This window comes from Typopeltis vanoorti, chromosome 9, assembly GCF_054136105.1.
Source record: "Typopeltis vanoorti isolate ZY-2024b chromosome 9, IOZ_Tvanoo_1.0, whole genome shotgun sequence".
NCBI lineage: Eukaryota > Metazoa > Arthropoda > Arachnida > Uropygi > Thelyphonidae > Typopeltis > Typopeltis vanoorti.
Genome location: NC_143557.1, coordinates 97,151,453 through 98,304,885, shown reverse-complemented (window position 1 = coordinate 98,304,885; position 1,153,433 = coordinate 97,151,453). Strand labels below are relative to the sequence as shown.

General features: G+C 35.8%; 5 protein-coding genes, 1 long non-coding RNA gene, 1 other non-coding gene and 1 pseudogene across 15 annotated transcripts in view; 1 reads left to right on the top strand and 7 right to left on the bottom strand.

Annotated features, from left to right (window-relative positions):
* The first annotated feature begins 232,485 nt into the window (after positions 1–232,485).
* On the top strand, positions 232,486–686,874 carry LOC150103285 (uncharacterized). 5 transcript variants are annotated; one of them, XR_016548822.1, is made up of 25 exons: positions 232,486–232,775; positions 270,984–271,110; positions 295,316–295,632; positions 308,163–308,304; positions 320,611–320,828; positions 334,047–334,270; positions 354,140–354,456; positions 364,811–365,446; positions 378,325–378,818; positions 415,121–416,359; positions 432,035–432,163; positions 448,990–449,253; positions 468,365–472,114; positions 486,306–486,503; positions 495,607–495,699; positions 524,728–524,901; positions 549,345–549,443; positions 555,089–555,178; positions 570,599–570,713; positions 570,922–571,040; positions 603,581–603,694; positions 625,746–625,894; positions 646,609–646,777; positions 675,925–676,279; positions 682,052–686,874. XR_016548822.1 is itself a non-coding variant. In XM_090397911.1 (24 exons), the coding sequence occupies exons 2-24, from the start codon at positions 271,086–271,088 to the stop codon at positions 675,967–675,969; spliced, it is 9,120 nt and encodes a 3,039-aa protein (XP_090254037.1). In that variant the 5' UTR covers positions 232,486–232,775; positions 270,984–271,085; the 3' UTR covers positions 675,970–686,874. The 5 variants fall into 5 exon arrangements, 4 of the variants coding, with proteins under 4 accessions (XP_090254037.1, XP_090254038.1, XP_090254039.1 ...); XM_090397911.1 differs by having other exon boundaries at positions 675,925–686,874; XM_090397912.1 differs by lacking the exon at positions 646,609–646,777 and adding an exon at positions 646,405–646,573 and having other exon boundaries at positions 675,925–686,874.
* Positions 686,875–692,349: 5,475 nt separating this feature from the next.
* On the bottom strand, positions 692,350–855,339 carry LOC150103284 (uncharacterized). 5 transcript variants are annotated; one of them, XM_090397891.1, is made up of 5 exons: positions 855,208–855,339; positions 851,878–851,968; positions 761,980–763,341; positions 734,330–734,634; positions 715,406–716,405 (listed from the first exon to the last, which is right to left on the bottom strand). In XM_090397891.1, the coding sequence occupies exons 3-5, from the start codon at positions 763,293–763,295 to the stop codon at positions 715,420–715,422; spliced, it is 2,607 nt and encodes an 868-aa protein (XP_090254017.1). In that variant the 5' UTR covers positions 763,296–763,341; positions 851,878–851,968; positions 855,208–855,339; the 3' UTR covers positions 715,406–715,419. The 5 variants fall into 5 exon arrangements, with proteins under 5 accessions (XP_090254019.1, XP_090254017.1, XP_090254018.1 ...); XM_090397893.1 differs by lacking the exons at positions 715,406–716,405; positions 851,878–851,968; positions 855,208–855,339 and adding exons at positions 692,350–696,564; positions 847,389–848,077; XM_090397892.1 differs by lacking the exon at positions 851,878–851,968 and having other exon boundaries at positions 855,208–855,316.
* Positions 855,340–895,884: 40,545 nt separating this feature from the next.
* On the bottom strand, positions 895,885–896,067 carry LOC150103283 (U2 spliceosomal RNA). The gene has a single exon (XR_016548878.1). It is a non-coding gene; the product is annotated as a U2 spliceosomal RNA (small nuclear RNA).
* Positions 896,068–902,223: 6,156 nt separating this feature from the next.
* On the bottom strand, positions 902,224–902,448 carry LOC150103282 (U2 spliceosomal RNA; annotated as a pseudogene).
* An 80,020-nt stretch (positions 902,449–982,468) lies between these two features.
* LOC150103281 (uncharacterized) lies at positions 982,469–985,717 on the bottom strand. Its single transcript, XM_090398437.1, has 3 exons — positions 985,642–985,717; positions 983,433–983,470; positions 982,469–982,747 (listed from the first exon to the last, which is right to left on the bottom strand). The coding sequence occupies exons 1-3, from the start codon at positions 985,715–985,717 to the stop codon at positions 982,469–982,471; spliced, it is 393 nt and encodes a 130-aa protein (XP_090254563.1).
* An 18,759-nt stretch (positions 985,718–1,004,476) lies between these two features.
* Positions 1,004,477–1,006,884, bottom strand: LOC150103280 (uncharacterized). Its single transcript, XR_016548820.1, has 3 exons — positions 1,006,863–1,006,884; positions 1,005,301–1,005,338; positions 1,004,477–1,004,826 (listed from the first exon to the last, which is right to left on the bottom strand). It is a non-coding gene; the product is annotated as an uncharacterized LOC150103280 (long non-coding RNA).
* A 58,067-nt stretch (positions 1,006,885–1,064,951) lies between these two features.
* On the bottom strand, positions 1,064,952–1,075,366 carry LOC150103279 (uncharacterized). The gene is made up of 3 exons (XM_090398436.1): positions 1,075,264–1,075,366; positions 1,068,401–1,068,456; positions 1,064,952–1,065,362 (listed from the first exon to the last, which is right to left on the bottom strand). The coding sequence occupies exons 1-3, from the start codon at positions 1,075,364–1,075,366 to the stop codon at positions 1,064,952–1,064,954; spliced, it is 570 nt and encodes a 189-aa protein (XP_090254562.1).
* A 77,984-nt stretch (positions 1,075,367–1,153,350) lies between these two features.
* LOC150103278 (U-scoloptoxin(01)-Er1a-like) overlaps positions 1,153,351–1,153,433 on the bottom strand; it is a 9,913-nt gene continuing 9,830 nt past the window's right edge. The window contains exon 4 of the mRNA XM_090398435.1: positions 1,153,351–1,153,433. This exon is cut by the window's right edge and continues 301 nt beyond it. Within this exon, the coding sequence (XP_090254561.1) occupies positions 1,153,351–1,153,433 (83 nt within the window).

Here is a 1,153,433-nt window from a genome sequence, read left to right as displayed (position 1 = left end):
AAAAAAAAAATATATATATATATATATATATATATGTATATATATTTGGGATAATTTTAATAAAGATGACGCCAAGATCCACGTTTCCAATATGAAGTGGCAATATGTTTTTATTATTATTATTATTATTATTATTATTATTATTATTATTATTATTATTATTATTATTAGTTTCTTTTTAATAGCCGATCACCTAAAACATAATAAGAGTGTAACTTGCAGAAATTCTAAATAAGTTGAAGACATAGAGTAGTGGGATCGAAATTGTTTTCTGTAGGTTAAATAGATGTAGGATTTCTACGACAGACCAGCACAGAGGGGGGTGGTATGGGTGTTGGCCAGTGGCTGCTCTAGTTCTTCTATGGTTGTGTAGGAATGGTAGCAGCCAATTCAGGGGAGCGATGCCCATAAAAACCTATAGAAGAGGCACAGAGCTGAAACAAAGAGCCTATGATAAATTGACTGAAGGGAGTCTGCGAGGGAAGAATCGTCTATTAAGCGGATTGCCCGCTTTTTAAATATCATCAAGAATTCTTAGAGAGGTCTTGGGTGCTTCACCCCAAACTTGGGAGCAGTACTCCAAAACTGGACGGATCTCAGACTTATAGAGTGTTAGGAGTTGAGAGGAAGAGAAGTGATGTTGAGAACGGAAAAGAACAGCACGCTTTTTAGAGGCTAAGGCGGTAATATAAGTCATATGTTTGTACCAGGATAAACTGGATGCGCCAGTCAACCCAGGAAGAGAAAGTTGATCTTTAAAGGAAACTAGAACGTTATCAAAAATGAGAGAGGATTTTCTTGAGGTAACAAGGTAGGCTTGAATTTTTCTTGGCATTGAAATTTACTGAGTTGTCTTCACCCCATTTCAAGATGTTGAAGGGGTCAGTGTTCAAGTCACTGGTCATGGAAGATTTGAGGCATCTAACATTAGAATACTGGAGGATTTATGAAATGATGAAGAGGAATGAAGAGTACTGTCATCAGCGAAGCCGTGAATGGGATTTAAAGTCAGAGAATGGAAGGAGGTCATCGATGTAAAGGAGAAAGAGTGTTGGTGAGAGCACAGTACCCTGAGACACTTCGGCACTGATGGGGAAATGTGATGAGAGGAAGCACCCCCCCCCTCCCATGACACACAATGAACGACCAGTGAGAAAGCTGTCAATCCAATCACAGAATGTAGAAGGAGGCCATAAGATAGCAGTTTGTTCAAGAGGCCGCGGTGCCAGACACCGTCAAATACCTTAAAATATTGAGAGTGATAACACGAGTTTCTCCAAATCTTTCCATTGCCTGAGTCCAAAGGTAGGTGAGATAAATAGACGGTTGGCTGTAGAACGAGAATGGAGGAATCCATACCGGTGATCACAAGATAATGAAGAAGCTAGTTGTTAATAATCTCCTTCATCACTTTTGAAAGTACTGAGGTGAGAGCAACGGGAAGTTTGATGGCTGACTTTTGTCTCCCTTTTCGGGATACAGGCTAGATGTAGGCTTGCTTCTATGCTGTTGAGTAGATGTCAGTAGAATATGAAAGTTTATATAGACGATACAGGATGGGCGTCAATTCTGGAGTACAAGTCTTGAGAACAATCTGAGGAATTAATCTGACCATGAAATCTAAAAAATAATAATAATCTGACAGTGGAAAAAGGACCAGGAGCCTCATTAGTATCAAGATTAATGAGGGTTTTCCCGATGGCCTTTTGTTGAAAGTTTATAGGAGACATGTGGACAGTTGAGTAGAAGTTGTGGAAGCGTGGGAAGTGATTTTTTTTCCGGTCGTCCAGGTAGGATTAGGAGTGAAACAACTGAGGTCAAGCGGTCCGTCTTTTCCTTGAGTGAGGTTACCATAGTGCCGTCAAGATGCAAGAGAGGTGACCACATGGAAGGGCAGAAGTTACGCCCAAACAGCATTAGCAAGGAACCAGAAGGTTTACTGTCAATTGAGTAGGATGCGAGTTTAACGCATTTCGTTTTTAAGAAGTCTGCTTTGGAATCGTTGATAACTTTTTTTTACACGTTTCTAGCTATTGTGTAAGCTGAATGAGAAACGAGAGTTTTTAATTTAAGCCACTGAACATAAACTGCATTCTATTGTGAACAGCAGAGGCACATTTTTTTGAGATCGGAGCTTAGATAGAGGTCGAGGGTCTGCAGTGGAGTGGGAAATGAAGGCTTTCATCCCATTGAGGAATTATTTCGTTTACTTCAGTGAAAGTGCTTAGATCATGAGATCAAAAGATAACCTGACCATGGAAAAGCAGCATTCCGACAGTCATCTCAGTTGGCACAAGTATAGTAAAGGGAAGGGATATATTTTTTGAATAGCTTTCCTCAAAAGACGAGATTATCTCACACAGAAATAAAATAAATAATATTTTTAATAGTGTAATGCTTTTATATTGTACAAAAATTAATGTGATATTTACTAATAAAATATCCTGTTTGGTGAGATAACAAATGGAATCCGTTTTCATTAAAACGGATTCCATTCATGTCTTTTCAGCCTTTCAAGTATTTTAGATAAGATGTATTTCAGTCTTTCAAGGAAAGACGAAATACATCTTATCAATTGCTGACATCAACTAAACAATTTAAACTGTAAAAAATTCATTGTGGGGATTCAGCTGAACAATATAGTAGTGGAAATGTTCTTAGATGAAACTGGAGTCATTACAATAAATAAAAGAGTAGGAACATGCTGTATTTATTTCATTCCTACGGTAGGAATCAGACAACCAATAAATTACCAAATGAAAATATATCAGCAACTAGTATATTCGATTCTAAAACCAACGCAACCGAACTGAGAAATTAGATTAAATCTTTGACATATATTCCAGAAATAAATAATGGAAAGAATGATTCTGCTAAAAAATAAATTTAGAATACAAATTATCTATTACTTTGCTTCACACAATTGATTCAAACTACAATAAAACGAAACAAATGCATTAAACTGTATATACGATGGATTTCTTACGAAACAGGACCATTAATGTCAACTATTACAACTAAATATCTATGAGGAAAAAAATATAAATAAAAACTAAGTCAGGGACTACTCCAAGGATTTGTCTTAAACCTAGAACTGTTCAAAGTATATAAAAATCCAAATAAAGCTGAAATTATTACCTCCTATAAATCATCACGGGGAGACCAACAACAGAACTGGATCATTGGCCTCTGTAACACATCGATATTTAAATAAATTTGCAATATATTGCAATGAATATTTAAGTAATTCGACATGGCGCTTGACCATTCACTATCATTTAATCCATAAGCCAACAAGGCTAAACAACATATTGAAAAGTATTTCTGATAAAGATGAGAATAAATGCTGCAGTACTCATACGACATTAGTTAGCCTTTTTTTTTTTTTTGCTTTATGTAATTTTTTTTTTTTTTTTTGTGCAATATGCTTCTTTATATATGTATGTATATATATATATATATATATATATATATATAGAAGTTTTTTTATCTTGGGTACATATTATGTTAAAGATACCAAGCAATTTTAAAAGCTAGGTTTTTTTAATCCTTTTCCCAAGTAAGCAAACAGACAAGTAAGTCAAGTTTGCGACTGCACGTAGTGCAACACTAGGCAACTCGTGGTAAAGGTGGAGCAAGTTCTGATCACTTTCCTCAGAATTTTCCCCTAATACAAAGCACATTTCCTTGCCGAAATGTATGATGCTATGCATTAAGGTAATGGTCACTACCGAGACCGGTTTCGATCTTTATTGAGTTCTTGTCAGTGGGAGCCAGACCTAAAAAATGCCAAGGACGAAGTAATACAGAGCTTATAAGTATTTTACCTAAACAAGTTGCCATAAGGTGCTTTGACCTCATTAAATAAAATCTCAGGATGAGAGTAATACGTAGAAAGTTTTTTAAGCTTGCTCCACCTTTACCATGAGTTACCTCGTGTTGTACTACGTGCAGCCGCAAACTTGACTTACTTGTCTGTTTGCTTACTTGGAAAAAAGGATTAAAAAAACTTAGTTTATAAAATTGCTTGGTATCTTTAACATAATATATATCCAAGGTAAAAAACTTTCTATTTATTACTCTTATCCTGAGATTTTATTTAATGAGATCAAAGCACCTTATGCCAACTTGTTTAGGTAAAATACTTATAAGATCTGTATTATATTTCATAGCATCATACATTTCCGGAAGGAAATGTGTTCGGGAAAATTCCCCAAGAAATGATGAACTGGAATCGACCGTGAGATGTGGTGGAGATTTGTCAATCGATGAGATGCGGTGATTAATACCCTTGGAGGGTAATGAATGAATGAATGAATGGATGGCAATGCTGTACCAATGAAGTTTAACTGAGGTTCGGCTGTTGCTGTTACCACCTGGAGCGCAGAGATTCGAGAGTTTCAGTTCGCTCTCTTAAGGTTTTTGCCTTAAGGAAGCAATTTTAGTCTCCGGGGAAAGTGTTTTCCGATGAGGGGCTTTGTCGGTGAATGCTTTTCTTCGGAATAAGAGGTTCTGCTCGGTGGTGGGGGAGCCGGTCACCGAGTGGAACCAACGCTGAGATATGGACGATCTTTCGCCCACTATGGAGTGGCCTAGAAATCGTCCGAATTTTTTTTGAGTTCACCTTTACGTAAACATCAGGAAAATTCCAAGGAAAGTGATCAGAGCTTGCTACACCTTTACCACGAGTTGCCTAGTGTGCAGCCGCAAACTTGACTTGTCTGTTTGCTTACTTTGGAAAAAGGATTAAAAAAAACCTAGCTTATGAAATTGCTTGGTTTCTTTAACATATATATATATATATATATATATATATATATATATATATATATATATATATATATATATATATATATATGTTAAAGATACCAAGTAATTTTATAAACTTGGTTATTTTACTCCTAATCCCAAGTAAGCAAACAGTTAAGTTTGCGCCAGAACGTAGTTCAAGTCTAAAGGTTGTGTAACACCAGGGCAACTCATTGTAAAGATGGATAAAACTCTGATCACTATTCTTAGTATTTTCCATAATGTAAAGCACATCTCACTAAGAGATGTATACTGCAATACATTATGGGTAGGGTCACTACCCAGACCGGTTGAAAGTGAGATGTGCTTTATATTATGGAAAATACTAAGAATAGTGATCAGAGCTTTACCCACCTTTACAATGAGTTGCCCTGGTGTTGCACCACCTTTAGACTTAAACTACGTTCAGGCGCAAACTTAACTGTTTGCTTACTTGGGATTAGGAGTTAAATAACCAAGTTTATAAAATTACTAGGTAACCCTAATATACATTATTCCCAAGGTAAAAAAAAAAAAAAAAATATATATATATATATATAAAATTGCTTGGTATCTTCAACTGTATATATATATATATATATATATTGTCGTTGAGTAGTTAAAATTATTTAAAATGCTAGTTCATAAATTCAATTCAAGTATAATTGTTTAGCATACTTAATTGTATTTTAACGTAATGAATGATATACAACGAAGTATTTGAACTTTGAACTTAATTGGTTGATGGACTGAGTCCTTGATTCTTCATCTGGATTTTAGTTTGTGGGTGATAGGATTATTGTGGGTAATTTACCCGCTCATTGCGAGCAAGGCTGTATCCGCTTTCTCTTGCGATGGAGGATTTCGGTTTTTTATGTTTGAAACAATCTCAGGGTTTGTAGTCCGCTGCCTGTCGAATTAGCTGATTTGGGTGATTATAATAACCCAAATCAGATAATTATCTGTGATTGTGAAGAATTTCTCTGCAATGCCTGTCATGTAAGTCTTGATGTCTGGAAGATTGGCTTCTTGGTGTAACCAAATGTTTCTGATGAACCACGGGGCATTAAATGCCATTCTTAGGCATTTATTCTGGATTGTCTGTAGTCTGTTGATGTTGCTTTAAGCTGAGTGACCTCAGGTTGGAGAGGCGTAAGTTAGTTGTGGTCTGATAATTGATTTGTAGAGGAGAATGTTGTTGTTTATGCTTAGGAAGCTGTTCGTATTCAAAAGTGGATAATGCTGTGCTATGGTCTGACTTGCTTTAGTGGCGAAACTATCTATATATGACTTGTTATGTTCAGTAGGATAGGTCTGTTAGTTTTCTGTGACTGATTTGATTTTGGGTCTTTTTGGAAGGTTGATCTTATAACTTCAGCATACGATCTTCCATCCGTTGTGGAGACTATGGTTTGATGAGAGGACGTGCGTTATTGTATAGTTTTATTGGTTTTGAGTTGTGTCTTTTGGTTTTGGGGAAATGCTATATAGCCCCTATAGTTTGCAGGGTGTGGGCCTCCGCAATTTGCACAGTTTCCTGGATGTGTGCGGGGTTTTTGGCATTCATTTGTTGCGTGTTTGCCACCACATTTCACGCAACGAAATTCAGCCTTGCAGCATCGTTGTACGTGCCCAATCTTCTGGCATCTATGACATTGGGTTGTAGTTGATTTATGTTTCAATGATTCAACTTTTATGACTCGATCACAGATGGTTTGGAGATTGTATATATATGTTTTTGTTGTTTACTTATTTCCACTAGAATTAGGGGATAAGGTGTTTTATCAGCTCTCCTTGTTCGGCTGACTTTAATTGGGCTAAATCCCTTAAATTGGTGGTCTGCTAGGACCATCAATTAAGGGATTTAATGACTTCTTCTATCTGCATTGTTTCAGTTACTCCTCTTAATACCAAGTTTAGATTCTTCTCACTGTTGAATGCAAATGTGTAGTATGGCAGGTTGTTATTGTCTAGGAATTTGGTTTTTTTCTGTAGTCTGACGACGTTTTTGGTTGTATACGTAACCCTTCTTCTGTATTTGCAGCTTTCGTGAAGGTGATATCTGAAGATTTCAGTGCGGATGCAACGGACGTGCAGTGCTCCTTTGCCCTTAGGACGACTGGAGGTATCCTTTCTTTAGGTTCACTATCTGGTTCTTTCTCCGCTGTTTTGGGTGTATCTGCAGTAGAGGAGATTTTCCTTTTCTTTTTAACTATTTGGAATTCTGTGTTGCTTTCCAAAAACTGCTGAGTGCTATCTAGGGATGCAGTATCCTCAAGTAACAACTTTACTTTCCCTGGTCAATTGTCGCTCAATAGTTTTCTTAATTTTCTTAGAAATTCTCTGTATGCTTCTTCGAATATGCTTTCATTTAGAGGCTTTGTCATGCTTGAAAGGAGGCAACAATCTTGTTAGAATAAAGTTTAAGAAGTGGGTCCAAGAGCAAAATATAAATGTCCCGTAGATCAAATCGATCTACCAGCATAAGAAGCAAAAATCTGCACTTAGAGTTTTCTGAATAATACTACTTACCAAAAAACTTTACATAATACTCCTGCCACTTGATTGCGAATTCATAGTTTTATATCTTTCACCACTTCTAAATGAGTAGAATTGTTTTTAGAATTCACATACATTTCTCACTACCATTGCTTTCTAAAATGGCGAGATCTCACAACCAAGAATCCTTATAGTCCTTATAAGGACTGGCTTAAAGGGGCGAAGCAATAATGCTTTTTATCTTCCCCGTTATTTGTAGAGGATAGTGTAGGGATAAGGTGTTATTGAGCTATTAAAGCTCTGATCATGGCAGGAGGGTAACAGTAATAGCCGAGCCTAAGTTAGAACTTCATTGGCTATTGCATTGCCATATGTTAAGTTAAAGCCGTCTCTAAAAATTCGGACGATCCCTAGACCACTCAATTGTGGACGAAAGACCGTCCATCTCAGCGTTAGCTCCACTCAGTGATGGCCTTCCACCTACCACCACCGAGCAGAACCGCTCATATTCCGAAGAAATGCATTCACCGACAAAGCCCCTCACCGGGCCGTGAGAGAGAACACTTTACCCGGAGACTCAAATTGCTCCCTTAAGGCAAAAACCTTAAGAGAACGAACTCAAACTCTCGAATCTCTGCGTCCCAGAGGGATAACAGCAACAACCGAACCTCAGTTAAACTTCATTGGCACAGCCTTGCCATCCATTACCCTCCAAGGGTAATAATCCTCCACAACGAAGTATCTTATAGTCCTTATAAGGACTGGCTTAAAGGGGCAAAGCAAGAATGCTTTGTATCTTCCCCGTTATCTGTAGAGGACAGTGTAGGGATAAGGTGTTATTGAGCTATTAAAGCTCTGATCATGGCAGGAGGGTAACAGCAATAGCTGAGCCTCAGTTAGAACTTCATTGGCTACAGCATTGCCATCCATTACCCTCCAAGGGTATTAATCACCGCATCTCACGGTCGATTATGCTTCCACAACGAAGTATTATTATTATTAGTTCTTAAAAGAACTGGGAGATGGACTGAGTCCTTGACTCTTTATCCCATCATCTGAATGAAGAAAATCTGTGTGGATGGTGTGTTATTGAGCTAAAAGCTCTAGTCATGGCTGGGTAACGGCAATAGCCAAGCCTCAGTTAAAAGTTCATTGGCTACAGCACTGCCATTCGTTACCCTGGAAGTCCTAAAAAGGACTGGTCGAGTAGGCACTTCGAAACCGCGTGTGATTCAGACAACGAAGTTTTTAAAAGAACTGGGAGGTGGACTAAGTCCTTGATTCTTTATCCCGTCATCCGAATGAAGAAAATCTGTGTGGATGGGGTGTTATTGGGCTAAAAAGCTCTAGTCATGGCTGGGTAACGGCAATAGCCGAGCCTCAATTAAAACTTCATTGGCTACAACATTACCATTTGTTATCCTGGGAATCCTAAAAAGGACATTTTTCTCCTTTTTCCACACAATGAAGTCGATATCCTTATAAAGACTGGCTTAAAGGGGCGAAGCAAGCTTTTTATCTTCCCCATTATCTGTAGAGGACAGTGTAGTGATAAGGTGTTATAAAGCTCTGATCATGGCAGGAGGGTAACAACAACAGCTGAGCCTCAGTTAGAACTTCATTGGCTACAGCATTGCCATCCATTACCCTCCAAGGGTATTAATCATCGCATCTCACGGTTTCATACCCTGACACAACGAAGTCCTTATAAGGACTGGCTTAAAAGGGCGAAGCAAGAATGCTTTTTATCTTCCCCGTTATCTCTATCGGACAGTGTAGGGATAATCTGTTATTGAGCTATTAAAGCTCTGATCACAGCAGGAGGGTAATAGCAATAGCCAAGCCTCAGTTAGAACTTCATTGGCTATAGAATTGGCATCCATTACCCTCCAAGGGTTTTTTCCCTGTCTTCTTCACACAACGAAGTCCTTATATAGTCCTTATAATGACTGGCTTAATTGGGAAAAGCAAGAATGCTTTTCATCTTCCCAGTCATCTGTAGAGGACAGTGTAGGAATATGGTGTATTTGAGCTATTAAAGCTCTGATCATGGCAGGAGGGTAACAGCAATTGCCAAACCTCAGTTAGAACTTCATTGGCTACAGCATTGCCATCCATTACCCTCCAAGGGTGTTATTAATCACCGCATCGCACGGTCGATTAACGCTTTCATAACCCAAACAACGAAGTCTTTATAAGGATAAGGATGGCTTAAATGGGCAAAGCAAGAATTCGTTTAATCTTCCCCATAGTCTGTAGAGGACAGTGTAGGGATAAGGTGTTATTGATCAATTAAAGCTCTGATCATGACACGAGGGCAACAGCAATGGCCGAGCCTCAGTTAGAACTTCATTCGCTACAGCATTGCCATCCTTTAGCCAATTGAATTGAATGAATCAATCACCGCATCTCACGGTCGATTGATTAATTCTTAACCCCACCTCACACAACGAAGTCCTTATATCCTTATAAGGACTGGCATAAAGCAAGAAGCATCAATGCTTTTTACCTTCCCCGTTATCTGTAGAGGACAGTGTACGGATTAGGTGTTATTGAGCTATTAAAGCTGTGATCATGGCAGGAGGGTAACAGCAATAGCCGAGATTCAGTTAGAACTTCATTGGCTACAGCATTGCCATCCATTTCCCTCCTAACACATAACGAAGTCCTATAAGGACTGGCTTAAAGGGGCGAAGCAAGAATGCTTTTCATCTGCCCCGTTATCTGTAGAGTACAGTGTAGGGATAAGGTGTTATTAAGCTATTAAAGCTCTGATCATGGCAGGAGGATAACAGCAATAGCCGAGTCTCAGTTAGAACTTCATTAGCTACTGCATTGCCATCCATTACCCTCCAAGGGTATTGGTTTGAATGAATCACCGCATCTCACTTATAGTCCTTATAAGGACTGGCTTAAAGGGGCGAAGCAAGAATGCTTTTCATCTTCCCCGTTATCTGTAGAGGACAGTGTAGGGAAAAGGTGTTATTGAGAAATTAAAGCTCTGACATGGCAGGAGAGTAACAGCAATAGCCGAACCGTAGTTAGAACTTCATTGGCTACAGCACTGCCATCCTTTACCCTCCAAGGGTATTGGATTGAATGAATCAATCACCGTATCTCACGGTCGATTGATTCCATTAATAACCTAAATCTAATCACCGCATCTCACTCCTTAAGTCCTTATAAGGACTGGCTTAAAGGGGCGAAGCAAGAATGCTTTTCATCTTCCCCGTTATCTGTAGAGGACAGTGTATTGATAAGGTGTTATTGAGCTATTAAAGCTCTTATCATGGCTGGAGGGTAGTAGCATTAGCCGAGCCTCAGTTAGAACTTCATTGGCTACAGCATGCCATCCATTACCCTCCAAGGGTATTGGATTGAATGAGTCAATCATCGCATCTCACGGTCGATTGAATCAATCAATAACCTAAATCTAATCACCGCATCTCACTTAAAAAGCTGTAGTCATGGCTGGGTAACGGCAATAGCCGAGCCTCAGTTAAAACTTCATTGGCTACAGCATTGCCATTTGTTACCCTGGAAGTCCTAAAAAGAACTTTTGGCTTGTCTAAAGCGAGCCACCGCATCTCACTCCTTAAGTCCTTATAAGGACTGGCATAAAGGGGCGAAGCAAGAATGCTTTTCATCTTCCCCGTTATCTGTAGAGGACAGTGTAGGGATAAGGTGTTATTGAGCTATTAAAGCTCTTATCATGGCAGGAGGGTAACAGCAATAGCCGAGCCTCAGTTAGAACTTCATTTGCTACAGCATTGCCTCCGTTACCCTCCAAGGGTATTGGATTGAATGAATCAATCACCGCATCTCACGGTCGGTTGGTTCCTCCTTCAGATCCGCATCTCATGTCATCTCATTTTTTTATAAGGACTGGCTTAAAGGGGCGAAGCAAGAATGCTTTTCATCTTCCCCGTTATCTGTAGAGGACAGTGTAGGGATAAGGTGTTATTGAGCTATTAAAGCTCTGATCATGGCAGGAGGGTAACAGCAAATGCCGAGCCTCAGTTAGAACTTCATTAGCTACAGCATTGCCATCCATTACCCTCCAAGGGTATTGGATTGAATGAATCAATCACCGCATCTCACGGTCGATTGATTCCTCCTTCAGATCCGCATCTCATGTCCATGTCATCTCATTGTCGATAGAGCAGTTTTTTTATACTTTTTAAAGGTAAATAATAAAATGGTGTCTATTAAATTAGTTAATTTTATTTAGTTGATTTTATGTTATTAGATTACTTACTGTTATTAATATTATTAATTACATTTATGTTATTATGGTTATTAAATATTATTGACATTTAGATCATTGAATTAAATAACATTTGAATGTGGAATGTGGAAAATAAATATTTTTTTAAACTAATATAAAATATTTAAACAGAAATGAACACAAATTTTATTTCGGATACTTAATTAAATTAAAGTTCAGACGTATTGCAGATATGTCTGAAATTAGTATTTTGTAATATACTAAATAGTAAACACTATAGTTTTAAAAATATATTATAGTATATATATTATAAGCATTTCATCGAAACTCACTTCTGATTAAGGATATAATGTTAATTCCAGTCAAATTGTTAATTTATTACAGCGCAAATATACTGGCTATTTTCTGTCACGTGTTATAAGTTTAAATGCAACTGCAGACCTGATACGTCAGGTGGCGTTGAATAAATACTTGCACCAATGACAATTTCTGACTGCGCACGTGCTCTACTTAATTAAGTGATTTAGAATGTCATTTTATTTCATTTAGATACAAAATTAATTTTTGTTTTCTGATCTTTGCGAAATTGAGTCAGGAAGCAGATAATGACGAAAACAACTTCACATAATGAGAAAAAAGAAATCTAAAATTAAAACCCAAATAATTAATATAATTATGGAATGGCTATCAGAATTCAAAGTTCACTTTGAGAAGTATGTAAGTTAACTTTCATGTGATTTAATTATTTTCAAGTTATAATGGAAATCGATTTACGGTTTCGTTATTTCTTTTTATATAGGTCTAGAGAATGAAAAGTTTTCCTTTTGGATTTTAATTAACACTTGAGAATGTGACAGTAACAATGTTTGCAATTAAAAGTATTCTTTAATGTTTCACACAGTCACGTACCATAAGTATATTTAAATAAACAAAAATAATGATTTGTAAAAAATAATAAATAGAAAATGTAATAATAATAAAAAAAACTGTGAAGAAAAATAAATTTCATTTTGGTTCAAGTATTTTTTCCCCTCTCCTAATTTTGCTGTTTCCATGCAATAAGCATGGCTAGAATCTCTCATTAGCAAAATCAAATTATATAAATTTGAAAAAAAGAAGAAGAAAAAGTTGGTTCTAAATTAAAATCACATTTTCAAAGTCCTTTTTTATTATTATTTTTTTACTTGTTTTTCCTCTGTAAAATTAGAAAAAGTGCCTAATAAATATACTTTGAATTTATCTTCGAAATTAGAGATTTTAATTTTTGAAATTTAGACTGAAATTTGAAAGGTAAAGTAAAAAAAAAAAAAAAAAAAAAAAAAAAAAAAAAAAAAAAAAATCTAAAAGACCTGTCAAACTTACAAAGTGATAATAACAATTAAAAAAAAAAAAGAATAACTAAACGAAGTTTTGCAAGTATGTTATAAAGTTCACTTATTCTCTGAGGATTAGGTTTAGTTTTCCCATCTTACACTGAAATCCTTACATGTTATAACACTATGCCTACTCACGCACTCATTTTACTTTTTTTGCAGGAAATTACATAAAAATGTCTGGACTTTTCAAAGCGATGACCTCTTTAGAGGTCTTTAGATAGCTGCTGTTACGGGTCATTCAATCTGCCTATTTTTTCTTTCAAGGTACTCTGTACTACAGAGGCTGTAGTCGTGGGAGTCCTGATTCTACTCTTAAACTACGCTTCACTCTCACATGCTTACATGTCTACAAGCAGAACATGACCAGCTGAGCTCGTAATGAGCTACTGACATTGTATCTCATGTATGTAGGCGACCGTGCGCTAAGAAGAAAATGAAATTGGGAGGAAAACGAACTCGCTATTAGCAAGAACTTGTTTGGAGAAGTGTTTTAAAAGTAAGATGTAAGTTTCAAAGTAAATCAAATAATGAGGATTTTTTCATGAAAAGTCAATGCAAAACGCCTTCAGTTTTGTATGTTGACGTAAGCTTTAAAAATGAACTGATTTTATGGTTCAATATTACATCATTCTATGCAATATATATATATATATATATATATATATATATATATATATATATATATATATATATATATATATATATATATATATATATTGCATTATATATATATATATTGCATTATATATATATATATATATATATATATATATTGCATTATATATATATATATTGCATTATATATATATATATATATATTGCATTATATATATATATATATATATATATACACATTCCATTACAATATATATATACAATATACTGTATATATTGTAATATATATATTGTAATATATACAATATATATATAATATATATATATATATAACTTTATATATATATATTGCATTATATATATATATATATATATATATAACTTTATATATATATATTGCATTATATATATATATATATATATACACATTCCATTACAATATATATATACAATATACTGTATATATTGTAATATATATATTGTAATATATACATAACTCGGAATCAGCCTTTTTATTTTAAAATATTTAAGTTATTTATTTTTATAATTGGTGTCTCAGTTCTACTTAATTAAAAGTTTTAAAAATTCTTTAAATGCTTAAAAATTAAATGGAATTTTATATTTTAACTTTTATTTAGAGATCTTTTAATAATTTTGTATGAACATTTTAGAATATAATGTATTTTGGTCGAATATTGGAGAGAAAAAAAAACTTATTTTTTTATTTTTTCTAAGGTTTAAATCAGCGATTTTCAACCGGTATGACGCTAGAGGTCTTCAGGTGTGCCGCGAGATTTATGAAAACAAATTAATTGAAAGAAATAATGTCGTAATTTTCGCATTTATTTATTAACGTGTGGTCTTCCATCTTCTTGTGTGTGTAAATCAATCAAAATTATGCCTATTTTTTGCCAGATCATCAAAAAATTTAAAAGAATATATGTTATATATGTTTAGTGTATCGCAGAATTTTAATAATTAGTCTAGGTGTGCCGTGTTATGAAAAAGGTTGAAAATCACTGGTTTAAATGATAACATTATAGACTGAATCCTTGTCACAATTGCCAGTTTGTATAAAATGAAACTTATAAAACTAATCGTTAAGTTTTAAAATAAGATGAGATAATTTTATGAAACTCCTTCTGAAAGGATATCATACAGAAAAATCCGTCCAATTTGATCACTCTGCACCATAAATGTCCACCTGGCTTTTTTTTTTTTTTTTCTATTTATTATTTCTGCATGCATTTAGGAACTTTTTAGCTGTTCTTCTATACAGTTTACTTATTAAATCGCTTCAATATCAATATCAGAGACTTACAGAACTGCACACGGTATAAATGACACTTGCATAATACTTTCTAGAGATTTTTTTATTCTGATTTTACAGACTGAAATTTCCTAAAGACCATTGTACGAAATGTCGTAAAGATGGAAGACCATACAAATACTGACCCGAAAGCAGAAAATCATCTAGAAGACTACCATACTACAGCAGGCATAATTCCTACCTCATTAACTAGCGTTAAGCTAGTTAGTGAGGTAGGAATAGGAATGCCAGTTCTGTGGTTATTATGACACTTGAAAAAAAAACGTATATCAGATAAGTACTAAGTGACCCGCTGAGTTCCGGGAAAGAGGAAGAGAATGTCGCATCGAGGTATTTACCTGCACGTGCCTGTTCTAGACCAAAAAACAGCAATTCTCCACGTTTTCAGCTGAATTCGATGAAATCAAAATTGTCCCTTGTAATATGGCTGATCCAAACCATACCACTGACATCTACACGTCACACGCACGTTCTTTTCGTAATCAGGATTGATAATCCCCCACTAATTTTCCTCAACTGTCATACAAGCTCGCTTGCTTTACGTGACCCCCCCCCCCCCACCCACACCTTTAAATTTATTTCTATCATCATTTATTCTATAATAGCATCGAAGAAAGATCAATAGTTACTGTTGCTGGAAGAGTGGTTTTATTCAACAAACGCTGAACAATTCTGAGACAATTTTTAATTTTATTTATTTTTTTTTGTAAATAATCCGATGTAATACTGTATACTGTAACAGACAAACTGAAATTGCATATTAAAATGTATGCTCTTTTACATCATTTATCTAAAAACAAGATTCATTGCCGCTTTCTTATTTCAACTTACATGTTAAAGGGTTTTTGCATTCGTTGAATAATATTTTATCAGAGAAAAAAAAAACAGACTGGACATACCGGAGAATGAATATCGTTTCAGCAGAGAATTTAAGATGATAGAAAGACAACAAAGGGGGGGACATAAATTAACTGTTTAAAACAATAAATTAAAGAAAATCCATGCATTTATAATAATTTTTACTTTCAAATTAATAATTCTGTAAATATCCTAAAATTGTTAATAGTTTTTATAATATCATTTAACACCATAAATATATTTTATGATTTTATATATAATAGCCTACTGATCATAATTTTTAATAATATCCAACAAAGTCATTTTCAGGATTTCCAGGGTAACAATTAGCAATGCTGAACCGAGGAAGTAAACTGAGGTTCGGCTGTTGCTGTTATCCTGGGTGTGAGTTTTTGAGTTCGCTCCCTTAGGGTTTTTGCCTTAAGGGAGCACCTTGAGTCTCCGGGGAAGGTGTTCTCCGGCAGGGCCCGCTGAGGGGTTCTTGTCGGTGAATTATTTTCCTCGGAATTTGAGCGGTTCTGCTCAGGAGTCGGGGAGCCCATCGGGGTGCTAGGATGGGGCGGCCGACACTGAGTGGAACCAACGCTGAGCGGTTCTGCTTAAACGGGGAGCCCGTCGGGGTGCTTGGACGGGGCGGCCGTCAATGAGTGGAACCAACGCTGAGACATGGACGGTCTTTCGCCCACTATGGAGTGGCCTAGAGATCGTCCGATTTTTTGAGATTTTACCCTTTACTTACTAATCAGGGTAACAATTAGCAATGCTGAACCGAGGAAGTAAACTGAGGTTCGGCGGTTGCTGTTATCCTGGGTGTGAGTTTTTGAGTTCGCTCCCTTCGGGTTTTTACCTTAAGGGAGCACCTTGAGTCTCCGGGGAAGGTGTTCTCCGGCAGGGCCCGCTGAGGGGTTCTTGTCGGTGAATTATTTTCCTCGGAATTTGAGCGGTTCTGCTCAGGAGTCGGGGAGCCCATCGGGGTGCTAGGATGGGGCGGCCGACACTGAGTGGAACCAACGCTGAGCGGTTCTGCTTAAACGGGGAGCCCGTCGGGGTGCTTGGACGGGGCGGCCGTCAATGAGTGGAACCAACGCTGAGACATGGACGGTCTTTCGCCCACTATGGAGTGGCCTAGAGATCGTCCGATTTTTTGATGAGTTTTTGAGTTCGCTCTCTTAAGGTTTTTACCTTAAGGGAGCACTTTGAGTCTCCGGCACGGCCCGCTGAGGGGTTCTTGTCGGTTAATTATTTTCCTCGGAATTTGAGCGGTTCTGCTCAGTGGTCGGGGTGCTAGGACGGGGCGGCCGTCACTGAGTGGAACCAACGCTGAGCGGTTCTGCTAGGTCGGGGAGCCCGTTACTGAGTGGAACCAACGCTGAGATATGGACGGTCTTTCGCCCATTATGGAGTGGCCTAGAGATCGTCCGATTTTTTGAGATTTTACCCTTTACTTACTAATCAGAGTAACGAATGGCAATGCTGAACCAAGGAAGTTAACTGAGGTTCGGCTGTTGCTGTTATCCTGGGTGATGAGTTTTTGAGTTCGCTCTCTTAAGGTTTTTGCCTTAAGGGAGCACTTTGAGTCTCCGGGGAAGGTGTTCTCCGGCACGGCCTGCTGAGGGGTTCCTGCCGGTGAATTATTTTCCTCGGAATTTAACGGTTCTGCTCAGTAGTCGGGGAGCCCGTCACTGAGTGGAACCAACGCTGAGATATGGACGGTCTTTCTCCCATTATGGAGTGGCCTAGAGATCGTCCAATTTTTTGAGATTTTACTCTTTACTTACTAATCAGGGTAGCAAATGGCAATGCTGTAGCCAATGAAGTTTTAACTGAAGCTCGACTATTGCCGTTACCCAGCCGTGATTAGAGCTTTAGCTCAATAACACCCCATCCAGGTTTTCTTCATTCAGATGACGGGATAAAGAGTCAAGGACTCAGTCCAAGAACTTCTAATAATATCCAAGTGGATATTTGGAAAAGCAATGTTCTCAACCTTCTTTCATGTGATCCCCATTTTATTTTTATTATGGATATTTGGAATACGTGGTGAAGCAACTTTTTTTTTTTTTTTTAATACTGTAAAGCAATATTTCTCAACCTTCTTTCATGTGTGCCCCATTTTTTATAACATTAATTTTTGTGGCGCCCCCACCTTCTTCCCTTGCAATTTTTGTGTTGGGACACTGACAAAACCAATAAAATTTAGCAAAACAATAACAAAAAATAAAATAAAATAAAAATAGGAATTAATTAAAATTTTTAAATATTCATACAAATTTCAATACGTTATCAAACGTTTCGAAAATTGTATAGATCTGGCATAACTTCACAAACCGTTGAATCGTATCGGCTTTTCGGAAACATTCGCGATTTCATCACGGGAAGTCTCGAATGTTCTGGAAATGTTTCTGCGAGTATAAATATGGCTTGAAAGGGCAAATAACACTGCAACTGTGAGAAGTCGATGGTCGGCGTTATTTTACTCCTATTCGCAACGACTGTGATACACGGTATAAAAACAATCTTTTCTAGCGTAAAAAAATGGATAAATTTTTAATTGGACGTAAGTGGGCATCTGACGACTGTGGAGAGTCGACGTCAACAAATTCGGGTTCACAGAATATCACTCCGAAAGTAAAATCAAGAAAGTATGCAGCGAAATATTTAGATTTTGGTTTTACAAAGACTGAAGTAAATGATAAAGGAAGACCACTGTGTGTTATTTTGGCGGCTGATAGCATGAAGCCGAATAAACTTAAAAGATATTTGGAAACACTTCGTGAGGAGTATGCTAACAAACCTCGAGAGATGTTTGCTGCCAAACTGAAATGTTTTGAAAACCAAAAATCTAGCATTAAAAAAGCTTTGTCTGTAAATGAAAAAAAAAGCTTTACTAGTTTCTTACAAAGTTGCATATAAAACAGCTAGGTGCAAAAAAGCCCACACTATCGGAGAAGACCTATTTCTGCCAGCTGCGATTGATATTGTGGAAACTATGCTTGGAGAAAGTTTTTACTAAACAACTACAGTGCATACCTTTATTAAATGATATTGTTGCTCAGAGAATTGGTGATATATGTGAAGATATGCAGCAACAACTTTTGTCGAAGCTTTGTGACCAATTATTCTCAATTCAGCTTGGTGAGGCAACAGACAGCAACAAGGATTGTCATTTAATTGCTTATGTTCGATTTTGCGCTCGATTATCATTATTTTTTTTAAGAGTTATTTTATTTTTAGTTATTTTAAGAGTTTAAAATAACTCTTAAAAGTAGAAAAATTGTGTTGGAATTTGCAGTGATGGTGTTCGAGTTATGTCTGGAAGGTTTAAAAGTTTCCAAGCCCTTGTGAGGGAAAAAAAACCCACATTGCATGATTCATAGAGAAGTTCTTACTGCAAAGGAAATGAGTCCTGGTCTAAACATTGTGTTAACAATAGTTATAAACGTTGTGAATTATATAAAAATGAGACCTTTCAAATCAAGACTGTTTTATGAACTTTGCAAAGACATGGCTGGAGCGGAACATTCAGCGTTACTGTTTTACTGCAAGACAAGATGGTTATCACAGGGGAAATGTTTACAACGTGTTTACGAATTAAGAGACGAAATAGCAATCTTCTTGGAAAAGGAAAATCACGAAGAAGCAGAGAAGTTTAAAGACCACTTATTTGTGATGAAGTTGAGCTACTCGGTGGATATATTCGAGTAACTAAATATATTAAACCTGCAAATTCAAGGAAAAAAAATACATATATCTTAGAGATGAGTGACAAAGCTAATGCTTTTTGTTAAAAACTAGTTATGGAACAAAAAGGTAAAACAGCAAAAATTAGAAATGTTTGCAAATGTGAATTTATCAGAACCTACAAGGCAGAAGATCAACACATCAAAGTTTTATTTACAACTATTGGAAATCGTTTAATAATGTTAACGAAAAATTTCAGAAACTATTTTCTAACCGGCGACAACATAATGGCAATGCACAAGTGGGTTAGAAACCTATTTCAAATTGCTCCCGAAGGTTTCTCAATTGAAGACAATTTATAGACTTTACGTCAAGCGACGAAATCAAAGGACAATTTGCATCTAAAGCGCTGTTTGAATTTTGGGCCGGTGTTGATGATGAATTTTCTTCACTAAAGTCAAGAGCTTTTCGTGCACTTTTGCCATTTTCAGCATCTTATCTTTGTGAAATCGGGTTTTCTGCAGTGGCTGCCTTAAAAACAAAATACAGATTTTAAATCTATATTTTGTTAAATATAGTAAGAGAACTAAGAGTGTCAATTTCCAATGTATCACCATCACATGAAAAGCTTTGCTTCGCAACACAGGCTCAAGGAAGCCGTTGATTTTTAGATTCATTGTTATTGTTTAGTTTTAATTAGTTGCTCGGTATATTTTGCAATATTGATATGTTCCCGTAAGCATAACTAGCTTATTCAATACAGTAGGTTTTATACATTTTATTATTTTATTTTTAGAGTGCATTTTATGTTTTTGTTTTTATATTGTTTTTGTGTCAATAAATAGTTTCATTAAATGTTTCAGTAAAGTAGTAGTTTTTCCTTTGATATCTATTTTCTTTGCGCCTCCCAAAGGGGGCTCGCCCCCATAGGTCGAGAATCACTGCTGTAAAGAGTATTAATTACATTTATGAATAAACGTTGTTAATTTCATTTTTGTTATGGGACTAGAGTTCTTTTGAAATAATGCTCAGATTTCTTTTTTTTGTGTGTGAGAGGGAGAGAGAGAGAGGGATAGTTCTGAATTACTTTAGGACTGGAGATCTAACTTATATTATCTGAATGCCTTGCTCCACTCATTGTATTCAGGCAACAGCCAGCTGGTCATTTTATCTCTTTGTGGAGGGGAAGATCACAAATCAGTAAACATTAAGGCATTCAATCGACTTCACATTGCGGTTTTCTTACTACTAATTTTATGGTCTCTTTCTCCTACCCTTTGTAAGTGGATTTCTTTCTCCTACCCTTTGTAAGTGGATTGCCTACTTCCACCAGAGTCATATACCGTGTGTCATGGTGGACGATTTCCCCCTCATCTGATTTTTCCATCAATGCTGGAGCACCCCCAAGGGTCTGTGCTTTCACCTACAATTTTTATCCTATACATTAATGATTTATCTCACTAATATTCAGTCTTATTCATAGTTTTGATGATGACAGTATGCTGTATTTTTCTCTTTGTCATTCACAAAACCTTGTGGTGCTCAAATGACGTAAGCTTCAAGATCTTCTCTTGTTGATGTCTTAATCGATCTTCTAACCATTCTCAAGTGGGGTATAGACAACTTAGTAAATTTTAATATAACCAAAATGCATTCCTGAATTATTTCATGGAAGAAATACAGTACTTCACTCTTTATCACTTTCAATACCCCTCTGCTCATCAAATAAGATCACTTTTCTCTTCTTGGACTTGCACATCTACCCTATCCTGCCATAAACACCTCACTCCCATAGCCTCTTCAGTCCCCCCTAAACTTGACACTCTTTTCAGAATATTGCTCACACATCTGTTGTGGTCCCCTTCCAGAAATTCCCTCAAAATAGAAGAGTTATGGATCGTCTATTAAATTATTCGCTTAATAGATGACCCTTCTTTCTTGCTAACTCTCTCCGGTATGTATAATAACATCATATATAAAATATACATATGATATAGATAATAATGATGTTCAGCCTGTAGAACACTCACTGCTCAGGAAAGCCTCTCCCCTAATAGAGGAGGGATGGGACTATTGAAGAGGAACAAATACAGAATAGGATTTTTGTAATTATTTAGAAGGCAAAAAATAGATTTGTTTTATTTAGCAATTTAAACAATGATTTTTTTTTTCAATTAAAAAAAAAAACCTGTTTTATTATTTAGCAATTTAAACAATGATTTTTTTTTTCAATTAAAAAAAAAACCTGTTTTATTATTTAAAATTCGTCACAATAAAATGTGTTTCAACTAAACCCACAAGATGGTATGCCATTAAATAAATATTAACCAAAAATATGCACTCAGTGTATTTCTTCAAGCCATACAAATTTTGACCCATTTTAAGTGTATTTATGTATTACATTTATTTTTGTTTCTAGTTAGTCAGAGAGAGAAAGAAACTTCAACCTTTTGTCTCTTCTTTTGACAGCAAACAAGATGTATATCGTGTGGAAAGAACAGAGATGGAAAAGATACCCAGCATTCCATGGTCACGCATCGCACATGACGCTATCAGTCAACGATTACCATGAATACATATAAATGTGCATGCTTTGCCTGTTTTAGGATTTTCGAATATTTAAATAAATTTTATTACTAAAATCAGATTTTAGTAATTCAGTATAGTAATTTTTTTATTAGTGAATTGTTTTCCTAGTTAATGTGCATAAAAAAAATGATGTTTCAAATATAAGCAAAATTAGCGAATAAAAACAAAAACGGATTTGAATACGAAACTTCATATCATTATCATATCAGGTATCGTGTGTCTGTTTTGCAAGCCAATTTAACATTTTCTTCTTTAAATCTTCTGTTATGCTTTTAAATTAAAAATGAAGTAATTGATTTTTGTGTTATAAGTTTTTATTATTATTTTAGTTGTTGTTTGAAACAGGCTCTCAGAGATATATTTTTCATTTAAAGTTTTGTTGATTTTCTAAAATTTTATTAAATTATAGTTTAAAATTGGTTTTTTTTTAAAAAAGAAAAGATTAGAAAGGCAATTTTACATACTATTTATTTAGACACCATTCGTATATTTTTATACTAAAAATATAAAAAATAATAATTTAGCCGACTTAATAATCAAGATATCACTTGATGAATTTTTCATCTTGAAAACTGGTTTATCATCCAAAAAAAAGAGAGAAAGAGAAACTATGTAAACTGACCTGAACACACGGAGACATATCTCATCAAAACAATCCTCACAAAAATAATAAAACTAATTATTTTTCTTGATGAGGTACAACAGCTCAACCAATGGGAACGTGCACACTGTATGCTATTATAATATTCTCACTTTCACAGATACCTTGGTTTTATAACATAAATGCTTTAATCTGCTTGGTGAGAAATATAAATATTTTATCGTTATTCCAAAAACACTGTTTAAAAGATCCGTTGAAATTAAAACTCCGATTTCTAGCCGAAAGCAAATATACGCAGAATAAGTTAGATTATGTTGTCTTGAGTTACAGCCAGCCGAAGTGCATAAAGCTATGAAGCCAGTGTGTTATGTGTAATATTTGATTGTGAGTGAACTACATAGTTAGCTCGATGTTGATATTCAAGTTCGATCTAATTACTGGAGATAAGTTTGAAACATCTATCATATTATCGAAATCCGGAAAGCTAATATAAGACAAAAATACATTTCATTCCTATAGTGTTCATTTAAGTAATGCAATACCGGGGCAACTCATGGCGAAGGTTTTCTTAACGTACAAAAATTAATATTTAAACGCTGTTCTTAATAGCTGTTTATTTCTTTGAATCTCTGTGATTTTCTGAATCTTCAGTCTTATAAATAAGAGTTTACAATATTTCTCTTATTCATTAATCTTGTTGAATTTCTGTCTAAGTAATATGCGGCTCAGTACATAAAACATCTCACGGAAATCAACCCAATTTGTAAGCAATAACAAAGTAATCATCTACATCAGAGGTTTTAAACCTTTTCCAGTGGCGTACCACTATATTTAATTCAATATATTAGATGTAGCAGTAAGCAAATCTGTTTTCGTACCACCCGGCAGTGGCTCGCGTACCATAGGTTGAGAATCCCTGATCTACATCATAAGAATACTTATTTAAATTATAGCGACAAAAAAGTTCTTAAAAGAACTGGGCGATGGACTGAGTCCTTGACTCTTTATCCCGTCATCTGAATGAAGAAAATCTGTGTGGATGGAGTGTTATTGAGCTAAAAAGCTCTAGTCATGGCTGGGTAACGGCAATAGCCGAGCTTCAGTTAAAACTTCATTGGCTACAGCATTGCCATTTGTTACCTTGGAAGTCGTAAAAATTACTTTCCTGACACCGGATGATATAATAATTTGTGAGTTCAACGTATCTCATCATTGGCCTGTGGAGTAAGATAGGCTGAGGTTCAGCAGATAGTAGGAGAGGAAAATAAAGATAGAGTGCATAGTAGTAGAGTAGATGAAAGAGGCCTCAGCTGACCTGTTTTAGCTGTTGACCCCCCCAGGGGTGCTTCTAAAACGGTCGTTGATTTTTCACTTTTAAAAAGGAAAAATCCTGAAAAGGGAAAAAAAGGAGAGACTAAGCAAATTTAACAAGTGTAAATAAATCTAAAGACTATGTGGAAGACAATTCTATAGAGGAATGAGTTTGCCGAGCAAACCCAGAACAGTATAACCAGGAAAAGAAGGGAGATGACCTGGCCCAGAAGACCCCGCCCTGAAAAGGGCTTGGGACCACCTCGATGTTGGCCTTCGCAGTCCGGGTTTGTTCAGGTCAACCCCAACCTGGGGACAGAAAAACTTTCAACTGCGAAAAGACTAGACATACCTGTGGGGTAAACGCTGATCAGGAAGGAAGATCGAGACAGCGTCAACACCTACAACTTGAAGGTGTTATAGGTGCAGACACAACCGGATTCCCCCCTGTATGATCTGGCAGATGGTTGGTGGATCGCACCATCTCCTCAGGAACCGCTCTTCTCCCCGTAAGTACCTTTCCTGCTCCAGGAAGCGGCGGAGGTAGGCTGAGAGACAGTTCTTAACACAGAGATAGATGCGATCCTCCTCGTTAAGAAGGTGTTTTTTCCTGATTTTCCAAATGTGCTTAATCACATTTATTACGAAAATCAGGTGCTTCTTGTTTTTGGTTACTGGTGGAGGAAACTGTAGCAGGACTACTTCGGCGAATGTGAGCGCTGGGATCGCAAGCACCTCAGCCAGTCTGTGCCAAACAGGCTGTGCTGCGGGCAGTGAAAGAAGAGCTGCCCTACGGTTTCTATCGCACCGCAAACACATAATGTATGCCATCATTCAGCAACAAAAAAGTTACCAACCAAACCTTAATAAAAAATATTTATCTAAAAAAAAATGGTAGAAATAAAAATAGAAATGTTTGTGTCTTTAATTCAACAAAATATTTCACTTGTACTGTTATAATGAAATTAAATTTGAAAACATTTATATATTTTATTTTTATTTATAAACATATGAAATAATTAAGAAGATTTAAGTTCTGAATATTTTAAAAAACCAATCGCTCACGCAACCAATGAAATGCCATCTGTAGACTATGCGGTGAAATATCTTGTAAGCGAAATATATTCGCTTACACGATAGAGAGAGGGAAAAATGAAATAATATCATTTATATAAAACTAATTTAATTAAACACTTTATGACTACTTGAATAATATTCTGTGTTTTTAAATTAATTTTTTTTCATTATATTGTAGTCGCATTTTGTTTTGAGTTTAAGTCAGAGCAGAATTCAGTTTTGGTCGGCTAAGTACGTATATATAAATTTCTATACGTAACTATGTCAAAATTATTTCGCTCAGCTTTTTCCTTCACCCATCAATGCACGCGGCAGTAAACGTAATGAAAGACACTCCTATAATAATAAACAACGCTGAACCGGCTGCTCATAAAAAATCGATAGAGATATTTTTTTATTTGATTAGAACACTTTCGTCTGTTTGCTTTCTATAAGATAAACCTTTTATAAAGCGTAATAATAATAATAATAATAATAATAAAAACATTTCAGAGGTTTTAGATTACCACAATTATCAGCATTTGTCATCACTCTTGATAAAACTGTAGATGATACTATCAGATGTCATCTTAACGTGAAATCTCACCCCTTTCAAAGAAATTTATTTCACTACTTGTATACGGGAAATAGATGACTTCTGCATTACTTCAACCAAGGTGTCTCGTCTGGGTCTGACTCCCACTAATGAAACCTCAATAAAGGTCGAAACCAGTCTGGGTAGCGGCCCTTCCCATAAGGCAATAGCATACACGTCCGAAAGGATGTGTGCTTTGCATTATGGGATATAAAGGCTATTAATGTGAATTCATTAACCTCTATATGCAAGTATTCTAGTCGTAAAGATATTTCACATGTAAACTTTCTTGTACTTTGAAAAAGGATTAATTAAGAATATAATTCTTTGGGAAGTTTAATTTTATTTGTAACTTAATAAAAATATATCTATTATATTGTATTTATTTTATTTTGAGAGGTATTTATTTTCTACACCTTCTACATTATAACATCTTAAATATATAATAATCAATCGTATGACCATTTTTTATATTTTATTTTATACTTAATATTTCATTTCACGTTTTTCAAAGTTGTTCATAACTTCATTCTAACTTTTGTTAACAAAACTATCAGTTAGTTTTAGTTATATTGACTTAACATCCCAAATTTTGACTGGCTTCATTAAAATAAAAATGTTTGTATTCATATCGTCCTGCATTATTAAAATTGAAAGAAATGTTTACTATTTTCATGAAAAAATAAGATTAACGTGTTTATTCTAAGTTGAAATAAAATTTTCATTTCACAAGTTATTACAGTTATTACAAGTCATTGAAGGTAATTACAAGGTTGGCAGGATAACTTTTCGCCGCCAGGTGTCGTTGTATTAAATCTTTATGAGATTTGCCAGTTTCGTCATTATATTAGCTTTCTGTGTTTTAATTTTACATTAAATATTACACGATTTCAGTAATGGATTGCTCATCGTGTTCTGAAAATGTCGAAATGGGTAGGACGAAAGAACTGTGTTTGCATTAAATTTGTTTTAAAACGAGAAATGCTTCGGAGGCCTTTCAAGTGCTGCTGTCACAGTGACCTTAGCTATCAATGCATCATTAAACTCTAAACCAAAACCCTCTCAAATATTGAAGTAACCTTTTTTTTTTTTTTTGGAACGTTAATACCATATTCTAAGAAAGTAAGGTATGCTTAGTCCAAAAGTGACACCAATGCTGGAGTCCGTGTATAAATTCGTAAAAGGGTTGAATTAAAAGGTACAGCAATCCAATTTTTGCATTTCTCATTTGGTGCTATTATAGTTCACGATTTTTAAACGAATTTTCACTCCTTTTGTTATGCCAAAATTGATTATCGTGTCCTGGATTATTAAACCATGCCAATAAGAAGCAGACAACAATGGAATGAGGCCATAGTTTGCTGGATACACCCAAAGAATATCGATTAGAAAATCAGTTTCATCATAAGTTGACAAAAGATAGTTTTATTTTCTTTCCTTTATCAACCAATGAAGAAATAGGAAAATAAATAAATAACAGACATTACGATCGTGCATATTGAAGAAATGCATGATGGACCTTGAAACCTACAAAGAATTAATGTTTGTTTTTTTTTACTATAGAATTCGGAGTTTTTTTTTTAATCTCTGAACCTAAATAAAAACTTCTTGAGAAAAAAAAAAAAAAAAATCACACACACGCACGCACAAGTGCTGTGCATCCTTTATCGTTAAAGTGTTACGAATGTAGGAGCTCAAAGTTCCTGGAAGTCTGACATACTTTTCTAATTCTAGCGCAGAATCTTCCATTTTCAGATAATTAACAGTCTGGAAGTTAATGATGAATGAAGAGCTGAATACGTTAATGATCGCAGGGCCTTTTTTAATGAGATGCCTCTGTATGGAATGCTTTAAATCAACCCATCCTATAATTCAGAATATTATAGTTCATTTCGTGGCAGTTTACCGTCATTTGTAGAGACAGGCCGGTGTCACAAAGTGTCCACTTCGGTTTTAGCTGGTGGGTAATTATAGTTATTATTCCATATCAATCAGTTTCCATCATAAAAAAACTTGGTATTTGTTTTGTGCAACCCTATCCTTGAGTGAAACACGAGTTGTGAAATGATGCAATGTTACGTCACAATGGAACTCAAGAATGAGAATTAAGTTTCATTGTTACATCACAATGGAACTTAATTCGTGTGATAATTATTTAATATCCAGTTTACAAAGCAAAATAAACTTCTTATAGTGATGTTAGTTTTACTGTTTGACACTAGGTTTGCAAAACAGTCTGCTCATAAAATTCTTTTGTAGTCGGAGATTAATATTCTACAGAATCATGTTTGACAAACTCCCATCACGATATACATTAATAGTGTGTATGGACTAGAGTTGAAAAGAATAAAGAACACTCTCATAAATGTAGCTGAGAGAGAATATAAATGGTTGATCTTACTTGAGATAATATTTCAGTGCAGAGAATGTAGAGATAAATTTAATCAGTTATACGGAAAAAAATAATTTTAAAAAAGTAGGCGTTGATTATCAATAAGTGATGTAACATCATATGATAGTATACTTAATAATCATGTAAAACAAACTTGTCCTTGCCGTCACTTAAAAAAAAATTGATTATAATTTTGTATAACTGAATAACGTTGACAACAATGCTAAACTCAGCGTAACAATTACCAGATACCAGTATTTCTATTCAGAATGATTCTGTGTAGCAAACCTTTATAACATTCTTTGTTATCTTTTTACTGATAAAATGCTCTTATACAGACTGTTTTTTCTTCTTCTTCAGAATCCGATGAGTTATTTTCACACATCTTTATCTATCCGAATAATTTAGCAATGAATTCAGTTTAAGTACTAAAAATTATTACATTACGAGAATGAGTAGTCAGCCATAAGCATACCCAAAATTTGAGTTTTATTATAAAGAAAGTTGGGTCCTCTTTCTTCTCTACATGTTATGAATGCTTTCTGCACTTATTAATGTTTAAAATGATCATTTCCCCCTTCTATCTTTCAGGTTTCCACTGGATCTGAAGACACTTTACATAATTGAGACTTTATTACACATTGTGGAATGTTTTTACCAAAACTGGTGCGGTTTTTTTTTTTTTTTTTTTTTGGCACACTGACCCTTATATTCATTGCTTATTTCTATTGGCAAACGCCGCCTATGATAAGAACAGCTTGTTAGATGAAAAGGAATGCCTTTTCTCAGTATGGTAAATATTACGAAGATTTCATGGAAGAAAATTATGAGGAAAAAAAAAAGAGAGTCATTCGAAGGTAATGAGGGATTGTTTATGTAGGAAGTAAGGTTCGCAAAAGAAGACATTTAAGAAACTAGACAAAGAACAGAATTGTAAATAAGAGACTGCGATAGTAAAACGTCAGATAAATAAGAGTAAGAAAGAGAGAGAGAGAGGGAAAATGTCTTTATTTATTTTAATTGGCAAGCTAAACAGTCAATATAAAAACATTTCTCTCATTGAAAAGAGTGAATAGAGTGAGTTCACTCTCTGGCTATGAAGAGATATTCCATCTTTCAGGTGGAACTTTGAGAAACAGAAATCTTTAATCTGCAGTTTGCCCTATTGAGCGTTCTCTCTCCTTGTTTAGATTCGAAGATTTTATATTGGCGTCAAGCTTATCTCTTGATGACGTCACTGTTATTGATTTGTCGTCAAGGAGAACAAAGATTTTGCCGTTACAGCTGTTTAGCCTATTGTAACTGCCAATGAGGAGATAAGGAGAGAAACGAAGGTCATGTCTTGAATAAAGGACACACACATGTACTCCCGTTCTCCCTTCCATATCCAAGGTGATTTAAATGACTTAGTTTTTCAGTTCACTTGTGGTCACTTTTGTTTCATGGTCATCTTTACTCTGCGCTATTAAAGGACATCGGGATCATCTAGCTGTTGCATCTCACTGTTGCGCAGTCTTCCATTAGACGAACTCTCCTCCTCGTCCTCTTCTTGTTTCATTTTTCATCAACGACAAAAAAAAAAAAAAAAAAAAAACTTCAGATTTTTCTAACAAAGGATAACATTGGATATAATCTATTTACATACCATAATTTAAAAATAATCGATTATTAAAATTTATTAGATTATTAAAAATAATATATTTTTAGTCCCTAACTATTATAAAGACATATTGTATAAATACATTATAAAAGTATTAGTGAAGGTTTTTTCTTATTTTTATGTACTTAGAGTTTTATATTCCTTCATATGATCGCCATTTCTTATAATAATGTTTCTAAATAATCTGCCAGGTAATTCTGCTGGACGAAGATATATTATAGCGGTTATAAGATCTAATCTCACTATGGGAAAAAGTTTGACACGGTCACCTTAATCATCGAAGGCCTGAAGACTGATCTCTAGAAATCCTTTTCTAGAAACCAAATTTGGAACTTCAGTTTCCATGTAAGCAGGGTGGTAATCTCACACCGGACGATAAAATTAATCTCCAACCTAAAGAGACATTAACAAATACCCATATCCGTAGTGTAATTCGAACCGATAACCCATTGGTCGGAGAGCAAAGACACCGTCAACTCAACTAATCGGGTCATCGGCTTAATATCGGCTCAGAAGCAAGTCAAACTTGAGATTTTTCAGAAAGATTTGAAACGTGGTTTTCAATAGAAGTGATCAGAGATAAAGTATAACTTTGCATCAGAATTAATTATAACAGAAACATGAATATAATATCTTTTCACATTAGCGTGGTTGGTTTCATACCCGCTAAACTAAACTTTGAAGATTGATCTGTCGTGTTAATCAAACAATGTAAAAATGGCGTCTTAAACTATATATTCTTTTAGAGGTGTCCTCCAATTATTTTGCTGTTGCCCTTCGTAAAGTTCGCAACATCGGCTCTCACATGTTCCGTAATACTATTAGAGAAAATTAGATATTTTGAATTTTGTTTCGGAACAAGTTTATCTATCACTGGATTGATAAATACTGTCCTACAATTCTATGCACCTATTTTTTTTGACTCAGGGTATATCATACAGAGAATGATTATACAAAACGTGGTTATATCTTAATGTCATTACTCGTAAAATGAAAGAGCCTTGAAAGACTTCACGCTTGAGAGAACTACTTATCCAAAAATGAAGTCTGATAATTACTTTTCTAACATGTTTAAAATGTCCTTGGCATAAGTTGGATAAACATCCTTATTTCGGATCAATTAAATACCTGTTTGCGCCGTTTCAAGGATGTATAAAACATCCTTGAAACGAGTTTAACTCTTCAAAGATGTATCTCAAATATTGCACTACATGCAATACTACGCAAAATAAATGGGGAATCATTAATGAGATGTATTACATTAGCTATTAAAAATTCTTCTATAAAATGTGGAACAGAGAAGTTCAGGTAGTCCTCTCCAGAATATTCCTCGTCTTGAGCGGGATCAAGAGCAGAGGATTATGTTGTCAACGCATTTTAAAAAAATTTTTTTTATGGGAATTTCACCCAAGAAAAGTCCTAACTGATGTATGACATTGTAAGGTAGGTGGAAGAACGTTCCATAATACAGAAAATAAAACTAAACTGACTGCCGATAAAATTCATCTACAACCTTACCTGAATAATGAAGATGCTAGCAGTTCGCCAAATCAGGCCATTTGTCTCAAAATTCATTCTCGCCCTCGTAATCATCGTCAACTTTTTTTTTTCTTGCATATCGTATTTTTTTTTTTTTTGTTTTGTTTCATCTTAACTGGAATGGAATTTCTCTCTTCCACTGGTATAATAATAATAATATTGACCAGAGTAGTAAAGGTTATTGGAAAGTTTGAGAAAAGATTCAATTACCATTAAGCATAGATATAAACATGCGCAGATTCGATTCAGTTATCACGATAACAAGAAAGTAGGTTATCAACTGGAGATGTCCGTTTCTTGTGTGTTTCAACAGTTCAGGCTTCGAAGTACTGTCCTTTTATTATTATTATTATTATTCTTGCTCGTCCTACATTTTATGAAGTCGTTTAAGTAAAATTTTAATGTGTCTGTACTATGAAAATGGGTCAGAAATGAGTCACTGCATGACTCTTAATTAACGAGGGGAAAAAAAAGATATAGGTGAACGCAGTTAATTTCGTTGTTTGGCCAACTACCTAAGGTCCATCTAAACCAAATAAGCTGGTCATATAAATTTATAATTTTTTAAAAATAATTCTCCTTCTGTATATCATATGGTTTTTTGGGGGGATGAATAAAAAAAAAAAAACATTTCAAAACAGTTATCAGGCAAATGAAACTAAAATCAGTGGCGTAGCTGGGGGGGGGGGTGCGGTCCGTCCCAGGCGGCACTTTGAACCCTTTACGTCGTTTTGACTTTTTGTAGTATTTTTGGTGTGTATTGAGGGACCGGCAAAAGCTATAGGGAACGCCGCTGACTAAAATACACCAATAAAAGGCGAATATATTGTCCGAGTTCATGTCTTTTAAATAGTGTAAACAATGCAACTCGCTAAAACTTACATTCTCATCAACTCTCACGAAAATGCTAATCTGGTCATAAAATTAAAATGGATATATAATAATATCCTTTTTATAAATAAATAACTTACTTCCAACAAAATGAAGCATTTTAGATAAAGTTTTAGTGGACATCTCGCTATTTACTGACCATTTAATAGACATCCAGCGATGACTTTACTTACCATTTAATAATATATATATATATATATATATATATATATATAATTATATATAACATATATATATATATATAATTATATATAACATATATATATATATATATATATAATTATATATAACATATATATATATAATTATATATAACATATATATATATATTATATATATATATATGTTATATATAATATATATAACATTTAATTAAAAATTAAATGTTATATACAATTTTTAAACCATTCTTCCAGAATTGATTTTGGTCTCTGATGCATGATGGGATAGTAAAGTGAGAAAGTACTGCGATCAAGAAAGAACAGAATGTTGAAGCCATTATTCGATTAAGCAGTTATTGACGCGAAGTAGAACTCACGCGATCTTAAGTGTGTTCCCTCGTGGGCACGCGCGTGCAATAAAATCATTTTAGTCATTCAGGAAAGAGCAGAACGGAGGATGTAAATGGCAGCGGTCGATTTTCCAGAACTTTACCTTTTAGACAAAGGATCCATGTTCTCCCCCACTCTTTCCCTCTTTGTCTTGACCTTTGTGTGGAATTGATGTCTGATTGACTTTCTATTAGCCATAAGCCATCGTTTAGCTAATATTAGATCATCCTTAATACAGTTTTATCGATACTGTTCAGTATGGCTTAAAAATATTTTTATTAAGATGTGTAATTACACATATTTTATGCATATGTATACATATACATACTACCACCCATAAATAAATATTTCATTAAAAACATTAACAAATATCCTTATAAGGACTGGCTTAAAGGGGCGAAGTAAGAATGCTTTTCATATTCCCCGTTGTCTGTAGAGGACAGTGTAGGGATAAGGTGTTATTGAGCTATTAAAGCTCTGATCATGCAGGAGGGTAAGCCTCAGTTAGAACTTCATTGGCTACAGTACTGCCATTCATTACCCTCCCTGAGTACCAGTTTTAGTCGCCTCGTACGACATGCATTAGCTACATTGGTGCTTTTTTTTTAAAGTAAAGCAAACTGTAAAAATTAGGACGATCCCTAGACCACTCTATAGTGGCCGAAAGACCGTCCAACTCAGCGTTGGCTTCACTTGGTGATGGGGCATTCCCACCACAATTTCCGGGGAAAAGCATCCACCGACAAGGCCCCGCTCGAGCCATATCGGAGAACACCCTCCCCCAGAGACTCAGAATGCTCTCTCAGGTAAAACTCCCCGAAATCATCCCCCTCACCAGGAGCAAAATTCCGGAAGAAACCTGAGAGAGCGAACTCTCGAAACTCAGCGTTCATTTAGTCGCCTGTTACGACATGCTTGGATTTGCATTGGTGCTTGTTTCTAAGTAAAGCAGACTCTTAAAATTAGGACGATCCCTAGACCACTCCATAGTGGCCGAAAGACCGTCCAACTTAGCGTTGGCTCCACTCGGTGTTGGGGCACCCCCCACCACCGAGCAGAACCGCTCATATTCCAGGGAAAAGCATCCACCAACAAAGCCCCTCACTGGGCCGTGCCGGAGAACACCCTCCCAGGAGACTCAAAATGCACTCCCAGGCAAACCTCCCGAAATCTAAGTCCCCCCCCCCTCACCGGGAGCGAAATTCCAGAAGAAACCTGAGAGAGCAAAACTCTCAAAACTCAGCGTCCATTTTAGTCGCCTTTTATACGACCCGCATGGATTTACGTTGATCTTATTCTTATCCCGGCAACCACACGGGGACGTTAATAAATAGTCCTTATAAGGACTGGCTTAAAGGGGCGAAGCAATGCTTTTCATATTCCCCGTTATCTGTAGAGGACAGTGTAGGGATAAGGTGTTATTGAGCTATTAAAGCTCTGATCATGGCAGGAGGGTAACAGCAATAGCCGAGCCTCAGTTAGAACTTTATTGGCTACAGCATTGCCATCCATTACCCTCCAAGGGTATTGGATTGAATGAATCAATCACCGCATCTCACGGTCGATTGATTCATCCCCCCATTAACAAATAAAATTTGTGACTTTTTAATATAAGAAATGTTATATGATAAATAAAAGGTGTGTTTAGGAAGTAAATAATACATTCCCAAATTTGATAAAAAATATTTTTTTAAATATTTAATTAATTACATTAAATTAATTATATTAAATATTAAATTAATATTTTATATGAAATGTTGAATTAAAAATTCAAAGTTAAATACAATTTTTAAACCATTCTCCGGAAATTGATTTTGATCTCAGTTTTATCTTCCTCTTTCCTACTTTGTGGCGTTTCTACATAGCTGACCATTGTCCAGAATGTTCAGCTACCTCTCGGAGTTCAATATTGGTGGCGCCACAAACAGAGCTTCGAGGCAACAGACACAGGCCACAAACAGGACCATACCATCACACCGCCACCTCCGAATTTCATAAATGCGTTACGTACTCTGGTAAGATACTTCACTGGGCATCCGCCACACCTACCCATCTGCTCGGTAGAGGGCGGAGCTGATTCGTCGATCCATAACACAGCTTTCAAAGCTTCCACATCCCACCATACACGCACACGCACATTGCACCTCTTAAGACGACGTTGCATGCTGGTTTGGGTAACTTGGGGATTGCATATTGCAATCCTACCTGGAAATCCATGTCGTGAGCCTCGGATGTAATTTGTGTGTGTGTGTGTACAGATTTGTGTTCCAGTCGATGCCCGAAACTCCGCATTCAACGTGTCGGCTGACGAATGGGGTTTTTACATGTTATCCTTCGTAGTACTCTACGATTACGTTCGGTGAATGTGATGGGTCGTCCACTGCAGATAGCAGTTACAGTTGACCTCCTGCGCTTCCATCTCAGTATGGTACAGGGGCGAATGCTGGTCTTGAAATTCACACTTGCTCTTGTTATCATTCAGGGAGTGAAAGGTGTGATTGAAGTCTGTAATAGCGGAATAACGAATTACTGACCATTTAAAACTATGGATTTAGAAATTTCTTTTCTGTGTTTTTCTATACAATGAAAATGTCATCCACATATCTCCACCACACTGTGAATTTGGGTCTAATTGAGATAAAATTTCTTTCAAGTTTCTCCATAAAGCGATCCGCACAAGGGGGGTGAAAGAGGGCTGCCCATTGCAAGGCCTGTTAATTGTTGGTAAATCGTTTTATTTCTTAGGAAGAAATTAGATTTTAAGCAATGATGGAAAAGAGAAGTAATGTCTTGAGGGAAGAGGTTCCTCAAATATTCCAGTAGATGAAGTAATCAGCATTTTGAGAAACCTCTTTCCTCAAGAACCTCTTTGGCTACAATCATGTCGCTCGTTACATGGCGCGATGCACCTTGCCCATAGGGGGTGTCCGTTGACTGCTTTTTAAAGAGTGTAGATTGATATATCGTTAGTAGGTCACATCATTTTATAAATTCAATTTATCAATATTTTAGAACAATTTGAAATGTGCTCTTGCACTATTCTGTGTATTCTATAAAAATGTAAAAGAATATAAATATCGTGTATAATTTTATTCTAAATTCTAGAATTGACTGTTCATAGTGGTATATTTGAATCATTATATCAGCAGGATTACTTTATCCTTTCTGTGATTTTTCACTGGAACTATAATTTAAATGGTATCATATGATGTGCTTTCTGTTACGCACTGATTTTTCACTTATCTCTTTAGGATGCACGCAGTTATATTCTGGATTATTGTGCTCTTTTACGTCAAATTTTACATCTGAAATATCACCAATCGTCAGAAGAAACGTAGGAGTTTATTAAATCATTCCACTTTTTTGTTTCTCTCGGATTATTTGCTGCGACTTAACGGAGAAAATTTGAGGGATTATATATTGAAAAATTCTTCTCTAGTTACGTGGAATTGAATAAAATTTGATGAACAGTCGAATATTTACTAGTAGTTAAAATCTAGATAAATTTTTTGGCAAAATGATTCAAACTAATATTAATAATTTCGTACTAGTTGGATGGAGTTTAGCGATAGGTGACATTTAGAATTATTATTATTAAACTTCATTGAATCGTTTCAATTTTGGTTTCGGTGGGATCCATTCAAACACAAAATTAAGCCAAAATAAAATTAAGTCATTAGTTCTCTAAGTTCAATTGTTGCGATCATGCAGGGTATCGCTTTAAAAAATGCTATTACACTAAATGTACTTCTTTATCTAATAATTTCCTTATTGCGATTGTAACTCGAAGGATTATTAATTATTCTTATTTCATTTCATTCTAAAGGAATGTGGCCTTCACGAACATTAAGAAGCGAATGTTAGCACTGTCAGCCATACAAGAAACATAAAAGAATAGTACTGTTTATGTATGCAGATCGAGTTGTGTCTTTTGTTAGGAAAAGCAGTTAAATTGGCAGCATCTTTCTTTAATGAGCATCTTATATGAATAAGAAATTATTATTATTATTATTATTATTATTATTTTAGAAACGCTTAAAATATCTAAAGGTAAAGAACAGAAAGAAAAAAAGAAAGGTAAACGGAATAGAAAGACATGAGAAAAAAGAGAGATGATACGACAATACATTTTGGATTTTATTCAGCATGAAGTTCTTCCAAACATAATTGCGAAATGTTTTATACAGTTTTTTTTTTTATCATTCCTTCCAAAAACCAAGAAGTATTCCAAAAATATACTATCTCGATGTTCCTGGAAATATTGACTTCGATTTGTAACTTTAAAATGTACAACCCCTTGGTTTTGTACGTTGTACATTTTGTACTTTAAAATGTACAAAACCGTGTGTTTTGCTGGTATTTGAGATCGTGTGTGCATTTTCATGAGAATGGAATCCGCATGATGTATAAGGGAAAACAAGTAATCAAAAAACCAATCAGACTTTCAATATTAAGCACACCCTAAAGTGAGTCGAAATGCATATTCAGAATTATATTGTGTGTGCGGAAAGAGAGAGAGAGAGAGAGAGAGAGAGAGAGAGCTTACGTATCATTTAATCATGTTAACCAGTATGGAACCACAGGAGGTCCTCTCAGCTACTTCATCCTCTTCCTGGTTCAAAGAAAATCAAATTATCGTATTTGACCTTTCAAAGAATGTGGTCTAACACAGAGACCTACTTAGCCATCTTCCATTCTATGAATCTTTGTTTAACTGGATAACAAGTTTTCTGTCCTGTCACTCGCTGAGTGTTATGATGGAGAACTTTCTATTTCACACTTTTCTCGTAGTGTGAAAGCACCCTAGGACTCTGTTGTTTCATCTGTCTTTTCAATAGTGAACCACTAGGCCTGATTGTTGTTTCATATGTCTTTTCAATAGAACCACTACAATAGCTTTGTTGACGATAACATACTGTACTTTATTTTCTTCTTTCATTCGACAAACTCTGTAGTTTCCAAAGAATTAAAAACATCTACGAATGATGTTTTGAATGCTAATCTTTATACTGTCTTCTGCGCTGAACACAACTAAAAGGGAAGTTATGCCTTATCGAGAGAGAGAGAGAGAGAGAGAGAGAGAGAGAGAGAGAGAGAGAGAGAGGCTATTTTAGTCACAGGCGTAGCAGAGACTTCGGTTTATCACCAACAGGCTATAGATTCAAATCTTAAAAGACATGTTACTGGAGTCGTAACTACTTCTAATTCTCATATTTTTCTCATAATACTAAGTAAACGATAATGAAAAGAAACGCCATATGCTTGTCAAGGATTCGGTTGTTTTGATTTACAGAAACAAATGAAGCCAGTATATTTAGGTGTATTAAGTGCGTGTATTCTTTTGCCGATTTTCCTGGTTTTTGGGATGAACAATCCAAATTTCTTGGAGGAAATCTCTGCCGCTTCCGTATGACACCGTCTAATTCACATTCAGTTGAGCTAGTCAGTGTCATACGGAGCTCTTATAAAGGTTTTTCGCGCTCTTATAAAAGTTCTTCGCTTCCTAGATAGAATTCGAACTCGGGTATTTCGACTAGGCCTCTCTGGTATTCGAAGGATATTTATAAAGGTTTTTTTTTTTCAATTTGAAGATAACTTAGCCAAAGAGTTTTTCGTTCCGGAGTTGGTTTGTCTTATTCCTAAAGACGACAAAGACCACAATAATAGTTATACCAAAAATGCTGTTCACACAAAGCAGAGAAGAGTTTTTTTCTCTAAAGATTACCTTACTACTAAGCCAAAGATGATGTAGCAATCGATATTTGATATTTGTTAGCATTAAATTTGTTGATACATTACCATCAAATTCACTTTTACTTGCTCTTATAACGCTTTCTCGAGTCATAGAAAGGGTTCGATCCAAAAAGCAAAATGTAACGATGTCCTCTCAACTACCCTAATTGGCGATGGTAGTATTTGAATCGCATGTGCAGATCGAAACTCTCCGTAGCTCACACAGTAACGATCGAGCCCTGTAGATGGACGACCTTGCAAAGATCACATGCAAAGAACAGACATAATAGACTGATCTCATAGCCTTCGTTGATTCAGCTATAACCTCCAATAGCAAGTATAACATTATTATAATATATGTTGTTAAGTTTGCAGTTTATTGCATTTATTTCCATATATAAAATCCCTCTCCTTTCTAATTCATTAATGTTTATTTTTCGTTTGATTAATTGGGCTTAAAAAAAAAAGAGAACGTATTTTCTCATTTGCCTCAAAAGAACTTCAGAAATATTTTAAAATGTAAACACTTGTTAGAATAAAACAAAACAATATAAATATAAAACTGTACTCTTCTCATGGTACTCAGCAGGTTAACAACCTTTCTTGGGTAGCAGTCAAATATAAAATAAAATCAAAAAATTAACCAGCAAGTAAATGTGGTTGTGTGCTGAAAATTGGTAGCTATGCCTCATCCCAAACAAATTAAAGGAGCGAAAAGATGTTTAGAATGATGAAAAATATTATCTTAAAGCGCTTTGCAATAGATTTCTTATGTTAATTTCGAATGCCAAACAAGTTGGACTTCACAGATTTATGAAAAGTAGTTGCCTCTTCACAGAGGGCTCTAAAGTTATAGTGCATTAGGCTTTTATGGGGTAAGATCCGTAAACCTTGTTCTGTAGATTACTTCGGGTTTCATAGGAAAGCTAATAATGGTTCGCACCAAGCGATGGCAATCATCTATCATTCGAAGATATTAATAGAGATGTGTATGTATATCACAGTTGGATATGAACCTGCTAGTTCGAGGGCCGAGAGTCGATAATTTATTTAACTAGTGGATGGTGACGTCTCGCCATCCACTACTTTAAGTAGACTGGTAAATTTCTTCAAATGTAGTGACTTTAAATAATTGAATTTAATATTTTAAATTCCCTCTATGTTTCATTTTCAATATAGCAACTCCGTTTATAAATTTATTTATATATTTAATATTTTAGTTTATAAAAGGTGTATATGATTTTTTAAATACCATAAATATAATAATTTATATTATTTATATAATATAAATAATATAAATTATTATGAATGTCACAATTTCAAGGAGTTCAAGAACTTAACAAGAGGAATATTCTATTCTATTCTTTCTCACAGTATATTTTTCAGAGAATTTAGTGTGGTCGATCTATAACTAACACTATTTCACAACATTTAGGATCAGGAACAAAAGACGTGACATTTGTCTTTAAACTACTTACATATATCCCCCCCCCCCAAAAAAAAAAAAAACTTGCATAACTTGCGTCACCAACTTATGCAAGCTATCAAACTATTTAATTATTTTCGTAGCTGCAGATGAACATTTATAGAAACAAAACTGAATTTGCCGTTTCTGCAAATACTATTATTTTAATATATTAAGTATCTTTTTCAATTAAAATTTATCATGATTTCAATAATTATAATAATGTTCTTTATTCATTAGTGTACCAGTAATATTTTCAACTTTCACAGATATTCAATAATCTGTTGGTAAATAGATAGTTCTGTTGGAACATTCTAATTCAAATGAAACTATCGATTGTAAACGACAATGAAATCTGAAGCCGTGTTTTTTTTTTTTTTTTTTTTTTTTTTGAGCGAACACGAGAGATTGGTAGATCAACTTATAGTACATTAGTACTGTATGGATAAAGTGTATGGATAGTATTCTGGAGACAGTGAACTATTGGAATAAACCATACGGACAATTGATTATTCAAAACGTTGAATTTACTGAATAAATAATATAAAACGATCGCCTCATTTGTTATATACTTATTTATTATACTGAGAGTTTTAAAAAACTTATTATAAAATTTAATTGTAAACTTTATACCATTGAAAATTAAAGGAATATTTCAAATATCTCTAAGAAAATAAAACCAAAATATTAGCTAATTTTATATACCATTTGTGATTTATGTTAAATTGTTATAAATATTACTAATCAATCGACCCTGAGAGATTCTCAGTGGGGGTAGGGTGTCGATTCTCGACCACCATACCCTTGGAGGGTAATGGATGGCAATGCTGTAGTCAATGAAATTCTAACTGAGGCTCGGCTATTGCTGTTACCCTCCTGCCATGATCAGAGCTTTAATAATAGCTCATAATACCTTATCCCTGCACTGTCCTCTACAGATAACGGGGAAGATGAAAAGCATTCTTGCTTCGCCCCTTTAAGCCAGTCCTTATAAGGATAAGGATTCTCAGTGGGGACAATGGGTGATTGATTCATTCAATCCAATACCCTTGGAAGGTAATGGATGGCAATGCTGTAGCCAATGAAGTCCTAACTGAGGCTTGGCTATTGCTGTTACCCTCCTGCCATAATCAGAGCTTTAATAGCCCAATAACACCTTATCCCTACACTGTCCTCTACAGATAACGGGAAATATGAAAAGCATTCTTGCTTCGCCCCTTTAAGCCAGTCCTTATAAGGATTCTCAGTGGGAGTCCTCTTCCATTCGATCATCATTCTTTGCATTTTCTTTATATTTATTTTATTTCTTTATATTTATTTTATTTGAACCTCTTGTAAGTAATTTTGGTGGGGAGTTTTTGATGGCAGAAACAGCTGTGAATTCTCCTTCAGTATCCTCACCTTCAGGGTCATTTGTTTGGGCGTATACGTTTAAAAAGCCCAGTCAATCAGTTTTAAATTTTTTCATTAGTATCTCCAGTACGTCAAGCGCCTGCTACCTATTCAGGATCTGGATTGGATTTGTTCTTTTAGGTTCTCCATGCCGAACTAACGCCTCCTGCTGGGTGGAGCCGTTTACGGGCTGTAAAAAGTGTGGGAGACTTCACAGTGGTGTAGGCCTGTGGGTCTACAATCATAATCACGCAGGTTCAAGGACCTGCCACCACAATCCTGTTGATTGTGCTGGCAGGTTACATCATCTCTGTCACATCATCCCTTAGGGAAAATAGCATCACATGCTCCTGGGCCAAAACTACAGATGAGGGAGTTCAGATTCAACCTGCCACTGTCATGGACTATAGAAAAATGACAAGATTTATGGGCAATGCAAATCTTCTATATCACACTTTTGCTTTATCAAGCGAAAAGAATCTGAAGGTGGTGCTTCGTGGAGTCCCCGAAGGGGTCACCCCCGAGGAAGTCAATGCTGATCTCACCAGTCAGGGTCTGATCCCAGTTAAGGTGAGCAGAATCAGGTCAGATTGAAGACCGACGGCTTTAGTGCTGGTTGAAATCAGCAATACTCAGAAGCGAATCTACGAATTGACTGCTCTATGCAGACATAAAATATCAACAGAGCCGTTTCGGAAGAAAGCATATGCAGGGGCAGTGTCATAGGTACCAGAGGTTTGGCTATGCCCAAAAACTCTGCCAAGCAGACTTCAGATGCCTAAAGTGTGGCGAAAACCATCAAACAAACTCGTGCACCAAGCTAAGATCCAAGCCGGCAAGATGCGAAAAACTGCGGAGGACTTACGCTGCTAACTACAAGGGGGAGGTGCATATTCCATCCAAAGAATCGTGGGTTAGCAAGAGCTAACTCTATCCCACCCCCTCAATGACACCATAAACTGTCAAGCAAGTCGCCCTCCAGCCCAAATTAAGACTTCTACATCTCAAGAGCAAGCAGGCTCCAACTAGCATCAATTTTGACTGCTTCGCTTGCTGCCATGCTGCAGGAATTCTGCAAAACAAGCCCCTCACCTCTTCCAGAAAGAGATTCATATAAGGAACCCAATCCATTTTGACAGCTCTCTGCCATGAGTAAAAACAAATTCAAACCAAATTCACTTATGATCGTAGCATGGAATGGTAATGGACCGTCAAACAAAATCCTGGAACTGCAAGAATCCACAAACAGATATAATCCGGACATAATTTTGATCAATGAGTCACACCTCAGACCATCTAACGATCCAAAACTAAGAAGATATCTATTATACAGGACTGACAGACTTAACTCTAGTGGAGGTGGCACAGCCATATTCATCAATAACTACTTAAGCCATAATGTTATAACCAACCCTCAACCTTTGAATCTAGAAATAATAGGTAAAGAAGTCAACACCAGCAATGCAGGTCGAATCAAAATCTACGCAGCTTTAATCCCCCTGGCATTCCACTATTGACATCTGACTTGGACTTCATCCTCGGCTCCACAGACTCCATAGTTGTTGCAGGAGACTTCAACTTTAAGCACACAGCTTGGTTTAGCTTCTCAACCAATGCAAAAGGCCGTACTTTATATAACTACACAATACTCAACCCTACTGTTGTAGCTGGACCTACCGAACCCACCCATTACAGCCCATCAGGAAGTTCAGATGTATTAGACCTCGTCATACTCAAAAACATCAGATATCAGTATAAATTGGAAACATTAAACGAGTTGTCATCTGACCATAATCCCATTCAGTTAAAGCTAGGTACGCAAGACCAGCTCTCTCCCCAGCACTCTTTTATAGCATGGGACAAGCTCTCTAAGGTTCTTCCAGAGTACATCGGCCCAGCATCTGTCATCCGCAAAAAAGAGAAGATAGACAAAGCTGTAAACAACCTAACAAGACAAATTAACAAAGCATTAGCATCAGTTACGTAAACCATTGTCTTTCGCTTGTCTAGTCGGATTCCAGAAGAAATTATGGACCTGATTAGAGCAAAAAACAAAGCCAGAAAGCGATACCACAACACAAGAGCCTCTCAAGACCAAAGAGTACTAAACAACTTAAATAGACAAGTCCGAGAAGCTCCTCAAAAACATAGAAATTAGGAATGGGAATCTAAACTTGCAGAATCAACCCAGAGGATCAGTCCATCCGGAAATTTTTAAAAATTCTACGTACCAAATGACAACCCCTGTCCCCTCCCCCAAACAGACTAAACATGGAATTGCACATTCAGATGAAGAAAAAGCAGAAACTCTAATTGAAAACCTGGAAAAGCAGTGAATCCTGTCGTACGAAAACGTAAATATTAACCTCATTTACAAGGTTCGCAGTCAGGTTAGAAAAGCCTGAAGACAGCCTAAGGATATATCAGATCTCATCACCCTCCTGCAGAAATAATCAATATTATATCCCACTTGAATAACAAAAAGGCTCGTGGTCCAGATGGAATCACCAATAGAATACTAAAGTTACTCCAACGGAAGGCCATAGTTCATCTAATTAATATAACCAATTCGATATTAAAGCTCCAGCACTTTCCTGAAGCTTGGAAAACAGCAGAATCATACCCCTGAAAAAGCCAAGTAATAATCCCCAACTTTCCCAAAGCTATAGACCCATCAGTTTTCTTTCCAGCCTTGGTAAAGTTGCAGAGAAAATTATCCTAGTAAGACTACAAAAAAGCAGTGGATAAGCATAAAATTATCCCAAATGAACAATCTGGTTTTCGCAGAGATCACAGCACGTACAACAAATTCACCGGCTAACGGAACACATCATCCATGGGTTCAACTTTCACCCCCATATCGCCGCACTGTTTTTGGATATTGCCAAGGCCTTCGACAAGTTATGGCATCAAGGAAAGGACAAGATACTTGAAGCTTTTAGAAAACAACATGCCAACTTTAGTAAAACCAATTTGTTCATGAGAATGAAAAAAATAGTTTTTCCAGTGGGAATTGTCCAGAAATAATGCCTAATTTGTTCATACCTTAGCGAAAGATACATGCAAGTCAAGATAAACGGAATTGTTTTATCCAGATGCAAAATTCTAGCAGGTGCACATCAGGTTCCCTTCTGGCCCCGCTACTGTTTTTCACTCTATGTGGCAGACATCCCGCTAAACTCAAGAACAACCATTAATGCCCTGTATGCCGATGATACCGCTACTCTAGCAAGATCTCTCAGTCCTCGTCTGGCAATCAGCAGACTCCAGAGCAGTATCAATACACTGGAAAAATGGTTCACCGACTGGAGGATTCAAGTAAACCCTCACAAAAGTTCAGCCATATTATTCTCTAGAAGAAAGGTTCACATTAAAGAAGACATCTTGCTCTCTGGTCAAAAGATCCCATGGCAGACAAAGACCAAATATCTCGGAGTACAACTGAATAAAAAACTCTTATTTAACAGTCACATCAAACTTATATGCTCCAAGTTATCCAAAGTAATTGCTCAATTCTATCCCTTGATCAACCTCAAGAGTAAACTAAACACACAAAACAAACTGCTACTTTACCGGATGGTAACAGATGGTAACACGTTCAGTTATCACTTACGCCTCGGCAGCATGGAGTCACATTTCATTATTAAACGTTTCAAAACTACAAAGAATCCAAAAAAAGTACAAGTTCAATTACAACGAAGCAGAGTACTACAAATACAAAAGACCCAAGTCTGTTCTACTCCCAGCCGAACATAACTCATACAACTGTTCTCAGAGGGCGAGCGTAAGGCTCAGAACACACTCTTCCCTAAACTTTTCTTTACCGATAAAGGGGAATATGAAAAGCATCATTGCTTCACCTATCATGATAGTAGCGTTATGCGTTATATTCTTAGTGTTTTTCGGAAAGGCAACCCTTGCACTTTATCTCAATCTATGCTTTCAAGATTCCTGAAGATTTTATAACAGAAGTTGTAAAGATGGTTTGTTTCTTTAATTTTGTTTTATAACTTTAACATTTGTTTATTTGTTAACAACAAATACCTTAGCATCCATTCCATCTGAGTCCTTGAAGAAGAATGACTGCACTGAAATAAAAGTCGAACTTTAGAAATAAATCATCAAGGAGGACAAAATTGTTATCAAAATTTGGAAAGCAACAAAGACAGCAAATGAAGTAACAAAATGTTAACGAAAATCTGAGCAAGAGCAGATTCTAGGTTTCTTCTCTGACATGGGATATTGGATCTGAGCGAACACACGTATTTTCCTTGTGATGAAGAAATCATGTAGCCTATGGTTTGAACAGAGGAGAACATTGGTTGTTGAGATTTATAACTTAAATTCCGGTTAGGAAAAACAAATTGGGTTGGAATGGCTGATTTATTTTAGTATTGAGATGAATGCTGGTGATATGAATATATAGAATTTTTTCCCTTGGGAGAAGGATATTTTTGAACATTTCTTTTTATTGGATTTATTTTTTTATGGTGTTTTGAGTTCGATATTTTTTTTTCTTGGTAGTTCATTATATTGTCTTTGTGGTTAATGGGAAAGACGAGTTGAATAGAGTCGTGCAGTGAGTGGGTGATAATTATAATAATTATTTTTTTAATATTTTTATTATCATACAGAGTATTTACATATATACAATTAAAAATCCTTATTATTACATTTTTAACCCTAAAAAAATTCAATAGACAAATGACTGAATATATTCAATTTTGATGTATAAAATACAAAATACTGAGAACGTTCGTTTTTGATGATTATCTATGATGATGATTGTTTTTGTAACTGCACTGAACGTTTTGGTTGGTTTGTTTGTTCGGGTGATGTTTCTGCTGTCTTCTTCAAAGCTTTTGCTGAGCTTATCTGAGGAAGATATGCCTGTAGTTTCGTAGTTTTGTTTCAGTACCCACCTTGTTTATATGTCAACTTTGTATACGAATATGTATGCACATAGATACTCATATATAGATATGTAAAGTATATATAGAAATGCATTTTTTATAGTTAGCATGTAGAAGTGTAGAAGCGAGTACATGTGCCCACGGACAAGCACTTCATCTATGAGCTTTAATATTTTTCAAGAGGAAGCGGAGAGGAATTCGTTATGGTTTTTCTGAATAATTTTCCTCTAATGTTCCATCTAGCTATAATATCTGTGATGTGCCCGTTCGTGTCCACTGTAGGTCCCTAGGTTTCTATTGTCGCATGTCAGTTTATTTATCATGTCAGGTATGTAGAAGCTCCTGATAGCTTTTCTGTAGTTATTATTATAATACTTATATGTTGTTGTTTGTTGACTGTAGCCTTGTTATCCGATGATTTTTTTAATAATAATAATAATAATTTTATTACATATTACATACATAAGATACATACATTACATACATTTGTTTACATGTGATAAGTACATTACATGCGTTTGATTACATATGGTACATACGTTTTTTTTTTTTTTTTTAAATCTTGGATGAGAACTAATTTCTGAGCTTTCATCCTCGAAGCTTACTTGTTAGCTTATCTGAGGATGACACCAGTTAGTTATTATTTATTGGTTTGTTTGCTGTGTTGGGAAGCTACGAAATCAAATCTATATTTAATATTATTTAAATTAAGGGGATATTAATCCCACATTGTTTTAAAACCGAACAAGAAACTCAAAGATCGGAATCAAAGAGTTTCATGCCGAATATAGTATATAGTATAGTAAACTATAAAAGTATCGGCGACTACTAGCGTGCGCTAATGCACCTAGTCCAAAGTACGTAGTACAAACTCGGGTAACTCGTAGCAAAGGTGGCAACGTTCTAATCTCTATTCTTAGTATTTTCCCATAATGTAAAACACATTTCCTAGGAGATGGATGATGTTATACATTATGATGGGAGGTCACTACCCAGACCGGTTTCTTGTATAGGTGAAGCGGACTCTAAAAATAAGATAAGACGATCCCGAAAGATCGCCCAACGCAGCATTGTTCCACTCAGTGACAGGCTCACCCCATCATCGAGAAGAACTTCTCAGCATCGGCTCTACCCAGTGGCAGGCTCACCCCCACCACCAAGCAGAGCCATAATCTCAGCAGTGGCCCTACTCAGTGACAGGCAAAAACCTATCCCCAAGCAGAGCCTCTCAGAGCCAGCCCCCCCCCCCCACCGGTTTCAATACTCTTTGGGGGTTTCATCAGTGAGTAGCTAGACCAAAATAATACTAAGGGTATAGCGAAAAGAACTTATATACTCTGCTATACGAGTTGTCAAGAAGGTACACCAATTAAGTTACTTAAATATAAAGAGCCAATAGGCTTCATTTCGGCGATATAAACATTATTTAAATTAAAGGGATATTAAATCCCACATTGTTTTAAAACCGAATAAGAAACTCAAAGATCGGAATCAAAGAATTTCATGCCGAATATAGTACAGAAAACTATAAAAGTATCGACGACTACCAGCGTGAGCTAATCAAACGTGAGGAAATCAAACCTATATTTAATAGGTTTGATTTCCACTGCAGCTACACACACACACACACACACACACACACACACACACACACACACACACACACACACACACACACACACACACACACACACACACACACACACACACACACACACACACACACACACAAACTTGGAATGTCTTGATGCGTCGCTGAACTTGAAACTTGAACGAATATATTGTGTTTCATTATGTTTGTATGGTATTTTGGGTGCGTGTTTCTTGTTCATAGTATGTCGTTAGAGCTCTTTTCAGGCTATTGTAGTTTATAAGGTTTCTGTATTCAAAAGTTAATTTGTTGATCATGTCTGGGATGTAGAAGTTTCGCGTGGCCTTTCCGTAGTGATTATTGTATTTATATATATATAATTAGTTGTCTGAGGTCTTGTTATACGGTATGTATTTCTAACTGTCCTGTAGTTGGCATCGAAATAATGTTTTAGCAAGGCTGCATTGTGACATAAATGTTTTGCTGTCAGTATTTTGTGTTCTGACATTGCAGTATATATAAAGTCGTTATTTTCTCTTTGTTCCCAAAAGATCTGTTTTATCATTTTGTACTGTAGCGACATTAATCTATTTAGTTTGTAGGGTGCATCGAAAACATACTTTGTTATAGCGTATCTTAGTATATTTTGGCATAGTGCTTTGTATATTAGTGTTTTTAGGCGTATGGGAACTATGTCTTTTAACCTGTAGAGTTTGCCACTTATTGTTCTGAGTTTGTTGTGTGGTTTATGTGGCTATTCCAGTTCATATCTGCATCGAAGTAAATTCCAAGGTATCGTATTGTTTCAATCTGAGTGATTGTAGTGGTTTTACTGTTCTGTGTGCTTTTCATGTTGGAGAGTGGATGTTGGATGATAATAATAGTAATAATAATAATAAGCTAACGCCTTTTATCCCCTTAAGGGGAGTAGGCAAGGCCTTTTAACCCTATCTAGCTTTTGGAGACTGAGTGAGCAGCTCAATCTCCACCAATAGCCAGAGATAGCTGGCCCATGACTATCACAAACTATAAGCAGCCACCGATGAAGAGATGGGCAAACAAGTGCTGTCATCTCTTGGTACCTAACCCTAACCGGATGTGTCACTGTCTGAAATAATGTGGGTTCTTTACGGTCGATTTTCTAAAGTTTCCGGGAGAAAAAAACTAAAAACCCGCTTGCCCGTGCCAGACATTGACTAACCCGCGATGAGTCTTCGGACTCCTTGGAGGTGTCAGGAATAATAATAATAATAAAAATTCGGGAACCGGTCGAAGAAAGGCCTAGAAAAAGTTCCTCCAGTTGGTATAAAACTTAAATCTTATTCAGTCCTGAAAATAAAAAAAATAATTGTGGTTCCTAAACTCAACAGCTTGTAATAATAGCGCCATCTACTAATAAAGCAGATCCATGTAACAAAACTGCTGCCAAAATTGCTGTTAATAGTAATTAGCCAACATATTAAAAAAAAAAAAAAAAAAATATATATATATATATATATATATATAGTATTTTGGAAATGTTCTCATGCTCAAAACATGTTAAAATAAGTATTCTCTAATTTAAGGGAGTATTGATTCTGAAAAAAAAACACAAAAAAACTGGTATTTTCATATGTTCACGATATTATTAATCAAATATTTAACAATGTTTCAAGCTATTGTTATTTATTCTGGTTAGCAAGCATTGGGTACCTCAATGGTACCTTCAAACATCTTCCTGTAAGCCAAACATCGGCTTTGAATTAAGCTTACAGATATATATTTGTTATCTTCTTGCAGCGATACGTGTGTGCGTGCGATGGGGACGCGCGTGGGTGGGCTTATTTTTGAAAAATGATTTTAGAAAATGTATGCGACTCTTTTATCAGTAGACTAATCGAAAAAATAAAATTAAATTAAAAAATAAATAAATAAATAAATAAAAATAAAAAAAATAAATAAAAAATTAAAAAATTGCTAAGTGTATTCTGATATGTTTTTGTTATTGTTTATCTCTTTATAAAAAGTCATAAAAAATAAAGAACCATTTCCGTTTTTTGTTGTTTATTATGATGGCAGAACGCGTTACCATTGCAACAATGGGATTTGCATGAAAAAGTAATCAGTGCATGTTTCTGTTGCCGTCCGAAATGCATAGTTCAACTAATGCTTTTTAGTTGTTTGCTATTGGAAGTTTCTAAGCGTCAGTAATTAATGAATTAACAAATAATTAATTTCGTTGTTTGTGCTGTTCAATGATGCATTTTGCGTGGGTCAACGCCCTTTAAACGCGTTCTGGGGAAGGTACCTGCAGTTCTAAGCTTATTATTTCTTAAAAAATAAAAACTGAAGTTCTGTTTGGAGACTTAGTGATTACATCTCTCTGGCAGATGTAGATTGTATCAGAAAAAAAAAAATCAGAAGTATTTTTTGAAAAAAAAAAGTTTTTTTTTTCTTTTAAAGTATTATATTTCCTATTGTCACAAAACCACAACTGTTCCTCCTCCCCTCCAAGAGTTTTACGAGGATGCATCATAAAACCATGTGTTGGTTCAGGAGAAATCTAACTAATAATTATTTTGAAATTTTATTAAATTTATTGACTTGTTGTTGTTCACACCTGAGTTAATTTTATAGCTTAATCACTAGATGGCAACACTGTTCAGTTAGGAACGAAATATGATATTCACTGTAGAAGTGATTTATGGCAACAAAGTGCTTGATTTAAAATTACACAAGATTTATTATTATTATTATTATTGTTGTTGTTGTTGTTGTTATTATTACGTGCCACCCACGTAACAACTCTCCACAAATCTCGACAAATCTACAACTCTCCGTCTCCACTATTTAATCCACCAATTACACAGAACCTCTACTACCATCATCACCTACACACAACGCCATCTACTGTCCGCCATCACTACTAATATTTTTTCCCAATTGCCTGTGTTCTGAAGACCGACTGATTTACCTGTTGGCGAGATTAAAAACCCGAATAAATTGTAATTTTTAATTTTTTTTTTTTTTTTTGTCTACCTTCTCCATCCACTTATCTTTTTCCATTGTACGAGTAGATAAATAAAAAGGATTCTAAACAAAGTGGCATTAGCCGCAGATTTTTAAAAACTAAATACTATGGTATGAGTTGCTCTTGAGGATTACTCAGCTGTCCAACACAGTTTATGAAGCCGAAATTACATTCTCCTCTGAAACAAAAGTCTTCTTATAGCTGTCAGTAAGCACCTCCGTATTGCATTCTAGAGAACGCCGCGTAAAATTGACCTTCGGATGGCAAGACGTAGGTTTGAATTCCATCTAGGATTGTTATTGCTATTGTTGTTTGGATTTAGGAATAAGGCATGTCACTAATGCCGTTGTGATCTCTGTATTATTATGTCTGTAAATTGCGTGTGTTCTTTTTGCCTGTTTGAAAAGATGAAATCCGAGTTTCCAGGAAGGAAAACTTTGCAACCTATATGAGAACCACCAATTCGTCTTCATCTGAAAAGTCCTTACAAAGTGCTTTGCATTCTAGACGGACTTCAGGACCGGGTCTTTCCCGCCAAACGGCATCGTCGCTACCAATCTGGGCCTACAGATTGGTAGCCCAAATTGGTAGTAGCAGGGTCCATTTGACAAATCCATCTCCTGAAGACAGTTAACAGAATAATACGGAATACTGGCCGTAATCTTCTTCTTCTTCTTCTCCTTCTCTCTTCTATCATCTATGTGGATGATGATGATGATGAGTCCGAATGAACTCTTTCCATTTCTGTCTGTCCCTGGAGAGTCCGAACAATTCTGTCCAGTTTGGTGTCGCTTGTTGTGATTTTGGTTTTCAGGTCCTCTTTTATTTTGTCTATCCATCTAATTCTGGGCCTCCCTTTGGATCTTTTACCTTCCATCGTTGTATTCAGAGCTTTAGATGGTAGTCTTTCTGTTTCCATTCTGGTCACATGGCCAAACCATCGCAGTTTTCTTTCTTGGATTTTGTCTGCTATTGTTATTTCTTGCTTTCTGGCCGTGTTGCTTCAATAGTAATTCCAATCGACCAGACTCCACCTTAATTTCTGTCTGTCAAGAAAATAACTTTTATTAATAGCAGAAAGTTACAAATATATGTACAAATAAAATATACGTATGTTTTCTTGTTCGTTTTGACATCCTTTAAGACTTGGTAAACGATTTCGCAATACTTTTGACTTGCTGTCAAAAGTATTGGAAATTCAGACAAGGTTTCATTTTTATCTTTTCGATAAGGCAACCTCATTTGGCTAATATCACAATATTTGGCGTATGCGGTCAACTTTCCACCTACTTGTCCCATCTTTCAAGGGAAATTAACTTCCATTTGTTACTCAGAACTCGTGATCAGATCAAAATTTTACTTCATCTAATGAGTGTTCAATCTGTTTAGATCATGGTTCTGAGATGACCAATCTATTAGACACCGTTGTTTTATTCTTAAACCAAGTTATTGAAAATTTGCTGTGAGGAAGTGGAGATTATGAAATGCTTTGTACAGTTCTCCGCTTTACAATTGCGTAGATCATCACCACACGTTCATCATATGTTTTGTCAGTGGGGGAGAATGCAGCCAAGGGAAGAATGCAGCCACATTGCCTCAAATTGAGCTCTTCCATCCGATAAACACAGACCATAGCATGATTCATGCTTCCAAAGAATCTGTTAACATTCCAGGTCCAGTTTGGGGTTTATTACTGTAACTAGTAATAGGCATGAACTTTGTCACGGTCTTAGTCGTGAGGTTCTTGTCCGGTTGCCGTTTTTGTTCGGACCGAACACAGTGCTTAGTGACATCTTCCTTATAATACGTATCTTTTCTAGAACACCATCTAAACCAAAGTTATTTGCATACTCTCCTTCTCTGCATCACGTCCACTTCTGCTGGGATGTTTCTCTACTTTTGGTAATATAGAGTACATTTGCGTCTTTAAACAAGCACATATGTAAATTTCTATTTTCTTTCAACTCCTGTGTTTGATATGTTTTTATCTACATTTTTTAAATTAAAAAAAAAAAACTTTTGTAGGAGGATATAACATTGCAGTCATGTCGTTGAGTGCGTACCACAAGAATATCTGTTCCATGGTAATGCAGTTACCCTTATGACTGGACGAAGTGCACAATTTAAGCCACACAACAATAGCCGGCTTGGTTGACCGAGTGGTTAGCGTATTCGCTCTCCAACCAAGAGGCTGCGGGTTCGAATTTCGCGTAGGCATGGATGTCTGCGATTGTCTTCCCCCTTCATACATTCATTCATACAAGTGAATAAACACTCTCCCAAGATGAAGTGGGTCACCATGGGAGAAATAGACCCAAAGTGAGGGAAAGTTACAGGTTGAAAAAAAAAAAAGAAAAAGCAGATGAATGTTCTTTATGATCTTTCAATTTATACTGGGCGGAATCTATCCAATATTTTTTTTTCTGTTCATTATTGAATAAAGTTGTTCCAGGAACAAAGTAGGAGATTTCGCATTTTTAATTGATTTTTCTTTTTGCTTATTTCCAACTCCAAAATAGGACAACAGCGCACAAAACACGTTGAAGCCGAATATCATTAGGTACATACATTTAAGCAGAAAAAATTAAGAAAAGTAGACCTTTCTTTCTTTTCTTTTTTTTTTCTTTTTTTTTTGAAGAATTTATCTGAAAAGCAACATTGAATTCGATTTTCTAATTGGAACCTGCTCGCTTCTCATGCATAAATGCCGACTTTCTCTTTAATTATGGAAAGAAAGTAAAATGATCAATAAAAGGGTAGGAGGAATGCTATGAGCCTTGGAGACTGCACATTCCGATTTCGCTTCATCCTCCCACTTCACTTTTATTTCTCCGTAGAATAACGCTGGAAAATTTTTATAAGAAATCTAATAACCCAAAAGTCGTATCTGAGAGCATAATATAAATATGACAAGTTTTAAAAAGAAGATAATAATTCATACAATAAATTACTAGATAAGTACCAAAAATGAATAGTTACCTTCATTAATAAAATTAATGAATAATATTTTTGATACTGGATACATACACAAGACGTTAATGAAAATGATAATCACACCGATATGCAAAGAAGGAAAAAGACATTCAGTCAGCAACTCCAAATTCATAGCTATACGGTTAATTATCGTCAAATTATAGAGTGGACTGTTCTTAATAAACTCGCTATATATGCAGGGAAAAAAATTTCAAATCATTCCCATCTAGACGACAATACGGGCTTCCTGAAAAAAGAGAACAACATCTCTCGAAATATTGTTGATCGAAATCTGGATCCAAAACAGAGATTTGTTTGAAGAATTTTAAAGATCTCTCAACTAAAGCCAATCCTAATCATAGTTTTTTTTTTTTTTTGATGGCCACACACTCCAGTCCATTCACTAACCCTCGCATTGCTCAAATGATTCAATTACCAAAGTCTTAAACAATGATCCTATTTTATTCACGTAGGATAAAAATAATTTTGTGAATTTTAATGCAACCCCAAATTTGCACGACCATAGAATATTGTTGACCCATTTGGGATGGCGCAAAAAAAAAAAACTCAGAAGGATATAATACATTAAGCTGGTCTACCGAACTCGTCACCACTATTTCTTCACTTTTCACCTCTTACGAACACTGGCAGCTACTAGCCAACATCCAACGGTTGATCTCCAAACTTACAAAAATAGTTTTTCATCCTTAAAACTTGAGCTTTTTTTCTTGGTTTTATTCGTTGACCAGATATTTGTAAATGATACGCACGAATTGTCAACAAGTTTCACCAGCAATTCTGTCTGGCTTCTTCAGGACAAGTATAACCGTACACACTAACGTTTGCTAGTAAAACAGAAGAATGGAGTAACACAGTCAAATAAATTAAAACTGACGCGTAACATCATAAGCGTAGAACGTGGTGTCTCAGTCATTGTTTATTGAGTGCGTTGCATATTATTCTGGTAAGTTGAGTGAACTTATTAGGCTTTTCCAGATGTCTTTCAGAATCATTCCTTGATTTTTGTTTAGATTTTCTCCAAAGCGGAATACAACGGTAGCTTCTTTGAAGTTTCTACATCGAAAATTCTTTTCTTTATAGTGCATCGAGCTTTTGTCCCAATCGATGGTGTGGTTAGAGACCGAGAAGTGATGGGCTAATCCTGAAGTATCTATTCTGTTCACGTCTCCTACATGTTCTTTTTTTCGAATTTCTAGGCTTCTTGATGTTTGCCCTATGGAATTTAATGTACAGGAACATGGGATGTTGTATACACCTGCATATTTGAAGAAGGCATTAATGTCCTTTGAAAATTTTAAAATGTGGCGTATGTTTTGACAGGTTTGAGAGCAACTCTGATGTTGAAAGACTTAAGGAGTTTGGCTATTTTTGTTGACATTGAGCCTACATAAGGGATGACGATGGACGATGTATATTGCTGTGGAGGGTTTCTATGAAGAATCTTTTTGATTATATTTCCTGAGTAACCGTTGTTTACTAGGGTTTGAGATATGAGAATGAGAGATCTTTTTCTTCTGAGATAATATTGGTCGCTCTATTTTTAAGCATATGGATTATGCTGAGTTTCTGTGCAATATGGTGAGACGATTTGAAGTGCAGGTAACGTCCGGTGTTTGTTGGTTTCCGATTGATTGTGAGCTGGATTTGTCCATTCTCTTGTTTCTTTATTAGTTTATCTAGAAAAGACAATTGATTATTCTTTTCCAGCTCTAACGTGCACTTTATTTTTTGGTGAAAGGAGTTTATTTTTGTGAGGAAATCAAATAAGGTATTTTCTGTGCCTTTCCAAATAATGAACACATCAACGGCTTTGGATTTAATTTTGAAAGAATGTCAGTTTCTAGTTTTTCCATGAACAGATCAGCGCAGGGAGGTGATAAGAGACTGCCCATGGCTAAGTCATCAAGTTGTTCATAAATTGTGTTATTCACTTTGAAATAATTCGATTTGAGGCAATGGCCAGAAAGCCGAGCTGTCGTGTGGGTAGAGCTTATCTAGGATCTTGATAACTTCTTCAACAGGTACATTAGTAAATAACGAAACTAGTCTAAACTTGCAAGAATGTCTGCTTTTAAGATGGAGATGCCTTTTAATTTTTCAGTGAAATGCTTAGAATTCTTTATGAAGGAATCCGATTTTTTTATAATATCTTTCAAAAGACTGGGTAGATATTTAGTTAATAGATATGTAGGAGAATTTCTGCGTCGACAATCGGGCAGAGCGGAACTCCAATTTTGTACACTTTGGGTGCACCATATAAACGTGGCGTCAGAGGGTGTAGCGATTACAGACTTCGTTGCAAGTCTAAAGACCAACTTGTCCTGTTCCGTAATAGGTCATTAGTCTCTTTTTGATTTTTTAAAGATGAATCGAAATCTAATAAGCGATAGGTTGAAGTGTCTGAAACTAACTTGGTGATCTTTATTATGTGGTCTTTGGTGTTCAAAATAACCGACGAGTTACTGAAAGAAGAGAAAGATGAAGGGAATTTTTTTTACAAGAGTTAACTGACTCTTGTTTCTTCATTTATTACCTGACACCAATGCTGTTTATCAAGTATATATCAGAATGATAAATGGGAAAAAAAATTTATCATCCCAACACACCAGAGATCTTAAAACCTAAATTTGTTTAAATTCTGTTAATCTTTTCGGTTTCTTTTGTGTGAAATTGTGAATATCTGCACAAAGTTCTTCTAATGAATTTGGTAGTTTCTTACATGCTTCAGCTGCGCATAAATTGCTGTGACATATGCATTTGGCGACATATAAATGTTCATTTAATGATTTAAGGCGAGCCTGAATGCCAGAATGTTGTCCCATCATAACTGAAACATTATCAGCTTCAGATTGCAAGATACGCATGAGGTTCAGTCTGAAAATGCCTCTTACAAACCTAATTAGTTTGCAAGAGGCACCTTGAGCTTGTTTAATAATTCTATTAGAGCTTCAAACAAAGCTGAACTTGTTTCGTCACTAACATCAATGACATTTAAAAACGAATCCTCTGCTGATTTTGTGGAATCATCATAGTAACGAACCACAACTGCTAGAGATTTATTGGCTGTAATGTCAGTTGACTCATCAATAATTAAAGAAAAATAAGCATTTTGAGTTTTTTTTTGAGATTTCATTGAGTGTACAGCCAAAAATTGTTTATGACAGTTACATTTAGTGCGTCCACACTGTATTTTCTTAGAAATTTCACTATCAGCGGCAATTGTTTTCAATAGAGTTGGAAGAGTATCCATAAGCCTCAAAGGGAGATTGTGCTTTGCAACATATGCACATAATTTTAATTCTGCCTCTTTAAATTTGGTTTTCCGAGTGGTATTTGGAACTGGATTTAAACAGTGCAATTATGCCTGATGTGCTTCTTTTAGATTCTACATTCTGCTAATGTTTTGGAGTGTTTGCATGACGAATTATTAGACTTTGGCTACCATTAATGCTTATATCACAAAATCACTTCATCAAAAATAATATTTTTGATGAAGAACGGAACAAGTGTTTTTAATAAAATTAATAAAAACACTGGACTTCAAAACCTACTATACCGCTGAACAGACACCTACGAGTTCTTCAAATCAAACTGAGATTGAAAGCAATGAATTGAAATTTGTACAACATCGATGGTATCTCATTGAAATTTTTTAAACATCTGACAGTTTAAATATCACGACAATTCCATTTTGCGTGCTATATAACGACGAAAAAGCAGAAGTTTCGTTGATGACCTGGTATTACGATGCAGCGCTAACTACACGCATACGGACTTACTATTCATCGAAAAAAAATTCGCCGTGCGTTCGTTGCGCACTTTGCCACTCCAGCAGCTATGAAAATATATGTCATACTTCCCCTAAGTCAATATATTCTGTTATTAGGAAACTTAATAACAAAAAGGCCCAGGACCTGATGAGCTTTCCAACAAAGTAATAAAAATGCTCCCTCATAAAGCTGTCATGCATACAGTAGCCATCGTTAATGCAATGCTAAGGTTCAGTTACTTCCCCACTCGTTGGAAGCTGGCAGATATAATCCTCGTTCATAAACCTGGGGAAAACATCTCAACACCCTCAGAACTACAGAGCCATCAGCCTCCTATCATGCCTGGGAAAAATTGTCGGAAAAACAATCCTTAACCATCTGCAAGAGACAACAAACAAAACCAACATTTTCCCTAAAAAAACAATTCGGATTTCGTACAGATCACAACATAATTCAACAGGTCCACAGATTAATAGAATGTATTACAACTGGGTTTAACTGGAAGCAACATATTAGGAGCAGTCTTTCTTGATGTGGAAAAAGCCTTTAATAAGATTTGGCACAAAGGCCTCATTTACAAGTAACTGCTATTTTTCCATTATATCTCACCAAGCTCATTCGTTAATTCCTACCTGAAAAACCGAATATTCCAAATTAAATTAAACGACATGGCAATTATGACCAGATCCACTCAGGCCACGCACATCACAATTAAACGCAGCGATTGCAAAACGCAGCACCAAACCTTAAAAAATGGTTCAGGAAATGGAGAACAGACGTCATTGCTGAGAAAAGCTCCGCTATACTTTTTACAAGAGAAACATTGCATCACAGGGTAATTTAAATGATCAACGTTGCTATCCCATGGCAAACCAAAGTCAAATACCTAAGGATACACCTAGACAGTTGCCTCAGCTTTAATCCCCCACATTTTATATGCCTGCAATAAAACGAATTCAGCAGTTGCCCAGCTCTATCATCTCATAAATCGGAGAAGCCACGTTAGCACCGAGAACAAGCTGCGCATCTATAAAACAATCATCAGACCCACTTTAACCTATGGATCACCTGCTCGGGGTCACACTTCCCCCAGTAACATCAAAAAACTGCACGTTCTACAAAACAAAGGCCTCCGAATGATCTTTGATGCCCTGTGGTTTGTCAGAAATGTTCTCCTCCATCGAGATGCAGCCACACCAAATATCTCTACGTTACTTCATGATATTGCCTCCAAATACTTTGTACAGGCAGTTCTTCACCCAAACCAACTCGTTCAAGAGTCATCCAGTTACATCGAAAACGACAGATGGAAACACAAGCTCCCGAAGACAACTCTGCTCGTCGGTACACGCGCTCTCACACAGCCCTCGATAAACTTTCCTCTATATAATCAACTTCTAAGCGATGAAGGGATAAAAATCCACGGGAATGTCATCCATCTTATCATAACAGTTAACAGTTTTGTGTGCTAGGTTTTAAATGTGGAGCAAAATATTTACATAATGAAATCCAAATTACGCTGTGCATCAATAAAAGGTGGTTACGCATATTAAAATATTAATTTTCCCACTTGTTTTCATTGTTGTAATGATCTTATAACGCGCGAGAAGTGTTTGAATAGCGAAGAATATATTTTCATTGGCTAATACCAGTCAGACTGCGTGAATATGGGATCAGGGGGAGAGAAGAGAAGATTAGCGAACAGTGAGAAGGGGAGGAAAAAAGAGAAATCATGCTTGGGTCGCTGAATGAGACATATGGGGAGAAGAGAAAAATATTAAACTCATATGTCTAACTCTTATATTGTTATTTTAATTATTATTATTATTATTCGGAAGGAAGGAAGTACTACATCTGTTGGTAAACGTATTAGAACACTAAAATTTTATAAAAAGTATTAGATCTAGTACGAAAGTACTAGATGTAGTCACCCTGCATTCTGTTACCCTGAAAATTCTGTCATCATCCTCCGTACCAATGATATACGCATAACGCATAACGTTACTATCAGAATGGGTGAAGCACGTGTGCTTTTCATATTCCCCTTTGTCTGTGCTGAAAGTTGATTGGGAAAGGGAGTTTTGTGAGCAATTAAGCTCGCCCACTGGGGGTCAGTTGCGTTAGCTATGAACAGTTGGGAGTAGAATAGCCTTCGGTCTTTTGTATTTGTAGTAATCTGTTTCATTGTAATCAACAGCTTGTACGATCAGAGGGTTTGAATGCGAATTTGATTTGACGAAGAATTTTTCTGCGAAATTACGAAGAAAGGAGGAAATGTATGGAATGTCGGTTTCTCGATGAATCTGTGAATTTTTGATTAACCATAGGGCATCTAGAATCATCCTTAAGCACTTATTTTGGATTCTTTGTAGTTTTGAAAGTTTGATCGTGACGTGTGACCCCATGCTGGAGAGGCGTAGGTAATAACTGGACGTATGACCATCCGGTAAATTAACAATTTATTTTATAAGTTCAATTTGCTCTTGTGGTTGATCATTGGGTAGAGCTGTGCTATTACGTTGGAAGATTTGGAGCCAAAGAGATTGATGTGTTTGTTAAAAAGAAGTTTCTTATCCAGTATTACCCCGAGATATTTGGTCTCTGATTGCCATTGGATCTTTTGATCAGAAAACAAGATGTCCTCTTTGATGCAAACCTTTTTTTTTTCTAGAGAATAGCATGGCTAAGCTTTTGAGAGAGTTTACTTGAATCCTCCAGTTGGTGAACCAGTTTTCCAGCGCGTTGATACTTCCTTGGAGTCTAGAGATTGCCAGACGAGGGCTGAGAGATCGTGCTAGAATAGCGGTGTCATCGGCGTAAAGGGCCGTAATGGTTGTTCTTGAGTTAAGAGAGAGATGTCTGATACGTAAGTTGTGAACAGTAGTGGGGCCAGGAGGGACCTTGAGGTATACCAGCCGGGATTTTGCGTCTTGATGAGACGATTCCGTTAATCTTTACTTGCATGTATCTGTCTTTAAGGTATGAGTAAATAAGGTTCACTATCTTATATTTGGGATGTTGTTTTCAATAAGTTTGAAGATAAGGCCTTGATGCCAGACCTTATCAAAGGCCTTGGCCACATCCAAGAATACAACAGCAGTGTGAAGGTGCCAGTTAAAACCATGGGTAATGTGTTCTATTAATCGGTGAATTTGCTGTGCTGAGTTGTGGAACCCAAATTGCTCGTTAGGGATTATTTTATGTTTGTCAACTGCTAATTGAAGCCTTGCTAGGATGCCTTTTTCTGTTACTTTACCGAAGCAGGAAAGAAGACTGGTGGGCCTGTAGCTTTGGGGGAGTTTTGGATTGTTACCAGGCAGTTTTCCAGGCTGTAAGAAAGTACTGGAATCTTAAAATGGAATTGGTAATATTAACTAGATGAATTATGGCCTTCCTTGGGAGTAATTGTATTATTCTATTGGTGATACCATCGGTACCAGGAGCTTTTTTATTCTTCAATTGGTATAGAATATTAATTATTTCTGTTGGAGTGGTGGGGGTGATGAGCTTTGAATCATCTTTAGGCTGTCTTATGGCCTTTCTGACTTGACGATGAACTTTATAAATGAGATTAATATGTAAGTTTTCATAAGATGGGCTGCATTGATTTTCCAGATTGTCAATAAGGGCTTCTACTTTTCCATCATCTGAGTGTGCAATTCCAAGTTTGGTCTTTGTAGGGGAGAAGGGGTTGTCTTTTGTTACGAAGAGATTTTAGAAATTTCCACATGGACTTATCTTCTAGGTTGATATGTGTGAGTTTAGATTCCCATTCTGAATTCCTGTGATTCTGGAGAGCTTCTCGAACCTGTCTGTTCAGGTTGTTTAAGGTTGTTTTGTCCTGCGGGGCTCTAGTGTTGAGATATCGCTTTCTGTGTTTGTTTTTGGCCCTACTCAGATCCATTATCTCTTTTGGGATCTGATTCGATCTGTAGAAGACAGAGGTTTGAGTGATTGATGCTATTGCTGTGCTGATTTGCCTAGTTAAGTTGCTTACAGCTATGTATTATTTTTTTGCGAATGACCGGAGATGGGCCGATGCGGACTAAGAGAACCTTAGAGAGTCCCATGCTAAGAAAGAATGTTGAGAAGAGAGATGATCACGGATTCCTAGCTTGAGCTGGATGGGATTATAATCTGAATTAAGCTCTTCTAGTGTCTCCAGCTGGTATTGATATCTGATGTACCTGAGGATAACTATGTCTAGTACATCCAAATTCCTGATGGGCTGTAGTAGGTGGGCTCGATAGGTCCAGCTACTATTGTTGAGTTGAGTGACGTGTAGTTAAATAAAGTACGGCCTTTCGAGTTGATTGACGAACTGAACCAAGCTGTATGTTTGGAGTTGCGGTCACCTGCTATAATTATGGAATCCTTGGAGCCGAGGATGGAGTCTAAGTCTGCTGTCAATAGTGGAATGCTGGGAGGATTGTACGCTGCATAGATTATAATTTTACCTGCGTTGTTTGTGTGCACCTCTACACCTGTCACTTCAAGGTTTAAAGTTTGGGGGTTGGTCAATACATTGTGGTTCAAATAATTTTTATTAAAAATGGCTGTGTCGCCACCACTAGAGTTAAGTCTGTCTATCCTATATAGAATATAACCTCTTAGTCTTGGGTTGTTTGATGGGCTGAGATGGGATTCACTGATCAAGATTATGTCTGGATTGTATCTCTTTCCGAATTCTTGCAGCTCAAGAATTTTATGTGTCACGCCATTGCCATTCCATGCTATTATCATGAGGGAATTTGGTTTGAATTTTTTAAACATTATAGAGGGCTGTTAATATGGATTGGGTTTCTAGATAAAATCTCTTTCTGGGAGATGGTGAGGTGCTTGCTTTGCTGAATTCATGCAGCATTGTTGCAAGTGAAGAGGTTAGAGCTGAAGTTAGTTTGGAGCTTGTTTGCTCTTGAGATGAAGGAATTTGAGTTCGTACCGACTCCGCATATGATTTGGACATGGATGAAGGTCAAGTGCCTTCCGGTGCTGCTGATTGTGAGGTATTACGATCAGGAGGGCGAACAGCTTGGTTGTTTATGGTGTCATTGCATGGAGGAGCATAGTTCGTTCTTGTTGACCCACGATTTTTTGGGTGGAAAAGGCGTCCCTTGTAATTTGCGGGATGTGGTCCTTCCTCTACAGTTGCCACAACAGGCAGGTGTGGATCTGGCTTGGAATAGGAGTTGGTCTGGTGACCCACACCACATTTCAGGCATCTGTAGGCAGCTCTGCAAAGCTTTTGGGCGTGCCCAAATCTCTGACATCTGTGACATTTCCTTGCTGATGCTTTCTTCCTTAGAGGTTCAGTTGTAATTTTGAGCCTGCAAATGTCGGTTACTTCATAAATCTTTTTCTGTGTATTGCTGATTTCGCCCAACACCAGCGGCATTGGCCTTTTATCTGATCTGAGCATCCTGCTGACTTTGAATGGTCCTTGACTGATGAGGTCAGCTGTAATCTCATCAGCTGTGATGCCCTCAATATTTAGGTTAAATGATATAGTGAAATAAACAGCAAACTAAATTAGTAATGAAACAATAGACTTAATGAAAATTAATTTCTTACTTCGGATATAAAAGATTATATGAGTTTGAAACATAATATAGAAAATAAAACTGAATCTTAAGGCTTGAAAAACAGAGTGATTAATCAAAATAAAGTACAAAACTAATCACATTTAAAGATGTGTCACACAATACATTTTCAGAAGGGAACATCCTCAATAGCATTCACATGAAACAATATAATTTTGAGAAGTTTAATGTACAACAACCAAAATACATCGCAGTTAATTAAAATAAACGAGGATATATTAAAATAAGTGAAAGTAAAATCAGTAGAAGAAGAGTCATCTCCGAAAATGGTGTTAGAGTGTGGTTAACACCGATGTTACAACTAGATTTTATGCTAGGAGGATGGTGGATGACTGAAACGTGTTGCCAGAGGCGGTTGTGATTGCTTCGTCTGTGAATTGAATTTAAAAAGAGGTATAATAGGTATTGTTGTGAATAATGGCTAGTGAGTCAACATAAGGTCTCATGCGATGAATCTTCTGACTCCATGGAGATACCCGTTGTAATAATACTAATAATAATAAAAGTAAGCAGAATAGGCTGTAACATATAAATAAAAAAAAAAAAAGCCTGATTGCTAAAGCAAACGCTAAAGTCCTCAAAGGACCTTAAACATTCATAACATTAGCCAACAATGCGAATTTCTGTATTCAAATGTCCATACTCGCAATTCATATTATGATGGGAGGGAAAAAAATGCCTTTTTAATTTTTTTCACATTCCCGAATATCATTAAACAAATTATTAATTTTTATACTAATGAAAAAAATCTATATTACGATAAAATATTGTCATAATTATGAATTTTTATAAAGAAGTTAAGTACTATAGTATACCAGTCACTAGTGGCCAGATCAAGATAAGGAATCGTGACATGATTGATTGTTCATTTGATGACGTCATTGTGGGCGTGACGTCATGAGATTGGAATATTTGGAATTTCCCTGGAGGCATATGTGTCAGTGACGTGAGTTCTTGTGTTTTGGTTCGCGTATGGAATTATGGGTGTTGGTAGAGATAAGGATTCGTGTTGTGATTGGTGGTGCACTTCAGACCAGATCAAGATTAAGATAAGATAAGGAATCGTGTCGTGGGTGTGTGTGTTGTTATCAGATGTAGATAAGTGACGTCATTTGTTAGTTGTAAATAAGTGACGTTGTTGTTTTGAATGGAAAGGAAGATATATTAGTGGATAAGGAATCGTGTCGTGATTGGTGGAACACTTTTGACCAGATCAAGATCAAGATAAGATAAGGAATCGTGGCGTGAATGTTTGTTATTATCAGATGAAGATAAGTGACGTCATTTGTTAGTTGTAAATAAGTGACATTATTGTCTTGAATGGAAAGGAAGATATATTAGTGGATAAGGAATCGTGTCGTGATTGGTGGGACACTTCTGACCAGATCAAGATCAAGATAAGATAAGGAATCGTGACGTGGATTGTGTTATTTTAGACTTTGGAATGTTTGGAATTTCGCTGGGGGCCCTCGTCTGTCAGGGACATTAGGTGGTGTGTGTTTGGTTCGTTTATAGTATTGTGGGTGTTCATTTAGGATGATATTTAGAGATAAGAATCGTGACGTTATGTGTTTGGAAATTTCTGGGGAACATATGTCTCTCTGTGATATCACATGGTGTTTTGGTTTGGCCATGGAATTGTGGGCGATGTTTTTCAGATAAGATAACTTGGAATTTTCCAAGGGTAACACACATCCGTCATTGTCGTCATGTTTTGTGTTTGGTTGTCACTAATGGGTGCACTAATTTTCCAATATATTTTGGGGTATTTCTTTCCTGTTGAAGGTTGGAAATTCTTAGAGTAGAGTCTAGTGGCGGCAGTGTTTCGAGATTTTCTGAATAATATAATTATATGCTGGTGTCCCTCAAACACACACTTTTTTCTTTTTTTCCATAGCTCATCCGTACTTTCTTCTATATTCATATTCTAATTCAAATTCATATTTTATTCATAATTCATCCGAATATTTTGATTTGTCTAAAATGAAGATCTTAAAGTTCAATAAATAAAAAAATCGTGTGTGAATTCACGGTGATTTCAAAAGTGATCTTACTTAAACATACATAACACATCAAAGACACTGTTTGTTCTTTTTTTAGATATTTATTTCACAGATATTATTTACAATGCAATATGCAGAAATAGGAATTTACAGATATCACCAATGCATATGGTGTTTTTCTTGTCGTAACATTTCTTTGATGAGGCATGTGTGATTGCCTGATTTTGATACTGCTTCCCAGATGAGTATGGCAATTTCCACGTACATTAATATTAGCAGCACTGCTATAAAAGCAAGTATCTGCCACTTTTGCGATAGTTCTTGATTTACACCGGCAAAGAAAAAAACACTTATTGTTAGTAATGGAAAGTTAGCAGATTACTATAATGCTAATACAATAGTTAGTTTTGGATGTATCAAAGCTTTACAGAAAGATACAAATTTGCCACATGAAACCGTGAAAAGTTGGTTAGCAACACAACCTACTTATGTGAGACATAAACCCATTAGAAGAAAGTTTAAACGCAATGAAATCAACGTCCCGACATTTTTACACACTTTTCAATGCGATTTGGCAGATATGTCATCCCATGCAAAAGAGAATGGGGGGTGTGTTTCCTTCTTGTATGCAGTGATTGTTTTCCCCGATTTTCGTGGGTTCGAACACTGAAGAAGAAATCAGCAGACGCTGTTGTTAATGCTTTCGAGTCTATTTTTAAAGAGGAAGTGCCATGTTACATAAACACTGATCAAGGAAAAGAGTTTCAACAAGAAAGTTCGTACATTGTTTAAGAACCATAATATTCATTTCTACACTACCAGGAGCGAAATGAAAGCACCCATTGCAGAAAGATTTATCAGAACATTGAAAAAAAGATCACGAAAGTTTTCCCGACCCTTGTATATACTTATAACCTCACACCACACCACACTATCGGTATGGCTCCTTTGGAAGTTAACCTTCACAACGAGGATCATGTTTTGAAATATTTGTACGGAACCCAAGAGGAGACTACCAAACCATAATTTCAAGTAGGTGATAGTGTGGGTTTATGTGATGATACCCACATATTTAGAAAAGGGTATTGGGGGTAACTGGACACGAGAATTGTTCACTATTGCTCAAGTTATTAATAGAAACCCTGTAGTATATAGAGTTCGCAGTCGGGACAGAGAGATAGTGGAGGGAACTTTCTATGAACCTCAACTGCAAAAGGCTAATATACCCAATGAACTTCCGGAAGACGTTATCTAATCGAACAAGTACTTAAACACCGCAAAGAGAGAGGAAAGCTTCAGTATTTTGTTAAGCGGCTCGGTTGTCCCCCATCGTATAATTCTTGGGTTCGTAGCGGAGATGTTTTACTTAACCCTTTCCAGTAACGTCAGTATGAAAATGTTTCCTACAAACACGCAAACGAAATTTCAAGTGGAATTACCACACGAGATCAGACTTAAAGGTAAATGGAGAGTTGCTCTTGCCGAAATTCATCTTCCGGGAGAATTTAATAACATCGATTCCGGTTACGATGAGTTTCATATGATACATGCAGTTGGAGGAGGAGGAGGAGGAGTCATCACTATCGACAACAACAACATCACAGGAAATAAAGTTTTCGAAGAGTCTAAATAAAAATTTTACAAAGTGTACAAGATTCCATATGGCAGTTACAATTCACCCTCTGAACTTCTTCAAGTAGTGTTTGATGTGCGTTCTATGATTACTGGAAAAAAGAACCCAAACAACACCATTTCTCTGACAGTCCCAAAAGATTACAACCTGTTGTTTCCCAAGGAGGCCTTGGGTTTGGGCCTTCTACTGGGTTTTAATCAGATTGGTGTTGATATAAAGAGGGGTGTAGCCGCATATTTTGCTTTTTCTGATTTAATCCAAGAACAGAGAGTTGGTGATATATGTGCACCATTGTTACGAGTTGTTCAGTGCAGCACCAAGTGTTCCTTCGTTTTTTCTCAACCTGATTATTATCCGTTACGAAAACAAACATTTCAGTCAATTAGCATTGAAATTCGTTCTGACAGCAGCGAGTTGTTCCACTTTCGTGGCGGCAAGACAATAGTTAAATTACAGTTCCGACAAGTGAAGGATGACTGCTTATCTCAGATATTACACAATGCAGACAGGTGGGGCTCAAATGTTTACGGGGACCTCCAATACAGCGTGGGTACGGATTAGGTAGCATTTTCAGAAGTGCCGTCTCCTTTCTAAGTCCACTTTTAAAACCTGCAGCTCAATTTGTCGGTCGTCAAGCCTTAAAAGCCGGTCAGCATATTATAGGAGATGTACCGGAAGGGGAACCTGTATGTCAAGCCTTTATAAACAGAGCATCAGAAGCTGGGAAAACCATTACTTCAGAGAGGTCAAGGAAGCAAGAAGAAAAAAACGAATACTAAAAAACGCAAGTGAGATGACATCTTTTGCTGAGGATATGATGCCAGAGTTGGATCTTTTTTCCCACCCTAGTGTCAACATGTGTGTGGAAAGAAGTTCTTATGTCACTTACCAACCAATATCCAGTACTGACAGTGGAGGTCCTGTGGAATTTTGCATACCAGGTACATCTGAAGAATACTTGAATTTGGGAAAATCATACCTACGCGTTCGTGTGCGCATCACTGACAATGATAATAAACCTATTGAAGAGTCTTCAGTTGGTGTTGTGAATAATTTTTTCCATTCCCTGTTCAGTCAAATTGACTTTTTTCTCCAAGATAAACTAGTGACTGTGGCATCAGCCCCGTATCCTTATAGGGCTTATATTGAAAACCTACTAAATTATGACAGAGATGCTAAAAACAGTCAACTGACAAATGAACTATTTATTAAAGATGATGTGGCTAATGTTAGTAATATGTTTACAAAAAGTGAATGTGGGATGCGTAGACGAGAAGTTCGAATTAACCAATCGAAAAGTGTCGAGATGCTTGAGCGAATACACGCTGACATCATGCATAAAGACCGGTATTTGATCAACAACGTTTCTGTTCGTGTTCGTATGGTTCGCAGTTCTCCCGAATTTTGTTTACTGACTGCAAATGCTGATGCTAAGGCTTTGGGGAAGAATATTTTTAAAAGGTGACTCTACTGAGACAATTTGGTGTTTGGGAGCGGGGTTGATAAAACAAACTTCACGATCGGAATAAAGTGATTTAATTAAAAATATAAAAATAAAAATCAAGACATATTTCATAAAATATATAGAATATTCGAATTAGTAATTAAAAGAAAGTTAAAAAAATGAGTGATAAAATAACAGCGTTTTCGTGTAATTCTAATTCTAACACTAATGATGTTATTGTTTGTGCGTAGCTATAGCAATTCACGACTTCCCATGACGATGTACAGTCCTGCCATCTAGCGACGATAAATCACGAAAGCAGCGAAGTTATTTTCGTTAGCGATGAAAATACAAATGCTATGAGCATAATTATTACAGTATAATGATTAAAAACATCATATTACATATAATTAATATTCTTAAGCTTTTATTATGTTGGCATTATTATGTGAATGAATATTAAATAGATAATACCATGAAATATATAATGAATATATTCAATATTTGTTTATCATAATTGTTATTGTTTAGAAATGTTTTCTTGTATAAATGATTTTAAATCTTATGAAACCTTTAACAATGTATGTATTAAGATATTTTAATGATTTATGGATAGTAAATGTAGTTAAGACTGTGCCTCATGATAACAATAGCCCATCAGTATCCAGAAGGCTGTTTAATCTAAAGAGTGCATTTCCAAGTGGTATTCACGTGAATACAGGCAGCTAACTACCTATTTTGCCGTAAACATCAATTTTCCAACAAACAGTATTAATCTCTGGATAACTGACCTTATCCGTATCATTTTTAATCTCTACCTTTGACTAGGGTTCATATATTTAAAAAACAAAATAAAATAAGGAACACTTTCGGTTTGAATAAACCAATATATATATATATTTTTTTTTGCTTTTCTTACTTACGAACATCAAAAAAGGGAAAAGAATTTAATTAATTATAGCAATCTTAAAATTGAACTTTAAACAATATTAAATCGTTGATCTTTGCCTGTGATATACTTCTCAGATGACTGTATTTTCTCAAGTAAAGAATGATTATGTTTTACCAAGTTATGAAATTCCACACAGTCTTTATTGAAAAACACTTTAACAATGAGCATAGCTTTCACCGTTTATACAGATGACCTATTCTTTTCGTATGTCCATAAGGAGTTCATCTGGGAAAACAGTCTATCAATAATAGCATTTGTGCAAGGAATGCAGCAGAAGAACTCAACAATCTTCTTCAAATTTATTAATTCATTTACTCCAACACTGTTGAATAATTCATACCAAAAATATCCTGTAGATTTTGCTTTAATTTCTTCTTTCTTCTCTCTAATTGCCTTTTCAAGATCATCACCTCATCAAAAATTTCAGTTTCATTGATTTTTGTGTTTGGGCAGACTTCTTCAATAGTTGTTACATTTTTCTGCACACTTTTCCAACTGAGACTGGCTTCTGGATTCTTCAATAAAATCCAAGACAAACTTTCAAAAGTCAGAGTGTCAGAAGACTATTCTTGGATGTATTTTATACAGGTGTTATAAAATTCATTTTTATAATTACCATACTTCTTCCTAGTGATGAGTCCATCTTCAATTAATGCCTTCAGTAAGGACTGTTCTTTTCTTGTTGCAAAATCATTATCTCGTCTCTGCTGAAGTTTCTCTAAGAGGCTTTCAATAATGGATTTTGCTTCAACAAGAGTGACTTTCTCACCTTCGATTGCACAAATTGTTGCATGATACATTTCAAATCGGCATTCTAGAAATGTGGCTATTAGCTATGAAACTGGATTACTAAGAAATTTTTTAGAAGCAATGGTGGTTTATCAATGAAAGAACATATGATTTGAGAACTTCGCACATCTCATTCATCCTTTTGAGAGCAGGGTACAGAGACAACCATTGCATTTTTCAGTGCCCTAACACTGTCTTGTACTCAGTATTTAAAAAGTCACAAAAACCTTTGAGTGTATGCACTCTAGCAGTATATATATAAAAATGCTGATGTAATTTTTCAATGACAGCTTGAACGTCCATGGGCAATGTATCAGCTGCATATTGTATAGCATTATTTATGATATGGGATGAACAACCAACTCCTATCAATGTACAATTCAATTTTGATTTCAATTTATGAAAAACATTGTTATTTCCTCTTCTGGAACTTCCACCAAAATTTATATTAGTATTATCTGCTGACAAGGCAAGAACTTTCTTTTCAATATTCCACTTTGTCACTAGTTGCCATACATATTCTGTAAGTTGGTCTGCAGTTTCACACGGTAAATCTAAAAACTCTAGAACCATAGTTTTGATGGCCTCTTCTGATATGAAGTATCGAATTAGAAGTGGAACTATTTTCAAAGCACTGTGGTTAGAACCGTCTATCATTATTGACACATACTTAGCTTTCTCAAGTTCGTTTTTGAAAACAGCCATTGCATAAGGTGCTAATACACTCACAATTATAGCTTGAATCTTCTTTTGACCGCAAGTGAACTTTTTGTCATATAGTTTCCGGATTATTTTCGATGGGCAGTCCATCGAACTGAAACTCTGGTTGTGCATGGATACATGCAGAGCCGGCACTAGGGTCTTTGCCGCCCGCATGCAATTTCTATCTAAGCGCCCCTGTAACGATCCGGGAGTGTGTGGTTCTTTTAATAATAAAAATGTAAATTATTTGAAATTTCTTAAATAAATTTTGACAGAACAGCCATACGTTGGTTTGCTAAATGTAACGAACCGGGGGTTTGACTAGGCAGGATAATCATTAAAAACCCGAATAACCAAAAAATTCTCAAAAGTTAAAGCAAATTTTGATAAGCCACTTTACTTTAATCTTTGAATATAATGATACAGGGATTATAGCCTTCTCACCGACCCAAATCGCTAACAAAATTAAAATGAATTTTAATTAAAGTTAAAATTTATTTGAACTAAATTTTAAAAAATTCTTGCAATTTACAAGTTACTAAATTCTTAGTAACTTATAAAATTTTTTTAATAATTTTTATAAGTGGAACTATCTTTTAGGAAAATAAAATAAACTCAAGATAGATGAGTAAATCAGAAAAGAATTCAGAAATAATTAGAACATTTAATATAAGTATTCAAAAAAAATATCTTTACAGAATAACAAAACAAATTAAATTACAGTAACATACTTGAATTTTTTTTAATTAAAATTTTAAGGTGTTTGATTTCATATTCACAAAATGAAATAATGGTCTTAACGTCTAATTATGCACATATATCATTTTCAATAGCTATTAACGCCAAACTAACAAGACTTTTTTGTGACATACTTGTTCTTAAGTAGGTTTTAATAAATTTCAACTTGGAAAAGGAACGTTCACCGCTCGCTACACTAACAGTTAAGCTTAATAGTATTCTTAAAGCAATTGAAAAGTTAGGCAAAAGATAAATTATTGGACACAATAAAATTAAGAATATCGAAAGGACTATTGAATATTTTAATTATCCTTCCAAAAAATATCCCAGAAAGCACATAACTCGTCATATAGTTCTATTGCGTTTACGTCTTTATTGTTGCCGTCCTTCAAGAGAATCTCTAAATCGCCTAAATTTTTTCGTAAATCTTCGTTATTAATTTGCAGTAATCTATACAAGAAATTGAAATTATCATAATATATTTTTAGTTGTTCAAAACGTTCTATTAACGAACACATTGCAACGACTAGAAGTGTATAAAACACATTGACCCTAAATTTATCTTCTGGGGATTGTGGCGTTTCATCATGATATCAGCTCTTAGTCAAATTATCGTGTCTTCCTTCGTCGTCGAACTTTTGTACCAGTTTTAAATTCTTGTTCTTCATCCATCTCATCACTCAGTTCTTTTGCCGTTTTTAGAACTTCTTTAAAATTTGTATCTGATAAATTCTCTTGTAAGAACATTTTTAAATGTTCGATAGATTCCAAAGCAATTGTAATGTTCATATTTTGTCTTGAAGCATTTTACTCACAGGGTTTATTCTGTTAAGTAAATCATGCCAAGTTATAAGAGAGCAAATAAATTTCTAGTCCTTCATTTTAGCGCATAATGTTTGTGCTTCATGCTGAGTTTCTTTATTATAATTTGCATTATTTAAAATTTCAAAAAGCGCATCATAAATTTCTCCTAACTGATATCGTAGATGGCGGATTGCATTAATTTTACTTTCCCATCGCGTTTCTGATGGCTGTTTCAATGTTAATTTTTTTACGAACTTTAAAAGGATTGCCCAACGTTTGTAAGAGAATGAAATGAAATTTTATATTTCTTGAATAATTGCAAAGAAACTAATTGTATCTGCATTCACTTTGGCTGCATCGTTAATGATTAAATTTAGAGTATGAGCCGCACATGGCACGTAAAAAGCACGAGGATTTTTGTTCGAAAGCAAATTTTGGAGCCCATATTTTTTCCCTTTCATATTAGCCCCATTGTCATACCCTTAACCTCGCATGTCTTCAATGGGAATGTTCCATTACTGTTGTACATAAACCACGTCCTGTGGAATCTGAAATATCTGCAAAACCCTAAAAGGTTTTCCCTGATCTTGACAAGTCCATTGTCACAGGAAATAAAGCGAACAATAATGGTCATTTGTTCTGTTTTACTTGCATCAGGTGTGCAATCTAAAATTATGGAATAATATTTAGATTTTTGAATTGATAATAAAATTGTATCCTGATTGCGTTACTTAAAGTTTCCAATATTTCATTTTGACTGTCTTTACTCAAATAGTGTACCCTACTGTTTCGTTGTAGGGCCCTTTCAAGATGATTTTCCATAACGGGATCAAACATAGCAAACAGTTCGACTAATTTTAAAAAAATTGCCGTTATTCCTTTCTATTAATTTATCAGATGATCCGCGAAAAGCTAAATTTCGGCTACCAAGGAATTTTATAATTTCAATCAAGCGTTCTAAAACACTCGTCCAATGTTTCTTTTCCATTTCATACATGCTTTGAGTCTGGAAATCAATAGTATTTTTTTTTATTTTAATTTTTTTATCAAGTTCCTTCCATTTTAAGAAATTTTTCATGTGATTTAAACTAGATCACATATGGTGATCTAGATACATATGGTCGTAAATTTGGCGACACGTATTATAATAAATAAATGAAAAACGGGAGCTCGTGCCAAGAATATGGCTCATTTATTCCGAAACTTTAAATTCTGTTTTTTGCTTTTGTTGCAAACTTCTCGCACCTACTGAATCAACTGAATCACCTACTGAGTCTTGTAGAAGGTTATAACGATTGGAGAAATGTACGAAAATTCGTTTCTGCGCATAAAAACCGTTCACCGTTTCACTTTAGATAGACTGCAGTAGACACAACATTCTGCAGGCAAGCATTTAGCCTGCTCTCGCTGCAAAATTGTAAACAGCCGGCTAATCGAAGAGGCGACAATATACTTTTTTTTTGTTTTAAATTTTATTCGATGTAGCCGGCCTTATTTATTTTAATAATGATCATTCTAAGAATTTTTTGTTTTTATGATAAAAATATTGTTTCTTAAAAATTAACTTATGAACCGTTCCCTGGCGGCGGCATCCCCATCGTAGCGGCGCCCGCATGCACCGCATGCTCTGCATGCCCGCTTCTGTCTTCCCTGCAAACATGATATGCAAATGAAGCTTCATCAGCTGCAAGATTTCTTTCCATTTCACCCATTGTTTTTTTAGAAAAATAATCTGACCCTTTACTATTTACACTTGCATTTTCTGCTAATTTGAGTCTCTTCGTAGCGATGTGCTGCGTGATGTGTGACCGACCGCCGTGTTGTATGTTGAATATTGCATTACATTATGTACATTTTTTCACTTTCTCGTCGACTCTGCCATCACAATTACATGGTATAATAAAAGGGTATTCAGTCCTTAGCTTTTCTATGAGAACACACTTTCTCTTCGGCATTTTAAAGGCATATAAAATAATAAAACTAATTACATTTCATAACAGATCTGTGTCATATCATATAAGCCGTGCTTAGTTATTACAACGTCCACTAGTTGCATTATTCTCGCAACATGTCAGTATTGTCAATTGATAAGACAATTTTATGATCAATAACTAATATCGATTTCTTGGCAATTACATGTTTTATGTTTAAGAATGGGAATGTTAAACACAAATCCACAAATTACGGGACAATTCTGTGTCCCAAAGAGTTTTTTATCGGGACGCCACGACACAAACTCGTAATAAGGGACAATCCCGTAAAATACGGGACGTATACGAACCCTACCTTTGAGGGCTGCAACAATCAGCATATGTAAATACCATAATTTCTTCTCGTGGTATTGCCAAGGTGTTAATTTGGCAAATATTCACGCTACGAAACACATTTTTGCTGGTATTTTATGACGCTGTTGAGAGTACGGTAGAGAAAATTATGTTTAAAGTCCAAATTTTGTCAAATGATTTGCATATATTATGATCTTACCATCTCATCTCATTCGTTTTTTTTTAATATATTGTATAACTAAGGTTATCCCTTTTTAAGAGTGAAAAGCTACCTAATTTATGTACCATTTCTGTCAATAAAAACTGGCATTCCTGGTGCTCGTTATGCTTTTTTATATATTTTACATCTCGCATACGAGCTTACAATTTAGGAAGCTCGCACACGAGCTTCCTAAATTGTAAAAATTATGGAATTTTTTAGATTCTACTCCAGTAATGAACAACAATTTGAACAATATACTCAGGGCCAGTGGAAGTGGGCATGTAGAGCATGCGGTGCATGCGAGCGCTGCTACGAAGGGGGAGCTGCAGGCGGGGCACAGTTTATAAGTTCATTTTTAAGAAACAAACTTTTTATCATAAAAAAGAAAAAAATTCTTAAAATGATCAATATTAATTTTTTCACACATTTTATCAATATAAAAATTAAAAAAATTGTATATTGCCGGTTGTTTACAATTTTGCATCGAGAGCAGGCTAAATGCTTGCCTGCAGAATCTAAAGTGAAACGGTAAAACGTTTTTATGCGCAGAAACGAATTTTCGTACAAAACATTTGTTGCTACATAACCAGTCATATGGTACTGTAAAAACTCGATTGTAGCTTAAATATCCCAAAGTACATTACATACGATTGTTTACTTAGGTTAAGTCCCATGTGAATATTGTAAAAATAACCTTTCTTTGTCTCTGTATAGTTTGGTTTAGATGTTATTGTAAATAACACTCTGGAAGTTAACTGTATATACTGCTTTAATAAGAATATGTTAGAGTGTTAAAAACAAAAAAAAGGCAATGTTTTTATCGCCGAAGTTGCATGTAATAGATCTACATGGCGGCATTAGAAAGATTGTTATTAAAATTTGTTTGTATGAGAAAGGCTTGCAGGCTCTAAGTGTAAACATTTGCTAAGTCATTCAGAAAGGTTTAAATAACTTTCCAATGGCCTGCAACTTACAATTAAAAGAAAGCGGAGGAGAACAAAAGGTGTGCCGAACTTGAAACTTAAGATGAAAGAATCATACTGATTCTTTGGAGATTGCCAAACTTCATGCAAGGTCTCAGAGGAGGTATAATAAAATGGGACTGAAGCAAACAGAAGAGGCTGCCCGGATCCAGAGATTGCTGCAGAAGTAAAGGGGGCCCAGTTCCAGAGACGTCCACAGAGAGACAGGAGAGGCTGCTCAGTTCCAGACGCTGTCAAAGAGGAGGTTGCCCGGTTCCAGACATTGCTAAAGCCACCTGGTCCCAGACGTTGCCGAAGAGAGACAGAGCTGCTCAGTTCCAGACATCGTCAGAGAGCATCCAAGATGCAGACATTGGTTGAGAGAGGAGTTTTCCGCTTCCAGAAAGGAGCTTCTCGGTTCGAGACATTGCTAGAGAGAAACGACTTCTAGGCCACAGACAGGGCTTTCAAATTGCTGAAAGGAGAACTCCCAAACGCTGTAGAAGAGAAACATTTTCAGTCCAGAGAGGGATGCTGATTGGCAGTTGACGGCAGTTTCATTTTTTCTTGGAGGCAGCATTTTCAGTTTTTTAGAGGCGGAAATTCAGGCTACTTGAAACAACAGTCATCCAGGCATTTTCGGCGAGCTCAAGTAGAGGAAAAAAAATCGAGGCAAATTTCCCGAAGTACCTTCGCTCGTAAGTTTTTCTTTTCGCTGTGGGAGAATAACATTTCTCTGAATCTGTACGAGTCCCGCTATGCTCCCGATGAGATATAGCCGAAGCCAAAATTCCAGATGATGATCTGAGATGAAAGAATTGCCATAGAACTTTTAGTGAAAGACTTTTGACTGATTGTGAGATACAGAGCCTTTTTAAGTTCAAAACTTTTATATAATTCCTCTTATAGCTGTATTAGAAAGACTTTTAAGATATATGTTTAATAAGGTTAAGAAGTGTCCTTAAGAGAATCAATTGGCATGTTAGAAGTTGGTATCAAATTTGTAAAGAAAACTTAACAGAGAGATTTAGGTAACCTCTTTGCGAGTAAGCTTGGTGTTTAGTGAGTAAAATTTGTAAACTGAGAGTAGATAACTTTTCGTGTTAAAGAAAGTATTTAAAGTTGAAGAAAAAGGGTTCTAAATTTTGCTAAAGAGTTTTATAGAAGGATAGAGAAAGCAATCTCCCTAATGTTTGAATTCGTGTACATTTCATAGTAATTTAAATAAATGTTATTTGACTTTCTTGTAAACATAGCACATGATAAACATAAAGTTTACAATGTCACAGTAATGACAGTAGATTTATAACAGTACGCATCTCAGTAGGCTACTGACAGTAGTGCAGTGTGGACTATTGTTTTGTCTCTGTGTCATGCTGTGTAATAATTTCTTGTGGGTATAAAATAGAAATGGAATCAAAAATTTTAAAAAGTTATCCGGTGCACAAAATCGTAAGCATTATGCTGCGAAAGAAGCAGATATTAAGAAACAAACTGGGGCTCTTAATAAATTTGTTAAAATATTAAAATATTCTGATGCAGATTGTAACCAACTCGATAGATCAGAAATCAGAGTTGATACATCATCCAGTTTGCATGAAAGTACTATTGCAACTATTGAACAAAAAACAAAATGCAGGTTTTAAGTGAAAAACAGGAGAAGATTTAGTTGTAGGTGACCATGACTTACAGAGACTAACAATGTGTTAGTCTCTGTAAATTTAGAAGATCCAGGTGAATGGGGAAATATTGATGAAAAATTATGAGTTATTTTAATTGAAATGGGGCCTGTTCAAAAGAAAAATATAATATATCCCAGAGATACATATGGTCGTAAATTTGGCGACACGTATTATAATTGAAAAATGGAAAACGAGGAGCTCGTGCCAAGAACATGGCTCATTTATTCCGAAACTTTAAATGCTATTTTTGCTTTTGTTGTAAATGTTTCGCACCTACTGAATCAAGTAGTCTTATAAAAGGTTATAACGATTGGAGAAATGTAAGTATAACTTTGAATAGACATGAGACTAGTTTAACTCACATCAGAAATTTCTTAAAATGGAAGGAACTTGATAAAAATTAAAAAAACAAAACTACTATTGATTTCTAGACTCAAAGTATGCATAAAATGGAAAATAAACATTGGACGAGTGTTTTAAAATGCTTGATTGAAATTATAAAATTCCTTGGTAGCCAAAATTTAGCTTTTCGCAGATCATCTGATGAATTATATGAAAGGAATAACGGCAATTTTTTAAAATTAGTCAAACTGTTTGCGAACTTTGATCCCGTTATGGAAAATCATGTTGAAAGGGCCTTACAAGGAAACAATAAGGTACACTATTTGAGTAAAGACAATCAAAATGAAATATTGGAAACTTTAAGTAACGCAATCAGGGATACAATTTTATTATCAATTCGAAAATCTAAATATTATTCCATAATATTAGACTGCACACCTGATGCAAGTAAAACAGAACAAATGACCATTATTATTGGCTTTGTTTCCTGTGACAATGGAATTGTCATGATCAGGGAAAACGTTTTAGTTTTGCAGATGCATCAGATTCCACAAGACTTGGTTTATGTACAACAATAGTGGAACAACTGGAAAAATGGAACATTCCCATTGAAGACATGCGAGGTTAAGGGTATGACAATGGGGCAAATATGAAAGGGAAAATATATGGGCAACAAAATTTGCTTTTGAACAAAAATCCTCGAGCTTTTTACGTGCCATGTGCTGCTCATACTCTAAATTTAATCATTAACGATGCAGCCAAAGTGAATGCAGATGCAATTAGTTTCTTTGCAATTATTCAAGAAATATACAATTTCTTTTTATTCTCTTACAAACGTTGGGCAATCCTTTTAAAGTTGGTGAAAAATTTGACATTGAAATACCCATCAGAAACGCGATGGGAGTGTAAAATTAATTCAATCCGCCCTCTACGATATCAGTTAGGAGAAATTTACGATGCACTTTTCGAAATTTTAAATAATGAAGATTTTAATAAAGAAACTCATCACGAAGCAAAAAACATTATGTGCTAAAATAAAGGACTACAAATTTATTTGCTCTCTTATAACTTGGCATGATTTACTTAACAGAATAAAGTCTGTGAGTAAAATGCTTCAAGTCAAAAATATGAACATTTCACCTGCTTTAGAATCTATCGAAAACTTAAAAATATTCTTACAAGAGTATCGATCAGATACAAATTTTAAAGAAGTTCTAAAAATGGCAAAAGAACTGAGTGAAGAAGTGGATGGAGTCGTAAGAATGCTCCTTCGACAGTCTTATTAAATTGAGTTATTTAATTAACAGCACTCTACTGTTTACTCATGATAAAACCATGCAATCAAGAGTAAGTATTGTTTAAATCGCACCATGGAGAACAAGAATTTAAAACTGGTAATGGAAGTTCGACGATGAAAGCAGACACCACTATTTGACTACGAGCATCATGACGAAACGCCACAATCGCCAGAAGATAAATTTAGAGTGAATGTGTTTTATACACTTCTAGACGTTGCAATGTGTTCGTTAATAGAACGTTTTGAACAACTAAAAACATATTATGATAATTTCAATTTATTGTATAGATTACTAGCAGGGGCGCGCCAGTAGTGTCCGGCGCCTGTGTGCAAAACTTTAGTTGGCTCCCCTATCTCCCCCCTCCAATAAAAAATCACTTTAAAAAAACGTTTTTTTTTTTTTTTTTTTTTAAGTATTTCCTCCTCTTTGGCGCCTTTACTATCCTGGCCCCTGTGTGCGTCGCACACATTGCACATCTGGTCGGCTTGCCCCTGATTACTACAAATTAATAACGAAGATTTACGAAAAATTTGTGACGATTTAGAGATTCTCTTGAAGGACGTCGACAATAAAGACGTAAATGCAATAGAACTATAGGACGAGTTATGGGCTTTCCGGAATATTTTTCGGAAGGTTAATTTAAATATCCAAAATCCTTTCGATATTCTTAATTTTATTGTGTCTAATAATTTATCTTTCCCAAACTTTTCAATTGCTTTAAGAATACTATTAACTTTACCCGTTAGTGTAGCGAGCGGTGAAAGGGCAATCAATTTTAATCAATTTCAACTCGGAAAAGGAACTTGAACGCATTCCTTTTCCAAGTTGAAATTGATTAAAACCTACTTAAGAACAAGTATGTCACAAAAAAGGCTTGTTAGTTTGGCGTTAATAGCTATTGAAAATGATATATGTGCAGAATTAGACGTTAAGACCATTATTTCTAATTTTGTGAATATGAAATCAAGAACCCTAAAATTTTAATAAAAAATTTCAAGTATTTTATGTAAATTAATTTATTTTTTGTTATTCTGTAAAGATTTTATTTTTTGAATACTTATATTAAATGTTCTAATTATTTCTGAATTCTTTTCTTATTTTCTCATCTACCTTGAGTTTCTTTTATATATTTTCCTAACAGATAGTTCCACTTAAAAAAATTATTAAAAAAAATTCACAAGTTACTAAAAATTTAGTAAAATGGAAGAATTTTTTAAACTTTAGTTCAAATAAATTTTAACTTTAATTAAAATTCATTTTAATTTTGTTAGCGATTCAAGTCGGTGAGAAGGCTATAAGTCCTGTATCATTATATTCAACGATTAAAGTGAAGTTGCTTTATCAAAATTTGCTTTAACTTTTGAGAATTTTTTGAATATTCGGGTTTTTAATGATTATCCTGCCTAGTCAACACCCCCGGTTCGTTACATTTAGCGAACCAACGTGTGACTGTTCTGTCAAAATTTATTTAAGAAATTTCAAATAATTTAAATTTTTATTATCGTAGAAGAACCACACACACCCGGGTCGTTACAGGGGTGCTTAATTTGCATGCGGGCGGCAAAGACCCTAGCGCCGGGACTGAATATACTCACTATCTTTCAAGTCTAATCTGTTGCCAAAAACTTTCCTAGTCTTTTCGAATCCCTTTGATGGACACATTTCTATACGTAATTAAAATCGCAACAAATAAAAGTTAATTGTTCTGTTCGAGGTTGTTAGCAATTCAGAAACAGTCACCGTTAACAGTATCGTTTATGCTCGCGCATTGCGAATGATCTATTGTTGCAACATAAAACGAAATCATGACGTAGTTTTAAATAAAATGGAACATTATTTTTATTTATGATGTAAATACGAAGTTAAAATGAAACATTTTTAAGTAGCGATAACCGTTTAAAATTAAAAACTGCAAATAAACAATACAAAGTTGTTTATTATTATTATTATTATTATTATTATTATTAATCTTTAATTATCTTTCAATTCTCATTTTTTAAATTAAAATCTGTATTTTATTTTTATTTATTTATTTACTTTTTTACTGAGGAGTGCGGATATGTGTTGATGGTTTCCCTTTACAAGACTGTCAAATTTCAAGCGAAGCTTAAAAGGTTGAAGTGTGTGTGTGTGGGGGGGAGGTTACAGTGAGAATGGAAGCATTTTTGAGAGCAATTTTCATCTTCTTTTTTCCGTTTTCTGTGAGGTTCAAAAGGGCACTCTCCTATACTTTGATCTCTTTGTTAACAGGGCGAATAATTCATTATTCAAATCCATCACCACACTGGTTTTTGTGGATATCAATTGGTTATACTAATTTTGGCAATTCTTCGGTGATCATGAGCAGTAATCTCGAACACCATCAGCAATTAGAGGAAGCGAAGTTGTTGCAAATTTTCCTTAGACAAATCTTCATATTCTGTTTTTCAATCTCACCGGTTCTTGTATTCTGTCTCTCAGAACTGCAAGTACGAGTGCAGCAAAAAACCTACTTAATAACATTGAATAGCAATTCCATACGACGTCATTGAGCTTTCTTATAAGTTCATCCGCTTGTTTTCCATCGAATTATTGAAGAGTTCTGTTTCAAGCTGAATAAATCTCCAGTCACTCTCTCTTTCTCATCCGAAGCCAAATGTAGAGTAATCGCTTAAAAACGTTTAGCATCTCGGATTTCCTTTGATAATACATAAAATACGAAAGGAAAAAATTACTCAACCTTTAATTGCGATTGAAGTGTTAACAGGTAAAGTTAGAAGTTTTTGTCCTACTTGAATGGAAAACCATTAAACCATGCATAGAGAAAATGTCTGGGATTCCCTTTTTTTTTTTTTTTTTTTGGCTAGATGGGTGAAGCAAGAATGCTTTTCATATTCCCCGTTATCTGTAGAAGAAAATGTATGGATGAGGTAATATAGGGCTATAAGCTATGGGCATGGAAGGAGGATAACAGCAATAGCCGACCCTCAGTTAAAACTTCATTGGATACTGAATAAGTAAAGTCATCTCTAAAAATTAGAACGATCCCTAGACCACTCCATAGTGACCGAAAGACCGCCCAACTCAGCGTTGGCTCCACTCAGTAACCCCCCCCTCCCCAACACCACCACCACCAACGAGCAGAACCGCTCATATTCCAGGGAAAAGCATCCACCGACAAATCCCCTCAGCGGGCCGTGCCGGAGGACACCCTCCCGGAGACTCAAAATATGCCCTCCAGAAATCTAAGCCGCCCCTCACCGGGAGCGAAATTCCGGAAGAAACCTGAGAGAGCAAAACTCTGCGTCCATTTAGTCGTCCCTTACGACACGCATGGATTTACGTCGGTGATACGTAAGTAAAGCCAACCTCTAAAAATTAAGACGATCCCTAGACCACTCAATAGTGGCCGAAAGACCGTCCATCTCAGCGTAGGCTCCACTGAATGATGGCCTTCCACCCACCACCACCAAGCAGAACCGCTCAAATTCAGAAGAAAAGCATTCACCGACAAAGTCCCTTATCGGAAAACACCATCCCCGGAGACTCAAATTGCTCCCTTAAGGCAAAAACCTTAAGAGAGCGAACTCAAACTCTCGAATCTCTGAGTCCATTTTAGTCGCCTTTTATGACACGCATGGATTTACGTCTGCGCTATTCTTATCCCGGTGACCACACGTGGAGTGAGGTTTCGGTCCTTATCCTTATAAGGACTGGCTTAAAGGGACGAAGCAAGAATGCTTTTCATCTTCCCCGTTATCTGTAGAGGAGAGTGTAGGGATAAGGTGTTATTGAGCTATTAAAGCTCTGATCATGGCAGGAGGGTAACAGCAATAGCCGAGCCTCAGTTAGAACTTCATTGGCTACAGCATTGCCATGCATTATCTTCCAAGGCTATTGGATTGAACGAATCAATCGAATCACTCAGTTCCGAGGTTTCGGTGAATTAAGAGTTATTCTTTATATATCATTGTCTTATGCTTTAAAGGGGTGTTTATTGAATATCACATTTTTTTTCACAGAAACCTATCAAAAAATGAATTATTTTAATTTTTATAGTATTTATTTTTTTAAAATTTATATTAAATTTATTTATTTATTTAAATGAAGGGTAAATTATCTTACCTGTAAAGCTAATTACTGAAACAGACATATCGTCCTCATGCAAGTATATCGAACTTGCTCAGATCACATGATCGTTTTATCAACGAAATGAATTATCGTATAAGATACGTAAAAAATAAAAAATATATATATATTTATATTTACACACACACATACATATGCTATCGTACATTTTTGTTTACCAGTTGGGTTTCATTGTTTGTTGACTTTGGCTTTATTCTTCTTTCCTTGTGATTCTGATATTCAAAAAACTTGTTTTTAAGTTTTCTGCGTAAGGATTGAGATAAAAAAGGTTTCATTTTCATGAAGTTTCTGTGCGTATATATTCATATTAAGATTACTAAAAGAGTCCTGAGGGATTTTTTTTTTTTAATTTATTTTTCTTCTTCATTTCGCAAATCTTGCAGTGCTCAAACATTCCAAGTTCAAGTTTTTTCATAACAAATGTCTTAAACGTTTTCTCTCTCTTGGCATTCTCCACTCAACCTCGATTACTTCAAAGCAACCAGAACAGCTGTCTTATTTGTCGCAAGAAAGATCTCACTTGATCACATTTGGTAATGTCCAGATCGGCAAGACTAGATCAGATTTCTATTTTCTTAGACAGAATAATACCAATCCCTATCGTCTATTCACACATGGCATCCATAGTCTCCTTAGCATCCAATGCACTAATTTTTATATCTGATAAATTCTTAACATCACAAGAAATCCCCCCACCCCCAATCACTAATCCTAGAACATTATTCTCCCATTTGACTAAAATATAAAAATATTTAAATATTTTCAAAAATACAACTGTCGGTTGGCAAGTGTAAATTTCAACTAACCCAAGCCCTTAATTTCTTTATTATTTCTTATTATAATATAATGCGATAAGTTACCTAAAATGGTGTCTAAAATTAAATCATAAAATAAGTGAATACAATTCATAACCAAAGTTAAATATAATATAATATAATATAATTACTAGACTAGCTACTAAAACGAAAATGGAAAACTCAAGTTTGTCATCCTGAAAAACGCAAAGGGCCACAATACACAGTTTACAGTCATCGCAGATAATTCTATAATTAAGGGGGTGAAAGATGGTAGAGTAATTAATGCATGTTATCCAGGGTCAAAGATTAGGGATATAATTGAGACTGTGAAGTTTCAGAGGGATAGAGTGAGTGAGATTATTGTAGTTGTGAGGACGAATGATCTAGATAGCGATTCTCAGAAATTATCCCCGTATACCGACGGGGATAATTCACACACAGGGAGGTTAAGGGAAGAAGGGAGCATTGCAATTTATGTGTACTAATTGCTAGAAATATTCGGAATAAGTGTGAAGAATTTTTTGGCATTACTAAGTAAAACATGGCCAAAAATCATAAGAATTAGTGAGACTTGGTTAACCAAGAATGATATAGTAGGGATAGGATGTAATGGATACAGTATTTTCGGGGAGGACAGAGGGTACAGAATGGGAGAGAGGGTTTTGCTAATGAAGACAAAAAGAGTAGAAGTGCCTCAAGATCAGGAATGCAGATAATGATATGATGGTAGTTCATTTGATCTGTTAGGTGTGAGGCAGAGATTAACAGGACGAAATATGTCATCAGTTGCTGCTATAATTAACGGGCTATAAGGGAGACTTTTATCCCTTTAGATTGTATATAAAGCGCTTGAGAAGTATAAACATTTTGCACACTTTTAAGGCAATACCATAAATCTACACTAATATTAATTATTTGTAAATTGAGATATTATTTTTGAAGTTTCTTTGTCTCTCACTCAATCTCTTAACTAATTATAATAAGAATTTCCAAGATCGGAATCTCTTCCAAATCCGAACAGATCCAAGTAAAGGTAATTTTTCAAAAACAAAGATTAGGAGCACAGAAACAGTGTAAAAATGTAAAGCATAGTGGAATTAAACATATGAAATAGTTTTTGAAATTTATACTGTACCGGCGTAATCAATGCCGTGTTTGAAAACTTGTAATCTGTGAATATTTGTTCCGATTTTTTTTTTTTTTTTTTTTATGTTGTTCGTTAAATGGAACCAGTAATATCTTGAAGATTTGTGCTGCCATCTATAGCCATATAAGAGTCATAAAACTTTTCACAATATTAATATCAGCTTTGCAATCTTCCTTCATTTACTCTGTAATGAAACAATTAATGTTTAATAAACGACCTTCATTCGCTAAAAAATTAGAACAATGAGTACATTATGAGTACAGGGATTTATACAATTAACAATCTATTATTAAAGATGAACCAAAAAGTCTTGAAATCGGGTATCATATCAAAATGTTGACTTTCATTAGGTGGCTTGGGATTTGATGATTTGAATTAATTAATTAAACTTGACAATTTTGGAATACTCATTAATAAATTAATGATTTCTAATTCTTACTGGTGCAGATTCATGAGGTTATAATTTTCCCGTTAGTACAGATGTTTAGACGTGTTTCTTGTTTATATATATATATATATATATATAATTTAAAAGGATTGAGGTGAGAACAATGTTGATAATTCCACTCTATTTCTTTTTCTAAATAAATTGCTGAAAAATTAATCACGGACATAAAAATTAAGATATATGAGACGAATAATGAGTGTATTAGAGAGAGAGAGAGAGGGAGAGAGAGAGAGAAATAAGGTGGAAATAGACTTCAATATGGCTGGAACTGATTTCAGGTATTTTTGCTAAAAGTAACATAGAATTTGGGATTTGATGTCATTATTATTATTATTATTAATTCCTAATCTAATTTTTGGAAGTGGAGATTACTGATTATTTTCTAATCAACTTTCGGGAAATTTTAATTATTTCCTAATCAAATTTTTATATTGACGTTTTCTACCGAAGATGAGTTAGCTGATCTCATACGGAGGCAGCACAGTTTTCTCCTAGAAACTAGGAGTTTTCGTCTAGATACAAGCAAATCGGTCAGAGAACACACGCAATTAACGGACAAAAATACTATTATTGAATGATAGATGCCTAGTATGTAAATGGTGGATGAGTATTTCAAGTAGTGCAGACATAGGGTTATTTGGTGTAAAGTTCCCTCACGCAATGATTTCTTGAACTCCTTACAAGTGCCACGTTTTATAATAATGATAATAATACATTTTAGGAAAAATTTGATTATTTCTTAGATAAGCTTAATCTAGAAATTTGAGTACTTATTTGGTGCTATGGATAATTTTGGTGATTCTATCGTGATATTGGAAGATTTTTCAGTAGTCGTTCAAAAAAAAAAAAAAATCTAATGAGCCCATATACTTCACGTAATATACGTGAAGTGCTTTTCACGATTGAATGATCGCTCTTTGTATGCTGAAAGACGTGGAATAACAACATTCGTGTCTTTCACATATTCATAAGTGGAACGATCTAAATTCAAATCTTGTCAAGAACTTGATGTACTTATTCCTGCGGAGGTTTCTGTGGTTAAGAAATTCAATATAGTTATTCCGGTTTTTGTGACCATATGTTTATTAAAGAAAACTATTTTTTAAAACTAAACAAGCACTAAAAACAACACCCGACAAGTTTCGTTAGTCGTCAGACTAACATCTTCAGGGGTACAGAGAACTAAAAGTTTAAAGCACAAACTACTAGAAATTACGAAAATTAGTTCGTTTGTTGATATTGTGAACATCTAAGCAGTTCGTTAAAAACCTTGACAGATCTATAGAGCCGTTAAATGCTTGTTAGCTGGAGACAATGCTATTTGTTGTCGCGTTTTGTGGTTCACGCTCACTCTGTCCGAGGTCTGAAATTTACCAATTTCAGACCTCGGATAATTGTGTATTAATGCTTTAAATGATAATTTAACTTCGAGATAATAATGTGACGTGATTTTGCATCATGCAGATACTTGCATGAAAAATAACAAGACCACCCGACGCGCGCACACGCACACACGCATACACACATAATGACATACTTCATTAGAATAACAGAGGTTATATATATATCCATAGTTCAAATACATGACGAGCACCTTTACACTGGCAACATGCCAAGAGCGAGGATATTTAGTGTCATCGCGTGTGGGGACAGTTAAAACTATGGGTAAAAGCTTTCCACTCTAGCGCATTCGCTGGAAGTAGCTGAAGTGAATCCTTCATATGATAATACGGGTATAATGCCGAGGTGTATATTATTAACTACGTGTGTGTGTGTGTGTGTGTGTGTGTCCTTCTCTGGCACAATTGGCGTATTGATATTGAAATTAATATACTTGTATTTTCATTATTATCATGGGAATCTGTATTTGATAGATCTTCAGATTTTAAAAGGATCATCAAATTATGTAGGGATCTTCAAGGTATATTCATATTACATAAATTAATAAAAATCTTTGAGGTTAAGAGTTAAAACACAACTCTTGATTCTGCCAGCCTTTGCCACAGACATTGGAAATTCAATTTTATCCAGCAAAAAAAATTATCCAGCTCTTACATTAGCTGAGTCGGCCAGCCAGGCCGGCAAAAAACGACCGCCCAACGTGAGGTTCGGACCCACGACCCCGAGATTAACAGTCTCGTGCTCTGCCGACTGAGCTAGCCGGGGTTCGATTTGGTCTCCTAGAAGTAATATTTTTCAGAATTAAAAAAATAATAATAAAAGTGTTAGCACTCCTTATTATGGCTACATGTTACAAATATATTTAGTAGATTTTACTAATTTTACTAGATTTAGTGATGAAGATGCCAGTCAGATTGATGAGATGAAATTTTAATTCTATGTAATTATTATTATTGATTTTTAATAATAATAATAATAATAATAATAATAATAATAATAATAATAATAATAATGTATCAGTCTTTATTAGTGATTATTTTCCTATGTATGTATTTTTCATACTTCATATTTACAACGGTCAACATTTAAGTGCTGTATAATTACTCCATTTTCTCTCTAATTTGCAGTCACGTGATAATATCTGCATAGCATCCTTTTCAGTTTTCTATAGGTCTCGAAGTTTCTCCTTGTATTGATGTTACAAATTGTTAGCGACACAACACTATTTCCTTAAGAATCATTTTTCGTCTAAAATATATTTTTTCCCCCCTGTTCCTATTCTAATATTAAGCCAATTATGAAGATAGCCCATACTCTACTGTACGAGATATTCCTGAGTTACCAATCAATTCAATATAAATAAATGAAATCGATGGGCATATAAATGAAATCCTATAATACTAATTCTCATATTTACTAAAAATAAATTAAACTTTTGTTGTGTATCTGTAACATGCTGTAATAATTTAACCCCTTAACATACAAAGACGTCTGTGACAAGTCTTTTGTTTATTGCACCAAAATTGATTTTGAATTTTGGTTTCACATATAAATACAACTGAATATAGACGCTAGACAATCTTGTGCCTATTTCCTTTCAGCGGAGAAAAGTTGCCAAGGCCGTGTATCGGCTATTTCGTTTGCGTTTGCACAAATTCATCATTATTTTTCAAATAATGATGAATTTGATCCAGCAAATGACCCTCGCCCAAAACTCGCCCAAAAAATTGGCCGAAAAACGACCGCTTTCTGATTTTTAATTGGTACGTTAAGGGGTTAAGCAAATTTCTTAAATTCTTTCTGATGCCTAGTACTCCCGAAAAGCTTTAATTTCTCATTAGGATACCTATCATCCTCTTGCTGAGTATATATACAGTATATGTATCACATACAGATGATGCATGTGATACAGCGCCGTCTATCGGTCAAAATTTAAAGATTTGGGATGAACAGAATTATTTTTGCGAAAAGAAAAATTTGTTGCCATGATGCTTAATTTGGTGAGTTAGATATTGTTAGTGAAGTTGTTTAGTAAGTGGGGAATCGGTAGCGGAAGGTTTACGAAAGTTTCGAACGCAGAAAAGAATCAAGAAAGGTCGAGGTCCTATCACTCCTGCAGAATACAGTCTCTAATACGAAGTTTCTAGAAAACTGGAAATTTGTCAGATCGCCTTCGAACATGCAGACCAGTGTTATCCGAAGTCCGTACACCAGCGTTGTGGTATCGCAAATGAATGCCCTCGTGGCATTCATTTGCGATACCACAATCAACAAGCGGTGTAAGCATCGCGTACGGGAAGCTACACGAATCACAGGCATTGGGAAAAGGTCACTATTCCGCATCCTTCATGGTGTGCAAGCATCACAACAACAACAATTTATATAAATTTATATAGTCTGTTTGCTTACTTGGGAAAAAAGGGATTAAAACCAAGGTTATAAAATTACTTGGTATCTTTAACATATATTATACCCAAGGTAAAAAACTTTTCACATTTTTCTCTCATCTGGAGATTCTTAATTAATAAGGTCAAAGCACCTTGTGGCCACTTGCATAGGTAAAATTGATAAGCTCTGTATTACTTAAACCTTGGCATTTCAGGGTCTGCCTACTCACTGATGAGACCTCAATAAAGGTTGAAACCGGTCTGGGTAGTGATCCCCACTCATAATGTATAATATCATACATCTCCTAGGAGATGTGTTTTACATTTATGGGAAATGCTAAGGAACGTGATCAGAACTTAATCCATCTTTACCACGAGTTGCCTTGGTGTTGCACCACCAAGAATTTATATTTGAAGGTTATTTAATAAATCATACACTTTGTGACAAAAAAGCAATAAACAAAAAGCACAGAAATGCTTCAAGAATAAGAAAAAAAAAATAAAATAAAATAAACAAGCATAGAGACAGTAATGGGTAAAATATGCAAGTGGTTGATCGGAATCTTGGATGGCTGTGATCATCTTTAGGTTAGAGTGGAATTTCATCATCCAGTGTCACACTATCTTCCTGCTTCATGGAAGCTTGAAGTGGCATGAAAAAATTTCATGCTCGGTCCCCAGAATACGGTTTCCTGACTATGCGATTATTAAAATTTCAATAAATGAATGTAATAATAAAAGATTATAAAAGAATTCTTAAGCGCGCTCATAGTACGAATGTACTATAGGTTACAACCTCTCATAGGGCAAGGGAAGAGTCACATAAAAAATACAGAAAGAAATGGATCGTAGGTATTGAAAGAATGAACAATTCGTGACCATCCAAAAAGATACTCCAATTCTTTTAGTTGAAGGACACAAAGGTCAAGGCCGACTCAAGGAAAAGAAATGAGACGGGAACAGAGTACTCGTCTTTAATCCCTGAAAGAATGATGTTGATGAAAAGCCAGTACTGAAGTATTCAACTTACTCTGTCGAATAAAAATATCACTCTGGCATTTTATTTTAAGAAACACAAAAGAGATATTACTACTAATGAACTATTTTAATATTATTGATTATTATAATGCACTTTGTTAATACCAACGAAAGTCCTTTGAAAAAGTGAAAGTATTACCACATCTGCCATAACCTGTGACAAAAAAAAAAAAAAAAAACATAATAAACATGTATAGATGCACGCACACATACTGGTGGTGAGACAATCGGTGATGAGGACCATTGCAATTTAAGATAAGAAAGATTCCGAAATTTAGCGGAGACTTCGCACAGCGTGATTCGAATTTCAACTTTTAATGCAAAGTTTCGAACCACGCGACTCGAACGCGAATATGCCGTCAACCAGGAGGCATGATCTCCGCATAAATGCCAAGGGACACATTTTGTTTAAAGATTCCTTCAAATTCAAATTTTCAATAACTAAAAAATCTAATTATAGAATACACCTACATTTACTGCAATAATGTGGTGACAAAAATATAAAATTAAAAAAAAAACAAACTAATCAAAATTTTTATAAACTGCCGCGCGCCCTTACGCGTAACGCTTGTGCGAAGTACTCCTATAGAAGGAAGTCTAGTATGTATGACACGCTTGGAACTTCTGAGGATTCTTGTGGTTTATGTTATTTGTGGATGTGTTGCTGATGAATGGGAGTTTTTTTTTTTTTTGGTGAGAGTTAATTATTTAGTTTAAAAACTGATTTTAGTTGGAATATTGAAGTATTTGTAAGTTTTATTTATTTATTTTTTTAAATAGAAAGTACAGTGGTTTCCGATTATAAATGATAAAATGATTTCACTTGTGAATATTAACCAAAAAATCTTTTTAAAAAATTTAAAAAATGCAATATTTTTTTTAAGTTTACTTCGGAGAAGCAAATATCATATTTCAAACATAGAAGCAAGTTTGGCCACTGCCAAAAAATTTAGTTTAAAAAAAAAAAAAAGAAACGAAAGAAATAAGTATATATGGCTTTCCTGGATGTACTGGATGTAGGAGTGCCACCTGCATCCAATAGATATGACTCTGGATATAGACGTACCATCCATCCATATGTTCACTGGGCATCCACACTCCGATGCTCGGTGATGCGCCACACACCAGTCCAGTCTCTGTAGATAAGTCACTCCACACACACCATCCAACAATCATTGACGGTCTGCCTCTTCCTCTTTTTCCAGGAACTATACCATCTATTACTGTTCGGAGAAGCACTTCTTTCCATCTTTTCAATGTGTCCAAAATATTTTCACTCTCTTCTGTCAATATCCTTAAGGAGCCTTAACTTGCGTTCTATTGATCTTTTCTAACACCCATTCATTGTACACCTTTCAGTATATATGATATTCTCAATAGCCTTCTGTAACACCACATCTCAAAAGCAGCTATCCTTTTTTCATATACATATATATAAATTCTTTAAGTTCCAAGTCTCACATCCAAAAGTCGCTATTTGAAAAACACCTGCATCCAAAATACTAAACTTTCTTCCCATGGAGATAGATCCATCCTGTTTAAAATCCTTTGAGATTTTAAACAAGTCTCTGACTGTTGTTTTAACCATTCCTAATATTCCTCAATTCTTTCTCCATTAAGGTACACTTGTTTCTCAAGAGCTTCCATGTTTATATTTCCTTTGAGAACCATAATAATCTTTGTCATGCTAAGATTGAGCCGAAGTCCTCTGTTATTACTGATCTTATTAACTTTATCAAGAATTTGTCCTAGTTCTTGCTTATTATTACAGAGGAGTATGGTATCATCAGCATACTTTAGATTACTGATCAATCTACGACCTATCCAAATTCCTGTGTTGAGCTCATCCAATGCTTTACACACACGATTTCCTCATCATATACTAAACAAGTGAAGAGAAAGTAAATATCCTTACCTAACTTCCTTTCCGATCTGAAGCCAATCAGTTTTTCCAACACCTGCTTTTACCGTGACATCTTGCTCCCTGTAGAAGTTTATATATATAAGAGGGTGGCCTGAAAGGTTCTCGGCCTAACAATGAAAAAACGAATTCCAGCACCATTATCCCATCCCTGTAGTGGTTCTCAGTAAGATCTGTAATATATCCCTCTACAACTGCAATCACATCTTGATCAGAAGAAAAACGCTGACTAGCGAAGAAGAGTTTTAGTTTTGGGAAGAGATAGAAGTCAGAGGGAGCCAAATCTGGAGAACAGGGTGGATGTTCCAACAATTGTGCAGATCCCTTTATTTTCCAATTGCCAAAACACCTTTGTGGGCAGGTGCATTCTCCTGATGAAAGATGATTTCCTTTTCTTCTGCAAACCGAGTGTTTTCTCACGAATTTTTTCGTCTAGTTTGGTTGAAAGATCGGAATAATATTCCCTGGTTATTGTTTTACCCTTTTCAAGATAATTAATAAACAAAATGCCTTCTAAAAAAATCAGCTAACGCCTTTTTATTCCTGTATAGGGAGTTAGGCGAGGCCGTTTATAGCCCTATCTAGCTTTTGGAGACTAAGCGGGCAGTTCAATCTCCACGGGTAGCCAATTAGAAATAGCTGGCCCAAGGTTATCACTAATTAAGTGGCATGCAGTGAAGAGAATGGCTCAACAAATGCCGCCATCTCGTGGTCCCTAACCCTAACACAATATATTATATTTAATGTCTGAAATACTGTGGATTCTGGGTCGATTTTCTTGAGTTTACGGGACGAAAAACCCGAGTTTCCAGGAGGAAAAAACCCGCTTGCCCGTGCCAGAGATCGACTAACTCCGGAATTGGTCGAAAAAGGCTTAGAAAATTTCCTCTAGTCGCCGACTAGACTCGAAACCAAGTCTTCCTTCGTGCGGTCAAGCGCCGTGGTGTGCAAACGCCACATCCACTGAACTACACTCCTTTAGCATCCCAAAACACCGATATCGTGACCTTTCCTGCTGATGGAACTGACTTTGTCTTCTTTGGCGCTGAACAACCGGCTTCTGTCCACTGTTTTAACTGTTGTTTGGATTCTAGTGTGTAATGCTGAATCCAAATCTCATCCATAGTAATAAAAATAGACTCAAAAAATCAGTTTTAATCTTGTTAAAACGCTCCATGCACTGTTCAGAGATTTTCATGCGAGTGCGTTTTTGATCTGCTGTGAGCAAGCGCGGCACCCTTGCGTAAAGTTTGACTCGCCGGTCATCAAATACCATATCATGCACTTGATCAATGATTTCTGGAGTTGTTACACTAAATTATTCGATCTCTCGCTGGAACACTGAGCTAAGAAAGAGAACTGGAGATGATGCACAATACGTCAATAACTAAATACTTTTCATACTATTCTATAAATAAAATTAATTTTTTTTTCCAGGAGGATAACCCTTTGAGCAGAAATGAAGTGTACTTTTATGAATGGAGCACAGAAGAGAAAAGAGCTGCAGAGGAGAAAGAGGAAATGAGCAAACTTCCAAAATTAACATCTTGGTTCAATCCAGGTGCAACATCAGCTACTAGTACTGCTCCTCCAAATATAGCATCGCCATCTACATCCACTCCTGCATCAAATCGTCCAGTTCCAGACATACAATTACTTGTTCCTGCTGCTGAGAAATTCCACAACAGGAAATACACAAAGCTGTAACGGAAAAGGAGTGTGCGAGTCACGTCTCAGATCCTGGGCTATGGGACATTAAGAATACTAATACAGTGGATTACTGGATTCGTAGTGGGCCGACATCATGTCAGAATCATGACTGCAACCTTTCAAACTCATGCCGAGTGTACGATGGGCCAGAGGAAATAGAATTCAGTCAAGGCATTTATCAAAGAAAGTGTTCAAACTTGAAATGCAGAATGGCGAGTGTGTAAAATGCGAATGGCTACTTTATTCACCATTCCAAGGTTGTTTGTACCGCTTTGCATGTCGCCTATTGTCCAAGAAAGAATCTCCCTTTGATTCTCTCTTGGACAATATTCAGTGATTAAAAACACAGCAATCTTATTGTAGAACATGAAAATGGAGAAAAACATCGCAAGTGCATGACAACATATTTGATTCGGAATAAAGAAATCGGATGTATAGAATTCTTTATTCCGCTCGTCTCAGAGCAGGAATACTGGCATGAAGTGTTGACACGTGTGGTTTCTGTTATTCGATTTCTTGCCTCCAGAGGTTTGGCATTTCGTAGAGAGATTCAATCTATTCAGTGGACAAAAAAAATGGAAATTTTTTAGGTATTCTAGAGCTGTTGAGTGCATTTAACACTTTTTTGGAAGAACATCTCAAACTGTATGGAAATGCTGGAAAGAGGAATCCATTGTATCTATCGGCAAACATTTGTAAGCAATTTATTCATTTAGTGGGACAACATGTTCTTCATGCAATTCTGGAAGAAATGAAAGAGTCAAAGTATTATTCAATAAGTGTGGATTCCACTCCGGACATCTCACACATTGATCAACTGACATTTACCGTCCGGTACATTCGACGATGTCTGTGGAGCTTTTCATCAAGTTCATCCCCATCTTTTCTCATGGAGCAAAGAATCTAGCAACCACTGTTGTGGATTTCTTGAATGAGAACAAAATTCCGATATCAAACTGTCATGGTCACTCGTATGACAATGCCTCAAATATATCTGGACGCTAAACTAGATTGCAAGCACAGATCAGTCCATTGAATGAGTTCGCAGACTATGTATCCTCTGCTGGATACAGCACGAACTTGATGGGAGAAAAAGTAGCAGAGTGTTGTCTACAGATTGTAAAATTCTTTGACTTTGTTCAGCGTTTGTATTCCTTTTTTTTCCCAGCTTCTACGTGTTGATGGAATGTTCTGGCATCATCATTAGGAAAAGATCATGTTGTAGTCAAGCGTCTATCTGGCACGAGATGGTCGTCACATTTTGATGCTGTCCATGCTCTGAATGGAGGATTTGAGAAAATTAAACATGCACTGGTATCAGGTGGTACTGACCAGGAAGTGAACACAAGGCGATAGGCAAAATGATTGAGCAATAAAATGGAGAACGTGGAAACGATATTTCTGACAATTCTTTGGAACTACATTCTCGAACGAGTGAACAAAACAAGTATGATCCTTCAGTCAAAAGATGTGGACCATTCTTGTTGCCATGAATCTTCTTGAGCCTCTGAAAACGTATCTTCATGAAATTAGAGACAAATTTAATGAATATGAGCTGAAGGCCAGGAGTAGATGTCCAGATTCGGATTATAGCGATATGAAACGGGAACGAAAGCAAAGGTTACGTCTTACTAAATATGATGAATCAGAAGAAGAGATACTTCTAAACAAAAGTGAAAAGTTCAAGATGGAAACATTCCTCCCTGTTCTATACTCTCTCCGAACTCTGACCTGACAAAACGTGCAGAAACTTATTCATGGATTGAAAATCTGCTTTCCTTCTTCAGTCAATTGAAAACAATTAGTTCTGATGAGCTAAACAAAAAGTGTGAACATCTGGCAAATGTGTATCACAAAGACCTTGATTATGGAGACCTAAATGAATGAAAGCATCTCAAACACTACATGGTTCTTGATGAAGATTGTGAGACTGTCCCATGTTTCATGAAGATACGTTTTCAGAATACGGCATCAGCGTTGTATAGAAAAATAACTTCGGAGAACTTGAAATCTGTGTTTCCCAATATTGAAATTGCACTCAGAATGTTCATGTGCATAATGGTGACCAACAGTACAGGGGAACGGTCATTTTCAAGATTGTAACTTACAAAAAGTCAGCTTCGTAGCAGAATACGGCATCAGCGTTTGAACTGGCTATCACTCATGTGCATGGAAAATGACATCCTGAAGACTATTGACTTCAAAGAAATAAATTCTCTCGCGAAAGTTTGTGTTGATTAATCCTCGCTTTACAGCATATATATATATATATATATATAATCATCTTCAATCCTGTTCATCTAAATAATAACTTGAGCTACAACCTCCCAGATTGTCATTCAGCTGTAATCATGTACTGGTGTTCACGAGATGCTACTAGCACGCACTTTCCCAACAATACAACTAACGAAAGAACAACTTTAAATACAACCACAACGATTTAGTGTCAATTATGTATAGAGACTCTCTATGATGTTCATAGTTTATTTAAGCTTCAGTGTTTTAGTGTTTTTTTCCTTTTTTCTTTCTTTTATAATGTCACCTGATGAAGGCTGTTACAAGCCGAAACTAGTCGTGTTTTTATATTAAAACCTTTTTACTTAAATCTCAGTTCTAGTCATTCAATTCTTTATTTAAATAAAATTTTTTTTTTATGCATTCTTCGCAAATAAAATATTATAAAAAAAAAATTCCCACAAGAATACCAGTTTAGACGCAGTGCCACGAGATGGCAGCAAGTTAGATGTTGTATCCTCGTGATTGTCTGTGCTCGCCGGTAGAGCTCGCACTAATCTTCCAGCGGAAAAAAAAAAGTGGAAGCCAGCTGCAAACGATAAAGCGAGAGAGTGCTGTCTACTCTATTTGGGGAATAAAAAGACACGGAGAACTCAGTTATTTATAAAAAGTAAATGCATTTTAGTTCAGTTTTTTTTTTTAATGAAACATTATGAATTTTTTTGCGATACTTTAATTTTTTTTTTTTTTAGGGATGTCAACAGTTATTATTATTATTATTATTCTAACGATAATTGTAGTAAAAGGATATAGGTAAAAGAAAACATTGCTAATACATTTAAATTGTTAATTGGTTTTAATTTGAACAATATCCTTTTGCTTTTGTTACAGTTCTTGGAGGAATTAATAATAATACTTAGTATGGCTTCTTGACATTCCTAAAAATTGAGTATCTTAGTTGAAGACTATTGAACTGATCTGCTAATACAGGTTTTCATTTTTATTAAATTTCACTGCTTGTGGAAACAAGTAGTGGAATTTAATAATTCTGAAACAGATTTCACAACCTTATAATTCTTTCACTTTCACTTGGAATTTTCAACATTGCGCCTTGAAATGTGGATTTTTCAACCTGGAAAACAGATGCGCTAGTTAACACAAAATTAATAGACATAATATACTGACATTATATCCTTAGGTGCTTCACCCCTTATTCCAACCAGACAACTTGGAATTCCTATATTATTTTCGGCTGTGGCATTAATTATAAAAATTACTAAAACAATTCTGTCATTTAAAAGCAAACAGATATGCATTTACGTTTGTGTGTGTTCCGCATATAAAGTGTACTGTTAGTTTGCAGGTATATGTACGTGAGCGTAGCCAAATCTAACCATCCATTTTCTTATCATTGTGCAAAAGACAATGCTATGAAAACATTAACTTCTGTTTGTCGTGTATATTTTGTGATTTAGCACTTATTCAAGTGACCTTGTTATGCCGTGGCAGTAAACAGACAGAGAGTGATTGTTATTTTCTAGCATTTACGTAACAACAGTTGAATATTTTCATGACATGAAAAATCTGTGGTGGACCGCTTTCTATTGCAAGATTTCAAAATGATCCAAGTAAGGTTCGACGAATTATAATTTTATGGATTTAAAACAGATTAGTTCTGATAGAAATAAGAGTCTCAGTTGTCTTCCCTTATATATTACGGACAATTTACTTGTTGATTGATACATTAATTCAATTTGAAATGAAATCCTTTTTCATTTATTTTAAAAATTGCTGTATTAAACAGTTATTAAATACTTTGAAATATTTAACTTTTGACAGTTATTCTAATCTTGCAAATTTATCGCCATTTTTGTTATTATCAGCAAATGTGTCGGTATAAGCCGGAAATAACGAGCGAACTTAATTTCTGATATGAAATGGTAATTGATAAGAACAACTACTTCCTCATTTTTGATTTTGTAGTAGCCTATTGACTTGAAGAATAACGTCTTTTTTCTTCTCCCCCCCCCCCCAACACTAAGCAATTCTAACGTCGGTTTCACTTTAAGTTTTTTCTCCTGAAGACACATCCTCTTTGTCTGTGATTTACAACCAGAACATATCATCTCACCTCTCAAACATACGTCTGTGGTTCATTAAGGTAATATGTGCACTTTGGTTTGAAGAATCTGAGGTCGAATTCTGTCATGGAATGCAAGGAAGATTTTCTACATTTATTATTACTTTTTAAACTGACAGATGTAACGGGTCGCTGGTTGAAGGAAACAGGATTTTTCCTCCCTCAGAATGACCCAACATTTTACTGGTAACACAATAATACTGGCTGCCTGGCGTTTTGTTGTCTTAACAGTAATTCAAACCAATCTATAGGCTTTGGCAGACGTAAAAATTTTGGAGGTGAATCGGTAGCATTCAAGAAAACAGTAACTGAAAAGACGGCAACCAGGGTTGGTTGATGCATATAAGCCGTGGGTCCGATTTTCACTGTAGCATGAATATTTGTGAAGGTATGTTTATAGGTGGTATATTGCATGAATGTTTTCGAAAGTTTTTACATAGTAGATAATCCAGAACAACACTACGGATGGTTGGCGATTCAAAAAATATTGTCCTAGAAATAGGCTGACCATATTTCCTAGATAAAAACAGGACATTGGATTGGCTAAAACGGGACGGGGGTTATATAACATTCTGTATTCATGAAAAAGTAAGACGATAAAAAAAAGTTTTATTACATAAACACATTCTTTTTGCCAAGTCTTTTGCAACCACCAAATTTGGTGTTCGTGTTATCTGCACACAAAGCAACAATTTTGTTTGTAAGGTAAATTTGTCACTTACTTCAACATAGCACACTGTATTTCGAATGTTTCACCAAGTAAGGAAATAATGTCTATAATTTTGTCTTATACACCACAATTTGGCAAAAAATACCGCACAACGATTAGAAAAAGTTTGTGTTTTATATTTGATGCATCTAAACTGACTGTGATGTCTTTTGTTTTATTCAAATCCTCTATTACTTCGCCCAATATGTATGATAATAAAACGATGGTAATTCTTGCTTCTGATTTGGTACGTGCTGAAGAAAATTTTGGTTCATAAATTTTGTTTATCAATATCGACAAGCAAGGAGCCTGTGTAGCTTAGTAGATGTGGCGATAGGTTATGAATAATAATTTATGATTCACCAATATTAAATTACATTTATAGTTTTTATTAAAAACGGGACAAAATTGACATTTTTATTAAAACGACGGGACGACCGCGAAATATGAAAAAAAAAAAAAGGGTACTGTCCCGTTCAAAACGGTACGTATGGTCAGCCTACCTAGAAATTAAAGTTTTTTTTTTTTTTTCAGTCACTGTGCCGATGAAATTTTCTTTAGAAAGATCAAGAACTTGATGATACGGGAATCTTTAATTTTGGACTTAAATATATTAATTTAGGTACAAGGAAACTAAGTGGCACACACACACACGGCATCAGTGACATTCCTTCCCTTGAAAGGAAGTCAAGAAGGTATGCTTAATTGCAACGAAATTAAAAATAAAAGACACAATCTGTGTCTTGTATAGAAAAAGTAATTTCTATAAGTACTTCTATATTCTACTGGGCAGGATTTTTTATATAATTTTATGGTCTGCGTTTAAGAAAGTTATTCCTCTTCATTGCTTTATTTCTTTTAATTTCTCTAGGTCTAAAATTTTCCAGATAAGCGTGATATACCCTGTATTGAATCTGTCTAGCTTTATTGGTGTTTCATATATTTCTTGCATCATTCTCATGAATAAATGCCCGAATTTTTAAAATTAGTGCTTACAAAATTCGATTGTAAGACCGTCTTCTCCTAGGGATTTCTTGTCTGGTACATGCCTTACTGTTTGATTGAATTCTCTTGAGTTCACTTAATTTCCCCTATTGCTGGGTTAGTTTATTATGAAAGGGAGAAATTTGTTTCGATCCAGTTCCTCGTTTGGTTTCTCTGAGAATAGTGTTGCAAAGTACTCGTAAATCGCATGTAGTAGTTCCGCATCATCTCGAATAATTTCCCTTCCGTAATGTAACCATTCTATTCTTTCTTTCTGTCGTAATTCCGTTCTTCCAAAACCCAAGCTGTGGATATTTTGCCCTTATCATTTTCTATGGTTCTTAATCGTGCTTGGAGCCATGCTACTTGTGTTTCCTGGAGTTGTTGGATTTTAATTTTGTTTCTAATTAGACCTGTTTCTTGTTTAACATGTGGTTTGGCCCTATCTATGTAATACAGGTTGGATAGCTTCTTTAGGTCTACCCCTGTTTCTTGGTTTTGTTGGTACTTTCTTTTAGTGCTTATTTTTATTGCTGCTTTCTTTATTCTCCTTTTGAAGGTTTCCCAGGCTATGATTGGATTGCCTATTTTTTCTACATCCGATATGTTTTCTACTTCTTGCTGAATTCTTCATCTTTCGTTAGGTTCTGATTAAATTTACACAGCGGGAAATTTCTGTTTACGAATTCTATTATTATTTTTCCCTTGTGAGGGGGTTGAAATGCCGCTATTACTATGTGATGATCGCTGAAGGTTACAGGGATATGTTCAACACTGTTTGAAGTGAACCGTCTGTATTGGGACAGGTAAATCCTGTTGATTCTTGAGGCGTTCCCACGTGAGAAGTGTGCGACTTCCTTTTTTCTGGGATGCAGGAATCTGAAGACGTCCGTTAGCTCACAGTCTACAAAGGTCTTGGTGTGTCCTTTCTGTGGCGCTTGTGACCCTTTCTTCTGATCGAAAATCATGTTGCCTGCAACTACTGCTACGTCCTTCTGTTGCAAATTCTCTAACTATCTGCCACAATATCGCTTTTTCTTCACTCTTTGTTAGGCCGTACACTTTCATTAACACGTATGACATATTGCATTCTAAAAATTTATATCAACTTCTAGAGTTCTGTGCCTGACAGAGACCTCGTGGGACAGCAGTTGCATGTGTGGTGTCCATTTGATAAGGGTAGCTTCTGGTAGCCAAAATTTACAAAATATTGCCGGACATCGTAATGCTGCAGGAAACAAGAATTCACGCTCTAGAGCTCCTAATCAACGAACCTTGATTAGGAGCTCTGGAGCGTGAATTCTTGTTTCCTATAGCATTTCGATGTTCGGCAATATTTTGTAAATTTCGTTGATTAGCAGGTTTTGGTATTCTTTGCTATTTAGGCCTTTACAGTTTAGTCTCATTAGCTTCATTATATTTCACATATTTTTTCTGTGTTACAGTTGCTCGGATTCTATTTTTTACTTTTTATCTTTTTCTGTTTTACTTTTTGCGCTGATTGCATTCGGCGTGACTTAAATTTTTGTTCTTCGCTGCGTTTAGTATCGCTGGTGATTTCTTACTTATTTCCCCTTGGGATTTAAGGTTGAGGATTATTCGCGACTCATTTGAGGTTTCCTGTTTGTCACCTGCACAATTCGTTTCACTAGTCTGTTCTGTATACTGCTAATAGCTCACGGCGACTTTCTGGAATTTCTCTTTCGTGGCTCTCCCCTCCCTCCTTATCTTTTGATATACACATCTGGGAAAATAGTGGTTTGGTTGCCTTTTTGTAACCAGAAGCCTTTGTTCTCTTCCCCTTTTCATGTTATCTGCTGATGAACTGTTGCTTCCTTTGGTATTCTCCTTATTTTCGTGTTTGCATTTGCCATATCATTCTGTGTCTTGCACATCCTCTTCTTTATCTTCCATGTTTGGGCATTCTTCATTTTTCCTCAGTATGGAAGCGTAAGTGCTACCCTTGCATTGATCTGATGCATGATCTATGCGGTTGCATTCCAGATCATTGCAGTGTCTGCAATGATCTGGAATGCAGACGGGCTTTTGGACAGAATAGGTGCGTAGGTCTGCCCTGGACATTGTTTAGCATCGTGCCGTATTCTATTATATTTGCTCGCATTTCAGCGCAATGAATTCCTTTCGCAGATGGCCTACCTTCCTGCATCGGAAGCATGCAGGAGGTCTTCCTGATATGATAATCTTGATCATTTTTTGAACTTTTATTATATAGGAATTTCATCCATTTTGGCATCTTTATGCAGAGTAATAGATATTATTTTTTGTTGGATAGCACGTGTGCCCAATTTATCTTTGATGAACACCATGTTTTCGACATTTTCCATTTTCCCAAATTTCAGAGAGTTCATAGATACCAGCCTTTTTGATATCTAGAGAGATAACCAATGAATAATGATATCTAATTTTCGAGACTGCTTTATGAGGATAATTTCACACTTTAAATTATTTAGCGATTTAAGCTTTACGAATTTTTTCTTCATGGCGAGATGCTTGAAGGATATAATAAAACATAATTACGGTATATTTTAAAGTTCCAAAGTGCCATATATCAGTGCCTCTTACCTTCTCGTTCATGCTTTCAATAATGTCTTCTTCCATGTATGGGACGCTAGCAGGATCACACTTTAATATACATACCTTGCTCTGTCTAAATCCTTCAGGTAAGTTAAGCGAAGATAACACATCCATGTTGATATCTGGTGATTTTTATTTCTCTATTTGAAATAGATACTGATGAACTGGCTGGTGACACTTTCCCATAAGAGTTAAATAAATTTTCGCGTTTGACGCACGTAGACGCTGTATTGTCACTCCCACACTTCACTGGATATTGGGAGTGAAGCCTTCTGCTAGAAGAAGTGGTAGCGTCGCAGATGCCCTTTCTGCACAAAGCAGAACAATCACAACCGTGGCACCAAGTCAGCCGAGGCTACGTAAATGGGCTAAACAATAAGGCTCGATATATCATGGTATTTTTGAGAACCTTTTCCTTCCCATTTCAAAAATAACTATGCTATGCATCAATTATTACCACTAAAGTAAGAAATGAAACCAATAAACGATATTTTAGCTGTATCGCAGAAAGCAAAACTATAAAATTGACATTTTTTATGGAACGAAATTTCTTTTTTCATTGAAAACAGAAGGATATGCGAAAAGACTCGTATTTCGAAATGAACACTTGATTGGTATCATTAATCAGCATTAGTTTACAATTTTGTATTACAGGAAACAGGAAAGAATCAAACAAACCACGTCATCTGGATAAAGAAAAATCAGTATAATTTAAATATACATGCATGATGCACCCATACATCGATGTTATTTTTCAATATACTAAACAGATGGTTCACGGTCCAACAGGCTTTCTTTTTTTTCCAACTGAACTGATTCAGCAGTCAGAGATGGTACGACATTTCCTTTCATCAATGATCCTACACAAATTGTTCACATATTTGCTAGAATACCAGATAGTTTAAATGCTCACCAACTACTCTAGTCACTTTCTCATCAAGGATTTCTGACAATATTGTGGTATTTAGTGCACACCTAAGTGTACATTTCTACACAATTCAGACCACAATCTAGTGTTGATTTCTAGCATGGAGACGCTCACAAAGGTCACTCCTTATCTGGCATCAGAATGCCAAGAGGAATGATCCTTATGATTTCTATGCTTCGTTTTCTTGGTGATTGATTTCAGTCTTCTTATCCAAACATTTCTACTGAACATAACTTAAGCAGTATGTTTGAAATGCTCAAAAAGACGTATATTTCGAAATGAACACTTAATTGCAACCTTAATCCGTAGAGATTGACTTTTTCCGTTACCTATGGAAAAAGTCAGCCTCCTGGCCTCTTACTTTTTCTCCAGTTCTTGAACTGGAAAATGGGTTACACTCTGTTGAAACTAGATTCCACAATGTCTCTTGGTCCTGATTCCAGCATTGTCAGACATTCATTCATTATTTCACTTTAAATTCTCGCTCGTACCAAAACCTTAGTTCTCTAAGTTGTATGCAAAAACTGTGAAAAGAATAATCAGCATATCAAAATTTGGCTTTTATCGAAATCACCATCTTCCTTTTCTTTTCATAGAAAAGGCTGAAACTGCAAGTAAATTATATCAACACACACCGAGAATTGATGTTAAAACTACTAAAAGCAAAAAGCATGGATCATATCAAAATGGCAGTCAGGATATTTGGTCTCTTACCAAGTTACTGGCTGCCACTTTTTTAAATCTTGCTTCTTTCTCTTTTGCACTCAAATGGTCCTTTGCATCATTACCCACGGAAAAGTCAATCTCCTATCCTCTTACTTCGTGTCCAACTAGTGCGCCAACAATTTGGTAACTGTCCTCCTATTCTGCAGAAAAATCTTGTTCAAACTGGATACCAAAATATCTTTTGATCATTTATGTCATTCTGTAGGCTCTGTTTAGCCCATTGGAAATGGCATTTATATTATTAACGCTAGGACGATCGAAGAAAGTCCGTTATACATCCCACTCTAGTCTCCGAACTGTAGCAATTTCTTCTAAGTCATTCTTCAAACAATTTCTCAGTTAGTCGATGTCTGGCATAGGAAAGTAGGGTTTTTCACTCTGGAAACTAAGGTTTATAAGCCGTAACGCAAGAAAAATCGACCTCAGAGCACACTGTTATCATCATTATCAGGAGATCTAACAGGCACTTCAGTGCTCATAACCTTCCAACTGCCCTTAGAGTTCGCAACTATAATCCCAGGATAAGATGGTTAGCCTATAAGTACAGTATTGTATTCTCTGTAAATTATGAGGGCACACTACATCAAACAATAATATACACGTATAACATTAGAGTTAAGGAACACGAGATGATCCCTAGCCTTAATATTATAATACAAATAAAAATTATTGGAGCCTTTAACCAACTATCTGTTATTGGCTAAGGGAAGATATTTGTTTTCTCTCCCCGATCATCAAAACGGCTAAACAACCTCGCCTGCTCCTTTTGGATAATAAAAGCCGTTACAGGGGCGTTCTTCTTCTTTTTTTTTTCTGTGTGTGTGTGTGTGTGGTTAATTCATACATATCTTTTGTCTTCTTTTCTTTCTCTTTCATTCTGCTTGCATCTATTATGTAGCCTAGAAATCAGGCCATGTTCACCTCATCACTAAAACATTTTTAACGTTAAATGCTAAAGTGTGAGAAACCAATTTATCTCACTCTTCAGTGCTTTCTAAAATGATGGGGACACAACTTCTTTGCACACAAACTTTATTTGCACACAACTTCTACGCCATCTGGCAGTCAGATTTTACTGTTGTCGATCACAAGACCATCTTTTTGCTTTTGTCATCTACGTTTCAACAAATGCCATGGAAAAGTTTAGGGAATCCAAAGTAAGCTCGTATCATATGATCCGACTTCTGCACTCGACAACTTTCTGTCTCGACAAACATTACACATGGGTGGATCATTATTCTCAAATGTTGCAAACTCTCTTCTTTCACTTACTCTTTTCCTTCTTAGCGACCTTTTCCAGTTGACTACATATTCAATCCATAGTTCTGCTGATCGTACATTACACTGCTAATTCGCATTTGGTTAACCTTACACTGCACTACACTAGCCACATAAACTTTCAGAATATCAACGTTTACAACCATAAATCCTGATCTCCAAATAATTTTTACTTTGCTAGCTTAGTTAATTTTAATATTGGTAAAACCCAATTCTGTCTTAGTTCTCAGAAAAGAACCATTTCCTTCAATTTCATTTTTCACTGCATTCAAATTTCTGGAAAGAAGGAAAAGATGCATATAAAGAAAATATAGCTCTAACCTTTGATATTTTTTGTCATAAAGATATTCCAAACATCACCTCTTACAATTCGATAGGTTAGATTTTTCTCTTTCACTCAAGGCTAGCTCTGTATACAAATCGCAAATCTTTTCTGCCATTGAATACTTCTCACGTTTCGAGCATGTGTGCCTGATTCAGTACAGAAGAAAGCAAATTTAATTAATAACCCATCTCTCATCAATTCATTACACCATCTTTTGCATTTCCATAGCCACTGTCCTTCAGCGGAGGAACTGTTATTATTAATAATTCCTATTCAACACGCATTCACAGTTCCTCCTGAATTTTATTCTGATTGGACCGAGTTTGTCAACGTCCCTGCAACAATATGAGAAATTTACATATTCCTAATTCGGTGAAAATCAGTTGAACAATGGACCCGTAGAGATGTCAGAGAAGTATGTGACGACCATCCCATTTTAAACTTTTAATTTTATTCCAACTGAGTCCCGATATGCTGAGGAGTGGACAAACAACGTAATGAATAGCTATATCCAAAATCTGTTCGAAATTGTTTGTGAATCCAGTGGAGAAGCCAACCATCTTCCTTTCATTTCAGCATACTGAACTGAAATTCTTAGCGGAGAATAAATAACGTGAGGAATAACTGTAATGAATTCATTAAGAATAAACTGGTCGATTGAAATCAGTGGAAGAAGAAAAGAAAAGGAAGAATAAGAAGAAAACGAAGCGTTTCGGGTCTTTCATGCTAGTTTCAAAGTGTTCTAATGTTTTCATTAGTTCGATGTAACAACTGGTAGATTGCTGTGTGAACATCTCTGTCAAACAAGAATGGAGGACTGATAATATTCAGTCTAGAACCTAAATTAGTTCATAGGTCGCGGAGTTTGAAAAGAGATGAGTCACTGCCATGGCTTCTTATCTTGTCTCACTGTGTTTTCTCCTTCTTGCATACTTATCACTTTACAGATAAGTTCGAATTGTCTTTGCAGCTAAAGGATTCTTCCAGTATATCTGAAGTATCATTATTGTCAGATATATTTTATTTTGAGATCAATTATGTTTCTACAAAAAATATAACTCATTAATATTGGTCAATAAAGACAATGATTACTTCATGGTTTTGTACAGTATTTAATTAAATTTTAGTTTCAGACGAATACAACAATGCTGCAACGCTTAGTTTGATAAGAAACAGATATAAAAATCACATTGATCAAAGTTTAGGTAATATATTGTTTTATTACTGATAACTCACTTTAAATTTAAATAGATTAGTAGTAAACAACATTTTGTGGGGGGGGGGGAGTGGAGACTAACTGAAGTTAAACAATTTAGAATTTTAAAAACATACCTGAAACAGATTCTCATTATACTCAACTAGAAGGAAATGAAAAAAAAAGAGAAAAGAACGATTTATTGGAGTTGGAATTACTGCCGATGAATTAAGGCTATGAGACCAATCATTATTATTATTACCAAACCTCCATGCGGATCAAAAGACACATCGTGGGAGGTCTTACAGTCACTCACTCAGTTTATCACACTGCACCTTAAATACATTCATTATCTCCGCACCCACCACACTTCGGGCAAATGCTTTCCATCACTGACCACTTTCCATACAAAAATCCTGTTCCTCACTTCCTTGCTCACACTCTCCTTATACAGCTTCCAAGAATGATCCCTTGTTGTCTCCCTATCTTTCCCCATTCTATGAAAAACTTCAAATTAATCTGATAATAACCTCTTAACAGCTTATGTGTTGTTTCAATCATATCCTCTCTCCTCCTCCTCCTCCTATCCACCAATTTCTGCAAATTGCAATTTCTCAATCTTTCTTTATAATCAGCATTCCAAAGACGAGAAATCACCTTAGTCAATTGTCTCTGGACCTTTATAATACATCTTCATCTTTTTGAAAACCAGTTTACCAAATCTGTGCCATATCCATATGTGGCCTAATTAAAGCCTTATGCAACGGAATTATAATATCATATCCTTACTTCTACAAGTTAGTTCCCTTCACATCATTCCCATTATTTGCTGTACTGTCTTCACGATTTTGGCAATATGTCCCTAGAATTTTAGTTTCTTGTGTACAGTCACTTCCGGATTCCTATCTCCTTGCCATTCTCCAAAACATTCCCACCAAATGTGTATCGTAGATTCCATGTTTGCTTCTAAAATTTCAAAACGTTACACTTTCCATCAGTGAACGGATGGATCCACTCAGTAGTGTTTCAAGTCTTCTTGCAAAGCCATTGCATCTGCTCTACTCCTGATAGTTCTCTTAAAATTTTCATAATCTGTTCTAATTTGCTTGCCTGTTATGCGAGATGATAAACGCTTTCATTTTCCCTTGATACCAAATAACTCATCTTTAGATGATGAAAAAAAAAACATAGAAAGGTTCTTCTGAGTGATAATGACTGGGATTCGAACCTCGTTGTATCTAACCAAAGGTAGCTCCTCGAAACCCGTAGAGCTATGGAGGTTCGAAAAGAGTGATTTCATAAATCGCTTTTACACTGTTCTCGATAACGTAATATAAATCCATCTATTGGCAAACAACTAAATAAAAAGTATCATTTCTTAAAGGTGAGTAGTCTATATTTTTATGCTCCAATGTAATGCTTTCTCCAAAGTTGGGTCTAGACCTTGGGCATATGCAGTCATCTAAAAGCAAAAAACTATGGCACTTGGCAACAGCTATGTGAGATAAATGTGGTATTATAACCGTAACGTCACATACGTAACTATCTGATATCCAAAATTCGAGGAGGAATATTATTTCTGAAGATTACAATCAAATTCAGGCAATCAGCTTGTAGTAATTTGTATAACATGCTTTCGACTAGAAAGGGAGATCACATTCCGATTTTAGAATCACGCTCAAAGGGGTCACGTGGTAGCACTCAGCAGGATAAAAGGAAAAAGGCCACGCTTAACAAATTGTGTTTGAAGCAAGCTCTTTTCATGGATGAATAAAGTTGCAAACTTGGATGTCTTGTAATGTCTCAAAGACATCATCTAGATGATTTCACGTTGGGAAGAATTATTGGAAACTTGCAAGCAGGCCACAGAATGACTGATATTACCAGAGAGTTTGGAATCTCATATAACGTTGTTTAAAGGCTCTGGCCAACATTTCAAACCAATGCAATGTGTTGCAGACGTTTGCTAAGAGGTCTCTCTCCAGCACGGAGCACGAAGACAGAGTTTCGGTTATAACAGAAAAACATAATCGACGCACCACGGCAGGCCAGCTTGCAAGTCGTCTTCATTCAAGCACAGGTATACGGATATCTCGACAAACTGTGGCAAGACGTCTGTGACAAGTAGGCCTATTCACCCGCAGGCCTGTAGTCTGCGTCTCTTTATCCGCTGCTCATCGTACAGTATATTGTCAGCGGTGGTGGTGTATCCATAAAAATGGGACAAGACACCAATGGATGAATGTACCCTTTACATATGAGAGTCGTTTTTGTCTTTCATCCGACGACACTTGATCTGGTGAAAGGGGTACTGCTTGCCATTGCGAGAATGTTCTTGAAAGATGGATACGATGGTGCTGGGATCATAGAGTAGAAGGCATTAAGCTTAATGGATGCATTGAGCTCCAAGTGCTGGAAAAGGGGACTATGACTGGTGAACGATATTGCAACAAAGTTCTTCAACGTCAAGTTAGATTGCTCTGTGGGCAATCTAACTTGACGTTGTTACATTGCTCTGTCACTCATAAAAATGAATTCTTCGCATGCTGTAGGCGAAGAATTCATTTTTATGAGTGACAGTGCCACACCACATCGTAAACGGGCAGGAGAGATACTTCTGGAGACCGAAGATGATAATCTAATCTTGTGGCCAGCATGCTCCCCAGACCTCAACTCTAGAGAACACGTTTGGGACGCAATATATTTTCGAGACGTATTGCTGCTCTAAAATCCCCTCGAGAAAGCAAACAATGCCTAATCCTTTACTAAAAGAGGAGCAGACCAGTTTGCCTCAAGGTGGATATATTCCAAATTAATGCCTCTCCGCATAATTCTCGTAAGCATTGTACATTCATTCCTTAAATACGTCCTTAGGAAATTTGTAGCTATTGTCAAAAAAGTACTGTAATTTAATTTGTAAGAAATTTATACACACAGTTTTTGTGAAATATAATTTATTAGTATGCTGGCAATAAATTTATGTACACATTTGGCTGTAGTGATGAAAATGTTTCCATATACAGGTAAAAATGTAGCTCGTTCTTAGCGTACAAGCTTATGGTATAAATACTTTTACGACTTCCGCACATACCCCCCGCTTCTCACAAAATTGCGCTAGCCCGGTTCCATCCGTGGCACTATGCGTAGCCAACAATCGCGTGTTTATCAGTAGGGAGAGAGAGAGAGTTGTCCAGCTGTATGGGTTAACATGCAGTGGGGAGGCGAACAACAGATAGAGATATCCTCTTCACAGATGAGAAGATTTTCATCATTGAAGAGTTGTTTAACCATGAAAAATATTGGGTATATGCCCCGGATGGACGCACAGCATGTGCCATATCACCTAGAATTCAAAGATGTCATCACCCCGCATCATGATTTGGTGAGGGATTGACATATCAGCGGGTATCCAACTGGCATTTTTGCGAGAAAGAGATCAAAACTTCTACAAAGTGCATCAAGACACCGTGCTGTAACCTATGGTACGGTCCCTGAAGACAAGACGAGGTCCACATACTACAGTGGTAGGAGGCGAATATGCCCGACCACATATCACCAACTTATTGGCATTCTGGAAGTCCCAGTTTGAATCTGTTGGACTTCAAATTTGGTCTGAACTGGAGAGAGAGAGAGTAACCTGCAATAAACACCCCCCCCCCCAGATCATCACCAGCCTAAAAGTGGATTTGGAGCGAGTAGTGGCAGCGTTTCAGTTGGACGCTGTGGGTGCCGCCATCGATAGGCGGCCTCAGAGACTTTTTTCGTGCGTGAAGGCAAAAGGAAACATTTCGAACATTGCGTGCTGCCATATTCACGTTATGCGTGTTGTGTGTATGTGATGAAAGCTGTAAATGATTGACTGATAGATTAGAGGTTTATGCGCTGTTCAAGTCATTACAGTATTGATGGCTAGAGTAGGTATATGTCACACTTTTTTTGTAACATATCGTAGTCAACAATGTGATTAAGGAGGGTTTTTTGTTTTTCCAGAAAGTATTGTTCTATTAATTTTCAAACATAATTACATGCATAGTTATATGAATTTCGTGGTAGAAATAATTATCAATCGCCGTCAAAAAAAAAGTGCATTGTGGCACAGATTTAATCAGGTTATTTGTCCAAGCTCAATGCAAAATCGAAAGTTTTTGTATTTAAATAGACATTCTAAGATATTCTAAAGCGATAGCAACCTCAGTGACTTCGTGACTTAACGATTCGTTATCAGAAATAAACAATATTTTCCGATAAGCCGCCATAAAAAAACCCTGTAAATAGCTTCAAATGGTAAGTGTATTTGTGTATTTCCATGTGCTATTTTCTGTCATTCTTTCTCTCTCTCTCTCTCTCTCTCTCTCTCACATACTAGTGTGTGTGTTGGGGGGGGTGTACATATACGCCCCTTAGTGTTATATCTCTCATTCTACTTGGAACTACCTCGGGCCTTCTACATCAGCTTTCCAGTATGTCACATTCCTATCGAACATCTAGATTTTGTTTCGGCTCATATTTCAGATCAAAGAAAATGTTTGAATTAATGGCAATGGTTACCTAATTGAATTTTACTGCTCAGATTCTTCAGAAATTTCTCAGTTCTTGCTCTTTCTCTGTCACAATCATTCTCACAGATTTCTACTTCCGATGCATGACTGCGTTTTCCCCAATACGTCTACCTAAACTTGCTTTCGTATGTTGCATATTTGTATATTATATTCACTTCTATGTAATTTTAGCTACGTTTATTCTTAAGTCTGTACAGAGGAGAGGAGTTTGGTGTTATTATTAATGTCTTAAACATTAATAATAACACCAAAGAGGATGAGGAATGGAAAAGCGGTGGGCCCCGACAGAATTCCAGTGGAGGCATGGAAGGCACTGGGGGAAGAGGGAATTGACCTGCTGTGGGACCTGTTCATGAAAGTTTGCCAACAGGAAAATATACCCGAGGAATGGAGGGAGAGTACTCTTGTTCCCATCTACAAGGGTAAAGGGGATGCACAAGAATGTAAAAATTACAGAGGAATAAAGTTGATGTCCCACACAATGAAGATCCTAGAAAGGGTTCTTGATGGTAGATTGAGGGAGGAGGTGGAGATTGCAAAGGAACAATTTGGCTTCATGCCTGGTAGATCAACAACAGATGCTATCTTTGGGTTACGACAGATGATGAAAAAATATCGAGAGAAACAAAGGGAGCTGCATCTGGTATTTATTGATCTGGAGAAAGCATACGATAGAGTGCCAAGGCAAGAAGTCTGAAGGTGTCTGAGGGAGAAGAAGGTGCCGGAGAAATATGTCAGGTTGGTGCAGGAAATGTACAGAAATGTGAAGACAAGTGTTCGGACCTGTTTGGGACATACAGAAAGTTTTCAAGTAACAGTTGACTTGCATCAAGGGTCAGCATTAATTTATTAATTTAATATTGTGATGGAGGTGGTAACAGAGGAGGTGAGAGAAGATGCACCTTGGACAATGTTGTATGCAGATGACATCTTGCTGTGTGTAGATTCAAGAGAAGAAGTGGAAACTAAACTGGAAAGATGGAGAAAAGTACTGGAAGAGAGAGGTATGAGACTGAGCAGAAGTAAGACAGAGTATATGTGTTGGGCGGTGGACAGGAGACAGACCTGGAGCTGGAAGGAAATGTCATCAGGAAGGTGAGAGACTTTAGATACTTAGGTTCGACAGTGGAAGAAGATGGAGGAGGTGAGAAGGAAGTGGGATGCAGGATACAAGCAGGTTGGAGGAACTGGAGGGAGATGGCTGGAGTGTTATGCGATAAGAGGGTGCCGATCAATCTGAAAGGCAAAATTTATAGGACAGTAGTGAGGCCAGCTATGACATATGCTATAGAAACTGTGGCCCTGAGGAAAAATAACATTATCAGGATGGAAGTAGCAGAGATGAGAATGCTTAGGTGGATGTGCGGTGTGACCAGAAAGGATCATCTGAGAAATGACTATGTCAGGGGAACAGTGAAAGTTACGAACTTAGGAGCGAAAATACAGGAGGCAAGGTTGAGATGGTTTGGTCATGTGATGAGGAGGGAGGACGAATATGTGGGAAGAAGGGTCATGCAGATGGATGTGCAAGGAAGGCGGAAGTGTGGGCGGCCAAAGAAGAGATGGAGGGAGCTGGTAGAAGAGGACTTGAAGATGAAGAACTTGGATGTGGTGACAGCCCAAGACAGGAAGGTGTGGAGGAGACTCATAACAAACAGTGACCCCACTTAAGTGGGAGAAGCTGCAGAAGAAGAAGAAGATTAATGTCTTAAACATACTACATTAATAGGACTCATACACAACCTTAATGTAATGGTTCTCCAATCGCACTATTATGCTAGAGAGTTTAAACTGCCACACTGAGAAATAGTTTAAATTTCGTTCTTTTCCTTTATTTATCCTTATTCTATTTGATATTATTTATTTATATTTTTCGTATTTGTATTCAGCAACAACATAAATAAATTCATCCAAGAATAAAATAACAGAGCTATTCCCAGGCTTGTCTTTCTTATTGCTTGCGATATCCTGGGTCCTTGACTTTCTCACATTTAAAAGAATCTCGAGAGAAAATATAATTATAATTGCTTGACTGTAATGCATATTTTGTCACTTTTTAGTATATTACGAGTCTCAAAAAATCTAGAACAGTGGTTCTCAAACTTTTTTTTATCATGAACCCCTTTTAAATCAATTTTTAAATTGATTTAAATGAGATCATTGCATACCCATAGATGCTTTTAACCTGCAGGTTGCATATAATCACATGTGTATGGAGCGCTACCGACATATTTTCTTTACAAACTTTGCGGTTAGAAATCCAGAATAGTTAGCATGGGCTTTGATGAACATGATTAGATGAAGATGCTTGGATCGTAATGTATAAATAAAAGCCTCTAACGCCTATTTTTTAGATCTCCAAAGATCTCCTATTTGTCTAATCTCCAAAGGAATTAGACAGAACTCTTTTAGCACTAATATTTTTAAAATTGGTTACCTAGTGCAACCTTTAGTCATTACCGACAATGACGTTAATGGCTACTAATGATTTTGAAGAGATTTGGTTGTTGAGGGAATGGCAGCCAACTACAGCCATCTTGTAATCCTAAATACTAACTATATGATAAACTGAATTTTTAAAGGGAATTTTTCTTAGTTGCTGGGTTAAAGTCCCAGTTTATGAAACATAAACACTATATGCCGGTATAATTCCCTATTCATCTTCTTTCTACTATTACAATGATGCCTTCTGCCTTATGGGAAATGTTTTATTCCCATAATGCTAGACTACAAACCGAAAGAAATAATGCTAGATCACAAAAAATATAGTCGAACTTATGGCTTTTGTTATGGCTTATCTGTAGGAACTTTTTAAAACATTTCTATAGATAGTTCTAGAGTTATAATCTAATAACTGAGTTATAATAACAGAATCAACGTTTAGGATTACTACAAGGTGGTGTTTGGCTGCTGTATTCCACCAACCTTTCAGTGATGCAGCCTACCGTTGGTCTCTTTTCAATTATTTAATCGCATGCTGACTATTCCTGTGTACCTAAATAAATAAATTAAATTCCGTGTGATGATACAGTGTTCCCCCTTTTTACGGGAGTTCACGGTACCATCTAGTCCCCCAAATTTTATCTTTTCAGCTGAAGGTACATTAGCCGGTCTCATGAGGTAATGGTATCATTCCATCTTATGCTGCCATCGGAAAACTTGAGGAATCCCGTTCATTCATTTCATGCAAAAACAGATTGATTGATTTGTAGTTTTATTGCTCAAGGACAACGAAGGCAATACTGCTCCATTCACAGGTTTCAGCAGTTCACAGGGTATTAATATATCAGGAAATAGTTATAATGAGATACATTACAGTGGCGGCCCGTACTCCCCCAATGAAAAAATGAAAAATTTTAATTTTGTTTGTGTTTATAAATAATAACAATGCTTATAACATTATATAAATGCAATACAACATGTTAAAGGGTACAGATTATGTTTCGACAGTGATTGAATATTTAATAATTGGAACTGTTCGATTAACGCTTTAGATTACAAAACAAATTCACTGCCATCTAACGCAGTGTCGATATTATCACGTTCGACCATACGCAACTGGTCTCGCCGATAATCGTTTGCGCTTGTGATTGCACGTTACAAGTCATTCCGACACTGCTCAAATGAGCAGTGTAAACATATGCTTGTGTGTGTTATTTCTGTGAGATAAGAAAAACTTTTATTGTTGGTGTTTGTTTGGTGAGGGTGAAATATTTTTAATAAAGCAATTTTTAATATGCAAATTTATTTATTAATAAACTGGTTACTGATTAGGAAAAAATATTTTTTTTTATTTTGTATATGCAGCACCCCACTTACAATTTTCACCAGCCGCCACTGTACATTAGTGAATAAGATAAAATGTATGTAAAAAGTGTTAAGTATCTGCATATTAAAGGTATTAGTAAATAATTATCTATACCAGGTATTAATAACTAGTTATAAGGAATGATAGATAAAGTATATGTTCAAGAAATAGAATATATATGTTGAAAGTATTTTACCTTGGGTATAATAAATGTTAAAGATACCAAGCTATTTTAAACCTGGTTTTACTCCATTTCCCAAGTAAGCAAACAGACAAACAAGTCAAGTTTTCGCCTGCAAGTGTTGCAAGTCTAGCTAACCCTGCACGTAGTGCAAGACCAAAGCAACTCATGGTAAAAGTAGAACTGAGACCTCAATAAAGGTCGAAACCGGTCTGGGTAGCGGCCCCTTGCCTTTAATACAAAGCATCATACATCTCATCCAGGAGATGTGCTTTGCATTATGGGTAAATATTAAGATTAGTGATCAGAGCTTATTCTACTTTTACCATGAGTTGCCTTGGTCTTGCACTACGTGCAAGGTCAGCTAGACTTGCAACACTTGCACGCGCAAACTTGACCTGTTTGACTGTTTGCTTACTTGGGAAATGGAGTAAAATCAGGTTTAAAATAGCTTGGTATCTTTAACATATATATATATATATATATATATATATATATATATATATATATATATATATATATATATATATATATATATACATTAAAGGAATTAAAAAAATTATCTATACAATGTATTAATAAATAGTTATAAGAAGACGAATGATTAAATAAAATGTTGTACAAGGTTTAGTATCTATAATTCAGTATCTTTATATACAGATTTATAGTTAAACGTGTTTGATTAAATTAATTTCTTTGTAAAAATTTAAAAATGTCTGCAACTTGTCTGAGTCTGAAAACATCTGCCCGAGTGTATAGGACTTGGCCAGATAAGTAAAAATGTCACTCCTCTCTCGTGTGAAGTGTCGGCACTCCACCAAAATGTGACTAATAGTCAGACGGATATTGCATTTCTCACATATTGGTCGGTCATCAGCCTTCAGTAAAAAGAATATGACCTGTGACCTATGTGGAACCTAGCAAGAACAACTTCCTCCCTTCTGTTCTTACGTTGACTAGATTGCCTATGCTTAATTACAGGCTTAGTCTCATGTAAATTGTTTATCACTGCTTGATGTCAGGAGTATTGCTATTGGGCAATTAACTTTGATTTTATAAACTGTGTGTAGTCAGTATATGGTACCGTCAAACTGTATGTTGAAAAAGTATAAGCTAATCTAGCAGCTATATCTGCGATGTCATTCTCATACACCATATATATATATATTTATGGTGTATGAGACTTCTGTAGTTTGCAAAGTGAGAGGTTGCAGAATGGGATGCAAACCTACCATGGATAGAGGAATGATGTTTTGTTTGGTACAAGTAATGTTGTCAACATTCATACCAATAGCTTCCACAATCCCTTTAACACACGTCAGACTGCCGTTCGTCTTTTAGTAAGCGTGTTAAAGAGGCAATGGAAGCTATTAGCATAAATGCCAAACAGATCAAGGAAGTTAGACAATTTACTAATATCGTATAGTCGTCTCATAGCCTGCTTTGGATATTCCGACCAGCCAGCTACTGAATTATTTTTATGATGTTATATTTATTATTTAAAGATAGGTTTAATATAATTTAAAAGTAAGCATTAAATGAATTAATTTAATTTATTCTACCTTTTTTTTTTATTTTCTTGTACATGTCAGATTATCTGCCAGCTTGGTTGGTCGAGTGGTTAGCGTATCCACTCTCCAGCCAAAAGGCTGTTGGTTCGAATCCGCGGTGGGCATGGATGTTTGTGATCGTCTGTGAAAATACTAGTGGTGGGGACTGGAGATGTCGGCTGTGTAGATAATGCTGTTCGCTGTAGTTGGTGGATTGAGTGGTAGAGTAGGTGTCCTCACTTGATGAGTCTTTGGACTCCTTGAAGGTGTCACAGAATAATTATCTCTCGTTTCAATTACTGTTATTTTCTAGGCAGAAAAAAAAAATAATAATGCAGTTTTAGATATCTGCTGTGGGTTATGTTTAAAAATGTACGATTTTTGAACATAACCCATCAGAACACATTTTAGAGCATATCCAAATTTATTTCCATTTCAGACTTGTCTTGTTTAACAAGTTTTATTCATTACTATTTTATTTAACTTCGTCTTATTCCTAACTGAACAGCTGTTTTGTTTCGTATTTATAGATGGCAGTATCTCTCAGTACCTTTACTTCAGCATTACTGTGTGTGGTTTGTTTATCTTGTAACGTGACTGTCAAGATTTGTTCTATGCTTTACTTCTAACAAAGTTTTGTGGTTTGTAAATAATTTTATGTTTTAGTAACGGCTGGCAAATGATACTGTTGTACTATTGGATGTGTGATGGCATCAGATGTTCAGTATTTTATGTAGTGCATACTGGAAGATTTAGAGCATCGGTTGTTTAGCAGGCAGATAATGTGAATGCAAGTTTTGAAGTTTCGATTATATTACAAGCATGGAGCTATCTAAAAAGTGGCGTCCTTGTTTAGGACACAGGGGATTACAAGGAACCGTAGAAAACTTGAGTACCAAACAGTATCAGAGCGAAAGATATCTGCTTTCGTGTTTTGTGTAGTTATATAATGACATAGAGAAGAACAAAATTATGTGGGTGACTGTTCCAGTACAAATTTTATGTGAAGATTACGAAAAAAAGTAAGTAAATTTGATTTTTATAAGTTTTTAGTTTTCTGAAGTAGCTTTTTATTAATGATTTTGTGATAAACAGCTGCGTTAAATTATTATTATTATTATTATTATATGGACATCTCCATAGAGGCAGAAGACTCATCGCGGGAGACCCAAACTATCCACACAATATATATCATACCCCTTCTTGAACTCATTGACAGATGAAGCACTCAACAGAGTTAGGCAACACATTCCATTCATTCACCGCTCTCCAAGCGAAAAATCTAGTCCTCACACCCTTGTTAACCACATTGTTATTTAATTTCCATTGATGACCTCTTGTTCTTCCGCCCTATCCTACTGCTGATATATTTCTCCTGCATCAATCTAATAAAAACCTTTTAATACCTTAAATATTAAATTTTAATATCTTAAATATCCGTATCCCCTGCCTATCAACCAACCTCTGTAATCCCTAAACTCTCAATTTGTCAATGTAAGAGGCATTCTTTACACTGCTCACCAACTTTGTCACTCGTCCCTGAATCTTTTCTATCAATTCTTCATCTCCAAGGGATCCAGGCAACCAGACCTGAGCACAGTAATCCAGATGTGGACATATCAACATCTTATAAAGAGGAAAAATAACTTCCTTATCTTTGCATGTTAGTGTGTTCTTCAATAACCAAGTAATCCTATGAGCTATCTTGGACACCTTAGCAATATGCTTTCTGAACTTCAACTGTCTATCGACTAAACCCCGAAGTCCCTAGCCTCATCGATCTCTTAGTAGGCTCGGTATTAATCACAAACTTTACACTTTTCCACATTGAACTGATATCTATTATCTTTTATCCATATTGCCAGCTTATTTAAATCATCCTGCAACTCTCTACATCAGCTTGATTAATTATTGCATTACCCAACTTTGGATCATCATCATCAGCAAACAACTGTTGTTTGCTGATGATGATGAAGTAAATTACTGAATACCTACCTTCTAGTCATTTCCTATATCATTCATGTACAAATTAATAATGGTCCAGGGCTTGTGGCACACCACCGGTTACCTGCTTCATCCTGGACTCTGCTCCTCCGTACACTGTTTTGGTATCTGTCCATGAGACATTCTCTTATCCACATCACCAGTTTAATATCTATCCCCATTTGTTCTAATTTGCATAACAGTATTCCATAGGGTATCCTCAAAAAGCCTTAGCAAAATCCAGCAGTATCACTTTGTAGCTATTCCCTTTGGCCAACTCAGCTGTCACTCTATTATAAAAAGTTAATAAATTACTAAGGCAAGACAGACCTTTAACAAAACCATATTGGCTCCCATACAGTGTCATATTCTTATCGACCCATTTCCTGAATTCTGTCTAACAAACTTTTCCAATTCCTTTTTTTCAATATGAGATGGTGATTGGTCTGTAATTTTCTACCACAGTCTTAGAGCCTCCTTTATGCAAAGGAACTATTTTATCTTCCATCCAGTCCCTAGGGATCTTAGAAGAGCTAAAACTTAAGTTAATTCCCTTCAATTCTCATATCAGGTAATAGACTTTTGAAAAGTGGTCACTTAGTAACTCTACTATTACAATTGAGTGAGTCACCTTGACACCATCAGCACCCACTAAAGTTTTCCTTCCAAAGTCATTCTACCTTTTACTTACCATGTAGTGAAAGAATTCTTTGGAATTGCCTTTGGCCGGCTTACCTAATGTGTCTTCTCATGATCTGATTTAGCCTTCCTTACTATGCTGGTAACCTTTCTGGCCAGAGTTTTGTACTGTTCGTGAGTGTACTGATCGCCTTTCTCTTCGTAAATCTTCCATAACAATTTCTTTTTTTGCAGATCATGCCTAATACTACTACTCATCTATCTAACTCCTACCTTATCTTCCTGACCACGAGGGATATATTTTGATATTGCATTCCTCAGATACCTGTTGGTTATATCCATGCACTGCTCACATCTTTTCGTGCATGGGATATGATCATAATAAACATAACAAGGGGGCATGACCGACCCTCGTTATGCCATGGTATGGCTGTAAGCTGCCTCCGAAGTTTGTTATAATTACTTAACCTGTAGTTCCATATATACTCCTTCTTAAGAGAGAAATCCACAAATTTTGCAGCCTCCCAAGTCGATACCGCATGATCACTCTCAGCAATCAGAGGCAACATAGACACCTTATGTATAGGTCTTTTGGATCTGTGACCAGGTCCAACACTCCCACACCACAAGTCCCTTCAGTTATATGCTGTTTCAAGTAATTATCACTTAGAAGGTGTATGAATTCCATATCCTTTTTGCCACATGATCTTTCCTCTTTCCATTCGATATCACAATAGTTAAAATCGCCTGTAATAATTACTTGACCTACACTCATTATGCTAAATTGCTGATACGTGTCTTCAATATCATCCCTTGTATCCCCTACCCTGTAGCAGCAACCAACTATATATTTGGTCTCATTGGCCACTATTTCACACTAGATTGTCTCAAGTGACTACCATTTACATGTCTAACTTCTTGATATCCTACTTTTTTTTGGCTGCAACTCTTCAGCTATCATCAGCAGTACTCCTCCCCCCTGTTCTGCCTTCTGTATCCTTCCTGAAAATTCTTGGTACCCATCACACTCAATTCCAGTAATCGCATCTGCTCTCAGCCAAGTTTCAATAATGCCTATAACGTTTGGCAAGATTGCAATGACTAATGCCAAAAACTCTTCTCTCTTATTTCGATTGCTTCTTGCATTAGTAGATTCCCTTTAGTTCTTATACCACCTTTACAACTGCAGTGCCAGGTTATCAAATATTATTATTATTATTATTATTACAGGTATCTCCATGGAGTCAGTAGACTCATCGCAGGAGACCCAAACTTACAAAACAATATCTGTCATACCTCTTCTTGAATTCATTTGCAGACGAAGAGCTCACAACTAAGTCAAGCAATGAATTCCACTCATTCACCACCCTCCAGGCAAAAAAACCTTGTTCTCACACTCTTGTTAACCACACTCTTCTTTAATTTATAGGGATGACCTCTTGTTCTTCCATCACTATCACACAGCTGAAATATTTCCCCTGCATCAATCCTATAAAAACCTTTCAGTAATGTAAATGTTTCTATCATATCCTCTCTTCTCCGCCTATCGACCAACCTCTGCAATCTACAAGTTCTCAATCTATCAATGTAGGGAGCATTTTATACATCACTCGCCAACTTAGTCACTCTTCTCTGAACCCTTTCCACAGCCTCCTCATCTCCAAGGAATCCAGATGACCAGACCTGAGCACGGTAATCCAAATGTGGAAGTATCAGTACTTTATAAAGGGGAATAATAACCTCTTTATCTCTGGATGTCAGTGTGTTCCTCAACAACCAAGTAATCCTATGTGCAATCTTGGACACCTTAGCAACGTGTCCCCTGAACTTCATATCCCTATCTACCAACATGCCTAAGTCCCTAGCCTCATCAATCTCTTGGAGTACTGTTCCATCAATGTAGTACACAGCTGGTAATCTTTTAATCCCAAAATGCATAACTTTACACTTTTCCACATTGAACTGACATCCATTACCTTTTGCTCATTCTACCAGCTTATTTAAATCATCCTGCAAACTTTCAACATCAGCTTGATTTTTTATTGCACTACCCAACTTTGCATCATCAGCAAACAACTGAATATCTCCCTTTAAGCCATTTCTTATATCATTTATATACAAATTAAACAACAATGACCCAAATACAGAACCCTGAGGCACACCACTGGTCACCCGCCTCATCCTGGACTCGGCTCCTCCATACACCACCTTCTGGTATCGCTCTCCCTGAGCCATTCTCCTATCCATATCACCAATTTAGTATCCATTCCCATCTGCTCCAATTTGCATAAGTGTTCCATGGGGTATCCTGTCAAAAGCCTTAGCAAAATCCAGAAGTACCACTGTGTAGCCAGTTCCTTTGTCCAACTCAGATGTCATTCTATTATGAAAAGTTAATAGATTGCTAAGGGAGGATCAACCTTTAACAAAACCATGTTGGCCTCTATAGAGTATCATACCCTGATCCACCCATTCTTGAATTTTGGCTTTAATCAACTTTTCCAATACTTTTACCACTACTCCTGATATGGTTATTGGTCTTAATTAACTACCGCAGTTTTAGAGCCACCTTTATGCAAAACCACTTTGCCTAACTTCCACTCTCTAGGGACCATACCAGAGTTCAAACTTAAGTTAAATATCCAAGTAAGAGGGGTTGACAATTCCTTTGCACATTCACGCAACACCCGAGCTGATATTCCATCTAAACTTACATCGGTGTTTGCATTTGCAATATATTAAATACCTCTGATTTCTTAGCTTCAATTCTCACATTAGTTATTGCTACAGGTACATAGATATCCTCACTTGGGTGATAGACTTTTGAAAAGTGATCACTCAGTAACTCGACTATTACATCTGATTTTGTCACCTCATTACCATCAGCATCCACAAAAGTTATCCTTTCGAAGTCATTCTTCCTTTTACTTGCCACATAGCAGAACTCTTTGGGATTACTCTTGATCTCATTGTCTAAGTCTTCTCATAGTCTGATTTAGCTTTTCTTACTATGCTGGTAACCTTCCTAGCTTGAGCCTTGTACTGCTCATGGGTGTACTGATCGCATTTCTCCTTGTACATTTTCCATAACATTTTCTTTTTTTGCAGATCAAGCTTGATACTACTGCTCATCTATCTAACGCCAACCTTGTTTGTCTTCCTGACCATCGGGACACAATCTGATATTGCTTTCCTCAGATACCCGCTGATTTTATGCCATGCACTGCTAACATCTTTCCCCTGTAATATGTTCTGCCTTGGGATGGCTGCAAGCTCACTCTGAAGCTTGTTATAATTGCCTAATCTGTAGTTCCATATATACCCCTTCTTAACAGACAAATCCACAGATTTTGCAACCTCCCAAGTCAATACCACATGATCGCTTTCACCAATTGGAAGTAATGAGGACACCTTACTTATGCATATATCCTCTGAACCAATAACCAGGTTCAACACTATCACACCATGTGTCCCTTCAGTCATGTGCTGTTTCAAGTAATTATCTCGTAGAAGATGTATGAATTAGATATATGATATATTTCCTTTTTGCTACGTGATATTTCCTCCTTCCAATTTATATCACCATAATTAAAACCCTCCATAATAATCACTAAACCTGCACTCATTGCACTAATTTGTTGATGCATGAATTCAGTATATCCCCCCCTGTACCCCCTGGCCTATAGCAGCATCCAGCTGTATATTTGGTTACGTTGGTCACTATTTCACACCAGACCACCTCAAATGAACTCTCATTTACATGTCTATCATCTTGATATACTACTTTCTTTGGCTGCAACACATCAGCTATCATCAATGTACCCATCACATTCAATTCCAGTGACCACATCTTCTGCTTACAGCTAAGTTTCACTAATGCCTACAACTTTTGGTGAGATTGCACTGACTAATGCCAAAAATTCTTCTCTCTTATTTCGAATGTTTCTTGCATTGGTGTAAAAAAATTCTAGATTCCCTCTAGTTCTTGTACCGGCTTTCGAACTGATATACAAGTCACTAATTTCAGTAGTCCCATGCTGATTTTTATCCCCTCTCTTCTGCAATTTATTTTGCGAATAAGGATCAATAAATATACAATCACTGCTAAAGTTTCTCTCTCTTACACTCGACCTTTTCAATATTAGTTACCTTTTGCTCATTCTACCAGCTTATTTAAATTATCCTGCAAACTTTCAAGCTGATGAAAGTTCGCAGGATAACCTCTTTTTTTGCACATTCTTGCAATCATATCATTCATTATCATCACTCGTCTACTTAAATCGTAATTGTCAAAACGAGGCAGCACACTATTATTATTGTTCTGGGCAACTCCAAGGAGTCGACAGACTCATCGAGAGAGGCCCTAACATCATGTCAAGAACAACTATTCGACATTGACACCGTATCTATCATACCTTGCCTTGAACTCATTCACGGTCGTAGCACCCACAACAGACTCTGGAAGCTTATTCCACTCATTCACCACTCTCCAAGTAAAAAAAACCTATCTCTAACACCCTTGTCAACCACGCTCTTGCCCAGCTTCCATGCATGGCCCATAGTGCTCCCACCACCAGTCATATTTTCAAAAATATCTTCTGGATCAATTTTGTAGAAACCCTTCAGTAATTTGAATGTCTCAATCATATCACCCCCTCCTTCGCCTATTGTCCAATCTCTGCAACCCACACATCTTCAACCTATTCTCATAAGGTTCATTCCACAGACCTTCTATCATCTTGGTCACTCGTCTCTGGATCTTCTCCACTTCCTCCCCATCATGAAGAAACCCTGGTGCCCATAACTGGGCACAGTAGTCCAGATGGGGTCTTATCAAGGCTCGATACAGAGGAACAACAACTTGTATGTCTCTGCATGTTAAAGTATTTTTCAGAAGCCAAGTGATTTGATGAGCTGATTTAGTCACTTTTGCAATGTGCCCCCTAAACTTCAATTCCCTATCCACCAACACTCCCAAATCCCTGGCCTCATCAATCTCCTGGAGTACGGTTCCACCAATGCGATATACTGCTGCTATTCTTTTCACCCCAACGTGCATAACCTTACACTTTGCCACTTTAAATTAACATCCATTTTTCCTAGCCCAGTCCTCCAAACTATCCATATCATCCTGTAACATTTTGACATCCTGTGCACTCACAATTGCTCTACCCAACTTTGCATCATCAGCAGACAAGTGAATACTTCCTCTCAGATCCTTTCCTATATCATTAATGAACAAATTGAAAAGCAGTGGTCCATGAACAGAGCCCTGCGGCACACCACTAGTCACAAGCCATCTTTTAGACTCCACTCCTGCATAAACCACTCTCTGGTATCTCTCCTTCAACCACCCTCCTATCCATCTCACCAACCCTATATCTATCCCCATCTGCTCCAGTTTACTGATTAGGGTTCTATGTGGTATCCTGTCAAAGGCCTTGGCAAGGTCCAGTAGTATCACTGTAAACCCATTACCCCTATCCAGTTCAGCCGTCACTGTGTTATAGAACGTGAGCAAGTTACTGAGGCATGATCTACCCTTCACAAAACCATGTTGTCCCCCATACAATATCCCATTTTCATCTATCCAATCCTAATTTCTCTAAGACCTTGACAATGATTCCTGATATGCTAATCGGTCGGTAATTTACAACAGCAGTCTTGGAACCACCTTTATGCAGTGGAACTATTTTCCCCTCTTTCCACCCCCTCGGGACTAACCCAGACCCGAGACTCAAATTAAACAAAATGGTCAAGGGTACTGACAGTTCTTTAGCTGCTTCTCGTACGACACGAGCTGGTATACCATCCTGTCCTACAGATGTATTGACATTGAGGTTATGCAATAGACTACTCACCTCCACATCATTCACCACAATTCCCGTATAATCTACTGGTTTATTCATTTCTGCAATGTCACCACCTGGATGATATATACTTGCAAAAGTGCTCACTCAGTAACTCAACTATATCAACTGATTCAGTTACCTCCCTACCATCGGCATCTTTAAAATCATTCTGCCATGTACATTTTTCCTTTTACTTGCTACATATCTAAAAAACTGTTTAGGATTCTCTTTAGCCTGCATGGCCAATGTTCTTTTGTAATCCTTTTTTGCTTTTCTTACCACACTCGTTACCCTTCTGGCCTGAGCTTTATACCGTTCATGTGCCTGCCGGTCACCTTTCTCCTTCAATTCCCTTCATAGTTGTTTCTTTTTTTTTTTGCAGCTGAAACTTAATGGTGTTATTCATCCATTTAACCCCTACTTGATTTATTATTCGGACTCTAGGTATACAGTCAGCCATTGCTTCATACAAACACTTCTTAACTGCCTCCCATGCACTATCAACTTCTAGTCCTTGCAGTTGTACATGCCATGGCACTGAACCAATCAAACTCCTAAGCTTGTCATACTTTCCAGCCCGATAATTCCACATGTACCCTGTCTTAATTGAAAATTCCACACCTTTAGCCACCTCCCAAGTCAAGACCCTATGACCACTCTCACCAATTGGTGGCAATGTGGTCATATTTGTTACAGCCAAATCCTCAGATGTAATTACTAGGTCAAGCACTCTCTGACCCCTAGTATTTTCTATTACATACTGTCGCAGATAGTTATCCCTTAATAACTGCATAAAATCCAATTCCTTCCTCCCGTGTGTCCTCTCCTCACTCCAATCAATGCGACCATAGTTGAATAGATTTTCTTCTATTTGCTTGTGCATACTGTCACCACCATCTTTTCCATCACCTGGTTTATAGCAGCACCCAATTGTATATTTAGTTCTGCTAGCCACAATCTCACACCAATTGGCCTCAAATGTGCTCTTTTCTCTATCCTGCAATTCAACTTCTATTCTCCTTGGCTGTAGCTCATCAGCTATCATCAACAATACTCCTCCCCCCATTTTATTCTCCTGGTCATTCCTGAACACACTATACCCATCACATTCAATCCCACTAGCTATATCATCTACAGTCAGCCATGATTCACTAATACCAATAACCTGTGGTCTGGAAGTGCCAACCATGGCCAAAAAACTCTTCCTTTTTGTTCCTAATACTTCTAGCATTAGTGTACATGAATTTAAGACCCCTATTAGCCCCAACCCTACCTTGATGCCTTATATTAACTATCCCACTCTGATTTGTTGTCCTTATTCGCTCGGGCATACTATATTCATTCATACATTCAACTGCCTCCCTAAGGACTGTATATCTACCCCCCCCCCTTAATAAATCTAGTTTCCCTGAATTTGCACATCCACTACATTCAGCAAACTTTCTCAAGTCTCCTTACACCGTAACCATTCAAATGCAAGCCATCCATCTTATATAGATCCTTTCGCTCATCGAACTCACTCCACACATCCACAAATTCCACACTGCTCGTCATACATAACCCACGCATAAAGTCATTCGCAATTATGGCCCTCCTTTTAAACATTTCACTGTCATACCGTGGCAAAAGACTAATCATTCTCTCTCTCACTCTTTTCTTTTGCTACCCCAAACAATTCATTCAGGTCTTCTATCATTTCCATTTTATCTCCTTTCAAATCATTTGTACCTGCCACAAGAATCATTTCTTTCACCCTTTCCTTTTGCTATCTAACAGACTCAGTTACATCCTTTATGGTCGCACCAGGTTGGTACGATTTTGTCAAATGCTCTACTAACACACCTCGTACTAACGAGTCTCCATACAGCACTCTATCCTTCATTTTGTTCGTGTTCACACTCATACGCCTATTTTTCCTGTCATACTTTTTATTATTGGCTGGTTCATACAGTCAACTTTTGCTCATATGCTCTAGCTGCTGTTTTGCCCTTTGTATCGCACCATTCAACAACGCGATCTCACTCATTGCATCTATCTCATCTTTTTTATTCTCTGTAAAACCATTAATACTATCATTCACACTTTCTACATTCACACTCTCACAATTCTCTGGTACAACCTCGCCGTTTCTTGTCATATCCCTATTTTCTTCATTCGGAAGTTTGACAAAAATATCACACTCACGATCCGAAATACACTTCAATTCCTCATTCTCCCTACATTTTCTACACACATTCACTCCTTTATTATCATCTAACCACACTCTGACCGCACTCCGCTAAGTGTACATTTCGCAGATAGTACACTGAATCATCTCCTTTACATTACCATTCTTGAAAGAAGATGGCGAACCATCATTACTGGCCGCCATTTTCCTTAGTACTGGAGCCATACTAATAACATATTTTATCAAATTATAATTTATAAACACCAAAAACACACAAACAGATGCACTAACAAAGCAAGGCAAACAAAACTACGCAATATTAAAGTAAATTTATCAACGATAACTGAAAATAACGCTTATCTTATCAGGAGCTTTCACGAACACTACATGCTACGAATCCCTCTAGCGGCGACTTCCCTATCCTCCCATTGACACTTTTCCTCTTCACAATATCTAACAATGTTCTTAAATTTTTTGCTACCCAATTTATACCACCACTCAGGTCATTTGTACCCACCATAACTATCATCTTGTTTGCATCATGCCCTCTCTTTATTGCTAAAGCAACTCTTTCTATTGTCTCACCAGCCGAGCACTCCTCAGGCATACCGCTCTCCATCCCTTAATCATAGAATCACCATATATCTTACCACACAAGTGTCACTGATGACTCATTTTCTATGCTATTCAGTATGACTCTTCCAGTTTCATTACTCAACGCTCTTTTACTTACCCCCCCCCCCCAGTCTCACAACATCTCGTTTCTTCTAGACCTCTTGTGGTTTTATTTTGTTGACTCCCAATCACTCCGATACTATTTATTACTGCATCATTCACCAAATACTCACCCATACATAATCCTGTTCTAGTTACTTCAGCTAAAGTAATCTCTATAGTCCTAATTTCTCTGTTTAGCACATTAAACTCAATTTTAACTTCCAGTATCTCCTTACTGAGCACTTCCAATTCCTCATGCAGAAGATGGTCAAGGGCCCATAGGCCAGTGCTACTGGGCAGTTTAGGGGGCCCTGCAACAACAAATCAAAATAATATTGATTTGACTTGAAAGAAAATTACAATCAAGCTTTCTTAAATTTGTATAATAAAATTGTGCAATATTGTGTAATGATATTTAATAATTATTGTTTAATAACATAATATGTTTATTTATTTAATAACATTAATAATTGTTAATGTTTGTTTTGTGTAATAAAATTGGTTTCTTAAAGCTGTTGGTTGGTAAAATTAAAACCATATTAGGAGATAATTTGCGAGGGGGCCTTGAGATTTCAACTGCCTAGATGGCCTCCACAGGGTTTAATCCGGCACTGTACAACTGATATACATTCTACTAACTTCAGTATTCACAATAGCCTCATACTGACTTTTATCTTTCTATTCTCTAAATTATTCCACAGTGAGATGAAATAAGGTTAAGATGAGAAATCTGCGAGTTACAAAGACCTAAAATTTCAGGAAAATATTGCTAAAACTGTGAGGAGAGCACAGTTAATAATAGGAATGATGTGGAGGGCACCAACTTGTAGAAGTAAGGATGTTATGATTCCATTGTATAAGATTTTGATCAGACCATATATGGATCATTGTGTACAGATTTGGTCACCTGGTTTTCAAAAAATGAAGCTGTATTGGAAAAGATCCAGAGATGACTGACTAAGATGGTTTCTAGTCTCTGGAATGTTGAGTGTGAAGGCAGATTGAGAAAATGCAATTTGCAGAAATTGGTGGATAGGAGGGGAAGGGATATGATTGAGACTTATAAGTTGTTAAGGGGTTATTACCAGATTAATGTGGGGAGGTTTTGCATAGAATGGATGAAGGCAGAGAGAAAAGTCATTCCTGGAAACTGTATAGCAAGGATGTGACCAAGGGGGGTGAGGAGCAAGTTTTTTGCACGGAGAGTGGTGAACGATTGGAATCCATTGTCTGAGAGTATTGTGAGCTTGGAGATGGTGAACATATTTATGGCACAGTATGATAAACTGTGTGACAGCAGGACCTCTTGTGATGAAGATTTTGACTCCACAGAGATTTGATAATAATAAATTAGATCTGTACATGACCATTCTGCATAATGGCATAAGATGTAACAAAAAAAAAAAAAAAAAGTATTTTTCCTCCCAGACATAACTTAAATTTGTTTTCTGTTATAGAAATTTAGAGGTTAAGATCATGGAAATCATAGCACTACATTACTGAGCAAATAATCTAGAGAGCCACGAATTTATGAGCACTCAGTAGGTTATTCGAAGAGGTTAAAAGTGCGATTCTGGGAGAACATCAGTTGCTTCATTGCATGGAAAGCATCCAGAGTTTACCTGATTTAAACCTTTCCCCCTCACCCCACTCTCAGTCCAAATCAGCAGATGCTATTAAAATAGCAGTATTTGTTATGTAAACCTAATACTATATTCCTACTGTGAGTGCATTGAAGGCGAGATAATGCAGTGGTCCTGTAGCCCATAGATCTAATAAGTTTTCAAGCCACAGTTAGGCCATCTGTAAGCAGAGTGGTGGTCTCATATCAGGCACTGAAAATCTTGTACTGATAGACTTGTGTATGCATCACTTTTTGAAACCACCTCTCCCAGTATTATCATTTACATATTCATGTAGTTATTAAATTTCTTGAACTTTCCTTTTAATGTTTTCTGTTGTAGTTTTCTGATTCTTAAAAATTATATTTTTTCCAATTTTTAAATGGTATTTATTGTGTGCAAATAATCCCCCCCCCCCTTCTTTGGCAGTACTGTTAGTGAGGAATTGTCTTTTCCTTAAGATTAATATTTCAGATATATTTTGCAACTTCCTTCCACATTATTTCAGTCTCACTTTCCTAGAGGTGGTATTCAGTATTTCTTATTACTGGTAGGGCAGTTTATTCGGTTTTAAAACAATGTGGGATTTAATATCCCCTTAATTTAAATAATGTTTATATCGCCAAAATGAAGCTATTGGCTCTTTATATTTAAGTACAGTTTTCATTTTTTTTTTTACTTTGGTTTTGACTGGAAGGCTGTTATATAACTTGTCTCACAAATCCATTTATGGTAATTTTAGTAAGATAGCAATACTGTAGGAATAGAAATATACAATGGGATAAATTATTTTTTCTTGTCTTCTGAAGGGATCTGAGGTCATTTTTCATAATTCTTAAATTATAAAACCTGAATAAAATATGGTCTGAGACTTGTGAGATCTTATTATGAAGCCCAGTAGAAAAATGCAATTTTTAACAATTTTAAACATTGACAAATTGTTCCAGCATCTCCCTCCCCCCCACTGTAATTTCAGTTTGTACATTTCTTTTGTCTATGTCAAAGACTTTGACATAGACAAAAGAATAAATTCTCCAGACTAAACATAAGACAGCAATACAGTGATAATACATGTATGTGTGTATATGCACTGTTTGGAAAGAAATCAATGCACACCTCCATGGTCTAGGTATGCATCGTGCCATGTAACAAGTGATGTGTTTGTAGCCTGTATAAATTGGAGGAATATGATGCTCCCAAGTCAGTGCAACTGTATCCAGGTGAAATGGCTGTGAGAAGGGAACTGACAGTTTGAAAGAGGCATTGTGATAGGATGCCATGGCACAAGCCTATCTGTTTGGCAAATTATTGACAAATTGGGCTGTCACAGGTCAACAGTCAGTAATGCCATACTGTGATGAAAGTGTAGGGAGTTCAGCTGTAGGTGCTACCTGCAATAGACAACACATCACACTCACCAAATGTGACCACACGATGCTGCAAAGGATAATATGTAAAACCACCTTTCTTTGGCTGACATGTTGAATGTAAAGTTCTGGGCATTGACTGGAACACAAATCTATACATATACAAAAATATTGGAACCAAGGATCACATGGGCTGTTGCTGTAACTGCATGGTTTGTGGACATGAACATCACCACACTTAACTGGCCTCCACAGATTATCTACATCCTACTGAACATCTGTTGGATGAACTGGAGCATAGGGTATGGTCATGAAACATCTTCCCCATAGCACCTCATTACATGCCCACTGGAGGAATGGTCCAAAGTTCCCATTGATTTCTATCATATGCTTGTGGAAAGTATGCCTTGTAGAATTGCTGAAGTCATTGCAGCAAAAGGAGGCCCTTCATCTTATTAAGGTGGGCACCATGGCTGTTTGTTCCTTACATTATGGTGTCTGTTGACTTCTTTCTGAGCAGTGTGTCATAATTTCATGATGAGTTTGAAAACATCTGTCATGTTAGTGCTAAGGATTAAATCATCTGCTAGTTCCTTTATTCCTTACTCTTCCACCCATTGTCAAGCAAACTAATTCCTTCTGTTTATTGAAAGCCTACCTTCACTGTACATTACATTCAACAGCAATTGGAATTATCAAAACTTCATTATAACATGCTCACATCATTTGCTTTACGTCGCACCAACTACAGCAAGAACTTTTAAATATCAAAGGATATATCAAACTCAATAGCTTCTCAGACCAGACTACATAATGTCTTTTGGATTTCTATATTTCTAGCTGAAAAACAAGGACGCATTAAGTAGTCCCTGTCCCATACATTTCTGGCACCTCACAGCCAATTTCTAGATTTCTTAAGAAGTACAATCTAGTGGCTGCATTTATTCCAATGAACAAACTATCATCATTGTTTCCATCTTCTAAAGATAAATGTTCTCCTTTTGCTCTTTCTGGCATATGCCAAGTTGTTTATGACTTTCAGCTTTCATATTTTTTTAACTAGACATTCAATGGAAGAACGAACACAAGACATAATAATTAATAGATAACATAAAATGGATTTAACTTACATATATATTTTTATTAGTATAAACTTTTCACCCTAGTACCAAGGACATTTTCAGTGTGACATTCATAAACAAGCATAGAAGCTGGTATATTCAACAATAACACATGCATACTTACTGATTGTAGAGCATCATAATCTCGTTATATTTAAGGCTCTAGTAAAAATAAATGTTAAATCTGAAATTTGTGAAGAGAAACTATTTCCCATTGAGGGATAATTTAGGTCCATCATTTCTATTTAGATTCAGTATATGTAGCAAGGTCTCAAAACTCTCTTTGTATAAACATTCCAAGAGATTATTACTTTTATGGAGAACCGTGATTTTCTTCCAAAGAACTCTGTGTCTGGTGGTGATAGCATCCTTGTAAGTTCCGAATACTCCTTTGATACTAGGGTGAAAATTTCATCATCATCATCAAATTCCTGCTATGTACCCTCAAGGGGTGTACAGGATATGATAGTACTACATGAAAAAAATTACATCATTACTAACTTTCCAATCTACAATTTTCCTCCACATCAGTCTGTTACTTGTCAAGACTCCAACATTATCAGATCTTATATTTCTATCGTCTAAGGCACTTTGTACCATATCAATCCACCTATATCTTGGTCTTCCTCTGGGTCGTTTTGCTGCCAACCTGGCAGAGAACACTTGTTTTGCTAATCTTTCTTCGCCCATTCTCTTTAAGTGACCATACCACCTGAGATTAGCTCTGCTAACGCATTCCTGGATGATGGCAATGTCAAGTTCTTTCCTAATATCCTCGTTTTTAATATGATATTGCCATTGATGCCATCTGTTCACACCTATAATCTTTCTCAGGACTCTCATATCTGTGGTCTCTAGTCTTTGGTCAAGTGTTTTACTTCTGACCCAGCTCTCAGATCCATAAGTTAAAACTGGTTTGAACACTGTCTTGTATAGCTAATTTAGTGTTCCGACTAATATCTCTCTTATTCCATATGAATTTATTCAATTGACTTCCCACCAAACCAGCTTTGCTGATTCTGTTGTCTGTTTCTATATTTAATTTACCATCTTCAGTAAAAATCGTGCCTAAATAGCTGAAATGTTTTACTTTTTCCACAGGTTCTCCATTCACAACACAGTTGACATTTTCAATGATTCTGCCTATTTTCATTGTCTTTGTCTTTTTATTGCTGACCTTCATACCATATCTATTACAACAGCTATTCAATTTAGTCAGAGAATCTTGCAGACTTGTAGCGGATTTATTTAGAAGTATAACATCATCTGCATAAAGCAAAGAGCTGACATTAACATCTCCAATTTTGATATCATGTTTAAATTCACTTTCCTTCATAATATGATCCATATAGATAATGAATAACAAAGGGGATAATGTACATCCTTGTCTCACACCAGATTTAACATTAAACCATCTTCCTGTACTTCCTTCAATTCTAACTGCTGACTTCCAACTCAAATAAAGACTAAGTATTGCTTGATATAATGCCCCATTGACACCATATAACTGCAGCGTATTGAATAGCTTCTCTCTTGGCACCTTGTCATATGCCTTTTCCAAATCGACAAAACTTAAATACAGATCTTTATTATATTCCCATGCTTTCTCGACTATTTGTCGCAAAGTGAAGATCTGATCCTGACAGCCTCTATTTGGCCTGAATCCAGCTTGTTCTTCACCAAGCTTTTCTTCCACAATTCTTCTCAACCGTTTCTCAAGTATACTTGCATAGATCTTGCCAGGAACACTCAGTAGGGAAATACCTCTGTAATTCTCACATGCAGTTTTATTTCCCTTTTTATATATGGGTACTATGAGAGCTCTATTCCAATAATCGGGAATTCGTCCCTCTGTCCAGGCCTTCTGAACTGTGCAGTGTAGCCACTGTAAGTCTTATACCACCATACTTCAGCATTACTGGTCGAATATCATCTACTCCTGCTGCCTTTCCACATTTCAAGCCTTTGATGGCTTTTTCTACTTCAAGTATGGATATGTATTCCAGACTGCATGCCTGGTCAGTGTTTTTTACCACTGTGCTGTCATCACTGCTTTTTTTCAAAGTAATTACTCCATACTTCAAGGATATCTTTTTCTCCCTTTTTCATGTCACCTTTATCATCTCTAACTCCTTTTACAGCACTCTTTCCTCCATTCCTAAGCTTCTTCAACAACCTCCAGAATATTTTGCCACCTTCTTGATATTTATTTTCTATATTCTTGCCAAAGTCCTCCCATGACTTTTGTTTAGCTAGTTTTACACAGTGTTTAGCATTCTTGCATTTGTCTCTATATTCTCTAAGAGCACAAACCGACTTATTTGACAGGAACTTTTGATATGCTTTTTTCTTTTCCTTCACTGCCTCTTTAACTTCCTGTGTCCACCAGGGAGTTCTGATTTTTTTATCCTTACAGACAACCTCGCCACATGCCTCTCTGGCAGAATCAATGTTTTCTTCAGAGTTTGCCGCTGAATCTCCAAGGCTTGATTCCTGTTCTCAAACTCTTTCATTTTTTCTTCAATAATCTTTGTGTATTTTAGTCTACAGTTCACATCTGAGAGCTGCTCAACTCTTATTCACTTTAAAACTTTCTTACATGTTATTCTTTTCAATATGAAATTCAATTTTATCTTGCTCAAGATTAGATAGTGATCACTTCCAATTTCAAATCCTCTGTGCACTCTGGTGTCCTGTACCAGGGAGAAAACATCATTCTCAACAATAACATAGTCAATGAGACTTTTCTTATTCCTAGCCTCTTCTCTCCATGTGAATTTGTGCCCATTTTTATGTTGGAACATGGTGTTAGTAATAACCAGTCCATGTCCTGAGCAGAAATCCAACAGATATTTGCCATTATTATTAGCTTTGCTCTTTTCTCCAAATTTTCCCAAAATATTTTTGTATGTCTCACAATCATTTCCTACTCTGCTATTTAGATCCCCAACAAGGACCAATTTTTCATTGTGTCAGTTGCTTTTTCTAAAGCTTCAATAAATTCCTCCACTTCTACCTTAGTAGAACCTTCTGTGGGACCATAGGCACAAATAAGTCTCATTGTCCAGTTTCCCATTCTCATATTTGCCCACATTACTCTACTTGAGAGTGACTTCCATTCAAGAAGATTAGCCTCGTATTTTGTGTTGAATACTATGGCTACTCCTTCTTTTCCTTGATTGTCATTGCCTGAATATAACATTTTGTATTTATTGCTGAGAAAGATCTGACCAGTTTTTGTCTTTTTTGTTTCAGTCACTCCTATTATGTCGATCTGGTACTTATCTAATTCCTCAGCTAGCACCATTTCTTTGCCATTCAGGCTTCTTATGTTGATAGTACCGATCTTTAACTCTGGTGATGTTGAGTTGGGGTTTGTTTTCAGATTTGTTCCAGTAGCTGACTTTTCGCTGTTTGCCCTGGTTCCCTGGCAAAAACAATGGGGGCCTTGTTTAACTGGCACCACCCCAGCCAGCATGAAATTTTGTCATATCGTACCATCATTTTTTATTTTGGTTTAACCAGCAAGAATACAATTTGGTCGGCTAAATCCCAAATTGCCAGCCCATTCTCGTTCGTTCAGTATCCAAGTGGATATCCAGCAGGGTGCACCACGAGAAGGTGAAGATTGGACATTAGGTCAGAAGTCCTGGTTGGTTCTCCGCATTCCTTTAAAGGCTATGTGGAGGTCTCCTCTCAGTTATACAGCTTTGACCCTTAAGCACCCCGGGTGAAAATTTTTATACTAATAAAAATATATAAGTTAAACCCATTTTATGTTCTTTATTAACGAATACGAGAACACTAGTCTTATATCATTGATATGAAATTTGAGAAATCGGGCCTTGCAAAATATGTAATAGATATAGACCATAATGTCCTATGGTCTGAAACGTGCTTACTTCTGTAAAATCTCTCGCGATAGTTTTTTTATTAAATTTCCAAGATTGATTTTACAGAGGTTTATGAACACACAGAAATTAGAATGTATTAAATGAGTTTATGAGTTAAAGAGATTAATTACTGTTGAAGTAAAACGTTTCTAATTTTATGCTAAAGATTTTTTTAGATGGGTAGAGAAAGCAATCTCCCTGTCGTTCGATTCATGTATATTTGATATTAATGTAAATAAATGTGTTTTAAGTATTTGTTAAAAGAGCTGCCTGATTCTTTATTTTACAACTGCACTGTTTCAAAAAATAATCGGACTTGTGAGCAGGAAACATTTAAGGTAAAAAAAGCACAATTTAGTTACTTACGAACCACGACTGTTAACGTAAACTTTGTTGAAGGAAATTTCACTAGTTCTTAGAGAGAGAAATCTACTGGACGTTTTATTTAGTCTTATGGCAAATAATTGATATACTGGTGGCACAGGCTAACAAATAAATTTCCAGTGTTCATAGGCATTTGACTAGAAATATGGTAGGTGGATGAACATAGTACGCAGTAGAATAAGTGAGAAAGGTTACGAGAGAGAAAGTGCACACTGCTAATTAGTAATAAAGAATAATGTAGCAGACAGCAACCATTACAATGCCGCAGTTGACAGGATGAAATCCACAGTAATTAAAATAAGAAATAGTGGATTGGAACAGTTTTGTAAATAAAGACCAGGCAAATAAATAGAAAGTGTGTGTGTGTGTGTGTGTGTGTGTGTGTAGTGTAAGAAAATTTTTTAAGAGTCATCACTGTAAACAGCGGTAACTCTAAAGCCACTAGTACTAACACGATGGGGGATGTAGAATTTTTTAAAACTGTAAATCCTCACCTCATCATACCTCAATTCTCTGGAGAGGACCACAATGATGTGTTATCCTTCAAGTTTGTAGAGGAGCTAAGGAACGTCAGAAACTGATCAGACTTCCAGCTTCTAATAATCTTAAGGAATAAACTGATTGGCAGGGCCAAGAATTTTTTGTATTCCTCTCCAACTGCAGAGAGAGAGAGAGAGAGCCCTGCAGTTGCCCTTTACTGATTTGAACAGAGTTTCCCTTGTGATTTAAAATACTCTCACATCGACTCTGGTTTTGCAGACATAGATGAGTACTTGAATGATTTGGTTGAGCATAATAAGGTAACTCACGATATGTTAGTAGAATCCAGCAGACACAGTTCGCAAAAAACCAGAGCGTATGTCAAAAAGCTTAGAAAGTATAAGGAATTGATCCCTGGAAACCTAGTTCTCCTTGAGCAAAAATCAATCCAGCAGAAAGGAGGAAAATTTGGAAGAAGTGCACTGGGCCCTTACGAGATCCTGGAGAAACTTTCTCCAGTAAATTTCAAAATTCGAGATGTAAAAAACCCTGGAAAGGTCATTGTAGTACATTTGGATAGGATAAAGTTATATAACAAAAGAAATGACAGGCTTGGGTGACTCCTTAGACTCTGTTGGAAAAAAGAACCTCCAGCTGTCAAGAGAGGAGGAAGGCTGGGGCACACTATGCCGATCAAGGGAGAAGGGATAATCTCATATCCGAGCAGGATGCTGCCAAATATCACAGTTTCGTAAACCAGGAGGGTCACAAAGATAATGAAAATGAATGCTACGAACCCCCCAAGGGAAGGTTAGTACAGAGGTTGTTGATACAGGGAGCAAGCAACACTTTAAGACGCAATACTTCTTGAGATCAAGAAGCACTGTAAACATTATAGAGAGAAGCAGTAATAAAAATTACCACGCAGGCAACGGGAGAATTAGAAAGAGAGCAGGGTATCATAAAGGGGTAAATTATCTGAGGGATAATATCAAACATGAGTCACAGCGCTAGTCGCGTCAAGAAGAACCCACAGGTCAGGCTGACGGCGCTCCCTCCTCAAAATTAAAAGACAAAACTGAATATTTTCCGATCCAGAGAATGCATAAGACACGATATAGGAACAGATTAAAGAAAAAATTTTTCAGGAAAGGGTGGGCCTTTGTAAAATTCAATGTAGCTTAAAAATATCAAAGTGCTTTACATCGATTTTTACGGAGGTCAAGTCTCATGAGAATGTTGTAAAAATAACCGTGTTTGTCTCTGTATATTTTGTGCTAGATATTATTGTAAATAACCCTTTGGAAATTAACTGTATTTACTCCTTTAACAAGAATATTTTAGAGTGTCAAAAACAAAGGCAAAGTTTTGCCGCCGGAACGTTGTGTAATAGCTCTCTATGAGGGCATAAGAAAGGTTGTTTACGAATTTTGTGTGTAAGAGAAAGTGCTTACAAGCTCTGCGCATAAACACCTCCAAAGTCAGTGTGAAAAGTTCAAACAATTTCCACTGGCCAGCAACTTACGATCAAAAGAGTGCATGGAAGAGAACAAAGAGCAGATTGAACTTAAAGAAGATGAAAGAGTCATGCCGAATTCTTAGGGGATTACAACCCTTCATGTGAGGTCTCAGAGAAGGCATAATAAAAAGAGAAAGAGCCGAGCAATAGGGGCTCCCAGGTCGCCGCCAGAGAGAGAGAGAGAGAGAGCTTCCAGTTGCCGAAGAGAGAGGGAACCCATTTTGGCTGTCAAAAGAGAGAGTTGGAGGCAGTTTCAATTATTGGAGCCAGAAGTTTGAGCTATTGGAGATGGCAGATAGAAGAGTCAGTTGTCCAGGCATTTTGGCGAGCCCAAGCCAGAGGATAAAAGCTGATGTAAATTCCTGAAGCAGCTTTGCTCAAAAGTTTTTCTTTTCACCATGGAAGAACAACCTTTTGCCGGAGCCGTATGAGTACTGCAGGTCGCAGTTCACAGCCCGCTATTTTCCCAATGAGATACTGCTGATGCCAGACATTCCTGAAGGGAGCTCGAGATCTGAGATGAAAGAAATGCCATAAGACTTTAGTGAAAGGCTTTTTGACTGAATGTAAGATACAGAGCCTTTGTAAGTTCCACCCTTTTGTACATTCCCTCTTATAGTATGTTATAGATGGACTATTAAGAATTTGTTTAATAGTAATAAGAAGTGTCCTTAAGAGAATCAGTTGGCATATTGATTCTCTTAAGGACACATCTTGTAAAAATAACTTAACAGAGAGTTCGCTAACCTCTTTCCAAGTAAACTGGAAGTTTAATAAGTTGAATTTGTAAGCAGAGAGTTAATAAGTTTATGAGTTAAAGAGATTAATTACTGTTGAAGTAAAAAGTTTCTAATTTTATGTCAAAGATTTTTTTTAGATGGGTAGAGAAAGCAATCTCCCTATCGTTTGATTCATGTATATTTGATATTAATGTAAATAAATGTGTTTTAAGTATTTGTTAAAAGAGTGCTGCCTGAGTCTTTATTTTACAACTACACTGTTTCAAAAAATAATCGGACTTGTGAGCGGGAAACATTTAAGGCAATAAAAGCACAGTTTAGTTACTTACGAACCAGGACTGTTAATGTAAACTTTGTTGAAGGAAATTTCACTAATTCTTAGAGAGGGAGATCTACCGGACGTTTTATTTAGTCTTATGCCGAATAATTGATATACTGGTGGCTCAGTCTAACAAATAAATTTCCAGTGTTTATAGGCATTTGACTAATAAATACGGAAGGTGGATAAACATAGTACGCAGTAGAATAAGTGAGAAAGGTTACGAGAGAGAGAGAGAAAGAAAGTGCACACTGCTACTTAGTAATAAAGAATAAAAGAAAATATTACAATAACGCAGCAGACAGCAACTGTTATAGTATTGTATAAAGTATATGTAAAACAGAAAGTTAGGGATTAACCCGAATTAGCATGACGAAGCAAGAACGAAAGTTTGCAAGATCATATAGAAATATGTCTCCAAGAACGGAGGGAGCTGAAATGACATCATCGTGCTTGTGGGTAATCCTGAAACAACATCAGAATAACAAAGGATCAGCTACAATATAAAAGGGCTCTCGGTTTTTGTCATGTCCAGATTTGGTTCCAGGTAAGTGACCCCCCGGTGCAGGAGGAGGGGGAAAGAGGAGAGGCCGTTATTTCGACATGTTTCCTGTAGATGTAAGGACGTGCTGCGAGAGTGTGGTTACCCGTTAAATATTGCAGTGACTATGGCCTTTCCATCCAGTTTCCTGACGGAAAATTAATCTAAGGCTTTCCCAGAAAACTTCTACAGCAGAACCACCAGGATCATCCAGACAACAGCCAGTACTAGGACAGGCTAAACTAACTGAGGTTAGTTTAGCCTGTCCTAGTACTGGCTAAACTAACTGAGGTTAGTTTAGTCAGGCTAAACTAACTGAGGTTTGTCCAACTTGATAGAACTGTGTTTGTGAAAGTCAAATGTAAGTTAATACTACTTTGTTGATGTCTTAAAAGCTTGCACTTAAGAATTGTATGTATGCTTGCAGGAAATTGTAGTATTTAGTTAGTTGATAAGTTGTGGTAAAGAAAGAGGAAAAACTAATTTAACCTATATGTGTTGTGAGCAAAGTTTAGCCAAGTTTAATGTAAGAAGCCGATACATGTTCAATTTAGATAACTAAGTTTTGTGATAGGGTTAACTAAGTATTGTGTGTGTAATATTTAGTTGTATATGTTGCCTGCTGTGCATGAAAAAAGGCTTAAAGATAATTTCTCCAATTTGTTTGAGCATTGTACTATTTTTTCTAGGTTAAAATAAAATGTTTTGTTTGTGTAACTATCTTGCCTGATTTATTTGCGAATGCGCTGTCTCCAGAAAAAAAATTAGAGAACCTGCGAGCCTGTTTAAGTAAGAATTGCCACGACTAGCTATAAAGTATTGTAGCTATAAAGTATAAGTTTAATCGTGTATATGTTCCATACTTAAATTCTTAAGCATATTTATAATTTAGAATGGCGCAGTTGTTCAAAATATAAATTTTTCTAAATGAGATAGTTTGGGAATCGGTAACATGCTTATCGTGAATAGACTGAAAACAAAGGTCATTCACCAGCAATACGGACATATAGAGGATTATAAAGGCTTAATAATGAGGTCTATATTAAACAGAGTATAGTTTTATTTGAGTAAAGTAGAAGAAATAAGTTTAAGCGTAAAGTGCATGTATAAAAGAAATAAAAATCGCTGTTGATAGAAACAGAATATTGATAATAAGAATATTAGAAATTTACAATGGCGCAGCAGCTGCAGACATATATAATAACAATGGCACAATCAGTGTTATTTTACACTTCATCGTTGTCACGATAAATTTGAACATTTATTTAAAGAAAGCACTGAAACCTTACTTCATTGGCTGAACTTGAATTGGAACAACTGACTCTCAGTGTCAAGGATATGGGAGAGTTATTTTAATTAATATCATTAAAGTTTTAATTAATGCAGTTAATTAATAATATAGTGCCTCCTCATTTATGCTTTTAAGTGGCTATCACTGTTTCAAATTAATCCATTGGTCACATTCTACTTTGTATTAAACTACCATTTGCCACCGATGATGGCCTGCAATTTTCAGGCCAAAATGCATGGCCTTTGAATAAATATTATTCATTTATTTTTCGCGTTTTTATGTGAATTGAAGAACCCATATGACAAAAGTATCTCTAAAAGAACAGTTCCTGATTTAGAAACAGAACATCTCTCTCTCTCTCTCTGGGCAGAGAATATGACATAGACTGAAGATTTCTTTGAAAATGAAGAATTATTATCATTTTCATATGTATGAAATATGAGCTCAGAGGAAGGCAGGCCACTTTCAGAGCTTGGGGAAAACAGCTGAATTAAGAAAGTTTACTGCTTGGTTATTATTATTATTATGGGCGACTCCAAGGAGTCCTTAGACTCATCGAGGGAGGCCCTAAACATCATGTCCATCACAACTATTCGACATTCACACAGTATCTATCATACTTTGCCTTGAACTCATTCACTGTCATAGCACCCACAACAGACTCTGACAGCTTATTCCATTCATTCACCACTCTAAAAGTAAAAAAACCCAGCTCTAACACTCTTACTAACCATACTCTTGCCCAGCTTCCATGGATATCCCCTAGTCCTCCCACCACCAGGCCTGTTCTCAAAAATATCCTCTGAATTAATCCTATAGAAATCCTTCAGCAATTTGAATTCCGCCTACCAACCAATTTCTGCAACCCACAAATCTTCAACCTGTTTTCATACGGTTCATTCCATAGACCTGCTATCATCTTGGTCACTCATCTCTGGATCCCTCTCAACCTCCTCCCCATCAAGAAGAAACCTAGGTGACCAAATCTGGGCACAATAGTCGAGATGGGGTCTTATCAAGGCTCGATACAGAAGAACAATAGCTTGCTTATCTCTGCTCGTCAAAGTATTCTTCAGCATCCAAGTGATTTGATGAGCCGATCACTGGCTCATCAATCTCCTGGAGTACAGTTCCACTAATGTGATATACTGCTGCTAATCTTTTCACCCCAAAATGCATAATCTTACATTTTGCCACATTAAATTGACATCCATTCTCCTTAGCCTTAGCCCAGACCTTTAATCTACCCAAATCATCCTACAAAATTTTGACATCTTCTGCATTCACTATTGCCCTACCCAACTTTGCATCATCAGTGAACAAATGAACCGTTCCTCTCAGATCCTTCCCTGTATCGTCAATAAACAAATTAAACAGCAATTATATTATTGTTTTTAATCATTTACCAAAGCAAAAGCAAACAAAGCTTGGATATGAGGTATCTGCATGACTAGCCTACAACTATAGGTTGTTGAGAGAACATTAGTTACTTTTGCATCTCATAATTCAAAACCATTATGGCAAGGGCTGCTTAACCAGACCAGTTTATATGAGTATGGCAATGGTCTCCACAACTAGGTAATATGCAAGCACCCACTAAAGGTCCCCACAAGAAAGTCACACTAGCTAAAAGACATGCTATAGACAAGCATCCAATGGAATTCAATGATTAATACCACATCAGCAGGAAACCTTGTCCATTGAAACATCAGTGGGAACCAAATCCATGAAGATACCAAGGTTACTTCAATGCTGAAGTTAATTTTTATATATTATTACCCAAGACCCCATGGAGTCAAAGGCTCGTCCTTTTATCTCTCACACACACACACACACACACACACACACACACACACACACACACACACACACACACACACACACACACACAGAGAGCTCATCATATTGTGCTTTAAACACACTTAACTACTCTGCAGATACCACACTCTCAGGCAAGACATTCCAATCATTCACAACTCTGCATATAAAAAAACCTGCTTCCCACTCCCCCTACTCATACCCCTCTTTATACAGTTTCCAGGGATGATCTCTGGTTCTCCTCTGATCTCCCACTGCTTTCTGTACAATCTCTCCAACATTGGAGAGATTGTACAGAATTGTACAAATTTGTAAGGAGCCTATGACAGCCCCTTACAAACTGGTAGGTCTCTATCATATCTCCCCCTCTTCCTCCTATCCACCAGACTCTGTAAATTGCATCTTCTCAAACTTTCCTCGTGTTCGACATTCCAGAGATCAGAAACTACCTTAGTCAGTCACCTCTGGACCCTTTCCAACATCTCTTCGTCCTTCTGAAAACCAGGTGAACAAATCTGGGCACAGTAGTTCATGTGTGGCCTAATCAAAGCCTTATACAGTGGAACAAGAATCTCCCTACTTCTACAAGTCAGTGTCCTGTGCATCATTTCCAGAAGTCTTTGTGTTGTCTTCACAATTTTGGCAATGTGTTCCCTAAATTTCAGATCCTTATCTACTATCACCCCCCCCCCCCAGATCTCTTATTTCCTCCACTTCTGACAATATATCCTCACCAAGCATAAATTCTGCATCCCATTTTTGTTTTCCAAATTTTAAAACATTACATTTTGCAACATTGAACTCACATCTCCATTCTCGTGCCCAATCACTCAATTTATTCAAGTCTTCTTGTAAGGCCACAACAGATTCTCTACTCTTCATGATTCGTCCCAACTTTGCATCATCTGCAAACAACTGAATATCTCCATCCAAATCTTCTCCAATATCATTAATATACAAGTTAAGGAGCAATGGCCCTAAAACAGACCCCTGAGACACACCACTGGTAACTTTCCTTTTCCTGGATATCGCTCCCCCATACACAACTTGTTGATATCTATCATATAGCCAGTCTCCAATCCAATACACCAATCAAATATCCAATCCCATCTGCTCTAGTTTGATTATCAACTTATCATGCGGTAATCTATCAAATGCCTTTGTGAAATCTAAGTATATCACTGTGTATCCTTCTCCTCTGTTCCAGGAAGTAGTCACCTTATTGTAATAATTAAGTAGATTACTAAAACATGAACTCCCTTTAGCAAAGCCATGCTGTCCATCAAAGATAATACCATTGTTGTCAACCCATTTCTAGATCCTAGTTTTCACGAGCTTCTCCAACAACTTAGCCGTGATACCTGACACACAGATAGGCCTATAATTTGATGCTTGAGTTCTATCACCTCCCTTATGAAGCAGCACAATCTTGCCCTCTTTCCACTCCTTAGAAACTTCACCCAGTGCAAGACTCCTATTAAAAAATATGTCAAGGCAGGTGTCAGCTGCCTGGCACATTACTTCAGAATACGTGGTGATATATTACCAAGTCCCACAGTCTTATTAACATCTAGTTTGCTCAACTCTGTTTACACTTCTTGCTCTCAATCTCTCCATCAAGTCACATTCACAAGACTGAATGACCTTTATGAACTGCTCATTAAGTATCTCCAGTACATCTTCTGCAACCGCTGTCTTTAACCTTCCATAATCATTATTATTTTTTTTTTTTTTGCTGGCTACATATCGAAAGAACTCCTTAGGATTATTTTTGGTTTCATTAGCTAACTGCTGTTCATACCTCTTTTGCTTCCCTTACCAACCAAGTCACCTGCCTTGCCTGGTCTTTGTAATCCTCATGGAATTGGTTATCACCACTTCTCTAATGCTGCCTCCATAAAGCCATTTTTCTCTATATCGCATGCTTAATCTCTCTATTCATCCATTTCACACCTACCTTATTTAACCTTCTTGCCCTTAGAATATATTTTGACATTGCTTCTACTAGATAGTTCTTGAAAATACCCCCAAGCACATCGATCTCTTTTCCAGCTAACTTCTCATTCCATGCTACACCCGCAAGATGTTTCCTGAGCTCTTTAATCACCCTCCACCCCCACTCATTGTAATTCCACATATACTCTTTTCTCACAGAGCTCCTCACACCGCTGGCAACCACCCAGGTAATCGCCTCATGGTCATTCTCACCAATTGATGGGTGATCGGACACCTCATTTATAATTACATCCTCTGATGAGATGGCCAAATCCAAGACCCTTAATCCTCTTGTGCCCTCTGTTACTTACTGTTTGAGGTAGTTGTCCCACGAAAACTCGAGAAACTCATTTTCTTTATTTCCAGTTGCTATCTCATCATTCCAGTGTATATTGCCATAATTAAAATTGCCCATAATGATCACCTTTTTCTTATTTGCTTGGCTAATTTGATTATACATTTCATAGTCACTACCATCCACATTTCCAGGTCTATAACAACATCCAACCAAATATTTCATTCTATTCACCTCTATCTCACACCATGCAGTCTCAAAACCACTGGCACTATTTCCCTCTTGCATCTCTACTTTTATGGACATAACTCTTTCTCTATCATCAATAGCACTTCCCCTCCCTTTTTATATCCTCACGAAACACGTCGACCCTTCCATCTCTATTCCTGTTCAGGATGTCGTCCTCATCTAACTATATCTCACTTATTCCAACAATTTTTGGGTGAACAGACTAAATTAGTGCAACCATTTCATCTGCCTTGTTTCTTACATTTCTAGCATTTGTATACAAACACAATAGCTCATTCTGGATCTACAGCTAGTTTCACTGATACCACTCGTTTGATGTGATTTCTCTATGCTCAGCTGGAGCCATTTCCCTTTCTGCTTATTCATTTTAGAACCCTCTTCAAGTCCTTCTGTTTCCTCTTTTGATCCCAGGTCATCCCATTCCTTTCTACACATGCATTCACATCCTCTTGTAGCATCCACCTTTCTTGTGTTGTGTTCCCATGTCTACCCTGAGCCTCCCTGTTCCTCTTGCACACCCATTCTCTCATTCTCTATACTCATGCCTCTCACTTCCTCATTCATAACCACCTCTTCAATCTTTCCTGTCTTACTCTTCTGCTCTTCCACATTGCTCCCCATTGATCAGATTCATTCTCTGTACTCACTTCTCTACCTTCCAGCAGTAGCAGTCTCTCTCTCTAAGCAACGTACACCAAAAACCACTCAAATGCAGTCCATCACTATTATATAGTTCACTTTGTCCTTCAAACTCATTCCATACATTAACAAACTGTACTCCTTTCTCCTCACACGTTTCAGCTAAAATATCATTCATAATCCTTGCTCTCTGCCTCATCTCACCATTGTCATACCTAGGCAACACTCTTACTATCTTTCCTGTCACACTGTTCTCTTTTATCCGTCTAAGCAACCTCCTGATATCCATTCTGACATGCTCTTTGTTCTCAGTCAAATCATTATTAAACTATCAACTCTTTTGCTCACTTCCTTCTCATATCCAATGCTTCTATCACTCTACTCATTTTACCGCCTGGAAAACATGCCTTGTACATCCTCTCATCCAGCACACCTTTAATAATTGAGTCGCCATACAATGCTACTCGCAGGTCTTTTGTTACCTCTTTTATACCAACATAATTTGTTTTAATCATTTTCACTCTCCCATACATTTCTCGAATTTTCTTAACTTCATTCTGCATCCATTTAATCCTTGCCTCATCCTAACCAACTCAACTTTCAAATCTTGCGTCACATTCTCTCTGTCATTCAATCTTTCTAATTTTCGAACTCTCGAACCCTGCTTCACACTTTCTCTCTTATTAATCCTTTTGAGTTTTCATACTTTCGATCTTTGCGTCAAACTTTTCATTCATTCTTTCAATTTTTCCTGCTTTCGAACCTTGCGTCACACTATTTCCGGTTTCATTCATTCTTTCAATTTTTCCAGCTTTCGAACCTTGCATCACACTATTTCCCTTTCTGCTTATTCATTTTAGAACATTATACAAATAGTAAAATGGTGTAATACCATAATTACCATATCTGCCGGCGTATAAGATGCACTTTTTTTCTTTGAAAATAGGTCTGAAAAACAGGGTGTGTCTTATACGCTGATACTTAGTTTTTTATTACTTTCATTTCTGGAAATATTCTCTGTTCCGAGTTACGCAATTTCTTTCTTGCTTCCTTGCGGTGTGTGAGAACATTCCAGTTATGGATAGATAACATTTGGTCTAGGCACCCTGGTGGACTTTTGAAGAAGCCTGCCCTGCTAGTATGGAATCAGTTTTGTTCTCACAGAACAGAAGATGTTAAAAATAAACTCAAGGAATTGAAAACTGAGTTAGCTGTAATTCCAGGAGGTCATCCTTCATGGGATGCTGTGAAAACTGAGATAGTGGTTAAATCATTTAAGAAGTGTGGCATTAGTAATGCACTGGATGGTACAGAGGACAATTTGTTGTATGAGGACTCAGATTCTGATTTAGAAGAGGTTTCAAGTGTCTCTTATTTAGCTCTGGAGATGAATTTCTGGGTTTGGAAGAAGATTAAAAGGTGGATACTCTTTCCTAGTTAGATTAGGTATTTGTTGAAAGTAGACCTATTATTACTTTATATTTGAAATACTGTAAATTCATTATAATATTCAGTGATAAAATTTTTTCCTAAAAAAATGTGTACAAAAAAGGGGGTGCGTCTTATACGCCGGCATATATGGTAATAAATACTCTAGAGATAGTTGTTTTAATGATGGGTTATCAGATATATTATACTTGACAATAAATGTATTCTTGTTCTAAACCTTTATCTCCAAGTGTAAGTAGTTTGCATTTGAAATATCTTCAGCCTTCCCATAATGGTGTGTGTATTATGAGATACTATGGCAATTGATGTGAAGTTACCAGTCTTTATATTTGTATGAATAGATTAGTTGTGAAGATACTTCATGTGCAAACTTTTTGTTTGCTTAAGCTTGGCTGAGGATTAAAAGAATATAATTAATACTTGTCAGACATAATTATATTATACAGCTGAATTAAGTCACATATACAGAAAAGATGCTAAAAGTTGTGTGTATAATAATAAAATATAACTCTATTGTATGTGTATTTTGTTTTGTGCTTTATATGTGATTTATGAAGGAGAAATGAAATCAGCAGTTGACAGCCTGCAGCCAACAAACTGCATGTCCTTAAATCCATTTTATGTGGTCCACTGTGGCCAAGAATGCTGCTGTTATCAACCTAATTTTGGATTTTGGCCCTTCATTAATTCTCTCCAACAATAACTGCACTTAATCACCACGTATTCTGAAGGAGTGTGCCAGAGAGTTGACACCTGCCTTGACATATTTTTTTAATACGAGTCTTGCACTTGGTCAAGTTCCTAAAGAGTGGAAGGAGGGCAAGATGGTGCCACTTCATAAAGGAGGTGATCGAACTCAAGCATCAAACTATAGGCCTATCTGTGTGTCAGGTGTTGTGGTTAAGTTGTTGGAGAAGCTTGTGAGAACTAGGATCCAGAGTTGGGTTGACAACAATGGTATAATCTTTGATGGACAGCATGGATTTGCTAAAGGGAGGTCATGTTTTAGTAATCTACTTACTTATTACAATAAAGTGACTGCTTTCTTGGACAGAGGAGAAGGATACACAGTAATATACTTGGATTTCGCAAAGGCTTTTGATAGAGTACCTCATGATAAGTTGACAGTCAAACTAGAGCAGATGGGGTTGGATATTAGATTAGTGCATTGGATTGGAGACTGGCTATCTGATAGGTATCAACAAGTTGTGTATGGGGGTGCAATATCCAGGAAAAGGAAAGTCACTAGTGGAGTGCCTCAGGGGTCTGTTTTAGGGCCATTACTATTTAACTTATATATTAATGATATTGGTGAAGATTTGGATGGAGATATTCAGTTGTTTGCAGATGATGCAAAGTTGGGACGAACCATAAAGAGTAGTGAAGATGTTGTGGCCTTGCAAGAAGACTTGAATAAATTGAGTGATTGGGCAAGCAAATGGGGATGTGAGTTCAATGTTGCAAAATGTAAAGTTTTAAAATTTGGAAAACAAAGATGGGATGCAGAATTTATGCTTGGTGAGAATATATTGTTGGAAGTAGAGGAAATAAGAGATCTGGGGGTGATAGTGGATAAGGATCTAAAATTTAGGGGACACATCGCCAAAATTGTGAAGACAACACAAAGACTTCTGGGAATGATGCGGAGGACACTGACATGTAGAAGTAGGGAGATACTTGTTCCAATGTATAAGGCTTTGATTAGGCCACACTTGGACTATTGTGCCCAGATTTGGTCACCGGGTTTTCAGAAGGATGAAGAGATGTTGGAAAGGGTCCAAAGGCGACTGACTAAGGTAGTTTCTGACCTCTGGAATGTTGAGTATGAGGAAAGATTGAAAAGATGTAATTTGCAGAGTCTTGTGGAGAGAAGGAAGAGGGGAGATATGATAGAGACCTACAAGTTGGTAAGGGGTTGTTATAGGATCAATGGTGGAGAAGTTCTACAGAGAATAGTGGGAGATCAGGGGAGAACCAGAGGTCATCCCTGGAAACTGTATAAGGAGGGTGTGAGTAAGGGAGTGAGAGGCAGGTTTTTTTCGTGCAGAGTTGTGAGTGATTGGAATGCCTTGCCTGAGAGCGTGGTGTCTGCAAGTAGTTTGAATGTGTTTAAGACACGGTATGATGAGATGTGTGTGTAAGATAAAAGGACCTCCTAGATGAGTCTTTGACTCCATGAGGTCTTGTTTAATAATAATAATAATAATAATAATTACAGCATCAGATACACAGATTGGCCTATAATTTGAAGCTTCAAATTATAAGCCAATCTGTATTTTCTAAATATTTTAGTCATTGTTAAGGTATATACACAGTAATCCTATTGAACCATGATTACTTATTTTTTTTCCCCTCCTCCTCCCAACTCTAGATTTTTATGAAGATTTTTATAAAAGACTATGGGACAACAGTATGTAGATGCAGGAAGTATCTGTTGCAACATCTTCATATTTAATTTCACAGACGTATTCCAATTTCACCTAATGGCTTTTGTACCATCACCACCACTGTTTCCAGGAACAGTTAAGTCATTAGACTTAATGGAAAAATTAAAATATGCAGCACTAAGGTAAGTTTGGAAATAAGAATAAAATATTAACTGAATCAGCTTTTATAAATTAGAAAATTTATAAGAATCTATTTTTATTGCAATTTTTTTTCTTTTATTCGCATTATTATATTTTTTTTAAAATGCTAATCCACTCCTGAAAAAGAACTGGTACTTTTTCAAGTTACTCAAGGCCTCCAGTTAGTAGGATTGAATAATAATTTTCACAACTTGTTTTTCTCACACTGAGTAATGAAAATCACTTACCATCTGGGTCACTGATGGATAAGTGGTGTGCAATATATAGCCTACCCTATTTATTCTTTGAACACTCGGGACACACTCTGATATGCTTCCCATGCACTGGGAAATTGCAGAGTTTTGTGCTTAAGTTTTCACTATGTTAGAAGATCTCTTCAAGAATTTTACTTGATCTTCTATTTTATTTTTTTAGACCATTGGTTTATTTAGATTGACCATTAACCCAATTAGTTTGTATTTCTAATTTGTTTCTGGGGCAAGTCTGGATGTCAATTGATTAGCACAACATTTGTGAAATAAAGATTGTTTATGTGAGTTTGGCCTGTTAAATCTTAGAGTTATTCTGTGCTTGTTTCCTGTGAGACTGAAAATGTAATCATAGCTAATGATGATAAGAATGATAGCAAAGAGTCTCCTGGAAGAACTCATTGGAAATAGGAGTCATCTCTCTTCTCTCTCTCTCTCTCTCTCTCTCCATTACTCTTACATGGTAGTTATGGTATAGCTGTACTATAATTGTTTGCAATGGTATGTCATAACTAAGAATTTTGAATAGTCTTCCTTTTGATTCAGTTGAGAATCAAATTTTTCCAAGTTGGTCCTTGGAAAAATCCATGAAATTTAAAATTAAAGGAATTTTTTATCTTTTGTTGTTTCTAGCAGCCTTCTGAGTTAATGATGTGTTTGATAGCACTTCTGTTTATTCAGGACAAATTTAATCAGGAAAAATTATCATTCTCAGTGAAGCACTGAGCAGAGTAAAGTAAGATGGCTTTTCAAAAAAAAACAAAGGAGGGATATTAACAGCATTTAATGTCGTTATAACAGGTTATTCTTGTGTCTTTAAGTGTTTTTTTAATGTTACACATACATACAAGTTGTTTTTTTTTTATATTGAACTCATAAGGTGATATAAGGCATGTATGGATTCAAATCTGTAATAACACTTGAAACTTAATCATATGTTATGAGATCTTTCTAATTGTGGTGACATATAATTTACTTCTAATACAGAAATAAATGCCACATGTTAATAAATATATTCTTGATTCTGGTTTTGCACAGTTCTGCAAAAGTGGGAGGAATAACATTTTCACTTCATGGTCAAGAAAAGTATGTGATTATGTATGGCCATTCAATAAGCTTTTCTACTTGACCTCAGAAACTATACTTTCAGTAACAATTTGTAAAGTTTTTTCTTTTTTCATCACATCAGGTGCCTTAATAAATTTAGTTTAATCCTTTATCCAAGTGTGAGCAAATAAAGTTTGCGTCTGAAAGTATCTCCAGGACTGGGGTAAGGTGGTACAACACCAGGGCACTCCTTGCAAAGGTGGAGCAAGCTACCAACACTCCTATCTCAGTATCTCCCATAATGCAAAACACATCTCCTTGCAGATATGTCTAATGTTATGCATTAAGGGAAAGGCCACAACCCAGACTAGTTTCGACCTTTATTGAGGTCTCTTCAGTGGGAGCCAGGCCCAAGTGGAGATACCAGGCAGAAGCATTAGCAGGTCATCTCTTCCTATAGGAGTTGCCAAATGGTGTGCCACCCTTTTTTAATAAATTACTCTGGATTTAGAGAAAGATGTTGAAAGTTTATTTTTCACTTGGTTAGAGTATAATAAATTTAGTTTAATCCCTTATCCGAGTGTGAGCAAACAAAGTTTGTGCCTGAAAGTATCTTCAGGACTGGGGTAAGGTGGTACAACACTGAAAGTTTATTTTTCACTTGGTTAGAGTATAATAAATTTAGTTTAATCCTTTATCCAAGTGTGAGCAAACAAAGTTTGCGCCTGAAAGTATCTTCAGGACTGGGGTAAGGTGGTATAACACTTCGCAAACTTTGTTTGCTCACACTTGGATAAAGGATTAAACTAAATTTATTATACTCTAACCAAGTGAAAAATAAACTTTCACCGTTGTACCACCTTACCCCAGTCCTGAAGATACTTTCAGGTGCAAACTTTGTTTGCTCACACTTGGATAAAGGATTAAACTAAATTTATTATACTCTAACCAAGTGAAAAATAAACTTTCACACTGAAGAGACCTCAATGAAGGTCGAAACTAGTCTGGGTTGTGGCCCTTCCCTTAATGTATAACATTAGACATATCCGCAAGGAGATGTGTTTTGCATTATGGGAGATACTGAGATAGGAGTGTTGGTAGCTTGCTCCACCTTTGCAAGGAGTGCCTTGGTGTTGTACCACCTGACCCCAGTCCTGAAGATACTTTCAGGTGCAAACTTTGTTTGCTCACACTTGGATAAAGGATTAAACTAAATTTATTATACTCTAACCAAGTGAAAAATAAACTTTCAACATCAGGTGCCTTCTCTGATTCATAAAAATCCCCTACTTCTTTCTTAATAGAATCTTCTCTGGGACTGTAAGCAGTGGTGGGATTCAAATAATTTAACAACCGGTTTGCTGCCCTAATGATCATTTTAAGTATAAAAAAAGCAATATACTGAAAGGTAATTTATTATTTCATACAGTTAATGCTTAAATAAGAACAATAAAAGAGGTACAGAAAACTAGATTATGTTATAAGAAAGAGTTTTAAAATATTAATGAAAAAATATTAAATAATACATAACAAAAAAACAATAAAACTGTTATTTAAGATATTTCTATATTGCTTCTTGATTGGTGTCCTCACTTGCAATTTTCTTAGCTTTTATCCGAGCATCTTCAGCTGTGTGATTTATCCTTAACCATCTTTTCACTGTAGGAGTAGGATCCCATTCCTTTAGAGGCAGGCCTAAAGGAATTTATATATTAGAAACAGTTAGGCAACTTCTCTTCTCTGAACATATTATGTTCATCGTTGAAAAACCCCTTTCTGCTTCTGCTGAACTTACAGCAATTGTTCTGACAATATTTTTAACTCTTTGAACACTTTCAGGAATTGCATAATTCTGGGAATTTTTTAAAACGTTTTCAACGAAATCTTGATAATCATTAATATCAATTGGGTAATTTAAAATGTCATTAAATACGAGCAATTGTTCTTCAGCTGCTTTCCATGGAACTAGTACTTCTTCAATATTCCAGTAATCTAGCTCCAAAAAATTGAGAAATTGTAATTTATTCCTATCTTGAAATTGGCTACAACTTGCTTTTAAATGTTCACAATACATTAGTCTTTTTTCAAATTCGTTACGATGTTTTCTAAAAGTCTTTCCCGAGGAAGCCCAAGAAATTGATGATTTTCTACGAATTTTATATTTTTGAAGGTTTCTGAAGTAATTAATTCATCAATTTTTTTTTTGTATGGACCCTTTTCCTTTCCAGGCATTTGAAATGCTTTAATAGATCTTATCACGAGTTTTTCAGCCTTTATTATGTCTATATTTCTTGCTTGCAGTGCATTTGAAAGAAGAGAAATTTCGTTTAAAATATCAATCATCAATGCAAAATCAGTTATAAAATATATATTTTCAAGACGGCAATAAAAAAATACTGAGGTACTTTTTATTTGAATAAAAATAGTGATGTAACGCTGGATAAGTGCGCCACACAGCTAGGGTTGACCTTAAACTACAGGCAGCCCATCTTGGTCCCAAAACTCTACCAATCTTTATAATTTAAATTCCAAGTTGTTTGGATATTTTGGAAAGTTCAACTTGGTTCTTATTGGATTGATGAAAAATAGTATATATCTTATCAATAAATATTTTAAAATGATTTACTTGCTTTATTTCCTTTATCGAATCATCTAAAACAAGTTGAAAGTTTATTGAAAGTTTATTTTCCACTTGGTTAGAGTATAATAAATTTAGTTTAATCCTTTATCCAAGTGTGAGCAAACAAAGTTTGTGCCTGAAAGTATCTTCAGGACTGGGTTAAGGTGGATAGGAGTGTTGGTAGCTTGCTCCACCTTTGCAACGAGTTGCCCTGGTGTGTACCACCTTAACCCAGTCCTGAAGATACTTTCAGGCGCAAACTTTGTTTGCTCACACTTGGATAAAGGATTAAACTAAATTTATTATACTCTAACCAAGTGGAAAATAAACTTTCAACATCTTTCTCTAAATCCAGAGTAATTTATTAAAAAAGGGTGGCACACCAACTGGCAATTCCTATAGGTGGAGATGACCTGCAAATGCTTCTGCCTGATATCTCGACTTGGGCCTGGCTCCCACTGAAGAGACCTCAATAAAGGTCGAAACCGGTCTGGGTAGTGGCCCTTCCCTTAATGCATAACAATAGACATATATCTGCAAGGAGATGTGTTTTGCATTATAGGAGATACTAGGATAGGAGTGTTGGTAGCTTGCTCCACCTTTGCAACGAGTTGCCCTGGTGTGTACCACCTTAACCCAGTCCTGAAGATACTTTCAGGCGCAAACTTTGTTTGCTCACACTTGGATAAAGGATTAAACTAAATTTATTATACATCTAAAACAAGATGGGGGCGATGGTTTAAACAGTGCCATATTATTATGTTTGGAAACTCTTTTGCAATCCTAGTGCTCACTCCAGATTTTCTCCCAAGCATAACGCTGGCACCATTGGAGCAAACTTCTATTAAATTTTTTTCTAGGTAGTTCTTAGTAAGCCCAACATTATTTAAACTTTCCATAACTGAAGAACATATTGTCTCTGCATCTTGTTTTTCCAATTCAACTAGTTCAACAAAATTGTTGGTGATGTAACTGAATCCTCAACTTTTAAGAAAAGTATAATAACTGGTTTGCAGGATATTGTTGAAGCTTCATCAATAATCAAACATATTTTCAGATTATTTTCAATAATTTTATTAAATGTTTCTTTTTTAATTTCCTTTGCAATGAAATCAACTACTTTCACAACAGTTTTACGAGAATGTTATTCCTATTCCCATATCTAATCCATTTTTAATTTGCACTTCTATCTCATCTTCTATGTCTGACAATGGTTTACATCTTTTTGCCAGGCTGTAAACTGTATTAAATACTCTACAAGTAGTACTTGAATATTTTTCATGCATTGTATCTATTACTTTTATTATTGAATCCTGCTCACATTGTTTTAAGTTCTCTTTACAAATGTTATGAACTTTTGATGAAAAATGTTTTCAAAATGTTGAAAAATATGCCTCAATCTGAAAACATTTCCATTCTTTTGACACATGAACACTTTTCTCTTTTATAAAGTCATATTTTGCACAATACTCACAACCTAACTTTTTGTTAGATATTATCAGTCCGTCATATTTTCTTTAAAATTGTTATATTGTTGCACTGTCCAGCATTCAGGAAGATTATTTTCAATTTTGGAGTTATCATTTTTTATTTCAATAATTGACATGCTGCTTTCTTCAAGTTAGAGTGGTTGTGCTTGTGACTGTTTTGTACCATCCAAGGCCAATTCTGATACAACAGATTCCAATTTTGGTTTCTTATTGAAAAAATCTGTCAAACTTTGCCTTTTCATCCTTTTAAAGCTACTGCAAAAAAATTTAAAAATGTTTTATTTTAATATATTATAGAGTAGGAGCGGAGATGTACTTATATATTTGAATATTTTTATTGGTTCTGTCCATGTGATGTCATATCGTAAACTTTTATAAATAAAGTACTGTGCTTATGCTATTGATAAACATCAGTCAGAACACATGCATTTCTTCATTTTATCGATACTGAACAAAAATTTCTTGCTGAATTAATAAATGGCATAGGCTATGTAGATTAAATACGATAGAATAATGTGTACGACAAATGTGTTTGTCACAGGAAAGTTGTGATAAAAACTGCGTTTTTATCAGAAATTTTTCCATGGCTTCCGAAATGGGCAATAAGATAACCCTTGAAATCTATATTTCTATTGGTTCATTGTGTCCTAGCTTCCTATTGGTTTTACCGATCAGGGAACACCAGCGCACTCATAATATCTCGTGGGAATTTTGGGCATAACACAAAGCTGAAACAAATGACAGCGTGCCGCCCCCTGGTTGTTTGGCACTTTTTCTCTTTATGTTATATGTTTGTTTACTGAAGTAGCAAACGCAAGGGAATAAAAATGTAGTATTTCATCAAAGGTATAACGAGTTTTATGAAATGAATAAATAAATATTACAAGCATAGTTCTGTCTAATTTTTTTCACCTATGGATGGAATGAACATTACTATGGACACTTAGAATACGCTGTTGTGCAGATGAACATAAGGAATGTAAATTTGTGATTTCCACATTGGGCGGCTGCCAAGGCACCCACCTTAAAGAGAACCCTGATTAGAAGTACCATTTTTACAACCAGTTTGCCGAACTCAATAAAAAATTAGGTATCGTTTCTGCCGAACCGGTGTGAACCAGCTGAATCCCACTACTGACTATAAGCGCAAAAAAAAAAGTCCTCTTTCCCCATTTTTCACATCACTACACGAAACTCTCTGCCCTTCAAGATTTTAGCTTTGTATTTAGCCTTGAATGTTGTAGCTATGTCTTCTTGATTGGTATTGTTTGAATGCAACATTGTTATTATTTAGCAGTATCTCATCTGCTTGTGTTTTTCATCTTAACATAACACCAGTTATGTCAACATGCTACTTCTCTAATTCCCTTGCCCCATCCGTTTCTTTTCTGTTGATATTTTATACATTGGTAGTGTCTATCTTCAGATCTGATGTTGAATTTAAGTTTGCTTTAGTAGCAAACTGTCATTGTTCTTCCCAGTGATGTGTGGCATAATTTGCTTGTAGTTTGGTCAATTAGGTCCCAGATTGTCTTCCCATCCTCTTTTGTTCAGTATTCAGTTATTTAGCTAATAATGGAGTGCACTGCACGAAGTGAGGATTAATCATTGGCACGAAGCGAGGATTATAAGTCCTAGCTAGTCCACATCACTTAAAAGGTTGTATAGAAGTTCCATATTACAATAATTTCATTTCTTAGTTTAAATTTATGTAACGTTTATTTTATTTTTACTTAGAGTTGCTAAAACAATGGTTATGATTATCATTTTTTTCCCTTAGGGATGCTAAAAGAAATCTGGTCGAATCATTAAGCAAAAATGAAACAGCCCTCGAATATTGGATCCAGCGAATACTAGAAATTAACATTCCTTTAGCAGATAAATTCAGTTTTCTCGATATAAAAGATATTTTATATACTAATTTCGAGGTAATTCATTACTTTATAATACTATTGCTAGATTTTTGTAGATTTCAGTTGCTTTATTTAGAAAATTTCTCCTTGAAGTGACAGTGCATTCTTATGAGCTAGCTTCTAGAATGTAAAATGCATTTTGTTAACTGTTAACACTCATGTTCATATTTGGCAGAAAACATGCATCTAGAGATTAATAACTCAATATATTTAGCTAACTAAATTATTACACTAATATTTTGCTTTGGTCATGAAGGCATCTTTATGGACACAAAAAAATACACTAAGCATGTGCATGTAGGCACACCAACAGGATTGCAAACATAGACTAACTAAATTTATTCATTTAATTAAATTTTGTTATATAATTATCTCTAGACTATTTCTCAACTAAACATTAACATGAGTGATAATCAGCATCTCAGTATCCATACCAAATAAGGGTTAACAGTAACATCAATTATTATTATTATTTTTTAAATACTAAAATGATATCAGTGACATATTCAAGTATAGTTTTATTTAGATGAAAAAGCAAAAAAAAAAAAACAATTCTATACATATGCAGGATATTATTAGTGCTTAGGAAATTGTGAAGGAATATTTGTTAGCAGCAATGGTAAGCTGTATTCTACGAGTGAAGAAGAGGACACAATTTGGAGTAAAGTGGATGACAAACAATATTAAACAGGAGCTACATGTGAAAAAGAGACTATGGAAGAGATATAAGGAGACAGGTGAAGAGAAGATGCATGAAGAATATAAGACACAGGCCAGAAGAGTGACTAGTATGATAAGGAAGGCACAACTGGAATATGAGTAAAGATTGGCCCTTAGATCCAAGGAAAATCCTAGGGAATTTTTTGGCTATATGGCCAGTAGGAGGAGAAATGACTGTGGAAGAATGATATTATGGGATAAAAATGGGAATAGAGTGACTGATGCAGAGGACATAGTGGAATTGTTCAATGAACATGTTATTGGAGTATTTCATCCTGGAGGAGTCAATTTGAATACTAGAGGGATAGAGCAGGTTCGAGGTTTAGAGGTGCAGGAGGAGAGTGTGTTCCACATACTGAGTACTCTGGATGTTAGTAATGTGGGACTGGATGGTATTTCACCACGAGTTTTGAAAGACTATGCTAAGGAACTGACAGTGCCCTTGACCTGGCTTTTCAATGAAAGTCTGCGGGAAAGGTGCCCATGGAATGGAAGGAAGGTAAGATAGTGGCATTGCATAAGGGTGGTAACAGACTGGAAGTGTCTAATTATAGGCCAGTTTGTGTGTCATCAGTAGTTAGTAAGATCTTTGAGAAAGTAGTGAGGGACCATATACAGCATTGGGCAGATGAGGGTAATGTTATCAGTGGGAGTCAACATGGATTTATGAAGGGGCGCTCTTGTTTTAGTAATATGCTAGCTTTTTATGATAAAGTTACAAGAGCATTAGATGAGGGGAAAGGCATATACTGCCATTTTCCTAGACTTAGTAAAGGCATTTGACAGGGTGCTACATGATAAGCTGATATTCAAGTTGCAGCACATGGGTCTGGATGTCAGATTGGTCAACTGGATTCAGGATTGGCTGTCCGATAGGTATCAGAGAGTTGTGTATGGTGGAGCAATATCAAAGAAGCAGAAAGTTACAAGTGGGGTTCCACAGGGCTCAGTACTGGGACCTATATTGTTTAACCTTTATATCATTGACATTGTCCATGGATTGCAAGGGGATATTCAGTTGTTTGTGGATGATGCGAAGCTGGAAAGGTTATTAGTAATAGTGCAGATGTGGTAGCCTTGCAAGAGGATTTGAATAAGCTAGATAGATGGGCAAATGAATGGGGGGTGTCAGTTTAATGCAGCAAAATGTAAGGTCTTGAGGTTTGGGACACATTGATGAGATGCTGCATATTCTATGGGAGGAGTTAAACTGGAGGAAGTAGGAGAGACAAGAGATCTGGGTTTGATGATCAATAGAAACCTGAAATTTAGGGGACATATTGCAAAGGTAGTGAAGGTAACACAGAGGATTGCTGCAATAATGAGAAGGACACTGACCTGCAGAGATAAAATGGTTATCATTCTGTTGTATAAGACTCTGATCAGACCACACTTAGACTATTGTTCTCAGATCTGTCCCCAGGATTTGAAGGGGATAAATTAACTGTGGAAAGGATACAAAGGCGGATAACAAAGATGGTGTCAGGACTGTATACAATGTTAGTTATGAGGATTGGCTGAGAAAGTGTGGACTGCAGAGTTTGGTGGATAGAAGAAGGAGGGTTGATATGATTGAGACTTTTAAACTGTTGAGAGGTGGTTATACGGTTGACACTGGGGAGTTCTTTCACTTGGTTGAACAGCAGGAAGGAGTCATGACAAGGGGCCATCCCATTCCTGGGATGGCCCCTTGTCATGAGAGTGAGAAATAACGATCAATGCATTTAAGGAGTGGTATAAGAGACTTTGTGTTTCCTAGGAGGGACCTTCCTCGATGAGTCTTGATAGACTTGTGTTTCTTAGAAAGGACCTCCCACAATTAGTCTTTTGATTCCATGGAGGCCTGAATAATAATAATAATATGGCATTTTGCTAGATTAAATATTTTGAAATTTGGATCTTTAGTAATACAAATAAAAGTAGTTTATAAGAAACTTCATTGGGATGGAAAACATCTTATTCTGACTAACATTTAATAATTTTCTTACTAATTTTTATTTATTTAGCATTTTTTTAAAAAGCAAGATGCAGCTTTCATTCGTGCTTAAGAATAAACTTCCCTAGTTATAAATATCCTGTATTATTTGCATTATCAGATCCTTTCTGAATCATATTTTTTGTATTATTTCTCCAGACAATGAATTATACCGACTATAGAAAACTTGTGGCGATGAGAAATAGTTTGTTATATCATGAGTCTATGATTTCTTAGATTATCCCAAAACTAATCATTAGTTGGGTCTTTTAAGATTATCATTTTCTTCCTGTTTGTGCTGCAAAGTTTCACATGCTAATAGTTGACAGTTATGGATGTCGTATTTTATTAAACTTTGAATAGGAAGAACTAAGACATACAGCTAGTTATTTGAAATAGCACTAAGCTTTTCTTCTTACAATAAAAAAAAATTGTTAACTCAGGGACATTACTAATCTTTTTTTTCCCCTTGTATTGACAGAAGTAAGCTTGTTGCCTGGGTATGACTGTGGTGAGATGAGGCGGAGAGCAAGGATTATGAATGATATGTTGGCTGAAATGTGTGAGAAGAGGGGAGTACAATTTGTTAATGTGTGGAATGAGTTTGAAGGACGAAGTGAACTGTATGGGAGCGATGGACTGCATTTGAGTGGTTATGGTGTGAGTCACTTGGAGAGACTGCTGCTGGAAGGTAGAGAAGTAATAATGAGTACAGCGAATGAATCAGATCAAGTGGGAAGTGATGTGGAAGAGTAGGAGAGATTGAAGAGGTGGCTATGAATGAGGAAGTGAGTGGCATGAGTATGGAAAATGGGTGTGCAAGAGGGACAGGGAAATGGTGAGGCTCAGGGTGGACAGGAGTATGCAGCTTGAGAAAGGCGGATGCTCCAAGAGGATGTGAGAGCATGTGTAGATAGGAACAGAATGGAATCAAGAAGAAACAGTTGGAATTGAAGAGAATTCTAAAATGAATAAGCAGAAAGGGAAATGTCCCCAGTTGAGCATGGAGAGAAGTTCCACTGATACCACTCATTCAAAGTGGTATCAGTGGAACTAGCTGTAGATCCAGGAATGAGCTGTTGTGTTTGTACACAAATGCTAGAAGTGTAAGAAACAAGGCAGATGAAATGGTTGCACTAATTTAGTCTGTTCACTCAAAAATTGTTGGAATAAGTGAGATATGGTTAGATGAGGACGACATCCTGACAGGAATAGAGATGGAAGGGTATGACATGTTTTGTGAGGATATAAAAATGGAGGGGGAGAGTGCTATTGATGATAGAGAAAGAGTTATGTCCATACAAAGTAGAGATGCAAGAGGGAAATGGTGCTGGTGGTTTTTGAGGTGAGATAGAGGTGAATGGAATGAAATACTTGGTTGAATGTTGTTATAGACCAGGAAATGTGGATGGTAGTGACTATGAAATGTATAATCAAATTAGCCAAGCAAATAAGAAAAGAGTGATCATTATGGGTGATTTTAATTATGCCAATATAGACTGGAATGATGAGATAGCAACTGGAAGTAAAGAAAATGAATTTCTTGAGTTTTTGAGGGATAACTACCTCAAACAGTAAGTAACAGAGGGCACACGAGGATTGAGGATCTTGGATTTGGTCATCTCATCAGAGGATGCAATTATGAATGAAGTGTCAGATCACCCACCAATTGGTGAGAGTGACCATGAGTTGATTACCTGGGTGGTTGCCAGTAGTGTGAGGACCTCCGTAAGAAAAGGGTATATGTGGAACTACAAGGGCGGGGGTGATTATAAAGAGCTCAGGATACAGCTTGCTGGTGTAGCATGGAATGAGGGAGTTAGCTGGAAAAGAGATCAATGTAGCTTGTTGGATTTTCAAAAACTATGTAGTGGATGCAATGTCTAAATGTATTCCAAGGGTCAGAAGGTGAAATAAGGTAGGTGTGAAATGAATGAATAAAGAGAATAAGCATGCGATACAGAGAAAAAGGGCATTATGGAGACTTCATGAGAGAAGGGAAATAATCAATTCCATGAGAACTACAAAGACCATGCAGGACGGGTGACTTGGTTGGTGAGGGTAGCTAAAGAGAGGTATGAACAACAGTTAGCTAATGAAGCCAAAAATAATCCTAAGGAGTTCTTTCGATATGTAGCCAGCAAAAGAAAGAATGATTATGGAAGGATGACATGGATTGGAGCAAATGTTATAAAGATAGCTGTTGCAGAAGGTGTGGTGGAGATATTTAATGAGCAGTTCATAAAGGTCTTTCAATCTTGTGAATGTGACTTCATGGAGAGATTGAGAGCAGTTGATGATGGGGAAGAGAGACTGACTGTAAGTGAGCAAGAGGTATATGGGGAGTTGAGCAAACTAGATGTAAATAATGCTGTGGGATTTGATGATATATCACCATGTATTCTGAAGGAATGTGCCAGGGAGTTGACGCTGGCCTTGACGTATTTTTTTTAATATGAGTCTTGCACTGGGTCAAGTTCCTAAGGAGTGGAAGCAGGGAAAGATTGTGCCACTTCATAAAGGAGGTCATAGAACTCAAGCATCAAACTATAGGCCTCTCTGTGTGTCAGAGAGGCCTTTAGTTTGATAGGGGGAGTGATATCCAGGAAAAGGAAAGTATACTAGTGGTGTGCCTCAGGGGTCTGTTTTAGAGCCATTGCTCTTTAACTTGTATATTAATGATATTGGAGAAGATTTGGATGGAGCTATTCAATAGTTAAGTTGTTAGAGAAGCTTGTGAGAACAAGGATCCAGAATTGGGTTGACAACAATGATATTATCTTTGATGGACAGCATGGATTTGCTAAAGGGTGGTCATGCTTTAGTAATCTACTTACTTATTACAATAAGGTGATTGCTTCCTGGGACAGAGGAGAAGGATACACAGTAATATACTTAGATTTCGCAAAGGCATTTGATAGATTACCGCATGATAAGTTGATAATCAAACTAGAGCAGATGGGGTTGGATATTAGATTGGTGTATTGGATTGGAGACTAGCTATCTGATAGGTATCAACAAGTTGTGTATGGGGGGGAGCGACATCCAGGAAAAGGAAAGTTACTAGTGGTATGCCTCGGGTCTGTTTTAGGACCATTGCTTTAACTTGTATATTAATAATATTGGAGAAGATTTGGATGGAGATATTCAATTGTTTGCAGATGATGCAAAGTTGGGATGAAAAGTAGAGAATCTGTTGTGGCCTTACAAGAAGACTTGAATAAATTGAGTGATTGGGCACGAGATTGGGGATGTGAGTTCAGTGTTGCAAAATGTAACATTTTAAAATTTGGAAAACAAAAATGGGATGCAGAATTTATGCTTGTTAGGGATATATTGTGAGAAGTGGAGGAAATAAGAGATCTGGGGGGGGGGGGGGGTGATAGTAGATAAGGATCTGAAATTTAGGGGATACATAGCCAAAATTGTGAAGACAACACGAAGGCTTCTGGGAATGATGTGGAGGACACGGGCTAGTAGAAGTAGGGAGCTTCTTGTCCCATTGTATAAGGCTTTGATTATGTCACACATGGACTATTGTGCCCAGATTTGGTCACTTGGTTTTCAGAAGGACGAAGAGATGTTGAAAAGGATCCAGAGGTGACTGGCTAAGGTAGTTTCTAACCTTTTGAATGTCGAGTATGAGGAAAGATTGAGAAGATGCAACTTGCAGAGTCTGGTGGACAGTAGGAAGAGGGGAGATATGATACAGACCTACAAGTTAGTAAGGGATGTTATACGATCAATGCTGGAGAGTTTCTACATAAAATAATGGGAGATCAGGGGAGAACCAGAGGTTATACCTGGAAACTGTATAAAGAGGGTGTGAGTAAGGGAGTGAGAAGCAGATTTTTTCATTCCGAGTTGTGAATGATTGAATGCATTGTTGCTTGAGTGTGTGGTGTCTGCAAGAGAATTTGAGTGTGTTTAAAGCATGGTGTGATGAGCTGTGTGTATGATAAAAGGACCTTCTAGATGAGTTTTTGACCCCATAGGGTCTTGGGTAATAATAATAATAATTCATGCTGTGAATAAAATTTCAGATATGGATAAAAGCATAATTTTTTTTAGATATAATAGATTTAAAAAAAACACAGGAAGAGGTTAATTCAAGGTCAACAAATATGCACCAGCATATAGAATTGACAACTAACAACATTGTTTCACACTTTACACTAATGCTCTTATTTTTATTTATTATTTTATTTTTTGTTTAAAAAATACCCAGTGATATTTCATAGCAAAGTAACAATCGACATTTCGACCTCTGTATTGAGGTCATCATCTGGAAAACATACATACATATGTAAAATATACAGGCTACATGAAGCTGCACTATACAAAAGTAAGATGAATCTAAATGTTTGTTAATCATTTATCCTAGCCTGACCTCTGGTGAGGGGGAAAAAAAAGATGAAACTACATTAAACAATTTCTGAAGTCCTTTTGTATTGAAATTTTCTTCTGTTTGGGATTGTTCTGGTTACTATATGGCTTAACACGTTCGCTGTCAACTATGAGTATTCTCGTAGTTCATATATGAGCCACACAAGCCAGCTATGAGTATGCTCGTATGACGCTTACCACTGGCAGCGAGATTGCCGTACTGACCTTGAAGAAGTGAAAATGCTTGGCTTGTGGAGCTAGGAGCAAAACTGTGTATGCTCATAGATGGTATGTGCTCTGCACAAGCGAACTACGAGTATACTCGTATGATGTTTACCGCCGGCAACGAGATTACCATACTGACCTTGAAGAAGTGAAATTGCTCGGTGTATGGGAACAGACTATGCCGAAGTAGCGTGGCAGCGAACATGTTAAAGATGGGTCCTCCACATTCTTGGAATAATTAATCCATCATTTTTGTTCAGATTTGAATGATATTTCAGCATTTCACAAGCTTCTTGGAATTTTCTTTCAATCCAGGTTTTGGTGCTGTGCAGGGACTTAGTACCTCTTTAGTCAATTCTGTCGCATGTTTGGAATGCGTGGTCTGATAGGCCTGTTTTACCATAGTGGATATATTTAATGTGCTGTTTGTGTTCATGTTTTCTGATTTGGATGGTTCATCTTGTTTCCCATATGTAAGGAAGGCTAGGTAATGGAAGAAGATCTTTGGAAGAGCTAAGTAAATTTAGTACTTTTGCCAGGGGTTTGAATGTTGTCTTAATATTGTATTTAAGTAGTGTTCTATCTATTTTTTTCCGAAATGCCCCTAATGTAGGGTATGGCATTGGCTTTCTTATAATCTTTTTTTTTGCTTTTAATGGCATTTTATGGAGGATCTTGTGAACTGTTTTTTTTTATTGTAGCCATTTTTTACCAATGTTTGGTTAATAATTTCAAATTCTTGGTTCAGAGGCTTGTTCATTAGAGTAAATTGTTAGGGCTCTGTGTTTGAGGGTGTTGATGACCCTTAGTTTTCGTGTTGGATGGTGGTATGAATTTTTATGTATGTATGTATTGACCTGTATGTGTAGGTTTGTGGTAGACAGTGAAGGAGAGGCATCCTGAAGGAGGATGTGTGATGAGTATGTGTCTAGAAAAGGAAGAGAGTTGTTTTCAATTTCGATGGGGAATTGGATATGTTTGTGTTGTTTGTTCAGGTGGCTTAGGATTGTAATTAATGTTTCACGGCCGTGGGGCCAAATGGCAAAAATATGAACATATCTGAGGCAGACTTTGGGTTTTAGGCTGGCTGAATCTAGAGCTCTTTGCCTGAAGTCTTCCATGTAAAAGTTAGCTATTGGGATGGGGGGGGGTGAACCCATGGCCGTACCTTCCTTCTTTTTGTAGGTAAAGATTATTTTGCCACACGAAATACCCGGAGTGAAGTACGTGGGCAAAGAGGGCTGTGATATTGGGCTGAATATGTTTTGTAAGAGAAAAATAATATCTTTGATTGGAATAGTAGTTAAAAGGGCAATTACTTCAAAGCTGACTAATAAATCTTTGTCATTGAGTGTGATGTTTCTAATCTGGTTTATGAAGTGTTGTGTATTTTTTTATGTGGGAGGGGAATGACCTACCAACTCCTTGAGTGTGGTGCTAATTTCTTGGCTAGGTGATAATTAGGACTGTCGATTCCTTCAACTATCAGTCATAGCAGCGTGCTTGTTTTTGTGTATTTTTGGCAAGTCTGTAAATTTGGGGAGCTTGGGCATAGCGTAGTATTGGTTTTTTGGTTGTTTCCTCTGGCCATGTGATCACTGATTTGATTAATTCCGTTGTTTTCTTTTTGATGCAGTTTGTAGGGTTGTAATTCACCATTTGGTACGTGTTGTGATCAGATACCAGTCAATTCATTTTTTTCCAGGTATGCTGTCTGATCAAGGACAACAGTAGCATCTTTATCTGCTTTTGTAATCATGATGTCTGGGTTTTTTTTTAAGGATTTAAGGGCCAATTTTTCTGTTCTGGTCAGGTTGCAACTTAGTTATTTATTAAAGTTTAATATGTACGATGTTTCCATTCGTATTTTGTTGGCTAAATTGGAGGGGAGGGATTTTAGATCTCTTTTAATGTGATAAATAAAATCTAATTTGTTAACTTTCCTTGGTGCAATGGCATAGTTCAGGCCTTTCTGAAGAAGAAAGTTCCCCTGCATTAAGGTAGTAGCTGGATTTGTTGATCATTTGGCCATGGTCCATTGGTGGTTGGCTGTTCCTCTGGATGCCATCAGGATTGTCTGTTGCTTTCTTGTTGTTTTAGTGCTCGAAACTTTGCTATTAGTTTTTCTTTGTTCTTAAGTAACATCTGCTTTGCCGAGTCATTTGTAATCCTCTCTAGAATATCCCAAATATCTGGATTTAAGCCAACAACAAAAATCAGAGCTCCACAGTTCTGATTTTTGTTGTTGGCTTCAGTAACTGATGAATTTTTGTGGGCCTCGTGAATCTGCTCTCTCAACAAAGCTTTTTCCAAACGACAATAAATATGGAGCATTTTGGCTGAAGTAAACTTTTGTTTTAGCTTAATGCCATTCAGTATCAAGTTGCTGTCTCTATATCATTTTAGAAAGGCTAGCCGATTAATTAACATAGAAACACGAATTTGCATCTTACTGTAGTGGCTACATTGCTTGTGGGTCAAATCCCTTCTCTCCAATTTAGCCGATAAAATGCGAATGGAAACATCATATATTAAATTCTAATAAACAACTAAGTTGCCACCTAACCAGCACAGAAAAATTAGCCCATAAATCCTTAAAAAATAACCCAGACATCGTAGTGTCTAGGTTATTTTCCTGGTTATATAAAGCATTACCTTCATCTGCTTTCAAAAGCAGATGAAGGTAATGCTTTATATAACCAGCGGTCAGGCTAGGATAAATGATTAACAAACATTTAGATTCAGCTTACTTTTGTATAGTGCAGCGTCATGCAGCTTGTGTCTTTTACATATGTATGTTTTCCTGATGATGGCCGCAATACAGAGGTCGAAATGTTAATTGTTCCTTGATTAATGTTAAGTAAAGTAATTATTCTAACGTATGTTATGTTTCCATAAATTCTTCACTATGAATGCTGAAAACTATGTAACCTTAAAAGAAAGAATTGAATAACATCATCGTCATCATCAGTTTCCTGATTTGAACTCCCAAGGGGATGTCAAGGTTACTATGACAGCACTGCATGATTAAATTTACATTATTATTAATCTCCTATCCTATTAATTACTATTAATCTCCTATTAATTTTCTTCCAAATTAGTGTATTACTTGTGAGCACTACAATATTGTCATGTCTAATATTTCATGCTTCTAAGTCACTTCAGCTATGCCTTGGTGTTCCTCTGGATCTCTTTACTGCCATCTTGTCATCAACCTGTTTTGCTAATCTTTTCTCACCCATTCTATTTAAGTGGCCACACCACCCAAGATTAGTTCTATTAACACATTTCCTGAATGCCTATAATGCCAAGGTCCTTTCTAATATCTTCATTTTTAATATGATTCTGCCACTGATGCCATCGATTCACTCCGGACTTTTTTCTCAGAACACTTATATCTGTGGTCTTTATATTTGATCAAGTGCTTTATTTCTAACCCAATTTCAAATCCTCTGTGCACTCTTGTATCCTAAACTAGCATGATGATATCACTATCAACAATGATATAGTCAGAGGCTTTTCTTATTTCTTGTGTCTTCTCTCCAAGTGAACTTGTGAACGGCTTTATGTTGAAACATGATATTAGTAAGTTTTGACATTGTCTCTCTCTTCACTAATATCCCTTACAAAGAGACAAGAGAATTTTTAAAAATTTCTGTCGGAGTCAGACATAGTGGAATTATTCAAATTTGCAGTCACATCAGATTATTTCACATGGAAAGAAAAAATATATAAACAAGAAGAAGAAACAGCAGTGGGCTCACCCTTATCACAAAACTTAACCACCTTTTTACTTGAACACCTAGAAAAAAGAATTTTCATCCTTGACCCCAAACCAACAATTTGACTATGGTACGTTAATGATGTCTTTGCAGTTTATAGTCACACAGAACTAGAACTCAACTCATATCTACAAAAATATAAAAAAAACCTATATCATCATATCAAGTTCACACTAGAAAAAGAATCAACAAAAGGTATATACTTTCCTGATGTACACATCCAGCGTAAACAAGACGGATCCGCTTCTGTCTGTTGAAAACCAACTCTTTCAGGTCATTATATACATAATACATCAGCTCATCAACTATCTCAAAACACACACACACACACACACACACAAGGGTGGACTGAAAAGTTCTCAGCCTAACAATGAAAAAACGAATTTATAATTTAAATTTTTTTTTATTTTTCAACATAATCTCCCTTAAGACTAGTACATTTATTCCAGCTCCATTATCCTGTCTCTGTACTGGTTCTTGGTAAGATCTGCAAAATTACAAAATACCCCTCCACAGCTGCAATTACTTCATGATTCAAAGAAAAACACTGACCAGCAAGGAAGAGTTTTAATTTTGGGAAGAGATAGAAGTCGGAGGGAGCCAAATCTGGGGAATAGGGTGGATGTTCGAACAATTCATAGTGCAGATCCCTTAATTTTCCCATTGCCAAAACACCTTTGTGGGCAGGTGCATTGTCTTGATGAAAGATGATTTTTTTCTTCTGCAAACCGGGTTTTTTCTCACAAATTTTTTCTTCTAGTCTGGTTAAAAGATCGGAATAGTATTCCCCAGTTATTGTTTTACCCTTTTAAATAATTAATATAGATAATTAATAAACAAAGTGCCTTTAGCATTCCAAAGCACTGATGCCATAACCTTTCCTGCTGATGGAACTGACTTTGTATTCTTTGACGCTAAAAAATCAGCTTCTGTCTGCTGTTTGGATTTTGGTGTGTAATGGTGAATCCAAATCTCATCCATAGTAATAAATCGACACACAAAATCAGTTTTATTCTTGTTAAAACTCTCCAAGCACTTTTCAGAGATTTTCATTCGAGTGCTTTTTTGATCTGCTATGAGCAAGAGCAGCACCCATCTTGTTCAAAGCTTTTTCATATGCAATTCTTCATGCAGAATATATCCTACACATTCTTTTGAAATGCCTTTAGTCACAGCAATTTCATGCACTTTTACTCACCAGTCATCCAATACCATATTGTGCACTTGATCAGTGATTTCTGGTGTTGTTACACTTTTTAGATGTCCTTCATATGGATCATCTTCAAGGCTGGTATGGCCATGTTTAAACTCATCAGTCCATTTCTTAATTGTCAAAAACAAAGGAGAAGAGTGCCCATAAACTTTTATGAACTTCGAATGAATTTCTTTTGGCGTTAAACCTTCTTTTACAAAGAATTTTATGACTGCACATTACTCAGTTTTATCCATTTCAAGGGATACAGACAACACTATTGCTTCAGACAGCTGTATAAAACAAACTACTTGATATAATGACTTGCAATTTCACATGGATGTGCTTATGACAGATGTACCAACTTAGGGGAAAAAAAAATCTTCCTGATAGTGTTGCCATCTATGGTCGTGGCCAAGAACCACCCTCGTGTGTGTGTATATATATATATATATATATATATATATGACTTCATAAAATCTTTAGTATCCAGAGCATATGAGATTTGTTCTTCTGAAGACTCTCTAAAACACGAACTGAAAATTATCAAAGAAACAGCTTTACTAAATGAATATAATCCAATAATAACCCATAACCCAAAAAATAATTAACTACTCTCCTACAAATCAACCGAGACAGACAAGAAGCCCACAGACCTCCTATACTATATATTAAAGGCATCTCTTGAATGCGTGGCAAAAATTATGAAAAAAAATCAACTCATTGATAACTGCTTGGCCAGTCTGGCTGGCCGAGTGGTTAGCGTGCCCGCTCTCCAGTCAAGAGGCTGCGGGTTTGAATCCTGCCATGAGTATGGATGTCTGTGATTGTCTACGCCATCTACCGCCGACCACCAGTGGTGGTCGGCGGTAGATGGCATTGGTGTAGTTGCAGTCAGTTGGTGAATTGTGAGTGGTGGAAGCAGAGTTGTAGAGTGGATGCCCTCCCTCGATAGTCTTTGGACTCCCTGAAGGCAACAAATAATAATAATAATAATTACTACCTATAAACCCATCAACCAAATTCACAACCTTTTACAAAAGACAAACTCTCACCAATGATGCTACCTAGCTTATATGAAGTACCATATTCGTGTAACTGGTCTTGCTATGGACAAACAGGAAGATCTATAAATAAAGATTTTTTTTTTTTTTTTAAATAACGAAAACCTGTGCTGCAATCATAATTAAAAGAAACACACGTATTAACCAAACAGACCTACTGTCCAAAGTAAGACAATTTGCATGAGCATGGAATCTCATAAATGCCAGGCAACATCAAAGGTGAGAGTTTGTCCTTAGGAGAAGGTAACAAGTTGTAAATTTGGTTGATAGGTTTGTAAGTAGTGGCAAAATTATATTTCTTCATAATTTTAGAAAGACGTTCCGAGATGCCTTTAACATAAAGTATGGGAATCCTATGGACTTCTTCCTGTCTGGTTTGATGTGTGGAGAAGTGACTGATGATTTTTTGAGTTGTTTTAGGATTGCTGTATTTTTGATTACTTCTAATTCCTGGTTTAAAGATTCTTCAGAGGAGCAGAATTTGTGTGCTCTGGAAACTAGTGATTGAATAATGCCAGATTTCTGAGATGGATGATGAGCGGAAGAATTGTGAATGTAGCGACCTGAGAATGTAGGCTTGTGAACCATCTTCTTTTCTTTGAATGTGTAAATCCAAAAAGGAGATACCCTGTGGAGATTCTTTTTCTAACGTAAAGTTGATGCGATGATGAAGAAGGTTAATTTTATCTAGAAACAGTTGTAATTCATGTTCGAGATGATCCCAGACTGCAAATACATTGTCGACATATCTTAACCAAATTTTTGGTTTGGGTTCAAAAGTGAATATTTTTTCCTCAAGGTGCTCTAGAAACAAGTTTGCTAGGTTTGGTGATAAAGGAGATCCCATTGCTGTTCCTTCTTCTTGCTTGTAAATTTGACCTTTCCAGGTGAAGTAACCTGATGCAATAACAAACTTGAACAATTCAACTATATCAGACGGAAATTTTTGAGTTAGTAATTCTATTGTTTCTTTATGGGGAATGTTTTTGAAGAGGGAGACAGTGTCAAAGCTGATTAACAAGTCAGTTTTTGATAGTTGAATGTCTTTAATTTTTGTGTGAAACTCAGTAGAATTTTTGATTGAGAGACTGAGTGGCCTATGTGAGGGCGGAGAAGGTTAGATAAGAATCTTGAAAACTTGTAAGTTGGACAGCTGATACAGTCTATGACAGGTATAAGTGGAACATTAGTTTTGTGTAGCTTAGGTAAGCCATAAATTCTAGGAGGTCTTGCATGATATGTCTTAAGTTTTTTGATTGTTTCTTCATCTAAGGAGGAAGTTTCATTAAGTAGCTTATTTAATTTTCTGAGTTGACGTTTCGTAGGATCATAATCCAATTTGGCATAGGTATTATGATCTCGAAGAAATAAATTCATTTTTTGGTCATACGAATTGGTATCAAGAACCACAGTGGTATTTCCTTTATCAGCTCTAGTAATGATTATGTTTTTATTACGTTTTAAGGAAATAATAGCTTTCGATTCTGATGGTGGGATATTTAATTCTGAAGGTTTGGAATTGTAGATCACTTTAGCTACTTCAAATCGAAGTCTGTTGGCTTCAATACTGGAGAGATGGTTGACGTTTCTTTCTATATTATGTATGAAGTCTAAATATGGGAAACACTTTGGTGAAATCTGAGAAATCTGGCATTATTAAATCACTAGTTTCCAGAGCACACAAATTCTGCTCCTCTGAAGAATCTTTAAACCAGGAATTAGAAGTAATCAAAAATACAGCCATCCTAAATGGATATAATCCTAAAACAACTCAAAAAATCATCAGTCACTTCTCCACACATCAAACCAGACAGGAAGAAGTCCATAGGATTCCCATACTTATGTTAAAGGCATCTCTGAACGTCTTTCTAAAATTATGAAGAAATACAATTTTGCCACTACTTACAAACCTATCAACCAAATTTACAACTTGTTACCTTCTCCTAAGGACAAACTCTCACCGCATGCGCATGCAAATTGTCTTACTTTGGACAGACAGGTAGGTCTGTTTAGAAACGCATCTCGGAACATCAAGACCACATTCATCTTTTTAAACCGCAGGAATATGGCCTCTCTCAACACAGAATTGAAAATCCAAACCATAGGATCCATTGGGAAAAGTCTAAACTTTTACATAGATCTTTATATAAACATGAACATTTATACAAAGAAAGTTCTGAAGCCCTCTACACAGACCAAACTTAAACCGCAACAACGTTCTTACTATTCCTAAAGTATGGGAAATTGTCATACAAAATTGTGTTAAATAATTTTTTTTTTTTTTTTTACTTCTGTAGCACGTTACGCATGTTTAATGAGATTCTATTGTAATCATGCGCCCTAACTGTATGTTATTCCTATTATTGTTTTGAAGTACTTTACTGATGATGTCCTAAGATACTTAGTATGAAATATTTACAATTAAATAATTTTTACTGTGGTTAATACGTGTGTTTCTTTTAATTATAAATAAACATATCTCTGAACATCAAGACTACACCTGTCTTATCAAACCTCACAAATCTATTGCACAACATGAAATTGAAAACGCTAACCACAGGATCCATTGGCAAAACGCTAAACTGCTACATAGATCCATATATAAACATGAACTTTTATACAAAGAAAATGCTGAAGACTTACTTCATAGGCCTAATCATAATCGGAAAGACTGTCTCACTGTTCAAAAGTTTGGGAAATTGTTATCCTTAATTGTATTAAATAATTATGTTATATTTTAATTTAATTTAATTAGTTTTAATTTTAGCCCATTAGAAATTAAAGATACCAAGAAATTTTATACTTGGTTTAATCCTTTATCCAAATGTAAGCTAACAAAGTTTGTACCTGAAGTATCTTCAGGACTGGGGCAGCTCGTGGCAAAGGTGGTATGACTTCACATCACTTGCCTTAGCATCCTATAATGCAAAGCACATCACAAGCAAACTTTGTTTGTTTACACTTGGATAAAGGATTAAACCAAGTATAAAATTTCTTGGTATCATTAATTTATAGTATAACCAAGTGAAAACTTTCAACAATTTAGCCCATTAGATTTAACCCATGAACTGTATACATCAAGGGATTCTAATTTAAGCATGCACGCTACTGTTTTTTTTTTTGAATTTGGTTCCTATTGTTGTTCTATAATTGTACTCATGATATCTTTTGATACATATCTATCCTTTGTTATTAGCTTTGCCATTTTCTCCAAATTTCCCCCAAACGTTTTCTGGATTTCATTTCTTACCTTGCTGTTTATATCTCGCACAAGGACCAGCTTTTACATTTTCACCACTTCTCATCTCTAATGTTTAAAAAAAAAAAAAAAATTCCTCCATTTATTATTATTATTATTGTTCCAGGAAACTCCAAGGAGTCGACAGACTCATCGAGGGAGGCCCTAACATCATGTCAAGAACAACTATTCGACATTGACACCGTATCTATCATACCTTGCCTTGAACTCATTCACGGTCGTAGCACCCACAACAGACTCTGGAAGCTTATTCCACTCATTTACCACTCTCCAAGTAAAGAACCTAGCTCTAACACCCTTGTCAACCACGCTCTTGCCCAGCTTCCATGCATGGCCCCTATTCCTCCCACCACCAGTCATATTTTCAAAAATATCTTCTGGATCAATCTTATAAAAACCCTTCAGTAATTTGAATGTCTCAATCATATCACCCCTCCTTCGCCTATCGTCCAATTTCTGCAACCCACAAATCTTCAACCTATTCTCATAAGGTTCATTCCACAGACCTGCTATCATCTTCGTCACTCGTCTCTGGACCCTCTCCACTTTCTCCCCATCACGAAGAAACCCTGGTGCCCATAACTGGGCACAGAAGTCCAGATGGGGTCTTATCAAGGCTCGATACAGAGGAACAACAACTTGTTTGTCTCTGCATGTTAAAGTAATTTTCAGAAGCCAAGTGATTTGGTGAGCTGTTTTAGTTACTTTTGCAATGTGCCCCCTAAACTTCAACTCCCTATCCACCAACACTCCCAAATCCCTGGCCTCATCAATCTCCTGGAGTATGGGTCCACCAATGCGATATACTGCTGCTATTCTTTTCACCCCAAAGTGCATAACCTTACAATTTGCCACATTAAATTGACATCCATTTTTCCTAGCCCAGTCCTCCAAACTATCCAAATCATCCTGTAAAATTTTGACATCCTGTGCACTCACAATTGCTCTACCCAACTTTGCATCATCAGAAACAAGTGAACACTTCCTCTCAGATCCTTTCCAATATCATTGATGAACAAATTGAAAAGCAGTGGTCCAAGAACAGAGCTCTGTGGCACTCCACTAGTCACAAGACGTCTTTTAGACTCCACTCCTGAATAAACCACTCTTTGATATCTCTCCTTCAACCACCCTCATATCCCTCTCACCAACCCTATATCTATACCCATCTGATCCAGTTTACTGATTAGGGTTCCATGTGGTATCCTATCAAAGGCCTTGGCAAGGTCCAGTAGTATCACTGTAAACCCATTACCCCTATCCAGTTCAGCCGTCACTATGCTATAAAACGTGAGCAAGTTACTGAGGCATGATCTACCCTTCACAAAACCATGTTGTCCCCCATACAATATCCCATTTTCATCTATCCAATCCTGTATTCTTTTCTTGACTAATTTCTCTAAGACCTTGACAATGATTCCTGATATGCTAATCGGTTGGTAATTTACAACAGCAGTCTTGGAACCACCTTTATGCAGTGAAACTATTTTCCCCTCTTTCCACCCGCTCGGGACTAACCCAGACCCGAGACTCAAATTAAACAAAATGGTCAAGGGTACTGACAATTCTTTAGCTGCTTTTCGTACAACACGAGCTGGTATACCATCCAATCCCACAGATGTATTGACATTGAGGTTATGCAATAGACTACTCACCTCCACTTCATTAACCACAATTCCCGTAGAATCTACTGGTTTATTCGTTTCTGCAATGTCACCACCTGGATGATATACTCTTGCAAAGTGCTCACTCAGTAACTCAACTATCTCAATTGATTCAGTTACCCCCCTACCATCGGTATTCTTTAAAATCAATCTGCCATGTACATTTTTCCTTTTACTTGCTACATATTTAAAAAACTGTTTAGGATTCTCTTTAGCCTGCATGGCCAGTGTTCTTTCGTAATCCTTTTTTGCTTTTCTTACCACACTCGTCACCCTTCTGGCCTGCGCTTTATACCGTTCATGTGCCTGCCGGTCACCCTTCTCCTTAAATTCCCCCCATAGTTGTTTCTTTTTTTGCAGCTCAAGCTTTATGGTGTTAAAAGTTTATTTTCCACTTGGTTAGAGTATAATAAATTTAGTTTAATCCTTTATCCAAGTGTGAGCAAACAAAGTTTGCGCCTGAAAGTATCTTCAGGACTGGGTTAAGGTGGTACACACCAGGGCAACTCGTTGCAAAGGTGGAGCAAGCTACCAACACTCCTATCCTAGTATCTCCTATAATGCAAAACACATCTCCTTGCGGATATGTCTATTGTTATGCATTAAGGGAAGGGCCACTACCCAGACCGGTTTCGACCTTTATTGAGGTCTCTTCAGTGGGAGCCAGGCCCAAGTCGAGATATCAGGCAGAAGCATTTGCAGGTCATCTCCACTGAAGATACTTTCAGGCGCAAACTGTGTTTGCTCACACTTGGATAAAGGATTAAACTAAATTTATTATACTCTAACCAAGTGGAAAATAAACTTTCAACATCTTTCTCTAAATCCAGAGTAATTTATTAAAAAAGGGTGGCACACCAATTGGCAATTCCTATAGGTGGAGATGACCTGCAAATGCTTCTGCCTGATATCTCGACTTGCGCCTGGCTCCCACTGAAGAGACCTCAATAAAGGTCGAAACCGGTCTGGGTAGTGGCCCTTCCCTTAATGCATAACAATAGACATATCCGCAAGGAGATGTGTTTTGCATTATAGGAGATACTAGGATAGGAGTGTTGGTAGCTTGCTCCACCTTTGCAACGAGTTGCCCTGGTGTGTACCACCTTAACCCAGTCCTGAAGATACTTTCAGGCGCAAACTTTGTTTGCTCACACTTGGATAAAGGATTAAACTAAATTTATTATACTCTAACCAAGTGGAAAATAAACTTTCAACATCTTTCTCTAAATCCAGAGTAATTTATTAAAAAAGGGTGGCACACCAATTGGCAATTCCTATAGGTGGAGATGACCTGCAAATGCTTCTGCCTGATATCTCGACTTGGGCCTGGCTCCCACTGAAGAGACCTCAATAAAGATCGAAACTGGTCTGGGTAGTGGCCCTTCCCTTAATGCATAACAATAGACATATCCGCAAGGAGATGTGTTTTGCATTATAGGAGATACTAGGATAGGAGTGTTGGTAGCTTGCTCCACCTTTGCAACGAGTTGCCCTGGTGTGTACCACCTTAACCCAGTCCTGAAGATACTTTCAGGCGCAAACTTTGTTTGCTCACACTTGGATAAAGGATTAAACTAAATTTATTATACTCTAACCAAGTGGAAAATAAACTTTCAACATCTTTCTCTAAATCCAGAGTAATTTATTAAAAAAGGGTGGCACACCAATTGGCAATTCCTATAGGTGGAGATGACCTGCAAATGCTTCTGCCTGATATCTCGACTTGGGCCTGGCTCCCACTGAAGAGACCTCAATAAAGGTCGAAAGCGGTCTGGGTAGTGGCCCTTCCCTTAATGCATAACAATAGACATATCCGCAAGGAGATGTGTTTTGCATTATAGGAGATACTAGGATAGGAGTGTTGGTAGCTTGCTCCACCTTTGCAACGAGTTGCCCTGGTGTGTACCACCTTAACCCAGTCCTGAAGATACTTTCAGGCGCAAACTTTGTGTGCTCACACTTGGATAAAGGATTAAACTAAATTTATTATACTTTATGGTGTTATTCATCCATTTAACCCCTACTTGATTTATTATTCGGACTCTAGGTATACAATCAGCCATTGCTTCATGCAAGCACTTCTTAACTACCTCCCATGCACTATCAACTTCTAGTCCTTGCAGTTGTACATGCCATGGCACTGAACCAATCAAACTCCTAAGCTTGTCATACTTTCCAGCCCGATAATTCCACATATACCCTGTCTTAATTGAAAATTCTACACCTTTAGCCACCTCCCAAGTTAAGACCCTATGATCACTTCTCACCGATTGGTGGCAATGTGGTCATATTTGTTACAGCCAAATCCTCAGATGTAATTACTAGGCAAGCACTCTCTGACCCCTAGTATTTTCCATTACATGCTGTTGCAGATAGTTATCCCTTAATAACCGCATAAAATCCAGTTCCTTCCTTCCGTGTGTCCTCTCCTCACTCCAATCAATGCGACCATAGTTGAAATCTCCCATAATAATCACCCTCCTTCCACCCATTTCTTCTATTTGCTTGTGCATACTGTCACCACCATCTTTTCCATCACCTGGTCTATAGCATCACCCAATTGTATATTTAGTTCTGCTAGCCACAATCTCACACCAAATGGCCTCAAATGTGCTCTTTTCTCTATCCTGCAATTCAACTTCTATTCTCCTTGGCTGTAGCTCATCAGCTATCATCAACAATACTCCTCCCCCCATTTTATTCTCTCTGTCATTCCTGAACACACTATACCCATCACATTCAATCCCACTAGTTATATCATCTACAGTCAGCCATGTTTCACTAATACCTATAACCTGTGGTCTGGAAGTGCCAACCATGGCCAAAAACTCTTCCTTCTTGTTCCTAATACTCCTAGTATTAGTGTACATGAATTTAAGACCCCCATTAGCCCCAACCCTACCTTGATGCCTTATATTAACTATCCCACTCAGATTTGTTGTCCTTATTCGCTCGGGCATATTATATTCATTCTTACATTCAACTGCCTCCATAAGGACTGTATATCTACTCCCCCCCCCCCTTAACAAATCTAGTTTCCCTGAATTTGCACATCCACTACATTCAGCAACACTTTCTCAAGTCTTCTTACACCGTAACCATCCAAATGCAAGCCATCCATCTTATATAGATCCTTTCGCCCATCAAATTCACTCCACACATCCACAAATTCCACACCACTCGTCATACATAACCCACGCATAAAGTCATTCGCAATTATGGCCCTCCTTTTAAACATTTCACTGTCATACCGTGGCAAAAGACTAATCATTCTAACTCTCCTCTCACTCTTTTCTTTTGCTACCTCAAACAATTCATTCAGGTCTTCTATCATTTCTATTTTATCTCCTTTCAAATCATTCGTACCTGCCACAACAATCATTTCTTTCACCCTTTCCTTTTGCTCTCTAATAGACTCAGTTACGTCCTTTATGGTCGCACCAGGTTGGTACGATTTTGTCAAATCCTCTACTAACACACCTCATACTAACGAGTCTCCATACAGCACTCTATCCTTCATTTTGTTCATGTTCACATTCATACGTCTATTTTTCCTGTCATACCTTTTATTATTGGTTGGTTCATTCAGTCTACTTTTGTTCATGCACTCTAGTTGCTGTTTTGCTCTTTCTATCGCACTATTCAGCAACGCGATCTCACCCAATACATCTATCTCATCTTTTTTATTCTCTGAGAAACTATTTACACTATCATTCACACTTTCTACATTCACACTCTCACAATTTTCATGTACAACCTTGCCGTTTCTTGTCATATCCCTATTTCCTTCATTCTGAAGGTTGACAAAAATATCACACTCACGATCCGAAATACACTTCAATTCCTCATTCTCCCTACATTTTCTACACACATTCAATCCTTTATTATCATCTAACCACACTCCGACCGCACTCCGCAAAGCGTACAATTCACAGCTAGTACACTGACTCATTTCTTTTATACTACCGTTCTTTGATAAGGATGGCGAACCTTCATTACTGGCCGCCATTTTCCTTCGCACAGGTGCCATACTTATTGGCAAAGTGTTTTGTCAAATTATATGCTATAACACACCAAAAACAGATGCACTAAAATACGCAAGGCAAACAAAACAAAACTACACAATATTAAGTAATTTGTATCGATAACTGAAAATGATACTTATCTTATCTGGAGCTTGCACGAACACAACACATTACGAATTCATCTAGCGGTGACTTCCCGACATAGATTATGTTATAAAACACTTTAGTACACTAACCACGCTAATAAAGCTCCAATAATATACCAAAATTACATACTTAAGTCCATTACATTGAATCCAAAACATCAATAAATCAACAAAAATCACAAATCTCTCAGGAGCTCTCCCACTTATTATGCATTCCTTATGACTTTCTGTGAAATAAAATGCAAATTAGTAATTTACTTATGTCATGAGTATCTTTAAAATTACATCAGTTCCTTCAGTGTTTTAGACTTACATGATTGATTATATTAATTGACAAAATATATTGTTTTAATTCGTGTGTGTGAAGTATCTTCATGACTAATCTACTTATATATAGTGGGTGTTGACTTTACATCAGTTGCTTCAATATCTTATAATGCAAAAACATTATGGGAAGAGCTGCTATCTACACATAGTTTTTCTGTATAATCACAGAATGGTCTCAAAAACTAGATGATTCTTAAGATCGCTATCTTTGAGTGATCCAAAAGGATCATTCTAATTCATTTGCTCTTGTCTGGATCAATCCAAGATACTCAGTGTGGTTCCACCAGGCAACACTTGCAAAAGCCTGGCTCCAATCACCACCAAAGAATTCTGATCAAGGCTAAGTCAGTAGGAGCCATGCCATAGCAGGCATCCAGTGGAATGCAGTAATCAAAACCACTGATTGGGAGTTAAACCGAGAAGATACTAAGGTTGGATCAGTACATGCATTATACCATTTTACTATTTTGCATAATGGAAGATAGATACCACCATGTTTTTAAGATGTCCTGATAAAAGAGCTTGCTTTAGGATTAATATACTTTATTGGTTGTAAAGTATATTATATTTGACAAGAAATTATATTCTTGTCTTAATCCTTGACCTATGTTAATTCAACCTTAGTATATTCCTTGATCTGGCTCCTACTGATAAAACCTCAGTAGAGGTCAACACTAGTCCAGGCATTTGATATGAAGTCAGCAGCCTCTGTATATAAGCAGACTAGTCACGAAGATACTTCATTTGCAGGATTTGTTTGCATATGAAGTGTTAAGGGTTAAAATAAGAACATAATTTCTTGTTGAGTACTTAATTTCTTATTGTTGTCTACTTTACATAATGGTAAAAAAATCACCTTCCTGAAAGACTTAATTACAGAGCCTAGTGGATAGGAGGAGGATGGTGGAACATGATTGATATATATAAGTTGGTAAAGGGTAATTACTTGATTAATGTGGATGAGATTTTTCATAGAATGTCTGGAGATGAGGAGGGAGGAGAACAAAATGCCATCCCTGGAAGCTAAATAAGGAGGGTGTGAGGAACAGATTTTTTGCAAGGAGAGTGGTGGGGTGATTGGAATGCATTTCCTGAAAGTGTAGTGAGTGCAGAGACAGTGAATGCATTTAAGTCAAGGCATGGTGAGCTGTGCATGTGACAGTGGAACCTCCCATGATGAGTTTCTTGACTCCATGGAGGTCTAATGATAATAATTAAGAGTGCGCTTAGCCTACAAATTGTGCAGTTCGTCATGGCTATCTAAAGAAGAATAATTTGCAGTGCTGTTTATTGCTCTGTTTACAGTATTTAAGATTTTATATGAAAAAAAGGTATTACTTTTTAACTTCTTGTTATAACACGAAATCATTATCTTGCAATATTATGAGAACTCTATGGAGATTTTTAACCAGCACAGTAGTTAACTTATTTGTTGTGGATCATATGTCACTGAAGAATCAATTTCATGTACGGTTTTGATTCTCACTATAAGCAATAATAACCATATGCAATAATAACACTATATGCATAATAACTGAAGGAATAGTAGCTTGTTGTAGTGTTTCTTTTAACAAGGGATCGTTGTATGATATGACTTTTCATAGTTTTTCTATAGGGAGTTCATTTACTACATGTTTGTAACAGTGAAAGCTAGCTGTATATATAATAATTTGATTTGTTTATAGCTAGTTAAAGTAAACATATGAATTAATTTTTGTTTAATTTTCATTTATAAACAGAATTCATCTACAAATTGTTTCATCTGAGTTATGTTATTACCATTTCAGAAAAATATTGCTTTTGCTGATATTTGTAGCTGTTTTCGCATCCTTGGGAAATATGGGAAGAATTTACTCCTGCCAAAAGAACAGCGACCTAAAAATTGGACAAAAATTCCCTTATTTAGAAATGGAACTTATCTGAAATGGGCTGATATACAGGTATTTGTTGATTTATTTTTTTCTGTATCATTCTTGTTCGGTATTTCCATTATCAAATGTTGACACAATATTTAAGCATGACTCTGCTGTATTTTGTTTGACATAGACCTACTCTACCGATGAAATTGTTCTAGCCGAAATTTGCTTCATAAATTGTGAAATAAAGATACATTAGATAAAAGTAAGTAGGTATTAAATAGCTTTCATTGTCTGTGCAAAACATCTCTTTGCATATAAGTTCATGCTTATGCTAGCACTTGGGTATATTAAAACAAGAATATAATTTATTGTCATGTATAATTTATAAGTGTTACAGTTTTGGTTAATCCTAATTTGAAAACAAATAGCCTAAAGTTTTGTACATTGTTCTTTAATTTAAATTATAAAGGAAAATTGCAAAAATAAGTTAACAAGGAGGGTTTGACTGTATTCTTAGCGGTGAAAAGATTAACCTCCCTACCGGCCGAGGTGGATGAAATAGTGAAACTAAATTGCACTCCTTATCTATGTTATTCAATGGGTGTTACAGAATTGTATCCAGATTTCGCTGAATGTCTATAGATGTCATGACCGATTGGGGGTTAAAAATGTTGATATAACTCATTCACTCTCTTACTCCAGGAAATCTATGCTCCAGATACTGAAGAGAAAAGTATTGAAACATTTCTTACTCCTGGCCTTTAGAAAAGGAGGAGATAAAAATTTTTATTCTGGAGTGAAAGAAAGAGTAGAATCTAGGTTTTTTTTCAATAGGAAGAAGAAAAACTAAAGTGAACAGTTAGCATTTGATAGGAATAGATGTTGATGTCATGTTATTGATGAGAGAGAGAGATGAGATGGGGGAGAGTTTTGAATTTTGTTATATAGTTATTACTGTAACATATATAGTGAAATAAGTGAATGTTTTAACTATCCAACCTTCCATGGCAGATAAATGATAAAAACCATGTCATGCTTATTTCAAGGGGTAAAAAAAAACAATTAATTGATTTAACCATAAATTGAAAGACAGTTCATTGAACAACAGTTAATTGAAAAGCAATTAATCTAAAGGCAGTTCCTTGAAAAGGTAATTCATCGAATGGCAGTTAATTGAAACTAAAATCATCGAATGAATAGTTCATTGAAAAATGAATTATAAGATTTGAAGTGTATTTATCAAAAAAGAACTAGTTTTTATTGGATTAACTTGTGATGCAGTTGAAGCTTAGCATGATATCCCCTTTATATATATTAGATGTATGTGGAAATTTTCTTTCCTTTTTTTTTTTTTTTTTGGACAGATATTCCTTTCAGTGAGCATATGCATTTCATGTATTTTGTGTGTTTTACAGAATCTGGAAAATATTATGTTAAAAATCTTTATATCGACATGGATACTTTATTGCATGGAATCCTTACATTCTTAATTAAAGGCACCTATTACTACTAATTATTATTATTATTAATAGTAGGTGTGTTATTGTTGTTAGTAGTAGTAATAATAATGGTAATTATTATTCTTCCTCATCATCCTCTCTCATCAACCTAATGCTTGGTGAGATAGCAATGCTACATTACTAAGGAATAATTATAGAACAACTTGGTTTCCTATTGTCTTTCTAGTCCTATAAGTGTTTGCTGTCTGTAAATATGTGTGTTCGTGGGACTGGTTTGCCGGTTTCCTGGAGGAAACACCATGCTATCTCTGTATGAGGCCTCAGGCATAGAGATCACATGCCACTTGCCTTAAGAGGTCTGAAAGAATGTTAGGCTTTACAAACAGAATTAAATTGATTCTTAGCTGGAGGTGGTAGAGTTTTCTTCTTCTCCAAACAACCTAGTCCAAAAACATACATATAGTTAACTGTCACTACATCAAACTCCATTACAACAATTTGTTTGCTCACTGTAACAAATGAATAATAATAATAATGATAAAAACTGTCTTCTTCATCAGTCATTTGCTCTCCACCTAGATGATCTTGCTCTCTTACATTCCTCCAAAGTGATCATAATTGATGATTACTTTGTGTATTGCAATAAGTTTTATAGCAGCACAGACACTCATGGCTAAAAGATATTCATGTTGGGGGGGGGAGTTGACTGTAGGTGTAATAAACAAGTATATTACTGACAGTCTTAGCCTAGTGCAGTGTTTCTCAACGTTGGGCAATTTGAATATTCTGACTTTTACATCCTTAACTGGGTGGTATCAGAGTATCTTTTTTGTATAGTCTTGAACTGTCTATTCTTTGGACAGTTCAAGACTATGTTAAATATATGTTAAATCCATTTCTTTCAGTATTTGTATACCGAGTCTATTTTTAATTCTTTACATATTTTGTGCTTTTGTTTTTGCTGTACTCTCGGGAAGTATAGCAAGCTGTCCTTCATAGGAATTTAATTTCTCCAGTTTCTATTCTTTTTTTTTCTGTAGTTTTAATTGGTTCATAATTCACTTCCATACAGTAGAGAAGGTCTTGCCAAAACTTTATAAACTCTTATTCTTGTATGCTTTTGAACTTGGTTACATTTGAAAATATTATCTCCGTTATCTGTAAAAAGTTTGAAATTTTGATATCAGTGTCGCCTTCTTTTGTATGTAACACAGCACATCCAAAGTATTTGAAGCAGTTAATTTGTTCTAAAATTTTATTTTCAATCATAATTTTACTCTGACTGGAGATAGTCCTTTAAAACCTATGATTTATGTTTTGTCTGTTGATATTCCAAATTCTTTAGCAATTATGTTTTAGGATATATTGATCTCAGTTCATCTTCACTTCTTGCTATAATTATCTGGTCATCTGCAAACAAAAGGGTATAAGTACAGTTCTACAATCCAATTTAAATGCCGGTTTTATATGTTTCTTTTATTTCTTTACTATTTTATCTATATAGATATTAAATAAGAGTGTTGGCATTGGACATCCTTGAGGGACTCCTTTATCTTATTTCCATTCTGTAACTTTTTCATTGATTATTACAGCTATTTGGTTGTTTTGATACATATTAGTTATTGCTGATTTGGAATGTTTAGATTCTTTAAGACTCTGTCAGAGGCTTTCTTATTTCTTTATCCTCTTCAATCCCTGCAGAACCATAGGCCTCAATGAAGATATCCTTTCCAACAGCCTTCTGCCTGTTGGCTTCTCTAAAAGAACTTTCACTAAATTTGCATCATTTCCTCTGGTGATTCTTCAGCAGAACTAGTTTGATTTCTTTTGATACTTGAGGTTTCTGTAGTGGAAGATTTTTGATGTATGTGGTTCTGGCCACAAATACAGCCCTCCTGCTTTCCCGTCTAGACTTGCAACCAACGGTGGTGGAGTTCATATGCTTTCTAATAGCCTACAAATGTTGTATGTGTGTGTGTTTCTGTGTTGAATTCATAATGCTTTTCCATTAAGATTTTTAATGGTTACTGGGTCAGTACACAAGCATCCTTTCCAGAAGTCAAAGTTTATCTTTATATGATTTAAGAATGTCTGGACAATTGATTGCGGGAAAAATTCTTCACAAGAAAATTTGAAATCCTATTTCATGTCAATCCCATATATGGAAAAAAAAAGAGAAATTTTTATGTACATTAAACCATTAATTTAACGGACTGATAGATCTAACAAACACCGTAACATTATACTGCAATTTTATCAATATTATCACTGTAATAACAAAAAAAATTGTTTTACACACACACACACACACACTTTTTGATAAGTTAATGTGAAGTTAATGTTCGTTGTTGTTGAGGCGCTTGGTTTAGGTAATTCTGCTTTGAAAAAACTATCAAGTTTTTTTTGAACTTTTGAATTCTGTTGTTTTTTTATAATTAACTCCCTAAAATTACAAAAATGTGTGTAATAAAACTGCCACAGAAAGTCATGCCATGCAACAAAAGAACCAATTACAGTGTGATTGGTGTGATCACATCCTAATCATTCGCTGAACATGTTTTATGAACGGTGACTCATTTATGTCGCCGAAATTACTACAGTGATTTTCCGACATGTGATGGCCTATTTGACAAAATTTGTTAAAAATAACAGGAAATTAATAACAAAAAATACCTGTTAATTTAATTATAAGCAAATCTTGGTTAAAAGCAATTAAAAAATTAACAGGGTGTTAATTTTCATGTGACATACGGACCAGAAATTTTGCCCGTTAAATCCGAAGTATGTTAAATCGAGGGTTTACTTTATTATTTATTATTTCGATTATACTTAGCCTTGTGAAATTTTTTATTCCATATAAAGTTATTAATATTCTTTCTTACTACAGGTTCTTTAGATGGAATATTAATTTTATTTTGTCATGAAAAGAGTTGATTTTTTTCTAAAAACTAATCATCTGGTATATTAGATACTTACTACATGATGTTATAAAGGGTAAAAACCATAGGAGTGATTATTATTATTACTGCACCCCTCCATGGAGTCAGCTGACTCATCATGGGATATTCATTCAACTGACAACATATTTATCATACCGAATCTTAAAATCCTTAACACTCTTTGCATTAATATATTCTGGTAATACATTCCATTCACTGACAATTCTCCATGTAAAAAATCTACTCCTCACCCCACACTCTTGCATAACTTCCAGGGATAACCTCTGGTTTATTCCCCTCTCGCCTTCTCTTTTTATAATCTCATCTAGATTAATCCAATAAAATCCTCTCACTTACCCAAAATAAATCTCATGACTGTTTGTTTTGGAGCAATGTTAGCTAGAATAAAATGATATTCTAGCTAACGTTACTCCAAAACCAACAGTCTGGCGGAGATACGTTGATGATGTGTTTATTATCTGAAAAAAAGTAGAAAGCTTACATGAGTTCTTAGGAATATTAATTGTTACAAAACTGGGATAGGATGGTTAGGGAGAAAGAGCACCATATTTAAGAATATTTAGGGATAATAGTTATATCCAACTAATATTTATAGTTAACTATTTGCATACTCCTATTATTTTATTAACTATTCTAGAATAGTTAGAATAGTTATTAGTTAATATATACACTAGAATAGTTAATATTCTAGTGTATTAATTCTTAAAAATTTATTTTTATTAACGACTGCACCATTAAGGTGCAGTCGTTGATAAAAAGAATTTTCTATCTTTCCTTTACATACAAAAGAATAATTTGGCTAAGCACATATATCTCTTTAATCAATTTTATCTCAAGCAACTCTGAATTATTCAGTTGTGGCAGTTACTTCACTTAGGTCACACAGGTTTGATTTGTTTTGTGAGACAGTGCATTGGTTAACAAAGATCAGGCAAGCTATTAACAAATCCAAATATGTTTATTCTAACTAAGACAATTAATGTACAAAAGTAATGGGACATATCATGTGCCTGATTCTCCACACATTCATTAAGACAATTCACTTAAGGTACTAAACAAAAAAACTTTTTACCCTTAACTTAGTGGACACATAGATGTATTTTTAACAAGCATATTCCTGCTCTCTATCCTATTAGTATTAGACAAAATTATATTATACATGTTTTAAGCATTATGTAACACAAGCATTATTTTCAGGTGCAAACTTTGTTTGCTCACACTTGGATAAAGGATTAAACTAAATTTATTATATTAAAGCACTATTCAAGTTTACAGTATTCTTTTAAGCACATTCAAACTCGCGTTCAACGTTCTGACCTCTTTAACACATTATGCCATTAGTTAAACAGAATCAACATTATCATCTGTACACACAATCTAGGCTATTAACATAAAGCAATTTACTTACAAGTTCACAATATCATATACAGTCCTGGATCCAAAAGGGTTAAGGGTGAATTCCGTTGGTTCCTTTCTCAATCTTGCGCAGTGGCTGTGATCGGGCACTTTCCAACGATTGTCATCTTGCAAATTCTTTCCTTGTAATGCATTTCTTCGGCGATGTCAGGAACTGGTTCGGCTGTGACAAATCAGCATATGTGAATTGGTACACTCGTAGAAGAATTTCAAGGAATGCTACCTTGAAATACAGCCTCTTCTGCCAGCGAATTCCCCATGATCTCCAGAACTACTGCTTGCAGTACCCTGACTCTTCCATCCTCGAAAAGCTTGCCACAGGAACAAAAAATGAGAGGGCTCTTTTTGCCCCTCAATCTCTGCCTTTTATATCATTGGCCGTCCCTTGGCCTTCCTTCCAAAACTTCCAGGATTTACTGGAAGTGCCCTTACGTCACCCACGCTTACGTTAGGTTTTTGGCGGCAAGACTCATATAATCCAGTTACCTTTGAGACTGTTGTTGACCTTCAGTTTACTAGCCTAATTCTGTCTGATCTTTTTAGTTACAATTGCTTGTGATTCTACATTCAGTTATTCTTACATTATATTACAAAATTTATTACATTACATTACAGTAGGTTATATACAATTTTAATTATAGGTATCTTATGGCCTATGTAAAATCGATATAGGTGAAAAATAATTCTATTTTTCACCACAAGAGATTTCACACAATATATATATATTTAAGATACCAAGAAATTATATACTTAGTTTTAATCCTTTACCCAAGGAAGCAAAACAATGTTTGGTGCATAAAATATATTAATGTCTGAGCTACTTGTATATAGAGGCTAATGACTTCACATTATTTGCCTTATTATGTATCCCATAATGCCAAGCACACACCTCAATATACACTTTTCAAACCTCAGCAAAGGTTGAAACTAGTCTGGGTAGTGGCTCTTCTCATTATGCATAGCATTTTACATGTCCGAAAGGGGATATGGTTTGCATTATGGGATATATATACTAAGGCATGTTCTGTGAAGTCATTAGCATCTATATACAAGTAGCTCAGATGAATATATTTCGTACATTTAATTTCTTGGTATCTTTAATGCATAAAATACACACACACACACACACACGAGTTCTTTTACTCACATAGCTGTGACATATATTTAAGTTGTAACTTAAATATATGTCACAGCTATGTGAGTAAAAGAACATACTATTAGAGTTCAAAGAAAACTATCAGCAGTTATTTTAATTAAATACATATGTTACATATGTCCTTTAAAAAAAAATGATAATTAATTGTGAATATGTCCCAGAATATGGAACAAACAATACAATCAGAGCAAATGAGATTCAGATTTTAAAGTTTCTCATGTTTCCAGGAAGATATGGTCAAATAAGTTTCGCTGTACAGCAAACTTTGTGATTAATATCAATAGCATAGGAAACAAGGCAAGATTTATGAGATTTATTGTGGATAAGTTGGTTAAAGAGTTTATTGTTTCATACTGATTAATAATCAACTGGTATATTAGATACTTACTACATGATGTTATAAAGGGTGAAAACCATAGGAGTGATTATTATTATTACTGCACCCCTTCATGGAGTCAGCTGACTCATCATGGGATATTCATTCAACTGACAACATATTTATCATACCGAATCTTAAAATCCTTAACACTCTTTGCATTAATATATTCTGGTAATACATTCCATTCACTGACAATTCTCCATGTAAAAAATCTACTCCTCACCCCACACTCTTGCATAACTTCCAGGGATAACCTCTGGTTTATTCCCCTCTCGCCTTCTCTTTTTATAATCTCATCTAGATTAATCCAATAAAATCCTCTCACTAACTTAAATGTCTCTTTAACTGACTTACCCAAAATAAATCTCATAAATCTTACCTTGCTTCCAATGCCATTAATATTAGTTTTTTCCTCCTATCTGCCAAACTCTGCAATACACATTTTTTTCAATCTCTCACCATAGTCAGCAGTCCGAAGTCCTGATATTTTCTTAGTCACTCACCTCTGAACCCTCTCCAATGTCTCCACATGACACTGAAAACCAGGTGACCAAATTTGAACACACTATAGTCCGAGTGTGGTCTATTGTCAACCATCACTCCCAAATCTCGAATCTCATCCACTTCCTGTAGTATGGCACCATCGATATAGTACACAGCCTGATATTTCTGCACTCCAAAATAACACCTTGCACTTATTGATATTAAAACTACAGCCCCACTCCTCTGTGCAAGTAAAAAGTCTATTCAAATCTTCCTGAAGGGAATTAACATCAGTAGTGCTACTTATAATTCTTCCTAACTTTTCATCATCAGCAAACAACTGAAGATCCCCATTTGGTCCACATGATATATCGTTTACAAACAAGTTAAACAGCAGGGGCCCAAAAACAGAATCCTGGGGTATGCCACTGGTTAGCCTCCTTTTTGGAGACACTTCTCCATGATATATAACCTGCTGGTATTGTTCAGAGAGCCATCTCTAATTCATCTAACCAATATACTATCCCCATTCTCTGCAGCTTCTACACCAACTTATCTTGTGGTAATCTATCAAATGCTTTTGCAAAGTGCAAGAATATCACTGTATATCATTCTCCCTTGTCTAACATACTTGTTACTTATCATAAAATGCAAGTAAATTGCTAAAACAATTTACAAATCCCTTTACAAATCCACGCTGACCATCAACCCAGTCCTGTATTCTATTCCTAACCAATCTCTCCAACACCTTGACAACAACCACAGTTATATAGACTGGTCTATAATGGAGACTTCTGTACCAGAGCCATGCTTGTGGAGTGGTACTATTTTGTCTTCTTTCCATTACTCAGGAACCTATCTACTACAAGATTTTCATTAAATAGCTAGATCAAGGGCATAGCCAACTCTGGTGTGCATTCCTTAAGAATATGTGGTGATATGTCATCCATTCCCACAGCCTTATTAACATCTAACCCAACCAACACCTGATTATGCCTCTGATTCTTTCACTCCAATTCTCCTAATACTTGTCTCCCATCTATATATTGCACTACATCGTTTACCCCAGTATGATATACGCTGATAATGTTCTTGTTCAATAATACCACTATATCCTTTTCAGCTGTTATTCTGCTGCCATGACTATCCATGAGTGTTAAACTGCCATAATTATTCTTTCTCTTGTTTGCCATATAGCAGAAAAATTCCCTTGAGTTAACCTTGACCTGACCAGCCAATTTCCTCTTATACTGCACCTTTTTGTTGTTTATCATGCTCATCACCTTTCTATCCTGCACTTTACTTTTCATGGATCCGATCACCACCAACTATCTTATCATATTCTTTCAACCTCTTATTTGGTTTTATTTTTTAGATAACATCTTTGTAGTTTGGTCGCACCCAAAGAATGAATTACTACAGTTTTTAAATAAAATAAACTTCATGTACAATGACATGGGAAGCAAGGTCAGATTTATCAGGTATCATGTGAATCATGAATCAATGATAATCTTGATATTCTTTCTGGATATGTTAATACCTTGTGGCTTCAGACCGCATTCAATCTGCCTTTACAGACAGATACCCCCATTTTGACAGCATGCATCATCCATTGCAGAAGATAAGTATTATCAAAACTCCTATGCACTGATCTCACTTCATTTATTCTAATGATCCCTTCTATTGGAAGAACTAAATAAAATAAAAAGCATTATGTTTGTTAATGGATATGACCAGGCTTCTGTTCAAGGAATCATAGATAAATAGCTTTCCTCAACAGACTGCAATCAGATGTTAAAAGATTTGTCATACTCTACTTTAAAGGGACATAAAAAAAGCATGAGTTCTTCACAAGTTTAATCTATACACTACCTTCACAGTCATTCTGGAAATTATCTTCTTTTCTCTCCTCTACTAAAGATAAATTACCTCCCTTATGCTTGAACAGTGTATATATATATATCCAGTATTGTGTTCTTGTCAGCTATATTATTTTTGTGAGAGAGGCTATTATGATTAGATTAGAATCTAGTAGCATAAAATTATATGAAATGCTTGAAATCCAATAAATCTGGCTTTATTTCCCATGCAAATGACACTAGTCATAATCAGACAAGGATAATCTGTTATATTCAAAGCTTGATTACTTCAGCTATGTTATTCAGCACCTATATCCATATGTATTTAAGTCAGTCGTGGAGTAAGGTAATAATGTATTATATATAATTTTATTTTAATTAGAATGTTTCAGATTCGTGTCTGTAATGGTGCATTGACTTCAAGAATTAATGTATATTCAGATAATGAAGCTCAATTATAAAAATAATTAAATATTAACTGTAAACATATAAATATATACAATAAATACAAATTTTGTATATTAAGTAATTCACATTATCTCTCTAAGGGGATCCGACATTCCTTATTCTGTATAGAATTAAAAGCAGTGAATTAATCATCATCATCAAATTCCTGCCATGTACCCTCAAGGGGGTGTACAGGATATGATAGTACTACATGAAAAAAATTACATCATTACTAACTTCCTTTCTACAATTTTTCTCCACATCAGTCTGTTACTTGTCAAGACTCCAACATTATCAGATCTTATATTTCTATCGTCTAAGGAACTTTGTACCATATCAATTCACCTATATCTTGGTCTTCCTGTGGGTCGTTTTGCTGCCAACTTGGCAGAGAACACTTGTTTTGCTAATCTTTCTTCGCCCATTCTGTTTAAGTGACCATACCACCTGAGATTAGCTCTGCTAACGCATTCCTGGATGTTGACAATGTCAAGTTCTTTCCTAATATCCTCGTTTCTAATATGATATTGCCATTGATGCCATCTGTTCAAGCCCTTTAATCTTTCTCAGGACTATCATATCTGCGGTCTCTAGTCTTTGGTGAAGTGTTTTACTTCTGACCAGCTCTCAGATCCATAAGTTAAAACTGGTTTGAACACTGTCTTGTATACAGCTAATTTAGTGTTCTGACTAATTTCTCTCTTATTCCATATGAATTTATTCAATTGGCTTTCTACCATACCAGCTTTGCTGATTCTGTTGTCTATTTCTATATTTAATTTACCATCTTCAGTAAAAATCGTGCCTAAGTAGCTGAAATGTTTCACTTGTTCCATAGGTTCTCCATTCACAACACAGTTGACATTTTCAATAATTCTATCTATTTTCATTGTCTTTGTCTTTTTATTGCTGACCTTCATACCATATCTATTACAACAGCTATTCAATTTAGTCAGAGAATCTTGCAGACTTGTAGCGGATTTTATTTAGAAGTATAACATCATCCGCATAAAGCAAAGAGCTGACATTAACATCTCCAATTTTGATATCAGGTTTAATACCACTTTCCTTCATAATGTGATCCATATAGATAATGAATAACGGAGGGGATAATATACATCCTTGTCTCACACCAGATTTAACATTAAACCATCTTCCTGTACTCCCTTCAATTCTATCTGCTGACTTCCAACTCAAATAAAGACTAAGTATTGCTTGATATAATGCCCCATAGACACCACATAACTGTAGCGTATTGAATAGCTTCTCTCTTGGCACCTTGTCATATGCCTTTTCCAAATCAACAAAACTTAAATACAGATCTCTGTTATATTCCCATGCTTTCTTGGCTATTTGTCGTAAAGTGAAGATCTGATCCTGACAGCCTCTATTTGGCCTGAATTCAGCTTGTTCTTCACCAAGCTTTTCTTCCACATTTCTTCTCAACCATTTCTCAAGTATACTTACATAGATCTTGCCAGGAACACTCAGTAGGGAAATACTTCTGTAATTCTCACATTCAGTTTTATTTTACTTTTTATATATGGATACTATGAGAGCTCTACTCCAATCATCGGGAATTCGTCCCTCTGTCCATGCTTTCTGAACTATGCAGTGCAGCCACTGTAAGACTTATTCCACCATACTTCAGCATTTCTGGTCGAATATCATCTACTCCTGCTGCTTTTCCACATTTCAAGCCTTTGATGGCTTTTTCTACTTCAAGTATGGATATGTATTCCTGACTGCATGCCTGGTCAGTGTTTTTTTACCACTGTGCTGTCATCACTGCTTGTTTCATTTAGCAGTTTTTCAAAGTAATTACTCCATACTTCAAGGATATCTTTTTCTCCCATTTTCATGTCACCTTTATCATCTCTAACTCCTTTTACAGCACTCTTTCTTCCATTCCTAAGCTTCTTCAACCTCCAGAATATTTTGCCACCTTCTTGATATTTATTTTCTATATTCTTGCCAAAGCCCTCCCATGACTTTTGTTTAGCTAGTTTTACACAGTGTTTAGCATTCTTGCATTTGTCTCTGTATTCTCTAAGAGCACAAGCTGACTTATTTGACAAGAACTTTTGATACGCTTTCTTCTTTTCCTTCACTGCCTCTTTAACTTCCTGTGTCCACCATGGAGTTCTGATTTTTTTATCCTTACAGACAACCTCACCACATGCCTCTCTTGCAGAATCAATCAATATTTTCTTCTGAGTTTGCCACTGAATCTCCAAGGTTTGATTCCTGTTCTCAAACTCTTTCATTTTTTCTTCAATAATCTTTGTGTATTTTAGTCTACAGTTCACATATGAGAGCTGCTCAACTTTTATTTGCTTTAAAACTTTCTTACATGTTATTCTTTTCAATATGAAATTCAATTTTATCTTGCTCAAGACTAAATAGTGATCACTTCCAATTTCAAATCCTCTGTACACTCTGGTGTTCTGCACCAGGGAGAAAACATCACTATCAACAATAACATAGTCAATGAGACTTTTCTTATTCCTAGCCTCTTCTCTCCATGTGAATTTGTGCACATTTTTATGTTGGAACATGGTGTTAGTAATAACCAGTCCATGTCCTGAGCAGAAATCCAACAGATATTTGCCTTTATTATTAGCTTTGCTCTTTTCTCCAAATTTTCCCAAAATATTTTTGTATGTCTCACAATCATTTCCTACTCTGCTATTTAGATCCCCAACAAGGACCAACTTTTCCTTTTTTCATTGTGTCAGTTGCTTTTTCTAAAGCCTCAAAAAATTCCTCCACTTTTACTTTAGTAGAACCTTCTGTGGGACCATAGGCACAAATAAGTCTCATTGTCCAGTTTCCCATTCTCATATTTGCCCACATTACTCTACTTGAGACTGACTGCCATTCAAGAAGATTAGCCTCATATTTTGTGTTGAATACTATGGCTACTCCTTCTTTTCCTTGATTGTCATTGCCTGAATATAACATTTTGTATTTATTGCTCAGAAAGATCTGACCAGTTTTTGTCTTTTTTGTTTCAGTCACCCCTATTATGTCGATCTGGTACTTATCTAATTCCTCAGCTAGCTCCATTTCTTTGCCATTCAGGCTTCTTATGTTGATAGTACCGATCTTTAACTCTGGTAATGTTGAGTTGGGGTTTGTTTTCAGATTTGTTCCAGTAGCTGACTTTTCGCTGTTCGCCCTGGTTCCCTGGCAAAAACAATTGGGGCCTTGTTTAACCGGCAACAACCCCAGCCGGCATGAAATTTTGTCATATCGTACCATCATTTTTTATTTTGGTTTAACCAGCAAGAATACAATTGGTCAGCTAAATCCCAAATTGCCAGCCCATCCTCGTTCGTTCAGTATCCAAGTAGATACCCAACAGAGTGCACCATGAGAAGGTGAGGATTGGACATTAGGTCAGAAGCCCTGGTCGGTTCTCCGCATTCCTTTAAAGGCTATGTGGAGGTCTCCTCTCAGTTATACAGCTTTGACCCTTAAGCAGAGAGGAGACCTCCACATAGCCTTTAAAGGAATGCGGAGAACCGACCAGGGCTTCTGACCTAATGTCCAATCCTCACCTTCTCGTGGTGCACCCTGTTGGGTATCTACTTTGATACTGAACGAACGAGGATGGGCTGGCAATTTGGGATTTAGCCGACCAAATTGTATTCTTATTGGTTAAACCAAAATAAAAAATAATGGTACAACATGACAAAATTTCATGCCGGCTGGGGCGTCGCCCGGTTAAACAAGGCCCCCGTTGTTTTCGCCAGGGAACCAGGGCGAACAGCGAAAAGTCAGCTACTGGAACAAATCTGAAAACAAACCCCAACTCAACATCAGCAGAGTTAAAGATCGGTACTATCAACGTAAGAAGCCTGAATGGCAAAGAAATGGAGCTAGCTGAGGAATTAGATAAGTACCAGATCGACATAATAGGGGTGACTGAAACAAAAAAGACCAAAACTGGTGAGATCTTTCTGAGCAATAAATACAATATGTTATATTCAGGCAATAACAATCAAGGAAAAGAAGGAGTAGCCATAGTATTCAACACAAAATACGAGGCTAATCTTCTTGAATGGCAGTCAGTCTCAAGTAGAGTAATGTGGGCAAATATGAGAATGGGGAACTGGACAATGAGACTTATTTGTGCCTATGGTCCCACAGAAGGTTCTACTAAGGTAGAAGTGGAGGAATTTTTTGAGGCTTTAGAAAAAGCAACTGACACAATGAAAAAGGAAAAGTTGGTCCTTGTTGGGGATCTAAATAGTAGAGTAGGAAATGATTGTGAGACATACAAAAATATTTTGGGAAAATTTGGAGAAAAGAGCAAAGCTAATAATAATGGCAAATATCTGTTGGATTTCTGCTCAGGACATGGACTGGTTATTACTAACACCATGTTCCAACATAAAAATGTGCACAAATTCACATGGAGAGAAGAGGCTAGGAATAAGAAAAGTCTCATTGACTATGTTATTGTTGATAGTGATGTTTTCTCCCTGGTGCAGGACACCAGAGTGTACAGAGGATTTGAAATTGGAAGTGATCACTATTTAGTCTTGAGCAGGATAAAATTGAATTTCATATTGAAAAGAATAACATTTAAGAAAGTTTTAAAGCGAATAAAAGTTGAGCAGCTCTCAGATATAAACTGTAGACTAAAATACAGAAATATTATTGAAAAGAAAATGAAAGAGTTTGAGAACAGGAATCAAACCTTGGAGATTCAGTGGCAAACTCTGAAGGAAACATTGATTGATTCTGCCAGAGAGGCATGTGGTGAGGTTGTGTGCAAAGATAAAAATATCAGAACTCCCTGGTGGACACAGGAAGTTAAAGAGGCAGTGAAGGAAAAGAAGAAAGCATATCAAAAGTTCCTGGCAAATAAGTCAGCTTTTACTCTTACAGAATACAGAGACAAATGTAAGAAAGCTAAACAGTGTGTAAAACTAGCTAAACAAAAGTCATGGGAGGACTTTGGCAAGAATATAGAAAATAAATATCAAGAAGGTGGCAAAATATTCTGGAGGTTGTTGAAGAAGCTTAGGAATGGAGGAAAGAGTGCTGTAAAAGGAATTAGAGATGATAAAGGTGACATGAAAACGGGAGAAAAAGACATCCTTGAAGTATGGAGTAATTACTTTGAAAAACTGCTAAATGAAACAAGCAGTGATGACAGCACAGTGATAAAAAACACTGACCAGGCATGCAGTCAGGAATACATATCCATACTTGAAGTAGAAAAAGCCATCAAAGGCTTGAAATGTGGAAAGGCAGCAGGAGTAGATGATATTCGACCAGAAATGCTGAAGTATGGTGGTATAAGAGTCTTAAAGTGGCTGCACTGCATAGTTCAGAAAGCCTGGACAGAGGGACGAATTCCCGATGATTGGAGTAGAGCTCTCATAGTACCCATATATAAAAAGGGAAATAAAACTGAATGTGAGAATTACAGAGGTATTTCCCTACTGAGTGTTCCTGGCAAGATCTATGCAAGTATACTTGAGAAACGGTTGAGAAGAATTGTGGAAGAAAAGCTTGGTGAAGAACAAGCTGGATTCAGGCCAAATAGAGGCTGTCAGGATCAGATCTTCACTTTACGACAAATAGTCGAGAAAGCATGGGAATATAACAAAGATCTGTATTTAAGTTTTGTCGATTTGGAAAAGGCATATGACAAGGTGCCAAGAGAGAAGCTATTCAATACGCTGCAGTTATATGGTGTCAATGGGGCATTATATCAAGCAATACTTAGTCTTTATTTGAGTTGTGAGTCAGCAGTTAGAATTGAAGGAAGTACAGGAAGATGGTTTAATGTTAAATCTGGTGTGAGACAAGGATGTACATTATCCCCTCTGTTATTCATTATCTATATGGATCACATTATGAAGGAATGTGGTATTAAACCTGATATCAAAATTGGAGATGTTAATGTCAGCTCTTTGCTTTATGCGGATGATGTTATACTTCTAAATAAATCCGCTACAAGTCTGCAAGATTCTCTGACTAAATTGAATAGCTGTTGTAATAGATATGGTATGAAGGTCAGCAATAAAAAGACAAAGACAATGAAAATAGGCAGAATCATTGAAAATGTCAACTGTGTTGTGAATGGAGAACCTGTGGAACAAGTAAAACATTTCAGCTACTTAGGCCCAATTTTTACTGAAGATGGTAAACTAAATATAGAAATAGACAACAGAATCAGCAAAGCTGGTATCGTGGGAAGTCAATTGAATAAATTCATATGGAATAAGAAAGAAATTAGTCGGAACACTAAATTAGCTGTATACAAGACTGTGTTCAAACCAATTTTAACTTATGGATCTGAGAGCTGGGTCAGAAGTAAAACACTTGACCAAAGACTAGAGACCGCAGATATGAGAGTCCTGAGAAAGATTATAGGCGTGAACAGATGGCATCAATGGCAATATCATATTAAAAATGAGGATATTAGGAAAGAACTTGATATTGTCAGCATTCCGGAATGCGTTAGCAGAGCTAATCTCAGATGGTATGGTCACTTAAATAGAATGGGAGAGGAAAGATTAGCAAAACAAGTGTTCTCTGCCAGGTTGGCAGGAAAACGACCCAGAGGAAGACCAAGATATAGGTGGATTGATACGGTACAAAGTGCCTTAGACGATAGAAATATAAGATCTGATAATGTTGGAGTCTTGACAAGTAACAGACTGATTTGGAGGAAAATTGTAGATAGGAAGTTAGTAATGATGTAATTTTTTCATGTAGTACTGTCATATCCTGTACACCCCTGAGGGTACATGGCAGGAATTTGATGATGATGATGATGATAAAAATATCAACCCTTTAATGCACATAAATAGTTAGTCATTCTAGAATTACTCTATATGAATACAGAGGAAATTCTTTCACTTTCTGACTCTTCTAGATATCTCATATTTGATGTTATTTCAATTCTAATGAAATAACATCAAATACTTTACAAAACAAACTGAACATAGCATTCAAATAGAAGTTCTGCAGTTTCACTTGATCATATGGAAATTTCCTTGCAGCATCTATTTTTTTATTATTATTATTATTATCTGAGACCTCTGGGTAGTCAAGGACTCATCGAAGGAGGCTATGCATCACCCAAACCAATTGTCATACCTTTCCTTAAATTGATTCACACTAAATGCACTCGTTTGCTCACTCACCACTCACTCACTGCTCTGTAAGAGAAAAACCTAGCTCTTACCCCTTTCTGGACTGTGAACAAACTTCAAGGGATGTCCCCATGTTCTCTCCTCACCTTCCATATAAAAAAAATTTCACCAGACATCAGATATCCCATAACACCCATTCAGAAATTAATAGATCTCTCTCATATCACCCCTCTTTCTCCTGTTAACCAGAGTCTGTAATCCACATACTTGAAATCTGTTCTCATAGTCCTTATTATCAAGACCTTATAAAGGGGAAAAATGACTTATTTATCATTACATGCCAAAGTTTCCTTCAATATCGCAATTATCCTTTGAATTATATTTGAAACTTTTGCTATGTGGCCTTTAAACTTCAAATTCCTATCCACTATTATGCCAAGATCCCTAGCCTCATCAGTTTCTTGTAGCATAACCCCACTAATATAATATCCTGCTGGAAATCTCATCATACAGTATATGGCATATGTTAACGATAAAGATGTTAGGAGGTCATCTTTATGTTTAATACACACATCATTAGGATGTGGGTGTTAGGGAGGGAAGGTGAGTAGAAATTGTGTCCGACAGCCTTAGCAAGGGTCCAGAAGGCACAGCTGCCATTTGGATAGGAGGTAAGTCTTATACTGTTCACCTTTATTATGAAATCAGATTTAGATCTGCTGATCACTGGTTTGCATTTGTTGTGTGCTTCACCATAGGCCAAGTATGAAACTGGGGTTCTTGATGTGAGCCACCTGTATTAAGCTGAATTTTTTCTTTCAGCTGCTTTGTTACACCAGGACTTGGAAAGCAGATAAGGATTCTGGGTTGAGTGGGTAACAAAGACCTTCATGTCAATGGGGAGAATCATTTCTGTGACTCAATCAGAGCAGGTGTACATGTCAGAAATGTAGAAGCATGTCAGAAATTCTACATGTCAGAAATGTAGAATGAAAGTTTGGAAGTCATCTCACTTGGTACCTTTAAAATGACAAAGGACATGAGGTTGGGATCTATTTGGAAGGCATTTTGTAAGAGAGGAGACTTTCACAAGATTATCAGTGTTACTCAAAAGAGAAATGATCTCTATGATATATCTGAAGGAGATCTGGTTAAAAAGAAATCAAGAGTATTGGGAGAATGAAGAGGATGATCAGGATGATAACCTTCTTCATGTTCATGGATACAATTTGCGATAGGCTACTGTTTATAGCAAAGCCTTCCAGCTTGGTCAGTAGTGGAAAAGGGGAGCAAGTTGAAATTGTGGGACATTATTGCCTAGGAAGTTATTTGGATAACTGGATTGCAGATGGTCATGCCGGAAAGGTGAAGAGATTTGACTTGCTGCATGCACGCGCACGTGCACTCACACACACACATAGCACTGATGTTCTTATAGATTTTTTTGACCTATGTGGGCTTAGTGCACAAAAAGAATTTTATATAGAGAGGAGACTTTACATTAAGTTGTTCTGTATTCTGCAATGCACAGCATAGCATACTCTTCTCAGTTAACTGCCAAAATAATCTTCAAATTACTTTAAGGGAACTTTCATATACCTTCTTTTTAATTATTTATTTGCTTTCATAATTCAGTATATCAGTATCTTGTATATTGCACTAAAAATGTATAATGTATTCTTTTTCATTGTTTAGGGTGCACGTGACATTCTGAAGTGTTTTGGTTACAAGATAGCACTGATGTTCTTATAGATTTTTTTGACCTATGTGGGCTTAGTGCACAAAAAGAATTTTATATAGAGAGGAGACTTTACATTAAGTTGTTCTGTATTCTGCAATGCACAGCATAGCATACTCTTCTCAGTTAACTGCCAAAATAATCTTCAAATTACTTTAAGGGAACTTTCATATACCTTCTTTTTAATTATTTATTTGCTTTCATAATTCAGTATATCAGTATCTTGTATATTGCACTAAAAATGTATAATGTATTCTTTTTCATTGTTTAGGGTGCACGTGACATTCTGAAGTGTTTTGGTTACAAGATAGAGACAACCAAAAGCTTATTATATCCTGAAAATTCTCCAGAGCCTCCCAAATATATAATTGGAATTATAATAGTTGAACTTCTTCTAGCTGAAGCTGAACTTAGTTCATTTGGTAAAGCAAGCCATTCTGATTTTCAAAATACTGATGATTTACATCCTCTGTTTTCGTCCTGTGCAGTTAGTCAGCTTTCTGAAACCGACAGTATTACAAACAAACCACAGCAGGTAATGTTATCCTTTACTTATTTATGTCTGCCAAAAATCAAAAGATCTGCTCATAAGCATCTTTTGAATATAAAATTTAGTTCTCATACTTTTTCTAATTACTCTTAATCAACTTCCAGGGGTGATCCCTTATTCTTGCCTCTCTTCTCATGCATTGAAAAATAATTCTTCTGCATCTGTTACATGTAAAACTTCCTTTTAGTCCTCTTTTCTGTCCATCAGCCAAATTTTGCAACATGGAAACATCTCTGTAGAAAGTTTTTTACCTTGGGTATATATTATGTTGAAGGGTATGTTTTACCTTGGGTATATATTATGTTGAAACCCATACTGGTTTCGACCTTTATTGAGGTCTCGTCAGTGGGAGCCAGACCTAAAAAATGCCACTATGCATTAAGGTAATGGCATTTTTTAGGTCTGGAAATTCTAAGGAAAGTGATCAGAACTTACTCCACCTTTACAACAAGTTGCACTACGTGCAGCCGCAAACTTGACTTACTTGTCTGTTTGCTTACTTGGGAAAAAGAATTAAAAAAACCTAGCTTATAAAATTGCTTGGTATCTCTAACATAACATATACCCAAGGTAAAAAACTTTCTACATATTACTCTCATCCTGAGATTTTATTTAATGAAGTCAAAGCACCTTATGGCAACTTATTTAGGTAAAATATATATAAGCTCTGTATTACTTCACCCTTGGCATTTTTTAGGTCTGGCTCCCACTGACGAGACTTCAATAAAGGTCGAAACCGTATGGGTAGCGACCATTACCTTAATGCATAGCATCATACATTTCTGCAAGGAAATGTGCTTTGCATTAGGGGAAAATTCTAAGGAAAGTGATCAGAGCTTATTCCACCTTTACAACGAGTTGTCTAGTGTTGCACTACGTGCGCTGCAAACTTGACTTACTTGTCTATTTGCTTACTTGGGAAAAAGGATTAAAAACCTAGCTTATAAAATTGCTTGGTATCTTTAACATGGAAACATCTCATTTATTCTCATAGGAATAATTTCACAAACTTCTCACCATCTTGGTCACGCACCTCTTTATTTTCTCTACCCTTTCCTCATTGCCAAGAGATCAAGGTAACTAAATTCATGCACAGTATTTTCACATATGGCTTTAAATCTCTTATAAATAGATATAATAGCTTTCTTTTCTGTACATGTTATTGTCTTTTTTTGTGATCGTTTGGGAATATCCCAATGATTCAGTGAGCAATTTTGCCTGTCCTCTAATCTTTTGACTCCTTGTTCAACATCATTCCTGATCCTTAGCCTCAAAGTGTCAGTCCACTTTCATCAATATACATGGCTTGTACACTTTTATTAAGCATATAACCTTATACTTTGCTACATGAAGTGGTTACCATTATCTTTTGATTACACTGTCAGTCAGTTTAAATCATCCTGCAAAATCTTTGCAATACCTCTGTTGTCTTCCTTGCTTTTGCATCACCACTAAATAACTGAATATTCCTTCCCCTCAAATCATTTCCTATTATCATTAATGTACATATTAAACAGCAGTGGTCCCTGTATAGAAGCATATTGCATGCTACTTATCTTCTGCTTTCTCCTTGATTCTATTACGCCACTCTGTCAGTCCATCAGCTGTCCTTTTATTCATGTGATCATTTTCATATCAATTCCTGTTTACCTAATTGGGTTATGTGGAGTATGCCGACAAATGCTTGTTAAATTTAACATTATCAATAGCCATTTAATTTATACATATTGGCTGTCACTGGGAAAAAAAAAAACTAAGACAAGCCCTTCCCTTGACAAAACCATTCTGTTCCCCCCCCCCCCCCCCATCGTCTTTAACCCTGTCTTTTCCAATACCTTAACCATTACTGTTCAGGTACTGACTGGTCTATAATTGCTATTTCTGTCTCTGATCTCCTTTGCAACAAACTATTTTCCCTCCCTTGGGGACCTTACTGGAACTCTGACTTATATTCAACAGCTTTGTCAGAGGAACTACAATTTCTATTGTACCTTCTCAGAATACATGGGCCAATATCTCATCCAATTCTGTAGCTTTGTTCACATTGAAAATTTGTAATATCCTAACCACCTATCATTTATCTGTCTCATTCTCACATTAATTACTGCATTATGAGAGTGATCATGAGGTACTTGTTTGGAAAGTGATGATACAAAAAAAAAAATGTTACTGTCAAAAATGGATACATGTGGAAGTATAAAGCAGGTGATTATAGGAAGCTCTGTAGTCACTTAGCATCAGTATGTTGGCTAGACGAGCGGAGCAGAAAAGATGTTGATAATGCATGGAAACTCAAGTCAGTAACTAACAAAATCAATGTATGACTGCATACCAAGGCTTAAGTGAGTAAATAGAGTAGGAGTGAAATGGATGAATGGTGAAACCAAACAAACTGTGCTGGAAAAGAAAATGTTATGGAGGAGGTACAAGAGAGTTGGTGGTGATTGGATCTATGAAGAGTATAAAGCCCAGGCTAGAAAGGTGACGAACATGGTAAAGAAAGAAAAGGTGCAGTATAAGAGGAGATTGATTGATCAGGACAAGGAATTCAAAGGATTCAAAGAATTAATTCAAAGGAATTTTTCCACTATATGGCAAGCAAGAGGAAGAATAATTATGGGAGATTAACACTGGTGGAATTATTGAATGAGCACTTTATCAGCATATATCATACTGGTGTAAATGATGCCGTGCGATATATAGAAGCAAGGCAAGTATTAGGAGAATTGGAAGTGTATTAGGCATTGGTTGGGTTAGATGTTAATAAGGCTGTGGGAATGGATGACATATCACCATGTATTCTTAAGGAATGTGCACCACAGTTGGCTATGCCCTTGTTCTGGTTGTTTAATGAAAGACTTGCAGTGGGTAAGATTCTTAAGGAGTGGAAAGAAGGCCAGATAGTACCACTCCACAAGCATGGTTCTAATACAGAAGTCTCCCACTATAGGACAGTCTGTATAACTGTGGTTGTGGTTAAGGTTGTTGGAAAGATTGGTAAGAAACAGAATACAGAATTGGGTTGATGGACATAGCATTCTTTATGATGGTCAGCATGGATTTATTAACAATTTTAGCAATTTACTTGCATTTTATGATAAGTAACAAGTGTGTTAGATAAGGGAGAATCATATACAGCGATATTCTTGGGCTTTGCAAAAGCATTTGATAGATTACCACATGATAAGTTGATGTGCATGCTGCAGAGAATGGGAATTGGTGGGTGCACTATGATATTTGTATATTGGTTAGACGGATTGGAGATTGGCTCTCTGAATGTTACACAACCAGCAGGTTGTGTATGATGGAGCATTGTCTCCAAAAAGGAGAGTAACCAGTGGTGTGTCCTAGGGTTCTGTTCTTAGTCCCCTGCTATTTAACTTGTTTGTAAACAATATATCATGTAGACTGACTGGGAATCTTCAGTTTTTTGCTGATGTTAATTCCCTTCAGGAAGATTTGAATAGAAATTTTACTTGGACAAAGGAGTGGGGTTGTAGTTTTAATATCAATGAGTGCAAAGTGTTGCATTTTGGAGTGCAGAAATATAAGGCTGTGTACTATGTCGATAGTGCCATACTGCAGGAAGTGGATGAGATTAGAGATTTGGGAGTGATGGTTGACAGTAGACTGAAGTTTAGAGGGCATATTGCTAGTGTTGCAAAGGCTGCACGTTGTAGTGCTGCTATGATAAGAAGTACTCTAACATTAGAGATAAGGAAGTGGTCAAGCACTGATCAGACCACACTTGGGCTATTGTGCTCTGATCTAGTCACCTGGTTTTCAGCTTGATGTGGAGATGTTGGAGAGGGTCCAGAGGTGAGTGACTAAGACAATGTCAGGACTTTGGAATATTGTCTATGGAGAGGGATTGAAAAAATGAATTGCAGTGTTTGGTCGATAGGGGAAAAGAGGTGATATGATAGAGACATTTAAGTTAGTGAGAGGATTTTATCAGATTAATCCAGAGGGAATTATAAAGAGAGTAGAAGGTGAGAGTGGAAGAACAAAAGGTCATCCGTGGAAGTATGTAAAAGTGTGGTGTAGAGGAATGTGAGAAGCTGATTTTTTACATGGAGAATTGTCAGTGAATGGAATTAACATCTAACCCAAGCAACACTTGATGCATCTCTTATTCTTTCACCTTTAATTCTGCTAATTCTTTTCTCCTTTCTGCATGTTGCACAGCATCATTCATGCCACTATGATGTACATTGATGAAGTGTTCATTAAATAATTCCACTGTATCATTTGCTATGGTGACTCTGCTACCATAACTATTGACTAGCACCAACCTGCCATAATCATTTTTCTTCTTGCTCCACATAGCAGAAAAATTCTCTTGGATTGGTTTTGACCTGGCTGGCCAATTCCCCCCCTCTACATATTCTACTTTTTCCTTTTTAACCATGCTTATCACCATTCTGGCCTGCATCCTATATTCTTCATGCATTTGTTCACTTCAAACTGTCTTGTACTTCTTCCATAACTTCTTTTGCAACATTGCTTGCTTGATTTCACCATTCATCCACCCTACTCTATTTATTCACTTAACTCTTGGTATGCAGTTATGCACTGCCTGTGTTAGACACTGCCTTATCATTTCCCATGCACTGTCAACATCTTCTCTACACAATTTGTCAACCCAACATATTGATGGTAGTTGACTATGGAGCTTCTGATAATCCCACCTTATAGTTTTACATATAGATCTTCTTGATAACAACTTCTTCCTTTTTGACTACCTTCCAAATCAATAGTTCACGATCACTTTCACCAATAGGCAACAGTACTGATATCTCATTCACAACCACATCTTGTGAGTATATCATCAAATCTAACACTGATAAACCTCATGTTGCAATCATCACATCCAGCTTTAGTTAGTTATCCCACAGAAACTCAACAGATTTACTCTCCTTGTTATTATGCACTATCTCTTCTTTCTAATTCACATTCCAATAATTAAAATCTCCCATTAGGATCATCTTTTTATTTTCCTAATTTGTCTAAACATTTCACAGTCAGTATTCTCCACATTCCCTGCGTATAACAACATCCTATTAGATTTTATACTCACTAAAATGTATTGTTCACTCAGATGATTTGTGTATTTAGAAAGACGCATTCTAGGAGATACCAAATTTTTTGTTTGGTGGTATAGACTGCCTATATTATGCAATATTTACCAGGGAGAGATAAAATTCTGTCTCTATTTACTATGAGAGGTTTTTAAATGGTTCCATTCTCTTAGTACAGTGTGGTCTTAGTCAATTGCAGGGATGACTGGAGAGCAATCCCAGGGTAGTGAAGGCCAACTCAAGGCAGTTAATTCAGATAAGGCTAACTACCTGGGTATCATTCATCTTTCTGGTTTAGTTTCAATTGGTCTTTTGGTGGTTCATCTGCATGGGACTGGTGAAAAAGAAAAAATGATAGCCTTTGGCTATATGATGATATAAAAGAGCTGAGGCCTTTTTCTCTATCTCTTATACTGTCTGTCATTTCTTTCTCCTAATATTATCAGGATCTCATGCATTCATGGTTACAGGGTTGACACTGGGGAGTTCTTTCACTTGGTTGGACATCGGGAAGGAGTGATGACAAGAGGCCATCCCTGGAAGTTACGAAAGGAAACTGTGAGCAAGAGGGTGAGGAGTGGTTTCTTTGCATGGAGGGTGGTTGAACCGTGGAATGCATTGCCTGATGGAGTGGTGAAAGCGAGAACGGTCAATGAGTTTAAGGAGTGGTATGATAGACTTTGTGTTTCTTAGGGGGGACCTCCCCTCGATGAGTCTTGACAGACTTTATGTTCTTAGGAAGGACCTCCCACAATGAATCTTTCGACTCCATGGAGGCCTGAATAATAATAATAATAATAATAATTCCCTATACTAGCTACTTTAGGTCTATGATGAGTACCCTTTTACTTTTTCACCTTAATTAAGGTCACCTTGGCTATAGAACCATTAATGCAAAAAAAAAAAAAAAAAGTTCAATATTGCTCTGCTATTAGAGGAATAACTGCCTCACTTATGTCACATCCAATCAAGACAATTATTTATGCAGATGATATATTTATCTCAAGAAGTACTGACTTGTTCTATTTGTTTTTTGAATTAGTAGAAGAATTCATTGTCATTAGCAATCATGGCCATTTTTCTCAATTCTGTCCTATCATACTGAAGCAGAAGACTTAGTTTTGACTGTCTCACTGTTCATTTTTTGCTTCTTTCAACTAGTCTTTCATATCCTCTCTCCTTGCCTATTTCTTGCCTCGACTGGTGTCGAGGCAAGTGAAAAGATGTACTAGCAGGTGAAAAGTTGTACTGTCAGAGAGCTCTTGAAAGCTTTGTGATTTTTGTTGCTTTATTAAGTGTTTTCTTAGATTTAATTGTGTATTTTTAGTATATTATTGTAGTTTTATTAGTATAGTTATTGTACTGAAGTGTTTTATAACATAATTTCATAGAAAATATTAGTTTTTACTACTCTTGAAAATGCGCCAAAAACTCGTCGTAACAAGGCAGGGACTAAAGCTAAAGTTGCTACTGAGGAGAGCATTTGTCCTGAGCAAAAACACTGCTGCAGTGATGATAATTTATCTGAGGATACGCTGACATTAGAAATAGCTCGGTTAAAAGAAATTATTAGGAAATCGACCAGGGAATTGGAAAAGGTGGAAAAACGTTTGTTTAAACTTCGACAGGATAAGAAAAAGGATGAGAACAACAACAGGCAGGAAAATACTGAACTTGGTAATCAAAGTATTAATAACAACAAGGTAAGTCAGTTAATATCTAAAAAAAGAGGTAATATGGTATGGTCACTCAATTTTAAAATTTGTGATTGCCAAGGGAGTCACCATTTCTAGTTTCCCGGGAGGGAAAATTAAAAATATGACAAACGTAATTGAACATCAAAAAAAAAAAAAGAAATGGTAGTGCTGGTAGGTACAAATAATTTAAGTGGTGACAAACGTAGTATGAGAGAAGATATGAAAGGTCTGTTGGAAGAAGCGAGAAAGAAATGTGAAAGAGTAAAAATTGTAGGATTACTACCTAGATATGATAGTACTGAGTTAAGAAGGAGGGTGATGATAGCAATTGATTTCATGCGCAGGCTATGTAGAAGATATAGATGTGAGTTTTTAGACATGTGGGGTTTGCTTGATGGCAGAAAATATTTGTATAAGAATGATGGCCTGCACCTGAATTCATTTGGGATCAGAAGCCTGGAGAAATTATTTCTTGGTATAAGACTTAATGCAGAGAGTAAGGGAAACTAGATCATCAAGGGAGGAATGGGGAAAATGTGTGTGGAAGTTGTTATGGTATACACACGTGATAAAGATATAAATGCCTTTGAACATGGTTATGTATGTGGCAAAGGAGTGGAAAAATATGCTTTGGATTCGGACCTTTTCAGTATGTCTGGGGAGGGAAAAGAGAAAATTCTAGAACAAGACCAAATACATTGCATATCTAATTATAAGAATAGGCTAGGTTGTAATTTATAATGTCTATACACAAATGCCAGGAGCATTAGAAACAAAGGGGTTGAGTTTGTTGCTATATTGAATACGATGTGGCCTAAGATTGTTGGCATTAGTGAAACCTGGCTATCACAATCAGATATGGTAAGTGGGATCGAGTGTAATGTGTATACTATTTTTAGGAATGACAGAAGAGTTAGGAGAGGAGGAGGAGTGCTACTAATGATATCAGATGACTTAAGTCCAGTTAGGGTAGAAATACAAGAAAACAATGATGGTAATAATGTCTCATGTAGCGATGAGTTTGAGTCTATTTGGTGTGAAGTGGAGGTTAACAGAATGAAATATATGGTGGGGTGTTGCTACAGACCTGGCAGCTCAGTTGTAGGGGACGAAGAAATGCATCGCCAATTTAGCCTTATGAATACATCATTATGGGTGACTTCAATTTTTCCGAACATTGATTGGGTAGAAGAGAAATCTCATGATCAGAAAGAACAGGAATTTATTGAATTGTTGCGAGATAACTTTCTCAAGCAGCATGTGAAAGAAGGAACTCGAGGTCAAAGAGTGTTGGATTTGCTCATAGAATCAGAAGGGATCTCTGTCAAGAATATGGCTATTTTACCACCATTTGGTGACAGTGATCATGCTGTTCTTTCTCAGGAAGTATCTACCTGTATTGAAGCTCTGATTAAATCAGGCTACATGGTGAATTACAAAGCTGGAAATTATGATCAACTTATAAGAATACTATGTTTGATCCCATGGTATCAGTTACTAAATGGAAAAAATGTCAGCAATGCATGAGAATCTTTGAAAAAGTGCTTGAATGAGGCGGTATCTGAATGTATCCCTAGTGTTCGAAGAATAAATAGGTTGGGAGTGAAATGGGTGTGCAGCCTTATTAAGCTAGAGATCCACAAGAAGAAGATGATGTGGAAAAAAATATCATGAGAGTGAGAGGAGTTATGTAATATATAAAGCTCAAGCCAGAAAAGTAAGGAGTATTATGAGACAAGCTAAAACGGAGTATGAAAAGAAATTAGCGATGCAAGCTAAAGGTAATCCAAAAGAATTTTATCGTTATGTCGCAAGCGAAAGAAAGAATGAACGGGAAGAATAACTTTATTGAATGCAGATGGTACACATCTGCATTCAATACAAGTGTCTGAAGCTAAGAAGATTGTTCAGTTAATGAATGCTCACTTGGCTAAGATATATCAACCAGGTGTATGTAGCATGGTGCACAGTGCTACTGCTATGTTGGATGAAGAGTTAGAGGTTCGTGAAAATGAGGTTGAAGAGCTCTTGCATAACCTGGATAAGAATTTGTCAATAGGGACAGATAGAATATCTGCCTGCTTGTTAAAGGAATGTTCAGCTGAATTGGCTAGGCCTTTCACAGATTTGTATAACTTGAGTCTCAGCTCAGGAATGATACCACAGGAATGGAAGAATGTATGATAGTTCCATTGCACAAGGGTGGTGCAAAATCTGATATGTCTAATACCGACCTATTAGTATCTCTGGTGTGGTAGTGAAGATTTTAGAGAAGTTGGTAAGAACTCGCTTACAGAAATGGGTAGACAAGCATTTTATACTCTGTAGGGAACAGCATGGGTTTACTAAAGGAAGGTCATGTTTTAGCAATTTGCTAAAATTTGTATGAGCAAATTTTAGCAAATTATGAGCCGGGCAAACGAAAATGGCTGTCAATTTAATGTTAGTAAGTGTAAAGTTATGCACTTTGGTGTGATTAGAGTTCCAGCTGTATATTATATTAGCGGTAGAGCCGTTTCTACATTTCGCAGGGCCTTGTGCGAAATGGAAAAGCAGGACCCCTGAAAGTTAGTAACTTTTATGGAAATTTTAAATGGATATCTTGTTAATTAATTTATTAAATCAAATATGAAAAATATTTATACACATAAATAAACAAGTATGCTCTTTAGCATCAATTTAAGTAAAGGGAAAAAATCAGTTAAAAAATAAATGTTTGTATGTACATGATATATTATTTTATTATGCAAGTATACATTATCATATAAATACGCCAGAACAATGATTTATTTAATAATATAAATAATAATATAAAATATAAAAAAAAAATTATTTTTACTATAAAGAATGAAATATATGTATAACTTATAAGATTTAAAAGAAATCTTAATATATTAAATTTTATTTAACCTAATGCGCTTATCAATAAAATCATTTATAACGCTATCAAAATGCAAATTTTTTGCAATTTCATGCTCTATAGATATTATTGCCAGGGACGACAAACGTTCTTGAGACATAGAAGATTGCAAATAGGTTTTTATTAATTTTAATTTGGAAAATGACCTTTCTGCTGATGTGACTGTAACTGGACTGGTCAATAATATTTTAAATGTTGTAGTAATATTTGGATAAATATCTGACAAATTATTTGCAATTATGAATTTTAAAATATTAATGGTTGCATCTAATGGAACAATATTTCTAAAAATAATTAATTCATTGTAAAATTCAGATTCATCAATATCTGTATTTAATTTTTGATACAGCTGTTTGTAGCAAAATTTTAATTCATTTTTGTATTAATTTCATATCATAAAGAAATCCAAATGATTTTTCGTGAATTTCATACAATTCAAATCTTTTTTTGATCTAAAATTACAAAAAAGAAATTTATCCTAAAATTATCTTTGTTATCATCTATGTATGATTCATCAGGTGTTTCATAATCAAAAAATACTTTTCTTCAACATACTCGACTTTCTTTAAATTTAATTTCTATTTCTAATAGATTTGACAGTTCTTTAGCAATCTCAAAACACCTATCAAATCCTGATATTCTCTGCTCTTCAAAGTACTGCACTAACTCTTTAATATGCTTAGTTGCTACGTCTGTGGGAATTTTTGCATTTTGTAATACTTTACTTACTAAATTAACTTTTGACAAAAGCTCATACCAAATTACAAGCCTTAGTATAAACTCAAATGAATCTATTTGTTCATATATAGTATAATAAATAAAGCCTTAGTATAATACTATTCTGTATATAGTACTGATTCTATTCTACATTCCCATCTTGTATCACATAACGGTTTTGGAGTTAATTGTTTAACAGATTTCTTTAATATGTCCCAACATGAAGTTGAGGCAGCAAATAATGTATATATTTTTTGTATAACATTAAAAATATTTATTGCTATAATTGAATTTGCAACATCCCCTAAAATCAAATTTAAATTATGACAGGAGCAAGGAGCATAAAATGCCTTTTCGTTTTCATTTAAAATGTAAGCACGGACTCCCTTATATACTCCTTTCATATTCGCTCCATAATTATACCCTTGTCCTCTATAATCGGACAATTTAAGATTTTATTTATTCAAAAGTGATTTTATATTTTCATATATACCTTTACCAGTAGCGTCATTAGTTGTTAAAAACGTGAAAAAGTGTTCACGAATTTCAATATCTGCTTCAAATATATGTAAAAATCTAAAAATTACTCAAATTTGCTCCTGATAACTAACATCAGGAGTACAATCGAGAATTATTGAATAGTACTTTGCCCGTTGTATCATATTTACAATATTTTGTTGAATTTTGGTTCCCATATCAACAATTAATTCATTTTGCACAATGGGTGATAGATATGAATTTTGTTTCTTACCTATAATTTTTTCTCCCGAACATCGCATTAAATGATCTTTTAAAAGTGGATCAAATTCTGCAATTAATTCTATGATTCCAAAAAAATTACCGTTATGGGCTGTGTACAAAGTATCGGATGTAAGTTCGGATAAATAAAGAATTGCTGCTACTATTCATCTAAAACATTTCTTAACCGTTCTGCTTCAAATTTTATGACATTTTGATTTGTCTGATCAATTGTATCATGATTTTTTAAATTACATTCCATTTGTGTCCATGAATACATGCATTTCATGTGCACTGGATTTCGTTCGTGCGACTTTAATCTTTCACTTACATGTCGCCAGTCATAAAAGCCATTATTAGATAAAAAATTATCATCAGAAGAAAATAATTTGCAACAAAAATAAAAAATAGAGTTGGAAGAGTTTGAATATACAAGCCATTTTCTGTTTTGCTTCCCTCCGTTTGCAATTGTCCTAACATAGTGAGCTAGGAAAAACACCTCTTGTTGTCATCTTTTGGAAAATCATTTTCAGTTGAAGGAGATGGTGGACCACATTGTACAATTTGTGTTAGTGTTGCATTGTTCAAAATTTTGGGCCATGTTGCTGGATCATCAATAGTAAATAGTTCACCTTCCTCTGGTGTCTCAGTTTTAGGATATTCAATACTCATTGTTTGACCAAATGCCTCATGTTCTCCACTTCCTTTGAGTATTTCAGAGCTCTCGTTATTAATTAATGTTGAATCCGAAGAACCGTTTGTAGTTATTTCAGAACTCCCGTTATCAACTGATATATGTGAACAAATATATGAGTTCAACTTCATAAATTTAAACAGTGAATTTCTTTGATATTCCTCAGCCGCTTCTTTTTCTTGTTTTCACTTTCATTTTTCATGCCAACTTGGGTATTTTCTTTCATAATAATCTCTCTCATGACCAGTCATACTTTAGAATTAAATACAATATTCTAAATTATATAATTAACTTATTAATTATAAAATAAGTTAATAAATTAAAACAAAATTACTTACCTGATAAATAAATTATATCTAAAATAGATAATATTAGAAAATAAATAAATCTAATATAGATTGAAAACTGCTATTGAATAAAAATTCTGATGTCAGATAACCAGAAACCAGTTTACAAAATATATTTTTTAAGATGTTTTGCAAGTAATGTCACATAAAAAAATTGCCATAACAATTCATATATACTTGTTCATAAAATCATAAACTAAAATCAAAAACTCCTTAAAATTATTAAAAACACCTGTTTTTAAATGCACTTTTCCTTATTTAACACTATGTTGTACGACAGTGGTGGCGAACCTTTTTATGTGTGCATGCCAAAAGTTCACAAATCGAGTTGCTGACATGCCAGCGCATTCCAAATATTTACAAATCAAGTTGCTGATGTGCCGTGAAGTTTTTAATAGGGCAAAAATTATTTCAAAATTAATTGCAGAATTTTATTGAGACAAGTTTAAAAATTAACATAGAATTTCATAAAAATGAACTCATAATTTGGCATACACATTGTCGTATACAAATCAATATTAACCTATTATCAATTTATTAATTTATCAATATCAATATATTAATTTATTAATGAGATTTTTGCTGTTGTACATTAGATGCCAAATGCTTTATATCAGGTTCATATTTTGTCACTGTTAGTAATACACATGCCGAATGAGATTCATCAGTCATTCTATTTCTTAAACTATCTTTTATAAAATTCATTTCGAAAAATAATGACTCACAAGCATATGTAGAGGAGAAAATTGATAATATAGCCATTGCTAGTTTTTTTTTTTTTTTTTTTTGTTAAACAACAAAAGGTTTCAGGAATGGCATTCCAGGTTTTATATATTTCCTCTTCTGCATTCTTTTTAATTGCGCCCAATAATCGTTCATTTTCCATTATTTCCAAGTCATTTCTCAAATCGACAAACTTTTGTTTCCATATAGAACTAGATTGAAAATCGATTAATTGCATTTCTCTATCTTCCAAATTCAGCCACTCGAAAATCTTGAAGAAAATTCGTTGATTATCACCTGAATAACTCTAGAAAACTATTTAAATTAAGGTGATATTAAATCCCTCATTGTTTTAAAGCCGAATAAGAAACTCAAAGATAGGAATCAAAGAGTTTCATGCCGAATATAGCAAACTATAAAAGTTTCGGCAGATTGTAGCGTATACTAAAACACGTAGTTCAACACTAGGGAAACTCGTAGCAGAGGAGGTTATAGTTCTGATCACTATTATCAGAACTTTACCCTCCTCTGCTACGAGTTGCCCTAGTGAAAAGGAATAGATATTTACAACTGCGTTGCAAATATCTATTCCTTTTGTTGTTGTTGTTGCTAAATGTTAAACTTATCAATTCTTCTTTGATATTATTCCCAACAGAATAACGAATAAAAATTGCTAAACAAGCTGATCAAGTTATGTCAGTACTCTCATCAAGACAAAGAGAAATTAAACTAGAAGATTTTATATCTATTTTTGCTGATGAGTTATATTTTTAGCCATTTCTATGATTCTATCTTTCACTGTGTTTTTAGCCAAAGGCATATCTTTTATTATTTGAATAATTTTTTCCTTGTTTTCAAAATCTTCAAAGAGAAAACTGGTGTGCATTTTAACCATGCTTCTTTTATATATTCCCCATCACTAAAAGGTTTCCCGTGTTTGGCAATTACATTTGAGGCAAAAAAACTAGCAGCAGTTATATTTGAACGACTGCCGGTAAATTTCATTAGGGTTGTTGACTGGATATTCCTATTTTTAATTGTCCGAGCAATAAATTCTTTCTGTTCGTCCTTGCTTTTCTCAAGGAGCGATTTATGGTTTGTCTCATAATGCCGTTTTACTGACAACGTTCTGCACAGAACTGTCCCGGAACATAAAACACATATTGCTTTATTATCTTTGTTAATCATGCCATACTCTTCAGTCCACCAGCTTTGGAACTCTCTGCTGCTTGACTGTAATAATTTTCGTTTTCTATTTTCGCCAGCCATGTTCAGTAGAACTGTAACGAAATAACTCAAAACTTAAATCAAATGCATTTTTTATAGTTTCAAAAAAATCAACATTTTATTATATGCCTAAATTAAATTATCTTTATAATTCCCATTTACAGTAGCAAAAACAAAACAGTGCACACATGCAACAATAATGCATTTGCGGCTGCTTATTTCTACCTACTGGCGGATGCTCGGTGCGAAATGCATAATGAACACACGTGCGATTAGAAAAGGGAAAAAGTCAGGTAATCCTAAGGACCAGTCGTTCTCGATTCTTTTTCTATGAGACTGCATTTTTACTGTATTTATATTTATTCTTACTGTATTAGAGGGTCCAGTCCCAACAAACTTGCTCGTAAATACCGTTCCCATTTTTTTAAAGTTCATACATTAAAGTAACGTTTAATGTTGGATTTAATATCCACTTAATTTATATAATTTTGCATCGCCGATGTGAAGCCTTTTGGCTATTTATTTTAAAGTATTAATAATTAATTATGGAATAATCATAAAGAGTATTAGTACACTTATGTATACGGTGTAGCATGTTGAGAAATATAAAAGTACACATTTAAATTAGTTATTGATCACAGGACTAATGCTACAATATTGTAGTTTCCTCAGGCCAACATCATTAAATTAACTTGTGGTAAGTTTCATTGACATATCCCATTCTGATCACCAAAAAATTTATAATATTATTCAGTATAAAATTGACTATTGTATTATTAAATTGATTTTAATGATGTTGGTTTGAAAAAAAAAAAAACGGTAGTGAGAAAAATATTTATGCATTGTAACTCACCATAGAAGTCAGCAGAGCAGGGGAAGCAGCAGAAGGATGTCGACTTGTCAGAGAACGCTTGCAGCCGAATATAACTTGTCCTCACGTATAACTGGCACCCCTGATTTCACTTTACGAAAAAAGACATTAAAACGTTTTGCATATATACCTCCTGCACAAAAACAACATGCCTTCCCCAACAGCCATTATATACTGTAGATGCAAGAAAAAAAAAATTAGTTTTATTGTATCCCTGAATAAGGTACAGAGGCTTTTGCAGTCTGTGTAATATATTTCTCAACAAATAGTGCAATTAGAGATAGCTGGAATAGAAAGGTGCTAACTAATGAATCACATGTACCCCTCTCACAGAAACTATGCATAGATGCAAGCAAAACCATATATTGCACTGGAAACACAATGTCTAACTAAAACTCTTGTCTAATTTTTCAATTACATGAAATAAGTGTTTGTTTGATTGCATTTGAAATTCTCGATGTCATTGGGACAGATCACAAAGGCTTACTTCAAATAAAATTCTACCACAAATTGAAACATGTCATATAATGCTTGTGTGAGTTCCCCTTCCAGCTCAAACGCAAACAAGGCAATAAAAATCAACCAAGGGTTGAAACTTTGTATGAGTAGAGCCCCACCGGTAATGAGAAGTTCTGTCGGAACGATAAATGACACCCCGTCGTGAATGTCTTAAAACTAAGAAATATACAGTATAGTGAATGTTGTTATGACAGATGCTATGGAATTCGGTTGAAGAGAATTAGCATTTGAACTCAAAAATCGGTTCCATTTGTCTTTAAAGGGTCGCGTGATCTTTTGTTAATACCACACCAATAAAATTCATGTGTTCATAGCTACTCTCTCCTGTAAAACAAAATTTAACTTGTACGTATTGTAACAATTAAAAAAAAGGTTGAATAATTTATAAGCGTATAAAAGGATACCATATGTAAATCGTTGAAGTGCCAGCAAAATCTCGGGCATGCCATAAGTTTGCCACCTGTGTTGTACGATATTGTTATATATCTTAGAGTAGTTTCAAATACTACCACTCTAGCACTACAATCTTATTTCGCTTACTATAACAACAATAGTTGGTTGTAAAATTATATATATATTTTTTCTATATAATAATCTTTTTTATATAATAATTATAATATTAATTTATATAATAATTTAAAAAAATTAATTTTATTTTTTCAATTTTTTGCGGGGGCCCTATGCCACGGCACAGTATTGGTGGATAAGAATTTAAAGTTCAACGGTCACATAGCAAAAGTTGCAAATACAACTCAGAGGATAATTGCTATGTTGAAGTGAACCTTGACATGTAAGGATAAGGAAGTAATTTTGCCTCTTTATAAGGCTTTGATAAGACCACACTTGGATTACTGTGCGCAGATTTGGTCTCCCGGGGTCTAAGGGGATAAAGAAGCTGTGGAAAGAGCGCAAAGAAAAGTTACAAAGATTATATCCAGAAATTATGGGATTTAGATTATGAGGACAGATTGCGAGTATGTGGATTACAGACTCTGGTTAACAGGAGAAAGAGGAGTGATATGATAGAGGTCTATAAACTTTTGAATGGGTGTTATAGTATTTCAACTGATGAAATTTTTTGTTATATGGAAGACGAGAAGAGAACACAGGGGCATCCATGGAAATTAAGATTGTTCTCAGTTAAGAAAGGGTTAATAGCTAGGTTTTTCTCCTAGAGAGCAGTGAGTGAGTGGAATAATTTGCCCTTACGGGTAGTGAGTGCATCTAGTGTGAATGAATTCAAGTGTAGGTATGATAGCTGGGTTGGGTAATTTACAGCCTCCCCTCCCTGGAGGTCTCGGATAATAATAATAATAATAATTATTATTATTATGGAATCTCCATACAATACTCTTTCCTTATTCCCAGTTTCTTGATCTTTCATATTTTTCTGATTCACTTTTAGTTTCATTCTCTGTTCTGTTGCACCATATATGCCATCATTACTCCAGTTGCTTGAGCTCACATTTTGCCCTCTGAAGGATTCCACATAAGCATTCTATTTCTTTTCTCATTACCATCTCACTGTTCACATTATTTTTAGTCAGATCTTTCATTCACATTTCATCCACTATTGCTCACTCCTTTGACTACATTCTCTACCACACTTTCACTATACTGCGTAACATAGTTAATATTAGTCACTTCATTCTTCCTTTTTCGAAACACTTCACATTTCTTGTATTCAATCAAACATATCCTCTATATATATATATCCTGATGCACTATTTGTAGTAAGTACATTGAAAATACACACACACATACACTACATCAAATGATCACTCATTTGAAATCATAGTGTGTGTATATATATGTATATGTCTTGACTGCTGTTTTTCTCATACTCATTGGCACCATTTAGAATGCATTTTAAACAGCGTTTCGTAATAAGATTCATAATTTAACAAACATGCTCAACTATAAAGTCCAAAATAAGGGAAATACCACATAATGATTAGTGATATTGCAAATATTTACTTATCTGTCTAACAGATAAGCTTAGGTGTTGATGGTTATTCATGACTTATTTTTCACAGTATTAACAACACCACAAACACTTTTATCAACAAAGATGTTTTATTAACGCTTATATTTCGCTGATTTTCAACTCAGCATCATCAGAGCACAACACGTAAATGCGACAGTGAGTGAGTAATACAATATAATTACAAAAGATCTAAAGTCCTATTTTTTGGCGCCTTCTAACAAAAAAAAAAAAAAAAAAAAGCAGTTAACCAAAAGTTTTTCTTAGGATAACTGTCTCCCAAATTTTTGGAAAATTAATGCAACCATATATGTTAAGGTTGGGAGAATTCTTCAAAGCCATTGCTGACTCAAAAAATAATCTTTCAGATCTATAACGACTCCTAAATAGCGCATTCGTTTTCCTCCATCTAATCCTGTGTGAAGGAGTGTCCAAAGCGTGGTCTGCCAGTCCCAACTTGCCATAGTAATAGTAGCGAATGTATCTTTCATGTTCTTCCAGGCGGATGTTCACTGATCTTCCTGTTTGCCCATAATAGGCCAAGTCACAGTCACACGGAACTTCATACACTCCTGGGTGTGCTAAAGGGTGAAGTTTATCCTTAAGTGAGCAGATCAGAGTTGCCAGCTTGACATGAGGTTTTTCTATTTAATAGGCCAGAAAGCCTACACACACAGGAAGATACCTACATAAACAATCACATCATCATCATCCAGTCGAATAGTACAGCATTTTAAAAACACTTACACACAGAGCCAGAGTCATTTGTTCTAACGATACAGCTCTGACCATTGAACTCCTGTGCCATACGTTCTTAGCCAATGGCTACAATCCCTACAAAATAGACAAAATACTACATAGGCCCATTACTCTGCCCTCCCCTAATACACAAGAATACAACATGACCATTTCTATTCCCTATATCAGAGGTACATCAGAAAAGATAGCCAAAGTATTGTTGAAACATGGCCTTCCCACCACTTTCAAACCTCATGTCAAGCGGGCAACTCTGATCCGCTCACCTAAGGATAAACTTCACCCTTTAGCACACCCAGGAGTGTATGAAGTTCCGTGTGACTGTGACTTGGCCTATTATGGGCAAACAGGAAGATCAGTGAACATCCGCCTGGAAGAACATGAAAGATGCATTCGCTACTATTACTATGGCAAGTCGGGACTGGCAGACCATGCTTTGGACACTCCTTCACACAGGATTAGATGGAAAACGAATGTGCTATTTAGGAGTCGTTATAGATCTGAAAGATTATTTTTTGAGTCAGCAATGGCTTTGAAGAATTCTCCCAACCTTAACAAATATGGTTGCATTAATTTTCCAAAAATTTGGGAGATAGTTATCCTAAAAAAAAAAACTCCTGGATAACTGCGTTTTTTTTTTTTTTTTTTTTTTTTTTTTGTTAGAGGGTGCCAAAAAAATAGGACTTTAAATCTTTTGCCTTTTGCAATTATATTGTTTCACTCACTCACTGTCATGTTTACAAGTGTGTTGTGCTCTGATGATGCTGAGTTGAAAATCAGCGAAATATAAGCGTTAATAAAACATCTTTGTTGATAAAAGTGTTTGTGGTGTTGTTAATACTGTGAAAAATAAGTCATGAATTTACTTATCTGAATAGTATGCAGTGCTGCTGCTTCAAAGGATGACTCTTATGACACCTTCCCCCACTTTAGAATGAAATGATTACATACTTTGTATCATAATTTTGGTACTGGATTGCAGGAAATTGACAAGGCTAGATGGTTGGAGGTGATTATGGTTAGAGTTGAAATTTAGAGACCATATTTCAAAAGTTAGCAAAATAGCTCAAAGAATTGCTGGATGTTGAAGAGCACATTTGCAAATGCAGGTTATTATAGGGAGGTTATTTCCCTCTTCATAAGCAACTTGGCCACTCTGTACAGATTTGGTCACCTGGGTTTCTTGAGAGATTTAGAGGTGATGAAGAGGATACAGAGCCAAGTCACCAAGCTGGTGACAGGTCTGTGGAATGCTCCCTATGAGGATTGAAGTTATTGGAGTTACAGAGTTTAGTTCACAAGCAAAAGAAAGGAGATATGATAGAAACTTATAAGTTACTAAAGAGATTGAATAAGATTGACAAAAAAGAATTCTTTCAAAATATGAGTAGGAAGAGAATAGAAGGTTCCCCCCCCCCCCCCCCCGGAAGTAGTGTAAGAGTTGGCAGACTATAGATATTTTGCTTGGGGAGGGTGGAATGAGTGGAATGAATTGCCAGCAGTAGCTGAGGGCTCTTATAGTGAACAAGAGATGTGGTAGGTATTGCATGAATAATGGTTAGCTTGGGCCTCACAAAATGAGTCTTTTGACTCTAATAATTTACAGTTGATACCATCTTTGGCTTTGATCACCTTTACCCTTTGAGGGAGGGGCTCCGTAATTTATAAATTATTTTGCAGAGCACATTGGTGGAATGTGCAGCAGACATCAGGTGGAATTTGTCTCCTTTCCTCCATCAAAGCAGCACTGAGTTCAGTGACAGATTAAGTGCATGCTGCTCTGGACCTCAATTGCTGCTCCAATTCGTCCCACAGGTGTTCAGTGGGATTGAGGCCAAGGCAGACATTTGACATCCACCTCTTCATTAATCATTCCATAAAAGCTGCAGCTTTGTGGCATGAGGCATTGTTGTCTTGATAGTAACACAGGTCCATTCCATAAAAATTCCACAGTGTAGGCAGCCCCTGATTATCCAAAATATCAAGCTACTGAGCTGCCTTCATGGAACCATGGACAGTGACCAATGGTTCCACTCCAAACCAGCTGAATGCACCTCACACAATTACTCCTCCATCTCTGAACTTTTCTGTGGGTACAACACACTGTGGTAACAAATATTCATTAGGCTGCTTGCCATCAGACGGGAAACATGCGAACCTTGATTCATCACTCCAGAGTACCGTTTTTCACTGGTCAATTGTCCAGCTCACATGCTCTTTGCAGCCAGATGAGCCACCTTGTTCGTTGTTGTGATGTTCGGCTTGTGTGACACTTCTCTTCCATGGAAATCCAGTAAATGGAGCTTCTTTTGTACAGTATTAGTGCTCACCATGGTATTACTGGTGCTCTGGAACTCATCACAGATGATCTGTGCTGATTGTAGCCGATTTTATGTGCCACTCCTTTTAATACTCTCCTGTTCCTGTTAGTCATTTTCAGCAGCTTCCCTGGGTGTTTTCCTGATCTAGTGATGCCAGAATGTCTCCATTTGTTAATCACATTGCCAACTGTTGATTTCAGATGCTGCAATTGAGCAGCAATGACATGTATGGACATGCAACCAATGTGATACCTCTCTCAAAGTCACTGAGTTCATGTCATGTTGCCATACGGCCTGTATATTCAACTGCTACGATGAAATAGTGCTTTCCACTCTCTGTACACTAGTTTTTATGTTATTAACTAACCTCTAATGTTCCATAACTTCATATAACAGGGGTTCTACTTAGCACAAATATATAATAATAATATATTTGTGCTAAGTAGAATATTTTCTCTGTGTGTTAGGTGTATTAAGTGCTGGGAGAAACTCCCAGCACTTAAGCTGGGAGTTTCTTCCAGTATTTTGTCTCAGTCACTGAGATATCGTCAGGAAGTACAGTATGAGACTTGTAACACACACACACACACACACACACACACAGAGGCAACACAAAATTAAGTGAAACATTTAGACAAAAGACTACGAGAGCAGCCTCGACCATAGATGGCAACACTATCGGCAAGATTTTTTTTTTTTTTTTTTTTAAGTTGGTAGTTTGTTTTATACAACTGTCTGAAGCAAAAGTGTTGTCTGTATCCCTTGAAATGGATAAAATTGAATATCATGCAGTTATAAGTTTTAAAAGAGGTATACCGTGAGTAGACATCTTCAGTACATATGAAGATGCCTGTGACACACAGGCGAAAATTATACTATTAAATAATCTTTGTGAGTTTTTTCCGTTATTAATTTTGTATCGATATGCGGTTATAAAATTCTTTGTAAAAGAAGATTTAATGCCAGAAGAAATTCATTCGAAGTTCATAAAAGTTTATGAGCACTCTTTTCCTTTGTTTTTGACAATTAAGAAATGGGCTTCCAGGTTTAAACATGGCTGTACCAGCTTTGAAGATGATCCACGTGAATATGTTACCCAAAAAAGTGTAACAACACCAGAAATCATTGATCATGTGCACGATATGGTATTGGATGACTGGCAAGTCAAAGTGCATGAAATTGCTGAGACTATAGGCATTTCAAAAGAACGTGTAGGATATATTTTGCATGAAGAATTGCAAATGAAAAAGCTTTGCACAAGATGGGTGCCACACTTGTTCACAGCAGATCAAAAATGCCCTCGCATGAAAATCTCAGAACAGTGCTTGGAGCATTTTAACAAGAATAAAACTGATTTTTTGAGTCAATTTATTTATTTATTTGAGTCAATATGAGACTTGGATTCATCAATATACTCACCATAATCCAAACAGCAGTCAAAACAGTGGACAGAAGCCGGTTGTTCAGCACCAAAGAAGACAAAGTTGGTTCCATCAGCAGGAAAGGTCATGGCAATGGTGTTTTGGGATGCTAAAGGCATTTTGTTTATTAATTATCTTGAAAAGGGTAAAACAATAACTGGGAAATATTATTCCGATCTTTTAACCAGACTAGATGAAAAAATTTGTGACAAAAAGACCCAGTTTGCAGAAGAAAAGAAATCATCTTTCATCAGAACAATGCACCTCCCCACAAAGTTGTTTTGGCAATGGGAAAATTAAGGGATCTGCACTGTGAATTGTTGGAACATCCACCCTATTCCCCAGATTTGGCTCCCTCTGACTTTTATCTCTTCCCAAAACTAAAAGTCTTCCTCGCTGGTCAGTGTTTTTCTTCAAATCAACAGGTGATTGCAGCTTCTAGAGGAGTATTTTGCAGATCTTACTGAGAACCACTACAGGGATGTGATAATGGTGCTGGAGTATCGCTGGAATAAATGTATTAGTATTAAGGTAGATCATGTTGAAAAATAAAAATAATTTTGAAACTATAAATTTGTTTTTTCATTATTAGGCGCCGAGAACTTTTCAGACCACCCTCATAGAATCCTAACTAGGTGGGGTGCTCTCTGTGGGGCAGCCTAGGATGTAAACTGGAATCTTGAAACATTAGTGTTTCTCATATTTTGGATAGTTTTATGCAATCATATTCAAATTAGTCTGATTTCTGAGAGAGGCTACAGATTCGAAAAACAGTCTTTTCTAAATTTATAGCAATTGAGCCTGGTGATCTTCCAATTGATTCTATGAGCCATATCCAAATCATGGTTTACAAAATCTGATTGACCATAGCCATGACTGCAGTTTTGGCTGATCTTCCTGTCTGTCCATAGTAGGCGAAATATGAGAAGAATTAAATATTATTTGTAATCGTTTCTCAGTGCTGTTTCACTCCATTAAGCCTTTTACATAGCATGTTCACTCTGATATTGAAATCTCTCATTACTAAAAAATAGTTATTCAGATGTATTTTATCTTTTATTTTTTGTTAAACTGAATAGAATGCTTTGCTGTCTTCCTTCCTCTGGGACATAGACACTAATTATAGACAGGAAGCTACAACTTATCGGTAATCTTATTTCTTGAATTTTCTTGCTCCTGCATTATGTGTGATATTATTTGAAATTGATTTATAAATAAAAAAAATATTGCTCCTGCCCTCATTGTTTTTGACTCTCTGTAGATCCAGATGTAATTATTATTATTATTTGACACCTCCAGGGAGTCCAAAGACTCATTGAGGGAGTGCACCAACTCTACAACTCGTCTCCCACACTCAATCCACAACTACAACTAACGCAACTACCATCATCATCTACACCACCACCACTAGTATTTTCACAGATAATCACAAACATCCATGCCCATGGAAGGATTATGTTTCATCCAAATCTTTTTTTTCCCCTTTGTTTCTCTTATTACTGCTAATTTGATATTCTTTCAGTTAGTTTTATATAGATCTTTGTGATGAATACTTCTGATATTTCAAGTAGCAGCATTTGAGATATTCTCATTTTTTATTCTTTTTCCTTTCCTTGTCCTCCTCATGTCCTGTTAACCTGTCAGTAGTTTTCCAGCGTGAGAGTTCAATTTCTTCTACCTTGAGACTTTGACATCTGTGAAAATTCTTTTATCTGCTTCAATAACCATGATATTTATGGATAACTGAAAACATGCTCTACACTGAGCTGTGGATAAAGGAATGCAGACTACAGCCTTTGAGCATATAGGCCTACTTGTCAAAAAAAATAAACTTTCCACAGTTTGTTCATATATCTATGTACCTGTGCTTGAATGCAAGCTGACCAGCCATGGTGCATTGATTACATTTTGCTGTTATAATCAAAAATTTGTCTTCATGTGCATGGTAGAATGAGGGTGACATCTGGAACACATTCTGTTGGTTTGAAATGTTGCCCTGAGCCTGGATATAATGCTATGTGAGATTCCAAACTCTGGCAATATCAGTAATTCTGCAGTCTTCTTCAAGCTTCAGCTTCCAATAATTCTTCCCCCACACAAAAACATCTAGATGATGTTTTCATGTGGGAAAAATTTGAGGACATTGCAAGCCATCCAAGTTTGTAACTTTATTTCCTTCACAAAAAGAGCTACCTTAAACACAATTTGCATAGAGCAGCCTTTTGCTTTTTATCCTGTTGAGTGCTACCACCCTTTACATGTGATTCGAAAATTTGAATGTGTGCCTGCTTAATACTTGAAATTGTCAGTTATACAAATTGCCACAAGCTGATTTATCTGAATTTGCAGTTGTAATCTTCAGAAATAGTGTTTGTCCTTAGGTTTTGGACACCAGCGTATATACACACACACACACACACACACACACACACACACACACACACACACACACACACACACAAATAAAGTTAGGAAAGATTGGCATATTTAAAAAGTACTATCTCATGCAAAGAGGATAGACCTAGAGATTTTTTTTTTTTTTTTTAATTTAAAATATCTTCTTAGTGCAACTTTTGCTGTTGAACTTCTTGGGATAGTTTCTCAATATATGGCGAATATGCCGTAATTTTCATTTTCAAACATGACGAAAGACTCATGTTGTTTAGTAGGTTTCTCAACTTACTTTTAATAAAATTCATATTAGAAAATATTTGCTCACAGAAATATGTCGATCCGAAAATCGATAGAAGTCCAAATGCGTATGTTTGAAATCATCGAATGTAAGTGTCCGGTAAACAATTTCACGTCTCAAATACAATCTGATCTTGCTTTTAAGATCTTCTATTTCAGACCATTTGTGTTGTATTGCGAGGGTGGTTTTTTGTCTTTCCAACTCCTCCAGGTCAGCTTTAAGATTTCTAAATTTTGAATTCCACAAATACTGGGTTTTTCAGGGATCCTCTAACTGAAGTTAAAATGCAGCCTCATCAATTCCAGCAAAAGGTGAAAAATTTAATTCAGCAGGATTAATTTCAAGTGGTCGCAATAAAAATGACATAGTTGCCTTGTTCTTTCTAAATTCCTCAAATCTCCCATTAAATGCAGATCGCATATTTACCACAATTTCTTTGAAAAAGGTTAAATTTATGGAATTATTATCAGCTTGTTGATATTTCTTCAACATAGAAAAATGTAATAATGTGCCTTTCTCTAAGTCTGTCGCAAACAAATATAATTTTTGTTCAAACAAAATCACTTCTTCTACTGTATTTCCCTTTCCCTGTAGTTTCTTATTTAGTGCATTTAAATGGGAAGTCATATCCACCATAAAGTAGAATTTTTGTAAAAATGTAAATAGAATGTAAAGAAGGATTATCACGTATGATTTCAAAGAGTTCAAACACGAAAGTATTAAATATTTCAGCATCGCATGTATTATTTTTAATTGTAAAATATCCTTGACTTAATGTAAAATGTCCTTAATTTATTGCAAATGCTAAATTTAGCGTTTTTAGTTTCCTAATTTAATAAATAACATTCATTTTGCATCATTCAAAAATAGATTGTTTAATAACGAAAAGAGCCGCAATTATCATTCAATGAGCCGCAGGTTGCCGACCCCTGACCTAGACCTTTGGATCCATTTAAGTTAGGATAATGAAGTAGTTTCACACATTTTTTTTATAAAGACATTCTGTGAGGAAATAACTTTTATGAAGGACTCTTGTGTTATTCCAAAAAACTGTTTAGTGTCAATAGCATGCTCAACAGTTCCAGACTATTCAGGCTCATGATATTTAACATAAGACGTCTTACAGATGAATAAAAGCATATCTTCTGGTTTATCCAAAATAAGATAACCCAAGTGCAAGGAATCTGTTAAATGCTGGAAAAGCTAAAGGATCCTTAGGAGAAGCGAGAAAGGCAGAGATTTTTCTAATGGGGTAAAAGGCAACAAGAATATTTGGTGGTTTTAAAATTTTCACTGCATATTCAGAAATGCCTTGCACATAAGGGATAAGAATGCAGGTTATTTCTTCTGTTATTGAAAGAGTTAGAGATACTATAATTATTAAAAGCTTTTGTTGATGAAAGACTCCTTAAAACCATTTGATAAAAAGGTGGATTTAATATGTTGTAATTCTTTCTGTAAAAGTTTGTCTGAAGAATGTAAAGAATGAACACAATATACTAAAGTATTAATAATTGTTGCCTTTTGACTAGGATGGTGGTGCAATTCGGCATAGATGTAATGGCCTGTATGAGTTTTCTTCCAAAAAACTGAAAATCATAAGCATCCATCTTGTTAACAAAGAATTAGAAGATTTAAAAAGGCTAATTGGTTATTTACTACTACTTTTAAGGCGATTGGATCTTGGGATGAAGTGCATTTAATTTGGAAAGAAACTGCTGAAACTCAGAGGAAGAGCCATTCCAAATTGCAAAAATATCATCCATAGATCTGTACCAATGTGTAGTTCTAGGTGAAATGTTATCAAAGATACTTTGTGTAAAGTGTTCCATGAAGTTGGCAGTAGTACGAGAAAAAACAGGATTGCCTGTTGCTGTTCCTTCAGTTTGTTGATATAATTTGTTTTTAAAGGAGAAGTGACCAGAATGTATAACAAAATCAAATAGTTGAACAACATCTGAGGGAAATTTTGAAGTAATTCAATGGTGTCTGATAAAGGAATATTAGTAAACAAGAATACGGTATCTAAACTGATCATAATATTGGAAGTATCCATATGAAGATGAGAAATTTTATTTTTAAAATCCTAAGTATTAGGGCCATTACTATTTAACTTGTATATTAATGATAATGGTGAAGATTTGGATGGAGATATTCAGTTGTTTGCAGATGATGCAAAGTTGGGACGAACCATAGAGAGTAGTGAAGATGTTGTGTCCTTGCAAGAAGACTTGAATAAATTGAGTGATTGGGCAAGCAAATGGGGATGTGAGTTCAATGTTGCAAAATGTAAGGTTTTAAAATTTGGAAATCAAAGATGGGATGCAGAATTTATGCTTGGTGAGAATATATTGTTGGAAGTAGAGGAAATAAGAGATCTGGGAGTGATAGTGGATAAGGATCGAAAATTTAGGGGACACATCGCCAAAATTATGAAGACAACACAAAGACTTCTGGGAATGATGTGGAGGACACTGACGTGTAGAAGTAGGGAGATTCTTGTTCCATTGTATAAGGCTTTGGTTAGGCCACACATGGACTATTGTGCCCAGATTTGGTCACCGGGTTTTCAGAAGGATGAAGAGATGTTGGAAAGGGTCCAAAGGCGACTGACTAAGGTAGTTTCTGACCTCTGGAATGTCGAGTATGAAGAAAGATTGAAAAGATGTAATTTGCAGAGTCTAGTGGAGAGAAGGAAGAGGGGAGATATGATAGAGACCTACAAGTTGGTAAGGGGTTGTTATAGGATCAATGGTTGAGAAGTTCTACAGAGAATAGTGGGAGATCAGGGGAGAACAAGAGGTCATCCCTGGAAACTGTATAAAGAGGGTGTGAGTAGGGGAGTGAGAGGCAGGTTTTTTTCGTGCAGAGTTGTGAATGATTGGAATGCCTTGCCTGAGAGTGTGGTGTCTGCAAGGAGTTTGAATGTGTTTAAGACGCGGTATGATGAGATGTGTGTGAGATAAAAGGACCTCCTAGATGAGTCTTTGACTCCATGAGGTCTTGTTTAATAATAATAATAATAAGTGTTTTTTATGTAACCAGCAGTTCTTGAAGCAGCAAGTAAATTGGATAAGAATAATAAAATGAGAATTAAGAATCATGACTGGTCTTATTGGATGGTTAGGGTTAGGTTAGGAAGGCTGTATTTGAACTTTTGGAAGGCCATATAATCTAGATGGACAACCAAAGAAGGTTTTAAGCTTTTTCTTTTGTTCTTCATCTCAGTTAGAAACATTATCGAAAAGAGAATTAAGTCTGTTTATCTGACTGCATGTACGATCAGATGTGAGGGGCATATAAGTGGAATAGTCTCGAAGTAATGGAGATATTTTTCCGTCATGTTCTATTTTTATCTTAAAGAACAACAGCCTTTCCCTCATCAAATTGGGGAAACGATTAGGGTGGACGTGACAAAGAAATAAGATAAATGAAATGAAATGAAAGAGGAGGAGGATGAGAAGTTGGTGCAGTAAGATTGAACTGAACTGTGTACCAATATGTTCATGCATAAAGAGGAAAGCGGAGGAATAGTAGTCACCCATTTGGTTGAGCATTGCCCATGAAAATACTGAAGAAGTCATTGCAGAAATAGAGCACCTGATGAAAAGATTGGACAGCATTAAAGGAGGCTATTTTTTTCAACTATGAGAGCAGCATTCTATGGTTAGGTATATTTGGAATTTATAAAGTATTAGGAGACGGTGTAAATGAGTAGTTGTGTTTTGAATGAAAGAGACACCAATTTTTTTTTTAGGTTGAAGAGGCTATGGATGTATATCTATGTGTATCTTATTCAGCACTCAAAAAGTTATTCTTGTCCCTTCCAGCCTATGTATTTGTTCCAAAAAAAAAAAACAAAAAAAAAATTCAACAGCAATCAATATTGTGGCTAAAAATTAAGAAATAAATGAATTTATTTTAAAACAAACAAGATGTACATTTTTAAAAAATGAATTTTTTTAGAACTTATCAGATAGTTTTGTATATGTTTGAATATGTTAAGCATAACCATCAGTAGTGATTGTTTTGCTTAACATATTCTCTAAATCAGTCACTGAGAGAATACTCATACTGAGGTCATTCTGAGGGAATGTGGACTGCAGAGTTTGGTGGATAGAAGGAGGAGAGGTGATATGATTGAGACTTTTAAACTGTTGAAAGGTGGTTACAGGGTTGACACTGGGGAGTTCTTTCGCTTGGTTGAACAGTGGGAAGGAGTGATGACAAGAGGCCATCCCTGGAAGTTATGAAAGGAATCTGTGAGCAAAAGGGTGAGGAGTGGTTTCTTTGCATGGAGGGTGGTTGAACCATGGAATGCATTGCCTGATGGAGTGGTGAGAGCGAGAATGGTCAATGAGTTTAAGGAGTGGTATGATAGACTTTGTGTTTCTTAGGGGGAGGGAGATCTTTTGACTCCATGGAGGCCTGAATAATAATAATAATAATAATACAATTTCTGAGTACTGCTAAATTAGCTGTTCTATTTTTCTATCATCCACTTGGCTGTGAGGATCCCAGTTTTAGTTTCATCACAGTAATTTCAGTATGAACTTTAGAGTTTAAAGTTGAATGATGTGTTTATTAATTAATTTAGGTATCATGTAAAATGTCTGAGTTATAGTCCTAACAAAAGTTGTTCTTTTTTAGTTATTGTTAATTATTAATTCATTTAAAGCAGTTAACTTAAATCAGTAAATCAGCTGCTATAGTTCAGTACTGTTATTCTATTACTTATAGAATTTAAAAGGTGTGAAGGGGTGGGAAGGTCTGGACAGTTCTGATGAACACCTAGAACAGAAGTGCTTTTTTCATAATTTTTTTTATATAAAAGCTTTTTCAAAAATGTGTTTTCAGAAAATATCTTTTCTTTTAAGATATGTAAGAAGACTTAAAATTATTCAGATAACACCTAGAACAAAAATTAATTAATTTTTGTTCTAGGTATTATCAGAACTTTCCAAACCTCCTCGTATTTCATATAAACAAGTTTTGAATTCAACACTGATTATATTGTATTATCTTAATATATTAATCTAATTTTTTTTTTTTCATTTAAACTGGGATAAATTTTAAAAGGAAAATTTTCACATAAACTTCTAATTATCTGAACATTGAACAGTTAAATTGTCTTCTTTCACTGTTGCCAAGGGGTTTGTTTTCTTTCTTCATTTTCCCTTTATTTATGTTTGAGATTTAAAAAACATTTCTTTCATTAAGAAATCTTATTTTATTTAATGTAAAACATAATTTTTCAATTGATATTCTATAACTTCCTTTAGTTATATTATTTCTATCAAAAATATTCTGCATATCCAAGTCAGTAAGGTAATGACTCATTTACAAGCAAAGCATATTTGAGGATATTGAAACTCTCTTTTTGACTCAGAGCCAACACTTACTGTAAGCTAAGTTTAACTGAAGGCTTACCTCCCCCTGTCTGGGCTGGAGTGGGCCATTGCTTTGTACAGCCATCCAAGTTTTCCTGCACTAGCACATCACTGTAAATATAGCTGGCTGGCCTTTCACTCTTCCTACCTTCATTACAGTCTTTTCTCTCTTCCTCCTTTTATTTTGTTTATATTTTTGATTTAAAGTGACCACACTCTATATTTTATGATTATTGAAAGTTAGTTGCACAATATAAAAATTTCAAATTGTGCTTTAAGTGAATATTTTGTGCCTGTGTGTGGTGTTTTCTGTACAAGCTATAAGTATGGCATTTTGGCAATCCTGAAAAAATAAGCCATTGGTAGACATTGGTTTTGATCTGCAAGTTATAGGAATGGATTTTATTCATGCATTAATGTATATTACTTGAATTTTGTTGAAAGGTAATTTTTTCCACATTATGTTTTTTATTTATAAAAATTTTAATTTCTTACATATGATAGGTTTTTGAAGAATGTAAGTTCTACTTCAATTTTACACCACAAAGTAATTTGATCTAAGAAAATAAATAAAATGACATTTAAAGTACCATAAAGAGTTCTGTGCAATATATGGAGTGAGTTAAAAGCATTTTATTACAAAGAGTAGCGTTTAGTAACATAGTTCATTGATCTGCAAAAGCTAATGACTTCTGACTAAAGGCTGTATAAAGATACCTATATCAAAGAGTCCATGTTTTGTTTATATGTTTTAAATAGAAATCCTTCATCTGCTAAAATAAGCTTTTTATCTGAAAAATAATTTGTAATAGTCAGTTTTAATTTTATTCTAAAAATTTAATTTTAGGAATTACAAAAGTTGAAGTTAATCAAGTATTTAGAAATATTTTAATGAGATTTGTTATAACACTTCATTGATGCAGTATTTGCTTGTATTATGTGTCAACTTAATACTAAATACTTTATCTTATTAGCTAGATAAAATATAGATGTAATGCTTTAACTATTTAGACAGAATATAATATATGTCCTATGAAAAATTTTTTGAAGAATAAAATATATTATGATACATCTTCTAGAGATATTTATTTTTGCTGTGTTTTATAAAACTCTTCATAAATTTCAACTGATGCTATAAATTGAGAGAATTAGTGTTTTTGTTCTCTGTATTATTGTCACTATACCTATCCTATTTGGCTTTAAATTCATTCAGCATATTGGACTGAACAGTCACTTTTTATTTAAAAAAAGAAATCTTTTCCTAATACCTTTATATTATTGAAAATTTTGGTTTTTTATTAGTTGGCGTGATTAGAGTTCCAGTGGCATGTTATATTAGCAGGGTTATGCTACAAGAAACTGAAGAGGCAAGGGATCTTGGTGTATTGATGGATAAGAATTTAAAGTTCAAAGGTCACATAGCAAAAGTTGCAAATACAACTCTGAGGATAATTTCTATGCTGAAGCGAACCGTGACATGTAAGGATAAAGAAGTAATTTTGCCTCTTTATAAGGCTTCGATAAGACCACACCTGGATTACTGTGCACAGATTTGGTCTCCCAGGTTCCAAGGGAATAAATAGAGAAGCTGTGGAAAGGATGCAAAGAAGAGTTACGAAGATTATATCCAGATTATGGGATTTTGATTATGAGGACAGATTGTGAATATGTGGATTGCAGTCTCTGGTTAACAGGAGAAAGAGGAGTGATATGATAGAGGTCTATAAACTTTTGAATGGGTGTTATAGCATTTCAAATGATGAAATTTTTCGTTATATGGAAGACGGGAAGAGAACACAGGGGCATCCATGAAAGTTAAGGTTGTTCTCAGTCAAGAAAGGGTTAATAGCTATGTTTTTCTCCCAGAGAGCAGTGAGTGAGTGGAATAATTTGCCCTTATGGGTAGTGAGTGCATCTAGTGTGAATGAATTCAAGGGTAGGTATGATAGCTGGGGTTGGGTAATTTACAGCTTCCCTCGATGAGTTCTTGACTCCTGGAGGTCTTAGATAATAATAATAATAAACATTCAACAAATAATTTAATTTAATGTTAGTATTAAGAAAACATGAGTATCACTGTTATAAAATCATCTGTATATAATCAATCATTCTGTTTCTGCATTAATGACAAAAGGTTATTCCCATTATTATTATTTTCATCATCATAATATCTGCATGGAATTAAAGGACTCATCATAGAAGAGGATACCATCCTAAATGTCACAAAGTTAGTTATACTTTAAATTCCTTCACCATCCTCACCAGTAATTTCACTCACTCGCCACCTATGTATTAAAGCTACGCTTCATTTACTAGCTTGTGATTCCCTTATATAACTTCCAAGGCTTGTCCCTATTTTTGTTCTTTCTTGTTTACGAACCATTAGGAAATCTTTTTACTGTGCATTTAGTAAACTGCACATAGAAACTTATGTCAAAATTGTACCATCACTATTTTTACTTCTATCTATGAAGCTCTGCATATCATATTCTCTTCAGCCTACATTCATATTACCTTTATCTGTCTTTTTTTTTTTTTTTGCCTTCATCTCTCCAAAATCCAAATTATTTAGATTACATAATCCAGATGTGTTCTAATCCGATACACAGATTGGCCTATAATTTGAAACTTGAGTTCTGTCATCTCCCTTATGAAGTGGTACAATCTTGTCAACTACCTGACACATTTCTTTAAAACACATGGTAATATTTCAAGTCCCATAGCCTTATTGACATCAAGTTTGATCAAATTTCCATATACCTCTTGTTCACTCAGTCATTGTCCTCCCCCTCCCGTCATTGTTCTCAAACTCTGTATAATGTCACATCCACAAGGATAAAATATCTTTATAAACTGCTTATTTAATATCTCAACTATGTTCTCTGCAGCACTTATCCTTTTACCAGTTTTTTTTTTTTTTTATCAGCCAATGTCATCTTTCAGTAATTGTTCATTTTTTCTGTTGGCTACATATTGAAAGAATTCCCTAGAAGTTTTTTTGGCTTCATTAGCTAACGACTGCTCATACTGTACCTTTGCACTCTTAACGAGTCATCCTAATTGCCTATTCTTTGTACTCTCCAATGAAATGATTTTTACCACTCATCGTATGTTGCTTCTATAAAGCCTTCTTCCTTTGTACTGCATGCTTAATCTCTGCATTCATCTTTCACACCAAACTTATTTAATTTTCTGACTGTTGGAATACATTTAGACATTGTTTCTACCAGATAATTCTAGAATGTCACCCAAACAACACTAAACTCCTTTCTACCCAACTTCTCTTTTGGGATTTATGTGATTATAAAAAGCTCAAGCTGTCTCCAGAGTTTTTCATAATCACCTAAATTCTTTCCTCTCAGAAGTCCTCACATGGCTGGCAACTACACAAGTAATCACTTCATGATCAATGTGTCAAGTGCTTTTTGCAAAGTCCAAGAATATCACTGCATATGAATATCCCATATCTACCACATTTGTCACCTTATCATAAAATATAAGTAGATTGCTAAAGCAATGCCTGCCCTTTACAAACCCCTTTCTGACCATCATAAAGAATTTTATTTCCATCAATTCAGTCCTGTATTCTCTTCTTTACCAACCTCTCCAATACCTTGACTACAACTACAGATATACAGACTTGTCTATAATTAGAACACTTCTCTCCCAGAACTATATTTGTGAAGTTGTACTATTTTATGAATTATGTGTCAACATATACTAGAGATTTGGAAACAGTGAAAGTTAGATTGCTTGAGGTGGGGGGGGGGGCATGTGACAAATGTATCCAGAAACATGTACAATTCACCATTGAAATTGAAAGTCAGATTACATTTCCATTTCTCAATACACTTGTCACACATCTTCCCTCGAGCAGTCTGTCCTTCACTATTTACCATAAGCTTACATGTATTGGTTTGTACATTCATGTAAACTCTTACTAACACATACACTCACTAGAACACTCAAAAACTGAGCTACAAATGTTTGTTCTGATGAGCAAGTTCTTAAGCATGAATTGCAAATTATCAGCACTATTTACCTAAACAGTACCTATGGCAAAAATACTGCCAACAAAATTCTTTAAGACGACACCTCAAAATAAAAATAGATTACAATAAATCCTTAGTCATTCCATACATTAAAGTGTTATCTGAAAAACTAAATGAAGTACCACACAAATGCAACCTTAATGCCAACTTTTAACCTCCTAAAAAATTAAAAAAAACTTATTCGACTTCTGTAAGGGTCCTCTTCTGGCCCCACCCTGGAGAGTGTATTGTATTTAATGCACCAGTAACTTGTCTGACAGATCTTATCCAGAAAAAGGAACACGACAAATTAAATTGAGGGCACTGTGTTGCCAATATAGTTATAGTCAGTATAATCACTGGACACAAGATAAATTTATTTTTTGGAATATATTGGAAGAATTATATGCATTTTATTGAATATTTATTTAATTAGTGATGCTGAGACTTTTTTATTTTGTATGATGTATTTTATTTTCTGAGTCCCTATTCTGAGACTGAATGATATTATCGAGGTTGTTAATAGGTTTTGGAGTGAATTTTGTATATAATACTTAATAATAAATGAAGACAAAAAATAGCAGTAAGAACTACAACAACCAGGCACGAGGCATGCTAATCGAGTGTGTTGAGCAGTGTGGATTTTACTAAGATGGTTCATTGTCAGGAGTGTAATATCAGATGTGTTTTTTGAGAGATTAAACAAGAGATGTGGGAGAGAATAAAGGTCTGCAGAAAGTGTGATATATTAATGGACCGCAGTGATTTGAATGAAAGTCAGGAACAGAAGTGAAGAATACTAGATGAAAGGCAGTGATCAATGTTTGATATCTTGAGATTGATATATAGAAGAGTGAGCATGAGAATATGAATGCAGATAAGGTGATTGTTAATCTGGAAATGATTGAAAAAGGAAAAGTGAGCATAAATGTGTGAAGCGAAAGTGAATATAACTGACAGAGCTGTTAGCTGTTGAAAGTTTTTTTCACTTGGTTGTACTATAAATTAAAGATGCCAAGAAATTATATTCTTGGTTTCATCCTTTATTCAAGTGTAAGCAAGCAAAGTTTGTGCATGAAGTAACTTCACGACTGGGCTGCTTGTATATAGAGGCTAATGACTTCACATCAATTGCCTTAGCATCCCAACATGCATGTCCTTACAGACATGTATAATGCAATGCATTATACATGTCTGGATAGTAATAAATGACATGTACAGTATAATGGATTGCATTATATATGTCATTTATGTCATCTGTTGGAGATACATGTCTGAGACCTCAATAAAGGTCAAAACTGGTTTGGATAGTGATCCTTCCTAATGCATTGCATTATACATGTCCATAAGGATATGTGTGGGTTGCATTATACATATCCATAAGGATATGTGCATTGCATTATGGGAGACTAAGGCAATTGATGTGAAGTTATTAGCCTCTATATACAAGTAGCCCAGTTGGGAAATTACTTCATGCACAAACTTTGTTCTCTTACACTTAGATCAAGGATGAAACCAATAATATAATTTCTTGTCGTCTTTAGTTTATTTTAATTTAAACGGACAGAGTAAGAGCTGTGAACAGGAACTGGAGTGATTGCTGTAATGAATTCAAGAATTGAAGAATAAAATGATTAAGATGAGATAATACATATACAAAATGAAATTAGATGTACAGTGGATATGAACAGAAAAGTGAAAAAGAATAAAGTGAAAGATAGTGGGGAAAAAGAAGTAGCAAATGACTAAAAAGTACCACAGTATGGAAATTCTGTTATAAAAGGCATGGTAAATGAGAGGGTGCACAAAGTCTGTTTTCCAGGAGGGAGATGAACAAGGTGAGGGTGATGCTGAATATGAGAAGTAAGCATGCAAAGAATTTAGTGGTTGTAATGAATGATTTGGTTCAACATAGAGAAAATGTGATATTGGGAGAATGAAAAGAGTGAAAAAAACAGTGATAGTAAGAGTAGTTTGTGTGTTGCCCAGATATGACATGAGTTGCATTGGAAAGCAAAGATTTTGAATGCAGTATTAGTAGAAATGTGAAGAGAAAGGAGTACAGTTTGTGAATGTGGTACGAGTTTGAGGAACAAATGGAACTATATGAGTGAATTACATCTGAATGATTTTGGAGTGAGTCATCTGGAAAGACTGCTGCTGCTGGAAGAAAGTGTGTAATGAGTGATGTGAACAAGGTATTAATGTAAATGAGCAGGAAAGTGGACCAGGTGAGACCCATGTGAATATGAATGGAGATCCGAATGTGAAAACAGAAATGTTATTTGGAGACAAAGTGTAAGAAAAGTAGATCTGAAAGCAGTAACGAATTAATGTATGGCCTGGAATACATGGGGAGGAGATGATTGAGCCTGGAGGTTATATGAGATAAAGAATAAAGGTGATCAGACAGGAATACATATGAAGAAGTCAGATAGGCAGCATGAGTAGGACTGCTTATAAAACAAGAAATGAATCTTTATGCTTATTTACAAATTCCAGGACTACCAGAAATAAGGGAGGTGAAATTGTTGCATTGATTGAATTTATTTGCCCAAAAATAGTTGAACTGGTGTACAAATTGCAGAGGATAGGAATAGATAGTATGTTGTTGGAAGTTTTTCCACTTGGTTAAACTATAAATTATAGATACCAAAAAATTATATACTTATTTAATCCTTTATCCAAGTGTAAGCAAACTAGTTTATGCCTGAAGTACTTTCAGGACTCGGTCAACTTGTATACAGAAGCTGATGGCTTTACATCATAAGGATATGTGCTTTGCATTATAGGATACTAAGGCAAGTGATGTGAGCAGTGGAATTTTACCTTCTTTCCGTTCTTTAAGAATCTTTTCCACTGCCATACTTTTATATAACCAGCTGACTCTTTTGCATATTCCTTAAAATTTTATGGCTATATGTCATCCATTCCCACAGCCTTATTAACATCTAACCCAATGAACACTTAATGCATCTGATTCTTTCACCTTTAATTCCCCTTTTATTTGCCTTTTTCCCTCTCTTTATCTCTTCTGTGTGTTGTACAGCATCATTCACATCAGTATGAAATGGACTGAAATTTCTCATTAAATAATAGTGGTTATGGCAAACATGGTAACTCTACAACCATAAATATTCACTGATCTCACCTTTCCATAATTCTTCTTCTTCTTCTTCTTGTTTGCCACGTAGTAGAAAAATTCTCTTGAATTAATTTTGGCTGACTAGCCCAGCTTCTCTCACATTGTTCTTTTTATTTATTTACCATAATTATCATGTATTTGATCACTAATCACTACCTATTGTCTTGTACCTCCTCCATAACTTTTTTTTTCCTTTCAGTATTATCATTTAAAATGCCATCAAAAGAACTATCTTAAGTGTACAAATTTATGAGCTAAATAAACATGCATTTTTAATGTCTGCATCACTTATTCATTGGGCTTTGCCCCTTAAATACTAGAAACTATCACTGCTCATATTTAAAGATTTAACAAAATTCTTTGAAGTTAGCAAACTGGTGGCTGGAGAACTTTTTCAGACTGCAAGAGAATGAATCGGGGAGGATATTATTGTTAAGAGAAACCTTTAGAGTCAGAGACTCATTGAGGGAGGCAACATATCACTTGTACTAACTCTCTTTCCTTTTTTTTTTTTTAATTCATTCACAATACCTTTACTCATACCTCCAATGAGTAATCTTTTCCCACACTATGGAAAAAAATCTAGTTCTCATCCCTTTACTGCGTTCATCACTTCCATCTCCCAGTGCTCCATAAAATTAAAAATTCCACCTACTAGTATCTTGTATAACCCTTTCAGAAGTTTGTCTCAATCACATCACCCTCTCTCTCTCCTGACTTTTAGTGTCTGCAGTTCACAAATTCTCTATCAGTCTGTGTAATCTGTTTTTCACAATCCCGATGTCATCTTTAACACTCCCTTTTGCACTGTCTTCACTGTATCAACATTCACCATAGAAACCAAGAGACTAGACCTGTGCACAATACTTCAAGTGAGGTCATATTAAGGCCTAGTAAAGAGGCAAAATGACTTACTTATCCTTGTTAAAGTTTATTTCAGCATTGCAAATATCATCTGAGCTGTATTTGCAATCTTTGCTATATTGCCATTGAATTCACTTCCTATCTACTAAAATTCCAAGATCCTTAGTCTGATCAGTTTCTTATAGCAAATCACCAATATAATATATTAGATATTTCATTATGCCAAACTGCATGACTTTACATTTAATAATATTGAACTAGAAATTTCACATACCACAAATTAGTGAGAAAGCCACAAGAAGAATGACTGCTTGTCTGATAGCAAAGAGGGACTGCTCTTTTACACTGCCCCTCTTTGCTAAAAAATTGATAAAAAAAAAAGTTTTAAAGAAGCAAACAGGTGATCTGATGAACTTAACAATCGATGGTAGTAAGAATGACAAAAGTGATACGAATGTAGCGGAAGTTGAAAAACAAAATGCAATTAATGATAAGGTAGTGAGGGGAGTTGACAGCAAACAAGTCTCTAAGGCTGGCAATAAAATTGAATGAGTGAATTAGAGTGAAAATATGATGCAAGATTTGAAAGCTGAGTTATGTCCAGTGGTGAGCTATAAGGGGCTTGCACGAGCCTTTTGTTAAATTTTTCTCAAATTTGCGAGCCCCTTGTTCATCTTGTTTACTTTTTTATTTTTTCAAAAAAAATTTTTTTTTTAAATATATTAAGCCACAAACTCATACGGTAACCTAACAAAAATTAGTCTATTCGGCAGTGTATAGATTATTTGGAATTATTGTTTCAACTCTATAAGAAATGCATCCAAGTTTGAAAATAAAACAAGCGCATGGGCTATCTTTATCGTTCTCCCTTCTGGTAGCCAATCGTATGGTAAAACCAGTAGCCAATCAAATGTTTTATAAAAGATTTGATTGGCTACTGGTTTTAAGTTAATTGATGTTAATAAGGCTGTGGGACTTCATAATATATCACCACGTATTCTGAAGGAATATGCCAGGGAGTTGACATATGCCTTGATATATTTTTTTTAATATAAGTTTTGCACTGGGTCAAGTTCCAAAGGAGTGGAAGGAAGACAAGATTGTGCTGCTTCATAAGGGAGGTGACAGAACTCAAGCATCAAATTATAAGCCTATCTGTGTTGTTGTGGTTAAAGTATTGGAGAGGATAGTGAGAACCAGGATCCAGAACTGGATTGATCTTTGATCTTTATCTTTGGACAGCATGGATTTGCTGAATAGAGGTCATGTTTTAGTAATCTACTTATTGTTACAATAAGATGATGGCTTCATTGGACAAAGGAAATGGATACACAGTAGTAGTATACTTAGATTTTGCAAAGGCTTTTGATGTATTACTGCATGATAAGTTGATAGTCAAACTAGAGCGAATGGGGGTTGGATATTAGATTAGTTCGGTGAATCGGAGCCCGGCTATCTGATAGGTATCAACAAGTTGTTTATGGGGGGGAGCAATATCCAGGAGGAGGAAAGGCACTAGTGATGTGCCTCAGGGGTCTGTTTTAGGACCATTGCTGTTTAACCTGTATGTTAATGATTTTGAGGAAGATTTGGATGGGTATATTCAGTTGTTTGCAGATGATGCAAAGTTGGGATGTGAACGCTGAGGAATAAAGCAAATGTTCTGGCCTTACAAGAAGACTTGAATAGATTGAGTGAATAGGCAGAGGAGTAGGGATATCATTTCAACATTGCAGAATGTAAGGTTTTAAATTTTGGGAAGCATAGATGGGATGTAGAGTTTGTTTGGTGGGGGATATATTATTGGAGGTGGATGAAATAAGAGATCTGGGGGCTGATGGTGGATAAGGATCTAAAATTTAGAGGACACTTGCCAAAATTGTGAAGACAATATGACAAATTCTGGGAATGATGCGGAGGATGCTGACTTGTAGAAGCAAGGAGATTCTTGTTCCATTGTGTAAGCCCTTGATTAGACAACACATGGACTACTGTGCACAGATTTGGTCACTTGGTTTTCAAAAGGATGAAGAGATGTTGGAAAAGGTCCAGAGGCAATTGACCAAGGGGAGGTGACAGAACTCAAGCATCAAATTATAAGCCTATCTGTGTTGTTGTGGTTTAAGTATTGGAGAGGATGGTGAGAACCAGGATCCAGAATTAGATTGATCTTTGATCTTTATCTTTATGAGGAAAGATTAAGAAGATGCAATTTACAGAATCTAGTGGATAGGAGATAGAGGGGGTGATATGATAGTGACATACAAGTTGGGGAGAGGTTGTTATAGGAAGAATGTTGAAGAGGTTTTTCATAAAATGGTGGGAGATCAGCAGAGAACAAGAGATTATCTCTGGAAGCTGTATAAGCAGGATGTGAACAAGGGAGTGAGAAGCAGTTTTTTTTTGCATGCAGAGTTGTGAATGAATGGAGTGCCTTGCCTGAGAATGTGGTGTCTGCAGAGTATGTGTTTAAGGCAAGGTATGATGAGCTGTGTGTATGATAGAGGAACTTCCTAGATGAGTCTAGGATTCCATGGGGTCTTCGGATAATAATAACAATAATAGTAATATACTTCAATTTGTATAAGTTTCCATTAGCCATATTCTTTAATACTGTGCACATCTACTGTGACATATGAGGAGCCTAAGTCTGGTCCAAATCACCCACATGGCCTCCAAAGTACAAATCACATGCTTTCTTGATCAGGAATGGACTTGTTTCATGGCATTTAATGTCACTTTGTGCACATAAAAATGAATCTGGGCATGGTCTGCTAGACCCCGACGCTGTTCTTGTGATTGGGTTTACTATGGACAGACAGGAAGAACTGTTGCCATTAGCCTTGGTGAATATAAAAAATTCATCTGGCACTATTGTTATGGCAAATTGGGTCTAGCAGACCATGCCTTGGATACCACTTCACACAGGATCAGTTGGAAGTAAACAAAAGTGCTACACAGAAGTCATAAGTCAGAGAGATTGTTTTTGGAATCAATAGACGATTTAAAACATACTCCAAACTTCAACAAGTATGGCTGTATAAATTTACCAAAACTCTGGGAGACAGTCATTTTAAAATCTAACTAATATTTGTTTTCTCTTTTTTTCAACATAGATGGTGCCTAATTATTATATAAGGTGCCTCCATGGAGTCAAAAGACTCGTCGCCGGAGACCCAATATTGACATACTAATTGTTATTCACACAATACCATTATTCATAATTCCCCTTAAACTCATTCACAGATGAAGCATTCACAACCACCTCTGGCAATGCATTCCATCCATTTACAACCCTCCAAGCAAAAAATCTAGTCCTAACATCCTTGTTAACCACACTCTTACACAATCTCCAAGGATGACCCCCCCCCCTCATTCTCTCCCTTCCTGCACTGGTCTTAAAAAGGTTATCAGTATCAATCCTATAAAGCTTTTAATAATTTATATGCCTCTATCATATCTCCTCTCCTACATCTATCAACTAGTTTTTGAAGCCCACAGACCTTCACTCTATCCTCATAGGGGATATCCCACAGATGTTTATAAAGCGGAACAATCACTTCCTTATCCCTGCTTGTCAGTGTGTCCTTCAATAACCATGTAATCTGATGTGAAGTTTTGTCAACCTTTGCAATATGCCCTCGAAACTTAAGTTCTCTGTCCACAATAACTCCCAAGTCCCTAGCCTCATCAACTTCCTGCAGTTCAGTTTCATCAATATAGTAAACAGCATGTGATCTCATCCTTCCAAAATGCATCACCTTACACTTGGCCACATTAAACTGCAGCCATTTAGTTTGGCCCAAACCGTCAGCCTATTTAAGTCATCCTGCAAGATATCCACATCATCTGAATTAACTATCACTCTTCCCAGTTTTGCATCATCAGCAAACAAGTGGATATCTTCTTTCAAAGTATTCCCAATATCATTGATGTACAAATTAAATAATAGAGGACCAAGCACTGAGACCCTCTAATCCAAATCACTATTAGTTAAAATTAAAATACAAGGAATTAAAATCCTAGTGATTAGGATTTTAATTCCTTTTGTTGTTTTGTTACAGTTTATTTAGTCCACAATTGTATCAAATTATTTCTTTCTTTTAAGGTTACATGGTGATCAGCATTCATATTTATAAATTTAGGGACACAAAAACACATGTGTTGAACACGTGTTTTTGTGTCCCTAAATTTATAAATATGAATATCAAATTGTTGTTTTGCATACTGTGACAAGCTGTTTTTGTGCTCTGAAGATACCAAAGGTTGGTCAATTGGTAGAGCCTCTGCTACTAATGGCTCACTCAAAAAGTTAAGCAAGTTTGAGTGTGGGTAGTAGTTGGAAGGGTCAATCATTCGATACTGTGGCACACTCTCCCCCAATGAGTCTGTGGACTCCCTGGAGGTGTGTCACCTAATAATAATAATAATATGCTGGATATAATACCAACAAAATATCAGCAAATAAGTTAATAAATATTATTTTCTTATCATTCTGTGTTGTCATAAATAACATAAGCAGTAGTTGGGATCCCATTTAAAATATGTTTTAAAATTAGTATTTCTTAATTAAGTTATTATTATGATGCTTCCAAGCATTCATTGCGTGAGAGAGTACTCTACTCTCTACACATCTCCATTACTTAATTCACCAGCCACACTATGCTATCTTTTTTATTTTTTGTGTGTAAATTAAGTATTTCTCATGGCTGATTTTCCTGTATGTGGGATGAAAATTCCATTACCTCTGTATGAGATTGACTAGCCCCTTCAATTGAAAAAGCCTATATAATTATAGATTCCTCTCATCATGATGAAAATTGAGTTTAGTTCTTTTTCCACTCGAAGGGTGCAATGACCCATTGTTCTTCCAATTATGCTATGGAAGCACTTAAAAAAAAAATTGGCCACTGTTCCAAAAAAAAAAAAACCCTACAGCTTCATGAATTACAATACCAGAAAGTAGAATTGTTGTATTTGCAACACAAAAGCACTTTTTATTTGATTTGATTGTTTGATTAATTAATAGCACCAACATGATTTATTATTATTTGGATATTGATAATTAAACAACCAAGATTGACTTGCACTGAGCTGAGATTTATCTCTAATCGTGAAAAATTATGTTGACAGTGTGTGGGGTGCTATGTCATGTGCTTGTAAGGCAGTTCTGTTGTTTATAATAATAATAATAATAAACTACATATTTCTTATATATGGTGTTTCATTGTTTTGGAGCTTTATAATGCCAATACTACTGGTTTTTTTTAGAGAATAAGCAATAAACATCTGTTTAGAATGCTTGAACACAATGTTTTTCTTTTTTTATGGTAAAAGAAAATTGTCATAGTTACACGTATTCTCATACTGTTCAGTAAACTACCTTCTATATTTTTCTAGTTTAATAGGTTTTTATTGGAAATGTCAGTGGAAATGGAAATTAAAATATTTTTGATCTTTGTTTTTACCTATAAGGAAAATGTTAAATTACATTACTTTTGTCAGAATTGAAGCCTTTTTCTTTTTATTTCAGTAATTTATGTACACACCTACTGAGAGTTCACTTATGAAAAATATAATTTTCCGACATGAGATTGCTATGGTTGGACAAGATGGTTTTTTGTCATCTTAAGGTGTCTTGTCTCTGATGAGAACCAACATTCAAAACAGCTGTCAGGCCAGTGAAACTTAAACAAAATAATATGAGGCGAATATGTAAACTCATGAGCTGTTTACATTTTTCGATTATTATTATTATTATGATTCAGGACCTCCAGGGAGTCGCAGGACTCATCATGGGAGGCCCACCCTAGAAAACATAGTCTATCATACCACTACTTAAACTTATTCACGATTTGTGCTCTCACTACTCTATCAGGCAGTACATTCCACAATTCAACCACCCCTCCATCCGAAGAAGCCACTCTTGACCTTCTTGCTTGTGAATTCCTTTCGCAATTTCCAGGAATGCCCCCCCCCCCCGTTCAACCAAATGAAAGAACTTTCTAGCGTCAACCCTGTAACTGCCTCTCAACAGTTTAAATGTCTCAGTCATATCACCTCTCCCTCTGTCTACATTCTCTCAGTCTATCATCATAACTAACATTGTATAGTTCTAATATCATTTTTATTATCTGCCTCTGCACTCTTTCCAAGTTTAATATTTCCCCTTCAAATCCTGGTGACCAAATTTGAGCAAAATAGTTCAGGTGTGGTCTGATCAAAGCTTTATGAAAATTTTTTGTGAATCTTTCTGAATGACAATTCTTTTATCTCTGCTAGTCATTGTCCATCTCAGTATTGTAGCAATGCTCTGGGTTACATTCACCACCTTGGTGTGATGATTGATAGAAACCTGAATTTCAGGTTTCTATCAATCATCACACCAAGATCCCTTGCTTCCTCCAGTAGAGTATGCAGCCTCTTATCAATGTATTCCAAACTTCAAGACTTTTCATTTAGCTGAATTATTTGCCCATTTGTCCAGTTTATTCAAATCCTCTTGAAGAATGACTACATCTGCACTATTACTAATAACTCTTTCCAGCTTCACATCATCTGCAAACAATGTAATATCCATTGCAGTCCATTTGACAATATCATTGATGTAAAGGTTAAACAATACAGGACCTAGTACTGAGCTTGTGGGACCCCACTTGTAACCTTTTTTATTCTTTGATACCACTCCCTCATACACAACTCTGATATCTATCAATAGCTAATCCCCAATCCAGTTCACTAACCTGACTCCAAACCTGTGTGCTTCAACTTAAGTATCAGCTTATCATGTGGCATCTTAACAAATGTCTTTATAAAATTTAAAAAAAATGGCAGATATGACTTTTCCTCATCAACCACTCTTGCTACTTTATTATAAAAGGCAATCAGATTACTAAAACAAGAGTGTCTATTAACAAATCCATGCTGACTCTCGTAGCATGGATTTGTTATTAGTGAGGGATCATTTACAACCCTGGGCAGATATTTCCCTCATCTTGCCCAGTTGTAAATGATCCCTCACTAATTTCTCCAAAATCTTAACTACTAATGAAATACAAACTGGTCTATAGTTTGACTGCAGTGGCACAGCACTATCTTGTACCCTATACATTCTTTGAGCACCTTTCCTGTAGCCAGACCCCCCCCCCCCCCATTGAAAAAGTAAGTTCTTTAGGGCAATCTCTCTCAAACCTCTTTATCAAAATCCCATACAGTTTCATTGCTTTATTGACATCCAAAGTACTCAGTATTTGAAACACCCTCTTTTAACATTTCTAAACCTTGAACCTGCCTATACCTTCTAGTATTAAAACCTACTTCTGTAGGATGAAATACCCCAATAAAGTATTCATTCAACAACTTCACTATGGCCTATTGCATCAGTCACTCTATTCCCAATTTTATCCGCTGTCATTCTTCTACAGTCATTCCTCCTCCTATTAACCACAATGAATCTCAGGACCAATCTCTTCTCACATTCCACTTTTACTTTCCTTATCCTACTAGTCACTCTCTTGGCCTTAGTCTTATATTTTTCATGCATCTGCTCTCTACCCCTCTCCTCTTCCTAACCACTTTTTTACCTGCAGTTACTATAGCTAAAATCTCCCATAACAATCATTCTTTTTTGCAACTACCTAAGCTCGACTTCCTAAATATCTGCTCTTCACCTTCTGTGCTCCATGCTTATAGCAGCATCCCACTAAATATCCTGTTCTGCTCACCTTGATCTTGATGCTGCTCCCTCATACACAACTCTGTTGTTTAATATTGTTTAGCCTTATTATTCCCATGACAGGCCACATTTGCTATCATCCACCCTGATAATTCTAGTTTCCCTGCATCGACACACTGACTTTTTCATAGAACAGCATTCTCTCCTGATGCCTATGTCTTTCCTTGTTCAAATGCAAGTTGTCTCTTGCATACAGTTCCTTTCTGTCTTCAAATGCCCTCCAAGCATCCATGCTATCATGCTATTCATTATTGATGCTCTTGTCCACAGCTCTGCATTATCATACCTGAGCAACACATTCACTGTCTTCCATACAACCTCAAGCAAGAACTTCAGATCTCTCATTACCCAATTCACACTGCCTCTCAAGTCATTACCCAATTGTCCCACTCATCTCTTCCACTTTTTCACATTGCTTAATTGTCATAGTCACACAATCATTCTTCCAGGCAAACACTCCTCTGAAATTCTATCTTGCACACCACAGATCATGAATTCTCTATACATAACACCTCTTAACACTCTGTTTCTTCTGACACTTTCTCTCTTTGTTCTCCTCTCTCTCTCCCTCCCCCTCCTTGGTTCCTATGTTGCTTTTGTCTCATTCTCTTGCTTCCACTGGTTCTCCTGTTCTCTATCATTCCCATAACACTCTCTCTCTCTCCCCTACTCCTGCTTTGCTTCACATTTTTTTTTTTTTAGTCTCCTAATCTCTTCTTTCATGCTTCTCAACTAGTTCCTCATGCATTTCACTTCTTTCAGCACATCTCTCTCTCTCAACTACCAACTCTCGCTTGACATTCATCATTCCAATCAACACCATCTTCCAAAACTATAATATCTTTCAAACCTACTACCCTCCCTAATTTTATATTTTTATTCACATGCTGCTTATTTTCCTCATCCTCGATTGTGCTACTCATCTCTCTCTTGTGAGTATTCACCCATTTCTGGCATAACACTTCCAAGGTCTGTTATGCTAATTTCTAAATCACACAGTTCATGTTTTCTGCATTTTACACAGACATGCACTTCCTGGTCTCTCACCTGCAACATTTCAGCTGCCAGGATGCCTACATGCTGTAAGCACCACATGCTACAAAATCCCAATAGTATGCTGTGTAAAATGTAGTCTTTAAATGTTGGAGGACTCGATGATAAGCCATTGGAAAACTGAATTGCAGCTGTTGCCATTATTCCAACACTGCACAAAAAATATTAACAAACTATACTAAAATATGTTTAAGTACAAATTCCTCAAGCACAGACTACCCCACAGATTATGTTATATCTAGCTTAGATTCCTCATAAATTAAAAAGTAAAATTATAATTAAAACTTTTTTTTTCCTGTGCTACCTCATAATATGTCTGATTATAGCCTTGCCCACTTTTTTTTAAGTAGTATAAACCAAGGCAACTCCCATGGCAAAGATTATATTCTCATAAGTTGTCTCATAAAATGTATATATATCATATCCTTTATAGAAATAGCTTAGTTTTGCTAGAATGAAGCCCTTTAGGTCTTCTATTTCATTAAGTTAAATTACATTTTCCCATTATCAAAAAGAAACAAGTTTGTTAGTGATTCACTTAGGTTCAGTACATTTCATTGATCATTATTACATGAACAGTGGGACAAGGCTGAAGCTAAATTATGAAATGTTTTGGATTATGGTAAATGTGCTCAAACGTATGTCTATACTAAAGGTAATATATGCATAATTAGTACCTGCAGTGGCACTTAGACATTTTTTTTTTTTAATGTAAAGCACATACTGGAGTAAATGAGCTAAAGGTTCCAGAATTACTACTCTAGAGACTAGTATTTTCAGGCTATTTTTACCATTTCAAAAATACCATTTCTGATTGATGAAAAGGGTGGTCTTCTCACACCTGGGAGTGAAATTAATCTACCATCTGAAGACATTTGCAAACATCTGTGGTGCTACAGTGGAATTTGATCCTATAACTTGTTGGTTGGAGAGTAGAGATGCTATCCACTGAGGCAACCATGCCAGCTATTAAAATTTTTATTAGAGTACTTTGTGTATTTGTTTATTTAAACAGTTGAATTTAAACAGATCTTGGCATAACGATGGATAGGAATTTGAAGTTCAAAGGTCACATAGTAAAAGTTGCAAATACAATTCAGAGGTCAATTCATGTTTTTTGCTGTTTGGCCTCATTCTGGAAATGAATATCACTTTCCTACAACAGATCTACAGCCTTCATCCACTCATTCAATTCACCATGGGAAAAAGAAAATGCGAACTTTGACATGTAAAGATAAGGAAGTCATTTTGCCTCTTTATAAGGCCTCAATAAGACCACACCTGAATTATTTGCACATATTTGGTCTCCCAGGTTCCAAGGAGATGAAGAAGCTGTGAAAAGGGTGCAAAGAAAAGTTACAAAGATTATATTCAGATTATGGTATTTAGATTATGAGGACAGATTGCGAATATGTGGATTACAGACTCTGGTTAACAGGAAAAAAGGGGGTGATGTGATAGAGGTCTATAAACTTCTGAATGGGTGTTATAGGAAATCAACTGATGAAATTATACGGAAGGTGGGGAAAGGACATGGAGGCATCCATTGAAATTTGTTTGCAGTCAAGAAAGGAGTAAGAGCTAGGTTTTTCTCTCACAAAGCAGTGAGTGAGTGATTGGAATAGTTTTCCTTTAGGGACTAATGAGTGCATCTAGTGTGGATGAATTTAAGAAAAGGTATAACAGCTGATTTGGGGGACTTGTAGTTTCCCTCAATGAGTCCTTGACTCCCTAGAGGTCTCAGATAATAATAATAATTTTAATATAATGCTTTATTATAAATAATGCATTTGATAGTCTTCACCATAAGAAATTATTAGAAACATTAATGAAGAAAAGAACAGATAGGAATGGCACAAGACCGATATCCTATATATATTGGAACCAAACTGCAAACATATAAATCAATAATGAATGGTTAGAAATTTTCCACATACCAAGGGTTAGGCAGGATGTGTACTTTCTTATCTTCTGTTCAATCTCTAGAGCATAGAAATTTTTGAAAGTTTGGAAGAACTGGAGGGAGTAAAAATAAAAAGAAGAAATATAATCTTCGTTATGCAGATTATCGTTGGAAGTTTATTTTCCACTTGGTTAGACTATATGGGAGATACTGAGACTATATGTCTCAGTATCTCTTATAACGAGTGATGAGAGCTTGGTCCACCTTTACTACGAGTTGCCTCAGTCCTGAAAATACTTCAGGCGCAAACTTTGTTTGCATACACTTGGATAAAGGATTAAACTAAATTTATTATAGTCTAACCAAGTGGAAAATAAACTTCCAACATCTTTCTCTAAATCCAGAGTAATTTAATAATAAGGTGGTACACCTTTTGACAACTCATATAAGTAAATATGACCTCTCCATTGTTTCTGCCTTAGTATCACCACTTCTTGGTCTGATTTTCACTGATGAGACCTCAATAAAGGTCGAAACTGGTCTGGGTAGTGGCCCTTCCCTCAATGCATAACATTATACATGTCCACAAGGAGATGTGCTTTGCATTATTATGGGAGTGATGAGAGAGCTTGGTCCACCTTTACTACAAGTTGCCTCAGCCCTGAAGATACTTCAGGTGCAAATTTGTTTGCATACACTTGGATAAAGTATTAAACTAAATTTATTATGTAGATTTCAGATTGCAAATGTTAATAGAGCAAATAAATGCAGAGTAAAAAATATGGCCTTGCATTAAATATATAGGATTCCTCAAAGTTAACAATAAAAGTAGAAAACCAAATTATAGAACAAGTCAAATGTTATGTTTATTTAGATTTATTTTAATGCTATACTTATCTTTAAAGGTATCTGTGGCATAACTATAAACAAATTGCCTCCATATAATTTATGTAGTATTGAAATTTGTGCACTGTTTTCATTAAGTCAAAAGACCCATATATTTATTTCAGAAGCATATAATGGAAAAGCTGTAGTGGTAATGGATAAGGCCAACTTGTGAGAAAGATAGACTTCCTTTTACAGGATATCTTCACTTATCAAGAAATTAGTTCTGACCCTACAAAAACACAAACAATTAAGTTCCTTGATGAAGTTGTTAGTTCAGATCAAACTACTTTGGATAAGTTATGCATCCATTTTGGAAGGCCTCCTTGTTTATATGGGCTCCCAAAAATTCATAAAGAAGGTTATCCCGTAAGACCTATTGTGAATTGTATTGCCCCCCCAATCTATAGAATTGCTAAATTTCTTTCACATTTATTAACTGCCAATATTGGATAATCCAGATCATTCATCAAGAATTCCACATATTTTCTTGGAAAAAAACAAGAATCAAATATAAGAGTTGGGTTTGTTAGTTAGCTTTGACATTGTTTCCCTTTTTACCAACGTTTTGCTATCTAACACTGTTAGTTTACTGAATGATGATTTCTCTCCTGATGTTAAGATTTTTGAATTTGTTATATAATTGGGATATTTCAGATGCTAAAACAAGATCTATAGACAGATTTTGAAGGCACTGCCATGAGTAGCCCTTTGTCTCCACCTCTGGCAAACTATTTTTTGAACCATCTGGAAGTTAGTTACCTTATTCTCATCCATTCATCCCCAACCCTCTCTTTGGTTTCATTACATCGATGATTTTTTTTTTTGCTGTTTGGCCTCAGTCTGGAAATGAGTATCACTTTCCTACAATAGATCAATAGCCTTCATCCACTCATTCAATTCACCATGGGAAAAAAAAAATGCTGTAATTTACTATTCTTGGACATCCTTCTTACTCACATAGCCTTTGGCACTTTGTCAACTAGTGTTTATTGAAAATCTACCTTTACTGGCAAATACATTCATCAAAAGTCTGCTCATCACACCTCTCAAACAAATTGGTGTTATCAAGGTCTGTTAATTAAAGACCTCGATAATACTAATACCTTGATAAAGACCTTGATAAACACAAAATGTATGCTTCTCTCCCTCAAGCTTACAACAAGAACTTCTCACTATCAAAACTTTAATGAAATTAAATGATTATGACCTTCATCAAATCCAGCAGGAAATTGACTCCTATGTTCCAATGCCTAAGGATCCTTCAACAGACTGCAGGGTTCCAGTCCCTTATATTTTTGCCATCTCTGAACTTATTAGTAGGATTTTGAAAAAGTGTCAACTTATTCACATATTTTCCTACTAACATAATTTCTCATATGTTACCATCTACAAAAGACAAACCATCACCTCTATTGTTAGCTGATGTTTACCAGATTCCTTGTGAATGTAATTTGACATACTTTGAGCAGGCAGACGAGTTGTTCTGTGGAAAAAATAATTAATGAACATCAGTATTACATTGAATATGTGAAGCCTCAAAAGTCTGACTTGGCACAGCATAGCATTCACACTAAACACAGTATCCGATGGGATGAAGCTCGTCTTCTCCATAGAAGCAGTTTTAAATATGAACGCCTTTTCAAAGAAAGTTGCAAAGTCCTACATTGGCCTAACCTGAATGGGAACAATAGTCTCTCTCTTCCAAAAGTTTGGGAGATTCTCGTTTAATGTAAACATCAAAAATAATTTTAATATTATTTATTAATATATTAATTTCTAGCTCACAGCAGCCCTTTTTAATTGGTAAATCGATTGTTGTATGCACCCTGTATTCCTGTTCTTTGATTTGCTGGTTTCTACACACTAATGGTGTACTGTTATTTTCAGTATGAAATATCTGTACTTTAATTAAAGTTAATTACTGTGGTTATTGTGTAATTTGTTGTTTAATGTTATACTTATTATTGCAAAATCAACATTTAACAGATTGAAGAATATACCAACATCAAGAAAAAAAAAACTAAATTAACAAAGATTAAATGCTTTATTTAATTGAGTAGAAACAATGAAGATCATATAAGGATTATGCTTTTGAGATGTGGATGTGCAGAAGAACATTGAAGAGCTCATAGGTCCCGAAGAAAAGGAATGAAGTTGAAGGCACTGCCATGAGTAGCCCTTTGTCTCCACTTTTTTTTTGGGGGGGGGGGGGGGGGAAATGATGGATACTAAAATAGAACTAATCAAGAACATACAAAAAAAGAAAAAGAATAATATCATATATGGGTCATTGTGAGACATGAGTTTTAAAAGAGTTATTAGAGGGAAGAATAGAAGGCAGGCAAAAGAAAGAAAGAAAGAAAGACAGTGACACATAGTTCAAAAACATAAAGGACTGGCTGCGTCTGAACTATGCAGAAAGCAACTCCAAGACACAAATAGATAGAGATCCATAATAGCTAACCTCATGGATAGAGATGACATTTTATGGGACATATTACTGACAAGAGTGAAACTGAGCTGTTCAAACTAAAAAGTGTTATTGGTTTAACTATTTTATGAAGGTACTACATCATTCTTTGGCAGTGGCATTATCTTACTCCCTTTTTTTTTTTTTAGGATCTTTCCAGTGACAAGATTTTCATTAAACAACAGAACAACATTAATTCTGTATTACTTTCCAGCAAAATTTGTAAATGTATAAATGCAATTATAGGATATCACACATGTTAAAGAATGTACCAAACAATTTCTAATACATATAACATGGTGTTTCCTTGGAGCCTTAACTTTGGCACATTGCCAAAGGAATGGAAAAAAAAGAACAAGATAGTTCCATTGTATTTGGAGGAGGGGGAGGCTGAAACAGAGGTAGTAAATTAAGCCAGTTAGTATTTCTGTAGTAGTTGTTAGTTTTGGGAATTAGTTAGGGCCAGAATTTAGGAGTAAGTGGATAAACACATGAAGCTTTGTAGGTGATACCATACCTTTAAGAGTAGATCTTATACTCGTAATCTACTCTTATTTTATGATCTTTATCAAATTGGATAATGGCAGTGACTAATTGTATTATTACCAGACTTTTCAAAGGCCTCTGAACTGTATTTTATTGCATACATTAGGGTATTTGGAAGCAGATAAATAGCATGGTTAAGAGGATGGCTGTCAGACAAATATCAAAAAATATAATATAATATGCATGAATTAGTACAACATAGAATTAGGCTAGGTAGGGAGGCTATATATAATTGATATTAACTCTTTGCACATTATGTATGTCCATTCTCATTTGTAGTATTACCACAAATTCCTATTGTACTATATATATATATATTTTTTTTTTTGTAGTTGAATTTTATTAAAAAAAATCATTAATATTATTAAGAGAGTCTGCGTGGTTAGCCTAGTGGCTGTGCGCTTCACAACCATATGCCTGGGGAAGGAGTGTCCTAGGTTCGATTCCTGTCGGTGACGTGAGGAGCTGAAGGATCTTCCTCAGCCATAGCCAAGTTAACTGGTCTTGGGCATGGACAGTACGGTTTTTCCCCCAGTTTATCCTGGGGTTTTTTATCCTGCAAAGCAGGCAAACTGGCCTTGAGAACTCAACACTGTGGACATAGGATACACTGGGGTGTAGCGCTGACCACCTTATTTTGTGAACTGTTTGAGGTCCGATGGTTAATAAACCCTTGACATAGCAAGGTAAAAGAGGGAAAGGAAGATGAGATGAGATTATTAAGAGAGACCTTCAGGGACACATCAGGGAAGGCCACATGTCACCTGCACTAACTGTTTTACATTTTTTTTAATTCATTCACAATACATGCACTCACTACTTAAAAAAAAAGGCAATCCATTCCAATCATGTACTATCCTATGAGAGAAAAATCTAGTTGATTTTTCTCTTATGAGAGAAAATCAACTCAGTTCAGTTCAAGCCATTCAATTTCTTCACAAGCATTCTTCTGTCAGAGAGGCTGTATTTTTCATAAATGGACTCTCAGTTGGTGCATATTGTAATTATTAAAGTAGAACTCTGATGCTGTGTTGTATTGTCATAAACTGTCTGTTCCATTTTCGAAACTTTTAAGATTTTATAAATTTAGCTATGAAATAAGAATATATTTTTAATATGCACTATTTCTATTAATTGCTGAAATGAATAAGCTCTTCTTCAGTAATTACAGTATGCACTGGTTGCAAGTTCATTTATGAAAAACACAACTCTAATATAGGATTGTGATCTCGTCAGACTTCTGTTAGTGATAGATGGAAAGAAATTTTTCAATATTTGAATTTATTTTGATACCATCTACTTTCATTACTTCAGTAGAAAGAGGTGATCTCTTCATTACCTTTATTTACCATTGCTCTTCCCAGTTTAGCACCATCAGCAAACAACTGAATATTTAACTAGCACCATCAACAAACAATCAAAAATTACTAATATTATTAATGCTGTCAGAATGCTTATGCATTCTGACAGCATTACTTGTGAGCCTGCTGCCATGTTATAATAGAAATGAACTGAATCCCCCCCCCTTCTGCTGTTTAACTTGTTTGTAAACGATATATCATGTGGACTGACTGGGGATCTTCAGTTATTTGCTGATGATGCAAAGTTTAGAAGAATTATAAGTAGCACTGCTGATGCTGGATCCCTTCGGGAAGATTTGAATAGACTTCTTACTTGGACAAAAGAGTGGAGGTTGTAGTTTTAATATCAATAAGTGCAAGGTGTTGTATTTTGGAGTGCAGAAAATAAGGCTGTGTACTATATCGATAGTGCTATACTTCAGATGGATGAGATTAGAGATTTTGGAGTGATGGTTGACAATAGACTGAAATTTAGAGAGCACATTGCTAGGGTTTCACATCGTAGTGCTGCTATGATAGCAAGTACTCTAACATGCAAGGATAAGGAAGTGGTTGTACCACTGTATAAGGCACTGGTCAGACCACACTTGGGCTCTTTTGCTCAGATCTGGTCACTTGGTTTTTAGTGTGATGTGGAGACATTGGAGAGGGGTCCAGAGATGAGTGACTAACAGACAGGACAGCAAATATCAGAATTTCAGAACACAAGGACTACATCTGGTTTCACCAATACAACCATCTGGTCTTGCTGACCATGTGCTGGATACCTGCCATAGAATACGGTGAAAGAAAGCCACGATAATACACCGTAGTAAATACAAATATGAAAGGCTTTTCATGGAATCAGCTTCAGCCCTAAGAACCAATCCAAACCTCAACAAATTTGGCTGCATGAGACTGCCTCAAATCTTTAGGACCATCAGGACTTTAGGAGAAATAATAGCTTCCTGCTTCTTCCTCACTTACTGTTTGTTGTGCCTGCGTGCACGTGTCTTGTTCTTAAGTTCCTTGAAAATGGCAACATAACGTTGCCGAAATATTGAAGTATATTAAAATTTATTTTAATGTATATCCTGGTTTACGTTGTAATTTCCTTAAATTATTTAGTAAAAATAAGTTTTAAAAGAGATAAACCGTGAGTAGACATATCGATACAAAATAAATAACAGAATAAACTCAATTAGAAAGGTTATTTAATAGTATAATTTTCGCCTGTGTGTCACAGGCATCTTCAGTACATTAAGCTCAAAATTAAACACTAACTTAACAAAATGAAACGCTTTTTGGAATTGTCAGTTAGTGTTTAATTTTGAGCTTAATGTACTGAAGATGCCTGTGACACGCAGGCGAAAATTATACTATTAAATAATCTTTCTACGTGAGTTTTTTCCATTATTTATTTTGTATCGATTTAGTAAAAATGGCTAAGACAATATCAGGAGTTCAGAATGCTGGCTATGGAGAGAGGTTGAGGAGATGTGGATTGCAGAGTTTGGTGGATAGGAGGAAGAGAGGTGATATAATAGACACATTTAAATTAGTGAGAGCACTTTTTTAGATTAATCCAGAGGGCATTATAAAAAGAATAGAAGGTGAGAGGGGAAGAACCAGAACTCATTCCTGTAAGTTATGTAAAAGTGTGATTAAGAAAGGTGTGAGGAGTAGATTTTTTACATGGAGAAATGTCAGCGAATGGAATGCATTACTAGAATGTGTTGTTAATGCAAGGAATGTTAAGGACTTTAAGATTCTACATGATAAATATGTTGTCAGTTGAATGAACCTCCCACAATGAGTCTGTCGACTCCATGGAGGGTTTTAATAATAAAAGGACAGTTGATGATAGCTAATGAATCAATATGTAGGTTGTGCAGAAGGTATGAATGTAGAGTTTGTGGACCTGTGACCTAAGTTTGATGGATGGAAAGATTTGCACATTGCTGATAGATTGCACTTAAAAAATAGATTTAAAGTTAGGTGTCTTGAGAGAGTTTTATTCACTGAGAGTGGAAACACAAAGTCAGGAAAACTAAAGTAATTAGGGTGGATGCAGATGAGGGTGTATGAAGGCACCCATGAAGCAAATGAGTGTGAATGAACAAAAAATGCAGAATCTAGTCTTTTAGGCAAGGTATCAGGGTAGTCAATTCAGTCAATTCATCCTTTAGGCTCTTAATGAAAAAGTCATTGAGAGCCTAAAGGATGCTACTGTTTCTATATACTAATACTAGAAACATCAGGAATAAGAGAGAAGAGTTTTTGGCATTGGTTAGTGCAACCTTGCCAAAAGTTATAAGCATTAGTGAGACTTGGCTAACAGTAGATGATATAATTAAAGGAATAGAATGTGATGGATTTAATATTTTCAGGGAGGATAGAGTAGACAGGATGGAAGGGGGGGGGGAATATTACTGATGATAGCAGATGAATTGAAGCCAACATGATTAGGAGTCAGTTGGACAGATACATTCTTTTGAGTCGATTGGTGTGAGATTGAGGCAAATGGGATAAAATATAAAATTGGTTGCTGCTATAGGCCAGGAATTGCCTATGATGATGTGGAAGACATGCATCAGCAGATTAGTACAATGAGTGCAAATTGAGTAATTATTATGGAGAAATTCAACTTCAGAGACATAGATTGGAAGGAGGAAAGATCACATGGCAGGAATAAAATGGAATTTATACACTTACTGAGAGATTATTGCTTGATGAAGCAGAATGTGATGGAGGAGACTCGGGGTATGAGAGAGTGTTGGATCTTGTTATAAGATTAGAAGACCTGTCCATAACTACGTTACCTCCAACTAGGGAAAGTGATTATGTGGTCTTGACTTGAGAGGTAGCAAAACATGGAAATTCCAGTTAAGAAAGGATATATGTGGAATCATAAGATAGGTGATTATGATATACTGAGAAGGCAGCTTGAAGCAGTACCATGGCATAAAGTTCTGCAAAGGAAGGATGTTCACAATGCATGGGGAATAGTCAAGGGATATCTGGAGGAAGCAGTATCACACTGTATACCCAAGGCCTTTCCTCCTGATGTATTTCCCAAGGAATACAATATACTGACTTTTAAATCAAATGTCAACAAGTTTCTCCTTTCCTAGCTCACTACCCATATGCAGTACAAATGTACTATAGGTTGATCAATCAACCTCTCGTGTATGGGCTCAACATTAAAAAAAAAAAAAAAAGCCAAGAGAGTAAATCGTGTAGTAGGTAGATGGATGATTCAAGCATGAGCAGCAAAAACAAGAAAATGTTGTGGAGATATATAAGGAGAAAGATGACCAGTTAACTCATGAACAGCACAAGGATCAGGCAAGAAAGGTGATGACCAGCATGGTAAAGGAAGGCAAAATCAGATTTATGAGAAGAAATTAACCGAAGAGGCAAAAGGAAATCCCAAAGAGTTTTCTTTGTTATGTGACAAGTAGGAGGAAGATTAACTATGGAAGGATAACTGTAATGAGTGTAGATGGTGGAGAGGTAACAGAGACAGATGAAATTGTTGAACTACTGAATGACCATTTTGCAAGGGTATATTATCCAAGTGAAGATATTGTTATGGCAGAGGTAACATAGACTGATGTGAGAACAGATTTGATGAATTAGAGATGCTTAGAATATTGCAAAATCTGAATGAAAATACAGCTGTGGGAATGAGATGGGATATCACATTTTAAGATACATAAATGATATGTGCAGGGGAACTGGCAATTTAATTTAAGTCTCTGCTCTGGCAAAGGCCCAAACAGTGGAAGGAGGACAAAATAATTCCTTTGCATAAAGGAGAATCTAAATCTGTAGTAGCGAATTATAGACTAGTCAGTTTCAGGAGTGGTGATGGAGATATATGGCTTCAAAAAGCCATGCTGCCCCTTTATGAGGGAGCAGCATGGCTTTGTGAATGTTAGGTCATTCTTTGCTAATCTAACTTTTTATAATAGATTGGAAAATGAGTTGGATAAAGGGTATGACTGCATGATGATACTGCTGGATTTTGCAAATGTGTTTGATAGGATACACATGAAACTCTATTATCCAAAGTGCCACAAATGGCAATGAATGCATTGCCACAAATGGTGATATGGCTTAAAAGGTTGCTACTGGACAGATACCAAAAAGTAGTATGTGGAGGAGCAGAATCCTGGAGAAGGCAGGTGTGCCACAGAGCTCTGTGCTTGGACCACTGGCATTTAATTTGTACATAAATGATATAGGAAATGATTTGAAGGGAGATATTCAGTGTTTGCTGATTATGCAAAGTTGGATAATAAAGGATAATAGTTAATCAAGGTGATGTAGAAAGCTTGCAGGATGATTTGAATTGGCTGACAATATGGGCAAAATATAATGGATGTCAATTTAATTTGGGAAAGTATAAATTCATGTATTTGGGATACAAAGATTACAAGCTGTGTACTGCATTAAGGGAACTGTACTCCAGGAAACTGATGAAGCCAGGGATTTGGGGATAGTAGTAGATAGAGTTGAAGTTCAGATGGCACAGTGCTAAAGTAGCCAGAGTAGCTCACAGGATTACTTGGTTATTGAAGAATACACTAACAATCAGAGATAATGGAATTATCATTCTTCTTTATAAAGCCTTGATATGACCACATCTGGATTACTGTGCTCAGGTTTCGTCACCTGGATTTCTTGGGGGATGAGGAAGTGGTGAGTGGATCCAGATATGAGTGATCAAGATAGTCAATCATCTGCAGAATGCATCCTATAAGGAATAAATTGATGGTTTCTAGATTGCAAAAGTTGGTTCATTGGCAAAAATGGAGGAGGGGTATATATGATAGAAACATTTAAGTTACTTAAAGGATTTTATAGGACTGATGCTGGGGAAATGTTTCAACACTTGGCTACAGGGAGTAGAACAAGAGGTCATCCCTGTTAGTTGGGTTACAGTGTGAGGACTAGATTTTCGCTTGTAGTGGTGAATGAATGGAATGGGTTGTCTGAGTCAGTGTAAGTGCTTTGTTCATTAATGGTTTCAAGGAGAAGTATTATAGATATTAATAGTTTGGGTCTCCCACAATGAGTTGTAGGACTCCATGGAAGTGCCTGGCAATAATAATATCCTCTCAGATTATTTCATATGTCATTGTATACAAATTAAACAGAGGACCCAAATGGTGTACCTGTGGTACACCACTTGCCTTCTCCTGGACGACTCAACTCCTCCATAAACTACTCTTTGATATCTGTCTGTCAGAGTTCTATGTGGAATCTTGTCAAATGCCTTTTCAGAGTCCAGCAGTATCACCGAGTAACCATTTCCCTTATTCAACTTCATTGTCACTTTATTAAAAAAAGTAAGCAAATTACTATGGCAAGACGTACCCTTCACAAAATCATGTTGTTGTTGTTGTTGTTATTATTATTACATGACACCTCCAGGGAGCCCAAGGACTTATCGCAGGAGGACAATCTACTCTACTTTGATAATACGTCTCACCCTCTCCACTACTACTTAATTCTACTATGACACCACTATCATCAATGTCATTTACTCCCCATCATCACCGACAATAGTATTTTTTTGTCTGTAAATTGTGTGTATTCTGAAGGCTGATTTTTGTCTGTACGTGGGATGAAAAACCCAAGTTTCTGGTAGAAAAGTCCCTTATAGAGAATCATATTGCTATCCACCCAGTCTTGAATTCTGTCTTTCACCAATTTCTCAAGTAGTTTAACCACCACTCCTGAGATCCTGATTAACCTATAACTTGCTACTTTTGTCTTGGAATAGGACTATTTTGCTCCCTTTTCACTCCAATGGCACCTTCCCAGTACTGAACTTTAAATTAAACACTTTGGTCAGAGGAGCTGATAATTCCCTTTCATATTCTTGTAATACACAGATCTATATGCAATCTAATCCCATGGCTGTGTTCATATTGAGATTCTGAATAGTTTAAACATCTTCATTTCTTCATTTCCTATTCTCCTATCAGGCAATGTTACATTTGGCATTGTAATGTCACCACTCAGATTATTATTATTCCTTTTGTATGGGCACCTCCATGGAGTCCAAAGACTTATCACAGTAGACCCAAATTATCCATACAATCTATCATACCTTTCCTTGAACCCATTAACAGAGTGCCAACAACTGTGCAAACATTCCATTCATTCACAGCTCTCCATGTGAAAAATCTAGTCCCCACATCCTCACTAACCGCACTTTTACTCAACTTCTGGGGATGACCTCTTGTTCTGACCTTCTAACCAAGTGCTGAAACATTTTCCCCTGCATCAGTTGTTTAAAACCATTTAAGTAACTTAAATATTTTTATCATATCTCCCTCTTTTTTGCCTATCAACCAGCTTCTGTACTTCCATGCACTCTCAATCTATCCTCATAGGTCATCCACACACATACCACTCACCATCTTCATTGTGTGCCTCTGAATCCTCTCCACCACTTCCTCATCCCCCAAGAAACCCAGGAGATCAGATCTGAGCACAGTAATCCAGATGTGTATGCATCAGGGACTTATAAAGAGGAATAACAACTTTCTTATCTCTACTTGTTGGTGTGTTCTTCAGTAGCCAAGTAATCTTATGAGCTGCCTTAGTAACCTTATTAACATGTTCTCCATTTTCTCATTGTTCTCCATGTTCTCATTGTCTGCCACTACCGTCACCCTAAATCCCTAGCTTCATCTGTTTCTTGGAGTACAGTTCCATCAGTGTGGTACACAGCTTGTAATCAGCTTATCCCAAAATGCATAACTTTACATTTCTGCGCATTAAACTTGCACCCATGATCTTTTACCCATATGGAACCTGTTTAAATAGTGCAAGCTCTCCACATCACCTTGATTCATCATTCTTCTTCTTCGCGTTATTCCCGCTTCCTATGCAGGGTCTGCGTGTTACTTAGATGCGACTACTTGTTAGTACTACTCCCAACCGACCCGTCGCCTGGTCTGCCGCTGGGGGGGATATATTTTTGACTGTAGAGGTGTATGTTCACGGGCCGGTTTGCCTGTTTGCGGGATGAAAAACGCCAGATAAACCCACCACTTCCTCATCCCCCAAGAAACCCAGGAGATCAGATCTGAGCACAGTAATCCAGATGTGTATGCATCAGGGACTTATAAAGAGGAATAACAACTTTCTTATCTCTACTTGTTGGTGTGTTCTTCAGTAGCCAAGTAATCTTATGAGCTGCCTTAGTAACCTTATTAACATGTTCTCCATTTTCTCATTGTTCTCCATGTTCTCATTGTCTGCCACTACCGTCACCCTAAATCCCTAGCTTCATCTGTTTCTTGGAGTACAGTTCCATCAGTGTGGTACACAGCTTGTAATCAGCTTATCCCAAAATGCATAACTTTACATTTCTGCGCATTAAACTTGCACCCATGATCTTTTACCCATATGGAACCTGTTTAAATAGTGCAAGCTCTCCACATCACCTTGATTCATCATTCTTCTTCTTCGCGTTATTCCCGCTTCCTATGCAGGGTCTGCGTGTTACTTAGATGCGACTACTTGTTAGTACTACTCCCAACCGACCCGTCGCCTGGTCTGCCGCTGGGGGGGATATATTTTTGACTGTAGAGGTGTATGTTCACGGGCCGGTTTGCCTGTTTGCGGGATGAAAAACGCCAGATAAACCCACCACTTCCTCATCCCCCAAGAAACCCAGGAGATCAGATCTGAGCACAGTAATCCAGATGTGTATGCATCAGGGACTTATAAAGAGGAATAACAACTTTCTTATCTCTACTTGTTGGTGTGTTCTTCAGTAGCCAAGTAATCTTATGAGCTGCCTTAGTAACCTTATTAACATGTTCTCCATTTTCTCATTGTTCTCCATGTTCTCATTGTCTGCCACTACCGTCACCCTAAATCCCTAGCTTCATCTGTTTCTTGGAGTACAGTTCCATCAGTGTGGTACACAGCTTGTAATCAGCTTATCCCAAAATGCATAACTTTACATTTCTGCGCATTAAACTTGCACCCATGATCTTTTACCCATATGGAACCTGTTTAAATAGTGCAAGCTCTCCACATCACCTTGATTCATCATTCTTCTTCTTCGCGTTATTCCCGCTTCCTATGCAGGGTCCGCGTGTTACTTAGATGCGACTACTTGTTAGTACTACTCCCAACCGACCCGTCGCCTGGTCTGCCGCTGGGGGGGATATATTTTTGACTGTAGAGGTGTATGTTCACGGGCCGGTTTGCCTGTTTGCGGGATGAAAAACGCCAGATAAACTGGCGGGAAAAACCCTACTGACCGCGCCCAAGACCGGCTAACTTGGCTATGTCTGAGGAAGATCCTCAAATTCCTCACGTCTACAACGGGAATCGAACCTGGGACACTCCTTCCCCAGTCATATGGTTGCGAAGCGCAAAGCCACTAGGCTAACCGCGCGGTCACCTTGATTCATCATTACTCTATCTAATTTTGCATCATCAGCAAATAATTGAATATTTACTTTCAAGTGATTTTCGATATCATTATATACAAATTAAACAGTAGTGATCCTGGCACATTCTCATAAAACACAAGCTGACATCCCACCTAATCCCACAGCTATATTTATATTGAGATTCTGCAATATCTTAACAATCTCCAATTCATCCATCTCTGCTTACACCTAAGTCTCTCACATATATCACGGCATTAACCTCACTTGTATGATATATATCCTTGCAAAGTTGTCACTCAGTAACTCAACTATGTCTGCTTTTGTTACCTTGTGACCACCACCACCATTAAGGCTATTCTCCATAGTCATTCTTTCTCTTACTTGCGAAGAAACTTTGGGATTTCCTTGCACTTGTTTGGCTAGTTTCTTCTTGTAACCTGATTTTGCCTAGTTTACCATGCTGATCACCACAGCATTTTCTTTTTCTTTAGCTCATGCTTAATGACATTACTCTTCTGTCTAACTCCTACTTGATTAACCCTCCTTATTTTATGTACTTTCTCTAGTTACTCCTTCACTATCTCCCATTCACTCCTAACATCTTCTCTTGCAGGATTATATGTCATGATACAGCTTCTTCCTAAGCCTGTGCAGAACCAACTGTGTGTGTGTGTGTGTGATTGACTTTGATCTTGCACTAGACTGTCTCAAATTACCCCCTCCCCTCCTTCCCACCAGTCTCCTCTTCTTTTTGACTGCATTTTATCTGCTGTCACCAGCACTTCCTTTCCTCCCTTTCTATCTTCCCTGAAAATATTAAATCCTTCACATGCTATCCTTGTAACTACATCTGCTGTTAGCCAAGTCTCACTAATGCCTATAGCGTTTAGTGAGGTTGCACTAACCAATATCCAAAACTCCTTTCTCTTGTTCCTAATTCTTTTAGCATTAATATATGGGAACTTCAACATCTCTTTAGGCCTCCCAACCACCTTTACTTCCTGAAGTGACTCCACTAATCAATACTTTTGCTTGAAAGACTAGATTCTGCATTTATTGGTTATTCTCACATTAACTTTCCTCATGGGTGCCTTTGCACACATTCACCTACTTGCACCCTAATTGCTTAAGTTTTCCTGAAATTTCACTTCAGCATGCTTGCTGAGCAAAACTCTCTCTAGATATCTAATGCCAAAACCATTTAGGTATACAGTATCAACATTATACAAATTCTTCTGCACAAACTGCATATTCATTCGTTTTCTATCCATATCCTTCTCCTCAATTTGCCTCTATCATAGTGTAGTGGGAGACTTACAGTCTTCACTTTCTCGCTCTTCATTTTTGCTTCATCCAACAATTCCTTCACATCTTCCCTAATAGAATGCTTCTTACCTTTCAGATCATTAGTACCAACTAAGACAATTAATTCTTTTGCCTTACCTTTTTGCATCCAGACGGCATGACAAATTTCATTAATTTTTGTGCCAGGAAAACATGCTTGTTATATTTTTGTTAAGTTTTCCTCTGGTCATTGTCTCCATCCGAAATTTTCTCATTATTATTATTATTATTTTGTTTCTTCACATGATCTCAATTTACCTCTGACCATTTGCTTCTTTATCTCACCCTTACTAATCCTTTGTTGCTTCTGCAACTTTTTGATTTTGCACTTTGTCCTGTGAAGGATGACATGAAGCATGCTATTTCCTTATTTAGGTCTCCTTGTTTTCTCTTGTATTTCCACCACTGCATGTTCAGTATTAATTCTAACATTAATATGAAACATCTGCTTGGCAAAATTTCTTTTGCAGCACACTCCCTCTCCTTCATTCACAATTTCTTTCTTTCATTGTAGGAACACTGTTGCTCTAGTTCTAATAAGAGCCTTGTTAGTGAGTGGCTGTGAACGTGAATCCATGAATTTTTTTTCTTTGAGCAATGAAAACAGGCTGAGTGCTTTACCATTATCTTGTTGGTACCAGTGGGAATCTGTTTTTGATTTCAAACTTCCAACCAAGTTATTAAAAGATTCGCCATTTCAACCAAAATAGTACTTCTGTTTCTAGTGCATTGCATACTAAAAGTTGATGATACAACTTTGCCTTATTCTGTGTATTCCTTAGATTTGGACAAAATTAGTTGTACTATAGACTCATTGAGGCCCATTTAATGTCAAGTTTCCATTTCAAAATTGTAACTTTACATTTCTTCTTTTCAGATTTCATTGCCATATCACTTTTCCTTTTGGACATGGTGAACTTTTACAGAATATTAATTAATACTTAGTATGAAATACAATAATGGGAAGACACATTTGCCTTGGATGGTCACATAATGACATAGCAGAAACACAATCTGGCACTATTTACAGATGACAGTTTTCTGAGGGGGGGGGGGTGTTTCCCTCCATAATCGGCTGCAATATTCAAAATTTTAGGGTGGACATATAGAGGACTGGTATAAATGTTTGTGACAGTATTAACCAAAAATGGCATCAATCAAAAACATATATATTGAAGTTTATCTGTACTTAAATACATGGAACTACATTAATTGCTAATGGTTTAATTCTCTACAGTCCTATTATTTTTATGCTCTGTTTATTGTTCATTGACCATAGTCTATACTGATCTGTATTTCTATCCTTCCTGGTTTTTAGTATTTGAAGATTTTTGGAATCATGTACTTCTGTTATCATACTCCTAGATGCTATACGAGTTATTATTATTATTCAGGCCTCCATGGAGTCAAAAGACTCATCGTGGGAGGTCCTTCCAAAGAAACAGCCTATCAAGACTCATCGAGGGGAGGCCCCCCCCCGAGAAACACAAAGTCTATCATACCACTCCTTAAACACTTGACCTTTCTTGCTTTTACCACTCCATCAGGCAATGCATTCCATGGTTCAACCACCCTCCATGCAAAAAAACCACTTCTCACCATCTTGCAAACAGTTTCTTTTCGTAACTTCCAGGGATGGCCTCTTGTCATCCCTGGAAGTTACCCGCTGTTCAACCAAGCGAAAGAACTCTCCAGTGTCAAGCCTGTAGCCACCTCTCAACAATTTAAAAGTCTCAATCATATCACCTCTCCTTCTTCTATCCACCAAACTCTGCATTTGACATTCCATTAGCCGATCCTCATAACTAACATAGTACAGTCCTGAAACGATCTTTGTTATCCGCCTTTGTACCCTTTCCACAGTTAATTTATCCCCTTCAAATCCTGGGGACCAAATCTGAGAACAATAGTCTAAGTGTGGTCTGATCAGAGACTTATACAATGGAATGATAACTTTTATCTCTACAGGTCAGTGTCCTTCTCATTATTGCAACAATCCTCTGTGTTACCTTCACCACCTTTGCAATATGTCCCCTAAATTTCAGGTTTCTATCAATCATCAACCCCAGATTTCTTGTCTCCCCTACTTCCTCCAGTATAACTCCTCCCATAGAGTATCCAGTGTCCCATCGATGTTTCCCAAACCTCAAGACCTTACATTTTGTTGCATTAAATTTGATTTGTGAAGTGGGCACTCTTGTTTTAGCAATATGCTCAAACAAGAGTGCCCCCTTCACAAATCCATGGTGACTCTCATGGATAACACCACCCTCATCTGCCCAATGCTGTATATGGTCCCTCACTACTTTCTCCAAGATCTTAACAACTACTGATGACATGCAAACTGGCCTATAATTAGACACTTCCAGTCTGCTACCACCCTTATGCAATGGCACCTTCCTTCCATTCCATGGGCACCTTTCCCACAGCCAGACTTTCATTGAAAAGCCAGGTCAAAGGCACTGTCAGTTCCTTAGCACATTCTCTCAAAACTCGTGAACCATCCCGTCCCACAGTTTTACTAACATCCAGAGTACTCAGTATTGGAAATGCATTCTCCTCCTGTACCTCTAAACCTTGAACCTGCCCTATCCCTCTAGTATTAAAACTGCCTCCTCCAGGATGAAATACTCCAATAAAGTGTTCATTGAACAATTCCACTATGTCCTCTGCATCGGTCACTCTATTCCCATATTTATCCCACAATATCATTCTTCCACAATCATTTCTCCTCCTACTGGCCACATAGCTAAAAAAATTCCCTAGGATTTTCTTTGGATCTTAGTGCCAATCTCCTCTCATATTCCAGTTTCGCCTTCTTTACCATACCAGTCACTCTTCTGGCCTGTTTCTTATATTCTTCATGCATCTTCTCTTCACCTGTCTCCTTATATCTCTTCCATAGCCTCTTTTTCGCATATAGCTCCTGTTTAATATTGTTTGTCATCCACTTTATTCCAAATTGTGTCCTCTTCTTCACTTGTGGAAGAAGAGGACACAATTTCCCACGCACTAATGATATCCCGTTTCATAATTTCCCACACACTAATGATATCCAGGCCTTCCAATTCCTCCTTCCATGAAACTTCCCCAAGTTGACATCTTAGACTATTATAATCACCTGCCTGCATATAATTGCACATACGTTCCCATCTCTTTGATAGTCCTGCATGCCTATTCATTTTCCAAGTCAAAACCATATGGTCACTCTCTCCAACTGGTGGGAGAGATGTCATCTCAGTTATTATCAGCTCTTCTGATGCTATAACCAAATCCAAAACTCTTGAACCTCTTGTTCCCTCTATTACATGTTGCCTAAGACATTTGTCCCTCAAGAATTCTAGAAATTCCATTCCCTTATTGCTATTGCTGCATCTTCCTCTCCTCGATTTATACTACTGTAGTTAAAATCTCCCATAACAATCATTCTTCTTGCCCTTGCCAAACTCAACTGTCTAAACATCCCCTGGTCCCCATCCTCTGTGCTCCTGGGTCTGTAGCAACACCCCACTAAATATCCTGTCTTCCCACCTCTACCTCACACTATATGCTTTCAAAATCATAGTGTCACTGCTTTCCGAAGCTTCCACTCTTAGAGAACATAGGTCGTCGTCACTTATCATAAGTAGTACTCCACCACCACGCTTTCCCTTCCTATCCTGCCGAAAAATGCTGTATCCAGCGACTTCTATTCCTGTTATTATATCCTCTTCTGTCAACCACGTCTCAGTGATCCCAATAATTTTTGGCCAGGCTGATGCTATCTGTACCACCAATTCCTCACCCTTATTCCGGATACTCCTGGCATTAGTATAAATCATATAAATGCCGTTGTTTCTATATCCAGCATTATCCCCTCTAGATTCCACTGGGTTCAGTATTACCTGATGTCATCCCCCTTCTCCCAAGTACCCATTCCCACAAGAGGCCACCCCTACTACCATCCTCCTTGGGACATACTGACTCGTTCAAAACAGCAATCTCTCCAGATGACTATGTCCTTCCTAATTCAAATGTAAGCAGTCTCTTGCATACAATTCCTCTCTGTCTCAAATGCACTCCAAGCATCCACATGTTCCAGTCCTATCTTGTCACACATTCTAGCTATTACGTCATTCAATATTACCACTCTTTTGCTCAGCTCGTCATTATCATACCTAGGCAACACGCACACTATCTTTCCTCTCTCTGTCAGAGTTGCAGATAAGTCTTTCAAACCCATGAAACTGTTATCGCATCCAGTCTCAATAAGGAATTTTTAACATTCCATGGGTTTGAAAGTCCCATATACAATTCATATTGCATCTGGAAGTAAGACTACAGGAGTAGCCAGTGGTCAATGGACACTAAATAAAACTTAAAAAGAACAGAACTGTAGAGTATTAAACCTTAACCAGTAACAATTGATGTAGTTTCATGTATTATTTAATTATTACTTTTTTTAATTTTTCACTTTTCTCTTCCCTCACCATGAAATGTTAAGTGTTATTTTATCTTTTAAAGTAAATGGGCTAACACTGAAGTTTCTCCATAATTTTACACAATGAACTTTTTCATATATGTCTGATACTCTTCATCTTTCTCAAACATTTCCTGCTTAACTTTGTCATCTAGTTTACTTCAAATGTTATGTTTAAAAAAAAAAGCACATAATTCATTGGCAAAGTGTCATTTTTTTTTTTTTTTTTTTGAGATATTGGAAATAAAAATTAGGAAATGCACAGCCATCTGACAAAAATGGACCACAATTGAATTTAGCGACTTGTAAACAGCATGAATAAACAATAAGATAAACTTGTATTGAGGCTTGATACAAAATTGATTTTTACATACACATGTATTTCTTTTGTGCACTTTTACGTAATTTTTTTTTTTTTTTTTTTTTTTTTTTTTTAATGTAGGATCCAAAAGATTGCAAATCCCCACTCATTCCTGTTACAGTTCTAGAACTTTTTAATAATCTTTCTGAATCTGAGGAAGAGGAAGAAGAAGATAGTGTCAAAATGTTTGGAAGGAGTGATTATAGAGGTAATTATATGTTATTAAGGAAAATTGCTTATTTTAACATCTAAAATTCTATCTCAGCACTGACAACTATTCATTGATAATCATATACATAAACACTAGTGTATGTAGGAAGGTTTATCACATGGTTATAAAATATATTCATAAAGTAAATTATACTTGGCAAGATTGGTTGGTTGCTGTCCTTGTGCCAATAAATCTTAAATCAAAGATCATATTATACCAAACCATAGGTTACAACAGTACACAAGGTTGAACTTGACAAGAAATTATATTCTTGTTTTAATCCTCACAAAGTGTAAGCAAAGAGCACTTGAATGTGCTCTTGATGTTGACTGCACATCAATTGCTATAATATCACATAATATAAAGCACACTTCCTTTCATACATGTATATTGCTATACCAAAGAGTCATTACCCAGACTGGTTTAACCTTTATTGAGATTTCTTCAGTGGGAGCCGGAGCCAGACCCAGAAAGATGCCAAGGATTATAATGATAATATAATTTCTTCTCAAGTATAATATACTTCATAAGTGAAAAATCTTCCTATAACTTTATCTGAATAATCCCAAGTTAGTGGGGGGGGGGAACTCCCCACTAGCATGTGATTATTTAAGTAAATATTAATAAGATTCCTGGTAGTGCAGTTAATATTATGGGTATAATATTATGAGCATGCACTGAAAGACAAATTTAAAGTTATCAGCAAAGTTATCTTTAAAAAAATTTTCTAAGTATTTTCTCAAAATACTATTAACAAAATTCTCTACAAGACTTGAATAAAAAACAAAGTTAAACCTCACAATAAAACTATAACCATTCCTTACATTAAAGGGACATCAGATAAAATAAACAGAATGCTACAAAAATACAACCTCAAAGCCACCTTTAAACCTCCTGCAAAATTAAAAAGCTTACTCAACTCATCCAAAGACCCACTCCCACCACTAGCTCAACCTGGAGTATACAGTATTTATTGCACCTGTAATATACCATATTTAGGGGAAAGAGGACGCACAATTCCTATCAGACAAAAGGAACATAAATGACACATTAAATATAATAACCATGGTGAAGCTGTCCTTTCTGATCATGCTCTGAACACTTTGCATAGAATTGACTGGAAAAGCACCAGTTGTTTACATCACACCAAAACATGGTATGAATGCAAATTTAAGGAAGCCTGTGAGATTCTTATCAACCACCTCAATCTGAACAATAATAATGGTCTAAAAATCCCAGGCATATGGAAGGCACATATTCTACCCATGGAACCTTTCTCTCTAAGAGTTAACTATAAACAGAACTGAAGATAATCCAGAATCCTAAATATAAAATAACAATTGTAATGTTAAAAATAGGACATCATTGTTACTGAAAGAAGACTATCTATAAGAAAGAATGTTTTTCTCATGTTATCTTAAATAGAATTTGGCTTGGATGTAGTTTCTAAATAATGAATTAATTTGTAATTTTTTATCTTTTCACTAGGGTCATGCCAGTAGAATAACCGGTGATCAAATCATTGTTTCTTTAGCTTACTGTGTATAATGTAACTCAACTTGTCCTTGTATATACTCCAGATGATGATCTTAATATGAAGGTCGAAATGTCGGGAAATTAAAAAACACGGTTGTAAAGCCCATAATTTCTAAAATGAATGCTGATCACAATGCAACACTAAAAGAAAGGATTAATATTATGGGCTTACTTTTGACTATTTTATAGTAGTTCAGCTACAGCATCTGCTGGTGGCGGTGTAGTATTGTTTCTATATCACAGGATTATTTAATTTTCTTTCAGTCTTATGACCGAACGGTATCTCCTATAATTAAATGCAGCAGCCCCCCCCACCCCCCACCCGAGATAACGGTACCTGTTCCTCCAAGGGTGCAAACTCTAGGAATTGCAATTTCAGGTGTGAAGAAGCAGGGCAAGTAAATAAAGTTTTAAAAGAGATAGTAGGGGTTAGCAAGATATATTCTTTCATGCCATTACAACAGAGGAAAATTTAGTTAAAGATGTGAAAACCAGGGATAAACTATTATGGGGTTTTTACATTCTAACATAACACAAGAATTCCTGTAATGATAAGAGGCCAGATTAATACAGTAAAAATTAGGCAATTTCCAGTAGAATATATAGAAAACAGTAATGAAATTCTTATCCAGATATTTTCAAAATGGGATGAAATCAGTAACACACAAAAGGATATCTTAGGAAAAGATCCCAAGTAGTTTTCTGGTGAGGTCACCTTCAAGATGGATATGTAGATGCTCATAACAAATGTTGTCAACATCAGTACAACTTGAGTTATGGGAAACTATCCCACAGTACAGAGACAGTGCCTGTGTTATAGTTCATTTTATCACTTAGGAGACAGCTGCCCCAAAGCTAAATGTTTTTATTGTATGGAGATCGGACATATTGCTAAGTGTCTTAAACCCTAACAGAAATGTGAAAGTTCTGAACATTGTATTACCTACCTACTTTTGACGAGAGAGTGGGAGCACAGATAGAGCCTATTAGAACAGCATATATTTCAGAGAGGAATAAAGGACTTCCTGGATATTTCAATTTGGTCTAGTAAAGAGGGGAATTTCAAACAAACTATGCATGGTAAAATCACAAAAAGTGCACAACAATATCAGCCAGAAATTAGCATGAAAATTCCAGAACTAAATTTCACAAAGAAAGGACTATCATCCAAATCGGCATGGATGGTGAAAGCATCCACCACATAAGACATCTTTTACAGATTTTTTTAGTGCTTTTGAAAGGGTTCAAAAGCACTAAAAAATCCGTTCGAGGACAACAGTGCTGCAGGTAACTAAGACTCTTGGCATTAATGACCTTCCTATTCACATTCAAAATGGGCTTGACAGATCCATTACAGCAGCTCAGACCCAATAGTCTAAGGATAGAACTTTAGTGTAAGGGCTGGGATATTATTCTTCCCATTCTTTCCATATTCTTCCTAGTTATACTCTTTTTAATCCTTTTCTCTCTACAGGTCACATAACAAGTGAATTTGTAGCAGGCCATACCATCCTCATCCCAAAATAGAGATCCTACTTTAATCAATAGTTGGAGGCCTATTTCTCTATCTAATACTAACTACAAGATATTTTTTTGCATTATCAATAACAAGCTAAAGTAGGAATTATTATTATTAATACATAACACCTCCAGGGAGTCCAAAGACTCATCGAGGGAGGGCACCTACTCTACAACTCTCTGTCTCCACCAACCGCAACTACTTCATCATCTACACCAACGCCATCTACCGCTGACCACTATCACTAGTATTTTCACAGACAATCACAAACATCCATGAAAATGGCAGGATTTGAACCTGCAGCCTTTTAGCTGGAGAGTAGATATGCTAACCACTCAGCCAACCAAGCTGGCAAAAAAAAACCCTCAACTTAATGAGCTGGACGTGATTATTATTATTATTACATCACACCTCCAGGGAATCCAAAGATTCATCAAGGGAGGGCATCTACTCTGCAACTCTTCTTCTCACTACTCCACCAACCTTCATCAGCTAACACCAATGCCATATCTACTGCCGACTACCACCACTAGTACTTTCACAGACAATCACATGTGATGGATAACATATAACCATGTATTCTTAAGGAATGTGCACAGCAATTAGCTATGCCCTTAACCTGGTTGTTTAATGAAAGTCTTGCAGTGAGTAGGGTTCCTAATAAGTAGAAAGAAGGCAAAATAGTACCACTCCATAAGCATGTTTCTAGGACAAGTTTCCAATTATAGACCAGTGGTATAACTGCAATTGTAGTCAAGGTGTTAGAGAGATTGGTTAGGAATAGAATGAAGATTGGGTTGATGGACATAACATTCTTTATGATGGTCAGCATGAATTTGTGCTGCCCTACCTTTTAATCATTATTAAAATGATTAAAGGGTAGGTCTTGTTTTAGCAATTTACTTGCATTTTATAAGGTAACGAGTGTATTAGATAAGGGAGAAACATATACAGTGATATTCTTGGACTTTGCAAAATCATTTCATAGATTACCACATGATAAGTTGGTGTACATGCTGTGGAAGATGGGAATAAATAGTACATTGGTTAGATGGATCAGAGATTAGCTCTTTGAATGATAGCAGCAAGTTGTGTATGATGGAGGAGTCTTTAAAAAAAAAAAAAAAAAGTGTGTGTGTGTGGGGGGGATAACCAGTGGCATGCTCAGGGTTCTGTTCTTAGGCCCCCTGCTGTTTAACTTGTTTGTAAATTATATATTGTGTGGACTGATTGGGGATTTTCAGTTTGCTGATGATGCAAAGGTGGGGAGAATTATAAGTATCACTGCTGATGTTAACTCCCTTCAGGAAGATTTGAATAAACTTTTCACTTGGACAAGGTAGTAGGGTTGTAGTTTTAATAAGTGCAAGTTTATATTTCTGCACTCATTTAGTTTTAAATGAGTGAAATATAAGGCTTTGCACTATATTGACGAAGCTGTACTGCTGGAAGTGAATGAGATTCAAAATCTGGGAGTGACGGGTGACAGTACACTGAAGTTTAGAGGGCATATTGCAAGTGTTGCAAAGACTGCACATCATTGTGCTGCTGTGACTAGAAGTGTTCTAACATGTATGGATAAGGAAATGTTGTGCCACTGTATAAAACGCTGGTCAGATTACAACTGGACTATTGTGCTCAGATTTAGTCACCTGGTTTTCAATATGATGTGGAAACATTGGAGAGGGTCCAGAGACAAGTGACTAAGACAATATCAGGACTTTGGAATGCTGACTATGGAGAGAGATTGAAGAAATGTGGATTGCAGAGTTTGGTGGACAGAGAGAAAAGAGGTGACATGATAGAGATATTTAAGTTAGTGAGAGGATTTTACAGATTAATCCAGATGGAATTTATAAAAAGAGTAGAAGGTGAGAGAAGAAAAACCAGAGGCCATACCTGAAAGTTATGTAAGAGTGTGCTGAGGAGTAAATTTTTTACATGGAGAACCATTTGTGAATGGAATGCATTACCAGAATGTTGTGAAATTAGTGTTAAAGATTTTAAGATTCAGTATGACATATGTTGTTAGTTATATGAACCTCCCATGATGAGTCTGCTGACTCCATGGAGGGTGCAATAACAATAAATGAATGTGTTGTTTGCTTAAGTATCTTATAGTAATATCAATAATATTCAAGTAAAAATTAGATCTATATATGACAGTGACTTGTATTATGTCACCAAAATTAATTACAACAAAACAGTAATTTGATAAATAATGTTTATTATTTATCAAATTACAAATAACAGAGCTTATAAGTATTTTACCAAAACAAGTTACCAAGAGGTGCTTTGACCTTATTAAATAAAAATCTCAGGATGAGAGATAGATGTAGAAAGTTTTTGGTAAAATACTTATAAGCTCTGTATTACTTAACCTTTGTATTTCTAAGCCTGGTTCCCACTGATGAGACCTCAATAAAGGTCGAAACCGGTCTGGGTAGTGGCCCCTTGCCTTTAATGCATAGCATCATACATCTCCTCAAGGAGATGGGCTTTGCATTAAGGGTAAATATTAAGAATAGTGATCAGAGCCTATTCCACCTTTACCACGAGTTGCCTAGACTTGCACTACCTTGTGGGTCAGTAAGACTCACACTACGTGCAAGCACAAACCTGACTTATTTGTCTGTTTGCTTACTTGGGAAATGGAGTAAAAAACCAGGTTTAAAATAGCTTGGTATCTTTAACATATATTATACCCAAGGTAAAAAACTTTCTACATAGAAAGGAAAGATGGATCTCAACCATTAATGAACTCGATTTCATCACATCTAGTTGGAGAAGCTGGTCACTTCTGAGAAAATTTGGTGGAGCAGAGCCAACAACACACAAAACAACAGAGATAACTCCTGATCAAATGGCTAACCATTTATTGAAAACCTCCAAGATTCATCCCAGCTCTACCAGGAAAATGCTGTACAAGCTTCCACCAGACAAATCCTGAAGATGGAACTCGAGCTTCCTGAACTCATACACTCAGTATCTCGGGAAGAGGTACAAATAGCCTTAAAACTTACGAAGAATGGCAAAGCTGCAGGAGTGAATGGTATACTCCCTGAGTTACTAAAACATCTTGGTCAACATGGCCAAACATGGCTGGCTGCCCTTTTCTCAGAAATCATCATGACTGGTAAACTACCAAAGCTGTGGTGGGAAGCCAAAATAATTGCCGTGCCCAAACCAGGGAAAGATCCAAATGATGTGAAAAACCTGCGACCTATCTCCTTGCTTTGCACCACCTTTAAGCTCTTTGAAAGAATTCTCCTTAAAAGAATTTCACCACTCATCGAAAGAGCACCCCCGACTGAACAAGCTGGCTTCAGGCTAGGAAGAAGTTGCTGTGACCATCTCCTGGTCCTGACAACTCAAATTGAAGCAGGCTTCCAGAAGAAAATTAAATCTGGAGCCACTTTCATTGACCTAACATCTGCTTATGACACTGTCTGGATCAGGGGCCTCCTCCTAAAACTAGGAAATATTATAAAGTGTAAAAAAAAAAACTTTTTGATTCTCATCTGTACAATGCAGAGGCAAATCAACAACTCAACCTTTCTTTCTGTGGAAAAATGATAGAACACGAGCCTCACCCAAAATACCTTAGGGTGAGCCTGTACTGACTGAAGCCTAACCTATAAAAGGCACATCATCAACCTCTCCAATAAAATTAAAACCTGAAATAATATCATTTCAAGGCTTGCTGAAACAACCTGGGTTGTGGTGCAGAAGTCCTAAGGTCGTCTGCACTAGCCCTCGCATTCTCTGCAGCAGAATATTGTGCCCCTGTCTGGGAAAGAAGTACACATTAACATTATAGACACCCAGCTAAACTCTATCATGCGCACAATTAGTGGGACAGTGAGAAGTACTCCTCTCTCTCTCCCGGCTGCTGTTCTATCTAACATTGCTCCACCACACATACGGAGAAGACAAGCCTCGATTAAGGAATTTAATAAAGCAGTGAGCAACCCACTCCTGCCCCTACATCAGACTCTCATAAACCCACCTAGTCTACGTCTCAAATCTAGAACGCCTCTCTGGTCCATGGATGAACTCTCTTCAGCTGCGCTGCCATCAATATCTGACATATGGAGAGAATACTGTTCCAACAATCTACCAACAAACGGCTTTCTGGTAGAAGATCCCTGTGCTCTGCAGCCTGGTTTTGATCTTCCTAGGAAGATTTGGTCATCAATAAACAAGATCTGAACTAGTCAAGGCAGATGTAGCTACCTTCTGCATAAATGGGGGCTGTCAGATCACTCTTATTGTGATTGTTCTCCCGTGGCTCAGACAATTACTCATATTGTGTATGACTGCCCAAAGTGCCAATTTCATGGTGGTGGTGGTGGCCTACAGGACATCCACAAAGTGATGGATGAGGCCTTAAATTGGCTTTCCAGCCTGGACCTTTCCTGTAGTTGTTGTGGTGATGGTTATGGAGGAAACAGAAAATCACGGTCCCGTCTCACCACGAAGATGTTATTCTCGTAGTCATTCTCATAGTGCTCATCATGGTATCAACAGAACTCCTCCTCCTCATGTTAGAAGATGATGTAATGTGAAATGGGCCCCCTCTAATGGATCAAGTTTTCTTACACAGGACACAACTGCTCTGTAATTAAACCTAGGATACAGCTACATTTATGTTGTGAAGTGTTATGAGAACATGCAGCCTTGTCATACTTGTTACAGTAGGACGATAATTGTCCCTGGCTTAATTATGACAAGTTACTTTTGCTTTATTTAAAAAAAAAAAAAAAGGAAAGACTTAGAAAGCTGGTTGTGCCTTTTATGTAATGAACTTTTATATGTTAAGATTTTCATCATTTGTTGCTGGAAATTGTGATTGTACTCTTCACTTACCAGTTTCATGTAGCCATAAGCATAAATAAATTTGAATTTTAGCATTCTGTATAATTAATTGTTACAAATTAGAAATTTAATAACTGTTGCTGATTGTATGTTTGTTTTTCTGTGAGTTAACTAAAGCCAATGAGGTACACGTCTATCATAACTAGCTCTTCTCCAGTGAGTTTGTCTGTGTTTTGTGGGGAAAGGGGATATAAAAAACATTAATGAAATCAGTTAACTCGTGTCTGCTTGAAAAGTCCTTATAAATATTCCTCACATCCCACAAGGGATTCAAAACCCAGATCTTTCCAATCAAACATATCATTCTAACTATTTGGGGATTTACGAATGATGCAACGAATAAATTTATATGACGGTTCATTTTTATGGATTTAATTCTGAAAATATGATTTTCATCATGTTGTATTTGTATTCCCTATAAGGCTAACTTTTTTTCAGTATAACTATTACTGATAACACAGCAGTTAGTAAAGTTTCTACTAATCATGAAATCACTGCTGCTAAATCTAAACATTCTGTAAGTGAAGTGATGATGAAACTAAAAGTAGTGAGTGTGCAAACAAGAAAATAAATGTCCTATTATTAACATCAACTACTAAAAAGCAAGCATGCATATTAAATAGCTTAAGGAAATTACAACGTACAATAGAATATACATTAAAATAAATTTTAATACACTTCCAATATTTCGGCAACGTCACATTGCCATTTTCACAGGAACTTAGAAACAAGACACGTGCACACTGGCAACACACCTTCACACATAAAAAAACTCAGCCCACTTCAAAGCCAGCATAGAAACCTTACACTCCAACACACTAACTTAATGGTCAGTTTTGATGTCTCCTCCTTATTCACAAATGTCCCACTCAAAGAATCCTTAGAGCTAATCTAAATTTCCCGCCATTATCACAGCCCTATTTCAGTTCACAATGAACTCTGGCTATTTGGTTTGGCAAGGAAAATTCTATAAACAAATAGAGGAGGACAGCCATGGGTTCACCACTCTCCCAACCCTTGGCCAACTTTTTTATTGAGACTTTTGAAGGGAAAGCCTTAAACTCTGCCCCACAAAAACCAACCATATCGCTTCCCTATGTTGATGATGTGTTCACTATTTGGCCACATGGCTCTGATGCACTCGTCTACTTCCTAACACACTTAAACAACCAACACCCCAGAATCAAGTTCACCCTGAAAGAAGAAAAAAACAATTGCCTTCCATTCTTGGACGCACTAGTCATCTGCCAGCCTGATGGAACTTTGGTTTTCTTAGTTTATAGAAAACCCACCCATACAGGCAGATACTTCCACCAACAATTCCCCTCCCACACACACAACAATATGGAGTTGTTAAGAGATTACACAACAGGGCTGAACTTATCTGTTCAAATGACAATGCCCTAACCACATCCTCAACACTTTCTCAGCCAATGGCTACCCCCCCCCCCCCCCCCCCCGTTTTAACAACAACAAGGATTACTCTAAATCCATTACCATATCTGAGGCACCTCAGAAAACATTACAAAAACAGGCAGGACGGCTAATATCAGAATTTCAGAACACAAGGACTACATCCGGTTTCACCAATATAGCTACTCTTGTCTTGCAGACCATGCTCTGGATACCCGCCATAGAAAACGGTGAAAGAAAGCCATGATAATACACCGTAGTAAATTCAATACGAAAGGCTATTCATGTAATCAGCCTCAGCCCTAAGAAACAATCCAAACCTCAACAAATTTGGTTGCATGAGACTGCCCCAAATTTGGGAAACCTACATCAGAAGACCTTCAGCCCAAATGGCCAAGAATACCTACATTGTTCATCAGGAGCACCATCAGGACTTTTAGGAGAAAGAATAGCTTCCTGCTTCGTCCTCATTTACTGTGTATTGTGCTTGCGTGCACGTGTCTTGTTTCTAAGTTCCTGTGAAAATGGCAACGTGACATTGCCGAAATATTAGAAGTGTATTAAAATTTATTTTAATGTATATTCTATCGTACGTTGTAATTTCCTTAAGCTATTTAGTAAGCATGTATAACCAACGTCTAAGCCTTTCCACGAGAATTAAAAAGCAAACAGTTATAGCATGTTACAGTCATATTAGGATGCTTGCATACAGGGGTATAGAGTTCCAAGCTGAGCAGTAGAATTTAATCTGTTTCAGCTTTGCGATCTGCTCTGCTTAGATGTGAAAAAAAGCAGCTGATTGCAGTACTACTCTCTGTGAATCTTATTCAAGCATTCAGTAATGTCTGTCCCTTTCTGTTCCACATTCTCCATCAAATTGGTGTGGGCAAAAGGCTGCTATCCATTATTGAAGGAGTATATGCCTATACAACTACCCACCTCCTAGTTAATGGTTTTTGTCGGACTTGGTCAAAATTCAGAAAGTAGTCAAACAAGTTATCATCTTAATCTGTTACCCTTTGCATTCGTTCTTGAACCTTTTTTTTTTGCAGGATGCACATGACAATTCATATGCTGTGTGACGTGACAATTCATGTGCTGGGTGGATAACAGTTCTATCAACTATGAAGGAAAATAAATTATTAGCATATGCCAACAAAGTAGTAGCGCTTTGAGAGAGATATTGATCTTGATCCCTCGACTGTGTGATCTCCCCAAGATACGCAAAACAAACTGCCCACTCAGACCAATAGTTGAGAGCATACACTCTCCTACTTACAACCTTTCCAAATATCTCGTGAGTTTTTTAAGAAATCTTTCTGGAATTTCCTCTTCTCATATTAAAAACTCTGCAGATTTTGTTTCAAAAAATCAAGGACATCAAACTTAAAAAAAACGCATTTAATGTCCAGTTTCGATATTGTTTCTCTCTTTACAAATGTACCTGCTCAAGAAGTCCTCGATCTTCTCAGGAACAAATTATCCAAAAAACTCTTTACTTTACTCTCCCATTGCATAAAGTCAGGATACTTCAAATATGACAATAAGATCTACTTACAAAACTCAGGTCTTGCCTTTAATATATATAAATATATTTATATATATATTTATATATATACAGGGTGTCCCAAAATTCACGCAAGAAGTAATTTTGATAGGAAACACAGGTTTTTAATTAAAAATTGTAATTTCTTATTGATTCATAAAGTATACAGTATAGGGTTATGCATGGAATAGCATATCGGGTAAATGGCCTCCACGGCTTTGATGGCACATACGCACTCTTTTGTTGAAATTTTCCATAACCATTTTGCATAAATGTGCATGAATTTCGTTGATACAGCGCTCAATTTCCTCCTTCAAGGTGTGGGTGGTCGTGGGCTTATTGGCATAAACCTTAGACTTCTAAAAACCCCAAAGAAAACAGTCCAACGGCGTTAAGTCACATGATCTGGGTGGCCAGTTCTGATCACCAAAACGGGAAATTACACGACCAGGAAATGACTCGTGCAGTAATTGAATTGTTTCTCGGACTGTATGGCATGTGACACGGTCTTGTTGAAACCACATGTCCACATCCATATCTTGCAATTTAGGCACAAAAAACTGGATTATCATGTCGCGATAGCGAGCACCATTAACTGTTATTGCCTTACCAGCTGCATTTTCGAAGAAGAATGGACCGATGATGCCTCCAGCCCAAAATCCGCACCAAACAATGACACATTGTGGATGCATTTGTTTCTCAACAATCACTCGTGGATTTTCTGAACCCCAAATGCGACAATTTTGTCGATTAACGAAGCCATCAAGATGAAAATGAGCCTCATTGCCAAAGATGATTTTGTTCGAAAAATAAGCATCCACTTGTTGTTGTTCCATAATCCATTCAATGAACTCTCTTCACTGTGTGGTCAGTAGGCTTCATTTCTTGAGTCAATTGAACTTTGTAAGCATAAAGATGCAAATCTTTCGTGAGAATACGCTGTAGAGAGCTTCTCGAAATGCCACGGTGCCGAATTGATGTTCCTGGACTCTCAGCAACACACGAACCGCTTCGATGTTTTCTGTTGAACGACTTGTTGAAGGACGGCCAGAGTGTATAGGATCACTAATTGATCCAGTTTCCTTGAATTTTTTAATTAATCTTTTCATAGCTGATGAAGTTAAATCACTATTCCGACCATATTTGTACGAAAGTTGCGAACTGTAGCTGCCAAACCTTCGTTATTTTTAAAATATTGCTCAACAATGAAAATGCATTGTTCTTTCTTGTAGCACTCCATTTTTAATAACCCTGAACTGTCACGCTGTCTTTTTTTCTCGTTGGCAACACTTTACCGCACAAATGGCGCTAAATTTAAATCTTGTGTGAATTTTGGGACACCCTCTATATATATATATATTTTTTTTTTTTTTTGGTATTTTTAAAAAATTTAGCAGAATCAGTGGATTAATTGCCAATGCTGAAAAGACAAAAATTTTTGGAAAGTGAGATTTTAGAGGCATTCATTTTGGATTAATCCCTAAGAGAGAGAGAATTTCTCACTATACTTGGAATTCCCTTCTCCATCTCTCCGATATTACCAGTTCAAGTACTTATATACAAAAACTTCAAAACTCCTTATTCCCTGATTCTGTCTCTTCACTCCAATCAATATTGCAATAATCAAAATCACCCATAATGATCACCCTTTGCTTGCTCACCTAACCAAGTTGCCTGTACATTTTCTCCTCATTCCCCACCCTGTAGCATCACCAAACCAAATATCTCATTCTGTCAACCCCACCTCACACCATACTGCATGTAAACCACTGTAATTTTTTTTTCCCTTGTATTTCAACCTGTGTGGACATCAGTGGTGGCTCGTGGCTTGAAATCATGGGGGTGCTTCAACTTTTAAAATATACATATGCACTGTACTTACAGTGTATATGCATATGTGTTTGGATAAAATATCAAAATTATGGTAAAAATTAAAAAAAAAAAATTAAACATGAAAAAAGATTGTTTATTATCGATAAAATTATATAGTTTGGTATAATTCAAAATTACTTAAAAATAAAATATATTCTTCTTGTTTTGTTTCATGAAAAAAGATTGTTTATTATCGATAAAATTATATAGTTTGGTATAATTCAAAATTACTTAAAAATAAAATATATTCTTCTTGTTTTGTTTCATGAAAAAATATTGTTTATTATCGATAAAATTATACAGTTTAGTATAATTCAAAATTACTTAAAAATAAAATTCATTCCTTTAATTATAATTAAAGGAATGGATTTACAATTTTTGGGCATTACAGTTAAATCCTTTAATTGTAATGTCCAAATATTTAAAGAGATGGAGCAACACGATAAGCACTATGAACACTCTACTACTGGCGCAAACTGCATATAAACAACAGTGGAACTGTGCGACGGATAGTGCTGCATTATGCTAATAGCTCGCATCTCACTATGATGTGCATATGCTTGCGCTTAGCAATATGACACTGTGGTAAACACAGTGCTGCTAGTGTCTTTTACCCTTCTAGTGCTACAAGATGGATTTTTATTATTTTTTATGTAAAATAAGAGAATTGTATAGGATTGTTGATGATAAAATTAAATATTACAAGCAAATATAAATAAATTAATAAATATATTTATATATCGAGAAAAATTGGGGGTGCTGCAGTTCCACAGTGCCTATGCACGAGCCACCCCTGGTGGACATAATTCTTCCACTATCATCAGTATCCTCCCCACTCCTCCTTGTTCTTCCTATCATCAAAAAACATATCCTTGCACTTCTGTTCTTGCCAGAATAACATTCTCATCCAACCATGTTTCATTGATTCCCATAATTTTTGGACAAATAAACTCAATGAATGCAACAATTTCATCTCCCTTATTTCTGATACTCTTGGCATTTATAAATGAATGCCAAGAGTGTTGGCATTCATAAATGAGCATAGCAATTCATTTCTTGGTCTATAACTAGTCCTACCCCCATGCTTCTCCTCATCAATGATTTCTCTGCACTTTCTCCTGTCTGCTTACCCTTAGGCTTTGTCCAGTTATATCCTTGCTCTCCAGACTCAACTACACTCATGTATTCCAGGCCATTCTATTCCTGTGCTGACCATCCCCATGACTATGTATTCATTACTGCTTTCACATTCTCCTTATACCGTATCTTCCTGGCTCACCGCTTTTCCCTGTTCAACTTGCATTCCTGTTTTCATATTCTCATCTCCATTCACATTGGTCTCACTTTCCGGTTCTCTCTCTCTCCAGTTCATTTATATCGTCTTTGACTTCCACTAATACATTGTTTGCATTACTGATTATACTTTCTTCCAATAGAAGTCTTTCCATCACTCTTATAGAATTCCATTCATCCCTCAAACTCATCTCACACATTCGCAAACTGCATTTCTTTCTCTTCACACATTTCTGCTAATATCCCATTCAAGATGCTCCCTGCCACAATTCATATATACTACTCTTGAGTCATTTGCTTCTTTTTCTCCACTGTCTTTCATTTTATTCTTTTGCACTCCTCTGTTCATATCCACCACACTTCCAGTTTTATTTTTGCATATGTGTCATCTCATTTTTCATCTTAATTATTTCATTCTTCAGTTCTTGCATTTCTATAATTATTCCCACTATTGGTCCATTAGGCTTTCTTCCACTTTTTTTTTACCAGTCACACCAGCTCTTGCCATTAGTTAGGCTCATTTCCAACTGCTTTTCCTTTTTCAGTCATTCAATACTCACTTTCACATTCTTTGCACTTACATTTTCATGACCACTCTTCTGGCTATCATTCTTAGTCTTACACCCATCACTGCCTTTCATCTGGTATTCTTTATTTTCCATTCATAACTTTCATTGATAAAACATGCATAATGATAAAACTATATTAATAGCCACATTGTTTTGAAATGCATATGAGACAGAAACATGAAACATGCTTGCTTTATCAGCCACTACAGCAGAATTCCAAGCAACAGAATCTTGAAATTTTTTTTTTTTTAATAAATTTAGTTTAATCCTTTATCCAAGTGTGAGCAAACAAAGTTTGCGCCTGAAAGTATCTTCAGGACTGGGGTAAGGTGGTACAACACCAGGGCAACTCATCGCAAAGATGGAGCAAGATACCACCGCTCCTGTCTCAGTATCTCCTATAATGCAAAACACATCTCCTAGCGGATATGTCTAATGTTATGCATTAAGGGAAGGGCCACCACTCAGACTAGTTTCAACCTTTATTGAGGTCTCTTCAATGGGAGCCAGGTCCAAGCTGAGATACCAGGCAGAAGCATTCGCAGGTCATCTCTACCTATAGGAGTTGCCAAATGGTGTGCCACCCTTTTTTAATAAATTACTCTGGATTTAGAGAAAGATGTTGAAAGTTTATTTTTCACTTGGTTAGAGTATAATAAATTTAGTTTAATCCTTTATCCAAGTGTGAGCAAACAAAGTTTGCGCCTGAAAGTATCTTCAGGACTGGGGTAAGGTGGTACAACACCAGGGCAACGAGTTGCCCTGGTGTTGTTGGGACATCAGGCACAATAAGCAGGTAAATTTTAAGGTAGTTTTGTAATTTTATTAGAAATTTCACTTTAATATTATTAAAAAAATTTTTTATTTTTCTTTACTACTACTCTTTCATTCTCTGCTACTATAAACACTCCACTACTTTGTGTTAAAATATTGTAATAGAATGATACCTTTTGAAATACAGTGGAATCTCACTAATCCGAACTAATAAAAACCGTGCTCATTTGGATTAACGAAAAGTTTTTGGATTAGCAAATTTTTGCCCAAGAGACAACAATAACTAGCGTTTACGACAAAAATAATCAGATTCTAATGGTACATCAATTTATTTCTGTAAATAAATGTAGTATCTGATAGAAAAAAAAGCTACTATACTGTAATGTAAAACTTAAAAAATAATACAGTACACAAGTTTATTTTAGTAAAAAATTTAGTTTTACCTGTATTGTTGAGGATTCTGATTTAATAAAACTGTAATAAAAAAACTATTAGTGCATAACTTAATTTGTGTAAAAAATATTACTTTCTTGTACACAACCCACAAAAAAAAGTTTCACAAAATAACACAAAGTTTTTTTTTATTTCTTTATAAAAAAAGACTGCTTTTTGGAAGCTAAACTTTTTTTGAATGCTTCTTCTCTGAGCTGCATTAGCAATAAAATTTTGTGGAGTGGCGTATCATTCTGCTTAGCCCATTCTATACACACATTAAAACTGTCAACTGCCTCTTTGTGTTACTTTTTTTCCATTCCATAACATCTATTTGTGAAATTTCAACATCTAGATTTATATTTTTAATCAAATTATGCATGTTTTGAATTTCTTCTTTTTGTGTATCATCATAGTTATCTTGGTAAATTCAAGAAGGCCACAGTTTTTTTTTCCATGATACTAGAATTGCTTCAGGTTCAACGGCTTCCCAGGCAAACGTGAACACACAATAAATCAAAATAGACCTACAGTATAACCGTACAATCGACACTATGAAAAAATACTCTACTGTAATAATAATAAAAATAATAATAGTTAAAATAATAATTATTAAATAAAAATAACAGTACACAATATAATAATACGTAATAAATAAAATTTATTACGTATTATTTTTTAGGAAATCTCGAATACCCCCCCCCCCCAACTACCCTTGACAGTTGATGCCCTGTTTCTTTTTCAATTTTCAATTGTTGGCACAATTTAAATTTACTCTGTATACAAATAGACTAGTAATGAAGATCTTAAATCTGCAAACTTGGGGGTGTCATGAAATAATGATAATATCATCATCATCATCATCAAATTCCTGCCATGTACCCTCAAGGGGTGTACAGGATATGACAGTACTACATGAAAAAATTACAATATTACTAACTTCCTATCTACAATTTTCCTCCAAATCAGTCTGTTACTTGTCAAGACTCCAACATTATCAGATCTTATATTTCTATCGTCTAAGGCACTTTGTACTGTATCAATCCACCTATATCTTGGTCTTCCTCTGGGTCGTTTTCCTGCCAACCTGGCAGAGAACACTTGTTTTGCTAATCTTTCCTCTCCCATTCTATTTAAGTGACCATACCATCTGAGATTAGCTCTGCTAACGCATTCCTGGATGCTGACAATGTCAAGTTCTTTCCTAATATCCTCATTTTTAATATGATATTGCCATTGATGCCATCTGTTCACGCCTCTAATCTTTCTTAGGACTCTCATATCTGCGGTCTCTAGTCTTTGGTCAAGTGTTTTACTTCTGACCCAGCTCTCAGATCCATAAGTTAAAATTGGTTTGAACACAGTCTTGTATACAGCTAATTTAGTGTTCCGACTAATTTCTTTCTTATTCCATATGAATTTATTCAACTGACTTCCCACCATACCAGCTTTGCTGATTCTGTTGTCTATTTCTATATTTAGTTTACCATCTTCAGTAAAAATTGTGCCTAAGTAGCTGAAATGTTTTACTTGTTCCACAGGTTCTCCATTCACAACACAGTTGACATTTTCAATGATTCTGCCTATTTTCATTGTCTTTGTCTTTTTATTGCTGACCTTCATACCATATCTATTACAACAGCTATTCAATTTAGTCAGAGAATCTTGCAGACTTGTAGCAGATTTATTTAGAAGTATAACATCATCCGCATAAAGCAAAGAGCTGACATTAACATCTCCAATTTTGATATCATTAATCATTAATATTATCATTAATATTATCAATAATGATAATATCTAAGTATAAATTAAAGATACCAAGAAATTATATACTTGGTTTAATGCATTATCCAAATGTAAGCAAGCAAAATTTCAACCTGAAGTATCTTTCAGGACTGGGGCAATTCATGGCAAAGGTGGTATGACTTCACATCACTTGTCTTAGTATCCCATAATGCAAAGCACATTTCCTTGCAGACATGTATAATGCTATGCATTATGGGAAGGATCACTGCCCAGATTGGTTTCAAGCTTTATTGAGGTTTCATCACTGGGTGCCAGACCTGGAGGTGAGATACCAAGGTTGAATAATGCAGAAGTCATATTTTCCTGTATGAGTTGCCAAAAGGTGCCACACCTTATTATTAAAATACTTTAGATTAGAGATAGATAGTTGTTGAAAGTTTTTCACTTGGTTATGTTATAAATTAAAGATACCAAGAAATTATATACTTGGTTTAATCCATCCAAGTGTAAGCAAACAAAGTTTGCACCTGAAATATAGGAAAATATGACTTCTGCATTACTTCAACCTTGGTGTCTCACCTTCGGGTCTGGCTCCCACTGATGAGACCTCAACAAAGGTCGAAATCTGTCTAGGTATTGACCCTTCCCATAATGCATAGAATTATACATATCTGCAAGGAGATGTGCTTTGCATTATGGTATACTAAGGCAAGTGATGCAAAGTCAAACCACCTTTGCCACAAGTTGCCCCAGCCTTGAAAGATACTTCAGGCGCAAACTTTATTTACTTACACTTGAATAATGGATTAAACCAAGTATATAATTTCTTAGTATCTGTAATTTATAATATAACCAAGTGAAAAATTTTCAACAATATCTAAGTATATTTTAATAATATCTTCTTTTTCTAGTTTTCTATGGCCTAGGCATGAATCTAATATACAGTATTAGTTTACATCTAAGAGTATTGCTTAATGGAATTTCCTCATGGTATGCACTTTATTATTGAGTTTACAGACTATACATACTGAACAGTATCATCAATTTATCAGAATCAATCTATAAAATAATATAAAAAAAAAAGCAGAAGAGGGGTGATTTAATGAATTTAGTTCAATACTTGTTCACATTTCTTTTTCTTACTTAACTGCTCTGTAGTGAAATAGTTATTTAATATTTTTCCTTATCACATTATTATGTATTGAAAGGCTTAGATGTTATTGATTATTCATATTATACTGTGAACCTAGCATATTATATTTATGAAAACAAGAAAAAAATTTTAAAAAAATTAAAGGATGAGTTATCATAGTTATGTAACATAAGTGTGGTAACTTTCGTTTCAATGTTCATGTGTTTTAAAATATACACAATTGGTCCCAAATGCATCATAATACTAAATAATGGTTTGTGCATTTTTAAATATGTTTACTGATCTTTAAATGTGGTAGGATTGTTGCTTAAAGCAGTACTCTGATTTCACTATAAAATTGTTTTATAATGACAAAAGAATTCAAATATGGAAAAATTAATAAGAGATAAGCTTAAAGTAATTTTAACATTACACACACATTTCTCTGGGAAATTTAGCATGGATGCCCAGTTACTACTTCTTTTATATCTCCAACATGAATAATTGTTTCTTTTTTTTGGCAAGCCTACATAAAGAGAAAAACATTGAACGTGTGCCAGATATTCTCGTACCTGAACTAAAACAATGATACTCTGGCAAAATGTTTCCTTGTTTTAAAATTTTGCTCCTTTCCTGTTATTTTTAAAGTGACTAATTGTAGAACACATATAACCTTAGAAAACAATTATAGTTGTTAATGTGATCTAATAAAGAAAATAATAAACTAATTAAAGATGTGAAGCAAATGTAATAATGAGACTGACATTGTGTACCTCATAATATGCATTTATCTTTATAATGGTATGAACATTTGAATAATTACGTTGCTTTTGTTTTAGTAAGTGCAATAGAGAGATTTGAATGTTAAAAACATATCGAAATACAATTTTTTTTTTCATGTTACTCATATGATTACTAATGAATGAGTAGGAAGTTTTTATTATTTTATTTTTTACCAACCAAGTTATCTTCCTGGTCTACTCTTGTACTCTTCATGCAACTGATCATTACCAACATTCATTTTGTGTTACCTCCACAATGCCTTCTTCTTCCAGATTTCATCTTAATTTCTTCATTAATTCATTTTACTCCAGCTTTGTTTAGACTTTTCACCTTTGGAATACACTCGGTCATAGCTGCTGTTAAATAGTTCTTGATCAATGGCCACACAACAACATTGATATCCTTCTTACTCAACTCTTCTTTCCACTCTATAGCTCCCAGTTGTTTCCTAATCTTTCCATAATCACCAGCCTTGGAGTTTCACATAAATCCCTTTTTTTATAGAGGTCCTCATGTGACTGGCTGCAGCCCAGGTGATCACTTCATTCTCACTCTCACCAATCAGGGAAAGATTAGACACTCCATTCACAATCACATCATCTGATGATATAACCAGATCTATGACTTTTAACCCTCATGTACCCTCTGTTATATAGTGCTAAGATTGTTTTCAAGAAATTCATTCCAATCAATATTACCTAATTGAAATCACCCTTTGCTTGCTCACTAAGTCAAGTGTCCTATACGTTTCTTTGACTCCACCTTCCGCATTCTCTGCCCTATAGCAGCATCCCACCAAATATCTCATTCTGTCAACCTCCACCTCACCATAATGCTTCAAAACTACTACTACTTTTTCTCCTTGTATCTCAACCTTGTGCATACATAATTCTCTGCCATCATCAGCAACAGCACTCTCCCTCCCTTCTTGCCTTTCCTATCTTTGTGAAAAACATCATTATTCCCAAATTTCTATTCCCATCAAGATGTCATTCTCATCCAACCTTGTTTCACTTATTCCGACTATTTTCAGGCATGTGAACATAATCAATGCAAAAATTTTATGTCCCTTATTTCTGGTACTCCTGGCATTCATAAATAAACATAATTCATTTCTTGGTCTATAACCAGTCGTACTCATGCTTTCTTCCATCTGTGACTTCTCACCTGGTTCTGGCTGCTCATCTTCTACCCAACTCAGCCCCTCAGACCCAACCTCCCATTCTTATGCTGACCATCTATGTATGGGCATTCATTTTCAGAATCCACTCTCGTTACATTACATGTTTCCCTGATCAATTTGCATTCCTGTTCTCACATTCTTTTCTTCATTCACAACCTCCTCAGTCTCACCTAGTCTAATCTCCTGTTCATTCACACATCTTTGACTTCCACTGATACCTTGTTTGTATCGCCCATTACATTTCTTGCCATCAGCGACTTTCCCAAATTATTATTTATTTAGTGTATGATGATACAACGGCCATGAGGCCCCTTTTACAAGGAAGTACAGCACCATCTCAATCCCCACTGTCATATAGCTGTAGAATCAGACCTATGGTTGGATCCCAAGTATTCTTGACTGTAATCCATATGTGTTCATGTGGCCAATTTGCCTGTTCTGAGGGAGGGGGGGGAAGAGATGAAAAAATATACATCCTCCAAAGCACCTTCCTTTTCCAGATTTCATGCTTAAGCTCCATATTCCTCCATTTTACTCCTATCTTATTCAGCCTTTGGAATACATTCACACATTGATGCTGTTATGTATTTTTTTGTTGGTTCCCATGCAGCATTTATTTCCTTATTGCTAAATCCTCATTCCATGTTATAGCCCCAAACTGTCTCCTAAGCTTGTCATAATCACCAGCCTTATAATTCCACATATATCCTTTCCTCACAAAAGTCTGCATATGGCTAGGCACAACCCAGGTGATCACTTTCACCAACTGGAGGAAAGTGTGAAACCCCTCTCACAATTCCATCCTCTGATGTCTGCGTGGTTAGCCTAGTGGCTATGTGCTTCACAACCATATGCTTGGGGAAGGAGTGTCCTAGGTTTGATTCCTGTCATCTATGGCATGAGGAGCTTAAGGATTTTCCTCAGCCATTGCCAAGTTAGCCAGTCTTGGGTGTGGACAGCAGGGTTTTCCCCCAGTTTATCTAGGGTTTTTCATCTCACAAGCAGGCAAACCGGCTCTGTGAACACATATGGATACAGTCAGGAATACTTAAGACAATCCTTCCAGCCTTAGGTCTGAATTGTCAGCTATGCCAGTCCCAAGCCTGGATAAAAATAGGGGGGGGGGTTGAGGTGGTGCCATACCTCCCTGTAAAAAGTGCTCATGGGCGTTGAATCACCATATGAAATGAATGAATGAATCCTCTGAAATTAAAATCACCCATAATAATTACCCTTCCTTTGTTCACTAATTCAAGTTGTTTATACATTTCTTCATTACCACCCTCCACATTCCTGAGTCTATAGCAACATCCTACTAAATATATCTTCCTGTGTATACCACACTGCCTCATAACCATTGCCACTATTTCCCTCTTTCATGTCTATCTTATGTGGACATAATTCCCCTTCTGTCATCAGCAGCACTCCACTTTCCTTATTATCTTTTCTATCCTCATGAAAAATACTGTATCCTTCCATTTCTATTCCTGTTAGAATATCATCTTCATTCAACTATGTTTCATTTATTCTAATGATTTTGGGGAGAATAAACTCAGTCAGTGAAACCAGTTCATCTCCCTTATTTCTGATACTTCTGGCATTTGTAAACAAACACAGTAATTCATTTTTAAACCTATAACCAGTTCTATCTAAGCCAGTTGTTTGTTGTGATTTTCCCACCACACCTACCCAGTCACCTTTATCACCACTTGCCACATATATCTGCTCAGTCTCAACTTCCCCACCCATATCACAATATACTTCATTTGCATACACACATTCACTGCCACTTTCAGTATCTACTCTCCCTATGCCATGTCTCCCTCCCCCCCAATTTCCCTGTTCCTCTTGCATTCCCATTCTCTCTTCATCTCTCACACTACTACTGTTTCTACTGCCAAGCACTTCTGTCTCTTCAATACCATTGCCTGATTTTTCCTTTCATCTCTTTTGTTCTGATCTCTTGCATGCATCACACACATATACAGTCTTCTCATGACTTCTTTTACTTTGAGAGATTGCTTCACTTTTATCTTTTTCTTTGTATCCTCTCATCTTCTTTGCTAGGAACTTTTGATGCACTTTTCTTGAACTTTCTGCAATTACCATGGAGTTCTGATTTTTCTTCTTTGCAAGCATCTTTGCCACATGCCTCCCTGGCTGAATCATTGTTTTCTTCAGAGTTTGCCACTTAAGTCTCTAGATTTGGTCTTGTTTTCATCATCTTTCATTTTTTTTTACTTAAATAATATTTATATATTTGTCTGCAGTTATTTTTTGAACACTGTGTTCAACTTGAATTTAAAAAAAATTTTGTACATGTTTTCTTCTCAATATGAAATTCATACATATCTTGCTCAAAAGTATATGCTAATCTCTTCTTATTTCAAATCTCCTGTATACTTTTGTCCTAAACCTTCATGAAGATATGACCATCAACAGTAACTTTAGATACTTATCTTATTTCTTATGCCTGTTCTTCATGTGAATTTGATCAGTCCATATTTTAAGCAAAAATTCAGCAGATGCATACCATTATCATTAGATTTGCTTTTTTCTCAATATTTCCCCCAAAAGATTTCTTCTCTTGATAGTCATTTCTTACTCTTCTGTTTAGATTGCTAACATGACAATGTCAGTAAAGACAGTTGACAAAGAAAAGAGAAAAGGATCACCATTTCTTTGCCAGCTGTCATTACTAATGACCCAAAAAATTCCTTCAATTCTTCCTTAGTAGATGGCATTAGGTTCATAGTTACAAATAATTCTCATTTTTCAATTTCTCATTTTCATGTTTGCCTGTTAACTGTTCTTGAAATTGCCTGCCATTTAAAAGCTTTTCTTCAAGTTTAATGTTGACTACTGTAACTACCCTCTTTCTTCCCCTGATCATTATTGTCTGAATGTAACATTTTAAAGTTGCTATTTAGAATAACCTCACTGTCAATATGAGATGCATCAATGAAGAAGAGAGGGATACATCTTATATTGATGGCACTCATCTTCAGTTCTTCTGATGTTGAGTTTGAGTTTGTTCCAGAATTTCTTGATCACTTTCTTGATGTCTGTCTGATGAAAGTTGCAAGAGTATTGTTTAATCAGGATCTTCCAGCTGGCATGACATTTCATCATGTTGTTTCATGATTTGTTTGTTTTTAGCTAGTACAAGATACAATTTGGTCAGCAATTGTCAGTCTATCCTCATTTATTCATTCATTAATTCATTCATTATCAAGCTAGATACTTACTGCTGGGATACACCATGAAAAGGTGAGTATTGAATAGTATGTCAGAAGCTCCAGTCATTTCAGTATATTCCTTCGAAGATTATGCGGAGTCTCCTCCTGATTATCTAACTTTGACCTCTAAATGACCAACCTATGGTATGGATCTAATCTAATCATTCATATTCATACCTACTGCTTAATATTCATACCTCATACAGTTTATTCATATTTAAAAATAGCTTTATAAATTAATGAGGATTTCTGATTTTATCTTTTAGACATCTGATTGTGTTTTTCAGCTGAAAGGCCAAAAGATGGTAGTCGTTGTGATCTTTGTGGATCATCCTCGCCAGCTGTACGCTGTGATAAATGTAACAGCCAGATTTTTTGTCTTTCTTGCGATGACATGTATCATCGACATCCCAAACGACGTTTTCATTTAAGGAAAGCTGTAGATAGCATTGCATCAAATGTTCGTCCTGCATTGCCCATTAAGCAGTCAGTAGCTCCTGGAGATCCATCAAAAATGCCTCTTCCACCTCCACGCAAAAAAAAAACAAAATCATTTCTTAGTCCTTTTAAGAGAGGCAGTTCGTCATCTAGTCCAGCTAGTGAAGTAAGTTTTACATATTTATAACTATGTTTGTTTTATATAACTAATAATAATTATTATTATAATGTACCTTTAGGGAGTCGAAGGCCTCATCGAGGGAGGACCATTTTAGTCACTTATATTTAAATACCAATCATATCTCTTCTTGAACACAAAGGCACTAACAACATTTAACAGCAGGCGGTGTAATCCATTTCCATCAGTTACTCTATCTACACCAGCCATCAGCTTTAAATACTGTAAGTTCCCCTTATTATGTTTATGGTTCTATCATATCTTCTTTCATCTGTCTATTCCTCAAACTTTGAGGACCACTTTCTTTCATTCTCTCAATCTTTCCTTATATGCATGGTTTCATAGGCCAGTTATCACTGGTCAAACAGACCAGTTTGATAACCTGCCTCTCCATTGTCTTGGAACCCAGGTGACTATATCTGCACTCTGTACTTCAGATATAGCCTTATCAAAGCCTTGTAAAGTAGACAAATAATAATCCTTTTTTCTTACATGTTAGTGTCTCTTTAACAGTATAGTTATCTGATGCAATGACATAACCAGCTTAGCAGTGTAACCTCAGAACTTTAACTGACTATTTCCATTATAATTTCCAAGTCTCTAGCTTCATTGACTACTTACAGCAATTTCCTGTCAGTGCAATTTCTAATTTGCAGTGTTCTCAGACCAAAATGCATAACCTTGCACTTAGAAACATTATACTGACATTCATAAACATTTGTCCATAAACTGGTTTGTTCAGAGCCTGCAGATATTCTATATCAGATATGTTCCTTATCACTTGTCCCACCTTAGAATCATCAGCAAACAGTTGAACACTGTCTTCTGTTCCTAGAAGTTTTTTCACTTGGCTATGCTACTAATTATGTATTTGGTTTTATCCTTTATCCAAGTCTAAGCACCTGAAGTACTTTAAGGACTGAGGCAACTCGTGGTAAAGGTGGTATAAGTTCTCATCACTTGCCTTAATATCCCTAATGCAAAGCACATCTCCTTGCAGACATGTATAATGCTATGCATTAAGGGAAGGGTCACTACTCAGACTGGTTTCCATGTATTAAGTGTGGGGTTACCTCTCCAAAAACTCGTGAGATCCCCGGATCACCCAACAGTGAGCAACCCAAAGGATCAAAACTCAGCATTGTTCCCCTCAGTAACAAGCTCACCCTGTGACTGAGAAGAACTCTCGGCATTTGGCTTTACCCAGTGGCAGGCTCACTCCACCACCGAGTAGAACCGCTCAAATTTATCTGAGGGGTAACAGCAACAGCCGTGCCTCAGTTAACTTCTTGGGCTACAGCATTGCTATCCATTATCCCTTTACCTGGGTAACAGCAACAGCCGAGCCTCAGTTAAAACTTCATTTGTTACAGCATTGCCATCCATCACCCAAGCTTCCAACCAGTTTCGACCCTTAGGGGTCTCGTCATTGGGAGCCAGACCCAGATGTGGTGATACTAAGGTGGAAGTAATGGAGAAGTCATATTTACCTATACGAGTTGCCAAATGGTGTCACACCCTATTATTAAAATTCTCTGTGATAAGATAGTTTATATAGAGATAAGTTTATAGAAGTTTTTTCACTTGGCTATGCTACTGATTATGTATTTGGTTTTATCCTTTATCCAAGTGTAAGCAAACAAAGTTTGCACCTGAAGTACTTTCAGGACTGGGGCAACTCGTGGTAAAGGTGGTATAAGTTCTCATCACTTGCCTTAGTATCCCATAATGCAAAGCACATCTCCTTGCAGACATGTATAATGCCGACATGTAAAACTGCGAGTTGCCCCAGTCCTGAAAGTACTTCAGGCCCAAACTTTATTTGCTTACTCTTGGATAAAGGATAAAACCAAATATATAATTAGTAGCATAACCAAGTGAAAAAACTTCTATAAACTTATCTCTAATCCAGAGAATTTTAATAATAGGGTGTGATACCCTTTGGCAATCATAGAGGTAAATATGACTTATCCATTACTTCCACCTTAGTATCGCCACCTCTGGGTCTGGCTCATCAGCCAGACCCAGAGAGTTTCGACCTTTATTGATACCTCAATAAAGGTCGAAACCAGTCTTAGTGACCTTCCCTTAATTCATAGCATTATACTTGTCTGCAAGGGATACTAAGGTAAGTGATGTCTGTATGGGATACTAAGGTAAGTGATGTCTGTATGGGATACTAAGGCAAGTGATGAGAACTTATACCACATTTACCATGAGTTGCCCAGTCCTGAAAGTACTTCAGGTGCAAACTTTGTTTGCTTACACTTAGATAAAGGATAAAACCAATATATAATTAGTATCCTCTGTTCCATCCCCAATATCATTAATATATAAGTTAAATAACAATGGCTCAAGAACAGGACCCTGAGGTACACTACTGATCACTTTTCTTCTCTTAGACTTAGCACCACCTAACAACACACTTTTTGATATCTATTAGTCAGCCACTTTCCTATCCATGTCATATATATTTTTTTTTGCATACCTATCTTTAGGGAGATGATGAATGTCATCATCCGATGTGAGACCACTGCTCTGCGTATTGGAGGCCTGAAATGGCTTGAAAAAGTTCCATGTTTGGTCTCTAGAGCAGTGTTTCCAGATTATGTTAAAAAAAAAAATTGAAAATATAAAAAATATATAAAATTGATAAAAAAAAAAAAAAAAAAAAAAAAAAAAAAGGAATAAAAATCCGTAGTCTGTCCATGGTACAAAATGTACTATAGTTTTACATATAACCTTCATGGGTGGGAGCAACATTAAAATAAAAATAAAATTCTCTGATTTTCTATAATTTTGTATGTGGAATCCTTTCAGATGTCTTATCAAGATTCATAAGTACCATGGTATATATCCATTCTCTTATCTCACTCTGCTGTCACTCTGTGAGAAGATTGCTAAAGCAACCTTCAACAGACCCATGCTATCCTCTGTAGAGGATCCTAATGCTACTATCCAGAGGGATTCCTAATCAGCCTCTCTAAAACTTTGTTGATTGCACCAGAATATTGATTGGTTCATATTTTTCTGCATCTCCACTAACTCCACCCTTGCATATTAGAATTATCTTGCTCCTCTTTCATTAATTAAGAATCATACAGGTGTTGAGACTTATGTTGAACAACTAGATATCAGGAGCACTGTTAACTCTCTTGCATATTCCTGTGCCAGTATCTCACCCACTCTGAATGCCATATTTGAATCAAGCTCTTGTAAAAGCTGTAATATGTCTGACTCATACATTTTATCATCTACATCCAAGGAGCATACTAAAGTTCAAGAGATCTAACTGAAGCAATTTCAACTAAGCTATTTCTGGTGGATCTGTCACTTTTCTTCCATCCACATTCACTAAGGATATTCTTCTATGGTTGTTCTGTTTTATTATCTCTTCTTTTCATAATCCATAGCCGTCTTCTGGCCTGCTTTTTATACTGCTCCTGAGATTCATCGTCACTCTTTTCATGAAATTTGATCCACAACATTCTTTATTTTTTTATGCTTCTCTTGCTTGAAAATGTTATTCAATCATGTAACTACCATGCAATTTCTTGATCACTCCATGTGACATAGATTCCTCTATCCTGTGCTATGTAGTTACTCATGCTAAATTGCTGCTTCAAGAAGCACTTTGTCATGTTAATCACAATCACATGCTTTATAATTCCACAAATGCCCCTTCTTAGTCAAATCGCATATGCATTGTCACCTTCCATGTCAAGATTGCATAATCATTCTCACCATTTACAAGAATACCAGCCAACTGATTTACACATATTCTCAGACTCAGTTACCAGATGCAAAGTTCTTGTACTGCAAATCCCTTCCATTATATATTTAAGCTAGTTATTCACAAGTAATTATATATATATATATATATATATATACACAAATAGAAAAAAAAATTATTTCTTATTTGAATGCATAAGTAGTTTCATCTTCTTAGAAGACTTCATGAGGCGCATAAAATAAAAAGAGAAATGCAAAAATATACATTACAAGAGAAACAAGAGCTATAAATTAATTCGCAAACATATTGCTCACATATGAAGGTTTTCTGGTTCTGGATGCCATAGTATTGTTGGGCACATTCACACAGGCTTGATCTCGTGAACACCAAAGCTAGATAGCTGAAGAGTGACAATCATATAGTTTTTTTTGGTTGGACCATACATGAGAGGTTGGTTGATTAACCTTTAGTACATTAGTACTGTATATGGGTAATGGGTTGAGAAAGGAGGAACTTGTTTACATTTGATTTAAAAGACCGTATATTACATTCCTTGGAAAACACATCAGGGGAAGACTGTTACAGAATACATCAGTAGTAGGGATGAAAAAGAGGAATAGAAACTTGTTCTGTTTCTATTCCTCTTCTGTTTCTATTCACTTCAACGGATGTTGAAGTGAATATGCAAGATTTTGTGAGGTATATATTTGACCACAAGAATCTTGCCCATTTCCTATACAGTGGCTGCATACTGGTCTCCAATGTTACTACTAGTGGTATCGCTTGATTTTTCAAATTTAGCTTGTTTGTAGTCTATGATTTAATTGTTTTCTCCTTTCTGGCATTTTTCTTCTAGTTGTTTTCAAAGATGACGACTTTGTTCTCCCTTTCAAATGTTAGGTCAAGCATGTATGTGCGATTTTGGGGCAAGTGTCCTTGAACTCATTGTTGATCACCATTATTAATTTAGATGTGTTTGTTGGTGTGTCACAAGTCACTTTTACAAGGCTTGGAAATTTCTTTCTGTCCTTTCTTTTATATATAGGTCTGAAATGATGGCACCCAACGATATTTTTGGAATCAAAATTGCATTCTTTTGCTAATTTGATGATGTCTTCCTTTAGTGATTTTCCATTTTGTGTTGGAAAGTTCAAAATAATGACACTGGATTTTTTGATTTTGGCCTCCATCGAGTCATGTACTGTTGATGCGATTAGGTCGTGGAGTTCATTTGAGGGCAAGGGTGAACTTGTTCTGCGCCGCTGATCTGTCAGTTAATTCAAGCTTAGCTTCCAGCACTCATATTTTGGAAGAAAAAGTTTCATTCATGGTATTGAGTGCTATCACTCATTACGCTTCCTTCCACTCCAGAACAATTCAGATGCAGTCCATCACTCTTATACAGTTGTTCCATTTGTTCCTTAAACTCATCCCACGCATTTACAAACTGCATTCCTTTCTCTCTTCACACATTTTCTCTAATGTTTCATTGAAGATTTTGGCTCTGTGCTGCAGCTCATCATTCTCATACCCAGACAACACAGCAACTACCCTTCCTACTACACTGTTGTCTTTTACTCTCCTAATATTCAATCTCATATTCTCCCTTTGCCCAAATCATTTGTTTCAACTATAACTGCTAACTCCCTTGCATGCTTATTTCTCATGTCCAATGCCCAGTCACCCAGTTCATTCTCCCTCTGGAAAACACACCTTGTACATCCTCTCACCCACCACACATTTTATGATAAAATCTCCTTATAATGCTATTCTTGAATCCATTATCTTTTTTGCCTCCATTAATTGTTATTCTGAAAAAGTGCTTCAAACTGGTAACTTCCAAACATGTCATACTCGATCGCAACCAAACCAGACTAAAATTATGCTGAATTTAGAATATATCACTAATAATTAATGTCTAAACTTATCTTTTTTTTTTGCAGCCATTGTTCTTATGTTTGCCATCTACTGGCGAATTCTCTCTTCATCTTGGAAAGATCATAAAAACAGAAAATAAAGATATTCTCGTTATCTGTACTAATTTTCTGGCCTTGTGGCTAATGCACCTGCACCTGACCCAGCAGGCTGAAGAATGGTTTTGTAAGCATGATTGGTTAGAATCCCTCCATTAGCATGAATGCTTTGTTATTGTCCTAAGGTAGGAGATGAATTGCCATCACCAGTGCAAAACCACTGTTTTTTACTGAAGGCCTGAAGTGGCTTGAAAAAGGTTGTTTAATCTCCAGAACAGCATTTCCAGATTATGTAAATTAAATTTTAAAAAATTTTAGTCCACAAACAGGACAAAATCTACCATAAGCTTTTGTGGTTGGAAATCACCTAAATATTACTTTGAACTATTATTAAATGAAACAAATAATTACAGAAGTTTGAATGAAGTAATAAAATAATTCCTCTTTAATAATAATATTAAAGAGGAATGCAGTTAGGAGCACTTATCAATACTTGAAGTAGAACAGGCCACCATCTGAAATGGAAAAGTGGTGAGAGTAGATAATATTCGATCAGAAACAAATATATAAATTTTTTACAATACCTGTACTGCATAATTCTGGAGGTCAGGTCAAAATGCCCAAGATGATTAGAGTCAGATCACATACCAATCTACAAAAATGGGAAATAAAACAATATGAAAATTACAGAGGAATTTTACTGCTGAGTGTTCGAAATAAGTTTATCAGCATATTTGAGAAGAGGCTATGAAAAAATCATGGAAGAAAACCTTGGTGGGGAACAAGATAGGTTCAGACCCAATAGGGATTGTCAAGTTCATATTTTCACTTTGATTTAAATAGTAGAGAAATCATGTGAATATAACAAGGATCTGATTAGTAGATCTGGAAAAGTCATATGATACAAAAGAAAAGCTTTTCAGAATGCTACAAATCTATGGTTTAAACCAGACATCATGCATAGCAATATGCAGTATAGTTCTTATAATTAAAAGAAACAGAAGATGGTTTAAAGTAAAATCAGATGTAATTACTCTAAAAATTTGGCATGAAAATCAGCAATGAAAAGAGACAAAAATTATGCATATAATAGTAGAGAAAAATGCCTTCTAATTGGGAATTTATAGAACAAGTAAAATAGAGTAATGTCTCGACTAATGCAGTTTTGAATAGTTAACTTCTCAAGTTAACGTGATTTATAAATTAATTCTAAATTGGGATAAACATGGCTTAAAATTCAGTTAATGCAATGTCTGGCAAGAGTTGATTTATTTTTTTGAAATGACAGGCATGAAATTGGACTTTAAAAAGAATTGCAACACACATAAATGAAAAACTTAATATTCCTCACTGATTATGGATAAAAGAAAGAAAAATGATATAAACAGTGTTCTTATGCTGAAAAGAAGCTAAAAATCATTACTTCAAAATAAAAAAAAAATTACTTCAGTGAATTTACTTGAGAACTGGTGCAGGAAATGAAGAAACTTTTTAGTTTCTTCATTTCCTGGAAGGTTCAAGCATTTCAAAAATCAAATGGAACTCCATAATGTTTAAATAACAGATGAATCTGCAAGTGGAGATAAAGATAATGCAAAAGAATTTCCCAGCAATTTGAATGAAATAGTGAAAGAGGAGGTTATAGTGATAAATATTGATATAACTCAAATGTGATGAAAAGCCAAATGGCTATTTTTTTCTGGCGAAGTTGAGGGGATAAAAATCCCTTATTGTTTTTCAGCCAGTAAGCGAAACTAAGATAAAAAACTACGATCTGAACATTTCATGCCGACGAACTGTCGGCGGATCCAAGCATAAATGACCACTTGGTAGTGCCACACCATGGCAACTCGTTGCAAAGGTGGAGCAAGATCCCTCACTATTCTTGATATTTTCTCATAATGTAAAAACACACTGCTCTCAGGAGATGTAGTACTGTTTTACATTATGAGGAGAGGTCACTACCCAGACTACCAAGTGGTCATTTACGCTTGGATCCGCCGACAGTTCGTCGGCATGAAACGTTCAGATTGTAGTTTTCGATCTTAGTTTTGCTTACTGGCTGAAAAACAATAAGGGATTTTTATCCCCTTAACTTATCAACCTCACCAGAAAAAAATAGCCGTTTTGGCTTTTCATCTTAGTTATAATATGTTATAATATAATATAGTGACACACCTTTCTGGCAGTCGTGCAGCAAAAGTATGTAAGTTCTTTTCACTTAAACTCTGATATTCTAGGTCTAGCTACTCACTGATGAGACCTCAAAAAAGGTTGAAACTGGTCTGGGTAGTGACCTCTCCTCATAATGTAAAACAGTACTACATCTCCTGAGAGCAGTGTGTTTTTACGTTATGAGAAAATATCAAGAATAGTGAGGGATCTTGCTCCACCTTTGCAACGAGTTGCCGTGGTATGGCACTACCAAGTGGTCATTTACGCTTGGATCCGCCGACAGTTCGTCGGCATGAAACATTCAGATCGTAGTTTTTGATCTTAGTTTTGCTTACTGGCTGAAAAACAATAAGGGATTTTTATCCCCTTAACATAACTCAAATGTATTCATAAAAGACAGTTCAAACTTGTGTGGAAATATTTCTCAAACAAATAGTTTTCTGTTGTAAGTAATAAACTTTTAATTATTGCAATAATTTTTATTCTCCTTCTGTGAAGTTATGTTGCAATTAATGCAGTAAAAAAATGTGGTCTACTAAAATTTTAAAAGTTCTTACAAATATTTTTAAAAGTTCCATGGATTAATTATCATTTTTATGTTGATCATTATATTTGATTAGTGTGATTTCATATAACATGGTATTTTTTCTAGAGTCATTAACCATGTTAATCAAGGGATTGTTGTAGTTCATCTATCTAGGTACAATTTGTAGTGGTTGTGATGAAAACTTAATGGAAATATACAACAGAATAAGAAAAGTTGATATTGTGGGATCTGTTATCTATTTTGTTTTCTGAATAAATTTACATGGAATAAGAGAGAAATTAGCCAAAACACTAAGAAGCTATATATAAGATGCTATTCAAACCAATTCAGCACATTGATCTGGATTAAAAATAAAATACTTCTAATTTTTTAGGAAATGAGAATGTAACATTGCTAAAATATAGGTAGTTATTAATTAGTTTTTATAATTAATAATATAATTTACATTACAAAATCAATGATATGTGCACGCAGGCACTAACACTAAGCAAATGAGGCTGAAGAAAGGCAACTGAAGTCAGTCCTAGAGTCTTAAAGGTGCCCCCTAGCAGGCTAAATTGGGTTGTTTTGACCGTTGGACTGATGTTCTTAGAATGCAAGCTTCCTAAATTTGGGGTAGTCTCATGCATCCAAATTTGTTGAGGTTTGGGAAGTTTTTCAGAGCTGAGGCTGATTCAAGGAATAATCTTTCATACTCGTATTTGCGGCGGTGTAATAACATGGCCCTCTTCCAGTGTATTCTGTGGAGGGTGTCCAATGCATGGTCAGCGAGTCCTGAGCAGCTGTATTAGTGAAACCGATGTAGTCCTTGTGTTCGAATATCCTGATGTTGGCGGTCCTGCCCATTTGGCCATAGTAGGACAGTTAGCAACTGCAAGGGACCTGGTATACTACAGGTAGGTCTAGGGGAAGTGGCTGGTCTTTAGTGGAGTGGATAAGAGGTGCCAATTTTTTTATGTGGTTTGTAACTAGTTGCGAGGTCATTTTTTGTTAGGATTTTTGTTGATTTTTCAGATGTGCCTCGAACATAAGGAATAGTGATAGATTTAGAGTAATTCTGTTATGAAGGGTTTTAATATTTTAATTTTTTTGGGGGGTTGTAGCCATTGGCTAAGAAGGTGTTAAGAATATGGTTAAGTTCAGTAGTTAGGACATTGTTATCTGAAATGATTAAATTTGCCCTGTTATGTAGGGTTTTTATAATTCCATATAGTTGAGAGGGGTGGTGGTGGTGGTGTGGCTGCTGGTAAATGTATCTACCTGTGTATGTGCAGGTTTTCTATAAACAGAGAAAGCCAGGGATCCATCAGGCTGGCATGTAATCAGAGTGTCTCTGATTACATGCCAGCATGTTGAGAAATTGCAAATTGTATCCAGGCCATGCAACCAAATAGCGAACACATCATCCATGTAGTGTAGCCAAATAGTTCATTTATATGGGACAGAGTTTAAGACAAAGGTCTCCGTAAAGAAGTTAGCCAGGGGTGGAGAGAGTGGCTTACCCATGGCTGTCCCCTCCATCTGTTTGTAGAATTTTGGCACAGATGCATACAGGTTTTAACTTTTTATGAAGTGTTAACTTGTATAATTAACTTGTGTTCACTTGGCTAAATCAGCTCATCAAATCAATTGGATGCCGAAGAATACTTTGACAAGTGAGATAAGTAAGTTACTGTTCCTCTATATCAAGCCCTGATAAGATCCCCATCTTGATTACTGTGCCCAGATCTGGTCCACCTAGGTTCTTCTTGATGGGGAGGAGGTTGAGAGGATCCAGAAGCGAGTGACCAAGATCTATGAAATGAACCTTATGAAAACAGGTTGAAGATTTGTGGGTTGTAGAAATTGGTTGATAGGTGGAAAAGGGGAGATATGATTGAGACATTCAAATTGCTAAAGGGTTTCTGTAGGATTAATTCAGAGTATATTTTTGAGAACAGGACTGGTGTTAGGAGGACTAGGAGACATCCATGGAAGCTGGGCAAGAGTGGGTTAGTAAGGGTGTTAGAGCTGGATTATTTTACTTTTAGAGTGGCGAATGATTGGAATAAGCTGCCAGAGTCTGTTGTTGGTGCCACGACAGTGAATGAGTTCAAGGCAAAGTAAGATACTGTGTGAATGTCGAATAGTTGTGATGGATATGATGTTTAGGGCCTCCCTCGATGAGTCAGGACTCCTTGGAGTTGCCTGTAATAATAATAATAATTATGTCAAGTAAGAAAATTATTCATATTTTTATATCTGTATTTGACTTGATTATTTACTTAGCTCTCTATACTTGCTGATTTCTTTTATTTCTTTTTAATTTTTACTTATTTGTTTTGTTCTATATGCTGCTTCAGTTATTTACATGGTGCAATCCGGCCTTAGTCACTAATAAAATCTGAACTAACCAGTTTTCCATTCTAGTTGTCATTCTTCTTTTCCTGAATTTGAGATGGGGATGAGATCACCTGACCAAAAAGTTTCCTGAAAATAAAATTCCATGTTTTCTGTTAAATATCTTGACTTATTATTTTTAAAGCTTTTGTTTGTTCCTTCTTATATACCAATGGTGCTAACTGATTTTTACACAAGATCTACCTCAATAAATCCATCTGTAATTGACTTTGATAAATTTATTCAATTAACCAAAATACCCTATGCTTTGCGCATATAAAATAAAAATGGAAAATATTTTTTACCATTATTATTGCTAATAATAACTGGTACATATGATCCTTGTCTTTTTCATAAACGCTGAATAATGGAAGTGGAATAGGATTACATACAACTTACAGGGTGTTCGGGATAAATTTGACATATTTATAATTAATTATATTTTTCCGTAAGTTACATGTATTAACACACACTTCTCTTCATTTAAAAGTTTGGACCCTTCTTCATTCATATACAAGATGTCAGAAAGGATGGATAGCTGGAACCCACCTGAACCATGGAAGAGAATAACTTGTATCATGATGATTCGTGCCCGCCATCAAAATAAGGATATTACGACTGCTGCCCAATGCTCCCTGAATACAGTAAAAACAATCAGGCATGAACTAGAGACTTGCAATGGTGACTACGAGGATGTAGCAAGAAGAAAGATCCCTAGCAGACGATCTGATTGCGTTCGTACAGCAGAATTCCTCGCAAATCTGCAGGAACAGGTGTTGAAGAACCCTGGCATTGGAATTCGGGCTTTGTTCGTGGAGTTGCTAACTGTAGTCAAGCCCTGGATAACAAGGGTAGCCAATGGTAGGCCATATGTATGGCAGCAGGATTCGGCCCCTTGCCACACCTCTGGGAAAAGTCAAAAATGGTTGTCTGAAAATTTCTACGACTTCACCAGTCCAAATGTTTGGCCTCCAAACTCCCCAGACCTTAACCCCATGGATTATTTTGTATGGGGCGCAGTTGAAAAAGACACCAATCGCACTTCCAGTAATACAAAAGCCCAGTTAATGGATAAAATTAAAACAGTTTTTGCGGCCCTTCCCAGGGAGACTGTAGCATCAGCTTGTTCGAGGTTCCGAAGCAGAATTGAAGCTGTGATCGATGCTAATGGTGGTTATTTTGAGTAAATCTTGTTGATAGTATTGTAATTAACTCTGCCTGTAATGTTTTTTTGTCAATTCATTAAATTTAATAGATACAAAGAAGATTTTCTTTTTCCTTACGAAACTGTCAAATTTATCCCGAACACCCTGTATGTGGCACATGAGTTGTGAATCTAGTCATTCAAGCAAAAATATTTCTAAGAATAGATGTTCTTATGGTAATGTTATTAGAATGCGAATGATGTCTTGCTTTGAATTCCCACATAAATTTTTAACAAAGCATATACTTGATAATTGCTGTCTTAAGAGAATATATTCTTGGCGATTGACCAAAAATCTTTATGCAATCAACATTATGGACACCACTGTCATATACTTTCTTATAATAACAATGGCAACATTGTATAGAGTTCTGGTAAAATCATTCTGCATTATTGTGTTTTAGTTTCATTATGGTGTCATTCATATTCTCATTTCAATAATGCCATTGATAAAGAGTTGATATCATTGAGATATATTCATATAATATATTATTTATATTTCTTTAGAGTCCTCCACTTCCTAAAAAAGAATTTACATGGTCAGAGAGGTTGAATAGTATCAAGCGTTTTATGAGCACTAGACCCCTTCCTGCACTTCCAAACGAAGCAACTTTAGAGTCTCAATTACTGGAACATGATATTTCCCCTGGTAAAATGTTTTAATCTCTTGTGTGCTTAATTTTTTAAATATGGTTAAATTTAGACATATTTCAGTCAGCAATACCTCTGCAGTGCAGAGAGTACATGCATGAAGCAAAGCATATCTGATATTACTAAATATTATCTGGGAGGAGTAGTCGGTTCAGAAAAAAATTTTTTCTGAACTTATTCTTCTTACTTATTCCTTATTACAACTTATATATTAGAACTTATTACTTATTCTTCATATACGTTAATCTATTGTTCATCAAACCCTTTAATTATCAGAACTTGCCATTCTGATAATTGACGGATCAGATAATTGAAGTACAATAATTGCATAAATGTAGATTATGGTATATTTTTCCAATGTCTGTTGTTTAATCATGAAGCTAGACAACTGAGGCTTATATTCATGCAAAAGCTGATTTTTTTTGTGGGGAGGGGGACATAATGTTCTATTAAAACTGCAAGATAAAACTTCAAAATTATGAAATGTTGAGCATAAGCAGGCATGTTTTCTTAAGGAAACCATTTTACAATTTATCGTAGTATTGAGGTGATGAAATGATGCCATTTACTTTACAGCTGAATCACCAGTCCTAGAGATGAACATTCAATAGGATCATTATTATTAACATGTGACCTCCATGGAGTCACAGACTCATCATGGGAGGTACACACTATTGCACACAATGCTCATCCAACCGTGCTTTAAACCGATTCCTGAGTGTGTTGTGTCTACATTCACAACACATTCAGGCATTGTATTCCACTCACCAACCACTCTCCATGCAAAGAACCTGCTCCTTATTCCTCTGCTCACATGCTCCTTATACAGTTTCCAATGATGGTCTCTTGTTTTACTCCCCCCCCTCCCCTTTCCCCATTCCATGAAAATCTCTTTCATGTTAACCTGGAAACAAACCCTGACTAGCTTATATCTCAGTCATATCTGCTTCCCTCCCCCCTTTCTTCCTATTCACAAGGCTCTGCAACTTACATTCTCTCAATCTATCCTCATACTTCACATTCCAAAGACCACTGACAACCTTTGTGAATCTTCTCTGGACCCTTTCCAACATATCCCCATCAATATGAAAACCTGGCAATCAAATCTGTGCACAATAATATATATGAGGCCTGATCAAGGGGCCTTATACAATGGATTATTTCTGTATGTCAGGGTCCTACGCATCATTTTCCGATGTGACGTCTTCACAGCTTGTGCAGTGTTGCCCCTGAATTTCAGATCCTCCACCACTCCTAGATCACTTGCCTCCTCTACCTCTTTTAAAGTTTTTCCACCAAATGTATACTTTGCATCCCATTATTACTTACCAAATTTCAAAACAAATTTCTTCACAACACTGAACGCTGACAGTTCCATACTGTTGCCCAGTATCATTAATATACAAATTGCACAACAGTAGCCCCAATACAGACCCACCCTCTCCTCCCTGTGGCAGACCACTAGTGAATTTCCTCTTTGAGGATACTATATACTCTCACATACAACCTTCTGATACCTATCTGACAGCCAGGCACATGTTACACTCACTAGTCTGTTCTCCAGTTCCATTCACTTCAGTTTATTTAACAGCTTGTTGTGTGGCAGTCTATCAAAAGCTTTTGCAAAATCTAAGTATACTACTGTATGTATCTCCCTTGCCCAAGAGATTTGTTATCTTGTTATAGTAAATAAGCTGGTGAAATAAGATCTCATTCTAACAAACCCATGCTGACAACCACAGAGAATGCTGCTATTATCAACCCATTTTTGTATCCTAGTTCTCACAAATCTCCTCAGTACCTTAACCACAACTCCAGATTTACAGATTGGCCTATAATTTGTAGCCAAGCCTTATCACCACCTTTATGCAGTGGAAAAATTTTCCCTTCTTTCTACTCTCTTGGAACCTGTACTGATGTAAGAGTTATTAAACAGGCATGACAATTCCCTGGAACATTCCCTTAAGACACATGGTGATATATAATCAAATCCTATCACCTTAGTTGACATCAAGCTTATTTATTTCCTCATATTCCTCCTGCTCGCTCACAATTAAGCCATCATCTCATGTGTTCACTACACTTGAATTTGTCACAATTTCACCCTGATGAGGATGCAACACCCTTATAATTGTTCAGTGGTGTCTTCTGCAGCAAGTACCATCCTACCATTTTCATTCAGTAATATTATCTTATCATAATCATTCTTCCTTGTATTTGTCACCTATCTGAAAAACTCTCTAAGGTATTTTTTTGGCCTGATTTTATAATTTCTACTCATACTGTAATTTTGCTATTCTTACCAGCTGGGTCACTTCTCTGACCTGTTGATTGCTACTATTATTCATCTTGTGCTGGCTCCACAGTATTCTCTTCTTCCAAATTTCATGCTTAATCCCTTTATTCATTCATTTGACATCTATTTTATTTAGTTTTTTGACCTTCAGAATGCATTTGTACATCAAGGTTGTTAAATATCTTTTAGTCAGTTCTCATGTAGCATTTATATCCTTCTTGCTTTACACCTCATTTCATGCTATAGCCCCAAGCTATTTCCTAAGTTTTTCATGATCACCAGCTTTATAATTCCATATATCCTTTCCTCACTGAAGTCTTTATATATGTCTAGCCACAACCCAAGTGATTATTTCATGATCACTCTCACTAACTGGAGAGAAGTGTGAAACCCCACTCACAATCACATTCTCTGATTGAAATGATTAGATCTAAAAATATCAATCCTCGTGTGCCCTCCTTTATATAGACTGAGATAGTTCTCTCTCAAACACTCAAGGAATTAATTTTCCTTATTCCCAAATGCTATCTCTTCATTGCAAATTGTATAGTGATAATTAAAAGTACGTTTAATAATTACCCTTCCTTTTTATTATAAAAATCAAATGGTTATTGATCCAGCATTATTTTTGGCTCTTTATTTTAGTAAAAATCACTGTACCTTTGTTCACTAACCAAAGTTGATTATACATCTCTTTATCACCACCTCCACATTCCCTGGCCTATAGTAGCATCTGACTAAATATCTCTTCCTATTGACCTCCATCTCACACCATACTGATTCATAGCTATTACCACTGTTTTCATCTTGTATCTCCAGTTTGTGCAGCTATAATTTGCCTGCTGTCATCAACAGTATCTCTCCTTCCTCCCATTTAGTCCTTTCTATCCTCCTGGAAAACATCATAACTCTTCCATTTGTATTCCCATCAGGAAATCATCCTTATTCAACCATGTTTCACTTATTCCAACAAATTTTCAGCAAATAAACTCAATCAACCAAACCATTTCCTCTTGCTTATTTCTGATGCTTTTGGCATTTGTAAATAGACACAGCAGTTTGCTTTTAGGTCTGTAACCAGTCTTGCCCATGCCACTTAATAGGTTGTGATTGCTCCACACCTAACCATTTCCAATTGCCTTTATCACCATTTACCCTATTCATCTCTTCAGACTCAACTACGCTCCCATACATCCCAGTCCATCCCATTCCCATTGACCATCCTCATGCACACATTCACTACTACTTCCAATATCCACTCATCTTATGCTGTGTCTCCTCCATCTTGCATTCTCATTCCATCATTATTGCTCACAATACTACTATTCTTATTTTTAGTCACTTCAGTCTCACCAGCTCCTCTCTCCTGAGCTTTTGCTTCACCTCTTTATTTCCTCTTCTCTCTCTCTCTCTCTCTCTTGCTTACATCACTCATTGTTCCTCTTTGCAGCAGTAGTCTCTCTAACTGACTCACCAAATCCATTCAGATGCAACCCATCACATTTGTATATTTTTATCCTTTCCTGAAATGCCTCCCACACATTCACAAACCCTTCTCTTCACACACTCAAGGAATTAATTTTCCTTGAGAAAATTAATTCCTTGAGTGTGACAACATACCATTCATAATCTCTTCTCTCTTTCTCAACTCACTATTATCATACCCAGGGCCTCTTTATCCATTGGGCTAAATGGGCTATAGTCCAGGGGTGCATTGATCCAAGGGCACTTATGATCGATAAGAAATTTTAATTATCAATACACTTTTAGCAGAAATGAAAAAAAAGGAAATCTGCATATGATCATATAGCCTCCAACTTTGGATTTTTAATCAATTTAAAAAATTGCAACGAAGCAATCATTCGAGAAAAGGCAACTTCCTTATGAATATCAATTGATTTCGAAAAAGGATTAGTTGAAGAATGTTTGCATTTTAAGCATATAAATTTATTAACCGCTGAGACACTATCAAAAGCTGAATGCATTCTAAAAGCTAATTGAATCATGAATCGAATGCACATTCCCCAGTATAACAGCAGCTGTACAATTATATTTAAGTATTGATTGCACCAATTATAGTGGAGAAAGATCATTTTCTACTTTGAAATGAATTAAAAATTATCTGCAATCATCGTTAGGATATTCCAAATTAAATAATTTAAGTATTCTATCCATAGAATATGACATATTAAAAAGGATAGATCATAGTGAAATTATAAATAGATTTGCAGAAAGTAAATGCCGAAAAAAAAAAAAAAAGAATTTTTTTAAGCTTTTTTCTATTGTGTGTATTTTTATAAATATAAATAAACTACCTTTATTATATTATAAATATTGTTGAATTAAATAAAAATGTACAATGTCGATATATTATAAAATAATTTTTTTTGCAATGAAAGTTGTTTAATTAATTATTGCTCAATCCAATGTGATTAAGGCACCAATTTTTTTTAGCCCAGGATGCTCACACTTATTAAGATGGCCCTGATCATATCTAGTCAGTACACTTACTACCCTTCCAACCATATTGTTATCTTTCACTCACCTCAACAATCTTGTGATATCCATTCTTACATTCTTTTTATGTCCAACCAGGTCAGTTGCTTCAACAACTGCCACCAACTCACTTGCTTGTATGCTTCTCTGATCTAACGCGTCAATTATCCTGCTAATTCTGCCTCCTGGAAAACACACCTTATGGAATCACTCATTTACCACATCATCAATAATTGAACCTCCATACATCACTATTCTGAAGTCATTCATCACCTCTTTTTCTCTGTTTTCTTTATCTTAATTTTTAGTACTTGTCCATTGTTATTCATCAAACTTCTCATCTCACCACACATATTTTTCATTTCACTTCTCATTCTGATCAACTCATTTTTCAAGTCCTGCATCCTGCGAATTACACTATCTATCAATTATAAATTAAAGATACCAAGAAATTATATATTTGGTTTAAACCTTTATCCAAGTGTAAGCAAACAAGTTTGCACCTGAACTGTTTTCAGGACTAGAGCAACTCATGGTAAAAGTGGTATGACTTCACATCACTTGCCTTAGTATCCCATAATGCAAAGCACATATCTTTGTGGACATGTAAAATGCAATGCATTAAGGAAGGGTCACTACCCAGAAGATGCAGAAGTTATATTTTCATATACGAGTTGCCAATAGGTATCACACCTTATTATTAAAATACTCTGGATTAGAGATAGATAGTTGTTGAAAGTTTTTACATTAAGTCCGTTTCTGTTTAATATTGTGATGGAGGTGGTAACAGAGGAGGTGAGAGAAGATGCGCCTTGGACAATGTTGTATGCAGATGACATCTTGTTGTGTGTAGATTCAAGAGAAGAAGCGGGAACTAAACTGGAGAGATGGAGAAAAGTACTGGAAGAGAGAGGTATGAGACTGAGCAGAAGTAAGACGGAGTATATGTGTTGTACAGTCGGCGGTGGCCAGGAGACAGATCTGGAGCTGGAAGGAAATGTCATCAGGAAGGTGAGAGACTTTAGATACTTAGGTTCAACAGTGGAAGAAGATGGAGGAGCTGAGAAGGAAGTGGGATGCAGGATACAAGCGGGTTGGAGGAACTGGAGGGAGATGGCTGGAGTGTTATGCGATAAGAAGGTGCCGATCAATCTGAAAGGCAAAATTTATAGGACAGTAGTGACGCCAGCTATGACATATGCTATAGAAACTGTAGCCCTGAGGAAAAATAACATCAGCAGGATGGAAGTAGCAGAGATGAGACTGCTTAGGTGGATGTGCGGTGTGACCAGAAAGGATCGTCTGGGAAATGACTATGTCAGGGGAACAGTGAAAGTTACGAACTTAGGAGCAAAAATACAGGAGGCAAGGTTGAGATGGTTTGGTCATGTGATGAGGAGGGAGGATGAATATGTGGGAAGAAGGGTCATGCAGATGGATGTGCAAGGAAGGCGGAAGCGTGGGCGGCCAAAGAAGAGATGGAGGGAGCTGGTAGAAGAGGACTTGAAGATGAAGAACTTGGATGTGGTGACAGCCCAAGACAGGAAGGTGTGGAGGAGACTCATTACAAACAGTGACCCCACTTAAGTGGGAGAAGCTGCAGAAGAAGAAGAAGAAGATTTTTACATTAGAGGTTAGGCTAGATGAAAGATTAATAAGCAGATTAGATTCATTTTACCTTTGTAAAGTGCAGTAGCATGTAGTTTGCTCCTTATACATATGTATTTTTCTTGATGATGATGACCTCAATACAGAGGCCGAAACTTCAATTGTTACTTTTCTAATATTAAGTAAAGTAATTATTTTAACATGTGTGTTGTGTTTTCCTAAATTCTTAACCATAAATGGACACTAATGATCAGAGAGGTGAGAAGTAGTCTGTGAAAGAGAATGTGAAGTAGTTGTTGGACCAAGCAAAAATGAAGCACAAGAAGGTGAAAATTGTAATTAGGAACAAGAGAGAGAGCAGTTTTGGGCATTGGTTGATGCACCCTTGCCAAAGTTATAGATATTAGTGAGACTTGTCTAATAGCAGATTATATAGTTACTGGGATAGAATGCTAAGGGTTTAGTATTTACAGGGAAGATAGGATGGGGGGAGCGGTACTGCTGATGTCAGTACTTGAATTGCAGTCAAAAAGAATAGGAAATAAGTGGGAGGGTGGCTATTCGTTTGAACCAGTATGGCGTAAGATCAAGGCCAATAAGACAAAATATACAGTTGGTTGTTACTGTAGGCCAGATGATTCCAGGGATGACTTGGAAGATATGCATCAGCAAAATAGCACAATGGGTGCAGGTTGAGTGATTATTATTGATTATTATGAGGAACTTCAATTATGGAAATATAGACTGGAAATAAGAGAGAGAGAGATCACATTGCAGGAAGGAACACCTACTGAGAGATAATTACTTGAGACATCATGTGATGCAGGAGACTCAAGGTGCAAGAGTATTGGGCCTGGTCATAATATCAAAGTACTATCCATAACCAAGATGGCCACATTGCCTCTGATTGGGGAAGGACCATGCAGTTTTGACTTGGGAGACTGTTAAACATGAGGAATATTGTGTTTGTGTTAAGAATGGATATACTACAAGGCAGGTGATTATGATAAGCATTTGTTAGGTGGATAAGAGGGTGGCTGCTAGACATATATGAAAAAGGTATACAGAGGATAGAATCTAGGTAAAAGACATTGACAAGTGGTGTTCGCAAGGTTCAATGCTAGGACCACTGCTCTTTAATTTGTACATTAGTCATATAGCACATAACCTGAAATTAAATATTCAGTTGTGTGCTGATCATACAAAATTAGGTAGAGCAATAGTGAATGAAGGCAGTGTAGCGATGTTGGATTCAGATCTTTCTATGGTCTTTATCTAGGGCATTTGGAAGACTGACATTAGCCCTTTGTTTGGAAAGGTCTTGGTTTTGAATCCCATGTAGGAAGTAAAGAACATTTATAAGAACTCATAAATTAACATGATAACACAAGGAAAAGAATGAATAATATTTATTCAAAGCCATATATTTTGACTTGAATATTAAAGGTTATCAGTGGCCTCAGGTAGTTTTATATAGAACTTAAATAGCAGATTAATTTGAAACAGTGAGAGCTATGTCTAGTTACACCTAGAACAATGTAAATGGAGTAAGTCTGAAGCCTTATTCCATCGTCAAAACTTTAATTGAGAGGCAATTGTTCTACTGACTGCCTCTTACTATCGAAGATATGGAAGAATCTTATTCTAATCAATATAATTAAGTTTTTTTTAATTTTTTAATTCATAATATGTTTGTCCCAAAACAGATCCCTGTGGCACTCCACTAGTGACTTCCTCTTTTCAGATACCACTCCTCCACACCTGCTGATATCCGTTCAACAGCTCCTCCATGTCACCTCAACTACAGACAGGTGCCTCCATGTGAGGCACCTGTCTGTAGTTGAGGAGACCTCCCAGTGATGGTACTGCTCTACTCCTGACATGGTTCCTTCACAGGACCCATATCATGTCCTCCTACACGGATGCTCATATGGAAAATGGACCAGGCTGACTGGTGTACATTTTCCCATCTTGCAAATTTTAATACTAAAGCAGTCAGCCAAACACCTATTAATGAAACACATATTAATGGGCTAGTCCTTTTTTCTCTATGTTGGGAGGAGACCTCCCAGTGATCCTGTATCACACACATGAGACTGCCATCCATCCTTTTGGTATGTGCATTAAAGAGACTGTGGAAGCTATTGGCATGAGTGTTGACAACATTACCTGTACCATGTGAAACAACATTCCTCCATGGCAGGCTTTCACTCCATCCTGCAACATCTCACTTTGTCAACTACAGAAGTCTCTCATACACTCATCTCTGTTTAGTTATTCAATGCACACAGAGCCACCCACTCTGATTTTTTTGCCCATCTATGCTGATGATTTTTTGCCCATCTATACTCAAGATCAGAGATCTCTGCTGCTGTGTTTCCTAACGTTACAATCTCCAACCAGATCCCACTCGAGTTGCATGCCATTCAGCTTGCACTTGTGCATATGAAAGAAAACTCCTATCAAAAGTGTATAATTTATACAGACTCTGAGTTCTTTACAGGCTATCTCCTGTCTAGTGTATAATCCACATCCAGTGCTTGTTGAGGTGCTTTATCTCTTGTACAAGATAAAGATCCATAATTTCAATGTTCGGTTGAGTTGGATTCCCATCCACATTGGAATTAAGGGAAATGACATTGCAGATGCAATTGTTAGATCAGCTCATACTTTCTTGACATACTGTTTGCCTGTCCTTTATACTGACTTCGTGCATGCTATAAAATCAAAGTTAATTGCCCAGTGGCAATATTCCTGGTAGGAAGCACTGACAGACAAATTGCATGAGATTAAGCACCAGTAGTCAATGTAGGAATAGAAAAGAGGAAGTTGTTTTTGCTAGGCTCTGCATATGTCACAGTCATCTCACACATTCTTATTTACTGAGAGCTGATGACCCACCTACCATATTTTTTGGACGATAAGACGCACCAGAAATTTATGCAAAATTTTTAGAAAAAATATTTTAGGCTAGAGTGGTTTTCATACGCATGCATAGCCCGTGTCATTTCATAAATCTAAAGCACCAAGAAGGTGATCCGGTAAAATCCGTAATCCCATTAGCAGCCGCCCATCGTTTCACTTCAAAAATTATAATTTTTGTAGAAATGGATATTCTGATACTTTGGTGATTTGTTATCCAGTTTTTCATTTGTACTTCTTCTGGCCATTTTTCAAAGTGTGCACAGAGTGTTTTCTTATGTTTACTTTACATTTTTAGGCTATAGTTACTTGGAATCATTCCTCTTTACATGTGAAACGTAGCATATCAGGCAATTTCTTACCTTTCAATGATAACAGCACAACTCATAAAAAGCTCTCTATTTGTTTTTGAACGAATCCATTTCCAAAATCTGACTCTTCCCTGCTTCCCTGCCAACGGGTGGTTCGTTAACATGGCAGTCTATGGGAGACCGGAGCGGACGTATTTTTGTGTGAGCGGTACACCGATGTTCGGCTGCATTTTTCGGATGCTTTCCACCTCCTCTAAAGATCCTGCATCACAATGACGCAGGGAGACAAGATGCCTGTTCACACATCGGTACGTCTACTATGCCACCCATGGACTTCAATGACTTCAATGTCAGATGAACGACCATTGGACAGGAAAGAGTTCCTATCAAAATATCAATTAATTCAAAAACTAAGCATTTTACAAAATTGCAGAAATTTTCCAAGGTTGCACTAAACCATACAAAAGGTAAGATATTGTTTCCAATGAAAATTGGCAATTTTGTCGAGGAATGACTTCAAGGAAATTATAACCCGTTTTTATATTTATGTTTACACTAACTACTAGTGACGGCAGTAAAATTTTTGTATGTGAATTGGGGATTCCCACATATGCAGCGAGACGTGTTTGACTTGCATCAAAAATGTGGGAATCCAAGACTTACCCAGTATCACCCAGCTTTGGACCTTAAGACGCACCCCAATTCTAAGTCGATTTCTCTACATAAAAAGGTTCATCTTATGATTCAAAAAATACAATATATGTGGAGAATGCAACATCCATCTTACCATTAGTTATATTCTGATGGAATGCAAGTGCTTCACATGAGAGAGAAATTACATTTATACTTATCTGGCCAAGACCTGCACACTCAACCAGATATTATTGGACTCAAACAGATTGCATGATGTTTTTAGATTTTTACAAAACATTAATTTATTCAAAGACATTTGATTATGGATTTGTCTATATGTAGATACCATGTTGTAGATACTTAACTTTGTACTTATATTTTATTTACTCTTTATCATATATTTTTGTATATATACTGTATGTTCAGTGAGTATGAGTGGGGCCCACTGATGCCACGAGAACTGTCCCCATACCAGGATTCTGCAACCACTGACCTGTTTCAGTCCAGCTATGCAGACTAGCTGGGTGGTCATAATGCTTTGGCTCATGAGTATGCAATATACTTTCATGCTGTGGATTTACTTGATTAACTTGTAACTATACATTTATTTATTTACCTATCAACAACCTGTGTACTGCTGTAACCTGTTGCCTGGTGCAGTATGACCTTTGCTATCCTTGTGTCATAAAATCTCAAATCAGTGTCAGTCAATCTGACAGCCAATCAGCTGTTCAATTTACTAGTCTAGTATAATCCCATCTGTTTTATTTTAGCTACCAGCTTGTCATGTGACAGTTTATCAAGGCCTTCAAAAAATTCAAGCACATGCCACATATATGCACCCCCTTCAAGTTCAGGAGGTTTATAGAATTGATACAGAAGCGTTTTCGTAACTAACAGAAAGAAAGAGAACAGTGGATCACCCTAGAAATGTATAGGAGTATGTCAGCAAGGGCGTGAAGGCAGTTTTTTTTTTTAATTAGAGGATGATGGATGGATGATATAGGTTGCCAGAGGTGGCTGTGAATTCTTTGTATGTGAATGCATTCAGAAGTATTGAATGGGGTTCTGTGAATGATGGTTAGTATGGGCCTCCCACAGTGAGTCTTTGACTCCACAGAGATGTCTAAGATAGACATATATACACAAATTTTCCTCATGAAAAAAAGAGGAAAATGTGTGTTTCATTTCGATCTGTTTGCTAACTGTGCATGCATGGCCACTGGCATGATATAATAGTTTCCACCTTACATTAGTTGTAAGTCAGACTGAGTAAAAACACTGAGTAAAAAAAAAAGAATAGATTATCTGGAGGAATCCTCCAGATAATCTATTCCTTAAATTGGAAGAATCCCTTCATGGGAAACACTTTGCTATGATTGGCAAGGTCTCTGCTGAAGTGACCTGACTCATCAAATACATCAGCAAAAAAAGTTTGCTGACAGGAATGTCAGGTTTACCCAAATGTTGGACAGCAGTTGATAAGACAGAATAGAGATTATATTGAAGAGGTGTATGATGTAAGTGTGCTACAGACAAAGGTTAAAAAATGTTTGGTTTAATCATGGGTATCCAGTATGCAGAACTTTTTAAATCACCCTTGTATGTGTGTGATATTAATATTATATATTAATTTCTTGATATTAATGTATATTACTCAATTGAAATAATAGGTTGCATTAACAGATAATTAATAATATGTTACAAAACCTCTGCATATGTATATACAGGGTGTTTCAAAAAGAATGTCAAATCAAATCATATCATTTGAAATTATTTGAAATCGGGTCATTCTTTTTGAAATACCCTGTATTTAAGGAAAATTCTTGATGACATGATACAAACTACCGATTTTTGTTCCTAGCAAAATAAGCTTAATATAACAAGTTGTCAACCTTTGTAATCACATATTGAAATAGGAAAACACTTATCTTGTTAATAAATAAATTGGTAAAGAAAGAACAAAAATAGCTCAAATAAAGTAACATTTAGGATATAACCCTTTCAAACTAATTTTCACATAATTTTTTCTTTAAAGATGATGAGCTACCACCTGCTCTTCCTGAACGTACTTTGCCACGTATGAGTACCTCTCCAGGTGTTGGGAGCATAGATCAAGCTTCGCGGAGCTTATCTTCCTCTCAGGATCAGCTTATTCCTATTCCTGTTTTAGAACTCAATAATAAATCAGAATTAAGAAGTGAACGACATAGTCAGCCATTACCTCCTCCTAAGCCACATCATTTGAATGGTCAGGTAATGATTTGTTTCATTTCATTATTGCATCATTGTAATTACTTCTAACCAAATTTCTAGCAAAAACTGGCAAAATTGCATCTTAACCATAAAAATGCTGTTTTTTTATTTTTATTTTTTTCCCTATATCTTTCTTCTTCTTCTTCTGCAGCTTCTCCCACTTAAGTGGGGTCACTGTTTATTATGAGTCTCCTCCACACCTTCCTGTCTTGGGCTGTCACCACATCCAAGTTCTTCATCTTCAAGTCCTCTTCTACCAGCTCCCTCCATCTCTTCTTTGGCTGCCCACGCTTCCGCCTTCCTTGCACAACATCCATCTGCATGACCCTTCTTCCCACATATTTGTCCTCCCTCCTCATCACATGACCAAACCATCTCAACCTTGCCTCCTGTATTTTTGCTCCTAAGTTCGTAACTTTCACTGTTCCCCTGACATAGTCATTTCCCAGACGATCCTTTCTGGTCACACCGCACATCCACCTAAGCATTCTCATCTCTGCTACTTCCATCCTGCTAATGTTATTTTTCCTCAGGGCCACAGTTTCTATAGCATATGTCATAGCTGGCCTCACTACTGTCCTATAAATTTTGCCTTTCAGATTAATCGGCACCCTCTTATCACATAACACTCCAGCCATCTCCCTCCAGTTCCTCCAACCTGCTTGTATTCTGCATCCCACTTCCTTCTCACCTCCTCCATCTTCTTCCACTGTTGAACCTAAGTATCTAAAGTCTCACACCTTCCTGATGACATTTCCTTCCAGCTCCAGGTCTGTCTCCTGGCTACCGCCCACTGCGCAACACATATACTCTGTCTTACTTCTGCTCAGTCTCATACCTCTCTCTTCCAGTACTTTTCTCCATCTTTCCAGTTTAGTTTCCGCTTCTTCTCTTGAATCTACACACAGCAAGATGTCATCTGCATACAGCATTGTCCAAGGTGCATCTTCTCTCACCTCCTCCTTACCACCTCCATCACAATATTAAACAGAAACGGGCTTAATGCTGACCCTTGATGCAAGCCAACTGTTACTTGAAAACTTTCTGTCTGTCCCAAACAGGTCCGAACACTTGTCTTCACATTTCTGTACATTTCCTGCACCAACCTGACATATTTCTCCGGCACCTTCTTCTCCCTCAGACACCTCCAGACTTCTTGCCTTGGCACTCTATCGTATGCTTTCTCCAGATCAATAAATACCAGATGTAGCTCCCTTTGTTTCTCTCGATATTTTTCCATCATCTGTCGTAACCCAAAGATAGCATCTGTTGTTGATCTACCAGGCATGAAGCCAAATTGTTCCTTTGCAATCTCCACCTCCTCCCTCAATCTACCATCAAGAACCCTTTCTAGGATCTTCATTGTGTGGGACATCAACTTTATTCCTCTGTAATTTTTACAGTCTTGTGCATCCCCTTTACCCTTGTAGATGGGAACAAGAGTACTTTCCCTCCATTCCTCGGGTATATTTTCCTGTTGGCAAACTTTCATGAACAGGTCCCACAGCAGGTCAATTCCCTCTTCCCCCAGTGCCTTCCATGCCTCCACTGGAATTCTGTCGGGGCCCACCGCTTTTCCATTCCTCATCCTCTTCATGGCCTCCGTCACTTCCATTCTACTGATGTTCTGCACCATCCCCTCAGAAGGCTGCCCATCTCCTCTGTGAGTCCTTGCATTTTCCTCATTCAGAAGTCCCTCAAAGTATATTTTCCATCTGTTTCTTATGTCCACATCCCTCCATAATACTCTTCCTTCGGCATCTTTGATCTGCCTCACATGTAAGATGTCCTTAGCTGCTTTATTTCTACATTTCGCTAGTTGGTAAATTTTTCTCTGTCCTTCCTTTGTTTCTAATTGATCATACAGATCTTGATATGCCATGGCCTTCGCCTGTGTCACAACTCTCTTGGCTTCTTGCTTTCTCTCTTTGTACACCTCTCTGTCCTCTTCCACTCTTGACTCATCCCACTTCTGCTTTGCCTTCCTCTTAGCTGTCACTGCCACTTGTACATCATTATTCCACCACCAACCCTCCTTCTGCTCTCTAATCTTTCCAGATGTCTCACCAAGCACCTCGATTGCACAGCTCAGGATTACTTTTGAATTATGTTTCCACCAATCTTGTACACTTTCCAGTCCATCCGAAATCCTCTCTAACACTCTCTCCCTAAAATGATTCCTCACACTCTCTTCTTTTAAGCGAAACCACTTAATTGTCTTCATCCCATGGCAACCAGAAGTTCTTATCTTCGATCTTAATTTAAAGTCTGCGCACAGCAGTCGGTGTTGTTGTTTCAAGAATATCTTTGATAATGTTTTATATTTTCAATTAATATCTAATATCTGTTTCTTTTTTTTTTATGTATATGTATGAAACGTGAAGTTTCACAACACTAATACCACTGAATAGTATTTAAAAATACTATTTAACTCTGAATTAAAAAAAAAATGAAAACAGTGATTGATTTGGGTACATTGATACATTCACTAGCAGAGAATACTAGAACTTTTCTGATGCACATATTTCCAATGCTATTCCACAGACTGTCTCATGCATTTAGGTTAGAAACAATATACCCAGATATATCGCTGTTTTCATTTCTTTTTTTTAAATTATCCTTCCCATTTTTCTCTTCAGTGACTTTTACTAGCTTTTTCTCAAGTATGCTTCTCACAGTCCATGTAACAAGAATGTAGCAGTGTTAGAATTAATGCCTCTTGGGGTCTCCATTAAGTCAAAATGTTATGTTATGTTGAAATACACTGTGAGAAGCATACTTGAGTAAAAGCTGGTAAAAATCAATGAAGAGAAAAATGATAGTGAACAAGCCATATTGAAGTGAAATTCTTGGAAAGACCAGATAATTAATACACAAAAATATAAATTGGCTTTTTTTTTTACTTTTTTTATATCACTCCCATATATAAGATGCTGCAACACCTATAGCAGATAAATACCATATGTGGGCTGGGGTCAAGAGCAAAGTGATCGGTATCTATTTCTCTTAACCTGACTACCATAGATGTTTTCTTGTCCTCTCCCACCCCTTTCATATAATGAAAAATGTTATCCACTAATATCCTATAATGCCCTCTTTCAAAAGTTTACTGACTTCTATCATATCATTTCCCCCTTCCTCCTGTCTAGTAGTATCCACAGCTCACATACTCTCCATCTATCCTCATATGCTACATTCTATAATCCCGATATCATCTTTTTTACTCTTTGCAGACTTTCCTCAGCTTCTATATCCATTTGGAACCTGGAAGACCAAATTTTCACACAGCAGTATAGATGCAGTCATATCGGGGCCTTCTAAATAGGCAAAATGACTTCCATATTTTTACATGCAGTGTTTGTTGCAGCACTGTCATTATCCTTTGAGTTGTATTTGCAATGTTTGCTGTGTGAGCCTTAAACTTCAACTTACTATCCAAACGATCTCTAGCCTCGTCAGTTACTCCAAGCATAATCCCATTAATATATAATATAGGCTGTTGGATATCTTATCATGCCAAAGTGCATAACCTTACACTTACTAACATTGAATTGATAGCCATTATCATTTGTCCCATGCTTTCAGCCTATTCAAATCACCTTGTAAATGCTCTATGTCAGTAGTATCACTGATTGTCCTATCTTTGCATCAACAGCAGACTGGTGAAGATCTCCTGTCAGGCCCTTCCCAATATCATTAATATATAAGTCTCTGATCTGACCACACTTGGACTATTGTTCTCAGATTTGGTCCCCAGGATTTGAAGGGGATAAATTAACTGTGGAAAGGATACAAAGATGGATGACAAAGATGGTTTCAGGACTGTACAAGGATAGTTATGAGGATCGGCTGAGAGAATGTGGACTGCAGAGTTTGGTGGATAGAAGAAGGAGAGGTGATATGATTGAGACTTTTAAACTGTTGAGAGGTGGTTACAGGGTTGACACTGGGGAGTTCTTTCGCTTGGTTGAACAGCGGGAAGGAGTGATGACAAGAGGCCATCCCTGGAAGTTACGAAAGGAAACTATGAGCAAGAGGGTAAGGAGTGGTTTCTTTGTGTGGAGGGTGGTTGAGCCGTGGAATGCATTGCCTGATGGAGTGGTGGGAGCAAGAACGGTCAGTGAGTTTAAAGAGTGGTATGATAGATTTTGTGTTTCTCAGGGGGGGGGGGGACCTCCCCTCAATGAGTCTTGACAGACTTTGTCTTAAGAAGGATCTCCCTCAATGAGTCTTTTGACTCCTTGGAGGCCTGAATAATAATAATAGATTAAACAACAATAATCTAAGGAACTGATCTCTGGGGCACACTACTGGTCACTTTAAATCTGGTGACTAGCAGTGTGCCTCACTTTCTGATACCTGCCCATCAGCCACCCATTTATTCAAGCCAGTAGTTTATATTCCAATCCCATATTATCTAGTTTATGCAACAACCTTTCATGATTTCCTATTAGATGGCTTACTGAAATATAACAGTATCATACTGTAATCATTACCTTTATCCAGTTCAGCTGTAACATTATTATAAAATATAAGCAAATTGCTCACACATGACCCTAGTTTAATAAAGGTTTACTGTTCCTTGCTAAGTAATCTTGTTTTTCAACTCATTTCTGTATACAGGCTCTTATCAACTTCTCTAAAATCTTCAATCACTTCAGGGATAATGATAGATCAATAGTTAGACACATTAATCTTTGCACTACCCTTGTGCAATGGGATTATCATGCATTCTTTCCATTCTATGGAGTCTTTCCTGAGCTAAGACTCAAATTATCAAACATGTCAAGGGCAAGCCTTGGCTGAATATTCCTTGAGCACATGTGCTGATATCCCATGTGTCCCTATTGCTGAATTCTTATCAGGTTATGCAACAGTTCTTCTTATCTTATCCAATGTAGTGGTAGCACTGTGTACATCCACCCGGTTGATAGATCTTAGTAAAGTGTACATTCATTATTTGAACTATCACGCTTACTTCTGACACAAGGGTACCATCTGCATTCAGTAAAGTTATTCTTCCATGTTCATTCTTTCTTTTACTTGCGGCATAACAATAAAATTCTTTTTTATGTTGCCTTTAGCTCATGTAGCCAATTTCTTTCCATACTCCAACTTAGCTTTTCATATTAAATGGATAAGAATCCTATATTGTTATATATATAGCCAGTAAATGAGTATTGTTATATATATTGGCTATATATATAACAATATATATAAATATATATTGTTATATATATAGCCAGTAAATCTATGAGTTTCAATGCCGATAGGCTAGTTTTCTGGCAATTGAATAGATATTAAATGGATAAGAATCCTATATTGTTATATATATAGCCAGTAAATCTATGAGTTTCAATGCCGATAGTTTTTCGGCATTGAAACTCATAGATCGTAGTTATCGATCTTAAGTTTCACTTACTGGCTATATATATAACAATATAGGATTCTTATCCATTTAATATCTATTCAATTGCCAGAAAACTAGCCTTTTGGCTTTTTATTTTAATTAGCTTTTAATATATTCCTACATATAATATTCATAACTTTTTTTTGGTCTGTGCTTTATATACTTCATACCTCCTCACATTGTTATTCCCATAATATTCCTGCCACATCATCTTCCTACTATAGATCTCTTGCTTAATACGATTGCACATCCATTTCACTCCCTTCCGATTTGTTCTTTGAACTCTAAGGACACATTCAGATACTGCATTATTTAAGCATCTTTTCCAAGTTTCTCATGCACTGCTGATATCCTTCCCATTCAAATTGGACCAGAGATATTATTCTTATGACTTTGTCATAATTTCTAGCTTTATAGTTCAGCATGTTACCTAGTGGGATTGGAGCATCCATATACTTGGTTGCTTCCCAGGACAGTATGGCATCATCACTGTCACCAATTGGTGGCAAGACAGTCTCATCCTTAACTAAGACACCTTCTGACACTATATCAAATTTAACACTATTTGTCCTTGAGTTTTTGCTTCTTTTACATGCTGCTATAGAAAGGTGTCTTGTAACAACTCAATAAATTCTTCTTTGTTCTTAACTTGAGTTTTCTCTGTTAATCATTCAGTATTCAGATAATTTAATTCACCCATAATAATTATTCATTTAATACCTATCAGAGTCATTTAGTTGTGCATTTCTTTGTCCTCAGCAGCTGAATGGCCAGATCTGTAGCAACATGGGACATCATTACCATATTGCTAACATGAGTTTCTACCCTGATTGGATTTTAGTAATCTCATATCATTAGTTGTACTTCTCCTTCTTTATCTAGTTCTGTTATTCCTAAAATTACTATACCCTTTACAATCAGTTCCAGTTACTACATCCAAATGTGAAAGCCATGTTTCACTAATGCCTATGATGTTAGGCCACAATTTATTCACCAAAGCAACAAAATCAACTACTTTGTTTTTAATGCTCCTGGTTTTTGTGTATAGACATTACAAGTTACCACCTAGCTTTTTTTACATACTTACATCTGCAGTCTGCTTGGCTCATTTGGGCAACTATCTCTTTTTGTTCCCAGACATACCCAAAATGTCCAAACCTAAGGTATAGTCCATCCCTTCAGCAGATTCATAACCATTTTCATTGACATTCATATCTATTACATCTTCATGCTCTAACTGAACTTCACACATTTCAGAACAGGATGGTAGTGGTGGTGGTGGGAGAACTAAGGACCATCCTTGGAAATTGAGCAAGAGGGGTAGTTAGCAGGGTGTCAAAACAAGATTTTTTTTGCTTGGAGAGAGACATGAATGAGTGAAATAAGCTGCCAGTGTCTGATGTAGGTGCCATGATTGTGAATGAATTCAAAGCAAAGTATAATATATTCTGCACGAATGTTGGGTAGTGCTTGTCATGTTGTTTAGGGCCTCCCTCAATGAATCTTAAGGACTCCATGGAATAGCTCATAATAATAATTCTCAGCATTCTTCCCATGGATTTCCTGACTCTTTTTATTAGGTTTCATTCCAGTACGTAATTTCTCTAGGTAACTGATGCTAAATCCATTCAAGTGCAGGCCATTTTTTTTTTTTTTCACAGCAACTGTTGTAAACTTTTCTTGTTCCATGATCGCTCCCACCAAATGGAGGCAGTCTTGATATCTCATCAACAACTAATCCTCTGAGGATGTTACCAAATCCAGTATCCTAAAATCTGAAGTTACTCCCATCACATGCTGCTTAAGATAGTTATCCCACACAACAAATTTATCTAGTTCTCATTCACTATATTCCCAATTCCAATACATTCCTGTTATTAAAATTTCCCATTAGGATCACCTTATTTTTACATCACAACAAATTTGCCTAAACATTTTACAATCTGTGCTCCTGGCCAATAGCAGTATCCTATTAGATATACTGTTCTGTTAATTTCATCTTCAACCACACAGATTCAAAATCTTCACTTATGCTATCATTTTTAACTTCCACTCTTTGTTGACACAATTTCTCTGCTATCGTTAACATTATCCACTCCCTCCTCTTTTCACCTTCTAGAAAATTCTTTCTCCTTCCATTTCTGTTCCTGATAGTACACCATCCTCAGACAAACAAGTTTCACTTACATCACTTATTTTTGGGCATACCAATTCAGTCAGTGGAACAAATTTAGCTGCCTTGTTCTAAATACTTATTACATTAGTAAACAAACCTACCTTTCCCATTAACACCATCACTCCCTACTCTAACTCATACTACACCTTTTTCTTTGGTCTGACCACTCCTATTTTCCTGGTTGTAAGTCAGAATTAGAATTGAAGGAAGTACAGGAAGATGGTTTAATGTTATATCTGGTGTGAGACAAGGATGTACATTATCCCCTCTGTTATTCATTATCTATATGGATCACATTATGAAGGAAAGTGGTATTAAACATGATATCAAAATTGGAGATGTTAATGTCAGCTCTTTGCTTTATGCAGATGATGTTATACTTCTAAATAAATCTGCTACAAGTCTGCAAGATTCTCTGACTAAATTCAATAACTGTTGTAATAGATATGGTATGAAGGTCAGCAATAAAAAGACAAAGACAATGAAAATAGGCAGAATCATTGAAAATGTCAACTGTGTTGTGAATGGAGAACCTGTGGAACAAGTAAAACATTTCTGCTATTTAGGCATGATTTTTACTGAAGAAGGTAAATTAAATATAGAAATAGACAACAGAATCAGCAAAGCTGGTATGGTGGGAAGTCAATTGAATAAATTCATATGGAATAAGAGAGAAATCAGTCGGAACACTAAATTAGCTGTGTACAAGACAGTGTTCAAACCAGTTTTAACTTATGGATCTGCGAGCTGGGTCAGAAGTAAAACACTTGACCAAAGGCTAGAGACCACAGATATGAGAGTCCTGAGAAAGATTATAGGCATGAACAGATGGCATCATTGGCAATATCATATTAAAAACAAGGATATTAGGAAAGAACTTGACATTGTCAGCATCCAGGAATGCGTTAGCAGAGCTAATCTTAGGTGGTATGGTCACTTAAACAGAATGGGCGAGGAAAGATTAGCAAAACAAGTGTTCTCTGCCAGGCTGGCAGCAAAACGACCCAGAGGAAGACCAAGATATAGGTGGATTGATACGGTACAAAATGCTTTAGACGATAGAAATATAAGATCTGATAATGTTGGAGTCTTGACAAGTAACAGACTGATTTGGAGGAAAATTGTAGATAGGAAATTAATAATGATGTAATTTTTTTCATGTAGTACTATCATATCGTGTACACCCCTTTAGGGTACATGGCAGGAATTTGATGATGATGATGATCATCATCAGGCCGATGTTATTAATAACTTTTAATGCTTCCGCAAAGGTCTAATTAATTTTATGAGTGATGCAATGAAAGAAAATCAGGCAAACACCAAGTTTAATTCAACAAAAGTAAACGTTTAATGTAGAATAGTACAACATATACATTCAAGTACAACTATCTGCAAAAGTTATCCAATTGAAAAATTACAAGAATTCACATTCAAATATTAATAACTTCTCAATTAGGTTTGAGGATTATGACTAATGTTAACACTTCTTAATTCTTAAAATATTAGTATTTCTTTCACATATTTCTCTCTATCCAATTAGATGAATCAAATCATAAATATATCAGCTTAGTTCAAAGTATTCAGAACAATTACAATCCATTAACTAACAAACATTCACCCTTCAGTTCTTTATGCTCAGTCAATCCGATTGAAAATAGTTCTTAAAAGTTTAACTTTCCAAATGTAACAATTGCTAATCTTATGACAGATATTTCTATATTCTCTCTCAGTCAGTTAACACTTAACAGAACAACATAGTGCTTATCATTTCGAAGGCAAAGTACTTCAATACATCTTACATCCAACCATTAATTGACATAACATCACAGCTAAGGTGAAAACATGTCTGACGGAGTTAACTGTTATTGCTTCACACAGGTTATAGAAAGGACAATTCTTACCAGGCAACAGCTTTTACACGTTGAATTCGCATAGGCACATTTGAAATTCTTGTTGACTTATACTTTATGGCAACACAATTCAAAGAAATCTTTAACTATAATAACTGAATTATAGACACAAAAATACTCAAGTCTTGATGCACTTGGTTTAAGTTATCTACTAATTCCTTATTTTCTTCTATGTATTAACTTCAGTTCTGCACCATTCTTCCACTAACCATTTGGAATTTATCATAGTATCAGAACTCCCATAGAAGTAATTCAGAATGCCTATTAATTCCTTATCCTTTCCTAGTCGATTTTTGCCATATATTAATTACCCTTCTGCCACTCACTGCCTATCTCTATGCTGTCTCTAGGCCTTCTCCTTATATCTTACTTTCATTTTCGAATTAACTCTGGTCTCCTATTTCCCGCCAAAATCCGGTTCTGACTAGTTCAGCTCATAACAACTCATTTCTTCCTTTGTATACAGTACTCCACGCTCCAATCACGTGCTACCTAAAAATAACTCCGTTTCCTTGACATTGACCAACCAAATCCAATCAGTAGAATTCCATAAAATTACTTTCACTTACAGAAATAACAAAAAAAATATATATATATATCACAGTTCACATAAGGTACATTTAAATTTTTATAATAAATTTTACAGAATAAAGTAAATAAAATGAATGACATTTTTATATAGAGTCTTATTATTACTATTACATATCCTAAGATTATATAGTTAATTAATAATAAACATAACTCAAAGCATTGATATGAATAATGTATTACAAGCAAGAGACTAACAACAAATAATATTTACAAGTCTTGCTTATAACGTGGTGGATCATGTTAAATATGAATGAAGTATTATAATACATAGAATATCTTCATTCATAATTTAACAATACTTTCCTTCTTTTCATTCATCATAATGTCCACAAACATTTTACATTTTTTGATGCTTAACCACCTTAACAACAGCCAGTATGGATCAAATATGCATCCTCATACGCTTCGTATCTATCATATATTTCAATGTAATATCAATGGTATTAAAATTTTAATATACACTTCATATCCATGATAACCTTGACATCTATAGATATCTTGTTGGTAGCATAGTTAATTGAATAATTCTAGCAGTACATCCACCGGAAAAAATTCAGGGCAAAACTCAATCTTTCAGCTAAAGCTTTCCATGCTGCTGATGTCTAATACCAGTGGTAAAACAAATAGGAAGAATACATAATATTAGGATAACAAACACTTATTATTTTTTTTTTAAAAAAGGTCTGTTGTAAGAAAAAATGTGTGAATATGAAATTCATCAAGGAAGATGATTTCACTGCTAGGAAATTTGGATTGCAGGAAATCAAGCTTCAAGTATAAGAGTCAGATGTCAAAATAATTTTCAGAATGGGAGAAATTGTAGAAACAGCAAATGAATGATGCATAATGAGGCAAAGAAATCTTAATCCGCAGAAGATTAAACAGGAGAAATTCAAGATTAGACATTCTCTGGCAAGAATATTGGATGCACAAAAGCACAAGTGCACACAGACATATTTTGTAAGTTTTTTGTTTTTTTTTTTCAGAATTTTTTTGGGGTGGTTTATTTTTTATTTTAATCACAGTGACTTTGTTTAGGTTTAGTGTCATGATAACATTTCAAAGGCGAGAGAAAGAGCAAGGGAGCATACTCAAGAAAGGAGATAGACTCTTAAACACAACCCCAATCAGTTTCCTTGCCATAATGTGGCTTGACAGCACTTCTTGCATACTATTACATTGTCTCCCGTCTAGGCATGATTTGATAGATAGCAGAGAGATTATGTGGCAACTGATCAGGAAGCCTCCTAAATCTTTACCATCTGGTTTGGTCCTGTACACAATCTGGTTGCCAGCTTATGATATGCCAGTTAGCTTATGAATTTCTATAGTATGCTTTGCTTGCTCTTGAGGGTATGTCATGGCATGTTAGAAGACTGAAAGGAAAGGCTCCCAGACCATCCTCTGCCCTGGAAACCAAACATGGCAATTACCATATTCTACTTGACAAGAAATAGCATGCTTATGCTATACATAAACATGAAGTAACTTCACAGCTATCTTACTCTTACTTGTATATAGGGCTCGACTTCGCATCTGCCTTTTGCCCACTATTCAAAAAGAGTGTGAGAAGGGCCACTATCCAGACAGGTTTGATCTTTATTGGGGTCTCGTTGTTGGGAGCCTACCCAAAAGGATACCAAGATTAAATCAATGCAGAGCTCATATATTTTCCATATACAAGTAGAAAAAGGGTTTATCACCTTACTATTGAATACTTCAGATTAGAGATAATTATAGAAAATTTTCTGCTTAGTTACAGTGTATATTATACTTAACAAGAAATTATGTTCTCCTTTTAATCTTATACCTAAGCGTAAGTGTGAGCCTTAGTATCCCATGATGCAAAACTATTGTGGGGCACTAAGGCATATTGTTGGTGCCAATAAACTGTGGACACGCTGTTTTGATAACTGTCAGTTGGATTTTAGGTGTGAATTTTGCAGAGAGAGGAACGTGACTTCACTTTATTTTCAGCAGAATGACTTACTATATCAAGAGTTAGAATACATTAAATCAACTTTTTCAGCTCAAGAGGAAATTACTTGTATTGCACTTCCTTATGTCAGAGAAATATCAGAATGCTAAAATTCTCTAAAATTTTCAGCTCAAGAGGAAATTACTTGTATTGCACTTCCTTATGTCAGAGAAATATCAGAATGCTAAAATTAAAATTCATGGTTGTTTGCGAATGTTAAGGTTGTTAATATAATATAATAAAAAAACAATTAGCCACAAAAGTCTACGCCTGCAAAAAAATAATACTTTTCTTTTCTGACCTAAAAATAAGCTTCTTCCATTAAACTTACCAAGTGCCTACCAGATTCCTTGCTCTTGTGGCCTATCATATTTTGAACAGTCTGAAGATTTGCCTCTTTTCATCATGAAGAACATAAAACCTACATCAGGTGTCATTGAGTCTGAACAATCTGACAATGTGGAACATACCAACTCTTCACAGGACCCTATGTTCAGTAAATACAAAAATTCTGCACAAAAATATTTTTCACAGAAAGACTTTATAAAGAAAGCTATGAAATATTATTACATTGTCCTAACTTGGATAGATCTGATGGCATACATTTATCTCTCTTATGGGAAATAGCACTTCTCAATCCACTAACCCTTCCTAGTTTTTTCTTTTAATCAACTCCAGGAATTTGTTGATTGTGTGCTGCTGTGCTGAAGCTGTTGTGGCATTTTCAAATTTTGTTCTGTTAAGGTGTATTATGTTGTTCTATTTTTGTACTGGTGATGCCTGATGCATGGGCACTTTTAATAATAAATAATTCATTTTATTTAAGTTCTACATTCTTCATTCATTTTAAATTAAGTAAGAGCATGGTTTGTAAGGGTTTGAGGGCTAGATATTTTTTTTGGAGAGTTGTGAATAGGTTGTTAGGGTTGGTCCTAAGTTCTGTGTAAGTAATTGGATTTGAGGAAAAGTATGACGGGATATTGTGTGATTAACTAGAGCCTCCTGTGATGAGTCTTCGGAATTCATGGAGATTCCTGAGTAAAAAAATAATGATAATGTTATTGGATAAATTTTAGGTTATTTAATGAATAAATTTTATTATTTTTGATATAGCTTAAGCAGTTATTTAGAATTTAAATTTTACTGTGTGTAGCCAGTGCCTTTAGAAAGGTGGGACGACCAATCCATATTTGAAAGACCTCGTGGTAACAGTATTGGAGAACGAGGACGATGGGGACAGTCCCCTGAAATGATCCAGACTCACACGGATTCATATGGTGCAAGAATGCCTAGTCCTGTTCCTGATAATCAAGGCTCATTTCACTTTGGAACTATGCATAGGCAGTCTCCGCATCACATGTTTGGTGTTCCTGGAAGGTATGTTTGTTTCTTTAAGAAAATGTAAATATTGTAGTGGTAAACATCACTTTGAATGTATTTTTTTAATCTGAGTAATTTTTTATCGCTGAATTAATTAATTTTGATATGAATTTGATTTGTTTTTACTAGTGTGGTAAATAGGTGTGTAGGAGTAGATTTTTTTTATATGGAGAATTGTGAGTGGATGGAATGCATTGCCAGAATATGTTGTTAATGACAGGAGTGTTAAGGATTTTAAGATTCAGTATTATAAATATATTGTCAGTTGAATAAACCTCCCACTATGAGTCTGCCAACTCCATGGAGGGTGTAATAATAATAATAATCTGGTTAGCAAAGTTCACAGTAAAGACTGTTACATAAAAAGCTTGATTTGTACTTTCCCAATATGAAAAATTAAATTTATTTTGTTGGAAGTTTATTTTGCACGTGGTTAGACTACAATAAATTTAGTTTAATCCTTTATCCAAGTGTGAGCAAACAAAGTTTGCACCTGAAAATATCTTCAGGACTGAAGCAAGGTGGTGCAACTGTTGGCAACTCGGAGCAAAGGTGGACCAAGCTCTCATCACTCCTTGTCTCAGTATCTCCCATCATGCAAAGCACTTGTCCTTGCAGACATGTATAATGCATTGAGGGAAGGGTACTACTCAGACCGATTTCGACCTTTATTGAGGTCATGTCTGCAAGGACATGTGCTTTGCATGGTGGAAGATACTGAGAGAAGGAGTGATGAGAGCTTGGTCCACCTTTGCTCCGAGTTGCCAACATTTGCACCACCTTGCTTCAGTCCTGAAGATATTTTCAGGTGCAAACTGTTTGCTCATATTTGGATAAAGGATTAAATTAAATTTATTATAGTCTAACCAAGTGCAAAATAAACATCCAACATCTTTCTCTAAATCCAGAGTAATTTAATAATAAGGTGGTTCACCAGTTTGGCAACTCATATAGGTAAATATGACCTATCCATTGCTTCTGCCTTAGTGGCCCTTCCCTCAATGCATAGCATTATACATGTCTGCAAGGACATGTGCTTTGCATGGTGAGAAATACTGAGACAAGAAGTGATGAGAGCTTGGTCCACCTTTGCCCCGAGTTGCCAAAAGTTGCACCACCTTGCTTCAGTCCTGAATATATTTTCAGGTGCAAACTTTGTTTGCTCACACTTGGATAAAGGATTAAACTAAATTTATTATAAATTTATTATGATTTTTATAAGGCCATCAAAAAGTTTGAATGCTGATATTTGCAATATGTATTAGTTCTCATTCATAATAACATGGTTACATGAAAGTATTTTTTTTTTTTTGGCATCCATACAGTTTTTTCAGTGCAGGGAGCAAATTACGAAACATTCCTTTTTTCTTTTTTTGAGTTGGTTTTTGTGATTTTCACTGAAGAAATTTATTGTATTACTGTGTAGAGAGAGAGTTCTTGAGAAGAGATAAGAACATCTAATAAGTATGAAGAGTATTGCAAATGCAGAGCACTATTATGACACATCTTTTTGTTTAGCTGTCTCTAATCGTAAATCTCCTTTTTTTTTTTTTTTTTTAATTCTGTGGCTTCAGATTTTCTTGTATCATCATTCATCTGCTGTCTTTACCACTCCACATGGTTCTGAAAATCACTTTACCTCTTTGAATTCTTATCATTGAAGCTTCATTTCCTGCAATCCAGCTATCCCAATCTCCCTTGATGGCTTTAATATATATACACAACTCCAGCTTGGCTCCCTTTTCTTATTCCACTGGAATTAGAAAAGCTGGACTGAGCTGAGGTATAGTACTCCCACACTTGTGAGAGCTTCGCTTGGCAACTTGCCAAGAATAGTTGATTCATGCTGAAGGAAAGAAAGAAATGAAGGATGTACGCATTGGTTGCCAACGTGCAAAATCATATGCTTTCTTGTCTGTTGTTGTACCAGTAGTAGCTTGATTTTTGTTGTCGCAGAAGATGGATTGATTATCCTATTATCGGAGCGGATTCTCCTTCCTGTGACATGCGCAGAAGTGTCGAAGGGTCTCGCATCTGTGGGCGTACTGCTTACTCCATCTAGAGTAAGCAGTACTCATGTTAGAGCTTAATGGAGTGAAACAACACTGAGAAAGATGTTATTTAACACTGAGAAAGGATTAAAACTATTATACAATTCTTCCAGTATTTCATCTCAGTCATTGAGACATCATCAGGGAGTACAACATGAGACTTGTAACACACACACACACAAAGGTTAAGCGAAACATGTGGACGAAAGACTAGAGTTTTAACTAGGTGGGGCCTCTGTGGGCAGCTAGGATGCAAACTGGGATCTCCAAGTATTAGTATTTCTCATATTTTGGGAAGTTTAATGCAACCATATTTATTTAAATTAGGCTGATTTCTTAGAGCAGCTGTAGATTCCCAAATTAGTCTTCCTTTTCTAAATTTACTGTGATGGAGCATGTTGGTCTTTTTCCAACTGATTCTATGAGCTGTATCTAAAGCATGGTCTGCAAAACCTGATTGACCATAGTCATGATTGCAAATGCATTTTCTGATCTTCCTGTCTGTCTATAGTAGGCCAACTTGCAGGAACAGAGCACTTTATATGCTCCAGGCAGAGAGAGAGAGATGGAAGTTGATCTTTAGTAGAACATATAAGTGCAGCAGACTTTTGGTGGGGCTTGAAAGCTGTCAGAGATTGTATTTCGCTATGCTTCGGGCTGTTTTTTCTGAAGTGCCTTGGATATAAAAGATGATGATAGCATTAAAATTTTTCTGAAGAGAATGTGGAGGGTTGGGGGAAAGACAGATTTTTTTTTTTTTTTTTTGATGCTGAGAGAACTATAGGCATTAAATAAGAAGGTGTGATGTATGGGATTAAGTTCTGCTGTGAGAGAGAGAGAGAGAGAGACACACTCATTGGTATAAAGGTTATGGGCTCTATTGGTTAGTGTTTTAATGATACCATACTATTGAGAGGGAGAAGAGATGATGAGAAAGTTTGGAAGTGTATCTGCCTGTCAGGGTGGACAGGCAGATACATTCTTTTGCCTGTGAATACTCACAGAGGGTGTCCCACCTAGTTAGGAATCTAGTCTTTCATCAACACATTTCACTTAGTTTTGGGTTGTCTTTGTGTTTATGTTACAAGTCTCATTTTGTACTTCCTGATGATGTCTCAGTGACATTGTTATGAATTGAAACAGCACTAAGAATTAAATAATGTTTTTAATGCTTTCTCAGTGCTGTTTCACTTTATTAAGCCTCTAACATGATTTTCTCCCAGCACTTCAGCCTTAACACATGAAGCAGTAAGCAGTAACCAAATCATATTGTCCATCTACTTAATCCTTTTCACTCACCCAGTTCTCCTTTCAGAGTACTTACTGTGAGTGATCATGCCTTTTGGTAATTCGGATCACAATCCCATCTTGGTATATCTAGTGGGATTCATTATCAGTCATTCCCAGCCTCTTGTCCTTTGGTACTACAACAGTGCCAAGTATCTGAAACTTTTACTCTTCCTTTTTATGGAAAAACTACTGTTTCCATTCTCTAGATCCAGATATTGTGATCATGTTAAAATTATAATTTTTGGAATGAGGTCCCTCATTTCTCACCCTCTCATCAAAATTCCCACCATCTTAGCCATGGTTTTTTTTCCAAAAAAGTGTTGTAAGATAGTCCAACAAAAAAATTTATTAAATAATTTTTTATAAGTGGCATGAAATTTTGGAAAGACAGTAGATGATATTTGACCAGAAATACTCAAGTATGGAGGTACAAAAGTCTTGCAGTGGCTGCACTGCATAGTTTAGAAGTTCTGAACAGTGGAACGAATTCCAGATGATTGGAGTAGAGCTCTCATAATACCCATATATAAAAAGGGAAATAAAACTGAATGTGAGAACTACAGAGGTATTTCCCTACTAAGTGGTAAGTTCTTTTTGAGTGTTGTAAAAAATCCATTCAGCCTCCAACATGATGTCCTCACAGCACTTAAGCCTCTACACACGAATTCTAATCATTCATGGAGAAGATTTAGCATGCAAATCTATACAATACGGTAAGTCAAAACTACGACTATCTAGGCAACTAAATAGGCTGGCCTTCTTAAAATGATGTCGGGATACAAGAGTGATACTGAACTGCATTAAAATGAAGATAAATTTCCATTCCAAAAAAGCACTTCGTATATATAACCGGGCCAGCCTGGCATTACTACGCGAGCAAATCGCCTCTACTCTTGCTATGCTCTCAGTGACAAATGCCGCCATTGGCTCCTTACATTCAGAGCTCTCCACTGTTCTTAACCCTGAACTTTGGTCGATTCTTTCCGGTATTTCGGAAGCTTCCGCACAGAGAGAATTTCAAAAAATAAAAAATAAACATGTCAAGAAATATAACAACTTGGTTAAAGACAAACCACAACCACAAATTCAACTGCTCCATACAGTAATAAACCTCTCTTCCAAAAGGCTCAATGACGATGCCGTCAGCGCCCTTTGCCTCGGACGTAATTTTGCCGTCGCTCCGAAAGAGGTGCCGGTGCTTGACGTAATGGTTAACATCGAACGGGGGATCGGTTGCTTACCGTCGGTAAGCAACGTAGCTAACATCCTCGCTCATTGACGTAGCTAACATCCTCGCTCATTCATCGCTGCCAAAAAGTAATTTATCTTATGCCCAATGCACTGCTCTCCTGAAACTACGGAAAGAAAAAAGTATCTTCATCACTAGAGCGGATAAGGGTAATGCCACAATCGTTCTTAACACCAGTGAATACAATCGTAAAATGAACATTATACTCCGCGATCGCGCTACTTACATCCCGCTAGAACACGACCCCACAAAAACACAAGTTAAGAAATTAAAAATCTTACTTAAAAAAGTATCTTCCTGATGTCACGAAAAAACCTAAACCTTTCCGCTCCCATCCCCCCCGAATTTACGGTTTACCAAAAATCCACAAACCCGATTCCCCACTCAGGCCTATAGTAGATGCCACCAATGCACCTTGCTATGGACTGTCTAAACAGCTGGCCAACTCTCTGACCCTCCCTCACTGGAAGGTCCACTTCCTTTATAAAAAAACTCTGCCCACTTTAAAGCTCTCACAGAAAATTTAACCTTGAATAAGACAGACATATTGGTAAGCTTTGATATCTCCTCTTTGTTTACCAATATTCCCTTAACTGACACTTTATCTCTCTTAGAAAATGTTTTTCCCCCCCGACATCTTAGATCTCTTTTCCTTTGCCATTAACTCTGGGTATTTCTCTTGGAAGAACAAAATCTACAAGCAGATAGAGGGAACCGCCATGGGTTCCCCCTCTCACCCCCCTTGCCAATTTCTATATGGAAGATTTTGAAAAACGAGCCATTGACTCAGCCCCACTCAAACCTTCTATCTGGCTAAGATATGTAGATGATGTGTTCTCTATTTGGCCTCATGGCCCAGACACATTAGACTCTTTCCTCAGTCATCTCGATAGCCTACATCCAAGAATCCAGTTTACTATTGAAAAGGAAAAGAACAATTGCTTACCCTTCCTAGACACCTTAGTCACACGCCTGCCTAATGATACACTTGCCTTCACTGTATACAGAAAACCCACACACACAGGCAGATACATTCACAAACTCTCCCACCACCACCCCTATCAACAATTTGGCATTATTAAAACTCTTACCAAGAGAGCCCGCAACCTTTGTTCCAGTGGAACCGCCCTCACTATGAGCTTAACCACATACACAACACTTTCCTCTCCAATGGCTACAGTGATCACAGTATCAAAAAAATAATCACCTCCCCACCCCATTCCCCATCCTTCTCGTCAACAAGATTTTAAAAATGCCATCACCATACCCTACATCCGTGGCACATCCAAAAAAATAGCCAAGAAAGTAAAAACGTACAACCTATACACACACAGCATATAAGCCCCACCGCAAACTTGCTACCCTTATCCGTTCTACGAAAGATCAGCTCCCTCCTCTCTCTCTGCCTGGAGTTTGCAAAATACCCTGTTCCTGTAAGCTGGCGTACTTTGGACATACAGGCAGATCAGCATCCATCCGCTTAGAGGAACACAAGTCTTACATCTGCAAACACAACTATGGCCATTCAGGCTTGGCTGACCATGTTTTGGATACCACCCACAGGGTATCTTGGAAGAAAACCACCATGCTCCACCACAGCAAATTCAAGAAAGAGAGACTTTTCTTGGAAGCAGCAGCAGCTCTCAAAAACCAACCAAATCTGAATAAATACGGTTGTATTAAGCTTCCGAAGATTTGGGAAACACTCATCACCAGAGGTCCCACCTTATATTCCAGGCCACCTACTACTGCCCTTAGAGGGCGCTCCAACTAGATAGGACTTTAGTGTCACCCACGTGGTTGGGCTCAGTATTGTTTATTATTTGTGTGTATGTTACATTAACTGTTTTTGTAATCCTCGTAGATGTCCTAGTGACTAGGACGAAATATAGGAAGTATTAAATTCTATTTTAATTCTTTTTGAGTGTTGTATAAAATTCATTAAGCCTCCAACATGATAAGTGGTAAGATTTATGCAAGTATACTTGAGTAACGGTCGAGAAGAATTGTGGAAGGGAAGCTTGGTGAAGAACAAGCTGGATTCAAGCCAAATAGAGGCTCTCAGGATCAGATTTTAATTTACAACAAATAATTGAGAAATTGGGAATACAACAGAGATCTGTATTTAAATTTTGTAGACCTGCAAAATGCATATGACAAGAGAAAAGCTATTCAAAATGCTACAGTTATGTAGTGTCAACGGGGCATTATATCAAGTAATACGTAGTCTTTATTTGAGTTGTAATTCAGCAGTTAGAATTGAATGAAATACAGGAAGATGGTTTTATGTTAAATCTGGTGTTAGACAGGAATGTACATTATCCCCTCTGTTATTTATTATCTATATGGATCACATTATGATGGAAAGTGATATCAAAATTGGAGATGTTAATATCAGCTCTTTGCTTTATGTAAAGAGCTGATATTAACTCCTAAATAAATCCACTACAAATCTGCAAGATTCCTTGACTATTGAGTAACTGTTGTAATAGATATGGTATGAAGGTCAGCAATAACAAGACAAAGACAATGAAAATAGGCAGAAGCATTGAAAATATCAACTGCATTATGAATGGGAACCTATAGAACAAGTAAAACATTTCAGCTACTTAGGCACGATTTTTAAATGAAGATGATAAATTAAATATGGAAATGGACAACAGAATCAACAAAGCTGGTGTGGTAGGAAGGCAACTGAATAAATTTATATGGAATAAGAGAGAAATTAGTCAATACAGTATATAGCTAATTTAGTGTTTTGACTAATTTCTCTCTTATTCCATATAAATTTATGTGGTATGAACAGATGGCATCAATGGCAATATCATATTAAAAATGAGGATATTAGGAAAGAACTTGACATTGTTTTCTCTGTATTTCTTGTCCTATAACAGCATCTTATCAGATATACTAGCTTGTTAATTTCAACTTTACACAACACAGATTCAAAATCTGTGCATGCACTATCATCTTCTGCACTTTGTGGACACAATTCCTCTGCATTAACAACACTCCTCTTCCTCTTTTCATATTTCTATCCTTCTGGAAAATTATATATCCTTCCGTTTCGATTCCCAACATCACATCCTCCTCAGACAACCAAGTTTCACTTATTCCAATTATCTTTAGCCATACTCAATCAGTGTAACAAACTCAGCTCTCTCATTTCAAATACTCCTTACATTCTGTACAAACATAACAATCCCTGTGTTTTTAAGACCATTCTATGAGCACCAACATTCTCTGCTCTAGCTTCTGTGCTGCACCTCTCTCTCTCTCTTCAGTCTGACTACTCCCATTTCCCTGATCCTGACTCTGATTTCCATTCCTACCTGTTTCATCCATATCTTTATGCATTCCATCAGCTTGTGCTGTTGTAACCACATCTTCAACCTCGTATCCATCTTACTCCTGTGGTACAATCCATTTGTTGTGCTAACACCTGCTTCATGAGCAGACTGTGATCGTTTATTACATTAACTTCTTGACTCTCTGCCTTCTCAGAAAACAATAGCCTTTTCTAAATGCACAACATCAGACCTATTCAAATGCAATCCATCAACTTTAAACCATTTCAACTTTCCTTCAAATTCACTCCATAGATTTACAAATCAACCTCGTTAAAGGTCTTTCTGCTTGATTATACTATAAATTAAATACACCAAGAAATTATATACAGTCATACCCCTACTTTCGCAAATCTGGAGTTACGTGGTTCCTTATATGTACGTATTCCCATCCCGCTTCATGCCTCACCGCTAGTCGTATCTTTCAGGTGCCTGCCGTATTCGCTAGTTTCGCACATGCTGTGAACAAGCACTGATGTGTTTCGCGCGGTCTCCATTCATACATGATTTTTATAGTCTACAAACCTGCGATTGTTTAATGTTATGTTCTTGATAAAAATTTTATCATGTAAAAAATAATAATGTCATTCAGAAGAAGCAAGTCCAATTCTTCTACAGCTAGCAAGAAAAGAAAAACATTGACTTTGGAAACAAAACTCAACATATTAAGGATTTTGAAGGCAGAATGAAAATTTGTGAACTAGCAAAGAAATTTGATCTACAGGAATCCACAGTAAGAACAATCATAAAAGAAAGGTTTACAGATTTTGGAGGACATAGATTCTAACGAGGAACGAATTGTAGCCACAAGGCAAGGAATAAAAAAAATCATTAGCTTGCTATGAAGAAATTTTGCATGACAAAAAAAAGGCATTATGCCGTTAGACGAATCTATTAGATTTTATGAAACTATCGACATCGAAATAACTTTCTTTTTTTATGTACGAAAAACTACAATTATAATTATATTTCGTAAAAAATATAGGTGTTTTTGTAAATCTTTGGGCCCAATTGTATGTTTGTATATATAAATTACATGCAAAATTATACCCCGAGTTACGCGAATTCGACTTGCGCGCTTTTTGTTCGTCCCATCTACCACGTAACTTTGGGGTTTTACTGTACTTGGTTTTGTGCTTTATCCAAGCGAAAGCAAACAAAAGTTTGCACCTGAAGTATTTTCTGGGTCTGGGGAAACTCTTATATAGAAGCTAATGACTTCAGATCACTTGCCTTAGTATCCCATAATGCAAAACACATATCCTTATGGACATGTATAATGCTATGCATTGTGGGAAAGGTCACTACCCAGACCGGTTTCGACCTTTATTGAGGTCTTATCAGTGGGAGCCAAACCCAGAGACGATACTAAAGTTGAAGTAATGCAGAAGTCATATTTTCATATACTTTCCATTTCATTTCATTTCATGCATTTCATTTTCATTCTAATTCAAGTGATGTGAAGTCCTTAGCTTCTATATATGAGTTACCCCAGTCCTGAAAGTACTTCAGGTGCAAATTTTGTTTGCTTACACTCTTGGATAAAGGATAAAACCAAGTATATAATTTCTCGGTATCTTTAATTTGTAGTATAACCAAATGGAAAAACTTCCAACAACTATCTCTAATCCAGAGTATTTTAATAATAAGGTGAGACACCTTTTGTCAACTTGTATGTGAAAATATGACTTCTGCATTGCTTCAACCTTAGTATCACTTCTAGTAATTTGAAGTCATTAGCTTCTATGTATGAGCTCAGCTCGCAACCATGTACTCCCTTCTGCGACGTCTGTGGCGTGGTAGAAACTGTGGGGCACCTCTTCTTTCACAGCCCGCCAGTACAGCGTGTTTGGCATAGGCTGGCCAAGGTGCTTGAGATCCCGGTGCTCACACACGCTGAAGTAGTCCTGCTACAGTTACCACTCCCGATAACCAAAAAAAGGAAACACCTGATTTTCCCACTAAATATGATCAAACATCACATCTGGAAAATCAGGAAAAAACACCTTCTCACTGAGGAGGACCGCATTTATCTCCATATTAGGAACTGTCTCTCTGCCGTTTCCTGGAGCAAGAAAGGTACCGGCTGGGCGAAGACAGGTTCCTCAGGAGATAGTGCGGTCCACCAACCATCTGCAAGATCATACAGGTGTGTGTGCACTTATAACTGTTTCATGTTGTAGGTGTGGGAGCGCTTTTCGTACCCTCTCCCAAACCAAAATCCATGTTATAGATTTCTATCCAGTTCTCTATTCCCAGTTTCAGGCTTCTGTCCCTAGGTCGGGGTTGACCTGAACAAACCTGGACTGCGAAGACCAATACCGAGGTGGTCCCAAGCCCTTTTCGGGGTGGGGTCTTCCGGGCCAGGTCATCTCCCTTCTTATTCCTGGTTTTACAGTTCTGTAAAACCAGGAATAAGAAGGGAGATGACCTCTAGAGATGTCAGATGTCTTTAGGACTATGCGGAAATGTTTTCCGCATAGTCCTAAATTATATTTACTCCTGTTAAATTTGCTTAGTCTCCTTTGTTTTCCCTTTTTAGGATTTTTCTTTTTCAAAAGTGAAAAATCAACGACCATTTTAGAAACATCCCTGGGTTAACAGCTAAAACAGGTCAGCTGAAGCCTCTTTTACCTACTCTACTACTATGCACTCTATCTTTATTTCCTCTCCTATTATCCGCTGAATCTCAGCCTATCTTACTCCACAGGCCAATGATGAGATACAGTGAACTCAAAAATTATTATTATGTATGTTCTTCTATTCTATATTGCCCCAGTCCTGAAAATACATCAGGTGCAAACTTTGTTTGCTTACACTTGGATAAAGGATAAAACCAAGTATATAATTTCTTGGTATCTTTAATTTAAATCAAATCTCCTTTGCCTCACTCAACTCAGCGATTTTACTGTTCATTATCTCTACTCTCCTTCTGACTTCCTGTTGTCATATCTGGGTAGCATACTAACTACTTTTTACCTGCTACAACAACTTCCTCAAGTCTGTATCGGCATTCTTTTTTTTCCCGACTAAGTCATTTGTGCCCATGACCACCACTAATTTTAATGCCTGCCCAGTCTTTCCTCTTCTGCAACCATCAGTTATTTGTTTCATTGTTCCACCAGGAAAGCATGTTTTGTGCACTTTATTAGTCATCACACACCTGTAATGATCAAATCCCCCATACAGTGGTATAAGACTATCCTTTGTCTCTTTCTTCATAATACTAACTTCCTGTTCTCATTATCCAATCCCTTTAGCTATTTTAATCCTATTCCAGATGTTTCATTTCGCTTTTCATTTTCACTAACCCTTCTATTACAGTCCCGACTCCTGCTCCCATTTCTAATTGCTGTAATCTATCAAGACACTTCACATACCTTAATGCTTTCCTTCTATTCATTTATCCATACAGTCCACAAATCTTTCACATTTTTCAGTGCATACATATGGCAATTTTCACAATGCATCCACTGTGAAAAATCCACAACAAAGCTAGATCTTCATTGAACTTTTTTTGTGCTGCCAACGTGCAATTCTTTATGGATGCCATTTTCAGAAGCATAAGCAGTTAGAACAAACAAATAGCAGAACACTATATAAACAACAAAAAATTCCAACAACAACACTACTGAAGGACACGTATCCAAACTGAAAAAAATGCAGCACAATTTGTGATAAAAAAAAAAAAAAGACACACTACACTGTACACTAATTAAAAACACCTTTTTTTTTTTTATCAAATCTACTGCTATTCATTCACTTGCAACTCTAGTGCCATTTATATATATGAGGGAGTACCCCAAAATAATCAGAATTATTTTTTAAAAAAATTATTCAAGTTTATAATACCATATCCTGGTCTCCTTCAAAGTACTCTCCACGTGAGTCAATGCACTTGTCCCAACGTTTTATCCACTGCTGGAAACAGTTCTGGAACTGTTCAACTGGAATACTATTTATGGCCTCCAGTGACTTTTCTTTCACTGCGTTTGCATCAACAAATTGCTGTCCTTTCATGTTTTCTTTATCTATGGGAATAAAAAAAATATCGCATGGAGAGAGATTGGGTGAGTAATGAGGGTGGGAAACAACTGCCATGTTGTTTTTTGTCAAGAACTGTTGGACAAACAAGGCCATGTGGCTGGGACATTGGCATGAGCACCAATGGAAAAAAGCACCCAGAACTATGAACCAGTTCACACAGATTGGTGTAGAAAACTGCAGACTTACGATGCCTAGCAGCATCATCCATAACTAGAAAATGCACGTCTGCCAATTTCAGATTACAGTTATTTTTGGGTATCCCCTATATATATATGGGGGGGGGGGTGCCTACCATCAAACTATCATCTTATTACTCTAACCCATCAGTATTGTCTCTAGAGTAATAAAAAAAAAAGTCATTATGAACTGTTAACACTTCTTTAACACCTGGAGAACTGTCAGATGATCAGGTGACCACCAGTGTTGATTTTGTTAATTAATATCCATAACAGATCTCATTTCATTCACCTCTGGACATGTGCCATGGAAAGGATTGGAGAAAACTCTCTGCTGTTGTGCTAGCATTATGAAGTTATTTGACAGTGTATGGCATTGAGAGCGCTTTAGCACATTGCCTTCTTATGGTCTGCCTTGCTCTCTTCTTCATATTTTTTTTATTAATGCAGGTCTTCCTTGGCTTTGTTATTTCACCCTCTTGCTTATATACATCAACAAGCTTCTCTCACTGCCCTCAAACTCTGTCCACAGTTTTGCTAATAATAGCACTCTTTACTCATCTTACTCAGTTATTTGCTGTATTATTGATCAACCTCGCATTGCTCAAACTTCAAGATCATCTCTAATATGTCCTCTAAACGCTTATCTCCACACCATCCCTCAGTGGACGAAAATGATCTATTTACTTTAATTCTTCCAAAACATAGATTCTCTAGCATTTTGATTTGTTGGTCCTGCTACAGGACCAATTATTTGTTTGTTGTTTTGCCTACTTATCTAAAAGATAAATGATGTCTTATACAAATAGATGTGTTGCAAAAATGGCTATATGTATGCACTAAAAAATGTGAAAGGTCTGTGGACTGTTTGGATAAATTAGAAGAAGGAAAGTGTTAACGTATGTGAAAAGTATCTAGATAGATTAGAGCTATTAGAAATGGGAGCAAATGTTGGGACCGTAGTAGAAGAGCTTTGGCGGGAGTTAGTGAAAATGAAAAGCAAAATGAAGCATCTGGAAGAGGATAGAACAGCTAAAGGAGAGACTGGCTGATGATAAGGAGAAAGAGAAAGTTAATCTTGTAAAGAAAGAAAGAATCAAAGGATAGTCATATATCAGTGTGTGGAGACTCGATCATTAGAGGTGTGATTACTAATAAAGTGCACAAAACATGCTTTCCTGGTGGAACAATACAGCAAATAACTGATGCGTTGCAGAAAAATAAATACTGGGCATTAAAATTAGTGTTAGTCGTGGGCACAAATTACTTAGTTGGAGAGAAGAAGAATGTTGATAGAATCTTGAGGTAGTTGTTGCATCAGTAAAGAAGAATAATGTTAGGAAAGTCGTAGGCTGATGCGTTGTAGAAAAGGAAATACTGGGCATCAAAATTAGTGTTAGTCGTGGGCACACTAAAGGCACACCAGCCTGGGCCTTAAGGTTAGAGATAAACTCAGCCTTTAGGGTAATCATAGAATATCAGGTGCCACTAATAATGTTAATTGAATTCTTAGAAGCCTTGGGTTCTCTGGCTTATTTTATTTGCAGTTGTGCCCTACTATTTTCAATTGAGACATCCCTGCACACACACACACAATCACAGGTTTGATGTTTTATGAAGGGTCAGTCATCATGATCAGAAACACATGTAAGTAAAGAATCAAAATATTTATTAAACTCATTATATAATGCCATACAAGTTAAAGTAGTTATCAAATCTAATTTAAGCTTCTACCATTCTTTCACTCTCTCACTCTTAAAACATTATGCATTGACTTCAAAATGTTAGCAAATTCAATAACTCAACATATAATACATTCTTAATTACAGCTCAATTGGACATTTAGGCATTTTAACACACAAATAATCTCTCTCAGATTAATTACGACAGAATCTCTATCTAACTGAAAGTTCTTAAAGTTCATTTCAAAAGCATAGTCATTTACATAAATCTTAGTTCGTCACTCTTTCTTCCATTACAAATTTTAAGATGCATTCTCTTAAAGCTTTTAGTCAATCCTCAAAAGGGACTAGAACAAGTGAGAGTACTTATCTATTCTTTATCGGTTTTCTTCCATCCTTCCTTCTTTGTTTCGACTCTGGTTGTCTCGATCTTATCACAACGTGGGTTACATGTGCTCACCTGAGCTGGGTGCTATCTCTCTACTAAGGTTTTACGTCGATGACCTTCTCATTGACGGCCTACGGTTGATCTTGCCGAAATCTGCTGCGGTGTCATGCTGGAACTTTTCGTAAGTCAGCCCTCAAAAATGAGAGCTGAACTGCAATGAATTCTTGGAGCACACGAAGAGAAATGCAGAAACAAGAAAAAACGGGGTGATTTACTTCCGTGTCGCGGGTTTTATATGATCCCCTAGAGCGCCACCTTTCCGAATTTGAATTTCTCTTATCGTCTCAGGCTGGGTGACTTCACCGATCAACATATGGGACTTCTTGTTTCCGGGAACATATGCATCATGATGTCTTCTCAGATGTGATGCCCGCGGGTGCTTATGCTGCTCTTATAGTATTAGGGCGATCTTTGCCCTATGTTGCTGAATAATATGCATTCTTTCATTTATAATATTTCACTAATGATTTCTCTCATATCTGCCCCTTTTTGCTGACTTACATTCATGAGTCAGCAAAAAGGGGCATATAATTAATGTATCTATATGCTAGACATATAGATACATTAATTTAAATTCACGTAATTCACAGTTTATTATACAAGGTGTTGTTACAAAAAAAAAAACATAGTTACACTGTGCTAAAAGATAACTATGCATATATATTTTTTGTTAATTGTTTGATTCTGGAATAGTGACGTCATGTAAAATTGAAGTCGCCTATTTCAGATCTAACATTATTATCATTATCCTTAGACTCCATGAAGTCAAGAACTCATCATGGGAGGTCCCTTTGTCATACACACAACTCATTATACCATGCCTTAAACATGTTCAAACTCCCTGCAGAACCCACACTCTCAGGCACTGCATTCCAATCATTCACAACTATCCATGCACAAAAACCTCTTCCCACTCCTTTGCTCTCACACACACCTTACACATTTCCAGGGATGACCCCATATTTCCCTCATCTCCCACCATTTTATGAAAAACCTCTTCAACGTTAATCCTTAGGCTCCTTAGGATTTTTTTTAATTGCTGAGAATGTAAATTGCTCTCTGGAGGTCCCTATGACATACATTGGTTCACAAAATTCATACAAATATTATATCCCACAACCTTATTAACAGCAAGTTTGTTCACTTACAGTCAGTCTCTCCTCCTTACTAACTTTGTCTCTATCATATCATCCCTTGTTCTCCTATCCATTAGACTCTGTAAATTGCATCGTCTCAATCTCTCTTCATATTCAACATTCCAGAGATCAGAAACTATTTTGATCATTTGTCTCTGGATCCTTTCCAAAATATCTTCATCCTTTTGAAAAATCAGGTGACCAAATTTGTGCACTGCAGTAAATATGTGGCCTAATCTAGGCTTTATACAATGGAATCAGAATCTCCTTACTTTTACAAGTTAGTGTCCTCCACATCATTCTCAGAATTTGTTGTATTGCCTTTACAATTTTGGCAACGTGTTCTCTAAATTTTAGATCCTTATCCACCATCACCCCAAGATCTCTTATTTTCATCACCTCCAACATTATATCTCCACCAAGAGTACATTCTGCATCCTATCTTTGTTTTCATATTTTAAAATCTATTACAAGAACATGACTCTCTTTAGCAAAACCATGCTGTCCAAATATAAAAATAATACCACTGTTGTCAGCCCAATTCTGGATCCTGGTTCTCATCAGCCTATCCAAAACTTTAATCACAACAACTGACACTCAGATAGGCATATAATTTGATGCTTTAGTTCTGCCAACTTCCTTTTGAAGTGGTAGAGTCTTCTCTTCCTTCTACTCCTTTGTAACTTGACCTAATAAAACTCATATTAAACAAATATATCAAGTCAGGTGTCTTCCTTGTACATTCCTTCAAAATGCATGGTGATATTTCATGCCTCACAGCCTTATTAACATCAAGTTTGTCACTTAGCCATATATCTCTTACTCACTCATAGTCAGTCTCTCCATATTCACTGCTTGCTCTCAAACTCTCCATGATGTCACATTCACAAGAATGAAAGGCCTTTAAAATATTTTTTTTACTTGGCGACATATCAAAGCACTCTCTATGGGTTTTTTTTTTTTTTTTGCTTCATCAGCTAACTGCTGGCTATACTGTGTAACCTTACCAAGTCACCCTCATTACCTGTCCTTTGTGCTCTTCATGGAATTGAATCTCATCTTATGTTACCTCCACAATGATGCCTTCTTTTTCTGTATTTCATGCTTAATCTCTTCATTCAACCATTTCACATATATCTTATTTAACCTTCTCACCACTGAAATACATTTAGACATGACTTCAATTAGATAGTTCTTGAATATCACCCAAGCAGCATTGATCTCCTTTTCACCCAACTCTTCATTCCATGCTCTGTCCCTTCATTCCATTACTCTCTCCCTTCCAGCAGTCTCAGTCCCCTGAGACTGCTGGAAGGGAGAGAGTAATAACTGCAGAGAATGAATCTGAGCAAGTAAGAAGTGAAGTAAAAGAGTGGGAGAGTAAAGAATGAAAGATTGAGGTGGTGCTTATGAATAAAGAAGTGGGTAGCATGAGTGTAGAAAATGAGAGAATAAGTGCACATGACAAACAGGGAAGTGGGGAGACTCAGGGTGGACAGGGGATGCACAGCATGACAAAGGTTAATGCTCCAGGAGGATGTGAATGCACATGTAGACAAAAAGGGAATGGAATGACCTGGGATGTGAGAAAAAACAGTTGGATTTAAAGAGAGTAAGGAGGAAATGAAATGGTATCAGTGAAACTTGTTATAGATCCAGGAAATGGTTGCTGTGTTTGTATACAAATGCTAAAAGTTTCAGAAACATGGTAAATGAAAATTATATACATAGTTAATCCTTATCCAAGTGTAAGCAAACCAAAGTTTGCACCTGAAGTATTATCAGGACAGGGGCAACTCGTGGCAAAGGTGGTATAACTTTGCATCACTTGCCTTAGTATCCCATAATGCAAAACACATCTCCATGGTTTCAACCTCAATAAAGGTTGAAACCCAGACAGGTTTCAACCTTTATTGAGGTCTCTGCAGTGGGAGCTAGACCCAGAGATGATACCAAGATTGAAGAATTCAGAAGTCATACCTTCTTATATGAGTTGCCAAAAGTTGTCTTACCTTATTATTAAATTCCTCTGGATTAGAGAAAGATGTTGGAAGTTTTTTTCCACTTGGTTATACAAGAAATTATATACTTAGTTAATCCTTTATCCAAGTGTAAGCAAACCAAAGTTTGCTCTTGAAGTATTATCAGGACAGCGACTCCTACTGAAGAGACCTCAATAAAAGTTGAAATCGGTCTGGGTAGTGACCCTTCCCATAATGCATAGCATTATACATGTCTGCAAGAAGATGTGCTTTGCATTATGGGATACTAAGGCAAGTGATGCAAAGTTATACCACCTTTGCTACTAGTTGACCCTGACCTGATAATACTTCAGGTGCAAACTTTGGTTTGCTTACACTTAGATAAAGGATTAACCAAGTATATAATTTCTTGTATAACCAAGTGGAAAAAAAAAATTTCCAGTAAATGAAAATGTTGCATTGAATTCATTCACCCAAAAATGTTGGAATAAGTGAGACATGGTTGGATGAGGTTGATATCCTGACTAATAAAAATGGAAGAGTATGATGTATTTCATGAAGACAGAAAGTTAAAAAGGGAAGTGGTGTGTTATTGATCATAGAAAAAGAGTTATGTGCATACAAGGTAGATGTGCAAAGGGAAAATAGTGGTAGTGGTTTTGAGGCACTGTAGTGTGAGATAGAAGTAAATGGAATGAAATACTTTGTGCTATGTTGCTATAGTACTGATAATGTTGAGGTAGTGACCAGGAAATATGTAAGCAAATTAGCCAATCAAATGGGAAAAAGGGTGATTTTAATTATGCCAATATAGAATGGGATGATGACATAGCAACCGGAAGTAAAGAAAATTAGTTACTTGAGTTTTTGAGGAACAACTACCTCAGGCAGTATGTAGTTGTAACAGAGGGCACACGAGGATTGAGGATCTTGGATTTGATCATTTCATCAGAAGATGTTATTATAAATGAGGTGTCAAATCTACCTTTATTTGGTGACAGTGACCATGAAGTGATTACTTGGATGATTGCCAACAGTGTGAGCACCTTTGTAAGGAAAGGTTATATGTGTAACTATAAAGTTCGTGATTATGAAAAGCTCAGGAGACAGCTTGTAGATGTAGCATGGAATGAGGAGTTGGCTGGAAGGGAGATCAATGCTGCTTGGGTGACACTCAAGAACTATCTGGTAGAAGTAATGTCTAAATGTATTCCAATGCTCAGAAAGTTAAATAATAAGGTAAGGGTGAATGAATGAAGAGAGGAAAATAGGGGAGGAAAAAGAGCATTATGGAGGCAACATAAGAGGAGTGGTAATAATCATTTCCATGAGGAATACAAAGAACTGGCAAGGATGGAGACTTGGTTGGTAAGAGAGTAGAAAAAGTTCAGTATGAGCAACAGTTAGCTAAAGAAACCAAAAAAAAAAAACCCTAAGGAGGTCTTTCGATATGTAGCCAGAAAAAAAAAAAAAAGAAAGAAAGAAAAAAAAGAATGATTATTGTGGAATGGCATTGATTGAAGAAAATGGTATAAGGACAACTGCTATAGTGGATATAGTTGAGATATTTAATGAGCAGTTCATTCAAGGTCTTTCATCCTTGTGAATGTGACATCATGAATGTTTGAGAGCAGTGGATAAGGAGAAGAGACTGACTATAAATGAGGAATAATATTAATTGATATTAATAAGGCTGTGGGACGTGATGATATATCACCATGTATTTTGAAGGAATGTACCAGAAAATTGACATCCACCTTGACATCTTTGTTTAATGTAAGTTTTACGTTAGTTCAAGTTCCAATGATGTGAAAGGAAGGAAGGCAAGACCTTACCACTTCATAAAGGAGATGACAGAATTCCAGCATCAAATTATATAGGCCAATCAAAATTTAAATGCTGGAAAGAATCAAAATCCAGAATTGGGTTGACAACAGTGGCATTATCTGTGATGGACAGCATGGATTTGCTGAAAAGTAGTCATGTTACCTACTTATTACAATAAGGTGAGAGCAACATTGGACATTTGAGATGGACACAGTACTAGACTTGCAAATTCTTTTGATAGATTACCATGATAAGCTGATAGACAAACTAGAGTGGTTGGGTTGGATATTAGACTAGTGCATTGGATTGGAGATTGGCTGTCTGATGTTGATACCAAGCAATTTTTTTGCATGGAGGGTTGTGAATCATTGGAATGCATTGCCTGAGGGTGTGGTGTGTGCAGAGAATTTGAATGTGTTTAAGGCATGGTATGATGGGCTGTGTGTATGACAAAAGTTACCTTCTAGATGAGTCTCTGACTCAGTGAAGTCTTAGGATAATAATAATAATTCAGCATTATGTGTTTTTACCATTAATTTTGAAAATATTTATAATTTAGTTAGGAAGGATAACTAAATTGAAAATGTAAATTTGCTGCTTTATTTAAATGACATTTTCTCTATATTTATAGCTCTTCACCAATCACTGGGGAGTATCAGACAACAGTGTACCATAGTTCAAGTGTAACTGATTTGTCTTCGACTCAACCAACTTTACCCACATTTCCCTTTTCTCAGTCACATCTTCCTCCTCATTATCCTTTTGCACCTTATCATCACATGAACTTTTCTCCATATTTTGCTGGTTCTTGGGGGAATTTAGTTCACCAGCCTCTAGTCAGTAATCAGCCTGATTCTGTAAATAAAACAGATATCAGTGGTCAAGTTAGTAAAGAAGTTAGAGCAAAACGTAGTCAGAGTGTAATGTATGATCCTGCAGTTTATCCTGGTAAGTATTAATAAACTTGATTAATTTTATTATGTAATATACTTGTGTCGCTTCTCTGTGTTCTACAGATATCCCTCCCCTTGATAAGCAACAAACTTCCTGATATTGCATTAGTAGACCTAGTGTATAATAAAATAATCTTGCTACTTACGTTCTCTGCAAGGTATATCTAGGCATAGTCCAGCTAATGGTATGTATAGTACATTGTTGAGATCATGATTTGAAAGAGCTTGGTGTTTTCTCCATATTTAATGTTCAGTAGCCTCAAAAAGCATTATCTGTTCTTATTCCAGGTCACTATGAAGATCTTTATTTCTTTTAAATGAAAATGACAAGCCAACTCAACACAATTGCTGATTTCTCACCTACTCTATGTGGTCTTTGAGTAGGCGTGTCGGTTGTCCCTTACGCAGTAGCACTATCTCGGTTTGTAGACTTTCTCCTGCTCATGAAAGTTACTGGCATAATAATGTAGCCAGCTTGCCATGCCTCTGTTACATCCTTTGGTCCACGGCTCTTTATTCTTTATTCAGAGCAACCCATTTGGGTTTCCCCCATCCGCCACCCGGGGGACGTGCCTGGTAGGAGTGTGGTCTCCCCCAAGGGCCCTAAACATCATGCCAAAAACTATCCAACATTTGCTCAGTATCTATCATAATTTGCTTTGAACTAATTCACAGTCATGGCACCTGCAACAGAATCTGGCACCCTATTTCACTCACTCACTACTTTCCAAGAAAAAAAACCTACTTCTAACAGCCTTGCTAACTATGCTCTTACTCAGTTTTTCATAGATAGCCCTTAGTTCTCCCACCACCAGACCTGTTCTGAAACATTTCCCCTGAATTAATTTTATAAAAATCCCTAAGTAATTTTTATGTCTCAATTATATCACCCCTTTTCTGCCTATCAATCAATTTCTGTAACCCACAAATCTTCAACTAGATTTCCTCCAAAGTAGGTTCTCATAAAGTAAGTCTTCATTCCATAGACTCCTACTATCAGGGATACGGGCAATGCTACCATCTTGGTCACTCACTTCTGAATCCTCTTCACCTCCTCATCATCACCAAGTAACTCTGGTGCCCAGATTTGCATGCAGTAGTCAAGATGGGGTCTTATCAAGGCTCAATAAAGAGGAACAATAACCTTCTTGTCTCTGCTCATCAAAGTATTCTTCAGTAACCAAGTAATCTGATGAGCTGCTTTAGCCACTTTTGCTACGTGTCACCTTAACTTTAACTCCCTATCCAGTAACACTCCCAAGTCCTGGGCTTCGTCAGTTTCCTGGAGTACAGTTCCACTAATCTGGTATACAGCTGGTAATCTTTTCATCCCAAAATGCATAACTTCACATTTGTCCAACTCTCCAATACTACAACAACTCCTGATATGTTGATTGGTTGATAATTTGCTACATCAGTCTTGGAGCCTTCTTTATGCAATGCAATGATTTTTCCCCCTTTCTACTCTCTTGGGACTAACCCAGAGCTGAGACTTAGATTAAACAATATGGTCAAAGACACTGACAATTCCCTTGCGGCTTCACATAAAACGTGAGCTGGTATGCCATCCAATCCCACAGCTGTATTCACATTAAGGTTCTGTAATATGCTATGCACCTAGATTTCATTTACCTCAGATCCCACATAAGCCTTTGCCTCTCTTGTTCCTACAGTATCACCACTTAGATGATATACACTTGTCAAGTGTTCCCTTAGTAATTCTACTATTTCACCTGATTCCATTATCTCCTTACCATCAGCATTCATTAAAATTATTCTGCCATAAACATTCTTTCTTTAACTTGCAGCATGTTGAAAGAATTGTTTGGGATTATCTTTAGCATTCATTGCTAATTTCCTTTCATACTATGCAGTTTAGTCCCATGGTATTGGTCACTGGATGGGAAAGATACAGACAGTGCATGGAAAGCCTTAAAAAATACTTAAATGATGTAGTATTGGAACGTGTCCCTAAAGTTCAAAGAATAAATAGGATAGGAGTGAAATGGATGTGCAGTCTCATTAAGCAAGATATTCTCAAGAAAAAGATGATGTGGAAGGAATACCATGTCCAGTGTAAAATTATAAGATGCAAGCTAAAAAGTTGAGTCTGAGTATAACAAAAAACTGACTTTGCAAGTTAACATGCAAAAATAGTTATGCAAAATAACTATTTTTATGCTGCAAGTAAAAGAATAACTCGACAGAATGCAGAAGAGATTGAACTAATGAATGTTCATTTTGTTAAGAGCTATCATCCTGGCAAGTGTATGCAACATAAAGCTCAGTGCTAACTCTACACTAGATGAAGAAACTCAGGTATATGAGGATATGGTGGTACATGGTGTTGCATAAACTGAATAAGAATTTGACAAAAGGGAATGATGGAATATCAGCCCAAATGCTAAAAGAGCTTTCAGTTGAACTTGCCGTGTAATTTTAGTCTTTTTGAGGGAAAATTCCACACGAGTGGAAAGAACATACGATAATTCCTTTGCCTGTATGATAATTGTACAAAGGACACATTCTTCAAAAGAATGTATGATGATCTCTTTCTTAGGGTGGTGCAAAGACTGATGCATCTATCTAGTGGCCTATCTTCTGGTTTTTTGAAGATTTTGGAAAAGTTGGTAAAAGTTCACATGCAGAAATAGGTTTACAGAGAATCTATACTTTGCAATGAACAGCATGCATGAGTTTACTAAAGGTCATGCTTGAATAACTTGCTCACATTATATGATAATGTTCTAGTTAAATTCAACAAAGAGGAATGGATACACCATGATAATTCTGGACTTTGCTATGTTTTTCTGACCAGATACTGCATTTCACAGGATACTTATGCAAAAATCTTCCATTCTTGCATAAGTTAAGTTGGAGGATTGGAGGATCATTGTCGTCTGAGCAATTTAAGCATAGGCCTTTTATGTCCTGTTCCTGCTCTGCAGATAAAGTCGATCTTTCCACTTTAATCTTGGACGTCCGCAGTCTCTTCTTCCTGTAGGTTTATATTTATATGCTAATTTGGGAATCCTATTGTTATTCATCCATTCTGTGTGGTGCATCCAATTTTGCTGTTATTCTTCTATTTCTTGTATGATGTTTTTTGTATCTAATCATTCTCTTATTTCTGTGTTTTTCTTTTTATCTAACCTAGTGAGTCCCAAGAGGAAACTTCATCTGTGCTGTTTCCAGTCTTTGTTTGTTTCTTTGTTTTAGAATCCAAGTTTCACTTCCAAATTAAAGAGATGGTTTAGAGGTCATATTATTTAATCTTAATCGTGTTTCTTTAGTCATTTGTTTACCAAAATTTCTTTTAATTATGCCATTCATTCTATTGTAAATTTGTAGTCTTTCTTCCAATTGTGAATCAGTATTATATTGCGAGATTATATTTCCCAAGTATGTGAATTCTGTAATTTGTTCTATTATTTTATTGCTAAGCATAATTTTGACTTTTTGAATGGTATTTCCACACATTGCCATAGTTTTTGTTTCAGAGATTTTCATTTTAAATTTTTTTGTTATTTCATTTAGATGGTTAGTTGCAATTTGGACTTTATCTTCTGAATTTGAAATTAGTACTTGATCACCTGCATAAAGTATCGTATTTAGATGTATATTATTTGTTAGTTTAACTCCATCTTTTATAGTTGTTTTCCATTCTTTTAGGAATCTGTTTATATAAATGTTGAATAGGATTGGGGATAAGCCAGAACCTTGTCTTACTCCTTTATTTATAGTTATAGATTCTGATAATGTTCCATCTGTAAATTTGCAAATTTTTGTTTCTCTGTATAGACTTTTTATTGCATTAATTAATTGAGGAGGTATTTTATCATTTTGTAATATTTTCCAGAGTATATTTCTGTTCAAGTTATCATATGCCTTTTCATAGTCAATAAATAGAAGAAAAGTGAGCAGATTAAATTTTCTTTTTTCTGTGATCTGTTGCATTGTGAAAGGGGCATCTGTGTATTCTCTTCCTCTTCTAAAACTACACTGTTCTTCTTCTAAATAATTTTCTATATATTTAATTTGTCTGTTCTTTAAAATGTTTGCATATAGTTTAGATGCGCTGTTATTAAGAGAGTAATGCCTCTGTAATTTCCACATTTGTCCTTGGGACTTTTTTTTGTGAATATTTATTACTGCTCCAGTTTCCCATTCTTTTGGATCTTTTGATATTTCCAGATATTATCGAAGAGTTTAAGTAGGTTTTCTTTTAAGCTATTGTCTGCATATTTAAAGAGCTCAACACATATTCCATCCAGGCCCAGGCTTTTTCTATTTCTTGAGTTTTTAAATTCTTTTTCTAATTCTTCCATTGTTATTTCTTCTGTACTTTCCTGTGTATTGATATCTTCAATTATGTGAGTTTTGTCATTGTTTTGTATTTCTTGTTTTTCGTTCCACAATGTTTTATAGTTTTCTATCCAATCCGCTTTGGAAATTAGATTATTTCTTAATTGGTCATTTTTTGCTGTTTGTAGTTGCCTGAAAATTTTAAAATCTACTCTTTGTAGTCCAGTGATATCCTACTCTAATGATTTGATGTATTTATTCCAATCTTCTCTGCGTATACTTCTGGAAAGCTTTCTGACTTCAGCCCGTAGTTTCTTATATTCTATATGGTCAGCAGTGTTTTTACTCTGCAGATAGATTTTAAAAGCCTGTTTTTTCCTTTCGATTAATTCCTTTAAGTCATCATTCCAAATTCTGAGCCATATTTTGTTTTTGTTTTTTCCCTTAATTTGTATCCTAAACTTTCTTCTGCTGCTTTCAGTATGGTTTCCTTTGTATTTTTCCAGTCAGTTTCAATATTGTTTATGGTTGGTTTTATTTTATCTCTTATTCTGCTTTTATATAAGTTTCTGATACTCTCCTTTTCTAGGAGGTGAATTTTAAACTGTTTATGAGATGTTGGTTCATTATCTTTTTTCTTTTGAAGTATGTGGTTCTTTTTTATTAATTCTAATCTGCTTTCAACTAACATGTGATCACTATCAATTTCGCTTCCTCTAAAAACCCCTTGTATCCCAGATATTATTATTTAGTTTGTTGTTAATAATAATGTTCTATTATTGATTTAGTTTCTTTTGCTTCCCATGTGTATATTTTTATGCCTGAAGAAAGTTTTGCTGATTTTTAGACTATTAAATATGCATAAGTCTCTTAATAAAATTCCATTGTTATTGACTATTGATTCTCTCTCTCTGATCCAATGCATCCTGTTATTGGGTTATTTCCCACTCTAGCATTGAAATCTCCCATCAAGATTGTTGCTTCATTTTTATTTGTTTCATTCAATACATTCCTGAAGTTTTCCGTAAGATTCTTCTGTCTTTTCCTCTTTTTCATCAACTGGTGCATAAATTCCGAAAATATTGAATGTTTGATTCATAGTTTTCATTCTAACTTTGATTATTCTGTCTGATACCCAAGTATAATCCGAAATTTTGTTTTTCCATTTTTTATTAATCCAAATTGAAACCCCAGATGAAGCCCATTTGTCTTCTGAAACTCTGAAGAAGATCATGACATAATCTTCCAGAATTTGAGATACCTTCTTTTTATTTTTTGTCTCAGTTATTGCTGCTATATCAGTGTTTCTATTTTTTAGTTCTCTGTTTAGCTCATCAATTTTGTGTGTGACTCCATGGACATTCCAAGTAGCTATTTTTAATTTCTCAAAAAGAAGTCCCTGTCCATTAGCCGGGTCAATTCCGATAAAATCCATCGGAATTTTTCTTCTTTAGAGCTTTGCGAGTAATTGTAAAGTTCCCCTGGATAGACTATCAACCTTTTGCAGGGTGAGTTCGGTGGTGGGGCTGCCACCTTAAGGCTTCCAAACCTGCCTTTTGGGAGGGAAAGCAGACTCCCACTGCATTGGGGAAGGAGCAAGCGGAACAACAAGAAAGAAAGAAAGAAGAGTAGGGACCGGTCTACGGATCGGTCCCTACTCTTCTATACAAATGTATACTATGTGAAGTAAGGCACAGTCCAGCATCAGGTGCCTCAGGTTTTCCATGCCCTTACTCACTAAAGTGAGCCCTTGAGATAGGATTGGAGGATATGTGATTAAATTATAAACATTTACTTGGATAAGGGGATGGCTGAGTGACAGATACCATAAAGTGGTCTTTGGCAAAAGGGGGGGGGGTTGCGTTTGTAAGATTTAAAGGTAACCACTATTGAGTAACCCAGAGATAAGATCCTGTTCCACTGTTATTTAGTCTTAGCATTAATGACATTGAGAAGGATTTGTCAGGAAACAAACAGCTATTTGCTGATGATGAAAAATGATTTGATAGGCTGGAATTGTGATTATGTGAAAGTCGTTGTCAGTTCAATATTAGTAAGTGTAAAGTTATGCACTTTTTACTAATATTGAACATGACATGATGAGGCATTCATTGGCTTAGCCATGTGTCTAGCCACCCCTATAACAAATGAGTGTGAGTGAAGGTATGACTATTATGAAATAGCCAACCATGGGATAGATGAGTATGACTGCAGGAACGATTGTAAAGAGCTGGGTACAGTTTTCAAATCTGAATGGGCAGGTAATGACATTATGTAAGGGTAATCATGGGCCCAAGGGATGTTGAAATGCATATGCATGAATGCCATCATCACAGAATGATGTAGTTACAGGGATTGAATATAATGAATATTGTAGTACCAGAGAGGATAGAGGAAATACGGCAGGAGAAGAGTATTATTAATGATAGCTAAAGAACTTCAACCAACAAACATAGATGTTAAGAAAGGTCATAGATGTGAGGGAAATGGTTCATTCGAGGCTGTCTGGTGTGAGATTGAGGCCAATAGGACAAAATATATTTTTGGTTGCTGCTACAGACTGGGAGAGAGGTTCGGAAGATGTGGATGACATGCATCAGCAGATTAGCTGATTGAAGACTAAGCGATTATCATGGAGACCAACTATGGTAATATAGATTGAAAGGAGAAAAGGGCACATGGCAGAATTGAATTTATAGGTTACTAAGGGATAATTACCTGAAACAGTTTGTGATGGAAGGTACAAGGGGTTTGAGAGTGTTGGATCTGATAATAGCATCAGAAGATCTATCTATAACTACAGTACAGTAGCAACTCTGATCGGAGAATGTGACCATGCAATGTTGTCCTGGGAAGTTGCTCAGCATGTGAATTTCAAAGCTGGAGATTATGACAAACTTAGGAGGCAACTTGGAGCATTGCCATGGCATAAGAATCTACATGGAATGAATGTCATTATTGCATGGGAAGCAGTCAGGAATTGTTTGAGCAAGGCAGTATCAGACTGCATACTGAGGTAAGACTATTGGCCTGGGGTTTTGAATGGAATAGGTGATGAAGGCATTTATTCCAATAAGAATGTTTCAGTTATTTGGCTTGAGCAGGTGGTATGTTTGGATTAGAATTGCAAAACAGCAGTTAGTCCAATGAGAGATGATATTGTTGCATCAAAGGCCATGTTACTGAGAGTGATTGAGTGAAAGGCATATAGTAGGAAAACAGACTTGACGAGGTTATGGTCAGTTACCAAGAGGAAAGTTAACATCTACAGTATATTTATCAACAAAAATGGTTAAAAGAGGTAAAGGGTGTTCAGAAAGTGGATAAAAATCATCCAGTATTCTAGCAGGCAGATGGACACTTTGTGTAAAATTGTTTTTGATGGCAAATATCCCTATCTCTTCTGGTTTGATCAGTGGAATTGTAGATGGGGAACCAGTCTGAGCTGTGAACATTGAAGTCTCCAAGTAAGATGACTTCACTATTAGGATATTTGGATTGTAGATGATCAAACCTGCACATACAGATAATGTAAAATATCAGAGTAGTTATAAAAATTTGGCATATTCTTATTCAAATTTGGAGAATTCTGATAACTATTAAAATTGAGCCAGTGTAGATTGTAAACAGGAGATTTATTATTTGCCATTCTCTGACATAGGGCATCAGATTTAACAAATGCACAGATTCTGGCCTTATGACAGAGGGAATGATGCAGTGCATAATTTAGTAAGTAGGGATATGGATATGATAGTTTCAGTGTGTGGAGCACTAATCAGGCCACATTTGGATTTCTGTGTGATCTTGTTACTTGGATATCAGTAATAAGAAACCAGAGAGAGAGAGAGAATCACTTGCTTCTGCACATATTCTCTCTCTCTCTCTCTGGTTTCTTATTACTGGTATCCAAGTAACAAGATCACACAGAAATCCAAATGTGGCCTGATTAGTTAATTATAATGTAAGGCTCTTGAATATTAACTATGAATACAGATTAAGGGACTGTGCTTTGCATAGTTTAATGAATATGAAGAGGTGATATAATTTAGATATAAGTTGGTGAGACTAGCCTGTTAGATAGACATGGGGGGGAATATTGTGTAAGATAATAAGTAGTGGGAGAGAATAAGATGTCATCTCTGAACTGTATAAGGTTATGTAAGTAAAGAAGTGTAAAGTAGAATTTTTGTATGTGTAGCGAATGATTGGAATCCATAGCCAGAATGGGTACTGAATACTGGGCTTTTTAAGGCAAGGTTGTTAGAAAGATCGATCGCCCATGATGAGATTTTTTGACTCCATAGTCTTACTCATAAAATGCCAATTTAAGTATTCTAAAAATTACCGAATTCATGGATAGGATACCTAAGCAAGGAAAAAGAATAGAGGCAGATAAAAAAAAAAATGGCGGATTGCAGAAGATTTTGACAAAGACAATCATATGCATTTGTAATGAGTTGGAATTATTTTGGATGAAGTTAAAAGTAATAAAATAGAAAAGACAGTAATGAGATTTATTGTGGAGTAGTGTACAATATTCTGTAGGTTATTTTATGCTTCTGTGGATTAGGTTGGATTCACAGTATTAGTAGTTGACTGGCTGCTTTATTTGATAATGGGCAAAAGGTTTTTCCACAAAATTGAATGAGTTGGACATGAAATGTATCTTTCGTTATGATTCTTTTAATTTTCATACTTGTTCATGCTCATTTTATATACAGGAAAACCTCGCTTAACACGAATTCGATATGTGCAATAATCAGTTAGTGGGATTGAGTGAAATGATACCATTTCCTGCTTTAAGTGATTGATTAATCAGTTAACACGATTTTTTATGTTATGCAAAATTTTTTGTCGCCAGTCTGCAGTGAGTGGCAACACTTTTCAGTGTAGCAACCAGTGGCAGCAGCAGCAGGTGGCGGCCGGCAACACTCGACAGTTTGACTCAAAGCTGTCATCACAAGCACAAGTACAATTCTCTGTTCTCTTGCTCAATCACTTTTCCTTCATTTTGTTTTAATTTAGATACATATAAGGCTTTATTATATTCAACTTCTGATATGGAAAAGAGAAAGACTGATAAAGAAAGCTGCAGTAATAAAGGAGCTATGTGGCAGAAGGTCTTACCTCGCTGTGCAAATGATTTCATTGGATTTAATAACCCAGCTGATAACATTATTAAAGAAATCAGCACAATTGGAAAAGAACCTTGGATTTAATGAACTGGATAATGAAGATGTGAGAAACTTGCTCGATTCCCGTTCAGAACAGTTAAGCGAGAATGATCTCCTTCAACTAGAAGAACAGCGTGCATATGAAGAAGAAGAGAATGTCATGACCAAGAAGCTAACTGCAAAAGAACTTGAGCTAATTTTCAGTCACATTGAGCATACTAAGGAAATTTGTTTGATGCTGATCGTGATATGGAATGAAGCTTCGAAGTCTGCTGAAATCTTGATAAAGTGATCGCAAGCTTTTGCAAATTGCATGATAAGATGAAAAAGTCGAGCACTATTCAAACATCTTTACTTAATTTTTTTTGTAAAAAAACATAGGTCAATCAAATGTTTAGACATTAAATAAAAATGTAAGCAATTGGTTTTTATTAACTTTCATGATTGGTATCCTCTAATATAGATTATACCTAATGTTTTTTCAAATTTACACAGATGGATGAATTATAATTATCCCTATTGTTCATTGTATTCACTTAACACGATTTCACTTAGTGCACATTAATTGATGGATTAATTAATCACGTTAAGTGAGGTTTTCATGTAATTCTATTTTAAAAAATCCCTTGATTTTTAAAATGAATAGACCATTTTTCATGCAATATCAGAAAAAGTCTAGGCTGTTTCTGACCTCTTTTAAGTATTCATATATTCATATCTGTCCACAGTGAAATCAGATGTGTGATTTAAAAAAAAATCTATCTTGTGTTTTATATATGGTAATAAGTATATTAAATCTAAAATTTTATAATATATATATATATATAAACTTGTTTAATCATAATAATAAAAAGTCTTTTGTATATTTAGGTCATCAGTTTTATCCATTTGGGCCATTTGTACCACCAGGTTTTACACCTCATATGTGGCCACCAGGTTCTCAAATGGAGACACCTTCTTCACCTGCAACATCAGTTCGTTCTCTAAATCAGTCTAACAGAACTCGGAAAAAAAAATCATTAGAAGATATAGATAACAAAAGAAGTCGTTCTCATGAGAGAGCAAGGTCAACATCATCAGAACGGCCTCATAAACAGAGACTTGCAAAAAACAGTGAATCATGTGAAGAAGAAAAAAGTCAAGAGGAAGAAGATAATGAAGAAGAAATGGAAGACGAAAATAATAGACACCTTGAGGAATTTAAAAGGTTAAGACCTACTAAAAATACTCCGAATGCTATTTCTGATGCGAAATCTATTGAAACATTTATAACAAAAACAGAGGATGAAAAAGAAATTAAAAACGAAATAGAGGAGGAAGAAGAGGAGGAGGAGGAAGAAGAAGAAGAAATAGAAGAAATGCAAATAGAGGAAGAGGAGGACACAGAAGAAAAAATTAGTGTTAGCAAATTTGAGAAAGGGGAAGAGCATAAAAAGTTGAAAGAAAATCAGATCAATAAAGAATTAAAAGATGATAATACTTCCTTTTCAGTCCATGTTGAAGAAGGTAAAAACTGTTAGTTATTTGATATTGTAAAAAACTTGACTAATCTGTATTAATAATCATAAGTTTTTATTATTTTTATGACTATTTAGCCTATTTTTGTTTAGGAGTGACCGTTTTATAATGTCAAAAATAGGCAGCTAAATAGCCATAAAAATAATATATTCTTAGAGGAGTAACATGGGAATTTTCCCAGAAATAATACCTTTCATAAGTTTTATTAATAGTGATTAATAATGAGTAATAACAAATGCCATTAATTCAAGCATAAGATTACTAATTTGATCCCTACTAAAAAATCCTGTGATCCAAACCCATCTGCATTATTGGTAGCATGAAAGTGTCATATTAGTATATACTCTTCTCTTTCAACTTTCCCCTTTGGTGATAGCTTATAAGTTGAAAACTGGAAAATAATTTGTGGCAGTGTTAGAAGCATTAATTAAAGATTAAAGCATACAGAATGGAAATGTTTCCCACAGAAAGAGCATATAGTCTGCTTTCTGCGCATGGCCTCTACAGTGCCCCCCCCCCCAACTACTACACGCAAACTACTATAAAAATGACTATACTCTTTCTCTGTTCATGATCTGAGAGAGTAAGTGACAGCAGGATTATTCATTAGCTTGTTAGAATGCCTCCTAATGCTTTGCTATTAGGTTCTATCTCACACTAAGCTAGTTGATGGTGTTATATCGGCTGCCGCCACGTTGTGGTATGGCTCACTGGCATTCTTTTGTATCTCCGTGTATGCCATTTTAAATATCGTTGCTCTTCCATTATTTTACTTCCCTCATTATTTTAACCTCCCTACTTTACTTACAAAATCTTCTTGGCTCTAATATCTGTATCACTTCTTACACGTTCATTCTATAAGGAAAGCAAATTCTATATCTCTGGCCAATTCCTAAATTTACTCATGTGCATACCCTAACTGTTAAAGGTAATTCCTTACTATAAGAAACGATGCTCTAATTTCTATCTGGGGGCTGTCTCCTCTTCAGATATTGACAAATTTATTTTTTTAACGCTGCACCAGCCAGTATCTTAGAATAGAGGGGACTCTTATTCGGGGAGACTTTTCCAGACCTTTGGTGCAGAAGGAGAATAAATTTATTGCTTATACTCATAATTCAAATGCTCTACTATGGCTACGTAAATTCAGGTTTGCAGTCGTAGCCTCTATAACAACATGTTATACCTTTCTTTCAATTCCTCCCCCTCCCGCTATGGTTCGAATTAATGAGTGGTAGTTTGGTTCACATCACAGGCAAAACTCAGGTATAAAAGACAAAGCATATTTATTGGAATCTAAAGACATAATATACACTTAGATCAATCTTACTTTCAATTAGTTCAATGACATGATAAATCAAACTATATCAAACTTATTAATATTCAAATGCATGAACAATAAGCCCTTCTTTCAAGTTAGAGAATTAACACACATAATGTACACTTCTAAAATATTCTACCCACTATGTTAGTCTTGCACATGTTAAACTAGTCGCAACCAAACTGTATGAAACTGATTGATACCCTAATACACGAACACCAAACCCTTCTTTCAAGTTAGAGAATTAACACACATAATATACACAATAATCTTTCCTAATCAATATTCTACCTACTGTGTTAATCTTGCATATTAAACTAGTCACAATCATCTATAATCATTCCTATCAATTTGTCTTATGGACAGTAACACTGCTAAATCACTTAAAGTCCTTAAATACTGCCCACACTCGATTAATACGCTGCAATAATTCTTCCCCTTTTCCGACTGGTTAATTATACAACAAAATCTGTACTTTACCATTTCGTGGGGGTAGGGTCTCCAGGTCCATAGGAACTGTCCTCCTTTGTTTGAACTACCTTTCGATTCTGCTATAAGCCTGCGTCCACGTGGTGGGTCACTATGGTTATCAGTTTCCCTCATCTATTCTCGATCTGTTTTGAGCCATCCTCAACTCTAGCTGTATTTCCCTGGATTATAATGTACATGCCGGTTGTAATGTACATCCGCGATAGTATTCCGTCGGTACTTTCAGCAAAGGCCGTATCTACCGACATCTCACGCTGTAGTACCGGCAGAAGTTCAGACATCGAAGGGAAAGGCGCACCCCCCCCGATATCGAACTGCCGCCACGAACATTCTCAGGAACCACTGGCCCATGAGAGAAGTCAAATCATCATCCAGGGAAACAGGTGAAAAAAAAGCCCCGAGAAGGGGGTGCAAACCCTTTTTATTCCTCCTTCACTTCCCCCCTTTTTCAGCACCCCGTTCTTACCACGATAGCGCCCTCTTACTTTTTTTTTCTGCAATCTTTTCCCTCCCGCTACTTTCATCGACAACGGCAACTTCAGTACATCGCGAGATCTTAGCAGCGTCTTCCGGGAACCGAATGTGCGTCACTTACCGGGATTTAAATTTGCCTCAGGCCCACCCGTGACCTTTGGACTATTGCTTACATATAATTTACCCATTCATTGTATACATGATGCATTTCATATAATACTAATTTATACACGAAGTTTTTTACATGGCATTACAATTCTACTAAAAGGAGGTAACTCTACTTCCATTTACAGTTAGTACTTTAGTTCTTCTGCTCCAGTACAAGTTTTTTTCTCTCAGCTGAATTTTCTGACTTGTTAAATCCTGAATGAATTATTTCTTTAATAAAGTTCTTCATTCAGGATGTAACAATGGCAAAAGTAAAAACAAGAAACAAAAAGTACAAACAAAGCATACACACCTTGTAATTACTTTGAAAAATTATTCCATGAGGTAACTAATTGTGATAGAAGTAGGAGAAAAAGCTGGAGGTAGAGGTTTGATCAGATGCTTAACTGCAACAAGAAGATAATCCACAATGTTCACATATGAAAACATAAAAGTATTATAGCAGCTATATTCTCCCCCTCCCCCCCCCACACACACATACACACACACGCTCCCGTGGTGTGTGAAAGGTATTGATTAATTAGTTGATAACAGCGTTAGGCATAACTAGCCAGCAAAGGTTGGTCGATTGGTAGAACCTCTGCTATTAATGGTTCACGTAAAAAGTTAAGCAAGTTTGAGCACGGTTAATTAGTTGGAAGGGTTCAATCACTCAATGATGTTGGCACACTCTCCCTTGATGAATCTTTGGACTCCCTGGAGGTGTCAAATAATAATAATAATAATAATACTATCTAGAGACATTTTTGCAAAATCACTTTCCTCTTCTGCATGCCTAACACTGTTATCAACTAATTAACCAATCTCAATACCTTTCTGCCAATGGGAAAAGTACTGATTAATTAGTTAATTATAATGTTAGGCATACCCATCAAGAGTGTGACCTGCACCACAGGTAAGTGTGTGAATGTGGGAGGGTGGGGGGGAGAATATAGCTGCTATAATACTTTTGTTTTCATATGTGAACATTGTGGATTATCTTCCTGTTGCAGTTAAACATTTGATCACACCTCTACCTCCAGCTTTTTCTCCTACTTCTATCACAATTGGTTACTTCATAGAATAATTTTTCAAAGTAATTACAAGGTGTGTATGCTTTGTACTTTTTGTTCCTTGTTTTTACTTTTGCCATCAACATCAAATTTCTGCTATGAACCTCAGTGGGAGTAGGTTGTTATCATAGTACTACATGAAAAGTTATCAACCTCCTATTGACAATTTTCCTTCTGAGTATCTGTCAGGACCCTGATATTATCAGATTTTATATTTTGGTCTTCTAAGGAAATTCTTGCTGTATCAATCCACCTACATCTTTGTCTTCCCTTTGGGTATTTTTCCCTCCATCCCATCAAAAAATACTTGTTTTGCTAACCTTTCCTCTCCTGTTCTGTTTAAATGACCATACCACCTGAGATTAACTCTGCTTATGCATTCCTGAATGCTAACAGCATCAAGTTCCTCCATGATAAACACATTTTTAATCAGATTCAGTTTTTGATGCCATTTGTTCACTCCCTTAATCATTCTCAGAACTCCCATATCTGTAGTCTCCAGTCTTTGATCAATTGTTTTATTTCTAATCCAGCTCTCAGATTGGTTTAAACACTGTCTTGTATATAACAAGTTTAGTGTTTTGACTAATTTCTCCCTCTTATTGACCGAAACTTCAAATCTCATCTGCCACCACTCCCAGATCTTTCATCTCTTCCATATCCTTAAAAATTTCTTCACCAGTTATATGGTTTCATACTATTCTTCCCTGACAAATTTCAGAATTTGATACTTTGCAAAATTGAACTAGATGCTCCACTCTTTCTTCCTCATGCAGCTTACTGATATCCTCCTATAATGCCATAGTGTCTGCTGTACTCCTCATAATTCCCCAACTTTGCATCGTCCATAAAGAGGTACATATTTCCAGTTAAACCTGTACCAATGTTGCAAATGAGATAAACAATAGTAGCCTGAAAACAGACCCCTGCAGTGCACCACTGGTGACTGTCATCCTTGTGGATACTTCTCCCCATTGCACAACTTGCTAATAACTGTCTAACAGCCACCCACATAATTAATTGAATATTTAATTCCATCCATTCCAATTTAGTTACAAACTTGTTGTATGTGGTAATTTGTCAAAGCCCTTCGCAAAATCTAAACATATACTTTTTTCATCTCCCTTGTGCTGCAATATCTTTTGCCACCTTGTTATACATAAATAGAGTGTAAATACAGCCTCTCTTTAACAAACCCATGCTGATCATCACAGAGAATTCTGCTGTTTTTCAACCTAATTCTATGTGCTCTAGCCCTCACCATCTTCTCCAGCATCTTAACCACAACTTTAGACATCAATTTGTGAAATGGATCCATTTTACCCTTTTTCTACTCCTTTAGGATTTGTCCTGTTGCAAGAATCTTGTTAAACAGGTATATCAAGGCTGCTGTAAACTCTCTGGAATATTCTCCCAAGACACATGCCGACATGTCATCAAATCATAGTGTCTTTACCATTACCCCCCCCCCCCATGATACTTTCTCTACAAGTTCCTCAGATGTCATACTTATGATGATAAAATATCTTGATGAATTGCTGATTGAATATGAATACTTCAACTATATCTTCTGCATCAGTTCCAATCTGTTATTTATTATCATCATCCTGCCATAATCATTCTTTGTTATTTTTCGTACTGCATATCAAAAGGACTCTTCAAAATTATTTTTGTTTGTCTAATTTCTATCCACACTGTACATTTGCTGTTCTTACCAACTGAGTCACCTTTCTGGATTCAGGCTAAACAGAGGTATCAGTATCAGATTTTCACCTTAAGATAAATAGTTGAGAAATCTTCTTCTTCTTCTCTTCCATGTAAGATGGGTTGAGTCTTCTCTTGACCAGGATCTTCCAGTCTTCTCTATTCCTTGCTGTTCGAAAAAGTTCCTTATATGTTCTGCATCTCGAGATGTTCTTTATTAATTTCAGCCAGGTAATTCTTGGTCTTCTGGATCATTTTTTTTCATTTGGAAAAGTATTGATTAGGAAGTTAGGAAGTCTGTCTGCATCCATGCATACAGTGTTGCCAAACCATCTCAATTGTTGTTTTCTGATTTTTTCTATTATTGTCTTTTTATATAATAATTCTTGTCTGACTGTGCTGTTTGTTTTCTTTTCTATCCAACTTGTTCTATTTATTTTTCTTAAGCATTTCATTTCAAATGCTTTTTTTTCTCCTCTCTTTTCTTAACTGTCCACGCTTCTGCTCCATAGATGATTGGTATAATTATTGATTCATATAATTTGATTTTGGCTTGCTTAGATATCTTGTTTGTTTTTCATATTTTCTGTAATTTTCCCATGGTGATCCATCCTATCGCTATTCTGTGTTTGATTGTTTTGAGTTCATCTATTGTTTCTGTTAGTTTTGATCCAAGATATATGAAGTTGTCTACTTGTTCTCTTTTTGTTCTCCATTTAGGGTGGCTGAGATGGTAGTTTTATTCCTCCCTGTTTTCATCACTTTTGTCTTTTGTATACAGGTATCCCTCAATTATCACAGTTAATTAATTAATCCTCGATGTTACCGCATATATCAAAATCGCATTAATCAAATCTAATAATCAATGGTAAAAAGTACAATTCAACTCTGATCGATTACTGTATTAATAATTAGTTTTAGATGGTACTCTTTTAGGAAAGATAAAAAATGAGTGCAAAGTAAATGTTTAATAAATACTTCATCATCATCAAATTCCTGCCATGTACCCTCAAGGGGTATACAGGATATGACAGTACTACATGAAAAATTTACATCATTACTAACTTCCTATCTACAATTTTCCTCCAAATCAGTCTGTTACTTGTCAAGACTCCTACATTATCAGATCTTATATTTCTATCGTCTAAGGCACTTTGTACCGTATCAATCCACCTATATCTTGGTCTTCCTCTGGATCGTTTTGCTGCCAGCCTGGCAGAGAACACTTGTTTTGCTAATCTTTCTTCTCCCATTTTATTTAAGTGACCATACCACCTAAGATTAGCTCTGCTAACGCATTCCTGGATGCTGACAATGTCAAGTTCTTTCCTAATATCCTCATTTTTAATATGATATTGCCATTGATGCCATCTGTTCACGCCTCTAATCTTTCTCAGGACTCTCATATCTGTGGTCTCTAGTCTTTGGTCAAGTGTTTTACTTCTGACCCAGCTCTCAGATCTATAAGTTAAAACTGGTTTGAACACTGTCTTGTATACAGTTAATTTAGTGTTCTGACTAATTTCTCTCTTATTCCATATGAATTTATTCAATTGACTTCCCACCATACCAGCTTTGCTGATTCTGTTGTCTATTTCTATATTTAATTTACCATCTTCAGTAAAAATCGTGCCTAAGTAGCTGAAATGTTTTACTTGTTCCACAGGTTCTCCATTCACAACACAGTTGACATTTTCAATGATTCTGCTTATTTTCATTGTCTTTGTCTTTTTATTGCTGATCTTCATACCATATCTATTACAACAGCTATTCAATTTAGTCAGAGAACCTTGCAGACTTGTAGCAGATTTATTTAGAAGTATAACATCATCCGCATAAAGCAAAGAGCTGACATTAACGTCTCCAATTTTGATATCAGGTTTAATAATAATAATAATAATAAATACTTGTACCTATATTAGTTACTGCAATTTTTTTTAATCAAAAGAAGTTATAAAGAGTCATTTGAACAGTTTTAGTTTTTTTCTTATTGGCATAAATTCTACGATAACAAGCAAAATGACTTTCCAGACCTCGGCAAACAAGCATTCTTCGATTAACATCTGGATCCATATCCATTATTTGCTGCTTAAGCGATTCTAAACTGCGAAATATTCCATCCAGTTCTTTGACTGTTATTTTCTTTGGAACCTCATCTTCACATTCCATTTGTTCGTTGTCTTCATATGTGCGTTGTTCAATTTCAAGAAGATCGTTGTCACTGAAATCTTTTGAATTTGAATCCAATAATTCTTTAACATCTTCTGCATCAACACCATCAAAACCGAGGTCTTCACCAATTGCAATGATTTCTTTGACTACATTGTTCACAGGATTTTGAAAACAACCTAAGTCATTAGCGTATTCTGGCAGAAGGTTTTTTCAAACAGCTTTCATGCAACTAGAAGACACTTGCGTTGTTCAATTTCAAGAAGATCGTTGTCACTGAAATCTTTTGAATTTGAATCCAATAATTCTTTAACATCTTCTGCATCAACACCATCAAAACCGAGGTCTTCACCAATTGCAATGATTTCTTTGACTACATTGTTCACAGGATTTTGAAAACAACCTAAGTCATTAGCGTATTCTGGCAGAAGGTTTTTTCAAACAGCTTTCATGCAACTAGAAGACACTTGCTCCCATGAGTCTTGAATGTTCTCAGTTGTGTGTTTAATGTTAAATTTTTTCCAAAATTGGTGGAGTGTAATCACATTTTCAGCCATTGTTGTTTCAATTGCCTTTGAGAATGACTTTTTAAAAAAATAGGCTTTGAAAGTTGCAGTGACTCCCATGTCCATAGGTTGTAACAGTGATGTTATATTTGGTGGGAAAAATAAAACTTTCACATTCTCACACAGATCGTTAAGAGAATTTGGATGACCACAAGGCTAGCAGCGTCGTGGCATGAGCATGATTTTGTGTGGTAAATTTAATGGCGTGTTAATCAAAACCCTTGCCGCATATATCAAGGGGCCGCAATTAATTGCGCGTTATAATCAAATCCGAGTTAAGTAAGGGATTCCTGTAATTATTGTCATGTTATATGTTTTACAGGTTTCATTTAGCTTGTTTATCAACCTTTGTAGTTCATTTGGGGTTCTTGCAATAAGGATGAGATCATCTGCATATTTGATATTATCTATGTTTAAACCATTGACATTGATTCCATGCTCATTGTTTGTTGCCTTCTTTACAACTTCATCTAGATATATGTTTAATAGGCATGGGGATAATAGGCATCCTTGCATTACTCCTTTTTGGATCTCTATGGATTCTGTTGTGAGTGTGTCCTTTTTAATGATTGCATTTGTCTTAGAGTAATATTTTATCAGAAACTGTATTATGTATTTGTCTATTGCTTTTTCTAGTAGAACTTTAGAAGGATTTCTCTGTTGATGCTATCGAAAGCTTGTTTAAAGTCCACAAAACAACAATATAATTCTTTATGGTCTTCTCAGCTGAGCTCTGCTAGTTGGTGCAATGTGAAAATCTGGTCTATTGTTGAATGGTTTCCTCAGAAACGAGCTTGTTCTATGCCTATCAGTGCTTCGTAGGTGTTTTTTAATCTATTTTGTATAATTCTTATGAATATTTTATAGGTGTGGGAGAGTAAATTGTGATTGGTCTGTAATTTCTGCAGTCTCTTTTGTCTCCTTTCTTGTATATTGGGATGATCTTTCCAGTTCTCCAGTCATCTGGGATCTCTCCTGTTTGTAGTATTTTATTGAATAGGGTTGTTAAATATTCTATTGATGTACTGCCTCCATGTGACCACAGTTCAGTAGGGATAATATCAATGCCTAGTGCTTTATTGTTTTTCATCTGTTTTATTGCATATCTAACTTGTAAAAGTTTGGTGTAGTCATTATTTTCTTCTATTGTTGTTATTATTATTATTCAGGCCTCCCATGGAGTCAAAAGACTCATCGTGGGAGGTCCTTCCTAAGAACATAAAGTCTGTCAAGTCTCATCAAGGAGAGGTCCACCCTAAGAAACACAGTCTATCATACTACTCCTTAAACTCATTGACCGTTCTCGCTCTCACCCCTCCATCAGGCAATGCATTCCGAGGTTCAACCACCCTCCATGTAAAGAAACCACTCCTCACCCTCTGCTCACAGTTTCCTTTCGTAACTTCCAGGGATGACCTCTTGTCATCACTCCTTCCCGCTGTTCAGCCAAGCGAAAACTCCCCAGCGTCAACCCTGTAACCACCTCTCAACAGTTTAAAAGTCTCAATCATATCACCTCTCCTTCTTCTATCCACCAAACTCTGCGGCCCACATTCCCTCAGCCGATCTTCATAACTATCCTTGTACAGTCCTGAAACCATCTTTGTCATCCATCTTTGTATCCTTTCCACAGTTAATTTATCCCCTTCAAATCCTGGGAACCAAATCGGAGAACAATAGTCCAAGTGTGGTCTGATCAGAGACTTATACAACGGAATGATAACCCTCTTATCTCTGCAGGTCAGTGTCCTTCTCATAATTGCAACAATCCTCTGTGTTACCTTCACCACCTTTGCAATATGACCCCTAAACTTCAGGTTTCTATCAATCATCAACTCCAGATCATATCATATTTAGTGGATTAAAGGATTTTTGCTAGATAATTATGATCTTCAGTTGGTATTTTGTCAGTGGTTTCTACAACAGTGTACACAGGATCTATAATTTCTTTCTTATATGCTTTTCGCAGATGATATAATATTCACTCAAGATGGTAGTTTCAGTTATCACAACAATACATCTGGACCGATCAAAATCCACTTATAAGGTGGTATCAAATTTGTAACATGCCAACAGATGGCAGCACAAGGCTGCACGCACAGTCACAGGGAGCACTGACCTTCATAAGTCAGTGTGCCAAAAGACATCGTCCTGTGTACATCGGGAGCTGTGCTATTCTGACCACGTGCATTACCACGTCTGCGATTTCATCATGGACAGCAAGTTAGAACAAAGAGTGAACATGAAATTCTGTGTGAAACTGGGCAAATCTGCCACAGAGACATTTGACATAATTCAGCAAGTTCACTGCAATGAGTCGTTCGAGGTGTTTGGAGTGGCACGCATGCTTCAAGAGCAGAAGAACATCACTGGAAGATGATGAAAGATCAGGAAGACCTTCAACGAGCTCAACACCCGAAAATGTCGAAACCATTCAGCAACTTGTGGATGAGGATCATTGGAGAACACTCCACAACATTGCTGCCATTGTCGATGTATCATATGTTACAGTCCAGACAATCCTCACATTTGATTTGAATATGCGCCGTGTTGCTGCCAAGTTTGTCCCCAGGCTGCTGACCCAGAAGCAGAAGGAACACTGCTTCGAAGTCTGCCAAGACTCCATCAGTATACTGTGGATGACCTGTCCACTGACGAAACTTGGGTGTATGGATACAACCTTGAGACGAAGCAACAGTCTTCACAGTGGAAGAATCTCATCATCTCCACAACCGAAAAAGGCGAGGCAGGTTCGCAGCTTGCCAAGCACATGCTCATCGTCTTTTTCGACATTTGCGGAATTGTGCATCGAGAATTTGTCCCCAGGGGCCAGACCGTCAATAGCGAGTTCTACTGCCAGGTTTTAAGGCATCTGAGGGAGGACATTCGGCGAAAGTGACCGGATCTGTGGCACACGAAAAACTGGATGCTCTACGATGACAATGCATCCTGTCACCAAGCTCTTCTCACATGTGAGTGAGGAGAGCTTGGTGACAGGATGAAACAATTATTTATTTATTATGAAACAATTTCTGATTTGTCCTTTATTTTCTCCAAAAAAATATGGTCACTGTACATATAATGCGCGTGCGAGTTTGTCTGCCAACTCAAACAAGCAGCAATAAAAAATCAACCAAGGGTTGAAACTTTGTGAGCTGAGCCTACCTGTAATGAGAATTTTCAAAGGAACCATAAACAATACCCCATCGTGAATGTATTAAAACTAAGAAATATATAGTGAATGTTGTTATGACAGTTTCAGATGTTATGGAATTCGATTGAAGAGAGTTAGCATTTCAACTCAACACTTCTTGGTTGCCTTTGTCTTTGGGTCGCGTGATCTTTTGTTAATACCACACCAATCATATGCATGTCTTCATAGCTGCTCTCTCATGTAAAACAAAATTTAACTTGTACATATTGTAACAATTAAAAAAAAAAAGGTTGAATAATTTATAAGCATATAAAAGGATATCACCTGTAAATCGTTGACGTGCCAGCAAAATTCTCAGACATGCCACAGGTTCGCCATCTATGCCTTATACTATCAAGATACCAGTTGGTCTGTAATTTTCTACTTCTGCCTTGGAGTTTTTTTTATGTAATGGAAAAATCTTGTCCTCTTTCCATTCCCTTAGAACTTTGCCAGAGCTGTAGTTTAAATTAAACAGTTGGTCAGATGAGATGTGCTACCAGTTCTCTTACATATTCTCTTACACACACAGATGAACATCTTTGCCTGTTTATCTATATCTCTTCTCCCAATCAATCTCTGTCATGAATCCTTGGATGATACATCTTTGCAAAGTGATTACTTAATAATTCAACGCTTTCTTCTAATTAAAGTTATCCTTCTTACTCAGTATGTAGTGAAAGTAGAACTCTTTGGGTTTTCCTTTGGCCTGCTCAGCTAATTTCCTCTCATAATCTGGTTTTGCCCTCCTGTCCTGAACTTTGTATTTCTCATGACATGCTGATTATTTTTTTCTTTATAATTTTTCCACAGTCTTTTCTTTTTTAGCAGGTCTCACTTAATAATGCTACTCATCCATTTAACTTCCTGATTGTTTTTCCCTCTTTACCTTGGGTATACAATCTGGTACTGTTTTCCTCAAATACCCCTGACTATTCTCATGTATTACTAACATTTTTCGACGCTGCTTCCAGATGCCTCCTAAGTTTGCCATAATCTATGACTATATAGTTCCACTGTAGTTCATCCACTTCTTAACAGAAAATTCCATATTTAAAAACCTCCTAGAATAAGACTGCATGATCACTCTCTCCATTCAGAAGTATAGTGGTTGTCTCTGTTATGGATACATCTGATGCTGTTACTGGATCCACCACTATCTAACCTGGTCCCTCCATCACATGCTGATTTAATTAATTATTCCTTAGTAATTGTATAAATTCTGTTTCCCTGCTTGCACCCTTTCCTCTTTCCAAACTATGTTCTTATAGTTGAAGTCCCCTATAATAATTATAACAATTACTTGCCTGCAACTATTGTATTTATCTTTAGAAACACTATTTTCTGGTATTAAACAACACAGAAAGAAGTCAAAAAGAAACTACCACGTAGTTTAATGTCATAAAATAGTGATTCTAATACGTCCTTTCTTCACAGAAGCTTACGCAATGAGATATTGTGCTTATCTGCCCACTCATGGTATAATACATCTTTTTGTATCCCCTTGTACTATAGCAACATGTCAGATATGCACACAATTAAATAAAATGAAGATTGTAGGCATGAAAACTGGGTTAATTCATCTGTCCCTATTATATATATATTTGTCACTGGAATGGAGTTTTGTTTCTGAATTGTTTCATTCATTTATATCTTATTTAAGACAGATATTATATTAACACATTAAAAATATACTGTTGTATATATATATTTCTTGTTTTGAATTATAGCTCAATCTACATCATCATTTTATCAAGGTGAGACTATCAGTTCTTCATTATCTTCTAAATGGCAGTGTGAATATTGTACTTATCTCAATTCACCAGATATTCGTATCTGTGGTATGTGCTGTAAAACAAAATCCAGTACAGAATCAACTACTACTTTTCAATCAGATTTAAAAATAGACCACAGTAAGGACTGTCAGCAAAAAGTAGCATCTCCTCCTATGACAAAGAAAGTAATAGGAATATCAAACAAACAGATGAAAGGGCACAGTGAGGATGTCCAAAAAAAAATAACATCTCCATCAATTAGAAAGAAATTCTCAGATGTTCTGAATGATCAAATGATAGTGCATAGTGAGGATGGTCAGAAAAACATAACCCCTCCATTAATCAGAAGGAAGTCTGGCATACGGAGTGAACAGCAAAACATATTAGTCACTGAAACAGATAGAAATGATGTTGTTGGACTTACACAAGCTCTTGAAGAAGCTGAAAAGGTAATTCTCTTTTTTAAAAGCCAGAAAGTACCAACTTGCCAATTATGAATTTAATTTATAATTGGTAAGTTTATACATTCATTGTTCATTTATTTTATAACTGTAATTATATTAGAATATTATATGATTATATTAAATTATTATTATTATTACCCCAAGACCTCATGGAGTCAAAGACTCATCTGGGAGGTCCTTTTATCATACACACACACAGCTCATCATACCATGCCTTGAACACATTCAAACTCCTTGCAGACACCACACTCTCAGGCAAGGCATTCCAATCATTTACAACTCTGTACGAAAAAAACCTCCCTCTTACTCCCCTACTCCCACCCTCTTTATACAGTTTCCAGGGATGACCTCTGGTTCTCCCCCAATCTCCCACTATTTTCTGTAGAACTTCTCCAGCATTGATCCTATAACAACTCCTTACCAACTTGTAGGTCTCTATCATATCTCCCCTCTTCCTCCTGTCCACCAGACTCTGTAAATTACATCTCAATCTTTCCTCATACTCGACATTCCTGAGATCAGAAACTACCTTAGTCAGTCACCTTTGGACCCTTTCCAACATCTCTTCATCCTTCTGAAAACTAGATGACCAAATCTGGGCACAATAGTCCATGTGTGGTCTAATCAAAGTCTTATACAACAGAACACGAATCTCCCTACTTCTACACGTCAGTGTCCTCCGCATCATTTCCAGAAGCGTTTGTGTTTTCTTCACAATTTTGGCTTTGTGTCCACTAAATTTTAGATGTTTATCCACTATCACCCCCAGATCTCTTACTTCTTCCACCTCCAACAATATATCCTCACCAAGTATAAATTCTCCATCCCATCTTTGTTTTCCAAATTTTAAAACCTTACATTTTGCAACGCTGAACTCACATCCCCATTTGCTTGCCCAATCACTCAATTTATTCAAGTCTTCTAAGGCCACAACATCTTTACTACTCTTCATGGTTCGTCCCAACTTTGCATCATCTGCAAACAACTGAATATCTCCATCCAAATCTTCACCATTATCATTAATATACAAGTTAAACAGTAATGGCCCTAAAACAGACCCCCGAGGCACTCCACTAGTGATTTTCCTTCTTCTGGATATCGCTCCCCTATGCACAACAAGTTGTGTATGGGGGAGCGATATCCAGATAAGTATATTACTATGTATCTTTCTCCTCTGTCCAAGGGAGCGGTTACTTTATTGTAATAAGTAAGTAGATTACTAAAACATGACCTCCCTTGTAAAACATGAAGGAGACTGGTAAAGCAGCTACTGACAACAATACAGATCAAGGCATTAACATTACTTGTGTAACAGATGAATCGAGAAAAAGGAAAGTGCTGTTTGTCAATATGAAGCATCACTAAGTCATAGATTTTCACTGTACACTGTGATAAAAACAAACTACAGAAGTTGGATGCCACTCCTGAATTAGAATTCAGCTGTCCACAATTAAACTAAATTTTGAAAGAATATTGAAAGAAAAGAAGTTTAATCCTTAACATTAATTACCAGTTTGAATTAATATTTGCTTTTCCATTATTATTATTATTATTATTATTATTTTATTTATTTTTTTTTTTTGTATTTTCGAAAAAAATATTTTTGATTTGTTTTATTTATAATCAGTAAAAATTGTTCAGGGTTCCAAAATTTTTTTGAAGGTGAAAAGGGTTCCACGATTAAAATAAGTGGGAAACTGCTGCTCTAGTTAATTTCATGTATGGGGGTGGGGTCTCATTCAAAAATAATTTAACATATTATATTTGAGATCCTGTGATCTTTTGTGATTATATCAGTCTTTTACTTGGATTGCAAAAATATAAAGTAAAATGATATTGCTATCAGTCTGACATGATGATCATAGATATTCTATGATTATCAGCATAAGTCTCCTTGTAGTCACACTGCTTAAAAGATATTGCCAAAAATCCACTGAACTCTGAATGTTGTGTCACGTTATCCAGCTCTAAATTATTTTTTTTGTCCTTTAGGAGAGGAGGTGTGGGAGGGTGTTCTAATGAGATTGAATGATTTGATTCTAGTTAGGGTAGAAAGTTATGATTTCTATACTAGAAACAATTAAATTAAAAATGCCAAGAATTATATTCTTATTTAGTTCCTTTATCCAAGTGTAAGCAAACAAAGCTTATGTGTGAAATATCTTTACGATTAGACTACTTGTATATAGACGCAATCACCTCTTGATTCGAAGAAAAACGCTGACCAGTGAGGATGAGTTTTAGTTTTGGGAAGAGATAGAAGTCAGATTGAACCAAATCTGGGAAACAGGGTGGACGTTCCAGCAATTTATAGTGCAGATCCCTTAATTTTCACATTGCCAAAACACCTTTGTGGGCAGGTGCACTTTCCTGATGAAAGATGATTTTTTTTCTTCTGCAAAATGGGTCTTTTCTCATGAATGTTTTCGTCTAGTCTGGTTAAAAAATCAGAATAATATTCCCAAGTTATTGTTTTACCCTTTTCAAAATAATTAATAAACAAAATGCCTTTAGCATCCCAAAGCACCGATGCAGTGACCTTTCCTGCTGATGAAACTGACTTTGTCTTCTTTGGTGCTGAACAACCAGCTTCTGTTCCACTGTTTTGACTGCTGTTTGGATTCTGGTGTGTAATGGTGAATCCAAGTCTCATCCATAGTAATAAATTGATGTGCAAAATCAGTTTTATTCTTGTTAAAACACTCCAAGCACTGTTCAGAGATTTTCATTTGAGTGCTTTTTTGATCTGCTATGAGCAAGAGCAGCACGCATCTTGTTCAAAGCTTTTTCATATGCAATTCTTCATGCAGAATATATCCTACACATTCTTTTGAAATGCCTATAGTCTCAGCAGTTTCATGCACTTTGACTCGCCGGTCATCCAATACCGTGTTGTGCACTTGATCAATGATTTCTGGTGTTGTTACACTTTTTGGACGTCCTTCACGTGGATCATCTTCAAAACTGGTCCAGTCATGTTTAAACTCGGCCACCCATTTCTTAGTTGTCGAAAACGAAGGAGAAGAGTGCCCATAAACTTTTATGAACTTCGAATGAATTTCTTTTGCCGTTAAACCTTTTTTTACAAAGAATTTTATAACTGCATGATACTCAATTTTATCCATTTCAAGGGATATAGACAACAGTTTTGCTTCAGGCAACTGGAAAAAACAAACTACTTGATAGAATGACTTGCAATTTCACATGGATGCTTATTACAGATGTACCAACTTAGGAAAAAAAACAAAAAAACTTGCCGATAGTGTTGCCATATATGGTCAAGGCCAAGAACTTTTCAGACTACCCTTGTAACTAGATCAAATACATAGTGGAGTGTTGTTATAGAGCTGGTAGATCAGTTGTTAATGACAATGAAATGCATTAACAAATAAACATGATGGGTGCTAATTGAATAATCAACATGGATGACTTGAGTGATCCAAACATTGACTAGAATGCTGTGAAATCTCATGAGAAGAATAAAATCAAATTTATTGAGCTATTATGAGACAACCTCCTCAAGCATATGTGATAGAAGGAACTTGAACTAAAAAAAAGAATGTTAGATTTGATTATAATGTCAGACGAGCTTCAGGTAGACATGGCTGATCTACCTCCAGTTGAAGGCAATGATCATTCTGTACTGACTTTGAAAGTAGCTAAGATAATGGATGTTCATTCATAGTGTCAGAAAAGATTGCATGCTGAACTATATAAAAAAAAATTATGGCTGAGGAGCATGCTAGGTTCCATGGCATTGTATTGATTTCTAGATGGGAAGGACATCAGTAAATTCCTGGGAAGTATTTCAAAAATACTTCAGTGATGCAGTATCAGAATGTGTCTAGAGTTCAGAGAATAAACAGAATAAGAGAGAAATGAATGTGAAATCTTATTAAGCAAAAAATTATTAAGAAAAAGATCATGTTGAAGAAATACTGTGTACATAAGGATCATGTCAGTTATGACAATTATAAAGAGCATACCAGAAAAGTTACAACTATAATTCTATGGAAAGCAAAGTCCAAGTATGAAAAGAAACTGGGTCTGCAAGCTAAATGCAACCGAGAAGAACTCTATCATTACATTGCAAGTAAAAGAAAGAATGGTGAAAAATAACTCTCAACATTGGGGATGGTACGTAGGGTACAAATGCAGGAGATTGCTCAAGTAATGATGGCTCATTTTGCTGAAAGTCATCCAACTGGTGTAGTGTATGCAACATTAAATGCATTGCTACTTCTTCGTTGGATTAAAAAAATCGGGTGTATAAGAACAATGTATTAAAGCTGCTAGCGAACTGAATAAGAACTTGGCAGTAGGGACTGACAGGATATCAGCATAGATGCTAAAAGCTATTAGGCTAAACTGGTTGTTCCTTTGAACTAGACTGTGGGATTTGAATCTCAGAACTGGGAAGATTTCACAGAATGGAAAAAAAAGTATCCCATTGAACAAGTGTGGTAAGGCTGATGTGTCTAACTATCGTCTATCAGTATCTCTGGAGTGGTGATGAAGATTTTGGAAAAGTTAGTAAACATTCACATACAGAAATGGGTTAACAGAGAATCTCTATTTTGCAATCAACTGCATAGGCGTACTAATGGGAAGGTCATGTTTGAGCAACTTGCTCACATTTTATAATGTTACTGTTGAATTAGACAAGGAGAATGGATACACCATGATGCTTTTGGGCTTTGTAAGGCATTTGATAGGATACAGCATGCAAATCTGTTACATAAATTGGAAATATATGGGATTATAAAGTATTAGCATGGATAAGAGAATTGCTCGCTGATAGATTTCAAAAGTGTGGGATGGGGGTGGATTCGAGTCCATAACATTTAATGTGACCAAAGCTCGTGGTTATTTAGTTTTTACATCAGTGACATTGGGAAGGAATTGGCTGATGACATGCACTTGTTTGCTGATGATGCAAAGATAGACAAAATAATTAGAAATGCAACTGATGTGAACTATTTGCAGAATGATTTGAATAAGTTGGAATTGTGGGCATGGAAAAATTGTCAGTTCAACATTAGTAAACATAAAGTTATGCACTTTGGTATAATGAAATATCTAATATTATGTAATAGTCCGAAATGAAGAGGAAATGACAGTAACCGAGGAAGCACACTGACTATATGCACAAGCCTCGGGGGCCAAATTAAATTCTGCAAAAACCACGGGTCAGGCAGATGGGAGTCTAGAAATGATTCTCCGATCGAATGTACCTGGTCAAACGAAGGACAAAGATACTTAGGTGTGCACCTTGGCAACACCAAAATATATAACACACTGAACTGGACACAGCTGCACAACTGTTTTAAACAGGTACTAGGTAAATGGAACAGCGTTCGTTCCATGTCTGCACTTAGAGGAAGAGTACTAATAGTTAACCAGATGGCTGCGAGTGTCTTATGGCATACCCTCAAAGTACTCGCACCTCCTGAAGAATTTCTCTACCACATTCAAAAGGAAATCAAACATTTCCTCTGGAACAAAACTCACTGGACAACATACCCTCAACTCTGCAAGCCACTCAGCAAGGGAGGTCAAGGCCTGATTTCCCTTGAAAACAAGATTAGATCCTTCAGGATAATCCTCCTCCTAAAGACACTTCAATGCAATCACACTTATGTAACCACCTTCGATTACATCATGAAATCATCCACCAGAGGACTTACACTTTCCACAATCCTCCAAATGGCTAGTCCTGCACCATCTCCTCCTAAACTACCTCATTTTTACAAAGATGCTCTACAGCGGTGGAAAAACACAGGACTTCATCACACACTTACAGGATCAACAGAGTCAGCTGTACTTACAGAACCACTATTTTCGAACAGAAACATAACAAGTCTCACAACTGGCCAGCCCTTTCCTTTCCCTACATGGAACTGGGCAGGAATAAGAGTCATAGGAGACCTCCTAACCCAGACCCTAAAGTGGAAAGCATTCACAAGCCTACCAATGAAGAACCCAAAAACTGAAAATCAATACCAACAGCTGCAAGCCTCCATTATAAAAGCCTATCCAGATATCGCTACACTTCAGGAAATCCGTATTCCTTCTATAAACTGCTCGCGGCCGATATTTCATCTTGTACAATCTGAAGCCTCATTTCCAATTCTTCCCTCCAACTACAAGAAAATATACCACTTCCTCATGTCAGTGTCTCCAACCCTGCCCTTCTTATATTCATCCTTAATCCTCTCATCTACAAGGCTGCATATGCTACTCAGTTTTCAGTGGGATCTGCCATGTAAATCGAAGTGTGCCAAACCAGATTTCGATATACATTGGAGACTATGGCATAACATCTTGCCAACTCCTTCAAAGCTCTATTTCAAGCTAAGAGAAATTTCAGCTAAGAGAAATGGATCTGTGTCTATTCTGTGACATTTCATGTACCTTGGAACACACATATCTAACCTATCCCGCAAACAACGTGATCTCATATGGAGGTAGCAGGGTTTTTCCCCCGGAAACTCGGGTTTTTCATCCCACATACAGACAAATCAGCCCTTTAGAACACACGCAATTTACAGACAAAAATAATAGTTGTGGTGGAGGTGGGCGGTAGATGGTGTTGATGGAGATGATTCGTAGTAGAGGTACGGTGTAGTGGTTGAGACGGTTGTAGGTGTCCTCCTGCAAGGAGTTCGTACTCCTTGGAGGTATCAGGAATAATAATAATAATCACCTATGCCCTGAATACTGCTTCTAGCACCTGTAACTACGCACACAGCCAAGAAGACTACTGGAATTTAGTCCACACAGAAGAAAACAGACACAGAACATGCAATTTCCTCTTCATCTGCACTAAGGCCATCATCTACAGCTTCTACCTAAAACAAACAAGAAATAACCAGCACCCATCCATCACTGAAACTGCACAAACCCTCATGTATATCCTCCGTCAGAAACTAAAAAGCAGGCTTTTATTGGAACTTGAGTACTTCAAAGAAACAAGAACTGTCGCAAAATTCATAGAGGAGGGGAATCCAACTGGTTCCCTCTTCTGGATTGACGACAACAATACGCTTCATCTGAAAGATAACTCAGACTGAAACTGAACTGTAAATTTTGAATTCATTTATTGCATTCTCTATTGTATACCCGAAAGGAAAATGTTTCTTTCTCTGTAATATATATACTTATAATATGTGAATAATCCTTGTTACCTATCGTCTAATGTATATTTTAACAAGTTAAAAAAAAAATAAATAAATATATATATATATATATATTGGTGATGTGCTAGGAGAAACTGATCAGGCTAGGAATTCTGGAGTTTTAGTAGATGGGAAGTTGAGGTTCTAGGCCATATAGCAAAGACTGCAAATACAACTCTGAGGATAATTGCAATGCTGAAATGAACCTTGATATGTAAGGATAAGAAAGTCACTTTGCCTTTTTACAAGGCTTTGATGTGACCTCACTTTAAGTATGAAGTTAAGTATGAACAGTTGAGAAGATGCAAAGGAGTGTTAAAGATGGTATTGGGATTGTGGAGTGTAGATTGATAGATTTATGATACTAGATAGATTGATAGATTTATGATACTAGACAGATTGATAGATTTATGATACTAGATAGATTGATAGATTTATGATACTAGATTTGCAGATACTAACAAACAGGAGAAAGAAGGGAAAGATATGATTGTGATTTATAAACTTCTGAAAGGATCATACATGATATGAGTAGGCAGAATTTTTTTATTGTTTGAAAGATGGGGCGAGGATGAGAGGGCATTCATGGTAGTTGAAGGGTGAGTGATACATTTTTTTTCTCTCATAGAGTAGTGCATGATTGGATGACTCTATGAAAGAAACTCCATTGGGTCCCCCCTGTGAGACTAGTGTATGATTGGAATGGATCACCCTTGAAGGTGAATGCGGGTAGAGTGAATGAATTCAATAAAAGTTATGACAGAGACTAAAAGACACTGACCTTCTGGAGGTCTTTCTTAATAATAATAAAAATAAAACATATTAGAATTATTTAAAAAAGAAAGAGACTAAAAGACACTGACCTTCTGGAGGTCTTTCTTAATAATAATAAAAATAAAACATATTAGAATTATTTAAAAAAGAACACTTTTCTCCTGATAACATGCAGCATTTTTTTTTGTAAATCTCAACCATCACAGGTTTAATTTGTTGTATTTTTAATCCCATGTAAGGGTTACATATTCCCTGAACCTTGCTCTATAAACAAAAACTTGGTTGTTTGTGTAAGTTATTTTATCTCAGTAGGCTCCTTTTACTAATAGATGCCATCCTCTATGAAATCGCTACTTTCTTTGTCATTGATAAATGATACAGAAGGTTGAAACTGCTCAGTTTTTTCAAGAAAAAACTAAGTCGCGTAAGTCAGATATATTGCTGATGAATTTATCATCTGGTTACATGGATATAGTACTTAAAAGAAATTCTATTAAAAGTCATCAGCACTCAGAACTCCAATCATCGTTGAAAGGGAAATTACCAATAAATTAATTTTCTTGGGTATCTTAATGAAATGAGAATATGATGGACACACAGACCATCATATTCTCAGTATGATCAGTATTCAATATGATGGACACACAGACAATAGTAATACTACATATTAGTATTACTATTATGACTAATACTTTAATATTATTATTTCTCAGATAAATTACATACATTATAAGAACACAATTATGCATAACAAATACTTTCTCATACATAAAGTTTTTTTGAATAATAATAATAACAATAACTGTTTACAACATATATTATTATAATAATCATAATGATGATTATTGCAGATGGTTCTTTGCAATTTTTACACTCTATATATACAATATCAATAGATATAATCACTCTATATTGCATACTTTTGTTACAGTTATTACATACATTACATACATTTGATTACATGTGATACATTACTTACATTTGTTTACATATGATACTTACATTACATACATTGGTTTACATGTGATATGTACATTACATGCATTTGGTTACATATGATACATCTTGGATGAGAACTAATTTCTCTGCTTTCATCCTCGAAGCTTATATGTAAGCTTATCTGAGGATGACACCAGTTGGTTATTATTTATTGTTTTTTTTTTTGTTGTGTTGGGAAGTTACGAAATCTATGATTGAGAAATTCGCACGCACGCAAGTGCGCACACACACAATAACTTGGAATGTATTGATGCGTCGCTGAACTGGAAGCCTGAACAAATATATTGTGTTTCATTAAGAGCTCTTTTCAGGCTGTTGTAGTTTGTAAGGTTTCTGTATTCAAAAGATAATTTGTTTATCATGTCTGGGATGTAGAAGTTTCACGTGGCCTTTCCGTAGTGATTATTGTATTTATATGTGATATAATTAGTTGTCTGAGGTCTTTTTATACGGTGCGTATTTCTGACTGTCCTGTAGTTGGCATCGAAATGATGTTTTAGTAAAGCTGCATAGTGACATAAATGTTTTGCTGTCAGTATTTTGTGTTCTGACATTGCAGTATATATAAAGTCGTTATTTTCTCTTTGTTCCTTAAAGATCAGTTTTATCATTTTGTACTAGCGACATTAATCTATTTAATTTGTAGGGTGTACAGAAAGCATACTTTGTTATAGCGTATCTTAGTATATTTTGGCATAGTGCTTTGTATATTAGTGTTTTTAGGCGTATGGGAACTATGTCTTTTAACCTGTAGAGTTTGCCACTTATTGTTTGGAGTTTGTTGTGTAGATGGTTTGGTTTATGTGGCTATTCCAGTTTATATCTGCATCAAAGTAAATTCCAAGGTATCATGTTGTTTCAACCTGAGTGATTTTGCTGTTCTGTGTGTTTTTTATGTTGGAAAGTGGATGTTGGATGGTTATATATTTGTTATCAACTGGTCGCTTCAGTGGATTTCTGAATATCATCAATTTTGTCTTTTCTGGGTTTAGGTGTATGGAGTTTTTCGTGAGCCAGTCTATGATCAGATTTATGTCAAGTTGCATATTTGTTTGGGCTATGCTTGTGTTATTGTGGATGGATATTATTGCTCTATTGTCTGCATATTGGAATATCTTACCTTTGAGTGGTAGCTGATTAATATTGTGCGTGTAAATGTTGAATAGAGTTGGGGAGAGTACAGCTCCCTGTGGTACTCCACAGGTTACTGGTCGCTCTCTGCTTCAGTTTGATCCGATAGTGTGAAATGCTTTCTGTTTTGAAGGTAGTTTGTAAACCACCTATGAAGCACCTCCGTAGTGGAAAAATGATTGGAGGTGTTCATTTGGAAAAGAGCTGAGTTCAGTTGTTGTGACTAAAGGAATTTTATATGGGCTTTTTCAGTTGATGATGAGTTAACTGATCTCATATGAAGGTAGCAGGTTAAACTTTTTCTCCTGGCAAGTCAGGTTTTTTCATCCTCATACAAGCATATCAGCCAGAGTACATATGCAGTTTACAGACAAAAAAGATAGTGGGCAGTAGATGGCATTGTGTAGATGATGATAATGGCATAGTATGTGTAGATGAAGGATTACATAGTGTAGACAGTGGGTTAGAGAGTAGAGTGGTGTGTCCTCACACAGTGATTCCTTCGAATATTCTTGGAGGTGTCATGTAATAATAATAACAATTACTCCTTGGGAACTACCATGGTTTCTAAAGACTCATTGTTGGAGTTCCATTGTAATCACATTATTATTTACACAATGTCTGTCATATCTCATTTTAAACTCATTCACTTACATAGCACTCATAACCTACTCTGGCAGTTGATTCCATCAGCAAACACATTTTTTCAGTATCTATTTAGTAACCCAGTAGTTTAGTAATATTAGTAACACGCACACACATGTGCACAAGCATATTTTTTTTTATTTTTTGTGTAGAAACAACTGTGGTAATTCCATTAAAAAAAAAGAGTAAACACATAATCACAATAAAGAAAAATTCAATAAAATTAAACTCTTAGCATGCAAATAAATATTTTATTTTGTGTATTGCAAACCATCATCAATGTAGAGAAAGTTTGCAATAGGTAAGGGCAAATTCATATACAACAAATTGAAACTTCATTATGTAACAGTTATCTTATCTGTAGTGGGTATCTGATCATGTACATTTGCAAAGTTGTAAACATTACAGTATTAGGAATTCTAAAAGAAAACATCACACAGTTGCTAATAACAATTTTATGCCTCATCCTTCACAGGACAAAGCATAAGCTTGAGAGATTGCAGAAACATCTGGTAAGTGACACAGCTGAGAAAGAAAAATGAATTTTATATGGTGAGGAGAGTGTGACACAATCATGTTTCATTATGGTATGATAGAGGAGAGTTGAGAAGGAAAGCCAGGAATACAAATGAGTCAGTGCATAGTGCGGAAGGAACGATGTGATGAGTTTGTGGATATGTAGCATCAATTGGATGGATGAAGAGACTTGTATAAGGCTCTCATGGTTTGTACTTCTGGAAAAAAATGCTGCTGAATGGAGTGAAATTGGAGGTGCAATGACTGAAAACTGATTGATTAGGAGAGATGATGAATGTGTTTGCAGACAACAGTGCCATTTCAGTGCAAAATATAAAAAAGTTGAATGTACAGCGAAACCTTCATCATATTATGGAAGGATGGAGAACAAAAACGTTATATATATATATATATATATATATATATATATATACGGGAAAATGATAGTACTGGAAAACCATTTAAAATTATAGATAACAATTTAATGATTATTATTCACTGAAATATGGTATACAATACATTACAGTATATTTAAACCACTTTTTCTTGCATAAAAAAAACTTTGACATTTGTTTTGGGCAAGCTTTACACTTCAGTTCAGAGTATGATCTTTCAATGCCTAGAACACTTTTACGATCGTCACCAGTGCTGTGTGTGTGTGTGTGTGTGTGTAAAATAAAGCTTTTACTTTCATCAGTTCTTCATACATCTCGGCAAAGCTTGGCACACACAACATCTGGTTTGCCATCTTCTTCTCCAGGATTTTTTTCTAACCCCTCTACTATTTTCAATTACTCAGGCAGAGCTCTCGCTTGCTTTTTAGGTTGGGACATGGTCCAAGGATAACAATAAAATAAATAACAGGAACAAAGCAAATGAAACAATAACAGGAATAAAATATGAAATACCATAATAAAAACAGGAACAAATTACAGGTATCCCTCGATTAATATGGTTACTTAATCCCTCGATGTTACCACGTATATCAAAATTGTGTTAATCAAATCTAATAATCAATGGTAAAAATTACAATTCGTCCATGATCGATTACTATATTAATGATTAGTTTTATATGGTACTCTTTTAGGAAAGATAAAAAATAAATGCAAAGTAAATGTTTAATAAATACTTGTACCTACATTATTTACAGCAATTTTTTTTATCGAATGAAGTTATCAAGAGTTTTTTGAACAGTTTTAGTTATTTTCTTTTTGGCATAAATTCTACGATAACAAGCAAAATGACTCTCCAGACCTCGGCAAACAAGCAATAAAACATAAAGAAAAAACCCTGCAAATATAATAGATGATGGCACAAATTAAGTGGATATTGAATCCAACATTATTTCATAGCTGAATATAGAAACTACAAGTGTTTCGTGCCGATTATGTAGAAACTAAAAGTTTCGGTGGATGCAAGCATAAGCAACCTTATGGGAAACTCGTAATAAAGGTGGAGTAAGCTCCAAATCACTTTTCTTAGTATTTTCCATAATGTAGAGCACATCTTCTAGACATGTATCATAAATAAACCTTTGGCTCTCTATTTCAGTAACACATGATGGTTTATTTATTTTCAGTTACAATCTAGAAATTATTGAACAAAGAATAATAATAAAAAAAAAAACTAAATCATACTATACTGACATCGGATTTTCATGGCATCGGATAAGAAAATCACTTTTCTTAGTATTTTCCATAATGTAAAGCACATCTTCTAGACATGTATCATAAATAAGCCTTTGGCTCTCTATTTCAGTTACCTGATGGTTTATTTATTTTCAGTTACAATCTAGAAATTATTGAACAAAGAATAATAATTAAAAAAAAACTAAACCATACTATACTGACATCGGAGGCCGCGGTATCACTCAGATACAATTTACTGTCAAATATCACAAACCATTACATAACATGTGTTAAACCAAACTGATAGCAAAAACAGTGGGGAATATCACTCATAACATATGAATGCGCAGCTACTCATGACCTCCAAGCTATACACTGAATTGTGTAAGAATATTTATAATAAACATATTGCATGTATCTGTCAGATCAGCTCCGAGCTCCGCAGGGTTAAAAGCACATTAATCAAAACTCTTGCCGCGTATATCAAGGGATTGCAGCATTTAATTTCACCACATTAATCAAATCCCGCCTTAAGCAAGGGATACCTGTAATTCGTAAATGGTTAAACCAGAGTAACAGATAAAACTATGAAGTAAACTTGCAATGAAGTAAAACTCAAAAGTGACATGCTCATAACCATTTACGAATTAATTGATTCTAAGTGAAGACTTGGCAACACTGTTACCAAGTCTTTACTTAGTTCAGAGAAAAGGATGAAGAGCAAAAATTTTCAAATTTTAAAAAGAAAACTATCCACATGAGAAAATGTTACGTTAGGATCATGATTTGTAAACGATCAATGCAATACAATGACAGTGCAAGGATTGATGGATCCATAATAATAAAAAATAGTGTTATTTATATGGGACTAGTTCCAGGACCAAAAAAGGCAGATGAAATCTGCAAGAAAATGAAGGTAACAGGGATGATGAATCAGGGTTTCACTGTAGTTTTATAGGCAACAAATCAGAATGGAATAGGTAATATGAACTATAATTGTGGCCTAGGGACTACTGCACCTCATGTACACTAATACCAGAAGCATCTGGACAAAAGGAAGAGTTTTTAGCATTTTTTAGATTTTCTTGGCCAGAAGTTATTGGCATTAGTGAGACATGACCAACAGAAGATGTTATAGTTAGTGGGATAGAATGCAATTGGTATAGTATTATCGGAGAGGATTGAGAAAGAACAGAATGGACAGAGAGAGAGAGATGGGTATTGCTGATGATAGTAGATGAACTGCAGCTAAAAGGACTAGAATTTCAGCAGGAGTTCAGTTAATGTCATGCATTTGAGGCCATCGGATGCAAAGAATGTTGTGTATGGTATACATCAGCAATGCAGGGTGAGTGATTCTTATGGGAAGCTTCAACTATGGGAACATAGATTGGAAGGAGGAAAGGACAAATGGGTGGATGGAAATAACTTCTAAGGAATAACTACCTCAGGCAGCATGTAATGGAAGGTACCAATGATTTAAGAGTGCTTGACCTAGTAATTGCATCCGAGGATTTGTCTATAATCAAAGTGGCTATATTGCTACCAATTCATTTGTATGAGTGAGCATGTGGTCTTGACCTGGCAGATGGCTAAAGGGTGAAATTTTTAGTTAAGGAGTATCACTGCAATTTCCAAGCTGGTAATTACAACAAGCTCAGGAGACTGCATAAGAAATTGCATGTTCATAGTGCATAAGAAATGGTATAGGGATGTTTGAAGGAAGTAGTTGCAGACTGCATATCTAAAGTCAGGAGGATAAATAAATTGAAAATTAAATGGATGTGTAGCAGCATCATTAAGTTGTTGTTGTAGTTGTGTACCATCCAGTAATTTCATCTCTTGGTGATCTTGTAAACAGAGGCTCTCCATCCCACTCAGCCTCTTGTCCTTTCTTTCAGCAATTGTAAGTTCCAGTTGGTAAGTTATTTTTATTGGAAGTTTATTTTGCACTTGGCTAGGCTAAAATAAATTTAGTTTAATCCTTTATCCAAGTTTAATCAAACAAAGTTTGCGCCTGAAAATATCTTCAGGACTGAGGTAAGGTGGTGCAACACCAGATCTATTTTATCTTTTATCTCCCTGGTGTTGCACACCTTACCTCAGTCCTGAAGATATTTTCAGGCGCAAACTTTGTTTGATTAAACTTGGATAAAGGATTAAACTAAATTTATTTTAGCCTAGCCAAGTGCAAAATAAACTTCCAATAAAAATAACTTACCAACTGGAACTTACAATTGCTGAAAGAAAGGACAAGAGGCTGAGTGGGATGGAGAGCCTCTGTTTACAAGATCACCAAGAGATGAAATTACTGGATGGTACACAACTACAACAACAACTTAATGATGCTGCTACACATCCATTTAATTTTCAATTTATTTATCCTCCTGACTTTAGATATGCAGTCTGCAACTACTTCCTTCAAACATCCCTATACCATTTCTTATGCACTATGAACATGCAATTTCTTATGCAGTCTCCTGAGCTTGTTGTAATTACCAGCTTGGAAATTGCAGTGATACTCCTTAACTAAAAATTTCACCCTTTAGCCATCTGCCAGGTCAAGACCACATGCTCACTCATACAAATGAATTGGTAGCAATATAGCCACTTTGATTATAGACAAATCCTCGGATGCAATTACTAGGTCAAGCACTCTTAAATCATTGGTACCTTCCATTACATGCTGCCTGAGGTAGTTATTCCTTAGAAGTTATTTCCATCCACCCATTTGTCCTTTCCTCCTTCCAATCTATGTTCCCATAGTTGAAGCTTCCCATAAGAATCACTCACTCTGCATTGCTGATGTATACCATACACAACATTCTTTGCATCCGATGGCCTCAAATGCATGACATTAACTGAACTCCTGCTGAAATTCTAGTCCTTTTAGCTGCAGTTCATCTACTATCATCAGCAATACCCATCTCTCTCTCTCTGTCCATTCTGTTCTTTCTCAATCCTCTCCGATAATACTATACCAATTGCATTCTATCCCACTAACTATAACATCTTCTGTTGGTCATGTCTCACTAATGCCAATAACTTCTGGCCAAGAAAATCTAAAAAATGCTAAAAACTCTTCCTTTTGTCCAGATGCTTCTGGTATTAGTGTACATGAGGTGCAGTAGTCCCTAGGCCACAATTATAGTTCATATTACCTATTCCATTCTGATTTGTTGCCTATAAAACTACAGTGAAACCCTGATTCATCATCCCTGTTACCTTCATTTTCTTGCAGATTTCATCTGCCTTTTTTGGTCCTGGAACTAGTCCCATATAAATAACACTATTTTTTATTATTATGGATCCATCAATCCTTGCACTGTCATTGTATTGCATTGATCGTTTACAAATCATGATCCTAACGTAACATTTTCTCATGTGGATAGTTTTCTTTTTAAAATTTGAAAATTTTTGCTCTTCATCCTTTTCTCTGAACTAAGTAAAGACTTGGTAACAGTGTTGCCAAGTCTTCACTTAGAATCAATTAATTCGTAAATGGTTATGAGCATGTCACTTTTGAGTTTTACTTCATTGCAAGTTTACTTCATAGTTTTATCTGTTACTCTGGTTTAACCATTTACGAATTACAGGTATCCCTTGCTTAAGGCGGGATTTGATTAATGTGGTGAAATTAAATGCTGCAATCCCTTGATATATGCGGCAAGAGTTTTGATTAATGTGCTTTTAACCCTGCGGAGCTCGGAGCTGATCTGACAGATACATGCAATATGTTTATTATAAATATTCTTACACAATTCAGTGTATAGCTTGGAGGTCATGAGTAGCTGCGCATTCATATGTTATGAGTGATATTCCCCACTGTTTTTGCTATCAGTTTGGTTTAACACATGTTATGTAATGGTTTGTGATATTTGACAGTAAATTGTATCTGAGTGATACCGCGGCCTCCGATGTCAGTATAGTATGGTTTAGTTTTTTTTTAATTATTATTCTTTGTTCAATAATTTCTAGATTGTAACTGAAAATAAATAAACCATCAGGTAACTGAAATAGAGAGCCAAAGGCTTATTTATGATACATGTCTAGAAGATGTGCTTTACATTATGGAAAATACTAAGAAAAGTGATTTTCTTATCCGATGCCATGAAAATCCGATGTCAGTATAGTATGATTTAGTTTTTTTTTTTATTATTATTCTTTGTTCAATAATTTCTAGATTGTAACTGAAAATAAATAAACCATCATGTGTTACTGAAATAGAGAGCCAAAGGTTTATTTATGATACATGTCTAGAAGATGTGCTTTACATTATGGAAAATACTAAGAAAAGTGATTTGGAGCTTACTCCACCTTTATTACGAGTTTCCCATAAGGTTGCTTATGTGGTGAATTATGTGGTGAATTATTAATAATAATAATTAACTTTTCATGCTTGGAATAGTTCTCAAACAAAGGGAAATATCTTCCAAACAACAATACAGCAACAGTAATCATTTTATGGAACTCCTATTAACTGTGAGACATACCATTAAAATGAATGTTGCCATCATCATCAAATTCCTGCCATGTACCCTCAAGGGGTGTACAAGATATGACAGTACTACATGAAAAAATTACATCATTACTAACTTCCTATCTACAATTTTCCTCCAAATCAGTCTGTTACTTGTCAAGACTCCAACATTATCAGATCTTATGTTTCTATCGTCTAAGGCACTTTGTATCGTATCAATCCACCTATATCTTGGTCTTCCTCTGGGTCGTTTTCCTGCCAACCTGGTGGAGAACACTTGTTTTGCTAATCTTTCCTCTCCCATTCTATTTAAGTGAGCATACCACCTGAGATTAGCTTTGCTAACGCATTCCTGGATGCTGACAATGTCAAGTTCTTTCCTAATATCCTCATTTTTAATATGATATTGCCATTGATGCCATCTGTTCATGCCTCTAATCTTTCTCAGGACTCTCATATCTGCGGTCTCTAGTCTTTGGTCAAGTGTTTTACTTCTGACCCAGCTCTCAGATCCATAATTTAAAACTGGTTGAACACTGTCTTGTATACAGCTAATTTAGTGTTCCGACTAATTTCTCTCTTATTCCATATGAATTTATTCATTTGACTTCCCACCATACCAGCTTTGCTGATTCTGTTGTCTATTTCTATATTTAATTTACCATCTTCAGTAAAAATCGTGCCTAAGTAGCTGAAATGTTTTACTTGTTCCACAGGTTCTCCATTCACAACACAGTTGACATTTTCAATGATTCTGCCTATTTTCATTGTCTTTGTCTTTTTATTGCTGCCCTTCATACCATATCTATTACAACAGCAATTGAATTTAGTCAGAGAATCTTGCAGACTTGTAGCAGATTTATTTAGAAGTATAACATCATCCGCATAAAGCAAAGAGCTGACATTAACATCTCCAATTTTGATATCAGGTTTAACACCACTTTCCTTCATAATGTGATCCATATAGATAATGAATAACAGAGGAGATAATGTACATCCTTGTCTGACACCAGATCATTAAACCATCTTCCTATACTTCCTTCAATTCTAACTGCTGACTTACAACTCAAATAGAGACTAAGTATTGCTTGATATAATGCCCCATTAACACTATATAACTATGGCGTTTGGAATAGCTTCTCTCCTTGCACCTTGTCATATGCCTTTTCCAGATCTACAAAACTTAAATACAGATCTCTGTTATATTCCCACAATTTCTCAATTATTTGTGGTAAAGTTAAAATCTGATCCTGAGAGCCTCTATTTGGCCTAAATCCAGCTTGTTCTTCACCAAGCTTCTATTCCACAATCCTTCTCAACCGTTTCTCAAGTATACTTGCATAGATCTTGCCAGGAACACTCAGTAGGGAATTACCTCTGTAATTCTCACATTCAGTTTTATTTCCCTTTTTATATATGGGTACTATGAGAGCTCTACTCCAATCATCGGGAATTCGTCCCTCTGTCCAGGCTTTCTGAACTATGCAGTGCAGCTGTAAGACTCTTATACCACCATACTTGGGCATTTCTGGTCGAATATCATCTACTCCTGCTGCCATTCCACATTTCAAGCCTTTGATGGCTTTTTCTACTTCAAGTATGGATATGTATTCCTGACTGCATGCCTGGTCAGTGTTTTTTATCACTGTGCTATCATCACTGCTTGTTTCATTTAGCAGTTTTTCAAAGTAATTACTTCAAGGATATCTTTTTCTCCTGTTTTCATGTCACCTTTATCATCTCTAACTCCTTTTACATCACTCTTTCCTCCATTCCTAAGCTTCTTCAACAACTTCCAGAATATTTTGCCACCTGCTTGATATTTATTTTCTATATTCTTGCAAAAGTCCTCTCATGACTTTTGTTTAGCTAGTTTTACACACTGTTTAGCTTTCTTACATTTGTCCCTGTATTCTGTAAGAGTAAAAGCTGACTTATTTGCCAGGAACTTTTGATATGCTTTCTTCTTTTCCTTCACTGCCTCTTTAACTTCTTGTGTCCACCAGGGAGTTATGATTTTTTATCCTTGCACACAACCTCACCACATGCCTCTCTGGCAGAATCAATCAATGTTTTCTTCAGAGTTTGCCACTGAATCTCCAAGTTTTGATTCCTGTTCTCAAACTCTTTCATTTTCTTTTCAATAATCTTTGTGTATTTTAGTCTACAGTTCACATCTGAGAGCTGCTCAACTTTTATTCGCTTTAAAACTTTCTTACATGTTCTTCTTTTCAATATGAAATTCAATTTTATCTTGCTCAAGACTAAATAGTGATCACTTCCAATTTCAAATCCTCTGTACACTCTGGTGTCCTGCACCAGGGAGAAAACATCACTATCAACAATAACATAGTCAATGAGACTTCTTATTCCTAGCCTCTTCTCTCCATGTGAATTTGTGCACATTTTTATGTTGGAACATGGTGTTAGTAATAACCAGTCCATGTCCTGAGCAGAAATCCAGCAGATATTTGCCATTATTATTAGCTTTGCTCTTTTCTCCAAATTTTCCCAAAATATTTTTGTATGTCTCACAATCATTTCCTACTCTGCTATTTAGATCTCCAACAAGGACCAACTTTTCCTTTTTCATTGTGTCAGTTGCTTTTTCTAAAGCATCAAAAAATTCCTCCACTTCTTCCTTAGTAGGACCTTCTATGGGACCATAGGCACAAATAAGTCTCATTGTCCAGTTCCCCATTCTCATATTTGCCCATATTACTCTACTTGAGACTGACTGCCATTCAAGAAGATTAGCCTCGTATTTTGTGTTAAATACTATGGCTACTCCTTCTTTTCCTTGATTGTCATTGCCTGAATATAACATTTTGTATTTATTGCTCAGAAAGATCTCACCAGTTTTGGTCTTTTTTGTTTCAGTCACCCCCTATTATGTCGATCTGGTATTTATCTGATTCCTCAGCTAGCTCCATTTCTTTGCCATTCAGGCTTCTTACGTTGATAGTACCGATCTTTAACTCTGGTGATGTTGAGTTGGGGTTTGTTTTCAGATTTGTTCCAGTAGCTGACTTTTCACTGTTCGCCCTGGTTCCCTGGTGAAAACAACGGGGGCCTTGTTTAACCGGGTGACGCCCCAGCCGGCATGAAATTTTGGCATGTTGTACCATCATTTTTTATTTTGGTTTAACCAATAAGAATACAATTTGGTTGGCTAAATCCCAAATTGCCAGCCCGTCCTCGTTCATTCAGTATCAAAGTAGATACCCAGCAGGGTGCACCATGAGAAGGTGAGGATTGGACATTAGGTCAGAAGCCCTGGTCGGTTCTCCACATTCCTTTAAAGGCTGTGTGGAGGTCTCCTCTCAGTTATACAGCTTTGACCCTTAAGCACCCCTGACACTTGAGCACCCCTATGAATGTTGTGATGTGTGTATTCGGAGAAGTGGTCTTGGCCAGTACATTTCTCTCGTGGCGAGTATGATTTTGTAATTCGTCAAACACTGTATATGATACTACAATGTCCTTAAGGCCCATTCAGGTAGGTATGGCACCTATCACAAACCAGTATAATACTGTTGGCTGTAATGTATTATTTGTCTTCAAATTGAGTGTTTTTCCTGGCTGGTTTGTTTTTTATGTGGGAAAGCTCTTTTACCTCCATATGACACCAGCTGATTCACCTTTATTGGAAAAGCTTAGTTAAGGTTCTTTATATCATAGACGGGATTTGAACTCAGGTCTTTCAAATCAAAGGAGATAATCAAAACTTACTGAGGCATGAAGGTTATAAGGAGATTATTATACCTCTTTATAAGGCCTTTATATGTCCCCATCTGAACTGTTGTACACAGATATGATCACCTGGATTTCTTGGAGGTAGGGAAGAGATTCAAAGGTGAGAGACCTATATGATTGTAGGGGAATTCTCCTTATGAAACATGCTAAAGATTGTTTGGTAGACAGAAAAGGAATATAATATAAATTGAATTTATCAAGAGTACTTATTGTACTTATTTTGTCAGTAGTACATGACTTATAGGTAGAGAACTAAAGATCATCCTTCAAAATTGAGAAAGTGGGGGTTAGCAAGATACAAGGACTAGAATTTTTGCATGGAGAGTGGTGAATGAGTAGAATGGGTTGCTAGAATCAGAATCAGTATGACAGATGTTGTGATTTATTTATTTATTTCTAATGCAAAAGGAATACAAAACATCTACAGGTCAATGTACAATCTGGAAAGCCAAACCAGGGCCTCATCAGTCACCTTGTGGATATACTGAAGGCCACCACCACCATGAAATTGGCGTCTTGGGCAGTTGTTCACAATATGAGTAATCGTCTGGGCCACGGGAGAACAATCACAGTAAGAGAGGTCTAACAGCCTCCATTTATGTAGTAGGTAGCTACATCTGCCCTGGTTAGTTCTGATCCTGTTGATAGATGACCAGAACTTCCTAGGAAGAGTAAAACCAGGCTGCGGAGCACAGGGATCTTCTACCATGAAGCTGGTTGTTGGAAGATTGTTGGATCAGTATTCTCTCCACATGTCAAGTGTTGATGGTAAGGCAGCTGAAGAGAGTTTGTCCATGGACCAGAAAGGCTTTCTAGATTTTAGGCAAAGACTAGGTGAATTTATGAGAGTCTGGTGCAGAGGCAGGAGTGAGTTGCTCATCACTTTATTAAATTCTTTAATCGACACTTGTCTTTCCGTATGTTTGGTGGGGCAATGTTTGATAGGACAGGCAGCCAGGAGAGACGGGTGCTTTTCACTGTCCCACTAATTGCGCACATGGTAGAATTTAGCTGGGTGTCTATAATGTTAGTGTGTGCACTTCTATCCCAGACTGGGGCACAGTATTTTGCTGCAGAGAATGCGAGGGCTAGTGCAGATGACCTTAGGACTTCTGACCCACAACCCCGGGTTGTTCCAGCAAGCCCGTAAATGATATTGTTTCTCGTTTTAATTTTGTTGGACAGGTTGGTGATGTGTCTTTTATAGGTTAGGCTTTTGTCCAGGCTCACGGCAAGGTACTTCGGGTGAGGCTCGTGTTCTACCATTTTTCCACAGAAAGAAAGATTGAGGTGTCGATTCGCCTCTGCATTGTTTAGGTGAAATACAGTGGACACAGTTTTTGTTGGATTTGGCTTCAGGTACTACTGCTTGAAGTACTCTTCCAGGATGTTCAGGTCTGTGTTCAAGGTTGATTCCAAGTTGGCAAAGGAGGTAGATTGATGTAGGATTGCTAGACATTGGTGTACATATACTTGCTTGAGTTGGTATGTGGTAAGTCATACACGTAGATATTAAAGAGTAAAGGGGCTAACACAGAGCCCTGTGGGAGACCGTTGTGAAGGAATCTGGGCCTACTCTTTTTTCCACCAATATGGACCCAGATCTTTCTGTTGGAGAGAACGGATTCAAAAACTGGAAAGTTTTTTTTGCACCTTATAATATTTCCTAACTTTAGGATGAGGCCCCTGATCTAGACTGTGTCATAAGTTGATGTTAGGTCAATGAAAGTGGCTCCAGATTTAAGTTTCTTTTGGAAGCCTGCTTCAATCTACGTTGTTAGGGCCAGGACCTAGTCACAGCAACTTCTTCCTGGCCTGAAGCCAGCTTGTTCAGTCGGGAGTGCTCTTTCTATGCGTGGTGAAATTCTTTTAAAGAGAATTCTTTCAAAGAACTTAAAGGCGGAGCAAAGCAAGGAGATAGGCCATAGATTTTTGACATCATTTGGATCTTTCCCTGATTTGGGCATGGCAATTATTTTGGCTTCCCGCCACAGATTTGGTAGTTTTCCAGTCATTATAATTTTGAGAAAGGGCAGCCATCCATATTTGAGCTCGTTGACCGAGATGTTTTAGAAACTCAGGGAGGATACCATCCACTCCTGCAGCCTTGCTATTCTTCATGAGTTTTAAGGCTTCCTGTACCTCTTCCCTAAATACTGGGTGTCCAAGTTCAGGAAGCTCGGGGCCAGTCTTCAGGATTTGTCTGACGGAAGATTGCACAATAATTTCCTCATAGAGCTGGGACATATCTTGGAGGGTTCCCCCCCCCCCCAGTAAATGATTAGCCATTTGATCAGGAGTTATCTCTATTGTTTTGTGTGATGTTGGTTCTGCCCCACCTAATTTTCTCAGAAGTGACCAGCTTTTCCGACTAAATGTGGTGAACCAAATTCATGGATGGCTGAGATCCATCTTTCCTTTCTGTTTTTATCCAGCGTTGCTATGAGCTCCTTAGTAACAGTTGGGTCTTTAGTCTCTTCATATTTGGTTAAAAGTTCCTCAGTTTCCCTACTCCAGCATGGGATGTATTGTTTTCTCTAGCCTCTAGGACAGTGATGGCGAACCTTTTTACCCAGGTGTGTCAAACATCTTTTTTTTTTTTAAATATTGACGTTGTTGATGTGCCACTTGCATACATGCATTATAAATTTATCTACTTAATCATAGATGGTGACTTATACATATCATATTAGGCTATTTATTTAATAGGACATTGATATACAGTCTATGAATTCATATCATACAATTAATTTAATAAACTGAAATGATTGAAATTAGTTTTTTCATCAGAATACCAATATTTTTCAACATCCAAGGTGTGTCACCTGAAACCCTCAAGTGTGTCAGTGCTGACACGCGTGTCATAGGTTTGCCATCACTGCTCTAGGAATAGAGGTTTTTAGCTGCAGTTTTGATTAGTTTAACAAATCTGGGATAGCAGTTAGGGGTGAGTGGAATTGCTGTAATGGATTTGTTTCTCAAATGCATTCCTGTTGGACCTGGGAAGATTCCATCTAGCAATTGGTGTTCCTCTGATGACCTTGATTGATCTGCCTGTCTCTATTAGAGTAGGGCAATGCTGACTATTAGGGAATCTGTTGGATGGTTCTGGTTGTTGGAAGAGGATGGTCTTCAGAGTCTTTAGAGACTATGCACAGATCTGGGGTGTAGGTTCTGTTCCATCTGGCTGAGTGGAGAGTGCCTTCCCGCTTGGCATCATAAACCAAAAAATACATGATATATGTATTCATCAGTTAACAAGATTATTACTGTCCCAGTTGTTAGAGGAATAACCCCCACATGGTGTGATGAGAGTTGAAGTCACAACATAGATGGTAGGGTGAGGTGGTGGCCAGTCCATCTGATCAAGCCAGGATTGTGATGGAGGTTTGTAGACATTGAAGATGGTGGTATTATGAACTCTAATACCTATGGAGTATAGGTATTAAAGTTCATAAGTGTCTTATTAAAGTTCATAGGTGTCTTATAGCTGCCATCCCAATCATGGGATGGCAGCTATAAGACACGAGAGTTAGGCCTGGGATCTTTAGTCTATTGAGCGCTGTCTCAGGCATATGGGTTTCCTGGAGAGCCAGGATGTCAATTTCTTTGTCTTTGGCTATTTTGCCGATGACTTCAGCTTTGGATTTAGATAGTCCTTCTATGTTTAAGGAACATATTTTGAGAGAGTGTTGTTTAGGGGACTATAACTTATTTTTTGAAGCTTGCCCTCCACCTAAACAAGCAACACGATCCTTGTTATTCCGGGTGATGTTGTGATAATGTTGATTAGTAATTGGCGAAATGTTTAGAACCTCCCTTGATGAGTTTACATAATCCATGAAAATGCATATAGTAATAATAATGTAATATAGTGTTCTGAGTTCTGAGGTATAATTTTCATTTGATTGATCATTTGCCCAAAATAGGATGTTTCAGGTACATGGAATTTCATAATTACCAGTTAGCAATGGAGAAATATTTTCTTTAGGCAATGGCAAAACCCATGCCAAATCAGGCAACAATAGCTTGATTTGGTATGGGTTTTTATGTGGCAGTAAGTTAAAACTTTCTAGGAATTTGAAGTATGCTAATAAATTCCCTTAATTCAAGGGGTGTCAAATTACAGCCTTCGGGCTGCATGCGGCCTGCAAAGCAATTTCTTGTGTTTCAACATTAGATCTGATCCTGATCAATCTTAAACTATATTTATGCTTTCATTGTTAATTTATAGCATGCTGTGGGTAGAAAAAATTTAATTCTATTGGCTAGTAGCTGTTCACATGATGCTCAGCATACATGCCCATGTGAATCCAGGCTATGCAAGTTTATAACTGCCTACTACAATCAATCAGCAATCTCTGAAGCACATGCCAGTGCACAACACAATCCAACAACACGAGCAACGTAATCTAGCTGTGAGTTATTTTTTATTTGGAATGGTATCGTTTACTGGTCTACAGTTTTATGCGTTCTTATTCAATAAATTTAGTTTTAATAATGTAATTATATGAATACATTTTTATAAAAATTGTTATGAATAATATATTTATTCATCTGGACAATGTCGCTTTCTAATACAACAAGAAAAAGAAAAATTGCTGACGAGGGGAGAAAATTTCAAGAAAAATGGGAATTGAATTAAATAAAGGGCAAAATTGTGTGCATTATTTGTAACGAAACAATTAGCGTTGCCAAAGAATAAAAAGGCACTATGATAAAATTCACAAAGAACAATATTCACACTTTGAGGTAACTGAGAAAAATTAAAAAGTATGAAGAATTCACTTCAAAGTCAACAAGTATTTTCAAAAATTATGAAAGACAATGAATCAGCAGTGAGAGCCAGTTATAAAATCAGCTATTTATTGCAAAACTTTCCAAACCTTTTATTGATAGTTCCATGGTTAAGGAGTGTATGATAAAAGCATCTCAAAACGTCTGTCCCAAAAATGTGCAAGTATTTTGCGATATTTCTTTGTCCAGAAATGCTGTGATTGAAAGAATAACCGAAATGGCAAATAATCTGCATGACCAGTTGCAAAGAATATCTGCAAACATACAGTGTTTTCAATTGCACTTGATGAAAGTTTCAATATTCACGACGTGGTTCAAGTTGCTCTGTTTCTTCAAGCTTGTGATGACAATATGAATATTACTGAATGATTCCCATCTGGAACGACTACAGGGGAAGACATTTTTAATGCCGTGTGGAGCATTTTGGAAAAATACCAACTTCCTCTGAACAGGCTTGTAGCTGTGACAACCAATGGTGCTCCAGCAATGACAGGCAAAAATAAAGATTTTTGTACCAAGACTTGCAGCAAAGTTAAAGGAAATATATCCAGACATTCCAAAACTGCAATCTTTCCACTGCATTATTCATCAGCAGGTCCTGTGCTCCAAAGTATTGGAAATGAGCAGCATACTCAAACTGTGACAAATACTGTGGACTTTATCCGATCCAAAGGCCTCAATCACCACCAGTTTGCACAATTTCTTAAAGACTTGGAGAGTAAATTTGAAGGGCTATCTTATTATACAGGGATTTGTTTGTTATCTTGTCATAAGGTTCCAAAAAGCTTTTTTCTACTTTTAGAGGAGATAAAATTGTTCTCTAGGAACAATCGTGAGTTGCATTTCTTAATGATCAGACATGGGTACAAGATCTAGCATTCTTAGTTGATATTACAGGACATTTCAATGATTTAAATGTCAAACTTCAGGAGAAAGATCAGTTAATAACACACATGTATGATGCACTGACAAGTTTTAGATGTAAATTGGTTTTGTTTCAAAATCATTTAAAAGAGAATATTCTAAATTACTTTCATATGTGTGAACAGTTGAAAACAATAAGAATCAAAGTTTTACCTTTTCTTAATATTGTCCCAAACTAGAAAAGATTTAATTTTGAAAAAGCTCCTATTTGTATTCAAATGGAACTTATTGATTTCCAAAATTATTCCATTCTAAAAGAAAAATACCAAGAAATTGGTATTCCAAAAATACACACTTATTTAGGTCAAAAATATCTGGAAATAAAAAAGTGTTGGCAGCAAATATTCTGTTATTTTGGAAGCACCTATTTATGTGAACAATTATTCTCATGTATGAAAGGTAACAAAACAGCCCACAGATCAAGACTAACCAACGTTAATCTTTCTGACATAATAAAGGTCGTATGCACTCAATCTTTGAGTCCAAATTTTGGCAATCTAGTTAACAATAAACATTATCAAGTGTTGGGAATAAAATAAAATACTACAATTGGATTCCAAATTAAGAGAAATGAAAATTGTTAATACTTCTCTCAGAATCCAACATAATCCTCCATGTCAAAGGCAAGACTTGTAAATATTATTTATTGTGTTTCTTGCTTATAGTGTGTTATTCAATTAATTGCCTTGAATTTTGTTTATTAATATTTAATAATATAATCTTAAGTAATGTAATAGTAATAAAAAGGCTCTGAGATTTTGGGCGGGAAGAATGAACGTATTTAATTGGAGAACAAAGGTAAACAGGGGAGAAAGCTTATGGACAGCAAGTAGTGAAGTAAGGGGTGGCAGTAATGGGGATTTGGAAATGCCGTAAATAGATTATGAAAGGACCAGGAAATTAATAGGCAATTCGAAATATTTCTATGGAATTCTAAAATTACGATGAATTCCAGTTGTTTTGAAGAAGAATAGTGCAAGGCTGAATTGAATGCATAGTAATAAATAAGGAATAAGTAGATTACCTGAAACGAGTGCGTCAAGACTTGTGAAGCTCAATGTTTAATATTTCAGTTATATAGTGAAGATTCCTTTTGTATAGTGTTACTTCAAAGTGATAGTTAACTTCAGTTTTAAGTGTGCCTATAGTGAATCCAATGTGCAAAGGATGCAACCCGGTAAGAGCAATACATTTTTTGATATTTCAGCATGAAGAAATAAGAGTTAGCTCTGCCCGATATATCTTAACATTAACTGTGGCGTTCTACTAAAATTAGCCGAAGTATGGAGCTTTAAAGTGTTCCTCCCCCTTGAAGTGATAACTGCCTCATAAGTGAATTAAGTGTTTGTTGACTAAGAGAGAATTAGAGAATTCTACTTTAAGAATATTTACTGTAAGATTCTGTAACATTGAACTGTGTGAACCATTTTTAATTATTCGGAAGAATGTAAAATTGACAGCTGGATGTCTGATGCCTAATGTTTTATGTTTGTTATGAGTATTTGAACTAAGTTGATTTGCATTATCTTGTTTTCAAAGTTATACTTAATGTACATGTTATGTAACCCTGCATTAAATGTTTTGTTTTATTGATTCCAATTTGATGTTTGCCTGATTCTCTTTCATTGTCGCTCATAAAGTTGATCGGACCTTGCAGAAGCCTTAAATGATAATATTAACCTCGGCCTGTATAAAGTGAGATTGCAAAAGTTAGTTGATAGTTGATTCCTCTGTATTATATGGACTAATCTGAATATAGGGTGGCGCAGTATAATATAAATTTCCTTATATTCGGATCACTATCAATCAGCATCTAACAAAATAAAAATGGAATTTAAAGAAATAAGAATAGATCCAACTAACCAACATAAATGGTTCAATTAGCAAGATGGACGACACAACAAAATGGCGTATTACTTAAAATTACTATAATTATGTTATGCTATATATATATTTTTTACCCCGAAATATTATTGTCATTTAAAAAGTTCCTCAAAATATAGACATCCCCCCCCCCCCCCCAAAAAAAAATAGAAGTACTTTATTTCAACATAAACACAAAAAATTTCAAACTAATAGGAGGCTCTGTAATTTTTGTGATGGTTATTAATGAGACTTTATAGACAAAATTATTCTATGTATAAATCTTTGATTTGTTGAAATAAATTTTAATTTAGGTTTAAATGCTATATATTGTAAATATTAATATAATAAACATATTCTTTATATTTTTTGAGTTGTCATAATCATTATACTATTATTTTATGTCTTGTAATGACTTAGAATAAATAAAATTTTCATTATTAATTTTCCAGTTTATTTATACTCGTTCTTTCACTTTCTTTCTATTCTAATTAGTGCACCTTTTTTAGCCAAAATTTTTTTTTGTGGCTCACTTGAGATACACTTTTATGGCAAATGGCTCGGTCCAATTGAGATTGAAACTCCTGCTTTAATGTGGGATTAGAATTTGGAGAGAGTTATTGTTTTCATTAGCAGTTTTTGTGGTCTTTGAAAGTAATGAATGTTTGTTTGATAGCCAAAATTTCTTCTTTAAGAGCTATTTGTGAAAAACAGATAACGTAAGCTTTTGACATTAAAAATTTGATTATTCTGTTGTTTTTTTGTGAGTGATGATGATGATGTACAGATGATTGATGTATGTAACATCCAGAAAAAGTAGGTTTATAGTATATAACTGTGAAAAGAGCCATCTATTTCTTACTTGATTAAAATATTCAAAAAACGTTCAGTTTGATTCTGTCTTTTAAGGTAAATTTGATTCTGAGATGCAAGTCATTAACTTTTTATACAAAAGAACATACCAAAGATATCAGTGTAACAAATCCAAAATGCAGATTTGGGATTGAAGGAAGAAAATTTTTTCTTCTAAATGTTCTAAATAATATTTAGCCAAAGTTGGAAATAAAGGTGAGCCTCTGGCAGTTCTCTCTATTTGTTTATGCAGTTTTCTATTCCAGGTGAAATATCCCAAATTTTCCATATTAAGATAGATTGGCAGTGTGTGGGTTGCAGAGTTGTTGATAGGCTGAAGAGAGGGGGATATGATAGAAACTTTTTACTAAAGGGATTCTATAAGATTGACACAAAAGACATTTTTCAATACATCGATGAGAAGTAGAGAGAAAAACAAGGGGTCACACTTTTGAAGTTGTGTAAGAGTGTGGTGAATGAATGGAATTGATTGCCAGAGGTCGTGGCACCTAAAAGAGTGAATACATTTATAGAGATGTATGATAGGCATTGTGTTAATGGCTAGTGTTGTTCTCCTGCAATGAGTTTTATTACTCCATGGAGCACTTGTATAAATAATAATCATAATGTTATCATGTTCATTTTTCTGTTGCTCATGGTAACAATAACATTAATCAATATCTGTGTAGCTAGAAACATAGGGCTGCTCAGAAAAGTTTGAGGTTGGTTCAAAGTATCAGCTGGTTTATCATAAGATGTGATGGAGAAAGTGATAAAACTCTGCATGTGAAACTTTTCTTGACTATCATACCTGATGCATCACAATAGGGAATTTTCATATAGATGATTGCCTGTCAAAATTGATAAAAAAAAAGATTTAACAACCAAAATCTTCTTCTGCACATGCAAAACCATAAACAGTAATTACTAATGCGTTATGGTCATAATGTCAGATGAAGTAATGGATTTTAATTAAACAAAAAGGATTACAATAAGCTTAGATACATCAAACAAAAAAGCATTATGTGTGTCATTTTTTGCCAAACTGTGGTGTTAAAGTTAAAATTATAGATTTTGTTCCTTTACCTGGTAAAACATATGAACTACAAAGTTAATAATGTTGAATAAAATAATAGATGAGTTCTCCATACAAAACAAAATCATTGCCCTGCATATAATACCACAAATTTTGGAGATAGCAAAAGAGTTGATAACAATAATCTATGGAAAAAAATTGAAAGTGAGCTTATTCACAGTTCTAACAATGAATGTTTAGCAGTTAAAATGTTTGAATACTTTTAATGCATACAAAGTCAGTCAAAGACTGAAAACTTTCATTTTGTTGTTTTATGAATTTCCAGGAGACAATTATGTTAAATTAATAGCATGGAAATACAAGAATTTTGTCCTTGGACTCATCAATAGACCGAAATTTAAAAATAGTTGAAGTTTGTTCAGAGAAATTCCATAGAATGTTAAACAAATTATTTGATGATCCCTGTTGGAAATTGTGGTTTTCATTCAAAGAGATTAAGGTGTCTGTATTCCAAACATACAGACAATTTTGAATTTAGCTGAACAAATTGTATTCTTATTGGCTTAAACCAAAATTTCAAATGATGTACAATATGACAGAATTTCATGCCAGCTGGGGCGTCGCACGGTTAAACAAGGCCTCTGTTGTTTTTGCCAGGGAACCAGGGCAAATAGTAAAAAAGTCAGCTACTGGAACAAATCCTAAAACTTATCCCAACTCGACATCACCAGAGTTCAAGATCAGTACTATCAACATAAGAAGCCTGAATGGCAAAGAAATGGAGCTAACTGAGGAATTGGATAAGTACCAGATCAAAATAATAGGGGTAACAAACAAAAGACAAAAACTGGTGAGATCTTTCTGAGTAATAAATACAAAATGTTATTACTTAAATAAAGAGCCAATAGGCTTCATTTCAGCAATGTAACATTATTTAAACTAAGTGCTTTAGCTCACGCTAAAGCACGTAGTTTATACTTATGGCATGAAACTCTTTGATTCCGATCTTTGAGTTTCTTATTCGGTTTTGAAACAATGTGAGATTTAATATCCCCTTAATTTAAACAAAATGTTATATTCAGGCAATGACAAGGAAAAGAAGGAGTAGCCATAGTATTCAATACTAAATACGAGGCTAATCTTCTTGAATGGCAGGCAGTCTCGAGTGATGTAGGCAAATATCAGAATGGGGAACTGGACAATGAGACTTATTTGTGCCTATGGTCCCACCAAAGGTTCTACTAAGGTAGAAGTAGAGGAATTTTTTGAGGCTTTAGAGAAAGCCACTGACACAATGAAAAAGGAAAAGTTGGTCCTTGTTGGAGATCTAAATAGCAGAGTAGGAAATGATTGTGAGACATACAAAAATATTTTGGGAAAATTTGGAGAAAAGAGCAAAGCTAATAATAATGGCAAATATCTGCTGGATTTCTGCTCAGGACACGGACTGGTTATTATAACACAATTTTTCAACATAAAAATGTGCACAAATTCACATGGAGAGAAGAGGCAAGGAATAAGAAAAGTCTCATTGACTATGTTATTGTTGATAGTGATGCTTTCCAACTGGTGCAGGACACCAGAGTGTACAGAGAATTTGAAATTGAAAGTGATCACCATTTAGTCTTGAGCAAAATAAAATTGAATTTCATATTGAAAAGAAGAACATGTAGGAAAGTTTTAAAGAGAATAAAAGTTGAGCAGCTCTCAAATGTGAACCGTAGACTAAAATACACAAAGATTATTGAAGAAAAAATGAAATAGTTTGAGAGCAGGAACTAAATCTTGGAGATTCAGTGGCAAGCCCTAAAAAAAACACTGATTAATTCAGCCAGAGAGGCATGTGGTGAGGTTTTGTGCAAGGATAGAAAAATCAGAACTCCATGGTGGACACAGGAATTTAAAGAGGCAGTGAAGGAAAAGAAGAAAGCATATCGAAAGTTTCTGGCAAGTAAGTCAGCTTGTGCTCTTAGAAAATACAGAGACAAATGTAAGAAAGCTAAACAGTGTGTAAAACTAGCTAAACAAAAGTCATGAGAGGACTTTTGCAAGAATATAGAAAATAAATATCAAGAAGGTGGCAAGATATTCTGGAGGTTGTTGAAGAAGCTCAGAAATGGAGGAAAAAGTGCTGTAAAAGGAATTAGAGATGATAAAGGGGGACATGAAAACAGGAGAAAATGATATCCTTGAAGTATGGAGTAATTACTTTAAAAAATTTCTAAATGAAACAAGCAGTAATGACAGCATAGTGGTAAAAAACACTGACCAGGCATGCGATCAGAAATACATATCCATTCTTGAAGTAGAAAAAGCCATCAAAAGCCTGAAATGTGGAATGGCAGCAGGAGTAGATGATATTCGACCAGAAATGCTCAAGTATGGAGATATAAAAGTCGTACAGTGGCTGCACTGCAGAGTTCAGAAGGCTCTGGACAGAGGGACAAATTCCAGGTATTTGGAGTAGAGCTCTCATAGTATGCATATATAAAAAGGGAAATAAAACTGAATTACAGAGGCATTTCATTACTGAGTGTTCCTGGTAAGGTATATGCAAGTATACTTGAGAAACGGTTGAGAAGGATTGTGGAATAGAAGCTTGGTGAAGAACAAGCTGGATTCAGGCCAAATAGAGGCTCTCAGGATCAGATTTTAAATTTACCACAAATAATTGAGAAATTGTGGGAATATAACAGAGATCTGTATTTAAGTTTTGTAGATCTGGAAAAGGTATACGACAAGGTGCCAGGAGACAAGCTATTCCAAACGCTACAGTTATATAGTGTTAATGGGGCATTATATCAAGCAATACTTACTCTCTATTTGAGTTGTAAGTCAGCAATTAGAATTGAAGGAAGTATAGGAAGATGGTTTAATGATCTGGTGTCAGACAAGGATGTACATTATCTCCTCTGTTATTCGTTATCTATATGGATCACATTATGAAGGAAAGTGGTGTTAAACATGATATCAAAATTGAAGAATGTTAATGTCAGCTCTTTGCTTTATGCGGATGATGTTATACTTCTAAATAAATCCACTACAAGTCTGCAAGATTCTATGACTAATTTGAATAACTGTTGTAATAGATATGGTATGAAGGTTAGCATTAAAAAGACAAAGACAATGAAAATAGGCAGAAATGTTCAAAATATTAACTGAAACATTCAAAATATCAACTGCAATGTGAATGGAGAACTTAAAGAACAAGTAAAACATTTCATCTACAGGCACAATTTTTACTGAAGATGGCTACTTACATATGGAAATAGACAACAGAATCAACAAATCTGCTATGATAGGAAGTCAACTGAATAAATTTACATGGAATAAGAGATAAATTAGCTAAGAGATAAATTAACCAAAACACTAAATTAGCTGTATATACAAGACAGTGTTTAAACCAATTTTAACTTATGGATCTGAGAGCTGGGTTAGAAGTAAAACACTTGACCAAAGACTAGATACTGCAGATATGAGAGTCCTGAGAAAGATTGGGGGGCATGAACAGATGGCATCAATGGCAATATCATATTAAATATCAAGTTCTTTTCTATGATATTAGGAAAGAACTTGATATTGTCAGCATCCAGGAATGCATTAGCAGAGCTAATCTCATGTGGTATGGTCACTTAAGCAGAATGGGAGAGGAAAGATTAGCAAAACAAGTTTTCTCTGGCAGGAAAAAGACCCAGAGGAAGACCAAGATATATGTGGATTGATACAGTAAAAAGTGCCTTTGAAGAAGAAATATAAGACCTGATATTATTGGAGTCTTGACATTTAACAGGCTGATTTGATGGAAAATTGTAGATAGGAAGTTACTAATGATGTAAATTTTTCATGTAGTACTGTCATATCCTGTACACTCCCTGAGGGTATATATCAGGAATTTGATGATGATGATGATTCCAAACATAGATTTTTTGAAATAGATAATATTTCAGGTATTGAAGTGGCTGTGAATATTGAAAGTCTTCGACATATTTGAAGCAAGTAAAAACAAACTTTTTATAATAGTGGATGTCAAAAATAAACTAAAAATGTTAATAGATGGAATCAGGTCTTTTAGAAGTAGTTAAAAACTTTTATGAAATTAGCTTAGAATATATAAAACAAGCAGAAATGTGGTTTGGGAAATACCAAACTATTTAAATAGGTATTACTGTGAAAAGCACCTGAATGGAAAGAAATACAGTATAGCCTCAACAAGTAGCTCATACATGAATGGGAACAGATGAAACTCACATTTGATCAGTGGGCAATTATAAAAGCAATATTAATTAGGCAATTTGGCACATGGATTAAAGAAAACATATCTGTATCTGATAGATGGTTCAGATATTTTCTGAATGAATGAAAAATGTCTTGCTTTCTAGGATTTTACTAATGTAATGGAATTTATTCTTTGCCTGCCTGGAAGTATAGCTTCCATGGAAAGAATATTTTCCATACTGAAATTGTATGTGGTCAAAAGAGAAATCTAGATTTCTAGAGAAACTCCTCCTATAGAGCTGCATACTCTGTGGGAGGAGTTAAACTGGAGGAAGTAGGGGAGACAAGAGATCTGGAGTTGATGATTGATAGAAACCTGAAATTTCAGTGACATATTGCAAAGGTAATTGCTGCAATAATGAGAGGAACACTGACCTGCAGAGATAAAATGGTTATCATTCCATTGTATAAGACTGATCAGACCACACTTAGACTATTATTCTCAGATCTGGTCCCCAGGATTTGAAGGGGATATATTAACTGTGGAAAGGGTACAAAGGTGTCAGGACTGTACAATGTTAGTTACGAGGATCAGCTGAGGGAGTGTGAACCTCGGAGTTTGGTGGATAGAAGAAGGAGAGGTGATATGATTGAGACTTTTAAACTGTTGAGAGGTGGTTACAGGGTTGACACTGAGGAGTTCTTTTGTTTGGTTGAACAGTGGGAAGGAGTCATGACAAGGGGCCATCCCTGGAAGTTATGAAACGAAACTGTGAGAAAGAGGGTGAGGAGTGGTTTCTTTGCATGGAGGGTGGTTGAACCATCAAATGCATTGCTTGATGGAGTGGTGAGAGCAAGAACGGTCAATGCATTTAAGGAGTGGTATGATAGACTTTGTGTTTTCTAGGGACCTTCCTCGATGAGTCTTGAATAGACTTTTTCTTGGTATTGAAAAAAAACTCTTTCTTGGTATTGAAAATGAGTATTAATCTTACTATTATTATATGGGTATCTCTGCAGAATCAAAAGACTCATCACAAGAGACCACCTAACCATTATTCACACGATATCTCTCGCAACTCTCCATTTTATTCACAGTTGGGGCACTCACAGCTACCTCTGGCAATCCATTTATCACTCTCTGTGCAAAAAATCTGGTCCACCCACTCATACCCTTGCACAACTTCCAGGGGTGATCCTTTGTTCTCTCCCTACTTGTCATGTATTAAACATTTTCTTTATAAAAATTAGAACATTGTGTAATTCCAGACCATTTATTTCTTTGAATTGTGAATGAATTATATTGTAATTTCTTTGTTTTTTTTTTTTAGCAAGGTGTAATACAGCATCATATTTGATCTGTATGTGTGATTCACATTAAATGTGGAACATATTTACAGAAAAGTCTAAAGGTATTTATGTATATATATATATATATATATATATATATATATATATACACGCACATACATGTTCCTTTTGTTTGTTTTAAGGAAATTACAAAGGGCTTAGAAGAGCTGATGAAACTAAGAGATGAAAATAAAATCAAGATAAGTAATCATGTACAAATGAAAAATGAGTCACTAAATGTAATGCAAGAGGATTGGGTAATGGAAACTAATAATATACCAGAAGCTCCCAAGATACTTACTGATTTTCAAGTGGAGAAAGTTCATAACACTGCTTCTCCAATAGTCGGTAGAAAACTATTGGTAAATAAAATGCATGAATTTCACTCTGAAATTATGTCAGAATCAAAGTCAGTTGACCAAGAAATGCTGTCTTGTGATTTAAATGAACAAGAAATTAAAGATGTTCCAGTAACTTTAAATACTAAAGAAACTTCTGAAATTAAGGCATCATCTTCAGGGAAAACTTCTTTTACTGAAACAGCAGCAGCATCAAGTGCTTCGCATATTCATGCACCAATGAAATCTGTAGAAATGGATATTTCCACTAGTCTAAAACAGATTGCAGCTGTTGTAACATCAGTGGATACTGTACTAGAAGCAACAGCAGCTTCAGTTCCAAAATATTCTATGCCTATTCCTTCAATAGGATCAGTTCAAACAATAACTGAAAATTATATGAAAAAAACTCAAGATAATCAGATAAAATGCTCTGAGATAGGAATACAAGCTTTTTCTGATTTTTCATATGATGCAGACACACAAGTTGATATGGAAGTTGTTACTGATAGCAACAGTGTTAATGCTGGTGTAGAATCAGATTCTTTGAGTTATTCCTCAGCACCGACCTCTCCGTTACCTATAATGAAAAATCCCATAACTCATACTGTTGGAGTATCTACATCACCTCCAAAAGAAGAAGATTCTGCACCACCTCCAACAGTTATATCAAAAGAAAATGAAAAGCAACGAAAAGACTCCTCCTGTCAAACACATCAGGAAATGATATCAGATTTCCTACTGCATAAAGATATCCAAGAAGAATTTCCATTTTCCATGGCTAATGGACAGGGGCCACTGGGAGGACTTCCTTATAGCAAAATAGAAATGTCTACTTCACCTCTGCCTCAGAATATATACAGTCAAGCTGGATTTGATAGAGGTCCAAGAATTAGTGCCATGAATAGATCACACTCTCGGGCTTCCCTGTTTGGAGGGAGAGTAAATGATAGCCGACCTTTATATCCTCAGAATTATGAAGACTTTGGCTATGGAACGCCAATGTATCGTAGTTTGAGTCGCACCTCTCTTTCTGGTGAAATGGTAAGTTAACCTCCTGAGCTCTTCTTTGACTATTTTCTGTTGATTTATTTTATTATATAATTTATAAAAAAATATTTTACATGATAAAGGTTGCATATAAATATGAAAATTTTGTTTAAATCAAAAATGAAAAGTTATATTATTTCATAATCCAAACACCATATAGTATTTGGATACAAAATAATATATCTTATTTTTAACATGCTGCTCACCCACAAAATTTTTTAAACTTGTAGTACTTCTGTGGATGGACTAAGGGTCAGACAGTTCAGAAATCCTGCCAAGGAGACCAGACATGAAACTTTTTAAAACCACTTTACTTTTTTGATGATCTTATCTTAGTTCTTTATACTTAGTTCTTTTAGATGTCTTTTTTGCTTTTTCTGTTTCTTCTTCTGTGATTTCTCCTTGTATAAGGGTTTTGTTTGTTTGTTTGCATTTGGTCTTGTATCTGTTCAGTTGTTGTAGTACTAAATTCATTATTAGTAATTTTAATTGATGGCGTTCCATTTGTATTTGAAAGGGAAAGTGGAATTATGGAATTTTTTAACTAATTTCTCATTGATGTTATTGTGAACGTTTTGTGATATACCAAGTATAGTTTGAAATTTTCCTCTTTACTGAACTTAATTGGAAGATCTGGGAACTCTTCTTTATTCCACTGACATATATGCTTCCTGTTAGGCTCCACTGGTTTTCTAACTCTTTCAGTGACAACTAGTAATGCAGTGTTCAGAACTTTTGCATTTCTGGCAAGATTTAGGACACTAATTGACAAATGCTGATCTCTGTAAAATTAAAACATTTAGCTTTGGGGCAGTTTCCACCAACGTGATCCTATGAACCACAACACAAGCAGTGTCTTTGCACTGTTGGATAGCTTACCATAATTTGAGTTGTATTGATGTTGACAAAATTTGATATAGGTATTTTCATGTTCATTGTGAAAGTGACCTTACCAGAAAATCACTTGGGATCCTCTATCTAGATACCCTCTTTTATTTTACTGATTTTATCCCATTTTGAGAATGTCTGGATAAGGACTTTGTTGCTGCTTTCTGTATATTTATTCCATTGGAAATCACTCATATTTTTATTGGTGTACCCTTGCTTCTTACCATTATAGGAATTATTGTGCTATCTTGGAATGTAAAACCCTAAATAGTTTATCCCTGATTTGGTTTCCACATCTTCAACTATAACTTAATATTTCCCCTCTGCTATATGGCATAAAGGAATAAATCTCATTAGCTTCTACTACCTCTTTTAAAACCTTATTCATTTGTCTTGCCTCTTCACACCCTGAAATTTCAATTTCTAGAGTTTGCCCCATTGGAGGAATTATCTCAGATAAATTATTATTATCATTATTATTATTATGTCACACTTCCAAGGAGTCCAAAGACTCATCGAGGGAGGACACCTACTCTACATCTCTCTGTCTCCACCAGTGCCATCTACTACTCGCCACCACTAGTACTTCCACGGACAATCACAAACATCCATGCCTATCATGCGGGTTCGAATCATGCCCATGCCAGGATTCGAACCCGCAGCCTTTTGGCAGAGCAGATATGCTAACCAGGCCAGCTTAGTTTTTATCTGAGATAAAAACTAAAAAAACTTTGTGTTTGATTTTAAGAAACCTTTCAGTCATAAGAATGAAAGTAAAATAATCCTGTGATGTAGAAACAATTCTACATCAACAGATGCTGTAATTGAGCCTATAAAAGTATGGTGGTGATATGACCAAAAGAAATCCTGTAGTGCAGATATTAACTGCACTACCAACAATCTCATTATATTATTGGTGGGGGGGGGGGGGAAGCACCACCACTAACACCTGCAAAATAAAATTCAAAGATCAAAATAAAATAGCAAAAGAAGAAGAAAAAAAGTTCTTATTTGCTGAAATTCTGAGATATCATTAGTGAGAGCAGCCACAGTAAGATATCAAGATTGAATTAATGCAGAAGTCAAATATTTCCCATATACAAATAGTAAAAATGCATAACACCTTATTATTAAAAATACTCTGGATTGGAGATAGTGCTAAATTTTTGTTTTCACTTGGTTATAAAGTAAATTCTACTTGCCAAAAAATTATATTCTTGTTTAATCCTTGATAAGTGGAAGCAATCAAAGCTTGTGCATAAGGCTGATGACTTCACATCAATTGCTTTAGTATCTCATAAGCGCCATTACGAAGGGGACACCGCAGCCGGGGCATGGTTCATAAGTTCATTTTTAAGAAACAAAATTTTTATGATAAAAACAAAAAATTCTTAGAATGATCAATATTAAAATAAATAAGGCCAGATACATTGAATAAAAATTTAAAAAAATTGTATATTGCCGCCTGTTTACAATTTTGCAGTGAGAGCAGACGCTTGCCTGCAGAATGTTGTGTCTACTGCAGTCTATCTAAAGTGAAACAGTGAACATGCTCAGAAACGAATTTTCGTACAAAACATTTGTTGCTAGGTAAACCAGTCATACGGTATGCATCTCAGTAGGCTACTGACAGTAGCGCAGTGCGGACTATTATTTCATCTCTGTGTTGTGTAATAATTTCTTGTGGGTATAAAATACAAATGGAATCAAAAATTAAAAAAAGTTATCTGGTGCACAAAATCGTAAGTGGTCATGCTGCAAAAGATGCAGATATTAAGAAACAAAGTGCAGCTCTTAATAAATTTGTTAAAATATTAAAATATTCTGATGCAGATTGTAACCAACTCGATACATCAGAAATCAGAGTTGATGAACTATGGTATGAAGGTCAGCAATAAAAAGACAAAGACAATGAAAATAGGCAGAATCATTGAAAATGTCAACTGTGTTGTGAATGGAGAACCTGTGGAACAAGTAAAACATTTCAGCTACTTAGGCACAATTTTTACTGAAGATGGTAAACTAAATATAGAAATAGACAACAGAATCAGCAAAGCTGGTATCGTGGGAAGTCAATTGAACAAATTCATATGGAATAAGAAAGAAATTAGTCGGAACACTAAATTAGCTGTATACAAGACTGTGTTCAAACCAATTTTAACTTATGGATCTGAGAGCTGGGTCAGAAGTAAAACACTTGACCAAAGACTAGAGACCGCAGATATGAGAGTCCTGAGAAAGATTAGAGGCGTGAACAGATGGCATCAATGGCAATATCATATTAAAAATGAGGATATTAGGAAAGAACTTGACATTGTCAGCATCCAGGAATGCGTTAGCAGAGCTAATCTCAGATGGTATGGTCACTTAAATAGAATGGGAGAGGAAAGATTAGCAAAACAAGTGTTCTCTGCCAGGTTGGCAGGAAAACGACCCAGAGGAAGACCAAGATATAGGTGGATTGATACGGTACAAAGTGCCTTAGACGATAGAAATATAAGATCTGATAATGTTGGAGTCTTGACAAGTAACAGACTGATTTGGAGGAAAATTGTAGATAGAAAGTTAGTAATGATGTAATTTTTTCATGTAGTACTGTCATATCCTGTACACCCCTTGAGGGTACATGGCAGGAATTTGATGATGATGATGATGATGATGAACTGTGCATATCAACTCTAACTTTACAGAGACTAACACATTGTTAGCCTCTGTAAATTTAGAAGATCCAGGTGAATGGGGAAATATTGATGAAAAATTAAGAGTTGAAAAAGAAAAATATAATATATCCCAGAGATGCATATGGTCGTAAATTTGGCGGCACGTATTATAATAGAACAATGGAAAATGGGCAGCTCGTGCCAAGAACATGGCTCATTTATTCTGAAACTTTAAATTCTGTTTTTTTTTTTGCTTTTGTGCGAACTTTTTGCACCTACTGAATCAAGTAGTCTTGTAGAAGGTTATAACGATTGGAGAAATGTAAGTACAACTTTGCATAGACATGAGACTAGTTTAACTCGCATGAAAAATTTCTTAAAATCGAAGGAACTTGATAAAAATTAAAAAAAAAAAAAAAAACTACTATTGATTGCCAGACTCAAAGCATGTGAAATGGAAAAGAAACATTGGACGAGTGTTTTAGAACGCTTGATTAAAATTATAAAATTCCTTGGTAGCCAGAATTTAGCTTTTTGCGGATCACCTGATAAATTATATGAAAGGAATAACAGCAATTTTTTAAAATTAGTCGAACTGTTTGCGAAGTTTGATCCCTTTATGGAAAATCGTGTTGAAAGTGCCCTACAACGAAACAATAGAGTACACTATTTGAGTAAAGACAGTCAAAATGAAATATTGGAAACTTTAAGTAATGCAATCAGGGATACAATTTTAGTATCAATTCAAAAATTTAAATATTATTCCATAATTTTAGACTGCACACCTGATGCAAGTAAAACAGAACAAATGATCATTATTATTCGCTTTGTTTCCTGTTAAAATGGAATTGTCAAGATCAGGGAAAACATTTTAGGTTTTGCAGATATATCAGATTCCACAGGATGTGGTTTATGTGCAACAATAATGGTACAACTGGAAAAATGGAACATTCCCGTTGAAGACATGCGAGGTCAAGGGTATGACAATGGGGCAAATATGAAAGGGAAAAAATATGGGCTCCAAAATTTGCTTTTGAACAAAAATCCTCGAGCTTTTTACGTGCCATGTGCTGCACATACTCTAAATTTAATCATTAACGATGCAGGTGAATGCAGATACAGTTAGTTTCTTTGCAATTATTCAAGAAATATACAATTTGTTTTCATTCTCTTACAAATGTTGGGCAATCCTTTTAAAGTTTGTAAAAAATGTAACATTGAAACAGCCATCAGAAACACGATGGGAAAGTAAAATTAATGCAATCCGCCCTCTACGATATCAGTTGGAGAAATTTACGATGCACTTATTGAAATTTTAAATAATGAAAATTTTAATATGATAACTAATATTTAAGGAATTGACAGCGTATACTAGAAATATAGATTAAATAAACTTTAATATATACTTTCCGATATTTCGGCGAACGTTACGATGGCATCTTCTTGGGAACTTACTACAAAGACACGTGCACACAAGTACTAATAACAGCAAATGAGACTGAAGCTAGCAAGCTAGCATTTCCTAAAGTCCTGATGGTGCCCCCTGGCGGGCTATATTGGTAGTTCTTGGCCTTTGGGCTGAAGTTTTTCTGATAAAAGTTTCCCAAATTTGGGGCAGTTTCATGCATCCAAATTTGTTGAGGTTTGGCATGTTCCTAAGGGTTGAGGCTGATTCCATGAATAGTCTTTCATACTTGAACTTGCTGCGGTGTATTACTGTGGCCTTCTTCCATCTTATTCTGTGGCGAGTATCCAGAGCGTGGTCTGCAAGCCCAGAGTGGTTGTACTGGTGAAATCGGATGTAATCCTTGTGTTCTGAGATTCTGATATTTGCCGTCCTGCCTGTTTGGCCAAAGTAGGACAGTTTTACATTTTAATTTTAGTTTAAATTTAGAAAATTTTAATAAACTCAGCATGAAGCACAAATATTATGTGCTAAAATAAAGGACTACAAATTTATTTGCTCTCTTATAACTTGGCATGATTTAACAGAATAAACCCTGTGAGTAAAATGCTTCAAGACAAAAATATGAACATTACACTTGCTTTAGAATCTATCGAAAACTTAAAAATATTCTTACAAGAGTATCGATCAGATACAAATTTTAAAGAAGTTCTAAAAACGGCAAACGAACTGAGTGAAGAGGTGGATGGAGAACAAGAATTTAAAACTGGTATGGAAGTTCGACGATGATTTGACTACGAGCTGATATCATGACGAAACGCCACAATCGTCAGAAGATAAATTAGAGTGAAGGTGTTTTATACACGTCTAGACGTTTAAATATGTTCATTAATAGAGCGTTTTGAAAAACTAAAAACATATTATGGTAATTTCAATTTCTTGTATAGATTACTACAAATTAACAATGAAGATTTACGAAAAAATTGTGACGATATAGAGATTCTCTTGAAGGACGGCAACAATAAAGGCGTAAATGCAATAGAACTATATGATGAGTTATGTGCTTTCTGGGATATTTTTTGGAAGGATAATTTAAATATTCAAAACTCTTTCGATATTCTTAATTTTATTGTGTCCAATAATTTATCTTTCTCTAACTTTTCAATTGCTTTAAGAATACTATTAACCTTACCTGTTAGTGTAGTGAGCAGAGAACTTTCCTTTTCCAAGTTGAAATTGATTAAAACCTACTTAAGAACAGGGATGTCACAAAATAGGCTTGTTAGTTTGGCATTAATAGCTATTGAAAATGATATATGTGTGGAATTAGACATTAATACCATTATTTCTGATTTTGTGAATATGAAATCAAAAACCTTAAAATTTTAATAAAAAAATTTCAAGTATATTTATGTAATTTAATTTATTTTCTGTTATTCTGTGAAGATTTTATTTTTCGAATACTTATATTAAATGTTCTAATTATTTCTAAATTCTTTTCTTATTTTCTCATCTATCTTGAGTTTCTTTTATTTTCCTAAAAGAAAGTTTCACTTATAAAAATTATTAAAAACTTTTTACAAGTTACTAAGAATTTAGTAACTTGTAAAATGCAAAAATTTTTTAAACTTTAGTTCAAATAAATTTTAACTTTAATTAAAATTCATTTTAATTTTGTTAGCGATTCTGGTTGGTGAGAAGGCCTTGTATCATTATATTCAACGATTAAAGTGAAGTGGCTTTATCAAAATTTGCTTTAAATTTTGAGAATTTTTTGAATATTCGGGTTTTTAACGATTATCCTGCCTAGTCAACACCCTCCCCCCCTTTGTTCGTTACATTTAGCGAACCAACGTGTGGCTGTTCCGTCAAAATTTATTTAAGAAATTTCAAATAATTTAAATTTTTATTATCGTAAAAGAACCACACACGCCCTGATAGTTACAGGGGTGCTTAGCTAGAAATTGCATGCGGGCGGCAAAGACCCTAGTCCCGGCACTGCTCATAAGACAAAGCATACTTCCTTTTAGACATGAATAATGCTATGCATTCTTGGAGGGTCACTACCCAGATTGGTTTTGACCTCTATCAACCCTGCTATCAATTCGGGGTGCTTAAGGGTTAAAGCTGTATAACTGAGAGGAGACCTCCACATAGCCTTTAAAGGAATGCGGAGAACCGACCAGGACTTCTGACCTAATGTCCAATCCTCACCTTCTCGTGGTGCACCCTGTTGGGTATCTACTTGGATACTGAACGAACGCGAATGGGCTGGCAATTTGGGATTTAGCCAACCAAATTGTATTCTTATTGGTTAAATCAAAATAAAAAATGATGGTACAAATAAATTAAATAAGGATAGTTATAATAAGTGAATCTAGCATGGTTTGATACCAACTGAATAAATTATGTGGAATAAGAGAGAAATCAGCAAAACATTCAGTTGGTATACAAGCACAACCTACTCTACCAATGCATAACCTACTCTATAGATTCACTACTGAGAATGCAGTTGATATTACCCTCTTAAATAAGACTTCTACAAGTCTTCACTTAATGTGGATTTATTTAAGACAATGTAGAATAAAGAGCTAACTTGATACATCCCATACGAATGCCAGGTTTAATACCATTTTCTCAAATAATGCAATCCATACAACAATGGTGACAATGTGCCACTCTTCCTTTGTACACTTGATTGAACATCAAATTCCTTTGTGTTCTTCATTTTTAACTGCTGATTTGCAATTTAAATATTGCTCTTCATAAGGATCCATGTATGCTATACTGTGACTCTATAATAAAATATACCATAGATGAGCAAGTTATAACATTGAGTTTTCCTGGAGCAAAAAAAATTATGAATATAAAGGAAGCAATTCAAAAACAGAAAAAAAAAGTAAATGAAATCGTAGTTGTAGTAGGTACAAATGATTTAACTGGCGATAAGTTCAGTATGAGAGAGAGGACATGAAAGAGTTGTTGGAAGAAGCGAAAGTGAAAAAGTGAAAATTTTTAGTATTTTACTTCGCTGTGATAAAAATGAATTAAGAAGAAGGGCTATGATGGCAAACAATTCGACGCATAGGCTATGTAGAGGAAATGGATGTGAGTTTTTGGATGTGTGGAGTGAGTTTGAGGGAAGATTGGATTTGTATAAGAGGAATGGCCTACACCTGAATGCATTTGGTAGCAGGAGTCTAGAAAAACTAATAACTGGTATGAGACTTAATACAGAGAGTCAGGGAAACTAAATTATAAAGGGAGGAATGGTATGAATGTGAGCGTAAGAGCGACAATGTTATATAACTGTGTTAAAAACCGGAATGGGCTTTATCAAGGAAATGTTGACGAGAGGTTTGTCTGCAAAGATGTCTACATGTGTAAGGCATTAGAAAATAATAGAGCTGCAAGTTGTCCAACTGTGTCAGGCAGACTGTAGATAAGACAATACAAAAGAACAAACAGATAGATAATTATATCTGTACACAAATGCTAGAAGTATCAGAAACAAAGGGATAGAGTTTGTTGCCTTAGTCAATATGTTGCAACCTCAGATTGTAGATATTAGTGAGACCTAGCTATCAGAATCAGACCTACTAACTGGTATTGAGTGTCAAGGGTACAGTATTTTTAGGAAGGATAGGAGAGGAGGGGGGGGGGTGCTGCTAATGATATCGGATGACTTGAATCCAGTTAGAGTTGAGACCTATGATTGTAGTAATACTACTAACAATATTTCATGTGGCAGTGAGTTTGAAGTCATCTGGTGTGAGGTGGAATGTAACAAGACTAATTACATAGTAGGGTGTTGTTACAGACCTGGTGGATCATTTGCTAGTGATGAAGAAATGCGTCACCAAATAGAAAAGATGAGCGTGAAAAGAGTAATCATAATGGGAAACTTTAATTATCCAAATATTGATTGGGTAGCAGTATAATCTCATACTAATAATGAAAATGCATTTATTGAACTGTTGTGGGACAACTTCCACAAGCAGATGTGACAGAAGTAACTCAAGGGCAAAGAGTGTTAGATTTGATTATAGTGTCAGTGTCAGAGGGCATTTCAGTTAAAGACTTAACTATTCTGCCTCTGGTTGGTGACAGTGATCATGCAGTACTCACTTGGGAAGTGACTAAGTTTATGAATGTTCCATTCAGAAAAGGTTACATGCTGAACTACAAAGCAAGAAATTATGACCAACTGAGGAGTACTGAGTTCGGTGGAATGGGATCGGTTGCTGGATGGAAAGAATATCGAGAGTGCATAGGAAGCATTTAAACAACACTTGAATGATGCGATATCAGAATGTGTCCTGAGAGTTAGAAGAATAAATAAATAGAGTAGGAGTCAAATGGATGTGTAATCTTATTAAGCAATAGATTCATAAGAAAAGGACGATGTGGAAGGAATACTGTGTGCATAAGGATGATGTCCATTATGAACGTTATAAGCAGCAGGCTAGAATAGTCACAACAGTTGTAGGGAAAGCAAAGTCTGAGGGCGTGAAATAGCTATGGAAAGAAACTGGCTCTGTGTGCTAAAGACAACCCACAAGAATTCTATTGATATGCTGCAAGTAAAAGAAAGAATAACTCTTCTAGATGCAGATGGCATGAGGGTTACAGATGCAGAAGAGTTTGTTCAGTTAATGAGTGCTCATTTTGTTAAACGCTATCAACCTTTATATAGGCAACATTGAACTCACTGCTACCTAGATGAAGAAAGGCAGGTGTATGAGAATGAGGAATTAGAGCTGCTTCACAAATTGAATAAGAATTCAACAATAGGGACTGATGAGATATCAGCACGTATGCTAAAAGAGTGTTCAGCTGAACTGGCCATTCCTTTGACCAGGTTGTTTAATATGAGTCTCAGAACAGTGAAGATTATGCAGGAATGGAAGGAATGTATGCTAATTCCATTGCACAAGGATGGTGCAAAGATCGATGTATCCAACTATTGACCGATTAGTATCTCAGGAGTCATGGTGAAGATTTCGGAAAAATTGGTTAGGGCTAGACAAGGGGAAATGGATACACCATGATACTTTCGGATTTTGCTAAGGCTTTTTGACAGAATACAGCATGGCAGACTGCTGCATAAATTGGAGAAAATGGGTCTAGGCTATAGAATATTAGCATGGATAAGAGGGTGGTACCTGACTGACAGATATCAAAAAGTGGTATACAGGGAATGTGAGTCTGCAAGATTTAAGGTAACTAGTGGTGTACCACAAGGATCAGTGCTTGGTCCATCAATTTGTACATTAATGATATTGGGAAGGATTTGACAAGCGACATACAGCTATTTGCTGATGATGCAAAGATACGTAGGATAATCAGGAATGCTGCTGATATGCAGTACTTGCAGAATGATTTGAATAGGCTGGAATTGTGGACCTGGGAAAATGGGTGTCAGCTCAATGTCAGTAAATGTAAAGTCATTCACTTTGGCATGATTAGATATACAATGTCGTATTATATTGGTGGGATTAGGCTAGAAGAAACTGATGAGGCTAGAGATCTTGGGGCGTTAATAGATAGGAAGTTGAAGTTCGTGGGTCATGTGGCAAAGATTGCAAATACAACTCAAAAGATAATTGCAATGCTGAAATGAATGTTCACATGTAAAGATAAGGATGTTATTTTGCCTCTTTACAAGGCCTTGATAAGACCTCACTTGGACTATTGTGCACAGGTCTGATCTCCTGGTTTCTGTTGTGATTCTAATATATTGGAGAGAGTACAAAGGAAAGTGTTAAAATTGATATCAGGATTGTGGAAGACAAATTGAGAATTTGTAGACTGCAGACAGGAGAAAGAGGGAAGATATGATTGAGACTTACAAACTTCTGAAAGGGTCATACAGGAGGATTTCAATTGATGAAATTTTTCAATTTATGGAGGGTGGGGAAAGGACAAGAGGGCATTCTTGGAAGCTGAGAATGAAGGCCACTAAGAAGGGGGTGAGGACTAGGTTTTTCTATCGTAGTGGTGCGTGATTAGAATGGATTGCCATTGGATGTTGTGTGTGCAAGCAGTATGAATGAATTCAAGAATAAGTATTACAGCTGGTGTGTGTGTGTGTGTGTGTGTGTAGTATGTGGCCTCCCTTGATGAGTCTCTGACTCCCTGGAGGTCTCTCTTAATAATAATATACTTTTTAAGATCATCAAAGCTTAAAATAGCAATTGTTATTATTATTATCATTGTCAGACCTCCACAGATTCGAAAGTCTCATCACAGGAGGTCTGACTATTACTTACATACACATACACACAGTTCATCTTACTGTGCCTTAAATGCATTTACTGTCTCTGCACTTACCACACTCTCAGGCAATGCATTCCAGTCACTCATTGTCCACTCTCCATGTGAAAAACCTGCTCCTTATCCCTTTGCTCATACCCCCTTCTTATGCAGCTTCCAGTGATGAACTCTTGTTCTTCCCCCATCTTTCCCCATTCTATGTAAAATCTGTTCCACATTAATCTGATAATAACCTCCTATCAATTTACATGTCTCAGTCATATTCCCATGTCCTGTCTACCAGTCTTTGCAGATTGCATTTCTTCAATCTGTCTTTATACTCAGCATTCCAGACACCAGCAACCAACTAAATCAGTCATCTCTGGACTCATTCCAGCATCTCCTCATCCTTTTGAAAGCCAGATGACTAAATGTATGCACAATAATCCATGTGTGGCCTGATCAAAGCCTTATACAATGGAACCATAACATCCTTATTTTCTACTTGTCAGTTTGCTCTACATCATTTCTATAATTCACTCTGTTATCCCTACAGTTTTAGCAGTATGTCCCCAAAATTTTAAGTCCCTATCTACTGTCATTCCCAGAGCCCTCATTTCTTTTACCTCTTCTGAAATATTCACACCAATTATATACTGTGCATCCAATCTCTGATTCCAAAATTTAAAAACCGTATATTTTGCAACATTGAACTGGTAATCTCACTCACTTGTTCATCAATCAGTGCATTCATATCCTCTTGCAAAGCGACAGCATCCACTTTACTCTTCATAATTCCCCAACTTCACATCATCTGCAAAAAACTGCATATCACCATTCAGTCCTCTCCTAATATCATTAATATACAAATTAAACAACAATAGCCTCAAAAGAGACCCTTGGGGAACACCACTAGTGACTTTCCTCTTCTGATATATTGCTCCTCCAAAGACAACTGATGGACAGCCAGTCTCCAATCCAATGCATTAATCTACTATCTAACCCATCAAGACACAATGTTCCTTTAGCAAACTCATATTGACTATCAAAGAGAATGCAGCTGTTTTCAACCCAGTTCTTGAGTCATGGTCCTGCTAAACCTAACACTTTACCCACAGCATAGATCAGCCTATAATTTGAAGCCTTACTCCCTTACTTCCCCTTATAAAGTGGAACATTTTTGCCTTCATTTCACTGTTTTGGAACTTGATCCAGTACAATACTTAAAAAGGTATATAAAATTGTATATAAAAAGGTATATAAAATATAAAATCCTCTGGTTGTGTAATCCTCACTTCATATTATGCACCCCTTTAGTAGTTATCTACTGTGTACAGAAAAAAATGAGGATGGGCTGGCAATTTGGGACTTAGCTGACCAAATTGTACACTCTATTGGCTTAAACCACAAATACATATGATGGTACAACATAAAGAGATTTCATCCTAGCTGGGGTGTATCCCAGTTTAAATAAGGCCCCTGCTGTTTTCGTCAGGGAATCAGAGTGAACAGTGAAAAGTCTGATACTGAAACAAGATCCAACTCAACATCTAAAAGAAGAAAAATAAACCCAGCATCAGATCAACTGAAGATAAGCACTATCGATATAAGGAGTATTAAAGGAAAGGAAACTGAACTCATAGAAGAATTGGAAAAGAACCATGTGGACATAATTGGCATTACTGAGACATCAGATTCAATTTAAGACAAATAGTTGAGAAATTGTAAGAATATGACAAGGATCTGTGTTTAAGTTTTATAGATCTAGAAAAGACAGAACAATGCATAGTCTGTATTTAAGTTGTCAGTCAGCAATTAGAATTGAAGATATAATGGAAAATGGTTTGATGTAAAATCAGGGGTAAGACAAGGGTGTAAATTATCTCCACACTTATTCATCAGTATATGGATCACATTATGAAAGAAAGGGGCATTAGGTCAGAATTGGAGATGTCAAACTTAGCTTTGATTTATGCAGATGTTGTTCTCCACACATCCAGTGCAACTCTACAGGATTCTCTAAACTAAATTGAATAACAGCTGTAACAAATTTGACATGAAAATCAATAAAAAAGACCAAACCTATGAAAATAGACAGGATCATAGAAAACTTAAGCTGTATTCTGAATGGAGATCCTATACAACAAGTAAAATATTTCAGCTATTTAGGCACCATTTTTAGTGAAGATAGCAGGTTAAATCTGGAAATTGATAACAGAATAAGCAAAACTGGTATGGTGGATAGCCAGCTTCCATTTATATGGGAGAAGAGAGAAATTAACTAAAACATCAAAGTAGCGGTGTACAAGACAGTCTAATCTTTAGAGGTACCTGTGGCAAAATTAATAACTTAACAGGTATAAAACCAACAGTAATAAACTTTAATGAATTAAAGGTATAAATATTTCATACTGAAAGCAACAGTACATCATCAATGTAGAACAAACAGTTAAAGGAATGGAATACAAAGTACAGAACAGTCGGTGGATTACCAATTAAAATTGTCGCCGCGTGCCAGAAAATTACTATTAATAAAATATTATTAAATAATTCTTAAAAACTATTTCATTGAGGGTTGGATGAGATAAGAATCTCCCAAACTTGGGGGGAGAGAGAGTCATTTCGATTCAAATTAGGCCAATGTAAAAGGGCTTCGCAACTTTCTTTGAAAAGGCGTTCATGTTTAAACTTACATCTGTGGAGAAGAACAAGCTTTATCCTACTGGATATTATGTTTAGTATCAATACTATGTTGTGCTAGACCAGACTTATGAGGTTTCATGTATTCGATATAATACTGATGTTCCTTCATTCTTTTTTCCACAGAACGGCCTGTTTGTCCAAAGCATGATAAATTACATTCACACGGTATCTGGTAAACACCAGCTAATGATAGAGGTGCCAGTTTGTCATTTGTAGATGGCAACGAGTGAGAAATTTTGTTGATAGGAAAATATGTGGGAATAAGATGATACTTCTTCAAAATTCTGCCAATAGGGTCTGAGATGCCTAGGAGAACATAGTAGTCAATTATCTGTTGGATTTGATTAGGGTTGTAACCATATTGGTTGATTCTATTAACTTTTTATAGCAAAAAGTTCTTGTTGTAAGCTTAAGGGGGAGGAGCACACTTTTTGTGCCTCTATTAATTAAAGATTTGATAACACCGATTTTTTGAGAGGTGAGCAGACTTTTGATGAATGTATCTGCCAGTAAAGGTAGGTTTTCAATAGATACTTGTTGATAAAGTACCAGATGATGTACGTGTAAGGAGGATGTCCAAGAATGGTAAACTACCAGCCTTTCCTTTTTCCATGGTGAACTGAATGCATGGGTGAAGGCTATTTATCTGTTTTAGGAATGTAGTAAGTTCCTCTTCAGCATTTGGCCAAATAGCAAAGACATTATCGACATAACGAAACCAAAGAAAGGGTTGGGGATGAATGAATGAGAACAAGGTGTCTTCCAGATGTTTCAAAAAATAGTTTGCCAAAGGTGGAGATAGAGGGCTACCCATGGCAGTACCTTCAACTTGTTTGTAGATCTTGTTTTTTCCAGCTGAAATATCCTGAATGTATAACAAATTCAAAAATCTTTGCGATATCCGGAGGGTAATCATCATATAGTAAGTTGACAGTGTCAGCTAATGGAATATTGGTAAAAAGGGAAACAATATCAGAACTGACTAACAAGTCAGACTCTTTGATTTGAACATCCTTGATTTGTTCAAGATATTGTGTCAAATTTTTGATGAATGATCTAGAATGTCCAGTATGGGCAGTTAATGAACATGACAAAAATTTAGCAATTCGATAAGTGGGGGAGTCATTACAATTCATGATGGGTCTTACTGGATAACCTTCTTTATGGAATTTTGGAAGGCCATTCAGTTCACCACAGAAAAAGAAAAGGCTGGTAGTTTACCATTCTTGAACATCCTCCTTACACGCACATCGTCTGGTACTTTATCAACAAGTGGCTATCGAAAACCTACCTTTACTGGCAGATACATTCATCAAAAATCTGCTTTTGATGTCAGTTTGGTTGCTCTTTTGGGATGAAATGAAAAACCTGCTTTTCCAGCCTCCCACCATCAGAAAAGCCCTTTATAAAGATTTTTTGTATCCTAGATGGGTTTCAAACCCAGGTCTTTGCAACCAGAAGCATTGTTGATTACAACTGAGCTATGAAGGCTTCTCTACTTCTCCTGTTCTAATAATTTACCAGCATAAGGAAAGTTGGCCATAATCTTAACATCCCATTTTATTTTCATTTTTAAGAGGTACAATTATAACTTCGCTCCATTTAACTGAGATTCAGCATTTGTTAGTGAAATCTTATCATAAATACTACTAAGTATATATTGGTAATATTTAAGCATGGGGTTAATCAATTGTGATAAAGCTAGTTATTTCAGGATTACATATACATAATGTATCATTATGATAATTTCTTTTTAAGGATGGTTGGGGATCTGATGCTCGTCCACTACGTAAACCTGATTTTTATCTTAGCATGGAGGAGTTAGTGGAGCGCAGAAGACAAGACACTATGAGAGCACAAGGTTTAGAACTTGTTCGCATGATTAGGGTAAGTCTATATTGAATTTTAAGATGTTTTAATAATCTTTATATAAATTATATAGGAAAGAAAGTGTTTTATTCAGAATAACTATAACATGATTATGGAGTACATATAGACCAAGAGTAGGAAATTAGACTATAAAGTAGAGTGATACAAAAATGAAGCATTAAAAGATTTATCCTGTCAATATGTGGAATTACCGTGCTGGCAAGTATGACAAGCTTAGGAGATTGCTTGGATCAGTGGCATGGCATGGCATGTACAACTGTAAGGGCTGGATGTCGATAGAGCATGGGAAATGGTCAAGGAGCATTTACAGGAGGTTATAGCTGATTGTACACCTAGGGTCTGAATAGTAAAACAAGTAGGGGTTAAATGGATGAATAACACCATTAAGCTTGAGCTGCAAAAAAAGACACAACTGTGGAGGGAATTTAAAGAAAGGGGTGACCTGCAGGCACACGAACGGTATAAAGTGCAGGCCAGAAGGGTAACGAGTGTGGTAAAAAAAGCAAAAGCGGATTATGAAAGGAAACTAGCTATGCAAGCAAAAGAGAATCTCAAAGGTTCTTTCAATATGCTGCAAGCAAAAAAAAAACTGTACACGGCAAAATAATTTTAAGGAATGACGATTGTAAGGAGGTCACTGAATCAGTCAATATAGTGGAGTTACTGAGCGAGCACTTTGCAAAAGCATATCATCCAGGTGGTGATGTTGAAAAAATGAAGGAACCATTAGTTTATACAGGAATTGTGATGAATGAAGTGGAGGTGAATAGTCTATTACAGAACCTTAATGTGAATAAATCTGTGGATTGGATGGTATACCGGCACGGGTCTTGTGTGAAGCGGCTAAAGAATTATCAGTGCCCTTGACCATGTTGTTTAATCTGAGTCTCGGGTCTGGTTTAGTCCTGAAGGTGTGGAAAGAGGGGAAAATAGTTCCACTGCATAAAGGAGGATCCAAGACTACGGTTGCAAATTACCGACCGATCAGCACAGTTGTCAAGGTCTTGGAGAAAGTAGTCAAGGGAAAAATACAGGAATGGATTGATGAATATGCGATATTGTACGGGGGACAGCATGGCTTTGTGAAGGATAGATCATGCCTCAGTAACTTGCTCAAGTTTTATAACACAGTGACGGCTGAACTGGATAAGGGTATTGGGTTTACAGTAATACTGCTGGACCTGGCTAAGGCATTTGACAGGATACCACATGGAATTCTAATCCGTAAACTACAACATATGGGAATGGATATAGGGTTGGTGAGATGGATAGGTGGGTGGTTGATGGAGAGATATCAACCACCTAAACACAGGAGTAGAGATATCTACTCCCGAATAAAGATTTGGACTCTACTCCTGAATAGTTTATTCAGGAGTAGAGTCCAAAAGATGGCCTGTGATTAGTGGTGTGCTGCAGGGTTCTGTTCTTGGACCACTACTTTTCAGTTTGTTCATTAACGATATAGGGCAGGATCTAACAGGAACAGTTCATTTATTTGCTGATGATGCAAAATTGGGTACGGCAATAGTGAATACAGAAGATGTCAAAATCTTGCAGGACGACTTGGATAGATTAGAGTTCTGGGCTAAGGAGAATGGATGTCAATGTCAATTTAATGTGACAAAATGTAAGGTTATGCATTTTGGGGTGAAAAGATTAGCAGCAGTATACCACATTGGTGGAACTGTACTCCAGGAGATTAATGAGGCCAGGGGCTTGGGAGTGTTGGTGGATAGGGAGATGAAGTTTAGGGGGTACATTGCAAAAGTAGCTAAATCAGCTCATCAACTCACTTGGTTGTTGAAAAATACCTTGACGAGCAGAGACAAGCAAGTTATTGTACCTCTGTACTGAGCCTTGATAAGACCTCATCTAAACTACTGTGCCCAGATTTGGTCATCTAGGTTCCTTTTTGATGGGGAGGAGGTGGAGAGGATCCAGAGGCGAGTTACTAAGATGATAGCAAGTCTATGGAATGAACCATATGAGAACAGGTTGAAGATTTATTGGTTGCAGAAATTAGTTGATAGGCGGAAAAGGGGAGATATGATTGAGACATTCAAATTGCTAAAGGGTTTCTATAGGATTAATGCAGAGGATATTTTTGAGATCAGGACTGGTGGTGGGAGAACTAGGGGACACCTATGGAAGCTGGGCAAGAGTGTGGTTAGCAGGGGTATTAGAGCTGGGTTCTTTACTTTTAGAGTGGTAAATGAGTGGAATAAGCTGGCAGAGTCTGTTGTGGGTGCTATGACAGTGAGTGAGTTCAAGGCAAGGTATGATAGATACTGTGAGAATGTCATATAGTTGTGTGGACATGATGTTTAGGGCCTCCCTCAATGAGTCTAAGGACTCCCTGGAGTTGCCCGTAGTAATAGTATTAGTAATAATATTGTTGATTGAGTATTTAAGTAAAAAATAATATCCATAGTTAAGCCAATGCATATGTGTGTGCTTTGAAACAGAAGTAGTTTTATATAGCTTATTAGTAAACAGTGCTGCATATTCTCCAAGTTCGTTTAAAATGTTTTCATATAGCTTCTTTTGATATGTACTAAATTTATGTGTGTGTGTGTGTAATTTTCCAGTCATCCTCAGCATTACTTGTTAACATTAAAATCACAGTACAAAAATTCTCAAGCTAGTTATCAATCAATTTGTCATCAGGTGCTCCAGCTGTAAGTAAATTAGGCTAGAAACCATCTGTTTGTTGAATTAAGTTAAACCTCCCAAATTCAGTTTAATGAGAGAGAGAGAGAAAGAATATATAATTTTTGAGTGAATGAAAATGAACACAATAGTCTTCAGATTATGAGAGTTAACAAAAGAAGTATTAGAATGTTACTAGGGTCTGACTGTTATAAAATCTGTCTTCATTTTTTTTTTCTTTTTTTTTTTTAAAAGAAGTCTACGTTATGTATTACTAATTATTATGATCCAAACAAAAAAGAACAGAGAAATGATAGACTTTTATATTCACTTATATTTCTTTTATATTAAATAGACTTAAAATATTCATCTTCCTGATATCATGAAATAATCAAAAAACTAAAACCATATTGTCTGAATGCAAGATAACTTAAGGAGCTATCTTGAGAATACATTCTTCTTAAGATTGCAGCAACAAATTTCATGCAGAATATAGAGCTAAAGTTTAATGCTAATGGAACTAAGTATTCTAGCCACTTCAATGTGGAGTATGCCAAACTTCTGTACGGTGTGCTGTACATTATGAGATACTAGAACAATTTGATATAAAGTTATCTATTCTATGTACAATTGTGATTTTATTTCACATGTTAATTTGTTGTACTATGAGGGTGATCTGAAAAGTTATCGGCCTAACAATGAAAAAAACAAATTTATAATTTCAAGAAGAGGCTAAAGAATTGTCAGTACCCTTGACCATTTTGTTTAATTTGAGTCTCAGGTCTGGGTTAGTCCTGATGAGGTGGAAAAAGGGAAAAATAGTTCCACTGCATAAAGGAGGTTCAAAGACTGCTGTTATAAATTACCGACTCATCTGCATATCAGGAATTGTTGTCAAGGTCTTGGAGAAAATAGTCAAGAGGAAAATACAGGATTGGATAGATGAAAATGGGATACTGTATGGGGCACAGCATGGTTTTGTGAAGGGTAGATCATGCCTCACGTTTTATAACACAGTGACAGCTGAACTGGATAAGGGTAATGGGTTTACAGTGATTCTACTGCACCTTGCTAAGGCCTTTGACAGGATACCACATGGAATTCTAATCAGTAAACTGCAGCATATGGGGATGGATATAGGGTTGGTGAAATGGATAGGAGGGTGGTTGATGGAGATATATCAGAGAGTGGTTTATTCAGGAGTAGAGTCCAAAAGATGGCCTGTGACTAGTGGTATGCCGCAGGGTTCTGTTCTTGGACCACTACTGTTCAATTTGTTCATTAACGATATAAGAAAGGATATGAGAGGAAGTGTTCATTTGTTTGCCGATGATGCAAAGTTAGGCAGAGCAATAGTGAGTGCACAGGATGTCAAAATTTTGCAGGATGATTTGGATAGTTTGGAGGACTGGGCTAAGGAGAATGGATATCAATTTAATCTGGCAAAGTGTAATGTTATGCATTTTGGGGTGAAAAGATTAGCAGCAGTATATCACATTGGTGGAACCGTACTCCAGGAGATTGACGAGGCCAGGGATTTGGGAGTGCTGGTGGATAGGGAGTTGAAGTTTAGGGGGCACATCACAAACATGGCTAAATCAGCTCATCAAATCACTTGGTTGCTGAAAAATACTTTAACAAGCAGAGACGAACAAGTTATTGTTCCTCTGTATCAAACCTTGATAAGACCCCACTAGACTACTGTGCCCAGATATGAGCCAGAGCTTCTTCTTGATTGGGGAGGAGGTGGAGAGGATCCAGAGACGAGTGGCCAAGATGATAGTAGGTCTATGGAATGAACCTTATGAGAACATGTTGAAGATTTGTGGGTTGCAGAAATTGGTTGATAGGCAGAAAAGGGGTGATATGATTGAGACATTCAAATTACTGAAGGGTTTCTATAAGATTAATTCAGAAGATATTTTTGAGAATAGGACTGGTGGTGGGAGGACTAGGGGGCCATACATGGAAGCTGGGCAAGAGTGTGGTTAGCAAGGGTGTTATAGCTAGGTTTTTTTACTTGGAGAGTGGTGAATTAGTGGAATAAGCTGCCAGAGTCTGTTGTGGGTGCCATGACTGTGAATGAGTTCAAGGTGAGGTATGATAGATACTGTGTGAATGTCAAATAGTTGTTCTTGACATGATGTTAGGGCCTCCCTCGATGAGTCTGTTGACTCCTTGGAGTTGCCCGTAATAATAATAATTATTATTATTTTTATTTTTCAACGTAATCTCCCGTAAGACTAATACATTTATTCCAGCGATTGTCCAGCGCTATTATTCCATCCCTGTAGTTGTTCTCAGTAAGATCTGCAAAATACCCTTCTGCAGCTGCAATCACTCTTGATTCGAAGAAAAATGCTCACTAGCGAGTTAGAGTTTTAGTTTTGGGAAGAGATAGAAGTCCGAGGGAACCAAATCTGGGAAACAGGATGGACTTTCCAACAATTCATAGTGCAGATCCCTTAATTTTCTCATTACCAAAACACCTTTGTGGGCAGGTGCACTTTCCTGATGAAAGATGATTTTATTTCTTCTGCAAAATGAGTCTTTTCTCACGAATGTTTTCATGTAGTCTGGTTAAAAGATCGGAATAATATTCCCCAGTTATTGTTTTACCCTTTAGAAGATAATAAACAAAATGCCTTTAGCATCCCAAAGCACCGATGCAATGACCTTTCCTGCTGATGGAACCGACTTTGTCTTCTTTGGTGCTGAACAACCAGCTTCTGTTCCACTGTTTTGACTGCTGTTTGGATTCTGGTGTGTAATGGTGAATCCAAGTCTCATCCATAGTAATAAATTGACGTGCAAAATCAATTTTATTCTTGTTAAAACTGTTGTGAGCAAGCACGGCACCCATCTTGCACAAAACCTTTTCCTTTGCAATTCTTCATGCAAAATATATCTTACACATTCTTTTGAAATGCCTACAGCCTCAGCAATTTCACTTACTTTGACTCGCCATTCATGTCATCCAATACCATATCATGTACTTGATCAGTGATTTCTGGTGTTGTTACACTTTTTTGAACGTCCTTCACATGGATCACCTTTAAGCTGTACAGCCATGTTTAAACATGGCAGCCCATTTCTTAATTGTCGAAAACAAAGGAGAAGAGTGCCCATGAACTTTTATGAACTTCGAATGAATTTCTTTTGGCATTAAACCTTCTTTTACAAAGAATTTTATAACTGCACGATACTCAATTTTATCCATTCAAGGGATAGAAACAGCACTTTTGTTTCAGACAACTGTATAAAACAAACTACTTGATAGAATGACTTGAAATTTCACATGGATGCTTATGACAGATGTACCTACTTAGAAAAAAAAAATCTTGCCGATAGTGTTGCCATCTATGGTTGAGGCTGAGAACTTTTCAGAACACCCTCGTATTGTACAAAATGAGGACCCTTAATTTTGATATTAGATTGTGCTGGATTCCAAGCCACATTGGAATTAAAGGAAATGATATTGCTTTTTTCTTTTTTGCAGAAATGATATTGCAGATGCATCTGCTAGATTAACTCGTTCTTTTTCCATGTTCTGTTTGACAGTCTCTTATATAAACTTTAACTTATAAGATCAAAGCTAATTACCCAATGACAGTCTTCATGGCAAGAAGCACTGACAAACAAATTGCTTGAGATAAAGTACATATCAGCATAAATACAGAACAGATGAAGTTGTTTCTAGGCCCCACATAGGTCATCACTGTCATCTTAGACATTCTTATTTATTGAGGACTGACCCCAACTATGTGGGAAAATGAAACGCGCATCTGACCATTTGTCGTATTCTGGTGGAGCCAGCCAGCACTTCACACAAGAGAGAGGAATGAAATTTTGCTCAACTAGCTGAGTCATATATGCTGAGGCAGATGTTATCAGACTCATACAAATTACATGATGTTTTTAACTTTTTACTGAGAATTAATTTATTTAAAGACTTATTTAAACATCTATTTATTTGATTATGAATTCTATTTTTGTGTAGATACTGAATTGCTTAATTTATAATTTTTTTTTTAATTTGCTTTTTTTATACAGGACATATTATTTGCTAATTTATACCTTCTATATAGCTGTAACCTTGCTTTGATGCAGTATGACCTTTGCTGTCCTTGTTCCAGTAAATCATTAATCAATCAGTCAATCATTCGTACTCTTTCAATAATGTATATTTATATCATACTCTTTCCCCCTCCTCTCTTTTCTGCTTTTGGATCCTCTTTACCACTTTCCTCATCCCCAAGAAATCTAAGCAACCAGATCCGTACACATTAATCCAGGTATGGCTGGATTAATGTGTACAAATCTGGTCATCACTGTCATCATCTGGTCATCACTGGTTACTGAAGAATGTACTGATTAATCAATACATTCTTCAGTAACCAGATAACTCTGAGCTACTTTGGCTACTTTTACAATATGCCCTCTGAACATCAACTCCCTATCCACCAAATCTGTAGATTTTCCACCATTCCTGAATTTGCCTTTGACCAACTTCTTCAGTACCTTTATGATATCACTCCCAAAATACAAATCAGTCTGTAATTTACTACCTATGTCTTGGAGCTTCCATTATGTAGTGGAACTATTTTTTAAAGAGCTTAGTCAGAGATAATTCCAATTCCTTTGCACATTTTCTTAATACACAAGCCAATATTCCATGACTGTATTTGCATTAAGATTCAGAAATATCCAAAGCACCTACACTTCATCTCCCTCTATTCCTGCATCAGTTCCTGACATCTCTCTCTCTCTCTCTCTCTCTCTATCATTTCCACTACTGGATTATATACTCCTGTAGAGTGATCACTCAGCAGCTCAATTATTTCATCTGCTTTTGTCAACTTCCTGCCATCACATTTCAATTAAAATTTTCTTCCATAGTCATTTGTCCCTTTAATCTCCACGTAGGGAAAAGACCTCTTTTCGATTTCCTTTGGTCTGCTCAGCTGTTTCTCTTATAATGTTATTTTGCCTATCTTATCATGCTACTCGCCTTTCTTGCATGTGCGTTATACTGCCCAGGAGCTCACCTTTCTCTTCCTTTATATACCTTCTACAACATTGCCCCCCCCCCTCCCAGCTCTTGCATAATGATACTTATCTATATAACTCCTACGTGATTTTTTTCATCTTGACCGCTGGGTATACAATCTGATACTGATTCCTTAAAAAACCCTTTGAAGAAATCAGTATCAGATTGTATACCCATGCACTGCTAACCTTTTTCCCTTAAGGTAGACTTCACAGGTTGTCATAATCACCTGCCCTGTAATTCCATGTGCACCCCTCCCTGCAAGTTAAAGACTGCATGATCACTCTCCACTCAGAGGCAGTCCATCTGCTTTGCTTGTGGTTAGATCCTAAGATACTGTCACCAGATCCAGCACTCTCAAACTCCAGGTCTCTCCATTACATGCACTTTCAAGTAATTAACTCTTAGTAGGTGCATAAATTCCACTTCCATCCTTCCATGTGATCTCTCTCTCTCCTTTCAGTCTATGTCCTCTTAGTTGAGGCCGAAATAATAATTACTCTGCCTGTGCTTGTTGCACTAATTTGTTGATACATGCCATTTATATCTTCCCTTGCATGCCTGGCCTACAGTAGCAACCAACCAAATATATATTTTTCTATTGGTTTCTATCTCATACCAGATAGTTTCAAACTAACCTTCCACATATCTGTTGACCTACTTTTTGACTGACTCACTTGAAGATGATACATCCTAAAAAAAATTTTTACATGCAATATTGTAGTAATTGTAGTAAACTTCAGATATAGTTGGTATGGGAATCATTATAGTAATTCATAAGTAGCATCTGTATGATTTTGCTGCTCTTCATATCATCATGAATATCAGAATTGAATCATCATCATCAAATTCTTGATATGTATCCTCCAGGGGGGGGGGTATAGAAAGTTATGGCATTACAATATGAAAAGCTTACATTATTACTAACTTTGTATTGACAGATTTTTCCCAAATTAATCGAATTTTTACTGGGACTCCAATATTGCCATATCATATTTTAACTGAATTAATCCACCATAATCTTGCTCTGCCTATGGATCGTTTTCCTGACATCATACACCTGCTTTGCTAATCCTTCCTCTCCCATTCCTGAATTTAGGAATCAGAATTTAGAATTAATATATTCCTGAATGATAACAGTGTCAAGTTTCTTTCTAATATCTTAATTTTTAATATGATTTTGCCATCAATACCAACTGTTTACTTCCCTATTTTTTTTTTTTTTTAGAACTATGTGGTCTCTAGTCTTTGATCAGCTGTTTTACATATCTTAGATCCATAACTTAAAATAAACAAAAACTGTCTTAGTATTTTGACTAATCTCTCTCTCTTACTTATTTCACATAAATTTATTCAGTTAATTTCTTACCATACCATCAATTCCCATATTTAATTTGCCATCTTCACTAAAAAACAAAAAAATTACCCCTGAATATTTGAAATGTTTTACACGTTCTGTAGATTCTCCATTCAGAATGCAGCTGATATATTCAGTATTCCTGAGTATTTTCCCTACTCTTCATTTTTTAACTGCTGATTTTCATGCCAAATTTGCTACAACATCAGTTTAATTAACTAGTTTGCATGCTTGTACTGTATTTTTTTAGGAGTAGAGTATAATATCATCTGCATAAAATAAAGAGCTGAGATTAACATCTCCAATTTTGATATCAGGACTTATTCCAATTTCCTTCATATAACACTATACATATAGATGATGATTAACTGCAGAGTAGGGTTCATCTTTGTCTTACACATGACTTCCTATCAAACTATCATCTTGTATCTTCTTCAATTCTAACTGCTGCATTACATTGTATTGCTCAACATAATGTATCATTTAAACTGTATAATTATTATATGTATAGTTCATACAGCACATTGATCCTCTATCAGGCAATGAATTCCAAGGTCCAACCACCCACCATGCAAAAAAAACAAACTTACTTCTCAACTGCTATACACCAGCTCCTTTTACAACTTCCAGTAACTACTGTATCAAATATTTCTCCTATGTCAATTGAGTAAATATGTCTAAACTGTTCAAATGTGTCAGTCATGTCACTCCTTTGTCTTCCATCAACCAAACTCTGTAGTTTGCATTTCCTCAGATTATCCTCATAACATCATAGAGTCCTGATAGCAGTTTGGTTATTCTCATCTGTACCCTCTGCATGGTTAACTTATCCTCTTCAAATCCCAGTGACCAGATCTAAGCACAGTAATCTAGATGTGGCCTGACCATGATTTTATAAAATGGAATCACAACTCTTAGTGTGATTTTGGGTTACCTTCTCCACCTTTCCAATACGCTGTTTGGAAAGAAGTCAGTGGACATCCCCCATGGGCAAAGTGCATCTTGCCATGTAACAAGTCACATGTTTGTAGCCAGTATAAATTGGAGGAATATGATACTCCCAAGTCAGTGCAACTGTATCTGAGTGAAATGGCTGCAAGAAGGGAACTGACAGAGTTTGAAAGAGGCATTGTGATAGGAGACATGTTGTAGGCCTATTGTTCAGCAAATTTTTGACAGATTGGCCATTCCAGTCAACAATCAGTGATACCATACTGAGATGGAAGTGCAGGGAGTCAACTGCAAGTGCCACCCACAGTGGATGACCCACCACACTCACCAAATGTGATTGCAGGGTGCTCTGAAGGATGATATATAAAAAAATGGCATTCATCGACTGACACATTGAATGCAGAACTCTGGGCATTGACTGGAACATAAATCTGAATAAAGACATTCAGAACTGAGGCTCACAATATGGATGGTAGGACCACAATATGCAAACCCACATTACCTGAATCAACATGTAGCATCATCTTCAGTGCTGCAAAGAGGAGCATGTACAGTGGAATGTGGAAGCTTGGAAAGCTGTATTATGGATCGATGATGCTCTTATCCAAATGTCTTCCTCTCTTCTACAATTTTTCTTAACTACTTCTCAAGTATACTTGCATCAAACTTGCCTGGAATGCTTGGTAAGAAAAGTTCTGTGTAATAGTTTTATTTCCCTTTTTATAGATGGGTTTACTATGGAAAAACTCCATTTAGAATTTGATCCACTGCCCATATTTTTTGAATTATGCATATTTCAGCATTTCTAATTGAATATCATCTACTCTAGCTGCCATCCCCATTCAGATTTTTTTATAGCTTTTGTTTCTACCTCAGTTGATGTGTACTTCTTACTGCATTCTATTTGAATATTGTCTACCATCATTCTGTCATTTTTATTTCATTTAGCAATCTATCAAAGTAAATACTCCAAGCATCGGTTAGGATATCTTCATTTTTTTTAATGCCACATTTTTCATCTTTGATTACTCTATTTGTAAGCTTTTTTTTTTTTTTTAGTTAGCCTCTAGTACATGTTGCCAAATTTGTGATTATTTTGCAACAGTATATCGCCCATGTCGAGATAATGCAGTAATAAAAGAGACAAGGGCTGATATGGAAATAGAGATAGATTAACTGGAAATGCATAGGATATTACAGAACCTTGATGTGAATATAGCTGTAAGATTAAATAGTATATCAACGAGTATTTGTGAGAAGGTGTTAGAGAAGTGCTAGTGATTTTGACCTCCATCGTTTAATTTAAATCTCAGCTCTGGGTTGAAAAGAGGGGAGAAATGTTCAGTTGCATGAAGGAGCAAGTTTCAAGATTGAGGTAGCAAGTTATTGACTGATTAGCATCGCAAGAGTGGTGGTTAAGGTATTGGAGAAGTTGGTTAAGGGAAAAATCCAAAAATCCAGGGGGAGCATGGTTTTGTGAAGGGTAAATGGTTATGTCTCAGCTTACTTTTTATAATAAGGTTAAGCTGAGTTGGATAAAGTCAGTGACTACCAGATAATTATGCATATTTCAGTATTTCTGATTGAAAATCATCGTTGATTACTAGACTTTGCAAAGACTTTGGTTAAGGGAAAAATCCAGGGGGAAGCATGGTTTTGTGAAGGGTAAATGGTCATGCCTCAGCTTACTTTTTATAATAAGATTGAGCTCAGCTTATAATAAGCTGAGTTGGATAAAGTCAATGACTACCAGGTAATTATGCATATTTCAGTATTTCTGATTGAATATCATTGTTGAATACTAGACTTTGCAAAGACTTTTGACAAAGATACTGCATGGAATTTTGATACGTAAATTTCAACTAATTGGGATGGATATGAAGTTGGTAATATGGATGAGAGGGCAGCTGATGGAGAAATACCACACAGTGGGTTTACTCAGGAGTAGAAACCAGTAGAAGACCTTGACTCTGTACTTGGGCCACTACTGTTTAATTTGTACACTAATGCTATAGGAAATTATCTGAGGGGAAATATTCAGTTGTTTGCCAATGATGCAAGATTGTGTAGAATAGTGTTAAGAAGATTATTTGAAATTTTGCAGAATGATTTATGGCATAGGCGATATGGCCACAGGAGAACAGATATCAGTTTAATGTGGCGAAGTGTAAGGTTATGTATTTTGAGATGAAAAGATTACTAGCTGTGTACCACATTAATGGAACTGTACTCTAGGAAATTGATGAAGCCAAAGATATTTAGGGACATTGGTGGTTAGGGAGTTGAAATTTAGATAGCATATTGCAAAAGTGGCAAAAACAGCTCATAGGATTAATTGGTTATTGAAGATTGCAATAAGGAAATTATCATTCTTCTTTATAAGGCTTATATGTATCTAGATTATTTGCACGTCTAGTTACTTTGGTTTCTTAGGGATAAGAAAGTGTTTATTTTTATTTTTTATTTCGATTCCATACACAAGAGGTCAAGAGACCTATAAGCGCATCAGTTTCGTGTGTGTAGGGTGCAGATGAGGACTGAGATAGAAGTATATTGCTTTTTTTTTTGTTGTAATTGTTTGGGAATACTTTATTCATGAAGAAGACTGTTCCAGAGAAGAGAGGTGGATGGAATAAAACAGGAAGAGGATTAGCAGGTTTGATGTGTTTGCAGTTACACAGTAAAAGGATGCTGGGCAGCTGCTGTTCTTGTATTAACAGGTGCAATTGAAAGTTAAGGAAAGATAGCTGTTAATTCACTGGAGCAGTGACCATGGAAGTACTTCTAGAATAGACACAGTACTGAAACACTGCATCTGTGAGATAGAGATTGAAGTGAATCTATAAGAGAGGGATCATCAGTGAGGCCTATTTTCTCACCTCTGGACAGCATCAAGGATTTTAAGCGAAGTTTTAGGTGCATCATCCCAAACATGTGAGCAGTATTCTAAACATGTGCAGATTTGAGATTTGTATATAGTTAGGAGTTGGTTGAGTGTAAAATAGCCTTGTGAAAGAAAGAGAATGCCTGGTTTCTTGGATGCTGAGGAGGCTATTGATGTGATGGGTTTATGCCAGGAGAGACTGGAAGTAAATGTTAGTCCAAGCAGAGAGAGAGAGAGAGATCTGATCTTGTCTGGTGATTTGTGTGTTACTAAAGGTAAGGGTAGATGAGTTGAGGTCTCTTTTCTGAGAGGAAAGGCAAGACTGTGTTTTAGTGGCATTGAACATGACAAGGTTGTCCTCACTCCATTGAAGATTAGTAAGAAGCCAATGTTTAAGGCACTGGTTGTAGATGATCTGTTGCCTGGGACGTCAGAGTACTGCATGGTTTGTTGAATGAGTAGGATAAGTGGAGAGTACTATGATCAGCAAAGCTGTGGATAGGATTAATGGTGATTGCGAGTAGGTCATTTATGAAGAAGAGAGTAGGTGATAGGGCAGAGCCTTGAGGCACTCAAGCATCAATAGTGAAGCTCAAAAAGAGGGAGCCATCTATCATGACTCACAAAGAATGAATAGAATGAAAGCTGGCTACCTAATTACAGAGGGTGGCAGGGAGATCAAAGGATGATAATTTGTTAAGTAGGCTACGATGCCACATGCAATCAAAGGCTTTGGAAATGTCAAGGGCAAGAGCACAAAGTTTCTCCAAACATTTCCATGACACATGTCCAGTGGTGAGTGATATAAGCTAAGAGGTCAGCTGTGGATCTTTTGATTGGTAGAATTCATACTGGTGGTCACTGGTTAATTGGCAGGCTTCTAAGTAGTGGAGAAGTTGGCTATGCTGTTGATTACTTTCTCCATTATTTTGCAGAACAGTGAGGTAATGGCAATTGGTTAGTAGTTTGATGATTGATTTCCATCACTCTTTTTTTTTTAGGAATAGGATGATGGGTATGAAATTGTTTCCATGCATTGGGATAAATAGGTTTGATTTGATTTTTTTATTTTTATGGCACAAAGACATACTGCACCAGGATATGGGTTATAGAAGTATATATGGTAAATGGCTAGTAGGACAATCACAAACATCCATGCCCTTGGTGGGATTCGAACTTGCAGCCTCTTGGCTGGAGAGTGGATACACTAACCACTCGCCCAACCAGGCTGGTAGGATAAATAGGTGGAGAGGATTCAGAAGCAAGTGACCAAAATGTTGGCTGGCTTATAGAATGCTCCTTATAAGGATAGATTGAAGATTGTTTTTTAAGAGATACTTGTGCCATGAGAGATTTCTTGAATTAGCACAAAAAATAGTATTACTTATCCCTTGTGTTTTTTTGTGTTCAGGTTGAAGATTTGTGGTTTTAAGAAATTGGTTCATAGGCAGAAAAGGGACATTATGATAGATTACAAATTACTGAAAGATTTTTATAGGATTGATATATAGAGAAAATTTTTCAGTGCAGATATGGGAGCAAACTAGTGGTCATTCTTGAAAATTAGTATGAGAATGTATTTAGCAAGGGTGTGAGAACTAGATTTTTTGCTTGGAGAGTGGTGAAATTACAGGATGTTATATTAATGAATGAGTTCAAAGCAAAGTATGATGGATATCATGCAGATGTTGGTTAGCGCATGGCATAATGTGTCGTTCCTCCCTTGATAAGTCTGTGGACTGAATATTTATCTTCTGTATTCTTTTCAAAGTTTTCTTATTACTTTTGTCTAGCTACTTTTACACTGTGCTTCCTGAGCCCACCATGGAGTTCCCAGTTTTCTATCCTTGCAAATAACCACCACATGCATCCTGTCTAAATCAGTCAATGTTTTCTTCACAGTTTGCCACTGAGTCTCCAAGGTTTGTTTCTTGTTTTCAAAATCTTTCATTTTTTTTTCCCAATAATATTCATATGTTAAAGGCTACAGTTCACCTCTGAAAATTGTTTATTGATCAATGTTGATTTTTTAAAAACTTTTGTGTGTGTGTGTGTGTGTGTGTGTGTGTGTGTGTGTGTGTGTGTGTGTGTGTGTGTGTGTGTGTGTGTGTGTGTGTGTGTGTGTGTGCAGTACCGTCGACAGAGTGTAGCATAGAAGCAGCCTGCCTCACAGTGCCGATTAATTAAAGGCACTCATTTAGCCATATTGCAGTAGGTGACATATTAGGACAAGATATTTTACATCTGATGTAGATGCAATAGATTTATTTGAAAAATTAAAAATTCTCTCAAAAATAATACAAGAGAAAAGTGGTCTTCACCATATTTTATCACACACACACACACACACACACACATATATATAACAAAATCTTGTAGAAATTTATCCCAGCGTAACCACCGCCCTAAGGATATTGTTAACAATTCCTGTTAGTGTAACAAGTGCAGAAAAAAGTTTTTCCAATCTTGAACTGATTAAAAATTATTTGTGAACAGCAATGACCCAAGAAAGATTGATTGGTCTAGCAACTATATCGATAGAGGCAGACATATCTTATAATTTAAATTTAGAAGAGCTTATAAACAGTTTTATTGTGCAATATCCTCATAGAGCAAATATTTAATTAATATTATTATATAATTGTTTTGCATTAATGTTTCTCTTGTAATAAAAACAAAATAACAATTGGAGATTTTTTTATATTTATGTCTTATAATCCATCAGGGGTGATATTTAATTGTTTGCCTCAGGGTGCAATTTAATCTGGCGACGGCCCTGTATATATGTTTTTTAAATATGATATTCATTTTTATCCCCCCCCCCCAAAAAAAATAGTGATTACTTCCTGTTTTAAATACTTCATATACTCTTGTGTCCTGAACCAGCATGAAGATGTTGCTATTTACAATAACATAGTCAGTGAGACTTCTTATTTCTTCTGTCTTACCACCATGTGAATTATGCATATCCAACACATGATCTAACATTCATGTTGAATCAAGGTTGAATTAGATATATCATGACAATGATGACTAATTGCATATTGTGAACAGAAGTCCAGCAACTACTTACTATTGTTATTAGCTTTGCAATTTTCCCAGCACATTTCTGTATGTTTATTATTCCTTTTCCACTCTACTATTTAGATTGTTAACAAAGACTAACTGCTGCATTCTCTAAATACTTGAAAAATTGCTCTGCTTCTTCCTTAGTACAACCTCTGAGATCCTAGGCAGAAAAAAAGTCTAATTCTCTGTTTTCATTTTTGTCTACATCAAGTAGATAATCTTCATGTTTACTGTTGAATAGTATAGCTACTCCTTTCTTTCCCTGATCATTATTACTTGAATATAACATACTTGTAGTTATTATTATTTTTCTATATGGCTCCCACCCACAAAAGGTTTTTCTGTAAACCTATAGTATATTAGTACCCATGGGTGGACTAAGAATTTTTTTTCTATTTTTATCAATTTTATATATTTTTTGTATTTTTTATTTACTTTGTACATAATCTGGAAATCATGCTCTAGAGACCAAACATGGATCTTTTTTCAAGCTACTTGAGGCTTCCATTAAGCAAGGTGGGTGATCTTAAACCTGTTGATGAAATTCATTTACCACCTAAAGACAATCACAAGCATCCATGCCCACAGTAGGATTTGAATTGTGGCCTATTTGTTGGTTGGAGAGCAGATATGCTAACCACTCTGCCAATTATGTCATTGTGGTACTTCTCAAATTATTTTTTGTTTATATTTCTTATGTCCATTCTGCTTGAATTCTACTGATGTCAAGTTTGAGGTTGAGTCAAAATTACATTATAATTAAATGTGAAATATTTGTATTTGAATTATATTTTGATTATTTTATTTATGAAACTAATCTGATTATATTTGAATCTAGTTTTTATTTATTACGTAAAATCTAGGAAGCAGAACAACTAGGATTTACAGCTGATGACATACAGGTAGCTCTCAACAATTGTGGTAAACAAAATCCAGTTGATTGGCTTCAAGAGAACTGGAAACCAATGATCGAAACAGTAATTACTTTAGCCACTAATTATGGGCATGACAAAGTCGAAAACGATATTGGAATTATATCCAGCGATGAAGCAAGAGATGCATTACGTCTCCATAAAGGCAATATCTGGGCATCTGTGACAGAATGTGTGGAGAGTAGGCAGAGGAAGGTAAATTTAGAAATTTTGTACAAAATTCACATTAAATATAACAAGAGGTAGAACTTAAAACTTTTAACACTTAATATATTATTTTCTAGACACAAAATATATATCGAGTTTGACAAATACTTAAGTGAATAAATAACTTCTGAAATTATCATATCTGCTATTACCTTTGGATTCTTACATGGTGCTATATTTAAAGTTTTAAAGCATTCAGGCAAAACAAGTACTTTCACCAAAATCATATGATTATAGAGTAAAAATTCATGAAAATTTGCTGCATTTTTATTATTTTTTTTTTGCTGTTATTTCAGTTTATCATCATTGTAAAAAATTAGTAAAAATTCCTATTACTGTTGATATTACTTTGTATAATGAAATCTATTATTACACTTAAAAGGACTGGGGAAAAGTGAATATCAGTATGCATCCTAAGACTTAATGGTATTTTAACACAGTCCTGAATTTAGAATAAAATAAATAGTGTCACTTTTGTGACTTAATTGTTCTAGAAAAATTGTTGTTAATTGAATTGTCAGCCTGGTTGGCTGAGTGGTTAGCATATCTGCTCTCCAACCAAAAGGCTGCAGGTTCGAATCCTGCCGTGGGCTTGGATGTTTGTGATTGTCTGTGAAAATACTGGTGGGCGGTAGATGGCGTTGGTGTGGATGATGATGATGGTAGTTGTGGTTCGTTGTAGTTGGTGGATTGAGTGGTGGAGACAGAGAGTTGTAGAGTTTAGGTGCCCTTCCTCGATGAATCTTTGGACTCCTTGGAGGTGTCATGTAATAATAATGATAATAATTGAACCATCTGTAAATTGACAAACCCCAAACTGTAAAACACTAAATTTGCATAGGCTGAGTGTCATGAATCAAGTTTACATTGTTTTTTACAAGTTCAGATTGCTTGAAAATGCAATTTGAACTATATAATCCACACCAGAAATGGCATTTAAATTAATGAAATAATGAACAAACATATTTATTTAATCATACAAAAAGTGAGTATGTTATAGGAGTTACTGTTTAGAGTTTCTTAAAAACAAAATCTACTACCTAGTTTCTTTTCAACTTTTTTTTCCTCAATAAATTTCACTATAGCATCAAAAACAACTGAATTTTTCTGAGTGGAGCCTTTTAATAGCTTCTAAGTTTTTGGAATATAAAGGGAAGGAATAGAATTAAGTATTTTAATATCATCTTCAGTAGTTGCTTGCTCTGCCATTGATTTCAGCATGAGGGATTTCATATGATGGAGTGGTGTGTGTGTGCGTGTGTGTGTGTGTGTGTGTGTGTGTGTGTGTGTGTGTGTGTGTGTGTGTGTGTGTGTGTGTGTGCGTGCGTGCGTGCATGTTCTATATACTAATTACCAAGAGCGAATGGTTTATGGTATGAAAGTAAGAGTGTCAGAAATGTTTCATGTTGCAAGTGCAAGAAATGTGAGCCATGCAGAAAATGAGAGAATCAAGCAACTAGTATTAATGGTATAATGCAAGATAGTGAAACTGTTATAGAGAATGTGCAAGGAGTGAACAATAGTGTGCAAAATATGAATGAGAGCATGAAAGAAGTGGTGGAAGGTAATGTGGATAATGAAGTCACTATCAAGAGTGAAACAACATGCTTACATGGCATTTTTCACAAGGTAGAGCATGAGCCAGAGAGACTGAAGAAATTTTTGTCATGTGGTCCATCAGGAAGGAGAATAAAGGAAAAAGTGAATGAGAAAAGTATGGAAATGTAATAAAACTGGGAGTAATGGGAAGGTATTGTATGGAAATTCGATCATAAGAGGTATACTTAATGAGGAAGTGACAAAAGCATGTTTCCCGGACATGAAGATCAGTGATGTTAGTTTGCTGAGGGAAGGAAATGGACCTCTTCCTTTTCCTTCCCTCAGCAAACTAATATCACTGTAAACTAACAACACCAAAAAGTAACTTGTAAGAATAAACAAGAGAAAGAGCCTAAACAGATAATTTTTTAAGCAGTTCTATGATAAGGGGAGTACTTCACAAAAGCACTGCAAAATCTTGTTCCCTGGTACGAAAATTAATAATATTAGTAATGCTTTTAGACCAACATTCCAACATTTGGTTGGAACCAATAACCTGAGAGGTGAAAAATATTGTATATGAAAGAATTATTGGAAGAAGGTGAAGTTTGCAAGTCTGCAGCCACACTATGATAGAGGCAAACTGAGGAGGATGATAATAGTTAATGAATCAACATGCAAGTTATACAGAAAGAATGATGTAGAGTTTGATGGACATAAAGATTTGTACAATGCTAATGAACCGTACTTAAATGGATTTGGTGTTAGAGTGAGAGTGTGGAAGCACAAAGTTAGAAAAACTAATGCAGATCTAGTCTCTCAAACAAAAATATTGAATAAGGTAGTTAAATAAGGATGTAAAAGTGGTTGTAGGCCTACAGGGATGTTGCCGTTTCTACATACTAACATTGCAAATATCAGGAGCAAGAGGGAGGACTTTGTGTATTGGTCAGTGCAACCTCGCAAATTACATGTTTTAGTGAGACTTGGCTAACAGCAGATGTAGTTACAGTGATAAAATGTGAGAGATTTAGTATTTTCGGGGAGGATAAAGTACACAAGATGGGGGGGGGGGAGGCATACTGTTGATGATAGCAAATGAACTGCAGCCAGCAAGAGTAGAAGTCAGTCATGCAGATGGTAGTTTTTTTTTGAGTCAATCTGCTGTGAGATTGAGGCCAATAGGACAAAATTTAAAATTGGTTGCTGCTATAGGACAGAGGATGCTAGGGATGATGTGGAAGATCATGAGCAGATTAGTACAGTGAGTGCAGGATGAGTAATTATTATGGGGGACTTCAACTTCAGAGACATAGATTGGAAGGAGGAAAGATCATATAGCAGGAAAGAAATGGAATTTATACACTTACTGAGAGATAATTACTTGTAGCAGAATGTGACAGAGGGCACTTGGGGTATAAGAGTATTGGATCTTGTTATAAGATTTGAAGACCTTTTCATAACTAAGGTGGCTATTGCCTCTGATTGGGGAAATGATTATGCAGTCTTGACTTGGGAGATTGTAAACATGAGGAATATTCTATCAAGAAGGAGTATTTGTGGAACTATAAGGCAGGTGATTATGATATGCTTAGGAAGAAACTTAAATCTGTACCATAATATAACGATCTGCAAGGGCAGAATGTTCATAGTGCATAAGACATAGTCAAGGGTTGGAGGAAGCAATATCACACAGTATACACAAAGTCAGGAGGGTAAATCGGGCAGGAGTTAAGCTCCTGTCCAATAACCTCTGTAATCCTCATTACCTCAAACTCTTCATAACAGACACTCCTGATATCACTTTGAGCACTCATCTTTGGACCCTCTAGTGTTTCTACATCATAATAAAAACTAGGTGACCAAATTGAGCACAATAGTCCATGTGTTGTCTGTGTACTTTTTTATCATATCAGCAATATGATGTGCAGTCTTTGCAACACTTGTTGTGGGCTCTCGGAACTGTCTACCATCACTCCAAGATCTCAAATCTCATCCACTTCCTGAAGTACAGCTCCACCAATACAGTACGTAGCCTTATATCTCTGTATCCCAAAGGGTAACACCCCTTGCATTTATTAATATTAAAACTATATCTCCACTCATTTGTCCAAGATAAAAGTCTATTCAAATATTCCTGTAGAGAATTAACATCAGCACTACTCCTGAGAATTGTACCTAACTTTGCATAAGTGGCAGCCATTTGAAGACCCTCAGTCAATTTACGTGAAATATCATTAACAAATAAGATAAACAGTAGGAAGGGCCCCGAGAACAGAACCATAAGATACACCACTGGTCACCTTCCCTTTCTGAGACACTGCTCCATCACGGACAACTTGTTGGTATCTTTCGGAAAACCAGTGGCACTGCTAAAAGTTGCCTTCTAAGTTTGTCATAATCACTTGCTTTGTAGTTCCACATAAACCCTTTCTTGACTGAAATTTCCACATGTTGAGCAATCTATCAGTTCAAGACATAGGATTAAAAGAGCCATCCATAACTAAGTGATAACATTACTTCTAATTGGTGAAAGTGACCATGCAGTCTTGACTTGCTCTGGGTGATTGTAAAACATGAGGAATATTCTATCAAGAAGGGGTGTTTGCGGAACTATAAGGCAGGGGATTATGATATGCTTAGGAAGATCAGATCATAAATCTATTTCTTTCTGATGCCATTTCTGTTCAAACAAATTTGTGTGAGTATCCTCAGCTTTGGCAAGAAATAAAATTACCACCCATTGCTTTTCCTTCTTCATATTTAGTCGAGAAAAGATTCAGTGTCGTGTTGCAGTTGTTAGCTAAACAGTGAAATAGATTGCAAATAAGTGAAAGAGGAGATTTGAGACTTCGTTTGTCGAACATTGAACCTGATATTGAAAAATTAGCAGGATCTCATCAGGCTCAGGGAAGTCATTAATGATTGGCTTATTAAATACAGTAATTTTACATCTTTTTTGAGTAAAAATTAATTTATATCAAAATCATTAATTTTTAATTAAATATCAGTTCAAATATGTTGATAGTAATTTAGGTTTGCCTAATAATATATTATAATTATCTTATTGAGTCATTAACCTAGTGTAAAATTCATTAGGGGACACCAGGCCATACAAATAGTTGAAAGGGAGTGCCAGGTAAAAAAAAAGATTAAGAACCACTCATTTAGAGGAAGCAGTATTAAACTGTACACCTCGGGTAAGGAGGGTTAATCAGGTAGAAGTTAGATGAATGAATAATATTATTAAGTACGAGCTGCAGAAGAAGAAAATGCTGTGGAGGATATATAAAGAGGAAAGGTGACCAGCAAACTCACGAAGAGTACAAAGTTCAGGCAAGTAAGGTGACCAGCATAGCTAGGAAGGCAAAATCAGATTATGAGAAGAATCTAGCTGAGCAGGCCAAAGGTAATCCCAAAGAGTTCTTTCATTATATGGCAAGTAAGAGGAAGAATGACTATGGAAGATTAACCATAATGAGTGATGATGGTCATGGGAAGACAGAAGCAGATAAAATACTTGAGTTACTGAGTGACTACTTTGCAAGAATATATCATTGTAGTGAGGTTACTGCTTTAACATTTGTGACAGACACTAATGTGAGAACAGAGGTAGCTGAATTGGAGATTCTTAGGATATTGAAGAATCTCAATGTAAATACAGCTGTGGGATTACATGGAATATCAGCTAGGGTTTTTGCAAGAATGTGCAATGGGGCCTGCAGTGCCTTTGGCTAGGCTCTTTAATTTAAGTCTCAGCTCTAGTAGAGTTCCAAGGGAAAGAGGGCAAAATATAGGTATGCCATGCTTAATGCAGGATTTGATTAACGCATCAAAATGAGTACAACAATCCCTTTATTTATGCAGCAAGAATTTTAATTAACATACCTTTAAATTTACCATGCAAAAACATGCAAGCCTCAAGGAGTGTTTCCTGGCCAAGAGAAAGAAAGTCATGATCATGAAGACATCATCCCTCCCACAGGAAATAACTTAAATTTCAAAGCTCTTTTGCTTTTAGATAATGCACCTGGTCATCCAAATTCTATTAATGATCTGTGTGAAAATGTGAAAGTTTTATTTTTTCCACCAAATACATCATTGCTACAACCTGTGGATGTCATTACAATTTTCAAAGCCTATTTTCTTAAAAAGACAGTAGAAACAACAAAGGGAGAAAATGCTATGCTCCAAGAATTTTGGAGAAATTTTAACATTAAACATGCAATTGAAAACATTCATGACTCATGGGAGCAAGTGTCTTCTAACTGCATAAGAGCTGTTTGGAAAAACCTTTTGCCAGAATGTGCTAATGACTTAGGTGGTTTTCAAAATCCTGAACAATGTGGTTGAAGAAATCATTGCCATTGGTGAAGACCTTGGCTTCGATGGTGTCATGCAGAAGATGTTAAAGAATTATTGCATTCAAATTCAAAAGATTTGAGTGACAATGATCTTGAAATTGAAAAACAGCATGCATACAAAGAGAACGAACAAATGGAATGTGAAGATGAGGTTCAAAAGGAGATAACAATCAAAGACTGGATGGAATATTTCGCAGTTTAGAATCACTTAAGCAGCAAGTAATGGATATGAATTCAGATGTTAATCGAAGAATGCTTGTTTTTGCCAAGGTCTAGAGAGTCATTTTGCTTGTTAGGTCTAACACAAACCTTAGGTCTCCGTTTGACTTTTCAACCAGAATGACGGGGCTGTTCCAACAGGAATTTGATCTCTCAATGATTCCCACCTTTTCATATGCCATTAATAATTTCTCCAATTTGTCCAGGTGTTTCAAAGGTGTCTGGTACTGCTTAACATATATCGGTGTCTCTAAAGTGACTTGCACCGTATGTTCAACCACGTTTGTGCATGATAAGAAGGTGATTCCCTCAGTGAATACCTGGGGATATCTCTTATACACTAGTTGAAAAAATTCTTGGAGTTCCTCCTTAACGGGATCGGAGTCATTCAACTTCAGAGCATTGTACACAAGTCTCTCTCTCCACCCATCTTGATCTCCCCCCCCCACCACCATTATCCTCCCCAACCGACCTATTTACACTTATTTTGCTTACATTGTCGGGAGCGAGTTTAGGTTTGAAAGTTCTCCCACAGAGTGACAGTGATTGGTTAACAAACTTGCACACAAATTGGTTTCTTCTCAAGAAGTCCAATCCCAGCACAGTTTGGTGGTCCGGGCCCGAGATATCAGGGAGAACTATCAATCCGTGCATAACGCTTATGGGGAAACAAGGCATCGAAATGTTTACATTAATTTTTGTGGTGGAACAAAGTTCAACTCTGGCAATTCCCATGATTTTGTGAGGTTGTTGAAGTTCAACCAAGCTATCATTACTCAGGGTGCCTAGTTTTTTGAATAGCGAATGAGGGATGACCGAAATATGTGCTCCAGTGTCTAAGAGGAAATTGCAAGGGATATTCTCTATGAAACCTTCAACCAAGGTGAGGTTCTTTTCACCTTGCATCTCTGTGGGGCTCACGCACTGCATCTTGCAGAGCTTTCCCTCAGTGTTGATTTTTGGAACCAACTGATGCTTTGATTCGATTTTGGGGTTCCCCTCTTCTAAGACTTCTAATATTAAATTTCTTAGATCAGTGATCTGTGCCATGTCCTTCAATATTCTCTCTCTTTCTTTGACTACCTCATAGCATTTATCGAGGCTTTCTACTTCTTTCTGGAGTGACTTTCTTGCAGTTCAGGGTAGAGGCCTGTTCGAAATTGTTGGAGCACTACCCACTCAAGGTGGTCTCAATCCTCTGGTGAGGTTCTCATTTCTCGGGTGAGAGTCAATATTCTATTGAGAAAAGTATTGACTCATCCCCTTTTCCTTGGAAGCACTTGTAGTACTTGAACAATTCCTCCCTTCTTGGAGAATTCAGAGATCAGAATTTCCTTGAATTGTTCATATCTCAGGGTTCTTCTTAGGATGGGTTGCGAGCAAAGAATTGTCTTCGCTTTCCCTATTAGCCTTCCACGTATGAGCATGAGGCGTTGTATATCACTCCATTGGCCCATTCCTCTGAGCTCCTTGATGTGTTTAAAGAATGTGTGCACACAATCATCTCCCTCTCCAGAGAATTGTGGGAACACATGTAGGGGATCAATTGTTGCAAAAAACTTGAGTCATCTAAATCTGAGCTTGATGGTTGAGACATACCTGCATTCATCTTACAAACTTAAAATTTCCTTTTTCCACACTCTTTGATATTCCAACAAATGCCTGATTGCCTTATATGAATCCAAAACCAAATTATAGTGATTATTCCCTATTAACCTTAATTTTAAGGGCCCCTAATCACATCTTGTCGTCTGCGCCATTGTTATATCGATGTTTCTATATTCTATACATGATTTACTTTATGATTTATGCTTAATTTGTTGTTTACTTAAATCTATCCTTTCTTACCTAAAACTTTATACAATCAACATCCTACCTGCTGCTCTATTGTTATATATTTAGCTTTCGTTATTTATTCTTTCTTCTCTTACTTTAATCTCATTCTTATATCTAGGATTGTTTCCTCTTCAGATACTGGTGAATTTATATTTTGTTGCGCCAGCCAGTATCCTATAGTAGAAAAGATCCTTACTCAGGGAGACAATACTAGATTCTTAGCTTTCTTACACAATATCTTATTTAAACTTCCATATAGATTCAGATTATTGCAGTCGTGACCTAAATCTATTATTATATTCACTCTCTAAATCCTTCCCGCCAAAATAGGTTCTATTTTTATAAGTGGTAAGTTGGAATCGTAATCAGGTATGACTCAGGTTCAGGTAAATATGACATGTTTATTGGAATATCTAAAACGCAATACAAAATTCATATACTCAATTATGCTCAATACTAAATAAAATTCGAACTAAGAGATTAACACATTCTAAACTAATTAAATCTTATAAGGAATGCTAAACACAGTAACTGCACATTGGGATATATGGCAAATGATATGAAGTTATGCTAAATATCTTTCAGTAGTATTACTCGCAAGAGAAAACTAACAAACATTCAAATGTTACTGGGATACTAAATTCTACTATTCTTATCGCATCAAGTTATTCCTATCACATACAAAATTACAAAAGATCTCTTCCAAACAGTTCTTACTCTTGAAGGAGGTTAACATTCTAAATAGAGACTGTCCACAGAGTTCTTTAGAATACAGTTCTTAATTTCACATTCGTAAACAATCTTCTCTCTTCTAATGAACTTTCACACAAAATTAGAGTAATTGCACCTTACCCAGCTTTTTCCGCGTCATTCTGCACCACATGTATGTCTGGATACTTCTCATCTGTTGACTGACCATACGGCAATGTAGGGGTTACGCAATCTTCATTCCTTCTGCCGAAAAACTGACTCAAATCTTTGCATTTCCGGAACAACTCGATGGGACTTTTCAGAGACAGCTTGATTCTGCTAGCACTGGCACTTTTACCTTCAGCTTAGCATAGAATCCTACTTCATTTTTAAGAATGCTCGCTGTCCAACATCTTATCACAGACTTCACCCCCCCCCCCCTTACACGGAGCTGCCCGCTAACTTCCGAACCACCAAAACAGGAAACAATACGACGAGAGAGTCCCGATACAGGCTCAACCCCTTATATTCTTCTATAGAGCGCCCTCTTTTCTCAGTCCCCTTTTTGCACACGGCCCTTATCTTTTCACCCCTTTGGGGTTCATGCTTCTCTTTTACGACGCTGTTATACTTGGATTCACAGAAAACATGGCAACGTAATTTTCCGAGTAAACTATAGCCGCTAGCATTATGCTGTACACGTGTAGCTTTATGCCTTCCAGGAATTATTACTTAGCAACTTTTTAGATGACTCACAGTAAATATTACATAGCTTAAGTGAGGCTTAAATTTAAATCAGATTATCTCTCTTTTTTTAGACATACTTTAAAATGAAATCTTAATATAATCACATCAGCCTAAATATAATGCACATGAAATAAAGAATACAAATTTCACATAAAGTGAAGAAGTTTCACTTTTAATTACAGATGATGTGCAGGTCAGCAAGTTTTATATGTTAGATTCCAAATGAATAATTTCTTTCCAAGATTCCTTCATTTAGGATCTAACACCTGGAAGTTGAATAAAGATGTGGTTAGTAGGGATGTGATGACTAGAAATTTTGCTTGGAGAATTCTGAACGAGTGGAATGGGTTTCCAGAGTCAGTTGTGAGCACGTTATTTGTTAATGGGTTCAAGGAGAGGTTATGATAGATTTTATGGATAGATTGGGTCTCCTGTAATGAGTCTTCAGACTCCATGGAAGAACCTGTATAATAATAATAATATAGATAGATCTTCTTCTCGTAGGAAGGCTTATATGTTGGTTATACATGATTTTTAATTAACTTCAGGAATTCACAACTAGAATATAAATTAAACTTTAATATATATTTCCAATATTTCGGCAATGTCATGTTGCCATCTTCAAAGCAACTTAAAATAAACATGTGCACACAGGCACTACACACAGTAAGAAGCGAGGAAGCTATTGTTTCTCCTAAAAGTTCTGATGGGTCCCCCCTAGCAGACTATGTAGGTATTCTCGGGCATTGGGCTGAAGGTCTCCTGATGTACGTCTCCCAAATTTGGGGCAGTCTCATGCAACCAAATTTGTTGAGGTTTGGCATGTTTCTTAGGACTAAGGCTATTTCCATGAAAAGTCTTTCAAATTTGAACTTGCTACGGTGTAGCATGTTCAAATTTGAAATTATTTTGGCTTTCTTCCACCGTATTCTGTGGCATGTACCCAGAGCATGGTCTGCAAGACCAGAGTAGCTATACTGGTGAAAACGGATGTAGTCCTTGTGTTCTGATATTCGCTGTCATGCCTGTTTGGCCAAAATAGGACAGCTTACAGCTGCAAGGGACCTAGTATACATCAGGTAGGTCTAGGACAGTGGTGTTCAACCTTTTTTACTACGCGAGCTACCTTTCTACAAAAAGTTATTCGACGATCTGCTCTCTTATATAGAACTCGTTCCCCCAACCTGATATCTGATTACTCACAAATAAACAACTAAAAAAATACACAGCTAAAAACTTTATTTGTGTATTTAAAAATTTATTTATCACTTTTAATTATTTTAATAGAACAAATATTTTAATACAACAAAAAAAAAAAATATATATATTGTAATAAAATATTTATTTCTCTATTTTGGAAAACCAAAGTTAGAAAAAACAACAGATTGGTTATAAACTCACAAGTTACAGGAAATGCTGGTTGATTCAAAAAAAAAAAAAAAAAAAAAAAAAAAAAAAACATTAATGTGAAATTTGGCATTGTTTGGACCTCGCAATATTTTCATAGTCAAGTTGATATGAAGAAGTGGCCAATCGCAGACAATCATCCAAATGATCATTTGTAATTATTTGGTTTCTTAATTGATTTTTTATGACAGTTATATTTGAAAAAGTGGATTCTGACGAGTATGTCGATCCGAAACATGACAGAATTTTTCATGCAATATCAGTTAATATTGGGAATTTTTCATGTGCATACTTCCAAATGACTTTATTGTTTATTGATTTTACATGTAAACTATTCTGAATGTTTATTATCTCAAGTTCTACTTCAAGTTGGTTTATATCAAACAGCCCACTAATTTTATTTGAAATTTCTGTTATGTTCAAGTTTTCTTGAAATGGATTATTGATAAAAGATACAATCATTTCAGTTTTATTAAAATGTTTAAATCTTGAATTTATTTCTTCCTCAACTAATTCTATTTCATGAATAAATTCTTTTAAATTATAGCGAAGCATTTCTTAATTTTGTTCAAAAAAGTTTAATAAATATGGGAGATGTCTTAATTTGTGGTCATTTATATTTTTCTTTAATAAAAGTAAGTATTGTTGGACCGTTTTTATTGAACTTAACATGCCAATTAAATTTTTATCTCTACCTTGTAACTCTAAATCTAAATTGCTTAATTTCATACAGAAATCTACTAAAAATAATAAGTGTAACAACCATCTTTTATCACTCAATTGTGGATAAATATCTCATTTTTCATCAAGAAAATTTTTTATATCATGACTTCTGCTGAGCCAGCAAACATTATTGTACAACAGAAGTTCCCTATCATCATATGCCTGTAATTTAAATAACCACCGTTGCAGGGCTTTTCCTCGAACAGAATTTACAATTTTAAATGTAATATCCAAAACATCTTTTGTGTTTAATCTTTTACTACACAGTACTTGTTGGTGAATAATTCAGTGGTACGTTAAAAAATCTGGGGGCTAGTGGATAAATTTTTATCAATAGCAATGGCAGATATCATTTCCAAAGTGAAAAAATAAAAATGTTTGTATAAAGTGGATGACTAATGAAATCAACCAGGAACTGAAGATGAAAAAGAGGTTGTGGAAAAAAATATGGAGACAGGTGGAGAGCAGTTGCACGAAGAAAGAATATAAGACTCATGCCAAGAAAATGACTGGTATAGTAACAAAGACAAAAATGGAATATGATGAGAGAGAGATTGATTAACTCACAGTCCAAGGAAAATTATTATTATTATTATTTAGGCCTGCAAGGAGTCAAAAGATTCATCATGGGAGGTCCTTCCTAGGAAACACAAGTCTATCAACTCATTGTGGGAGGTCCCTCCTAGGAAACACAAAGTCTATCATACCACTCCTTAAATGCATTGACTATTCTCGCTCTCAAAACTCCATCAGGCAATGCATTCCACAGTTCAACTACCCTCCATACAAAGAAACTATTCCTCAACCCTCTTGCTCACAGTTTCCTTTCATAACTTCTAGGGATGCCCCCCCACCTTGTCATGACTCCTTCCCTCTGTTCAACCAAACAAAAGAACTCCCCAGTGTCAACCCTGTAACCACCTCTTAACAGTTTAAAAGTCTCAATCATATCACCTCTCCTTCTTCTATCCACCAAACTATGCAGTCCACATTCCCTCAGCTGATCCTCATAACTAACATTGTACACTCCTGAAACTGTCTTTGTTATCTGCCTTTGTACCCTTTCCACAGTTAATTTATCCCCTTCAAATCCTGGGGACCAAATCTGAGAACAATAGTCTAAGTGTGGTCTGATCAGGATCTTATACAATGGAATGATAACTCTTTTATCTCCGCAGGTCAGAGTCCTCATTATTGCTATATATATATATATATAAGCGCATTTGCAATCTTCTGTGTTACCTTCACCACTTTTGTGATGTTCCTTGAATTTCAGGTTTCTATCAATCATCAACCCCAGATCTCTTGTCTCCCCTACTTCCTCCAGTATAGCTCTTCCAATAGAGTATGCAGCGTTCCATCGATGTGTCCCAAACCTCAAGACCTTACATTTTGCTACATTAAACCAACACCTCCCCATTCATTTGTCCATCTATCTAGCTTATTCAAATCCTCTTGCAGGACTACCACCATCTGCACTATTACTAATAATCCTTCCCAGCTTCACATCGTCGGCAAACAACTGAATATCCCCCCTGCAATCCACTGACAATGTCCTTGATATAAAGGTTAAATAATATAGGTCCCAGTACTGAGCCCAGAGGGACTCCACTTGTAAACCTCTGCCTCCTTCCAAAGGAATTCTTTCATTATGTGGTCAGTGCAGAATGATGGGAAGGATTGAAGGCTTAGAATTGCATGAGGAGAATGTGTTTCAAATAGTTCTCTAGAAATCAGTAAGCTGAGATTAGATGGGATTTCACTGTAGATTTTGAAAGAATGTACTAAGGGACTGACAATTCCATTAGCCTAGCTGTTCAAGGAAAGTTAGCTACTGGAAAAGTGCTCATTGAGTGGAAGGAAGATAAGAGGGTGGACAAATGAATAAGGGGAGGGGGTATCAATTTAATGCAGCTAAATGTGAGGTCATGAAATTTAGGATCTACAGAAGGGAGACTGAATGCTCTGTTTGTGGATCCCTATTAAAGGATGTGGATAAGACAAAAGATCTTGGAATGATTGTTGATAAAAATATTATAAAAAAGTTATAAAGGGTGAGGGCAACCCAAAGGATTGCTGCAATGCTAAGATGGACTTATTATTATTATTATTATGTGACACCTCCAAGGAGTCAAAACTTATCGAGGAAGGGCACCTACTCTCCATCTCCACTACTAATCCACCAACTACAGGGATTTGCCACTACCATCATCATCCACACCAATTCCATCTAGTGTCCACCACCAGTATTTTGTTTGTGCCCACCACCACCACTCTCCTATCTCTTCTTCCATTGTATAAAATGGAAGTAGAATTTTATACAATGGTGATTCCATTGTATAAAAACCCTGATCAGGCCACATCTGGACTATTTGCCTGGATCTGATCACCAGGATTTAAAGAGGATACAGAGGCAAATAACCAAAATGATATTACGACTCTACAATTTTAGTTATGAGGATAGACTGAGGACATGCAAATCACAAAGTTTGGTTGATTAAAGATAAAGGGATGACATGATTGAGACATTTGAACTTTTGAGAGGTATTTATATGCAGGAGGTGGGGAGAGGTCATATAATAGAATAAGGACAAGATGGTATCCTTGGTAGTTGCAAAAGGAGGTGATGATTAGGATTGTGGTTTTTTTTTGCATGGAGGGTCATTGAACCATGGAATTCCTTTCCTAATAGATTGGTGTATATGCAGATGGTAAATAGGTGAATTGTTATTCCAAACCTTCATGGCTGGATCTCTGGAGGTTTCAGAATAATAATAATCGTTAGTTTGTAAATGACACAAAGTTCGACACAACTGCTTATCTGCATTCACTCTTACAGTATCATTAACATTGAAATTAATGGTAATGATATTGGGAGAGGTCAAAGTTTAAGTTAAACAACAGTAGCCCCTAAAACAGCCCTACCCAGTTACATTACAAGTGACTTTCCTCTTCCTGGACACTGCTTCCTAATACATAACTTATTGATACCTGTCAGGGAGCTAATCTCACTATTTTTTTTTTTCTAACCATACCAATTCCACTTGAATTACAGCATGTTGTATAGTAATCTAATAAAAGAATTGGTTTGAAGAATCTATATATTGCATTGTTTATGCATCTCCCTTATTCAGTGCATTGGTTATTATTGTAATAAGTAAGTAGATTGCTAAAACTGACTTGGCTTTAACAGATCCATGCTCACCATCACAGAGAATGCTTATCAGATATTTCTGGATCCTAGTTCTCACCAACTTCTTCAACAGTTAGCATCATAGTAATAAAAAAATTCCAGTCTTTTAAGACTTGAGCAATTTTTTTTCTGTAATATTTGGTAATATTTAACTTCTTTCTTCCATTTATATACAATTTGTTTCCCCCCATCCCCCCAAAAATTATTTTGCTTTTTACAAGCATGTTTTTGAATAATAATAATGAGAAAGGGTAGAAAACCAAGCCAATACTTTGAAGTGTTATGTCTTAAAGTTTATTATTGTTATTATCATCACTACTATGACTACTACACAGGCATCTTCAGGGAATCAAAAGACTCATCACAGGAGGCTTACACTAACCATTATTATTCTCATATCATTATTATAATATGTGATATTCACATATCACATATTATTCACCTTTCATATTCATTATATGTTATACCCCTCTTAAACTCCCTCCTACTCATTAAAATATACATAAACAGTTTTTCTTCCCAAAAGATTGAAAGACTATTGACCTTAACAGCATGCATTAATAAAAGGATTTAGGAAGCAAAAATTTAAAAAAAAAGTTTCCTTTTATTTCATTAAAAGAATTGAGGTTGTAATTTCTCACAAATGTTGATTTTGTGGAAGTTCAAGACTTTAAAAAAAAAAAATAATAAGTTTTTGATATATATATTATTATTCGTGATACCTCCAAGGAGTCCGAAGACTCATCGCAGGAGGACACCTAGTGTACAACTCTCAGTCTTCACCACTACCAAACCTCTACTACCAATCAGCACCATCCACCGCCCACCACAACAAGTATCTTTTGTCTGTAAATTGTGTGTGTTCTGAAGGGCCGATTTGTCTGTATGCAGGATGAAAAATCTGAGTTTCGGGGAGAAAAAACCCTGCTACCTCCGTATGAGATCGGCTAACTCACCTTCAATTGAAAAAGTCCATATAAAGATTCCTCCCGTCACGACGGGAATCGAACTCAGGCCTTTTCCAATCGAAGAGTGCAAAGTACCATCGTTCTTCCAATTGTGCTACGGAGGCGCATATATATATATATATATATATATAAATAAATAAATAAATAAAATAAATAAATAAAAGGTACCTGAGGCAAATAAGGCCCACTTTATTTAAAATTTGAATAAGTTAGACAATTATTTAGATTAATTGAAACAACAGTGTTCATATTAAAGTTTGTATTATCACTAATTAAAAAAACACAAATAAGAACAATTCTTGCAATAATTTATATTTTAACCAAGTCTTTAAAAAACACCTTGTGTGGGCCTTATTAAACCATAGTAGTTTAAAAAGCCCTTGAACAAAATTAAATATTTAAAAAATAATATAACAATTATTATTAATTTTAATCATAATTATTAGCTTAAGAACAGTCATAAGGGCATACAAATATGCCACATTCTTCTTTGGTGAGACCAACACACTTTTCATGGTACCATTTAAGACACCATGTGCATTGCCTCATATCAGCAACCTTTTCTTCTCTGCATCCATGGCAATACCACCTCTCTTTTGACACTCTGTTTGTTCCTTTATTTATTTATTTTTTTAGTTCTTCCCATTTTTTAGTGGCAGCCCTCTCTTTCTTACTATCCTTTTCTTTGAAAAGATCTTTGGTCACTCTCTGGCCCTTATAATTTAACTCTTTTCTTCATGGTGTTGCCTTTACAACTGCATAATTTGGCGTTGCCGTTAACTCCTGAAATGATGACTTCAAAGAGTTCTTTGTTTTTAGATTTGCCAATGGAATATCATCATCAGAGTTATCTGAATCACAAGATGGAGGATTAGGACATGTTCTTACAGGTACTGTTTCTGATGCGGCCTCCTCATTGCTAGAATCCGAAGATGTTGAGAAGTGGAGTCGAAATGGACGATGTTGATGTCTTGGCTGATAGACATAAGACTTGGGCTCGGTGTTAGAAAAGTTGGAGTTGTAGATAATTGGACGCTTGCTAACATTCAACCTGGAAGTAGTTGGAATTGGTGAAATATCTTGAGGATCCTCTTCAGCTCTCACACTTTGAGATTGCGGCTCAGAAATTTCAGTTAATACAGATGGTGCAAATGCTTCCTCATTAATGCTGTCAGGGTTAAATGGATACAGGCCCGTTGCTCTGAATCCACTGATGATATTACTGTGGGTCATACACTTTGACCAGACTTTACTGAGAATTATATTAAAACATGCTTTGGTCAGTCTTCTATGAGGGTTTTGGTACATGAACATCATGAGTTCTTGATCTCAATGATGCTCGAATGATCGGTAGACAGCTTTGTCTGGAGGCTGTAGTTTGTGAGTGGTGTTTGAAGGAAGGCAGTACAGCAAAATATTATTATTCTCTGCAGCGTCAACTATGAAATAATCTAAGTGCGATGACGTCCCATCAAAAATCAGGAGTCATTTTCCAGGAGCTTTATTTTTTCCATGATGGTTAATGAAGTCAATGAATAACGTTGTAGTCATGCTCCCCTTTGGTACCATTCTTACTAAACTTCCAGGAAGTAAATTATCATTGAACTCAGGCTTGTGCCTTTTACCTTTGAAGACAATCATAGGGGGAATAGTAGACCCTATTGCATTTACACAACCAACAACAGTGACATTCTCGGCATGTTCTGAAGCGACCATATGTACTCTTCGAGTACTTTTTTGCACTAAGACTGCCTACTGATTATGTATTGTAAGATGACATCCCTTCTCATCCATGTTGTAGAGGCATTCTGGATGATTATTAATGTCCAACTCTCATAAAGCTTCTCGACTACATCAAAGTGCTGCTTTGCTATGGCTTTATTTAGTTTTTGAGCTCGAGCAGGATTCAAAAATTGGGCTTTACGTTTAGAAATTGTTGGGTTTCTCTTTAAAAATAACTTCAACCAATCTTTTCCTGCAAGGCCACTTTCTTTATTGAAGTTATTTCTAATTTCATTTTGTTCACAAAATATAAAAGTTTGCCTGTGTATAGCTTTTGGAGTTAAAGGGACGCCAATTAAAGCAAACTTTACTATTCTTTCTACCAAGTTCTTCTCCTGTTCTTTTATTAGCACAGTATTTCTTCCTAATCTTTTTGTCATCGTCTTTGTCTTTAAATGATTCCTTCCTCAATGTTCTTCTAGGTACTCCATAGCATTCTGATGCTGCACGTTGTGATAGTTGTCCTCTTTGCACAGCTTTCATATCTTCTTCTAGTCTTTCATCAGTTCAAAAACCCCATTTCTTCTTAACTTCTGATATTTTCAGAGGCCTTTAGCAAAAAAATAAGTAACTAAGTTATTATGAGCAATCACCAAAAAATAAAATCGTAAATTATAGCAGTTTAATAAGGCCCATCAATAAATTTACTGGGCCTTATTAACTGCCGCAAACTAGATTAGATCACATCTATTTTCACATAAAATATGAATTCAAATCAATTAAAACATTTCTTATCATAAAACTGAATGTTGAAAGAACAATTTAAATATAAAAACAATGCAAAAATAACAATATTTTTAATTAAAACTTATGAATTATTGCAGCATAATATTATTAAACGGGAGGACACAACCACTTCCCACAAAGGTCTAGGTCAAATTGACACAATACAGTTGCTAGACAGTATGGAGCCACTGATTTGCTATTGCTTATTGCATCCTCTGTGTGTGTGTGTGTGTGTGTGTGTGTGTGTGCGTGTGTGTGTGCGTGCGTGCGTGCGCGCGCGCGCGTGTGTGTGCGCATGTGTAAGAAACCAAACCGGTGCAACTTACCTTAAATGTGATTTTTTTTAAATGGGCTTTATTAGACACTGGGCCTTATTTGCCTCAGGTAACTTATATATGCTGGCCTGGTTGGCCGAGTAGTTAGCGTATCTGCTCTGCAGCCAATAGGCTGCACGTTCGAATCCCGCTTGCCATGGATGTTTGTGATTGCCTTCCACCTTCATACGTTCCTTCACCCAAGTATAGATATACTCTCCCAATATGGACTGGGTCACCATGGGAGTAGTAGACCCAAACCTCTTGCAATGGGAGAGGCTTTCACCCTACAGTGGGTAGAAAAATAGGCTGTTCATCATCATAATCATCACCTTATATATATATATATATAACAGAGTGAGAGAAAGAGAATGAAATTATCAAGATCACACTTCTGAATATTTATATTAACTGACAAAGTACTTTTTCCAGTGTGGGAAACAAGGAACAATGTCATATAAATTATATGAAATGGTGTTTCTGTTTTATAGTTGTGAATTGGTAATTTTTTTCTAGACTAAGGCAAATGTATATGTTTTCAAGAGCTTGAAATGTTAATTAACTAAATCTATATATTTCCCTCTTTTGCAGTTTTTAGAACTGAGTGCTCGAGGCAGCTTTTCTCGTAAGGAAATTGTTGCATCTCTTACTGCTAACCAGGGTAATGTAGAAATGGCTTATGCTGAATTGACAAAAGCTACACTTAAACCTTTTCTCATGCGCATCTGGGGACCTGGAGAAGGGGTAGAAAACCAAGATGGAGCACTTCCTCGATCTCATTTATATAAAATAAATAGCCTAGATAAGACTCCTAATCAGAGTAAAATGGGTTTTCAGAGTCCAGATTACAGTGATGGAAAAGAGGACCTGCAGGGATTTCAAACACCTTTAACAGATGATAGAAGTGATTTTCAGTATGATGATCAGGAAACATGGGATGATGATGATGATGATGATAACATTCCTTGGAATGATGGTGATGAAACCCAGGATACATTTGAAGAATATAAAGAGGAGATACAAAATGATTTTCAGAAACCTGATATTTTATTAAAGACAGTTGAGGAACATAATTCTAAAAGTGATTCTCAAACATATCCTCAGGAAAGTATCTCCACAGAAAAAATTCAAGATACACCTGTTGCAACTTCCCTAACTGACAATCTTTATGGACACAATTATGATAAAACTTTATTTCCTACAGCACCTTCAGATAATCAGAAAGATATATTTGTTCCTCTTCAGTACACATCATCAGAAGACTTAAGCAAAGAAACATCTGAAAATCAAAATCAACGAAGAACATCAACAGGATTCTTGAGTAAACTTGCTGCACTTAGAAAGGAGGGAAAAATTAAAATGGGAAAAAAACTTGACCCTACTGAAGATAATTGCAACTATTTTAATTATGGCATGGGGGAACAAAATGAGAATTCGGATAATAGTGTGAGCTATATGCAAGATAATAAAATGAAAGTAGAAGTACAAACAGAAGGCAAAAATGACACATCTGTAGCAGAATTTCCAAAGAAAGGTAGTCCTGTTGATATAATAAAAAAAACATTTACAGCTGTGAAGGACACTGTTATTAATAAGTTGGGTGTTGGAACATCTGCAGCTACATTTATTGTTAACCCTGAAGAATTGAAAGAAGAACAATCTAAAGTAAATCATTGTCATGCCCAGTTAAAATCAAACAAAACGAGCATGAAAATTTCAACAAATGAAATGCATCCTGAAAGCTCATTGACTAATGCATCGGAGTCGCAAGAAATTGAGGAATGGAAAACATTTGAGACAACTTCACAGACAATAGAAAAAGAAGCAAAAATAGAGGCTAAGCATGTGCCTCATAACCTTCAATTAGAAATGTCATTGTTAGAGGAAAATGCAGAACAGACATCTAGTTTAGTGGAAATAACTGATAATGTCGAAAATCAAAAGCCCATGATATCTGTAGAGGTAAAACCATTTTCCTTAATTAAGGAATCTACCCAAATTAGATCTCCAAATGAACCAAACTTGAAAGCAAAAGTAGCAGTTCCTTCTAAGAGAGAAGAAGAATCTGCTGAACTCAAACATGAAAGTCAGAAGTTTAAAGATCCTGCAGAAGAATTAAAAGCTAATAAAACCTTTGAGGTATCCAAAATAAAAGAAACTGATGTGAATGATTCATTTCAGGAAAGCAAAATTCAAATTTCAGAAAAAAAAAAGGGCAAAATGACAATTGTGAAACATAAGGAAATTCTTATGGATGATAGAAAGCAGAATGATGTGAAAGAAACTATAGCACATAGTTTAGGAAATGAAGGGGAAAGTTTACTCAGTCTAGGGACCCATAATCCAGTTTTGGAAAGAGTTGAAAGTCCAGTCAAAGCAGGAACACAAAGTCCAGTTTTGGAAAGAATTGAAAGTCCGGTTAAAGCAGTAACACAAAGCCCAGTTTTGGAAAGAATTGAAAGTCCAGTCAAAGCAGGAATGCAGAGCCCAGTTTTGGAAAGAATTGAAAGTCCAGTTAAAGCAGTAACACAAAGCCCAGTTTTGGAAAGAATTGAAAGTCCAGTCAAAGCAGGAATGCAGAGCCTAGTTTTGGAGAGAATCGAAAGTCCAGTTAAAGCAGTAACACAAAGTCCAGTTTTGGAAAGAATTGAAAATCCAGTTAAAGCAGGAACACAAAGTCCAGTCTTGGAAAGATTGCATAGTTCAGTCAAAACAGAAACACAAAGCCCAGTTTTGGAAAGAATTGAAAGTCCAGTCAAAGCAGGAACACAAAGCCCAGTTTTGGAAAGAATTGAAAGTCCAGTCAAAGCAGGAACACAGAGCCCAGTTTTGGAAAGAATTGAAAGTCCAGTCTTGGAAAGATTGCATAGTTCAGTCAAAACAGAAACCCAAAATTCAGAGTTAAAAGTTAAAACTAACAGTCAGTTTCAATCTTACAGTTCAAAAAGAACAGAGGTATCTGTTGTTGATAAAACTGACATTCAGGCATCAGCGGTGGATAAAGACAAAACGAAAAAACTATCAGTGAGTGATGAAAAACCATTAGAAATTACAAACTTATCAAAAAAAATTACTTCATCATTAAATAAACAAACTGAACATATTTCCAGTGAAAATGATCCTCCTGCACAACAAACCACCCAAGTTATGAGCAACACGAAAATAAATACACATCATGATAAGAAAATAGAACTAGCAAAAACGATTCCTGATAATAACCAGTTAGATTCAAAAAAATTAAAACAAAATAGACAACTAAAGAAAATTTCCGAAAGTTTATCTGATTCTAGTATTGGAAGTAATAGTGGTAGCAGTAAAGAGCTTCCAGCCACATCAAGTTCCAAATACACAAGAGAAGAAAGCAGTGACAGTCTCAGTAGTAAAAGCAGCACTAGCAGCAGTACAAGAGAACTTTCACTTTATTCAAGTCCAAAACCATATATTAGACAAGAAAGCAGTGACAGCATTGGGAGTAATAAAAGTAGCATTAGTACAGAAGAATTTCCAGTTAATTCCAGTCCAGAGCTGTACATACGACAAGAAAGCAGTGACAGCATTGGGAGTAATAAAAGTAGCATTAGTACAGCAGAATTTCCAGTTAATTCCAGTCCAGAGCTGTACATACGACAAGAAAGTACCGATAGTTTAAGTAGTGATTGCAGTAATACTGGCAGCATGGGAGAACTTGCAGTATTGAAACAAAAGAGCAGTGAAAGAAGTAGTACTCAGGAACTTGCTGAAATCACACACTCAAAATCTGAAAATAGCAAGAGTTCAGATAAGCTGGAAACTTTAAAAGGGACTGTGGTTAGTGAACACAAAACTGATGTGAGAACTGTAGGTGATATTTTAGATAAACAGAGTAAATCTCAGTCATCTCCAAATAAAAAATCCATAGCTGTAAAAGAAACAAATGGTAATGCTGCTTCAGTTCAAAGTGTTACTAGTCCGTCGACTAGAGATTTCACAAAACAAAATAATTCTGCAAAAGTACATCATTCAGGAAGTAATACATGTACTGAGAAAGAAAATAAAAAAAATATTAAGGAAACATTCACTATGCAGAGTTCAGTTAACAAACGGTCTGAAAGTCCTCTTATAAGAAGTCAGAGTCCATTTACAAAATTTAGAACAGCTAGTCCAGCAAGATCACAAAGTCCATTTGGAAGAATGACTTTTAATGCAACAAAAGAAGCCATTGCTTTGGAACGTAATAAGGAGGTTTCCAAAACTGTTAACGTAGAAAAAGATTCATCCCTGTCATCATTGCCTGTACGCTCAAGTCCCAAACCATGGCTTACCAAAAGGAGAAAAAGCATCAAAGAACAGTTAGCTTTTGAGGTAAGCTGTTCTAAATTGTTTCCATATGATATTAAAAAAATATTACATCATTTTTAATATTGAATTGATTCATTATGATTGCTAAAGCTGTTTTATAAAAGATCCAAAATTTGGACATTTAAGCTAAATATAAGGTGTGACAATTAAATTCATGAGTTAAGAAGTGATAAATAATTTAACTAGTATATAATAGGGAGATGACATTTAGGGGGCACGTTGCGAAAGTAGCTAAATCAGCTCATCAACTCACTTGGTTGTTGAAAAATACCTTGACGAGCAGAGACAAGCAAGTTATTGTACCTCTGTACCGAGCCCTGATAAGACCTCATCTCGACTACTGTGCCCAGATTTGGTCACCTCGGTTCCTTCTTGATGGGGAGGAGGTGGAGAGGATCCAGAGGCGAGTGACTAAGATGATAGCAGGTCTATGGAATGAACCATATGAGAACAGGTTGAAGATTTGTGGGTTGCAGAAACTAGTTGATAGGCGGAAAAGGGGAGATATGATTGAGACATTCAAATTGCTAAAAGGATTCTATAGGATTAATTCAGATGATATTTTTGAGATCAGGACTGGTGGTGGGAGAACTAGGGGGACACCCATGGAAGCTGGGCAAGAGCATGGTTAGCAGGGGTGTTAGAGCTGGGTTCTTTACTTTTAGAGTGGTAAATGAGTGGAATAAGCTGCCAGAGTCTGTTGTGGGTGCTATGACAGTGAGCGAGCTCAAGGCAAGGTATGAGAGATACTGTGAGAATGTTGTACAGTTGTGTGAACAGCAAAATAAGGTTTTGTGATCATCAACTTGATTTTTTCTCTTTCCTTCATTTCTCTTGTTACATTTATTTCAATGGTGTAAAGTCATTTAGACCATTCAAATAAACATAGTTTAAAAAATAAAAAAATAGTTCTGCGAGTTGATCGAACCACCAGTGTGTGTGTGATGGTATACATTTTTCAGTTATATGTATCAGTAAAAATTTGCAAACAGCTTCAGACACCTCTGTTGTGACAGAGCATTATTGGAGAACAGATGTTTTCGAATATATAGCAAGATTATTATTAGTGTTATATGGATATCTCCATGGAGTTAGAAAACTCATTTTGGGAGATCCACACTAATCTTTATGCACACAATTACCTATCATATCTCTCTTTAAACTTCTTCACTGTCATGACACTTGCAACTAATTCTAGCAACTCATTCCACTCATTCACAACTCTCCAGGCCAAAAAAAAATCTATCTATGCACTTACTAACAACATTCTTACACAATTCATATTTACGAATTTAGGGACACAAAACACACTTTAATAATCATGTTGAAATGATTATTTTACTTATTATTAAAAATAAAATAAAGCTTGACGTTTCGACCCCTGTATTGAGGTCATCATTAGGGAGATACATGTGTATAGGAAACCAAGCTACATGCTCTTGCACTCGATAAAGGTAAATTAAATCTACACTGTTAATTGATCTTTTTCTTAGCCTGACCTCTAGTAATAAAAATAAATAAATAAAATAAATAAAAAAACTGCAATAACTCTGCTAGTCCTCCTGTACTAAGATTCTTCTGGATTTGTACAGTTCAGATTGTTATACTACGATTTCTTCTCGACTTGTACAGTTCAAGTTGTATTGTTCAAGTCTTCTTGTACTGAGATTTTTCTTTGGCTTGTTCTGGTTACTATAAAGGTTGCAAATGGATCCTCCACATTCTTGGAATGGTTAGACCATCGTTTTTGTTCAAATTTGGATTATGTTTCAGCATTTCACATGCTTCCTTAAATTTCCTCTCAAACCAGGTTTTGGGGCAATGTAGAGACTTGGTGCCTTTCCAATCAATTCTGTGGTATGTTTGGAGTGTGTGGTCAGAAAGGCCGGTTCTTCCAAAATGGAGGTATTTAATGTGTCGTTTGTGTTCATCCTTCCTAATCAGGATGGTTCGCCCTGTTTCTCTTACGTATGGTAGGTTACATGTGCATTGTATTTTGTAAACCCCTGGGTGGGCTAGGTATGGAAGGGGATCTTTGGAAGAACTGAGTAGGTGTCTAGCCCGTCCAGGGGGGGTTTACAAAATACAATGCACATGTAACCTACCATACGTAGGGGGAAACAGGGCGAACCATCCCAATTAGGAAGGATGAACACAAACGACACATTAAATACCTCCATTTTGGAAAAACCGGCCTTTCTGACCACACACTCCAAACATACCACAGAATTGATTGGAAAGGTACCGAGTCCCTACACCCACACCAAAACCTTGTTCAAGAGGAAATTTAAAGCATGTAAAATGCTTAAACATAATCCAAATCTGAACAAAAATGATGGTCTAACCATTCCAAGAATGTGGAAGACCCATTTGCAACCTTTAGCGACCAGAACAAGCCAAAGAAAAATCTCAATACAAGAAGTCGTGAAGTTTTTTTTGTTTTTTTATCACTAGAGGTCAGGATAAAAAAAAGCTCAATTAACAGCATAGATTTAATTTACCTCCTTTATAGTGTGCAAGAGCATGTAGCTTGGTTTCCTATACACATGTATCTTTCTGATGATGACCTCAATACAGGGGTCGAAATGTCAAGTGTTATTTTATTTTTAATAATAAGTAAAATAATCATTTCAACACGTGTGTCCCTAAATTTGTAAATATGAATGCTGATCACCGTGTAACCTTAAAAGAAAGATTCTTACACAATTCCAGGGGTGACTCCTAATTTTCTCACTTTTTTGTCATCTATTTAAAAATCACCTTTTTATTTCAATCTTACAGAACCTCTTTAATAACTTATAAGTTTCTATCACATCACCTCTTTTCTGCCTAGCAACTAAACTTTGCAGCACACATGCACCTTCAACCTAGACTAATAGAAAGCATTCCACAGACCTGTCACCAGCTTGGACACTTGTCTTTGAATCCTATGCATGACTTTATCTACAAAAACCTAGGTAACCAAATCAATGCACAGTAGTCAAGATATAGCCAAATCATAGCCTTATAAAGAGGGATAATAGCCTCCCTATCTTAACTCAGTAGTGTGTATTTTTTTTTCAACATCCAAGTAATCCTTCGAAAAACTTTCACAATATGTCTTCTGAACTTGAGCTGTCTGTCCACCATTACTTCCAAGTCCTTAGTCTCATCAATTTCCTGCAATCCAGTGCTATCAATGTGATACACAGTATATAATATAACCTTTTCAACCCAAATTGCTTAACCTTACATTTTGCAACATTAAATTGATAACCATTATCCTTTGCCCACAATGTCAATGGATTTAAATCATCTTGCAAATATATCTACATCATCTTTATCAACTATTACCCTATCCAGTTTTGCATCATCAGAAAATAAGATGTTTTCATTTGATATTGAAAAGAAACAGTGATTTGAGAACCTCAATAAAATAATTGTATTTTGATAAGTGATGCCAATAGTATATCCTTCAGTCTTAAAATTATCTTTCAGAGCTGCAAGAAATTAGACATATTAATTAGAGCACAAATGGTTTTATTTTATTTTGTATAATTTTATATTACAATTTCTTTGCTATTAGCTCCATATAATATTATTTATAATTAATTATAACATCCGATGACATTGATTTTGTTATTGGATGTTATGTTATACTTACATCCATCTCTATTCATTCTTTTCCATTTATACATGGTAAGATTTAACCTTGGCACATAAAAACCATATGCTGGAACTTGATTTTATACATTCTGGTAGAGATCTATGAGGAGAAATAAATGTATGATGTACAATTTTGGCTATTTTCATATGTATTCTCATTCATGTGTATTCCTTATCATTGAACAAGACTCCTCAATCAACATCCTGTAAGGGTTTTTATGTTAGATTAAATAGCTTATAAATTTTATATTTACTTGTATTTATTTGTATATGTGTTAAAATATAGCATTTCAAAATATAACTTTTTTCCAACACATCAGGGTTCTTTGTTACAAGCATGACAAAACGTAAGTTTGGCAAAGTAATGTTTAATTATAAAAAAAATATTAAAAAATGGTATTTTGGAAAATGTTATGTTATTTACTGTATTTATAATAAGCAAGAAAATTTTAAAAAATTAAATACAAACACATTTAAAACTTATAACTCAATTTTTCTTTGTGTGCACCTTCATGCATGTCTCTCTCTCATTTTGAAACCAATGATAGTCTCTTGTAGATAAGCTTGTATGTTGGTTACACATAGCTTTTAATTTTTCAGGAAATGACAATGTATACTAGAATATTAAAAGCTATGTGTATATTAAAAGCCATATATATAATATGTGCATGCAGGCAATAACACTAAGCAAATGAGGTTGAATAAAGACAACAGAAGTCAGGCCTAGAGTCCTAAATGGTACCCCCAGTGGGCTAAATTGGGTTGCTTGGCCTTGGGCTGATGATCTTATAATGTATGCTTCCCAAATTTGGGGCGGTCTCATGCATCCAAATTTGTTGAGATTTGGAAAGTTTTTCATAGCTGAAACAGATTCAATGAATAGTCTTTCATACTTGTATTTGCTGTGATATAATAGTGGCCTTTTTCTATCATATCCTGTGGTGGGTGTCTAAAGCATGGTCAGCAAGTCCTGAGTGGCTGTATTGGTGGAACCAGATGTAATCCTTGTGTTTGTATATCTGATATTGACTGATATGCAGTTGCAAACTCCTACTACTGCCAAACAAGCAGGACAGTCAATATCAGGACGATATTTACTCTTTGCATCTCCACTCCAGATCTGTACAACTCCTTTGCCATCATCAGTAACACTCCTCTCTCTCCCTTTTTGTCTTATTTGTCTTCACAAAAGACTACATATCCCTCAATCTCTGTTCCTGTCAGAATGTCATCCTCATTCAACCATGTCTCACTTATGCCAACAATTTTCGGGCAAATGAACTCTATCAGTGGTACAATTTCATTCTTCTTCTTTCAAATACTTCTATGATTTGTAAACATATCCACTGGTTCATTTCCGTTCCTGTAACAGGTCCCACTAATCCCACTTCTCAGATATGAATCCTCCACACTCAAACCAGACAAAGCACTTACAACTGACTCTGGCAATCCATTCCACTTTTCCTGTCTTGTCTGCATTAGTTAATCCACTGATCTTGTTAAATTTTTCCAAAATACCGAAAAAGGTATATATAGGATCATCATCCTTCAAAATGCCCACTACATCATCAGCATATGCTAATATCTTATTTTCCTTCATAATTGAAGGAACTGTTATTCCATGCACAGCATGTGTGTTGTCGACTTCCTGTAAGAAAGGTTCAAGAACCAATGCAAAGAGCAGTGGACTAAGAGGGCAACCTAGCTTGACTCCTTTTCGAATTTTGATTGGGTCTGACAGGAACCCATTAACTAGGAGGAGGGTAGTTGAATTAGCATAAGCTCCTTTGATAATGGATAGCAGCTTTTTACCTACACTAATTTGCTGGAGGATCTGGAACAGAAAGGAATGCTGGACATTATCAAATTCTTGAGTAAGGTCTACTGATAGCACTGCCATCAACTGCTTTTTCATATTAACTATGCAGATTAGACCACTTAACAGAAATAGATTAAATTCTACTGTTTGGCCTGGAATTCCATATATCTATGTGAATTTGATTATGTATCTCATTCCCACTTTCAGCCTGTTATTGATAATGTGGAAATATATCTTGTAGTCAGTATTAGAAATAGGTCTCCAGCTGCTGATTAAGGTGTGATCTCTATTGGGTTTTGGAATGAGGAGGGTATGACTTGCTACAAATTCACTTGGTATGTGTCCTGATGTGAGAAAAGAATTAAATACTATAACTAGAATGGGAAGAATAAAATCCCAGGCCTTGCAGTTAAGTTCTATCCCTAGATCATCAGGTCCTGGGGATTTTCTTGTCTGGCATTCTTTATAGGCTGTAAGTTACAATGCTCTAATGGATCTGTCAAGCCCATCTTGGATATGAATAGGAAAGCCATTAATGTTCCAAGAGTTATAATTTCTATTGTCGTCAACACAGCTTTGAGTGATAGCCCTTTCTTTGCAGAATTTAGTGAATTGTCTATTGAAGAATGCAGCTGAAGGGCTATCTGCTAAGTGCTGCTGTATTCTTATCTTAAAATATACTTGTTTCTTTCTTTCTTCTTCTTCTATCTGTTAATGTTTCTAGTGATGTTGTATACATTCTATACCATTGCGTTGGTTTGTTACGAATGAGATTCTCTCTTTATACAGATCTTTCTGCTTTTTTCTTTTGAGGAAAGCCTGTTCCTTTTCCCCATTTCATCATGTTCTGTTTTACTGCTTATTTGAATTTTAACCACATATCCCATTTTCAGGTAACATTATTCCAATTTGAATAGAGGATCTGGAATTTGGTTGAAAAGATCAACAGAAAATTTAGTGGAAGTCTCCTTCGTCCAGAACTGATCTCTACTTGTTCCATGCAGTAGAACTGGATTATGATCTGACTTGTTGATGTCAAGATGTTTTATTTCAATTATCCTATATATAAGGAAAGAAGCGATATAAATTTGATCAAGACTGATACCAATACCTTGATTTATGTATGTGTAAGCCTGTATGCGAATGTATATTTATGAATGAATCCTCCATTATGTCTACCAGTTGAGCATTGTTGAGACATGTTTTTAATGTGCATATCCCACTTTACCACTCCTGGGGTGTCCTCCTGTTTTGTCTAATGTGGAGTTATCAATACACTTCCAGTCTCCAGCTGCTATGATGTACTAGGCATTGTATAAATATTACTCCAATTCCTGGTAGAATTTTTGTTTAACTGATCCATTGGATGGAACATAAACATTTATAAACCTTATTATACATCCACAGTATTTCCAGTCTGTTGTCAAGATTCTCCCCTTGTGCATCCATTTGGATATTACAGAATGACCCAAATGGGGGGCCAAGAATAAGAACAACAATTCCACCCCTGTTAAAGCTTCCAAAGCTCCAATAGGAAAGAAGTGGATATCTGTCTGTTATAAAGTTTTTATATCTGCAGAAGTATGTTTCTTGGAGACACAAAAACCTGATATTATGGCATAGCATAAGTTTCCATATAGTTTCTTTTTAATTTGCCTGTGGAATCCTCATACATTTAATGTGGTAATGCAGAAAGAAGATGCTATGATTTTCCACCTTACCGGCCATTATGGATTAAATATGCATCCTCATATGCTTCGTATCCATCATATATTTCAATGTAATATCAATGGTATTACAATTTTAATATACACTTCGCATCCATGATAACCTTGACGTCTATAGACGTCTTGGCCAATAGTGTGGTTAATGAAGTGTCACTGGTAAGTCTTTAACTTCCAAATTTTGGTGAACCTGATGAGGTCTTCAATCTGTGAAGGAGCAATTGTGTAGCCTGTTTCTCGTAAACTATTTTCCAGTTTTTTACAGTTGCATTCCATTATTTCAATTTCATGCCTATTGTTCTTGATTTGGAAGCTAGTTATTTTCTTTTCATGTAGATGATAATTGTATTGAAAAACTTTGATTCAGTAAACTTTATTATTTTATCTTTAATTGTATCTCTAATTTTATCTTTAATTGCATGAGATGGTTCTTCATAGTCCATAAACTCTTCTGAGCCTGAAGAGGTTTCATTTGATGATCCACAACCTTCCCCATCTTTACATTTTTTATTAGTTCATTTTTCTTTTTGAGTTCCTTTTTTTTAAAAATTTTTTTTTCCTCAATTTCTTTTATTAATTCATCTTTCCTTTTTGATGATCTCGTCTACATATCAACTTCTTTCAGTTGTCTTACTTGCTTTTCTGTTTCTTCTCCAGTTTCTCCTTGTAGAACAATTTCAAGTTTTTGTATTTTGTCTTGTATCTGTTCAGTTGTTATACTAGGGTCATTATTGGTAATTTCAGTTGATGTTGTTGCATCCATATTTGACTATGAAACTGGCTCCTGAAGATCTGGAATTTTTGGGATAATTTCTAGCTGATTTGGTGGCTCACTTTTCGTGATTTTACCAAGTGTAGTTTGTTTAAAAGTGTCATCTTTACTAGACTGAATTGAAAGATCCAGGAACTCTTCATTATGCATCTCTGATATATATATACTGTGTAAAAAAAAAAATCAGCTAACGCCTTTTTATTCCTGTATACGGGGAGTAGGTGAGATCATTTAGCCCTATCTAACTTTTGGAGACTGAGTGGGCAGTTCAATCTCTACTGGTACCAATCAAAGATAGATGGCCCAAGGCTATCACTAATTAAGCAGTACACAGTGAAGAGAGAGAGATGGCTCAAATGTGCCACCATCTCGTGGTCCCTAACCCTAATACAATATATTTAATGTCTGAAATAATGTGGGTACTACGGTCGATTTTCTTGAGTTTACGGGATGAAAAACCTGAGTTTCCGGGAGGAAAAACCCGCTTGCCCGTGCCAGAGATCGACTAACTCGGGAACCGGTCGAAAAAAGGCTTAGAAAAATTTCCTCTAGTCGCCGACTAGACTTGGTACCAAGTCTTTCTTTGTGCAGCCAAGCGCCATGGTGTGCAAATGCCACATCCACTGAGCTACACAGGCTTTCATATACTGTGTGTATACACACACACACACACACACACACACACACACACACACACACACACACACACACACACACACACACACACACACGGTGTTCTAATTGGCTCTACCAGTGCTCCCACTCTTTCAGCGAAAGTTCTAAAAAGGACAGATATTAATGCAGTGTTCAGAACTATCACATTTCTGCCAGGGTTTGAGACACTGATTAGTGATATGTCCGATCTCCATGCAGTTGAAACATTTAGATTTGGGATAGTTACCATCCAAATGATTGTATGAACCGCAACACAGGCACTTCCTTGGTACTCCGGGATAGTTTACCATAACTCAGGTTGTACCAATGTTGACAAAATTTGGTATGGGTGTCTTCATATCCATTGTGAGTGGCATCATCAGAAAACCAGTTTGGATCTTCACCTGATAAACCCTTTTGTATGTTACTAATCCTACCCCATTTCGAGAATTTCTGTATAAGAATTTCAGTACTGTTCTCTATATATTCCATTGGAAATCTTTTGATTTTTACTGTTTTTACCTGGCTCCCAACCATTATAGGAATAACTATGCTGCCTTCAAAAGTAAAACCCTGTAATAGTTTATCCCTTGTTTCCACATCTTTAACTACAATTAAATATTTCCCTCCACCGTACGGGGTGAAAGAATGAAGGGTGAGGAGTATGTTGGTAAACGAGTGGAGTATATGGAGCTGAAGGAAAGGAGGAAAAGAGGCAGGCCCAAGCTCAGGTGGAGGGATAAGATGACAGAGGATCTTAGGGAGAAAGGATGGAGTCCGAAGGATGCTCTGGACCGGAGAACTTGGAAGAGGAAGGTTAAAGATTGGTGCGCTGACCCCGTTTAACATGGGATAAGGCAGAGTGAAAGAAGAAGAATATGATAGTTCTAGAACATCCCATAGGTACCAATAAAATACTGGGTTTTGAGATCTAGTGAATAGGTGATGCCTTCCTATGTGTTCCCATGTTATAAGATATAGTTAAGATACAATAAGTATCTTAACGATAATTATAAGCTATAGTTAAGATAAGTAGTACCCATATTAGAAGTTTAATGGAAGGAAAAAGCACTGTGAAAGGATTAAAAATATTTAATTCTTCTAGTATTTCATCTCAGTTACAGACACCCTCTGTGGGCACCTGTTAGCTGCCTAGGATGTAAATTAGGATCTCAAAGTAATCAGCACCAACTTTCTCATTTAAAACCTTAGTCACCTGCTTAGTTTCTTTGCATCCTGAAATTTCAATTCCTAGAGTTCACACCCTTGGAGGAATTGATACCATTATCTTAGGTGGGGAAAAAGACTAAAACGTCTGCATTTGATTTTAAGAGAGGAAAGAAACCTTTCAGTCATATCACTGAGAATTAAATAATCCTGTGATATAGAAATAATTATACACCACCAGCAAACACTCTGTTTGAGTTACTATAGAATGGTGGCCATGATACTGCCAAAAGTAATCCCATAATGCAGATATTAACTGCACTACCAGCAATCTTAATATTTACTTTAAAAAAAAAAAAAACAGTGCTAGTGGGGGGGCGCAAAACTACCAAAGTACTTATCTTACTGAAATGAGGTTGCATCAGTGGGAGCCAGACTCAGAAGTGATACCAAGGTTGAAGTAATGCAGAAGTCATAGTCAAAAGTAGTCAAAAGGTGTCACAACGTATTGTAAGCAAACAAAGTTTGCACCTGAAGTAATTTCAAGACCTGGGAACTCGTATATACAAGCTACTGACTTCACATCACTTGTCTTAGTATCCCATAATGCAAAGCACATATCCTTACGGACACATATATAATGCTATGCATTATGAGAAGGGTCGCTACCCAGATCGGTTTTGACCTTTATTGATATGTGCATTGCATCATGGGATACTAAGGCAAGTGATGCATTAGCTTTTATATACGAGTTATCCAGTCCTGAAATTACTTCAGGTGCAAACTTTGTTTGCTTACACTTGAGATACTGATTGGTCTGTAATTTGCTTATGGAAATAATTCCCTTCCTTATGGAAGGGAATTATTTTGCCCTCTTCCTTGGAACTCTACCAGAGCTTGAGACTTAAAGAGCTTAGTCAAAGGCATTGCTAGTTCCCTTGCACATTCCCCCAAAACCCTGGCTGATATGCATGTAATCTCACAGCTGTATTTACACTGAGATTCTGCAGTATCCTAAGAACCTCCAATTCATCCACCTCTGTTCTCACATCAGTGTTTGTCACATAGGTTAAAACAGTACCCTCACTAGGATAATATACCTTTGGAAGTGGTCACTCAGTAACTCAACTATTTTATCTGCTTCTGTCTCCTCGTGACCGTCATCACACATTAAAGTTGATCTTCCATAATCATTCTTCCTCTTACTTGCCATGTAATGAAAGAACTCTTTTGGATTTCTTTTGCCTGCTCAGCTAGATTCTTCTCATACTCTGATGGTCACCTTTCTTGCCTGTATATAAAGAGAAAGACTTACAAGCCTTTCTCTTTATATACCCTTCACAGCATTTTCTTCTTCTTCTGCAGCTCGTGTCTAATATTATTCATCCATCTAACGTCTACCTGATTAACCCTCCTTATCCTAGGTATACAGTTTAATATTGCATCCACTAGATGACCCTCAACTGTATCCCAGGCACTACTAACATCCTTACCCTGCAGTGTTTTATGCCATGGTACAGATTTAAGCTTCTGACTATGCAATGAATAATCACCTGTCTTGTAGTTACACAAATACCCCTTCTTGATATAATATTCCTTATGTTTTACAATATCCCAAGTCAAGACTGCATGGTCAGTTTCACTAATTGGAGGCAATGTTGTCACCTTGGTCATGGATAGCTCTTCTTATCCTATGACCAGGTCCAGTACTCTCCCACCCTAGTCCCTTCCTTCAAATACTGCATTAAGTAATTATCTCTTAGCAGGTTTGTAAATTCTATTTCCTTCCTGGCATGTGATCTTTCTTCCTTCCCATCTATATCTCCATATTTGAAGTTCCCCCATAATAATCACTTGACTTGTACTCATTTGGCAATGCATGTCTTCCAGATCATCTGTGGAACTCCCTGGCCTATAGCAACAAACCAACTGTGTTTTGTCTTACTGACCTTAATTTCACACTAGATTGCTTAAAACCAACTGCCACCCTTGCATCTGTTCTCCTGTTCTTTTTGGTTGGAATTCATCTGCTGTCTTCAGCAGTACTCCTCCCTTCCCCCCATCCTATATTCTCTATCTGTCCTGAAAATACTAAACCCTTCACATTCAATTCCTGTAACTACATCATCATCAGCTATAAATTAAAGATACTAAGAAATTATATACTTGGTTTAATCCTTTATCCAAGTGTAAGCAAACAAAGTTTGCACCTGAAGTATTTTCAGGACTGGGGCAACTCATGGTAAAGGTGGTAGCACTTCACATCACTTGCCTTAGTATCCCATAATCAAAGCACATCTCCTTGCAGACATGTATAATGTACACTACCCAGACCGGTTTCAACCTTTATTGAGGTCTCTTCGGTGGGAGCCAGACCCAGAGGCAATACTAAGGTTGAAGTAATGCAGAAGTCATATTTTCATATACGGGTTGCCAAAAGGTGTCACACTTATTATTAAAATATGCCCCAATTAAAGTTGCCCCAGTTCTGAAAATAGTTCAGGCACAAACTTGTTTGCTTACACTTGAATAAAGGATTAAACCAGGTATAATTTCTTGGTATTTTCACTTGGTTATAGTATAACCAAGTGAAAAAACTTACTACATCATCTGCTGTTAGCCAATTCTGATTAATGCTTATAACTTTTGGTGAGGTTGCACTAATCACTGCCCAAAACTCCTCCCTCTTGTTCTTGATACTTCTGGCATTAGTATATAGAAACTGCAACATACCTTTAGTCCCCCTACCTACATTTACACTCTAAATTGATTACCCTAGTCAATATTTTTGCTTGAGAGACTAAATTCTTCACTTAGTCAGTCTCACACTCACTTGCTTCATGGATGCCTTCACAGAAACTCACTTACTTCCATCCTAATTGCTTAAATTTTCCTGAATTTGCACTTCAGCATGCTCAGTGAACAAAGCTCTCTCTCCAGACACCTAACACCAAAGCCATTTAGATGCAGTCTGTCAGCATTGTACAAATCCTTCTTTCCATCAAACAGAGACCACAGATCCACAGATTCTATATAATTTCTTTTCACACTTTCACAATCTATGTATGAACTTATTGGCTATCAATGCCCCTCCCCCTCCTCAGTTCACGTCTGACTTACAGTCTTCACCTTCTCGCTCTTTAGTTTTGCCTCTTCTAACAATTCCTTTGCATCCTCCCTCATAGAATACTTCTCACCTCTCAAATCATTGGTACCAACCAAGACAATCACTTCCTTCAGCTAACCTTCTTGCATCCAGATTGCATGACTAACATCATGAATTTTTGCACCTGGGAAACAATATTTTGTCATATTTCCCTTAAGTACTCCCCTGATCATTGAGTCTCCGTACATAATTTTCTCCTTAACTTGTTTTTCATGTTTGTTTGGTTGCTCTTTAAAAAAAATAATATTTCTTCTGAAATATTATTTTTGTAATAATGAGGAAACAGTCTCTCTGAGTGATATGTGCATAAAGTATTTGATGTTTGCTATGGGTGAATATTTTTCTTAGACATTTTTGAGGAGTGAAATCAATTAAGGCAGTGCAGCTGTCATAATTGAGCTCTCTTGTGACACCTAGGAACTAAAGACTTAGTTTGAATGATGAATAATGCTCATGTTTGCTGCATAGAAGTAATTATCTTTTGAAGATAATGATTTATATTATTGTATGAAAACCAAAAATCAATTCTGCTGAAATATTGATCATACAAAACCAAAACTCTTCATAACATAAACATACAAAATATTTGAAGAGTAATTCAGGCATACAGGTCCTTCAATCTATACATCTATTTTAAAAATATAATTTTTATAAATAAAGGGTCTTAAACACATGATTATGCAGCGATGGATGAAATGTGTACTGTAGCTGTTGGTCATCAGTTTTTTGACTGTGAATAGAATTTGCAGAAGTTCATGGCAATTGTTGCTCATTGCACACACATACACAAATCTCCTGCCAACAAATCTCCTCCCAATCTCCTGCACGCAGCTTGTGTCACACCTTAAATTTGCTAAATTATCTATATATATGAGAGGAAAAGAAAGGTGGAATATCCTGTATTTCTATTATTCAAAACCTCACTTTGTCAGTATTTGTTTGGTACTGTATATCTACATTTTTCGAAGTTATGAATTTTACTGTTTTTATTTCCTTCCTATCACCATATTTCCTAGGAAAAAGTATTCAGCAAATGAAAAGAACAAATATTTTTAAAGTAATAAGAACCATTAACATAGTCAATTTTTGTTAGAGTGTTTTGAGATAAGAAAGTGTTTTTCATACATAAACTGTTATAATATTGCATTTATTTCAATACTCTGTCTGCTGTTTATTTTATGTCAAGGTTTTAAATTTTATATTATGTTTTAAATATGCAGTTAATGAATGTGATTTTTTTTTTATAGAGAAGAGTAAGAGGGCTAGTAACAGATAAAAAATGTAGCAGCTTTAAGAAAGCAGAAATTGTGGTTCAGCTGTTGGACATGGAATTTGATGAACAGGAAGCAATATATGCAGCTCAAGAGTGTTCAAATCTAGAACAGGCAATTAGTTTTCTTCAACAAGAATGTGAGCTTTGTGCTGGAATGTATCCCATTGGAAAGGCAAGTGATATTATTATTATAAGATGTTGTCTGTATAGCCCTGTGGAATTAGCTTTTGCATCTATAGTGCTAGGCCACATGGAGAAAGACCATAGGTTCAATTATATGTATAGAAAGACTTAGGTGTCGTTGATAATTCATAATAATAATAAATTTAGTTTAATCCTTTACCCAAGTGTAGGCAAACAAAGTTTGTGCCAGAAGTAGTTCAGGACTGAGGCAACTCGTAGCAAAGGTGGACCAAGCTCTCATCACTCCTTGTCTCAGTATCTCCCATAATGCAAAGCATTAAGGGAAGGGCCACTACCCAGACTGGTTTCGACCTTTATTGAGGTCTCGTCAGTGGGTGGCAGACCCAGAAGTGGTGATACTAAGGCAGAAGCAATGGAGAGGTCATATTTACTTATACGAGTTGCCAAAAGGTGTACCATCTTATTATTAATTTATATGAAGACATCCCACCCCCTAGAAATAAACAGGCTAAAGTCAAGGCACCCTCCAATCTTATCTTAACAGCAAAAAACCTTTCAGAGACAAGTTTCAACATGAAGGAGAAGTGGAAAGAGTCCTGGTGTAACACTTCAACAGGGATCTTCCATGAATTAGTGGATCCAACACAGATCCCTTCGGGTTTTGACCTATCTTGGAAAACTTGGTCTGCCCTTAACTGAATCCGCACCGACCATTGCAGATGTGCAGACCACCTTTACAAATGGAGCATGATTGCCTCACCCAGGTGCGACTGTGGATCACCCTGCCAGACAATTAATCATATCACAGCAGAATGTATCCAACATGCATACAGTGGAAACCTGTCAGAATTCATCCATGTACACCAAGTGCAGTCGACTGGATAATCAACCTAGACATTCAGTTGTAGCCTATTCTTGAGTGTCTCTTTTATGACTGTATTATATCTTATTATTGTACATATGTCTATTACTATGTCCATATATATATTAAGGATTAATGTAATGTAACTTTTCATGTCTGAGCCATATGTTAAATAAATTAATTTACTCTAGATTTAGAGAAAGATGTTGGAAGTTTATTTTCCACTTGGTTAGACTATAATAAATTTAGTTTAAGTTTAATGCTTTTCCCAAGTGTAGGCAAACAAAGTTTGCACCTGAAGTAGTTCAGGACAGAGTCAACTCGTAGCAAAGGTGGACCAAGCTCTCATCTTGATCCACCTTTGCTACGAGTTGCCTCAGTCCTGAACTACTTCAGGTGCAAACTTTGTTTGCCTACACTTGGGTAAAGGATTAAACTAAATTTATTATAGTCTAACCAAGTGGAAAATAAACTTCCAACGTTTACTCTAAATCCAGAGTAAATTAATAATAAGGTGGTACACCTTTTGGCAACTCGTATAAGTAAATATGACCTTTCCATTGCTTCTGCCTTAGTATCACCACTTCTGGGTCTGCCTCCCACTGACGAGACCTCAATAAAGGTCGAAACCGGTCTGGGTAGTGGTCCTTCCCTTAATGCATAGCATTATACATGTCTGCAAGGAGATGTGCTTTGCATTATGGGAGATACTGAGACAAGGAGTGATGAGAGCTTGGTCCACCTTTGTTACGAGTTGCCTCAGTCCTGAACTACTTCAGGCGTAAACTTTGTTTGCCTACACTTGGGTAAAGGATTAAACTAAATTTATTATAGTCTAACCAAGTGGAAAATAAACTTCCAACGTTTACTCTAAATCCAGAGTAAATTAATAATAAGGTGGTACACCTTTTGGCAACTCGTATAAGTAAATATGACCTCTCCATTGCTTCTTCCTTTAGTATCACCACTTCTGGGTCTGCCTCCCACTGACAAGACCTCAATAAAGGTCAAAACCGGTCTGGGTAGTGGTCCTTCCCTTAATGCATAGCATTATACATGTCTGCAAGGAGATGTGCTTTGCATTATGGGAGATACTGAGACAAGGAGTGATGAGAGCTTGGTCCACCTTTGTTACGAGTTGCCTCAGTCCTGAACTACTTCAGGCGTAAACTTTGTTTGCCTACACTTGGGTAAAGGATTAAACTAAATTTATTATAATCTAACCAAGTGGAAAATAAACTTCCAATTCATAATAATGTTTTATTTTATAGTATGCATAACACCAAGAGAGGGAAAAAATATATTTATTAAGCTCACTAACATTTTGCTAACTTTTTAACTAGCATCATCAGAGAACAATTATAACTGGGATAGGTGCACAGCATTAAAATATATAATTGAGGAAAACAATTTAAATTGTAACTGACAACATAACTAATTCTGCTCTGATGATGTTGGTTAGAAAACCAGTGAAATATTAGTGAGTTTGATGAATATATTTTTTTCTTCTTTTGATGCTGTGTAACTATAAAGCATTATTATGAAGGTTCAATTATAGTTGCCAACTAGAGGAACTTTTTCTAATCCCTTTTTCAGACAGTTATTGAGGTAGTTAATCTTTAACACAGCTGAGTAGGATTTTTAATTTTGAAAACGTGTTTTTAACTCTAAATCTCAAAAAATTGACTATAGAACTCGCACTGTTATAGACAAAAATGTGAGTTAGAATAAAGTGCCACCTGATAGGGACAATTGCCTACCATTCTCCCCCCCACCCCCACCCTCCTGCCCCACCTCCTCCTCCTCCTGAAAACCATTTTTGGTCCTCCATGGTTCAGTGTTTGGTATTCCACATAAATTTAATCAACTGGATTTCCAGCCATGTCAGCTTTGTTTATTTTGTTGTATGTTTCCATGTTTAATTTTTCCATCTTCACTAAAAACTGTGCCCAAATACCTGAAATATTTTTACTTTTTTTTAAAGATTCTCAGTTGAGAACCTTAGAACAAGTAAAATGCAGATGAAGTTTTCTTTGTTCCTCCCTATTTTCATAGTTTTTGTCTTTTTATTGCTGGTTTTCTTGCCAAATTTGTTACCACTGTTATTCCATTTAGTTAGAGAATCTGGGAGACTTGTATTGTTTTTAGAAGTATATCATCATCTGCAATAAAGGAGAGAGAGAGCTAAGTTTGATATCTCCAATTATAATATCAGGTTTAATGTCACTTTCTTTCATAATGCGGTCCATATAGATCAGTGTTTCTCAGTTCGCGCGGTTAGCCTAGTGGCTGTGCTCTTCGCAACCATATGACTGGGGAAGGAGTGTCCCAGGTTTGATTCTCGTCGAAGACGTGAGGAATTTGAGGATCTTCCTCAGCCATAGCCAAGTTAGCCAGTCTTGGGCGTGGGCAGTAGAGTTTTTTCCACCAGTTTATCTGGCGTTTTTCATCCTGCAAAGCAGGCAAACCGGCCCTGTGAACACATATGGATCTACAGCCATAAATACCTAACCCCCCATGAGGGGGCCAACTCGCCCCAATAGGGACGGGGAAGTGTTTCTCAACCGTTCTAAGCCCAAGGTAAAATGCCTAAAACAATTCTACGAACCACTAAGTTACAGAGGTGTAGCTGGGGGGGGGGCACGTTTTTGGCATTTAAGAAATCTTGCCATAGCAACTGAGTGATGAAATAGACTTTGACAATGTCATCAACGATTTTGCGAACAGAAAAGCAAAAAAATAATATTTTAGAATGTTGGAATTAAAGTTTTACTTCAAAAATAAACATTGTGTTTTTAATTTATTTCTACTCTATCTGCCTTTTTTGCATTTCAGGCGTTTGACAGTTTTTAACCTGTAGTATTAATATATATTTCTGATTGAATTTCCATGAATATTTTCTACTAATGTTCTCTCACTGCTTGTTTCATTTAAAAGTATTTCAAAGTTATTACTCCAGACATCTAGAATATCCTTATCTTTAGTTTTCATATTACCCATTATCATCTTTATTTCCTTTTATAGTTATCTTTTGTTCATTTCTAAGTTTTAAATAGCCTCCAGGAGACTAGTTTTCAGGAGGAGAGGGGAGAGAGAGAAAATTTTAAATAGAATGTTTTGCCACCTTCCTCATATTTATCTTCTATATCCTTATTGAAGACTTCCTGTGACTTTTATTTAGCTACTTTTATGCATAGCTTAGCTCTTTTGCATTTTTATCTCTATTCTTTTAGAGCATCTACCAACTTATTTGCTAGGAGCTTTTGGTATGCTTTGTTCTTTTCCAGAAGGCTGCTTCTTTAACTTCTTATGTCTACCATGGTGTTCTTATACTTACTATCAACTTCACCACATGCCTTCCTAATTTGAACAATGTTTTAATGAGTTAAGGTTTCCATCGCTTGATATATTTTTGTTTTTCTGTCTGGCAAATACCACATGTAACTTTTGGTATGAAACTGTTGTTTAATAACTAGTTTCCTACAACACTTTCATGTACTTCTTCAGATTAAAACACAAATAGAAAAATAAAGGTATTCACAGGGGGATTTGTGAATTAATAATTATCATTATTCAAATTAAACGTCAACTAAATGTTTAAAATAATAGTGAGATTTCAGATCCATTGCTCACTGTTGTAATGTACTGTATAACATCTCTCATAGCCTAATTCATTAATGTGCAAGTCTTTTTTTATGTATAGGCTTCATGTAGTTGACTTAAGGTGAGACATTGGATTTTATTATATTAAGTAGGAAGACATTGTATAATTTTGCTCACTTCTTTAAATCTATGTACATAACAGTTGAATTCTATGTATGGCAGTTAGTGAGTTGATAATTTACTTGATGTTTAATGTAAGTAAAAAAAATAGTAATGTAAGTGTTAATGTAAGTAAATGTATATTGCTCTGGAATATTTGATGGCCATTTAATATGCTATTAATACTTATGTGATTGTATCCATTTTTAAGGAGATTGAATATTGTAATGTCCCTATCTTTCAGAGTTATAATTATGCCCTGTTTTTCACTGGGTGGAGTGGGAGGGTGGGGAGTGATGCAGCATATAGATGTTGCAGTATTCAAGCTGAGGGTTTCTGTGGAAGTTGAAAATTCATGTAAGTCAAATGATGCATATTTGACAAATATGTTCATTTCAAAGGATAATTAAAGCTACAAGTTTATGAAAAGAAAACTTTGAGAAAAGAAAGTTATTATTATTGTACAGGGACCTATGTGGGGTCCTTAGACTCATCATGGGAGAAGAGCCAAACTATCACCCCAATATCTATTGTATCTCTCCTTGAAACTTCCAGATATAACCTCTTGTTCAGCCCCTTTAGCTAAGTGCTGAAATATTTCCCCAACATCAATCTTATAAAATCCTTTAAGTAACTTAAATGTTTCTCTAATATCACCCTTTTTTTTGCCTTTCAACTGTTTGCAATCCACAAACCTCAGTCTATCTTCATAGGAAGCATTCCACAGACCACTCACCATCTTGGTCACTCATTTCCAGATTTTCTTCGCCAGTTTCTTATCCCCAAGAAATCCATGTGACTAGATCAGAGCATGGTAATCCAGATGTGATCATATCAAGGCTGTATAAAGAGGAATGATAACTCCCTTAACTCTACTTGCTAGTGTGTTCTTCAATAACCAATTAATCTTGTGATCTACTATGGCTACTTTAGCAATATGCTCTCTAAACTTCATTTCTAATATCATTGTCTACTACTATCCCCAAATCCTTGGCTTCATCACTTTCTTGAAGTATAGTTCCTTCAGTGTTGTACACAGTTGTAATCTTTGTATCTCAAAATGCATAACTTGACACTTTTCCAGATTATGTTGACATCCATTATGTTTTTCCCATACTGTCAGCCTATTTAAGTCATCCTGCAAAACATTCTGCATCACCTTGTTTAACTATTACCCTTCTCCACTTTGCATCATCAGTCAGCTAACAACTGAATATCTCCCTTCAAATTATTTTGTACATTTATGTACAAATTAAACAGCATTGGTCCAAGCACAGAACCCTGCAACACACCACCAATCATATGCCTTCTCCTGTATTCTGCATTTCCATATGCTATTTTTTTGGTATCAGTCCATCAGCCATACTTTTATTTTTATCACCACTTTCATATCCATCCTAATTTGTTGCAGTTTGCATAACAGAGTTCCATGTGATATCCTGTTAAATACCTTTGCAAAATTCAGCAGTATTATTGTGTAGTCATTCCCTTTATCCAACTCAGCTGTCGCTCTATACAGCATGACCAACCCTTTACAAAGTCATGCTGCTCTTCATAGAGAATCATATTCTTATCCACCTTCCTGAATTCTCTTTTTGACCAACTTTTTCCAGTACTTTTACCACCACTCCTGAGATACTGATTGGTATATAATTTGCTGCTGTAGACTTAGATCCTCCTTTATGGAAAGGAATTATTTTGCCCTCCTTCCAGTCTTGGGACTTTGCCAGAGCTGAGACTTAAATTAAACAACCTAGTCAAAGGATCGGCAGTTCATCTGCACATTCTCTTAAAATGCGAGCTGATATCTCATCCAATCCCACAGCTGTATTTGCATTCAGATTCTGCAGCATCCTAAGTATCTCCAATTCATCACACTCTATTTTCACATCAATCTCGATCACCTCTGTCATAACACTGTTTTCACTTGGATGATATACCCCAAAATGGTCATTTAGTAGCTCAACAAGTTCATCTGCCTCTGCTACCTCTCTGCCATCTGCACTCATTAAAGTTATCCTTCCTCCTGATTGCCACATAATGAAAAAAATCTTTGTGATTTCATTTTGCCTTCTTAGCTAACTTCCTCTCATAATCTGATTTAGCCTTCCTCACCATGCTGATCACCTTTCTTGCATAAATCTTGCCTTTTTCATGAGCTTGCTGGTCACCTTTCTCCTTATATACTCTGCACTTTTTTTTACAGCCCTAGCTTAATGATATTACTCATTCATCTTCTAACTCATACCTGATGTACCCTCCTGACCTTGGATATACATTGTGATATTGCTTCCTCCAGATATCCCTTGACTATGTCAGCTTTTTTTTTTCCTCTCAATCTATGTCTCCATTCACTGTGAACATCCTTCCTTTGCAGATCTTTATGCCATAGTACTACTTCAAGTTGCCTCCTAAGTGTATCATTATCACCTGCCTTGTAGTCCCATAAATACTGCTTCTTAACTAGAATTTTCACATGTTCTGCTACCTCCCAAATCAAGATTATATTTTTCCAATAGGAGGTAATGTAGCTTCCAAGAAAACCTGTCCATAACTAAGATGATTAACTTAGTTATGGACAGATCTTCTGATCCTATAACAAGAATCAACACTCTCATATCCCGAGTCTCTCTTCATCACATTCTGCTTCAAGTAATTATGTCTTAGTTGTTGTATAAATTCCATTTTCTTCTTGCCATGTGATCTTTTCTCCTTTCAATCTATGTCTCCAAAGTCCTTCATAATAATTACTCAGCTTGCACTCATTGTACTAATCTTCTGGTGCATGCCTCCCACATCATCCCTGGTATCCCCTGCCCTATAGTAGCAACCAGTTTTATAATTTATCTATTAGCCTAAATCTCACACCATATTGACTCAAAGTACCATCTGCCCTACTGATTCCTACTCTTGTCCGAAAGTTGACTCACTATTCCTGTCACATATATAAATATTGAAGGATATATAATTAAGGAAACTAATACAAATAGCATTAACTATTCATTATAAATATGTAATATTACATACAGTTTGTACTATACGGTATATGTAAAATCATTACTACTGCAGCTTTTTTTTTCCCTCTCTTCTCCTCCTCATAAATAAGTTTATAGCATGCAGTAGTATATTAGTTTTTTTCTTGTATGAACATAAGATTTATCAGCATTCATTGTTGCATTTTTCAATCTGAATTGCCAATAATTTTTTCATATCTTCTATGAATATGTTTCTTTTCTTGAGGGTGATCATTGATTGCATTGGCCTAACTTTTCATGTGCTGCATAATCTGAACTTTATCTTTTATAATAGTTCAAACAGTCTGTTCATTTATTTCATAAGCATGTACAATGCCTACAAACCTATTACCTTTTCATGTCATTTAATAGTATCTACTTTAGTGTCCATTGTGTGTAATGTGCCTCTTATTCCACTGTGAGTACATGTATTTATTATACATGTATGAGGCAACTTTTGTTCAAGGTAGAAACGAGCATGATGGAGATGACACTATTAGCCATGCATCATCTTGCTAGAAAAGTCCTTTAGTATGTTCAAAGTGGCACTTGATAGAGGACATTGGTAGTGTAAATCAGATTATTGCCACATATTTATGAATCTATGTAATTTGAATCTGTGTAAGTTGGGGACTTACTATACTAGAATACCAGTTTGAAAGAACACAAGAATAGCAGAAAGGCAAATTGCAATGAGCATTGTTAAAACAGGCTAAGACTTAAAACAGAAGAAAAATATTGCCTTCCCCTTTTTTTACAGTATATTTATTATTGTTATCATCAGCAGACCTCCATGGAATCGAAAGACTCATCATGGGAAGTCCCACTGTCATACACATACCTTATCGTACTATGCCTTAAATGCAATATATTATTATTATTATCCAGGCCTCCATGGAGTCAAAAGACTTATCGTGGGAGGTCCTTCCTAAGAAACACAAAGTCTATCAAGACTCATCGAGGGGAGGTGTCCCTAAGAAACACAAAGTCTATCATACCACAACTTAAACTCATCGACCGTTCTTGCTCTCACCACTCGATCAAGCAATGCATTCCATGGTTCAACCGCCCTCCATGCAAAGAAACCACTCCTCACCTTCTTATTCCAAATATCCATCACTCTCCATGCAGAGAGCTTACTCCCCATTCTCTTGCTCACATCCTACTTATTTAGCCTCAAGAGATGGCCTCTTGTTCACATTCTCCTCCTGCTTTCCACTGGACTTGAAATCACATTTCTTCAATCTGTCTTCATACTCAACATTCTAGAGACAAAAAATCATGTATCCTGAATCAGTCATCTCTGGACCCTTTCCGATATCTCTTCATCCTTTTGAAAACCAGGTAGTTAAATTTGTGCACAGTAATCATATACAGCCTGATTAAAGATGTATGGAAGTTAAAGTAAGTTTCATAGCTTACACATGTAACAAAAATTATATTCAAATTAACTGGAAAATTTATTCAAAAACTCCAATATATTTCATTCCAAGTTATGTGGACATCGTCAAGAGATAGAACTGCCTTGTATCTCTTTCACAGCTGAAGTATATGATATTATACTATTGGAGTTCAAAGGAAAAATTGTAAGTTGTGTAGATAAAAAAAAATGAATATATATATATATATTAATTAATTATTGTTTATTAATTATATTTATAATTATTTATAATAATTATTATTAATTTAAAAAAAAAACTTATGAACAATTAATAGTGATCACTTCCTAAAACGTGGTTATTGGTATACAGTCTGTCAGTTCAGGTTTGGAGAATTTCTTAACATTTCACATGTTATTATTATTTTGCTAACCTTCATGGAGTCAACAGACTAATCTTGGTAGGTCAACTCAATCAGCAACATGTGTACCATAATGAGCTTTGAAGTAATCTACACTACCCAATTCACAATGCACTCAGGCAATAGATTCTACTTACTAACAACTCTCCATGTAAAAAATCTACTCCTCACATCTTTCTTCACCTGATTTTTATACAACTTCTAGGAATGGCCTCTCATTCTTCCCACTTAACATCCACTCTTTTCACAATTTCTTCTTTATTAATCTGATAGAATCCCTTAACTAGCTTGAAGGTCTCTATCTTTCCTTCTATCCACCAACCTCTGTAATCCATATTCTCTCAAATGCTTTTCATAACCAGCACTCCAGAGTTTTGATATCACTTTGGTTATTCATCTTTGGATCCTGACTAGAGTTCCCACATTACAGTGAAAACTAGGTAACCAAATCTGAGCACAATAGTCCATATGTGGTCTGACCAGTGCCTTATATAGAGGCACCACCACCACCTCCTCCTCCTTATTCTAAATTTCATTGTACCTTTTATCACAGCAGCAATATGATCTGCAGTCTTTACAACACTTGCGATGTGCCTTTGGAACTTCAGTCTACTGTCTATCATCACTCCAAGATCCCAAATCTCATCCACTTCCTGAATTACAGCTCCACCTGTACAGTATGCAGCTTTATATCTCTGTATCCCAAAGGGTAACACCTTGCATTTATTAATATTAAAACTGCAGCCCCACTCATTTGTCCAAGCTAAAAATCTATTCAACTCTCCCTGTAGAGAATTAACATCAGCCATTCTGCCAAAGTTCTCTTCATCGGCAAACATTTGAAGATTCCCAGTTAATCCACATGAAATATCATTAACAAATAAGTTAAACAGTAGGGGCCCGAGAACCAAACCCTTAGGCACACCACTGGTCACTTTTCTTTTCTGAGACACTGCTCCATCATAAACAACTTACTGGTATCATTCAGAGAGCCAGTCTCTGATCCATCTAATCAATATACTATCTATTTCTATCCTCTGTTATGTGGTAATGTATCAAATGCTTTTGCAAAGTCCAAGAATATCACTGTATATGATTCTCCCTTATCCAGCACAATTGTCACCTAATCATAAAACTTAAGCAGATTTCTAAAAGAAGACCTGCCCATCATGGAGAATGGGCAGAATTTTATATCCATCAACCCAATCTTCTATTCTATTTCTAATTAATTTTTTCCAATACTTTGATCGCAACTGCAGATATATAGACGGTCTGTAATTGGAAATAAACTACTGTTCCTAAACCATCCTTGTGGAGGGGTATTATTTTGCCTTCTTTCAACTCCTTAGAAACCTTCCCCACTGCATGACGTTCATTAAATAACCAGGACACAGGCATTCCTTACTCTTTTGCACAATCTTTAAAAATACATGATGGTATGTAATCTATTCCCACAGCCTTATTAACATCTAACCCAAACTACACTTGATACATCCCTTCTAGTATACACTGATGAAGTGTTCATTAAATACTTCCACTATGTCATTTGCAATGGTTACCTGCTACCATAACTATCCACCAGTATCAATCTGCCATAAATATTTTTTTCTCTTGCTTGCTACATAGCATAAACCTCCCTTGGATTAGCTTTGGCCTGATGGCCAATCTCCTCTCATATTCTACTTTTTCACCACCATATTTATCACTTTTCGGGCCTGCACTTTATATTCTTCATTCATCTGTTCATTGTAAACTATCTTGTGCTTCCTCCATGAGAACTTCTTTTGTTACACTGCTTGATTTCACAGTTCATCTCACTCCTACTCTATTTATTCACTTAACTCTTCGTTTTTTTTTTTTTTTAATGTTGTGCCCATATACGAGAGGTTGGCTGGTCAACCTATATGGGTAGTGGGTTGGGAAAGGAGAAACTTGTTTACATTTGATTTAAAAGCCTGTATGTTGTATTCCTTAGGAAATACGTCAGGGGGAGAGTATTCCACAGTACCCCAGTAGCAGGGATGAAGGAGGAGGAGGAAAAGAAACTTGTTCTGTGGGTTTCAAGGTGTACTGTGAAAGGATGTTGGGCGGTAGCTGTACCTGTTTCAATGGGCTTAGTACAAAGTGGGGGGAATTATTGATGCTGTTTCGGATGAACATTTTCCATGGAAATATTTATAGAATATACAAATCACACAGACCAAGCATCTATGTGAAAGTGAGGGGAGTGAGTTGGTGAGAGGTGGGTCATTTATCAATCTAATTGCTCTCCTCTGTATTGAGTCAAGCATTTTGAGGGAGCTTTTAGGAGCCCTACTCCAAATGTGAGAGTGGGGCTCCTACACTGGTATGTTTTCATGCCAGTGAAGATTACTTTGGTGATATGTTTGGTGCATATGTTTGGACTGGAAGATCGGAAACAATAATCCAACCATGGGAATGTAGCATAATAGTCTCGGAGACTGTCCCATTTCGCACTGTTATAATGCCAAACTACTCTTATTTGGGAGGGACTGTGTAAGCATTGTTGCATGGGGAAGGGGGTGAGCACTAGGTTGTGGTCAGAATTACCCAGGGGGCTCACTACATATTTGGAGGGGTCATTAGTAAGGAAGAGATCTAGGATATTTGGGGAGTGGTTTGGGTTATCTGGTATTCTGGTTGGCTTTTGAACAATTTGTTTAAGGTCATTAGTGATGGCAAATGTTTCAGCATCTCTGCCTGCAGGATCTGTACATTTGGAAGAGGATAGCCAATTGGTGTTATGGACATTAAAATCACCCAGGAGGATGATTTTGCTGTTAGGAGAGTGGGACTGGAGAAAATCAACTTTTAGGGAGAGGAAATGAAAGAGCTCAGAATAATTGGTGGTATTAGGAGAGCGATAGAGACAGCACATGAATTTGACTGTGTGTGGAGGAGGGATAGCTTTAGCCAAAGAAGGTCGAAGTTGGGTGATTCTAGGTTAGGTGCTCTCTGGCAGGTTATGTCAGAGCAGATATATGCACAGACGCCACCCTTGGGTTGAAAGGAGTTAAATAGTGTATAGTTAGGGAGATTGAGATGGATAGTGCTGGGGGAAGGTGAGATTTGAGTTTCTGTTAAAAAGAGTATGTGGGGTTTGGCAGACTGCAGATGGTAGTGGACGCTATTAAGGTTGGAATTGAGGCAACGAATGTTGGTGAAGTGGATATGCAAGGTTCTGTGAGGCATGGATTTGACCGCAAGGGTCTTGCACGTTTCCTATGTAGTGTCTGCATACAGGTCTCCTTGGTGGCTAATAGTGGAATCACTTGATCATCCAACTGTTGTCTCCATTTTGGCGTTTTTCTTCTAGTTGTCTTTGGAGCTGGCATCTTTGTTCTCTCTGGGCAAAGGTTAAATCAGGTCGATCACGTATGCACGAATGGGGAAAAATGTCCTTTAGCTTGTTGTTTATCGGCATTATAAATTTGGATGTGTTTGTTAGTGTGTCGCAGATCACTTTCATGAGACATGGAAAGTTCGTTCCATCCTTTCTTTTGTTTATGGCTCCAAAACGATGCCATTTAACAATAATTTTGGGATCGAAATTGCATTCTCCTTCTAGATTGCCGACATCTTCTTTTAAGGATTCATCATTTTCCATCAGAAAGTTCATGCAGTTATGCATTGCTTGTGTTAGATACTGCCTTACCATTTTCCATGCACTGTCAAAATTTTTTCTACATATTTCATCAACACAATGTATTGATCCTTTCTTTTTAGCTTACACGGTAATCCGAATGCATTTTTGAAAATTATGGAGACAACTACCATATTTGAATAAAAACTTTAGCTTAATATAACTAAAATCTACATTCGAGGTTTTGACCTTTATGTCAAGGTCATCTTCTGGAGCATACAACTACACACAGAAAACAAGCTACACTACAATCAAACTGGTTTGTTAAAGACACTGACCAACCGCTACAACAATTGTTGGCCTGACCTCTGGTGAAAAAAAAAAAAAAAAAAAAAATTATACATCAATGCTAGAGTCCTATTATTAGTGTTATCTGTTGGTTGTAGAAATACATTGGGCACAACAACAAGTATCTATCTATATACATATATTAACATCATGCACATTCCAGCCAGTTGGTATGGAATGGTTTCTAATACTAGCTGAAGATTGGTTAGAGTCCTGACTTATGCTGGATCTTATATATTAGGTAGGCTGAATGTGTGCCATCCAGATCCTTGGAATTTTCATGCCATCTTTATTGTTGATATTTGGGTGGTTTATCAGGATTTCGCAGGCTTCCTTAAATTTCCTTTCGTACCAGGTTTTTGTGCGGTGTGAAGAGCGGGTGCTTTTCCAGTTGATTTGGTGTAGGGTGTTGAGTGCGTGGTCTGAGAGGCCTGCTTCACCATAATGGTTATATTTAATGTGTCTAATGTGTTCTTTCTTGCGTATAGGGATTGTCCATCCTGTTTCACCAATGTACGGTAAGTTACAGGTGCAGCAGATGCAATAGACTCCAGGATGTGCTAATGGGAGGAGAGGATCCTTAGAGGAGTTGAATATGGTTTTAAGTTTAGTGGATGGTTTAAAGGTGGCATTGAGGTTGTAAGATTCTGTTGATTTTTTCCGATAACCCTTTAGCATGTATGGGATGGCTATGGTTTTACTGTAATCTAGATTCGTTTTTATTGTTGTTTTATAGAGTATTTTATTAATAGTATTTTTGTTATAGCCATTATTTATGAATGTGTTGCTGATGATTTTTAGTTCTTGTTTCAAGGCTTGCTGGTTAGAGCAAATTGTTGTAGCTCTGTTTTTAAGGGTGTTAATGACTCCATATTTTTGTGATGGGTGGTGGTATGAATTAGCATGTATGTATTGGCCAGTGTGTGTCGGTTTTTGGTAGACTGTGAAGGATAGACTGCCTGAAGGAAGACGTGTGACTAGTGTGTCTAGTGTGACTAGTGTTTGTCGCTGCGATCTGGCCGCACGGCGACAAATGCTAAACACATTCCTTAGCCACCTGAACAAACAACACAAACGCCTACAATTTACCATCGAAATCGAAAACCAAAATTTGCTCCCATTCCTAGACACACTAGTCACACATCTTCCTTCAGGCAGTCTATCCTTCACAGTCTACCAAAAACCGACACACACTGGCCAATACATACATGCTAATTCATACCACCACCCATCACAAAAATATGGAGTCATTAACACCCTTAAAAACAGAGCTACAACAATTTGCTCTAACCAGCAAGCCTTGAAACAAGAACTAAAAATCATCAGCAACACATTCATAAATAATGGCTATAACAAAAATACTATTAATAAAATACTCTATAAAACAACAATAAAAACGAATCTAGATTACAGTAAAACCATAGCCATCCCATACATGCTAAAGGGTTATCGGAAAAAATCAACAGAATCTTACAACCTCAATGCCACCTTTAAACCATCCACTAAACTTAAAACCATATTCAACTCCTCTAAGGATCCTCTCCTCCCATTAGCACATCCTGGAGTCTATTGCATCCGCTGCACCTGTAACTTACTGTACATTGGTGAAACGGGACAGACAATCCCTATATGCAAGAAAGAACACATTATGCACATTAAATATAACCATTACGTGAAGCAGGCCTCTCAGACCACGCACTCAACACCCTACACCAAATCAACTGGAAAAGCACCCGCTCTTCACACCGTATAAAAACCTGGTACGAAAGGAAATTTAAGGAAGCCTGCGAAATCCTGATATACCACCCAAATATCAACAACAAAGATGGCATGAAAATTCCAAGGATCTGGATGGCACGCATTCAGCCTACCTAATATATAAGATCCAGCATAAGTCAGGACTCTAACCAATCTTCAGCTAGTATTAGAAACCATTCCATACCAACTGGCTGGAATGTACATGATGTTAATATATGTATATAGATAGATAGATACTTGTTGTTGTGCCCAATGTATTTCTACAACCAACAGATAACACTAATAATAGGACTGTAGTGTTGATGTATACTTTTTTTTTTTTTTTTTTTTTCACCAGAGGTCAGGCCAACAATTGTTATAGCAGTTGGTCAGTGTCTTTAATAAACCAGTTTGATTGTAGTGTAGCTTGTTTTCTGTGTATAGTTGTATGCTCCAGAAGATGACCTTGACATAAAGGTCGAAACGTCAAATGTAGATTTTAGTTATATTAAATTAAAGTTTTTATTCAAACATGGTAGTTGTCTCCATAATTTTCAAAAATCCAATGTATTGATGCTAGTTCACCACGAAGATTCGTATAATCATCCACTTTATAGTTCCACTTATACACTTATTGATAACAAAATACCTAATACTTCCTTCTAAATAAATACCTAACGATCACTTTCAGCAACAGGTGACAGTGTTGATAGCTGATCCACAACCACATCCTGTGAAGATATCACCAAATCTAACACTGAGAAACTTTGTGTTGCTTCTGTCACATGTTGCTTTAGATAGTTATCCTGTAAAAACTCAGCAAATTTTCTCTCCTGGTTACTATATGCTATCTGTTCTTTCCAGTCCACATTCCTATAATTAAAATCTCCCATTAAGATCTTCCTTTTGCTTGCCCAACTAATTTGTCTAAACATTTCACAATCAGTACTCTCCACATTTTCTGGTGTATAATAGAATCCTATTAGATATGCTATTCTTTTGATCTTAACTTCATAGCAGACAACTTCAAAATCTTCACACGTGCTAATATTTTCCACTTTGACTCTTGAAGGACACAATACTCTGCTAATATTCACAATACTCTCACTCCTCTGTTTATCTTCATATCCTGAAAATTCTATATCCTACCATTTCCAGTCAGCCAGTTGAGACCACACTGATTATAAATAGAGATGAGAGTAGTGTGAGAGTGAGAATCACAAAACTGGAATGCAAATGGGACAAGGAAATGGAGATGGGAGGGGAGCCAAAGAGGTCAGGAAGGATCTGGGAATGACTGTCAACAAGATATGGAATTTTAGGCGGTCACATTTGTAAAATTATAACAACATCACAATAGATTATGGCAATGATGAGGTGGGGACCTTAATATTCAGAAGCAAAGAGTAAGTTATGGTTCCCTTGTGCAAGGCTTTAATCAGCCTGCACACTAAGGGATGAAGACATAATAGAGATGATCCAGAGAAAGTTCATAAGTCAGTGTCCAGTCTATGGAATATGGAATATTAGGACAAAGTGAGGAAATGCAACTTGCAGAAACATGAATAGAAGAAGGAAAGGGGATATGATCGAGACATATAAGTTGATGAAGAGTTGTTACCAGATTAATGTGGGAGAGATATTTCATGGAGTAGAGAAAGAGAGAGACAAGGCTAGAACAAGAAGCCATCCTTGTAAACTGTATAAAGAGGGCATGAGCAAGGGAGTGAGGAGTAGGTTCTTTGCGGTTTAAGGCATGATTCAATGATCTTTTTTTTTTGCATGAAAATTGGGAAATTCTGTAATGAGACCTTTGACTCCATGGAGGTCTAATGTTATAATAATAATCTGACAGGTAACAGAGAGTGATCTATGAAGGAGCTAAATCTAAAACAATGAAGTTAACTATTGGAGTACCACATGGTTCTTTGAAGTACCACATGGTTCTGTCCTTGAGCCACTTATGTTTAACTTGTATATTAATGGCATTGGGGAGGGGAAACATTCTTTTATATTCAGATGATACTAAATTGGGTGGGGGGGGGGGTCAGATGATTAGGTTGAAACTAACTCTTTAGCAAATGTCCATTTATGTCAGTTTAATTATTAATTGCAAGGTTATACATTTTGGACTGCAATCATTGCAGATTGAGTACATTAACGGAAATATTATCAAGATTTAGGGATAATATGATAAGATTGCATCAAGACTTAGGGATAATATGGACAATCAGTTAAAAGTTTACATGCCACTTTGTCAGAGTGGTGAGATAATTGCAATATTGAAGAGAGCACTAATTTGCAGGAATAAGGAAATTATTCTCTCACATTACAAAGCCTTATTCAGACCACATCTGAACTACTGTGCTGAGATATGGTCACCTCGGTTCTATTGAGAGAAGCAAACCATAAAAAAAAGGTTCAGCACTGGCCAACCAAAATTATTATTGATGTTATTATTATTATTATTATTATTATCTGAGACCTCCAGGGAGTTAAGGAAACTTAGTCAAGAGAGGCTATACATCACCCAAACAGCTGTCATGTCTTCCTTTAAACTCTTTCATGCTAAATGCACTCACTACTCTTTGAGAGAAAAATATAGCTCTTACCCCTTTCTTGCAAACAAACTTAACTTCCATACATGCCCCATGTTCTCTCTCCACTTTCCTTGTAATGAAAAATTTCATCAGACAATATTTTATAACACCCATTCAGAAGTTTATAGACCTCTGTCATCTCATCCCCCCCCCACTTTCTTCTATCTACCAGAATCTATAGTCCACATAATCTGAATTCCATAATCCCGATATAAACTTTGAAACTCTTTTTTTGCACCCTTTCCACAGCTTCTTTATCTCTTTGGAACTGAAGAGACCGAATTTGCACATTGTAATCTAGGTATTATCAAGCCCCTGTAAAGAGGCAAAAGTACTTTTTAATCTTACATGCTTATACATTTTGGACTGCAGTCATTGCAGATTGAGTATTACATTAACAGAAATTTGTTGGATCAAGACTTAGGGATAATATGGACAATCAGTTAAAAGTTTACATGCCACTTTGTCAGAGTGGTGAGATAATTGCAATTATCTCACCACTTATCTTACATGTCAAGGTTCAACATAGCAATTATCTTCTAAGTTATAATAAATTTAGTTTAATCCTTTATCCAAGTGTAAGCAAACAAAGTTTGTGCCTGAAGCATGTTCAGGACTGAGGCAACTCGTGGTAAAGGTGAACCAAGCTCTCATCACTCCTAGTCTTAGTATCTCCCAAAATGCAAAGCACAACTCCTTGCGGACATGTATAATGCTATGCATTAAGGGAAAGGCCACTACCCAGACCAGTTTCAACATTTATTGAGGTCTCGTCACTGAGGGCCATTGTTTTATTTGCCCAAATTTTCTGCATATTCAAATCATTCTGCAGGAGCTGGATAACAGTAGCATCCATAATCCACGATGAGTCTTTTGACTCCATGGAAGCCTGAATAATAATAATCCTGAGATAAATAACCCAGAGATCTTGATCAGACCGCATTTGGACTATTGTTCTCAGATTTGGTCCCCAGGATTTGAGGGGGGATAAATTAACTGTGGAAAGGGTACAAAGGTGGATAACAAAGATGGTTTCAGGACTGTACAATGATAGTTATGAGGATCGGCTGAGGGAATGTGGACTGCAGAGTTTGGTGGATAGAAGGAGAGGTGATATGATTGAGACTTTTAAACTGTTGAGAGGTGGTTACAGGGTTGACACTGGGGAGTTCTTTCGCTTGGTTGAACAGTGGGAAGGAGTGATGACAAGAGGCCATCCCTGGAAGTTACGAAAGGAAACTGTGAGCAAGAAGGTGAGGAGTGGTTTCTTTGCATGGAGGGTTGTTGAACCATGGAATGCGTTACCTGATGGAGTGATGAGAGCGAGAACGGTCAATGAGTTTAGGGAGTGGTATGATAGACTTTGTGTTTCTTAGGGGGGGAGACCTCCCCTCGATGAGTCCTGATAGACTTTGTGTTTCTTAAGAAGACATGATGAGTCTTTTGACTCCATGGAGGCCTGAATAATAATAATAAATAATGTTGAGGTCTCTTCAGTGGGAGCCATTGTTTTATTTGCCCATATTTTATGCGTATTCAAATCATTTTGCGGGAGCTGTATAAGAGTAGCATCCATAATTCACGATGAGTCTTTTGACTCCATGGAGGTCTGAATAATAATAATAATAATAACCCTGAGATAAATAATGTTGGATTCAATATCCACTTAGTTTGTATAATAATAACCCTGCTAATGTAATATACTGTTTGAAATGGTAGATGGCTTTGGTGTAGGTGATGAAGGTGGAGACAGAAAGTTGCAGAGCCCTCCCTCGATGAGTCTTTGGAATCCCTGGTGGTGTTATATAATAATAATAATAATAAATCTTATTGACAATGAATTGTTTTATTTGCCCAAATTTTCTGCCTATTCAAATCATTCTGGATTCAAGAACTGGATAACAGTAGCATCCATAATTGCCCTACCTATTTTTTCACCATCAGCAAATTTTAGCACCTCCTGTTAGATAATTTTTAATGTCATTAATGTACAGATCGAACAAGAATGGTCCAAGGACCAAAGCATGGGATACACCACTGGTTACCTTAAATCTGACAGATTCACACCCATTGTACCACTTTCTGATAACTGTCTGTCAACCATCCAGTTATCAAGTCAAGAGTTTGTATTCCAAATCCATATTCTTCATATAATAAATTTAGTTTAATCCTTTATCCAAGTGTGAGCAAACAAAGTTTGCGCCTGAAAGTATCTTCAGGACTGGGTTAAGGTGGTACACACCAGGGCAACTCGTTGCAAAGGTGGAGCAAGCTACCAACACTCCTAACCTAGTATCTCCTATAATGCCAAAACACATCTCCTTGCGGATATGTCTATTGTTATGCATAAAGGGAAGGGCCACTACCCAGACCGGTTTCGACCTTTATTGAGGTCTCTTCAGTGGGAGCCAGGCCCAAGTCGAGATATCAGGCCGAAGTATTTGCAGGTCATCTCCACCTATAGGAATTGCCAATTGGTGTGCCACCCTTTTTTAATAAATTACTCTGGATTTAGAGAAAGATGTTGAAAGTTTATTTTCCACTTGGTTAGAGTATAATAAATTTAGTTTAATCCTTTATCCAAGTGTGAGCAAACAAAGTTTGCGCCTGAAAGTATCTTCAGGACTGGTTTAAGGTGGTACACACTAGGGCAACTCGTTGCAAAGGTGGAGCAAGCTACCAACACTCCTAACCTAGTATCTCCTATAATGCAAAACACATCTCCTTGCGGATATGTCTATTGTTATGCATAAAGGGAAGGGCCACTACCCAGACCGGTTTCGACCTTTATTGAGGTCTCTTCAGTGGGAGCCAGGCCCAAGTCGAGATATCAGGCCGAAGTATTTGCAGGTCATCTCCACCTATAGGAATTGCCAATTGGTGTGCCACCCTTTTTTAATAAATTACTCTGGATTTAGAGAAAGATGTTGAAAGTTTATTTTCCACCTATAGGTGGAGATGACCTGCAAATACTTCGGCCTGATATCTCGACTTGGGCCTGGCTCCCACTGAAGAGACCTCAATAAAGGTCGAAACCGGTCTGGGTAGTGGCCCTTCCCTTTATGCATAACAATAGACATATCCGCAAGGAGATGTGTTTTGCATTATAGGAGATACTAGGTTAGGAGTGTTGGTAGCTTGCTCCACCTTTGCAACGAGTTGCCCTGGTGTGTACCACCTTAACCCAGTCCTGAAGATACTTTCAGGCGCAAACTTTGTTTGCTCACACTTGGATAAAGGATTAAACTAAATTTATTATACTCTAACCAAGTGGAAAATAAACTTTCAACATCTTTCTCTAAATCCAGAGTAATTTATTAAAAAAGGGTGGCACACCAATTGGCAATTCCTATAGGTGGAGATGACCTGCAAATACTTCGGCCTGATATCTCGACTTGGGCCTGGCTCCCACTGAAGAGACCTCAATAAAGGTCGAAACCGGTCTGGGTAGTGGCCCTTCCCTTTATGCATAACAATAGACATATCCGCAAGGAGATGTGTTTTGCATTATAGGAGATACTAGGTTAGGAGTGTTGGTAGCTTGCTCCACCTTTGCAACGAGTTGCCCTGGTGTGTACCACCTTAACCCAGTCCTGAAGATACTTTCAGGCGCAAACTTTGTTTGCTCACACTTGGATAAAGGATTAAACTAAATTTATTATACTCTAACCAAGTGGAAAATAAACTTTCAACATCTTTCTCTAAATCCAGAGTAATTTATTAAAAAAGGGTGGCACACCAATTGGCAATTCCTATAGGTGGAGATGACCTGCAAATACTTCGGCCTGATATCTCGACTTGGGCCTGGCTCCCACTGAAGAGACCTCAATAAAGGTCGAAACCGGTCTGGGTAGTGGCCCTTCCCTTTATGCATAACAATAGACATATCCGCAAGGAGATGTGTTTTGCATTATAGGAGATACTAGGTTAGGAGTGTTGGTAGCTTGCTCCACCTTTGCAACGAGTTGCCCTGGTGTGTACCACCTTAACCCAGTCCTGAAGATACTTTCAGGCGCAAACTTTGTTTGCTCACACTTGGATAAAGGATTAAACTAAATTTATTATACTCTAACCAAGTGGAAAATAAACTTTCAACATCTTTCTCTAAATCCAGAGTAATTTATTAAAAAAGGGTGGCACACCAATTGGCAATTCCTATAGGTGGAGATGACCTGCAAATACTTCGGCCTGATATCTCGACTTGGGCCTGGCTCCCACTGAAGAGACCTCAATAAAGGTCGAAACCGGTCTGGGTAGTGGCCCTTCCCTTTATGCATAACAATAGACATATCCGCAAGGAGATGTGTTTTGCATTATAGGAGATACTAGGTTAGGAGTGTTGGTAGCTTGCTCCACCTTTGCAACGAGTTGCCCTGGTGTGTACCACCTTAACCCAGTCCTGAAGATACTTTCAGGCGCAAACTTTGTTTGCTCACACTTGGATAAAGGATTAAACTAAATTTATTATACTCTAACCAAGTGGAAAATAAACTTTCACCATATTCTTCAGTTTATGGTATGTCCTTTCATGTGGTATCCTATTAAATGCCTTAGCAAAATCCAACACTATCATAGGGATATTCATTCCTTTTATCAAACTCAGCTATAACACTATTATAAAATATGAGCAAATTGCTAAAATATAACCTAACCTCCCTTTAGAAACACATGTTGTTTCTTGCAGAGTAAAGCATGTCCTTCAAGCCATTTCTGTATGCGATTTCTTACTAACTTCTCTAAAATCTTCACCATCACACCAAAAATACTGCTAGGTAAATAGTTAGACACATCAGTTTTTTGCACCACTCTTGTACAACAGAATTATCACACATTCTTTTCATTCCTATGGTTTCTTTCCTGAGCTGAGACTTGAGTTCTACAAACATGTGAAAGGCCTAATTATATCTTTCTTGTGGAACCTTGCATAGGGAAATAGAATGGAGGAGTGTAGCCTTCAAAGTTTGAGAAATAGAAAAAAGAGATTATTATTATTATTACATGACGCCTCCAGGGAGTCCAAAGACTCATCGAGGGAGGGCACCTACTCTCCATCTCCACCACTCAGTTTACCAACTACAACGAACCACAACTACTATCATCATCTACACCAACACCATCTACTGCCCAACCACCACTAGTATTTTTAAAGACAATCGCAAACATCCATACTCAAAGCTGGATTCGAACCCTCAGCTTTTTGGTTGGAGAGTGGATACGCTAACCACTCGGCCAACCAAATGAGATATGATAAAAACATAAAAGCTAGTATGTGGTTCTAACAATATAGAAGGGGAAATTTTCCACTCATGGCAGGTGGAGATAGCGTGGTGTAATCTCTGGAAGCTGAGTAAGGTTATGTAGCCAGAAAAAATGTGAGGTCCAGTTTCCTTTCCTGGCACATAATGAGTGAATGAAATAAGCTGCCAATGAACATTGTGAGTGCATCTTATAATATACCACCTGCACAGTACATATAATAAACTGTGTAGGTGGTATGGTGTGCAGTTTGTAGAAGTACAGAGTGACTGATGAAAGAATTATGTAAGATTGATGATTGCACTTAAATTGATTCAGAGTTGGCATAAAAAATTTTTGTTCAGCAAGACATTGGAAATGCAGTGTGTGTGTGTGTGTGTGTACACATACCCTGTAAAAATCTCACATAATTATTTTGCTTAGTGTGTTTTTTACAGTATTATATATACTGGGTTTTTTTGTTATATGATAAAGTGAATATATATATTTATTATTACAGTATTATTATTATTTAGATGGGCATCCATAGAATTAAAAGATTCATTGTGGGAGACCCACACTATCCATTAAAACAATACCTATACTTATTCACTGTTGGGGTGCTCACAACCACTTCTGGCAATCATTCCACTCATTCACCACTCTACAAGTAAAGAACCTAGTCCTCATACCCTTAGACAACTTCCAAGTGTGATCCTTTGTTTTCTTCCTGTTCCCCATCTATTGAAAAATTTCTTTTTTAAATCTTTTAGAATCCCTTTAGTAACTTATAAGTTTCTATCATATTCTCTCTCTTAAACCTGTTAGCTAAAATCTGCAACTCATAGGGAACATTATACAGACCTGTCACAAGCTTAGTCATTCATCTCTGAATCCTCTCCACCACCTCCTGGTCCTTCCCTAGCAGTGCAGGTAACCAAATCTGTGCACAGTAGTCAAATTACATCCTTAGAAAGAGGGATAATAGCCTCCCTAACTTTACTTGTCAATGTGTTATTTGACATCCAAGTAATACTCTGAGCTATTTTGCCAACTCTTGCAATATGTCCTCTGAATTTCAAATCTAACCACCATCACCCCCAAATCCCTAACCTCATCAATTTCCTGTAATATGGTATCATCAGTATATGATATGAACTATGTAACCCTTTAATCTCAAAGTGCTTTACTTTACTTTACTTTACTTTACATTTTACAACCATTGTCCTTTGCTCACACTACTAATTTATCCTGCAAGATATCTGTCTCACTTTTTTCATTTTATATTATATATATATATCCAGGCCTCCATGGAGTCAAAAGACTCAGCACGGGAGGTCCCTCCTAGGAAACACAAAGTCTATCATACCACTCCTTAAACTCATTGACCGTTCGCGCTCTCACCACTCTATCAGGCAATGCATTCCATGTTTCAACCACCCTTCATGCAAAGAAACCACTCCTCACCCTCTTAAGAGCTCACAGCTTCCTTAACTTCCAGGGAGATGCCCCCTTGTCATTGCTATTTCACCAAGCGAAAGAACTCCCAAGTGTCTACCCTGTAACTGCCTCTCAACAGTTTAAAAGTCTCGATCATATCACCTCTCCTTCATCTATCCACCAAACTCTGCAGTCCACATTCCCTCAGCCAATCCTCATAACTAAGATTGTACAGTCCTGAAACCATCTTTGTTATTTGCCTCTGTACCCTTTTCAGTTAATTTATCTCCTTCATATCTTGGGGACCAAATCTGAGAACAATAGTCTAAGTGTGGTCTGATCAGGGTCTTATACAAGGGAATGATAACTCTCTTATCTCTGCAGGTTGGCGTCCTTCTCAGTATTGCAGCAGTCTTCTGTGTTACCTTCACTACCTTTGCAATGTCCCCCGAATTTCATGTTTCTACCAATCATCAACCCCAGATCTCTTGTCTTCCCTACTTCTTCCAGTACAACTCCTCCCATAGAGTATGCAGCATCCCATCGATGTTTCTCAAACCTCAAGACCTTACATTTTGTTGCATTAAACCGACACCCCCCCCCATTCATTTGCGCATCTGTCTAGCTTATTCAAATCCTCTTGCAGAGCTACCACATCTGCACTATTACTCATAACCCTTCCCAGCTTCACATCATCTGCAAACAACTGAATATCCCCTTGCAATCCACTGACAATGTCATTGATATAAAGGTTAAACAATATAGGTCCCAGTACTGAGCTCTGTGGAACCACACTTGTAACCTTCTACCTCTTTGATATTGCTCCACCATACACAACTCTCTGATACCTATCAGACAGCTAATCCTGAATCCAGTTGACCAATCTGACATCCAGACCCATGTGCTGCAACTTGAATATCAGCATATCATGTGGCATCCTGTCAAATGCCTTTGCTAGGTCTAGTAAAATGGCAGTATATACCTTTCCCTCATCTATTGCTCTTGTTACTTTATTATAAAAGGCTAGCATATTACTAAAACAAGAGTGCTCCTTAACAAATCCATGTTGATACTCATAGATAACATTACCCTCATCTACCCAATGATGTATACGGTCCCTCACTAATTTCTCCAAGATCTTAACAACTACTAATGACACACAAACAGCATATAATTAAATACTTCCAGTCTGCTACTGCCCTTATGCAATGGCACTATCTTACTTTCCTTCCATTCCCTGGGCACCTTTCCTGTAGCCAGACTTTCATTGAAAAGCCAGGTCAAAGGAGCTGTCAGTTCTTAGCACATTCTCTCAAACCCATGGTGAAATACCATCCAGTCCCACTGCTTTACTGGCATCCAGAGTACTCAATATTTGGGACATACTCTCCTCCTGCACCTCTAAACCTCGAACCTATTGAAACACTCCAATAAAGTGTTCATTGAACAATTCCACTATGTTCTCTGCATCAGTCACTCTATTCCCATTTCTGTCCCACAATGTCATTCTTCCACAATCATTTCTCCTCCTACCTAGCCACATAGCTAATATTGTTTGTCATCCACTTTACACCAAATTATGTCCTTTTCATCACTTTTGTAATAAAGCTTACTATTGCTGCTAACAAATATTCCTTCACAATTTCCCAAGCACTAATGATATCCTGGCCTTCCAATTCCTCCCTCCATGAAACTTCCCCAAGTTGATATCTAAGACTATCTATATTATAATAGTGTTCTTGTGTTATACACTGTTCTAATGTACAAGCACTGTAGTAATAATGGCAACCATGTTATCACCAAAATTTTGCTTTAAATCTCAGTTAGGTGTGCATTAATTATGAATATTTTGAGTAGCTGTTGCTGGGTGCTAGCAGGCAACCAAGTAGGAAAAGCAAGGAAGAATGAGAGCCGGAAAGGAGCAACAAACTACTAAGTTAAAAAATCTGTAATCCTGAAAGAGTTTTTATATGCATCTTTAGCATTGAAAGTTTTTCTACTTAGTTATAAATTAAATTAAAGACGCCAAGAATTTATATTCTTGGTATATATCCTTTATTTAAGTGTAAGCAAACAAAGTTTACATGTGAAGTATTGTCATGACTAAGCTACTTCTATATAGAGGCTAATGACTTCCCATTAATTCCCTTAGTATCCCACAATGCAAAGCAAACATCCTTTTGGGTGCGTATAATGCTAAGCATTATGGAAGGGTCACTACCAAGACTGTTTCAACCTTTACTCTGAGGTACTGTTTCAGGTACAGGAGGTACTTCTCTCCAAAAACTGAGTAATCTACAAGATCACTTGAAAATTTCACTGAATAACCCCAAAAGGATCACTCTTAAACTAATCATACTCTCAATGGTGGCTCTACTCAGTGACATACAAAAACCTGCTACCAAGCATAACTGCTCTATTCCCAGAATCATGCTCGAAGGCAAACATAATTAAAATGTCCTCAGTGGGAGCCAGACCCAGAAGAGATACCAAGGTTGAAATAATGCAGAAATCATATATTTCCCATATACAAGTAGTGAAAAGGTTTCACCCTTATTATTGAAATACTTTGGATCAGAGCTGAAAGTTTTTCCACTTCATTATAAATTAAATGAAAGATTCCAAGAAATTATATTCTTGGTTTGTCCTTTATCAAAGGGTAAGCAAACAAAGTTCGTGTATGAAGTATTTTCAAGATTAAGTCATTAGCCTCTATATACAAGTAGCGTAGTCTTGAAAATACTTCTCCTGCAAACTTTGTTTACTTACACTTCGATAAAGGATAAACCAAGAATATAATTTCTTGGACTCTTTAATTTAATTCATCTTTATCCACTTTCCAATGAAGAGCTCTGAAGCTAATATTGAAGGATAGTATAATGTATGAAACCTTCGTATATTAGTGATAATGTTACATGCTTAATGTGAAGCAAGTGGTATAGGTTCCATGGAGCATGGTCGAATCTGCAGTCAAGTTCTTTTATTAGAAGTACATTTGGAACTGCTCAGTTAAATGTATTTCTATTGAATCATCATATGAAGAATACACGTAAATCTAATATTGACAGTTGGAAGAAATGTGGTGTGATCACTAGCAAGAGGTGGACTGAGACAATTCACATGATGAAAAATGAAGATGTTAGTTTTTTGGAACATAATACTCATTGTGAATTTTGTGTTAGGATTTACAGGGTGCAAATGCATAATTAGAGTTTTCTTTAATGAATGCATTTTGGACTGATGAAAGGAACCAGATGTCTGTTGATACCATACATGCAATATTAATAACAAAGTACATTTTAAAGAGATTTCTTGTATGGACTTTTACAGTTTTATAAAGGAATAGCCAAAGCTGTTGGGAAAAATTTAGTCATCTAAAAAATATGACAAAGATATTAGGAGTGTATATCCTGAAACCACCTCTTCAATAGAGATTTGTGTAATTTGACAATGTTAATTTTAATCAAGCCAAACCATCATGGCTAATTGTTGGAAGATTTTCCACATTGTTATACTATAAATTAAAGATGACATGAAATTATATTCTTGGTTTAATCCTTTATCCAAGTGTAAGCAAACAAAGTTTGCACTTGAAGTATTTTCAGGACTGGGAAAATAAAGGCCTCTCACTAATCATCACACCACATTTATTCCAACTGTCAATCTTAGATTCACGTATATTCTTCACATAATGATCCATTTCATTAAATAATTCATCTTCATCTATTACTTTTAGTACGTTGATTTCAATTTTGTATATGTTTTGGAGGGTATCATAGAAATTGTTGACAATTTCAATAAATCCATTATCTCTGATGATATCATCCTTTATCAGTTGGTTTTTGCAGTCCAGGACAATATATATAAAAAAATATTACACCTTTCTATTGAGCATTTGTGGGGGCAGTTCTTTTGCCACTTTATTGTTGCAAATGTCCTCTCATTCAATCTTTTTGATAATATTATTACACATTTTTAAGTTGGTTGTTAATGACCTTGAATTAGAGAAAGAAGTGTGTAATAATCAAGAGATTATTAAAAAATTCCTCAAGAGCTTGGGTCTTTTATCTTGTGATAGAAGATATGACTTGAAACCATCAAATTTGGATCATTCTTTCTACCAGGTAGCATGGAAAGCCATCTCATCTTCACATTTCCTAAATGTTTCTTGTATTACACTTCAAACTTGCAGAAGGATTTCGGTGCCTCGTTTCTAACAATGAAAACACGAAAATCTTAAAATACTCAGTTAATAGCTGATTCCCAGCAATTGGGCAGCATATCTGCACTTATTTGCAAAGCATTTAGCACAACATTTGCAGCACAGCTTACTCACCAATGTTCATTTTCATGTTCTTGCTTAACTTATGAGACATTATTATTTCCTTTTCTTGCACCTCAGAAGTTGGTATTGCAGTTGTAACCACAAAATTCTATTATCTTGTTGGTTAATTTCTCTTTTTCCAGTATGTACAGACATATTGTAGAATGTGACCACTAAGTGTAATGTGATCCACTAAGTGCTAGAAGTGTAAGAAACAAGGAAAATGAAATGGTTGTTGCATTAATTGAGTCTGTTCACACAAAAATTGTTGGAATAAGTGAGACATGATTGGATGAGGATAACATCCTGACAGGAATAGAGATGGAAGGGTATGGTGTGTTTTGTGAGGATAGAATGGGAAAGGGAATGCTATTGATGATAGAGAAACAGTTATATCCATACAAAGTAGAGATGAAAGAGGGAAATAGTGCCAGTGGTTTTGAGGCAGTATGGTGTGAGATAGAGGTGAGTAGTTGGATGTTGTTGTTAGTGACCATTAAATGTATAATCAAATTAGCCAAGCAAATAAGAAAAGGGTGATCCTTATGGGTGATTTTAATTATGGTAGACTAGGATGATGAAATAGCAACTGGAACTAAAGAAAATGAGTTTCTTGAGTTTTGAAGCATGACTACCTCAGGCAGCATGTAACAGAGGGCACACGAGGATTGAAGGTCTTGGATTTGATCATCTCATCAGAGGATATAATTTTAAATGAGGTGTCAAATCACCCTTCAGTTGTTGAGAGTGACCATGAAGCGATTCCCTGGGTATATGTGGAGCTCAGGAAACAGACTGCAGGTGTAGCATAGAATGAGGAGTTAGTTGGAAAAGATATCAATGCAGCTTAGGGGATATTCAAGAACTATCTAGTAGAAGCAATGTCTAAATGTTGTTATTATTATTATTATCAACATATGGCCATTGAGTCAGAGACTCATCGTGGGAGATACTCACTATTGCATACAATGCTCATCCAACCACATCTTAAACTGATTCAATGTGTCCACCACACATCAGGCAATGCATTCCACTCACCAACTACCCTCCATGCAAAGAACCTGCTGCTCACACCCTCCTTATGCAGTTTCAGCAATGGCCTCTTGTTCTGCTCTCCTCTCTCATTCTATGAAAAATATCTTCCATGTCTACCTGATAACGACCCCTGACCAGCTTATATATGTCTCAATCATGTTCCCCCTCTTCCTCCTATTCACGAGGCTCTGCAACTTACATTCTCTCAATCTGTCCTCGTACTCCACATTCCAAAGACCACTGACTACCTTTGTGAATCTTCTCTCTACCCTTTCCAACATAACCTCGTCACTGTGAAAACCTGGCGACCAAATCTGTGCACAATAATCCATATGAGGCCTGATCAAGGCCTTATACAATGGAATCATAACCTCTCTATTTCTGCCTGTCAGGGTTCTCTGCATCATTGCCATTATTCGATGTGATGTCTTCACAACTTGTGCAATGTGGCCCCTGAATTTCAGGTCCTTGTCCACCATCGCTCCTAGATCTCTCCTCTCTACTTCTGTAAAAGTTTCCCCAACAAGTGTATACTTTGCATCCCATCGTTGCTCACCAAATCTCAAAACCTTACATTGCAACATTAAACTGATAGTTCCACTTACCTACCCATTCATGCAATCTATTCAAGTCCTCTTGTAAGGCATTAACATCAGCCTGACTGTGCATTGCTCTCCCCAGTTTTGCATCATCTGCAAACAGCTGGATATAACTAGTTAAACCCAACCCAATATCATTAACATACAAATTGAACAACAATAGCCCCAAAACTGACCCCTGCGGCACACTCTGGCACTGAATTAAACTCCTCCTGCGAAATGAACACCTTTTATCTCATTGTTTATGAGGGGCCCTCAACAAACCCCAATCAAATTCAGAAACCAGATTATCATCAACAGAGTACCAAAGTAAAAAACAAAAAAAAATCAGAACCTGCAATAAATACATCACTGTTCTTAATTTTACACTCAACAGGGGGAAATGCCCAATTTGGAAAATGTCACCCTTTTTCATCAGAAGAGTGACATTTTTCCAAAAACTGTGGAAATTAGGCTGCAGATACTCTAGCGAGGTCAGCTTGTTTTTCAAATATCCATGTCTACATGTACTATACATGGATTATCAAACAAAAACTGCCATTTCATTGATCATCTTGGAACAAAGAGACTGTTAATAAGCTCTACCAAATTAAGCCTGAAATTAAATTATAGCAGTCTTGTGTTTGAACCTAGGAAGTTGTTCTCTCACTTGGCTCTGCATTAATCATAGTCATCTTACTCACTCCTTCCTGCTGATGGGTGATAACATGCCTGTGCATAAGTTTTTGGGACTCTGGACTATCCATCACTAATATCTTAATCAACTGCCATCATTTCACCAACAAGGGCATTAATTATTTTAACTACTTTCACAATCTGTCTGAACCCTACACCATTCGGCAGATTTTATCAGACTCATCAACTGTGACCCTGGTTTTTAAGTTTTTACAGAGCGTAAATCTTTACCAACTCTTATTAGTCTAATTTATTGCAAATATATTAAAAAAAAAAAAAAAAAACTTGTTTAAAGGTATGTCTTATGAATTTTAATACTTTTTTTTTCATCTATTACATTTGTTTTTCTGCACTGATTTCATGCTGTCTTACTTATTTATTAAATAGCATACTTTTAAGAAATGTTTCATTTATCATTATTGTTATTATTTCAACTTTCATGGTTTTGTAAATAAGCCACTTATGTGTTACACGTTTTGGCAGAACATGACCATAGATGTCTTCACCACTAAACCCAAAAAATACAAAACAGAACAAAAAAAAACAGACAGACCATCTTTCTGACAAGCTCCCCTTCCAGGTATCTGTGCATATCAGTTCTCCTCTTGAAAACTCAGATTACAACCTTGTAAAAGTCTTCTTTTACATAGAACAACCTTCACCTAATTGTTCTTGGTGTCATGTCCTATGGCACTACAAGCATGCCCAATGGAATGATTTCCATGACGTCTATTCCTCCTGCTTCAGTTCCCCTGATCCAAATACTTGCTCAGACAGAATAATAGAAATCATCCTCACAGGAATGAAGTCCTTCGTCCCTCATTCCACTCCAAATATGCACTCGCTATCCAAGCCTTGTTCTCAAAAAAAAAAAAAAAAAAGTGTGCCGACACAGTAAAAGAAAAAAGCTTTGCATACCACGAGTGATTCAAGACTACCACTCCAGCTGCTCCCTCCACATATACTGCAGCTTGAGCTTGCAACAGCTGAAAAAAAAAAAAAAAAAGAGCTATCGACAAATCCCAATTAGATTTTGAAAGGATCAAATTCCAGAAACTCATCCTGTCCAAATGACAGCCAAGCCTTCCAGTCCCTTGCCAAGGTAATTGAGTGTAACTTTTGTCCACCTGTTTCCTCTAATCTCACATTCAGATGGTACCATAGCAACCCACCCAAAGACAAGGCCAACTTACTAGCATCACTCTTCTCTTTCAACTCCTGCATTGATGACCAATATCCATGTCATCCATACTCATCTGCCAGAAACTAATCTGAAGAGTCCTTAATAACTTGAACACAAACAAGGCATCTGATCCTGATGATATGCCACCTGTTGTGTTAAAAACGTATGCTCCAGAACTAAAACTTATCTTGTATCTTCTCTTCAGTGTATCCAATCCAACTGACATTTACCCTACAGTGTGGAAATAGGACCACATCCTGTCCATCCCAAAGAAAGATGATAAAAGTCAGCCAACAAACTACCATCCAATTACTCTCACTTCTGCTCTCTCTAAAACTGTGGCGACGGTCATCAACAATCACTCTCTGAACCACCTGGAGCCCTACCAACTAATCAGTGACCAAAATAGATTCTGCCACTCCCCATCCACAGTTGATGTTCTAGCTTTTGCCATCCAAATCGGGACTCAAGCCATGAAACAATTTGGAGTGACTCACATGGTTGCTCTTAATATTTCAAAAGCATTTGATTGGATTTACCACAAGGGCCTACTTAGCAAACTGCCATCCTCTGGTCTGTGTTCTGGACTCTGAAACAGGTTCATCAACTTCTTTCAATGGTTACATCACTTTGGGATGGACAGGACCACATCCTGTCCATCCCAAAGAAAGATGATAAAAGTCAGCCAACAAACTACCATCCAATTACTCTCACTTCTGCTCTCTCTAAAACTGTGGCGACGGTCATCAACAATCACTCTCTGAACCACCTGGAGCCCTACCAACTAATCAGTGACCAAAATAGATTCTGCCACTCCCCATCCACAGTTGATGTTCTAGCTTTTGCCATCCAAATCGGGACTCAAGCCATGAAACAATTTGGAGTGACTCACATGGTTGCTCTTAATATTTCAAAAGCATTTGATTGGATTTACCACAAGGGCCTACTTAGCAAACTGCCATCCTCTGGTCTGTGTTCTGGACTCTGAAACAGGTTCATCAACTTCTTTCAATGGTTACTCACTGTATGTCATGGCGGATGGTTTCCTCTCCTCATATTTCCCCATATGGAAATATGAAGAGAGGAAACCTCCTTTTCATTTGACAAACCTTATAGTTCTCAATTGTTAGAATCCTCAAATATACCACAGCGAATGTCTTTTAACTCCAGTCTCCTAGCTATATTTCAATGGGGGCTATGGCAACTGTGTAGACTTCAGTGCCACCAAAATTCATCCCTGTCTTATTTCTTGCAATATCTCACATCTCTCTTCCTAACTTTCAATAATACTGAGATATCTAAACATGATCAGATTTCCCTTTCTGGACTGACCTATACCTCCAGCCCTGCCTTAAACACATTTTCATCTGCTAACTATATACAAATCCTAAATCTTCCTAATCATGGAATTTTACTTACATATTTGGGGATACATATTTACATATCTGTATTTACTTACAGATCCGCTTCAATTCCTCTCCCATAGACATTCACTTTCTGCCTTTTGTCTGTTCTTCTGAATTGGCCACCATTATTTCTCCACTTTCATCCAAAATCATAATCCTCACCATTCTTCCAATATCCATTCTGTTTATAGGGCTTCATGACTTTGAAGTCTGCTAAATAGAATTAATAGCTTTTATTTTGATAACTTAAACCTTATCCATATTTCATTTCTATGGAACATCTTTCATTCTCAGTCTCCTGCACAACAGCTGCTGTAAAAGAAAAAAAAAGTGTGTGGTGGGTGCGGGATATAGAAAACTTTCTCCCTGCTTAAACATCAGTTCACATTTCTAGTTCCTTTATAAGCTACTGTGTGCAGTTTCTGTCTTTCCATAATTCTATCTGTCCCATCCAGATGATGCCATCATAGCATGGAAAGTTTCCTCTTTTTAATATCCCCACTAATGCCCGAGTACCTAAAGGCTTTGCACTTCCAGCCATTTATGTTGCATTCTGATTTTGCCCATTTGTATGAAGTTCTTGCCTCATTGACGATTGCCAATGGCAGTACACTCTTATCCTCTGTAACCAATTCTGTCGTGAGGAAACCTAATGAACTAAAACCAAAACACATCCTGTCTTATTTCTCATAAGAAATATTCCACTTCTCTTCCTCTTACCTTAAGTAGAACTCTGATCTCCAGTCAGCATTGGATTTATTGGACTAATTTGCACCTCTATCTTTCCTAGCACAAGCATATCACATTCATAGTTGTAGCCTATTTGGCATTGACATTGTGCTTTAATTTGAAGGACCTTAGTTTGAGATCCGTCTTTGATATGAAGAACTTTTATAAGGGCTTTTCACTTGAAGTTTTGTTAACCGGTCTCACAGAGAAGCAGCAGGGGTTTTTCCTACAGAAAACATGTTTTTTTTTTATTCAAGAAAATAAGCAAGCTAGCTAGAGAACACACATAATATCTGGCATCATAATTTTAGTTGCAGTGATCATAATCCAAACAACATAGCATTCGTAGCCTATGCTTATTATGACAGCACTACATGATTAAGTTTACATTATTATTAATCTCCTATCAACAATTTTCCTCCAAATTAATGTATTACTTGTGAGCACTCCAGTATTGTCGTATCTAACATTTCATGCTTCTAAAGTACTTCTGACGAAATCAATTTACCCAGACCTTGATCTGGGTCTCTTTCCTGCCATCTTGGAATCAAACACTTGTTTTGCAAACCTTTCTTCACCCATTCTATTTAAGTGGCCACACCATCTTAGATTAGCTCTGCTTACACATTCTTGAATGCTAACAATGTCATGTTCATTACTAATATATTCATTTTTAATGTGATTTATCCATTGATGCCATCTGTTCACTTGTCTAATTTTTCTCAGAACCCTCATATCTGTGATCTCCAATTTTTGATTAAGTGCTTTATTTCTAACCCAACTCTCAGATTCATAACTGAAAACTGGTTTGAACACTGTCTTGTATACTGCTAGTTTGGTGTTGTGCTAATTTCTCTCGTATTCCATATAAATTTATTCACCTGGCTACCCACTGTACCAGCTTTGCTTATTCTGTTGTCTATTTCCAGATTTAACTTGCCATCTTCACTAAAAACTGTGCCTAAACAGCTCACACATTAGCATTGACACTTGAACTATAGGCTCTCCATTAAGAATGCAGCTGAAGTTTACTATACTCCTTTCTACTTTCATAGTTTTGGTCTTTTTGTTGCTGATTTTCATGCCAAATTTGTTACAGCTGATTCAGTTTAGTTAGTGTATCGTGGAGATTTGCACTAGATGTGTTTAGGAGTACAACATCATTTGCATAAAGCAAAGACCTAAGTTTGACATCTTCATTTCTAATATCATGCTTGATGTCACTTTCTTTCATAATGCGATCCATATAGATGATGAACGCCAGCCTGGCTGGCCGAGTGGTTAGTGTGTCCGCTCTCCACTCAAGAAACTGCAGGTTCGAATCCCACCGTGGGATGGATGTTTGTGATTGTCTGTGGAAATACTAGTGGTGGTGGTCGGCGGTAGATGGCATTTGTGTAGTTGCAGTCAGTGGGTGGAGACAGAGTTATAGAGCAGGTGCCCTCCCTCGATGAGTCTTTGGACTCCCTGGAGGTGTCTAATAATAAAAATAAATAAATAAATAAATAAAGAATGGAGATGAGGTGCATCCTTGTCTTACCCCTGATTTTATATCAAACCATCTTCCTGTACCTCCTTCAATACTAACTGCTGAATAGCAACTTCTGTACAATATTCCATTCACTCCATATAGGTGTAGTATTTTGAAAAGCTTTTCTCTGGGCACCTTGTCATATGCCTTTTCCCAGATCTACAAAACTTAAGTACATATCCTTATCATATTCTCACGATTTCTCAACTATTTGTGTTAAATTGAAAATCTGACGAATAGACAACCTCTATTTGGCCTGAACCCTGCTTGTTCTCCTCCATCCAGTTTCTCTTCCATAATCTTTCTCAATCTCTTTTCAAATATGCTTGCATAAATCTTACCTCGCTTGATGCCACTTTCTTTCATAATGTGATCCATATAGTAGGAAAATTCCTCTATAATTCTCACATTCAGCTTTATTTCTCTTTTTTTTTAATAGATGGATATTATGAAAGTTCTACTCCAATCATCAGAATTTGACCCTCTAACCATGACCTCTGAATTATGCAGTGTAGCCACTGCAGAACTTTTATACCTCCATGCTTAAACATTTCTGCTTAAATATCATCTGTTCCAGCTGCATTTCCACATTTGAAGTTTTTTTTTCTACCTCAAGTATTGATATGTAATTCTCTTTGCATTCCTATTGAAATTGTCTAGTACAGTTCTGTTACTGCTTGGTTCACTTAACAGTCTTTCAATGTAATTACTCCAGACATCTAGGATATCCTTATCTTCAGTTTTCATGTCACCTTTTACAGTACGTACTCCTTCCTCTATTTCCAAACTTCAATAGCCTCCATAACATTTTGCCACCTTCCTGATATTTATTTTCTATATTCTTACCAAAGTTTTCCGTTGACTTTTGTTTAGCTACTTTTACACACAGCTTAGCTCTGACATTTTTCTCTGTAATCTTTTAGGACATCTGCTGACTTATTTGCTAGGTAGTTTTGGTATGCTTTCTTCTTTTCCAGGAGTTCTTCTTTATCTTCTTGTGTCCACCATGATGTTCTTATTTTTCTATTCTTGCAGACAACTTTACCACATATCTCCATAGCTGAATCAGTCAGTGTCTTCTTCAGAGCTTGCCACTGAGACTGCAAGGTTTGGTTCTTGTTTACAGTTTGTTTCATTTTTTCCTCAATGTTTGTATAGTCAAGTCTGCAATTTACTTGAAAAAAATTCTCAACTTTAATGCTTTTTAAAGCTTTCTTACATACTGTTCTTTTCAATGTGATATCTGTTTTTATCCTGCATAGTATTTCCAATTTCAAATCATCTATGCACTCTTGTATTCTGAACCAGCATGATGATATCACTATCAACAATGGTATAGTCAATGAGGCTTTTCTTATGTCTTGTGTCTTCTCTCCAACTTGTGCATATCTTTATGTTGAAACATGGTATTAGTAATGACTAGTCCATGTCCCTAGCAAAAGTCCAGTAAATACTTACTGTTATTAGTTTTGCACTTTTATCCAAATTTTCCCAAAATGTTCCTATATACCTGGTGGGATTAATTTCCTACTCTGCTTTTCAGATCTCGAACAAAGACCACGTTTTCCATTTTCTTTATGTTAGCTGCTGTTCTAGTGACTCAAAAAATTCCTCCACTTCTCCTTGGAAAAGTCTTCTGTGTGACCATTAGTACAAATAAGTGTCATTGTCTATTTCCCCATTTTGAAGTTTTCCACATAAGTCTACTTGAAACCTTCCAAATCTTCTTGTTTGGTGTTCAGTGCTATTGCTACTCCTTCCTTTCCTTGATCATTATTGCCTGAAAATAACATCCTATGCTTTAACATTCTGTACTAATTTTTTCCAAAATCTTAACATCTACAGAAGAAATATAAACTGGTCTACAGTTTGATCTCCATTCCCACCACAACCCTTATGCAAAATGCACCTTTTTATAAAGGTTAATATTAATAGTATATCTAATTCTTGTGGAATATATGAAATTCTCTTATTTTTAATTGATCAGATAATTAACAGAAACTGATACCTCAGGACCCAATGATCTAAGGAATAGGGGAAGATAAAAGAATGCCATTTGCAGGGAATTGATGATGTTATGAGTTCTGCATATACTACTGTTTGTTATACAGTATCTGGATTTTATGGTGATAGAATTAATGTATACATTATAGAATTATAAAATTACCTTAATGCTATATTAGTTAACTATGTTTATCTTCTAAAACATTTTTATATGACTATAATGACGGATTTAAATTGATTCAAATAACCAACTTTATTATTTGACATCTCCAAGGAGTCCAAGGACTCTTTGCAGACATCTTAAAATCTCAGTTTTTATTATAGATGATTATTCAGTAATAACTAAAGTCTTTTTCATTTTCAGATGGTTTCTATGATGCACTGTGCTCATAAAGCATGTGCAGAATGTATTAAAGCTTACTTTACGATTCAAATAAGAGATAGAAGCATAATGGAACTGTTGTGTCCTTTTTGTGATGAACCAGATATCACTGATGAAGATATTGCTCAAGATTACTTCAATCACCTAGATATAATGGTAAGTAACAAAATCAAATGATTTTGAGTTTTTTTTTTAAAATTAACATCAGTAATTTCGTCTATTTGTAATGCATAATAAGGGTTCTTCTTAACTCTTTCGATTAACTGAGATTCTACATCACTTGCCATAACATTAATTCTGCGACTGACAGTGTCATTTGAAAGAGGAATCAAATCAACATCTTTTAATAACTTGTTGCCAAACATAGTTTTTATAGCATCTTTTATAGCTGGTAGTAGTAAAATTTCCCCGATGGAATGAGATTTCCCTGTTTTCACTATGTGCAAACTTAAGAGATAGGATACTTCCAGTGCTTTGCTATTAATCGAACCCATGGCCGAAACTATATCTTTCCCATGATTTAATATCCCTAAGTGTCACTGAAAAAAATTCAGTGGACTTATTTTTCACATCACAATGTTTAGTTTCTAAATGTTGTCGGAGTTTCATGCAGGTTTCATACATTCATTCGACAACACTTCATAACAAAAATACATTGAGGTTTCTATTCACTTTCATCTCCACACCAAGTAAACCCGAATTCCAAATATGAACTGTTATACGAAATACCGTTACATATATTTCTTACTGTATTTTTTCTTTGAACTGCTTGTTTCTTCTACTATATTAGATTTACTCGCTGTTACAACACATGTATCACAATTAGGGTTAGCAACACCTGTTTCATTTGCTTTTCTTTTCAAAGTCCTAGTTCTAAGCCACTTTTTCATTATTAAAAAAACATTTCTGAAAAATATAAATACTGGGGGTTAACTCACGACTCATTTTGTCGAAGTATCACTTAGCACCTCTGAAGATATACTGAGTCTTGGTTGAAGGAGGAAAACCTTCAGTAATAAAAATCAATAAACAACAAGCAATTGGTCGAAATGTGGATAACACGTTTACTTCAAATCTGACAAAACAGCAAGGGAAGGTCGAAATAATAAAACCATATTGTTGTTCACTGCACCCCTCTTTTATTACTCAACATTCTGCCGCTATTTGTTGTTTTTTTAAGTGTCCATTTTATTTCAATAATTTTTACTTATTCAATTTTAATTTGTTTTGTTTGGATAATTAAAAAATATATATTTATTTATTTAATTGAAGTCTGCCTGCGGACCACCTGTCCCATCATCGTGGACCACAGGTTGAGAAACACTCATCTAAGATATTATTCAGATGGTGATATGGGAATAGAAAGAGTTCACTGTAGTATTTAAGAAGTTTATATTCATGTTTAATGTAGCTAAACATGAAGATAGACTCCAATCCAATTAGACTATCCTTATCCAATTATTATTCTTTTTATCTAACCATGTTATTTTCACAATGGTTTTCCATGTTTCATTGCATTGTTTTCAGTCTTTCTCTAGCTGGTTTTTAGTCAGGCTCTAGGTTTCACAACCATGAGTTACTATTGGGATTACACATTCATTGTAGAGCTTTCTTTTTTAAGGAGTTTGGTAAATTACCTTTAAATATATCTCTATAATGGTTAAAAATTTTCTATCCTGTTGTTATTCGAGCTAAAATTTCAGTATCAAGTGTATGGTCATTTGTTATGATTTGTCCTAGATGTTTGTATGAACTCTCTATTTCAGTCTGTCTTTGATTTATTTCAAATATGTTTTCATTCTGGAGTAATTTCACTATATGTTATTTTTGGTTTGTCTGTATTAGGGTTTCTATCCCAGGATGAACTCTACAATCCTTAAAAATACATAGTGATATGTTATCCATTTCCAAAGCCTTATTAATACCTAACTCAATCAACACCTGGCACACCTCTAATTCTTTCACTCCAATTCTTCTAATACTTTTCTCCCTTCAACATGTTGCATGGCATCATTTACACCAGTATGATATGCACTGATAAAATGGTCATTCAATAATTCCACTATATACTTTGCAGTGGTCACTCTGCTGCCATGACTATTCACTAGTGTCAACCTGCAATATTTATTTTTTATCTTTCTTGCCATATAGCAGAAGAATTCCCTTGAATTAACCTCGACTAGCCAATTTCATCTCATACTGCACCTTTTCATTCTTTACCTTTTTTATGCTCATCGCCTTCCTAGCTTGTACTTTATACTCCTCATGGATCTGATTGCCACCACCTGTCTGTACCTCCTCCATAACCTTTTTTTTTTTTTTCCAACACATTTTGCTTGATTCCACTGTTCATCCATTTCACTCCTATTTACTCACCTAACCATTAGACTGCAGTTATAGATGTTTTCATTCTGGAGTAATTTCACTATATGTTATTTTTGGTTTGTCTGTATTAGGGTTTCTATCCCAGGATGAACTCTGCATTCCTTAAAAATACATAGCGATATGTTGCCAGCCTGGTTGGCCAAGTTGTTATCATATCCGCTCTCCAGCCAAAAGGCTGCAGGTTTGAATCCCACCATGGGCATGGATGTTGTGATTGTCTGTGAAAATAATAGTGGTGATGGTGGACAGTAGATGGTGTTGGTGTATATGAGGTTGAGTAGTGGAGACGGAGAGTTGTAGAGTAGGTGTCCTCCCTCGATGAGTCTTAGGGCTCCCTGGAGGTGTCAAATAATAATAATAGATTCCTTGTATCAGATACTGCCTTACGAATTTCCATGCACTGTCAACATCTTTTTTGCACAGCTCATATACGTGACGTATTGGTGCTAACTGACTACAGAGCTTCCTATAATCATCCACTTTATACTCCCACATATATCCATTTTTGGCAGTAACCTTTTCTTGATTGACCATTTCCCAAACAAGTATCTCATGATCATTCTCACTAACTAACAGCAGTGTTAATACTTCATTAACAACTACATCTTATGAAGTTATCAACAAATCCAAAACACTAAAGCCTCTAATTGGGTCAGTCACCTGCTGCTTAAGATATTTATCCCTCAGAAATTCAATAAAATCACACCCCTTGTTCCTGCATGCTTTCTCTCTCCTCCTTCCATTCTGTATTCCTGTAATTAAAGTCTCCCATCAGAATCACTTTCTTTTTACATGTCCATCCAATTTGCCTAAACATTTTACAATCAGTATTCTCTACATTCCCTGGCTTATAGTAGCATTCTGTCAGATATAATAGCCTCTTAATTTCAACGTCACACCACACAGATTCAAAACCTGCTTATGTACTATCAACTACCACAATTGGTGGACACAGTTCCTTTGCAATTATTAAAAGTACCCCCCCCCCCCCTCCTCTTTACACCTTCCTATCCTTTCAGAAAATCGTATATCCTTCCATTTTTTATTCCTGACATCACGTTGTTCTTAGACAACTGCGTTTAATTTATACCAATTATCCTTGGGCATACTGACTCAATCAATACAACAAACTCAGTTCTCTTATTTTGAATACTCCACATTTGTATACAAACATAACAATCCCTGTTTTTGAGACCATTTTACCAACACCAACATTTTCTATTGTAGCTGCTATACCATACTTCTCTCTATTTCATTTGACCACTCCTATTTCCCTGATCCTAACTCTTATTGCCATTCATCATCTGTTTCATCATCACCTTTATGCATTCCATCATCTTGTACCACTACAACCACACCTTCAACTTTGTATCCATTTTCCTCCTGTTGTACAGCCTGCTATCTTGCTTGACAAATACCTTTTGATCGTTAGCTACATTATCATCTTGATGTTAAGCTCTCAGCATGTGATACCCTTTCTAAATGACCCACACCAAACCCATTCAAATTCAATTGATCCACTTTAAACCATTCTAACTTTCTTTCAAATTCACTCCACAGATTCACAAACTGAACACCCCTTTGCCTCATACATCTCAGCCATCTTTTGCTATTCATTATTATTATTATGATTGTTATTATTACCTGACCTCCATGGAGTGAGATGACTCATTGCAGGAGTCATATGATATGGAGTGAAAACTCATAACAGAAAGTCTTCTGCCAAAAGATCATCGAGCTCTGACTTGAACCCATTCATAGTTTCTGCACTTACCACACTTTCAGGTATTACACTCACTACTAGTCACTCTGCATGCAAAGAACTTCTCACACCCTCCTTATACAGCTTCCACAGATGACCTCTATTCTATAAAGTATCTTCTCCACATTAATCTGGTAACCACCCCTCACTAACTTGTATGTCTCAATCATATACCCTCTTCTATTTGCAAGGCTCTGTAAGTTGCATTTCTTCAATCTCTCCTCATATTTGACATTCCATAGACCTGACACTAACTTAATAAACCTTCTGTTGACCTTCTCCACTACATCTTCATCCTCCTAAAAAACTAGGTGACCATATCTGTGCACAGATTTGGTCACCTGGTTTTCAAGGTCTCCTACAATTTTAGCAATGTTATCCCTAACCTTCAAGTCTATCTGCCATCAAATCCAGATCTCTTCTCTCTTCCACTTCCTTCAAAATTTCTCTGTTAATTGTATACTCTGCATCCCAACTTTGCCCACTAAATTTCATGGCTTTGAACTTTGCAACATTAAACTGATTGCTCTAATAATTTTCCTACTTACATAGTCTATTCAGATATTCCTGCAATGTCACAACATTTGCTCATACTTCTCATAACCCTGCCCTACTATGAATCATTGGCAAACAGCTACACATCCTCAGTCAAGCTAGTCCCAATGTCATTAATGTACAAGTTAAACAATAATGGTCCCAAAATATATTCCTGTAGCACTTCACTAGTGACCTTCCTCTTTTGGGTTACCACTCCTCCATATACTCAATCAGAGAACTGATTGAGTATATGGAGGAGTGGTAATGAAACACCAATCACACATATCACATATGCAGATGATATAGTAATAATAACAGACAAGAAATGAGATCTCCAATACCAGCTTGCAGAATTGCAAGAAACGTGCAGAAATTAGAATATGATTATAAATTTGAGTAAACAAAGATAATGAAAATTAGAAGACATCTGGGAGATATATGGATAACACTTAGTCAGGAAACCATAAAACAACTTAATAATTTTAATTATCTAGGAGCATATTTGACTTCAAATTTAAATGACATGGCAACAAAAATCACAATCTTTCCATAGCAACGTCAATAGTGAAAAACTTAATAAAATTTGAAAAAACAACAATATTCCTATAACTCTAAAAATAAAATTATACAAAAGTATAATGCTACCAACAGCTCTCCACAGGCAGAAACTTTGGACCTAAAAAAAAAAAAAACAGAGAGCAAAGCAAACTGTTGTTTTTGAAATGAAATGCTTCAAGAAAATCAATAGAATTCATTGGACAGAGCATAAGACTAATACACAAGTGCGGCATAATTTTAATATCCCTAACTCAACAATTCTTAACACAGTTAAAAAGCATCAACTCCATTGGTTTTTGTCACATTCTGTGAATGGAACTGAATAGGCTTCCTCGCCTGGTATTTGAGGGCTCACATGGGTGCAGGACTCAGGGGAAGACCAAGATTAATAAGGTATAAAGTGTTTAGAACTGCATTGGATTTTCAAAGCTGTTGGCACAGAGAACAGTGGCATCCTCATGTGACTCACTCCGTCTTGAGGAAATGTCTGACAGCCAGTCAGCTCTCCAACATACTAGTCTGTTATCTAATCCCATCTGTTTCAGTTTAGCTACCAACTTATCAGTCTATCAAAGACCTTTGAAAATTCCAAATACACCACCGAATATGCATTTCCTTTATCAAATGAATTTGTCACCTTGTTGTAATACGTGAGCAGATTGCTGACCATCATAAGGAATACTGCTATTATCAACACCCACTTCTGAATCCTAGTCCTTACTAAATTCTCTAATACCTTAACAACAATTCCAGACACACAGATTGGCCTATAATTTGTAGCCTTAGTCTTACTCCCCCCCCCCTTTGTGAAGTGAAACAATTTTTTCCCACCTTTCATTCCTTTGGAAATTGAAGGTGGGAAAATTATGCCGGCAAATTATCTCTCTTCTTCTTCTTCTCAAGTCATTATTTTCATGTCTAGGCAGTACAGTGACTTTCCAACAACACTGTTAGTCTTTACCTCCTACAAGGCCTTTTTCAGGTCTCTATCAGCATTCCTTTTAGTCTTATTGTGATTTAACAGATTCTGATTCTTTCTAAAATGAATTTTACATCTAACTTATTTTTTAATTTATTGTTAATCAAAAAAATAAAACCATGTTTGCTGTCATCTTGTTTTCCATTTGAAAATATCTAGAAAGCCTTTCTGGTCCATGGACAAATGCTCTTCAGCTGGCCTACCATCAACATCTGACATGTGGAGAGAATACTGGTACAACAATCTCCCAACAAATGGCTTCCTGGTAGAAGATCCCTGTGCTCTGCAGTCTGGTTTTGCTCTTACTAAGAAGATTTGGTCATCAGTCAACAAGATCAGAACTAACCAGGGCAGATGTAGCTACCTACAACATAAATGGGGGTTGTTAGACCACCCTTATTGTGATTGTTCTCCCGTGGCTCAGACGATTACTTATATTGTGAACGGCTGCCCAAGGTGCCAATTTCACGGTGGTGACCTACAGGACATCCACAAGGTGACGGATGAGGCCTTGGATTGGCTTTCCAGCTGGACATTGACCTGTAGCTGTTGTTTATTATTTTAACGGTATAATAGAACACAGAAACTAAGTAAATAATTAATTTATTAACTTGATGCTGATATTTCGCTGGTGTTATAACCAGCATCTTCAGAGCACAAAAAAAACATTGTTTGTCACAATACGCGAGACTAAAACAACATGGTGTACTTAAAACAAAATTGTAGCAGCAACACAAAGACTAGAGTCCTGATTTTGGCGCCCTCTATCTAAAAAAAAAAAAAAAAAAAAAAAAAAAAAAAAAAAAAAAAAAAAAAACCAGCTATCATATATTACTAGAGTCCTAGAAAAGTGCTAGTTTTTTCTTAATATGACTGTCTCCCAAATCTTCGGCAAGTTAATACAGCCATATTTGTTGAGATTTGGAGTGTGTTTTAGGGCTTCTGTCGCCTCTAAGAACAATCTCTCTGATTTATACGGGTTTCTGTGTAGTACTTTTGTGTTTTACCAGTTGATCTTGTGTGCAGGGGTATCCAGAGCATGGTCTGCTAGGCCCAACTTCCCATAATGATAATTCCGGACGTATCTTCTATGTTCACTGATGCGGATGTTCACAGTTCTTCCTGTTTGACCGTAGTAGGCTTGATTGCATGAGCAGGGTACTTGGTAGACTCCTGGATGTGATAAAGGAGGAATGCTGTCCTTGGGTGAGCGGATGAGGGTGGCTAATTTGCTACATGGTCTGAATGTAGTGCGTAGTTTATGTTTATTGAGAATTCTTGAGATCTTTTCGGATGTGCCTTTAATGTAAGGGATGGTGACTGTTTTATTGTAGTTCTCTGTGGTGGATGGTGGGAGGGGTTTCTTAGGACTGTTTAGTATTTTGTTTATTTTATGTGGATTGTAGCCGTTGGCCAAGAAGGTGTGGCGTAAGTGAGTCAGTTCAGCAGTAAGAGCCTTGTCATTGGAACAGATTGCTCTCACTCTATGAGTTAGCGTTTTTAATATGCCATATTGTTGAGAAGGATGATGGTGTGATTGTTTGTGTAAGTATCTGCCTGTATGTGTGGGTTTTCTAAAAACTGAAAATGATAAGGAACCATCTGGGAGACGTGTGATGAGTGTATCCAGGAAGGGCAGACAGTTGTTGGCTTCCAGTTCCATAGTAAAGTGGATTTTTGGATGTTGGCTATTTAAATGTGCTGAGAATGTTTTCAATGTCTCAGGGCCATGTGGCCAAATAGCAAGCCCATCATCAACATAGCGTAGCCAAAGTGTTGGTTTGAGAGTGACTGTGTTGAGTGCTTATTTTTCCAGGTGTTCTATGTAAAAGTTGGCTAGGGGGGGAGAAAGGGGGGAGCCCATGGCTGTCCCATCAATTTTTTTGTATATTTTCCCTTTCCATGTGAAATATCCTGCATGTATTGTGAATTTGAATAGTTCAAATATATCAGGGGGGAAATGTGACTTCAGTAGATTGAGGGTTTCTATTAGTGGTACATTTGTGAATAGTGACGTGATGTCAAAGCTTACTATTAAGTCTGAGCTTTTTAGGGTAAGGTGTTGTAAGATGCTTTTTTAGGTGTGCTGAATTTTTGACAAAGGAGGGAGAATTGTTTGTGAGAGTGGCTAGTAGCTTTGCTAAATGTCTAGCCAGTTTGTATGTGGGACTATTTATACTGTCCACAATTGGGTGTAGGGGTGTGCCTTGTTTGTGAATTTTTGGTGCTCCATAGATCATCGGTGTTTTAACATGGAAGGGTTTGAGTTTGTTAACTGTGTCTTTGGGCCAGGAAGTGACTTTTTTCAATAATTTTCGTGCCTTATTCTTGTGTGTGTTGGTGGGATTGCGATCTATGATTTTGTATGTTGACTGATCTTGTAATAGTGTGTGCATTTTGTTTTCATATTCAGTTGTGTCCATCACCACGGTTGCATTTCCTTTGTCTGCTTTTGTTATGGTAATCTGGCTGTTGTTGTGTAGCTCTTTTATAGCAATGAATTCCTTATGTGGGATATTATTTTTGGGAGGCTTGGACTTGATTAGGATGTTGGCCACATCTAAACGTATGTTGTTAGCTATTGTTGGAGGCAGGTCGTAAATTCCTCGTTCGATGGACGCCATTATTTCGGCTTTTGGAACTTGCTTGGGAGTTATGGCAAAGTTGTGCCCTCGACTTAAAGCAGTCGTGGCTTCTTTGCTTAAGGTGAGTGACGATAGATTCACGACGACGAGGTCTTGTTGTAATTGCGGTCGTTGTATGGTGTTCCGTTGTTGGAGATTTTTAAACTTATTTTGGTGCCGGTTTTTGACTCTGTCGAATTCTTTTTTTGCCGTTGCGTCGGTGATGTTATCTACGATCTGCCAAAGTTCCGTATTTAGAATATTATGCAGTGATTCTCGTAATGCACTGATGGTTGCATTTGCTTTCGCTATTTCCAGGCGAGTGGTGTTAATCTGTTCACGTACAAGCGCTACACTCGCTCGTTTATAGATGCGTTGGGCTTTGGCCAAGTGGAACTTGTTTTTGATTTTAAAACAGTTCGGTATTAATTTGGTGTCTCGGCACCTCTTTAAGAAGGCTAACCTGTTTAGTTGCCGCGCCAATTTCAACTTCCACTTACCATATTGTCGTGTCTTGCGTACAATATCGTCTCCGTGAAGAATCCTTAAACGTGTGGACAGACTTATGTGTTCGTCGAACATGTTGTTTATTATTTTAACGGTATAATAGAACACAGAAACTAAGTAAATAATTAATTTATTAACTTGATGCTGATATTTCGCTGGTGTTATAACCAGCATCTTCAGAGCACAAAAAAAAACACTGTTTGTCACAATACGCGAGACTAAAACAACATGGTGTACTTAAAACAAAATTGTAGCAGCATCACAAAGACTAGAGTCCTGATTTTGGCGCCCTCTATCTGGGGGGAAAAAAAAAAAAAAAAACAGCTATCATATATTACTAGAGTCCTAGAAAAGTGCTATTTTTTTCTTAATATGACTGTCTCCCAAATCTTCGGCAAGTTAATACAGCCATATTTGTTGAGATTTGGAGTGTGTTTTAGGGCTTCTGTCGCCTCTAAGAACAATCTCTCTGATTTATACGGGTTTCTGTGTAGTACTTTTGTGTTTTACCAGTTGATCTTGTGTGCAGGGGTATCCAGAGCATGGTCTGCTAGGCCCGACTTCTCATAATGATAATTCCGGACGTATCTTCTATGTTCGCTGATGCGGATGTTCACAGTTCTTCCTGTTTGACCGTAGTAGGCTTGATTGCATGAGCAGGGTACTTGGTAGACTCCTGGATGTGATAAAGGAGGAATGCTGTCCTTGGGTGAGCGGATGAGGGTGGCTAATTTGCTACATGGTCTGAATGTAGTGTGTAGTTTATGTTTGAGTCTCGCGTATTGTGACAAACAGTGTTTTTTTTGTGCTCTGAAGATGCTGGTTATAACACCAGCGAAATATCAGCATCAAGTTAATAAATCAATTATTTACTTAGTTTCTGTGTTCTATTATACCGTTAAAATAATAAACAACATGTTCGACGAACACATAAGTCTGTCCACACGTTTATTGACCTGTAGCTGTTCTGTAGTCCTTTTGCCATAAGAATCAATAAATAAATTTGAAAATATAATGGATATAACAGATAATGAAAATATGATCTTGGATCATATTTCCATTTTCACTTTGTTCACAGAACAAGGAAATTTTGTTCAGCAAAAGTTTTCTTCTCTTCATATTCATAACAATTTTTGATCTAATCTCCCACACTAAACAAATGGATTGGGAGATGTGCAGCTGGCAGAAAGCTATAAAGTGTAATAGAATAATGGATACCGGAAGAAGGTGGGGGATTCATAGAGGCCTTTAGCACTCACGTTACTCTAATAAATATGGGATCTAAAGAATCATAGAAGTTAGAAAATAACAAGATTAAGGAGACATGAAAGGGATTTGACCATCAGATAAGCATGAAGTATAATCATATCCAGCTCAGATACTCAGGGTTGTCAGTCCTGTGCTCACCAGATGTTAGCCTTTGAGGTATATATGCACCACAAATATTTTGGTATCATTAATTATATTGAGTAACTGCAATTTAAAAAAAAAACAAAGAAAGAAACTATGAAAATAAGCAGGAGCATGAAAAACATCCACTGCATTCTTTTCAGCTGCAGTTTCAGCTATACAGGCACAACTTTAGTGAAGATGACAGATTAAATATAGAAATAGATAACAGAATAAGCAAAATTAGTAGTATGATGAGGAGCGAGGTAAATAAATTTTTATGGAATAACAAAGAAATCAGCCCTAAGAACTCTCTGAAAATGCAGGGAATTCTTAGGGGCACCACCCTACATATGAGAGCAGTATTCAATGGTCGGATGGATTTGTGATTTGTGAAACAAAATCAGAGCATTCCCTTCTGTGTGCTTGAAGGGAATGCTCTGCTGTCTTTCCAGATAGCATTATATCTGCCAAATTCTATTAGAGTGTAACAACTTGACTGCTAATCTGTATGTGACAGAGCTTGCATTAAAATACCTCAGACTGCAATGCTATCAACAGTACAGAGTTTATTCAGACTCACCAAGTTCTCTCTAGGCAATAAAATATTTAGAGCTATAGAAATGTACACAGCTCGCTCAAATCCAGCACCTTCTCTCTTAGTTATAGAAGCTTCACTTGGATGTATGCTTTTATTTTTTTGGATCTTACCATAGCTTGGAAGTCATGGTATGATCAAGGGAAATGAGGCTGCAGATACTGCAGCTAGGTCAGTTTGTTTCTCAAGCATCCACTATTTGTCTGTACCACACACTAATTATTAGCAAATTATCATACACAAACTTTTATCCTTTTGGCAGTCATCTTGAAACAGAGAGTCTAATAACAAGTTCTACCAAATTAAACTTGAAATTAAATTATGGCAGTCTTGTCTGCACAGAATTTGAACAGAGGAGGTTGTTCTTGCTCAGCCTCACACAGTTCATAGTCATCTTTTTTTTTTATCTGATCTACACACAAAAGGCCATAAGACCTATAACACATTAGTTCCATATGTGGGCAAGCAGAATAGAAGAAGGGAAGAATCTGTTCACATTTTGCTTGAACAGCTGAAGCTTGTAATCGTTGGGAAAGGCAGAGTGGGGGGGGGGACTGTTCTAAAGGACAGAAGTAGATGAAATGAAAGAGGAGGCAATGAAGTTGATTAAATGAGTTTCAAGATGGACTGTAAAAGGGCATTGGTTAGCAGTGCCTCTTGTTTTAATGATTTTGGAGAAGAATGGAAGAATAATAGTGACCATTTCAGCAGAGCACTGTCCATGAAATTATAGAAGAGAGAGGAATCATTAATTAGCCAGGTTGTCCTCTTCTGGATAGAATCGAACAATCTTAGAGAGGATTTTAGTTCACTACCCCAAATATACGAGCAATATTCCCTTGCTGGACAGATTTGGGCTTTGTATAGATTTAGAAGCTGTGAAGGTATGAAGTAGTGTCTTGTGCAAAAAAAAAAAATAAGTACACAATAGTACTTGAAATGTTTGCAGAAGCTATAGTTGAAATGTAGTTGTGCCAGGAAAGATTGCAGGTGCATGTCAGTCCAAGAAGAGAAATCTGATCGTGTTTGGATATCTTAGTATTACTGAAGGTCAGAAGGAGGAATGCCAGCTCTTTCTTGCAAGAGATCAGACACAACTAAGTTTTTGTGGCATTGAAGTTAATGAGGTTGCCCCTTGCCTCACTGAGATATAGCTAGAATATCTGAGTTCAGGTCCCTGGTTATGGTAGATCCTGAGGATTCTAATACTTGAGCATTACAAGGTTTGTCAAATGAAAAAGAGGAATGGAGTGTACTGTCATCAGCAAAGCTGTGGATAGGATTGGAAATCTGTAAGATTTCCAATATAGTTCATTTATATGAAATAGTTCATATAAATGAACTATAAATAGTTCATTTATATGAAAGTGTGGGTGAAAGAACAGAACTCTGAGCTACTCCAGCATTGGTAGGGAAATCTGAGATCATCCACCATGACATGTAGTAAGCAACCAGTGAGGAAGGCAGACCATTGGACACTGCAGTTTGTTAAGTAGGTCCTTGTACCAAACCTGATCAAATGCCTTGAAATGTCGAGGGCAACCACATGAGTTTCTTCATGACCTAGTCCAGAGGTGTGTAGTGAAAGCAAGATCAGTTGTAGATAGCAAGTGACAGAATCCATACTGCTGGTCACTGATTAGTTGGTGTCTCTAGGTGGTTCAAGAGTTGGTTGTTGATGACTTTCTCCATAATTTTAGAAAGAACAAAAGCGAGAGCAATTAAATGGTAGTTTGTTGATTGTGGGATTGGCTAGATGTAGACTTTTTCCATGTTGTAGGGACAGGTGTCAGTTGAATAGGATAGATTGAAGAGGCGATATAGGATAGGTGTTAGTTTGGGGGCACAGTTTTTTAACACAATAGGTGGAATACCATCAGGACCAGATGCCTTGTTTATGTTCAGATTATTTATTAAGGATTCTTCAGATTTCTTTTTGTTGAGAACAGCATGGGAGACATGAAGGTGGCCGTTCTTGGTGGAGAGGAGGGAACTTTGCGCGGTCATCAATGCAGAAATAGAAGAGTGATGCCAGTAAGTTGGCCTTGTCTTTAGGTGAGGTAACTGCAGTACCATCGAGATGTTAGAGTGATGAAAACCTTGATGGGTAGAAGTTGTGCCCAATGCCCTTGGTAAGCAGCCGGAAGGAGCAACTGCCATGCAGACAGGAGGTGTTGCAGCATTTGGACCTTTCAAAGTTTGACTTGAATTTGGTGATGATTCTTTTGCACTGTTATAAGCTGCACTGTAGGCAGAGTGGTAGCTGGAGTTTTGGTCTTGAGCTATTTGTAGTAAGCAGAGGTTTTTTCTTTTACAGCATTGGCACAATTTTTTGAGAATCATAACTTGGATGGTGGCTGAGAATTTGGATTGGAATAAGGAATAAAAGCCTTCATTCCTGTGAGGATGATTTCTGTTATTCTGTCTGAGCAGGTGTTTGGATCAGAAGAACTGAAGCAGTAGTCGGACCATGAAAAAGAGCACTAGAAGTGACTATATCGACAGCCATTTAGTAGCCCATCTCACCCACTCCTTATTGAGAGGCAATGATATGCATCTGTCTGAATTTTCTAATTATTTTAGAAAACTCAGACAGACAGAAAATAATAGTGCACTCATTATTTTAGCTGTGTTCACAGTCTGTCCAAGTCCTATACACTCAGATTTTATCAGACTCAACAAACAATTATTTTGTTTTTAAATTTTTATGGAAACCTTATGTCCAAAAATTAATATCTTTTACTTATATATATATATATATATATATTATTGAAATTAGGATTTACTCAGGATGTATACATTTATAAAATTAATTTAACTGACTAGAACCTGAGAAAGTATAACAAAAACCTTTAATAAATCACGACTAGTTTCATCGGTGCTCCAACTTCTTCAGGTGAGAAAGAAAAAACATAAGACTTATAAAAATAACAAGGGAAAAAACATGGATTTTCCAGCTTAATAAAAAGAAGTAGAATAGTAACGGTCATATTTACATAGGTGACCGCATGCTACCGTTGGCATGAGTTGAATGTGTGCAACAGCTAATTTTAGAGCGCCAGTACTGGATTACTGAGCTATGGGAATCAGGCAAATTGTAGCTTAGATTGTTGTTCAAGTGTGAAGGGTCCAGAACTATTTCTTTTGATTCGATAATTCTTCTTTCAAATTCCTTGCATATATATAAATTAGTAGTGTGTTCCCAATTAACTTGGTGTGGCCGTTCTTCAAGGTTAGAGTTTGCCGAGAAGAGGACATGACTGGAAAGGGCGCTCGCTCATGTTCTACTGTAAGAGATGTCACGTCTATGTTCCTCAAGATGAAGTGAAACTGATTTATCTGTCTAGCCAAAATAATCTATATATATATAGATCGTTTACATTATTTTTATTACCTTGTTGTTTCTTGTATATCTTCTCTTCAAGGATTAGGCATTTGCCTGTTCCAACTTCACTAGCCTTCCAACTTATTGCTGGTCTTCCCATCTCTCTCTCTCTCTTTCTTTGTGGTCTATATCTGATTATATAGCTGATATCTTTCCATTTCTCTCTATATTCGTTGATCTTTTCATTTATGTTACAAATATCTAGTTCTTTTCTGATGTCTTCATTTCTTATATGGCTTTTCGTATATACCTTTTAATGCCATGTTGTTTTTTTCTTTATGTTTTATGAGCTTTTTCAATTTTTCATAAATCATTTTATGCCTACTTTTTATCCATCTTATTTAATGCTTCAATTTGGCAGAGTGTGGCAAAGAAGGGTGTGAGGAGTATTTTATACATGGAGGATTGCCGATTAGTGGAATGCATTATCTGAATATGTTGTTAATGCAGGGACTGTTAAGAATTTTAAGATATGTTGTCAGTTGAATGAACCTTCTACGATGAATCTGCTGATTCCTTGGAGAGTGTGATAATAATAGTAATAATATATAATAGTAATAATAAAATAATAGATATTTTTATCTATATCAATTTATGTCATTTTTACTATTTTTAACTTGTATACTGCTGTGGTCATTTACTGGTGTAGTATGACCCCAGCCATCCATGCACCATAAAACAACAAACAAGCTAATCATCTACCACTCTCTACACAAAAATCTACTTCTCACTCTTTGCTCACACCCTCCTTAACCTTGAAATAGCTTCCATAAGTTGTTCTCCCTCTCTCTCTCTCCACCCATTCTGTGAAAAATCTCATTCAAATGAATCTGGTAAATAACTCATTACTTATACTCGATCATATCCTCTCCCTCCTATCCACTAAACTCTGTAAATTGCATTACCTCAGTCTCTGACAGCCATTGAAAACTGGTGAACCAAATCTGTGCACAGTAATCCATATGTGGCCCGATCAAAACTTTAGAAAATGGAATCATAACATCCTTACTTGTGTGTCAATATCCTCCACATCATTTCCATTTTTTTTTCTTTCTTTTTTTTTTTATGTGGGTTCCACCCACACAAGGTTTATTTGTAAACCTATAGTACATTTGTATCATGAATGGGCTAAGAATCTTTTTTTTTTCACCATTCCTATTTATTTTTATATATTATTATAATACAGCTATATTGCCTGCTTCAGTTTAGGAGTACCCCTGTTTAAATGTCATTGGCTATTTACTCATGGGTTCTTAGGGCATTATGAGTGTCATCATCATCATCATCATCATCAAATTCCTGCCATGTACCCTCAAGGGGTGTACAGGATATGACAGTACTACATGAAAAAATTACATCATTACTAACTTCCTATCTACAATTTTCCTCCAAATCAGTCTGTTACTTGTCAAGACTCCAACATTATCAGATCTTATATTTCTATCGTCTAAGGCACTTTGTACCGTATCAATCCATCTATATCTTGGTCTTCCTCTGGGTCGTTTTCCTGCCAACCTGGCAGAGAACACTTGTTTTGCTAATCTTTCCTCTCCCATTCTATTTAAGTGACCATACCATCTGAGATTAGCTCTGCTAATGCATTCCTGGATGCTGACAACGTCAAGTTCTTTCCTAATATCCTCATTTTTAATATGATATTGCCATTGATGCCATCTGTTCACGCCTCTAATCTTTCTCAGGACTCTCATATCTGCGGTCTCTAGTCTTTGGTCAAGTGTTTTACTTCTGACCCAGCTCTCAGATCCATAAGTTAAAATTGGTTTGAACACAGTCTTGTATACAGCTAATTTAGTGTTCCGACTAATTTCTTTCTTATTCCATATGAATTTATTCAATTGACTTCCCACGATACCAGCTTTGCTGATTCTGTTGTCTATTTCTATATTTAGTTTACCATCTTCAGTAAAAATTGTGCCTAAGTAGCTGAAATGTTTTACTTGTTCCACAGGTTCTCCATTCACAACACAGTTGACATTTTCAATGATTCTGCCTATTTTCATTGTCTTTGTCTTTTTATTGCTGACCTTCATACCATATCTATTACAACAGCTATTCAATTTAGTCAGAGAATCTTGCAGACTTGTAGCGGATTTATTTAGAAGTATAACATCATCTGCATAAAGCAAAGAGCTGACATTAACATCTCCAATTTTGATATCAGGTTTAATACCACATTCCTTCATAATGTGATCCATATAGATAATGAATAACAGAGGGGATAATGTACATCCTTGTCTCACACCAGATTTAACATTAAACCATCTTCCTGTACTTCCTTCAATTCTAACTGCTGACTCACAACTCAAATAAAGACTAAGTATTGCTTGATATAATGCCCCATTGACACCATATAACTGCAGCGTATTGAATAGCTTCTCTCTTGGCACCTTGTCATATGCCTTTTCCAAATCGCCAAAACTTAAATACAGATCTTTGTTATATTCCCATGCTTTCTCGACTATTTGTCGTAAAGTGAAGATCTGATCCTGACAGCCTCTATTTGGCCTGAATCCAGCTTGTTCTTCACCAAGCTTTTCTTCCACAATTCTTCTCAACCGTTTCTCAAGTATACTTGCATAGATCTTGCCAGGAACACTCAGTAGGGAAATACCTCTGTAATTCTCACATTCAGTTTTATTTCCCTTTTTATATATGGGTACTATGAGACCTCTACTCCAATCATCGGGAATTCTGATGATTGGAGTAGAGGTGATTTTAGTACATCTACACTCATAATGCCCTAAGAACCCATGAGTAAATAGCCAATGACATTTAAACAGGGGTACTCCTAAACTGAAGCAGGCAATATAGCTGTATTATAATAGTTTATAATGAGGAGTAACATGGGAGTTTCCCAGAAATAATATACATTTTTATATATGTTTTTTTGTGTTTTTACTCATTTTTTCATAGTCCAGAAACCCTGCAGTAGAGACCAAAAATGGAACTTTTTCAGGTCTCTAGTAAGCAGGGTAGTGGTGGTCTCCCATACCAAGTGATGAAATTCATCTCTCACCCGAATCTTATGTGCTGTCCTGACAATTTTAGCAAAATTTCAAATCCATATCCATCTACCATCACCCCCATATCCCTCATTTCCTCCACCTCCTGTACGATATCCCAAACAGTCTTATACTCTGCATCCTATCTTTGCTTCCTGAATTTTAAAACCTTACAATTTGCAACATTGAACTGATCATGCCATGCATTTGCTAATTCACCTAGTCTGTTCAAATCTTCTTGCAAAGCTGCAGCATCTGTTCTACTCATCGCTTTTTCCAAACTTTGCATCCTCTCCAAACAACTGCATATCACCATTCAAGCCTTTCCCAATCATTTGCAAACAAATTAAACAGCAACAAACCCTTGAGACACACCACTTTCCTTTTCCTGGATATCACTCCACCATACACTACTTGCCAATGCCTATCTAGACAACTAGTCTCTAATCCAGCACATTAGTCTACTATCTAGTGTCATCTCTTCCAGTTTAATTACAGTTTATTATACAGCAATCTATCAAATGCTTTTATACAATCTAAATATACCATTCTTGGTATATTTGATTGGATAAAAAACAAAAAATAGGAATTGTTGTGTCCCAATTTATTATTTTTATTCTATCTAGTTATTTCCCCTTTATCTATGTTCAACTATTATCTACGCACGAGATATCACCAAAAAATTTACTAATACTTAAGTTATTTCTCCCCTTAGTACCCCTAATATTTGTATTTATACTGCGCCTTTTGGGATATTTAGTTTGAGATATTATATAAAAAAAAAAAAGAAGAAAGAACTAAAATATGTCCGAAAGTGAAACAATGTTGCAGTCGTGACACTTTATCTCGTTTCTTAACACATTAATTTCCCACGTGATTAGGTTCGTAATTTTTCAAGTGGTGCATCGGACAGCAATTTCAGACAACTGTTTTATCATTGGACAAAAGGTTTATTAAAAACTTTAACATGGTACAATTCAATTTTTGTTATTACTCAATTCAATGCTAAACTAAATACTTACAAACTAACATTAACTTATTACAAGTAATTAGGCTATGATCCTATAATGGGTATTACGATCATGCCACCATAACAATTCAACACATAACTTCATGTGACATGGACGTATAAGATTAATTCACACTATTTAACTATTCAAACTTAAGTAGATTAACTAAACCTTTTACTGCACTAACACACAACTATGACATTTTAACTTTCCTATACATTACAATAGACATGCAAAATTCTCAGGACACTTAATTATTCACATAACATTAACACTAGCCAGCTTACTTTTAAAATATTCTGTCAGATACTAAAGTCCTAGTATAAATTTTCCTTGGTCACTTCAACAGTTCCGTATTAGAATAATGATACTTATTACAGACAAATTTTAGTTAACATTAGATATATTTTACAGTACCTTTCTTTCTTGAGTTTTTCATGTGGGCCTTTACCTTCTTATGATTGAACTAGCTTGGTATAACCTCTCCGATAATCTGCTACTCCTATGTTCCTTTTGGAGTTGAACTATGCTTACGGTCTTAAACTTTCGTAATTCAGGACACACTTTGAATCATCTATATGACGGCTGTGCGACTCGCGACGTGGATATCGATATCTTTATAGCTTTCCCTTTCTCGTGGTTATCACTGAAGGTGAAACATAAAGAATATGTTTCCTTTTCTTTGACTCTATGGCATTCTTCACTTCTTACATAGGAAATCCGGAATCGAAATCCCGCTCACTTTTGTTTCCATGTTGTGACGACGGAGATATAACCCCAATCTCCACTCAGGAAAACCGCGTGAAACCTATGCCACCGAGCTCGTAGAGAACTCCTCGTGAACAGAACCAAAACAAAAACCAAAAAGCCTTGTGGGGGGGGGGTTCCAACCTTTTATACCTGCTCTCCTAACGGCATATTTTTTAACTTCTTTTCTCCGCCCCCTTCTTGATTTCACTTCACCGACCAATTAGGGTGGCGTTTTTCTGCCAAACGTCCTTTGGTCGGCGAGCCAAACAATGTCTCAATCCGGGAATCGGCCCTAAGCGATTTTTTTGTTGCTTTTCTTGTGCTAGCCTCTAACTTAATCCCCTTTTAAATTTTGTCTATGAATTTACTTAATATTTTAATCTCTAGCCTCTCACATACCATCTTTTATGAATAATCCTTTTCTGTCTTATTTAGCTAAATTTTCTCTTTTAATCATATTACAACATTAATATATTCTTTCTTTCTTTCTTAGTTAGATCTAAAAAGCACCTTTATTTTTTATATATTTTATTGGATGCAAGAATATTTCTTTTTCTTATAAATAATTCATCTATTATATATATATTTTTTTTTGCAGAGTTTTTAATTTATTTATTCTTCATGTTACACCATGATAGCTGAGAATTCTACATTCTTAAGATATCAGGTGTAACAGAATTAGTATCGATGGTATAAAATACAACAATCTTAGATTATGCTGATGATACCATTTCTAATAGCAGAAAACAGAAACAAATCAATCAAATTACTGCAGCTACTAATTGAAGAAGGTAAAGAATTTGGATTACATATAAATGTAAAAAAGATCAAATTTGTGAAAATCTCAAAAGAAAACAAATCCGAGCCAAAAATATTCATAAACAATATGAAAATTGAACATACAACAGAATACACATATTTAGGCACCTACTTTACTGCAGATGGAAGGCAAGATAAAGAAATAAAAATAAGAACAGCCATAGCTAAAGATGTATTCTGGAAAAATAAACATCTGCTCAGAAGTTCTGTGAGTATCGAGACAAAGAAAAGAATGATAAGAACATTAGTGTGGCCAATTTTCACATATGGAAGTGAGACCTGGATATTCAAGAAGAGAGTAAGGCAACAGATAATGGCCTTTGAAATGTGGTGCTACAGGAGAGCTCTGAAAATCCCATGGACAGAACATGTGACAAATACAGATGTCCTACAGAGAATGAGAACACAGAGATCTTTATTACAGGAAATGATCCAGAGAAAGATGAGATTGGCAGGACATGTACTGAGAGGTTCAGCAGGACAGAGGATACTATCAGTTTTAGAAGGAAAAATTATGGGAAAAGGATCAAGAGGTAAAAAACGAAGGACATGGCTTGAAGATATAAGATCATGGACAGGATCACATGGCTATGCAGAAACAAAAAGGAAAGCCACCAACAGAGAAAACTGGGAGGACATCGTGCTGCACCCTCTCACTGAGGAAGCTACATGAAGAAGAAGAAATATATGTATGCATTTCCTTCATCCAATTCATTTGTCTTCTTTTAATAATGCTAAAACACAGTATTCCTTTAGCAAACATATTCTGTCCATCAAAGTGAATGCTGCTGTTTTGTCAACCCGTGTGAATCTTGGTCCTCACTAACCTTCCTTACATGTTATAGCTCCAGACAAAAAGATTATCCTGTTATAATATTGAAGCCTTAGTCTTATCACCTCCTTTATAAAGTGGAACAAATTTGGATCTGTGTGTGATATGTATCTTTCCTCTCCTTTGAAAATAGGCCCAATCTAAGACTCTGTTAAAGTGATACATGATAGCTATTGTTAACTCCTAGATCATTAAAGATCATAATGATATACCATCAGGTCCTATAGCTTTGTTCATATCAAGTTTGCTCAATTATATACATACATGCTGCTCACTCACCATTGATGATGATGATTCCTCCTTTTCCACTGTTCTCAGTTTCTACATTCACAAGAATGAAATACTTTTATGAATTGCTCATTTACTAACTGAACTATATTCTCCTCAGTTGTTATCATTCTTTCATTTCCACTATTTTTCATTTTATTGTCATTATCATCCTTCCAAAATCATTCTTTCTTCTACTGGCATTGTATTGGAATAACTCCCTAGAATTTTTTCTAGCCTGATTAGTTAACTTCTGCTCATATTGCACTTTTGCTACCTTACTAAGTGAGTCAGCTTTCTTACCTTCTTTTTGTACTCCTTACATGTAAGTGATCATTACCACCTATCTTATGCTGCCTTCATAATGCCTTCTTCTTCTTCTCCAAATTGCATGCCTCACATTTTTATTCATCCATTTCACACCTATCTTATTTGACCTCCTGACCTATGACATGCATTCAGATATTGCCTTATCCTTTCTGGAGTGGGGGTGCTCTCCCCTGATGAATCCTTGGAGGTGTCATGCAATAATAATAATAATAATTTAGTCTGGTGGACAGGAGGAAGAAGGGGGGGGATATGATAGAGACCTATAACTTAGTAAGGGATTGTTGTAGGATCAATGTTGGAGAGGTTCTACAGAAAACAGTGGGGGGGGGAGGAATCAGAGAAGAACCAGAGGTCATCCCTGGGAATTGTATAAAGAGGGTGTGAGTAGGGGAGTGAGAAGCAGGTTTTTGCATGCAGAGTTGTGAATGATTGGAATGCTTTGCCTGAGAGCCTGTGCTATCTGCAAAGAATTTGAGTGTGTTTAAAGTGCAGTATGATGGACTGTGTATGGTAAAAGGACCTCCTAGATGAGCCTTTGACTCCATTTGGTCTTGGGTGATGATGATAATAATAACATTGCCTCTGACAAACAGTTCCCTGAACACAGTCCAAGCAACATTAATCTCTTTTAGCATCCAGTTCTTCATTCCATGATACAGCTGCAAGCTGTTTCCTGAGTTTGTCACAATCACCAGCTTATAGTTGTTTCACATATAAGGCTTTCTCACAGAAGTACTCCTATGACTGACCACCACCCAAGCAATCACTTTGTGGTCACTCTCACCACTGGAGGAAGATTTAATACCTCATTTACAATAACATCCTGTGCTGCCTAAGATAATTGCCTCTCAAAACCTCAATCGGTTCGTTCTTTTTTTGCCCCCAGATGTCATCTCTTCATTCCAATCTATATTACCATAATTACAATCATCCATAAAGATCATCCCTTTCTTGTTAGTCAGACCAATTTTCCTATACATTTCCTTCTCACTATCCTCCACCTTACCAGATCTACAGTAACACCCAACTAAATATTTCATCCTCTCCATCTCTGCTTCATGCCATACTGCTTGCAAACCACTGCCACTATTTGGTCCTTGCTTCTCCACCTTTGATGCTCAAAACTCCTCCTCCCACCTTTCTGCCCATGTGTCTTCACAAAAAACCATCATATCTCTCCATCTCAGTTGCTGTCAAGATGCCATTCTTATCCAACCATGTCTTACTTATTCTGACAATTTTGGAATAAATGAACTCTACCAATGCATCAGCTTCATTCCCCTTATTTTGAATACTTTTGGCATTTGTGAGTATACATATTAGTTCATTAGTGGTTCTGTAGCATGCCCCCACCAACACTACTTCTTGGATGCAATTCCTTCAGACCCCAGACATTCCTTTCTGTCATCACCTTTCCCTGGATCTAAATGTTGTCTCCATATCCTTGGTCATCCCTTTCTTGTTAGCCAGACCAATTTGCCTATATCCCAGTCTTTTCTGGTACTCTCACACCTCTTCTTCCATATCTATCATTCACACTTCACACAGTGTCTTCCTAAGTCTACCTTGACTTCCCCTCCCATTTCACTGTATCTTATGTTCCTTTTCTCTTATTCTCTGCCTCATACCACTCACCTCTCCATTCAAATCTCTCCTATCTTACTAACCCTTATCTGTTGTTCTCCATCATCTCCCTCTCTTTCTCATATCTTCTATTCACCTCAGTCATTACCGCTCCTGTAGTTTTTCCAGCTAACTCACAACAAATACATTCAAATGCAGCCCTTCTCTCTCTCTCTCTCTCTCTCTTATACAACTCCATCTGTCACTCAAATTCATCTCCCACATTCACAAAACAAACACCTTTCCCCTCACACAGCTCCAGTATCATACCCATTCATAATTGTTGCTCACCATCTCAACTCATTGCTATCACTTGAGCAACACCCCGGAGTACTTTTCCTATCACACTTATCTTTAAGTCTCCTGATATTCAATTTTACATTCCAATCAAGTCATTCATGCTTACTCTTTTGCTCATTTGTATGAACAAATCTCTGCTCATTCTACCTTCATTTATAACCTCTTTTATATCATCTTTTTTTCCTATCTTCCTCACTCATCCAATACATACTTGTAAAAAAATATATATTTATAAAAGAGATCATTCTTTTATGATCTCTCTTTACCCAAGTAATATTACTTAAACTCTAATTTAAATTTCTTTTCTTGCCTCATCTTCACAAACTCTGCTTTCATGTTCTGAATTACTTTCTCAATGTCATTTCACTTTCTTTACCTTCTTAGTCACACTTTTCCTTTCTTTGTTCCTATTCAAGCACACTGCCTTACAGTCAGTTGACATATCTTTCTCATACACTGCCTTGGCATTATCTTCAGCTACTTCTTTCATATTCTTTCATTCACATTTCTTTCATCATCATATACTCCTTCAATTCCATTTATACAATAATCTTGACTTCACACCCTTCAATATTTACAGCCTTCATTTCATTATAACAGACGTTTATTTGAAAATTTTAGTTTAAAATCTAAACGTTTAATTAAAAAAAAAAAAACAGCTAATGCCTTTTTGTTCCCATATAGGGAATAAGCGAGGCCGTTTTTAAGCCCAGCCCTATCTAACTTTTGGAGACTGAGTGGGCAGTTCGATCTCCACTGGTAGCCAATCAGAGATAGCTGGCCCAAGGCTATCACTAATTAATTGTCACTCAGTGAAGTTTATTTTGTTTATAATGTTCTGTGGTTAACTGCAGTTTCTTTTATGATCTCTCTTTACCCATGATATTACTTAAACTCTAATTTAAATTTCTTTTCATTTAGCTAAAGAAACTGGTGTTACCTGAAATCCATGAACTTTTTCAACAGAAACTTCGAGATAGAGTTTTAATGAAAGATCCAAGTTTCCGATGGTGTTCCCAAGTAAGCTATTCGGCTCTTAATGATGATTTAGAATTTCATAAACTGCAATAATTGTAGATAATAATTTCCATTATGCTATATTTTGAAGTCACATTCTATTTTTATTCAGTATTTTAAAAAAATATGTTAATGTTACTGTGCTTTTAAATTGAGAAATTCCAGCTTTCTCTCAGTAAAAGTTTGGACTTTGTGACAAATATCATACTAGCTATTTCCCCTTCCATTACAGAATATCAAATTAAATTGGCTCACTAGTAATTGACTGATTAAGTTAAAATCAGATTCTAAACTTCAAAAATAAAAGTGTGCCTTAAAAGACCATGTTTGTGAATTTAATTAAATAGCAGTGTGCTTGTTATATCGTTATATTCATTGCTTATGCAAGATCGATTTGGGGAACTGCAATGCGTATTAAATTAAGAAATTCAGGAAGCTAGAATGTTTCTCTTATCATCCAAATACATACTGTCAGTTTCATTCCATAGTTGAGTGAATTCTACTTACCGTATCCCTCTCTTCACCTAAATTCTCTGCTCTCTATTTCTTGCACAAACATATCTTATGGTTAGCAAGATATGATGCTATGTGAATTGTTTATAAATACAGTTGACCCTCACTTTAGCAACCTCATAAGAATTACAAGAATAATATGTTATACTGGCAATTTGTGATATTGAATTTTAATTTGAATAGCATTGTGCTAACAGAGTTTGGGAATTTTCAGTAGTTTTAGCAGTGAGTTTGTTATAATATTGACAGAATACTGCATGAAAAACTATTACATAAGTTGGAACAAATGAGAATGGAAATGAAGCTGGTGGCATGGATGGGGGGTGTGGTAAACAATCTGTACATTAATTCTAGTAACAAGGCTTATATGTTGGTCATACATAACTGGTAATTAGCTTACGGAATTAACAACGCATATAAAGGATATTAATTAAAGGCAACATTAATGAATATCTTCAATATTTCGGCAACATCACGTTGCCATCTTCAAGAACATAAAAATATGGTATGTGCATGCAGGCACTAACAAAAGCAAATGAGGAAGAAGGCAAGAAACTAATATTGTTCCTAAAGTCCTAATGGTGCCCTCTGGCAGGCTAATTTGGTTGTCTTAGTCGTTGGACTGAAGTTCTCATAATGTTATTCTCCCAAATTTTGGGTAGTTTCATACACCCAAATTTGTTGAGGTTTGGAACGTTTTTTAGAGCTGTTGATGATTCCTTGAATAATCTTTCGTACGTAAACTTTGCTGCAGTGTATTATTTTAGTTTTCTTCCAATGAATTCTATGGTGTTTATCTAAGGCATGGTCTGCCAGCCCAGAGTGGCTGTACTGGTGAAACCGGATGTAGTCTTTGTGTTCTGAAATCCTGATATTTGCTGTCCTGCCTGTTTGGCCAAAGTGAGACAATTTGTAGCTGCAAGGGACCTGGTATACACCAGGTAGGTCTAGGGGGTGTGGTTGGTCTTTGGTAGAGCGGATAAGGGATGCCAAATTTTTATATGGTCTATAACAAGAAGTCAGGTCATATTTTTTGAGGATATTGGTTATTTTCTCAGAGGTGCCCTAGATGTAGGGGATGGTGATAGATTTGGTGTAATCTTTATTGTGGAGGGGGGGGGGGTTACTGGTTTTAGTATTATTTGGATTTTTTTCTTTAATGATATAGATTTAATGATATAGCAGAAGATTTGAAGGGGGATATTCAGTTGTTTGCCAATGTGCAAAACTAGGGAGGACAATAGTTGATAAAGCATATGTAGATATCTTACAGGATGATTTAAATAAATTGGCAGTGTGAGCAAAGAACAATGGGTTGTCAATTCAATGTTGTAAAATGTATGGCAGTACACTTCAGGATGAAAAGATTACATACTTCATATCATACTAATGGTATGAAATGGTAAAAGCTTACAGGAAATTGATGAGGCTAGGGATCTTCGGGGTGATGGTGGATAGAGATTTGAAATTCCGAGGACATATTGCAAGAGTTAGCAAAACTGTTCAGAACTTAAGAACACATTGACAAGTTAAGATAGGGAGGTTATTATCCCTCTTTATAAGACTATGATTCGAGCACATGTTGACTACTGTGCATACCCATTTTTCTTGGGGATCACGAGGTGATGGAGAGGATTCAGAGACAACCTACCGTTCAACAGACCTGTCAGACTGGTGACAGATCTGTGGAATGTTTCCTGTGAGGATAGATTGAGGGTGTGTGGGTTGCAAAGTTTAGCTGACAGATGGAGGAGAGGGGATATGATAGAAACTTATAAGTTACTAAAGTGATTCTATGAAATTGACACAAAAGAAAATTTTCAATGCATGTGAAGTAGGGGTGAAAACAGTGGGTCACACTTGGAAGTTGTCTAAAAGTGTGGTTATTAAGGGTATGTGGACTAGGTTCTTTACTTGGAAAGTGGTGAATGAGTGAATGAATTGTCAGAGGCGATTGTGAGTGTCTATTCAATGTTGAGGCACTCACAATCACTTCTGGCAATAATATTTTGTAAGAATAATTTGAAATAAGAAAATTTGGGCCATGATAAATTCTGCTGAATCGTTTACTGACTATTTTGTTCCCTCTGTGCAAGATTACTGTATCAAAATACAAACTAATTCACAAAACATTTCTTGCCTTAGGCTGTGTCCCTGAACATCCCATCATCCTCAGTGAGCAATCATCATTGGAACCGTTGGAACAAGTTAATAAATACGTCTATCTTGGCAGTCTCATTTCTAGTAAGCTCAACAACATGGAAACAGTAAAACACAGACTAAACCTTGGTTGGACCAGCATGAATACTAAATAAAATATGGAAAAATAAAAAAATCCCAACAAGTCTAAAACTAAAATTATATAAAACAATTATCATCCCCATGGCTACCTATGCTTCAGAAGCCTGGAGATTAACTCAACAACCAATCAAGAAACTTCAAGCATTTGAAATGAAATGCCTTAGAAAAATCAACAACACCCACTGGATGCAACACAAGACCAATGATCAAGTCAGAATAGATTTAAAATTCTCAGATGATATAATAGATACAATCATTAAGCATCAGCTGAGATGGTTTGGACATATCCAGAGAATTTCCCCTTATAGATTGCCATATTTAGCTCTGAATGGATATAAGAGGTAGAAGACTTAGAGGCAAACCAAGAAGTACTTGGATAAAGTTGCTGAAAGAACATTTGCCAAGCTATGACTGAGATGGCCAAAGATCGTGATAAGTGGAGAATGTATCTTCTTAGTGGACTCAACTCATTACCAAGTGGATGAGATGATGGTTATATAATTTCTCTATGTTAATATATATATATATATATATATATATATATATATTCATCTTTTTTTGACTGACTGAAACCGAGAAATAGATAATTTATTCTTGTAGAAAGGCTAATACATTGGCTGTACATGATTATTGAATTGCTTAAGGAATTCACAATGTAAACTGGAATATAAATTAAAATAAGCATTAATATATACTTCCTATATTTTGGCAACGTGACGTTGCCATCTTCATGGGAACTTAAGATTAAGACAGGTGCACGCAGGCACTAAAACAGCAAATGGGTCGAAGAAAGGAGACTACTCTTATTCCTAAAGTCCTGCTGGTCCCCCCCTCCTAAGCTGGCTATATTAGGTATTCTTGGCCTTTGGCCTGAAGTTCTCATGATATATGTTTCCCAAATTTGGGCAGTCTCATGTGCATCCAACTTTGTTGAGGTTGGGCACGTTTTTTAGGGCTGAGGCTGATTCTATGAATAGTCTTTCAAATTTATACTTGCTGCTGTGTATTATTGTGGCTTTCTTCCAACGTATTCTGTGGCGAGTGTCCAGAGCATGGTCTGCAAGCCCAGAGTGGCTGTAATGGTGAAACCGGATGTAGTCCTTGTGTTCTGAAATTCTGATATTCGCTGTCCTGTCTGTTTGGCCAAAATAGGACAATTTACAGCTGCAAGGGACCTAGTAAACACCAGATAGGTCTAGGAGAAGTGGTTGGTCTTTTGTGAAGTGGATAGGGGATTCCAATTTTCTATATGGTTTGTAACAAGAGGTCAGGTCCAGATGTAGGGAATAGAATAATCTTTATTGTGCATGGGGAGGGGTTTACTGGTTTTAGTATTTTTGGAATTTTTTTGGGGTTGTAGGCATTGGCTGAGAACGTATTAAGGATGTGATTTAGTTTAGTGATTAGGGCCATGTCATATGAACAGATTAGTTTAGCCCTGTTATGTAGTGTCATGTAGTGTCTTAATAATACCATATTGTTGTGTGTGGGGGGGATTGTTGGTTTATTCACCAACAATTCCCCTACGGAACAGACTATAACGACAATTCAAACTTAACATCAGTTCACAAGTCTTTTATTACAATAGCACAGTGTTTTTATGGTTTTTTTATGTTTTTTAATTTGCTTTAAGTGTTACCACACCTGAAGAAGTCATTTTTGACAAAACATGTTGTGTGCTCCATTAAATTAACTTGTTATCTATTTCTCGGTTTCAGCCAGTCAAAAAAAGATGAACATATCCAATCACAGAGTTAATGTAACTACTGATTATATATATATATATATATATATATATATATATATATATATATATCCAATCACAGAGTTAATGTAACTACTGATTATATATATATATATATATATATATTTGTTTATTTATGATACAATATACAATACAATACATGGCTAAGCAAATACCATTAATGCTGGATGACTGAGTGGTTAACAAATCTGCTTTCCAACCAACAGATGTGAGTTTGAATCCCACTATGAGCATGAATATGTTGTGAATAGCTGTAGTGGGAGATGGTGTTCATCATCCAATGAGACTAGCCTGTTGCTTAATGAAAGATTGAACAGGTTGACAAAGCTCTATGTTTGGTTTCTAGAGCAAGTTCCAAATTACTTAATCCATTGCCCATCCACCATATGGCCAGCTTGATTGACCAAGTGGTTAACATCTCTGCTCTCTAACCAACTGCAAGTTCAAATCTCACTGTCATGAATGGTCATAAATGCTTCTGGGTAACAGCTGATTGCATTTTCTAGTATGAAATCAGTTAGGAAATGTAAAGTGGCTCCTTGTTTGATCTCTAGAGAGTTTCTATACCTAGTTTTTTTTTTGAAAGATGAGATGTGTTTATGCAGAAAAGGCTAGAAGTATAAATTAGCCAAAGAAGAGAAATCTGATCTTGCTTGAAGACCTGAATATTATTAAGTTTAAAATGAGGTGAATGGAGAGCTTGGTTATCATGGTACAGTGTCATCATAGTAGCTCTGAAGTGGCAAATTAATCAGAGTTTAAGGCATTAGTTTTGAAAGAGAAGCTCTGAATGATCATACCCTACAAGGTTTGTTAAATAAAGAAGAAGAAGAATGGTATTAGGTAAAATGTGACATTAGAATCTACATTTCAATATAGCATATGTCTGACTCACATCATTTAGTACTTTCAAGGGGGATCCAAATATCCAAAATTTTGAGAATGTAGTATGTAATGTTTTATTTAAATCACTTTCTGATCATTCTCTGTTTATTCAATTTTCTTAAAATTATTGTGCCATGTTTAGTGAAATCATATGAGACAATATTTTTCATTTTATTTTGTATAGTGTTCCTCTGGATTTATAGCCAATCCAGAACTCAGGAAACTTATGTGTCCAGACTGCAATGCAATTACATGTGCCCAATGTCGGAAACCCGTAAGTAACATATTTCTTAATTTTTTAGTTACATCATGATACTGCTTGACTTTGCAAAGGCATTTAGTTTGACAGAATACCACATGAAAAACTACAAGAGTTGTTTGAAAAGTTTGGAAAAAAAAATAAGTTAAACACATTTTTTTGGAAAAGAAATCACCTTTATTTCTCAACATAGTCTCTATCAAGGTCTACACATTTGGTCCAGCAAGTTTCCAATTTTTTCATCCCATCTAAAAAGTAGGATTTGTCAAATTGTGCTAAATAGTCATTGACAGTCTCGATGACATCCTCATTCAAAGAAATTTTTTCTCACCGAGCAAAATTTTTAAGTTTCGGAACAAGAAGTCACATGGGGGCAAGTCCAGAGAATACAATGGATGTGGAACCAATTCGAACCTCAATTTGTGCAATTTTGCCATTGCAAAATTGCACAAATTTTGCCGATGTGTGGGACGGGGCACTGTCTTGATGAAAGAACACTTTTTTTTGTGCCAATGTTGGCCATTTTTTCTTCGGTTCTTTTAAACAGTTCAACAATGATGCATAATAGACTCCTGTTATTGTCTTACCCTTTTCCAAATAGTCAATCATGATAATTCCTTCGGAATCCTAAAAAACAGTGTCTGTCACCTTCCCAGCTGACAAAACGGTCTTCGCTTTTTTCGGTGCTCTTTCACCGTGCATTGTCCACTGTTTTGACTGCTGCTTGGCCTCAGCTGTGTAGTTGTAGATCCAAGTTTCATCTATAGTCATGAATCAATGCAAAAAATCCTGCGAATTGTGATTAAACATTGTCAAACACTGCGTTGAAATGTCTTTTCGCATGCTTTTTTTGATCGATAGTCAACAATCGCAGTACCTATCATGTACACAGCTTTTCCATGTGCAATATTTTGCGCAAGATATTATACACCCATTCATTTGAGATGTCTACAATCTCAACAATCTCATGCACTTTCACTCGGCAGTCTTCCTTAACGATACCATGGATTTTGTCAATCATTTCCTTCGTAGTGACCTCAGTCGGGCATCCAGAGCACACTTCATCTTCAATGGACTTACAACCACATTTAAACTCATTTATCCAAAAGTAAATAGTCTTTAATGCTGGTGCAGAGTCTGCATCATGAACTGCATCTAACTTGGCTTTGATCTGCGTGGCTGTCCATTTCTTCAAATAAAAGTATTTTATCGCTGCACAAAACTTGTTTTTCTCCATTTTTATGAAAAATGCAAACATGGTCATTTTAAATGTTTGCCAAACGAGAACTACGTGTTGCACGTGGCTAAAATTTTCCAGAGGTCATGAAAAAAGTGATATGTCCCAACACTGGTATGAATGAACGAATTATGTTGCCGTCTGTTGGAAATTTACCATACTTTTCAAACAACCCTCATATTACAAAATTTGGAGCAAATGGGAATGGATATGAAGCTAGTTACAGAATTATGGGATGGCTGACAGACAGTATTGCAATAGATTTGAGGGTGACTAGTGGAATACTTCAGGGATAATCAGTGCTTTGCTGATGATGCAAAACTGAGGAGGACAATAGTTGATAAAAGGTGATGAAGGATGATCTAAATAAATTGGCATTGTGGACAAAGGATAATGATTGCCAATTGAATATTGCAAAATGTAAGGTAACGCACTTTGGGATAAAATAGTTGCATACTATGTATGATATTGATGGTACTGGATTTCAGGAAATTGATGAAGCTAGGGACTTAGGGATGATGTTGGACACAGAGTTAAATTTCAGAGGACATATTGCAAAATTGGTAGAATAGCTTAAATAATTACTTGGATGTTGAAAAACGTGCTAACAAGTAAATATAGGGAAGTTATTCTTCTTTATCAGGCTACAATGCATTCTGCATCTTGACTACTTTCCACAGATTTGGTCAACTGGGTTTCATGGTGGTTGATCAGTAGGTGGTAGAGAACATTCAGAGATGAGCGACCTAGCTGGTGACAGGTCTGTGTAATGGTCTTCATGAGGATAGGTTGAAGATTTGTGGGTTGATAGTTGATAGGTGGAAAAGGGGAAACATGATAGAAACTTATGAGATATTAAAGGGGTTTTATATAATTGTTGCAAAGGAAATTTTTCAATATATGACAAATAGTCAGAGCACTAGGGTTTTCTGTGGAAGTTGTGTATGGTAAGTAGGGGTGTGCAGACTAGATTTTTTTGCATGGAGAGTGGTGAACAAGTAGAATGGATTGCCAGCATTAGTTGTGAATGCCCTGACAGTGAATGAGTTTAAGGAGAGGTATGATAGGTTTTGTGTGTATAAGTGTTAGTGTGGGTCTTCCACAATAAATATCAAGATTTTATGGAGATACCCTAAATAATAATAATAATTGAACATTGGCAGTCAAGTAAATGGCAACACAGAAGAGAGGAAGATGTTCTTGCTAGGCTTCGCATAGATCACAGTCATCTTACATATTTACTGAGGGCTGATGACCCACCTATGTGTTACCAGTGTAACATGTGTCCCTCTATTTTTCACATTCTGGTGGAGTGTCAACACCTCATTCAGGATTCTTGAAATATAATTGATATCAGACCTAACACAGAGAGAGAGTCGGAGAAACTGAATTCTGATTGGGGGGAGAAATCATGAAAAGTCTCAGAACATGAAGAGAACGATTCTGTGTTTATCCAGTTCAGACCTGTCAAACATGTGTAAAGATATCTGCATAAATAGGGAACTAGATAAGAACAGAGATCTGCAAGTTCTTGAACTGTGTCATGACTATAGACAAGATTATACAAAAGAGCATGCAAGTAACTTATTTTGTCTGTACATGAATGCTAGGAGTATCAAAAACAAAGGAGTAGAGTTTGTTGCCTAAGTTAATATATTAGGACCTCATATATAGGCATTAGTTGAGACCTGGCTATCAGAAGCAGACATACTAACTGGTACTGAGTGCAAAGGGTACAGTATTTTTAGGAAGGATAGACAGGACAGCAGAGGAGGAGGCATGCTGTAATGATATCAGATGACTTGAATCCAGTTAGAGTCGAGACCTATGATTGCAATACTAGTAACAGTTTTTTATGTGGCTGTGAGTTTAAAGCCATCTGGTGTGAGGTGGAGTCTAACAAGATCAAATGCATATTGAGGTGTTGTTACAGAGCTGGTGGATCAGTCACTAGTGACAAAGAAATGTATCACCAGATAAATATGATATATATTTCATGCAGGTGCAAAAAGAGTAATCATAATGAGGGAACTTTAATTATCCAAACATTGATTGGGTAGCTGTAAAATCACATGATTTTACATGTGATTTTACACGTGGGGGGGGGGATTCAGTCAAAGATGTCATTATTCTACCTCTGGTCATGTGATACTCAGGAAGTGGTTAAGTTTATGAATGTTCCATTTAGAAAAGGTTATATGCTAAACTACAAAGCAGGAAATTATGATCACCTGAGGAATATTCTGGGTTCTGCACTACGGTATCAGTTGTTGGATGGGAAAGATATTAACAGTGCTTGAGAAGCGTTTAAAAAAATACTTAAATGATGCGATATCAGAATGTGTCCCTAGAGTTCAAAGAATAAATAGAGTATGACTGAAATGGATGTGTAATCTAATTAAGCAAGAGATTCATAAGAAAAAGATTATGTGGAAGAAATACCATGTTCATAAGGATGAGATAATTTATGAGCAGCAGGCTAGAAGAGTCGCAAGAAACTGGTTCTCTAAGTTAAGGACAATTCAAAAGAATTCTATTGTTATGATGCAAGAAAAAGAAAGAATGAATTTGCAAGAATAACTCTGCTGAATGCAGATGGTTATGTGGGTGAATGATGCAGAAGTGATTATTCAACTAATGAGTAGCCGGTTTTGTGAAAAGCTATCAACCTGGAACATTGAATTCAGTATGCAATATTGAACTCACCACTACTCTTCACTGTATGAGGAAACTCATGCATATGAAGAGAAAGTACTAGAGCTGTTGAACAAACTGAATAAGAATTCTGCAGTAGGAACTGATGGGATATCAGCATGGATGCTAAAAGTGTGTTCAGCTGAACTGGCTATTCCTTTGACCAGGCTATATAATTTGAGTCTCAGAACAGGGAAAATTACACAAGAGTGGAAAGAATGTATGGTAATCCCATTGCACAAGGGTGGTACAAAGACCAATGTATCCAACTATTGACCGATCAGTATCTCAGAAGTGGTTGTGAAGATTTTCGAAAGGATGGTTAGGGTTCGCATTCAGAAATGGGTTGACAGAGAATCTCTACTTTGCAATGAATAGCATGGGTTTACAGAGGTCATGTTTTAGCAACTTGCTCACATTCTGTAATAATCTTACCACTGAGTTAGACAAGGGGAAATGGATACACTATGATACTTTTTGGACTTTGCTAAGTCTTTGACAGAATACAGCATGGAAGACTGTTGCTAAATTTAAAGAATATGGGATTGAATTATGGTATGTTGACATGGATAAGAGGATGGCTGACTGATAGATATTAAAAAGTCATATATGGGGATGTGAATCTGCAAGATTCAAGGTAACCAGTGGTGTACTTCAAGGTACAGTCCTTGGTTCATTATTCAATCTGTCAAACCCTTCCCACATCGGGAAGGTTTGACATGTGGCATCATACAGCTGTTTGCTGATGATGCAAAGATAGGTAGGATAATTAGGAGTGCTGCTGATATGTAGTACTTGCAGAATGATTTGAATAGGCTGGAATTGCAGGCATGTGAAAATGGCTGTCATTTCACTGTTAATAAATGTAAAGTTATGCACTTTGGTGTGATTAGATATCCATTGTCATATTATATTGATGGAATATGCTAGAAAAATCTGATCATTTAAGGATCTTGGTGTTTTAGTAGACAGGAAGTTGAAGTTCAAGGATCATATAGCAAAAATTATTAATACATCTCAGAGAATAATTGCAATGCTGAAACAAACCTTGACATGTAAAGATAATGAAGTAATTTTGCCTCTTTATAAGACGTTATATTTCATGCAAATCTGCTCTCCTGGTTCCATGGTGATTCTCATATGGTGGAGAGAGAGAGAGTGTGCTACGGATAGTGCTAAAAATTATATCAGGATTGTTGAATAATGATTATGAAGGCAGATTGAGAATTTGTAGGCTGCAGACACTAGCAAACAGTATGATTGAGATGTTGAAAGTTTATTTTTCACTTGGTTAGACTATAATAAATTTAGTTTAATCCTTTATCCAAGTGTGAGCAAACAACGTTTGTGCCTGAAAGTATCTTCAGGACTGGGGTAAGGTAGTACAACACCGGACAACTCGTTGCAAAGATGGAGCAAGCTTACATCACTCCTATCTCACTATCTCATATAATGCAAAACACATCTCCTTGCGGATATGTATAATGTTATGCATTAAGGGAAGGGCCACTACCCAGACCGGTTTTGACCTTTATTGAGGTCTCTTCAGTGGGAGCCAGGCCAAGATGTGCAGATACCAGGTAGAAGCAATAGCAAGGTCATCTCTACCTATAGTAGTTGCCAAAAGGTGTGCCACCTTTTTTATTAAATTACTCTGGATTTAGAGAAAGATGTTGAAAGTTTATTGAAACCTCAATAAAGGTCGAAACTAGTCTAGGTAATGGCCCTTCCCTTAATGCATAACATTATACATATCTGCAAAGAGATGTGTTTTGCATTATGGGAGATACTGAGATAGGAGTGATTTAAGATTGCTCCACCTTTGTAACGAGTTTCCCAGTGTTGTACTACCTTACCCCAGTCCTGAAGATACTTTCGGGTGCAAACTTTGTTTGCTCACACTTGGATAAAGGATTAAACTAAATTTATTATAGTGTAACCAAGTGAAAAATAAGCTTTCAACATCTTTCTCTAAATCCAGAGTAATCTAATAAAAAAAGGTGGCACACCTTTTGGCAACTCCTATAGATAGAGATGACCTTGGTATTGCTTCTGCCTGGTATCTCCCAAATCTGGACCTGGCTCTGACTGAAGAGACCTCAATAAAGATCTAAACTAGTCTGGGTAGTGGCCCTTCCCTTAATGCATAACATTATACATATCCGCAAGGAGATGTGTTTTGCATTATGGGAGATACTGAGATAGGAGTGAGGTAAGCTTGCTCCACCTTTGCAACGAGTTGTCCAGTGTTATACTACCTTACCCCAGTCCTGAAGATACTAAGGTGATCTTCAATTATTAAGGTGACTTGTCAAGGCTATAATGTTCTATAATTTTTACATTCTAGCTTATTTCCTTTCTTGTATAATGTCACTAATATCAATTTCGCCCACTCCTCCGGCATTTTCCCTTCTTTCCACACTATATTACATAATTGGTGCATTTCTGTAACCATACTTTCATTACCATATTTAATCATTTCTCCAGTGATGTTATCGTTACTAGGACTCTTATGTTTTAGCCGTCCTATTGCTTTTTCTACCTCTCCTCTTAAAATGTCCATATCATACTCATTACCTGGTGATTACATCTGCTTCAATTCTTCAGTCAGTTTCCCAACATTATCTAAATCTAGTTTTTTTTTTCATATAACTCACTACAGTATTTTGTCCATCGCTGTACAATTTTTTCATTATTCATCAATACTTTGTCTTTTTCAACTTTAATTGTAGTCTGTTTTGGTTGACACCTTCTATTAATGGTTCTAATCATTTTGTATACTTCCCTTGTTTTATGCTCTCCATAGTACTGTTCTGTATTATTGCATTGGGCTTCTAACCATTCCATATTATCCATTCTGACTGCTTTTTTTACCTCATTACACTTTCTTCTATATTACTCCTCTATTTGTTCTGATCTATCCCTTCTTATCTTCAGCATTCATTTCTCCTGTACTAACTTCAGTGTTTCTTGTCTAATCCATTTCTTCTTGATCTTCTCTTCTCTTCTTCTGGCTGTTTCTTCAACTGCATCTTCTATCGCCTTCATTACGCTTTTCACTCTTAGATTTGAATTTTTTTTTCTTTGTCCACACTTTTAAGTTTCTCTTCTAACACTGTTTTGTACCTTCTTCCTATTTCTGCTCTACTTATTCTTGCTGCATCTCTTCATTTCTGATGATGGTTTTATATTTTCTTTTTAATTTCAACTTGATATTTGCCATCACTAAACATCCAAGTCTATATCTGCTCCTTGAAAAGTTCAACACTGCTCTACTGATGTTATCCATCTTCTTTTAATTGTATTCATATCAATCATGTTCTTGGTTTTTCAATAATTTGATCGCCACATCCATTTTCTACACTCCTTTTACTGGAATCTTATGTTACAGATCATCATCTCGTGGTCCACAGCAAATTCTAACATTTTTTCACCTCGTTCATTTCTTTCTTCGAAACCATATTTTCCCATGACTCTTTCCCAACCATCATTATCTATTCCAACTACGGTTGTAGTGATGGAGACTCACTACTGAAGGTGTCAAAATAACAGTCTTCCATATTTTGGATAAAGTGAGGCAGCTAAATTTGTTCAGATTTTTTGAATGATGTAATGCTGTGGCAGATTCTAGAAGTAATCTCTCTGATTTATATCTGTTCCTGTATAAGAGAGTGGTATTTCATTGGATCTAGTGATTCGTATCCATTCTCCAGAGTGCCTGCAGTGAAATAATGGACATAGTTTCTGTGTTCTTCCAGATGGATGCCAGTGGCAGGTGGTTTTTCCTGTTTGTCCAAAGTAGGAACATTGCAGGAGCAAGGGATGCCATATACTCCAGAATGGTCTTGATGGTGAAGATGAAGGCACAGCTATGCCCCTGACAATCTTTTCATGGAAAAGCCCTAAACTCAGCACCTCTCAAACCCACAGTATGGCTATGCTGCATGGATGATGCATTCCCCATTTGCCACATGCCTAGGATATGGTAGAAATATTTTTAGCACACCTTAGCAGCCAATACTCAAGGATCTGTTTGACTATGGAAAAAGGAAAACAATAATTGTCTGTCCTTCCTCAACATTCTGGTCACCTTACTCCCCACACTGGAAGGTACATACATCGCCTGTTAATATCACTACCCTTCCCAGCAATATGGTGTTATCAAAATCTTATCTAATTGAGCTATAACTATTTACTATGACCACACTAGTCTATCCACAGAAATCAATCACTTTTTTTAAACCAATGGCTTTCCTCTTCACAAAATTGATAGAACACTCTGCTCATTCCCAAACCTCAACCATTACACCTACTTTTATTCCTCTCATACTTGCCAACCTATCTTCTCAAGGTCTTCATTGACCCTCCTCAACACCAGTCTGGTTGGCTGAGTGGTTGGTGTATCTGCTCTCCAACCAACAGGTCGTTGGTTCGAATCCCACTGTGGGCATAGATGCTTGTGATTATATTACCTTGTTAACTACTATAACCTTTGATATGGCACAGTATGACCTTTGATGCACTTGCACCATTAAGACCATAAATCATCATCATCACCCTCCTCAACTCAGTCTTCATTCCTTCCATCTCCTTTCTTAGTAGTTCATTTCTCTCTCTCTCTACATGTTCTACTTTCAATTTACGTTAACACATACAAAATCATTGCCAGCAGACTAATAATCTCTGTCAGCTAAACTGTCCAAGTCTAAATCCATCTATTTGTCTGTAATAACATTTTCTCCAACACACTACTGCCATCCACAAACTGAAAATTGCTCACCCTTTTCAAAGCACTATCTTCGCCACTGCTAAATCCCAATATCGAGACACTTCTGTATCCCAGTACCTCCCACTGTCTACATTTCATGCAGACAGTGTCTCACACGCAGGGCCGCATTTACCATTAGGCGCAAGCTGGGGGGGGGGCCTCACTCTCTATGGGGCCATTTTGAAACCTTACTCCTCACAAAGAACAATAAAAAAACAGCATAGTTATAGTTGCAAAATAAAATACTTATTTTTAAATATTAAATTCATAATATAAAAACTAGAGGCTGCTGAAAAATTTGTGAGGCCTCCTGCTTTCATTTGAAATACATTGTTCTTTCCTTAGAATATAAAACTAACAGGAACTCCTGTATTCCGTAAAATTCACATATGTAAGCGTACTCTTTTTTTGCTAGACGTATATATATATATATATAGTAAAGTAGTGTGCCCTCCCACAATGAGTCCTTGGACTCCCTGGAGGTGTCACGTAATAATAATAATAATATACGTCCAGCAAACCTGGATAATATTTTGTCCACCTGTTGAAAGAACATGGATAAGAAGTGCAGTTTGACTATCATGTCCATTAGAAGGGGCAATAATCCTTCATGCTGAAAAGAACACTTAACTAGATTACCGCATAAGTAGCTATGTTCAGTTGCCTACAGCAAGAAATGCAGTTGTTTGCCATTTGCTCCGTAACTGGAATCTAAGTTATATCAGACTAAATACCTATGAGTTATATTCATTTTTTGCTGCTTGTTTTTATCATATAATTATAGTTTTTAATGCTAGTGCAAAATAAGAAATCCTTTCGTACTTTCTTCACTTCATATTGTATCACTTTGGAAGATGAATGTCACTATCAATTTTTTTGCTAATTATTTTAATCACCAATACATTTTAAAATTCTCCCAGAACTTGATTGAAGATAATTATTTTATAAATTCATGAAAATCTGAATCTAAAAATGAATACAGCCTTCATCTGTTCCAAATTAAGTTTTTCTTTTTTATTCATAATCTTAGTTCGAAGGTTAGTTCACAGATTGCACGAAGGTTCGCACTTTTTAAATTTTGCTTAATAGAGAATCGTACGTAAATCTTGAATCATATCATACATAATTAATGCATAATTTTTATAACGCAATCTGTAGGTTTTTGCATTTCAACTTTCTTGTTTTCCCTCTAATCACTCACTACAAACCGAAATAAACAGCAGCTATGATGTCAACTGTTATGTACATATTTTCAGCTAATTTCGATATTATGCGGCAGTTTTGAAGTAGCGATATTTTTCCTAATCACAGTTTATCTTTCGAAATATGTGTAGGTGCATGCGACAAAATGAAATTTTATTTCCAAAATTTTCATAACAGAATTAATTCATCTTTAATGGCTAACCCCCTCCCAAAATTATCACCACACACACACACAATACTGCTAGATAACATGTGCACTTTTCGTTATTTTTCCAAAGTAATTGTACTGTTGCAGTTTTAAGCAAAAGACAAAGGCGAAGGGTCTCTGATAAAATACCATTGGATATAAATTTTTGATATTTTGACTCAAAATCGGAAACCCTGAGTAATGCAGTTTACATCATTTGTTGTTCATAAAAAAAAAAAAAAATCGTTCCTAAAGTTGAAATGTGCGACCCATATAATCTTATTTTGCAAGGAAAGAAAGTAAAATGTCATATATATTTCAATAAATGTTATTTAAAAAATATAAATATTTGACATAATATTTCCAATGCAAACAAACATTTTGATTATTTATTTTAGCACATGTGAAATTCTTTTTTTTTTTTTTGGGAACAGATGCAATAAATAAATTGTGCAGCAAAAAAAGGTCAAATATCATAGGACAGTGAAGGAAATTCCAAGTAATACAGTGCACATAAAGATAATAATCCGTTAATGGCAGGGGGGGTAATAATTGCATTTTAACAGATAGAATGCTGATGAAGTTTCATCAGCATTCTACGTTTTTATTAGTTCAAAGGGATTTTAAGTATATTTGTGAACAGATATATTCAACATAACTTAGCCAGTTTTGTCGTAAAACGTGCCACATTTTAAGAAATATTAGCAGCATAATAATAAAATAGCAAAATTCATAATGCTTCAGAATAACTTGATAATTTTGATAATACCAAAACAAGATGAGACATCTGTAGAAATCTGTTATTATTATTATTATTATTATTATTATTATTATTATGAACTCTATAAAGATATACTTAATAAATTGGTATTTTTGTGTTTTTACTTAAACTAGTTTCATTTTGTCACAGATGGTTTTTGCTTCTGGACTTTTAGACTATTGTTCTTATCAATATTACTAAATTCCAATCTCCTTCTCTGGAAATTTTCTCTTAGTAAATGTTTGACTTGTTTTGACTAACCACTGAGTGACTTAACAGTTTAATCCAGTGATTAAATATATGGTAAGTTTAATCAATAACGTTCTTAAGAATATTTCACCCTGTGATTTCCCAGAATCCTGTTAGGAAAGAACAGATCGCTGAGTATTGAACTTGCAATCATTTTGAAACAGGTTCCTGAGACAACAGAGGTTTTTTGTGTGCTGCTGCTATTTGTATTAATTAGTTCAGTAAGAGCAGTTTCGATATCACATAAACAGAGCATTTGATTTTCAAGTTTATTATTATTTATAAATTAAATTGATTTTTCGGTTCATTTTTTTGTGCATCAAGATTCTAGTTATTTTAGGGTAAAATGTCGAGTAAAAAAGTAGACGAAAGATTTTCATTACATCTTTCTTTAAATTAATTATGATTCAATTACATGGAATACTTAAAAGTGTAAATAATATATATATATTTAGAATTACATTAAAAAATTTTAAACTATTTAGAAAATTTAATATTAAATATAAATTATTGGAGAAGTTGCATAATTATTTATAATCCATCGATATAAGTTAGTCATTTACGTATATAAAATGACTTACAACGTTGCTGGTTTAATATTACCAAGATTTATTTTTTTAATATTAATATTTATTGTATACATGTGAAATTCGTTTTTATTTTTGGGAAGAGACACAATAAATAAATTATGCACCAAAAAGGGTCAAATATCATAGAACAGTAAAGGAAATTCCAAATAACAGTAATTAAACTGATAGTTTAGTTACCATTATTTGGCTAGTATTTGTAAAGCAGTATACAAGTGTATATACCTAATTATATGGTTAAAATAGTTGTCGCAGTTGGTAAGAATATATTTTTCGATTAATTTATTCTTATTTTACTGTTACTCGTTTATTTTAAACAGCGTAATTGTTTATTTTATTTATATGTTTATTTTGGATTTAATAAATATTTATTTTGCTTTTGATAGATTAATACACATAATGATGCCAAGAAAATTTGAATCCAGAGCTAGTAAAAGAAACAACTCATAGAAAATGTAAAACAGCTAAATAGACAAAAGGAGACAATTTTGTCTTTCTTGCATTCTGAAAATGAAGAATTTTGTAGAACTGAAGTTGTACTTGACACTTCTCGGAATGAAAATGAAACATTGGTATCATTATCAGGAGGAGATGAAAGTGAAAATGAAGAACATCAAAATTATGTGGAAAACATAGAAGGAGAGAAAGAAGTAAATGAAACAAATCAAGAGAGTTCTGAAGAAAATTTTCAATCGGAGACTGTACTTACCAGTAAGCAAGCTATCTCTTATCCTACCGATATAGCAGTGTGGCCACTCACTATTAATGAACAGTTTATCGAGCATATTTTAATAAATATGCTTCAGAATGTTGGTAAAATCGAAAATTTAAAAAAAGAATACACAGAACGCAATAGAATATATGTCAGAAATGTAAATGAATCACATTTTTACTGTAAAAAGGCGAATGGAACAAAGGAGAAACGAGAGTGGCTAATTTTTTTCAGAAAGAGATTTACTGCTTTGTTTGTAAATTGTTTTCTAAGTCAAATAATAGCTTAATGAAGGGTTTTAATGAATGGGGAAATATAACACAAACCTTATGTGATCACGAGCATTCTACTAAGCATATATACAAGCGATGTGCATATATCGCAAAAGAAAATCAAGTTCTGTAAATAGTCGAATTGATTCTGAATTGATCAAACAAATACAATCTGAAGAAAATTATTGGAGAGAGGTTTTAAAAAGAATAATAGCTACGATTATGTTACTGAGTAAACTAGGGTTAGCATTTAGAGGAAATACAAATGATATTTTTTCTGATTCTTGCAGAAATTGTTCATCATGTTTACATTATTTAAGTGAATTTGATGATTTTTTTAAAACATCACATGAAAATGTACATCAACTGTGCTTCTGGCAGATCTAATTATCTTTCTTAGCACACTCGTGATGAATTCATAGCATTAATAGCTAAAAAAACAAGAGAAATATTAATATCAGAAATTAAGGAAGCTGCTTATTTTGCAGTAATACTCGATTCAATGCCAGACATTGCCCATGATGACAACTAGCTATGATATTTAGATATGTTGCCGCAAATTCTGACATTAGAGAAACATTTATCGAGTTCATCAGCATTACCCAACATAATTCCTTATATTTAGAAGAGGTAGTGTTAAAAAAATTAGAAGAATTATCTTTGGATATAAAAATGTGCAGAGGGTAAAGCTATGATAATGCTGCCATATGAAAAGGTATCTATACAGGTTTACAAGCTAGGCTGAAAAAACATAGTCCCTCTGCACATTATATACCATGCTCTAGTCATTCCTTAAATTTAATTGGCAACTATGCCGTGGAATCTTGTCCAAAAGTGGAATATTTTTTTATTCAAAATGTATATAATTACTTTTCATCTTCAACAAGAAGATGGGGTATACTTCTTAAACATTTAGAAAAAAAAGCTTTAACAGTTAAAAGACTAGGTGAAACGAGGCGGTCTGCAAGAGCTGACGCTACATTGGCTGTGAAACATGGATATAAACAAATTAAAGACGCATTACTTGAACTATCCATTTCTTCTCATGAAAAATCAATTTCTAAATTAGAGAGTTCATCATTGGCTGAACATTTTGACAAACCAGAAACAGCAATTTTAACAGTTGTGTGGGACAAAATTTTACGACGAATACATGCTACTAGCAAATCTCTACAAGATTCCAATATGGATTTGTTTTTAGATATAAGAATTAGTTTTGCTGCTGTAAATGAAGAAGCGAATTTATTAACAGATGAGACAAAATTTAAAGATGAAAAGGAAAGAGTTAAAAAAACTAAAAAAAAAATTAGTGACGAAGTTTCACAATCTAACAATGAGATTATATTACATGTGAAAGAAAATTTCGCTCTGAACACTTTTAATGTCATTTGCGATAAGCTAATTTTGGAATTTAATGAAAGAACAAAAAGCTATTTTGACATATTAGATATGTTTGACATTTTTTTGAAGAAAGATATAGATCAAGACAAGTACAAGACTAGTATTAATAAAATTTTACGAAGTTATGGGACTGATATTGATCCAGAAAAATTTACTGATGAAGTTAAGTAATTTTTAATAATGATAAAGGAAGAAAATTCTTCAATTAAAATATGTACAAATTTATAAACGAAGGGTTAAGGTCTACCTTTCCGAACGTAGAAACAATTTTTAAAATATTTTTGACGATGCCTATTTCAAATGCAAGTACTGAAAGCTCATTTTCAGTGTTGAAATGAATAAAAAATTATTTAAGAAGCAACTTACACCAAAATAAAACAAGTGACCTGTCGTTATTATGCATTGAATCAGATGTAATGGACTCAATTAATTATGATGACATTATAGATATATTTGCTAAAACCAAAGCCAGAAAAAAAAACTTTTAGTTATTAATTTTTTTATTTAAATTTGAACTGATTTATTTTTATACTTTTTTTAAAATGCAAATATATGTATACCAATGTTGTATTGTGTTATTAAAATGAGTTATTATGGAAATGTTGACTTTTATTTTCAATAAACTAAATAAAAAAAAAAAAATGCTTATTTTTGAGGCCTCATAATGATGTTGCGCCTCAGGCCTCCAAAAGTATAAATGCGGCCCTGCTCACACCCGCTATATTTTTAAACTACAGGATGCATACATACTATGTGCAGCAAGCTATAAAATCATCGACTATACTATGAATAATGTAGTCTTTAAATGGCGGGGATCTAGGTTATAGTGCTGTAACTGGCAGCTGCCATGTTGAATACAGTCGATACACGTAATACTGAAACAGTATAATCCTAACAAAATACACACAGTTATACCAAAAAAAATCAGCAATTTGAATAACGTATACTAAAAAACCAGTATTGTCACAAAACACAATAATATCTTTCCTTACTACTGATACATATCTTTTTTTTTAACAGCTTGTATCCTGCCACCTCTATATGAGATCACTTAGGTGATCTCATATAGAGGTGGCAGGGCTTTTTTTCTCCCAGAAACATGGGTTTTTCATCCCACATACAGGCAAATATGAAACAACTTACAGATACAAATGCTATTAATAGGTTGATAGCATAATGAGTATATGATAGATAGTGGTGTGTTTTTTGTAGTAGCATAAATGGTAAGTGTGTGGAGTGGTGTGTCTTCCCATGATCAGCCCTTAGACTCCTTGGAGACAGCACATAATAGTAATTCTACTGTTTAAAGATTGTCCAAAGTATAGTAAATTTTAGCTTAAGCTCATTTAAATTTAAATTTTACAGTGGGAAAAGCAACATGAAGGCATCACATGTGAACAGTTTCTGGAATGGAAGGAAGCCAATGATCCTGAAATTCAAGCTGCTGGACTTGCTAAACACCTTACTGAAAATGGTATAGGTGAGTAAAAACAATTGGCTTTTACTATTATACTCAAAAACTAAATACATTTATTTAGTTTTGAATATAATAATCTTGATGTTTATGATAGTATGGATATGATAGTGTTTATTAATATAAATAAAACAGTTTATTTCATATTTCACTTCTTTGATGTATTGATATATATATATATGTCTATAATGTATAATATGTTTTTGCATTTCAGATTGTCCAAATTGCCATTTTAGATATTCACTGGCAAAGGGTGGCTGTATGCATTTCAGGTGTATTCAGTGCCAACATGATTTTTGCAGTGGGTGTAGTAAGCCCTTCAAAATGGGACAGGTAATTACCATGTAATGCTGTTATAAAGTTATTCAAAACTAAACTGTTAAATTAAAGATTCCAAGAAATCACATTCTTGTTTTAACCTTTATCCAAGCGTAAGCAAGCAAAGCTTGCATGTGAAATATCTTCACAACTAGACTAATTGTATATAGAGTAATGACTTTACATTAACTCCTTAATATTTCACAATGCAAAGAATGCATCCTTTCAGGTGTGTATAATGCTGTGCATTATGAGAAGGGCCACTACCTAGTTCTTCAAGAAGTAGCTCTAATCCAGAGTATTTTAATAATAAGGTGTCACAATTTTTCACTACTTGTATATATGAAATATGTGACTTCTGCATTACTTCAATGTTGGTATCTTTTCTGGGTCACTGATGAGACCACAATAAATGTCAAACCAGTCTAGGCAGATAGTCCTACCCATAATGCATAGCATTATACACACCCAAAAGGATATGTGCTTTGCATTATGGGATGCTAAGGCAATTAACCTTTTAACTGCTGAGATACTAAATAACCAGTATGACCCTCCTTGCTGAGTTATTTTCACAATTATAAAATATTTTATAATAATATGGATAGTTACTATAATGTATTACACATTTTTGCACTGTTTTCTTGTATAAATTGAAGTCACTGAACAAAACTGTTATATAGAAATTTTATTTTAAAGTTAGGGATGTACAACATTTATCTTGAAATTTATTTGTTTATTCCATGTCAAATAATGTCACACACAACTTCAAGTGAGGAACACCTCCACAAAAATACTTCAATACTTTAGTAGTGTGTGGTTATTTTGAAAGAAGGGGTGTACACATAAGGCTATGCCACATTTAGCACACATATACTGGCTCTCGTTTCTTTTTCTTTGCCCCAATGTGGTATTTGAACATACATGACAATGCCTAGTGGGATTTGCTTTCTAGGGTGTGGGTGGCATAGGTATTAGGAAATGTCTTTCCCTCAGTCTGAGGAGTTCGTCACCCTGTGATGGTCGTCCAGATGTAGTGGTCGATCTTGGTGTATGGAATTTTTGAAAAATTTCTCTGATGAGAGTCCGCCTTAGTAAGAGAACGCTGCTGTCTGCTTGTCAAAGCTATTTTTACTAACCCTGGAATCACCGCATCACATGATCGCCTGGCTCCTATTGTCAAGGACGGCTCTGATAACATCTGATAACAGTGTTTTACGAAGATAGTGCCACAAAGTAGACAAAGCTTGAAAATTAGTTCCTTCTAATCCTAAGAGATGGCACTATAAGCCCACTCAATTCAAATTCTTTCACAAATTAAATTAATTGTGAGAGTGTGAATATAAAAAGTGTGAATGATAGTATTAATGATTTCTCAGAATAAAAAAAGATGAGATAGAGTTGTTGAAAGGTGCGATAGAAAGGGCAAAACAGCAGCTAGAGTGCATGAACAAAAGTCGACTGAATGAACCAACCAACCAATAATAAAAGGTATGACAGGAAAAATAGACGTATGAATGTGAACATGAACAAAATGAAGGATAGAGTGCTGTATGGAGATTCGTTAGTACGAGGTGTGTTAGTAGAGGATTTGAGAAAATCGTACCAACCTGGTGCGACCATAAAGGATGTAACTGAGTCTATTAAAGAGCAAAAGGAAAGGGTGAAAGAAATGATTGTTGTGACAGGTACGAATGATTTGAAAGGAGATAAAATGGAAATGATAGAAGACCTGAATGAATTGTTTGAGGTAGCAAAAGAAAAGAGTGAGAGAGTTAGAATGATTAGTCTTTTGCCACGGTATGACAGTGAAATGTTTAAAAGGAGGGCCATAATTGCGAATGACTTTATGCGTGGGTTGTGTATGACGAGTGGTGTGGAATTTGTGGACATGTGGAGTGAGTTTGATGGGCAAAAGGATCTGTATAAGATGGATGGCTTGCATTTGAATGGTTACGGTGTAAGAAGACTTGAGAAAGTGTTGCTGAATGTAGTGGATGTGCCAATTCAGGGAAACTAGATTTGTTAGCGGGGGGGGAGAGTAGATATACAGTCCTTAGGGAGGCAGTTGAATGTAAGAATGAACATAATATGCCAGAGCAAATAAGGACAACAAATCAGAGTGGGATAGTTAATATAAGGCATCAAGGTAGGGTTGGGGCTAATGGGGGTCTTAAATTCATGTACACTAATACTAGGAGTATTAGGAACAAGAAAGAAGAGTTTTTGGCCATGGTTGGCACTTCCAGACCACAGGTTATTGGTATTAGTGAGACATGGCTGACTGTAGATGATATAGCCAGTGGGATTGAATGTGATGGGTATAGTGTGTTCAGGAATGACAGAGAGAATAAAATGGGGGGAGGAGTATTGTTAATGATAGCTGATGAGCTACAGCCAAGGAGAATAGAAGTTGGATTGCAGGATAGAGAAAAGAGCACATTTGAAGCCATTTAGTGTGAGATTGTGGCTAGCAGAACTAAATATACAATTGGGTGCTGCTATAGACCAGGTGATGAAAAAGATGGTGGTGACAGTATGCACAAGCAAATAGAAGAAATGAGCGGAAGGAGGGTGATTATTATGGGAGATTTCAACTATGGTCGCATTGATTGGAGTGAGGAGAGGACACACAGGAGGAAGGAATTGGATTTTATGCGGTTATTAAGGGATAACTATCTGTGACAGCATGTAATGGAAAATACTAGGGGTCAGAGAGTGCTTGACCTAGTAATTTCATCTGAGGATTTGGCTGTAACAAATATGACCATATTGCCACCAATTGGTGAGAGTGATCATAGGGTCTTGACTTGGAAGGTGGCTGAAGGTGTAGAATTTTCAATTAAGACATGGTACATGTGGAATTATCGGGCTGGAAAGTATGACAAGCTTAGGAGTTTGATTGGTTCAGTGCCATGGCATGTACAACTTCAAGGACTAGAAGTTGATAGTGCATGGGAGGTAGTTAAGAAGTGCTTGCATGAAGCAATGGCTGACTGTATACCTAGAGTCCGAATAATAAATCAAGTAGGGGTTAAATGGATGAATAACACCATTAAGCTTGAGCTGCAAAAAAAGAAACAACTATGGAGGGAATTTAAGGAGAAAGGTGACCGGCAGGCACATGAACGGTATAAAGCACAGGCCAGAAGGGTGACGAGTGTGGTAAGAAAAGCAAAAAAGGATTACGAAAGAACATTGGCCATACAGGCTAAAGAGAATCCTAAACAGTTTTTTAGATATGTAGCAAGTAAAAGGAAAAATGTACATGGCAGAATGATTTTAAAGAATGCCGATGGTAGGGAGGTAACTGAATCAGTTGAGATAGTTGAGTTACCGAGTGAGCACTTTGCAAGAATATATCATCCAGGTGGTGACATTGCAGAAACGAATAAACCAGCTCGTGTCATACGAGAAGCAGCTAAAGAATTATCAGTACCCTTGGCCATTTTGTTTAATTTGAGTCTCAGGTCTGGGTTAGTCCCGAGCGGGTGGAAAGAGGGGAAAATAGTTCCACTGCATAAAGGTGGTTCCAAGACTGCTGTTGTAAATTACCGACCGATTAGCATATCAGGAATCATTGTCAAGGTCTTAGAGAAATTTGTCAAGAAAAGAATACAGGATTGGATACATGAAAATGGGATATTGTATGGGGGACAACATGGTTTTGTGAAGGGTAGATCATGCCTCAGTAACTTGCTCATGTTTTATAACACAGCGACGGCTGAACTGGATAAGGGTAATGGGTTTACAGTGATACTACTGGACCTTGCCAAGGCCTTTGATAGGATACTACATGGAACCCTAATCAGTAAACTGGAGCAGATGGGGATAGATATAGGGTTGGTGAGATGGATAGGAGGGTGGGTGAAGGAGAGATACCAGAGAGTGGTTTATTCAGGAGTGGAGTCTAAACGACGTCTTGTGACTAGTGGAGTGCCACAAGGCTCTGTTCTTGGACCACTGCTTTTCAATTTGTTCATCAGTGATATTGGAAAGGATTTGAGAGGAAGTGTTCACTTGTTTGCTGATGAATCAAAGTTGGGTAGAGCAATTGTGAGTGCACAGGATGTCAAAATTTTACAGGATGATTTGGATAGTTGGAGGACTGGGCTCGGAAAAATGGATGTCAATTTAATGTGGCAAAGTGTAAGGTTATGCACTTTGGGATGAAAAGAATAGCAGCAGTATATCGCATTGGTGGAACCGTACTCCAGGAGATTGATGAGGCCAAGGATTTGGGAGTGTTGGGGGATAGGGAGTTGAAGTTTAGGGGGCACATTGCAAAAGTGACTAAAACAGCTCACCAAATCACTTGGCTTCTGAAAAATACTTTAACATGCAGAGACAAACAAGTTGTTGTTACTCTGTATCGAGCCTTGATAAGACCCCATCTGGACTTCTGTGCCCAGTTATGGGCACCAGGGTTTCTTCGTGGTGGGGAGGAAGTGGAGAGGGTCCAGAGACTAGTGACCAAGATGATAGTAGGTCTGTGGAATGAACCATATGAGAATAGGTTGAGGATTTGTGGGTTGCAGAAATTGGACGATAGGCAAAGGAGGGGTGATTTGATTGAGACATTCAAATTACTGAAGGATTTTTATACGATTGATCCAGAAGATATTTTTGAAAATATGACTGGTGGTGGGAGGACTAGGGGCCATGCATGGAAGCTGGGCAAGAACGTGGTTGACAAGGGTGTTAGAGCTAGGTTTTTTACTTGGAGAGTGGTGAATGAGTGGAATAAGCTTCCAGAGTCTGTTGTGGGTGCTACGACCGTGAATGAGTTTAAGGCAAGGTATGATAGATTCTGTGTGATCTTCATGTTGGAGGCTTAATGGATTTTTTACAACACTCAATAAGAATTAAAATAGAATTTAATACTTCCTATATTTCGTCCTAGTCACTAGGACATCTACGGGGATTACAAAAACAATTAATGTAACATATACACAAATAACAAACAATACTAAGCCCAACCACGTGGGTGACACTAAAGTCCTATCTAGGTAGAGCGCCCTCTAAGGGCAGTAGTAAGTGGCCTGGAATGTAAGGTGGGAACTCTGGTGATGAGTGTTTCCCAAATCTTCGGAAGCTTAATGCAACCCCCATATTTATTGAGATTTGGTTGGTTTTTGAGAGCTGCTGCTGCTTCTAAGAAAAGTCTCTCTTTCTTGAATTTGCTGTGGTGGAGCATGGTGGTTTTCTTCCATGATACCCTGTGGGTGGTGTCCAAAACATGGTCTGCCAAGCCTGAATGGCCAGAGTTGTGTTTGAAGATGTACGACTTGTGTTCCTCTAGACGGATGTATGCTGATCTGCCTGTCTGTCCAAAGTACGCCAGCTTACAGGAACAGGGTACTTTGTAAACTCCAGGCAGAGAGAGAGAAGGGAGCTGATCTTTCGTAGAACGAATATGGGTAGCAAGTTTGCGGTGGGGTTTATATGCTGTGTGTAGGTTGTACTTTTTTAGTATCTTGGCTATTTTTTCGGATGTGCCACGGATGTAGGGTATGGTGATGGCATTTTTAAAATCTTGTTGACGAGAAGGATGGGGAATGGGGGAGGAGTTGATTATTTTTTTGATACTGTGATCGCTGTAGCCATTGGAGAGGAAAGTGCTGTGTATGTGGTTAAGCTCAGTAGTGAGGGCGGTTCCACTGGAACAAAGATTGTGGGCTCTCTTGAAAGATTCTGTGTGAATGTTGAATAATTGTTCTTGACATGATGTTAGGGCCTCCCTCGATGAGTCTGTCGACTCCTTGGAGTTTTCCGGAACAATAATAATAAATTAAATGAGTATTACACATCGAAAGTTCAAATCGAGTTAACTCGATCGTAGCAAGGTCGCCATTTTTTTCTGCACTCAAGTTAAGTCGACCGTAGCAGTTAAAGAGGTAATGTGAAGTCATTAGCCATTATATGATCCTATGACCAGATCCAGCTCCAGGTCACCTTCGTTACATGCTGTTTCAAGTATTTATCTCTTACTAGATAAATAAATTCTATTTCCTTCCTGCCGTTGTGGTCTTTCCTCCTACTAATCTTTGTTCTCATAGTTGAAGTTCTCCATGGTAATTACTCAGTCTGCACTCATTGTGCTAATTTGTGATGCATATCTTCTGCATCTCCCAATACCACAATGAACAACTGTATTGTATATTTCATCCTATTGGCCTCTAACCCATACCAGATTATTCAACTAAACTATCTTCCACATACCTGTCTTCCTACTTTTTTTTTTTGCTGCAGTTCATCTTTTATTATCAGTATTATCCCTCCATACATTCTATTCTCTGTATCCTCCCTGAAAATATTATACCTTTTGCAGTTTATCCTTGTAACTTTTAGTAAGGGTGCACTCACCATTAGCAAAAACGCCTCCTGTTTATTACTGATACTCCTGCCATTAGTATACATAAACTGCATGATTCCTTTAGGCCCACTAAACTATCTTTCCATCTTGTATTGACTATCCCATTCAGTTTTGCCAAAACTACAATCAGTTCTTACCTTTTATGCACATCCTGACATCTTAACTAATATTATTAATTCTCATGCCAGGTAAACAAGATTTAATCACATTCTTGTTAAGTATCATAAACTTGCCATAGATAATTTTCTCCTTCTTTCACTCTTAGACTGATAAACTCAATTCTTTAAAACTTTAAAAAAAAAATAGCCAGATGAATCATATATTGACTCATCACCATAGTGGGCAAACAGATATGCATAACATGAAATTTACCACCTGTGTATAGGAGATGGCTTGTGTGTATTTACTCGGCTTATCTTCTCATTCATTCTCTCACTTTTTTATTTTTTTCATACATATTTATATGCAGATACATAAGAAAATAACATGTTGAACACTACAATTGAGTAGTTATCATATCTAAATTTTAATTAACCTATCCTCCATCTATTGCTGTTATGTCTTTGAATTACAATTATTCCCAATTCTTGCATTTGCAAGTCCACGATTTTCTGAATGTCAGTTGAGAAACATTTTCTATATAAAACTAATCCTAAATTAAAAGTGTTTGCATCAAATGAATGAACAACAATGCTGAAATATTTTTTATTTCCCTGTTCCATTCATTCAAATTAAGACTAAAACAGTGATCTAATTCTGTTAATTCTTTAATTTTTGATATCTGTTCTTTTTCTTTTTTTTTTCTTTTTTTTTTTTGTTTTCATAGAAGTCCAAAATAATTTTAAGTTATCTCACTGGTTCATTGATAGTACATAATTCAGCTTGGAAATTGATCCACATATAAAGGAACTGTTGACAGTTGTTCAAAGTGGGAATCAATTTTCAGCACCCAATCTAGATTCAATCTCACTTATTTTCTTGTTTTACAAAAGTTTAAAATTGACTGATCAGCCTTAATTCATTTTGAACTACTTCAAGCTTCTGTATTTTCCTCACCCCTTCTTTTAAAATGTGATTCATGCATACATTTTAAAAGCCACATCATTCCACTAGTGTTTTATATTACTTACATGAAATCTACTTTGGACAATAATTGCAATAAGCTGCTCTCTTCTTTCGGCATTTCTTAAAGTATTTCTGAACTTCAGAGTTGTTTATTTTCATTTTGAAACGAATGTGAATTTTTTTAATTTTATATTTTTTATTATAAAATTTATTTTATTAATAAGTTTATTAATAAATTAAAATGAACTAATTGTTTATAATTTTTAACTTGCAAATTATCAAATGTGATCCAAATTTAAAAATAAAAATGGAAAATGTTAACTTCTATACATTATAGCATAAAAGTCCATATGTTATTGTTTTTTTTTTCTTTGTTAAAGTAATGAATCACTTGATAACAGGGATCATTCTGTTCTGCATACAAACTGACTTGAACCTGTTGAGTATAATAGAGATGTTTATTATATGTGTCCAACTCTGTCAGGCAAACTGCAAACAAGAGTATACAAAAGAACATGCAGGTAGATTATTATGTCTGTACACGAATGCTAGGAGTATCAGAAACAAAGGGGTAAAGTTTGTTGCCTTAGTCAATATGTGGCAACCTCAGATTGTAGGAATTAGTGAGACCTGGTTATCAGAATCAGACCTCCTAACTAGTTTCGAGTGTCATGAGTACAGTATTTTTAGGAGGGATAGAGTGGATAGGAGAGGAGGGGGGGGGGTGCTGCTAATGATATTGGATGACTTAAATCCAGTTAGAGTTGAGACCTATGAATGTAGTAATAGTACTAACAATATTTCATGTGGCAATGAGTTTGAAGCCATCTGATGTGAGGTGGAATCTAACAAGACGAATTACATAGTGGGGTGATGGTGGATTGGTTTCTGTGATGAAGAAATGCATCACTAAATAGAAAAGGTGAGTGTGAAAAGAGTAATCATAATAGGAGACTTTAATTATCCAAATATTGATAGCAGTAGAATCTCATTAGAAGAATGAAAATGCATTTATTGAGCTGTTGCGGGACAACTTCCTCAAGCAGCATGTGACAGAAGGAACTCAAAGTCAAGAGTGCTAGATTTGATTATACTATCAGAGGACGTTTCAGTTAAAAATATAACTATTCTGCCTACAGTTGGTGACGTGATCATGTGGTACTTACTTGGGAAGTGACTAAATTTATGAATGGTCCATTCAAAAAAGGTTACATGCTGAACTACAAAGCAGAAATTATGACCAACTGAGAAGTATACTAAGTTCAGTGAAATGGGATAGGTTGCTGGATGGAAAGAATATCAACAGTTAATGGGAAGCATTTAAACAACACTTAAATGATGCGATATCAGAATGTGTTCCGAGAGTTCGAAGAATAAATAGAGTAGGAATCAAATGGATGTATAATCTTATTAAGCAAGAGATTCATAAGAAAAGGATGATGTGGAAGGAATTCGTTTGCATAAGGATGACATCCGTTATGAACGTTATAAGCAACAGGTTAGAATAGTCACAACTGTTGTGCGGATAGCAAAGTCTGATTATGAAAAGAAACTGGCTCTGCATGCTGAAGACAACCCACAAGATTTCTATCAATATGCTGCAAGTAAAAGAAAGAATGAATATGAAAGAATAACTCTTCTAAATCCAGATGGTGTGAGCGTTACAGATGCAGAAGAGGTTGTTCAGTTAATGAGTGCCCATTTCGTTAGAAGCTATCAACCTGGTGAACGCAACATTGAGCTCACTGTTATCTCTTCACTAGATGAAGAAACGCAGGTGTGAGGCCAAGGTATTAGAGCTGTTGCACAAACTGAATAAGAATTCATCAATAGGGACTGATGGAATATCACCACGTATGCTAAAAGAGTGTTCAGCTGAACTGGCCATTCCTTTGACCAGGATGTTTAATACAAGTCTCAGAACAGGCAAGATTCTGCAGGAATGGAAGGAATGTATGGTAATTCCATTGCACAAGGGTGGTGCAAAGACCGATATATCCAACTATGGACCAATTAGGAGTGGTGGTGAAGATTTTGGAAAAATTGGTTAGGGCCCGCATTCAGAAATGGGTTGACAGTGAATATCTACTTTGCAATGAACAACAGGTTTACTAAGGGAAGATCATGTTTTAGCAACTTGCTCACATTCTATAACAATGTTACCATTGAACTAGATAAGACATGGATACACCATGATACTTTTGGATTTTGCTAAGGCTTTTGACAGAATACAGCATGGCAGACTGCTGCATAAATTGGAGAAAATGGGTTTGAGTTATACAATATTAGCATGGATAAGAGGATGGCAACTGACAGATATCAAAAAGTGGTATACAGGGGATCTGAGTCTGCAAGGTTTAAGGTAACAAGTGGTGTACCGCAAGGATCAGTCCTTGGTCCACTGTTATTCAATCTATACATTAATGATATTGGGAAGGTTTGACAAGTGACATACAGTTATTTGCTAATGATGCAAAGATAGGTATGGTAATCAGGAATGCTGCTGATATGCAGTCTTTGCAGAATGATTTATTCAATAGGCTGGAATTGTGGGCATGGGAAAATGGGTGGCAGTTCAATGTCAGTAAATGTAAAGTCATTCACTTCGGCATGATTAGATATCCAATATTGTATTATATTGGTGGGATTAGGCTAGAAGAAACTGATGAGGCTAGGGATCTTGGAGTGTTAATAGATAGGAAGTTGAAGTTTAGGGGCCATGTGGCAAAGATTGCAAATACAACTTAAAAGATAATTGCAATGCTGAAAAACATTTACATGTAAAGATAAGGATGTTATTTTGCCTCTTTACAAGGCCTTGATAAGACCTCACTTGGACTGTTGTGCACAGGTCTCCTGGTTTCCATTGTGATTCTGATATATTGGAGAGAGTACAAAGGAGAGTGTTAAAAATGATATCAGGATTGTGGAATATACTGATTATGAAGACAGATTAAGAATTTGTAGGCTGCAGATACTAGCAAACAGGAGAAAGAGGGGTGATATGATTGAGATTTGCAAACTTCTGAAAGGGTCATACAGGATTTCAATTGATGGAATTTTTCAAATTATGGAGGGTGGGGAAAGGACGAGAGGGCATGCTTGGAAACTCAGAATGAAGGCCGCCAAGAAGGGTGTGAGGGCTAGATTTTTCTCTCAGAGGATGGTGCATGATTGGAATGGATTGCCATTGGATGTTGTGAGTGCAAGCAGTGTGAATGAATTCAAGAATAAGTATGATAGCTGATGTGTGTAGTATGTGGCCTCCCTCGATGAGTCTCTGACTCCCTGGAGGTCTCTCTTAATAATAATAATAATATGTGGCTGTTTCATCGCACATGATTTATAATAATATTAATATTGGTATAATAATATTAATAACTTATAATATTGGTAATTTCTATCTTCACAGAAAAAACTCCACCTAAAAAATGAATTTCTTAATAAATTTTCTACTAGCACCTTACACTCTTCCTACATTAGAATTTCATTTTCTGTTACAATAACCAGTAGCAGGCATACTCTCAGCAAGGCACAGTTACTGTATTGTATCATCTCCAGGGTTGACACCAACAAGCTGTTCAGTATGAACTGCAATATACTATTGTTCCAATTGTAGTGAATTCATGTGCACACACTCACTCAAACCCCTCGCTTCATGTAAGCCAAAAGTAAGCTACAGGTTTTTAAAGCATGTTTTCATTTGCCATGTAGTGCTGTTCATTGAATGTGTTATTTGTATGGAAAAAAAGATTTTGGTATTTTATATTGTAGTTCGAATATAATTTATTGTATAAATCTAATATATAATATTATGCATTTGTTGCATTTTCATTTCCAAAAGTGTTAGTCAGGCTAACAATGAACCCAATACCACTGTGAGATTGAGAATGGTTGACATAAAGGCTATCTGTGGGAGAAGAAACTAAACAAGATTATGATTTGAGTTACTGAAGTGGGGTGACTTCTACAATATACCTGGAAGGAGAACTAGCTGAAAAAATTATCAAGAATAGTGTTGGTAAAATTGAGTGCATTATCTGGTTGTGTTGAACACTTAATGGAATGAAAACAGCACAATGAAATCAAGAGTTTAATAGTTTCAATATTTCATCTTTGTCACCAAGACATCTTCAAATTATTTTATATATCATTTATGTACAAATTAAAGAGTAGTTATGGCACACTACTAGTCACCTTCTTTCTCCTTGATTCTACTCCTCCATGTACTAATTTTTGGTATCTGTCCATTAGCTATCCTTGTATTCACATGAGTAGTTTCATATCCATTGCCATTTTATCCACTTTGCATAACAGAGTTCCATGTGGTATTTTGTGAAATGCCTTCGCAAAATCCAGCAGTATTATTGTGTAGCCATTCTGTTTATCCAACTCAGCTGCCACTCTATTATAAAAAGTCAATAAATTACTAAGGCATGACCAATTCTTCACAAAGCCATGCTGCTCCGCATAGAGTATCATATTCTTCATCACCCATTCTTGAATTCTCTTTTTGGTCAACTTTTCCAGTACTTTTTACTACCACCCCTGAGATAGTGAATGGCTAATAATCTGCTACTATGGACTTATATTCTCCTTTATGCAAAGGAATTATTTTCCTCTCCCTTCTTAAGTCTCGGCTCTGAAACTTAAAATAAGCACCCTATCAAAAGCATCACCAGTTCTTTTGCTCACTCACTTGTAAAATGAGAGCTGATTGCATCTAATTCCACAGTTGTATCTGTTGAAAGTTTATTTTTCACTTGATTAGACTATAATTAATTTAGTTTAATCCTTTATCCAAGTGTGAGCAAACAAAGTTTGCACCTGAAAGTATCTTCAGGACTGGGGTAAGGTGGTACAACAGCATACAACTCGTTGCAAAGGTGGAGCAAGCTTACATCACTCCTATCTCAGTATCTCCCATAATGCAAAACACATCTCCTTGCAGATATCTCCTTGCGGTCACTCCTATCTCAGTATCTCCCATAATGCAAAACACATCTCCTTGCAGATATCTCCTTGCGGATATGTATAATGTCATGCATTAAGGGGAGGACCACTACCCAGACTAGTTTCGACCTTTATTGAGATCACTTCAGTGGGAGCCAGGCCCGAGTGGAGATACCAGGCAGAAGCATTAGCAAGGACATCTCTACCTATAGGAGTTGCCAAACGGTGTGCCACCTTTTTATTAAATTACTCTGGATTTAGAGAAAGATGTTGAAAGTTTATTTTTCACTTGGTTAGACTATAATAAATTTAGTTTAATCCTTTATCCAAGTGTGAGCAAACAAAGTTTGCGTCTGAAAGTATCTTTAGGAATGGGGTAAGGTGGTGCAACACCAGGCAACTCGTTGCAAAGGTGGAGCAAGCTCACAACACTCCTATCTCGGTATCTCCCATAATGCAAAACACATCTCTTTGCGGATATGTATAATGTTATGCATTAAGTGTGAGCAAACAAAGTTTGCTCACACTTGGATAACGGATTAAACAAAATTTATTATAGTCTAACCAAGTGAAAAATAAACTTTCAACATCTTTCTCTAAATCCAGAGTAATTTGATACAAAGGTGGCACACTGTTTGGCAACTCCTATAGGTATAGATGTCCTTGCTAATGCTTCTGCCTGGTATCTCCATCTCCACTCGAGTCTGGCTCCCACCGAAGAGATCTCAATACAAGTTGAAACTAGTCTGGGTAGTGGCCCTCCCCTTAATGCATAACATTATACATATCTGCAAGGAGATGATGTGTTTTGCATTATGGGAGATACTGAGATAGGAGTTTTGTGAGCTTGCTCCACCTTTGCAACGAGTTGTACGCTGTTGTACCACCTTACCCCAGTCCTGAAGATACTTTCAGGTGCAAACTTTGTTTGCTCACACTTGGATAAAGGATTAAACTAAATTTATTATAGCTGTATCCGTAGTACCCTAAGTATCTCCAATGAATCAATGTCTGTTATCAGTCTTTGTCATCCTTACCACAGCAGAAGATGTAGATTTTTTTGTTCTTCTGATTCCTCCTGCTTCATCCAGTTTATATACAAACCTATTTTGCATAGTCTGTCTAAACTTTCTCATTAGCTTTATATTTTTTGCCTAATTATACACATATATACAATCCATGTGTGCACACAAGCATACTAGAGTTATAGTTATCTCTGTTTATTATTATTATCACCCAAGACCCCCATGCGGTCAAAGACTCATCTAGGATGTCCTTTTATCATACACACAGCTCATCATATTGTGCTTTAAATACACTCAAATTCACTGCAGACACCACACTCTCAGGTAAGACATTCCAATCATTCACAATTCTGCATGCAAAAAACCTGCTTCCCACTCCCCTGCTCACATCCTCTTTATACAGTTTCCAGGGATGACCTCTGGTTCTCCCCTGATCTCCCACTGTTTTCTGTAGAACCTCTCTAACATTGATCCTATAACAACCCCTTACTATGTCATATCTCCCCTCTTTCTCCTATCCACTAGACTCTGTAAATTGCATCTTCTCAATCTTTCCTCATATACGCCATTCCATAGGTCAGAAACTACCTTAGTCAGCTGCCTCTGGACCCTTTCCAACATTTCTTCGTCCTTTTGAAAACCAGGTGACCAAATCTGGGCACAGTAGTCCATGTGCGTGTGGCCTAATCAAAGCCTCATACAACAGAACAAGAATCTCCCTACTTCTACACGTCAGTGTCCTCCGAATCATTCCCAGAAGCCTTTGTATTGTCTTCACAATTTTGGTAACTTGTCCCCTAATTTTAGATCCTTATCCACTATCACCCCAAGATCTCTTATTTCCTCCACCTCCGAACAATATATCCCCACAAGCATAAATTCTGCATCCCATCTTTGTTTCACAAATTTTAAAACCTTACATTTTGCAACATTGAACTCGCATCTCCATTCCCAATCACTCAATTTATTCAAGTCTTCTTATAGGGCCACAACATCTTCTCTGCTCTTCATAGTTCTTCCCATCTTTGCATCATCTGCAAACAACTGAATATCTGCATCGAAATCTTTGCCAATATCATTAATGTACTAGATAAACAGTAATGGCCCTAAAACAGACCCCTGAGGCACACCACTAGTGACCTTCCTTTTCTAAGATTATTGCTCCCCTATACACAACTTGCTGATACCTCTCAGATAGCCAGTCTAAAATCCAATGAACAATATCCCTCTCCTCTGTCCAAGGAAGCAGCCTTATTATATTATTAAATCCATGCTGTCCATCAAAGATAATACCATTGTTGTCAACCCAGTTCTGGATCCTAGTTCTCATAATCTTCTCCAAGAACTTAACCACAACACCCAACACACAGATAGGCCTATAATTTGATATTATAGGCTCTATCTTATGAAGTGGCACAATCTTACCCTCCTTCCACTACTTTGGAACTCAACCCAGTGTAAAACTCATATTAAAAAATATGTCAAGGCACATGTCAACTCCCTGGCACATTCCTTCAGAATATGTGGTGATATATTATCAAGTCTCACAGCCTTCTTAATATCTAGATTGTTGAACTTCCCATACACCTCTTGCTCACTTACAGTCAGTCTCTCCTTCCCATCATCAGCTTCTCTCAATCTCTTCATGAAGATTGAATTCACAAGATTGAAAGACCTTTTTTGAACTGCTCATTAAGTATCTCCACTATATCTTCTGCAGCAGCAGCTGTCTTTATACCATTTTATTCAATCAATGTCATCCTTCCATAATCATTTTTTTTTTGCTTGCTACATATCAAAAGAACTCCCTAGGATTCTTTTTTGCTTCATTAGCTTACTGCTGCTCATACCTCACTTTTGCTACCTCTATCAACCAAATTATCCTCCCTGATCTTTATAATCCTCATGGAATTGGTTGTTACCACTTCTCTTATGCTGTCTCCATAATGCCCTTTTTCTATGTATTGCATGCTTAATCTGTTTATTCATCCATTTCACACCTACATTATTTAACTTTCTGACCCTTGGAATACATTTAGACATTGCTTCTACTAGACAGTTCTTGAAAATCCCCCAAATTGCATTGATCTCTTTTCCAGCTAACTCCTCATTCCATGCTACATCCACAAGCTTTCTCTTGGGCTCTTCATAATCACCCCTTTCTAGTTCCGCATATACCCTTTATTAACAGAGGTCCTCACACTGCTGGTAATCACCCAGGTAATCACTTCATGGTCATTCTCATTAATTGGTTGGTGATTGGACACCTCATTTATAATTACATCCTCTGATTGATGAGATGATCAAATCCAAGACCCTCAATCCTCATGTGCCCTCTATTACATATTGTCTGAGGTAGTTGTCTCTCGAAAACTCAAGAAACTCATTTTCTTGAATGATATATGCACATAAACACAAGAAAGATATTTAATTAACCAAATATTTCGGTCTGGAAATAGCAGACCATCCTCAGTGGTATTACAAGAATAGTTCTAAAAAATACAAGCTAGAATACTAACAATAGATCGTTAAAAATAGAACACGCCGCATGATGTTATATCACTAAGTATGAAATGGAATATTTTGAAGTAGAGACATGATTGAAAAAAAAAATATATATATATATACACACACATATATAAATAATTAACGAGTAATCTTGATTAGAGGTAATCACTGTATATCTATATTAAAAACAGGAATTATAAAATGCCTCATCAGAAGAGCCAAAACTAATTGTTCTACTTTTGATTATCTACAGAAAGAACTTTCTACTATCCAACAACACATGAAACTCAATGGCTTTTCTGAAAAAAGTACTCAACATCTTCTCACTTCTTATAATCCTCCACAAAACAACAAAATTTCAATACGTCGAGTGCCTATTCCTTATATCTCCGGTATTTCAGAACCTATCACATGAATTTTAAAGAAATATGATTTAACAGCTACGTATTCTCCTATTAACAAATTGTCTTCTCATTTTCCTTCTCCTAAAGACAAACGCTCAACTTTATCTCTTCCTGAAGTTTATCAAATTCCTTGCAACTGTGATCTTTCCTATTTTGGACAGACTGAGCATTCTCTTGAAAAAAGAATCCAAGAACATCAATCCTGCATTCTTCACAACAAACCTGAAAAGTCTGGTTTGGCTCAACATGGGATTGAAACTGACCACAGCATCTTTTGGTCCAGGACTCACCTCTTGCATAGATCCCATTATAGGTTTGACCGTTTGTTCAAGGAAAGCGTGGAGGCCTTGCTCCATTATCCCAACCTAAATCATAATGACTGTATATCTATATCAAAAATCTGGTAAAGTTTAATCAAGATTACTCATTAATTATATATATATATATATATATATATTTTTTTATTTTTTTTTTTCATGTCTCTACTTCAAAATATTCCGTTTCATACTTAGTGATATAACATCACACGCCGTGTTCTATTTTTAACGATCTATTGTTAGTATTCTAGCTTGTATTTTTTAAAACTGTTCTTGTAATACTACTGAGGATGGTCTGCTATTTCCAGACCGAAATATTTGGTTAATTATATATCTTTCTTGTGTTTACGTGCATATATCATTCAGTCTTATGTCACAAGTACCCTTAAAACAGCAAACTCATTTTCTTTACTTCCAGTTGCTATTCCATCATCCCAGTCTATATTGCAATAATTAAAATCGCCCATAATGATAACTTGGCTAATTTGATTATATATTTCACAGCCAATTATATATGAGGTGGTATCAAAACGTTTCAAGACTAGCTCTGTTTACTAGAAATTACTTTATTTATCTACGTTTACACACTATCACCTTCAAAATAGTCCCCTTGCATATCAATACAGCACTCCCAGCATTCTTGCCACTTCTGGAATTTGTCCTGGAAGTCTTCTTTTCGAAGCATGTCAAGCACCTTCTGCGATTTGCGCTGGATCTCCTCACTGGTGTCAAAACGGTGACCTTTGAGCTGGATCTTCATCTTCAGGAAGAGGTTGAAGTCTGCAGGAGCCAAATCTGGGGAGTGGGTGGATGCGGAAGTGAGATCATGTTGTTTCTGGCAAGAAACTCACATGTAAGGAGAGCTCAGTGACAGGGTGCATTGTCGTTGTGGAGCATTCAGTTTTTCATATGCCACAGATCCGGTCGCTTTTGCCGAATGTCCTCTCTCAGATGCCTTAAAACCTAGCAGTAGAACTGGCTATTGATGGTCTAGCCCCTGAGGATAAATTCTTGATGCACAGTGCTGCGAATGTCGAAAAAGACGATGAGTATGCACTTAGTCGAGCTGCAGACCTGCTTTGCCTTTTTAGGTCGCAGAGATGATGGACTCTTCCACTGTGAAGACTCTTGCTTCGAATCAGGGTCATACCCGTACACCCACGTTTCATCACCAATAATGATCCTAGAAATGAAGGATGGGTCATCCACGGCATGCTGATGGAGTTCTTGGCAGACTTCGGCGCAGTGTTCCTTCTGCTCCTAGGGACGAACTTGGCAGCAACACAACGCATGTTCAAATCACACGTGAGGATTGCCTGGACTGTTCCGTATGACACACCGACAATGGTAGCAATGTTGTGGAGTTTTCTCCGATGATCCTCATGCACCAGTTGCTGAATGGTTTCAACATTTTTAGGGGTTAAGCTCATTGAAGGTCTTCCTGATCTCTCATCGTCTTCCAGTGATGTTCTTCCGCTCTTGAAGCATGCATGCTTGAAAACACCTCGAACGACTCATTGCAGCATCGCCGTAAACTTGCTGAATCATGTCAAATATCTCTATGGCAGATTTGCCCAGTTTCATGCAGAATTTCACGTTTGCTCTTTGTTCTAACTTGCTGTCCATGATGAAATCGCAGATGTGGTAACGCAGGTGGTCAGAATAGCATCAGTTGCTCAGCTCCCGATGTACACAGGATGATGTCTTTTTTGCACACTGATTTATGAAGGTAGGTGCTCCCTGTGACTGTGATTGCAGCCTTGTGCTGCCATCTGTTGGCATGTTACAAACCTAGTCTCAAAACTTTTTGATACCACCTCGTATTTGGTGTAATCCTTTATCCAAGTGTAAGCAAACAAAGTTTCATCCAAGGCAAGTGATGAGAAGCTATACCACCTTTGTCACTAGTTGCCCCATTCCTGAAAATACTTCAGGTGCAAACTTTGTTTGCTTACACTTGGATAAAGGATTAAACCAAATATATAATTAGTAGCATAGCCAAGGGAAAAAACTTCCATCAACATTTCATAGTCACTACCATCCACATTACTAGGTCTATAACAACATCCAACCAAGTATTTCATTCTGTTCATTCACCTCTATCTCACACTATACTGCCTCAAAACCGCTGGTACTATTTCCCTCTTGCATCTCTACTTTGTATGGACATAACTCTTTCTCTATCATCAATAGCACTCCCACTCCCTTTTTTTTTTATCCCTTCTATCCTCATGAAACACATCATACCCTTCCATCTCTATTCCTGTCACAATGTCGTCCTCATCTAACTCACTTATTCCAACAATTTTTGGGTAAGCAAACTCAATTAATACAACAATTTCATCTGCCTTATTTCTTGCACTTCTAGCATTTGTATGTAAACACAACAGCTCATTCCTGGATCTAGAGCCAGTTTCACTGATACCAATCTTTCTCCTTGCTCAACTGAAGCTATTTCCCTTTCTGCTTATTCATTTTACAACCCTCTTCAAATCCACCTGTTTCCTCTTGATCCCAGGTCATCCCATTCCTTTCCTGTCTACACATGCATTCACATCCTCTTTGAGCATCCACCTTTCTCACACTGTGTTCCCCTATCCATCCTGAGCCTCCCCATTTCCCTGTCCATCTTGCACTACCATTCTTTCATTTTCTATACTCATGCCACTAACTTCCTCATTCATAACCTCCTCTACCATCTCTCCTGTCTTACTCTCCCAATCTTCTGCATCGCTTCCCACTTTATGAGATTCATTCTCTGTACTCACTTATCTACCTTACAGCAGCAGTCTCTCCAAGCGACTCACACCAAAACCACTCAAATGCAGTCCATCATTCTTATGTAGTTCACTTTGTCCTTCAAACTCATTCCACACATTAACAAACTGCGCTCCTTTCTCCTCACACATTTCAGCTAACATATCATTCATAATCCTTGCTCTCTGCCTCATCTCACCACTGTCATACCTAGGCAACACTCTTACTACCTTTCCTATGACACTATTTTCTTTTATCCATCTAAGAAACCTCCTGATATCCAATCTGACATGCTCTTTGTTCTCAGTCAAATAATTTGTGCCTATTAAAACTACCAACTTTTGCTCACTTCCTTCTCATATCCAATGCCTTAATCACTCTACTCATTCTACCTCCAGTAAAACATACCTTGTGCATCCTCTCATCCAGCACACCTTTAATAATTGAGTTACCATACAACTAACTAAAATTGTATTGTCCGACCACAGAAGCGAGAGAGCCATTGTTGGCAGACTGCCAAAGAAGAGTTAATTCATGCTGAAGGGGAGAAAGAAATAAGGTGATGTACGAATTGGTCACCAACACTCGAAATCACGTGCTTTATATGTAAATTTTCCAACTGTTATACAAGCAAAATAGTTACCACTTTAAAAACTATAATGATCATAAAAGAAAAGTCAATTTTCCAACAAGTAATAATAAACAACTCATCCCACAATACGGATTGATTACCCTATTATTGGAATGGATTCTTCTTCTTTTGACATGCGCAGAAGTGTCAAATGGTCTCACATCTGTGGGCATACAGTAGTGGTAATAGTAGTGGTATTTTTTCATCTGCACAGAACAGGTTTTGCATGAACCATGCCTGTAGCTTGTGCAATATACTAATGCACCTTCTTTATTTCATTAGGGCTTGTAGTTTTGCTACTGGTAGCAAACAGTTGTTTGACAGTGTTTCATATGTTACTGAAAATATTTTGTTTCAATATGGTAAGAGAATAATTTCTTTTTCCAGGTAGAAAATTATAACTTTAGAAAGACAAAAATAAAAATAATGTTTATTGAAAAAATAGTTATGGAATACAGAATATATGCTGTGGGGAAAAAATTTCAAATTATGCTTTTCTAGAATTTTAACTGAAAGAAAGAATGAATGAATGAAAATGATGAACTCGCTCATTTCTTCAAAGAATGAACTTTTCATTCATATCACTTTTGTACTTATTGTGTATGCGGTTTGGATTTTAATAATACATAATCATTTTATAATACTAGAATATATATAATGATATTGCCAACCCGGCTGGCCGAGTGGTTAGCATGTCTGCTCTTCAGTCAAGAGGCTGCAGGTTTGAATCCCACCGTGGGTATGGATGTTTGTGATTGTCTATGGAAATATCAGTGGTCAGCGGTAGATACCGTTGGTGTAGTTGTGGTCAGTTGGTGGATTGTGAGTGGTGGAAGCAGAGTTGTAGACTAGATGCCCTCCCTCGATGAGTCTTTGGACTTCCTGAAGGTGACAAATAATAATAGCAATGTACATATCTGAAATATGATGCTGGAATGCACGTATCTGTATTGGTTTTTCTTCCACGTTATCCTTACTTCATTCTGTTTAAGTTGGTTAATCATGACGTGCATTTTTGCAGAAGTCATACACGTGTTCAATATGTGTTCATATTGAACACATATTAGTCTAAAGTAAATGGATTAACACGAAGGCTCATTCAGGAATTAGAACACAGCTATTGTATTCAAAATACACACACGGACAAAGAAATTAGCGCACCTGGAAAAAAACGTAGTACAACGGCGAAACTAAGCAAATAGCTAGAGTGCGGTGTGGTATGCAAATGATCCAAGTTTGGTGTGATTGTGCATGCCCACACACCCTGCAGTTGTGCTGCAAGCACGAACCAGCAGCCTTATAAAGCCAGCGTGTAGTCGATAGCCGATTAAAGCGAAAAGCACCGGCCGACGCAAGGTAGAGTACAGAGTAACAATAATGTCGGGTAGATGCCAGAGACGTCGATTTAAGCAACTTACAGACTTTGACAGAGGCATGATCATCGGCCTGAAAACCGGAGGGTGGTCAGCACGGCGTATAGGCATGTACATGGACCATTCTGACCATACCGTCCGACAGTGTTGGGAGCTGTGGACATGTTCCGGCACTGCCACATGGCAGAGCAGCACTGGATGGATCAGGAGGACCAATGCTAGAGAGGATCAATGGATCGTGCGGCAAGCACGGAGGGATCCCATGGTGACCCGGTCCACTATACAGGCAGATGTAGGGGCTCCTGTGTGCCCACGAACCATTTCCTGACACCTCGCGGAGGCGAATGTACAATCCCAGTGCCCCTTACGCGTGCTCCCATTAACATCGTAACACCACCGACTCCATTTGCAGTGGTGCCAGGCGAGTGCAACGTGGAACGCCACAGACTGGCAACGTGTGGTCTTCAGCAATGAGTGCCGCTTCATCTTGGGGACAGATGGTCATCGTATCCAGGTGTGGAGGACCCCTGGGCAAGGACACAATCCTGACCTCGCTATCGAGTGCCACACCTCCTGCACTGCAGGCATTATGGTCTGGGGAGCCATAGCCTACGGTAGCCAATGACCCCCCTTGTAGTGGTACGTGGTGCATTGACAGGGCAGCGGTATGTGGACGACATCCTACGGCCCCACGTTCTCTCATTCCTGGGCAGGATACCAGGAGTGCCCATCCACACACAGCTTGGGTTGTCCAAGCCTGCCTACGTCGTATACAGACACTTCCGGACTTGTCCCCTATCAAGCATGTTTGGGAGCAGCTGAAATGCCAGCTCCCACCGTACCGCAATATCCGGGATTTGGAGCACAGCGTCCAACACGTGTGGGCCAGTCTGCCATAGGACAACATCAGGCATCTGTTTGCCATCGTGCCAGACCGTATTACAGCATGTAACACCGTACAAGACTGTGCAACGTGCTATTGATGATGACCGGATTGCGTACCACAGATCCCTTTGTAATTGTCCTTCAGCTCTGTTTTTGCCATCATGTGTATCACTCACTTTTATCATTACACCAATAAAATTTCAGTTGAATCCTATGCTTCCTTCTTGGTACACTAATTTCTTTGTCCGTGTGTGTATGTTTAGGAAGATCTGATTCATTTTATTGAAATTATTTGATATTATCACAAATTGCAAACTTACATAACAGGATTTTCATGTTTCTAATGAAACTAATGAATTTGAGGGACGGATGGAACTTTGTAAGTGTTGTCTTACATTTGAATTATTCAAATGAGGAAGCTTGCTGGAGAGGAAAGTAATATCAGACATGGACAAACAATCTGAGTAAGAAGCAAAGCAGAAGAGAGAAGAGTTAGGTAGATGAGAGTGAAATGCCTACAAATAATAGGGAGAGTAATGTTAGAGATTAGAATGAGAGAACAGGAGTGCAAGACATGAATAAGAATGCAAGAAAACAAGGAATGCAAGACATGAATAAGAATGCAAGAAAACAAGGAATGCAAGACATGAATACACAAGAGAATAGGAATGCATTTGTTTTAGACCACAGTGGAATATGTCCAGAATGCAAGCAGAACAGTTGTCTGGAGAAACACTATGGTAATGGGGGTGGGTGGAAACAATTAATTACAGGTATGTAGACATTGCAACTTAGAAGCCCCATAGGTATGACTGGGTTATATACTCAAAAATAAATTAGTGCTTGTTTACAAATGCCACGAGTTTCAGGGGTAAAAGGGAATAGAATTGTTGGAAAAAGTGGATGAAGATGATATCCTGATAAAAGTAAAGCTGGAGAGATATAATAATAAATTATACTTAACAAGAAGTTATATTCTCGTTTTTATCCTTTACTGAAATCAGGAGATGAAGTAATTACAATAAGGAGGCAAATGACTTGACACCAGGCTGTCTTAGTATTCCACAATGCAATCATACTTTCTTTCCAATGTGTGTGTGTGTGTGGCTATTCATTATTGGAAGGGTCACTATGTAGACTAGTTTTGACCTTTATTGAAGTCTCATCAGTGGGAACTAGATTCATGGAGCTATTGAGCACTAAATAAATTTTATATACAAATGAAAAAAAAATGGTGTATCACCATATTGTTAAAATACTGCAGATGAGAGATAGTTGCAAGGAGACTTTGTAACCAAGTTATAATCACTTGGTTACAGAATAAACTATATTTAACAAGATATTATATTCTTGTTTTTATCCTTTACCCAAGCATGGGCATAGAAAGTAGCACCATGATTTGCCAACTTGTATGTGAGGATAGATAGCTCTAGTAAAGGATAAATGGATAAAAGATAAAAGTAAATTACTACTTTAAATCAAGCGGGAAAAAAAACTTTCTACAACAGATATGATTTTTTGTAAGGTGGGGATGCAAGGATAAAATATAAAATAATGGCAGTATAGTGTGAGTTGGAGGTGAACAGGAAATATTTAGTTGGATGTTGTTATATAGGCTTGGGAATGTGGGAGGTTCTGACAAGGAAATATATAGGTAAATTGGCTTATCAAATAAGAACATTGTAGTCATTGTGAGTGATTTTATTTATGGTGTTATACACTATCTGATCAAAAATATCCAGATGCCTGCTCATTCCAACTCACTCTAATATAAATTTACTCCTCCTTTTACTGCTATAACAGTTCATTCTTCTGGGAAGGCTTACCACTAGATTTTAGATAGATAGGAAATATATAGGTAAATTGGAAATTGTTATATTGCTGTGGTAATTTTCTTCCATTATGGGAAGGCAGACCCAGAAGTGATACCAAGGTTGAAGTAATGCAGAGGTCATATTTCCATACACAAGTAGTCAGAAGGTTTCACACGTTATTACTCAAAAACTCTGGATTAGAGATATCATAGATGTCGAAAGTTTTTTCACTTGATTATACCATAAATTAAAGATACCAAGAAATTATATTCTTGGTTTCATCCTTAAAGTTTGCATTTGAAGTCACTTCATGACTGGAAGTGACGCAAAATCATAAAGTGACTTCACAATGCAAAGCAAACTTTGTTTGCTTACACTTGGATAAAGGATGAAACCAAGAATGTCATTTCTAGGCATCTTTAATTTATCATATAACCAAGGGGGGAAAATCTTTCACCAACTATCTCTAATCCAGTGTATTTTAGTAATAAGGGGTGATGCCTTTTGGCTACTTGTATGTGGAAATATGACTTATGCATTACTTCAACCTTGGTATCATTTCTGGGTCTGGCTCCCACTGATGTGCTTTTGTGCTGAAGTGGTTGCTTTCCCTGAGATATGAGTGGCTCGACTCAGTGGTGGGGTGGGCCTACCATCGAGCAGACCCACTACTGAAGGTTCTTCTGTGGCAGGGTGGACCTGTCTCTGAGTGGAACTACTGCTGAGTTAAATGATTCTTTGGGTCACTCGTTGTGTGTAATCTGAGGGATCGCATGAGTTTTTGAAGAGATATTCCTGCACTTAAACATACCTCAATAAAGGTCGAAACTGGGCTGAGTAGTGACCTTTCGCATAATGCATAGCATTATATATTATTATTATTCCGGGCAACTCCAAGGAGTCAACAGACTCATCGATGGAGGCCCTAACATCATGTTAAGAACAACTATTTGACATTCACACAGTATCTATCATACCTTGCCTTGAACTCATTCACAGTCGTAGCACCCACAACAGACTCTGACAGCTTATTCCACTCATTCACCACTCTCCAAGTAAAAAACCTAGCTTTAACACCCCTGCTAACCACATTCTTGCCCAGCTTCCATGTATGGCCCCCTAGTCCTACCACCACTAGTCCTATTCTCAAAAATATCTTCTGAATTAATCTTATAAAAACCCTTCAGTAATTTGAATGTCTCAATCATATCACCCCTTTTCTGCCTATCGACCAATTTTTGCAACCCACAAATCTTCAACCTGTTCTCATAAGGTTTATTCCACAGACCTGCTATCATCTTGGTCACTCGTCTCTGGATCCTCTCCACCTCCTCCCCATCAAGAAGAAACCTTGGCACCCATATCTGGGCACAGTAGTCTAGATGGGGTGTTATCAAGGCTCGATACAGAGGAACAATAACTTGTTTGTCTCTGCTTGTTAAAGTATTTTACAGAAGCCAAGTGATTTGATGAGCTGATTTAGCCACTTTTGCAATGTGCCCCCTAAACTTCAATTCCCTATCCACCAACGCTCCCAAATCCCTGGCCTCATCAATCTCCTGGAGTACAGTTCCACTAGTGTGATATACTGCTGCTAATCTGTTCACTCCAAAATGCATAACCTTACACTTTGCCACATTAAATTGATATCCATTTTCCTTAGCCCAGTCCTCCAAACTATCCAAATCATCCTGCAAAATTTTGACATCCTGTGCACTCACAATTGCTGTACCCAGCTTTGCATCATCAGCAGACAAGTGAACACTTCCTCTCAGATCCTTTCCTATATCATTGATGAACAAATTGAAAAGTAGTGGTCCAAGAACAGAGCCCTGCGGCACACCACTAGTCACAAGCCGTCTTTTGGACTCAACTCCTGAATAAACCACTCTCTGGTATCTCTCCATCAACCACCCTCCTATCCATCTCACCAACCCTATATCCATCCCCATCTGCTCCAGTTTACTGATTAGAGTTCCATGTGGTATCCTGTCAAAGGCCTTGGCAAGGTCCAGTAGAATCACTGTAAACCCATTACCCTTATCCAGTTCAGCCGTCACTGTGTTATAAAACATGAGCAAGTTACTGAGGCATGATCTACCCTTCACAAAACCATGTTGTCCCCCATACAATATCCCATTTTCATCTATCCAATCCTGTATTCTTTTCTTGACTAATTTCTCCAAGACCTTGACAATGATTCCTGATATGCTAATCGGTCAGTAATTTACAACAGCAGTCTTGGAACCTCCTTTATGCAGTGGAACTATTTTCCCCCTCTTTCCACCCCCTCAGGACTAACCCAGACCCGAGACTCAAATTAAACAAAATGGTGAAGGGTACTGACAACTCTTTAGCCGCTTCACGTATGACACGAGCTGGTATACCATCCAATCCCACAGATGTATTGACATTGAGGTTATGCAATAGACTACTCACCTCCACTTCATTCACCACAATTCCCGTATAATCTATTGGTTCATTCATTTCTGCAATGTCACCACCTGGATGATATATTCTTGTAAAGTGCTCACTCGGTAACTCAACTGTATCAACTGATTCAGTTACCTCCCTACCATCGGCATTCTTTAAAATCATTCTGCCATATACATTTTTTCTTTTACTTGCAACATATCGAAAAAACTGTTTAGGATTCTCTTTAGCCTGCATGGCCAGTGTTCTTTCGTAATCCTTTTTTGCTTTTCTTACCACACTTGTTACTCTTCTGGCCTGCGCTTTATACCGTTCATGTGCCTGCCAGTCACCTTTCTCCTTAAATTCCCTCCATAGTTGTTTCTTTTTTTGCAGCTCAAGCTTAATGATGTTATTCATCCATTTAACCCCTACTTGATTTATTATTCGGACTCTAGGTATACAGTCAGCCATTGCTTCATGCAAACACCTCTTAACTGCCTCCCATGCACTATCAACTTCTAGCCCTTGCAGTTGTACATGCCATGGCACTGAACCAATCAAACTCCTAAGCTTGTCATACTTACCAGCCCGATAATTCCACATGTACCCTGTCTTAATTGTAAATTCCACACCTTTAGCCACCTCCCAAGTCAAGACCCTATGATCACTCTCACCAATTGGTGGCAATGTGGTCATATTTGTTACAGCCAAATCCTCAGATGCAATTACTAGGTCAAGCACTCTCTAACCCCTAGTATTTTCCATTACATGCTGTCGCAGATAGTTATCCCTTAATAACCGCATAAAATCCAATTCCTTCCTCCCGTGTGTCCTCTCTTCACTCCAATCAATGCGACTATAGTTGAAATCTCCCATAATAATAATTACCCTCCTTCCACTCATTTCTTCCATTTGCTTGTGCATACTATCTCCACCAACTTTTCCATCACCTGGTCTATAGCAGCACCCAATTGTATATTTTGTTCTGCTAGCCACAATCTCACACCAAATGGCCTCAAATGTACTCTTTTCTCTGTCCTGCAGTTCAACTTCTATTCTCCTTGGCTGCAACTCATCAGCTATCATCAACAATACTCCCCCCCCCCCCATTTTATTCTCCCTGTCATTCCTGAACACACTATACCCACCACATTGGATTCCACTAGCTGTATCATCTACAGTCAGCCATGTTTCACTAATGCCAATAATCTGTGGTCTGGAAGTGCCAACCATGGCCAAAAATTCTTCCTTCTTGTTCCTAATACTCCTAGCATTAGTGTACATGAATTTCAGACCCCCATTAGCCCCATCCCTACCTTGATGCCTTATATTAACTATCCCATTCTGATTTGTTGTCCTTATTTGCTCGGGCATATTATACTCATTTATACACTCAACTGCCTCCCTAAGGTCTGCATATCTACTCCCCCCCCTTAATAAATCTAGTTTACCTGATTCTGCACATCCACTTCATTGAACAACACTTTTTCAAGTCTCCTTACACTGAATCCATTCAAATGCAAGCCATCCATCTTATGTAGATCCTTTTGCCCATCGAACTCACTCCACACGTTCACAAATTCCACACCACTCATCATACATAACCCACACATAAAGTTATTTGCAATTATGGCCCTCCTTTTAAACACTTCACTGTCATACCGTGGCAAAAGACTAATCATCCTAACTCTCTCAATCTTTTCTTTTGCTACCTCAAACAATTCATTCAGGTCCTCTATCATTTCCATTTTATCTCCTTTCAAAGCATTTGTACCTGCCACAACAATCATTTCTTTCACCCTTTCCTTTTGCTCTCTAATTGACTCAGTTAAGTCCTTGAAGGTCACAGTAGGTTGGTATGATTTTGTCAAATCCTCTACTAACACACCTCGTACTAACGAATCTCCATACAGCAGTCTCTCCTTCATTTTGTTTACGTTCACACTCATACTCTTATTTTTCCTATCATACTTTTTATTATTGGCTGGTACACTCAGTAGACTTTTGTTCATATGCTCTAGCTGCCGCTTTGCTCTTTGTATCGCTCCACTCAACAACGTGATCTCACTCATTGCATCTATCTCATCTTTTTTATTTTCTGTTAAACCATTAATTTGCTCTGTATCAATACCATCATTCACACTTTCTACATTCACGCCCTCACAGTTCTCTGGTACAACCTCTCCATTTCTTGTCATATCACTATTTTCTTCATTCTGAAGTTTGACAAAAATATCACACTCATGACCTGAAATACACTTTAATTCCTCATTTTCCTTACATTTTGCTCATATATCCATAAGAATATGATCATTGCATTATGGGATACAATTGATGCAAAGTCATTAGCCTCTATATACAAGTAGCCCAGTCATGAAGTGACTTCACATGCAAACTTTGTTTGCTTACACTTGGATAAAGGATGAAACCAAGAATATAATTTCTTTTTTTAATTTATAGTATAACCAAGTGAAAAAACTTTTAACATCAAGTTTACTTAATTCCTCGTATATTTCTTGCTCATTCACCAACATGCCATAAATTCTATACTTATGTTTCTCGCGATGTTGCATTTACGAGGATGAAATACACTGATAAACTAATTATTGAATAATTCAACCATACCCTCTGCATTGGTTACCAATCTACAATTGGATCAACTGGCATCATTCTCCCATAGTCATTTTTCCTTCTGCTTGCTACATGTCAAAAGAACTTACTAGGATTTTTCTTAGCTTGATTGGCTAATTTCTTCTCATACCCCACTTTTTTTGCCCTTACCAACCAAGTCACCTTCCTAGCCTGCTCTTTACACTCCACAGATCATTACTAACACTCATCTAGTGTTGCCTCCACAGTACCTTTTTCTTCCAGATTCCATGCTTAATCTCCTCGTTCATCTATTTTACTCCTACCTTGTTTAGCCTTTCACCTTTCGAATAAATACAGTCAGACATTGCTGCTGTTAAATACCTCTTGAACAATGCCCCTATGTGCACTGTCTGTATCTTTCCCGCTCAACTCCTCTTTCCATGCTATGGATCCTAGTTGTCTACTGAGCTTTTCCATTAACACCAGCCCTTGTAGTTCCACACACACACATCCCTTCTTTATAGAAGTTCTCATGTAACCGGCTGGAACTCTTGTGATCACCTCATGGTCATTCTCTCCAACCAGGGTAATATTAGATGCTCCATTTACAATCCTATCATCTGATGACATAACCAGATCTAAGACTTAACCTTCATGTGTCCTCTGTTACATACTGCTTAAGATTGTCATCCCTTAAGAACTCAAGAAATTATTCTTTTTATTCCATGATCTATTTCATCATTCCAATCAATATTGCCATAGTTGGAATGAACCATAATGATTACCCTTTGCTTGCTAAACCAAGTTGCTTGTACATTTCTTTTCTCCACTTTCTACATTCCCTGGCCTGTAGCAACACCCCCACCAAATATCTCATTCTATCAACCTCCACTTCACACCATACTGCTTCAACTGCACTCTTTTCTCCTTGTATCTCAACTTTGTGCAGACATAATTCCCCTGCCATCATCAGCAGCACTACCCCCCCCGCTCCCTTCTTGCCTTTCCTATCTTCACGAGAAACATCTATCTCCAAATTTCTATTCCCATTAAGATGGCCAACCATCTTTCACTTCTACTAACTATTTTCAGGCATAAACTGAATCAATGCAACAATTTTATCTCCTTTATTTTCTATGTTATGTTATGTTTTTATGGTTATGTTAACCACTCATCTAATCAAGTCAGCATTTTTTTTTTTTTGTTTTGTTTTGTTTTGTTATCTTTGTTTTGGTAAAACCTAATAGATCATCATGGAATTTTTGCAATTCTTCTGATCAGTCCACCTCTTTATCGTTGATGTTGACAATACCTAACTTTGGTTTTGTTTAGCAGAGATTGTTTCAGTAGCTGTTTTTTTTTCACTGTTTTTCCCTAGTCCCTTGAAAAAAAAACTGCAAACATCTTAAGGTGTCACCTTAGATGCCATGACATTTTATCATGTTGTACTATCATATTTGTCTGATTTGGTTGGCTAAGTCTCAAATCAATAGTCCATTATTCATTCACTGTTGGATGCACAAGAATGAGGAGAGTGCACCATAACAAGGTAAGATTGGAAATTAGAATGTTATCACTACAAGGGTATGAGAATGTAAGAACATAAGTTACCTTCATAACTCTGCTACTAGTATATTCTTTCTTGCAGTTATATCAGTTGCTTTAATATCATTTTTGCTCTAGGTGTTTATCAGAACGTTCCAGCCTCCCCTCCATATAAAATGTGCTAATTTATTATTATTGGCATTAATACTTCAAGTTTTGGCAGCCTATCAACTTTTGGTTCTAATAAATCTTGTGGTCAGTAATTCATAGTGATGACTCTTAAACCAGTACTTGGCTTAAGAGTCATCACCATAACTCTTCATCATTGCAACTTCAAGCTTTGGTTCATTAGCATTCACAGGTGTTCTTATTGAAGTTTAAAATTTTTCCTTTCTTTTAAGCTTACATGGTGATCTGAATGCATATTTAAAAATTATGGAGACAACTACCGTGTTTGAATAAAACCTTTCGTTTAATATAACTAAAATCTACATTCGACGTTTCGACCTTTATGTCAAGGTCATCTTCTGGAGCATACAACTATACACAGAAAACAAGCTACACTACAATCAAACTGGTTTGTTAAAGTTACTGACCAACTGCTATAACAATTGTTGGCCTGACCTCTGGTGAAAAAAAAAATTATACATCAAAGCTAGAGTTCTATTATTAGGGTTATCTGTTGGTTGTAGACATACATTGGGTGCCACAACAAGTCAGTGTATCTATCTATATATATATATATATATATATATATATATTGACATCATGATTATACATGTACATTCCAGCCAGTTGGTATATGGAATGGTTTCTAATACTAGCTGAAGATTGACTAGAGTCCTGATTTATGCTGGATCTTATATATTAGGTGGGCTGAATGTGCGCCATCCAGATCCTTGGAATTTTCATGCCACCTTTGTTGTTGATATTTGGGTGGTTTATCAGGATTTTGCAGGCTTCCTTAAATTTCCTTTCATACTAGGTTTTTATGTGGTGTAAAGAGTGGTGCTTTTCCAGTTGATTTGGTGTAAGGTGTTGAGCGCGTGATCTGAGAGACCTGCTTCACCATAATGGTTATATTTAATGTGTCTAATGTGTTCTTTCTCGCGTATAGGGATTGTCCGTCCTGTTTCACCAATGTACGGTAAGTTACAGGTGCAGCAGATGCAATAGACTCCAGGATGTGCCAATGGGAGGAGAGGATCCTCAGAGGAGCTGAATATGGTTTTAAGTTTAGTGGGTGGTTTAAAGGTGGCATTGAGGTTATAATGTTGTAGGATTCTGTTGATTTTTTCTGATAACCCTTTAAAATTTTTCACTTACCACTCACTTGTTAGTTGGGCTTACTAAAGAAGAACATTTCATTTTTCTGTCTAAGTTATTACATTTTTCTTATCAATTTCTATCTGAATTGGATTTTTCATATCCCCTGCCTAGTTGGCCAAGTGGTTAGCGTATCTGCTTTCCGGCCAAAAGGTTTGCAGGTTTGAATCCTGCTGTGAGCATGGATGTTTGTGATTGTCTGTGGAAATACTAGTGGTGGTGGTCGGCAGTAGATGGCGTTGGTGTGGTTGTGGTCAGTTGGTGGATTGAGTGGTGGTGGAGACATTTGTAGAGCCTCCCTCGATGAGTCTTTGGACTCCCTGGAGATATCAAATAATAATAAATCATAAGTGATCTAGAAAAACCTGTTGTCATATGATTATCATTTTGTTTACCTTAAACATAATTGTTTCACATCTGGTGATGTATTTATAAATTATAAAATATTATTAAATTAGAATAGTGAGTAAACTTACAAATTATTACAAGTGGTTGCTGAGTAATGTGAATGAAAACAGTGACTGAATTTAAATTTATGTAATTTGGGGTTTTTAATTGTATTTATTTTCTAGAAATGTGGAGTCTCTGACTTTTGTTCAAAACTGGGTCTTCATGCCCATCATCCAAGAAATTGTCTCTTCTATCTTAGGGATAAAGAACCAGCTGATTTGCAGAGACTATTAGATGTAAGTTATATTCAGTTCAATTATTACAAAACAAATGGAGAGGATTTAGAACCACCAGAACAGAGATCCTGCTATTTTTTCCCTGAAATATGAATAAATAAATAAATAAAATAAAAATAAATAAATGCTTCATACTAACTTTTTACAGTATTGACTCACATGACATAAAAACAAAATAAATATGATGATATATGAAGCTGCTAATATTTTGCTTGATTTATAGAAATATCAAGTGATGCATAGTTTATATTATTATTATCCTAAGACCTCACAGAGTCACAGACTCATCTAGGAGGTCCCTTTTGTCATATACACAGCTCATCACTGGGCCTTAAACAAATTCACAACTCTCCATGTAAAAAATCTGGTTCTTGCTTCATTGTTCACACCTCCTTATACAGCTTCCATTGAAGACCTCTTGTTCTCCTCCCAATCTCCCATCATTTTATGAAAACCTCTTCAACGTTAATCTTATAACAATCCCTTAAAACTTGTACATCGTCCCTTCGTCCTATCTACTAGACTCTGCAAATTGCATTGTCTCAGCTGTTCTTCATATTCAGCATTCAGAGATCAGAAACTATTTTAGTCAGTCAACCTTCTGGACCCTCTTCAATATTTCTTCATCCTTTTGAAAACCAGGTGACAAAATCTGTACGCAGTAGTCCATATGTGGCTTAATCATAGCCTTATACAATGGAACCAGAAACTCCTTACTAATACAAGTCAGTGTCCTCCACAGAATTCGCCAGAATTCGTTGTGTTGTCCTCACAATTTTGGCAATGTCTTCTAAATTTTAGATCCTTATCCACCATCATCCCAAGATCTCTTATTTCCTCCAGCTCCAACAATATATTTCCACCAAGAAAAATTCTACATCCCATTTTTGTTTTCCAAATTTAAACCTTACATTTCACAACATAACATTGAACTGGCATTTCCACTCCAGTACTCATTCACTCAGTCTATTCAAGTCTTCTTTTAAGGCCACAACATCTCAGAAAATATAATTTGTGAATTTTTTCCTCATAAATCATACTAGCCAGAGACTACATTTACTTAACAGACATAATATACTAGCTTCAGATTTAATTGCCACATAATTAAATCATTATCCACTCTGTATATATTCTTCTGGAATAAATAAATTCATTCTTTCTGAATGAATTTATTTATTACAGAAGAATATATATATATATATATGAGCATATATACATATACACGATATATATATATATATACATACATGAATTATATATATATATTTTTATTAAAAAACATAGATTTAATGACTTAAAAAACAGAGATAACTTATAAAGATTTTAATGAGAATAATACAACTAGTTTCGGCTTATAACAGCCTTCCTCAGGTATTCATAAAGGAAAAGAATAGTAATAAACATTGAAGTATCTAAAAAACTGGAAATTACAGGTAAAAATTGCCACACATAATTGATACATAAAAAACGTATTTTTTCAAGTTATTCTAACAGGCTTGCCATTGTTTATTGCAAGTGTGCGTGCAGGCTCACGTGAACGCCAATAATGAATAACTGCAGCATGGCTATCTGGGATGTTATAACTCAAATTGTTGTTTAAGTGGACAGGGTTTAGTAGGATTTCCCCTTGATTCCACAATTTTTCTCTCAAACTCATCATCACAGCGAAAAATATTTTCTGACTTTTCCCAGCAAACGGAGTGGCTTTGTTAATCATCATTAGGATTATTTGAAAAAAGAACATGACTGGATAACGCAGTTGCATGAGATCTTTTGTAAGAGATCTCTCTCTTATGCTCTTCTATACGTTGTTCAATAGATTGTTAGTTTGTCCAAAATAAGGGATATTGCAATCGCACCATAATTTATACACACCTGGATATTTTAAGTTTGATGAGTAGGCTTTGGATGGCTGATTAGAGAACGGATTTTAGGAAGTGTGGTGAAGAACATCCTGATATTGTATTTTTTAAGGACTTTAGTTAATTTTTTAGAGACTGTGCTAATGTATGGAATGGAGATGCTACCTTTAAAATTAATAGTTTCTGTTGTGCACTGCCCAGCAGGATCCAGAAGAAATTTCTTAATCGTTTTTTCAGAGTATCCATTTTGTTTAAAGATAAGAGTGAGGTGATTTATTTCTTTTTGTAGTTCATCTGGTTCCTTCAAGAGAGAGCATGCTCTGTGTCATAAGGTAGATATAGTTCCAAGTTTTTGTGGGGGAAAATGACGAGAAATATTATGCAGATATCTATTGGTATGAGTAGGTTTTTTGTATATAGAGATTTTTAATCTTTCAGAGCATCGTGTAAGCATGACATCCAGGAAAGGTAAAGGGTTATTATTTTCTAGATCAGCAGTAAATTTTATATTAGGATGTTGGATGTTTAGATGATGAAGAAAATCTATGAGAGATATGTGCCCGTGATTCCAAATAATAAAAATATCATCAACATATCGTTTCCAAACTTTTGGTTTAAATGAGAAGGAAGATATGGCTTTCGTTTCAAAATCTTCAAGGAAGATGTTAGCTAGAACTGGGGACAAAGGATTGCCCATTGCCAGGCCTTGTTTTTGTTGGTAAACGGAGTCCTGATATCTGAAGTAACCAGAATGAATGCAATGTTTTAATAAAGCAAACATTTTTTTGGATAATTTGTACTTTAGTAATGTAAGTACCTCGTCTGTAGGAACGTTAATAAATAAAGATATAACGTCAAAACCTGCTAGAATGTCATTTTCATTGATGGGAATATCTTTTATATGAGAAACAAAATCTGTGGTGTTTTTGATGAAAGATGAAGATTTATTGGAGAAACACTTGAGGTACTTTGCTAGATATTTGGAAAGTTTATACGTAGGTGAGTCAATTCCTTCCACAATTGGGCGAAGAGGGATGTTTTCTTTATGTATTTTGGGAACTCCATAGATGCGTGGGATAAGAGGATGTTGAGAGCGTAAAGAGATTTGAACATTATGAGGAAGTTCACTCGTAGTCTTTAACAAGTTGTTTGTACAGTTTTGTAATTCTCTTGGAGGATCTTCCTGAAGAATTGAATATGTCTAATTATCTTCAAGTAATTGAAGCATTTTGTTGTGGTAATGTTCAGAGTTGAGGATGACCATGGAATTGCCTTTATCCGTAGGTAAAATAATAATGATACTGTTCTGTTTTAGGTTTTTTAGGGCTTGTCTTTCAGCCAGAGAAATATTATCTGTTGGAGGTTTAGCATTATTGATAATGAAAATCGATTCAATGCGAAGAAGTTTCGCCAAATGATTAGGAATGGGTGAACTTGCCTTTTCTATTTTTGTAAGAAGAGATTCTTTAGGGATAAATTTTGGTGAGGGAATGAAATTGAGACCTTTGGTAAGAATATCCGTTTCTGCATCTGTTAAAATATGAGAAGATTTGTTCACTATAACTTTTTCAGAATTAATACAGGCTTCACTTTGACCAGATCTGTTTTGTATCCTTTTTAGATTATTAAATTTCCTGATAAGAGTATATTTATTCTTGTTTTGTATTTGTGTGGCTTGTGCTTCACTGTTAATGATAAAATCGTGTAAGTTAACATGATCCATAATTTCTTCAAGTTTTTGAGTTAAAGATCTTTTAGTGCTGAACAAAAAAGCTAAACAACGTTTTGTGTCTGAAATTCTTTTGCTGAGGAGATCCATCTTAGCTTTACAATAAATTCTTTTAGCACGTTCCGTTGTTAACTTTTTTTAAAAAAGAAAGTTTTCATAAAGAAAACATCCCTCTTCGCCCAATTGTGGAAGGAATTGACTTACCTACATATAAACTTTCCAAATATCTAGCAAAGTACCTCAAGTGTTTCTCCAATAAATCTTCATCTTTCATCAAAAACACCACAGATTTTGTTTCTCATATAAAAGATATTCCCATCAATGAAAATGACATTCTAGCAGGTTTTGACGTTATATCTTTATTTATTAACATTCCTACAGACGAGGTACTTTCATTACTAAAGTACAAATTATCCAAAAAAATGTTTGCTTTATTAAAACATTGCATTCATTCTGGTTACTTCAGATATCAGGACTCCGTTTACCAACAAAAACAAGGCCTGGCAATGGGCAATCCTTTGTCCCCAGTTCTAGCTAACATCTTCCTTAAAGATTTTGAAACGAAAGCCATATCTTCCTTTTCATTTAAACCAAAAGTTTGGAAATGATATGTTGATGATATTTTTATTATTTGGAATCACGGGCACACATCTCGCATAAATTTTCTTCATCATCTAAACATCCAACATCCTAATATAAAATTTACTGTTGATCTAGAAAATAATAACTCCTTACCTTTCCTGGATGTCATGCTTACACGATGCTCTGAAAGATTAAAAATCTCTATATACAAAAAACCTACTCATACCAATAGATATCTGCATAATCTTTCTCATCATTTTTCACCACAAAAACTTGGAACTATATCGACCTTAGGACACAGAGCACGCTCTCTCTTGAAGGAACCAGATGAACTACAAAGATAATTAAATTTCCTGATAAGGGTATATTTATTCTTGTTTTGTATTCGCATGGCTTGTGCTTCACTGTTAATGATAAAATCATGTAAGTTAACATTATCCATAATTTCTTCAAGTTTTTGAGTTAAAGATCTTTTAGCGGTGAACAAAAAAGCTAAACAACGTTTTGTGTCTGAAATTCTTTTGCTGAGGAGATCCATCATAGCTTTACGATAAATTCTTTTAGCGCGTTCCGTTGTTATCTTTTCTTAAAGAAAAGAAAGTTTTCATAAAGAAAACATCCCTCTTCACCCAATTGGGGAAGGAAATGACTCACCTGCGTATAAACTTTCCAAATATCTAGCAAAGTACCTCAAGTGTTTCTCCAATAAATCTTCATCTTTCATCAAAAACACTACAGATTTTGTTTCTCATATAAAAGATATTCCCATCAATGAAAATGACATTCTAGCAAGTTTTGACATTATATCTTTATTTACTAATGTTCCTGCAGACGAGGTACTTACATTACTGAAAGACAAATTATCCAAAAAAATGTTTGCTTTATTAAAACATTGCATTCATTCTGGTTACTTCAGATATCAGGACTCCGTTTACCAACAAAAACAAGGCCTGGCAATGGGCAATCCTTTGTCCCCAGTTCTAGCTAACATCTTCCTTGAAGATTTTGAAACGAAAGCCATATCTTCCTTCTCATTTAAACCAAAAGTTTGGAAACGATATTGATGATATTTTTATTATTTGGAATCACGGGCACACATCTCTCATAGATTTTCTTCATCATCTAAACATCCAACATCCTAATATAAAATTTACTGCTGATCTAGAAAATAATAAATCCTTACCTTTCCTGGATGTCATGCTTACATGATGCTCTGAAAGATTAAAAATCTCTATATACAAAAAACCTACTCATACCAATAGATATCTGCATAATCTTTCTCATCATTTTCCACCACAAAAACTTGGAACTATATCTACCTTAGGACACAGAGCATGCTCTCTCTTGAAGGAACCAGATGAACTACAAAAAGAAATAAATCACCTCACTCTTATCTTTAAACAAAATGGATACTCTGAAAAAACGATTAAGAAATTTCTTCTGGATCCTCCTGGGCAGTGCACAACAGAAACTATTAATTTTAAAGGTAACATCTCCATTCCATACATTAGCACAGTCTCTAAAAAATTAGCTAGTCCTTAAAAAATACAATATCAGGATGTTCTTCACCACACTTCCTAAAATCCATTCTCTAATCAGCCATCCAAAGCCTACTCATCAAACCTAAAATATCCAGGTGTATATAAATTATGGTGCGATTGCAATATCCCTTATTTTGGACAAACTAACAATCTATTGAACAACGTATAGAAGAGCATAAGAGAGAGATCTCTTACAAAAGATCTCATGCAACTGCGTTATCCAGTCATGTTCTTTTTTCAGATAATCCTAATGATGATGAACAAAGCCACTCCGTTTGCTGGGAAAAGTCAGAAAATATTTTTCGCTGTGATGATGAGTTTGAGAGAAAAATTGTGGAATCAAGGGGAAATCCTACTGAACCCTGTCCACTTAAACAACAATTTGAGTTATAACATCCCAGATAGCCATGCTGCAGTTATTCATTATTGGCGTTCACGTGAGCCTGCACGCACACTTGCAATAAACAATGGCACGCCTGTTAGAATAACTTGAAAAAATACAACATTTTTTATGTATCAATTATGTGTGGCAATTTTTACCTGTAATTTCTAGTTTTTCAGATACTTCAATGTTTATTACTATTCTTTTCCTTTATGAATACCTGAGGAAGGCTGTTATAAGCCGAAACTAGTTGTATTATTCTCATTAAAATCTTTATAAGTTATCTCGGTTTTTTAAGTCATTAAATCTATGTTTTTAAAATGTATCACAACAACCGAGTAAAAGCCTATGATCACACACACACACACACACACATGTGTGTGTGTGTGTGTGTGTGTGTGTGTGTTGGCCAAGCAGGTAGTATATCCGCTCTCCAGCCTAGATGCTGTGGGTTCGAATCCCACATAGGCATGAATATTTGTGATTGTCTTCTCCCATTATGGACTGGGTCACCATGGGAGTAGTAGACCCAAAACCTCCTGCAATCGGAGAGGCCTTCACACTGCAGTGGATAGAAAAATATGCTAATAATTTATTTTTTTATTATATATGTATATAATATAATATAATGAGTTTTACAGCTGTTTCAGCATTTGCAAGTGAAATGCTTATTATGCTTTCACTTATATATCAGAAAAAGTAAATGATTTCTCAGCACATATGAAAAATTTTTGGTATGAAAAATGAAGTGAAATAATTTCAGATTCAATTTATAATGCAAAATCTAAAAAGATTTTGCATTAATAAAATGGAAACATTTTCTTAGAAAAATTCGAAGTTTTTTTGTTTTTTTTTCTGTAAAACAGCATTTTTTCTTAGGTGCATTCCGCTTAGAAAAGGTGAGTCTGTTGCTCATTAGTTCTGTGGGTGCACTAAGGGCCCAAGACCAAACATGGAACTCTTTTGACCCATTTCTGTCTTTTAATCCCAGGATGGTGGACTTCTGATGAGTGATACAATCCATTACCCCCACCTGGAATTGCAAATGTATTTAAGAAAGCCACATAAAAAAAAATCCAAAAACTGCTGCTAGCAATTCAGTTATTGAAATTATAAAAATAGATGGTAAGAAAGCCAAAAATCTTGAAATCAAAAAAGAGTAAACACTTAAAGTTGGCTACAAGTTTCTTATACAAAAATCTCCTACTTTTAATCTCTTTTTTTTTTTTTTAATCTCTCAGATGAAAATAGGATAATATCTTTGGGAGGAAGACTTGACCTAATTCAGTGGTATGAAAAGTATATTCTACGTTTTCCTTCCTCAACATCAGCAATTTCAGGTCTTCATAATCTTAAATATTATTATTATTATTGTCACGGGCTACTCCATGGAGTCCTTAGACTCATCGAGAGATACCCTAAACATCATGTCAAGCAGTATCCAACATTTATGCATTATCTATGGTACTTTCTTTGAACTCATTCACAGTCATGGCACCTACAACAACAGACTCTGGCAACCTATTCCACTCATTCACCACTCTTGAAGGGTGAATGAGTTAATTGCTAACTACACTCTTACTCAGTTTCCAAGGATTTCCCCTAGTTCTTCCACCACCACACCTGTTCTGAAAAATTTCTCTGAAGTAATCTTTAAAAAGCCTTCAGTAATTTGTATGTCTCAATCATATCATTCCTCTTCCGCCTGTCAACCGGTTTCTGTAATCCACAAATCTTCAACTGTTCTCATAAAGTTCATTCCGTAGACCTGCTACCATCTGGGTAAATCACCTCTGGATCCTCTCCACCTCTTCCTCATCTGTGAGAACTGATTTGTATTATGTACTGAAATTGAGGTTTCCATGTATATTGAAGCAGACAACATACAAAAAACAGGACTCCCCAATTAATACATATTATTTTTTCATTTCAATAAATAAACATATTAGTTTTCATACAACTGCAAGTTGCAATTGTATGAAATGATAACATTCTCTTCCATTAAGCAAGACTGCAGTTCTGGTATGAAACCCTTTTAATGTTTAAATGTCAATAGGGTTTCATACCAGAACTGCAGTCTTGCTTAATAGAATAAAGAGAATGTTATCATTACACCACCTTATCACAGTATCCTGTCATGCCCAGGAAACTTGGCTTCATATAAACATAATTAATGATCTGATAGGGTAGTTTATCTTATCTGTATGATCTTATTTTTGTGTATTCTCAGGCTGTTTAATCTGTTTTGTAGAAGGAAAACCTGAGTTTCCAGGAGAGAAAAGCCTGCCACATGTGTATGAGACCGGCTAATTCTCCTTCAGTTTGAGAAGCTTTATAAAGGTTTTCTTTGTGTCCTAGACAGATTCACCATTGTTATTGACAACTGTCGAGAATACCTCCAGTACAGTACAGTAGCCATGCACAAAATCTTAACTGCAGTATTTCTGGTGATTAGTTATAGAACTAGATGTTTAAAGATTGGCAATTAGATTATACAAATTATTTAATTAATCATTATTTTCATATATTGAAGTGAATTGTTATATATGGGAATGTATAATTTGACTTTTTTTATAGTAATGTAAATCAAATATATTGAGAAATAAATTGGTACTTATTGTCAATGTAAATAGGTTGGATTGGTTCGATTTAAATAACGATATAATTATGACCAGTATAATGTGTTTAGTAATTGTCTGTGTTTGCCTGGTTTGCAGTGTTAAAAAAACAAAACAAACAAACAAAAAAAAAATGATTTTCAGGAACAAAATGCCCTGCCAACTCTGCATGAAACCAGTCAACTCAGCTTCATTTAAAAAGTCCTTATAAAGCCAAAGATAAGCTTAGGTGTTGATGGTTATTCATGACTTATTTTTCACGGTATTAACAACACCACAAACACTTATCAACAAAGATGTTTTATTAACGCTTATATTTCGCTGATTTTCAGTTCAGCATCATTAGAGCACAACACACTTGTAAACGCGACAGTGAGTGAGTGAAACAATATAATTGCAAAAGACAAAAGATCTAAAGTCCTATTTTTTTGCGCCCTCTAACGGGGAAAAAAAAAAAAAAAAAAAAAACAGCAGTTATCCAGGAGTTTTTCTTAGGATAACCGTCTCCCAAATTTTTGGCAAATTAATGCAACCATATTTGTTAAGGTTGGGAGAATTCTTCAAAGCCATTGCTGACTCAAAATATAATCTTTCAGATCTATAACGACTCCTAAATAGCACATTCGTTTTCCTCCATCTAATCCTGTGTGAAGGAGTGTCCTTTGTCTTTTACAATTATATTGTTTCACTCACTCGCTGTCGCGTTTATAAGTGTGTTGTGCTTTGATGATGCTGAGTTGAAAATCAGCGAAATATAAGCGTTAATAAAACATCTTTGTTGATAAAAGTGTTTCTGGTGTTGTTAATACCATGAAAAATAAGTCATGAAATAAGTTATGAAGATTCCTTTGTCCTAGATGGAATTTGAACCCTGTTCTTTGCAACAAACAGAAAATGTCAGCTGGTCTAATGACAGGCTTTATATATATAAATTATTAACCATAATTTTCACTGGACATTTTGTGTATATTCTCAGTATATAATTAGTTTAATGATGAAATCATAACACACACAAATAAAGGATAGAAAGCTTAATGCCATGCATGGCATCATGAGTTGTACCAGAGCAGCACAGTACTCATAACTGAAGTCCTAGTGATACTAAGTAAAAAAATTGCATAAATAATAGTAATAATATGAATCTGAATTCAGTTAACAATAGTAAAGTAAATACTTAAATAAAAATTAATGTAACAGAAAGGTTGGAAGTTTAATAACATAAAATTTTTGACAACTGGAACAAAACTCAACATCCGTAGAGTTCAAGATTGGTACTATCAACATAAGAGCATCAATGGAAAGAAACAGAAATAGCAGAAGAACTGAATAAGTGTTCAGATCAGTATATTAGAATGGTGAATTGGACATTGAGACTCATTGTCTATGATCTTCCAGAAGGTTCCACTAAGGAAGAAGTGGAAAAGTAAAGGCAGGTGACATGAAGAAAAAGGAAAAGTTGATAATTAAACAGCAAAGCAGGAAATTATTACCAGACATATAGAAATGTTTTGGGAATATTTGGAGAAAAGAGCAAAACTAATAATAATGGTAAACACCTACTGGATTTCTGTTAAGGACATGGACTAATCATTAATGCCATGTTTCAACATAAAGATATGCACAAATTCACATGGAGAAGAAATAAGAAAGGCCTCATAGCCTATGTTATTGTTGACAGCAGTATGCTCACTCTGGTTCAGAATACAAGAGTATATATACAGAGGATTGGATTTGAAATAGGAAGTGATTACCATTTAGTTTTAAGTAGGATAAAATTGAATATATTGACAACAAAAGTGTATAAAAATGTCTTTTTAAAAAATCAAAGTTTGGACAGCTTTCAGGAGGGAACTGTAGACTCAAATACGCATATATTATTCAGGAAAAAAATGAAAGAGTTTGAAAACAAGAACAAAACATAGAAACTCATGGGTAGACACTGAAAAAAACATTAACTGATTTATGGCCAGAGAAGCATATTGTCTGCTTGGATGGAAAAATCAGAACTCCAAGCTGGACTCAAGAAGTTAAAGAGGCAGTCAAATAAAAGAAGAAAGCAGAGCAAATGTTCCTGGTAAGGAAGTCAGCTCCTGCTCTGAGAAAATTCAGAGAAATTGTAAGAAAGCAAAGCACTTTGTAAAAGTTGCTAAACGAAAATCATGAGAAGACTTTGGTAAGTGCATAGAAAAGAAATATTAGGAAGGTAGCAAAATATTCTGGAGGCTTTTGAAAAAGCTTAAAACTGATCATGTTAAAGTCAACAACATTATATACCAGCAATTAGAAGGATTAGCAATGGGCAGTCCCCTGTCACCACCATGTGCGGACTTGTCTTATGGAGCAATTAGAAAATGAGATTTTAGCTAACATTACTCCAAAACCAACAGTCTGATGGAGATACGTTGATGATGTGTTTATTATCTGGAGAAAAAAAGTAGAACACTTACACATGAGTTCTTAGAAAAAATCAACTCTTTTCATGACAAAATAAAATTTACTTTAGATTTAGAAAGCAATCATCAATTACCTTTTTTTAATATACTTATCAAAAGAGTAGAGAATGATGATATTAAGCTTATTATATACATAAGAAACCCACTGATACTGGTTAGTATCTCCATTATACTTCAGATCATCATCATACACAAAAATGCAGCATCATCCATATGCTACAAAACAGAGCCCACAACATAGTCATGGATGAAGAAGATGTATGTACAGAACTTTCCCACATCTCCAAATCTCTTTCTCAAAATGGGTATCCTCTAAACCTAATCAATAAAATGCTCTATAAAAACAACCTCCAACAACCACGTTTAGCAACTCAGTATGTATCAACCATTGTTATACCCTATGTTGGTTCAGTGTCTAATAAGATAGCTAGAATTTTAAAATCTTACAACATCAGAGTTGTGTTTAAACCGACCACTACCACTAGACAATTTTTAAGATCCCCTAAAGACAGTGTTCCTTTTTTAAATATGCAGGTGTGTACAGCATACCTTGTACATGTGGACTATCATACACAGACCAAACTTCGAGAAGCTTAGAAATTAGACAGAAGGAACATGTCAGAGACGTTAATCATAACAGAACGGACACCACTGGTTTGGAGCATCACTTCTCAATTTCAAACTACGCTATAGATTGGGATAACAGCTTAATGCCTTACATGGAGGAAGATTACAGATATCGATTATTTAAAGAAGCCGCTGTGGTCCTACAAAAGGTTTAATAGAAACCAAGGAGTAATATTAAAGGATATATGGAAGAATTTTATTAACTCATTAAGTTTAGCAGAACTACAGTATGCCAAAAACTATGTAACATGTATTTATAATAATGACTGAAGTATATCACTTCACTCATACCATGTCACGCGGTGTCTTCCAATTTTGTTGTAAACCGTTACGTATCCTTCGTTTTTGCATTTAGTAGTTTTTTTTCACCGTTTAGTCTTGACAAAGCTAGTCAGTTTTGCTAGCGAAACTAGTTGACAGATGTGTACATACATATATTAAATCTATGGTCTTATAATCCAAATAGCTATTGTGTTAATTAAAGCTTAGAACTATTTAAAAAAGTTCTATAAAAGGAATTAGAGATGATAAAGGTGATATGTAAACAGAAGATTCTAGATGTCTGGAATAAATACTTTGAAACATTGATAAATGAAACATGCAGTGACAGTACAATGATAGAAAACACTCAAGATGAATCCGGTCAGGAATAGATATCCATACTTAGAGGTAGAAAAATCCATCAAAATCATGAAATATGAAAATATAGCTGGCTAGATCGTGGAAAGTATGCACTACCACATCAAAGCTCATCCAACCATGCCTTAAACTCATTCAGTGTGTTTGCATTCACAACTCACTCAGGCAACGCATTCCACTCACCAGCCACACTCCATGCAAAAAACACGTTCCTCACTCCTTTACTCACAGCCTCCTTATACAGTTTCCAATGATGATCTCTTGTTCTATCCTCCCCTTTACCATTCTGTGAAAAATTTCTTCAGTGTTAATCTGGTAACAACCCTGACCAACTTCTATGTCTCAAATAATATTTCCTCTTCCTCCTCCTCTTATTCATGAGGCATTGCAAATTACATTCTTTCAATCTCCATTCATACTCCATATTCCAAATACTGGTTACCACCTTTGGGAATCTTCTCTTGACCTTTCTGACATCCTCATCATCATGAAATCCAGATTACCAATCTGATCAATGCCTTATACAATGGAATCATAACCTCTTTATTTCTGCATATCAAGGTCCTCTCACAACATTGCCATTATCAATGTGATGACTTCCCAACTTGTGCAATGTGGTCCCATGAATTTCAGGTCCTTGTCTATCACCATTCCCAGATCTCTCATTTCTATGTGTCGAGTCTTAAGTGTTAGAAGAAACTCATGTTAGAAGTTTAATAGAGTGAAACATCACTGAGAAATAATTAAAAATAATATTTGACTCATCCAATATTTCATTGACAGTGACATCATCAGGGAGTACAATATGAGACGTAAACACACACACACACACACACAAAATGAAGTGAAACATGTGGATGAAGAGATCAGTAAGAAAAGAGGATTTTAGATCAATCCTAGCAAGACAAAGATTATGGTTCTCAAAGGAAATACAGCCAGGGAAGCTCCTAAGAAACAAGTGTACCTGAATGGGGAAAGAATTGAGGAAGTCAGCAGGTTTGAGTGCATTGGATCTTTGAGGATTCTGAATGTAGCTGCTTTTTGAACATTGACTTATGGCTGTGAGACTTGAAACCTGAAGAAGGCTGATAGGAAAAGGATAGCTGCATTTGAGATGTGGTGTTACAGAAAACTGTTGAGAATATCATATACTGAAAGGCAGACAAACAGATGGGTGCTAGACAGAATCAGTAGAACCTTAAGGGTACTGAGAGAATAAAGTTGAAATACTTTGGACACACTGAAAGGATGGAAGGAGGACTTCTCAAAACAGTAATAGAAGGTAACGTTCCTGGAAAAAGAGGATGGGGGTAGACCATCAATAAAATGGATGAATGGTGTCTGGAGTGACAGATCTTCAGAGAGTTGAAGTCTTCAGAAAAAGCATACAATAGGACCACCTGGTGTGGCATATCACTGAGCAATTGAGTGACCATATGGCATCTGATGATGTCCAATGAATAGATTGACAGATGGATGCAAACAGTGGCATATTACTATTTAAACCCATCCCAATATCATTACATACAAGTTGAACAACAATGGCTTCAATACAGACCCTTGCAGCACAATACGAGTAACTTTCTCTTTTGGGATACTGTTCCCCCATATACAACTTTCCGATACCTGTCTGACAGCCAGTCACCAATCCAACTCACTAGTCTGTTATCCCATTATAACCATTTCAATTTATTTAACAGCTTGTCATTTGGCAGTCTATCAAAATCTTTTGCAAAATCTCAGTACACCACTGTATGTACATTGCCCTTGTTCAATATGAGGGCTGTTCGATAAGTCCGCGCAAAGTCTAAGAGATGGCACCACCAGTGCATATCAAGGTTATTTTTAGTTTCTGGCAACTGTTGGAGGATCATACACACTAAGTTTCAGTCAGATAAATCTATTACTCTGTGTTTGACATTCATTTGAATCAGTCAAGTACTGTGATTTGTGAAAAATGGCTGAGAAATAATTTCATGTAGTGATTAAACATTACTTTTTGAAAGACAAAATGGGCTCAGGAAACCAAAACTAAGTTTGATAAACAGTATGGTGATTCTGCACCTTCGATTAGATTGGTTTATAAGTGGTTTAGTAATTTTCGAAGTGGCCATATGAGCACAAGTGACGTTGAATGTTCCTGACACCCTGTTGAGGTCACTATTCCAGAAAGTATTAAAAAAACCATGATATGGTGATAGAAGAGTGAAGGTGCGTGAAATTTCTAAGGCTGTGGGCATCTCAAATGACTGCGTACATAATATTTTACATGAACATTTACATATGAGAAAACTAGCTGCAAGATGGGTACCGCATTTGCTCACACTGGATCAAAACCGTCAACATATAAACTGTTGCAAGGACAGCTTGAAGCTGTTTCAACAGAATCTTTCAACGGAAAGCTGTTTCAGTAGATGAAACATGGATTCATCACTACCAGCCTTTGACCAAGGAACAGTCAAAACAATGGGTTGGGGAATCTCCACCAAAGAAAGCGAAAACCATTCCTTCAGCAGGAAAGGTTATGGCCACCGTCTTCTGGGATGCTCGTGACATAATCTTCATAGACTTCTTGGAAAAGGGCAAAACAGTTAACAGAGTGTATTATGCGTCTTTGCTGGATCATTTAAATAATGAAATAAAGGAAAAACCACTACACTTGGTGAAAAAGAAGATTCTTTTTCACCACGACATCACACCCACTCACTCTTCTGCAATTGTGACCGATTTACGCTACGAAATGCTTTTGCTTTCCCCCCTACTCTCCAGATTGGGCTCCCTCTGACTACTATCTGTTTCCAAACAAGAAAAAATCCCTGGCAAGAAAGAGATTTTCATCAAACGATGAGGTGATTGCCAAAACAACTGCCTATTTTGAGTTGGACAAATCATACTATATGGACAGGATCAGGATCAAAAAACTCGAGCATCATTGGACTAAGTGTATAGACCTCAAAGGAGACTATGTTGAAAAATAAAATATGTTTGTCCCAAAAAAAATTGTTTTCTTCATTTTTGCCAGACTTATCGAACAACCTTCGTATATTCATCACTTTGTTATAGTACATAAAGAACTTGGTAAAATACAAAATTCCCTGTAACAAACCTATGCTGACAAGCACAGAGAATACTGTTGTTATCAATCCACTTATTTTATCCTAGCTCTGATCAATACCTTAACTACAACTCCAGATATACAGATTGGCTTATATTTGTAGCCTTAACCTTATCACCACTTTTGTGAAGAGGAAGAGTTTTACCTTCCTTTCACTCCTTTGGGACTTTTGTTGTTGCAGTACCCTTTTTAAACAGGTAGGCCAAAGCTGGTGCTAATTCTCTGGAACATACCCTTAAGATACATAGTGATATATAATCAAATCCTATTGCCTTATTGACATCAAGCTTATTTGTTTTCTCATATATCCATTCTTGCTCATTCACAATTAAGCTATCCTCTTCTATCTCTTCTACACTTGAGCTTCTCATGATTTCATCCTGGTGAGGATGAAGCACCCTTATAAGATGTTGACTTGAATACCTTTACTATGTCCTATGCAGAAGTTACTATTCCACCATCTTTATCTATTAATATCACCTTACTATAATAATTATTCTTTCTACTTGCCACATATCTGCAAAACTGTCTAGAACAGAGTTCTTCAGCTTTTTTACATCTGCAGACCAGGGAAAATAGGATAAATATTTTGCGGACTGTCTGATGGCTAAGACAAAAACATAAACCAATGTAGATAATATTTTATTTATTAAATCCATTGTTATGAAATTACAATTTTTACCTAGTGCGACATCTGCTGCTGCTGCTCTTAGAGGTTAGAAAATTTGATATACATGGCTGGAGCGTTGTTTCTGAGAGACGAAGAAATTTTTGGCGGACCGCGGAAATTTCCACAGACCACAGGTTGAAGAACAAGGCTTTAAAGTTTTTCTTGGCCTGATATGCTAATTTTTGCTCATACTGCAGTTTTGCTGTTCTTACTGAGTCACCTTCCTGGCCTGTTCTTTATTCATGCGATTGATTTACCATTATGCATCTTATGCTGCCTCCACAGTATCTTCTTCAGAATTTGCGCTTAATCCTTTCATTCATCCATTTGACATCTACTTTATTTAGCCTTTTGACTTTTTGAATACATTGACACATTGATGTTTGCTAAATATCTTTTAGTCAGTTCTCACACAGCATTTATCTCCTTCCACTTCAACTCCACATTCCATGCTGGTAATCACCTCATAGTTACTCTCACTGACTGGGGGGGGGGGGGGGGGGGGATGTGACACCCCCACTCATACACACAACCTCCAGTGAAATTATTAGAATTAAGACTCTCAATCCTCACATGCCTACCCTTACACATGCTGCCTAAGATAGTAGTCTCTCAAGAACTCAAAAAATTCATTTTTCTTATTCCCAAATGCTAGTTCTTCATTCTAGTCTATGTGACCATAATTAAAATCACCCATAATGATCACCATTTCTTGTTTGCTAATAAAGTTGCTTATACATTTCTTTATCACTACCACCACCCTCCACATTCCATGGCCTATACCAGTAACCAACTAAATATCTCTTCCTGTCAACCTCCACTTCACACCATACTAACTCAAAACGATTACCACTGTTTACATCATGCATTCATCTGTGCAGACATAATTTACCTGCAATCATCGACAAAAAAAAAAAAAAAAATCCCTCTTCCATTTTCTATTCCTGTCAGGATATCATCCATATCTCACCATGTTTCATTTATTCCAGCAATCTTAGGGTGAATAAACTCATTTAGCAAAACCATTTCATTTCCCTTATTTATAATGCTCCTGGCATTGGTAAATAAACACAACAGGTCACGTTTAGATCTATAACTGGTCCTTCCCATGCCACTTATTGGTTGTAATTTCCAAACACCTAACCATTCCCAATCACCTTTATCACCACCACCTAGCCTATCTCCTCAGTCTTAGCTACGTCCCTTACATCCTAGTTCATCCCACTCCCATGCTGACTGTCCTCATACACACATTCACTACTACTACTTCCAACATCCACTCTATTGTCTCTCCTTGTCTACCCTGATTTCCCCATTTCCCTATTCATCTTGCATTCTTGTTCTCTCATCATTATCTCTCACACTATTCTCACTTACAACCATTTCACTGTTACCATTTCCAGTCTCTTGATCTTGTGTTTCACCTCTTACCTCCTGTGTCCTCATGGCCAATCACTTGTTACTCCTCCTTGCAGTAACAGTCTTTCTGACTCCATTTAAATGCAACCTGTCACTTTTGTAAAAACCTATCCTTCCCTCAAATGCATCTCACACATTTAGAAACTCCACTTCCTTCTCCTCATATAGCTCTGCCAACATGCTGTTCATGATCCATGCTCTCCATCTCAACTCACCTAGCAACACACTGACCACCTTTCCAACCATGCTGTTATCTTTCACTCTCCTCAACACCCTCCTGATGTTCATCCTCCCATTACCCTTATGTACAATGAGGTCATTTGTTACAACTCCCACCAACAACAACTCGCTTGCTCATTTGCTTCTTGTATCTAACACATCAATTATCCTGCTAATTCTCCCTCTTGGAAAACACACCTTATTGAATCTCTCATTTACCACACCTCTAATAATGGAATCTCCATACATCTTTTTATTTAATTTTTTTTATCTCGCTTCTCATTCTGATCAACTCATTTTTCACTTCTTGCATCCTGGTAATTACACAGTCTGGCATTCATTTCTTTCATTTCCTCATTCCTACTTTTCTTCACTTCCACAATGTCACTCACTTTCATTTCATCGGCTGTACTTGCTTTCACTTCTGTAGTCTTATTTGCATCCATTTCATGATTCATCCAGTAATTTCCTCCTGCAATTACACTCTGTTTTTTTCCATCACTCAGTTTCACATTTACCTATAACTCATAGTTTAACAGAATATAATATTTTCGATATATTATTATTATTACATGACACCTCCAGGGAGTCCAAAGACTCATCGAGGGAGGGCACCTGCATCACTCAATCCACCAACTGCAACTATACCAATGCCACCTGCTGCCCACCACCACCACCACTGGTATTTCCACAGACAATCACAAACATCCATGCTCACAGGTGGATTCGAACCTGCAGCCTTTTTTTGACTGGAAAGCAGATATGCTAACCACTTGGCCAACCAGGCCATCAGTAATAATAATAATAATTATTATTATTATTAATTAATAATAATAATAATAATATATCCATACCTTTTCTTGTATCCTGTTCAATCTCTCCACAGGCATGCTCTCCATATACTGCCACATATACATGTTGCAACTCAGGCAACTCGTATATAGAGTTGCCAACGCCTCAGACAACTCTATATCTTAATGACCTCACATCACTTGCCTTAGTATCCAATAACGCAAATCACATATCGTTACAGATATTTATAATGCTATACATTATGGGAAGGATCACTACCCAGATCAGTTTCAATCTTTATTGAGGTCTCATCAGTGGGAGCCGGTATAATGCATGGCATTATACGTGTCCACAAGGATATGTGTGCTTTGCCTTATGGGATACTAAGGCAAGTGATGTGAAGTCATTAGCCTCTATATATGAGTTGTCCCAGTTCCTGAAAATACTTCAGGTGCAAACTTTGGTTGCTTACACTTGGATAAAGGATTAAACCAAGTATATAATTTCTTGGTATCTTTAATTTATAATAAGTGTCTTAGAAGACCAAAATATAAGATCTGACAATTTTGGAGTCCTGACAGATAAACATATTCATTTGTAGGGAAAATGTCAGTGAGCTGTTAGTAATGATTTAGCCTTTGCATAGAGTACTGTCATAACATCCTGTACACTCCCTAAGGGTACGTATCAGGAACTTGATCGTGATGATGTATCAAGGGCATGTTCAGTGTGAATTCAAAAATTAAACAGAGCACAAATAACATACTGAAGAACCAGCAATCAGAATGTGTCAGTCCAGTCACATGAATGAAGTAGAGTAACACAGTAACTGCTCTCAAGTCATTATTATTACTATCATCATTAGGCCTCCATAGAGTCAAGGGACTCGTTGTGCAAGGCCCCACTTTCACACACAGCTCATCATAACTTGACTTAAATGTATTCACTGTCTCTGCACTCACCACACCTTCAGCTAATGAATTCCAATCACCCACCATTCTTCATGTAGAAAACATACTCTTTGCTTGCACCTCCTTCCAGGAATGGCCTCTTGTTTTCTCTCTATCTCCAAGCATTTATAAAAAATCCCATCCACATTAATCTCATAATTACCCCTTACTAACTTATATATCTTGGTCCTCTCATCCCCTCCTTCTGTCCACTATGCTCTGCAATTTGCATATGTCCCCATACTGAACATTCCAAAGACCTAAAACCATTGATTGTTTCCCAACCCTCTCCAACAACTCATTTTCCTTTTGAAACCCAGTTGACCAAATCTGTGCACAGTAATCCATATGCAGCTGATTAAATCCTTGTACAATGGAATCATAACATCCTTACTGCTATATGTTGTTTTCTCTGCATCGTTGCCATAATTCACTATTCTGCTCACAATTTTAGCAAAATATCCCCGAAATTTCATATCTCTATCAAACCTCTCCCCCCCCCCCAAGATATTTCATTTTCTTTTATCTCCTCCAAGATGATATCCACATCAATCTTATGCTCAGCAATCCCATCTTTGCTTCCCAAATTTTAAAACCTTACACTTTGCTACGTTGAATTGAAACCCCCACCCCCTCACACTTGCTTATTCACCCAGTCTGTTCAAATCCTCTTGCAAGACTACAACATCTGCTCAACTTTGCATCATCTGCAAGCAACTGTATATCACCATTCAAGGCCCTTCCCAATGTCATTTACATACAAATTAAACAACAATAGATCCCTGGGGTCTCCACTAGTGATTTTCCTCTTCTGAGATATCACTCTACCATATGATATTTTATTTTATTTTTTCTTTTTCTTTTTAAATCAACTGTTTAACATCTGTTGTGTGGCATTATTTTTTAAGTTTTTCTATTTACATTTCTTTTTATTGAAATAAATACATACCAATTCCCATAATGTTGATAAGTAGCCATCAGATATGTTCACATTTGAATGATGTAATATTATTTAACAGCTTTCTTTCTATGAGACATTAGTCTTCTTTCAGGAGTGGTTATGTGTCCTGCAAATCTGCTGTTCCAGCACTCACAATAACAGTTATATTTCATTTTTGACATTGTAAAAAAGACTATGTAAAAATTAAATAAAATAATTAAAAAATGACCATGGTACTGACATACTATAGGTTTATAATCTTTTCAGGGCAGAAGGCATATAAAAAAATACCAAAGTAGACAAAAGATTATAAACCTATAGTATGTCAGTACTATGGTCATTTTTTAATTATTTTATTTAATTTTTACATAGTCTGGAAATCCTTCTCTAGATACCAAATGTGGAATCTTTTCAAGCAAGTTGGAAAGGCCTCTTATAAGTGGGACAGTGGTTTTGCATTAAGAGATGAAATTCATCTCCCACCTAAGACAATCACAAGCAGCCATGCCCATGGAGGGATTAGAATCCACAACCTGTTGGTTGAGAAGTGAGTACATAAACCACTTAACAATGAGGACAGCAGATTAATATACTTGTTGAGAACTTTAAAAGTGAATTCGTTTTTGTATCTTTGCTAGTATAGCACTCTGATGCTAGTATATTTGCTAACATAGCACTCTGAAAAGTACTAATTAGCACTTGTTTAGTAGTCACATGTGTGTATGAGTAGATACACACACACACACACACACACACACAGTGTGCATGTGTGGAGAGAGAGAGCGCTATCTTGTTAGAGTGATACTTTTTGAGGTGCTTATTGCAGCATGATAATAAATTCCCTGTCCATAATAACAGAGTTTAATCTTTTATTTTGGATAGTTTAATAGATCTTCTCTTTAAAAGAGAAGATCTATTAAACTGGCCTCTTGTTGCATACTTAAATATAACCATGAATCAATATGGGTAAAGTAGACTGGCCATATGATCAGCCCTACATGCAGTAAGATGGAGAATAATTGTTACCTTAAAAATACTTTGCTCCAGAAGTGAAAAATTATTCTGGGAATCAGCTTATGTTTTGCAGAACACTCCTAATTTGAGTAAAATTGAATGTAAAAAATTTGAATGTCTTCCAAAAATCTGGGAGACTGTTATCCTCCACCTGAATCAACAAAAAACCTGGCCATCTTGGACTATATCTAGATCAAAATATTTAGATACTCAATTGAAATTTTATGTTCTTAATCAGTTTTTTTTTGTTTGTCTTTTATTATCCTTGAAAATGCCTCATTTACTGTAATTGAAATATTGGATTAAAATATTGATTTTTTTTTCCCTGTTGTATTGTGATAAGCCATTTAAAAGCACCATGATAAGTATAACACATAAGTTGAAATAACTACTTGTTGCGTTCTGTTTTTGCATGCACTGCTGTTTTAACTTGTCAGTAATGCCATATCTTGATTTCTTAAATATATTTTGCCATTTGATATTATTTTTTTTTTTTCAGATGAATGATATTCCATATAATGTAGATCCACCTGAGGGAATGGAAATTAAAGATGAATGTCAAGTAATGGAGCAGAAAGAAATTACTGATGGACTAAAGGATGATATTTGTGGCAAGGATGTTCTTGATGGTAATGCAGGACTTTGCAGGTTAGCATATCATTTCAGTTTCACGAGATGTGGTCTCTCAAAAACTACATTTCTAAACTATTTTATGCATAAAATTGTGTTTGTGATTATTATATTTAGACTTTAGATTTTTCTTACTCATGATAATTATACTCAACAATATTGGGTCTTAGAAATTAATTAAACACAAGTCTATTTCAGTAATCAAACATTTGGCATAATACACATGTAGTGAAATTATCAAACCTCAAGAATTATTAACTTCGAATTCATTTCAGATTATATGAAAAATTTTACATAAGTTACCAGCAGGGCATTATGCCTTATTTCCTTGAAAGATATCTGAAAATACATTTATATGTATGATATGAATATGTCTCCTAAATACTGCTTATAAGTTATATGCACAAATATTAACTTCAAAACTTAAATCATATATAGAAGATTAAACTTTATGAAAAACAAAATGGCTTTCAAAAAGGATGATCACGCATTGACCAAGGCTTTTTACATTAAAAATCTTAATGGAAAAAAATTACAAATTCAACATAGAAACACACATAGCATTTGTAGATTATTGGGTTTGTACAGATTACAGGAACGCCTTTGACAGAATCTTAAGGAACAAACTATAGGCCGTACTCAATAATATAAACATTCCAAATCAGCTACTTGCTTCAATAACTAACATGTATCAAAACAACCAAATAGCTGTAAGAATTGATGAAAAAGTTACAGAATAGAAATCAATGAACAGAGGAGTCCATCAAGGATATCCAATGTCACCATTCTTATTTAATATCTATGTATATATAAAATAGTAAAGAATTGGAAGAAAAATATGAAACCAGCATTTAAACTGGATTGTAGAACTATACTTAATACCCTTTTGTTTGCAGATGACCAGATAATCATAAACACGAAATGAAGATGAACTCCAGAAATCAATATACTCCTTAAACATAATTGCTGAAGAATTTGGAATGCAAATGTCAACAGACAAAACAAAAAATCATAGCTTTCAAAGGACTATCTCCAGTCCAAAGTAAAATCATGATTGAAAAGAAAATTTTAGAATGAATTAACTGCTTCAAATACCTTGGATATGCTGTACATACATAAAAGAAGCTGACATTGACATCAAAATTTCAAACTTTCTAAAAATAACAGAAATGATCAATAATATTTTTGGAACCTAACCAAGTTCAAAAGCATACAAGAATAAGATTTTGTAAAGTTTTGGCAAGACCTTCTCTATATGGAAGTGAATTATGAACCATAAAAACTGACCACAACTTGGACAAAAGAAAAAAGAATAGAAACTGGAGAAATGAAATTCCTGTGAAGGACAGTAGGCTATGCTCTCTGGGACAAAAACAGAAAGCACAGAGATACCTAAAGAACTCAGCATTGGACAAACTATACAAATACCAAAAGAAGTAGATTGAACATATCAAAAGAATAGACAGTTCAAGACTATCCAAAAAGATACTCTGATATCACTCAGTTGGAAGATGTAGAAATCAGGGATGACCAAGGAAAAGATGGAATGAGACCAGAACAGGCCACTGGGCCTAAATCCCTGAAAGGATGATGTATGATGGTTGTGGTATGAAGTGAGTATTTCAGTTTATGTATACTAATTCCAGAAGTATTCAAAATAAGTGCAAGCAGTTTTTTGCCATTGGTTAGCACAACTTGGCCAAATGTTATAGACATTAGTCAGCTGACGATGTGATCATAGGAATATAATGCAAGGCATATAGTGTCTTCAGAGAAGACAGAAGGAATAGAATGGGGGGAGAGATTTTGCTAATGATAGAAGAATTGAAGCCAAAAAGAATAGAAGTACATCAGGGGACAAGGATGCAGAAGGCAGTTCATTTGAGGTGTGAGATATAGGCCAACAGGACTAAAGGTGTAATTGGTTTCTGCCATATAATTCAGGTGGGGGGGGGGGATAAGGGAGAATGTGGATGACATGCACTAGCAAATTAGCATGATGAGTACAGGTTGAGTAATTATTATGGAGGGATTTCTACTGTGGGGACATGGATTGGGAGGAAGAATGGACACAAGCAGGGAAGGAAATGGAATTTATACAGGTTCTGATAGATTTACCTGTGGCAATGTGTAATGGAGGGGATATAAGGTTCAGGAGTGCTGAATCTGATCATTGCATTAGAAAACTTAACACCAACCAATATAGCTACTCTGATTCCACGTGAAGAAAGTGATCATGAAATCTTGACCTGGGAGATTGCCAGATATGCAGAATTTTCTGTTAAGAAGGGATATAAGTGGAATTACAAAGCAGGTGATTATGACAATCTGAGGAGTCAGTTTTCAACAGTGACATGGCATAAGAATTTGGAGTAGAGAGATGTTAGTGGTGCATGGAAGGTAGTCAAGGGTGTTTGAAGAAAGCAATATCAGAATGTATATCCAGAGTCAGAAGGTTAAATAAGGTAGTAATTAGATGGATGGATTGCTTCATTAAGAAGGAGGAGTTGCACACAAAGAAAAGGTTGTGCAAGAATATTAAAGGGGGGGGGAGAAGGAGGAATGACTACGGAAGGATGACTTTAAAATGTGCTGATGGTGGGGAGGTAACAGAACCAAACCAAAGTTGAATTACTGAGTGAGTTTTTTGCAAGGGTGCACCATCTAGTTGGATGTTGCAATGCTAGAGTGACATTGACTGATGGGAAAATAGAGGTGCTTAAAATATTGCTGAAGCTGAATACAGACACAGTCATGGAATTAGATGGCATATCAACTCGTGTATTATGAGAATGTACAAAGGAATAATCAGCTCCTCTGACCAAGCTGTTTAATTTAAGCCTCAATACAGGGAAGGTGAAAACGGAGTTGAAAGAGGGCCAAATAGTTTCAATGCATAAAGGAGGCTCCAAGACAAAGTAGCAAATTATAGGCCAATCAACATCTCAGAAGTGGTAACTAAGATGTTGGAGAAATTGATGAAAGACAGAATTCAGAACTATGTGATAGGAATATGATAGTTCTTTATAAGAGGACAACATAGTTTTGTGAAGAGTAGGTCTTTCTTGCCTCAGTAATTTGCTTACTTTTTATATTATTATTATTATTACGGGCAACTCCAATGAGTCCTTAGACTCATCAAGGGGGAGGCCCTAAACATCATGTCAAGAACTATTCAGCATTTGCACAGTATCTATCATACTTTGCTTTGAACTCATTAACAGTCATGGCACCCACAACAGACTCTGGCAGCTTATTCCACTCATTCATCACTCTCCAAGTACCTAGTTCTCTACCACTCTCCAAAACCTAGTTCTAACACCCTTGCTAACTACACTCTTGTTCATTTTCCAAGGATGGCTTCTAGTTCTCCCACCACCACCACACCTGTTCTGAAAAATTTCCTCTGAATTAATTTTGTAAAAATCCCTCAGTATTTTGAATGTCTCAGTGATATCACCCCCCTTTTCCACCTATCAACCAGTTTCTGTAACCCACAGATCTTCATCCTGTTCTTGTAAGGTTCATTCCATAGACCTACCATCGTGGTAACTCGCCTCTGGATCTTCTCTACCTCCTCCCTATCACCAAGAAACCCTGCCCCCCAGATCTGCACACAGTAGTCAAGATGGGGTCTTATCAAGGCTCGATGAAGATGAACAATAACCTGCTTGTCAAAGTATTCTTTGGTAACCAAGTGAATCTGATGAGCTGCTTTAGCCAATTTTGCTATGTTCCCCCCCCCCCAAAAAAAAAAAACTTTAACCCCTCTCCACTAACACTTCCAAGTCTCTGGCTTCATCAATTTCCTGGAGTACAGTTCCACCAATGTGATATACTGCTGATAATCTTTTCACCCCAAAATGCATAACCTTACACTTTGCCACATTAAACTGACATCCATTCTCCTTATCCCAGTCTGCCAATCTATCCAAATCATCCTGCAAAATTTTGACATGTGTATTAACTATTGCTCTACCCAACTTTGCATCATTGGCAAATAACTGAACAGTTCCTCTCAAATCCTTTCCTATATCATTAATGAACAAATTAAATAGCAGAGGTCCAAGAACAGAACCCTGCGGCACACCACTAGTCACAGGCTTTCTTTTGGACTCTACTCCTGAATAAACTACTCTCTGATATCTCTCCATCAACCACCCTCCTATCCATCTCACCAACCCTATATTATCCATTCCCATGTGCTGCAGTTTACTGATTAGGATTCCATGTGGTATTCTGTCAAAGGCCTTTACAAAGTCCAGCAGTATCACTGTAAATCCATTATCCTTATCCAATTCAGCCATCACTGTATTATAAAAACGTGAGCAAGTTACTGAGGCATGATCTACCTTTCACAAAACTATGCTGCTCCCCCATGCAGTATCTCATTTTCATCTATCCATTCCTGTATTTTGCTCTTGACCAACTTCTCCAATACTTTGATGACAACAACTGATATGCTGACTGGTCAGAGATCACAAGCAGTGTACTATATTGATGGAACTGAACCGAAGGAAACTGATGAGGCCAGGTATTTGGGAGTGGTTGTGTACAGGGAGTTGAAGTTTAGAGGGCATATTGCAAAGGTAACCAGAACAGAACATCAGATTACATGGTTGTTGAAGAATACACTACTAGTAGAGAAAATGAGGTTATTGTTCCCCTATATATAAAGTTTTAATAAGTCCCCATCTGGGCACAGATCTGGTTGCGTGAAGTAACTAACTTCACGTGCAAACTTTGTTTGCTTGCACTTCGATTAAACAAATAATATAATTTCTTGGCATCTTTAATTTATAGTGTAACCAAGTGGGGAAAAAACTTTCAACATCTATCTCTAATCCAGAGTATTTTAGTAATAAGGTGTGACACCTTTTGGCTACTTGTATATAGAAATATGACTTCTGCATTACTTAAACCTTAGTATCATGTAAACGATATCAAAGATGCCATTCAACAGTTAAACAAAGATATGTCACTTGATATTCTCAAATTCCCCCTAAAGAAATTTGAAACAGATTATCCTGGTTGCTTGAATCTCTTCACTCAAGTAAATGACACTGAAGATGATGATTTGGACATTGAAGAAGACATTACACCTGTTCCACCTTCAAAGACTCCCCGGCAGTTCGATTGTTCTCATGAAGAACATTCTAATAAAAGACGCAGAACATCGGAAGGTGGATTGGAAGTTGATGTAACAACTCAACAAATTCAGACCACCCGAGATAGAAAAGAAAAGGTCCCTCCAGTCATCCTTCGAGATAAAGACAAATGGACCTCATTCTCAAGATCCCTAGGAGAACAAAATATCAATTTTTCCTGGGCAAGAAATACTGAAGAGGGTGTAAAGATTCACCCTACTACTGTCACTGATTATCGCTTGATGACGAAAATGCTTGACAACTCTAAATTGCCCTTCCACACATTTGCACTCGCTAGCGAGAAGAACTTAAAAGTAGTTCTAAGAGGAGTGGCTGAGGGTATCACAACTGATGAGATCACAGCTGACCTCATCAATCAAGGATTGACTCCAGCCAAAGTGAGTAGAATGTTGAGGTCAGATAAAACACCAATGCCACTGGTGTTGGTCGAAATCTCCAACACACAGAAAAGCATCTATGAAGTTATGGACATTTGTAAGCTTAAAATTACAACCGAACCTCTAAGGAAGAAGGCATCGGCAGGGCAGTGCCACAGATGCCAGAGGTTCGGGCATGCCCAAAAACTGTGCAGAGCTGCATATAGATGCCTAAAATGTGGTGAAGGTCACCAAACTAACTCCTGCACCAAACCCAGATCCACACCTGCTTGTTGTGCCAACTGTAGAGGACCACGTTCCTCTAATTACAAGGGTTGTCTTTTCCATCCAAAAAACCGTGGATCAACAAGAACTAACCATGTTCCTACAAGCAATGACACAACACACAACCAAGCAGTTCACCCTCCAGATCATAATACCTCGCATTCAACAACATAGGAAGGCAGCACTCGACCCTCATCTATGTCCAAATCATATGCGGACGCGGTAAGAACCCAGACTTTTTCTTCACAAGAGCGAACAAGCTCTAATCTCACATCAGCTTTAACCTCGTCACTTGCAACAATGCTGCATTAATTCAGCAAAGCAAGCACCTCACCATCCTCCAGAAAAAGATTCTACCTTGAAACCCAATCCATATTAACAGCTCTCTATAATGTTTAAAAAATTTAAACCAAATTCTCTCATGATAACAGCATGGAATGCCAATGGCTTAACAAATAAAATTCTCGAGCTGCAAGAATTTGCAAAAAGATTCAATCCAGACATAATCTTGATCAGTGAATCCCACCTCAGACCATCAAACAATCCAAAGCTAAGAGGCTATATTTTATACAGGACAGACAGACTTAACTCTAGTGGAGGAGGCACAGCTATTTTTATCAAAAATTATTTAAGCCACAACTCACTGACTAACCCCCAAACTCTAAACCTTGAGGTGACGGGTATGGTGGTGCACATTAATAACGCATGCAAACTCAAAATCTATGCAGCGTACAACCCTCCCAGTATTCCACTATTGACAGCAATAGTAGAATATTAGACTACTTCCTTAGACTCCTTCCTAGGCTCCACTGATTCCATAATTATAGCAGGAGACCTAAACTCCAAACACACGGCCTGGTTCAGTTCGTCAATCAACTCCAAAGGCCGTACCTTATTCAACTATACGTTACTCAATTCATCAATAGTAGCTGGACCCACTGAGCCCACACACTACAGCCCATCAGGAAGTTCTGATGTATTAGACATAGTTATCCTCAGAAACATCAAATATCAATACCAGCTGGAGACAGTAGAAGAGCTTAACTCAGATCATAATCCAATCCTACTCAGGTTAGGACTTCAAGATCAGCTCTCTCCCCATTATTCTTTCATACCATGGGACAAGCTCTATAAGGTTCTCCCGGTCCACATCGGTCTGCCCCCTGTCATTCGTAAAAAAGAAGAAATAGATCAAGCTGTGAACAATTTAACTAGGCATATCAACTCAGCAATAGCATCAGTCTCTTCCACGCTCCTAACTGGATCCCAGAAAAGATAATGGACCTGATCAGGGCCAAAAATAAGGCCAGAAAGCGATATCACAATACTAGAGCCCCGCAAGACAGAGCAACCTTAAACACTTTGAACAGACAGGTTCAAGAAGCCCTCCAGATCCACCGGAACTCCAAATGGGAAACCAAACTCAAAGAAATCAACCCAGAAGATAACTCCATGTGGAAGTTTGTAAAATCTCTTCGTACCAAAAGACAACCACTTCTCCCTTTAAAGACCAATCTTGGAATTGCACACACAGATGAAGAAAAAGTAGAAGCCCTAATTGACAATCTGGAAAATCAATGCAGCCCATCTTACGCTAATTTAAATGTTAATCTTATTCACAAAGTTCATTGTAAAGTTAGAAATGCACTAAGTCAGCCTAAGGATGATTCAGAAACCATCACCCCCCCCCCACATCACCAACAGAAATAATAAATATCATTTCCCATCTGAAGAATAAAAAGGCCCCCGGCCCTGACGGCATTACTTTAGAATAATAAAGCTACTCCCACGGAAAGCCATAATTCATCTAGTTAATATTACCAATTCCATTTTAAGATTCCAGTACTTTCCCACAGATTGGGAAATCATGGACATTATACCTCTGAAAAAGCCTGGCAATAACCCACAACTTCCTCAAAGCTACAGGCCCATCAGTCTTCTTTCCTGTCTTGGCAAAGTAACAGAAAAGGTCATCCTATCAAGACTACAATCAGCAGTGGACCGACAGAAAATAATCCCAAATGAGCAATTTGGGTTTCGCAAAGCTCACAACACGGTGCAACAAATTCACCGACTAACAGAACATATCATTCATGGTTTTAACTGGCACCTTCACACTGCTGCTGTGTTTTTGGATGTTGCCAAGGCCTTTGATAAGGTCTGGCATCAAGGCCTTATCTTCAAACTAATTGAAAACAATATCCCATTTAAACTAGTGAAACTCATATATTCATGTATCAATGAAAGATACATGCAAGTAAAACTCAACGGAATTGTTTCTTCAAGGCGCAAAATTCTGGCGGGAGTACCTCAAGGTTCTCTTCTGGCCCCAATACTTTTCACAACTTACATGGCAGATATTCCTCTCAATCCAAGAACAACTACTACAGCCCTTTATGCCGACGACACCGCTATTCTAGCTAGATCACTGAGCCCTTGCCTAGCAATCACTAGACTCCAAGGAAGTATCAATGAGCTAGCAAACTGGTTCACCAACTGGAGGATTCAAGTGAATCCCCTCAAAAGCTCAGCCATAATGTTTTCAAGAAGAAAAATCTGCAACAAAGAAGACATCCTACTCTCTGGTCAAAAGATCCCATGGCAATCAGAGACCAAATATCTTGGGGTATTATTGGATAAGAAACTCTTTTTCAACAAACACATCAATCTCATTTGCTCCAAATCTTCCAAAGTCATAGCTCAGCTCTACCCATTGATCAACCGTAAGAGCAAATTGAACCTACATAATAAATTGCTTCTTTACCGGATTGTAATACGTCCAGTCATTACCTACGCCTCACCAGCATGGAGTCACACTTCAAGATCAAACATTTCAAAATTACAGAGAATCCAAAATAAATGCCTTAGGATGATCCTGGATGCACCATAGTTCGTCAGAAATTCACAGATTCACCAAGAAACTGGCACTCCATACATCTCCTCCCTTCTTCGTGATCTTGCAGAAAAATTCTTCGTGAAGTCAAGTTCACATTCAAACCCACTTAATAGTACGAGCTGTCAATTACAACGAGACTGATTACTACAAACACAAAAGACCGAAGGCTATTCTTCTCTCAACCGATCATAGCTAACACAACTGCCCTCAGAGGGCGAGCTTAATTGCTCACAAATCTCCCACTCCCAAACAACTCTCATTACAGATAAAGGGGAATATGAAAAGCACTAGTGCTTCACCCATCCTGTCAGTAACGTTATTGGATTGGTCCTTGGTATCACTTCTGTGTCTGGCTCCCTCTGATGACATATATTGGATTTTGGCAAGATAAGTACTTTGGTTTTCTTTCATTTGTTTTTCTCTTTGATTTTATTTTACTGGTGCTAGTGCTGGTTTTGCCCCCCCACTAGCAGTAGTTTCTTTTAAAGTAAATATTAAGTTGCTGGTATTGCAGTTAATATCTGCATTGTGGGATTACTTTTGGCAGTATCACAGCTGCCATTTTATAATAGCTTAAAAAGAACATTTGCTGGTAGTGTAGAATTATTTCTGTATCATGGGATTATTTAATTATCAGTCTTATGACTGAAAGGTTTGTGTTTTTTCTCTCTCTCTCTCTCTCTCTCTCTCTCTCTCTCTCTCTCTCTCTCTCTTGCAATCAAACACAGAGCTTTTAGTCTCTTTCCCCACCCTGAGATAATGGTACTGATTCCTCCAAGCGTGCAAACTCTAGGAATTGAAATTCCAGAATGTGAAGAAGCAAGACGAGTGACTAAGGTTTTAAAAGAGATAGTTGGCGCTAATAAGATTTATTCTTTCATCCCATATAGTGGAAGGAAATATTTAATTGTAGTTAAAGATGTGGAAACAAGGGACAAACTATTACAGGGTTTTGCTTTTGAAGGGCAGCATAGTTATTCCTGTAATGGTCGGGAGCCAGGTAAAAACAGTAAAAATTAAAGATTTCCAATGGAATATATAGAGATCAGTAATGAAATTCTTATACAGTTATTCTCGCAATGGAGTAAGATTAGTAACATATGAAAGGGTTTATCAGGTGATGATCCAAACTGGTTTTCTGATGATGTCACCTTCACAATGGATATGAAGATGCCCGTACCAAATTTTATCAACATTGGTACAACCCAAGTTATGGTAAACTATCCCAGAGTACAAAGGCAGTGCCTGCATTGTGGTTTATATGATTACTTAGATGGTAATTGCCCCAAATCTCAATATTTCAACTGATTCAACTGGAATCAGACATATCACTAATCAATGTCTCAAACCCTGCCAGAAGTGCAAAAGTTCTGAACACTGCATTAACACCTGTCCTTTTAGCACTTTTGCTGATAGAGTGGGAGCACCGGTAGAGCCGGGTAGAAAACCGTATATATCAGAGAGGCATGATGAAGAGTTCCAGGATTTTCCAATTCGTTCTAGTAAAGACAGTACTTTTAATCAAATTACACTTAGTAAAATCACAAAAAGTGCAAGACCAAATCAGCTAGAAATAAGCCCCAAAATTCCATCCAAATATGGAATGAACAACATCAGTTGAAATTACCAATAATGAACCTAGTATAACAACCAGTAGTGAGCTATAAGGGGCTCGTGCGAGCCCTTTGTTAAATTTTTCTCAAATTTGCGAGCCCCTTGTTCTTCTTGTTTACTTTTTTATTTTTTCAAAAAAAAATTTTTTTGAAACATATTAAGCGATAAACTCATACGGTAACCTAACAAAAGTTAGTCTATTTGGCAGTGTATAGATTATTTGGAATTATTGTTTCAACTCCTCTATAACAAATGCACCCAAGTTTGAAAATAAAATAAGCACCATCTTTACCCTTCTCCCTTCTGATAGGCCAATCGTATGGTAAAACCAGTAGCTAATCAAATATTTTAAAAGATTATAAACGATTTCTTATTATATTTTGATAGTTAAAAAATGTTTTTCTTATGTAAGATAAATTAACACACTTGATTGTGTGCAAATATTTCATGTTTAGATCATGAAATATTTGTTTAAAAATGATAGCCTTTAGAGGTTGATTGTCCTCTCATACTTTTTGATTGGAATTTGTACACATGCTGTATTAATAAAAGTTTTTGTGTGAAATATGGCTTTTTTTTTTTTTTCCCCTTGACAATGCGAGCCCATAGCTCACCACTGATAACAACTGAACAGATACAAGACAAAATGCAAAAACATGAAACTGTTCTACATGGAGAAACTGGAGAAGAAACAGAAAAGCAAGTAAGACAACTGAAAGAACTTAATATGCACACAAGATTATCAAAAAGGAAATATGAATTAATAAAAAAAAATTGAGGATAAACAAAGAAAAATTTAAAAAGAAACTATATCTGAAAGAAAAAGAAGTAATAAAAAATATAAAGATGGAGAAGGATGCAGATCGTCAAATGAAAACTCTCCATGCTCAGAAGAGTTTATGGATTATGAAAAACCATCTCATGCTAATAAGGGATCAATTAAAGAAAAAATAATAAAGTTTACTATAGTTCCTATATGATCATATTTACTTTAAGATTCAAAGTTTTCTCAGTATAATTATTATCTACATGAAAAGAAAGTAACTAGCTTCCAAATCAAGAATGATAGGCATGAAGTTGAAATAATGGAAAGCATCTGTAAAAAACTGGAAAACAGTTTACAAGAAGCAGGCTACACAATTGTTCCATCACAGATTGAAGAACTCATTAGGTTCATCCAAAATCTAGAAGTTAAAGACTTACCAGTGACACTTCACTAATCATACCATCTCCTTTCTGCATTGCCTCAGTAAATGTATGAGGATTCCACAGGCAAATTAAACAAGAAACTATATGGAAACTTATGCTATGCCATAATATCAGTCCTTTTTTTTTTTTTTCTCCAAGAAATATACTTCTGCAGATCCTCATTAAGTAACGTTCTCAATTGATACATCATTATCTCATCTTCAATCCTGCAAATTTCTACATAAAATCTTTGCAGAGTAAGAAGCTTTCAGAATCTAATGCCAACACAGATTACACTAACTTTGTTAATGTTGGTTGGTTGATCTTAACAAATATGTTAACTTCTTATGTTGAGGTTTTTGGGAGATGGATTGTCAAAGCCTTTGATTGTATTCCACATATGCACTTGCTGATAATGATGTATCAATTGAGTACTGATAATTATTTAATTATTAAATTAATAAAAGGGCAAGAAGTAGTGTTTATAGCAGAGACTTACTACAGTCAGATGATTAGAAATGGCATCTTCAGAGTTCAATTCTGAGATCTTTATTATTCAACATATTTATGAATTATTTAGGTTCATGCATTAATAGTGAAATTTCTCTTTGCTGATAATGTAAAATTGGCATAGTAAATTTCCCAGATTAAGAAAACAAGATTAGATGCATATAAATTGAATGGAAAGGAAATAGGAAGTAGAGTTACTAAACATAAGGTTAAATATTTATGGTAGATAAGAAATTTAAGTTTAGGAATCATATTGTTAAGGCAACTAGTAAAACACAGTGGATTGTTGGTCTAATTAAAATAAACTTCACCTGCAGAAAGAATAATGTACAAATGATGTAACCTTGTACAAATTTCTGATCAGGCTATTTTTTGAATATGGCTCTCAGTTTACGTCACCCAGATTTCTGATGGATGCCAAAAGAATCGAAGGTAGAAGTTGTTCACTAAGTATGATGATGGATTAAATCAGGAATAAATCCTTCAAAAACTTACACTGGTAGACCATTTGATCTGCTGATATGACCAAGCCACATAAGTGTTTCCTTTGAATCTTAGTTATGACATTATCTCTTGGACAGGCAATAGAACTAATTCTTTCTTTTACTTCAAAATTTTTGATGTGATCAGTCTATATAGTATCTTTAGGAGTTGTCAAATGTCAGCAACCTCCTTTCATCTTCTTTTAGAATGATCCAAATTTCACTTCCATATAGAAATACTGAATTAACTAATTCAGTGTCAATGTGTAATCTATTTATAATTGTAAGCTTGTTATCTGCCCATAGTGGTTTTAGTTTTTGGACTGCTGTTGTTGCTTTTGCAATTTTTGTTCTAACATCCTGTTCTTCTTTCATCTTTATAAAATATATTGCCTAGGTATTTGAACTGATCAACTTCTTCTGTGGGTGCATCCTCAAGTAGGAGATATTTGTCATTGTTTTTTGATTTTGGGGTACTTATAGTTAAGCAATATTTTTGAAGAGTATAAACTAATTTTGTGTGATTTCCTGAAGATCTGACTTGTTTTTGGCTAGAAGATCAATAACGCCAGCAAATTTTAGATGGTTTATTCTTCTTCCTCCTGCTGTCATTCTAATATCCCATTATCCAGGGCTTCATTTAGAATATATTCAAGGAAGCAGTTAAAATAACATTGGTGATAATAATGATAGAAAATAATAGTAATAGGACTAATCGAGGGGATATGATTGAGACATTTAAATTGATAAAAGGTTGTTACCAGATTAATATGGAAGAAATTTTTTGTAGAATGAGAGAAGGGAGTAGAACAAGAGGATAGAATAAACTGTATAAGGAGGATGTGAGCAGATTCTTTACAGAGAAAGTAGCTGGTGAGTGGAATGTTGCCATACATGGTGGTGAATGCAGATAGAATGAGTTTTAAACATGGTTTGATGTCTTTGTATGTAGCAGTGTTTACTTCCCATGATGAGTCTTTTGACTCCACACTCCATTGGAAAGGGAGTGCTGTAATTCCCCTTGAATTCAACTATCATTTCAGAAGATGAGTATGGGGATTCAATAATTTATATTACTACATCTTCTCAAGAGTAAATAAAATGATAACGAAGAAGAAAGAAGGACATAAGAAGTCCATTCGGTATGGTTAGGGTAGAAAATTTATGAGATGGGCTTCCCCTAAGTATTGTGATACAGACAGTGGGAATAGATTTAAGAATAACATTGAAAAATGTTATATGAATTTAAAAAATTAATTTCAAACTGCCCTCTAGTGTAATTCCAAGAAAATGGCTCCAAGAAGGGAACTGCCAGAGTTTAAAAGAGACATTGTGATAGGATGCCATGTTGAAGACCTATCTGTTCAGCAAATTGTTGACAAATTGGACCATCCCAGGTCAGTAATCAGTGATACTATACTGAGATGGAAGTGCAGGAAGTTGACTGCAAGTGCTACGAATGATAATATATAAAAACTGTCATTTGTCGACACATTGAATGCAGAGTTCCAGCATCAACTGGACCACATATCTCCACAAAAACATTCATTACCAAGGCTCACAACATGAGTTTCCATGATAGGACCGCAATATGCAAACCCCACATTACCTGAACCAACATACAGTGTTGTCTGGTGCAAAGAGTGTGTAAGGCCAGAAAAGAAACAAGTATTGTACAGAAAGCTAAACCAGAGTATGAAAAGAAATTGGTTTTCAGGCTAAAGGCAGTCCAAAAGAATTATATTGTAAAATTAAAGTAAAAGAAAAAATGAATATACTGGGGGAAAAAAATTTATTGAATGCAGATTTATTAATATTATTATTATTGTATAGGCACCTCCATTGAGTCAGAAGATTTATCATGGTGGACCCACACTATCCATACAATCCATCATATCTCAACTTGAACCCATTAATAGACAAAGTGCTCATACTAGTAACCCATTTCATTCATTCACAACTCTCCGTGCAAAAAATGTAGTCCTTACACCCCTACTAACCACAACTTTACTCAACTTCCAGGGATGACCTCTTGTTCTGCCCTCTCGAGCTGCGTGCTGAAGTATTTTCCCTGCAGCAATCCTATAAAATCCTTTAAGTAACTTAAATGTTATTTTTTTTGCCTATCAACCAACATCTGCAATCCACACACTCAGTCTCTCTTCATATGGAACATTCCAGAGACCATTCACCATCTTGTTCGCAGATCTCTGAATCCCAAAGAAACTCTGGAAACTACACGTGAGCACGGTAATCCAGATATGAATGTATATCAAGGTCTTATAGAGAGGAATAACAACTTCCTTATCTCTTCTTATTGGTGTGTTTTTCAATAGCAAAGATTTTATAAGCTACTTTAGCAATATGCCCTCTAAACTTCAACTCTCTGCCACTACTCTAAATCTTCAGCTTCATCTATTTCCTAGGGTGCAGTTTCATCAATGTGGTACACAGCTTGTAACTTATTTATGTAATTGATTCCTATATCATTTATGTATAAATGAAACAGTAGTGACCATAGCACAGAACCTTGCAGCCCACCACTAGTCACTTGCTATCACCTGTACTTTACCCCTCTGTATACTACTTTTTGATATCTGTCCCGCAACCACCCCCCATTATCCACATAACCAGTGTCATATACATCTCCATTTGTTCTAATTTGCATAACACAACCCCATGAAGTATTTTGTCAAATGCCTTTAAAAAATCCAGCAGAATCATCATGTAGAAAAATTCTTTTATCCATTTCAGCTGTCACTATACTATAAAAAAGTTACTAAATTACTAAGGCATGACCAATGTTTCACAAAGCCATGTTTCCCTTCATTGAGTAGCATATTTTTATCTACTCTTTATTGAATTCTGATAGATACTAATTGGTCTGTAATTTGCTAATGCAATTTTAGAACCCCCCCCCCCCTTTGCCTTGTTTCCAGTCCCTTGGAACTCTACCAGAACTAAGACTTAAATTAAAGAGCCTAGTCAGAGGCATTGCCAGATGATACTCTAGTGTCAGAAGCTAATGAGATTGTTTAGTTAACGAGTGTTCACTTTTCTAAGATTTATCAACCAGATTTATAAGTTAGTGCACAGTGATACCATTGCATTTGATGAAGAGTTAGAGGTGCATGAGAATAAGGTGAAGAGCTGTTGCATAACTTGGATAAGAATTTGGCAAAAAAAAAGGAATGGATCTAATCAGCACATATGCTAAAATCATGTTCAGCTGAATTGGCTAGGTCTTTGACATGTTTGTATAACTTGAATCTCAGCTCAGGAAAGATACCACAGAAGGAGTAAAGAATGCATGATAGTTTTGTTGTACAAGAGTGATGCAAAACCCAATCTCCCCAACTACTGAATTATCAGTATCTCTGTTGTGGTGGTGGTGATTTTAGAGAAGTTGGTAAGAACACACATACAACAGAAATGGGTAGACAGACTAGCTATACTGTGCAAGGAACAACATGGGTCTCTGAAGGAAGGTCATATTTTAGCAATTTGCTCATATTTTATAACAGTGTTACAGCTGAGTTGGATAAAGGGAATGAATATCCCTGTGATAGGATTCCACATGAAAGGCTATGCCAGTGGTGCACCCAGGGAGGAAAGGGGGCCCTTCTTCCCCAAAAAAGGAAAAAAACACTAGAAAAATTTCCAGAAATCTTTTCCTAATTAAAATTTCTTTTTTTTTTTTCAATTTATGTTGTGTCGTGTCTTCTATTTCTATACTACTTATGAATTAGTGGTCACGTAAGGTGGAAATACCCTATAGCAGTGCTTTCCAAACTTCTGGATGTCAGGGCCCCCCTTTGCAAAAATTAACCCCCCCCTCGAGAAAAAATCGTAATAGAGAGATATATTATTATAATATTTATTGTATTTATATTCAATACAAAACATACACAGCGAATATTGCAAAAATCAAATGCATATATTACATTTTTTGCCTCTTACCATTTGGTTCTGAAGACGATGTGGGCTGTTCTATGAAATACTGTCCTTTTTTTTTTGAGTCTGTTTCTGCTTCTTCTGATTGTTTGCGGGAATTTTTTTTATTTTTTATCAGCCACTTATCCATCTCAGGGTTAAATTTTTTAATGTAGAATAGATCAAATAATATCACCACTTACCGATACTGGCACACCACAGACTGATAACATGAAATTAGTGAATATTACCTGAATAAGGGAATCTCCGGACCAGGAACATTTTTCTCTTTTGTGACTTTTCTCCCTTTAAGGTAATTAAGCCTAACGCGAAATAGACAGCAAAGGCAGGTTATTAAAATGTGCATATGATTGGTGCAGTATTAACAAAAGATCATGCAACCAAAAGATAAAAGCATAGCTGACAATTGAGTTGAAATGCTAACTCTCTTCAACCGAATTCCATATGTGAAACTGCCATAACATTCATTATATATATATATGTTACTTAGTTTTAACACGTTCGGTCGAATTTTATTGCTGCCTTGGGAAATCGAACTCACACACATCTAATTAATAACAATAGTTTTTAGTTAGATATTGTGTTTGCTCATGCAACATATAGTTTTGTTTCAGTCTATAAGCATAGTTTCTGTATGAGGGGACATGTGATTCATTAATTAGTGTGTTTTTATTATGCCAGTTGTCTCTGATTGCACTATTTGTTGAGAAATATATTACACAGACTCCTCATACCTTATTCACTGGCATAATAAAAGTACTTGTTTTTATTGCCTCTGCAGTATAGTGGCTGTTAGGGAGGGCATGTTGTTTACCACTGCAAGCGAGTTACTATCTCTCCACATGAACTTGTTTAAGTTTTTTTTCATGTGTGAAGTATATGGGAAACTTTTATTGGTAACAGAAAACTAGCCTTGATGACAGTGATAATATAAAACGAGTTTTGATATGTATATAAAGTCAATATCAACAGTCCCTGATTACGAACGCATGATGAAAGGGATAGGAAGATTTGGAGCTTCCCTGGAGAGCATTCGAAGTAAATACAATTAACCACTGCTTTGAAATGAAACATATGAATAAGCAATATTTACTAATATTCATTAAGTACCGAAAGATGCAGGAAGCAAAGTTTGTGAACCAACACCAATGTGTGAATTTTTTCATTAAAATATAAAAAATAACAAAAAATAAATAATAAATAATAAAAGTTAAATACGTTTCTTTTAAAATAAAAAAAATCTACTTAGTCTTAAAACATTTTAAATTTGTTTTCATTATTTCATGGCCCCCTCAACAAAAACCTACGGCCCCCAAGGGGGCCACGGCCCACAGTTTGGGAAGCGCTGCCCTATAGCTCTCAGGAAGCATGGCCGCATTACACAGGGCGAATGAAGTAATGCTCATGCGGACTAAGCGCTACTTCGTTTGCCCGAGCCAGTCCAGAGGAGATCATGGGTATTGGCAATCACTGCAGATGCTCAGTCATAGGTCGTATGCAATGTGTAGTGTGTATTCTCAAATCATCTATGCAACTCGACCCCTCCAAGATTAAATCTTGAGTGTGTCACTGGGCTATACCATAAACTGGAGAATATGGAATTGGAATGCAAACTCTTGACTTGGATAACTGGATGGTTGACAGACAGGTATCAAAAAGTGGTATATAGTGGGTGTGAATCTGCCAGATTTAAGGTAACCAGTGGTGTACCCCATGCTTCAATCTTTGAGCTGTGGTTGTTCAACGTATACATTAATGATATTAAAAAGCATCTAACAGAAGCTACTATGTTTGATGATAGTGAAAAAATAGGCAGAGCAATCATGGATGCTAATGTTATCCAGCTGTTGCAGAATGATTTAAACAGGCTGGAAATTTGGGCAAAGAAAACAATTCAATGTTAATAAATGTAAAGTTATGCACTTTGGCATGATGCGATTTCGAACAGCACATTATATTAGCAAGGTTATGATACAAGAAACTGATGAGGCTACAGTTCTTGGTATAATGATGGATAGAAATTAAAGTTCAAAGGTCACAAACAAAAATTACAAATACAACTCTGAGGATAATTATGATATTGAAGCAAATCTTGACATGTAAGGATAAAGAAATCATTTTGCCCTTTATAAGGCCTTGAATAAGACCACACCTGGACTTCAGTGCGTGTATTTGGTCTCCTGTGTTCCAAGGAGATGAAGAAGCTGTAGAAAGGGTGCAAAGAAGATTTACAAAGATTATATGGGCAGTATAGAATTTAGATCATGAAAACAGATTTTGAGTATGTGAATTCAAACTCTAGTTAACAGGAGAAAGAGAGATGATATAATAGAGGTCTATAAATTTCTGAATGGGTGTTATAGGATATCCTCTGATGAAATTTTTCATTATATGAAAGGTGAGGAGAAAATACTGGGCATCCATGGTGTTAAACTTATTTGCAATTAAAAAAAGGGTAAGAGCTATATTTTTCTCTCACAGAATAGTGGATGGGTGAAATAGTTTGCCTGTTGAAGTAGTGAGTTTATCTAGTGTGAATGAATTTAAGGGGATGTTTGAGTGATGTGCAGCCTTTCTCGATGAGTCCTTGACCTCATGCAGGTGTCAAATAATAATATCAAGTGTTGGCCATTCAATCTATATATTCTGTTCAATTTTGTTTATTTTTGTTTAGTTCATTTAAAAATTGAATTTGCATTAGTTTAGTAATGTGTATTCTGCAGTTCTTCACATGTCGCTTTATTATACTTAAACTGCACCATTCTGTGGCATAATGGATGGAAACAAATTCTTAAAAATGAAAGTTTAATGGAAAGAAGCAAGTATTTGTTTTCTTTCCATTAATGATAAAATGACTGAAATTTAATGCCAAAGCTTAAATGCGTGCATATACAGATACATAAACATGTGTTTTCACATATACACATTTTGCATCTATATACACACTCTTGACAAAATGACAGTTTCTTAAATATTCATCCATAATAATTAAAATGCATATAGTCATATGACTATTCTCTTTTGTTAGAGATAGTATTTTAAATATGCAGTTTATATTATATAGTTGTACAGTGGACCCTTGAACAATGCGGCGGTTAGGGGTTGTCGACTCCCCACATTATTGGAAAATCTGCGTGTAACTTTTGACTCCCCAAAACTTAACTGCGAATAGCCTACCGTTTACCGGAAGCCTTACCAATAACATAAATAGTCGATTAACACATACTTTGTATGGTATGCTATATTCTTACAATAAAGTAAGGTAGAGAAAAGAAAATGTCATTAAAGAAAATCATAAGGAAGTGAAAATACATTTACAGTACTGTATTTATCGATACTGTAAGTTTATATCATCTGTTTATGAGATGAATCATATGAGTACCTACATCAATATTGTCTTATTTGATACGAAACACTATAGATGTTATACTTATTACTAATACTAGACATCAAAAATTAAAAGATAATGTGAAAAAGAAATTCATATTTACAGGTATAATGATTGATGCATGGATACAAAGAAGCAGCAGTGTGATTGCTTTATGTTAGCCTAGTGTAATCGATACAATTGCAGTAGCCTAGCATATATACGAATGAATAAATCTTTATAAAATTTTTATTTCATGCTAATTAATTTAACTAATTAATAACAGTTAATTTTATGCAGTTATGATTTAATACTGAACCCTTACGTTTGTTTACATTTCTTTCAACTGCAAATGGTCATGTATGGTCTGTAAGTGTTTGTGTGCAAAAGTTTCGATAAATTTTAACTTTTTATAATACATCTGTGTATACTTTCTGGTAAAAATTACTAGTATCTACATTTATTTTATGTATTCATGACATACCTAACTTTTTCTTAATTTTTTCGCTATTTCTAGGCTACACGGTTCATCTGCTAGTTTTTTTTAAATTGTCACAAATCTCCAAAAAATGTCAATATATTTATTCAAAAAAAAAACGTGAAACTGTGCAGTTTAAACCTGCGTTCTTCAAGGGTCAGCTGTACTCTACTTGCATTATCAATCAGTTATCATTTTCTTCATTGCACATATGTTCACTGTCCTTTCAGAATCCACTATGTTGAATACCTAGGAAATTTGGTTAATAGAAACAAGATAGACCCATTACCAATCTTCAGTGTTGATGATTTGGAATTGGTACTAAAAAGAGCCAGCATCCGTGTACCACGTAGGCAATATCGGGAATCTGATGCAAAATATCAAGCAAGACTTGAGAAGGTGAATTTTATTGACTGTTTTTATTTATTTAATAGGACTCACTACATCGAATACTTGGTCAGCATATTGAATCGATACCACTTAGATCCTGTGCTTATCTTGGATAATCAAGACTTGCAACTGGTGCTGCGCCGGGCACAAAAGGATGTCCCTAATAGGGACCAGCAAGAATCTGAAGAAGCATACAGTCAGAGATTGATGCAGGTTTGTTTTTCTGCATCTGAAGAAGGAGTGAAATGCATTTGTATGATTTGCATGAAACTGCATGCTCATATATATATATATATGTGTGTGTGTGAAAACCAGCACCAGTTGTAAGTTCTAGTCCACATATTTTTTTTATTAAAATTGCATAATGTTATGTAACCTGTAACTAATGAAGTCCTATTCCTTTTTTTCTTTTTTAATATTCAGTTTTTATTAGTGCTGTGCTGAAATTCCTGTGAATGAAATATACTAATATGATGCATGGATAGCTGTAGGCTATCTTTCACAATAGATTCTGTGTAGTTTTGTTCGGTAAACTTAGCAGTTTGCATGAAATTGGGTTTATTTTAGTTTTATAAATTTTCTTGTGAATGTTTAATTTGCTATAGAATATTAGGACAATGAATAAGATGGAAACAGTGATACCGAGGAATAAATCTGGTTATTTTTGCCTGAGTTATTTATACACACACACACACAGTTGGATCTCCGTATTTGCAGGATCTGTATTTGTGTTTTTGTGTTGGTGTCACAAAATCACAGCTCTTCAGTTTTGCAGTGAGTGTTAGGTTACTTCTGCTTAAAATATTATTGTGCTTATATGAATATCCATGAATTCTAAACAAAGTGCATCTAGTGATGGACAAAAGCCTAAAAGGACCAAGAAAGTAATGACTTTGAACGAGTAAAATAAATGTCGAGAATGGTTAACATACATGGCCATAGGCCACTTGTTTGGTATCGGTGAAATACGTTACATAAGACAACAACAAAATGAGATCAGAGAGACAGTGCCAAATGGTGGAATTCTTAATGCTAAATAATGCAGCTTATGTATTTGATAAAGTGATATTAAATATGGAGAATGCACTGTTTGTTTGGATCAGACCAGTACAACAAAAACTTGCCTATGAACATTGGTATAATTTATGCTAAGGCCCTCATTCTTTACAATCGATTTAAGCAGCAAACTCCCCTATAACAGAAGCACTGTGGGAAGCTACTTTCATTGCAGGCAAGGGCTAGTTCTAGAAATTCAAGTTCCATAATCGGCACGAATGATATGACAGAGGACAACGAGCAAGTCAGAATGGATATCAGGAGGCTGCTTAGAAGGATAAAAGAGAATAGTGTGACAGGAAGGGTAGTCAGTGTGTTGCCTAGGTATGACTGTGGTGAGATGAGGCGGAGAGCAAGGATTATGAATGATATGCTGGCTGAAATGTGTGAAGAGACGGGAGTACAGTTTGTCAATGTTTGGAATGAGTTTGAAGGAAGAAGTGAACTCTATGGGCACGATGGACTGCATTTGAGTTGTTATGGTGTGAATCGCTTGGAGAGCCTGCTGCTGGAAGGTAGAGAAGTGAGTAGAGTGAGAGAGAATGAATCAGATCAAGATGGAAGTGATGTGGAAGAGCAGGAGAGTAAGACAAGAAAGATTGAAGATGTGGTTATGAAGGAGAAAGTAAGTGGCATGAGCATAGAAAATGAGAGAATGGGTGTGCAAGAGAAGCAGGGAAATGGGGAAGTTCAGGGTGGACAGGAGTACGCAGCGTGAGAACGGTGGATGCTCCAAGAGGAGGTGAGAGCATGTGTAGACAAGAAAGAAATGGGATGACCTGGGATCAAGAGGAAACAGTTGGAATTGAAAAGGGTTTTAAAATGAATAAGCAGAAAGGGAAATGGCTTCAGTTGAGCAAGGAGAAATCACATCAAATAAGTGGTATCAGTGAAACTGGCTCTAGATCCAGGAATGAGTTGTTGTGGTTGCATACAAATGCTAGAAGTATAAGAAACAAGGCAGATGAAATGGTTGAATTAATTGCGTCTGTTCACCCAAAGATTGTCGGAATAAGTGAGACATGGTTGGAAGAGGACGACATCCTGGCAGAAATAGAGATGGATGGGTATGATGTGTTTCGTGAAGATAGAAGGAGTAAAAAGGGAGGAGGGAGTGCTATTGATGATAGAGAAAGAGTTATGTCCATACAAAGTAAAGATGCAACAGGGAAATAGTGCCAGTGGTTTTGAGGCAGTATGGTGTGAGATAGAGGTGAATGGAATCAAATACCTGGTTGGATGTTGTTATAGACCAGGTAATGTGGATGGTGGTGTGATAATGAAATGTATAATCAAGTTAACCAAGGAAATAAGAAAAGGGTGATTGTTATGGACGATTTCAATTATGGCAATATAGACTGGAATGATGAGATAGTAACTGGAAGTAAAGAAAACGAGTTTCTTGAGTTTTTAAGGGATAACTACCTCAGAGAGTATGTAACAGAGGGCAAGCAAGGATTGAGGGTCTTGGATTTGGTCATCTCATCAGATGATGTAATTATAAATGAGGTGTCAAATCATCCACCAATTGGTGAGAGTGACCATGAGGTGATTACCTGGGTGGTTGTCAGCAGTGCGAGGACCTCTGTGAGAAAAGGGTATATGTGGAACTACAAGGGGGTGATTATGAAGAGCTCAGGAGACAGCTTGCGGGTGTAGCATGGAATGAGGGGTTAGCTGGAAAAGAGATCAATGCAGCTTGGGGGATTTTCAAAAACTATCTAGTAGATGCAATGTCTAAGTGTATTCCAAGGGTGAGAACGTTAAATAAGGTAGGTGTGAGATGGATGAATAAAGAGATTTAAGCATGCGATACAGAGAAAGAGGGCATTGTGCAGGCAGCATAAGAGAAGTGGAAATAACCAATTCCATGAGGTCTACAAAGACCATGCAAAGAGGGTGACTTGGTTGGTGTTCTTTCGATATGTAGTCAGCAAAAGAAAGAATGATTATGGAAGGATGACATTGATTGGAGGAAATGGTATAAAGACAGCTGTTGCAGAATGTGTGTTGGAGATACTAAATGAGCAATTCATAAAGGTCTTTCAATCTTGTGAATGTGACTTCATGGAGAGATTGAGAGCAGTAGATAATGGGGAGGAGAGACTGACTGTAAGTGAGCAAGAGGTGTATGGGGAGTTTAACAATCTAGATGTTAATAAGGCTGTGGGACTTGATAATATATCACCACGTATTCTGAAGGAATATGCTAGGGAGTTGACACCTGTCTTGACATATTTTTTTAATACGAGTCTTGTACTCGGTCAAGTCCCTAAGGAGTGGAAGGAGGGCAAGATTGTGCCACTTCATAAAGGAGGTGATCGAACTCAAGCATCAAACTATAGGCCTATCTGTGTGTCTGCTGTTGTGGTTAAGTTGTTGGAGAAGCTTGTGAGAACTAGGATCCAGAGTTGGGTTGACAACAATGGTATTATCTTTAATGGATAGCATAGATTTGTTAAAGGAGGTCATGTTTTAGTAATCTACTTACTTATTACAATAAAGTGACTGCTTTCTTGGACAGAGCAGAACAATGCACAGAATATACTTACATTTCGCAAAGGCTTTTGATAGTGTACCTCATGATAAATTGATAGTCAAACTAGAGCAGATGGAGTTGGATATTAGATTGGTGCATTGGATTGGAGACTGGGAGAGCAATATCCAAGAAAAGGAAAGTCACTAGTGGAGTGTCTCAGGGGTCTCTTTTTTGGGGCCATTACTGTTTAACTTGTATATTAATTAACAATATAGGTGAAGATTTGGATGAAGATATTCAGTTGTTTGCAGATGGTGCAAAGTTGGGACGAACCATGAAGAGTAGTGAAGAAGTTGTGGCTTTACAGGAAGACTTGAATAAATTGAGTGATTTGGCAAGGAAATGGGGATGTGAGTTCATTGTTGCAAAATGTAAGGTTTTAAAATTTGAAAAACAAAGATGGGATGCAGAATTTATGCTTGGTGAGGATATATTGTTAGAGGTGGAAGAAATAAGAGATCTGGGGGTTATAGTGGATAAGGATCTGAAATTTAGGGGACACATAGCCAAAATTGGGAATACAGCACAAAGGCTTCTGGGAATGAAGCAAAGGACACTGATGTGTAAGTAGGGAGATTCTTGTTCCATTGTATAAGGCTTTGATTAGGCCATACATGGACTATTGTGCCCAGATTTGGTCACCTGGTTTTCAGAAGGATGAAGAGATGTTGGAAAGGTCCAGAGGCGATTGACTAAAGTAGTTTCTGACCTCTGGAAAGTCGAGTATGAGGAAAGATTGAGAAAATGTAATTTGCAGAGTCTGGTGGACAGGTGGAGATATACGTACAAGTTGGTATGGGATTGTTATAGGATCAATGGTGGAGAAGTTCTACAGAAAATAGTGGGAGATTGGGGAAGAACCAGAGTTCATCCCTGGAAACTGTATAAAGAGGGTATGAACAGGGGAGTGAGAGGCAGGTTTTTTTCGTGCAGAGTTGTAAATGATCGGAATGCCCTGCCTGGGAGTGTGGTGTCTGCAAGGCATTTGAATGAGTTCAAGGCACGGTAGTATCTTGGAGTTTCAGCAAGAGTATAGATTTTGACGTTTTGTGGGAAGTGTTGACACATAATCTTGTCAAATATGGAGAACAAACTGTACATATATTGAACTTTTCTGAAATACATGACACTCATACATTTGGTTTTGCTGAATATGTCAGATGCTGATAGTATCAGTATCTGAAATCTTATTTAATATCACTTTTCACTTGGGAAAAGTTAAAGATATAACCATCATTCATTATCTCAACCAGATTTCCTTATTGATGCACTCCTGAAATTTCTTATTTCATCTGTATGTAAAATCCATTGTCTAAGCATTATCCTTCACAAAACACTACAAGAAGAAAGAATGCATAAGTGCATTCTTTCTTCTTGTAGTGTTTTGTGAAGAAGAAAGAATGCATAGTGCAGTTCTTGAAAACATAGTAGTTATGTTTCTATAACAATCAGCTTCTTCTTCATATCATACCACCAGTATGTATTCTGCTATTCCAAATCCACAGCTTGTAGTCTGCATTACATTCTTCTGCACTTATACCTCAGGAAAAAAGTCTGAAGCATTTGATTGGATTAAGTGTTGAGATTTGCTCAGGCAATTGCCATCATTTGGTCTGCCTTTCAGCCCTCTAATTAGGTTACTAGTTGATGACAAGAAATTCTTGTCTATATATATATAAAATTTATTTAATATAAGTAAGTATAACAATTTCCCAAGCTTTTGGTATAGTGAGGCAGTCGTTCTGATTGAGATTAGATCTATGAAATACAGCTTCAGCACTTTCTTTGTACATACATTCATGTTTATATATGGATCTATGTAGCAGTTTAGTGTTTTGCCATTGGATCCTGTGGTATCTTACCAAACCTCACAAATTTGGCCTCACAATATGGAATCAAAAATGCTAACCACATGTACTGTCCATGCAGTGGCAAAATCTTTTCTGCACAGCTCATCTACCAAATGTATTGATGCTAGTTTACTACAGCGTTTCACATAATCACCCACCTTATACTTCCACACATATCCGTTTTTGACAGTAACCTTTTCTTGTTTCACCACTTCCCAAAGAAGTATCTCATGATCACTCTCACCAACTGGCAGCAGTGTCAATAACTCATTAACCACTACAAAAACACTGAAGCATCTAGTTGCTTCAATCACATGCTGTTTACGATATTTAATCCTCAGAATTTCAATAAACTCACTCCTCTGGTTCCCATATACTATCTCCTCCTTCCATTCTATATTCTTGTAATTAAAGTCTCCCATCAGGATCACCTTCTTTTTATATGCTCAACCAATTTGCCTAAACATTTCACAATCAGTATTCTTGTATTTTGATTTTGGACATTCAGTGAAGTGTGAATTCAGTTTAGTTATTGACCTGCTGCTGTTCTTCCTTGATGATCCTGTATATACCTCAGTATGTGCTCATCTAACTATATACTTCCATCCTTTATGCCAAGCCTCAATAATGTTTTGGGTATGTGGAATTCCCATGTGAATGGAATTGTATACGGACCATAATGTTGGTGGAAATAATGTAACATATATATATATATATATATATATATATATGGAAGAATTATCATACAATTACATATATGCTGTCTAATTCTTCCATATATATATATATATATATATATATGTTACGGTTAAAGTGATAAATCCAGTTATTATTAATAATTACCGGTTATTATTAATAATCACCGGTTAAAGTGAATAATTCCTAGAGGAGTCTGGTAAATGTAATAAAAACATGTTTATAGGTTTTCATTCTCAATAGAAATTATAACAGCTTAGGTTAGGTTAGTTTATAATGAAAAAAGTAAGGAAAGTACCTTTTGCGCTCAATGAAATCAGAAATCATTATAACCTAACCTTTATCGGTTAGAAATCATTATAAACTAACCTAACCCAAACTAACCTAACCTATATTGGTTAGGTTAGGTTAGTTTATAATGAAAAAAGTAAAGAAAGTACTTCTTTTGCACTCGGTGAAATCAGAAATCATTATAAACTCACCTAAACTCAGCTGGATGTCACTTGTTGAACCAAAGTGTAGTCGCATTTGATGTGGGCAGATAAATGGGGATAACAAATAAATGTTGTTGTGGGCAGATGAATGAGGATAATAAATAAACGTCGTTGTTGTACCTCTTTCCTCATCAATGGAGAAAAAATTGATCAGTTCTTCTCTGATTTATCTATTATCCCAATTCATCTGCCCACAACAACTTTTATTTGTTATCCCCATTTATCTGCCCGCAATCATTAAGCTCGGCCTACGACAAACTATGACTACACTCTGGTTTGACATGCGACATCCAGGTTAGTTTATAATGATTTCTGATTTCATTGAGTGCAAAAGAAATACTTTCCTTACTTTTTTGATTATAAACTAACCTAACCAATAAAGGTTAGGTTAGTTTAGGTCAGTTTATAATGATTTCCAACCAATAAAGGTTAGGTTAGTTTATAATGATTTTTGATTTCATTGAATGCAAAAGAAGTACTTTCCTTACTTTTTTCATTATAAACTAACCTAAGCTGTTATAATTTCTATTGAGAATGAAAACCTGTATATAAAATCTATAAACATGTTTTTATTACATTTACCAGATTCCTCTAGGAATTATTCACTTTAACCGGTAATTATTAATAATAACCGGATTTATCACTTTAACCATAACATATACAATTGTCTTCAAAAAATTCTATCACTAGCATCCCTTGGTATATGCAACTTCAGAATATTAAATGCTTATGCTGTCTCATTCAGAAAAGAATAAATGCCAAGGCACACAAATGTCAAAGCCACAAACTAAATTCTTTATTAGTTCCATACTGAGATGACAGGCCACTTTGCTTGAATTTTTCTCCAAACATGTTGTTCCAGGTACCTTAATTAGACAACTCACCTTTGGAAGCATTAATTGCAGCTAATTCCAGGTCAGTTAAATATAGCCTGTGGTCTCAATTCAGTTTCATTTTCCTTAGCAAATGAATCATATCTTGAAAGAAGCATTTATATTTTCTTCATTCTTATATGCCATCAACACATAAACTAAGGGAAGAATTTGATATTTTTCATTACTGATGGATGCATCATTGTATGAAGGTGGTCTGAAAAGTTCTCAGCCTCAACCATAGATGGCAACACTATCGGCAAGAGATTTTTTTTTCTAAGTTGGTACATCTGTCATAAGCATCAATGTGAAATTGCAAGTCATTCTATCAAGTAGTTTGTTTTATACAGCTGTCTGAAGCAAAAGTGTTGTCTGTATCCCTTGAAATGGATAAAATTCTTTGTAAAAGAAGGTTTAACGCTAAAAGAAATTCATTCGAAGTTCATAAACGTTTATGGGCACTCTTCTCCTTCATTTTCAACATTTAAGAAATGAGCTGACGAGTTTAAATGTAGTACCAGCCTTTGAAGATGATCCACGTAAAGGACGTCCGAAAAGTGTACCAACACCAGAAATCCTTGATCAAGTGTACGATATGGTATTGAATGACCAGCGAGTCAAAGTGCATGAAATTGCCGAGACTATAGGTATTACAAAAGAACGTGTAGAATATATTTTGCATGAAGAATTGCAAATGAAAACGCTTTGTGCAAGATGGGTGCTGCATTTGCTCACAGCAGATTAAAAATGCACTCGCATGAGCATCTCTGAACAGTGCTTGGAGGCATTTTAACAAGAATAAAACTGATTTTGTGCATCGATTTATTATTATGGATGAGACTTGGATTCACCATTACACACCAGAATCCAAACAGCAGTCAAAACAGTGGACAGAAGCCGGCTGTTCAGCGCCAAAGAAGACAAAGTCAGTTCCATCAGCAGGAAAGGTTATGGCATTGGTGTTTTGAGATGCTAAAGGCATTTTGTTTATTAATTATCTTGAAAAGGGTAAAACAATAACCGGGAAATATTATTCCGATCTTTTAACCAGACTAGATGAAAAAATTTGTGAGAAAAGACCTGGTTTGCAGAAGAAAAAAATAATTTTTCATCGGGGCAATGCTTTGTGAGTAGATGCAATGCACCTGCTCACAAAGGTGCGCGGGTGCATTGTATCCACCCTGTTCTCCAGATTTCACAAGGCACAGTTCACTATTTAATGTATAACATAAAGCATCTGGGATATATCAAGTTTCTCAAGTAGCTGTGGTTCTGATAGTTGTTATGCTTCTCTTACATATTTCATGCTCTTGCAAAGAGCATTTTTTGATTGCATATATGACCAATTCTCTGGAAGAACTGCTCATAGACTGGTTTGAATAATCTGGCATTGTAATTCTGTCAGTTGCTTCACACATCCTTTCATTTGGCCAATGGCTTTTGCCACAGCAGCAGCAGCACTGGCTTGTTGGGTATGATTATGGCTTACGAAATTTTGAAGATAATGCTATCCACTTGAATATTTTGTTGTTGTTGTTCTACATTTGCATCTTTCTGATTTTCTTCTTTTGCAATACTTGTAGTATACATCATTACAGTGTTTATCTTGCACCAATAAATAACCACATACAGTAATATCTCACTAATCTGAACTAATAAAAACCATAGTCGTTCGGATTAGTGAATTTTTCCCCCAAGAGACAACAATAACTAGCGTTTAAGACAAAATAATCAGATTATAATGGTACATCAATTTAATTCTGTAAATAAATGAAGTAACTAATAGAAAAAAGCTACTATACTGTAATGTAAAACTTAAAAAATAATATGAGTTTATTTTAGTAAAAAATTTAGTTTGTATATATCTGCGTTGTTGAGAATTCTGATTTAATAAAATTGCATAGTTCAGTACATAACTTAATTTGTGTAAAAAATATCACTTTCTTGTACACAACACACAGAAAAAAGTTTCACAAAATAACACACAAAAAAAGTTTTTTTTTATTTCTCTGTAAAAAAAGTCCGATTTTCTTTTGCTTCTTGGAAGCTAAACTTTTTTTTTCCGAATTCTTCTTCTCGGAAATGCATTAGCAATAAAATTTTGTGGAATGGCGTATCATTCTGCTTAGACCATTCTATACACATATTAAAACTGTCAACTGCCCCTCCATGATGTTTACTTTTTTTTTCTTCGAGTTCTTTATCATCATCATCATCATCTTTTAATTCATTCTGTATCATCATATTTATCATTTCAGCATCTGATTTGATTTCAAATTCACTTTCGGTTCTACCTGTAATCCATTCCTTAACATATGTTTGTGAAATATCAACATCTGGATTTATATTTTTAACTAAATTATGCATGTTTTGAATTTCCTCTTTTTGTATGTCCTGTAGTTATCTTGATAAATTCTAGAAGGCCACAGTTTTTTCCATGATGTTCGAATTGCTTCAGGTTCGAGGCTTCCCAAGAAGCAGCAACAACTGAGAATGCTACATCCTTCAAATTTATATTTTTTATTGATGTGGTAACGTCATAATTTGGAAATTACATTTAAAAGCAGGTCTTTATGATCTTTTAATTTAATGGATTGTATTATGGTCTGATCCATTGGTTACAACAATGGAGTACAGTTTGGAGGCAAAATAATAATACGTAATAAATAAAACTTTTTTTCTTTGAAATTGCAGTTCGGATTACTGGAGGGTTCAGACTAAAGAGGTTCAGATTAGCGAGATATCCTATATTAAATTTAACACTTCTTGCTGCGATGGGATAATTTTACAAACTTCATCCATTTTTGCTGAAGGGTGAACTAACACTAATATTATTTTTCTGATAAGCACTCTAATATACATGGGTCAAAAATCCTGATTATACCAGATTCTGAGTTTTCAGATTTTTTCACTGTCTACCTTAATGACTTGATCCTCATCAGCAGTCAGTTTATCAGATGTTTCTTAACATAGATTAAAATGCTATTTTAGTAACAGCCATGCATGCTAGGTAATATGCCTGTGGTAGGTGCAAAACAAGTTAATTTTTAAAAGGATAACATCGTGAATTCTTCAAATGGGAAGGTTATACATCATGGATTAATTACTGAGCAGTTATGTCTAATGCACTTTTCAAAGAAATTCATGAAAGTATATTGAATAACATATACCTGTATAAATAATTAGATTTAGTTGTGCTAATGATATTTATGACAAATGTCATGCAGCCATCAAAGTACATTACTCTAAATTTTCATATTCTGAAAGTATTATTATTTTAGTGTTTTTATCTATACCTGGAATTCTATGTCTATAATTCATGAAACTAATATGTTTCATTCATCTACCTCCTCGTCCTTCTATCCACTAGACACTGCAATTTGCATTCCCTCAATCTGCCTTCATATTCAACATTGCCAATATCTCTCCATCCTTCTGAAAACCTAGTGATCAAATCTGTGCACAGTAATTCATATGCATTCTGATCAAAGCTTTATACAAAGGAATCATAACATCATTACTCCTACATCCCCCTCATATACAACTTGCTAATACCTGTCAGACAGCCAACCTCCAATCCAATGGACTAATATCCATTATCCAACCCCATCTGTTCCAGTTTAATTACCAACTTATCATGTGGCAAATCTATCAAAGGCATTAGCAAAATCTAAGTACACCTAAACCTCTTTTTATGAGATAGATACGTTCCTAAAAATTATGCGTAAATAGAATTTACGTAAAAAGAACTACTGACTCCATAGAAAAAGTGAAGATTGGTGAAGAAAAAGTGAAAATGAAAAAAACAAAACATTAAATTTGTTAGGATCATAAGATTTTTATTTACATTTCATGGAGAACACACATACATATAATGAATTTTAATAACTTAAAAAAACACATATTCATTTCAGTTGTTTGCTAAGGATTCTATAAAAAAAAAAAAAATTGTTATTCGCTATCAGTTTCTGACAATAAACGCAAAAACTTTCGTTTTCGTGAGACTGTCATATCACTAGAACTACTAGATATGGTATTATTGTCATCGACTTCCGCCTCAACTTGTGGAATTCTTCTTGTCATGTCTTGAACAAAAGTACCACTGGTTGTTTCAGTAGTTTTAGGCATGAACTCAGTTATTAATCACTGTGTTGATGCTTTAGATAAGTCGCGATATAATTCTCTGTATGAAGACATTAACATCTTAAGCTCATGTGAAAACTTCCCAGCACATTCTTCATTTGGATCATGTCGGACAAAATAATTGCCTAAATTACTGGCCAGTTTAAGACCTTCTTTAATTATATCAGCAGTAAAAGTAGGATTATCTTGATCATTATCATTAACTTCTTCGCTTTCAGGAGTCTTAGAAACAATCTCCACTATTTCGTCTTTGCCAAGAGGTTTATCAATTAACAATTCTTCGATATCTGCTGACGTAAGATCATCGAATCCTTCTCTGCCAATTTCACATGCCAAACTTATTATATTGGGAAATTCTGCAGTATGATTGAAGGGAACAGGAGCATTCTCTTTACCACATGCAGGCCAAATAGCTTTCCAGCATGCATTCATAGTTTCTGGTCTCAATTCAGATAACAATAATCAAACCTGATCAATACAATCCATAATTGAAAATTTTTTCCACACATCCATAACTGACAGTGTTTCATCATCATTTAGCTTGTTCAAAACGTACTGAAATGTTCGTCTGACATAATATGTTTTAAAAGTCGCAATTATTCCCTGATCTAGAGGTTGTGGCAATGATGTGGTATTGGGCGGCAGAAAAAAAAATTGCACATTTGGGTGTTCTATGACATGATTGAAAATTTTTTCCACACATCCATAACTGACAGTGTTTCATCATCATTTAGCTTGTTCAAAACGTACTGAAATGTTTGGCTGACATAATATGTTTTAAAAGTCACAATTATACCCTGATCTAGAGGTTGTAGCAATGCTGTGGTATTGGGCAGCAGAAAAAAAAAATTACACATTTGGGTGTTCTATGGCAGGATGACCGGGGGCATTATCAAGAATCAAAAGCACTTTAAATTCGAGACCCTTATCATTCAAATAGCGTCTAACTTCTGGCACAAAATGTTTGTGGAACCACTCAGTGAAAATGGTCAAAAATCAATGGTCACCCAAACTTTTTTGTTGGCCATCCAATGAACTGGCAATTTTTGAAAATCTATGCCTTTCATTGGCCATGGTCTTAATGATTGATTTATGAGCAGTGGTTTTAACATTGATCTCCTAAAGCGTTCGAACAAAATAGAAGTGTTATGCGATCCTTTGCTGCTTTGAGCCCGCCAACAGTTTTTTGCATTTTTGCTACGCAAGTTCTGTTTGGCATTTTTTCCCAGAAAAGGCCAGTTTCATCCATATTCCAAACTTGTTCACGAGTGTAACCTCCATCTTCAATTATTTTAGCAAGTTTTTGTGGAAATGCTTTAGCAGCCGTTTCATCAGCAGAAGCCATTTCACCAGTATGAGTGAAGGGAACAGGAGCATTCTCTTTAACACATGCAGGCCAAATAGCTTTCCAGCATGCATTCATAGTTTCTGGTCTCAATTCAGATAACGATAATCGAACCTGATCAGTACAATCCATAATTGAAAATTTTTTCCACACATCCATAACTGACATCATCATTTAGCCAACCAACCATTGCTTGCATGAAATTCATATTTTTACCTCAATTGAGATGAAGTATCTGGCTGCAGTTTTTTAATCTGTTCATAAAATCTCAGTGCTGATTGCTTGATGGAATTTCCATCAACTGGCATTCTTTTTTTGTACATTATCTTCTATCCACATCACTAAAGCTTTATTGGCCTTTTCTAGAACAACATCTCTTGTGTATGATGATAATTTCACACTCGATTTTGTACCAGAACATACCGCTTTTCTAAAAAGCTGACTTCAAAATGCTTACTCACTGCCGTCACACCTTCCCCAGTTTGAAGACGATCTAAAATTTAATTTTTATATCCAAGGAAACGACTTTCCTTTTTTTTTTTTTTTTTTGGTTATTGGCAACATCATATGCGGGCTGGATTAAAATCTTCGGTTAATGAAATGAAAGTTTGAAAATTACATAATAGCTTACGATTTATTATTTCTTAATTTTATAACACGATTTTTATTTTGATTTCACTTAAAAAATGCAAATGCAAAAAATGCGGTAACTGTGTTGTGTACTCAAACACCAAATTCAAACTGCTAAGAACTGCTTTTTTATGTGCAGTCAGTTATGTACTGTAATTCAGGGAATTCCCAATAAATGAAATTCGTAAGAATTTAGAATTTTCTTAATTGAAACGAGAATGCAATTCTACAAAATTCTCAGGATTTTCTTGAATTACGGATTTTTTCCTAACTTAGACTTTAGGTTGGTCGCGTAAAAGTGAATAAAAATCGCTTAAAAAAAATCATTTTTGATATCCCAATTCACGTAACTCCGAATTTGTGTAAAAAAAATTCACATAATAAGAGATTTAGGTGTATATACCATATATACTTCTGCTTTATCCAGTGCACCTATCACCTAGTTATAGCATGTAAGTAGATTGCTAAAACACGACCTTCCTTTAGCACACCCATACTGTACATTAAAGAGAATGTTGTTGTAATCAACCTGATTCTGAATCCTGGTCCTCTCAAAGCCTTGGTCTTATCTTCCCTTTTATGAAGCCGAACAATTTTGCCCTCTTTCCACTTTTTTGGAATTAGACTCAAAGAGGTAAGTTAAAGTTGTTAACTCTTTGATGATATCACAATATATTTCTAGGGAATGGAACATTCCCTAGAAATATATTGTGATATCATCAAGTCCTACAGCTTTATTGACATCAAATTTACTCAATTTGCCATATACCTCCTGCTCACTCACCATCAAGACCTCCTCATCCCTTCCCACTGCTCTCAAGTTCTGCATGATGTTACTCTCACAAGGAACGAGGATGAAATACCTTTATGAACTGCACATTTAACGTCTCTACTATCCTCCTCAGTGGTTATCATTCCTACTGGGTATGTATTGAAAAAATTCCATAGGATTCTTTTTCTCCTCATTAGCTAACAGCTGCTCATACTGCACTTTTGTTACCCTTACCAAGTGACTTACCTCTCTTGCTTGCTCTTTGTACTCCTTATACAACTGACTATTACCACCATTCATCTTATGGTGTCTCCTTCTGAATTGCATGCTTCACCTCTTCATACATGCATTTCACACCTACCTTATTTGACCTCTTAAACTTTGGAGTGCATTGAGGCATCACCTCTGATAGACAATTTCTGAACAGGTTCGAAGCAGCATTGAGCTCCTTTCCTTCCAATCCTTCATTCCACGATATAGCTGCAAACTGTCTCCTGAGCTTGTCACAATCACCAGTCCTATAGTTCCACATATATCTCTTTCTGACAGAAGTCTTCATATGACTGGTAACCACTCAAGGTCACTCATGATCACTCTCACCAACTGGAAGGAGATTCAGTACCTCATTTTCAATAACATCCTCTGATGAGATAATCAAATCCAAGACCCTTAATCCACATATACCCTCTGTTATGTACTGCCTAAGGTAGCTGACCCTCAAAAACTCAAGTAACTCATTCTCTTTACCCTCAGATGCCGTCTCTTCATTCAGTCTATATTACCATAATTAGAATCCCCCATAATAATCACCCTTTTCTTAGTAGCAAAACTGATTTGCCTATGCGTTTCGTTCTCAGTGCCCCTCCTCATTACCAGGTCTATAGGAACACCCAACTAGATATTTTATTTTGTTCTCCTCCACTTCACACCATACTGGTTTAAAACCACTGCCACTGTTTGATCCTTTCAACTTTACCTTAGTTGGAGATAACTCCTTTGCTACCATCAACAGCACTTACCCCTCCCCCACAATCTTTCATATCCTTGCAAAACATATCCTGTCTCTGTTCCTGTCAGAATGTCATCCTCATCTGACCTCATCTTATTCAAGCAATTTTTGGACAAATATACTCTATTAATGCTGTTATAGTTTCATTTCCTTTATTTTGAATACTTCTGGCATTTGTAAACATACATATTTCTGCTTATTTCTAGCTTATCTCTGTTTCTATAACCAGCCTCCCCAACTGTACTTCTCAGATAAGACTCCTCCATATCCCTTCTTGGCTAATCATGTCTGTCATCACTGATCTCACATCTCTCCTCAGACCCGTTTCCTCCACATCTATGGCCATCCCAATATTTTGTTGTACACAAACATACATTTGCTTTTGTATCCATCATCCACTCTTATGCAGTGTCTCCCTATCCAATCACCCACTTCCACATCACCTGTTACTTCCGCAGGTCTTCCATTCACTTCAGTCATTATTCTCTCTTGCAGCAACAGTTTCTCCAGTTGACTCACACTTCCATCTGTTTTTCAAATTCATCCCACACATTCATAAAATGGATTCCTTTCTCTTCACACATCTCAGCTAGCATCCCATTCATAATCCTCGCTTGCCATCTCATCACTATCATACCTGGGCAAACATGCTGACGACTTCCTATCACACTGTTATCTTTTACTCTTCTCAGCAACCTATCCATCCTTACATTCTCCTTGTTGCCATCCAGATCATTTGTGCCTACTACTACTACTACTACCAACTCCCTTGCTTGCTTCTTCCTCACATCTAGTGCTTCAATCACTCTGATCAATCTATCCACCTCCCCCAGAAAGCAAACTATGTGCACCTTCTCATTTACCACACCTCTAATAATCAAATACCCATACATGGTCACTCTTGAATCATTGGACACCTCTTTCACATTGCCATCTTTTATCCCAGCCTTCCTCTCCCTTCCATATTAATCTCATTTCACTCCACAATTGTCTCATCTTCACCAACTTCACTTTCATATCCGGAATTACTTTCTTGCTGTTCTTCCCTATCACTACTAGCTCGTTATCTTACATGCCATTGGTTTAACTTTCTGCATATGCTATCCTACTGCTACTTTCAATCACCTCATTTATACTCTCTCTTTCTCGCATTTCTTTCACCATTATTTAAACCCGAAACTCCATCCACTCTAACACTTTCAGTTTCACAGCTTTCGGCACTCAACTTCCACTACTTATTTTCTTTCTTCTGACAAGTCTCGCATTTCTGGTTCATAAAGCATCTATGACATTCCCTCCCTCTCTCTCTCTCTCTCTCTCTGGAATGAATACATAGCACACACACTACATTTCACAAATTCTCCAATGTCAAATCCCCTGCACAATGATATCTTGGCTGCCATTGTTCTCATTTGCATCAGTGCTATGAATAGCACTATTTATCTATCGTACACAGTATAAATATATAAAAAAAAAACACTTGACCACACTGTCATACACAAGGATATTACAACCAATTTATTATCACAATATCATGAATTTAATATTAAAACAATGACTTATCTGCAATCTCATGATCACACAGTCAGTCCAATACTCACCACCTGCATTCATTGTCCCTTGTGTGCTTAAGGTAGAAGCTGTTGAATGACTGTTCTGAGCACAAATGAAGAGGAAGTGACATATTCTGTGTCTCTTCTTATATTTGTATGGAGTAGATGCCAGTCTTTTTTCTTGGCTGTGTATATGGTTGCAGGTGCTAGGCATTGTCAAGGGCCCTGATGATAATCATCTGTGCCCTTGTTTGTAAGTATCTGCCTGATATGTGTATGGAGCTTGGTAGGAGTAGGCAAGATGTTGTGCTTTTGCCACTGGATGTCTACATCCGGTCTGTTGCAGTTTGTTTTGTATACAATCCCACTGAAAACTGAATGGCATGTCTAAGTGGGAAACACTGACATCAGGAAGTGGTATAATTTCTTGAAGTTGACATTAGTTGAATGATGAGTTTGTAGAAGTTTCCAGAAATAATTTGAATTTCCTGAGGTGTGGTGATATCTGGAAAGGTGTTTATAATGGCCTTTCATACCTGTTGTATTGCCTTTTTTACCTTTCAGGGTTTTCAGCAGCAGGCATTTGAAGATTTTTCACTTTATGCTCTGGGTTAGGAGGTCTCCTATGATTCTTATTCCTATCATGTAGAGAAGAAAAGGTACTAGCCAGTTGTGGGACTTGATATGTTTCTGAGAACAGTGGTTCCATAAGCTGATCATTACAGAGCATCTTAGCAAAATGAAGGTAGTACAGGAAGTAATGGTGACTGACCATTTGGAGGATTGTGGTTAGCATGCATCTTCTTTTTATACTTTCATAATGTGATCAAGAGTTGCATAAGTGTGATTCATCTTGAAATGCCTAGAGAAGAAAGATGATCCTGAAAGATGGAATTTTGTTTGCCAAGGAAGATCAGATCCTGCCCTCCCTTATTGAGTGGCTTGTAAGCCACTCAATAAGGGAGGGCATTTCATTGAATGCACCTAGTCAAATGAAGAACCTGTTCACAAAACAGTAGTTTTTGCAGAGCTTAATTTTACACCCGCAGCTAGAGAGTATGGTCTGTATGCTGCCTGGATTACTTTCATTTCTTTTCTTCATCATTATGTATTAGAATGATAACATCAGCATATGCTAAAAGGATGATCTTATGTGGTCTATTATACTTGTTCACTGAGAGCATATTGCTATGTATTTTTTTCAAGAAAGGTTTAGTGTATACAATTGTCCAGAGAGGGGACGACTCTATCAATATATATTAGTTAGGATGTTTCAATAATGAGAGAACCATATAAAACAATGAGTCTAAAAGGAGTGAGAAGAGAGTTGCACATAGGACAAAATAAATTAATAGTCTTTAAAGATGAAAGTGAAGTACTAATTAAAGACAAAGAATGATCATAAGAAGAATAGAATCCTTCTGTGCCAGATTATATTATTCACAACACTTAAACCAATATTACTATTATTATTATATAGCACCTCCAGGGAGTTCAAAGACTCATCGAGGGATAAGAAAACAAAAACATAATATCTGAAATAGAAGAGGAAGAAATATACCCTAATGTTCTAAAAGAAGTTTATTGTACAATGGGTAGCATCCAGGTGAAGACAAGAGACCAATAGACATTCTGTAAATAGGTGGTGAATCACTCTGAACTGCATTAAAATTAAATTAAAATTTATAAAATTTATACATGCTGCCTAAGACAGAAGTGAATACTAAACAGTTGGAATAATAATATCTTTATCAGATTTTTTTTAAATGGGAGACAGAGATTTCAACTATATATTATTGAAAGGAAACATGGTTCCTTTTAACAATATATAATATTTTTTTATGAAAATCGTTAGCAACAGAAAACAAAACAAACTAGATTTTTTCTGGCCTCCAGAACATGCAGAATTCAGAAAAAAACTACAGCACCATTTATCATATACATTGAAAAGACAAATGAACACTAATAACCCTTAGTTTTAGCATTTATTGATTTTGAAAAGACATTTGATTCCATCTCAACATTAACTATTTTAGAAATACTAAAAAAAATCAAGGGATTGAAAAAACTTATGTTAATATTCTGAGTCATATATATAAAAATTCAACTGCATCAATAAAATCTGGAAACAAATATGCCATGCAGTTGGACTTGAAGAGGGTTCTAAAATAAATAAGCAGAAAGGAAAATGGCCCCAGTTAAGCATGGAGAAATCACATCGAATGAGTGGTATCAGTGAAACTGCCTGTAGATCCAGGAATGAGTTGTTGTGTTTGTATACAAATGCTAGAAGTGTAAGAAACAAGGCAGAAGAAATGGTTGCATTATTGAGTCTGTTCACCCCAAAATTGTTGGAATAAGTGAGTCATGGTTAGATGAGGATGACATCTGACAGGAATAGAGATGGAAGGAATGATATGTTTATGAGGATAGAAGGGGTAAAACGAGAGGGGGAGTGCTATTGATGATAGAGAAAGAGTTATGTCCATACAAAGTAGAGATGCAAGAGGGAAATAGTTCCAGTGGTTTTGAGACAGCATGGTGTGAGATAGAGGTGAATGGAATCAAATGCTTGGTTGGATATTGTTGTAGACCTGGTAATGTGGATGATAGCGACTATGAAATATATAATCAAATTAACCAAGTAAATAAGAAATAAGATGATTATTATGATTTTAACTATGGCAATATAAACTAAAATGATGAGATAGCAACTGGAAGTAAAGAAAATGAGTTTCTTGAGTTTTTGAGGGATAACGATCTCAGACAGTATGTAACAGAAAGCATGTGAGGATTGAGGATCTTGGATTTGATCATCTCATCTGAGGATGTAATTATAAATGAGGTGGCAAATCATCCACCAATTGGTGAGAGTGACCATGAGGTGATTACCTGGGTGGCCACCAGCAGTGTGAGAACCTCTGTGAGAAAAGGGTATATGTCGAACTATGGGGGGGGGGGATGGTTATGAAGGGCTCAGGAGACAGCTTGCAGATGTAGCATGGAATGAGGAGTTAGCTGGAAAAGAGATCAATGCAGCTTGGGTGATTTTCAAGAACTATCTACTAGATGCAATGTCTAAATGTATTCCAAGGTTAAATAAGGTAGATGTGAAATGGATGAATAAAGAGATTAAGCATGTGATACAGAGAAAGAGGGCATTATGGGGGCAGCATAAGAGAAGTGGTAATAACCAATTCCATGAGGATTACAAAGACCAGGCAAGGCAGGTGACTTGTTGGTAAGGGCAGAAAAAGTGAGGCATGAACAGCAGTTAGCTAATGAAGCCAAAAATAATCCTGAGGAGTTCTTTCGATATGTAGCCAGCAAAAGCAAGAATGATTATGGAAGGATGACATTGATTGAAGAAAATTGTATAAAGACAGCTGTTGCAGAAGATGTGGTGGAGATACTTAATGAGCAGTTCATAAAGGTCTTTGAGAGATTGAGAACAATTGATGATGGGGAGGAGAGACTGACTGTACGTGAGCAAGAGATGTATGGGGAGTTTAACAATCTAGATGTTAATAAGGCTGTGAGACATGTTAATATATCACCACGTATTCTGAAGGAATGTGCCAGGGAGTTGACCTCTTCCTTGACATATTTGTTTAATATGAGTCTTGCGCTGAGTCAAGTTCCTAAGGAGTGGAAGGAGGACAAGATTGTGACACTTCATAAGGGAGGTGACAGAACTCAAGCATCAAACTATATGCCTATCTATGTGTCTGCTGTGTGATTAAGTTGTTGGAGAAGCTTGTGAGAACCAGAATCCAGAATTGGGTTGACAACAATGGTATTATCTTTGATGGAGAGCATGGATTTGCTAAAGGGAGGTCATGTTTCAGTAATTTACTTACTTATTACAATAAGGTGACTGCTTCCTTGGACAGAGGAGAAGGGTACACAGTAATATACTTAGATTTTGCAAAGGTTTTTGATAGATTACCACATGATAAGTTGATAGTCAAACTAGAGCTAATGGGGTTGGATATTAGATTAGTGCATTGTATTGAAGACTGGCTAACTGATAGGTATCAACAAGTTGTGTATGGTGGGGGGGGGGGGAGCGATATCCAGGAAAAGGAAAGTCACTAGTGGTGTGCCTCAGGGGTCTGTTTTAGGGCCATTGCTGTTTAACTTGTATATTAATGATATTGGCAAAGATTTGGATGGAGATATTCAATTGTTTTCAGATGATGCAAAGTTGGGATGAACCATGAAGAGTAGAGAAGATGTTGTGGCCTTACAAGAAGGCATGAATAAATTGAGTGATTGGACACTGGAATGGGGATGTGAGTTCAGTGTTGCAAAATGATACGTTTTAAAATTTGGGAAAAATGACGGGATGCAGAATTTATGCTTTGGGAGGATATATTATCAGAGATTTAGGAAATAAAAGATCTTGGGGTGATAGCAGATAAGGATCTGATTAGGGGACACATTGCCAAAATTGTGAAGACAACACAAAGGCTTTTGGGAATGACTCAGAGGACAATTACTTGTAGAAGTAGGGAGATTCTTGTTCCATTGTATAAGGTTTTGATTAGGCTACACATGGACTACTGTGCCCAATTTGGTTACCTGGTTTTCAGAAGGATGAAGAGATGTTGGAAAGGGCCCAGAGGCAACTGACTAAAGTAATTTCTAATCTCTGGGATGTTGAATATGAGAAAGATTGAGAAGATGCAATTTGCAGAGTCTGGTATATAAGATTAAGAGGGGGGGGGGATGATATGGTAGAGACCTACAAGTTAGTAAGGGGTTGTTATAGGATCAATGTTGGAGAGGTTCTACAGAAAACAGTTGGAGAACCAGAGGTCATCCCTGGAAACTGTATAAACAGGGTGTGAGTGGGGGAGTGAGAGGCAGGTTTTTTCCAAGCAGAGTTGTGAATGATTGGAATGCCTTGTCTGAGAGTGTGGTGTCTGCAGAGAATTTGAGTGTGTTTAAAACACGGTATGATGAGCTGCATGTATGATAAAAGAACCTCCTAGATGAGTCTTGAATAATAATAATTTCACCTGAATTATTTACAGCAGCCCTAGAAGAAATTTTTAAAAATCTAGATTGGAAAAACAGATGAATTATAGTAAATAGGAAAGAATTAAATCACCTATGATTTCTGATGACATTGTTCTTTTAGGAAACTCTGTAAAAGAACTTCAACAAATGATCAATCAATTTAATGCAGAAAGTAAAAAAGAAAGGATTAAATATATAGATGAAACAAAAATACTGGACAATAAATACATCACTAAAAAGCCAGTACAAATGAAATTGATATAGCAACCTATGCTTACCTAGGACAAAAGATCATAATAGAAGGAGACTGTGAAGAAGATATTATACATAGAATTCAGCTTTGTTGGATAGCCTTTGGAAAATGCCATGAAGCACTCAGAGGAAACATCCCAATCTGCCTTAAAAGAAAAAGAAAAATATTTGGCAGTTGTATATGCTAGATCATGACATATAGAAGTGAAACATAGACTTTGACTAAAAAAAAAAAAAGTGGCCAACAAGTTGAGGACCACCCACAGAAAAATACAATACAAAAATTACTGTTCAGTTTTATTATTCAAGATAGAAAGCACAATACTTGGGTTAGAGCTCAGACTAGAGTGAGAGACATAACAACCATTAATAGATCCAAATGGCAATGGGCAGGTCATATTTCAAAAAAGTAACGCTGAGAAATGAACAAAAGCTGATATCCGAATGGTACCTTGGAGAAAGAAAGAGTGCTACAGGAAGACCAAAAGGATGGTGCAAGGATGAGATTGAAGAGGTGGCTGGAATTCTGCGGCATAGAAAGACTCAAGATAGAACTTGAATGGAGAACTTTGGGGGGGGGGGGGGGGCTCCTGTAGTGGACAAAAAATGGCTGAAGAAGAAGATCATATTGGAACAGAATAAGTTTAGTAATAGCAATAACTTCAGACAGTGTGGGCTTTAGTCAGTTTGTAGTTGCTTTGAAAATGAATTTACAGTTTGTGTTAATTAGTGAGAACCTCCATAGCTCATTTGGTTTTGATGAGCTCTTTGGCTGGAAAGACCAGAGTTTGAATCCTATCTATGATGTGAGGAACTTTTATCAGTATTTTCAATGAAATGGCAAGTTAGCCAGTCTCATATGAGGTGGAGGGTAGATAATGTGGCTGCCTTAGCTATGGACAGATCTTCTGATCCTGTGATCAGATCCAATACTCTTCCCTTAAGGCCCCTCCATAATATGCTGTTTCAAATAATTATCTCTTAATTAAGTGCATAAATGCATAGTTGCCATGGAAGAGATTTTTCTTAGAATGGGAGTTGGGGGGGGGGGGGGGGGTAGAACAAGAGGCCATTGCTGGAAACTGTATAAAGAGGGTGTGAGCAGAGGTTCTTTGCATGAAGAGTAGCTGGTGAGTGGAATGCATTGTGTGTGTGTGTGTGTGTGTTGTGCATATAGACATACTGAATCAGTTTAAGACATGGTTGTATGAACATTGTGTGCAAGACTGTGTACCTCCTGCGATGAGTCTGACTCCATGGAGGTTAGATGATAAAAATCCCATTTCCTTCCTGCCGTGTGATTCCTCCTTCCAGACTAGGGCTCCATGGTTGAAGTTCCCCATTAATAATTACTCAACCTGCACTCATTTTGCTATCCATGCCTTATACATCATCCCTTGCACTTCCTGGCCTATAGTAGCAAGTATACTTTGTCCTTTTGGCCTCTATCTCACAAGATTGCATCTATGAACTGCCATCCACATGGCATTGTTCTTGATGTCATCTGCTGTCATTAGCAGTATCTTTACAGCTGCAGATATACAGACTGGTCTATAATTGGAAACGTCTGTTCTCAAATCTTGCTTGTGGAGTATTACTACAATATTTTGCCTCCTTTCCACTCCTTAGGAACCTTTCCCACTGCAAGACCTTCATGAAATAACCAGAACAAAGTCATTGCTAACTCTTTTGCACATTCTTTATAAATACATGATGTGTCATCCACTGCCACAATTTTATTAACATCTAACCAAGCAACACTTGATACACCTCTAATTCTTTCACCTTTAATTCTTCTAATTCTTGCCTCCCTTCTACATGTTGCACCACATCATTCACACCATTAAGGTATACACTGATGAAGTGTTTGTTAAATGATTCCACTATATCATTTGTTATGGTTACTCTGCTACCATAATTATCCACTAGTATCAGCCTGCCATAATTATTTTTTCTCTTGCTTGCCACATAGCCAAAAAATTCCCTTGGTTTAACTTTGACCTGACTGACCAATCTCCTCTCATATTCTACTTTTTCTTTAACCATGCTTGTCACTTTTCTGCCCTGTACTTTATATTCTTCATGCATCCATTTGCTGCGAACTGTTTTGTGTTTCATTCATAACAACTTTTGTAACGCTGCTTGCTCGATTTCACTGTTTCGTCCATCTCACTCCTATTTATTCGCTTAACTCTTGGTATGCAGTTATGCATTGCTTGTGTTAGATACTGCCTTATCATTTCTCATACATTGTCAACATCTTTTCTACACAATTCTTCAACCTAATGTATTGATACTAGTTGACTACGGAGCTTCTCATAATCACCCACTTTATGGTTTTACAATATAGACTTTTTTGATATCAACTTTTTCCTGTTTAATTTCATTACAAACAAATACATTATGATCACTTTCACCAACAGGTGGCAGTGTTGATAACTCATTCACAACCACATTCTGTGAGGATATCACCAAATCTGACAGCGATAAATCTTGTGTTGCTTCCATCACATGTTGCTTTAGATAGTTATCCTGTAGAAACTCAACAAATTCATATGCTATGGCCAACTAATTTGTCTAAACATTTCACAATCAATACTCTCCACACTCCCTGTCTTATAACAACATCATATTAGATATACTATTCTATTGATCTCAACTTCACACCAAACAGCTTCAAAATCTTCATATACTACTATTTTCCACTTCGACTCTTGAAGGACACGATTCCTCTGCTACTGTTTACAATGCACCTCCCCCCTTTCTTTATCTTCCTATCCTTTCAGAAAATTTATATCCTATATCCTACGATTTCAAGTCCTGATAGTATATCATCCTCAGTCAACCAAGTTTCACTTATGCCAATTATCTTTTTTTTGGCATACTGATTCAATTAATGCTACAAACTCAGCCCCTTTATTTCTGACACGCTGTACATTAGTATACATAACATTATACTAATAACAATTCTCCACTCTTTGGGGCCATCCAATCCCATCAACACAATCACTCTTCATTCTGACCATCTCCTTTTCCCTGACCTGATTCTGATTTTCATTTATATTCTTATCATCCCCCCCTCCCCACCATTTTGCACTGCATCACTTTGCTCTGCTATAATCACTTCCACAACCTTCTTCTCAACCTCTCTGACTCTTAGTATTATTAATTTTATATGAACCTTGTGCACTCTTATTAAACTCTTATTAAAATTAAAATAATAATTTCTTCCTTTCCAGTTTTTGCACTGACATTTCCTGATAAGATAACGCAGTCCAACACAATTTTTGCTGACTTTTATATGAGACTTGTTTTTTACTAATTTGGGTGCACTGATTTCAATTATCAAACCCATTTTTCTCTATCATGTCGGGTTTTTCCTCTATGGCATTTTCTTTTTGCTAATTTGTAAGTTTTTGACAGTTTTAAGGAGGCAGTACTATTTAGAGGATCAAAAAAATCGATTTTTTAATATTATTTTCTGAAAGTATGTACTTTTAAAAATCTGTTCCTAACTTTTTATCAAGAAATTTGAAAAATTCTTGAAGATATAGCCTATTATTCAAAGTGGTGTACAGATCAGAATCGGAGCACTCACCGCTCTCGCTTGTTAGTAAACAAATAAATGCATAAGAACCTGCAACGGCACGTACTGGTGCTTTGAATGCAAGAGAGGCCGATAATTAGATACATAACTACTTAACAATATTCATTAAAAATTACAAGAATATTTATAAAAAAATAACAATATTACTTACACATGAGTTTCAGGGAATAAATTTTTGTTTGTAGCAATTTCAGTTGTGTGTTCTGTTTTGGCAATCCCTTTGAATACTCCATCAGTAGTCGGCCATCATGTGAGAATCCCATCTTCCTTGGTACCGATCTTCCATAGTTTTTAAGTCTTGATGAAATCTTTCGCCTTGTTCATCGCTTACAGCACCTAAATTCTCAGGAAATCTATCAAGATGACTGTACAGGAAATGAAGCTTTATGCTCATGTTTAAACCTAGGCGCTGGAAATTTTCAAGCATTATTTCCACTAGATCTTTGTAATTGCACACTTTTTTGTTTCCAAGAAAATTATTCGCAACCATCGTAAATGAAGTCCAGGCCTCTTTCTCAATTTCGTTCATAGAGTTGATGAAATTTGGGTCTCTCATTAAAGTTTTAATTTGCGGTCCATCAAATACACCGGCTTTAATTTTTTCATAACTAAGTCGTGGAAATTTTTCACATATGTATTGGAAACAGTCACCCTGTAAATCTAAAGCTTTAACATACTGCTTCATAAGACCTAGTTTGAAGTGTAGAGTTGGAAAAATGATTTTTTCTCTGTCGATTAAAAGTTGATTTGTAACATTCTGTTCTCCAACATTTAAGGATATTCTAAGAGGCCAATGTTTCTGACTCCAGTGTTGGTTTCTAGCTCGACTATCCCAGAAGCATAGAAAACACGGAAACTTTGTATATCCTCTTTGAAAGCCAAGTAAAAAGTTCACCATTTTAAGATCCACACAGATGATCCAGTTATGGTCTGTATATTTTAATAACTTCAGAACCTTTTTAATGTCCTCATATGTTTCCTTTAAGTGGACTGAATAGCCAATAGGAATTGAGCCATATACATTCCCATTGTGCAGTAAGACACACTTGAGACTTCTGCTTGAACTGTCGATAAATAAACGCCACTCATTTGGATGATATTGTACAACACTCATTTCAGTTAGTAAACCTGACACATTGTTACAGTAAACAAACCCACACTCGTGTTTAAAATATTGTACAAGATTACTTTCCCTGCTACGATAAAAAGTTATCTTCATATCTTGCTCCAGTAAGTTTTTTTCATTTAAACTTGAAGCTAACAATTCCGATGATTCCTTTGATAGGCCCAAATCTCTTACTAAGTCATTCAATTCCGCTTGAGTAAAACGTTGCGGTCCAGAACTAGAAATTAAATTTTCATTGTCTAAATCAACATCCGGGTCTTGCTCCTCAAGAACATCTGGCATATCCCAATCCTGCTCATTCTCAAGTAAAGGAAGTCCTTTATAAATTGGCACGGCTATTTCATTGGAATGAAAAAATGGCCAAATTGCTGAGTCGAGATTTGGATACACAATTTTTTTCTTATTCTTCTTATTATAACCAGAAGTCTGAACTGAACAAAAATACCAGTCATCTACGTGATTTTTTGGTTCACGCCAAATCATTGGAATGCCAAAAGCTAATTTTTGGCGTTTTCCCTTACTCCACTGTCATAAATTTTCTGCACATGACTTACACGCTTTATTTGGAGCCCATGAATTGTCCTGATCTGCAAGTTTTACGTCAAAGTATGCAAAGTACACTTTCTTAACGAAATCAGTGATATTTGTCCTTTGACTGGGAACAGTAAAGCTGCCACAAATGTAGCAGAAGGAATCTACACTATTGACACATTTTCGAGTAGTAAACATGATGTATTTTCTTCACTGCTGACTAACATGCAATTAACAAGACAAAAAAAACCAGAGACTTTCACGATCGATTAACGATTGACTGATTTCGATTGTTCTTTGTCCGCTATGACACATATAGCATTCATTTCTTTTAGGCAGTTGTCATCGCCTACTTTTCATCACCTAAATGTATCAGGTCGGTTATTGGCCTCTCTCACATTCAAAGTGCCAGTACGTGCCGTTGCAGGTTCTTACGCATTTATTCGTTTACTAACAAGCGAGAGCTCCGATTCTGATCTGCGCACCGCTTTGAATAATAGGCTATATCTTCGGGAATTTTTTGAATTTCTTGATAAAAAGTTAGGAACAGATTTTTAAAAGTACATACTTTCAGAAAATAATATTAAAAAATCGATTTTTTTGATCCTCTAAATAGTACTGCCTCCTTAAAACTATCAAAAACTTACAAATTAGCAAAAAGAAAATGCCATAGAGGAAAAACCTGATGTGATAGAGAAAAATGGGTTTGATATTTGAAATCAGCGCACCCAAATTAGTAAAAGACACGTGTCAGATCATAATCAGCACAAAAAAAAATTTTTTTTGTTGGCCAGTGTAATTATATCATTTTGTGGTAATTTTGCAAGGATTAATTCCAGTTTTTCATAAAATTCATCTTTTATATTCTTTTCTCCAGTTTTTTCCTTGGATGCATACATTAATAGAGGTTATCTTGAACTGTTTTGTTCATATTCTTAGCTTGTGAAGAATTTACTTATTATACAGTATTATAATTTAATTTTCCTCAGCTCTTCAACTGTGCCTATACATATGATAATTTCCATAACAAAAAAACTGAAAATAACCACACATTGACTCATGCAAATAAATGAAATATTAATTTATATGAACAAAATTAAATTCAGAACAAAAACTAAGTGTGATAAAAACTAAGCTTAATAAATAAATAAATTTCACTTATGTGAGATTTTTACAACCTGCTCTAGAATCCAGTACAAAAAAGAAAGAAGTTTTTGTATACATTTCAGCCGTTTAGAACAAATTGGTAGTGCCATAAATCAGGTCAATAAATATTGTCTGCCATATAAAACTGATTTTTTTTTTTTTTTTTTTTACAGTTCATACAACATCTATCCTATAAATTATCATCTCTCTCTCTCTCCTCTCTACAGAAATGCTGATTCTTAAGGATACAATGTAGACTTTATTATACCACAAATGTCAATATTATCAGGTTATCACCATCTTTTTTTAATGGTTCTAAGTCCAATCTGGAACATGAAGAACCATAAAGACAAGGTGACAGGATTTTTTTCTCAGAATCTAAAGAATTTGTCATTCTGTAAAACAGGAAAACTAGTATTGGAGAACACATGCTGTTAACAGACATAATACAAATACATAATAATGTATCCTCAGTGTATTAGGTATCAGATATCTCATAGCCTCAGTTGCTTACACTATAATTCCAAACAACTCAACAACAACAATCAGCTTCTTGACTGGTACTCAAGTTGAATTTAACTTAATACAACCTTAAGTTACATTAAGTTAGACTTACTTCCTTCAAATAAGTCTCAACCATGCATTTTATAGTTCAAATATAGCTAGCTATGTGTAAAGTAGTTTCTACTAATTACTTTATTTTTAAATTTTCAGCTCATCCAAGAGACACTTCCTCTGGATAAGATCGAAGGTAGCTGATTGTAATTTTATATATTATGTTAACTAAATATTATCAGAAGCAGAGAAAAAGAAGCAGCAGTGCATCTGCATAATTGCTCGTTTCTGTATTGGTTTCCAGTGTGATACCGAATCTTGCAGCTGGACTGTTTCATGTGAGACATTACAGTATCTGGCAGCCAGAACCCACTAGTCCCAGGTGTTTGCATACATATGTGTTTTCTATGTGTGTACCACTTATATCATGCTAGTAATCATCATGGTATTGTCATTACAACAAAAGACAAGCCAGTGGATGGGGAGACAGCTGATAATGATTTACACGAGCAGGGTAATTAAATTAATATTTCATTCGTTGTATGGAGAAAATATTGGTGCTCAGCCCTTTTCTTAAAAAATATTGTGTGTGTGTGTGTATGTGTATTTATATTTTCATTACAGCATGTGAAATTTGGTATATGTTCAATCCAAAGAACATTATATAATCCCTCAATTTTACCCATTCCTTACAACAAAATAATAAAATTTAAAAAAAAAGCCTATTGGTTCTATTTAAGGTCACATTTTAAGATTTAAAGATTTTTTTTTTAATCTTAAAGATTTTAAAATTAAATTGTTTAAATAAAGATTTAAATATTACATTTAAATTTAAAATACTATTTATTTAGCATAGCTGCAAAATTTGTGGAAAAATTAATTGGGTCGTTTGAATATACTGCCATAAAAGAACTCAACCTATTTTTAATTGACTATGTTTATTACATATGAACATGTTGGGGTAAAAAAAAAGTTCGATGTTTTTGAAGATTTTCAGTATATTTACATGTCAATGGCTATATGACTTCGTTTGAAGCATCACTTTTTTTTTTTTATTCTGTTGAACTTCATTTAAAAAAATCTTGATAGAAACTAATGAATTATACACAGATATAGATAGTAGTAAAAGTATAAATTCTGATGATGCACTAAAACTTTAATCAGCAATTTCTGAAATAAAGAACTCCTTGAATGTATATATTAGGGCAATTTGTTAATATACTGCATACATAACAAATATATAGTAATTCTTGTTTATTAGTGCAACCACATGAAGTTTCTTTTATATTATATCAAATGATTAACTCTGTCAAACAAATTGTGAAACATTCACTTTAAATAAATAACCACTTCAGATGACCTACCTATTATTAAATTAAATATTAAATAATCTTTGATATGGATGAATATATTGAAGTCTGGATAATGTTCCTCGCTAATGGTCATAACATAGTTAAGCATTTTAAAGTTTTTCACAAACTTAGCACGAGACTCGTGTGTATAATTTTGTTTTAGAGGTAACTGCACCGAAAATGAAGTTGAAAACCTATATACACTTATGTCCATTGCAAACTAGTACAATGCAGAGGAATACATAGTACAGATTCTGAATGGACATTGATGATAGCTACTTGAGTTTTCACAGAATTTGAGGAAGGTGCCAGAGTGACACATACAAACTTCGATGCACAATATATATAAACCTGTATTATCTAACAATGAAAGGGAAGTAAATACACATTTATTAATTATTGTTACTATTATGCAAGCATATCCATGGAATCCAAAGACTCATTGTGGAAAGCCACACTAACCATTATCCACACATTATCATACAGCAAGAACTGCAAAAATAAATAAACACTGTAGAGGGAATATAAAGAAAAGGCTGATCAGCACACTCAGGAGTGGTACAGAGTGCAAGCTAGAAGGGTTATTAGGGTGGTAAGAAAATCCAAATCAGATCATTACTAAGCAGACCTGAGTAAATCTAAAAGAGATTTTTTGTTATGTAGCAAGTTAAAGGAAAACTGACTATGGTTGGAAGGTGACAAAAGCAAAAGAAATAGTTTAATTGCTGCATGATCATTTTGCAAAGGTGTATCATCCAAGTGGAGATCTTGTAGTTGCTGATGTGACAGAGATACATGTCAAAACTGAGATATATGAACAAAAGGTATTCAGTATATTGAAAAATATCAATGTGCAAGAGAATTGGCATAGCCTCTGAGGAGTTGTTCAATCTAAGTCTCAGTGAAAAAGTTCTAAGGGAGTGGGAAAAGGGTAAGTTCCCTTAACTCTATCCTCTAATTGGTCTGTAGTTTACCCTTTAAACTACAGACCAATTAATGTATATCAGAAGTGGTTGTTAAAGTATTGGAAAAGTTGGTTAATGGTAAAATCCAACAGTGGATGGATAGGGATACAATACTCTATAGTGGACAGCATGGCTTTGTAAAGGGTAGGTCCTGTCTTAGCAATTTATTCACATTTTATAATAAAGTGACAGTGAATTAGATAAAGGAAATGGCTACACCATGAAACTGCTGGACTTTGCAAAGGCAGAATACTACTACATGGAAAACTTTTACAAAAGTTGGAGCAATTGGAAATGGATATGAAGTTAGTATGAAGCATGACTTTGGGGAAGGGGTAGACAGATACCAGAAAGTAATATGTGGTGGAGTGGAATTTGGGAGAATGAGGGTGACTAGTGGAGTATGTCAGGTTTCTATACTAAGGCTACTACTCTTTAAATTTGTATATCAGATGGGGATATTTAGTTGTTTGCTGATGATGCAAAACTGAGAAGAGCAGTGGCTGATCAACATGATGTAGATATTCTGCAAGATGATTTAAATAAATTGACATTGTGGACAAAGAATAATGCTCTCAATTTAATGTTGCAAAATGTAAGGTTATGCACTTCAGTTTAAAATGGTTGCATACTGTGTATTACATAGACTGCACTGGATTACAGGTAACAAGTAAAGATAGGGAAGTTATTATCCCTCTTTCTAAGGCTATGATTCAGCTGCATCTTGTCTGCTCTGCACAGATTTGGTTACCTGGGTTGCTTGGGAATCAGGAAGTTGTAGAGAGGATTCAGAGACGAGTGGCCATAGACCTGTCACGAGCCTTAGTCACTCGTCTCTGAATCCTCTCCACAACCTCCTGATCACCAATAATCTATGACAAATAGATAACTAGGGGTCATCCATGGAAGTTATGTAAGAGTGTGCAGACTGGAATTTTTGCTCCGAGGGTGATGAATAAGTGGAATGGATTTGCAGAATTAGTTGTGAGTTCTTGACAACAGCAAATGAGTTTAATTATTATTATTATTATTATTCAGGCCTCCATGGAGTCAAGAGACTTATTGTGGGAGGTCCTTCTTAGGAAACACAGTCTATCATACCCCTCCTTGAACTCATTAACCATTCCTGCTCTACCCACTCTCTCTCAGGCAATGCATTCCATGGTTCAACCACCCTCCACACAAAGAAACCACTCCTCACCCTCTTGCTCACAGCTTCCTTTCGTAACTTCCAGGAATGGCCCCCTTGTCCTCGCTCCTTCCTGCTGTTCCACCAAGTGAAAGAGCTCCCCAATGTCCACCCCTGTAACTGCCTCTCAACAATTTAAAAGTCTCGATCATATCACCTCTCCTGGAAAGACATGATAGGTATTGTGTGTATAAATTTCAGTGTGAGTCTCCCACAGTTAGTCTATGGACTCCATGGAAATATCATGTAATAATACCGGTACTTAAACTCACTCCTGACCACCTTTAGTAACCACTCTCCAAACAAATAAATCTAATCCACACTTTTACCTAACTTGCATGTGACTCTTGTTCTCTCCCCTCGTATCATATATTGAAAAAACATTTCTTCTACATTTATCTTAGAAAACTCTTTTAATGAATTTCTATGTTTCAATCATAATCCCTCTTTGAAACAATATATCTTCAATTTATCCTCATAGGAAGCACTTTACAGACAAATCATAACCTTAATCACTCATCTGGATCCTCATGCCCAAATAAAACCAGGCAACCAATTCTTTGCATAGTAGTACAAGTGCAGTCTTATCAGAGCATTAGGAAAAGGGATAAAAGCTTCCTTTTCCTACTTATTGGTTTGCTTTTTAATATGTACATGATCCTTGTGGCTATTTTGCCCACTTTTGAAATTTATCTTATGAACTTTGACCCTCTGCCCACCATTACTCCCACATCACTGGCCTCATCAATTTTTTGAATCCAGTCTCATGTAATACATGGCATGTATTCTTCCATTCCAAAATGCATAAATATATACTTTTCCACATTGAACTGGTAATCATTATCCTTTGTACAAACTGTCATTTAACTTATCCAGCAAGATCTCTACGTTCACCTGTACATTCAACTTCACATCAATCCCCATTTCTTCCATTTTATTTAATAGGGATTCTGTATATTATCCTCAGATGCCTTTGCAAAGTCAAGGATCAAATGATGTGGCAATTCATTTATCCAACTCAACGGTTAATTTATTGAAGAAAGTGAGTAAATTACTAAGACTTCCCCTCCCCCTTTCATAAAACCATGCTATCTCTCCTAGAGTATCATATTCATATCCGCTCCTTAATTCTGCCCTTAGTCAACATTTCCAGTAACTCTAATGATCACTCTTGAGATAATACTGGTCAGTCTATAATTTTCTACCTCTGTCTTAGAACATTGTTTATGTAATGGAAGAGTGTATGTAATGGAGGCAGATTAGAGCAAAGGAATGATGGCAGCGAAAAGAAAAAGTATCTAAAGGTGTTTGAAAGTAGTTTGGTACTGCTTCTTTCAAACACCTCTAGATAATTTTCTTTTTCACTGCCATCATTCCTTTGCTCTAATCTGTCTCCTATCATAATCTCCAAACTCTCTGTGTTCTTTTCTCCTTTCAGTGCACTGTAGTGGAAGTTTCTCATAAGTACTCAACCAGTACTCATTTTCTGCTGCATGCTATCTACATCTTCCTTTACATTCTTCTTGCTCACTTTTGCAACTGTTCTTCTCTCTCTCTCTCTCTCTCTTTTCAACCCACGCTTTAGTGCTTTTCTGTCACTAAGCCACCACATTGCTATCTCCTTTGCAAATGACCACATAGTGAACACAAATTTGCAACCCTTTTGACATTATCCTTTCTTGTTCTCCACTCGTCTTTCATAATGAATACATATGCATACAGGCTGCATCTCTTAAGTTTCTTATTTATGCTGGCCTTTGTTAGCTGAGTGGTAGCATCTCTGCTCTGCAACTTATGGATGGTAACATAAATGTTTGCAAAACCACACCTGCTTATTGAAGACCTAAAATGGCATGAAGAAAAAGTTTCATGTATTGTTTCTTGAGTAGGAGTCCCATATTATCAAATTCTTGGTTCTTCCATGTTATGTACTACAGATTTCCAACCTTTTTTAGGTGAAATTGTCAAAAATCAAGCAGAAATTATCAGTGTGATAATTTTCATGTATTTTTAATCACAGTTCCATCTGCTTAACCTTGAATCAAGCATGCAGGGAAACCTATTAATATAAAAAAAAATAAGAAGAAGAAGAACAAAAGAAGGAAAAGGGAGAAAGGAGACATTAAATTTTCTGTAATGCAAGAAATACTGGAGCCCCCACTCCCCTGTATCCATGTTATAAGATACTAAGAAATTTTTATTATTTATTATTATGGGGGGGGGGGGGAGAAGAACTATCCCATATGCCGAGTAGTTAGGCTTAGCAGTTGTGTAACTTTGCTTCCATTCAATATACACTAATGGCCAAAATTGTGGAAACCTTTTGGAAAAAGTGTATTTTTGAGGTTTGATGGCTCATAGCACCACTTTTTTTTTGGTGTAATACCATTACATTATATATCAATGGAAATATAATTTAACCAAGAATGTAATGCAACAAAGTTTGTTCAATTATCTGTATTCTATGAAAAGTTATAGCCAAATAACCAGAAAAAAGAAGTACAACTTGCTTAGGTTGATATGAAGTAGCTTTCCTTCATTTGAATGTAGCCAATGAGCATGAGTGTTTAGAGAGCCAATCAGGTGTCATTTTGTTTTGGCAATGAGCCAATAAGGTCACAGTAGGATTCAGCTATTGATGTTGTATCTTTATAATGTTTTTATTTATCCTTCATCTGATCATCGTAAAATTCTTTGTTACAATTTTGGTTACATAAAAATTAATTTTTATGTAAGTTAACTTAAAAATTAATTATGTAATTTTTATATTATTTTTAAAGGCTCTTCTGTATTGTGCATCTCTCTCTCTCTGTCTGCCTGTGGGCTTGTGCGAGAAAACTTACAATATTGTTTCATTCAGTATACATAATTATACAAGGAATTATCAGAATGTACAAGAAAAAATATTATTCATTGGCAATAAAAAAAAAAAAACAGTCTTATGAACTCAAGGATACTGTACAAGCACAAAGAAGGCTTTTACAAACATCCATGTCTTGCACAGAATCAGACGTTACCATTTTGGTAAGCAACAGTGACTTTTACTAACTGAACTATCCAAGGAATTTTTGTTAACTGCATCCTCAATATATGTACATAGAAAAAATGATAATGTCTGCTGTTAGGTTGCTGATAACATCTCAGATGTGATTACTGAAAAAAATTATGCTGGCCATTGGTACATTAACTAAATGCTAATTATCATAATTTTCAGAAAAACATGCCCAATTTATTTCAGTGGTCTGGAATGCATTTTTTTTTTTTATCCATATTCAGTTCTATGCAGGCGATTGATAACTGGACTTAACTGCTGAATTTAATCTGTATATATTCCTGAAGATAAATGACTGCATATCTACCTATTTGCCATAGAAATATTGTAATAACAAGGAGCCTGTTAAATTACTGAGTAAAATACAGGTCTTTGTGGAGTGGAAGAAACCTGCTCTTTCATGACTAATCTCATGGTAGTTTGAAAATTATATCATTAGAATGTTTTGATTATGTTTGGAGTAATTCTTTCATGTAAGACAGTGATTCTGTTATTAAGGTCTGTACATCAAGAATCTATTTTGTATGACTATTATGATAATGATTTTTTTGAAATTATTCCATCAGATATGATATTTGCTGTTTACAACAGTATTGTCTTTTATTATTTCTTGTTTCAGGTATGCCTTAGAATTATCATTTAATTCAGTTGGGTATTATTCTTAATATATCTGCTAGTGTGAATTGATTTCCTATAAATAGTTAAGGAAAGTTTATCATATTTGATGATTCTTTAGTTCAGCCATAACATTAAAACATCCTTTGGGATGATTGCAAGGAAAATTTTTATAGACCTTGGAAAGTGGTTTTCTTTATGAAAAAAAAAAATAAATAAACATACTGACCAGGGAGATAAGCAGCTAACAGATATTATTATTACGTGACACTTCCAGGGAGTCTAAAGACTCATCAAGGGAGGGCACCTACTCTACAACTCTGTCTTCATCACTCACAATCCACCAACTACAACAAACCACAACTACCATCATCATCTACTGCCCACCACTATTAGTATTATTATTATTATTCAGGCCTCCATGGAGTCAAAAGACTCATTGTGGGAGGTTCTTCCTAAGAACATTAAGTCTGTCAAGACTCATCGAGGGGAGGTCCCCCCTAAGAAACACAAAGTCTATCATACCACTCTTTAAACTCATTGATTGTTCTCGCTCCCACCACTCCATCAGGCAATGCATTCCACGGTTCAACCACCCTCCACGCAAAGAAACCACTCCTTACCCTCTTGCTCACAGTTTCCTTTCGTAACTTCCAGGGATGGCCTCTTGTCATCACTCCTTCCCACTGTTCAACCAAGCAAAAGAACTCCCCCAGTGTCAAACCTGTAATCACCTCTCAACAGTTTAAAAGTCTCAATCATATCACCTCTCCTTCTATCCACCAAACCCTGCAGTCCACATTCCCTCAGCTGATCCTCATAACTATGCTTGTACAGTCCTGAAACCATCTTTGTCATCCGTCTTTGTATCCTTTCCACAGTTAATTTATCCCCTTCAAATCCTGGGGACCAAATCTGAGAACAGTAGTCCAAATGTGGTCTGATCAGAAACTTATACAACGGAATGATAACCCTCTTATCTCTGCAGGTCAGTGTCCTTCTCATAATTGCAGCAATCCTCTGTGTTACCCTCACCACCTTTGCAATGTGTCCCCTAAACTTCAGGTTTCTATCAATCATCAACCCCAGATCTCTTGTCTCCCCTACTTCCTCCAGTATAACTCCTCCCATAGAGTATGCAGCATCCCATCGATGTTTCCCAAACCTCAAGACCTTACATTTTGCTGCATTAAACTGACACCTCCCATTCATTTGCCCATCTATCTAGCTTATTTAAATCCTCTTGCAGGGCTACCACATCTGCACTATTACTAATAATCCTTCCCAGCTTCGCATCATCTGCAAACAACTGAATATCCCCTTGCAATCCACTGACAATGTCATTGATATAAAGGTTAAACAATATAGGTCCTAGTATTGAGCCCTGTGGGACCCCACTTGTAACCTTCTGCCTCCTTGAAACTGCTCCACCATACACACCTCTCTGATACCTATCAGACAGCCAATCCTGAATCCGACAATCACAAACATCCATGTCCAGGGCAGGATTCAAACCCACAGCCTTTTGGCTGGAGAGTGGATATGCTAACCACTCGGCATAAATACGAATTATTAAGCCATAAGGGATAATCATATACAATTCACCAGGTACCTTGTTCTTACATCCTTTTTTCTCCATGGAGGGATCTACAAAAAATTTGTTTTCATTAACATAAGGATTACATTATTTCTTTGAAATAGGAAAGTCTAGTTTGACTGACCATGGATGACATAGTACCAAGTGGAAATAAACACAAATTCTATATAAAGGCAGATTCCATTCTGAAATGGAAATATCTGTACAGGAAATGCTGCCCATCTCAAAATTTTGGAAATGACTCTTCATAATTTATGCTAATTATTATTCACTTACTAGTGTCAGTTTTGCAGCAAGTTGTAAAAATGGCATTTGCGATTGTTACAACAGCAACGGTGTAAATAACTTGGGCTGCTACCAGTGATCCATATTGTGTAAGTGTTGCTGTAATAATTCACATCATGTAGTAATGACTGGAATCATTTCAGCACTGTACTACCACCCAATGCTGATCGCTGTTCTCCTCCCCAATATACTCAAGGATATTTATTTTTCATGTCCATTGACTTGCTAAAACATCCTATATTTGGAAAGTATCATTCATCAGTAATGGGGAGAAATATTGAAGTAATAAATAAAACTTCACAATTGAAAAGAAATGTCATATAACTTTATACATATCAAAATTCAGAGTCTAGATGTTTAGTTGAGCATATTTGTATTTGTATTTTGCACATGCAAACATATCATGATTTTTAGGCATCACCCACATACCCATAAAGTGAAATCTGTTTCCTTTGAGGCATAGCAAATTTGCTGCCTGCTAGATTGAATTATTTTTAACCTAGGCATTAGTTCATAAAAAGTCTCATTTGGATACTTTTTTTACAGTATTAAACTAAATGGGTTTGGCAGATTTTTTTGATTAGTCATATAAGTGACAGATTAAATGGCATTATTTATTAGTTGTCTATCAAGAAGAATTAAGTAACTGAGGGAAATTTACAAGTTATTTATATTTCTATTTACAACTGATTATTTAATTAAATAATTCTCCAGAAGCATGTGCTCAATTTGAACTGACTAATAATTTAGTAAGTCAAACAAAAAAAGTCTTTACTCCATAGATATGGTTTTGAATTGCATGGAGGGAGAAAACTCCTGTTCATTCCTCCCTTTGAGTGGAACTTGAATGCTTTGTCATACTGCATTTTCAAAATATTTATGCACATCTTGAGAAGGTCAGAACCTATGGATGTAATGAATTCAGACAGTTGCCTTTGTTTCTCTTCACTGATAACACCTTAGAACTCATTAAATTTCTTAATAGCAAAATTTCATCATGCAGTGAACAACATTTGTCTCAGCTTATATTTTTTACATAAATGCATGATAGGTGTATCTGTTAATTAGTGACAGCATCATTATGAAAAAAATAACTTTTATTTCAGTTTAACTGTATGAAATGAATTTTTAATGGTATAAAGGGCACTTTTGTTTTTAATAGCTATGTCTTTTTTATTCCAAGTTGATAGTGTTCTGTATGTATGTACGTATATATATACACACACATGTACACAACCCAGTGGTGCATTTGGGAAAGAGCAGTCCATGGGAATAGATCCTCACACATACATTGGTTCTCCTCCTGCCTTTTAAGAAGATGTATATTTCTATGCATGAGAAGAGGAACACAATGTATCCTTCTTCATACACTGCTTCTCCTCCCACCCCTTTAGGAGATGTGTACACTTCTATGCACAAAAATGAGAGGGATGATGCACTAACTTATCACTGTCATTTTGAAGTTTTTCTTTCTCATAATATTTTTTTACTAATTGATGAAATATTCTGAATAAACAGCGCAGAAAATAAATTCAAGCAAAAGTGAAACATTTAAGCATTTTCCCAAGGACTCTTACCTTAGGAAACCTCTGGTTATATGCTATGGATGCAACCTATTGTTATTCTGATACTGTAAGAAATAAATGAATGAGTTCCATTTATAGAATATTGTTGTTAATATATAAATCTTTTTATAAAATGTTTTATCATAATAATTGTTAAGTTTATTGTTTATTGTTGCTAATGAAAATATGTATCAAAATAATAAAATATCTACGATATCTCAAGCATTAAATTCTTTTTTTAGCATTTTGATTTTAAAAAAAAATTAAAACTGGTATTGATTTTATACAGACTGTCTGCTCTCATATCATTTTAGTTATCATCATGTTGTACAGTATTTATAAACTATGGCATATAGTGAATAATTATCGAGTTAACTGTTAAACCAAAAATCATTGCTAATTTCTTAGAAAGCTTGGACTAGTCAGCCAGATTGTGTAATTTGAAGTATTTTGTACTGAAGTATATTAAACTCCATTGTTAATTTGTGATATGCTTCAAATTATTGGCTTTATTATTTTCTCATACCTTTTCTCAGTAACACCGAGGGCTTCTATAACAAAGCCTCAATATTTGCCATTAGCTGGAAAGACATTATAAGGAATCCATATAATGCCTTTTCAGCTGAAGGTGGATCAGCTGGCATCATGTGGACATGACAGAGTTTTTTCCCCCTCCTGGGAAGCAATTCAGGTTTTTCATCTTGCAAAACAGGCAAACCAGCTGGAGAACACACGCACATAATTATAATTAACCAAACATAATATGCTGGCCTCAAAACTTTAGTTGCTTTGGCTATAATTTCATTCATTCATTTCTCATACCATTCATCCATGATACTTTTTTTTGGTGTGATGGGGGGGGGGGGGGGTTTGAAGCGATGAAAAAGGAAGTGGAGCAACTTGGGCTTCAGTTGTGGATTACAAAAACAGAAGCAGTTAGAGAGGAGATGCCAGATATAAATTGAAGTGCAAGAAAATGAGGGGAGCAAGAAGCAAGTGGAAGGCAAAAAAGACAGGTGTGATGATGATGGTGATTCAATGATTGGTAGTCTACAAGACATAATGTTAGAAGAATGTTTATCTGGAGAAATGATAAAGAGTGTAACTTTAGCATTGCAAAGAAGTCAAAATATAGGTAAGATTATAGTGTTAGTAACTACAAATAAGATGAGAAGAAGCCCAGTCTCTGACATTATTCTCAAATCTTTTGCTACCTAATTACTTAGCTTTTATTGAAAACTATTCCATACCAATTGGTTGAAATTTATATGTATAATCACATAGTTTTATACAGGGTGTCCCAAAATTCATGCAAGATTTAAATTTAGCGCCATTTGTGCGGTAAAGTGTTGCCAACGAGAAAAAAAAGACAGCTGACAGTTCAGGGTTATTAAAAATGGAGTGCTACACAAAAGAACAACACATTTTCATTGTTGAGCAATATTTTAAAAATAATGATGGTTTGGCAGCTACAGTTCGCAATTTTTGTACAAAATATGGTCGGAATAGTGATTTAACTTCATCAACTGTGAAAAGATTAATTAAAAAATTCAAGGAAACTGGATCAATTAGTGATCTTATACACTCTGGCCATCCTTCAACAAGTCGTTCAACAGAAAACATCGAAGCTGTTCGTGAGAGTGTTGCTGAGAGTCCAGGAACATCAATTCGGCACCGTGGTCTTGAATTGGGCATTTCGAGAAGCTCTCTACAGCGTATTCTCACAAAAGATTTGCATCTTTATGCTTACAAAGTTCAATTGACTCAAGAACTGAAGCCTACTGACCACACACAGCAAAGAGAGTTCGTTGAATTGATTATGGAACAACAACAAGTGGATGCTTATTTTTCGAACAAAATCATCTTCAGCGATGAGGCTCATTTTCATCTTGATGGCTTCGTTAATCGATAAAAATTGTCGCATTTGTGGTTCAGAAAATCCACGAGTGATTGTTGAGAAACAAATGCATCCACAACGTGTCACTGTTTGGTGCGGATTTTGGGCTGGAGTCATCATCGGTCCATTCTTCTTCGAAAATACAGCTGGTAAGGCAATAACAGTTAATGGTGCTCACTATCACGACATGATAATCCAGTTTTTTGTGCCTAAATTGCGAGATATGGATGTGGACGACGTGGTTTCAACAAGACAGTGCCACATGCCATACAGCCCGAGAAACAATTCAATTACTGCATGAGTCATGTCCTGGTCGTGTAATTTCCCATTTTGGTGATCAGAATTGGCCGCCCAGATCATGTGACTTAACGGCGTTGGAGTTTTTTCTTTGGGGTTTTTTGAAGTCTAAGATTTATGCCAACGACCACCCACGCCTTGAAGGAGGAAATTGAGCATTGTATCAACGAAATCCACATTTATGCAAAACGGTCATGGAAAATTTCGACAAAAGAGTGCGTATGTGCCAGCAAAGCCGTGGAGGCCAATTACCCGATATGCTATTCCATGCATAACCCTATACTGTATACTTTATGAATCAATAAGAAATTACAATTTTTAATTAAAAACCTGTGTTTTCTATCAAAATTACTTCTTGCGTGAATTTTGGGACACCCTGTATATATATATAAACATGTTGCTCTCCAGCCCAATTTAATTTTGTAACCTAATAGATAATAATAATAGGACTCTAGCTTTGATGTAGTAAAGGTTTTTTTTTTTTTTTTTTCATCACTAGAGATCAGGCTAATAGCAAAGGTTGGTCGACTGGTAGAGCCTCTGCTACTAATGGCTCACAAAAAGTTAAGCTAGTTTGAACGCTGTTAGTAGTTGGAAGAGTCCAATCATTCAATGCTCTTGGCACACTCTCCCTTGATGAGTCTTTGGACTCCCTGGAGGTGTCACAATAATAATAATAATAATTGTTGTAATGGTTGGGTAACTTTAGCAAACCATGTAGATTGTAGTACAGCTTATTTCTTGTATATATGTGTATGCTCCAGATGATGACCTTGATATGAAGGTCGAAACATCAGGTGTTCATTTTGGTTTATATTAAACTCAAGTTTTGCTCTAACACGATAGTTGTCTCCATAATTTTTGATAATGTATTCTGAAGCAACACTTAAGTGGTTGATAATAAATGTCAACATAGTGAATGTGTAGGAGGAAGGGAGGGATCTAGAATATGTTGATGTTTGAAGCACATTTGATAACAGAAAAGAGTAGGTGGTAGACAGGTTGCATTTGAACAAATATAGATGATTGGGGGGGGGGGGGTCAGGAAGCCTAGAGCAGAGTGGAGAATAAGTAGACAAGCACTGAGTTTTATTATGTAGTCATTGTGTGTGTTGTATACAGTGAACGTTTTGCAACTTTATTTTAATAAAATAATACAAGATAAGAAAAGGAAAGAAAATGTGAAAACCAGCAAAACATATACAAGCTGACTCAGTACCCATATTCACTATGACACTAGTGCAATCTAGAAACAGTGGAACAATCATAGCAGTGGCAAGATCAAAATATGTTGTTTTCACTGTATTTGTTTTGTCTGTTTTGCAAAATGGACGATATGAATGCAATAATTATTACAAATAAAGGAGATACAAGTAAGGAGAAGAAAGTAGTAGTAGTGTCTGATAGTTAAGAAATATTTGATAGCAACAGTGACTGATAGATAAATACCAAAGGGCTAACGATGTCATCTGCAGATGACTTAATATGTCTAAGGCCAATTCACTAATTGCCATATGCAATTTTTGTCTCATTTTTTTTTTCTTCATATGCAATAAGGATATTGCTGTAGTTGACTTTGTTCTTTGTCCACTCTGAAGGATATGGAGAAACTAGTGAAAAGTTAGCAGAGTCATTGTTTAAATAATTTTCTTACCTGTTTCTTAATATGCATAATGATTTTTAACACTTCGGTATGCTTAATTCATATAGAAATCTCCCCTGAAAAACGGTTTCGTTTCTTTGTGTGTGTGTGTGTGTGTATGTGTTAAACCATGAATAATTAATAAAAGCACATAGCTAGAGCTATTGCCATTTTCCCTTACACATTCTTGCAGAATGTGAGCTGATATCCCATCTAATCTCACAACTGTGTTTACATTAAGATTCAGCAATATCCTGAGAACAAATGTAATTAGATGAATCCTCCAATTCATCCACCTCTGTTCCCACAAGTCTCTGTCACATGTCACAGCATTGACCTCACTTGTATGACATACTCTTGCAAAGTGGTCACTCAGTAACTCAACAATTTTATATGTTCTGTCACCTTGTCACAATCAGCATGCACTAAGGTTATTTTTTTCATATTCATTCTTCCTTTTTTCTTTCCACATAATGAAAGAACTCTGAGATTTCCTTTGGTCTGCTCAGCTAGTTTCTTCTCATAATCTGATTTTGCCTTCCTTACTGTGCTGGTCACTTTTCCTTCCTAACCCTTATACTTGCTCATGAGTTTGCTGGTCTCCTTTCTTCTTATATATATACCTTCCACGACAGTTTCTTTTTCCTTTTTGCAGCTCATTCTTAATGACTACTCATCCATCTTACTCCTACCTAATTTACTCTCCTCACTTTAATTATACAATTTAATATTACTTCCTCTAGAAGCCCCTTAACTATCTTCCATACTAATACTCAGTAGCCTTGATACCAATAAGATGTCATACTTATCCAGTAGCTTGGAAGCAAGCTCTTGGTATTCTGATCACCGTGTAAGCATGAAGGAAAGGAAAGAAAAGCATCCAATTATTACTCTATTGTTATTACTCTATGTACTCTCAAAAGTAATGGAAAAGGTCATAAACAGTAAACTGCTTCATTACTTGGGAACTTGCCACTTACTTTATTATCACCAATATGAATTTTACCATTCTCATTCCACAGTAGATATCCTATCCAATCTTGCCCACCTTTTGGATGCATGCAGGGAAAAGGTCAGAGAAACTCAAGTTAGTTGTTCTTGATATTTCAAGGCAGCTGATCAAGTGTAGCATTGTGGCCTTCTTACCAAGCCACCATCTTATGGTACTCCTCCTTCCCTTCGTGAATAAATTGTTTGCTTTTCTAATCTATCACTGTGGATCATGATAGATGGTTTCCTCTCTGAGCTCTGTGCTTTCATCCAAGCTCTTCCTCCTATACATCAATAATCTCTCTCTCTTTAACATCCAATTCTATTCATAGCTTCTTAGATTACTTCTCGCATCTAAGCTATCCTGGAATGAGCAAATCAGGCACTGCTCCACCTGTCTACTATCATTCCTCCACTTTTCTTTAATCATGTTCAACTACAAAGTCTTCAAACTAACTTCTCACCTTCCATTTTCATTCCTTGTACCTCTGCTCTCTGGAACAGTCTTCCTCATGCTGTTTTTCCCTATGATTATAATCCTCAGGTCTTCAAAAAACACATAAACAAATTCCTTTCTTCTTTCTAGTTTCTTGTCCACACAAGCATGTCATAGGTCTTGAGGCCTTTAGTGTGTGGGACTGATATAAAAAAATAATAATAAATAAAAAAATCCAAATTACTCATAACTCCACTATTAATTTTCCATCTACAGATTATGTCATCTACTGCCCAGTAATAGTATTTTTGTGTGTGCGCACGTGTGTTTGTTCGTTTTCTGGCTGATTTGCAATATGCATGGAAGATGAAAAACTTGCGCTTCCAAGGGAATCTCCCCCACCTCTGTATAAAATCAGCTAACCCACCTTCAAATGTGAAAAGCCCACATAAATATTCCTCTTATCATTATGAGAATCCAATTTAAGTCTTTTCCACTTGAAGGGCACATTGTTCTTTCAACTGTGCTATGGAGGCAGTTACGTTAATTAATGCTTATGTACATCCAACATTGTTAAATATATTCTAGTTAGTTTTTATTTGTTCCATCATATATTATGAAGTAAAATTGTGCTCACCATTGATGAGATGCCATGATACAAATAAAATGTTAAGAATCATTGAACAATAAATACAAAACCAATGGTTTATTATACTTTAATGTAATTAATTCTCTCACAAAATACAATACTTCAATGAACAGAAACACACAAATCAGTAATTAGCTCTTGAATGATTTAAGTATCTGGAAAGTTCACCTCATTTTTTTTTATTTGTTTTTTTTGTCAACAACCAACAAGTTAGAATAACATTTCTTAATTGCCATATGTTTTGAACAGACACAAACTTAGCAGAAACAGATAATTAAATATGAAAAAAAAATTCTTGTAAAAACGTTTTGCAGTTCCAACATTTATTAATTCAAATAACCAAATGTTTTTACTATATGCAACACACAACATTAAATTTTACTAAAAAATAGTTTATTTTCACCGGTATATGATCTATTGTGGACTAAGAAATATGCAAGGAATTGTGGCACTCACAGCTTTACAAACTACAGGTATAAATTACATCACACTATCCTATTCTATTAAATTCATAATAATTATCATATACAAAAAACATCAGTAAGAAATAGAGGTAGATTGAAATATCAGAGTAGGCTGTAAACTGTATGTGATGTAGCTATATGAAACTATATTTCAAAAAGTAGAAAGTGCTGTAATTCTCTCACTCTGTCATGGTAACTTAATTTAACCAACTTAACATTCCTGAAACTGCTTGTTTTGCAGGTATCATTATGAAAGGGATAAGGTTGACACTTAAATACTTCTATTGATCTCTTATAGTTAACAGTTTAAACAACTTCATACTAAGTAATTGGGGGGAAAGGATCTTTAAGAACAGATGGCAACATTTTGGATGAATAATAAAAATTATTAATTTTATCTTATTTTCAGTTATATATATATATATACAATACATCTACAATGACTTATTTTAAGAACAGTCTTTTAGGTCTCCTAATACTCAGCACCTTAGCATATGCATATTTTGATGCATGTTAAAAATGCAAAATTCACAATATTTAAAAGGTTAGTTTCAGTTAAAAATATGAACAAATCAACAGTAAAATTGGGATTTATCAAATGATAATTTTCTCTTATGAATCATATTCATGATACAAATTTACATTAGAGCAAATAAGCAAAGTAGGAATCTCATTTAGAGAAGTAATGAGAGGAGAATGATGTTAAAAATAGATTCCTCTAGCTTATAATTAAATTAATTTATAAAGACTGATCAGTGGAAGGTTAATCTTATTTAGAGGAATTAGTATTTTATGTTTAAGATACCAAGCAATTTTATAAGCTAGGTATTTTATTTGTTTAGTTTTTCCCATGGAGAGTAATTTACCAGGAGCGATTGCTAAACTGATTGGAATTTATGAAATTCATATGAAAATATCAAATAACAGCAAGTAATATTCATATACACATAAAAATGCACTTTAAATGTCAAAATCTGTAAAATGATTAAACTTTTGATATATATATATTGCACTGTTATTTTATCCTTGGCCCATTTTTTTAAATTTTTTATTATGATTTTTTTTTTATTGAGATGAAGAACTCACAACTCAGATAAATGTTTAACAATAAAACAATATTATATAGAAATAGGCTGTATAGCCAATTATTGATAAATCCGAAGTTTTTATAAACTCAAACTTTCACTGTAGTGATAGTACACTTCATGACTGAAGTTGTATGTTTGTATGATAAAAAATTAAACTGGTTTAACATGTGCAAATTTTTAATTCTACATTAAATTATTTTCATGCATCCATAATTTGTACTTTAAAATGCTTTTGGTGAGACATTTTAAGCAAAGGATATATTGAAAAATTGAATTATAATTGTAATAATAAATTTAGTTTAATCCTTTATCCAAGTGTAAACAAACAAAGTTTGCATCTTAAAATATCTTCAGGTAAGATGGTGCATCACCAGGCAACTCCGAGCAAAGGTGGACCAAGCTCTCATCACTCCTTGTCTCAATATCTCCCATAAAGCAAAGCACATCTCCTTGAGGACATGTATACTGTTCTGCATTAAGGGAAGGGCCACTACCCAGACCGTTTCGACCTTTATTGAGGTCTCGTCAGTGGGAGGCAGACCCAAACATGGAGATACTAAGGCAGAAGCAATAGGAGCAGTCAATATTTACCTATACGAGTAGCCAACAGGTGTACCACCTTATTATTGAATTACTCTGGATTTAGAGAAAGATGTTGGAAGTTTATTTTGCACTTGGTTAGACTATAATAAATTTAGTTTAATCCTTTATCCAAGTGTAAGCAAACAAAGTTTGCGCCTGAAAATATCTTCAGGACTAAGATAAGGTGGTGCATCACCAGGCAACTCCGAGCAAAGGTGGACCAAGCTCTCATCAGGTACACCTGTTGGTAACTCGTATGGGTAAATATGACATCTCCTATTGCTTTTTCCTTAGTATCTCCACGTTTGGGTCTGCCTCCCACTGACAAGACCTCAATAAAAGTCGAAACTGGTCTGGGTAGTGGCCCTTCCCTTAATGCATAGCAGTATACATGTCTGCAAGGAGATGTGCTTTGCATTATGGGAGATAGTGAGACAAGGAGTGATGAGAGCTTGGTCCACCTTTGCTCGGAGTTGCATGGTGATGCACCACCTTACCTCAGTCCTGAAGATATTTTCAGGTGCAAACTTTGTTTGCTTACACTTGGATAAAGGATTAAACTGAATTTATTATAGTCTAACCAATTGCAAAATAAATTTCCAACATCTTTCTCTAAATCCAGAGTAATTCAATAATAAGGTGGTACACCTGTTGGCAACTCGTATAGGTAAATATAACCTCTCCTATTGCTTCTGCCCTAGTATCTCCACGTTTGGGTCTGCCTCCCACTGATGAGACCTCAATAAAGGTCGAAACTGGTCTAAGTAGTGGCCCTTCCCTTAATGCATAGCATTATACATGTTCACAAGGAGATGTGCTTTGCATTATGGAAGATACTGAGACAAGGAGTGATGAGAGCTTGGTCCACCTTTGCTCGGAGTTGCGTGGTGATGCACCACCTTACCTCAGTCCTGAAGATATTTTCAGGTGCAAACTTTGTTTGCTTACACTTGGATAAAGGATTAAACTAAATTTATTATAGTCTAACCAAGTGCAAAATAAACTTCCAAAAAAAAAAAAAAAGAATTATAATTGTATTGGAATAGAATACTGTATATTGTACAATTTTTACCTCAAAAATGGGAATGAAAAAATTTAAAATTTTTCTGAAATCAGTTTTTTTGGGGAAAAAAATCATTACAGAGTTTTTTATCTGTCATGGCAACTTAACATTCCTGAAACTGCTTGATTTGCAGGTATCATTATGAAAGGGTTAAGGTTGACACTTAAATTTAAGTGTCAACCTTATAGTTAGCAGGTTTAAACAACTTCATACCAAGTATAGAATACTTCATTATACTGAATTTTTACAATAATATGCATGTTTCACTTTCTTTAATGAAAAGGGATCTCAGATTGTGATATCAGGAATGCTATGAAATCACAGAATTTCTAATCTGTTATTAGAAATTAAAATTATCACTATTTTAATGTACTATTATACAACAACTTAAATGTGTATGGCATTAGGAAATAAGCACACAGTAGCTTAAGTGGTGGTGGTGTTATTATTTGCTGCTGTTAGTGTTATAATGTATGTTGACACATGATCACTCCCAAAGAATGGCTAAAAATTCTCTGAATCACATTTTCCTTAAAAATGTGATTCAGAGTATACTGCATGCCAATTTAAGGGAATCACGTTTTCATTTCTTTAGTTTATTATGGCTAGGTAGATAAAAGACAAAAGTATATTATGTGATATTCCATAGCAGGTAAACTGTCAATATAGTAAGCTACAACATAATCTTTCAGCATCATGTTTTTCCCATATATACTGAATACAAAGAATTAGATATAATAATAATAAAAAAAGATATCTCACATTAGAAATAATTTCTCATAGTAAATCAACTTATATGTCACCTCTGTTTTATGACACCATCACAGCCATAACAGCATATATTACATTTAAAACATCAGCAAAGGCATGAGTTAGCCAATGTCATGCTTCCATGATGCAGTCACAACATCATCACAAGATTTGCCTTTTGGTCAGAAAGGCCTAGATTCAAATCCTGAAATGTGATGAACTTTTATGCTGGACGTGAGTCGGTTAGTCTCATACAGAGGCGACAATGCTTTTCCTCCCAGAATCTTCATTTTGTTTTTTGTTTTTTCATAATCAGCAAACCTGCCAGAAGAACAGAGGATAAACTTCATGTATTTGAGTTATATGTGAGATGGATAAAAGTTTATTCACAGCTTTGATGATATCACATGAAGCAAAGCAAAATGTAAATTGATTTGAGTCAAATAAGTTTAAAGTTATTAAATCTGTTTTATTCAAAAACAAGATCTATTCCAGATTTTTATAACCTTGAATCTGATTTGTACTTATACTTACTATGTACAAATCAGATAAAGGAACAATTTATATTTACTTAATTTTTAAATTATAGATGCCCATATTCTCACTTCCTTACTAATATAATGATAGTAATTTTAATGGGAAACCTTCCATCAACTGACTAAGCTTGTCCTAGAAACTTTTTTATCCTAAGCAATTCTCATAGAGATTTCATTATTAATTTTTACATCATCTCTTTCAGTATTGGATGTTTAACTTATGCAATAAACTCTCCTCATCCAAAATAAATATTTCTACAGGGTGAGTTATGGCAGGAAGCGATTCATGAAATCTTACCCATAAAAGATCAGAAATCTATTGCACACTAGTACATCTGGCCAGGAGAAAAATAAACTGATAACAGTATTCAAAAAACTGACATGGTCTTTTGGTCTTTTTTTTTTCAATTTTTTTTTTTTAACACCACTTTATGCTTTCAATAAGGTGGACATTTGAGTGAGGAAAATTATATAACTAAAATGAATTTCAAAGAAGTCCAGACAGCAGATACAGTGCAAAAGCCTAGTAATAATACTAAAATAATAGCCACCAATAACATGCAGTATATTCACAGGAATATGTTTAAAGAAAATGCTATATTGAAAACCAAATACTACTGTGCAATGGCACCTACTAAACTAGATGTGATGTTAGTTGGCTTATAAGAGGCAAGATAACATAATTGTTTTACGCGTGAGTTTAATTTAAATAACAGATAAATATGAAAAATAATATGTGATGTTTTATTTTACATTAGTAAATTATTGTTAATTCAATAAACATTCATAGATATACTGGGCACTTTTGTTTTGATATGAAGGAATTATGTTTTCATTTTTAAGCATTTATCATGATAAAACCAAGAATATTTTATATAATATGAGACAATAAACTGCCATCATATGAATTTGTGTGTATTTTTCAGTGCCATATTTTATTTGCACCCACACAGAGTATGTCATTTAATCACAAACATATGATGCGTAGCCTTTTCAGTTAACATTGCATGTGGTTTATTAAATTAAACTTTGCATGCTAAACAAAATGTGTTACTAAATAAGTAATTAGCACAAAGAAAATGACTAGCTCTGTGACAAATGTCACATTCATTCATACATACAAAAAAACTTGGATCTCAAGTCAAATGTACCATACTCCCTGCCCCCCCCCCCAACACACACACACACCCACCTTCAATTAACAGATTCCTCAGTTACAAGTCTCCAAAACACCACAATCAATTATTTACCATACATGCAATCTAGCACCTAAAAATGTTTCTTATGTGCAACCTTCTAACAATAATATTTTGTACAAAAATTCAGATTTAAATCAACCACTACAAACTCAACATCATTATAAATGTTTATTTGTCTGAATTACTCTCTCCTTCATTAAAAACTTCAGTATTTTGAGCTGTTATATATTATATACAAACAGTTCTTGTATAATATACCCTTGATATATCCATTCTCTGTACCACCACTTACTATTGATACGTGCTTGAGACTAGATTGGATTTTTACTATGAAAATCCTTCTAAATGCAAACTCATTATCTATTTCTTAAAATTACCATATAATTATATTTAAATTCACATAACAGAACCTTATTATACGAACAATTATGCTGTCAATTAGCAGCATTCAGGCTGTTAAAAACAGTTACATTTTAAAAAATACAATAAATTTACCAGTGTAGCACTTCTATGCTATTTCGAACTCCTTGCTACCAAATTTCAAATGCTAAGAATGTCCTCAGCAAACTTAAAATAGTTTCATCATCTTCATGGGGAGGATACCAAATACCATACCATGGTATTTTATAGCCTACACAGAAATGATAAGCCAAATGGTTATAATCATTGCATATGCTGTTGGGGTGCCATAAAACTTTGGAGAGATTTGCTTGATTTATGCAGATGTAATATTTTCAAAATGTTACATCTGCATAAAATTGTACTTATGTTACAAAATGGTTTTTAAAGATAAGTAACAGTTGCTGAATACCATTACTACAGAATAATATAAGTTAATATAAATTAACTTTAGTAGGGTTATTTTTCTATGCACTTAAGATAAAAAAACAAGATGGGAGAAAAAGGTTTACTATATTAAAAAATGAGAGCAATTTGATAATTAAAAAGAAGTTAATATATGCTCTTCTAGAGGTGTTTATGACTTTCTTGAGAACTTAGCCATATGATTATATGATGCTGCACAATAATTTTGCTCAGATCTACAGATCTTTATTTTCAAAAATTGTAGAAACAGAGTACAGTTCTACATCCCCCCCCCCTTTTTTTTTTTTTATCAACCTCACATATGAGAAGATACAGAACCTGTAGCACATTAGTGCTGTATGTGGACTGTCCACAATTAGAAATTCTGCACAGCTCTGTAATATGAAATTTTCAAGCAGTGCTTAACTGGCTGAATGTTTCACAGGTATCAGCAAAGCTGTGCATGAAATTTTTTTTATGATTTAGGCCACAGAAACAGAGCTTATTATGATTTTACAGTTGTACAGAATTAGTGGCTGAATGATTTTACATATGGAATTTTTATCAAGCTGTTATTTTGAAAAATGTGGTAATGCATTTCATTTAAAGGAGTAATAATAATCTGCTCTTCCAGGTTTCACAGGTAGCAGCAAAGCTGTGCATGAAATTTTTTTTTATGATTTAGGCCACAGAAACAGAGCTTATTATGATTTTACAGTTGTACAGAATTAGTGGCTGAATGATTTTACATATGGAATTTTTATCAAGCTGTTATTTTGAAAAATGTGGTAATGCATTTCATTTAAAGGAGTAATAATAATCTGCTCTTCCAAATCAACAATTTTGCCATACACAGAATCATTATCATTATTTTTTTTCTCTTTGAAGTTAAAACACATCAACGAATTTAGAATAATATTCAATATAGCAACAAGGAACCCAAATAAAAATTTAAAAAATACAGATGTGGCCAATCTGAAATGCAGCTACAGTTTTTATCATTATTGTTTTTGTAACATGTAGCACTGTGCATTTGAAATGCAATGTTTAGAATGTACCTATATAATTTTATATGTTCAGTCATTCAGAAAAGAAAAAGAATTCAAATCACATTTAACTGATATTTCAGAGACAAAATTTCTATAAACGATTTAATAATATAAAATTTCTTCCTTTTATTTTATAATTGCATTGCTATTGATATTAACTGGAGAGAATTTTTATACAGTACAGTACAAAAAAAAAAAAAAAATTGAACTTCCACTAACTGAATAATTTAAACAGTCATTCAGTACTTTTTTTTCCCCACCATAACATATATTCTGCTACAGGAAAGACATTTTATCTTTGTTAAGATTCTTACATGTTGCTTTTGTTACTGAAAATAACAAGATAACTGTAAGAAACCAAAATACAAATAGGAAATATGAAATTGTCAGCCAATCAAAGAGTAGCAAAACAATAGCACAATGTAGTACTGAAGGAATACAATATAATCTTTGGTGAGATAGGATATGCAATGTTTCTGAGTATATGTATATGGGCTTCTTGTTGAAGACCTAATGTAAGAAATGAATCTCAGACATAGAAATGCTTAAAAGCAAAGCCAATACAAATATGCATAAATTCAGGCAGAGAAAACATACAATATGTGTTATTGTTGGTGTAAAGTATTTTCATATGGGGAAGCGATATCCACAAAAAGGAAGGTCACTAGTGGAGTGCCTCAGGGGTCTGTTTTAGGTCCATTACTGTTTAACTTGTATATTAATGATATAGGTGAAGATTTGGATGGAGATATTCAGTTGTTTGCAGATGATGCAAAGTTGGGACGAACCATGAAGTGTAGTGAAGATGTTGTGGCCTTACAGGAAGATTTGAATAGATTGAGTGATTGGGCACAGAAATGGGGATGTAAATTCAATGTTGCAAAATGTAAATTTTTAAAATTTGGAAAACAAAGATGGGATGCAGAATTTATGCTTGGTGAGAATATATTGTTGGAAGTAGAGGAAATAAGAGATCTAGGGGTGATAGTGGATAAGGATCTAAAATTTAGGGTACACATCGCCAAAATTGTGAAGACAACACAAAGGCTTCTGGGAATGATGTGGAGGACACTGACATGTAGAAGTAGGGAGATTCTTGTTCCGTTGTATAAGGCTTTGATTAGGCCACACATGGATTATTGTGCCCAGATTTGGTCACCGGGTTTTCAGAAGGATGAAGAGATGTTGGAAAGGGTCCAAAGGAGACTGACTATGGTAGTTTCTGACCTCTAGAATGTCGAGTATGAGGAAAGATTGAGAAGATGTAATTTGTTGAAAGTTTATTTTTCACTTGGTTAGAGTATAATAAATTTAGTTTAATCCTTTATCCAAGTGTGAACAAACAAAGTTTGCACCTGAAAGTATCCTCAGAACTGGGGTAAGGTGGTACAACACTAGGCACTCCTTGCAAAGGTGGAGTAAGCTACCAACACTCCTATCTCAGTATCTCCCATAATGCAAAACACATCTCCTTCCGGATATGTCTAATGTTATGCATTAAGGGAAGGGCCACAACCCAGACTAATTTCGACCTTTATTGAGGTCTCTTCAGTGGGAGCCAGGCCCAAGTGGAGATACCAGGCAGAAGCATTAGCAGGTCATCTCTACCTATAGGAGTTGCCAAATGGTGTGCCACCCTGTTTTAATAAATTACTCTGGATTTAGAGAAAGATGTTGAAAGTTTATTTTTCACTTGGTTAGAGTATAATAAATTTAGTGTAATCCTTTATCCAAATGTGAGCAAACAAAGTTTGCACCTGAAAGTATCTTCAGGACTGGGGTAAGGTGGTACAACACTAAGACACTCCTTGCAAATGTGGAGCAAGCTACCAACACTCCTATCTCAGTATCTCCCATAATGCAAAACATGTCTCCTTGCGGATATGTCTAATGTTATGCATTAAGGGAAGGGCCACAACCCAGACTAGTTTCGACCTTTATTGAGGTCTCTTCAGGTAATGCTAATGCTTCTGCCTGGTATCTCCACTTGGGCCTGGCTCCCACTGAAGAGACCTCAATAAAGGTCGAAACTAGTCTGGGTTGTGGCCCTTCCCTTAATGCATAACATTAGACATATCCGCAAGGAGATGTGTTTTGCATTATGGGAGATACTGAGATAGGAGTGTTGGTAGCTTGCTCCACCTTTGCAAGGAGTGCCCTAGTGTTGTACCACCTTACCCCAGTCCTGAAGATACTTTCAGGTGCAAACTTTGTTTGCTCACAGTTGGATAAAGGATTAAACTAAAGATGTAATTTGCAGAGCCTGGTGGACAGGAGGAAGAGGGGAGATATGATAGAGACCTACAAGTTGGTAAGGGGTTGTTATAGGATCAATGCTGGAGAAGTTTTACAGAGAATAGTGGGAGATCAGGGGAGAACCAGAGGTCATCCCTGGACACTGTATAAAGAGGGTGTGAGTAGGGGAGTGAGAAGCAGGTTTTTTTTCGTGCAGAGTTGTGAATGACTGGAATGCCTTGCCTGAGAATGTGGTGTCTGCAAAGAGTTTGAATGTGTTTAAAACATGGTATGATGAGCTGTGTGTGTGATAAAAGGACCTCTCAGATGAGTCTTTGACTCCATGAGGTCTTGGGGTGATAATAATAATATTGATTTAATTCATATACAGAGAGTTTGGGATAAGTAATGGGCACCATAGTTTTGAGCATGATTTATCATGCTCAAAATGTGATACTTTCAATGTGATACTGATTGAAACTAAAAGCATTATTATTTCTTAGGCATCTCCATGGAGTCAAAGACTCATCTTGGGAGACCCACTCATGGCCCTTATCTCTGCTTGCCAGTGTTTTCTTCAACAAACACATAATCTGATGTTTGGCCACATTTACAGTATGCCCCCTCTAAACTCCCTGTCCACAATCTCACTAGCCTCATCAATTTCATGCAGTGCAGTTCACTTCCATCACTGTAATGCACAGTTTGTGATCTCTTCATTTTAAAGTGCATGACCACGCTACGTCTATTTAAGTCACCTTGCAGGATCTCTACATCATGTGTATTAACTATCACTCTTTTTGCATCATTAGTATATTGCAGTAGCATACTGCAGGGTTCAGCAGTATACCAATAGTTACCTGCCTTCTCCCAAACTCAACTTCCCCATAAGTATTCATTTATATCTGTCCATCAGCCACTCTCTTATTCACATCACCAGCTTCATCCCCATTTGCTCCAATTCGTGCAACAGAGGTCCATATGGTTATCCTCAAAGGCTCAAATATCCTAAAATATTTTGCAAAGAATACAGAAAATAAATATCATTAAGGTAACAAAATTCTTCAGTTGCTATGAAATGTTAGAAATAGAGAAAAGAGAACTGTTAAAAGAATCAGAGATGATAAAGGTGAAATAAAAACTGAAAATAAGCATATTCTGAATGACTGGAAAGTAGAAGAAAATCATCAAATATTTAAAATGGAAAAATATGACCAGAAATTATCCAATATGGACCAATTATTATTTATGTATCAGGCATCTCCAAGGAATCCAACTCATAGGAGACCCCCATTACCATTATTCACACAATATTTTATCACACCTGTCTCCTTGAACTCATTCATTGACAAGCACTCATTTTGCCTATTAACTAGCAGTATAAATTACTGAAAATAGAGCCAAAGGCTTCACTTCGGCGAAGTAAAATTATTCAAAATTAAGTGGATATTGAATACCACATTATTTCTTAGCCAAATAAGAAACTCAAAGATAGGAAATTTAATCTAAGAGTTTCATGCCAAATATAGAAAACTATATAAAAAAAATTGGCGAGTCCGAAGTAAGCCAACACCTGGTAGTGCAATGCAGGGCAACTTGTAGTAAAGGTGGAGTAAGCTGCGATCATTGTTCTTAGTATTTTCCCATAGTGTAAAACACAGCTCCTAGGAGATGTATTTCTGTTCTACATTATGAGAGAAGGTCACTACCCAGACGGTTTCGACCTTTTTTTTGAGGTCTCATCAGTGAGTAGGTAGACCTAGATGTAATACTAAGGTTTCAATGGTCAGAACTTATATCTTTACTGTATGAGTTGCCAAAAAAGGTGCACAAATACAATTACTGAAAATAGAGCCAACAGGCTTCACTTTGGCAAAATAAAATTATTCAAAATTAAATGGATATTGAATATCACATTATTTGCACTATCAGGTGTTGGCTTACGCTCGGACTTGCCGATCTTTATATAGTTTTCTATATTCGGCATGAAACTCTTAGATTAAATTTCCTATCTTTGAGTTTCTTATTCAGCTAAGAAAATGTGGTATTCAATATCCACTTAATTTTGAATAATTTTACTTCACCGAAATGAAGCCTGTTGGCTCTATTTTCAGTAATTGTATTTGTGCACCTTTTTTGGCAACTTGTACAGTAAAGATATAATAAGTTCTGACCATTGAAACCTTAGTATTACATCTAGGTCTACCTACTCACTGATGAGACCCCCCCAATGAGGGTTGAAACCGGTGCTGGGCAGATCTGGCTCTGAGAGGCTCCGCTTGGAGGTAGGCTGTCTCTGAGTGGGGCCACCGCTGAGATTATGGCACTGCTTGGTGGGTGGGGTGAGCCTGCCATTGGGTAGAGCCAATGCTGAGAAGTTCTTCTCAGTGACAGGGTAAGCCTGTCACTGAGTGGAACAATGCTCAGTTGGGCGATCTTTCGGGATCGTCTTATTTTTAGAGCTCGCTTCACCTAGACATAGGTCGAAACTGGTCTGGGTAGTGACTTTCTCTCATAATGTAGAACAGAAATACATCTCCTGGGAGCTGTGTTTTACATTATGGGAAAATACTAAGAGCAGTGATCGGAGCTTACTCCACCTTTACTACGAGTCGCCCTACATTTCACTAGCAGGTGTTGGCTTACGCTTGGACTTGCTGATCTTTATTTATATTTATATAGTTTTCTATATTCGTCATGAAACTCTTAGAGTAGATTTCCTATCTTTGAGTTTCTTATTCGGCTAAGAAATAATGTGGTATTCAATATCCACTTAATTTTGAATAGCAGTATAAAATTTTAGTGGCTACAGTGCATAATCCTGAAATTTCACATGGTTGAATCCAGACAGTTAAAGCAGTGCTTTTATTTTTGTTCATCTACAAAAAAGAGAATTACAGAGGAATTTTCCTAAGGAGTGTTCCATGTAAGATTTTTGTGAACATACTCAAGAAGAGGTTAAGAAAAAATTGTGTGAAAAGGCATATTATAATGTGGCAATACAATTATGGTGTAAATTTCCCTGGAAGTTGTGGTGAAGAAGACTGTTAGGAGTGGATATTTTATATGGGGAGTTGTTAGTGAGTAGAATGCATTGCCAGAGTGCATTGTGAATGCAGGAGAAGGTAAATAATTTCAAAGTTCAATATGATAAACATGTTGCTGGTTGAGTGGGCCTCTCATGATGAGTTGATTCACTCCATGAAGGTTACTGTAATAATAATATTAAATGAGACAATATACAAATTATCATATATCACTTATAACTTTAGTCAGCAGTTATTATTACATAGGCATCTCCATGGCATCTAAGGACACATTGTGAGACGCCTTATAGTAACCATTATTCACACAGTAACTGTCATACTTCTCTTTTCATTCATTTACTGATAAAGCACTCATTATCATCTCTGACAATCCATTTCCACTTGTTCGCTAATCTCTGTGCAAAACATTGCTGATACTGTGGTATTGTGTATAAAGCAAGGATGCATGCTAACCCAGCTGCATTCATCATCTGTATAGATTACATTTTGAAGCAATATGCATTAATTGTGATATGAAAATTGAAGATAATGAATTCAGCCCTTTATTTTATGAGATGTTGTGATACTCCTACAGATCTGAACTCTTAAATTTAATAATGTCTCTAACAAAAGTTGCTATGAAAATTGGCAATATTAAATACAAAAACTAAGAAAATAAACAGGAACATAAAAAACACCAACTAAATTTTCACTGAAGATCCCATTTAAGCCCAGTTTTTAGTGAGGATAGCAAATTAAATATCGCAATTGATAATTGAAGGAGTAAAACAGTTAGATGAGAGCCAGCTGAAGTAAGTATTAATAAATGCAAGGTTCTATACTTTGGCATGCAAAGATATAAGGCTGTGTACTGTACTGTATTTTTCAGGAAGTGGATGAGATTCAGGGTCTTTGGGCGATTGTTGACAGTAGGGTAAAGTTCCAAGGATATATTGCAAAGACTGCACATTGCACTGCTACTATGATAAAAAGTGCTTTGACAAGTAGAAATAAAGACCATCCTGGCTTGTCAGTGTACTTCTTGATGGTGTCACTATATAAGGCATTGAAACTATTATGCTCAAATTTGGTGATCTAGTTTTCATTATGATGTGGAAACACTGGGGAAGATCCAAAAGACAAATGCCCAAAGTAATATCAGGACTCTAGGATGTTGAGAGAATGTAGACCAGAGTTTGATAGATAGGAGGAAAAGAGGTGATATGATTGAGATTATATTATTATTATCATTATTATTATCCGAGGAACACCCATGAAGTCAAAAACTCATCACGGGAGGTCCCTTTGTCATACACACAGCTCATCATGCTGTGTCTTAAATGCATTCAAATTCCTTGCAGACACCATACACTCAGACAATACATTCCAATCATTCACAACATTCCATGCAAAAAACTTGCTTCTCACTCCCCTGCTCACACCCTCCTTATACAGCTTCCAGGGATGACCTCTTGTTCTCCCCTTGTCTTCCACCATTTTATGAAAATCCTCTTCAACATTAATCTTATAACAACCCCTTACCAACTTATATGTCTCTATCATATCACCCCTCTTCCTCCTGTCCACTAGATTCTGTAAATGCATCTTCTCAACCTTTCCTCAAATTTGACATTCCAGATCAGAAATTACCTTAATTAGTTCCTCTGGAACCTTTCCAATATCTCTTCATCATTTCGAAAACCAGGTGACCAAATCTGTGCACAGTAGTACATATGTGTCTTAATCAAGGCCTTATACAATGGAACCAGAATCCACTTAGTGTGCTTCCCAGAATTCGTTGAGTTAACCTTGCCACTTTGGCAATGTGTCGTCTAAATTTTAGATCCCTGTCCATCATCATGGGAGGTCTCTTTGTCATATACACAGCTCATACTGTGCCTTAAATGTATTCAAATTCCTTGCAGACTCCACACTCTACATCCCATCTTTGTTTTCCAAATTTTAAAACCTCACACTTCGTAACATTGAACTGGTATCCCCACTCATATGCTGCCCTTTCACTCAGTCTATTCAGATCTTCTTGTAAGACCACAGCATCTACTCTACTTGTAGTTTGTCTCAACTTTGCATAACCTGCAAACAACTGAATATCCAAATTCAAATCGTTCCTAATATTAATGTACAGGTTAACAGCAATGGCCCTAAAACAGATCCCTAAGATGTTCAAGTTAATGAAGGGGTTTTTACCAGATTAATGCAGAAGAGTTTATAAAAAAGAGCAGAGGGTGAGAGGAGAACAATTAGGTCATCCCTGAAAATTGTGAATGTGCCAGAATACATTGTGAATGCAGGAAGCGTAAATAATTTCAAAGTTCAATATGATAGATAAGTGAGCCTCCCACTATGAGTCCGCTGGTTCCATCAAGGTTACTGTAGCAGTAGTAGTAATAATAATAAATAGGATAACCAGAAAAAGACCAAGATGGATTAATATTAGTAGTGCCTTTGAAGATAAAAATCTGACAGTATAGAAACCCGAAATTTGAAAGAAGGTTGTTGATAAGAATCTAGCAATAGTATAAACTTCATTATGTAGTACTGTTGTGTATTTTGCACATCCCTTGAGGATACAAATGACAGCAAACTGTTAATAAAAGAATACTGTACAAATTACAGCCTTGAATGAAATTTGGTTGTGTAATACTAAAACTGGACACTTCTCTGTGTGGATTTTTTTATATGCCAATTAAATTTCTAAGTATGAGATAAAGATCATACATTAATTACTCAGAATTTGTATGATTAGAAAAGCTGGAATCAGTTAGTTAAATTTCACTTTTGGTTTGTCTCTTCCTGGCTCTTCTAACCCAACATAATTCTTAAAATTGGTTACATTTCTCTACCATTTCATTTATATGTGAGCATTTAATTTACAATTCATATGCTCCTAATTAAATTGAGATGGTATAATCTAGAAAGCCACACAAATAATTTATACCATGAAATATGTTTACATAACCCTTCTTGGAAAGTTGTAGAATGGAAAAAAATGTAAACCGTATTCTGTTTGTCTTGTGTGTGCATTCCCTTGGCATTAGACAATTTTGAAAGGTTTAAATTGCAGTACATATTGAAGTTGTTTGAACTTATTTGGGCATTACTTCCTCCACAACTTGGAATCATGCCACATTAGAAGGGAGATGATCCTTCATACAGTTGGGAAAACATCAACACAGCAGTTGCAATTGCATTACAATCACTGCTAATGTGGCACTAAAGGAAAAAAGAAGCTTATATAAATTCTCAGAAAAATCAAAACCAGTTTACTCAACTGTATGTCTATATCTGTTGTGTTATCAAAAAACACATTCCTGTTTGAATTTTGTTTAGACTTCTGTAAAACGATGTGGTTCATCATCAATATCTAAAGAATACTAAAAAAGTCTAATCACCTGATAATAATAAAAAAGCAACAAAATAAAAAGATGGGGCAGTTTATTTCTTGAGTTTCAAGGCAATTTGTTAACTATATCATCCATTCTAATGAAAAATTCCATATGTATGTATGTGTGTGTGAGAGAGAGTATACATTTTATTTTTATTTTTTAAAATTTTATCCTGAAGGACAGAGTGCATTTATTGTCTGAACCAGTGCTGTTCTTGGAACTAGACCCTTATTACAACATTTGTACATAATGGGTATAACAAGAAAACATGCACAAAATTATTAGGGGAAAAAACCAACAAAAACTCTAAAAATAAATCACATTTGCCCTGCATACACAAAGTAACTTACTTTTTCAAACTACATGACATAGTCTTATTCCAAGCTGCTGACAATATTTTGCCATTAAGTTATTATGACAGAAAAAGAATTTTTCCATTTCCAGGTATTTCTAGCATCTTTTTTATTAATGATGGAGCCCCATTAATTTGGATAGATAGAACAAAACCACCTTTTATGCAAAAGCTATATCAAAAACAACAACTAAAATATGAATAGTGATGATTAAATCTAAGGAGGACAAAATGAAATCTAAAGAAGACCAAGAATCAAAGTACAGAAACTGTTCCTGGAAGACTTCATTTCCTCCAAAACTAACAGAATGTAAAAAAATGCACGATATTTTTTATCATTCTGCTGATCTCCAGCCTCAGAATAATGTTTCAGTGAGTAGTGCAGCTTTGCATTTGTATGTAAATATGTTACTCGCGGTTTTTGGACATTTCATTGTTCCCAGAATAATCGTGTTGCATTTATTATCCTAAATCAGGGCTGTCCAAAACACAGGCTGCATCCAGCCTGCAGTGCAATTTTGTGCGGCCCGCCTAAGGGTTTTGATTTTCACAAGCGAAAAAAAACAAAAAAAAACAATTTGAATCAAATGTGTATTAGATATTTTAATTCTATCACTAATCGATAATCTCGATGTTGGTAATTTTATTTGGTGTTTTTATATTACACCCATGTGTTTTTCAAATATTAGATGTGTCAAAGAAGCGTTCTTACACTTTTTTATACTAACAGAAGTGAAAAAGGAGATTTTTTTAAATTACTACCAATAGAGAGGTACCCGAAACTGAGGAACTTTGGACTCAAGATGTGCTCAATGCTCGGGAGCACATATCTTTGCCAAAGCACTTTTTCAATGATGAAATTCATTAAATCAAAGTACAGATGTTCATTGACAGATAATTCCCTTGCAAATTTACTGCGATTGGCAATTACAAGCATCGAAAATGATATAGGTACTTGGGTAAATGATGTCAAACTGCCACAGAGCTCTCGCTAAAATGAAATAAACAATATTGTTTCTTGTCTACTTTTTCAATAAAAACTTTTATAAGCACCATGACCTTTCTTATGAAATTTTCTAAGTGCTTGTTTAACCTAACTAATGGTAGGACCCTCCAAGTAATTTAATATATGTACTATATATATTTATTATTCTGGATGCAGCCCTGGGATAAATTTTTTTTTTTTTTAATGAGGCCCTCGGATTGCCTAAGATTGGACATCCCTGTCCTAAATAATATAGTCTTGGGCTTGAAACAAGAGTGCTACTGACATTTTTGGTTTTCATGTAGTTGTTTTTCAGATAATTCATGATATGGATTAATATTTAATTAAGATTTTCTCCAGTTATTAATATCAATAGATCTCAAAACTTGTGATGTTACATGAATTTGTTTAGCTTATAAGTTATTCTAGGAAACTACATAACTACAAATCATAAAAATATATTATCACTTAGAAACTATGTAAAATTTTCTTTTCACAGCATGGCTCAGGTTTTGTTGAAGTATCTGCCCTATTACTTTCTAGATTACTTCATCAGGACTAGATTACTTCCATTCAAGAAAAAAAAAAAAAAAAAAAACCTTACAGAAATATTTTATCAATGTATACATGTGATACTCATATATTGTTAACTAACCATTGGCCTCATAAACAAGAAATTTTCTAAAATATAATAAAAATCTAAATTATTGACAAATCATAAATAACATTTTATCTTAAATCACACAGTTACAGCGATGCTGTAGTAAGATACAATAGCTCACCGGTAATAAGAGGATGCAAGCATACTTCAAAAGAAAACCTATTATTTTAAAATTTATCATTATGTGTCAAAAAAAAATGTATAACAAGCTACAAGTTTCATACGTTTCTAATTGTTCATGTAACAAATCAATATTAAACTTTTGTATTTAAAACCTTCAACCATTCTTAATATTAACAAACTATGATTACACCACTATGTACAAGAAGATATACATGAACTTGGAATCAGGGACATAGTGTGGTTTTATGTACTGCACTGAAAGTTATTTTAATGAAAAGTAACTGCATCTCTTTTCATAACAGAAACATGTAACATATTGTACTTCGCATAATTTTAACAAAATAGCTTTTCAATAGGTATCGTTTAACATGTACACTATTCAGTGTTGCATTTGCACACCAAATATTTTTGTAGTATTTATAACTACACACACACACACATGCATTAATTGAAAACAAAAATATTAACATAAGCATAGGTAGCAAAACTTAAAAAACAAGAATAGAACAGATAAAATACAATGTTGTAACATTTGAAAACAATAATTCAGCTATGATTGCAATATACAGTTCTTCAACACTTCAAACAAATTTAAAGTACTGTATGTAGAAGTACTTTACATACAGTACTTTACTGTATGTAAAGTACTGTATGCTCCTCTTTTGCATTCCCTCTAGATTTTGTTTATTCCTCAATATTTTATGTACTTTTGGATGTAACTTTTATTTGTAAACAGAAAAAATTAGACTTTATAAATGCTTAAAATATTATGTTTTCATTCACTTAAATATTTTACATGTCTAAGAAACTATAGAATAATGCATCACAAATCATCTAAAAACAATTTACATGTATATAACCAGTACAATCTATTTCTAACTGATCTGGAAATGTATATCTTATTAAACTACACTACTGTGCAGTATCTATTTCTAAATTTTATCACTTAATGTATTATTAAGAATAGTTTTTATTAAATCCCACACATACATAAACAAGCATTCGAAGTTATTCTGTGAAAGTCTGAGGCTCCAGCTTTTCATCCTCCTTTAAATTTGTTAAAAGTTCAGTGGAAATCCACACAATTAAAATTTTTATCTTATTGGTAATAATTGAGATCTGAATATGTGTAAAAGTAATTTATGCCTTACTCTAACTGTGAAGTATTATGAATGGATTATGTACAGCACATAATGTATCAGAAATGAACAAGACTTTGAGAAATCAGAACAGGAAAATAGTTGTTCACCTATATAAAGTCTTGATCCACCAACCACATCTAGATGACTTTAAACCAATGGAATCCATAATGTTGATCACAGTCAACTAGTCAGTCCCGTCAAGTTTTTAGTCAATCACCAATAACATATTCATATATTCCTCTTAAGATAGCAGTTATCAAGAATGTACCTTGTTAAAAATTTGTGTTATTACTATATAATAGTTAATGTTATTAGAATGCAGCAAATCTTTCATACAGACATTCTTGAATGTGAGGCAGAAATAATAACCTTACAAAATGATGTTTTTGTCAAAGCATCGGAAGATAATTTTTTGAAATATCTGCTAAGTGACAAGCATCCCAATTTAAGAAAATGTACAAAAAATTTGTGTGTATTCATTCTTTGGTTCAATGTGTATGTGCAAAGCAGCATTTTTGCAAATGAATACAATTAAGACAAAGTACCAAATCACTTCAACAGAAACACTTGGACTTGCGTTAATGAAATGCTCTGAGTAATTATGTAAGAAATTACAAAACGAAATTGTGGAATTATTGCAGTTGAACAAGCAATGGAAATTTTGACACTCGATGAAGTTCAAAATAATAGTTTTTGTTTTGTTTTTTTTATTATTAACAATACCATCATAAAAGCATTGTTGTTGCCTAGGTTATTAATGAAGTCTGAACTATCCTACATGTCTGAATATTGTGATAAAAAGTGTTTAATTTAAAGGGCTATTTGGCTTTTACCAGTCCCTTCTGGGATTGCTAAGAAGCCAAATTCAAAATTTTAACTACAATTTAAACTACAGTTTAAGTTTTTTTTTTTTTAGTTTATTTATTTTTAAGTAAAAATAAATAAATTAATAAACAATTTTTTAAGTAAAGTTGATTGCAAATGGATATATTATTTGGAGCAATAGATCTTGTATAAAAATTAATGGACACTTCTAGTAACTAAAGAGTTGCTAGAAGAAATGCAAAAGAACAGAGAAAGGGCAAGTAAAGATTGCAAATCTGCTGCCACAACATGATAGGAGCAAATTGAGAAAAAGTGTTGTGAATCCAAATGAGTATAGAGATCACCTGAATTTCAAGGAGATAAAACACTGATGCAGATCCAGAGAATAACTGAAGGAATGTAAATCATAAAGTTTTGTAAATGAGAAGGATTGAAATGATTGAGTCAGTCAACTGGTGAAAGGAACTTAGATGTGCAATGGACAGGGTAGCAAGAATGGAGGGGGGGAGCTGCTACTTCAGTGTTGCTAAGTGTAGAACTTTGGCCAGGGAAGATTAGATGAACTTTGCTCCAGGAGGTGGAAGAGGTAAGGAATCTTGGTAAAACAGAAGTTCATTAGCTCAACAAGCACATTGTGAGTAATTATTATAGGAGACTAACTATGGGGACGTGGACTGGAAGGAAGAAAGAACAGATGTGGGAGGGGTTGAGTTTCCAGAACGTAGATAACTACTCAGAGATAATTACCTAAAATTATTATTATTATTATTATTATGGGTATCTCCATGGAGTCAGTAGACTCATCGCGAGAGACCAAAACTAGCAAAACAATATCTGTCATATCTCTTCTTGAATTCATTTACAGACGAAGAACTCACAACTAAGTCAGGCAATGAATTCCATTCATTCACCACCCTCCAGGCAAAAAACTTTGTTCTCACACCCTTGTTAACCACACTCTTCTTTAATTTCCAGGGATGACCTCTTGTTCTTCCATCACTATCACACAGCTGAAACATTTCCCCTGCATCAATTCTATAAAAACCCTTCAGTAATTTAAATGTTTTTATTGAAGAGACTAAGGTTTGAGAGTGTTGGATCTGATGATAGCATTACAGGATTCGTCCATTACTGTGGTAGCCAGGGAAGATTAGATGATTTAGTTAGGAAGAGTGTGATCATGCAGTCTTAACTGGAAATTGACTAAGCATGTGGATTTTCAGTGTAATCCTTAGGAAGGCTCAGCAGTATCACTGCATAAAAATCTATAAGGGAAGGATGTTTGATACTATTTCTCTCAAACATCTCTTAACTATTTTCCATGTGCTGCCAACATCCTTTCCTTGCAGTCCATGGTCAGGAGGATAAATCTGGTGGGAATTAAATGGATGAGTAGCATCATTAAGTAGGAGCTCCTTAATGCTAAGAAAGACAAAAACAGATTTTGAGAGGAAATTTTTTAAGCAGGCCAAAAGAAATTTAAGTTTTTTGCCATATGTGTGGCTAATAAAAGAAAGAATTATGGAAGACTAATAAATGCAGATGACAGAAGCAGAAGAAATAGGTGAATCATTCAGTGATCACTTTTTGAGTATGTATTATCTAGGGTGAGAAAATGTGATTGCTTGATAGAGACCAATGTATGATAGAGATGCTCAAGAAATTATGAACTCTCACTGGCAAAGTAATATATAGTTAGTCAGTACATTACAATATATAAAATACAATATTTTGTCTCCACTGAAGCATTTTCAAGATTAATCACAAAAGTACACAATGTAGAAAATGAACACAGAATATTCAATTTGGTATCGTAATATCCTGTGATGTGGTCAAGACTAGCTGATTTTGTTATTTTTTGAGGATAACAGCCTCCCAGATCTTTGGCAGTTTCTTCAGTCAAATTTATTTAAATTAGGGTTCTGTAGAGCATACATTTATTCCTGAAAAAGTCTTTCGCTTCTATAGTGAAAGACTCGAAAAGAAATATTGATGATGACCAGGATATCATCTTCACTGTTTTTGAAAGTAATAAGTGTTTAGGATATTGATTAAGCTCTTGAAATTTGGAATGTTTGAGTGCTGCAAAGTAAGAGAAGAGTGCTGTCATTAGCAAAACTATAGATGAGATTCGAGGTTAGTGAGAGAGGGTCACTTATGTATATGAGGAAGAGTGGATGATTATAGCAGATCCTGAGGAACACTTGCATTAGTAGAGAAATCTGAAGAAAGCACCATCCATCATTACACCATTACACACACAGCTAAACAAAAAGAGAAAAAAAACTGGTGATCCAACGCTCTCTCTCTTTGCTGGATTTTTAGTTTAACAGAATTTTGACAGCTAATGGAACATACTTCAAAACTGTGAATTTTCTGAACATTAAATCTCCAAAACTAAGCCATACTAATAGTGGCAAATATAGTTTTCTGCTTTGTAAATCATAATATAATCAAATTTTCTTTTAAATTACTGAATATAAGCTTAGTACTGAAAAGCCAAAGTAGCATTTTAGGACATTTCATTTCTATTTTTCTTGTACATTCCAAATAACAACAATCCTAAAAAGCTTCAGCCTCAGTATTTCACAAGTTTTGCAGAGGAAAATTAAACTTCCACAATATCTTTCATTCTGACATGCTTTAAAAAGAATGCAGTTAATATATAAGCTCACGAAGAGAGTGAGAAAAATACATTAATCCTTTAGATCAAACAGAGATCTTGAATGCTACTAGGAATTCTATTAAAGATGTTTGTTAACACAATGTTAAATTATTCTATATGATTTCAAAGCAACAAACTTATAACAATGGGACATCAAATAACTATGTTTATTTAATTTCATTATGCATTTTTTTATTATGTAAAATTAACTGGTATTTGTGTTTGAATTTTAAGCCGCAGCTGTTACAGGGAAAGTTCTTCTGGAAATGGTGCCATGCAGTATGCAATAACAAATTTGTACTATTTCTGTAATAAAGGGTTTTTCTGTAACACTGTTTACATGTCAGAAGGGGTTGCTCAGCAAATTTGAGAAGCTTTTCAGTATACTTGGCCAAAAACCTTTTGCGATCATCATCGGCATCCAATGTTCCTGTATCACACAATACACCAGATTTCTTCAGTGTACTATAAGGTAATGTAGACTCTGCTTGCAGCACTCTCCTTGGTGTAGTCTGTTTTCGAGATCTCCGAATTTTTTCTTGGCTGCTCACCAAAAACATGCTGTTTTCACCTTCTGAATTGCAAGCTTCAGTTTTAATGCTCATCTTATCTGTAGTTGACAAGTCAAACTTAGGTGTATTAATGAAGGCCCCAGAAAGAGATTTGAATGAGGTGTAGTTATCCTTATATGCATTGAAGTCTTTTAACTCAATCTTCCTACATAAGACACAAGTGATGGAATGATGAAGATTTCTGTAATGGCTGATGAAGGAATGTTGACTGAAACAAGGAAGGCCACAGTGAGGACAGCGAATGTTATCATTGTGTTTTTGTATCACATGATTTCTAAGAACAGAATCAAACGGTGTTTCAAATTTACAGTCACTTCCTCCTCGACATTTCAGCATTTGACCAGTGTGTACTCGCATATGTTCCATCATCATGCTCTGGATAGCACAACTAAAGCCACATACAACACAGGAAAAAAGATGCCTATAGGAGGTGCATTTTGCTTCTTTGGCAGAATTTTTGATATGATAAATTTCTGTGTGAGTATGAAGAGATGCTACATCAGCAAACTCACATCCACATTCTTCGCATAAAATTTCAGCGTAGTCATTCACACCTTCAATCCCCATTTCTGATGCTGCTACTGCACTCCAGATTGAGAGAGAATATAACATTAGACCATTTATTCTGAATTATTAGCAAATAAGTTCTTGTTAAATTTCTAAAATTAAAAATGTACTTTCTATTATAATTTTTATAAATTCATTTTATAATTAAATGAATAATCCTAAAAATAATTAGAACTATTCATGTTTTATGTAATTTAAAATCTTAATTTCAATAAAATAAATGTGAAAATTCAGTCACACCCAATTTAGTTTACAGGTAAAATTATATCAAGTTAACAGACATTTAATTACAAGAGATCCAAAATTATGAAATTGCAGAATTAATTAATTTTTTAATATTCTGATTGCTTGTATAAAAGTTAAAAATACCAGAGTATTTATAGAAATATAGTCTTCATTAAATTAATAAGAGCAGCAAATACTGCTTATTTGCTGCTCTTATTATTTTGACTTTATAATTTCTCAACCAAAGGAAGAACATTCTTCATTAGAAAATTTTGCAAATTGACCACCATTATGATTGTTTTTCTTTAATAAAAATAAGTTCCCTACATGCACATAGTAGATATAGCAGATTAATGAGATAGTGATGGCAAACAAAAGGTATATGTGCCAAAAATGACATGTGAGACAGTTTGTTGGCTCTATAATGAAATATGTAAAGAATTTAAATTCTGCATCCAGAAGAGAGTAATCAATATTTAATTGTTCTGTGTTTGTAAAAAGAGACACAAATTCGATATTTTTTCTACATTAAATAGAAAAATAAATAAACTTTGAAACAATTTATTTATTAATTTGTGATATAAATATTTATTTGAAACTGAAGAGTCCTAATATTCAATCAAAATGGATATTGAAGTCAAGCTGATATACCTCATTTAACCAATTATCAAGCAATACATTTAAATTACTTGACTGTATTATCTAATTAATTGTAACTGTATTGTGAATGCAGGGAGTGTAAATTATTTCAAAGTTCAATATGACAGGCATGTTGCTGGTTGAGTGGGAGTACCTCCATGGAGTCTGCTGACTTCATGGAGGTACTTAATATTATTATTAATAATAACAATAATAATTTGTTTTGAAATCAGACAAAGTATCCAATATTGCTATTCTATTTTGGATTGGCAAAATTGTGTGTGTGTGTGGGTTTATTATTAGCAACTTCCATGGGGACAAAACACACATTGCATTGCAGGAGATCTCACTAACCAACATCTCTATCGCCTTGTGAATAGAAAGAGAGAAGATATGATTGAGACATATAAGTTAGTGATGGGATTGTTACCAGATTAATGTGGAGGAGATTTTTCATAGAATAAAGGGTTTTTAGAATAAATATAGAATAAATTGATAGTGCTTTAGTCATTCACTCTGAATCCTCTCAAGTTTCCACATCACAGTGGAAACCAGATGACCGAATTTGCACACAGCAGTCCCTTGTCAGTATGTCACTTCTTATAACAGCAATAGATGCAGTCTTCACAACACTTATAGTTTGCTTTCTGAACATCAAACCATCACCCACAAATCCTTGAATGTCATCAGCCTCCTGAAGCTCATTTACATTAATATTGTGTGCAGCTCTATACATTTGCGATCTAGGGAAGGGACGTGATATCAACATGACTCCTTATAACTCTTCCCGGTTTTGCATCTTCAGAAAACAACCCATATGAATTGTCATTAATAAATAAGTTAAACAGTCAGAGACAAAGACAGAATCCTTCAGCATGCTGCTGGTTATGTTCCTTTACTTGAGCACTGCTCCATCTCCCAGATTAAACTTTCTGGTATCATTCAAACAACCAATCTCCTTCATCTGAATAATGTATTATTCATTCTGATCTCCTATCTTGTCTACAAATCTGTCACATGGTAATCCATCAAATGGCATCACTTGATTATAAAATGCAAATAGATTGCTAATGCCAGACTATCATTCACAAGCTCATGCTAAGCATCAGAGAGAATCTTGTGCATAGATTTGTCTGAAATTGGAAACATCCCTAATACTATTTTTGTATAGTATCAGTATTTTGGTTTATTTTACTCGCTGGGGGACCTTCCCTATAGCAAGACTCACTAAACAACCAGGTTAATAGTGTAGGCAACTCTTTTACACATTCCCTAAAAATACATGGTGATATGTCATCCATTCCCACAGCCTTTTAACATCCAGCCTACTCAACACTTCAATACGTCTATGGTTCTTTACATCACTTTCAGACCTAGCATGTGCTGCTCTTCTAGGAGATTCATAGCATCTTCATGCCAATATGTTACATCCTCACAAAGTATTCAGTAAATAATTATTTACATCATTCTTGTCCAAGATAAAAGCAATAATCTGTCCTGTTATCTCATGATTTCTGAGAAGATATCATTAAATATTTCAACCTTGTAATATTATTATTATTATTATTCAGGCCTCCATGGAGTCAAAAGACTCATCGTGGGAGGTCCTTCCTAAGAACATAGTCTGTCAAGACTCATCGAGGGGAGGTCCCCCCCTTAAGAAACACAAAGTCTATCATACCACTCCTTAAACTCATTGACCGTTCTCGCCCTCACCACTCCATCAGGCAATGCATTCCACGGCTCAACCACCCTCCACGCAAAGAAACCACTCCTCACCCTCTTGCTCACAGTTTCCTTTCGTAACTTACAGGGATGGCCTCTTGTCATCACTCCTTCCTGCTGTTCAACCAAGCGAAAGAACTCCCCAGTGTCAACCCTGTAACCACCTCTCAACAGTTTAAAAGTCTCAATCATATCACCTCTCCTTCTTCTATCCACCAAACTCTGCAGTCCACATTCCCTCAGCCGATCCTCATAACTATCCTTGTACAGTCCTGAAACCTTTGTATCCTTTCCACAGTTAATTTATCCCCTTCAAATCCTGGGGACCAAATCTGAGAACAATAGTCCACGTGTAGTCTGATCAGAGACTTATACAACGGAATGATAACCCTCTTAGCTCTGCAGGTCAGTGTACTTCTCATAATTGAAGCAATCCTCTGTGTTACCTTCACCACCTTTGCAAAATGTCCCCTAAACTTCAGGTTTCTATCAATCATTAATCCCAGATCTCTTGTCTGCCCTACTTCCTCCAGTATAACTCCTCCCATAGAGTATGCAGCATCCCATCGATGTTACCCAAACCTCAAGACCTTACATTTTGCTGCATTAAATTGACACCTCCCATTCATTTGCCCATCTATCTAGCTTATTCAAATCCTCTTGCAGGGCTACCACATCTGCACTATTACTAATAATCCTTCCCAGCTTCGCATCATCCGCAAACAACTGAATATCCCCTTGCAATCCACTGGCAATGTCATTGATATAAAGGTTAAACAATATAGGTCCTAGTACTGAGCCCTGTGGGACCCCACTTGTAACCCTCTGTCTCCTTGAAACTGCTCCACCATACACAACTCTCTGATACCTATCAGACAGCCAATCCTGAATCCAGTTGACCAATCTGACATCCAGACCCATGTGCTGCAACTTAAATATCAGCTTATCATGTGGCACCCTGTCAAATGCCTTTGCTAAGTCTAAGAAAATTGCATTATATGTCTTTCCCTCATCTAATGTTTTTGTAACTTTATTATAAAAGGCTAGCATATTGCTAAAACAAGAGCACCCTTTCACAAATCCATATTGACTCTCACAGATAACATTACCCTCATCTGCCCAATGCTGTATACGGTCCCTCACTACTTTCTCCAAGATCTTAACAACTACTGATGACACACAGACTGGCCTATAATTAGACACTTCCAGTCTGTTACCACCCTTAGGCAATGGCACTATCTTACCTTCCTTCCATTCCCTGGGCACCTTTCCTGCATCCAGACTTTCATTGAAAAGCCAGGTTAAAGGCACTGTCAGTTCCCTAGCACATTCTCTCAAAACTCATGGTGAAATACCATTCAGTCCTAAAGCTTTACTGACATCCAGAGTACTCAGTATCTGAAACACATTCTCCTCCTGTACCTCTAAACTTCGAACCAGCTCTATCCCTCTAGCATTAAAACTGACTCCTCTAGGATGAAATACTCCAATAAAGTGTTCCTTGAACAATTCCACTATGTCCTCTTCATCAGTCGCTCTATTCCCATTTTTATCCCACAATATCATTCTTCCACAGTCATTTCTTCTCCTATTGGCCACATAGCTAAAAAATTCCCTAGGATTTTCTTTGGATCTTAGAGCCAATCTCATCTCATATTCCAGTTTTGCTTTCCTTACCACACTTGTCACTCTTCTGGCCTGTGTCTTATATTCTTCATGCATCTTCTCTTCACCTGTCTCCTTATATCTCTTCCATAGCCTCTTTTTCACATGCAATTCCTGTTTAATATTGTTTGTCATCCACTTTACTTCAAATTGTGTCCTCTTCTTCACTCGTGGTATACAACTTACCATTGCTGCTAACAAATATTCTTTCACAATTTCCCACACACTAATGATATCCCAGTCTTCCAATTCCTCCCTCCATGAAACTTCCCAAAGTTGACGTCTAAGACTATTATAATCACCTGCATTATAATTCCACATAAGTTCCTGTCTCTTTGATACTCTTGCATGTCTATTCATTTTCCAAGTCAAAACCATATGGTCACTCTCTCCAGCTGGTGGGAGAGATGTCATCTCAGTTATTATCAACTCTTCTGATGCTATAACCAAATCCAAAACTCTTGAACCTCTTGTTCCCTCTGTTACATGTTGCCTAAGACATTTGTCCCTCAAGAATTCTAGAAATTCCATTCCCCTATTGCTACATGCATCTTCCTCTCTACAATTTATACTACTGTAGTTAAAATCTCCCATAACAATCATTCTTCTTGCACTTGCCAAACTTAGCTGTCTAATCATCTCCTGGTCCCCATCCTCTGTGCTCCTGGGTCTGTAGCAACACCCCACTAAATATCCTGTCTTGCCTACCTCTACCTCACACCATATGCTCTCAAAATCATTTGTCTCACTTCCTTCCAAAGCCTCCACTCTTAGAGGACATAGGTCATCACTTATCATAAGCAGTACCCCACAACCATGCTTTCCCCTCCTATCCTGACGAAAAATGCTGTACCCAGTGACTTCTATTCCTGTTATTATATCCCCTTCTGTCAACCACGTCTCAGTGATCCCAATAATTTTTGGCCATGCTGATGCTATCTGCGCCACCAATTACTCTCCCTTATTCCGGATACTCCTGGCATTAGTATAAAGCATATAAATGCTATTGTTTCTATACCCAGCATTATTCCTTCTAGACTCCACTGGGCTCAGTGTTACCTGACATCGTCTCCCTTCTCCCAAGTATCCAATCCCACAAGAGGCCACCCCTGCTATCATCCTCCCTGGGACACACTGACTCGTTCAGAACAGCAATGTCTTCAGATGCCTACGTCCTTCCTCATTCAAATGTAAGCGGTCTCTCGCATAAAATTCCTCTCTTTCCTCAAACGCACTCCAAGCATCCACATATACCAGTCCTCTCTTGTCACACATTCTCGCTATTATGCCATTCAATATCACCGCTCTTCTGCTCAGCTCATCATTATCATACCTAGGCAACACGCACACTATTTTTTTCCTCTCTCTGTCTTCTTCCGTACAGCCTCAAGCAAAAATCTCATATCTCTCGCTGCCCGACTTACATTACCACTCAAATCATTTGTTCCTACCATCACAATCATCTCATCCACCCTTTCACCTCTCTTAATTGCCATAGCCACCCTTTCTATTGTTCCTCCTGGCAAACACTCCTCACGCATCCTATCTTGAACACCACGGATCATTGAGTCACCATACATTATACCTCTTACCATTCTCTCTCTCCTATTGTTTCCATTCTCTCCTCTTCTTTCACTCCCATAGGTCTCTCTCATTCCCTCTCCTCTACTGCTATTCTCTCTCTCTTCTAGCATTCCCATACCTCTCTCTCCTACTGTTTCCATTCTCCCCTCTTCTAGCACTCCCATACATCTCTCTCATTCCCTCTCTCCTACTTTTTCCATTTTCTCCACTTCTAGCACTTCCATATCCCTCTCTCATTCCGTGTCTCCTACTGTTTCCATCCTCTCGTCTTCTAGCATTCTCATACCTCTCTCTCATTCCATCTCTCCTACTGTTTCCATTCTCTCCTCTTCTAGCACTTCTTAAAATATATTTAGGATCTACACTGAAAAAATAAATACCATCAACAACTTGATGACTTTCTCTTTCCATCAACTATCAGATACTTTGTGGTTGTAATATGTAGATGTTATTTTTGTGATTTGGTTCTGTATACACAGCGATTTTAATTTCTTCCTATAACAAATAAACACTTCACACCAGAAAGAGAATTATGGCTATATACCAATTCCTTAACACATTAATTTGACTTGGATCTGATGGTTCTTTATCATTCTTGCTCACAAATCAACTTTACTGAACATATATAGTCTATCTTTTTTTATAACCAGTATAGAAACAATGAAATCATGGCTGTAATGAGCAAAAAGCCATAATGATTATAATTTGTGCATTATTATTATGTGCATATTCCCAAACAATTGCTCACTTTTATAATGAGCAATTGTATTACAGTATGGAATTTATACATACTGTATAAATCCCATATATCCTCAAATCCTCAAAATTTATACATCCTGTATAAATTTTGGCATCTATGCAAACAATCTTAACTGCTTGGATAGTTCTTAGAATACCCATTTCTTAAAATAAACAGAAAATGAAAGGAGTGACTTAGCTTTTATGAACATCTGCATTCTTCCATCTAGCCTCTGTCCCTCCTCCCTTATTTTACCCAAACACTGCCATGAGTGTAAAATCAGTTAAAAATGAATCCTTCCATCAAAAACATGTCTACTAAAAGAAAGTGTCTCTCAGTTCATGAGAAAGTTTAAATTATTCATGCGTTAGAACATGGTGCGAAAACTGTTGAAGTGTGTAAAAAGTTTTCTTAGTCCTCTTCAACAATATAGACATTCTGGAAAAATAAAGATGTTTACATATCAGAAGTGGAAACAAACAAAAAGTAAATAAAATTAGAAAGCGCGAGCTTACCAACATTGATGAAGCATTGCTTCGATGGTGCACTACGAAAAGAAGTACCAGATTCTCAATAGACAGTCTGCCCTTGAAGGCTCGAGCTGAAAAATTTGCTAACAATTTGGATGCAATGAATTTATATGTAACAACTGCTGGCAATTGATCATTAAATAAATTATTCTATTATATTCTATTCCCTTAGCTATACGGCTGGTGGGGGTAGCTATATGCTACCATGCGGGAAATGATTATGAGCAAGGTGGTTCCCCGCTGCCTTCCTTGCCGTACTATATCCTATGACTGTAGCATGTGTGTTCACGGAGCCAGTTTGCCTGCTTGCGGGATGAAAACCCCAGATAAACTGGTGGAAAAAACCCTGCTGTCCATGCCCAAGACTGGCTAACTTAGCTATGGCTGAAGAAGAAGATCCTTAAGATCCTCATGTCGTCAATAGGAATCAAACCTTGGACACTCCTTCCCCAGGCATACGGTTGCGAACCACATAGCCACTAGGCTAACCGCGCAGACAAGAATATTAAATAAATAAATTATTTATTTAATATTCTTGTTATTCATTTCATGCAGTATCATATCAGACAAATATATCTTCTTCAAAACATACAGAATATCATAGATCAATATAGACTCCCAAACATTCCTGGTCATTGCAAGGTGTTGGCAGGAATCCCATTCCACATATATATACATATATATATCAGTGGCGTCGCATGCCCATTTCGGTTGGGTGTGCTGTTGTGTGGGTTATGCAACCCGTGCTACAAATTTCACATCAATTTGACCGCATGTATGGGCATGCGTCTGCAGAAAATTTTCCCGGGGGAGGGAAGCTTGAAAGCTTGGAGACAAATAATTACATCAATAAATTTTTATAATTATTGATTTAATTAAATAATTACATGAATAAACGTCTTTTAGCATTTTTTTGATGTAATTATTTGTCGTGGAAACCATAAATACATTATTTTCATTTTGCATCGATTTTAATTATCTTTAATTCTTGGGGGAAAAAAAGTATTCAGAATTAATAGTTTTTAGCTAGCACAATTTCATATATAAAAAAAATTGACCGGCATATTTTATTAAAAATCAACTAATTAATTAATCCAAAATCCTAAATTAAATTACATACACTTACCTTTTAAAAATGTATTTTTCTGTTTAAATTGGTTTCACTATAAATTTACAATTCACACTTCACTCAGTGACTCACTAGACACAGAGGGCAAACAAACTGGTCTCTGTTCACAACAGTAATGAACATTTTTTTCACAAATCAGAAAAAGATGAACCAAAAACAGGAACACATGTTTTATTGCTGCAATAAAACAAGTGTTCTATGGCTATCCTGCCGTGGGCCGAAACAGGCCAACCCATAATAAAATTTTAAGACAGACAAAGTGTCCCAGGGTCAAGGGTATAAGATTACATATCTCAATCACTTTTACGATTATAATTGTGCAATTTTTTACTCGATCCCAGGGGGAAGTGCCCCATTTGCCTGTCCATCCTCTGCAGACACCCATGACCACGTGATTGCATTTTTATCGATCTATGAAAGTTTTGAGAGTGCATAGCACATCAGTGCTCATCTTAATTGGTCCAATGCAATTAATTGTGCAGGATAACTTTGAATATTTGTGCATAGAGTGGGGGAATCTGTTTGTTTTAGGATTTATTAGAAAACAACAATGAAGGGGAATGCTATATTTGGTTGGTATATTTGAAATACTCAAAAATGAAAATATGTGAATCATTTATAAGACATGTAAGAATAGGAAAGAATAAGTGTGAGTAGAAACACTTTCATTAATGGTAAACGAATTATTAATAATTATCATTTGTGATTATATGTGTCCTATAAGTTGCTGGGTATAGCGAATAGCACAATCCTATAAAGTCTAAACATGAATAAGTGAATTTATGATGGCAAAATTAAAATAAAAAAAACTTATGAAGAGAGAGTATTGCAGGAATAAATATGGTTTGATGGAGCAGCAAATCATCTCGTAAAATTTGTTGCATATGTTATGTGTATTTCTCTGGTTTGTGTATATTTTGTTCCGTTTTCCAAGAATTTTATTTTGTTTACTGAGACTCAGTATACATAACATCTGATCATTATTGGAATTATCCACACTTTTGGGAATCCTATATTCGTTAGTTTTTTTATTTTTTAGTATCAGCAGTTCTTCTGTCTTATCAATCTCACATATGCTGGCATTTGTTGTTGTAGATCAACAACGTCATATAATACACAGAATATTAATTTTTATTCAGGAATAGATATTTTTTTACTGTCTGTTGTTTCCGAAGACTAGAATAAAAATGTCTCTATACCATTAAAAAACTTTTAAAAACTCAACAGATGCTATACTGCACAAGCAAAAGAAAAAAAAAATTAGCATTTTTCTCCTAACATCCACTTTCAAATTTTCAGTTCCAGAAAACATGTGTAGCAGCTGTTTGTAATACAGCCATCGGATACAGAAAGAGCTCATCTCATGACAAGTGACAACATTCAATTGGATTGGTTGACATAATAACCAATCACAGCCGCAAGGTGCTGGGTGAGCTCAAAATGTTAGCTCACCCAGCCTCACCTTCTCATCAGTTTAAAAATACTAAAATGCTAAGAATTTGACCTGCTGCACCCTCTTTACATCTTTTCAAAGGGCTCAATGGTGTATGCATTTCGATAGCACACCCGGGCTATTAACACAAATGTGACGCAATGTTTACGCGTCGAAAAGTGCCCTCACTTATGAAACACTAATGCTTTATTACCCTCGTGAAGAGGACAATGAAGCATTAGTATACTGTGTTCAAGTTTAGGAATCGCACGAAGTCTGCAAACAATTGGGGGAGTCTTTAACGGGAATAAATGCAAAAATATAATATCGGTGATACTGATATTTTGTGGATGAACACCGCACACCTAGCACACCCGGAATATTCGCCCCTGATATATATATATATCAAAAGATTTTTGGAATATATATATATATATATCAAAAGATTTTTGGAATATGCTCAGATTCTGAAGCTCTCTCTGGTAAATTCATTTAGGTTCCTCAAATTTGCTAACTTTTTGCCTTCTGTTTTGGATGGAACCCTCTCTAATCCTGGCATATATCAACTGTCATGCTCTTGTAGCCATTCTTATTATGGATAGAATAAATGGCATGCAGAGACATCTCTAAGCATCAGTTACACCTGGTTTAGTTACCTTGCTCCATAAGCCAGAGAACATTAAGTTAATACCAGTCATAGGATGTGATAGCACAAAACTAAACTATTAACAAAACTATGCAATAACACAAAACTGTTAACCAAACTATGTGAGAACAGCAAACTATTAAACACCTCTGCAGTGCAGTGCAGTGCAGTACAGTGCAGTTCAAAGGATGATATGACAATGCACCCTTAAACTAGAAAAAGACCTGAGCTCAATTTTCACCATAACAAGAACAATATTTATGTGGGCTTTTTCATTTCTTTCTCCCAGAAATTTGAGTTTTTCATCCGGCATGTAGTAGAGGTAAATCAGAGAACATAAGCAATTAACAGACAAAAATACTGTTGATGGATGGTGCACAGATGGAGTAGTGTGTGTGTGTAGATGATGATGTATGCAGATGGAAGATTAAGTGGTGGATGGGGGTATCCTCCTACAATGAGTCACTGAATTCCTTGGAGGCATTACATGATTAGTTTTCTGTTTTAAATATAAATCTAACCATCCTTTTAAGGAAAATTCTAGATGCATCAGTGGAAAATACCTTTGCTTTTTAAATATTGTAAGTAAAACTAATTTAGTAATTATTATTAAATCAGACCTCCATGGAATCGGAGGCTCATCATGGGACTAATATCTACTTTGCTTTTGATGTATATTTTTTTCAGCAGAAATGCTATACGGGTATCCCTTGCTTAACACGGGATTTGATTAATGCGGCGAAATTAATTCTGGCAATCCCTTGATATACGCGGCAAGAATTTTGATTAACGCGCCTTTAACCCTGCGGAGCTCGCAGCTGATCTGACAGATACATGCAAGATGTTTAATATATATATTCTTACACAATTCAGTGTATAGTTTGGAGGTCATGAGTAGCTGTGCATTCATATGTTACGAGTGATATTCCACACTGTTTTTTGCTGTCAGTTTGGTTTAACACGTTATATAAAGGTTTGTGATATTTGACAGTAAATTGTATCTGAGAGATACCGCGACCTCCGATGTCAGTATAGTATGGTTTAGTTGTTGTTTTTTTTAATTCTTTTTTCAATAATTTCTAGATTGTAACTGAAAATAAATAAACCATCATGTATTACTGAAAAAATAGAGCCAAAGACTTATTTATCATACTGTTCTCTAGAAGATGTGCTTTACGTTATGGAAAATACTAAGGAAAGTGATCTGGAGCTTACTCCACCTTTACTATGAGTTGCCCATAAGGTTGCTTATGCTTGCATCCACCAAAACTTTCAGTTTCTATATATTCGGCATGAAACTCTTGTAGTTTCTATATTTGGCTATGAAATAATGTTGGATTCAATATTAACTGAATTTGTACCATCATGTATTATATTTGCAGTGTTTTTTCTTTATGTTTCATTGCTCATTTGCCGAGATCTGGAGAGTCATTTTGCTTATTATCGTAACTGTGCAAACGACTCTTGACTTCTTTTGATAAAAAAACTGCAGTAAATAATGTAGGTACAAGTATTTATTAAACATTTACTTTGCATTCATTTTTTATCTTTCCTAAAAGAGTACCATATAAAACGAATTATTAATGCAGTAATCAATCATGAACGAATTGTAATTTTTACCATTGTTTATTAGATTTGATTAATGCAATTTTGATATACGCAGTAACATCGAGGGATTAATTAACCATGTTAATCGAGGGATACCTGTATACTTCTTGTGTGTTTGCATCAACACTTGGAAAGGAGGGCAATGCTGATGGGGGAGTTATAAATGAATGAGGATCAGGAGAAGAGACAGTGCATGGAAACAAAGAGAAAGTGAATTTCTAGAGTTTCTGTGGAATTAACTACTTTAGATTATTGAAAGTTCTGTAGCCTTCTAACATCAATGATATGGGAGGGAATTATTATTAATGGGAAAGAGGTTGACAGAGCATGGGAATTAGGACACATCTGACACAGTATGCTCAATGTATACAAAGAGTGAAGTGAATAAATAAAATGTGAGTCAAAAAGATGATCACAAGTAATGAAAGTATACAAGCAGTATGGGAAAACAAGTGTTATAAGATAGTCTAATGGCTCTCCAGCCAAGTGGCTCTGGGTTTGAATCCTGCCAGGTGCATGGGTGTTTGTGATTGTCATACTAACTGTTTACCATATATACTGCTGTAACCTGTTTCCTGGTGCAGTATGACCTGTGATGTCTTATTATTATTATTATCCAAAGACCCACATGGAGTAAAAGACTCATCTAAGAGTTCCTTTTGTCATACATACAGTTCATCATACCATGCCTTAAACACACTCAAATTCTCTGCAGACACCACACTCTCAGGCAAGGCATTCCAATCATTCACAACTCTGCATACAAAAAACTTGCTTCCCACTCCCCTACTCACACCCTCCTTATACAGCTTCCAGGGATGTCTTCTGGTTCTCCCGTGATCTCATACCATCTGCTATAAAACCTCTCCAACAATGATTACTAACTTCTAGGTCTCTATTATATCACCCCTCTTCCTCCAATCCACTAGACTCTGTGAATTGCATCTTCTCAACCTTTCCTCATATTCGACATTCCACAAATCAGAAACTACCTTAGTAAGTAATCTCTGGACCCTTTCCAATATCTCTTCATCCTTTTGAAAACCAGGTAATCAAATCTGCGCACAAAAGTCCATGTGTGGCCTAATCAAAGCCTTATACGATGGAACAAGAATCTCCTTACTCTACAAGTCAGTGTTCTCTGCATCATTCCCAGAATTCTTTATATTGTCCTCACAATTTTGGCAATGTTTCCATTACATTTCAGATCCTTATCTGCTATCACCCCAAGACCTCTTATTTCCTCCACCTCCAACAGTATATCCTCACCAAGCATAAATTCTACATCCCATCTTTGTTTCCCAAATTTTAAAACCTTACATTTTGCAATATTGAACTCCGATCCCCATTCACTCAATTTATTCAAGTCTTCTTGTAAGGCCACGACATCTATACTCTTCATAGTTTGTCCCAACTGTGCATCAACTGCAAACAACTGAATATCCCATCCAAATCTTTGCCAATATCATTAACATACAGGTTAAATAGCAATGGCCCTAAAACAGACCCCTGAGGCACACCACTAGTGACTTTCCTCTTCCTGGATACTGCTCCCCCTATACAACTTGCTGATACCTATCAGATAGCCAGTCTCCGATCCAATGCACTACTCTAATATCAACCCACATCCGCTTTGACTATCAACTTATCATGCAGTAATCTATCAAAAGCTTTTGCAAAATCTAAGTATACTACTATGTGTCCCTCTCCTCTATCCAAGGAAGTCGTCACCTCATTGTAATAAATAAGTAGATTACTAAAACATGACCTCCCTTTAGCAAATTCATGCTGTTCATCAAAGATATTGCCAAAATTGTGAGGACAATATAAAGAATTCTGGGAATGATGCAGAGAACACTGACTTGTAGAGTAAGGAGATTCTTGTCCCTTGTTGTCAACCCAATTCTGGATCCTAGTTCTCACTGGCACATTCCTTCAGAATATGTGGTGATATATTATCAAGTCTCACAGCCTTATTAACATCAAGTTTGCTCAATTCCCCATACACCTATTGCTCACTTACAGTCATTCTCTCCTCCCCATCATCAACTGCTTTCAATCTCTCCATGATGTCACATTCACAAGAATGAAAGACCTTTATGAACTACTTATTAAGTATCTCCACTATATCTTCCACAACAGTTGTCCTTATACTATTTTCTCCAATCAATGTAATCTTTCCATAATCATTCTTTTTTTTTTTGCTGGATACATATCGAAAGAACTCCTTAGGATTATTTTTGGCTTCATTAGTCAACTGCTGCTGCTCACACTTCATTTTTGCTACCATTACCAACCCAAGTCACCCTTCTTGCCTGGTTTTTGTAATGCTCATAGAATTGGTTATTACCACTTCTCTTATGCTGCCTCTGTAATGCCTTTTTTTCTGTGTAGCACATGCTTAATTTGTTCATTCATCCATTTCACACCTACCTTATTTAACCTTCTGACCCTTGGAATAGATTCAGACATTGCTTCTACTAGATAGTTCTTGAATATCCCCAAGCTGCATTGATCTCTTTTCTAGCTAACTCCTCATCCCATGTTACACCTGCAAACTGTCTCCTGAGCTCTTCATAATCATAGCCTTGTAGTTCCACATATACCCTTTTCTCACAGAGGTCCTCACATTGCTGGCAACCACGGTAATCACTTCATGGTCACTCTCACCAACTGGAGGGTGATTTGAAACCTTATTTATAATTACATCCTGTGATGAGATGATCAAATCCAAAACCCTCAATCCTCGTGTGCCCTCTGTTACATACTGTCTGAGGTAGTTGTCCTTCAAAAACTCAAGAAACTCATTTTCTTTACTTCCAGTTGCTATCTCATCATCCCAGTCTATATTACCATGGTTAAAATCACCCTTTTCTTATTTGCTTGGCTAATTTCATTATACTGTACATTTCATAGTCACTACCATCCACATTATCAGGTCTAACAACATCCAACTAAGTATTTCATTCTATTCACCTCTATCTCACACAATACTGATTCAAAACCACTGGCACTATTTCCCTCTTTCATCTTTACTCTGTATGGACATAACTCTTTCTCTATTATCAATAGCACTCCCCCGTCTCTTTTTACTCTGTCTATCCTCACAAAACACATCATACTCTTCCATCTCTATTTCTATCAGGATGTTATCCTCATCCAACCATGTCTCACTTATTCCAACAATTTTGGGGTGAAGAAACTCAATTGATGCAACCATTTCATTTGCCTTGTTTCTTACACTTCTAGCATTATTCTTATTCCTAGATCTATAGCTAGTTCCACTGATGCCACTTATTTGATGTGACTTCTCCATGCTTAACTTGAGCCATTTCTTTTTCTCCTTATTCATCTTTGAACCTTCTTCAGATCCAACCGTTTTCCCTTGATCCCAGGTCATCCCCTTCCCTTTTTGTATATACATGCATTCACATCCTCTTGGAGTATTTGCCTTTCTCATGCTGCATTCCTCTGTCCATCCTGAGCCTCCCTGTATGTCTTACACACCTGTTCTCTCATTCTCTATACTCATGCTGCTCACTTCTTCATTCACAACCACCTCTTCAATCTCTCTCTTGTCTTACTCTCCCATTCTTCCACATCACTTACCACTTGATCAGATTCATTCTCTGTACTCACTTCTCTACCTTCCAGCAGCAGTCTCTCCAAGTGACTCACACCAAAACCACTCAAATGGTCCATTGCTCCTATACAGTTCACTTCGTTCTTCAAACTCATTCCACACATTAACAAACTGCACTCCTTTTTCCCTCACACATTTCTGCTAACATATCATTCATATGTTATTGTACTTGCTTATTGTCTTTGTGCTATAAAAATCAAAAAGAACTAACTTCCCTATAATCCTTTGAGCCATTTTACATATCCTCTGAACTTCAATTCTCTGTCCACTATTATCCCCATGTTCCTGGCCTCATCAATTTCCTGCAAACTAGTACCATCAATATGATATACCATATGCAACCATTTCAACCCGAACCTTACATTTTGCAATATTAAATTGACAGTCATTATCCTTTACCCACAATGCAAAATTTATTTAAATCATCCTGCAGGATCTCTACAACATCTACGTTTATCTACTATTACTCTCTCTAGATTTGCATCATTAGCCAACAACTAAATATCCCCCTCTTAAATCTTTTCCTATATCATTAATGTACAAATTAGAGTGTAGTGGTCCTAGTATGGAACCCTAAGGTACTCCACTAGTCACCCTGATTCTCCTAGGTTCCACTCCACCATATACCATCTGTCTGTCTGTCAGCCCCCCCCCCAATCCATGCTATTAGTTTAATATCCATTCTCATTTGCTCCATCTTTTGTAATAGTTTTCCATGTGGTATTCTGTCAAATGCCTTTGCTAAGTCCAGCAATATCATGGCATAGCCATTTCCTTTATTAAACTCTGCTGTCACCTTATTATAAAATATGAATAAATTACTAAGACAGGACCTACCTTTTACAAAGCCATGCTGCCCACTATAGAGTATTGCATCCCTATCTACCCAATGTTGGATTTTACCTTTGACTAACTTTTCCAATACTTTAACAATCATTCCTGATATGTGGTCTGTAATTTGCTACCGCTTTCTTGGAGCTGCCTTTATGCAATGGAACTATCTTACCCTCTTAACAAATGTGCTATCTGTTACTGTTGCTGGATTATTACATCCCTGTAAAGGGACAATTTCCTGTAGGAAAAAAAAAAAAAGACCAAATATCCACAACTTTCCAGGGATGTAATAATCAAGCAACAGTAACAGGTGGCACATTTGTGATTCTCATTTGTTTACAATGAACCTAGAGCAGTAGTGCACTCAGGATTTAATTTTTTTTTTTTTGGGGGGGGGGGCAAGAGTAGATGATTTGAGAATACACACTACACATCGCATACGACCTATGACTGAGCATTTGCAATGCTCGCTAATTATAGAAATAGAAGACACTACACAACATAAATTTTTTTAAAAAATGGATTTTTATTAGGAAAAGATTTTTTGAAAATTTTCTAGTGTTTTTTTTCCTTTTTTCTTTGGAGGGGGCCAGGGCCCACTGCCTCCCCCCCCTCTGGGTGCAGCACTGACTTAGAGAGTAAGTCACTTCAAATTCTAGCATGTGGCTTTTAAGGTACATAAGAATAAGAGATATAAAATGTTCTTATGATACAAGGAACATGTGCAGTTGGTACTGTAATGTAATTTATTGTGTTAGCTATGTGGTTGGAATGCTTCATTAAGATCTATTGAATGCTGCCATTATAGTTTGCAGTGTTTTCATGGAAATGCAATTAAATTGCTCATTTGTTTATTGTATTCAGAGATTTTTGAAATGAAAAAGTAAAGGATTGGCATGGAGTTTTGTTTTAAATCCAATAAAATCTTTTTAAGTGTTGTTAACCATCATTATCAGGAAAACTCCAATCATCATCATACCTGGTAAGTTTGGCCAAACATCAGAAGGATGGTAATTGTTTTCTTTGCTTAAAGAGTTGCCTATCAGAAATCTGTTCCTGCATGTTCTTAAGTGTTTCTTATTATACCTTTAAAGGAAAATACTCATGAAAACCACCAGAAAAGTTTTGATGAATTTGCTGTGCATCAGTTTTTCTGAATAAGAATAACAACACAGGTATGTTTCTAACATCCTGTATGCTCCCAAAATATTACTTTCTATGCCTTGTTACTTCCAATTTATAACTAAGTTAACCATATAATTTGTTATTTTCATCTAGCCAGGCACTTTTGGATATATTGCACATATATAAATCTGTATTTGTGGAATACATGATGTCATTTTGCTTTTTGAAAAAAATTCTTATTTTTAAGCATTCTCCAAGTTATTATTGCATTTTATTCATAAACACAAATTGGTGATACATTGGACTACAACAGATATATAACAAGAATACTATGCTATGCTATGCACACAACACAAATAAGCAGATATAAAGTATTTCTAACTTACATTACATATTCTATGAGCTCAGACTTACTTTCACTTTCTTCCAGTTGAGGTTCTTGTTTAATAGTTAATCCCTGTGGTATTTGTACAGATGGCAGATTTAGATTTCCATTGGTCATAATATGCGAATGCTGAGAAATCGATGCAAAGGTGCTAGGATCAGGAAGATTCAAATTTACTTTCTGGTCATCATCATCAGAGCTTTTATAATGTTGGTTATATACAAAAGGAGAATATGTACAGGTTGTTTTTTGTGGTTGCCAAGAAACATGGCTGTTTGCAAGTGCTGAGTAAGTCTGTGACCTTGCTTTTCCTCCTTGTGACCTAGAGGAAGAACTAAAAAAAAAGATAGAGAATATAATTATTTAGAAAATGCATTATAAAAAGGCTTCATGTGACATTAAAATTTATTTAAGAAAGAATAGTGTTATCTATATGTTACAGGCATATTGTGTGTGCTATAAAACTTGAAGAGGTTTTAAAAGTAATAGATAGTTAAAACTGAAAGGATGTCTTTATCTAACTAGATAAAGACATCCTTTCAGTTTTAACTATCTAAAAAAAATTCTGTTTTCAGTAGTAATGTCCAATTATCTTAGTTTTAGGAGGGTCTAATTATTTTAGTCAGGGAAGATTAAAGAAAGTGAAAGATATTAATTAAATAAACAAAAAAAAACACAAAGAAATACATAATTATTTGATCCCCTGATCTTCCACATTCTTGATGCATATATTTGGAACTCTTAGTGACACTATATTTTGGCCAGACAGATGTGTTGAACATGAATAGGAAAAACAAAGCAGGACTCTCCTCACATTCCATTGAAAAGTTTCATTAAATGGATTACAATTCAGCAACAAGCCTTATCAATGTAAAAGTAAACACAAATCTTTTCAAGGATGCAATACTGGTCCAGAAGATAACATCATCAGCAGTTGTTCTCAAATGAGTATGACTGTCTTCCAAAAAACACTGATCTACTGATGAGCCCATAGATAAGTGATTATGCCAGTGCATGGGCTATATGACCTTCCACAATGGTAATGTGTCTCCAGAGTGTACTGATGGTAAAGAAGCATTTCCTCATGGGATCTCACACTCTTTTCACATTCTCTCTTCTTGTACAACCTTACACTTAGCAACACTGAACTGCTATCCCTTCCCCCACTCATCTGTTCCCAAAGAAATCCTATCTTTCTAGAGATCAGAATAGGCTGTTTTTGGGAACAGATGAGTGGAGAAGGGATAGCAACCTATTAATTAAGTAGTAAGTTATTAGTTAATTATTAGTAGTGGTAGGTAATTAAGTAGTAAGAGAGATGGTGAGATGTATGTTGTGGAGTAAAGTAAAAGAGTAGAGTGCTCTCTTGTGATGAGTCCTTGGATTTCTTGAAGGTGTCATGTAATAATCATAATAGCTACAACCACAAATGGCTTCATGGGTGTGCAACCTCTGAGTCACACAGGGCCTCATGCTTCAAGGAGCCTTGTGCTTGGTGCAGAATATAAATATGAAAAATTCATGAATTCTGTTGTATTCAATTATGTAATTTTTTACAATGCAAACAAAAGCAGTAAGCACCATTCATAAAAAATCCTGGAATTTTTAAAAGCACTGAAGGATCTCACTGAAACAGTTTCTGACAATACCATTAAACTTGAAATAGATCCTATATATGAACAATAGCTTTGTTTGAATTTATTCTTAGCTTAGTAGTTTAGTATGAATTTTTGTTAAAAGTAAATTACTACAGAATAAAAGCATACTCATGGACAATGCAATAAAATCTATAAAAATGCAACAAAACATATGCACATTGAGAAGACAATGCAAGTTTTTGAGTCCACAAAATTTCTAGACTTTTTTTTTTTTTTATTTTTACAAAAAAATTTGGGATGCACATTCATATCTTTGCACAGAATCCTGAAACATGTAGAGCTTGTACTGACTACAACACAAGCATAAATCCTCATTGCTCTCCTGAACAAACTTTATATTATTTGCAAAAAACAAGCCTGTCCTGCTCAATAAACATCTCTCATTAACTTTCATATCATCATCAACGTCATATACCATCTTTATCATGAAGGTTGGTAATTGGCAATAGTGTTAGTTACCACTTCCCAAATAAAAAATCTAGTCCTTGCATGTCTGCTAATACACTTTTACTGAACTTCCACAGGTGTAATTCTTTCCCCCATAGCCTGAAAAATTTTCCCCTGTATCTATTCTATAAAACTTCTTTAGTGACTTATGTTTCTATCATATCCACTCTCTTCTGCATATCAACTGATTTTTGCAACTCACAAATAACTCTATTCTCACAGAAATTATTACGCAGACATGATACCATTGTGATCACCCATCACTGTTCATCCCCCAAGAAACCCATATAGCTAAATCTAAACAGAGTTGTCCAGATGGTGTCATATTAAAGCTTTATAAAGAGGATTAATAATTGTTGGTGTGCTTTTCAACATCCATGTGATCCTGTAAGCTATTTTGTCTGCATTTGCAATATGTCAGCTGAATATTAGTTCCCTGTCCACCTTCATCTCAAAATCCCCCTAGTTGCATCAATTTCTTGCAGTGTAATTCCATCAATATGATATATAGCTTGCAATCTTTGCAGCCTATTGAACAAAGCAAAGTGCAAAACTTGACATTTTGGCATATTGAACAGGAAGCTATTATAAGTGTCTTAGCAGATATGTGAGGACTAGAATTTTTATTTGGGAAGTGGTAAATAACAATATTGCCAATTATCAACCTTCATGATAAAGATGGCATATGATGTTTGAACAGACTGACATTGCTGACCATGTCAGCCTGTTCAAACCTGTAGATTAGATTAGATTAGATTAGTGAGTTAGAGATCTTGTAGATTACAGGATCTCTAACTCACTGTTATTTACTGCTGTATTTACTATTATCGGGAAATAACTGAATATTACCCTTCAAATTATCCTTGATATCATTAACATAAATCAAACAGCAGCAGCAGCAGTGCACTGAGTACAGGAACTGAGTACCTACATTCTCTTAAATTTTTCTCTACTGTATACCAATTCCATTTGCTAAAGACATTACTTTTTATCTATCTAGCTTCTTTGTATAAATCCCAACTCCATCTATCCTTAGAATACTACTCTTACATTTTGGGTGGTGTGCCAAAAACCTCTTAAAATTCTCGATAATCTGGAATAGGAAAATTCAGCTAACTGATGAACCTTTTCTCACAAACTCTCTATCCAAGCCACTGTCTCATAAACAGTTTCTGCATTGTGTTATTTCTGCAGATATTTTTATAGGTTCTATTTAGCAAACTTGCATCCATTACTCTTGTAATTTCTACATCACCTAAAATAAAAAGCAACAGCTGCCCAACATCCATTTACAGTTGACTTACTAACCATCAAACCTACTACTCTCACTTATCTTTCATTTCCATCCTCTTTTCTCTGGAACAGCTTCTACATGAAGAATACTTCAAATAAGCTCTTCAAAAACAATATCAATAGACTGTCTTTCTCTTGACCTTCCCCCCCCCCCCCCCCACACACACACATCATTGATTGGCTATTGTTTTTGTGACCTCTTGAATGTGAGAGTGATATAATATATATGTAATGTTATTTTCTAGAATTTTAGACTACCCTCTCCCTCCTCATTAGATGGCACAAACTGCCACACAAATAACTTGTGTGTCAGTTACCTAATTTTTCTCTAAAAAATTACGTAACAAATATTCACTCTTTGTCCCTCTCTGGACAAAGGTTTAAAAAAAATGGAATAATACATTATTATTAATATCATTATTTAACCCTTCTCTATGATGGACTTATTAGACTTGTGGATGGTCTCGCTCAAATAGCAGCATATTCATCATACTATACTCTAAATCACATTCACAAAATTTTCTGTATTAATGCATTCCACTCACACGCTACTCTCTATATAAAAAACATGAAGATTCTACTCATTTCCTTGTTCATCACTTTTTTATACAATTTTTTTCAGCCTCTTCCCATAACTAACATTCCAGAGCATCAATACTATTTAGTCTTTTTGTCTCTAAAGCCCTTGCAAGCTTTCCACATCACAACAGAAACCAAGCCACAAAATATGCACACAATAGTCCATGTGTAGTCTGACAAGTGTCTTACACAGTGGTAGAATGATCTCTTTATCTCTAAAGAAATCATTGTCTCAAAGTAGCGATATACTGTGTAGTCTTTACAACATTTGCGGTTTGCCTTCTGACTTGAGGCCTCTAACATTAAAATTGCAACTTCATTTATCCAAGCTAAAAGATACACTAAATCTTTTTGAAGGAATTGTCATTAGCATCATTCTGTATAACTTTTCTCAACTTTGCAAGACCAGCAAATAACTATATATTGCCTATCAGTCTGCATGAAATATCATAAATAAGTTAAACAGTGGAAGCCAAGAACCTCACAGCATGCAACTGATTAACCTCCTTTTCTAGGACACTGTCTCACAACATCCCACCCTTCATATTCAACTTCCTGGTATCATTCAAACAACCAGTCTCCTGTTCATTTCACCCATCAATATCCCCTCTCCCCCCCCCCCCAAGCCTACACCAACTGGGCAGTGGCATAGCTAGAGCTGTTGCCGCCTGGGGCGGTCCCTGAGTTTGCCGGAAATAAATTAAGTTAGGAAATAAATTAAAACACTATGTTTATTTTTGAAATAAAACTTTAATTTCAACATTCTAAAATGTTATTTTTTCTTGCTTTTCTGTTAGCAAAATCGTTGATGACATTGGCGAAGTCTATTTCATAATAATATAGGTAATTCTTAATCAATTTTATTTAGAAAAACTCCTCTCACAACCAGGTGCACGCCAAGGGCATTTGCCGCCTGGGTGCAAATTTTTATCGGGCGCCCCTAATACTGCATTGTATAATCCAAATTAGATATTAGTTACATAAAATGCCGCCCTATCAATGTTGCCACCCGGGTGCGATGCACTCCTTGCACCCTCAGGTTGGTGCAGCCCTGCTCACAACTAACCACGACTTACAGCAATTATGAGGAAAATTCGCAGTAGTATTACAATATTTGGAAATGAGTTCTCGAAACTGTATTTTAGAATTAATTGTAAAAGTTCAAAAAGGTTCAAAGTACCCCCCCCCCACTAGCTATGCCACTGCAACTGGGTCATATGATAATCTGTGAAATACCTCTGCAAAATTCAAAAATATTACCATACATGAGTTTTCTTTATCCAGCACATTCATCACCTATGTATATCCACCCAATCTTGTATTCCATTCCTAACCGATCTCTATAATACCTTAACCACAACTACAAATACACAGATTAATCTGTAATGGGAAACATCTGAGGCACACTTTGTGCAACAGCATTATTTTGGTCTACTTTCCACTTCTTGGGTGGTGGGAGGAGGGGCAGTCATGGAGTGCTAGACTCCCCAGGGCACAGTCAACTCTTTTATATATTCCCTAAAAGTAATACATAGTGGCACATCATCCATACATTCCCACAGTCTTATTAATATATAGCCTACTGAATGCTTCGAACATATGTTTCCTTCACTTCCAGTTCCTTGACAATTGCTTCCCTTATATGTGTTGCACAGTATCATTCCCACCAGCATGATAAATGCTAACAGAGTGCTCATTAATATTTTCACTATATTTTATTACCTCTCTTCTGCCTTTCTACAAAGCCATGTAATTTACATCACCTCAAGGTTGTCCGATGCCATGATCACCAGAGGCCTGAAGTTCATTGTAAGAAGATCATACAAGTATGATAAAGTGGACAGTGACAAGTAAACATAAAAAAAAAAAAAAAAAAAAAGTAGCTGAACCACTGTATAAGGCCTTAATTCAGACCACACCTTCACTATTGTGCACCAATTTAGTCACATGTTATCTGTGATGATGAGATTCTGGAGAGGGTGTCAAAAAAGAATAACTAGGACAATATTCTGAAGCCTTGATATTGTATTGCACTGCCTCAATCACTGGTCTCTGGTCCCATCTCTTTCTTTATCACCACAGAAACTAGGTGATCAAATTTACACATAATAGTTAGGTTTAGCATGGGCAAGGCTATATATAGTAATATAACTATCTTGTAAATCTCTACTCTTCTCTGCATAAACTAAACTACAATTAATATAACCATTAGAAAATAATTATTATTATTATTATTATTATTCAGGCCTCCAAGGAGTCAAAAGACTCATCGAGGGAGGTCCTTTCTAAGACATAAAGTCTGTCAAGACTCATCGAGGGGAGGTCCCCCCCTGAGAAACACAAAGTTTATCATACCACTCTTTAAACTCACTGACCGTTCTCGCTCCCACCACTCCATCAGGCAATGCATTCCACGGCTCAAACACCCTCCACACAAAGAAACCACTCCTTACCCTCTTGCTCACAGTTTCCTTTCGTAACTTCCAGGGATGGCCTCTTGTCATCACTCCTTCCCGCTAATCAACCAAGCGAAAGAACTCCCCAGTGTCAACCCTGTAACCACCTCTCAACAGTTTAAAAGTCTCAATCATATCACCACTCTTTCTTCTATCCACCAAACTCTGCAGTCCACATTCTCTCAGCCGATCTTCATAACTATCCTTGTACAGTCCTGAAACCATCTTTGTCATCCGTCTTTGTATCCTTTCCACAGTTAATTTATCCCCTTCAAATCCTGGGGACCAAATCTGAGAACAATAGTCCAAGTGTGGTCTGATCAGAGACTTATACAACGGAATGATAACCCTCTTATCTCTGCAGGTCAGTGTCCTTCTCATAATAGCAGCAATCCTCTGTGTTACCTTCACCACCTTTGCAATATGTCCCCTAAACTTCAGGTTTCTATCAATCATCAACCCCAGATCTCTTGTCTCCCCTACTTCCTCCAGTATAACTCCTCCCATAGAGTATGCAGCATCCCATCGATGTTTCCCAAACCTCAAGACCTTACATTTTGCTGCATTAAATTGACACCCCCATTCATTTGCCCATATATCTAGCTTATTTAAATCCTCTTGCAGGGCTGCCACATCTGCACTATTACTAATAATCCTTCCCAGCTTCGCATCATCCGCAAACAACTGAATATCCCCCTGCAATCCACTGGCTATGTCATTGATATAAAGGTTAAACAATATAGGTCCTAGTACTGAGCCCTGTGGGACCCCACTTGTAACCCTCTGCCTCCTGGAAACTGCTCCACCATACACAACTCTCTGATACCTATCAGACAGCCAATCCTGAATCCAGTTGACCAATCTGACATCCAGACCCATGCTGCAACTTAAATATCAGCTTATCATGTGGCACCCTGTCAAATGCCTTCGCCAAGTCTAAGAAAATTGCAGTATATGCCTTTCCCTCCCTCATCTAATGCTCTTGTAACTTTATTATAAAAGGCTAGCATATTGCTAAAACAAGAGCGTCCTTTCACAAATCCATGTTGATTCTCACAGATAACATCACCCTCATCTGCCCAATGCTGTACACGGTCCCTCACTACTTTCTCCAAGATCTTAACAACTACTGATGACACACAGACTGGCCTATAATTAGACACTTCCAGTCTGTTACCACCCTTATGCAATGGCACTATCTTACCTTCCTTCCATTCCCTGGGCACCTTCGCCAAAGCCAGACTTTCATTGAAAAGCCACGTTAAAGGTATTGTCAATTCCCTAGCACATTCTCTCAAAACTCGTGGCGAAATACCATCCAGTCCCACAGCTTTACTGACATCCAGAGTACTCAGTATCTGAAACACACTCTCCTCCTGTACCTCCAGACCTTGTACCAGTCCTATCCCTCTAGCATTAAAACTGACTCCTCTAGGATGAAATACTCCAATAAAGTGTTCATTGAACAATTCCACTATGTCCTCTGCATCAGTCACTCTATTCCCATTTTTATCCCACAATATCATTCTTCCACAGTCATTTCTCCTCCTACTGGCCACAAAGCTAAAAAATTCCCTAGGATTTTCTTTGGATCTTAGGGCCAATCTCCTCTCATATTCCAGTTTCGCTTTCCTTACCACACGAGTCACTCTTCTGGCCTGTGTCTTATATTCCTCATGCATCTCTTCACCTGTCTCCTTATATCTCTTCCATAGCCTCTTTTTCACATGCAATTCCTGTTTAATATTGTTTGTCATCCACTTTACTCCAAATTGCGCCCTCTTCTTCACTCGTGGTATACAACTTACCATTGCTGATAACAAATATTCGTTCACAATTTCCCACGCACTGGTGATATCCCGGCCTTCCAATTCCTCCCTCCATGAAACTTCCCGAAGTTGACGTCTAAGACTATTATAATCACCTGCCTTATAATTCCACATAAGTTCCCGTCTCTTTGATACTCCTGCATGTCTATTCATTTTCCAAGTCAACACCATATGGTCACTCTCTCCAACTGGTGGGAGAGACGTCAACTCAGTTATTATCAACTCTTCTGATGCTATAACCAAATCCAAAATTTTTGAACCTCTTGTTCCCTCTGTTACATGTTGCCTAAGACATTTGTCCCTCAAGAATTCTAGAAATTCCTTTCCCTATTGTTACATGCATCTTCCTCTCTCCAATTTATACTACTGAAGTTAAAATCTCCCATAACAATCATTCTTCTTGCACTTGCCAAACTTAGCTGTCTAAACATCTCCTGGTCCCCATCCTCTGTGCTCCTGGGTCTGTAGCAACACCCCACTAAATATCCTGTCTTGCCTACCTCTACCTCACACCATACGCTCTCAAAATCATTTGTCTCACTTCCTTCCAAATTCTCCACTCTTAGAGGACATAGGTCATCACTTATCATAAGCAGCACCCCACCACCACGCTTTCCCGTCCTATCCTGGCAAAAAATGCTATACCCAGCGACTTCTATTTCTGTTTTTATATCCCCTTCTGTCAACCACGTCTCAGTGATCGCAATAATTTTTGGCCAGGCTGATGCTATCTGCGCCACCAATTCCTCTCCCTTATTCCGGATACTCCTGGCATTAGTATACAGCATATAAATGCCATTGTTTCTATACCCAGCATTATCCCTTCTAGACTCCACTGGGCTCAGTCTTACCTGACATTGTCTCCCTTCTCCCAAGTATCCATTCCCACAAGAGGCCACCCCTGCTATCATCCTCCCTGGGACACACTGACTCGTTCAGAACAGCAATCTCTCCAGATGCCTACGTCCTTCCTCATTCAAATGTAAACGGTCTCTCGCATACAACTCCTCTCTTTCCTCAAACGCACTCCAAGCATCCACATATACCAGTCCTCTCTTGTCACACATTCTCGCTATTATGCCAATAAAAAAAAAAAACAGGTGAAGAATTTAATAAATAAATTACATGAACAAATATTTCACTATGCATCTCATATAGCATTATCAGTGTAGAAATACAAAGAAGTAACTATTCAAAATTAAGTGGATATAACTGCGTGTAAACAATGGGCAACATCTGAATGACAAAATATGTATGCCAAGGACTGAAACATGATATTAGGAGACGTTATTTTAATCATCAGACCTCGATGGAATCAAAATAGTCATTGCAGGTGTCCCACTATTACAAACATACCTCATCAAATCATGCTTTAAATTCATCCACTGTTTCTGCATTCACTGCACTCTCTCAGGCAATGCTTTCCACCCATTAACTACTCTCCATGCAAAAAATCTGCTCCTCAGTCTCCTTCTCACACTCTTTATATCTCTCTCACTATCAGTTCCCAGGGATGGCCTCTTGTTCTATCACTGTTTCACCTCATTCCATAAACAATCTTGTCCACATTAATCATATGTATTCTCCATTCTTATGCTATCTGCTAGACTCTGTAAATTGCATTTCCTCAATCTTTTTACGTACCCAACTCTGGAGACTGGAAACTATCTTAGTGTAGAATTTTTTTTATATATATATTTGGTTACAAAGCATAATTATACATGACAAGAAATTATATATATATATATTTTAAGCTTCAGTATCCCATTATGCTGAGCACACTCCCTTTTGAACATATACATGTATGTGTATATATATATATATATATATATATATATATATATAGCCATGCATTATGGGAAGAGTCAGTACCATGACCAGTTTTACCCTTTATTGAGGTCTTATCAATGGAAGATACTAAGATGAAATCAATGCAGAAGTCATATATTTTCCATATACAAGTAGCAACATGATGTATCACCATATTATTACAAGTTTTACATTAATTGTACACAATAAGAACAAAGAACTTCTTCTTTGTTGAAGGCAGAAAAAGAGAGATGGATAAAAGGAAGAATTCACACAATGCTTACAACAGTATGATAATAAAATGACAGTTAAAATGAAAAAATTGCCTTCTTAATACCTAAATATACACATACACTAATTTTTATTGAATTCAACTCACTAAAGGTTATTAGTACCATGTTGACTCGTGTTGATGCTTAGTGAAAAAAATCTGCAGATAATTTTTTATACAGAAGCAGATATAAATCTGAGAGAATATTTCTAGAATCCACCACAGCATGACAACATTCATCAAATATTAACCAATTCAGATGACTTGCTTTACTATACCAGTGGTTTTGAGGCAGTATGGTGTGAGATAGAGGTGAATAGAATCAAATACTTGGTGGGATGTTGTTATAGACCTGGTAATGTGGATGGTGGTGATAGTGAAATGTATGGTCAAATAAGCCAAGCAAATAAGAAAAGGGTGATCATTATGGGTGATTTTAATTATGGCAATATAGACTGGAATGAAGAGATAGCAACTGGAAGTAAAGAAAATGAGTTTCTTGAGTTTTTGAGGGATAACTACCTCAGACAGTATGTAACAGAGGGCACAAGAGGATTAAGGGTCTTGGATTTGGTCATCTCATCGGAGGATGTAATTATCAATGAGGTATCAAATCATCCACCAATTGGTGAAAGTGACCATGAGGTGATTACTTGGGTGGTTGCCAGCAGTGCAAGGACCCCTGTGAAAAAAGGGTAAATGTGGAACTAAAAGGGGAGTGATTATGAAGAGCTCAGGAGACAGCTTGCAGGTGTAGCATGGAATGAGGAGTTAGCTGGAAAAGAGATCAATGCAGCTTGGGGGATTTTCAAAAAATATTTAGTGGATGCAATGTCTAAATGTATACCACGGGTGAGAAGGTTAAATAAGTTAGGTGTGAGATGGATGAATAAAGAGATTAAGCATGCAATACAGAGAAAAAGGGCATTGTGGAGGCAGCATAAGAGAAGTGGAAGTAACCAATTTCATGAGTTCTACAAAGACCAGGCAAGGAGAGTGACTTGGTTGGTGAGAGTAGCTAAAGAGAGGTATGAACAGCAGTTAGCTAATGAAGCTAAAAAGAATCCTAGGGAGTTCTTTCGATATGCAGCCAGCAAAAGAAAGAATGATTATGGAAGGATGACATTGATTGGAGGAAATGGTATAAAGACAGCTGTTGCAGAATGTGTGGTGGAGATACTTAATGAGCAGTTCATAAAGATCTTTCAATCTTGTGAATGTGACTTCATGGAGAGATTAAGAGCAGTTGATGATGGGGAGGAGAGACTGACTGTAAGTGAGCAAGAGGTGTTTGGGGAGTTGAGTAAACTAGATGTAAATAAGGCTGTGGGACTTGATAATATATCACCGCGTATTCTGAAGGAATGTGCCAGAGAGTTGACACCTGCCTTGACATATTTTTTTAATACGAGTCTTGCACTTGGTCAAGTCCCTAAAGAGTGGAAGGAGGGCAAGATTGTGCCACTTCATAAAGGAGGTGATCGAACTCAAGCATCAAACTATAGGCCTATCTGTGTGTCAGGTGTTGTGGTTAAGTTGTTGGAGAAGCTTGTGAGAACTAGGATCCCGAGTTGGGTTGACAACAATGGTATAATCTTTGATGGACAGCATGGATTTGCTAAAGGGAGGTTGTGTTTTAGTAATCTACTTACTTATTACAATAAAGTGACTGCTTCCTTGGACAGAGGAGAAGGATACACAGTAATATACTTGGATTTCGCAAAAGCTTTTGATAGAGTACCTCATGATAAGTTGACAGTCAAACTAGAGCAGATGGGGTTGGATATTAGATTAGTGCATTGGATTGGAGACTGGCTATCTGATAGGTATCAACAAGTTGTGTATGGGGGTGCAATATCCAGGAAAAGGAAAGTCACTAGTGGAGTGCCTCAGGGATCTGTTTTAGGGCCATTACTATTTAACTTGTATATTAATGATATTGGCGAAGATTTGGATGGAGATATTCAGTTGTTTGCAGATGATGCAAAGTTGGGACGAACCATAAAGAGTAGTGAAGATGTTGTGGCCTTGCAAGAAGACTTGAATAAATTGAGTGATTGGGCAAGCAAATGGGGATGTGAGTTCAATGTTGCAAAATGTAAGGTTTTAAAATTTGGAAAACAAAGATGGGATGCAGAATTTATGCTTGGTGAGAATATATTGTTGGAAGTAGAGGAAATAAGAGATCTGGGAGTGATAGTGGATAAGGATCTAAAATTTAGGGGACACATCGCCAAAATTGTGAAGAACACAAAGACTTCTGGGAATGATGAGGAGGACACTGACGTGTAGAAGTAGGGAGATTCTTGTTCCATTGTATAAGGCTTTGATTAGGCCACACATGGACTATTGTGCCCAGATTTGGTCACCTGGTTTTCAGAAGGATGAAGAGATGTTGGAAAGGGTCCAAAGGCGACTGACTAAGGTAGTTTCTGACCTCTGGAATGTCGAGTATGAGGAAAGATTGAAAAGATGTAATTTGCAGAGACTAGTGGAGAGAAGGAAGAGGGGAGATATGATAGAGACCTACAAGTTGGTAAGGGGTTGCTATAGGATCAATGGTGGAGAAGTTCTACAGCGAATAGTGGGAGATCAGGGGAAAACCAGAGGTCATCCCTGGAAACTGTATAAAGAGGGTGTGAGTAGGGTAGTGAGAGGCAGGTTTTTTTCGTGCAGAGTTGTGAATGATTGGAATGCCTTGCCTGAGAGTGTGGTGTCTGCAAGGAGTTTGAATGTGTTTAAGACCCGGTATGATGAGATGTGTGTGAGATAAAAGGACCTCCTAGATGAGTCTTTGACTCCATGAGGTCTTGTTTAATAATAATAATAATAATAATAATAAATTTTGAAGCCAATCTTTCAGCAAAATTCCATCACAACACCTATAGAGGTGCCAGTTAGGATCTGTAGGATCCCACCTTTTCACTTAGTCTGTGCTTGCTGGCTTGCTAGTGTGCCTGCAGGCACATGCTTAATGTATTTCTTTGTGTCCATGACGATGCATTCGTGACCAAAGCAAAATATTGGTGTAATAAATTATTATTATTATTATTATTATTATTATTATTATTATTACCCCAAGACCTCATGGAGTCAAAGACTCATCTGGGAGGTCCTTTTATCACACACACACACACATCTCATCATACCGTGTCTTAAACACATTCAAATTCTTTGTAGACACCACACTCTCAGGCAAGACATTCCAATCATTCACAACTCTGCACGAAAAAAACCTGCCTCTCACTCACCTACTCACACCCTTTTTATACAGTTTCCAGGGATGACCTCTGGTTCTCCCCTGATCTCCCACTATTCTCTGTTGAACTTCTCCACCAATAATCCTATAACAACCCTTACCAACTTGTAGGTCTCTATCATATCTCCCCTCTTCCTCCTGTCCACCAGACTCTGCACATTACATCTTCTCAATCTTTCCTCATACTCGACATTCCAGAGGTCAGAAACTACCTTAGTCAGTCGCCTTTGGACCCTTTCCAACATCTCTTCATCCTTCTGAAAACCCGGTGACCAAATCTGGGCACAATAGTCCATGTGTGGCCTAATCAAAGCCTTATACAACAGAACAAGAATCTCCCTACTTCTACACATCAGTGTCCTCCACATCATTCCCAGAAGCCTTTGTGTTGTCTTCACAATTTTGGCAATGTGTCCCCTAAATTTTAGATCCTTATCCACTATTTCCCCCAGATCTCTTATTTCCTCTACTTCCAACAATATATTCTCACCTAAGACTATCATTAATTATAAGCAGCAACCGATGAAGAGACAAGTAAACAAGTGCTGGCTAAATTTTGGCTGAGATTCTGACTAAATTCTGGCTAAATAAATTTAGTAATTATTGTCTCAGTGTTTCTCCACTAAACATCAACATGAAGGACAATAAGCATCCATACCAGAGAATACTATCAGCTAATGGCTTTTATTCCCATATAGGGAATAGGCGAGGCCTTTTAACCCTGACTAGCTTTTGGAGACTGAGTGGGCAGTTCAATCTCTACCAGTGGCCAATCAGAGATAGCTAGCCCAAGACTATCACTAATTATAAGCAGCAACCGATGAAGAGACAAGTAAACAAGTACTGCCATCTCTTGGTACCTAACCCTAACAGGATATGTTTTTGTCTGAAATAATGTAATGTTCTACAGTCGATTTTCTTGAGTTTACGGAAATTTCCCAAAAAACCTAAGTTTCCAGGAGAAAAAAAACCCACTTTCCTATGCCAGAGATTGAATAACTTGGGAACCAATCAAAGATAGGCTTAGAAAAAGTTCCTCCAGTTGGCGACGAGGCTTGAACTTAAGTAGAGAGTACTATGGGTGGATTATATGGTGGTAAGTTTAATAAACTACCTAACAACGAACAACGACTCCTTAACTTCTCAGACCTTCACCTTGTTTGTTCCCACTAGGTATTTTCAGTCTGCATCTCTGTTCCATAGGAATGCTGGCATATGCAGGCAATCACTTTCTTCAGTTGCCTCAGTGTGAAGTATTTGGATTACTGTCACAAAAACTCTTTCCACCTCATCTGAAAAATGCATCAATTGGTTTGAGATCTAGTGAATAATCAGGTCAATAAGTTTGGTAAAATCACTCCCTTGTGATTCTGAAGCTAATTCTAGAGGAGAATCTGTGCCTGTTTTGTGACATGATGCATTATTTTGATGAATAATGAAAGCAGCGATTTTTTGATAATTTATCAGCCATTTTCTTGCTTCTGAAACATATCTTGTCCCCTGTATTTGGATGTTTTTTAATTTTTAAATTGAATAAGAGTGTTGTTAGCAAGGGTGTGAAGACTAGATTTTTACTTGGAGAGTGATGAATGAGTGGAAGGGGATGCTAAAATCTGTTATGAGTGCTTTTCCAGCCAGTGCATTCAAAGAAAGGTATGATAGTATGTACCCCATATGCAATAATTATTACTATTATTTCATGACACCTCCATCAATCAATCCAATCCACCAGCTACCATCTATTGCCCACAACCACCACTAGTATTTTCACAGACAATCACAAACATCCATGCTATGGCGGGATTCAAACCCGCAGCCTTTTGGCTGGAGAGCAGATATGCTAACCACTCGATCAACCAGGCCATCATATAATAATAATGATATGCACTATCCTGTTATTAGATTTTGTTTTCAGTTCAATGGTAGAGATTTCTGAAATTTCTTATCAAGGGTGGGCTCTCTGAGAAGTTTAAATCTGATCTTATACTGTATATATGTTTGAGAGATAGTCACATTCCCTTTATGGCCTTGAGCTTTACTGCATCTATACCTATTTTAATCATTTCAGGGGTTGTTGGCTAATCCTTCCTTGCTGGCCAAGCATCAAATGTCAGCCCACTCAGGTAAGGCATATACTTTGGAAAGTATGCAGATATTATACTACATTAAAAAGGAAGAGTTTTAGTAAAACAAGAAAGCTGCACTCCTAGTCCTTGAATACTCTATCTGCACTGGAAGGAAGAAGCAAGATGAAAGAAGAAGGGTGGGGGGGGGAGATGGCTGTTGTATGTTATGTGAAGTGTACTTGGTTCAGCATCAAGTACCACAGGTTTGCCATCCCATTCAACTGCAAATCGGTTCCTTAACCATTACCAAATGGATAATTAGTCAAATTGAAATTGGTCAAAAGCAGGTTAAGGATTTTTCCTATTTTTTTTATTAATTTGAAGTTTTTTTTTTTTTTTGTTAATTTTTTTACATAATCCAGTGAACTTGGTAGTGGTCTCACATATCAGGCAATGAAATTCATCTCCCACCTAAAATTGCCTCTTTGCTTTAGTTTGATTGAGCTAAATATTTCATAGAACCTTCAACAATGTCAGAAACAGTTATATATCATTATTTTATTTATTTTTATTTTTTATTTTTTTGTAATAGTCAGACTGGATATAGGCATTGTCCTGTGGTGTTAGTATCTTAATTTTGTTAGTTTGGGTTGTTCACGTTTTCTTTCCTGTAGCAGTTGACAGTTCAAAAATGGTATTGCAAAATAAGGAAGCGCACATCAGCAGTGCAGAAAATTCAACTCAGAGATCAGTGAATTTTTCTCCAGATTTTTTACAGTGGATACAACTATAACATTTGTTATGTATGTGTTAAAACTGTATGTATGTGTTAAGAAGTGCGATGATAGACTAATCATTCCAAAAATAAGAATAGCATCACCAAAAGTAGTCAGAAAATGGATGGACGTGCTAGTAAAAATAATAACAGACATTAAGTGAATGAGCTTAAGCAAGAGTTGAAGAAAATGAAGAGTAAAATGAAACACATAGAGGAAGAAATTTAATATCTAAAGAAGCAGTTGACTGATATGAATGAGGAGGAGGAAGTTAGCAAGAAGAAGCAACAAAGGATAACAGGGTGGTGTTATATAAAGATTTGATCATTAGATGTGTGATACATAAAACAAAATACATAAGGCATTTTACAGGTGGCACATTGAGAAAAATATCTGATGCTCAGCATGGACAGAAGAAATGGACATTGGAATTAGTCATGGTTGTGAGCCCAAATGACTTGGATAGTGAGCAAAAGAATGTCAAAATGGATCAGAGGAAGCTGTTGCAAGAGATGAAGGAATAAAGAATTGTTGGAAAAGTAATTAGCTTGTTACCCAGAATAATAGTGAGTTGCTGAGAACAAGAGCAGAGATAATGAATGGCAAGATGATGAATTGTGTAAGGCAAAGAATATGGAATTTATGAATGCATGAATTGAGTTGAAAGAAGGTTGGAATGGTTTAAAATTGATGGATTGTATATGAATGGGTTTAGTGTTGAACATTTGGAGCAAATGTTGTTTGCTAAAATTACACAGAGTCATGATAAAATTAGTGTCTAAGGATCAGAGAGAAATTGAGAAGATTGGGAAAGGATAGGGAAGAATACAAGGAAGAGAAATGATTATGGCAGCACAAAGTGCTGGAAAGCATAATGGGATGAATGAGAGTGATATTTAATGGTGATCAAAACAAGCAACAAGCATATGAGAGTGGTCAGAGTGAAAGAAGAAGTGTACTTATTCTAGCAGCTACATTAAGGAAGGATAATGTTGATTGGGTGGCCTAAAAGAAACCAGGAATGTTATGTTTGTATCCTAATGCAAAGAGTATCAGAAATAAGGGAGCTGAATATGTGACACTGAATGAGTCACAATGCCCAAACACAAATGGTATAATCAGTTTTTTTGTTTTTTTTGAACAGTATGTATGCAGCAGTACACAGCATATTAGCACCTTTGTTTAACAGTGAGTTATGCAGATGAGGTGCATTTAGAAATTTGCAACATTCAGCATTTTTATCTAGTATGCAGATCTTCTTTCACTACACATTATTCCTGTTTCCTATGCAGGGTCCGCGTGTTACTTAGATGCAACTTCTTGTTAGTACCACTCCCAACCGACCTGTCACCTAGCCTGCTGCTGGGGGAGGGGGATATATTTTTGGCTGTAGTAGCATATGTTCACGGGGCCGATTTGCCTGCTTGCAGGATGAAAAATGCCAGATAAACTAGTGGAAAAAACCCTACTGCTCACGCCCAAGACCAGCTAACTTGGCTAGGCCGAGGAAGATCCTCAAATTCCTCACATCTTCAATGGGAATCGAACCTGGGACACTCCTTCCCCAGTTATATGGTTGCAAAGTACAAAGCCAGTAGGCTAACCATGCAGACATTATCTAGTATGCAGATAAGCTAAGTTATTTAATGAAATTTACATTTTTCACTACATCTGTTGTTAAGATATATACTGCTATATAAACTTTTTTATATTTTCTAGACAAATTTTTATTAAAACTGTTGTATACATTTTATTATAGAGCCCCCGTAGCTCAGTCAGTATAGATGAAGCCCTTTGGTCAGAAAGACTTGGGTACACTTCCTGTCCATGATCAGGAATCTTTATTTGATCTCTTTCAACTAAAGGTGAGTTAGCTGGTTTCATACGGAGGTAGAGGGTTTTTCGTTTTTTTTTTCACTTGGTTAGACTATAATAAGTTTAGTTTAAATCCTTTATCCAGGTGTGAGCATACTTTCAGGCACAAACTTTGTTTGCTCACACTTGGATAAAGGATTAAACTAAACTTATTATAGTCTAACCAAGTGAAAAATAAACTCTCAACATCTTTCTCTGAATCCAGAGTAATTTAATAATAAGGTTGTACACCCTTTGGCAACTCCTATAGGTTGGATAACCTCTCATTGCTTCTGCCTTGGTGTCTCCACTACTGGGCCTGGCTCCCACTGACGAGACCTCAATAAAGGTCGAAACCAGTATGGGTAGTGGCCCTTGCCTTAATGCATGGCATTACACATATCCGCAAGGAGATGATGTGCTTTGCATTATGGGAGATACTAAGATGGGTGTGATGAGAACTTTCTCCACCTTTGCAACGAGTTGCCCGGTGTTGTACTACCTTACCCCAGTCCTGAAGATACTTTCAGGCGCAGACTTTGTTTGTTCACACTTGGATAAAGGATTAAACTAACCTTATTAAATTCTATAGCAAAGGATCCAATGGAATTATTTAATTAACACTTTATCAGTATATGTCACTCTGCTGTTAATGATGGTGCACAACATGCAGAATGGAAGAAATAACTGAGGAATTAGAGGTGAAAGAATCAAAGGTGTGTCTGATTGGGGATGTTAAGGCTGTGGGAATGGTTGACATATCACCACTTATTTTTAAGGAACATGTCAAAGAATTAGCAATGTCCTTGACCTAGTTATTTAACGAAAGTCTTGCAGTGGAAAAGGTTCATTCATAAAGAGTGGAAAGAAGGCAAAACGCTCAACGAGCAGAATTCTACGATAGAAATTTCCAGTTATAAACCAGTCTATGTCTACAGTTGTGGTCAGTTTATTGGAGAAATTGGTTAGGAAAAGAATACAGGATAGATTGATGGATGCATGAATCTCTGTGATAGTCTGCATGGATGTGTGAAGGGCAGGTCATGTTTTAGCAGTCTGTTTGCATTCTATGATAAGGTAATGAATATGTTGGATAGATAAGAGAGATTCATATACAGGGTGTTCGGGATAAATTTGACAGTTTCGTAAGGAAAAAGAAAATCTTCTTTGTATCTATTAAATTTAATGAATTGACAAAAAAACATTACAGGCAGAGTTAATTACAATACTATCAACAAGATTTACTCAAAATAACCACCATTAGCATCGATCACAGCTTCAATTCTGCTTCGGAACCTCGAACAAGCTGATGCTACAGTCTCCCTGGGAAGGGCCGCAAAAACTGTTTTAATTTTATCCATTAACTGGGCTTTTGTATTACTGGAAGTGCGATTGGTGTCTTTTTCAACTGCGCCCCATACAAAATAATCCATGGGGTTAAGGTCTGGGGAGTTTGGAGGCCAAACATTTGGACTGGTGAAGTCGTAGAAATTTTCAGACAACCATTTTTGACTTTTCCCAGAGGTGTGGCAAGGGGCCGAATCCTGCTGCCATACATACGGCCTACCATTGGCTACCCTTGTTATCCAGGGCTTGACTACAGTTAGCAACTCCACGAACAAAGCCCGAATTCCAATGCCAGGGTTCTTCAACACCTGTTCCTGCAGATTTGCGAGGAATTCTGCTGTACGAACGCAATCAGATCGTCTGCTAGGGATCTTTCTTCTTGCTACATCCTCGTAGTCACCATTGCAAGTCTCTAGTTCATGCCTGATTGTTTTTACTGTATTCAGGGAGCATTGGGCAGCAGTCGTAATATCCTTATTTTGATGGCGGGCACGAATCATCATGATACAAGTTATTCTCTTCCATGATTCAGGTGGGTTCCAGCTATCCATCCTTTCTGACATCTTGTATATGAATGAAGAAGGGTCCAAACTTTTAAATGAAGAGAAGTGTGTGTTAATACATGTAACTTACGGAAAAATATAATTAATTATAAATATGTCAAATTTATCCCGAACACCCTGTACAATGATATTCTTGGACTTTGCAAAGGCATTTGATAGGTTACTTCTTGATAGTTGGTGTGAACGCTACAGAGAATGGGTTAACAGATTGGGTACCAGCTGTCTGAAAAATACTAGCAAGCTTTGTGTGATGGAGCAGTGTCTCAAAAAGGAGAGTAACCAGTGGTGTGCCCCGAGATCTGTTCTTGGGCCCTTGCTGTTTAACTTATTTGTTAATGATATTTCATATAGATTGAATGTGGATCTTCGATGTTGTTTGCTGATGATGCAAAGTTGAGAATTATAAGAGGTGTTGCTGATATTAATTCTCTTCAGGAAGAGTGGATTAGACTTTTAGCTTAGTGGGATTATAGATTCATTAATTATACAAGATGCTGCACTCTGGAGAGAGTACAGTTTACTTTAATGTTAGAACTGTGCTTCAGGAGGTGGATGAGATCTGGAGTGATGACTGACAGTGTAACTCAAGTTCAGCGGCACACTACAAGTGTTGCAAAGCCTGCACATCATATTGCGTCTGTGATAAGTAGTATGTTGACAAACAAGAATAAGGAGGTGATGGTGCCACTGTATCAAGCATTGGTCAGACTACACAGGACTATTTTGTCCCCATTTAATCTCCTAATTTCCATTGTGATGCAAAAACATGTGGAAGGTCCAGAGATGAATGACTAAGCTAATTTCAGGATATTGGAATGTTGGTTATGCAGAGAAGTTAATACTGAGAGGATTACAAAAAGAGTGGAAGTTGAGAGGGAGAAATGAGAAGCCATCATAGGAAGTTGTATAAAGATGTTGTGAAGAAAGATGTAAAAAGTAGCAAGTTTTATTACATAGGAAGTGGCAGATGAGTTGAATGCATTGAATGCATTGCCAAGATGTGTTGTGAATTCCAGAGTGTAATGAGTAGAAGCTTCTATTTTATAGACATGTTGCCAGTTAAGTGAGTTTTTCATGATGAGTCTGTCCACTCTATTGAGCTTGCTGTAATAATAATAATAATATTCAATTTGGTCAAAATCAGTCAAGCAATGCACTCTGTAGTGGAGATAAAAATAATACTTTTTTTGGGGTGTGGGGGTGGAAGAGCATTTTTTACAACATTTAAAGTATTCTGATTTTTGCAGGCAATATCCTGTTAAATCTTATCCTATCAGTGGTCCTAACAGGCACTTAAGCACTCACAACCTTTCCAAGTATTCTTGGACTTCACAATCACAACTGTAACTCGAGGATAATGATTAGCACTATGCCTACAGGTGTGTCCTTTGTCTGTAGATGCATGTTCACGGGGCCGGTTTGCCTGTTCTGGGGGATGAAAAACCCGAGTTTCCAGGTGAAAAAAAAAAAAAACCTACCTCTGTATGAGACTGGCTAACTCACCTTTCATCAAAAAACCCTACCTCTGTATGAGACCAGCTAACTCACCTTTCAACAAAGAGACCCAGATAAAGGTTCCTCACATCACTGACAAGAATCAAACCCAGGTCTTTCTGACCAAAGGGCTTCATCTATACCGACTGAGCTACGAAGGCTCATATCCTGTTAAATACCTCTGTCAAGAAAAACTGACAGTTTGATGACAGAGAACAAAAGTTAAAGTAGTTTGAATTTTAGCATTATTAATCCTTGTAACAATAGTCAGTGACTATTGTTACAGTAGCCACTGACAATATTGTTGATTATTATTATTTCAACCTTCCACCAGAATACATTAGGCCAGGGGGTCGGCAACTGGCAGCCCAAAAGTGCATTTTTGGCTGCCCATAAAAGGTTGACCATACTTACATGGCATGTGGCCCATATGTTGAATTATTTAAATAATACATTTTATATTATGAATAATAAATTTAAAATAATTTTATACCTATGCTTCATGATATCGCCTTGCAACTTGGCACGAGTCAACCTTGTGAGCCATCATGAGTAGTGATAACAAAGGCGACTTCATCGGACGGCAACCGAGATTTTGGCACACATTAAAGAACGCATTGTCGTTAAAAAATGTCCAAAAATTTTATTGATGCTTACTAAAAAGCAGGGAGATACACATATTGTGATGCATAAACTATACTACTTTGTTTTTAGGTGATAATAATTTTTCATTAAGTTTCATTTAAATTCTAGTTTTATATCTCGTACTTTAAATATTTGTGCTTTTTTAAGATTGATATAATAAAAATTGATAAAGTAAGTATTTTTTTCACTCACTATTTTCGCTTAATTAAACACTTGGGGCCTGATCATTAAAAATAAAAGTTGAATGTGGTCCGCGAGTCTGAAAAGGTTGCCAACAGCTGCATTACGCCAACTAAGATGGCAGCAGTCTGAACTCTATAAAATTACCTAAAATACAAATTCCTACCATGCACTTTAATACATGGTAGGAATTTGATATAACACATTATGATACAAGAATGTATTCAAACCCTTAAGAAACACAAAGTCTATCATACCACTCCTTAAATTCATTGACTCTTCTCACTCTCACCACTCCATCAGGCAATGCATTCCACAGTTCAACCACCCTCCATGCAAAGAAACCACTCCTCACCCTCTTGCTCACAGTTTCCTTTCGTAACTTCCAGGGATGGCCTCTTGTCATCACTCCTTCCTGCTGTTCAACCAAGCGAAAGAACTCCCCAGTGTCAACCCTGTAACCACCTCTCAACAGTTTAAAAGTCTCAATCATCTCACCTCTCCTTCTTCTATCCACCAAACTCTGCAGTCCATATTCCCTCAGTCGATCCTCATAACTATCCTTGTACAGTCCTGAAACCATCTTTGTCATCCGTCTTTGTATCCTTTCCACAGTTAATTTATCCCCTTCAAATACTGGGGACTAAATCTGAGAACAATAGTCTAAGTGTGGTCAAATCAGAGACTTATACAACGGAATGATAACCCTTTTATCTCTGCAGGTCAGTGTCCTTCTCATAATTGCAGCAATCCTCTGTGTTACCTTCACCACCTTTGCAATATGTCCCCTAAATTTCAGGTTTCTATCAATCATCAACCCCAGATCTCTTGTCTGCCCTACTTCCTCCAGTATAACTCCTCCCATAGAGTATGCAGCATCCCATCGATGTTTCCCAAACCTCAAGACCTTACATTTTGCTGCATTAAACCGACACCCCCATTCATTTGCCCATCTATCTAGCTTATTCAAATCCTCTTGCAGGGCTACCACATCTGCACTATTACTAATAATCCTTCCCAGCTTCGCATCATCCGCAAACAACTGAATATCCCCTTGCAATGTCATTGATATAAAGGTTAAACAATATAGGTCCTAGTACTGAGCCCTGTGGGACCCCACTTGTAATTCTCTGCCTCCTTGAAACTGCTCCACCATACACAACTCTCTGATACCTATCAGATAGCCAATCCTGAATCCAGTTGATCAATCTGACATCCAGACCCATGTGCTGCAACTTAAATATCAGCTTATCATGTGGCACCCTGTCAAATGCCTTCGCTAAGTCTAAGAAAATTGCAGTATATGCCTTTCCCATATCTAATGTTCTTGTAACTTTATTATAAAAGGCTGGCATATTGCTAAAACAAGAGCGCCCTTTCACAAATCGATGTTGACTCTCACAGATAGCATTACCCTCATCTGCCCAATGCTGTATACAGTCTCTCACTACTTTCTCCAAGATCTTAACAACTACTGATGACACACACAGACTGGCCTATAATTAGACACTTCCAGTCTGTTACCACCCTTATGCAATGGCACTATCTTACCTTCCTTCCATTCCCTGGGCACCTTTCCCGCATCCAGACTTTCAATGAAAAGCCAGGTTAGAGGCACTGTCAGTTCCCTAGCATATTCTCTCAAAACTTGTGGTGAAATACCATTCAATCCTAAACCTTTACTGACATCCAGAGTACTCAGTATCTGAAACACATTCTCCTCCTGTACCTTTAAACCTCGAACCAGCCCTATCCCTCTAGCATTAAAACCGACTCCTCTAGGATGAAATACTCCAATAAAGTGTTCGTTGAACAATTCCACTATGTCCTCTTCATCAGTCGCTCTATTCCCATTTTTATCCCACAATATCATTCTTCCACAGTCGTTTCTCCTCCTACTGGCCACATAGCTAAAAAATTCCCTAGGATTTTCTTTGGATCTTAGGGCCAATCTCCTCTCATATTCCAGTTTCGCTTTCCTTACCACACTAGTCACTCTTCTGGCTTGTGTCTTATATTTTTCATGCATATTTTCTTCACCTGTCTCCTTATATCTCTTCCATAGCCTCTTTTTCACATGCAATTCCTGTATAATATTGTTTGTCATCCACTTTACTCCAAATTGTGGCCTCTTCTTCACTCGTGGTATACAACTTACCATTGCTGCTAACAAATATTCTTTCACAATTTCTCATGCACTAATGATATCCCAGCCTTCCAATTCCTCCCTCCATGAAACTTCCCGAAGTTGACGTCTAAGACTATTATAATCACCTGCATTATAATTCCATATAAGTTCCCGTCTCTTTGATACTCCTGCATGTCTATTCATTTTCCAAGTCAAAACCATATGGTCACTCTCTCCAACTGGTGGGAGAGATGTCATCTCAGTTATTATCAACTCTTCTGATGCTATAACCAAATCCAAAACTCTTGAACCTCTTGTTCCCTCTGTTACATGTTTTCTAAGACATTTGTCCCTCAAGAATTCTAGAAATTCCATTTCCCTATAGCTACATGCATTTTCCTCTTTCCAATTTATACTACTGTAGCTAAAATCTCCCATAACAATCATTCTTCTTGCACTTGCCAAACTTAACTCTCTAAACATCTCCTGGTCCCCATCCTCTGTGCTCCTGAATCTGTAGCAACACCCCGCTAAATATCCTGTCCTGCTTACCTCTACCTCACACCATATGCTCTCAAAATCATTTGTCTCTCTTCCTTCCAAAGCCTCCACTCTTAGAGGACATAGGTCATCACTTATCATAAGCAGTACCCCACCACCACGCTTTCCCCTCCTATCCTGACGAAAAATGCTGTACCCAGCGACTTCTATTCCTGTTATTATATTCCCTTCTGTCAACCAGGTCTCAGTGATCCCAATAACTTTTGGCCAGGCTGATGCTATCTGCGCCACCAATTCCTCTCCCTTATTCCGGATACTCCTGGCATTAGTATAAAGCATATAAATGCCATTGTTTCTATACCCAGCATTATCCCTTCTAAACTCCACTGATGTTGTCTCCCTTCTCCCAAGTATCCATTCCCACAAGAGGCCACCCCTGCTATCATCCTCTCTGGGACACACTGACTCGTTCAGAACAGCAATCTCTCCAGATGCCTATGTCCTTCCTCATTCAAATGTAAGCAGTCTCTCGCATACAATTCCTCTCTTTCCTCAAACGCGCTCCAAGCATCCACATATACCAGTCCTCTCTTGTCACACATTCTCGCTATTATGCCATTTAATATCACCGCTCTTCTGCTCAGCTCATCATTATCATACCTAGGCAACACGCACACTATTTTTCCTCTCTCTGTCTTCTTCCGTACAGCCTCAAGCAAAAATCTCATATCTCTCGCTGCCCGACTTACATTACTACTCAAGTCATTTGTTCCTACCATCACAATCATCTCATCCACCCTTTCACCTCTCTTAATTGCCATAGCCACCCTTTCTATTGTTCCTCCTAGCAAACACTCCTCATGCATCCTATCTTGAACACCATGGATCATTGAGTCGCCATACATTATACCTCTTACCATTCCCTCTCTCCTATTGTTTCCATTCTCTTCTCTTCTTTCATTCCTATAGGTCTCTCTCATTCCCTCTCCTCTACTGCTATTCTCTCTCTCTTCTAGCATTCCCATACCTCTCTCTTCTAGCATTCCCATTCTCCCCTCTTCTAGCACTCCCATACATCTCTCTCATTCCCTCTCTCCTACTTTTTCCATTTTCTCCACTTCTAGCACTTCCATATCCCTCTCTCATTCCGTGTCTCCTACTGTTTCCATCCTCTCGTCTTCTAGCATTCCTATACCACTCTCTCATTCCCTCTCTTCTACTGTTTCCATTCTCTCCTCTTCTAGCACCCCTATACCTCTCACTCATTCCCTCTCTTCTAGTGTTTCCTTTCTCTCCTCTTCTAACGCTCCCAAAATTCTCTCTCTCTCCTACTTTGATTCAGCTTGCATTTATTTCTTCCATTCTCCTAATCTTATCTTTCATACTTCTGCTCTCATTCACAAGACATTCCAACTCCTCTTTCAGCTCATCTATCTCCCTCTGCAGGTCAGTCACTCTTAATCTTAATTCACTCTCCCAAACAAAACCATCTCCTAAACTTACACAGTCACTCACACCTTCCACACTATCAACTATTATTTTCTCATTCATATATATATATATTTTTCATTCTCTCCTATCACACTACTTGTCTTCCTACATTCATTCCCCATTCCTGGAGCAACAAGGTCAGATAGTGATATTTCGAATACACTTATTTCCTCCCACTGCCTGCATTTTGTGTACATGCGCTATGCGCTCTCTTTTGCAAGCCACATATCCAATTCCTGAGAGGCATACATACTGCAAGTACTGCATGCCACAAAGTCCCTTATGATATTGCTTATAATAGAGTTCTTAAATGGCGGAGGACTTGGCGATATGCCACTTGCGACTGCAGCTGAATCCACCATCATTCCTTACTGCCGAGTAGCAGTAAGGAATGGTGGCAATCTCTTTACTTTAAATAACATTCATGAATAAATGCCAGGGTTTTGCATTTTTTGTAATCAAAGTTGTTGCTGACATAGATGCATCTCCCCCCCCCCCCATTGCCTGTGGAATGTCCATACAGCCAGGAAAATACTCATTTAACTACATTTTTACTAAGCTTTGCTATTTTATGCTAATTTAATCTTCAGTATACTACTGTGGATGGGGAATAAATATTTATATATTTATCTTGTCGAAATTAAATTGGTGATTTGACTACTCAACAAAACTGGTTTTATGTATTTATGTTTAACTAGGATCGTCACTGATGCTCGGAGATCAGTATATTATATCTGTTAATTCTGTGTTTTATGGCAAAACCCCTGAATTTCTGTAAGCAACCAGTTAGTGCTTCTGGGGAAAGGGATAGGGAACTGTCACACAAGTCTGGCTAATTCACCTTAAACTTAAACCCTAGTGTTCTTTGTATTTGAGATATAATTCAAACTCATGGTTTTCCTTTAAGAAAGAAAATATCAAGGAGGAGAAATAAAACACAATTGCATTAGCCAGAATTTTAATGCGAATATTTTTTAGTAGGAGATGACATTTTTAATAGAACTTTTTAAATATCAAAGATCAAATTACTTACTGGTTTTCTTTCATATGAGATTGGAATGCCTTTTCATCATCAGCCACAAACACACACTTTGTACATGTTAACTTCTTATGCACCTTAAACACATGGGTAAAGAGCCGCTCTGGACGTGCTGACTTGTAGTCACAAAAAGGACAACTGTAAGGTTTAATGTGGGTATTCATATGGCGTCTCAAACACCATCCATCAACTCCTTCCCATGAACAATAAGGACAGATGAAAATCTTTGGTTCTTTTGCCACTTTCTTTGACCTAGATGATAACTCTGTTTCATTTGTACTTCCTGCATTAGTTGTGTTGTTTGTCTTGAGAGAATTTACTGGAAGAGTTCCTGGTTCAATCTTAGGTGCCTGCCATGAATTTGAACATGTGTTTTTGGATGGAAACCTCCTAATCAGGCTTATATCATATGGTTGGCCCCTGTGAATTCGAAGAAAATGTTTCTTTACATGGTCAGCTCTGTTAAACATTTTAAAGCATGCATAACAGTGATATGGTTTTTCTTCTCTGTGGATGTTTTCATGTCTTAAATAGAGATCTTTTCTGTCTGTTGTATATGGACATTTTGGGCAAACAAAACGTTTTTGCAACTGTTCAGGATCTAATCTGTCACGACCTTGGTTATCAACACTGTTCTTCAAGTTGGTTAGCAACTGGAAAATTTCTTCCAGCAATGGCTGTCCTTTCCAAAGTGATGGTGGTGCATTTGGGACCCCATGGTGTTTGGCCATATGCATTCTCACACAACGAGACCATGTACTGCTATATGGACAATGAAGACACTGAAACACTTTAGCATTTGTGTGAGTTCCGAGGTAGTGTTCAGCAATACGTGACAAGAAACCAACAGCATTGCATACCACACAACGAAACATTTTAGTATCAGGATTATAGCTGGCAACAGTCGAATTGTCCCAACTGAGTTTTTGTCTTCCAAGTATCCAAGTTCCTTTTGCTAAACCAGTTGTTGGGGTGACGGTTGTATTTGGAGCAGTAGTAGTAGGCACTGTAGTCATCAAAGGATGATTAGAATTTGTAGGAGGTAGTGAATGAGGTGTTGTGGATGGAAGTGAAAAGGAAGGAGCTACTGACATCTGCTTGCTTGAGAATTCAGTGGGTGGCACCATTGTAGAATTCGAATATGGAATGTAGTGATTTCCATTCTGTGTTCCTACACCAAAACTGTTGGAATTTGTTCCAAGAAATGCATTGCCATATTTCATTAGATATTGATTAGCTAAAAAGCTATCCATAGCAATGTTGAATCCATTCTGATGATATCCAACAGTAGCCAGCTCACTATTAGCCATCTTGAGCTGGCTAATTTTCAGTATATACCATTACTTTCCACTTCTCCTGAGAAAGAAAAAAAAAATAATGAATGAACCTAATAAACATACTGCTTTACATTCAGTTCAACTTTATTTTGCCTTAGAATAAAAATTTTAGTAAACTTAGTATATAGTATATATAGTATAACATGCTAATAAGTCTACTGATTTTGCAAATATTTTCATTATTGACTTATTCATACTCATTATATATAAGAGTATTGAAATTTGTTAATATTAAAATTAAATATTTTGTTTAATAAAATGGACCTATTTCTGAGAATGTTATTCATTAAATGAAATTTGTAAATCCTCCTGTATACCAAAACAACTTTTCCATTAATTAAACTGACCAGTTGTATGCTACGGGGCTTTGTGCTTCAATCAATACTGGTCAGTTTTTACATTAATGATATATAGGAGTTTTAAGAGAATATTCAGAGGCTTACTGATGTGTATGTAGGAGATAGTGAATGAGGTGTTTTGGATGAAAGTGAAAAGGTATTTTATAGAACAGATATAGTCGATTTTTTAAGCACATTGTAGAAGGAAAAACAGGGAGATACAGAGAAAATATGGATGATTCCTGAAAACTGAGCAAGGATGTGGTTAGCAAAGATGTGAGACCTAATTTTTCACTTGGCAGTTTGTGAATGAAAGAACTTGAGTTGTCTGATGGAAGAGCATTTTCAGTAAATAAGCCTCCATAGCTCAGTCACAGACCCTTTGGCTGGAAGGACTTCGGATTGAATGCCATCTAGGACACAAAGAACTTTTATCAGGGCTGTTCAACTGTGAGTGAGTTAACCATGAAGGTGTATTTTTTTTTTCCCCTTACAGGGAGTCAGATTTTTCATTCCACCAACAAGCAGATCAGCCCCATGAACACACACATATCTACGGACAATTAATTATTAATTAGTGCAGCGTTTCTCAAACTTGTCCTACAATGGAACACTTCACAAATCCTGAAATTTTAACAGAACACCTTACAGTCGAGTACCATCAGTCTCCTATTCAATGTAAAGCTAAGCACACACTATCACTACAGCAGGCTGCATCGCATCGCAAAAATGCAACAGCGCACACTACAGGCATGCCAGGCCACAGCGCATCACACTGACATTGCTGGTGACCGCACATTTCCTAGAATAGATATCTCTATATTTCACTCATTCTCGGAGGTGTCGACAACTGTGGACGGCTGAGTCAAGGCCAGTGCGCGCTGGCCTTAATAGCACAACCCACATGCAAAGTGAGGCGCGCATGATTTTCAAACATCTTTGAAAACTTGTCACAGCATTTAAAACCATTTCAGTCTCATATTAATTTTGGTAATTTTTAAACGGAACACTTATTCACTTTCCGTGGAACACTGGAGTTCCGCGGAACATAGTTTGGGAAATGCTGAATTAGCACATAATGATATAGCGGCCATGAGTCTTATTTATTGATAGTATATGGATAGTACAGCACCATCTTATGAAACCAACATGACGCTATTGGTTATAATGTATTTTGTTGTCTATCAATTGCGTGTGTTCTCCTGACCAGTTTGCCTGTTCCGAGGGACGAAAAACCCGAGTTTCCAGGAATAAAAACCCCTCTACCATGATATAAGACTGGCTAACTCACCTTTAGTCAAAAAAGACAATAAAGGTTCCTCACATCATGGATGGGAATCGAATTGAGGTCTCTCTGACCAAAGGGGCTTCATCTATACTGACTGAACTATGGAGGCTCTATCTACAGACAAGAAAATACCTGTTCTGCCAACCAGTACATTGAGGAGAGAAGAATTAAGTAAATGTGTGATATGCATGCAGGTTAGTATTGCAGAGCTTGAAAATATGCTTGGCTGCTCATCCGTGAAAAGTGAGAATTTTTAGTTGATGACTAAACAATGCAGATGAAGGTTCAGTTTATTTATAATAATAATAATTATTATTATTATTACTATGGGCGACTCCAAGGAGTCCTTAGACTCATTGAGGGAAATTTATTTACAAAATGCTGATTCTGTTTTATGTCATTAATTAAGTAGTTTGTATGTATACCTAACTTATTGCATCTATGGAGGAATGCTGTTCATTACAAATGCATTTTGTCAATTATCACTGATTTTGTTGTATTGGAATAAGAACAACGAAAAGCCTCTGCACACATCATTTTGTCTTTAGAGAGCACTCAGTTCTATAGTGAGAAACTGATGAATTGTGATGCTGTAACCTAAAATAGATACTGATAGTGGCAATTAGTTCATTTCTTAACCAGTGATGAAATGTGCAGGATATAACTATTGATAGTAGATATTAAAAGTTGAGAAAGAAGTATTTATTTTCCCAAAATATTTCTTTATACTGATTCTAACATAAATATTTTTTTATTGTTTTCTGAGTTGGCACTTTGTCATATAACATCACAGGCTCTGCCCATCTGGCTATGTTTCTAAGCAAATCCAAATTATGAACCACACTGATGTTGTTATATGTGTAGATCTAAGGTTTTTATTATATTTTATATTACTTTTTATTTTTATTGAGAGTTTTTAAGATACGGAATGTTTCTTTATAAACATTTTTTCAACATTTCTTTATGAAAGTAAAGAAGAAATTATTATTTTTTTCTGGAAAAGCAATTAAAAACATAGGCTGTAGAAGTGAAAAATATATAATTAAAAATAATAAAAATAAATGGTTTTGTATTATGTATAAAATGCATGAATTTTTGATTCACAGACTCATAAACACATCAGCCTGTGTGTATATAAAATATACAGGTAGTTAAATGTTTGCTTCAACGCTGGTGCTTATAAAGAGTAAAAATCAGCAATAGTTTTAAAACAAAAGCTTACAACTGACCAGATAAGGGATTGAACACATGACTATATATTAAGCAACCACAGATGGAGTACTCCCAGGCTGACACTGACTGGTGAGCCAGCACAAAATTTTTCAAATCCTGAGTATAGGGCCACCCACAATGAGTCTTAGGACTTCTTTGTGGTACCCTACTAATTCCATTTTATAAAACTATTAGCCACAGATAACACAGTGGAAATGGTATTTCCATCCATAGCATTAGGCTGGTTGAGGAAAGACCATTCTAAGTGTGATTGAAGTTGAACTTAGAATGGGCTAAGGACTAAAGGAACTTTTTCTACGCCTTTGTTTGACTGATTCCCATTCAGGTGAATTCTGCCAGGGGCAAGCAAGGTTTTCTGCAGGAATCTAAGGTTAATCATACTGTAAACCTTAGAAATTCAACCATAGGACTAATGTGATTTCAGACAATAGCATATAGTATTAGGGTTAAAGAGACCACAAGATAGCAATAATTGACAGCCGTACTCTCCTCCCTAGGCGTCAATAAAGCCACTAATAGTCTGTGGCATCTATTCTGTGAATGGCTAAGGGTGGAGGTTAGTTGCCCACAAGTCTTCAAGTGTGGGCTAAATGGTCTTGCCTACTCTTTTTGGTGAAAAGGTGTTAGCAAATTTATTTTATTTATTCATTTATAAAAACATTTGGATTATAGTGCTGTCTGTGACACTGGAGCCTAGTTTTATTTCCCAACTAATTTCAATCTGGTCAGTAATTAGAGGAATTTTTTGAATAAGGCTAAACTGTCTAAATTAGTAGTGGTGGTGGGCAGTAGATGCCGTTGTGGGTAGTTATTATTATTATCTAAGACCTCCCTCCAGGAAGTCAAGGGCTCATTGAGAGAGACTATACATCACTCAAACCAGCTGTCGTACCTTCCCTTAAATTCATTCACATTACAAGCACTCACTACCCCTAAAGGAAACTATTCCACTCACTTCCCTGTGAGAAAAAAAACCTAGCTCTTACCCTTTCTTGACTGTAAACAAACAACTTCCGTGAATACCCCCCCCGTGTTCTTTCCCCACCTTCCATATAACAAAAATTTTATTAGATGATATTCTATAACACCCACTCAGAAGTTTATAGAGTCTCTATCATATCACCCTCTTTCTCCTATTAACCAAGGTCTATAATCCACATAGCCACAATCTGTCTTCATAATCTAAATCCTATGTAAACCTGATATAATCTTTGTAATACCAAGACTACTTGTAATACCACTATTATGCCAAGATCTCTAGCCTCATCAGTTTCTGTAGCATAATCCCATTAATATAATATGCTGCTGGAAATCCCGGTTAATGATGGTAGTAGTGGTTCTGTGTAGTTGGTGGATTAACATGTTCATTGCCAATCAAGCGATATCGCGTGATGCGCGTTCTCACCAAACGGCCGATCACGCGTTATCGCGTGGACGTCGTTAACTGAATAAAAAATTTTAAAAAATTGGCCACCACACGAAATTCCAATTTTCAGCTTGACAATGAACGATATCGCGTGATGCGAGTTCTCACCAAACGGCCGATCACGCGTTATCGCGTGGACGTCGCTAACTAAATAAAAAAATTAAAAAAAATTTGGCCACCACACGAAATTCCAATTTTCAGCTTGGCAATGAAAGTGTTAAATGGTGGAGACAGAGAGTTGCAGAGTACCCCTCCCTCGATGAGTCCTTACAGGTGTCACGTAATAATATCTAGTTGACGAAAATGCCAATTCCTTTTTCACTGCAGGAACCATGAGTTTATCCTTCATGGACTAGGCAAACAAGCTCACCTGTGAACACACAACAAAAAAAGCCATTGTCATTCCACTCAATATTAACTAAAGGATTAACTCCCAAGACTGCCCACCAATGAATGCTGATCTGATAGCAAATTTGGAACAACAGCATGTAGCAGTTGGACAAAATAATGAAAACACTTGTTATACATTCGTATTTCTTTATTAATACGGTGTTGGAACACTTTTTGCCTTCAAGTATACAGCCTAAATTAATTCTTCTTGGAATGGACTCAAATAAGTTTTAAATAGTTTCTGGATGTTGGAGGTGGGAATTTGTTATATCTCATTCTAGTCTCCAAATCTGACCAGAGTGGTTCAATAATGTTCAAATCTGGTGATTGCACTAGCCAGGAAAGATGTTACAGTTCATCTTTATCCGCTTCAAACCACAACGGAACAGTCCTAGCTGTGCAAATGGAGCATTGTTGTTTAGAAATAACGTTTGGATCATGGGATGCACTTCGTTACCCAAAATGTCCCAATAATCACTTGTAGTAATTCTGCCATTAAGAGTAATAATAGAACCAACAGAATACAATAATATTGCTGCCTAGACCATAACAGAACTATCTCAGTGCTTTACTGTTGGAACCACACATTCTGGATTGTAAGCTTCCTTGGGTGTTCTCCAAACTTAAACTCATCCTGATGTAGGAAACAGAGTGAAGGTCGACTCATATGACCATATTACCCGTTTCTAGTTTTGTGATTTCCAGGTATGACGGTTGTGACACCTTCGGTTATGCATTTAAGCAGCCTTTTCAGTAATCGGAGGTTTATCAATTGCACCTCTACCATAAATATTGGATTTATGAAACTCACGGCAGACAGTTTTTGTGGAAAAAGATTCTGCAAGATGGATATTCAGTTCTACTATTACCTGTGTTACAGGAGTTCTGTGATTTTTGGAAATAATCCTTCTCAATGTCCTAAGACCTGTTTCTGTCATTTTTGGTTTTCGCCCACTGTTTCTCTTCGATTATGTTGTCTTGCAATACTCTGTGTATGCAAACACAACTTTAGAAACTGTCGCCTTCGATACACTTAATAATGTGGGTTTTTGTCACTGATGATCCAGCTAAACTCGGACTAACGATTTGTCATTTCAAAAATTGAACAATTTTACGATTTTTTAATAGGAAGTATCACTCAGTACAATCAGTAATGCATTTGCAGAGAACTTCAGTGTAAACAAAAAAAAAAACAACAACATTTAGCGCTACCACAAGTTTTTTCAATGCACCCAACACAAAGACTATTACTAAATATCTCAGTGTTTCAATTATTTTGTCAATTCCATGTCGCTGATCTATATAATAATACGGCCTTAACATTCTATTGAAGATCTTTATTTCGGTTTTATTATGATATTTTTTAAAAGATTTCCATATATTTGAAAAGTCATACCAAGAATTTTGGAGATGTATTGTTTTCTATCTAGCTGTATACAAGGCAATTTTTTTGTTGACTGAATATGTCGAACGTTATCTATTAGCGTTCCGGCTTACTATAAATGTACTTTGTACTTTGATCATCCTGTGAACAGCCTCTTGGTGACCTCTGTGTACTCTTCGCTACTGTATCTAATTGACTGTATTTGTACTTGTTACTTTATGAATAAGTTTCAATATAAGTCATTGATCTCTATCACAGAAAACCATTTGAACTTCCGAGTTAGTTTGAATGTTACATTTCAAATGATGTAATGAAAAAAACGTGCGAACTTTTTCTGTGAATAAATTTAAACATGTGCCTATTACAATAACGATTAGTAAGCAAACATAGGGAAGGGGTAACTGATCATTAAGCCTGTAATTGGGAATTTAAGTTAGTGGTTGCATATAATAATTATCACAAAGTTGCTATATAGCAGTTGCCCAGGGGTGTAGTCGAGCCAGGGCGACGCCCTGGTATTTTTTTAAACTATCAAATTTTTTAAATTCATTTTAATAAATTACTGAGACTTCTAATGTATTTCCAGCTTTCGGTCAAAAAATCAGCTTGCACTCTTGTCATTTTCGTTTCAGAAAACGAGACAGTCTCTCTACCATATGGCCGTCGCATATCACAATAATAATAATAATAATAATGCCGCACTTCGTGCTCTGGATTATTGTTTCTAAAGTAGAGCCCTGGCACTATTTCTTTTAGGACTACACCTCTGCAGTTGCCACAAAGAGAACAAAATCAATCATCCTGTAAATCAATTATTCTTAACCTTTTTTTTTTTTTTTTTTTTGCTTGGCGCTCCCTGGTCAATTTTAAATTAGATTAATGACGCAATAAGATAATTATAATATATTATTAAGCAAACCTAAATTACCATCAACATATTTGGACTGATAGTTAATTAAAAATAAATTACTTTGATACAAATTAATTTTTATTCAAAAAAGATGTAAACTTACTGCATTTAATAATCTAATCATTAATGGCTACCCTGACTCTGATGAGATCCTGCTAATTTTTCAATATAAGGCTCAATGTTCTACAAACGAAGTCTCAAGTCTCCTCCTTCACTTATTTGCAATCTATTTCGCTGCTTAGCTAATAATTGCAACACGACTTAATTATTTTTCGACCAAGTATGAAGAAGGAAAAGCAATGAGCAGTAATTTTATTTCTTGCCAAAGCTAAGGATATTTGCATTGCATGTTGGTGCAGAATCTTTCATATCCAAATTTTATTTGAGCTTCAAAATCATTTTTTTAGTCAATAAATTCTTCACATAAATTTGGATGAACAGAGGTGGCATCAGAAAGAAATGGATTTATGACCCAAAGGGGTATTTTAAGCTCATTAAAGTCTTTAAATCTGATCAAATCTTCTTTCAGTGTCAGAAGATGGGAACAATAACAATCCAAATCTGTCAAAAGGCTATTTTACCGGCGACATAAGTTAAGTTAAAGGGAGATAGTAAATCCCCTTTTATTTTATAGCCGATAGGTTTTCGGGATTAAACTCTATGGATTCGATGATTTCGATCCGAGTTTCGTACCCGGCTATAAAATAAAACGGGATTTACCATCTCCCTTTAACTTAACCCAAATCTGTATCTAATATTAAATTATCATATATTATTTGTAGACTTGGGAACTACAGAAAATCTCGTCTTGCAATGCACTGCTTATAGAATGTTAATTTGCTGATAAAAACATTTATAATTCTCTTTGATTTAATAAGATTTCTTTTCAGACAGTTTCTTTCCATTTCAGAGCCATCTAACTTCAGTGTGAAGCAAAAGACGCTCAACTTCTTCATTTTCATGCCAAAGTTCCCGGAAAATACGGGCATTCAATGACTGGGCTTTTAGTTTAGACTGTTTTTTTTTTTTTAAGTCTTTGTCAAAACATCTTAGTCTACCGCTAAAATGTTTCGCAGCTGTCTATGAAGAATGCAGTGAATTGTAAAAATATTTGGAAATGCTTCTTTTAAATGTGCTATAAATCCAGGGTGATGACCAATCATAGCTGGTGCTCCATCAGTTGCACATGCAATAATATTTGTGAGAGGAATATTTTTAGTATTAAAAAGTCTTTGACAACCTTAAAAATTGTAGAATCTTTTGTCAATTTTCAGTTGTTCAGCAAATAGAAACTCATCAATAATTTCTTCATTAGTATTTATATAACGCACAAGACCATTAACAAAGCTTCGTTGTCACGTAAAGTTATCACATCGAGTTGCACAGAATATTCTATGGTTTTTAAACCATCACAAAGTTTTTTTTTTTTCAATGTCCTTTGCTATTTCATCAATCTTATCGATACTGAACTATTGCTGAAAGGAAATGACGACGTCATATTACTTTTACCTGGGCCAATCATCGAATCTAAAACTTTAATTTATAGCCAGTAAGATGAGAGTTCTGCCTAGTATGTGGCTTTCCACATTTTGCAATTAATTTTGAAAGTTTGTAAGACACAACAAGTCCCTTCTCTTGTTGATTATTTTGTTTTGCAACCAACCCTTTAAGTCCAGGACGATTTTTAAATGTATTCTTTAATTTGCGAGAGTACTCTACATCCTTTTTTGCTTTGTTTGAATGCTTTGTTCTTAATTGCTGAATCATTCTTGAAGGCTTCGTTTGAGAAAATGTTTTCACATATTAATCATATTGGTAACTGCTCATTATTTATAGATGTAATAACTCCATATTTTAAATATTCACTTGAATATTGACGACACTTCCTTTTTTTCATTCATTTTAATGGGCTACAGTGCTACACAATATCAACAAAGTGCGCCACACGATACCACGGGCTAGATATAAACTGCAAATCAGGGTTGTCAGATAAGGATAGGTGTTAGGAAAAGTAGTAAAAAATAGCCCAAATTAATTATTTTCGATGTAAAAAATTCAGACCACAACGTAGCCCAATTACTTAACTTTCAATGTAAAATTTCTAAAAAATAAGTAGCGAAAAAATGTGAACAGTATTGACAGTGCACAAAATATATAATTTTATACACACTCTTCTTCTTCTTCTACACTAGAAACGTTTTATTTTTAACATAATAATAACAACATCACCAAAATGATACTATGTTACAAGAATGCCCTTTCGTAAACATTTCCCCCCCTGTAGCTGCAACTCAATTCTTTCCCATCCGAACCCTTACGTAGTCTCGTGTACTTGACCATTGTCCACATACCAGTAATGTTATGCTTACTCTAATATTTTATTGATTGACATAACGAACTCTGGGCAAACAAGGGCAATTGAAGTAGAACATAGTATTGATGGGATTTTCAATAACAATAACAATACATCTTCGCTCTTGCCACTATCAATCAAAATAGTTTCTTCAGTTATTCTTATAATCACTTAATGCGTAATATTTTCCATGCACAATTTTGGTGTATATTAAAAAATCAATTAACGCTATTTTTGTTCCCGCTGAGGGGGGGGGGGAGCGTATTCCTCTGGATATCTCCTCACTCTTGAAGGACTAATGCTGATTATAAAGAACGAGTTTTCTAAGTTAGTGTATCAGAAGAAACCAAAACCATACAAAGTTTAGTGGCCTTAGCTTTGACCTATTAAAGGATGAATTGGCATAAACAACCACTGAGAAATATATGCAAGATGCAAAAATAACTTCTAATTAAATAGGCCGGGACTAGTAAAAATAAGCAGGATAATAAAATGTTGATAAAATATGTATACCATTATTTATTATATTAGACATATTATGAATTAATATAATTAATTAATATGAATTAATCCCTGACATTCCGATAATCTTCCATTTACATTGCTTTGCTGCACTTCATAAAATAAAAGTATAAATTAAAAATACTTTAAGTTGCATTTTAAAAAAATATGTTCACAGTACGCACAGTTTTCAATTGTGCGGTTTTTTGTAATATCTTGTTGGAAACGTTTTTTTTTTTCATGTCGATCCTAATGTCCGGCTCACTCAATATATATATTTAGAAAAAATGGTCCTAATAAAGTGACTAGCTTGTGTGATTTTCACGCGATAAAGCGACATCTTACTGTTGATAATGTTACTAGAATGCTTTTCTTCCTGTTCTCTTGAAATGCTTCCGTTTTCTATGTTTAACTTCTACACTCACACTACTCCATGTTTCTAGTCGGTTTGCCATCTTAATCGGCACTTCTGCATTCCATAGGTTTCGGCTATCCTCAGATTTTCATGAGCGTGTGTATGTGTGTGTGCGTGTGCGCGCGTGGTACTCTTCTTTATGTTTCATAATAAATATTTTATAATATATCTGCTATTTCTAGAAATGAAAGTTACAAAATAGTTTCTTCGAATTCCGATCGTCTTTTTCAAATATATAATTTCCTGGTACACTGAATTTAACCTAAAAACTTTATCATCCAAAAATATAACAATACATAGTCGAATAATACGCATCTACTGATCAACAAGACCCAATTTTAATAATTTATTATTATTATTATTATTATTATTATTATTATTATTATTATTATTATTATTATTATTATTATTATTATTATTATTATAGTAGCAGCAGTAGTGATAGTGGTAAATTTTATTTAAATGAAATTTATTTCAATAGCTGTTTAAATTAAATAATTTAAATTATTACTTACCGCTTATAAATAATAACTAGAATCCGAATTATAGGATATCAAAAATATTGTTCTAAGTTAAAATTGCCTGCATTTTTCATTATGTATTCTGGTGCATCGTATAGCATTTAAAGTGCAAGGTTATGCATTTTGGATTGAGACATTAAAGAGTGAGTATTATATTAATTGGAATATGCTATAAAATGGTTGATGATATTAAAGACCAAGGGATGAGTTAAAGATTAAAGACCGCATTGCTAAAGTGGTTAACACATTCCAATGGGTAATTGCAATTTTGAACAAGTACACTAACTTGTAAGAATAAGAAAGTTATGCTCTCTCTTTACAAGACGTTAATAAGACATCTGGATTACTTTGTTCTGGTAGGATGGTCTAGATTTCTATGGAGATGAGTCAATAGATCCAACACTGGCTAACCATGATATATAGCCTGTGAAACTTTGCATATGAAGACAAAATGAGAGAGTGTGATCATCAAGGGGAAATTTTGCAACTCATGGTAGTTGAGGAATAAATTAGGGGTCATCCCTGAAAACTGATTAAGGGTGAGGTCAAGAAATCTACCCAATCACGCCCTTATGCAGTTCTTTCATGGCGTGTGGTGAGTGTATGTTAAAAGCTAACATTGAACATTGAGGATGCGTCTTCGTCGAATGTTTTCAAGGAGAGATATGATATGTACCAAGTCATTTCGTTCGCCTTTCTTAGATGAGTCTCCGACTCCAGGGAGTCGGAGACTCATCTAATGTAGTAATGCCTGTGCAATAGTAATAATAATAAGCATTTTGCATTGATCTATTTATTTGTTATTAAGCCTTTATTTTTATTTATTTTTTATTAGAACGGTATATAAATTAATTGAGTATGCTTACATAAATAAGTTCTATGCATTTTCAGGGGGTGGAGGGTGATAGAAATGCTCTCCAGGTGATGATTTTGAACGAGCCCTACAGAAACATAAGCAATGAAATTTTACTTATGTAATAAGTCAAAAAATTACTTTTCCGTAATAATTTGCGTAACATTATATACAGGCATCCACACTTCTCAATATAAATTATATGGAATTATATAGCGTTCTCTTGATTTGCCGTGACCGCATCGTAAAATTTAATCGTCTGTACTTATCCTTATTGAGACTAAAGAGAAGTAACGTGCAAGTTTTGGAAGTAGGCCAACCTTCCGTATAGACAGTTTGAAATAGGATTATTGTTTGTAGAATTGCATGTAATTCTGAGTCCACCAGTAAAACCTATGAAACGAAGTGAAAAATAAGAGAAGTTTACTATATGTTAGTTACAGCAGCGCCCTCACTTGGTATTTTTGCGTCCCATCTAAAGTTTTGATTCCAGATTATAGGATAAATAGTAGGTGATCACCACAGGCACAAGGACTAGCTAAATTAATTAATTAAAATAAATTTGCAATGTCATGGTGCAAAGATAATTCATTACTGCTGTACAGTACAGAATTAATTATCCCAGCTGTGACACCTCATACATTTGTATTAATTATTTTTCATTGTGTGTGTGTGTGTGTGTGTGTGTGTGTGTGTGTGTGTGTGTGTGTGTGTGTGTGTGTGTGTGTGTGTGTGTGTGTGTGTCAATGTCGTGTTTATCTTGCTAATCACATGCCCCCCCCGCAATTAAAAAATGTATTCTAAAGAATGTATTTTTTACTTTGCAGTCATTTTTTTCATAAACAAAAATTAATAAACATTGATACGTAAATAGTTCAAGAATATTATAATTTTTCGAAATGATAATCTATTAACAGAGGTGTTATTTTTGTTTATCATTTCAAGTAATAATACGTTTTCATCAGCAGTTAAATCGTCTTTGTTAACTATACAATATGCAGTTCAAGGCAAGCAAATATGTAAATAGTTCATTTCAGCCTTTCCCAATTTTTTACCCTGAAGGAACCCTTGAGATAATTTTCAGGTCTTAGAAAACCGTTGCATAAATTATTTATGCCATGTTTATTTATTTCAATCATGATCTCTCGCTGAACCCCTAACGGCATTTCGCGGAAACCCAGATGAAAAACCCTATGTAGACTTTTTATATCTACTATGATTAATGCGTATCATTAACTATAGCATGCTTTCTTATGTGCACTGTTTGAAATACATGCTTTTCAAAGATCTCATAATTGTGCTTTATTTTCTTATCACGAGTTTCATTATAGTGAAACAGCAAAATAGTTTAAGGTCAGGGCCTAACTTATGTCAAGGTAAACAAGATGCCAAGGTTCAGTTCCTTCCTAGTCCTCAGTTACAAGGACGATACGATATATATTTTTATACTGAAAATACTTAGGTTCGAATCCCATCAAAGATACTAAAAATCTTTATTTACAACATGATTTAGTCAGTGTGAAATGGCGGTGGCAAGATTTTTCCTCCCGTTAGTTTTCATCCTACAAAACAGATAAATCGAGTCCTAGAATATCCACCCACCAACCCTCCCACACACACACACACACACACACAGTTTACGAGCATAATATTGGTCTTTACGCTTACGCGTAGACCCACAATTCACCGTGCAAGTATTCGAAACCAAATCTGACCAAATAGGTTGATTGGTTAATCCTTATTCCTCAAGTGTCCTGTCTATATCTTGCGTGTGTTCTTCCAGCCAGTTTTCCTGTTCTGAGAGAAGAAAAATCAGAGTTTCCGCGATAAAACCTCACCGCCTTCGTATGAGACCGGCTAACTCACCATTTGATTGAAAACGTCATAGACGTCATCATGATTAAAAACGTCATAAACGTCTATGATGTTTTCAATCAAATGGTGAGTTATCCCGTTTTCAATCAAATTTTCCTCATAGACGGGATTGAAACCCGGGTCTTCCCAACCGAAACGTTTGTCAAAAACAACTGAGCTACAGAAGTTCAAATGTTTATACAAAAATAAAAAAAATAAATTTGCTCCATGAATAGTATATAACTCTAGAAAGTTGTGTTAGGTTTTATCTAAAGTTGGCATAATTTTATATATATATATATTTTAGGGATATGGGAGAGCTCATAAAAATACTTTGCATAGGATTCGAGTATGGCAAAGATAGGCCAGTTTAACGGAGGAAAAAGATAAATCCAGTTAAAAGATATCGAGAAACCTCGCTTTACGTATACATTCCCTGAAAAGATTTCTGTCGAAAACAAATATAACTAACTTTAGCAGTGAACCATTCATTTGTTACTAAAGAGCTGATAAAGTACATAAGAAAAACACTTATAAGATCAATTCAATATAAATTACGTATCATTGTCATTGAAATAGAAACTAAATCGAAATTGTAAACTGGAAAGTCATTTGTTACAGATTTTGACCTTTAAAATGGCCTCCCATCCATCACTAAGCGTAATTATGTTTCATGCTATTCAACTACATTTCCTCCACTGCGATCACCCACAAAATATCTTTCGATGGTAATTATGATGATATGAATAGGATTTTTAAAGGTTTTTTTTTTTTCCTGATAGAAAAGCAAAATAGGAATGATCTTTGGGTGGAAATAATATAGTAAAAATCTTAAACAGAAATTTATTCGATGGTAATCAGTTACATCGTAACTAATTAGTTACTAACTGACTTTTCTATTCAAGAACCAAATGAATTTATTGTTATTAATATTAATATTAACGTGATAAACAGTAAAACGGTTAGAGGATTTATTTGCATTTCTTATTTTTATGTTCTACCATAAAAAATACTTCAGAAGATACTTCACAAACGATGTATATAGAGTTTTCAAGTTTTTTTTTTTTTGATGACAGAAGAAAATAATAAGAAATATAAATAAATCCTCTAACTCTTTTTACTTCCTAAAGGGAGAGTTAGAACACATTAGTCAACAGCCCATCTTCACCTTACTTGTCGACAGTTGAACTCATTGCTATCGATGATTTTTTGAAGGATTATAATTTTTCCCGAGTTGCGGGGTTAAAATTCAGAGTTTCTGTGAAGAAAAATCCCTACTTGGCTTCGCTAAAGATCCATCCTCGGGAACCGGCTGAAAAAAAAAGCCTAGAACAAAGATTGATTCTTGTCAGCTAGTTGGTAAGTAAACCTCTAATAGACTTTCTTCTGGCATTCTAGCATTATGGAATCAGAAAAGTCGCCATAAGGCAACGAAGAACATAAGAAGAAAAAAAATATTAAAACAAAAGTTAATTAGTAATGTCACTGCTTCAGATATTTTTTATCTATGACTAAAACACGAAGTTCGAAATATGAAAATACGTATCTGCAAAAGAAGTAAATCAACCAGAAGAACACACACATTTCACAGATATAATTCACTGGCATCTTAGCCTTAATTAGTTCATCGATAATTCACAAACAGTCTAACAAAAAAAAACAATATTTATTAGTTCATTAGTTATTAGTTCCTTAAGTATTTCATGGATAATTCATAAACAGTCTAACTCCAAAATAACAACTAATTTAAATATAACCTGTTAAAAATGATGAATTCAGATTGCAAAGTGTTTGAAGTTTTACAGCCTGTGCAGTCTCATGTACATGAACTTGCCATTTAACTCTTTGGACAAACATAGCCCAGTTTTGTCTTTAAAAAAAAAGATTTCTAAATTCTTGATTGAAAGTCTGTCAGTAGCGGAAAAATCATTTAGACATTGATGATATCCAAACACCTGGATAATCTAGAAAGTATATTATACTGGATTACAAAAATAAAGTTGCCCAAGCAATTATAGTTCTTGCACTCTTTGATCAGGGCCTGTATTTCGGGTACATTATAAGTCATTGATAACATTTATTATCGTATGGATAAGCAGTTCTAAAGCAAGGATGAGTACAGGCAGACCTTAAGCTGATTAGAACGATTAGGCCTATCAAGTCCAGAAACAAGAAATTAAAATTTTGGTTAAAAAAAAATTATAATTAGTTTCTTTTTTGTACAGATATAATGAATACATGTAGTATTATTTAATTTTTATGTTTAATAGCACATATTTCTCATTATCTTAAATGGACAATCTATCAAAATTATTCCAGTTTGGCCCCTCATTTGCTACGGACAATACTGGACGAGGTAAAACTTTAAATTTATCTCCCTCTGTATATATTTAACTCATATACACAAAGCTGTCAAGACGATTTGCTAACTGTCATGAATTGTATAAGATTGATATCTATTCTTAGAAAAATCTTCAAGGTGTTTTCTGTGAGAAAAGAAACACTTGCGAAATTCTCTGCCGAAGTGTTTTACACACCTGCAAGATAAGACATACACAGGTGTTTGCTCTTGGCTGTAACTTTCCTCCTTTCACTGACCTATAAATTCCAAGTATCTTCTATCACGTTCGTGCTATACGGTTAGAATATTAAAATAAACGTTGAAGTATCCAAGAATCTTCAAATCTTCAGTTTACGTCCTTGTTGCGAAGTGAGTCGTGCTATGACGTGAATGGTATTGCTGTAAGGAGTAGCGAATGAGTGTTGGTAATAGTACGGTTATTTGAGTTGAAAAGGCAAAGTTTATTCGAATACAATACTAAATTGAAAAATGCCTCACAAAACAACAAAAATCTATTTGATCGTCAATTTATATAAATTGCAATTTGTATAAAATATATTTTAGAAAATTCTCGACGAAATAGTAGTTCAAAAATGAAGATAAGCCTACAGTAAGTATTATTTCAGTAATGCCTACTGTGCAATCTGAAGTCATCTTTTATCATCAAGATATTAAAACTTATCAATCATATTTTTTGCGATAAGATGACCCAGAATTCATAACTGATGATTTGATGCTAACAGAAATAGGTTGAAATTATATTATCTGTTTTCATTTTTATGGGCACTGTTATAGGTCATAGAGTTAACGCTGAAAATAAGTTTACTGAACAAGATAAGTACTTGGAAGATAAGTATCTTGAATAAAGCACTGAAACACCAGCTATAGAGCTATTAAAATCACATTGAACAAAAATGTCTCGGATTATCACGACTAAATTTACAGCTAATTCAAAAATCGAGTTTATTATATAATTATTAAACTTAAAACCAGGGTGTGAACCTTTTCAATGAAGACATTAGCTGCTTTCTTTTATTTAATATCTATTTAATTTATTTAATTTGTGAATTCTATAAGAATTCCAAAATTGACAACTTTTGCTGGCAGGTGGCGCCTTAGCTCTCTTGTTCCTTTTAAACCAATTTACTCTTGTGTTCCTCCCCCAGTATTGTTATCTACTTCAATTTGTTACAAAAGTTTTTATCATCATATAGAAGTGACTGTATAGTCTCGTGGTAACTTTCATGACCCTAGATCAGCGAAAGAACGGCATAGAAAAGCTCAATTAGTTTTCTTTTGAGTCTATGTTAGGAACTCGGGGGGGGGGGGGGAATGGTTGCGATCTTTACCCGGTAATAGTCAAAAATCAATAAAACCTCATGCCACTATTTCAGCGGTTTTATTAAATTGCATTGTTAGAGTAAGCAATAATTGAACGAGAAAAACGAACTTCCTTTGTGTAATAATTTTGCGAAAATATCCGAACTTGTTTTTATCAAGTTCATTTTATAAACATTCATTTATTTATCTCTTATTAGTAGTATTACAGGCTGTTTACATTCAAGTAGAGTACATTTTATGTCAAACATCAACGTTATTAAATCAACTTATATAAAAATCATTTATATATAAGATGAGATGGAATGGGTAAATTGGCATTGGAATTTTCATTTAACAGAATTAAAATTAGATTAATAAAAGTTCCTGAGGTCGTTTTCTAGGTAAAATTTACGGTTTATTTATTTTTATTTTTTAACATTGTTTTCCGATGACATCACGTCTTAAGTTTCGCGATAGACTCTTATCAAAAATTTCAAGTAATAATTATTAATAATTCCACAAAATTCATAGCGCAATTTGAAATCGCAGAACTGCAACTATATATTGCAATTCTGTGATTTCACGATGGTAGTAGTCGGCGGTAGATGGCGTTGGCGTAGTTGCGGTCAGTTGGTGGATTGAGTGGTGAAGACAAGAGTTGTAAAGCAGATGCCCTCCCTCGATGAATCTTTGGACTCAAATAAGGTGTCAAATAATAATAATAATATTGCGAAATGAAAATCACAAGTTGTGAAGTTCGCAAAATTCACTCAAGTTGAACATTCACAACGTATGTTTGAACCTGTTACGCTGTGAATTTTGAACTTGCATAATTGCTAACAGGAAAACCAGTCATTAAATATCACTTTTTTACAACTGTTTATTATTATTATCATTAAACATCTTTTAGCTTTTATTATTATTATTATTAGATAACTTTTAGCTTTTGCTTATTTTCATTTTAACTGTGCTGATGTTTTCATCTCATGAATTTCATTATAAAAACATGTCAATTCTGGTATCCCTGTAAGAAGTGAACCAAGCAAAAGATTAAAATCATTTCTAAGCATACCTGTTTAGAAATGGTTGGGAATCTCTATGTTAATATTTCAGATGAATTATTTTGGAGTACAATAATGATAATGGAATTCTAGTTATCTGAAGCAATAAGATGGGTTCAGAAAGTACCATTTCACTGCTATTAGGTATGTTTTCATTTAGATCCTTTTTTTGTGAGTTCACCATCTTGTTTTAAATTCTACAAATCTTAATTTATACTTCTTTAGGCTCAGAAAAGGGGAGGGAAGCCCACTGTCATTATTTCTCCTTAAGACGTGCTAATAATACGAAACTGGTTAGAAACGTAGAGAATTCCTAATCCGTTAATAGGAAGGGAAGTGTCACCACCCAGAACGGTTTCAACCTTTATCAGGGCCTCATCAATGGAAGCCAGACCCAGAAAGATATTAAGGTTGAAAGGAAGTCTGCTTTGCATTATGGGATACCGAGGCAATTAATGCGAAGTCAACAGCTTCTACAAGTAGCGTGGTCGTAAAGTTACTTCACGTGCAAACTTTGTTTGCTTACACTTAGGTTAAATATTAAACAAGAAAACTAATGATATTGGCCAATATTATTTGTTTTCTACGTCTCTAATGAAAGCTAAGTTAATAGCTCTGAGATGGAGGTGGCAGGAATTTTCTCTTGGAAACTCAGAACTTTCTTCTCCTTTCAAATAAAGGCAAACCAAACCGGTGAATACTCACAATTTATCAGATATCATTCTACTTGTCTCAGGACGTTGAAATTACTTCATATTATCATAAATTAATTCTCATGGTCATCTTCCATTCAAGTATTAGACTAACTGGCACATTACACCGGAGTAATTTGACTTTTTGCTGAACTTAATTTAATAAAATTAGTTTTAGCAATCCTAACAAGGAAAAGATGTTTAATATTATTTCCATAATTTCTCTGCGTAACAATATCGTGTGTATTGTCAGATGTAATTCTAAATAGTTCCGCTTGAATTTTGTAACCACTCCAATGTTAAAATCAAATGATTTTAGTTAATTTAAGTATTCTACATTACCAACTATTAAATTTGCGTTTATTCTTTGACACTCGTAAAGGAATAATTTTAAGAGTTTAATGATTCATAATCTACACTACTGAAATAAATAAGACCGTTATGTTGTTGATTTTTGTTATATATTTTTAGATATTTAGAATTATAGAATTATAGATATTTTGGTATGCACACCGAGTTTGTCTTAAATCTAAATTCACACTTCCGATCATGAATGAAAGAAAATTTAATTTTTTGAATACTCATTCTTGAGTTTTGATGTGAACTAAAGCCAAATCGAAATTTATTTTACTGAATGGCCCTTTGCACATCTACCGTTATTCATAGAATAATTTGGAAAATACTACAAATACTGAATTCAGTAAATGCGTAAGGTATCAACGCATTATTATTATTATTATTATTATTATTATTATTATTATTATTATTATTATTATTTATATGATTCTCATGCATGCAAGATTATAAACCTATTTTATACTATACAGAACCATGGATAATTAAGAATACATAATCCGACAGCTGAGCACTAGATACTGGCAAAAAATGTAACCTTACCCGGCCACTTCAGGCCTCCAATAAGCAAAGTGATGGTCTCACACTGGGTGATGAAATTCATTCCCACCTAAAGACATTCATAAGCATCTATCCACAGTCAGATTCGAACTAACACCATACTGGTTGGAGAGAGAGAGAGAGAGAGAGAGCGGAAATTGAAAATTGCAATTTTTAATTTCCCTCTAATTTTAAATATAGCAAAGGCCAATCTTCTTAAAGTAAAGACGTGCTTATTATCACAGAGGGTGAAGAGTAGCATTTTTTTTTTTTATTTCATCTACAATAGTAAAACAACCTCGATCACTCTAAAATTAGATCAAGGAAGGTGGGAGATTGCAAAACTATTTTTCAGGTGAGCTGTGTAACAATAAACCATTGGTTAAATCAAGTAAACAAAACACTTCTGATAAAGGCATCCGAACTTGAAACCTTAAGGTGTTTGCAGTTCTTTAATATCACATTTCCTCTTTTCTCAGATAGCCGTCTAGAATCATATTTCTACAAGTTGAACAAGTGCGGTTTTAAACAGTAAACTTTGTACCATTAATCTGCAGATTGTCAGGATTGTTCAGTAGAGCAATGAGACTTATAAGTTATCACCCTGTATGAGATTTGCTAGGCTAATAACTGTTTGGACCATACAAATTGAATCATTTTTTATAACTTAATAGCAATTCATCAGAATAAGAAGATACATGCTATTTAAAAGTTTTTCTATTCATCTTTTTATATAGAATATAAAACTATCTGTTCAGCTGCACAATTCTTTACAACAATAGTTATTTATTTTTAAGCATTTGGAGTGATAAAGAAATAGAAATAGATTTGAGAAAAGCATAATCTGGGAACGACTGTATTCTGACGTAACAGGACTCGAACGAAACATTATTATAGACTAGAAGGCGCGAGGAAAAGTATCCTTCTGCTATGAAGGTCATCGTAATGCTTCAGCAGAGAAAAATTCATGACGCACAGCAGGATATATCGGCATTATGAAACAGATATGGCAGTGTCCACTCCCTGCTGCGAAGCTGAGTGTATAGCTTCAGATCAACATCAAGCCATTCGGCTGGATCTCTGAAAGAGTTCCACTTATATCGCAGGATGTATTAAAGAAGAACGCTAAAAATTCTCCTTTCGTGTTACACTCCATATTTCCATTAAGGCTAAAGCATCCATATTTCCATTAAGGCTAAAGCTTGCGATGTTGAACATTGATTTGAAGTAGAAGTTTGTGACTAGCAAGCTTACAATGGAGACTGTAGAAATATTTCAGATGCGTTTACCAAATTGTATAAACACTTAATTAGGCTTCTATTGATAAAATTATTTATTTTATCTAAGATTATTTTAATTAACAATAATTGATAAAAAAATATTCTGAACCTCAGTGCATTGTAATCATAACTTTAGCAATGATCTAAGTTTAAACTGCTCAACTGTTCTGTCTCCATTTTATATTTCCATTACCGTCGGATCACCGTTTTAGATATTTAAAATAAACTACTCTCTTAATGAATTTATCCGAATAATATGTCTTGTATTGATTTTTAGTTTCAACGAGTGAGTATATTTAATCATTCAACTATTCCAATAATTACGATTTTCTCCCATCCGTATTTGTTTATATTTTGGAGTTTAGCGCCGAGGGTGAGGGTTTCATACAGTTTATTTCACGAACTCAGTTGAGTGTTTATAAAATGTCTTCAAAGAGATCTTCAAGCAGACAAATAAATTAAACAACTTAATGAAATGACAATATTGAATGTTAAGAAATGTTTACAAGCTCCTAAGAACCTTTCTAGATGGACGGACTTCAACTTCTAACAGTCAGGGAAAGAAAAAAAGAAAAACAAATAGGGTTACGCCTTTTTATCACCCTTTGCTGATAAAAAGGCGTACTGTGAGAGAATTAAGGATTCGATATTCCGGAAACCGCATTCTAGAGACCAAATACCGTTTTTTTTTTTCAAAGCCACTTCAGGTCTCCAATAATCAGGATAGTGGTGATGATGGTCTCACACGGGAAAACGGGAAATTCATATATACATGCATGCCACAATGGGGATTCAAACCATAGCCATTTGGAGATCAGTATCTATTCATGGACAAGGACTGATTAAACGAGAAATAATGGAAGACTTAAGCCAGAACCCCCTGCGAAAATGTACAGAATGTAAAAATTATATAAATGGATATAATAATCATTTATATATTTATAAATGATTATTATATCAAAATAATAATAATTTTCGATGAGATTATGATTAGCTTTTGCTCTCAGACCCAAGAAAAAAGGTGTAAATAAATAATTATTACATTAAATAATATTAATTAAATATATATTGCTATTTCCCATGTTATTCATTTATTTTTGAGCAGATCTCCACCTAATCCTGAGCTAGCTTTCGTTGCACACCATATTAATTACTGATTAGGAACAAAAAATCTTCATATACACTGCTTGGAAAGAAGTCAAACGGACACCCCCATGGACAAGGAGCATCGTGCCTAATGAGTCATGTATTTGTAGCCTGTATAAATTGGAGGAATATGATGCTCCCAAGTCAGTGCAACTGTGTCCTGATGAAATGGCTACGAGAAGGGAACTGACGGAGTTTGAAAGAGACTTTGTGATAGGATGCCATGTTGCAGGCCTATCTGTTCGGCAAATTGTTGATAAATTGAGCTACATCAGGTCAACAATCAGTGAACGTAGCATCCACCACACTCATTGAACGTGATAGCAGAGCCCTATGAAGGATAATATGTAAAAACTGCCATTCGTCAGCCAACAGGTGAATGCAGAGTTGAAGGCATCGACTGGAACACGAATCTGCACAAAACATTCAGAATCGAGATTCACAACATGAGTTTCCATGGTAAGACTGCAATATGCAAGTCCCGCATTGCCCAAACAAACATGCAGCGTCTTCTTCAGTGTGCAAAAAGTGTGTACAGTGAGACATGGAAGCTCTGAAAGCGGTGTTATCAGCGACAAATCACGCTGCACTCTCTACCGAACGTCTCTTACCAGAGTGCGCAACCTCATCTAAGAAATTCGGAGATGGCAGTGTGATGGTGTGGTCCTGTTTTTCCTGGTTTGGTCTCTGACCTCTATTTGTGGTGCCATGAACATTGAACTCCGAAAGGTATCTGAATATTCTGAACAATGCAACACTTCCCAGTTTGTGGCGTTTCTACGGAAATACCCAGTGTCTCTTTCAGCAAGACAGTGCTCCGCGTCATAAGGCTGCTGCTTTAACTACATGGCTTGTGGACATGAACGTCACCACACCTGACTAGCCTCCACAGAGCCTGATCTCAACCCTATTGAACATCTGCGGGACTATTTTTGACCATTCAGGAAGAATTGTCCAAAATTCCCATTGATCGCTATCGTACGCTTGCGGAAAGTATGCCCCGTAGGATTTCTGCTCTAATCGCAGTGGAAGGCGGCCCTACATCTTATTATGGAGGGCCGCATGGCTGGTTGCTCCTCACACCATGGTGTCCGTTGACTTCTTTCCAAGCAGTGGACGTAGTATATATATATGATAAGCTCCAAAGTTAAGGTGAAAAAATATAGATCCAAAGTAGAAGAAAACTTTTCACATATATATATATATATATGAAAAGTATATATATATATATATATATATATATAAAAGCTACCAGAACGTTGATATTCTATTTTCTATTTCGACATTCAAACTTTTACTGTATTAAATTAAATTTGTAAACAGAGTATCAAGTGAATCTAGCTTTCAAAAAAAAAATTATTTTTATTTTTTTTTATACTTCGGAATTATAGAATGTTTCCAGAAACAGACGGTAGAGGGCGTGTTATCGACTAAGCTTATTGACGAAGTATTCAATCGCAAACTTTATTTTTGAGTAGTTTGTGTTATTCCATTTGTAACGTTGCTTACATTAGAATTTAAAACGATATTTAGAAGAAAAAACAAGGAATTTAAAGAGGTTGGAGATGATTCAGATAAGATCATTTTTAGTCGCTTCTATCATTGATATTAAAATAAAAACAGTCCTATTTCAAAACATAACTTACTTAAATATCGTAATTAAGAAATGCATTTGTTATTGTTATTAGCTATCAATGCGCAGTTCTGAAATACTCAAGAGTATTAAATTTACTTTGAATGAAGACATTGTATACACCATTACATTATAACTCATTGCGCATATCTGTTTAAATGCGTGGTTGCCTGAGAGGAGAAAAGACATGGTAATTTAGCCTGGTGAAGGTGTGCGTGTTCCGGGTGGGGGAAGAGAGAGAGGGAAGAATATTATGAGGAACTTCTTTTCAAAAAAATAATATTCTAGCGGTTTAAAACGGCCTTGAATTATAAACAAAATTATGATACGCCAGTCTCTCTCTCTCTCTCTCTTTCCTGCTTCCTTCAGATAGAGCCTCATCCTGTGCTTATTTGACCTTCCCGTCATACCCTGCGTACCATTTCTTTCTCTTCTTTCCTGTGTCTTTCAAACACGCCCTGTTCGCCATCACTTTCCTCTGGCGAGCCCGTAATAATAACCTCCCGGGGGTTTTATTTAAGCTTGTATCTCGAAGCTGCTCTGTTCCGCTTTGTACCTCCCACTTTGCCGGGAAACTGTGCCCTGCATAGCGTTCCTGGAAGTTACAATCGATCAGAGTTGCAAGGCCGTTCGTTTCCTGATGCTTACGAAGGAAAAAGGGGGGGAGTAAAGGGAGGAGAAGAAAAAAAAAAAAAGACCCTCTGGGGAGGAATGAGAGAGACCTAAGATTTGTAGTTTTTTTTTTTTTTTCTTTCTTTCTTTCTTATCTGAAGCAATTCCTGATCTAGCATCTTGAAGGCATTTAGGTGTTTGGATGCAACGTACATGTTTCTTTCCAAAGCTTAGTTTCTTGGGTGATGTGAAGAAGGGGAAAAGGATGGGGGGGTTTATAACATCTGTAAAGCAAGGTTGGGAGTAACAAGGGTTTCGCCCAGTTAACGAACTTATACATAAGAATAGGAGGGAAGAAATGTTTATGAGAGTCTGTCATGTGTGAGTTTTATGGCAGGTTATTATCTTAATGTAGAGACATAATAGCGAGCCACATTGTAAGCAGTGAAGACATGTCTGGTTCCATCTTAAAAGATCCCTGAGCAGAAGTGAGTGGGCTTTAGAAAACTGTACATTCAATTTTGTCATCACTGTTGTATGTTGTAACCCATGAATTTTTATGATTTCATTGGGTAGGTTCGCATTCTTTCTTCATAGTCGGTACATCTTTAATTTTCTACATGATTTGTCTCTTAAACAACAATTATATATAAGAGAAAATAATTAAATAAATAATTAAATATTCGTCTTAAATTCCTAAAGTATTAACTTGGTGAATACTTTGGGTATTCAAGTAATTGAAGTAATGAAAATGCACAATCACTCGCCTAAGCAGTTTTATTATTATTATTATCTCGCCTACTTATAAATTCATGAAAAATACGTACAAAAACCGCAGAAATGAAAAAAAGGGGGACGAAAATAGGAAAATGGACGAAAATTCGAACCGAAGATTAGGGAAAGAAGATAAAATAGGAAAAATGGGGGGGGGTAACAAAACTGATTGAGAAGTAACATAGGGTGATTAAGTGGAAATCGAACAGAAAAAGAAAGATAAGAAGCCTGCCCACCCCACCTCTTTCTCTTAATTGTGGAATCTTCTGGTTGATAAAGCACAATACGAGAACTAAGGAAACGAAAAAAGGTTAAAAATAGAATGAATATGGAAAATTAAGGGAAAGTACTAGAAAGAAGTACAAAAACACAGATCAATGATATAAATAAATAAACGGAATTTAAATGAGTAAAAACAATGGGGGGAAAAATAAGAGGTGGAATGTGAAAAGGAATGAAAGCGATTAAGAAAATATCTTGATTAGATGATTGTTCGAATTACTCCAGGAATATCTTAAGTATATTAGCTGGAATAACACAAGCAACTAAGGCAATGAGGCTAGTATACATACTCTCTGTAAATTTCGTGTACTCTCAGGACGGTTTGTCTGCTTTTGCTGGAGGAATAACCAGAGAGAAAGTACAATTTATCTCAGACTGGTTAATTTTGCCTTGTCCGAAAATAGCCTAGAAACTTATTTCCCTCATAGGAAAAACTCCAACGTTAGTCTCTTTTCAAGCAACTGACTCATGATGATACCACTTTCCAAGGAGATGAATTAAGCAAGAAACTATCGCATTTTAAAAAAAAAAAAAAAAAGTTTTTTTTCTTCTTTTAATGGAGAGAGAGAGAGAGAGAGAGAGATGTAGACACCATGTCTAGGAAACTTCATTTTATAAGATAATATGAAAGGGAAAGGAGAATCGGATAAACTTGTGAATCAACAAAAGAATATAGTGTATAGAAATGGTAATTAGCAAGAATATTCCTTGTCCTTTGAGAGGAATGAGCTCCAATTCTTAAGTTATAAGATCAATTGAGACGGAATAATCATGAAGAGAAGTATGCAAAAGCCAACTGCAAGCATATATGATGAACATTTGGGTTTATTTCTAGATGTATTATCTCCTAGGCAACATACTTGCAATTTGGAATGTTATCCTTTGGACATTATTCGCAAGTTACAACCTGTAACTAAGATCAGAATTCTGGAACATTGAGGCCTCTAAATTCCAACAAGCATACAAAGTTTCCCAAAGAATGACCCTTGGTTACTAGCCGATAACCTTTCTAAGTGTTTTTTGTACAAGCTGTGTGGGTTTATATCCTCATTCCTTTCCTTGCAAAGACTTGTCTCTTATGTCCTTAATCCGTTAAGTCCTCTTTCTGTAGAGGTCAGTTAATCTGCTTAGACTTGGGGGAGTGTTCTTACGCTGATCTGGTGGCTCTTTCTCGAGCCAGTGTTTTGATTATTCTGTTAATTCTCTCTCTCTCTCTCTCTCTCTCTCTCTCTCTCTCTCTCTCTCTCTCTCTCTCTCTCTCTCTCTATTTCGGCATCAGTTTTATTTCTTCTTTCCCCCATCCACCTACCTTCCTTACTACCTTTATACTTTTTTTCATGGAATTATCGAATTTAACCGAAATATAGGTTATTTGCAATTATCAAACAATCGAAATGTATTTTTTTTATCGTTGTATATAAATCATTTAAGAAATAGAAATTTGATGTCTTACTCTTTTTTTTTCTTTTTTTTTTTTAATGCGGATTCAAGCTTATTCGAGTACTTCAAACAAGACCAAACTAATTTCGTGCGATTCTCAAGTTTAATCGTTTAATTTTCATTATCTTACCAAGAATGACGATTCTGGCAAGATAATAAATGGATACATTCTTTGCCAAAAAAAAAAATAATAATAAATAAATAAATAAATAAAAAATAGTCAGTAGTTCAGTTGGCATTTGTGTATTCAAAAGAAAAATTTGAAATCTATTGTGCAAATAAATAATTCAATAATTAATGAATAACCTGTAAATATTCGTGTTTGTTATTTTACAGCAATTATCTTTCTTTGCATCTACAAGCAACATTTTTAGTTTTGTTATAATTTACTGCGACTCTTCAAACTTTTTCATTTGAAAACCATTTATTCTTATAAAATGTTAACATTTCGTGTTTCTTTGTATTTTCTTTATCTGTCGCCAATAAGGGACTTTTAAGAATAGTTCCAGTTAATGAGATCACAAATTGCAAAATTAAGATTTTTTCAATTTGTGATCTCATTAACTGGAACTTATTCTTCAGAATGAAGTCTTAAAAAGACGATGCCGAATTATCAAGAACGTATTATTTAAAAAAAAAAAAAAAAAGTCTTGCCATCAAAATCATTCAAATATGACAAAACATCAACTTGTAATCGGAATGCGAGACTTCTTTCAATATTTGTTGTTATTTGCAACTTAAATTCAGATCTAGAATTTCTCTATAACGTCTCAGTACATTTATTTATTTATTTTTAATTATCAAGTCAAGTGATCCCGGTTTTGGAATTTATGCTTTGATGTTGTAGTGCTATTTTTTTTTTTAATATGTCATAATAAATAATTAAATCTACTTGTTTTTGTTCTTGCAACAAAATAATGTGTGAATAATTTATATTTATGTGTAATGTTCGAGTGTTTTTTTTTTGTTTGTTTTATTGTATAGAATAAGCGACCCAAAATTATCTAACGTATTGGACATCCCTATAGGGGGATGGAAAAAGACGAACGAGGAGTTGTTTGTACATGTTATCAAGATGGCCAACCTTGGCCAGTCAGTCTCGGTCGATCCTGATTATTCTGCACCCCCAGCTAACCGTACCACCAACATTCCTATATTTTCTGTAAAACACTCAATGATTCAAGGGATTAAAATTAAGACGTTATCTTCACCAGCTCGGAAACATAAAGAAGCTGTCGAAGTGTTCAGTCAAAACTTGCACAAGAGCAAGCTCAGCCTAGAACTGTATGTCAAGGCTCGGGATGAAGATTACTTCAAACGAATTGGCTAACTAAGATGGAAACTAGGATCCATTTCACCATTCCAAACAATCAACGAATCTGTAGATTAATTTGTAGGAAGCACGTTCAGTTCGGAAAAGAGGTCAGTTTGAGAACAAAATTATGTTGTAGGTTTGGAGGAATTTTTAGACATTTCCAGAAAGGCACCCATCGTTAATCCTTTTGTCATGAACAACAAGAGCGTGTGTATGCTGTTCTTAACCAGTGCCTAGTACTACTGAACAGAAAGCTCCATTTCCAGTTCTTTGAATTACTATTTCGGATGCAAGGAGAGGAAAAACTGAAGACGTGTATTTTCCCCATCCAGCATACATTCCAGATCCCACCCCATTTAATAATTCCTTAATTCACTCGATGATTCACTTTCTGCGTTCTCACCTCACTAATGAATAAGATGAGAGTGGGCCTAAAAGTGTTTTTTTTTTTTTCCTCCCCAAGAATGATGTGATATCGTACAGTTTCAAAGCTATAGCGCATAATAGCTTATATTTTGTGGAAGAATGTCTTTCAGTTGCAATTTTATGAAGTATTAAAATAAGGATATAAAAAAAAAACTGCTGACTAAAAACCCGAGTTACCGCTGACGCACCTTCAAATGAAAATCGCTAAAAAAGGTTCTTCACCTCTTAGAGGAGATTCGAACCCAAGTCTATCCAACCCAAGGCTATACAAATCAACTGAGCCTCATAATACATTCAAGCGTATTCATTTTTTCATCCGTATTACAGGATGAGATCCAAATTAGGATAGAAACGTATCGATGTAGCAAAGGAAATCGCGAAGGCAGTAACATTCCAGATGGAACACAGATTTCCCATCCTTTTTTTAGAAGAAAGAATACATGCTAGCAGCATCCAGGAGGGTAGGGCCTTAAACAAAATAATGAAGTTATGTGTTTTCGAACTTAAAATTTGAAAATTTTTATTAGTGTCAATATTAGTCAATAGAAATAACTAAAGAAGAATTAGAAATCAGCCTGAAAGAAACAAGAAACGGAAAATCACCTGGAGAAGATAAGCTAGGTTCAGAACTGTATAAATACGCAGGAACAAGACTCAAAGAAAGACTCTTATTATTTTTAAATAAAATTTATTCAACTGGTATTCCCCCAATGGAATGGAAAAAAGCGATTGTGATTCCTATCTTTAAGAAAGGTATATAATAGAGATGACCCTAAAAACTATTGAGGTATCGGTATACTAAATTCCTGTTACAAAATATATAGCAGAATCTTAAATAGCAAATTAATGAAATATTCCGAAAACTTTATTTTAGAAGTACAGAATGGATTTAGAAAAGAGCGATGATGTATAGACCCGGCCTTTTACCCAGTGGCGTAGCTAGGGGGGGGGGGCGGTCGCCCCGGGCGGCACTTTGAACCTTTTTGAACTTTTGCAGTTAATTCTAAAATACAGTCTCGAGAACTCATTTCCAAATATTGTAATACTACTGCGAATTTTCCTCACAATTGCTGTAAGTGTTGCTAGTTGTGAGAGGAGTTTTTCTAAATAAAATTGATTAAGAATTACCTACATTACTATGAAAAAAGGGAAAGACTTCGCCAATGTCATCGACGATTTTGCTGACAGAAAAGCAAGAAAAATAACATTTTAGAATGTTGAAATTAAAGTTTTACTTCAAAAATAAACATAGTGTTTCAATTTATTTCCCTATATGTCGTTTTGACTTTTTGTAATATTTTTGGTGTGGGGCGGTAACAGCTCTAGCTACGCCACTGCTTTTGCTTAAAATTAATAATAGAGAAAAGAAGAGAATACAATTTAGAAACACATATTGCATTTATTGACTTTGAAAAAGCATTTGACAAAGTTAAAAGAAACATATTATTTAACATATTAAAAGAAAGACAAACACTAAATAATATCCTAAAAGCTATCACAAGTATATATGAAAATAATCAAGTACAAGTGAGATTAAATCACGAGCTATCATATACGAGAGAGAGATAAACCAAGGAGTCAGACAGGGATGTCTCCTCTCAGCAACTCTTTTTAATATCTACTTAAATGAAATAATAATAAAATAGAATAAAAATTTACATCAAGGTATTAAACTTTCCCCTACAGTGAACTTAAAACACTCTCCTTTTTGCCGACGACCAAATAATAATTACAAATTCTGAAGATAACTTACAGACAGCTATTTCAGATCTAAAAGAGATAGCCAAAGATTATGGTATGATAATATCAACAGAAAAATCAAAAATTATGGCCTTTAAAGGACAAGATCCAGCAAGAACTAAAATAATAATAGATAACAAAATCTTAGAACAGGTGAATTCATTTAATTACCTAGGATATATGATCACATACGAAAATGAAAAAGATATAAACGTAAAAATTGCAAAATATTTAAAAATAACAGGTGTAATTAACTCTATATTTAAACCAAACCTAGTTCAAAAACAAACCAGACTAAAAGTATGCAATACATTAGCCCTACCCAGTCTTAATGTATGGAAGCGAAATCTGACAAACAAAGATTAATAACAGCAGAAATGAAGTTTATGAGAAAAACTGCAAAGTATACCCTATTTGATCACAAAAGAAACGAAGAAATTATGAAAGAATTAAACCAAGAACCAGTAATAGAAAAAATGTAAAAAATATAAACATAAATGGATGGAACACGTTCAAAGAATGAAAACAGAAAGATTACTAAAACAAGCCTTAAAGTACAAGCCATTAGGAAAAAGAAAACCTTGACTTCCTCTTAAACGATTCAACGATGACTTCTAAGGCCGGAACAGGCCATGCTAGGCCTAAATCCTTGATATGCATGATGATGATGATGATGTCAATATTAGCTTCGCAGTAGTTATCGACAAAGAAGTGAAGCATCAATATAGGTAGAATATCTATTTATTCTCAGAATAACTACGAACTTATATAGTTATTTGATATTCAGATTTGTAAAATTTGACGTTTGAAAGGCAAGACTTTATAAATAAATGTTAGAAATGTGTTGTCTAATACTGTAAAGCAGAACAGAGAAAGTTGAAATAATACATATACATATATATTGGCTTGATCCCTATCTCTTCTAATTTTACACTTATCATCCATCAGCATTATGAACACCCACCCGGTTTTCAGTCAGCCACGTTGTTTGGCCAGAAACAGGTTAGTGGTAGCCGTATCCTGATATAGAGATTGCTCTCATAGACATCATGAAGCCCACTTATCCCCACTAAACACAACTTGACCCCTAATTCTCACCTGGGGATTGTTTCAGACCAGGTATTGAACTACATCGAGGCATTGTGGTCTGATGGGTGTGGACTCTTCCAGCAAGACGCCACTCTCACGAAGCACGCATTGTGAAATCATGATTTGAAGACCATATCCAAGCATTTCGTGTGCTGGTATCATGTGGAATGAAGCATCTGCCAGTCGATATCAGTGCCTTGCTTGATCCCTGACGTCCGGGACGTTATTCTGTCTAGTTGGTCTAGAATACCCTCAGGACTCCTGTGGTCTAGTGAGTCACCAAGCTATTATTTCGGCCAAAGTTTTTAATTATTAATATCTATTATCAACTCACAGTTTTTCAATACTAATTAAGATCTGCTGTTAGAACAACACCAATAACTGTTGCTTTTGCTCTAACAAGAGATTCTCGCCTGAGGTTGGTTAAGTGGTTGTATATTCGTCCGCAGAAACTTAAGCTACAAAGCCCGTGTTCTTCTGTGCAGTTTGTCTGTATGGTGGGATCAAAAAAACTGAGTTTCCGAGAGGAAAATATCCTTTCACCAGCGAGGATGAAAAAGAAAAAATAAATAAAAAGATAGAAGGATAGGGAAATAGAGAAGCAATGGTGAGGTTTATGCAGAAGTCGACACTTGTGTACATCGAGATTGCTAAATGTCTTTAAAGGGCAAACTATAATGCATTCCTTCGGCAACGAGACTTTTTTCCTGCGCAAGTAGAGGATCTGCAAATTTTGGAAACCATTTCTTTGCGACCTCTCGTGAATGGAATGCATCACTACTCCTCTGATTTCTTCAAAAAAAAAAAAAAAGAAAAGAGAGAAAAGAAAAGTCTTTAACGTTCACAAGTACAATATTTCGATTGGCCTTTGCATACTAACTTAGATCAATTTAAATTTAAAACTTTTTTTTTCATAGCAATTATGTACTTCTTTGAAAGATTAATGGAATAGAAAATTATCAACATTATTATGATGAAGATAAACAAAAAAATACTCAAAAAGAACTGTTTTCTTATATATTGATCCCAGTAGTATAAAATAAACAACAGAATTAATCGGAAAAATCAATCGAAATCCATAGTGGATATGTAATTGTTTTGTACCGATTTTACTGTCATGGTTCAGCGTATTCACTTATTTAATACATGGGAAAGTAAACTAACTGCCTAGACTTCTCTTTTCATGCCGTTGAAATCAGACTGTACTCTTATATCTCCTCTAGCATAAAAAAAGGGTCTCGTTTTGGATTTGTTCTATCACAAAACACACAAAAGATTGACCTATTTTTTTCCTTCTTTTTTCGTGTACAAGATCGATTACTTTCGTCGTAGCAGTAGCTGGCTAACAAGAATAGCTATGATCGATCGATAATATCATTATCTACATATCTCTCTTGCTCAGAGTTGCCGAAAATGCTTTCTGCAAGATCTTGCTGCTTCGGATGTTCTTTTATATCTCTATTTGCATTGAATTTGTTTTTGTTCAGCTCATTAAGCTTTTTTCTAATAAAGAAAATTTCGTTTTCTTAGGAGTTTTAATATATACATAAAATAATTTATATATAAACATAATTTATATGTATAAACTGCTGTATAAGACATCTAGAATAAAACTAATTAGGTGGAGTATTGGGGTGCACATCAGGAATTTGATAATGGTGATTTCAAATCTCAAATATTATGTTGGTTTATAATATCAATATTATAACTAAATCGTAACTAACGAGTTCAAACTATCATTCGATTCCACTTTTCCTGGAATACTTTATTAGTTGGTATGATATATAAAAATAAAAAAGTATTGCTAAGATGCTTAGTTTTTCAATATTGAGTAACCTAACTGAATTCATAAAATTTATTTTATTTTGTTTGTTTATTTAAATATTTTTCGAACTAATATTTACATAAAAATGAGAAATACTGAAGGAATATTATCAGGTATTCCATCTAGACGGTGGAGGTTTAATACTGTTTAGACTAGTAAAAGTAAAACAAAGAGCTTCAAGGATAAAAATGACAAGAAAAAAAAAAAAAGATAGACAGGTGACATCAATAATTTTACCACTGCTTTATGCAGGGCTGGTCATGAGAGTTATTTAGCAAATGTCGGGTGGGCTGGCTGTTCTTGTACACAGTAAGACAATGCAACGCTGACAGGCCTTATGGGACGATTTGCGTGTATTTGCCCAGACATGAGTTTCTTTTTTGTCTTCCTACTACACTCCTATTCTTATGTATGTATATCGAATTCAGCTGCACTCTTACTCGAGTCTTACTTAAAAGAAACTGTTCATAAATAAGATATCAAACACAGAAACAAATATGAAAGATGAAACCATGACAGGCGGTCAGGAAACTCCAGCTGAGACTCGCGAAATATTTTTGGAAAAAAGAAAAGAGGAAAAAAAAACAGCCTTCTTACTTGAAAGGTTGCCAATTTCTAGTCTAATAGAATAATTGTTTTATTGTCATTTTGTGAACTTGGAATAACGTAGCTATTCTCCCAGTGTGAAAGCTTTAGCTGAGGGAATTTTATTGATACGTTTGCGCTTGGACATCTTGTGATATTGCAAAGAAAATTCGATTAAGATACAAAACGTTTCACGGTAGCGAAATGGCAATACATATAGGATGAATATTTAAAAAAAAAAGGAGTCTTTCTACAGTCCTTTTTCACTGGGTCTGTAAAACCTAAAGCCAGAATTTGTGTTACTGATGCGCACAGTTCTTTTATCTACTATTCACTTCTGTTTTAGTTGATAAACACTGATAAAGTCTGTCTTAGACTGACCACATATTACGTACACGACTATTCTACTGATGTATGTTGCATCCTTCTTTATTATTTCGCAAACACTAACAACTAAAACTTGTAGACTTCCGGATGATCCTTTAATGGACAAAGAAAGAGAGAGAGAGAGAGAGAGAGAAGATGCCTGCTATCTTCGTTTCTGATCAAGTTCACTACTCTCTTATGCTTATGTGCACACCCACGAGACGTTTTGTCCTCCATTTATGGCTACATCTCTCTCTCTCTCTCTCTCTCTCTCTCGAATTATTTTAATTCTAGCATTTTTTGGCACAAACATATAAACTCTGTAGCTCGTTCTTAACATCAAAAACGGAATCTTCTTCATTACTTTCCAAGGTATTTTTCTTCCGATTTGCCATTCACACTTCAAAGTCCTTCCATGTAATACTGATGTATCCATCGTAGCGCAGTTAAAAGAACGACGCTACAGTTACCCTTCGAATAAAAATACTAAGTTTGAATCCAGTCGATCACTCGAGGGACCTTTTTTTATGCCTGCCTGGTTGGCCGAGTGGTTAGCGTATTCGCTCTCCAGCCAAAAGCCTGCGGGTTCGAATCCCGCCGTGGGCATGGATGTTTGTGAAAATACTAGTAGCGGTGATGGGCGGTAGATGGCGTTGGTGTGGATGATGTGGTTTGTTGTAGTTAGTGGATTGAGTGGTGAAGACAGAGAGTTGTAGAGTAGGTGCCCTTCTTCGATGAGTCTTTGGACTCCCTTGAGGCGTCACGTAATAATAATAAGGCTTTTCAGCTGGAGATAATTTTGCCTGTCTCATACCAAGGTGGGGGTTTCTCCTTCCGAAAACTCACTTTTATATCCCGCAAAACAGCAAAAGACTAGAGAACGCATTCACCTAAAAGACGTAATATACATAATATATACTGGCTTATCTTTTTCAGCTGTAATTCCAAACTATCCATTTAATTCCATTTTTGTCTCTATCACTGTTATAACACGTGTAGCATTCATTCTAGATGGTAATTAAATTTACTGTTCAGTCAGTTTTTTGGAACAATCCACGATCGTATCCAATCTTTTTTTTTTTTTTTTTGTAATTCCTTTTACACAAACCTTGAGAAGTTCAAATTTTTATTGACGTGCGTTTTGAATTTTTAAACTATATGGTTCCTAAAATTTAGTGCTGGAGGAAGCTTGTTCCAAAGGACCAAGTAGCTTATCAATGTGAGAAACTGACGAAAATTACAATATTTATTCGTACTGTTTTACAATGCCCGAATTACAATACAGACCACAATCGGTCAAATGGCAACAAATTATCACGAATGTCTGCAAAGAGACATCAAATTGATGTATTGAGAATTCCGATACAGATTAGGTATAGCGCTAGATGACCTACTGAAACTAAACAGAAACAACTACCGGTATAGTGGACGCAGAAACATTTGCCCCGAACTCTCAAGGAAGAATGGAGCCAAAGAATTCAGTATGGTCAGCAGCACGAGTTGATGGTTTCATCGGTTCCTACATGTTCACAGGTAGTTCATAAGGGTTGATCACTTATGTGATCTCCATCTAACTGATCAGCCAGTCCTAGGGACTTTTGAAGCCTTGTGGACGTCATTTACATGCGTTCTAATTTTTCGGAATTAATATTATAAATAATTATAACTATACATTGGGAAGTACTATAGTCAAAAAACGGCAATAATACTGACTCTTTGCCTAAAATGGAAACTGAAAATTAGATACAAACTGATGTATTGTAACCAGCATACTATCATCGCATGCTTTTTTTAAGTCTCTAATGAAGATGTCGAATTGACAAGCGAAAGAAATTTATGATAATTTTGATTTAATAATTAATTTATTCTCTCTCTCGACTGTAATCAAATGTTTATTTATTTATTTATTTTTCATTCTTCTTGTTTTTCCTTCAATAATATATTTGTCACTGTTATGCACTAATAATGACAACGCTATACATTAGCAAAATTACATCGTATGAATTGTTTCTGCAAGAATATTTTGAATGTAGAAGTGAGTTGGGCTGTTATTTATTGGAAAAGTTTCTTTATGAAAGATTTATAACATAATTATTACTAGTGATAGTGAATAGGCCTGAGTAGTGTACTATGTTAGGGGTTTGTTATGTACCGAAAAGAACAAAAATTTCAAGTGTTCTTGAGAGGTTTAGAATAAATGTAGCAGATCTCATAAAACCATCAGTAGTCGATGATAAAAATGCCATTCAGATATCGTTTATTTATCGGCGCATGTCAAGCGTTGATTTTCTTCCGGATATTTTCGTACTGCAGAATAAATGTTCTAGAAATAAATGCTGTTAAGTTAAGGTAAATGGTCCCGATAGGAAAGAAATAAAGCTATTGGATGTTAGCGCAAGTACAGAAGATATGCTAATGATGGAGAATGTTTCTGTGATTTCCAAATGTTTTTGCTGAATTTTTTATCAATATTTTTCTCACCTAAGGCTTACATCCAGTCTCATTGGTAAACGACTCTTTTTTCCACATTTCTTTTCTTAAGTGCCTTTCCTGATTTATTTGTTATTACCTTCTCTCCCTCTCTCTCTCTCTCTCTCTCTGAAGATCTTGAAAATGATCGGATGAATGTATTCAATGAACTGTTTACTTCTATCGATATGTAAAGCGTATCCTTCCCTCGCCATAATATTTGTGATCAGCAATGCTTAACTTTTTATACTGAAGACAGCATGTACGATGTGTTATTTTTCGGCAAATAATTTTTTGTTCATTGCGTCTTAAATTAATTGTATGTGGAAACCGCTTCATTTTATTGGTCGTTTTTATGGAAAATTACTTTGAAGCGATAAAGCAAAAATGCTATCGATTACGGAAGAATTTGCTTGATTGCTACATCTGAGGAATGGTGTATCTATAGTATACGTGCCAGAAATGTTTCTAGACGATATAGGTTAACTTCATCTAAATATGGAAAAAGACCTAAATTTTATGTCTATAGTACACTTATTTGTTTGGGAGAGGAAACAATGTGCATTACATAATTACGTTTTTGAAATAAAAGTTTGGTAACAAGGCGATTTTAAAAACACGAATTCTATAAAAACTCTAAGTGTGGATTATTTGTTCCACGAACACAAACAAAAAGCTGAAAAAGACAGTCTTGAGCATCCAGTTAAATAGCGAATGCCAATACAATACATACTGGAAAATACTTTTATATATTAACAAAAAATGCATATTTTTCCATATTTTTACACATATTGAGTCCGAACATATTTTTCTCCTTGTTTAAACTTATATTTCTTTTGACCAGATGAAAACAAATGTTAAGTAATAATTCTTTTTTTTTTTTTTAATTTTAAAAATTAAATCGAATGCCCTTATGATATTAAAGTAAAACAAATATAAAACTCATTTTGATACTACTGTACTGATGAAATACGCGAATTAAAATGGAATTTTAAATAATACAAATAATACATAATATATACAAATTACATAAAACAGCATAAAAATAATTGTAAAAATCATATTAAAAGGGGTACACTAGGCTGAAATGATTAAACATCAAAATTAAGAATCAGGAGTCAGAGCTTAATCCTTAAATCCCGGATCCACTCCAGGGATTCTGGAGTCAGTTTAAAAAAGTCCTCTTTAGAATCCGAGAATGAGTAGATAGGGTATCCAAGCACAATGTGACTGATAGTCTGGATCCCTCTTCCGCATTCACAGTTTGGAGTATCGGACCAGTTCAATTTATGCAGGAGATGCTTACATTTCCCATGTCCTGTTCTGATCCGATTTAAAGTGGTTCATACATGTCTAGGGAGATTGAAGCCCTCCAGACGAGATGTCGGATTTGAAATGGGTATTTGAAGATTGGAGGTACGTTGAAACCAATACTCTCCCCATGACTCACATAGGTCGAAGTTCTGGTCGTTTATTTGTATTGCACTTCTCCAGGCAGGGTACCTGGATTTCAGTCTTTGTGAAGTATGGAAGGTAATGTCTTGGCAAGGAACTGTTTCCAATTATTTTTGTCCATAGTTTGCTTAAGGCTTGAGTCCTGCGGAGCGAGGGAGAGGCTATATTACTGAGAGTTGTGAGCCAGTAGCCAGGAGTAGATCTTAAAGCTCCAGAGATTATCCTCATAGTTTGATTCAGCTGGACATCGACTAAAGAAGCGTGTGCGCTGTTCAGCCACACAGGAGCACAATACTCTGCTGTAGAATAGACCAAAGACAGTGCTGTAGTACGCAGTGTGTTGGCATCAGCACCCCAAGAAGTACCAGCAAGTTTATGCATTATATTATTACGAGTTTTTAATTTTCCAGCAATATTTTCTAGATGGTATTTAAATGTCAAACTTCTGTCTAGGATAACTCCTAGGTATTTTGGATGATTGTTAAATTTCACATGTTTATTTCTGAAGTAAACTTTTGGGATATAGTTAGCCTGGATATTACATAAATGAAAGGATGCTACTTCAATTTTGGTCAGGTTAGGCTGTGATCGCCATCGTTTAAAGTATTTATCAAATACAGCCAAATTTTCAATAAAGGTGTTCTCAGCTTTTTGGAATGTTGAGTTGCAATGGCGATATCGTCGGCATATTTGAATCTCCGTGATGCTGATATTAAGGTAAAACAAATATAAAACTCATTTTGTTAATACTGTACTGATAAAATACTTAAGCGAATTAAAATGGAATTTATGAGTCATGTGAGTGTCTACCACCACAACCACGCATAAACCATGCAAGACGCATGACGTTACTGTCTATAAAGGTGAAGCAAGATGCTTTTATAATCCCTGCTATCTGATAAGGTTACTGTGTAGGGAAAAATTTATGAGCTAAGTGCTCTGTCCAGGTGAGTGCGAGTTAAAGATCATCATTAGGAATTAGGATGGCCTTTGGTCTCCTATATTTGGAGAAATCTGATTCATCATAATTTGCTACTTGTTGTACTAGTTCATTTGGATGTGAAGACGATGTTGAGAACTTTACTGCTGAGGATTGCAGGAAAGAGTAAATGTAGGGGATATTTGTATCCAATGAAGTTGGACATTTCTGATATACCATGGTGCATTTAAAATCATGCGTAGGCATTTGGTTTGCCTACGCATGATTTTAAATGCGTAAGCAAAACAAATCTCTCTCTCTGCAGTTTAAGGATATTTGTGCTTGAGGTGTGGCTCCAGGCTGAGGACGCGTAAGTAATAATGGGTCGAATCATCAACTGATAAAGGAGTAGTTTGATTTTGCTATCCAGCTTACTATTTCTATTGATAAGAGGGTAAAGCTGTGCAATGATTTTTGATGCCTTTGTACATGAGACTTTTGTGTGTAGATTGAAGGTTAGTTTTCTGTCCAGCAGTACACCGAGATATTTGGCTTCTGCTCTCCAGGGAACCTTGGTATTAAATAGGAGGATATCATCTTTGGGAGATATTGAATTTTTAGTGAAAAGCATGGCGACACTCTTCTGAGGGTTTACTTGCAATTTCCAATTTGAGAACCAGTGCTCTAGTTTCAGCAGGTTTTCTTGCAGTTTCTTGGTAAGAAGATGCGGTTTAATAGATCTGGCTAGTACAGCTGTGTCGTCAGCGTAGAGGGCAATGATAGATGACATTGGAATGTGCGGTATGTCAGCCATATAACTCGAGAAAAGTACCGGTGCAAGAAGGGACCCCTAAGGCACTCCTGCCAAGATTCGTCGCTGGTAGATAATAGTGATGACAAGAGGCCATCCCTGGAAGTTACGAAAGGAAACTGTGAGCAAGATGATGAGGAGTGGTTTCTTTGCATGTAGGGTGGTTGAACCGTGGAATGCATTGCCTGATGGAGTGGTGAGAGCGAGAACGGTCAATGAGTTTAAGGAGTGGTATGATAGACTTTGTGTTTCTTAGGGGGGGGCCTCCCCTCGATGAGTCTTGACAGACTTTATGTTCTTAGGAAGGACCTCCCACGATGAGTCTTTTGACTCCATGGACGCCTGAATAATAATAATAATAATAATAATAATATCATTTAGTTTAACTTGCATTCGTCTGCCACTTAGAAATGAATTTGCAAGGTGGACTAGATCCAATGGAATGCCGGCTATAATCAACTTGTATAGTAGTCCGAAGTGCCATCGCTTATCAAAAGCCTTTTCTAGGTCGAAAAAAACTGCTGCGGTGTATTGGTGCCAATTGTATCTTGTGTTAATGAACTCAATTAGTCTGTGAATTTGTTGAGTGGTGCTGTGAAACTGGCGAAAACCAAACCGTTCTGTAGGAAGAATGTTTAACTTTTTTACTGAAAGTTGAATTTTGGAAAGGATAGCTTTTTCTGCTATTTTGCTCAGATTAGAAAGCAGACTTATGGGACGATAGCTTTGAGGCTGCTGAGGACCCTTGCCAGGCTTATAAATAGGAACCACATCTGCCAACTTCCATGCAGAGGGAAAGTGTTTGAACCTGAACATGTCATTTATTATTGTTGTAAGATGTACGATGGCCTTTCGGGGTAGCAGTTTAATAACTATGTTGGATATGCAGTCAGGCCCAGGAGCTTTTTTTATTCTTTAAATTCTTTGTAATGTCATAAATTTCAGCTGGAGGAGTAGGTGTGAGTTGGTTGACACAGGTATCAGACTGTTTTGAGTAGGTGTGAGTTGGTACTGATGGACCAGCCACAGCTATACCATTGGGACTTGAGTAGTTAAACAGTATGCGGCCATTTTTGTTGGTAGATTTACGACTCCAGGCAGGATGTTTTGCATTGAAGTCAGCGGCGATGATGACCGGTCCTTTTACTCCTAAGATGGCATCCAAATCTGAGGTCAACAATGTTTTTGATGTAGGGTTGTAAGCAGCAAAAATTTTTAGGTTTCCAACTGAGCTTGTGACGAACATTAATGCCTGTGATTTCGAGGTTGGTGGTTGCAGGGTTGGTTACTGAATGATGGTTTATATAGTTTTTGATAAGGATGGCTGTACCTTCACCTCTATACCCAAGTCTGTCATTTCTGTAAAACTGATACCCTCTGAATTTGAAGTTGTCAGCAGGTCGCCTCAGGTGAGTTTCATTGATTAGCAATATATCTGGGTTATATATATTATTGAATTCCTGAATTTCCAACACTTTGTTTTTGAGACCGTTGGCGTTCCAAGCGATAATCCTAAGTGAATTTGGAGTGATTATTTCCTATGCATCGGAGAGTGAAGATAATATGGATTGGGATTGCTGTAAAAATCTTTTTATAATACTTAATGATGGATTTGAGTTGCTGAAATCCTGCAGCATATTTGCAAGAGAAGAGGTGATAATAGCTGATAGATTTGAATGTGGGTTAGCCAGGTTCTGGTTTTGAGCTATCTGCTTGGAGCGGGTTACATCGGCATATGTTCTCGTTTGATGTTGAAGATTCGTTTTCTTAAGGGGCTCAGTTAATGGGGGCGAGCACCTGTTGCCATGTTCTCACTCTTGGAGGATTGAGGGGCTAGAATTTCAGGAGCTCCCGCACTAGATGACGAGGTGGGTTGACTAGTTGGGTCATTCCATCTGTTTTTGGGGTGATGAATACACCCTCTATAATTAGCGGGGTGAGGACTGCCGCAATTGGCACATTTAGCCAGGGTAGATTTTGATTTGGTGCAATTGTTTGTGGGGTGATTCTCGCCACATTTTAAGCATCTGTACTGGGCTTTGCACAACTTCTGGGCATGGCCAAATTTTTGGCATCTGTGGCACTGCCCAGAAGATGCTATCTTTCTCAACGGTTCTGGGGTGATTTCAAGTCCACAGGTTGACTTTAAATTGTATATATCTTTGTAAATATTGTGTATCTCAACCAGAACCAGAGGCATAGGGGTCTTATTTGATCTAAACATTCTACACCTTTATGGGCGTTAGATCCTGCATGTTGAGGTCAGTGACTATTTCGTCCGGGTCAATATCCTCGAAAACTCCTCAGAGCACCACTTTCAGATTTTTTTCGGAGCAAGTGAAAATGTATGATATTGTATTTTTCTTGAGTCCAGTTCCTTTGTAAGATTTCTATAATCAGCCACCATGGCGGGCTGAATATTTATTCCCTCTTCAACGTTTTTAGCCAATCTAAAATTTAGTTGCAGGTTAGCCATGGTGGTTCTTAGTGTTGTCCATCTCTGCTTTTCCCTTAGAATAATCGCTGGCACCTTTTCATTGGGGGAAGCAGAGGGGTCTGAATTGGGAGCGTCTTCATCCATACCATCATCAATTGTTGGTTCAGGCGAGAGAGTTTTTCGCTTCTTACGAGCGTGAGTCTCTCCTTGATCGGAAGGATTAGAGGTAGAGACTACTAGATTGAGCTTTTCCTCCATTTGAGGAGAGTCTTCATTTTCCTCACCATCGTCTCGGGTAAAGAATATAAGTTTAAATAGCCCGGCCATTCTTGTTCAAATTTTTTGAGAAGCTTTTTGATGAAAGTCGGTGCTAGCCCTTTGTCAAGTGACTCAATGATGATGTCCGGATCGATCATGTTAATTGGCCATTTCAGCTTGAACTTCTTTTGAAGTTTACTCTTCATCGAGCAAATCAGTGACGACGTCTAGGTCAAGCAGGCTCACAGCGATTCAATTGCGTATGAGTGCGAGTAGAAATCCCGCAGCCACAAAGGACTGCAAGCAATACCGAATGTTGGCTAAATACGCGAAGCAATAGCAGGTAAATTGTATCAAAAGTCAGTCTTACCTTGTGCTCCACAATCAATCAGTCATTCTTCTTATCGACACGACACTTGATATGCCTTATTTTATCACTATGAGATGACACATCAAAAATCTACTCTGCACCACTAACTCACGCACGTCTCCGTAATAATCCTATCTAATCAATCATTCACGTAAACTATGTCCTTATAAGGACTGGCTTAAAGGGGAGAAGCAAGAATGCTTTTCATCTTCCCCGTTATCTGTAGAGGACAGTGTAGGGATAAGGTGTTATTGAGCTATTAAAGCTCTGATCATGGCAGGAGGGTAACAGCAATAGCCGAGTCTCAGTTAGAACTTCATTGGCTACAGCATTGCCATCCATTACCCTCCAAGGGTATTAATCACCGCATCTCACGGTGGATTGATTTTCTGTCAATCATTAATCGCGTAAACTATAGTCCTTATAAGGACTGGCTTAAAGGGGCGAAGCAAGAATGCTTTTCATCTTCCCCGTTATCTGTAGAGGACAGTGTAGGGATAAGGTGTTATTGAGCTATTATAGCTCTGATCATGGCAGGAGGGTAACAGCAATAGCCGAGCCTCAGTTAAAACTTCATTGGCTACAGCATTGCCATTGCCATCCATTACCCTCCAAGGGTATTAATCATTAATCACCGCATCTCACGGTCGATTCATCCCATCCAAATAATCGCGTAAACTATAGTTCTTAAAAGAGCTGGGCGATGGACTGAGTCCTTGACTCTTTATCCCGTCATCTGAATGAAGAAAATCTGTGTGGATGGAGTGTTATTGAGCTAAAAGCTCTACTCATGGCTGGGTAACGGCAATAGCCGAGCCTCAGTTAAAACTTCATTCGCTACAGCATTGCCATCCGTTACCCTGGAAGTCCTGGAAAAGACTGGGAGTTAGTTAGTTAAGCATTGCCATCCATTACCCTCCAAGGGTATTGGATTGAATGAATCAATCACCGCATCTCACGGTCGATTGATTCAGGAAAGTGACGTTGTCTTTCGTATTCTTATGGTAATTTTATTCTTAAAAATAAATGGTATTTTTGGAAATGTTCAAATTTGATATTTATATTGTAAAATATAGGAGAGAAATAATATTAGATAAAATAGTTTTATTTAATTAGATTTTATTATATATATTATATATCATTTTATGTTTATTTTAAAATATTCAAAATAAGAGATAACATAATCACGTAACCTTTATGAGATCTCAATAGCTCTCTTGGAATATTAAAGTATTTTTGTAATTAATTACTGATCTTTTCTTTCTCATTACCTACTTTTTTTATTCATACTGTATTTGATTTACACACTATGAGGCTTTGAATGTACATTAGCTGATAGAATTACAGGATGTACACGCGGGAAGCTTTCCTCGCCCTGTCCGTTTTCGATTTCCTGTAGGCTTTCAAGGAAAACCTACCTTATTTATTTTTAGAAGTTGAAAAGGAAATTTTTTTAATGCTAAAGTCAGCCAGGAACTACAGCTTTTTTTTTTTTTTGTTTCACTTTTATATCCTTTCGTCTGTTCTATCTTGAGATCAAGATAAAGGGATATTATCTCGCCTGTCTACACATTTAAAGATGATTTATTATTGTTTTTTACGTCATTTAGTAGTACAGAATTTCATGTGTATTCGGTTGATGAACAAGGAAGAGAGAGTGTATTATTCAGTATGTTAATCGTGGAAATATTAGAACACGCAGATGATTAAAACAAAAAAAGAGTTTAATATAATCTTTTGCTGTAATGTATCTAGCACTTGATAACATATGAAATGGCATTAAAGATTTGAGTTAATTGAAGGTAACCGGAGATACTTATAGTGAAATGTTTCGAGATAACAATTATGTTAATAATTGCGTGTTTTGATATGATTAATGCGATAAATAATTTCCAACGCTAAGTTAATCAATGTAAGGATTGTACAGCAGCGCCACCTATACAGAAAACATAATATTTAAAATAAGCAATTTCGTTATTTGTGGTCGCAATTATTTTAGATTTCTTAGATTTCTGCGCAATTAGATTTCTGTGGGGGAAAAAAGTTGAAAGATTAATATGCATTTTTTGAAATGTCTAAGCCAGATTTACTCTCTACGCTAAACGTAAACATGAAATTTCCTAAATTTTCTATATTTTATGGAATATAGAAAATATTTCCTATTTTATTTATGAAAGCTGGATAGTAACTCACAACCATCTCCTTGTTTACAGGTGATTAATATGAAGACCATTTATACAGTTGGGACCTCGTATACATTTCGTAACTAAAAAAGTAGTCCCTACTAAAGTTCCTCCGCGTTTTCAAAAGCGATAGAAAGTCTTACATTGAAATATTTTTGTGTTTCAACCTTTGCCAAATGAGCATGTTATTTTGGTCTAGAGTTGTCTGTATGGTATCACATTGTCCGCGACTGACTGTCTTGCAATGTATATCTTATTCCTATGGTTAAGCTTGACAACACTCATGGAATTGTATGTATACAACGGCGGTTGGTACAACTCAGAACGGCTTCGTCTTGTCTTCAAATAGTCCGGAAATATGATATAACATAGCAGGTGCCCCCCTATGAAAATATTTATGAAGAAACGCAATCCAAATTAATCACGCATTTTCTATTTTGTTTGTTTGTTTTGTTTTGTGGCAAAGTGGCACTTATTTAATGTATGTCTTTCCAAGTAAAAAAACAGGCGTTTCTTTTGTAAAGAAAAATAAATGGTCTTGTTATAGTGGTATATATCTAAGACTGGAAAAACGACTGTTCTGTTTTATTTGATTAGATACAGAACTCTACAGGCGCACTGAAAAAAAAAAAAAGAAGACTTTCTTTAGTTTCTGAAACGAAAAATATCTTTCATTAAGAAATGTTTGCATTATTTTTAATTAATGAATATTTGAAAACTTTTTTGAACACTGGTCTGTAACATCCAATAGCTACTTCTTAAAATACTTGGATAAAAATGAAACTATAAAATAAAGTTCCAAACGTTTTTTTTTTTTTTTTTTTGAGCAAGAAAGTTTAGAACGCGCTTTTAAAATAATTGCCTTTTTAAAATTAAATTTTCCTAAATTTGCTTTTTTAATTACATGTTTGCGAATGATGCCTTTATTTTAAAAAAGGCATTTTTTTTTTAGAAAAATTTAAAATTTTTGTAAATAGCTTTTTTTTTTTTTTTTTTTTTTGCTAGTAAAAATCCAGTCCCATCCTTCATTTTTTTTCGCACTAAGTCCTAACTAGATAAGGATGCAGCAAAAGCCAAAATTTCATTAGCGGCATTTGAAATAAAAGTGAAATAAATTTAGTATTGTGGACAGTAGGGCACTCAGGGGCCGAGTTGAGTAGACGATTTGAGAATACACATTACGCATCGCATACGACCTATGACTGAGCATCTGCAATGATCGCTAATTCATAAGTAGTAGAGAAATAGAAGACACATCACAATATAAATAAAAAAATGAATTTTAATTAGGAAAAACTTTTTGAAAAATTTTCTAGTGTTTTTTTCCTTTTTCTTTGGGGGGGAAGGGCAGGGCCCCTTGACACTCCCGTCTGGGTGCGCCACTGATTGTGGGCGATCTAAGGGGGAGATGATCTGGTTCACTTGTTCAATTGAAGACATCAAACGTATCCATGATTTGAACACACGGTCTTAGTTGAAGAGGCAGAGATGTTATCTGCGTTATCAACAATTCCAAGTACTATATTATTTGAAGCAGAATCGGATTCTCTGTTCTCTATGGTTGACAAATGAATGCCGTCCTATCTAAATTAAATTAAACAGGGTTTGGTTACAAAAATCCTTAAATGATGCTGTTTGATTGGAAAGACCTCCATTTGACACACACACACACACACACACACACACACACACACACACACACACACACACACACACACACACACACACACACACACACACACACACACACACAAGCCACTATAAAATTAGGAACCTGTTCTTAGAATTACGACATCTAAGTCTCCAGATTCTTCAGGGATGATTGTAGTAGATACCGTTCCAGTGTATCACGTCCCACTAGATCCTATGCGTTATCAGATTGCTAGATTTACGGAGTACAAAGCCATGAAAGATGATTTTATATCATTTCCTTTAAATCCGCTACTAATGTTGCCTCTTCAAAAAGTATGAACGTGGATTCAATGAGGAACATTATTGTTTACGCAGTCTCAACAATCTAACCATGTTGCTACTGATAAGACTAAAATCTATTTGGGATTCAGTATGAAACAAGTGACTTATAGGATGGGATAATAAAGACTGTTTAACCTTACATTTCAGATTTTCTTGAATGTGATTAGATCAACTTGGTATAAGACGGAGTTCAGTGAATAGAGAAATTCAAAACAAAGACTGCGTTAAGATCCTCCTCCTTATTGATCTGTGATCTTTGCAGATTTCGGTAAATACTTCTGCCAGAAGGGATGGCCTTTTAAAAATATTTTAAGGCTTTTAACTATGGACGATTCCAGGAGATTTCTAAAGTTGTTTTCAATGGATACGCCAATTCCTAGAGCAATAACAATATGAGTTTTCTTGAAGTGGGAAATATATTATCTGTTTTCGTCAATCTGAAGTGGTGGTTTTTGGCTTATGAAGGCAGTTTTTAGAACTTCAAGAGAAAAAAACCTCTCGGGTGATCCCTTAATTTGCATAAGTTCCTTAAACACAATAATGCAAAAGAACAAATCGAATCAAACTTTTCGAATTTCTGGTCGAATATATATATATATATATATATATTATACAAACCGTAACAGATTATACAAATGTAATTTTCGATTACAAAAATAGAAATAAAATTATCTGGGCATTTTAAAAAGCAAACTTCCATGCGTCTGTATTTCTTAGAATTTATGTTTCCGTATTTTTTTAATTTGTGTTTGTGTATTTTTTTAAAAATAAATTTGTGACGTAACGTGAAGATGAAATAAGGTTTGGAGATCTTGAAACAGATGATGAGTTTAAAAATACCAACAAAAATGTGTGATCATTTAAATAATTCCGACGTAGGCAATATATTTTATTAAATAATAAAGCAACTGATTTAATACTGATATGACATATGTACTGATGGTTTCCTAATGACATATTGAGCGATCCCCGTAGGATTGCATCAGAATCGGTCAAGCGGTTCAAAAGTTGAAAGACGCAACAGACGAGAAGTGCTCAGGCATTTTCATCACTACAATCTCTATCGATAAAGCTGAAAAGGAGATATTGTCTGCGTCTAGAGTTATTTAAACATTATTTTTGGCATGCAGTCGATTTTGGTTGCATTGTTGTTAATCTTCAAGTCTGTTTATTAACAAACAAACAGAAAATTATAAATGCGACAATTTATTCCAAATAACTTTACTGACTACAGAGAGTTTAGAATTCGTTATAAGATGAAGTTCTGCGGAAATTTCCCCCGAATCCGTTGTCGTTACTAAATACGAACGCTGTCTCTAACTGATAGAATAAGGGTGGGGTCAACGAATACAAGGGCGTTTCTAGACCCGCATTTCGTTCTACGAAACACAGGAAGATGGCGGTTTCTGTTTTATTAAACAGAAGGCAGATTATTGCCGAGGCGACGATAGAATTAGGTTGACAACGAGCAGTCGAAAAACGTTAATTTATGAGGAGATTGTCCGGACTCCCCAGCGTGATATAATCTGGGTTTCTCCTTGCATGAGAGGAGCTCTGTTAAAACAAACTAAGGGACGGCAATGGCTGACAAGAGAACCAGCATTTAGGTAATAGCTTCATCAAATACTCAGAAAGCTCTGTGTGTACGGTGGTTATTAAGCGTCTAATGTTGCCCTGAGGACGAAATATTTCTGCGCAGGAGAGACCTAATTGTAGCTAGGATCGTTGCACTAAAAATATGTAAATTTTGATAATTATCGGTGGCTGGTGTTGGGAAGAGGGGGGGGGGGTGTTGAGAAGATGGCGTCTTCGCTTTAAGCTTGCATTCCTGAAAGGATATGTTTAGTGCTCCATAGTTAATACTGCTTGTTCCAAAGATGTTTCTTTGGAACAAGCAGTATTCAAGGAAGCCTTTAAAATTATCTTCAACTGTATGAAGTTAAGTTAATAAATGCCTTAAGAATCATAAGCATGGCTAATTTATAATTCAATCTTTTGAGGCAATAGTTTACGATATTCGAAGTCTCTCTCTCTCTCTCTCTGTTTAAACTGATGACTAAGGGAACTAGTGGCACCACTACCAGAATTATTGACTCAAGTTCTGTTTGTTTTCTTTGATACAAAATATTCGACATTATTCCTTTCTCGTTTTGTATAAAAAATGTACAAAAGAGCATGATGTTGGAATGATTACTAAGTTTGCTTTGTTAATGAAATCCCTGAGTTTTCTGTTCTGCGATGTTCCATATTCGTTCTATTTTTTTTTTTTTTTTTTTTTTAATGTGCCGCGATCTCCTTGTCTCTCCAGTACACGGTCGATCTTAAGCAGATTGCACTAACTAGGCCCAATCGAGCCCGGAAGGGAAGATTTTTAAAATTGATAAATTTTTGGAAAATTTTGCTAAATAAACAAGCAAGAAATATTTATCTTTGTGATTAGGTTTCTGTGTGAAATATAATCAGTAATATTATTTAATTTTTAATATTGTTTAATAGCATATATTCCCGATCCCTATCTGAAAAATTAGGTGCTCACCAAAATGATACGAGGTCCCACATTTGCTACGGCCGAGATCCATTATATGATTTATTGAACAAGAAGTTGATTTTATAAAAACACCCGATTTCTTTTCAATAAGAGCGATGATGATGATGATGATGATGTTAATCGGTGGAAAAGAGATTTTTCTCATTAACTAATTCTTTCCTTAATAATGAGTAAACTTTCATCAATCTACCTAAATTTCTAACAGATAAGTTACTAATTAATCGTAAGAAACGAACAAAAAAAAAAAACATTCTTGCAGTCACGAATGCAAGGTTTCAACAAATGCACCACACAATACAGTACTTGAAAAATCTCAAGGGAGAAATCCAGACACAAAACTATAGATGTTTCACTAAATACAAGGCTTTAGTGAAACTACTTTTGTGAGTACGATATTATGGACTATTATGAGGGAGGTTATAAAATAATACCGTTAACTGTTATTGAGGTAACGGTATTATTTTCTAACTGAATTAATCACAGGCCAGAAAAATAAAGAGTTGAATATTTCAAACAAAATCCACCAAATAACAGATGAGAAGGCGAAAAAAATTCAAATTTTTTTTATCGAAAAAAAAGCTTTCCTCCTAACACATGAAATGCCCACAACACACCAGATAGGCGATGGACTACATTTTGTTGATCCTCCCTATAGAGTCCATATCAGCACCTGTTACTTGACATCTTAATTGTGCAACCTCTGCTACATCAGGGTAACTTTGCTCTGATGACAACAAGGTAGAGACAGATAACCCATTTTTCCCGGCTTCCTCTACTCTCTGTCATCATAACAAGGATAATGATTTTCAGTCCTGGGACGTGGGACTGCTCAATGGTGAGAAAAAGACCACTGATATAAAAATTAAGTTATTTATTCAGTAAAGTGCTACTCGTTTTATACGCAGATTCTGTATATTTTTTTTAACGAATGTTTGCCGATAATAAAATAAGCTTTACTTTGTCAGTGCTTATAAACATTTCATTCAGTGAACAGGAAAAAAAATGCATAAAAGTTATAGTTTTTCGCACTCTAGATCCCCAAATAGCTGTGCAGATGTCAGTCAATACTCAAAATTCTTTCCCATTGTTATCTAATCATTCTCTTCGTTCGGGATATGAGAAAACCCAAATAAAGTTTCAGATTATTTGTGTTTCAATCATCTACTAGACCATATTAAGGACTCGCCGAATATTAGACATAACAAAATCATATTTACACTTTAAATCCTAACTCTATGAATGATAGTCCAATGCGTCATGAAGATTTTAAACCTGTCACGAATTTTAAACCCGTAAACTCACCAAAATCTAGCCTAGAACAATAGCATACACACTCCTATATTAATATATACAAATGAACCATAAACAGGATTAGGAAAACATTACCTTTCGTCTATCACGTGAGAAAAATGCACTCGACTGTTGCGTTCATGAAAGGTGGTAAGTTATTTAATGTATTACTTTGTTGTTAATAATGTTGTCATGTCATGTTATAAATCTCCAGTGATTTGTTGGAATGCTAACGTCTCGGTATCATTTGGATCACAAGGCGAATGCAATTTCAAATTCTGCATCATCACCACGAACAGAAATATTTGTTGAGATAGGCAATAAAAATAACTTCTGTTTTCTGATGAAAAATTAAACTCTCTATACTAACTTTCTTTCCCTCCTTTTTATTGACAAAATTCTTTATCTTTATAATCCCCGACAACCATTTTTAATTAGTCAATGACATTATTAATCTTCGTTTTCAGATTAATTAAGAAAAGACAAGACAGACTTGGCTGCTAGACATGATCGATTCATTGATTTTAAATAAAATTAATGAAACCACTTGGACTGTTATCGAACCGTAATGTCATTAGCTCATCGTATTAGGCTTAACTCAATGGATATGGAGACATTGTATTCATTAGGAAACAGTCGTAATGAATGATTGCATGATTAATGTCCTTGATCGTTTTTATTACATAAAAGTCATTCTTTCTCGGAAAACCCCGTATACGTTACTTCGATACGCATATGTTGAAGTGTTATGAAGTAAGAGGAGGCATTTTTTTTTTTAAGTTTTTTTTTATTTTTTAATAGCAATCGATCAAGTTGATATTATCATGATATATGGAACATAACACGTGGTGTAGTAATTTCTCTTTCTAAGCTTGTTCTGTATTTATTATCTACAGGGAAAATTAATTGTGTGTGTGTGTGTGTGAGAGAGAGAGAGAGAGAGAGAGAGAGAGAGAGAGAGAGAGAGGGGGGGGGGTCTGATGGTAAGCAAATATAGTGAAAAAGAACGTCTAGTTATTAGTTCCGTAATGCTCCAGTAGGGAGAAAATACGGTTAGAAAGGACACTTAAAAGTTATTTGTAGTCAGTTATTAAGACGGTCGTAATGAGAAATGATCAACTTGATCCAATTAAAGTGATTGATAACCGTTGAAAATTGTGTGGTTATCTGATATTTAAGAAAAATGTTTTACGGAAATAGAAAGGCATTGTCAGATTACTATCGCGGATTTGAATGCTATGGAGGAGAGAAGTAATTTGGACTTTAAAAAAAATGAAAAAAGAATGGAGATGATTGTGAGTGAGAGAGAGAGAGAGAGAGAGAGAGAGAGAAGTGGTAGAAATGAAATAGAGATAAATTATGAAATGAAAAGGAGAGAAAAAAATAAACTGAAGAAAGTAAGAATGAAATAACGATGACATAGAGGGAGTGAATCAAAAAAGAAAGATAACAAAGAAACAAGGAGAGAAAGAACGAAAGAAGAAGAAGAAGGCATAGAGAGAGGGGGGGGGGATTACGTACAGGCTATGGGTCGAGATTATTATACCTGTCAGTTTGCGTTGATCTTCCTGAAACTACGGAGGGATCAAAATCTCGCTTTCTGACAATAAAGTCAGTTGAAGAGCTCTTATGAATGTCTCAGTTCGCGTCCTAGGTGGGATGCGAACCAAGTTCGTTACAATCAGAAGGATGTTGTTGTACTAGGTGCGAGAAATGAAAGGGAAAAATATAAAGAAATTAAAGTACTGAAGAAAAACTGTTAATGAAAGAGATAATCAAACAGAAATGGACAAATACGCACGATAGAGAAAAAGGGTAGACGAATATATGGGTCTGGTTGGCCGAATGGTTAATGAACTAATTTTCCATGGTCGTCTCAGATGGGAGATGAATGTCATCGTCTGATGTAAAACCTCTCATTCATCCGGTTGTTGTAGATCTGAAGTGGCTTGGAAAAGTTCTATATTTGATCTGTATAGTAGAGTTTCTGGATTATGTAAAAAAAAATAAGAAAAGAAAAAAGAAAGCAGAATATATAAGATTAATTCGAAAATAGTAATAAAGGTTTAATGGGCGAGATTAGTATAAAAAATGGGATAGCAGAAAGTCGTAGTGCTCCTGCCTTAAGCTTTTACTAGGATAATAAATTACTCGAGCATAGACAAGTTCGTAGTTGAGCAGGAAATGAAAGAAAACGGAAGAGCTTGTTGACTCTTCTCACCATTGATTTTAGACACCAAAGGTTCATTCATATAGGATTCTACACAATTCGAATGAGGATGTTTGAGTGAGGATTAAAGTCAATATTTTACGATTTGTTTCAATGTACTGTAGTGTGTATTGAAAGATGGGATGAAGAATTAACACTTCTTGTTATATACGCGTTGTGCTTTATAAAGTTTGAGGGAGGTTGCTGAAAATTTTATTAAATGGGCTTTGCAGGAAGTTGTGTTTCTATCATATGGCTTGATAAAGGCATGCTAAAAAAACTTTTTTTCTGGATGTGCCACTGTAAGGAATAAAAATGAAAGGGTAGAAAAACCATCTTAAAATTAAAATCGACAATTGTAATATGTTTACTTTCCATACATTCGATCTAGTTTCTTTTTCATTTTAACGGTATATTTTAAAGATCCATATCCAATCCATATCGATTGCCGTCTGCAGCTTGACCTATCTAATGTAAACATTAGATAGGTCAAGCTGCATTAATTCTATTTATTTATTCATGATTTATTTTTTATTTTATTTATTTATTTATTTATTGTATTTCGCATGTACATCTACTACTGACGAAGCCTTTTTATACTTAAACATTTCTATAAAAGAATGAATGATAAAATTCAATATGTCATACTTGAACGAGAATCACCAATATATTTATGCACCTTTTTATTGTAACTCTTTTTTTTTTTTTTCAATTTTGGGTACTTTGAAATTTGTGAAACCCCATAATCAAAATTATAAGGATGATTCACGTCTTTTATTTTGTGCTTCAAGAACTCTTTGGGGAAGTAATTTTATAAACTTATAGTAACTGGAAGATAAAAAAAGAAAACGGCTGCCAATCTGCTGACTCGTTCTCTCTCTTTAGGACTTCTGTTCTTCTAAATAAAACAGTGTCATAAAACCTCAACATAAACTTCATTTAAGGAAATCAGTTGAGAGCCCAAAACCGCACTAAAACACTTCCTGGCAATAAATGAATAACAATCAGCCATTAAACATATATTAAAAAATTGTTCAGGGTGTGTGTGTTGTAATTGGCTACGAGCTTCCCAAGCCATTATTTTTCACTTAAACAGTAAGCATACTGAATATTTATTTCATCGGGCTTTCTTCTAGATATCATGTACATTGGATTTAAAGAAGTTGTGTTGAGGCCAGAATACTAATTTGAACTCAAATCGTTCTTGCTCAAAATCAGTTTCCTAGTCAGACAGACCTCTTTTAGTGAAGATTTTTAAGCCTGAATTCGTGTTCTGATTTAAAAATTACTAGAGTTAGAGAAACCGGGCCAGATGTTGGTATCTTTGTTATGCTCCACACGTTTCCTCTCACCTTGACAAAGACGAAAACAGTTTTGTAACATGCTTGGCCTCCTAACCATTGCGAATGCTGACTGCCTGATATTCCAAATTCTAAAACATTCTCATTTTTTTTTAAGATACAGAATTAAATAAATCTAATATCAATTGCTTACGTGTCATTATTCAGTTATTTATAACATACCATGATTATTTATATTTTTCTGGCAGCCAATCGGTGCTGCTAATTCCTGGTTAGAGGAAATGCAAGCTAGATCCATTAGGTGGTAGATGACCTTCATCACTCGGTGAAACACTGTCAACCTACTTAGAGGAGACCTGAAGTGTTTGGCTGCCAGAGAAGGAATTCCAGTTTCTGTCTCCACCTCTCTCCTCAATGCTGTGTGTGTGTGTGTGTGTGTGTGTGTGTGTGTGTGTGTGTGTGTGTGTGTGTGTGTGTGTGTGTGTGTGTGTGTGTGTGTGTGTGTGTCAGCAGGTTCGAACCTGTCAGTAACGAGTCAGGCTTCCCGGTTAGATAGCACATAATCCTTTGCGACAAGCTCTGCCGATTTGTGCATGATGTGGGGGAGTTTGAGTAGTGGTATGTAGAAGGCATTGTAGAGGTCACGATATGGCAAGGAAAGTTGTCGCTTTCTCACTAAAAGTTTCTGCTCTATATATTCATAATCAATTATGAAACACACAACAAGCAAGGATAATGTCACGATTTCAATGACAAAGATAAATGAAATAAAATATACAAAGTAATAAGCCTAAATCCTTACAAATTCGCTTCGCTACTTTAACATCCATTTCACCAACGTAGATGGTGTACGTCAGATCTAGACCAGAACGCTTTCTCTTCACAGAAACTCCAAATGCAGCTACATCAACCACAGCTCCTTTCCGAATTAAACACTGCACAATCCCTTGCCACAAGAGCGGTGCCTGTGCTTTTGTGAGATCCGACATTGCTTGCCAGAGCCTGCCAAATTTAGAATCATCTACTTTTGACCTCCTTGGGCTTCAGGTTTTCCCATTGAGTAGCATTCACCTGCTGTATTTACCGCGTCCACATTCCTAAACCACACTGACTTCTTTGACTTTCTGCAACCCAGCTATCCATATAGTGAACTCATCTTTCTCTGTAACCTCAATGTCCATAACTCCAACTGGCTTCCCTTTTCCAAGACCACCGACCAAGCTGAGTGAGATGCTGAAGTATTTTAAGCAGTAACATCAACTCAAATCGTACAGCTCTTTATTTTACCAGTTTAATCTTTTTAAGCCAGTTCTCCGTCCAGATATATTGTTGAGGCAACCATCGCAGTCTTGTATACGTTTCCTCGCTTAGGTCTCTGGTCATTCACTTCGTGTCATGATGAATGGCGTCCTCTCTCTTCGTGATTCCTATTCAGAAGTGTCTCAAGACTGTTCAACGACTTAACTTCTCCTATAGCTAATCTATTCTCATTCCCAAATAATCATATCCGCAGTTTTGGTGATTATAGTGCACTCCTTTCGTCCTACTCATCCAGCAAACCATGCAGTACTCAGACATCCCAATCAATATCATCTGCAACCAGTGTCTTAAACACTGATCTCCATACTATACTTCAATGGAAAGAGGTTGACCTAGTCACTTCAATGCCACCAAAACGCAATATTGCCTTTTCTTTCGCAAAAGGGAGCTTACCTAGGTTTACCCTCAATGAGATGTCTTTCCTTGGACTGATATTTATCTCCAACCTCTCCTGACAGAAATGCATCACATTAATAACCACCTCTGCTTCTAAAAAAACTAAGCATTCGTTTCCCTCTAAATGCTACTTTTCACCCATCCGGCTACTAACCTACAAATCCCAAATCGACACATCCTTAGAATACTGTTCACATGTTTGCTACGGTGCACCTAAAATCTCCCAGGAAATTATTGATACTGCTTAGAGAAACGCAATGTGACTCATTTATGATTCCTTTCTCGTTGACTCACTCCAACCTTTTTATTTCTCAAATGCACCGCTTTCATTCTGGGTCTTCTGTACAGGTACTTCCATTTCCAATAAACTGCCAACTATCATTCTCTGCCTTTCTGTTGGGCCTGTTAAAACAAAGAGTACCAGCCCAACATCCTCTTTTATTCCATCTATCTCTTTCCTCTGGAACAGTTTTCCTGTGGAGTGTTCTTCAACAACTAAAACCTTTAACTATTCAAGAAAAATGTTTTCTTCTTTGTGAACGCTCACGTATATCACCCCCCCCCCCTCACACACACACACACACACACACACACAAACACACATAGCACTAATGTTCAATAGGTTCTTCTATCTTTCGACTATAGGGCTTAAAAAAAAAAGACTGGATATTTATCTGGAAATCTCAGATAGTAACATAGCTTAGACAGCTTCTCTGAGCATTGAAATTAATAGAAAAGGTAATCACGATTTGGAATATTTGTGTACTGTTTAAACATAGCTTGAAATGCATTTCTTATAATGTGTTATATTAAATGTATTCATTTATAATATGAAAAAAAACGCTTAATTTGAAAAGAAAATGGATTGATTATTTATAAATAAAACAAACTTAAATATAACTTTTCAGAACCTAAAATATTTAAATAATGTTAAAATATTTACAATTATTTTAGTACTTTCTTAATACACCAAATAATATATCACAATAAAGAATTAGAAAAACTATTGTTTTTAGATTACACACATATATATATATATAAAACCTAAATGGCTGACAACAGCTTTTTAAGTGATACATTTCGTCATCAAAACAATCAATTTTGTTTTGCTAAGTTACTGGCTGACGCTTGATTTAGAAACGTCAGTATCCAATCGGCAAAAGTATTCATATTAATTTGATTTTCATCTTGTAGGCAACTTATGTAAAGACTTGTTTTTCTGCCTCTGAATAACTACTTTTAGTAGGAAGGTAAACATAAGAAATATGCAGGCCAACATTTAATTTATTAATGTACATCGGTGGTAGCACTTTTGTTGGTGCCAAAACGAATTATCAATCCCGCATAAACTGACTACTTCCCCCCAATCCCACTTTCTTTATCTGTCTCTCAGTTTTGCTGTAAAGTAAACATTTGTTTATAGGAAAACGTGGCTTAAAAAAGAATATCCAGTAGATGAGTAGTTTTACATTAAAAATTGCCAGTATTTTCTTGCCGAAAAGTGTAATAGAAGCAAGTCTATGAATACGAAATGACAACCCCAAAACACTGCTGTACAAACTAGTCAACTCTTCAAATTATCCGTAGGCGGATTATCCGGTTTGCTAATTAACTGCGTCAATTCAGAGAATCCTATTTTTTTACCATTTGTTTCGTATTTCTTTTTAATCTCTTATTTCGAGGATTTTTGTCGTCTTTGGCATTGGAAGGTGGTGCCGTATTAAGGGACGTTTGGGAGACTCATTCTTCTACCTTTAATAAAAACTTGTAATGAAGTTGAAAATACTAACATAAATCATCTTAGTTATTGCTAATGTTAAAGACGGTGTCCTTTCAATTTTAATTCCACACTGTGTTTAATTTTGACGGACGATGTTTAAATAATGTTAACACATAACGAAGTTGTATCGGCAATATAGGAAAATGTTATTTGAGATTTTTAAAACTACCGAAGTTCAAACAGGAAAATTCGTTACGCCCGCATAGGCGCTGAGAGAAAGAAAAAAAAAATTGTAATATGAAAATAACAAGAACACGATAATTAAGTTAGCTTATAAAATGCGGGTAGTGGAAGTGGTTTTTATCTACATGAGAAATCATGAAGGCGAAAGATCATTTTGTGAGTAGTTGGACAGTGGTTATGCAGACGACAAAAAGGAACACCTGCTTTCGGGCCTCTGTGATGTAGAATAAAATCTGCGTTTTGTACATATATAATACATCAATATATGAAATAGTGTAAAATATATATTATGAAATATATAATGCAAACACGTTAGTGGCTGTTTTAGTTCATTGTTGTAATCGTGATATTATGATATGAATTCGTTGAAAACATATATGATATTCATTTAGAATTTAGGAAAGATTTAAACTATTTACAATGTTGGATTGCAAATAATAAGTAAAACATATTAGAATATTATTTCCGTGACAAACAAAATTATTTCTATTACTAGACGATGTCCATGACAAAATGGGCATTTTCAATTGTCTACAATTGGAAATGGATATCACTGATGATTCAAGGACCGAAAAAGTTAGGTCCTTTGCCCAAGTGATGAGTAGCGGAAAGTTTTATTGTTGGTGTGATGACGTTAATGTATCCAAAGACGACTTTTTTAACCTTTCTTTGGATTTCTATGTAAATTGAAGACATTGCAGCAAGAAGGGGGACAAATCCAATTTTATCAACTTTTGAAAATTAAGTAAAAACTGTTCCGAAAAAAAAATTTTTTTGACTGTTACTTTAAACTTTTTTCCAACCTATAATATACACGAATACACATTTGAGTACTATTATTAAAGTCAAATCCTTTTTTCCTCAGAGCTGGATGTATTTTCAAAATTTGGGGTTGTCCCTTTTTGCGTCAAATTGCATAAAATACGATAAATGTAATGTAAATAATTAAAATAAATATGAAATAATGTTTTTTTTTAATTAATATAAATGGATCTCTATATTCTCAAATGTTAACAACCAGTTCTTTCATTTTTTATTTAATAACCGGTTCTGGAGACCTGTGAGAACCAGTTCCAGCTTGCCACTAGCTATACCAGAATAGAATTCTCTTGGTTGAGACCTAAGGGACTGTCGTTGCTCTTACGTGCCGACATGGCTTACTGGAGTAGTTTGAAAAGTAATTGATCTTGCAACAGTATAGACAAAGTCTATTCAAAAGGAATTTAGACTGTTGGTGTGCTTCACTGTCAATAGCGCACTCATTATTATAATATGATAGAATATATACGTGGATGTTTAGGCAAATTAAAGTTACCAGCAGTGTTTGTTGTTTGATGTGGTAATTATACGTTTTTTTTTTTTTTTAGTGATTTTTGCGACAAGACAGAGCGAAATGCTCGTATTAAATTTTGTTTTAAAATTAAGGGCAGGTTAGTGAAATATGACATTAAAAACATAAAATATACAGATGTTCTGGGATGCACACACAAACACAAATTTTAAAAAAGAAAATTCTGAATGGATAATGATTTGCTCTTTTGAGGATTTTTTTTCCAGAAGCGGGTTTTTCATCCCTGAAAAACAGGCAAGCCTGCCAGAAGAATACACGACATTTACGACAAAATACACTGATCTCTGATCTCATAGCCTTAGCTTCTTCAGCCGTAATTTCAAACCAATCGTAACAACAGAAGTTCACTCCCTGGATGAACATGAATGGCGAAAAGTGAATAAAAAAATCGGGGGAAGTGGGTAATTGATTTCGAAATAACAAGGATGACATTTCCATTCACGTGTACCTCTCGATTTTAACTAACATCCGAACAAAAGAGTACCGAAAAGAATACCATAAGTCTAACAACATCTCCACTTATATTGAATCACCTGATTGGGTTACTTTTGTTGCCATGAGTCGAGGGGAAAAAATTGAGATTTAAATCAGGTAAAAATTGTTACTGCTGAGAAAAAAAAATTAAAAAATATACTAAAACTGGAGGACAAGGTGTGTTGCTGTAGAAGGGATTGATTTTAAAAGCACTAACCTCAGAATCTTCTAACTCTCCCGTTCTTTGTGCACTCCCATCAAGCTATATATCTACTGAACAGGTCACACTACACACCTTGAGTAGTCATAAAATCCATGAACATACTGTACATAAAATAAACACGTGCCAAGTTCGGAAGGTATTCTGAAATATCGTGTTTAATTAATTTAATACTAACATAAAAAAAGCGTCCCAATCTGTTAAAAGCATTTCGTTATTCAAAATATAATGAAAGGAAAATCTTTTATCAGAATACATAAGAATTATGTGCTAATATCACGGTAATATACGAGGAAAACAAATTCTGTACGCAACTGTTTGAAAGATCACACTTTGGAAGTCAACAGTTCCCTCTACACTTATGTAAACAAAACAATTCTTTAAGCAAAACAAAAAAGTTTGTGTCAGCGCATTTAAAATAAACTTCCTACTATAGGACATGTTATTCATTTGTTTCAATGGAATATCCTAATGAAGAGGGAGGGTTTTTTCAGCGACAGGAATCAAATATTAAAAAAATTACCAGTTAATTCCTATGGAAAAACCATTTTTCAATAAAAATAAATACATTTTTATCTCCCCATCTCAGAAAGGTGATAAAATTCCTTTGAATCGGTATATTCTTTTTTCTGTCAAATTACTTTTTATAGCCCTTTTGTTCCCCCACCCCCAACCAGAGAAATCTTTCAGCCCGAAAACTCTTTGGCAAAATACTGGACTAAAATACTTAATTACAAAATATTTTCGAAAGGAGTGTATTTGAAAATAGAAATTACGATGTTTTCAGATGCATTATGGTCGTAAGAAAATCGCATTTATAATTTTGAAAGCAAATCTTTAATTTACCACTCTTTGTATGTATCTTTACCCTTCTTTACTAAAATTGGAACGGTATCTTATCAAGCTCAGAATATTAGGTTGAAGAACAAGTAACAAATGTCCTCTTTATGTTTTTGGATTATATTCAAATACCACAAGAGAGGACATTGTTTTGCTGAATAAAATCTCTTCAAATTTGAATGACTGAATCGTCATTTGTTATTCTTTTAGAAGAACAAAATAATGCAGTCATAATTCCCTTCAACCCAATATGGAAGGCATTCTTTTCATCCAAACGCTTATGCAACGTTATCCCACTACATTTTTTGGTTGCAGTACATTTCCTATTCTGTATGACAATCCGGGTCAACGTCGGAAATGGCGGTCAACACAGGATGGGCTTCCTCCGTGCTAGATATTTTGACGTTTTCCTTCTTGTGCAGACAGCATGTTAATGATTCTTCGAAGGAAAAGGGACCGAGCCGCCAATGGTGCCATTGTTATCTATCCTATTTTGTTTTTTGTTTCGTAAATCTGTGGGAACTTGTGACGCATTTATGCATCATACTGCTGATGGCAGTTTTCCAAAGATATGCAATTAATGCTTCGACTACAAAATGTGATTACATATACTTATTATCTTCACTTATATTTAAAAAGATTTATTTACTTCTACAACAAATGCACCATTATTTGGTAGAATCGTAAATGCCATAAGTAAAGAGAATTATTTATATAAAATATTAATGTAAATATTATAAAAGTTTAATATTATGAAAAAGACTTTTCAATTTTAAAAAATGGAATATATTTTAAAAATATTACTCCAACATGAAAAGAAAGTTAGCATACAATTTAAATATGAGTAATCAATTTATAAACTACGTTCCAGTCTGCAACAAAGAAGATATCCTGCTCCCTGGTCAAAAGATCCCATGGCATTCAGAGACCAAATATCTTGGGGTATTGATGGATAAGAAACTCCTTTTCAACAAACACATCAATCTCGTTTGTTCCAAATCTTCCAAGGTCATAGCTCAGCTCTACCCATTGATCAACCGCAAGAGCAAATTGAACCTACATAATAAATTGCTTCTTTACCAGATGGTAATACGTCCAGTCATTACCTACGCCTCACTAGCATGGAGTCACACTTCAAGATCAAACATTTCAAAATTACAGAGAATCCAAAACAAATGCCTTAGGATGATCCTGGATGCACCGTGGTTCATCAGAAATTCACCGAGAAACCGGCACTTCATACATCTCCTCTCTTCTTCGTGATCTTGCAGAAAAATTCTTCGTGAAGTCAAGTTCACATTCAAACCCACTAATCGTGCAAGCTGTCAATTACAATGAGACTGATTACTACAAACACAAAAGCCCGAAGGCTATTCTTCTCTCAACTGATCATAGCTAACACTACTGCCCTCAGAGGGCGAGCTTAATTGCTCACAAATCTCCCATTCCCAAATAACTCTCATTACAGATAAAGGGGAATATGAAAAGCACTTGTGCTTCACCCATCCTGTCAGTAACGTCAATGGTCACTACGTTCCAGAATGAAGTATGTTGGGAAAGAAAAGTCCTTTTCAGAACTTCCAGGATAACGAATGGCAATGCTGAACCGAGGAAGTTAACTGAGGTTCGGCTGTTGCTGTTATCCTGGGTGATGAGTTTTTGAGTTCGCTCCCTTAGGGTTTTTGCCTTAAGGGAGCACTTTGAGTCTCCGAGGAAGGTGTTCTCCGGCACGGCCCGCTGAGGGGCTTTGTCGGTGAAAATTATTTTCCTCGGAATTTGAGCGGTTCTGCTCCGTGGTCGGGGAGCCCGTCACTGAGTGGAACCAACGCTGAGATATGGACGGTCTTTCGCCCACTATGGAGTGGCCTAGAGATCGTCCGATTTTTTGAGATTTTACCCTTTACTTATTAACCAGGACTTCCAGGGTAACGAATGGCAATGCTGAACCGAGGAAGTAAACTGAGGTTCGGCTGTTGCTGTTACCCTGATGAGTTTCGAGAGTTCGCTCTCTTAGGGTTTTTGCCTTAAGGGAGCACCTTGAATCTCCGGGGAAAGTGTTCTCCGGCACGGCCCGCTGAGGGGTTCTTGTCGGTGAATGATTTTCTTCGGAATGAGCGGTTCTGCTTGGTGGTCGAGTTTCACTGAGTGAAACCAACGCGGAGATTTAGACGGTCTTTCGCCCACGAATGAGTGGCCTAGAGATCGTCTGATTTTTTGAGATTTTACCCTTTACTTAAACACCAGGGTAACAAATGGCAATGCTGTAGCCAATGAAGTTTTAACTGAGGCTCTGCTATTGCCGTTACCCAGCCATGACTAGAGCTTTTAGCTCAGTAACCTCATCCACACAGATTTTCTTCATTCAGATGACGGGATAAAGAGTCAAGGACTCAGTCCATCGCCCAGTTCTTTTAAGAACTTTAAGATATAAGATATATATGAGATAGTAGATGTCAACTGTTTACACAGTTGACATCTACTATCTCATATATATAATGGTTGATTTTAGGTCTACAAATCCTATTCTTCCAACCAAACCTTAAAATGTGATTTTGCTGTGCTGCCAATTATATATTACACAACATATTATACTTATACAGCGATCGAAATCCATACATCATTACATTACTATTTTTCCAGATTTCCATCTTGGTGTTATCGTACACTACCTTAGACACATACTACATGAACTGCTATTATGCCAATCCCTAGGCCTTGCATGGTGACCCCCCCCCCCTCCCATTTAGCTGATTGTGTAGTCAGCAAGTATCTAAAGTAGTCATGCAGCAATTTAAACCAAATGCAAATTGCTCGTAGGCTCTTTACAACGCACTACTCTTTGCTACGAACAGTTTCGGAAATATTTTAACCTGTATGTCACGTGACAATAGGCGAAGTTTTCGTGCATTAGTAGAATAGCAAAAGGGGAAAAAAAACAGCAATCAGCGTGTACAGGCAAGAGTAGTCCGTCCTTAATATCGATTTGGCCATAGCTTCGATCAATAATGGCTCAACTCTAAGAAACAGCTATTGTTGATCTTTTGCTATGAAGAAGGCAGGTGAGGAGTGTTTATGATCGGCTTGATATGCTATGACCATCGGCTGGTTACGAAAGAGAGATCTTAATCACTAGAAAATATTTTGAAATATCTTTTTCTTTTTCCATTATATGTTGATTGATATCTGAATTAAACCCAATCAAGCTACTGTGTATTATAAGCCTTACAATTTTCCATGGGTGGGTTATCAAACAACAACAACAAAAAAAAACTCATTCTGCATAATAGAATACACCAAAACAGAGATAACGCTGATATCAATGTGATATAGTTTTAGTGTATTCTAAATAAAATTTGAATATTTAAAATTAACTATATTATAAAAAGCGAAATGTAATAAGTTTTAATATATTTGTAAAAATGTGTTAACTTTTTAAATATTTTTAAATGGAAATTTTATAAATATTAAACACCTTTTTTTTATATCTTTAAGAATATGAGAGGAAATCCTCGACCTTATTGTTGTTGCCCTCCTGCCATGATCAGAGCTTTATATAGCTCAATAACACAATAGGGCTTTATTTATATTTATATATAAATATAGCCCTATTCTTACACCATCCTCTTCAGATAACGGGAAAGATGAAAAGCATTCTTGCTTCGCCCTTTTAAGCCAGTCCTTATAAGGACTAAAAAAAATAAGGACTTATAGATGAAAATGATATAATGTGGAGGGGGGGGGAGTGTAAAGTAGCGAATTTTTTGAGAGAGTTTTTTTTTTTTTTTCTACATGCATTCATTACGTTTCTTACAGTTACAATATAAGAAATGAATGAAAAAAATAGGTGGGAGACTACTCATACACATTCAGGATATTTTCACCAACAGTATAAAATATCTTTCATCTCTTAGGCTCTGCATCCCTTCATACTAATAAATATGACCTGTTTCCTGTTAAGCTGGTGGGAGAGTAAGAGGGGGTTAGAAAAGTATGGATTTTTTTTCTTCGCGACAGCTGCACCCTGTTTTGTCGTTGATGCCGATGAACGAGTTCAAGGTTCAACATCCAGGAAACTGTCGACCGGTTAGTGCCAAGATTAAAGAATTTAAAAAAGAAAAAAGAAAAGATTTAACCTTTTCAAAATACTTGTAAGCTCTTACTTCAGTAGGATCTTCTTTAAACTGTATCTAAAAGAAAATTACATTTGCTCCTAACCTGAATTACACCTGATAGAATTTTTATTTTTATACACAGTCGCTAAGTAAAAAAAAAATAAATAGCAAGAATGTGATACAAGGTAGACAACTTGTGGGGAGGGGATGCGCTATCTGTGACAGTACTCTTTGCAAAATTGAGCCGAGAGATAGTCTGATTAGCTTAAAATTTATTGCCTTTAAAAGAGATCGCAGCTTGAAATCTTTCCTGAGTTATGTATAGCTTTTAAATACAAAATTAGGTATTTAGAAACTGACGTTGCCATGGGCAACCGAGCGTGTAAAAAGTTAATTGTTGTCATGGGACAATGCGTTCCTTGAATTTAGATAGCGTCTATGATTTCATTAATGGTAACTTTGAACCGTATAAAAGGATAAATAAATTTAACATTTATGTGGCGTTTACTCCCTTTGTGTTTATAGTAGTTTTCTTTTTTATATATAAAGATTATTATTCCTAATAAAGCTAGAAATTATATCTATGCAACTGAGACAAATTTAGTTATATAGTTTGAAAAATAAATTTAAAATATACACCTGTTAGGTTTTAGAATATTGCAACATGATCTGAGGTACAACTTGTCAAATTTTGGAACTAGATCGGAGGATCGAGTGATCAAAATCCTTATCAGGACTTCCAAGGTAACGGATGGCAATGTTGTAACCAATGAAGTCTTAACTGAGGCTCGGCTAATGCCGTTACTCAGCCATGACTAGAGATTTTAGCTCAATAACACCCAATCCACACAGATTTTCTTCATTCAGATGACGGGATAAAGAGTCAAGGACTCAGTCCATCGCCCAGTTCTTTTTAGAATTTTAGAAAAACTATGGAATTATCTATAGATATAGATAAATGTCGTATCAGATTAATTTCTTTCAGACATTTTACTGAACTTACTACCAAGAAAATAACCGAATAAATAAAAGCAAGACAAAAAAAAATTGTTTCGCGTAGCAAGTAAGAAACACTGCGCCAAAGAACGAATGAATCAATATATGACTTTATTTCTCCATTACAGTACAGAATCCTTTTATACTCACAGGAAGCATCGAACAGCGGTGGCAGCAGAAGATGACGTTTATGTAAAGGGAGACGTGGGGGAGGGGAATTACGATGTGACCGGGGATGGGGGAGGAGGTGCAGGAGTTTAGTGGAAGAATGAAGAGGAGATTCTACGCTGTACAGCTCTCGAATGTTAAAAGGAGAATTCTGAAAATGAGAGTTTATCTTATCTCCTATTCTACAGAGAATAAAACACGGTCGACAGAGGAAACGTTTTCATGACAACAAAAGGCGGCCTATTATAGAAAATTCTCGTTCACTGCATGCAACGAGAAAATGGATTTTTTTTTTTAGGACGAAGACACTTGGTGTAAATTGTTATTTCGTCGGGAGACGAAACCGAGGGGGGGGTGGAAAGAAAACAAACTTTGCATAAAATATATTCTGCAACATCGGAAGAAGAGCGAACAAGATAGAAAGATGAATGAAGAGATGAAAATAAGAAACAGACAGGAAGGGGGGGGGGAGAGTAACACACACACACAAAAAAAAGCAATTTATTGTAATGAAGTACGCAGTAGACATGCTTAGAAATAGAAGTAGGTTACAGTCGTTTCACTGAGTGTAATACTGTGCGGATTATATTCCAGACAATATTTCCGGCAAATTTTGGGTTTCTGCAGTGTTTCTTAATATTCGATATTAATAAACCGAGTCGAAGCATGTGACCATTTTTTCTCTCTTTTTGTTGTAGTAGTAGTTTATAATTTAAATTAGCTGAAGAGTGTTCAGTGAAAGTACTATCACTAAGGTAGATATACTGTAGTTTCTACAACAATAGGTATTTGCGGTTTTTTTTTTAAAAAAAAATTATCTTTAATAGTGATAAAAATGTCAAGGTAGCAACATCTTTACACGATGCCTTTATTCCAGATAGGATAAAAAATATTAGAGACATAAATGAACAGTCCGTAACTTATTATGTGCATGATAAATAAGAAAATGCTTCTCAATCTTTACCAACATCTTAACTATCGGAAGCGAAGTAAGAAACAAAGGTTTCTTTCTCCAAACCAAAGGATAACTTAAGACCCAGCCAAGTAGAATCCCTGCTTATGCATAGTACTGCCGTCATTATACCATTGTAATATAAAATTATTTAAACAAATTAAAGCTGGTTTCTACGAGACCTATAAGGAAAAGCTAATCACACTATTTAAGTAACAAACCCAACAGAAGGGAGTAGCGGGAACCGAGATGGGAGAGGGGAAATTTACGCCCCGTGTCACAGTTATTTCCCCCTGATAATAGGTAGCATGTCTCACATGAGAATGGCGGATCGGTGAGAGGTGGGGGTTCAACGCTGGATTGCTATCCAGTGTGGAAAATTTCCAGTCATCTCACACATTACCGCTTACATCTGTTACTCAACAGCATCCTTTTCATTTCTTCGAAGAATACTAAAATGAGTTCTTTTCGTATTTTGCTATCGTTACTAATTTAAAGAAAACGAATATAAATTCTCCTGTACAATTTATTAATATACCTATTATTTTCATTTTCTGAGAAAATCTAACCAGAATAAGAAAAAATATTCTTAGAGTGTATTCCCTGTATTTAAATTAAGGAATATTTATCATATTTGAATATAAAATACAAGGGAAATGTACAACTTACAACATCCCTCATCTTAAAATAAATAATAAATTAAAACGGAACCAGTTATGGATAACCTGTAATGAGTCAGCAATACCTGTAAAGTCTTACAGGTATTGCTGGCAAGAACCCTTTAAAATCGGCTTCATTTTTTTCGTTCAAAAATGCTGAAGAATCACATAACAATAAATCAACATGCGAGAAAGAAACACATTCAACGAAATATTCAAATAAATATTGAAGACAATGGAGCTACGCATCTTTCCCTTTCAAATTTGACAATCCGCCCAATATTCACTCACCCACCCACACATACGGTACATACACCACGCGCGCGCGCACACACTGACATAAATAAGAATCAAAGGTCAACTGCGTCAGTAATGAAACAAGAACACAGTTGTATTGTAAAGTGTTTGTGTTTCGTTAGAAAAGTCTCGAGAATCAAATAATAATAAATCAACATGAAGGAGAGAAAGATATACATTAATAGAAATATTCAAATAAATAAGGAGTGAAGTTACGCATCATCCCTAACAGATCTGACAATAGCATATCCCACCAGAACCACACACACACACACCACACGAGTATTTAAGAACAACCTACGTGAATTAAGTCCTGAAATACGTAAACAATTCTTATTATTCTTATTCATTGTTATTTTTAAAAATAGAAAAACAAATATAGCAGTATAGTAAGATTTATTCTATACCAACACACAAAATTCAAAATATAATATATCAAATATCAAGTTAATTAGCAGAAAGAGTTGTTGAAACAATGCATTAACTACTGCTAAAGGCTCATCTAATCACCATGACAACATTGTACAGCTAATTTAACTCTGGTATAAATTCAACATGTAGACTGTTGACCATTATTTTATTATGTTTAAACTGGTCTCGCATACATTATAATAATCTTCATCAGAAGAGTTACATAAAAATAACGCCTAAGTTAAACAAGCAAATTAACAGTAATAGAAAATGTCTTAAAATTTTTTGGGTTGCTGTCTTAATAAAATCACCATTACAATGTAATATATGAAATAGTGCTACGTGATACTAGATCTTTGTTATATTCACTAACATTACTAAATAAAAGAAAAGAAGTACTTTAATTTTGTGTTATATAAAATAAAGATGCCTATTTTGGCCAGCTGTAGCTCTTTTTTTAAAATAATAGCATAAATCAATTGTCCAACTTCTACACCATTTTATTTTTTCAAAGGCTTATGTATATATTAATATATTAGAGATAAAAGAAGGTCGACCGTGAGATGCGGTGATTAATATTAATACCCTTGGAGGGTAATGGATGGCAATGCTGTAGCCAATGAAGTTCTAACTGAGGCTCGGCTATTGCTGTTACCCTCCTGCCATGATCAGAGCTTTAATAGCTCAATAACGCCTTATCCCTACACTGTCCTCTACAGAGAACGGGGAAGATGAAAAGCATTCTTGCTTCGTCCCTTTAAGCCAGTCCTTATAAGGAAAGGACATATTTCAAGTTAATTTTAAAAGTCAACGGATCAATTTGTATGAATGAAATCAAAAATTCTGTGCAAAGAGCATGTAAAGAAGGATTAGAATTGAATAAGTGTCTTGTATCCATTTTAATACTCATGAATGTGACTTAACCACTTTGCAGGTCAATAAACAAAGAACTTTTTGTGTTCTATCCTTCTGATAAATTACAGGATGGTCTTGTTAAAATTGGTATGCAAAAAATGGGCAGCGATTTGACACTAAAGCGCTGTAAAGAATTTTTATATGTTAGCGTTTTATAAGATCACTCAAGGATAATCACAATAGATTTACTATATTCGGAAGGCAGAACAACAACAACAAAAAAAAAAATATTTCTTTTCGGCGTATCTTGCATTATATGAGATTCGATAACAGAGTAGGCAAAACTGTCCTAATATCGTAAATGAAAAATTATCCATTATCTGTAATCTAGGGTGTCACGCTTCGAGTACAGTCAGAAGAACGATGTGGATTTTTTTTTTTTTATTGGAAAAACTGCTCGAATCTCATCTAAGATACTAGATAATGTTTATAAGGCGTTTCAACCGATGGTAAGTTTGCCAATCTCATATGTAGATAACAGGATTTTTCTTCCGAAAATTTGTTTTTCTTACCTCTAGGCAGACAAACCAGCTAGGTTACACACATGCATAATAAATACACTTCGTAGCCTTAACTTCTGTGTAACATCGGACAACAATTTCCTGTCCAAAGATCATCCATAAATAATCAGTTAAATATTAATCAGGCCCATCTTAAGAAGGAATTTTCTTGCTCAAGGGAAACAGTTTCAACCGGACTGACGTTACGAAACGGAGATCAGATACGTGGATCAAAAACTTTGGAATCGATATGATTTGAAAATAGCGACTTGGAAGGTTACCTCATTAAATATAAAAAAACAGATGAACTAATTAAAGAAATTTATGAAAGAAATATTAAAATAGCGACATTACATGCTACATGTTGTATGATGTATAGGTCTACTACATAATAGCAAGACCTATATAATAGCATGTAGTGGATTAAATAAGAATGAAAAAAGGAAAAAGATTTACCATGCAAATGCAAAGTTAAAATATATATATATATTACAATTTTCTAATAAGATTATAAATTGAGAATAAATAATACATATAATTACTTACATGTTTATATACATATAAACATAACAAAAATCGGTAATAATAAAATAACTTGGAGAAATTAAATAATAAAGAAAGTCCATCCACTATGCAATCAACAGAACTATTAAACTTGAAGAAATAATATTCCCATCCCATTAATGTGACGTCTTCTATCTAGGAGGTTGACTACATGATGTGATTCATGGTTAACTACAGGCCTAACAACACGTGGTGAGAACCCTGTAAATCCGTGTGTTTTCAGGGGGGGCCGGTTTTCCTGTTCTGAGGGACGAAAAACTCGCGTTTCCGGATGAAAAAACCCTCTGCCTCAGTATGAGACCGGCTAACTCACCTTTAGTCGAAAGAGACCAGATAAAGGTTCCTCAAGTCAAGGACTAGAATCGAACCCAGGTCTTTCGGACCACAGGACTTCGTCTATACTGAATGGGCTACGGAGAGTCTGAAACAATATTCCTTTTTTTCTTATTAATTTGAGTTCTATATTTCTATTTGTATAATTATATTAATTTTCTATTTATTTTAGATATAAAAAAGGAAATAATAATTCAAGAAAGATCTCCGGATGTTTTAACAAAACAATAAGAATTTAATGCTGCAAGGTAAAACAAACTTTGAGATCAAAAATGAAAAGATAAACAAAATGCGTGTCTTACAACCAGTAAATAAATGGATAACAAACGGGAGAGAGAGAGGAATGTCAAAACACGTTAATGGAATACGAAGGGATAATACAATACTTCGAAGAACACTGGAAATTTTCCGATAGCAGATATTTTTCGAATTACTCATAGATTTTAATATTTTTGAAATATGTTAAGCTGTTGTCTTTCTAATCTGAAAACGTAAATATTTTTCTAAAATGCTATGACCTCTTCATAACTTGATATTATTCTTGAAGTAGCCTCTTCCATTACTAATACAATGTCATATATTATAATATATTTCCTTGCTCCACCTTCCTCATACAAGTGCAAGATCATTTAAATATGTTGATCCTTAAGCTACGACAGCGCCCTCTTCACTGAAACATTTAGTTAACTCTTACTTGCAGAACTTCCTTAACCGAAATTTGTGAGTTTTTTGCAAGTTAAAATCACATTTCACTCGTCTTCCATGACTTGCTTAAAATAAGTGTGCGTAAGTTTCTTCTTCGAAAGTCTATATTAAAATCAGTCTCGTTACTTTATGAAGAAAATCAACAGGAAAAGTAGACTTAATTCACAAGTTTAAAAATAATCGAAAATTATCGATTTTAAATTAATTTGATTTTTCTCCAGTTAACAAATACCTAACTTAATTCCTTGAAACTTCGTTTAATCAATGCACTTCAGACTCCTCCTCATGCATTTTCTTAGTTGACGGCGCCATTCCTTTGCGTCTGACATTTCTCTAGAAATCTCTGTTACCCTTTGTCGTCCTATACGGCCATTGTTACGCCAGATAACACTTTCTCTCCATGTATACTTTTTTTTTTTTTAATACAAAGATGTGCCTGATGACTTGGATGATTTTTTTTCTTTTGCGGCTTTCTTTGTAGGAGGCTGAACAAAGTAGCCTTTGTCCAGTAGCATATCACGGTGGTTATCAATCATGTGACATGGCTATAGATATGTTTTTTTTTTTTATTTTAAAAAGTAGAAAAGAAAAAAAAACTTCAACTTCAAGCAGCAACGAATGGGGAGTTCTGATAACTAGAAGGTCGTCAAGTAGGAATGCGTAAAAGGGAAACTAGTCTTGGGACCACCCGCATTTAACTGTCACTTGTTTAAACTGCTAATATTTTAGGGAATCGATTTCACTTTCTGTTAATAATGTTAATTTTGCCTTTATCTGACGATCACGTATTTCACTTGTGAATGCGGTTGACAATTGGCCACCAAGATGGCAATCATGGATAATATGTGTGAGGGTAATGTGATTAAAAAAGAGTTTAGTAATAATGTGATAATCAGGGAGGTCACTTAAGTATAAAGAGCTAATAAGCTTCATTTCGGCAATGAAAACAATAATAACAGCATACATTTCCTAGGAAATGTGTTTTTACATTATGGAAAATACCTAAGAATAGCGATCTGAACTTCCCCCACCTTTGCAACGAGTCGTCCGGTATTGTACTACGTACTAGGATCACTTGCATTGGTTAACGCTAGTGTCGCCGATACTTTATAGTTTACTATATTCGGCAAGAAACTCTCTGATTCCAATCTTTGAGTTTCTTATTCGGTTTTAAAACTATGACTACTCTTTCTAGATTTTTATGTTTGTGAAGACATATATTTAAACAAAGATATATAATATTTATACAAAGATATATAATACATCGACATTCATATGTAAATATTGAAATATAACCAACCTCTTTACATATATAGTAGATAGTAGACATCAAATATACATACGACTACCACGAAGATCGAAATTGAAATATTACCCATCTTTCGACGTAAACATGAATGACAAATTATTCATCTATTACAAATCAATCATCTATTTTATTATTATTTTTTTTTTATTTTGGCTGAAGTAAGAATGAGTGAAGCAAGAACCTCATTGACTACAGCATTGCCATTTGTTACCCTCAACTCTTTCCTCAATAATCTATTTTTTTTTTTGGGCTAGATAGAAGAAAAGTTAGGAATAGAAGAAAGAGATGTATAAAGAAAAGTGAAGTTTTTGTAGTTATCAATCCATATAGAATTTATTTCAGTTAAAGCTGAAAGAAACTTTATTGCTCTGCATTTCATATAGAATGGAGCCAGTAAAGTTTGTTTACTTCAGATTCTCAGTCTTAAAAAAGTTTTTAAAATTGTTGATATGGTATATAAAAGGCAAAGTAGCTCGGGCGAAGCAAGAATGCTTTTCATATTCCCCGTTATCTGTAGAGGACAATGTAAGGATAGGGTGTTATTGAGCTCTGATCATGGCAGGAGGGTAACAGCAATAGCCGAGCCTCAGTTGGAGCTTCATTGGCTACAACATTGCCATCCATTACCCTCCCTGGGTATCCATTTTAGTCACCTCGTACGACATGCGTGGGCTGATACTTAAGTAAAGTCCTGTATAAAAATTAGAACGATCCCTAGACCATTCAATAGTGGCCGAAAGATCGTCCAACTCAGCTTTGGCTCCACTCAGTGACGGGCCCCTTCACCACCAAGCAGAATCGCTCATATTCCAGGGAGAAGCATCCACCGACACTCTCCCCAGAGACTCAAAATGCTCTCTCAGGGAAAATCTCCAGAAATCTAAGCCCCCCCCCCTTATTGGGAGCAAAATTCCGGAAGAAACCTCAGAGAGAGCGAAACTCTGCGTCCATTTAGTCGCCTCTTACGACACGCATGGATTTGCAGTGGAGCTATTCTTATCCTGGCCACCACACGGATCAATAATCTAATTAATAATCAACATTTTATTTATTTCATTATTTATAAAAAGTGAAAGGGTGTATCGTTATTTACAAATTAAACTCCAAACTAAGAAAGTTATTTAAAAATATTCATTTTTATAGGATATTATTATATATAATATATTTTATTTTGTCGTTCATTGATAATTTGGGATAAAATCCATTAAGAAGCGAAATGCATGTCATTAAAATGATAATTTCATACGAGATTTTACTCATTATGTGCGTGTGTGCATCGAAATAGTTACTATTCACTTTTTTTGGCTTTGATTTCTTTGGGGAAAATAAGAATTAACAAAAAGAAGATAGAAATACTTCTGTTTTTACCAAGAAAATGAAGATAAAACATACTTGTTTTATCTGTATAAGGACAATATCGGTATTACACATTATAAACCAACACTGCTTAGTGGTTTAAGTTTTTTTTTTTTTTTTTTTCATTTAACGAAGTAAATAGATAAATATAAATAAAATGAAGAGGTGTGGGAGGACTTCTTTCTTTTTTTAACACTACAAAACTGCATAAAGAAAGAAATAATGTGGGAAATTCACGTATCTTTTTGCTTGCAGATTAGAGACAGCAAAAGCTGTCTCATTATGCGCGAATTAAAGAGGGAAAAAAAAAAACATTGGTTATACGAAGATTTACATAATGCACTTTTCATTATGTAAATATGCACCTTCTGTAATGCGTTATTAATGGGTGTTTTACGGACAGACTAAAGATAGCTGTTACATTGCACTATTTGCATACTTAAACTATTGATCTGTTTACACTATTTATAAATGGACAGATCTGTTAAGAAAAGCATTAGAAGTCTTAAACAATTTTTTAATTGGATAAAAACGAGAGATAAAGCCAAAATAAAAGATTGCTTCAGAGCAATTATTATAAGTTTGTCTTTTACATATATGATTACATCTATTACATATATGGTATCATATTTGGATCATTACTATTACTTACTGTATTCTTTCTAATAATAATAATAATAATAATAATAATAATATTTGGATATACTGTTCGTTTGGGCATCTTCAACTTCAGTAGAGTGTGAAGGATATCACTCAGGAATGGTTGTGGAATACGAAATGGTTATAGAAATAAATAAAACATAAAATAAAACCAACAAATAGTGTATTAGGCGATTGAGAAATTCTAAGACTTAATTTTAATTAAGTTTGTACGAATGTTGCAACCACCAGTACTGGCAACACTCAACGACAACCCAACTAGCCTTCCTCCCTGTCTGCCTCCTCGCCCTCCCCATTCAACACACCCTTCTGCTCCAGAATAAACTGGGAATTCTTCTAATCTGCAAGTCGCTCCAAGAAAACAGTAAAAAGAAGAAAAAAAAAGCGAACAAAAAAGTTTATGTGTAGTCAAGGTCATCACGACAAACAGGAAGTCGGTGTGTACAAGAAAAGCATCCCATGTTATGGCTAAAGTTTTTATAGCATGTAAATCTCTACTAACTTATCTTCCCCTTTAATACTTTTGATTATTTTGCACCTCTTAATTCCTTCCGATGGTACGTCTTCAATTCTGGAAAGGTATTGAAGAGTCCTTTTAAATATACAAGAATTAACTCGTTTGAAATCAGGCTTGCTGTTACTTCCTAGATCGATATAGAAGAAACAGTCTTTGTAGAAACCTGTTTTCTTCAGAGAGAAATCTTCCTTATGTATAATACAGTACAAACTCATTCTATAAGGTGGGGTGTTCTATTTTTAACAGTATTATTCATCATTTTCTTTCAGTAATAATACATCTCTATTCGTTTAAGTTCTCTCCTACTGGAAGTAAGATGAATGGCCTTGGAGAAATAAACAAATATAAACTGGAGGCTAACGAAACAATAGTCAAGTATTGGATATAAAACGTCTGAGTATAAAACTGCTTATTAGGAAAACGGGTGGCTCAAAAGGGGGTACAGTAAGGCAAGTAGGTTCAAAAGAATGGTGGCAAAAGGCCAAGTAGCACACAATTTGTGTCGGCCTTGCAGGGTTTGAAAAACAGAAGGAAGTTACCATTAGTAAGAACAATATTTTCCTCGAAATTTTATCTTTCTGTGTATGCCTGGGTGTGTGTGTGTGATGCTGTTGAGGTGAGCATGCTCGTCTTTTTTTTTTTTTTTTAAATAGTAGTATAGCTTACTAACATAAAATAATTGAATAAAAACTTAAAGCTAGATATTTACACATCACACTAAAAACTCTGACTCATGTTTAATATGTTCTAAATTCAGCAATGTTAGAGATGATAAAAGCATGACATCTAATTGAGTAACGAAAGCTGAAGTCTCCGGGATTTGTAGGTTTTAATCATACATATTTGTATATATAAAAATATATATGGTGTATTGCTTCCCATGTTAATAAATTAAAGTCCTTAAAAGGACTGGCTAGATGGGCGAAGCAAGAATGCTTTTCATATTCCCCGTTATCAGTGAAGGATAGGGTGTTATTGAGCTATATAAAGCTCTGATCATGGCAGGAGGATAACAGCAATAGCCTCAGTTAGAACTTCATTGGCTACGGCATTGTCATCTATTACCCTCCCAGGATACCTATTTTAGTTGCCTCGTAAGACATGCATGAGCTACATTGGGGCTATTCTTATCCCTGCAACCACACGGGAAACCATGTTAATAAATTGGTTTAATAATTAAATAAATAAGTTAATGTAATCAATTTTCAATAAAGAATTCAGCTGCCCACTCAGTTATTAAGAAATCATGATTTATTGTTTACGGAATAACTATAATTTCTTTTAAGATTAACATGATATGATTGCTTTGGTTATTTAGAAATTTTTGCAAGAATTCGATGTAATCTTTTCACTTGAATGGTATTCTGTCTTATAAATATTATAATGCATAATCGGTTAATCAAATCACTAATGATCTTACTAAAACTGATGGAAAGATTTAATGCGTTATTGTAGTTGAAAAAGATTGAAGAGAAGATTTTTGAATTTGGCTCCATATAGGAGATATTCTCTATCAATGAAATTACATGTACACAGAAAGAAGATGAACAAGAACATAACACAGAATGCAGATTTCACTGCCGAATGCTGCTTCCAATTATTTTGCTATAATGAATAATTGTAGCAATAATATAATAGAATAGAAATAATAACTAAATATAATAATTTATAGTTATGGGTGAATAAAATTACTGGGTGAGTAATTTTAATGTATAATAATAATAATTAATATTATTATTAGTGAAGAATAGGATCCAATAGGGAAGGCTATAAACCTATTGTATTTTAGAATCAATCCGTGGATGGGCTAATAGTTTAGCTAATTCAGTAATCCTGTACTAGAGACCAAACCAGAAATTTTCATGCTACTTGAGGCCATCTGCAAATAGGATCGCATCTCACCGTTGCAATGACATTTGTCTCTCTCGCACCTAATGACAATCACAAGCATCATGCCCACGGTGGAATTCGAACTCACGGGTCGTGAGTTCGAATTCCACCATGAAAGTGGAGATCGCTATCCACTAGACCAGCCAGGCGGGCCAAGTATACATCACCAATATAATTAAGTAAGAATGTATTCGCAAAAGTCATACGACCTGCTATATAAAAATAGTCTTAATTATTATATAAATTATCGTCTATTAGTGTAACTTTTTTTGGGGGGGGAGTCCAAGTTTAGTTTGAATGATCTCTCTCTCTTGCTGAGTGGTTAACTGCATCTACTCTCCAACAGGCTTCGGATGTGATCTCGCCGTGGTCATGGATGTTTATGATTGTCTTTAGGTGGAAGATGAATTTCATCATCAGGTGTGATACCATTTCTCTTTGGAGGCCCGAAGTGTTAAAAAAAGTTCATGTTTGGTCTTAAGACCAAAAGACCTTAAAGCAGGCTTTACGGATTATAAAAATAAAAAATACAATTAATTAAAAATAGAAAAAAAATATTTAACCCACTCACAGTACTTAATGCACTATACGTTTCTAACCTTGGGTGCGTGGGTCACAAAAAAAAAAAAAAAAAATCTGGAAACCGTGCTAACTGGGAATTCTGGAAGATGAGTACGATGTTAGAGCAACGCTTTAGTAGACTAAAAATACCTTAAAATAATCCTTACAGTAATAACTTACAAAGCACATAACATTATCACAGTTAAAATTGCATTCATATTCATAAATCACAATTGAAAAAAAAACATAGACTAGCCTATTTTCATAAAGTAATATAATTAGAAAAAAAACGGTTTATAATTTATTTATATGATCTTATTATTTTCTTTGGAGATAATTTATTACTCTTAGTAAGTTTATTCACAGTTTTATTTTAAACTAATGTTTTAATAATATTTTTTCTAAATTAGCCTTAAAACAGATGTCAAGCTCTGAGTTGTAGCATTCACGTGATCTGTTTAAGATAAGTTTGAAGATTACTTCCAGCTTTACAACACATGCATTGGAGGAGGCGGGGATTGAAAAAGTGCCGAATTGTTCAAGCATAACAAATGCAACCAACAATCACATAGTAACTGGTTTTTCGTGATTGCTTAGCTAAGCTGAAAGTGAAATAAAGAAAATGGACAAAAGATGAGCTTTTAATTTCTAATTCATAAAATTAGAACTTTTATATTAGAAATGGCGATAAAATGAGACAAAAAAACACTAAAATTTGAAAGTTGTTTAAGGCCTGAAATAAATAAAATCATTTAAGACGCCGAAAATTTAAAAGTCGTAGGTTTTGCACACCAAAAATTTTCTTTAATGCTGAAATCCTAAAATTGTGATTCAAAATAGAATAGAACGAAAATCTGGGATATAAGCAATTCCAATATAGCATTTTTTTCACTATTTCTTCTCCCGTTCTCTGAACCGTGAACTGCTCATAGAATTAAAAATAAAATTTATTATAATTAACTTAAAATAAATTAATTGTATTAAATTAAATAAATGACTAATTTCTCAGGTCTTAATTCTGCTAACGTAAAATAAAGATAAATATTTTTTCATCTTATTTTAAGGTATTCGCGTATATTACTAAGATATTAATAAATATTAGATTAGCTAATATCATATCTAATAACAATAAATATTAAATTAGCTAATATCATATCTAATAATAATAATTAGGCCTTTAGTTACAAGAAATAGTTATGTATAAGTAGCAACTCATTGCTTAAGATAAGTAACATCGAGTATGAGGAAATGAGCGAATGCCATGTGAATGATCTATCTGGTTATAAGCTAATGAAAATTAAGAATTAGAAATTTTGAAACAGTTTTTGAGAAAGACGCTCCATTTTGCAAACTAATAAGTAAGATTTCGTTATTTCAAAAGTTTTAGAGAAGAATGCATACAAATGATATCGCCTCAAAACTCTCATGCTTAATGATCAAGTTAAAGCATCTATTTAATTGAGAATACTTGCGTGTTACTGGCATTAAGTAGGATACACAATATCATCTCGGCTTTCAGTTTAGTTTGCGTTCGATATTCGGAAAATATTGAAAAATGTCGAGAATGTTCTAGAACAACGGCTTTTAATTTAAAAATGTACGCTTTTCCCCCCCAAGCGAACTGATAAATAAAATTTTTTAGAAAAAAAAAAATCCCTACATAAAAAGCTATATTATTAACCGTGTATCTCTATGAAGATCCCAATTAGTAATTAACCATTATTTACAATATAATCAATCAATATAATTATTAAACCTCTCATACCTCCTGCAATGCGACAAAAGACACCGCGAGAAGCCACGATTACCATTATTCACACCTGTAGTACCTCTCCTTAAACTGAATCTCCAACAAAGTACCGACAATCACCTCAGCAAAGCATTCGATTCATTCACCACCGTCGTAGCAAACGAATCTAAACCTTACATTCCTATAAGTGCACTTTTACTCAATTTCCAATGATGACTTCTTGTACTTTTCCCTCTTTTCATATACTGAAAATTTTCTTCTACACCCATTCTATAAAACCCTTTTAGCATCTTATGTTTCCATTACACCTCCCCTCTCTTCCTTCTATCAATCAATTTTTGTAACCCATAGGTCTTCATTCATTGTGGAATGAATGCCTCAAACGAAGCATTCATTCCACAGACCTCAAACTGTCTTGGTGACCTTTCACTGAATCCTCTCAACCACTGTCACATCCCAAAGAAATCTGAACTGAGTAGTCCAGATGCGGACATGTCCGAACCTTTTTAAGAGGGATAATGATTTTTCCCTCCTTACCAATCAGAGTGTTTTTAAGCATCCAAGTGATCCACTGCGATATTCTGCCAGTTTCTAAAATATGTCCAATTCAATAGATCAATAACAGAGCATTGCAACATACCACCGATCACCTGCTTAATCTTTGATTCTACTCCACTATGCACTAGTCTTTGATGTCTGTCTGACAACCATCCTTCTAGCCCTCTCACCAGCCTCATATGCTCCCTCATTCGCTCTGGTTGTCGTGAGGTATCCTGCCAAGTCCTTGAGCAACGTCCAAGAATATCATAGTAAAACCATAATGAAAAAAAAAAAAAAGGATTTTTTCGTTATTTTTTTAAAAAAATATAAACATGCTACATTATTTATATACCAGTTATTATTTATAAGCTAAATGTTATTTATAAACCACTACTTGAGAAATTAATAGTTATTTTGTATATATATAAAAACCAATAAGCACTTACAAACTAATAATTGGTTATTATGTGTATAATATATTCATTATATTTTTATTATTTTCTTGTCTTTATATGTATAAACAATTAACGGACTATTATTTGCAACTATTAATTATTTATTTCTTTATTTATATTGATATGAACTAAAAATTTAATTAATATAAATTGTTTGTAATCAGAAATATGCAATATTTTACTAGGTAAAAACGGAAATTACACTTTCTTCTGAAGTAGAAGCACCCCCCTTTTTGTTTGTATTAACATAAACAGATATAAATAATCCTAACTGTTTACTGCACATGAATTTGAACAAATATTAATATTTGTTCAAATTCTTACGTAGAAGAATTTTAATATCCTTGGCGAAGAAATTTATTATTATTATTTATGTATTTTCATATTTTTAATTTTTTAAATACATATTAAGCCGAACAATACTCCTTATTTATATATTTAATTCACTTATAAAAAAATAAAATAAAATAAAAAAAAACAGGCACGTAGCGACATGACAAATAAAACATAAATCAATAGGGCGCCGTCTCTCCAGCGACAGGTACATTTTATCTCCGAAATTCCCATTCAGATTCTACATTAATTTAGAATTTAGTTATAATGTAGTGGAATACCGTTTTGATTTTTGTATTAAAATCTGTATACCAAAAGAGAGAGGAGATGTGTTATTTTGTATCATAATAGTAGTACTAGTTTTTCTGAATATTTCAGATAACAATTTTAAATAAAAAAATTAACAGCACTGACTTTTTTTACGAAAAATTAAGACTTTATTAAAGAAGAAAGAAGCCACATTTGTAACTATAACTTAGTGCGATATCCACTTCATAATAAGCAATGAAATATTCGATTTAACATGAAAACTGAATGCAGCCACCGTCTGTTGTATTCTTCCGCAGAGAGTAGTAATCCGTGTCTCCGTGCACAACACAGACGCATATTTCGCAATCGCTAGTTGAATTAAAGGACAGTCTCTCTCTCTCAGAGACTCTCCTTCAACTTATTAGCGTATCTTGGTGCATTATATTCTGTCTTTTTCATGACACCACAGAGATCTCAAAACATATTCTAGAGACCCACCTTAAATTTTTCCCGGCTTATATGATACAGCTATTGATAAATATCAGTAATTTAAATAATAATAATAAATAAATAAATAAACTGGAAATGTGAACCTTATTATTATTAACCTCGGATTGTCGGATTTCACAGTCAGAAAACTTTCTCTAAAGACAGTACTTTTACAAACCATTTCAGGGCGCAAATAAGTAGGATAGTAGTCTCACGCTTAGCAATGAAAAAATATATATATTTATATATATTTATATATATATATATATAAATAAATAAATAAATAAATAATCTATCAACTAAAAACATATATGAGCATCCTGTTAAAAGCAGAGATATGATATTTATTAATTAGGCGTGCATTGTTTTCTTTTAAAGTAGAAGGCATTGATTCCTTCTTTCAATTCAAACTACTGCTGTTGGTTTCGAGCAAGTGATAAGTTGAGATTTTAAGAAAAAAAATCGAAATTTCTGAATTAAAAAAAAAAGATTGGACACGGCTTACAAATTTGAAACCAACAATGTAAGAATCTAGCATCAATGGGAATGTGGTGCTAATATTTCTGATCCAAACATTGCACTTAACCATTTCCTGGATGATTTCTGTTGGATCTATCGTATTCTGTATATCTAAAGCATTGCTATGCAGTACAATCTACGGTTTTGATAGTTCATATTTTCGACAACTTCTCTCGGTATGATTTTTTTTTTCAGGATTGATATTTTACACAAAACGCCATATATTTTTGTATTATTTTTAAACACATTGTAATAATCGTTTGTCTTTTCAGAGGCGTTATAATAATAAACATTAGAGTAAGTGGATTTATAGTTATAATAAAACAAAACAAAATGAACCTTACCAATAATAAATATTTACAAAAAAAAATATAAAATAAATATACAAATAAAAGAATGCATGAATAAATCGGAAAAGTGGATTTTTATATATATATCATAGTTAAAGCATTAAAAATCAAGCTATAAATAAATCTTTATAAGACATATAAGAGTAAACATTATACATTCAGATAAACGCCGTAAAACTAAATAAATTAACTTGAAAAGAAAGCATTCCAAGATCATTCCAAAACACAAAGCATTCCAGAAAAAGTAAAAAAAAATAATAATAATAAAAAAACGTCATGGTCATAATAAGCAAAAAAATATGCTATAAACTTTATGGGAGCTTTCCACATCACATGATATTCTAAAAATTGTTCTAGAAAATATTATTAAATTGTTTCAACTGATTAATAATTATTCTTTTCACATTATTATAAATTTAATTATTTTTTATTCTGTTACTCAATATCTATTTCATTTTTGCTCAAATATTCGTAAATTATTATTCATAATGTTTCGTGATAGATGGTAGATTTGTTTGTTTGGAAAATAACCGAACTAGTAAATAAACCTAAATCCTTAGAATAACTCAATGAAGACCCCCCCCCCCCCCCAAAAAAAAAATTGGTCATACACGAAACTGGGTCATTTTGTTTGGAAGGCAGGTAATACGGGTAATATACTATCTAAGACAGCTTGAGTTTTGTTTTATTACCTTCTTTACCGCCATTAAAATTCTTAAACAATCTTTCCAATCCCGCCCAGTAAATAAATAAACTGTTTTCTTTCAAATATAGCTGCATTTTTTGTCGATATTTATATTAAAATTAAATTAATGACAGAAATCGAACTCTAAGTTCTCCATAGCAACAAAGTAATAATTGTTCCAATTAGAAGTGTACCAACAGATGAGAAATGCGACACATCTTTAGCCCAATTGTTGGCTCTGCTCCAACGACTTTGCGCTTCATGTTCTCGCACCGGAAGTGAGTGTTTTTCAATACGTCACAGTATACCAATACTACTCAATTGAGAAGATATAGTTTAAAGGCTATTATTTACCAAACGGTAACCGTTCAATGAATTAAAGTCATTATTCTATATGAGATTTTTTCTGCTGATGTTCATTTTTTTTTCGTCCTAAGTAGTTTTGACGTTATCTCCTATCTATAACTTTTTATTTTATTATTTAATTTTTTCTCCTGTTCATTTAAATCGGAATCTAGCGGAAGTAGCGTCCGCACAGGCGTGCCTTCTCGACCTTACATCAACCTGCTGACGTCACGAAAGAGTTCGAATGCACAAACGCCACCTGACGATAAGCAAACCACGAGGAAGCTTATGTAATTTAACTAGTCCTACGCATCTAGGCTAAGATGTATGTACGTGTTTGTGTGCAAGAACAGGAAAAATCTTTTTCTTACCTGATAGCTTCTCGTCTTGGCTTTCCCTCAATAACAGGGACCTGTGTGAAAAGCAGCAAGTAGTGATGAAAAGGCAGCGAAATCGCCAAAAGCGAACGAAATCGGGGGGGCCTTAATGGTGAAAAATACGCCGCAACTGGGAGCTTACTCCATCGTACCTGTCGCCTACAATGTCTACAAGGTGCACTTTCAGCGTCGTCGTGGTCGATTCTGCCGCCACCTCCACCTCATATCGCTTCGACGCCCCTCCACCCACTGCATCCCACTGAAAACAGGGCATCCACACCCTGCCTGCTCGGTGCTGTGACATGAAGAACGGCTGACGTCAATAGTAATCACGTGATGTTGGCGGGGGGCGGAGTGTTATCTCCGCAACGGAAGGGGTAGTGGTGGTGGTGGTGGTACGAGAGACGTGGGCGAGATAGAAAGAGAGAGAGAGAGAGAGAGAGAGATGCCTCCGTCAGAAACGTCACAGGGCCGGCTCATTGTGTGGGGTTGATTTCGAACTACGGGAGGCCATTTCTTCTGCTGCACTAAGCATTGATATTACATGCCTGGTTATTGTACAGCGCACGCTCCACTGCATTTCGCTCCGTCTCTCCACCCTCCCCTCTTACTGACGGGGGATTTGGCGACGTCACCTAAAAGGTTCATCTACAAGCAACGGATTTAGAGACTTAGGAGTAGGAACTGCTTACTTGCCGATAAACCTGATTTGAAGGGGACAGGGGAAATGGGGGGGACGTAAATATCTGGAGGAAGAGAAAAGATGAAGGCTAGGCCGACTTTTAAAAGCTTCTATTTCTGTTAATCCGTAATGACACGTTCATTTTTATATATAAAAAACTGCCTCTTATAGTAATATATAACTCGTATAAGGTAATGCATTTCTTACTAGTGGAAAAAATCATTAGACCTGACCTCCCCCGGGCTTCGTTTCAAGGCTCATTTCTTGTTGTAGCTAATGGATGAAAGAGGATTACTTTTTTTTCTTCTTCTTTATAACTCTTTCAAGAGTATAAAAATAGAAACACCGGCTAATCAAGGAATCTTTTTGAACCCAACGAAATTATGCACTCTAGGTCACCATATCTCATGTTTGCTTGAAAGCAAAGGGGTTATCATCTCAGGATTCGTAATTTCTTAAAGTTAATAAATCTTTCCAATTACTGCAGTAGAAAAGAAAGTAAATTATTTTCCCGTTATCTACAAAAATATATAGATATTTAATAAGATTGTTCGTTTTAATATTATTGTGCGCTTCACGCATGGTTGAAATGTTTATGTCGAAATCATTTTGTTATTTCCGGTTAAATAGTAAAATAATGAAATGCTCAGTTTATTCTACCGTAATTCTGAATACGGTTTTGTTCAGCAGAAGTATCTGCAACTAGGCTAAAAATAAGCGATTAATGACTCATAAAAATCAGTAAAGTAAGTTACTAATAAAACTGTATTTAAATATGCTATTACATAATTGGGTCGCATCCTGAAATGTCTTTTCTTGAACGATTTATTTACAATTAGATGTTACAGATTCCTTAAACAATTGGCATATTCCAAGTAGGTAAAATTCCTTTTTCTGGTTATTACTTACATGAAGAGATGATGCAATAGTTAATTTCTATTTAAACTTTAAAATCAAAACGTTTTCCCTAGCAAAATAGCAAAATATTTATATTTATATACGTAGCCATTTATTTATTATTTTATATTTATTTATTTCATTTCTGCAGATGTATATTTTAACTACTTCAGATGATAATTAAAAGATTTCTATTTAAATAAATGTTAAATTAATTTTATTGGTGTATAAACTCTTTTTTACAAAAACAGTTTTAAAAATGAAATAATTTTAAATAAATATAAAATTTTATAAGAATGTTTAAATTATCATATTATTATATATAGATAGATTGGCTAATCCTGTGCTTCCACCCTGCAAGTTTTGTTTACTTTATTATATTATAGAACCGCTTTGTTTTAAATTAGCGCCCACTAGTAGCCAACAGAGGAAACTGGTGGTTTTAATGTACTCCTCATTTTGAGATGTACGATGATAGTTAACATACGGTGGCCCGATTATGTTATCTGTTTTGACATAACTAAGTTGCTGAGCGTGACGCAGTGAGCATATTTTCTTAGAACTGTTATGTTACAAGACGGCTATTTTGCATTAATGAAATGGTCTATTTTGCTCTTCGCTCTTTATAAGTTATGGGTAAATGAGTGTTGCTGACGGAATTACTAAAATGGTAACCATGACAACAGGTTTTAATGAACAGTCTTCAAGCGATTTTCTACTCGTGTCAGATGCTTCGTTTGGCTATGCGATAGTACCGCCTTCAGATCAGTTGATTCAAAGGAACAATAAAGGGCGTTGCGTTTGTTGAATAAGTGGACTATCTTTTGACCCGCCTTTAGAGGAATACCACCCTTATCTCTGTTTTGCTGCGCCATAATCACTCTCGATCAGGTTATATATATATATACATGAGTGCCGGATTTCTGCAGTAGTAATGTTTTAGTCTAACCTAATTATTGCTGTGTTTATATGGATTTTTAGCCTAATGTCTTTAACAGAAATTAGATATAATCATATCACCATGTCTAATTTAGGCCAATAGCTTACTAAGAGCTTTTCAACAATGAACTATCATCTTGAAATTATGTGAATGCACGAAAAAAACGACGTACATATTGTCCGCATCTAAACTTCGTGTTTCATAAATGGCTACATTCCGTGAAACAGTATTAACCTATCGAATTCATGATTAAACATAGTTTTAATAAATTATTACAAAAAAAAATTAAAATCGTGTAGTAACCTAAATACTTTGTAAAATATTAAAAATAATTGGGGAAACAATTGAAGAAAAAATTACAATTTTAATGACACTAATTTGAACTTCTCATAGTTAAACATTATAAAGGAAAAATTTCATCAATGCGGTTGCTAATAATAATAAATATAATAAATAATATAATAATAAATTTTGCTATTAAATTAAACTAAGTTTGCTATTAAATAATAAATTTTGCTATTAAATTAAACTAAGGTTTGCTATTAAATTAAAAATCTGATATATCAAATTAAACCAAGCTTTGCTATTAAAGGCATAGCTTGAAAAACTTTCACTTAAACCTTCTCTTTGGGGAAAACTCGCACAGGACAAAAAATACAAGATAATTAATTGGTTCTTTCTAAGAGTAGATTCCATATTCTGTATCCAAGATACATAAAGGCATAGCTCAAAAAATTAAACTTTTGGTATGCATTCTCCTTAGCTATAATTTTGCGCGTTGCACCTATTTCATTAGAAGATTATTTTATCAAATTTATGGCTTTCCAGTTCACAATGGTTAGTATATTTATCTGACAGTTAAACCTTGACCAGCCAGACGAGCTGTCTGATCATTTCTATAAAACTGACTGCTCCGATATCTTCTGCAACAATATTGGCATATTTGTTTGACAAATCGACATAAATGTAATCCGGGATCATTTAATAAATGTCTTTGCTGCCACACACTCCTTGGCCATTATTAGATACACTGCAGTTCTTCGCTGATGGTACTTATCACAAAGTTGTTATTCAAGAGTGAATTAATTATAAGGAAAATTCAGAAAGGCAATTCATTGCTTTGCAGTTATTTTTGAACTATCGCTGTAGTCATAAAAATGTTAAGGAACTTCATTATCATAAGTCAATAATCTATTATCAATAGCCTGTTATCTTCATTTCAGCCAGATGCTTCCTCCTAATAAAACAAGAATTCGAGTGGATTTGGGTTGGGCTGCTAGAATTATCCCTAAGACAAAAAAAAAAAAAATGTCGTGAGGCAATAATGTCATCTGCTCGTATTCTCAAGCCTTGGGGAACTTTATATTTAAAGTATTTTCAAGCTGAATTAGCTGGTCTCAGACTGATGTGAGAGCGTTTTTCTTTTCTTTTTTTTTTCTTTTGTCCACCTTAATTATTTTTATTTTACTTATATTTTTTGTATTTATTTTATTTTAATTTTATTTATTTTATTTTTATTTATTTCATTTTATTTTGTTTTAATTTTATTTATTTTTTTAATTTTATTTTGGAGAGAAAGTAATGATTTCACGAATTTTCAATGAAGGATACTGTAATATCTTAATGTTTCATCTGTATGCTCTGACCCATTTCCAAAATCGAGTACTTTATTCTCTAGAATATCTGTTTTCATCAAAACAACTAGTAGTCCACCTCTACGTACACGAAATCTCTAATTCTGTAAACAAAAGTTGACTGTTCAATTGGATTTGAAGGACACGTCATTCAAAAAGCTACGCTACCAGCTCATATACCCCAAAAGGTTTGGGTTTTGGACTTCTAATTTACTCCCACTGAGATTTATACAATGCAAAATAAAAACAACTTGTTGCTATCTAATTCGGACTATCAGTTTGTATTCCAAGGTACGTAATAATAATGATGATACCAACAGTTTAACTTACATCGATCTACAGCTAGTTATTTATCCACAAGAAAGCAAGATTCGAAAGAAACTTCCCGCTCTGTGTGAAAGGTGAACCAGGCGATAGAAACCTTTAAATAATAATTATAATACTTATTATTATTATTATTATTATTATTATTATTATTATTATTATCACAAATTAAAAAGTGTACATATTGTACATGAAATGATGAGTAAATTACTTCAATAAAATAAAGTGAAAATGTTAAAAGAATCGAATAAGTATTTCTATTCCCCCCCCCACCCTCCAAAAAAAAAAAGCTAAATTTGTCTGGAACTGCTAGGTACGCACATCACGTAGTTTTGTGCCAACTGTACGCAAAATTAATCATGTGAAAATATATATTTCCATGCTTATTTTCTTCTTCGCTGATTAAATTTTATGGTAAACATTACTATGCAAAGCATTAATAATTTGGAGACCATAAATTTTAGTTCATATTTTATTGGCTACAACAACAATTAATTAGTAAACAAACCTGCTTAAGTGCATTATTAACGCTCACTGTATGAAACATTGCTGTCACTGATATCGTTTTGAAAGAACTGCATTTCGCCACCTAGTAGCTACTTTTAGAAACATCTGTACTTTTCAACCAATAGCTGAGCGCAGTTCATTTTACCGTAAAATAAATAAAAAGAGCCAAGTCGTCTGCTGAAATTTTTATTTGAATATAATTAAGAAAACGAAAAAATTAAAATTTATACTTTTCAGTTTGGCTCCGCTTTATTTTAATTATAGAACATAAAATCAAAAATGAAAATAAATAAAATAAATTTTATTTATTTATATTTTTTTTGTGCACTGGAGATTAGAATTACTAATACCATGTTTGGCTTGAAGATCTTTTTTTTTTTTTTTTTAAGTAGCTGAAAGAAATTATCACGAGAACGGCTTAATTCATTTTTAATGTCATAAAACAATCAAGACATAAAGCTATTTTTACAGAACAACTATTCTTTCAAAAGTTTACGAGGTCCAACAAAGAATTGAAAATTTTGAATAAAGACGTCAAATATCTTAAGATTAGAAGTAGATAATGAAGAAAGCATATTTTTCAACGTTCGTTTGCACTGGATGATGTCAAATGGAATAGAGAACGCACTGTGTGGGTGTAAGAATCTCATCTTTATATTCTCTATTCCAAAATAAATAAGGAAATTCCTTAGCTAAAATTATTTTCGATTTATTAAGAGTCCTATTAATGGAAGCCGTGGATTAAATCATTCAATATAGGCATAAAGGTAGCAATTACAAATTCTAGTGAGTATTAAGTCGTTCAGTTCGCACGTTCACTCCAAAACAAAAAGGACATACGGAGTTTTAGTTCAAATATACACTGCTTGGAAAGAAGTCAACGGACACCCCCATGGGCAAGGTGCATTGTGCCATGTAACGAGTCGCGTGTTTGCAGCCGGTATAAATTAGAGGAATATGATGCTCCCAAGTCAGCGCAACTGTGTCTGTCCGGGTGCAATGGCTGCTAGAAAGAAACTGGCAGAGTTTGAAAGAGGCGTTGTGATAGGATGCCATGTTTCAGGCCTATCTGTATCTGAGATGACCCAAATTGTTGACAATTTGGGTCATCTCAGGTCAACAATCAGTGATACCATACTAATGGAAGCACGTGGAGTCAACTGCAAGTGTTACCAACAGTGGACGACCCACCACGCTCACATGTGATAGCTTGAAAAGCTCTGTTATGGAGCGACGAATCACGTTACACCCTCTACCGAGCAGATGGACTGGTGTGGGTGGGGCGGATGAATGGTGAAGGTCTCTTACCAGAGTGCGTAACCCGAACTATGAAATTCGGCTTTGGCGTGGCGATGGTATGATCCTATTTTGCCTGATTTGACCTCGGACCGCTGTTTCACGTGCCACGAACACTGAACTTCGAAAAGTATCTGAACGTTGTAGACAACGCAATACTTCCTACTTTGTGGCATTTCTACGGAACTGACCATCGCCTCTTTCAGCAAAACAATGCGCCTTAAAAGCCTTCATCTCATGGGATAAACTGGAGCGTCAGGTGAGGTCAAGAGACGTTCGTCCCACAACAGTCCAGGTCCTCATTACATGCTTACAGGAAGGATGGTCCAAAATTCCTATGTCGCTATTGTACGCTTTTGGAGAGTTTGCTACGTAAAATTGCTGCAGTCATCGCAGCAAAAGGAGATCCTACATTTTATTACGGTGGCTCACACTATGCTATTCGTTGACTTCTTTGCAAGCAGTGTAATTTGTCACTCTTCTGATTCTACTGATACGAATTATAACTTTTGGTGTAAAGAGTGCCTGTTGATCAGTAGCAGCAGTTCAATGTGTTTGAAGTATGCTGAAATATTTGATAGCCTTTTATGATTTATTTTATTTATTGACATAATTAGTTTTTCACATATTTACATATTTAGTTTCCTACTTAATTCGCCGGAATTTTTTTTCCCTTTTGTTTAGTACCTGCACCTCAGCGATGTGTGAATATGGGTACAGTACATTTAAAATTTGTAACATTGACTGATTTTTTACACGTTTGTCTAGTATGCACCTGAGCTTAGTTATTTAATAAAATTTTCATGTTTCACTACGTCTATTATTAAGATATTTGCTATATCAAATTTTTATTAAAATTATCGTATACATTGTTATTTTATATACTTGTATCATAAATTTATGCTTAATAAACTTGATATATACAGTGCTTAATTTACTGCTCTTATTCCAAAAATATATCATACTATGAAGTAAAAATATCAGTATTTATTATTATTATTATTATTATTATTATTACGAAGTCTTCCAAACAAAGTTTTCACCTGAAGTATCTTCAGGACTGAGGCAACTCGTGGTAAAGGTGGGAGATACTAAGACAAGTGATGAGACCAAGCTCTCATCACTTGTCTTAGTATCTCCCACGAGTTGCCTCAGTCCTGAAGATACTTCAGGTGAATACTTTGTTTGCTTACACTTGGATAAAGGATTAAACTAAATTTATTATAAAATCTATCTTGTAAGACCGGTAATTTAATCTCAAGCTATTCATTAGATGCTTCATTTGGCTTAAATTGATTCAGATCCTATCATCCTTTTTAATTAATCAGTCAATTTATTCCAAATAAAAGAGTACATGATTTTTGAGGAATCGTATATGCATCCTAAGATGGCTCATCCAGGATACAGAAAAATATTACAGACAGCTACGTGCATATATTAGATATAAAAATATACACGAAAGAAATGCTACATATAAAAAATTAGTTTAGTTGTAGAAAATAAATAAATAAATATTCAGCGGACGCTACTTACATTTCACATCCAAGACAGGATCCAATTAACTTGATCGATTAATTTATGCAATTCTTCTAAAAATATTTTATCTATTTTCTGTAGGTGGATAAATATTCTTGGATGAAATTTTTATATTTGTTTGGATCGATTTCTTATGCTTTTGGCGATAAATATTGTTATGTTTTGTTTATTGCGATTTGAAGACTACAAATGCCTAATGTAGTAAACATCTTGTTTATTATTCACGATTATATTTTTTTAGGAGTTCTAGTAATCTAGAAATGTATCTTTGTCGAAGCAGCAAACGTTTAACATTCCTCTAAGACAACTTGAGTTGAGTTTAAAAAAAAAATCTTCGTTTGGCTAAGTAGTTAACAGGTGGATGAATGTATGTGATTATCGTTTGGTGAAAGATGAATTTCATAGTATGGTGTGGGACAACCATTCCACTTATTGGAAGTGTTATTGGTTGGAAAAGTTTTTTCTATATTTATTTTCTAGACTAGAATTCCATGCTATACAATAATAGACAAAAAAAAATATTTGATAACCGATAAAAAATGCAGCATGTATTAAATTGTTATTGGTACGGGTATGAAACAACTGAAGAATAAGGGATTTGATATTGATAATATTTAATATTTAATATTATTAATTTAAAATATTAATATATTAAATATTAAATATTAAGATATTAATATTAAAAAAATGAAAAAACCGTTTTTTTATCAAAATATCAAATTTTGATAAAAAATTTGATACTGGCAATTTGATTACTCCCTCGTGATGTTAAACGTGTGAATGCAATGTCTCACTCATCCACTTTCAGCAAATCGTATTGCCTACCTTTTTTGTTTATTGTCGTTAAATAGTATATCGTAATATTGCAAACGCATTTAGAACTTTTGTAAATGCATTTTCTGGTTTATTGCTATCTTCGTTGTCACACAACAATACATTCAACCAATTTATAAAAAAATAAAAATAAAAAATTTTGAAACACTCTACAATCATTTAAATTATAAGCTAAACAAACAATGTTTAAAATAGTTAGGAAACGGACCATATGGCATGTCGTTTTTTTAATAAAAAAAATTAAAAGGATAATAAAATGAAAGATCATCTTACCTTGATTTAGATGGTTGCTGACTGGCGAAATTAAACTACTCGAAGCATAACGAGGTTTAATTTGGAAGGAAAGAAAGAATATAATGAAGAACAGGCAGAAAGATTGAGAAGACAGGTGGAAGTGGGGAAGTAGGGGTTGATAAAGTGGACAAACCCTTTTCCATCTACAGTATGAGACAAATGAAAGAGATGACGTTTGGTCACATGTTCCTTGCAGTTTAATGATTAGAGGTAGGAGGACGAATGCGCTAAAAACAATAGGATTGAAACAGATGATAGCTATAATCCTATCTTCAAAACACCACAACAACGCTGCTATTCCTTTCTTTTTTTTTTTTTATCTCAGTGTCCTTGTTCTCCAAGTTTAAACCTTCCAGTAGTTTGTTTGGCAGGTTTAAAGTTACAGAGCAAAAAGGAGTTTGTCCACTTTATATTATCCTTACTCCTTTCTGTCCAAAACTCTATTCATTCTTGTTCTTTTTCAACTTTTTTTTATCCTTATCCAGCACTGGATAAAAAGAAGTTCAAGGTCTTCCCCCCCCCCTCCCTTAACGTTCCAGTTCAACCTATCTTTAGCCAATTGCACCATCTCGTGGTTAAACCTTTGTAGATCATCCTTCCATCTTGTTCTTTGGCGATCTTTCCTTCTCTTAGTATCCGTTCAGTGCTTAATTTTATCCTACGGTAATCATTTCTCGAATGTATTCTTCTAATCTTAACTAAATTAAACCTCATTACGTCCTCCCACAGTACACCAATTTCGATCAGCATAAAGAACCCCCTCTTAACAAAGGTATAAAATTTTTTTAGCAATGTTATAATGCCAGGACTAACCCTCTAATAGCAAATTCTAACGTAGAGATATTTATTTATTATCAATTTATTTCATACGGGTCTCGCTATTGGCATAAATTACATTTTTCAATTATTAGTTGTGATGAAACTGATCCTCCTGCAATAGTTAAATCTTCACTCCCCACTCTTCATCCCTCAGCACTTTCTTGAGAATTCATATTTGCAATCCAGTTTTTCTTTTTTTTTTTATTGGGCCATGATAAAAATCGTAATATTGTTCAGTCTTCCATTTTTAGAACTGTATTTGCATTTAAAACATTTTACCTCTGGACTGCTTATAGGTCTACTGAAATAGTTTCGATGAGTTCACCCACTTATACACAAATGCTTACATTTTTAACGTAGCCAACAATTAAGATATTACATTAATAACGTAATTTTTCTATATGTATATTGTTAGTTTCGTTTGTTTTTAAAACAATCGGTTCTCGAAGCATCTAAATTCTATAAAGTTTTGAAATTTAATAACTTATTCTATAAAGAACGGGTTTCGTCGTATTATAATCCGAATATTATAAACTGTGTATTTTAAACAGAAAGAAACATAAACTGGAAGTAATCACCAACAATAGTGCTAAATTCCCAGTAGAACGAGACAAACTGATAATGGTATTAGTTGCTGAAATATGTTGTTAGTGACGTTATGTAACTTGATTGTGATAATGAAAATATTCCTATAATTAGCATTATTACAGATTTCGTTTTCTACAGGTAATACTAATTGTTTCCAGACTTTTGCTGTTAAAAGACAGTGTGTATATGAATGTATAAGTGAAAAAAAAAGTTATAAACTAACCAGAGGCGGACACAGCAAGCAGAAATAGAGATTTATTCGGTTAATTGTAATCATTTAGTTCATAAATTCAAATGAACTCATTTGAATTAACAAATTCAGATCATAACCAAAGGGAAAAAAAATCCAGTCTTCCTCCCCACTTTTATTTATCTTTTTCTAAAGTCTATTACTTTTCTATTTTCTTTTATAAAGGCAACAAGAACGTTATTTAAATTTGAATGACATCAAGTAAAATATCGTCCAAAGGGCCCTATCAGATGTGTATATTTTAGTTCATGTTGTCTTGTAGAGGAAAGAAAAAAAATAAAGAAAAAAATAACGTTTCTCGTATTCCAACAGCCATAACACTCTTTCCGTTAGGGTGTAATCCACGTCCTAGACAGGACTGAATGCTACGCCCAACGCTTGTTGAAACACCTGCGACTTCAATCCAAACAGTGCACTACGAAGCATATAAAGACAGCCAACACCAGACACGCTTGCTAACAGCTGGAGGGAAAGAGCGCCATCTGTAATAGTGCAATACCAGAGCGAGTGTAGAACACAGCACTTGAAATAATATGGGGATTGTCAAGTTTTCCTGAAGAGAAATGTCAAAGCTACGTTATCATAAAATGATGAGAGCAGTTAGTAAGAACAATCTGTTTTAAAAAACTTCACACATTAACTTACAGATCAATTTATAAATTTATTGACAAGGGTTTCCGTGAAAGAGGAGGAACAAGTGGCCTTGTGTATCTCTCTCTCTCTCTCTCTCTCTCTCTCTCTCTCTCTCTCTGTCTGCTCCTCTCTCTAATGCTTTCGTTATGCTGGTGGATCTGAATGTTTCAGATTGAAAGACAGGTAGCAAATTTCCATAAGGACATTCAAATTAAAGATGGTTATCCTTGAGAACTTACTTGACCACGTCTATTTCGTCGACGAAAATGGCTCTATGAGTAAATATTTGTTTTTGGGTGCATGCACGCAAGATAAAAACATGTAAAATACACTTTAATCAAATGTAGCAATACAACAATAATAATAATAATAATAATAATAATAATAATAATAATAATTATTATTATTATTATTATTATTATTATTATTATTATCATTAAAAATAAGAAAAAAGAAAAGAAATGTTGAATGATAAGATATCATGAGTTTACTGAAAAATCATAAAGAAAATTGAAGTAGTTAAACACACCATTTTGTATCTCATATGATTGTTAAACTTATAACAATTTACTGCAACCAAATCGATATCGATATAGGCGAGGATTGATTTATTCAATCCAATATCATTGGAGGGTAATGGATGGCAATACTGTAGCCAATGAAGTTCTAACTGAGGCTCAGCTATTGCTGTTACCCTCTTGCCATGATCAGAGCTTTAATTGCTCAATAACACCTTATCCATACACTGTCTTCTACAGATAACGGGGAATATGAAAAGCATTCTTGCTTCGCCTCTTTAAGCCAGTCCTTATAAGGATAAGGACAAATCGATATAAAGGATTGATTCATTTAATCCAATATCCTTGGAGGGTAATGGATGGCAATGCTGTAGCTAATGAAGTTCTAACTGAGGCTCGGCTATTGCTGTTACTCTCCTGCCATGATCAGAGCTTTAATTGCTTAATAACACCTTATCCCTACACTGTCCTTTACAGATAACGAGATGAAAAGCATTCTTGCTTCGCCCCTTTAAGCCAGTCCTTATAAGGACAATTTTGTATCTGGAGGAGATGGTAAAAAGTCTTTTTTAGGACTTCCCGGGTAACGCATATGGCAATGCTGTAGCCAATGAAGTTTTAATTGAGGCTCAGCTGTTACCCAGCCATGATTAGAGCTTTTTAGCTCAATAACACTCCATCCACACAGATTTACTTCATTCAGATGACGGGATAAAGAGTCAAGGACTCGGTTCATCTCCCAGTTCTTTTAAGAACAATTTTGTATCTCATGTGATTGTTAAACTCGTAACAATTTACTGTAACTATTTGTAGTAAGATGGTTTGGATGAAACGGAATCAATCGATCGTGAGATTCGGTGATTGATTCATTAAATCCAATACCCTTGGAGGTTAATGGATGGCAATGCTGTAGCCAATGAAGTTCTAACTGAGGTTCGGCTATTGCTGTTACCCCCTGGGGCGCAGAGATTCGAGAGTTAGAGTTCATTCTCTTAAAGTTTTTGTCTTAAGGGAGCAATTTGAGTCTCCGGGGAAAGTGTTCTCCGGCACGGCCCGCTGAGGGGCTTTGTCGGTGAATGCTTTTCTTTGGAATTTGAGCGGTGGTGGCGTGTGGGTGGAGCCAACGCTGAGATGGACGGTCTTTCGCCCACGATTGAGTGGCTTAGGGATCGTCCGAATTTTTAGAGACGGCTTTACCTTTAAATATGGCAATGCTGTAGTCAGTGAAGTTCTCACTGAGGCTCGGCTATTGCTGCCACCCTCCTGCCATGATCAGAGCTTTAATAGTTCAATAACACCTTATCCCTACACTATCCTCTACAGATAACGGGGAATATATATATATATATATATATTCCCCGTTATATATATATATATATATATATATAATATATATATATATATATATATATATATATTATATATATAATATATATATATATATAATATTATATTATATTATATATTATATAATATATATTATATTATATATATTATATATAATATAATATAATATAATATATTATATATATAATATAAAATATAAATTAAAATATAATATATTATATATATATAATATATATAAATATATATATATATATATATATATATATATATATATATATATATATATATATATATATATATATATATATATGTGTGTGTGTGTGTAGAAAGTATTTTACCTTGGGTATAATAAATGTTAAAGATACCAAGCTATTTTAAACCTGGTTTTACTCCATTTCCCAAGTAAGCAAACAGACAAACAAGTCAAGTTTGCGCCTGCAAGTGTTGCAAGTCTAGCTGATCCTGCACGTAGTGCAAGACCAAGTCAACTCATGGTAAATATAGAATAAGCTCTGATCACTAATCTTAATATTAACCCTTAATGCAAAGCACATCTCCTGGAGGAGATGTATGATGCTTTGTATTAAAGGCAAGGGGCCACTACCCAGACCGGTTTCGACCTTTATTGAGGTCTCATCAGTGATGATTTTTATTTAATAAGGTTAAAACACCTTATGGTAACTTGTTCTGGTAAAATACTTATAAGCTCTGTATTACTAAAATCTTGGTATTTCTTGCCTGGCTCCCACTGATGAGACCTCGATATGGGTCTGGGCTGGCTTTGAGAGGCTCTGCTTGGGGATAGGTTTTTGCCTCTCTCTGAGTAGGGCCACCGCTGAGATCTTGGCTCTGGCTGGTGATGGGGTGAGCCTGCCACTGGGTAGAGACAACGCTGAGAACTTCTCGGTGACGGGGTGAGCCTGTCACTGAGTGGAACAACGCTGAGATGGACGGTCTTTCGGCCACTATGGAGTGGTCTAGGGATCGTTCTAATTTTTAGAGAGGTCTTTACTTAAATACACCTCAATAAAGGTCGAAACCAGTCTGAGTAGTGGCCCCCTTGCCTTTAATACAAAGCATCATACACCTCCTCCAGGAGATGTGCTTTGCATTAAGGGTAAATATTAAGATTAGTGATCAGAGCTTATTCTATTTTTACCATGAGTTGCTTTGGTCTTGCACTATATTAAGATTAGTGATCAGAGCTTACTTTACTTTTACCATGAGTTGCTTTGGTCTTGCACTATATTAAGATTAGTGATCAGAGCTTATTCTACTTTTACCATGAGTTGCCTTGGTCTTGCACTACGTGCGTGATCAGCTAGACTTGCAACACTTGCAGGCGCAAACTTGACTTGTTTGTCTGTTTGCTTACTTGGGAAATGGAGTAAAACCAGGTTTAAAATAGCTTGGTATCTTTAACATATATAAATATATATACATATAAATATAATATAAAAAATAAATATATATATAAATATATACATATAAATATATATATATAAATAAATAAATAAATAAATATATATATATATATATATATATATATATATATATATATATATATATATGACTACTACAATTAACTCGGGGTCGGGATACTGACTAAAAACCCGAGAATTATAACAAATTGAGATTTATTTGAAAACGCAACATGTTTCATCGAGAAAGTATTTCAGTGTCTTTTAATATCTTTCTATGTTCTTAACTCCTGATGAAGTCAATCTTGACGAAACATGTTGTGTTTTCTTTATAAACCTATATATATATATATATATATAGGTTTAGAAAAAATGTTTCCTGGATATCGTTATGCTGCTGCAGTATGTGGCATTTTTAGTAATTCCTATGCTGGAATGTTTTACGAAGATTTAATACCTTCAGAGAGAATTTGTGTTGAGTACTGATAGCAGTTTTTAACCAACATTAATTTTTTATACAAAAACGTCAATCTTTTTTGTTATCGTCAATCGTTTTTTTTTATTATTAGTTATTTTTCAATTAAAATAATCTAATTAAAAATAGCATTAATGTATTTGTTTTCAGTAACAAATGGTCTATTTAAGGTGCAAATGTGGGCTTATTGAGATAGCTACTTATTTGGTTACTCTCCTCCAATCCTACCATATGATTATAAAATCCGTTTCTAAACTAAATTAAATGTATGGGTTCATTGAAAAAAAAAACTTAACTTATATCAAATTAAATAAATTTTTGTTTTAAAATCGCACGAAAGTAGATTTACTTGATAAATATTGTAACTTCTCCCCCCTCCCCCTACCCATTTATATTTCCTTCTCAGGTCATTGCACTGACGGATTCCTGGGCTACTTCTAGTGGGTGGCTTGTTTTATTTGATTCCTTTTACGAAAGACATACACCTAAAATGAATTTAATAACAAGTTTTGCTATCAGATGGCAGCACAAAGAAAACGATTTTTTTTTTTCATGCATCTGTAATGTTGACAATGTATTGCACTTCAGTCGTAACGGTTAGCTGGTTCAAAGTTCATACTTTGATGAGTGATCAAGAGGCGTTTGAATTTACTGTTTTTTTATGAAGATTTCTCTTTATGACAGGGAATTTTTGAAGAAAAAAAATATACTTTAACTTTTCATTACTGAAGGATTTCTCGTCGTTGATAAGTTGCTATCAAAGTGCAAATTTATTTAATTTCATTTTTATATTGATATGATACAATTTTTTGCAAAAGAAATTATATCATATCAATATCATAGACCTAGTTGTGAGTACAATGGCACCGTTAACACCACATAAAAAGAAGTTAGTCTTAATGAATACGGATTCATCGGCATAAAAATATACTTTTTTAAAAATGAAGAACTCACTTGATGAAAATAATACCTCGAAAAAGAAAAACGGGTGCTATACACGAAATGAGACCGCTACCCCCCCCACCCACCCCACACACACACCAATAAAGGATTTTAAATACCGCGGACAAGCTGAGATTATTATTATTATTATTTTTATTTTATTTATTCCTTCTCGTAGACAGGCTTGTACGTTGGTTATGCATTACTAAATCACTTAAGGAATTGGCAACGTAGATACGAATATAAATTAAATTACACTTTTTTCGATATTTCGGGAACGTCACGTTGGCATCTTCAAAAGGAACTTACGAAAAAAAAAAAAAAGGCACGTGCACGTAGGTACTACAACACAGTAACTGAGAATGAAGTGATGAAGCTATTTTTCTCCTAAAAGTCCTGATGGTGCCCTCTAGCGGGCTAAATAGGTGTTCTTGGCCGTTGGGCTGAAGGTCTGCTGACGTAAGCCTCCCAAATTTGGGGCAGTCTCATACAATCAAATTTGTTGAGGTTTGGAGAGTTTCTTAGGGCTGAGGCTGATTCCATAAATAGTCTTTCGAATTTGTATTTGCTACAGTGTATTACTGTAGCTTTCTTCCACCGTATTCTATGGCGTGTATCCAGAGCGTGGTCTGCAAGACCAGAATGGCTGTACTTGTGAAAACGGATGTAGTCCTTGTGTTCAGAAATTCTGATATTCGCTGTCCTGCCTGTTTGGCCAAAGTAAGACAGTTTACAGCTGCAAGGGACCTCGTATACACCAGGTAGGTCTAGGGGAAGTGGTTGGTCTTTAGTGGAGTGGATAAGGGATGCCAATTTTCTGTATGGTCTGTAACAGGAGGTCAGATCATGTTTTTTTAAGATTTTGGTAATTTTTTCCGAGGTGCCTCGGATGTAGGGAATGGTGTGGATTTAGAGTAATCCTTATTGTGAAGGGGGAGTTGTGGTTTGTAGGTTTCAATATTTTTTGGATTTTTTTTCGGGGGGGGTAGCCATTGGCTGAGAAAGTGTTGAGGATGTGATTTAGTTCAGTTTTAGGGCATGTCGTTAGAACAGATTAGTTTAGCCCTGTTGTATAGTGTTTTCACCACTCCATATTGTTGTGAGGGGGGGGGAATTGTTGGTGCTTACATCAGCAGACCTTCAGCCCAACGGCCAAGAACACCTACTTAGCCCGCTAGAGGGCACCATCAGGACTTTTAGGAGAACAATAGCTTCATCACTTCATTCTCAGTTACTGTGTTGTAATGCCTACGTACACGTGCCTTTTTTTGTAAGTTCCTTTTGAAGATGGCAACGTGACGTTGCCGTAATATCGGAAATATTTATTAAAGTGTAATTTTATTTATATTCGTATCTACGTTGTCAATTCTTCAAGTGATTTAGTAATTTATTTATTCATATTCTGCAAATGTAAGCGTGTAAATAAACGTGCTGTAGAGAAGAAAGAGAAAATTTTAGTCACTTCAAGCCTCCCAAAAGTGAGACGGTAGTCTCACATTGGACGGTGAAATTCATCTCCCGTTGGTTGAAGAGTGGATATGCTAAATACTTTCCTGATGAAGCCACCTACCTGAAACGAGTATTACTAAGAACAAATACTATGGCAATTTGATCTGAAACATCAGCGAAAGGACAAATAAACGTGTTAAATGGAATTCAGAGCTATTTTGCTCAGGCACTGGCAAGCGGGTTTTTTCTCCCGGAAACTCAGGTTTTTCGTCCCGTAAACTCAAGAAAATCAACTATAGAAACCACATTAATTCAGACAGTAACATCATGTTAGAGTTAAGTACCAAGAGATGGCAGCACTTGTTTGCCAGTCACTTCATCGGTGGCCACCTATAATTAGTGATAGACATGGGCCAGCTATTGAACTGCCCACTCAGTCTCCAAAAGCTGGATAGGGTTTAAAAAAATAATAAATAAATAAATAAGGCCTCGTCTACTCCTTATAAAGAAATAAAAGGCGTAAGCTTATTATTATTATTATTATTATTATTATTATTATTATTATTATTATTATTATTATTATTATTCGTAATGTTATTGAGATGTCGGGTTTTGCCTTAAATCAACTAAAACTGACATTGAAAAAGGATTTTATGTTCATCTACAACTGAACCATTCGGTGTATTCGAAAACTGCATTTCAGGGTTATTCTGCACTATATCGGGCTAACGTGGAAAGCATTTGTTTACACTAAAACAATGCTGTCCGCGTGGGCACTTGGAGAATTTGTTGACTGCAGACACTAGCAAACAAAGGAAAGAGGGATGATATGATTGAGACCCGCAAACTTCTGGAGGACAAGAGGGCATCCCTGGAAGCTGAGAATGAATGAATGCCATCAAGATGGGTGTGAGAGCTAGATTTTTCTCTCGTAAGAGCCGCATGCGATTGGAATGGATTATCTTTGATGCTTGTGAGTGCAAGTAGTGTGAATGAATTCAATAATAGGTGTATTATTATTATTATTAACAGAGCCCTCTAGGGAGTCAGGGACTCATCGAGAGAGGCCCATATCACCCATAACCGGCTATTACGCCTATTATTATTATTAAGAATTAATAATAATTCTGTTGATTGGATTACTGTTGGCATTTGATAAGTAATTTAACGAGAACATAAAAGAACGAAAAGAGGAATGCGAAACACGATAATATCAATGTGGTACCTTGAAATCTGTAAGTACAGTATATTGTACACAGTCAGATGTTTAACATTCCATAGAGATCACCTTTGTATTCTTACAGCTGCATATCATTGTAATCTTGAATAATCACTACTACTCATGGTTTGTTTCAGTTATTTGGAACTGCAGTAGAAGCAACTCTGAGGTCACTAAATTAATTGCTTGTGTTTTATTCTGGCCAGTTTACCTGTTTTGTAGGATGAAAAATCTGAGTTTTTGCGAAGTAATCCTGCAACCTCCGTATGAGCCAAAGAACATAATCAATAATGACTTAGGCACGGCGACACAGTACTGCACATTAATTCTGAACGTGGAAGCTATTTAGAAGTGTTATGACAGATGCAAATATTGCAAATATTGCAATCCAAGATATGTTTCACTTTGCATCAGTTTGCTATGGTTTACTTTTTAATATATTTCATAGTTGATACTCTTAAATTAGGATCTCCAGCCAAATAATCTCATTTGGGCAGAGATTTCGCATAGCCAGGACTGCTTGGGATCTAATATTAAAATAACATCCAATTCGATTCATTCTGCAACTTTAACATCTGAAAAAAACTGATCGTTTTCTAATAACACTGTTACCAGTATTATAAGTTAAGTCAGTGGCAAACCAAGAGGAGGGCCCTGGCTCTCCCAAAGAAAAAGGGAAAAAACACTAGAAAATTTTCCAAAAATCATTCCCTAATTGAAATTCATTTCTTATTTATGTTGTGTTGTGCCGTGTCTTCAATTTCTATACTACTTATGAATTAGCGATCATTACAGATGCTCAGTCATAGGTCGTATGCGATGCGTAGTGTGTATTCTCAAATCGACCACTCAACTCGCCCTCCCCCCACCCCAAGATTACAACCTTAGGCGCTACTGAGTTGAGTAGTAGTGGATCAAGAACAGAGCTCTGTAGCAGCCTATATTTGTTAATCTTCATCTCTGTGACATCTCCCTCTCCATAACCAACTAGTTGATTCCCCTTATTCGATCGAATATTCAGAATGGAAACACTAATGTGGATGTATTCTGTCGATAATAATTGAATATGATATGAGGATTATTTGATTAAGCCGTGCTAACCCCTAATAATAATAATAATAATAATAAGTCCATCCGAGCCTGTTCTCTAGCATCGTTTATAGTCATCATCATCATCATCATGAATCATGAGCTCACTGCCCGTTGATGTCTGAGGCCTGTTTCACTATCTTCCACCTTTCTTTGTCCAGTGCACAGTGTCGCAGTTTTTGTACACCCATTTCACACCAGTCTTTTATATCATCTATCCATTCTCTGTATGGTCTACCTCTTCTGTTTAAACCGTCCAAAAATCCAAACATAAATGTCTTTATCTTCCGGTCCTCACTCATTCTGCAGATGTCCAAATAATTGCAGCTTCCGTTTTATACTCTTCTGCATTAGATTCTGTTTTGGTTGTATCTTCTGACAGAGCTCTTCATTGGTGATTTTCTGTACCCATCCTATTCTTAGAATCTTCCTGTAACAAGTTCTTTCAAATGCCAAAATTCTTTTTCTTGATTCCTTATTTATTACCCATGTTTCAGATCCGTACAGTACACCGTTGAAGATGCATGTTTCCAATACTCTTAGTTTTGTTTGCAGACTGATCACTTTACTTTTCCAGATGTTATCCATGATCTTCAGATTTGTTCTTCCCTTTGCGATCCTGATCTTTATTTTTTTTTTACAGTCCAAGTCATATGTCAGTTTACTTCCCAAATATGTGAATTGTTCTACATTTTCTATATCAGTTCCATCCACTTGTATCTTTTGTTTCATGTTCTTCTCACCAAATACCATTGTCTTTGTTTTTTCAAAGTTCATAACAAGTCCAAATCTCTTCCTGTCCTCATTTAACAGTTTCAGTGTTTTTTGTAGTTCTCTTTCGTCTTCTTCAATAATAACAATGTCATCTGCAAATCTCAGATTGTTAATTCTCATTCCGTGTACAGATATTCCTTTGGCATCTTCTTTCATTTTATCCATTGCTCTTTCTAAATGTGCTATGAAAATGCTTGGTGATATTGGGTCTCCCTGTCTAGTACCTCTGCTTGTTTTAAACCGTTTCCCCAAATCATCACCTATTCTAACTGCTGCAACTGCATTCTGATAAACATCTTTTAATATAGCTATTAGTTTTTTATCGATTCCGTAGGATTCCAGAACTGCTAATGTCACTTTCTGGTCAATACTGTCAAATGCTATTAACCTCATTGTCAAATCTGTTGAATTGTAGTTCTATCCTTCCTAAATCCTGCTTGCTCGTCTGCAAGGTATACTTCCAATTGTGTTCTCAATCTTTCTGTCAATATGATCATCATCACTTTACCAAGGTGACTTATCAAGGCAATTGTTCTATACGTTTTACATTCTAGCTTATTTCCTTTCTTGTATAAAGTTACTAATATTGATTTCACCCACTCCTCTGGCATTTTCCCTTCTTTCCATACCATATTGCATAGTTGGTGCATTTCTGTAACCATACTTTCATCACCATATTTAATCATTTCTCCAGTAATGTTATCGTTACCAGGACTCTTGTTGTGTTTTAGCTGTCCTATTGCTTTTTCTACCTCTCCTCTTAAAATGTCCATATCATGCTCATTACCTGGTGGTGATATCTGCTTCAATTCTTCAGTGAGTTTCCCAATGCTATCTGAATCTAGTTTTTCTTCATATAACTCACTGCAGTATCTTGTCCACCGCTGTACAATTTTTTCTTTATTCATCAATACTTTGCCCTTTTCATCTTTAATTGTGGTCTGTTTTGGTTGCCACTTTCTATTAATGGTTCTGATCATTTTGTATACCTCCCTTGTTTTATGCTCTCCATAGTACTGTTCTATATTGTTACATTGGGCTTCTAACCATTTCATCATCCATTCTGACTGCTTTTTTCACCTCATTACACTTTCTTCTATATTGCTCTTCTATTTGTTCTGATGTATCCCTTCTTATCTTCAACATTCTTTTCTTCTGTACTAACTTCAGTGTTTCTTGTGTAATCCATTTCTTCTTGATTTTCTCTTCTTCTGGTACTGTTTCTTCAACTGCATCTTCTATCGCCTTCATTACTCTTTTCACTCTTAAATTCAAGTTTTTTTCTTTCTCCACACTTTTAAGTTTCTCTGCTAACACTGTTCTGTACCTTCTTCCTTTTTCTGCTTCACTTATTCGTGCTGTATCTCTTCTATTCTGATGTTGGGGTTTATATTTCTTTTTCAGTTTCATCTTGATGTTTGCAATCACTAAACTATGGTCCGAGTCTATATCCGCTCCTTGAAAAGTTCGACATCGCTGTACTGGTGTTATCCATCTTCTTTTAATCATAATCATATCAATCATGTTTTTGGTTTTCCCATCATTTGATCGCCACGTCCATTTTCTACACTCCTTTAGTTGGAATCTTGTGTTACATATCATCATCTCGTGGTCCACAGCAAATTCTAACAATTTTTCACCTCGTTCATTTCTTTCTCCGAAACCGTATTTTCCCATGACTTTTTCCCAACCATCATTATCGATTCCAACTTTGGCATTCCAATCTCCTTCAATAATTAGCACATCTTGCTTTGGTATTGTTTCTATTGTCTCTGTCAGATCTTTGTAGAATAAGTCAATATCCTCATCTGTGCTGTCAGATGTGGGTGCATATATCTGGACTATTGATATGTTGACTGGCTTTGCCTGAAATCTTGCTACTATGATTCGTTCATTTACTGGTTTGTAGCCTAACAGTGCCTCTCGAGCTCTTTTGCTAAGAAGGAAGCCAACTCCTGCTTCGTGCATGGTGTCATGTCCTGACCATATTACTTCGCATCCATTGCTCTCTCCAGATGATGTCCATCTCATCTCTGCCAATCCTAGTATATCCCACCGATATCTCTTCATTTCCTCACGAAGTAGTTCTAATTTTCCTGACATCCAGAGTGTCCGCACATTCCAAGTTCCTACTGATAACAGTTCTGTTAGTTTCAGTTTCTGTTTCCTTTCGGTATCCCACTTTTCGATCCAACCCCGATCGCTCGATTGGTATCGCGGGCCTTGTTTATCCGGGAGACGCCCGAACCGGCATGTTGTGGCTGTTGGTTGTATAGGCATCAGATAACAATCGTGTTTTTTCTTTACGGTCAGAGCATCGACACTCATCTGACCGACCCTCCTCCTTTATCCAGGCTTGGGACTGGCATGAGACCGCTAAGGCGGAGTTATCGTTTATAGTACGTAATTTTAATTCGTTTTATTTGAAGATGGTTTCTGATCCACAAACTGAAATATCTGTATTTTAACAGATATTAAAATAATCTTATTAAATATAATCTTTAATATAATCTTATTAAAGTATCTTCACTTGGTTACGTGTGTTTCGATTTGGACATTAAGCTTATTTTCCCCTTCTAGTTTTTCAGCCTACTTCACTGCCTTCCTTGCACGTGATGCAATTAACTAACTAGAATAAAATTTCGTATGCTATTTTGTCTGCCGCGATTGGGATTGCTTAGAATTAAGCAGCCAATGCAGTTTGTTTCACAGGAAGGGAAATATCCTGTTACTCCGTATGAGGTCGCTTCGGTTTGAATTGCAGCCAAGTCAACAATAAGGCAAGTATGTCTATTAAATGTATGCGTGTGTGTCATTCGGATGGTTTGCTTGTTATGCAGATGGACATCCCGAGTTTTCGAAAGACAAAAAATTCTTCGCATTCCAGACTGGGTTCGAACCCATGTTTCTTTACAACCCAAAATAATTTAAATTGCAACAAAACTTTTTTTTAAAAAAATGAATGATTAATTAAATCTCCATACGAAACTGCAATTATTGTCTAAATTTATTATAATGAAAGTAATATTCAAAAGAAATAATAAAAGCATCGATATAACAGAAAAATCGTAAACTAAAAATCTAAGTATTAATTTATAATGGAATGGGATTAAATGACAGAGTCGTGGGATTACATTTAAAAAAAAAAAAATTGGGAAGACTCAACGGTCTTCTCAACTGAGAAGACCGTTGAGACTGTGTAGTCTCTATTCAAATCAAGAAATCAACCTACGCAATTAAAATACTTGAAACTTAATAAAATATTTCAAATTCAACTTTATTTATTGCATCATTTTCTAGTACTGAAAAATTGGAAGATGAAATTAGTTTTCATTCTCTTTGATTTATATACACGCTATTGTTAGATCCTGAATGCAGAGCTTTACAAGTAAATTCTTTATTCATGATTTAACATGACAAACTACTGCTTATTAAGGAGATATCTCACATCGGCTAATAATTATAAAGTGTTGTTTTATGTTTTGTAATAATTGTAGTCCATGTGTGCCAATATAGTGAGAGTTATTGCTAGGTTATTTGTAATTCCCAAGTAAGCTGTCTAGTACTTTGCGAAATTTCGAGAAAAGTTTATAATAGTAATCCGGAATAATCGCGTATAATCGGTACGAGTCGAGCGTAGCGATGGAGGCTATACCTACGCGGAAATATGACGTCAGAGCGCCTACCTAGAATAATGTAACCGGACAGGTTAGCGAGAGTGTAGGATCACCCAAGGGGCATGAACGATGGGGTTCGTGGGTGAAAACCGCATCGAATAGAGGGCGCCCGAATAGGGCGAATAAAAGACGAAGCACGCCGTTTTAAGGGGCCTTTTGACCTTTTGATCTTCGAGTGCCGGATTCGAGTTTTAGGGGAGTTGGTCGGAGGATTCGTGAGAGAACGGTGGGTCTTCTACGGTAATGACGGACGGCAGGTTCTTTTCTTGAGAATGCTTGAAGATTTTCAAGCGGAGCTGATCGCGATATGACGGCCTATGTGGAATCGAGCCTTAGCAGAATGTCCCATTGGTAGACAGCACGCAACAGTCGGAAACTATTAGAAGAAAAAGCGTAGTACATCGCCAGGCGCAAAGACAGCCGAAGAATATGCAGTACGGTAATCCAGACCTACATGAGATGGCGGCATGAAATCTGAAAGGATCCGGTAATGTAAGAGTTTACGTTCTATGTTAAAATTTTGTTTAGAAGAACAAGAAATTTGTGTGTGTTGTAACTAAAGGACACTAGTAGAGAACTTTTAGCCAGAATTTTACTGAATTAATTAAGCCCTTGTGGAACAAAGAAGAGTTGTTAAATAGACAGTGATTTGTGAATGGCTAGACTTGCTTAGATGAAATTTAGAATTAAGGTAATCACTGATAGAATGTTAATGAAAGTGTTCAATAAGTATTCTGTGAGTAACTTGTGAAGGGAATTATATAGTAGTAGTATTTTGCTTAAACCTAATCTTGTCCTTTCATAATTGAAGGATTTAACTTGCTCTGATTCATTGTGATTTAGTATAACCCTTAACTTAGAGTGAATTTGGATCCATTGAGTATTTAAACTTAAATAACTGTAAAATGTTTTATGTTTTTCCAATAAACATGCTTTGTACCTTTATACCTGAGTTATGCCTGATTACGAATTCAAACCACCACTTATGAAATTGAACCTTTTGGCGGGAAGGAATTTAGATATAATTGCTTAAGTGAGATTCGGTCTACGACTGCTAACTGAATCTGCACAGCGCTAGCGTGAGATAAATTATTGTGTGTATCCTTTTAATTTTGAATTATTTCCCTGAACAAGAGTCTCTTCTGTTATAGGATATTGGCTGGCGCAGCGAAATATAAATTTTGCCAATATCCGAAGAGGAAATAAATCTAAATTAGTATTTTAGGAGCACAACAATAGATTAGAAGGAGAGTTATTATAGAGGTAGAATAAGATATAATATAGAGAGATAGCGACATAACAATAAAGTAGCCGGTAGGACTTTGATTGTACACAGTTTTGAGTAAGCAAAAGGATAGATTCTAGAGACAGTAAATTAATGCATAATAAGACTGAACTTACGACTTACGAAATAACATTATATGAAAGTAAGGATATAACAATAACACAGCCGACAAATTACAGATTTAACACTATATAGATTAAGTGAATATTAAATCCAACATCATTTCAAAGCCGAATACAGAAGCTATAAAAGTTTCGTGTGAAAATTGACCAGAAAGTTTGCGGGAATACGCTTGCCGCCATATTACGAGTTGCCCTAGCCGAACCCTAATAGGAAGCACGCACGCTAAAAGCGCCCGTATATTCGCCTTGAAATGATGTTGGATTCAGTAGAGTAGCTAGATCTTTTGTCGCCCGGGGCGGTTAGTGAGTTTGCCGCCCCTCTCAATACACATCAAAAATATTACAGAAAGTCAAAAGACGTATAGGGAAATAAATTAAAAACACTGCGTTTATTTTTGAAGTAAAACTTTAATTCCAACATTCTAAAATGTTTTTTTTTTTTTTTCGCTTTTCTGTTAGCAAAATCGTCGATGACATTGACGAAGTCTATTTCATCAATCAGTTGCTGTTCTATAGACAGTATGGCAAGATTTCTTAAAGGACTGCGGACTGTCCCCTTCTCCCACTCCCCTAGCTACGCAACTGAGGTTGGTATTATTTAGTCCAAGAAAAGATCTGGAAATTAGCAAAAGTGATTAAGTGAGATCTTTCTTGCGACAAATAAGGCATGGCTGTTCTGATTGCTTTGAAGTTATCGAGGTGGAGTAGAGAATGCCAAGAGAGACAACATATAGGACATTTGTTATGAAAAAACTGGAACATGGAATGTTTGAGCACTACAAGACTTGTAGTGCTCAAATATATATATATATATATATATTTGTGTGTAAAATAAATAAAATAAAATCAGTTAACGCCTTTTATTCCCTAATAGGGAGTAGACGAGGCCTTTATACCCTATCTAGCTTTTGGAGACTGAGTGGGCAGTTCAATCTCCACCGGTAGCCAATCAGAGATAGCTGGTCCATGTCTATTACTAATTATAGTCAGCCACCGATGAAGAGGCTGGCAAACAAGTGCTGCCATCTCTTGGTACCTACTAACAGGATATGTTACTGTCTGAAATAATGTGGGTATTACGGTCGATTTTTTTGAGTTTACGGGACGAAAAACCCGGGCTTCTTGGAGAAAATCCCACTTGCCCTTGCCAGAGATCGATTAACTCGGAAACCGATCGAAAATACGCTTAGAAAAATTTCTATCTATATATATGTCTATCCATATTTATTTATTTTCATTTATTTTTATTTTTTACGTGTACATATCTTATACAATAATTCATTTCGTTGATTAAATAATTATGTGATCTGAGCAAGTTCGATACTTGCATGAGGACGATATGTCTGTTTCAGCAATTAATTTTTACAGGTTAGATATTTTACACTTCTTTTAAATAAATAAATACATTTAATATAAATTAAATAAAAATAAATAATATTACAAAAATTAAAATAATTCATTTTTGATATATTTGTGTTAAAAAAGGTAATAGTCAAAAAACATCCCTTTAAAGCGTAAGACAAGTTATTATATAAATAATAACTTAATCCACCAATCAGAATACTCCGTGTGGTGGCCGGGATAAGAATAGCCCCACTGTAGCCCATACATGTCGTATGAGGCGACCAAAATGGATACCCAGGGATGGCAATGCTTTAGCCAATGAAGTTTTAGCTGAGGCTCGGCTATTGCTGTTACCCTCCTGCCATGATCAGAGCCTATAGCTCTATATTACCCTACCCATACATTTTCTTCTGCAGATAACGGGGAATATGAAAAGCATTCTTGCTTCACCCATTTAGAAGGGAAAAAAATCAGAATCTCAGACATTTTCTCTATGCATGATTTAATGGTTTTCCATTCAAGTAAGGACAAAAGCTTTAATTTGACCTGTCAACACTTGACAGGTAAAGTTAGCGATTAAAGCCGATTAATTTTTTTTTCCTTTCGTATTTTATTTATTATGAAAGGAAATCCGAAATTCTAAACGCTTTTTTATGTGATTACATTCAGAATAATCTGGCTTTAGATGAGAAAGAGAGAGATGTAGTGGAGATTTATTCAACTTGAAGCAGAACTGTTTGATAATTCGATGGAAAACAAGCGGATGAACTTATAAGAAAGCTCAATGACGTAGTATGGAATTGCTATTCAATGTTATTAAGTAGTTTTTTTGCTGCACTCGTACTTGCAGTGAAGATTGTACCGTTCTGAGAGACAGAATACAAGAACCGGTGACATTGGAAAACAGAATATGAAGATTTCTCTAAGGAAGATTTGCAACAACTTCTCTTCCTCTACTTGCTGATGGTAGTCGAGATAACTGTGCAAGATTACCGAGGAATTGCCAAAATTAGTATAACCAATTGATATTAACAATGTTAACTATTTGTCGGAGAATTCATTTTGACAACAAAATCCAGTGTTGTGATGGATTTGAATAACGAATGATTCGCCCTGTTAACAAAGAGATCAAAGTATAGGAGAGTGCCTTTTTAACCTCATAGAAAAAAAAAAAAAACGGGAAAAAGAAGATGAAAATTGCTCCCAGAAATTCTTCCATTCTCACTGTAAACCCTCACTTCAACCTTTTAAACTCGGCTTGAAATTTGAAAGTCTTGTCAAGTGAAACCATCAACAGTTATCCGCATTCCTCAGTTAAATAAATAAATAAAACCCCCAAGGGACTTGCAATTGCAAGTACGGGCTTGGCACACCCGGGGGTACCTGAGCTAAGTATGGTCTCCTTCACTCTTAGCCATACTTCTTTTCTATATCGTTCTTCAACTTGATCTCCCTTACATCTCCTCTATTAACATCTATAGAAGAGGACACGATACTATAATCTTTACTATCGTAATTTCTAACTCTGGACGGGTTCCTCCACTCTCCCTGACGCTATTAGTGTAATCGAGGGCTAAGTGGAATTTCATTTTTCTTTAATAACCACTAACCTGGGCAAGTTTCAGGACCTTAAGGTGCCAATAACCCCCTCATTTGAATTGAAACTCATTAAAAAGACTCAAGACAATTCAAAAAGGACGGCTTCTACTGGAAATGACCTAGCTCGGAGAATGGATACGATTGAGACACGTACACCAAAACGGAAAAAGAAGATACACAGGGTGTAGTCCTAAAAGAAATAGTGCCAGGGCTCTCTACCTTGGAAACAAATATCCAGAGCACGAAGTACATTATTATTATTATTATTATTATTATTATTATTATTATTATTAATAAAAATAAAAAATAAATAAAATAATGTTAAAAAATTATTGCGACGGCCATATGGCAGAGAGACTGTCTTGTTTTCTGAAATGAAAATGACAAGAGTGCAAGCTGCTATTTTTGACCGAAAGCTGGAAATGCATTATAAGTCTCATTATTATAATTCTTATAATTTATTATAATGAATTTAAAAAAATTATGGTTTCAAAAAAAAGTACCACGGCGTCGTCCTGGCCCGACTACACCCCTGAAGATACCTAATATTTGGTAACTAGCAACATGGAATGTTAGAAGTATACATCATAAAATATAAGAATTAGACCAAACCTTGGAAAAACAAAAAATGAAGATAGCTACCATTACAGAATCAAAGAAAAAACAAAACGGAACAGATGAATCCGAGAGTTATATCTACCTTTATAGTGGAGTAAAGATGAAAGAAAAGGCAAAGTCAGGCGTAATGATGTTCATACATAAATCATTGAGAAGAAATATTATACATTACAACTACTGGAATGATAGAATCATAGAGACAAGAATAATGATACATAAAGAATATTTAACAATAATAAGACACTCATGCCCCAGAAGAGGGAAAAGAAGAAGAATCAGAGATTTTTTATCAAGAACTGCAAAAGATTATAGATCCAATAAGCCATTCTGATTATATTATAATAATGGATGACTTAAATGCAAGAACTGGTAATACCTCATAAACCTAACATAAGACCGATAGGAGAACCAACATATAATGATAATGGGAAGAGATTAAAGCATTCACCCTATAAAACAATTATAGAATAACGAATACCTACTTTAAACATAAAGATATTCACAGATTTATCTCGCAGGCAAGAAATACAAAAAGCATCATAGACTATATAATAGTTAATAAGAAATTATCCAATATGATCATAGACACCAGAGTATACAGAGGAGTAGAGATAGAGTCAGAACACTACTTAGTGGTAGGGAAAATTAAATGGAAACCAAGATGGGAGGGAAGGAAAAAAACAAAAGAAAATAGAAACACAGAACTATATAAGATTAAACTCTTAGATGATGAGGATGACGAGAATTATCAGAGGCTTGTATCAGAATAGAAATTAGCGATTGAGTGAGTGAAATCGAGGAAAGTAGGACAGAGGAAGAAGAATGGTCAGACATCAAATATATATTAGAAAATGCTGCAAGAGAGAGTTTGGGAACAAAAAGAAAATGGATAAGACACAGAGGTCTAAGACGATGGAACGAAGAGATCAAACAGATAATTGAAGAAAAAAAGACAGCATATAAACAATGGCTATATTTAAAGACAGATGAATCATTCATTGAATATAAAAAGAAAAGAGCAATAGCAAAGAAAGCGTGTAGGAAAAAAATTGAGAAACATCATGTGAAAATTTTATAGCAAAATTAGAACGGGACTGTACATTAAAAAAAGACCTAAAACATAGAATTCTCAAACAAATGAATAACGGTTTAAAAGAAAGAACAATAATCGATATAATCGAACCAGAAACCTGTCAGGAGTATTTTCAGAAGTTATGGCATGATAACTCCTTGATACAAGAATTCTCCTTGAAATACAACATCAGTAATATAAGATGAATTTACATAGGAAGAACTACAAAACACCCTCAAACAAAGCAGAACAGGCAAGTCACCAGGAGAAGATCACATAAACACAGAACTTATTAAATTTTCAGGTAAAGAAATTAATATCAGATTTCTAAAACTTATAAATCAAATATACAAAGAGGGAAAATCCCCAAAAAGCTGGAGTAGAGCTCTAGTGATCCCAATTTAGAAAAAAAGGACAAAAAACAGATTGCAATAACTATCGTGGCATCAGCCTCCTTAATACAGGTTATAAAATCCAGGCAATGATGTTAAGAAACAAATTAATATCCTATATAGAATCAAAACTGGGAGAAGAGCAGAACGCATTCCGTAAGGGGAAGATCATGTATAGCCTCGGCTTTTATTTTAAAAATAATTATTAGAAAACATAGAGAATACAGTATTGAACCACACATAACTTTCATTAATTATATAAAAGCATTTGACAAAATTTTGAGAAATAAACTATGGGAAACTCTAAAGGAATATCACATTCCAAACCAATTATGCAATGCTCTATTGACATATACCACGATAATGAAATAGCAATAAAGCAAAATGATACCATATCTACTTGGAAACCAATAAATACAGGAGTCCGTCAAGGCTGTCCTTTATCATCCATATTATTTAACATATATATGGACAATATTATCAAAAAATGGAGAGAAGTAAATACATGTGGCTTCCAAATGAATCGACATACAAAAATAGACACGCTACTCTTTGCTGATGATCAGATCATCTTTGGAAAGACTGAAGACGAACTGCAGAAATCAATCGATAATTTAAATAATATTATACAACAATATGACATGGAAATATCAACGGAGAAAACTAAAATCAAGCCTTTTCACGTAGATAACCCTATCTGAAGTAAAATAGTAATAAATAATAAAATAATTGAGCAAGTTAATAACTTCAAATACCTAGGCTTGAAACTATCTTACATAAATGAAATAGATATTGATTTTAAGATGACAAACTTTATAAAAACCACTGGAGTAATTAACAGAATCTTTAAACCTAATTACGTACCGAAACACACAAGACTCGGAGTCTACCAAACCTACTCTATTATATAGAAGTGAGAAATGGACCTTTGGAAGAAATGAAATTCCTTAGAAAAACAGAAAAACTAACCCTATTAGATTAAAAAAAAATAAAGAAATAGTGAAATAATTAAAAATATTAAAATTAATTCCATAACAGACTCAGTGATTAAATATAGGAAAAACTGGCTAGACCATCTAGCAAGAATGCAGAAAGAAAGATTAGCAAAAAAGATCTTAACATATGAGCCTAGAAGAACAAGAAATAGGAAACGACCAAGAAGAAGATGGACTGAGTCAGGAACAGGTCACTTTGCCTAGAACCTGGGTAAGGAGAAGAAGAAGAAGAAATAAATAAAAATAAAATACAGATTTTAATTTAAAAAAGAATGAGAATTGAAGGATGATTAAAGATTAATAATAATAATAATAATAAACAACTTTGCGTTATTTATTTGCAGTGTTTAATTTAAAATGGTTATCGCAGCTTAAAATATTTCATTTTAACTTCGTATTTACACCATGAATAAAAATTATGTTCCATTTTATTTAAAACTACGTCATGATTTCGTTTCATGTTGCAACAATCAATTATTAGTAATGAGCTAGCATAAGCGACACTGTTATCGGTGACTGTTTCTGAATTGCTAACAACCTCGTACAGAACAATTAGCTTTTATTTGTTGCGGTTTTAATTACATGCAGAAATGTGTCCATCGAAGGTATACGAAAAGACTAGGAAAATTTTCTACTACATGAACAGGTCCTTAATTCTCCACAAATTAGACACTTGAAAGATGGTGAGTGTATTGTTCAAATTGTTGTTCATTACTCGAGTAAAATCTAAAGAACGCCATAATTTTTATAATTTAGGAAGCATCATGTCCGAGATTGAAAATATATAAAAAAGTATAACGAGAACCAGGATTGCCAGTTTCTATTGCCAGAAATGGTACATAAATTAGAGAGAAGTTTTTCACTCTTAAAAAGTGATAACCTTAGTTATACAATATATTAAAAAAAAAAAAAAGAATGGAATGAGATGATAAAAATGTAATATATGCAAACGATATGACAAAATTTGGACTTTACACATAACGTTTTCTACCGTACTCTCAATAGTGTCATAAAGTACCAACAAAAACGTGCTTCTTAACATGAATATTTCCAAATTAACACCTTGGTGATACCACGAGAAGAAATTATGGCATTTACATCTGCTGATGGATCGCAGCCCTCAAAAAATGATACGGATAAGGTCAGATATCCAGAGGTTAATACTGTTTGTTGGAAAATTGATGTTTACGGCAAAATAGGTAGTTAGTTGCTGCTGCTGTATTCACCGGGTCAGCGAACATCGCTTGGAAATGCACTCTGGTAGATTAAACAGCCCTCAAGGATACAGGGCCAGCTCGACCGACGGTGCAAGACATGCATTTGCACCGGGCAGCAAGTTTTTTTTGGGGGCGACAAAATCGGCATAAACTATACGAAAAATAAGGAGGAAGGGGCGGAAAAATTCCTAGGCTACCCTTCGGGTATATATGAAGGGCTATTGTTATCATCAGACACAGTCCTAATTGCATTTACAATGCATAAATCATTAAAATATCTTAATACAAACATTGTTAAAGAATTCATAAAATTTAAAATCACTTATACAAGAAAACGTTTCTAAAGTTAAGAATATCGAAAATATAAATATCCATTAATGTACCTATAAAACACCAACTATATTCAAACACCTTTTTTTTTTTACAAAAGATAATTTTGATAAACAAATATTGAGGTCATTAAAATCACATGGGTCTGGAGACTGGATTGTGAGATGCGGTGATTGATTCATTCAATCCAATACCCTTGGAGGGTAATGGATGGCAATGCTGTAGCCAATGAAGTTCTAACTGAGGCTCGGCTATTGCTGTTACCCTCCTGCCATGATCAGAGCTTTAATTAATAGCTCAATAACACCTTATCCATACACTGTCCTCTACAGATAACGGGGAATATGAAAAGCATTCTTGCTTCGCCCCTTTAAGCCAGTCCTTATAAGGACTATTAAAATCACATGATAGGAATAAATCAATCGACCGTGAGATGCGGTGACTGATTCATTCAATCCAATACCCTTGGAGGGTAATGGATGGCAATGCTGTAGCCAGTGAAGCTCTAACTGAGGCTCGGCTATTGCTGTTACCCTCCTGCCATGATCAGAGCTTTCATTGCTCAATAACACCTTATCCCTACACTGTCCTCTACAGATAACGGGGAATATGAAAAGCATTCTTGCTTCGCCCCTTTAAGCCAGTCCTTATAAGGACTATAAGGATTAAAATATCAAGACTGTATATATCTATATATACACACATACATACAGTCTTGATATTGAGACACGGAGAATTGACCGCGAGATGCGGTGATTAATATACCCTTGGAGGGTAATGGATGGCAATGCTGTAGCTAATGAAGTTCTAACTTCATCAATCCTCAGCTATTGCTGTTACCCTCCTGCCATGGTCAGAGCTTTATACATACAGTTTCCATAAATTATATCTCCATTAGTTAAAGTTATATATATACTTACAGTCTTCATTCTCCATAATATATATAATGCCAGATTTTGAACGTATAATTATGTACACGATTACATGAGAATGTGGAGGACACATAATTAAGAGTTAATTAAGTAAAAGCAAAATTTGTATTGATAGAATATATATATATATAATATAATATAATAATGTGTTATATATTATATAGCTTATTATATAATATAAATTATTTTAATATATAAATATAAACTATATATATAATATATGTATGTATTATGATATAATATATACATCAATTATAATAACTTTATATTTATTGTGTTTTATTGAATCCAATAGTAGTCTTAAATTTGTGTTTTGTTGCTGTTTCTAGCTCATTGCATATACTTCGTTTTAGCTGGATTATCATTAGTATAAATATTGAAATATAACGATTAATTTCTGTAAACATGATTTATACATTTAAAAGCATATAAAATATTGATATATTTGATATCTTATGGAGCACCGAAGTGATGGGTTGGTTAATTTTGCAGTGAGCACGTTTTAATTGTATTATGTTCTGAAGACGTTTTGACGCATGCGTTGATTGCGATGTAGCAATCGCAACAAGTTACTTAACGTTAGTAATAACATTAATATTTATTACTTAAGCGTACAGTAACTTCTAAAAGAGAAGCTTTCTTATTTATTTATTATTATTATTATTTTTAATGATTTCTCAATGAAGTCATTTATAGCAAAGGGTATGTTTTATGATATATTAACGAATCTTATTGTTTTCTTCTTGGGGGGGGGGGGTTAATACATTTTATACATGATATGCTTGCATTCGTTTTGGAAATCATTTTCTGTCTGGAAATAACTTTTTTTCCCCCGTTTAGTAACTTTTAAGTGGATTCATTTGTTCCGAAATTTATACACACATCTTCAAAGCCCACCTTTCCTAATTGGGTTGTTGAGGGGGGGGGGGGAACAGCTGCAAGAGGAACTTCCAATGGTCACGATCCTCTGCCATCAAGCTCAGGTGTTCTGGTGGGATTCCCAAACGTGTCCACCCAAGGTTTTGGATATAATCTATCCAGCGAGTTCTTGGCCTTCCACGTGACCTCCCACCCTCTGGCTTGGCAAAGAGGGCCTGCTGAGGGAGCTTCTCTTGTGGCATTCTGACCAGGTGCCCTTACCAGCGTAACTGTGATCTCTCAACACGGAGAAGCAGCGGTTGAGTATTGAGGGTTTCCCGAATTGCAGAGCTTCTGACTCTGTCGAGTCTTGTCAGCTCCGCAACCCCTCGAAGGAACCTCATTTCAGTCGCTTGGATTCGTGTCCGCATTGTTTCGGTCATTACCCAACTCTCATGACCATAGGTGAGGATGGGGACATAGACTGTATTGAAGACAGCCAACTTTGCCTTCTGGCTTAACTCCCGCTTCAATACTACCGAACGGCCAAGCTCCCGCAAAATTGAGCTTGCTAAGCCAATTCGAGTATCTAGCTCTACGTCCCACTTTCCATCATTCGTGAATATGGACCCAAGCCATGTAAACTTCTCCACCTGCCTCATTGGGACTCCACTTACATGTAGAGTGCACTGGAATGGTTGTCTTGAGACCACAAAAGTTTTGACTACACTGATCTTCATTCCGGCTTCTGCACAGACAGCTACAAACCTATTCAGGGTCCGCTGGAGGTCATCTGTGGAAGAGCTAAGCAGAACTAAGTCATCTGCAAAAAGAAGACGTCCAATGCTACATCTTCCAATTCTGACACACTCACTGCCTCGGCTGTGCCTATCAATCCATTCCATAAATATTATGGAAAAGGAGGGGTGACAGAACATACCCTTGGCGGAGGCCAACGGAGACTGTGAAAGGTTCCGACTTTGTGCTGTTTACCCTGACACAAAACTCTGGGCATTCATACAGGGACTTGATGGCAGCTAAGAGTTGGCCATCCAATCCATACTCCTGTACTACTTGCCAATGCTTATCCCGAAGAACCCGGTCATATGTCTTCTCCAAGCTTGGCATATTCCCAAGATTTCTCAAAGACTTGCCTTAAAGTGAAGATTTGGTCAGTTGTGCTTCTACCAGGACGAAAGCCACATTGTTCTTCCTGGAACTTTGATTCAACTATGCTCCTGCACCGTCTTTCCGAAATTTATACTTCCTCTTATAATTTATATGCATCCTCCTTTTCCCGTTGTCTCTGTTAACTGCGTCAATACAATATCGTCCCTCCCCCTTGACTATTCATTGGTCTAATATATATATATATATACTGTTTGTGTTGTTTGGTGCTTTTTATGGATGGTGTTCACGAGTTGATTATTTTGGTTTCTATGATTTGTTGATAGTAATAACACTATTTTTTGTTTAACAATCAGTCAATAGATAGTCAAGCACTGGGATTGTTATTATTACAGTTGGAACAATAATTATCACATTTCATTGTTTCGTGGCTGTCAATCGCTTTCGCGTTACACTTCACGACGCATATCTATCTGGAGCACAGAAACGAATCATCCACAGTAAGAAATCTTTTCGACTAGCTTATCTGGTACGTTAAACATTATATCTTTTATTTTTGAAGTGTTTCTTCGTGTCTGTTAACGACAACGAATTTATTTGAATTAGTAATTTGAAATAAGAGAATCTGAAGGTTTACATCAGTGCTTATTTCTGTGGGCATTACGAGGAAAACGAGCAATTAATTTTGCATTTAATTAGTATAATCACTTAATTGGATTGATTAAGAGGAATATACGAGCGAGTACATATTAAAGATCACGTTAAATATTACAGTAAAGAGTGAATCTTTTTTTAAAAAAAGTTGAAGGACCAGCACTGTGGATTATCTCAAGATAGAATAGAAATGATAAATTTAAGGATTTTGATTTAAATCCCGGATATTCTTTCTCCTGAGGAAATTATAATTTTTTATATATTTGAATTTATTCGTTATATATTTCATTGTATTCTTCTTCAAGTGTCATCCCCTAAAAGGAGGTTGGCAACCATGTTACACAACTTTTTTTTTTCTTTTGCTATTCTGGAACATTTATGCTAATTCAAGTGAGTCCAATCCTTAATATCTTCAAACCACATTCTCCTGGGTCTACCTCTCCCTCTTTTTTCATCCAGTTTCCATTCTAGTATTAATTTCTGACTGCCTTCTGTCTAGTTAGATGTCCAAAATATTTAAGTTTTCTTTCTTTAATTATTTTCATGGTTGTTCTTTTCATTTTTGATTTCTTTAAAACATCTTCATTTTTCATTTTCTCTGCCCATGATATTTTCAGCATTCTTCTGATAGTCCACATTTCGAAAGCTTTATTAATCTTTTTCTTGTGTCTATGTTAACGTCTCTGGATGTTAGAACAGTTTTCATATCAATAAAGGCTTTTCTTGATATACAGCAAGGGTGATAAGATACATCCTTGTCATGCTCCTGTTTTTATTTCAAAGTTGTCAGAATATGCATTTATTGAGGCCATCTGATTCCAGTATATATTTGTAATCATACGTAGATCTTTTCCTTTTAACCCATTATTCCGTAGGATATGTATCAATTTCTTGTGATCTATTGAATCAAATACTTTGGTGTAATCAATAAAACAAAGATCTATGCTTTTATGGTTATCGACGCTTCTTTCAGATAATGTTTTCAAATTGAAAATTCCTTCTCTTGTTTACCTGATTGAGTGTCTTCTATTTCTATTGACAAAGTACCTTTTATTCTTCCTAGGATTATTCTCAGTAGTAATTTTGTAACATGGCTTGTTAAACTTATTAGTCTATATTCTGAACATTCAAAAGTTCTTGGAATTTTGGGAATAGCGACAAAGGTGGATTTCCTTAGATCATCAGGGATGTATCCGGTATCATAGATGCTATTAAAAATAACCTTTAAGTCATTAAGTGTGTTTTCATTTAATTTCTTTAACAATTTGATAGGGATCTGATCAGGGCCTGGTGTTTTATCTGTTTTCATTTGACTTAGAGCGTATTCTATTTCTTCATATGTAATTGGTTCGCCATCCATATTTTGTATATCTGGTGCGTCTGTGAGATCACAGTTCAAATAGTTTTTTTTTTTTTCATATTCTTTCCATCTTTTTAAGATATTTTGTGTCTCTAGTAGCATTTTTCCATTTTGATCTTTTATACAAAGATTATAGTTGAAATTTTTTTTTTTATTTGTCAGAGCTTGAATAGACTTATGCATTTCTTTACTATTGTGTTTGTTGTCCAATTCTTCTATTTCTTTACATTTCGTTTATGTAAATATGATAATTATGCTTAGAGTTAGTATTTCTTTTCCATCGCTAACCAAAATAACTCCAGTACTTCCGTATTTTCCCGTCACTAGATGGCGAGACTGGGAAGTTATGATTTGCCATAGCTACGCACAAACGCTGACATCGTTAGCGATAGAATTAGAATTGCACAAAAATGCTGTCCACTGTCATTTTATCACTCATTCTTCTGACTTTCTTTTAATTAGTAATTAGATGATTCTATATATTTTATGAAATAAGCTTTTATTTTTATTTTTCTAATTAAATCACTTCATTCTGATCGTGAATTTTGTTTTTCAACCCCACTCCCAAACACACTAAATTGTCTTAGTCGAGTCGCCTTTTACAAATATTTTCCCCCAAAGCATCTTAATTGAAAGGTGTTGCTGGTCTCTAATTTTAGAACTTTATCACCCCCCCCCCTCCCACCTTCGGAATGGATGTTAACGATGATATCTGAATGTTGAGTGTGTGTGTGTGTGTGTGTGTGTGTGTGTGTGTCATTCTTTAGTATGCTTTGATTTACTCGTTTTCTGTATAAATGTATAATTTATACATTTAACGCGCTAAATGTATAAATAAATTATATTTTATTTTGAAATTATAACTACCAGTTAAATGATGGAGAAATTCATGTTAATCGTTTTTACAGTTTAAAAATTTCGCAAGTAAATTTTTTTTTTTTTTTTGGCTGGATGGGTGAAGCAAGAATGCTTTTCATATTCCCCGTTATCAGTAGAAGAAAAAGTATGGATGGGGTAATATACGGCTATAAGCTCTGATCATAGCAGGAGGGTAACATCAATAGCCGAGCCTCAGTTAAAACTTCATTGGCTACAGCAATGAAGTTTTAACCATCCATTACCCTCCCTGGGTACCCATTTTAGTCGCCTCTAACGACATGCATGGGCTACAGTGGGGCTGGAATGTAAGTAAAGCGCTTTCTAAAAATTAAGACGAACCTACGTACTCCCTATGAGTGGCCGAAAGACCGTCCAACTCAGCGTTGGTTCCACTCAGTGACGGCCTCCCCCCCCCTACCACCACTGAGCAGAACCGCTCATATTCTAGGGAAAAGCATCCACCGACAGGACCCCTCACTGGCCACGCCGGAGAATACCCTCCCCAGAGACTCAAAATGCTCTCTGAAGGAAACCCCCCGAAATCTAAGCCTCCCCTCACCGGGGAAAAATTTCGGAAGAAACCTAAGAGAGCGAAACTCTGCGTTCCATTTTAGTCGCCTCTTACGATATGCATCGGCTACAGCGGCGCTATTCTTATCCCGGCCACCACACGGGGACGCAAGTGAATTCTTTGTACAGTTAGTTATAAAATATCTCTTCAATTTCTAAATAGGTGTATTATATCTATGATAAAATTTTATTAACAATTTAATTATTAATATTATTTAAATTTAAGTATTTATTTGCTTTAAATTTATTTACAATTTTGTCTAAAATTTATTGGAAAATGTTTATTCTCATTTGAATGGATTTCACATTATAGTTTATGGTTTCTTTATCAATTAATCAAATCAGCTATACATTATTTCCTCCCTTTTCTATCAAATTTCATCAAATATTTCTTTTTTTCTGAATACGTCCATGTCTTATGTTTTTCCCATATTATTTTTTGATCAATTCCACCTCTATTCTCATTCTAACTTCTTATACGATTTTGTCCTCTTTTTCATTGATTGTTTTCATACGATTCTGTTATTTTATCATTTCTTTCATATTTTTACTGTTTGCAAGAGATTTGAATATTATTTGTTTTATAAAATTGTTTAAAGAAATCTAAATATTAATTAAATTTTAATCGTGTACATGATTTAAAGGAGATATTTTGTAGACATTTTTATTTTGTTTTATTCGCAAATGAACCAAGGGATAGATAAGTCGAGGACACTGCTCTGACGAGTTTTTTTTTTTTTTTTTTTTTAAGTTCGCAAACCTTGAAGACTTCATTCAGCAATGCCCTTCATTATGTATAAGAAATGAATAACATGAGTATTATTTTTTTTTTAATCCAACACATTTCCTCCAAAGTATATATTTTCTCAGCTTATTTGTGAAATTTCCTTCTTCTGTATTTTCCACTTCTGTTCGGTCAAAATGGGCTTCTTTATAAGAAGCCATTTCATTCTTTCGCAGATTTCTCACTTTACTGAATGGTTGCAATCGCCTTGAAGAAATTCTGGATTATTATTATAAAAAATAAATATAAAAATAGATAAAGTCCGTGCTGGATTAAAGATAAACATATCTTTATTTTAGATAAACATATACTCATTGTTTTTAGAAAAACAAGCATTACTAAGTATATCATAAGAATTTCAAGCTAGAATTGGTGACGAAACGAGAACGATATATTTAAAACCACTCCTAAGAATTCTTTCTCGATTGTGCTTTCTATTACTTTCAACTCAGGGGTTTCGGAGAATTAGCATTTCCTCCATTTCTCAAATATTTCTCAAATATTTCTGGTTGAAAGTTAGAATTTCTGAATTCTAACTTTCAACCAGGCAAAGGAAGTCGTAGAAACTTGCGGAGAGTGGGCAAGTTTTGAGTCAAATATTCCGTTAATCAATAATTAATTTATTTTTTCGGAGTTTATACCTTTGTATGTTTTCAAGATATGTTTTTAATGGGATGAAAATTATATTGAAATTAATTGGATCTTTTTTTAGAATTAATAATGAAAGGGATGTTATTTAACAGAGGAGCAGCTGCAGTACGTGTATAAAAAGAGAACGAACTAATCAAGCTGTTGTGATCGGGGATATTTGGTGAATGTCGTTCATTCGTAACGCTGCTGAAAGATAAGTCTTTTTTTTTTTCAATATTTCACTAATAATACTGATTTAATTTATGGTAAAGCTTTGTTTTATAAGTACGCGCGATACAAAGAGTTATTTAGAATAAGGAAATCATGTATATTTCATTAAATTAGTGTAGATTGGTGAATATTTAAGTTCGCTCATGCTATGATCAGATCCAGCACTCTCTAACTTCGCGTCCCTCCGTTACATGCTGTTTCAGGTAATTAACTCTCAACAGATGTATAAATTCTATTTCCTTGCCTCCCTGTGACCGATCCTTCTCCCAACCTATGTCCCCATAGTTGAAATCTCCATAATAATCACTCGACCTGCACTCATCATGCTAATATGCCAATACATGTCATTTACATTCTTCCATACACCCACTGGATTATGGCAGCAACCAATTGCATATTTCGCCCTGTTGGCCTCTATCAAAGAGACTAGAAAGAACTTCCCTCTGCATTCCTGCCCCCCCCCGATATACTTCTCTTTTTGGTTTGAATTCATCCCTTGTTATTAGCACCCCCCTTTCCCCCATTTTGTTCTCTCTGATGATACTCTATCCTTTGCATTCTATATTCTATTCCTATGACTATATCATCTTCGGTCAACCAAGTCTCTCTGATGTCTGTAACTTTTGGCCTAGTTTGGCCAACCAATGCCAAAAACTGCTCACTTTTATTTCGATTACTTCTGGCATTAGTGTACATAAACTGCAACAACCCTTAATCCCACAACCTTCTTTACATCTTCTGTTGCTCAGCCCAATAAAATTAAGAACCTAGGTTCCTACTTTTTTGTATCACGTGATCGCCTCTCCCACTTACTTACCTATAGGTTGCGTGGACCCAAGCTCACCTGCATTCCCCCCCCTCCAGCCATTCTAGTTTCCCTAACTACACTTCGGAATTCTTACTCAACAACACTTTCTCAAGACTCGTGACACCAAATCCTTTTAGATCGAAGACATCCACCTTGTATGAAACCTTCCTTCTATCAAAGTTACTCCACACCACAAAGTTCACACCATTCCTGATGCGCAATCCGCCACTGACTCATTCGCGTTCATTGCTTTGTTTCTCAGTTAGCCTTTACGAAACTGTAGCAACGGATTCCCAACTTTTACTTCGTCGCTCTGCTTTTTAGCATGCATCAGCAACTCTGATGTCTTCTCGCTTACTACTCTTGTCACCTTTCTAATAATTTCTCCCATCCAAAATGAACACGTCTTTCACCTTCACACTCTGCATCCTTACATTATCACTACCACTCTTGATCTTAGTACCAGGAAACTAAGATTTATTCACACACTCCTCTTATTAATGAATCGCCATGCAAAATCCGACCCCCCCATTTCTTTTGCTTCTGAGTTATACCATCCGCCAGGTGTTCTTCAACCACTCAATCTCACGTTTAGTTCAACCGCTTCATTCTTACTTGTACCGCTTTTAACACCAAATATTTTAAGAAAATATATAGAAAACTACAAGCGGTAAGTTTTGAATCCTATTTATTTTATATAGCAATTTAAACAAATTACAAAATGTTAAAAAGAGCCAAGTATTTAAAAGAAGTATGTGTAAAACTGTCCGCACGGTTAGCCTACTGGCTGTGCGCTTCGCAACCATATGCCTGGGGAAGGAGTGTCCTAGGTTCGATTCCCGTCGGAGACGTGAGGAGCTGAAGGATCTTCCTCAGCCATAGCTAAGTTAGCCGGTCTTGGGCGCGGTCAGTAGGGTTTTTTCCGCCAGTTAATCTGGTGTTTTTCATCCCGCAAGCAGGCAAACCGGCCCCGTGAACACACAGGGATACAGCTAGGAATACCTTGAGGCATAGGAGTGACCATTCTATCCTCGTATTTCGGTTACGAAATCCAAGCATGCTTGGAAGGTTGTGGGCCTTAAAGGCCTGTTAAAGCCATTGGGATAGATAGATGGGGATGTGTAAAACTGTCCGCACGGTTAGCCTGATGGCTATGCGCTTCGCAACCATATGCCTGGGGAAGGAGTGTCCTTAGTTTGATTCTCGTCGCCGACGTGAGGAGCTTAAGGATCTTTCTCAGCCATAGCCAATGTTGGGCGTGGACAGCAGGGTTTTTCCCTCCCAGGAACTGCAGCGCTTTCTGTTTTCTTGTTTTAATGTCTGTTAAGAAGTCTGAGATGTGTGATCCAAGGTATAAAAAGTCCTTTACTTCTTCAAGATGATCCTTTTGATTTATATAGATGTGCCCATCTATCTGATGTTTTAATATCTTTTTTTTGGGGAGTTTATTTTTAGTCCAAATATTTCTGGGGTTCTCCTAAGGCTGTTGAAGTGGTTTTGGGCATCTCTAATATGTTGGAGTCAATGAGGACTATATCATCTGCAAAGCTAAGGTCTTCAAGGTGCATCTGTATATATGGGTCTTTGATAATGATTCCAGATTTAACTTGCATTAATTTAAAAATATATTAAATCACTATGATGAAGAGAGAGATATGCGGCCAGAGTATCTCCCTGCAGGACTCAAGTGTTGATGGGAAAACTGTCTGTTTTGTCTGTGGGTTGATATCCCTGGTAGGGTGCATTGATTGCCCTGATAAGTTTAGGTGGAATGCCATAAAGTTTGAGCGTTTCCCATAGTCGTTCCCTGTCAACAGAATCAAATGCTTTAGTAAAGTCAATAAAGCTCAAAAGCAATGGTAGATTCTTGTCCTTTGAACCTTGTTTTAGTCTTCTGATGCAGTGAATGTGTTCTAGAATATCACGTTCTTTGAGGATCCAACCTGGTTTGTACAAAGTAATGGAGTTATATGTGGTTCAATTCTATTTAATATCATTCTATTGTCGATTTTATTGGAGTAAAGAGGAGTGTGATTCCTCTGTAGTTTTCAGGTTTGTTCAGGTTACCCTTTTTTGGAGTTGGTATTATTAGGCCCTCATTCCACTGTTCAGGAACTTTCCCAGAGGAAAGTGCAAAGTTATATATGTGTAGAAGTTCTTTGATATCTGTAGAGCAGTGCTTAAAGCCTCAACTGTGATGCCATCTGCTCGTGGCGATTTTCCTGCTTTTTGTTATTCAAGGGCCATTTTGAACTCCTGCATGGTGAAATCGTCGCAGTTGATGCCAAGAGTTTCCGGTACTATGGTTTCGAGATGAAATCAATGTTTTGGGTTGGCGTGCTTAGAAGAGTTTGGAAGTGCGCCTTCCATTCATCAAGTTCTTCGGTCTTGTTTTCAAACAAGGTTCCATGTTTTTTCTTGATTCTCAATACTCTGAGTTTTCTTTCTGCTGTGCTCAGGGACTTCGCCATTTTCTAAATTTCTCTTGTTTTGTGCAATTTTTGACAGTTTTCTAGCTCTTGACAGACGTTCTGGATGTAGGCTTCTTTATCTTTTGAGAGAGCTTCATATACTTCTGTGTTTAATTGCTTTAGTTCATTTTTATATAGAAGAGAATCTTGGGTTTTTACTTTGCGTTTTATTTATTTGCGCTTGTCAATCACTGAGTTTGTTTCTTGATTACCCAGTCTTTACCTACACTTTTTTGTGTTTGATTGAAGAAATGTTTGGGAGGCTGCTTGATGAATGGCGCTATTACTTTAAATATGTTGTCTGCGTTATCATTCGATGCTGTTGTGGCGGGTTGTACTTTGTGAGTTGCTGGAATTGATTTGCCTTGTTAGAGTCATTTAATTCTTCCCAATTGTATCTGAGGTGTGTTTTCTGTGATTTAGATACTCTTAGTCCTAGTTTTAATCGTGCACTTACAATTTTGATTTTGTGATCAGAGTTTAATTCTATGCTGTTGTACGCTCTACAGTTTTGGGCTGACCTTATTCATTTGCCATTTATTAAGATATGATCAATTTGATCATATCTTAAATTGCGTCCACGTGTTCTGCCTCTGCTACCCTGCATAGTTCATAAAATTTTCCACATTTTAGGAGGACGCGAACATTATATGTTGAGATGATTATGGGTTTCTTCCAGAATTAGTGTTTAGAGTGCTTCTTTCCTTCATCAGGCTGAAGGATTCTCTGTGGACTTTGACTTCCAGCCACCATAGGGGGAGAATTAAAGTGTGCTCTGGTTTCGTTTTGGATTGTTGTTTCCTTTTGTAATATAAATCCTATCCCCATGGCTTTAACAGACCTTTAAGGCCCACAACCTTCCAAACATGCTTGGATTTCGTAACCGAAATACGAGGATAGAATGGTCACTCTTATGCCTCAAGGTATTCTTGGCTGTATCCGTGTGTGTTCACGGGGCCGGTTTGCCAGCTTGCGGGATGAAAAACACCAGATAAACTGTCGGAAAAAATCCTACTGCCCGCCCCCAAGACCGGCTAACTTGGCTATGGCTGAGGAAGATCTTTCAGCTCCTCACGTCTCCGACGGGAATCGAACCTAGGACACTCCTTCCCCAGGCATATGGTTGCGAAGCGCAAAGCCACTAGACTAACCGCGAGGACATTTTTGTAATATAAAGTTATCCACATATCAGGTGATTGGCCCTAAAATGCTTCACCAATCACGTTCGCCTACTGGAGAAGTAGGAGAACGTGAAATCCAAGCCACACCCCGATGCGGTGCCCCCTGGGAAACGCAGAGAGGCACCGCATCAGTTAGGGGATTTCAGAAACGAATGTTCCAACTTTGGCTTGAACGGCACCCAAATTCTGAAATTTCATTCGAAAGGCTAATGCAGCAAAGCAGCTTCATTATCACTGAAACCTCAAGCTGTAAAAGGAGACTGTACTGACCCTGAAGTGACCAAGAATATGAATGAAGCAGAACCAGATTCCAAAGTGCAGAATGCTGAAAATTTTGAAAATATACTAATAGTTGAAAGGAAGCTATCAGATAAGGAACAAGAACTCACACGAAAAATTATCGAGCAAATGAACAGCAACCAGGAACGAGTTAGGCTTCCAGTATTAAGACAAGTACCTCAACAAAAACTCAAGGAACTCCTACAAGAGGCGAATAAAACTGCAAGGGATATTCCTACTGGAACTATTGGGGAAACGAATCAACTTATGTACTCAATAGCCTACGTCGTAACATCTGAATTAGGATATAAGATTAGTGAACCCAAAAGCAGTAAGGCTCAGGAAGCAAAATGGAAGCATCGACTGGAGAATAAAATTCTTAAACTCAGAGCAGACGTGAGCAATTTGAAAAACCTTAAGGAAAAGAAGCTGAAAAACACAAAAATCCGAAATAACCTCATAAAGAGATATAATACTGGAACACGACCTATTGATGAAGTATTAGAGGAAGTGAAGAAAAAAAATAGTTGCAGTTGCAGCTAAAATAAGAAGATACAGTGCATGCATTGAACAGTACAAGCAAAATTCGATGTTTCGCGCAAATCAGCACCAGTTTTACAATAAAATTGATTGCTGCAGGAATGATAACCTTAAAGAAAATATAAATACCAGAGAAAAAGAAAATACACTAAAGTTTTGGAAAAACATATGGGACAACCCTAAGAGGCACAATAACAAGGCAAAATGGATTGAACAAATTACGAACAAATCTCAAGAACGAAAAATGGACCAACTGAAAATAACAACTGAAATGGTTCAAAAGCAAGCGAAAAAATAAAAAATTGGTCAACACCCGGGAAGGATGAATTACATGGCTACTGGTTGAAATATCTAACAGGCTTACATGAAAGACTAGCTAACCAATTTTATGATGTTTTAGAAGGAAAATGCAAAGTAGAGTCTCACAGCAGGGAAAACGTTTTTGATCATAAAGGATAAAGAAAAAGGTCCAAACCCATGATAGATGATAGATTCTGTCTTCCTCAATGAGGAGATGTTTTTTGCGTACTTTTCACATGTGATGTTTTATGACATGATCAGAAAAATTAGGTGTTTTTTGTCACCGCCGGGGGGGGGGCTATAATAGTACCACTGGGATCGTAAGCACCTCAGCCAGCCTTCGCCAAATGCGCTTGGTAGAAGAGGTGCCCTACAGTTTCGATTGTCTGGCATACATCGCAAGGTCGGGGACGATATTGTGATTTTACTAGTTTCACTGGGAGTCTGCCATAAGAGATTCTCCATGCCAAATCCCAGTGAAAAGGTTGTCCCAAGCTGTTTTTGATGTTCGTAAAGAGCACCTCTTCATTCGTACCCAGATCAGGCATTTCAAAGCCGAAAAAAAAAATCAATAAATTTCCGGTACAGCTGCTTTAGGCTAAGCTGAAGCACTCGTATGTAATAAATCTTTTAAGAATTTTGCATCTTGTATAGTACCAGTCTGGCACTATCTCCACATATGGTTCAGCGTGGCCAGTGGCCCCGAAACAGGGTAAGGAATATTCAGTGAAATATTTAATTAAATTACCAGATGTGTGATTTGATGCCAATGCTTTCCGTATCGTTTGAACAGTTAGTGAAACAGGAATATTTGAGAATGGGCAGGGCAAACCCTCCTTGCGTGGGGGGGGGGGATTGGTGAAAAACCCTGCATAACTCGTGTTTCCTGTGGTTCCAGAAGAAGTCGATGAGCTGTCTGTAAATAACTTTGTCTTGTGCGTCTGTGACGTTTGTTAAATTGATTGTGTGTAGCAGCATTTTGGTATTACGATTGTTTTGATGATGTTGCTCCACCGTTGAAAGAATAATTTCGTTTAACGGGGATGAGTTTATCACGTTTATCAGCACTGCCTCCTGAACATTTGGATAACTGACTATGACCCTTGCAGAATCAATTAGAACGAAATTTGGAACAGAACTCTTTATTTCCATGGTGAAGTTGATCTCTCCTGATTTCCATTTCGGGTTGTCATTGTCCGTACCTCTTTTTATGTCTTTGACAGTTCTCTATTTGGAAAAGATCTTATGGATAACGTCATCGCTGTTTTCGACGTATTCTAAAGGGAACTTGTCGATTTTAATCTTTCTGAGTAAGCTTCCAATCATGACCGGAGTTATTATGGCCCTGGCGCACTTAAAGCCTTGCAGCAACTCGTCTCTAGTTTCAATATTCGTCACAACTACTGGAATTTCCACCCACCATATGGGATGAAGCCATAAATATTATTCGATCCTACTGCCAAGCATAAAGCTTGTTAAATTAACCTCTTCTCTATCGTAGGGTCTGTTTCAAAACCTAACGTTCTTAGGTCAATTCCTAGGCAACAGCGAAGCCATAACTAATTTTAAAACTTGTACTTTTAAAAGGAAAGGAGTAGGAAAGTATTCGTAGTGGTGAAGACAACTACAGGGTAACCGTAGGAACAAGTCCTACCAGCAAAAATCCTGTAAACTTGAAAATCTACTAGCAAGAGACTTAACATACGAGAGAAACTCGATACGAAAAAAAAAAAAAAAATGGAAAATCGCCAAGCGGTCCCTGTTAGCAGAAATCTCCTACGTCAGGCGGACGACTAACAAACAGGCAGAAGGCGTAAAATTAGAACTAATTAAACTAAGAAAACTAAAAGCAAGCAATCTTACCATATTAGGATGTAGACCCTTCGGTAGGAAATTGGACTTCGAACTGATACTACGCTTTGATCTTAGCCAAAAGGCCGAGAAGCGATCCCCCCCCCCCCCCTCTCTCTCTCTCTCTATATATATATTTTACCTTGGGTATAATAAATGTTAAAGATATCAAGCTATTTTAAACCTGGTTTTACTCAATTTCCCAAGTAAGCAAACAAACAAGTCAAGTTTGCGCCTGCAAGAGTTGCAAGTCTGGGTGATCCCCCACACGTAGTGCAAGTCAAGGCAACTCGTGGTAAAGGTGGATAAGCTCTGATCACTATTCTTAATATTTACCCTTAATGCAAAGCACATCTCCTGGAGGAGATGTATGATTCTATGCATTAAAGAGAAGAGGCCACTACCCAGACCGGTTTCGACCTTTATTGAGGTATTATGGGAGTTCATATCTTTCATCACCGGCCTGTGGAGTCTAAAAGTTGTGCTGAGGGTCAGCAGATAGTGAGAGAGGAAGAGAAAAAGGTAGAGCGGATAGTAGTAGGTAATAAAGAGGCCTCAGTCGACCTGCTTGGCCACGCATAACCTATTAACAGGTCTGCGGCCAAGCAGATCTCCGACATCATCTCCCTACATCCGTTCTCAGAGCTTTCGACGGTCAGCCATCTCTTCAGATGTTTGACCGTCGAAGGAAACAAAACAAATGAAAGAGAACACAAAATAAACTAAGGACAGAAAAGAAAAGTGAATTTCAATTTTGAAACTAAAAAAAAAAGGGGAAGAGCCTGGCCTGAGTGATGCAGCCCACAAGGGGCTGCACCGCCTCGATGTAAGCCTTCGCCGCTCGGGTTCTCAGGTCCGCCCCCTCCTGTGGGAACTAAAGACAGGAACCCATGAGGTGGTTGGTGTGCTTTATTAAGGTTAGAAAGTTATTTTTTCCCAGGCTTACCAAGCCTTTTGGCAAAGTTTAGAAGGAACCAGGGACATTCTTCTTCTAGTTCTGATTCCGTCAGCCCATTGATAGTGTCGCATAGCTGTGCTAACTCCTCCTCATTGAGGTCTATTTGTCCCCTTATTTGGTCAGGCACAACAGTGCGTATGTTATTGACGAATAATCTGTTCCAATGCATACGTACATTGTTAGTCTGAAGATTCTTGAGAAAGAGTGGTTCTTCTGTTTTGCTCATTAGTGCAAACAGATTTTCTGCAGTTTTTATAGGTCTTTTAAACCTTCTTAATAGTGCGCTTCCGTTGCGAAAACCTTAAACGAATTTGGAAGTTTTTGCTATCTTCTCTAGGTTTCTTAGCATCTCTTAGTAAATCGTTTCTTGGCTTTTCAGTATTGCTCTCCTCTGGGCTTCCTTCCTGGGGGTTTTTGTGTGCCTTCTTTACTAATTTCCATTTCTTCTGTTTCGCTTTCTTTCGTTGTTTCTTCCTCTGTCCCGATTGCCTCCCCTGCGTCCGCAGTAGTTTCGTTTTGGTTGTGTTGCTTCTGTCCTTCTGCTGAGGTTACGGCTGTGATAGTTTGATCCTCAGCTGTCTTTTTTTTCATCGTCATCTTACATTTCCTGGTGTGTACAAAATTTGGTGTGATTGTGATATTCCTTATTTTGGCCAGACAGACAAATCTATTGAATTACGCATGGAGGAACACATGAGGGATATTGCTTACAAGAGATAGCGAGCCAGTGCCTTATCAAGCCATATCCTTTTCTCGGCTAATCCTAATGATAAAACCCCAAGTCATACAGTCCGCTGGGACAGATCTACTAACATCTTTCATTGCCATGATGAATTGGAGAGAAAAATCGTAGAATCTAGGGAAATCATCCTCAACCCTAAACATCTAAATAATAACTTGAGCTGCAACCTCCCAGATAGTCATTCAGCTGTAATCATGTACTGGCGTTCACGTGATGCAGCAAGCACGCACTCTCCCAACAATGCAACAAACGAAAGAACAGCTTTAAATACAACTACAACGTTTTCATGCTAATTATGTATAGAGACTCTCTATGTTGTTCATAGTTTTTTTTTAACCTTCAGTGTTTAGTGTTTTTTCTTTTCTTTTATAATGTCACCTGATGTTATAAGCCGAAACTAGTCGTGTTTTGCTATTAAACCCCCGTTTTTACCTAACTCTCGGTTTAAGTCATTCAACTCTATTTTACAATATATATATATATATATATATATATATATATATATATATATATTTTTTTTTTTTTTTTTTTTTTAATTGTGAGTTCAAGTCTCTCATCATTGGTCTTTGGAGTGGAGAAGATGCTGAGATTCAGCAGATAGTAGGAGAGGAAGATAAACGATAGAGATATGTAATGTTAGAGTAGAGAAAGCGGCCTCAGTTGACCAATTTTGGCTGTTAACTCCCACCACCACCACCACACTCGGGGTACTTCTAAAACAGTCGTTGACTGTTCACGTTTTTAAAAAAGGAAACTTATGATAAACTGGAAACACTTAACATGAGTGAGAAAAACAACAACTGTAATTGACCAGCTAGATAAACCTGAAAGATCATGAAGGAGAACTGTGAAAACTGTTTTTGAATGGACCCAAGTAAATTTAGAAATGGGGGAAGAACCTGACCCGAGTGATGGAGCTCACAGGGAGCTGCACTGCCTCGAAGTAAGCCTTCGTAGCCCGATTTTGAACAGGCCAACCCCGTCTTGTGTGAACTATAAAAAAATGGAATTGTAAAAAGGAGACAATCACTAATTTTCCCTAATTCTTTTCGGGTTGTTTAACCCAGAAAAATTTAGGTGTTATACAAAAAAAGAGATCAGTTTCATTTAATCCGTGCGAGCGGATTGTAACGGTTCTGTTAAGAGAGTGAATATATTGTCCTTTACCAAATGGACTAAAGTGGAATACAGTCGTAGACGTTCTCCCTCGCTCAGGTTTAACAAACCCTTAAAGTCGTCTGTATTTATGTCTTCGATAATGATGTCCCCCCATTCAAAACCTGTTTTACCAGAATCCACTATAAACATGGAATAGAGGTTCTTCTAGTTTGTCTATTTTCTCCTAGAGTTTCCCTTTGGTCGCCGAGGATCCCTTAAAGTTCCATATCATTATCGCTCTAATTTTTATGCTGCACTTGGTAGAGTCTGACTTTGATTTTTTCGATTCTTCCTCTTCTTCCTGGTCGCCCGGCCGTTTTGCTGGTCTGCTATAAATGTCCATTTCTACTTCCTCAGTGTCTTCCTTGGTTTTTTTCTGCAGTCTCCATGTTAGGAGTTTTTCTTGTGTTGTGCTTCTTCTTTGTTTTCCTTTTAAATTTTCCGTGACGGCGTCTTAATTTTCTGTTGTCGTTGTCTTGACAAGTCTTGTTTTGAGAATTGGGAATTCCTCCTGTTCTATGGATTTGGACTCCTCTATTGGTATGGCTAAAGCTGATGTTATTGCGTCTCCCATCCTTTCCGCATGTGTTCTATGAGGGCAGGCGTCTACTTTGTGCTCCTTACTTTCGCATTTTAGGCAAGATGACTGACACTGCACGAGTGCAGTGTCAGTCATCTTGCCTAAAATGGGCAGTCTGCACCCAGGTGTTCAAGTGAGCCGCACCTAAAACATTGTTTTCTAACTCCAGAGTAGTTAACTAAAACCCTGTCAGAGCCCATGAAGACAAAGTTAGGGACTTCTGACTTCATTCCCATTACCTCCCCGGTCTTCCATTCAGGGATGTCTATGTCGTTGGCTAATTTTATTTCGTGAACGACTCCCCATTTTAAAAATACTTTCTTGATAACTTCGTTCCCTTCTTCGAGGTATTCTAGTGGGAACTTAGTGTCTTTAGGCCACTCCCTACCAAAAAGGGATAAATATTTCCCCCCGAGCATTCGAACCCTTGCAATAGTTTCTCTCGTGTTTCTGCATCTTTCACAACGATCTGGTATCTTCCCCCCCCCTCCATAAGGGGTAAAACCGAAAATGTTTTGATCTCCTCAACTTTGCGTCCACTTCGAGCCCTAGGGTTTTGACTCTCGGCAAAACCGAAGTCGTAGTTCTTTAAAGTAGAAAAAGAAACACCTACACTAACTTACTAGTACAAATACGAAGTCCGAGAGAGAAAAAAAAGATGGACCTTCAAACTAGGCCAGGTGTTCCCCATCAGCAGAAATCTCCTACTACAGGCGGAAGACTGACAGACGGGCACTTGGCAGGATAAAAAAAATCCAGATAAATTAGAATAGCAGAAATAAGCATAGATTTCTCTAAAAACAGGCAGTAAATGTCTTGCAGGGGAATGTTGCCTAATGAAAATGATTAAAAACAGCTAAATCTTTAAAAAAAAGAGCGAAAAAGGAGTTAAAAATAAAAATTTGAAGCTAAAATTTTAAAAGTAGTAGCTGATACTTTTCAGTTACTTACTTTATTCAAGTTGAAGTGATACTTGCATATAAGTGACTAAATACATCTTCCATGTGGTCTTCTGCACTTAATTTACCCACATTTTCACTTAGATTTTCAGCTTTATTACATGTGGCCATCGTTCCATTATTACTCAGTGTAGATGCTGGTAAATGGTCTGTACAGCACTTGTTACGCCTGAGACCATACTTGATTGACAAAATAGCTGTCAGCATTGGCAATTCCATCTTGTTTCTTAATTTAGTTTTAACTACATTCATGGAACTAAAAATTCGTTCAATTTCCGCATTAAAATTTGGCAGTATTAATAAATTTATTGCACACTGAGCAATTTCTTTAAATGGATTCATTCCAGATGCATCTTTATATTCTCATATCTTTAGTCCAGAATAGTTCGGTGTTTTCTATATTTGTGCATTTATTTAAGTGGATAGTATTGGACTACTGGCATTCAGCAGCAGCAACATCTTTTTCTGTTTTCAGCATTATTTCTAAGATGGGAGTAGCAGGCTCTTTTATATGACTGAAATGTTTTAGGGTACTGTCAACAGAAAAAGAAGACATCATTCTTAAAATATTCAAGTTTTTAGGCAACCTTTGCTTAAGCTGTTTAAAGAGACCAAGAAGAAACTGTTTTGCTCTACTTCTAAGATTTCGCTCATCATTTTGCGTTATTTTCTTTTGTATCATCAACTCTGAAATTTTTCTTTCAAATCCGTTACCAAGAGTTGGATTAGAATCCAAATAGTCATCAATCTGACTCTAGAAGGTCGACTGTGGATGATGGTAGCACTAACATATTAGAGAGCGAATCAATCGAGCTAGGTCTTCAAATAATCTCATGTTATTCGCACTGTTAGATTCGAAAATTTTGTTAACTTGCTAAACCTGAACAAGAACAAGATGCAAAAATAAGAGGTACAGCAGATTCCTTTCATCTTCGTACATCTTCCACAAAATTTGAGCTTTGTAACAGTTCTCAGTCACACTCACGACTTCGAAGTGAGTTTTAATTCTCAACCACTGGCTGAGAATTCTGCCTACTGCAAGTTCAACGGAGAACCACCTTGTTGCACAATTGCTAACAATTTTCAGAGATGCATCATTTTCGTTGATAGTTTGATAGAGCTCTTTGTATGCTGCTTATCTTGAAGAAGAACGTGAAAACGACTTTTACGTTTCAGCAATTTGTGCAGAATCTCTCCCAAGAAAATTAGAATTTTCTTGGGAGAGATTCTGCACAAGTGTGAGACATTGCCAGTTTAATGAACGGCATACATATCTAATTAAAATTAAGGATATGCCTTCAGTTGCTCATAAATGCCATTATTGATACTAACCATAACATTGGCGTTGTCTGTACCAATTGCAATGAGATTTTTAATGTCCAGTATCTTGGTCAAGAGCTCTTTTTTCAGTGCAACCACAATACCACTAGCGTCACACTTTTCTAGAACCACCATGCTCAGAAATGTATGCATAATTTTGTTGAATTTCTTGCTATAATAAATGATGGCCCTACCTAAAATCTTATTCACTGTGATATCATTCGATTCGTCTATTAGCAAGCTGAAATTTTCATCTCCAATGACCACAATTAGATCTTCTTCAAAATTATCACTTATTCAAGTTAGTCTTTGAAAACTTCACACTCGCTATTGTAACTACCAACCAGAACACTGTGCAAAGACTAACTTGTAGCGGTGCTATCAACTTTAAGGTGACAAAATGGCTGACTGGCGTCATCATGCATTTGAAACTTGTACGATGCTCGCACCAAATACAATACAATTCCTAATAAAATGCAAACATCTGGAAAACTTTTAAAACAATTTCTTTAACAATAAGTTATAAAAACAACTAAAGAGAGCTGAAACTAGTTCTGAAGGAGCTAGGTGCTAAATTAAAATTTTTGGAGCTAGGGAAGAAAAAAAAGAGCTAGATCTAGCTCCAAAAGAGCTAAATTGGCAACATTGAAACTCTACCTCGAATCCGCCATGGAACTGGAACACGGTCATACACGATCTGGAACTGGTCGTCACAGGAACAGATACTACACTTTGATCTTAGCCAAAAGGCCGAGAAGTGATATGATAATATAAATCTGACTCAATATAGCCTTATGTCTAAGTAAAGCTGTCTCTAAAAATTCGGACGAACCCTAGACCACTCAATAGTGCGCGAAAAACCGTCCATCTCAGTGTTGGCTCCACTCAGTAATGGCCTTCCACCCACACACCACCACCGAGCAGAACCGCTCATATTCCGAAGAAAAGCATTCACCGACAAACCCCTCACTGGGCCGTGCCGGAGAACACTTTCCCTGGAAACTCAAATCGCTCCCTTAAGGTAAAAACCTTAAGAGAGCGAACTCAAAACTCTCGAATCTCAGCGCCCCAGGGGGGGGGGGGTAACAGCAACAGCCGAACCTCAGTTAAACTTCATTGGTACAGCATTGCCATCCTATTACTCTCGAAGGGTATTAATCTTAATATATATATATATATATATAACAGGTCAGTCCTCAGCGGACCTGTTTTAGCTGTATGCCCCCCCCCCCCCCCCCAGGGGCGTTTCTAAAACGGTCGTTGATTTTTCACTTTAAAAAAAAGGAAAAATCCTAAAAAGGAAACGTGTAACATAAAAAACGACAACAAACCAAAACAAATCTGGAGAGGTAAACTTAGAGGTGGAGGAAGGATCTGGCCCGAGTGATGCAGCTTACAAGGAACTGCACCGCCTCGCTGTAAGCCTTCGCCGCCCGGGTTCTCAGGTCCTCCCCCCACCTGTGGGAGCTTAGTACAGAAAGACTGAATACTTAGTACAGAAAAACCCTCAATGTGGTTACTGTTCCTTTATTTTGTTGTGGGCCGTTATGATTGTTTTCGCCACCTCACTTCCCTTAGCCATGTCTAGTTTGCAGAGAGCTATATAGAACGCCGAAGCTGACTCCTCGTCTATATCCAGGGCTACCTCTACTTGCTCAGGGGTGATTTTGCTGATGTCATCAACAAAGAGGTCACCCCATTTTGCACTGACGATGTCGGGTCCATATTTTCCTGTGAGGAGGAGTTCAGGTTCTCTTACTTTATTTATTGCTTCATTGAACTTTTCTGTCACCCCCGGCATACCTCTAAGGAGATGTCTTAGAGTCTCCCCTGTTTTTGCATAAGGGACTTCTGGGTGTTCGTTTTCAGATACCTTTGCTGTTTTGAGATTTGTCAGCTGTTCTTCATGCGGACTTAATGGCCGTTTGGAAGTGGTGTTCGTCTCCATCTCTACTTCAGCTTCTTCAACGTGATCTGAGTTGGCGATGTCTGTATTGGCAGTGGCAGCCCCGCTTTCGTCCGTGGGAGTTACCATGATGGTTTCTGCATTGTCAGTCTCTTCTGTTAGGACTGTATTGCTGGTTTCTGCAATTCTGGTAGGTTTCCCTCCCTTACGGGACCTTTTCGTTGTCTTAGACATGGCGGCATGATCAGGAGTGGCCTCAAGAGGCGGAAATGTTTCCTGTGTTGTGACCTTTTCATTACTTGGTTTTGTTGCTGATGTGATTGTACCACCCATCCTCTCTGCAAGGGTTCTGGATGGGCAGGTGTCGACTTTGTGGTCAGTGACCCCACATTTTAGGCAAGCTGCCTCACATTTTTCCTGGTTGTGGCCTGTTTTTAGGCAATTTCTGTACTTTATTCGAGGGCAGTCTGCCCCAAGATGATTGAAGGCACCACATCTAAAGCATTGCTTTTTGACGCCTGGGTAATTTACCATTACCCGGGCAGATCCTATGAAGACAAAGTTAGGAACTTCGGTCCTCATTTGGTTACCTCCCCTGACTTCCACTCAGGATTGTCGACGTCATTATGGACTTGGATTTCCCTTACAACGCCCCACTTAGAGAATATGCTGCGGATGATGTCATCGTTCTCAGCATATTCTAGGGGGAATCTTGGTATCTTAAGGATTCTTAGTATGCTCCCAACCATGAAGGGAGAGACTTTAGTTTTCCCACAGTCAAAGCCTTGGAGTAGCTTTTCTCTAGTCTCCATATTTTTGGTCACCACCTGGTACCTTCCTCCCCCGTAAGGGGTAAATCCGATCCGAAAATGTTCTCTGCGCCGACGTGCTCTATGATAGCTTTCGCCATCGCCTGTATGGTGGCGTCAACCTCAATTCCGAGGGTACGCACACGCGGCAGAATGGAGGGCATGATCAGATAGGATGGGGCCTAACTATTCTCACCACCAAGTGTTTGATATTTCCCCAGTCTGGGGTTTAGGAAGTTCTGTAAATATCTATCCGGTTAATATCGTCTACAGACAAACTGTCATTTAGCTACATGCTCTGTGTCACTGTTAATAATAATCCTATGTGAAGTGAAACCTGAGGAATCGTAATTTTAACCCATCACCGCATCTCACGGTCGATCCGGTGAATCAATGTATCTACTGATGAACTATTTGAAGGAAGCGTATGTAAAACTACAATTGGTAAGATTGTATTTGAATATTGTTTATTTCATAAAAGTTTTTAAAGAATACTTAAATATTAATTATATTTCAATCTTATAAATGATTTAGTAAGAGTTTTATAAAAAAATGAAAAAAAAATTGGAAATATGACATATTATTTATATATTATTGAGAATACGCTCTTCCGTATTGATTAGTTTTGATCTACTTTATGACTAACGATCTTGTTTATTAAAACTTTTATGAGTTGTTCGCATTAAATAAATAAATATAGATAATAATAAATAATAATATAGATTAGATTATACTTTTTATAAAATTTATTTTTTTATACTTTTATGAAATGATTTGAAGAAATTCTAAATACTTAATAGTTTCAATCCTATGAATAATTTAATACGAATTTCATAAAAATTTTAAGAAACATTTGGAAATTTTTACATTTCATTTATGCGGTGTTTATTATTATAATTTTGTTGTTGATTTGAAAGAATAAAACTTTTTACAAAAAGAACACTTTCGAGCAATGGAAAACCTGTGTTCAAAATTCAAGGTTCAAAATTCAAAATTCTTCTATCAGAAATTATTCGATGAAAACAGAAAATTTGAAATAGAGAGAGAGAGAGATGTATCAAAGATCTCAATGCATATTAAATAATCTTCTTCAGAGATCTCAATCCATCTTTGAGGAAGGAGGTTTCCATTGAGATAATGAAAATGGTCGCTACCCGAAAAGCTTACTTTAACATTTATTTGGCCATTTTAAATCTATAATGAAAGTTTTTTCGTGTTCCTGATGACGATCGTAGTACTTCTAATATTAATCTTTCACCTGATTGAATTTATATTACAGAATAACAGGTCGGGATGAGCTTATTAAATTCCACAAATTACCGATTTTAAAACTTCTTTCGAGGCCACAGGTGCAGCATTTAAAAATACTTATTTAGCTTAATTTATTTACTAATCTGTCATTAAGTTAGGGCAGGTTTAAGGGTTTTTTATCCCCCCCCCACCGCTTTATGTGCATTTTCCCATAGCTCTCAAGCCTTTTACAAAACTAACGAAAATTTCTGTTGTTATAACTTCTTTATAAAAAATCATAATTATGATAATATTTTATCGTAATATAGATTTTTTTTTCATTAATATAAAAATTAATTTGTTTAATGATATTCGGCAATTGAAAAAATTAAAAAGCTTTTTTTTCCCATCATAATATGAATTGCGAGTATGGACATTTGAATACAGTAATTCGCATTGTTGGCAAATGTAACGAATGTTTAAGGTCCTTTGAGGACTTTAGCAATCAGGCATTTGTTTATTGGTTTACATGTTAGAACCGATTCTGCTTACTTTTATTATTATTATTATTACAACGGGTATCTCCATGGAGTCAGAAGATTCATCGCGTGAGACCTTATGTTGACTCACTAACCATTATTCACAACAATGCCTATCATATCTCTTTTTAAATTCATTCACACACGAAGCAATCATAACCACCTTCTCACAACCACCATCCTCCTATCAAAAACTCTAGTTAACATCCTTGTAAACCACACTCATACACAATTTACGGGGATGACTCTTTTTCTACTGATTTTCCTTTCACTTATTTTAATACATCCTCGTTTATTTTTTAATTAACTGAGATGTATTTTGGTTGTCGTACATTAAACTTCTCAAAATTATATTATTTCATGTGTATGTTATTGAGGATGTTCCCTTCTGAAAATGTATTGTGTGACACATCTTTAAATGTGATTAATTTTGTACTTTATTTTGATTAATTACTCTGTTTATCAAGTCTTAAGATTCAGTTTTCTTTTCTATATTATTTTTCACTCTCATATAATCTTTTATATCCGAAGAAAGAACTGAATTTTCATTAAGACTATCGTTTCATTAAGACTATCGTTTCATTACTCTTCGATATTTTACTATATCGTTTAACATAAGTATTACTCTATGTAGGCTACTTTACCTACTTGATAATATCACCTGATCACAAGGAATTTCTATACTTTGCTGCTTATTAAGAATTATCTAGTATTCTCTCTCCCCCACACTAACGCACACGCGCATACTCCACAGCACAGACGTTTCTCAGTTTACTTAGCGTGCACAGTATAATATAGGGTGTCCCAAAATTCACGCAAGATTTGAATTTAGCGCCATTTGTGCGGTAAAGTGTTGCCAACGAGAAAAAAAAAGACAGCGTGACAGCTGACAGTTCAGGGTTATTAAAAATGGAGCGCTACACGAAAGAACAACGCATTTTCATTGTTGAGCAATATTTTAAAAATAATGAAGGTTTGGCAGCTACAGTTCGCAATTTTTGTACAAAATATGGTCGGAATAGTGATTTAACTTCATCAACTGTGAAAAGATTAATTAAAAAATTCAAGGAAACTGGATCAATTAGTGATCTTATACTCTGGCCGTCCTTCAACAAGTCGTTCAACAGAAAACATCGAAACAGTTCGTGAGAGTGTTGCTGAGAGTCCAGGAACATCAATTCGGCACCGTGGTCTTGAATTGGGCTTTTTAAGAAGCTCTCTACAGCGTATTCTCACGAAAGATTTGCATCTTTATGCTTACAAAGTTCAATTGACTCAAGAACTGAAGCCTACTGACCACACACAGCGAAGAGAGTTCGTTGAATAGATTATGGAACAACAACAAGTGGATGCTTATTTTTCGAACAAAATAATCTTCAGCGATGGGGCTCATTTTCATATTGATGGCTTCGTTAATCGACAAAATTGTCGCATTTGGGGTTCAGAAAATCCACGAGTGATTGTTGAGAAACAAATGCATCCACAAGGTATCACTATTTGGTGCGGATTTTGGGCTGGAGGCATCATCGGTCCATTCTTCTTTGAAAATGCGGCTGGTAAGGCAATAACAGTTAATGGTGCTCGCTATCGCGACATGATAATCCAGTTTTTTGTGCCTAAATTGCAAGATATGGATGTGGACAACATGTGGTTTCAACAAGACGGTGCGAAATGCCATACAGCCGGGAAACAATTCAATTACTGCATGAGTCATTTCCTGGTCGTGTAATTTCCCGTTTTGGTGATCAGAATTGGCCGCCTAGATCATGTGACTTAACGCCGTTGGACTTTTTTCTTTGGGTTTTGAAGTCTAAGGTTTATGCCAACAAGCCGACGACCACCCACGCCTTGAAGGAGGAAATTGAGCGCTGTATCAACGAAATTCAGCCACATTTATGCAAAACAGTCATGGAAAATTTCGGCAAAAGTGTGCGTGTGTGCCAGCAAAGCCGCGGAGGCCATTTACTCGATATGCTATTCCATGTATAACCCTATACTGTATACTTTATGAATCAATAAGAAATTACAATTTTTAATTAAAAACCTGTGTTTTCTATCAAAATTACTTCTTGCGTGAATTTTGGGACATCCTGTAGAAGTGCCTCATATGTATACCTCGATTTTCACCCCAGAAGCTCGGATTCTTCATCGAACTACAGGAAAATCTACCACGAGAAGACAAGCAATTTGTCGGGGGGAAAGCATTAAGTAGCGATGGCTGTTGTATAAGTTTTCGATATGGAATTGGAATATAAATTACTAATTTAGATAAGAGTATGACTGCGTGACAGATATCTAAAGAGGAATAGAGGAGGGATGTGTCTACAAGATCTAAGATGACCAGTGGTATACCTACCCCAGGGATCACTCCTTGGTCCGTTACTATTTTAGTCTTTATATTAATAATATTATTTTATATGAAAAATGATATTCAGTTCTAATGTCATAAAATAAATTGACAATTTTTTTAAAATTATCAGTTCGTGGATTAGGCCTACTCGGGATACCACGTTAAAAAAAGCGCGCCTGGTACTCTACCTCTGAGGTGGTGTGGAAACGAGTACACCTTTTATATTTTTTTCTTTTCTTTTCTATCAATTCTCATTTAAACGGAAAAGTCAAGATTATTCAGAGACGCTTTTCTGACTGCGTGTTTTCTTGTTTTATGCGTAATCAAAATAGCTAACCATGCACCTGTTCTCTAATTAACAGCTAATAACTTGTTTTACAAGTCAGGTTAAAGGATAAGGATAAAAGGATATACTTCAGGGTTCTTGAGAATTTTAAATATCAGATTAATAAGTTGGTAGGACTTGAGAAACTTTCTATGAAATAGATATGCAATCTTAATATTTAAGTGTAATTTTTGTATTACAAAATATTTGACAGTAAAGTTAGTTAAGTTTTGGCTCTCTTTTAAAATTACCTTTTTGTTTTAACAATAAGTTTTGTATGTTCAGAGCATCTGACAATGGTTTTTTAAAGGCAGCTTGGAGGGTAATGGATGGCAATGCTGTACCAATGAAGTTTTAACTGAGGTTCGGCTGTTGCTGTTACCCTCCTGCCATGATCAGAGCTTTAATAGCTCATTAACACCTTATCCCTACACTGTCCTCTACAGATAACGGGGAATATGAAAAGCATTCTTGCTTCGCCCCTTTAAGCCAGTCCTTATAAGGACTATAAAGGTTTTTTAAAATTTAAATTTAAAAAAGGCATCTGTGTGGAACCCAAGACTAAAAGTTAATGACGATTTTGTAAGACGTCTTACAGGTGAGAATATTTGTCATAACATAATACAGGTAAGCTGCCCAAATGGAGGATGAATACTAAGTGTTTGAGTTCTATCACAACTTCTACCTCATCGATATGGACTTGCGTTTAGGCTTGACATCGCAATCACTGTGAGATTAATCCTCCTTAGAAGTATTGAAACAACTGTTTGATACGTTTGATTTGATATTATCCACCTTACCGGAAATTAATGATCAAACAGCTTCGTATCCATCATAAATTTCATTGTAATATCAATGGTATTACAATTTTAATATGCACTTCGCATCCATGGTAATGTCGACGTATATATACGTCCTGGCCGGTAGCGTGGTTAAGAAGCATAAGGGCAAAACACTGAAGTTCTTTGCAGACAACCATTCGAAGAGTCAAATAAGTTAGAAAAACGAAAAAAAAAGGATGATCATTATTGTGTGATTGCGGAATAGTTGGGACAACTTCGGGTTACATTTGTAGGTTAGCATGTTAATGAAACAGGTTAAGTTATTAAATAATTTAAATTGATATATGAGCGTGACTATAAGGAAAGATGGACAGGTTTAGGAAATGTCATGAACTTCCGTCCATAATAGGTGTAGGTCGTAAAAATTGGTCCGAAATCCAAGTAGTTGCTATCGCTTATGTGGATGAATCTGCTGAATCCTGTAGCCGATGAGAGCCTCAGTCTCGCTCGAATGTATAATGCTAATGAAAGCGCACAATATTGCCCGCGAGTGGAATTGAAACAGAGGACGAAGAAGGGTCATCAGGGTTCAGACAGTCTGAGGATATATTGACTCTCCAATAGCGTTGCTCCTATACACAAACGTCAGCCCCAGGTAATTAGGAAAAATCTAAATGCCCAAAGTCCTTGAAAGGCGGTAAAATTTGCACAACAAAAAATTCTTTTCAAAAACATTTTTTATTGTAGGTATTATTTTTGGGAAGTTCCCATGTTACTTCTCTTAAGTGAATATTATTTTTATAGCTATTCAGCCTATTTTTGTTTTGGAGTGCCCATTTTTATAATGTGTCTTTTTACTCAGATTTTAGGGCATTAATCATGTTTTATATGGACAGATACATGAAGAATATATTAAAAAAATCAGCTAACGCATTTTTGTTCACGTATAGGGAGTAGGCGAGGCCGTTTTTTAACCCTATCTGACTTTTGGAGACAGAGTGGGCAGTTTAATATCCACTGGTAGCCAATCAGAAATAGCTGGCCCAGGCTATCACTAATTAATCGGCACGCAGTGAAGAAGGCCTAACCCTAACACAATATTTTTAATGTCTGAAAATAGTGTGGGGTTGACGGCCGATTTTCTTGAGTTTACGGGACGAAAAACCCGAGTTTCCGGGAGAAAAAACCCGCTAGCCCCGTGTTAGAAATCGACTAACTCTGGAACCGGTCGAGAAAAGACTTAGAAAAAGTTCTTCTAGTCGGCGACTAGATTCGAACGCCTTTCGTCGTGCGGTCAAGCGCTGTAAAGTGCAAACACCACTTCTACTGAAAACCGGACATACCTTTGCGGGATGTTGCTGGTTGTCTTCTTATTTAATGGTATCCCGGCGTGGCGATATACATTCATCTGCTGTTAAAGGAAGGAAGGTTGGTTTGGAAAAAGTGGGGGTAGAGAGATGTGGGAGAATTATTGGTGAGGCAAGGGTATGCGAACGTTTTGAAAGCCCGAGTTTTTTTATTATTAAAGGTGGGTAGAGAATACCTTGGGATGGGGTGAAAATAGAAATTTTTTGGGGGAAGGATTATGGTGGGATAAGATTAGGGGGTGGGAGTAACGGGATGTGAGCCATTTCGACAGGGCGTCGTCTTCGGAGCTGGTGGGGGAAGTGATCGCTCCCCTCTGAAACAGTCTTCTGCCACATGCATTTCCCAAAGATTACAATCCACAGCGGTTTAAGTCAAATATGATTAAGTTCCTTCTTGCCTATCCACAATACTAGCGTACTGTAGATTGACCAACCTTTTCTGGATAGGTTCTCCACTCCCCCCCCCCCCAAAAAAAAAGAAAGAAAGAAAGACACCTAAACTGAAGGAGCTTACACAGGCTCGTTCAGAGCAGCTTTCGAACATCCACGCCTTTGTTGGGATTCAAATCTACAAAATGTTAGTTGAAGAGCAAGCATACGCTATCCACTGGGCTACCCTGGCGGCTGGTTAGTTAGTCTGTACCACTACATGAAATTAAATTACACTATTAAATATAATTAATACTTAATTACGAAATATATAATTATTATAATCTATTTATTACTCCAATCACCAAATAATAATATAATTATATATATTTTATCGATCAGGTAAATCATAAACAATAAATGTTAATAAACTGTAACCTAAAAATAATAGAATTAATGACATAATATACTGTATAGTGAACATTCTACTCACCAAAAAGATAATACAAGAGCCATTAAATTTCGTTGTTGCATTTCTGTTAATGCAGTTTTTGACAATTTCGTTTGTTCAAAGCTAAACCGAAACAGATAATTTACTGGAAGAAATAGCTCTCGGGTTGTTAGAAAAGATATGTTATATCATAAATATAAAAATATACTACATAAAGGTATATAAGTACTATAAATAAACAACCGTCACTTTCCTCATTGCAAATCCCGGATGCGTTAAGACTGGATTAAGACAACTAGCATATCGATATACACGGAACGAACTGCTTCAGAGCCACAGAATTTCGTCGTTGCAATTAGCAAACTATTTCGACTAAAGTAAAACGTAAATTATTGAGAACCCTGCCATTCAGATGAATTATCTTTTAGTCCTCAACTTTGGAAAAGATGTTTGAAATTTTATAATTCTCAAACTTAGCGTCTGCACTGATTATTCCTTTCTGTAAAAACACGATAAAATTTTATGTAAAAATATTTTAATGACAACATTTAATTAGAGTGAATCCATTCCTTGATTTAAATGAAAATATATAAATACCAATAAGTATAATGCTCCATTGTATACACAAAAATCTATCCAACGATATGTTGTCGGTAGATGTCGCCACAAGTTAGTTTTCAGCCTGTATACATGGTTTCGCATTCAGTATCTTTTGTCGCTGTATAGTGAATATTAAAATAGTTAAATTATTACTATTAATCTTAATATAAATGAATGATATTCTATTATAAACATTTAAATGAAATATTATAATCTATTGTAGCTAAATTCTGAAATAATTTTCAAATAGCTTTAAAGTATTAAAGAAATACATTATACACCATATTGTTTATTATGAATATTTCTATAAGAAATATGTCTACAGTGGTTTTATTTGACATATAGTTTAAAAACTTTGTAATGATACTTCATTATTATTATATTGATTTAAATGCATTAGTGATCTTTCATCGTATGCGGATGTTGAACACAAATTTCATTAAGCATCTTCAAGGATAAGACAAAACTGTACGCAGTTTTATCTTATCCTTGGTAATTATGCCATGAATCGTTGATTTACATGCTGAAGCCTATAAAATGAATTAATTTTTCACGCACTTTTCGCGGGATTTGAACCGGCAGCCTCTTGAGTGGAGGGGTAGGGAAACACCAACAACTCAGCCAAACGAAGACTTCGCGTGGGTATGGCTTTTATTGGTGCAGATTTCAACGTTAGAAATGAAATTATCGTTACAGATAACAATCACATTATTTTCTTTTATATAAAAGTAAAGGATGTGGCGTTTAATGCAAAATATTTTACATGCTACATAAATATAACATAAATTAATGACATTAACGTCAGGAATAATAAGTACATATACAGCTGCCAGTAAGGGTTTCTTAAAGATTACTTTCTTGAGATAATAAAAATTAATATTTTAATTAACTGTTTATAACTAAAACATGAGTTATGCAGAGTGTTACTGCATTGAATGTTTTCAAATGAGTTTACATTAAGATAATCCGTGATGGACAATACACCGAAATGAGAAATTATAGAATAAAATTAAAAAAAAAAAAAGAAGAAAATGAATCCGAACAGAAATCTCAGAGTGAATGATTTCACTTACTCTCTGATGCAGTACATAAACACGCGCTGTGATATTCGAAACTGCTAAAAGGTAGCAGTTTCGAATATGAAAGGTAGCACACCCCTTCAATTTTTTTTTTAAAATAAATTCACAGTTTGATTTTTTTCCCTTTCTGAATAAGGTGGATGAGTTCTCACGGCTACTGCAGATGCGCATTAACAACACACCATCTTTCAGCTTTTATGATGTTTGAGACCTAAGAAAGACTATGTGCACAGCTTGAATTTACTTCAGAATTGTTGTAAGAAATAAAATTCAATCTACTTTGCAGCTAATGTTGTTAGTAAGAGGAAATTTATCACTTACTTCTTAGTAGATTCGTTGTTAGCATCCTCAATGTCAGAACACATAGATGTCTTTGAGCCTTTCAATGAATTTTTTTTTTTTTCAAATATTCTCATGTACATTAAGATAAGTTGTGTTTTGATTTTTTTTTTGGGGGGGGGGGGTTGATAGAAACGTGTATTCATCTATTGCTTAATTGTGTTTGTTGGAAATAACTTTATGTGCAGAGAATTTGGAGCGAACATTGTTTGTGCCCTGCAATTTTCTCATTATGTATATTTCCAAATAAACAAGAAAAACAAAACGATTTACGTTGAGATGATGCTTAAACTGTTAATTGCATACAGTTTCGAAGGCTGAAAAATCTGAATTTTTAGGATCTTCTTTTTCTTCATCTTCGGCTTCTCCCTTTAAATCTTAGGACTTATTGGACATTACTTCCAGGATAAGACTTTTTTTTTTTTTTAATTTCGTTAGAATATATTTTATCGGATAACTTCGCCTCTTCTTCCGTCATGAATTTGCTCGTTTTGAGAAGTGAAAAAAACCGAGTTTCCATGAAAAAAGAAACTTCTACTGCTTCCATATAAGAACTCAGTTGCTGTTAAAAATCGCTTACAAAGGTTGTTCCCCTCTTTCGAACCCAAGTCATTCCCACCAAAGGCTACTATTGTGTATCAGCTCCTTTTCACCTTCTTTACACTACAATTATATAATTTGACTTTATTGCATATTTTTTTTCTACCAACGACAAGAGCGGAAAGTAGTCCAGTTGAATATCCATGGATATTTGTAAAACTTCTTCATTTTTTTTTTACCCCAATTGAAACTCAGTGGAAAATAAAATGCGGATTCATTGGTATTGTTGTTGCATGCATGTCAAAGGCGCCCTTCATCGAACTTATTCGAAATTAGTCTTAAGCTCTTGTGTGTTAACCGTACTACGCGAAATGTATTGTCCAGCCCTTTCTCTTCGAATTTAAATGCATAAAATTACTTTATTTATCCTCCATAACGAAGTGACATGATGTGGGCACATAAGGGAATAAATAGTTTTCTTTTTTTTTATCAAACTATTTCATTCCATTGAGCGCAGCTTCCACTAAGTAATTCCATCCACGAAATGTCACACTCTTCATGCATCCAAATAATGTTCATGTTATTGACAGTGCTGGCAACGCAATTTCTTTCAGTACCATAATTGGTTTTTAAATTCAGTATTTGAAAGCGCTCGAATCCAGACTCCCGAATATTTGTAATTTGTAGCTGATGGGCTAAAGTTTAACTTTTCAGATCACATAACGTTATATCAGAATTTTTTTGGGGGGGAGATAACCCAAATAATAACTTTCCCTTTAGTGTTACACCACGATCAGCAGTCATTTCAGACAAATTATGGAGACTGCAACGTGTTAGAAATAATTAATTTAATTTCCTGACGTTTCTAGAAAGGGAAATGTGTTCACAATTGAGACTGAAAGTCAGAACACAAACCATTTGTCACACGTCTTCCTTCCGACAGTCTTTCCTTCACTCTTTACTAGAGTCTGTCGGAAGGAAGACGTGTGACAAATGGCTTGTGTTCTGACTTTCAGTCTCAATTGTGAACACATTTCCTTTTCTAGAAACGTATATATATATATATACAGGGTGTTCGGGATAAATTTGACAGTTTCGTAAGGAAAAAGAAAATCTTCTTTGTATCTATTAAATTTAATGAATTGACAAAAAACATTACAGGCAGAGTTAATTACAATACTATCAACAAGATTTACTCAAAATAACCACCATTAGCATCGATCACAGCTTCAATTCTGCTTCGGAACCTCGAACAAGCTGATGCTACAGTCTCCCTGGGAAGGGCCGCAAAAACTGTTTTAATTTTATCCATTAACTGGGCTTTTGTATTACTGGAAGTGCGATTGGTGTCTTTTTCAACTGCGCCCCATACAAAATAATCCATGGGGTTAAGGTCTGGGGAGTTTGGAGGCCAAACATTTGGACTGGTGAAGTCGTAGAAATTTTCAGACAACCATTTTTGACTTTTCCCAGAGGTGTGGCAAGGGGCCGAATCCTGCTGCCATACATACGGCCTACCATTGGCTACCCTTGTTATCCAGGGCTTGACTACAGTTAGCAACTCCACGAACAAAGCCCGAATTCCAATGCCAGGGTTCTTCAACACCTGTTCCTGCAGATTTGCGAGGAATTCTGCTGTACGAACGCAATCAGATCGTCTGCTAGGGATCTTTCTTCTTGCTACATCCTCGTAGTCACCATTGCAAGTCTCTAGTTCATGCCTGATTGTTTTTACTGTATTCAGGGAGCATTGGGCAGCAGTCGTAATATCCTTATTTTGATGGCGGGCACGAATCATCATGATACAAGTTATTCTCTTCCATGATTCAGGTGGGTTCCAGCTATCCATCCTTTCTGACATCTTGTATGTGAATGAAGAAGGGTCCAAACTTTTAAATAAAGAGAAGTGTGTGTTAATACATGTAACTTACGGAAAAATATAATTAATTATAAATATGGCAAATTTATCCCGAACACCCTGTATATATACACACACACACACACATAAACTCTTACCGCCACCATCCAACACAAAAACGAGGTGTCACTAACACACTAATAAACAGGGCTTTGAAGATTCGCTCCAAAGAACAAGCACTTAAACATGTAAAAGTCATCAGTAATACTTCCTACAAATGGCTACACATTAGAATACTATCAACAAACTTCTTCACAAGACTCCACTTAAAAATATACTAGATTACAATAAAATTGTAACCATTCCATACATTAAAGGTATATCAGTCAAAATATACAGAATTCTACAGGAATACAACCCTAATGCCACCTTTAAACCTCCTGCAAAATTAAAGAACTTACTCAGCACATCCAAGGATCCACTTGCTCACCCTATTCCGTATTATTCCGTATTAGTATACCGTATTCATTGCACCTGTAATTTGTAAAACAGATGAAACAGGACGCACAATTCCTATCAGAAAAAAGGAACATAAACGATCCATTGAATATAATAACTATGGTAAATACAGCCTTTCTGATCATGCCGTGAATACTCTAACATAGCATTGACTGTAAAGACATCATACCAAAACGTGGTATGAACATAAATTTAAGAAGGCCTGTGAAATTCTTATCAACGACCTTAATCTTAAAAACAATGATGGGCTAAAAATCCCAAGGATATGGAAGGCACATATCCTACTCACATAACCTTTTAGTCTAAGAGTTAATTATAATTAGGAATGTAAGCAATCCAGGATCTTAGCTCTAATACCACTCTCATGTTAGTTAAATTAGGACACTACTTTTGGTGTAATAAAACCATCTCTATGACTTATGTTATAAATAGAATATAGTTTTGATGCAGTTTTTATTCACTAGAGGTCAGGCCAGTAGAATAACAGTCGATCAAATGATTGTCGCTTTGGCTTACTGTTTGAAATTTAATACATTTTAGCATGCCTTTGTATATATACACCTTTTTACGGTGTATAAGACGCACCCAAGAAATTTAATACAATTTTCTGGAAAAAACCTAAATTTTAAACCATTTCAAAATTGTCATTTTTTCGATGTTGAATCACATATTTCTGAAAAGAAATACTTTTGTCTTCATATTCTTTTGGCATTTTTTGACTGATTTTTGTTTTCGTACGCTTACAAAGCCCACTGCGCTTCATGAAACTGTAACACCATGACGCACCACCTTTAAAATCTTCAATGTTACGCGCTACTTTGACTGCATGTGTACGTATCATTTTTGTTGAAATGGCAATGCCATTTTGCCGATTTTTTTTTGCATCCATTTCAAAACTTCGGTCTCCACTTCGCAATTTTTCCACGTTCCGCGCGCTTTTCATTACGCAAATAGTACAAAATCTCCTTCTGACCACGCCAAGTTCTAATCGTTTTTTCTGTAGGCGGAGGTCCTAAATGTTTTTCAGCTTCCCTATTCCCGTGTTTTTCGGCATATTTTACGACCTGCAATTTGTAACTTGAAGAATATGAATGTCGCCTTTTTTTTTTTTTTTTTTTTTTTTTCAATCACTAAAATCTACGGGGAAATATCAAACTGAACACAAAATATCTCAACACGACAACTCAATACTGATAAACATCGGTAACTGATTACTCGGATAAGATATTATAAAACTTGAATGGGGACTCCCCGTTCTTAGCCAATGACGCGCTAGAAGTCACGTGAAGGTCACGCATCAATTTGATTGCACGATTAACCGCCTTCAAAGATCTTGGAACATAAAAGGGAGTGCGTATGACTTTGAAAAGAGGAAACAATCTTTACCTTCATTATATAAGACGCATCCCATTTTTAAGGTAAAAAAGTGCGTCTTATACACCGGAAAATACGGTAAGTGTATACTCCTGAACCCTGATATTAAGGTGGAAACGTCAGGAAATTAAAGTAATTATTCCTAAAAATCACAAACTATTAAAAATAAAATTAATATTAAAGATATATTTTAATGAATATATAAAAAATTAAATAAAATTACTACAAGGAGAGAATATATAATTTCATTGTACACCATAAGAAACTTTATATAAAATATTTATAATAAAGCTTACCTTATTACATCGCATCGCATTACAGAATAGTGTGATGTGATACGGTCTTTAGATATCGCATTACAGGGCAGTGTGATGTAATATTGTCTTTTGATAAATTAAAATTAGGTTAAATTCATTTTTATTTATTTCTATAACAATTACTTTTAAGAGAAGGTGTATATACACTTTCGGGAATCCTAAAACATGTTTTCCATACTGTTTAAAAATAAATAAATAAAAGGTACTCTAGTGTTGAAATATAGTTGGATTTTCACATATTTGCATCGAATTATTAAATGCCTACATTGGTAACCATGTATTTACATGAGTACCAATTTAGCAGTAGAAACTGTTACAATTTAGTTGTAGCAACTGTTACATTTGTAACAGTTTCTAGAACTTTGCCATTCTCAGCTTCAAGCCAAACTAAAATTAACCTCTATGAAAACAAATTCATATTTATTAAATTTTACAGATTTTTCCTCAATATCGATACTCTTTAGTTACTAACTAGTTGGACAGTTCAAACAACTTGGAGCCAAAAGTGCACCGCGAGCTGCCATTTCAAAATCCCTGTTGTAAGAAATAATCTGTATTGGAGGTTGCCTACGTTGAACTCTATGTTATGTATTTGCTTTCCACTTACATATAAATACAATGCTTGTAAAGTGTACAAAAAAGCTATTTCAGGTAAATGAACAAAATGAATTGCAGATATTTTAAATACTTTTCAGATATTAATTTATTAGTTGAATTATTTCTTCGTTATTTTAATTATTTATTATTTAAATAATTGCTTATTCCTTTGACCTGACATAATTTTCTGCAGTTATTGATAATCATAAAGAATTACATGTTTGCCATTCTTTCCAGTTATCCGATGCATAATGAAAAATGTCTGTTTGTTTGATTCTTTATTGCAAGAATGTACACAATAGTTGCTTCTGATGTATAAATATTTTGTACGGCTACCGAATTGGAATATGAGGAGACAGCAATGCATAATATCAAGCTTGGAGCAGTTAAAAAAATAGATCAATATTCTGGAGAAAATGTAGAATTTGATCAGTATTTATGATTTAAAAAAATTCAAAAAGTAAACAGATTTTGAATCCCAACAAGGCTGTGTAAGTTTGTTAGTTTCTCTTTCAAAATTCCATTGTTCTTATCTCAAAGTTGAAATAAACTGGAAATTTTCACGTGCTGCCATCTGTTGATTTTATCTTCAATCATTCATCTAGAAAGTTCACTTTTAAGTCTGGTTTAGGAGTATTTATAAAAGGAAATATCTTAATTAATCTCAGTTATTAATTAAATTATACATGAAATAAATTGTACATCAAATTGTATATTAGAAGCAGCACTGGCATTGCTTATAATGAATTGTTGTCTATCATGTCACTGATGAAGGGCTTCTCAACTGGCCTGGGTTTCATAGTTTTACTAAACTCTTATTCAAGAATGCTAGTTTTTTTAAGAAATTCTTTTATAATAGAATGAGGGGAAAGGATGTTGTAAAATTTTCTGATTCGAAATCCATCATAGGAACAGTGGGATTGGAAATGTAGCATTTCTCCAGTTAAGATCGTTATCTCGTGTTCAATGTGACCTCCGCTTTAAGATCTCTTCTCTGCATGTGGGTGCTGAATGGCATCAATGAGTTCTTTATTGTGTACCGCTGTTTGTAGTTTTATTATTATTATTATTATTATTATTATTATTATTATTATTATTATTATTATTATTATTAATCATCCAGAATATACAACATCCAGAATATGTATGTGAAAAAACGTAGAATACAGTGTTATTATTAATTAAAAAAAATTAATATTATTTTCGATCTGAAAATAGCATTGTGAAAAAGTGAAATGGATCCATTCAGCATTCCCTGTTGATACCAAAAAAGAAACTATGAAAATAATTTGAGAATTAATTGAACTGCAGATGAAAATATAAATGTAAATGACAAAATGCTGAAAAAAAATTATGTATATTTATCTAAATAAAAATTAATTCCACAACCAATATCGTTAATATGAAAAATCTCTCTCTCTCTCTCTCTCTCTCTCTCTCTCTTAACACATGAAATAAATAATCGTAAATATGTATGGAAAAATGGAAAATATATTGTTAGTTATTATTATTTATGTATTTAAATAAGATATTCATTTAACATTAAATACTGTATATTTGTAGCGAACAAAAAAAATATAATAGTAATCCTTCAATTGTATATTTGTAAATATTTTGTATATATGAAGAGGATAATAAACTTTGTCAAAAACTTGTCGATTATGAATTGAGTACAATATTCAGCACATTGCAGCCTGTCTTTTTTGGGGGTGGGTGGGGGTCAATAATGCAGTTAAAGTCTCCAGCCAACACAGTGTTCTCATGGATGACATGTTTGTGTCTAATTACAGAAAGAAGGTATTGTATGAAGTTCAATATTTCAAACACCAGAGTATCGTGCTCTTGTATGCAAATATTGAAGACCTGCAAAATATCGTGGTTTGGTATTTTATATGGGCATTCAGGACATGCCCGTCTTGTTATAGTTCGCCCACCGATTAGAGATCCCTCGACACTTCTGCGCATGTCAGAATAAGGAGAATCCGTTCCGATAATAGGGTAATCAGTCTGTCTTCTGGGATGAGTTTGTTTATTATTACAGGCCGGAAAATTTAGCTTTTCTTTTACGAACATTGCTGTTTTTAAAGTATAACTATTTTGCTTGTATATAACAGTTGTAAAAATGTACGTAGAGTATTAACAAAATTAAAAAAGGTATAGCATAAAACAAAAATTTAAGTAAGTTTATTTTTAAGAAAGTTTTCTATAAAATAAAAATAATTATACAGAAAAACAGAAATTTTTTCAAATGAACTTAGATATTCTAAACTTACAGTTGAGAGAACTGAGACACTTTAATGTCCTAAACCGATTAATTATTTATGACTTGTTGTGACTCTTTTAACAAACCCATGCCAAAAAAAAATGTTGGAAACAAATACCATTATCAAATCCTTTTAATCTTCAGATGTCAGCACATTATTCAATATTCTTTTGCAAGAGCTACTGAAACGTTTAACAACAGAACTTGTTGACTGTACTGGATCCATCATACAAATTAATAATAAAAAAATAATGCAAAAAAGCGACAACAAAAATCAAGCTAGCACTAGTACAGCGACAGACAAGAAAGCACGTGATTTCGTATGTTGGCGACCAATTGGTACATCCTTCATTTCTTTCTCCCTTCAGCATGAATCGACTATTCTTGGCAATATGCCAAGGAGAGACCTACAAACGGTGGGCGAACTATACTTGTATGATGAATTTTACTTTTTAGGAGATCGATAACGAGTGTGAAAGCTAATTCTTGCGATTATACTAAAATGTTTTGAATTGAATTCATTGCATTGTTCTATTTATGATGATTTTTATAACAGAGAAGAGGTTATAAAAGAATAGGGCAAGTAGCGTGGAGTCGAAATACATCCAGATTGTGCTCGATCTTCTGGCCACGCTTGGTCTCGAAATATTTTGCTTGCAATCCGATATGTGCGAATACCATCTGTGAAATTTCTGAGGATAAGTTGTCTGCTAGCTAGTTTGAAAACCTCACGAGGCATTATCAACACGTCAGCCCCGAGTGGTACTTGACCAGCTCTTTTTTCTACTTTGTTATCGAATTGGAGAGGATATTCTTTACTCGATTATGTTTGGCATGCGCTTCATAGAAGTCATCGTTCTGTGTATAGTAGTGATGGCGAACCTTTTTACCCAGGTGTGTCAAACTTTTTTTTTTTTAAATATTGACGTTGTTGATGTGCCACTTGCATACATGCATTATAAATGTAACTACATAATCATAGATGGTGACTTATACATATCATATTAGGCTATTTATTTAATAGGACATTGATATAAAATCTATGAATTCATATTATACAATTAATTTAATAAACTGAAATTACAAACTTACATTACATTTAATGACTTTTCTATTGCTGACTACTGGTAGAAAGTTCTTTCAATGAACAAACCTATCTTCGCCTTAACTGAGAGCGATCTTACACGATTTATCGCAGTTTTTTCATCAGAATACCAATATTTTTCAACATCCAAGGTGTGTCACCTGAAACCCTCAAGTGTGTCAGTGCTGACACGCGTGTCATAGGTTCGCCATCACTGGTGTATAGGAAGCGAAGTACAGAAACATTATATTAAGCAAGGCAAATACAACTTCATCTTTTTATCTTAAGAAAGAAGGGGGGTTGGAGGCTGTTTTCCCAGTTTCGCTGGTCTTCCTGTGTGATATTTCAACGAGAAGTGTTTGGTCCGACAGGGAATCCCGAAGAAATTATAATTCAGGATGAATATCATCTTCTAACCCTTCACATAAAAATTTTAAGTTTCTTTTTCACGCTGCTTGCGAAATGCACAAAACATTAGCACAGCTCAGCATCTCGCATTATAAATAATAATTTAAAACTAAAAAATAAAAATAATTTTACTCATTCAAATCAGTCTGCGTTTTCTAGACACTTAAAGCAGAGCCTTCCAATATATATTGGAATAAATAATTCGCCGGCCTGGTTGGATAAGGAGTTAACGTATCCGGGCTCCAACTAACAAGTTACACCTTCGAATCCTTGCCGAAGACGTGATTCGAAGGTGTAACAAGTTACACCTTCGAATCACGTCTTCGGCAAGGATGTTTGTGTTTACTGAAAACAATCTGAGCTATAATTGCTCAGATTGGTAATTAGTGATCATTGTTCTTCTGTGAAATATTTTAAGAAAATATATGTGAAACTACAATTTGTAAGTTTTTAATCTCACTTGTTAAAGAGTTTAAAAATTCAAAATATTTAATAAGTTTTACTGATTTAAATAATTTTGCAACACTTTTATAAAAAATTTAAGTAAAGACTGGGGGAAATATCACATTTTAATTTATTCTCATTTATTATATAATGAACTGACTATGTTTTCGCATTTTTAATGTCGAATATAATGATACGATGTCTGAATATACACTTCTTGGGAAAACGTCAACGAACACGATGGTGTGAGAAACAAACAGCCACGCCACCGACCTTAATAAGATGTACGACCTCCTTTTGCTGGGACGACTCCAGAAATCCTACTGGGCATATTTTCCACAGCGATAGCGAGCTAAGAGAATTTTGGACCATTCTTCCTGTAGGCATGTAATGAGGTCCTGGACTGTTGTGGGGTGGACGTCGCTTCACCACACCACACGCTCCAGTTGATTCCACGGATGTTCAATTAGGTTGAGATCAGGGCTCTGTGGAGGCCGGTCAAGTGTGGTGATGTTAATGCCCAGAAACGGCGCAGTTACGGCAGAAGTCTTATGACACTGAGCATTCTCTTGCTGAAAAAGACACTGGTCAGTTCCGTAAAACCGCCACAAAGCAGGACGCATTGCATTGCTCAGAATGTTTAGATTACACCTCTCTCGAAGTTCGATATTCGTGGCACCACCAATAGAGGTACGAGGCCAAACCAACAAAAACAGCAACATACTCTTATACCGTCATCTTCGAATTTCATAGTTAGGGTTACTCACCCTAAAAATGACAAAAATTTTGAAAAATTTAAATGTAACAAGTTAAATTATACAAAATGCAATATTTTAAATACTTACTATTAACTCCATCAAAATGAGTTACAGAATGTCTAAAGCTGCGTATTGCCGAAATTTAAAAATACCATATAAAATAGTGGACTTTTATATCTATTTATTTATTTTTATTTTTTACATTTTTTGCGTTTTGCGCCCCCCCCCCAATAGCGGGTTCCTCTTTCGCCACGCCCTCATTACGGCACTTCTTCTTCTTCTACGCGTTATTCCCGCTTCCTGTGCAGGGTCCGCGTGTTATTTAGATGCGACTTCTTGTTAGTACTACTCCCAACCGACCCGTCGCCTGGTCTGCCGCTGGGGGGGGGGGGGGATATATTTTTGACTGTAGAGGCCGGTTTGCCTGCTTGCGGGATGAAAAACGCCAGATAAACTGGCGGAAAAAACCCTACTGACCGCGCCCAAGACCGGCTTACTTGGCTATGCCTGAGGAAGATCCTCATTACGGCACTGATCATCACTATTCTTTCAATAGTGACAATGGCTCGTTAAATCATAGAAAGTCTGTCTTGAACATTATAAGGTAATATTCGAATGCCTCGGGTAAAAATTCTGGAAGCACCTGTTTCGTTTCCTACTTTCACACGCACACACACAACGAGGAATAAAACTCATATGAATTCTTTGATATCGCAACCACAAAGATACAATTCCATGTTGCCTTTGTCATGTACCTTGCATATAAACTTTGTAAATTGCATTACTTCGAATAAAATATTAGTATTAGTAGACAAAAAAAAATATTAAAAATTAATTAAATTACACACACTAATTCCTTGGTAGCTAAGTTCTTTGCTCACTTTACCGACGTAAGCACTTTAGAATTGTGCATTCACTTCTCCGACAGGAAGACCAGTGGTGGATATATAGCAATCACTACACAATACACAATTTTGCAACTATGTAAACACCATATTATAGGACAGGTCATAGGAGATAAAAATTGGTGTTTTTGATAAATTTTTATTTTCATTTTATTTTACAAAAAAAATAGAAATATAAAATTAAAATACAAAATTTTAATTTTGTATTTCAAATTGTTATTAAAATAAATTTAAAATTTCATTAGGTTTACTTTTGTTCTTTATATTGATCCCATGTCCCAAAAGTTCGAAATACCGTATTAACACATCCGTACACATTACGTGTACAGTGCACGTGAGGATTGGGAAATAACAAGTGTGTTGACATTTTTTTGGAAGAACTGTGTGATGTAATTGTTTGGGAATGCTTCATGAGAAGCCATATGCCGACATGATTGCCCGAGTGTTATTACCATATCTGATCGAAAACAGGCTGCGGGTTAGAATCCCACCGTGACCATGAATGTTGGTGAATGCTTTTAGATGTAAGATGATTTCATTTTGTGGTGTGTGTTTGGTTTTTAGAGCATGTTTCCGGAGTATGTAAAAATAAATAAAAATAAAAAATTAATACAAAAACTGAAAAAAAGCCCTTAGCACACCCAAATTATGAATGTATATTAGGCTTACAAAATACCTTTCGTGGGTAGGAGCTACATAAAAATAAATAAAAAAATAATAATAATAAAAACGGCTGTTCTAGAGGAACACTCATACCGGCCTCTGAATTAAAAACTTTTATTAAAAGTTTAGGCACGCGAATTCAATCCCTTTCCAATACCCTTACGCCACGGTCTCCAGTCAATTGCTGCACAAAGCTCGTCTGTTCGCACAGGCGATTTTGTTCCTGACAGACTGTCCCACGACTAGAGATATACCTCTTAGAAAAGCAATGTGGGTTATTTCCGCACTGATTAACCACCTGATTATCTCATCAAACCGGTCAGCTCAGCTCAGCTTTTTTTTTTTTTTTAATCGGCAGACGGGCACCTATGATAAGCCCGTTGTCGAACTCCGAAAGATCCTTTGTTTTTCCCATTGTGATCACCACTATTGACGATTGCTGATCAGCATTCTTGAATAGTTGCCAAAAACAAGTGGCGACGAACCTGACCAAGTGTTTTGCATATACCGTGCGTAAATGACCTTTACATTTAAGGTTTCTAATTCAGTGGCCGGTATATGTAGATGGAATAAAAGAGTTTGCTGGGAAATTGCTGTTATGGTTTTTAACAGGCCAAAGAGAAAGGAATGATAGTTGCAGGTTCTGAGGAACTGTGACCACGGACATACATGTAGAACACACTCAGGGCTGAAATATTGCGTTTAAGAGAGACAGAAGGGGGGGGGAGATTGAAGTGAGTTTGTAAAGGGGAACGGATTGGAGTTAGGGAATCGTCTATGAGCCGAACTGCATTCCTCTGGACAACATCGAAATTTTTTATGGGAATTTTAGATGGATCACCCTAAATGTGTGAACGGTAATGTGTTTACGCAGCAGATATTCTTTTGTTATTCTTTGTTTGATATTCTTTTTTTATAAATATGAAGATATTTGCTGAGATATATAATATAAATTTTATGTAACAGATACCAAATTGGCACCGACAGACACATTCAAGTTCGGACACAGAAATTATTTCACATAGTGGTAATAAAATGTTAATAAAAATCACGAAATCGCTAAGACAAAAGTGAATTGAAATTTAAACAAGTATGGCATGGATTATTAATTCACCAATATAGAATATTTCTCATACGAGGGTGGTCTGAAACGTTCTCGGCCTCTTTTACAAAATTCTTTGTAAAAGGAGGTTTAACGCCAAAAGAAATTCATTCGAAGTTCATAAAAGTTTATGGGCACTCTTCTCCTTCGTTTTCGATAATTAATAAATGGGCTGCCGAGTTTAAACGCGGCCGTACCAGCCTTGAAGTTGATCCACATGAAGGACGTTCAAAAAGTGTAACAACACCAGAAATCATTGTCAAGTGCACGATATGGTATTGGATGACCGGCAAGTCAAAGTGCGTGAAATTGTTTAGACTATAGGCATTTCAAAAGAACGTGTACAATATATTCTGCATGTAGAACTGCAAATGAAAAAACTTTCCGCAAGATGGGTGCCGCGCTTGCTCACAGCAGATCAAAAACGCACTCGCATGAAAATCTCTGAACAGTGCTTGAAGGTGTTTTAACAAGAATAAAACTGATTTTCTGCTTCGATTTATTACTATGGATGAGACTTGGATTCACCATTACACACCAGAATCCAAACAGCAGTCAAAACAGTGGACAGAAGACGGTTGTTCAGCGCCAAAGAGGACAAAGCCGGTTCCATCAGCAGGAAAGGTCATGGCATCGGTGTGTTGGGATGCTAAAGGCATTTTGTTTATTAATTATCTTGAAGGGTAAAACAATAACCGGGGAATATTATTCCGATCTTTTAACCAGACTAGACGAAAAAACTCGTGAGAAAAGACCCGGTTTGCAGAAGAAATATATAATCTTTCATGCGGACAATGCACTTGCCGACAAAGGTGTTTTGGCAATGGGAAAATTAAGGGATCTGCACTATGAATTTATGGAACATCCACCCTTTTCCCCAGATTTGGCTGCCTCTTACTTCTCTTTCTCTTCCCAAAACTAAAACTTTTCCTCGCTGGTCAGCGTTTTTCTTCGAATCAAGAAGTGATTGTAGCTGTAGAGGGGTACTTTGGGATCTTACTGAGAACCACTACAGGGACGGGATAATGGCGTTAAGGGAGATTATATTGAAAAATAAAAATAATTTTGAAATTATAAATTCGTTTTTTCATTTTTAGGCCGAGAACTTTTCAGACTACCCTCGTAAATCGTATACAGAACCTTCTGGTTTTTCAAAACTAATGCTATTAAATTTCTTCTTCAATGACACAGTGAAATGTACCCATCCATAGTACACTCAATAAGAAATGACGATGGCCTTCCCAGTTGATATTCCTTTTCTACTTTAAACTGAACGTGTGTTGGATGGTCTCCTACAGACGTGGTAAGACCTTTCCACGTGACATTTGGATTTTCATCTCGCAAAATAGCAAAGCAACCCGAAGCACAAGCAAAATGAATAATAATAGCACACTGACCTTTAGATGCTCTGAATAATTCAAATAACCCTAACAAAATTCACGACACTGAGCTATTGCAATTTGACCAACTCGCATGTGTGATTAACGCAGAAAAGGAAACAAAATGGGATAATTCAACAAAGTATTGAAAAATTAAGGGGCTGAAAGTAGATACAAAGTTTTGAACATTTTATTTATCTAGATTTAGTCACATACAAATCCCTCACTTGTTTCGAATTTGTCCACATGTATTGTTAGCCTAAGATGATAACCCAGTCCTCTTCTTTAGCGCAAAAACGCAGTATGTTTTTCTTTCTCACACAGATAAAAATACATAGATACATAAAAATCGTTACATAAAAAAGAGAAAGACAGAACTAATCTCCTCAGGGCCTTTAAAAGCTGAGGAATATTTTCGCTGAAGGCGCTACTTTTTTTTTACTTATCCAACTCGGTGCAAACTGAAATCTGCCTATCCTTCGAATACTATTCCCATGCTTCGAACAGATTACAGAAACTTCTGGGAAATTATTGACGCTTTCCGTAGAGGGCGATTCATCATGTAGATGATCTCACGAACTCACTACAAACATCATCTTTGTCTCCCTCTTCACAGACGTGCTTCACTTGTAGCATTAATGTGATGCAAGTTCTGTTATATTTAGTAAGAAATTGATAATAACAGTGTCTTCATAATCCGGGCCGGATTAAGACCCATAGAGGCCCTAAACACTTAAAAGATTTTGGTGCCCCATATATATGTAATTCAAAATATAAACAATAATAAACCATAAAATAAATTTTTATTTTTCAAAATGAAACAAAACTTATAGTAAGTTGGAAAATAATGTTTATTTTTGTATACTTCAACTTTATTTAAATTTGAAAAGTTTCTCCTATTTTTTTTAATTGCAAAGTCTTTGATCAGATCCTCAAAGTTAATCTTACGTAACACATCTGCTTCTATACTTAGTAGAAATAAGGAATTCAACCTGCCTTGTTGCATAATTGCTCTGATCGGATTTTTAATATACTTCAACTGAGAAAATGAACGCTCAGCTGAGCAATTTGTGACCATTAATGTTAAAAATATACGAAAGGCAATGTCTACATTTGGAAAGGCGCACTCGATATTGTCTTCTACAATTATTTTATAAAGTTCAGCATGACTGAACCTTGTTTTTACATTTTTTTTTTTGTTGCACTGAACTTATGGCGCACATATGAGTGAAACTGCTGAAGCTGTTCAAGTTCTCTGGGTAAGCATCAATCGGCTTTTGACAACACTGAGAATACCTTTCAATTTCATTAGATGATGAAGTCACTGAAATAGCATTATGTGGCACATCACTTAGAAAAGAAAATATCTCTGATATTTCTTTGTATATCTCTCCTCTTCTCATCTCAGCTTCAAGTTTGTCAACAATTGTGTAAAAGGTGGTGATACGAAACTTATCTCTGGCATTCAGATATACTTCTGGAGCATCTCCGTCATTGGCTACCTTCTTTCTGATACGTTTGCGAGTTTGAGCTGCCTTGTAATCAACATCTGGTAGCACTTCCTTTGTAGCTGCTTCATATCTTTCAAATTCATTTCGTGAAGTGCACAATTGGTCAGCTAATGATCCATACAGATCTGCACATGTTTTTAAGTTGACATCCTCATTCTGCAGAACTTGGCTTACTCCATGAACATTTTGCAAAATCTCATCCCAAAAATTCAACATAAAAACGAATTCTAGCTCTTCCATCTTATTTGCAATATTATCTGCTTCTCTTCTAGTGTCTCCCTTTTGTGACTGGTCTTCGGCTATACAGGCTAACGCTTCTAAAATTTGAAGGAAAGATTTCAAAATTGCTGCTGTTGTCATAGCATGTGCCTCCCATCTGGTATCAGAGAGGGATTTTAAGATATTTTCATTTCCAATACAACCTTTAAGAATTGTCCGCTGGTTGAGGCTGAAAAAAAAGGTATAGAGCAACCGCACTGTAGAGAAGAAATTAACCGCCTCTTGACAGCAGTCAACCGCACTTTGGCCTACCGAATTTAGTGAATGAGCTGCACAGGGCACATATATAGCAAACTTGTTTGTTTCTAAAATTTTTTGCTGTATTCCCTTAAAATTCCCAGATATGTTAGCAGCGTTGTCATAAGACTGACCTCTACATTTTGAAAAGTTTAGCTGACAAACTTTACGTAAGTACTGCAACACCTGATTTGCCATTTCCTCACCGGTATGGCTTTTCATTTCCAGAAAGGTTAAAAAGCGTTCAATAGGCTGTCCATCTTTTAAGTACCTAAGTACAACACTCAACTGGTCGATATGTGACAGATCTGGTGTTGAATCAACTCACAAAATAAAATAACCAGAAGATTTTACTTCATCAACAATAAGCACGTGGACCTTTTGAGCCATCAGTTGGATGAGTTCCTCACAGGTGGCTTTGGACAGATAAGAAGAATTTCCTTTGCCACAATTTCCATATTTCGCAATGTGACCTGCTAAAAATGGATCAAACTGACTTATGAGCTCAAGCAGCCCTAAAAAGTTCCCATTTTGCAATGATCCAAATCTTTCTTCTGTTCCTCGAAAAGCCAAGCCACGTTCAGCTAACGTACGAATAACAGCTATGATACGCCTCAGGACATGTTCCCAGTAATCACACTCTTCCTGAATTTGTTTTTCCAACTGTTGTCCCAACCCTGTCTGCAAGTTAAGTATATTAGCATAGAGTCTCGGTGAGTAGTGCTTTTTTCATGTTGATCAATTACAATAGTATTTCGCCAGTCAGTGAACCCTTCTCTTGTAACAAAATGTGAGAAATATTTAGGAGCAAACAGTTTACAAACAAAACAATAAACTTATCCCGTTGATGGTGAATATAATAACCACTCTCTCTTGTATTCCTCACCATTGGCTTTTGTCCCAACAAAAAGTTTCTGCGAACAGTATCTTACTGGTTTGCCACTACCGAAATGTCGGTAAGACTTGTCAAATAGCCCATTGTGGTGTTGACAGTCACTGGGTTCACAAGCATCATTGAAAGGGGGGCACCACAGAATTGTGGTGCCCCCTTTCAATGATGCCCTAAGCACGTGCTTATTTTGCTTAATGGTTAATCCAGCCCTGTTCATAATACATATTCCAAAAGATACTTTAGCCCAGAAATGTGAACTGGGCCTGGCAAAATCTGTCTCAATGCTCCATGTTATTCATATCGAAATTCTTACCTCCGAGGACGTAGCGCATTTTTTTTTTCAATATAAAAATAAATAAATATAAAAACTTAAGTAAATATAAAAATAAATAAATATAAACGTAAGTAGATACCCTTTGAGGATATTTTCAGGTAATACACTTTTAAGAGAAATGAAACATTTGAGAAATTTACATTTTAAACCATTAATTTTTTAAATGTAACTTTTGTAAGAAAATATATGGTGTTCTATAAAATTATATGGATTTCATAACATATTTCAAAAAAATTAAACATTATAATTATTTTAATAAATAATTAACATTATTTATATTATTTTTTATACAATATCTAAGATATTTCTGAGAACATCACGTGTAAATTTTATATTTTTCTATGGCATCTACGACTGCTTGAGAGTTGCGTGATGTTCATACATATTTTTTTTATTTCTTTTTACAATCGTTACAATTGTTAACTATTCAACGTTTCTATGTATTATTTTTCATTCTATAATTTAGGAAGAAAAAATCATCCGAAACGAGTCACTTAGGAAACTACACACATTAAATATACTAAAGTTCGGGGTATGGTTCCTTTTTCTGAATATATCCGTGTTATATAATGTAGGTAGCGTATACGTTGTCATAAAGAGATATTACTAACTTTGATTGATAAAATCCGGAACCAATAAGATTGGGAGAACAGATGCACGTGATCCAGGTTTCCGTTGAATTTCCGAAGATCTTCGCTGCAGTTAGAAATAAAAAAATATCGGTGGTACGATATTGTTAGGGTGACTTTCGCAGACTTTCCTAGGGAAAAAATTCGTAATTTTAAAAATAGCAACTGTTGGGAATATTAAAAGTATTTTCCTAGAAATTCGAGATTTTTTATAATCTTTTTCGATCAACAATTCTCCGTTCTCGCTGCGTAACAAATGATATAATTGGGGTATTCACCTACTTCACCGTAATTCCAGTCGCTTCATGTGTGCTATACACATGTAACGTAAAATGGAAGTTATCAAAAGAATTATAAATATTTAATTATCAATCATATTAAATTGTTTAAAACGTGCAAGCTGTGGAGTAAAAGCACTAAAAGCAATCATGGCCCAAATTGCATACAAGCAAAGAAATTTTTTATTATTTATATATTTCTAATATTCTCTGATATATTTGTAATAATGTGGTTTAGTTTGATGATGACTTCTGTATCACAGAAGATAAAAATGAGAGATGAATTCATTTTCAATTTAAAATTAAATTCAGTTTTTTTTTCTTTAAAAAAATGCTTTCATCGTTAACGTTACCTTTACAGCGTTTTATCACTGAACACAAAAAATCTTATTTAAGAGATTATTTATCTAATTGATCTTATTTATCTAAGTCTCCTTAGTTGGTCATAATTCTCTGCATCCTACAGTAATTTCCAACGGAAACATAATCCCATCCTCAATTCCACAGACTTCATTCTTATTATGTAACGTATGGTCCCGAACTCCTGTCCCAAATTTGAATCCAGAATATCGTCGATTCCATAGTCTGAATCTTTTCTAAGTAGCAATGAGTCCCTTCCCTTTTCTCAAATCCGTATCTTTTGATAACGTTAAAGTGACCACTTTGCCCTTCAGTATCATGAACATCGCTAAGGAAAGAGATTTGGAAATCCCTTAACTGTGATATTGTACATCAGAAGATTGGGATTTGGTTCATAAGGATTTACGGCCAAGGGATGAAATGAAAACAGCCTGTTCTGTCTGATCGTTGGATGTTCGGAAGGCATTGCTGAGGTGGAAACAGATCATTAGTTCCAAAGAATTGGGGTCGAGTACCATTCTAAGAGGGTTATTTGAGGTACACGAGTATCATAGCGTTTACTGGATGAAAATTCTGACTTTCCAGTTTAAACGCCACTTCGGAGTACGATCGTCAGATTAACCTTAGTTGAAAAGCCTTCGTGAAAGTTTTGAAACAATAACAATCTGTTCAACGCTTTTCAATCTAAACGTGCCTTTTCCCAGCAAAAAGCACCTTTCTAATTTAGAAAGCTTTCCTTTCTAAAACCAGAGCTTGATACAGTTTCCATAGTTCCTTTTTTTTTTTTTAATGTTCTGTGACTGTTTAGATGATTTAAATGGTATGTCAGGTTGTTAAACAAAATGTGTATGAGATGGTTCTTCACAAGATCTTATACTGCCTGGAACATACAGGGTTGTGTTTGGTCTTGTTATGCCATACGTTTCTCTGTCATTACAGTTAACGTTATTGAACTTAATGTAGCTGTCTATATATAAAGTGAGCTATTTAGCATGTGTTACGGGCGTCATATTGGAACAGTTGAAACTGTCGTGGTTACTGCAAAGCAATATATGATTGTGTACGTCACTGATGTATAGTGAATGATGTACGTACGACTTCATGACTAGCATTTGAGTTTTAGTATTGTTTAATCTAACAGACTTTTCACAGAAATAGCGATTATTTTCCTTAGGCTATGTTGTACTTTGGAGAAATCAATGTTAATGTCTGTGTGGATTGGTCGTGATGCTGTATCATCTATGTATTGAGAGATTTGACTTTGCATGGCCGATATGTGACTGTCATTTATGATTGGTCAACCCAATAACGCATAATAATAATGGAACACGATTTCTACAAGTCTCCAGGAATTAGATTATATAAGTAGGTCTTGCAGTGTCCCCCTATGCTGGGGACACTGCAATAACAGTAGTAAAAATAATTATTTAAAAAAATCTGTGTAGATATAAACTTTTTGCTTACAATTACTATAATTTTAGAACTTTATCCCGGTCCACTTTTTTTCAGGCCACCCACAAATGTTTATCAGACATGAAGAAAACGAAGACAGCAAACACTCTTTGATTACTACCGTTAACTGTTAATTTCTTTGAGTGATGGAGTGAGTCCTTGACTCTTTATCCCTTTATCTGAGTTCTTGTTTGTGGGTTGGGGGTTTAGTGTGGGTGATTTACCTTCTCTTTGTGTGCGTTTTGTGTTGTTTCCGTTTTCTTTTGCGATGAAGGCTTTCAGTCTTCTATGCTTGAAGTGTTCTGAGGGTTTGTAGTAAACTGCCTGTCGAATTAGCTGATTTGAGTGATTGTGACTGCGAAGAATGTTTTTTTACAATGTCTGTCATGTGAGTCTTGATGTCTGGCAAGTTAGATTCTCGGTGTAGCTGGAGGTTTCTGATGGACCAGGGAGCGTTCAGTGTCATCATTCTTACGCATTTGTTCTGGATCGTTTGCAGTCTTTGGATATTTATTTTGCTCATATGGTCCCTGGCTGGTGAGGCATAGGTTAGTTGAGGTCTTGTTAGCGATTTGTAGAGGAGAATTTTTTTATGTATATTTAAGAGGCTGTTCCTATTCAGCAGTGGGTATAGCTGTGCTATGCTCTGGGTGGCTTTAGGTAGAGATACTATCGATGTATGTCTTGAAGGGATGGTTTTTCCAAACACTTGTATTCGGTTTTGCTTTCTGTCTGATGAATAGTACTGCGAAGCTTTTTTTTTCTTGGTGGATTGAGATGTGTCATTTGTTGTACCACTTCTCTAGTTCGTTAATTGCTGTCTGCAGTTTATTTATGGCCAGTTGGGGTCGGAGGGATCTGGCTGTGATGATCGTGTCGTCGGCATACAGAGCGGTGACAGATGGGGACAACTTGGGGAGATCTGCCATGTATATGGAGAAGAGTAGGGGAGACTGTAGAGAGAGCCTTGTTGGACTCCAGCCGTGATTCTTTTTTCAGTAGATCCAATTATTTATTTTTATCCTAAATTTCCTCTTGTACAGATATGACTTGATGAGTAGAACTAGTGGTAATGGGATTCCGACTTGGTGTAGCTTGAAAATTAATCCATAATGCCAGATTCGTCGAATGCCTGGGCTAAGGAAGATTGTGCCAGATTGTCCAGGAAGATTGTGCCAGAGTGCTGGTGTCATTCGCATCTTTGGGTTATGTATTCAATGACTGTAGATTTGATGAATTGTGGAGTACTTTTTTCTAAAGCCGAATTGTTCGTCGGGTATGGGGTGGGTTTTCTGCTGCCTCTTGGATCCGTGCAAGTATTGCGCGTTCGGCTATCTTATTTACGCATGATAGTAGGCTGATCGGTCGTTAGTTCTGTGGACACTGTGTCTTTTCCTCGTTTTGGAATTAAGAAGACATCTGTAAGTTTTCGCCGTTCGGGTAGTGATTTAGCTGTAGGATGGCATTGGTGACGGCTACCAGATGCATAATACCTTTCTGTGGGAGCAGCTTGAGCACCTTGTTCGTGATTCTGTCCGGGCCCTGGGCCTCCTTGCTATTGAGTTTTCTTATAATTTGGTATATTTCTGCTGGCGATATGCGTTCGTTGTTGGAATGAGGGTTGGTGTTCTGAGTTAGTTTATGCATTTTGGTATAGATTTTTCTTATGAAGTTTAAGTCTACTTGGGCATAATTGTGGCTGTCTTGTTTTTCCAAACTATGTGCTCTGCTTTTTCCTTCGTCTTTATAGGCTATTCCGTATTCATCTTTCATTGGAGGATTCGCTCAAAGTGTTTTGAGCGAACAGACCACATAATTTTCACGCAACATCTGCCAAAATCATCCTTATAAGGACTGGCTTAAAGGGGCGAAGCAAGAATGCTTTTCATCTTCCCCGTTATCTGTAGAGGACAGTGTAGGGATAAGGTGTTATTGAGCTATTAAAGCTCTGATCATGGCAGGAGGATAACAGCAATAGCCGATCCTTAGTTAGAACTTCATTGGCTACAGCATTGCCATCCATTACCCTCCAAGGGTATTAATCATCCATGTCCTTATATATCCTTATAAGGACAGGCTTAAAGGGGCGAAGCAAGACCGGCTTTTGGAGTATAAAGATGTGCTGAGTGTCAGCAGGTAGTGAGAGGGGGAAGAGAAAGATAGGTAGAGTAGGATAGTAATAGGTGATAAAGAGGCCTCAGTCGACCTGTTTGGCTATTTAACCCGTTAGAGGTTATGGCCAAACAGGTCTGCAGACATCATCTCCTTACGTCTGTTCTTACAGCTTTACAACTGTCGTACATCTCAAACCTTACAAAACAGGAGGATAAATAAATTCTGGAGTAGATCTAAATGAGGACTGGTATGACTTTTCGAACGAATGAAAAACAAGTGGACTGTAAATTTGCGGGAAGAACCTGTCCCGAATGATGCAGCCCACATGGAGCTGCACCGCCTCGATGTAAGCCTTCGCAGCTCTGGTTTTATTACGCCGATCCCCTCCTTTGTGAACTAAAAGAAGGGGTGGGGGAAGAAAGAAAGCTAAAACTAAACAAAAAAAGAGAAAACTAAAAAAGGAAAAGGGCAAAATTAAAAGAGGTCTGACTTTAGTTTGACCCTCTATTGTTATTTATTTTTATTTTTTATTTTTTTGTTCCATTCTTTTTTCCCAATTGACCCACAGTAGCTCGGAACGGATATCTCCTTTTCCCACACGTCTGCTGTATCTGTAATAACGTCATGTAAATCCGATGCTTCTGCTTCATTTATGTTCACCAGAAGCTCTAGGTCCTCTAGAGTAAGCGTCTTTATATCAACTTGGAGTCATTTTCCTCATCTGAAAGTTATGGGAATCTTAAATAGCTTTTCAGTGAAAAGGAACACAGGTTCACCTTTGTTTATTGCTGTTCGTAGTTTCTTTAAGGTCTCGGGTCTTCAGCGAAGGCACTTAATATATCCTTTCCTAACTTTACAAAAGGGGCTATTTTTTCCTCAGGTTCCTCCGGAGGGGTCAGGTCAACCGTTTTGATTTTTTGCTTTTCCCTCCTCTGGGCTTCCTGGACGTTTTGTTGTGTCATTGGTAGCCTCCATTGCTTCTTCTTCTGTGTCTTCATTGGTATTTTCTTAAGTCTCGATGTTGGAAGTTTCCCTTGTGTTGCGCTTCTTCTTTTTCTTCTTCGTTTTTCCTTCTGAGGTTTTTGTGGCGGCGGTTTAATTTTCTGTTGTTATTGTGACGATAGCTATGGGTTGGAGGACTGGAAAATCTTCCTGCTCTGTTGTTTTAGCCTCATCTACTGGTATATGCCTATACCTGATTTAATAGCACCTCCATCCTTTCTGCATGGGTTCTGAATGGGCAGGTGTCGATTTTGTGGTCCTTGTTACCACATTTCAAACAGTCTGTTTGACATTGCTCTAGTGCATGTCCTGCTGTTAGGCAATTTCTGCACTTAACTTTAGGGCAGTCGGCCCCAGGGTGGTCGTACGACCCGCATCTGAAGCACTGTCGTTTTACACCAGGGTAATTTACCATTACCTTGGCAGAGCCTATGAAAATAAAGTTGAGTCCTTCTGATTTCATTTCCATAGAAATGACAACCTCCCCTGACTTCCACTTTGGTACGTCCATATCATTGTTTACTTTTTATGTCCCGCACGACTCCCCACTTAGAGAGGATTTTCCTTATCACTTCTTCTCCTTTTTCCAAATATTCGAGCGGGAACCTATCTATCTTCAGTGTCTTTAGCATGCTCCCTACCAAAAAGGGAAAATATTTTTTCCCTTGGCATTCCAATCCCTGAAGGAGTTTCTCCCGCGTCTCTGTGTTCGTGGCTACAAGCTGATATCTGTCCCCCCCTCTTCCATAAGGGGTAAAATCATATATGTTTTCCGCTCCTACGGTGTCTAGTATTGCTTTCACAAACGTCCTCTTGTTGATGTTAGCATCGACTTCGATTCCGAGGTTTCTAACTCTCGGCAAGAAAACGAAGTCATGATTTAGGAAAGAGAAAAACTTCACTAGTATAAAAAAAAATAAGTCCACAATAAAAACATGGACCTTTGGAACAAGGCTAACGTTCCCTGTTTGCAGAAATCTCCTACTTGACTAAAAATATCAAAATCTCAGAATCAAAAAGCGATTAAGTAAAATCATTCCTTGAACTCAAAGAATACGAATGTGATTATTTTTATATTTGTTATATTATTTCTAATAAGGTGTATTAACTTAGTATAATTTTAATTAAGAAAAACATTAAAATATGGCAATTTTTAAATATATTTTATATTTATTTAAAATTTTAAATATTATTATAGACTTTAAAACTTTTATAAAAGTATATGATATGATTGTTTTGAAGCATTATGTTATTCTAGATATGTATTCATTTTTTGTGATCAATCTTCTTTGTATAGCTGAATTATACGATATATTTCTTAATAAATTTTAAATAAATGAAATACAATATTTCTGAAAATCACTAATTAAAAAAAGGTAGCATGCTTTCTAAATTTAAACATGCGTTATCTTAAAAATCACTGAATTCGATGTACGTGCGCGCGCGCGCACACACACACACACACACATCACACAATGATAGAGTGCATGAACAATTTAGAACAAACCAAAAAAAAAAAAAAATACACAAAACTAATCTTCTGGATCCATATACAAACTCTATTGTTTACAAGATAAAAAAAATCGCATCAGACAATACTTTATGTATTTTGGTTACGGCGGCTTCCAGGAGGGCATTGTTGTTGCGTTGTTTTTTTAAATAACACATAAAGATGAAGAAGTGGAGAAGATACTAAATCAGTATGATATAAAATATCTGCCAGAACGGAAACAAAAATTAAATAAAAGGGGTCAAAGATCTAAACACTGTGGAGCACAGAAATTCGAAAAAAGCATACGCAGGAATTATGCTAATGAGTTTCTGCTAAAGAGCAGAAAAATAAAATGATTAGTTCTAATAGTGGAATGAAAGAATGACAGAAGCAAATTTAAAAATACAAAAAGGAAACGTGACAATAGCAGATGTCAAGCTTCAACTTGACCTGTCAGCATGTGAAATGCGATTAAGGGACAGGAATTTTTTCCTTTCCTATTTTTTTATTTATATATATATATATATATATATATATATATATATATATATATATATATATATATATATATATATATATATATATATATATAATTATGAAAGGAAATCCGAGATGCTAAACGTTTTAATGAAATTACATTCAGAATAATTTGACTTTGGATGAGAAAGAGAAAGTGGGTGTAGATTTATTCAGCTTGAAGCAGAACTGTTTGATACTTCGATGAATTGTATCGATGGAAAACAATCGGATGAACTTATAAGAAAACTTAATGACGTCGTATGGAATTGCTATTCAAATGTTATTACGTGGGTTTTTTGCTGCACTCGTACTTGCAGTGAAGACTGTACAGTTCTGAGAGACAGAATACAAGAACCGGTGACATTGGAAAACAGAATATGAAGATTTCTCTAAGGAAGATTTGCAACTTCTCTTCCTCTAATTGCTGATGGTAGTCGAATTACTGTGCAAGATTACCGAGGAATTGCCAAAATTAGTATAACCAATTGATATTAACAATGTTAATTATTTGTCGGAGAATTTATTTTGACAACAAAAACCAGTGTTGTGATGGATTTGAATAACGAATGATTCGCCCTGTTAACAAAGAGATCAAAGTATATGAGAGTGCCTTTTTAACCTCACAGAAAAAAAAACGGAAAAAAGAAGATGAAAATTGATTCCAGAAATTCTTCCATATTCACTGTAAACCCCCACTTCAACCTTTTAAGCTCAGCGTAAAATTTGAGAGTCTTGGCAAGTGAAACCTTCAACACTTATCCGCACTCCTCAGCAAAAAAAATTAAATAAATAAAAATAAAATACGCATTTTAGTAATAAGAATGAGAATTGAAGGATGATCAAAGATTAATAATAATAATAATAATAATAAACAACTTTGCGTTATTTATTTGCAGTGTTTAATTTAAAATGGTTATCTCTGCTTAAAAATATTTCATTTTAACTTCGTATTTACATCATAAATAAAAATTATGTTCCATTTTATTTAAAATACGTCATGATTTCGTTTTATGTTGCAACAATAGATCATTCGCAATGCGCGAGCATAAACGACACTGTTATCGGTGACTGTTTCTGAATTGCTACCAATCTCGAACAGAACAATTAGCTTTTATTTATTGCGCTTTTAATTACGTGTAGAAATGTGTCCATCGAAGGTATACGAAAAGACTAGGAAAATTTTCTACTACATGAACAGGTCCTTAATTCTCCACAAATTCGACTTGGAAGATGGTGAGCATATTGTTTAATTTGTTGTTCATTATTCGAGTAGAATCTAAAGAACGCCATAATTTTTATAATTTAGGAAGTATCACGTCCGAGATTGAAAATATATAAAAAAGCATAACGAGTACCAGATTGCCAGTTTTTATTGACAGGAATGGTACATAAATTAGAGAGAAGTTTTTCACTCTTAAAAAGCGATAATCTTAGTTATACAATATATTGAAAATGGGAAGAGATTATAAGAACGTAATATACCCAAATCATTTGACAAAATTTGGATTTTAACATAATTTTTTCTATCGTACTCTCGACAGTGTGATCAAGTACCAGCAAAATGCGTTTCGTAACAAGCATATTTCCAAATTAACACCTTGACGATACCACGAGAAGAAATTATGGTATATACATCTGCTGATGGATTAGAGCCCTAAAAGGTCGAGATTAAAAATGATATGGATAAGGTCAGTTATCCAGAGATTAATACTGTTTGTTGGACAATTTATGTTTACGGCAAAATAGGTAGTTAGCTGTTGCTGCTGTATTCACACGATCAGCGAATACCACTTGGAAATGCATTCTGTTAGATTAAACCGCCTCGAGGATACATGAAGTGCTATTATTATCATCAGACACAGTCCTAACTACATTTACTATCCATAAATCATTAAAATATCTTAATACAGACATTGTTAAAGGTTTCATAAAATTTAAAATCATTTATACAAGAAAACGTTTCTAAAGATTAGATTCTAAAGAATAACAATTATGATAAACAAATATTGAAGAAATTACATATTTGCATATTTACAGTCTGCATAATCTCCATAATAATATTATGCCAGATTTTAAACGTATTCTTATCGTTATGTGCACGATTACACGAGAATGTAGAACCTAACATAATTTAGAGTTAAAAGTTAATTTGGATTGAACGTATTATATATTGTATTACTTATTATATAATATAAATTATTTTAATATATATTATATAATATATAAACTGTATATAATATATGTATTATTATCATGTATAATTATATTATATAATAATATAATTATTATTATATATTATTATTATTATATATAAATATGTATTAATATATATATATATATATATATATATATATATATATATATATATATATATATATATATATATATATATATATATATATATATATATATATATATATATATATATCAATTATAATAATAATACTTTTATTGTGTTTTATTGAATCCCATTGTAGTCTCAAATTTGTGTTTTGTTGCTGTCTCTTGCTTATTGCCATATATTTGGTTTTAGCAGTGTTATCATTAGTTATCATATGTTATCATAAATATTGCAAATGCAATTATTAATTTCTGTATACATGATTTATACATTTAAAAGCACATCAAATATTGATATGCAGTACTGTATTTGATACCATTATGGAGCACCGAGGTGATGTGTTGGTTAATTTTGCAGTGCGTACTTTTTAATTGTATTATAATCTGTTGACGTTTTTACGCGTGCGTTGATTGTTAAGTAGCAATTGTAACAAGATTACCTAGCGTTAGTAATAAAATTAATATTTATCACTTAAGGATACGGTAACTTTTAAAAGAGAAGCTTTCTTATTTATTTATTTCTTTTATTTTTTATGATTTCTCTTTCGTTCGATGAAGTCATTTATAGCAAAGCGTATGTTTTATGATATATTAACGAATCTTATTGTTTTCTTCTTGGAATGGGGGGAGGGTTAATAAATTTTATAAGTGATATGCTTGCATTCGTTTTGGAAATCATTTTCCAGTCTGGAAATAACATTTCTTTTTTTTTTCCGTTTAGTAACTTTTAAGTGGATCAGTTTTATACTTTCATTTATATGCGTTTTCCCTTCTCCTGTTGTCTCTGTGTAACTAATACGATATTCTTTCTTCTCACCCTCCCCCTACTATTCATTGGTGTAATGTATACTGTTTATGTTGTTGATTATTTCGGTTTCTGTGATTTGTGAGTAGTAATAACACTATTTGTAGTTTAACAATCAGTCAATAGATAATTCCAGCTCTGGGATTATTATTACAGTTGGAACAATAATATCACATTTCATTGTTTCGTGGCTGTCAATCGCTTTAGTGACATTCAGACACTTTTGCTTTACACTACACGACTGATATCTCTCTGGAGCAGAAAACGGAAATATTAACAGTAAGAAATCTTTTCGACTAGCTAATCTGGTACGTTAAACATTATATCTTTTATTTTTGAAGTGTTTCTTTGTGTCTGTTAACGACAACGAATTTATTTGAATTAGTAATTTGAACGTAGAGAATCTGAAGGTAGGAATTACGGGAAAAACAAGCAATTAATTTTTCAGTAATTAGTATAATCACTTACAATAACATCATTAGCGTTAGAATTAGAATTACACAAAACCGCCCTTATTTTATCACTCATTCTTCTAACTTTCTTTTAATTACTAATTCGAATATTCTATATATTTTATGAAATAGGCCTTTATTTTTCTTTTTCTTTTATTAATTAAATCACTTTATTCCGATCGTGAAGTTTGTTTTATCAACCCCGCTCCCAAACACCAAATTGTCTCATTAGAGTCGCCTTTTACAAATAATCTTCCCCAAAGCATCTCGATTGAAAGGTGTTGCTAGTCTCCAACTTTAGAACTTTATCAGTTTAATTAAATTTATACATTTAATACGCTAAATGTATAAACGAATCATATTTTATTTTGAAATTATCTTTACCAATTAAAATGATGAAAAACTTCATGTTATCGATTTTACAATGTAAAAATTTCGGCATTGAATTCTTTGTACAGCTATTTATAAAAAAAATCTCCTGAATTTCTAAATGGGCGTACTAAATCTAAGACAAAATTTTAATAATATTTTTAATTATTAGTATTATTTAAATGTAAATAATTATTTGGTTTAGATTTATTTGCAATTTATTTAAAATTTATTGTAAAACGTTTATTCTAATTTGTATGGATTTCTCATTATAGTTTATGGTTTCTTCATAAATTAATCAAATCAACTCAAAATTATTTTCTCCCTTTTCTACTAAATTTCATCAAATATTTCTTTCTCTGAATACACCCATGTCTTATGTTTTTCCATTATTATTTTTAATCAATTAATTCCACCTTTATTGCCATTCTAACTGCTTATACGATTTTGTCCTCTTTTTCATATGATTCTGTTATTTTATCATTTCTTTCATATTTTGCCTGTTTGTAATAGTTTAAAGAGATATTCTGAGCAAATTTTTATTTTGTTTTATCCCCAAGTGAACCAAGAAATAGATATGTCAAAGACACTGCTATGACGATATTTTTTTAGTTTGCAAACCAGCTATCTTGAGGACTTTACTTATGTCTTTCATTAAGAATAACAAATTAATAACTTGATCATTATTTTTTAATCCAGAACATTTCCCCCGAAGTATATATTTTCTCAGCTTATTTGTGAAATTTCCTTCTGTATTTTCCGCTTCTGTTCAGTCAGAATGGGCTTCTTTATAAGAACGCATTTAGTTCTTTCGCAGATTTTTCACGCTACTGAATGGTTGCAATCGGCTTGAAGAAATTCTGGATTATTATAAAAAAAATTAAAATAAATAAAGTCCGTGCTGGGTTAAAGAGAGTCAGATGACCATATGTAGTCATTAATCCGTGATATTCTGGAAACTATTTTAAATAAATATATGCGCATTGTTTTAAAAGAAAAAAAAACACACGTATATTATAAAACTTTCACAATAGAATTAGTGACGAAGTAGGATGAGCTATTTAAAACCACTGTTAAGATTCTCGATTGTTCAACTCAGCGGTTTCTTAAAATCAGCATTTATTCATTTCCTTTCAACATTTTACAGTTCCTCCATTTCTCAAATATTTCTATTATTTCTAAATTCTAACTTTCAAGCAGACAAATGAAGTCGTAGAAGTCTGAGGAGAATGAACAAGTTTTCAGTCAAATATTCCGTTAATCAATAATTCTTTTATTTCTTCGGAGTTTACATTTGTATGTTTACAAGTTATATTCTTAATATAAATGTAAATCATACTGAAATTAGTCTGTTCATTGCTAGAATGATCAGAATTAATAATGAAATGGGTGTTATTTAATAGTGAAAACCAGCAGAATGGACTTAAAAAGAGAAAGAACTAATCACTCTTTTGGGGTCGAAGATATCTGATGAACCTCTTTGATTCGTAACGCTGCGGAAAGATAAGCCTTTTTTTTTTTTCAATTATTTACTAATAATACCAATTTACTAATAATACTAATAATACATGCTGCTTCAGATAATTAACTCTCAGCAGATGCAGAAATTCTATTTTCTTGCCTCCCTGTGACCGATCTTTCTCCCAACCTATGTCCCCATAGTTGAAATCCCTGTAATAATCATTAGTAAATATCAGCATGATGAGTGCAGATATTCCAGTGACTGTCGTTCACATTCTCCCATACACCCACTGGATTATGGCAACAATCAATTGCATATTTCGTCCTGTTGGCCCTTTCTATCTCACCAGATAGGCTCATATGAACTTCCCTCTGCATTTCTGTCCCCCGATGTACTTCTACTCTTTTCGACTTCCATTCGTTCGCTATTATGAGCAAAATCCCTTTCCCCCACCTTGTTCTTTCAGTTTTCTCCGAAGATACTCTATCCTTTGTATTCTGTTCCTATGACTATATCATCTTCGGTCACCCAAGTCTCACTGATACCTATAACTTTTGGCCAAGATGGCTAACCAATGGCAAAAACTGCTCACCCTTATTTCGATTACTTCTGGCATTAGTGTACATAAACTGCAACACCTCTTAATCTCACTACCTTCTTTACACTTTGTGTTGCTTATCCCAATAAAATTAAGAACCTGGGTGGCTACATTTGGCGTCATGTGACCACTCTCCCACTTATTAATCACTAGATTGATTAGACCGCTGCACATTTGCATCCCCCCCATCTAAATATTCTACTTTCCCTGACTCTTCACTTCCAAGCTCTCACTGAGCACACTGAGCGGGAATTGATCGCCAATCAATTCCCGCCTTGTAGAAATCCTTCCTTCCACCACAGTCACTCCACACATCAACAAAGTCCACACCAATTCCGATGCGCAACTGCCACTGACTCATTCGCGATCATTGCTTTCTTTCTCAGTTAGCCTTTATCACATTGTAGCAACGGACTCTCAACTTTTACTTCGTCGTCCTTCTCTTTCATTGCGCCAGCAACTGTTTAATGTCTTCTCGCATACTACTCTTGTCACCTTCTTAGTCATTTGTCCCATCCAAAATGAACATGTCTTTCACCTTCACGCTCTACATCCTTATCTCATCATTACCATCCTTAATCTTAATCCAGGAAAACACGATTTCTTCACACTCTCCTCAAACACTCTTATTAATGAATCACCATACAAAATCCGACATTTCATTCCCTTTCTTTTGCTTGTTTGTTATACCATCCGTCAGGTGTTTCTTCAACCACTCAATCTCACGTTTAGTGCTTAGAAGAACTCTATGTAAGTGGAATAGCTCTCATCTACCATCTATTCATTCTCTACAATTTCCACCGCTTCATTCTTAGTCGTAAGTTTTAGTACCAAATATTTTAAGAAAATATATGGAAAACTGCAATCGATAAGTTGTGAATCATATTTATTTTATATATCAATTTAAACAAATTGCAAAATGTTACAAATTTTAATCTTGTAAATTTCCTTATGCCATTAACGATACCAATCGCTTTAGTGAATTACAGCCTTTACAGATCGCTGGACAGACTGAATTAAAACAGAAAAGTGCAATACTTCTTCTTCTATTCAAGTATTTGTAGGAAGTACTATATATGTAATTGGTAATTGGTATAATTGGTAAGACTTGAGTAATATTTATACGAGGATGGACTGACAAGTTCTCGGCTTCGATCATAGTTGGCAACGCTATCAACAAATTTTTTTTTCTAAGTTTGTACATCTGTCATACGCATCCATGTGAAATTTCAAGTCATTCTATCTAGTAGTTTGTTTTATACAGCTGTCTGAAGCAAAAGTGTTGTCTGTATCCCTTGAAACGAATAAAATAGAGTATCGTGGGGTTATAAAATTCTTTGTAAAAGAAGATTTCACGCCAAAAGAAATTTATTCGAAGATCATAAAAGTTTAAAGGCTCTCTTCTGCTTCGTTTTCGACAATTAAGAAATTACACGTGTAGAACGTCCAAAAAGTGTAACAACACCAGAAATCATTGATGAAGTGCACACGATATGGTATCGGATGACCAGCGAGTCAAAGTGCATGAATTTGCTGAGACTATAGGCATTTCAGAATGTGTAGGATATATTTTGCATGAAAAATTGTAAATGAAAAAACTTTCCGCAAGATGGGTGCTGCGCTTGATCATAGCAGATCAAAAACGCACTCCCATGAAAATCTCTGAACAGCGCTTGGAGCGTTTAAACAAGAATAAAATTGATGCTGTGCATTTATTTATTACTATGGATGAGACTTGAATTCACCATTACACACCAGAATCCAAAGAGCAGTGAAAACAGTGGACAGAAGCCGGTTGTTCAGCGCCAAAGAGGACAAAGCCGGTTCCATCAGCAGGAAAAGTCATGGCATCGGTGTTTTGGGATGCTAAAGACATTTTGTTTATTAATTATCTTGAAAAGGGTAAAACAATAACCGGGGAATATTATTTCGATATATATTAACCAGACTGACGAAAAAACTAGTGAGAAAAGAACCGGTTTGTAGAAGAAAAAATATCATATCATCTTTCATTAGGACAATGCATGCACCTGCCCACAAAAGTGTTTTGGGAATGGGAAAATTAAGGGATCTGCACTATGAATTATTATTATTATTATTCCTGATACCTCCAAGGAGTCCGAAGACTCATCGCGGGAGGACATCTTCAACTATCTCTACACCTTACCTCTACTACGAATCAACGCCATCTACCGCCCACCTCCAACACCACCACAACTAGTAATTTTTGTCTGTAAATTGCGTGTGTTCTGAAGGGCCGATTTGTATGTATGCGGGATGAAAAACCCGAGTTTCCGGGAGAAAAAACCCTGCTATCTCCGTATGAGATCGGCTAACTCACAATCGATTGAAATCGACCAGATAAAGATTCCTCCCGTCGCGAAGAGAATCGAACTTAGGCCTATTCCAATCGAAGGGCGCAATGTACCGTCGTTCTTCCAATTGCGCTACGGAAGCGCTTTGTTGGAACATCAAAATACTTTTGCAATCAAAGTCCTTATAAGGACTGGCTTAAAGGGGCGAAGCAAGAAAGCTTTTCATCTTCCCCGTTATCTGTAGAGAACAGTGTATGGATAAAGAGTTATTGAGCAATTAAAGCTCTGATCGTGGCAGGAGGGTAACAGCAATAGCCGAGCCTCAGTTAGAACTTCATTGGCTACAGCATTGCCATCCATTACCCTCCAAGGGTATTGGATTGAATGAATCAATCACCGACTATGTAAGTAAAGGTGAAATTTCAAAAATACGGACGATCTCTAGGCCACTCCATAGTGGACGAAAGACCGTCCTAATCTCAGCGTTGGTTCCACTCAGCGACGGGCTCCCCGACCACTGAGCAGAACCGCTCAAATTCCGAAGAAAATAATTCACTGACAAAGCCCCTCAGCGGGCCATGCCGGAGAACACTTTCCCCGGAGACTCAAAGTGCTCCCTTAAGGCAAAAACCCTAAGAGAGCGAACTCAAAAACTCATCGCCCAAGTGGGTAACAGCAACAGCCCAACCTCAGTTAAACTTCATTGGTACAGCATTGCATTGTTGCCATCCATTACCTCCAAGGGCATTAATGAATCAATCATCACCGCATCTCATCTCACGGTCGATTGATCCTTATCATGACCGTCCTTATATAAGGACTGGCTTAAAGGGGCGAAGCAAGAATGCTTTTCATCTTCCCCGTTATCTGTAGAGGACAGTGTTGGGATAAGGTGTTATTGAGCAATTAAAGCTCTGATCATGACAGGAGAGTAACAGCAATAGCTGAGCCTCAGTTAGAACTTCTTTTTAATGTTAAATTTTCTTCGTATGTAAAATGAACTATTTGAAGGAAGCATATGTAAAACTACAATTGGTAAGATTAGATTTGAATATTATTTGTTTTAAAAAATTGTTTAAAGAATACCTAAATATTAATAATATTTCAATTTTATAAATGATTTAGTAAGAGTTTTATAAAAAAAATTTAAGAATAATTTGAAATAGGACATATTATTTATATATTATTGCGAATGCTCTCTTCCGTATTATAAAGTGACCGCAAAAATATTCTATATCTTTAAATATGATTAGTTTTGTACTACATTATGACAAATGATCCTGTTTATCAAAACTTTTATGAGTTGTGTTCGCATTAAATAATATATATATATATATATATATATATATATATATATATATATATATATATATATATATATATATATATATATATATATATATATATATATATATACTTTTATGAAATTATTTAAAGAAATTCTAAATAATTAATAGTTTCAATTCTATGAATAATTTAATACGAGTTTCATAAAAGTTTAAGAAAAATTTGTAAATATTATATTTCATTTATGCTGTGTTTATTATTAAAATTTTGTTGTTGATTTGAAAGAAATTACAAAAAGAACACTGTATTATATAAAAAGAACACAAATGGACAAGCTGTATTCAAAATTCAAGGTTTTTTAAACGATTTCTTCCATCATAACAGTAGATTCTGTGAAAACAGAAATTTTGAAATAGAGAGAGAGAAAGAGAGAGAGAGATGTATCAAAGATCTCAATGCATATTAAATAATCTTCTTCATTGATCTCCATCCATCTTTGAGGAAGGAGGTTTCCATTGAGATAATGAAAATGGTCGCTACCCGAAAAGCTTACTTTAACATTTATTTGGCCATTTTAAATCTATAATGAAAGTTTTTTCGTGTTCCTGATGACGATCGTAGTACTTCTAATATTAGTTTTTCACGTGACTGAACTTGTATTACAGAATAACAGGTTGGGATGAGCTTATTAAATTCCTCAAATGAAGGTATTATTGATTTTGAAACTTCTTTCGAGGCTACAGGTGGAGCATTTAAAAATACTTATTTTGCTTAATTTATTCACTAAACTGTCATTACATTAGGGAAAGTTTAAGGGTTTTTTGTCTCTCCCCCACCGCTTTATGTGCATTTTCCCATAGCTCTCAAGCCTTTTAAAAACTACACGAAAATTTCTGTTGTTATAACTTCTTTATAAAAATTCATAATTATGATAATATTTTATCGTAATATAGTTTTTTTTTCATTAATATAAAAATTAATTTGTTTAATGATATTCGGCAATGTGAAAAATAATACCCCCCCCCCCCAATCATAATATGAATTGCGAGTATGGACATTTGAATACAGTAATTCGCATTGTTGACTAATGTAACGAATGTTTAAGGTCCTTTGAGGACTTTAGCGTTTGCTTTAGCAATCAGGCATTTGTTTTTTGATTTACATGTTAGAATCGATTCTGCTTACTTTTATTATTATTATTATTACAACGGATATCTCCATGGAGTCAGAAGATTCATCGCGTGAGACCTCATGTTGACTCACTAGCCATTATTCACAACAATACCTATTATACACCTCTTTTTAAATTCATGCACAGACCAAGCAATCACAACCACCTCTGGCAACACGTTCCAGCCATCCACCATCCTCCGAGCAAAAAATCTGGTTAACATCCGTGTTAACTCTTACACGATTTACGGGGATGACTCTTTTTCTACTGATTTTCCTTTCACTTATTTTAATATATCCTCGTTTATTTTAATTAACTGCGATGTATTTTGGTTGTTGTAAATATATTATTTCATGTGTATGCTATTGAATGTTCTTTTCTGTATTATAATATGACATTGTGAAACCATATCTTTAAATGTGATTAGTTTTGTACTATATTTTGATTAATCACTCTGTTTTTCAAGCCTTAAGATTCAATTCAATTTTATTTTCTATATTATTTTTCACTCTCATATAGACTTTTATATCCGAAGTAAGAACTGAATTTTTATTAAGACTATCATTTCATTATTATTAGATATTTTATTTCTTAGTGCTGTTTATTTTACTGTAACGTTTAACATAAATATTACTCTATGTAGGCTACTTTACCTACTTGATATTATCACCTGATCACAAGGAATTTCTATGCTTTGTTGGTTATTTAGAATTATCTAATTCTAATACCTTCTCCCCCACGCAGAGAAGCATATAGTTCGCCCACCGATTTGAGGTCCCTCGAAACTACTGCGCATGTCAGAAAAAGGAGAATCCATTCCGATAATAGGGTAATCAGTCTGTCTTCTGGGATGTAATAATAAACAAACTGAGTTTGTTTATTATTACAGGTCGGAAAATTTAGCTTTTCTTTTACGAACATTGCTGTTTTTAAAGTGTAACTATTTTGCTTGTATAACAGTTGGAAAAATGTACGTAGAGTGTTAATACGTGCAAATACTGCGTTCTACATAAAACAATGTCACTTCGCTCCATGATAAGTTTCCTTTTATTCTGGGACTTTTTAAAACAAAATCCGATTTCATGAAGTATTTTCCTTAAAGTTTCTCTTTTCCAAGGAAAATTAATTTTTTCTTTAAGCACAGGAATCAATTTCGGAACAGTTGGCACTCTTTTCTCGAATACGTAAAATTCGTGAATAGCTCTTCTTATAACGTCTACATCAAAATCATTCAAAGCTACGGTTTCGATGGTTTTCTTTACTCTGGCGCTTTTTTTTTTTTTTTTTAGGAGATTTAAATTTTGGCTTACCTTCACCTTTTGATTCCCTACGAATTCTTTTAACAGTCGACCCCGATACGCCCGCAATTGCATTTGCACGTTTTATGACTTGAGAAAGGGGAACAAGAAGACGGCCTTCTGACGATTCTTTTTCGCAGAATGTCAGCACATTATTCAATATTCTTTTGCAAGAGCTACTGAAACGTGTAACAATAGAACTTGTTGACTGTACTGGATCCATCATACAAATTAATAATAAAAAAAATAATGCAAAAAGAGAACAACAAAAATCAAGCTAGTACTAGTACAGCGACAGACAAGAAAGCACGTGATTTCGCTTGTTGGCGACCAATTTGTACATCCTTCATTTCTTCCTCCCCTTCAGCATGAATCGACTATTCTTGGCACAAAGCCAAGAAGGGACCTAGAAGTGGTGGGCGAACTATACTAACGCACGCGGCATACTTCCGGAACAGCCGTTTCTCAGTTTACTTAGCATGCACAGTATCAACGAAGTGCTTCATATGTACACCTCTATTTTTACACCAGAAACTCGGATTCTTCATCGCGCGTACAGGAAAATCGGTCACGAGAACACACGCATTTTACAGAAGAAAAAAAAAAGGATTAAGTGCCAATGGCTGTTGCACAAGTGTACGATTTGGAATTGGAACATAAATTACCATTTGGACGTGCTTAAGGGTCAAAGCTGTATAACTGGGAGGAGACCTCCACATAGCCTTTAAAGGAATGCGGAGAACCGACCAGCGCTTCTGACCTAATGTCCAATCCTCACCTTCTCGTGGTGCACCCTGTTGGGTATCTACTTGGATACTGAACCAACAAGGATGGGCTGGCAATTTGGGATATAGCCGACCAAATTGTATTCTTATTGGTTAAACCAAAATAAAAAATGATGGTACGACATGACAAAATTTCATGCCGGCTGGGGCGTTGCCGGTTAAACAAGGTCCCCATTGTTTTCTCCAGGGAACCAAGGCGAACAGCGAAAAGTCAGCTACTGGAACAAATCTGAAAACAAACCCCAACACAACATCACCATAGTTAAAGATCGGTACTATGAACATAAGAAGCCTGAATGGCAAAGAAATGGAGCTAGCTGAGGAATTAGATAAGTACCAGATCGACATAATAGGGGTGACTGAAACAAAAAAGACCAAAACTGGTGAGACCTTTCTGAGCAATAAATACTGCTCAGAAAGAGCTTCTTTTCCTTCATTGTCATTGTCTGAATAATTATATTCAGGCAATGACAATCAAGGGAAAGAAGGAGTAGCCATAGTATTCAACACAAAATACGAGGCTAATCTTCTTGAATGGCAGTCAGTCTCAAGTAAAGTAATGTGGGCAAATATGAGAATGGGGAACTGGACAATGAGACTTATTTGTGCCTATGGTCCCACAGAAGGTTCTACTAAGGTAGAAGTGGAGGAATTTTTTGAGGCTTTAGAAAAAGCAACTGACACAATGAAAAATGAAAAGTTGGTCCTTGTTGGGGATCTAAATAGCAGAGTAGGAAATGATTGTGAGACATACAAAAATATTTTGGGAAAATTTGGAGAAAAGAGCAAAGCTAATAATAATGGCAAATATCTGTTGGATTTCTGCTCAGGACATGGACTTGTTATTACTAACACCATGTTCCAACATAAAAATGTGCACAAATTCACATGGAGAGAAGAGGATAGGAATAAGAAAAGTCTCATTGACTATGTTATTGTTGATAGTGATGTTTTCTCCCTGGTGCAGGACAACAGAGTGTACAGAGGATTTGAAATTGGAAGTGATCACTATTTAGTCTTGAGCAGGATAAAATTGAATTTCATATTGAAAATAATAACATGTAAGAAAGTTTTAAAGCGAATAAAAGTTGAGCAGCTCTCAGATGTGAACTGTAGACTAAAATACACAAAGATTATTGAAGAAAAAATGAAAGAGTTTGAGAACAGGAATCAAACCTTGGAGATTCAGTGGCAAACTCTGAAGAAAACATTGATTGATTCTGACAGAGAGGCATGTGGTGAGGTTGTCTGTAAGGATAAAAAAATCAGAACTCCCTGGTGGACACAGGAAGTTAAAGAGGCAGTGAAGGAAAAGAAGAAAGCATATCAAAAGTTCCTGGCAAGTAAGTCAGCTTGTGCTCTTAGAGAATACACAGACAAATGCAAGAATGCTAGACACTTTGTAAAACTAGCTAAACAAAAGTCATGGGAGGACTTTTGCAAGAATATAGAAAATAAATATCAAGGTGGCAAAATATTCTGGAGGTCGCTGAAGAAGCTTAGGAATGGAGGAAAGAGTGCTGTAAAAGGAATTAGAGATGATAAAGGTGACATGAAAACGGGATAAAAAGATATCCTTGAAGTATGGAGTAATTACTTTGAAAAACTGCTAAATGAAACAAGCAGTGATGATAGCACAGTGATAAAAAACACTGACCAGGCATGCAATCAGTAATACATATCCATACTTGAAGTAGAAAAAGCCATCAAAGGCTTGAAATGTGGAAAGGCAGCAGGAGTAGATGATATTCGACCAGAAATGCTGAAGTATGGTGGTATAAGAGTCTTACAGTGGCTGCACTGCATAGTTCAGAAAGCCTGGACAGAGGTACGAATTCCCGATGATTGGAGTAGAGCTCTCATAGTACCCATATATAAAAAGGGAAATAAAACTGCATGTGAGAATTACAGAAGTATTTCCGTACTGAGTGTTCCTGGCAAGATCTATGCAAGTATACTTGAGAAACGGTTGAGAACAATTGTGGAAGAAAAGCTTGGTGAAGAACAAGCTGGATTCAGGCCAAATAGAGGCTGTCAGGATCAGATCTTCACTTTACGACAAATAGTCGAGAAAGCATGGGAATATAACAAAGATCTATATTTAAGTTTTGTCGATTTGGAAAAGGCATATGACAAGGTGCCAAGAGAGAAGCTATTCGATACGCTGCAGTTATATGGTGTCAATGGGGCATTATATCAAGCAATACTTAGTCTTTATTTGAGTTGTAAGTCAGCAGGTAGAATTGAAGGAAGTACAGGAAGATGGTTTAATGTTAAATCTGGTGTGAGACAATGATATACATTATCCCCTCTGTTATTCATTATCTATATGGATCACATTATGAAGGAAAGTGGTATTAAACATGATATCGAAACTGGAGATGTTAATGTCAGCGCTTTGCTTTATGCGGATGATGTTATACTACTAAATAAATCCGCTACAAGTCTGTGAGATTCTCTGACTAAATTGAATAGCTGTTGTAATAGATATGGTATGAAGGTCAGCAATAAAAAGACAAAGACAATGAAAATAGGAAGAATCATTGACAGTCAGTCTCAAGTAAAGTAATGTGGGCAAATATGAGAATGGGGAACTGGACAATGAGACTTATTTGTGCCTATGGTCCCACAGAAGGTTCTACTAAGGTAGAAGTGGAGGAATTTTTTGAGGCTTTAGAAAAAGCTCAACTGTGTTGTGAATGGAGAACCTGTGGAACAAGTAAAACATTTCAGCTACTTAGGGACGATTTTTACTGAAGATGGTAAATTAAATATAGAAATAAACAACAGAATCAGTAAAGCTGGTATGGTGGGAAGTCAATTGAATAAATTCTTATGGAATAAGAGAGAAATTAGTCGGAACACTAAATTAGCTGTATATAAGAGGGTGTTCAAACAAGTTTTAACTTATGGATCTGAGAGCTGGGTCAGAAGTAAAACACTTGACCAAAGACTAGAGACTACAGATATGAGAGTCCTGAGAAAGATTATAGGCGTGAACAGATGGCATCAATGGCAATATCATATTAAAAACGAGGATATTAGGAAAGAACTTGACATTGTCAGTATTCAGGAATGTGTTAGCAGAGCTAATCTCAGGTGGTATGGTCACTTAAACAGAATGGGCGAGGAAAGATTAGCAAAACAAGTGTTCTCCGCCAGGTTGGCAGCAAAACGACCCAGAGGAAGACCAAGATATAGGTGGATTGATACGGTACAAAGTGCCTTAGACGATAGAAATATAAGATCTGATAATGTTGGAGTCTTGGCAAGTAACAGACTGATTTGGAGGAAAATTGGAAATAGGAAATTAATAATGATGTAATTTTTTTCATGTGGTACTATCATATCCTGTAAACCCCTTGAGGGTACATGGCAGGAATTTGATGATGATGATGATGATTACGATTTTGGGTAAGAGGATGGCTATATGACAAATATCTAAAGAGGTATAGACGAGGGATGTGAGTTTACAACGTCTAAGATGACCGGTGGTATACCTACCCCAGGGATCAGTCCTTGGTCCATTCCTATTTCAATCTTTCTATTAATAATATCATTTTTAGATGAAAAATGATATTCAGCTCTTTTTTCAAAAAACAAATTGACAATTTTTGAATTTATTAATTCGTGGATTAGGCCTACTGGGGATACCACGTTAAAAAAAAGCGCACCTGGTACTCTACCTCTAAGGTGGTGTGGAAACGAGTACACTTTTTATCTCTTTTCTTTTCTATCAGTTGTCATTTAAACGGAAAGGTCAAGATTATTAAGAGACGCTTTTCTAGCTGCTTGTCTTCTTGTTTTATGCGTAATCAAAATAGTTAACTCTCTACGTTTGCTTTACTTTACAGCTAACAACCTTCTATTACAAGTCGATAGAGATCAGGGTTCCTACGAATATTAAATCTCAGGTTAATAAGTGGTTAGGATTTGAAAAAAAACTTTGTATGAAATAGATATGTAATCTTAATATACAATTCAAAATTTTGTACTATAAAATATTTAACGGTAAAGTTACTTTATTTTGGACTTTCTCAAAATTACCTTTTTATTTTATCAATAAATTCTGTATGTATATAGCAATTGTAATTTTTTTAAAAAAAATTAAAATCAATCGAAAAAATCGAAAATATACAATACACACCAAAATGAGAGATTATAGAATAAAATGAAAATAAACAAAAAGAAAATGAATCCAAACAGGATTCTCAGAGTGAATGATTTCACTTACTATCTAATGCACTGCATGACAAGCGTTATGATATTCGAAATAGCCGAAACGTAGCACAGCCTTTAATTGTTTTTTTTTTTTTAAATAAATCCACACTTTAATTTTTTTTCCCTTTCTGAATAAGGTATGTGAATTCTCACGGCTACTGCAGATGCGCATTAATAACACACCACCTTGTTGGCTTTTATGATGTTTGAGTCGTAAGAAAGACTATGTGCACATCTTGAACTTATTTCAGTGTTGTAAGAAATGAAATCCCATCAACTTTGCAGCTAATGTTGTTAGTAAGAGGAAATTTATCACTTACTTCTTAGTAGATTCGTTGTTAGCATCCTCAATGTCAGAACACATCGATGTCTTTGAGCCTTTCAATGAATTTTTCTTTTTTTTTTTTCAATATTCTCATGTACATTAAGATAAGCTCTGTTTTTATTTTTTTTTGCTGGGGGGGGGGAGGGTGATAGAAACGTGTATTCATCTGTTGCTTGATTGTGTTGGTTGGAAATAACTTATGTGCAGAGAATTTGGAGCGAACATTGTTTGTGCCCTGCACTTTTCTCATTATGTGTATTTCCAAACAAACAAGAAAAAGAAAAAACAATTTACGATGAAATGATTCTTGTCAGTTGAATATCCATGGATGTTTGTAAGTCTCCTTCATTTTTTTAACCGCAATTGAAACTCAGTGGAAAATAAAAAGCGGATTCATTGGTATTGTTGCTGCATTCATTTCAAAGGCACCCTCCATCGAACTAATTCCAAATTAGTCTTAAGCTCTTGTGTGTTAATCCTACTACTCGAAGCATATTGGTCTACCATTGCCTCCATCCCTTTCTCTTCGAATTTCAATGCAGAAAGTATTTTATTGATGAAGTGATATGATGTGGGTGCATAAGGGAATAAATCGTTTTTTAATTAAACTATTCCATTCCATTTGGCACAGCTTCCACTAAGTCATTTCTTTCTTTTTTTCATAATCTTTCCCTCTTTTACCTTTTTATGGTGTCGAGAGTTTCAGTTCCTTATAGTCGCAACCGTTATACGAGGATAAGGTGGTTAGCCCTATGCCTCGCGGTGTATACCACCGTAAGTTGTTCTTTGAGTAAATGAAATCCAGACAAGGTTCTTTATGTCCGTTCTAAGTTTTTTTTTGTCTTACTTTTAATTTTTAAAACAACTGGAATGTGGACCGAGTCAATATCTTCTACTGGGTGTGTTTTGGTTTGCACGATATTATTTAGAAATCTTTATTGAATCATATTATATAATCAGTTTGGTTTTTGGTTGTACCACGTGGGCTTTTCCAGGTATTTAGTTCTTTCCGAAGGAAGATATTTGTTACTATCAAATCATTTTGTTCACAAAACTCAGTTAATCTTATCTTACACCTGTGTCATTCATATCGCGGTCAAAGTTATCAATTATTACGTATACTCCTCTTCTAATCCTACTATACACATACACGCTGTAGTAGGATTCTTCTAAAATCTTCCACAACTGTAGGGGATAAATTATTTTTCCTGCTTGGTGTGTCTATCACCTTGCTTATTGGACGACACTGAAGTGAGGACAATATAGAGCAAGGCTTCCGTATTATTTAATCCGCCCAAGGCATAAAATTTGTTTTTTTACCCTTCATCGTTTAAATACCATTTATTTGGAAACCGCTAAAATGTTAGTTTCCAACTTTTCATGGGTGAGATCGCATCAAAAAAAAAAAAAAAAGAAAAAGAAAATAACGTTCTTATGAAGTATGCCAAAAATTGCACCTGCATGGTATGTCATAAGTTCTTTTCCAATTTCAAATTAACCATATATTTATGTTATTATAAATATCATAAAGCGATATAAATGTTCTGAGTCAAAAACAGGGGGAGAAGAAGACACAACTATATGAATGCGGTTTTATTTTCTTCATGTACATATTCAGATAGAAAACAATTACATGTAAGATATCGCACACGCACTTCAAAGTCTCAAGCTGTCCCTCCCCACCCGTTGTTCAAACACCAATGCACTTAATTCCCTGATAATCGGAGAGTCGATCACAGCTTGAATAGACTGTTACAGGCTAATTTCTCAATGTCTTTCAGGTCAGAACTACAAGTTGTCTGGACTCGCTGTCCAAAGAGGAATCGATGGTATCGTGTTCCTAACAAAGAGCCACTCTTTACAGGGTCTTCAGGACAGCCAAAGGATTCTCGTCAAAATTGTAGAAATAGGGGGAACTGTTACAGGGAATGGATTCTTCGGGCTCGACACATCTGGAAGTGGCCTGGTCAAAAACAGTTTGCTTGCTACAGGCAAAGGTATAATGCAGTGTGTTGCTAGCTTCAACACCCGACATCGTGTGGCATAAATGGAATATCGTGCAGTTGTTGTCCATATCGGCATAATATCCATTGCCAGAACAAGAAAAACTAGTTTTAATTGATCCAACTAGCAGTTTTGCACCATATGGCAGAGGGTACGTTTCATGTTTTCTCTGAAAAATAAATGAATAAATAAAATTATTCCCTTGAAGCAAAGTTTTATTAATGTCATGTTTTCAAACTTTTTCACTATTTTACACAACACCACCCCACTTCTCAATAACTGGACGTTTTCCTGGTGAACTGAATGATGAGTATCTAATTCCTGGTTAGAACTGGAAAATACTGATAATATTCTTTGTATTTATTTATTCAGTTATTCGTTAATATTTATTTAGTGATTTGATTTAGTTCAAGCATTGTTAACTGTTAACTTTTATGGCGAGATGAATGACAATTCCTTGGATTTTTATTCCTTCATCGCTAAGGAGTTGATTAAATAAAGAAAAGATTATCGAGCACCTGGCTCACCCAATTTAGGGCCGTATGAGAGCGCTTGTACCGATGAGCAGAGCTGCCTTCGGGCGCTTATGTTTCCGTCTGTCGTTCTCATCGTAGTTGGATGACTCTTGAATGAGTTGATCGGGGTAGAGAGTCGCCTTAGCGAAGTATGTAGAGGCAGTCCGGAGAAGTAATGTGGGTATATCCGGTATGTTAGCATCTCGATGGAGGAGAGCATTCCTGACAAACCACGGAGCATCAAAAATCATACGGAGACACTTATTTCGAATCAGTTGTAGATCATTTGTTGCTGGGGGAAGTGTGACCCCAAGCCGGTGATCCGTATTTTAAAGTGGGTCTGATGATTGATTTGTAAATCCGTAGCTTGTTTTCAGTGCTAACTTGGCTTCTCCGGTTGAGAAGAGAGTAGAGCTGGACAATTGCGGAATTGGATTTATTGCAGGCATATACAATGTGGGGATTAAAACTGAGGTGGTTGTCTAGTTGTATACTTAGATATTCGATTTTAGTTTGCCACGGAATAGCTGAAATGAACAGTTTAATTTCTCCGCTATTGCCGTTACTAAGCCATGACCAGAACTTGTAGCTAAATAACACTCCATCCACAGATTTTCTTCAATCAGATGAAGGGATAAAGAGTCAAGGACTCAGTCCATCCCCCCCCCCCCCCCCAATGAGGGGGTTTTAAAAATTTCGGCCGAATTGTGATTCCGGATTTGTGATTTTCGGTAATTGTACAGTGCAAGGTAAGATTTTGACTTTTAATGTATCTTCCCCAGGTCCTCTCCTGTTCCCGCCTCTCTTAAGAGATTTCGACTGCCGGTCTACACTTGGTGGAAAGAAGGGACAAGACAGGTCCTGAACCGCGCGAAACTTCCATTAAATCACCGGTTAGGCCTAGACATGGACTTTCTGTTTGAAGACCTAAATTTTAAACAACTGCTCGCAGAATTCAGAAAAGTGGGAATATTGCTACATACCAAATGGCCGGCCAGAGTAGAGCTCCATAAGATCCCAGCAGTTGAATCAGAAGGATATCATTCCTCTGACCCTCCCCAGAGGGTCAGAGGAATGATATTCCCAAGACAACAGTAGAGAAAAATGCCTCAACAGTCGACACTCAGAAGACCCTGATGATTACCAGGTGGTCAGCAGAAAAAAAAACTTACGAAGATGACTACAGCCTTAGAGCCCGAAGCACCGATGGACACAGCTGCACAGATCAAAGAGAGAGTTTCACCGGTGATTCTACGAGCTAAACAGCAATGGTCGACATTTATGGAGGTCATGATGAACTCAGAAATTAAGTTCACTTCGGCTAAAAACTCAGAGGAGTCCGTATTCAACTTAAAGGAGCATCGGACTACCGTCGGCTTACTAAACTCGTAGACGAACTGGAAATTCCATACCATACATTTCAACTAAAGAGCGAGAAAAACTTAAAGGTTGTCATCAGAGGTCTAGTGGAAACGATAACATCAGAAGAGATAGACACTGACCTAAAATCACAAGGCTTCGAGCCGATAAAAGTCTCTCGAATGTATTGGGCAGACAAACGTCCCATGACTCTGGTTTTAGTGAAATAAAGCAAGGATCAGAGAAAGATCTATGATGTAATGACTGTTTGTAATCTAGTGATAAAGACTGAGGCACTCAGCAGGAAAACGCCACCGCTGCCAGACATACCGGCATGTGCAGAAACTCCGTAGAGCCGATAGATGTGTAAAATGTGGAGATAAACACCCTACTCATACATGTTCCAAACCATCACTACTCCTGCTAAGTGTGCAAATTGTGGCGGTCCGCATCCGGCGAACTACAAACGCAGCACCTCCACCCAGCTAACCTTCTGAAAGCTAGAGAAGGAGCTTCAACATCACAGAAGCGTACAACACCTCCTACAGTAGAAAATCTTCTGCTGACTACAACTCACAAGTCGTACGCAGAAACAGTTACGTCGCACACAAAACCGGCAAAACCCGCTCCAAGCAATCAAAACTCTACTGCTATTCTAATTACTACATTAGGGGAGATACTAACTGCTTTCAGCAAAACCAACCCCAACCAGAGTGATACAAACAAATTCCTGAAAAATACCCAAGTCATATTCTCAATGCTTAATGGATAATCCGACTATCTCAATTAATTCCATACAGATTGCATTCTGGAATGCTAACGGTTTCAGTAATAAACACCTAGAGCTACAAGAATTTGCAGACCGCTTTAGAATTGATATTCTTTTAATTAGTGAGACGCATCTTCCGCCCTGCGACAGCCCTAAACTTAGATATTATTCGCTACTCAGAAATGAGAGACTAAATGCCATAGGTGACGGTACAGCAGTTTTCATCAAGGAAACCACTACAACAAATATGAAAGAAACTGGTTTTGAAATCAACACTAATAACGCAGGCAGCCTAAAGCTACTCAGTTTATAACCCTCCTGGCAAGCCTCACCCACCCTCCGATCTCTCCTACCTACCGATCTCTCTGAACTGCTCGATACTAATGAAGCAACAATTGTGGCGGAAGATCTCAACTCAAAACATCCCTTATGGAACAGTAAATTGCAATAATAATGGGATGATTCTCTATAACTTCGCTATGCTAAGAAACAACGTTGTTGCAGTCCAATTGAACCAACACACTACCACCGCGAGGTAGACCTGATGTGCTGGATATCGCCATTTTCAAGAACACCTCTCATCGTTTTCAGCTAGAGGTGATTAACGACCTTAGTTCTGACCACAACCCAGTACTAAGCCTAAGATGGGACCCAGAGCTCATCCCCAATCAGACCTGCACAAACTACACTAAATTCAAAGTCGCACTCTTATAGGCTCCGTACCAACTATCTCCTCCTGCGAAGATATCGACGCAGCAGTCGATAATCTAGAAAATACAATTCATGCTGGCTTGGCAGCAGCCTCCACCATTACCACCCCGGCTCAAGCCATCCTGCTCCCGGAAGAAATTCTAAATCTAACCCGTAATATAAAATCAGATGCCGTTATCACAATACATTATCTCTCCAGGATCATCAAGAGCTAAATAGAGCAACCAATTTAGTTCGCTATGCGCTCAAAGATCACAGGAATCAACAGTGGGAAAGAAAGCTGTGTTCCTTAAAAGCTGAGGATAACTCGCTATGGAAACTGGCTAAAGCTCTCCGCACGGATCGTTCTAACACACAGCCCATTCACGGAGAAAGGGGCATGGTTTACAGAGATGATGAAGCTTTTGCAGACGCCCTGGAGTACAATGTAGTCCTAACTACACGCATGCGAATTTGCTTTTCATTGAAACAAATCCACCGACATGTTCGCTGCGCTCTCCGTCAGTTCAGCAGCAGTGAAAATTGTCATACTTCACCTAGGGAAATTTGTACCACCACCAAGAAACTCAACAACAAAAAGGCTCCAGGACCTGACGAGATTACCAACAAAACTATAAAGGCGCTCCCACATAAAGCAGTTATGCATCTGGTAGCTATCATAAACGCAATGCTCAGATTCAGTTACTTTCTCACTCGATGGAAACAAGTAGACATAATCCTCTTTCACAGGCCAGGGAAAGCACCACAGTTCCCTCAGAATTATTAGGCCCATCAGCCTCTTGTCATGCTTGGGAAAATTGCGGAAAAAATTATTTTCAAACGTCTGGGAAATAATTACAAACATTTCTCTGTGGAGAAATTCAAGCATTTTATTATATGAAGTTTATATAAATTATTATTATAATTAGAACTAAAGGGTGTATAATTAAAACCTAGAGATGTATAATTAAAACCATCACATTTCACTCAAAATCTTATTATTTATATATATTTTCAAGCAATGTACAGGATGTTATGATAGTTCTTATAAAAAGACTAAAATTAATGTTAAAATAACTTACATGGGGCATAGCCATTGCACATACCAAAGCCGCAAACACTATTAAGGGAAAAATTGAAAATTAGTCTTGGTATATAAAATATAAATAAATAAAAAAATGCATGTACAATAAACACAAACCTACACTTCAACTTACATCCTAATACTAAGCGGATGAGTAATGTTTTTTTTTTTTAATATTTTATTTTGTTTTAAATAAAAATAAATAAATAAAATAAAATAAAAACCTAAGAGGCCATCGCAGAGTAAACGCAAAGACAACGTAACTGTAATCATTAGGCCGGGAAAACTTGATTTCGATTCCTGTCTAGAACAACAAAATCTTTTAGAAAGGTTTTACAACTGAACGTATATTATAGCCGATCTCATATAGAGATTAGGATGGTTTACCCACAGGAACTTCAAAATCAACCATCCATCGAACACGCACGACAAGTATACTGTATTGGAGTCATTTAAGCAGTAGGTGGTTGGGGCATAATTCGAACAGAAATCAAGAAAAATAAAGAATCATGAAATAGTACTCACCAAAGATTTCTACCTTCATACTTAGTGTGTTAGGAATCGCTGACACAATGAATCTGCAAAATAACGTTAGAACGTAACATTATAATATTTACAGCTACATTCTATATCTCAAGCAGATTCAAAAAGTTTAATGAAAGTTATATATATAATTTATTAAGAAATAGTTTTGCATTTTAAATATTACAGAAAATATTTTCAAACAATTTGTTTATTTTAATTTAAACAGAAATAAAGATATTAATTTAAAACACCAAAAATTAATATTTATAACTTCCATTGATTACTTTAATGAGTGTTTGTTTATGGTTGTTACTACTCAACAAATTTATAGGATAATTGAGTATATCACCACCGGATACAATTGGCACCAGTACACCGGAGCAGTCTTCCTTGACATAGCGAAAGCATTTGACAAAATATGGCACTTGGGATTGCTACACAAACTCATTTCAGCAGGTATACCATCAAGTATCGTCCACCTAATTAAATCTTACCTCCAAGACAGACACATACAAGTCAAAATAAATGGTACAGTTTCAAGTCAGCGACGGATCTCTGCGGGAGTTCCTCAAGGTTCCCTATTGGCTCCGATCTTATTCTCAATATATATGGCAGACATCCCACACAACCCAATGTCATCCATCTTAGCACTTTATGCGGACGACACAGCAGTTCTTGCCAGATCTCTACGACCTCATCTTGTCACTAAAAAGTTGCAAGAAAACCTGCTACAACTAGAACATTGGTTCTCCAAATGGAGATTACAAGTGAACCCCCAGAAGAGTGTAGCAATACTTTTCACCAGAAGAATGGCAACTCCCATGGGGGACCTTTATCTTTTCAACACCAAAATCCCCTGGCAAACAGAAACAAAATATCTTGGGATAATTCTGGACAAAAGACTAACGTTCAACCCACACGTCAAAGCCTTATGTACGAAAGCATCTAAAACTATTGCACAACTTTACCCTCTAATAAATAGAAAAAGTAGACTGAATACCAGAATCAAAGTGCTCCTCTACCTGTTGACGATCCGCCCAATGTTGACATATGCCTCTCCAGCCTGGAGCCACACATCCAACTCCAACATCCTCAGACTGCAGAGAGTGCAAAATAGGTGTTTACGCATGATATTGGACGCACCGTGGTTTGTAAGGAACGTGCAACTGCATAGAGATACAAACATCCCTTACATCTACTCCTTTCTATTAGCTACAGCAAAAAATTTTTTCTCAAAGATCTCTACACACCCCAACGATCTAGTTAAACAAGCAGCAAACTATGAAGAGACTGACCTCTTCAAATACAAGAGGCCAAAAGCCATCCTAAATACTTGCAACAATGACTAATCTCCGTGCCCCCAGGGTGAGCTCTCAGCTCATAAATCTTTCCTTCAATTCATCCTCCTTATCAGACAACGGGGAATAAAAGCATCTTGCTTCACCCTTCTGGCCAATGATGTTATGTTATGTTATGTTAGGTTATGTTTATGGTTGTGGACTTCACGGGGTAGATCATTCAATCCAATACCCTTGGAGGGTAATGGATGACAATGCTGTAGCTAATGAAGTTCTAACTGAGGCTCGGCTATTGCTGTTACCCTCCTGCCATGGTCAGAGCTTTAATTGCTCAGTAACACCTTATCCATACACTGTCCTCTACAGATAACGGGGAAGATGAAAAGCATTCTTGCTTCTCCCCTTTGAGCCAGTCCTTATAAGGACTATTTATGGTTGTGGAAAAAGGAGCGGATGTCCTTTTTTAGGACTTCCAGGGCAACAAATGGCAATGTTGCAGCCAATGAAGTTTTTAACTGAGGCTCGGCTATTGCCGTTACCCAGCCATGACTAGAGCTTTTTAGCTCAATGACACTCCATCCACACAGATTTACTTAATTCAGATGACGGGATAAATAGTCACGGACTCAGTCCATCGCCCAGTTCTTTAAAGAACTTTATGGTTGTGTCCAACGTGTTAATGAAGTTCGATGTGAGCAGAAATATTGTTATATGTTACACAATGTGGTGATTCAAATCATTAGAGTTTTATTCCATGTGTTGATAGTGAATTGATTATAATTACTTTTAAATGAAGTTCGCGAGCTGCTGTTCATTTGGGTTGGATTTGGGAAGGCTATTAATCCGAGAATAACGCAGAAAAGTGAACTGAAATTCGCTAGGTCTATCAGCCGCTAGAATCTCCATTGTTGGCACATTTATTTCAGGTTCATAGACTCGCAGGATTTACGTGTGTTTACACGCAAATTAATAATGATTAATGTGTTAGATTTGGACGCCCTCACAGATTCTCTTGATGAAGAGCCAGCACTTATCCTTGAAAATAAGCTTCAAAGGAAATTTAACCTTAAATTGCCATCAAATATGATAGATTCTGACATCATCATAGATTCTCTAGATGAAGGGCTGACATTCAGCTTTATAAAGAAACTTCTTAAGAAGTTCGAGCTTGAATGGCCCGGTTACCTAAATTTCTATTCTATACCCGGGACTAACGATGATCAAAATGAAGACACTCCTCAAAAGAGGAAAAACTAAATCTAGTAATCTCTGATTCTACTCACTCAGATCAAGGAGAGACGCACGCGCACAAAAAGCGCAAAACTCTCTCCTCGGAGTCAACAAATGATAACGGCATGGATGAAGATGCCTCCAACACAAACTCCTCTACCTCCACCAATGAAAAGGTGCCTCCACTCATTCTAAGGGAGAAACAGAGATGGACAGCCTTAAGAACCACCTTGGCCAACCTGCAGATTAACTACTCCACTTCCAAAAACATAGAGGAGGACATCAAAATTCAGCCCGCTACAGTGACTGATTATAGAAATTTAACCAAGGAGTTGGAGGTAAGAGGTATTCAGTATCATACATTCACACTTACCTCGAAGAAAAATTTAAAAGTGGTACTCCGAGGAGTATCAGAAGACATCGAAACAGATGAAATAGCTGCTGACCTCAACATGCAAGATCTGCCTCCCATAAAGGTCAGCAGAATGTACAGATCAAATAAGACCCCTATGCCTCTGGTGTTGGTGGAGATACATAATATCTACAAAAACATATACAACTTGAAGACATTCTGTGGGCTTAAGGTCTCACCGGAGCCACTTAAGAAGAAAGCCATAGATGCCAAAAATTTGGCCATGCCCAGAAGTTGTGCAAAGCTCAATACAGATGCTTAAAATATAGTGAGACCCATCCCACATATACCTGCTCCAAGCCAAAAACCACCCCGGATAAGTGCGCTAATTGTGGTGGCCCTCACCCTGCTAATTACAGAGGGTGCATTTTCCACCCCAAAAACAGGCAAACTGAGTTAATCAGTCAATCCACCTCATTATCAGAAACGAGAGCTCCAGAAACTCAAGTTCATCAGTCTCCCAACAGGATGACAGGTGTTTATCCTGCCATCCTGTTGGGATGACAGACAATCTCGAAGTCACGGGTATCAATGTCATCACTAACTCTGTCGGAAATTTCAAAGTGTATGCTGCTTATAACCCACCATCAAAAACATTGCTGACCACAGATCTGGATGATATCCTCGGAGTTAGACTACCGGTCATTATCGCCGGTGATTTAAATGCAAAACATCACGCATAGAGCCGGAGGTCTATAAATAGGAATGGCGCATCCTCTTTAACTACTCAAGCTCAAATTGCGCAACTGTGGCTGGACCCTCAGTGCCAACTCACCACAGTCCGACTGGTTTCTCCGACGTCTTGGATATAGTCGTCCTCCAGAATGTTAACCTGCAGTATACCCTGGAATCATTGAATGAATTATCATCAGACCACAAACCTATTCTGCTCCAACTAGGTTATCAGAGAGGACGTCCGCCATCGCCTCACACGTTCATACCTTGGGAAAAACTATCCAAAATGCTTCGAAACTACATTGATCCCGTCCCTCATATTAATTCAAAGGAAGAAATCGAATCTGCAATCAATGAACTTACTGATCAAATCAACGCAGCCATAGCATCTATCACCTCAAATTCAACTGTTTTTAAGCCTAAACGACTACCTGAAGATATAATGAACTTAATCAGGGAAAAAAAAATAAAACAATTAAAAGATACCATAACACCAGGGCACCCCAAGACAAAAAATATCTCAACAAAATTAACAGTGCAGTGAGTGATGCACTTAAAGCCCACAGAAACAAACTATGGGAAGACAAATTAGTTTCCATATCACCCGGTGATCAAACCGTCTGGAAGTTCCTGAGAAACTTCAAAAACAAATCTCTTCCTCCTCTCAAATCTGACCTGAACATTGTTTGCAGAGATGCAGAAAAAGCCGAAATTATGGCTAAAAATTTAGAAAAACAGTGTAGCGCCTCATACGATAACCTAAACTTCAATCATATTTATAAAATTCACTGCCACGTCAGACACGTGTTAAAACGGTCTGATACCTTCACCAGCCAACTCATACCTACTTCTCCAGCTGAAATTTATGAGATTATAAAGAGCCTAAAGAATAAAAAAGCTCCTGGGCCTGACGGCATATTCAACAAAGTTATTAAACTGTTATCCCGAAAGGCCATTGTATATCTTACAACAATAATAAATGCTATGTTCAGTTTCAAGTACTTTCCCTCTGCATGGAAGTTGGCAGACGTGGTTCCTATATACAAGCCTGGCAAGGATCCTCAGCAGCCTCAAAGTTATCGTCCCATAAGTCTGATTTCTAATTTGGGCAAAATAGCAGAAAAAGCTATCCTTTCCAGAATTCAACTTTCAGTAAAAAAATTAAACGTCCTTCCTTCAGAACAGTTTGGTTTTCGCCAGTTTCACAGTACCACCCAACAATTCATAGACTAATCGAATTCATTACCACAAGTTACAATTGGCACCAATACACTGGAGCAGTTTTTCTTGACTTAGAAAAGGCGTTCGACAAATTATGGCACTTTGGACTACTATACAAGTTGATTTTAGCTGGCATTCCATTAGATCTAGTCCAAATTATAAAGTCATTTCTTAGTGACAGACGAATGCAAGTCAAAGTAAATGATATATTATCTACCCAGCGACGAATTCTGGCAGGAGTGCCTCAAGGGTTCCTACTGGCACCGATACTTTTCACGATTTACATGGCGGACATTCCGCACAATCCAATGTCGTCTATCATTGCCCTATACGCAGAAGACACAGCTATACTAGCCAGATCTATTAAGCCCCACCTTGTCACCAAAAAACTGCAAGAAAACCTGCTGAAATTAGAGCACTGGTTCTCGATGGAGATTGCAAGTAAACCCTCAGAAGTGTATCGCCATGCTCTTCACTAAAAGCTCAATATCTCCCAAAGATGACATCTTCCTATTTAATACCAAGATTCCCTGGAAAGCAGAAGCCAAATATCTCGGTGTACTGCTAGACAGAAAACTACCTTCAGTCCACACACAAAAGCTTTATGTACAAAGGCATCAAAAATTATTGCACAGCTTTACCCTCTTATCAATAGGAATAGCAAGCTGGATACCAAAATTAAACTGCTCCTTTATCAGTTGATGATTCGACCCATTATTACTTATGCATCCCCAGTCCGGAGTCACACCTCAAGTACAAATATCCCAAACTACAGAGAGTGCAAAACAAATGCCTCCGCATGATCTTAAACGCATGGTATATCAGAAATGTCTAACTCCAACGGGATACAAATATCCCCTACATCTACTCTTTCCTGCAATCTTCAGCAGTCAAGTTCTTCTCAACATCGTCTTCACATCCAAATGAACTAGTACAACAAGCAGCAAATTATGACGAAACAGATTTCTCCAAATATAGGAGACCTAAGTTCACCCTACTTCCTAACGAAGATCTTTAACTCGCACCCACCTGAGCAAAGCACTTTATGACTGTGATATGTCTTCATCATACAATTTTTTTTTCATTCTGTATTCAATGAGTTTAGTGTCGTGGTAATTAGTGATTCAGTTATTTATAAAAGGTATTAAATATGATAGAAAAAAACATCTTTATAAACTTCATTGTTCGATTAATTGAGCTCTCTCGATATTTATGTTGAGATGAATTGGTCCCCACTAAGAAGACGAAAGAGAGGATGGCCTCGACTTACTAGGAGAGTAGGAGTTATAGAAGAATGATGATCCAGAAGGTTGCAAGAAGCCTTCTGGGATGGTGCATAATGGGGAAAGGGATTACAAGACCACCGCTGAGCAGTGGAAACGCCTTTAAAACTAAAGTAAATTGTTTCCAGGTGTTAGGACTTCATGTTAAAGAAAAACTAACGTTCGTTGAATGCTTTTAGGAAACAGCAGCTGCTGTTCTTTGCAGAAGGTAAAACAAACAGCTTGTTTTTAATCAAACTCTAATGATAAACTAGTGAAACGCTGTCAAGCTCAAGCTTAGAAGAGAAAACAATCAGCAAAATACTAAAAGTTGAGTTTCCAAAACATCTCAATAATTAAACTCCAAACTCATTGGACTATTATCACCCTTTGCCTTCATTCCCCATACCTCTACTCTTTGGGACAGCCTTCCCCCATACTGCTTGCCCCAACGATTACAACCTTCAGGTCTTCAAGCAACTCATCAACAATTTCCTTTCTTCTCTTAACAACACGACGACACTCGGCATTGTTGTGTCATAGGTTCTGGGATCTTTCGTGTGTGGGACTTCTTCTTCTTCTTCTTCGCATTATTCCCGCTTCCTATGCAGGGTCCGCGTGTTACTTAGATGCGACTACTTGTTAGTACTACTCCCAACCGACCCGTCGCCTGGTCTGCCGCTGGGGGGGGGGGGGGGAGGATATATTTTTGACTGTAGAGGTGTATGTTCACGGGGCCGGTTTGCCTGTTTGCGGGATGAAAAACGCCAGATAAACTGGCGGAAAAAACCCTACTGACCGCGCCCAAGACCGGCTAACTTGGCTATGCCTGAGGAAGATCCTCAAATTCCTCACGTCTACAACGGGAATCGAACCTGGGACACTCCTTCCCCAGGCATATGGTTGCGAAGTGCAAAGCCACTAGGCTAACCGCGCGGTCTGTGGGACTGATATATCAAAAAAAAAAAAAAATTACAAACCAATAACAATAAATTAATGCAAATTCGCGTGCTGTAAATAGCGAAACAAGCTCCGGATAAACATTAGGAATCGAATAGCGCAAAAACACTTACCTTAGAAAAGATCAAAGTGTTCGAGTGACTTATCATCTCCAAATAATGGCTTTTTATAGCCAACCTCCGTATTATCATTTACGTGTCTATTTGGATAGTTGTTGGTCACGTGACTGAGACACTATTGTAATGATTTGTTTTCTCAATACGCGGAAAGATGTATTGTAAAGTGAGCCGGAAATAACAAGAGAGTAAAAAGCATCTCCGGGGCGAACCCGAAATACTAAATTCAGCTGAACGTCCCCTCTCTCTCTCTCTCTCTCTCTCTCTCTCTCTCTCTCTCTCTCTCTCTCTCTCTCCCTTATGAAACATTACTGAGAAAATTACTTGTCACACTCGCCACAACGTTTGGATACCTTCCAAGATTGTTCGGATTATGACATACTAGTTTCAGGCGATGACACTATGATCCCATGGTTGCGTTATTACTTTGGGAAAAACAGCAATTTAGAATGGCGTGTTGGTGATATAATACATTCAAAGCAGCAATTCACTTTCAGTGGTGCTGTTGCTTTAAAATTAATAACAAATCTTATAATTCTAAACAATCAAAATTTAAAATTTTTGTTTATTATATTAAAGAATCGAACATTATTTATTACAAATCATAAAAATGAAACAATTTAAATTTCTTAACAATAAACATGTACTCCTATTTATGACTAATAATTTATAATTTATAATATTTATTAATAATACACACACACAACTATTTACGTCTTGTTCTTCTTTCTCGTCCATCAGATCACGGGTTGAGTTCCCTATGAAAAACCTTTGCCATTTGACTCTATTTCTGCCATCTCTCTCTCTCTCTCTATTTATAATGAACAATATTCATATACACAGATAATCATAATAAAATACCATGACACCTTTTTATTAATACATACATATATTTGTAGATCCTATCTATTTATTTATATTTATACCGAATTTCATTATTATTATTATTATTATTATTATTATTATTAAGAGAGACCTCCAGGGTGTCAGGGACTCGCTACACGCACCAGCTATCGTACGTATTCTTGCACTCACAACATCCAATGGCAATCCATTCCAATCACGCACCACCCTATGAGAGAAAAAGCTAGTCTTCACACCCTTCTTGGCGGCCATCATTCTCAGCTTCCAAGGATGCCCTCTCGTCCTTTCCCCACCCTCCATAAATTGGAAAATTCCATCAATTGAAATCCTGTATGACCCTTTCAGAAGTTTGTAAGTTTCAATCATATCACCCCTCTTTCTCCTGTTTGCTAATGTCTGCAGTCTACAAATTCTCAGTCTGTCTTCATAATCAGTATCGTACAATTCTGTTATCATTTCTAACACTCGCTTTTGCACTCTCTCTCTCCACTGTATCAGAATCACAACGGAAACCAGAAGACCAGACATGCTCACATTAGTCCAAGAGCGGTCTTATCAAGGCCTAGAAAAGAGGTAAAATGACTTCCTTATCTTTACATGTCAACTATCATTTCAGCATTGCAATTATGTTTTGAGTTCTATTTGCAATCTTTTCTACATGCCACCCCCCTGGACTTCAACTCGCTATCTACTAATACCGCATCATCCTTTATCATGTCATTAATGTAAAGATTGAATAACAATGGACCAAGGACTGAATCCTGTGGCACCCGTACTCGCTAGTCATCTTAAATCCTGCAGATTAACCCCCCCCCCCACATAGCATTTTTCCATATCTGTCTGTCAGTCATCCCCTGGTATCCACACTAATACTTTATAATCCAATCCCCCGCCCCACGCACGCATAGTTATGTCCCAGTAAGTCAAATGGAGTTCCATAAAGTGATTAAATATGTCGTGTCGTATTTTGGATAATGTATATATATATATATATATATATATATATATATATATATATATATATATTGCAAGAATCACTCCATGAAGGAGAAGTCAATGAATATAAGAATAGAAAGAACAATAAACAATATTGTTTATTTGGAGAATATAATTTTTGGATTAATTTTTGTTGCTAGAATGGCCTATTCTTATATATTTATTTCTTTTATATTTTATGATATCATTTTTCGTATGATAGCATACAAACAAGATATCATTATGACTTTCGCTTTTAAAATGCCAGTTTAACTTCGAAGAAGCTTATTGCCTACAATTTCAAGGAAGCCGTTTATCCGCATTCTGTGATTACTAGACTTGTCATTTTTGGATGTGGCTGGACGTAGCTCTGGAGAATTAATTAATTTCAAGGTCAGCATGTTTGTGAAGGACAACATTCGATATTCCGAGAATCCAACGTCAGCAATGTTAAGTTAGTTTTTAGGATACCGTAATTAAAAGAGGTATGGTGTGTGAGGTAATTACTTTGAGAGATTGCTAAATGAAACAAGCAGTGACAATGCGATGGTAGAAAAGACTCAACAAGAATGCCATCTTGAATATACATTCTGTATTTGAAGTAAGAAAAGCTATCACAAACTTGAAATGTGCAAGACACCTGGAGTAGATGATATTCGACCACAAATGCTAAAATATAAAAGTTTTGCATTGGCTGCATTGCATAATTCAGAAGACCTGGTCAGAGGGTCGAGTTCCATATGATTGGAGTAGAGCGGTCATAAAAATGGGAATAAAGCTCAGTGTGAGAATTACGGAGAATTTCTCTATCGAGTGTTCCTGGTAAGATTTATGCAAGTATTCTCGAGATACGGCCAAGAAAAATTGTGGAGGAGAAGCTTGGAGAAGAACAAGCTGGATTCAAACCAAATAGAGGTTCTGATCAGATTTTCACTTTTTAACGACAAATAGTTGAGAAATCGTGGGAATATGACAAAGATCTGTACTTTGTTAGATCTGGAAAAGGCATATGATAAGGGGCCAAGAGGCATATGATAAGGGCTCATCAAAACGCTACAGTTATAAGGTGTAAATGAGACATTATATCAAGCAATACATAGTCTCTGTTTGAGTTATAAATCAGAGTTAGAATTAAAGGAAGATGGATTGATGTTAAGTCGGTTTCCGCCAAGGTTGTACGTATTCTCCAATGTTATTCATTGCTTTTTAGTGGAATAAAGTTACACATTCAGATTGAAGTCCCCAAATAAGTAGCGTTCTTAAGCCAGCCAATGGAAATAATCGCCCAATCGCCCAATCTTCAGGCATTCGCAAAATACCTGATGAGGAATTCAAAAATGGGTCCTATTAGTCAGAAAGCAGAATCAGTATCTACTCAGTCAACCTACATAATACAGTTTGCTTTCTTTTTTTATTTTTTACAGAACTATCATGATATTATTGGCAGCTTTACATTATTCAAAGAAATCTATGGCATAATGGTACTTTCTTAAAAATCTAAACGTATATATGAATCAATTTGCATGTAACTAGACATGATTCTGTTTCCTAATTTTACTGTTATAAAGAATGGTAAAATTGGGAAACAAAGCAAATGGTTTGATTCTAAGCAAGGGATTGGAAATAATCAACAGTTTTTGTAAGGATTCCAAAATTCGATTCAACCTGCTAGTATCCGGAATCCTGAAATTTTTTTTTCCCTTTTGACACAATAGGATCTAAGCACACAATAACAAAACTGATGTATGACACGATTTGAAGACATATCACTTTAAACTAAGCAGTAAAACTGCAACGTTTTGTTTAAATTTTTAAGTATAGAAACTTATTATTAGTTATTTATATGATTATTAAAAATAAACAATAATTTGTAATATAAATAAATAATAATAATAATAATGACAAAATTTTAATAATTTTTATCAAAATATAAAATTAAAATATTGAAACCATTAAAATAAATTTAAACGTAATTTTTTTTTTTTTTTGTATAAATTGTTTCAAATATCCGCAAACAGAAGGTTCAACTGTTAGGCTTTTGACTTTTTGACGAGACAGAAGACGAATTATTTTAGACTGAGCCTGATTAGATTGCATACAAGGTTTTTCAGGACTCTCACATTGCACTGGCGCAGACACAGATTGATTCCTGCTGTCTCCCCCCCCCCCCTGCATGAAACATGCAAGAGGTCTAATGACCGGCAGGCCCCACCCACTATGAGGAACAGTGGTGGATTAAGGGAGGTAAGCTTTCAATCTGTGGCCAAGTGAGATATTGACATTCCTTTCCCCATTTAGTAGGACGCTAGAAGTCTAAATATTGCTAGTAGACCACCTTGGTCTATAGGATTTTTTTGCTTGCAGGCTCCTAGACCTGCGGCATTATATATTCTGCTCTATTCTGTTCTCAAACAATTTCATCCGGCAGGAGATCCTCGCCCCGATATGGAAAACATCAAGGAGCAGATCCGGATCCTTAATAAGGAGCAGTCCCTAGAGGTACTGAAACTCATAATAGGCAAGCTTGAATCTGACTGGCCGGGTTTTATAAAGCAGTACATTCACTCTAATGATCAGGATGGAGAGGAGGAGGAGATATCACAAGGAGAATTCATTACTGTTCTGTCACCAAAATCCTCCTGTCAAAATAACTCACAGGGGGAGCATTCTAACAAAAGACTAGAACTACAGAAGACCACATGGATGAAAACTCACCAACACCAGATGTACCGAGGAACAATGAAAAGGTTCCAACTGTTATATTAAGGGACAGGACAAATTGACCAGTGACTTATCAGCCCTTAGGGAACATAAAATCTCATATTCCTGATCTAAAAATCAAGATGAAGGAATCAAAATCCAGCCAGCCTCACTCACTGACTACAGACAAATGATAAAGCTAATGGATAACAATAGTCTTCCTTATCACACATTTGCTTTACCCAATGAAACGAATCTCAAGGTGGTACTTCGTGGGGTAACCGAAGGTGTAACCTCTGAAGAAATCCCTGCTTTTCTACTCAGCCGCTAAGGAAAACGTCGTCAGCTGGGCAGTGCCAAAGGTTTGGCCATGCCCAAAAACTTTGCAAGGCACATTTCAGGTGCTTAAAATGCGGCGAGAGCCGCAGACCATTATGTGCACCAAGTCAAGATCCACACCAGCTAAATGCTTCAACTGTGGAGGACCTCACCCTGTCAACTACAAGGGGATGCATTACACACCCAAAGAACCGTGGGTCAGCAAAAACTGGCCTTCCAACACCCTACAGGGAGGCTCAAGGCAAACAAGCTCTAATCTAACATTAGTATTAACTACCTCACTAGCTACCATGTTACAAGAATTCAGCATGACAAATCCTTCGCCATCATTCACGAAAAGATTCCTACAAGGTACCCACTCAATTTTGACAGCCCTCAATAATGAATAAAAGAAACTTCCAGCCCAACTCTCTCATGATCACTGCATGGAATAACGCAAATGGACCGAGTAACAAAATTCTGGAATGGCAAGAGTTCAATTACAGACACAATCCTGATATGATATTAGTAAATGAAACACATCACAGGCCAGCTAATAACCTAAAATTATGAAACTACATAATGTAGAAAACAGACAGACTCACCAGCAGTGGAGGAGTTACAGCCGTATACATTAAAAACTACCTAAGCCACAATGTCCTGACCAATCCACAAACCAAGAACCCAGAGATAACAGGCATTGAAGTTCATACTAACAATGTTGGCAGTATCAAAATCTATGCTGTATACAATCCACCCAGCATTCCATTACTGGGTATCTGACTTGGACTCCATTCTCGGATTCACAGACTCCATCATCATGGCTGGTGACTTTAATGCCAAGCATACAGCCTGGTATAGCTCCACAATCAATGAAGGTCGTACTCTAAATAACTCAATGCAAAATACTGTTGTTATAGCCAGACCCACAGAGTCCGCCCATCACAGCTCAGATGCACTTGACATAATCATCCTCAAAAACATCAGATACCAGTATCAGTTGGATACATTAAATGAACTTTGTTCCGACCACAACCCCATTCTGCTTGAACTCGGTACACAAGAGCAATTCTCTCCTCTGCACTCTTTCATGTCTTGGGACAAACTCTCCACAATTCTCCCAGACCATATTGGCCCACTCCCTGTTATTCACAATAAAGAGGAGATAGACTTTTCTGTAAACAACTTGACCAGTCAAATCAAAAAACCAATAAAGGCAGTCACCCAAACTACAGTCTTTCACCCTAGTAATCGGATCCCCGAGGAAATCATGGATCTAATCAGATTGAAAAATAAAGTCAGAAAGAGGTACCATAACACAAGAGCCCCACAAGATAAAACAACTCTGAATAATCTAAATAGACAAGTCCGTGAAGCTCTCCATAAACATCGAAACCAAGATTGGGAATCTAAGCTGACGAAGCTAAACCCAGAGAACAACTCCATCTGGAAATTCTTGAAAACCCTCCGCACTAAAAGGCAACTTATATCCCCAATTCAGACCACGAAGGGAATAGCCCATACTGACAAGGAAAAGGCAGAAGCTCTGGTAGACAGCTTGGAAACTCAATGTAACCCCTCTTATGAAAATTTAAACATCAATCTTATCTACAAGATTCACTGCCGAGTCAAACAGGCCATAACACAACAAAAGGATAACCGAGAACCTATCACACCCACTTCTCCAGCAGAAATTATAAATATTATAACCCATTTGAACAACAATAAGGCTCCAGGACCAAATGGAATCACAAACAAAATAATCAAACTACTCCCCAGAAAAGCCATTGTGCATCTAGTCAATATAATCAATGCCATCCTCAGACTCAAGTATTTTCCCTTAACATGGAAGACGACGGATATCACACCAATCAAAAAGATTGGAAAGGACTCCCAGCTCCCCGAAAGCTACAGACCTATCAGTCTTCTGTCAAGCCTTGGAAAGGTTGCGGAAAAAGTCATCCTTACAAGGCTTCAATCAGCAACGGATAAATTAGGTATAATTCCTAATAAGCAGTTAGGATTCAGAAAAAACCATAGCACTGTACAACAGATACACTGACTGGTCGAATTCATCACCTGCAGCCTTTATAGATGCTGCGAAGGCTTTTGATGAAGTGTGGCATCAGGGTCTTCTCTAGAAGCTCATCACATTCAATATACCAACTAATCTAGTAAAAATAATTCACACATATCTCAAAGACAGATTTATGCAAGTCAAAATAAATGAAACTGTGTCAACTAGACGCAAGATCCTGGCAGGTGTGCCACAGGGCTCGCACCTACCCCCCCCTGCTATTTTCTAGCTGCATAGCTGATATCTCTCAAAACCCAAGATCAACAATCACTGTGTATGTGCAGATGATACTGCGTTAGCAAGATCTCTCAGCCCCAAACTAGCTATAAAAGACTCCAAAGCAGTATTCATACATTAGAGAAATGGTTGATGGACTGAAGAATACAAGCAAAACCCACAGAAGAGTTCAGCCATTCACTAGAAAAAAGTTCCAGACCAAGGAAGACATACATCTGCTATGAGTTAAGATTCCTTGGAATCTTAACGAAGATTCCAAGTCAAATATCTCGGAGTGATGCTTCACAAAAAACTCCAATTCACCAGTCATATAAAACACACAAGCTCGAAGACATCCAAAGTAATCGCACAGCTCTACCCCATGATCAACAGAAGAAGCAAACTGGATACTCTGAACAAACTACTCATATACAGGATGGTAATACGCCCAGTCATCACTTACGCATCTCCTGCATGGAGCCATACTTCGAATACAAAGATTCAAAAGCTGCAGAGAATACAGAACAAATGCCTGAGAATGATTCTGGATGTCCCATGGTTAATTAGAAACTCCCAGATTTACAGAGAAGTCAACATTCCCTATATCACATCCCTCCTCCATGACCTAGCAGAAAAGTTCTTCACCAAGACAAACAATCATCTGAACCCGCTGATCAAGCAAGCTTCAGACTATAATGAAACAGAATTCTGCAAATACAAAAGACCCAAGTCAATTCTATGCTCAGCTGAACACAGCTAATGTCACTGCCCTTCCAGGGCGAGCTTAAAGCTCAATAATTCTCCATTCAAAAAACTTCCTTTTCAGATAAAGGGGAATATGAAAAGCATTTATGCTTCACCCATCAAATCAGTATCGTTCTGCGTTCTGCATTCAACTGTTATATATATATGTGTCTATGTAATTGCTTTGCAAATGATGTTGATATTGATATGCAATATCAATGATATGATATGATATGGAATAATTTCAATTTTGAATCTATCCTGGGTTCGAATGTGGTGGAGGAACTTTTGACAAAAATGGAAGCATAGTTATAAAAAAAAGGATTTCTAATGAACGAAATAAATTAGTAAAGGTCCACAAGTAAATCAGAGTTTTATGAATGTCAATAAAATCTATTGTTTTGGATGATTTTCTTCCAATAAAATTGATGATTGAAGGATACGGCAGCAGCAACAAATTAAAAACAAAAAAGTGAAAAAGAGTCACTCAGAAAATCATATACTGCTCTAACAATAATTTTATAATCGTTATATGTGTTTCTAGTGACTTTATCTGCGAGTCGTATGATTTTATGCGGATAAACACTAGTTGTAATCCAAAGTCGGTTAATGCACTTGATGACGATAACAAAACCTTTTCAGTCAAAAACTGTGAAACATCTTTTGCTCTCATCTGAAATAATTCTCGTGACCGCATTAGCGCAAGCTGAGTCAGATGTTTCTCGCAATAATGCTCACTCTCTAATTATATATGAAATATTTAAATTAGATACACTTCTTCTTCTTCTTTCGCTACGCCTTATCCCGTGTTAAACGAGGTCGGCGCTCCCTTCTTTAATCTTCTTCTTCCAGATTCTCCGGTCCAGGGCATCTTCCCGACTCCATCCTTTCTCCCTAAGATCCTCTGCCACCTTATCCCTCCATCTGAGTTTGGGCCTGCCTCTTTTCCTCCTTCCCTCCACCTCCATACGCTCCACTCGTTTACCAACATAGTCCGCACTCCTTCTCTCTACATCACCGAACCACCTCAGCCTGCTTTCTTGTACCTTCTTACCGATCGGTCCCACCTTGATCGTCCCTCTGATGTAGTCATTCCTTATCCTGTGCTTCTTTGTCACACCACTCATCCATCTCAACATCCGCATCTCCATCTTCCTCTCCTGTGCCTTTGTTATAGGCCACGTCTCGGCGCCATGGAGCATCGCCGGCCTCACCACCATCTTATACAGCTTTCGTTTCATCTTACAACTCACTCTCTTGTCGCACAGGACCCCGCTCATCTTCCTCCAGCCGCATGTTATTCGGTGCTGTATTTCCTCATCCAAGTCATCATTCCTCTCGACGACCGACCCAAAGTACTTGAATTTCTTCAGGGAAGAAATTATTATCCTACACTAATGTAGGATAATAATTCCACACGCACTCAATGAACAATGAAAGATCCATGATGATATACTTGTGCATTATTTATTTATTTACAGGAGTCGAGAGACTCCTTCAAAGGACTGGCTTAACGAAGCAAGAATGCTTTTCATCTTCCCCGTTATCTGTAGAGGATAGTGTAGGGATAAGGTATTATTGCCCTATTAAATTAAAGCTCTGATCATGGTAGGAGGGCAACAGCAATAGCCGAGCCTCAGTTAAAACTTCATTGGCTACAGCATTACCATCCATTAGCTCTCCAAGGATTTCATTGGAGTGAAGACAATGTTTTATTTTTATTATACATACAATAACTTGGATTTATAGAAGTGTTTAAATATATTCATAAAATTTTTGAAAAGATTAAGAATTGTTTAGTTTTATTTAAAATTTAAAAAGTAATATTAAAACTGCAAGTACTTTTTATTAAATATTTTTATATATTTAAATTAAAACATTCAAATTATTAGTTATATTCTGGTGAATATATTCTATTAATCAATGCTTTTTCAATTTTTTAAAGTAATCTATCGAATTATTCAAGCAACTAACTATGAAAAACAGTGTACTAATTAGCGATTATAAATGATTTATAAATATAGAAATTAAAATATAAATCCACTGTAAATGATATTTAGCATCATAAATTCTGCTAATTTTTCTAAATACTTATCTATAGTGTAGTGTTTCAGTTCACGTAATATCAAAAGAAATTAAAAAATCTCTTTGGTTCCAAGTTTTCAGTAAAACGCATAGGGATTTTAAAAAAATATATAAAATATTTGAATCTTAATGTATATTATAATTTATTACTGTAATTTAAAAGATGGATTTGGTACAGAAAAAATTTAATATTTATGTGTTAAATTAGCTCCAAAAGTTTTATTGGAACTTGACACACCACTTTCATATTTAAAAAAAATACTTATCCAAATATTCATTTTTTTCTTTTTCTAGGTTGAATTAATAATCATATAATTGCCTTTTATTATTATTATATATATAATAAAAGCTTGTATTATATTATTCCTTCAGTTATTTACTAACACTATTACATGCACATCACATTTCGATCGCAATGTAATCATCATCAAGAGTACTGTAGGTATTTAAAATTAGAATCGTTTTACAAAATTGCCAATAAAAATGTGCAGATCGAAACTGAAATTTAACTACAACAACATCTTCGTATGTTTATCTTAAATCTCAAATTCTCTTAAATTACATTCACCAAGACTTGACTAAATGCAATAATCCCACAATTAAAAATAAATTCTCAATTCTTATAAATACTCTCGAATCATAGTTCGAAAAGCACTGTAGTAAATAAATCACTTTCAGGGTTACTAAGATTAGCACAACAGTTCATAGATGGCAGCACGTACAGAAGGCATTTTCTTTACTAAAATACCGAGGGCTATCACTTCTTAACATGGATTTTAGGCCAGGTGGCCTGTTCCGGTCTCATGTCATCTCTTACTTGGTCTTCCTATTCTTCTTTTTCCACTTATTTTATATTTGTATAATTTTTTTAGTAGTCTGCTGTTGTCCATTCGATTTAAATGTTCTATCCATTTTTGTTTATACTGTTTTATGTAGTAATTAATTGGCTTTATATTCAGGAACTGTAAAATTTCTTCATTTACTTGGTATATCCATCTTTTTTTTTTTTTTTTTTTTTGAGAAATTTCATTTCTGCTGTTTGAATTCGTTTTTCATCTTTCCTTTTTATGGTCCATGTTTAAGAGTTCCTCCCTATACTAAATATATTAGCTGAGAATGGATTTGATTTATTCGTTTATTCTATTCAGCCCAATGTGGTCAGATTAAAAAAATATTCATTATGAAATTAATATTCAGACATGTTTGAATCTCAACAATATTTTTAATCCCCTGAACTACTAAAAGGATTCAACTCTAAGGTAGCTCCTTATTTCACTGAGTTTTTTTTTTTTTTTTTTTTAATTTATTTTATGTTTCATTGAATTTCAATTTCAATGAAATTCTATAATTCCTCTAGCAGTAAGTAACACAGAGCGTTAGCATTAGGTTTAAAATTTGAACTACCATATATATATATATATTTATATATTTATTATAAAATCACAAAGCGAGATAAAAGTTCTGAGTCCACAAAAAAAAAGAGGTAGAAAGACACAGTTATATGAATGCGGTTTTATTTTCTCTATGTACATATACTGACAGCACACAATAATACATCGCACTATTCAGAGTCCCAAGCTAGTCCCTCCCGTTGTTCAAACACCAAAGCACTTATTTCCCTGATAATCGGAGAATTCATCACAACCTGGAATAGCAGAGAGTCCGGGAAAAAAATCTCTGGCACTGTTACATGGAATGAATTCTTCGGGAAAGGCACATGTGAAAGAAAACTGATTGAAGACAGTCTGATTGCCACAGAGAAAACTATACTGCTGAGTCTTGGGAGCCTCTAAAATCTCTAAAAGGAATCTCTGGCACTGTTACATGGAATGGATTCTTCGGGAAATTCACATGTGAAAGAAAACTGATTGAAGACAGTCTGATTGCCACAGAGAAAACTATACTGCTGAGTCTTGGGAACCTCACCTTCTTCCAACACGGTGTGGCATAAATGGAATATCTTGCAGTTGTTATCCACATCGGCATAATATCCGTCTCCACTACACGAAAAACCAGTATTAATTGATCCGACCATTATTTCTGCACCATCAGGCAAAGTGTAAGTTTGACGTTTTGTCTGAAAAATAAATTAATTAATTAAAATCATAAAGAAATGAAAATATTCGGTTGTATGTAATTTTACGTAGAAAGTATTGATGTTATGTTTTTAAAATATATTAGTATTAATAACTGGACATTCTCTTGATGATCACAACAATGAGAATCTAATTCTCTCTCCGTTCTGTTAGAATTAGGAAAGTGCAATAAAATTTTTCGTATTTCGCCATTCGTTGATATCTATTAATCTTTTCTATTAATTTTTTTTAGTAACACAGTTCTTAAAAGAACTGGGCGATGGACTGAGTCCTTGACTCTTTATCCCGTCATCTGAATGAAGAAATCTGTGTGGATGAGATGTTATTGAGCTAAAAAGCTCTAGTCATGGCTGGGTAACGGCAATAGCCGAGCCTCAGTTAAGACTTCATTGGCTACAGCATTGCCATTTGTTACCCTGGAAGTCCTCTCCGGTTCTAGTAACACAGTTTCTCTTATGATAATAAAAGTAATAATATTATAATTAGAACTGGATGGTGTTTTATTTAAACTCCAGATTCATGAATTTTTTTTAATTTAGCATAAAATTTTTTATGCGTTACCAAAGAATATATAGAATACAATGATAATACTAAATGAAAAATTAAAAATATTAGAGAAATTTATTTATTTAAAACAAAATTAATATTAATATAAAAATAACTTACTCGAGAGAAAGCTGTAGCACATACCAAAGAAGCAAATACTGTAAGAAAAGAAAATATAAGAAAAATGAAACTTCATTTATATTCCTTCAAAATTCTAGGAATATAAAATAAATAAATAATAACATATATGCGAAATAAACGCCCACACCACTGTTCAACTTACATCCCAATACCAAGTGGGTGGTAGAGTGTTGGGAGAAATAACAAATACGTTTCAGGAAATACAAATAAAAAAGTTCGTTCAAAGAACAGAAGTAAGAATAGAAAAAAAAATTAGTCTGTGACTTATATGCAAAAAAGCGGATTTATAACTCATATTTTAATGAATTTAGAAGAAACTGGAGGATTTTTGTTAATGAAAATATGTATAGAAAATGGTCGTAGCAGAAAATGAATATTTGCTTAAAGAACAATAGAGTGAATCAGTGATATAGCGATTAATTAATCTAGCACCTATTAAATATATACATATCGCGACTATAGTCTTAATCACAGCTATGGGGGATTGGAAGAGACATCTGGTGATTTGGAGATTAATACCCTTGGAGGGTAATAGATAGCAATGCTGTAGCCGATGAAGTTCTAATTGAGGCTTGGCTATTGCTGTTACCCTCCTGCCATGATCAGAGCTTTAATATCTGAATAACACCGTATCCCTACACTGTCCTCTACAGATAACGGGGAAGATGAAAAGCATTCTTGCTTCGCCCCTTTAAGCCGGTCCTTTATATATATATATATATATTATATATATATATATATATATATATATATATATATATATATTCAGATGATGTATATTCAGATGACGGGATAAAGAGTCAAGGACTCAGTTCATCGCCCAGTTCTTATAAGAACTTAAGGTGTAGGTGTTATGTGTAGGCACATAACAATTAATAATTGTAACTACTTAATTACTGGAGATAATATTTGCGGCCCAACTAGGAAATAAAATTATGTTATACAAACAGTAGATAAAGAATTAACTATCTGGTTCAATTCAAACATCTTCCTAACTCTTTTACTTGAGAAATATTATGAGAATAATGACCCGTCCATCATTAAGATAAGACGAGAGAGAAAACTGCAATTCAATTTGCAACTGAAAAAAAAAACAACAACTTAAGCTGTCATATTTTTATATGATTATTGATTATATTAAATATAAGTATAAAGAAGCGTGAATTGTACTCACCAAAGACTGCTGTTACCTTCATGTTAGTGCCTCTGTAAACAACGAATCTGCAATGCATAACGTTTTATAGTTTAGCTTTGTTCTAGGTTCAGCTGGATTTAAAAAAAAAACTCTATCTCAATATATATATATATATATATATAAATTGATATTTTTCTTCATTTTTAAATAAAATGAGTAAGAATAAAATCTGATTTCTGTAAATCTTAAAATAGAAATAAAAATATTTTTTGACACCAAAAATCAATATTTATAAATTCTATTGATCAACTTAATGAACTTTTCATAATAATATGTGGAGAAACATGGTTAATATATATGAACCATGAGATCAAGTCCTTTTTAGGACTTCCAGGGTAACAAATGGCAATGCTGTAGCCATTGAAGTTTTAACTGAGGCTCGGCTATTGCTGTTACCCAGCCATGACTAGAGCTTTTTAGCTCAACAATAACCCTCCATCCACACAGATTTACTTCATTCAGATAACGGGATAAAGAGTCAAGGACTCAGTCCATCGCCCAGTTCTTTTAAGAACTTTAAGAATAATAATATGTTCTCTCGAGTTTATCGATTACAGCTCGAGTTGGATGAATGAATTAAATGTATGTATATTTTCTCTAGCATGTGAAAATATACTGCTTAGATGAGTTTAATCAAGTTTTGTTTGTCATGAGTTGAAACAAAGTTGTTAAATAAGAATACCGAAAATTGATCTTTATAAACTCCAACCTTCACGTAGAGGAGTCGTGTACTGTAAATAGCGAAACATAGATAAACATTAGTGATCGAATAACGACATACTTACCTTAGTAAAGATGCAATGTGTTTAAGTGACTTATCGTCTCCAAATCATTCCTTTTATAGCCCTTCACCCTATTGCTATTTACACATCCTTTAGGATAGTTGTTGGTCACGTGATTTAGACTTAGCCTATCGTAATGGCTCGTTTTCTCAGCATGCGGAAAGGTGTATAGCAAAGTGTGCCACGGATAACAAGAGATTAAAGAGCATACCCGGGGATGAACCCAAAACACTAAATTCAGCTGAGCGTTTTCTCTTTAACATCACACTCTCTTCTTGAAGTAACATCACGGTGTAAATTATTTGTCACACTTGCAAAAATATCCGAATACGATGGAAGATTACCTGGCTCGGGTTATGACATAACTAGTTTCAGGTTACAACGTGACAGCATGGGGACGTTTACGTTTTGAAAATCAGCAATGAGAAACTGTTAGTGTCTATAAGCATTGTGAGAATCTACTTTTAGTAGCAACGTTGGTTGAAACTTAATAATAACAGCCCTTATAAATATATACGAACTATCAAAAGTTAAAATTTTCTTTATTATATTAAAGACCCAATATTATTTACTATTATTAATAAGACAAGAGAAATTACATTTTATTGCTTGCATTAGATAGAGATAATATAAGCTTCTTATTAAACGAATTATTATTTAAAAGTAATAAGTATTTCATCTATAATACAGTCTATTTTACCAGCTTTTATATTTCGTATACTAGTTTTTATAGTATTTTCAATATTCTTTTCATTTCCCTTAAATTTCAAACGACCGTTTTAGAAGTACCCGGTGGGTCAACAGCTAAAACTGGTCGGTTGAGGCTTCTTTCTCTCCTCTATCACTATTTCACTCTCTCTCTCTCTCTCTCTCTCTCTGCTGAATCTTAGCGCCACCTTTATTCTCAAAAGGTCAACGATGAGACAACGATGTATGTATAATGAATATTGCAAATATATCTTTTATATATATATACTGTATATCACAGCTGAAGGATCTTCCTCAGCCATAGCCAAATTAAGTCTTCGGCGTAGACCGACCACACGTCATACAGCCATAGGATATACAGGGGGAGGCATAGGGCTAGCCACTTTATCCTCGGGAAGGATACGGCTTAGAAGAGCTGAAGTCAACTTTGTAACAGGCAGGCCAGTAGGCTTAATAACTAGTAGGGAGAAGAATATATATATATATATATATATATATATATATATATATATATATATATATATATATAAAAAAAACAGCTAACGCCTTTTTATTCCCGTATATACGGGAGTAGGCGAGGCCATTTAGCCCTATCTAACTTTTTGGAGACTGAGTGGGCAGTTCAATCTCCACTGGTACCCAATCAGAGACAGATGGCCCAAGGCTATCACTAATTAAGCGGTACGCAGTGAAGAGAGACGGCTCAAATGTGCCGCCATCTCGTGGTCTCTAACCCTAACACAATATATTTAATGTCTGAAATAATGTGGGTTCTACGGTCGATTTTCTTGAGTTTACAGGACGAAAAACCCGAGTTTCCGGGAGGAAAAACCTGCTTGCCCGTGCCAGAGATCGACTAACTCGGGAACCGGTCGAAAAAAGGCTTAGAAAAATTTCCTCTTGTCGCCGACTAGACTCGAAACCAAGACTTCCTTCGTGCGGCCTAGCGCGGTGGTGTGCAAACGCCACATCCACTGAGCTACACAGGCTCTGCAATCTGTTTAATAAAATATAAATATAAATAATTAAATTTAATTTAAAAATTAAAAATATTACTAAATATGCTAAATATTCAGATAAGTTTTATGTAAAATTATTTTATTATTTATAAATTAATGCATATAATTTTATATTTTATAATAAATATAAAATAATAATAAATTATAAATTCTTTATAATACATTATAAATTATTTATAATAAATGATAATAAAATAATAATACGCAAATATAATGAATTATAGTTATTATTTTATTTATTTATCTTTATTTATTATTAATATAATTTTTTACCATCATATCTCATCTGAGCATTGAGAACTCTCAACATAAATATTTAATCTCAGCATAGTTTATTATAAATGCATACACAATTAAAGCCTGACCAATATAAACTCCTGATATGAAATATGAACACTCTATAACAAAGAAGCAGGTTAAAATCTAAAAAAAAACGTATCTAATTTATAGACAAATCCTTAAGGTAGAGGAAGAAACGATTCTAGTATGCAAATACACCATCAAATATTATGTACGTGGTTTATACAAAAGTATCAGAAGGAACAGGATTTCACATAAAAATTTTATATAAAATTTTATATATTATGATGTCCGCTACTGTTGAAATCCAGAGCTACTGTATGAGCCCGATATCCAGGCCAGTTTCGATATTTATAATTTCTTGGTATGTTTAATTTATAATCTTCATAATTTCTTGGTATGTTTAATTTATAATCTTCATAATTTCTTGGTATGTTTAATTTATAATCTTCATAATTTCTTGGTATGTTTAATTCATAGTATAACAAGTGGAAGCACTTTCAACAACTATCTCTAATCCCGAGTATTTTAATAATAAGGTCTGACACCTTTTGACAACTCCTACGTAAAAATATGACTTCTGCATTACTTCAACCTTGGTATCACCTCTGAGTCTGGCTCCCACAGAAGAGACCTCAATAAAGATGGAACCAGTTGAAAGCTTGGGTGATGAATGGCAATGCTGTAGCCCATGAAGTTTTAACTGAAGCTGGGCTGTTGCTGTTACCCCCCCCCCCCCCAGATGAAATATGAGCGGTTCTGCTCAGTGGTGGGGTGAGCCTGTTACTGAGGAAACAACGCTGAGTTTTTGATCCTTCGATTCACTCATTGTTGGATGATATGGGGGATCACGAGTTTTTGGAGAGGTAACCCCGCACATAATACAGGGAATCCGGTCTGGGTAGTCACCCTTCCCATAATGCATACAATTATACATACACGTAAGGATATGTGCTTTGCATTATGGGATACTAAGGCAAGCGATGTGAAGTCATACAACTTTGCCACGAGTTGCTCCAGTCCTGAAAATACATCAGGCCTAAACTTGTTTGCTTACATTTGGATAAAGGATTAAACCAAGTATATAATTTCTTGGTATCTTTAATTTATCCTCATTTTTTCTTTTCTCTGTCTATGATATTTTCACCATTCTTCTGGTGGTCCATATTTCAAAAGCATTTAATTTTTTTTTCTACTTCTTTATTTACAGTCCAAGTTTCACTATTGTAGAGAATGCTTGACCAGATATAGCACTTTATTAATGTTGTTCGTGTGTCTAAATTAAAGTCTCTGGATGTTAGAACAGTTTTCATATCAATGAAGGTTTTTCTTTCTATCTCTATTCTTCTTTTTATTTCTTTCAAGGAATTTCCTCCTTCTGTAAATATTTGTCCCTGATATATGTATAAAAGATTTAACTTGTTCAATTTTCTTTTGATTAAGAGTTACGTTTAGTTTCGTATTTATATTCTTTTGATATAATCATGCACTTTGTTTTCTTTAGGCTAATAATTAATCCCATGTCTAAGCTTCTGTTGTAAATTTCTGTGACTAAGTTTTGAAGATCTTCTGATTCTGCAATAAGGATTGTGTCATCTGCATATCTGAAGTTGTGTTGAAGTTCCTACCTCCTACACTCTTCAATTCTGCAATATCTTTAAAAACTTGCTCACTATACAATAAAGGTGATAGTGATAACATACATCCTTGTTGGCAAACAACTTTAATCAGCATTTCGTGAACTCTGTCCAAAAGCTACAAGAAACAACCTTTCCTCTCACAAACAAACATTCTCCACTAGGTCCACGAGCAACCCAGTCGATGTGGTTCCCCACAGTAATAAAAGAAGAACTAACACTGGCAATTCAACAAATTAACCCTAACAAAGGACCGGGGAGAGACGGAATCAGACCGAAAGACATCAAGAACCACTCAACCAACCTACTTCCAGTTATACAAAAACTGTTAAATAAAATCTTAGAAACGGGACACATACCTGAAACACTGAAGACTGCATTAATTACACCCATACACAAACAGGGGAAAAAGAAACATTATAAGTAATTACAGACCCATCGCCACGCTGTTTGTAATCAACCAAATCATGGAGCGCATCGTGCATCAGAAACTCTCCACATACGTTGAAAAATTTCAAATCATACCCAAAACACAATATGGCTTTCAAAAAAATAAAGGAACAGCAACACTCCTGGAAGATTTCACAGATCTAATAAATGCTGCATTGGATAAAACAGAATAACATTAGTGGTATTCATTGACCTAACAAAAGCATTTGACACACTAACACACAAAACATTGTTAACGAAACTAACCCATATCGGTATTGGAGGTCGTCTACTCCAGTGGTTTAAAGCATACACGAAAAACAGAAAGCACATCACACGTATAGGATCAGCATACAGCAAAGAGGTACATGTAACCTGTGGAGTACCACAAGGAGCTGTCCTATCTCCCGTCCTATTTAACATATACACACACGACATAAGCCAACCCCCCCCCCCCCCCTAAAAAGTAAAATCTTCCAGTACGCAGACGACACGGCCATAGTATCCATTCACAACAATGCAAATATCGCTTACAAAAATATGCAACACGACATCAATCAAATCACTAACTGGTTAACCGAAAACGGTATATATATAAATCCTGGAAAAGCAAAGCTAATGGTATTCAAAAAATCCCCAAACCCTGCCCACAGAAACTAAATATCTCACTATCCGACATTCATCCTCCTATACACAAAGCGAAGAACCTAAAATCACAACCATCACACAGGTGAAAACAACACGCTATCTCGGACTTCACTTCGATGCTGATGAAAGTTGGAATACCCATACAAATTACCTACATAAAAAGCTTAGGATAATAGCAAGCAAACTATACAGATTAAAAGATATTGCCCCAACCCACATAAAAATACTAATCTATAAAGCATTATGTGAAAACATTTTAAGATATGTAATCACATCATACACATTCTGCGCAGACTACAGACTACAATGGTTGCAAGATAAAATGGTAAAACTTATATTCTGGGAACAACCCACTCTTATGCAGGAAGCACGGACAAAACACAAAATATTTAAGGTGAAACACTTATGCCACTACACAGTCATGTTAAAACATTACTACAGCCCAACATATAGAGTAACCTGAACAACATATCAAATAACAAGACCACAGTCAACAAACTACATAACATATAAGTACAACAATCAGAACGGCAAAACCACCCGAAACTTCTACGTACCTGACATGATAAACAAACTGCCGTTCGACAACAGAAACCTAGGAACATACAGAGAGCTGAAACAGGCGCTATATAAACATTATAGCGAGAATGAAAATTAGAGCAATTCCTGTTTCTCTCTCACACACACACACACAAACCTATGACAAAGCCCCTCTCAAAAAACCATCACTACAAGAACACAAAGAAACAAATATGCCATGTCTAAATCCAACCCTATCTGCACAAAAAAAAAGTAAAACTGCAATAGTAGTTGAAGTCTTCCAAGCACGTACCAACTAACAGTAAAATCAACACCTGGCTGGTGACCAGTATAGGAACATAACCAAGAAACCACCACCATCTATTATCTATCATCTATTATCATCATAAAACCATCACTACAAGAACACAAAGAAACAAATATGCCATGTCTAAATCCAACATTATCTGCACAAAAAAAAGTAAAACTGCAATAGTAGTTGAAGTCTTCCAAGCACGTACCAACTAACAGTAAAATCAACACCTGGCTGGTGACCAGTATAGGAACATAACCAAGAAACCACCACCATCTATCATCTATTATCTTCCTCAGATAAGCTCTGCTAAGCTTCGAGGAAGAAAATTATTAACTTGCAAGTATCTGTTATTCACAATTGTAATGTGTTATATATATATATATATATATATATATTACAGCATCTATGTATGCAATTTATCTGACACATAAAAAAATAATAAATAAATAAAATAAATAAATTATTATTATTATTATTATTATTATTATTATTATTATTATTATTATTATTATTATTATTATTATTATTATTATTTATATTCTATATTCAAAAATTCTGTATAATCTTTATTGTAAATATTAGAAGAACATGTGTTGTAAACACATAATACAGAGGCAAAAAGTATTTTTAAAAATTTTAATTGAAATCCAATGTAGAAAATGTAGCACTTTGTGCCGAATTCTGTAAAACTATAAGTTGCAATGTCACTCAAGTAAATTGAAAAAAATTGAAAAAAATTGAAAAATATATATATATATATATATTGTAAGAATCACTCCATGAAGGAGAAGTCAATGAATATAAGAATAGAAAGAACAATAAACAATATTGTTTATTTGGAGAATATAATTTTTGGATTAATTTTTGTTGCTAGAATGGCCTATTCTTATATATTTATTTGTCTTATATTTTATGATATCATTTTTCCTATGATAGCATACAAACAAGATATCATTATGACCTTTCGCTTTTAAAATGCTAGTTTAACTTCGAAGAAGCTTATTGCCTACAATTTCAAGGAAGCCGTTTATCCGCATTCTGTGATTACTAGACTGTCATTTTTGGATGTGGCTGGACGTAGCTCTGGAGAATTAATTAATTTCAAGGTCAGCATGTTTGTGAAGGACAACATTCGACATTCCGAGAATACAACGGCAGCAATGTTAAGTTAGTTTTTAGGATACCGTAATTAAAAGGTATGGTGTGTGAGGTAATTACTTTGAGAGATTGCTAAATGAAACAAGCAGTGACAATGCGATGGTAGAAAAGACTCAACAAGAATGCCATCTTGAATATACATCTGTATTTGAAGTAAGAAAAGCTATCACCTGGAGTAGATGATATTCGACCACAAATGCTAAAATATAAAAGTTTTGCATTGGCTGCATTGCATAATTCAGAAGACCTGGTCAGAGGGTCGAGTTCCATATGATTGGAGTAGAGCGGTCATAAAAATGGGAATAAAGCTCAATGTGAAAATTACAGAGAATTTCTCTATCGAGTGTTCCTGGTAAGATTTATGCAAGTATTCTCGAGATACGGCCAAGAAAAATTGTGGAGGAGAAGCTTGGAGAAGAACAAGCTGGATTCAAGCCAAATAGAGGTTCTGATCAGATTTTCACTTTTTAACGACAAATAGTTGAGAAATCGTGGGAATATAACAAAGATCTGTACTTTGTTAGATCTGGAAAAGGCATATGATAAGGGGCCAAGAGGCATATGATAAGGGCTCATCAAAACGCTACAGTTATAAGGTGTAAATGAGACCTTATATCAAGCAATACATAGTCTCTGTTTGAGTTATAAATCAGAGTTAGAATTAAAGGAAGATGGATTGATGTTAAGTCGGTTTCCGCCAAGGTTGTACGTATTCTCCAATGTTATTCATTGCTTTTTAGTGGAATAAAGTTACATATTCAGATTGAAGTCCCCAAATAAGTAGCGTTCTTAAGCCACCCAATGGAAATAATCGCCCAATCGCCCAATCTTCAGGCATTCGCAAAATGCCTGAAGAGGAATTCAAAAATGGGTCCTATTAGTTAGAAAGCAGAATCAGTATCTACTCAGTCAACCTACATAATACAGTTTGCTTTCTTTTTTTATTTTTTACAGAACTATCATGATATTATTGGCAGCTTTACATTATTCAAAGAAATCTATGGCATAATGGTACTTTCTTAAAAATCTAAACGTATATATGAATCAATTTGCATGTAACTAGACATGATTCTGTTTCCTAATTTTACCTTTATAAAGATTGGTAAAATTGGGAAACAAAGCAAATGGTTTGATTCTAAGCAAGGGATTAGAAATAATCAACAGTTTTTGTAAGGATTCCAAAATTCGATTCAATCTGCTAGTATCCGGAATCCTCAAATACTTCCCCCCCCCCTTTGACACAATAGGATCTAAACACACAATAACAAAACTGATGTATGACACGATTTGAAGACATATCACTTTACACTAAGCAATAAAACTGCAAATTTTAGAACGTTTTGTTTACATTTTTAAGTATAGAAACTTATTATTAGTTATTTATATGATTATTAAAAATAAACATAATTTGTAATATAAATAAATAGTAATAATAATAAAAACAAAATTTTAATAATTTTTATTAAAATATAAAATTAAAATATTAAAACCATTAAAATAAATTTAAATTGTATTTTTTTTTTTGTATAAATTGTTTCAAATATCCGCAAACAGAAGGTTCAACTGTTAGGCTTTTGACTTTTGACGAGACAGACGAATTATTTTAGACTGAGCCTGATTAGATTGCATACAAAGTTTTTCAGGAATCTCACATTGCACTGGCGCTGACACAGTTTGCTTCCTATTGTCTCCCCCTCTGCATGAAACATGCAAGAGGTCTAATTAAATCCACCACTCATAGCAGGCCCCACCCGCTATGAGTGGTGGATTTAAGGTATTGTAGGGAGGTAGGCTTTCAATCTGTGGCCAAGTGAGATACTGACACTCCTTTCCCCATTTAGTAGGAACCTACAAGTCTAACTATTACTAGTAGACCACCTTGGTCTATAGCATTTTTTTGCTTGCAGGCCCCTAGCCCTGTGGGATTATACAGTATATTCTGCTCTATTCTGCTCTCAAACAATTTCAGCCGGCAGGAGATCCCCGCCCCGATATGAAAAACATCAAGGAGCAGATCCGGATCCTTAATAAGGAGCAGTCTCTAGAGGTACTGAAACTCATAATAGGCAAGCTTGAATCTGACTGGCCGGGTTTTATAAAGCAGTATATTCACTCTAATGATCAGGATGGAGAGGAGGAGGAGGAGATATCACAAGGAGAATTCATTACTGTTCTGTCACCAAAATCCTCCTGTCAAAATAACTCACAGGGGAAGCATTCTAACAAAAGACTAGAACTACAGAAGACCACATGGATGAAGACTCACCAACACCAGATGTACCGAGGAACAATGAAAAGGTTCCACCTGTTATATTAAGGGACAAGGACAAATGGACCACTGACTCATCAGCCCTTAGGGAATATAAAATCTCATATTCCTGAGCTAAAAACCAAGATGAAGGAGTCAAAATCCGGCCAGCCTCAGTCACTGACTACAGACAAATGACAAAGCTAATGGATAACGACAGTCTTTCTTATCACACATTTGCTTTACCCAATGAAAAGAATCTCAAGGTGGTGGTACTTCGTGGGGTAACCGAAGGTGTCACCTCTAAAGAAATCACTGCTGACCTTATGAGTCAGGGCCTGACCCCAGTCAAAGTGAGCAGGATGCTTAGGTAAGATAAATGGCCAATGCCACTGGTGCTAGTAGACATTGACAAGACACAGAAAAAGATATATGAACTGACCGCTATTTGTGGCCTCAGAATTTCTACTGAGCTGCTAAGGAAAAAGTCGTCAGCTAGGCAGTGCCATAGGTGCCAAAGGTTTGGCCATGCTCAAAAACTTTGCAAGGCACATTTCAGGTGCTTAAAATGCGGCGAGAGCCGCAGACCATCATGTGCACCAAGTCAAGATCCACACCAGCTAAATGCTTCAACTGTGGAGGACCTCACCTTGTCAACTACAACGGGTGCATTACACACCCAAAGAACCGTGGGTTAGCAAAAACTGCCGTTCCAACACCCTACAGGGAAGCTCAAGGCAGCCGTGCAGGTCGCATCCAGTCCAAATAATTTCCAGTTCGAACTCAGGAAAGAAAACAAGCTGCAGCAATGAATAAAACTTATGCCGAGGCTGCACGAACTAAGGCTGTTCCATCCCATGAAAAAACAAGTCCTAATCTAACATCAGTATTAACTACCTCACTAGCTACCATGTTACAAGAATTCAGCATGACAAATCCTTCGATATCATTCACGAAAAGATTCCTACAAGGTACCCACTCAATTTTGACAGCCCTCAATAATGAATAAAAGAAACTTCCAGCCCAACTCTCTCATGATCACTGTATGGAACGCAAATGGACCGAGTAACAAAATTCTGGAATTGCAAGAGTTCACTCACAGACACAATCCTGATATAATATTAGTAAATGAAACACATCACAGGCCAGCTAATAACCTAAAATTATGGAACAACATAATGTACAAAACAGCCAGACTCACCAGCAGTGGAGGAGGTACAGCCATATACATTAAAAACTACCTAAGCCACAATCTCCTGACCAATCCACAAACCAAGAACCCAGAGATAACAGGCATTCAAGTTCATACTAACAATGTTGGCAGTATCAAAATCTATGCTGTATACAATCCACCCAGCATTCTATTACTGGGTATCTGACTTGGACTTCATTCTCGGATTGACAGACTCCATCATCATGGATGGTGACTTTAATGCCAAGCATACAGCCTGGTATAGCTCTACAATCAATGACAAAGGTCGTACTCTAAACCATTACTCAATGCAAAATTCTATTGTTATAGCCGGATCCACAGAGCCCACCCATCACAGCTCAGCTGGAAGCTCAGATGTATTTGACATAATCATCCTCAAAAACATCAGATACCAGTATCAGTTGGATACATTAAATGAACTTTGTTCCGACCACAACCCCATTCTCCTTAAACTCGGTACACAAGAGCAATTTTCTCCTCCGCACTCTTTCATATCTTGGGACAAACTCTCCAGAATTCTCCCAGACCATATTGGCCCACTCCCTGTTATTCACAATAAAGAGGAGATAGACCTTGTTGTAAACAACTTGACCAGTCAAATCAAAAAACCAATAAAGTCAGTCACCCAAACTACAGTCTTTCACCCTAGTGATCGGATCCCCGAGGAAAGCATGGATCTAATCAGAGTGAAAAACAAAGCCAGAAAGAGGTACCATAACACAAGAGCCCCACAAGATAAAACAACTCTGAATAATCTAAATAGACAAGTCCGTGAAGCTCTCCAAAAACATCGAAACCAAGATTGGGAATCTAAGCTGACGAAGCTAAACCCAGAGAACAACTCCATCTGGAAATTCTTGAGAACCCTCCGCACTAAAAGGCAACTTATATCCCCAATTCAGACCACGAAGGGAATAGCCCATACTGACAAGGAAAAGGCAGAAGCTCTGGTAGACAGCTTGGAAACTCAATGTAACCCCTCTTATGAAAATTTGAACATCAATCTTATCTACAAGATTCACTGCCGAGTCAAACAGGCCATAACACAACAAAAGGATGACAGAACCTATCACGCCCACTTCTCCAGCAGAAGTTATAAATATTATAACCCATTTGAACAACAATAAGGCTCCAGGACCAAATGGAATCACAAACAAAATAATCAAACTACTCCTCAGAAAAGCCATTGTGCATCTAGTCAATATAATCAATACGATTCTCAGACTCAAGTATTTTCCCTTAACATGGAAGATGGCGGATATCACATCAATCAAAAAGATTCTAAAGGACTCCCAGCTCCCCGAAAGCTACAGACCTATCAGTCTTCTGTCCAGCCTTGGAAAGGTTGCGGAAAAAGTCATCTTTACAAGGCTTCAATCAGCAAAGGATAAATTAGGTATACTTCTTAATAAGCAGTTAGGATTCAGAAAAAACCATAGCACTGTACAACAGATACACCGATATAGCGCCACAACTGCAGTCTTTATAGATGCTGCGAAGGCTTTTGATAAAGTGTGGCATCAGGGTCTTCTCTACAAGCTCATCACATTCAATATACCAACTAATCTAGTAAAAATAATTCACACATACCTCAAAGACAGATTTATGCAACTCAAAATAAATGAAACTGCGTCAACCAGACGCAAGATCCTGGCAGGAGTGCCACAGGGCTCGCTTCTGGCCCCCTTCTATTTTCTATCTGCATAGCTGATATCCCTCAAAACCCAAGTTCAACAATCACTGTGTATATGATACTGCATTAGCAAGATCTCTCAGCCCCAAACTAGCTACCAGAAGACTCCAAAGCAGTATTCATACATTAGAGAAATGGTTGATTGACTGGAGGATACAAGCAAACCCACAGAAGAGTTCAGCCATACTGTTCACTAGAAAGAAGTTCCAGACCAAGGAAGACATACATCTGCTATGAGTTAAGATTCCTTGGCAGTGCGAAGTCAAATATCTCGGAGTGATGCTCGACAAAAAACTACAATTCACCAGTCATATAAAACACATAAGCTCGAAGTCATCCAAAGTAATCGCACAGCTCTACCCCATGATCAACAGAAGAAGCAAACTGGATACTCGAAACAAACTACTCATATACAGGATAGTAATACGCCCAGTCATCACTTATGCATCTCCTGCATGGAGCCATACTTCGAATACAAATATTCAAAAGCTGCAGAGAATACAGAACAAATGCCTGAGAATGATTCTGGATGCCCCCATGATTTATCAGAAACTCCCAGATTCACAGAGAAGTGAACATTCCTTACATCGCATCCTTCCTCCATGACCTAGCAGAAAAGTTCTTCACCAAGACAAACAATCATCCGAACCCGCTGATCAAGCAAGCTTCAGACTACAATGAAGCATAATTCTGCAAATACAAAAGACCCAAGTCAATTCTATGCTCAGCTGAACACAGCTAATCTCACTGCCCTTCCAGGGTGAGCTTAAAGCTCAATAATTTTCCATTCAAAGAACTTCTTTTTCAGACAAAGGGGAATATGAAAAGCATTTATGCTTCACCCATCAAATCAGTATCGTTCTGCGTTCAACTGTTATATATATATATATACTGTACATATTTATATATATATTATATATTAGGATAACCAAGCAATTTTATATGCTTGGTTATTTTAGCTCCTAATCCCAAGTATGCAAACAATTAAGTTTGCGCCTGAAACAAAGTTCAAGTCTAAAGATGGTACAACACCTGTGCAACTCATTGTAAAGGTGGGTAAAGCTCTGATCACTATTCTTAGTATTTTCCCATAATGTAAAGCACATCTCACTAGAAGATGTATACTGCAATGCATTATGGGTGGGGTCATACCGGTTTCAACCTTTGAAACCCAGACCGGTTTCAACCTTTTTGAGGTCTCCTCAGTGAGTAGCTAGACCCTAAATACCAAGGTTTTAGTAATACAAAGCATTATCAACTTTACCTATATAAGTTGCAATAAGGTGTATTAAGCTTTAATAAAAATCTCTGGAGGAGATATTGATGGGAATAAATTTTTAACTTGGGTATATTGTATATTAGGATATCAGGCGCAAACTTAATTGTTTGCATACTTGGGATTAGGAGCTAAAATAACCAAGCATATAAAATTGCTTGGTTATCCTAATGTACAATATACCCAAGTTAAAAATTTATTCCCATATATATACAGGGTGTTCGGGATAAATTTGACAGTTTCGTAAGGAAAAAGAAAATCTTCTTTGTATCTATTAAATTTAATGAATTGACAAAAAAACATTACAGGCAGAGTTAATTACAATACTATCAACAAGATTTACTCAAAATAACCACCATTAGCATCGATCACAGCTTCAATTCTGCTTCGGAACCTCGAACAAGCTGATGCTACAGTCTCCCTGGGAAGGGCCGCAAAAACTGTTTTAATTTTATCCATTAACTGGGCTTTTGTATTACTGGAAGTGCGATTGGTGTCTTTTTCAACTGCGCCCCAACAAAATAATCCATGGGGTTAAGGTCTGGGGAGTTTGGAGGCCAAACATTTGGACTGGTGAAGTCGTAGAAATTTTCAGACAACCATTTTTGACTTTTCCCAGAGGTGTGGCAAGGGGCCGAATCCTGCTGCCATACATACGGCCTACCATTGGCTACCCTTGTTATCCAGGGCTTGACTACAGTTAGCAACTCCACGAACAAAGCCCGAATTCCAATGCCAGGGTTCTTCAACACCTGTTGCTGCAGATTTGCGAGGAATTCTGCTGTACGAACGCAATCAGATCGTCTGCTAGGGATCTTTCTTCTTGCTACATCCTCGTAGTCACCATTGCAAGTCTCTAGTTCATGCCTGATTGTTTTTACTGTATTCAGGGAGCATTGGGCAGCAGTCGTAATATCCTTATTTTGATGGCGGGCACGAATCATCATGATACAAGTTATTCTCTTCCATGATTCAGGTGGGTTCCAGCTATCCATCCTTTCTGACATCTTGTATATGAATGAAGAAGGGTCCAAACTTTTAAATGAAGAGAAGTGTGTGTTAATACATGTAACTTACGGAAAAATATAATTAATTATAAATATGTCAAATTTATTCCGAACACCCTGTATATATATATATATAGTATTATGAAAAAAAAAATTGAATGACTAGAACCGAGATTTAATTAAAAAGGTTTTAATATAAACACACTACTAGTTTCGGCCTGTAACAGCCTTCTTCAGGTGACATTATAAAAGAAAAAACACTAAACATTGAGGGTTAAAAGACTATGAACATCATAGACAGTCTTTATACATAATTAGCATTAAAACGTTGTAGTTGTATTTGAAGCTGTTCTTTCGTTTGTTGCATTGTTGGGAGAGTGCGTGCTTGCTGCATCACGTGAACGCCAGTACATGATTACAGCTGAATGACTATCGGGGAGGTTGTAGCTTAAGTTGTTATTTAGATGAACAGGATTGAAGATGATTTCTCTCGATTCCACAATTTTTCTCTCTATTTCGTCACTGCAACGGAAGATGTTTGTAGATTTTTCCCAGCAGACTTTGTAACTTTGGTTATCATCATTAGGATTAGCCGAGAAAAGGATATGACTTGATAATGCACTTGCTCGCTGTCTCTTGTAACATATATATATATATATATATATATGTCTATGTAATTGCTTTGTAATTGATATTGACATCGATATGCAATATCAATGATATGATATTATATGGAATAATTTCAATTTTGAATCAATCCTAGGTTCGAATGTGGTGGAAGAACTAATAAGCAATGAGAATTGCGCTTATTTCTGATAATGTAATATGTGTTTGAGTAATAAGCAAAATCGTATTAGTCAGCTAGATTTAAATGTCACTATATCTTGATTTACTTTTGACAAAAATGGAAGCATGGTTATAAAAAAGAATTCTAATGAACGAAATAAATTAGAAAAGGTCCACAAGTAAATGAGAGTTTTATGAATGTCAATAAAATCTATTGTTTTGGAAGATTTTCTTCCAATAAAATTGATGATTGAAGGATACGGCAGCAGCAACAAATTAAAAACAAAAAGTGAAAAAGAGTCACTCAGAAATCATATCCTGCTTTAACAATAATTTTATAATCGTTATATGTGTTTCTAGTGACTTTATCTGCGAATCGTATGATTTTATGCGGATAAACACTAGTTGTAATCCAAAGTCGGTTAATGCACTTGATGACAATAACAAAACCTTTTCAGTCAAAAACTGTGAAACATCTTTTGCTATCATCTGAAATAATTCTCGTGAACACATTAGCGCAAGCTCAGTCAGACGTTTCTCACAATAATGCTCACTCCCTAATTATGTATGAAATATTTAAATTAGATACACTTCTTCTTCTTCTTTCGCAATGCCTTATTCCGTGTTAAACGAAGTCGGCGCTCCCATCTTTAATCTTCTTCTTCCAGATTCTCCGGTCCAGGGCATCTTCCCGACTCCACCGTTTCTCTCTAAGATCCTCTGCCACCTTATCCCTCCATCTGAGTTTGGGCCTGCCTCTTTTCCTCCACCTCCATACGCTCCACTCGTTTACCAACATACTCCTCACTCCTTCTCTCTACATGACTGAACCACCTCAGCCTGCTTTCTTGTACCTTCTTACCGATCGGTCCCACCTTGATCGTCCCTCTGATATAGTCATTCCTTATCCTGTGCTTCTTTGTCACACCACTCATCCATCTCAACATCCGCATCTCCATCTTCCTCTCCTGTGCCTTTGTTATAGGCCACGTCTCCGCGCAATGGAGCATCGCCGGCCTCAACACCATCTTATACAGCTTTCCTTTCAACTTACAACTCACTCTCTTGTCGCACAGGACCCCGCTCATCTTCCTCCAGTTCATCCAGCCGCATGTTATTCGGTGCTGTATTTCCTCATCCAGGTCACTCGACGACCGACCCAAGGTACTTGAATTTCTTCAGGGAAGAAATTATTATCCTACACTAATGTAGGATAATAATTCCACACGCTCTCAATGAACAATGGAAGATCCATGATGATATACTCGTGCATTATTTATTTATTTACAGGAGTCGAGAGACTCCTTAAATGGACTGGCTTAAAGGGGCGAAGCAAGAATGCTTTTCATCTTCCCCGTTATCTGTAGAGGACAGTGTATGTAGGGATAAGATGTTATCGAGCTATTAAAGCTATGATCATGGCAGGAGGGCAACAGCAATAGCCGAGCCTCAGTTAGAACTTCATTGGCTACAGCATTGCCATCCATTACCCTCCCAGGGTTTCATTGGAGTCGAGAGAATGTTTTACTGCCATTATATACAAAATATATACACAATAACTTATCCTTATTGTCCTTATAAGGACTGGCTTAAAGGGGCGAAGCAAGAATGCTTTTCATCTTCCCCGTTATCTGTAGAAGACAGTGTAGGGATAAGGTGTTATTTTCAGATATTAAAGCTCTGATCATGGCAGGAGGGTAACAGCAATAGCCGAGCCTCAGTTAGAACTTCATTGGCATCCATTACCCTCCAAGGGTATTAGATTAAATGAATCAATCACCGCATCTCACGGTCGATTGATTCCCAATATTACACAATAACTCATTGTGTTTAAATTATATATTAGATTCTATAATTAGATTTATAGAAGTGTTTAAATATATCCATAAAATTTTTTAAAAAGATCAAGAATTGTTTAATTTTATTTAAAATTTAAAAAGTAATATTAAAACTGCAAGTACTGTTTATTAAATATTTTTATATATTTAAATTAAAACATTCAAATGATTAGTTATATTCTAGTGAATGTATTCTATTAATCAATTCTTTTTCGATTTTTTGAAGTAATCTATCAAATTATTTAAGCAAGCTAACTATGAAATAGTGTACTAATTAGCGATTATAAATGCTTTATAAATATAGAAATTAAAATATAAATCCACTGTAAATGATATTTAGCATCATCAATTCTGCTAATTTTTCTAAATTCTTATCTATAGTGTAGTGTTTCAGTTCACGTAATATCAAAAGAAATCAAAAAATCTCTTTGGTTCCAAGTTCAGCAAAACGCATAGGGCTATCAAAAATATATATAAAATATTTGAATCTTAATTTATATTATAATTTATTACTGTAATTTAAAAGATGGTTTTGGTACAGAAAAATTTAATATTTATGTTTTAAATTAGCTCCAAACGTTTTATAGGAACTTGACACACCAGTTTCATATTTTAAAAAAATACTTATCCAAATATTCATTTTTTTTCTCTTTTCAGGTTGAATTAATAATCATAGGATTGCCTCTTATTATTATTATATATATATAATAAAAACTTGCATTATATTATTCCTTCAGTTATTTACTAACACTATTACATGCACAACACATTTCGATCGCAATGTAATCATCATCAGGAGTACTGTAGGTATTTAAAATTAGAATCGTTTTACAAAATTGCCAATAAAAATGTGCAGATCGAAACTGAAATTTAACTACAACAACATCTCCGTATGTTTATCTTAAATCTCAAATTCTCTTAAATTACATTCACTGAGACTTGACTAAATGCAATAATCCCACAATTAAAAATAAATTCTCAATTTTTATAAATACTCTCAAATCATAGTTCGAAAAGCACTGTAGTAAATAAATCACTTTCAGGGTTACTAAGATTAGCACAACAGTTCATAGATGGCAGCACGTACAGAAGGCATTTTCTTTACTAAAATACCGAGGGCTATCACTTCTTAACATGGATTTTAGGCCAGGTGGCCTGTTCCGGTCTCATGCCATCTCTTTCTTGGTCTTCCTATTCTTCTTTTTCCACTTATTTTATATTTGTATAATTTGTATAATATTTTCAGTAGTCTGCTGTTGTCCATTCGATTTAAATGTTCTATCCATTTTTGTTTATACTGTTATATGTAGTAATTAATTGGTTTTATATTCAGGAACTGTAAAATTTCTTCATTTACTTGGTATATCCATCTTTTTTTTTTTTTTTTTTTTTTTTTTGAGAAATTTCATTTCTGCTGTTTGAATTCGTTTTTCATTTTTCCTTTTTATGGTCCATATTTAAGAGTTCCTCACTATATTAAATATATTAGCTAAGAATGGATTTGATTTATTCGTTTATTCTATTCAGCCCAATGTGGTCAGATTAAAAAAATATTCATTATGGAATTAATATTCAGACATGCTTGAATCTGAACAATATTTTTAATCCCCTGAACTACTAAAAGGATTCAACTCTAAGGTAGCTCCTTATTTCACTGAGTTTTTTTTTTTTAATTTATTTCATGTTTGATTGAATTTTAATTTCAATGAAATTCTATAATTCCTCTAGCAGTAAGTAACACAGAGCGTAGCATTAGGTTTAAAATTTGAACTACCATATATATATATATATATTTCTTTGTGTTCTTTGTGTCAAAATTGTCTAGATTAACTCTAATTTATGTTATTATAAATTAACAAAGCGAGATAAAAGTTCTGAGTCCACAAAAAAAAAAAGAGGTAGAAAGACACAGTTATATGAATGCGGTTTTATTTTCTCTATGTACATATACTGACAGCACACAATAATACATCGCACTATTCAGAGTCCCAAGCTAGTCCTTCCCGTTGTTCAAACACCAAAGCACTTATTTCCCTGATAATCGGAGAATTCATCACAACCTGGAATAGCAGAGAGTCCGGGAAAAAAATGGCCGGTTACTAGAGTGAAAGACGCTACTACAGGCCTACATCTCAACGTCCTGTAGAAGGAATCACGCTTTGACCTTTGAGTTATTTCCGATGAATGAATCTTTGAAGTCAGGTTTACACTTCATTAGACTCGCTGTCCAAAGAGGACGGGGATCAATGGGATCGCTTTCTGAACATCTGCGTCGGTGTGTAGAGGGATCTTTGGATCACCAGCCAAGAGATTATCGTTCAAATAAAAGAAATCTCTGGCACTGTTACATGGAATGGATTCTTCGGGAAAGGTACATGTGAAAGAAAACTGATTGAAGACAGTCTGATTGCCACAGACAAAACTATACTGTTGAGTCTTGGGAGCCTCACCTTCTTCCAACACGGTGTGGCATACATGGAATATCTTGCAGTTGTTATCCACATCGGCATAATATCCGTCTCCACTACACGAAAAACCAGTTTTAATTGATCCGACCAGTATTTCTGCACCATCAGGCAAAGTGTAAGTTTGACGTTTTGTCTGAAAAATAAATTAATTAAAATCATAAAGAAATGAAAATATTCGGTTGTATGCAATTTTACGTAGAAAGTATTGGTGTTATGTTTTTAAAATATATTAGTATTAATAACTGGACATTCTCTTGATGATCGCAACAATGAGAGTCTAATTCTCTCTCCGTTCTGTTAGAATTAGGAAAGTGCAATAAAATTTTTCGTATTTCGCCATTCGTTGATATCTATTAATCTTTTCTATTAATTTTTTTAGTAATACCGTTTCTCTTATGATAATAAATGTAATAATATTATAATTAGAACTGGATGGTGTTTTATTTAAACTCCAGATTCATGAAATTTTTTTTTAATTTAGCATAAAATTTTTTATGCTTTATCAAAGAATATATAGAATACAATGATAATACTAAATGAAAAATTAAAAGTATTAGAGAATTTATTTATTTAAAACAAAATTAATATTAATATAAAAATAACTTACTCGAGAGAAAGCTGTAGCACATACCAAAGTAGCAAATACTGTAAGAAAAGAAAATATAAGAAAAATGAAACTTCATTTATATTCCTTCAAAATTCTAGGAATATAAAATAAATAAATAATAACATATATGCGAAATAAACGCCCACACCACTGTTCAACTTACATCCCAATACCAAGTGGGTGGTAGAGTGTTGCGAGAAATAACAAATACTTTTCAGGAAATACAAATAAGAAAGTTCGTTCAAAGAACAGAAGTAAGAATAGAAAAAAAAATTAGTCTGTGACTTATATGTAAAAATGCGGATTTGTAACTCATATTTTAATGAATTTAGAAGAAACTGGAGGAATTTGTTAATGGAAATATGTATAGAAAATGGTCGTAGCAGAAAATGAATATTTGCTTAAAGAATAATAGAGTGAATCAGTGATATAGCGATTAATTAATCTGGCACCTATTAAATATATACATATCGCGACTATAGTCTTAATCACAGCTATAAGGAATTGGAAGGGGGACCCTTGGAGGGTAATGGATGGCAATACTGTAGCCAATGAAGTTCAAACTGAGGCTCGGCTATTGCTGTTACCCTCCTGCCATGATCAGAGCTTTAATAGCTCAATAACACCTTATCCCTACACTGTCCTCTACAGATAACGGGGAAGATGAAAAGCATTTTTGCTTCGCCCCTTTAAGCCAGTCCTTATAAGGATAAAGGATTGGAAGAGACGTCTGGAGATTTGGAGATTAATACCCTTGGAGGGTAATAGATAGCAATGCTGTAGCCGATGAATTTCTAATTGAGGCTTGGCTATTGCTGTTACCCTCCTGCAATGATCAGAGCTTTAATATCTGAATAACACCTTATCCCTACACTGTCCTCTACAGATAACGGGGAAGATGAAAAGCATTCTTGCTTCGCCCCTTTAAGCCAGTCCTTAAATATATATATATACTGTATATAAGGATAAGGTGTTATGTTATGAAATGGAGAGGTTGAAGAGATGGTCCTTTTTAGGACTTCCAGGGTAACGAATGGCAATGCTGTAGCCAATGAAGTTTTAACTGAGGCTTGGCTATTGCCGTTACCCAGCCATGACTAGAGCTTTTAGCTCAATAACATTCAATCCACACAGATTTTCTTCATTCAGATGACCGGATAAAGAGTCAAGGACTCAGTTCATCGCCCAGTTCTTTTAAGAACTTAAGGTGTTATGTTATGTGTAGGCACATAACAATTAATAATTGTAACTACATAATTACTGGAGATAATATTTGTGGCCCAACTAGGAAATAAAATTATGTTATACAAACAATAGATAAAAAATTAACTATCTGGTTCAATTCAAACATCTTCGTAACTCATTTACTTGAGAAATATTATGAGAATAATGACCCGTCCATCATTAAGATAAGACAAGAGAGAAAACTGCAATTCAATTTGCAATTTGAATTGCAGTTTTCTGAAAAAATCTGAAAAAAAACAACAACTTAAGCTGTCATATTTTTATATGATTATTGATTATATTAAATATAAGTATAAAGAAGCGTGAATTGTACTCACCAAAGACTGCTGTTACCTTCATGTTAGTGCCTCTGTAAACAACGAATCTGCAATGCATAACGTTAGAAAGTATAGCGTTTTATAGTTTAGCTTTGTTCTAGGTTCAGCTGGATTTTAAAAAAAAAAACTTTATCTCAATATATATATAAATTGATATTTTTCTTTATTTTTAAATAAAATGAGTAAGAATGAAATCTGATTTCTGTAAATCTTAAAACAGAAATAAAAATATTTTTTGACACCAAAAATTAATATTTATAAATTCTATTGATCAACTTAATGAATTCTGCATAATATAATATATGTTCTCTCGAGTTTATCGATTATCGATTACAGCTCGAGTTGGATGAATGAATTAAATGTGTGTATATATTTTCTCTATCATGTGAAAATATACTGCTTAGATGAGTTTAATCAAGTTTTGTCATGAGTTGAAACAAGGTTGTTAAATAAGAATACCGAAAATTGATCTTTATATAAACTCCAACCTTCAAGTAGAGCTGTCGTGTACTGTAAATAGCGAAACATAGATAAACATTAGTGATCGAATAACGACATACTTACCTTAGTAAAGATGCAATGTGTTTAAGTGACTTATCGTCCCCAAATCATTCCTTTTATAGCCCGTCACTCTATTGCTATTTACACATCCCTTAGGATAGTTGTTGATCACGTGATTTAGACTTAGCCTATCGTAATGGCTCGTTTTCTCCGCATGCGGAAAGGTGTATAGCAAAGTGTGCCACGGATAACAAGAGATTAAAGAGCATACCCGGGGGTGAACCCAAAACACTAAATTCAGCTGAGCGTTTTCTCTTTGACCTCACACTCTCTTCCTGAAGTAACATCACGGTGTAAATTATTTGTCACACTTGCAAAAATATCCGAATACGATGGAAGATTACCTGGCTCGGGTTATGACATAACTAGTTTCAGGTTACAACGTGACAGCATGGGGACGTTTACGTTTTGAACAGCAATGAGAAACTGTTAGTGTCTATAAGTATAATGCATTGTGAGAATCTACTTTTAGTAGCAACGTTGGTTGAAAACTTAATAATAACAGCCCTTATAAATATATACGAACTATCAAAAGTTAAAATTTTCTGTTTATTATATTAAAGACCCAATATTATTTACTATTATTAATAAGACAAGAGAAATTACATTTTATTGCTTGCATTAGATAAAGATAATATAAGCTTCTAATTAAACGAATTATTATTTAAAAGTAATAAGTATTTCATATATAATACAGTCTATTTTACCAGCTTTTATATTTCGTATACTAGTTTTTATAGTATTTTCAATATCCTTTTCATTTCCCTTAAATTTCAAATGACCGTTTTAGAAGTACCCGGTGGGTCAACAGCTAAAACTGGTCGGTTGAGGATTCTTTCTCTCCTCTATCATTATTTCACTCTATCTTTTCTCTCACTCTCTCTCTGCTGAATCTCAGCGCCACCTTTATTCTCAAAAGGCCAACGATGAGACTTGAACTCAAACAATATATGTATAATGAATATTGCAAATATATATATATATATATATATATATATATATATATATATATATATATATATATATATATATATATATATATATATATATATATATATATATATATATATATCAGCTTAAGGATCTTCCTCAGCCATAGCCAAATTAGGTCTTGGGCGTAGACCGACCACACGTCATAGCACACGACATACAGCCATAGGATATACAGGAAGGCATAGGGCTAGCCACCTTATCCTCGGGAAGGATACGGCTTAGAAGAGCTGAAGTCAACTTTGTAACAGGCAGGCCAGTAGGGAGAAGAATATATATATATATATATATATATATATATATATATAAATATATATATATATATATACTAAGAAAAAATTCAATAATTCGAAAAGTATAGACAGTAAAACGATGCGGTTTTCGCAGAAATGCACAGAAAGACATGGGATTTTTTTTAATAACAAAAAATTTTATTACCAGAATAGTTACATTTGCCGCCGACAGGCGGCACTTCAGTTGTGTCCGTAGTTTGTGCAGTGGCGCAGCACAGTTCCCAACGCAGCTAGGATTACAAATGTTCAATGTGACGGCCGCCATTCATGAGAATGGACGTCAGACGTGGTACGACACCCTGCACAGCATCAAAGAGGGTTTCAGCTGTAATTCCTGTCACATGATGGCGAATAGCTTCTTTCAACATGGCCAATGACGTCGGCCGACCTCTGTACATCTGTGACTTCAAGTAGCCCCCATAACCAAAAGTCACAAGGTGTAAGGTCTTGAGATCTTGGTGGCCATTCGTGCGGGAAAGAGCGACTGAGGACACGGTCATCACCAAATGTCGATCTCAGCAGGTGCTGGACAGGACCTGTGATGTGGGAGGTGCTCCATCCTGCATGAATGTTAAACTATGGAGCGCTTGCCTCTCTTGCAAGGCGGGAATGATGCTGTCTCCTAAAAGCGCTGCATATCACGCTCGCCTGTGACAGAAACAGTTCGATGAACTTTCTCAAGGAAAAAGGGGTCTATAATTAATGACGCAGTGAACCCACACCATGCTGTCACCTTTGGCTGATGCAAAGGAGTTTCCACAATCGCGTGTGGGTTCTCTCTCTTGCCTAGATGCGGCAGTTGTGCACATTTACACTTCCATTAAGCAAAACGTGCGCATCGTCAGTCCACAGAACAGCCAGTACGCATTGTTTTCCATCTGTTGAAAATCAGCCTACTGTATGAGCCCGATATCCAGGCCAGTTTCGATATTTATAATTTCTTGGTATGTTTAATTTATAATCTTCATAATTTCTTGGTATGTTTAATTTATAATATAACAAGTGGAAGCACTTTCAACAACTATCTCTAATCCCGAGTATTTTAATAATAAGGTCTGACACCTTTTGACAACCCCTACGTAAAAATATGACTTCTGCATTACTTCAACCTTGGTATCACCTCTGAGTCTGGCTCCCACAGAAGAGACCTCAATAAAGGTGGAACCAGTTGAAAGCTTGGGTGATGAATGGCAATGCTGTAGCCCATGAAGTTTTAACTGAAGCCGGGCTGTTGCTGTTAAACCCCCAGATGAAATATGAGCGGTTCTGCTCAGTAGTGGGGTGAGCCTGTTACTGAGGGAACAACGCTGAGTTTTTGATCCTTCGAGTCACTCATTGTTGGATGATATTGGGGATCACGAGTTTTTGGAGAGGTAACCCCGCACATAATACAGGGAATCCGGTCTGGGTAGTCACCCTTCCCATAATGCATACAATTATACATACACGTAAGGATATGTGCTTTGCATTATGGGATACTAAGGCAAGCGATGTGAAGTCATACAACTTTGCCACGAGTTGCCCCAGTCCTGAAAATACTTCAGGCCTAAACTTGTTTGCTTACATTTGGATAAAGGATTAAACCAAGTATATAATTTCTTGGTATCTTTAATTTATCCTCATTTTTTTCTTTTCTCTGTCTATGATATTTTCACCATTCTTCTGGTGGTCCACATTTCAAAAGCATTTAATTTTTTTTTTCTGCTTCTTTATTTACAGTCCAAGTTTCACTATTGTAGAGAATGCTTGACCAGATATAGCACTTTATTAATGTTGTTCGTGTGTCTAAATTAAAGTCTCTGGATGTTAGAACAGTTTTCATATCAATGAAGGTTTTTCTTTCTATCTCTATTCTTCTTTTTATTTCTTTCAAGGAATTTCCTCCTTCTGTAAATATTTGTCCCTGATATATGTATAAAAGATTTAACTTGTTCAATTTTCTTTTGATTAAGAGTTACGTTTAGTTTCGTATTTATATTCTTTTGATATAATCATGCACTTTGTTTTCTTTAGGCTAATAATTAATCCCATGTCTAAGCTTCTGTTGTAAATTTCTGTGACTAAGTTTTGAAGATCTTCTGATTCTGCAATAAGGATTGTGTCATCTGCATATCTGAAGTTGTGTTGAAGTTCCTACCTCCTACACCCTTCAATTCTGCAATATCTTTAAAAACTTGCTCACTATACAATAAAGGTGATAGTGATAACATACATCCTTGTCTTACTCCTTTTTTTATTTCAAAGCTGCCGGAATATTCATTTTTGTATCTTATTGAGGCTATTTGACTGCAATATATATGTTAGTAATTATGTGTATAAGTTAGTAATTATGTGTAGATCTTTTCCGTTAAGACCACTATTCTATAAGATATAAGATAAGATATGTATGTAATAATTTCTGGAATGATCTAACTATATATATATTTTGTGAGTTCAACGTATCTCATCATTGGCCTGTGGAGTAAGATAGGCTGAGATTCAGCAGATAGTAGTAGAGGAAATAAAGATAGAGTGCATAGTAGTAGAGTAGATGAATGAGGCCTCAGCTGACATGTTTTAGCTGTTGACCCCCCCCCCCAGGGGTGCTTCTAAAACGGTCGTTGATTTTTCACTTTTGAAAAGGAAAAATCCTGAAAAGGAAAAAAGGAGAGACTAAGCAAATTTAACAAGTGTAAATATATCTAAAGGCTATGTGGAAGACAATTCTATAGAGGAATGAGTTTGCCGAGCAAACCCAGAACAGTATAACCAGGAAAAGAAGGGAGATGACCTGGCCCCGAAGATCCTGCCCTGAAAAGGGCTTGGGACCACCTCGATGTTGGCCTTCGCAGTCCGGGTTTGTTCAGATCAATCCCAACCTGGGGACAGAAAAACTTTCAACTGCGAAAGGACTAGACATACCTGTGGGTTAAACGCTGATCAGGAAGGAAGATCGAGATAGCGTCAACACCTACAACTTAAAGATGTTATAGGTGCAGACACAACCGGATTCCCCCCCCCCGTATGATCTGGCAGATGGTTGGTGGGTCGCACCATCTCCTCAGGAACCGCTCTTCACCCCGTAAGTACCTTTCCTGCTCCAGGAAGCGGCGGAGGTAGGCTGAGAGACAGTTCCTAACACGGAGATAGATGCGATCCTCCTCGTTAAGAAGGTGATTTTTCCTGATTTTCCAAATGTGATGTTTAATCACATTTATTAGGAAAATCAGGTGTTTCTTGTTTTTGGTTACTGGGGAGGAAACTGTAGCAGGACTACTTCGGCGAATGTGAGCGCTGGGATCGCAAACACCTCAGCCAGTCTGTGCCAAACACGCTGTACTGTCGGGCAGTGAAAGAAGAAGTGCCCTACGGTTTCTACCGCGCCGCAGACGTCGCAGAAGGGGTTGCACGGTTGCGAGCTGTAGGCTGATTTTACCAGTTTCACCGGGAGTCTGCGTAGGCGATTCTCCAGGCTAAGTCCCGGTGAAATGGTTGTCCCCTAGCTGTTTTTTATGTTGGAGAACAGCACCTCTTCGTTTGTGCCCAGATCGGGCTTTTCCCAATCAAAGTTGTCAAAAATTTTCCAGTACAGCTTGTTTGGGCTGAGCTGAAGCACTCGAACTCCATCCGTTGCCGTTTTTTTTGAAAAGTTTGCATATTGTGTAGTACCACTCTGGCACCGTCTCCGCACATGGTCCGGCGTGGCCAGTGGTCCCGAAGTAGGGTAGGAAAAATCCTAAGTATTTAATCAGATTGCCGGAAGGGTGATTTGATGCCAGTGCTTTCCGTATGGTCTGAGCAGTGTTAGTTAGGTGGCAGTATTTGAGGATTGGCAGGGCGAATCCCCCTTGTGTGGGGGGGGAAGATGGAGAAAGGCCCTGCGCACCTCGTGTTTCCTGTTGTTCCAGAAAAAAAATCAGTCATGTGTTTGTGAATGGCGTTGTCTTGTGTGCCTGTGATGTTTGTGAGGTTAATGGTGTGCAGTAACATCGGTTTTAGGACTGTTTTGATAACTGTTGCTCTACCTTCGAATGATAGGTAGTTGGGACTGAAGGGTTTGAGTTTTTCGCGACATATTTCTATTAAGTGTTGTGTTTGCAACACTGGGGTCGCTAGGAAGGGAATTCCTAGTATTGTTAATGGGCCGGTTGTGGGTTTCAGACCATACGGAAGACTGGCAGGGCCGAATTTCCCATAAAGTTTGATTTTTGTTTTTTCGGGATTAGTATGAAGACCACTGAGCATGCTGAACTCTCGCACCGAAGAAGATGTAAATCGAGTCGGAATCCTGAAGGGTTCCGACAATGTCATAGGCATATACGACAGTTTTGCTCTGTTTGGAGCCTAAGGGCAGCGGTATTCCTCTTACTGCGCGCGTCTCATCAATTTTTTTTAGAAGAGGCTCTACTACTAAAGAGAAAAGAAGGGGGCTAAGGGGGCAGCCTTGCCAAACCCCTCTGCGTATGGGAATGGATTCTGAAAAAACCCATTAATCGCAATGTGCGTTGTTGTTTTACCGTACATGCTTTTGATTGTTTCCCTTACGCAGGCCGCCACTCCGACTTTCTCTAGGATATCGTGCAGGAAGTTGTGCTTTGCACTATCGAACGCTTTATCTAAGTCTACTGATACGAGTGCAAGTGGGAGTTCTTTGTTCGTCACAAGGCGAAGAAGGTCTCTTATCAGGAAGAGGTTGAGCTCCATCGATCTGCCCGAACTCCGTATACTTGAGTGCTGGTTAGCACATTCCCAATGCCCAACTTCAGACGGTTACAAATCATGTAGTCTGTGTTAGTCAAGGAAATGGGCCTCCAGCTACCCATGCTATTCAGGTCTCTCCCTTTCTTGGGGATGAAAATTGTGTACCCACTAACGAAGTCAGCAGGCACGTCACCAGTGAAAAGGAATCCGTTGAATAATGAGACCAGGATAGGCAAGATCAAGTTCCAGGCTGAGCGATAGAGCTCAACGCCTAGCCCATCCAGGCCAGGGGTTTTCCGTAGCTAAACTGTTTGTAGGCTCGAGTAACCTCTTCCGAAGTGATGGTCTCTTTTGAAGAGTTCTGAGGTGTTCAGGCATGTTGTCAATGTTCCACACTCCGAAGTCGCCTGTCTCCTCAGCTTCGTCGGAATAGGTTCTCGTGTAATGCTGGGAAAATTGCTGCAGGATGTTGCCCGCGGTTGTGAGTGTTTGCCCGTTAGCATGAATTTGCCGAACCGCTTTCTCGTCTTGTGCTGCTATGTGCTGCCGGAGAAACAGTCTGGTGCGAAAAAAGTCTGCTCGGCGACTTTTTTCCGTCGAAGTGCCTCGAGTTATTTCCACGGCTTTACTAAGCGAATCGCTAGGAATACCGTTTCTCTGATTAGCCCGGTACCACCCTAGCTCTCGATACAGCTCTCTCATTTTTTTTCTTTGCGCATGAGTTCTTTCTCTGGAGATGTTTTGGAAGAGCTCTTTTGCCTCGGTTTTGAACTGGGCCCACGCGTCCCAGTCCAAGTTGGCCCTTTTCCTTCCTTCGCATAGCAGCTGCAAATCCTTGCTATAAATTTTGGGGAAGCTTGGAGGCATTTTCCAAGGTCCTCTCGATGTTTCTACGACCTCGGGTAGTTCGATGTTCATCAGAACCATTTTATGGTCTGTTATCGAGCTACCAACCGCTATATGCCTGACCGAAAGAACTCGTGGCACTAGGTTCCTGGAGATATAAAGGCGGTCGAGTCGCGTTGCGACTCCTCCTCTCGCCCATCTGGTACCCACTGTGTCTGGATTATGTTCCCTCCAGATGTCGATGAGGTCGACATTATCACAGCACAGTTGCAGTTCCCTAGAGCCACCGGTACCGGAGTTGTTGCTGCCACCAACTTTTTCAAATCTTACATCAGCGATGCAGTTCCAGTACCCCCCGCCCGGCGATGATATACTGAGCCCCGTGTAAATAAGGTTCTAGGGACATAAAGAACCTACTTCGCTAGTGGACGTTGTTAGGGGCATATACATTAAGGAAGCGGATGACTCTACCTCCAAACTTCCAGTCTATAGAGACTAGACGTCCTGCAGCATCTTTCTGTACATTGAAAAACCCACCTAGAATAGACTGACGAACAAGGATTCCCAGCCCCCTCGCACAGCGCTCTCCGAAACACCAGAAGTTTTGTAAGGGGAAGCTTCTGGAGAAGTTTTCTGTGTCCCAGTACTGATAAAAATGCGTCTCCTGAAGAAAGAGTACATGAACCTCATGCAGTAAGAGTAGGCTCCAAACAGCGCGTTGTGCGGAGGCGGAGCGCAGACCGTTAATGTTGAGAGTGGCGACGCGAAAAGTGTTGTTCATGTTAGTGGTGTAGTAATAGGGAGGCACGATTAGAATTTTAGTGTCTCCTCTGTAACTATTTTGATTAGTGCTTGGTATAGTGCTGTGATGTCGCTGTCGTGTAAGCCCATATTGGCGGCTAGAATGGAGTTCCTAAAGGAGTTTTGTTCCTCATTTAGAATATCTGGCACGGCAAGTTTGTCCCATTCCAAGCCAACACAGGGTTTTGATGAACCCTTCGTGTAGTGGGCATAGAAGTGTGGCTCGCCGTTTTTTTCTATGGCGTTGTGGATTCTTTCGAACCCGTCCTGGTCTTTTTGGACGTGGTGGAGAATGGTAGCTCCCCCCCCCCCGGAATTATTTTAGGGAATGGTGCTGGGGTGGGTTTCGTTCCTCTCGTGGGGAGGGATAGTAAAGTTTCCGCCCATGGGAAACCTTTTGAACGAAGCTTGTTCGTCTTCTACCTGCTCCCTTTGACGTTTTGCTGTAGAGGTGTACATTTCCTCTATGGCAGTTGCTGTGGTTCGTGATGGGGGGGGGGAGACGCTGTCTATTGCATTTTGGCTTCTGTACTTTTTGGTTTTACCCAATGATACCTGTTTGAACCCCTCTTGTTTGCCACGTTTGGGTTGGGCGGTTGTTATCGGTGGAGGGGTTGGGATGGGTTTTTTTCGTGGTTCTGTGTTGTCAGAGCTGGGGGGGATGGGGAGTGGTTGTATCGCACCCCCATTCGTTCTGCTGATGTTCTGTGTTGACACACATTGCAAATGTGGTCTTTTTCGTGGCATTTTTTACAGGGGTTGGTGCAATGTGGTAGAGAGTGGCCAGATTCGCCACAATTCTGCACTTGACCTTGGCACATTCTGCTCCCAGGTGCTCGTGGGAACCACACCTGTAGCATTGCCTTGTGACACCTGGGTAGTTTACCATGACTTTTGCGGAACCGATGGTGACAAAGTTCGGAACAGGAGATTTCATCTCCATTGTGAAGATGACCTCTCCTGATTTCCAATCCGGGTAGTCGACATCAGTGCCCCGTTTAATGTTCTTAATTGTGCCCCATTTAGCGAATGTCTTGTGGATGACGTCGTCGCTATTTTCTATATATTCGAGGGGAAAACCTGTCAATTTTTACCGTTCTTAACAGGCTTCCCACCAAGAACGGAGTGATTTCTACGTCATCACATTTAAAACCCTCCAGCAGTTTGTCCCTGGTTGTAGTGTTTTTTACCACTACCTGGTATCTCCCTGCCACAAAGGGGGTAAACCCGTAAATGTTTCCGGAACCTACTGCCTCACAAAGTGCTTTGCAGATATGTCTTTTGTTTAGGGATGGGTCCGTTTGAAAACCGACCGTTCTCATCCTAGGAAGTAGTGAAGACATATCAGTCTTAGGTTTGGCCAGGGCAAAAAAAGATATAGAATCTAGAGAAGAGCATGATCGTGGTGGTAGATTAGTAAAAAAACCCGTAGGACAGGAAAGGTCCTACCAGCAAAGAGAAAGTAAAGGAAGAGAAAAAATCCCGTAAGAACAAGTCCTACCAGCAAATCCTGTAGCTTAAGCCCAGCTACTAGCAGAAAAAAAAATAGTAGAGTAAACGCAATAGTGTAATGAATAAAACACCAAACATGAAATATTTTTCCTGGACTTACTGCACTATGAATACTATATGAATAAAATCTTAGTGTACTTTTAAAACTTATTATATCTTTTCTTAAATATCATATTTTTAAATTTTGTCTTAATTTTAGTTATTTTAATTTTCTTTATCTTAGTTTTAATTACTTTATCTTACGATTTTTAATTTTATAATATTAAATTTATTAGTCAATGTAATTTCAAAGAAATAACATGAATTACATAACTTCGTTTTGTATTCCATATAAAAGTGTTAAACTGGACTGCATTAATTAAATTTTATTTTACATTTGTTTTATCAGAAGCAATTACATGCTTATTCCTGATTTAAAATAAAAAAATAAAAAAAAAAACAGATGGCACTGTATGTTGATATCAAGTTTTGGAAGCTATACTTGAATCATATATTTCAGATTCAAACCATGTTTCATGCTACCTTTATAAATAATAAATAAAGCGATATGCACTAGATCACGATCACAATTTAGATAATATACTGTATAATGGTTTATTTATAAAAAAAAATTACTTCAAAGAAAGAAAATGTCTAATCACATCTCAATTTTAACTGAATTATGAAAACAATTATTGTACTGGTTATTTAGTTACTACTACGTTATTATAGATTATGTTTGATTAGAATAAAAATAGAGTTCACTGATTGAAAACGTGTCTTTTTTTCCTTATTTCAGATAATTCTGAAGATTCTTCGCATTCTCTTTGGAATAGGGCAAGTAAACAGGAACAAACAACTCACGTTTAATTTCAAACTGACCCAATTGGGGATTTCTGATAACCTGTTTTTTTATCTTTTCTTTACTTAGCCAATTAATAATAACAACTATTAGGAGGAGAATGAATATTTTCAAGGATTAACTAGTTCCTGACGAACTAAGGAGGAGAGACATTAAGATACAAGAAGAAGAGCAGGAAGGAAAAAAAGTAGAAAAAACAAAATAAAGTCTTGATATTCTTGAAGACGAATTTAAGAAATTTAAGTTTACGAACTGGACGAAAAGAAACATGTAAGTCAATCTGGCAAAGATTTCTTGCAATTTTCTCTGATAGTCCTTTAACATATGAAATTCTCGAAGAGGGTTAGGATGAAAGCCATCAGTATTAATTATTTTATTAATTAATTTTAGAAATAAAAGTAGCTCTGATACACGACAGTTCCTTATTTAAAAGAAAATCTGTAAACTAGTTTTAATTATACCACATTTCTGAGAGTTGGTGATGTAAAGCAGTATTATGTATTTACCAATATGAATTGGCTTTCTATATACTGAAAACTGAGACTATAATTATTTAAGTTTATTTCTTCGAATTCTAATAGTTGTAGATGGAGTTATCCACCTGCATCATCATCAAAAAAAATTATAGAACAATTGCCTTGATAAGTCACCTTGGTAAAGGGATGATGATCATATTGACAGAAAGATTGAGAACACAATTGGAAGCATACCTTGCAGACGAGCAAGCAGGATTTAGGAAGGATAGAACAACAATTCAACAGATTTTGACAATGAGGTTAATAGCAGAGAAAGCTAGGAGAAAAAACCGAAACATATATACTTGCTTTGTTGATTTTCAGAAAACATTTGACAGTATTGACCAGAAAGTGACATTAGCAGTTCTGGAATCCTATGGAATTGATAAAAAACTAATAGCTATATTAAAATATGTTTATCAGAATGCAGATGCAGCAGTTAGAATAGGTGATGATTTGGGGAAATGGTTTAAAACAAGCAGAGGTACTAGACAGGGAGACCCAATATCATCAAGCATTTTCATTGCACATTTAGAAAGAGCAATGGATAAAATGAAAGAAGATGCCAAAGGAATATCTTTACACGGAATGAGAATTAACAATCTGAGATTTGCAGATGACATTGTTATTATTGAAGAAGGCGAAGGAGAATTACAAAAAACACTGAAACTGTTAAATGAGGAAGGGAAGAGATTTGGACTTGTTATGAACTTTGAAAAAACAAAGACAATGGTATTTGGCGAGAAGAACATGAAATAAAAGATACAAGTGGATGGAACTGATATAGAAAATGCAGAACAATTCACATGTTTGGGAAGTAAATGACATATGACTTGGACTGTAAAAAAGAAATAAAGATCAGGATCGCAAAGGGAAGAACAAATCTGAAGGCCATGGATAACATCTGGAAAAGTAAAGTGATCAGTCTGCAAACAAAACTAAGAGTACTGGAAACATGCATCTTCAGCGGTGTACTGTACGGATATGAAACGTGGGTAATAAATAAGGAATCAAGAAAAAGAATTTTGTCATTTGAAAGATACAACCAAAACAGAATCTAATGCAGAAGAGTATAAAACGGAAGCTGCAATTATTTGGACACATGTGTAGAATGAGTGAGGACCGGAAGATAAAGACATTTATGTTTGTTATTTTGGATGGCTTAAACAGAAGAGGTAAACCATACAGAGAATGGATAGATATAAAAGACTGGTGTGGAATGGGTGTACAAAAACTGCGACACTGTGCACTGGACAAAGAAAGGTGGAAGAAGATAGTGAAACAGGCATCAGTCATCCACGGGCAGTGAGCCCGTGGTTCGTGATGATGATGATGATCATCATCATCTATTTAATTTTATTGTTTTATGATGATAATATAATTTTTTTTTGCTAGATGGGTGAAACTAGAATGATTTTCATATCCCCCTTTATCTGTAGAAGAAAATATATGGATGGGGTGGTATTGAGCTATAAGCTCTGGTCATGGCGAGGTAACGGCAATAGCCGAGCCTCAGTTAAAACTTCATTGCCATCTGTTACCCTCTGAATCTCCACATAATTTTTTTTTTTTGGCTAGATGGGTGAAGCAAAAATGCTTTTCATATTCCCCGTTAGCTGTAAAGAAAATGTATGGATAGAGTAATATAGGGCTATAATCTCTGATCATGGCAGGAGGGTAACAGCAATAGCCGAGCCTCAGTTAAAACTTCATTGGCTACTGCATTGCCATCCATTACCTCCCTGGATACGCATTTTAGTCGCCTCATACGACATGCATGGCTACATTGGGGTTATTCTTATCCCGGACACCACACGGGGTATAAAAATAAATTATATAATTATTGAAATAATTTATATTTATAATACAAAATTATTTCCGTTTTTTTATACAAAGTTCTTTAAAATTTTTAAGTTATAAATATTATATGTTACATAAAAAAATTGAAAACGAATAAGCACTTGTGGATACTGCTGCCATCTATTGGTGCTAAAAGATCATACTGTAGAAAGCAAATCGAGTATTTTCAGCCTATACAGCATTTCACAATGCCCAAACTTAGATAAAAGATTTTTCACATGGATACTTAGTTGTAAAATATTTTTAAAACAAATGTAGCTATCTGCGAAACCAAACGTGCGTGTGATTTTATTAATGTGGCGTATTTGTATTCTCCGCAAAAATTCGTTTGCAAAATATGTTTTAAGTATGAACAGTTGCTATTAGTTACTTAAAGTGAGTTTATGTTGGTGGAAGTAAGTCTATGGGAGAGAGAGGATGTTCCCTCATTGCAAATTCGTGCAAGTACCGTCTAAATAAAGTGGATGCAGCTTACATAATTACAGAGACGTAATAAATGCATACATAAAAGACAAGCAGTAATGGCATTATTGGCCGAGTATGAAAGTAGAGGTGTTTAGCTGCAAGTCCTTTCATTTCGTGCAAGTCCAACCCGCCCCTAGGTTTGTTATAACTCGTTTCATGAGAACTTAAATGGACGTTAACGCTATTAAACTTGCCAGCTGGGGTAAACAAGCTACTTGCTTATTCAATAACAGGAACTCATAAATTTTGAAGCTGGAATGTCTTCGCGGTTGTTATGGAGACAGTGTAAACAAACACTTAACGAAACAACACACACATTCTCTCTCTCTTTTCCTGTCTCACTTACGGATAAAAGAAAGTGGTAAGGGGCTTCGATTGAAGAAACAGAGGGGAAAAACATCTTCCGGCTATTTTTGTTACTAGTTTCAAACATTCCCCAGAAAAACGTTTTATGTGTAAAATGTCTTGAATAACAACTATAAATAATTTAAAATATTCAAATATAGAACTTTATGCTTCGTTTAAATACTGAAGATTAATTATTTCTAATTTTTAAATTTATTATTATTATTATTATTAGAAAGATTGAAAACACCGCCATGATAATAGTGGTGAGTGTGTAGTATTCTTGTCCCCCACATTTAAAGATAATTTATGCCTGTTAGGTGGTTGTGCTTGGGCAATTACGTACCTCTACAGCATCCTGCGAAAGAGGTTTTATTATGATGACTATAATAAAATCTTAGAACAAACCTATAGTTCAGGATTCAGGATATATGGGTAATATAAAGGGCCAATCTAGAGGCAGAAATTACTGTTATAAATTATATTTTCCAAAAAAAAAAAAAATGTTGTTTTTAGTGTTTCGAATTTTCGTATCAAACTTCCAATCTCATCTGTTTCATTTCGATAGTCGACTTTTATCACCGTACGTATCTGTCATTGAAGTCCAGTTTTGTAACGATTGATTTATGCCAATTGAATGTGCCCAATTTCAGTGTTACTGATCTATGATTTATACATCAAATTTCTCTGTGAACTCAATTCTGCCTTAATTTTCGTTCTTTGTGTCCAACAAGGTACAGTGCTCACATTTACAAATCACCATAAAAACTTTCATGTGTCAATAAATTTATGTTTATTTCAGATATTTAAGAAATATGTTTCATATGAAATATGTTTTATTTCAATAGCACTCCAACTTACATAACTCATATTTTTTAGTTATGAGCACAGTTCTTAAAAGAACTGGGAGATGGACTGAGTCCTTGACTCTTTATCTCCCGTCATCTGAATGAGGAAAATCTGTGTGGATGGGGTGTTATTGAGCTATAAGCTCTTGTCATGGCTGAGTAACGGGCAATAGCCGAGCCTCAGTTAAAACTTCATTGGCTACAGCATTGCCTTTCGTTACCCTGGAAGTCCTAAAAAGGACTTTTCTCTATCACCTAATTCAGTTATGGGCACACTGTTTTCCCATGTATTATAGTATGTAATTCATATAAATAAAAAATAAGTGTACTTATATGTTATTCAATATAATTATTAATATTTTAAAAATAATAAAAAGTTTGCTATATATTGCAATACAATTAACTATTTTTAGAGAATATATAAGAAATTTATATGTAACTTTTAATAATTTTTAAATATTTAAAGCTTAAAATCTTAAAAAGTTCGAAATGATTAATAACATAAATCTCGTATTACATGTATTAATTTTTATTTTACTTTTTTCAAACTGATTTTGGTACATTTTCGTCAGGTAGGCTACAGTCCTGATATGTTGATAACAGAAAAAAATGGCCCATGATTAAAAAAAAAAGGAACAGGATTGCCATGTTATAAATGTATTGTGGCAGACTTTTAGAAGGCAACTAAAAACATGAAAAAAAAATACTATAGAATAAATAGGCATTCGGCATCAAGAATGGCGTCACTGGTGAGATATTTCAAAGTTCTCTCTCTCTCTCTCTCTCTCTCTCAGCAACGATTAGCTGAAAATCAACATACCACTTAGGCATAACTTTATCAGTGTTTAAGTAAAAATCAGGGGCGAATGCTGGTCTTGAAATAATTCACGCTTGCTCTTGCTATCATTCAGGGAATGAGAGGTGTGATTGAAGTCTGATTAGCGGAATAATGAATTACTGACCATTTAAAACTATATATTGAGAAATTTATGCACATTTAATCATACAAATACAACATTTATTTTACAAATGATATTCTATCTTTTTCAATTTAGCTACTTGAATATAAATTCTACCCTACGGTTCTTCTTTATGAACCGGTCAATAACATCGTCATAAAAAGTTGGTTGTAACTTAATTTTCCCAAGCAACGCGCACGCTTGTAAAGGCTGGTTAAGCTCACTGGCTAGAGCTACTTTCACTGCGTATGGCCTGTGTTTAAGACGACGTGAAGGGAGCGGAAATGGCTATGCGCGCGCATGAAATCACAGTGCTGCTGCGAGGACTTGAAAGCTCCTACAGCCGAGCAAGCCAAGGTAGCTTTGACTAGACGAGCAAACATCGGACTTCGATACACAACGCAAAGCTCAATTATTGCCGCGCAAGCTTAAGACGTCTTCTGTCTACAAAAATAAAAGCCTAAATGGAATGCTTATAAATGCATGCATTTATTAACGAATAAATATTATTTCTTTCTTAAGTAATGAGCTTGTGCAGCACGCATAGCAAGCATGGAGAATTCGCCACTGGTAAAAATCGCATAATCAGCAGAAGTCAGTTAAGTCATTTGCAAAAGAATCAATGAACTGAATCTACTAGAGGTCTATTTAGGAAAATTATCATCCTATAGTTTTTTTTTTTTTTTTTTTTTTTTTCCGTAGCTCGATGGCGGGTTACTTCCGTGATTGCTCGCTGGGTGCCATGTTAGGCAGCTTCTTCCTTTACATTTTCCTATCAATGTAGGAGCGCCTCACTGTTTTGCAAGCACCTCCTTAGGCTCAGTCCATATCGACGATGCTCTTTGACAAAAATGAGCTTCCTGAAATCCCATCTAGGACGTGAAGATCTTTATAACGACTTTCAACGGAGGGTGAGATAGCTGGTCTCATGCGGTGGTGGTGAGTTTTCTTTCTGGAAATTTTGATTTTTGTTCCTTCCAAACAGGCAAGCCTGCTAGATGAACAAATGCATTTAACAGATAGAATACACCTGCTTCGTAGCGATAGTTGTTTCGGTCATAATTGAGTAAGAACCTCCACTTTGCGGTGCCTAAATATGTCAAGCTTCAGAAACATCAAGCAGCAATTCCCTTAAAACTTGATTCCCTCTTCTTCTGCTTCTTCTTCTCCTCTCTCTCTCTCTCTCTCTCTCTCTCTCTCTCTCTCACACACACACACACACACACACACACACACACACACACACACACACACACACACACACACACGCACAAGGACTCACTCTATCACAGATGATCTGTTTTTTGTATCATTCTACTCGCTAATGTTGTTTGTATGGTTAAACACTACGCTTGGTTATGTATGATAACTCTTCCCCCCCCTCCCTCCCTCTTACTGCGACTTTTTCATTCATTTCAAAAAAAAATCTCAGTTAATGAACTGACGTGGTCACATGGATAGCCTGGCCATTAGAGTTTTGCACAGTGTGGGTTCAAATTCCGCTGTACCATAGATGTTTGCGAAACTCTCTTTAGGAGGTAGACAAGCACCTCCATAACGTTGTTGAAAGAATGACGGGACAATGAGCCCTTTCATTGACAAATACCCGAGTTCGATTCTCGTCACAACGAGAAAAAAAATCTGTTTTTTTTTTCTTCTTCTTTTCTCAATCGAAGATCAGTTTGCCTATTTCATACGGGATAGCAGGATTTCTTCTCCGGGAAAGTTGGATTTTGATCCCACACATACAGGAAAATCGGTCAGGGAACATACGCAGCTAATAAACAAAAATATTATTAGTCGGAGGTGAATGGTGTAATATGTGGATAGTGAATTATGTTAGTATGTGATGTATTAACAAGTGTAGACAGCGGGATGTGTGGTGTAAAGTATCTTCTTGCGATGAATCCAAAGATATCACTCACTACTACTACTACTAATAATAATGATAATAAAAAACGTTCATTGCCTTGTCTGAAGCCAACATCTTGCTTAATGAGAGCCTGAAACGATGAAAAAGTATATAAAAAATACGAAAAAAAATTTCTAACAGCTTTACAACTTCCGGTACTGATGCATTATAGGTTACCAATCTTTCCTGGATACGACTGTCATTAAAAGAACTTTCTAAATAAATGTTTTATATCACATTATATTTTACTTCAACTATTGTTACAGTATTGGATTTTAAGTTGCGTTTTACGTGGTGAACAACCTAATATATTATTAATTGCAAATCGATTGTTCCAGTGATTTTTTTTTTTCCGGTAATTTGCAAAACATCTTCGTTCTTTTTTCTTTCTTCTTATTCTTCATTTCTGCTATCTTCTAGATAATTGGAGTGGTTTTGTCTTGTTATTTTTCTAAAGGGAAATAAATCCGTTCAAATACGCCTCATTTTCCACAAATCCAATCCTAATATATAAAATTACGTTAAATTACCCGTAATCTCTATCCCAAATCTAACTGCCTACAGCATCTCTGGACATGATCAAAAACGAGTATTTTGACATTAAGATCCTTGTTAGACGAGAGAAGCTATTATCAGAAAAAAAAGGGTTAAAGGCATAGAAATGTCCTTCAAACGACCTTTAGGTCCTTTCGCAACGAGTTGAGGAATTTTAAATGGTGGGGAAAAAAATAAAGAATATCATCTCGTTACATGTTTATATGAAATCAACCTGTGGTTAGAAAAAAAAATAAAATAAAATTCACTACGATGTTCCAGTTAACACATACCAAAGCTTCCTGCTGAGCTACTTATGGAGTTGTTTTCTGACTAGTAGGTGGGCATTCTAGAGGAAGTTATTCATACAAAAAACAAGTAAATAATAATCAGATGAGGAGCTGTTTGGGAAGTTGAAGAGTTTCCTTATGATGCTGGTGAGTGGGGGGGTTGATTGGTTTCGTTCCCTGTATATCTTCTTTCAGTGCACTTAAATCAGAATTCCGTGGGAAATATTCTATCACTAACCTGATTCTTTACCTCATAATTCCAGTTCTGAAACTCCACGTTTGAATTGTAATTGGTTCCATGGCCTGGAGTTAAGTTAAAACCAAATAGAAATATTCGAATTATTGTGAAATCTTCCGACCTTAATTGAAGTAACGAATCCTAACTGAAGGCAATGGAAATATATTAATGATCATTCGTTAATTGTTTTGTTTTCAAATAACTACGTTGAAGAAAGAAAGAAGTGGCAAATGAGAGACACGTGATCATCAGCTTACTCTTTATGTCAGAGGTCGTCACCAGGTCGACCGAATCTCCCATCTTTTACTTATTATTTTCACAATTATTAATCAAGTACAAAATCAAAAGAAATGATGAATATAAAACGGAAGTTACATGTAATATAACATCGAAATAAGGAAATCCTGTTTAAAACAATCGAATGAAACAATATTTTTTAAAAATGGAGTAATAAAATATTAGTGGGAGTAATTTTAAGAGAGTCAGCCCTTTCTTCTAAGGGTTATGGGGTCATACGTTGATCCCTACTTCAAGGAGGTGATCAACAAGTTGATTATAGCTTAACGACTCTCATCTGATCAAATATAATTGTACATCGTTTCAAACACATCTACTGGTGCAGTGGTATGAGATAGCGTCAAGTTGCTGATCTCCGTACCTTTATCTCCGTAAAATTAGACCCACAACTTTCCAACATAGTTCTTAATGTGGCTAAACGCTGTATACAACGTTCATATAAAAAAAAAAACAGAATCCACATTCTAAACCGCAAATTTGATGTCCTTGTATCTAGACAAATCAAGCCTTTCCATGTTCCAGATAACTGGGTCGTCAACGTGTCCGGTCGCCCTTTAACGAGTAGTGAAACACTCATCCTCTCAAAAGGACATAATTTTGCTATAGTCCCTAAAAAGATTGCTTATTTAGATTTCCTGGTTAACATCGTACGGAACCTTAGTCGCCTCTCTAGTGGAAAGACTAATTCTCTTCGCTAGAAGTTGCTTCTACGCTACTCAAAGCCAAGCTTCCTCCTTCCAACATATCTCCTTCTGAAAAGAAAGCGCTACACTTCTTAAGAAACAACAGTCACCTTGTTATCACTAAAGAAGACAAAGGAAAAGCGACAATAATTATGGATTCTTCAAACTACAGAAGAAAATTTTCTCTTTTACTTCGAGATCGTTGAACATACCAAGAACTTGAACATGAACCCACCAACAGGCAATGAAGAAATTAAATTCCCTTCTAGATGAGGTGATAAGTTTGGATGCAGACACGATAGAAAGGTTAAAAACACATTTTGCAAGACCTGCTAGATTTTATGGTCTACCTAAAATCCACAAGACAGACATTCTTCTCCTTCCTATAGTGGACTGTATTGATTCACCTACTTATCGTACAGCCAAATATTTAGCGAAATTATTGAAATCACATACAGGCAAATCATGCTTTTTTTTAAAAAACTCTTCTGATTTCTTAAACAAATTAAAAAATATCTCATTACAACCTACTGATCTTATGGTGAGCTTCGATGTCGAATCTCTATTTACCAATGTACCTCTCAAAGAGACTTTACAATTACTTGCTGACATCTTCCCACAAGATATCGTAAAATTATTCGATTTCATGATGCACTCTGGATATTTCTTGTGTCAAAATAAATTCTACAACCAAGTGGAAGGAAGGCCGTGGGAAGTCCACTTTCACCTGCTTTAGCCAAGTTTTATTTGGAACATCTAGAAGACGTCCTGTTTTCATCTATATTCCCTCGACCAACCTTTTAGATAAGATATATAGACGACATCTTTTCAGTGTGGCCTCATAACAGAGATCCTTACTTCCTTTTTAGCCAAAATCAATTCCTTACATCTTCGTATTAAGTTTACCATGGAGATTGAAAAAGACAACAAGCTATCCTTTTTTAGACATCCTCCTCATCCGCTCACCTTCAGGAATTCTGACAACAACAGTTTACAGAAAACCCACTTTTACTGGACGTTACATTCTCAAACAATCTGCCCATCATCCTTATCAAAAAACAGGAATCATAAAATGTTTAATTCGACGAGCTAGAATTAATTGCTCAACTCCCCATGAATTACAGAAAGAACTTTCAACTATCAAACATCACATGAAATTAAATGGCTTCTCCGAAAAGACTACACAGCATCTGTTCGATTCCTACAATCCAATTCAGAACAACAAAGAGTCAATGCTCGAGTTCCAATTCCATATATTTCCAGGATTTCAGAACCAATTTCAAGAATTCTGAAGAAATGTGATTTAATAGCCCACTTATATCCCTATTAGCAAAATATCCACATATTTTCCCTCTTCTAAAGATAAACGCTCAACTATGTCTCCGCCTGGTGTATATATCAAATTCCATGTAACTGCAATCTGTCGTACTTTAGAAAAACCGGACGCTCTATAGAAAAAATAATGCAAGAACATCAATCATACATTGTTCACAACAAATCCGATAAGTCTGGATTGGCGCAGCACGGGATAGAGACAAGCTACAACATTCTCTGGTCCAAGACTCGCCTTCTACACAGATGTCGCTATAAATTCGTATCCAATTCATCATTGAAATGGAAAATTCAACAAGTGTTCCTAGACACACGTCTTCACTCTGGCTGTCTCTCCTTCTCAGTCTACCGCAAACTTACACACACAGGCCAGTACATACACAAAACTTCTTATCTCCACCCAACACAAAAACTAGGGGTCATAAGCACCCTTAAACACAGAGCTCAAACTATTTGTTCTAATGAACAAGCTCTAAACCAGGAATACAAGATCATCAACCAAACATTTATCAAAAATGGATACAGTAAAAAAAAAAATATTCAGAAGATCCTCCACAAAGATACCAGTAAGAACAAAAAAGATTTCAGGAATGCTATTGCCATTTCTTATGTTAGAGGCATTTCTGAAAAAATAGACAGAACACTACACAAATACAACATGAAAACCACCTTTATACCCCCGAATAAGTTAAGACGCCTACTCAGTTCTTCTAAAGATCCTCTTCCACACCTAGCCTATACAAAATACAATGCACATGTAACATACCATACATAGAGGAAACAGGGCGAACTATCCCAATCAGACAAGACGAACACAAACGACACATTAAATACCTCCATTTTGGAAAAACCGGCCTTTCTGACCACGCATTCCAAACATACCACAGAATTGATTGGAAAAATACCAAGTCCTTACACCGCACCAAAACCTGGTTTGAGAGAAAATTTAAAGAGTCATGTGAAATGCTCAAACATAACCCTAATCTCAACAAAAATTATGGCCTAGCCATTCCAAGAATGTGGAGAACCCATCTACAACCTGTATAACAACCTAAACTAGCCATAGAAAAATCCCACTACAAGAAGACAACCTGCTGAAGTGTTTGTAACATTCAACAGCAACTGAAAGAAATCATATTATAACAATCAGAACTGTACAAATCCAGAAGAATATTAATACATGAGGACTTTAGCAGTTTATTATAGTTGTGTTTTATATATATATATATATATATATATATATATATATTATTTTTTATTATTATTATTTTTTTTTTTATCACTAGAGGTCAGGCCAGGGAAAAGGATTAATTAACTACGTAGATTTAGTTTACCGGTATACAGGGCTAGAGCATGTAGCTTGGTCACTTGTATCCTTCCGATGATGACCTCGATACAGGGGTCGAAACGCCAAGTTTTATTTTATTAGTAATTAATAAAATAATCTGTTCAACGCGTGTGTTTTTGTGTCCCTAAATTTATAAATATTAATGCTAATCACCATGTAACCTTAAAAGAAGGAGTGGATCTTTAATATTTCCTTTATTTGTCTTATTATCATTGCTAAAATCAATTGTTTTTTCAGTTTTCTTTTATTATTGCAATTTACACACCTATCAAAAGTTCATTTATTTAAAATACAATTATTAATGTTTTTTTATTATTTATTTCTCCATATATAAATGCATTTTCTTTGTATTTAAAATGAAATTTTGATGAGCTTTATTTTAGTATTTATTTCTCTGCATTACATATATACATTTTCTTTATTTATATAGGTGTTAACTCACAACACTATCATCGAATTCCTGTCATTTACCCTCAGGGGATGTGCAGGATCTATGATAGTACTAGACAAAAAGTTACATTACTAACTTCCTATCTACAATTTTCCTACAAATCAGTCTGTTACTTGTCAAGACTCCAACATTATCAGATCTTATATTTCTGTCTTCTAAGGCACTTTTTACCGTATCAATCCACTTGGTCTTCCTCTGGGTCTTTTTTCTGCCAACCAGAAAACACTTGTTTTGCTAATCTTTCCTTTCCCATTTTGTTTAAATGACCAAACCACCTGAGATTAGCTCTGCTAACACATCCTGGATGCTAACAATGGCAAGTTCTTTCCTAACATCCTCGTCTTTTCACTGCTCAAAACAATTAAGGGATATTTTAGTTTCTGTCAGATAATTATAAATTTCTGCAAATAATTATAACTATTGGGTACTTTATACATGAATAAACATTTCTTAGTTATGGATAGGGTGTAATTGATGAGATAATCTTTAAATAATCGATATTTATTACAAATTTAACAAATTATACATTTCTTGTGAAATAATTTTAACAAGAATAACCAAAAACGCTTTTGTTAATTTTTAATAGGGCGTATGGTCTCCATTAATAGCCAAAACAGTGGGACATCTTGATTGCATGGACCAGATGAGATGATCAAACAGTTCTTGTGGGATATTTCCCCACTCTTCTATGAGAGCAATTTCGAGCTCTTGAAGCGATCGTGGTGGCACCAGTCGAACAGAAACGCGCCTACCTAAAACATCCCAGGCATGTTCGATTGGATTACAATCCAGTGAACAGGCCAGTCCATTTCTTCAATGTCTTCTTCCTCAAACCAACTCTTGTACCAAATACCAAATTTGCACGGTGTGGACGAGCATTATCACCCATAAAGATGAATTCTTGGCCAATTGCAGCAACATGTGGAGACGAACTATAGGTTCCAAAATCTCATCGCGATACCTTTGGGCTGTTAAGGAACCGTTTCTGATAAAATAGAGATCAGTATGGCCACCTATACTCATTCCAGCCCATACCATCAAACTCACATCTTGAAGTTGGGGGTCTTTCATGAACAAACTGTGGATTATTTCTTGCACTGAACCTGGACTCGTCACTAAAAAGTACACAAGGCCAATCCTCATTTGACTAATTGCGGTGTTCCTGTACCCAAATTCTTCGGATTCTTTTGTGATTTGCAGTAAGTGAGATGCAAACCATTGGTCTTCGAGCATATAAACCTATGGCATGAAGACGATTTCGAACATTTCCGGTCTCCAGAAAGCGATTCCAAAGTCGCGAGTTTACGCTTTGAGCGACAGCCTGTGTTTGTCCAGCTTCTAATCGACCAGTGGCTCTCTAAGCCATGGATTCCGGGATATCATGCTGCTTTGCCATTTTTAACAAAATAATGAGTGGTAAGTGACACAAGTTTACAGTTGAAGTGATAATTATGCACTGTAGAAGTGAGCGCAACAAGCCACGCTTTTATACCCCCCCCCACCCACATACTAATACGGGTAAGGCACGTTTCGAAAAATCTTAACATGATTTTGTGCGCAGTTGCGTGTTCTACACTATTCTACATTAAAAATATTTTAAAATAAATGTATTACATTTGTAAATTATTGCCTTTATAATTCACAAGAAAACCAAATACCCCCTAATTGTTTTGAGCAGTATATGATATTGCCATCGATGCCATCTGTTCAGAACTCAGGACTCTCATATCTGCAGTCTCCCAGCTCTCAAATCCATAAGTTAAAACTGGTTTGAACACTGTCTTGTATACAGCTAATTTAGCGTTTTGGCTAATTTCTTTTTTATTCCGTATACATTTATTCAGCTGGTACCCACCATACTAGCTTTGCTAATTCTGCTGTCTATTTCCATATTTAATTTATCATCTTCACTAAATTTGTGCCTAAGTAGCTGACATGTTTTACTTCTTCTGTAGTTTCTTCGTTCAGAATCAAGTTCATGTTTTTAAGTTTTCTATTTTCAATGCCTTGGTCTTTTTATTGCTGATTTTCACACCAAATGTATTACAGCAGTTATTCAGTTTGGTTAAAAAATCCCGGAGACTTGACTGGATCTGTTTAGAAGCATCAAAAAAAGCTAAGTTTGATATCTATGAATCTGATATCTGGTGAAATGCCTCTTTATTTCATGATGTCATCAATATTATGATGAACCACAGAAATCTCACACCTGATTTAACATTAAATCATCTTTCCATACTTCATTTCTAACTTCCAACTTCCAACTCAATTATAGACTCAGTATCACTTGATGTAATGTGCCATTTATACCATATAATTGTAGCATTTTAAAGAGCTTTCCTCTTGGCACCTTGTCATATGTCTTTTCCCGATTTATAAAATTTTAATTCTGTTTTATTTCACTTTTTTATAGATTGGTACTACAACTATCCAAATCATCAGCAATTCGACTCTCTCTCTGATCAGGCCTTCTGAATTATACAACGTACCCACTGCAAAACTTTCATACCCCCCCCCCCCACAAGCAGGGATAATGGGCCATCACAGATAGCCCATATCGTCAAATGATTACAGAAATTTGACTGTGTATTTACCTTAATGAATCTCCTCCGTCCTTATATACCAGATCCGAATCCCAATCATGGGGATTGGACAGAACGAAATATTCAACAGCAATCTATCACAAGCAAACTTCGTGAGCCTGCAGGATATTCTAATATCCCCCCCCTAAGGTAAGATATCGATGTGTCTGTATTGTGACTTCATAGATTTGAATGTAAAAATCAAAGTAATAATGATGACTCTCTCACATGATGATGATGATACACATTTCCATTATTTCTTTATTATTATTATTATTATTATTATTATTATTATTTGAAAAAGAAGGAATTATGTTTGTCAACTGCAAACTTGCAGGAATTTCTCTTAATGTACGATTATTTTCTCAAATTAAAAACATGTTAACCATTAAACAGCGTCGTATTAACATTCCGTCTGATTACTTAAATATTAAGGATGATATTACGTCATTTGATAGTTTTAAATATTATTGATGTTGCAAATCATATTATTTTAGTATCTTCCTTATAGTCATTTGCAAAGCGAAATGAAATAAAAGAAATTAAAGAAAACTTTTAACCAATATTCGTCCATCGGCATTTATCATCTCTCGAGAACTGACTCGGTTAAAAAAATTAATTAATTAAATAAATAAAAAAAATTAAAAATATAAATAGTAAACAGTGAAATGAAACTGTTTTTTTATTTATCTCGCCAAATTATGATATATGAGCTACTTTCATTTATTAAATAAGTATTTAATAAGTAAATATTAAATAATATAAATATTATAAAATGATATATATATTAAATAAGTATTCAACAAATGAAATTCGCTCTGAATCATTCAGTAATTTTTTATCGTCTGCTGTAACCATAGTTTGAAAGTCGATCGAGAGATGGCACTGTCTTCCCACATTGTCGATTTCGAATACGTTCACGTGCTCTAACCATTTAATGTAAGGCGATTACTGGCTTTAACAGGAAGCAAATACTGTAATTCATGTTTATGATATTACTGTAATACGAATTAAAAATATAATTTATTAATTATATATGCATATTATTATTATTAAATATAACTTCCGGATAAAGGAAGATACATATATAATATTACCTTAAAAAGCATGAAGTTTACATACAGACAGTATATATATATATATATATTATGGCAATGCTGTAGCCAATAAAGTTTTAACTGAGGCTCGGCTATTGCCGTTACCCCGCCAAGACCAGAGCTTATAGCCCTATAACAACCCATTCACACATTTTCTTCTACAGATAACGGGGAATATGAAAAGTATTCTTGCTTCACCCATCTAGCAAAAAAAAAAAAAAATGTATGTACATTTATATTGCCGAACTATAATATAATAAATTCATTAAATGGATATACTAATAATAAATATTATAATAATGATTAACTAAATAAAAAAATAATTTAATTTAATATATAATTATAAATATACCATTGAACTATAAATATTTGAAGCTTAGGGTGAGTTATCTGGTCTTCTATGGTGTAGATTTTATCATCCGGAAACTCGGGATTTTCACCTCCAGTAAAACTAGCAAGAAACACAAGCATTAACAGACAAAATATGTGTAGCGTGTAATAAATGTGAAGCATGCAGCAGATTATGTGGTACAGATGGTGGATTGTGTATCATTGAGTGGCCTCCAGCGATGACTCCTGAGACTCTCTATGGAGGTGTCATGTCATATAAAATATTACAATAATTTTATAATAAATAAATATTTGTTCAACTAACAAGAAATATTATTGCGGAATTATAATGATGATAATAATATAAATATAATAATAATGAAGAATATTTAAAAATAATATATCTCGAATAAAAATATATAAAACTGATATATCTCGAATGAAAATACATACCTTGATTAATTTTATATTAATATTAAATATCAAATATACCTCGAATATATTAATATTAAATATATCTGGAATATATGGAAAAAGAACACAATTATACATTATGTATCGAATACAAAACATATCCTTATCTTATAAGGACTGGCTTAAAGGGGCGAAGCAAGAATGCTTTTCATATTCCCCGTTATCTGTAGAGGACAGTGTATGGATAAGGTGTTATTGAGCAATTAAAGCTCTGATCACGGCAGGGGGGTAACAGCAATATCCAAGCCTCAGTCAGGACTTCATTGGCTACAGCATTGCCATTCATTACCCTCCAAGCATCGATATTTACAAAACATACATATTCCTTATAAGGACTATAAGGAATATGTATGTATGGAGGGCGAAGCAAGAATGCTTTTCATCTTCCCCGTTATCTGTAGCGGACAGTGTATGGATAAAATGTTATTGAACTATTAAATTAAAGCTCTGATCATGGCAGGAAGGTAACAACAATAGCCGAGCCTCAGTTAGAACTTCATTGGCTACAGCATTGCCATCCATTACCCTCCAAGGGTATTGGATTCTTGATCCTCCAACATACATATAATAATATTATAACGTTAATGTTCTTTTATAACAAAATATCTTTATTTATAATAGGTGTCTATTACAATATTGTGTTATTTCTAAATTTTTTCAAATATTTATCAGAGTCCTAATTTATGTATATATATATTATAAATTATATAAAATTATATTATTAATCAAAAAATATTTTCTATAAATAATGTTTTTATGAACATTCCGAAGTCGCCTTTAAATTATCATTCCATCCACCTGTTCCTTGCATATTCCTTTGACAGTTGACCTTTAAGTTGGTTTCAAAATTGATGTCAAATGAAGATGGTATTTTCACCTTTCACTATTTGGTCAACATTATTAGCCAAATTTATAGATTCGTGTTTTTTCAGGTGACATCATAAATGAAAAAAAAAAAAGAAACCTATTAACTATATGAAAACTGAGAATTGTCACTGTTTCAAAACCTTTCGCATAAAATATTCGAATCGTTTGCTTAATGTGATCATTCAAAGAAAATGTTTTCGTCAAGTGTCTAAGCGAAAAGGAAAAAAATAATCGCCGGGGTGGAGCTTAAAGAGATGTCTATTTCGAGAGTTATGTGAACAGGGGAATTATGGGTATTTAGGGAACTCATATTTTATTGCTGATATTGGAGTCTTCCCAGAAACATAAAGTGTCTGCGGCGATAGTTAAGCTTGAGTCGAAACCCGCCCACGAGTTTCGGATATAAATTCCCTATTTATATAACCTCGTGTCCGTGGAACTTGTGATTCTAGGAAATTCAATGTTTAGCTAGGAGGGCGTCGCTGGTAGAAAATATAATGTTAGTGTGTCAGGACATAATGTGTGGTTGTGATGATATACAATAGATGGCGCTCTATTTATTAGAATTACGTCAATTAGCTAAGTGTATTGCCAAGAACAACAAATTGGATTTTAATAAAATTGTAATTTTCGGTATTTAAAAACAAATTACGAGATCTAAAAACTGATTTGATATTTAAAAAATAATTACCAGAAAAAAGTGGAAGTAAATATATCGATATTAAAAACATATATGACAATGAAAATGAAATATTTTATATTTGAAGACAAGATAGTCCTTTTCCAAAAGATTTATGTGAATCCATTTATCTTTCTAATTCTGTAACTGACAGATGTTGTATGCCCGCTAAAAATTCACCACTATTCATGTTTTTTTTTTTTTAAATTTTTATTTATTTAAGTTTTCTTTTTCTTTTTAAACTGGATAGTGGTGACCTCGTTGGCGTTTCATAGACGAATTCTTGTATGCATTAATTTCAGTAGTGTATAAAAAAATTACAAATCTTTCATTTTATTAGTATTAAGCCTTCTTCACCTACTATTGTTTTTCCTTTCTCTCTCTCTTGTTCTCTCCTTTTGTTTATTCTTTTCATTCTGTGCTGAAATGGCATTTCAATGGAATACCATGGATGATGCTGTTAAGATGAGCTTCGCTTCTAGAAGGGTTACAACAGTCTCCTTAAAGTATGTTCCACGGCTGGATTGTCTCAATGACCTGAATTCTTAACAGTCGATCTCGGCTTACATTCGTGATAAACGACTCATAATGCCTTTAATAAATGAATGGTTAGACACTAAGATGATGCGGCTGTTGAATTTACACTAGCACGATTACCATGTCAGCTAACTTCACTGCGAAACTCGAGTGAAGTCTGTCTTTGCTTGCTGTTCGTACTACTTCAACTACTGCAACTGACAGAGCAAATGAAAGAGAAATTTGAAGCCATTAAAAAAAAAAAAAGGTCAGAAAGAAAAGCTGCAAGGTAGGACAGAATCCAAACGCAGAAGTTATCCGAAGTGGGACAGGAAGATGTGCGAGGAGGAAAAACTGGACACCTTAACGTCTGACACATATCCACTCTCGGAAGTCATACTTTGACCCATATGTCACGTGTAATTAGACGGCACGGCCTCTTGACAGTGTGAAGAAAAATACCGAATGTCTCTTGATTAAATGAGTTTTGAATTCGACTTAAAGCAAGGATAGTTTCAGTGCAAATATATTAATATGAACATTATCAGGACACGCCAAATAAAGCAACGAGTTGCAAATTAGTTGTCTTGTTATCGTAATTGGAGTAAATTAGTCAGAAATTAATTTGTGTTTTTATTTTAGTTCCTAATTCTAGTAATGGGTGGTTTTGAAACAACTAGAGAGAGAGTAATGAGAAAGAACGATGAGTTCAGAAATAAAAGAGAAGAAAGAATCATGACAATAAATAAGTAAGAAAAGAAGTACAAAAAATAAGTGGAAAGAAAACATAAAAGAATAAAGAATAAACAAGGATAAAATATAAAGAAAATGGATGCAAAAAATTGACGAAAGAGGATTTTTTTTAAAAAAAATGAGGGAAGATTAAAAAATTGAGAAAACATAAAAGAAAGTAGAGGATGGAAATTGAAAGAAAATGAATACAAAAAGAGAGAAAATAAATGAATAGGCGGAAAGAATGAATAAAGGAAGAAGTCATATTGGAGAGAATGGTAGAATAAGAAAATATAAAGCAAAATAAAAAAAATAAAAAATAGGTAGAGAAAAAGAGAAAGAGTGAAGATGATAGCGTGACATGCTCCCACCTCTCCAGGAGCAAGTGTGTGTGCGAAAGAGACCAGCTGCCTGAAACCCGTTATGGACAATAAATTATACGAATTCCTGCCTCATCTTTTTTGTTCGTCCATTAATGTTTGCCGTTGCATGTGGAGTGGTATTTTCATCCGTGCAAGGACCTGCAGGCTGCTACACGATGTTCCACGCAGTTATGATTTGTTCGTGCTAAATTATGTATTGCCTGTGACTAAGAAGCGATGGGAGGGTTTCTGTGGAAGATAAGGGAATGACGATATATTTACTGAAAGCATTCCTAAGAAGGCTTTTCGCATGCAAAGAGAGAGAGAGAGAGAGAGAGAATGAGTGAACTAACACCTTTACTATGTATAGCAATATATCTTAATAGGAAACGTCTGGAATATTTCCAACTGTTCGCCTTCTTGCTGCGAAAAATAAGAAAACAAAATTAGTTTTGTAATAAATATAAAAAGACCATTCTCCACACACCCTTGAGCACGTAATTACTTTCCTTTCTGATCTATGCCAAGGCGCACTACACAGAGGTGAACTGTAACCACTTATTTACGAGGTACGTCGCTTAGCAATGAGAATATCTGATCACTGCTCTGATAGGGAGAAAATCACTTGAACGATGACAGAGCACCTTAACCCACTCGCATCAGAAATTAAGGAAAACTAAGAGAAAAATAGGGTTTTCACTTCTTTATGGTGATCAGGCTCTTTCTAACTTTTGACTACGTTTATAAACACTGCATTTCTCCCTACCCCTCATTTAAAGATGCTTTTTTTCACGTTGCATAGTACGAAGAATGATATATCTTTTTGACTGGAGAGATCCACGTTGGGTTGTTTCTAACTTCCGGTAGAAGCAACTAAGGTTATGAGACCGATGTATTATGCCTGTTAATTTCGTGTAGTCTATAAGAGTATAAGAGCTCAATTTCTGGTGGCAGAAATTCGGATCCCACACTTTCTCAAAATCGTCATATAAAAGCAAGCAGTTAACAAACAAATTATATAAACCTCATGATCTTGGTTGTCTCTGTAATAACTCAATCTTTTTGCTCTCTCTCTCTCTCTCCCTCAGTCTCATGACCTTACTTATTTCATTCCAAATTTCAAACTATTTCACCACAGAAATCGATCTATTCTCATAAATGACAACTTTTATACAAATAATTATATAGGAAGAAACGTGTTTACTTCATGCATAGTACACTATGAACTGGCGGGAGAGCTCTTCCCCTTTATTACCCCCCCCCATGAATTTACTTACGACAGAGTCGATTAATTTGGCATTTGGAATGAAAGCGAAATGAATGAAAAAATGAAGACAAAAAAAGAGTTGCCATTAAAAAGAAGAGTTTCTCGAACATAAAAATCCCTCCGTACGAGGCCGGGCAGCCACCCCAACATCATCATCATCATCATCATCATATAGTCCGCACTTACGAAATATGCTTCTTAGTTTCCACTTTTATTCTACCTACTTCCGTTTGTTAGAGAAGAGAATTTTCTTTGTTCATGTTCTTATTCTTTCATTCTGTTTGCTTCTGTACTTTGAAACATATCATTTTTTTTTCACTTGGGAAGAGGTAAAGTAGGTTCCATAGTTCACGGCTTTACTATTACTTATTGGAGGCCTGAAGTGGCTTTGAAAAAAGTTCTGTTTTATCTCAATAAAATACAAAAAAAAATGATTAAAAATAGAAAAGCTAAAAGTGAAAAACGTTTACAACTTTCAGTTATCAAGAAAGAATGAACCGATTGATTGTAATACATTCATTCTCTCTTAAGCCTATCCACACGTAGAGCTCTAGGTCACTATACATTCAGCAACCTGGTTTTGTCAAAAAGAAAAAAATAAGATAGCCAGATATATAATGAAAGGGATAGGAGGAATATGGAAAATCAATTAAAATAATCAGCATAAATTCCCTTTTAAAAATATTCAAAAAATGAAGTTCCTTTTTTCATTCGTCCTATTTCAAAACATGATCTCGTACTCCTCAATCGGTAAAAAGTTTATTTTGACGGTTTCAATTAAAAATCTGCTACTAATTATAGTTTAAATAGAATGTGACAGAACTGAAACAAGTGCGTTTAAATTCCGTTGTAATCTGTACTAAAAGGGACATATGTAAATAGGCGTTTCGAAATGCCAGTTAGTAGCTTCAGGCAAATGACAAATTCACTGGTGCATGTGACGTGTATCAAGCTATACATATCACGATACTTGCTCAGTAGCCTGAATTTGACAGTGTTTCTGTTCGTATGTAGTAGATTCCTGCCATTGTCTGCTCACTTTATATAAAATGTGGTCAGAGCACACACAGCAGGAGACAGCGGACAGTTTCATGACCTCATATTCTGTATAGATTCGGTAGATATGGCGATGACATTATCACTCATACTTCCAGAAACTTAGTTTTCAGATCATTCGCTTTCGAAATATCACATAAATGAATATGATATATCTAGCTATTTGAGAAGGTATGTTTTATGAACAGATCAGGAACACTATATAATTAATCTTTTATGCTTAATATTTTATAAGGCACGAAAAGAAGTCTTGGTAATTGTCCTATGCAGTTACCTATGTCTGTTCCAAACACTTGATGGTGACGTCTATATTATTTTATTCGATGATATAATGGACTTTTAACATACTCTTTCTCTGGAGGAATCTTACACAAAACTCTATTTTTTAAAAAAAACCTACATTTCTATGAAAAAAAATCGGAGAATATATCAGTATGATTACTCAAATCGTACATTACAAATTACTCCATTAGTTTTTAATTTTTAACTAATATATTGAAATAAAAATTTGGTTTATAAATATATTTCAAAAAAACTTTGTAAATATAAAAGTTAAAGAAAATATTTTTATTGTATTAAATTAAATATTATACTTTAAAATAGATTGTATTCTTATTTTTACATAAACCCTTTTGAATGATGACAAAACGGTGTAGATTGTAACCTTATTATATCTAGAGTTAATATTTCAGATAACAATGGGATACTTCACAAGTTCTTTTGACCGTTAGTTTTTTTTTTAACTCATCCACGCTACTCTTTTTCTATTTTCCCTAATCTCGCTGTCATAACTTCAGACATGATTCCAATTAGATAAATTGTGAGCCCCCCCCTTTCTACCATTATATTTCACGTACTTCTGTTTCCAGGTCTCCAATGACTTCAATAGGTCACATTCCGACACGCCATCAAAAATACATACGACCTGACGGCAGCAGTAAACTGTGATTGATCACTTACCACAATAAATAGGAGTCTAAATTGTGTTTTGTTTTGAAATTTGTTTTGAAATTATGAAACTTAATTTGGGACATGCTTTTCATTATTAGATCGCTGCAAGTTAACAATAAGGTTGGGCGATAGAGCGATATCTACCGGAGAAAAGGAAGAATGGAAGTAAATTGTGACAGCTCTATTGTATTGGGGTGAGTAAAAAAGATGTCTACTATTATAGGATAGTGTAAAGAAGTCAAAAGTGATTAGGCTTCACTGATATTACAGGTGTCATCATTTATCAAAAGCTATAACTAGACTAACCAGTCCTTTACAATAAAAGCAAAAAATAACATATAAAACCTTTAGTGTATATCATCGAACACCTCGATATGAATTGCATGCACAATAACAGTAGATCCAAGCATGATTTCGACGTTTGATAAGGCGTAAACTCGCCTTCAAATTATACGCGCTTCATGTGTCCTAAAAGTAATGGGATGAGGGATCGTCGAATGAATAACATCCCATTCAACATTAAATTGAATAGATGTCATAGTCGCTTCTAGAAAATTAATTTCCAGAGAAGAGAATGAATATGTTAAGAAACAATATATTGTAATCAGTTAGAAATTCACATGAATTCTCAACTCTATATTGTTTTAATTATTATTGTTATATAATTTTCATTAAACGATAATTAAAATACATTTTGCGCTACAGGTTGTAATCCTGTAGCGCATAGTGCCGTGGGTATGTTAAGGGTTATTTCTTTGTCCTTTTTTTATTTAATATTGTTTTATTTATTTATTTATTTTAGCAAAGTAACGCGTGATTACGGGTAACCATTTCGATACAAAAAAGGGTCATAGGAATTTATTCGGAGACTTATGGATTTATCTTAAAATAGATATTTCTTTCCAACAGCGTACGACCACCAGAAGGTAATCTAGAAGAAGGCCTCGAATATTGTTTTTGATGTAAAGGAGTACACAGCAGTTCAAGTTTGTTTTCCAAACTTGAGCTACTGTATATGCAGTAGCTCGAGTTTGGAAAACAAGTTCCAACACGACGTTTGTCTGCTGTTTGTTTATATAACCCTACGTTTGCTCCTGTCAACAGATGGAAAGAAGATAGAACATTTTATCTCAAGCAGAAAGCAGTGTGTGTTTTTTCTAAACAGTGTTCCGTGTGATCATGTGTGTGTGTGTTACTGAAAAGTTATAGTTGTTTAATCCCAGAGAGGATTGGCAAAGGAATTTTTTCGTATGTTTTGTTTGTTGTGGGATTTTTTTTTTTTTAATTCCTGAATTTAAATGTCAAGTGGGTGAGAGTGAGAGAAAAAAGTATCTCTTACAATGTTCTTTATATAAATAATTGTGTTTCCATAGTTATTTAATTTTTTTAAACATTGTTTACTTTGTATTACGATTTCTCTTGTCTTATTTTTATTTTTATTATTTGTCACCTCCAGGGAGTCAAAAGACTACTCTACGACTCTGCTTCCACCACTCACAATCCACCAACTGACCACAACTACACCAACGACATCTACCGTCAAACACCACCACTACTATTTCTACAGACAATCACAAACATCCATGCCCACTGCGGGATTCGAACCCACAGCCTCTTGACTGGAGAACGGATACGCTAACACTCGGTTAGCGTATCGTGGTTAGCGATAGATTTCAGAGATAGTTTTGGAAGAAACTAGAATTATTTTCAGGGTAGATGAATATATTGGAAGGAAATCAGAGATAGTTTAAATAATACTCGTGGTACAAACCTAACCTGTATTGGGTTCTAACCCTACAGCCTGTTGTTTCGATAGCAAAAACGCTATCCACTCACTCAAACAGCTATTTCATACAATAAAAATAGCCATTGCTATTGTTATTGTATTTACTATTGTTATTCGATCGTAATTTATTCATGAACTACATTAATAAAGGAATTTTTGAAAACTTGGCAATTATAATTACTTTTTAATATCAATAATGATTTAAATTGAACTGACCATTTTGTTGATTCAATACCAAAACCGAACGAAATGTTGAGAGATCCTCCTGATATTTAGAGTTATCACCACTAGAGCTAAAAGTACTCTAAGGAGATAATTATGTTATGTATTTTATAGAAGCAAAACTCGGAGTATCAGAGAACCCAGGACTCGCTACGCTACTAGTTAAATGACCAAAGACAGTGGTATCGAGATCCTTTGAAAACTTAAACGCTTCCAGTTTGAAGTGAGCAACTCGGTGGTCAGGCAACGTAAGCATAACGAACATAGATTTTTCCATTTTTTTTTTAATATCCTTATAAATGCTTATCGCATTTTTGATTGAAAAAAAATACATTGTGGAAAAAAAAATTAAACTATATACCATATTTTAGAAAACTCGTGGACATACGCAACTTCATTACATTTTTAATTTGAATATATATTATTTCTTTCTAAATATATATTATTTTTTATATTATTATATCTTTATAAAAGTTACACGTAAATTTTAATTTATTATATACATTTTATTTTAGATTTTAAAAAAATATAATAAATAATCCAAGTTATAACCATTACGGTCGATATCTTCCTGCTATGTAATAATATCTACTAAAATAATATCTAATAATATATATATATATATATATATATATATATATATATATATATATATATATATATATATATATATATACATATATATTTGGCTAGATGGGTGAAGCAAGAATGTTTTTCATATTCTCCCCCAAGATCCTCACCTAATTCATATCGAGCAAGGCTTTGTCTACAATGAAGCTGACAAAGCCAAGGAACTTACAGACAGACCCAGTTGGTTTTGTGGTCTTTGAGGTATGGCGGACCAGATTAATGGTTCTTTTGAGTGACTATCTTTCGGAGATAGTGTTTCGAGATCGTAGTGAGGCTTTGAATTTTTTCTGATTAAGTTCATGATTTTTGACGATACCACTCCGAGCTGCAGTTGGCTAGGGTGTACCGAACTGTTGTGGTAATGAGTTGTTACTAGAGCTGTCTTTATTTGTATTTCTACGCTCTCTATTGAGTGTCAATCCCTCCTGGATCAGGGTTATTATTAAAAAATGTGTTGATGGAGTTGAAGAAGTAGAGGGGAGCTTCCCTCCCCCAATTGATACTGGATGGGCTCTTTGGGGCGGCATGGTATTCTGAGCCCAGCTGTATTAGGACCGGATTGTGGTCTGAACTGAAGTCGTTTGGCACTAGTAGTTTGTATTCCTGTTTGATCTGGAAAATGACAATGTCTAGGACGTGTGGAAGTCTGGTCGATGCTTGATGAGTGAGACCTAAAGGCCTCTGAGATGGCGAAATTTCTGGTGGTGGCATATTCGTCAATCCTGCCATTGTGAATAGTTGCTTTGCTCTTACAGGCGAGGTCTGTTTAAGATACAGCTACTAGAACAATGTCTTTGATGTCAAAGATAAAAACAAGGTAGAATTTCAATATTTGTTTTCTCGGAGCATTATAGCTAAGTAGGTTGTCAATTTGCCTGCATTGGTGGTCTAGATCTCCATTCCAGTGGCTTCTATGTTTCTAGTTAAGGGTTGGCAATCTCGTGTTTTTTGTTGCACGTAACGTAGAAAACTGTGACTTTACCTCTGGCATCTAGTCTGTCGTTCCTGACAATAAAGATGTAGCCTCAATATTTGTATTGTTGGCTGGGTGGAAGTGCTTCTAGCTGAGTAGAACTAGTCCTATGTCGTAGCGGTTCGCAACCTCCTGCAGATTTTGTTCGTCAGGCATCCTTCCAGTAGGCGATCAGTATGGAGTTGGGATTTGTGAGTTTTTAACCATCACTAAGTGCAACGATTGAGTAGGTCTACTGTTATTTCATGTAGGTGATTACTGATTTTTGTTAAGCCTTACAGTACATACTGCCTTCAAGTTCTTTCGCTCTTGAGCGCGAAGCAAGATATATTCATGTTGTCAATGAGTTTACACTACGATAGTCCGCTACTGCCTCCCATTGGATGCGGATACCTTCATGTTTTTGGTCCTGAAAATGCTGATTCTCTGGTTTTGATAGTACTTACTAATGCATCCATTTTTTTTTCCCAGAGTAGTGCTCGTCCATGATTTTTTTTTTTACTGATTATTTTGTTAAGATCCCTCTCAAAGCACGCAACTGTGTCGGATGTCGCAGACAAGTGACTGCAGTGATCCTTTAGGGCAGTGTTTCTCAAACTTCATATATCAGCGTACCCCTTCTTACATTTTCATTATTACCAAGTACCCTCCTAATTAATTAATTAAAAATTAATTAATTAATTAATTAAAAATTAATTAAAATCAATAAATTAATTAAAATATTAATTAGAATTAAATATCTATTTTATTTGAATTTATATGTTCACGTAAACAAAAAATATGATTTATTTTTTAATTTTGGTTCTCTAGAGATGTCAGACGACACACTCATCAATTTCATTTAATCCAGATGCAATATCAACGTTTTCTTGTTGCTTACAGCTACTTGTATTTGTTACATTGCTCTCTTTTCGGGGGTTTATAAATCCAATCTTTAACCAATGATCCATACGTAAGAATGGATCATTGGTTAAAGCTAAAAAAAAATACTGTATTTACTCGAATATAACTCTAACTTTTTTCCCAAATTGAAGCTAAAAAATCGTGTTGCGAGATACGTGCGGGAATTTTCGGAAACTATAAAGTTTTGAGAAAAAAAACTGAAAATGGTGCGACTACTCGCTATCACTACTTTTGGCATCGACAACAGTTTCTTTGTGTGCATCGTCAAAGTCGTCTACCCAACTCATTATTTCAAGCAAAAATTACCAGTACTTTACAAGACTTGAGATACGTAGAGCAGCGAAGAACAGCATATGATTGGTGCGGTATTAACAAACGATCGCGCGAACCAAAAACAAATTAGCATTTCAACAATTGAGTTGAAATGCTAATTCCCTTCAACCGAATTCCATAATATATGAAACACATTCACTATACAGGGTGTTCGGGATAAATTTGACAGTTTCATAAGGAAAAAGAAAATCTTCTTTGTATCTATTAAATTTAATGAATTGACAAAAAAACATTACAGGCAGAGTTAATTACAATACTATCAACAAGATTTACTCAAAATAACCACCATTAGCATCGATCACAGCTTCAATTCTGCTTCGGAACCTCGAACAAGCTGATGCTACAGTCTCCCTGGGAAGGGCCGCAAAAACTGTTTTAATTTTATCCATTAACTGGGCTTTTGTATTACTGGAAGTGCGATTGGTGTCTTTTTCAACTGCGCCCCATACAAAATAATCCATGGGGTTAAGGTCTGGGGAGTTTGGAGGCCAAACATTTGGACTGGTGAAGTCGTAGAAATTTTCAGACAACCATTTTTGACTTTTCCCAGAGGTGTGGCAAGGGGCCGAATCCTGCTGCCATACATACGGCCTACCATTGGCTACCCTTGTTATCCAGGGCTTGACTACAGTTAGCAACTCCACGAACAAAGCCCGAATTCCAATGCCAGGGTTCTTCAACACCTGTTCCTGCAGATTTGCGAGGAATTCTGCTGTATGAACGCAATCAGATCGTCTGCTAGGGATCTTTCTTCTTGCTACATCCTCGTAGTCACCATTGCAAGTCTCTAGTTCATGCCTGATTGTTTTTACTGTATTCAGGGAGCATTGGGCAGCAGTCGTAATATCCTTATTTTGATGGCGGGCACGAATCATCATGATACAAGTTATTCTCTTCCATGATTCAGGTGGGTTCCAGCTATCCATCCTTTCTGACATCTTGTATATGAATGAAGAAGGGTCCAAACTTTTAAATGAAGAGAAGTGTGTGTTAATACATGTAACTTACGGAAAAATATAATTAATTATAAATATGTCAAATTTATCCCGAACACCCTGTATATTTCTTAGTTTTAACACGTTAACGACGGCGGTGGTGTCAAGCAAAACCATATGTTTTACAGGCAATATATGGTTTTTGCTTGATCTATACAGCAGTTTCTGTTGGAGAGGGGATGTGATTCATTAGTTAGTGCCGTTTTATCCAGGTTGTCTCTAATTGCACTGTTTGTGGAAAAAATATAATGACTCCTTTAATTATGCATAGCCGAAAATTGCCACGTACCCCCTAACGACCTTTCGAGTACCCCGGGGGGGGGACGTGTACCACACTTTGAGAAACGCTGCTTTAGGGTAATATTATCCACGTCTGGGCGGCTAAGGTAACAAACTGAGTTTGGGGCGGCGGCTTTAAAGCACCACTTATCATTCCATCGAATTGTTACATATATTAGATTATAGATATGGTGTAAGTTAAATTAATAAAAATAATAAAGGTCTTGTAAGAAACTCTTTTAATTTTGAATATTTATTACAAATGCAAATTTTTAAGCTAATTAGTAAAAATATGATGAAATCACATTTTAGATCATTTTAAATAATAACTGATGATATTATTAGACTATATATATTTGCTCATATTTATCCACCAGTGGAAGATATCTCATGTATAATTATAATTTTGCAGTAATCTTTATTTCGAAATCTAAATGTAATTTAGATTTTTTTTTTTTTTTTGTAATGTATAAATTTCGAAAAATTCGTGATGCCATGTTTTTTTTTAAATTACGAAATACTTTCAATACTTTAAATAAGCAGAGCAAAACCGGAAATAGCCATTCCTTAGTCGGTTTCCTGACCGACAGACATAGGTGGGCACTGGAGAAACAAAGATTCTTTCTTTTCAACGATGACCGACGTCATCAGCGATCAATGCCACTGAGTGTTTCACCTCGGCAAACATCCTGTCCGTGTCACGTCATCTATCACAGGAAAAATGGGGATCAAGATGGGGGGAAAAGAAAAAGACGGGAGGGAATAAGTGGTGTGGACTGGACTTTGCGATGTGCGGTGAAGCGTGGATCTGCTGAGGGACACAGGGGAAATAACTTTGGGCTACTTCACGTGAAGGCTAAACACACTGATGGGAAAAACTGTAACATTCCCCATACATCATCTGTCTACCGGGAAGTTTGTGGCCGCAACTAGAAAAATGGTTACAATCGCTTCATACTGATGGAAGTTGCTTACTTGTCTGTCTTCATCTTGTCTACATTTCTAGCGGTGTTGATGACGGAAGGTCTTGTCGTATTTAAAGATGCCTCTCTTTACAAGATCGATTTGGTTTGAATTCGGTAGCTGGACAGCTCGGAATATATCACTTGATATAAATCGACAACTGTTATCGAAATAATGTAATGGATTAATTAAAAAGGCTCATTTTTCACACCTATTTTTATTCAAGTTTTTGCTGCTTTCAAAATGTGAGTTTAATATCGTTTGCCAGTAAAACTGAACATTAAAAACGTTAAGTGTCTGCTGATTACATTAATCCTATAGTAATCACGGGACTAAATCTAGCCATTGTTGCATTATGACGTCAATAATTAGCATAGCAGTTTTCACACTTTCAAATATTCATAGCCGTTTTAGAGTTTGATATACAAGATATGCAGTTTAAAATAAAACTATAATGCCAAGACAGATATTAGTAAAGATCCTGATGAAAATCTCTTCATCATCCTGGTTAGTTCTAATTTTTGCTTAATTTAAGAGGCAATAATTCAGCGATATTAAGCTATAACCATCTCCACTATGCTTCCTCCTATGATAGGAGGAAGTCTAGTCTAGTGTTTAAAGTGGCTATCCATTTTAAGCTTAGTTTCTCTCACTGGATTCGGCATTTGTTCATAGGTCATCTCCGATCTCTAATATCATGACCTTCACATTACTTGAGAAGTTTAGGTTTATTTTTCAGGTCTTATTTTACTGCATAGGATATTTTTTTTCGTAGCCGAATTCTGCTTTTTCTTTGTTTATATGTACTTTTTCCACTAATTTCTCAGTCGGTTTCGAGGATGCCATTCAGTTACAAAGATCTGGGTTAGAATTCCATCTATCGTACGACGCAAAGACCCATTATTAGTAATTTTTAAGTGAGGGTGAGTTAGCCGGTCTCATACGGAGGATGAAACTTATTTCTCCCATCAACTCGTGATTTCTGATCAGATATACCGGCAAAACAGCCAGGAGCACACTACAAACTACATACAAAGTGTAACCACCTTACCCTGGATTAATGGTTACAAAATCCAATGATATCTTGGACAGTTATGGGCGCTTAATGGCTCGTTAAGAAGAACGATACAAGAAGAATGTAAACATTCTTTAGAAATGTATATGTACTCGCTCTATTTTTATTATTACGTATTGTTATTTCTTCTTTCATTATTTGTTTTTCTTTAATATTTGTCCTTATTTTAATTTTTTTCATGCTTTATATATAATACTACTTTATTTGATAATGTATTTACTTCATTATATCTTCTCTTTGTTTTGTTGTTTGCTATTATCAGACTGGCATCGGTTTGAACACTTCGCTTAGAATTCTTCATCAAATCATTTGGGTGTATTATATTAGAGATTACGTATTTTAAATAAACCGTTTATTCCCCAATAAATTAGGATATTAGCAGTTGTTTTTTTTCCCACATATTTAGTCTAAATCCCTTTTTGAATCTAGACTGTTTATTAGTCGAGATGGTCGGAGAAAGATGGAATCGAGAGGCGTTCATCAGAGAAAATTTAAGACAAATGAGGGAGGGTTATAACCAAAAATGATCATGAAAGGAAATTGAAAAAAGGAGGTGGAGAATAAGTATAATATAGTTTTTATACAAACGAAATAAACTTTTATGATCAATGAACATTTTGCGAAAGTTATTTGCTACGTTTATTGGTGTACGATCGAGAGTTTATTAGTTTGGTTGATTGGTTTTGATTCATCTTAGAAGTAAAGGCTATGTCATATCGATTGTTCTCTCCATGAGTTATGAACGGGTTCCGCCTTTTGTTTGGCTAAAAGAGAGCAGAATCCTTCAGTGACACTAAACTCGGCTAGAAAGCCTCCAGTCTGAGATGGAACTCAAAACATTTCAGACTGAGCAAGTTCTTCTTTAGTGAATAACTAAAACGTATAAATTTCATTCAGTACTCATCAATGCAATTCTGATGACAACACTCAATGCCTGCTGCTTTCAGTTTAGAGAGAAAGAAAGAATGAAAGAATACTGAAATAAGAAAAGAAAGCAAGAAATATTGAAAGAGAAAAATGAGGAGATTAAAAGAAAGTAAGATGGTGTTTGTATTGCGCTGAGAAGAGTGGTCCACCTTTCAGTTGAGTATGTCTCCAAGGGACAACTGCTTTATTTCGATGGAAGAAAGGAGAGGAATCTGATTTATTGGGAAAGGGAACCGAATAATCGCTTTCTGAGAGAGAGAGAGAGAGGGAGAGAGAGAGAGAGAGAGAGAGAGAGAGAGGGAGAGGGAGAGAGAGAGAGAGAGAGTAAAGATAAAAAGTCGAAATTCTTTAGCGACTGTCAGAATTTTGAATTTACCTTTCTTACAACTACTACCAACTTTGTACCAAATACTCTGATGAAAGTGGGTGAGGGGTGAGAGGGGTGGGGGGGGAATCTCAGTAAAGACAGACTCGTGAAGAAAGCGAACCATTCTAGAAGCTCCCACGTCTTGTGTGTGTTCGTTTCAGAGGTACATTGTAACCTGTTTTTTTAAAGACATTATGCTATCAACCTGAAAGGGTTTAGTGATGTGCCCTCTTCCGCTACATCGTCCGAGCATGTGACGGCGATGCCATTAGCTCACACCTGCGCGCTCTGTTGACAGTGAAAGGACAAGAGACGCACTTGGGAAACAAGTTTCCTTATTTGCGAACACACACACTGTCTGTCAGTGTGGATAACCTCATTCCTGTTGCACCCTGCAGGCGGACAGCGCTCATTAGCAAAAGAAAAACGATAGAAAGGTGTCTGCTAGAGAAATGTCACGCGGAAGACAGACAGACCATGGAGTCCATTGAAATGTTTTGGCAACTGCTTTCTGCACTTTGCCTATCTCGCATAAGAATAAATCAAAAACTACAGTGATGCCGTCCTCAGTTGATAGAACCAAACATTCATTTAATTCAATATATCTCTATTTTGAAGGCATATTTACTCTACTATTAACTATATTTGCTGCGTACTATTGTAAATAGAGCTAAATAAACATTTATAAGGATAAATATATTATTAGAGGATAATTAATTGACAAGTTTTTGATATTCATAGAATTTGCTACCAATTTCAGTTATGACACCGTTTACAAATAATTTAATGTCCATGTAGATTTTTTTTTTTTTTTGCAATTTTTTCAACGATAGACTGATATCTAGCGGTAATTTGATACATTACGAAAACAGCGACTTTTTCTTCTGGAGTGGGCATCAATTTACAAAGGATAATTAATATTTTAGGAATTCCTCAGTAAAAAAAAAACTTAATTATAATATTATGTTTAAAATTTTGAACGTTTGAATTTTTACAGATATGAATGAATCATCAAAACTGACTGAAGTAATTGAAATTCTCAGTTTTGAGTACGCATGCACAATAACTCGAATTCTCTAAATAAACTCGTCGTAATTTGTAAAAAAAAAGAGCATTGAAGTTTTAAATAAACTGGACATAATTATATTCTTCATCAGATATTCAGAGATGAAACAGAGAATTATTAGCGGTGCTTAAAGATGCATGATTGAGATGCAACAAAAAAAAAGTGGGATATTAAATTTGCTATGGCAGTGTACAATATAGCAAAGAAAGAGAGAAGGATAGAAATGAAGAGAATCAAAGTAGCTTTAAATGAGATTATAATGTCCTAGTACTTCCCTCGATGCCATAATGTCATTTTGCTGTCCTGATATGAGACGTGGCTAGAAAAGCAACCAAAAGGAAAAATTGTAGATTTTTTTTTTTTACCTGCTAGGTATCGCTGAGAAAACTTCGGTGATGGATGAGCCCTGCAGAAGGCAGAAAAACTATGCTAGAATATGATAACTAACACGTCTTGATGACGACATCTAAGTCATCAAGACGTGTTTTTCAGAGAGAGAGAGAGAGAGAGAGAAGAAGAAGAAGAGAACGAAAACATTGAAATAAATAAGACAAGGAGAAGAAATGAAACACCGAATTGAAATAAAATAAGGAAAAAAAGAAACAAATTTAAAAAAAAAAACAGAGAAATACTTGATTTTGAACATCATTGCGAAAAGACAGATAACTAGAATAATATTTCAAGTTATAAGATAATGAATGGAACACCTTTTTTTAAAAAGAATATTGACTTCATAACGGATTAATAAATCTCAATAGGAAAACAAGGATAAGGAGGAGAATCAATCGACCGTGAGAAAACGGTGATTGATTCATTCAATCCAATACCCTTGGAGGGTAATGGATGGCAACGCTGTAGCCTGTACGTTACTTCTGGTGGTCTCAACTGGAATGTCATCTAAAGAAAATCACTAACCATCCATGCTATAGTGGATTTGCACCCACCTGTCACCTGTTATTTGAAGAGTGGAAGTGGTAATTACTTGGCCAACCATGCGGACTTGGTGTAATAGTCAATGATATTGAGTGTCTCCAACCTGTACCTTATCAAGATTCCTTTCAACTATACTCCAACCAGTCATAGACAATTCATTATTTATTATTATTTATAAGAAATGGATTTATCTTCGAAATTTACAACCTCCATAAAAGCTTCTCAAATTAACTTGAGTTAGTGGGTCTGATAAGGTGATAACAGGTTTTTTTACTTTTGGGAACTCTGGTTTTTCATCCAGTAAAGTAAACAAACAAACAAACCGACTCAAAGAACACGCGAAATTAACAAACATAATACACATGCTTCAGGCTTTGGAAGCTTAGTCATAATTCTGAAAATAACAGCAGCCATAAGGCGATTCCCTAGAATTTGCTTTACACGAAGTCCAAATGTTCTGGCAAATACACTTACTCTCATCATCCCAAGAATAAAGAGTTCCATCAAAATTTTGTCCCCATCGGCAAGCAGTGCTTACTCCATTTCTTTTTTCCCTTTTCTTTTCAGGAGGGCGAGCATGCAAATCCGACATTTCCTTGAACATTTTCAATCGAATCGTGGTGGAAAATCTGCAGGACTGAACACATCGACTACATCAGATTCCATGAAGAAGGCCAATCTGTCAATCTGGTCTAGGTGAGCATGCCCAACATGCCTGTCACTTTAAGGAATTTTGTTCATATATATATATATATATATATATATATATATATATATATATATATATATATATATATATATATATGGGAATAAATTTTTAACTTGGGTATATTGTATATTAGGATAACCAAGCAATTTTATATGCTTGGTTATTTTAGCTCCTAATCCCAAGTGTGCAAACAATTAAGTTTGCGCCTGAAACAAAGTTCAAGTCTAAAGATGGTACAACACCAGGGCAGCTCATTGTAAAGGTGGTTAAAGCTTTGATCACTATTCTTAGTATTTTCCCATAATGTAAAGCACATCTCACTAGAAGATGTATACTGCAATGCATTATGGGTGGGGTCACTACCCAGACCGGTTTCGACCTTTTTTGAGGTCTCCTCAGTGAGTAGCTAGACCCTAAATACCAAAGTTTTAGTAATACAAAGCCTTATCAACTTTAATTATATAAGTTGCAACAAGGTGTATTAAGTTTTAATAAAAATCTCTGGAGGAGATATTGATGGGAATAAATTTTTAACTTGGGTATATTGTATATTAGGATAACCAAGCAATTTTATATGCTTGGTTATTTTAGCTCCTAATAGTGACCCCACCCATAATGCATTGCAGTATACATCTTCTAGTGAGATGTGCTTTACATTATGGGAAAATACTAAGAATAGTGATCAAAGCTTTAACCACCTTTACAATGAGCTGCCCTGGTGTTGTACCATCTTTAGACTTGAACTTTGTTTCAGGCGCAAACTTAATTGTTTGCACACTTGGGATTAGGAGCTAAAATAACCAAGCATATAAAATTGCTTGGTTATCCTAATATACAATATACCCAAGTTAAAAATTTATTCCCATCAATATCTCCTCCAGAGATTTTTATTAAAACTTAATACACCTTGTTGCAACTTATATAATTAAAGTTGATAAGGCTTTGTATTACTAAAACCTTGGTATTATTATTTATTATAACCTTGGTATTTAGGGTCTAGCTACTCACTGAGGAGACCTCAAAAAAGGTCGAAACCGGTCTGGGTAGTGACCCCACCCATAATGCATTGCAGTATACATCTTCTAGTGAGATGTGCTTTACATTATGGGAAAATACTAAGAATAGTGATCAAAGCTTTAACCACCTTTACAATGAGCTGCCCTGGTGTTGTACCATCTTTAGACTTGAACTTTGTTTCAGGCGCAAACTTAATTGTTTGCACACTTGGGATTAGGAGCTAAAATAACCAAGCATATAAAATTGCTTGGTTATCCTAATATCCTAATATATATATATATATATATATGAACATTACAGGTTCTGAAGAGAACCTGTAATGTTCTCTTCAGAACATTATGATGCATTATTTTCCCATAAAAATATCAGCTACGTAAATAAGCGTGTGTGATTTATTAAAATATTGTTTTGTATCTTTTTTGTGTAGAGAATAAGTAATCGTTACTATTACGATTCGAAACCGCGACCGCTTCGAGGATAAGGTGGTCAGCCCTATGCCTTCCTGAGTGTCCTGTCTGTAGATGAGTGTGTTCACGAGACCGGTTTGCCTGTTCTGGGGAACGAAAAACCCGAGTTTCCGGGTGAAAAAAAACCCTACCACTCCCTATGAGACCGGCTAACTCACCTTTAGTCGAAAGAGACCAGTGGGAATCGAACTCAGGTCTTTCCGACCACGGGTCTTCGTTTATACTGACTAAGCTACGGAGGCTGAAATAATCGTATAGAGAATAAATAATACCTCGGAATAGGTCAAAACATGTTTTTTTAAATCGTTTTAGACCCGCAGTTTAAATGAAAATTAAACAGGGTTGATAAAGTACTTTATCTGAGCATCCTTTCTCAAATACCTGTCTGAGCATTCTTTAGGATGCTCAGAGAGGTACTTTAACTATACGATTGTCAGCGGATGGGTTATATTCAGATAAAGACAGGCTCGTTTTGTTAGAAATGAACGTAGGGAAGTTTTGTACAAATATAACAACAAAAGCATCCCCCCCCCCCCATTGCGTCCAAACTTTTCTCCGATGACATCTGGCTCTCTTAAATTGAAAACTGGTTTGAAAAGGCAAAGGCTTGAAAGGAAAAAGGGAGGGGAGACATTCAGAGAAGAGTGAGACAGACATTGAAGATGATCACAAAAGAAGTGTTCAACAAATGTTTCTAATAATGACAACAACATTCACTTAAAATGTAAGCTTCCCAGGGTGGCTATTCGGAAGGATTCAAAGTCGATTAGGTATCGTAAAAGTACGTTTTTCGTGTTACTTAATTTCATGACTTAATAGACACTTTGTAGCAATCCCAGCACACATGAATGATAACAAAAAAAAGGATACTGGCACACACATTCCAATAGTAGAACAGAGGAATTTATTATGCATTATGTGTCGAATTATCCATACCTCTTTAAATAAGTCCTTGATATGTAAGATAAGATAAAATATAAGTTAAATTAAAAAAGTAAGTTAAACAAAACCTACTAGTTTCAAGCTTAGACTAACTAATCCAATTAATCCGGAATATTGTTTCACCTGGAGTCACTTTGGTCCAGTAAATGTGAGAATATATGACATTTTACTGTACTTGACACGCCTCAGATTGAAGGGTTGCTTATAATTTTCAAGCGAAGCAACGAGTGCAAAATGTCTGGTGAACATCGTCCTAAAGGGTACAAAATTCCATTGTGAGAAATGTTTGCGAATGTCCTTGATAGGAGAGGGGTATCTTCTGCCCCGCAGGAATAACGTGCTCTTTAAAGAGATAGGTCTTCACTTCATAATGATGTTGATGATTGCTTCTTCGAGGATAGAAGATAGCCCCAGAATATACATGTACCAATAGATAAAAAGAAATATTTCAGCACTCGAAATACTTTGCCGACGAGACGTGAGAGTTTTTTCTTCCCCACCCCCCTTTTTTTTTCCTTTTTTTTTTTTGGCGACTTAGTAATACGTGAGGAATTTTTTTTTCAGGTTGAGACCCTGTTTGGACATGAGTAAAGTTGAAGTGACCTTTTTATATTAGGGTTATAACCTTGGAGTGAAGTTACACATTTAACAAGTCATTTTCATGTACACACAAAAGCGTTTTTCCAGCTTAGCCTTTTGTTATCAAATAGTGTAAAACCAGTGGTTCTTAACCTTTTCGAAGTCACGGAACACTTTTGATTATACGAAACATTTGGGGATAACACCAAAATCCGGAATATTAGGGTCATAAACTAGCAATAAAAAATATGCATGGACTTGCCTTTTATAAAAATGGAACTTATTTTAATGCGATACTTGAGCTTGTCGGCTTTTGCAGATTTCAGCAATATCAGGTCGAATATGATATAGCTACCTTCATCTCTTTGTATAAAATAGCAAGTCTTTCACGCTTTTTAGTTTTTATGTGGGTTAATATTGAGAAACCGAGCTCACACAAATATGACGTTGAAAACTGTAACAAAATTTTCAGTGTCCTTGTGGAGAGAGCTGGGTGTTCGGCTTGGACAAAAATCCAAAATCCCTCAAATTTATTTCAGAGAACGATGAGGTAACTAATTGTTCGTCTTCTTGTAACGAAAATTCACAACTCGATGTATTAACTGTGCCAAATGGATGTCGTATCCAGTCCTAATTGTGTGTATTTAAGGAAGGAAAGTAACTTGAAATCTTTTCTTCCAATATTGTTAATTGTTCTGTTATAACGGAAATAATTCCGTCGACATTTTTATTCAGAGTAGCCAATTACACTCAGAACTGTGTCAGGTGACATCTTTCACCGGCGGAACACTTGTAACCAGTTCGGGGAACATCGGTTAAGATTCACTGGTCTAAACTGTCAGTGCTAAATATTACCTCATCATGCTCTCCAAACAGCTAAAATTTAATACATAAATGGAAACATTCCAGTTTAATCCGGAATGTTTTAAGATTGTCCATAATTTATTGTTCTTTTCCCGAGATTCTAAACAAAACTCAATATAGATAATATATTTTTGTTATCCGTATCCGATGAAATGTGTCTTGATTTATTCATTCTACCTATATTAAGAAACAAAATTTTGTATTATACAAAATCCAGATCACTATTATACCCAGATATAAGGTTATATCGTAAAAAATCTGCTATTAATTTATATTTCCTTCTTTAGCGCCATTTCATTCCCAATAGATGCAGAAGGACTGATTTCGTTCCTAACTTCTTTTGGAAATTGATAGGCAACAAAGGTTAAATAGACGAAGAGAGCGCTTGTATCGCCTTGTTCCTCAAACCACCACATGATGATATTATGAGTGCGCTACAGCAGCGCCATCAGCTGCAATATAAAAGAACGACTGGAAACCTAGTCTTACGCTGAGATATGTGAAATGATTCCATTTTTGCATGATAAGAGGTACCGCACTGGTAGAAATTCATTACATGTTGGTAGAAGTATATCGTGCAAAGATTTTTAATATCCATCATTTACAGTATCTCCCCCTGCCAATAAATAAATAGATAAAATCAAAGCAGGACTAATAACAAAGAAGTTATAGTAACAATGATTTGAAATTGTAAGATTGTGTTTTTGTTGCGTTTCATAATGCTGAATGGTACTATATACATAATGCTAGATCAGTTACGACTGACTAGTTCTCGCACACATTTAGGTTTCAGAGTGAGAACATTCTCATGCTGCATAACTACATTGTACCACACCAACATAACCCTATATTGCCAACCGCACACTCAAGTAGTTCTAAAGCTACAGCTGGGAGGTTCATTGTATCCAATATCAATCATGATCTTTTTAGTTTACTGACAGAGCATTTAATTGACAAGGGATTAGCACTTGATGTTGATGTACAGCACGTTGTCAAAGATGGTTAATGACAAAGATTTGATGTAAAGCAGGAGACATGACATCTTTGACGATTACATGAAAAATGGGATGCATAATAAAGTTGTCTTACATGTATCCTGCGTGTATTTATCTCAGAATAAAGTCCATCACATAATAACAGTGACTTGCTTTTCTTTCTTTCTTTTTTTTTTTTTTAAACATCCTCATAGTTTATTAAGCGGTTGCTGAATATGAAGCACTACCGGTACATATTTCATAACATTCATAAGTCTTTCGTGCCTTACTACTTCATTCTCTCTCTCTCTCTCTCTCTCTCTCTCTCTCTTTTGTTCATTTACTTTTAAGGTTATTTTATCCATTACATCGCTTCAGAATGTTTACACAGACAGAGGCATATGTACTTTCAGAGCCTCGAGTACAGTAAAACCGGAGAAGTTCACCGGCAGTCAACGATATTGAATCATCCTCCACAATAATCACGTAAAAGTCACGCCCCTGTAATTACCTCTAAAAAGTTATGGGGGCGTATATGTGTGTACGAAATGGTTTCTGTTGATCTTCTACTAATATTTCAGATTCCAGTTTATTGTTGTTGTTTTAGTCGCCTGTTTGACTTCCTTTCTATACGATGAATTACGAGATAATCCCCAAAGTATCCCCCGTTTCCCCAGCGGCAAAACCCCCGTAAAAGCCATTTTCCAACTTTACTTTCATTTCTTAATATGGGTATTGGGACCGCGTCCTCTTTTTCCAGGACTAGGGATCCGTCCTTGTTCCAATTTTCACTACTATTTTAGAACCCGTTTATTTAAACAGAGTGTAAAGGGGGGAAAGAGGAGACCCCTTTTGGGTATGGCCTGCAACCTACCGATCCTGTGTTGTGGTTTGATATCTGTCGGCGAAGTCTTTCAAGAAAATAAATTGGTTCCAAATGTAGGTCTTAAGAGAAAGTATAACCCCCTGCTTACTTCATCCCTCATCTTGATTCCGTCGTCTGGGTGGGCTCACTTATTTCGGTCATTCCTTTTCCTCCCTCGGAGGTTTTCTTGTAAATCAAGCGTGTCTCATCTTAGTCACACCTAGAGGTCGTTGCTGCGGGCAAAACAGGTTCGTCCGGTAATTCGTAGCACCCGTCACGGAACCTAGCAAAGTTTTAAGGTTAAAACACGCCATTTAATCCCACAGGTAGGGTCAGACTTGAATATCTTATCCATAACTGGAAAGATTCTTCTAAGTCATGTTAACTTCTTTGATTTTTTTTTTTTCACTCGATTCTTTTCTACTGTGGAGTCTTGTAGCGATAATTGGCCTCTTAAGTGCTACGGGGGCATTCCTAAGCTGTGTGTGTTCGTGTGAAGGGGAAATTCGAGATTCCATCTCATACCGTGGGGGTTACCAGATTCATTGCAACTCCTGCTACTTCTTTGAAGGGGGATAGGGAGAGTAAAATTTCCTACACGGTTTTGGTATTACATTCTTAAGCATGCAGTAAAAAGCTTTAACCATGTCGACGAAATTTCGGCCTTGTCAGTTGTCTTAATTATATATTTTCATTATACACTTACGATTGGATGATCAAACGATGTTGTACAATTATGATTACTTCTCTTTCTTTTTTTATTTATCTATCCTGATGTGTTCGTGTTTCTGTATACCTTGAGATTATGATAAGCAATGCTTACAATCTTCATGGCAACAAACCAAAGTCGATAAAATACCCCTTAACCAAAAAGGGGAACAGAGTCAGATAAAAAGAAATAGTATTTAACTTTTTTGTTAAATATTGTTTGAAGTTCTTCTTCTTTACTGCAGCAAAAAATAAAAAAATAAAATAAAATAAATTTGCATTGAATGTTAACCTGAAAGTTATACAAATGGCCAGTAATATACGCATTGCATCCAAAGACCAGTATCTTCTATGTCCGAATATGTACATATAGCAGAAGGGTATATGAGTAGTCAACTACAGTTGGCCTGCATGAAAATCCTACCGTATTAACCCTAGCTGAAACGATCATATATTTCTGAGGCATGCGAACTGGAGCTCCTAGACCTCATCATGCACTCGACTATGAGCTAAGCGCAGTAATTTGCAAACTAATACTATAAACCATGTCGTCTCTCTCTCTCTCTCTCTCTCTCTATCTCTCTCCCTCTTGGGAGTAATGATTCTCAAGAAGGAATATGACCAGGAGTGTGAACTCTAATATTTTTTTTTAATTTTCCAAACTTTCACATGATCATAATTTCAAAAATGTTTAGATGTTATCAAAATAAAAAGGATATTCAATGAAATAACTCAATTGATATATAAACTTCTAGAATATATACGTCTTTTGAACTCGAAGTTATTTAACTATTGAAAGTTTAGGTCGAACAGTATATTATACTCGCAGGAAAGTATATCCTTGTTTTCATCCATATTTTACCAGAGTAAACAATAAATGTCTGTACGAATTAATTTGAAAACTTCCTAGAAAACGTGTTTTGCATAAATACTTCACTTTCAAGGAGGTCAACATGCTTTATATGCAGACGTTTGTTATTTCTTATGTCTAGGAGAAATGCAGATGAAAACAAGTATATAATATCGACGTTCACTTTCTTTTTATGTAGAAATAAGTTAAACTTTATCTGGAAAATATTACTGGTGTTTGAGTTTTCTCTTAGAACAATTATTTGCCAAATTGTATGGTAAATAATAATCATTATTTGTTGCTAGTGTATTAATTATAAGTTTTGTTAAGTTATGAAATAAGATTTAATATTTATATTCGTTTATCTTGGCCAAAATATTAACGACATACTCATGCTACCTGGAATATGCTAAGTAACATGCATCTAACGACAAATAACAGATACAGGCTATGAATAGGCTGTGGAATGCCTCCGCGAAACTATCTCCGTTCAAGTGTGTATGTGATAATGGGTAAAGGTTGTGACTTGCATTACTTCGAACGAGAGATGATAGTGGGAGCAAGAGACCGTTTAACAAAGAAACTATTGCTCTGCAAGAATGTCCACGTGCCAGCAGTATCTCCGGTATATGCACTGTTGGATCAGGTTCATCCAACAGCAACAAAAAAGAAACAGTTGTAGCTAAGGTGGATTAGAGAACATTAGCATTGAGCAGCCGACGGTTGAAGCAAAGTCTGATGAATCTGTGTTCTTATGGCACCGGACAGGATGAAAAAGACCAAGCATGATAGCTCCATGAGGTGCTTGGTCATAACAATGCATCACTGGGTTGTGGTAATTATTTTAGGGCATGTTCTTTTGGCATTCCTTAGACATTGATATCAATAGGCAAGGGCTGAACGGCATAGCCCATCTGAACATCATCGATGAGTGTATTCATGTGCGTTAATCATTTACCTTACATGTGATGGACACTTCCAACATGAAGACGCACCGTATTACAGGCATGTGTCATGCAGGAATGGTTACAGAAACATGATAATAACTTTACTTAACAGAATGGTTATCACACTAAATGAATCTCAATAATAGTCAGTTTTCTGTAAACGAATCATTTTAGGGTTCAGAGGAAAAACATTTACTCCTTGTCAATAGAAAAGGAACACAATTCACTTAAAGACTTTTTAACATACTTTATTTTGCACTTATATACATCTTCCTATTGAAAGTGAAGGTTAGATTATAAATTTCGAAATAACTCCTCAAGTCAAGTCAATACTGAAGGGGAACCAATCCCCAGTATAAAATGGCAGAAATAAGTTCTAAAAATTTTTCGATATCAAATATTCTAAATAACTTGTATGACTTCTGAGCCAAATGACTTTTCAAGCAATCTACATTTTCCTATAAATAATGCCTGATTCGTGACATCGCTGTTACCAATGTATATATCTCTCTCTATGAAGAAAACATCTTGGAGCCAGGCTATTAAGTTATATGCTATGATTATTTTACATCTTATTTGCAATTAGAAAAAAAAGATATGATGATATTTGGGAAGGGAAACTACCATCCATCTGTTCATTGGACATCAACAGATGCTGTATGGTCACTCCGATATGCCACACCAGTCCTCACCATGTGGTCCTGTTGCATGTTTTTCAAGAGACTTCAACTCTCTAAGATTGATCACTCCAGATACAACATCCATCCATGTCATTGACGGTCTGTCCCGTCCTGTTTTTCCAGGAAATTTACCTTCTATTACTGTTCTGAGAAGTTCTCCTTCTGTCCTTTCAATGTGCCCAAAGCATTTCAACTCTCTTCCGTCAATATCCTTCTGTAACACCACATTTCAAAAGCAGCTATCTTTTTTTTAGTGAAACTACAAAATAATATTAATAATGATTATTATTACGTGATACCTCCAAGGATTCATCGTAAATCTTCCATCTACACTGCATCGCCAATATCAGTCATCTATAGACAGATTATGATGATTAAATTGATTTCGACGAAATAAGAACATTTCTACTTTTCTTAACACAGTTTATACAAAAATCACACAAAGATCGAAAATGATAAAAGTTGGGTTTCCCATTGACTCATACCACGATTTTCGTATTACATGAAACCAACTTGTAATAGTTGCATCCGTCGAAATACGATGTGGTGAAGCCATTGAATCTAAGGGGGAAATATAATTGGGAATGCAAAGTATCCTCGTACACTGAGCAGGCCTTTACAGACATGTAATCAGGAATCCAAACCACATTGAAATTCAGTAAGCCTTCAATTTGATCAGGAGACTTTGCGATGTTGTGATAATACGCTTTTTTATGACCTGGAACAGGCAACTGGACCTAAATCCCTGAAAGGATGATGATGATGATGATGATGATGATGATGATGACGATCATGATCATGCGATACTATCAATCAGGTAAACACCTGATTCATGCTATCAAAGTGGTCAAGAGAGTTTTGGACCCTTCTTCGTTCACCATAACCATTCATGGACATATTGATCTGGCTTGCATCGACGTTCCATTTCTTTCCAAACGTATTCGGGAATTCTGAATTTCTATTTTAACAAGAACAGGGTACCATGCTATCCTGGTATGGTATGGCGTGGTACAATGTCGTTTTGAAAGAGACAGATGGTCTGTTCCCTAAAACTGCTGCCATATAAAAACATGGAGTTATCAAGAAAGTGCTGCATATTCATCGGTGTTCATCTTTCCCAGCATTACAATCAAAGGTGGAAGTCCGCAGAAAGAGAAACAGGCCTTGATCACTACATAATTGGGATGATTGGCTCGGTCATAAGGCCTTTCTCAGATATTTGCCACACCCACACTTGCCCATCAGAAATAATGTAATTAACCTGTACAGTTCATTGCCATAATTAATGTTTGGCTAATTTACATCTACTCTTTTGTGTATAAAACAGAGACCACATGACTATCTGCGTAGTGTTTGCCTATTACTAACATGAATCCCCTGCTTGTTTGTTTCCACACCGAGCAACCGAGGTTTCCATGCGACCTGCGGAGTATCTTTGGTCCGCTGGTTAACTTTCTAAATTCTTTAACTGATACAGAATATAATCGGTCCTAGAGGTACATCGGTTTGCCTATACTATCATATAGAAAGGTATTTGCGTTTCATTCGAAAACAATGGTGACATTCCAGCAATCATTTCAAAATTCAAAAGAAATAAATATTCTCATGTTACATAAAAATTTAAGAAACGATATTTTAAACTTCTTATGCACTTAATATATTTATTTGGGAAAGAGATAAAAATAAGGTGTGTGAAATTATAAACATAGTTGAACTGATTTATATGAAACTATAGAAAAGAATAAACTGATTTAAATATCGAATTTAAATATCGAATTAATTTTATCTAAATAATCAAAGGGAAAAAAAGCTCAAGAAAATATTTTTACAACAAATTCTCTTAGAGTTACTTCAGCTATTTTATTGCAACATAAACTTCTGTTGTAAACCTGATTTGTTTAGTTAATACTTTATTTATTATCTCAATAAAAACATCTTTCAACAGTTTATGTTGTTCATAGTAACTTAAAGTAATGCTTAATTTTTAATTACGGAATTCAAATTATACTCGGTCGTCTGTAATAAAATAAAAATTTAATTTTGAATTCATTTAATCACAAAAGAAGTTTTTCGTTTTATGATTATTCACAGTTAACTGTATACGAATATGAATAATATTACACTGATGGTATAATTCAGTAGTTAAAAAAAATGACAGGTAGAAAACGAATTTCGCATATTGTTTATGATTCTTTCTCCTCCAAATTAAATTAAAACTTAAAAATTTACACAATTTTTGGCAAAAATGTGTAAATATTCTTTATGATTTTTTTCTCCTCCAAATTAAATTAAAACTTAAAAAGAAGAAACTGCCACTAAAGACAATTTTTGACAAAATTTGATGCCCGTATTCTTGTAAACATTTTTAATTAAAATATTCTTATAAACATTTTTAATTAAAGTATTTTCATTCTCGATTTCATTTTGTTTATATATTTATTGTTGCAAGTTCTTATAAGAACTGGGCGATGGACTGAGTCCTTGACTCTTTATCCCGTCATCTGAATGAAGTAAATCTGTGTGGATGGCGTGTTATTGAGCTAAAAAGCTCTAGTCATGGCTGGATAACGGCAATAGTAGCCAAGCCTCAGTTAAACTTCATTGGCTACAGCATTGCAATTTGTTACCCTCTGTTTAAGTAAAATCTCAAAAAATCAGACGATCTCTAGGCCACTCATTCGTGGGCGAAAGACCGTCTAAATCTCCGCGTTGGTTCCACTCAGCGAAACTCGACCACCGAGCAGAACCGCTCATTCCGAAGAAAATAATTTAATTCACCGACAAGAACCCCTCAGCGGGCCGTGCCGGAGAACACTTTCCCCGGAGACTCAAATTGCTCCCTTAAGGCAAAACCCTATGAGAGCGAACTCTCGAAACTCAGCAGGATAACATAACATAATAACAGCAACCGCCGAACCTCAGTTAAATTTCATTGGTTACAGCATTGCCATTCATTACCCTGGAAGTCCTAAAAAGGACTTTTTTTTTTCTTTATTGTTGCAACTTCCATCATATGATATTTTCAATTTTATAGATGTAGATAACTAAAAGGTGTGTTTTAAAATTTTAATTTTAATTAAATATATAGAAATAATCTTAAAAATTATTGTAAAAATAAATTAAAGGATACTGTTTCAATTTAATTTCTAATAGAAAATGATATATTGAGCAATGAAAGTCTGAGTTCGAAACCTCTAATCTTAGTTTGTGTTGTGTACATTAGAAAAACAAAAATAACAACAAGCTACATTTGAAACAAAACTTTATTCGGCTTGACTTGAAGTTCATTTTGACAACGTAGATCCCCCGCTGTTCTAAAACACATGGAAACTATGGCAACACTCGATAGGAAAAATGAATGGATCGAATTATGACTGTACAAGACATCCCAACTGAGAAAAATCCCCAAGTACTCCAGAAATCCCATAATTCGACTAGTAACTGATGACGTCACCGATATTCACAATGCCACTCAATAAAAAAAAAAAAAAAAAGAAGAGATTTCACAAGAACGATTCATTCTAAGGTCCTTCTACTTCGGGATAATGGACTTCTCTGTCTCTATTTGCTGGGATGAGAGGGTCGGCCTTCTGAATATCTTGATCTGCCAGGAAGTAGATATTGGGATCGCCAGCCAGGAGATTGGCATTCAAATAATAGAAGTCGCGAGCATTTTCGCAGGGTACGGCATCTTCAGGATGGGCACAAGTGAACGATAACTGGTTGAACACGGTCTGGTTACCGCACATGAAGCTCCATTGGTAGTTTTCGTGTTTGCCATTCTCGAAGATAGCTGTGTGGCATACGTGGAAGATCTGGCAGTTATTATCCATGTCGGCATAGTAGCCATCACTGAAACAGTTGAAGGTACTTCGAATTGGACCTACTATTAGTTCGGCACCATATGGAAGTGCATATGCCTCGCGTTTTGCCTAAGATAAAATAAATAATACGAATTTAAATTCCATTTTCGAATAGGAAAGAGAAGATCTGGAAGAGATAAAGATAAGTAAGAGTTGAAAAGCGTAATAAAAAAAGTATAATAAAAAAAAACAGTTTATATAAAGTACAAAAGATGTAATGTAAAATGCATTAAAGTTATTTGAGTAGAATTACTATTTTTAATATTTGTATAATTTTAAAAACATTTTAAATTGCGTATGAAGATTTGTGAACTTTTTACGTGAGATATGAATTGCGTAGTTTGGTGTGACTACTGGGTGTGAGACTACTTATTGGAGGCCTAGGTAACAAAATAGTTTTTCAATGTTTAGTCTCCATTACCGGATTTTTAAATCACGTAAAAATATTAAATAAATTCAATAATAAAATAGACCCATGCACAATACTAATGTGTTACAGTTTTAAAAGATTCTCCATAACTCATTCGGTATAGACGGAGCTCATTGGTCGGAAAGACCTGGATTCGATTCCCGTCTATGACGTGTGGAACCTTTATGGTCTCTTTCCACTAAAGGTGACTTAGCTGGTCATATAATGAGGAATTATATATATATATATATATATATATATATATATATATATATATATATATATATATATATATATATATATATATATATAATTCCTCATTAGGAGGACTCAACTCGTCACCCAATGGGACAGGGGAGAAGGGTGGGTACCCAATACGAATAAATAGTTTTAATGAATTTGAAATTACACACCCGTGTATTTTACGGAAAGTATAACAAAAAAAAAAAAAAAAAACGTGACATACGTTATTTCAAACACGCTCATACCATTTTTTTTTCTTTGAGGAGATGAACTGAATCCTTAACTCTTTATCCCTTCATTTGATTGAAGAACATGTATAGATGGAGTGTTATTGAGCTAAAAACTCTAGTCATGGCTAGGTAAAGGCAACAGCAGAGCCTCAGTTAAAACTTCTTTGTCTACAACATTACCATCTATTACTCTGGGTACCACTAATCAACTCTCCCGCTCATACCATTGTTAACTTTGGTAGCTGGATGGATCTCAATCCCTTGGATTGCAATTCTCTAAGAAGTTTGGTTAATTTCATATAAGAGATTATCGAGCACTTCCTTATAAGGACTGGCTTAAAGGGGCGAAACAAGAATGCCTTTCATATTCCCCGTTGTCAGTAGAGGAGAGTGTAGGGATGAGATGTTATTGAGCTATAAAGCTCTGATCATGGCAAGAGGGTAACAGCAATATCCGAGCCACAGTTAGAACTTCATTGGCTACAGCAATGATATCCATTATCCTCTCTGGGTACCCATTTTAGTCGCCTCGTACGACATGCATGCGCTACATTGGTGCTATTCTTATCCCGAAAACCACATGGGGATCGAGCACTTCCTTATAATTATAAAGACTGGCTTAAAGGGGCGAAGCAAGAATTCTTTTTATCTTTCCCGTTATCTGTAGAGGACAGTGTAGGGATAAGGTGTTATTGAGCTATATATATATATATATATATATATATAAAGCTCTGATCATGACAAGAGGGTAACAGCAACAGCCAAGCCTCAGTTAGAACTTCATTGGCTACAGCATTGCCATCCATTACCCTCCAAGGGTATTAATCACCGTATCTCACAGTCGATTCCCGGATCGAACACTTCTTATATATAGTCCTTATAAGGACTGGCTTAAAGGGGCGAAACAAGAATACTTTTCATCTTCCCCGTTATTTGTAGAGGACAGTGTAGGGACAAGGTGTTATTGAGCTATTAAATCTCTGATCATGGCAGGAGGGTAACAGCAATAACTCAGCCTCAGTTAAAACTTCATTGGCTACAGCATTGCCGTCCATTACCTTCCAAGGGTATTAATCACCGCATCTCACGGTCGATTCTCCTTCTCCCGGAAGTCCTAAAAAGGAACCATGGGAAATATTTTAAAGGCAATTAAAATGGAAAAATATTGATGCCTTTAAATATTTACAAATATAATCTAACATACTCATTTCTACTAAAAATGATTTCATTACTTCTTTACTATTGATAAATTGCTGTAGATTTTATAACGAATTATAACAAATTTCGCAACGCAAACGTAATTCTAAATATAATTGTTTCTCTGATGAATGACGAAGTCCAACGTAGTAGTTCCAATTATAATAGAATGGTACCAGATAACTTGTAATATAAACTTGTAATATTATGGTACCAGATTACAAGTAATCTGGTACCATGATCTGGAAAAAATCATCATAATAGAGTATAAACGTTGTGAATAACACCAAAATTTTAGCAGTTTTAATATTTGAAATGACATAAACAATAAAATTGCGATTATGCTTCTCAAATTAGGACATATGAAATCCTATATGCAGTCATCAAGTAAATAACATTTAGCAATTACGAAATAGATCAAAGGTTGGAAATCATTCTGTGGATCAATAACCACATCCGGGACTCTAAAGATGTTTGAAATATGTAGGTTAAGGCGGGATAACCGGAACGCCACGAATTTTGTTCTGTGGAGAACAATAAACGTTTTAAAATATATGATTTAAAAATATACGTTTTTCTAGAACGTGATTGTAGAAAAACATAGAATCTAGACTAGGAGCAGAAGCATATAATTTAACATTAATGAGTAGATCAGCATAGCGTTAATGCTTCTTGCTATGACTGCAATTGTACTGAATTTTGGAAACTTAGCTTTATAAAGCAGCGATATATTATTCTAGTTAGTTTAAGGATTATGACTGTTCTCGATGGGTAGTTTTTATTTGCATGAAGTTTTCAAATGAATATACTTAAAGAAAGAAAAAAAAGCTAATAATTTGATAATTTTTATATTATAACAGCTAATACATGAAATAATTCAATAAATAATTTAAATTACTAATATACGTAATAAAGTTATTAAAAAGGTGTGCATTGTTTGATTGATATAATTTTAGATTTTTAAAAAAAAATTAACGAAGATGTAGTATTTTTTATAAAAATTTTAAATTAAAAATAATATTTCTTACCCGACTTGGAGAACCGTCATGAGGAGCAGCCTGGACATTGGCAAATATCATGCACACTATAAAAAAAATAGTAACTCACCACAATGAAGAAAATTATAAACTGATTTGTAAATAAGAAATTGAAATCTAAGGCCGACTATATTAAATGCTGATACTGAAGGCAGTTATAGAGATCATTTAGAAATAGCTACAATAGTTACTTATTATAACTTATAAGGACTGGCTTAAAGGGGCGAAGCAAGAATGCTTTTCATATTCCCCGTTATCTGTAGCGGACAATGTAGGGATAAGGTTATTGAGCTATTATTAAAGCTCTGATCATGGCAGGAGGGTAACAGCAATAGCCGAGCCTCAGTTAGAGCTTCATTAGCTACAGTATTGCTAACCATTACCTTCCAAAGGTATTGGATTGAATGAATCAATCACCGCAGCTCACGGTCGATTGATTCCTGATTCTACAATAGTTACAAATATTCACCTAATTTAAATATATCAGGTAATAAAATTATAAAAAGGTGTATTTTTTATACATGGAATTATTTTTTATTATTTAATATATTTATGTAAAAAATAAATAATATTCCAAACTGTTAAAGAAATAAATTTTTTCTTTTATTTTAAATTACATCTAATGAATGTTTTAATGCTAGAAAACTAACTACTTTAGGTTTTACAGCAGTGACCGACCGCTATTTATTTGGTTGCATCGGTTGAATTTATTATTATTATTATTGTTGTTGTTGTTGTTGTTGTTGTTGCTGTTCACAATTAATTAATTGTAAAATTACATAAAGTACAGGGTGTTCGGGATAAATTTGACATATTTATAATTAATTATATTTTTCCGTAAGTTACATGTATTAACACACACTTCTCTTCATTTAAAAGTTTGGACCCTTCTTCATTCATATACAAGATGTCAGAAAGGATGGATAGCTGGAACCCACCTGAATCATGGAAGAGAATAACTTGTATCATGATGATTCGTGCCCGCCATCAAAATAAGGATATTACGACTGCTGCCCAATGCTCCCTGAATACAGTAAAAACAATCAGGCATGAACTAGAGACTTGCAATGGTGACTACGAGGATGTAGCAAGAAGAAAGATCCCTAGCAGACGATCTGATTGCGTTCGTACAGCAGAATTCCTCGCAAATCTGCAGGAACAGGTGTTGAAGAACCCTGGCATTGGAATTCGGGCTTTGTTCGTGGAGTTGCTAACTGTAGTCAAGCCCTGGATAACAAGGGTAGGCAATGGTAGGCCGTATGTATGGCAGCAGGATTCGGCCCCTTGCCACACCTCTGGGAAAAGTCAAAAATGGTTGTCTGAAAATTTCTACGACTTCACTAGTCCAAATGTTTGGCCTCCAAACTCCCCAGACCTTAACCCCATGGATTATTTTGTATGGGGCGCAGTTGAAAAAGACACCAATCGCACTTCCAGTAATACAAAAGCCCAGTTAATGGATAAAATTAAAACAGTTTTTGCGGCCATTCCCAGGGAGACTGTAGCATCAGCTTGTTCGAGGTTCCGAAGGAATTGAAGCTGTGATCGATGCTAATGGTGGTTATTTTGAGTAAATCTTGTTGATAGTATTGTAATTAACTCTGCCTGTAATGTTTTTTTGTCAATTCATTAAATTTAATAGATACAAAGAAGATTTTCTTTTTCCTTACGAAACTGTCAAATTTATCCCGAACACCCTGTACATATAAAATCTCATGAATTAAGAAATCTTCTATTCGTTATTTAATAAAAATTTCTCTTTTTATTAATTTGAATTAAAATTTTAAATTAAATGACATTAAAAGTTTAATAAAGCTATAATTTTAAATTCAAATATGTTGCACATTTTTTAAAGTTAACTTAAAATTTAACTCGTTCTAGTTCACAATGTATAAATAAAATTGAGGAGCTCAAGGATCTTCCTCAGTCATAGCCAAGTTAGCCGGTCTCGGGAATGGACAGCAGGTTTTTTTCCACAGTTTATCTGGGGTTTTTCAAGCAGGCAAACCGACCCCGTGAACGCACGCGAATTACAGTCATGAATATCGCACTTAGGGGATACAGCAGAGGAGTGGCGAACCGGCTGCATTAATACGCCAGAAAACCCTCATTGGGAGGGGACCAACCCGTCCTAGACGGAGGAGAAGGATAGGATAGGATAAAATAGTACTAAAAATCGTTGACGATATGTTTTGAGCCAATGTGAACGTCAACGTATTCTGGCGACTGATGGCTGGATCGCTATCGGAGGATTTAATATCCACTGTGAGCATCTTTAACTTTGAATTTCTAGATTATTTTCGAAATGTTTGCTAAAGAATCCGATGATGCTGGAATAGACAAAGTCTATTTACCATATTTCATGGTTTGAAATTATCCGTGACTACATTATGCTGAAAAAAATGATACAACTAGAATTTGCTGACATATGACCAAAAGTTCTTTGCTTGAGTTGTAGCGCGCGCGCCGCTATTGGAGGCTTTCATTGGGGTTTCGAAAATTTGTTGAGTTCAAAAAAAGAAACGTAGACATCTCCTTGGGGTGTTGCGAACACAAGTGTTATGCAAAATCATTCCTTGGTTACACTCGAACTAAATGATAACATCTAATGATGTTTACTATCAGAAGTGTTACATCATAATATGTTAAGGTTAAGAAAAATCCGGGTTGAATCTATGCACTTGGGAACAGGGATTGGCATTGCTTTGTTCTTATTATACTTGCAACAATGTGTACATATAAATGCAATCAACATGCACGGGCACACACAATCACATACACAAAACATCTTCACAACTCCATCATCACAGTAACAGTTACTCTCTTTATCCTGTGAAAGGAGTGACAGGTTTCCTATAGATTGTTTCACCAAGGATTGTTCACCCTGATAACTTTTTATAAATCTTCTTGTATAATCCAAAACCGGAATTGACACCTACGGCTTTGCCTGGAGCAAAGTCATTGGACTGTCAGTAACGAAATGCAAAAAAAAAAAAAAGGTCGAACAAGTTCATGTTCATGCTCCTTCCGAATAATGGTATAACCAGCATGACAATGACCCTATCACTAGATCCTGGATCCTGGATTCATTGATATTACATTCAAAACAAAACTGGTCGATTAGATTTGGGCCATTTGTTTCACTAACATGAACTGAACTACTGTTTGAAAGAATAGCTGATCTCTTCCATACGCTGATTATCCTTCTGGATCAAAGTCCGTTGAACTGTTGTATCAAGAGAAAGAAATCTTTAGAGAGCAAAGAATAGTGTCAGGAAACCATTTTTTCAGGCTTTATTCTTAATTTCTTCGTACATCTTTTATGTATATTTAGAGAGTAGCAAGTAAAGAACAATACGTAGACATCATTACTAGATAAACAGCATACATTTCTAGACCATTGAAAGATAACACGTCCATTTCTTTCCGATGGAAGATATTTCTGTACCTACCCTTTAATTTGTGAAATTTGCTTGGGGGAAAATCTTTCCCTTGCTTACAATTTTTATCCCTATAATATACATAATGCTTTCTTTTGCTGATGTTTTAGAAAAAATATAAATTATTTATAAATAAAATAGTTATTTTTCAAATCGAGTGATCAAAAATTAATGATTTCGAATTATTATCATACAATTCTGTAATGAAAACTACTTACCAAGAAACAAGAAGATTTCCATGGTGTCTGGTTCAGAATCCTGCGTAGTATTAAAACAAATAGTTAGCAATAACGTTTACCGAAAACTAAATTAATATAAATAACACTTTAATCGCTGCTTTGTTATATTCCAGACTATGTGTCTGAATTACCTATCAAGCAGCTATGCCATTATGTAAGAAGTAATGCAAGAAACAATGAATACAATACGTTGCACTTAGAATTTAATGTTCGTTGATATTTCAGTCAAAAGCGGTGGTGCCATTTAATTTAAAAGACGAGTTCTAATCCGGTCTAGTGCGCAAAAAATCTTAAAAAGAACTTTTAAATTGCATTAGCAGTTCTCAAATAGAGCAGAAGTTTTCCTCCCTGCAAATACAAACATACAAACTAGCCAAAGAACGCACATAATCGAAACCTTATTGCTTTAGGTAATAAACTGTATTTCTTTAGGTAATCTTAAACAAATATTCAACCAATCAACAGATTTTGTTTCCAACTTCAAACGAGTTTACGCAGTAGGTATTACCATACATATAACTATTTTAATTACTTATTATTAAAATGGTAAAAATTAACAAATGATAGCTTTTTAGATTTTCAAAAAAAAACATCAAAAATATTTTTGAAAAAGTAAAAATAATTGAACAAGAATGTAATATTTAAAACAAAAAAAAAAAAGCTTCGAATAATTTTGCGGGTGTCTTCAATGTTTATATTTTCCAGTCACAACAACACTACTCGATCATAGTTAAGTGGGAGGTGTCTGTGTTGTTACTCTTCTTAGAAAAGAGTTCTTCGACGAATGAGAAAAAAAAGAAAAGAAGCTTATACCCTTGAAAAGGTCACCATCATGTTTATTATAGTTGAGTCATTGTCCTGAATCCGTAATAATGCATGCGGACTTCATCTGCATACATTATTAATAGATTCCAGTGACATTGAAGGATGAACAAGAAAATTCTCTAATCAAAAAAGAAACACTGATCTGTTGAGAGAGAGAGAGAGAGAGAGAGAGAGAGAGAGAGAGAGAGAGAGAGAGAGAGAGAGAGAGAGAGAGTGGAGAAGAATTCCAACACTGACTCCAAAACTGATTTTAAGTATAGTTCTCTTTCGACAAAAGACGTGAGTTTCCATGACAACTCTGGTTGATTTGCAGTTAGATAAAATATTAGCTTGCGCAAGAGACATGGTTCGAGAGAACAGTAGTTATGCCTGTAATCTAAAGAGTTTTAGTCCTTAATTTGAAGAGTTGGATAGAAAACAATCATCCAAGTGAGCCATTAACATCAATTACCTAGCAAACGAAATGTTGGCTATCGTTTATAGTTTGGATAAGTGAATAGATCCGTCACTCTTAGTACTTTTTTTGTGTGTGTGTGTGTGTGTGTGTGTGTGTGTGTGTGTGTGTGTGTGTGTGTGTGTGTGTGTGTGTGTGTGTGTGTGTGTGTGTGTGTGTGTGTGTGTGTGTGTGTGTGTGTGTGTGTGTGTGTGTGTGTGTGTGTGTGTGTGTGTGTGTGTGTGTGTGTGTGTGTGAATAAAGCGGGTTTCCTAAAGAAGAGATGTTAATAAAATATTTTTACTTAGACATCAGAATCATTTTTAAAAAAATGATAATGAGAGGTGTTTATGTTTAATTGTTAATAAAATTATGCTCAAGGATTTGTTTCTATTGTATGTTGGGCAGGATGAAAAGTTGAGTTGCGTACAGTGTGAGACTAACAAGTTCCTCGAGTTCTACATGGAATTCGAACCAATACCTTTCCAAGTGAAGGATAAATGTTGTGTCATCCTGGAGACTGCGCAGCGGCCGTTACTCTGGATGACAGAGGGAGTTAAATATCGGAAAGGACGAAAGATCAGATTTGAAAAGTAGAAATTTGGTCAGAAAAAGGTGTATGTATAAGTCATTCCAGAAAATTCGTAAAATACCAAAGATTTTTGGAGAAAAAGCAAAGCAAACAATGGTAAAATCTCTACTATATTCACCAGATATGTGTCATCTGACGCTTTTCTCTTTTTTCTGCCATCTCCCGAAAATGTGCCAACTAGCAAAGTACTACCAAATATTTAAAATAACTTCACTTGACAAAAAAAAAGTGACATCCACCATTGTTTCCTAAATGGAGTAAACTTTAAAAGTCATTCAAGTAAATTTTATTTCAAACATTAATTAGGTCGTTTTAGTAACCTTGTTTTCATATTTCACATACACACACACAGCAATTTGGTTTAATTAAATATGCAATTCAGAAAATGTGAAACGCATATTTAATTAATCAATTAAACTTTCTATTTGATTAAAGAAGTTTTCTGTAAGCTTTGAGATATAATTTAATAGATGGGAAATATTCTCAGTAAAAGTCTCCAGAAGCTGGAAAAATTGTAAACGTACAAAGATATCTCCCAGAGAGAGAGAGAGAGAGAGACAGAGCAAAAATCGAAGGGCGTCTTGAAATGTGAGTTGTAAAGACATTCTGTCAATCGAAACCAGCTGGATGCTAAAGGAACATTGCAAACGGTGTCGCAAACTCATGTCACACAACAAACTGTACTGTTGCATGGCTAAGGTCAATGTAGTTGACCAGACAGTCTCCACCCATATCAGTGGAAAGTGTCACGGTGGGCGGATATATGTTGCTCTAGTTAAAGGAAACGCGTCTGGGTGGTCTCGACTTTATGTACACGTTAAAAGACTTATCATAACGTAAGGAAATGTGAACCGAACTTGCTAACGACTTATGAGAAATAGAGCCGAGAGAGGGTCTTAGATATGAAGGTGATGCTAAAAGACGTCAACTGATCCTTCCTAAAAAAAAATCGTCTGAAGGGTATGCTGGAAGTGCATTGTCTGTCTTAGTTTACTAATTTCCTGGTACACTCCTAGCAGGTCACCTAAGACAACACCTTAAGACTTTCGTTACTGAACTAAGAAACTCAAATAAAGGAGCTTACCTTTACACAGGTGTCCACTTGCCGAACTGTGGCCCGCCTCTCAGGGTCGATTATATATAGACGCTCGTGGCATTCGTCTCGATAGGTTATTAAGTTGTCGGGGCACGTTCTTATTCCCCACTTACCCTACCCCTTTTCTTCACGTGACGTGGTCAGCAGCTAATTAGTTGGCTGTTGATCTACCGTTCACCTCCAGGGTGTGATGCATGGACTACACTGGCGAAGGTGACCTTGCTCTTACCGTTGACCTCGATGCTACAGACCCCTTTCGATGGCAACGGTCGAGGACGGACGCAAGTGTGGTGGAGTCTGTTGACCTGTGTGAAATCCTGGGCTTGTGACATTGTTGATCGATGTCGAGAATGTAGCTCTGCCTACAGACATGGCGGGTTCTTCACCACGCTGTGGTTGAATAATCGCGCACTTCCCCCCCACCATATCCCCCACTCCCCTCCTCTATTTCCCTCGCGTCGGATTAAGAAGCATCTTAAATAATCGTGATCTGTACCCTGTGGGACCTTCTCTATATCGTACGCACGCAAGAACGTGGATCGGCGATTTGCGAAACTCCGTTTATAAGAACAATAACGGATGAGAGATTTTGATCACTTGGTCAAAAAGAGAAAGAGAGAGATAACGGACGTTTAACCTTGGAGATGTGAATGATTGCTCTCCCGGATACAGGATAGCATAACTTCACACCTGCTATCACATTGTTCAAGTTCTTTGATAACTCCACCCCTTGGTTCCGAATGGTATCTTGCTTTTCTCTTTGAAGCTACGGAACTTTTAGAATGTAACGGAAAACAAGAGATATTTTAGATCTGTGGTAAGAAGAAATGAGATCCTAGACATGTGGGATGTTTATTGGTATTTTGAGAAGTGGTCATTGTCCATATAACGTGTACAGCTTGCGTATCATAAGCGACTTAGCTGTAAGAACGAGTCTTAAAGAAAAGTCATGTAAGCTGACCTTCACACGTTCTGGTGTGGTTGAACTGTGCGCTTGGGAATCTCAAATAAGAAGTAGCGTGACGAACAGTAAGGAGTCTTACAGACGATGGTGTAAAACGAAAAAAAAAAAAAATCTAAAGCGCATTATCTATTTGTGTATTCCTCACCTTGGATATGTGCTCTTGTCGGAATATTAAAGTTGGAAATTTCAAAAATAAGCGAAGACATCATGACAGATGCTCACAACCTATGTCTCTAGTCATTACCAAACCCATAAGTTCTCGACAAGAAGTGATTATAATTGCTAATTATTTCCAATGCCAGTCTTTTCTCTTTTACATTTACTGCACATAGTAGTTTAGAGTCCTACACTGTGTTTTAAAAATTATTAGGATTCCAGTGTTTCAGAAATCTTTATTTTAATTTTAATGATTGTTCATTAAAATATTTTCCAAACTGATGAGATTCTTGATACGAAGTCAGTGTTTATTTTCTAGGGTACAACGAAGTCGGTTCAAATCATAAAAGCATTTCTACCCATAATCCATTGTTAATTCTACTTAACAGATAGGACGATACATTGTCAAATAACGTTCTCCTGGATGTGTTCCATACCTTTACACGTCTCTCTGATTTGAAGAGTGTGTATGGTGATTCATCATTACACCATAGCTTTTCAACGATTTTCTATACTAGCCACATAATTTAATCTGAGTGATACTTTTTTTGCGAGTACATACCAACCTTTTTCATATAAATAGAAGCCACGAAGTTCAGTAAGAAGGTAATATGGGAACAGGTCTTTACAGCTGTGGATGACATCAGCGACTGACTGAGAGAATCCATTCCCGCACAGCTCATAACTTTTTTTTGAGACATTCTCCCATACTTTATCATCAGTTTAGGTCGTCTTTCCTGCTATGCTTAACGGTCTTTCACTATCATGTTTTGATCTCTTAATGATGCCAGCCAGTTGACCTCGGATGTGCTAATTATGCTGCATTTGTACAACATGATTGATATGACAGTTAATGATAATTCCTAGCTAGAAGTCAGTTAACTGAGAATAACATTCATTGTATACACATTACGACAATTATTTAGCATGCATACCTTGAATTTAGAATGCCCAGCGTAGTCGCGAGAATGACGCTCCATTTGCTATTTAGTCAGGACGCGAAGAATCTTGAAAGGTTGAAAAGCCTTAAAGATTTCTAACACTGGAGGTAAGCTGGCAGGGCTTCCCTCCCCCCTCATTTACTCAGAACTGGGAATGATGTTAAAAAATTCCACCACTTTCAAGATCTTGCCGCTGACTAAACATGGATGCCATCTATTTGGAACTATTTCTTGAGAAGCTGTGCTGAATCGTTTCAATTGTCCTTGTGGGTCTTTTTTGGAGATAGTTTACATGCGACCTGGATGCTTCTTAAGATTCTAAAGAAATCTGATTCAAATGAATTCTTTAAAACAAAAGTGAAACGTCTCAGAGTACGGAATCAAAGGTTTCATGCTGCACCATCCAAATAGGATCGTTGGGGTAGAGGAAACTTTCCTGTTCACTTTTCTTGAAAACGCCACCGTAAGATTTCCAAATGAATGTATCTGTAGCTTATAGACTCATCTCGTTTTACTGTTGTGGAAAATAGATTTGTAGCAGATCCTTCCTCTGATGGATTGTTCTAGGCTTATTTCAACAAGGCTACAAATCCATGTATGCTTTATCAGATAGCAAATTAGTGCCACATTCGATGTAGGCCGATGTTCGTCCGAACACCGGTCTAATATCATGTTCGGAGGACCATGATATTAGACGGGTGGTTATAATTCATTGTTGTTTGAGTATCTATCCTTCTATGTAGATCAGCTATTTTATTCATATATTTATACGATTCCTTTTTAGGAAGAGCATAGCTGATCAATATAGATGGCTTGGTTGGCTGCATGGTTAGTATACTTGCTCTCCAAAGTATAGGCTGTGGTTCAAATTTCGCTGTGAGCATTGATATTGGTGAATGTCTTTAGGTCGGATATAATTTACAAAACAAAACTGATACAAAAAATAGGAGAGACGTTCATAAAGTACTGTTTCCCCCATTCTGGATAGCTTCCCATTCAAAAAAAACAATATGTTAGTGAAATAAAGAAAAAAAGGTAGTTGGAAGCCGCTATTTTATTTTTGTACATCATATCTGAACACAATCTCATCTTAACGGCTATCGAACAGATCGGATTAACATTGTAGAACATCCTTCTTGCAGTTCCCGGACTTCGTTAAACTATACAGGGTGTTCGGGATAAATTTGACATATTTATAATTAATTATATTTTTCCGTAAGTTACATGTATTAACACACACTTCTCTTCATTTGAAAGTTTGGACCCTTCTTCATTCATATACAAGATGTCAGAAAGGATGGATAGCTGGAACCCACCTGAATCATGGAAGAGAATAACTTGTATCATGATGATTCGTGCCCGCCATCAAAATAAGGATATTACGACTGCTGCCCAATGCTCCCTGAATACAGTAAAAACAATCAGGCATGAACTAGAGACTTGCAATGGTGACTACGAGGATGTAGCAAGAAGAAAGATCCCTAGCAGACGATCTGATTGCATTCGTACAGCAGAATTCCTCGCAAATCTGCAGGAACAGGTGTTGAAGAACCCTGGCATTGGAATTCGGGCTTTGTTCGTGGAGTTGCTAACTGTAGTCAAGCCCTGGATAACAAGGGTAGCCAATGGTAGGCCGTATGTATGGCAGCAGGATTCGGCCCCTTGCCACACCTCTGGGAAAAGTCAAAAATGGTTGTCTGAAAATTTCTACGACTTCACCAGTCCAAATGTTTGGCCTCCAAACTCCCCAGACCTTAACCCCATGGATTATTTTGTATGGGGCGCAGTTGAAAAAGACACCAATCGCACTTCCAGTAATACAAAAGCCCAGTTAATGGATAAAATTAAAACAGTTTTTGCGGCCCTTCCCAGGGAGACTGTAGCATCAGCTTGTTCGAGGTTCCGAAGCAGAATTGAAGCTGTGATCGATGCTAATGGTGGTTATTTTGAGTAAATCTTGTTGATAGTATTGTAATTAACTCTGCCTGTAATGTTTTTTTGTCAATTCATTAAATTTAATAGATACAAAGAAGATTTTCTTTTTCCTTACGAAACTGTCAAATTTATCCCGAACACCCTGTACTTGTTTATTTCGTAAGGTGAAGACACATCTCGAAGCAATCATCTTGAAAATGACGAACAAGTGAAAGCAAAAGTGAGAAAATGGTTTGGAAAACAACGTGAAGAATTTTACTATTGCTTGTTTACGTGGCCGGAGAAAATGTATTCTAAGGGAGGAGAATGTTGAGAAACAGTGTAGGAAAATAAAGTAGAGATTTCAAACAATCTTTTTTTTTTTTTTTTAATTTCACTTACATATTTCTGTTGCGTGGTGAGCAATCACAATGGAGACATTACTTCGTACTTAGGAAGTTGTTGAAAAGAAAATCAAAGCAATGGATAACTAAGAACTCATTTCAAATAATTCAAGCGTATACTTTAATGTACCAAAGGGAATGTGTAACATATAAGAATATTTATTCGTTTAGTTACATTACTTTACGTTTAGTTAATTTACTTCTATGAAGTGAAGTCTATTGGCTCTTTATCTCAGTAATTTATTCATTTAGTTTTTTTAAAAACAATGCCAAAACAAGACAACTTTTGACGCATTCAATTTTGAAATTTTGCTAAAAAGTTGCTCAAAAAAAGGTTCCATGTTGATCTCTAGAGAAGGGTATCCAGATTATGTAAAAGTACTGTACAAAAATAAATAAATAATAATAATAATAAATCATTAGCAAAACAAGTGTTCTCTGCCAGGTTGGTAGCAAAACGACCCAGAGGAAGACCAAGATATAGGTGGATTGACTTTAGACGATAGAAATATAAGATCTGATAATGTTGGAGTGTTGACAAGTAACAGACTGATTTGGAGGAAAATTGTAGATAGGAAATTAATAATGATGTAATTTTTTCATGTAGTACTATCATATCCTGTACACCCCTTGAGGGTACATGGCAGGAATTTGATGATGATGATGATGATGATGAATAATAAATCAATATTTCCCATAAAGAGATAACAAAGATCATCTGACCTTTTTTTTTTAATTAATTCGGATTATAAAAGTCTTGCAGTTCTCTTTGTATAAATGCTCCGTAAGGAATATACGAGGTAAGAAATAATCCCGTGCAGGAGTTTGGCTCGTTCCAAGTGGTCTGTATTTAATAAAGATGACACGTTGAGCTAAGCCAGACTGCCCAGGTTCATAGTTCCGGATATGAGATTTATGTTCTTCACGGCGGACAGCTGCACATCTTGATTGTCCGAAGCATGACAAGTCACAGGAATAAGGAATCCGCTATATAGCTGGAAAGCTGAGTGGTGGAAGCTTGTCTTTAGGTGAAGAAAGGAAGTTTGAATCTTCCTGACAGGACGAAAAGATACCATAATGCTGATAGGCCTTAGTTAGCAATATTACGCCAAGAATTGACACAATTTAATTCTTGGTGTAAAATGTCCCAGAACATAAATTATGAGTATGCTATAAAAAAGTCTTAATGATTCCGATTTTTAACTTAGATGATGGTGAGAAGTACCATGGATATAATGTTAGTGTGCGTTTCTTTTCGAAAAACTGAGAACTAAAAACTACCATCAGGCTGACAAAGAATCATTTAATCTACAAAGGCTAGCTGTTTTTTTTTTCTTTTCTCTCTCTCTCTCTTCTAGAATGAATTGGATTCTGGAATGAATCGTATTTATTTTTCAGACAAAGAGTTTTAAATCAGACATTCTCTTAAGGCATTCAGATACATTTGGTCTAAGTATAAGTATCTCTTTGGACTGATTTATTAATTTAATTAAACAGGATGCTATTAAAGTTCTTCATACGAACGCTATTAAAATTTTAAACTTTGCATTCGTTTCCAAGACAGTTTGAAGGAACATCAACACGAGTCCTTTTTCCCAAATCTAGAGTATGATAAAAATATATTGTCACATATTTGTAATATGGAATGGTTTACTGTCTGATTTACAATTATTTTCAAAAATATTAAAATTTGAATTATGTTCATTATTATTATTATGTTTTTATATAAATTGTTAAGAAACTAACTTTTTGGTAAATATTACTGTGTGTATCCCACTATCAGCAAGCAAACTGTGTTATGATTTTATTAAATTTTAGATGGATCATTTCGTTAAGTTGATTTTAATCCAATATATAGTCATTTTAAGTGGAGATTCATAGTATTCTGAAAACAAAATTAAAAACCAATACATAATAATTATTCCAAAGTATTAATTAAGTAGATTTTAGTTTTATTTATCTATATAATGATGGTAACAGGTTTTTTTTGTTCATAATGACTAAACCCCATTCTAAATTTTTGATGAATTTTAAATATATATAAAGCTATCGAGTTGCTTTTCGGTTTGGAAAACATTTGTGGAATCAATCGACCGTGAGATACGGTGATTGATTCATCCAATCCAATACCCTTGGAGGGTAATGGATGGCAATGCTGTAGCTAATGAAGTTCTAAGTGAGGCTCGGCTATTGCTGTTACCCTCGTGCCATGATCAGAGCTTTAATTGCTCAAAACACCTTATCCCTACACTGTCCTCTACAGATAACGGGGAAGATGAAAAGCATTCTTGCTTCGCCCCTTTAAGCCAGTCCTTATAAGGTTTTTCGGTTTGCTAAGATTAGTCAACTGTATATGGATAGGTTTTTTTCAGGATTAATATACTTGTTAGTACTGGAAATGAATCCCAGATATTACAAATCATTATCACTTTGGTTTTAGTAAAAAAAAATCCTTATTACATTATATCACTCTGGTTTTAGTAAAAAAAAAAATCCTTATTACATTATATCACTCTGGTTTTAGTTAAAAAAAATCCTTATTACATTGTATCACTCTGGTTTTAGTAAAAAAATCCTTATTACATTATAGCTTTATAAATATCTCCTTATTTTTAAAACATATGTTAATTATTGTATCATTCTGGTAAACGAGAGACAAAACATTCTTTTCAAAACTGTGCTTTTATTGCCACCTTCGTTAAAATATGTACAACACAAGCAAGCTTGACTATTTTCGGCAACCACCCCACATTACATTCACCGCAACCATTCCAATGACAGACAGGCATATGTATAGTAAATAGACAGCATTATACAAGCGCTAAATAAAAAGCATTATCCACAGACAGCGTACATAATACAAAACAAAAACTTCAACCAGGAAGTTGAACGAAATCATCGTAAGCGTTGTTCCTATATCTCGACGAACTTCTTTATGTGACTGAGACGGAGGGATATCTTCCGTAAGACTTGTGTTTACTGTCGGGCAATGAGCGCTCTAGCTCTTTCAATATCAGCATCAGTATGGAAGAATAGTTTGGGATCGCCAGCATTCACGTTGGCATTCAAATAGTAGAAATCTCGGGCACTTGCACATGGCACAGCTTCTTCTGGGAAAGCACAAGTGAAGGATAATTGGTTGAAGATGGTTTGGTTACCGCAGAGGAAACTGTACTGGAGAAGTTTTGCCTCACCGTCGGGTTCTACGGCTGTGTGGCAGACGTGGAAAATCTTGCAAGCATTGTCTATGTCAGCATAGTAACCATCATCTGGACAGGTAAAAGTAGTCTTGATAGAACCAACTAGAACTTCGGCACCATCGGGGAGTTCGTAAGCCTGACGTTTGGTCTTAAAAAGAAAAAGGGAAAAAAAAATTCGCTAACAAGTACTATATAGAAATAAAATGTATACTTTAATTGTATGTATAAAAAATCCTGCGCTAATTCCGTTCTCTTCTTTAAAATTCCAAATAAAATTATCGGATATTTCACCGCACGCTTAGCACTGATGATAGATAGAAACAATTTTTCAATACTCTCCTCTATTATTATTATTCTATTATTTATCTTATATGGTGTGTCGTTACAAATGACTGAATTATAAGTTATCTATTATATTATTAACATTTTAATTTTTTTTTTTCATTCAACATAAATTAATTACGCTATTTTGCAATTTAAATCTCTTGAATTATATAGAAAGGTAAATAAATATTAACAATTGTTTTAAAAAGTTACTTTATTGCATATTAAGTATTAATAAAAACCATCGGTTACTTCTAATAAAAAAGCAGTATGACACACTATTAATATTTCAACTTACCCTAGTAGGTACAGCAAAAGCTACCCCAAGGCAAACTGTAAAAAATGAAAATAAGCATAATTTAAAAGAAAAGCAAGATAGAAATTACGGTAATTTGTAAAATGATAGTATTATATCTAGGTTTGATGAGGCATGTTTGAGAAGTGCGTCATCTGGTGTCCAATGTAAGAACTATAGAATAAAGTAACTAAAACGAAGTTAGTTTATAAGAAAGGAATTGATAGAATTTTTATTTTATTTCAATTACTTTTATATTAATATTTAGCCTCTGCGAACAACTTTGATTAGCAGCATTTGGAGTGATCGATGCTTCAAATTATTCTGAGCATTAAGATGTGTGTAGCCTCTTTAAAGCTCATGAGCTAAGACAAGTTGCTTTTAAGCATGAAAGTCGTCCACTGACCGACTCCAGTAGCAGGAAAATATTCTCCCGCAGTCTTTGATGATGCTATTGCTGCAATACCATTTAATTTGCTTGACTCGTCTTGTTTGACCAGCTGGGAGGATGCCGCGAAAAAACGAGTTAGCGACGATAAAGGCCACATAAAATGCCGTAGGTCATAGACCCCAATTTTCCTTACAAATTTTAACCGACAGGATTGTTAAGCAGATGATAAACCTAGAAACATACTTTTCACTTCGACGAATAACTGGTGTGGGTAGAGAAATTATGTGAATCTTCTTTGCTGTAGACGTAATCGATTACCGATAAATGGTTATGAATAACGTCACTTTCTTACTCTCCATTACAATAAATTGATGAAATATTTATGAAATTTAAAAATTTACTTATGTTATTTATATATTTCCCTCTAGTAACAAATATATAATGGTGTCAACGCTAAATTTCTTTTCAAATAAAAAAATTATAAATATTTCTAAAATATATTAAAGAATTTTATGTAGTTATTTGTATGTTAATATGTTTTATAATTATAAAAGTTTTTATTGAATTAATAGGGTAATATTTAAAAAATCATGAATTACACATTAATAACATTCATTTTTATTGCGTGAACGGATGTCAGTATTTATAATTACATATTTATGTAAAATCATTTAGTCATTAGCTTATAGAATCATGGATGTAGAGATTATACTTAAATTACTTGTTATATATTGCTTTTAGATATTTAATGTATTGTATAAACTCATAAAGATAATAGACACTTTCATCGTCTTGTGTGAAACAACTATCTCTTCCTAATGGCTGTCTAAGTAGCGTAAAGAGTTCCATATTTGATCGCTAGGGAAAAATTTCCTCAACGGGAAACAAATAAAAACTAGAGAAGTCCAAACGTGGATAGGACTGATATAAAATTAATTATGTATACGAATTCCAACATTAAATTATATTCTAAAACATACGTTTATAACAGCAAAATGAAAGAAATATTATATAAATTAATGTATAAGGTTATTAATTACATAATATATAAAATACAATAACTTTTTAAGATTTATTTTAATACCAATTAATGGTAATATCGATACCAGCTCTTCGACAACAAATTGAAATAAAAGCGCTATACAAACCTGCTGCTCTAGTATTGCTGTGGCTTATATATGAGTTTAATATTTATGATATGTTCAGTACGCAGCATTTCTAAAATACGCTAATGATCTTTTGATATTTGGTATTAGTCTAACTTTTGAATAATAGAATAAAATTACTTACGTGCGAACACCAGAGTCCTCATGTTTTTCTGTTTATTGTGCTTTCTGTAAGAATAAAATATCATTTTATAGTACTGCTGTTGTGATCCAAATACATTTTATATTCTCGTGTCCTCTACTGAAATGTGAAGATGAAAAATGTATGGTACCGGAGGAAAAAAATAGAAATGAGATGAAAGTGAATTATTTTTACTTAGATAAGTATACTACTTAATAAATATATTTTCGGAAAAAAATCTTAAAAGCTTCAGCAAAATTATTCAAAATGATAGCTTCTGCATACAGTTTAGAATTTCTGAAGGAAAAAAGCTTTTTCTTAAATGAGTGCGTCAACCAAGTACAAACCCGAAGACACTCATAGTTTATCCAAGGTTTGAACTTTAATTCAGCACTCGAAAATTATCTTAGAGTTTATCTAACTTTCAGAAGACATCAGCTACTAAGCTTAAAGATAATTTAGCTTCCCATGAACTTGAATGATTGTGAATGTCTTTAGACAGTAGTTGCTTTTTATCCCATGGTGTAAGACTATACTTACTGCTTACTGTCTGAAAAAAAAAGTCTATTTGGTCTCTAAAGTAGGCTTTCTGGATTATCTAATCCTTAGCTTGAGCCTCTGTAGCTCACTTGGTTTTGACAGAGGAACCTTCAGCAGGCTTTTCAGTCAAAAGTGAGTCGGCTGGTCTGATAAGGAACTGGAAGGTTTTTCGTCCCTCAAAACAGATAAACCAGCCCCGTGAACACACATATCTATAGACATAAAATATTAACTGCTTGATGGAAGAGATTAGAGCCTTACCATCTTATCTTTGTACTGCACACCATGAATCTCAAGTAGAGATCTATAATACTCAACCTCCTGGATGGAGATGACACTTGACAGGACAGGAACCCTTAGCTCAGCAATGGTCATAATGTGCCGTAGGTTTACAGTCTTTTGTGGATGAGAAGAATGCACATAAAAAGGCAGATGCTTTACTGTAGGTTCAATTGGTATTTGAAACTAAGGATGAGGAGATAAAGTAAGATACAGAGACTAGTTTCATTATGGCCATCTGCAAGTCGGTTCGTCTGATTATATCAGATAAACAGATATGTGGAAGCACCACTAGCTTCAGATTATATGAACTAAAATGGCCAAGCCAAAATGAAATTCAACTGTTGCACCTTCCTGATTTTCTAATTATAAATAAATCTTATTATCGTTTTTCCATATCTAAATGTAAAATTAACTTACACTTCATTGAATATAAACAGTGAAAGGCTTCACCTAAAAAACGAACAAACAATATTAAATTTAACGATAGACTGTGGAACTATTGGGTCTTTGCCTTTTGTCCTAGCTCCTCTACAGCTAACAATAATTACGAAGGAAAGAAAGTAAATCTCTTAACGAAATATCGCAACTCTAAGAAAAGTCCTCATATACTAAAAGTCAATTAATTTCTCCCAAGCCAAGTTTCGTTAACTGGATATTTTAAACGAATCCAAAAACTGTATACGAAGTGAAATCTTAAGACGGTACCGTTAGAACGAAGAGAGAAGAGAAGAGATGGGAGAACATCTAAGAGGACTCACCTGGTCGACTACTGAGAGGTCCTGTGATCTAGGCCATAAGACGAACGATATTTATACTGAAGATGACCGGTATTAGCATGTGCCCACGTGGGATAGTCGCGTGCCTTGAACAGCAGCCAGTTAACACTACTACGATTAACTGGATTTTTTGATTTGTAAGGTATGTCACAATGGGGGGATCGCTGTGGAATAGAAATAACCTTATCACGGCTCTGCATCATTGTGAATGACCTCTGACCCGAAAAAGTGACCTAATCTGGTTGTTGATTTATCTTTTTTAGGTTACGCAGGGGTGTAGGAGCGTTTATTGTCTAGAGATGCGTTGATGATCCTGCTCCGTTTCTTCTTTACGCACGGGGCTCTAAGTGGGGATTACCTTGAAGTGCAGCCTTGATGTCATCTCATTATAAAACTGTAAAAAAGAGGAGTTCACGCGCCCCTTCGTGACCACATGACGACTGGACTTTACTAGTGTTTCTATATACTAGTACAACTAATAAATTCTGTTTGAATTCTTACCAACTTCTTCCCCTTATCTTTCGAAGATGTCATGTCGGAGATTCGTCGGTGGCCTCTTTCGTCACCTTCTTCCCCTCTCCCCCCCTTCTCCCTGGAAAATGCTTGCGGAAATATAACCAGATTTCTAATGGGGGAATAAATATGGGTGGGAAAAACTCCCCAGGCAGGTGAGAGAATCCCAATTAACATTATATACAGGATTAAGCGAGAGAGAAAGAAAGAGAGAGAGAGAGAGAGAGACGTGAGCCACATCAATCCTGTCTTAAAACACGCGGTTATAGTCTTTCCCCCGCCTCCCCCATATTCGGTATTTTTCAGCCAGCCGATGTTAAATGCGAACATCCCACTAAGGCTGAGGAAGATCAGCTGGGTGTAAAAAAAATATCATAATAATAATAATTAAACATTTTTTTATGCTTTGGGCTATAGGGCGCATTCCCGAGTAATTTAGAAATAATTGTTACACGAAAGCTACCGGTAGGGCTTCTATTCCGCACCTGTTGTTTTCCTCTGCGGTAAATGTGCGAAGAAGAATCTAAGCGAGAGCTGAGAAACCAATTGTCCTAATTTCACTATACATTTGCACTTTAAGTTGGAAACTGGAGGCACATACTTTATCACTTGAAAGCTCTTTAATGTCATTTTGGGGTAATTAGAGAAGTAATAGAGTACTTAATCTTGTTAGAGGAGTATAAAGCATTCTGTTTGATGATATGAACTGATATTGTCCTCGAAAATAAATGTCCCTATATTTTCGCGAGAAATATGAATATATTTACCTCTTTAATGATTAAACAATTACAGCTAACTGTAAAATGCCATGTCATTTTGCATTTCACATAAAAAAGTACCCAACACCTCTTGCAATAATATGTATTGCGTATTGAATAAATTCAATACTTTTACTTTGTTAATCATGTTTATAATGGCCTTACAGTATACACTTCTTCCGCTAGAGGGCAGTAGATTTCTTAGTACTTATAAGGACTGACTTAAAGGGACGAAGTAAGAATGCTTTTCATCTTCCCCGTTATCTGTAGAGGACAGTGTAGGATAAGGTGTTATTGAGCTATTAAAGCTCTGATCATGGCATGAGGGTAACAGCAATAGCCGAGCCTCAGTTAGAACTTGATTGGCTACAGCATTGCTTATCCATTACCCTAGAAGGGTATTAATCACCGCATCTCACGGTCCCAGTAGATTTCTTTTTATCAGTTATATTAATGATAAAATGCTATTATTGTAAACTTTATTATTAGTAAATCAATAATGTATGTGGAAATTTCAAAATTTCTATAGTTTGCAAATATATAGAGATAAGTTCGAAATGAAACAAATATCATTCTTGCTTGTTATTAAATTTTGAAACTGTTATCAAAATTTGATAGCAGTTTCAAAATTTTGAATTCAAATTTTTTTATAAATTAAAATTTGAATTCAAATTTTTTTTATAAATTAAAATTTCAATTCTAATTTTTTTTTATAAAAGTTGAAATTGTTTGGCATGTAAAAAAATTGTATTTTTTATTTTATTTATATTTAATTTATATATTTCATTTATATTTATATTAAAATCAATTTAATTTATTTTTTAGTTTATATTTATAGAAACATTTGTAATGAGACATGTAATGTTTTGTGATGTTAGAAGCTCGTAAAAATAAATAATTATTTTATTCACAGCAAAACTCATGTGTACAATGATAATACAGGCGCGAAAAGAACAACAAATAAATATAACTATAGAAATAAATTATTGGAAATTTCAATAATTTCAGTTTTTTCTGTATATATTTCCAAACTGAAATTTTTATTTATCTCTTTGCAAATATATAGAGATAAGTTGGAAATGAAACAAATATCATTCTTGCTTCTTCTTAAATATTAAATTATCAATTTGATAAAATTAAATGGTTAATTATTAAATTACAAATTGAGAAAGAAATAGCTTATAGAAGACACCATAATTATTTTATTATAATAAATTATATAACAGAAACAGATTGAAGCTGCTAACAAAATCTGAATTCAAATTTGAATTCAAATTTTTTTATTATAAATTAAAATTTCAATTCTAATTTTTTTTCATAAAAGTTGAAATTATTTGGAATGTAAAAAAATTGTATTTTTTATTTTATTTATATTTAATTTATATATTTCATTTATTTATATTTATATTAAAATCAATTTTATTTATTTTTTAGTTTATATTTAACTTTTATTGAAATTTGAATTCAAATTTTTTATAAAATTTGAAATTTTTATTTTATTTATATTTTATTCATATTTATATTAAAATCAAATTTTATTTATATTTAATTTATTTCTATAGTTATATTTATTTGTTGTTCTTTTCGCGCCTGTATTATCATTGTACATATGAGTTTTGCTGTGAATAAAATAATTATTTATTTTTAAGAGCTTCTAACATTACATGTCTCATTACAAATATTTCTATAAATCGTACTCCTGTTGTTTATCAAAACATGTATTTTGATAAATACATTTACAGGGTATCCGTCAATATAGACTCCATTCTGCTTTCTTAGACTTCACCTCTGTCCAGTGTTTGGTAAATCTTGTATTCCTGTTAGCAAACCTTTTATTGTTAGTGTGCTGGATAAATAGGGTCATCTCGTTAGGAAACCTCGTCAGCGGTAGTAGGATTCTTAGGTAACAGGACGAAATATGAGAGATCATATCAGGATTTGTACAGTCAAAAGAAGCACTAGCCATCCATAATTTTCCATAAGATCAGATACTTCAGCTGAAAAGTGGTCTCACATTGCGTTATTCGAACCTGTGTAATTTTTTTTTCTCATTTTGAGGAATAAGAATCATACCAAAAACAGAAAAGGATGACGTGATGTGAAAACCATTACATCACAACACTATCCTTATAGCCCTTATAAGGACTGGCTTAAAGAGGCGAAGCAAGAATGCTTTTCATCTTCCCCATTATCTGTAGAGGACAGTGTAAGGATAAGACGTTATTGAACTATTAAGGCTCTAATCATGGTAGGGGGTAACAGCAATAGCCGAGCCTCAGTAAGAACTTCATTGGCTACAGCATTGCCATCCATTACCCTCCAAGGGTATTAATTAATCATCACCACATCTCAGGGTGGATTCCTTTCATACCACCACAATACTATCGAGCTATTAAATATTAAATCTCTGATCATGGCAAGAGGGTAACAGCAATAGCCCAGCCTCAGTTAGAACTTCATTGGCATTCATTACCCTCCCACCACAATACTTCCACGCATGACCTTCTTTTAAATAACGTTATTATCATATTTTATTTTGGTGTCACTAATTATTATATTATTTTATTAGTATAGATAGTGATTTTATTATGTTTGTCGTAATTTTTTAATGTTATCTTTTGTTTTTCATGCTGTTCCTAACATTATATTATTATCTTCATTTACTTTTCGTTGCACTAATAATATTAATGATATGAAAAATAAATCCAATAATAATAATATCATAATGCCACTTTGTATAACGATAATTCTTTCTTTTTCCTGCTACTAATATTAATAAATAATATTAGTTTTGATTTAAAATAATAGTAACTTTAAATGAAATTATCACTGTTAAATTAATGATTATTAATTTCATACTAAAATTTCATACTAAAATTTCATACTTTTTATACTAAAATGTTTTATTAATTTTACAAAACACAACCACATCTTCTATCGTATTGTAAATCTCTCTCTCTTTCTCTCTCTCTCTCTCTCTCTTAATTAACATTACGACTGGTTTATAACCAGTTGGTGTCACTTTGATTAAGTGAACTTCACAGTGACCACTAGACCTTATTTATAATGTAAAAGCATGGGAAAATAATTAAAAGATAAATTATGGTCTCTGGTGAAAACACGATGAATTTCTGTCCATATAATTCGTTTCATTTGTGAAATTTCGCAGTTCACATTGCCCAAAATGTTAGTCAACATGGGCACCGGAAAAATTAGCTGATAACGTCAATGAGAAACTCGTAATAATTAAAATATTTGAGTGATCATCCATTTATTAAATACATAAAAGATGAATAAGTACTTACATGAAAACTCAGATTAATGAAATATAAGACATTTTAATGCTTAGCAAACGCTGAAATAAAACACTTAACAACTAATATTTAATCAATTTTTATATACTGTAGATGAGGAAAGCATACGAAAAGGCTTTCAGACTTTTAATAAAAATGTTGCATGAATAGTTGAAATCAAGTAAATGTTTTGAACGTTCAATAGTTATAAAATCAGCGTGTTCGTTTTTATATTTAAATTTTTTTCCTTAAAATTTAGTATGGAACACATTATTCGCTTTCCTTACCTTCATAGTATTTTATGGAAATAGTATGAAATATCTTTATGGTTTACATTGTTCCAGCTGCCTGTACACCATTAAGCAAAATATTTTAATTGTTAATGTAAGTTATATATACTTAAGGATATTTAATGCATTGATTTTTATAATTTAGAAAGTTAAACTAGAGAGTTAATTTAGCTAAATTTTATAAATGTAGCTTAATATTTAATTAATATTCATTAATTTAATATTAACTTATAACCATTGTAAGTATTAAAAATTAACACACTAATTTTATCATTATAAGGAATATATAATAAGTTTTGTATTTTAGGAGTGTAATAATATATATACATATATATTGTTACACATTATACATATAATATATGTATATATATTAATTTAATATACATATATTAATATTATTAATGGATAATGTTTTCTGTATGTTTGCTTTTTATTTTATATTCACTGCATTATTAATATCAATATAATGAAAACATTAATATATTCACTGCATTATTAATATAATGAATATATTAATATTAATAATGGATAACGTTTTCTGTATGTTTGCTCTTTATTTTATATTCACTGCATTATTAATATAATGAATATATTAATATTAATAATGGATAACGTTTTCTGTATGTTTGCTCTTTATTTTATATTCACTGCATTATTAATATAATGAATATATTAATATTAATATATTAATATTATTAATGGATAATGTTTTCTGTATGTTTGCTTTTTATTTATATTCACTGCATTATTGATATAATGAAAATATTAATATAATGAAAATATAGTCACTGCATTATTAATATTCATTAATTTAATATGAATGAACTTATAACCATTATAAGTATTTAAAACTAATACCATAATTTTATCATTATAAGGAATATATAATAAATTTTGTATTTTATGATATCTGTGTTCTGGGGATTCTGAACAACCTAAAGTCCTTTTCAGGATTTCCAGGGTAACAAATGGCAATGCCGTAGCCAATGAAGTTTTAACTGAGGCTTGGCTATTGCAGTTACTCAGCCATGATTAGAGCTTTAGCTCAATAACACTCGATCCACACAGATTTTCTTCATTCAGATGACGGGATAAAGAGTCAAGGACTCAGTCCATCGCCCAGTTCTTTTAAGAACTTTAAGAATATCTGTGTTTTGGGATCGAAGGATAGAGGTCGACCGTGAGTTGCGGTGATCAATGATCAATACCCTTGGAGGGTAATATATAGCAATGCTGTAGCCAATGAAGTTCTAACCGAGGCTCGGCTATTGCTGTTACCCTCCTGCCATGATCAGAGCTTTAATTTAATTTAATTTAATAGCTCAATAACACCTTATCCCTACACTACAGATAACGGGAAAGGTGAAAAGCATTCTTGCTTCGCTCCTTTAAGCCAGTCCTTATAAGGATATGTATGTTATCTTTATTATTAATAATAAATTTTATATTTTATGATATCTGTGTTCTCTTCATTATTAATATATTAATAATGAATAATGTTTTATTTTTATATTCACTGAATTATTAATATAATGTAAATATATATTCACTGCATTATTAATATAATGTAAATGTTATAACATAGATTGAAAGCCAAACGGCTATTTTTCTGGCAACCTTAATAATAATGAAGGAGATATAAATCTTTTGATGTTTAACTGCCAGTAAGCGAAACTCTAAGAACTCGGACTAAGATCTATGAGTTTCATACCGAAAAACTATCGGCAAATCCAAGTGTAAGTAACCACTTGGTAGTGCAACACCAAGGCAACTCGAATCAAAGGTGAAGCAAGCTCCCTCACTACCTTTGATATTTTCTCATAAGGTAAAAACACAGCCCCTAGGGGATGTAATACTGTAATTACATTATGAGGAGAGTTCACTACCCAGACCGGTTTCAACCTTTTTTGAAGTCTCATCAGTGAGTAGGTAGACCTGGAAGATAACAAGATTTAAGTGAAAAGAACTTACATACCCTCACTATACGAATGCCATAAAGGTGTGCTTGTATATTATAACATAGATTGAAAGCCAAACGGCTTTCAATCTATGTTATTGATTATCCTATGCTTTGATTCGAGTTGCCTTGGTGTTGCACTACCAAGTGGTTACTTACACTTGGATTTGCCGATAGTTTTTCGGTATGAAACTCATAGATCTTAGTCCGAGTTCTTAGAATTTCGCTTACTGGCAGTTAAACATCAAAAGATTTATATCTCCTTCATTATAATGTAAATGTATTCTTCATTATTAGCATGATGAATATATATATATATATAATAAACACTGTATTTTGGAATATCTGTTTTGGGTATTATCTTCATGATTAATATTAAATTCCATATGTAATCACTTTTATTAGTAATACTTAATTGCATCTATAATGATGCCTATCTTTAATACTTAGTTTCAGTTAATTATATATATATATATATATAGAAAACAAATAAACAAAATACGCTTACGGTTTTATATATGGAACTGCTACGATGAAATACTACTTCCTAGTATCTGTGCACCGTTTTTTTTTTTTTTTGCTATTAACAAACCTGGACTGTTTCATAACTTCAAATAACAGGGTATCCGGACAATTATTATACCAATAATTTCCCGGACAACGAACAAGGCGGCTCGTCTGGCCTGGTGCCAAGAGCGTGTGAACTGGAATTGACTAGCAGAAAACGGTACTCTGGAGTGATGAATCAAGGTTCGCCTGTTTCAAGTCTGATGGCAGGGTGTGGGTGTGGAGGAATCCTGGTGAACGCCTGTTACCACAGTGTGTTGTACCCACAACTCAATATTTTGATATTCTGGATAATCAGGTGCTGCCTACGTGGAGGTTTAATGAAACGGACCGGACCGGTTGTTACTATTAAGAAGACAATGCCCCAATGTCACAAAGCTACAGCTGTTATGGAATGGTATGAAGAGTTAAACGACTGCCCTGGCCTGTGGGACGAATTGAAGCGACGACGATTGAGGTTTAGAGCAGCACATCCTCGATCTGTCGCTGAACTCAGTGCTGCTTTGATGAAGAAATGGAGACAAATTCCACTTGATGTCTGCCGCACATTGGTGAAAAGCTTCCCTCAAAGGGTGCGGAGGTGATCAAAGCCAAAGGTGGACATACTGGATATTAGGGTTCGCCTGCTGGTATCAATTGTAAATTGCTAAAGTGCCCGGACAATTAGTGGTAGAGTGTGTGTGTGTGTGTGTGTGTGTGTGTGTGTGTGTGTGTGTGTGTGTGTGTGTGTGTGTGTGTGTGTGTGTGTGTGTGTGTGTGTGTGTGTGTGTGTGTGTGTGTGTGTGTGTGTGCGCGCGCGTGCGCAGTTAATAAACTTAAGACTCGTAGCTCAGTCGGTATAGACGAAACCATTTGATCAGAAAGACCTGGGTTCGATTCCCGTTCAAGACGTCAGGAACCTTTATCTAGTCTCTTTCGACTCAACGTGAGTTAGTCGGTCTCATATGAAAGTAGAGTTTTTTTAAAACTCGGAATCTCGAATTTTTTTTGTCCCTCAGAACAGGCAAACCGATCCCGTGACCACCGGATTTACAGCCATGAATATTATCGTTAAGCCCGTAGTCAACCATGAGTCACATTATGGCAGTCAATCTCTTAATATATATATATATATATATGACATGCGCGTTATGCTAATTTCAATAATGAATACTAACACGTACTGTTCTCATGATCGACAATGAGTTTGATTGTTGTAATCCTGAAACGATATACGATGTATATTTTTAAACAAAATAACAAATTGTTGTCTCGTGAAGGCAATCACATTGTTGGGCGTTTCAAAACAATGAAGAAACAAAAAATGTGAGATAAAAACGTTTCAAATTTCGGCTTTTATTTTCATATTATATATATATATATATATCCCATTCTATTCATATAAGATGTCAGAATTTCCTTACTGATCGTCATAGAATCCAACTACGAAACCTTAGCTTGATGCCATGCATTCACATAAGATTAGATAGACTCCAAGTGGATAATGTATTGTTGAGAGTACTGGCGTGAGTTACAAGAAAGTTACGCGGAGGGAACACCCATGTCGTCCCTTTGTGTGACTTATTATGGAACGACGTACGTGCTTTTTGATACGTTGATAATGTTTTAAGTTCAAAAATGTTGCTTACTGGCAACAACGAATATTGAAACTTATCTCCCATTTAAACACAAACATCCACGTCCACGGTGGAATTCGAACCAACAGTCCTTTGGTCGACGAGCAGAAAAGTTATTTACTCGAACAACCAGACAGGCTTGCAGCCTTTCTTGAAAAGAAGACACAGTTCGTTTAGCCTAACGATGCCATCAATTTAAGTTCGAGCTGGTTGTGAACTACGCTGTTATTGAGTAGTAAAGAATGGTTTCACTAATCAAGATATGACCACAAAGCAACGCACGAATGCTAGCAGCAGTACAGCACAACGTACAATTGATCCGCTCTCAACAACAGTGGACTATTGGAACTTCGAAGTTTTGGTCTTATTTGAATAATTATTTAGCAGCATTAAGTTAATATTTTTATATATAGTGGTGTAGTTTGCTGAGAATGACAACCAGTAAGATATTATTAAAACTGTAGGGCTTGATTTGTTTGTAGAACATTTCGCCACATACACGTATGTACTGTATGTATCTTTAGCTTATGTGTCTTAGATATCGACAAGGTAAACAAGATTTACATCGCCAACACGTAAGCATTGTCTTCATGATTAAGCACTCGCTGTTGTCAACAGAAATTCTCTAGATTGATGCACCTCACAGATGAAAGTTTCATGCTGTTGTACTCATAGTTATATGCAAAATTAAGTCCATCATAGTGAAATGCGTCTCTTTAGCTAGTAGATGATTATTATCGCCCGGTGTGAAACCATTATTCTGCTTTATTGGAGGTCATTTATGTTTTGAAAAAGATCCATGTCTGGTTTCTGGAATTTCCGAACTATCTAACTATAGTCCGCTATGATACTAATGTACATACGTTTACGACATTTTGTGGGTGAGAATAACGCTATACAAAAAATAAATATTCAATTATTTATTTAAATTTAATTTTGTGTAAACAAATATTTATTTTATTATCTTTTTCCATCTTCCTTTTTATGTGTTAGCATCAATGGCCTGTTACGGTTGAAGTTTAGCCAATTAGGCTTCTTAGAAACCTCATTACTGTTCAGGATGGCGTAGGTAATCCTATCTGAATCGTCTACTGTTCCTAAATTGCATACTTAACTGGTCACTTTACCTGTCTTGCAGGATGAAAAACCCTGCAAGACAGGTAATCCTGAATGGGATTCGAAAGTAGGTCTTTCCAACTAAAGGGCATCGGCGATATCGACTGAGCTACGAGGGAGCTTCTCATCATCAGCATTTGTGTTGCTATGATGGTTAAGTATATATGTTTTCATGATCAGGATTGCAAAATATCCTCTTTTGCAAAATGAATATGTCTTTGATATAACATTACGTGATTACATTTAAAAAGGACCATTATTTTTGATCGTTAAACTAAATAAAAATTAGGGATCGTTAAACTAAAAAAAAATTAACTTAAAAAACTGTACAGGAGAGAGATATCAATGTTTACACTACTATAATATGGAGGTTGATATAACACATTTGTTTTATGCAAATCAATAAATACAGGACTGTCAATAAAAAATAATCGGAAAAAATCAGCCATTTATCATGATTTGTTAATTTAAAGCGTATTAATTCTAAATGTGGCATTCGAAATACTGAATGTCCACACGTTTGGAACTATTTTGCATAAGAATTTCTAGATGAAATTCTGTTCGTTTCAATGCTAATTCCTTGGAAGAATAGCCTTCAGTTTAACAATGAACATCTTTCAGAAAGAGAGAGAGAGAGAGAGAGAGATGCTCTCTCTCTCGTGTGATTTAGAAGTATATTTAAATGTAGGCTCTACTTCCTTGAGGCAAAGACGAAGACGTCTGGAAGAATGGCAGTCAAGAGATCACTGGGATGTTCAGGAAATAACCTTCAGGCTAATTTGCATTTGAAAGCGGTAAAGACATTCCACATACGAAACCAAAGTTCCTCGAATGGGGGAAAGTGATTGTTTCAGACCGTATTTCAGCCCCTGACATGACCCGAAAGGATATGAATGACATATTTAACTGACATGCGTTAAAAGTAGCGAGTAATTTGAGAACGAGGCTCATGTTTCGCCCGCATTAGTCCAGCAAAGGACTGACTGTCAACTTTGTATTAAGTGGAAAATCCACCAGTATTATTCCCTGATGTTTCACCCATATTACACGGGGATGGAACCGTTGTGACAGACTCGAGTTACCAATTCGGTCTGCGTAATTCTGTAGACATAATAATAGTCGCAAGATGATAGATCCGAAGAGGATGGCCTCACTAAACCGGCCGTACCACATTACCTCGTATGGGTGTCCAAGATTCAGCAAGGATAAGAGCAAAATGTATACATGATTAGATTATTAAATTGTAACTTAGGCGGGGAGAGAACAACAGGCAGGCGAATGCACTTTTTTTTTCTATTTACACGAAAAATACGCTTCGTAATATTCAACTTGATATTTTAATACCTGTTTTAACATTTGTTTTTATACTTAAAAAATTTTAATTTCTCTTCTCATTTATTTTTATTTTTTAATTTATTTAAATTCACCGGTGAAACGTTCCATCTTTGATCTTTAGAGCAGAGGAAACGATTACCTAATGTAGTTTAGGTTTATATAATATATTATATTATATATAAGCCTGATATATTTATAAAAATAATATTTATATAAAATTATATTGTATCTCTTATTTTTTTTTTAATTTATTCTCTTATTAAGAAAATTTTGAAAATTTTATCTAAAATTTTAAAATAATCTTAATACACCTTTAATACATTTGAATTTTTTTATATATTAGTTGACATGACGAGAAGGTGACCGTGAGATGCTGTGATTGATTCATTCAATCCAATACCCTTGGAGGGTAATGGGTAGCAATGCTGTAGCTAATGAAGCTCTAACTGAGGCTCGGCTATTGCTGTTACCCTCCTGCCATGATCAGAGCTTTAATAATAGCTCAATAACTTTATCCCTACACTGCCCACTACAGATAACGGGGAATATGAAAAGCATTCTTGCTTTGCCCCTTTAAGCCAGTCCTTATAAGGTGACGATCTGAGGATTGGAGGCAATACATTCAATCCAATGCCCTTGGAGGGTAATGGATGGCAATGCTGTAGCTAATGAAGTTCTAACTGAGGCGTGGCTATTGCTGTTACCCAGCCATGACGAGAACTTTTAGCTCAATCCACACAGATTTTCTTCAATCAGATGACGGGATAAAGAGTCAACTCAGTCCATCTCCCAATTCTTTTAAGGACGATCCATTGGTGTAGGCTATTGTCACTTCGGAATTTTGTTAACAAGCTCTAAATGCCAAAGGCGTTTATTTTTAGTTGGATGTGCAATATAAGTATGGTCATGCGTTTGTTAGAGAGCTGGACTTCCCTAACACTAGGATCACAACTCCAAAAATGAGCAACCCAATCCCTTTATATATTATTTATTGTAGAGACAACTAATTATCTAGTACACATATTTAAACAATACGTTCTTACTGTCGAATTAGCATACAGTGGTGAAATCCAGTTTAGAGATCTTTTGCAAACATAACTGTTCGGGTTAGAATATAAGAAAGAATTTAATGACTTGCCAGAAGGAAAATTTCATATAGAACGTTGTTATCATGCAACTAAAAACCAGATTTTACAAGGTTTTATGGTAAAAATGAGGTTATGGATGCTAAAGAATTAGGAGAAATTAGAAAACTAATTATAGTTTAGGGATTTGTCTCATAACCAGATTTAGAATGATTAAATATGACTTTATGATGAGGTATGGAAACAATGTTTCAGGTCAACAGAATATTTATTGTAAGACTAACGAATGTTATACATCATAACATTGTTAACTAGATGGAGCAAGAATGCAAAAGTTCTAAACATATGGTTTGTCAAGCAATAAAGAAAGTTATTACGCACACTGAACATCTCTTTAAAGCTGTAAGACGAAACAAGTGAGCCAACGGGAAAAAAATACAGAAGCTAAAATACCAGCTACGTTTTACTAATGACAAGAAACAGGAAGGACGAGAGAGAAGAGACCTAAAATGTTTCTGATTGAGGCACTAGATAAGGAAGTAACACAAAGAGAAACGATCTAGTTTGATAAGTTACACGTGGCAGAAGAAACCCAAATAAAAAATAGAGGAAGAATTATAGGTAGATAGAAGGGAAATAAAAAAAGAAGATAATAAGATTGAGAGATAAAAACTTCTGGAATCAGCAGTCATGAAATATTCATAATGAAAGTTACCTTAACAGGCGAAGCCAAAAAAGAAAGTGAATTTTTATGTAATATTCTTAGAACCTTTCATTCAGAAGCTAAAGAGACAAACAAAGCAAAGATAACTTTAGAGAAGACGATAGAAAATATTAAGACAAATTATGACATAGAAGATATTTGGAATTAATTATATTCTGATTTGCAAACGTTCAGTCTTAATGGAAACAGGAAAACCAAAGGTTTTCTTCCCGCCTGCCTACTAAAAAAGCTAGACAGAGAGAAAGTAAAAAAGACCTGGATGCAGACTACATTGTTTTCTTTAGCCTCTTCTGAGTTCTGTTTTTTTTTTTTTTTTTTTTTTTACTGAAATAGAGACTGAGTACGTGATGAGGAAACATTACAGATTGCCGGAAAAGTTCTAGGAGCACTCCCAGAGAGACGTATAGTTTGCCACTGACACAATTATTACAAGAGAACTCAAATATAATGCAAATATTTTTATATAAATTAGAAAAAAAATAGCAAAAATAATAATATACAAAAAAGATTAAATGAAAAAAGTTAAGGAAAATTGTGTACAAAAAATAGTCATACCAACATTTTTAAAGGTTTGTATTGAGACATTGTCATTTCAAGGGATGCTTTGCGTCATTCTATACTTAGTCTTAATTTCTTTAAAAAATTCTACACAGCAATGTTATTCTGAAATAAAGTCATAAAAGATTTGGTTGTACACTTTATTCCATTTTGTAGGAAAACTTTGAATTTTGGGGACAGCAATGATGGTTGAAGGAGCTGTGAGTCAATTATGCTAAATATCAGTTTATGGAAATACAGGTATACTTTCGCTTTCAACTTGGAATATTGTTTAAATATTTAAATCTTCCTGAAGAGTCAATAGGATATTTAATGTAGAATATTTATCCCATTCAAATATCTTCAAGCAGATTTAGATACAGTATCTCTTTCCTGTTTGTATTGTCAACTACATTTCTCACTTTAACATCCTCTGCAAATTCAGACATTAAACGATTAATTTTTCAGTATCACTGATAAAAAAAAAATGGATTAATGGACGAAATCTTATACCTGCCCTCCTGCAGAATCCTCTGTGCAGCTCCATTAAGTCACGACCATTCAGTACTGTTATCTGGTCTTCTACTCTTAACTTGGCATCGTAGAATGAGTTACTTCCACCGTAATTCCTACTCTATCAAATTTAATCATCCTTCTAATACCTCGTAAGCTGTTCTGTTTTGCCAACTACAGATGTTAGGCTTACAAGCCTCTAATTTCTCGTTTCAGTTTTTGACCCTCTTTCGTGACGGAGAAATGTTGCACGCTTCTCTCGTCAAATTGAACTTTCTCTAAATCCAAGAAAGGCCTCTTTATTAAAACGAGAAGTTCTTCTCTCTCTCTCTCTCTCTCTCTCTCTCTCTCTCTCTCTCTCTCTCTCTCTCTCACTCACTCACTCTCCTAGCTAATATAGCATTATGGAATTCCATCAACTCTGGATCAGAGCTTAATACCCTTTACAGAAGTTAATTTTATACCAAATTCATTCTCAGTTATGAAACTATCTCGTTAACAATGTAACGTAGATTACTAGCTTCGTTTTTTTTTTATCTTGATCCTATCCATAAAAAAAAAAAATACACTTAATGTATCTAAGATTTCAGTTTCACGGATGGGCTTAGAACTAGATAATCCGAAAATCCTGTTCTAAATACCAAACATGAAACTTTATCCTTTAAACCATTTCTCCATTTCGAGCCTACAATAAGGACAGTAATGGTTGCACAACCGGGTGATGAGATTTCACCATCCAAAGGCATTCACAAGCATCTTTGCCCATTCATCCTGGCTTAAGAAATCTCTCAGGTTTATAATTAATTCAGTAGTATCTCACGTAGTCTGTTAGCTCTGCACTGACCTTGAAATAGCCAATCAGATCTACTTTCATTTCATCTTTATATTCAAATTAAGCTTTCTACGCTTGTTAATGAGTTTATCACAACTCCTGAACCCATGCTCTTTTTCATTATGGGTAACGTCTTTTGTGTCAACAGTGATGACTACAATGTCTTTAGTACCTCGCAAGAATGCAATCTGCCATCTCCCGGTTGACGTAACCTAATTCAGCCCACGCCTCTCTTCTTTGTATAATGTATTCCAACTTGTATTAGTATGTCTCAAATTATTATTAGGTTGTCTTTGTCTTCGTTGTTATTAAACTCACTGTCGACAAGCCATGGTCAGCAAGTGATTGTTTCCTTTCAAGTACATAGTTGTTCCATTATACATCACTCCCACTTCAAGAATAGCTGCTTAGCATTGCACTTTCCACTATTATTTGAAGTTATTCCCATTTTTCTATTAAATTCTTCTTTTTTGTTACGTGATACTTGCATGACTAGCTTCCTTGACTTCATTCGACGGTGAAAAAGAAAACCTTAATAAAATATTTTATTCAAACAGTATTTCGTTTACTTGAATTTGTTATTCTAGCCTTCAGCTAACCTTCTTTATCATATATCAGATTTTATTCGAAGTTTGTTTTTTAAAATTCGAAGCCAGATTTACGAATTAATTATTTTTCTATTCTGAATAATACTTTTCATTTGTCGCATTTTATGTCAAGATGCACATCAGAATAAAGACTGCCATATATGTTTAAACTACCCAGTTAAATAAACAAGGAAACAAACTGACCACTACAGTATGATAATTACCCTTATCTATTACGTGTGTATATTCCAGCAAAGTCTAATTTGTTCAATCCTTCCGATGTTGCTGTCGTTGTTCTACTTGATGAGGCGACACCTACTTAATTTTTAAATAAACAACGTATAAAATAAAGAATTGTTATCAAAATAACAAATATTTATCACTCTTATATAACTAAACATTAGCTCGTTGTTCTGAAAGAACAACGTAATACACTCCTCCAATGTTGATTTTTGAAAACGCATATTTAACCAATCTCTGTTCCTTAATCCTCTTTTTAATCTGCATTATTTATAGAAGTTAATTCTTTCTCAAGGTGATTTAACGCTTATGACAGGAAAGCAATTTTTGGGGTGTAAATTAATTTTAGAAAAATTAAATAAAATTATACAGGAAGAGAGAGAGAGAGAGAGAGAGAGAGAGAGAGAGAGAGAGAGAGAGAGATTATAATTTTGCTATTGCTGTGCAAAAATGAAGCTAGTGAAATGATTCTCTTGAATTAAAATGAGTGTAAGGCATTATGAAGCTAAGATTTTTTATGTTTGTTCATAGTCACTTATAAAATGCTCTACTTCCTGCGAAATATTACTGGAGAAATACGCAGAGATTCAGCGGCTTATTCGGTTTTCACGAAATACTTTGGTTTAGAAAGAATTCTAATTCCACCTAGCGCTCGAAGAACTATGATTAGGTGACTTTTCAATTGAAGGTGAGTCAGTCAATCTCATATGTAGATGACAGAGTTTTTCCTCCCAGAAACTAGCGTTTTTCATCCGCAACCAGGAAACCGGGAAAGAGAATATACATAATTAATATGTACAAGAATAAGTATTTAAGCATAAGAACAACCATCAAACATCTTATCCTAAAATTATAATATTGAATCTAGACACATCATAAGCTATTTTTGAGAGTTTGTAAGTACTGCAGCTTATTATTATTATTATGAAAAATATATGCAGTCTGTTATTTCAAAAGCTCCTCCGCATTTGTAATGAATTTGAATTCTGCTGAACATGAAATGAAATTTAATTGTAAAATCAATCTTTGTCCAAACTAGTAGGAGATGGGAAAATTAATCCGATAAGGTAAACATGGGTTCTTATAATTCAATCTGTCATTCCATTTATTTAGCAAAAGAAAAAAGAAACACAGTTTATAATTCTAAGTTGTATTTAAATAAAATAATATAACGATATAAGAATAAAAATATATTTTTATATTTTTTAATTTAATTAAGTTCTAAACTATTTAAAGTTTAAATCATTAATTATGTTAATATACCAATTTATTATTTTAATGAATATACTATAAATATTTCAAGTTGTGGATACATTATGTGATGATCTGGTGGAAGTACCCTTGCAGGGTAATGGATAGCAATGCTGTAGCCAATGAAGATTAACTGAGGCTCGGCTGTTGTTGTTACCCTCCTGCTATGATCAGAGCTTTAATTTAATAGCGCAATAACACCTTATCCCTACACTGTCCTCTACAGATAACAGGAAAGATAAAAAGCATTCTTGCTTAGCCCCTTTAAGCCAGTCCTTATAAGGCATTATGCGATGGTTCTGGGTGATTACTACCCTTGGAGGGTAATGCTGTACCAATGAAGTTTAACTGAGGTTCAGCTGTTGCTGTTATGCTTTTCTTCGGAATTTGAGCGGTTCTGCTCGGTGGTGACGTGTGGGTGGAAGGCCATCACTGAGTGGAACCAACGCTGAGATGGACGGTCTTTCGCCCACGATTGAGTGGCCTAGGGATCGTCCGAATTTTTAGAGACGGCTTTACCTTAACATACGGCAATGCTGTACCAATGAAGCTTAACTGAGGTTCGGCTGTTGCTGTTACCCCCTGGGGCGCAGAGATTCGAGAGTTTGAGTCGCTCTCTTAAGTTTTTTGCCTTAAGGGAGCAATTTGAGTCTCGGGGAAAGTGTTCTCCGGCACGGCCCGGTGAGGGACTTTGTCGGTGAATGCTTTTTCTTCGGAATATGAGCGGTGGTGTGTGGGTGGAAGGCCATCACTGAGTGGAGCCAACGCTGAGGTGGACGGTCTTTCGCCCACGATTGAGTGGCCTAGGGATCATCCGAATTTTTAGAGACGGCTTTACCTTTAAATTAAATATGGCAATGCTGTACCAATGAAGTTTAACTGAGGTTCGGCTGTTGCTGTTACCCTCTTTCCATGATCAGAACTTCACCTTATCCCTACACTGTCCTCTACGGATAACGAGGAAGATGAAAAGCATTCTTACTTCGCCCCTTTAAGCCAGTCCTTATAAGGATAAGGACATATGCGATATATTTTATACATACTATAGCAACTAAGTTCTTTTCAATAGCATCTGTACATCCTAATAATCTAATTCAACTAGCTGCAAATTACGACGCAACAGATTACACCAAGTACAAAAGACCAAAAGCTATTTTAAACTGCAACCTCAATGATTAATAATCAGGGCGAGCAACAGGCTCATTAAAATTTTCCCTCTCACAGTTTTCCTCATCAGACAGCGGGGAATATAAAAAGTATCTGCTTCACCCTTTAAGCTAATAAAGTTGAAAGCATATGCGATATAATCACCGTGTGGTGGCAGGGATAAGAATAGCTCCACTGTAAAGATTTCCTACCCAATAATAATCGGTACTCTTCTATCATCGTTAAAAATTCAGAGATTCCTACTAGAATATACTGAAAACGGTGACAAAGTTAATAATTGTTTTTACAAGTTGTCCTGAAAGATATAAAACTTTAATGTGTAAATCTTTCATCGAAGTCCTGTACGCAAAGAATAGGGCTCGACAGGGCTACCCCTGGGCCTCCTTTTCTCTCTAGTGCTGGAATCGTTTTTATATTAAAAAAAAAGCAAACAGCAAGACTGTCGCATATTCGTTGGGATTCCAATTCTATTTATATTTTCTTCTAAATATTTCAACGTAGTCAGTAGTCTTCGTAATAATCCAATCCAGTTTTCGTAAATACTTCTTTGGATATTTCCCTCCGAATTATTGGTCGTGCGGAGGTGGTGCCAGAGTGGCATTATTTTACACATTAAGGTGTTTAGCAGATGTGATCCAGGTGCTTACCTCAAACAAAATGTATTGGAAACTATTTGACGTCTTCGGTCACGAAAATCCGGAAAATTGATCTTCCCAAATATTAAACATAGTTGAGGAAACCATTTCATCGGGACTTGATTTAGAAGATTGCCAACGGCCACCTCCCTGTGAAATTGATCAAATCACATCGTCTAGTCTGTGAGACTGTCGCTGCATCAAAACTGTTGGGACTCTGTGTTTACAATTGTCCACTAGCGCAGCGCTTTTGGAGGAGGGTAGGTGAAGTGATTAGGATCCTAATGCCAACTTTTATCTCAGGTGATTCGATTACAGTTTCCTGCCCTGGTGAAGAAAAACCAGAATTACATATCTTCCTCATAAACGTGTTCAAGTATAACTGGCAGGCAGTACAAAAAAAATCTTTCTGAAAGATGCTGAGCAGAAAGCAGCATTTACCATAGAATTAAAAAAAAAGTTTCTTCATTCGACATCAGGCGTTTCCTCGTAAAAAATCTTAGGAGAAGATCGGTTCTTCATCAGATGGTGAAGATCACGGATGAGTAAAAACTGAACTGAGAAAATATAAATTTTTTCTACAGAGGTACGAGGGTATCGGCCTGAATTAATACCAAGGCAGCGAAGGTCAACATCCAGACGTATCCCCAGTTCGTTCAGGGCTGGACCACCTTTCCAAGGACTTCCTCAACTTCATTTCTTTTATTTCTCTTGAATTTTAAATTATATAGTCTTTTATTCTATTTTTTATATGTTATTTATAGTAGTTTACATGCTTTTATTTCTCGGTTTTATTGTACAGGTTTTAATATTCATTTTTATTTTGCTTCTTTTTTTTTATTTAAGAATGTTTGTACATTTTTTTTCCTTTTTTTACAAGTTTTCTTTTAAGAGTTCAAACTCAAAAGCCTTTTCGTGGAAGCAACAAGTGGTGGAAACATCTAAAAGTGGTCAACTGTGGCTTCTTTCTCTTCCCTTTTTTTTCTTTCTCATTCTATCTTTCTAATAGGAAATTTCACGTTTAGTGTAATGTAATAGAATCCAAAAGTTTAAGTCAATGTGGTTAATATACTCGTTCTCCAAAGCACAAGCTACAGGTTCAACATCCGTCCTAAACATGGATGTTTGTGATTGTTTTAGGTGGGTTATAAATTTCATCATCCCATATGAAATCACGGCTTTTCATATGGGTGGGCTATGAGAGTTATATGTATGCTTCTAGAATCAAGTCTCTGGATTTTGTAAAAAATAAATAAAAAATACAAATACCGAAAAAAAAATCCTTGGCCAATGTAATGTACCAATACTATAAGTTTACAACCTTTCGTGACTCACATAAAAAAAAAATCGCTTTCTATTACAATAAGTTATCTTCAAAGCACTTCGTACTAAGACAAAAGATATTACATAAAACAAAGGAGCATTTACAATGAAAGGTCACTTTCTGACTGCGTGAACGTTGTGATGCATGACAAAAGGGTTACAGGGTCATTTGAAAACATAACGTTATACAACTGAGAACACTTGTGACAATATGTTTATTGATTTTGTAGACACATAAAACCAATTTTCGTTATGAATGATTTGACGTTAAGTGATTTGAATTACGTCTTTAACCAACCAGGCTGTGTATGTGTGTGTGTGTGTGTGTGTGCGCGCGCGCGCGAAGAATTTTTATTTCACTTGCGTTATACATTAATTTATCAATACTATCCTGCTTTGATGAATACAGACAAATATCATATCTAAAATGATAAACAAAATTCCCCAAGCTGCCTATTATTATTTTATATATAAAATATATATATATTTATATATTTTATATAAGTAATGTACATAAGTAATATAAATAATGTAGATAATTGCTTCCATTTTTTTCATAGGCTTGCAACCTTTCTTATTTGACTTAGATCCTAAACTTAATAATAAATTAACATTTCGTGTGTGGGATTTACATAAAAATGACTAGCAATGTTTTGTTATTATTCTTTAACATTATATAAGTTTTGAAATGTGCAAAAGGGAGTAATTTATTATGACCGTTAAATATAACATAACACAATTCAAAATCGACAGAACGTAATACATGAAACGGTTAGGACCAATCCTATCAACAAAAATCCTATCAACAAATATAGACGCTTTGATAGAGAATCTATATACAAAAATGTTTAGACTTTTGTAAATAAAAAGTAGATAGAATAAAATAATTGGTGTAGGAGTAACGCACTGCTGTTTTTTATTTATTTCCATAAGATTTAATGAAAAAAGTTAATGAATGCATTTCAATATATTTAATAAATTTATTTAAATAATATATTAAATAAAACTGTTTAATTTTTTATTTAACATATTATTTAGTTATTTCTAAATAATCGATTGAACTACATGAGCAGTTTATCCCTTTTACATCAATTCAAACTTGACTTTTTTTTTGTCGTGATGATTATTTTGTTGTTTTTCGTGTTCATCCACCTTAAATATGTCCTAAAAATCCGTGTAACCAATCTGTCGTAAACACAGTTCCTTTTCTAACATCAGTAATCGAAAACTCATAGCACGTTCTGAATATTGAAATCAAAAGGGACAAAGATCACATTGAAAAAGGGTCAAATACATATTTCGGACCAACAGGATCTGCTTCATTAAATTATTCCAAGGACAGCAGGCTTAAAATACAAAAATATTTCCTCATTTCGCTGATTATATTTCCGGTCACAAAAAGAATTCCATGAAATGAAGAAAGTAAACAAAAAAGCGATTTGTGATAATTCCAAATGTTATTTAATACCTATTAAAGGGCCATTATTCTACACGGAAAGAATGGCACACATCAAATGTTATATGTTCAGTTAATGGGATTTGGACCATGGAAAATCTTTGAATATTCCCATGTCCTCTTTTATTTGGAGGAATTTTTCAGACCAACTGTAGAAACTATTGATTCATTTCAAGCATCCTCAAGACCGGTTTATTTATTCGAAGAACATGAGATGATTTTCAATAGCACGATTGTTCAGGCTGAATACAATCCATAAAGTTTTTGAGGATTTATAGTGGTATTTTCATAATGGATAACCACAGATTGGTTCGCTACACTGTCTGCGTTAAAAAGGAATCATTGTTGATTGCATTAGATCTGAGATGAAGTTGATGTGTTTTTTTTTGTTTTTTTAAAGAAAATATTCAATAATAATTGGCACTTATTTAAAGAACTAACTAATTATAATAGAGTTGAAGAAAATTCTCTCAAACTTCTGAAAATAATTTTAATTGCAGGAATCACGTGTTTGCATAAGCAACTTTTCATTCTTTAAGTTAATTTCACTGAAGTTTCCCAAAAAATTAAAAATACAGAAAGAGCTTTTTATTTTTATTTTCAACAGTGTGTGTGTGTGTGTGTGTGTGTGTGTGTGTGTGTGTGTGTGGTCAAACTGTCAAAACTTAAGCATGGCGACAAATTTTTGGCACACCTATAATTTTTTGTTTAATTTTTCTTATAGAAATGATCCAACAATCCTAAAGTGAAACGATTTTAATCGGTGCGAAAGTGTCAATATCATTTGGAATCCTTTTGCCAATAAAATAATAAAGATGAAACCAAACTTTAAACTTCATGGCTTCTTGTGTAAATTCCATATCCCAATTTTATTAATTTTTTTTCCAGCTAGAACAAATTATTATTGTAATAATGCAAGAAAATATTGGAATGGCTCCAAATATAAATTTAAATAAAATCCATCCTATCAGAATCCTGGAATAAGTCTCGGACGAACAGATAAAAATGACTAAAATAGTTCACAATATTTTTTACTCTGTTATATAATACACAGGGTGTCCACAAATGTTTACTCTGATTTCAACCGGCTATAATATTTTAACAATGAAACTAAATAAATAAATTTTTTTTGCAGGTAAACTTGGTTACTCATAAAGTTTCCATACTGGTATCTTCAGTATACTGCTTTTTCCACCAGGAGCGCTGCTGCTGATTTTCTTTAACACTCGGGGGGTCGAGGTCGTAATTTTAAAAATGGCTTCAGTACAGGAAAAAGCCTAATGTTTTCTGTGTTTAGCAGAAACAATAAAATAATTTTTAAAAATTTAAAATTTTAAACTTTAATAATTAATAAATTTTAATTAATAATTGTTATGCATTAAAATTTACCTTTATGTTTTATTTCAGGTATCTACTAAAAAGTTAAAATATATTATAATCAAGGTAAATATTTTGCACACCCTGTATTGCTTTACATTACTAAATTATAATTTCATTTCGCCTGTGGTTTATAACGAAAAGGTAGGTTTGCTTCAATCGACCGTGAGATGCAGTGATTAATACCCTTGGAGGGTAATAGATGGCAATGCTGTAGCCAATGAAATTCTAACTGAGGCTCGGCTATTGCTGTTACCCTCCTGCCATGATCAGAGCTTTAATAGCCCAATAACACCTTATCCCTACACTGTCCTCTACAGATAACGGGGAAGATGAAAAGCATTCTTGCTTCGCCCCTTTAAGCCAGTCCTTATAAGGACTTTATAACGAAATCTAAATAATGCTAGAAACGCGTTTGGGTCGTGATGGTATTAATTTACAAAAACATTATAAGGATTACATGATGAAAACGTTTTATCCGGACCGCCACTAAACTTTGTTAGTTGTTATTAAATATGAGTATTGTTATAACTAGCATGAAATGACAATCTCGCTTTTGGAAGAATACCTATTGTGAGCAGTGACATTTTTGCCCTAATTCCAATTAGCAACATTATAGAACTCAGTGTTAGAAATGAGTTCTATGACTTTCTTTTTTTTTTCCTAATTGATTATAGTATCGTTATCAAACTGACTTGAAGATTAATTCCCCTAATAAAACTAATTTTTATGAGTTACTGGAACTGTTAATAATAACTTTATTAACAGTTCCGCCTAGCAAACTGAGTGATTTTATCCAGTCTAGTGTGACGCATGTAGGGAGAAATTCTCAATGCATCTAACACGCTAATGAATTCTGATTCAGGGAGTTATGCGAGTACCACGGAACAACTTTGAATAACGAATTACCGGTGAAATAATCTGCGCATATTCCTCTAAAGGCAATAGGTGAAATTAAACAATGCATTTTCTTTTTGCCGGATTCAAATAACTGGCATTATGGCGCGATGTCCTTCTAAAACCTTCTGATTACCATACGTTAACAAGAAATACGAGACCTTCAGTATATTTTTTACGTTTCGCCAGTTATGCAAATTACTCACACCTAGAGCTAAATGTTACCGGTTTCTGCTCTTATAAATATGCAATTCCCCACCGAAACTCCTATAAGACCGGCGGAAATCTTTACCTATTCTAAAGAATTTCTGGGCCTCTTGTTAACTTTTTGGGCCAGTTTCTTTTACGTAAAGAGGACAAACATCCATATTACAGTTCTTTTGCGCTCAACCGGTTCATTTTTCCAATATCTAATTGTCTCTTTTCGCTTCTAGAGAGGCCAGCCAGTTAGAAGTGAGGCCGTCCGGACTTTTATTGAATTTCTTCTTCTCCTCACCTCCAAAATAGATTTGTAAGCGTGGAAGGTTAGTTAGAAAACCACTGTGGCACTTTCTGAAAAAAAAAAAGTTTTTTTATTTATTTTAATCTTTTACAGCTTTCAAAACCTTATTCTAATAGATGTAATCATCCTCTTTACGGTTTTATTATCGTATAATTGCGGTTAATTGAAAGAAATAATCGAAAACTAGTTTAATGGCATTTAATTAGCTTCGCGAAAGGCATATTAAATTTCAAATGAAATAATAATTACAAAAAATTACATTGGTCACTGTTATATATAATAGAATAGAATACGTAGGCCAATTTACAAAATATATTTGGTTTTGATAACGGCATTTAGAAGAGTTTTAGATAACTACTAATTGTTTAATAATACATCTCAAAATTATACAAGTAAGAGGTTTTTTTTTTCACATTTCAGTATTGTTATGCTCCATATTTGTCACAATTGCACAAAAATCTTTGACAATAACTAAGTTATACACCATACTACGTCGTACATAATTGAATAATAAATAAATAATAAAACATAAATATTAAAACAGGTTTGAATGAACAATCGACCGTGAGATGCGGTGATCGATTCATTAATGCCCTTGGGGGTGATGAATAGCAACGCAAAGCTGTACCAATGAAGTTTAACTGAGGTTCGGCTGTTGCTCTTACCCACTTGGGCGATGAGTTTTTGAGTTCGCTCTCTTAGGGTTTTTGCCTTAAGGGAGCACTTTGAGTCTCCGGGGAAGGTGTTCTCCGGCACGGCCCGCTGAGGGGCTTTGTCGGTGAATTATTTTCCTCGGAATTTGAGCGGTTCTGCTCAGTGGTCGGGGAGCCCGTCACTGAGTGGAACCAACGCTGAGATTAGGACGGTCTTTCGCCCACTATGGAGTGGCCTAGAGATCGTCCGTATTTTTGAGATTTCACCTTTACTTACATAGTCGGTGATTGATTTTATATGAGATGCCCATATAGGGTAACGGATGGCAATGCTGAACCAATGAAGTTTAACTGAGGTCGGCTGTTGCTGTTATCCTGGGTAAATGAGTTCGCTCTCTTAGGTTTTGCCCTAAGGGAGCACTTTGAGTCTCCGGGGAAAGTGTTCTCCGGCACGGCCCGCTGAGGGGTACTTGCCGGTGAATTATTTTCCTCGGAATATGAGTGGTTCTGCTCGGTACTCGAGTTTCACTGAGTAGAACCAACGCTGAGATTTGGACGGTCTTTCGCCCACGAATGAGTGGCCTAGAGATCGTCCGATATTTTTGAGATATCACCTTTACTTACACATACGGTGATTGATTCATTAATGCCCTTGGGGGTGATGGATAGCAACGCAAAGCTGTACCAATGAAGTTTAACTGAGGTTCGGCTGTTGCTCTTATCCCCTTGGGCGACGAGTTTTTGAGTTCGCTCTCTTGGGGTTTTTGCCTTAAGGGAGCACTTTGAGTCTCCGGGGAAGGTGTTCTCCGGCACGGCCCGCTGAGGGGCTTTGTCGGTGAATTATGAATTATTTTCCTCGGAATTTGAGCGGTTCTGCTCGGTAATCGAGTTTCACTGAGTAGAACCAACGCTGAGATTTGGACGGTCTTTCGCCCACGAATGAGTGGCCTAGAGATCGTCCGATATTTTTGAGATCGAACCTTTACTTACATAGTCGATTGATTCATTAATGCCCTTGGGGGTGATGGATAGCAACGCAAAGCTGTACCAATGAAGTTTAACTGAGGTACGGCTGTTGCTCTTACCCACTTGGGCGATGAGTTTTTGAGTTCGCTCTCTTGAGGTTTTTGCCTTAAGGGAGCACTTTGAGTCTCCGGGGAAGGTGTTCTCCGGCACGGCCCGCTGAGGGGCTTTGTCGGTGAATTATTTTCCTCGGAATTTGAGCGGTTCTGCTCAGTGGTCGGGGAGCCCGTCACTGAGTGGAACCAACGCTGAGATTAGGACGGTCTTTCGCCCACTATGGAGTGGCCTAGAGATCGTCCGTATTTTTGAGATTTCACCTTTACTTACATAGTCGGTGATTGATTCATTAATGCCCTTGGGGGTGATGGATAGCAACGCAAAGCTGTACCAATGAAGTTTAACTGAGGTACGGCTGTTGCTCTTACCCACTTGGGCGATGAGTTTTTGAGTTCGCTCTCTTAAGGTTTTTGCCTTAAGGGAGCAACTTTGAGTCTCCGGGGAAAGTGTTCTCCGGCACGGCCCGCTGAGGGGTACTTGCCGGTGAATTATTTTCCTCGGAATATGAGCGGTTCTGCTCAGTGGTCGGGGAGCCCGTCACTGAGTGGAACCAACGCTGAGATTAGGACGGTCTTTCGCCCACTATGGAGTGGCCTAGAGATCGTCCGTATTTTTGAGATTTCACCTTTACTTACATAGTCGGTGATTGATTCATTAATGCCCTTGGGGGTGATGGATAGCAACGCAAAGCTGTACCAATGAAGTTTAACTGAGGTTCGGCTGTTGCTCTTACCCACTTGGGCGATGAGTTTTTGAGTTCGCTCTCTTAGGGTTTTTGCCTTAAGGGAGCACTCTGAGTATCCGGGGAAGGTGTTCTCCGGCACGGCCCGCTGAGGGGCTGTGTCGGTGAATTAAATTATTTTCCTCGGAATTTGAGCGGTTCTGCTCAGTGGTCGGGGAGCCCGTCACTGAGTGGAACCAACGCTGAGATTAGGACGGTCTTTCGCCCACTATGGAGTGGCCTAGAGATCGTCCGTATTTTTGAGATTTCACCTTTACTTACATAGTCGGTGATTGATTCATTCAATCCAATACCCTTGGAGGGTAATGGATGGCAATGCTGTAGCCAATGAAGTTCTAACTGAGGCTCGGTATTGCTGTTACCCTCTTGCCATGTTCAGAGCTTTAATTGCTCAATAACACCTTATCCCTACACTGTCCTCTACAGATAACGGGGAATATGAAAAGCATTCTTGCTTCGCCCCTTTAAGCCAGTCCTTATAAGGACTATATATTAAAACACACCTAAGTTTTGTAAATGGATTCATTCAATCCAATACCCTTGGAGGGTAATGGATAGCAATGCTGTAGCTAATGAAGCTCTAACTGAGGCTCGGCTATTGCTGTTACCCTCCTGCCATGATCAGAGCTTTAATAATAGCTCAATAACCTTATCCCTACACTGTCCGCTACAGATAACGGGGAATATGAAAAGCATTCTTGCTTCGCCCCTTTAAGCCAGTCCTTATAAGGACTAAGTTTTGTAATAATTTTAGATAAAAAATTTCATAAAATGAAATTGATACCATATCTTTGACGTAAGCAGGGAGATATATAACTATTTGTTTGATAATACCTCGCAAAATTAGACTTAAGCAGGCGGATATAGTTTCTTTGCATTTCACTACATCAGTTGCCAGCCACAATATACGCAACTGAAGCAAAATTATTTAATAACAGTGGAGTAATTCATTATAAAATATGTTCAAAAATATAGATTGAGTTTCAAATTTATTCTTTTAAATATTGAAATAAGTGAATAACAATTAAGACACCAACCATTTTATTTCATCTAATGTGTATATAATATATTTTACATAGGAGCGAAATGCTTTGCTTTCTTTAAGCCTTGTTCAAGTGAATATGAAATGAATGTAAAAAAATTGAGATGTCTATTTTATTTCGTGAGCAAGTGAAATTAGTTTGGTTTAAATGTTAATTTTTCACAGAATCCAAAAGGATGGATGTATTAAAATAAGGAAAAATTATTCAGCTTTTACAGTTTTTCTTCTACTAACACCATTTTCCGTAGACATAATCACATAAAATGTGTAGATATTATATACGTGTAATAATTTCAATCTAGATGAATGGAATTTAATGAAATGGAGATTATAGAATTGATTCAAGAAATTATCCGAGGAGTTCAGTTTTGGTTAAAATCGAATCGTTTTTATTAGTAAAGTTTGTGAACATGATTCGAACAAATATTAATAATTTCGGATTGGCTTGATGGATCTCTGTTAATATTTGTTGAGTCATTTCAATTTTAGTTTTGACCGGACAATTTATATTGGTAACATAAGATACAACAGAATAAAATGTCTAGCACATGATCAACATGTCATATACATGCTGTAAGTTTTGACATAGCCATCGGAAATTTTATAAAGCACCAACACTAGACAATATGCTTTGAATAGCGTAAAATTTTCTCACTATCATTATAATTATCTTAGAAACAATGGAAATATTAACGATCAGATAATTCAATTCTAGGCAGTTTCAAACTAGATTGCATATACATAACTGTAAAGGATTGTATAAATGATTCTAGCTTACGTAATTTTAGGGTAGGCAAGAGCTCTAAATTATGATAAGGAGTAGTGTTGTCATCAGCAGGTTGGATGACCATGTGGACAGAGTATCAGCTCTCCACCCCAATATGGACTTCGATGCTTATGATGTCTTTAAATGATAGATGAATTTCACTGTTCAATGTGAGACCACTTCGCCGCTAACTGGATGCATGAAGTATCTTGAAAGACGTTCCATCTTTCATCTCTAGAAAAGGTTCCTGAATTGTTTACATTTTATCTTCATCCACTGTCTAATACAATTGTTAAGTCCAATAGTGAGGTTTATAGAGAATTTTTTAAAGAGCAAAGGTTGGATAACAGCAGTAGAACCCCGCTATTGGAAGCAACTAACTGAGGAAAGCTGACCTTTGTAATAAACAGAGGATATGGATTGCCTGTCATCGACGTACAAGTTGTGGATGCACTAGCTGTGTATGTGGAACTCACCCCAGTACTTTTGAATCCCCAGGTCTGGAGTTAGATAGCACAAGATATTGTTGAGACGTAGGCTTCAACCTTATACATATGTAACAATGTTTTCACAGTGAAATGAGAAAAATAAACATGTTTATCGTCATTCGTAGATAGAAATTCACACAAAAATCAAAGCATGCTATTATAAAATGCTTTTTTTATGATTGTCTACCATCATATCTCTTCTTATTATTTCTATCAAGAATCGCTTATCAGTGAGGTTACTATTTATGCTCCTAATCGAAAAAATATATTCTATTATTATCTGATCTCCTAAGGGAAAACGTAGCATCAACATTTTGCATCCTTGAAATTTAGCAATAAATATGGTCTCCTTTTCCCGATAAGTCGAATTAATCAAGATTATTTTAATTACTATTCATGTGGATTTCACCTATGGAAAATGAGGTATAAAGTGGTTTTCGAACATCACAAAAATTAATAATGTATGTAACAGTGGCAGTCTTTCAACTCTTCGGAATTAGTATGAGTGTGCATATTATCTAAACTTTTCTTTCTTTCTTTCTTCATTTTATATTTTGATAAGATATGCCTAATAGCCTCCACAGGTATTCAGATTCTTGATCATCACAGAAACAGAGTTTATGATGCGTGTTTGTAATTTGAAGATAACATGAAATAAAAACAAAATCAAACAATGGAATACGAATGCAGTTTATATAAACTAAGGTTTCATGTTTCCTTGTTCAAGCCAGATGTCCAGTAGGGTGCGTTGTAGAATCTTTGATTTAATGATATCCTAACTTGTTTCTCATTCTCAGTTATGTCACTGTTTCTTTAACATTTCGTGAAATTTCTCTATCCTCCATGCCACGATGTATAAACTCTTATATTTATAAATTCTTATTTACGAGTCCTGATTTGTATAGTCAGTAATGGAAAGAATACAAGACCGCTACTACATTTTTCGAGAAAAAAAAACTGCAGCTTATTAGTCCTTATAAAGACTGGCTTAAAGGGGCGAAGCAAGAATGCTTTTCATCTTCCCCGTTATCTGTAGAGGACAGTGTAGGGATAGTTATTAAGCTATTTTAAAGCTCTGATCATGGCAGGAGGGTAACAGCAATAGCCGAGCCTCAGTTAGAACTTCATTGGCTACGGCATTGCCATCCATTACCTTCCAAGGGTATTGGAATGAATGAATCAATCACCGCATCTCACGGTCGATTGATTCCAATCCATCTCAGTTCGTCCTTATAAGGACTGGCTTAAAGGGGCGAAGCAAGAATGCTTTTCATCTTCCCCGTTATCTGTAGAAGACAGTGTAGGGATAAGGTGTTATTCAGCTATTAAAGCTCTGATCATGGCAGGAGGGTAACAGCAATAGCCGAGCCTCAGTTAGAACTTCATTGGCTACAGCATTGCCATCCATTACCCTCCAAGGGTATTGGATTGAATGAATCAATCCTACTTCTATGTGTATACGTCCTAATTATTATTATATACTTATCACTAAATAAGGGTGTATAAGAATATTTTATACATAAAATAAAATACTTAAAATATGAAAATAATTATAGAAATATCTTTCGTGATATAATAGGTTGTTATATTTTTTTAAAGAATATTTCGAAAATAATTGCTATTCTCTAACATATGAAGTACTTTCTCTGTTCGGTTACTGGCAACCATTTTGTGTCTTTAGCAGTTTATTTAATGAAAACTTAATAGGATAAGTCAAAGTTTATGGATCATTCATCTTTTATATAAGTAATTAACATCCATGAAGCATGATTCTTAAAGCTAATTTTTTTCGTTTCTTATCTGCATATATCATTTGTTAGTCCTCTTTTGTAATGTACATAGCAAGAAATATGATATGGCCTTTCTTTCTTAAAGACATCACTTTCACTCTCCCTCCCACTCGGTCATAGCTCAACATGTCCTAGATTTAGTTCAGAAATGGGGAAGCAATAGAACAAACTTTCCATGTCGAAACTGCAAGATTTCGAAATAAAAAGAAGGTACGAAAAACTGATAGAAAAGAATTGATTACAATTTGTCTCTGTATCTCCAACCGTATTTGATATGCTAGTGGCGAAGTTCTCACTGCAACATTCGCCTTCTTCAAATTTGCTTTCTCTTAAGTGATTAAAGCGTACTTAAAATCTTTCTTCAAAAACCTCAAATTAACGACTATTCGTAGCAAAGTTCGTTGATACTTCCTAAGAAGTTTCATTTCTTTTTTCTTCACTTAGTCTATAATTTATTCATCCGTTTTCTTCCTAATTCTCTCCTGCTTTCTTTGTTAGTTGCACTGTCCTCGTTTCATGCTAATCTAGGCTATCATAGGTATCGTGTATCACAACTAATTAACGATTCGCCGAGCAATAAGTAACCCGATAAGATCAGGTCTAATTATTGCTTATTTTTTCCCCTTTAAAGTTTCCTGTAGGTATTGAGGAATTGAAGATCCTTTTGTTCTCGCATGGACCCAGAGAGCTCAAGAAGATGTTACGAAATGCAAAAAAAAAAGAAAAAAGGATGATCTCAGTTTCTAGTTCGAAAGTTTGGAAAAGTTTAGTTTGATGGTATTTGTTTACACAAAGGAAGTGAACAATTTTTAAAATTGAAAATAGGAATTAAATACTGCCACCATTCTTTCTGGGAAACATTCCAAGATGAACATCATGAGCTGTAATCAAATTTCCAGTGACACTAGCATTTCCAATATCGAGGACATGTTAATTCTCTCTGTGTGAATTTAAAATCCATTTAAAATATATCGCACCTTAGTTGGACTTTTTTAACGTAATTTAAAATTGAATTAAATTATATTTATTTTTCCGTATTGTTTATATTCTTGTCTGTCCATTTTCTAATAGATGAAATAAAAGTGTAGGTAATAAAAATTCAATGTTATTAAATTTCACTATTTTATTATTAATAAAATTTATAATTATATATATTATGTTTAATATATTTATGATTTATTCATCATGTTTATCATTTATCATATTAAATGCTCAATTTAATATGATAAATTTAACTTTTTTTATTTGTATGTGTATTCATACTTTTTTTTTTGGCTAGATGGGCGAAGCAAAAATGATTTTCATATTCCCCGTTATCTCTAGAGGATAATGTAAGGATAGGATGTTATTGAGCTATGAGCTCTGATCATGGCAGGAGGGTAACAGCAATATCTTAGCCTCAGTTAAAACTTCATTGGCTACAGCATTGCCATCCCTGGGTACCCATTTTAGTCCCCTTTCATATTTTTTACAACAACAACGTTACTGATCTAAAGGGTGAAGCAAATGCTTTTCATATTCCCCGCTATCTGGTAGGAAACTGTGAGTGGGAAAAATTTATGAGCCTATTGCTCGCCCTGAATAGGCTTGAAGATTTGTCATCAGAATTGAAGTTTAAGATGGCTTTTGGTCTTTTATTTTTGAAGTAATCTGTTGCGTCGTAATTTGGAGCTAGTTGAATCAGTTTGTTAGGGTGCACAGATGCTTTTAAGAAGAACTTAGTTGCTATAGTCTGCATTAAGGTGTAAATATAGGGGACATTTGTATCCCGATGAAGTTGCACAGTTTGTACGAACCATGGTGCATTGAGGATCATTCTTAGACATTTATTTTGCACACGTTGTAACTTGAGAATATTGGTATTAGCGGTATGGCTCCAAGCCGGAGAAGCGTAAGTGAGTATATGACGAATCATCAATTTATATAACTTGAGAATATTGTTATTAGCTGTATGGCTCCAAGCCGGAGAAGCGTAAGTGAGTATAGGACGAATCATCAATTTATGTAACTTGAGAATATTGTTATTAGCTGTATGGCTCCAAGCCGGAGAAGCGTAAGTGAGTATAGGACGAATCATCAATTTATATAACTTTAGAATATTGGTATTAACGGTATGGCTCCAAGCCGGAGAAGCGTGAGTATAAGACGAATCATCAATTTATATATAAGTAGTTTGATTCTGGTGTTCAGCTTGCTGTTCCTGTTAATTAGAGGAGAGAGTTGGGCTAAAAACTATACTTTTTGTCTTTAGACAGAGAGTCTGGATATGGTTCGTACTTTTTAACTCACTTACGCTTATTTTAAAAATAAATAAATAAATACAAAAAAGGTGTACTTAGGTTTAGCACCAAAATTTTTCTTATTTTTGTCTTAAATCTTAAAATTTTTAATTTTTTTATTTTTTTTATTAATGTTACAAGCTGTTTATTTTTAGAAATTATCTTTAGAAATTAACCGAATCATTCGATTTCTAGACTTATTTTTTATTAATTATAATGAAAGGAGCGCTCGCATTTTAACTTGCTATTTTATTTTACCAAAAAGATTTTTATCAGCTAGAAGTTCACCTAAATAAAAGAAGGAATAAACTTCCCAAAATTCTATTTTAGACAAGATATTTTATTATCACCTCATGCATTCACGATACACACTGCTTACGACGAAAGCAAAGTTCCTATTATTACAGTTACATTTTGCGTCAGCACATTTACAGATAACATGAGAAATAATTATTTTATTGCGTTGCAGAAACAACAATAAAAAAAGGAACTATAAAGATATTGATATTTTTGTTGACTTCATTCATTTCGTTTTACGTCGCGGTATGAGTGGTTCTGCCCTCTGGATGTCGCCTTCTGTATGTAATGGAATTTTGGGATCTCCTGCTAGCATATTAGCATTAAGATAGAAGAAGTCTCTTGAACTGGCACAAGGAACAGCGTCATCTATATCGGTGCACGTGAGAGTAAATTGGCTGAAAACTGTCTGATTACCGCATACAAAACTGTACTGGACAGTTTCAGTCGAACTGATACCTTCAACTGTCTGACACACGTGGAAGATTTTACAGTTGTTTTCTATATCAGCGTAGATGCCGTCACCTGGACATTTGAAAGTGGTTTTAATGGGTCCCACAAGGAGTTCAACATCATCAGCAAAGTCATAAGCTGCTCTTTTGAACTAAAGTAATAAGAATAAATAATCACTATTATCGTACAGTGAAGGACTTTCGGTTTAATTACGGTTATCTGTTTAAGAGGAGGAAAATGATTCTGTAGATAATCATTCTAATTTTAACTAAAGTTAATTATATAGTTAACTTAAACCACAATAATTATGTAGTGTAGAGCACTGTGTTAATTTATGTCGAATAAATAATTAACATGTTGTTTTCGAAAATGACCTAAAATCACTCAGATTTACTAGAATTATACAAGTAACAGTTATAATAAAAAAAAAAGTAATTTGTAGATTTAGTATTTTAAACGTTAAGATTAATGTTGTTTGTCAGTAGCATTCCTAGATATTTTCTCTTTGAAGGTTATGAAGTAATATTTAGATTGTTTCAATAATGGTTTTATTTTATTTATTTTTCCAGAATATGGCGTTTAAAGTGCTCATAGCAAAATGAAAATATAACTCACCCTAGGTAGAGAACTGGTTGTGGCTATTGCGAGGCATACTGTTGAGAGCAAAAGTAAACAAATATAATAATTGTTATTCATAATAAATATAGTAAATAATATATATATATATATATATATATATATATAAAACTGGATTACACACCATATTTTTTTCCATATAACAACTATGATATCAAAACATAATAAATGTTTGAAATGAAATATAATCAAGATTTTATGGAGAATATAATATAATATGACTATGACTATAAAATAACGATATTTATTTCTTGAATAGTTTCTTTATGACAGTGTTAGAACAGTAATGATATTTTACAAGATGCTACTGTTTTATGAATTATTACACATTTCACACATTTTTTTTGCGAGGAAATTGGACTTGTCTCGATCCCTGATTATTGCATTAATATTTTTGTGATTTGGAAAAATGCTTTTACATTATTTTTTCATTTTTATTTCATTTCTTTCTCTGTTTGCTTTCTTTTATTTGTTCATTTATTTTTTAAACTAATCTAATTAAATATATTAAAAATAAATTATATTTTTATTTTATGTTTCTTTGTTTTATTATTTATTTATTTTGAGAACGCTAAATTAAATAAATTAGTTACTTAAATATAAAGAGCCAATAGCCTTCATTTCGGCGATATAAACATTATTTAAATTAAGGGGATATTAAATTCCACATTGTTTTAAAATTTGGTCTAGCTACTCACTGATGAAGCCTCAATAAAGGCTGAAACTGGTCTGGGTAGTGACCTCCCACCATAATGTAATAACAGCATACATTTCCTAGGAAATGTGTTTTACATTATGGAAAATACCAAGAATAGCGATCAAAACTTTACTACCTTTGCTGTGAGTTGCCCGAGTTTGTACTAAGTACTTGGACTACGTGCATTAGCTCACGCTAGTAGTCGCCGATACTTTTATAGTTTACTATGCTATATTCGGCATGAAACTCTCTGATTCCAATCTTTGAGTTTCTTATTCTGTTTTAAAACAATGTGGGATTTAATATCCCCTTAATTTAAATAAATAAATTAGATTTAGTTTTTATCTTTCAAAACAAAAAAAAAATCAACACCACCCACTTTTTAAAGCTAAATTAGAGTCATTTTTTACAGACGTTCTGAAGTTACTTGTAGAACTTATGCTTTTCAATATGTTGATTATTTGTTAACATTATTTAAATGCATATATACTGTATATGTTACTATAATATAATACATTGTTGATGATCAAAAAACAGAAAATATGGCTAATGCAGAAATCCAACCTAATTATTTTAGAGACTCGCAAGTAATAAATAAATCATAATAAACTGATTTACATTATTATATTCTTGTTTGAATATGACAATATAGCAAAGATATTATGGGAGAGAATATTATTAATATTTATTATTGTTGCATGCAAGAGAAAAACTAAATCGCCAGATTCAAAGTATAATAATATATATGAATATTGCACTTTGGCTACTACTAGTGCAGATATGTCATAGCGATACTACCGTTCCCTGCAATCGAAAAGTAAACACCAATTTATATTTTGTATATAGAATTATATAAGAAATATTAAAAGGTTTATAAGTTTAGAATGGAGATGGTCCTTTTTAGGACTGCCAGTGTAACGAATGGCAATGCTGTAGCCAATGAAGTTTAACTAAGGTTCGGCTGTTGCTGTTACCCTCCTGGGCGCAGTGATTCGAGAGTTTTGAGTTCGCTATCTTAAGGTTTTTGCCTTAAGGCAGCAATTTGAGTCTCCGGAAAGTGTTCTCCGGCACTGCTCGCTGAGGGGCTTTGTCGGTGAATGCTTTTCTTCGGAATTTGAGCGGTTCTGCTCGGTGGTGGCATGTGGGTTTGAAGGCCAACGCTGAGATGGACGGGCTTTCTCCCACGATTGAGTGGCCTAGGGATCGTTCGAATGTTTAGAGATGGCTTTACATTTACATATGGCAATGCTGTAGCCAATGAAGATTTAACTGAGGCTGATTGGAACTTTTAGTTCAATAATACCTCATCCACACAGATTTTCTTCGTTCAGATGACGGGATAAATAGTCAAGGACTTAGTCCATCTCCCAGTTCTTTTAAGAACTTATACTTATATATGTATATATATATATATATATATATATATATATATATATATATATATATATATATATATATATATATATATATATATATATATATATATATATATATACATATATAATATTGATAATAAACGTTTTTAATAAATTATCAACTTTATTTGATAAAGTTGATAATTACATATGTATATACATATATAATATCAATTCTTGATTCGACTCTGCTGAGAAAGTTATTTTTTTACTTAAAAAATAAATATATAAAATAAAATGGTTTACGTGTGGATTCAATATAATAAGAAAGATTACTAACATTATAGTATACAGCAATTTTCATTTTCTTATGTTCAGAAATGTAAATTGAAAATTTAGCTCTTTTTAACCGCGAAGTTCTTTAATATTTCAAATAAGCACGAAATGTTTAACGCCCTTTTTATTGATAACTCGTATCATGGAGATTCAAGATTCTTATACTGCATATATCAGATATTTCATTCTAATAATGTTTAAGTGCATTCCATGTTTCAAAATATGCTTATAATAGCTTGAAAATGTATTTAATATAGAAAGATTGTGAAATACGTAAATTACTTACGTACTTCACAATCATAATGAATAGAAAAAATGCTTACCGATTAGAATTGTCTTCATTTTTAAAAGTTCTTCGCTGGACCTTCAAAGAAAAAAAAACTTCAGTAAATAACGTAAATTGTAAAGTATCATAAAATTGAGATTGATCTAACTACTCCAATAGCCATAATATATTACAAAATTTTTAAAGAATGATCACAAGGTTAAAGCGTAAGTTATTCACACACACACACACACACTTCTCAATACACTTGTTACGAATTTATAAAATCCTACTTCTCAATAATGCACCATTACCTGCATAAACAGGACATCTGTTTTGTGGTCTGTAAGAGGGATTATTTATAGTGAAGTTTGCACTACATACTTTCACTAGACAGTCTTGAAAATCCAGTTAATGGAGTTATAAAAACAAACTGGGTTCGATTCCTGATTGACTTGTGACCTCAATGGAAGACCAAGTAATAGCAATTTACCTTTCAGATGTAAATATGTATGCAGGTTTGTTTATTGTGAGAAGAACATTTGAGATTTCCTAAGACGAGAACTGGATAATACTGTTTCCACTTTGGAAGGAAGGAAGGGTCGAATGATCTCACCGTGAGCTAAATTCTGCTAACATCTCTGTAATTTTACTCTCGGGAAAGCTTTCACTGTTGCTTCCGCTGACAATAGGGCGGACGGGGAGGAGAGTTGAGGAATGTCGAAAAAAATTTTTCTCCGCCTATTAGCGTCAATGTATCCATTACGAGAGACCAATACTCCAGTCGAGCACGTATGCATATCGACCGAACAGGTCACGATTACATTTCCAATCTCACCATCAATCAAAGATGAACTAGGAGAAGAAGAAATCCTTCACAAATTGCATATAAAGCTATGTTTCAAGGTTTTATAACAGGTGAAATTGCTATAAAGGTTATACTAAAACATGTTTTTTATACTTGGGATTTCAAAACCGACACCTCGTGAATCCTTTTAATAATAAATGCTAAGAAATAACAAAATCCTTTGAAAATATTCACATTCGGGTACTACGGTATAGAGCCAAAAGGCTACCTTTTGGCATAAGTAAAATATTGAATTGGAGGATATTATGGACCCATCTGTTTTTTATATCCAAATATTAAAATAAACTTAAAAACTTACGAAATTTCTCATGGGTGCTAACAAAATCGGGAGGAATCTTTATCTGGTCGATTTCAATCGATGGTGAGTTAGCCGATCTCATACGGAGGTAGCAGGGTTTTTTCTCCCGGAAACTCGGGTTTTTCATCCCGCATACATACAAATCGGCTCTTCAGAACACACGCAATTTACAGACAAAAATTACTAGTGGTGGTGGTGGTGTTGGAGGTGGGCGGTAGATGGCGTTGATTCGTAGTAGAGGTAAGGTGTAGAGATAGTTGAAGATGTCCTCCCGCGATGAGTCTTCGGACTCCTTGGAGGTATCAGGAATAATAATAATAATAATAATAATAATAATAATAATAATAATAATAATAATAATAATAATAAATCTAAGTTAAACATTAATATATGGCTAACATACGGGCTCCTCTACAGAACTTGTAAGTAGTGCAAACCAATACAAATCCATTGCCAAATATATATTAGATGCAGTAAATTTCGAAACATTTATATACATTTATTATTTTATTTTATTTTATTTTATTTTACTATAAATGAAGCTATTTATTAAAATAAACATTGTGATTTAATTAATATTTCAAATTAACTTTTAACTTTTGAAGAATAGATATAATATACATTTATATCTTAGTTACACCTATTTTCTTTAATGATAGAACACATTAATAAATTAAAGAAGCATATAATTATGTGCAAAGGCTTTTTTAGACAACCACCATACCCTTGGAGGGTAATGGATGGCAATGCTGTAGCCAATGAAGTTCTAACTGAGGCTCGGCCATTGCTGTTACCCTCCTGCCATGACCAGAGCTTTAATAGCTCAATAACACCTTATCCCTACACTGTCCTCTACAGATAACGGGGAAGATGAAAAGCATTCTTGCTTCGCCCCTTTAAGCCAGTCCTTATAAGGAATTATGTGCAGGTTACTTCGAAATAACCTTGTTTATTTACGTCCATTGTATTACAAGTCTATTGCATGTGTAGGTGTATGTATGTATACTTCGAAATAACCTAGTTACACTAGTTTACATCCATTGTAGTACATGTCGAGATGTATGTATGTATATATGTGTATATGTATATGTATGTATATATGTGTATATATGTATGTATGAATGTATACTTCGAAATAACCTAGTTACGCTAGTTTACATCCATTGTAGTACATGTCGAGATATGTATGTATAGTACATGTCGAGATGTATGTATGTATATATGTGTATATGTATATGTATGTATATATGTATGTATGTATGTATACTTCGAAATACCTAGTTACAGTAGTTTACATCCATTGTAGTACATGTCGAGATATGTATGTATATATATACATCTGTATACATACATATTATATGTATATATATATATATATATATATATATATATATATATATATACATATAATATGTATGTATACAGATGTATATATATATGTATACTTCGAATAACCTAGTTAACCTAGTTTACATACCTAGTTAACCTAGTTTACATTAGGTTAACTAGGTATGTATGATGTAAACTAGATGTATGTATGTGTATATATATATATATATGTATATATATGTATATATATATATATATATATATATATATATATATATATATATATATATATATATATATATATATATATATATATATATACACACATACATATATATATGTGTATATATACACATACATATATATATGTGTATATATATATATAGTGAACTTTTCACTACATACTTTCACTAGACAGTCTTGAAAAGCCAGTTAATGGAGTTATAAAAACAAACTCTATATGTAGAAAGTATTTTTCCTTGGGTGTAATAAATGTTAAAAATACCAAGCTATTTTAAACCTGGTTTCACTCAATTTCCCAAGTAAACAAACAGACAAACAAGTGAAGTTTGCGCCTGCAAGTGTTGCAAGTCTAGCTGATCCTGCACGTAGTGCAAGACCAAGGCAACTCAATGAAAAAGTAGAAATAAGCTCTGATCGCTCTGATCAGAACTCTGATGTATTAAAGGAAAGTGGCCACTACTCACATCGGTTTCGAACTTTATTGAGATCTAATCAGTGGGAGCCAGAGCTTATAAGTATTTTACCAGAACAACTTACCATAAGGTGTTTTAACTTTATTAAATAAAAATCTCAGGAGGAGATATAAATGTAGAAAGTATTTTACATTGGGTATAATAAATGTTAAAATACCAAGCTATTTTAAACCTGGTTTTACTCCATTTCCCAAGTAAGCAAACAGCCAAACAAGTCAAGTTTGCGGCTGCAAGTGTTGCAAGTCTAGAAACCGATCTGGGTAGTGGCCCCTTCCCTTTAATACAAAGCGTCATACATCCCCTCCAGGAGATGTGCTTTGCATTAAGAATAAATATTAAGATTAGTTATCAGAGCTTATTTCTACTTTTACCATGAGTTGCTTTGGTCTTGCACTACGTGCAGGATCAGCTAGACTTGCAACACTTGCAGGCGCAAACTTCACTTGTTTGTCTTTTTGCTTACTTGGGAAATGGAGTAAAACCAGTTTTAAAATGGCTTGATATTTTTAATATATATATACATATGTATATATATATATATATATATGTATATATATGTATATATATGTATATGTATATATACATATATATATGTATATACATATATATATATATATATATATATATATATATATATATATATATATATATATATATATATATGTGTGTGTGTGTGTGTGTGTATATCCATTGTATCACATGTCGAGATGTATGTATGTATCTGAATAACCGTAATAATTAAATTCGTTGAATAACCGCAATAATTAAATGAATTGAATAATAATTACGTAAAATTATTTCAAATTACCTAAATATCAAACCAGATAATTATCTTGTTTGATTTGAGCATCCAAGGCTATGACTCCAATAGATATATTATCCGTTAAGTGTTTATTATTAGTCTTTCGATGATTATTTGTTATGACATCATGAGGAAATTCGTCTGGGTAACTTTCATTGCAAAATTTACCTCAAAGCGATAATTTTTTTAATCATTACGATTCCAATATATCGTTATATTCTTATGGTACATTCTGTTCATTTATGAGATGGTCCAGTTGCGTGATGTGGGTATGTTAGATATGTTGGTTTCATAATATTAGGGAAAGTCGCTAATATTATGAAACTAAAAAGTAAAGCAAATAGGAAAATGTCCTTGACACTCATGAAAAGTAGGTAATGAGATTTTTAAAGCCGAGTATTGTAGCTAACAGTCATATAAAGAAAGGATACTTGCATTACTTTATAAGATGGCCGGTTTATACGTATAGTAGTAAATTTTAATAATAAAAAAAAATGGAGCTTACTTACAAAACATCATTAAGCCTAAGTAAACCTGGCTTGTAAGACGAAACACAACGGTGTAATTAAGAAGAAGAAGAAACCATCACGCCTACAATATGGATCATTACTACTAACTAACAAAATTACACCATACAAACTCAGAGACTTGGAACACGTGGAAAGAGCGTGCAAGAGTTCGCGTAGACGAACGTGAGTCTAAAGGAAGATGACGTAGAACCGATCGTTTTAAATACATTTGTTTAATTTTATGATACAAGATATCCATAAAATAACATTTCAGATGTAATTATGTGAGCATTTTTAGTTTTAATTTGATTTAATAATTAAATTATGTGATCGGTTTTAATTTCGTGATCTCTATCATAAATTCGCTTAATAAGTGGCCATCTTTAATTCTGTGTTTCCAGCTGCTATAAAAGCATTAATATATATTAATCGCTTTTTCTGTTGATTATTGAATTCTGGGATATTACATTTTGGAGATAAGATGGACTGCGAAATAGTTTGAGGTCAAATGATAAGAGATTTTTAATGATTTATTTATTTTAGGAAATATGTTTTTTCTAAGGAAATTTCGTTGGAAATATTACAAGAGCATCACAGAGACACCAAAGCCGTAGCAACATTCATCGAGATCGCATTCAATTAAAATTTTGGTATTCTTTTACTAGACTTTATGTTTATTTATGTTTCTTTTCTTAATTTGCATTATTATTTTATTATGGATAGGATTTAACGTCATGAAAAGAGCATGTAAAACATACGATTGTATTTTTTTTTATTCTATTGTTAAAACCTTTGCAGAAATCCTATATTCTCTGCATAGCCTAGGATTTTTCTTTTTCTTTCGAAGATGAATGTCATCAAATTTTTTTCCTTTTTAATGCCAACTGAGTTTTGAAAAAATAAAAAAATGCCTAAAGTGGAGGATACAAAGCAGCATTTGTACCAATTTTGGCCAGAAATTTCTTTATAGACAAAGAAGAGTGAGTAGGAGCATTGTCATGGTTTAAAAGCTAACTTTATTGTGTTACTTTGGTGAACATCGGGATTCACATTTTGACCATTTTTCATGCGTTTTGCTTGCTAATGGACGTCTCCCACGTTCAGTTGTTGTTATTGCTTCTGCTCTTTGGAATCACAGCCAGAATAACTAATGCTATGAAGATTCCGAGAGGAAAAATAATACCATCCTTGTATGAGACAGGCTAACTTTAACCTTTACCATCAACAGCAAACCAGTGACTTTGAACTTGAAAAACCAGTTAAATGCTACTGGTTGTTTCATTACCGAAGAACTGTAATATTCCAATGATTTGTGTAATTGCTTGAATCACCTAAAGATGCACATGCGCAGTTCTTTCGTAATTTTTTGTCTTGAGGTGGAAATCGCAAAGGGTACATTTATCGACTTAAATGCATTCGCTTTCAGTAACTCAAGCTTCAATTTTGAAAGAAAGGGGGGGGGATGGCTTAGCAGATTGACCTACACTGTGAGGAGGATCTTATCTTTGGAGTGTATTCCGGATTAAGTACAATTACATAAATTAATTCGATTATCTAACCTTTATAAAAAAATAAAGGAATTCGCAAAAAAATTATTACCTTACACAGCCTTCAGATCGGCGGTAATAAACAGCCTCTCTCTCTCTCTCTCTCTCTCTCTCTCTTTCTCTCTCTTTCCCTCTCTCAATGGCAGCAAAATTTATGTGCTTTAAATCCCCACTGGATGAGATCTCTTTTTCCATTTTTAATTGGGTAAAAGAAGGACATCCTGTTGTCCTTTTCTTACACAATTATTTAGACTTAGCTTATTTAGATTTTAGTGGTAAGTACCACTAAAATCTAAATAAGCTATTTTAAAATATTTATGATAAAAACATCAATTAAATCATCTAACGTCTTTTATTTCCTAAAAGGAGTAGTTAAGGCCGCTAAGCCCTAACCTCCACCTAATAACAAGTAGCTGGCCAAAGACTAACAATGATTTTAAATGGTATCCGGGAAAGAGATTGCGGCAAATAATCCGCCATCTTTTGGTTCCTTGAAATTCTGTATATTAGACTACAGAAGACATGTAAATGAGCATTCATCCAACGGCAAGTTAAAGTGTACATAGCTTTTGAAAGCATACAAATCAATCGATCAATCAAAATCTGTCTTACATTTTTCTTACCTCAAATGAATTTACAGTGTTCAGTGTTGATCTAGTTGTGTGAGGCAGTAGTGTTTCCTCTCTTCGACCAAAAGGCTGTACGTTCGACTACCATGACGTCATGGATGTTCAAAAAAGTCTTTAAGATTTTATCGGACTTTGTGAGATGACGATACTGTTATTGGAGGCCTGAAGTGGTTTGAAAAAGTACCATGTTTAATCTCTTGAACTGAGTACCCGATTATATCATATGTGTTCTCTGATATATATAAGAATCTTTAGGCTGCTTACTCAGATTTATTACTAGAAACACATTGCTCATTGTTTTAATAGATTATATAAATATTTAATTTACAGTGTCGATAATAATAAATTTTCTTCCTAACTAACGATAAATCTGTTCTTATATAAACAACTAAATAATATTTGAATGAAATAAATAAATCATATGTAATGAACTTGCTCTAAACGTCATGTTATTAATATAAGTTAACTAATAACTATACGATTCATTGGCTGTAAGTTTGGTGATCTTTTATCAAGAAATCGTAAAAGATATAATAAAATAATTAAAATGCAATTAATCACTCACACAGATATTCTTTATGAAATGCTTTATTTTCTTGTAGCCCCACCTGTACAAGAAGCATCTGGAAATACAACTATCTGGCTTCCTCCACCCCATAACCACTTAGTTGGCTGTTTATCTCAATTAGTGTACACATTAAAACAACATTTTACCCGCATATGCGCTAATGGACAAACACGGAATGCATAAAATACCCCCAAGCCCCGAATTTGTGTCCGTTTCCAGATTCTGTTTTATTTTCTAAATATCAACTAAATCCTGAAGCGTGGAATAAGTTGCTGTGCCCTCTGCACATCTACATCCGTATGGAAAGGAACCTTGGGATCGCCAGCTAAGCGATTAGCATTCAGATAAAAGAAATCTCTGGAACTGGCACAAGGAATTGCATCTTCAACAGTGGCACACGTGAAACTGTATTGGCTGAAGACTGTCTGATTACCGCACAGGAAGCTGTACTGTAGAATCTCTGGGCCTCTTTCAGGATGTTCTGTAGTATGACACAAATGGAAGATTCTGCAATTATTATCAACATCGGCGAAATATCCATCTTGGTCACATCTGAATACTGATTTCACAGATCCTACGAGTAGTTCTGCACCATCTGGAAGTTCATAAGCCTGCCTTTTGCTCTGTGAAATAAGAAACGTCAAGTATATTAAAATAACTTATAAATAAGAAAAAACGAATGCTTTTTTAAGATGAAAAATATTTCTATATGCTTCTGTCAAAAACCAATAAGTTTATATATGCTTTTCTTTTTTAAATAAAAACACAAATTATTTTGAGATTTAAGAATATAATCTTAAAATAGAAATTTTAGAATATATCCTTACAATTAATTTCATAAATGCATCCTCAGAATAATTTTAGAACATATTCTTAGAATAATTGTTTTAGAATATATTCTTAGAATAAATTTTTTAAATATATTTTTGAATAGAATCATGCTTAGAATTTCGTCAAGCATACGATTAGGTACTTTGAAATCAGTACTTTGAAATACTAACTTGAATTTTAATCTTAGTCAATTTACAAATTAGATTACAATGATGAAACTGATATGGACATTTATGAATTCTAAACAAACTGTTTTTACTTACTCTTGGGAAGCTGTTTACTGCCGTTGCGAACAGACATACTGTAATAGGAAAAATATTTGAAATAATTCAAATTATTATTAATACAACAAATGCAAGAAATAATATAATGAGCAATTATCTACATTACTTAAATCAAATACTGTAAAAAATTGGAACTTACCAAACACGATAATCTTCATTTTTGTTATTCAGTTAGTTGAAACCTAAAACAGTAAATTTAATTAGAATCCAGTATCCAGAATATTTTTCGGTTTGCTCCTCTACTTGTTCGAATTTAACAGTTAGTGAACTTAACAACTGGTAACTAGTATCAACAAAAGAAGTTCGCCCTGAAAAACTATTTTTTCTTGACAATCAAGTTTATCTGTAAACTAAGTATACCTAGAAAAACATTGTATGAGAGTTTGAGACAACTTCATGCAAAGTATTCTTATAATTTATAAATTTTATCTAATTATATAATTTATATTTTATTATTATGTGAGTTTTGTTCTAAATAAAAATAAATATTCCTAAAATACGGAAAACGTATGATACACCTTAAAACTGTTTAGATCATAATATTAGAATTTAAGTATGATCATATACTGGATAACTTGGACTTGATTGAATCAATCGACCGTGAGATGCAGTGATTGATTCATTCAATCCAATACCCATGGAGGGTAATGGATGGCAATGCTGTAGCCAATGAAGTTCTAACTGAGGCTCCGCTATTGCTGTTACCCTCCTGCCATGATCAGAGCTTTAATAGCTCAATAACACTTTATCCCTACACTGTCCTCTACAGATAACGGGGAAGATGAAAAGCATTCTTGCATCGCCCCTTTAAGCCAGTCCTTATAAGGATAAGGACTGGATAACTTATTCTCATCCATCTGAAAAAAGTTCTCTTAGGAAATTTGGATAATAGTGTACTAAATCACGCGAAATTCTGAACCAAACTTAAAAATAGTACCCTTCTTGGAAGGGGAAATCAAATCGTTCATTTTCCTGTCCACTAAGGTCGAGTCATAATTTGAGGAACAGTTAGACATACCCAGGCAGTGAAACCCAATTCGAAGTGGTCGGTCAAGAAAGAACCAATCACCTGGCTGCCGGGCTTCCCAGAAGTGAAGCAAGAAACTAATGACAAAAAAAAAAGGTGAAAAATAAGATTAAGAAAATGTGTTGAGGCCTCATCCTTTCTCTCATGATATCCCTATATCTTTACCCCTCTACCACTGGGAAAATTTCTCTCCTCCACGTAAACTGCTGTGGGCCTACGACGAACACTCCCCACCCCACCGAAGTGTTATTTCTCCAAAGGGAGGTAGCCGGCAGTCTTTAATCTTAGCTTTCGGAAATTGATCAGCTCATCGTCTCCAACTTTCACCAAGATTGAATGTATTCCAACAGCAGATGGATAAGAGGCGATGTTTCCTAATCATAACTTGCAGTTTTGCATGTACGCGCGCGCGCGCGCGTGTGTGTGTGTGTGTGTGTGTGCGTGCGTGCGTGCGTGCGTGCGTGCGTGTGTGTGTGTGTGTTCTACGGTGAAGTTTCTATGTTGGAGGATTAAACATCTGTCGCTTCTGGGACAAATCCTATTATGTTATAAAAAGTAAAATCATTGTAACGCCCTCTCTGTTTCCCAAAAGGAATAGGCGAAACTTTCATCACTAACTTTTTGAAATCGGTAGGTAGTCAGTCTCATTATCGGCGGTTGATTTCATGGCTATCGACGATTTAAACGAGAGTGACAAGAGTAAGTCAAATAATTGCTGCTACCTGCTGTTCATAACCTTTACTAATTGTAATTAAAATGGAGTATATTATAGATGCATTCACATTTTATAGCGAAATGTAGAAATTAATAAAAGTTTCGAAATTTTACCAGGCAACTAATGAGAATATAATCTTCCGCATTATGGGAGTTGTCTTTTTGTACCACTTGAAAGACATTTTATCCAGGAGCCCGTAAACCCGTATATGTTTCAAACCAACAGTTTGAAACAGCTGTCAGGTCAGTGAAATCTAATTTGAACACTAATAAAAGACTTACATACTGACTCCTGAGCAGAGCTCGCGTCTTTTAGGTAGTGCAAACAAAGGAACTCTTGATACATCGTCTGTTAAATTCCGAAACACTTTTAAGCTTTTTCTATATTGGACTATAAAATATGGCTGGATCTATAATATCCTCTATTTTAATATCTTACTTATGCCAAATAGAAGCCTTTTGGCTCCGTATTTCAGTAATTAACTAGTTGTTTATTATGTGAAAAACTGAGTTATGTTTCTGATTATCGCAAAGTGAAAAACCCGGATTTCTGAGAAGAAATGTCATACTTAACTGCCCTCAAAGATCACCTAATTTGATCTACTTGGTTTTCGCCAAAAAAAGTGGCTAGATAAATTTCCTTTTGTCTATTGGACTATAATCTAAACTTCAACGGCCATCCTTCATGAAATTTACCATGCGACTACAGTTGTCTATATTATTCACTTCTCACTCCTTTGACAACCTGATTGGTTGAATGAATTGCATTTCCGTTCTCAAACCAAAAGGTCGAGAGTCTAAGTTCCATAGTAGACATGGATGTTTGTGACTGTCTTTAGGTGGGAGATGAATTCCATTTCCCGGCATGATACCACTATCCTGCTTACTGACGGCCTGAAGTGGCTTGAAAAACTTCCATGTTTGCTTTCTGTAGCAAGGTTTCCGAATTATATAATACTTAGCTCAAACACAACACTAATACTGCGATAAATTTACAACCTTTTGTCGACATGATTAGCGCAAACTGGTATGTCTTACAGTTTCTGAAGTGACTTATTCTTAACTTATTGCTGCATGAGCGATATTTCAGATACATTGAACTACAGTTTTGAAATAGTGAATTCTCCAAGAGGCCACTTAAAACTCCAGAATGCACACAGGAGTCAATATTAATCATCATGATGGATTTCTTTAAAGTTTATTTTAAAATATTAGGATTCATTAGCAAAGTCTTTTAAGTTGCTGATAATACCGTGAAAATTGTAATAACAATGACAAAACAATACGTATTGATAACTGAAAAATATTTCGACAAGATTCTCATAAGGAAAGTATGATTCCTTTTACGCACCCTAACTTGCAAAATAACAAGATTACATATCTAATTACATATCTACAGAAAGTAACAAGAGATACTTACCGGTCAAAGCAATCTAACCCTTGTGTATGTGCATGTGTCTTCCAGTGGGTTTATATATATAGTAAGGGCTTTACTATTAGCATATGATCGTCATCAAGTGGCGTGTCTTGAAAAGCCAGTTCATTTTCCGGAAAGATGTCAAGCTACTGGCAGAATAAAAATGATTATTTTTGTAACTGTGACATCCAGTTGAGTGACCTCAATGAACCACCAAATCTTATTAGATTCTTCTGGTAATCCCTTGGAAACCTCCTGCTGTTCCTTCTTGCATGGATGCTACCTTGAACTGGATTCTTCGCAAGCGCATCTCCGTTATGCCAATAGGCATAAGTACAAGTAAAAAACCAGATCACATTGATTTATGACGTCAGTATGGACAGTTTTTAATTAAGATGACATTAAAATTAACTATTCTATGTATGCATCTATTTGTGTTTGACATCTGATTGCATTAGTGTTATATGACAAGTTCATGATCTGTGAAGACAAAAGAAAATTGAAAAAATTATCACGTTCCAAGTAAAACCTTTAAAATCTGATAAATTGTCTTTGTACGTTACGCGTTGTCTTAATGTAGAACAATGAGTCCTATGTTGCACATCCATGTCATCATAAGAATCCTGTTTTCGTATTGGATATTGAATATTTATTTATTGTTTATCTTTACAGTTGCAAGAAGCACATTTTTCTTAATACCACCCGCAATGCTGCTAATTACATCTTTATTTGAACACGTACTGGAGAAGACCTTGAAGAGCCAACTGGCCTTTATAAAGAAGGGGTCACTCGTAAACTGTCACCAAGATCATGGACCAATCCATCAAAGTCTGAAAGCTAACATCGCACACTTTTCATCTTTCTCATTTAAATATTTTTCGATGCACGCCGCAAATCATTCGCCTTAAGTCACGTTTTTAAATGATGCACTTACTCACCTTTGTAAATTTATGTATTCTTTGGGCACACAAAGCACAAACGTCTCTTTAATGAAGAATGGAAGGTCAGAATTATGTTATTGGGAACTGCATCCTTGAATGAATTCACGAGAGGACCATCTGTTGGTTAGAGAATTCTTAAACGTGTTTTCCATCCTAAAAATAATACCCATTAGATTATGGAAGTTATTTTTAGTGCTTGGAGTGTTTTGTTATGATCCTTGAATTTTTTTTTTTTTTTGAATGGTCCTTACACTGAGATAAAATCAGTTTATAAGTCTCCCAAAATGAAGAATAATAGAGATAAATATGAAAAAGTTATTATCTCATTAATCAGCATACTGGTGGCGCTAGGAATTGACCAGATTTGCTGAATATTGCAAAATGGTTTCATTTGCTTTCAATTCACTTTTATGCAAACATTCCGCACATTCTTCAATCCGATTTTTGCATAAATTCTCTCCATTCTTCAATCCAATTTTCTGCATTAGTATCCTTTATTCTGATTTGAAGTCCAATTTTTTACGTAAGTACCGTTTATTCTACAATCCAGTTTTCTGTATAAATCCCCTTTGCATAAATATTAAGCCTTCTTGGCACGAACTAAATGACAAATTCTGAAAGGTGACAATAATGAATGTAGTAATCTTCCCTGCTTGCAAATAATCGCACATATCAATTGTCTACATTTAGTGGCTGCAATTCTTAACGGTTTTGGTATTTAACAAATTCAGTTTTGCACTGCATCAATTAATTATCTTCGAATAACTATAATTTATTTCTTACATTATTTCACTTTAAAGTCTCAAAGTCTACGTTATTATTTAACCATGTGATCTTCAATTTATTCATTTGTCATGAATTCAAACGCTTTTGCATTACATTACACTTTCCATGCATATTCAATTTCGTTTACGACTTGATTAGGAGTATTACTTTCACTTGTGATAATCATAAAAGTTTCAAAAAAGCACATACGAATTGAATGACAGTCCTGGAAAACAACATTGAGAATTGCATGTGACCCTTGTGCGTTACATTCTTCCAGTTGAATGTTTTGGGTTTGAGAAGGGGCAAGTGTATTAACCTATCTGTTCAACCAGGTGTGTCAACGGAAAAGTCATCAAGTTACGTGATGGATTGTTTGGGTCTTTTCGCTATTGTTGCATGGTCAGGGTATTAATTTTTTAAGTGAAGCAGTCTTCGTCTGACAAATGGAATATTTACGAGAATGCTACCACCAACAGAGTAAAATGGATAAATTGCACCTCGCCTCGAATATCAAGAAATTACCATTTTTCTCTTGTTTTAATACTGGATTGAATTTAGACCTTGATTGAATACTCCCTATTTTGGTATAATACATCGAGAAATTTTTATTTTATTTTATTTATTTTCTTTATCTGTTTTTATTTATTTTTATTTATTTTCTTTATTCGTTTTTATTTATTTTATTATTTGTTTTCATTTTATATGCTTTTTATTTATTTTATTTGTTTTATTTAATATGTTTATTATTATTTTTTTTTATTATTAGTTTATTGATATTGTTTTTATTTTTATTTTATTTTTTATTTTTTATTTTTTTTTATCTCCGATATAACATGTCAAAAAATCAATTCTTCTTAAATTTATTTAATCTGGATATACTGAGCAGTCCGATAATTTTACCTATTGTATCTCCAATATTCGTAATATTTTCGTGTCCCTTCTGAAAAGGTGACATCAATTATGTTGCTATCACCTTTTCCTCGAATAATTCAGATCACATTTTAGTACAGAATTCTTCCCTATAGAAATCTCCCACCTTCATTAGCAAGCATTGTAAAAGAAAGAACGGGTGTTAAAAATCAGTTAATTTAAAATGTAAATTATTTATTTATTTATTTAAATTATATTATTTTATGTTTATATTATTTCTTAATAATCAAGTGATATTTTTGTAACAAGAATAATTATTTTATTCAAATAAACTAAATGATTAGAATAACATCATTATATGTTATAAATGATTATGAAATATTTAAAATGAGAAACAAATAGAACGAGAGGAGGAGGGAAAAAAAGTCCTTTTTAGGACTTCCAGGGTAACAAATGGCAATGCTGTAGCCAATGAAGTTTTAACTGAGGCTCGGCTATTGTCGTTACCCAGCCATGACTAGAGCTTTTCAGCTCAATAACACTCCATCCACACAGATCTTCTTCATTCAGATGACGGGATAAAGAGTCAAGGACTCAGTCCATCGCCCAGTTCTTTTAAGAACTTTAAGAAGAACGAAGGAGGATTGATTCATTCAATCCAATATCCTTGGAGGGTAATGGATGGCAATGCTGTAGCTAATGAAGTTCTAACTGAGGCTCGGCTATTGCTGTTACCCTCCTACCATGATCAGAGCTTTAATTGCTCAATAACACATTATCCCTACACTGCCCGCTACAGATTCAGATAACGGGGAAGATGAAAAGCATTCTTGCTTCGCCCCTTTAAGCCAGTCCTTATAAGGATATATAAGAATGAAGCAGAGAATGGGAAAAAGGTCGACCGTGAGATGCGGTGATTGATTTATACCCTTGGAGGTAATGAATGGCAATGCTGAACCAATGAAGTTTAACTGAGGTTCGGCTGTTGCTGTTACCCCCTTGGGTGATCAGTTTTCGAGAGTTTGCTCTCTTGAGGTTTTTGCCTTAAGGGAGCAATTTGAGTCTCCGGAGAAGGTGTTCTCCAGCACGGCCCGGTGAGGGGCTTTGTCGGTGAATTATTTTCTTCGGAATTTGAGCGGTTCTGCTCGGTGATTGGAGAGCCCGTCATTGAGTGGAACCAACGCTGAGATAGGGACGGTCTTTCGCCCACTATGGAGTGGCCTAGAGATCGTCCGATTTTTTGAGATATCACCTTTACTTAAACAGGCGGTGATTGATTTTATATGAGATGCCCATATAGGGTAACGGATGGCAATGCTGAACCAATGAAGTTTAACTGAGGTTCGGCTGTTGCTGTTATCCTGGGTTAATGAGTTCGCTCTCTTAGGTTTTGCCCTAAGGGAGCAATTGAGTCACCGGGGAAAGTGTTCTCCGGCACGGCCCGCTGAGGGGTACTTGCCAGTGAATTATTTTCTTCGGAATGAGCGGTTCTGCTCGGTGGTCGAGTTTCACTGAGTAGAACCAACGCGGAGATTTGGACGGTCTTTCGCCCACGAATGAGTGGCCTAGAGATCGTCCGATATTTTTGAGATATCACCTTTACTTAAACATACGGTGATTATACCTTGGAGGGTAATGGATGGCAATGCTGTAGCCAATGAAGTTCTAACTGAGGCTCTGCTATTGCTGTTCCCCTCTTGCCATGATCAGAGCTTTAATAGCACAATAACACCTTATCTCCCTCCACTGTCCTCTACAGATAACGTGGAAGGTGAAAAGCATTCTTGCTTCGCACCTTTAAGCCAGTCCTTATAAGGACTATATAAGAATGATGTAGATGAACTGTCTGAACATCCTAATCATGCAAACAGGTTGTTGCATTCTTCGAATTAAAATAGCATTTTGATGGAGGAGGGGGAGTACTAATTTATGATTGGTTTAGGAATCATTTATTTGTATAATTAACTGCATTAGTTAATATATATATTGTACGTGATACCTGAATTATTATCTGGACTTGAAATTACCAATAAAAATAAGTTTATTTAATTAATCAGTTAGTAAACGATGCCAGAAATGAAAAATTAAAGTAATAATTTAAATATGTACCTTAAAAATTATTACATCACTTTATGACTATTGCCTAACAACTATAAATAGAGTTAACCCTTTAAAAAATCTTGTTAGATTTATCGAACGTTTTCGTGTCTCTTTGGAGCGTAAACATCCAAAAAATTAGCAAAGAAAATAACGCGAAATTCAAATTATGATAACACTAATATCAGAAAAAAACACTGTGAAAAGTCAGAATATTAGAAGTTCTTGAGCAACATCAGAACATTTTTACATATTTTCATTTCCTACTATATTAGATCCTTGATGCTTTATAGGACAGTTAACTTATGTACACAGTTCAACCATCTTAGGATTGGCTTGTCTGTTTTAGTAGAGGGAAAAGCCTTATCACTTCCTTTTTCTTGAGACTGACTAATTCATTTTCATGTGAAAATGAGGACCTTAATGACACTATCTGCATTGAGTTCCTGGTGTCCTGAACGGACTTCGCACCTGAATTTATTCAGGATCCAAATCCAAACAGCAGAATCATTATCACTGCGGTACAGAAGCCTATACTGTCTTTCTCTTCATATTCTAGATTTGATTCAAGCTACTGTTAGAATTAAAATGTTTCTTAGTGCAATTGCAGCCGCTCTACAATTAAGAAATTCGAATACGTTACGGAATTCTATTAAAATATTTTGGCAGTTTGTCTAAAATCCTTCTGCCGTTGCTTTTATCTTGGAAGATACCTTGAACTGAATTTTTGACTCACCATTAGAAAACAGGAAATAACCAGAATACTGGATTGATTTATGATAATTAATCAACTACAAGAATAAATTAAAAGAATTATAAATAATTATTTGTATTCTGCTACTTCCATTCTGTCGTGTGTTTTGAAAAGTGTTTTATATACCATGTTCATGATCTACGAAGAGAAATAAAAACCTTATTACATTCATTACGTGGCAAATAACATCATCTTTATGAATCACATAAATTATTTTTATTTTATTTGTTCTCTTCTGTATAGATTGGATATTCCTTTTTGTTAATACAGTCAATGCATTCAATGCATCTTCGTTTTCGTGGTGAACTTCTGAATAATTCATTGTTGACTGTTTATAGTTACAGTGAAAAGACATCCTTCTTGATATATTACGCACAGTGTTGCATCTTTTCTCGGAGAAGACCTTGAAGAGCCAACTGACCTTTACACAGAGGGGGTCAGATTGTCACCAAGGACATGGCTCGATCAATGAGTTTTTTTGTAAAGCCAGCTCGTCAACGTTGTCTTATTTCTTGTTTAAATATTTCCGGCGATGTACGACAAACATTCCCTCGTGTCATGTTTTTAAATTAAGCACGCAACCGTCTTCTTTATGCATTCCTTATGCACACATATTCGTAGAGAAGCGTGTCACTCCGATTTGTTAGTGTCATCCTCGAAATGAAGAATGTATGCTTAGCAATTCATTACGATCAAACGTCCTTGAATGAATTCATCAGGGAAGCGTCTTTTGGTTGGAAAAAGCTCGAGCAGTGTTATACATTCGTTGTTCAAAATATTAGATTACTATATGCTGAATAAAATCCAACCCTTTTAAGCACAATTTGCTGTCCACAGAGGCAATTTACTGCCTGGAGAGACAGAATCAGTGTTCATGTGTGTGTGTGTGTGTGTGTGTGTGTTTGTGTGATAATGGACAATGATCTTGCGCATTATTACAGAATCTAACGGACCAGTAAAAGTATCTCTTAAACTTGTCTTTAGGTGCAGAAGTAACACGATATACGGAAAATGGTGTCTATTAAATAACCAAGTCAACATTGGATATGTGGTTTCAAATTATTTCAGTTCAAGAGATAGAGGAAGGAGCTACAGGATTGTAAAGTACCATCGAAGTGCCAAGAAACGAGTGAAATGAATGGTACCAAACTTATACCGTGTACAAATGGTACATGGTACAAATAGGAGAATTTCCAAAGACAACCTGGACATACGATATATTGGACACCGACCTGTCTGACAAAGTAAACCACCTATGACTAAGGACAATGGACAACGCGTATCAAGAAATGAATCCTGGTTCCTTTTTCATACAAAGGAATGTTGACAAAGCACCAACTTATCAAACCATTATGCTTCAGCAATGCATGGCAGTAGAATAGTAGACTAGTGTATGCTTTCTTTGTATTCCTTAGGTCCAATGCTAACACAGCAAAGACAGAATGGTGTGGCCTAATTACACATTATTTCAAACAACCATTCACGTTAACCATTTGCTTTGCACTCGCTGGATACTTCCAAAAGGAAAATGAACAATGAACACTCATCGTTTGTCAACCTTGATTACGGGAACTTAATACCGACGTTGCCTCAGTTATCCAATTCCTATTCTATCGAGCATCTGTAAATTGTGATGAACAATATGATTATTTATTTATTGTTTCGCCTTGTCCGTTTTGCTGTTTGTCTATTTTTCGTCTGTTTGTTGTGCGAAATCAAATATCCGAGTTTCCAGGAGGAACCCCCCCCCCCTCATCCACCCTCGTATGAGAACGGCTAACTCACTTCAGTTGAATATTCCTGATAAAGGTTATTCGCGTTTCAGATGGGATTCGAACCCAGGTATTTCCAACCAAGGAGTAACGTCGATATCGACTCAGCTACCAAGACTCCACCTGAAGATGAAGTACAACATACAGAGCTAAACTATCACAAGAATATTTTATATTCTTGTGATAGTTTAGTAATAATAAAAACGCCGTAGTAATACACCTTCTGTCCAAAAAGAAACCAAACTTTTCGAAAATAGAAGCTAGTGGCGCCACCTATTGCAGCTTTTTTGTTGTCGAAAGCGGCAACCTTCATTAGTATTGTGTCAACTGTTTATGAGATTTGTTTCATTAGAAGTCGAAGTACAGTGACAGTGTGTTTTGACAAACGGTCGGTAGTCACGATATTCATGTCGTACGCGACGAATTCTCGCTATGAATCGCTTCAACACTTCGAGATAAAACTCACCATTGACTGTTTGTCCAGGCGGAACGAATTCATTGTGGATAATGCCCTTGGAATCGTAGAAACAAATCAGTTGTCTTTACTTTTGACTTCTCCAAGCGACTTATTTTCGGATGCCCCTCTTCTGGTGGTCTCAATTCAGCACTCTGGCGCTTTGTTTCTGGCTCATACTCAAAACGCCACGTTTCGTCACCAGTAACGATCGTTTCAAGGAAGTTTGAGTCCTTACTGTTTTAATGAGTCCTTGCAGTGTTCAATTCGATACATTTTTTAGTCGTCGGGCAACTCGTGGGAAACAAATCGCGAATTCAATTTACGAAGGCCCAAACTCTCGGTCAAAATGTGCACAGTTGATTTTGGAATCCCCAATTCATCTTCAATCAATCTCACGGACGACTTCGGGTTTTATTTGATGAAATCACGCACTTTTTGGATGTTAACTTCGCTCAGTCCAGTTTTTGGACGGCTTTTCGTCGTCCTCAAGCGTCTCACAACCACTTTAAAATAAACCACTCGTAAACTTGAGTACGGGATAAGCATTCATTACTGTATTCTTTTTGAAGCATTTGATGCGTTTCGGTAAAACGTTTACCAAGTTTAACACAAAAGTCAATCGCAGTTCTCTGTTTGAGGCACATTTTCCGACCGTTCGTCAAAACACAGTGTCCCTCTTGGCACTATAATTCGGCTTCTAATGAAACAAATGTCATCATAAACAGTTGACACAACACTAATGAAGGTTGCCGCTTACGACAAAAAAAAAGATACAACAGGTGACGCCACTAGTCTCTTCTATTTTCGAAAAGTTCGGTTTCTTTTTAGACAGAGAGTGTAAACCATATAAAATGATCAATTGATTCTGTGCCTTAACTCTCTTGCTTTATTCCAATCGTTATCGATATATGAGGAGTAAAACTCAGACATGGTTTATTTACTGATAACCTGCATTAGCAACATTTTTTATCAAAATTAATCAATTTATAAATAAAAAAATCCGCCAATGCCTTTTCATTTAGAAGTCTTTTAATATTTGAAAATCGGTGGGTAGCCAGTGTCCACGTTTAGGCGATCTTCGATAATTCAGTTCATCCTTACCTATGAATTGTAGATTTACTGATGAGGAGAATATAGCAGACAACTGACAACAAACTCTAGCTTGTATTATTGTTTGAGATAGTGCGATTTACTACATTTGACCCTCATATTTCAGACACCATTAGAGTAAAGTGCAAGTTCGTGCAGGACAAATGCAGTTGCTAATTTATTAGATATTTGTGTCCAAATTCGAAAGAATATGATATTTGTCAGTTATAATTCCAATGACTTCTGGAGATTGCTGTTCCTTTTTTGATTTACTGAATATTGTTGAATATAGTAACTTTTTTTAATGTTTGTGCATGTTTTGTGAATAACGTGCTAGTACTTATGACAATCATTAACACAATATTCTCTTATAATTGTTGCATGCCATTATGATGAGAACACAGAGAAATTAACTCCCAGTGATGGCAATCTTATTGCTCAAACAGTAATTGAAAAGATTAAAGGTTGCACTGCTTGAAGAATACAAAAAAAAAAAAGAAAGCTTAGAAATGAGAAAATCTGCGAAAAAGAATTTAGCTACGTAAAGAGAGAAATTTGACTTTCATTTGCATTAACATTGATGCTTTGAACTTAATTGGTTGATGGACTGAGTCCTTGACTCTTTATCCCTTCATCTGGATTTTAGATTGTGAGTGATGAGATTATTGTGGGTAATTTACCCGCTCATTGTGAGCATTGAGACTGTGTCAGCTTTCTCTTGCGGTGGAGGATTTCGGTTTTTTATGTTTCAAACGATCTGAGGGCTTGTAGTCCGCTGCCTGTCGAATTAGCTGATTATCTGCGATTGTGAAGAATTTCTCCGCAATGCTTGTCATGTAGGTCTAATATCTGGAAGATTGATTTCTTGATGTAACTGGATGTTTCTGGTGAACCACGGGGCATTAAATGCCATTCTTAGGCATTTATTCTGTATTATCTGAAGTCTGTTGATGTTGCTTTTAGTCGCGTGATCCCAGGTTGGAGAGGCGTAAGTTAGTTGCGGTCTGATTACCGACTTGAAAAGGAGAATTTTGTTGCTTATGCTTAGGAAGCTGTTCTTATTCAAAAGTGGATATAGCTGTGCTATGGTCTGACTTGCCTTAGTGGCGACACTATCCATATGTGACGAAGTTTAGACGTCTATCAACATGAACTCCCAGATATATTTCGTAGAATAGTGCCAAGGGATGATTTTACCAAACATTTGTATGCTTGTCGGTTCTGCTTTACGTCTGGTGAAAAGTACTGCAGAGCTTTTGTATGGATTGATTGCGATACGCCATTTGTTGTACCAATCCTTCAATTCGTTGACTGCTCTCTGCAGCTTTATAAATTTATCCATAAACTGTGCAACAAAATGGCGTGTTATATTTTTGTTATCATTATTAATTTTTTATATTATGTTTAAAATATAAATGTAGGGTATTATATTATAAAAATAGAGAATATTATAGATCCAGCTATATTTCATAGTCAAATATTAGTCTTAAATCACAAAAAAGATTCCTACCATACTTAAATTACGTTTCACTCCAGTAAAACTCAATTTAAGTACTAAATGCAAACGAGAGTCTGGCAGAGCTTGAGTCTTTTAATGAGTGCCAACAAAAGCAACTTCGATTCGGTATATCTTCGAAATTTTTTAAGCTTTTTTATATTTGATTATAAAATATGATGGTATCTATAATATATCCAATTTATTGCCTAATGATTTTGTAAAATTAAAGTTTTTCATTCTATACTTCAGTAATTTATAATGTATTTATTTAATATTACTGTATATAAGTATTGAATCGACAATATAAGTATTTTAGAAAGTGTATAGTGTTTTTCTGTATACAGTTTAGTGTTAAGTTGTCCATCACATTACTATAAGTATTTTTGTAAGTATACTACCAATCTAAGCAATCATGATAATAAAATCTAATAAACAATAGACATTCTTTATAAAATGCTTTATTTTTTGAAGCCCAACCTGTACATTAAGCCTCTAAAAGATGCAACCATCTATCCCCCCCCCAGCTTCTTAAACACTTATTTGGTTTTTTTTTCTCATTAGTGTACACATTTAGGCAGCATTGTACAAGCGTTTGCGCTAACCAACAAATATACGACATACACAAAAAACCTTAGAAGATCGTGAAATTTCTTGCCTTTTCAAAATTCAAGTATCCAAGCCGTTTCTAAACCCTGAAGCGTGGAATGATTTGCTGTGCCCTCTGGATATCATCATCTGTATGGAAAGGAATCTTGGGATCTCCAGCAAGACGATTGGCATTCAGATAAAAGAAATCTCTGGAACTGGCACAAGGAACTGCATCTTCAACGGTGGCACACGTGAAGCTGTGTTGGCTGAAGACCGTCTGATTACCGCACAGGAAGCTGTACTGTAGAATCTCTGGGCCTCTTTCAGGATGTTCTGTAGTATGGCATAAATGAAAGATTCTGCAGTTATTCTCAATATCAGCGAAATATCCATCTTGGTCACATCTGAATGCTGTTTTTATAGACCCTACGAGTAGTTCAGCACCATCTGGAAGTTCATATGCCTGCCTTTTCCTCTGCAGAATTTCAAATAAAAATGAAAGAAAGAGAAAAAAAAGCATTAAATATATGGCGTTATGTCTATTTTTTATTATATATTACTTAAGAATCAAACTTTTATTAACTATAATTTGTACTTTTTTATGACATTTACCAAATATTTAATTATTTAATATATTTAAACTATTTATTTAACTATGGACTTAATTCGAGAGAAAATATACACCATCGTCGCTTAGTTTAATTCATTTGATTTTCTGAGTAACCAACGAAGCGCCCTCTAACATAAAAAGCTGTAAAAATTAGAGACTTGGCAACAATTGCAACTGCCAGTTTTTTTATTTCGTTCGCTAAATATTTGATTATTTATAAACTACCATTTAGTGAGCAAAACTCATTCAAATAGTTTGTGAAAAGCGCCCTCTCACACAGATAGCTTTGAAAAATTGAAATTCAAGAAAACAACCAGAAGTGTCACTAATTTACAGCACTGTTATATATGTTAGTGCTAGTTCATCCATATTCCAATATGGTTACTGTATTTGTTAAATAATAACATAATTTCATCTTAGAAGAATAAAAGCCTGATAATCCCATTTATTGAGACTGCTTTAAATCTTTATTTATCAGATTCTTGATTGATAAAAATCATTAAATAATATTGCGTGTGAAAAGCACTACTAATAAAGAGAAACTATGCAAATTATTATAGAAACGAAGTTATATATGAACTTACCCTGGGAGAACTGCTTACTGCTGTGATGACCAAACACACTGAAAATAGAAAAAAAGAAAGAAAGAAAATCATTTTAAATCGTACGCCATCTTTGAACATCCCATAAGTAATGTCGCTTTTAGCGCATCGCTATATTTGTCTTTTTTAGTGCGATATTTGAACTCATTGGAAAGAATAATATTTTCTGTTGTGTGTAAGTATTAATACTCTTATTAAATGCAGATTTTAACGAGATAGCAATGTTTCTGCTTTTTCTAGAATTTTTTTAAAAAAAGTATAGAGTTCTGGTTGGATGATTTTATAAGATTAAATGAATTAAAGGCGATGACTTTTATCAAGTGCGAGACCACTGTTCAGCTTATTGAAAGCCGGAAGTGGTTTGAAAATTTTCAATGTTTGTTCTCTAGAGAACTTCCGGACAATATAAAAATAAATAAAAAATACAAAAAAAAATTTCCCTGCACACAGTGGTGATGTACTAGAGGTTTAAAATCTTTCTTGGATAGGAGGCACATAAAAATGTCGCCTACAATGGATTAGTGACAAAAATATGTTATGCCACAATAGAATGTGGCATAACATAAATCATTTCATCCAGCAGATTTTAGCAGTGCGTCTAGCTGAATATATTTCAGCGTGCTTTATTTGAACCATTGTGGCCCAATAAACTAACAGCCAATTCTATGTGAATTTATAAGAATGAATAGCGTACAGTTATCTCTTAGTAAACGTAACATAGGCATAATCTATTTCCAGCAACTTCAAGATGGGAGTGCTGGACTTGCTGGCAACATTACAAAATTATCATCTTTTTTGACCAATCATAATTGTACAGTTTTTCATCAGGATAAGACACTTTAATCTCACTCAGATAATGTGTACCAGAAGGATGGGATTTAGAATGGAACAAAAATTCCATATCCATATATTTGCTAGACCTTTTACTATCAAATGACCACTTATTGAGAAGACTACAAGTTCTTTGGTATCAATATCTGTCCTATTCTTTGTCCTTTGTCTTACAAAATTTGTCCAATTCTCATTCATCCGCTCAATCCAAAGAAATATATTCACTTATAATAATGCTTAATACAAAGGAAATAGATACTTGATTAGACTTATTAGTTTGTTTGCTTTAAAAAATAAGGGACAAAATGATATTTGATAAATAACCTGAAAAGCTCAATATTAGAAATATCTTCATAAAGTTAAATTAACTGCATAACTTAAAACAGAAACGTACAATTCTACATAAGTGGGCATAAGTGGAACTTACCAATCAAAATGTACTTCATTTTGTTAGTCACTTAATGGAGAAAACCTAAACAGGAAATAAAAGTAAGAATGAAGAATGTATCTTCAGGATTATAGAAAGTGATACCTAGGTATTCTATTAACAAGTCCACCTTTAATCCTTTATGAGGAGTGAAAATAACAATCTTACTCCACAAAATGATGTTCATTTTATACTATAGTTTGTTGTTTGAGTGTAAATATCATTAAAAAATGAAAAAAAAACTACTTTTGATAAATTATTGATATTATCACAAGTTCTTATGCATACACCAAGGGACGATACTTAACCATGCTAGCATTATTTAAAAATATAAAGATCAGAAGTTAATGGGAAAAAAGGACTTTTCATGTACACCATCTTCCAAAATAACAAGATCATTGATTATATTATGCGCTTGTAGTATAACTGCGGAAATCACTTACCTGCTAACGAGATTTAATATTCCGGTTGTAGGTGTGTGCGTATTTGACTTGAAGTGGGCCCTATATATAGTGAGGACTCTCCCGTTAGCACGTGTTCGTCACCAAGTAGCGTGTCTTGAAAATCCTGTTCCCTTTCAGGAAGATGTCAAGATAATGTCAACCTACTGATGGAATAAAAATAACCGTTGATGCATCTATGGCATTCCAATTGATAACCTCTACGAAATAAAAATGACCCTTGTAATAACTGTGGTATTCTAGTTGAGTGACCTCAATGGACTACCGAATCTTTTGGCAGTCTGTTGAAAATGTCCTGCTGTTTTCTTTTTAAATGTTGCTACCTTGAACTGGATTCTTCGACTCATCCTCATCGTGCCAATAGATAAATAGACGTCATAAAAAAAAGAAAGAAACACGAGACCACGTTGATTTATGACAGCCAATAAGTACAGAAATTAAAACAACCAGAAATAAAGGATTTCTCTCATTTATCTGTTTGTATTTAATGTACGATTCTGTAAATGTATGGCAAGTTCATGATCTCTGAAGGTAAAAGAACATTGCAAAAATCATCACGTGGCAAAAAAGAAACGAGGCTCGTAAATTGCCTTCTTACATTACATGGTGTCTTATTGTAAATTAGCAAACCGTGTTTATTAACCTAGAGTCAGCATTGTCGGTTAGCGTCAGAAGAATCCAGTTTTGCCATGGACCTTGGGTTGTACGTTGTTGCCTGTTTATAGCAACAGTGGCAAGGAGCGCATCCTTTTTAAAAAACCACACAGAACGTTTCTAATTACATCTTTTCTTAGACACGTACTGAGAAGAAGACCTTGAAGAGCTAACCGGCCTTTACAAAGAAGGGGTCACTCCTAAACTGTCACCAAGGGCATGGGCTAATCCATCAAAGTCCGAAAGCCGGCAAAGCACACTTTTCTTATTCCTCGTTTAAAGATTTCTTAGATGCACGGCAAACATTGGCTCATGTCACGTTTTTAAATTATACACTCACCCACCTTTGTGTGTTTATACATTCCTTATGTACACACGCAAACGTATATAGACGCGTGCTAGCTTATCTTCAGTTGTTGCCTTTATATTCTTAATGGGGTGTGCATGGTAAGTAATTCATTATTGAATTGATGTCCTTGACTGATTTCTTGAAAAACGGAGAAGGAGGGTTTTGTTGATTAACGAATTCTTAAGGGGGTGTTATAGACCGAAGAATATAATCATTAGAAAGTTCGGTCTTGAAGTTTGCAATCGGCTTTCGAAACTACATTAAACTGCATGTAGGTGCTTAGGAAAAAACCTTCATCAATCGTTATCCACCGTAGCAAGAATTAAACATGTGGTCTATTTTTGTATTATTAATGATCTTAATGTTGCTTGAAATTGACAAAATTACTAGATTAAAGTAATTTTGTCAATTAAAGACACAGGGACAGCTAAGGTAAACATTTGTTGAGGCACAGTGTAGGTTGTTTCCACTCCATTTTTCTTCAAAAGGGGTCTTTCTTAATATGTGTAATTTTCTCCGTACGAAGTAGATGCATTGCTTTTCTATTTATTACGAAGACACCTTATACTTAGGATCTTTTACATGGTCTTACAATTTCACTTAATTATATTTTTAACCTTTCTTGGGTCACATATGCGAGGATACTAAAATGACCGTTTTGACATTGGATACTTTTTAATATTACTCAAATTATATATTTCCCAGAGCAAATTTAGTCATTGAGGAAGAAATGTAAAGCAACGAAAAAAATCATTAATCCTTTTAGACGTTCGTGATGATGCAATCATGAAAAATTAGTTTATAATTTGAGTCGTAGAGGCCAAATATAATTATTTCAGTTCTGAATAGAAAATTCTAAAGTATTTTCTATTCGGATTACAAGTAAGCAATATTACCTGTGTTCGGTCATCTTGAACTAATCTAATTGCTTAAGTATAACTTTGAAAGAATTGTTGAAGAATAGAAATATGTCCCTCATTATCGGATTCGTTATGTGATCGATTAAGTGATCTTTTGACCCACCCATAAACTGATATTTTTCTCAAGTGTACCTGTTTCTATGCGCAGTAGTACAGTAAATAATTTCCCATAATGCCCAGTTTTGCGTGCCTGTGCAATAATGGAAAACTAAGCCGAAAATTTATTACGTTGGTCATTATTGACCTTTTGACTATTTTGAATACAACTTCTGTTATATTGAGACAACTTCGTCAATCTCTTGACGTCGGTCTTTTCCCCCCTATTTTTGTCCTCTTTCCACTATCCATAGCATGCCTCCTGATCTTTTGGCAGAAGATAAGAATAAAAATACTCAGTAGCATTGATACTAATACGTCCTCTGGCCCTGCACAGTAGCTTCCAGTAGTACAGGAAGCTTTTGCTTCAGAATTAATACTAATACTGTAATTGATCGTATTCATTTGACATCTTTCTGAACACTTTTCAAAAGGATCTCTCATTATATGTTCAAATGCACACTTTTCTATGAATTCCGCAACCACGAAAAGTGGTAAACCGATACCACATTACTATCGTGAATAGATTAAGGTAAGATTCCCAAGAAATAAGACCACCCATCTCCTACAGAATTTAATATTGTCCGCTTAGTATGATTTTTTGTTTTCCTCTTTAGGAAACCAAACTAATATCCATTATTATTATTATCTATGGGAGTCATCATTGGCTAGTATTTATCAATGACTTCACTGCAGATTTCATTGCAACAGAGTGGTGTTTAGAAGGTCAGCTTCTAAAGCCAAAAATTAGAGTCACATTAGATGGTTTTGTTTTATGACTACAAAAATGACATTAAATTAAAATCAAATTCAAATATAATGAAACTTAAAATACGAATTTAAGAAGAAACCATATCAAAATTTTGATTTCTTCGAATTTTAAGTCAACAAAATGGGAGAGAGGAAGGGGAAAAAAACGAATTTCAAGGAAGCCGGACTAGTTGACAGAGTTGATAGCATTTCGACTATTCCAAGAATAGGCTGTAGATTCGAATGTCCACTTGAGAATGGATATTGTGAATGTGTTCAGGACGTAGATGAAATTCATCACAAAGTGTTGAGATCACTATCCAGCTTGTCGGTGGATTTTGCAGATAATGTAACCTTAGCCCCTACACAGTGTTAATGTAATATAGGTGTTGAACCTCTCGTTGGATGCACATAAAAATGTTCAGAGATCAGTCTCTACAAAAGAAATATTGTTAAGTGATATAGTGCTACATTCCCCTACTGATAAAGGTCGCTTAAACAAGTCTGGACAACCTTTTATCAGTATAGGAATGCCGAAGACGTTTTTGTTTTTCATTCAGTGCTTCCGTTTGTTTTAAATTACTCCCGAAACATAGCATTAGTAAAAAAACAGTCAGTCAAACTTGATGAGAATTCAACTGATTTTCAAAAGATGCAACATTTTTTGCTTTAAGTTATTGATTTATATATCTTATCAGAAAGTTTTATTTTTATTAATTTATTTTTTTTAGTTATTATTTGTTTTTTTCATTTGAATACCAGAATTTCGAAAATATGTACTCACTACTACTACGCCACCTACTGTGTACTTGCAGAATCGACTGTCGCCATAAGAACATGATAGCATACTTTTAGTTTAGTTTTAATCAAAGAAATAAAATTTCTTATATACATAGATAATACGTTAATTTTATTATTAAAAAAAGAAATGACATATGAATACTACTTTATTGTTATTTTTATTGTGACTACTATATTGTTAAATTTTTTTTGTGATTAATTGTTTATGACGTATTAATATTACTGCTGCAGACAAAAGAAACTCTTTTTTTTTTTTTTTTTGCTTTCAAAATTGCACTTTATTTTCCTTCCTCCTTGAATACATTCATAAATATCCCCAACCCAATTCGTCCAGTTAAAAAAAAAAGTGTCGTTAACTTAAAACTCGTTGATTAGTTAAGAATAGTTAGCACTGTACAAGCGACGGACATAAAGTCAGTAGACAGTTTCAGCCCTCACACAAAAAGCGACAACACTACATTTTATTCCTGATATTCAAACCGGTCGTTCGATTATTCACAGGGGGGGTGGGAACTAAATTACTGGACTTTGAAACGTGGAATGAGAGGGATGGCCTTCTGGATGTCCTCTTCGGTGTGGAAAGGCACATCAGGGTCGCCAG

What these genes read in the sequence shown, in the direction of transcription:
- LOC150103285 (XM_090397911.1), top strand. Translation starts at nt 271,086, where the DNA reads ATGTTTGGAAGGAGTGATTATAGAG. An exon ending in ATTTGCAGAGACTATTAGAT is followed by an intron (nt 603,695 to 625,745) that starts GTAAGTTATATT and finishes TTTTTTTTTCAG; the next exon opens with ATGAATGATATTCCATATAA. An exon ending in GGTAATGCAGGACTTTGCAG is followed by an intron (nt 625,895 to 646,608) that starts GTTAGCATATCA and finishes TTTATTTAATAG; the next exon opens with GACTCACTACATCGAATACT.
- LOC150103284 (XM_090397891.1), bottom strand. Translation starts at nt 763,295, where the DNA reads ATGGCTAATAGTGAGCTGGCTACTGTTGGATATCATCAGAATGGATTC. An exon ending in TCTCATATGAAAGAAAACCA is followed by an intron (nt 734,635 to 761,979) that starts GTAAGTAATTTG and finishes CTTTTTTTTTAG; the next exon opens with TTCTTCCTCTAGGTCACAAG. An exon ending in TCAACTGGAAGAAAGTGAAA is followed by an intron (nt 716,406 to 734,329) that starts GTAAGTCTGAGC and finishes TCTGGAGTGCAG; the next exon opens with TAGCAGCATCAGAAATGGGG.
- LOC150103281 (XM_090398437.1), bottom strand. Translation starts at nt 985,717, where the DNA reads ATGTTACTTCAAGAAGAGAGTGTGATGTTAAAGAGAAAACGCTCAGCT. An exon ending in TGTTTTGGGTTCATCCCCGG is followed by an intron (nt 983,471 to 985,641) that starts GTATGCTCTTTA and finishes CTTTTCTTACAG; the next exon opens with TATTTGCTTCTTTGGTATGT. An exon ending in GTGCTACAGCTTTCTCTCGA is followed by an intron (nt 982,748 to 983,432) that starts GTAAGTTATTTT and finishes TTTATTTTTCAG; the next exon opens with ACAAAACGTCAAACTTACAC.
- LOC150103279 (XM_090398436.1), bottom strand. Translation starts at nt 1,075,366, where the DNA reads ATGTCACAAGCCCAGGATTTCACACAGGTCAACAGACTCCACCACACT. An exon ending in CTGTAGCATCGAGGTCAACG is followed by an intron (nt 1,068,457 to 1,075,263) that starts GTAAGAGCAAGG and finishes TTTTTTTTATAG; the next exon opens with TGTGCATGATATTTGCCAAT. An exon ending in ATGACGGTTCTCCAAGTCGG is followed by an intron (nt 1,065,363 to 1,068,400) that starts GTAAGAAATATT and finishes ATTTTATCTTAG; the next exon opens with GCAAAACGCGAGGCATATGC.